Source organism: Hypanus sabinus, chromosome 7, assembly GCF_030144855.1.
Source record: "Hypanus sabinus isolate sHypSab1 chromosome 7, sHypSab1.hap1, whole genome shotgun sequence".
Taxonomy (NCBI): Eukaryota; Metazoa; Chordata; class Chondrichthyes; order Myliobatiformes; family Dasyatidae; genus Hypanus; species Hypanus sabinus.
In genome coordinates, this window is record NC_082712.1 from 8986271 (window position 1) to 10139703 (window position 1153433).

The following is a 1153433-nucleotide window of genomic DNA, read 5'->3' on the forward strand; positions in this document are numbered from 1 at the left end:
CAGATTATAAAGGAGAGTGACAAAAGACTTTTAGAGACAGGAAGGGAGGACTTTTGTATGAAACAGGAAGAGCTGCATTCTCCAGCCTGAAGAGAAGCAAAATCAAGGCATTCATCAATCTGATTAGCTTTCAGAATCCCTGTGAGTGTCGAGTAAAGACAACAAAGGAGAGAGTCAACACACAATGACGCCGGTTCAATGCCACGTAGTCTCCATTTGTGGAAGAATTCAAAGTACTGCTCTTCTAACCTGAAGTGAACCCACAGTGGGCAGAAGGCCTTGAACTGTGTGAAACTCTCGTCACACTGCAGAAGGTGCATGTCCATACGTTGTTATTGATGTGCACAACAGAACAGACCGTGACGTTGTGCTCGAGGAGAAGACAGTGCTTGGGACATTGCAGGCTGTGGTCCCTGTCACTGCAAAAGAAGGTGCCGTATTCGACCCAACCATTCCACACCAAACAGGATGATAAGGACAAACTCAACTCTGATTTATGGGATTCCCCTGTCGATGTGAGCCACCTAGATGTACAACAGCAGCAGACTGTGAAAGAGATGCTACGAGAAGAATGTCACTCCTTTTCAGAACCAATGACATTGGATGTATCCGAGGTTTACAGCTGAGCATCTCTCTCAAAGATGAGGAACTGTTGCCCGCTCTTATTTTTTTTTTGTAATTTTTTTTATTGTAGTTCATCATCAAACAAACATTTCCATAAGATGTATTTCAGAAATTGTACATGTATATCATATATGTCACAAATCTCCAGAAAGTATTTATCTGAGGTATACATTTACAGAAAAGATTGGAAAGAAAAAACAAGCACAAGGAAAGAACTGTGTACAAGTATGGAGTAATTTTTTTTACAACATATTCATTGATTTGTGAGAATAAAATCAGGCCTATGAGGCATTATGTAGTTAAACCATTTTTCCCAGTTTGAATCAAATTGTTCCAGCTTATGATTAAAAGATGCTATTATCTTCTCCATTTTGTAAATATCCATTGTAATTTCCATCCATGTATTTAAAGTTGGGCTCTCCTGTGATAACCATTTCCTAGTAAGAGTCTTTTTACCAGCCACCAACAGTATATTCATTAAATATTTATTTCTTTTCAACCATTCTTGAGGTATATATCCAAAATATAAGGTCTTAATCTCTAAGGGTAATTCACATTTAAAGATGCCTTGTAGGGCATTGATTATCCCCCTCCAATAGTTTTTGATAACAGGGCAGTCCCAAAAAATATGATGATAATTTACATTTTGATTTCCACAATTTCTCCAGCAAACAGGGAGGTTACTATCATAATGGGATTTCTGAGAGGGGCCCGCTCTTATATTTCAGTTCCAAAATGCCTCTACAAAGGAATGAAGGATTACTTGAGTAACTTAATCATCACAGGTGGACTGAGATATCTAACTTGCCTTCTGCTTCGCCAATCGTGTGTCCCCGAAAGATAGAAGCATTTGTCTCTGTATTGATTATACGGACTTAAATAGCAAAACTAATCCTGACCGCCAGCCTATTCCATGAGTACAAGACATTATGGGCAGCTTAGGGGTTGATGCTTGGTTCTCGTTGCATGACCGGGGAAAGCACACCACCAAGGATTCTTGATGAAGGAAAGCAGGCCACAAACAGCCTTTGTGTCCCCCTGGGACTTGTATGAGTGGGTTCAAATTCCCTTTGGATTCAGGAATACACCCAGCAACCTACCAATGTTTCATGGAGGAGTGCTTTGGAGAATTAAGAGGCAAAGTCGGTGTACCATGTTGACGCGGTGAGAAGAGAGTGACAGTGAATGTGGACACATGGAGTAAAACTTAAACCCAGTGACTGTGAGTTCTTTAAGGCTGTGGTTTGTTACCTGGGGAGAACAGTGTTGGCAGAAGGCAATCAGATGGATCCTGTTGACACTGTGCCAGTAACAGTGCTGAAAGAGAAGAGGCCAGGATCAGAGGGTGAACTGCGAAAGATTCTGCATCTATTAAGCTACTATTGGCAGAGCATTAAAGACTTCTCTTGTATTGTGACCTCCTCTATGACCTGTTAAAAAGCAGAGATGACAGTGACCAAAATCAGCTCAGTAGGGGCAGCATCAGAAGGACAAATAAGAAGAGGAACTGTCTGCCCTTTTGCAAACCGATCATTTGGTCAGAGTCGCATGAATAAACTTTGGAGAAATTGATTGACTGCCCAGTACAGCTGCCCGTGCTGGGGTTTCCAGACTTTGCACAAAAACTCATTCCCTGCATTGATGCCACCAGTCAGGGGTTGGGAGCAGTCCTGTATCAAAAGCAAGATGGCAAATTGAGAGTCATAGACTATGGTTCACGGACATTGACAAATGCAGAAACAAAGCGGGAAATTGGAATTCCTTGTCCTGAAGTAGGAAATTACCGAAAAATTGAGGGATTACATGTACTATGCCCCAACTGTGAATGTTAGACACAGTAAACGTTGACTTAGTGAACACGTCAGTTCCACCACTGTCCAGAAGAGAGATCCGGCAAGCACGGGAAGACGAAGGTGGCATCAAAACGGTAATCAACTTTGTATGTTCAGGAATGGACAAGAACTACACCGTATCACCAACAGGGAAATGGACAGGAACTACACTGAACCACCCCCAGGGAATGGACAGGAACTACACCGAACCACCCCTAGGGAAATGGACAAGAACTACACCATATCACCAACAGGGAAATGGACAGGAACTACACTGAACCATCCCCAGGGGAATGGACAGGAACCACACTGTATCACCAACAGGGAAATGGACAGGAACTACACTGTACCACCCCCAGGGGAATGGACAGGAACTACACCATATCACCAACAGGGAAATGGACAGGAACTACACTGAACCACCCCCAGGGAATGGACAGGAACTACACAGTATCACCAACAGGGAAATGGACAGGAACTACATTGAACCATCCCCAGGGGAATGGACAGGAACTACACTGAACCACCCCCAGGGAAATGGACAGGAACTACATTGAACCATCCCCAGGGGAATGGACAGGAACTACACTGTACCACCCCCAGGGAATGGACAGGAACTACACAGTATCACCAACAGGGAAATGGACAGGAACTACATTGAACCATCCCCAGGGGAATGGACAGGAACTACACTGAACCACCCCCAGGGAATGGACAGGAACTACACAGTATCACCAACAGGGAAATGGACAGGAACTACATTGAACCATCCCCAGGGGAATGGACAGGAACTACACTGTACCACCCCCAGGGAAATGGACAGGAACTACACTGTATCACCAACAGGGAAATGGACAGGAACTACACCGAACCACCCCCAGGGGAATGGACAAGAACTACAGTGTATCACTCCCAGGGAAATGGACAGGAAGTACACCGTATCACCCCCAGGGAATGGACAGGAACTACACCGAACCACTCCCAGAGAAATGGACAAGAACTACAGTGTATCACTCCCAGGGAAATGGACAGGAAGTACACCGTATCACCCCCAGGGAATGGACAGGAACTACACCGAACCACCCCCAGGGAATGGGCAGGAACTACACTGTACCACCCCTGGGGAAATGGACAGGAACTACACCGAACCACCAGCAGGGAAATGGACAGGTTGAAAAATACAACCGGACCCTTCTGCAAATGTTGAAAACCCTAACAGAAAGACAAAATGAAAATTGGAAAGTCATTGAACAAAATGGTGTATGTACAAGGTACCTATGGTACCATTGTACCTATGTACAACTGTCCAAGGTCAGAGGTAATGGGATTCTGTACGTTCTACCTTCTTTTTGGTAGATTGCCAAAGTTGCCCATAGATAGATTCTTTGGTCTCAACAATGACAAAACTCCTGCAGCCCACAGTGGATACGTGGAAAGATGGAAAAGGACACCAAGCCTGTCAGATTGCCAAGGAGTAAATGCAAAATGTCTCAGGGAGAAATAAGAGGAATGATGACAGCAGAGTGGGAATCGTGTCCTAGTAAAGAACCTATCAGCCTCCCCTTTAAGTATATCCAATGGCTTGGCCTTCACAGCTGCCTGTGACAACGAATTTCACAGATTCACCATCTTCTGGCTAAAGAAATTCCACCTCAACTCAGTTCTAAATGGATGTCCTTATACTCTGAGGCTGTGCCCTCTGGCGTTCGTCTCCCACGAATGGAAACATACTCTTCACATCCACGTGGGAATGCTGATCTGGAGAAGCCCAGGGAATCCACCAGGACTGTTGCACTCAGGTCAGGATCCGACCGACGGCGACGTCTTGGTTTCATGGTGAAGGGCGGCACCTATTGGCGGCACGCTGCAGTGCAGTTCTTCACCAGCATTTCTGATCGGAAAGCACAATGGAGAAAGGGAATCAGAATCATGCTTATTATCACTGAAATAATAAGGCATAAAAGTTACTATAAATTACAAAAAGAATATGCAAATAGGACGTTTTTGAAAAGAGAGCAAAATAGTTCAAATTAAAATTCAAGTTTATTGTCATTCAACATGTGTACAGCTGAAAGATACAACATTCCTCCCAACAAATGCACACTGCATCACACACGGTGCGTAAAACAATACTAAAAGATAATAAGAGTATTCTGTAGATGTTGAAGTTGACATGAAGTGCATGTATGATGTATAATTTATAGAGCAGTATAAAGCTACTGGCATTTTCTGAATAATGTGTACTGGCTGGTAGCAGGCTGATAATAAGTCCCAGAGCCTAACGTTCCTTGTTCTTACACTCTGGTACCTTCTGCCTGACGTTTGGAGGGCAAAGAGACAGTGGGATGTTGAGTGTATTTAATATTTCTGTAAGTATATTGTTTGAATAAGCATTCTTTGTCTGTTTACATAATTCATTACAGATTATATGTAAGAACGTGAATGACGTTCGTCATTATGCCACATGTTATATGTGAGCACCTCTCTTTTTAAAAAAAAAGGGAAATAAAAACTAAGTAGGCAAGTACCCCGGCTCATGTGTTTTGTTTTATTACTTTCTGGAGTTGCAAATGGATGGGAGGGGTCCTTGGGGGCTCTGCAAATTCATCGCCTCTAGTGTATGTCTAGGATGGGGGTAGGTAGTGTTGAACGTTCAGTAAATGATCGCTCTGTCATTCCAATAGCCACTCTTTATAGAGCTTTCTAGTTCCTCATGAGAATGACCTTCATTTCACTGTACAAAACTTCAGTGAAACCACTCCTGGAGTATTGACTGTCGTTCTAGTTGTCCCTTTACAGGAAGGGTGTGGAGGGTTTCGAGAGGGTTTAGCAGGTGGCTGCCTGGATTAGAGGGCATGAACTGTAAGGAGAGGTCAGACAAGCCTGGGTTGTTTTCGCTGGAGCAGTGGAGGCTGAGGGGAGATCTCCGAGAGGTTAGATAGGGTAGATTATCAGAGTCATTTTCCCAGGGTGGAACTTGAGGTGGGAGGGGGAAGTTTAACACAGAGAGTGATGGGTGTCTGGAGCAGGCTGTCAGGGGTGATGGTGGGAGCAGATCACCAAGGGGGCCTTCCAAGGGTTTTAGACAGACACGTGAACTTCCTGGGAAACGCAGAGATCATGTGCAGGAAGAAGAGATTCATTTAATTTGGCACAGATGCCACAGATAGAAGACTGCTCTTTGACCTTTTGAGGAAGTAGGAGAAAAATCACCCTGATTATTTAAACCTCCTTCCTCTAATTATTCAGGATTTAAGATTCAAGTACACTGATTATCGAAGTATGTATAGATTACACAACCTTGGGATTCATCTGCTGACAGGTAGCCACAAAGCAAGCAACCCAAAAGAACCCAGTTGAAAGAAAAATTTAAAAAATAAAGACCAACACCCAATGTGCAGAGAAAGGGGGGGAAAACAAATCATGTAAAGAATAGCAGTGAGCAGTCTGAAACAAATTGAGTCTCAAGTCCCTGGAGTAGGCCCAAAGCCTTGGTCTCAGTTTATCAAATTAGCGGGGCAAACCGTCACAAAGACCATAGCTATGTACCAGTATAAAGAGTTTTATAGCCATGCCTCAATTCATGGAAGTCATGCTCGAAGAGGCCAGGGTCACTGCTTTGAACTTGTTTCAGCACCAGCTGTTTCCCCGCACAGAAAGTGGAAAAAGACAACTTTTAAAATGTACAGCATCTCCCTAAAGTGCTAATCCCATTGCAGTTTAAATTCATAGAGTCAAACCACAGTGAGAGAGGCCCTTCAGCCCAACTCATCCCTGCTGACCAAGATACCTCACTGAACTAATCCGATCTAGAGCCTTTTGGCCCACATCGTTCCAAACCTTTCCTTCCATGGACCTGCCCAAGTGTCTTTTAAACATACTTGTACCCACTTCCTCTGGCAGCTCATCCCACACACCCACCGCCACTCTCTGGGTGAAAAACCCTGCCCCTTGGATCCCTTTCAAAACTTCCCCTCTCAGATTAAGCCTGTGCCCTCTAGTTTTGGGCCCCTCTATCCTAGAGCAGCGGGCGTAAGGCTTCGAAGCACCGGGGCTCGGAAGGTTGGGCTTCAATTCCACCGCTGTCTGTGAGGGGTCTGTACGTGCTCCCTGCGACTGCCTGGGGTTGGTGAGTTGCGGGCATGCCACATTGGCGCTGGAAGCGTGGCAAGACTTGCGGGCTGCCCCGGCACGTCCTCGGGCCGTGTTAGTGGCGGACGCGTTTCACCGGCCGCTTTGATGTAACACGCGACAAATAAAAGATCTTTTCCTGGAGGAAAGAGCTTCACCATCCACCATTGTGATTGGAAGGTGACCACTCAGCCTGAGCCTGCCCGGGCTCTCAGCACAGCTCAGGCCTTCCAGTCCTGCAGTGCACACAATACTCAAGTGCCGCCTAATCAACGATCTGTGCAACTGTAATGTGACATCCCACTCCTGTAATCAGTGTCCCGGCCAGTGAGGCGAAGCCTACAAAATCCTTTCTTCGACACCCATCCACCTGTGCCGTCCCTCTCAGGGAATGACGTACCTGCTCCCCAGGGCCTCTCTGTTCAGGAGCACTTCCCAGACAGACGTTTCATCAACTACTCCTGTTGTTCTGTGAACCATCGGAAAGGGACGCTGCAGAGACCCAGCTCTAATCAGAATCAGGTTTATTATCAAATGTCATGAAATTTGTTTTGTGACAGCAGTACAGTGTAATAATTAAATATGCTACCCATATGCCGGGCAGACAATCCCTGAGGGGTATTGGTAATGGCTGGGGTCACCCATCTTGTAAAGACACTGTCCAGAAGAAGACAATGGAAATCAATTCTGTAGAAAAAATTGCCAACAACACTCCTTCATTCCCAGGTTCATCCTCATGAACCTCCTCTGGACTCTCTCCAATCCTTTCTGAGATATGAGGCCCAAAACTGTGCGGCCTGACTAGTGCCCTAGAAAGCCTCAGCATTATCTCCTTACTTTTATATTTTACTCCCCTTGAAATAAATGCCAACAGGTATTGTTCATGCTATGAAGATAAAGGCCACACAAAATACTACAGTTCCTTTACCAGACCAACTCGCTTTGAGTAGTTCATCTCAGCCCCATCAACGTTTCAGGACTTCCACTGAAAAATGTCGTCCTCATCCCGGTGGATTTGAGTATGTTTAATGTGCAATGTTGATGAGAGTTCAGCTGAGGCACAAGGACAGTTTCCATCCCACTGTTACCAGATTCTAATGTGGAGCCCTTTAAAGATCAGCCTTATTCGTTACATCAGCATCGAAATGTGAAATGCAATGACTGAGGGTGAGCTGGAGAACCCACAAGGCAACATCTCTGAGGATCTATCCTCGGCTCGACAAGGAAGACACGACAGTGGCTATACTTCATTACCTGTTTGAGGAGACTTGGTACGTGACCGAAGACTTGCAGATGTCTACAGACGTACCATAGAGAGCATTCTAACTGGTTGCATCACTGTCTGGTGTGGAGGGGTCACAGCACAGGATCGGAAACAGCTGCAGAAAGTTGGAAACTCAGCCAGATCCATCACGGGCACCAGCCCCAGCACTGAGGACACCGTCAAGGAGCAATACCTCAAAAGGCAGCATCCACCTTCAAGGTGGCGGTGCAGGAGCCTAAGGATACACACTCAACATTTCAGGAACAGCTTCTTCCCCTCTACCATCCGATTTATGAATGGGATATCAAATATCACTGGTTTTTCCCTCTCTTTTTACAATACTTATTTAATTTAATTTTCTATTATGTTTCTTGTTGTCATTGATAGTTTTATTATTACATATTAGAATGTACTACTACCACAAACCAACAAATTTCCCAACATATGCTGCTATTATTAAACCTTATCATGATTTGCAAGTGTTGCTACATATCCATCGCCAACATGGCGTGCCCACAACTTACTAACTCTTTACCCGTACGTCTTTGGAATGTGGGAGGAAACCAGAGCACCCTGAGGAAACCCACAGTCATGGGGAAAACGTACAAACCCCTTACAGACAGCGGCGGGAATCAAACCCTGATCTTCTGATTGCTAGAGCTGTCAGACTATCACGCCACCCAGACCCAAATCTCTCCCCAACAGCCCTGCCTTACGAACCCGTACATCTTTCGGACTGTGGGGGGAAATGCACGCGGTCAGGGGGAGAACGTACAAACTCCTTACAGACAGCAGAGGAAATTGAACCCTGATGTTCCAATTGGAGGTGCTTCAGAGCATTACATTAGCTGCTGTGCTGCTTCCTAGGACCCACAAGATGGCCATAGCTTCTTTCTCCTTGATTTTTTTGTGTTCTCTGGCCTCGTAACAAGCAGCCACTAGCTTCATGCCTCAAACTTAGCTTCTGAAGCGCCGTCACCAGATCTGAGAGCATGTCACTGGGATCCTGGCGGATTGCAAGCACTGCACTTGACAGTCAGGGAAGAGGAAATGAGGGACTTGGAGAGCTCAGCAGAAATGAACTTCAGTAACCGGCTGTTGTTCCAGGGAAGGGAAGGGGAGCAAGGGCAGGAAGTACAACAGAGGAAGCTGGTAGGACTTTGGATGAAGGGTGGGCATTCTGGAACCAGAGAACTTGGCTCTCTGGGCGTCTGGAGCAACTGGAACAGTAACACCCAGGGTGAAAAGGTCAGTGTTGTCCCACACACGGAGCTGTGCGACACTTTGTCACCAAAAGCAGGATGTTTGTCTGCAGGGTCTCACAGGATGGTGACCAGGGTCAGCTTGGGAGGCGTCTCACTGTCTCTCTCTCTCTCTCACCGTCTGTCTCACCATCTGTCTCACTGTCTCTCTCATCGTCTGTCTCACTATCTCTCTCACCAACTGCCCCTGCCTCCCCAACACCACCCCAGCTTGTCCCCACGAATTTCTCCCCAGAGACTGGGAGAGAAAGAGCAAGGAGGAGAGAGGGCATGGAGGGGCGAGGGGGAGAGGGAGGAGGGGTGAAAGAGGTGGGAAATTAGGGATCTGGAGGAGGAGAGGGAAGGAAGGGGAGGGAGAGATGAAAGAAAGAATTGATTGGGAGAGGGATTGTGAGCTGGTGAAGGGGTGAGTGTGAGTGGGAAAGAGAGAGAGGTAGGGGAAGGGTTGAGAGAGGTACTGAGGGATGGGGAGCCAGAGAGGGACATCCCTCCCTACCACTGACACTACCTGTAGGAGGTACTGAGTGACATCTATCATCAAAGATCCCCACCACCCAGGCCATGCCATCTCACAGCTACCATCGGGGCAGGAAGTACAGAAATCTGAGGTGCCACCATCCACCTCACCATCAAACCCTGGAGCTGTTATCACCCGAGAGTAGTCAGCAATATGGATGGCAGACTCTGCCATCAGGAGTAACGCGGTCCAGACAATTCCAGGGGCTTTGTTTACCTGACCTCGAAACAGTTCCTTCCGTGTCTGAATGAGAATCAGGGTTTCAGGCAAATGTGGTGAAATTTGTTGTTTATTGCAACAAATAATGATAAATAAACTACAAATTACTACAAGAAATATAGATAAAAAGTAAGTTAAATAAGTAGAGAAAAAAACAAAAGTAGTAAGTTAGGTTTCATGGGTTCATTGTCCATTCAGAAATCTGATGGTGGAGGGAAGAAGCTGTTCCTGAATCGCTGAGTGTGTGTCTTCAGGCTCCTGTACCTCCCTCCTGATGGGGGCAGTCAGAAGAGGGCATGTCCTGGGTGATAGGGGTCCGTAATGATGCATGCTGCCTTTCCAAGGCATTGCCTTTTGAAGGCGGGAAATCCAGTGCATATGATGGAGCTGTCTGAGCCTAGAATGCCCAGCAGCTTGTCCATGTCTGCCTTTGTCGTCATAAACATTATTGTGCAAGGTATCAGTGTGAGCTGACCTTGCAGGCCACTTCACCCGTATTCCAGCGACGGGGAGTCACACCTCAGGTGCTTTCCCAGACACCACAGAAATCCCCTCAGTTCGCAGACGGGTTGGAATGGGCTCCCAGTCAAAGCCCCAGAGACAACCATGCTTCACAAAACCCCACAGTAACGTACATCCTGACAGAGGCGGGGTTAGTGCTGATGGTGGCCTTGTGCATTGTGGTCAGTGGATTAGAAGACACGGGAGCAAACAGACACAAACATACACACACACACATACATTGACACACGTACACGCATACATAGACATGTAGACACACACATACATAGACACACATGTACACACACAGACACATGTACACACACATACATAGACATGTAGACACACATGTACACACAATAGACACATAGACACACGTACACACACATACATAGACACATAGACACATGTACACACACATACATACATAGACATGTAGACACACAGATGTACACACACGTAGACACACAGATGTAGACACATGTCGATGGACACGTATGTTGACAGCAGAAGTATAGCAACACTTGCGGGCTGCCCTAGCACAATCCTCACTGATTTGATTTGATGCAGATGACACAATTCACTGTGTCTGTCCTAAGCAAACATCATTTTCAGCTTTATTTAAAGCGATGTCCTGCACTTGCAGTCTGAACACTGATCACTGGTTGTAAGAAGCCTTGGGAGAGAGATTAATAGGATTTTCACCCAACATGTTCTTTCTGAATCTCTCTCCACAGATTCTGCCTGACCCGTTGTGTGTTTCCAGCATTTTCTATATATATATATTTTGGCCGTTCGGAAAAGGGTTTATTTTATTTTTATTCCTTTATTTCTCTCTGATGTTTGTATCTTTTAGAATTAATTTTAAATTTCTTTTACTTGTTTTTAAAGTTCTTAATGGTCTGGGATCAGAGCACATCACAGAATTATTTTCATTTTATAATCCTGTTTGAGCCCTCTGCCAGTCTTTTGAAACAATCTCACTCAAAAGATAATTGGCAGTTCAGCATTTTTCGACCAAGCTCCTGAACTGTGGAAGTCAATGCCTAAAAATATAGGGACGCAGACTCAGTCAACAATTTTAATCGCAGCTCAAAACCTATTTATTTACACCCTGCTTTTAATTAATGCCTTTTTGACTTGTATTGCCAAGTTATTTTTATTTTATTTTCATCTCATTATAAAGTTTTTGAGCTACATCAACTGTATGAAAAGTCCTCGATAAATAAGTTATTATTTTTAATATTTTGAAGAGGTTTGAATAAACAGAAATGGAAATTATTCCAGGACTGTTCAAGAGATGGGTAAGACCTTAAATGAATTTTTTGCTATCTGTATTACTCAGGAGAGAGATACAGAGTCTATAGCAGTGAGGCAAAGTGGCATCAATTTTGTGGACCCTGTACAGATTACAGAGGAGGTGCTTGCTATCCTGAGGCAAATTAGGGTGGGTAAATCCCCAGCACTGACAAGATGATCCCTTGGACTCTGTGAGAGGCAAGTGCAGAAGTTGCCGGGGCCCTAGCAGAGAAATTTAAATCATCCTTAGTGACGGGGAGGCACTGGAGGATAGCCAATGTTGTTCCGCTGTTTAAGAAAAGCTCTAAAAATAAACCAGGAAATTATAGACCTGTGAGCCTGACATCAGTAGTGGGAAAGTTATTGGAAGGTGTTCTAAGGGAGCAGATATATGAGGATTTGGATAGATGTGGAATGATTAAGGGTTCATGCATTCTAGGTTGCGTTTAACCAATCTTAGAGACTTCTTCAAGGAAGTTACCAGGAACGTTGATGAAGGCAAGGATGTTGTCTACATGGGCTTTAGTAAGGTCTTTGACAGGGTCCCTCATGGGAGAGGTTGATTGGGGAGGTTCAGTTGCTTGGTATTCAAGATGAGGTAGTAAATTGGATTAGACATTGGCTTTGTGGGAGAAGCCAGAGAGTGGTAGAACAGGGTTTCCTCTCTGACTGGAAGCCTGTGACTAGTGGGGTGCCACAGGAACCGGTACTGGGTCCGTTGTTGCTTGTCATCTGTATCAAAGATCTGGATGATAATATGGTTAACCAGATCAACAAATTTGTGGATAACTCCAAGATTGGGGATGTGGTGGGCAGTGAGGAAGGCTATCATGGCCTGCAGAGGGATCTGTGTCAGCTGGAAAAATGGCAGATGGAATTTAATGCAGAAAAGTGCGAGGTTTTGCACTTCAGAAGGACTGCCCTGGGTAGGCCTCTCACTGCGACCGGTGTAAGTTCCCATTTGCTTCAAAAGGGCAACAATTATACCAGTGCCTAAGAAAAGTAATGGGGGCTGCCTTAATGACTATCGTCTGGTAGCACTCACATTGAGAGTGATGAAATGCTTTGAGAGGTCGGTCATGACTAGACCGAACTCCTGCCTCAGCAAGGACCTGGACCCATTGCAACTTGCCTATCACCACAATAGGTCAACGGCAGACGCAATCTCAATGGCTCTCTGCACGGCCTTAGACCACCTGAACAACACAGACACCTATGTCAGGATGCTGTTCATTGACTATAGCTCAGCATTTAATACCATCATTCCCACAATCCTGATTGAGAAGTTGCAGAACCTGGGCCTCTGTACCTGCCTGTGTAATTGGATCCTGAACTCTCCACCCAGAAGACCACAATCTGTGTGGATGGGTGATAACATCTCCTCCTCGCTGACAATCAACACTGGTGCACCTCAGGGTATGTGCTTAGCCCACTGCTCTACTCTCTCTATATACCCATGACTGTGTGGCTAGGCATAGCTCAAATACCATCTATAAATTTATTGATGATACAACTATTCTTGGTAGAATCTCAGATGGAGACGTGAGGGCATACAGGAGTGAGATATGCCAACTAGTGGAGTGGTGTCGCAGCAACAAAAGAGAAACGTAAGACGAAAGAGCTGATTGTGGACTTCAGGAGGGGTAAGATGAAGGAACACATAGCAATCCTCAGAGGGATCAGAAGTGGAGAGAGTGAGCAGTTTCAAGTTCCTGGGTGTCAAGATCTCTGAGGTTCTAACCTGGTCCCTACATATCGATGCAGTTATAAAGAAGGCAAGACAGTGACTATACTTCATTGGGAGTTTGAAGAGATTTGGTATGTCAACAAATACACTCAAAAACTTCTATAGTTGTACTGTAGAGGGCATTCTGACAGGCTGCATCACTGTCTGGTTTGGAGGGGCTACTGCACAGGACTGAAAGAAGCTGCAGGGGGTTGTAAATCTTGTCAGCTCCATCTTGGCCACTAGCCTACAAAATACCCAGGACATCTTCAAGGAGCGGTGTCTCAGAAGAGCAGCGTCCATTATTAAGGACTTCCAGCACCCAGGGTATGCCCTTTTCTCACTGTTACCATCGGGTAGGAGGTACAGAAGCCTGAAGACACACTCAGTGATTCAGGAACAGCTTCTTCCCCTCTGCCATCCGATTCCTAAATGGACATTGAACTCATGACTACTACCTCACTTTTTTAATATATATCAATAGACAATAGACAATAGGTGCAGAAGTAGACCATTCGGCCCTTCGAGCCTGCACCGCCATTTTGAGATCATGGCTGATCATCTACTATCAATACCCTGTTCCTGCCTTGTCCCCATATCCCTTGATTCCCCTATCCATAAGATACCTATCTAGCTCCTTTTTGAAAGCATCCAGAGAACTGTTTTCTATCCATGTCAATGTCTTCCCCCCAATGCCATGAGCTTTGATTTTACCCACCAATCTCCTATGTGTGACCTTATCAAATGCCTTCTGAAAATCAAGGTACACTACATCCACTGGATCTCCCCCGTCTAACTTCCTGGTTACATCCTTGAAAAACTCCAACAGATTAGTCAAGCATAATTTACCCTTGGTAAATCCATGCTGGCTTGGCCCAATCCTATCACTGCTATCTAGATATGCCACTATTTCATCTTTAATAATGGACTCTAGCATCTTCCCCACCACCAATGTCAGGCTGACAGGTCGATAGTTCTCTGTTTTCTCCCTCCCTCCTTTCTTAAAAAGTGGGATAACAATAGCCATTCTCCAATCCTCAGGAACTGATCCTGAATCTAAGGAACATTGGAAAATGATTACCAATGCATCCGCAATTTCCAGGGCCACCTCCTTTAGTACCCTAGGATGCAGACCATCCGGACCTGGGGATTTGTCAGCCTTCAGTCCCATCAGTCTACTCATCACCGTTTCCTTCCTAATTTCAATCTGTTTCAATTCCTCTGTTACCCTATGTCCTTGACCCACCCATACATCTGGGAGATTGCTTGTGTCTTCCTTAGTGAAGACAGATCTAAAGTACTTATTAAATTCTTCTGCCATTTCTCTTGTTTCCCATAACAATTTCACTCAATTCATTCTTCAAGGGCCCAACATTGTTCTTAACTATCTTCTTTCTCTTCACATACCTAAAAAAGCTTTTGCTATCCTCCTTTATATTCCTGGCTAGCTTGCGTTCGTACCTCATTTTTTTCTCCCCATATTGCCTTTTTAGTTAAATTCTGTTGTTCCTTAAAAACTTCCCAATCATCTGTCTTCCCACTCACCTTAGTTCTGTCATACTTCCTTTTTTTTTAATGCTATGCAACCTCTGACTTCCTTTGTCAACCACTGTGGCCCCTTTCCCCCCTTTGAATCCTTCCTTCTCTGGGGGATGAACTGATGTTGCACCTTGTGCATTATTCCCAAGAATACCTGCCATTGCTGTTCCACTGTCTTTTCTGCTAGGCTATCCGTCCAGTCAACATTGGCCGGCTCCTCCCTCATGGCTCCATAGTTTCCCCTGTTCAACTGCAACACTGGCACCTCCGAGCTGCCCTTATCCTTCTCAAATTGCAGATAAAAGCTTATCATATTATGATCACTACCTCCTAATGGCTCCTTTACTTCAAGATCGCTTATCAAATCCTGTTCATTACACAACACTAAATCCAGAATAGCCTTGTCCCTGGTCAGCACTCATAAAAGCTGTTCCAAGAATGCATCCCGTAGGCACTCTACAAACTACCTATCCTGTGGTCCAGCACCAACCTGATTCTCCCAGTTCACCTGCATGTTGAAATCCCCCATAACTACTGCGACATTACCTTTGCCACATGCCAATGTTAACTCCCTATTCAACTTGCACCCAATATCCATGCTACTGTTTGGTGGCCTGTAGACAACACCCATTTGGGTCCTTTTGCCCTTACTATTCCTCAGCTCAATCCACACAGACTCTACTTCTCCTGATCCTATGTCCCCCCTTGCAAAGGACTGAATCTCATTCCTCACCAACAGGGCCACCCCACCCCCTCTGCCCACATTTCTGTCCCTACAATAGCACGTATACCCTTGTACATTCATTTCCCAGGTCTGATGTCCCTACAGCCATGTCTCTGTTATCCCAACAACATCTTAGTTACCCATTTGCACCTGGGCTTCAAGCTCATCTGCCTTATTTCTGACACTTCGTGCATTCAGATATAGAATTTTTAGCCCATTTCTCCTTTCTGTTTAAATCACCCCCTATTGTGCTTAACCCAGCTCCCCGAACTCCCATCGGGCTATACACCCCTAGAATTTTGTTGTCCTTCCTAAATTTACTTATTCTTTCAACACATTTAACTCAAGTCCATCAGACCATCCCTCTGTACATGTGTCCTCCTTATCACTTGTTCCGCCTCACCTTTCTCTACTACACACTTAAAATACCGGAACCGTTTAGTCCCCACCTGTCCTTTATTCTTCCTCTCGCTAACCTCTCTCACATTCTGGATCCCCGCCCCCTGCAAATTTAGTTTAAACCCCCCCCCCAAGAAGCACTAGCAAAGTTCCCTGTAAGAATGTTAGTACCGCTCCAGTTCCGGTGTAAACCGTCCCGTCGGAACAGATCCCACCTTCCCTGGAACAAAGCCCAATTATCTAAAAACCTGAAGCCCTCCCTCCTGCACCATCCTCTCAGCCACATATTAATCTGTGTAATCTTTCTGTTCCTTGCCTCACACGCACGTGGCACAGGTAGCAATCCTGAGATTGTTACCCTGGAGGTCCTGCTCTTCAGCTTCGCACCTAACTCCCTGAACTCCCTACGCAGGACCCCCTCACTCATCCTACCCACGTTATATCATTTCTGTTTTTTGCATGATTTTTAATCTATTCAATATATGTATACTGTAATTGATTGATTTACTATTATTTTATATCTTTTCATTATTATGTATTGATTGAACTGCTGCTAAGTTAACAAGTTTCACATCACATGCCAATGATAATAAACCTGATTCTGAACGTCACACATTTAACTTTCTGTTAATTGAAGGGACTTTTAAGCTACTGTGGGTTTGAGAGTGTTACTTTGTTCTGAAGTTTAGACTCTGCCCCTGATCCCTGGCTCCCAGGCAATGGAAAATTCTTCTCTCTCTGCTTTCGGTTTCTCTGAACAATTTGAAACAGCCTGTTAAACTATAATCTTTGAAACTCCAGGGAATACGATGGGTGAACTTTTCAGAGCGATCAATCTGACATGTTGACGTGGTCACAATAGTCAAAGAAGGAGTGGGAGATTTGGCACATCTCCATCCATCCAGCCCAAAGGACTGATTCTGTTGGTGAAGAAGTAGCCATTTCCTCCAATCCAACCGGACCCCATGGTATTAATTTTATTGTTTAGTTTACAGACATTTACATGATATATAATTTGTAATGTATCACACTGCAGCCAAACTATGTTAACTTTCTTTGAATTTATATGCTGGAAATGAACTTGAATATGACCTTGAACCACACATGGAGCGGTGTTGGAGTGTTGCTTTGGATGTTTACTCAGCATGGAGACAGGCCTTTTGGCCCATTTCAACCCTGTTATCCAAAATGCCTATCCATGCCCATCCCGTTTGCTTGATATCCCAGAGGTTCACAACCTGGGGTCAATGGAGACCTTGGCTAATGGTAAGGGTCCATAGTGTGAAAAAGGTTGGGAACCCCTGCTGTAAACATTTCCAAGACCTGCACCTGTCCAATTTCTTTCAGTCATCCTTATCGTATGTCACTAGACCACAGTTGTATTGTGTTCATTCCTGGTCACCTCATTATAGGAAGGATTGGAGGGTGAAGGAGATTTACCAGGATGCTGCCTGCACTCGAGGTCACATCTTATGAGGAAAGATTGTGTGAGCTGGGGCTTTTCTCTTTAGAATGCAGGAGGATGAGAGGTGACTTGAGAGAGGTGCCCGATATGATAAGGGGCATAGATCAAGCCAGTGACTTTTCCCAGGGTGGAAATGGCTAACACGAGGGGGCATAATTTTATGGTGATTGGATGGAAGGATATCACGAAGTGTGCTGGCAACGTCAGAATCCAAGTGCAGAGGAAACACAGACCCTGATGTAGTGATGGTGACTAAAGTTTATTCGTAAGAATTTTGGGTGAGTGACATTCTCACCACTAGGACCCCATGATAAGCGCTAATCAGGTGTCCACTTAAATAATACACCTAACAGGGAGTCCCGGAGCCTCAACAGAATGAATTTAATGAGCTTAGACAGAAGGCACCAGGGGACCGCATTGCAAAGAGCCAGTCGCTTGGTAAATGATTACAACTCTGGTTAAACAACAATTAACCAATTTAGGTGCTCTGAAAACCTGGGAGCCCAATGCTCTCTGGCCCAAAGAGATCATTACAGTATTAAAGGATGTTTGGAGACAGGGCTTTCGGCCCAACTTCCTTCCTTCCTTCCTTCTTGTTTTTCAGTGGTTGGCACCCAGTTTAATGGTGCAATACCGCCACCTTCTGCTCCGGGGTGTGGATCAGACGACAGACTTACATTCTAATTCCCTTCACCCATTCTCTCTCTCTCTCACACACACACACACACACACACACACACAAATCTACACCTTATCCTTCCCTCTTTGGCCATCCTACTAGTACCTTATTCCTGCTTATCCATCATATCCTACAAAACACCCCTGTATCCCTAAGCTAAAAGCACCTGGACCTGTGCCCTCTCACCCATGCCCAGCAACCCTTTTAATGTAAGTTCCTGCACCCCCAATTCCCTTAGATTAATTCTCATCATCTCTCTCTGTATCCCATACTTCCTGCAACTCAGAACTACATGTTCTACTGCCTCCTCTCCTGACATTCCTCACACAATCCTGTCTGGCGTTTCCCTATCAATTTCAATGTTTGGTTTAGTGCACAGTGCCCCAGCCTTAACCTGGTCCACACAATTTCCTCTCTTCTGTATCCACTGCCTACCCTAGTACCTGTATTTGATATAAATGCCTCCCTTTCCCCTCTCTGTCCCCTCTTTCTTGCCACATTTGGACGATTATTTCTCAGATTACACATTTGGCCTCTGCTTTACTGATACTAATGTGCATTTCTGTATTTTCTTTCTTTAACGCCTTCATTGCCAACCCATCCACCCTCTCATTCCCCTTCACCCCTACATGAGCTGGAACCCATAGAAATTTTACCTGACCTCCCTGATTTGCAATTCTTGTGACTGACTGTAGGACTTCATAAAGTACATCTTGCTGGCTGTTTGAGTGAAAAGTCCTTAAACTTGCTAGAACTGACAATGAATCTGAGCATATCAACACTTTGACTTGTCTAGCTTTCTCCACCCATCGCAACACAACCAACACTGTCAACATCTCCACTGTTTACACACCAAACTTATTAGATGTTCTTCTGCTGATTCCAATTTCTTTTGCTGGTATAGCCACCCCAAACCCTGTCACCCCTGTTTCAAGTTCCTTAGCACCATCCGTATAAATCTGAGTATAACCACTATACTTTTCCATCACATGATAGTTAAATGCACTTACCATCTTGTCCCTGTTGCCAAGATTCCTATCCACACCCATCCCATTTGCTTGTGTTTCACTGATATCCCACAAAACATTCCCAAGACTTACACCTATCCAACGTCTTACAAATGTCCTTCGTATTGGTATGGGAATTGTCACATGTACCACGACACAGTGAAGAGCTTGCTCAGCATGCTGTTCATTCAGATCAGAAAATTAGACAATGCATTGAGGTAGAGCAAGGTAAACCAAGATGTCCGTTCAAGAGTCTGATACAGTGGCGGTGGAAGCTGTCTTTGAGCCTGGTGGTCCATGCTTTTGAGCTTTTGTATCTTCTGTCCTATGGGAAAGGGGAGAAAAGAGAGTGGCTGGGGTGGGTGGGTTGGGTGTTTGATCATGCTGGGTCAATAGACTCCGTGCAAGGGGGACCCACCTCTTCCTCCTACTCTGGCAGCTCGTTCCATGTAACATCACCCCCTGAGGGGAGGAGTTTCCTCTCAGGTCCCCTCTAAATCTCTCCCCTCTCACCTCAAACATTGTGGCCTTTAGTTTCAGACCCCCCTACCCTGGGGTGGGGGTGGTGGAGGTGGTGGTGGGGGGGGTGCTTCTCGTGATCTTATGAACTATAAGATCATACTTCAGCTTCTTTTGGAACTGGGTAGACAGTCCCATTCTGACCGATCCCTCCTCACAACTCCAGCCCTCCAGTCCAGTAAATACTTCTGTGAATTTTCCATCACTCTCTCAAGAGCTCAGCACCAGTAAAACTGGGGAATTGATTGTGGATTCAGGAATGAGATATTGAGGGAACATGCACCAGTCCTCATTGAGGGATCGGCACTGGGAAAGGGTGAGCAGTTTCAAGTTCCTGGGCATCAACATCTTGAAGATCTATCCATGACACAAAATATTGATGCAATCCTGAAAAAGGATTGGATTAGACCCTGGCTTTGTAGGAGAAGACAGAGAGTGGTGGTAGATGGTTGCCTCTCTGACTGGAGGCCTGTGATTGGCGGTGAGCTGCAGTGGTCGGTGCTGGGTTCGTTGCTGTTTGTCATCTATATCAATGATCTGGATGATAATGTGGTAAACTGGATCTGCAAATTTGTGAATGACACCAAGATTGGGGGTATACTGGACAGCAAGGAAGGTTATCATGGTTTGCAGCAGGATCTGGAGCAGCTGGAAAAATGGGCTGAAAAATGGCAAATGGAATTTAATGCAGACAAGTGTGGGGTGTTGCATTTTGAAGGACCAACCAGGGTAGGTCTCACACAGTGAATGGTAGGGCTCTGAGGAGTGCAGTAGAACAAAGGGATCTGGGAATATAGGTTCATAATTCATTGAAAATGGCAAATTTCCAGGTTGTTAGGGCTGTAAAGAAAGTTTTTGTCACATTGGCCTTCGTAAACCAAAGGAGATGGGATGTTATGTTGAAGATGTATAAAATGTCGGTGAGGCCTAATTTGGAGTATTGTGTGCAGTTTTGGTCACCTACCTACAGGAAAGATGTAAATAAGGTTAAAAGAGTACAAAGAAAATTTACAAGGATCCAGAGGACCTGAGTTATAAGGAAAATTGAATAGATTAGGACTTTAAAGCAACACACACAAAATGCTGGGGGATCTCAGCAGGCCAGGCAGCATCTATTGCAAAAGGGTAAACAGTTGATGTTTTGGCCCAAGACTCTTCATCAGGACTGGAAAGAAGGAGAAGTCGGAGTTAGATGGAGGAGGGAGAGGAGGAAGAAGTACAAAGTGGTAGGTGATGGGAGAAACTGAGAGAGGTGGAGGGGTGAAGTAAAGAGCTGGTAAAGAGTAAAGAGTTGGTTGGTGAAAGAGATAAAGGGCTGGAGAAGGGGAATCTGATAGCAGAGGGTAGAAGACCATGGAAGAAAGTGAAAGAGGAGCACCAGAAGAAGGTGATGGGCAGGTAAAGAGATAAGTGAGAGAGGGATACAGGAATGGGGAAAGGTGAAGGATGGGGGGGGGGGGCAATTTTCAAAAGTTAGAGAAATCGATGTTCATGTCATCAGGTTGGAGGCTACCAAGATGGAATATAAAGTGTTGCTCCTCCAACCGAAGTGTGGCCTCATTATGGCAGTAGAGGAGGCCATGAACTGACATGTTGAAACGGGAGTGGGAAGTAGAATTGAAATGGGTGGCTATCAGGAGATCCCACTTTTTCTGGTTGATGGAGTGTAGGTGCTCCATGAAGTTGTCTTCCAATCTACGTAGGGTCTTTATTCCTCGGAATGTAGAAGATTGAGATTTTATAAAGGTAAAGAAAATTATAAGGCGTATGGATTGAGTAAAAACAAGCAGGCTTTTTCCACTGAGGTTCAGTGAGACTACAACAGAGGTCATGGGTTAAGGGTGAAAGGTGAAATGTTTGAGGGCAACATGAGGGGAAACTTCACTCAGAGGGTCATGAGAGTGTGGAGTGAGCTGCCTGCGAATGGTGAATATGAGCTCGATTTCAATGTTTAAGAGAAGTTTGGATAGGTACATGGATAGTAGGGGTATGGAGGGCAATGGAGGGGAGTGCAGGTCAATGGGAGTAGGCGGTTTAAATGTTTTCAGCATGGAATCGATGGGCTGAAGGGCCTGTTTCTGAGCTGTCCTTTTCTATGATGCTAAAGCTCTAGGACTCCTTTCCCTTGGCACCACCTCATGTAATGAAATGATCTTTACAGACGGCATACTAAAGAAAGTTTTTCACCATAGCACAGTGCGTGTGACAATCATAGGTGCCAGTGAACTTGTCTACCTTTCTGCAGATTTTACTTTTCAAAGTTCCAGGGTGGCAGAGTTTAGGCTGCAAGATGCCCTGGTGGGTCTTGCATTCCGGTAAGTTGACCCACACAGATTACAGGCAGGTTAGACACAGACTACGCACAGAATTTAAAGTAGACATAAATTATCCAAGACAGTGGAGAGTATCAGTGCAAAGGCATGGCAAGGATCCCCAACCTGGGGTCCACGGACCCTTTGCTTAATGGTATTGGTCCAGGCATAAAAAAGGTGGGGCGCCCCTGCCTCAGTGCAAAGGAAGACTCAATCTGAGATAGCCTGTAGCTGAGGTTGTGCAGGTCTGCGCAAGAACCTGATAACTGTAGGAGAGTAGCTGTTCCTGAACGTGGTTTTCATTTATGGGATGTGCGCGTCGCCAGCTAAGCCAGCATTCATTGCCCACCCCTAGTTGCCCTTGAGAAGGTGGTGACGAGCTGCCTTCTCGAACCGCTGCAGTCCCTGAGGCGTAGGGGAGGGAATTCCATGATTGTGACCCAGCGACAATGAAGGAACGGCAATATGTTTCCAAGTCAGGATGGTGATGACATGGAGGGGGACTTCCACGTGGTGGTGTTCCCAGGAGTCTGCTGTTCTCGTCCTTCTAGATGGTGCTTCAGGTTTTCCTGTCCTTTGTACCGCCTGCCTAGTGGTAACAGTGAGAAGGTGACACAGCCCGGATGCTGGGAAGCTGTGATGATAAATGCTGCCTTCTAGAGGTAGGGTTTTTTATAGATAGTGTCAGTGGAGGGGAGGGACAGACTGGGCTGTGTCCACCACCTCTGCAGCCTCTTTCATTGGTATAGCGTTACCAGACCGTGGTGCGACCAGTCAGGGTACATTCAGCAATGTATCTGTAGCTGCTTATCGAGTACACGGTGACACGCCACATCTCCTGAAGTAGAGACACTGGCGTGCCCTCCCTTCACAATTACATCGACGTGCTGGGCCCAGGACAGGTCTTCCCAGGTGTCAACATATAGAATCTAAAGCTGTCGACTCTGTCCGTCTCTGATTCACCAATACAAACTGCCACGTGGGCGCCCGCGTTCCCCTTTTCTGAAGTCAGTGGTTGGTTTTGCCGACGTTGAGCGAGAGGTTGTTGTTGAGCCAGGAGTCCTGTACACTGACCCATCACGACCTGTGATTTGGCCTACACAGTGAGGCCACACTGTCACTTGGGCGTAGAGAGTAGAGCAGGGGACGCAGCACGCAGCCGTAAGTGCGGCTGTGCTGTTCCCGATCCGTACGGATTGAGGTCTACCAATGAGGAAATCGAGGATCCAGTTGCAGAGGCCCAGGTCCTGGAGCTTTGTGTCACGTCTGGAGAGGATGATAATGTTGAACTGTAGTCGACAGACAGCAGTCTAAACGTAGGTCTTAATAATCCACATGGTCCCGAGCCGGTGAAATCACATCTGTTATGTTTTGTAATTCCCAAACATTAAATTAATTCAAAGAGAAGATACGGAGTACGAAATGCAGGTGTGACTTCATCTTTAATTTAAATAAGACATGTATGTATCATGTGGTAGTTTGATGATGTATGCAATTAACATATTTTTACATATAACCCATAATTAACTATTCAAATGAACAAGAATGGTTAACACTACATATAAAATATTACTCAAATATTATTGAAATATTGAATGCACAGCAACATCTGATCAAATGGAAGCGAATCAAAGTAGGTTAAAGGTGAAAGGTGAAATATTTAAGGGGAACCCAAGGGGGAACTTCTTCAGGAAGTGCAAGAGTGGAACAAGTTGCCAGCAGAAGTGGCGGACGTGGGTTTGATTACAGTTCTTAAGAGAAGTTTGGATAGATACATGAATGGGAGGGATATGGGGGGCCAGGGTCCGGGCGTAGATCGATGGGACTGAACAGAATAACAGTTCCGCTTGAACTAGATGGGACAAAGGGCATGCTTCTGTACTGTAGAGTTCCATGGCCTCTGTGACTCTAAGTATTCTCCGAGGCAGAGCTGATTCATGCCACGACCAAAGTACTTTATTGGGGTGTAGGTAGATGCCACCAAAGAGTAGTCATCGTGGCATGTCACTATTCTCTATACCATACATGCTCTTTTGAAGCAGGTGGGAACCTTAAACCATGGAAGAGGGAGGCTGAAGATGCTCTTGATCTGTACGAATCATTGGTACCCGGCCAGGCGTGCCATCTGGGCTGGACACTCTTCAAGGGTTCACCCTCTTGAAAGATGCCCATCATCAGCCTCAGAGAATGAGATCACAGGGTCTCCCATCTGATTCATCAATACGTGTCGGAATAACCTCGCCCGATCTAGAGGTAGAGCTTCTACAAATGGCTGGGCACCACAGTGGCCAGCGTCACGCTGTAAGATGCCAGCCATCAGGGTTCAATTTATGACACTGTCCGTAAGGAGTTCTTCATTCCCCCTGTGACTGCATGGGCTCCCCCCATATGCTCAGGGTGTATAGGTCAGAGTTAGTAAGTTCTGGGCATGGTACATTGGCGCTGGAACTGTGGTGGCACTTGTGGGCTGCCCCCGCAACTTCCTCAGATCGTGTTGGTCTTTGACTCAAATGACAGGTTTCAACTTCTGCCAATTTCAATGGGATCCTACCACTAAAGACGTCTTTACCTCTCCCCCATTCTCTGCTTTCCACGGGGATCACTCTTGCCCTGATTCTCTTGCCCATTTGACCCTCCCCACTAATCTCCCTCCTGGCAAGCCACGGAAATGCTACACCTGCCCACTCACCTCCATTCAGGACTCCAAACAGTCCTTCCAGGTGAGGCAACGCCCCACCTGCGAATCTGTTGGGGGGGTCGTCTATTGTATCCAATCCTCCCAATGTGATGAGACTTAACATGAGTTGGGGAACTGCTTTGTAGAACACCACCGCTCCATCTGTCAAAAGCAGAATATGCTAGTGGCCAAACATTTTAATTCCTCTGCTCATTCCCATTCCAACATGACCATCCATGGCCTCCTCTTTTGCCACGATGAGGGCACTCTCAGGGTGGAGGAGCAACACCTCATATTCCGTCTAGGTTGCATGTATGTTGATTTCTTCTTCCACTAAATTTTTCCCTCCCTCCCTTCCCTCTTCTATTGCCCATTCTGTCCACTTACCTCTTCTCCTCACCTGCCAGTCACCTCCCCCAGTGCCCCTCCTCCTTTCCTTTTTGCTATGGTCCACTCTCCTCTCCCATCAGATTCCTTTCTCTCCAGCCCTTTACCTTTCCCACTCACCTGGCATCACCTATCACCTTATAGTTTGTCCTCCTTCACCCTCTTCCCCCTTCCTTTCCAGTCCTGAAGAAGGGTCTCGGCTCAAAATGTTGACTGTTTATTCATTTCCATAGATGCTGCTTGACCTGCCAAGTTCCTCCCGTGTTTTGTGTGTGCTACTCTGAATTTCCAGCATCTGCAGAATCTCTTTGTTTCTATATTAAAAAAACACTATGTTTTGATGTTTAAATGTCCATGTGACAAATGAAGCCAATCTCTTACCTTAAATAGATTACAAGTTCACAAGTTAATGTGGAGACTACATCCAAAGTTGCCCAATCTCTGTGACTTTGTCTAGTACATGGAAGGTTGGCATGAGGCAACATTTTGTGAATTCCATCCTGATGAGTGGGTGTCACTGCTGAGTCTAAAAATTGTTTCCCATCCTTGATGAGGTGGCGAAGATCTTTCTTCTTTAACTGTTGGTTCGGTGTTTTGGAATCCAGTTTATTATCACTGACAGATGTCATGACATTTGCAGCAGGAGTTCAGTGCAATGTATAAAATACAATTAGAAATATATGTTTAAAAATTAAATAAGTAGTGTTCATGAGTTCATTGTCTGTTCAGAAATCCGATGGTGGAGGGGAAGAAGCTGATTGTAAAATGTTGAGTGTGTGTCCTCAGGCTCCTGTACCTCCTTCCTGATGGTAGCAATGAAAAGAGGGCAGGTTCTGGGTGGTGTGGGTCCTTAGTGATGGATGCTGCATTTACACATTTCTACATAGAGGCTGTTCCTGCAGCTTGAGGATCTGGGCCCACATTTTCACAGTGTGTGACAGGAGCTGATAACCTGCTGCCTTCGGCCATCTTGGTGACAGAGGCTGTGGACTTGGAAGGGGCTGACGACAATGATGCTTAGTGACCACCCCAGGCAGCGGTGCTCAGTTTGAGTTGAGGTGCTGATCCCATGACCCTGTGACATTAAAGGACCAGACAGACAAGAACCAGTGCCATTTGTAGAAATTTATTTGTATACTTAAATTTACTGGCATCTCCAAGTATATAGAGTACACCGTATCCTCAGACTCCAAGCGAAGTAATTGTAAGATCTATCCTCTCCCATCCCTGACAGAGCCCAATACGGTTCTGTGATTCAACTGACTGTGTTTACACAAAGCCTTGGCCTACTCGTCATCAACCTGTGCTCACAGATGTGCCTGACAACGCTTCCATGTTAAAATTGCATCTTTACGTATAAACCCCATCCTTATACCCAGGAGTACTTCATTTATTACACTATTTATTTATTTTGTAAATTTTAGTAAGTTTATGCCTTGAAAAACAAACTAATTTCACATCACGTTGCTACGATGTGATCTCAAGAAGGTAGCATTGACCGTTAAGGACCCTCATCATCTAGGATGTGCCCTCTTCTCATTGCTACCATCCAGGAGGAAGCACAGGAGCCTGAAGACACACACTCAATGTTTCAGTAACAGTTTCTTCCCCTCCACCATCAGATTACTGAATGGACAGTGAACCCATGAACACTACCCCACTGTTGCTGCTGTGTTTTTGCACTAATAATTTAATCAATGAATTTCCCTGCAACTTTGTGATCAGCAGATACTTTAAAATTTAATGCTGTGTCTTTTTTTAAATTTCTGCAACCAGCCTGCTGAATATTCACAATTACCTACATTTTCTGTATACTCTATCTGGATAAATCTTTGCTTGTTTCATGATCAGCATATGTTCACTCCGACGCTAACAAATCCACTCTTTCAATACACGATCGAGATCTTCATTCTTCAATTTATGCAGAGTTTTTCTCATTTCATTTAATTTTCAATCTTTTTTTTATTGATTTTCCAGTATTGCTACCTGTGCCACGTGTGAATGAGGCCCGTATTGTTACAGGACCCAGCTTTCGTTGGTTTTATTAAGGAGCAAATTTCCACATTTTTTGAATTTAATACAACTGAAGGAATGTCAAACCTGGTTATATGGGACGTGATGAAATCTTTTCTTAGGGGACAGATAATTTCATACTCAGCAGCTTTAAGAAAGAAAACTAAAGCGAAATTGTCAGTGCTTACTAATAAAATTAGAGAGATAGATAAAGCGTATTCATTTAAACCTACTGAAGACCTATATAAAGGGTCAAACTTCAATCGCAATATAATTGGCTTTTGACCTTTCCCATTGAACTGCAAATTCTTAGATCTAAAAGTTTATTTTATATACATGGAGGTAAATCTGGTAAACTTTTGGCCAGTCAGTTAAAGGCTAGTATAGTCAGAAGACAGATTTTTAAAATCTGTAGACTAGATAGAATTGAAACCTTAGACCCTTATGAAATTAATAAGATATTTATGGATCTCTATTCTAATCTTTATAAATCTGAATTCTCTGATAATACTATTGTTATGAATAGATTTTTGCAAAAGTTAAATATACCTGTAACCCTTACCCAACAGGCTGGTATATGTCTAGGGGAAAAAGGAGATCCAGCCACTCTCCAACCCACCTCCCGTACACGCAGGTGCTGTGAGAATCGAGTTAATGCCTCGCGCCCGCCAACAGTATCAAACCCACAACAAATACCGTTATGAAATACACTTTAAAGAGTTTACTAAAATTAAAAAAATAGTAGACAATATATATATATATATACACAAGGAAAAAAACAAAAGGCGCCAACTTATCTAAGTTCAGTCTGTTTAGTGCACTCGTTGGAGCTCAATCAACGAACCAATCGACCCATCCGGCCGTCGCACCTGGGACCACCCCGGTGGTCTTACGAGCAGTCCAGCACATGTCCACCTTCCTCAGCGTCTTCCTCGGCCTCCCCAAAAAAACCCGTGAAAACCCCTCCCCCAAGTTCCCAGCATCACAAGACACAATGACATTCCCCATTGACAAATGAATACAATTGCCATATCAGCCATTCTAAAGTGAAACAACGGCGAGAGAAACACTCATCCGACAAAGAAACATTCCTACTTGTAATAAACCAAAGAGGCCATTTTGAGTAACATACCCAGGACATTGTACATTCTCTCCCCACCAGCAAATGTCATGCCCTCATGGCATTACTAGAGGTCCCCAAAGCTTCTTGCAACACACAAAACCCAACCCAGGTGCAGAAAGCAGTGACATAACTACCCAGAGCAGTAGAAATCACACTCGGTTCTCCCGGTACCACATATGTCAACCGCTCCGGGGGGCGCCTAATCCTCTGAGATCTCCATACCCCTTCTGCCCCACTGGGCTCCCTCGTCACCTGCGAACTCACTGTCTCGGACACCCCAGGTCTACCTGACAGACCCGCACCCCCTTCCTCACAGGGGTCCTCCCTCACCTGAGATCTCTCCGGCTCACGCTCGGGTTCCACCCTCCCTCCCCCCAATGTTGGCTGCCTCTCCATCTGACCCTCAAGACCTTCCCTCCTCTCACCCAACTCAGTATGGGAAGGGCCAGGAGCCTCCTCTCCTGGTACTGGAGCACCAGCGAAAGGGAACAGGACCCACTCATCTGAGTCGTCCTCCTCTGAATCGGTAGCCATTCCCGGGTGAGGGACCCATCCCCGCTCTTCAGCAGCGGGCTCTTCCCGTTCTCCGTGCCCTCGCAGAGTCCTTGTACTGGGCGTAACCTCCCACTCGGGCTCCTTATCCACCTGCACCGCTTGACCCAGTGGCAGCAGGTGATTCATATGGAGTACCTTGATAGGCCCTTTTCCATCCTCAGGTTTCACCCGGTAAACGGGCAGGTTCGGCATCTGGCTCTCTATTACATAGGGGCTGGCCGCCCATCGATCTGCCAACTTGTGCTTACCAGGGAGTCCCAAATTCCGTAAAAGGACCCGGCCGCCCCGTAATAATTGTACAAACTTCACCTTTCGATCATACCGCATCTTATTCTTCTGATTTTGTTTGGTAGCCGCCGCCTCGGCCAACTCGTACGCCCGCTGTAACTCCCTCTTCATGTCGGACACGTACTTTAGATGGGACTTCCTGGGAAATTCACCCACTCCACCTCCAAAACACACGTCAATGGGCAACCTCGCTTCCCGCTCGAACATCAGATAATAGGGCGAGTACCCTGTAGCATCATTGCGAGTACAATTGTAACAGTGAACCAATTGTCCAATATGACGACTCCACCTGCTTTTCTGCCCAATCTCCAGCGTCCCGAGCATATCCAACAGGGTCCTGTTGAATCTCACTGGCTGAAGGTCTCCCTGTGGGTGGTAAAGGGTAGTCCTGGATTTCTCAACCCCAAGCATAGTCAGTAATTCCTGGATAAGGCGGCTCTCAAAGTCCCGCCCCTGATCACTATGGATTCGCCTGGGAAGGCCGTAATGCACAAAATACTTCTCCCATAACATCTTCGCCACTGTCGTCGCCTTCTGATCCTTGGTGGGAAATGCCTGAGCAAAGCGAGTGTAATGATCGGTGATGACTAATACATTTGCGGTGTTGCTGGTGTCAGGCTCAATCGACAGGAAATCCATACATACCAAGTCCAGAGGTCCCGCACTCTGCAAGTGCGACAGTGGAGCCGCCAACGCTGGCAGGGTCTTCCTCTGGATGCAACGACGGCATCCCCTACAGTATTCTTCGATGTCCCCCCTCTTCCGGGGGGGAGTAGAACCGGTCTTTGAGTAATCCATATGTCTTTTCCACCCCCAAGTGTCCAGAATCATCATGTAAGGCCTGGAGTACAGTCTGGTGATACTCCTCCGGCAGGACCAGTTGCCAACAGCGGGGTTGGTCCGGAGGCGTCGTTACCCGGTACAAGATTTTGTTCTTTAACTTTAACCGAGACCACTCCTTCAACAACAGAGGCACGCATGGGTGTTTCGCCTTCTCAGCCAACGCCACATTCCCCTTCTCGACCGCTCTCCACACTGTGCCAATGCCCGGGTCATTTTGCTGAGCAGTTGCCACTTCCCCCGGACTCAGTTCCAGCAACTGTTTAGTCCTAAGTGCGGTCAGGTCACAGTAAACTAGGGGTATGGTGTCGTCAAAAACCCCCAAATGGTCCACGGCTTGTTCCAGCCTCCCTCTTCCCTCGGCCCTCACAGTGATAGCAAACTGACACATCGCCTTCACTCCAGGGGCAGGGACATTCTCCCACTCCTCGTCCCCCTCCTCCTCCCCCGGCTCCCGACGAGACAATGCATCCGCATCGACATTCTTGCTTCCGGGGCGGTACCTCAGGCTGAAATCATATACAGACAAGGCCGCCAGCCACCAATGTCCTGTGGCATCCAGCTTCGCCGAAGTCAAAATATAAGTGAAGGGATTGTTATCCGTTCTCACCTCAAACTTGGCTCCGTACAGGTAATCGCCTAGTTTGTCCACCACAGCCCACTTCAGCACCAGGAACTCCAACTTGTGAGTGGGATAGTTTCTCTCCGATGGCGACAAGCTTCGGCTGACAAAGGCTACCGGCCTCAATGCTTTGCCATGCTCCTGGTACAGAACAGCCCCGAGACCCTCTCGGCTGGCATCCGTGTGCAGCACATATGGCTTCTGGGGATCGGCAAAAGCCAACACCGGGCCCTGGGTCAGTGCCCTTTTCAAAGATCGGAACGCCTCTTCACATTGATCATCCCATCTCGAGCCAAAAGGTTCCGCCGGGTTCCAATATCCTCCAGCATCCTGCCTCTGGTCCCCCGTCCTCTTCTTCCCCACCGGGGGATAGCCACACAACAGCTGAGTCAACGGGTGACACACTTTGGCGTATCCTTTCACAAATCGCCGGTAATACCCACAGAACCCCAAAATTGAGCGCAGAGCACCCACTTTCTGGGGTCTCGGCCAGGTGGTCACGGCCTCTTTCTTGGTTGGATCAATAGCCACTCCCTCTCGCGAAATGATATGGCCAATGTAGTTAACCGACGACTTGCAGAACTGGCATTTGTCCAGGGAAAGCTTCAACCCTTCTTCATTAAGCCTCTCCTCATGTTCCTCCAAAGTCGATCCAAACACTATCAAATCGTCCAGGTACACCAGCACCTCCAACAGATTCATATCCCCCACAGTTCTCTCCACGAGCCTCTGGAAGGTGGCTGGGGCTCCGGATATGCCTTGGGGCATTCGTTCGAACTGAAAGAACCCCAGCGGGCAGATAAAAGCGGTCTTCTCTTTATCGGCCGCACTCATCGGGATCTGGTAATACCCACTTCTTAAATCCAGCACACTGAACCACTTCGCACCGCTCAGGCAGGCCAACGCATCCTCGACTCTTGGGACAGTATATTGATCAGGGACAGTCTGCCGATTCAAAGTCCTGTAGTCAACACACATGCGCACTCGCCCATTCTTCTTCCGTGCCACCACTATTGGGGACGCATAAGGACTTCGAGACTCAGCTATGATTCCGGCCTCCTTCAACTTGCACAAGTGCTGTCGCACATCCTCAACATCTGCCGGAGCCAGCCGCCGGGATCTCTCTTGGAACGGGGTGTCCTCCGTCACCCGGATGGTGTGGCGAGTGCTTTTGGAGCAGCCAACATCAAACTCGCCCCGAGAAAAAACAGCTTCCATCTTCAGCATCTTCTCCACTAGCCTGGGTTTCCACTCCGGCGACACTGGGGAATCCCCGAAGTTAAAGGCTTCAGCGGTCAGCTCCCTTCGATGCTCCGATCCCTCCCTGGTAGGGGTCCTCACTGGTGCGCTAGACATTACCGTCACCGGGGACAGATGTGCCAGCGGCATTCCCCTCTTAAAGGTGATTTCTCTTGCCGTGGTGTTCCTGACACTTATAGCTATACGCCTCGCATGTACCACCCCTGGTCTCTGCACTTCGGGCCTCACCAGTGCCCCCGCCGGAAATCGTGTCTCCCCTTCAAGATCGTCTGGGGCGTCTACTAACAGGGCTTCTCCCGTCGGCACTCCTGGGAATCTGGGGGTCCCCATCACTAGGGCTACCTCCCCGGGTCGGATCACCTTGGGCCTCGCCTGCCTACACCACACCGTCCCTCGTTTACACTCCGGGTCCAGCCCTTGGGAGGCAACTCCTTCTGCGAACACTGCTCGAAACACTGGATGCACTGAGAGGGTCTCCAGAAAGTCTTCCCCCCCTTTCTCCTTACAAGCTCCCAGGAGCCGTCGCACAACTGGGGAGTTAGTCCCCACCAGGAGGGCAGCACCACCGGTTTCCACAGGGTCAGGCCACACCAACACCAACGTCTCAATAGCTTCCGACACTCCCACATCGCCCTCCAAGAACTCCAATCTCACCGATAGGTACCCATCGTACGGGTAGTCACCCTCGCTCACACCCCAAATCTGCAGGGCGTCAAATGGGGTTACGGGCAAATGCTTTAGATATTGATTGTAGAAAGACCGGTACAATAAGGTCACCTGCGATCCCGTATCAAGAACGGCTTTTGCGTAAATTCCCTCTATCCGTAGACCCACACTGGCACAGGGTCCTGCCAGCCCATCTGGAACAGAGGCGTGGGCACCCGGTGGTCTTCCGGCTGATCTCTGGGAACATGTTCCTCCAGAGGCTCCAGTCCATTCCCTCACTGAGCCTCTCCTAAGTTTCCCCGACACCTCTCCCTTCTTAGTCGCAGGGGGGCTTGTCCTCCGCGGGACTCCTTGTCTCTCACAATCCCACCTAAAGTGACCCTCCTCTCCACAGCTATAGCACACCCTCAGCCTTCCACAGTCCCGCCTGAATTGCCCCTCTTTCCCACAGTTAAAGCACACACTGCCGGCCGCCCCTCCTCTCCCAGGACGGCTCCTGCTCCCAATCCACTGCACTGATCGCCCCTGAGAGTAGGTACCTCCCCTGTCCCTCCCCTCCAAAGGGGGTTCCCTACTCCCCGGGGGACTGTCATTCCTCCACCCAGTCACCACTTCCTGTATCGCTGAGGATCGCTCCCGTAGGCCCGCATCCCTTTTCCGTCCCAACGCTCTCTCTTCCTCTCGCACCTCTCTAATCAGTTGCCCGAAGGATGGAGGGGGTCCTTTCCTATAAGCCTGCCGGATAGTCCACGCCACCTTGTCCTCCTCCAGAGAGCCACTGAATATCTGACTCATCCTCACGCTAGCCACGTCAGTCACCTTCACTACCCCCCGGCGCCGCAGCCCCGAGAGCATCCCCTCCATCCTAAATATGTACTCGGAGAGCTTTTCCCCTCTCCATTGTTCCAGGCGTTGAAACTCTGCTAAAAGCAGCCAGGGTTCCCCTGACAACCCAAACGCTCCCTCCAAAACTTCTATGCATTCCTCCACTGAGGCCCCAGGCTTGTCAGCTTTCAACTCCCGGACGATTTTGGCTGCTAAACCCCTCAAACTTCCCACCAATTGCTGCATCTTCTCCTCCTCCGAGCCTGGCCACTCCTCTAACATCAAAGACGTATGCTCGATCCAGGTCTCATAGTCCACCTCCCCATCCGGAGTAGGCTTGGCTCCGGAGAACACCCCCAGCTTCAGCCGTGGCCTCTCAGCCACCCCCACCAGGGAATTAAGTGCGGCTACCAGCTCCGAGGCTTCCCCCCTACCTGGGGAGCGGGGCTTAGTCACGACTCCCTCCTCCCACCTCCCTTTACTAGTGCCGGGCACCTCTCTGGGGTCCACCTCTAGCTCTAGTTCCTCAGCCTCATCCTCGGAGAGGGTGTGGAGCCCCCACGGCCCCGCCTCCCCCGGAACACTGACCGTCGCTGGCAGTCCCACCGTCCTGACTTCAGCACTCGTACGAACCAACACCCAGCTAGACTCCACCTCTTTACCACACCGTCTAGCTACCAATTCTACCTGCCCAATGCCCTTCACCAAACTTAAACCCCGCACTATCGTGTCTCCCGAAACTCGAACAGCCACTCCGCTCACTACGCATGCGTACTGTACCGGTACACCTTCAAACTGGCACCAACAAACAAACTTATCTCTGTCCATCTCCGCTCTGCTGCCTGCGCGACTCCACAGCCCCTGACAATCCAATCCGGGACGAGCACCCCACAAATGTAACCCTTACCCACAGGCTGGTATAGGGGAAAAGGAGATCCAGCCACTCTCCAACCCACCTCCCGTACACGCAGGTGCTGTGAGAATCGAGTTAATGCCTCGCGCCCACCCACAGTATCAAACCCACAACAAATACCGTTATGACATACACTTTACAGAGTTTTACTAAAATTAAAAAAATAGTAGGCAATATATATATATATATATATATATATACACACACAAGGAAAAAAACAAAAGGCGCCAACTTATCAAAGTTCAGTCTGTTTAGTGCACTCTTTGGAGCTCAATCAACGAACCAATCGACCCATCCGGCCGTCGCACCTCGGACCACCCCGGTGGTCTTACGAGCAGTCCAGCACACGTCCACCTTCCTCAGCGTCTTCCTCGGCCTCCCCAAAAAAACCCGCGAAAACCCCTCCCCCAACTTCCCAGCATCACAAGACACAATGACATTCCCCATTGATTAACAAATGAATACAATTACCATATCAGCCATTCTAAAGTGAAACAACGGCGAGAGAAACACTCATCCGACAAAGAAACATTCCTACTTGTAACAAACCAAAGAGGCCATTTTGAGTAACATACCCAGGACATTGTACATACCCAAAATTTTGACTCAAGATGCTGATATATTAGACGTACCTATTAAACAAGAGGAGATCGCTAAAGCTATATCCTCTATGCAATTAGGGAAAGCTCTGGGACCTGATGGTTATACGGTGGAATTCTATAAGACTTTTTATGAAATGTTTATTCCACGTCTTCATCAAACCTCTACTGATTCTATACCCTCTGGGAATCTTCCAAAAACTTTTTACGAGGCATTAATTTCATTGATTCCTAAAAAAGGAAAAGACCTACAGGAATGTACATCCTATAGACCTATCTCTGCTGAAGGTAGATTTTTAAATCCTCTCTAAGATTCTAGCTAATAGACTTGAGAATATTTTGCCTACTGTTATTTCAAATGATCAAACAGTATTTATTAAAAATAAGTACTCACATTTTAATATTCAAAGATTGTTAAATTTCATTTATTCCCCCTCAGTCAAAGAATCTGAATGTATTGTATCTCTGGATGCAGAGAAAGCCTTTGATAGGGTGGAGTGGCCTTATTTGTTTCAGGTTTTGAAGAGGTTTAATTTCTGTCCGGGATTTTTTTCCTGGATTAAATTGATTTATCAAACCCCAGTGGCTGTGGTTATAACTAATAATCAAAAATCTCTTTATTTTAGATTATATAGAGGAACCCGCCAGGGTTGTCCTCTCAGTCCTCTATTATTTAATTTGGTTTTAGAACCACTTGCTATTGCTGGATTCCAAGTATATGCAGGGTATTAAGAGAGGGGATAAATTACATAAGGTTTCGTTATATGTGGATGATTTATTAGTTTATATTTCAGACTCTAGGAAATCTATTCCTTTTATGTTATCCATATTTACAGAATTTAGTATTTTTTCTGGATATAAACTTATAAAAGTGAATCATTTCCTATTAATAACTATTCTGATTATTATGATCAAATACCTTTCAATATTGCTAAAAACTATTTCACTTACCTTGGTATTAAAATTACTAAAAATTTTAAAGACCTATTTAAGTATAACTTTTCCCCTCTAATTGAATATACTCAACAAGCACTTTCTAAATGGTCGCCTATGTCGATGTCATTGATTGGTCGAATAAATACGATAAAAATGGTTATTTTACCGAAATTTTTATATACATTTCAAGCAGTTCCTTCTTTTGTTCCGAAAATATTTTTTGATAAAATAGATTCCATGATCCTGTCTTACATTTGGAATAATAAAAGCTCCAGAGTGAATAAAATTTTATTGCAAAAATCAATAAAAGAGGGACGACTGGTGCTATCAAATTCTAGATTTTATTATTGGGCAATTAATATTCGTTATATCACCTTTTGGATTTATGGTATAGATAATCAGGACTGTCCGTCATGGTTATATTTGGAGGAGAATTTGGTAACGGGCTTTTCTTTAGTTTCTTTATTAGGAGCTCCCCTTCCGTTTTCGCTCTCCAGAATAGGTAGACAAGCTCTCAACCCTACTGTTAAACATACTTTAAAAATCTGGTTTCAGTTTTGTAGATTTTTTGAATTAAATAATTTTCTACTCTCTAGTAATATCTATTCTAATTTTTTCTTTAAACCATCAACTCTGGATAAGGCTTTTTTAACATGGAAAGCTAAGGGAATAAAAACCTTTTTAGATTTGTTTTTAGAGGATTGTTTAATGTCTTTTTCGCAGTTAATGGATAAATATATCTAGTATGCATTTTTTTTAGATATTTACAAATTAGGAACTTTTTATGTGATTTTTTATCGAATTATCCCTTGGCTTACCCTTAAAATTTGGTTTATGCTATTTTTCAGCTTAAACCATTTCAAAAACGATTAATAGCTATTATTTATAAACAGTTATTGAATGCTCGCATGTCGCCTAATGATAAGGTTAAACGTACTTGGGAAACAGAACTTCAATGTTCACTTTCAGATGAGCAATTTTCCCTTATCCGTGAAGGTTCGGAGATGACCGGAAGGATGTTTTCTTTTCTTCTTTTTTCTTCTAATTTTATCCTCAAATGGACTGCCCAATCTTTCTTTTTTGTTTTAGGTTATTTTAGTGGGGGTTTTTTTCCTTGTTATACAATAAAATTTCCAAACTTTTTTTTTGATTTGTCAAGAGAAGTTGTGGTTTCTTGTTTATGTTATATATACAACAGCGTAATACTATACCTGATTGACTTTGACAATATATACTTTTTTTGCCGTTTATACGTCTTTTATATTATGTGTTTGTTTAAACTTCTTCTCTGATTTGTAATTTTTTCTTTACTGGAAAATCAGTAAAAAAAGATTGAAAATGAAACGAGCTTTTCTATTTTTCATTAACTTCTTTTCATTTCTGACTATGGTGTGCAGAGATCTATGTCTCACCTGGGAAACTGCCCAGAGGTGATGTCGTGTCAGCGTTCAACAAAATTGTGGATTTTTGGATTTTCGGATAAGGGGTACTCAACTTGCACATCAAAGTTCATTTAATTATTAAAGTATATAACGATGTACAACATTGACATTCGTCTCCTCAAAAGCAGCCACAAAACAAAGAAATCCAATTGAATCCATTTAAGACCATCAAACGCCCAATGTGCAGGAAAAAAACAAAACATGCAAACAACAAAAGGAAGTACTGTAAATAACATTCAGAACTGAAATTCACAAAAGTCAGTCCACAGTGATAGGAAACCTGATTCTGAGGTTTGTGAACTCCTGTGAGCCTGAGATCTCTGGAAGCAGACATGTTAAACATAGACTTTGACAGAGAAAACCACAGCACAGTACAGGCCCATGATATTGTTCCTGCATCTTAACCTACTCCAAGATCAATTTAACCCTTCCCTTCCACATAGCCCTCCATTTTTCTATCTTTTAAACCCTAACACTACCACACACCCACCACTCTCTGTGTAAAAAAAAACTACCTCTGACAGGGGGGTGGGGATGACTTAACAGGGAAGTCACAGTGGTTCGGTCTCTGGCACTGAATGTGGCTCTGTGACTCAGAAGGGAAGGGCGAAGAAAATTGCTACCTGTGCCACATGTCAGCGAGGCCAGAACTAGGAGATTACATAGTTTAATACGTGGCTAAGGAGCTGGTGTAGGAGGGAAGGCATAAGATTTTTGGATCATTGGGCTGCCTTCCAGGGAAGCTGGGACCTGTATAGATGGGATGGTTTGCACCTGAACTGGAGGGGGACTCATATCCCAGCGGGAAGGTTTGATAACGCTGCACGGTGGGGTTTAAACTAGAGATGCGGGGGGATGGGAACCAGAGTGCCAGGACAGTTAGCGGAGAGGTTGTGGAGGCAGATGTTGGTAAGATCTCAGAGAAAGTTAGGAATCAAAAGGTTGACCTCATGGTATCCTGAGCTGTGTATATTTCAGTGCAAGAAGATTCATTGGAAAGTCATATGATAGTGCTGGTTTACAAACAGAGGCAATGTGTCGTGAGGAGAGGCTGCTGACAGGGCAAAATTGCAGTCAGCAGGATGAGCTGCAATGTAAAAAGTGGACAGAATCGAAAAGGGTGAAACCAGGACTGAAGGTGTTATATTTGAATATGCGCAATATATGGAATAAGGTAGATGAACTTTCAGCATGGTTACTGATTGGCAGCTATGATGTTGTTGGCATCTCTGAATCATGGCTGAAAGATTATAGCCGGGAGTTTAATGTTCAAGGATGCACATTGTATTGAAAGGATAAGCAGGGAGGCAGAAGGGGTGGCATTATTCCGTTGGTAAAAAAATTGAATCAAATTATTAGAAAGAGGTGATAAGGGGTTGGAAGGAGTTGAGTCATTATGGACAGAGCTAAGGAACTGAAAGGGTAAATAACCCTGATGGGAGTTGTATGCAGACCCCCAAACAGTAGTGAGGATGAGGTCCACAAATTAGAAAAATGCATGCCGAAACGGCAATGTTAGAATAGTCACGGGAGACTTCAATACGCAGATAGATTGGAAAATCGGGTTGGTGCTGGATACCAATAGGAATAGACAGAGTGGACAGCCAGCGCCTCTTCACCAGGGCACCACTACTCAATACAAGAGGACATGGCTTTAAGGTAAGGGGTGGAAAGTTCAAGGGGGATATTAGAGGAAGGTTTTTTACTCAGAGAGTGGTTGGTGCGTGGAATGCACTGCCTGAGTCAGTGGTGGAGGCAGATACACTAGTGAAATTTAAGAGACTACTAGACAGGTATATGGAGGAATTTAAGGTGGGGGGGTTACATGGGAGGCAGGGTTTGAGGGTCGGCACAACATTGTGGGCCGAAGGGCCTGTACTGTACTATTTTATGATCTATGTTCTATACCAGGAGGGGAAATTTCTAGAGTGCCTATGAGACGGCTTTTTAGAGCAGCTCGTGGTTGAGCCCAGTTGAGGATCAGCTATTCTGGATTGGGTGTTGTGCAATGAATCAGAATGGATTAGCGAGCTTGAGGTAAAAGAACCCTCAAGGAAAGGTGGTCATGATATGATCAAATTCACCCTGAAATTTGAGCAAGAGAAGATAAAGTCAGATGTATCAATACTACAGTGGAGTAAAGGGAATTACAGAGCCATGAGAGAGGGGCTGCCCAGAATTAATTGGAAAAGAACTCTGGCAGGGATGGCAGCAGAGCGGCAACGGCTGGAGTTTCTGGGAGTAATCTGAAAGGCACTGGATATATACATCGCAAAGAGGAAAAAGTATTCTAAAGACAAGATGACACAACAGAGGCTAACAAGAGATGTCAAAGCCAACATAAAAGAGAGGTGAGAGTGGATATCGCACCCTGGAAAACTCTGCTGGGGAGGTAGTAATGGGGGACAAGGAAATGGCAGACAAACTGAATAAGTATTTCGCATCAGCCTTCACTGTGGAAGACACTAGCAGTATGATGGAATTTCCAGGTGTTGGGGGCATGAAGTGTGTGAAGATACCATTACTACACAGAAGGTTCTTGGGAAACTGAAAGGTCTGAAGGTAGATAAGTCACCTGGACCAGATGGTGTACACCTCAGGGTTCCGAAAGAGGTGGCTAAAGAGATTCTGGAGGCATTAGTAAAGAATCTTTCAAGAATCACTAGGTTCTGGAAGACTGGAAAATTGCAAATGTCGGACCGCTCTTCAAGACGGGAGAGAGGCAGAAGAAACTTTAGAAAACTATAGGCCAGTTAGTCTGACCTCAGAGGTCGGGAAGATGTTGCAGTCGATTATTAAAGATGAGATCTCAGGGTGCTTGGAGGCACATGATAAAATAGGCCATAGTCAGCATGGTTTCCTCAAAGAAAAATCTTGCCTGGCAGATCTCTTGGAAAGAAGTAACAGGCAGGATAGACAAAGGAGAATCGGTTGATGTTGTGCACTAGGATTTTCAGAAGGCCCTTGACAAGGTGCCATATGTGAGGCTGTTTAATAAGCCACAAGCCCATGGTATTACGGGAAATAGTTTAGCATGGATAAAGCAGTGGTTGATTGGCAGGAGGCAAAGAGTGGGAATAAAGGGAGCCCTTTCTGGTTGCCTGCCAGTGACTAGTGGTGTCCCACAGGAGTCTGTGGTGTGACCAATTCTTTTTACGTTATATGTCAATGATATGGATGATGGAATTGATGGTTTTGTTGTAAAGTTTGCAGATGATATGAAGATAGGTGGAGGGGCAGGTAGTTTTAGGAAGCAGAGAGGCTGTAGAAGGACTTAGACAGATTAGGAGAGTGGGCAAAGAAATGGCAGATGGAATACAGTGTTGGCAAGTGTATGGTCATGCATTTTGGTAGAATAAATGAAAGGGTTGAATATTTTCTAAATGGAGAGAAAATACAAAAAAATGAAGCACAGAGGGACTTAGGAGTCCTTGTGCAAGATTCCCTAAAGGTTAATTTGCAGGTTGAGTCTGTGATGAGGAAGGGAAATGCAATGTTAGCATTTATTTCAAGAGGCCTAGAATATAAAGCAAGGATGTAATGTTGAGACTTTATAAAGCACTGGTGAGGCCTCACTTGGAATATTGTGAGCAGGTTTGTGCCCCTTATCTGAGAAAGGATGTGCTGAAACTGGAGAGGGTTCAAAGGAGGTTCACGAAAATAATTCCAGGATTGAATGGTTTGTCATATGAAGTGTGTTTGATGGCTCTGGGCCTAGAATTCACTAGAATTCAGAAAAATGAGGGGTGTTCTCATTGAAACCCATTGAAAGGTGAAAGGCCTTAATTGAGTGGATGTGGAAAGGATGTTTCCTATGATGGGAGAGTTTAAGAGCAGAGGACACAGTGTTGGAATAGACAGGCATCCTTATAGAACGGCGATGAGGAGGAATTTCTTTCGACAGAGGGTGGTGAATCTGTGGAATTCTTTGCCACAGGCAGCTGTGGAAGACAAGTCTTTATGTATGTTTAAGGCGTCGTAGCGGCCGTCGTTGGAGTGGACTGAGGCAGAGTGGGACGACTTTGACTCAACAGGCAGAGGCGAGGTCTGAACGGGGCACGACCACGCAAGAGCGTGAAAGTCGGCCCGTGTGGCAGCAGGAGAATTTAAAAAGCGAGCAGAGGCTGAGGTCGAGCTTCACTCCAGGTGAGGTAAGGCCGGGGAAGCTCCTTTAATTAATTTAATTACCTTAGGAGGAGGTAATGGAGGCAGCAGTTAGGGCAGTTGAGTGCTCTGTTTGCAGTATGTGGGAAGTCAGGGTGAGCACAGCTGTCCCTGATGACTACACCTGCAAAAGGTGCATCCAGCTGCAGCTCCTGACAAACCGAGTTAGGGAACTGAAGCTGGAGCTGGATGAACTTCGGATCACTCGGGAGGCAGAGGCAGAAATAGACAGGAGTTTCAGGGAGATAGTCACCCCTAGGAGTCAGGAGACAGGTAGCTGGGTGACTGTCAGGAGAGGGAAGGGGAATAGACAAGGAAGAGCAGAGCACCCCTGTGGCCATTCCCATCAACAATAAGTATACTGTTTTGGATACTGTTGGTGGGGATGACCTACCAGGGACAAGTTGCAAGTCTCTGGCACTGAGACTGGACCCTCAGCTCAGAAGGGAAGGAGGGAAAAGAGAAGAGCAGTAGTGATAGGGGATTCGATAGTTAAGGGGACAGATAGGAGGTTCTGTGGAAGAGATCGAGAATCCCAGATGGTCTGTTGCCTCCCTGGTGCCAGGGTCCATGATATCTCGGATCGAGTTCTCAGTATTCTCAAGAGGGTGGGTGAGCAGCCGGATGTTGAGGTCCATGTAGGGACCAATGACGTGGGTAGGAAGAGTGAGGAGGTCCTGAAAGGTGAGTTTAGAGAGCTAGGTGCCAAGTTAAAGGACAGGACCTCCAGGATAGCAATCTCAGGATTGCTACCAGTGCCACGTGCAGGCGGGTTTAGAAATAGTAAGATAGTGCAGATCAACACATGGCTGAAGACATGGTGCAGGAGGGAGGGCTTCAGATTTATAGATAATTGGGCAGTTTTCCAGGGAAGGTGGGACCTGTTCCAGTGGGAAGATTTACGTCTGAACTGGAGGGGGACAAATATTCTTGCAGGTAGGTTTGCTAGAGAGGCTCCAGTGGATTTAAACTAGATATGAGGGGAGAGGGGAACAAGAGTGTAGGAACAGATGTATGGGAGAAGGAAGAAAAAGAAGACAGTAAAGTTCTTTGTACTGTTAGAGATAAACAGAGAGGAAGAGGTGGAGAATTTCTTAAATGCATCTATTTTAATGCGAGGAGCATTGTAAGAAAGGTGGATGAGCTTAGAGCACGGATTGATACCAGGAAATATGATGTTGTAGTTATTAGTGAAACATGGTTGCAGGAGGGGTGTAATTGGCAACTAAATATTCCTGGATTTTGTTGCTTCAGGTGTGATAGAATCGGGGGGGGGGGGGTGTGCTAGAGGGGGAGGTGTTGCTTTGCTTGTCAGAGGAAATATTACAGCGGTGCTTTGGCAGGATAGAGGGCTTGTCTAGGGAGGCTATTTGGGTGGAATTGAGGAATGGGAAGGGTGTAGTAACACTTATAGGGGTGTATTATAGACCACCTAATGGGGAGCGAGAATTGGAGGAGCAAATTTGTAAGGAGATAACAGATATTTGTAGTAATTACAGGGTTGTGATTGTGGGAGATTTTAATTTTCCACACATAGACTGGGAAGCCCATACTGTAAAAGGGCTGGATGGTTTGGAGTTTGTAAAATATGTGCAGGATAGTTTTTTGCAGCAATATATAGAGGTACCAACTAGAGAAGGGGCAGTGTTGGATCTCCTGTTAGGGAATGAGATAGGTCAGGTGACAGAGGTATGTGTTGGGGAGCACTTCGGATCCAGTGATCACAATGCCATTAGTTTCAATATAATTATGGAGAAGGATAGGACTGGACCCAGGGTTGAGATTTTTGATTGGAGAAAATCTAACTTTGAGGAGATGTGAAAGGATTTAGAAGGAGTGGATTGGGACGATTTGCTTTATGGGAAGGATGTAATAGAAAAATGGAGATCATTTAAAGGTGAAATTTTGAGGGCACAGAATCTTTATGGTCCTGTTAGGTTGAAAGGAAAGGTTAAAAGTTTGAGAGAGCCATGGTTTTCAAGGGTTATTGGAAACTTGGTTTGAAGAAAGAGAGATAGCTACAATAAATATAGGCAGCATGGAGTAAATGAGGTGCTTGAGGAATATAAAGAATGTAAAAAGAATCTTAAGAAATAAATTAGAAAAGCTAAAAGAAGATACGAGGTTGCTTTGGCAAGTAAGGTGAAAATAAATCCAAAGGGTTTCTACAGTTATATTAATAGCAAAAGGATAGTGAGGGATAAAATTGGTCCCTTAGAGAATCAGAGTGGACAGCGATGTGTGGAGATGAAAGAGATGGGGGAGATTTCGAACAATTTCTTTTCTTCGGTATTCACTACGGAGAAGGATATTGAATTGGTAAGGGAAACAAGTAGGGAAGTTATGGAAACTATGACAATTAAAGAGGAGGAAGTACTGGAGCTTTTAAGGAATATAAAAGTGGATAAATCTCCGGGTCCTGACAGGATATTCCCTAGGACCTTGTGGGACGTTAGTGTAGAAATAGCAGGGGCTCTGACAGAAATATTTCAAATGTCTTTGAAACAGGGATGGTGCCAGAGGATTGGCCTATTGCTCATGTTGTTCCATTGATTAAAAAAGGGTTCTAAGAGTAAACCTAGCAATTATAGGCCTGTAAGCTTGACGTCAGTGGTGGGTAAATTAATGGAAAGTATTCTTAGAGATGGTATATATAATTATCTGGATACACAGGGTCTGATTAGGAACAGTCAACATGGATTTGTGCGTGGAAGGTCATGTTTGACAAATCTTTTTGAATTTTTTGAAGAGGTTACTAGGAAAGTTGATGAGGGTAAAGCAGTGGATGTTGTCTATATGGACTTCAGTAACACCTTTGACAAGGTTCCACACGGAAAGTTAGTTAGGAAGGTTCAATCGTTAGGTATTAATATTGAAGTAGTAAAATGGATTCAACCGTGACTGAATGGGAGATGCAAGAGAGTAGTGGTGGATAACTGTTTGTCAGGTTGGAGGCCGGTGACTAGTGGTGTGCCTCAGGGATCTGTACTGCCTTCAATGTTGTTTGTCATATACGTTAATGATCTGTATGATGGGGTGGTAAATTGGATTAGCAAGTGTGCAGATGATACTAAGATAGGTGGCGTTGTGGATAATGAAGTAGGTTTTCAAAGCTTGCAGAGAGATTTAGGCCAGTTAGAAGTGTGGGCTGAAAGATGGCAGATGGAGTTTAATGCTGATAAGTGTGAGGTGCTACATTTTGGTAGGAATAATCCAAATAGGACATACATGGTAAATGGTAGGGCATTGAAGAAAGCAGTAGAACAGAGTGATCTAGGAATAATGGTGCAGAGTTCCCTGAAGGTAGAATCTCATGTGGATAGGGTGGTGAAGAAAGCTTTTGGTATGCTGGCCTTTATAAATCAGAGCATTGAGTATAGGAGTTGGGATGTAATGTTAAAATTGTACAAGGCAGTGATAAGGCCAAATATGGGGTGTTGTGTACAGTTCTGGTCACTGAATTATAGGAAAGATGTCAACAAAATAGAGAGAGTACAAAGGAGATTTATTGGAATGATACCTGGGTTTCAGCACCTAAGGTACAGAGAAAGGTTGAACAAGTTAGGCCTTTATTCTTTAAGCGTAGAAGGTTGAGGGGGGATTTTAAATTATGAGGGGGATAGATAGAGTTGACGTGGATAGGCTTTTTCCATTGAGAGTAGGGGAGATTCAAACAAGAGGACATGAGTTGAGAGTTAAGGAGCAAAAGTTTAGGGGTGACACCAGGGGGAAATTTCTTTACTCAGAGAGTGGTAGCTGTGTGGAACGAGCTTCCAGTAGAAGCGGTAGAGGCAGGTTCGATATTGTCATTTAAAGTAAAATTGGATAGTTATATGGACAGGAAAGGAATGGAGAGTTATGGGCTGAGTGCAGGTCGGTGGGACTAGATGAGAGTAAGCATTCAGCATGGACTAGAAAGGCCGAGATGGCCTGTTCCCGAGCTGTAATTATTATATGGTTGATAGATTCTTGATTGGTCAGGGCCTGAAGGGATACGGAGAGAAGGCAAGAGATTGGGGCTGAGAGGAAACTTGGATCAGCTGTGATGAAATGGCAGAGCAGACTTGATGGGCCAAATGGCCTAATTCTGTTGCTATATCTTCTGGTCTTCTGGCCTAAACACAAGCAAATGAGACTGTTGTGGATAGGTGCTTTGGATAACACGGATGAGATGGGTTGAAAAGCCTGTTTCCATGCTGTAAAACTCCTCCCTGGCTGTCCATTATCTATCTGTTATAATTTTATATACCTCTATCAAGTCACCCCTCATTCTCCAGAGAGAGAAGCCCTAGTCCACACAACCTTTCTTCATAAGACATGCTCTCTAATCCAGGCAACATCCTGGTAAATCTCCTCTGAATCAGGCAATGATCTTGACCCCACAGTGAAAACTAATGTAAAAAGTCATGGTGCTCCAACTAATTTTCCTCCTGACATCATTTAAATGGCTTTTGGGTGATCAATGGTGTAATCTGGGTTCAGAATTCATTTCACTTTAACCAGAGATCAGTGAGGGATTGACTTTGAACTCTTTGACTGCTATCACGGAAAAGTTAATCACTGTTTTATCCTCACATTGATTTCCAGATAAACAAGCTTTGTCCATGGTTTATTGGTGTTGCAAAATCTTAAATTTGCCTGATGTTTCCTGGCACATGTCACCTGACTGCTTGCTGAATCACAAGAAAAGATATTAGCTAGAAAGAGGCCACTCTGCCCAATAAATCTGTGCTATTTTTATGCAAGATCAAAAGGACACTGGCATGGGATAATTAGAATACACGTTGAGTACAGGATAACTAGACTCACTGAGCCAGAGAATGAGAGAGAGAGAGAGAATGATGGAATGGGAAAATGAGAGGAGATTGAGATAGAGATTCTATCTCACTTCCTTATTCTCCCTCTCTTCTCTCTCCCATTCACTCTCTCTCTTTCATTCTGTCTCTTTCAATATCTCTGTCTCTCTCTCTCTACTACCTGATCTAAGTATTTCCAGCATGTTCAATTTTATTCTTTTTCTCCGACATCCGTAAGCTTTTCACTTTTGGATGACGTTATACGGACACCATTACAGTCCTCCTTGCAAATGTTCTCATGACTCTATTTTTACCAATAACACAAGAGCTGGTATAGAGACATTCTCTCAACCAACCTCACTAAAATAAAAACCTTGTAAAGATGCATTGATATAAGGCCACACACAAGAGAAAATCTGTAGATGCTGGAAACATAGAAAATAGGTGCAGGAGTAGGCCATTCGGCCCTTCGAGCCTGCACCGCCATTCAGTATGATCATGGCTGATCATCCAACTCAGAACCCTGTACCTGCTTTCTCTCCATACCCCATGATCCCTTTATCCACAAGGGCCATATCTAACTTCCTCTTAAATATAGCCAATGAACTGGCCTCAACTGTTTCCTGTGGCAGAGAATTCCACAGATTTACCACTCTCTGTGTGAAGAAGTTTTTCCTCATCTCGGTCCTAAAAGGCTTCCCCTTTATCCTTAAACTGTGACCCTCATTCTGGACTTCCCCAACATCTGAAACAATCTTCCTGCATCTAGCCTGTCCAATCCCTTTAAAATTTTATATGTTTCAATAAGATCCCCCCTCAATCTTCTAAATTCCAGTGAGTATAAGCCTAGTTGATCCAGTCTTTCTTCATATGAAAGTCCTGCCGTCCCAGGAATCAATCTGGTGAACCATCTCTGTACTCCCTCCATGGCAAGAATGTCTTTCTTCAGATGAGGGGACCAAAACTGCACACAATACTCTGGGTGCGGTCTCACCAAGGCCATGTACAACTGCAGTAGAACCTCCCTGCTCCTGTACTCAAATCCTTTTGCTATGAATGCCAACATACCATTTGCCTTTTTCACCGCCTGCTGTACCTGCATGCCCACCTTCAATGACTGGTGTACAATGAGACCCAGGTCTCGTTGCATCTCCCCTTTTCCTAATCGGCCACCGTTCAGATAATAATCTGTTTTCCTGTTCTTGCAACCAAAGTGGATAACCTCACATTTATCCACATTAAATTGTATCTGCCATGAATTTGCCCACTCACCTAACCTATCCAAGTCACCCTGCATCCTCTTAGCATCCTCCTCACAGCTAACACCGCCGCCCAGCTTCGTGTCATCCGCAAACTTGGAGATGCTGCATTTAATTCCCTTGTCTAAATCATTAATATATATTGTAAACAACTGGGGTCCCAGCACTGAGCCTTGCGGTACCCCACTAGTTACTGCCTACCATTCTGAAAAGGTCCCGTTTACTCCCACTCTTTGCTTCCTGTCTGCCAACCAATTCTCTATCCACATCAATACCATACCCCCAATACCATGTGCTTTAAGTCTGCACACTAATCTGTGTGGGACCTTGTCAAAAGCCTTCTGAAAATCTAAATATACCACATCCACTGGCTCTCCCCTATCCACTCTACTAGTTACATCTTCAAAAAATTCCATAAGAATCATCAGACACGATTTTCCTTTCACAAATCCATGCCGACTTTGTCCGATGATTTCACCTCTTTCCAAATGTGCTGTTATCACATCTTTGATAACCGACTCTAGCATTTTCCCCACCACTGATGTCAGACTAACTGGTCTATAATTCCCCGGTTTCTCTCTCCCTCCTTTTTTAAAAAGTGGGGTTACATTAGCCACCCTCCAATCCTCAGGAACTAATCCAGAATCTAAGGAGTTTTGAAAAGTTATCACTAATGCATCCACTATTTCTTGCGCTACTTCCTTAAGCACTCTGGGATGCAGACCATCTGGCCCTGGGGATTTATCTGCCTTTAATCCCTTCAATTTACCTAACATCACTTCCCTACTAACATGTATTTCCCTCAGTTCCTCCATCTCACTGGACCCTTGGTCCCTTACTATTTCAGGAAGATTATTTATGTCCTCCTTAGTGAAGACAGAACCAAAGTATTTATTCAATTGGTCTGCCATGTCTTTGTTCCCTATGATCAATTCACCTGTTTCTGACTGTAAAGGACCTACATTTGTCTTGACCAATCTTTTTTTTCATGTATCTATAAAAGCTTTTACAGTCAGTTTTTATGTTCCCTGCCAGCTTTCTCTCATAATCTTTTTTCCCTTTCCTAATTAAGCCCTTTGTCCTCCTCTGCTGGTCTCTGAGTTTCTCCCAGTCCTCAGGTGTGCCACTTTTTTTTTGCTAATTTTTATGTTTCTTCTCTGGACTTGATACTATCCCTAATTTCCCTTATCAGCCACGGGTGCACTACCTTCCCTGGTTTATTCTTTTGCCAAACTGGGATGAACAATTGTTGTAGTTCATCCATGCGATCTTTAAATGCTTGCCATTGCATGTCCACCGTCAACCCTTTAAGTATCATTTGCCAGTCTATCTTAGCTAATCCATGTCTCCTACCTTCAAAGTTACCCTTTTTTAAGTTCAGAACCTTTGTTTCTGAAATAACTATGTCACTCTCCATCTTGATGAAGAATTCCACCATATTATGGTCACTCTTACCCAAGGGGCCTCACACGACAAGATTGCTAACTAACCCCTCCTCATTGCTCAATACCCAATCTAGAATGGCCTGCTCTCTAGTTGGTTCCTCGACATGTTGGTTCAGAAAACCATCCCGCATACATTGCAAGAAATCCTCTTCCTCAGCACCCTTACCAATCTGGTTCACCCAATCTATATGTAGATTGAAGTAACCCATTATAACTACTGTTCCTTTATTGCACGCATTTCTAATTCCCTGTTTAATGCCATCCCCAACCTCACTACTACTGTTAGGTGGCCTGTACACAACTCCCACCAGTGTTTTCTGCCCCTTAGTGTTATGCAGCTCTACCCATATTGATTCCACATCCTCCAGGCTAATGTCCTTCCTTTCTATTGCGTTAATCTCCTCTCTAACCAGCAATGCTACCCCACCTCCTTTTCTTTCCTGTCTATCCCTCCTGAATATTGAATATCCCTGGATGTTGAGCTCCCATCCTTGGTCACCCTGGAGCCATGTCTCTGTGATCCCAACTATATCATATTCATTAATAACTAACTGCACATTCAATTCATCCACCTTGTTACGAATGCTCCTCGCATTGACACACAAAGCCTTCAGGCTTGTTTTTACAACATTCTTAGCCCTTATACAATTATGTTGAAAAGTGGCCCTTTTTGCTTTTTGCCTGGATTTGCCTGCCTGCCGCTTTTACTTTTCACCTTACTACTTTTTGCTTCTACCCTCATTTTACACCCCTCTGTCTCTCTGCACTTGTTCCCATCCCCCTGCCACATTAGTTTAAAGCCTCCTGAACAGCAGTATCAAACGCTCCCCCTAGGACATTGGTTCCAGTCCAGCCCAGGTGCAGACCATCCTGTTTATACCGGTCCCACCTCCCCCATAACTGGTTCCAATGCCCCAGAAATTTGAATCCCTCCCCCTTGCACCATTTTTCAAGCCACATATTAATCTGAAATATCCTCCTATTTCTACTCTGACTAGCACGTGGCACTGGTAGTAATCCAGAGATTATTACCTTTGTGGTCCTACTTTTTAGTTTATCTCCTAACTCCCTAAATTCACCTTGTAGGACCTCATCCCATTTTTTACCTATATCATTGGTACCTATGTGCACCACGACCACTGGCTGTTCACCCTCCCATTCCAGAATGTCCTGCAGCCGCTCAGAGACATCCTTGACCCTTGCACCAGGGAGACAACATACCGTCCTGGAGTTTCGTTTGCGGCCTCAGAAATGCCTATCTATTCCCCTTACAATTGAATCCCCTATCACTATAGCTCTCTCACTCCTTTTCCTTCCCTCCTGTGCCGGAGAGCCACCCATGGTGCAATGAACTCGGCTGCTGCTGCCTTCCCCTGATGAGACATCTCCCCCAACAGTATCCAAAACAGTGTATCTGTTTAGGAGGGAGATGACCCCAGGGGACTCCTGTACTACCTGCCTACTGCTACACTCTCTAGTGGCCACCCCTTCCCCTTCTGCCTGTGTAGCCCTTACCTGCGGTGTGGCCAACTCACTGAACGTGCTATTCACGACTTTCTCAGCATCGCAGAAATCCAAGCAAAACACACAAAATGCTGGAGGAACTCAGCAGGCCAGGCAGTATCCATGGAGAAGAGTGCAGTCGACATTTTGGGCCGAGACCCTTCGGCAGATATAGTGAAGGAGAGATCTCTGGAGGAGTTACAGTATTTCATCTAGTACTGGGGTTCTGAATCCAGAACTCACTTCCTGATGGGTCGTGGAGTCTGAGAAGTATCTGAATGAGTGGCTGATTTGTTAGTGCATTCAAGGTTACAAACCAAGTGCTGGTAGACACAAAGTACTCTGCAGATGCTGTGGTCAAATCAACACGTACAAACAAGCTGGAGGAACTCAGCAGGTCGGGCAGCATCTTATAAAACAAACAGTCAACGCTTCGGGTTGAGACCCTTCGTCAGGACTGCTGGTAGATTAGCCTAACTGGGTACTTTATGGTCAGCATGTATTTGATGGGCCAAAGGGCCTGTTTCTGTGCTGTATGGTGACAATTGTTCTGTTGTTTTAGCTATTAGAGTAAGCATGCTATGTACAAATTGGCTCTAGAACTTCCTACATTAAAAATGTAGTAGGGCTTTTAAGTAACTTCATTAATTATAATTAGAATAAGAACTGATATTGGTTTATTCAGATAGCGGAGTGGAGATACGTCTCTACCAAAGGAGGTGTGAGGTGCTCCTTCCCTCCACCAGTCTGCAGGTCACCCTTGGGCAAGGAGTAGCACCTGCTGAGCCCCCCTCCACCCCCACCGATTAGGGCAACACAAAGCCATGGGAGCGGGGGTTGGGGGGGGGGATGGTTGTATGAGCAGCCGGTGCATATCACAAGTCCTGGTTATACGACCACTGACATCAGGCAGACAGTCTCTGAGCAGTACTGATAATGGCTGGGGTCACCCATCTTGTAAAGACACTGCCCAGAAGAAGACAATGGCAAACCACTTCTGTAGAAAAATATACCAAGAACTGTCATGGGTATGATTTCATGATCACCCAAGTCACACGACACAGCATACAATGAACGATAATGATTAAACCACAAGACCATAAGACATAGGAGCAGAATTAGGCCATTCAGCCCATCCAGTCAATTCACCTCTCATCATGGCTGATCCCAGATCCCATTCAACCCCAAACACCTGCCCTCTCGCCATATCCCTTGATGCCCCGTCCAATCAGAAAACTATCAACTTCCACTTTAAATATACCCACGGACTTGGCCTCCACTGCAGTCTGTGGTACAGCATTCCACAGATTCACTACTCTCTGGCTAAAAAAATTCTTCCTTACTTAAGTTCTAAACGTTCGCCCCTCAGTTTTGAGGCTGTGTCCTCTAATTCTGGATGCCTCCACCAGAGGAAACATCCTCTCCACATCCACCCTATCTAGTCCTTTCAACATTCGGTAGGTTTCAATGAGATTCTCCCCCCCCCCCCGGCATTCTTCTAAATTCCAGTGAGTACAGGCCCAAAGCTGCCAAATGCTCCTCTTATGTTAACCCATTCAGTCCCAGAATCATCCTCGCGAACCACCTCTAGACTCTCTCCAATGACAACAGACAGACATACTTTATTGATCCCGAGGGAAATTGGGTTTCGTTACAGTCGCACCAACCAAGAATAATGTAGAAATATGGCAATATAAAACAATAAATAATTAAATAATAATAAGTAAATTATTCCAAGTGGAAATAAGTCCAGGACCAGCCTATTGGCTCAGGGTGTCTGACACTCCGAGGGAGGAGTTGTAAAATTTGATGGCCGTAGGCAGGAATGACTTCCTGTGACGCTCAGTGTTACATCTCGGTGGAATGAGTCTCTGGCTGAATGTACTCCTGTGCCTAACCAGTACATTATGGAGTGGATGGGAGACATTGTCCAAGATGGCATGCAACTTGGACAGCATCCTCCTTTCAGACACCTCCATCAGAGAGTCCAGTTCCACACCCACAACATCACAGGCCTTATGAATGAGTTTGTTGATTCTGTTGGTGTCTGCTACCCTCAGCCTGCTGCCCCAGCACACAACAGCAAACATGATAGCACTGGCCACCACAGACTCATAGAACATCCTCAGCATCGTCCGGCAGATGTTAAAGGACCTCAGTCTCCTCAGGAAGTAGAGACGGCTCTGACCCTTCTTGTAGACAGCCTCAGTGTTCTTTGACCAGTCCAGTTTATTGTCAATTCGTATCCCCAGGTATTTGTAATCCTCCACCATGTCCACACTGACCCCCTGGATGGAAACAGGGGTCACCGGTGCCTTAGCCCTCCTCAGGTCCACCACCAGCTCCTTAGTCTTTTTCACATTAAGCTGCAGATGATTCTGCTCACACCATGTGACAATGTTTCCCACCGCAGCCCTGTACTCCTTTCTGAGGTACAGCACATCCTTTCTGAAGTATGGGGCCCAAAACTGTTGACAGTACTCCAGGTGCAGCCTGACTGGTGACTTTATAAAGCCTCAGCATTATCTCCTTGCTTTTATATTCTGTTCCCCTTGAAATAAATGCCAACAAAATCAGAATCAGACATTGCATTTGCCTTCTTTACCACAGACTCAACCTGTGAATTAACCTTTTGGGAGCCTTAGTCATCTAAATCCGTCTGTACTTCTAATGTTTGAATGTTCTCTCTGTTTAGATAATACTATTGTTCCTTTTACCAAAATGCGTTATCATACAGTTCCCAACACAGTATTCCATCTGACACTTCCTTGCCCATTCTTCCAATTTGTCTAAGTCCTGATGCAATCACATTGCTTCCTCAGCACTACCTACCCCTCCACCTATCTTCGTATCATACGTAAACTTTAACACAAAGCCATCAATTCCATTATCCAAATCATTGACAAACAATGTGAAAAGTAGCAAAGTATTGGTCCCAATACTGACCCCTGAGGAACATCACCAGTCACTGGCAGCCAACCAGAAAAGACCCTCTTTATTCACACGCGTTGCTTCCTGACTGTCAGCCATTCCTCTATCCATGCCAGTATCTTTTTTGTAACACCATAGGATCTCATCTCGTTAAGCACTCTCATGCACGGCACCTCATCAAACGCCTTCTGAAAATCTAAGTAACTTCTTTATTACTTACTCGAAGAATTCCAACCAATTTGTCAGGCAAGATTTCCCTTTACAGAAACCATGCTAACTTTGACTTATTTTATCATTAGTCTCCAAACACCCAGAAACCTCATCCTTAATTATAGACTCCAACACTTTCCCAGCCACTGAGGTTCGGCTAACTGGCCTATAAATTTCCTTTCTTTTGCCTTCTTCCCTCCTTCCAGGACCATGGCAGAATCAAGTGACTCTTGAAAGATCGTGACCAATGCATCCGTTATCTCTTCAGTAACCTCTCTGCGGACTCTGGAATGTAGTCCATCTGGACCAGGTGACTTATCCATTTTAAGCCCTTTCAGTTTGCCTAGTACTTTTTCCTTTGTAATAACAATGACACTCACTCCTGCTCCCAGACACTCACAGACCTCTAGCATAGCAAAGTACTTAATTAGTTCATCTGTCATTTCTTTGTCCCCCATTACTACCTCAGCAGCATATTTTTCGGTGGTCCAATATCAACTCTCACCTCCCTCTTGTTCATTATATAACTGAAAAAAACTTCTGGTACCCTGCTTTATATTATTGGCTAGTTTGCCCTCATATTTAATTTGTAAGGGCATCACAGACCTGTTATTGCTCAATCTCATGTGGCTGTATGCCACTTGTCCCTCTAAGAGATAGTAAGGGTTTGTAATCTTTTGTAGTTTGCAATCTTTTCCCTTCTTATAGCTTTTTAGTTGCCTTTTATTGGATTTTAAAAACTTCCCAATCATCCAACTTCCCACTCGATTTTGCCCTTAAGTGCCCTTTCCTTGCTCTTATGCAGGCCTCAACTTCTTTTGTCAGCCAGGGTTGCCTAGCCCTGCCATTTGAGAACTTCTTTGTCTGTAGGGCATATCTAACCCAGAAAGTTCAGCCATCTCTGCTCTGCCGTCATCCCCGCCAGTATCCTCCTCCAATCCACCTAGGCAAGCTCCTCTCTCATGCCTCTGTAATTCCCTTTATTCCATTGCGATACTGATACATGTGATTTATGCTTCTCCCTCTCAAACTGCAGCATGAATTCAATCATATTATGATCGCTGCATCCTAAGGTTCCTTTACATCAAGCTCCCTAATAAAATCTGGACTATTACACAACACCCAATCTAAGATAGCCTTTCCCTGAGTAGGCTGAAGGATCAGATGTTCTAAAAAGTGAATCTCATAGGCATTCAACAAATTTCCTCTCTTGTGATCTGACACCAACCTGATTTTCCCAATGCCCCTGTATATTGAAATCCCCCCGTTACAATCGTGTCATTACCCTTATTACATGCCTTTTCCAGCTCCCTTTGCAATCTCAACACCACATCGTGGCTACTATTTGGAGGCCTATATATAATTCCCCTAGTGGTTTTTTCACCCTTGCAGTTTCTTAATTCCACCCACAAAAATTCAACATTCTTCAACCCTCTGTCACCTCTTTCTAAAGATGCAGTTCCATCTCTTACTAACAGAGCCACATCATTGCCTATGCCTTCCTGCCTGTCCTTTGATGCTTAGCTCCCAACTATGGCCCTCCTTCAGCCACAACTCAGTGATGCCCACGACGTCATACCAACCAATCTGTAATTACACCATGAGTTCGTCCACCTTATTCCAGATGCTATGTGCATTTAAATACAGCACCTTCAGTCCTGTTTTCATCACCATTTTGTATTTTGCCTCTGTGGTACAATTGAACTCTTTGCTCTGGCTACATTTGTACCCAGTCATTGGCTTGTCCTTCCTTACGTTCATGTTACACCCATCATCTGCTTGAAAACCAGCTGGCTCATCCTCAGCTCGATTGTACTGATTCCCATTCCACTACCATATTAGTTTAATAGGGGAATGAAGGATTATGGGGAAAAGGCAGGTAGGTGGAGATGAGTCCATGGTCAGATCAGCCATGATCTTATTGAATGGTGGAGCAGGCTCGATGGGTCTGATGGCTGACTCTTGCACCTATTTCTTATGTTCTTGTATAAACCACTCCCAACAGCTCCAGTAAACTGCCCACAGGACATTGCTCTCACTTGGATTCAAATGCAACCCATCCCATTTGTAAAGGTCACACCTGCCCCAGAATAGGTCCCAATGATCCAGAAATCTGAATCCCTGCCCCCTGATCCAATCCTTCAACCATGCCTTTATCTGCCACCTCACTCTATTCCTATCCTCACTTCGCATGGCACAGACAGCAATCCCGCTTCTCAGCTTCCTTCCTAACTCCCTGTATTCTGTTTTCAGGACCTTATCCCTTTCTCTACCTATGTCATTGGTATCAGTGTGTACCATGACCTCTGGCTGTTCACCCTCCCTTTTCAGGACAGTGTGGATGTGTTCAGAAACATCACAGACCCTGACACCTGGGAGGCAAACTACCATCCATGTTGTTTCCTTCTCGTGTCCACAGAATCGCTTATCTGCCCCCTGACTAGAGTCCTCTATTACTGCTGCCATCCTCTTCAATTCCCTACCCTTCTGAGCCACAAGGCCAGACTCTGTGCTTTATTATCGTCACTGTACCAGGATACAGGGAAAAGCTTGCCCTGCCTACTGTTGATATAAATCAGACCATTACACAGTGCCCTGAGGTAGAACAAGGTAAAACGATAACAATGAAGGATAAGTGTAACGACTGCAGGGAAAGTGCAGAGCAGGCAGACAATAAGGTGCAAGATCATAATGAAGTAACATTCACAAAATGCAGGAGGAACTCAGCAGGTCAGGCAGCATCAATGGAAAAGAGCAAACAGTTCAGGTTTCGAGCCAAGGCGCTTCATCAGGCAAAACAGCAGCTATATTTTGTGCCGGTGCCCTGCCGAGGGGTCTCGGCCCAGAACACTCTTTTCCACAGATGCTGCCTGACCTACTGAGTTCTTCCAGCATTTTGTGTGTGTCGCTTTGGATTTCCAGCATCTGCAGATTTTCTCATGTTTGTAATGACGAAGTAGATTGTGAGGTCATGTCCAACTGATCGTAATTTAATAGTCCTATAACAGTTGGGTAGATCCTGTCCCTGAATCTGGTAGAATATGCTTTCATGTTCATGGGAGAAGAGAGAAGGTAGATTGTCTGGGGTGGGTGGGGGCTAATGTTTCCTCTAAGGTGTGCACAAGCACACAACTTTTGCTACTAACACACGGCAGAATTTAAACTGCTCACAAAATGTTGTCACCCACTACCTCGGTAGCATGTTAGCATGTTAAGGATATTTCGCAATTCTACACAATCACATTTCCTTTTCCGGTTTCTGATGCGAACGATGTTGACAATGTGGAGTTTGCGATGATTTGTCTGCACATCTCAGAACTGACTTATTTATACTGTTTTAATTAAGGAAGTTATTCAATGTGCACAGGTTGCTGCCACTGGGCAAAAATTGCACAGCACAAGATTTTTGTGCGCTTTGGTCATTACAAGTTAGAGGGAACATTGGAGAAGTCTTTGATTACAGTATGTTGGCTGCTTGATGAAGGCAGCAAGAAGTGTAGACAGAGTTAATGGAGTGAGTCCAAAACTCACTGTGGTTTGTTGCGGTTTTATGTAGAGTAAATGCTGTACCAATAACATGCTCTGATGCTCTGAAAAATTGTAGTAAAGGTCATGGGAACAAGACAAATTTCCAAGATTCCCCTCCTAACTGCTCCCCAACATGATAAATGGGAAGGTGTGCTTGCCCCTAAATGTCTCGTCCTTAATGTGTTGTAGGCTTCAAGTACAAATACTTGGTGACAATAGGGTGTACAGGAGCCAGTTAGATCAGCTGGTTGAGTGGTGTTGCAGCAACAACTTTGTACTCAACATAAGACCAAAGAATTGATTGTGAACTTCAGAAAGGGTAAGACAAGGGAGGGATCAGGAGTGGAAAGGGTGAGCAAATTCAAGTTCTTGGGTGTCCGCATCTCTGAGGATCTATCCTGGGCCCAACATATCGATGCATTTACAAAGAAGGCAAGCCAGGAGCTATATTTCATTAGAAGTTTGAGGAGATTTGGTGTATCACAAAAGATGCTTGCAAATGTCTACAGATGTACCATGGAGAGCATTCTAAGTGGCTGCATCACCGTCTGGTCTGGAGGGGCCACTGCACAGGACTGAGATAAGCTACAGAAAGTTGTGAACTCAGTCAGCTCCATCGTGGGCACACGCCTCCCCAGCATCCTGGACCTCTTCAAGGAACAAGGCCTCAAAAAGCCAACATCCATCATTAAGGACCCCCATCACCCAGGACATGCCATCTTCCCAATGAGCCATGGAACTTGTTGCTTACGGCCATTTCATTAAGTACACGCGCAAAGGAGAAACAAAGAAAGAGCTGAGAGAACAAAGCAAAAACAGACCTGGTCCTCTCAAATTCATACTAAAGATAACAAAAATCCCAGGGAGAATAAGATACCCAGATTCAAGCCAGAGTCACGTGGCGTGACACCTGCTACAGACAACTCAGAAGAGCCTAGAAAAATACAGAAGCCACTGTACCATAATTACTGGAATACTCACTGAACAATTACATGTACATTCAAGATTCAAGATTGCTTAATGTCATTTCCAGTACACAAGTGTTTGTTACTCCAGATATGATACAACACAAAAATAACCAATAAGCTAGGAGCACAATAAATATAAGATAATTTATATACATGGATCAATTGTATGTCCATAATGTGACACTAGGGCAGGAGTGTCTTTCATAAGATGGCCAACAGGAAACAATAAAATAGTGGTGGTGGGGGTGTGGAGGGATAGGTTAATGGATGGAGGTGTTGATCAGCCTTACTGATTATATAAAAATACAAGCAAGCATAGGAAAGTTAAACTACAAGAATTATTGCAATTCTACACCAAATCCAAAATGGCTGACTGCAGCTCCAGGGAGATCACTGATGATTTCTCATTCAGAGAGACTTACATCCCTTGCCCATGGAATCAATGAGGGGGGATGGAACGTGCGGTCTGTGGCCAACCAATGGTCTAAAGGGTTATAATAAACACACCTGTCCATCAAACCCACCGTGTCCGTTAACCTTGCCCCACTTCTCCTTGTCATAACACTTTCTTAGGAGCTTAAGGAGGTTCGACTTGTCATCAGACTTCTACAGATGTTCTGCTGAAAGTGTCCTGGCTGGCTGCATCATGCTCTGGTATGATAATACGAATGCACAGGGACAAGGGAAGCGGCAGAGGTTACTCACGGACACATCCCTCCCCACCACTGGCGGGACATCATGGAAGTGCTGCCTCTCAAAGGTGGCATCCGCCATCAATGACCCCCACCACTTCCTCGTAGCTGCCTTCAGGTGGGAGGTACAGAAGCCAGAAGTCCCACACACCAGGTTCACGAAGAGCTACTTCCCTTCAATCATTTCGTTCTTGAACTAACCTGCACAACCCTAATCAATAGGAACATTAATGAATTCTAAATGGAAGTGTTTATGTTCTTTCCTGTAAAAATTGTGAATTTATGTTTATGTTTTTCTTATGAATGCTGCTTATCTGATTCTTTGCACTTGCAATGCTGCTGCACTTTAGAACTTACAATGAATAGGCCACTCCAGGATTACCATGATCTCCAAATCTATCTTGTTGTGGCCTGCCTGCACTGCATTCTCTCTGTATCATGTTATTCCTCATTCTGCACATTTCTGTGGCATTCGCGGACTCAGGGCCGCAAGCCATGGTGTTGCCCGTTTACAGCCGCCAGAGTGAGGCGTCAGACGCAGCGTGCTCCACCAGGGACGGCGTGACGCGACGTAGAGGTGGGAGTCGGTGCTGTCCCCAGTGTTAACTTGGCAGCAGACAAAGCAGTGTTGTGGTCGACTGCGGATTTCTGCTGCATTCATGGACTCAGGGTCAGGTCTACTTTTTGCGTGGCTGCATTTTACTGGTACCCTACATATGCTTGTCATCTTGTATGCGCTATGTGTGCTTTGTACTGTGTGTGACTGTTGGTATTGTGTTTGGCGCTTTGGCCCCAGAGTAACACTGTTTTATTTGGCTCTATTCATCAGTATTCATGTATGGCTGAATGACCATTAATTGAATTCTGTTTTGTTTTATTTAATTTTATTTATTTAGAGATACTGTGTGCAACAGGCACTTGTGACCCAACGAGCTGTGCATCAACCCAGCTACGTTACCCTAGCCTAATCACAGGACAATTATAATCAAGAGAAAATCTGCAGATGCTGGAAATCCGAGCAACACACACAAAATGCTGGAGGAACTCAGCAGGCCAGGCAGCATCTGTGGAAAACAGTGCAGTCGACGTTTCGGGCCAAAACCCTGCAGCAATGAGACTACTGATAATTATAACGACCATTTAACCTTCTAATCGGTTCATCGCATGTGGGAGGAAACCGGAGCACCCGGGGGAAACACATGAGGACAGGGGAAGAACGTACAAACTTTCTTACAGCGGACGCTGGATTTGAATTCAGTACAGTGACACCACGAGCTGTAACATTGTCGTGCGAAACGCCATGTTCTCCTTTTGTCCCACCTCATTGCACCGATGTCTGCAATGATTTGCCTGGATGACACGCAAAATAAAAGCTTTTCACTGTTTCTCAGTGACAATAAGCCAATACCAGTTGTAAGAATGAATCAACTCTCCCAGACCCCACCCCCCACCCCCATTTTCATTGCAGGGGTTGTTACTGGTTGAACAAGCGAGGGCTTTTCTCTTTGGACTGAAGAAGGACAAGGGATGTACAGGATGACAAGAGGCATAGTGGATGACAAGTGGGCAGCCAGAGATTATTTTCCTCTGGGGTGCAAATGGCTAATATGATGGGGCATAATTTTAAAGGGGATCAGAACAAAGTATAGGGGAAACATCAGAGATGGGTTTGTACACTGAGTGGTGGGTATGTGGAGCACCCTGTAAGGGGTAGTGGTAGGGGTGGATGCATTAGGGACATTTGAGAGACTCTTGATAGGCACTTGGATGAAAGAAAAGTGGATAAGCTACGTGGGAGGGAAAGGCTATATTGATCTTGGAGAAGCCTAAAAGGTTAGCACAACATTGTGGGCCAAAGGGCCTGCAGTATGTTCTATGACAGCATCGTGGGAGCACTCTCAACTGGAGGGAGCATGGAAAAGGGCAATAAATATCAGTACACCAGCAAGAATCAAAATAAAGAGACACAAGATCTTTACCAACATCCTGTGTGATAAAGAAGGCTTCACTGGGGTATGTTTCTGATCAGTAATTTACTAAACTTCATATGATTTCAGTTTCCAGTCATGTGTGCTAGACATTTCCTTCACCGCTTTGCTGAACGTGCAGTTTTAAATCAAGAGCAAAATGAGTCATAGTTATTTATAAGGCTTTTTCTTCTTTCTCATGCTGAGAGTCCCAAAATGTAGTAATCTGAAACTTCCATCATTCTCAAAACACAGCCACATCGACAGACAGACAGGCACACGCACACACACATGTACAGACATATGCACACAGACACACTCGCACTATCAATACACAAAGGGTGACTGGTGACTGGTTTTGTTTAAGAGGGAAGTCCGATCATACAAGTGATGTTTCATTTACTCTCCTTTCTCTCAGTCTGTGTCACAATGCTTTCAACCCTTACTGGGGACAAGTTTCATTGTTGTCTCAACCCCCAGGTCACAGCACTTTAGGAGATGGTGCCCAAGTTATAAAAGGATCCTTTTATAAAAATTACTAGAATGGTCCTGGGAATGAAAGGGTTAATGTACGAGGGGTGTTTAATGGCTTTGGGCCTGTACTTGCTGGAGGTTAAAAGAATGAGGAGGGAATCTCATCGAAACCTATTGAACATTGAAAGGCCTAAATAGAGTGGATGTGGAAAGGATGTTTCTTATAGTGGGGAAGTCCAGGACCAGAGGTACAGCCTCAGAATAGAGTGATGTCCCTTTATCACAGAGATGAGGAGGAATTTCTTTAACCAGAGGGTGGTACCACAGATGGCTGTGGAGGCCCAGTCATTGGGTGTATTTATTTACAAGCCATTGGTCACCATGGTAACGTAGCGGTTAGCGTGATGCTTTTACAGCTTGGGGCATTGGAGTTCAGAGTTCAATTCCAACGTCAACTATAAGGATGTGTGGGTTTCCTCCGGGTGCTCCGGTTTCCTCCCATAGTCCAAAGACGTAGTAGCTAGTGGGTTAAGTGGTCATTATAAATTGTCCCATGATTAGGCCAGGGTTAAATCAGGTTTGACGGGCAGCGTGGCTCGAAGGGCCTGATCTGCACTGTATCTCAGTAAATAAAGAAATACGTATTTAAAGTACAGGTTGCTAGGTCCTTGATTATTCAGTGCATTGGGGAGAAGTCAGGAGAATGGGGTTGAGAGGGGTAAGAAATTAGTCATGATGGAATGCAGGAGTGACTTGATGGATCAAATGGCCTAAGTTAGCTCCTAGGTCCCGTGGCCTTCTCTTCTAAAAAATGCTCTTGCACCCATAGATGTTGCCTGGCCTGCTGAGTTTGTGTACGTTGCTCTTGCATGCCATGGTAATTTGGAGCAGAGATTATCATTGATTCATCAATTAGTAACAATAATGACGTACTTTTAAGGTAAAAAGTTGAGATTTGTTGCTTTAAATTTGCTGGAGTCTCCAAGTCTATAAGAGTACACCGTATCCTCAGACTCCGAGCAAAGTAATTGTAAGATCTATCCTCTCCCATCCCTGACAGAGCCCAATACGGTTCTGTGATTCAACTGACTGTGTTTACACAAAGCCTTGGCCTACTCGTCATCAACCTGTGCTCACTGATGTGTCTGACAACGCTTCCATGTTAAAATTGCATCTTTGCGTCTGAACCCCATCCTTATACCCAGGAGTACTTCATTTATTGCACTATTTATTTCTTTTGTAAATTTTAGTAAGTTTATGCCTTGAAAAACAAACTAATTTCACATCACATTGCTACGATGTGATCTCATGAAGGTAGCATTGACCGTTAAGGACCCTCATCATCTAGGATGTGCCCTCTTCTCATTGCTACCATCCAGGAGGAAGCACAGGAGCCTGAAGACACACACTCAATGATTCAGAAACAGTTTCTTCCCCTCCACCATCAGATTACTGAATGGACAGTGAAGCATGTACACTGCCTCACCGTTTTTTATTTTTTTGCATCGATTAATATATATGAGTGTGTGTGTGTGTGTGTGTGTGTGTGAGTGTTTGTGTGTGTGTGTACGTGCGCGCTCACATACATACACACATTTTTTTTGTAATTTATAGTATTTTATGTATTGCACTGTTTGGCTGCCACAAAACAACAAATTTCATGACATATGGTGTTGAAGATAAACTTGATTCTGCTTCTGATCTGCCTGTCTGGGGTGGAGGCCCGAAGATCGAACCAGTGATTGGCAAGTCCTGATAGCCACTACCCCTGGTATGGAAAAACCTGTCCCTCAGATCTTCTTCACGTCTTTCCCTCTCACCTTAAAGTTGTGACCCCTAACACTGGACCTCCCTAGCCCTGGAAAAAGGTCCAGACCATTTATCATATCTAGATGTGTTTTCATGGCTTTGCTATTATTAAAAGTGTAACAGAGACAGATTAAAATAAATGTGGCATTTTAGAAAACTTGTTCAAAAATTATTAATATTAATCTTTTAAAAAGACAGTTGGAAACAACAGCATTTCAGCATATAACTGTTCACTATCCAAATACTGATACGTACATCAGGTCTGCGAGGATTTCAAAATGCATCATCCAATCTCGCATGTTCTCACGACTGTCCAGCTGGTGCCAAGCCGACATCAGACGTTTCCTGTGAAAACATCTCGCTGTAAGAAATCACTTGCTGCTTCATTTGGCAGTAACGATAATCATTATGTATCTTATTGTTATGGGCGGTGTTTAAAGATTTGAGGGGAAGCATCGCATGCCGAGTGCCAACAAAATACTTTGTGGGTGTTGTCTTGGGCACACGTGCCATATGTTTGCCACCCCTGCCGTAGACTGTGACACAGGTGGTTAAAACCGAGGTGGCACAGTAGTGTGATGGTTCAAGCAAGGTTTTAAAGCACCAAAATTCAAAGTTCTAAGTAAATTTATTATCGAAGTACATACATGTCACCATAAACAACTCTTGAGATTCATTTTCCCGCAGGCATACTCAATAGGTCTATAGAATGATGACCATTACAGAATCTATGAAAGAAATTTATTTGTATATTTAAATTTGCTGGAGTCTCCAAGTCTATAGAGTACACCGTATCCTCAGACTCCGAGCAAAGTAATTGTAAGATCTATCCTCTCCCATCCCTGACAGAGCCCAATACAGTTCTGTGATTCAACTGACTGTGTTTACACAAAGCCTTGGCCTACTCGTCATCAACCTGTGCTCACTGATGTGCCTGACAACGCTTCCATGTTAAAATTGCATCTTTGCGTCTGAACCCCATCCTTATACCCAGGAGTACTTCATTTATTGCACTATTTATTTCTTTTGTAAATTTTAGTAAGTTTATGCCTTGAAAAACAAACTAATTTCACATCACGTTGCTACGATATGATCTCAAGAAGGTAGCATTGACCGTTAAGGACCCTCATCATCTAGGATGTGCCCTCCTCTCATTGCTACCATCCAGGAGGAAGCACAGGAGCCTGAAGACACACACTCAATGTTTCAGAAACAGTTTCTTCCCCTCCACCATCAGATTACTGAATGGACAGTGAAGCATGTACACTGCCTCACTGTTTTTTATTTTTTTGCACCGATTAATATATATGAGAGTGTGTGTGTGTGTGTGTGTACGTGCGCGCTCACATACATACACACATTTTTTTTGTAATTTATAGTATTTTATGTATTGCACTGTTTGGCTGCCAGAAAACAACAAATTTCATGACATATGGTGTTGAAGATAAATTTGATTCTGCTTCTGATCTGCCTGTCTGGGGTGGAGGCCCAAAGATCGAACCAGTGATTGGCAAGTCCTGATAGCCACTACCCCTGGTATGGGAAAACCTGTCCCTCAGATCTTCTTCACGTCTTTCCCTCGCAGCTTAAAGTTGTGACCCCTAACACTGGACCTCCCTAGCCCTGGAAAAAGATTGAGACTGTCTATCATACCTAGATCGTAAGATATAGGAGCAGAATTAGGCTATTTGGCACATTCATGGCTGATCCATTTCTCTTCCACCCCTATTCTCCTGCCTTCCCTCCATAACCCCTTCTATTTCTGACTAATCAAGAATAAAAATACCCAATGACTTGGCCTCCACGACCACCTGCGGCAATGAATTCCGTAGATTCACCCCTCTGGTTAAATCCTCCTCATCTCTGTTCCAAATGGACATCCCTCTATCTTGAGGCTGTGTCCCCTGGTCCTAGACTCCCTCATCATTGGAAACATCCTCCCCACATCCAGTCTATTGAGGCCTTTCAACATTTGTTAGATCTCAGTGACGTCACCCCTCATTCTTCTGACTACGGGCCCAGAGCCATCAAATACTCCTCATATAAAAAGCCTTTTAATCCCGGAATCTTTTTCATGAATCTCCTTTGAAGCCTCTTTAACATCAGCACACCCTTCCTTAGATATGGGGCCTCATAATTTTATAAACTTTGGTAAGGTCGTCCCCCCCCCCCCCCATCTCCCATGAGAAGATAGAACAGTACGGGCCCTTTGACCCATGATGTTGTGCTGACCTTTGAACCTGCTCTGAATGTCAATCTGCCCCTTCCCTCCCACATTTTCCCTCCTTCATTTTTCTATCAGCCATGAGCCTATCTCAGAATTTCTTCAATGTCTCGAATGTATCTGCCTCTACCACCACCCCGGCAGGGTGTTCCACACACTTGACCATTCTCTGTGTAAAAAACTTCACTCTTAAATCACACCTATACTTCCATCCAGTCACCTTAAACTTATACCCCCTCATGTTAGCCATTTTTGTCCTGGGAAAATGTCTCCAGCTGTCCATTCAGTCTTTGTACCTTATCACCTTGTACACTTCCATCAAGTCAGCTCTCGTCCTCTCACCAGATGGGCTGAAGGGCCTGTGTACCTACGGGACACGATCACTAACCCAATGCCACGTGCTTTAAATTTGCACACTAATCTTTCATGTGGGTGAAGATACGTCCCAACCAAAGGAAGGGTAAGGCACTCCTTCCCTCCACTAGCCTACAGGCCATGCTCTGGCAAGATGTAGCACCTTCTTCGCCCCCTCCACCCTGATCAGGATCCATGGGAGCAGCTGGTGTATATCACAAGTCCTTAAGACCTAGGTGTAGTATTAGTCCATTTGACCTATCAAGTCTGCTCTACTGTTCAATCATGGCTGATCCTTTCTTTCCCCTCCTCAGTCTCACTCCCTGGCCTCCCTGCAAACTCTGATGCCTCTGAACCCTCTCCAATGCCAGCACATCTTTTCTTAGATGAGGAGCCCAAAACTGTTAACAATACTCAAGGTGAGGCCTCACCAGTGCCTTATAAAGCCTCAGCATCACATCCCTGCTCTTGTATTCTAGACCTCTTGAAATGAATGATAACACTGCATTTGCCTTCCTCACCATTGACTCTACCTGCAAGTAAACCTTTAGGTTGTTCTACACAAGGACTCCTAAGTCCCTTTGTGTCACAGATTTTTGGATTTTCTCCCCATTTCTACTACCAAAGTGCATGATCATGCATTTTCCAACATTGTATTTAATTTGCCACTTTCTTGTCCATTTTCCTGATCTGTCTAAGTTAAGCCCTTCTGCATCCTACCTGTTTCCTCAACACTACCTGCCCCTCCACCAATCTTTGTATCATCTGCAAACTTGGCAACAAAGCCAACTATTCCATCATCTAAATCATTTATACACAGCATAAAAAGAAGTGGTCCCAACACCGACCCCTGCGGAACACCACTAGTCACTGGCAGCCAACCAGAAAAGGATCCTTTTATTCCCACTCACTGCCTCCTACCAATCAGCCAATGCTCTAACCATGTTAGTAACTTTCCTGTAATACCATGGGCTCTTAACATGTTAAGTCCTGGTTATAATGCCAGGCAGAGAATCTCTGAAGAGTATTGATAATGGCAGGGGTCACCCGTCTTGTTTTGCTCGGAAGGTGGCCATGGCAAACAATCTCTGTAGAAAAATTTGCCAAGAAGAGTCATGGTCTCTACCCCATCCCACTCTTTTTTGCATCCTTAAAAAATTACCCTGGATTTCCCATTAACAGCACGCGCTGTTTTCCTTTCATAGTCGGACTGGAGGCTGGCAACTAGTAATGACCAATGCTGTCCGTGGATGTGCTAGTGGCAGTCCGCAATTCTTGTCACATGTCCAGCACCAACGTAGCAGGCCCACAACTTACTAACCGAACCCGTATGTCTTTGGAACGTTGGAGAAAACAGGAGCACCCAGAGGAACTCCACACATTCCTGGGGAGAACATACTAACTGCAGGAAGGATTCACTAACCTGAAAAGATCCATTAGGATGTTAACCAGACTGGAGGACTCGAGATGTAAGGATGGGTGGAGATGTAAGGATGGGAGAGGTATTATAGAGGTTTATAAAACCATGAGAGGAACAGATAAAGATGGCCAAAGTCTTCATTGTTTTCTAGGAGCAGAAGGATGATTTGGGGGACAGAGAGGGGCATTGGGGGTCAGGTTAGGATTAGGGACAGGGATGTGGGGGAATTGGAGGTCAGGCCAGAGCCTAGGCCTCTGCTCCATGTTCAAAGGGCAGTGTGACAGAAGACATCTGTGGACGGATCTCGGGCAGGTGGCCCCCTAGGTTAGTGAGTCTTTTTCTCAGGAAATGGGGGTCCAAAACTAGGGGGCAGCGTATTAAGGTGAGAGGGGACTTCAGGGGCAAGGTACAATGGAAGAGCTGCCAGAGGAAGTGTTAGAGGCCAGTATGGTTACACAACTTACAAGGCACTTGGACAGCAATGTGGAGAGTTTTAGACGGATATTGGCCAAATGCGCCAAATTCTACCTTGAGATTGATTTTCTTGAGGGTATTTACAGTAAATAAGATGAATCTCAGGGTAGCATAGGTGAGACGGGCCGAAGGGTCTGCTGTTTAACTCTGACCGCCTAGTGCTCCTGAGGAGCCCTAACCTTCTCCATCACGCAGATTAAGGAAGGAGATATCTCTTTCCATTGCATTAAATCCTCCTGCTCTCTCCGTTCAAGGGCAAGACATCCTCCTTATCGTCGGCCCACTGCTCGTTTTTTTTTAAACTGTAAAAGCTTATCTGGAGGTGGAAAGTTACGAAAAATTAAAAAAAAAGAGAGCAGGTTTAGTGAGTAACTTATCCAGCACGGGTGCACTCCTGTGCGATTGCCGGGCGGCCGGGCCGGTTTGCTTTATTCCCCGAAGGCCCGGGCCATGCTGGCTGTCCCGCATGTCACGCAAAGGCCCCAATAACAGCAAGAGCTCAGGGGAAGGTGGCAGCTCCCTTCACGGGCAGGGAGCCAAGCTCTCACACACACACAGCAACTTCATCTGCTGGGCTCCGATTGGCCGCCGGCGGGCACCGCCCACCTCATTAACATGCAGGGCCCTCGCCCAATGGCCGGTGCGACGGGTCCTTTTAACATGCAAAGCCGCTCGCCAATCGGCGTGCGCCGCCGCTGCTCACACGCCGTGTTGCTAGGGGGCTGGGGCTCCCGCGGCTGCGCCAATCGGTTGCACGCGACGCCGGCCAATCGGCTGCGGCGAACCACTTGTTGATACATTTTTCTGCGCGTGTCCAGTGAGGGGGGGGGGGTGGTGTTGGCGCAACCTAACGTGCCTGCTCGTGAGGGCCCTGCGGGCTTTCCCATTGGAGAGAACGCGGCCGGCGCTCGGGCTGTCAATCAAAGTGCGTCACAATGCATCTGGGCTTGTCATCAGGCTAGGTTGAGGTGAAGTGTAACAGAACTTGTCTGTCTCCCTCAAGTCACGTACAGTTTTATTTTGCACCCTTCATCTCCAATGCTAATGCTCCGATAGGCAGCAAATTTTTTAAAGCGTCGCAAAATAATTATTTTTATAGCAATGGCATTTTTTAACATTCAAACCTTGCTGGAAGCAGCTGAGTACATCGAGAGGCGAGAGAGAGGTATAGGCGATTGGAAATGCACTTGCAGAAGCTTCTCCCCATTTCCCCCCTACCACACCAGTTGCAGACAGCTGTATTCTACCTATTTACAGTAAGATCTACAGTGCACTCTCATCGTATTTTGTTCCTTTTGCTTGCAGAAGCAGAACACGGTTACGCGTCGACGTTGCCTTGCGATGTCGAATTCAACAGGAAGAAAGCCAAAACGAAGAAAACCCCAAATAACAGGTACAAACGACCAAGAGAGGAATTGCAGAGGAGGGGGGTCAGATATATGTGTGCTTTGAGCTCTTTAATCTTCGCCAGTCGCCATTTTTCCCCCATTTGGGCTTGGCCGTGTTTTGATCAGATTCGGATATAAACACTGCCACGCGTACAATATTCACTCGCATATTTTCAGTGTCATTTTACAGGACAGTTGTCTCCCTCTTGCAAAACCCCATCCTTCGCTTTATTTCCTTACCCTCTTCTCAGTGAATTTAATTTCGAGGACCTCTTTTAAGCATTATTTTTAAAAAAATGCACAATCTTGGCAATTATAATTACTGACGTTTTTCTCTTCTCTGCAAATGATATTAAAATACAAATATTAATATTTGGAAAACACGCATTTTTGTCAAAAAGGGGGACAATAATGCAACTGCTATTAAACAATCCGAGCGACTGCACTGATTATCTCGGGTTTATGGACGTGATGTTGACTTAACAAAACCAATTAAGATAAAAATGAAATGCAGAATACAGGGGGAGGTCTGCTGGGCTGATGTTGCGTCCCGTGCCTTTAGAAGAAAAGTGATATTTTTTTTCCCTCCCAGGATTGTTTATTCGCGGCTCCTGTTTTTTTTGTCTGTCGCTCGCCAGTGCGCTGCGCATGCGCCCGAGCGCCGTTCGGCCGGGCGCTGCGCATGCGTCCCAGCGCCGGCCAGCCGGCCGGACTCGGCGCCTCCACGTTGGTTTGTTTAACCCGTGCGGCCGCGGCTCCGGCTCGGTTTCCTAGCAACCAGCGGCCCTTCGGCCCGTCAGACAAAGCCTACTGCATCTATTTACCCGATTTTCTTCCCAGTCTTGCTGCGTCCAGCGTTTTATGAAAGAACAATAAACCCATGTACACTAACTCACTATTTCCCGCTATTTATTTATTTGTTTGTTTTTATTGAAAATTAATCGGCCCTTCGAGCCACGCCACCCAACAATCCCCTGATTTAACCCTAACCTCTTCACGGGACAATTTATAACATGGGTTCCCAAGCTGGGGACCACAGACCACTCGTTTAATGGTAGGGGTCCATGGCTTAAAACAGTTTGGGAACTCCTGAATTACAATGACCAATTAACCTCCCCGCCCGTATGTCTTTGGACTGTGGGAAGAATCCCTCATGCTCAGGGGAAGAATGTACAAACTCCTGACAGGCAGCAGTGGGAATTGAACTCAGGTTTCTGATGCTGTAAAGCATTTTGATAACCACTACGCTGCCAAGCCGCCCAACAACAGGCCCTTCAGCCCACAGTGTTGTGCTGATCCAATCAAATTAGTAATCAAATGGACAATCTCTTCTGCCTACAAAATGGCCATATTCTTACATAAGACATAGGAACAGAAATAGGCCATTTGGCCCTTCAAATCTGCTCCGCCAATTCATCATGGCTGATCCACTTTTCCTCTCGGCCCCAATCTCCTGCCTTCTCCCTGTATCCCCTCATGCCCTGACTGATCAAGAATCTACATTTTCCTTATATTCCTGTTTTTATATTTGATTGTTATACTGTAATTTATTTTTTATTTTGTGTTGCAACATAACTGCTGTTGCAGAACAACAAACTTCATGCCATATGCCAGTGATATTAAACCTGATTCTAGGTGCACAAGTTTGCAGTGATTTTGAAGTAACGCTTACAAAATACTGGAGGAACTCAGCAGGTCAGGCACCATCTGTGGAGAGGAATAAACAGCCGACATTTCAGACTGAGACCCTTCATCAGGACTCGGGGAAAGGAACCAGAATAAGGTGGTGTGGGAAGGAGCAGGGTACAGTTGACAGGTGATAGGTGAGATCAGCTGAGGGCAAAGGTATCTTTTGAATTACCCTCTTTTCATAGAATGTAGAATAGTGCAGGCCCTTTGGCCCACAATGTTATGCCAACTTTTTAACATTCCCTATAGACTATCCACTCTGGTCCAAGGCCTTCTATGCTGGGCTTGGTTCCAAACAGAAAGCCTCCTAGCCTCATCAAACCGTTAGAAACCTATTTATACCACAGCAATGCTGAGTTGAACATAAACATTTACAGGATGTTACAGGCCCTTTAGCCCATGTTTTGCCAATCTTTTAACCTACTCTAAGATCAATCTAATGCTTCCCTTCCACATAGATGTTCTTTTCAAATATTAGTGTGTCAGTCTTCCTCTCAGATGCTCCCAACACAAAACATAGAACATACAGCACAGTACGGGCCCTTTGACCCATGATGATGTGCTAAACTTTTAATCTACTTTAAGATCAATCTAATGCTTCCCTCCTACAAAGCCCTTCATTTTTTTAAAATCTATGTCTCTTAAATGCTCCTAATGAATCTGCCACTACCACCACCCCTGCCAGGGCATTCCATCCACTGCTTTCTGTGGAGGAAAGAAAACCCTACCTCTGATATCACCCCTATCCTTCCCTCCAGACTCCTTAAAATTATGCTCCTCGTTCTGGCCACTTCTGCCCTGGGTAAAGGTCTGGCTGTGTACTTGATCTTTATGTTGAACTCCTTTGCTCCAGAGATGTAAAATGTACAGAGCCTTGCTGTAAAGTTAATCTTGCAACCACTTTGAAGCTAGGCATGGAGTGAACATGCTTCTTTTTTCCATGAATGGGATGGAAAATAACATGAAGTGAGGCTCAGGAGCAAAATCCGGTATCTCTTATCATCTTGTACACCTCTTTAACAAAAACAACTTGCCTCTGATATCCCTCCCCCTTTTCGCTCAATTCTTCTGACTATTTTGCATCTCTGACCACTGACGTAATTGGAATTGGTTTATTGTTGTCACGTGCTAAGGTCCATTGAAAAGCCTGTCCTGCATGCTGTTTGTACAGATCAAATCAGTACACAGTGCGTTGAGGCAGCACAAGGGGAGACAATAACAGAATGCAAAAGAATGTGTTCCAGCCAGAGTGCAGGTAAACAGTGACAGTGAGATAGATTGTGAGGTCAAGAGACAGTCTCCAGCACCCTCGCCACCCCTGCCACTGTATCAGTGATAGTTTTAATCTTCACTTGTTTTCTGAACTTTGGAAACACCCCTCTGACCCACAATTTGGCTGTACAAAGGTTGCTGACCTGATTTCCTCATGTCGAGGACCAGAGGGCACAGCCTCAGAGTAGAGGGATGTCCATTTAGAACAGAGATTAGCCAGAGGGTGGTGGATCTGTGGTATTCGTGGCCCCAGATGGCTGTGGAAGCCAAGTCATTGGGTGTATTAAAAAGCCGAGGTCAATAGGTTCTTGATTAGTCAGGGTGTCAGAGATTATGGGGAGAAGGCAGGAGAATATGGGATTGAGAGGGAAAATATATCAACCATGATGGAATGGTGGAGTACATTAGATGGGCTGAATGGCCTGATTCAGCTCCTACGTCTTACGAGCTCTCCTGGAAGTAATACAGAGATGAGAAACCAGAGCAGGGTTGTTTTTAGTTTTTATTTTTGTTCTAATAGTGTTCTTTCTTGTAAAAAAAAGTATTATTTGACATTTTATGCATTTCTGGTGAAAGCAGTGTATCTGATGCTCCGTGCCTGTGATGGCTGCTGCTAGTAAGTTTTTCATTGCACCTGTGCACGCACGGACCTGACAATAAACTCCACTTTGACTTGAACACGGGAGATTCTACGGATGCTGGAGATCCAGAGTAACTCACACAACGTGAGGGAGAGACTCAGCAGGCCAGGCAGCGTTTCTGGAGAGGATTAAAGAGACGATGTTTCGAGCTGAGACCCTTCTTTGGGACTTGGAAGGAAGGGGGCAGTAGCCAGGATAAGGAAGTAGGGGGAAGGGGAAGGAGTACAAGGTGACAGGTGAGGGGGAGCCGGGGTGGGTGCGTTTGGACCTTCAGACTTGGTTTTGATGGTGGGCTCAGTCTCCTCCCTCACACTATCCCCCTCGCCCAATGAGATGACCTCGGGTTGCATCCTGACCTCAGGCTCTTGTCGAGCTCCACGACATCATCTGCACCAGTCTGCCCGCCTTCGAGGACGTGTGTACAGAAAGGGGCCGGAAGAGGGCCAGTAACATCAGGAAGACAATAGACACTAGACAATGGGTGCAGGAGTAGGCCATTTGGCCCTTCGAGCCAGCACCGCCATTCAGTGTGATCATGGCTGATTATCCACAATCAGTACCCTGTTCCTGCCTTGACTCCGCTATCTTTAGGAGCTCTATCTAACTCTTTCTTGAAAGCATCCAGAGAATTGGCCTCCACCCACCCCGCTCATAGACTGTTTGTCCCACTGCCATCAGGGAGGGGGCTACACATCCTCACCAGGACTACCAGATCAAGAAACTGTCACTTTTCCCAGGCAGTAAGGCTGATCTACACCTCCACCCACTAACCCACCTTATGTACGGACACCCCTGTGCCTAGTGTCACTTTGTTGACTCTGTGTATGTAAGCAATCTTTTGTATTTAGAAACAGAGAAAACCTACAGCACAGTACAGGCCCTTCAGCCCACAAAGCTGTGCCGAATGTGTCCTTACCTGAGAAATTACCTAGGGTTACCCATAGCTCTTTATTTTTCTAAGCTCCATGTACCTATCCAAAAGTTTCTTAAAAGACCCTATTGTATCTGCCTCCACCACTGTCGCCGGCAGCCCATTCCACACACTCACCACTCTCTGCGTAAAAAAAAACAACTTACCCCGACATCTTCTCTGTACCTGCTTCTAAACACCTTAAAACTATGCCCTCTCGTGCCAGCCATTTCAGCCCTGGGGAAAAGCTTCTGACTATCCACACAATCAGTGCCTCTCATTATTATATTTATGCTTCTCATCTTTTTATATTTATTATGTTTTTTTAAGTATTATTGTGTTGTTTATCTGATTGTGGTTTTTGTCAGATCTGGGCTAACAATCTTGAATCGTGATACCTTAACTGTTACATTGCCTCGCTGTCCTGGTGACGAACCCAGACCAGAGTCAACATCTCCCGAGACACGGGAGACCGCAGACGCTGGGGTGTGGAGTAGCAGCAATCTACTGGAGGAACTCAGCGTTTGTGGAGGCTGAGGGAAGGTCAAGATGCTGTGTGAGGACTGAGGGGAGGGGTGAGGCAGGGGTCAGGGGTTATCCTGATCTGGGGCAAACATGGTAGTTTTACTGCCCGAGTGACGGGGGTTCCATTCCTGCCACTATCTGTGGGGAGTTTGTATGTTCTCCCCATGACCACATGGGTTTCCTCCCAGAGTCAGTAGGATAATTGGTCAGTTGGGTGCAGTTAGATGGTGGGGGCTGATTGGGCTGGAAGGGCCTTTTCTGAGCTGCATCTCCAAATTTTAAAAAATGCCTTTCAAATTTTATTAATAACACAGGTGGAACTGAGATTGGGGCACAGGCAAAGCCTATATAGAATTAAAGAGGAAGCTTCAAAGTAAACTTACTATCTAAGTACGTGTACGTTAGCATACTCTGGCTTCCTGCTATCCAGTACTGATGAAGCGTCTTGGCATGAAGATGTTTAACCCTTTCCACAGATGCTGCCTGACCTGCTGAGTTCCTCCAGCATTCTGTGTGTGTTGCTCAAGTTTTTCAGCCTCTGCACAATCTTTTGTGTTTACGTTACCATATACTACCTTGAGATTCATCTTCCTGCAGGCATTTACAGGGAAAAAATAAATACATCAGAACTTTGTAAAAAATCTCTGCATAAGCAGACAAAGACTAGACCATAAGACGGGGCAGAATTTGGCCATTTGACCCATCGAGTCTGCTCTGCCATTCCATCAAGGCTGGTTTATTATCCCTCTCAACCCCATTCCCTTGCCTTCTCTCCATAATTTTGATACCCTGACTATTCATGAACCTAAAGAGCAAACACGAGGAAATCTGCAGATGCTGGAAATTCAAACAACAACACACACAAAATGCTGGTGGAACACAGCAGGCCAGGCAGCATCTATAGTGAGAAGCGCTGTCAACGTTTCGGGCCGAGACCCTTCGTCAGGACTAACCGAAAGGAAAGATAGTAAGAGATTTGAAAGTAGTGGGGGGAGGGGGAAATGCAAAATGATGGGAGAAGACCGGAGGGAGTGGGATGAAGCTAAGAGCTGGAAAGGTGATTGGCAAAAGTGATACAGAGCTGGAGAAGGGAAAGGATCATGGGACGGGAGTACAGAGCTGGAGAAGGGAAAGGATCATGGGACAGGAGTACAGAGCTGGAGAAGGGAAAGGATCATGGGACAGGAGTACAGAGCTGGAGAAGGGAAAGGATCATGGGACAGGAGTACAGAGCTGGAGAAGGGAAAGGATCATGGGACGGGAGTACAGAGCTGGAGAAGGGAAAGGATCATGGGACGGGAGTACAGAGCTGGAGAAGGGAAAGGATCATGTGACGGGAGTACAGAGCTGGAGAAGGGAAAGGATCATGTGACAGGAGTACAGAGCTGGAGAAGGGAAAGGATCATGTGACGGGAGTACAGAGCTGGAGAAGGGAAAGGATCATGTGACGGGAGTACAGAGCTGGAGAAGGGAAAGGATCATGGGACGGGAGTACAGAGCTGGAGAAGGGAAAGGATCATGTGACGGGAGTACAGAGCTGGAGAAGGGAAAGGATCATGTGACGGGAGTACAGAGCTGGAGAAGGGAAAGGATCATGGGACGGGAGTACAGAGCTGGAGAAGGGAAAGGATCATGGGACGGGAGTACAGAGCTGGAGAAGGGAAAGGATCATGTGACGGGAGTACAGAGCTGGAGAAGGGAAAGGATCATGGGACAGGAGTACAGAGCTGGAGAAGGGAAAGGATCATGGGACAGGAGTACAGAGCTGGAGAAGGGAAAGGATCATGTGACGGGAGTACAGAGCTGGAGAAGGGAAAGGATCATGTGACGGGAGTACAGAGCTGGAGAAGGGAAAGGATCATGGGACGGGAGTACAGAGCTGGAGAAGGGAAAGGATCATGGGACGGGAGTACAGAGCTGGAGAAGGGAAAGGATCATGTGACGGGAGTACAGAGCTGGAGAAGGGAAAGGATCATGGGACAGGAGTACAGAGCTGGAGAAGGGAAAGGATCATTGGACGGGAGTACAGAGCTGGAGAAGGGAAAGGATCATGTGACGGGAGTACAGAGCTGGATCCTTTCCCTTCTCCAGCTCTGTATCACTTTTGCCAATCACCTTTCCAGCTCCTAGCTTCATCCCACCCCCTCCAGTCTTCTCCTATCATTTTGCATTTCCCCCGGCTTAAGAAATTCCTCTTCATCACCGCTCTCAACGGATGTCCTTCTATTCAGAGGCTGTGCACTTTGTTGTTAGATGACCATCAGGCTCCTGAGCAGACGTGGGTAACTTAACTCTCCATGATCCCAACCGATTCTTCGACCTACACGCTCACTTTCTTTACGACTCACGTTCTGAGTATTTTTTGTTTACGCAGTTTGTCTTCTTTCACAGATTAGTTGTAGGTGAGTGTGTAGGCCTAAGAATTGGTTTGGGATCGTGGAGAGTGAAGTTAGCCACGTCAGTTCAAGAGCCTGATGGTTGTAGGGTAATAACTGTTCCTGAACCTGGAGTAGATTATACCCAGGGTGGGGAGGTCAGAAGCTAGAGGACATGGGGGCATGGGTTTCAGGTGAAAAGGGAGGAAAGGAGCATTCACAAATTTATCGAGAGGGTGGTGGGTAAATAGCACAATCTGCAGGTTATTTAACCAGGTTGTGTTGGCTCTGGCCTGGGACTGTCATCATGCTGGGTAGAGTCGGTCACTGTTCATTCCAACATGAATGGAGAGAGTCAGAGGACCAGAAAGAGTGAAAATGTTGGTTTGTTGCTCGCCATTATGTACGTCATTGGTGAGGCAGCACTTGGAGTTTTGATCACCCTGTTAGAGGAATGATATTACTAAATCCGATGAGCCCGGGGAACTGTACAGGAAGTGGTAGAGGCAAGTATAATTAACGGACACAGAATCAGGTTTAGTGTCACAGGTATATGTCGTGGAATTTGTTGTTTTGTGGCAGCAGTACATTGCAATATATAATAATAATAAACTATGAATTACAGAGAGAAGTAGGTATAAAAATATTAAATAAGTACTTCGAAAAGTAATGATGGTACTTGGACAGGTGTGTGGAAAGAAAGGCTTAGGATGGGGTTCTTAATCTGGGCTCCATGAACTTGGGAGAAAGTTTACATGTTAAGAAATAAGATTTAATTCTAACTTGCCTTTGTTTTAAATGTATTGTCTTGTTACTTCATGCATTAATAAAAAAGCATATATATCACTATATCACAAATTTGTTGTTAGCTATTTCAACATAATTGGTTGCTTTTGTAATTGTGTGTAATTTATATATTTAAATACATTAATTTGAGAAGGGGGCCATGGTATAAAGCAGGTTAAGAAGCCCTGGCTTACAAGGATGTAAGTAAAATGGAGGGAGCAGTTGGACAATTTGGTCAGCATGGATGAATTGGACCAAATGGCCTGTTTCCGTGCGGTCTGCTCTGTGACTATCCGAGGTAACTGGCAAGAGAACCAGAGGAGTGCGATTGGGGTTTGGAAGTGTGTGGCCTGCCAAGGCCAGGGGTGAAGGTGCATTTGCAGTATTTTGGAGATGGTTGGGTGAATAACTGAAGGAGGATGTAAGTAGCAGTGGCTTGGTCACAGAGCAGAGACAGTGAGACCAACTATGGGAGTCTCAGACCGATCCGTGAACTCAGTGGACTAGCCAGCGTGGGCATAATCCGGGAAGAGAGGCATTTGGTGCAGCGGATGATCTACATCAGCTTTACTGTCTCACCACGGATGCTACCTGACCCTCTGAGCATTTCCAACACGGGGGGGGGGGGGGGGGTCTAGGACCAGAGGGCACAGCCTCAGAATAGAAGGACGTCCGCTTAGAAGAGAGACGAGGAGGAATTTCTTTATTGAACCTACAGAGGGTGCTGAATATGTGGAATTCATTGCCACAAATGGCAAAGTATTGGGTATATTTAAAGCGGAGGTTGGTAGGTTCTTGTCAAAGGTTACAGAGAGAAGGGCAGGAGAGTGGGGTTGAGAGGGATAATGAATCAGCCATGATAGAATGGCCTGCAGACTCAATGGGTCAAATAGTTTAATTCCTCTCTATGTTATTTACTGTTTTAATTACTGATTTGCAGCATGTTCAGTATTTCACTTTCCTTTCCACTTAAACAACCTTTGGGGGATTTTCCAGGCTGGTTCAGTCTTTATCTCTCTAATGTTTGGTGGTACAGGGTTACTGGCAGGATTCTTTTAACAGTGTGGAGGAACAAAGACTTAACCCTCAAAAGTGCCAGACATGTTGATAGAGTGGTTCAGAAGGCGTATGGTGAGTTGGCCTTCATTAGTCGGGGATTAGGTTCAAGAACTGTGGGGTAATATTGCAGTTCTGTAAAACCCTGGTTAGACCACCCTTGGAGGTTTGAATTCAATTGTGGTCGCCTCATTGTAGGAAGAAAGTAGAAGCTTTAGAGAGGGTGCAGAGATTTACCAGGATTAGAGAACACATTTCACAAGGAAAGGCTGAGTGTGCCTGGGCTTTTCTCTTTGGAGAGGAGGATGAGAGGTGATTTGATAGAAGTGTACAAGATGACAAGAGGCATAGATCGAGTGGATGGTCAGAGACTTTTTCCCAGGACAGAAATGGCTAATACAAGGGGGCGTAAGCGTTCTATGTTCTAAGTGTCCAGGATTGAATTTAGATTGGATGTCACTGGATTATGAGGGCAGAGCAGACACATGGAGTATTTAACTTTAAGCACATTGCAGGCCCTGTGGCCCACCATGACCTTTTAACCTACTCTAAGATCGATCGAACCGCTTTTCTGTCATCCACGTGCCTATCTGAGAGTTTCCTAAGTGTCTCTAATGTATCAACCTCTACCGCCAACCCTAGCAGTGCGTTCCTTGGATCCGCCACTCTGCGGGAAAAAATACCTGCCTCTGATACTCCTCCCCCCCCCCCCCCCCCCCGTACTATCCTCCAATCATCTTAAAATTATGTCCCCTTGTAATAGCCATTTACTCCCTAGGAGAAGGTGTCTGGCCGTGTCTCTTAAACCTCTATCCTCCTCCATTCCAAAGAGCTCTACTGAGTCAACCTTTCCTCATAAGACATGCTCTCTAATCCAGACCGCCTCCTGGTAAATCTCCACTGCACCCTCTCTGAAGCCTCCACATCCTTCCTAACCTGGGAGATTTATAATAGGGAGGCTTGTCTGTAGGCTTGTTCGCTGAGCCTGGACGTTAGGTGGCAGACCTCATCGGTGTACAGCTGAGTGCTGGAGTTTATATTAGTGTGACTCATTATTCTGATTGGTTGGCTGTCACGCCAGTCTCCGTTGGGTCCTAGCCAACCGGATAGCTGACTGATCTCCGCTGGCCCTTATCGCTGGTTATCAGTTCTTGTGAGCGTTAGTTCCTCGGTCGGCAGTTCACCCCTTGGCTCCGATCCCGCCCTCACATGCGTTCAGTAATAGTCCGTTGACAGCCGAGCTTCTAGAAATTCTCCTGATGTCTTGTTTTGTGCTTCTTCCAGGAGTTTTGTAATTTCCCCGATGAACCTGTGTCCTTGGTCTTCATGTCCTGAGATGGGAGTTGTAAATATGGTGGGCATTCGGATTCTTAGGTAGAAATGTTGAGTATGGAGGATGTGCTTAATACAAGAGGAGGGGAAGTTTCAAGAGGTGTCGCAGGTGAGTTTTTCTTCACTGAGTTGTGAGTCCCTGGGGCGAGCCAGGGACGGTGATGCAGGCAGATACGTCAGAGGTTCCCGGCAGGCATTTATTACGCAGGGGAATGCGTACGGAGCAGTGGGTGGGGGGTATGAATCATGGCGTGGCAGGAAGCGTGATGCTCTTGTAACACCAGCGACCTGGGTTCAGTTCCCACTGCTGTCTGTAAGGGGTCTGTTCTCCCCAGCACCACCTGGGTTTCCTCAGGTTGTGCAGTTTCCCTCCCACAGTTCAAAGACAAGCAGGTTAGTAGGTTAATTAGTCACGTGGCCAGACAGGCCTGTTACAGGGCTGTATCTCAAAATAAAATGATGATTGAAATGAGTGTGTGCTGACAGAAAGGATTGTTTTCATTGCACTGTAGCCCTGAGGGCCCATTCCAGGTTCTAGGCCAAGAAGGAGAGTTCAGTGTGTTCGTCTTGTTAATCACTCTGCAAATCCATCTCCCTTGTTGTGCTCTGCTGGAATTTCTTGTGGGTAGTCAGCCGACCCAGCCTGTCAGATGCTGAGTTGTTCCTGGTCCTTGAGATGACGAGAGGCTGAGTCACCCTGGGCAGTGATTCCACTCACGTAATTGTCTGCCCTTTGTTGCAACTTGATCCTTGGCCCCTGGAAGTCTGGGCCTGTGTATGTCACCTCTTCCCTGGAGGCGTCAGCTCTCGTGAGGGACACAGAATCCCTCCTGGACCTTGGACTCCTGTGAGCAATGAACTTGGGTCAGATTCGAAATCGAGAAGAGGAATCTCAAGGTTATTTATGTTAAAACGTCCTTTGATAACAACTCTGAACTTTAAGTTTATTATTGAAGAGGTAGCATGATAACAGTCCTTTGGGCTCAGCCCACAACTATGCTAGTGGACTGCCCAAATTTATTGTCATATGTGCAAGTATGGCACCAGAACAGACCTTTCAGCCCATCTAGTCCAGGCCTGCACACAGACCATCCCATCCATGTGCCTGCCCAGATACCTAAATGGACCCCGCATCCACACACACTCCCACCTCCCTCCGAGTTCCATATTTGCACAGGTGTAAAGGGAAACTCCGCTTGCAGCAGTACCGCGGGCACTGAACATCAGATAAGAAACGCGCAGATTTCGCAATTTTTACAAGAAGGGGCACAAACAGGACGAAAGGATTCAACTTAGTGCAGAGTGGTTATCGTGTTGAGGGTCGTAGGATCCGTCACCTCCACCGCAGGTACCAGCCTCGGTGTTGAAGACATCTTCAAGGACTGGTGTCTCAAGAAAGCGGCATCCATCATTGAGGGCCCTCTGCATCCGCTTCTCCTTTTTTATATTTTTCACAGCGCAGGCCAGGCCCTTCTGGCACCATATGTTTAACCCTGTCCTAATCACAGGACAATTTACAAAGACCAGTTAACCTACTAACCAGTAGGTCTTTGGACTGTGGGAGGAAATCCCCGCAGCCACGGGGAGAAGGGACACACTCCGTACAGACGACGCTGGAACTGAACTCTCAACTCCGATGCCCCGGGCTGAATTAACAGTGCACTAACCGTTACACTACTGCGGCACCCTGTCGTCAGGGAATCCACACTCAGCACTTTAGGAACAGCTTCAACACCTCTGCCACCAGATATCCGAACAGTCCGTGAACTTGTGCACTATTTATTAAGAGTTTTGTATTTCCATTCGTAACTTATGGTAACTTTTTTTGTATTGCGCTGTACTGCTGGACATGTGGGTGACATTAAACCTGATTCAGTTTTGCTGAATTAGTGATTGTGCCCTTTGAGATAACTCGTCCACGCTGACTGAGCTGCCAGCCGGAGCTCGCCTCAGATGTGTTCCAGCTTCGCAATAAGGTGATGATAATAAACCAAATTCCAATTTGCCTGCGTTTTTCCTGTGTTTTTTTTTAAACTCTTCCCTATCTGTGTACTCATCCAAGTCACTTTTAAATGTTAAGAATCACGATCATGATCATTGACTTATGTCGTGAATTTTACTGTTTTTGTAACAACAACGTATAAAAGATTCCTTTAAGTCAGAAGAAAAAATAACAATGATCATGTAGCAGTTAACATCAGTGTCAGCAACCAGGTTTAATTCCCGCTGCTGTGTGTAAGGGCTCTCCATGATTCTCCCCATGATTGTGGGTTTCCTCCGGGTGCTCTGGTTTCCTCCCACAGTCCAAAGGCGTCCCGTACGGGTTAGTAGGTTAATTGGTCACAGGGGTGTAATTGGGCAGCATGGGCTCATTGCACTGGCAGGGCCTGTTACCATGTTGTATTTCTAAGTAAAGATAACATTTAAAAAAAGTTCAAAAAAGGAATAGTGAGGTTGTGTTCATGGGCCGTTCAGAAATCTGATGTCAAAGGGGAAGAATCTGTTCCTAAAAGGTTGAATATAATTGTACCTACCTCTACTACTTCCGAAGGCAGTTTGTTCTTCTCTGTGTGGAGAAGGTTGCCCCGTTCCCCTGCCACTGTCTAAAAGTGTGTCCTGCGGATAGATTGTGACCATCCACTGTACCCACACCCCTCAAGATGAGCTTGACCTGTCTGGTACGTCAAAGCATGCAGTGTATGTGCTGTTTGTGTCAAATCAAATCAGCAAGACTTGTGCTGGGGGCAGCCTGAAATTAATTTTTTTGTGTGGCTGCAATAGACAATAGACAATAGGTGCAGAAGTAGACCATTCGGCCCCTCGAGTCTGCACTGCCATTCTGAGATCATGGCTGATCATTCACTATCAATACCCAGTCCCTGCCTTGTCCCCTGATTCCCCTATCCATCAGATATCTATCTAGCTCCTTCTAGAAAGCATCCAGAGAATTGGCCTCCACTGTCTTCCGAGGCAGTGCATTCCACACCTCCACAACTCTCTGGGGGAAGAAGCTCTTCCTCAACTCTGTTTTAAATAACTGACCTCTTATTCTCAATCCACGCCCTCTGGTACTGGACTCTCCCAACATCTGGAACATATTTCCTGCCTCAATCCTATCAAATCCTTTAATTATCTTAAACGTTTCAATCAGATCCCCCCTCAATCTCCTCAATTCCAGCGTGTACAAGCCCAATCTCTCCAATCTCTCTGCGTAAGACAGCCCTGCCATCCCAGGAATCAACCTAGTGAATCTACGCTGCACTTCCTCAACTGCCAGAATGTCCTTCCTTAAACCTGGAGACCAAAACTGTACACAATATTCCAGGTGTGGTCTCACCAGGGCCCTGTACAAATGCAAAAGGACATCCTTGCTCTTGTACTCAATTCCCCTTGTAACAAAGGCCAACATTCCATTTGCCCTCTTCACTGCCTGTTGCACTTGCTCATTCACCTTCATTGACTGGTGAACTAGGACTCCTAGGTCTCTTTGCATTTCTCCCTTACCTAACTCTACACCGTTCAGACAATACTCTGCCCTCTTGTTCCTGCTTCCAAAGTGGATAACTTCACATTTATTCACATTGAATGACATCTGCCAAGTATCTGCCCACTCACCCAGCCTATCCAAGTCTCCCTGTATTCTCCTAACGTCCACTTTGCATGTCACACTGCCACCCAGTTTAGTATCGTCAGCAAACTTGCTGATATAGTTTTCAATGCCCTCATCTAAATCGTTGACATAAATCGTAAAGAGCTGTGGTCCCAATACAGAGCCCTGTGGTACCCCACTAGTCACCTCCAGCCAGTCCGAGAAACACCCATTCACTGCTACCCTTTCTATCTGTCAACCAGTTTTCTATCCATGTTGAAACCCTGCCCCCAATGCCATGAGCTCTGATTTTACTCACCAATCTCCTATGTGGCACCTTATCGAATGTCTTCTGAAAATCTAGGTACACAACATCCACTGGCTTACCCTCATCTAACATCCTTGTTACACCCTCAAAAAACTCCAACAGATTAGTCAAGCATGATTTGCCCTTGGTAAATCCATGCTGGCTCGGCCTATTCCTATTTCTGCCATCAAGATGTGCCACTATTTCGTCCTTAATAATGGACTCAAGCATCTTCCCCACGACTGACGTTAGGCTAACAGGGTGATAGTTCTCCGTTTTCTCCTTCCCTCCCTTCTTGAAAAGTGGGATAACATTAGCCACTCTCCAATCTTCAGGAACTGATCCTGAATCTAAGGAACATTGGAAAATGATTACCAATGCATCCGCAATTTCCTGAGCCACCTCTTTTAGAACCCTCGGTTGCAGACCATCTGGACCCGGGGATTTATTAGCCTTCAGTCCTACCAGTCTACTCATCACAGTTTCTTTCCTAATGTCAATCTGTCTCAATTCCTCTGATAGCTTATGACCCTGGCCCATCCATACATCTGGGAGATTGCTTGTGTCCTCCCTGGTGAAGACAGATCTAAAGTACGCATTAAATTCTGTTGCCATTTCCCTGTTTCCCATAACAATTTCTCCCAATTCATTCTTCAAGGGGCCAACATTGTTCTTAACTATCTTCTTTCTCTTCACATAGCTAAAAAAGCTTTTGCTATCCCCTTTTATATTCCTGGCTAGAGCTCATACCTGATTTTTTTCTCTCTCCATATTGCTTTTTTAGTTAAGATCTGCTGTTCCTTAAAACTTTCCCAATCACCTGTATTCCCACTCATCTTAGCCCTGTCATACTTCTTTTTCTTTAATGCTATACAATCTCTGACTTCCTTTGTCAACCACTGTGGCCCCTTCCCCCTCTTTGAATCCTTCCTTCTCCTTGGAATGAACTGCTTTTGCATCTTTTGTATTATCCCCAAGAATATCTGCCACTGCTGATCCACTGTCTTTCCTGCCAGGGCATCCGCCCATTTAACTTTGGCCAGCTCTTCCCTCATGGCTCCCTAGTCTCCTTTATTTAATTGCAACACTGACACCTCTGATCTGCCCTTATCCCTCTCAAATTGTAGATAAAAACTTATCATGTTATGATCACTACTTCCTAATGGCTCCTTTACTTCAAGATCACTTATCAATTCCTGTTCATTACACATCACCAAGTCCAAAATAGCCTCGTTCCTGGTTGGCTCAAGCACAAGCTGTTCCAAAAATACATCCCTTAGACACTCCACAAACTCCCTATCCTGGGGTCCAGCACCTACCTGATTCTCCCAGTTCACCTGCATGTTGAAATCTCCCATAACGACTGCATTACCTTTAGCACATGCCAATGTTAACTCCCTAATCAACTTGTACCCAATATCCACGTTACTGTTTGGGGGCCTGTACACAACACCCATTAGGGTCTTTTTACCCTTACTGTTCCTCAGCTCAATCCACACAGACTCTACTTCCCCTGTTCCCAAGTCACCTCTTGCTAAGGACTGAATCTCATTCCTCACCAACAGGGCCACCCCACCCCCTCTTCCCATATTTCTGTCTACGATAGCACGTATACCCTGGTACACTCAATTTCCAGGCCTGATTCCCTTGCAGCCATGTCTCCGTTATCCCAACAATATCATAGTTCCCCATTTTCATCTGAGCTTCAAGCTCATCATTATTTCTGACACTACGTGCATTCAAGTATAGAATTCTTAGCCCATTCCTCCTCTCTTTGCTTAAAACACTGTCTACTGTACCTAACCCAGCTCCTTGAACTTCCATCGGGCTAATTGCACCCTGAATTTTGATGACCTTCTCAAGATCACCCAAACCTTCTACACATTTAACCCCATGCTCCTTCTGACCAACCCTCTGGATCAGGATCCCTGCCCCCTGCACATCTAGTTTAAACCCCCGCGAGCAGCACTGGCAAACACTCCTGCAAGAATGTTAGTACCCCTCCGGTTCAGATGTAGACCGTCCCTTCGAAACAGATCCCAATGTCCCTGGAACAAAGACCAATTATCCAAAAACCTGAACCCTTCCTTCCTGCACCATGCTCTCAGCCTCGTATTAATGTGCATAATCATTCTATTCTTCGCCTCACTCGCACGTGGCACAGGTAGCAATCCCGAGGTTGTCACCCTGGAGGTCCTGCCTTTCAGCTTCACTCCTAACTCCCTGAACTCTCTAAGCAGGACCCCCTCACTCACCTTACCTACATCGTTGGTCCCTACATGGACCACTACATCTGGGTTCATGCCCTTGTTCTCAAGAATAGCCTGCACCCGATCTGAGATGTCCCGGACCCTGGCACCAGGGAGGCAACATACCATCCGAGACTCCCGATCTGCCCCACAAAATCTCCTATCTGCCCCCCTGACTATAGAATCCCCTAAAACTATCGCTCTCTTCTCTTCCCTCCTCCCCTTTCTAGTTGAGGGTTCAACCTCTGTGCCAGAGGCAGGACCACTGCAACTCATTCCTGGTAGGTCATCCCCATCAACAGTATCCAGTACGGTATACTTATTGTTAATGGGAATGGCCGCAGGGGTGCTCTGCTCTCTCTGCCTGCTCCCCCTGCCTCTCTGGACCATCACCCATCTGCCTACTTCTTGATTTTTTGGTGTGACTACCTCCTGATAACTCCTATCTATCTCTGCCTCTGCCTCCCGAATGATCCGTAGTTCATCCAGCTCCAGCTCCAACTCCCTAACTCGGGCTGATAGGAGCTGCAGCTGGACGCACCTCTTGCAGGTGAGGTCATCAGGGACAACTGTGTTGACCCTGACTTCCCACATACTGCATACGGAGCACACCACTGCTCTGACTGTCTCCCCCATACCTGAACTGGATTAATAGAATAAGTCTAAAAAGCACCTAGCGACCTTACCTTCTTCCCCTCAGCAAGCAATCACACAGGCTTACCGAAGTCCCCTTACGCCGAAGCCCACATAGCCAAAGCCCAGGACTCTGCTTCCACGGACTCCGCTGCCCGCTCTGAAAAGAAGTCCTGCCTTTTAAAGTGCGCGCTCGACGCTGACGTCACTCGCGCCTGCGCAGTTCCCCCTCCTCCACAGGTATTGACCAGCTAGGCTTAAATCCTACCTACACGGTCGAATTCTCTGAGCTCCCAGCTGAATCACAAGCTGTAACTTGCTCCCAATTCAAATGAATGCCAAAGCCCAGGACTCTGCTTCTACAATATATGAAAAGTTACTTTAAATTACGATTTAAAGAAACTCGAAAGAGGAACTGTGCCACGCTTAGGGTGCCAACGAAGCATGCCACAGATTACTTACTGCCCGTTGTGCCGCTGTCATCTCTGGCAGCGTTCACGGCTTCTGTCATCTTGTTGGTGGCTTCCCCTCGGTTTACTGACAGTTATGCAAGTCGCTGCTGGAGATTCAGGAATCCCGTCACACTCGGATGTAGAAGGATTCGTCATTGCTGTTTCAGCAACAGTTTTGTTTGACCAGTCAGGGTTGTTAGCCCTGAGCTGAGCCCCTGAACCTGGAGGACCGGTGGACACTCTTAGCCTGGCCTCTACCTTGTGACCTTTTTGACAGGGGTGACCCTACCAAGAGCCAAAGCATAAAGCCCTGACTCCAGCCAGCATAGCTCTCGGGGTCATTGAGGCTCACAAGCCTCCAAAACTGACAAGGTTATGGTGCTCTTGGAGGAAAGCTTACTAGCCCTAATCTTAACCGTATGTGTTTGGGATGCGCGAGGGAGGTGCAGCATCAGGAGGAAACCCAGTTGGAGAGCTTACAAACAGCTTACAGCAGTGGCGATCGAACCCCGACTACTGTTGCTGTCAAGTGTCTGTGTTAGCCGCTACGCCCTCTAAACCTCTGCAGGGTCACCCCTCATCCTCCTGCTGTCCAGGGGTAAGAGCCCCTCCAATCCTTCAAACTTTCCAATCCTGGTGACCTCCGTGTGTGAACCGTGTCCAGTAAATGACAGACCGGAACTGCACACGGCATTCTGAGTGAGGTCTGACCAGCAGCTTGTACAGCTGCAACTTGATATCCCAAGGTGCCCTGACCGACAAAGGCAGTTGCTTTCTTCTATAGAGGCAGTTCTCCCTCTCTGCTCTACTGTGTAGAGGGACAGGGTAGGAAATCGGAGAGGTCTGTTCATGTGCGTGAATGGAGGGGGTGACCTTTGCCCCCTGAGACCTTCGTGTATTAGTGTGTGACCTCTGCACTCATCGCCTCCCGGTAAACATTGGTGTCCAGGCATTGTGCCCGGTATTGAGGCACCAGTGCCCAGGATCAGGGAAAAGCTGCTGGGGCTTGTAAACCCAGCCGTCTCCATCGTAGGCAGTAACCACCCCAGCATCTCCAAAAACTGATGCCTCAAATATGTGGCATCCATCATTAAGGCCCCCGCCATTCAGGACATTCCCTCAAAACATTGAGGAGGAGGTACAGGAGCCTGAAGACACACTCTCAACATTTTAGGAACAGTTTCTTGTCCTCTGCCATCAGATCTCTGAACGGTCTGTGAGCACCACCTCACTATTTTGATTTATTTGCACTATGTATTTATACTGTAGGTTATGGGCATTTGTATGCATCGCTCCCACAAAACAACAAATTTGTCAGCGATAATAAACTTGATTCTGCTTCTGGCTGTTCTTGGGTGGCATTGGGTCCAGCAGCGAGAAGTCTGGATCGCTGGATCGATAGAGTCCGTGTCCCTGGGGTCTGAAGCCTTGTTGGGGGGGGAAATGGTGCCTCTGGTGGTCAGCCAGCTCCTGGGAAAGGCCTGTTGGGGCCGCACAGCGGGTAGAGCCACTGAGCTCCTGCTCTGGAGAGCCGGGTTTGATTCCAACCTCAGGCGCTGGAGAGCTCTCGGCATTGAGGCATTCTTCCTGTGAAGAAACCCAGTTTCCTCCCACATCCCAAATGAAAGTTAGCCTGATGAAGCAGTACACTTTACACATACATTACATTAACTGAACATAAATGACACGTCAGAATTAGGTTTCATATCCCCAGCGTTGTTTGTAAAATGTGTTGTGTTCTGGCAGAAGTACAGAGCAAAACAGAATACAAAACTATACATTACAAAGAGAAATATACTTTAAAAATTAAACCGAGCAAAAAAAGAGAAAAAGGAATGATGAGGTGGTGTTCATTGTCTGTTCAGCAGTCTGATGGTTGTTTCTGAATCGCTGAGTGTGTGTCTTCAGGCTTCCTGTCCCCCCAAATCGACACTACCACCACCCCCCGCACAGAAAAACCAGGAAAAATCAGGCAAATAAACAAAAAAAAAGTAAGACCGATAAAAGTCTATAGTCCAAGTCCACATCCAAAACTCAGAGAGCCTGGGAAATGTTCCCTGGGCACAGTGGCAGGCTGTCACCTGTCCGGTAGCGTAGCAGAGTGATTCTCAGCGTTCAGAAGGCAGACAGCCAGCGCTCAGCCGCCACACTCGCCTCGATATTTCAATCTCCCTTGTTGCTTTAATTAGTGGTGCTTTATCGATGAAATGCAGACAGACGTTGGCCTGCGCTCTGTCCTGCTGCCTGCTTGTTGTGAGGTTCACACACACTGCCTCTGTCTCCTGGAATCCTCTCTGAAACTGCAGAGTGCTGATGCACCCAGACGGCCTCCAAACTCCTGTTCGATGTTTTAACAGTTACATTCAATTGCAAGTACTGACGGCAAAATTGTTTCATTTGGAAGTTTCTTTAATGCCTTGTTCCACTGTCAATATGTTAGCCTTTTAGTTAAATGATCCCATAGTTGTAAGCAGGCACTATCTTGACCAGACAACTGCATAGATGAGTATCAGACATTATCTTGTTTTCCAGGGCCTGAAGCGTCCCAAAACAAGAGGGTGTGCAGGTTAGAGGGGGCAACTTCAAAGGAGATGTGAAGGGCAAGTTGTTTACACACAGGGTGGCGGGTGCCTGGAATACACTGTTCAGAGTGGTGGGAGAGGATTTGGGACTTCAAGAGACACGTGAATGTGAGGAAAATGGAAGGATATGGACATTGGATCAGTTTAGTTGGGCATTTGATTACTAATTTAGTAGATTTGGCACAACATTGAGGGCCGAAAGGCCTGTTTCTGTGCTGTACTGTTCTCTGTTCTAAAGAAATAGGAAAATATAGTCTGAGATTAAACACACACCCTTTGTTGCCACACAGCTGAAATAAAGAGAGATGAGAAAAAGTTTACGTAACGTGGAAGATTTTCTTTGTTGTACTATATGATAGCCTTAGATTATCGAATAAAATCAGAAACATGTGGTTTTTCAGGTAGCTGTTCCTGGACCTGGAACTATGGAACTTCAGGCTTTTGTACCTCCCGCCCGTTGGGAGCCGTCTGTACGTGGCATGGCCAGGTGCTGGGGGATCTCGGGGTAGTGTATGATGTCCACGCTCGTGTGTGAATGTGTGTGCAAGTCTCACTTGTCATCAAGGACCCCTGCCATCTCACTACTGCCATCAGATGGAAGATACAGGAGTCTTTAGTCCCACTCCACCAGATTCAGGAAAAGTTATCACCCCTCAAACAACAAGCTCCCGAACTTCATGCAGCACATTGCTGAACTGATCACTAATCTCCACCTATAGACTCACTTTCAGGGACTCCACAACTCCTGTTCTCAAGATTATTTACTATCATTTGTATTTGCAGAGTTTTTCAACTTTTGCTCATTGATTGCTTGTCATTCTTTGTTCTTCTGTGAGAAAACGAATCTTGGGGTTGTGTATGGTGACATGTATGTCCAGACATTGATACATTTACCACGAACATTGAACATTCTGGTGCTAACATAGCACGCCCACCTTGTCTAGCCGAAGTGGCTGAACTTCCATCTGTAGCAATGAATTCCAGAGATTCACCACCTCTGGCTAAGAAAAGAACTTAATGGGTCCTGACACGTGTCCTTTTCTGTTTCTGTTACAGGTCCTCGCATAATGAGTTGGAAAAGCACAGGTGAGCATGGAGTGATGACCGTGGGCTATCCGAGCATTGGGTATCCAAGCCCGTTGCTGGTGGGATGGGAAATGCTTTGGGCCGCGTGATGGCAGGGGGCAGGCGGGAAAAGTTGGGAGCGGTGATTGAGACTTTTCAGGAGGAAGCAGGTTAGCTGTGGAGAAGGTAGGTACCAGGACTCTGAGGCTTCGGCTGTGACCCGGGCCAATCTAAGTGTACAGTCTGTCCCTCAGGTAACAAGCTTTGTATTGGTTTATTATTGTCACATGTCCTGAGATACAGTGAAAGCTTGTTTTGCATGTTGTTCACACAGATCAGCTTATTTCATAGAAACATAGAAAACCTACAGCACAATACAGGCCCTTCTGCCCACAAACATTGTGCATTGAGTACATACTGTTAGTCTATGTATTTAAATTGTTATCCCAATGCATGCAAATTAATCCTGTGCATATAAATTAACCCTAAGTATACATGGCCTTATTCAGTTACAATGTCTTTGCGTTTATAGTTATTCTGTTTTTATTGTGATTTTTTGCTTACTGCATTTTTTTATGGTGTATTGGATCTGGAGTGACAAACATCATGTTCTCCTTTGCACTCGTGCAGTGAAGTGGGGGAATTGAGAACGTAGAATGGAGGGATGGCATTTTCGAACAGAGATGAGGAGTTTCTTCAGCCAGTGAATGGTGAATCTGTGGAATTCGTTACCACAGGCGACTGTCATTGGGTACATTTAAGGTAGAGGTTGATCAGTTTTTGATTGGTCAGGGCATGAAGTGTTACAGGGGTAAGGCAGGAGATTGGGCTGGGGAGGGAAAAGGATCAGCCATGATGAAATGGTGGAGCAGACTCGATGGGCCGAGTGGCCTGATTCTGCTCCTATATCTTATGGTCATAAGAGTGACAATAAATGATCTTGAGGTAGTACAAAGTAAAACAGTAATAATGCAGAATAAAGTGTAATGACTACAGAGAAACAACACCATAACGAGGTAGACTGTGAGGCCAAGAGTCTGTCTTCCTGTACAAGAGGTCTATTCAAGTGGGGTAGAAGCTGTCCTTGAGTCTGGTGGTACAGGCTTTCAGGCTTTTGTATCTTCCAGTCTTCCACCCGATGGTGGGTGGGGGGGGCGGTAGGATGTAGAGATAATGTGGGAGGTGTCTTTGGTTGTGCTGGCTGCTTTACTGAGATGGGGTCACTGGAAGGGAGGCTGGTTTACGTGATTGTCTGGGTGTGTCGTTATCTCTCTGTGACACACAGAATGCTGGAGGAACACAGCAGGTCAGGCAGCGTCGAGCGAGGGGAATAAGCAGTCGATGTTTCAGGCCGAGATGCTTCATCAGGATGTTCCTCTGTGGTCTCGAGCCGAGCAGTCGCCTTGCCAAGCTCTGATGGATCCCGATAGAATGGTGTCTGTGAAAGTAGTGGAATACGGGGATGGCTAGGAGGTTCTGGGAAATGCAGGCTGGGTGTGTGAATGGGCAGCGACGTGGTGGATGGAATTTAATGAAGAGTGAGGTAACACCATCCATTGAGGTTGGAAAAATAGAAATTCAAGGTGAGGGGATGTACAGTTGCCTTTACGCTCTCTCTCCTTTGAAAACTGGATGTCCAGAGTTAACAGCTGCTTCCTCACTGCTGTAGTTGCTGTAAGCACTGTACTGGAGAGGCGGAGACAGACTGGGGTCTACTTCTGCCCATCTCTTAAACTATCTCCCTCAAAGGATAATTGGCAGGTCTGCTGTTTTGAACTGTGCTCCTGAACTGTGGAATTCAATACCTGAAACTATAGGGGATGGAGACTGAGCTGACTCTTCTAAACACCAGCTCAAAGCCTATTTATTTAAACTCAGAACCGATTTCTTTAATCTTGCTTAGAACTAACGTCTTGTTGTCTTTTATTTTCATGCTTTTATTTTTCATTTTTATTTTATTTTCATGTTTGCACGTTATCCCATTGTGAAGTACTTTGAACAACTTTGGATGAAAAATACTCACTGGAGTAGATTGACTTTATTTTGTCCCATGTACACTGAAGTGTGTCGTGAGTAAATGACCAACACTGTCCAAGGATGTGCTGGCGACAGCCTGCAAGTGTAGCCACACTTCCGGCAGCAACGTAGCTCGTACTCACCCTAACCTGTACATCTTTGGGGTTTGGAGCATTCGGAGGAAACTCACGCAGTCATGGCGACAGTGGCGGTATTGACCCCGGGTCACTGGCGCTGTGATAGTGTTACGCTAACCGCTGTACGACCGTGCCTCTCTCGGTCGCTCTGTTTCTGCCACTTGTCCTCAGACTGCACCACTGTCACTGTGCAGTTCTGATGCTTTCTGATCCTCTTGAATAAACTCTTCTCAGGCTTCCACCCGGTACAGCTATTGATTCTAACTGACGTTTCAATGACACACTGCGCCATCTTCATCAGGGATGATGCCTGGTCACGCCTAGTCTGGTGGTATTTATACCCCTTTAGACCGACCCTCCAGATTGGTCAATCCACATCCAATCAGGTTTCCTCTCTCCCACCTTGTTTATAGTCATTCCGCTTAGAGCAAGAGCTTCATCTTAGTTAAAATTCTTTTCTTCGAGTTTTATTTCAATGGCTTCCTTTACTAAGTGATCCCAGAACCCATTGGCGCAGCACAGTAGTTCTGTGCTGTCGAGTCAATCCTGTGTCTGTCTATCTTGCTGCATTTATTTCGCGGTTTCCTCTGTGAGTTTCAGGTGCACACGGAATTTAATAGACAATAGGTGCAGAAGTAGACCATTCGGCCCTTTGAGCCTGCACCACCATTCTGAGATCATGGCTGATCATCTACTATCAATACCCGGTTCCTGCCTTGTCCCCATATCCCTTGATTCCCCGATCCATAAGATACCTATCTAGCTCCTTCTTGAAAGCATCCAGAGAATTGGCCTCCATTACCTTCCGAGGCAGTGCATTCCACACCCCCACAACTCTCTGGGGGAAGAAGTTTTTCCTTAACTCTGTCCTAAATGACCTGCCCCTTATTCTCAAACCATGCCCTCTGGTACTGGACTCTCCCAGCATCTGGAACATATTTCCTGCCTCTATCTTGTCCAATCCCTTAATAATCTTATGTGTTTCAATCAGATCCCCTCTCAATCTCCTTAATTCCGGCGTGTACAAGCCCAGTCTCTCTAACCTCTCTGCGTAAGACAGTCCAGACATCCCAGGAATTAACCTCGTGAATCTACGCTGCACTTCCTCTACAGCCAGGATGTCCTTCCTTAACTGGAGACCAAAACTGTACACAATACTCCAGGTGTGGTCTCACCAGGGCTCTGTACAAATGCAAGAGGATTTCCTTGCTCTTGTACTCAATTCCCTTTGTAATAAAGGCCAACATTCCATTATCCTTCTTCACTGCCTGCTGCACTTGCTCATTCACCTTCAGTGACTGATGAACAAGGACTCCGAGATCTCTTTGTATTTCTCCCTTACCCAACTCTACACCGTTCAGATAATAATCTGCCTTCTTGTTCTTACTCCCAAAGTGGATAACCTCACACTTATTCACATTAAACGTCATCTGCCAAGTATCTGCCCACTCACCCAGCCTATCCAAGTCACCCTGAATTCTCCTAACATCCTCATCACATGTCACACTGCCACCCAGCTTAGTATCATCAGCAAATTTGCTGATGTTATTCTCAATGCCTTCATCTAAATCGTCGATATAAATCATAAACAGCTGTGGTCCCAATACCGAGCCCTGTGGCACCCCACTAGTCATCACCTGCCATTCCGAGAAACACCCATTCACTGCTACCCTTTGCTTTCTGTCTGCCAACCAGTTTTCTATCCATGTCAATGCCTTCCCCCCCGATGCCCTGAGCTTTGATTTTACCCACCAATCTTCTATGTGGGACCTTATCACATGCCTTCTGAAAATCGAGGTACACTACATCCACTGCACCCGGACAAAACATCATTCCCGCTGGCCTCCCCGCATTTGAGGTCATTTTCGAAAGTCAGTGGTATGCGTCAGTAAGACAGCTTAGCTGCTGTGTGTGGTGAGGCTGGGAGGAAGGACAGACAGATGGGAGGGCAAAAGAGGGGGAAGGTGGAAAATCTGTTTGAGTGGTGCCATCACAACAGCCTCTCACTGAATGTCAGTGAGACCAAGGAGCCTGTTATGGACTTCAGGAGGAGGAAACCAGAGCTCCATTGCAGAATCAGGTCAGCGACTTTAAATTTCTCCGTGTTGTCATTTCAGAGGACCTGTCCTGGGCCTAGTACCTTAGTGCAACTACAAAGAAAGCACGACAGCGCCTCTACTTCCTTAGGTGTTTACGCAGCCTTGGCATGACAACGAAAACTTTGACAAACTACTATAGAGTATATTAACTTGCTGCATCACAGCCTGGTATGGAAACCCTGATGCCCTTAAAAAGAAAATCCCAGAAAAGCAGTGGGTACAGTTCATTCCAGCACAGCTAAAGCCCTCCCCATCTCCCCATCACTGAGCACATCCACATGGGATGTTGTTGCAGGCAAACAGCATCTATCATTAGGGGCCCCAACAATCTAGAAGCACGCTCTCTTCTTAACGCAGCAATCAGGACGTAGGTACAGGAGCCTCAGGACTCCCACCACCAGGTTCAGGAACACTTATCACTCCTCAACCATCAGGCTCTCGAACCAGAGGAATAACTTCACTTGCCCCCATCACTGAACTGTTCCCACAACCAATGTACTCACTTTCAAGGTCTTTTCTTCTCATGTTCTTGACACTCATTTATTTATTTATTTATTTATTTATTTCTGTTATTTCTTTTGTTCTTTTTGTATTTGCACAGTTTGTTGTCTTTTGCACCCTGGTTGTCCACTTGGTGTGGTCTTTCATTGTGGTTATTGGGTTTATTGAGTACGCACACAAGAAAATGAATCTCGGTTGTATATGGTGACATATATGTACTTTAAAGTAGTGGGTCACGGTGGCGGAGTGGTTACTGCAGTGCTCAGGGTGTCAGTTCAGAGTTCATATCTGACATCCTATGTAAGGAGCCTGGGTACGTCTTCCCTCTGGAGAGCATGGATTTTCTCCGGGCACTCCGGTTTCCTCCCACAGTCCAAATACATATCAGGTAGGTTAATTGGTCATTGTGAATCGTCCCATGATTAGGTTAGGGTTAATCAGGGCTGCCCGGGGGTTTGCGAGCGATGAGGCTCATCGAGTCTGCTCTGCCATTCGATCGTGGCTGATTCATTATCCCTCTCAACCCCATTCTCCTGCCTTTTCCCCATAACCTTTGACACATTTCCGAATCATGAACCTACTTTAAATATACTGAACGCCTTGACCTCCACAGGCAACTGTGGCAATGAATTTCACAGATTCACACCTTCTGGCTAAAGAACTTCCTCCTCTTGTACCTCACCCTCATAACCCATACCTCGGCAGTGGCCTCCGACGATCTGGAGAGATCAATCCGTTTGTCACATCGATCCTTATAGGACGTGCCGTCTAATGGCGATGGTGTCCGGTGATCCTCTTTGACAAGCTCGCCAATGTCTCCACGTCCTTTGGATTCATCTGCTGCATGGGCAACAGTTTTTTCCCTTCATATTGTACTGCCTTGGCTTGCATATCACGTAGACAGTTAGGACATAATATCCATGGTCAATGGAGGATCTCGAGAGTTTGATTACTTGTTGAGGAGCTGGGTGAGGGTTTATTGTGGAGGGGTGGGAATTATTGGCCAGCCATAGTCTGATTAAATGGGTGTTGGCCTGAGAGGCCAAGGCTGTGCTCCCATTGTGCTGTAGGATAAAGGTTTGTAAAGGGTAAAGATGATAATAATTGCCTTCAGGAGGGCAGGGAAGGATGTAAACTGGGCAGGCAAGTGGCAGTTGCAAACACATCAGCCACCCTCCTGCCCCCATGGACTTGTGCGTACACTTCCCGCTGGATAGGTTAATCAAGGACAAACTCCCACCCCAGTCATTCTCACCCCCCCCCCCCACCCCCAGTCAGGCAGAGGTGCATGAACCAGAGAACACGTCATCATGCTGCAACACCTCCTCTCCATCTGCCAAAAGTGGGATATCTGGTGGCTAGGCATTTTAATTCCTATCCGCATTCCCATTCCTGCTCTGAATTGTCAATATATAACCACCTACCCCCGGCCCAGGGCAGAGGACCAAACCTCATTCTGTTCAGGTAGCCTTCGACCTGATGGTGTGAACATCGATTTCTCCTTCCGGTAATCTTTTTCCCCTCGTCAGTTTCTCACTCGGGCCTCTTGGCTCTTCTCCTCACCTGCCTGTCCCCTCCCTCTGGTGCCCCTCCTTTCTCCAGTGGTCCCATGCCCATCTCCAGTCAGAGTCCTCCTCCTCCATCCCTGTACCTTTCTTGCCTGTCACCTCCCAGTTTCTACTTCTCCCTCACCACCCCCCCCGGCTTCACCTCTCACCTTCTAGATCAAGGGTTCCTAATGTTCTTTATGCCATGGACCCCAGGTTGGGAACCCCTCTGACCAGATAGTCCTTTTTATTCTGTCATCTTCCTTCAGAAGGAGTTCAGCCTGAAACGTTCCCTACGTGGATGCTGCCTGAGCTGTTGAGTTCCTGCAGGCTCACGGGCAGTTTCTACCCTGTTGTTATCAGACTACATGCTGAAAGATGAACTCTTTCTCCAACACACCTACACCTCGCTTCCTCAGTAATTACAACACTAAATTTTGCACTTTTTTGTTTTTAATGGCCGCCTTGTTCTCGTGTATGGAAAGATCTGTGTGGATGGTATGAAAAGAAAGGTTTTCCAAGGAGTCTCGTAACTTGTGACAGTAACAACCAAGGGTGCAGAGGAGATTTACCAGAGTGCTGTCTGGATTGGAGAGCAGGCCCTATGAAGAAAGATTGAGTGAGTCTAGGGTTTTTTCTCATTGGAGTGAAGGAGGATGAGAGGTGATTGAGGTGTACAAGAGGATAAGAGGCATTGATAGTGGACAGCCAGTGCCTTTTTCCCAGAGTGGGAATAAGACCATAAGACATGCAGTCAGAATTGGATTGCAATGGAGAGCATGCCTTATGAGAATAGGTTCAGTGAACTTGGCCTCTGCTCTTTGAAGTGACGGAGGATGAGAAGTGACCTGGTAGAGGCATATAAGATGATAAGAGGCATTGATTGTGGGATAGCCAGAGGTTCTGTCCCGGAGCTGAAATGGCTAACATGAGGGAGCATATTTTTAAGCTGCTTGGAAGTAGGTACAAGGGGGATGTCAGGTAAGTTTTTCCACAGAAAGAGTAGTGGGTACTTGGAATACACTGCCGGCAAAGGTGGTAGAGGGCAATAGACAATAGGGGTTTTTAAGAGGCTCAGATAGGTACATGGAGCTTAGAAAAATAGAGGGCTGTGTGGTAGGGATATTCTAAGCAGCTTGTAGGTTACATGGTTAGCACAACATTGTGGGCCGAAAGGCCTGTAATGTGCTCTATATTTCTATATAATTAGGCCATTCAGCCCAGACTGCAGATGCAGTACAGTATAGGGAAGAGTGCAGTCAGCAGTGTTTGACCTCGTCCGAGACATATTAGAAGAATGGGCAAAGTAGCGGATGGAATAACGTAGGAGACTGTGGTCATGCACTTTGGTAGAAGGAATTCAGTGTAGACTAGCTTCTAAACGGAGCAAATTCATAAATTCTGTCTGTTCGTATACAGGTTTTTGTAAAAATCTATTGTATTTATTTTCCCTGTAAATATCTGTAAGGAAATGAAGTTTATGGTAACGTGACGTATTGTACTTTGCTAATAACTTTTAATTTGACATTTGAACTGCAGACGGGCCAAGCTGCGGCTCTACCTCGAGCAGCTGAAGGAGTTGGTTCCGCTGGGACCTGACTGCTCCAGGCACACCACGCTCAGCCTGTTGAAACGAGCGAGGACTCACATCAAGGTACTCCCCCCGACACCCTCACCCCATTTTCACTCTCCCCACCTCGGAGACGCCCAGTTGCCCGATCCCCTTCCCATTCTCTCCGCCGTCCGATGTTGCTGCCCTCTCCTGTACCTGACACGCCCTCTCTGTTTGCTGTCTCCCCTCCCGATGCCTGCAGAAGTTGGAGGAACAGGACCGGAAGGCGCTGCACCAGAAGGAGCAGTTGCAGAGGGAACGCCGTTACCTGCGTCGCCGCCTCGAGCAGTTGGCTGTGCAGGGCCTGGAGCGGCTGCGAACGGATAGTCTGGGCTCCACCGTCTCCACGGACCGCTCCGACTCTGAGCAAGGTACACACCTTCCTTTGACCTCTCAGGAGGGGTGGGGATGGGGGCACCGTCTTCCGGGGACAGGGATTCCTTCTCCCGTGTCCCGGGCAGTTACGTTGGGATCTTCCTTTGTATTCTCTGGGGAGGTGGGGGAGGGAATACCTTCTCCGGTGTCCCAGCCGGTTATGTTGACTCACCCCTTTTGGTTTTTAGTAACCTCATTGTCTGAGGTTTGGGACATCCTGAAAGGCAGATGTTTGTGGGGTGGGGGGTGGTGTTCGGTGCATGATCAATAACGATCAATCCAGTGCACGTTATGGCAGGTACAGAGATAGAGAGAGCGATAGAGAGAGCGAGAGAGAGGGAGAGAGAGAGGTGAACTGCATCGAATCAGCGAGGATGTGCTGGGGGGCAGCCCATTAGTGTGGCCAACATCAAATGCCCACAACTACTGACTGGCACCCATACCATGGGGTGGGGGGGTAGTCTGGAACTCCTGAGGAGCGTGGACAGTCTGCGGCAGGAATTGAACCCGGTTTGCTGGCTCCATACAGCGTTACGATACTGAGGCGCTGTACGATCCAGTCGTCTGCTTTATTGTTTACCTGCACTGCAGTGACATTTCTACCCCAGGGAAAAGGTTTATCCTCAGTAGACCTGTGTCAGTAAAGGGACCAGTATTACCAAAGACCCTACCCAGCCCAGATATTCCCCCCCCAGACCAATCACATACAAAAACCTGAAAGCACATGTCACTAAAGGACAACTTCTATCCCTGCTACGATATCCTGCAGTCCTGATCCCACAGTCTGCCTCTGCCTCCTTATGATTTTGTACCTCGGTGTCTACCTGCATTGCACTTTGTCTGTAGCTGTTGCACTTTATTCTGCATTCTGCTCCTTGTGCACCGTGTAATCACAAAAGCAAGGAAAGCTGCAGGACCCGAAGCCACAGCAGACACAGTGCTGGAGGAACTCGGCGGGTCTCGGTCCCAGAATGTCGACTCTTTTTCCGTAGGTGCTGCCTGGCCTGCTGAGTTCTTCAGTGCTTTGTGTGTGTTTCTCTGTGTAATGATCTGACCTGTACAAATGGTGTGCAAGACAAGATTTTCATTGTACATGTGACAATGACAAGCCAGTTGTGACAGCGGAGCAGAAGCTGTCCGTGGTGCGTGTTGTCAGGCGTTTGTATCTTCTGCCTGATGCGAGAGGGGTGAAACGAGGATGTCTGGGGTGGGTGCGGGGGTCTTTGACTTTTCTGAGGCAGTGAGAAATGTAGACAGGAGGGGAGGCTGGTTCCCTGTGATGTGCTGAGCTGTGACCACAACTCTCTGCCGTCTCTCGTGGTCACGGGCAGAGCAGTTGCTGGACGACTGCTCAGGAAGGTGTCCCGTAATGGAGTTTCTGTTCGGGCTCGGGGTGGGGAGGGTGCATGTTTAAATGTTGGGCGACTGTGGGTCGGAGGCTGCGCGGGCTGGAGGTGGGGTAGATGTGCCTTTCCCGAGGCATCAGTCACCGCATCTCTCTTCTTTCCCCCACTGTAGAGGCAGACGTGGACATTGAGGGCATGGAGTTTGTCCCAGGAGAGCTGGACAGCGTGGGCAGTGCCAGTGACGCTGATGACCACTACAGTTTACGGAGTAGCTCCAGCGACAGCGGCTATGCAGACTCACGTACCATCACCCCACGGCTCTCGTAGTGGCAGGGGGCGGCAAGGCCACACATGGCACTTATAGAGCCGAATCTACCCTCTTGCCCCAGGGTTAAACTGCACTCTCACACTCTCCACCACCAGCTCTTGCCTTGCTCCTACCCTCACACACTTCCTTGCAAGTCCCTGACTGGATTGGCGGACCGGACTGGACCCCCAACAGTTCCTGAGTGAATGCCTGTCCAACCCATCCGCTCCTGGATCGGACCCCACCCCGCTCCCAGATCGGAGTGTACGGGTCCGGATCTCACCCCGCTCCCGGATCGGAGTGTACGGGTCCGGACCCCACCCCGCTCCCGGATCGGAGTGTACGGGTCCGGATCTCACCCCGCTCCCGGATCGGAGTGTACGGGACCGGATCTCACCCCACTCCCGGATCGGAGTGTACGGGACCGGATCTCACCCAGCTCCCGGATCGGAGTGTACGGGACCGGATCTCACCCCGCTCCCGGATCGGAGTGTAGGGGACCGGATCTCACCCCGCTCCCGGATCGGAGTGTACGGGTCCGGATCTCACCCCGCTCCCGGATCGGAGTGTACAGGACCGGATCTCACCCCGCTCCCGGATCGGAGTGTACGGGTCTGGATCTCACCCCACTCCCGGATCGGAGTGTACGGGTCCGGATCTCACCCCCCCCCCCCCCCCAGAGTAGATACTGCTCACACCCCACCCCTGGGCTGTTTGCCTAATCTTCGGGATTGGATCCCAACACCCTCCCCTGCTCCAGGCCCCTGTTGGGTTCTAGTCCGTGCCTGACAGTTTGGGGTTGTAAGGAAGGTAGGGGTGGTATCAGCAATAATCCAGGATGAGTTGGAGATGTGATGGGGTTAAGAGCCAGCTCTAATGATTATCCTCACAAGTAGAGCTTTGATTTTCTTGAAGAAGTTTCTTTGTTTGAGTCCAAACTGTGGAGACCCCACGATAAAAGTTACAGTGGGGCAGTGGGCCCATCCTGCTCCCAGGCACACAGCGTATGGGCAACAGCCTGCCACATCTCCCAATCACATATCCCAACTCCCAGCTTCCCAGGAGCAGTAACAAAAGATGCACAAGGAACGCAGCATTTATGGAGGGGAATAAACTAATAAGACCATAAGACATAGGAGCAGATTTAGGACATTTGGCCCTTTGGATATTCTCTACCATTCCATCATAGCTGATGTCTCTCTAAACCCCATTTTCCTACCTTTGACACACTGACTAATCAAGAACCTTTTCCCCTCTGCTTTAAGTATACCCAATGACTTGACCGCTGCAGCCCTAGTGTCTCAAAGAATTCCACAGATTCACCGCCCTCTGGCTAAAAAAAAATTCTCCTGGTCTTTCTTCTAAATTGACATCTATTCTGAGGCTGTGTCATCTAGTTCTAGACTCCCCCACTGTAGGAAGCATCCTCTCTAGGCCTTTTAATATTCAGTAGATTTCACTGAGAACCTCCCTTCCCCATTCTGCTAAAGTCCAGCAAGTATGGACTCAGAGCTGTTAAATGCTTTACATAGCTTTTTGTTCTGAAGATCATTCTTTAAGGATGGGTCTCATCTTGAAAGGTGGACTGTTTATCCCCCTCCATGGATGCTGCCTGACTTGCTCAGTTCCTCCTGCATCTTGTGTGTTGCTCGAGTTTTTCCAGTATTTGCAGAATCTCTTGTGTGTTCGATTCCCAAGAGCAGGGTCGCTCTCTTAAAAGTGAGAGGATGATTTCCCGAGGGTTTGATTGCCTCCCAGTTAATCCGCAGGGGTTGGTGGTGTGTTAACACAGAACATTGCGTGTGAAGCACTGCCCTGCCTGGCTACAGCGTTCCCCCTCCTCCACCCTCCCCCTTTAGATCGCCTCTGTTGAGTGAAACTGGTCACCTTTACAGTCTTGCTTGGTGTTAGTCATTAGAGCGTGGCTTTGTAGACAAACTGACCAATTTTTAAAAAAATAACGTCTCAAGAGAGGTCTCTTCAAAAAAAAACTTACAAAAATCTTAGTCGAGTAATTTTAACTGGTGTAGTATCAAATTTCCTGTATCAAAAATTTGTATTATATTTTCCTAAATGTTATCTAAACTGTGCTTGCTGGGGAGAGCAGGGATGGTGGAGAGGGGTGGATGGGGTAAGGAAGGGGTGGTCTCTCTGCCATTGCCACGTGGTGCCTTGGTGACTGTTCCTCAGGGACCCCTGTTGGTCTCAGGATGCTGCCACTAAGCTTGCTTCCTCCACACCTTCTCCACCCCCCGACTTCCCCGAGCCCCTTGACCACTTCAGAAACCGATGAGAACTTCTCGGCAGCTCTCGACCTCGTTTTTGCACTCTCAAGCCGACTGCTTGCCACCCTGCAACCCCAGGTTGTTTCTGGCTGGGGGCTCTTCCCTCGAGCTCCCTCCCAGTGGGAACAGTCGGTGCTTAGAACATGGCAGCTGTATTTTGGAAACAAAAAAAAAAGCCTTTTTAAAAAGAAGTAACAAATATAGAGTATGCTATTACAATATGGTGTTATTACTGGACCAGTAATTAAAGAACACACTATCAAACCCCCGGCGGAGGGGTCAGACAGTGCTTCGTATTGGACAGACAGACTGCCACATTTACTGCAGTTTTTGTTTTGAAGATTATCTTGAGTTTAGTTCTGTTCTCTCTCTGTCAGTCTTGTAAACCATCCATTTCTGAACCACAAAAGCAATAGTTTTACCTTCCATTATTTGGGCGACTGTTAATAGGATCAAATTTGCCCTCCGTCCCTCTACTCACTAGATAACGGGCTGATCAGATCAAACAGGAGATGCGCGCATGCGTGCACACACATGCAGATACATAAGTAGAAAGGTAGACACGTACACAGCTACAGACACATGCAGAGACACAGACACAGACGCAGATACAGAGAGAGACAGACACATAGAGAGAGACAGACACACACATACATAGAGAGAGACACACACACAGACATCTGTTTGCTGAGGGTGAAACTCTGGCACAGAACCTCCAGCATCCTGGGACAGATGCAGGGCACTTACTGAACGAGAGTTGGACCACAAGGCAGGCTCACTGAGGAAAGGTTGTGGTCACAGAGAGAAGAGACTTGTGGTCCTGGGAGGTGAGGGTTGTTGGTTTCCTGAGGATTCGCGCCCTCAGAAAAGTTTCCTGTTCTGAATGGGATGAAAAAAATTAATTCCTCTTTCCCCTCCCACCCCAACCTTTCCCACACATGGATCTATCAAGTGTTTGACCCTCCATTCCTTGTGTGGGACATTTGCCAGACTGGGCACTGATTTAACCCTAAACTTGCCTATCTATTCATCTTTCAGGCTCCTGGGTGGGGCCTGTTGATGGGGAAGGGGGCAGGTGTTGCTTCCTCCTGCAGGAGGATGGTAGGGGTCCATGGCCTTACAAAAGGTGGGGAGCCCCTGATCTAGGAGATGGCGACACTTTGAAGACTCCTCCCCCAGCTCTAACCAGCCGTCAGGTTTTTCGTAGGAGCTCAAGAAGGGGAGAAATTTAACCTGCCCTCTTCCACCCCCGCCCCATGCCTGAATCGTGAGGGACACCGAGACCAAAGTATTGGCAGTTCAGGGAAGTAGGTGTGGTTGGGGTATCCCTGAGGGGAGAGTGGCCAATGTGTAAGTGCGATCCCAGTGTTTTCAGATGGGGTGCTGCGTTCCGGTACCTAGGTACTGGTAGGCTCTAATTCAATGTCTTCCATTAACTTATAACTGCCTAAGTAAAAAAAAAACGGTTGTATGTACGTTGGCAACAGGGACTCGAGCATGAGCTTTGTGGGTCGAATGGCCAGCCTGCGGGCTTGTGCAGCTGTACAACCAAGAGTGACCTCGTGAACATGCCCCACACCACAAACGTGCCCCTCCCCTCCCTTCAGCTGCTGGGCCATCGAATGCTGCCCACTAGCCCCAGGCCACAGGGATGTGTCAGCGCACCTCATGCATTTTTAAACGTGAAATAGGAAATTTTTTAGCAGTAAAGCATTTGTGTTTTTTTTTGCTGGATGGGAGAGGAAAAAAATGGTGGGGGTGGGACTGGACAGAAAATGTAGACTTTATATTTTAAATAAGGTCTCCAAGAGACCAAAACGTTCCATCCATTTGTACAATTGATTATTGCAAAGCATTTTTAAGCGATTGATTTTTTTTTGTGTATTGCTTCATGAGGAATTTGGCCTCCACCTGATGGATCAGGGATTTGAAGAAGGGAATGTTATTGTGGTATTAAAACATCATTTTGTTCCACAATCACCAGCTTTTCTTAAAAAAAAAAGAGATGTGAAATAACATTTAAAGAAAATGGACTGAATCATTTCATGTCATTGGGGATTTCAACATGGAAGTGTTTTTTTTTGTGGCAGAATGGAGCTGTGAAAATTCTGTTTTTTTACGGTGAAGGTGATCAGGGTGACTCCCGAGACACTGGCTGGTGAGGCTTCAGTAACTGGAGCTCCTGGGGAACGGATTCACTTTTGTGTTTGGCCGCAGGGCTGTGGGGGAGAGGGCAGCGAGGAGGCCTTTGCGAATGGCTTGAGGTACACTGGATGGGTTCTGTGCTGGAGACTTGTGAAAATGTATTCAGGAGCTCTCTTCAGTATGGAATGCTTTATATAGCTCCTAAGATGTATAATATAAATTCACACATTCATGGTGCTGGCTACTCCCAGTAGCACAGTGAAGGCAATGTGTTGTATCATTCTTTCATTGTAATATAATAAAACATTTTTTTACATCATTTGGTCTCTTCTGTTGTCTCAAACAGCCTCTGACGACCAAGTCCAGCTCCTGGCCTTCACGCATGGCTTAGCTACTAAGCTTCGCAGAACCATTTCTACTAACAGGAGATGGGGCAAGGGTGGGTTACTGCCACCTTAAAACCAGTGGCTTCAGGCATGGTTGGTAGCTTACTTAGGAGAAGGAAAACTCTGATCCCAAACCACCTCTGCCTTGCGGCTATACCTACATGGGGAAGGCTTTGGGAGTAAACACTGAGGAAAAATCTGGAGTTGGAATCCCCATGGCAGTCCTATGTCGAGGACAAACAACCAATTAGTGTAAATACAAAAAGAAATCAAGATACCGAGAACATGAGATGAAGAGTCCTTGGAAGAGTAGGTTGTGGGAATGTTTCAGTGGCAGGGTAGGTAAAGTTTATCTCCTTTGGTTCAAGAGCCTGGTCATTGAGGGGTAATAACTTCCTGAATCCGGTGGTGTGGGTCATGAGGTTCCTGTACCTTCTTCCTGATGGCAGCAGAGAGAAGAGTGTTTCCGAGATAGGTTCCAGGGATGAAACTTATAAATAAGGTCCTTCAAGTACTACACAGAAACAGACCCTTTGGCTCATCTAGTCCCCATCGAACTATTATTCCACCAGGACTTTATTCCCTGGATGAGGGGAAATTTGATTAAGGTATACAATGTTCTGAGGGGCACAGGGTAAATGCAAGCTGGCTTTTTCCACTGAGGTTGGCTGAGACTAGAACTGGAGGTCATAGATTAAGAGTGAAAGGTGAAATATTTAAGGGCAACTTCTTCACATGGAGGGTGGTGTGAGCTGCCAGAGGAAGTGATGGATCTAGATTTGATGTCAATGTTCAAGAGAAACAGGTTCTTGGAGGGCTCTGGCCCAGGTGCAGATGGATGGGACTAGGCAGAGTAAGTTTGCCATGGGCTAGATGGGCTGTTTCTGTGCTGTAGTGCTCTAGGACTCCATTTCAAAGAAATATTGGAGGCTGCTGCCAAAAAACTTTCCCATGTGTATCCATCAGTTCAGAACAAGGGGGTGCCTGATTACAAACGGAGGGAGAGAGCAACAGGCAGACAAAGATATGGAGCAAGTCAGGCAGAATTTATGGAGGAAAACGGATAGCTGAAGTTAAGGGTCAAGACCCCTCTTCACGCCAAACTGGAGTACCCAGATGAGCGGGTGTCAAAGATTAAAAAGTTGCCAAGATTGAGTGAAACGATTTCAATAACTACTGATCAAAGATAGCTTTATTTAAGCTACTGTTGGGTGTGATGCTGGAGTTGAGTTCAGTTCTGGTGCTGTCTGTAAGGAGTTCGTATACTCTTCCCGAGACCGCATGGGTTTCCTCTGGGTGCTCTGGTTTACTTGTACATTCCACAGATGTACTGATTAGTAAGTTACTTGGTCATTGTAAATTGTACTGTGATTAGGCTGGGGTCAAATAGGTGGGTTGCTGTGCAGCATGGCTCGTTGGGCTGTGCCGTATCTTTAAAAAGGTGAACAGAATTAAGGTGGGGAATTGCACGACTGTACACTCGCTGACAGCTGATTCCAACACAGTGTGATAAAATAAATTAGTGAGTACAGCCTAATCCATCCTGGGTAAAGCCCTTACCACCATTGAGCACATTTACATGGAGTGCTGTTGCAGGAAAGCAGCATCCATCATAGGGACCCCAACCATCCAGGACATGCTCCCTTCTCACTGCAGGAAGAAGGTACAGGAGCCTCAGGACTCACACCACCAGGTTCAGGAGCAGTTGTTACCCCTCAACCATCAGGCTCTCAAATCAAGGGGATAACTTCACTCAACACTGAACTGTTCCCACAATCTACGGATCCACTTTCAAGGATTCTTCATTCAATGTTCTCAATACCTGTTGCTTTTTTTCATTTTTGTACTTGAAGTTTGTTTTCCTTAGCACATTAGTTGTTTGTCTAGTGTGAGGTCTTTCATTGATTTTATTGTGTTTCTTTGCATTTACTGTGTATGCCTGTAAGAAAATGATTATCAGGGTTGTATGATGATATATATGCACTTTGATAATAAATTTTGAAGAGCGTAAGGTCTACAGGTTAAACATTGGAAAGTAACCAGCTGCTGAGTGGAAACAGTGATCAGAGACCTAATGTAAGGTTGGGTGGGGCAAGCATGTACTGAGTGAGATGTCTTTAAGCTGGGGTCACAGTTGTTACTAATTTATATTAATGCAGATACAGAACATACCAAAGCAAGTGGTGCAAACCGGTAACAGCATAATGCTTTACAGTGCCAGCGATTGGGGTTCAATTCCTGTCGCTGTCTGTAAGGAGTTAGTACGTTCACTCCATGACCATGCAGGTTTCCTCTGGGTGCCTGAGTTGGCCCCACAAGCATGGCGATACTCATGGGCTGCCCCCAGCACATTCTCCGACTGCGTTGGCTGTTGATGCAAGCGACACATTTCACTGTATGTTCCGGTGTACACGTGACAAATAAAGCTAATCGCTGCAGCCCCAGCACTAAGGCCACAAAATTCAGACCCGATGAAGGGGCGGTGGTAGAGGCAGATACATTAGGGACACTTAAGAGACTTTTAGATAGGCACGTGGATGATAGAAAAATAGAGAACTATGTAGGAGGGAAGGGTTACATTGATCTTGGAATAGATTAAAAGTTCGGAACAACATCCTGAGGTTCTCTGCTCTAATCACAATTTGGTAAAGCAACACTATGATGACTTTTTGAGTATTTGGCATTAAAATAACTTGCTATTTCTCAGTTTTCTTTCTTGTAAAAATTGTGCATAATTTACATACATGTTCTTGTGAATGTTGTGTGTCATGCTGCCACAAGTATTTCATTGCACCTGTAAATACATGCACCCATACATATGACAAAGGGTGGCTAAAGTGAATGTCGGTCCCTTGGAGGATGGGAAGGGGGAATTGATATTGGGTAAAGAGGAAATGGCTGAGGCTTTGAATGACTATTTTGTGTCAGTCTTCATGGTGGAGGACACATCTAACATGCCAAGAGAGGTGTTATGGATACGATGCGAGGTGAGGACCTCAATACAGTAACTATCACTAAAGAGGTAATGCTGAGCAAACTTGAGGGCTTGAAGATAGATAAGTCCCCCGGTCCTGATGGAATGCATCCCGGGGTACTGAAAGAAATGGCAGAAGCTATAGTAGAGGCTTTGGTGATAATTTACCAAAATTCTCTGGACTCTGGGCAGGTCCCGGCAGATTGGAAGATGGTGGATGTCATGCTACTGTTCAAAGAAGGATGTAGGCAAAAGGCAGGTAACTCTAGGCCAGTTAGTTTAACATCTGTAGTTGAGAAAATGCTTGAAGCTATCATTAAAGAGGAAACAGTGAGGCATCTGGAAAGAAATGGATCCATCAGGCAGATGCAGCATGGATTCAGCAAAGGCAGGTCCTGCCTGACAAACTTACTGGAGTTCCTTGAGGATATAACGAGCGCAGTGGATAGAGGGGAACAGATGGACTTTACTTGCTTTGATTTCCAGAAGGCGTTTGATAAGGTGCCGCAAAAAAGACTTATCCATAAGAAAAGGATGCATAGAGTTGGGGTGATGCATTAACATGGATAGAGGAAACTTAGTGTATCTAAGTTTGCTGATGACACTAAATTGAGTGGAAAAGCAAGTTGTGCAGAGGATGCGGAGAGTCTGCAGAGAGATATAGAGAGGTTAAGTGAGTGGGCAAAGGTCTGGCAGATGAAGTACAATGTTGGTAAATGTAAGGTCATCCACTTTGGAAGGAAAAATGAAAGAGCAGATTATTATTTAAATGATAAAAATTGCAGCTTGCTGCTGTGCAGAGGGGCTGGAGAGTGCCTGTGCATGAATCACAATAGGCTGGTTTGCAAGTCAGCAGGCAAATGGAATGTTGGCCTTCATTGCTAGAACGATTGAATTTAAGAGGGAAGTTATGCTACAACTGTACAGGGTACTGGTGAGGCTGCATCTGGAGCACTGCGTGCAGTTCTGGTCTCCTTACTTGAGGAAGGATATACTGGCTTTGGAGGCAGTATAGAGGAGGTTCACCAGGTTGATTCCAGGGATGAGGAGTTTAGATTATGAGGAAAGATTGACTAGCATGGCCTGTACTTGTCATGAGAGGAAATCCTATAGAAACATACACAATTATGAAAGTGGGAGGTAAGTTGTTTCCACTGGTGAGACTAGAACTAGGGGACATTGCCTCAAGATATGGAGGAGAAGAGGGGGAAGGGCTTTTCCCAGAGAGTGGTGAATCTGTGGAATTCTCTGCCCAATGAAGTCGTGGAGGCTACCTCAGTAAATATATTTAAGATAAGGCTGGATAGGTTTTTGCATTGTAGAGGAATTAAGAGGAAAAGGCAGGTAGGTGGAGATGAGTCCATGGTCAAATCAGCCATGATCTTATTGAATGGCGGAGCAGGCTCGACAGGCCAGATGGCCGACTCCTGCTCCTATTTCTTATGCTCTTATGTATATGACATATATGTACTTTGATAAGAAATTTATTTTGAACTTGAATAAAACTGAACACAGAACACTGCAGCACACTTAAGCTCAGGTTCTTGTGCTGAGTTTTGAAGCTATTTCAAGATCATCTTTCCACATTTTTCTAACATCCATGTGCCAATCCAAGAGTTAAATGTCCTTAATATACTTGCCCTTACTGCCAGACCCAGCAGGGCATTCCACACACCCACCACTCTGTGTAAAAAAAACATTACCCCTGGCACCCCCCCCCCCCATATTTCCTCCAATCAGCTTAAAATTATGGCCCCTAATATTAGCCATTTCCACCCTGGGAAAAAGTTATCAGCTGTCCACTCTATCCATGCATCTTACCATCTTGTATACTCAATCAAGTTGCCTCTCACTCTCCTTCAGTACAAGGACAAATGCCCTAACTTGCTCACCCTCTGCTCATAAGACATGCTTTGACTTCCCATGCTCCTTCACACATTGAGAGGGCCTACATAAGTGGGACTGTTGCTCTCTCGACACAGACCCAGTATTAGAGCAAACGCTCACAGCTTTAAGTTTTAATTAAAAGCCTGGTGTGCATATGCTGAACAGATGGCCATTTCAGGAGGAGCTCACTGACAGCCTGATGCACCAAGGGGCAGTCAGCCGAGCAGAACATCGCAGCTTTTCACTCAATGCTTCGCTTTGATATTTATTAAACATTAAGAAAGGTACTGACAGTTCCAAAAGATCCACGGCAATCTTTAGAAACTCAAAAATAAAATACAGTTTTAGTAAACTTTGCCCATCCAGTTTGACTATAACAATAAATTAACAGTTAGAGGTCTCATCAGCAAGAGTTTGTACAAACACAGTTAGTTTTGCTAGCTCGAGGAAGCTTGGCAGCAGGGCAGTGTTCCTTTCAGACTCGCCGTAGAAAATAAGCACGCAGCTACCGTGGAGTCAACCAAACAGATTTGGTGACCTGAGGTGGAGACTGCAGTGTCCAAGATGAAAGCACAGGCTATGTGGACACCATTTACAAGAACAAAAAGCTGGATGTTACAAGGTGTGAAGTGGAACAAAGAGAAAACAGAAACGTGGGGGGTGTAATTAAAATTAAAAAGAGAGCCATCAACCGTTTGCTCAGATGTGAACTGATCTTTCACAGGGATGAATTGTACGATCAGAATACAACCACACAGTCCTTTCAACACTGTTCTTCATTCAACTTGTGGATTCAAATCAGTTTTCACCTGGGATGAGAAATGTCTTTTCAAATCCAACCTGAAATGTAGCCTGTGGTCTGAATTTGTTTTAGTGCAGATGACTGGATTGATCCATTTTAATGTTATGATAAACGCAGTCAAAACAAAAATAAGGTTTCCTACAAGGATTAAAATTTTAAATTATCAGACAAATTACTGAACATAGGTTAAAAATTCTACCCAATGATGTGGCCTGTGCTCTCTTATTCAAATGATAAAAAAAAACAATTTAAACATTTCTGAAAAACAAACATATTTAACTATATCCAATTAAGTCCTGGAAGGCCATCTTGAAGCTATTGATATTTTTTTAAAATCCTTGGTAACTATTTGTACAGTAAATGCAATCATTTAATCTACTAAAATAAGACTTTCAGATAACAGTTATTAACAAACAAGAAGATAATGTTGTAAACTTTCAGTGCATTCAATAAAAGGTCGTTCTGAGAAATGTTAACTTTTTGGTATCCCTGGAACACTGAACCGAGCCAGACGGATGCCTTTTGTGATCAAGATCCCTTGGCTGGTTTCAGACAAACTGCTTTGCCTTCTGAGGAGCTGCTTTGGAGGCCAGATCCTTCGCCTTTTCAGTGGCAGCCAGTGCCGTTTCCTTTGCCTTCTCAGTCGCCCCTTTCAATGTCTTGGGGGGTACTTCACCTGAAAAAAAATTAGAGAACCCCCCCAAAAAACATCAGGATAATGAACAGCATTAAAACTTTAACCATCTGATTTTAAGTGTCTTGGTCATTGCCAAAATCACTTAATACATCCCTTCTCTTCTCACCTGGCTTGCTTTGTTTCCTCCTCCCCTTTTTCCATGGTCCACTTTCCGCTATCATATGCCTTCTTCTTCAGCCCTTTACCCTTTCTACTTAGCTCTTCCAGCTTCCTTCACCTGCCCCAGCTTACCCTTCACCTGCCAGCTCGTACTTGAAGGGTCTCAGACCAAAACATCATAGAAACATAGAAATGTACAGCACATTTCAAGCCCTTTGGCTGACTGTGCAAACTACTCTAGAAATTGCCTAGAATTTCCCTACTGCATAACTTTTATTAGTCATCTCCTTACTCCTCCCCAATGATGCTGCCTGACTCATCCCTCCGGTATTTTGTGTCTCCTCTGGATTTTCTTCATCTCTAAGAAATACTTAAGAAAGTTTCTTAGTTCTGGGGAGAATCTAGAACTAAAGACCACTATTTTTTAAAAAAAGGAGTCACCCAGTTAAGACAAATGTGCAGAATCAGTTTCCCACTCTCAGAGGGAGAACCAGATCCTAGTTTCCACCATCATTCGTGTTCCAGAGTCTTGAAATATTTTTAAGACATAAAGATTGATACTTGATAAACAAGGGAGTGAAAGGTTACTGGGAGTGGACAAGAATGTGGAGCTGAGATTACGATAATATTAGATTAAAATTGAACTTGTTAAATGGCAGAGCAGGCTTCAGGGCAGACTGGTCCACGCCTGCTGCAAGTCTGTATAGCAATTGGTTAAATGTTGAGATACAGCAAAGTTATTCTGTTTGCGTGACACCTTATTTTCAATGGGTTGGATGTCTGCCAGCACTGTAATGGGGAGGAGGAAGCTTGATATCTGGAGAGTGAAGGAGAGACGTCAGCAGGACTGGTATCTCAGGTAGGATCAAAATGCTTCCAGAAAATGTTTTAATTAGCTTGGAGGAGGAATTTTGACTCCATTTAGTCTGAATGATTCTGTAAATAAGCTGCAGATTTTTACAGATGTACGGTGGAGAGCATTCTGACTGGTACAAACACATGAGATTCTGCAGATGCTGGAAAATTAAAGTAACACACACAAAATACTGGGGGAACTCAAAGGACCAGGCAGCATCTATGGAATGCTATCCCCCTCTATAGATGCTGGATTGTTCATTCCAATTTGACTTGCAAACTAGAATTCACACACCCCACCCGCCCCTCCCATCCACCCACGTGCAAACAAGAGTCCTCCCACCCCAGGATAGGCCTCCAGCCTCGAGTGGGCTCAGGCCTGCAGACACTGGGATCTGACTTCCTGAGCATATTTGCTGAGTCCCTTCAGTCTTTTGAGTACAGTACTGCTTTAGCTTTCCAGCATAGATTATCTAAGGCGGGGGTCGGCAACCCGCGGCTCCGGAGCCACATGTGGCTCTTTTACGTCTGTGCTGCGGCTCCCTGTTGCTTTGGGAAATAATTGGTCAGTATTTAATTAAAATGTATTTTATGTTAGTTTGTTAGTTTTTGAAATGTAATTCTAAATTTGAAGATTATGGTGATCTTGTACAATCTAAATAAGACGTTGTGGCGACCCATTTCCTGACACATCCGAACCGGCTCACAATTAGCCAGCGTTCAGGCTAAGGGAGATAGCCTACGGGGGTTTGTGAGTACGTGTCTTTTGCAGCATCCGCGCCCATGGGGGGCGGGTTGAGGGAGGCTTAAAACCAAGGCTGTTTAGTTCGAATAAAGCTATCTTTGACTGCAGTTTACTGACTGCGTGTAGCACACCGCTACAACGTGTTTTTATCGCTGGCTGTCCAGAGGGGAGGTGCTGAAACGCTTTGTCGCGTGTCTGGAAGAAGTGAAAACTTCCCTGGGCAGCAAAGGGCTCACCTTTCCTGAGCTGGAACAGCCAGAGTGGCTGGAAAAGCTACACTTCATGGTAGACATGACAGCACACCTGAACACGCTGAACACAGCTCTTCAACGGGGTAAGGACGTACAGCCCTGCACATGTTGGAGGATGTTTTGGCATTCGAGCGCAAGTTGACAGTGCTTGCCAGAGATTTACAGAAAGGCACATTGTCTCACTTCCCCAATTTGAGAGAGTTCAAACAAGGTCACGACATGATAAATTCTGAGTATTTACATTCTGCAATCATCGCAATGCAAACATCGTTTGGGAAAAGCTTCTGTGAGTTCAGAGAGGAAAAAAACACATTATCCTTCCTGGTCACTCCCCTAAGCATCGATCCATCCCTACTGAATACGACTGCATTGTCAGGTGTGAGTCAACCTGACCAAGTATGATAAATGTTTTACGTATATTCATATGTTTTCATTGTTCAGTGAAATAGTCCTTTTATTTTTCAGGTTGACAGCTGGCTGACGTTATTTTTGGTTTGCTGCTGGCGGCAAATTTAAGTTTGGCGTTTTTCATAAATACAAGAAGGACTCAAATAGACGTTGAGTATTTTACTTAAAAGTAACCTTCAACCCAACGTCTTTTTTTCGGAGTTCAAAATGTTTTTGTTGCATGCAGAAATGTAATTTCGTTTTCTCTGCAGGAGTTCATCAATTTCATAAATGCAACACATTATAGTTTATTTATACATAGCATAAAGGCAAAACAAAACGTTGTATGCAGTGTTATTTCATTTTAAATGTCAAACGGGTTTTGCGGCTCCCAGTGTTTTCTTTTCTGTGGGAAACGGGTCCAAGTGGCTCTTTCAGTGGTAAAGGTTGCTGACCCCTGATCTAAGGAAACTTATTGAGAACAAACTGGCTGCAACATCTCCCACATTACACCACACTCAAAAAGTACTTTAGTGGCTGCAGAGTGCTGAAGGGGGTACGGAAATTGCTATAGAGAAACAAGTCTTTCAGGCAAGATTTTAAACAAATGTCACTGTATACGCCAGTGATATTAAACCCAATTCTGATTCACCTCCAGTCCTCCACGAATGGTTGTCTATTGATTCCCCTCCATAGGTACTGCCCAACCTGCTCAGTTCCTCCAGCATTTTACTCTGGATTTCCACCATTTGATGTTGATACTTGGGGTGGAGGGGTAGAGGTATGTCACCACCAAAGGTGTTCCTTCTCTTTGCTAGCCTGCAGGTTACCCTTGGGCAATGTGTAGCACTTGCTTACTCCCCGGTCAGGGGCACGTGAAACCAAGGGAGCAGGTGGTGGATGGTCATATGAACAGCCGGTGCAGATCACAAGTCCTAGTTACGTGACCAATGACATCAGGCAGACAATCTCTGAAGGGTATTGATCATGTCTGAGGTCACCCGTCTTGTAAAAACACTGCCCAGAAGGCAATGGCAAACCACTTCTGTAGAAAAAATTTGCCAAGAACAATCATGGTCATGGAAAGACCATGATTGCTCATATTGTGTATCGTGGCACTTAAGGAAAGAGCTGTTGATAATATACCTGTTTCTGATTTAAGTATGCTGGGGTGAGGTGGAGGGAGAGGGCAGAGGTTAAGGAAGAAGGGTTCTTTCACCTAGAAGTCACTTGCAGAACAGGTTACTTCACAATCATGAAAGAGCATGCAATGAGAATCACTGATATTTATTATTTGGAAACTGTGTCATGGAATGTGGATAATTAACACCAGCATTAATTGCACTCCAGCAGGCAACAATGAGCTTCCTCTGATGCAGTGTTGTAATCACATCAGAGGGGTGCTGAGAATCAACTCTCTTGAGAAGAGACTGGATTGTGAGGGATGTTCCTTTCTGTAAAGGACAAGGTTAGGCTCATGGGCACTCATCTCCTCACCACTGAGGACATTCTTCAAAAGGTGATGCTTCAAGAATGCAGCATCCATCATTAAGGACTCCCACCATCTAGGACCTGCCCTCTTCTCGTTACTACCATCACAGAGGTGGTACAGGAGCCTGAAGACACACATTCAATGGCTTCTTCCCCTCCCCATCAGACTTCTGAACAATCCATGAACCCATAAGCACTACCTTACTATTCCTTGCTCTATTTTTGCATTACTTATTTTTATATATTTCTTATTGTAACTTATAGCATATTTTATGTATTGTACTGTACTGCTGCCACAAAAATAACATTTATGACATGTCATTGGTAATAAATCAGGTTCAGACTCAGAAGACTGTAGATGGTAGAAATGCAAGTCCAAATTCTGTCAACATTTCCTATGGTGGCGGAGTTTAGGACCAGAGGATATAGCCTCAGAAAAGGACATCTCTTTAGAACAGAGATGAGAAGGAATTTCTTTAGCCAGAAGGTGGTGTATCTGTGGAATTCATTGGCCAAGTCATTGAGTACATTTAAAGCAGAGGTTGATAAGTTCCTGGTTAGTCAGGGCTTCAAAGGTTACAGGCAGAAGGCAGGAGAATGGGGTTGAACGAGAAAAATAAATCAACCATGATTGAATGGCAGAGCAGACCTGATGGGCCAAATGGTGAAACTCTACTTCCCTGTCTTATGGTCTGATACTAGGCAGGCCAAACAGCACCCGTGGAGTGGATGTTTCAAGTCAATTATTGATTCCGATGAAAGATGATAGACTTGAAATGTTAATTGTCTTTCTTGCTCTACACATACCACCTTACCTGCTAATATTCAGAATTTTTAGCTTTTATCTGGGGTTGTTCACATACAACGAGTTGACCGCCAGATCCTTTTGTTGGTTGTGGTCTTAACATCCAGAAATCCATATTTGCTGACAACCACACCCTCAGCTGTCCAAGATCCAACTTTTGCAATTCAGTTTATAATTGGTTCTACTTCTCCTCATTTTAGATAGTTCTCAAAGGCAACTCCTTGAATTTCTAATGCCTCCCTTCCCTTTCTCAATCTCCGTCTCTATTTCTAGAGACAGTTTATTAACTGATTGTCTTTTATAAAGCCGCTGATTCTCACAGCTACCTGGATGATACCTTTTCCTAACCTGTTACAGGTGGCCCCCATTTTTCGAACGTTCGCTTTATGACAGCTCACTGTTACGAAAGTCCTACATTAATACCTGTTTTCAATAATGAAAGAGGATTTTCGCTTTTACGAAAAAAAGAAACCTGCTTTATATGTGTGTTTACCCTGAGAAAGACTACCATGACCGTGAAGCCTTGTGAGGGCAGTTGTCTGCGCATGCGTGTACATGCCGATTCTTTTTCTCCAAATTGATTTTGGCTGGCTGTCTTACCTATTCTGATAAGTGAAACTATACTGTACATACAAAACACAAAGTACACTGCAGATGCTGTGGTCAAATCAACACGTACAAACAAGCTGGATGAACTCAGCAGGTCAGGCAGCATCTGTTGAAATAAGCAGTCAACGTTTTGGGCCGAGACCCTTCGTCAGGACTGAAGAGGGAGGGGGCAGGGGCCTTATAAAGAAGGTGAGGGGAGGGTGGAAGGTGCAGGTGAAAAACCAATCAGAGGAAAGATGGGGGGGTGGAGGGGAAGCAGGGAGGGGATAGGCAGGAAAGGTGAAGAAGGAACGTAAGGGGAAAGCACTATGGGTAGTAGAAGGCAGAATCATGAGAGAGGTGATAGGCAGCTGGAAGAGGAGGCAGAGTGAAAGTGGGATGGGGGAAGGAAGAGGGAGGGAATTACCGGAAGTTGGAGAATTTGATGTTCATACCAAGGGGCTGTAGTCTATCCAGACGATGTACGAGGTGTTGCTCCTCCAACTGAGTTTGGCCTCATCATGGCAGTAGGGGAGGCATGTATGGACATATCCGAATGGGAATGTGAAGCAGAGTTGAAGTTGGTGGCAACCGGGAGATCCTATCTGTTGTGGTGGACGGAGTGGAGGTGCTTGACGAAGCGGTCCCCCAATCTGCGTCGGGTTTCGCTGTTGTAGAGCAGGCTGCACCGGGATCACCGGATGCAATAGATGACCCCAGAAGACTCACAAGTGAAGTGTTGCCTCACCTGGAAGGACTGTTTGGGGCCCTGAATGGTGGTAAGAGAGGAGGTGTAGGGACAGGTGTAGCACTTACGCTTGCAGGGATAAGTACCAGGTGGGAGATCCGTGGGGAGGAACGTGTGGACCAGGCAGTCGCGGAGGGAATGACCCCTGCGAAAAGCAGAGAGGGGTAGAGAGGGAAAGATGTGCTTAGTGGTGGGGTCCTGTTGAAGGTGGCAGAAGTTGCGAAGGATAAAATGCTGGATCTGGAGGCTGGTGGGGTGGTAGGTGAGGACAAGGGGAAGATGGTCCCTGTTGTGGTGACAGGAGGATGGGGTGAGGGCCGAGGTGCGGGAAATGGAGGAGATGTGGGTGAGGGCATCATTGATGATGGCAGAAGGGAAACCACGATTCTTAAAGAAAGAGGACATTTGAGATGTCCTGGAACGGAAAGCCTCATCCTTGCAGCTGATGCGGCGGAGACGGAGGAACTGGGAATAGGAAATAGAATTTTTACATTTGGCAGGGTGGGAAGAAGTATAATCAAGGTAGTTATGGGAGTCAGTGGGTTTATAGAAGATGTCAGTGGACAGACTGTCTCCAGAAATGGAGACCGAGAGATCAAGGAAGAGGAGAGAAGAGTTGCAGATGGACCAAGTGAATTTGAGGGCTGGGTGAAAGTTAGAGGCAAAGTCGATGAAATTGACGAGCTCAGCATGGGTGCAGGAAGCAGCACCAATGTAGTCGTCAATGTAGCAAAGGAAAAGTTGGGGAGCAGTACCAGTGTAGATTTGGAGCATAGACTATTCCACGTAACCCACGAAGAGGCAGGCATAGCTGGGGCCCATGCGAGTGCCCATAGCTACACTCTTGGTCTGAAGAAAGTGGGAAGAGCCAAAAGATAAGTTATTAAGTGTGAGTACCAGTTCCGCCAACCGGAGGAGTGTGGTGGTGTTGGGGAACTGGTGAGGTCTATTGTCAAGAAAGTAGCGGAGGGCTTTGAGGCCTTCTTGATGGGGAATTGAAGTGTATAAGGATTGGACATCCATTGTGAAAATGAAGCAGTCAGGACTGGGGAACTGGAAGTTATTGAAGAGGTGGAGGGCGTGGGATGTATCCTGGATATAGGTGGGGAGGGACTAAAATGGAGTCCAGGTAGACAGATTCAAGTTTGGTGGGGCAGGAGCAGGCTGAAACTATGGGCCTACCAGGACAGTCAGGCTTGTGGATCTTGGGGAGGAGGTAAAACTGAGCAGTGCGTGGTGTGGGAATTATGAGTTTTTTGGCTGAGGATGGAAGGTCTTCGGAGTTGGTAAGGGCAGTGATGATATGGGAGACAATGGATGTTTTCTGGTGGGGTCCTGATCCAGGAGTAAGAGGATATGTCAGAGAGCTGCCATTTGGCCTCAGTGAGGTAAAGGTCCATCCGCCAGACTATGGCACCGCCTTTGTCTGCGGGGTTGATGGTGAGGTTAGGATTAGTGTGGAGAGAGTGGAGGGCGGGAGGTTGGAACAGGACAGAGGAGTGGTGAAGTTGAGACGGTTGATGCCTCGGCGACAGTTGGAAATGAAAAGATCGAGTGCAGCTAAAAGACCCGGTGGGGGTGTCCAGGAAGAGGAGGGTTGGTACATACTGTACATACAATATTTCTACTTTATATAGGCTGTATATTTATCATATAATTCCTGCTTTTACTATATGTTTGTGTTATTTTAGGTTTTATGTGTTATTTGGTATGATTTGGTAGGTTATTTTTTGTGTCTGGGAACACTCAAAAGCTTTTCCCATATAAATTAATGGTAATTGCCTCTTCACTTTACGACATTTTGGCTTGTAAATGGTTTCACAGGAATGCTCTACCTTCGGATATCGGGGGAAATCTGTACTTGTAAAAATGCCATTGCATTCTCTCAATTGCTCCATCTGTTCTCAGGATGAGGTTTTTCATTCCAGAACTAAGGGAGTTTTGGTTGTTTATATATATTACAAGGCAGTATAAAAGATATTGGAATGACTGGAAATAATTGTATGCTAAACCTTTTTGATTTAATAAGAATGGCTATCAATAAACAGCAAACAAGTCCTCGCTTTTACAATCAAATCTTTGAATAGGGACAAGCTTTGCATCAAAGGGACATTGACCCCAGCTACTGGAACCAAAATTTGGTAATTATTATGCCCCATTTTCTATAACCTGTTGGATGTCATGACAGTATTTTGAAATGCTCCTCAATTACTTTTGGAGTGACAGACAGAATTAAAGGAGAGAAGTAGACTGGAGGAGTCCATTTCTGTGACAGCCAGGTTCCAAAAATAAATGCAATTGCAAATGCTCCAAATTTACTGGTACTTTCCCAATAACATAATAAGCAGTCCTGTGCTATGTTTAAACAGTGAAGTTAAAAGAGAAGTTTAACGTCTTTAAACTGGTACCTTGAAATACAATTGTTACAGTTTCAGATTACACCAGACACTAGAATCTACAGTGCTTATATGTAATAATCCCTTTGCATTCTTTCAAATTTCAGAATCAATTTGTTTCGTAATAATCATCTGGTAGCAACCACTTCCTTACTTCTGTGCCAGGAAAGTTGAATTTGTCATTACACATTCAAGGCTGCAGTTCAGATGAAAGGTACAGCCAGAACCCTGTCTGCCCTGTCAGACTCTGACAGTACTTCAGTGTGAGGATTTCTCAGCAGCCAGAGCCAATAATTTTACCCTATTCCATCTTGTTATCTAAGAGGAATCTGAACAACACACACACAATACACTGGAAGAACTCAGCAAGCCAGGTAGCATCTATGGGGGGGGGGGGGGGGGGAGGGAAGGACAACAGATGTGCCTGATCTCATGATTCAAGATTATTGATCACACGTGTAATGAAACATACAATGAACTGCAGTGAAGAGTGACAGACTGTGTGTTCCCTCTGAGGCAGAACGTTCTATCCTCAGTAAGGCCTCACATTTGTACCCCGCGCCCACACCTCAGTGAGTTCTGTGCCCTCCATGATGCTAGGCTTTTCTTCTGCTGCTTGTCTCTGTCTTCTTTGGCAAGGGTTCTCCAGCCAGCACCGATGACCCCTTCTCCTGTCTTCAACCCTCCTCCTCTTCATGGACACCCCACCCTGGTCTGCTGCCTGGTCTGGACCTTTCACTGCCAACTGCCGACGGGACGTTAACCATCTAGACTTTAACACTCCTCGCTCCTATTCCAACCTCACTACTTCCAAATGCTAGGCTCTCCACTCTCTCCGCACTAATCTTAACCTTACCATCAAACCCACAGATAAGGGAGGTGCTGTAGTAGCCTGGCCTACTGACTTCAACCTTGCCGAGGCTCAACAACAACTCTCAGATGCCTCCTCTTACTCCTCGAACAGAACCACACTAAGGAGTACCAGGACATTGTCTTCCACACCATTACCAACTTCATTAACCCTGGGGATCTCCCATCCACTGCCACCTACATCATAGTTCACTCACCCTGTATCTCCCATTTCTACCTCTTACCCAAGATTCACAAACCTGCCTGTCCCAGTAGACCCATTGTTTCTGCTTGCTCCTGCCCCAGTGAACTCATATCTGCATACATTGACAGTGTTTTATCCCCCCTAATTCAGTTCCTTCCTACCTACAACCATGACTCTTCAGACACTCTGGATCTTTTCAATGATTTCAAGTTCCCAAGATATCTGCCTGTGTATGCATCTGTCTGACTGCCCGTGCATGCTTGTCTGTCTGCCTGCATTTGTGCGCTGCACCAGATTCCCAATGTCTGCAGAATCTCTTGTGTTGATCTACGGGAACTTGCTGAGAACAAGTTTGCTGCAACATTTCAAAGTTAAAAGTAAATTTATTGTCAAAGTACATATATGTCACGAAACACAACCCTGAGACTCATCGTCTTGCAGGCATACTCAATAAATCCATAGAATAATAACCATAATAGAGTCAATGAAAGACTGCACTAACTTGGGTGTTCAACCAGTGTGCACAAGACAACTGCAAATACAAAAAAAAATAAAAATAAGTAGTAGTAGTAGTAATAATAAATATCAAGAACATGAGATGAAGAAACTTTGAAAGTAAGGTTATAGGGACAGTTCAGGGATGGGGCAAGTGAAGTTATCCCTTTTGGTTCAAGAGCCTGACGTCTAAGAGATCAGGACTGTTCCTGAATCTGGTGGTGTGAATTCCCATTTGAGTCCTGATGAAGGGTCTCGGCCCAAAACGTCGACTGTTTACTCTTTTCCATAGATACCACCTGGCCTGCCGAGTTCCTCCAGCATTTTGAGTATGTTGCTTGGATTTCCAGCATCTGCAGGTTTTCTCTCGTTTGCCTTGGGTGTGAATTCCAATGCCCCTGTACTTTCTTTCTGTTGGAATTTCCTACATTACCACACTTCAAAAGTACTTCACAGGCTGCAGTGTGTGTTGGGAATGTGCTGAAGGGCATATGGAAGTTGCTATAGAAAAGCCTTTCAAGCAAGATTTTTTTTTGCTTTTCCATTTTACAGTCATTACCTGAGGCCTAGAGGTATTTATCTGCTAAAGCCAGATAGAAGGTCAATAACACAGAGCATGCTGGAGGAACTCAGCAGGGCTGACACCCTTCAGCAGGGCTCTTGTTTGTGAAAGGGACCAGACTAGATTTTTCAGGTATGGACAAAAAAGTAAGACTTGCATTTCTAGTCTCTTTCACCACCTCAAAATGTCTGAAGTGCTTTTATTTTCATAGAAGTGGAGACAGATGTCTTAAGAACTCAACAGGTTTGGCAGCATCTATGGACAGGAATAAAAAGGTGATGTTTTGGGCTGAGGCCCTTCACCAGGACTGAAATTTACTCTCTGCAATTAAAATACCATCGGTGCATGCTTGCAGATTTCCCTTCTATATTGCAGTTCCCCAGCAGCGAATGAGTGGCATTGTAAAGTTTTATGCTCCTCATTGGTTAATTATGAAGATAACACACATTCCATGCACCACATCAGTTCTTTCTCATTTCTTTGTAATAACACCCTGATGAAGGGTCTCAGCTCGAAACATCAGCTTTTAATTCTTCACAGATTGGACCACAAGATGCAAGAGCAGAACTATGTCATTCGGATCTTCCAGTCTTCACCATTCCATCATAGCTGATTTATTACCCCTCTCAGCCATATTCTTCTGCTTTCTCCATATAACCTTTGACAGCCTTACTAATCAACAGCCTATCAACCTCAGTTTTAAATGTACCCAATGACTTGGCTTCCCAGCCATATGTGGCAATGAATCCTCTTCTGGCTAAAGAAATTCCTTGTCTCTGCTCTAAAGAGACATCCTTCTATTCTGAGGATGTGCTTGCTGGTCCTAGATTCCTCCACTATAGGGAACATTCATTCTATTGAGGCCTTTCAATGTTCAATAGGTTTCAGTAAGATCCCCGCTCATTCTTCTAAACTTCAGCAAATGCAGGTCCAGAGTCATCAAATATAATTCACATTTTAACCCTTTCACTACTGGGACTATTCTCACTTCTTGTCCTGCTGTGCTCCTTCAGCATTTTCTGTGTGTTACTCTGGACTTCTACCATCTCCAGAATCTCTTGGGTTTATGACTGATGCTTGATTTGCAACTCAGTTGAAAAAATGGCCCCTGAACTCAGTACAGCAATAGGGGAGTGCTATGCTGTAAAGGATGATGTTCCCCTGCAACACATGGCCTACTTCAAAAAAAAAATGGTCCTCAAAATACGCCATTGCTGTTCAATTAGAACTTGCCGCAGACTACTTTCAAACACACTTAGTGGCCACTTTATAAGGAGGGTAACCTGGTGTGATCTGCTGCTGTAACCCACCCACTTCAAGATTCAACATGCTGTGCATACAGAGATGCTCTTCTGCTCACCACTGCTGTAATGTGTGGTTATTTACTTGAGTTACTGTTGCTTTCTTGTCAGCTCGATCCACAATGGCCATTCTCCTCAGATCTCTCTCATTAATGAGTTTTTGTCCACAGAACTGCCACTCACTGGATTTATATTTTTTTGTTTTCACACCGTTCTTTGTAAACTCTAGAGACGGTTGTGCATGAAAATCCCAGATCAGCAATTTCTGAGCACCAGCAATCACTCCACGGTCAAAGTCACTTAGGTCACATTTCTTCCCCAGTCTGAACAACAACTGAACTTTTTGACCATGTCTGCATGCTTTTATGCACTGAGTTGCCGCCACATGATTGGCTGATTAGATATTGCATTAACGTGGAATACAGGTGTAGCTAATAAAGTGGCCGCTGAGTGCATTCAACAGTTGGAACTATGCTTTCCCCTTCCTTCACATTGTTATTACAAAGACAGAAAGAGCTGACGTGGTGCATGGAATGTATGTATCATAAAACTTTATAATGCTACTTACTCACTGATAGGGAACTGCAGTATTGAAAGGGAATCTGAAAGTGTAGATTGATGGCATTTTAATTTCAGAGAGTAAATTTATCGTCTGTGGTGGAGTATTTTAAATTTATATTTTAGGCAGAAAAGTGGGTAAGGAAGATCAATAACTATTGCTCAAAAAATCAAGGCCAGTTTCTGTTCCTATTTACATTTGGAACATTGAGCATTGAATAGCACAGCAACAAGCACTTTGGCCCACAATGTGGTGAACCAATTAAAGCAGTAATCAAATGCTTAACTAATCTCTTCTGCCTATATAATGTCCATATCCTTCCATTTTCCTCACATTCATGTGCCCATCTAAACATCCCTTAAAATTCCCGAATGAATCTGCCTCTACCACCACCCCAGACAATGCATTCCAGGAACCCACCACTGTGTAAAAACATTGCCCTTCACATCACCATTGAAATTACCTCCTTAAATGCAAACCTCTTTTCAACCCTTGAAAAAAGATATTGTCTGAAAAAGGATCTAGCAGTCTAGATATTGTCTGTTTACTCTAACTATGCCTCTCATTATCTTATAAACTTCTATCAGATCTCCCCTTAGCCTCTGCAGCTCCAGAGAAAACAACCCAAGTTTGTCCAACTTCTCCTTAGTACACATGCCCTCTAATACAGGCAGCATCCTGGTAAACCTCTTCTGCACCTTCTCCGAAACCTCAACGTCTTCCTATAATGGGGTGACCAGAACTGTAAGCAATTCTCCAGATGCATCCTAACTAGAGTTTTATGAAGTTGCAATGTAACTTCCTGACTTTTGAACTCAATGCTTTGACTTACAGAGACAAGGCATGCCATATGCCTTCTCAACCTCCCTATCAATGGTGTAGCCACATTCAGGGAGCTATGAATTTGGGCCTCAAGATCCCTCTGCTCATCATTAGGTCCACTAAGGTACAGCATTTCACATTTGACTGGGTTAAACACCATCTGCCATTTCCCCGGCTATATCTACAACAGATTCATATCTCATAGTTTTCTTTGCTAGCCTTCTACATTATCCACATCACCAATCATTGCAAACTAACTCACCCAGCTACATTTCTTGCATTTATAATTCTCAACAGGAACTAGCTATGAAACAGACTTTTAACATTGTAAACCAGTGGGTTGTTGTTATGTCTACCACTTGCTGTGAAAATGGGGGACACCTTCCTCTCCCTTGCCAGGGAGAGAGAACCTGTGGTTTGTTGAATGTCGGATGAAATGCGAAACCTTTGGGGTAACTTTGGTCTGTGTCTTTGCTATTGCGTAGTACACGTTTGGGCTTGGTGACAGTACTGATGGGCTTTTTTTGCTGGTGGGGGAGGCGTGAGGGACTTTGGGGTTCTTATGTTTAACTGTCATTCATTTTTTGGGGCACTTCTCTGTTTTTGTGGATGTTTGTGAAGAAAAAGCCTTTTAGGATGTACATTGTATACATTTCTAGGATATTAAATTCGACCTTTGTCAAGTCACTTTTTATTGTCATTTCAACCAGAACTGTTGGTACAGTACACAGTAAAAACGAGATAACGTTTTTCAGGACCATGGTGCTACATGAAACAGTACAGAAACTACACTGAACTACGTAAAAACAACACAGAAAGAAAAACTACACTAGACTACAGACCTTTGAATACAGATGCAAAGATGTAATGCCGAGGATTTTTTTTTAAATAAGGGATTGGTCAGACAACATTGAGTATTGTGAGCAGTCTTGGGCCTTTTACCTAAGAAAGGATGTGCTGGCATCGGAGGGGGTCCTGAGAAGGTTCATTAAAATGATCTCAAAAATGAAAAGGTTATTGTGTAAGGAGCATTTGATGCTCTGGGTCTGTACTCAATGGAATTTAGAAAATTAAAGGAGGTATTTCACTGAATCCTACCGAGTACTGAAAGGCCTAGATAAGAGTGGATGCGGAGAGGATTCTTCTAATAGTAGGTGAGTCTAGGACCAGAGGAAGGTAAATCTATGGAATTCATTGCCATAGACATGTGTGAAGGCCAAGTTATTGGGTATATTTAAAGCAGAAGTTGATAGGTTCCTGATTAGTAAGGGTGTCATAGGTCATGGGGAGAAGGCAAGAGGATGAGGTTGAGAGGGATAATAAATCAGCCATTATGGAAGGCAGAGCAGATTCGACGGGCCAAATGGCCCAAATCTGTTCCTAGGTCCTTATGCTCTTCTTAAGCTTTTACCATAAATTGTTTCATGGTGAGTACATTGAGGTCATATTGGGGGATAAATTGAAACTCCAGGAAGGACAGTAACAAGGAGTTTATTGTTTGACCGGGGCTACAGTTAGTTCTGCCAAAAGGAAAAGGAAGAAATAAGGATAGTGCATTGGAAATAGAGTTAATGTTTCAGGTTAATGACTTGTGGTCATGACTTCTGACTGAAAAACTATTGAACCAAAATGCTCATTTCTCCCTCAGAAGGATGCGACTGCTTAAATCGGGGAGAATTTTGGTTGATAGATTTTTGGACTCTGAGGAAATCATGTGATTGGCACAGATAGTGGATTTGACGTCTAAGACTGGCTATGGCCTAACAGTCCTCTTTCCCAAAGTTCAAAGTAAATTTATTATCAAAGTACATATATGTCACCCCATACAACCCTGTGATTGATTTTCTTGTGGGTATTCACAGTAAACACAAAGAAACAAATAGTAATAATAATAAATAACCAATACATAGTGAGAAAATGAGATGAAGAGTCCTTGAAAGTGCGTTCATAGATGAATAAATTCTTCACGGGCTTCCAGCCAGGTACAGGTATCAATTTAAACTGCAGCTTCGATGACAAACGCTGCCATCTTCTACAGGGATAATGCTTGGGCATGTCTAGTCTGGTGGTTTTACAACAGATGCCATGTCTGAGGCCACCATCCAGTTTCTGTCATATTAGAATGTCCAGGAACAGGAGGCAACCATTCTCCTCCACTCACGTGGACTTGTACCTCGACAACAACAGCCACCATCATGCCTCCCAAAATAGAATGACTCTCTCTACTTTGATTAACCGTGTGAAAACTATTTCAGATCTGGAGAGTCTCCCTGAGATGATTACGCACAATGTTCCTACAGAATGGCTACAAGCTGAAGGAAATCAATAAAGGGGCTGACAGAAAAACCAGGAAACCTAACCATGAGGAGGAATCTGTAGCTACCGCCTGTCATCCCTACATTTCCACGGTTTCTGGAAGGATCACCAGGATCATGAAGAAATACTGGATAAATACCGTCCACAAACCCGTAAGGAAGCTCAAGTCACAGCTTACGTGGGTCAAAGATGACCTGGGACTCAAGTCAGCTGGCGCTTACAGAATTCACTGTGAATGCAGAGCAGCATATATTGACCAGGTGGCATGCATAGTGGAAACACGCATCAAGGAACAGAAGGTGTATCTGTTTGAGTTACCTGGAAAAAAAATCGGCAGTAGTAGAACACTGCATTCACAATGGCCACAGGATTGACTTCGACGGCACAAACCTGCTGTGCCGTGCCAATGGCTTTTGGGACCACCTGGTAAAGGAAGCTAATGAAATATAACTAGAGCAAAAGAATTTTAACAAAGACAAAGGTCTCATTCTAAGTAAGAAATGGAAATCAATTATAAACAAGGTGGGACAGTGGAAACTTTTTTGGATGAGGACTAGCCGATCAGGAGGGACAGACTACAGGGGTATAAATACCACCGGACTAGACGTGACCAAGCACCACCCCTGAAGAAGATGTCATTGAAGCGTCATTTATAATCAATACCTGTACCCAGCTGGAAGCCAGAGAAGAGTTTACTTGTCATATACGCCGGGACAACAGTAGATTCTGAGTCTGTAGGATATTGCAACAGTTCAATGATGTGGTGAGTGAAGTCATCCCCTCTAGTTCAAAAGCCTGATGGCTGAGGGTAATAACTGTTTCTGAACCTGGTGGTGTGGGTCTTCAGGCTCCTGTACCTTCTTCCTGATGGCAGCCATGAGAAGACAGCATGGCCTGGATGGTGAAAGTCCTTGACGATTTAGGCTGCTTTCTTGCAACAACACTCCATGTAGATGTGCTCAAGGGGCTTTACTGATCAAATTACTTGCTTGCCAGTAACACATAATCACCAAGGATTCTGCGGAAGCTGGAAATCCAGAGCAACACACTCTCAAAAAAAAATGCTGAAGGAACTCAGCAGGTCAGGCAGCACCTTTGGAAATGAATAAGCAGTTGATGTTTCGGGTCAAGACCCTTCATCAGGACTGGAAAGGAACGGGGAAGAACCCAGAATAAGAAGAGTTGTCAGTCTTCGGAGTTTTTCATAGATTCTATTGTATTTCTCTATTCTAGTGTGAATGCCCACAAGAACATGAATCTCAGGGTAGTACATGATGACATACATGTATTTTAATAATATTTTGACTTTGAACTTTGGATCTTTGTACTGTGGAATAACTGGTCTGTTGCTGCTCCAGTTTCTGTTGTTCTGAAACAATGTTCAACTTCTCTGGCACTATGAAGAACCAAATTTACAGAGAGTAGGAATGATGAAAATAAACAAAATCACATACCTTGCAAATTAGCTAGTATATATTCAAAGCCTTCTGTTGCTTTTATCTGATTTCTTCTAAATCTGGCGAGACCGAATTCCTATAGTACACAAAAATTCTGCTTTTAGAACACGCAAACTGCAACAAACTTAGCTAGAATGTTTTAAAGAGAGGCAAGAGTCTGCAGGTCCTGGAATCCACAGCAACAAATAACGGGCTGTGTAGCTGAACTGTTAGCACGATGCTCTTCCAGCTCAGGGCATCAGAGCTTGGAGTTCAATTCCAGCACCTTGAGTAAGTTTATACGTTCCTTCCCATGTGCGCGGGGATTTCCCCTGGCTGCTCTGATTTCTTCCCACAGTCCAAAGATGTACAGGTTAGTAGGTAAGCTGTCCTGCGATTAGGTTAGGGTTTAAAAATCCGTGGGTTACGGCGGCATGACTCAGTGAGTTGGTAGGACCTGCTCCACACTGTATCTCTAAATAAAATGAACCCAGCAGATCGAGCAGCATCTGTGGGAGGAAAGGAATTGTTAATGTTCCAGGTCAAAATCCTGCATCAGGACTTGATGCAGTGTTTAGATCCAAAAGCTCAACAATTCCTCAACCCTCCAACTCCAGGCACCTGTACAGATGCTGCTTGACCCAGAGTTCATCCAGATGGTATTAAATCTGTTGCAAAGAAGCTCCAGCAGACAGGAGTATTTTCGAGGAACCAAGAGATTTTGCTCTCAAGATTTTAAATATTTGATATGAAGGATAACCAGAGAAACAGAAGGCTAGCACAGCAGCACTGTGGTTTAGCATGATGTTTTACAGCACCAGTGATCAGGGTTCAATTCCCACTACTGTCTGTATGAAGTTTGTATGTTCTCCCTATGACTGTGTGGTCTTCCTCTGGGTGCTCCAGTTTCCTCCCACATTCCAAAGACATACAGGTTAGGGTTAGTACCTTGTGGGCATACTATGTTGGTTCCAGAAACATGGCAACACTTGCGGGCTGCCCCCAGCACAACCCTTGGACTGTGATGGTTGTTGACACAAATGACGCACTTCACTGTCTGTTCCGATCTGAAGTAAAGCTAGCTGATATCACACTCAAGCAATCCACTGATTACACTGAAAACATCTACCATGAGTGTGCTCACTGCATGAACATGTGGGAACCAAAATTTCACACTTGTAACTGTGATATAATCTGTTTTGTTAGAATGAAGAAGAATGTTGCTAGCCTGGACAACTAATTTGAGTGCTTGATGCCTTTGGGCCTGTATTCGCTAGAGTTCAGAGGAATGAGAGGGGAATCTCATTGAAACCTACTGAACATTGATAGACATAGATAAAGTGGATGTGGGGAAGAAGTTTCCTATTGTGGGGGAGTCTAGAACCACAGGACACAACCTTAGAATAGAGGGACATTCATTTTAGAACAGAGATGAAGAGGAATTTCACTAGAGGATGGCGGAATTCATGGCCACAGACGGCTGTGGAGGCCAAGTCATTGTGTATATGTAATGTGGAGGTTAATAGATTCTTGATTAGTAAGGGCATTAAAGATTATGGGCGAGAGTGGAGTTGAGAGACATAATAAATCAGCCATGATGAAATGCAGAGCAGACTCAATGGGCTGAATGGCCCAACTCTGCTCCTTTGTCTTATGGTCTAATTCAAGTCTGAACCTGAACACCATTTGCAATTCATACTATTGTTGACATAGGTAGAAAAACTCACAATTATGTCCGAAGCCTTACATATGCACACAAGAGATTAGTTTGTCACGTGTACATTGAAACACACAATGAAAGGTGTTCGCACTAACAACCAACACCACCTAAGGATACACTGGGGACAGCCCGCAAGATTCGTCACACACTCTGGCGCCAACATTGTATGTCTATAATGCTCTGTAGAACAACACAGAACACAATTAGCATCAAAAGTATAGCAAAACAAGCCCCATTCCTCCCTCCCTCTCTCCATACACAGAAACAGTCCTCCAACTCCTATACAGGTCCCGTCGCCTCCAGTCTTCAGGCTCTGACAAAACGTAATCAACCAACTCTATTTTGAACTCATTAGAATATAATAACTACTTATCTATAGAGCAGCCATGCAGATGATGTAGTTCAAACAGAAGAGCAAACATGAAAATAAACATGAAAACTATAAGATCAAAAGACGTAGTTAAAAGCAAGGTTAAATAAATAAGCTTTAAGCTGGCATTTAAAAGCATCAATTGAGTTTGCATCCCTTATAGTTTTAGGTATTAAATTCCACAGCTCAATAGTTCCATTTCATATCAGAGAATGTATGTAATATGCAACCTGAGATTTTTGTTCTTCGCAAACATTCATGAAAATAGAAATGCCCAAAGAATGAATAACTATAAAAACATTAGAACCGCAAAGCACCCTACTCCCCCAACATTAGCAGCAGCAAAGCAATGACCCTCCATCCCCCCCCTACTTATTTCAGCAAAAAAGTATCAGCATCCTTCACCCACTACGCAAGCAAAGGCAATAATTTAGGAGTGTAGATCAAAAAAGCTGACCTGTTAGTTATCTTTTGAGGCAGATTGTTTAAATTTAAGAGACCAGTGGAGGGAAACTGGACTGTAATGGCTCTGGGATTAGAGGTGAAGCAAATATTCACGTCTGCCAGTTGACTGGCAGAATATGAAGGATTTTCCTACTTGTTTGATAATATTTCACCCAGCCACATGCATAGATTAGTGGTGAAACATCACACACATTTACCAGTTGAGAGGGTTTATTACCTGAATTGCCCGCGAGAAACCAAATACTCTTGAGGAGACCCATGCTTCTCGCTGTATTTGTGTAAATGCTGGATTTTCTGGGTTTGGACGATACACACATTTTTCCTCCACTAGCTGAAATGAAGGAAGTTCAGGAATGTTAAATTTGAAGCTTATCTTCTGTACTGGTAATATGGCACAAGAAAAAACAACACAACTTCAGGAACCATTCTGCTCAAATTTGGAACCTCTTGATCAGCAAATTTTCTCCTAATTTGATTTTCACAACACATGTATTAAGTGCTGGAGAGAATACAGAAGGATCTTGCAGTTTGGGTGAGACAGCTAGCTTCTGTTCAGCCAAACCGTCTGGTTTGGTGTAGCTTTCTCTCACAGTACATGAAAACTACAGCTAACAGTTAGGTCAAATTAAATGTCTACCATCACTGCAGGACTCGTATGTGTCCAGGGCAAAGAAGTGGGCAGGTAAATCATTGCGGACACTATTAACCCAGCACACTGCATTTTTTAAAAACCCTTCTGGAAAACTCTTCTGGCTATTAAAACAAAAACCACACCACCATAAATTTTCTTCCTCCACACAGTAAATCTGATGAACCATTCTAGTTAGCACCCCCCCCCATTTATAATCCCCATCACTGCATCGTAAACAATTTAAACTACTTTTTATAAAGTTGTTACAGTGTAAATACATCTGGTATTTATGCCCATTTTATTCCATATCTGTATTTTAACCTCTAACTTTATTTTTTTAATAAAATTCTTTTTTCTCATTGTTGAATACTGTTGTCACGCCAACACACCACAGCAAATTCCAAATACATGGCGAATAGCGTTGAGCCTTCATCCTGTTGTGATGCCAGACCAACAGTCTGACATAGGGATAAATCACCAAACAGGCAAGAGGGCCAGAAACTGCCCTTTGTGAACCTCTGGACCTTCAAAACCTAATCAAGAGAAACTTGGAAAACAAACAAAAACTGAGCTGAGTTTCTGTAGCTTGCACATACTCTTTAAAAAAAAACACAAAAGATTCTGCAGATGCCAGAAATCTTGAGCAACATTCAAAAAGTGCTGGAGGAACTCAGCAGGTCAGGCAGCATCTATGGAAGGAAATAAACCGTCAACGTTTTGGGTTGTGAGCCCGAAGGTCAACTGTTTATTCCTCTCAATAGATCCTGCCTTTTGTTTTCTAAGTGGTCAGCAATTGCCAGTGCTGCTTGACATCATCCAGTAATGCTGAAGGAGATTAGCTACTTATCTCATTAACCTTGCTGGATACAGCTTGGCAGCTCTGCTGCTTGTCGAAGTGATTTTGAATGATGGACAAGTATTGGCCAAGTTGGCAGAATTTATGACCTCACTCCTATGCCTCCACTTAATAACCCATTCACAAGGCAGCCTTTTCAAAATCAGCTCTGCACTGTAGTTCATCTCTGAAAAGTGGGCTACTAATGAGTGTGGCACTTACGTTGTTTACCAACCCGTTCAGCTTTAAGAATTACATAGCTCTTTGTTTTAGTTTCAGAATGATGAAAGGTGCTGGAATAGGGCCAGTAACACCATGAAGGTTCCCATCCACCCTGCTCGCGGGGACTGTTTGCCCCACTCCCATCAGGGAGGAAGCTATGTAGCATCCACGCCAGGACCACCAGACTCAAAAACAGTTACTTTCCTTGAGCTGTAAAGCTGATCAACACCACCACCCACTAACGCACACCTCCAAACTCCCAACTACCACTATTTTTCATTTCCTGTCAGTCACCTTATGTACAGATACTCCCGTGCCTAGAACCACTTTATGGACATACAATTAATGTAGCTCTAATGTATTTATATTGATTTTTAAAAAATTATTGTGCTCTTTATCTCATTGTGTTTTACTTTTGTGCTGCATCAGACTTAGAGTAACAATCATTTCATTCTCCTTTATACATTTTCATTTGTACATTTCCTGTGTACAGGAAATAATCTTAAATCTTGAATTTCAATCTCCCATACCTGTATAAAAAGTTCATAAATTTCATGTGTGATAATGTCAACTAGACACTGAAGGAAGTGTGTTCAGTTCAGGCTGCCTTATTATAGGATGGATGTGCAAGCTTTAGAGAGGGTGCAAAGGAGATTTACCAGGATGCTGTCTGGATTAGAGAGCATCTCTTATGCAGATAGGTTAAGTGAGCTTGGGTTTTTCTCTTGGGGTGAAGGAAGATGAGAGGTGAGTTGCTAGAGGTGTATAAGATAAGAGGCATAGATTTTTCAGTCAAGATGATGTCAGTGTACAAAATTCCCTTGGTTGACATCTTCCAGAGAGCTTATGGAAATATCTTTTTTCACTTCTTTTATGCCTGTTTTTCCACCTTAAATGTATTTTTGGGACAGTTAGAGCCAGTAATTTACAGCTTGGAGATTATTTGAGTGATCCAGCACTTGGCTGACTCTGAGAAAATTCTGGGAAGAGTACTCGTATAACCTCGATGCGAAGAAACTTCGAAACAGGGCACGAGCCGATGTTCAACTCCATTTCGCCGGTGAAAGCGTCCGTTAATCATCGGTTAAAGTGTCGAGGAATATTGAGATATTGAGGCGAATGCAGAAGGCAAGCACGAGTTCAGCACTGATTGCCTACCTTTTAGTCACTGCTGAGAAGGAGTCTGTGAGCGGCCTATCTCTGTCTGGCTCGCTGTGGCAGGTGGGTAGGCCTCTCTGCCTTGTGTGGCATCTCTTTCTTTGGTGAATGTTGGTGATATTGTAGGATAGTGTTGTGGTTCTGTGCTTATGGACTGTGGATTTTTTCAGACTTATGGGATTTATCTTGTGTTTTTTAAATTGCCTGTTCCTTTTCCGTTTTGTTGTGTGAAGGGAGGGTGTTTGGGATTGATGTTCCGTTGTGTTAACATAGAAAACCTACAGCACAATACAGGCCCATTGGCCCACAATGCTGTGCTGAACATGTACTTACTTTAGAAATTACCCAGGGTTACCCATAACCCTCTATTTTACTAAGCTCCATGTACTGATCCAGGAGTCTCTTAAAAGACCCTATCATATCCGCCTCCACCACCGTTGCCAGCAGCCCATTCCAGGCACTCACAACTTGCTGCTTTAAAAACTTACCCCTGACATCTCCTCTGTTCTTTTAGCTTTTTTTTGTTTGGGGGAGGGGTTGTTTTTTTGGGGGGGTGGGATTCGATGTTCCTGCTTTCATGGGGAGGGGGGGGTTTGGGAGGTTGATAATCAGGATGTCGTTCCTTTTTGTATGGGGGGGGGGTTGATGTTTCTCTCTGAATGACTTTCATGTTCTTTGTTTCATGGCTATCTGGAGAAGACAAATTCCAGAATTGTATAGGATACATGCCTTGAAAATAAATGAAGCTTTGAACCTTTCTCCAGTGGACAGCCAGAGACTTTTTCAAGGGGGGAGGTGGCTAATACGAGTATATGAGAGGGCATAATTTTTAGGTGAGTGGAGAGAAATATTGGGTGGGGGGGGGGGGGGAAAGAATGTCAGAGGTAAGAGTTTTTACAGAGAGTGGTGGGCATGTGGAATGCCCTGCACAGGCAGATATATGAGGGATATTTAAGAAGTATGGATGAAAGAAAACCTGAGGGCAATGTGGGAGGGAAGGGAAAGGGAGAAGGTTAAAAGGTCAGCACAATATTGTACTGCACTGTTCTGTGTTCACTAACATGTTTAGCTTGGCTTCAGTTTCAACATGATAAATTTCATTTCCCCATTATATCTGCAACTGTACAAAAGGTTCACAAGCTTCCATAGAAAGCAGCAAGTGTGATGCCTGCGAAACACTGAAGGAAAAGACTGTACCCACCATGAGACGGGTGTGATTGATATTCCACGTCAATGTAGTGAACGTTCGGTTTTGGAGATCAACTATGGAATCTTCGACAACAAAAACTGATCGTGCTAGGTTTGTGGGGAAGACCATCTCTCCCCATCGAGGCAGGCGATTAGTCTTTGTAAGCAGGCGTCTGGAGAGCAGCTTGTTGTCGGGGGTCACTTCACGGTAAATCACATCTTCAGTTAACACATGTTTGCTGAAATACAAAAAGATATCCATTGAAATTGTCCATGGTAGTGAGTTCTGCATACATTGTACTTGTACAAAACATAAGACGTAGGAGCAGAATCAGGTTATTCGGTCCATCGAGTCCACTCTGCTATTCCAGCATTGCTGATCCATCATGCCTCTCAACCCCAGTCTACTGTCTTCTCCCCATAACCTGTGACTTCCTGTTAACCAGAACTTATCACCTTTCGCTTTAAATATAGCCAATAATTTGGCTTCCACAACGATCTATGGCAATGAATTCCACAGATTTAGTACCCTCAGGCTACAGGAAATTTTCCACATCTCTGTTCTGATTAGATGTCTCTCAATTCTGAGGCTGTTTCCTCTGGTCCTAGACGCCCCCACTATAGGAAACATCCTCTCCACATCCACTCTATCTGTGCCCTCTGGTCCTGGACTCCCTCACTACAGGAAACATCCTCTTCACATCCACTCTATCTGTTTCCTCTGGTCCTAGATTCACCCATTATAGGAAACATCCTCTCTACATCCACTCTATCTGTTTCCTCTGGTCCTAGACTCCCCCACTATAGGAAACATCCACTCTATCTGTGTCCTCTGGTCCTAGACTCCCCCACTATAGGAAACATCCTCTTCACATCCACTCCATCCAGACTTTTCAATAGCTTTCAATGTGATCTCCCTTCATTCTTCTAATCCCCAACGAGTACAGGCCCAGACCTATCAACCCCTTCTCATATGTTAGTGCTTTCATTCCTGGGATCATTCTCATAAACCTCCTCTGGACCCTCTCCAATGACAGCACATCTTTTCTCAGATGAGGGCCCAAAACTGCTCACAATGCTCCCAGTGCGGTCTGACCAATGGATTATAAAGCCTCAACATTACATTCTGGCTTTTGTATTCCAATCCTCTCCAAATTAATACTAACATTGCATTTGCCTTTCTAAGTTAACCTTTAAGGAATACCGCATGAGGACTCCCAAATCCCTCTGCACCTCTGATTATTGAATTTCCTCCTCATTTATAAAACAGTCTATACCTTTATTCCTTGTGCCAAAGTGCACAACCATGCACTTCCCTACATTATATTCCATCTGCCACTTCTTTGTTAGCCCATTCCCCCAATCTGTTCACATCCTTCTGCAAACACCTTGATTCCTCAACACTACCTGTCCCTCCACCTACCTCGGTATTGTCCACAAACCTGGCAACAAAGCCATCAATTCCTACATCCAAATTATTGACAAATAATGTGAAAAGAAGCGGTCCCAACACCAGCCACTGAGGCATACCACTAGTCACCAAGAGCCAACCAAATAAACAGAATCCACCAACTCCCTTTTGTCTATTCTGCTTATATTTTCTCAAAAGATTTCCAACAGGTTGGTCAGGCAAGATTTCCCCTTGAGAAAACTATACTAACACCCTGTTTTAACCATGTGCCTCCAAGTACCCCAAAACCTCATGCTTAATAACAGACTCCAACATATTTCCAACCACTGAAGCCAGGCTAAATGGCCTCTAACTTCCTTCTAATGCCTCCCTCCGTTCTTAAAGGGTGGAGTGGCATTTGCAATTTCCCAGTCCTCAGGACCCATTCCAGAATCTTGAAAGATTGTTACTGATGCTTCCACACTTTCTTCAGCTACCTCATTCAGAATCCTGGGGTGAAGTCCATCTGGTTCAGCTGACTTATCCATCTTTAGATTTTTCAGTTTCCCAAGCACCTTCTTCTTAGTAATAGCAATATATTTACTTCTGTCCCCTGACATACTCAGACTTCTGGCATTCTGCTAGTATCGTCCATAGTGAAGACTGACACAAGATACTTAAGTTTGTTTGCCATTTCTACCCCCCAGTACTACCTCCCCAATGTCATTTTCCAGCAGTCCAATATCCACTCTCGGATCTCTTTTACTGTTCATATTTCTGAAAACAAAAACTTTGTATCCTCTTTAATATTATTGGCTAGCTTACCTCTGTATTTCATCCTTTCTCCGGGGCTGTATTCATTGTCAGTTGGTTCTTAAAAGTTTCCCAATCCTCTACTAATTTTTTGCGATATTTTACGCCCTCTTTTGCTTTTATGCTGTCTGACTTCCCACGTCAACCATGGTTGCCTCATCCTCCTTTTAGAATACTTCTTAATCTTTGGAATGTATCTTTCCTATGCCTGCCGAATTCCCCTCAGAAACACCAGTCATTGCTGGTCTGCTGTCATCCCTGCTGGTGTCTCTTCCAATCAACTTTGGCCAGATTCTCCCTTGCGCCTCTATAAATCCCTTTATTTCACTGTAATACTGATACATTCAACTTAAGCTTTTCCTTCTCAAATGGCTGGGTGAATTCTATCATATTATGAACACCACCTCTGAAGGGTTCCTTTATTTGAGCTTCCTAATCAAATTTGGGTCATTACACAACACCTAATCCAGATCTGCTGTTCCTCTAGTGGGCTCTATCACAAGCTGCTCTTAAAAAAGCATTTTGTAGCATTCTACAAATTTCCTCTCTTGGGATCCAGCACCATCTAGATTTTCTCAGTCTGCAGTTGCAAGAAAAAGTTAGTGAATCCTTTAATAATTACTTGGTGTTCTGTGTTAATTACTCATAAGATGTGGTTTGATCTTCATCTGACTCACAATTATAGACAAACACAATCTATCTAAACAAACAATTGTACTTTTCATGTCTTTATTGAACACATTGTTTAATCATTCACAGTCCAGGCTGGAGAAAGAATGTGAACCCTTATATTTAAAAACTGGTATACCATCCTTTAGCAGCCAATAACCTCCACCAAATGTTTCCTGTAGCTGCTGGTCAGACTTGCACAACAGTGAGGAGGAATTTTAGACCATTCCTCCGTACAAAACTATTTCAGTTCATCAATAATTTTGGGATATTTTGCATGAACAGCCCTCTTCAGGTCATGCCACAGCATCTCAATGCCTGGACTTTGAGTTGGCCATTCCAAAACATAAACGTTCTTCTTTTTAAACCATTCTGTTCTTGATTTATTGATGTATCGGATCATTGTTTTGTTGTATCATCCAACTGCTATCAAGTTTCAGGAGACTGACTGCTACCCTGGCATTCTCCTGTAAAATGTCTTGATACAATTTTGAGTTCATTGTTCCCTCATGAATGCAAGCTGTCCAGGCCCTAAGGCAGCAAAACAGTCCCAAACCACAATGCTCCTTCCACCCTGCTTCACAGTTGGGTTGAGGTTTTGGTGTTGGTGTGCAGTGCCTTTTCCTCCAAACATAACAATGTGCATTTCTGCTAAAAAGTTCAACTTTTGTCTCATTTCTCCACAGAACAGTGCCTCAGAAGTAGAACATCCAGGTGGTATTTTGCAAACTTGAGGCGTGCGGCAATATTTTTTTTGTTTGGAGAGCAGTGGTTTCCTCTGTGATGTCTTAACATGAACACCATTCTTGTTCAGTGTTTTTCTCATGAACTTTAGCAAGTTTGAGAGATTTCTACGGATCTTTTGCTGTGATCTTTGCAGGATGCCCAGTTCTCGGGAGAGTAGCAACAGTACTGAATTTCCCCCATTTATAGATAATTTCTGCTACTGTGGTCTTTAGAAATGCTTTTCTAGCTTCATGTATCTCTACAATTCTTCTTCTAAGGTCCTTTGAAAGTTGTTTTGATGGAGAAGAGCAGGCTCTGTCAGTAACCTGACCTTGTGACTCTTTTTAAAAAATAGGGCAGGGCACCTCTCAACCCACACCCCCAGTCTCAACTCATTGATTGGAACACCTGACTCCAAATAGCTTTTGGAGAAGGCAATACCCCAGAGCTTCACACACTATTTTGAACCTCGACTGTAATTGTTTAAATGGTGTACTCAATATCAACAAGAAGAAGTACATTCTTATCTTAGCGAGGATGTGCTGAAACTGGAAAGGGTGCAAAGGAAGTTCATGAAAATGATTCCAGGATTGAATTGTTTATCAAATGAAGAGTGTTTGATGCTGTATTCATTAGAATTCAGAATAATGAGGGGTGATCTCATTGAAAATTATTGACTAGTGAAAGGCCTTGATAGAGTGGATGTAGAGAGGGATGTTTCCTATGGTGAGAGAATCTAAAACTAGAGGACACAGCCTCAGAATAGAATGGTGTCCTTTTAGAAATGATATGAAGAGGAATTTCTTTAGCCAGCGACTGGTAAATCCGTGGAATTTTTTGCACACAGGCAGCTGTGGAGGCCAAGTCTTTATGTATAGTTAAGCAGAGGCTGATAGATTCTTGATTGGTCAGGACATGAAGGGATACGGGGAAAAGGCAGGAGATTGGGGAAAATTGGATCAGGCATGATGAAATGGCAGAGCAGACGTGATGGGCCGAATAGTCTAATTCTACTCATATCTTATGGTCTTAATTGTGTGTTTTTAGTTTAGGCAGATTGTGTTGGCCTATTACTATGACTTAGACGAAGATCAGACCATATTTTATGAGCAATTAATGAAGAAAACCAGGTAATTGCAAAGGGCTCACAAGATTTTTTCTTGCAACTGTACCCGACGATTATCGCGACATAAGCCTTTTTAAATGCCTTGTCTATCTCGTAATTTGTATCCCACATCCTGGCCACTGATGGAGTGAATGTTTGGGTTGAAGAGTGATGTGTGAGCGTGTGGAATGGGGGTGAATGTTTGGGTTCAAGAGTGACGTGTGAGGGTGTGGAGAGTGGGGAATGGGGGTGAATGTTTGGGTTCAAGAGTGACGTGTGAGAGTGGGGAGAGTGGGGAATGGGGCTGAATGTTTGCGTTGAACTTGAGGGGTGGCATTGGTGGATGTACATAACAGGGAGCGGATGGAGTGAAGTGCCTCGGGGAGGACCTCCTGCCATCGAGAGACTGGCAACATCTTTGACCTAAGGGCTAAAAATGTGGCCTTTCACACTGTGGCATTCTCCCTCTCCACCTGTCCATTTCCCCGGGGATTTCCCCAGGTAATAACTTCCATCAGGGTCTTAACCCACAAGGAGTCGACATCTTCCAATCCTATGTCACATCTTTCCAAGGATTTGATTTCATCTATTGCCAACAGAGCCACCCCACCCCCTCTGCCTGCTCACCTGTCCTTTTGATATAATGTGATGTTAAGCTCCTAACTATGATCTTCTTTCAGCCACAACTCAGAGATGCCCAACATCATAGATGCCAATCTCTGTGCTACAAGATCATTTACCTAATTCCATACAGTGTGTGCATTCAAATATAACACCCTCAGTTCTGTATTAATCACCCCTTTTGATTCTGGCTGCCAGTTACACTTTAACTCATCCCATTGACTGCATTGTTGCTCTGTCACTTACCTGTCTTTCCTCTCAGTCTCACTACATCGACTTGTATTTGACGGTTATATTGCAAAAGGTTTATAAAATGCTAAAGATTAGCTTTATTTGTCACATGTACATTGAAACTTTTTTTTTGCATCAATGATATATGCAGTTCGAGTGTGCTGGGGCAGGAAATGTGCCACAAATATTGCCACACTCTGGCGCCAAATAACATGGCCATAACTCACTAACCCTAGTCCTTTGGATATGTAAGGAAACCCACTCAGTCATGGGGAGAATGTACAAATTCTTTACAAACAATGGTGGGAAATTGTTGGTGATGCTGTAATAGTACTACGTTACAGTGTTACAATGAGAATTAATTAACACACTTGTATACCATGGAAATAGGCCCTTCAAACAAAAAGGACCACTAAGTACACATTTACACTATTCCCATTTTTACACATATATACAGTCAAACAAGACGTCATTCCTCTGGGGCCAAGGTGCAAATCACAGTATATATAGTTATGATCTAGCGCATATGGTCACAAAATAATATCTTATTATCCACATCCACCGATAGACCATAAGGCACAGGGTACTCAGCCCAATGAGTCTGTTCCACCATTCCGTCATGGCTGATTTATTTTCCCTCTCAAACCCATTCTCCATGCAACCTTTGACAGACATCCTTACTAACCAAGAACCTATCAATCTCTGCTTTAAATATTTCTGATGACTTAGCCTCCACAGCTGCCTGTGGCAATGAATTTCAGATTCACTGCACTCTGGCTGAAGAAATTCCTCCTTGTTTCTGTTCTGAAGGGACAGCCTTGTATTCTGGTGCTGTTGGTAATGAAGAGGAAGAATAGGTTGCAGGAAAATGAGAGAACAGGATTGGTGGAATTACTGAGCTAGCATGGCCCAGATGGACTGAATGACCTCCTGCATAATTATCAACTCTGCTAAGCACCCGAAGACAAATTTCATCATCATTTTATGCCGAGTCATATGACGTGGATGATGATAGTCCATGACCATGATTGTTCTTGGTAAATGTTTCTACAGAAGTGGTTTGCCATTGCGTTCTTCTGGGCAGTGTCCTTACGAGATGGGTGACTCCAGCCATTATCAATACTTCAGAGATTGTCTGCTTGGTGTCAGTGGTTGCATAACCAGGACTTGCAATATGCACCAGTTGTTCAAACGACCATCCATCACCTGCTCTCATGGCTTCATGTGACCCTGATCGTGCTACATCTAGCCCCAGGGTGACCTGAAGGGGTAGTACAGGGAAAGGCTGCCTTACACTTCCTTTGGTAGAGACGTATCTCCACTTTGACGCCCATTGTAACTACGTGTACTATGTGCTGTGGATACTGTGTTTGCACTTTGGCCATGGAGATTTGCTATTTTGTTTGACAGTATTCATGAACGGTTGAATGACAATTAAACTTGAACTTCTGAAAACTGTTAGTGATGTTCAAAATATTGCTCATTTTTCATATGAAAAACTTCAAATCAGATTTAATCCTACAGTGCATGAGGTGGAATAGTAGTGCAAGTGGGAAGGCGGCTCGCTTGCATATCCAGCCTGTTGAGTTCAATCCTGATCTCTGGTCCCATCTCCAATTTGTACATCCTCTACGATCAGACTGGTTTCTTCTGACAACCCAAAGATGTGAGCTGCTGTATTAACTGACCACAGTAAATTACCAGAGTGCGTCGGAGATGATGAAAATGAGGGGAGAATAAAACGAGATTTGCAGAGAACTAGTGCATGTAGGTGCTTGACCATCGCCATGAACCTACTGACTCAGTTCAGTTATCCGGTGAATCTGTGTAATTCTTTGTCATTGATGCCTGTGGAGGCCAAGTTATTGGGTATACTTTAAAGCAGAGGGTGATAGGTACTTAATTAGTAAGGGTGTTAAATGTTAAGGGAGGAAGGCAGGAGAACAGAGGATAATAAATCAGCAATGATAGAATGGTGAAAATTTGATGGGCCAAGTGGCTTAAGTCTGTTCCCAAGCCTTATGGTTTTATTTATTTATTGAGATAGAGCGTGAAATGGACCCTTCTGGCCCTTCAAGCTACACCGCCCAGCAAACCATGATTTTACCCAAGCCTAATCACGAGAGAATTTATAATGATCAATTAACTACCAACTGGTACACCCTTGGAATGTGAGAGAAAACTGGAGCTCTCAGAGGAAATCCACGTGTTCACGGGGACAATGTACAAACTCTTTACACAGCGGCAGGAATAAAATATGCCTCCAGAAATGCAAGATATTAATATATTTTGGAGCAAAAAAAACTGCTTACTAAATGCACTAACCCAACAAGCAAATGTTTGCTCCAAAACAGTGTTAATGTAAAAACAAACAAGTTCAAGACCTACCTATAAGGGTTTGGATAGCGTTGCCAAAATGCTGAGGCAACTTGGTCCCAGGAACTCTTGAGAGTAGATAAATCAAAGAAGTGCTTTACCATGGTTGCTGTCTGATCCCTGAAACGCCACAGGTAGAAAGAGAAGCGCCTGTATCACCTGCAGACTGAAACCACAAGATGTGCTGATTAACATTTAATAAGTATAAAGACTAAATAAAACCTGAGAGTTAAGCTCCTTGAACCACTTACAGTGATAAATAAAACACAAATTTTTGCAATTTCAGCTGACCCCCAGGTTCTTTATATTCATGTAAAACAAAAATGGGTCACCAATTAATCTTCAATAGTCAACAATAAATCTTGTAGACACAAAAGACTGCAGATGCTGGAATCTGGAGCAACACACAATCTGCTGGAGGAACTCTGTGGGTCAAGCAGGTTCTGTGGGAGAAAAATCTTCTACATTTTGGGTCGAAACCCTGCATCAGGTCTGATAAATCTCGTGAACTTGCCTTCTCCACAGTTCTTGTGACCTAGAACTGCTAGCCTCTCTCAGCCATGATGGTTCCCATTTACGAGAAAGCCCAATCCTCCCCATTTGTATTTTATTTAATTTAGAAAGAGCACAGTAACAGGCTATTCTGGCCCAATGAGCCCGTATCACCCAATTATACCCATTTGACCAATTAACCTACTATCCCGTTCTTTTTTTGGAATGTGGAAGGAAATCAGAGCACCCGGAAGAAGCCCATGTGCTCATAGGGAGAAGGTACAAATTCCTTACAGTGCGTTGTTGTTATTCCTCTCCGCGCCTTGTGGCACACTGGCAACAAGCTTGTGGCAACAAGCTTGTTATTTCTTTAGCATCTTGTCTGGGTTTTTTTTACAAGGCTGAACTGCGAGCTCAACACTCAAACCAGCATGAATGGAAAGCGTGCAAGGAGCTGGCTAGGTTCGAACCCAGGGCCACTTGCCTCGAAGTCTGGTGCTGATGCCACCCGTTGGCATAAACTCCTTGCACACAACAGCAGGATTGAACATGGGTTGCCTGTGCTGTAAAGTTAACCACTACGTTACCATGCCTTCCTCTGAGTCACCATAATCTCCAGAGGACACTGCACTCATTTAATTCTGGCTTCTGCAGCTCAACTTACCCTCCCCAATCCTGATGCCAGTTACTTCAATCTCCTAAACCTACATATCTGGAACTTCCTCCCCAACATCTCTTTCAACCAAGTACCTGTCCTATTTCTGTTCTGTAGTGTCAATGTTGCATGTTGTCTGTTAATCTTACATCTCAGGCATACCTCTTCCAGTATCAAGAGCTCAGAATAAAGCAGCCAGCCAAATGAGAGACCCACCCCCTCAGACATTCTTTCTTCTCCCCCCCATCTCCCATTGTGCAGAAGATACAAAAGCCTGAAAGCACATCCCACCAGGCTCAAGGCCAGCTTTTATTCTGCTGCTAAGGGTACTGAAAGTGCCTCTTGTATGATAAGGTGGATTCTTCACCTCAAAAGGTTATGGTCTTAACCTTTTTGTCTGCCTGCACTGTACTTTCTCTGTAACTGTGACGTATGTTCTGCATTCTGGTATATTTTGTTTTCCTTGTACTATCTCACTGTATTGATGCAATGAACTGTGTGGATGGCATGCAAAACAAGGTTTTCCCACTGTACCTTAGTACATGTGACAATAATACACCAAAGCAACACACACACCCGGACATGGACAGTAGTTTATGATGGACTCTAGACCATGGTCTCTGGGGGCTTACTATTGCTTGCATGGTGGGTGATGGCAGAGGTGGTGGTGGGGTTGATGCTTTTGCTAGAGCAAGTGGGGGGAGGGGTTCTAAAGTTTTTCTGTTATTAATTCTTTGGGGTTTATTCTCTGTTTTGTGGATGTTTGTGAAGAGTAAGGATTTCAAGTTTTATACATATATATTCTCTGATATTAAGTTGAACCTCTGAAATTGCTGGGCAAATTCGGGCCAGGCAGCATCTATGGAAAAGAATAAATAGCTGATGTTTTGGGTCTATTCATTTCCATAGATGCTGCCTGACCTGCTGAGTTCCTCCAGCATTTTGTGCGTGTTGCTTTGAATTTTCAGCATCTGCAGAATTTCTTGTGTTATAATACATCAATTTGCTTTAGATCTTACAAAGTTTGCTTTTTGCACCAGATTCCTGCACCTGAAATCTCTTGCATCTCCACCAGCTGATGGGATCTTAACAGATGACCCTTATCCCCAGCATTTTGCATGTTGCTACAGCAACTATACTATAAAGAAATTTGTTCTTGTTTGTTGCTCTCATCTTGTGTTCGAATCAATCTGCAATAAGATGAACATTTGTCAAACCTGTAGGATCTCAAAACACGACAATCCAATGAATCAGAATCGCAAGTTCAGGCAGGATTGTCCAGTCTGGGCTTGAAGTGCTAGCTTACGAAGAGTGGCCATGGTTTGTACATCCGGAAAGCAGCAAGGCAGCTTTCCAAACCATCTACAGAATCACAACCATAGCACCAGCAATCAGCGATCAGGGTTCAATTTTTGCCACTGTCTGTAGTAACCGCATGGATTTTCTATGGATGCTCCGGCTTCCTCCCATATTCCTAAGCTGTATGGGTTGGTAAGTTGTGAGCATGCTATGTTGGTGCTGGAAACATGCCGGCACTTACACACTGCCCCCAGCACAATCATTGGATGCAAAACAACACATTTCACTGCATGCTTCAATGTACATGTGACAAATAAAGCTCATCTTTGAAGCCAAACCTAATCTTTACAATGAAGTGACAATATATCTGTGGGTGAAGGTGATCCACTCAAAACCTGCCTCACACAAAGCACTGGAGGCAGCATGTATGAAGAGAAATGGATAATGGCTCCGTCTGTCTAAGTAGACAATGGATACGCCCGGTTTAGGACTCAATTGGGTGTGGAACAGTGTTGGCTGTGGCTGGGTAGCTACTGCAGCAGCTTTCCTTCTCTCTTCTGTCTGACCACAGTCGCGTTCGTTTTTCCTCTGCATTGGTAATGCCTGTACGTACAGTCTGTCATCAGGTGCAGCGATTTGCAGCTGTCTCTTCCCAAGTGTCCACCCTGATATCAGCAGATTTCAGGTCACGTTTACAGACGTCCCTGTAACCCAGCAGTGGGCACCCTATGGGCTGGGATCCTGTGGCGAGTTCTCCGTATAGGATGTCCTTGGGGATGCGGTGGACGTGGCCAAGCCAGCGCAGTCGTTGCTGTGTGAGAAGGACATACATGCTTGGCATGGTCCAGGATGCCCTTGTTTGGCACGCGGTCTTTCCAGGAAGTGCACAGGATCCAACACAAGCACCATAGGTGGAAGCTGTTGAGGCAGTGCTCTTGGTGCGTGTAAGCTGTCCAAATCTCACTGCCGTAGAGAAGATACTCAGTATGCAGGCTCTATACACTGCAATCTTGGTGGCTGTGGTGAGCTTGTTGTTTTTCCACACTCTCTTTGACAGCTTGGCCATAGCAGCAGTGGCTTTCCCTGTTCCCCTACTGAGCTCTGGATTGAGGGATAGGTTGCTGGAGATTGTCGATCCTAGGTAGGTGAATTCATCTACCACTTGCAGGGTGTGGTCGCCGACGCTGACGTCCTGGTGATTGATTAGTCAACCATTCAGGTTAAGACCCTTTATAGAAACTCTTCAATTACTGGAGAAATTTAAATTTCTATGACGAAGGGGGTCACAAATCAGTAAATTGGATTAAAGACTAGGATTACAGAGAGCTAATTTAATTTCTCTCGCATCTTTACAATCCTGAAGTACCTCTGAGAAGGTTAACATTTTAACACCAAGTCACACAATGAAACTGAAGCAGATTAACAAGTTTGGTAAATGGGGTAGGATTTGAGGAGAGAGAAGTAGAAAGGCTGGGAGGCGTGGAAAGGGGAATTGAAGAATTTAACATCTATGCAGCTGAATCCATGGCTTGAAATAGTGAACAAGCTAAACGTTTAAAGGAGATAATGTGGGGCTCATCAAAAAGTGGTAGATATCCAGAAAGGGATGTTAGGGTAGTGGTGGAATCAGATACAGCAGCAGTGTTTAAGATGCTGCTAGACGGACGCATGGATAGGCGGGAAACGGAGAGAAAGGTAATGTATAGGTAGAAGAGATTTAGTTTAATTAAGCATCAAGTTTCAAGCAGATATTGTGGATGGAAGGGCCTGTTCCTGTACTGTACTGTTTTATGTTGCTCCCGCAACCTGAGGGTGGCCTCATAGTGGCACCAGAGGCAGCCACAGACCAACATGTCAAAATGGGAATGGGGATAGGAATTAAAATGGCTGGTCAACAGGAAACTTCACCTTTGGAGGATGGAGCAGAAGTGCTCGACAAAGTGGACCACCCATCTACGTTGCGTCTTTCTAATGCAGAGGAGGCCACATTGGGAGCACCAGATATCAAGGAAGGTGAATGGGCAGGTGTAACGCTTCTGCCACTTGCAGGGATTAGTGCCAGGAAGGAGATTAGTGGGCAGGGACAAATGGGCAAGGGAGCCTAGAGAATATTGCTCATTTAGCAATGGATAAAATTGGGTAGACTCGATAGAACATGGGACATGACTCAGATTCTCTGTACGTTTCATGGTTGTGGCTGGCACATTACGATTCTCTCTTTGGGGAGGACAGGAGGAAAGCTGCCCTGTGTTTTCACCATCTCAAGAATACGAGTCTATGCATTCCAATATTCTGTCTGGGTAGCCTTCAATCTGATGGCATGAACATCAATTTCTCTAGCTTCTGGTAATTTCTTCCCCCTCCCCACCTTTTCCATTGCCCATTCTGGCTCTCCTCTTACCTCATCTTCTCTGTTGCCCATCACCTCCCTCTTGTACCCCTCCTCCTTCTCTTTCTCCCATGGTCCAGTCCCCTCCTGTCAGATTCCTTCTTCAGCCCTTTATCTCTTCCACCTACTACCTTGCAGCTTGTACTTCTTCCCTTCCCCTATCCTTATTCTGAGTTCTTCCCCCTTCCTTCCCAGTCCTGATCAAGGGTCTTGGCCTGAAACGTCAACTGCTTATTCTTCTCCATAGATACTGCCTAACTTGTTGAGTTCATCCAGTATTTATTGTGTTGCTATGCTTTCCAATACTTTGTATACTGTAACGTTCAAATATGAAATGCTATTACTCTGTGGATTTACTGATATAAAGACACATGGCACACAATCAGTAAACTCACTTGAGTGCAGACACTGATTAAATGTTAACCTTGTACCCTCTGTACCACTGCAAAGCTTTAGAAAGGGTGCAGAGGAGATTTACCAAGATGCTGCCTGGATTAGAGAGCACCTCTTATGAGGCTAGGTTGACTGAGCTGAGAGCTTTTCTCTTTGGGGCAAAGGAGGATGAGAGGTGACTTGATAGGGGCATACAAGATAACAGCCTGATTTAATTTTAACTGGATTACTTTAGCTTTGCTCTGCAATGATGAAAATAAAACACTGGGGACTTTGCACCAGCAGATTACCAAAGAGAATTGCCCTGACCACTGTTACGTCCTCATATGTGTCATTGTGAAATGAGGTGTTGACTTCAATGCTACAGGTGAAAGACTGTGCCCCGCATTCAACTAATGAACTGCACGATGTGCACAGGCAGGCCAGCACAAGGTCAAGCAGCTCAGCACAGGCAACAGAGAACCTTGCCATAAACACAAGTGATTCTATAGATACTGAAAACCCAGAGTAACACACACTAACTGAGTAAACACATCATCAAGGACCACCAGCACCCAGGCCAGGGGTTCCCAACCTGGGGTCCATGGACCCCTTGCTTAAAGGTGTTGGTCCAGGGCATAAAATAATGTTGGGAACCTCTGACCTAGGCCATGCTCTCTTCTCAGTGCTGCCACTGGGCAGGAGATGCAGGAGCCTTGGGACCCACACCACCAGGTTCAGGAACAGCTATTACCCCTTATTATTTATTACTATTACTTTCTTCCCCTTTTTTTGTATTTGCAGTTTGTGCCTTTTGCACATTGGTTGTTTGTCAGTCTGTTGGGTGTGGCCTTTCATTAATTATATTATGTTCCTTGGATTTACTATATATTGCCTGCAAGAAAACTAATCTTAGGGTTAAATACGGACTTCGATAACAAATTTACTTTGAATTTTGAAATGCTGGAGGAATTCAGGAGATCTGGCACTGAATAAACAGCCAACGTTTCAGGCTGAGTCACTTCATCAGAACACTTTCCACAACACTTACTGGAGGCAACACTAGCAAGCTGTCACAATATAGAGGCTCCCGATCACCCAGTTGAGGTTAGCTGGCAAGGCAGAGCATGATCCAACATCCATTAGGCAAGCAGACCGGTGGATACCATCATTCTTCTATCAGGCTTTTAAAACAGTACTGCCAAGCACCATTAACTGACCCAATTTGCCCTCTGTCCCTCCCTCAAGGTGTTGGCCAGCCAAAGTCCTATTTCAATTCCCCAGCAGTGGTGGTGAGCTTTCAAGTCTAGCTTTGTTATGAGTCCAGGTGTGCAGATTCAGCTATGACAATCTTTTGGCTGCTGCCTTCAGGAAGGAGCTACAGGAGGCTCATTACTCACACCACCAGGATGAGGAACAGTTATTACCCCTCAACTATCAGGCTTTTGAACCAAAGGGGATAACTTCACCCAACTTCACTCGCACTATCACTGAACTGGACTCACTTTTGGGGACCCTTCATTTTATGTTCTCAATATTTTAATCCCAAACAAGAGAAAATCTGCAGGTGCTGCATATCTGAGCAACACATACTGTGGTGAACTACATATACCTGTCTGGACACGCCCCCTGCTGACTGCTCCTGTGGCTCTTCCCACAGACCCCTGTATAAAGGCGATCAAGGCCTGAGCCCGACCTCTGTCTCCAGGATGTAGTATGGTGGTCACTCACTGCTTGTTCCTTCTTCTAGTCAATAAAAGCCGATATCTCGCCTCACGTCTCAGAGTGAGTTATTGATGGTGCATCACATACAAAATGCTAGAGGAACACAGCAGGGTAGGTCAACGTCAACTGTACTCTTTTCCTAGATGCTGCCTGGTCTGCAGAGTTCCTCCAGCATTTTATGCGTGTTTCTCAATATTTCACTTTATTACTATTATTGTTTTGCATTTGCAGTTTGTTGGCAATTTGACATCTTGTGTGCAGTTTTTCATTGATTCTATTGTGTTTCTTTCTACTTACTGTGAGAACCCATTGCATCCGAGTTGTTAAATTAGAACAGTTACAGAGAAGGGGAGTTTATTTATTGCTTATTTATTTATTATTATTTTTCTTTTTGTATTTACACTGTTTGTTGTTTTTCTACACATTGGTTATCTGCTCTGTTGGTGTGATCTTTTCATTGATTTTATTGGATTTATAGAGTATGCCCGCAAGAAAATGAATCTCAGGGTTGTACACTGTGACGTACATGTATTCTAATAATAAATTTACTTTGAATTTTGATACAAAGATTTGGTGGTGTTGTGGATAGCATAGAAGACTGGCAAAGAACACAGTGGGATATAGATCAGTTGCAGATGTGGGGGGAGAGATGGCAGATGGAGTTTAACCCAGCCAGATGTGAAGTGTTACATCTTGCAAGGTCAAATATAGAGATAGTACCCGGTACACTGTTAAGGGCAAGACTGTAATTGATGATCAGAGGAGTCTTGGAGCCTAAGTTCATAGTCTCCCGAAGTTGGCTGCACAGGTTGATAGGGTGGGTTAAGAAGGCATATGGCATGCCTGTCTTTATTAGTCACAGCACTGAGTTACATGTCAGGAAGTTATGTTGCAGCTTTATAATCTAGTTAGGCTGCATCTGTAATATGGCATACAGTTCTGATCACCCTATTATAGGAAGGATGTTGAGGCTTTGGAGAGGGTGCACAAAGGGTTTGCCAGGATACTGCCTGGGTTAGAGGAACGTGCTATAATGAGTGGTTGGACAAATGGGTTGTTTTCTCTGGAGCTGCACAGGCTGAGGAGAGTTCTGATAGAGGTTTAAAAGATAATGAGAGGCATAGATAGAGTAGACAGACATTATCTTTTCCCAAGGGTTGAAATGTCTAACACCAGAGGGGTTAGAACTTTAAATCTAATTTAAGATTAGAGGGGTTAATTTCAAAGGAGATGTGAGGGGCAAGTTGTTTTCTGTTTTTAAACAGAGTGGTGAATGCGGTGGGGGGGGGAGTGGTAGAGGTAGATACCTTTCAGAGATATTCAGGTAGGCACAGGGATGTGAGGAAAATGGAAGGATATGGACATCGTGTGGGCAGAAGAGATTAGTTTAGTTGGCCATTTGATTATTAGTTTACTTGGCTCAGCACAACATTGTGGGCTGAAGGTTCTGATGCTGTACTGGTCTATGTTAACTGAGGGTGCTCTCATCATGGCAGTAGAGGTGGCCATGGACAGACATGTCAGTGTGGGAATGAGAAGCCAAACTGAAATGGGTGGCTACTGGGAAATTAAGCCTTTGTGATGGATGGAGGAAAGGTGCTTGACGAGGCGGTACCCCAATCAACATTGAGCCTCATTCTGAACTTTGAAATGCGGACTAACAATTCACAAAGAACCATGGGGCCCTGACAGCTGCATTTCCCCTTTCCCAGAGCAGACCCTTTGACATATGCTGATTCATTTTGATGAATAAGCAGTTCATTGCCCAAAGGGGAAACTCCAGGCCACAGTATTTGGGCAGAGCTGAAAACAAGCCTTTCACACCTCAGCATGGCTCAAAAGGCTGATGAAGTTATCTTGAAGCATCCTCACTGTTGCAATGTAGGAAATGGAACAGCAGACATATGTAACAAGCCTCACTGCAGTGAGATAAATGGTCAGCACAGCCAACCATTTTAAAAGAGTGTTAAGTAAAGGCTAACTCTGCCATGAATGGTCCCAAGCCCGGCTGTGAATAAAAAAGGATTGGGCATGTGTCCAGTAACTCCATCCCATAAAAACCCAAACTACAACATCAACAGAAGTTCCAAAGACCTCCGGTCTTGGGAGAAGAAGGATCTTCGAAGATGGGCTACACTCAGGGACAACTTGGAAGGACTGGCACAGAACTGAGGATTCTGGTGGCTGCTGTCAGTAGCCTTGACAAAAGGCTGTCACTTAACCACTACAGCCAACCAGACTCTTGTCTTTAAATCACATGGGCTTAATGTGTCTTCTGTTACTCATTATTATGTTATGTTTTTTTTGTGTATATGTGAAAATTAATAAAAAGATTGAAAAAGAAAGAAATGTGTCTTCTGAAATTGAGAGACTGACAGATCTCCTTCCCTGGTGCAAACAGCAGGGTTATATTAGCTTTACTTGTCACATATACATCGACACATCGAAATAGATAATGAAGTGATTGCGTTAACAACCAACATCCTAAGACGTGCTGTGGCGAGCAGGCAAGTGTCAGCACCAACATAGCATGCCCACAATTCACTAAGCCCACGTACTCACCTTTGGAATGCAGGGGGAAGCTGGAGCACTCCGAAGAAACCCACTCGGCCACAGGGAGAATGCACAAGCTCTTTACAGACAGCAGAGGAATAGAACCGGGATGCCATTGCTGTGATAGCTTTACACTAATTGCTATGCTACCGCGGGACACCTAGCTTGTCCTGATTCAACCACATGCATGCCAGCGCAACAACTTTATTAGAAGGCCAAGGCAATTCATCGCACCCCAGATGACCTTCATCAATTCTTTATAGATGAAAGTATCTCATCCAGTTACATCACAGCTTGGCTAAGATCAACACAGCTCAGCCTCCCCTCCAGACTCTGTTTATACTTCTTGCTGCCTCAGGAAAAAAAAGCCAGCATTATCAAAGATCCTCTGACTTTGTCTCAGCATTGACCAGAGGACAACTGTGGCGATGATCTTCACAAAACTGCTCTATAAAACTCTGGTTAGCCTACACTTGGAGTGTTGTCTCATTATAGGAGGGATGTAGAAGCTTTAGAGAGGGCGCACGAGATGAAAACATGTCTTATGAAGTTAGGTTCAGCAAGCCAGGGCCTTTCTCTTTGGAGCAAAGAAGGGTGAGATGACCTTATTGAGGTGTACAAAATGTGAGATATAGATCAAGTGGATTTTCCCAGGCTGTCTGTATTAGCTAATATCAGGGGTATTTTTTTTGGAGCAAAGAAGGAAGAGAGGTGATTGTTATAGAGTTGTACAAGATGGTAAGAGGCATAGATCAAGTGGATACAGGACAGAAATGACCAATACCCAGAGACGTTAACTTTGTGATTGGAGGAAAGTACAGAATTGATTTTTTAGAAAATTCACAGTGAGGCGAGAGTGTGGAACGCCCTGCCAGGGAGGTGGTAGAAGCAGATACATGAGGGCATTTAAGAGACTCTTATGAACATAGATGATAGAAAAAGTGGAGGGCTATGTGGAAGGAAAGGGTTAGATTGATCTTAGAATAGGTACAACATTGTGAACCAAAGGGCCTGTACTGAGCTATAACGCTTGCTATGTATTTATTGAGATGCAGCGCGAACAGGTTCTTCCGACCTGTCGAGCTGCACTGCCCAGAAACCCCCGATTTAACCCTCGTCTAATTGTGGGACAAATTACGATAACAAATTAACTTACTGACGGGTACAACTTTGGACTATGGGAGGAAACCCACACACTCCACAGCGAGGACGAAAAGACTCCTTATAGACGATGTTGGTGCACCGTGCTGTAATAGTGTAACACTAACTGCTACACTACCGTGGGGCCAATTCTACGTTCTAATACTCACTCTCACCCCTCCTGAAAGTTTTCAAAATTAAACAATTAAAAAAAATGCTGCCTGAGCTACTTCCAGTGTTTGCTTATTAAAGCACTTTTCAAAAATCTGATTGGTTAGGCTAGTTTGGGCTACAGACCTTCTTAGAAATAGTAACTAATGCATGTTGGAAACAGAGGAAGTGACTCAGGGCAACAACTTATAGATTGACGTCATTTTCTGTGGGAACTGCATCAACATTATAATTTCTGTTGGTTTTTGGGTAAGTCTCTAACCAAACCAGCACACACACAGGATGACATTATTGCCAGTGTTTCACCACTTTACATCCTGTGGTTACAGTTCGTGTCGAAGGGACCTGATAAAATCTGAAGATCATCCACCAGCAGCAACGCTTGACAATTATTTTATCTATTTGAAGCATCACCGAAAGAAACCTTGCAAAGGGAATATTTTGCATACTTGAATAGAGTGTGTTTTCAAGCAGTTACCAAGATGTTGCTTTTGATGTTGTATCTGGTACAACCACACTAACAATCAAACACAAGGAGACACAGGAGCCAAATTTGGCCCATCAAAGACATTACCTAGAAACCTAGAGAAAGTGGACTTCATAAAGGAGTTAGATAAAGATTAGCTTTGCTTGTTACATGCAAAATGAAACAAATAATGGAATGCATTGTTTGTGTCATGACAGCAAATGTTTCCATGCTTCCAGTGCTAACATAGCATGCTAACAACTTATTACACCTAACCTGTCTTTTTGGAATTTGGGAGCAAACTCTGAGGAAACACATGTGGTCGGTCATAGGGAGAACATCTGACAGACAGCAAAAGGAATTGAATCCTGATCTGCCATTCGCTGGTGCTGTAAAGCATAATGCTTACTGCTACATTACTGTAACTCATTATTCACATACAGCTTGAAAGTAAAATTCAGCCAAGCCCAGCTTTCAGCATTTGTTCTGTAGCCCTGAAGATCACAGCTCTTCAAACGAGTGTTGAAACAATACAATGTACCTTTATGCTAAAACTGATGTTAACATTGTATCAGACAGTGAGTTGAGCTCCAAACCACTTTCATGCCCTGGGTTTAAAAAAAATCTTTACCCCTCTCTCTACCAATACCTTTGACAAATACCACAGAACTCAGCTCCCAGTCTGTGTGTTTGCCTGGTACAGGAAATAGGTCCTTATTCACTATCTCCTGCCAGTCAAGATAGCACAGAGCTGTGGTTTCTGGCGAGGTCGTGGCAGATTTAGTTGTTGTTTTAACTAGCAGGGGGTGTCTTGGGGACAGAGAGAAGAGTTAGGGGTCAGAGTAGGGTCCATGATAATGGAGGATATCTGTAGATGTTGGGCTGTCCCAGGATTGGATGTCTTTGCCAGCAGGAGGCATGAGGAAGCACGAAAGCCAGTGAGTTGGATGGGAGTGAGGAAAGGAGCTTGTTTTGCTGTTGTCATTTTGTAGTCTGCTGTGTTGTTCAGCTGAGCAATGGTTGCACGCTATGTTGGTGCTGGACGTGCCATCTGCCCCTTGCATATCCCTAGGTGTGTTGGTCAAACGATGCATTTCATTACATGTTCTAGTTCAAGTTCAGTTTATTGTCATTCAACCATACACATGACAATGCTTCTCCAGACCAAGATGCACTACTAGGTACATATACACAACTCACACATGAAACACAGTAATACTACCACAAATAAATTAACAAACAATATTTCCATGTACACGTTCCCCTCTGCCTGAGCACTGACCTCCATCGTATCCAAGACATCTTCAAGGAATGATGCCTCAAAAAGGTGGCATCCATCATTAAGGACCCCCACCACCCAGGATATGCCTTGTTCTCATTGCCCCCATCAGGAAGGAGGTACAGAAAATGAAGGCACACACTTAATGATTCAGGAACAGCTTCTTCTCCTCTGCCATCCGATTTCTGAATGGACATTGAACCTGAACACTTTAGTTTTTAAATTTCTATTTTTGCACTAATTATTTAACTATTTATCTCACACAGACACAGTAATTCAGTTTGTTCCCTCCATTATTATGTATTGCAATATACTGCTGCTGCAAAGTCACAACATATACCGGTGATGTTAAACTGGATTCTGATTAATAAATATTAATAACTTTCTATTGAGTTTTAAATAAAGCCAATTAGTTTATTTTAGCCTCTGCTGTTTCAAGGAAAATAACTCTAGCTTCCCCAATCTCTATTCATGGTCGTAAATTCCCAGACCCAACAAGATTGTAAACTGCCACTACGCCCACTCTGGTATAATCAGATCTTTTCCTGTGGCGACCAGAATTGTACACCGTATTCAAGCTGTGGTCTTACTAATGTTGTTTACAGTTCCATCATAACTTTCCTGTTCTTGTATTCTGTGCCTCAGCCATTACAAGGCAAGCATTCAGTAATGCAAACCAGTGTTTCGAATTTCTCAAGAAGTTAAAGAAGTTTGGCAAGTTTCCGTAGCCCCTCTCCAACTTTTATTGATGCTCCAGGGCATTCTATCTGGATGCATGATGGCTTGGTACGGCAACTGTTCTGCCCGTGACCGCAAGAAACTTGCAGAGAGTTGTGGACACAGCTCAGCATATCACAGGAATGAGCCTTCCCTCCATGTACTCTGTCTACACTTCCTGCTGCCTTGGGATAGCAGCCAGCGTAAACAAAGTCTGACCCACCCCGGACATCCTCTCTTCTCCTCCTCCCCTCGTGTAGAAGGCACGTACCACCAGACTCAAGGACATCTTTCATCCTGCTGTTAGAACACTACTGAGCTGTAGTACAATAAGATGGACTCTTGACCTCACAACCTGCCTCATTATGACCTTGCACTTTGTTTTCCCACTTGAAAAGCACTTTTTTCTAACTGTTATTGTTTTCCCTCATTCTATCACAATGCACTGTGTAATGATCTGATGTGTATGATCACAATGTTTTTCGCTATCTTGGTACACGTGAAGACTATAAACCAATTTATCAGTAGGTCTTTATAACCAACTTATTTACTTGTTTTCTCTTGGTACTTTTAAGCTGAGCACATACAAGTTCCCTTTGCTCTGTATTTTTAGGTATCTTCCCTTGCCAGATCAGCACAAAAGCATTGTCTCGCACTTCTCTGAACAGTTGCCACTTCTTTGCCTGACCAGCCAGATCACCTCAATTATTAACTACAAAAACCATTCTTAATATCTTCTGCAAGTTATGTGTCCTGCATTTGACCAAGTAATTAATATATACAGGTTGAGTGCCCCTTATCTGAAACTCCAAAACTTTTTTGAGCCTTGACCTTACGTTATAAATGGAAAATATCACAAGGTGCTGAGAAGGTTCCCAGGCGATGCCCAGGTCTCTGTGCGCCACAGGCAGTTCTGGGAGAAGTGACCTCACATATGTAATGACCAGAACTTAATTAAAAAGAGAAAAAAAAACTCTACATAAAGTCAAAAATGAAGACCTCGATCATGTACTAAAAGCGAGGATTCATCAGCATCAGGAGTGAAGATGTGCCGCTTAGCAATATGCTGATCACTAAACAAGCAAAGGTCTATCACGATGAACTGAAAATTGAAGGTAATTGTGAATATTCAGCAGGCCGGTTGCAGAAATTTTAAGAAAAGGCACGGCATTAAATTTTTAAAATGTCTGCTAATAACAATATAGCAGAGAAATTTATTGGTGTGTTTGCCATGATCATTGCTGATGAAGATCTAACACCAGAACAAGTCTACAACACTGATTGTCTTTATACCTTAAGCAAAACCTAATACAAACACAGAGTGCTGTAACCTTTTAATCAAAACACAGCACTGTTGGTGGAGACTGAAAGCCTGCCATTGCTTGTTGTTATCCAACTGCTGATTCAGGTATTCTCCTGATGCTGTTCCCTGCACACATTTTTTCATTACATTAAATGGTATGTAACTTATGTTCTTAACAGTAACAATTATACGATGAACAAGTGAAAAACAAGCACTGCTCAGCGGTAGAACATACATTCACAGTCTGAAATGATGGCACTCCCAAGCTAACTCTTTATATATTCCAGTGTCCAAAACACTTCCAAGCATTTCAGATGAGGAGTACTCAACCTGCATATATGGAAGCAGGTACTGAAAGCCTGGCAGTCCCACTGATAGGAGCCTCCCCAGGAACTGAAACCCAGGCATGCCCATTGGCAGGGAGCCGTCCAATCACTCAATACTTGCTTCTTGCCTCTGAGTTAGTTTTGGATCCAATACATCTCCTTGGATCCTAGGGGCTGTAATTTTGTTGACCTGTCCTCATTATTGCAGGAAGCTTCAATCATGTTATGTAAAGTCTTTTTAAAAGTTGTGTTCTTTTTAAATGCTGCATTGGATCTGGTGTAACAATCATTTCGTGCTCCTTTAAAACCAAAGGGGATAACTTCACATCATGTCCTTGCCATTTATTGCTTATACATCATTACTACTTTTTTGTATTGGCACAGTTTGTTGCCTTTTGCACATTGCTCATCTTGTGTGTGGTTTTTCATTGATTCTATGGCATTTCTTTGTATTTACTGTGAATGCCCACAAGTAAATGATCTCAGGGGGTATATGGTGACACATGTGCTTTGGACTTTTAAACTCATGTACTTAAAGCTTTTGACAAGATTTAAGATTGTTTATTGTCATTAAGAAATCCATTACAGCCTACCCTCACCAACCCGCCTTGCTATGAGAATTAGAGGAATGGCACATATTTAAAGAAATAATGCATAGTTCTTCCAGGGTGGGGGAAAAAAAACTTAATCTGAGGTACAAGAAAGCTGATAGAACAAGTAGCCTGTTTGCAATTAAGAGGGGAATTAAAGATCTTGTTAAATTCATGCTACAAGCATATAAATTCAACAGAGATGGGAGTAAACCCAAGGATTAGGGGTGCTTTAGAATTCAGCACAGGACGACTGAAAAAGATTAAAGATTAGCTTTATTTGTCACATGCAGTGAAATGTGCTTCAAATTAAATCAGCGAGGATTTGACTAAAACTGATCAAAGTGGAATCTGGGGGCAGACTAGCAGTGAAATAAAGACTGCAGGTGTTTCCCGTATGGCATGCAAAAAGGAAAAGATTAGGTAGGGACGATACATTAGTGCGGTGCTCAGCATAACCCTATTACTACACCAGTGACCTGGGCTCAGTTCCCACCCCTCTCTGTAAGCAGTTTGCACGTTCTCCCAGTGCCCACGTGGTTTCCTCCAGGCACTCCAGTTTCCTTTCACATTCTCAAAAATCACAGTTATAGTAGGTTAATTGGTCACATGGGTGTAATGGGCGGCACGGGCTCACTGGGCCAAACGGACCTGTGCCGTATCACTAAACAAATGGAAAATAAATAGTGACGGGAGAACGTTTAATGAACAGCTATTGCAGAGGAATTAAATAAGTATTTTGTATGTCTTCAGAGAGCCCACCAGAAATACTAGGGAACCAAGGGTCTAGCAAGAATGAGAAAATGGTGAAATAAGTATAGGCTGAAATTCTCCAGTCTGGCAGTTGCCATTGTGTGGCATATTTTGAATCTGTCAAATAGATTTGTACTAATTAATAATCTCCAAGACTCAAGACAAAAAGTAATTTAGATCTCTACCATCATGTAGCTAACTGACCAATCAGTGCAAATTCTGTGATCTCATTTCTAACTTATGGGAATTTTGGGTTACAGACCAGTTCTTGTTAACCTTGTGAAACCCAGGAATATCAGCACTGAGAAAGAACAGATCTCTTGCTCAGATGATTGGAGACAATTTCTGTGGTTGGACATCTGCAGGGTCCCAAAGCTTCAATCTTTGTTCAATCTGTTCTACACAGTCATTGAGTACTACAGCACAGCAAAAGGCCCTTCAGCCCATCTAGCCTGTGCTGAACCATTATTCTGCCTACTTCCATCGATCTGCACATGGGACTGTAGCCCTCCATGGTAGAAACAAAAGGATGATAAACCCGTTATCAGCCAAGTCCTAGAGTTGTGAAGGTGGTGGTCACAGACAGTACTCTGGCCATCTGAAGTTTTACAGCTCCTGGAATTGTTCGTTAACGGGAGGGCAGTAAATATCACCAAACTAACTTTGAAAGCATCACTAGAGAAAATAGGAAGCTGTCAAACTAAAGTCAGCTGTAACCTTTAGAGCAGGGAATAATTTTACCCTGTTGAAATTTGTACCAATTATTCTTTCCCTTTCCTTCTCTGTTTAAACGTGCCAACACAGTGGCACAGCTAATGGCATCTACAAGGTATTTGGAAGATCAGGACCCTGCCATCTCATGCTGCCAGCAAGCACGAGGTACAAGATCATGAAGACCCACACCTCACGGTTCAACAGAGGCTTCTTTCCCACTGCCATCAGGTTCTTGGACTGATCTAAAATCCGTACCTGCATTAACCACTTGCTCTGGCAGTCTTTCCAGGTCAGCGGTGGAAAGGGTGACCAGTTCTAGGTTCCAGGGTGTCAATATATTGGAGGATCTGTCCAGGGCCCAACACATTGATGTAATCATGCCAGTTGCTATACTTACTTAGGAAGTTTGAGGAGATTTGACATGTCACCAAAGATTTTTGCAGATATACAGCAGAGAGCAATCTGACTGACTATTTCACATCCTGGTATAGAGGCTCCAATGAACTGGATAATTGTAGAATCACCCAGCCCCATCATGGGCACAACCTTTCCCACCATCAACGACTTCCCCAAGTGGCGGGACTTCCTCAAGAAGACAGCATCTGTCAATAAGGACACTCACCATCTGGGACATGCCCTCTCCTCATTACTATCATCAGGGAAGAGGTACAGGAGCCTGAAGACACACACTCAATGATTTGGAAACAGCTTCTTCCACCCTGAACATCACCTTGTTCTTCCTCCTTTTTGGATGATTTTTGTAATTTACAGTGATGCCTTTGCACTGTACTGCTGTGCCAAAGCAACCATTTCCATGCCACAGGTCAGTAAATAAACCCGACCCTGATTCACATGTTGACCACTCTATTGGTGTAAAAGTTGCCCCATGTGTTGTTTACGTCAATGGCCGACAGTCCCAGAATGTGCTGGGGGGCAGCCCGCAAACACTGCCATGCTTCTGGCACCAACACACCATGCTCTCAAGTTTCTCCTTACACACAGTGGTGGGAATTGAACCTCAATCGCTGCCACTGTAAAGCATTAAACCAGCCTGCTGGACTACCTTGCCACCGCTTCACAGTTAAGTCAATCTTTCTTCTTGAGATGATTTGTGAGGCAGACACACACATTAAAACCTTGGTCTGATCATATGAGCTCCATGGACATTTCTTGTTACCACACAGAGGAATACGAGAGAAACACGATGGGTTCACAGAACACAGATGCTCAGAAAAGGTTTAGCTCGGAGAGAAAGCTGAGAACTGGACTAATCAATTACTTCTGAAAATGCAAAAGGCGTTGGTAAGAGTTGACAAAAGCCTTCCTGGGAAAGAGCAAAACAAAAAGCCTATCTAAAAACAACACAGAAACTGTTGGTAATATGCAAAGGTCAAGGGTAAAGAGTTAATCTGAAACATCTTGGTTTCTTCCTCCATAGTCACTGCCTGAAGTACTGCATATTTTCTGCACAGTACACAAAATCCTGGAGAACTCGGGTCAGGTAGCATTCATGGAGAAGGACAAACAGCTGACATTTTGGGCTGAGATCCTTTAAAATGATTTGGAAAATCCCAAGGATTTCAGAAGAAACGGCTTCACTCCAAGAGTGGCAAGAGTGTAGAACCAGCTACCAAAGATGGTAATTTACTTGAATCATAGGTTACACAGCCAAGAATTAGACGTAGGGGGAAAAAACAGGAGGTCATGGGAAAAATTTGGATGAAAATCAAGTGGAGAATGCAATATGGTATTACTTGTGCTGACGCGTGAGCACGTAGATCACTGAATGCACCCGTGTGTGAGAACCTGTGACATTGCTCCACCTGGTGGTGTATCAGAGTTTAACACCTGATTCTACAGTTGAATTAGAACTGTATGCCATTCAACACATTTACACACCTGCAGAGTTTATGCAAAAATGTTCCAGTTAGCCTCATCTTTTGGCACCTTTCCTGATAGCCCTGCATAGATTTGTCACTTCAAGCACTTATTTCATGGAATACATGGAACAGTACAACACAGAAATAGGCCATACTGTTATGTTGAACCAGCTAAAAAGCAAATCAGAAACACCGAAACACCAGTTCCTTCCACCCACACCACGTACACGTCCCTCCATCTTCCTCACATCTACGTGCCTATCCAAAAAGCCTCCAATGTATTTGCTTCTACCACACCAGGCAGCACACTCCAGGCATCCATGACTCTCTAGAGTAAAAAACTTACCCCTCACATCTCCTTTGAACCTACCCCCCCCCCCCTTCACCTTCAATGCATGCCCCCTGGTACTACTTTTCCACCCTGGGAAACAGATACTTCCAGCCTACTCTATCTGGAGCTCTCAATCTACAAACCTCCACCAGATCCGCCCTCAGCCTCCAGCACTCCAAAGAAACCAACCCAAGTTTATCCAGCTTTTTGTGATAGCACATGTCCTCTAAACCGGGAGGCATTCTGGTAAACCTCTGCTGCACTCTCTCCAAAGCCTCAACATTCTTCCTATAGTGGGATATCCAGAACTGTATGCAATACTCCAGATGCGGTCTGAACACTTCCAAAAATTGTTACTTAAAAATGCTTCTATTGGGCATCTCAGGCAGTGAATTCCACGCCTCTCACATCTTCTGACACAGATCATCGAGCCATGATTTGAACTCAGAAAGCCAGGTAGGTCTTTGATCATGCAGCCAAGTTACAATTGTATCCATTGGCATCCTTACTCCCTTCATTATTCCCACAACACATCACTGCACCAGACTGCCGTGTCCATTCAAATTACAGTGGTGCCAGGAGGCTTGTGAACACTGTAGAATTTTCTCTATTTCTGCATAAATATGACCTAAAATGTGATCAGATCTTCACGTGTCCTAAAGCAAAATAAAGAGAACCGATTAAATAAACCCAAAAAACATACTAGTTCATAAAGAGGTGCACTGTTTTTTTGTGTGTTATTTATTTAATTGGGTTTTCATTATCTAGTTTTAGGACACGTGAAGATCTGATCATATTTCAAATCATATTTTTGCAAAAACAGAGGAAATTCAATAGGGTTCACAAACTCTCTAGCACCAGCTAAGCCTGACTGCGGTTTTTTAAATTATGGAGGTTGGATTTTCAGAATGCCATTGACAAGGTACCACACGAGGCTGCTTAACAAGCTATGAGCTCATGGTATTACAGGCCATGCTAGAAAGATTCTAGCATGGGCAAAGCAGTGGATGATTGGCAGGAGACAAAGTGTGGGAATAAAGGGAGCCTTTTCTGTTTGGCTGCTGAAGACCAGTGGTGTTCCACAGGGGTTTGTATTGGGACTGATTCATTTTATGTTATATGCCAATGATCTGGATGACAGAATTGATGGCTTTGTGGCCAAGTTTGTGGACAATACGAAGTTAGGTGTAGGGACAGGTAGCATTGAGGAAGCAGGGAGGTTACATAATGACTTGAGACAGGTTAGGAGAATGGGCAAAAAAGTGGCAGATGAAATACAGTGTCAGGAAGTATATGATCTTCAGCACTTCAGTTGAAGAAATAATAGCATAGACTATTTTCTAAATGGAAAGAAAATTTTAAAAAATGGAGGTGCAAACGAAGTCCTCATGCAGGATTTCCTAAAGGTTAATTTGCAGGTTGAGTCAGTGATGAGGAAGGCAAATGTAATGTTAGCATTAACGTTGAGAATTTCAACTACTGAATGTTGAAAGGCCTCAACAGAGTGAATGTGGAGAGGATGTCCATTTCAAATGGAGAAGAGGGGGAAGTTCTTTAGCCAGAGTGATGAATCTGGAATTTGTTGCTACAGGCGGCTGTAGAGGCCAAGTCATTGGGAATATTTAAGGCAGAGGTTAATAAGACTCTTGATTAGTCTGGGCAAGAAGGGATACAGGACGAAGGCAGGAGATTGCCACCAAGAGGTAAAATGGACCAACCATGATGGAATGGTAGAGCAGACTTAATGGGTCAAATGGCCTAAATTCTGCTTTTATATCTCATGATCTTATGATTGTATTGAATATTAAGGCATATGGATAGGTTAACCTTCATTAATCAGGGGATTCAGTTCAAGAGCCATGAGGTAATGTTGCAGCTCTATAAAATCCTGGTTAGACCTCACTGGCTATCGTGTTCAGTTCTGGTCACCTCATTATAGGAAGATTATGGAAGAGAGTGCAGAGATTTACCAGGGTGCGACCTGGATTACAGAGCACTTTTCTCTGAATGGGATATGACTTGATAGAGGTGTACAAGACGATAAGAGGCAAACATCGAGCGAACAGCTTGAGTCTTCTCCCCACTCCCCCTGAGCGTAAATGGCTAATACATTAGGGTGTAACTTCAAGGTGTTGGGAGGAAAGTAAAGGGGCGGGGGCTGACAGAGGCAGAGTTGTATACTTTCCACCAATCACTTAACCTTCATTAGTCGAGGGATTGAGTTCAAGAGCTGTGAGGTAATGTTGCGGCTCTATAAAACCCTGGTTGGACCACACTTGGAATGTTGTGCTCAGTTCTGGTTACCTCATTATGGGAAGGATGTAGAAGCTTTAGAGAGAGAGTGCAGAGGCGATTAACCAGGACACTGGCTGGATTAGAAAGCACGTCTTAAGAGAATACTTGAGTGATCTGGGTCAGTTGTCTCTGCAGCGAAGGATGATGACCAGAGATGATAGATAGAGATGTATAAGATTAATACCCAGGTCCTAGACCATGCTTCATTTTATTAATACAATTGTACTGTTCAGCATTTTATTTTCTGCAGATCTCAAAAAGCATATCCACATAAATAAGTGTTCCTTAATTACATAATACACTTAATATACAGTTTCAATCAAGTATTTCATTTTTGCTCTTTAAAATAAAAATTCAGTTGATTAACAAGTTAGGCTTGTTGAATTAGTCAATAGGATTTGTCTTGTTAACACTTTGGCCAATATGATGCTCTAGGTAAAAAAGACAATGGGTAGCCATTCAAGTGAGCGCCAGTTTGAAGAAGTCTCGAGAAAGGAGGAGGAAAAAGGGACAACAAACATAGCAGAAGAACAGAGTGAAATGCTCACAGAACCAATTTAGAAGGACAGATAAAGATGCTAGAAAGTTCTCAAGGGGGAGCTTTCAGGTGGCCAGCCAGTACCCAATGTTGGAGTTAGGGTAAGCGGAGACAGTTCAATAGCTTTCCTTGGAACCTGCATGGATGTTTATTTATTATTTGGACTGGTTCTTCAGCACAGAACTGTTTACTGAAATTAGTCCGAGAATAGACTGAGAGTAAACAGACCAATTAACAAGATACTGCAGCAGAGTTAGTCCATTTGGTTCATTGAGTCTGCTCCACCATTTCATTATGGCTGATCCATTTTCCAGCTCAGCCCCAATCCCTTGTTTCCTCCCTGTATCATTTCATACACTGACTATTCAAGAATCTATCAACCTCTGCCGTAAAAATATCCAATGAGTTGGCTTCCAGAGTTACCTGTGGCAATGAATTCCACTGATTAACCACTCACTGGTTCAAGAAATTTCTCATCTCCCATCTTCATATTGTCTGCAAACTTGACCACAAACCATCAACTCCATCACTGACATATAACTAAAAAAGAATCTGTTCCAACAAAGGCCCCTGTCAAACACCACTAGTCACCGGCAGTGCAGAAAGGGCTCCCTTTATCTCCAATCTTTGCTTCCTATGAATCAGCTATTGCTTTATCCAGGCTAGCATTATAGCATGAGCCCTTAGCTTGTTAAGCAGCCTCATGTGAGGCATTTTGTAAAAGGCCTTCTGAAAATCCTAGCACACTGCATCAACCAATTCTCCTTTGTCCATCCTGCCTGTTATTTCTTCAAAGCATTCCAACAGATTTGCCAGGTAACATTTTTCCTAGTCTACTACAGACTATTTTATCCCGAAGCCACATCCCTACCAACGTCTTCCTGACTGATGGCATCCACCTGTCTTGAAGGGCAATGGAGTAGCTGCACTGGAGCGACCTCACCAGGACACAAACCTGCGCGGAAGGCATGAAGATCCAGAGATGCCCAGTCGTCAGGACCCCCCTTCCGGCCTCACCAGTGCAGGAGCTGCCTGAGGGATGTTCAGTGACGTCCAACCAGCTTAAGGATTCCACTCCAGATTTTCTGTCTGTGTTTACCCGAGTCGGCTACGTCTCTCCTGAGGCCATTCACAAGTCGGTGACGCTAGACTACCTGGCCTATAGTTTCCCTTCTTGAAGAGTGAAGTGACATTTGTAATTTTTCAGTCCTTCAGAACCACACCAGAATCAATTGATTCTTGAAAAATAATTACTAATGTCTCCATAATCTAGTCAGCCACCTCTTTTAAGGATCCTGGGTGTAGACGATCTGGTCCAGGTGACTTATCTACCTTCAGACCTTTCAGTTTCCCAAGACTTTTGTTCCTAGTAATGCAACTTAAAATACTTCAACCCCCTGACATCCAGCATTTTGCACAGTGGAGAATGATACAAAATACTGATTCAGTCCATCCACCATCATTTTCCAGCAGTCCAATATCTATTCTCACCTCTCTTTTACACTACATATCTGAAGAAACTTTGGGTATCCTCTTTAATATTATTGGCTAGCTTACCTTTGTATTCCAGTTTTTACTTCTTTGACTTTAAAAAAAAAATTGCCTTCTATTGGATTTTAGAAGGCTCTCTTTCCTCTAATTTCCCATGAATTTTGCTCTATTATATGCCCTCTCTTTGGCTTTTGTGCTTTCACTTGTCAGCAACGACTGCATCATCCTGCCTTCAGAATACTACTTCTTCAGAATGTATATATCCCGTGCTTTCTGAACTGCTCCCAGAAATTCCAGCCATTGCTGTTCTGCTGTCATTCCTGCTAGTGTTCCCTTCTAATCAACTTTGGCCAGCTCCTCTCTCATGCCTCTGTAATTTGCTTTACTCCACTGTAATACTGATAACTTCAGCTTCTCCATCTCAATGTGGCATAAGTTCTAATGATTGTGTACATGCTATAGACCAACATGTGTGATGGGGTCCCATTTCTTCACTTTGCCTGTTATAGCTCAAGACATTATGTTAATACAATTTCAGTCTAAGTTTATACTGGTGGGAGCCGAATTATTGCTTTCTGGCAAACATTAAATGATACCCTTAGTGATGAGAGATGGGGAAAAACTGGAGTTGAGGAACAAATTCTTATACTGGGCTACTTAACCAAACAAAGCTTGACATTCTCGGTTGATTTTGCTCGAGAGGTCCAGGAATATTGTGCTGAGGTCACTTCATGATGACTCGGGCCATCTGGGATTTGACAAGACTTACGGATTGATCAGACACAGTTTCTATTGGCCACAAATGAAGCCTGAAGTTGAAGATTACTGCAAGCCCTGCATTCATTGTATTCAGGGAAAGACGCTACCCAAAACAGTTGCTCCCTTGTCTCACATGCAAAGCACTGAACCACTTGACCTATTAAGTATTGACTTTCTTTCCACAGAGTTCGATTCAAGTGACATCTCAGTCGTCATTGATCACTGAACCAGATATTGTCAAGCCTCTCCTACAAAGGATCAGAAAGCATCCACAGTTGCAAAAGTGTTGTGGGAGGAGGATGCACAGTGATTTGGGAAGGGACTTTGGGAGTAGTCTCATACACAAGTTACTAAGCTTGCTTGGAGTCTAGAAGTCAAGGACAATACCATATCATCCTCAAGGCAATCATCAGCCTGAGAGATTCAACAGGACATTGTTAGACATGCTAGGAACTCCTAAGAGCAAGAGAAATCAGTACATTGGAGATATAGTACACTGTTACAACTGTACACAGAATGAACACTGGCTACTTGCCATACTATTTAATATTTGGATGCAAAGCCAAATTACCTGTGGATCTTTGTTTTGGAACCTCAAGCGAGGACTCGCCACAGAATATTCATTTCAGATATGCGTCTAATATGAAGAAAGAACTGCAAAAAGCTTATGAACTACAAGGAAACCATTAAAACGTCCGACTGCTGGGCTTCTACACCCTACATGGTGGAGAGCCAGATGCCTAATCTGCCAGTTTTTCAGTTGAAACCACAAAATAGAAAATGGTCCTGTAAAAAGTCCCCATCTTTTACCTCTAGGGCAGGGAGCACCTGGGTATAGTGGGGAATACAACTACTGGACAACCAAAAGTGACATTAGATAGTGAAAGGGAAACGCACTCCAAAATTATTGATGATGAAGCAGAGTTTGGTCAGAGGGCAGGAAAAACTGAATTGCAGAAAGGAACAAATGATGGACAGGACGAGACATCTCAGAGTAAGCATGAACTGTGAAGAGAAAAGACTCAAACTAATGAAATACTGACTGAAAATCAACTATTAAAGGAAGATGAAACAGACAAGACCCCAGTCAGGAAAACTCCAAACAGGCTGGCATATGACACATCTGGAAATCAGAGTGTTGAGTCAATTATGTTTATTCCATTTACAAGTGGATTGGAGGTCCTGCAGTTACTTAATTAATTTGAATGCTGCAAGCTGTATGCCTAAACTCTGTTGGAAAGCATGAACATAACTGTTATTGTTACTGGGTACGACTGTTGTGTTAATAATGAGCTTGATAAATTCCAAAGGTTTACAAAGTCATGAGGACATGACTACTTTGGCGCGGCAGGATTGTAATATCCTGGTTTAAGACCACACATTATTTTAGTAATTCAGTTATCCTTTTAAGTATTTTATTTTTCTGTCTATCTCCTCAAAATGCACATCTATTTTAAAAATATTCCTTTAATTACAAGACATACTTGATAATATTCTTACTTCTTACTTCAGTGGTTGGTAAGTTGATGGAGAAGATCCTGAGAGGCAGGATTTATGAACATTTGGAGAGGCATAACATGATTAGGAATAGCCAGCATGACTTTGTCAAAGCTAGGCCGTGCCTTATGAGCCTGATTGAATTTTTTGAGGATATGACTAAACACGTTAATGAAGTAAGAGTAGTAGATGTAGTGTATATGGATTTCAGCAAGGTATTTGAGAAGGTGCCTCGTGCAAGGCTTGTTGAGAAAGTAAGGAGGTCTGGGATCCAAGAGAAATTGCTTTGTGGATCCAGAACTGGCTTGCCCACAGAAAACAAAGTCTGGTTGTACATGGGTCATATTCTGCATGGAGGCCGGTGAACAGTGGTGTACCTCAGGGATCTGTTCTGGGACCTCTACTCCTTGTGATTTTTATAAATGACCTAGATGAGGAAGTGGAGGAATGGGTTAGTAAATTTTCTGATGACACAAAGGTGGTTCATTTTGGTAGGTCAAATATGATGGCAGAATATAGCAATAATGGTAAGACTCATGGCAGTGTGGAGGATCAGAAGGATCTTGGGGCCCGAGTCCATAGAACACTCAAAGCTGCTATGCAGCTTGACTCTGTGGTTAAGAAGGAATACGGTGCATTGGTCTTCATCAATTGTGGGATTGAGTTTAAAAGCAAAGAGGTAATGTTGCAGCTATATACGACCCTGGTCAGACCCCACTTGAAGTACTGTGCTCATTTCTGGTCGCCTCACTATAGGAAGGACGTGGAAACTATAGAAAAGGTGCAGAGGAGATTTACAAGGATGTTGCCTGGATTGGAGAGCATGTCTTATGAGAATAGGTTGAGTGAACTCGGCTTTTTCTCCTTGGAGTGATGGAGGATGAGAGGCGACCTGATAGAGGTATACAAGATAATTAATGAGAAGCATTGATCGTGTGGCTAGCCAGAGGCTTTTCCCTCAGCACACAAGGGCATAGTTTTGAAGTGCTTGGAAGTAGGTAGAGGTGTCGGGGTAAGTTGTTTTTTTTTAAAAAAAACGCAGAGAGTGGTGAGCGTGTGGAATGGGATGCTGGCGTTGGCGACGAAGGCAGAAATGATAGGGCCTTTTAAGAGACTCCTGGATAGCTACATGGAGCTTAGAACAATAGAGGGCTATGGGTAAACCCTAGGTAGTTCTAAAGTAGGGATATGTTCGGCACAGCTTTGTGGGCCGAAGGGCCTGTATTGTGCTATATGCTTTCTAAGTACCTATATAGTTTTAAATCAGGTATTTCACTTGTTTTTTTAAAATAAAAATAAAGTTAGACTTTTATTAGGACTTTTAGGATTTGACTTGTTAACATTTTGGCTAATAAGATGCTCTGGGAAAACAAAACAGGTAGCCAATCTAGAAAGAGCATGAGATCAAAGTTTTGAGAAATAAGGAGAAAAGAAATGAACAACAATGTGGTGGAAGAACATGGTGACACACTTACAGAACAAAATTTGGAAGGAGAGGGACAGATATCAGAAAATCCTCATGTAGACCATGGTCTCACAGGGAACGTGCAGATACCTTTCAGTTAACTAGCAAGCAGACGACATTGGAGAAAGGGCAGGAGAAGACAGTTCGACAACTTTCCTTGGATGCTGTGTGGATATTTAAAGAAAGATTTGCTTCTTTTGCTTTGACTGGTTTTGGTACTGTGAGTAAACAGACTGAAGTAAACTGGATTGATTACATGACAACAAGCTCCAGCAATTGTGCACACTACAGACTGACATATATGACAAGCCCTTTATTTTGTTTGCTATAGCTTGAGACAATTTGTCAATATCATTTCAATCCAAGTTCATACTAGTATGAGCTAAATTACTGCTTCCTGGTGAACAGTAAATTTGCATGGGTGTCTGTTAGCATTCAGATAGGTAATTGTCTTATTTTCCTTTAGAACATACAAACTTCTATGTTTTCCTAAATCATATCCATCCTAGATGTGTTTATTTACCGGTAATGGCCTTTCATCATTATTCCCATGCATTGTTGAGTTATTTTGCTGTTAGTTTGCATTCACAGTAACAGCCAAGTCATTAAGAACCTACAGTGAGAGGGTTACAAGGTGATAAGAGGCATATATTGAGTGGATAGCCAGAGATTTTCTCAGGATGGAAATGGCTAATATGAGGGACATAATCTTAAGTGAAGTTTAGAAAGTTACATGGATGACAGGAGCATAGAGAGATATGGGCCAGGTGCGGGTCAGGTAGATAAACGGTTCTGTAGGTACTAGAATGAGCTGCAGGGGTTGTTTCTACACTGCAGTGCTCTAATGACTTGATACTGTTTGTCCTGCTGAGTTCCTCCACCAAATCACTCTAAAAGGCATAATCTGCTTGCCTTGGACTAAGGAACACATGATCATTAATGAGTGGGAGAGATATACAAAACGAACTATGCAGGAAGAACTATACTCAGTTGTTAACAATGGTAGGCTCTCCTAAATAAAGCGGAATAGCGTTAAGGAGGAGATTGAGGAGCTTCTATGGTAAATGCTACAAAAAAGTGGAATGAACAATTAAAAGTAAAATTGGGGAAGACTTACTTCAGCTGTGAGGAATGGACCAAGCCACAAGACCAAACACAGGAACAGAATTAAGGCATTGATGCTGAATCGATGCTGCTCTGCTAGTCAATCACGGATAATCTTTTTTCATCCCCGTTCTGTCACTTCTTCATTGTATCTTTGACCTTCTTTAATCGAGAACCTAATTGCTGCCTTAATTACACCCGTCCAGTTCCTGGCTTTCGCGTGTGACTTAGTTACTAAGCCTGGCTGAACCATGTCTACTGACAGAAGGGACAAAGGCACTAAAACTAGTCACTTCGTGCAGGTGGAGCTCATCAGCCGTGGTTGGCAGCTCATCCAGAAGGGAAACTCTGATCTCAAGCCCCCGCTGCCTTGCAGTTATACCCACTCATGGGGAAGGCTTTGGGAGTAAACCCTGAGGGGAAAATCTGGAGCTGGGGCCCCTACGTTGAGTTGAACACCGACTGGCAACTGCTGCAAAGCTGCTGGTACCAAACAATATTGGTCTCTGTCATCCCTCTGGGTTCGTCAGATGTGTGGAGAGGGAAAACTTGCTACATGAGCAACATCGTGCTCTCCATATTGTACTGCTCTGGCTTGCGTATCTAGGCAGCCAGAACTCAAATACACCCACGCACTTGGTCTCCTATGAATTTCACAGAAACACTAACCTTATCATCTCAGTTTTAAAGAAATATACCTTTAACCTGGAGATGCGTCCTCCAACCCGATGGCATGAAGTCGCGATGAGGTCACACTGAGGATGCAGGAACAACACCTTATATTCTCTCTGGGCAGCCTCCAACACGATGGCATTGATTTCCTGAACTTCTGGCAATAACCCCCCTGCACCACCATTCCCTTTTCCCTCTCTCATCTCCTTGCCTGCCCATTGCCTCTCCTGGTGCTCGACTCCCCCTTTTCTTTCTTCCAAGGTCTTCTATCATTTCCTATTGGACTCCCCCCTTCACCAGGTCTTTCACCAATCAACCCCAACTCTTTACTTCATCCTTCCCCCTCCTGGTTTCACCCATCACCTTGTGCTTCTCTCCTTTCCCCCCACCTTTTAAATCTACTCATCCTTTTGCCTTTAGTCCTACCAAAGGGTTTTGGCCTGAAATGTCAACTGTACTTATTTTCCCCATAGATGTTACCTTGGCCTGCTGAGTTCCTCCAGTATATTTTGGGAGCTGCCATGCACTCAGATCCTAGACCCTCAGACAGCCATTAACCAAAGCTTTCAGAACTCTAGGTTTCAATGAGATCCTCCCACTACACTTCTGAGTACAGGTGCCATCAACTACTCCTCATCATACATTAACCGTTACGTGACTGGGATCGTTTTTTGGAGCCTCTTCCGGACCATCTCGTTCGACATTTTAGATCAACCCTTGTAGGGTTCATAAAACACCAATAATTTATTTCCCCCGATACTACTCGGCTCACTGAGTTTTCCTCCAGGGCCATTAAGCCTTTTAGTTTCCCCCTTTCTCACCTTCTGCCGGTCATAAACAGCAGAGATTCTGCAGACGCTGAAAATCCACAGTAACACACAGGAGGAACTTAGCAGGTCAGGCAGCCGAGGCCCTTCTTCACCAGATGGGCAGTCGACTATTTATCCCTTTCCATAGATGCTGCCTGACCTGCTGAGCTCCTCCAGAATGTTATACAGTAGTTGTTACTTTGAGCTTCTGCCCTCTAGTTTCACGCTCCTCTATCCTGGGAAGAAAATTGTGACTATCCATCTCGTTTCTGTCACATTAGTGCGCAGCAACATAATTACCAAAAACGCTTTATACTTCAGATTGAATAAGCTGACCTCAACTCCCCAGGCGCTACATCAGGATACGAAGTTTTACACGCTAAACACGAGTCTGAGGCCGGGCAGCGCAGGGGCCGGAGTGACTCCCCGTCTCCGCGGATTTTGAACGGTGTCCTGGTTCGGGGAAGTCACCAGCGCCCCACCGGCCTCTGACCAGGCCAACGTACTTGAAATCATGCCCGCGTTCGGCTCGGTTTCTCCGGGACGACTTCCAGCCGCAGCTCCCACCACACCAACTCTCCAAGCCGAGGCGCTTAACTCCATGTGTAGTCCTCAGCGGCCATTGCAACGGAGCTCGATCGGCTGTGTCGATATTGACCCCACCAGCAGCGGCGCTGTCCCTGTGACATTGACCTCCCACCAGGAGCAGCGCTGCGCCGCGCCTGTGACATTGACCTCCCACTAGGAACGGCGCTGCGCCTGCGATATTGACCTCCCACCAGCAGTGGCGCTGCCGAAAACCACACCACAAGCTCTAGGCGGGTTTAGTAGCGCAACTTCTTACCACACCACGTCGGTTCGTCGGCTTTGTTTTCCGGTGGCGTGCGTGCTAACGGACAGCAACGACTGAGGGCGGACCAGCGATAGACGGGCAGGTTAGTTTTACTTGTGTTTGAAGTATTTATCTGAACCGCCGCATCAGAGAGGAAAACAAAATGTGAGGCGTGAATCGGACCTGCTCCATTGAACTCAAGTTCTATCGAGGAGAATGGGGGGTGGGACGACCAATGTTTGAAACTCCTCGGCCGTTGCCAACTCGAACCGCACATTAGGCGCTGGAGTGGTCGATGTATTTAAGGGTGCACCCGCACATTTCGTAGGAAACCTACTGGAGCGGACTTGGCGCTTTTTTTCCCCCTTTGGTAGCCAATGGGAGCGCCTCACCCTGCATGGTTGACGCTTCGGCCAATGGGAGCTCCTGAACTCGCGCTGCCGGTTCCTAAACCAATTGGAGCGCCGCATCCAACGCGACTGGCGTCTCAGCCAATGAGGCTAACTGGTCCTGAACCCTCTACGCACAGGGTACTGGGGGGGCCTCGCGACGCGTCTTCCATACGCGGAGCAATGGCTCGGCAGTCGGCTGGGCCAATGAGAGCGCCTCACTCCGCACGGTCGCTAGCTCGACCAATGGCAGCACCATACCAAACCCCACAGGTATCTCGGTCAATGACAGCCTCTCATACAATCCATCCGCAATCCGGGCGTATGGGCGCGCCAAACAAGGTCTCTCCAGCGCTTGGACCAATGGGCGTCCCTCACTCGGCCTCTCATGCGACTCAGCCTATTAACGCCCATTATTTGTCTGCTTCGGCATATCGGCCAATAGGAGCCGCTCACTCGGCTACTCCACCCCCTAGGCAAATAGGAGCCCCGCTTTATGCTTCAGGTCCTCGGCCAATGGGAACACCCCTCCAGGCGTCAGGTCCTCGGCCAATGGGAACAGCCCATCAGAGTTCTGTTCCTCAGCCAATGAGCGTGCCTCATCCGGCTGCTCCTGCTACGCGGCCAAAGGTGCCTCTTTTGGGGATTCGACCAATGAGCGCACCTTATTCAGCTGCTTCGGCGCCTCGACCTATGGGAGCTTCTCTCCAGGCTTCAGCTTCTCAGCCAATGGAAATGCCTCTGTTGGCTCATCGGCCAATGGAAGAACTCCTGTTGGCACCCCGGTCAATGGGCGGACCTCACCTAGGAGCGGTGGCTCCCTGGCCAATGAGCGGCGCTCACCCGGCTCCCCGGCCAATGGGTGGTCCTCACCCAGGTGCCCTGCTTCCCCGGCCAAGGGGGCCGGTACTCCTAGCGGCTTCGGCTCCCCAGCCAAAGATGGCGCCAATACCGGTGTCTTCGGCTGCCCGGCCAAAGATGGCTTCGGCTCCCCGGCCAATTGGGAATCCCCACCCATCCCCTCGCCCAATGGGGAATCCTCACTCGTCCCCTCGCCCAATGGGGAATCCAAACCCGGCCCCTCGCCCAATGGGGAATCCAAACCCGGCCCCTCGCCCGATGGGGAATCCAAACCCGGCCCCTCGCCCGATGGGGAATCCAAACCCGGCCCCTCGCCCGATGGGGAATCTAAACCCGGCCCCTCGCCCGATGGGGAATCTAAACCCGGCCCCTCGCCCGATGGGGAATCTAAACCCGGCCCCTCGCCCGATGGGGAATCTAAACCCGGCCCCTCGCCCGATGGGGAATCTAAACCCGGCCCCTCGCACGATGGGGAATCTAAACCCGGCCCCTCGCCCGATGGGGAATCTAAACCCGGCCCCTCGCCCGATGGGGAATCTAAACCCGGCCCCTCGCCCGATGGGGAATCCAAACCCGGCCCCTCGCCCGATGGGGAATCCAAACCCGGCCCCTCGCCCGATGGGGAATCCAAACCCGGCCCCTCGCCCGATGGGGAATCCAAACCCGACCTCTCGCCCGATGGGGAATCCAAACCCGACCTCTCGCCCGATGGGGAATCCAAACCCGGCCCCTCGCCCAATGGGGAATCCTCACTTGTCTCCTCGCCCAATGGGGAATCCAAACCCGGCCCCTCGCCCAATGGGGAATCCACACCCGGCCCCTCGCCCAATGGGGAATCCTCACCCGTCCCCTCGCCCAATGGGAGCGCCTCGCCCTGCTGCTTCAGCTTCTTGGCCATTGGGTACACCTCATCGACCGCCCCGTCCAATGGGAGCAAATCACCTGCAGCCTTCAGCGTCTGGGTCACTGGGAACAGTGCTGTTTGGGTCTGTACCGATTGGAACGCCCCTCCTGGCATTTCCGGGATCTCGGCCAATGGGACCCAGGATCTATTAGGACCGGGTAAATCTGTACAGCCGCAGTTGTAATGGTTTATAATATTTCTTTAGGATTGAGACTTTAACTGTATTTTGTTCACCCCAACATGTCCATGTTATTCTTTAGAAAAGTTAGCTCTTTAGTACTCAATTTGAAATTAAGCCATTGTTCTACCTATATATTTTTGTAAGATTGTCCATATTTTGGAATGAAATTTGTTTCTGATTATGTATCATACTAAATGCACTCTATTAGAGGTGCTAAAGAATCTGTGAAAAAAATCTGTAAATAATCTTGTATTAAGTTTATAGAGACAAAGGCTTTTAAATGTTTGTTTTAATTGATGGAAAGATGCACATATTGGAATTGCATTTTGAAGTCTGATGAAATTATCAAATTTGTACATTTGTATATTATGGTCAGAATTGAGCATTTCTTGTTACAGGAGTGAGTTTTCAGTGTTCTGTTGATGATTAATAATACAATTCTGTTTAAAAGTGTGAATGAAGCATGATAGATGATTATGTACATTAAATCATTAAATACCCTGTTAATGGTATTTCTGCCAACTTTTTTTGTTAATTTTGTTCCCACCGAAGAAGTGATTTGGAGTTTCTTTAAGTCAGTTATTTAAAAACTTAAAAGGACTGTGCTCAAAATTAAGCTTAAAGCACCTCCAAACCAAATTTTAAAAAAAGTTTCTAGTGGGATAGAACATTGAGCAGACAAGTCATTGTGATCCTGCTCACTGAATCATTGCCACCATATTGGTTTAAATACTGAACGGAAAGGACCCTTTTTCATTAGGAGAATGTTATTGTGATATTTTTGATCTCCAGGCCTTTCTTTTTGTTTCTAGAAATGCTGTTACATTTCTGTAAGTTGAGTTAATATATTGTTTCTGCTTGAGATTAAAACAGATATCCAGCATACCACTTTGTTGCAGTTGGATATTTTAAATCTTCTTTCATTCAGACCCCAGAAAAATTATCATGTACTGACCACAATGAATGGGAGAATATTTGTAGAGACATTAAAGAAAATTGGTTATCCCAATGCCAATCAATTAAATGGGGAGCATTTTGATTGGTGGTTTGACATTGGCGATGAAAGAATGTTTGTAGAATGGTTCTGCAGTACTGTAAATGGACAGAGTGTATTAACAGATGAAGAGTTGAGTGGGCTGGAAAGACTTGAAGTTGAAGATCGCTTGTTGGATCAGAAAGACTTGGATAAGGTCTTGGAGATATGTCCTAAAGATGTGAAGTCAAAATATGGTAATTTGACTGAGCTGACCATTGAGGAGCTGGAAAAGGAAGCTGAGGCACTACAGTTGACTCGAAGTCTTAAAATCCAGCGACGAAATAAGCAACAAGTAATGGCCAATCGGATACATAATTTACCAATGCAGCTAAGGGATGAGGAGGAAAAATGTGCCAGACTGATAAGAGAGACACGTGAACTCCTAAGTGTTGAAAATGCTGAATTAAATCGCACACTGTTAAAGATTCAAGAAGAAGTTCAGGAGCTTAGCTCTACATACTCAAACGTAGAGTCAATGAAGAGAGCAGAGCAAGAGGTTGTCTTCCTGTCACAACTTGTATTGGACCATTATCTGCAGCAAGAAGAGCAATGCACAGCTGCTCTCACAGAATATACCAAGAAACAGCTGTTTAAGGGCATTGCGGAGCTGGTCGGAAGCTCTGATGTGGAAAAGTTTCAGCTGGTGGACTTAACTTCTCAGCCTATACATGGAGAGTGTAATGAGGCCCTTGAAGAATACAGGCAACAAATGGGTCGAATCCAAGCAGCATACAGCAGTAGCCAGCACCAGGTAATTTTGATGAAGGCAAAAGAACAAGGTACGGAGGCTAGACTTCAACACATGGAACAGATAATCTCCTCCATACGAAGCCGAAAGGTAATTTTTATTATTGTATTGGGAAATAATAGTTTGAAACCTTGTCTGTTAGAGGAGCATAATCCTTTGGGTGGAGTGGAGAGTTAGTAATAGTGAATAAAATTGTGCTCTTGGCAGGACTGAGCAAATAATCAGTAATCATTTTAATTTGTAACCAACCCTTGGCTTTTGTAGTGATGTTGAATATAAATGCAAGGAAGTTGTGCATAAAATGCTGACAACACTCTACTGGCCAGGCAGAGATAGAGAATTAACATTTCAGGTTTATAAAATTCTGATTTAATCACCAAATATTGTGCAAGAGGTTATATATATTGAACATAGAACATTGAGAACATTACAGGCCCTTTGACTCACAATGTTGTGTCAACCATGTAAATTGTCTAGAATTTCCCTACCGCATAGCCCTCTATTTTTTTCTAAGCTCCATGTATCTATCTAAGAGGCTTTTAAAAGATCCTATTGTATCTGCTTCCACCACTGCCGCAGGAAGTGCATTTCACACACCCACTTCTCTCTGTATGAAAAATGTTAAGGCTGACATCCCTTCAGTACCCATTTCCAAGCACCTTAAAACTATGCCCTCTCGTGTTAGTCATTTCAGCCCTGGGAAAAAGTCCCTGGCTATCCACACAATCAATGCCCCTCATCATCTTATACACCTCTATCAGGTTATCTCTCATCCTCCGTCGCTCCAAGGAGAAAAGGCCAAGTTCATTCAACCTATTCTCATAAGGCGCGCTTTCCAATCCAGGCAACATCCTTGTAAATCTCCTCTGCACTCTCTCTATAGTATCCACTTCCTTCCTTTAATGAGATGACCAGAACTGAACACAGTACTCCAAGTGGGGTCTGACCGGTCTTTTATAGCTGTAATATTACCTCACAGCTGTTGAACTCAATCGCACAGTTGATGAAGGCCAACACACCATACACCTTCTTTTCAACACTGTCAACCTGCACAGCAGCTTTGAGTGTTCTGTGGACACAAACCCCAAGATCCCTCTGATCCTCCACACTGCCAAGAGTCTTACCATTAATAATGTATTCTGTTTTCAAATTTTCCCTACCAAAATGCTTCACACTTATCTGGGTTGAAATCCACCTGCCTTCTAGGCATCTTATCGATGTCCCGCTGTAACCTCTGACAACCCTTCACACTATCCAAACACCCCCGACCTTTATGTCATCAGCAAACTTGCTAACCCACCCTTCTACTTCTTCATCCAGGTCATTTATAATCACAAAGAGGAGGGGTCCCAGAACAGATCCCTGTAGACAACACTGGTCACCGACCTTCATGCAGAATATGAACCATCTACAACTACCCTTTGCCCTTTGTGGGTAAGACAATTCTGGATCCACAAAGCAAGGTCTCCTTGGATCCCATGCCTCCTTACTTTCTGAAGGAGCCCTGCATGGGGAACCTTATCAAATGCCTTACTGAAATCCATATACACTACATCTACTGCTCCACCTTCATCATTGTGTTTTGTTACATCCTCAAAGAATCTAGTCAAGCTCATAAGACATGACCTGCCCTTGACAAAGCCAAGCTGATTATCCCTAATCAAATTACGCCTCTCCAAAAACTCATAGATCCTGCCTCTCAGGAGCTTCTCCAACAACTTGCCCACCACTGAAGTCAGGCTCAATGGTCTATAATTTCCTGGGTTATCTCTACTCCCTTTCTTCAGAATCAGAATCAAGTTTATTATTACCGGCATGTGATATGAAATTTTGTTAACTTAGCAGCAGCGGTTCAATGCAATACATAATCTAGCAGAGAGAAAAAATAATTTATTAAGTAAATCAATTACAGTATATGTAAATTGAATAGATTTTTTAAAAATGTGCTAAAACAAAACTAGTGTATATTACAAAAAAGTGAGGTAGTATCCAAAGATTCAACATCCATTTAGGAATCAGATGGCAGAGGGGAAGAAGCTATTCCTGAATCGCTGAGTGTGTGCCTTCAGGCTTCTGTACCTCCTACCTGATGGTAACAGTGAGAAAAGGGCATGCCCTGGGTACTGGAGGTCCTTAATAATGGAAGCTGCCTTTCTGAGACACCACTGCCTGAAGATGTCCTGGGTATTTTGTAGGCTAGTGCCCATGATGGAGCTGACTAGATTTACAACCCTCTGCAGCTTCTTTCTGTCCTGTGCAGTAGCCCCTCCAAACCAGACAGTGATGCAGCCTGTCAGAATGCTCTCCACAGTACAACTATAGAAGCTTTTGAGAGTATCTGTTGACATACCAAATCTCTTCAAACTTTTAATAAAGTATAGCTGCTGTCTTGCCTTCTTTATAACTGCATCGATATGTTGGGACCAGGTTAGATCCTCGGAGATCTTGACACCCAGGAACTTGAAACTGCTCACTCTCTCCACTTCTGATCCCTCTATGAGGATAGGTACGTGTTCCTTCGTCTTACCCTTCCTGAAGTCCACAATCAGCTCTTTCATCTTACTAATGTTGAGCGTCAGGTTGTTGCTGCAGCACCACTCCACTAGTTGGTATATCTCGCTCCTGTACGCCCTCTCGTCACCACCTGAGATTCTACCAGCAATGGTTGTATCATAAACAAATTTATCGATGGTATTTGAGCTATGCCTAGCCACACAGTCATGGGTATCTAGAGAGTAGAGCAGTGGGAAAGCACACACCCCTGAGGTGCAACAGTGTTGATCATCAGCGAGGAGGATATGTTATCACTAATCCGCACAGATTGTGGTCTTCCTGTTAGGAAGTTGAGATGCCAATTGCAGAGGGAGGTACAGAGGCCCAGGTTCTGAAACTTCTCAATCAGGATTGTGGGAATGATGGTATTAAGTGCTGAGCTATAGTCGATAAACAGCATCCTGATGCAGGTGTTTGTGTTGTCCAGGTGGTCTAAAGCTGTGTGGAAAACCACTGAGATTGTGTCTGCCATTAACCTATTGTGGCGATAGGCAAATTGCAGTGGGTCCATGACCTTGCTGAGGGGGCAGGAGTCATGACCAACCTCTCAAAGCATTTCATCACTGTCGATGTGATTGCTACCGGGTGGTAGTCATTAAGGCAGCCCACATTATTCTTCTTAGGCACTGGTATAATTGTTGCCTTTTTGAAGCAAATGGGAACTTCTGCCTGTAGCAGTGAGAGGTTGAACAAGGGAGCAACATCTGTCACCCTCCAATCCTCTGGTACTTCCGTCGCAAGAGGCTCAGTAATCTCCTCCCTTGCTTCCCACAGTGGCCTGCAGTGTATCTCATCCGGTCCCGGTGACTTATCTAACTTAATGCTTTTCTAAAGTTCCAGCACATCTTCTTTCTTAATGTGCTTAAGTATTTCAGTCCACTGTAAGTCATCCCCACAATTGCCAAGGTCCTTTTCCCTGGTGAATACTGAAGCAAAGTATTCATTAGGTACCTTCTGTACCTCCTATGACTCCATGTACACTATCGCTCCTGAGTGGACCTGTTCTCAAACTGTTGAGAATAGGACACATCAGTTTATGTTTCTTGGTCCACAGATGGGTATTTCAGGCTCTGTAATTGGCAAATCATCCTCATTTAAAAAATATATATATTTGTATCTGAGGTCTTCGCATCATTGGCAAGAATGCCATATGTTGTCCATCTCTAATTAACCTTGAGAAGGTAGTTAGTGTCTGCAGTCCTCTGGTGGGTGCCACAGTAGCGTAGCGGTTATCAGGATGCTATTACAGCTCGGGGCATTGAAGTTCAGAGTTCAATTCCAGAGTCCTCCGTAAAGAAGTTTGTATGTTCCTTCCTGTGTGCGCGTGGGTTTCCTTCAGGTGTTCCAGTTTCTTCCCATAGTCCAAAGACGTACTAGTTAGTAGGTTAATTGGTTATGGTGAGTTGCCCCTTGATTAGGCTAGGGCTAAGTCGGTGGGTTGCTGGGCGTTGCAGCTCGAAGGCCGGAAGAGCCTCTCCCATATTAAAGTAAAATAAACAAACATAAACCAATAAATAAATAAAATATCACAGTGCTGGTTATCAATAAATGATATATTAACTTTTGATGCAGTAAAAAGGAGATTCACCAAGCTACCTCCTTGGATAAAGGTTGTCCTGCCAGGAGAACCTGGACACCTGGACAATTTGTGTCTCTTCCTTGGGAGTTTTAAGAAGAATGAAGGGTGACCTTACTCAGATATATGAGATCTTAATGGAGTTTGACAGTATAGCTGCTGAGGTTTTCTTTATTAATGATAAGTAACAAACTCCAAACAGCGACAGTAGTGAATCTCTGAAATTCACTGCCCCCTCAAGGTGGTGGAGACTGGATCTTAATGTTAGAGTTCGATAAGTAAAATTGTAAAGTTCGGGGTTATGGTCTACTGCACCTCTGTGAAGATTAGTTTGAGGAACATTTGTTGTGTAGCAAGTAGCTCACAGCATCAGTGATCTGGGTTTAATCCTGACCTGTTCTTAATCTTTATACATTTTTCCTCTGATTGCATGGCTATCTCTCTAGTTCTCCAGTGTCCTCCAATGTTGCACAGATGTACCTGTTGATAAATTGCCCCTGGTATACAGTATAATCAAAACTTGGAAGCAGGTGTGAATGGGTGCTTGATGCTCAGCCCGTTTCCTTACAGTATGATTGAGTATTTTGCTGAATCTGGTTGAAGTCCTTTTCTCAGTTAGTCTGATTTTCCTTTTCTAACAGAATTTGGTCCAACAAAAGCAAATAGTTATTTTTTAACAGAATTTTTGTGCAAGAGCAACAGCATATCACCTGAATAGGAAGGGTTACAGATGCAACAGTTTTTGAACAAGTACCAAATTAGGAAAGGGGGAGGGGAAGAAAAACTTGTGGCAGAAAAGATGTCAAGAGAATTTAAGAAGTAATAATAGATTTAGCATGGATAAAATGAGCAACTGTAGAACCAATAGTTGAATGAGTCATTATTTTCATACTTGTCATTATTGATAGTATTACCTTTATATTCTTCCAGCCCTGAAACATTTCACCACATTCAAGCTGACCACCAAAGACCCATCTAGAATAATTCCAATTTCCAGAACTTGGCCAATAACAGTCTATACCTTGGCTATTTAAATGTTGTGAGCTATTCAATGAAGTGCCACTGAAAGATTACTGGATGTGTTGTGGTTTCTCATGCCCCACAAATGATTAGGAGACGCAGAAGATTCTTCAAGAAGGGTTAAACTTTAATTTGCAAATCAAAGCTGAGACAGTCATTGAGCTAGTCGCTGATTGCCCACTGATCCTCGGACACAGCATTTTTTATAGCAATCTCCTGGTCCATTTGCATTAGCATATGTAATCGGTCTATAGTTGCGTATCACATGTCCACATGTACATCTTGCCACTGTTGTTTCTACCCATTGACTTAATCATGTTCTAATCTACTTCTCTTAGCTACCTTGTCTTCTACATTCTTAATATTTCATTCTCTAGCAAATAGCAAGTTTACATTCTTAATATTTCGTGACTTAATCATGTTCTAATCTACATCTCTTAGCTACCTTTCATTAACACACCATTGTCTTCTACATTCTTAATATTTCATCTTGGATACATGCATAGCAAATAGCAAGTTTCAAAGCTGACTACATCTCTTAGCTACCTCTTATTAACATACCATTGTCTTCTACATTCCTAAGATTTCATTCTCTAGCAAATAGCAAGTCGCAACTTTTATACTCCAATAGATGCAGGGTTGGTGGTGACTAACACAAAACAGAGTTAGAGTTATTTTCCATTTGGCAAACTGTAACTCGTTGATGCAACAGGGATCAGTATGGTGTAGATAACAATAACTGGGTATTCTGGCTTTCACAGTGTTGATAAAGGGGAACTCTCTTTTCCTTGAGTTCTTAACTCATGACAGCAAACCCCTCAATGTATTTTTATTTCAGTTCAGATTGCAATGCAGAACTCTTTTAATAACCCAACGAGGGGTTATTCTACGCAACTTGCTGAATTCCTGACTGGGTGCTTTTGCCATACAGCGTGGAAATAGGCCCAGTGGTCCATGCCAACCAAGATTTCCATCTGCCCTAGTCCTATTAGCCTGTGTTTGGCCCATATTCCACTAAATCTACTATGTACTTGATAAATATCTTTAAATGCTGTTAACGTATCTGTCTCTACCACTTTTTCTGGAAGCTCATTCCATATTCCGATCACTGAGTGTAAAATGTGATCACCATGTTCCTGTAAAATCTCTCCCTTCTCCCCTTAAACCTCAGCACTGTGTGCATTTACCCTTTCTATGCTTCATAATTTTATACACCTCCGTAAGATCACCCCTCCATTTGCAAACCTCCAGTGGGCAAACATCCCAACCTGCTCAACCTCTCTCCATAACTCAGTACCTTGAGTCCAGGCAACATTCTTGCAAATCTTACCTGCTTATGTTGAACTCTACCAAAGAGCTGCAATTGGAAATGTATGAGAAAGTGCTAATGAAACAATCTGTCCCTGTTAGTTCAATGTGCATAGTTTGATTGTTAAATAATTTGATATCTGCCAGCATTAGAGGTATCCTGTCAGCTCACTACCTTCAGCAAAGAACATTTAGAAAATGAAAAAGCACAGATGTTGCTAGGAGAAAGAAAGAAGAATAAACATATAAATTGAAACAATTAAATTGAAATGTTGAAAACTGAAATGTGACTTAATTTTCCATCAGCTGCTCGATGATGCAAGTGGTGCAAAAGTCAAGAAGAACAGTTTGTCCAAAGAACTGACTGTGATAAATAACCAAATTGAACAGCTAGTTAAAAAGGAGCTTCCTGATCTGATTGTCGAGAACACACAACTTTTAAATATGCCGGTTGTGAAAGGGAATTTTGATCTGCAGATGTCTCGTCAAGATTACTATACCTCCAAGCAGGACCAGGTTGCTAGTCAGCTGATCAAACAGAAAGCTCGATTTGAACTACTTCAATTGGCATACGAAATGGAACTGTGTAGACATAGAGAGACCCATCGGCACCTCGAGAATCTGACCACAGAGCTGAATCAACGCAAAGGAGACTTTGACCAGCGTTTGGAAATGCTGTCTGACAAGTCTCTGTTGACAAGTAATAAACAACGGGCCTTAATCGATTCAAGTGATGCCTCTACTATCAGGTAAGGAGGTCAAAATGTACCATTTTCTTGGGTTTTTCTTGTCAGAGATTGTCTATCCAAATGCTGAACTGACAAATGGTAAAAAATAATGAAATTGACAAATAATCAGAATCAGTTTTATTATCACCGACATGAGATGAGAAATTTGTTAACTTAGCGGCAGCAGTTCAATGTAATACATAATACAGCAGAGAGGGAAAAAAATAAATGGAAGCTTAATAATAAAACATGATCACAAAATGTGTGAATTTTTACCAAATATTGTTTGCTTATAACATGCTGTATAAATTAATTTTAATTTGCAATCACTGGTTATTATTTGTTACAAATATGATTTTGATTTGCTTATAATTATTTTAAAGAACAGCATTTTCTTCACTTTAGAAGGCTTGAAGTAACTTCTTGGAGAAAAAGTTGCTTTTTATCAACATTTCATATGTCATCTCTTAATTCTGATTAAGGATAGTTGTCATGGGTTTGTTTATAGTTAATCCCATCTCTCAAATTTGAATATTTTGAGGGAATTGTATGTGCGTGGTCTTCAGTAAGGCTTTTGAGGCCCTGCTTGGTAGGCTGGTACAAATGTTTGTAGTCCATTGGATCCATTGCAGGGTGCAGGTTTAATCCGAAATTATAACTTCTTAGAGAACAAGTTCTTCCTTGTCAACATCTCAGATATCATCTTGAATTCCGATTCCGGGTCTATTTTTTATATTACAAGGGAAAACAACCTCAGCATCTACACCGTCTACCTCCAATAACCTTCTGTTTCAATAATATTCTTAAAATTAGAGTCATAGTGCAATACAGCTTGGAAACAGACCGTTCAGCCCAGCATCCTCTGTGCTAGATCCATTTACTGGCATTTAGCCCATGACTCTCCAAGACCATCCCCTCTATGTACCTGAACAATTTTGCAGTTGTACCTGCCAAGACCACTGGCAGCTCATTCCAGGAACTATAAAGAAGTTAACTTTCAGGTCACTTATTTTCTTCAATGAGTATAGGGCAAACTCACTTAAATCATTCCTTATCAAAAAAAAACTCTTCATCCAAAAAGCAAACTGCTGGAAGAGCTCAGTAGGTCAGGAAGCATCTGTGGAAGAAGAAGAATGGTTGCTGTTTTGGGTTGAGACCTTGTTTTTGGATTGACAGCAGAGTGGAAGGTGGTCTGAAATGTTGATCATCTCTCTACCTACCCAGATACTGTCTGACCAGTTGAGTTCCTCCACGAGTTTTTTTTTTTGTTTGCTCCTGGTTACAGCATCTGTTATCTACCTAAAGTAAGCAATTCAAGATTGAATGGTGTACTAGTTCGGTCTCACTGATGCCCTGTACTGTTGAACCAAGACTTCCCGTTCATGTACCCTTACGACAAACTCAGTGGCCATTTTAATAGATACACTTGTATACTTGTTCATTAATGCAAATATTTACTCAGCCAATCATATGGCAGTGACTTGGTACATAGAAGCATGCAGACATGGTCAAGAGGTTCATTTGTTGTTCAGACCAAACATCAAAATGGGGGAAGAAATGTGATTTTTGACTGTGGAATGATCATTGGTGCCAGATGGGTTGGTTTGAGTATCTGAGAAACTGCTGATCTCCTGGGGTTTACACACACAACCGTTTTTAGAGTTTGCAGACAATGGTGCAAGATACAACAAAACATGCAGTGAGCAGAAGTTCTGTGGGCAAAAACCGTTTGTTAATGAGAGAAGTTAGAGGAGAATGGTCAGAGCAGTCAAAGCAGTTAAGGAAGGTCATGGTTACTCAAAGAACGACAGGCTACAACATTGGAGGGCAGAATGGCATATCTGAACACACAACACACTGAACCTTGAAGCAGTGTATTGGCTACAGCAGCAGAAGACCACAAACACTCAGCGGTGACTTTATTAAGTACAGGAGGTACCCAGTAAAGTGGCCACTTAGTGCAGAAGGACACTTAGTTTATTGAGCCATCTCATTCTACACTAATTTTCCCTGTACGTATTCCCATCAATTTCCTAACATACCAACATTCACCCACGTAAGAGGTAATTTATAGTTTGATATGAAAATGGAGGGTGCTTAAAGTAATGAGCAGCTTGGGTAGTATCTGCGACATTTCCTCCTCTTATTTTATATGTGGAATCATAATTGGATTTCTGACCTGACAAAATGGTTATGTTGATCCAAGACATTACGAATTGTGGTGGAAAACAATTTTTGCTGTTGCTGTGTCAGGATTTAGAATTGTGAGTGTGCAGTCTTGTCTTGTGTTAAGGTTAGGTACCTCACCCCTTATCCAAATAGAGTTAAAGATGAGAAAGTGTGAGGTCAAGCACTTTGGTAGGAAAAATCAAAAGATAGGCTTTTTAGAAATGCAGAGACATAATAGTGGACTTAACAGAGTCGGCCCTCCTTATCCGTGATGGATTGGTTCCGGGAACCCCCGCGGAAAACAGAATTTGCGGATGCTCAAGTCTGTTATTTAAAGTGGAGTAATATTTGCATATATCGTACACACATCCATATACTTTAAATCATCTCTAGATTACTTAGAAATCTAAGTAATACCTAATTAGGTATTAGGTATTAATACCTAATACAATGTAAATGCTATGTAAATAGTTGTTATACTGTAATGTTTAGGAATACGACAAGAAAAAAAACTACTGTACATGTTCCTGTCGCTCACAACACAAGCAGTGAATGAACGAGACACAAGGCGAACAATGATCAGACAATGAGTAAAACTTCTAATCATCTCTAGATTACAGAACTTATAACACCTAATACAATGGAAATGCAATGTAAATAGTTAAACTGTCTTATTGAGAAGAAAAAAAGACTGTACATATCCCTCCTGCTCACAACACAAGCAGCAAGCGAACGAGATGCGAGGCGAACAATGATCAAACAACGAGTAAAACTTGTAATACCCGTACAGTAGTTGTTACACTGTCTTGTTTATGCAGTAAACTTTGGAGGAGGCTCATTAATACTAAAGTCAGGAACTGTGGAGGTTGAGGGCTGAGGATCTTCAAACGTTGAACGTCATGACTTCAGAATTGCGGATGCTTTAGTTAGAAACATTGTTATAGGAAGCTGTCTCTTTTTCTTTGCATCATTAAACAAATCTTGCAGTGGTTGTAGGCATGTTGTTATCCCTCGAGTGACATGGAGGCTTCCTTCCATCAAAGGATCATATCCTTTAACACTTGTGCCTGTTAAAAAACTGCTGCAAATTTTTCAACTGTCCAAATTGATGGCTCTGCCTCCTCTAAATCTTCATCATCATCTTCTGTAGAGCCTTTCAGCAGATCTTCAAGTTCTTCGTTGGTAAGGGTTTCTCTATGCTCTTCTATGTGTTCTTTGACATTGTCCTTGATCATGTCAGAGAAGCCTTCCCCGCTAACTTCCCTTGCAGCATTCGGTATCTCTGACTTCTGCATCAATCCCTGAACTTATTGACTGTCTCATTTCATAGTGGGTTCCAACATGCTTTATGGCATCTACAGCCTCTGCAATAAGCACAATTGCATCTGCAATTGTGAATTTCTTCCATAAATTCATGATGCTGCAGTCAGGGTTAGCATCAAGGGCAGCACAAATCCTCCTGAAGGTGAGGTGGGTAACTTGATGATGCCTTGGTCAAGTGGCTGCGGCAGTGACGTAGTGTTAGGAGGCAGGAACATCGTTGGCCAAGCAGAGAGATTGGGAATGGCCGGGAACATTGTCAACTATGAGGAGGACCTTGAATGGCAGCCCCTTCTCTTCAAGGTATTTCTTCACTTCAGGAATGAAGCACTGGTGGAACAAGAACAAGATCGCTGTCACCCAAGCCTTCTTGTTGTGTTGCCAGAACTCAGTAGGCAATTTTTGTTTCTGTTCTTAAGGTCTGGCGGTTGTTTGCTCAGTAGATGAGTCCTGGCTTGATCATGCGACCGGCTGCGTTGCCACACAGCACCAGAGTGAGGCGATCTTTCCAGGCCTTGAGCCCTGGGGCCTGCTGGGCACTCTTATGGATGTAGGTACGATTGGGCATCTTTTTCCAGAACAAGCCCGTTTCATCACAATTGAAGAATTGCTCTGGAAGGTAGCCTTTCTCTTCTATGAGATTCTTGAGCTCCTCTGGGAACACTGCTGCGGCCTCGGCATTAGCTGATGCCAATTCTCCCGTGATCTTTACGTTCTTGAGGCTGTAGCGCTTTATGTAGACAGCCAGCCTTCTCTTACTAGCCTTAAACTCTTTTCTCTTGCTCTCATAAACCCCATCACAGTAATGCTCATAGAGACTGAGCTTTTTCATGTATAATTTGGCCATCAACAGGGATATGCTTCTGTGACATGTCCTCTAGCCACACACTTAATGCTTTCTCAGTCTTCGCAAGCACTTTATCACGAACCAGAGAGACCATTTTTGCTGTTGTAGGGGCAGCACTAACACTTCCACGAATTTCAGCTTCTTTCTGCTTTATTGTGCGAATACTTGATTCATTCTTACCAACCTTATGGGCCACTTCAGAATGTGACATGCTACTTTTCAAAATATCTAAGATTTCTGCTTTCTCGGTGAGAGATAGCACTTTACACTCCCTTTTAGCCTTTGAGGAATTGCTTTGAACACCTAATTGCTTTTTAGGAGCCATTTTTTCACAGGAACAAAGTAGCACACGAACGAGACGTGAGGCGAATAATGCTCGGATGAGTGCTGGAAGAGCACTTCTGGGTTTTCTCGATACGCGGTTGGTTGAATTCGAGCATGCAGAATTCGCGGATAAGGAGGGCCGACTGTATTCTAGTACTGGAAATACAAGTAACTAATATGCAAGTGCAACAATTAATTAAGAAAGCAAATGCATATTGGGGTTTATTTCTATGGATTAATTTTGAGAGGGCTAGAATTTAGAGTACTGTGAGCAGTTTGGGGCTTCTTATCTAAGAAGGGATGTGCTAGCATAGGGATTGAAATCCCTTGATAGAACGGACATGCAGATGATGTTTCCAATAGTTGGAGAGTCTGACCAGAGGGTACAGCCTCAGAATACAAAGACGCCCCTTTTGAAGAGAAATGAGGAAGAATTTCCTTAGCCAGAGGGAGGTGAACATTTGGAATTTATTACTACAGGCAGCTGTAAGGCCAAGTCATTGGATATATTTAAAGCAGAAGTTGATAGGTTGTTGATTAGTAAGGGGTTCAAAGGTGATAAAGGAGAAGGCAGGAGAATGGGTTGAGAAGGAAAATTAAATGAGCCGTAATCGAGTGGCAGTGTAGACTCGAAGAGCCAAATGGCTTACCTTTGCTTCTATGTCTTATGGTCTTATGGATTTGGATTTTAAAAGTAGAGAAATATTGTTAGTTTACTGTAAATGCTGAACTGTACCTGAATTAATCCATAGTTTTGATCAGCTTATTAAAGGAAGGTACTGGGAACAGGCCAGAAGTGATACTGAGATGAAAAGGTTGTTCTATGAAAGTTATGCCTGTTTTCTTTGGAATTTATAAAAATGTGGGTACTTCATTGAACCACAAGACCCTAAGTGGAAGGAACAAGGTGTATGAAACATTTTGCAACTGGGTGAGTCTCAAGTAAGGGTCATAGGTATAGATAAAGGACAGTTATTTGATGTATGTTGGAATTTCTTTAAATTGGTAAATCATTAGAATTCTCAACTCCAGAAAGATGTAGATTTAAAGCCAAAGGTACATGCTTTTTTCTTCCTTTCTTTATTTCAGACTCTCTGAGATTTTAGTGGGAAGCAACAATCAGCAGCTGTTCAAAACCTACTCTGGTCTGGAGGAGGAAGCCAAAAGTCTCCAGCAGGAAATTGCTGATTTAAAGGACCAGTTGAGAGAAACAATGTGCCAGCAGTCATATCTGCGGTCAACGCTCGAATCTGACATTGAGAAACTTCAGAGTATCATGTATACTGGATCCAAAGAGCTTTTACGGCATTGTGAGGTAACTTACTGCTGATGGTTAATGTGTCGTTCAGAAGTTACAATCTACACCAAGGCTTGCTGTGTTTTTAAGTCTGCATGGGAATCATTTCAAGTTCAGGAGTTCAAGATTGTTACACTACATAAGCGTAAAGGAGAAAAAATAATTGTTACTCTGGATCTGATGCAGCACAAAAATTACAATAAGATAAAGAACACAATATTAAAAAGCACGATAAATACAAATACATAAGGGAGCTTATATTCATAGATTGATTCTATGTCTAATGTGATGCTAGGCACAGGATTGCCTATGAATAAAGTGACTGACAGGAAATGATAAAGTAGTGGTGATGGGGGGGGCGGGTAGAGGTTTTGATTAGCTTTACTACTTAGCGAAAGTAACTGATTTGAGTCTGGTGGTCCTAACATTTGTTGTAGATTTGCACTTAGTTTGGCAGAATTGATCTAAATTTGGTAGCTTCCAGAAAAATTATGTTACTTTTAGAAAATTTGATTATTCCTGTATGGTTTGCATAGCTTGATTTGCTGCCTGGGGAGTTTTTCCTTCTTTTCTGCCTCTGAATTTAACTTTATTTTTGCCTATCGCAGAGGGTTTTGAAAGAGTTTCTGTTGGAGACTGTTGATCAGACAGAATGGATTACAATCTGTCTTTCTTGGAGGGATCAGTGAAAACTGATGTTAATTGAGGATAAGAATGTCTGGCACAGTAGCAAGGGGTGGAAGGAGTTTTATACTTTGGTTTATAATATCTGATCTTGGTGAGTTTGATGCAAACTGACTAAATGTTTTCCTCCCTTTGAGTAAATGCCAACTGCATGTAAAATGAGAATACAGATGAGAGTAGATCATGTGGCTGTTTCAGGCAGTTTGAACATGGTTCCTCTGGTCTCAATCTCCTCAATTTACCTGATCATTTCCTGTAACACTCATCTGTCCTTTAGATTGAAAATGAATCATCTTAGTCTTGAACATATTTGTGATTCAATGTGTTCTCTCGGGTAGAGTGCTCTTAAGCTTGAAAAGCTCTCAAACCTCATGAGCCTCTCAAAGAAATTTCTGATTTGTCTTAAATGTATAAATAAACCCCTTATCCTGAAATTGTGCTCCCAGTTCTAGGTCTGTTCAGCTTAGGAAAATGGAGGACTATGCGGTAGGGAAATTCTAGGCAGTTTCTAGAGTAGGTTACATGGTTGGTACAACATTGTGGGCCAAAGGACCTGTAATATGCTGCAGATTTCTATGTTCTTTCTTTCCCTAACCAACAAAATTATGGAAGGTGAGGGTGGGGAGGGGCAAAAGGTGGAAAAACTGATTGGATAGCTCCTTTATAGACCCAGCACAAGAAGATTTCTCTTTCAGTCTTGAATCATGGTAGATCTCCACACTCCTCGCATTCTGATCTCTCGAATGTCTTTGACTTTTAACTGCTCCACCTCTAATGACCATTCCTTCAGTTGCCATGGGCTCAAATGATTAACATGAGGGGGCATTTAAGGTGCTTGGAAGTAGGTACAGAGAGGATGTTGGGTAAGTTCTACACAGAGTGATGAGTGCATGGTATGCACTGCCTGTTGATAGATACAATAGGGTCTTTTAAGAGACTCTTAGATAAGTACATGGAGCTTAGAAAAATAGAGGGCTATGCGGTAGGGTAACTAGGCAGTTTCTAGAGTAGGTTACATGGTTGGTACAACATTGTGGGCCAAAGGGCCCGTAATGTACTATAGATTTTTATTGGAAGGGACTGAAACGATTCTCCAGAAGTGCTGTCAGCAATATACTGCATCCCTTGTCGAATTTTCCCTTTCCCTTTTAATTACTTGTACAGATTGTTTCATGTATGAGGACACTTATATCTCTCTGTAAAATGTCTTGCTGCTTCTTGTCTCTCACAAAGCAATCTAAACAAATTTCTTGTGCCCCTGTAAATAGTCACTATATCTTCTATCCATATAAACCATATTCTGCTTTTCAATCTTCCTACCAAAGTAGCCATTTTCTCAATTCCTTACTTTTTGTGTATATATTTGTGGATAGGATATGTAAGTTGCAGGTAATGTGACATTACATATTCTTAATTAAGTGTTTATTTCAAGATTCAAGATTGTTTATTGTCATTCTTTAGTACAAGCATGTAGAGGAGAACAAAATAATTGTTATTTTGGAGCTGAAGCAGCAAAACAAAAACAAAATACACAACAATTAAACAATTTAAATACAAAAGCTATACTCTAAAACAATGTGAAGTAAGCAAATTAATTACAGTTTAAGATGTTTCTGGTGATTAGTTATAACCTCCATTGTTATCTATTTAAACTTTCTGTTTATTTTGAAGGAACTATCAGAACCTCTTCAAAGACTGGAAAATCAATTGCAGCGACTACCCCAGATCATCAGAAATATAGCTGATGACATAAAGTCAAAACGTCAAATGTTGGCGAGCAGCTTCAGCTGTAGAGGCGAGAGAATTCTGTATGTTCATTTCTTCCAAGATCCTGATCAGCTGAAGAAAATTGTGGAGGATCTAGAGCGGAAAGTTCAGTCTCAGGGCATTGGATTGTAGAGTTGATGTGTAACTTCAAGTAGAAAACAGTGTTGACAGTGTGAATGCTCCTCTGTATAATAACTTCTTTTAAGTTGTGGTTACTTGTATAGTGATGAACATTAAAAAAATGAAGAGAATCCTAGATTTGTAATCCTTCATCCCATCATATGAATTCTTTTTGAACATTTTATGTAATGCTTTTCAAACTGTTTTTTGCCTGAAATGTATATGACTTTAACTTCAATTTCATTAAATAGCAGCTTTAGGCATATCTGTATTGAGCAGAACTTTGATCTTTGTGTTTCATGGTTAATAATCATAGATAAATAAAGTATTTAAATCTGATTTCTACATTTTAAATCTACAGTAGAATTGTTTTGCTATTATGGTAAAATAAATTTGGCATGACATTCTGCATTTGCCATTCTAAGATACTTGAGAGCCAATGGACTACTGAAGTGTTCTTGCCGTTTATAAGCCAATAAGACAAAGATTTGATATCAAAGTCCAATTTTGTGTGGTAGAAGCTAGAGCTTCATGTCGGTCATTACAATAAAGTAGCGGTTTGGTTACATTATTAGGATAGGATAGGTGAATCAAAATTTGGACTGTGGTTATGTAGAGGTTAGTGTGATACTATTATGGTATGTGGAGTCAAGAGTTCAGAGTTCCTGCTGCTGTCTGTAAGGAATTTGCTTGTTCTCCCCATAAACGTGTGTTTCCTCCGGTTTCTTCCCACAGTCCAAAGATATACTGGATAGTAGGTTAATTGGTCATTGTGATTAGGCTTGGGTTAAATAGGTGGGTTGCTGAACACTGGTTTGTTGGGCCGGAAGGACCTGTTCTGTGCTGTATCTCATATATATTACATTTATATCTGAGGCATTTTACAAATTAGTTAATTTAGAAAGCCTGCAGTTTCTGTAACGATGACCATTGGAATGGAATTGGAATCAGGTTTATTATCACTGAATTACGTCATGAAATTTGTTGTGCAGCAGCAGTACAATGCAGTACATAAAAATATACTGTATATTATAATGAATAAAACAAGAAATGGGTATAAAAATATAAGATATAGGAGTGGGAGTTGGCCATCCGGCCCATCAAGCCTGCCCTGCCATTCAATAAGATTGGCTGATCTGTCCATAAACTCAGCTCCATCTACCTGTCTTTTCCCCATAACCCTTAATTCTCCTACTATATAAAAATCTATCTAACTGTAAATTAAATATATTTAGTGAAGAAGCCTCAACTGCTTCCCTGGGCAGAGAATTCCACAGATTTACCACTCTCTGGGAAAAGCAGTTTCTCCTCATCTCTGTCCTAAGTCTTCTCCCTTGAATCTTGAGGCAATGTCCCCTAGTTCTAGTCTCATCTACCAATGGAAACAACTTTCCTGCTTCTATCGTATCTGTCCCTTTTCTATGTTTCTATAGGATACCCTCTCATTCTTCTGAATTCCAGGGAGTATAGTCCCAGGTGACTCAATCTCTCCTCAGGTTAACCCCTTCATCTCTAGAATCAACTTGGTGAACTTCCTCTGCACTGCTTCCAAAGCCAGTATATCGTTCCTCGAGTATCGAGACCAGAACTGCACACAGTACTCCAGGTGTGGCCTCCCCAGTACCCTGTATTGCAGCATGACCTCCTTGCTCTTGAATTCAATCCCTCTAGCGATGAAGGCCAACATTCGGTTTGCCTTCTTTAATAATCTGTTGTACCTGCAAGCCAACGTTTTGGGATTCATGCACGAGCACTCCCAAGTCCCTCTGCACAACAGCATGCCGCAATCTTTCACCACTTAAATAATAATCTGCTCTTCTATTATTCCTTCCAAAGTGGATGATCTCACATTTACCAACATTGTATTCCATCTGCCAGATCTTGGCCCACTCACTTAACCTATCTATATCCCTCTGGAGACTTTCCACATCCTATGTACAATTTGCTTTTTCACTCAGTTTAGTGTAGTCTGCAAATTTTGCTATGCTACACTCAGTCCCCTCTTCCAAATCATCAGTGTAAATGGTAAACAGCTGCAGGCCCAGCACTGCCCCCTGCAGCACCCCACTCACCACTGGCTGCCAACCGGAGAAACACCCATTTATATTGACTCTGCCTTCTGTTGGTCAACCAATTTACTATTCATGCCAATACACTTCCTCCAACTCCACGCATCCTTATCTTATTTATGTCTCTTATGCGGCACCTTATCGAACGCCTTCTGGAAATCCAAGTATACGACATCCACCTGTTCCCCTCTATCCACTGCACTCATTATGTCCTCAAAGAACTCCAGTAAGTTTGTCAAACAGGACCTGCCCTTTCTGAATCCATGCTGTGTCTGTCTAATGGAACCACTTCTTTCTAAATGTTCTGCTATTTCTTCCTTAATGACAGCTTCAACCATTTTCCTGACTACAGATGTTAAGCAAACTGGCCTATAGTTGCCCGTCTTTTGCCCACATCCTTTTTCAAAAAGTGGCATGACAGTTGCTGTCTTCCAATCTGCCAGGACCTGCCCAGAGTCTAGAGAATTTTGGTAAATGATTACCAATGCCTCTATTATAACCTCTGCCTCAGCACCCTGGAATGCATCCCATCAGGACCAGGAGACTTATCTATCTTCAGGCCCTCTAATTTGCTCATCACAATCTTTTTAGTGACAGTGATTTTATCAAGGTCATCACCTCCCTTTTCATCCGTAACATCCTTTGGCATATAAGATATGTCCTCCACCATGAAGACCGACACAAAATAATTGTTCAATGCCTGAGCCATTTCCTTATCACCCAATATCAATTTCCCCTTAGGTCCAAGGGACCTACGTTGACTTTAGCCACCCTTTTCCGCTTTATTTATAAAGACTTTTGCTATCTGTTTTTATATTTTGTGCTAATTTACTTTCATACTCTATCTTCCCTTTCCTTATTTAGTTCTTTGTTGCTTTTTCAAGTTTTCCCAATCCTCCAGTCTCCTACTACTCTGCGACTTTGTACACGAGCTTTTAATTTGATACTATCTTTTATTTCCTTAGTTATCCAAGGCTGGCTCTCCCCACACTTACTGTCCTTACTTTTGACTGGAATATACTTTTGTTGAGCACTGTGAAAAATCTCTTTGAAAGTATTCTGCTGTTCCTCAACTGTCCTACCAAATAGCCTGTGCTCCCAATCCACATTAGCCAACAACTCTCATCCTGTTACTGTCTCCCATGTTCAAGCATAATATACTAGTTTTAGATCTAAGTATTTCATCCTCCATCTGTATGTGAAATTCAATCATATTATGATCACTCTTTCCAAGAGAATCCCTGACTACAAGATCATTAATCTTACCTGTCTCATTGCACAGGACTAGATCTAAGATAGCATTTTCCCTTGTGGGTTCACTAACATGCTGCTCAAGAAAGCCATCACGGATGCATTCTATGAAGTCCTCCTCGAGACTTCCTTGACCAACCTGATTCACTCAATCTATGTGGAAGTTAAAATCCCCCATGACAACTGTCGTTTTGTTCTTACAAGCCTCAGTTATTTCTTGGCTAATCACCTCTGCTCTGCAATATTTTTATTAGGTGGCCTATAGACAACTCCCACCAGTGATTTTTTTTCCATTTACTATTCTTAATTTCTACCAACATTCTGCTCTGTAGATCTTATATCGTCTCTCACAATCGCCTTGATCTCATCCTTAATTTATTGTAGCCGCTTGTGTTGTTCCCAAGCTTTTACTCCCCTTGTAAATAAACTCAGTATTATTAAAACTGTGTGTCCAGAGCTCTTGCCTTTAAGAGCACCACCCCACCCCCTTTGCCTTCCTGCCTATCTTTCCATATTACCTGATACTCTTGGATATTTAATTCCCAGTCATCTCCACCTTGCAACCAGGCTTCTATAATGGTCACTAAGTCTTACGCCTTGGTACTGATCTGTGCACAAGTTCACTAACCTTGTTTCTAATACTACGGGCATTTAGATAAAATGCCCTTATATTCATTGTCTTTTTAGAATCTAGTGACCTATGCGATTTTTGCTTTTCACTTTTATGCACTCTTACTTTTTTCTTCACTAACTCTAGGTTTGGTTTCTGCATCACTTCACTCTTCTTTTCTGTGTGTGTTTCTCTCCCCCTGCCATATTAGTTTAAAGCCTCCCCAACAGCACTAGCAAACAATCTCCCTAGGACATTGATCCCGGCCCTGCCCAGATGTAGACTGTCCAGATGGTACTGGCCTCACGTCCCCCTGAAGCGGTTCTAATGCCCCAAGAATCTGAAACCCTCCCTCCTGCACCACCACTCAAGCCACTTATTCATTCTAGCTCTCCTGCTATTCCAACTCTGGCTAGCACGTGGCACTGGTAATAATCCTGAGGTTATTACCTTTGAGGTCCTACTCCTAGCTCCCTAAATTCAGTTTGTAGGTCCTCATACCACTTTCTTCCTATATCGTTAGTACCTGCATGCACACGACAGCTGGCTGCTCACCATCACCTTTCAGAATGCCCTGCAGCCTCTCCGAGACATCTATGTTCTTATGTCTGACTGGATGACTCAGTGCAGCAGATTTAACATTCCTTCTGAAACAGCGTGCTAAACTATTTGGTCCAGAGGTAATTTGAGATGGACGAGAAATAAAACAATAGTGAAATAGTTGCAGTTGTGAGTTGTGCCTTGAGATTAGTGTGGCCAGTTTGCACTGATGGATAATTGGTGCTTTTGCACAGAAGTGGTAGCATTTTCTATTGTTTTCCTGCCAGTGCAGTGTAGTATGGAAAAGTTGAATATGTGACCACCTGCTCTTTGTACTGAATCACACAATCATGGGTGTTCTGGCTTGAGGTGTTAACATAACATAAGAACATAAGAGATAGGAGCAGGTATTTACCTGCAATGAAGTGCCCTGTTTTCCACAGGCTTCAAGCTCTTTTGTTTTCCTGTGCCCTGGAGGTGGGTGGATCTGTGGAGGACTACTACAAGGCTATAGCTGGCCTGGTTATAGAAGACAAGATTATGGTGGTGAAGGGTATTATTCTGATGGGAGGTCTGTGACCTTTGGTGTTCTGCAAGGATCACAGCTAGGATATCTTTGATGATTAGGACAAAACTGATTAGGTCTGATTAGTAAGTTTGCAGATAACAAACTATTTGGAGTAATTAGATACTGAGGAAGGTTGTCAAAGTATATGACAGGAGGTGTATCATTTGGAAATTTGGAGAAATGGCAGATGGCGGTTAATCAAAATGGTTCATTCTGGGAGGTCAAATACAAAAGGAATGCATTCATTAAATGCCAGAACCCTTCGGAATGATGATGTACAGACTGGGGTGCAAGTCCATACTCCCTGAAAGTGGCAACACAAGCTTGCTTGCCTTAATAAAAAAAAAAGTATTGAGCATAAAAGATTGGCAGATTTTGTTGCAGATTTGGTTAGGCATAGATAGGATAGATGGTTAGTCTGTTTTCCAGAGTGGAAATGTGGATTTAAGGTGAGAGCAAGAAAGTTTAAAGATGTACAAGGAAAGTTTGTTTTACACAGCAGGTACCATAACAATGTTTAAAAAACATTAAGGGAGACTGACATTAGAAAGAGATACTATCTGCAAGCAAATTAGTTAGTTACACAGATATCGTTGGTTCTAAGACTTGTTCCTGTGCTATGCCGTATGATGTTCATTTATTGAGAGATACAGCACGATAACAGGTCCTTCTGGCCCATCGAACACCCACTGTCCAATTACACCCATGTGACAAATTAACCTACTAATCTTTATGTCTGGAATGTGGGAGACCTGGTGCTGTACTCCTAAAAACACGATTCTGCAGCTGCTAGAAGTCCAGAAAGAAACGCATGCAAAAATGCTGGAGTTAACTCAGGCAGAGGGGAAAAGCAGTCAATGTTTCAGGCAGAAACCTTTACCAGTTCTTCTAATCCCTTTTGTTGTGATACTGTATTTCATACTCACAATTCAGGGTCTATTTTTGGTTCTAATTTGTATCTACAGTAGTTTACCATTGTTGTGGGAGAATGTAAACTGGAAGGTATTTTGGTCCAAATGTGAAAGAAGCCCAGACCTTGCTTTAGTTTTGTTTACCCTGTAGTTGATGTAATATAGTGTAATCTTAGAGATAGGTAGTGGTTAAAAAAAAAGCTCTGAAGCTGCGAATGAAAATTGGTAATTTATTTTTGAGAGGCATTGGACCAGAGATAATGAATTTAAATGAAAGGAAATTGGAGGAGAACCTGGAGAAGCTCATGCAGAAAGAGATAATTATAAGAACAAGGTTTATTATCACCATCTTATATGACTGAAATTTGATGTTTTGCCACAGCATTGGAGTGCTAAAATTACAAAATAAATATAGTGCAAAAGAAAAGACAAAGCAGTGTCCATGGACCATTTAGAAATCTGACGATAGAGCCAAAGAAGCTGTTCCTGAATAGTTGAATGTGGGCTCTTATAGGCCTTCCCTGCTGGCAGTAATGAGAACACACGTCCCGGATGGTGAGGGCAATAAGGAGAACAAACGTCCAGGTTGGTGAGGGTCCTTAAGGATGGATACCACCTTCTTGAGGAACCATCTCTTCAAGACATCCCCAATGGTGGTGAAGGTTGCACCTATTTTGGATCTGGCTGTGTACAACCATCTGCAGTCTTGCAATCTTCTGTATTGCACTCTCCATAATAGGCTATGATGCAATCGGTCAGAATGCTCTCCACTGTACATTTACAGAAATCTGCAAGGCTCTTTGGTGACATGCCAGAACTCAAACTGCTAACAAAGTAGTGTTTCTAGCATGCATTCTTCATGACTGCTTTAATGTGTTGGGGCCCAGGACAGATCCTTAGAGATGCTGGCACTCAGGAACTTACAAGTTGCTCATTCTTTTTGCTGCTGACCCCTCAAAGAAAACTGATGTGTGTTCTCCTCACTTCCCCTTCCTGAAGTCCACAATCAATTCCTGGTTTTGTTGACACTGAGTGTGAGATTGCTTCAATGCCACTCAACTAAGCAATTTATCTCATTCCTGTGTATGCTTCCTTATAGTTATCTGAGATTTTACCAACAGTGCAGTGATGTTTTAGCTGTGTCTAGACACGCAATCACGAGTGTAGAAAATATAGTAGTGAACTGAAGACACATCCTTGAGGTTCACCAGTGTCGAATGTAGGCAAGGGGACTTAATTATGTGAAAGGAGAAAGGAAGATTTAATCATGTAATTATGTTCGTGTGAATGAGGAAAAATTGATTTGAATGGTAGAATCTCAAATATATTGGGTTTTGCATGAGTGCTTAAGACAAGGCTGAATTATTTGCCTGAATTATTGAATATTTGATCCATTTGGCTTCTCCTGAGAACCCATCATCACATGGGTAATGTTCCAACTATAAAGAAGTGATTGCTCACATTGCAAACTTTTATATCACTGGAATCTAGCCGACAGTGTGAAAAGTTGCTCAGGTGTGCTTTGCTTTCAAATAGCAGGATGCAAACAATCTGTTATTACCATTTAAAGAATCGGCAATATTGCTGACAGCGCGGTAAAAGGACATTAGTAGTCTGCTCTTGAATAAAGAAAGGCAGTAATTAGAGGTCAGTTGTCTGTGCCTTACAACTTCACCTCAGTAGTTCTCAAGCAGTGCCTTAAACCCAAAATATTAAGCTGCTTTATGAATATCCTTCCTTCCATAGTGAGCCTAGATGTGGGATATTTAATAATGATTGCTCAATGCTCAATTCTGTTTGTAATTTCATAAATGAAATAGTCTATGTCTGAATGTAGCAATACCTAGAAAACCAACAGGCCGAGGCTCAGGCTGGAGGTATAGTCCACCACAAATGTGCCACAAGGTCACTTCCAATGAGAAAGAGAGACCCCACCTAAACTTCAAAGTTTGAAGTAAATTTATTATCAAAGTTATGTTACCGTATACTATCTTGAGATTCATTTTCATACAGGCATTTACAGGAAAAATAAAGAAATACAACAGAATCTATGAGAAAACGTACATAAGCAAACACTGACAAATGACCAATGTGGAAAAGAGAACTAACTGTTCAAGTGTAAAAAAATACTGGGAGCATGAATTGTAAAGGAGACCTTGAAAGTGAGTCTGTAGATTGTAGAATCAATTCAGAGTTGTGGTGAGTGAAGTTACCACGCTTGTTCAGGAGCCTGATAGTTATAGAGTATTAACTTCATGAACCTGGTTGTGTGAGACCTAAGGCTCCTATACCTCCTGCCTGATGATAGTAATGAACAAGGGTATCTGATGCATGGCAGCAATGCCTCATACAGGTTTCCCCTCCAAGTCACATACCATCCTGATTTGGAAATAATAATGTAATTTCATCATTGCTGAGCTAAGTCCTGGAATTCCATGGTCAACTGCACTGTTGGGGGTGACCTTCACTAGAACTGTGGTGATTAAAGAAAGCCTGTCATCACTAGAGGATAGTTAGGGATGGCAATAAATGTTGGCCTTTTCCAGGGACACCCAGATCGTAGACAAATGAAAAGTAACCAGAGTTTGTTAGTTCAGTTTCAGATTTAAACTAATGGGAAAAGAGCCCGAGTGTAATAGTTAAACTTCCACGTTATGGTCTAAGTTACTTACTGGTGCTTGTTTGTAGAGCTATGTGGAAAGGACAGAGGGACTCTGGTGAGTAATTGTGTGATTTCAAAAGACTGTCCCCCTCACTGGAAGACTATAATCTGGAAGAAAGGGTAATGACGCAAGCTTTCTTAAGGATTTTGCCAGTTTATGTCCATTACCTTGTATTTTAATGTGAAAAAAGTTCCCAGATTGTAAAAAGCCAGTGAGTGATGATGCTTAAATTCCTGCCTATTGCCAGCATTTGGAAGAGATCACATTGCCAGGTTGTGTCACAGTTCTCTTGAAGCTCTATTTACATATAACTGTACCAACAATTTTATCTGTTAGGTGTAAACCAAAAATGTACTTTGCTCTTGTATACTCAATGAGCACTTTATTAGTACACCCTTGCACCTGCTGCATTAATGCAAGTATCTAATCAGCTAATCGTGGCAACAAGTCAATTCATGCAGACATGGTCAAGAGGTTCATTTGTTTAGACCAAACATCACAATGAAAGAAATGTGACTTTAACCAACCTTGACTGAAAAGATTGTTGGTGCCATATGGGGTGGTTTGAATATCTCAGAAACTGCTGATACAGGATTTTCTTGCATAGCAATCTCTAGAGATTACAGAGAATGATTTTAAAAACAAATGCAAAGATAAAATATCCAGTGAGTGACAGCTCTGTGGGTGTTAATGACAGAGGTCTCTAAACGCAGATGTGGATGGCCAACAGCAGCAGAAGACCATGAGCATACACTCAGGTACCCAATAAAGTGGCTACTGTATAACGTGGTGAAGAACTTTAAACTTGATAAGGTAATCAAGCAGAAGGACATACTGTACAGCACATTGGCATGCACTGTTAGCTGTGTGCAATATGCATGGTCAAACCAGAGTGCTGTCTAATTCATGAACTTCTCATATGCTCAGTTTTGATGTAAGATTCAGAATGTATTGATTTGCTTCATTGTTCCTGTACAATAGTTGTATTGTTAAACATCGTCATCTTATAACAGCTTTATATTTACTCTCAGCTAAATTGTAAATGTATCTTTAAAGTGCCCACTTTTGTATTGATCAGATATCTGGGGAGGGTCGAGAGGAGATCCATGAAAATGATCCTGGAAATGTCTGAGGAGCATTTGATGGTTCTGGGCCTGTTTGGAGTTCAGAAAAATAAGGGAGATATTGATGTTGAAAGGCCAGATGTTGAAAGGCCTAGATAGAATGGATGTTCAGAGGATATTTCCAGTAGTGAGAGAGTCTGGGATTAGAGAGCACAGCTTCAGAATATAAGGGCATCGCTTTAGAATAGAGATGAAGAATTTCTTCAGGCAGAGGGTGGTGAATCTGTGGAATTTATTACCACAGATGAGTTTGGTTTACTTAAATCAGAGGTTGATAGGATCTTGACTGGTGGGAGGTGTCAAAGGTTACAGGGAGAAAGCAGGAAATTAGTTACCATGGCATTGGTTGTCTGTTCCCCTCATTTGAATGTCACTGTACAGTTATTGGTTATTTGGACTTCCATCCTATAAGTGATATAATAACCCCTTTCCCACAACCACCCCTAACCCATCCACCCACCCAACTTTTTATTCTATTGTCCATGTTCATCTATTGCTCTAAATCAGGTTGTCACAGCCCCTTATATTACCACATCTTTGTTGTTTTAGTAAAGTTGGTGGTATTGTATATTATTTCCAAATATAGCAATAAATCCTGTTGGACTTACCAGAACTCTATGTTCTCATTACTTACTTATCTATTTATTTACTATTAATAATTATTATTATTATTATTGTATTTTCACCGTTTGACTTTTTTCATTTGTTTGTCAATCTTTGCAGTTTTTCCATTGTATTTCTTTGTTCTATTGTGAATGCAAGTAAATGAATCTCTAGATAGTACTTATATAGTGACATATAGGTACTTTGATAATAAATTTACCTTCTACTTTGTAGATGTGAGAAAAAGGTCAACCCAGTATATTTGAAAATAATTGCTGTTCATTTTGTTGCTGTGTATCCTACCAGATTACCACAGGTTCTACTCTTTACTTATGGCCATGCTAATTCTAGAAATATATGAGATATATGGTTAAGGAATGTAACATACAAGACTTACTTCAACCAGAGGGTGGTGAACCTGTGGAAGTCTTTGCCTCAGAGGGCTGTGGAGGACAAGCCATTGTATGTATTTAAGGCATAGATTGATAGATTTTTGATTAGTAAGAATGGGATTATAAAAGAAATCCGTCACGATTGAACGGTGGAGTAGGCTTGATGAACTGATTGGCTTAATTCTGCTCTGATATCTTATTACCTTATCGTAAGACTTTACCTTTAATTGATCCCAATTATTTTAGAATAGGCAGTTGCAGAACTAACTAACTGAAGAGAAATCCTTATATTTTAAAATACATATCAAAATGAAACACAATTTTCACCCTTTTTTTGAGTAGAACAGCTAAATTTGTTAACATTTTAGACATACACTCAGTGGCCACCTTATTAGGTACACCTGTACGTCTGCTTATTAATGCAGCAACTCACACAACAGCATGCAGACATGGTCAAGAGATTCAGTTGTTCAACCCAAACATCAGAATGGGAAAGAAACATGATAGAAGTGACTTTGACTGTAGAATGCTTGTTGGCATACGGGATGACTTGAGTATCTCAGAAACTGCTGATCTGGGATTTTCATGCACAATCATCTCTAGAGTTTACAGAGAATGGTCCAAAAGACAAAAAAAATTTCAGTGATTTGCAGTTCTGTGGGTGAAAATGCGTTGTTAATGAGAGAGGTCAGAAGAGAATGGCCAGACTGGTTCAAGCTCAAATAACCACATGTTACAACAGTGGTGTGCAGAAGAGCATGTCTGAGCGCATGACATGTCGAACCTTGAATTGGATGGGCTACAGCAGCAGACGACCACAGCTGGGTTCTACTCCTGCGCCCAATAAAGTGGCCATTGATTGTATTTTGCAATTATTTTGTTAGATTATTTCATAGATTATAAGAAAGATTCATTTTGGTGCAGTAGAAATGCTCACAACTGTGAGCATTAACTGTGTCCATAGCATGGACACAATATAGATTTATATATTCACAATATAGATGTGAAGTTTTAAAGTGATTATTCTGCCAGAGGAACTATTATAAATACTATCAGTGTAGTATTCGGACGTTTCTGACTGCACTTATACTAGTATTGAATGTTCTGCTGAATACAGAGTACTCTAAATGAAGAGTTTTGTATTTAACCTCAACTTAGTTGGTTCAGTTTTACCAAGGCTATAAATACACCCTTCTATGTTATTTACATTGTTTATTACAAATCATTAAAATAAACAAATTATTAGAAACATTATATTTGAATTGCAAATGAGCACATGGTCAAAAAGTAATGGCATTGATATAAATGGAGAAATACTGTCATGGTTAGCAATTCAATGGAGATGCATGATAAGTGAATAAAAAGTGCATTCAGTTAAGACTTATTTTGCAGAACTTCCTACTCTGAATAATGCAAAGACTCACATAAAAAAGGAATTTTAAGAATTTGAATAATTCAACATTTTTATACATATATTTTTTTCCTTTTTTGCTGTTTGGTTAGCATTCGGGAAACAAGATGGAGCACAGAGAACCTCATAGTTGGTATGCTGGACTGGATCCTTACCACAAACAATTATCTACACATGCTCAACAGATAATCAGAGCCATTCGGTCTGAGCATACAAGGAGTGTGCAGAATTCAGGAGACCACAAATGCTGTGAGTTGTCACAAAAGGTCCTTGTTGACACCCAAATTTGGAGTTTTCAGCCATACATAAATAGCAATGTAAAAAAGGTTAGCTTTATCTGTCACATGTACACTGAAACATACAGTGAAATGCGTCATTTGTGGCAAATCAAATCAGTGAGGATCGTGCTTGAGCAGCCCAAAGTGTTGGCACTTAGAATGCCCACAGTTTACTAACCCATACTAACCTTTACTAACCCATATGTCTTTGGGCTGTGGGAGGAAACCCATGAGCTCATGAGCAGAATGTACAAGCTCCTTACAGAAGATGGTGTATTTATGGATAATGACATTAAAGGAATCAAGGCGTGAAAAGATCAGGCAGAAAAATGGTGTTGAGGTGGAAATACAGACATAATCTCTCTGAATGCTGTAATAGAATAGACACAGGAGGCTTAACAAACCAAGTTATTTGTGCAAGTTACCAGTTCATGGAAGAATTGAAGAGGAAGAGCAAGTGAAAACAATACAGACAAGTAGGGCAACAGAAGCAGCAATAAAAATAGGCCAATGAGTACCACAGTGAGCAATAGGAGACTAGTCAGTTAATTGTTAGGAAGGGGATTAAGAAAGTCAATTTTAAAAGATGGTCAAAAAATCTGGCAGGACTCCATTTATTTCCATGTTCCTCATTGGTTTTCTTTTTCAAATGGACTTGGTGTTGGTTTATTATTGGTAGATGTACTGAGATACAACAGAAAGACATTGATGAAGGAAGAGCAGTAGATGTAGTGTATATGGATTTCATCAAGTCATTTGATAAAGTAAGGAGACATGGGATCCAAGGGGTCATTGCTTTGTGGGTCCAGAATTGGCTTGCCCACAGAAGGTAAAGAGTGGTTGTAGACGGATCATATTCAGCATGGAGGTCATTCACCAGTGGAGTGCCTTAAGGATCTGTTCTGGGACCCTTACTCTTCATGATTTTTATAAATGACCAGGATGAGGAAGTGGAGGGATGGGTTAATAAGTTTGCTGATGACACAGATATTGGAGGTGCTGTGGATAGTATGGAGGGCTGTCAGAGGTTACAGCGGGACATTGATAGGATGCAAAACTGGGCTGAGAAGTGGTGGATGCAGTTGAACCCAGATAAGTGTGAAGTTGTTCATTTTGGTAGGTCAAATATGATGGCAGAATATAGTATTAATGGTATTAATGGCAGTGTGGAGGATCAGAGGGATCTTGGGGTCTGAGTCCATAGGACGCTCAAAGCAGCTGTGCAGGTTGACTTTGTGGTTAAGAAAGTGTACGGTGTATTGGCCTTCATCAATTGCGGAATTGAATTTAGGAGCTGAGAGGTAATGCTGCAGCTCAGTTCTGGTCGTCTCACTACAAGAAGGATCTGGAAGCCATAGAAAGGGTGCAAAGGAGATTTATAAGGATGTTCAAACAACAACACACACAAAATGCTGGTGGAACGCAGCAGGCCAGGCAGCATCTATAGGGAGAAGCGCTGTCGATGTTTCAGGCCGAGACCCTTCTCCCTATAGATGCTGCCTGGCCTACTACGTTCCACCAGCATTTTGTGTGTGTGTGTGTGTTATTGTTTGAATTTCCAGTATCTGCAGATTTCCTTGTGTTTACAAGGATGTTGCCTGGATTGGGGAGCATGCTTTATGAGAATAGGTTGAGTGAACTCGGCCTTTTCTCCTTGGAGCGATGGAGGATGAGAGGTGACCTAACAGAGATGTATAAGATGATGAGAGGCATTGATCATGTGAATAGTCAGAGTCTTTTTCCCAGGGCTGAAATGGTTGCCACAAGAGGACACAGGTTTAAGGTGCTGGGGAATAGGTACAGAGATGTTGGGGTAAGATTTTTACTCAGAGAGTGGTGAGTGCATGGAATGGGCTGCCGACAATGGTGGTGGAGGCGGATACGATAGGGTCTCTTAAGAGACTTTTGGATAGGTACATGGAGCTTAGAAAAATAGAGGGCTATGGGTAACCCTAGTAATTTCTAAGGTAGGTACATGTTCGGCACAACTTTGTGGACTGAAGGGCCTGTATTGTACTGTAGGTTTTCTATGGTTCAATGTTTCTGAAAATATGTTTTGCATGCCACTCGGATAGATCATGCTATACATAATTACACTGAGGCTGAAGGAATAAAAATAGAATGCAGAATATGGTAAACAGAAGAGATTCTGCAGATGCTGGAAATCCAGAGCAACATACACAAAGTGGGACTTGGCACAAAATATCGAATGCTTATCAATATCCATAAATGCTGCATTGCTGCAGCATTTTGCATGCAGGATATAGTATGGAAGTTACAGAGGAAGTGCAGTGCAGACAGACAAATAAGTGCAAGGGCCACAATGAGGTGGATTGGGAGATCAGGAGTTCATCTTTTAGCAGTTGATGATGGCCATAAAACGATATAGGGAATTAAAGAAAAATAATGTTTAAAGTCAGGATGGGGTGTAATGTTAGTGAAAAAATACAGGTAATTATGTTTCTAAAGATAGTATTTGTGATCTGAGAGCTGTTATTGAAGTAAGTTAGGTGAATTTCATCACTCCATAGTGTAACTGGTAAGCTCAGACACTGTTACCTGAGTTGTCAGTGCTACTTATCAAGCTTGCTAATTTATCCTGCCATCATTGTAATAGAATCATAGAGCAAGGAAACAGACTTCGGCTCAACAGTTCCATGCCCGGCAAGCTAGTCCTGTCTGCCCATCCTTGGCTCATAGCTCTCTAAACGTACTTATTTAGATGGCTGTTAAACATTGCTAATGTGCCCACTTCAACCACAACTGCTGGCAGCTCATTCCACCCCAAATGCCGGAGGAATTCACCAGGTTAAGCAGCATCCATGGAAAGGAATAAACAGTCAATTTTTCGAACATCAGGACATGCATCAGGAGATGTAGCATGATATGTCTTCATTATCTACAAGGCTCAACTCAAATCTCAATTTTAATGGGATACCTACCACTTTTCTGGACTGGTACAATTCAATGGGGACCTAGGAGCTGCACATAGCATAGTGGTTAATTAAATCCCTTTACAGCGTCAGTGATTACCATTCTGGGTTCAACTTACACTGTCTGTAAGGAGTTTGCATGACTTCCCAGTGACCGCATGGGCTTCCTCTGGGTGCTCCGGTTTCCTCCCACGTTCCAAAGATGTACAGGTTAGAGAGATGCTATGTTGGTACCGGAAGCATGATGACACTTGCAGGATTCCCCAGCACAATCCTAGGACTGTATTGGGTGTTGACGCAAAACAGCACATTTCATTGCATGTTTCAATGTGCATGTGACAAAGAAAGGTAATTTTTCAATCTTTAGGAGTGTAATGCAAGTCATTGAAAGGGCAGTCACAGGTAAATATGGTAGCAAAGATGACCTTTGGCGTGCTGGTCTTTATCAGTTGGGACACTGAGTATAGGAATTTAGAAGTTATGTTGCAGTTTTATAAAACATCAATGAGGCCACACTTGGAGTACTAGGTATGGTTTGGTTACCCTGTTAAAGGAAAGATGATATTAAACCAGAAAGAGTGCAGAAAAAATTACCAATATAATGCCTGGACTTGGGGGCCTGAGGAAAGATTGCGTAGATTAGGACTTTATTCCTAGAATGTAGGAGATTGAGGGGTGACCTTATAGAGGTGTATAAGATCATGAGAGACATAGACAGGCAATGGTCTTTTTCCCAGGGAGGGGATGCTAAAAACAAGAGGGCATAGGTTGAATATCAGAGGTTTGTTAATAATAATATAATAACAAGTAAGTAATAAATAATATTGAAAACATGAGTTGTAGAATCCTTGAAAGTGAATCCATAGGTTGTAGAATCAGTTCAGCGTAGAGGTGGCTCAGGGTTTTATTAAGATCTTGTCTTCAACCCACAAATGTCCGGCTTAAAGAAACCAAGCAGACCATGATGTAATTGTCCTTAATTTAAACATTTATTTTGTGGCTAGAGTCACAGTTTATAATATTTAAAGTGTACATTAAATTTACACAGGTTGACTGTACCTCATGGGATGTTCTTTTTTTAGATCAGTGGAATCTCGAAATGGAAGAGTTATCTACAGACAAACAGAATGTAAGGAAGGTTGCAGAGTTTCAGGAAGTAGGATATTGGGAAGATATGAAAAGGTATAAATATATTTTAACAACTTCTTAGCTGGGAACAGTCTAAGAAAGGATTGCAGAGTCATAGAGTTGTACGACATTGAAACAAGATCTTTGGCCCACCACCTCAATGTCAAACATCATGCCTATCTATACCAATCCCATTTGCCTGCATTACTTCTGTATCCTCCCATACCTTACACATTTAAGTATCTGTCAAAGTTCCACTTAATTATTTTATGTGTTGATAAGTTATATATTAAAACAATGTTATGGGAGCTAGTGATGTATTGAATCAATGGGCCAAGTAGCCTAATTCTACTCCTGTTCCTTCTGGTCTTAAGGTCTTGAACTGAGACATTTAATAAGAGTTGGCAGCAAGCATTCAAGTGAAAAGGGTTTAAGTGATCAGTCTAGTTCTTAGTAACTATGAAATCCTTGTCAAATCCAAAGGGTTCCAAATGGGTTTGGGAACTATTTGGTAATCCTACCCAGGGAAGCCATGGGGTAGATGATATGCAAAAAGGAAAAGGATTACATTGGTTAGATTCAGATTCAGATTTCAGATTTCAGATTTATTTACCACATGTACATCAAAACATATAGTGAAATATGTCATTTGTATTAACCAAGGATGTGCTGGGGGTAGTCCGTAAGTGTCACCACACATTCTGGCACCAACGTACATAAACATAACACACAACTGAACAGCACCAGCAGTAACAACAACAACAACAATAGAACAAAACAAAACAATAACAACAAAACAAGCCCCTTTCCAACCCTCTCACCCCCTACAAACACACGGGCCTCCAACCTCAGGACGGCCTCCAGTCCTTGGCCGGACTCCCAGACTTGCAGACATAATTATGCAGACATTTGGCCACCAACCTCAACTGGTCATTCAGACCCATGAAAAGATGCAATTAAGGGAAAGTAATTTTCAAGAGTACAGGATGTGAAATGACTTTGCTCTACAACGAACTTGATGAGCCAATAGTCTCCACTGTGCTGTAACAATTCTGTGATTTTACAGGGCAAAAAGAACTTTGCACTAGCCATGCCATCTCTAACCTACAAGAGCTCTGTTTCCATTTAAAGTGGTTCCAAGTTGTAAGCTCAAATTTTAGTTATTTTTTGTGAACAGTTTGGCCAAGCAAGTGCCCAATAAAAGAATTGGATAAAATGTACAGCTATCTCTTGTAGCTTTAAATCTGCATTCTTCCTGACAGTATCTTTTTACCATTCCTAGAACCACAATATCTCCTTCCTGGGTTTATTTCCTTGTAACCTAGAAGGAGGCCATTTGGCCCATTGATTTTATGCTGGTCTTCAATGCAATCCCATCAACTTCCTTCCTTTACTTTATTCCTTGTAACCGATTCTCTCTCATATGCCTATTAATTCCTTCCAGATTCTTGATTATTTATCCAGACTAGAGTAATAATGTATGTCAACCAACTGCGCTTGAGAAAAGCTGAGTGCCCTGGGGAAGTAATCCAGAAAGTACAATCTTCTGAAATCCTGCTTCTAAACTTCCTCATTCTTTTTCTTCTTCCCTACAGCTAACTGGGTTCAATTCCCTCCGTTGTCAGTAAGGAGTTTGTACACTCTCCCTGTAAGCATGGGTTTCCTCTGTGCGTTCTGGTTCTCTCCCACATTCCAAAGATTAGGTTAGTAGGCTAATTGGTCACATGGGTGTCATTAGGAGGTGTGGACCGGTTGGGCCAGAAGGGCCTAATACTGTTATGTATCTTTAAATAAAAATAAATGTCATTGGTTTTGACATGTTTTTGTGACCATACCTAAGGTTTATAATAATGATAACTCTGGGCTATTTTACATATAGGAAATTGAATGGGATTACACACACTATTCTCTTTCAGGTAGAAGAGCTTGGTATTTATGACAACAGAAGAATATTATTTATTGTCAGCATTGCATCCGTCAGTGTGTATTAAACTGTTACAGGACAGGCAGAGCTGATTTGCTCAGGAGACACAGATTAAGGAAAACCGTATAACCATATAACAATTACAGCACGGAAACAGGGCATCTCGGCCCTTCTAGTCCATGCTGAATGCTTACTCTCACCTAGTCCCACCTACCTGCACTCAGCCCATAACCCTCCATTCCTTTCCTGTCCATATACCTATCCAATTTTTTTTTTAAATGATAATATCGAACCTGCCTCTACCACTTATACTGATAGCTTGTTCCACGCAGCTACCACTCTCTGAGTAAAGAAATTCCCCCTGGTGTTAGCCCTAAACTTTTGCCCCCTAACTCTCAACTCATGTCTTCTTGTTTGAATCTCCCCTACTCTCAATGGAAAATGCCTATCCACGTCAACTCTGTCTATCCCCCTCATAATTTTAAATACCTCTATCGTCCCCCCTCAACCTTTTACGCTCCAAAGAATAAAGACCTAACTTGTTCAACCTTTCTCTGTAACTTAGGTGCTGAAACCCAGGTAACATTCTAGTAAATCTTCTCTGTATTCTCTCTATTTTGTTGACATCATTCCTATAATTCAGTGAAAAAGGCAACAGAAGTAATTTCTCCCAATAATAGAATAATTTCTCTAAAAGAGTGAGTGGAATAAAATTACATATATGATACATTATGTGTCTGTAACCAAACTTAGATATTTACCCCATTTAAGCCTATCACCTTGACAGCAGCTTGCTCGAGTCCTCTATCCTGGGCCAGTCCTTCAAATTGTCTTCAGGTGTGGTCCATCTTAGGCAAGATCCTTCTTTTCTTGGGATGAGGTTTTTGGAACTTCTGTTAGCATTTCTGTATTTCTGGGTTTTTACAAGATGGTGTTGCCCATGCCTAATCCTCTTCCTTTCCCAGCTGGGCTTGGGACCATCCATGGTGGAGTTTTGGTTGTCAGGGAAGTTATCCAATTCTCTGCACTCTGGCTGGCTGCAGTGTGTCAGTAGATACAGCCCCACTACCCCACTACCAAAACAAAGCCACAGTTAGGTAATGTTGTGTTTTTCAGGAAAGAAGCAAACTTTGTTGAATTCCAGCCTGGGAATGTGACAAGTCAGAAGATTGACATAGCTCGCACAGATGCTTACACTGAGAATCAGACAGAGCGATGTTGCACAGATAGATTGGACGATAATTTTCTGACATCTGACCATTCAGCACAGAGTCCTCCTGTAACCAGCTACCGTCTACCTGTAGGTGTGTATTGTTCTTCCTTATTCATCCCTTTCATTTACATTCTTTTAATAACCACAGAAATGCAGTCAGAAACAGAAACATTGCATTAAATATTGACGGGGTTTACTATTAAATGAATCTGGTAAATTTTTAATTTGTGTTTCTCAGCAATGAGATCAAACTTGTATGCGTATTTGAATTACCCTGCAATGGAAAATTTCCCACTTTAAGTTTAAACTATAGAATGAAAGGAAAATTTACTTAATCTATTTATAAAGCTTGTCTGTAATGCCCTTTGTGAAAGTCCTTTAAGAATATTTCACCTTCAGTTTTTGTTTCTTTAAGGTAGAGTGAAGTTGAAGGTAATTTGTTTCCCAAAGAGTGATGGGAATGAGCTTGACATCGAGGGAGGCAGAAACATTTCAGATTTCAGATCCATTTATTTATCATATACATATTGAAACACGGTGAAATGATTCATTTGCGCCAACAACCAAAACAATAGGGTGTGTGGGGGGCAGCCCGCAAGTGTCACCAGGCTTCTGGTGTCAACGTAACATGCCTACAACTTACTACTCCTAACCTGGACATCATTGGAATATGGGAGGAATCTGGAGCGCCCAGAGGATACCCACAGGTTCACAAAGTTAATGTACAAACTCCCTGCATACAGCACAGGGAAGTGAATCCCAATGCTGGCATTGTAGAGCATTACACTAACCACTGTGCTACTGTCCCACCTCACGTTGCATCCTCATGTACAGATAGACAGTACAGAGCTTGTTTAAAACTTTATGGTGGTATATGATTGTCTCTATTGAAAGACAACTATCTGAAGGTTAATTACAATTCTGTTACAAAACGGCAACATTCAGATTCATTTATGTATCTCATTTACATGAAAACATACAGTAAAATGCACTGTCACAGTCTCAGAATAGAGAGGTGTCCTTTTAGAACAGAGATGAGGAGGAATTTCTTTAGCCAGAGTGGTGAATCTGTGGAATTCATTGCCACAGGCAGCTGTGGATGCCAAGTCTTTATGGATATTTAAGGCAGAGGGTGATAGATTTTTGATTGGTCAGGGGATGAAGGGATACGGGAAGAAGGCAGGAGACTGGGGCTGAGAAGGAAATTGGATCAGCCATGATGAAATGGTGGAGCAGACTCGATGAGCCTAATGGTCCAATTCTGCTCCTATATTGTATGGGTGTATTACTGTAAGTTACACAATAAAATAATGCAAAAGATGAACAATGAATGTTCATGGGTTCATGGGCTTTTCAGAAATCTGATGGCAGAGAGGAAAAAGCTGTTCTTATAACATTAACTGTGTGACTTCAGGCTCCTGTACTACCTTCCCAGTGGTAGTAATAAGAAGAGGACATGCCCCTGATGGCGAGTCTTTACCGATGGATACTGCCTTCTGTAGGCATTGCCTCTTGAAGATGTCCCCGCTGGTGGGGAGGGTTGTGCCTGTGATGGAGACAGCTGAGTCTACAACCCTCTATAACCTATTGAACCAGTGACATTGGAGCCTCCATACCAGACTGTGATGTAACCAGTCAGAAGTTCAACTTCAATTGTCATTCAACCAGCCATGTATAACTATGGATACAACCAAATGAAACAGGGTTAGTCTGGGGCCAAGGTGTAAAATACAGTACCAACAGTCATACATAGTGCAGTCATACATAATGCAGAGCACATATAGCATATATAAGATAGCAGTAACATTCTCCCCCGTCCTTAATCCCTAACCTGACACCTAACTCCCCACGCTGTTGCCAAACCATCCCTTTAAGAGTAAATAAACAACTAATTCTGACCCATATCTGCTTATGTAAAATATGTTCACACAAAAAATATAGTCCAAGTCCCTATGAATGTTGCAGCTGTCTGCAGTCGAATACATCTTCTGCGGAGTGAACACTAGGGGGCAGCACCAACTCCAGCATCAATGCTGCAGCACACCATCTCAAGCACTCTGTTGGAGCATGCGACTCTGATGCCTCTTCATAGGCAGCTGCAAGCAGGCGTCACCACAGCTTGAGGCCTTGTCCTGTCTATGACTGAGGCCACACTGTTTCCCCACTCTCCGCCCTCGCCTTCTTCCAATAAACCAATGAAGTGGACTGGTAGCATTCCACACAACCAATGTCCAACAGGGTCTTGCGGTCACAAGGAGAGTGACTAAAATGATCACTCACTGTTAGTCTGTACACCTCCTTTGTGCAAAGATGCCTCTCTGTCATAGGTTGCATCACGATCTGCACCGAGTCCAGCTCCTTCATTCTCTCCACCAATGAGCAACTCCCTGATGGGGTAGAACTGCAGTACTTTATGTTGTTAACGTCCAGCAGGGTCTTGCAATCATTAAAAAAATACATTTAAAAAGGACAATAACAGCTTTGGTCCTGTAGAAGGATGCCTCTATCTGACCAGAATGGTCTCCACTGTACATCTGTAGAAATCTGCAAGAATCTGTGGTGATATGCCACATCTCCTCAAATTCCTAATGAATTGCCTTCTTCATGAGTGCTGTATTTCATCATTGCTTGGTCTAAGTCCTGGAATTCCCTACACAACATAATTGTGGGATCACCTTCATGAGAAATATTGCCCCTATAAAAGAAGACTTCTCACCACCATCTGTGCATGCTTACTCTGTGATTACATGGACTTTTGCCAGGTATTGAAGATGTGCCAGCAGAGAATTGGATCAAAGGAAAATTATCGAGTATGTTAGGGACCTGTAAAAGGGAAGTGGAACTGCAATGTTAGGAATGGTCTCATTCTGTGTTTAAGTAAGCAATTTCTTAAAATTTAGAATGGACATTAAATGCTGGCTTTGCCACTGACATCTACATTCAGTGGCCACTTTTTTAGGTACCTCCTGAGTGTATGTTTGTGGTCTTCTGTCGCTGTAGCCCATCACTTAAAGGTTTAATGTGTTGTCTGTTCAATGATGCTCTTCTGCTACACCACTGTTGTAACATGTAGTTATTTGAGTTACTGTCATCTTCCTGTCATCGTAAACCAGTCTGGCCATTCCCTGACCTCTCTCATTAACAAGGTGTTTTTGCCCACAGAACTGCCGCTCACTGGATGTTTTTTGATTTTTGCATCATTCTCTATAAACAGGTAGATAGAATAGTTAAGAAAGCTTATGGGGTGTTAGCTTTCATAAGTCAAGGGACAGAGTTTAAGAGACGCGATGTAATGATGCAGCTCTATAAAACTCTAGTTAGGCCACACTTGGGGAGTACTGTGTCCAGTTCTGGTCCTCAGTATAGGAAGGATGTGGAAGCATTGGAAAGGGTACAGAGGAGATTTACCAGGATGCTGCCTGGTTTAGAGAGTATGGATTATGATCAGAGATTAAGAGAGCTAGGGCTTTACTCTTTGGAGAGAAGGAGGATGAGAGGAGACATGATAGAGGTTTTTCAAGATATTAAGAGGAATAGACAGAGTGGACAGCCAGCGCCTCTTCCCCAGGGCACCACTGCTCAGTACAAGAGGACATGGCTTTAAGGTAAAGGGGAGGGAAATTCAAGGGGGATATTAGAGGAAGATTTTTCACTCAGAGAGTGGTTGGTGCATGGAATGCACTGCCCGAGTCAGTGGTGGAGGCAGACACACTAGTGAAGTTTAGGAGACTACTAGACAGGTATATGGAGGAATTTAAGGTGGAGGGTTATATGGGAGGCAGGGTTTGAGGGTCAGCAGAACATTGTGGGCCGAAGGGTCTGTTATGTGCTGTACTATTCTATGTTCTATGTTAACTCTAGAGACTTGGTGTGAAAATTCCAGGAGATCAGCAGTTTCTGAAATATTAAAACCACTCCATCTGGCACCAAGAATCATTCCACGGTCAAAGTCACTTGGATCACATTTCTTCCCCATTGTGATGTTTGGTTTGAACATCAACTGAACCTCTTGACCATGTCTGCATGCTTTTATGTGTAACCTTCAGGCTTGGCCAGCTCGTGTTCTTCTAGGGGAAACAGCCTTCAGCCCCACCAAACTGGGTAACCACGTTTGTGTGGATGCTGTGTAACGTACCCCCAGTTACAAGCCCACAACGCAAAATATTGGACAGTACACCATATGCAATTAAATAATTGAACTTTATGAATCTTAATCTGAATATAGGGTTAGTAATGAAAATAAAAAGGGCCCAATTCAAGTCAAAGTCATGTTGGAGCTCACTCAGTAGTCATTCTTCCACCATTGGTCTCCTCCGAGTGTCGCTGACCTTTGGACCCTCAGAACCCAGTCCACTCCGTCCGGTGGTCTACCAGCTCTTTCCACTCGTGTCTTCCCTCTTCATCTCTCCATTACAAAAGACCATGAAAAAGCATCCTTCCAGATACACAAGACAAAGCAACAAACTCCAATTGGTTAACATGAATATCACAGTCCTGTTATCTCCAGCCATAACCCAAACATTGCTACTACAGAGAAACTGTTACGTCAGCAGTGAACATTGCAGAGAAGCCATTATATTAGCCTTAGCAGTGAAACATTACAAAGAAGCCGTTACATGTGCATTGAGTTGCTGCCACATGATTGGCTGGTTAGATATTTGTATTAACATGTAGGCCACCTAATAACGTGGCCACTGAGTGTACATCCCACACTTAATTTAGATGTGAGATTAATCTGAATAGCTTTTCCTCTTGCCAGAAATACAAAGATAGGGTGAGTGCTCATAAATTTCTAGGATTCTATGATTTTGTCAAACAAAATTTGATACTGAGCCACATTAAGGACATGGTGGATCATTGTTTAATTTTAGACTGGTCATAAATCACTACGAGTTTGCTGCAATCAATAACTATTATCAGCTCTGTGCTGTACTTCCTCTTCAGTGTGCCAAAGTAAAATATGAGCTCCTTTGAACTTGGAGGTTTTTATTATTCAGCTGTCAAGGACTGGATTCTTGTGAAAATATTTATTGTCACATCTTACAAATCTCAATCAAGTTTCTGTTATAATTGTTTTTTGGAATTGCCTTAGAGTACATTGGAAGCTTTCTATGACTGACATTTTCACTGTCCCTTCACACAGTTGAAGCAATGTGTTAAAACATGGGGTTTCAGAGGAGTGAATCACATGAACTGGGATCCACGACTGATAAACAACTTTGCCAGGTCAGGATGCTTAGGGCAGAATGAAAGTAATGTATTGCACTTTCTGAGCACCATAAATACTCACAGAACACCCTGAGCGGTTATTTAAAACAATCTACACAATGTTTCTTCACCACGCTAGTTTAAAATACATAAATCTAGTCCTTAGGTGTGCTGGAGGTAAAATCAATATTTTAAAATATTGATCTAAGAATGTTTTTCAGCCATGTCTAGTTATCCAAAGATCATTTTAAACCTTTTAAGTCATTTTCATTTGAACATTGTTCATAGAACATAACAGTGTGGTACAGGCCCTTCAGCTTGCAATGTTGTGCTGAACTTTTAACCTACTTTCAATCGAAACCTTCCCTACTACTTAGACTTCCATTTTTCCATCACCCATGTGCTTACCTAAGAGTTTTTTAAATGCCCCTAATTTATCCGCCTCCACCATCACCCCTGGCAGGGCATTCCACACACTCACCATTCACCATGTAAAAAACTTATCTTTGACATCCCCCGTATACTTTCCTCCAATCACCTTAAAATGATGTTCTCTTTTGTTAGCTATTTCTGCACTTGGAGGAAGGTCTTTGGTTATCCACTCGATCTATGCCTCTCATAATCTTGTATAACTAGCAAGTCACTGCTCATCCTCCTTTCAAACGAGAATAGCCTTAGTTCACTCAATCTTTCCTCATAAGACATGCTCTCTGAGCATGGAAGTGAACAAGCAGTCAACGTTTTGGGTCAAGACCCTTCTTCAGGACTGGAAAGGAAGGGGGAAGATGCTAGAATAAAAAGTTGAGTGGAGGGAAAGGAGGATAGCTAGAAGATGATAGGTGAAGCCAGATGGGTAGGAAAGATAAAGGGCTGGAGAGAAAGGGATCTGAAAGAAGAGGACTTTGGACTATAGGAGAAAGGGAGGAGGAGGGAATCAAGAGGGAGGTGATAGGCAGGTGAGAAGAGTAAGAGGCCAGAGTAGGGAATAGAACAATAGGGGAGGGGGAGAGAATTTTTTTTTAACTGGGAGGAGTAATTGTTAGATCACCTACCTGGGCAGTATTATTTGGCAGGATAGTGGGATCAAGGATGACAAGGTGAAGCTGTACCGCAGTTGTGTTCTGTCCACACTTTTGTATGGGTCAAAATGCTGGTGTGTGACGGAGAATGACCTTACAAGCTGTCATCATTCCACACCATGAGCCTCTGGAAGATCCTCCATATTTTCTGGCCAAGAAAGTTCTCCAACCACAGTGTCAGTGTCACCAAGAGGACATGACCACAATCATCATGAGGAAACGTTAGAGATGGTTTGGGCTCTTGATGATAACTAAAGCCAGCTCCATCATCAAGACAACACTTCATTGGACCCCTAAAGGATGGAGGAAACATGGGAGACCAAAGACAACTTGGTGTTGTACCACAGAAGTAGAAATGACGACCATGAACCAAACTTGGAGCACAATAGAGAGGAATGCCAAGCACAGACAGAGATAGAGGACCTTCATTGCTGCCCTAATTGGCAGCAGCTCAACAGGCAGTAACTGATTAGAAATCAATGTTCATGTCATCAGGTTGAAGGCTACCCAGACAGAATACAAGGTATTGCTCATCAAGCCTGAAGGTGGCTTCATCATGGCTCAAGAGGAGTCAATGGACAGACTGCGGAATGGGAATTGGAATTAAAATGTTTGGCCATCAAAAAATTCCACTTTTGGTGGATGGAGCGGAGGTACTTGTTGGAGGTTATGGGAGGTCTCTTTACATATAAATATTTTATATGTAGTATAAAGTAACTGCACCCAACCCATGCTGTGGCTAATCCCCTCAAACTTGCCTCAGAAGGGGAATCAGATGATTACACTTTCAAAATACCGTCTCCTGTAACCAAAGGTTTTTGCTCCATGGGATTGGTGCCAGTCTGCTGCATTGTAAATGGCACACTAGCATTTCTAGGCAGTCTTCTTTATATTTATGAATTTTTCATAATTTTATAGGTTTCGGTCACCATACTCCACAGTTACTAGATCTTCTGAGAAAATCATCCACTTTTTTTGATAGGTATAATTTCTCTCAATTCTGGTAGCATTATAGTAATCATTTGTATTTTCACCAATGCCTCAAAATGCCTTTTATTAACATAGATAATAGTGCTGTTTATAGTAGTCCAAGTGTGATCTGACCTATGATTTTACATATTTTACACTGATTACATAAATTTCTCGGCGTTCTCCAGAAATTTACCTGGTCCACCCTATCTATGAATGAATGAATTAATCAATCAATCTATCTGTCTGTCTGTCTGTCTATCTTTCTGTTTATCTATTTATTTAGAGATACAGCACGAAAACAGGCCCTTCCGGCTCAATGAAGTTCTAGGATGGAACTAGAGCATCCAGGAGAAACCCATGTGGGTATGGGAGGACATATACACGAGTGGAATCTGAGTCACTGGCGCTGTAATAGTGTTATGTTAATTGTTACCTTTTACTTTGGATTCTGCTCGTCTCGTTGCTGTCATATGGCATAAAGATTTTCTGTTTAATTATTTTATTCTGCATCAAGATACCTCTTTTCAAAGCTTCAGAGCAATGGATTTAGGGAGAGAATCCTCAGAACCCATTCTTTATGTGTCCCTTATCTCTAACCTGTGGTAGAATCATTTGGCTAAGGATTTAATGGCTTAATGATGGTCAGCTATCACAGTAAGCTCAGAATCAGAATCAGGTTTAATATCACTCACATATGTCATGACTTCTGTTGTTTTGCAGTAGCTGTATGGTGTCATATATAATTATATATATATAATAAGGTAGTGCAAAAAGAGAGGGAAGAATAATAGTTAAGTGGTGTATATGGGTTCATTGTCCATTCAGAAATCTAATGGCAGATGATGTTTGTAGTTGCAACTACTAAAGCTGCATTCTGAATTTTGTTTTTGAGAAGAATTAATGCAGCTGCAATGGGTTGATGATTTGGATATGATCTTTCAGTTAGCATGGAAACTGTATTTTGTAGTTTAGTAATTGTGGCCTCCGTTGGTCGTGGTCAACCATGAGTACTGCGCCTCTGGTAGTCACTGGTTTATTGAGCAGCTTCAACTGTGGCTATTGAGGCTGATCCTGGAATGGTAGGCTCTGCTACAGTTGCTGCTTGTGTAGGGTGTCGTGGAATTGTTGTTCGCTGTGCTCTCCATTTAGTTCTCTGCTCCTCAAACTGACTCAGGATCACTCTTTCACTCGAGGTGTTGCTGAAGAGAACCTCACCGTCATCTGCTGTATCCTCCCAGCACTCTGTGTTGATTTTCAAGGCTTTCATGTCATGCTTGCAGAGGCCCTTGAAGCGAAGCTGGGGTCTACCAACGTTCCTCTTGCCTGTTGCTAGTTCTCCGTAGAGGTTGTCCTTTGGCAGTCTACCACCCTTCATACTACAGATGTGGCCCAGCCAGCGCAGTCTGCATTGTCTTAAAAGCGTGAACATTGTGGGAAGTCCAGTGCGGGAGAGGACTTCAGAGTTTGGGTGATGCTGAGGATGCGGCGAAGGCTGAGCAGGTGAAAATTATTGAGTTTCCTCTCCTGTTTGGTGTAGAAGGTCCAGGTCTCACTGCCATACAGGAAGGTGCTGATAACGCATGCATTGTACACAGCAGTCTTGGTCTTTGTAGCGAATTTCAGATTCTCCCAGACCCGCGAGGAGAGTCGAGCAAGGATCGATGTTGCTTTGCCGATACGCATATTGATTTCAGCATCGTCACTAATGGTCGACCTCAAGTATGTGAACTCGTGGACCACTTCTAGATCGTAATTGTCGATGGTAATGACTGGTGTCTCCACTACGTTCAGGGTAAGGACATTTGTTTTCTTTAGGCTGATGGTAAGCCCGAAGTCCTTGCATGCCTTAGAGAAGCGGTCCATGAGAGTTTGTAATTGCTGTTTGGTGTGCAAAGTTATAGCAGTGTCATTGACAAAGAGCATGTCACATATTAAGATCTTTCGCACCTTTGTTCTTGCTCTCAGGTGTGCAGGGTTGAACAGCCGCCCATCAGACCTGCTGTGCATGTAGATGCCTTCTGTCGACGTCCCAAACGCGTGCGTCAATAGCAGAGAGAAGAAGATGCCGTATAATATTGGGGCCAACACACATCTTTGTTTGACTCCACTATGAATAGCAAAGGGTTCTGATGAGCTGTCATTGTACTGAACAGTAGCCCTCATATCATCATGGAATGACTTGGTGATACTTTGGGGTTTCAGGGGACAGCCGATCTTGAAGGCAACCTGAAAGTGTCATAAGGGGGGCATTAGGAACGGACCTAAATGCGAGACACAGACACTGAAGTACTAGGGAGAGGACTAGGTATATCAAGAAAGCAAGGGAATTGGGGAAGAAATGATGCTGGACAAGACTAGGATACAGGGCCTGGGCTAGGACTAGACTGGGAAAGCGGGACCTGGACAAGGAACTAGGAACTTGGAACCTGGACAAGGACTCCGAGCCAGAGACTGGACAGGGACCCAGAACCTGGTCTTGACTCAGGCTTGGACTCCAGATTCAGGCAAGGACTGGACGTGGCAAGGCAACAGGACTGGACATGGGGGCAGGACGCGGGACTCCAGGGCTGGACGAGGACATGAAGCTCAGACTTGGTCTTGATCGAGAGAGAGCAGAACCTAGGTCAAGGGAGAGCGAAGCAGACATGGGGAGAGGCATAACTGGACACGGACACTAGCCCTGGACAAGACCAGCATTCAGGGCCTAGGCTACGACTTGGACTTGGACACGGAATAGAACCTCCTCGGAGCCCTGGACACAGACTGGAACCTCCTTGGAGCCTTGGACTTGAGCACAGGAACACAGAACACAGAGTCAGGACCCCTTGGGGACAGGACATAGGGCCGAGACTCATACACGGACACTAAACACAGTTCCAAGCTCAACAATAGATAGTTCCTTCTGTTGGTGTGGCAAGGCTCCAGTCTCACTCCGGCAGCTGAACTTGACGGCGATACAGGTGAGGATGCAGGCGAGGTTGCCGGCAGGGTTACAGGCAGGGGTAGCTGGCAGGGCTACAGGCCAGGCTTCAGAAGGAAGGAAGGGAACAGTCCAGCCTCAAGGTAATGGCAAGGACAGCCTGACTTACCCCACGGAGGCAAGGACAGGAAGGGACAGATCCCACCATAGGGTAATGGCAAGAGCGGCCTGACTTACCCCACAGAGGCAAGGACAAGATACCAACAAGACAAACCAGCAACCACACTCGAACCCAGGGCCACTTATATTCCAGCCTCAATATGAGAATCAGGTGCCTGTGATTAAGCCCAACTGAAACACCAGACAGCCAGAAGACCCTGAGTCCAGAGTCCATGGACTGAACCGCGAACTGGCACGCGGACTTCATGGACCGGACCATGACAGAAACAGCCCATCCCTGCTGACGAGGTCAAATGCCTTGGTCAAATCGGTGAAAATGACATAGAGGGGTTTCTGTTGTTCCCTGCACTTCTGAAGTTGACTAAGTGAGAAAATCATGTCGACAGTTGACCTCTTTGTGCGAAAACCACAGAAGGACTCAGGGTAGACCCGTTTTGCCAGAGTTTGTAGATGTGCCAGAGCTACACGAGCAAAGACTTTGCCGACAATACTAAGGAGGGAGATACCCCTGTAGCTGTTGCAGTCAATGCTATCATCCTTGTTCTTGTACAAAGTGATGATTTTGGAGTTGCACATATCCTGTGGTATGGCTCCTTCCTTCCAGCACTGACAAGGGAACTTGTGTAAAGGTTAGAGGAGTGAGCTCTTGTAGTGTTTGATCAGGTCTGGGGGAATCCGATCATTGCCAGGAGCTTTCCCTGGGGCAGACTGTCAATTGCCTTGCTGAGGTCCTCAATGGTTGATTTGGAGTCAAGTTCATCCATGACTAGTAGACAATCGATGGCATCAATGGCTGAGCTAACAACAACGTTTTCCCTCGTGTAGAGCTCAGAGTAGTGTTCTACCCAGAATTCCATTTGCTTGCTTCTATCAGTGATTATTTCACTGCTGGATGATTTCAGTGGTGCTGCCTTGCTCTGCGATGGGCCAAGGGCCTTCTTGATGTCATCACACATCGATCTGATGTTGCCTGTAGCAGCTGCTGTCAGAATGTCCTCACTGAGCTGAAGCCAGTACTCATTTGCGCACTGCCTTGCAGTCTGTTGCATTTTGCTTCTAGCAGCTCGAAGAGCCTGGAGTGTTTGGTCGGATGGTGAGCGCTTGTACTCTGTGAGAGCTGCACGCTTGGCTTCGATGACAGGAGTCCTGATGTTGGACTTTGCCTCAGACCAATCACTGCTCTTTGTGGTCTTTCTTCCAACGATAGAGAGTGCTGATTCGTGGATGGGGTGGCGAAGGTATGACCATTGTCCTGTTGCAGTATCTCCTTGTGAGGAGGTAGTCACAGCACCCTGTACTGACTTGGCCAACTGGTCAACCTTTTCTGACTGTTTCATCTCTGTTGTGTTGATGTGAGGTTTTCCAGTTTGTTTGGAGTGGTGGATTTTCTTCGGTCGTAATTTGATCTTGAGCATACTAAAGCATGATCCGTATCGTAGTCTACTCTGTGGTAGTACAGAGCAGTACGGGTGATTAGTACAGAGTTGATGAAGGAGCGCCTGGTGATGGTCATGTCTAGTTGGTGCCAGTGTTTAGACCAGGGGTGGGCAAACTTTTTGACTTGTGGGCCACAAAGGGTTCTAAAATTTGACAGGGGGTCCGGACCAGGAGCAGATGGACGGAGTGTTTTGGTAATGCACCTCATAAGAGAAAATAAAATATCATGGGATATGTAGAAAACATGTGCTTTAATTTCAATTGAAAATGAACAAATGCATTACAACAAAATATCTGTCTTGAAGTCCCAAGGTATTTAGCTATTTATTGAAATGACTTTTAAAACACTGAAAATTAAATGAATAAAATACAGCTTTTTTTAATAGTAACAGTTATTATTTTAAAGCACTGAAAATTCTGTTATCCTTCAAGATATTATCATCATCACTCTCCTCCTGACTGTCTTTATTTCAAAAACGATAGGAGATGCAGGTCTACTTGTCCTGCTCCTTCTTGTTCAATTGTCCCCTGTGCCAAAACTCAACAACGACCAGCACAAAGACAGAACAGTGACAGCGCGCCAGTATGCAGAGTGCGTTATTTGATCTGGAGTGCATTTTTTATTTTGAGAACGTATGTGCACCTGTGCACTACTCATGTCCATCACTTAACAGAAATGACATGTAACATGTAAGGCTTATTGAAAAAAATATTTTCAAATGCATTTTTTACATAGCACAATGAAGAAACTTATTTTTAATTTCAGTGGGAACAGTGTTGTTGGTCTCCCTTTTTAGCCAGCGCATCAAAGTCTGGATTTAGTTTTGTTGTGGCGATTCTCAGGATGGATCTGAGGTGTTGGTCAGTTAACTTGGATCTGTGGCTGGCTTTGTTGATGTTCATGATGCTGAACGCCTGTTCACACAAATAGGTCGAGCCGAACAAAGAGTAAAGCGCAAATGTGGAGTAATACGCTGCACCTCAACAAAGGTCAATGTATATAGAGTGCGTCATCTATTGGGAAAATGCCAGAATTGCGGGGAAAAAATGTTAACAAGGTTTATTAATATAATTTCATCAAGTTCTGCGGGCTGGATTAAAAAGCTTAACGGGCCGCATATGGCCCGCGGGCTGTAGTTTGCCCATGCCTGGTTTAGACCGTGGATGTCGCCATGAGAACTTGTACTGCGACTTCATCTGATAGTGGCAGAACTCCAGGAGACGTTGTCATTGTCATTTATTTTGCCAATTCCAAAGTGGCCAAGACAAGCCGGCCAGGAATCGTTATCGGCTCCCACTCTGGTGTTGAAGTCACCAAGGAGAACGAGGTGCTCATCACTGACAACAGCTTCTAATTTGTCTAGTTTAGTAATACTTCCAGAGAATTTCTCTTAAATGGCACAAGATCTATTTTTCCATTAGAGCTGAGGAAATGAGGAGAACTATAGATCAGTTTGACTTTAAGTAAAGGCTGATTGATTGGCAGAGAGCTGGGCCATGAACAGAATACAAACATGGACAAGACAAAGACAAATGGAAAAAAATTGATATATCAGAATGAATAGAGTTTAATTCAATTAAGCCAAGGAAGTAGCTGGTGCATTTGTGGGCATCTTTATCAGAGATTTACAACAATCTTTCTATGTGTTGTTCCAGGAATTGCTGTTGGTAACTCTAGTGGCATGCAATGCTTAAGAACTGAAATCAGAAGGAATATCTTTAGCCAGAAGGTGGTGAATCTATGGAATTCATTGCCACAGACAGCTGCGGAGGCCAAGTCATTGCATATATTTGAAGTGGAGGTTAATACGTTTTCGATTAGTAAGGGTGTCAAATCTTACAAGGTGATTGTCATAAAGCTTGAGAACTTTGCATGAATTAAACTCAAGAGAGCACAAAGAATTTTAGATGCCCAGTCTGTACCGTACTGTTGGTGCATAACATCAAATTTCATAATATATGTCAGTGATAATAAACCAGAGTTTGATGCACTGGGTGTAATTTATCTAAGATTCATCTTCTCAAGATGTTGGAATGATTACCTTATATTCCCACCTTGGGCACCTTGGATCAGTGAATAATTGATGTCTTCAGTTGCAAAATATTTGCAAATCCACAGTTGTGTATTTATCTGAATTTGTCCAATCTTTTAGAGCTTTTTCATGAAAGGAGTAGTATTCTTCATTATTTTGGTTAGTTCTGTAGCAGGAAGTCATCATCCACTAGTTGGAAGGATTGTACTTTCACTGTGTCAATTTTTGAAGATGGCACCAGCGAACGGTTCATGAAACTACTTCTTCTTTCACATATGATTCTACTACTAAGCTTGGAACCTGTGGTTTACATTTTGATGGTGTGTCTTCGGGCCAATTGAAATGATCTGGTGCTTTGCTGCTTTTGAGGGAGCTCGTGAGGTTTTCAGTGGAGTGTGCAGCCTGGAGACAAGGCGCGAGCCCATGATCGACTCCATTTCTCACTGATCTCGCTGATTAAAGCCTTGAGCAAGATTGAAATCATTGGGGACAAGAAAGCAAGGTCAGTGGGTGTTCAGCATCGTCTCTCTCTCTCTCTCTCGCTGCTGCCGGAGGAAGGTGCCTGTGTGTGCCCAGTCTCTTACTTGCTGTTGTTCGCTGCATCTGAAGGAAGGTGTTTGCATCTGACTGGCCTCTCTCTCCCTCTCACTCAACTTTGCTGGAGGATGGTGCTGGAGCCTTGAACGTGGTTTGTGGGTTGGACACTGCTGTTAATGTTATATATGTTTCTGGTTACTCATTTTTTTATTGCTATTTTGCGTGATTTTGATCAGGGCAGACTGGGGCCTATGGTCTGCTTCAATGAGCAATACAGTACTAAATTGAACGGAACTGAACTAAACTAAACATTACTAGACTGTTTCAACAACCCTGTGTGTGATGGTTTATATTTTACTCTCCTTTTTTGCTTTGCACGATTTATTCTTTTTTGTGCGTTGGGTGTTTGATGTTCTCTTTGAATGGGTTCCATGGTGTTTCTTTGTTTCATGGCTGTCTGTGGAAAGATGAATCTCATAGTTGTACACTGCATATATACCTTGATTAGAAACATACTCTCAAAACTTTGGAAGGATTATACTTTCTCTACCTGTGTCCAGTTTTCATTTCTGTACAATGAGGTCTTTGATGATGATTTTGAGGTGTCCACATGAATATTGAACACACCTCTCCACCTGGTGTTTAGTTCCCTTAGCTAAATCCTATCTATGTTAATGTTACTTGTGCAATTAATGATGACTATTGACTGCTATAGCTTATCCAGTTCAATTGAAATAACAACTTCGACACCTTAATGTCCTAAGACTGGTTATTGATTTAGCAATACAGTGTGGTACAGGCCGTTCCAGCCCTTTGAGCTTCTCCACGCAGCAACTCACCTATCTAACCCTAATCTGGCCTAATCACAGGACAATTTACAGTGACCAGTTAACCTACTAACTGGTACGTTATTGGGCTATGGGAGGAAACTGGAACATACAGAGGAAGCCTATGTGCACGTGGGAAGAATGTACAAACTTTCTTACAGAAGACACTGGAATTGAATTCCAAATTCTCCAATCTGCATTTATTCTTTATGTCAATGGTTGATAAATTGCTTCTGCAGGTATTTCTACCCTTTACAGAATAAACTGTATCAATGTGCAATATCTGCAGATTGATCACTGAAGTGTATCTTTATTTTGAAACCTGCCAGTGGGTTTCCTGGCATCAAGCCTGGGACGCCTCAGCCCTGATTGTGCATGTGTTTGCTTAGAGGATGTAAAATAAAAAGACACAGACTTAATTCTGTCTGCATTGTTCCTGATTTACAATTATATTTGATTTTGATCTGTTGAAATCAGTTTGAGTAGTGCAGGAAGTTTGGCTGATTTGTGTTTTGCTGGGTTTATTGAAGAATGCTACAACATTTTGTTCTTGGAATGGGGCAAGGTAAAATCTGCATTTACTGTTTCCTCTAGTTGCTCTAAGAAGGAAGTGATGGGCAGCTTGAACTGTCATGTTATTTGTGGTGAATATGGTCCCACATCTGCTGGGGGGGGGGGGGGGGCTACCAATGAGGAAGGGATGAGAACTTGAAAACAACAATCCTGGACTGGACTACCTATCAATAAACAGTGAGAAAGTGAACCAACTGAGTCACTGAATCTCAATTTTGAAGTGTTTGCTTTGCTTCTGATAGCCATAGAGTGGTACAGCATGGAAATTGGCCATTCAGCCTGTGGTGAACTACGTGTGCCTGTCTGGACACGCCCCCCCACCCCCCTGCTGACTGCTCCTGTGGCTTTTCCCACAGGCCCCTGTATAAAGGCGATCTGAGGCCTCATGCTCGGCCTCAGTCTCCAGGATGTAGTATGATGGTCACTCACTGCTGGTTCCTTCTTCCAGTCAATAAAAGCCGATATCTCGCCTTTACGTCTCAGAGTGAGTTATTGATGGTGCATCACAGCCCAACTTGTCAATGCTAACCAAAATGCTTTCCTGAGCCAGGCCCATTTGTCTACATTTGATCCCTATCCCTCTAAGCATTTCCTATCCTGCTTCAATTGAAATAACAACTTAGATATCTTAATGACTTGAGAATGGTTATTTATTTATTTAACTGTTCATTATGTCGCTGGTGTTTCGGGCAGCAGTGAAGGTCCTCCATCTCTGGTAGTGGTCAGCTTCCTTCATCATGCCAGTAGCTCTGTTTTCACTACCGTCAGTGAAGCAATTTCTGGAGGAGACTCAGGAATACTGTCATTTTAGATGGAGAAGAATTCTTCATTTCTGTTTCTGTAACAGTTTTGTTTTACTAATCAGGGTTGTTAGCTCTGAGATGAGCCCCTGAACCTGGAGGACTGGTGGGCAACTCTTAGTATGCCATCTATCTCATTGATCTTTTTGGCATGGGTGACCCTACCAAAAGCCAAAGCATAAAGACCTGACTCCAGACCGCCATTGAGACACACAAGCCTCCAAACCACGACAAGGTTGTGGTCCTCTTGGAGGACCTTATCTATTCCTCTTATGACATTTACCTTGTTATGGCCTTGCACCTTATTGTCTTTAACTGCAACATTTTATTATGTATTATTGTTTTCCCTACCACTGCCTCAATGCACTGTTGTAATGAAATTATCTGTATGGATGGCATGGAAATAAAGTTTTTTCACCGTACCTTGGCATATGTGACAATAAAAACCTCATTTACAATTTAATGTGATGAATTGAAAATTCCAATAATGAAATTAAGTATCGAAGGAAAGTAGCTAAAAAGATTTTACAATAATCTGATTCCCTGTGTCTCTTAATGACTTTACTAAATGTTTTAATTCAAAATTACAATACAACTCAAATGCCTGAAAATTTTTTAAAAATCTGCAAATGCTGTAATAAAACCTGAAAATGATGAAAATAATCAGCAGGCCAGGCAACTGCTGTTGAGAGAGAAATAGTTATAATTTCAGGTGGATGATATTTGATTAGAATTAGTTTGGACAAGCAATCGTTAACCTGGTTTTAACACTGCTTCTCTTTTAATGATCTGCTGAGTATCTCTGACTTCTCAAAATATTGTTTATGAACTGCATATTTTATCTGCAGATGTAGGGGCTCTCAGCATGCAGTGCTTGCAGAAATTCACAGAATGTCAAGATTAAACTTCTTTGAGTCGAAATCAAAAGCTGTTTTGTCCTATTCTTTCAGAGTAGTGCTTTTCTTTATCCTTTATTTAAAGGACTTCTAAACACTCTAGGAAACAAAAGTTTTACTTTTATTTTAGTAAGATAAGACCATAAGACATAGGAGCAGAATTGGGCCATTTGGCCCATCGAGTCTGCTCCGCCATTCAATCATGGCTGATCCTTAAGATGTTAACAACTGCTTTTATTTCCGTTTATCCAGACTTCTTCTGGAGCTGAAACACAACTGTCATTAAACACAGCTATTTTGCCTTTGATATGTTACCCTTAATTCTAACCTAATGGGTAGCTGGAGAAGTTTGAAGTCAGCTTCCATCACAACCACTTGATCCATCGAAATCTGTTTCCTTAGAACTTGGAAGCTAATAAAGTATTTCTATCCTTAGTTTTCTATTCTGTATGGATTTCCTGCTGAAGTCATAGAGTCATAGAGCACTTCAGCCTGTCTGTTCTTCTGCCTAGTCCCACCGACCCACACCTAGGCCATATCTCTCCATACCCTTCCCATCCATTTACTCATACAAACTTCTCTTAAATGTTGCAGTTGAACCCTGGTAAGCTCATCCCACATTACCACCATTCTCTGAGTGAAGAAGTTCCCCTTCAAGTTACCCATAAATATTTCAAATTTCACCCAGCATCTTTTGGAGGTATTCCTATTTTCAGTGGTATATTAATTTGTTTTCAATTAATTCACTTGTTACTTTACATATTCCTTACTTCGAAAATAGTTTCAGGCTTCGCAGGAAGCCATTCATTAGATACTTTTGATTACTTTTCCACTTCAGTGATTACTGAGGCAGCAAACTTCTGCATGCTACAGGTAGTTCTGCTTTACCGCAATGCTCAAATTATTGAGAAAATAGTGTTGTAAAACAATTGTGTGAATGGGGAGAAGGGAGTTAGGGTCCAGACAGTTTCAGACTCATAATAACAAAGTAATTTTTCCTGCAAGATTTTCAAAAATGTTGATTTTTTAAATGCTTACAGGTTTATTCTGTTTTCTGCAAGTTAAAAATACTATAGGCCCATTGTCTGACAGAGTATCATTGCACAAGTATCAATCAAAGTGACTGTCATTTTCCAAAATATCACTCTAAAACGGCCTCCCCATGGTGAAACTGGCAGCTAGTATTCTTGTGAGATGATGGTGCCTGATTATTGTGGGGCAAGTTACCAATTGAAATTGTTATCAGTAATGCAGTCCACTAATATACTTAGTGTTATTTAAATGCATATTATACAGAACTTCGTGCATTTATTTATTTTTATTTATTTAGAGATATAGAGCGGAACAGGGTCTTCTGGCCCAATGAGCCACAACCCATCTATTTACCCATAGCCAAAACACATGACAATTTACAATGACCAGTTAACCAGTACATTTTTTGGCTGTGGGAGGAAATCCATGCGTTCACGGGAAGGATGTACAAAGTTCCTAAATATGGCGCTGGAACTGAACTCACTCTAACACCCCAGGCTGTAATAGTTCAATAAAATAATAAATTGCATCAATCTGTTCTGGTCGCAGCCTGCTATGAAGAGGGGCAGCCACATGGTGGGGTACAGTGTGCTGTTTTCCACCTGCCAATAAAGCTATGGACAATTCAGAAGATGCCAGGTGTAGAGTGGAGATAGAAGAGCCTGTAGATGCTGTAATCTGGAGCAAGGTCCACAGCAATGACCAGAAGGCTTCGGAGCAGAACGGGCCATTCAGCCCATTGTGTCTGCTCCACTGTTCATTCATGGCTTTAGATGGACCAAGAGTCAAGGATCAACTTTATTCACTGTATACATTTACATGTGTTAGGAATTTGCTGTGGTGCATTGACGTGACGTGCAATAAAACCAACCATATACAACAGTTATAAGAATAAAGAATTATATAACATATAAACTTAGAGTTTAAGCAGTAGATATGGAATAAAATGCGCATAGATACATAAATATCAACATGTAAAAAGCATTATAAACAGTGGTTTAAAGTGTTTACGTTGCAGTGACGGGGTTAATCGATAGAGGGGGTGGGGGCTAATTAGAATTGTTAATTAGATTAACTGCTTGGGGGAAGAAACTTTTAAGATGGTGTGAATTTTTTTGTTTTAATAGTTCTATAGCACTTTGAAAATATATTTTCTCTCATTTGTTAAAGGAAGTGAAATTGTGTATACTGTACCCAAAACTCCCCTCAGCATAAAGGAATTGCATGTAACTGAGATGCCGGTAAGTGCCAGAATTGTATTATATCATGATAACCACATGGTTCTTACCTCTCAGTACTGAGGGGAAGTTTGAAGTGACCACTGTGGATTTTGCACCTTTCACTGTTGCTGTGATTGGTTGATTGTGGGTGTTTAGTTCATGCTTGCTACAACTGGCATGATAATGTTTGCTGAATCTGTGTCTGTACAGCAGTACAGTGGCCTCCTGTACTGCTGCATGGAGAGAAACACTTCATACTCCATCATACTCCATCTGGGTAGCCTGCAACCTGATGGCATGAGCATCAATTTCTCTGACTACTGGGAATTTCTCTCCTATTCTCCTCCTTCTCTCTTCTTACATTCCCTATTCTGGTTCCCGTCTCACCCTTTCCCTTCTCCTCACCTGCCCATTGCCATCTCTGGGGCCTTTCCTCCTTCCCTTTCTCCCATGGTCCGGTATACTCTCATTATCAGATCCCTTCTTCTTCAGCCCTTTACCTCTTCCACATATCACCTCTGAGCTTCTTACTTCATCATCTCTCCCCCACCCACCTAACTTCCTCCTCACCTGGCCTCACCTATCACCTACCAACTTGTAATCCTTCCCCTCGCCCATCTACTTATTCTGGCTTGTTTCCCCCTTTTTCTCTATAGATGGGACCCAACTAGCTGAGTATTTTCACCAATCTCTATTCTACCTTCTCCTTATGTATAGAATCAGAGTAATACAGTGCTAAAACAGGCCATTCAGCCTAACCTCTTCATGCCAACCATCTAATAATCCCATTTGCTTGTGTTTGGCCTCTGTCTTGCAAATTCTTTCCTATCCATGTTCCAGTATATTTTTAATTGTTCTAATTGTGAGATTAGCCTTACTTCTCATGTATGTCAAACCATCAAAAACTACTGTGAAATGCGCCTTTTTCTGTCAATGTCCAAAACAGTCCAAGGAGTGCTGGGTGGCAGCTTGCAAAGATCACCATGCTTTTGGTACCAACATAGCATGCCCACTCCTGACTAACTTTAAACTCTGTCTTTAGAAGGATCAGATGGGTCTATTGAGGAATATAGGGTAGCAAGAAAGGAGCTTAAGAAGGGGCTAAGGAGAGAAAGAAGGGGGCAGGAGAAGGTCTTGGCAAATAGGGTAAAGGAAAGCCCCAAGGCATTCTTCAATTATGTGAAGAACAAAAGGATGACAGGAGTGAAGGTAGGACCGATTAGAGATAAAGGTGGAAAGATGTGCCTGGAGGCTATGGAAGTGAGCGAGGTCCTCAATGAATACTTCTCTTTGGTATTCACCAATGAGAGGGAACTTGATGACTGTGAGGACAATATGAGTGAGGTTAATGTTCTGGAGCATGTTGATATTAAGAGAGAGGAGGTGTTGGAGTTCTTAAAATATATTAGGATGGATAAGCCATCAGGGCCTGACGGAATATTCCCCAGGCTGCTCCACAGATTGAAGAGGAGGAGGTGCTTGGTATCTTGAGGCAAATAAGAGTAGATAAGTCCCCAGGACCTGACAGGGTATTCCCTTGGACCTTGTAGGAGACTAGTGTTGAAATTGCAGGGGCCCTGGCAGATATATTTAAAATGTCGATATCTACAGGTGATGTGCTGGAGGATTGGAGGATAGCTCATGTTGTTCCGTTGTTTAAAAAAGGCTGTAAAAGTAATCCGGGAAATTGTAGGCCGGTAAGTTTGACGTTGGTAGTAGGTAAATTATTGGAAGGAGTACTAAGAGATAGGATCTACAAGTGAGGTTGTATAAGGCATTGATGAGGCTGAATTTGGAGTATTGTGTGCAGTTTTGGTCACCGAATTACAGGAAGGGTATTAATAAGGTTGAAAGAGTGCAGAGATGGTTTACAAGGATGTTGCTGGGACTTGAGAAACTGAGTTACAGAGAAAGGTTGAATAGGTTAGGACTTTATTCCCTGGAACGTAGAAGAATGAGGGGAGACTGGATAGAGGTATATAAAATTATGATGGGTATAGATAGAGTGAATGCAAGCAGGCGTTTTCCACTGAGGCTAGAGGAGAAAAAAAAACAGAGGACATGGGTTAAAGGTGAAGGGGAAAAGTTTAAAGGGAACATTGGGGGGGGGGCTTCTTCACATAGAGAATGGTGGGAGTGTGGAATGAGCTGCCAGATGAAGTTGTTAAATGCGGGCTCATTTTTAATATTTAAGAAAAACTTGAACAGATACATGGATAAGAGGTGTATGGAGGGATATGGGCCAGGTGCGGGTCAGTGGGACTAGGCAGAAAAATGGTTCGGCACAGCCAAGAAGGGCCAAAAGGCCTGGTTCTATGATGTAATGTTCTATGGTTCTATGTTCTATGAGGTGAGGGAAGAGATTGCTGAGCCTCTGGCTAGGATCTTTATGTCCTCGTTGTCCACGAGAATGGTACCGGAGGATTGGAGCGAGGCGAATGTTGTCTCCTTGTTCAAAAAAGGTAGTAGGGATAGTCCGGGTAATTACAGACCAGTGAGCCTCATGTCTGTGGTGGGAAAGCTGCTGGAAAAGATTCTTAGAGATAAGATCTATGGACATTTACAGAATCATGTTCTGATCAGGGACAGACTGCATGGCTTTGTGAAGGGCAGATCATATCTAACAAGCATGATATGAGGAGGTGACCAGGCTGACCAGATGAGGGTAGTGTAGTGGATGTGACCTACATGGATTTTAGTAAGACATTTGATAAGGTTCCACACGGAAGGCTTATTCAGAAAGTCAGAAGGCATGGGATCCAGGGAAGTTTGACCAGGTGGATTCAGAGTTGGCTTGCCTGCAGAAAGCAGAGGGTCGTGGTGGAGGAAGTACATTCAGATTGGAGGGTTGTGACTAGTGGTGTCCCACAAGGATCGGTTCTGGGACCTCTACTTTTCATGATTTTTATTAACGACTTGGAAGTGGGGGTAGAAGGGTGGGTTGGCAAGTTTGCAGACGACACAAAGGTTGGTGGTGTTGTAGATAGGGTAGAGTATTGTTGAAGATTGCAGGGAGACATTGATAGGATGCAGAAATGGGCTGAGAAGTGGCAGATGGAGTTCAACCTCGAGAAGTGTGAGGTGGTACACTTTGGAAGGACAAACTGCAAGGCAGAGTACAAAGTAAATGGCAGGATACTTGGAGGTGTGGAGGAGCAGAGGGATCTGGGGGTACATGTCCACAGATCCCTGATAGTTGCCTCACAGGAAGATAGGGTAGTTAAAAAAGCTTATGGGGTGTTAGCTTTTATAAGTCGAGGGATGGAGTTTAAGAGACGCAATGTAATGATGCAGCTCTATAAAACTCCGGTTAGGCCACACTTGGAATACTGTGTCCAGTTCTGGTCGCCTCACTATAGGAAGGATGTGGAAGCATTGGAAAGGGTACAGAGGAGATTTACCAGGATGCTGCCTGGTTTAGAGAGTATGCATTATGATCAGAGATTAAGGAAGCTAGGGCTTTACTCTTTGGAGAGAAGGAGGATGAGAGGAAACAAGATAGATGTGTACAAGATATTAAGAGGAATAGGTAGAGTGGACAGCAAGTGCCTCTTCCCCAGGGCATCACTGCTCAGTACAAGAGGACATGGCTTTAAGGTAAAGGGGAGAGAAGTTCAAGGGGGATATGAGAGGAAGATTTTTTACTCAGAGAGTGGTTGGTGCATGGAATGCACAGGAGGAGTCATGGTGGAGGCAGATACACTAGTGAAGTTTAAGAGACTACTAGACATATACTAGGTATATGGAGGAATATAAGTTGGGGGGTTATATGGGAGGCAGGGTTTAAGGGTTGGCACAACATTGTGGGCTGAAGGGCCTGTAATGTGCTGTACTATTCTATGTTCTAATGTGGAAGGAAACTGGAGCACCTGGTGGAAACCTACGTGGTAATGGAGAGAACATATGAACTCCTTACAGACAATATTGAAAGCCCTAGATTGAGTGCTTATGGAGATAATAGGGGAGTTTAGGACCAGAAAGCACAGCTTCAGAATAGGGGGACATCCATTTAGAACAGAGATGAGAAGGAAATTCTTTAGCCAGAAGTTGGTAAACTGTGGAATTCATTGCCACAGACAGCTGTAGAGGCCAAATCTTTGGTTGTATTTAAAGTGGAGGCTAATAAGTTCTTGGTTAGTAAGGGTGTCAAAGGTTATGGGGAGAAGGGTTAAGAGGGATAATAAATCAGCCATGAATGAATGGCAGTACAGACTCAATGGGCTGAGTGGCCAAATAATACTTCTATGTCTTATGACCTTACAGAGGTGTATTTGAACTCCGATCTTCTAGCTAGCACTGGAAAGCATTACGTATGCTAACCACTCTGCTACTGTGCCACCTCAATCACTTCATCTGGCAGCTTTTTCCATCTTTCCACCACTCTGTGTGAAGAAGTTGCCTCTCAGGTTCTTTATAAATCTTTCTACTTTCACATTAACCCTATGCCCTCTAATTTTCTATTCTGTTTCCCTGGGAAAAGAAGACCCGTTCCATGCCCTTTATGGTTTTTTTAGAGATGTAGTGTGGAACAGGCCCTTCTGGCCCACTGAGCCATGCTGCCCAGCACCCCACCTATTTAACCCTTGCCTAATCACAGGATAATTTACAATGTCCAGTTAACCTTCTAACTGGTAAGTTTTTGGACTGTGGGAGGAAGCCAAAGCACCCTGGAGAAACTCATGTGCACACGGGAAGGTCGTACAAGTATTCTTACAGATGTCACTGAAATTGAACTCCGAACTTTGGATCCCTCGGCTGTAAAGGCATTGTGCCAATGGCTACGCTACCACAGTTTTATACACTAAGTTATGTATACACATGTGCGCAAGAAACAAATGCAGATTTTTATTTCACAACAGAAAACAGATTTGGGCAGCCAATCGGAACACACACCTGTGCAGCTTGTGAATGACCTGGCTGCTAATGAATCTCCAGAAGAATGGGGCAACTTTTGGTTCGATGGGAGGCGTCATGGCACGGCTGTCTGTAGGGACCAAGCAGATTCTATACAGCAGCATGGTACTCTGGCACAGCAGGGGTCCCCAGTGAGCCAGTACTTGGGATTCCCAGGGCTAAACAAGACACTAACATCTTCAACAGGGAGACTCAGTTCAGTCCAGGAGGAGAAGAAGGATAATTGCCTCAAAAGGAAAAGGGAGAAGCCAGCAAACATGAGCACGGCAAAGCAACCAGTGCTGGATGGCGGAGCGAAGGAGCACCACGATCCTACCACCAAAGGCTTGGACTCTGCAAAACTACAGTCACGGCCACAGATCTGTGATCTGATCAGACTGGATTCTGATCAAAGGCCCCAGGTGCTGGAGGAGGTGGCTCGTGCAGTCGGCATCATTTTAACCATGGTGTATCAAGATGGATCTACCCAGCTAACTGCTGAGAAGGTGAGCAGAAAGGTTGTGTTATGGCAAATATTGCATGCTCTAGCTTAAGACATTATTCAATACAGCACACACAAAACGCAGGAGGTATTCAGCAGACCAGGCAGCATCCATGGACATGAACAAGCAGTGGATGTTTTGGCCTGAGACCCTTCTTCAGAACTAGAAAGGAAGGGGGAAGATGCTAAAATAAAAAAAAAGGTAGGGGAGGAGAACGAGGATAGCTTGAAAGTGATAGGTGAAGCCAAGTGAGTGTGAAAGGTAAAGGGCTGGAGATGAAAGAATCTGATAGTAAAAAGAGAGTAGAGCTTAGGAGGAAGGGAAGGAGGGCATCGGGGAGGGGAAGGAGGTTGATAGGCAGGTGAGAAGAGGTAAGAGGCCAGAGTGGGGAATAGAAGAAGAGGGGAGGGGGATGATTTTTTTACTGGAAGGTGAAATCAACATTCATACCATCAGGATGGAGGCTCCTTCCAATAAGAGTAGAGGGAAGGATGATTAGATATGTGGATTCCAGATGGATAGCTTAAAATTGCTCTCTATGTTCAATCTTTGCTATTCTTCAATGTAGGAACCTTCCTCTTCAGTGAGTGGTTTCCTCGTGTTATTGAGTAATCAGCCTGCTGGCCTGTTCCCTGATACAACTGCTGAAGCCCAGACCTCTGAACACATCGTTTACAGAGCAGATGCAGATGGCAGGTTCTTCCACCTGAAGCTTGAGCCAAATCTCTCTTGGTTACAGCGAGGGCACGGTTACAGGGAATTTACCAGGTGAGAGTAGATTTTACACATTTAGTTCCTTGGTACTTCTGCCTCTGTCTTCCATCTCCACCCCCTTCTCCACCCCACCTGGCTCCATCTGCCCATCATCCTTCACCTTTCCTTGGTCACAATCATCTCTTGGCCCACATATCAGCCTCCACCTCCTCTCTCTATACTGGGCATCTTCCCTCTTCAATCTCAGTCCTCAACCTGAACCATTGAGATTCTGCAGATGCTGGAAATCCAGAGCAACACACACATTATGCTGGAGGAACTCAGCAGGTCAGGTAGCATTTATGGAGGAGAATAAGCAGTTGATGTTTCTGACTGAGATCCTTGATCAGGACTGCAAAGGAAGGAGGCAGAAGCCAGATTGAGAAGGTGGGGGAAGGGAAGAGTGCAAGCTGGATGGTGATAGGTAATGTTCCCTCTAAGATGTGCACACCTCTTTCTCTGCTAATGCACAAAGGAATTTAAACTGCGTGCAAATGGTTGTCTCCCTCTACCTCATTGGCATGTTAAGTTTATTTCACTATCGTACACAATCACATTTCTTTTTCCACTTTCTGATGTGGACGGTGTTGACAACATGGAGTTTGCGACGATTTGTCTGCAGATTTGAGAACTGGCTTATTTATATTGCTTTTATTGAAGAAATTATTCAGTGAGCACATGTTGTTATCACTGGGCAACAAATTGCACAGCGCGGGATTTTTGCGCACACCGGTCATTACAAATTAGGGGGAACATTGGTGACAGGTGAGATCAGGTGAGGAGACAGTTAGGAGGGTAGAGGGGGTGATGAAGTATGAAGCTGGGAAAGGAAAAGGTAAAGGACTGGAGAAGGAATCTGATGGGAGAGAAGAGTAGACCATGGGAGAAAGGGAAGGAGGATGGGGACTCGAGGGAGGAGAGAAGAGGTAAGAGGAGAGAAGGGGTAAGAGGGGAAACAGAATGTGGAATGCAAAATGAAAGAAGCAGGAGGGGGAGAAATTAACTGGTTAGAGAATTTGATGTTGACATAGTTAGGTTGGAGACTATGCGAGTGGAATGTGAGGTGTTGCTCCCTAATGAAATGACCTTTTGAAGACCTCAACTGGTGCATTTACTTCCTTAATTCCATATTTTCTGGATCAGCTGGAGGGACATCCATTTAGAACAGAGATGAGGAGTAATTTCTTTAGCCAGAGGGTGATGAATCTGGAACTGATTGCCACAGATGGCTGTGGAGGCTGAGTCATTGGGTATATTTAAAGTAGAGGTTGATAGGTTCAGAATTAGTCAAGGCACCAAAGATTAAGGGGAGAAGAAGGGAGAATGGAGTTGAGAAAGAAAATAAATCAGTCATGATGGAATGGCAGAGCAACTCGATGGGCGAAAGGCCTAACTCTGTTCCTGTGTCTAATGCTCCTTGTTTCTGTACTGCAGCTCTCTCTGACTATGACTATGACTCCATGTCTCACTGACTTTCTCTACAAAACAGTTTACCTCATAAGTGGAATCGATAGTGAATTGCCTGCATCTTTTCCCCATGGCGAATACAAGAAGGCATAATTTTAAGCTGATATGAGAAAAGTATGGAAGGGGATGTCAGAGGTAGGTTGTTTACACAGAGAGTGGTATCTACATGGAATGCACTGGCGGGGCTACCGGTAGAAGTAGACACATTAGGGACTTTTAAGAGACTCTTTGGTACATGATGAGAATGGGAGGGAAGAGTTGAATTGACCTTGGAGTAGATTAAAGGGTTGACACAACATTGTGGGCCGAAGGGCCTGTATTGTGCTGTACTGTTTTATGTTCCATATTTCTTTTAAAGCGAATCTCTTTCCACTCATAATATGGAGTTGTGATCTTCCTCCTTGGTATTTTGATGTGTTTATATTGGTCACATGTACCAAGGTACAGGTAATTCTGCTAATTTGTCTTATGGTCTTATAAATCTATCAGGCATACTAATCTGTTGAGAGAGACAATGACTACCTTTTGGTCAGCACAGTGGCACGTTTGTAACACAATTAAAGTGACTTCAGTTCACTCCTGAGATCCTGTGCAGGTTGTGTGGGGCTTAAACATTCTCCCTCTGACTGGATGAGTTTTCTCCAACTTCTCTGGTGTCCCTCTCATTTTCCAAAGAAGTGCAAGTTCGGAAGGTTAAACAGCTACTGTAAGTTACCCTGGCTCTGAATGGTAGAGCAGGAGGTTCAGCTGGGTAATGCGTAGGGTGGACAAGAAGGTGTATAAAGTAAATTATTGAGAAATAAGTCAAACCATAAGACATAGGAGCAGAATTAGGCCATTCAGCCCATCGAGTTTGCTTCACCATTCCATCACGACTGATCCTGGATGCCACTCAACCCCATACACCTGCCTTCTCACCATATCCTTTGATGCCCTGACCGGTCAGGAAACGATCAACTGCTGCCTCCTTAAATATACCCATGGACTCGGCCTCCACTGCAGTCTGTGGCAAAGCATTCCACAGATGCACTACTCTCTGGCAAAAAAATTCCCCCTTGCCTCTGTTTTAAAGGGTTACCACTCAATTTTGAGGCTGTGCTCTCTGGTTCTGGAAACCCCCACCATAGGAAACATCCTCTCCACATCCACCCTATCTAGACCTTTCAACATTCAATAGGTTTCAATGAGATCACCCCCACCCCCCACTGCATTCTTCTAAATTTCAGTGAGTACAGGCCCAAAGCTGCCAAAAACTGCTCACAAGTTAACCCCTTCATTCCTGGAATTCTGGAATCATCCTTGTGAACCTCCTTTGCACTCTCTCCAATGACAACACATCCTTTCTGAGTTACAAGGCCCAAAACTATTGACAATACTCCAAGTGTGGTCTGACAAGCATTTCCTAAAGCCTCAGCGTTATTTCCTTGCTTTCATATTCTATTCTCCTTGAAATAAATGCCAACATTGCATTTGCCTTCTTTATCACAAACTCAACCCATAAATTAACCTTCTGGGAGTCTTGCAAAAGTCCCTCTGCACCTCTGATGTTTGAATTTTCTCCCCATTTAGATAATAGTCCGCACTATTGTTCCTTTTCCCAAAATGTATTATCACTCATTTCCCAACACTGTATTCCATCTGCCATTTTTTGCCCATTTTTCCAATTTGTCTATAAGTTCTTAGCACTACCTACCCCTCCAGCTATCTCCATAACATCCACAAACTTTGCCATAAAGGCATCAATTCCATTATACATAGGCATCCATTAGTCTCGAGAGACCATGGATTTGTGCCTTGGAAAGTTTCCAGGGCACAGGCCTGGGCAGGGTTGTATGGGAGACTGGCATTTGCCCATGCTGCAAGTCTCCCCTCTCCATGCCACCATTGTTGTCCAAGGGATACAGCTTTGCACTGGTGTCATCACAGAGCAATGTGTGGTTAAATGTCTTGCTCAAGGACACAACACGCTGTCTAGCTGAGGCTCGAACTAGATCAAAGCCTTAATCACTTGGCCATGCACCAACACGTGATTTATGCAACAATGATTTATACAAATCATTGACAAACAATGTGAAAAGTAGTGGTCCCTTGAGGAACACCACTCGTCACCAGAAAAGCAGAAAAAGCCCCCTTTAATCCAACTCAGTGCCTCCTGCCTGTCAGCCATTCCTTTATCCATGCCAGTATCTTTCCTGTAACACCATAAGACTTAATCTTGCTAAGCAGCTTTATGTGTGGCACCTTATCAAATGCCTTCTGAAAATCCAAGTAAATGATATCCACTGCCTCTACTTTGTCCACCTTACTTGTTACTTCCTTGAAGAACTCTAACAGATTTGTCAGGCAAGATTTCCCTTGACAGAAACCATGCTGACTTTGACTTATTTTATCATTAGTCTCCAAGCACCCTGAAACCTCATCCTTAATTATAGACTCCAACACTTTCCCAGCCACTGAGGATGGGCTAACTGGTCTATAATTTCCTTTCTTTTGCCTTCCTCCCTTCTTAAAGAGTAGAGTGATATTTGCAATCTTTCAGTTCTCTGGGAGCATGCCAGAAACAAGTGGTTCTTGAAAGATCATGACCAATGCACCTGTCATCTCTTCGGCAACCTCTCTCAGGACTCTGGGATGTAGTCCATCTGGTCCAGGTGACTTATCCACCCTAACACATACAAACAAGCTGGGGGAACTCAGCAGGTCGGGCAGCATCCGTGGAAACGAGCAGTCAATGTCTTGGGCTGAGACCCTTCGTCAGGACCCTTATCCACCTTAAGATCTTTGAGTTTGCCTAGCAATGGCATTCCTTGACACTTAAGGACCTCTGGCAAACTACTAGTGTCTTCCATAGTGAGGACTGATGCAAAGTACCCATTAAGTTTAGCTGCCTTTTCTTTGTCCCTCATTACTACCTCACCAGCATCATTGTCCAGTGGTCCAATATCAGCTCTCATCTCCCTTTTACTCTTTATATAATTGAAAAAAAACTTATTGTATCCTGCTTTATATTATAAATTATTTTGCCCTCATTTTACATCATTTCCCTTCTTACAGCTTTTTTAGTTGCCTATTGTTGGATTTTAAAAGCTTTCCAATCATCCAACTTTCCACTCACTTCTGCTACCTTATATACCTTTCCTTGGCTTTTATGCAGTCCTTAACTTCCCTTGTCTGTCATGGTTGACTACTCCTGCCATTTGAGAACTTCTTCTGTGAGACATATCTGTCCTCTGCCTTGTGAACTATTCCCAGAAACTTCAGCCATCTCTGCTCTGCTGTCATCTTCACCAGTATTCTCTTTCAATCCAGCTGGGCAAACTCCTCTCTCATGAGTCTGTAACTCCCTTTATTCCATTGCGATACTGATACATGTGACTTATGCTTCTCCCTCTCAAATTGTAGTATGAATTCAATCATATTATGATCACAGCCTCCTAAGGGTTCCTTTACATTAAGCTCCCTAATAAGATCTGGATTATCGCACAACACCCAAGCTAAGATTACCTTTCCCAAGTAGGCTGAAGCACAAGCTGATCTAAAAAGCCATTTCATAGGCATGCAACAAGTTCCCTCTCTTGCGATTTGACACCAACCTGATTTTCCCAATTCCCTTGCATATTGATGTTCCCAATTACAATTGTGTCATTACCCTTATTACATGCCCTTTCCAGCTCCCTTTGCAGACTCAACCCCACATCATGGCTACTATTCGGAGGCCTATATATGATTCCCAGAATGTTTTTTTTTACGTAACCCTACCCACAAAGATTCAACATTCACTGACCCTATGCCACCACTTTCTAAAGATGTGATTCCATCTCTTACCAACAAAACCACAGCACCGCCTTTGCCTTCCTGCCTGTCCTTTTGATACAAAGTAAATCCTTTGATGTTAAGCTGCCAACTATGGCCTTCTTTCAGCCATGACTCAGAGATGCCCACAGCATCATACTAACCAATCTGTAATTGCGCCAGGAGTTTGTCCACCTTATTCTGAATTTAAATACAGGTTGCTTCTTAGCCTTAAAAACATAAGGCCATTTGTAAAAACAAATATCGGAGTGGGTCTGATTGGATTGATCTGAGTGTCACCATTGACTTGCTCACCTGAATGGCATTCCACATTGTAAGCTGTTCAGATGTTCCACAGCACCATGTGTAGTCTGGTCAATGTTTAAGGGAATGCTGATCTTCATGACTCATCAGTATTATGTGCCATGTTGTACAACATCTTTTTGTAATCATGGTCTTCCATTTGTCATTAATACCTCCTTCACACTTTTGTTCTTATTCTTTTCTCTATCCATGACCAACATATATTTCTTGGCAAATTTTTCTACAGAAGTGGTTTGCCATTGCCTTCTTCTGGGCAGTGTCTTTGCAAGATGGGTGATCTCAGCCATTATTGTCTGCTTGGCGTCAGTGGTCACTTAACCAGGACTTGTGATCTGCACCGGCTGCTCATGCGACCATCCACCACCTGCTCCCATGGCTTCACGTGACCCTGATTGGTGGGGGCTACACCCAAGAGTGAAGGAGTTTCTTACACATGCTTTAATAGAGATGTATCTCCACCTCGTCATGACTATATTTTACAAAAGCACATACCACAAGGCTCCAGGGAAGCTTCCATCCCACTGTAAGACTATTGAACTATCCCATAATATAATAAGAATGGGTTCTAGTCCTCACAATTCACTTCACCATAGTTTTGCACCTTATTGTCTGCCTGCACTGCACTTTCTCTGTAACTGTAACACTTTATTCTTCATTTTGTAATTTATTTTTTTATTGAAGTTCATCAAACAAACTTTTCCATAAGATATATTTCAGACATTGTACATATATATCATATAATCATATATATCACAAAATCTCCACGAAGTATTTATCTGGGGTATACACTTATAGAAAAGAGTGGAAAGAAAAATCAAGCAAAAGGAAAGAACTATGTACAAGTAGGGAGTGATCTTTTTTTTTTACAACAGATTCATTGATTTGTGAGAATAAAATCAGGCCTATGAGGCATTATGTAGTTAAACCATTTTTCCCAGTATGAATCAAATTGTTCCAGCTTATGATTAACAGATGCTGTTATCTTCTCCATTTTGTAAATGTCCATTGTAATTTCCATCCATGTATTTAAAGTTGGGCTCTCCTGTGATAACCATTTTCTAGTAAGAGTCTTTTTACCAGCCGCCAACAGTATATTCATTAAATATTTATTTCTTTTCAACCATTCTTGAGGTATATATCCAAATATATGGTCTTACTCTCCAAGGGTATTTCACATTTAAAGATGTCTTGTAGGGCATTGTGTATCCCCCTCCAATAGTTTTTGATAACAGGGCAGTCCCAAAAAATATGATAATGATTTGCATTTTGATTTCCACAATTTTTCCAGCAAACAGGGAGGTTACTATCATAATGGGATTTCTGAGAGGGTGTAATAAAATACCTTATCAAGTTTTTCCATCCAAACTCCCTCCATTTCTGTGAATTGGTACACTTCCATTGATATCTCCATACTGTTGTCCATTCTTCCTCAGATATAATTATCCCTCCTTCCTTCTCCCATTTTGTTTTAATGTATGAAGTCGAATGTGTTTTAAGATTTGACAGCCCCTTATACATGCTTGAAATGATTCTACTACCATTATCTGAATTATATGCTTTTCTAAAGAGCTCTATCAAGCATGTATTTGCCTTGGTTACATTTTTAAGCATCTTATTAACATATTGTCGCATCTGTAATACCGATAAAAATCTTGTTTTTCTAATAAGTGTTTCTCTTTAAGCATTTCAAAACTGAACAGTGTTCCTTTTTTCATTATGCTGCAAAGAACTGTTATTCCTTTAGCTGTCCAGTCCTTAAATCTAGCATCCAATTTATTTGGTGTAAATTCAGAGTCATATACACACCATTTAAGAATTGCAATATCTCCCTCTAGATTATATTCTTTTATAGTGGTTTTCCATATTTTAAGAGTCAATTTCACCCATGGGTTATCAATAGTATTTATGTACCTTCCAACTGGGTGGCATTTGTGCCTTTTTTAGAGCCCAGTTCAGTGTGGGGAGTAAAACAGGAATTAACTCATTTTTAAATTCTTCGTACCACTCTGCCATATAGCCATCTGATCCTGGTGACTTGCTTAATTTAAGCCTACTAATTGCAGCTTTTAATTCAACTTCAGTTATGTCAGCAGTCATCATTCTATTTTGTTCTTCGCTTAAAGTGGGTAACTCTAGAGAATTCAAGAAGGTGTCAATTTGGGTTATACTTCCCCCTGGAACTTCAGAATATAATGTTTTGTAAAACACTTCAAAAGCTTCTTGAATTTCACTTAGCTTATTTTTTTTTTATCATTTTCGTTCTTGGGTCCCTAATTCTATGAATTGTATTTTCTGGTATCTTTTTTTTTTCAGTTTCCACACCAGTATTTTCATAGATTTTGACTCACTTTCATATGGTCTCTGTTTCAGAAACATTAAGTTTTTCCTGATTTCTTGTGTAGCCAAATTATTTATTTCATTCCTAATTCTTTTAATTTCCCCTAATGTATCCTGTGCCAAATTCAATTTGTGTTTTTTCTCTAGTTCCTTCAGCCTATTTTGTAATTCCTCTAATGTTTTATTCCTAATTTTTTTCTTATATGAAGATATTGCTATAATTTTCCCTCTTAAGACCACCTTCAGAGTATCCCATAAAATGGGAGGTGAAACCGCTCCATTATCATTAAATTCTAAGTAGAGACCAATTTCTTTCTTAATTTGTTCCTTAAAGTATGGATCATTGAGTAGACTTGAATTTAGTTTCCAAATAGTATTCTTTGGTTGCAGGTCAAAATTAATAAATAAATATATAGGTGCATGGTCACTTACATCTATTGTCCCAATTCCACAGGTGTTTATTTTGTCTTTGTCTTTTCCAAATGTTATGAAATAGTCTATTCTTGTATATACAGAATGTGGAGCAGAATAATGAGTGTAATCCCTTCTGTCAGGGAAATTAAACCAATATCAATTAAATTATATCAATTAAATCAAATTATATCAATTAAACCACCATCCTCAAAAAGTGTATAAACTTTCTTATGTAAAGATTTTGCTTTAATACTCGCTTTACTTCGGAGTATTCTTTGCATTTCTGGAGGACCACGGGGGGGGGGGGGTGGGGGTAATCTTGGTCGAAATATATTAATTTATCCTCTAAAAGCACTCTCTTCTTACCCCAGGCCCTTCGTAGAATCTCCGCCTTGGTGCTGTACCGAAGGAATTTAATTATAATTGATCGTGGCTTTCTATCCTGGGTAGGTTTTGGGACTAACGCGCAGAGTGCTCTTTCAACTTCCAGCTTCATAGCTGGGGGAAAGCTCCAGCGCGTCCCGCAGTAACTTTCCGACAAACTCCATCATAGATGGGCCTTCCACTCCTTCGGGAACGTTGTAGATTCTGATATTTTTCTGCCGTGATCTTCCCTCCAGGTCAATCAGTTTACCTTCTTGGTGATGTATTATTTTTATTGTCTTGCTCAGTATCCGTTCCACGTTTTGAACGTAATCTCCCACCTTCTCAATGCGAGTCTCTGCCACCGCTATTTTTTGATTAACGCTGGCGAGCTCTGCCTTAATATCACGGAGCTGCTGCTTTATATCTTTCTGGACCTCCATTATTTCTTTCAGGATTTCAAAGACATTCGCCACTTCGACTGAACGAGGCCCAGCAGCTGCCTCGCTAACACGCGGTCGGGTCGGAGAGCCGCTCGCTGCACTGCTCTCGGATGCAGGCTCCGCAGTGTCACTTTTTTAATTTCCATTTCTTCTCCCCATTCTTGCCCCTCTTTTCAGTTCAAATATTTTTCGAAAAATATTATATTTGACGAGTTAATGGGGCTTAATACGCATCTTTCCTGAGGAGCTAGTGACTTAAGCAGCCATTCTCGACAATGATGTCACCGGAAATGCTTATTCTTCATTTTGTTATTGTTTTCCCTTCAGTGTACTGATATGATGAAATGATTTGTATGGATGGCATGCTAAACAAATTTTTCACTGTATGTCAGTACATATGACAATGATAAACCAATCCCAGTTTACCAATGTCTCCGTAATTAGCAGTCTTATGAAACTTAACCCAAAACATTGGGTGCCAATTGTGTAGGTGCATGTGCCACCTGCCATGGGGTTAAGGGGAAAATATATCAGACATGATCAAATGGCAAAGCAGACTCGATGGGTTGAATGGCCAATTCTGCTGCTATGAGTTATGGTTTTATAAATGTGAGATGATGCACTTTGGGAAAGAATACACAATGAATAACAAGTTCTTAGTGGGTACTGAGGAACACACTGACTTTCATGTAAATGTTCAGGGAACCCTGAAGATGGCAGCACAGTAGTATAGTAGGTAGCATAACACTTTACAGCACTATTGATTCAGCACTATGGGTTCATTTCTCACTGTACATTCTCCCTGTGACTGCTTGTGTTTCCTTTGAGTGTTCCAGTTTCCTCACACATTCCAAAGGTTCAGGTTAGTAAGTTGTGGGCATGCTACGTTGGTGCCAGAAGCATGGCGACACTGGCAGGCTGCCCCCAGCACATCTTCAGTCTGTGTTGGTCATCGATGCAAAATGATGCATTTCACAGTGTGTGTTGAGGGTTCGATGTACATGTTCAATAAAGCTAATCTTTACCTCTATCATGTCGTGAAGAGGGCAAGAATAATGTGCGGCAAATGCAGGCAAATAGGACTGGTTCAGTTCGGTAACTTAGTTGGCATGCTCAAATTGGACTGAAGGGCCTGTTTCTCTGCTGTAAATGTCTTTGACTCCATTAGGCTATGCTTGAATCTTGTCTACAACTTACAATATGCAGGCATATTGTTCATATACTGCTGACTGTATGTGACTGTATGTGCTATGTGTACTGTGTTTTGCACCTTGGCCCCACAGGGAACTCTGTTTTCTTTAGCTGTAGACACATGTATGATTGAATGACAATGAAACCAGAACTTGAACCTCATTTTCTGAGGAGTTAATGATGGGATTGAAAGTAGTGCGATCATCCACCCCCACTCAGCATCGGAGGGGATCAACCCATTGAGAGGGAATGCAGTTAGAGGTGACTAGTTTCTCACTGACAAAACTCTTCCACCCAGTGTTGATGTTATGTAGGTGCTGTTTGATCCATTCTTCCAACCAAATCTGAGGAAGCTAATTAGTGTTAGAACCATCCACCCTTCATCGGTGTTATTTTTAGCATTTTGACTGCTCATTTTTCAAGGCATCAGATCAATTTATGAAGCCAATTGAGTCTCTAGCAAACATTTTCTACTGAAAGCACAGACTTGCAGTTGTGATTTATCATTTAAGAATAGAGCTATTTGTATTGTTCACTATTCATGACAGCATGGAAAGGCAGACTCTGATATCAGCGCAGACATTCTCCAAGGGTGTCAGATAGTGCTGTGATGATAGATTAAATCCAAAACAGGACTGCAGGCTGGGAAGAATGTATATATCACTGGGTTGAAGACTTTACTAAAATGTTTAGTCACTTGGTGCAATCTCAGAATACAGTCTGCTGGTTAATGTTGTAAGTGAGCAAAGGTTTGACACCAGACATTCTGCAGATAATGGAAATCTTGTGCAACACATACAAAGTAAGACCACAAGACATAGGAGCAGAATTAGGCCATTTCGCCCATTTAGTCTGCTCTGCCATTCAATCATGGCTGATTCTTTTTGCCTCTCCTCAGCCCCACTCTGTAGCCTTCTCCCTGTAATCTTTGATGCTGTAGCCAATTAAGTACCTATCAAGTTCTGCCTTAAAAACACCCAGCATCCTGGCCTACACAGCTGTTTGTGGTAATAAATTCCACACATTTATAACTCTCTGGCATAAGAAATGTCTCTGCATCACTGTTTTAAATGGGCACCCCTCTATCCTGAGACTGTGCCCTCTTGTCCTAGACTCCCCCACCATGGGAGCCACCCTTTCCACATTTACTCTGTCTAGGCCTTTCAGCATTTGAGAGGTTTCAGTGAGATCCCTCCTCGTCCTTCTAAATTCCAGTGAGTACAGACCAACAGCTATCAAATGTTCAAAGGTTTCAAAGGTACATTTAATGTCAGAGAAATGTGTACAATATACATCCTGAAATTCTTTTTCTTCACAACCATCCACGAAAACAGAGGAGTGTTCCAATGAATGAACGACAGTTAAATGTTAGAACCCCAAAGAACCCCCACATGTAAGCAGCAGCCCCCCCTCCCCCACCAGCAAAAAGCATCAGCGCCCCCCATTGAGCACTCAAGCATGCAACAAAGCATCAATAAAGACACAGATTTGCAGTACCCCAAAGACTACTCATTCACCTGGTAAGAAAAAGAGGTAATCCGTTTCACAGCAAGAGGGGAGACATAACAAACAACTCGCTGATTTATGATGTTAAAAGTCTGTTGCGTCGCTTCTTCTGAGCTCTGTGCCTGAAGAACTTGGGTCTCTGGGTACACAGCTAGCAGCCAGCTCGCTGCTTTTGATCTTCTGTGTACTCCTAGGACACACCAAGCAGCAGCACTGACCTCGAGTCCACCTGCATCCAGAATCACAAAATCCCGGAACCCTGAAGGTGTGCTAGTCTTCTAGACAGAGCCCTTGGTGTATCGAATAGCAGCCAATGTTGAGACCCCGAGAGTGGGTTCCATTCCCGCAAAGAACTGAAGTTGGCATGTAACTCCAAGTCAGAGTCTTCAAAAGAACCCTGAAAGGGAAAAATAGAGATATTAAAGATTAAAAGAGCTGTTTCTGAAGATGCAAGCAAAGGAGTTGCTGTTAGGCGCCATCATCTCTTAAGCTCCATCCCTTTTGTTTAGTTTTTTTTTCATTTTTTGATTTTTTTTGTTTCAGGGATGTTATCGCTTTCATTTCTGGAATCATCCTTGTGAACCTTCTCTGAACCCTCTCCAATGCCAACACATCTTTTCTGAAATGAGAAGCCTAAAACTGTTCACAATACTTGAGTTGAGACCTCACCAGTGCCTTAGAAAGCTTCAGCATCATGCCCTGCTTTTGTATTCTAGACCTTTTGAAGTGAATGCTAGCATTGCTGGAGGAACTCAGCAGGTCAGACAGCATCTTTTTGAGGGGAATAAACAGCTGATATTTTGGGCCAAGACCCTTCTTCAGGACTGAAAAAAAGAGGACAAAACTCAGATTAAGAAGGTGGGGGGAAGGGAAGGAGTACAAGCTGTTAAATGATATGTGAGACCAGGTGAGTGGGAAGGATGGTGGATGAAATATGATGCTGGGAGGTGATAGGTGGAAAAGGTAATTAGCTGAGGAAGAAAGAACCTGATAGGAGAAGAGAGTGGACCATGGGAAGTGATGGTCAGCTCACGAATCGCACCAGTCTCAATCAATTCAATTGGTACAGTTGATAGTAAGTGTGACCTTCTTACCGGGCTTGTGTACAAAGAGGACTCAGCAGTGAGAAGGCCTCCTTTCATAAACAATATACTTCTAAGGTCAGTATGATTTGGGGTTCAACCAAATAGGAATGTATCAATGTTCTGATTTAAGAATCTTGATTTGTATGAATGCTGTGTAAATATTGCCCATACACAATTGTCGGTTGGCAAGAAATAATCATACACTGGATAAAATTATAAAGAAAGTATATTTACAAATTTAAGCTTTATCAATAGTTAAAAGAGAAAAGAAAAGAAAAGAATTAAGGGGCCCATTACAGTTAAACCAGTCCAATGTGCCCTATGACCTTTGGAGTTCATACTGGAGTTGTCTTTTACTCATGTGCTGGACCTGTGGTCTACGTGAAAGCATACGGTATATTCCAAACTTCTCTCAGAGTCAATCACAAACAAGCTGGATCTCCCTTAGGAGTATTGGCTATTCCTTCTTGGAGCCATTCATCTTCACAAAGCACTTTATTCAATGGGGCTGTCCTTGCAATGGGATTCTCTGCATCTTCCCTTCTGTCCCACTCTGCAGCTCTCACCAAAGACCCCAGACTGGATTATTGTCCATTACAAAACTCTCTCTGCACCGTCCTCTCTAGAACTTCCTCCCAATCCCACCACCCTGACTGGCTGACACAACATTCCTAAGTTGAACAACGTGACATCTTATTTCTAGCCGAAAACAAAACATTCCACCAGCAGGGCATACTACTTTTGCAGAAAACTTCTGAAATGAAATACTGCAACGTAGCAGTAGAAATCTTAACCAGTGTATTACACTCACCCCCACCAAAAATAGTCATATCCTCATGACTTTAAGACTCATTAAGTAATTATTATTGGTGAGTATTGGTAAGTCACCAAAGTTGAATGACTTTGAGGTCAACTTCCTCAATCCAGGAGACTATTTTTCTTCCAATTCTCTCAGAAAACTAGACACTACCATCACAGGAGACAAAGGGGCAATCAGCATCCGACATCTGAGGATAGCATCTCTTCCTGAGGTGTTCCTGACAATCGCTGTCATCCTGTTTGAGTAGACTATCAAAGATTTCTGCAGTTCAGACCTCACCAGCACTCCTCTGGGTAAATCTGACTCTTATTTCTGACCATCAGGAGCATCCACCTGGTTGGCCGAGGCATTGGGCATTTTGGCACAATTAGAGGTTCCCATCACTCCAACTACTCCTCCGGGACATAACATGACAGGTTTAAATTGGATGTACCACATAGCTCCTTTTTTCCTGCTCATCATCCTGCTTTGGAGGAGCTTGCACCTTCTCAAAAGCAGCACTGAACACAGGGTGAATGGACAAGGTTTTCAAAAGTCCTCTCCATTTCTCTCCTTGCATGCTCCCACAAGTCTTCTCACATTGGAAGCTTTCGTTCCCATTAGGATGGAAGCTACAGGATCTGGGCAGACCAACACGAGTTTCAGTGACTCCAACATCTCCTTCTGAAAGCTCCAGTTTCAACAAAAGTAACCATCTTATGGGTACTCGTTAGTACTAAGCCCCCAAATTTCAAGGGCATTGAGTGGCGTCAATGGTAAATGTGTCAAATACCTGTTGTAAAAGGATCTGTAGAGTAAAGTAACTTGAGAACTTGTGTCAAGTATAGCTCTAGCATAAATACCTTCAATCTGTATGGATACCTCAGAGCTTGGCCCCACTAAACCTTCAGAAGTAGTATGTCTACGAAATGTGTCAGTCATCCAGGTCATTGTATATCAAGTTGTAAACCAAGACAACTGAACTCGCTGAGTTACAGAATACGTCAACTCGGTGGATAATAAAATCAAATTTATGTGAGAAGATGTTGAGAACAATAAACTGGCCTTTTTAGACTGTGCAGTACTTATCGAAGATAGTGGACACCTTGATATTGAAGTTTACAGGAAACCAACACACACAGATCAGTACATATGGTTTAATTCTCCTCACCCATTAGAACATAAGCTAGGGCTTATCAGAACACTACATCACTGCACTGAGAACGCGTCACCAACATTACAGCCATAGACAAGAAGTGCAAGTAATTGAGAGAAGTCTTGAAAGCTTGCAACTACCCGGATTGAGCCTTCATCAAGATAGCAACAAAAACCAGCAGAATCAGCTCAACAGGCAGGGATAAGGAGCAAAGCAGACAGAAATACAGCCAACACGAGGAAATCTGCAGATGCTGGAAATTCAAGCAAGACGCACAAAATGCTGGTGGAACACAGCAGGCCAGGCAGCATCTATAGGGCGAAGCACCGTCAACGTTTCGGGCAGAGACCCTTTGTCAGGACTAACTGAAAGGAAAGATAGTAAGAGATTTGAAAGTAGGAGCCATCCTGTATGTCGCTGGAACTTCAGAAAAACTCAGAAGGATTGACACAAACACCAAATCCCTGTGTTTTTTAAACCACAATCACACTCAGACAGAAACTCAACCACCCCAGGGATACTACACCGAAACATAAAGAGAGCAATGTTGTAGATGCTACCCAGTGCAATGAGAACTGCTCAGATCTGTATATCGGTGAGACTAAACAACCTCTTCACAAATGGATGGCGCAACAGAGGAGGGCTAACACCTCAGGTCAAGACCTGGCTGTATATCTACAACTAAAGGACACGAGACACTCGTTTGATAATAACAATGTGCATATTTTGGACAGATAAGAGAAGTGATATGAAAGAGGAGTTAAAGAAGCCATGCTTGTCAAACTGGAAAACCCATCTTTAAACAGAAGGGGTGGGGTACAACACCACCCATCAGCTGCTTACAATGCAGTCCTAATATCTCTACCCTGGCATCTCCACAACACTGTACCCTATTGTATTCGCCTCTCTCACTGTCACTGGGAGTGCATTCCAAGCACCCACCACTCTCTGTGTGAAAAACATACCATTGACATCCCCTTCCAAGCACCTTAAAACCATGCCCCCTTGTGTTAGCCATTTCAGCCTTGGAAAAAAGTCTCCACATGATCAATGCCTTTCATCATCTTATGCATCTCTGTCAGGTCACCTCTCATCCTTCGTCACTCCAGGGAGAAAAGGCCAAGTTCACTCAACCTGTTCTCATAAGGCATGCTCCCCAATCCAGGCAATATCCTTGTAAATCTCCTTTGCACTCTCTCTATAGTATCCACATCCTTCCTGTAGTGAGGTGACCAGAACTGAACACAGTTCTCCAGGTGGGGTCTGACCAAGGTCTTATATAGCTGTAACATTAACTCACGGCTCTTGAACTCAATCCCATGGTTGATGAATGCCAACACACTATACACCTTCTTAACAACACTGTCAACCTGCACAGAATCATAGACCCCAAAATCACCCTGATCTTACGAACTGCCAAGAGTCTTGCCATTAATATTATACTTTGTCTTCAAATTTATCCTACCAAAATGAACGACTTCACACTTATCTGGGTTGAACTGCATCTGTCATTTCTCAGCCCAGTTCTGCATCTAATTGATTCCATGCTGTAACCCCTCTGACAACCGTCTTGACTATCCACAACACCCCTAACCTTTGTGTCATCAGCAAACTTACTAACCCACCCTTCTACTTCCTTATTCAGGTTATTTATAAAACTCGGAACAAGAGGGGCCTCAGAATAAATCCCTGGGGAACACCACTGGTCACTGACCTCCATGCAGAATATGAACCATCTACAACCAACCTTTCCCTTCCATGGACAAGCCAATTCTGGATCCACAAAGGAAGGTCTCCTTGGATCCCATGTTTCTTTACTTTTTGAATGATCCTGGCATGGGGAACCTTATCAAAGGCCTCACTGAAATCTATTTACACTGCATTCACTGCTCTACCTTCATCAATGTGTTTTGTTACATCCTCAACGAATTCAATCAGGCTCGTAAGCCACAATCTGCCCTTGACAAAGCCATGCTGATTATCCCTAATCAGATTATGTCTCTCCAAAACTCATAATTCCTGCCTCTCAGGATCTTCCTCAATAACTTGCTCACTACTGAAGTAGACTCACTGGTCTATAATTTCTTGGGTTATCTCTACTCCCTTTCTCGAACAAGGGAACAACATTTGCAACCCTCCAATCTTCTGGTACTTCTCCCGTCCCTATTGATGCAAAAATCATCACCAGAGGCTCAGCAATCTCCTCCCTCACAGTATATCTCATATACTGTGTATATGAGATACCTCATCCACACCCAATGACTTAACTAAATTAAAAGCTCCAGCACATCCTCTTTCTTAATGTCTATATGCTCAAGCGTTTCAGTCCGCTGTAAGTCATCTCTACAATTGCCAAGCAAAGTATTCATTAAGTGCCTCTGCTATCTCATCTGACTCCATACCACTGTTTCCACTATTGAACTTGATTGGTCCAATCGCTTACTCTTACTCTTCACATGCTTGTAGAATGTCTTGGGGTTTTCCTTAATCCTACTCACCAAGGGATTCTCATGGCCCCTTCTAACTTTCCTAATTTCATTCTTAAGCTCCTTTCTGGCAACCTTGTAATTTTCTAGAGCTCTAACAATACTTAGTTTCTTGAATCTCTTGTAAGCTTTTCTTTTCTGCTTAATTAGACTTTCTACATCATTTGTACACCATGTTTCTTTTACCCCACCATCCTCTCCCTGCCTCAATGGAACATACCTATACAGAACTCCATGCAAATGTTCCCTGAACATTTCAGAATCAGGTTTATTATCACTGTTAACTTAGCACCAGCAGTTCAATGCAAAACATAATATAGAAGAAAAAAAATAAATAAGTAAACCAATTATAGTATATGTGTATTGAATAGATTAAACATTGTGCAAAAAACAGAAATAATATATACTAAAAAAGTGAGGTAGTGTTCATGGGTTCAATGTCCATTTAGGAATCGGATGACAGAGGGAAAGTAGCTGTTCCTGAATTGCTGAGTGTGTGCCATTGGGCTTCTGTACCTCCTACGTGATGGTAACAGTGAGAAAAGGGCATGCCCTGGGTGCTGGGAGTCCTTAATAATGGACGCTGCTTTTCTGAGACATAGTTCCTTGAAGACATCCTGGGTACTTTGTCGGCTAGTACCCAAGAAGTAGCTGACTAGATTTACAACCCTCTGCAGCTTCTTTCGGTCCTGTGAGTAGCCCCCCACCCCCCGTAGCAGACAGTGATGCAGCCTGTCAGAATGCTCTCCACAGTACATCTATAGAAGTTTTTGAGTGTATTTGTTGACATACCAAATCTCTTCAAACTCCTAGTGAAGTATAATCGCTGCTTGCCTTCTTTATGACTGCATCGATATGTTGAGACCAGGTTAGATCCTCAGAGCTCTTGGCACCCAGGAACTTGAAACTGCTCATTCTCTCCACTCCTGATCCCTTTTGTGAGGACTGATGTGTGTTCCTTCGTTTTACCCTTTATGAAGTCCACAGTCAGCTCTTTCATCTTACTGACGTTGAGTGCCAGGTTGTTGCTGTGACACCATTCACTAGTTGGCATATCTCGCTCCTGTATGCCCTCTCGTCTCCATCTGAGATTCTACCAATAATGGTTGTATCATCAACAAATGTATAGATGTTATTTGAGCTATGTCTAGCCACACAGTCATGGGTTTATAGGGAGTAGAGCAGTCGGCTAAGCATGCACTCCCGAGGTGCTCTAGTGTTGATCATCAGCGAGGAGGAAATGTTATTACCAATCGGCACAGGTTGTGCTCTTCCAGTCAAGGATCCAATTGCAGAGGGTGGTACAGAGGCCCAGGTCCTGCAACTTCTCAAACAGGATTGTGGGAATTATTAAGTGCTGAGTTATGGTCGATGGACAATATCCTGACATAGTTGTGTTGTCCAGGTGGTGTAAAGCCACATGGAGAGCCACATGATTGCATCTGCCATTGACCTATTGTGGTGATTGGTAAATTGCAATGGGTCCAGGTCCTTACTGAGGCAAAAGTTCAGTCTAGACATGACCAACCTCTCAAAGCATTTCATCACTGTAGATGTGAGTGCTACCAGGTGAAATTCATTAAGGTAGCTCACATTATTCTTCTTAGGCACTGGTATAATTGTTGCCTTTTTGAAGCAAGTGGGAACTTCAACCCGTAGCAGTGAGAGGTTGAAAATATCCTTGAATACTCCCGCCAATTGGTTGGCACAGGTTTTCTGAGCCTTACCAGAGACTCCGTCGGCACCTTCCACCTTGCGAGGGTTCACTCTCCTTAAAGATAACCTAACACCAGCCTTTGAGACAGAGATCACAGGGTCATCACAGCTGTAGTTATATTCTCCCTTTCAAAGTGGGCATAGAAGGTTGAGTTCACCTAGGTAGTGAAGCATCGCTGCCATTCATGCTATTGGGTTTCACTTTGTAGGAAGAAAAGTGTTACAAACACTGCCAGAGTTGTTGTACATCTGATGTCACCTCCAACCTTGTTTGAATTGTCTCCTCACCCTTGAAATGCTCTCTGCAAATCATACTTGGTTTTCTGGTACAGGCCTGGGTTGCCAAACTTGAATGCCACAGATCTAGCCTTAAGCAGACGACGTACCACCTGGTTCATCCATGGCTTTTGGTTGGGAATGTTCAATAAGTCCTTGTAAGCACACACTATTCCACACAGGTTTTAATGAAGTCAGTAACAACTGCTGCATACTTATCCAGGTTCCAAGATGAATCCCTGAATACAGTCCGGTTCACTGATTCAAAGCAGTGCTATAAAGGCTCCTGTGCTTCCCTTGACGATACCTTCTTGGTCCTCACTACTGGTGCAGCAGTTCTCAGCCTCTGCCTATACTCAGGGAGTAAGAGTACAGGCAGGTGATCAAACTTCTCAAAGTGAGGGTGTGGAATAGCATGGTAAGCATTCTTGATGGTGGTGTAACAATAGTCCAGTGTGTTGTTTCCTTTCGTATTGCAAATGTTTTGTTAATGGTAATTACTTAGTGTTTTTTAAAGACTGGCCTGGTTAAAATCTCCCAAAACAATGGTGAAGGCGTTAGGGTGTGCTGTTTTGTGTATGTTGATCCCATTGCTCAGATCTTCTAAAGCCTGATTGACATTGGCCTGAGTTAGCATGTATACTGCTACCAAAATGACCCCAGAGAACTTATGTGGTAGGTAAAAAGGATGACACTTATTGCTAGATTTTCCAGGTCTGGTGAGTAGAATTGGGACAGCACTGATATACTTGTGAACCAAGAGGAGTTGATCATGAGGCATACTCCTCCACCTCTGCTTTTGAGAGACTCTATAGATCTATCCTGACGGTGTATAGTAAATCTGGCAATCTGGATCACTGCATCCAGTATGGAAGGGGTTAACCAGGATTCCATGAAACAAAGGACACACACGATCCTAATGTCCCTCTGATTCAGCACCCTAGCTCTGAGATCATCAACTTTATTCACCAGAGACTGCACGTTCACCAGCAAGATAGTCCGCATTGGGAATTTAAAACCACGTTTTCTTAAATGCACTTTTATCCCTGATCTGCAGCCATGCTTTCTCTGAGGACGCATCCATCCACAACCAGTGTTGTTTCCGTTGGTTTTAAGCAGCAATAGTTCATTTAAATGCATTCAACATCTTTGTTGACTGTCTGACCTTGGAAGCAGTTGTGCTTTTTAGCTGTATTAGGCTGAAATGAGAATATTTCTGCTGTGCATTTCCCTGAGAACATCTGCCTAATAGCATCATATTTCTCCCACCCCAATTAAATGTTATCCCAAGTTGTCTGCTCCTATCTCTCTCCAGCTCTATGGTAAAGGAGTTAGAGTTGTGATCACTACCTTCAAAATGCTCTCCTACCGAGAGATCTGACACCTGACCAGGTTAATTTCCCAATACCAGATCAAGTACAGCTTCTCCTCTAGTTGGCCTATCTACATCTTGCATCAGGAAACTTTTCTGAATATACCCAGCAAGCTACACTCCATCCAAACCCCTTGCTCTAAGGAGATGCCAGTCAATATTAGGAAAGTTAAAATCACCTATCACAACAACTCTATTATTATTGCACCATTCCAGATTCTGCCTCCCTAGTTGCCCCTCGATGTCTCTGTTACTATTGTGGGGGGAAGGGTCTAAAAAAATCTCAGTTGAGTTATTGCCCCCTTCCTGTTTCTGACTTTTGACTTGGTAGACAATCCCTCCATGACTTCCTCCTTTTCTGCAGCCATGATACTATCCCTGGTTAGTAATGCCATGCCCCACCTCTTTTGCTTTCCTCCCTGTCCGTTTTGAAACATTTGAAGACCAGCGCACTCAGCAGCCATTCTTGCCCCTGACATTCAAGTCTCTGTAATGGCCACAATGTCATAGTTCCACTATTGATCCACGCTCTAAGCTCATCATCCTTGTTATGATACTCTTTGCATTAAAATAGACACATCTCAAACCATCTGGCTGTGTGCATCTTTGCTCTATTGTCTGCCTATCCTTCCTCACAGACTCCCTACAAGCTGTCTCTATTTATGTGCCAACTGCCCCATTCTCTGCTTCTTCACTTCAGTTCCCATCCCTCTGCAAATCTAATTTAAAACCTCTCCAACAGCATTAGCAAATCGCCCTCCCAGGATATTGATTACTCTCCAGATCAGGTGCAATTCGACCCACTTGTACAGGTCACCCCTTCCCCAGAAAAGGTTCCAATGATCCAAGAATGTGAAACCCTACCCCTTGCAACAGCTCCTCAGCCACTCATTCATCTGCACTATCTTCCTGTTCTGACCTTCACTAGTTCATGGCACTGGGAGTAATCCGGAGATTACCACCCTGGAGGTCCTGCTCTTCAGCCTCCTTCTGAACTCCCTAAATTTACTGCTCAAGAGCTCTACCCCTCACCTTTCTATGTCATTGGTACCAATATGTTCCATGACCTCTGGCTGCCCACCCTTCCCCTTCAAGAATATTCTGCAACCACTCAGAGACATCCTGGATCCTAGCACCTGGAATGCAACCCACAATCACAGTGTCTCTTTTGCTGCCACAGAATCTCCTATCTGTCCCCCTAACTATTGAGTCCTCTACGGCTATTGCTCCATCTGACTTCACCCTTCCCTTCTGAGGCTCAGAGCCGACTACAGTGCTATTGGTCTGGCTGCTGCTGCCTTGCCCAAATAGGTCATCCCCCAAACAGTATCCAAAGGGGCATACCTGTTGCTGAGGGAAATGTCCACAGGGGGGCCCTGCAGTGAACTCTTTCTCCCTTTGCTTTTCTTGGCGTTCATCCATATACTCCCTGAGTTCTGCACTCTGCATGTAACCACCTGCTCAAAAGTCTTATCTATCAGTTGCTCTGCCTCCCAGATGATCCTTAGTTCATCCAACTCCTTAATGCGTCTTTCAGGGGTTGGAGTTGGCTGCACCTCCTGCAGGTGTAGTCATCAGGTTCCATGAATTCCCACCTCCTACAGGAAAAGCATTTCACTGCCATATTTGCCATCCTGCCTGCACTGTACTAAGGGCAACCAAGACCAAATCAGCAAAAACAAAAGGAAAAACCTACCCTTATTACCTGTTTCTTTGCCTTCAGTCTCTTCTTGTTGAAGCCTCTTGAGTCAAAGCCTCTGTCCCACTCTGACTCTAGCCCCCACTTCAACGATGGCCACTCCTCTCTTTTATAATTTAAAAATTAGAAGGATGGGAACTAGAACACTAGAGCAGATAATGGAATGCTTGGGGATAAAGATGTGAAGCCTACGTACAAAGTTAGGGATTAAAAGTTCGAGCATGGTGTGACTAATGTTCTGAGCTGCGAATATTTCAATGCATGGAGTACTTTAGGAAAGGCAGATGGCCCTAGGACGTGGATTAGCATGTAGAATTATGACATTGTAGCTGCTAGTGAGATTTAATTGCAGGAGGGGCAGGACTGACAGCTCTTTGTTCTGGGGATCCATTGTTTTAGACATGATACAGTGGGAGGGATTAAAGAGGGAGGGGTGGGATTACTAGTCAGGGAAAATGTCATGGCAGTGCTCAGTAAGGACAGAGCGGAGAGCTCATCTAGTGAGGCTTTATGGGTTCACATGAGGAATAGGTGACATAGTCCTGATGAAGGGTCTCAGCCCAAAAGTCGACTGTACTCTTTTCCATAAATGCTTCCTAGCCTGCTGAGTTCCTCCAGTATTTTGTGTGTGTTGAATAAGAAACGTATGACCACGTTAATGGGATTATGTTATAGACCATCCAGTATGTGGGATTTAGAGGAGCAAATTTATAGAGATTGCAGACTGTTGCAAAAAGCATAGGGACGTGATAGTAGGTGATTTTAACTTCCCGCATATTGACCGGAACTCCCATATGTAAAAGGGCTGAATGGGAAAGAGTGGTTCAAAGAAGTTCAAGTAAGTTTTCTTAATCAGTGCATAGAAGTTCCAATGATACTGGATCTCCTGTTAGGGAATGAGACAGGGCCTGGTTCACAATCGTGTGACTTTGCGTCTGTTGATCATAATTCCATTAGTCTTAAGGTAATTATGGAAAAGGATAGGTCTGGTCATTGGGTTAAGATTTAAATTGGAGAAAGGCCAATTTTGATGATATCAGAAAAGATTTGGCAAGAGTCGATTGGGACAGTTTGTTTTCTGATGCAGGTGTACTTGTTTGGTGAAGGCCTTCAAAAATGAAATTTTGAGAGTATAGAGTTTGAATAAAAGGCAAGGGTAACAGGTTTGGGGAACCTTGGTTTTTGAGAGATATTGAGGCACTGCCTCAGGAAAAGAAGGAGGTGCAAAGCAGGTATAGGCAGGTAGGAACAAATGAGGTACTTCCGGAGCATAAAATATACAAGAGAACACCTAGGGATGAAATTGGGAGGGTTAAAAGAAGGCATGAGGTTGCTCCACCAGAAAAGGTGAAGGAGATTCCTATGGGCATCTACAGATATATTAAGGGCAAAAGGATTGCAAAGTCCTGCCGAAGGGTCTCAGCTCGAAATGTTGACTGTACCTTTTTTCCATAGCTGCTGCCAGGCCTGGTGAGTTCCTCCAGCATTTTGTGTGTGTTGCTTGCAAGGGTCAAAATTGGTTCTCTGGAAGATAAGAGTGGTAATCTATGTGTGGAGCTGAAAGAGATGGTTGAGATCTTAAATGGATTTCTTACATCTGTACTTACTCAGGAACAAACATAGAGTGTATGGATGTGAGGCAATGCAGTGGTGAGGTCATGGAACTATACAGATTATAAAGGAGAAGATGTTTGCTGTCTTGAGGTAAATTAGGGTGGATACACCCCTGGGGCCTGACAAGGTGTTCCCTCAGATCCTGTGGGAGGCATGCAAAAACTGCAGGGGCCCTAGCAGAGATATTTAAAAGGTCCTTAGCCACAGGTGATGGGCCAGAGGATTGGAGGATAGCAAATGTTACTCTGTTGTTTAAGAAAGGCTCTAAGAATAAACCAGGAAATTATAGGCCGGTGAGTCTGACACCTGCAGTGGGAAAGTTATTGAAAGGTATTCTGAGGACTGGATATTTAAGTATTTGGCTAGACAGGGACTGATTAGGGATAGTCAACATGGTTTTGTGTATAGTATGTCATGCTTTTCAAGGAAATTTTTGGGAAATCTTGTGGAGGCAAGGCAATGGATGTTATCTACATGGAATTTAGCAAGGCATTTAACAAGGTCCCATTGCTCAAGAAGATTCAGTTGCTTGGCATTCAAGATGAAGTAGTAGATTGGATAAACTATCTCATCCACTCTGGAGAAGCTAGAGAGTGGTAGTAGATGGTTGCTTCTCTGATTGGAGGCTTGTGACTGATGGTGTGGCAGAGGCCCATTGTTGTTGGTCATCTAGATGGATGATAATGTGGTAAACTGGATCTACAGATCTGCGGATGACACTAAGATTGGGGATGTGGTGGACAGTTCATACAATAGGTCAATGCAGACACAATCTCAATGGCTCTTTACACTGCCTTAGACCACCTGGACAATACAAACACCTATGTCAGGATGCGGTTCATCGACTATAGCTCAGCATTTAACACCATCATTCACACAATCTGATCGATAAGTCAAGTAACTTTTATTGTCATTTCAACCATAACTGCTGGTACAGTGCATAGTAAAAATGAGACAACGTTTTTCAGGACCATGGTGTTACATGACAAAGCACAAAAAACTAGACTGAACTGCGTAATAAAAAAAACACAGAGAAAGCTACACTAGACTGCATAAAGTGCATAAGTTACAGAGCCTGTGTCTCTGTACCTTGTTCTGCAATTGGATCCTCGACTTCCTAACCAGAAGATAGCAATCTGTGCAGATTGGTGATAATATCTCCTCCTTGCTGATGATCAACACTGGTGCACCTCAGGGTGTGTGCTTAGCCCACTGCTCTACTCTCTCTATACCCATGACTAGGCATAGCTCAAATACCATCTATAAATTTGCTGATGATACAACCATTACTTCCCTCAATCGCAGGACTCTGCAGGGAGTGGTGTGGACAGCCCAGCTCATCTGTAGAGGTGAACTTCCCCAATATTCAGGACATTTACAAAGAGGTGTGTAAAAAGGGCCCGAAGAATCGTTGGGGACCCGAGTCACCCCAACCACAAACTGTTCCAGTTTCTACCATCCGGGAAACAGTACCAACAGGCTCTGCGACAGCTTCTTCCACCAGGCCATCAGACTGCTTAACTCATGCTGACACAACTGTATTTCTACATGATATTTGACTATCCTGTTGTACATACTATTTATAAATTATTATAAATTGCACATTTAGGTGGAGATGTGATGTAAAGATTTTTTCTCCTCATGTATATGAGTACATGATTCAATTCATTGTTGGTGGAATCTCAGGTGGTGATGAGAGGGCGTACAGGAATGAGATATGCCAACTAGTGGAGTGGTGTCACAGCAACAGCCTTGCACTCAACGTCAGTAAGCCGAAAGAGCTGATTGTGAACTTCAGGTAGGGTAAGGCGAAGGAACACGTACCTATCCTCATAGAGGGATCAGATGTGGAGAGAGTGAGCAGTTTCAGGTTCCTGGGTGTCAAGATCTCTGAGAACCTAACCTGGTCTCAACATGTCAATGCAGTTATAAAGAAGGCAAGACAGCGACTATACTTCATTAGGAGTTTGAAGAGATTTGGTATGTCAACAAATACACTCAAAAACTTCTCCAGATGTACCATGGACATCCTTCTGACAGGCCACATCACTGTCTGGTATGGAGGGGCTACTGCACAGGACTGAAAGAAGCTGCAGAGGGTCATGAATTTAGTTGGCTCTATCTTGGGTAATAGCCTCCAAAGAACCAAGGACTTCTCCAAGCAGCGGTGTCTCAGGAAGGCAGTGTCCATTATTAAGGACCCTCAGCACCCAGGCATGCCCTTTTCTCACTGTTACCATCAGGTAGGGGGTACAGAAGCCTGAAGGCACATACTCAGTGATTCAGGAATGGCTTCTTCCCCTCTGCCATCCGATTCCTAAATGGGCATTGAGCCCATGAACACTACCTCACCTTTTTAGTATATATTATTTCTGTTTTTGCATGATTTTTAATCTGTTCAACATACATATACTGTAATTTGTCTACTTATTTATTTATTTTCTTCTATTTTATATATTTCATTATATTGCTGCTGCTAAGTTAACAAATTTCAAGACACACGCTGGTGATAATAAACCTGATTCTGAAAATTATGAGAGGTATAGATGGTAAACACAAGCAGGCTTTTTCCACAGAGGTTGGGTGACACTACAGTGAGAGGTCATGGGTTAGGGGTGAATGGTGAAAGGCTTAAAGGGAACATGTGGAGGAACTGCTTCACTTAGAGAGTGGTGAGTGTGGAATGAGCTGCTAGTGAAAATGGTGGATATGGGGTATATTTCAACATTTAAGTGAAATTTGGATAGGGCATAGATGGAGGGGTATGGAGGGCTATGGTCCAGTGCAGATTGGGACCAGGCAAATTAATAGTTTGGTTCAGAGTAGATGAACTGAAGAGGCTGTTTCTGTGCTGTAGTGTTTTATGACTCTGTGACTGTAACCACCCCCACCACAGCAACTGCTCAAGGTGCACGATTCAAGATGTTTGTTATCATTCTTCAGTAGATGTATGTAAAGGAGAACAAATTATTTGTTACTCCGGATTTGATGCCCCACAAAAAAACACAATATGCATAAATATAAAAGCAAACCCATAACATATAATGTACAAACTGTTAAAAGTAGCTGTGGGTACATATGATTCAGCTTATATGCATAGACTGATTGTATGAGCATGAAGTGACCCTTGGTGCAGCAGTATCTGAACATATGGTGATTGACTGGAAATGATAAACTGGGCATATGAAAACACAGGTAGTCACTGTGTCAGTGCAGAGATGAGATGTGGAGTGTCAGTGTAAAGTGGTGGTGCACGGGGTGATGAAGGGTGCTGAGGGGCTGCGGAGAGGAGTGGCTGTTGTGGATGTAAAGGTGGGGTGGGTTAATGGGTAGAGGTGTTGATCAGCTTGGGGAAGTAACTGTTTTTGAGTCTAGTGGTCCCAGCGTGGATTCTGTGTAGTCTCTTCCCCGATGGGAATGTTCCTCCATTGATTGTAGTTTCTTATTGACAGTCTGGAGTTGTGACACCGACTTGCCATGTTTTAAACATTATTAAACTCATCATTATTACCTCAGTGGATAAAATGCCACATACATAGAGCATTGATAACAGACAAGTGATTGTCTTTTATTGCCTGCAGGGCACTGCTGCTTCAGATAATGAATCATAAAGGCTGCATTGTCGCTTTTAAGGCCAAGGATCTGCTACAGACAGTGCTTCACTATGCTGCAGACACTGTGTGCTGGAAACAAGGTACAGTGGGACACAAGATGTACAATAAGGGTTAATGATACAGGATCTGATGCTGGGTTTGTGCTCAGCTTGTTGGACAATTAACATTATTTTTTACAGGGACAAAATGTTGCATTTATATAGATGAGTAAACCTCACTGCTCTGCAAGGTTTGCTCATCTCTGTGCTGAACGGAGGCTACAGCCTGCAATTAACAAGCTCTTGAATTGGCTGGCTGCTGGTTTCGTGTCAATGGACTCACATTTGTGAACTTAAGTTCTGAATGTTATTTGCTTACTTTTATTGTTTGTAGGATGTGTTTTTTTCTGCACGTTGGGTGTTTGATGGTCTTCTTTTTTATTGGGTTTTATTTTGTTTTGTGGCTGCCTGAAGGAACTGAAACTCAAGGTTATATAATATATACATACTTTGATAATAAATGTACTTTGAATTTTGAAAAAGCACTAAGGCACTTCAGAGGAGCAGAATTAGAGAAAGATGATGCTGGGAAAAGTAATAATAACAACAACAACAAATAATAATAATTATTATAATAATTATGATTATTATTCACCAAAATCTTGCTTTAAAATACACAATCCTAAACACGAATAGAATAGTTTCTAGTAACTTAGAAATGAATGTGCTTGGCAGGGCCTGTACCTCAGGTTTTACCAGCCTGAGCTGAGAAAAAAATTACAATAACAATGATAATAACTTAATTGTAGAACTACAGACAATGTAGTTCAAACTGCTTTACAATAGGATGCTTTACATAATGAAAATAAAAAATAAAAATAAATGTGAAAATAAAAGAGAAGAAGATGTAGTTAAAAGCAAGGTTAAATAAATAGGTTTTGAGCAGGTGTTTAAAAGCTTCCTTATCAGGCAGTCAGACTGCTAAATAGTTGCTCTACCTGACTCTGCTTTGGACACTTTTAACTTGTACTGGACACTTAGAACTTGATTTTAACCGACATGTCGCTGTTGTGTTTTACTATTTATTGTTGCTTTTGTTATGTTATGATTGCACTTGCCCCTGGGAAACGCTGTCTCATTCTGCCCTGCAGAGCTGATGTATGGTTGGAATGACAATAAAGTTGTTGAATCTTGAATCTTGAATCTTGAAGTGTCAACTGAGACTGCATCCCTTATAGTTTTAGGTATTGAATTCCACTTCAGGAGCGTAGTTCAAAAATGCTGGCATGCCAATTATCTTTTGAGGGAGATTGTTTAAATTTAAGAGATCAATTGAAAAAGACCTGAGAGCTTGAGCAAAGTTATAAAACAAAAATGATAAAAAGAGGTATTAAGCAACCTGTCATCTGGATTAGACTAGATTAGGGGCAGCATTGCAGCATAGTGTTTAGATTAATGCTGTTACGGCACCAGCGACCGAGTTCCATTCCATCATTGCCTGTAAGGAGTTTGTATATTCTCCTTTTGATCATGTGGGTTTCCTCCGGGTGCTCTGGTTTTATCCGTCTCAGAGTTGTAGGTTAGTACGTTAGTAGAGTTAGTAGGTTAATTGGTCACATGGGTGTTATTGGGCTACTCGGACTTCTTAGGTTGGAAGTTACTGTGCTGTTGTCTCCATGTTGTATCTCTAACTAAAATAAAATATGCTGTATTTAAATAAAATGAAAATTAGTATAGTTTTATCTCAAATAGATTAACTCATTGTCATATACACTAGGGTACAATGAAATTCATCGTTTGCATGAAGCTCACTGGGTATTGTTACTACATTGTAACAATACAGTAAATAAAGCGACAAGTGCAAAACACCAGGATGTTGCAAAAGTAAAGATAAAGATAAAATTCGCCCACATCTCAGCGAGTTCTGCGTACGCCATGATGCCGAACTTTTCTTCTGCCGGCTCCATCTCCGAGCTTACAAAATCCTCCCCCTTTCTTTCTCCCGAGGCCTCCCGTCCCATGATCCTTTCCCTTCTCCAGCTCTGTATCCCTTTTGCTAATCATCTTTCCAGCTCCTAGCTTCATCCCACCCCCTCCAGTCTTCTATCATTTTGCATTTTCCCCTCCCCCCACTACTTTCAAATCTCTTACTATCTTTCCTTTCAGTTAGTCCTGACAAAGGGTTTCGGCCCGAAACGTCGACAGCGCTTCTCCCTATAGATTCTGCCTGGCCTGCTGCGTTCCACCAACATTTTGTGTGTGTTGGTTGAGGATAAAGATTAGCTTTATTTGTCACATATACATCAAAACATACAGTGAAATGTGTCTTTTGTGTCAAATCAAATCAGCGAGGATTGTGCTGTGCAGCCTGTAAATGTCGCCACTCTTTCAGCGTAAACGTAGCATGCCCACAACTCACTAACCCTAACTGTACGTCTTTGGAATGTGGGAAGAAACTGCAGCACCTGGAGCAAACACACAGTCACAGGGAAAGCATACAAACTCCTCAAAGAAAGACAGAATTGGGAAGGGAACCCTGATCTTACGGCTGGCGTTATAAAGTGTTGCTCTGACCACTACACAAAATGCCACTCTAGATGGTAGTGCAATTTGAATTAGTGCAAAAACAAATGGTAAAGAGACAAAACCAAGCGAAGTAATGTTAGAGAATCTTAGCAAATCAGGCAGCATCTGTGGAGAGGAATAAACAGTCGACATTGCTCTCCATAAATGCTGCTTGACTTCTCAGATTCCTTCAGTACTCTGTGTGTGTTCCTCAAGATTTCCAACATCTTGTGTTAGAGAATCTTTGTATCAATGGAATTCTTCAAAGACCATTGAATCCTTTTTCCAGCATCTGTTACTTTTAGAAAATAGTGTATATTTAGTTCAAGATGTAGACAGTAAATGCAAATAGTGCCTCAATCCTTCGTTCACTATACCAAGAAATTCAGGACATTCCCTAACTTCATATTAATGTCCCTAGTGTTCCATCAGTGTGCAGGAGTTATGCAGGACTCAGCCTCTCATTGTCTGGTTGCAGCAGCCTTATCAAGCTTCAGTGCATTCTTCAGTATATGCTCCTGCACCGTGTGACATACCAGTAGGCAGCACTCGCTTGTGAACAACAACCTTTAATGGAAGTTTCATGCAGGCCAATGTGCATCTTTCATCAAGCTGATGATCTTCTGGCAGCAGGCCATGTTGCTGTAGAGCACAGAGCGGCTTGGGACAAACCTTAGTAAAGACCTTTGCATCCCTTTCCAGTCCTCAGTGGGAAATGCATAGCACACAAGAAGATAGGCGTCCATCTCAGCCAAGTCAAGTGGAATCGAGATGCCAGCTGTGTATAGCAAAGCTGATGGCAAGGGACCTACTCACCTTGGGTGCAGCGAGGTCATGGTGCTTGTTTGTTAGGTTTCGACCCACTTTTATGAAACACCGTACGGCCAAAACTGGTGTGTTATGTCCATCTATGATGACTTATTTTGATGAAGATGCGAAGATTGTGGAGATATTGCAGAAGAGACATTTATATAATTCCAGGATTGGAAGATTGTAGTTACATGAACAAAATGGGGAAGCTGAGATATTTTCTTTGGAATAGAAGAGATTGAGAAGGAATCTGATGGGGTATTTAAAATCATGAATTTTGATAGAATAGATAGAGTGAAACCATTTGCAGTGGTCTACAACTTGAGGACATAGACTGAAGGTTCAAGGCCAAAGTTGAGTTTATTGTCACACGCACAAGTACATGTGTACACAGGTGCAATGGAAAACTTGCTTACAGCAGCATCTCGGGCACAGCATCCGATAAGCAGTGTTCACAAGAAAATCATCAACTATGCCCATTTTTTACAAGAAAGAACACAATTAGAACAAAAACAGTCTGTTTTAGGGCAAAGAGATCTAAACGGCCACACTATTGCTAAACTACGGTGATAGGGCTGTGTTTGTCGATCAAGAACTGAATGGTCAAAGGAAAGTAGCTGTTCTTGGACCAGGTAGAGTGAGACTTCAGGCTTCTGTAGCTCTTGATGGTAGCCATGAGAAGATGGCACGGCCCAGATGGTGACATTGAATATGTAGAGGTGACTACAGTTGTTGGCAAGCATGAAAGTGATGAAGAATGTGCTTTTTAATTGCAATTCTGACGAAGTTAGCACAAAACTGTTGAGATATCTCCAAGGCTGGACTGTCTGATCTGTGAACTGGGAGTTCTACCTTGTTCCATGTAGATGACCACCATCCAGGTCAAGCTCTCTTCTCACTTCTACCATTGGGGAGGAGATACAGGAGCCTTAGGTCCCACACCACCATGTTCAGGAACAGTTACTGCCATGCAGTCATCAGACTCCTGAACCAATGTGGATAACTTCACTCACGTCATGTCTGAATTGATTCCACAATCTATGGACTCACTTTCAAGGACTCAACAATTCATGTTCTCAGTATGTACGTATGTATATATCTATATCTGTATTTATTTATCTATTTATCTATCTATCTATTTATTTATCTATTTATCTATCTATTTATTTATTTATTTATTTATTATTTTTAATCAGCTTATTATTATTATTAAAAGCGTTCTTTGTATGTGCATATTGGTTTGTCTGATTTTGCACAATGGTTGTTTGTCCATTTTTGTATATAGTTTTTCATTGATTCTATTGTGTTTCTTTGTTCTGTGAATGCCCACAAGAAAATGTATTTCAAGGTACTGTCTGGTGACATGTATGTACATAGTTTGATAATAAATTTATCTCAGGTCACCATAACTTTTCCCAAATAGGGCAGAAGTTACATGCTGGGATATTTAAGACAATAAATCTGTGTTATAAGTTGTATGGCATTGTGTACTGTATATCATTAATTAACCTTTGATTGCTCTATGATGATGCTATAACTGTCTATAGCTGCCAAAAAATGGCACCACAATCTTCACCTTTAATGCTTCATTGCAGCCAGCAGCTGGAAAATATTTGATCCGAGGATTGCTGGCTGGTTGTTGGAACCCACAGATACTTCCCCCTGCTTCAAGACTTTGGTATTGAAACACTGTGGGGCATCTTCGGCACTGGAATTGACTCCATCCAACACTCACTGTACAGGAAACTCAAAGGTTGGTCTCTGATTTATTACAATTAGACAGATGCTCCTTTGATCATCATCTCCACAGTGTCCTGGTTTTAGTACATGACTGACATTTGAAAGAGGTATGGAAAATACTCAAGGAATACATGAATCTTTAAAAGTGGACTGGTCCTTCACACTCATCATTAAGGTTGGGTCCCCATCCCAAGGCCTTTTTCTGAGTAGACCACATTTACAAAGTACCTGAAGACACATGACCTGCAGGCATGGGAAGTGGGTTTAACTTAAGTTCCAATTTCAGCTGCCATGGTTGTGGTGGGCCAAATGGCCTCATTCTCTGATCAATATTTCAGTTATAATATGATTTCCATGATGATTTTCTCTTTGTCTACCATATCAATTCCTTTCAAAGTCTTCAAAATATCAATCAAATCTATAACCTATGCTGCAGGGAGTATAATTCTCTGTTAACTAGTCTCTCCTTGGAGATTGTGTAATTGGTGCATTCACACTGTGCTGAAACTCTGCATCAGACTACAGGTACAGCTTAACCAGGGCATTGATCAGCTGTGGAAGTGTTGTTGAAACCTAGGGCAACCATTTTGTGGAGCACTTGAACTCTGTCTGCAATGGACATCTTGCGCTTTTGGTTACATGTCATTTAAACTCTGCTTCCCACTCCCACACCAGCCTGTCTGTTCTCATCCTTCTCCATTGCTATGGAAAGGCCAAATCCAAATTGGGAAGAATATTTCATATTCCTTCTAGGTAGCTTACAACCTAATGGCATGGACAATGAATTTCCAATTACAGGCAATCCACATCTCCGCTGTTCTCACCCCCACTCACCTGTCCACCTGGTTTTCTACTCCTTCTCCCCCACCTATCTGCTTTCCCCCTTTATCTAATTAGTTGGATAAAGAGCTTTACTACAGAGAATCAATCTTCATATGTCTTTTCAGTGAAGGAGACCATTTTGCACTTTAAGTGCTAGCTCTATGATTATCCCAGTCCTTTGCTTTTTCCACAGAGTCATGAGAAAAGTTTTTCTTCATAAGTATTAATTCCCATTTCCTTTTGAAAGTCACCATTAAATTTGTTTCCATTGTCTAATGATAAAAAGTCATTCAGCTCCCTTCTGTGTTTTTTTTTAACGGTTATCTCAACCAACCACTTGCCCAGCTCTGCTTCCTTCACGTTTAATTATCGAACATTGATGGCAAATACTGTGGCTGTCAAGGTCCTAATCTGCAGAGTTCTTTCCTTAAAGTTCTTGTTTCTCTGTTCAGTATTCCTCACTTCTGACCAGAGTTTTGGTGAACTCACTTAACAAGCTATTGTTAGATTCTGATGTTTTTGATCCATCCAAGGTTCTTTCAGAAGTCAAGAAAGAACTATAAAATTGTTGTTTCATGATCATTTTATTAAGAACTAACGGAACAAAGGGAATGCGGTGGCTACTGCACAGGACCGAGAGAAGCTGCAAAGGGTTGTAAGTTTAGTCCGCTCCATCTTGTGTACTAGACTACAAAATACCCAGGACATCTTCAAGGAGCGCTGTCTCAGAAAGGCAGCGACCACTATTAAGGATCCCAGCACCCAGGGCATACCCTTTTCTCACTTTTACCATCAGGTAGGAGGTACAGAAGCCTAAGGCACACACTCAGAGATTCAGGAACAGCTTCTTCCCCTCTGCCATTCAATTCCTAAATAGACATCGAATCTTTGAACACTACCTCACATTTTTAATATATATTATTTGTTTTTTGCACTATTTTTAATCTAGTCAATATATGTATACCTAATTGATTAATTTATTTTTTTTCTTCTGTGTTATGTATTGCATTGGACTGCTGCTGCTAAGTTAACAAATTTCATGACACGTGCTGGTAATAATAAACCTGATTCTGATCCTGATGTTGATTCTGAATTGGAAATGTCCAATTGCAAAAGTCTGGTAGCTAAGAACAAAGAAAATTAAAAAATCTAAAGATGGCAGGGCAACATGTTCTGCCATAGGTAAGAAATATTGCATTTAAATGTGTAGATAAGAATTAATCAATCAGATAACTGCTATTCAAATAATGCAATACCAAAAGAAACTTCCAGAATCATGCAAAGAAATGTACCCTTTAGGCGACCTACTGAGCAACGGCATATACATTCCGTGACCACAAGGAAACATGCTAAACAGTTTCATGTATGTAAGTAGTACATGAAATACAAGCAGGCAAGTAATTGTTGAACTGGTATGATAGTAACAATTATATAGTCTAATCCATCACTCCCCATATAGGCGAGTAGCAATTCGCATTGGGTGGTGCACCTATGAAGTGACTGTAGAGTTTTTCCTGTGTTAAAGGTACACTATAATGGTAGTTGTTTGATTTTTCTATTTTTCATAAGCTGCAGGAACTCTGTGTTGGCCTTCGCATTCTTCACCGCCTCATGATGCATGTCTGTGCTAAATTACAGGTACGAGTCAACTCCTTTAATCAGAGCTGCCTTCTTGCGGTAGCAACACCTGTGGATGCTACTGATGGAGGGGAGGGATGTGCTCATGATGTATCGGGCAGAGTCCACTACCCTCTGCAGCTTCTTACACTCCTGTGCATTTGAATTGCTGTACCAGACCTGATCTCTGAATCATCACTTTTCTTCTAGTCATTCCCATCTTAACCAGCCATGCTGTTGTCTTCCTCCATTAAATTTCTCAGCCTTATTTGTTCCATGAAGACTAATTCCAACCTCTCCAATCTTAACATGTAGCTGAAATCCCTTGTCCCTGGAAACATTTGTGCAAATCTTCCTGCAACATTTTGAGGACTTTCCCATCTTCTCTTAACTTTGAGGATAGAGTTGAACAGAGTATGCCAGTATCAGAAATAGAAAGCAGAATGAAGATAAAGAAAAAAATTAGATAAAGTTAAAGATTAGCTATATTTTTGTCACATGTACATCAAAATACTGAAACATATTGTGAATGTGTCATAAATGTTGGGGACAGCCCATGTGTCACCATGTTTCCTGCACAAAAATAGCACGTCTGCAACCTACTAACTCTAACCTGTACATTTTTGGAATGTCGAACACCTGTGGAATGTAACTCTTTACAGGCAGTGGTGGGAATTGAACCACGATCGCTGGCTTTGTAAAGCATGCGCTAGCCGCTAAGCTACAGAGCTGCCATTGCTTTGCTGTTCAAAAGCAGGCTTAATGCACCAAACTCCAGCATCTGCGATCCTTTGGGTCTCCATGGCTACTCACAATTGTGGATTTGCTCTTCCTCTACTTCAGTTCTCTAACCTGTGCCCAAAGCCTTAATTCCCCTCGGGTCCAAAGTTCTGTCCACTTGCATGTTTCAAATGGATGATGTGAGGTGAGATGAGGGCTCCATCGGTCAGAGTTGACCATGGATGTTGCATCCTAGCTGTCTAGATAAGCAAGCCTGGGCAGTATGGTATGGAGGCCAAGTTGGTCCCCATATAGCAAGCTCCCCCTCTCCACACATCTGATGAACCCAGAGGAACGACAGAGACCTGTACAGTTTGGTACCAGCAGCATCACAGGAGGTTCCAAACAACAGTGAACTCAATGTCGAGTAGGACTGCTGAGGGACTTCAGCTCTAGATTTCTCCCTCGGGCTTTACTCCCAAAGCTTTCCCCATGAAGAAATGGAGGAAGAGGCAGAGAAAGCTTGGAGACAGTGCGAGAGGGAGAATAGGCAGGTGATCAAGAAGGGACGTGCCCTGACCGATGGTTTCAGATGTGTCTATTTTAATGCAAGCAGTGTTATGAACAAAGCAGGAGAGCTTAGACCATGGATCAGTACTTGGAATTATGACGTTGTGGCCATTATAGAGACTTGGATGGCTCAGGGGCAGGAATGGTTACTTCGAGTGCCAGACTTTAGATGTTTCACAAAGACAGGGAGGGAGGCAAAAGAGGTAGGGGTGTGGGACCATTAATCAGAGATAGTGTCATGGCCATAGAAAAGGAGGAAGACATGGAGGGATTGTCTATGGACTGTGTCAGGGTGGAAGTTAGGAACAGGAAGGGGTCAATAACTCTACTGGGCATTTTTTATAGACCACCCATAGTAACAGGGACATTGAGGAGCAGATAGGGAGACGGATTCTAAAAAGGTGTAATAATAACAGGCTTGTCATGGTAGGAGATCTTAATTTCCCAAATATTGATTGGCATGTCCCTAGAGCAAGGGGTTTAGTTGGGGTAGAGTTCGTAAGGTGTGTTCAAGAAGGTTTCTTGACATAATATGTAGATAAGCATACAAGAGGAGAAGCTGTACTTGATCTGGTATTGGGAAATGAACCTGGTCAGGTGTCAGATCTCTCAGTGGGAGAACATTTTGAAGATAGTGATCACAATTCTTTCTCCTTTACCATAGCATTGGAGAGGGATAGGACCAGACAAGTTGGGAAAGCATTTAATTGGAGTAAGGGGAAATTTGAAGCTATCAGGCAGGAACTTGGAAGCATAAATTGTAAACAGATGTTCCCAGGGAAATGTATGGAGGAAATGCGGCAAATGTTCAGTGGATATTTGCATTGGTACGTTCCAATGAGACAGGGAAAGGATGGGAAAGGTTGGAAACATGGTGTACAAAGGCTGTTGTAAATCTAGTCAAGAAGAAAAGAAGAACTTACGAAAGGTTCAAAAATCTAGGTAATGATAGAGATCTAGAAGATTATAAGGCTAGCAGGAAGGAGCTCAAGAAAGAAATTAGGAGAGCCAGAAGGGGCAATGAAAAGGCCTGGCAGACAGGATTAAGGAAAATCCAAGGCATTCTACAAGTATGTGAAGAGCAGGAGGTTAAGATGTGAGAGAATAGGACCAATCAAGTGTGACAATGGAGAAGTGTGTATGGAACTGAAGGAAATAGGGGAGGTATTTAATGAATACTTTGCTTCGGTATTCACTACAGAAAAGGATCTTGGCGATTGTAGGGATTACATACAGTGGACTGAAAAGCTTGAGCATGTAGATATTAAGAAAAAGGATGTGCAGAAGCTTTTGGAAAGCATCAAGTTGGATAAGTAGGTGTATAAGATGATGAGAGGCATTTATCGTGTGGATAATCAGAGGCTTTTTCCCAGGGCTGAAATGGCTAGCACGAGAGGACACAGGTTTAAGGTGCTTGGAAGTAGGTACAGAGCAAATGTCAGGGGTAAGTTTTATATGCAGAGAGTGGTGAGTTCGTGGAATGGGCTGCCAGCGATGGTGGTGGAGGTGGATACGATAGAGTCCTTTAAGAGACTCCTGGACAGGTATATGGAGCTCAGAAAAATAGAGGGCTATGGGTAACCCTTGGTAATTTCTCAGGTAAGGACATGTTTGGCACAGCTTTGTGGGCCGAAGGGCTTGTATTGTGCTGTAGGTTTTACCTATGTTTTCTATGTTTCTATGACTGGGTGAAGCTACAAGGCAGCGGAGGTTTAGGATCAGAGTATTCCTTCTCCTATATGAGCTGCCAACTCATGTTAATGAGCCCCATCTGCCCAAAACAACTGGTTTTAAGGCACCAGTAACCCACCTTTGCCCCTTCTCCTGTCCGTAGAAATGGTTCTGCTGGGCTTAGTAGCTGAGCCACATGTGAAGGCCAGGAGCTGGACTTGGTTGCCAGAGGCTATTTGAGGCACACGCCATTGGGAGCATTTAATAGGTAGTGGGGGCTTTTTCCATTACCACCCCCAGCTATAACAACCTTAAGGAAAACAAATGGATGATAAACTCTGATAAAATAATCACCAGATAATGCAATTGGAGACACTTATCATCACCTAATATCATCACCTTATCATCATCAGCTAATATCACGCTGTTTTTAATTCCAGAGTCAACACCTTTGGAAGCTGTTTTGCCTGGTGGAGTTGAGATTGATCCCAGTTCTGGCAGGTGAGCAAGCAAATACAATCTATAGAATCAGAATCAGAATCAGAATCTGGTCTAATCACAGATATATGTTGTGAAATTTGTTGTTTTGTGGCAGCAGTACAGTGAAAACATTTAATGTAAAATAAATTAAATAAAAAGTGCAAATAGAGCACACATAGTGAGGTAGTGTTCATGGGTTGGTTCATTGTCCATTCAGAAATCTGATGGTGGAGGGGAAGAAGTTCTCCTCTTCAGGCTCCTGATATGATTTGTAACGTATTAAATCATCTAAAACTTCTAATGAAATATAGTTGCTGGCATGATTGCAGAATATGTTGAGCTCAGGATAGATCCTCACCTCCAAGAGGACCACAGCCTTGTATTGGTTTGGAGGCTTGCATGCCTCTAAGGTTCAAAATGTTCTGAGGTTCATTTATTATTAAAGTATACAACTCTGAAATAATTTTTCTTAGAAAGCCAGGGAACCAAGAAAGAAAAAATCAGCAGCACGATAATCAACTCCCAAATCTCTCCTCCCCAGACAAAAGTATTACAGGCACATTGACCCCCCAAATCCCCCATCCCTGCACACAAAAAAGTGAGAAAGATCAGGCAAATAACACAGAATATAAAATCTATAGGACTGAAAAGAAGTCTATAGTCCAAGTCCACATCCAAAATGCAGAAAACCTGGGTAATGTTCTCTGGGCAGAGTGGCAGGCCTTCACTTCTCCGGCAGCAAGTGATCCCACCAGGGATCAAAAGTCAGTCTCCCCTCTCTGTAGCAGAGCAAGCTCATCAGCGATCAAAAGACAGCCTCCTCTCTCTGTAGCAGAGCAAGCTTACCAGCGATTAATTACCCAGAGAAATATGTTGGCTAGAGTCTAGTTTTATGCTTTGGTTCCTGGTAGGGTTACCCATGCCAAACAGGTCAACGGACAGAGGACAGACTAAGAGTGGTCCACCAGTGCTCCAGGTTCAGGGGTTCAGCTCAGGGCTAACAACCCTGACTAGTAAAACAAAATTGTTATGGAAACAGCAATGAAGAATCTTTCTACACCTGAGTGCAACGGTGTTCCTGAGTCTCCACCCAGGACTTGTATGACTGACAGTGGTGAAAACCGAGGGGAAGCTACTAACATGATGAAGGAAACTCTGAACACTGCTAGAGATGGAGGGCTTTCATTGCTGCCCAAAATGCCAGTGGCATAACGGAAAGTAAGTAAGTAAGGATAGATCCTTTGAGGTGTTCATGCCCAGAAACTTACATATTTATTGTTTTTTTATAGTGATGGAAAATTACAGAATTCAAGTCAATAAAGAAGACCTGAAGAGAACTTCTAAGCTGCTGGGGGTATCCATCTCTCCTGCTTTTTCAGTTTTTAATGTTGCACATTGGACATGACTTATTACAGCCTGGCCACCAGTGGGTATGGGTGAACAAACAATTGGCTTTGTGTTGGATCCACAAGAGACTGAAGATACTGGAATTGGGAACAGTGTATAGTGTGCTGAGGGTCAGGCAGCAACCAGTTTGAGTTGAATTGGGTCTTTCTTGCGTGCCCAGTCCAGTATTTAATTCCTCACACGCTCAAGGATTTCGATTCCCTGACCCCCATGATCTTATTTTTACTATGGATGTCCAGTCCCCATACACCCAGCAGGAAGGCCTCAAAGCTTTCCGTTTCTTTCTGGACACCAAACCCAACCTATTGTCCTGCACCACCACTCTCCTCCGCCTAGCGGAACTTGTCCTCACTAATTTCTCCTTTGGCGCCTCCCGCTTCCTTCAAACAAAAGGGGTAGCCCTGGGCACTCGCATGGGTCCTAGCTATACTTGCCTGTTTGTTGGCTATGTGGAACAGTCTATGTTCCAAGCCTAGACTGGTGACTGTCCCACACTTTTCCTACTCTACATCGACAATTGCATTGATGCTGCTTCCTACACCCATGTTCAGCTTGTTGATTTCATCCACATTGCCTCCAACATCCACCCCGCCCTCACATTCACCTGGTCTATTTCCGACACTTCCCTTCCCCTTCTCGATCTCACTGTCTCTATCCCCGGAGGCAGCTTATCCACCCATGTCTATTATAAACCAATGGACCCTCACAACTTCCTGAACTATACCCTGCCCCACCCCGATACTTGTAAAAATGCCACCCCCTTCTCTCAATTCCTCTATCTCCGCCACATCTGCCCTCAGGATGAGGCTTTTCATTCTAGAACAAAGGAGATGTCCTCTTTTCCAAAGAAAGGGGCTTCCCTTCCTCCACCTTCAACACTGCCATTAACTGTATCTCTTCCATTTCATGCAGGTCTGCTCTTACTCCATCTTCCTGCCACCCTATCAGGCATAGGGTTCCTCTCGTCCTCACCTACCACACCATCAGCCTCCACGTCCAGCACATAATTCTCTGAAACTTATGCCACCTCCAATGGAATCCCACCACCAAACACATCTTTCCCTTCCCCCACTTTTTGCTTTCTATGCGACTCCTTTGTCCATTCGTCCCTCCCCACTGATCTCCCTCCTGGCACTTATCCTTGCAAGTGGAACAAGTGCTACACCTGCCCTTGCCCCTGATGATGAAATGAGTTATAATAAAGTTAGAGGTTAAAGTATAGATATGGAATACAATGTGCATAAATGCAAAAATGCCAGAAATAAAATCATCATAAAATGTGGTTTTGTTGTACAATTGACAAACAAAGCTAATTTTTAAATCTATCTTTTCTTGAAAATGACAAATACAGAAACTTTGAATTGAGAAGAGAAATGACAGGAATTGAGAGTTCTTCCACTGCCTGAGGTGGTGGATGTTAATGGCAGACTTTAATACTGCTGTCAGGATTGGTGCCAGGGTGACTGGTGTTGTTGTTGAACTTTTGCAGGTTCGGCAGAAGCAGCTGGAGCAGGAAGCACATCAGGTGGCCGGAGAGCAATTCCTTCTGACCAGCAGCAACCAGCTTCGGCAGGTGGGCTTAGTTTTCCAAAGGCAGTATGTATCTGAGTGTGGCTTCATCTTGACAGTAGAGGAGACCATGGATAGACATATCAGAATGGGAATGGGACGTGGAATTAAAATGTGTGGCCACTGGGAGATCCTGCTTTCTCTGGCGGACCGAGCGTAGGTGTTCAGCGAAACGGTCTCCCAGTCTGTTTGGACAAGGGAGTCGCGCCAGAGTACGCTCGGTCCCATTCCCATTCCGATATGTCTATCCATGGTCTCCTCTACTGTCAAGATGAAGCCACACTCAGGTTGGAGGAACAAAACCTTATATACCGGCTGGGTAGCCTCCAACCTGATGGCATGAACATTGACTTCTCTAACTTCCATTAATGCCCCTCCTCCCCTTCTTACCCCATCCTTGACATATTTAGTTGTTTGGTTTTTGTCTCCCTCTCTGCCCATCACTCTGCCTGTTCTCCATCTCCCTCTGGTGCTTCCCCCCCTTTCTTTCTCCTGAGGCCTCCTGTCCCATGATCCTTTCCCTTCTCCAGCTCTGTATCACTTTCGCCAATCACCTTTCCAGCTCTTAGCTTCATCCCACCCCCTCCGGTCTTCTCCTATCATTTCACATTTCCCCCTCCCCCTACTACTTTCAAATCTCTTAGTACCTTTCCTTTCAGTTAGTCCTGACGAAGGGTCTTGGCCCAAAACGTCAACAGCACTTCTCCTTATAGATGCTGCCTGGCCTGCTGTGTTCCACCAGCGTTTTGTGTGTGTTGTATAAGATCTCCGCTCATTTTCCTAAGCGCCAGTGAGTAAAGTCCTAACATATTCAACCTTCCCCTATAACTCAGGACCTCAACTCCCAGCAACATCCCGGTAAATTCTTCCTGTATTTTCAGTCTTATTGATTTATTTCCTGCAGGCAGATGACCAGAATAGAACCCAATATTCTGAATTTAGTCTCACGAATGTCTGATACAACTTCAGTATAACATCCCAGCTCCTGTACTCAATGACTTACGAAGGCCAAATTGCTAAAAGCTCTCTTTACCACCCTTCTTGACCAAGATTACAACAGGATCTAGATGAATTTTGTTCTGGTAACTAGTCAGAGTGATCCTTGTAGATTTACCCCAGTCTGAACAGTTTCCAAACCAGTTTAGGTCACAATTAGTCACAACTTCAGGCTGAAAGATAACAGCAATATTTTCCATCTTCTGACCTGAGGCAGATTCTGTACGACAAACTACGCCTACATCTCCTTTGTGAGAAAAAGATTCGAAAGACAGACCTGAAGCAACAGCAGTCAACCTCTGAGGCAGTGGTGAGTCCAACCTCCTTGTGGAAATAAAACATGTCAAAAGGGGCTCACGTTCATATGGTTTAATTCTGATTACGTTCTAAATGGAGAGATACAGTGTAGGTGTCTAGACCAGTGGAAAACAGTAAGTCATCCTGAGTGTGCAGGTAATTGGTAGAATCCAAGGGGAATGCTGGTACAAGATGTTACAAGGAAAATTAGTTCCTTCTTCATCCAAAAAATTGTTACTTTTTATTATATCCAATTCTCAGAATCAGTTCTTTTCACTAACATATGTTGTGAAATCTGTTTTGTGGCTGCAGTGAAGTGCAATACATATAATTATTTCTATAAGTTTCAATACAGAATATTAAAAAAGTAGAACAAAAAGAGAGCAAAATAACAAGTTGGTGTGCATGGTCCCCTCAGACTGCAGAAGGGAAGAGGCTGTTCCTAAAATGTTGACTGTGTGTCCTCAGGCTCCTGTACCTCCTTGCTAATGAAAAGAGGGCAAGTCCTGGGTGGACATAGAACGTAAAGAACACAGAACATTACAGCACAAAACAAGCCCTTTGGCCCGCAATGTTGTTCTGACCTTTTAACCTACTCCAATATCAATTTAATCTTTCCCTCCCATTTAGCCTCCATCTTTACTTTCATCCATATGCCTGTCTAGGAGTCTCTAAATGCTCCTAATGTATCTGCCTCTGACCACCACCCTAGCAGCACACTCCATGCATTTACCACTCTCTTGTAACAAACTTACCTCTGACATCCGCTGCCCCCACCATTCTTTCCTCCAATCACCTTAAAAATTACGTGCCCTCATTTTATCCATTTGCACCCTGGAAACTCATACATTATCCATTGTCTCAGAGTGTGATTCAGCTCTGGGTCTTCGGATTTAGTCCTGGTATTGATGTTCTACACTGCCATAGTGTGTTATTTCACCATAGATGTTCAGTAGCTGACTTGTGCTATGTCTCTAGCAATCTTACAAAGGTATCTTCAGAAAAACCTATTTGATGGCCATGAGGAACAAATCAGGTAGCAATTTTCCTCTGTGTCCAATAGATCTTCTCTCAGTTGTAGCAGGCTCAATTTCCCATGGGAAGCATTGTAGCCTGGGTTGTTCCATGGCAGGTCCTAGTCAAATAGTTGTACATGTTAGTACAAAGCAGTTGTCACACACTCACCTGCAACTCTCATTATACTTAAAAAGGTAGTTATAGAACATAGAACAGTACAGCACATTATAGAGCCTTCAGCACATAACGTGCTGGCCTTTAACCAGGATCAATCTAACCCTTCCTTCCCATTAGCCATAATTTATTTATTAAGATACAATGTGGAACAGGACCTTATGGCCCTTTGAGCTGTACCGCCCAGAAACCCCCAGTTTAACCCTAGCCTAATCATAGGACGATTTACAATGACCAATTAACCTACTAACCCATACATCTTTGCACTTTGGGAGGAAACCAGAGCACCTGGAGGAAACCCACACAGTCATAGGGAGAACGTACAAACTCTTTAAAGGCAATGGTGGTGGGAACTGAATCCAGCTCACCTGTACCATAAAGTGTTGTGCTAATCTCGATGCTACTGTGCCACCCACAATATGATGGGATGGTGCAGCAAAACTTGATGGATAGAATGGCTTAATTCTACGTCTATATCTTATGGTCTTTTGCCCTCTATCTAAAAGTCTCTGAAATGTCCCTAAGAGTCTCTTAAATCACCCTAACATTCCTGCCTCCACTACCACCCCAGCAGTTCCATGCACCCACCACTCTGTGTGAAAAATCTGCCCCTGGCATCCCCTATGCTTTCCTCCAATCACCATAAAATTATGCCTTCTTGTATGTCATGAGCCATTTCCTCTTGCCTGTCCACCCTAGCAAAGAATCTTAACGTCTTATCCACCTCTGTCAAGTCACATCTCATCCTCCTTTTGTTCTGAAACGAAAAGCCCTAGCTCATGGAGTGTTTCCTCATTAGAAATGCTCTCTAATACAAGCAGCTCCCTGGATAGGGATTTATAACATGGCTTTAACACAGGAAAAATTCCAGTCACTTCATACATACACCTCCAAATGCAAATTGACAGCCAGCCTTGTAAAAGGGTTACTAAGGAACATGAAATATTGAACATAGAAGAATACTGCACAGTATAGGCCCTTTGGCCCATAATGTTGTGCAACCTCTTAACTTACTCTAAGATCAATATAACCCTTCCTTTCCACATAACTCTCCATTTTTCTTTCATCCATGTGCCTATCTAAGAGTCTCTTAAATGCCCGTAATGTTTCTGCCTCTACCACCACACCTTGCAGTATGTTCCATGCACCTTACTTCTGACACCAGTATGGGTAATGTTAATCTACTCCACAGGCCAGAGTGAGATTGGATCAGGTGAGTTTCATACCCATACCCTTTCATACCCTTTTCCGATGAATGTTTTTTCAGAGAGATTAGGTTTCAGTTTGCTGATGACACCATTGTTGTGGGCTGTATCAAGGGTGATGAAGAATTGATAATTAGGCTGACTGCTGTCATAACAACCTCTCATTTAATACCATGAGCCTGTCCTCATCGGAGGATCAGAGGTGGAGAGGGTTAGCAGCTTTAAATTCCTGGGTGTTACTATTTCCAAGGACCTGTCCTGGACCCAGCACGCAAGTGCAATTGCGAAGAAAGCATGATAGTGCCTCTATTTCCTTAGGAGTCTGCGGAGATTTGACATGACAACTAAAACTTTGACAACCTCCAATAGATGTGTAGAGGGGAATATATTGACTGGTATGGAAACACCAATACTTTCGAATGGAAAATCCTACAAAGGTAGTGGATTCGGCCCAGTACATCACGGGTAAAGCCCTCTCAACCATTGAGGACATCTATATTGAAATGCTGTCATTGGAAAGCAGCACTCATCATCTGAGATTTCCACCTTCCAGACCATGCTCTCTTCATGCTGCTGCCATCAGGCAGAAGGTACAAGGGCCTCAGGACTTGCATCACCAGGTTCAAGAACATTTCCCACCCTTCAAACATCAAGCTCTTGAATAAAAGGGGATAACTACACTCACTTGCTTCAACATTGAAATGTTCCCACAACTAATGATCTGACTTTAAGGACTCCTTATCTTGTTATCTCATATTCTCGTTATTTATTGCTATTTATTTATATTTGCGTCTTCAGTTTGTTGTCTCTGCACTCTCGTTGATTTTTCACTGATCCCTTTTATAGTTACTATTCTAGAGCTTTGCTGAGTATGCACACAAGAAAATTAATTACAGGGTTGTATGTGGTGACATATATGTACCTTGATAATAAATTTACTTTGAAATAACACTCATGGAGCACGTATCTGACTTCAAAAATGAAGGAATCTGAGTTTTAATTATTACACCAACATAAACATTCCAAATGGAAATTCACATTTGTATTCAATTGTTCAATCTGTCAGTCTCAATTGCAGTTACCACAGATATAAATAAATTCACTAAGAATGTCTTGGGAGATTTTTTTGAGGAGATTTAAAGTAAAAACCTAGAAATACTCAAAGTCAAACGTATGCCACCATATACTGAAGTTTTATGAGGCATTGGCCAATCCACACCAGGAGTACTGTGAGCAGATCTGGGCCCTGTATATAAGAAAGCATATCCTGCCAATAGAAAGAGTTCAGAGAAGGTTCACGAGAATGATTCTGGGAATGAAAGGTTTAACATATAAAGAACGTATGATGGGTCTGGGCCCGAACTCACAGGAATTTAAAGTTCAAAGTAAATTTATTTTCAAAGTACATTTACATCATCGTATACAACCCTGGGATTTGTTTTCTTGTGGGCATACACAGGAAATCCAAAAGCCACAATACAATCAATGAAACACTGGACCAACAGGACGGATAAACTGCCAATGTGCTAAAGACAACAATTTGTGCAAATACAAAAGAAAAAAAAGGAGAAATAATAATAATAAATAAACAATCAATATTGAGAACATGAGATGAAGAGTCCTTGAAAGTGAATCCATATGTTGTGGGAACAGTTCAGTGACAGTGAGAGTGAGGTTGTCCCCTCTGGTTCAAGAGCCTGATTGTTGAGGGGTAATAACTGTTCCTGAACCTGGTGGTGTGAATCCTGAGGCTTCTTTACCTTCTTCCTGGTGGCAGCAGTGAGAAGAGAGCATGGCCTGGATGGTGTAAATCCTTGATGATGGATGCTGCTTTCCTGTGACACTGCTCCATGTAGGTGTGTTCAAAGGTGGGGAGAGCTTCACCTATCATAGATCGGTCTTATCCACCTCTTTTTGTAGGATTTTCCATTCATGGGTATTGGTGCTTCCATATACATCAGTCAATGTACTATAGAAGCTTCTCAAAGTTTTAGATGTCATGATAAAAGAATGAGGGGGGGATCTCATTGAAACCTTTCAAACATTGAAAGGCCTAGATAGAGTGGATGTGGAGAGGATGCTTCATATAGTGAGGAGTCTAGAACCAGAGGGCACAGCCTGAGAACACAGAGACATCCAGTTAGAACAGGAAAGAGGAGGAATTTCTTCAGCTAGAGGGTAATGAATCTGTAGAATTCATTGTCACAGACAGCTGTGGAGGCTAAGTCATTGGGTATATTTAAAGTATAGATTGACAGGTTCTTGATCAGTAAGAGCACCAAAGGTTATGGGGAGAAGGCAGAAGAATGGAGTTGAAAGGGATAATAAATCGGCTATCACGAGGAAATCTGTAGATTCTGGAAATTCAAGCAAAACACACAAAATGTCGGCGGAACGCAGCAGGCCAGGCAGCATCTATAGGAAGAAGTACAGTCGACGTTTCGGGCCGAGACCTTTCGTCAGAACTAACTGAAAGAAGAGATAGTAAGAGATTTGGAAGTGGGAGATCCAAAATGATAGGAGAAGACAGGAGGGGGTGGGGCGAAGCTAAGAGCTGGAAATTTGATTGGCAAAAGGGATACACAGCTGGAGAGGGAGAGGATCCTGGGATGGGCGGCCTGGGGAGAAAGAAAAGGGGAGGGGAGCACCAGAGGAAGATGGAGAGCAGGCAAGGAGTTATTGTGAGAGGGACAGAGAAAAAGAGAGAAAAGAGAAAAAGGGGAAAAAAATAAGGGATGGGCTAAGAAGGGGAGGGGGGCATTAACGGAAGTTAGAGAGATCAATGTTCGTGCCATCAGGTTGGAGTCTACCCAGATGGAATATTAGGTGGTGTTCCTCCAACCTGAGCATGGCTTCATCTTGACAGTAGAGGAGGCCATGGATAGACATATCAGAATGGGAATGGGATGTGGAATTAAAATGTGTGGCCACTGGGAGATCCTGCTTTCTCTGGCAGACAGAGCGTAGGTGTTCAGTGAAACGGTCTCCCAGTCTGCGTCGGCTCACCAATATATAAAAGGCCACACCGGGAGCACCGGACACAGTATACCACACCAGCTGACTCACAGGTGAAGTGTCGCCTCACCTGGAAGGACAGTCTGGGCCCTGAATGGTGGTGAGGGAGGAAGTGTAAGGGCAGGTGTAGCACTTGTTCAGCTTACAAGGATAAGTGCCAGGAGGGAGATTGGTGGGAAGGGTTGGGGGTGACGAATGGACAAGGAAGTTGTGTAGGGAGTGATGCAGAGCAGACTTGATGGATGGAATGGCTTAATTCTGCTCCTATGTCTTATAGTCTTATGGTCTTTTTTAGCTAGACAGGGTGTTGAAGGAGGTGTTTGGCACACTTGCCTTGATGAAGCAGGGTGCTGAGTTGGGATGTCATTTTACAGTTGTATGAGATGTTGGTGAGGTTGCCCTGGGAGTATTATATGCAGTTCTGGTCACCAGCTACAGGAAGGATGTGGGTGCATGGAAAACGCTTCCAGGGATGGTGGCTGAGGCAGATACATTAGGAACATTTAAGAAACTCTTAGGTAGGCACGTGGATGATAGAAAAATGCAAGGGTTTGTGAGAGGGAAGGGTTAGATTGATTTTAGAGTAGATGAAAAGACCAGCACGATATCAGAGGCCAAAGGGCCTGTACTGGACTGTAGTGTTCTATGTTTTTTGTTGTTTTTAATGTTTGTCATTAAGCTAGAGAGGGTTCAGAAAAGATTCACAAAAATGTTACTGGGACTAGAGGGCTCGAATTATGAGCAGAGACTGGACAATCTGGGATTTTTTCTTTGGAGCGCAAGAAGCTGTGGTCCTCTTCCGCATGATTTCATTGTTCATTTTTGACTTACAAACAGTTGGGGTTCAGGAACAGGACCCTGTCAAAACCTGGGATCTGATTGGATAGAACTTTCATGATGGGCTGAACCACCTCCTGCATGGTATGAATCTGTGATTTACATGAGCTAAGAATTACAAGTTCCAAGCCACAGGACAAGCAAGAAGAATGATATTTCTCTAATTCAAACATCTTATGTTCCTGCTTGGCATGTAACCGTATCTGGTTCTATTTTATACTTGCTGTTACTCTGTACAAACATCATGCAGCTGTGAGATTTATTCAGAGAAGGAATACTTTTATATTTTGTTGCCATAAATTATGGGGTTTTAAAAGGGTTGTTTAAGTGATTGGTTGCCTTATAAAAAATTCATGCTCAGAATGTACTCGCCAATAAAAATATCAACTGTATTTCCCGAGATTAGCTGCTTGACATGAAAGCTATCTGTGAGATAATGACAAGAGAGCTTAATTTAGCAGAGTCGGGGTTCTGGAATGTTTAAATATTAAGATGGTCTTGTTGTGTGGTTATATTTACCAGCTGCTGCAGCTGCAGGAACTTCATCCACTGCCTAAAATAATCCTGGAATACAGACAGGTGAGTCAATCCATTGGAAAAGGCGAAAGATTCCCAGCCAAGATCAACAATTGCTTTAGCAATGCAATGACCATAAGAGCAGAATTAGGCCACTCCACCCATCGAGTCTGCTCCGACATTCCATCATGGCTGATTTATTATCCCTTTCAACCCTGTTCTCCTGCTTGCTCCTCCTAACCTTTGACACCCTGACCTAACAAATCAAGAACCTATCAACCTCCGCTTTAAGTATACCCAATGACTTGGCCTCCACAGCCATCCGTGCAATGAATTCCACAGATTCACTATCCTCTGGCTAAAGAAATTCCTCTTCATCTCTAGTCATATGGACATCCCTCTGTTCTGAGGCTGTACCCTCTGGTCCAAGACTTCTCACTATAAGAAACATCCTCTCTATATCCACTTTATCTAGGCCTTTCAATATTCGATTGGTTTAAAAGGGTCCCCCACCCCCAATCTTTTAAACTCCAGCAAGTACAGGTCCAGAGTAACATGCTCCTCATATGTTAACCCTTTCGTTCCCAGGATCATTCTTGTGAACCTCCTCTGGACCGTCTTCAATACCATTACATCTTCTCTTAGATAAGGGGCCCAAAGCTGCCCACAGTACTCCAAGGGCAGTCTGACCAATCCCTTATAAAACCTCAGCATTGTTCTCATATTCTAGTCCTCTTGAAATGATGCTAACATTGCACTTGCCTTCCTCTCAAATTGCAAGTTAACCTTTAGGGAGTCCTGACCCCCAAGTCCCTCTGATTTTTGAATTTTCTCACCATTTAGAAAATAGTCTATGCCTTTTTTCCTTCTTCTGAATTTCATGACCATACACTTCTCTGTACTATTCTATATGCCACTTCTTTGCTCATTCTCCCAATCTGTTTAAGTCCTTCTGCAGTCTCCCTGCTTCCCCATCATTACCTGTCCCTCCAGGTAGCGTTGACAGTGGGACTTTATTCTGCCGCCCTAGTGTTTTCCTGAGCTGACCTTGCAATTCAGCTATGCGAAGTTATTATGAGCTGGAGGAACCTGTTCCTGCACTGTACTGTCCCAAGTTCTAAGGTACGATCTACAATAAGACAAGATCAGGGTGATCATGGAAAAAGCCATGAACAAGATTATCTGGAACACATAAAATGATCAAACTCAATAGGTCAGGTAGCATCTATGGAGGGGAATAAACAGTTAAAATTTTGGGCCACGATTCCTGCCACTGTCTGTAAGGAGTTTGTACATTCTCTCATGACTGCATGGGTTTCATCCAGGTGTTCTGGTTTCCTCCCACAATCCAAGGACATTCGGTTAAGATTAGTAAATTGTGAACATGCTATGTTGGTGCTAGAAACATGGTGACACTTGCAGGCTGCCCAGCACAACCTCATTGATTTGATTTGATTGGAGGCAAATGATGCTTTTCACTGTATGTTTGGATGTAAACGTGACAAAATAAGTTATCTTTAGAGGGATGTGGGTGTAGACCTGCCTAACTGGAGTTATTTGCTCAGCGCTGTCCTGCAACAGCTTTCTTGCTACAATGCAAACGTTCATTGATCTCACTGCCATGTTGGTGCCTATATGACAGAGATCTGCTCCGATTATAAAGAAAGGTCACACATTGAAACATCAAAACGAACAGTGAAATCTGTGTCAATAACCAACACAGTCTGAGGATGTACTGGGGGCGGCCCAGAGGAGTTGCACGCTTCCGATGCCAACACAGCATGCCCATAATCTACTAACTTCAACCCGTACAGCTTGAAATGTGGGAAGAAATCAGAACACCCAGATGAAAACCAGATCATGGGTTCACTGTACAAACTCCATACACAGAGAGGTGGGAATTGAACCTGGATCACGGGCACTGTAATGACATTACACTAGTCTATGTTCTCCACATGTTATGATTGCTGCTGAAGGTTTTGTCCATTCCAGGACTTGTTAGATTCTCATTCTGACTGATTTACACTCCTATTATCTCACCAGGAACCCCCAGATTCTCAGCATCAAAATTGGTGCTTTTTGGTGCTCATTGATGCTTCTCCATGTGGTATGGGACCTATTGAATTAGGACTGGGATAGAAATTCACCATGCAGGTATAATAAAGGCCATGTATTTTTCGCTGTGTCCAAAATTTGGTTATATTGATTTTACTAACTTCTCTGGGATTCACTTCTTGTGGTGTCTGGGAGAATGAGCTTTACTCCATAATAATACTGGAGGGTTAGACAATCTAGTGAGTGAGGAATGCCAGATGAGGGACTTATCCAGCATTCTTCAATCAGAGTGAAGAATAAAAATAGACTATTCCATCATGCACCTTGTAACCTGCACAGATTTAATTTGTTTTTCAGATTCATAAGATCAAATCAACATACATCGATGGCCTTCTGTCCTGCATGAGGAAGGTAAGTTATTTTAGATGCATCTGATAAACATGAGCTGGCACACTGATGGCATTGGATTCCAGAAAATATAAACAAAATATTTAAGATTTGGATATAATGTTCCATCTTTTATTTCTTCCCCACCTCTCCCAACATTTTTTTGTCCCAAGTTTCCCTTCTTCCCCATTCTCTGCTCTGTACATGCTCCCAATTCTTTCCTGTTTCCTCACCAATCTGCTGTTCACTGTCCCTTATTTCATTTTATTTATTTATTTATTTTTTACATAGTTGATGTCCTTTCCCATATTCTCCATTCTGACCTACTTCTCCTGTTCTTCTTTCTCTTCCCTTTCCTCGTCTCCAATCTTGCCTCATGCCTTTCTGGCTTTCCTCTCACTCCTTGTCAGTCCTCCCCTCCTGTCTCTCTCACCCCTTTCTCCATTCTAGTCCATTCTCCTTCATTCCCAAACACTCCACTGTTGTCTTTCTTCCCATCCTCTTTACATTTTCTCTACTATCCATCTATCTGCCATACTCTCTGTGTTCTATCCTCTCTACTCTCCTCTCACATCCTTTTCTTTTCTCCTTACTTCTCTAATCTCTCTGCTCTCCCATCATCTCTGGTCTCTTATCCGCTGCACATCCTCTCCATTGTCCTCTCTACCATGGATCTTTGCTCCTTCCCAGTCACTGCAAAATCATTTACTCACTTTTTTATTTTATATTATTTTTATTTAGAAACACAGTAAAAGGTCCTTCCAGCCCAATGAGCCTGTGCAGCCCAATTACACTCATGAGACCAGTCAACTTACTAACTGATTCGTCCTTGGACTGTGGGAGGAAACTGGAGCACCTGGGGGAACAGGAGGAACGTACAAACTCTGTGCAGACAGTGCCGGAATTGAATCGGAGTCAATGGTGCTGTAATAGTGTTACTCCAATTGCTAACCCCGTTCTCCTCCGCTCTCCTAACCCCCGTCCATGCTCTATTCTCCTCTGTCCTCCGCATCCTGTGTGCTCTCTTCACCTCCCTAATCTCTTCTGACTCTGCCACCACAGTACATTCAACCAAGGAGAAAAATGTGACAGCTGTCCTCACTTTAACTCTATGCATGTACTTCCTTAAGGGCTCACTGGGTGGCAGTGTGGCCTGAGATGACAACCGTGCAGTCCTGTGCGTTGCTGGCTCAGTACAGGTTGGAGAATGTGGGAACTTTGGTTTCTTAGAACTGCAGCCTAGTAGCCAGAATGTGCATCACACTGACATCCTAAGCCCAGGTTTTGAGCCAATTTGAAAATCCAAAGGTACCATAAAGAAAGTCATAGCTATGCTAGATTCATTGCACTGGGCAAAAAATCTTACCATTGCCAGCATCTGAAGAAGACTTTGCCTCAAGAAGGATGCCCACTATCCGGGCCCTGTCCCCTTCTCTCTGCCACCATGAAGCAGGAGGTACAGAAGCCTGAAGTCCCACACCACCAGGCTCGGGAACAGCTAATTCCTATAACCATCAGATTCTTCAACTGACCTGTTTAACATTAACCCTGCCTCAGTGACAGAACACCTTCTGCACGGTCTAGTCTCTGAGTGTAGTTAATTAGAACTAAGTTTTGTTTTGCACTACCTTTTCTTTCTTCACTCTGATAAATTATGTACAATTGATGTTGTGTGTTGTCTGTAACGCTGTTGTAAGCAATCTGTTTCTGTTTCCATACCCCCCTATATTTGTGCACATGACAATAAACTCACCTTGATTTGACTTGAAACAAACTTCTGCAGGATCTCAAGGCATCAGGCAGCATCTGTGAAGGCAGAGAGATGGTAGATATTTTAGGTCAAGCCCCTGTCTCAGATTACAGCATGTCTTGTGTCTCCATCTCTTTGTGGAGAGGGCAGTCTGGTAGATTCAGTCTTCTGTTCCATTTTTGTTTTCCTTTTGTACATGTCCAATTCCTTTTTGAAAGTTACTACTGAATCTGCTTCCACTATTTAAAGCACTGCACTTCAACTGATAACAATTGTAGACCCTCCTCATCTCCCCTTTGTCAATTATCTTCAATCTGCAGTTACAAAACACCTGCCTTATTGAGTCTTATCAAAACTACTTGTGATTTATAACATCCTTTCCTTTATTGTATACAAGGGGCAGCATAGTAGCGTAACAGTTAAGTAATGCAATTACTCCAGCAACCGGTTGTTTAATTCTGCCACTGCCTGTAATGTGTCGTTTGTTCTCCCTACAACTGCATGGGTTTCCTCCAGTTCCCTCTCACATTCCAAAGATGTACAAGTTAGCAGGTTAATTGGTCACAATGGGTATAATTGGCAGTGTGGACTCATTGGCCATGAAGGGTCTGTTACCGTGCTGTATCTCTAAATGAAATAAAACAATAAATTGTGAATAATTTCCTTTCTCTGCTGTGAAGCAAGTAACCCTGGTGACCTGGTATCTCCCGTGCATCCACAACAAGGCCTAAGTAGGCACCTTGACGCAACTCCCATTGTTTTGGATGTGTACCCTCAGTGAGGGTTAGGTGTTGATATCTAAAGGTTTGGTTTAGTGCCAAAAGGTCAAACATTTAAAAAATTAAAATAAAAAGAAACTATATTTTAAAAATAATTATAACTATTTAAACTATAAAGACTATTCCTAGAGGATATTGAACCTGTGGAACTCATTGTCACAGATGTCAAACCATTGAGTATATTTAAAGCAGAAGTTGATAGGTTCTTGATTAATAAGGGTGACAAAGGTTATGGGGAGAGGGCAGAAGAATAGGGGTGAGGGGGAAGTAAGTCAGTCATGATAGAATGGGCCAAATGGCCTAATTCTACTCTGTTTATTATGGATAGAAATTGGACCACATGGATATTACAGAGGTGACTTGATAGAGATGTATGTATAAGATAATAAGAGGCACAGGTTGGACAGTCAGCACCTTTTTCCCCAGAGTGGAAATATGAGAGTGTATAATTTTAAGGATATTGTAGGAAGGTATAGATCTGTCAGAGGTAAGTTTTTTACACAGAGAGTGGTGAGTACATGGAACTCACTGACAGGAGTGGTGGTAGAAGTGTAGGTTTTCACAAAGAAAATGGTGGAGAGATTTTATGTTTAAGAAAAATCCGTAGCAGCTTGTTTATTGAACACAAAAAAAAAACCGAACACAAAGTGCGCCAGAAGTACTTTGTGTAATTACATCATCACATCAGACCAGCCTCTTAAAGTGAGACTCCAACTCAATGTCAGTGGTTGTGAATTCTGTACGTTTCCACCAATTACATTATCCTCCAGACCCTCTTCCCAGAATTCACTAAAACCAGCATTGTCCGGAGCTCAGAGGAGTCACCCGGCTCAGGTCCTGTGTTCCATGGTGGAGTTACTGAAGGTGCATCTGGCTCGTCAGAGGTGTACTGACACACTCATGGTCACGTTGTGACGCTAGGGGCATGGTAGCAGAATCCTCCAAATCTTGGTGAGCCAGTTTAAGGTAATGTACCAAAATATGTTCAGGTTTACCCCTCTTATCTATGATAAAAGTCTTTTCTCCCCATCCCAAACTGTGGACACTCCTCTGATGATAACAATGTTGCCTTTTTGGACAGGGAGGACAGGTGGTTTGAAAGAGGGGTTAAAGAAGCCATGTTTGTCAAACTGGAAAACCCATCCCTGAATGGAGGGAGTGGGGTACAACACCTCCCATCAACTACTTACAACATAGTCCTATCATCTTTACCCCAGCATCTCCACAACAGTTCACACCTCCATTCATGCAAATATGACTAATGACCCTCTCATTACCTCAATGACTCTAAACAATCCTCATGTGATTGCTAGACCTTTAAACAACCACTGAGTTTATAAGCCAGAAAACTATCCACCATGGATCAGAACTCTCTTGGATGAGTGGTGAAATGGCTTCTGGACAACACAGCAAGTCCAGTTGCCTTGATTTACTACTGCTTGATAAATAGCTGTAAAGGATTTGAATTTACTGAGTAGGGTGGAACACTGTTGAGAGGCTGACCTGCCAGTTGTGGAATCAGGAGTCAAATCACCTGGCACTTGTATTGGCTGCCTGTATACCAACTCTGCCATGGACAACTGCAGGTCCTCTTTTGGAGCTGTTCTGAGTCCCAGCAGGACCCACAGGAGACAATCATGCAAATAATCATGGGTCAGGGAAGCCCTCAGTGCAGTCTTTAAGGGACAGTGAAACTGCGTACATAGGCCATTGGACTACAGGTGATATGCTGTGGTGTGATCTAGCTTGAGGTTTTGGGCCATTGCAGCCCTGAGGTCTGATAGGGTTGGGGGCTGCAGTCAGTTGAAATATTGGCTGGGGTGCCAAACCCAGCAATTGTGTGCTGATGAATGCCTGAGCTATGTCTACAGCCATTGTTGATGCTAGAGGGATGACCTCTGGCCACCTGGTGATATGGTCCACCATGGTAAGGAAGTGTGGGAGGGGGAAGAGGACCAAGAAAGTCCACATTGACATGGCCAAACTGTCACTCAGGGGTTTCAGAAGGTGCCAGTAGTGCCTGGACATGATGGTTAATTTTTGTTCTCTGGTTCTTCACACAGACTGATTCCAATCAAGCACATCCTTTCCAAGGCTGTGCCACACAAACTTAAGTGCAACCGGTTTCTGTGGTTGCAAGAGGCCTTATACGAAATTAAAAACAGTCTGCCTCCAATTTGTGGACATAATTGGACAAAGATGACCAGTTGAGACATTGCACAGGACAGAAATCCCAGATTTGCTGAACTTAATGTCAGCTAATTGCAGGCCGGTGATTGCTGTTCAGTAAGCCTGGACTTCGGGGTCAGTAATGTGGTTGGTGCCCAAGGCAACATTGTCAACCCCTTTGTGAATGGCCATGAGAAGCAATCCATTATGGCATTACTTTTCCCCTTCATATATGATATATCAGTTGTGAACTTGGATATGTGGGTCAGGTGGCATTACTGCCATGCAGGCCATGGGTCTGATATTTTGGCCGTCGCTTGAAGGAGGGGTTTGTGGTCAATGAACTCTAGGAAATGGCAACCCCTCGAGAAGAAAACAAAAATGGTGGATAGTTGTTACAGCTATACTTGCTTTCGGTGGGATGGAAGTGTCGGCTGAAGAAGACGTACGACTTCATGCACAGCACCCACAGTATGGTCCGAGGTTTCAGTGGTAATGGCTATGAGGAGTGGGTGCACTGGTAGGTTTGTGTTAGAAAGAGCTTGTTTGGTATCATCAAATGCCCTGGTGATGTCCACTGGCCAGTCAAGCACTTGATTAGGGGTATTGCTTTTAAGCACACCATACAGGGGGACCATAAGTTCAGCGGCTCGTGGAAGGAGGCGGTGATATAAATTCACCATGCCTAAATACTCCTGTAGTTTTTTGTAGTGCAGGACAGTAGGAAATCCATAATAGTGGCTATTTTTGATGGGAAGGGTTCACACCTTCTGCAGAAATGCGATGGCTGAGAACGCCATTGGAAAGTCTCTGCTGTATTTTTCAGGCCACACGGCATGCACAGAAACTCAAACAGACCTAACAGGGTTATCACAGCTGTTTTGGGAATGTCCCTCAAACTAGATCAACTTTAGAAAAAATTAACTTCCTGGCTAAACGTGCAGAAAAGTCCTGGATGTGTGGGATCAGGTAATGATCGACATCACATCAGACCAGCTTCTTAAAGTGAAACCCCAACTCAATGTTGGTGGTTATGAATTATATACATTTCCACCAATTACATTACCCTATACAGACAAATACATTAGGGAAAGTTTAAGAGACTGTTAGATAGGAAGGCTATGTGGGTTGGAAAGGTTAGATTGATCTTGGAGTAGATTGAAATGTCAGTACAACACTGTGGGCCGAATGGCCTGTACCGTGCTCTACTGTTCTATTGTCTATGTTCACCAACATCCATATAACAGGGCTGGTGGAGCTAATGCAAAAAGCAAAATGATATCAAAGCAGGGCCTTGAGTCTGCACTGTCATTAAGTAGCTAATATTTAGGAATGAACTCAGAATCAGAATAAGGTTTACTGTCAATGACACGTTATGAAAGTAGTTGTTTTATGGCAGTGCAAGATATAAAAAAAATTACAAAATCAAAATAAATAGTGCAAAAGAGGATTAGTGTTCATGGGTTCAGAAATCTGATGGCGGAGGGGAAGAAGCTCTTCCTAAAATGTTGAGTATGGGTCATCAGGCTCCTGTACCTCCTACCTGATGAGAAGATGGCATGTCCTGGATGGCGAGGGACCCTGATGAATTTATCTGTTAACCCATTTTTGCCCTGAGTGAACTCCCCTCCCTAGGTTTCCACTACCTGCTGTGTTTTCTCTCTGCTTTTTATTGTTCAGTGTCTCATCAGGTGGCATGTTCTTTCCCTAATGGATATATTTTCTTAACTTTCTTACACAGGGTTTTGTGTCCCCTACGTGGAATCAGACTGGCACTGTCAGTGGGAGGCTGTCGGCCAAGCATCCTGTAAGTGCTTTCAGTCAGCCTAGGGCTTCTTTCACATTGTTCTCTCTGCTGCAGAGGTGAATGCACAGGCCATTGTCTAACAGAAAGCAGGAAGGCCTTTTAAAATCAATCGGCCCCTTCTCATTATGGGTTTGAGTTTAATCTTTACCACAGCACACAAAGCCTCTCTATGTTACAGTCCATAGTCATGGAGTTATACAGCCCTGAAACAGGCCTTTCGGCCCAACTTGTCTGAACTGACCAAGCTGCCTAACTGAACTAGTCCCATAAGCTGGGGTTAGGCCCATATCCTTCTAAACCTTTCCTATCCATGTACCTGTCCAAATGCTTCCTAAATGTCATAATTGCACCAACCTCTTACCACTTCCTCTGGCAGCTTTTCTTTATTCACCACCCTCTGTGTGGAAAAGCTAACCCTCAAGTTCCTTTCAAAACTTTCCCCTCTCACTTTCAACTTATGCCCTTTTCTTCTGGACTCCCCTGCCCTGGGGAAAAGTGTGTAGCTATTTACCTTATTAGTGGCCCTCATGATTTTAGAAAGCTCTTTAAGGTAATCTCTCAACCTCCTACGCTTCAGGGGAAAAAGCCCGATTCAAAGTTCAAAGTAACACAAACCTGTAGCCATTCCCCTCAAAAATAAGTAAATAGTTTTGGATAGTGTTGTAGTGGATGACCTCCCTGGTGAATGCCATGGAGATCGGCTTACAGACATCGAGCATTGTGCAGAAGGGAAAGAGGGAGAAGAGGGAGTGGTAGTGATAGGGGATACAATAGTCAGGAGAACAGAGGAGATTATGTGGACGTTAATAGGACACCTGAGTAGTATGTGGCCTCCCACATGCCAGGGTCAGGATGTCTTGGATCGTGTCCACAACATTTTGGAGAAGGAGGGCATGCAGTCAGATGTCTTGGTACATATTGGTTTCAATGTCATAGGAAGGAATAGCAAAGAGGTCCTGAAAAGAGAACTTAGAGAGCGAGGTAGAAAGCTAAGAAGCAAGACCTCCTGGGTAGTAATTTCTGGATTGCTGCCTGTGCCACACGGCAGTGATGGTAGAAATGGGATGATTTGGCAGATAAATGTGTGGCTGAGAATCTGGTGCAGGGGGCAGGGCTTCAGGTTCTTGGATCATTGGGATCTCTTCTTGAGGAAGTATGACCTGTTCAAAAGTGACGGGTTGCACCTGCACCCGAGGGGAACCAATATTCTCAAGGGCAGGTTTGTTAGAGCTGTTGGGGAGGATTTAAACTAATTTGGCAGGGGGGTGGGAACTGGAGGGAAGGGAATCAGGATAGGACAGATGGTAAAAAAGCAAAGATAGCATGCAGTCAGACTGTCAGGAAGGACAGGCAGATGATAGGGCATAATTGCAGCCAGCAAGGTGAGTATCAGTGCATTAGGGATGCAGAATCAAAAAGGGTAGCAAACACAGCACTCAAAGCGTTATATCTCAATGCACGGAGTATAAAAAATAAGGTGGATGATCTTGTTGCACTATGTGGCCATCACTGAATAATGGCTGAAGGATGATTGCAGTTGGGAGCTAAATGTGCAAGGTTACGCATTGTATAGGAGGGATAGGAAGGTAGGCAGAGGGGGTGGTGTGGTTCTGTTGGCAAAGAATGGTATCAAATCAGTTGAAAGATGCAACATAGGATTGGATGATGTTGAATCCTTGTGGGTTGAGTTAAGAAGCTACAAGGGGAAAAGAACCCTGATGACAGTTATATACTGGTCTCCCAACAATAGCAGGGTTATGGACAACAAATTACCACAGGAAGTAAAAAAGGCATGTCAAAAGGGCAAAATTTTGATCATCATGGGAGATTTCAACTTGCAGCTCGATTGGGGAAAATCAGGTTGGAAATGGATCTCAAGAGAGTGAGGTTGTTAAATGACTACAAGGTGACTTTTTAGAGCAGTTTGTCATTGAGCCTACTAGGGGATCAGCTATACTGGATTGGGTGTTATGTACTGAACCGGAGGCGATTAGAGAGCTTAAGGTAAAAGAACCCTTAGGAGACCATGATCACAATATGATTGAGTTGAACTTGATATTTGATAGGGAGAAAGTAAAGTCTGATGAAGCAGTCTTTCAGTGGAGTAAAGGAAATTACAGTGGTATGAGAGAGGAGTTGGCCAAAGTAAATTGGAAGGAGCTGCTGGCAGGGATGACAACAGAGCAGCAATGGTGTGAGTTTCTGGGAAAAATGAGGAAGGTTCAGGATAGATATTCTACAAATGAAGAAATACTCAAATGGCAAAATAGTACAACCATGGCTGACAATGGAAGTCAAAGCTAATGTAAAAGCAAAAGAGAGGGCATACAACAAAGCAAAAATTAGTGGGAAGACAGATGATATGGAAGCTTTTAAAACCCTACAGAGAGCAACTAAAAGAATCATTAGGAGGGAAAAGATGAAACATGAAAGCAAGCTTGCAAACAATATCAAAGTGGATAGTAAAAGCTTTCTCAAGTATGAAAAAAAAGAGATGAGAATGGATATAGGACCGCTGGAAAATGAGGCCGGTGAAATAATAACAGGGCTCAAGGAGATGGCAGATGAACTAAATGAGTATTTTGCATCAGTCTTCACTGTGGAAGACACTAGCAGTGTGACATTTATTGAAGTATGTGAGGGAAGAGAAATGGGTGCAGTTGCTATTACAAGGGAGAAGGTTTTCAAAAAGCTGGAAGACCTAAAGGTACATAAGCCAGCCAGACCAGATGAACTGCACCCTAGGGTTTGGAAAGAGGTAGCGGTAGAGATTGTTGGGGCAATAGTAATGATCTTCAAAATCATTGGACTCTGGTATGCTGCCAGAGGACTGGAGAACTTAAAATGTCATTCCACTCTTTAAGAAAGGAGGAAGGTGGCAGAAAGGATATTATAGACCTGTTAGCCTGACCTCAGTGGTTAGGAAGATGTTAGAGTCAATTGTTAAGGAAGAAGTGATGGAGTACTTGGTGACACAGGCCAAGATAGGACAAAGTCAGCATGATTTCCTTAAGGGAAAATCCTGCCTGATGAACCTGTTGGAATTCTTTGAGGAGATTACAAATAGGATAGATAAGGGGGATTCAGTGGATGTTACATATTTGGACTTTCAGAAGCCTTTGACCAAGTGCCACACATGAAGTTGTTTACCAGGTTAAGAGCCCATGGTATTATAGGAAAGTTACTGGCATGGTTAGAGCATTGGCTGATAGATAGGAGGCAGTGAATGGGAATGAAAGACCCTTTCTGATGGCAGCCAGTAACTAGTGGTGTTCCACAGGTTTTGTTGTTGGGACCGCTTCTTTTTATGCTGTGTATCAATTATTTAGATGATGGAATGGATGGCTTTGTTGTAAAGTATTCAGATGATTTGAAGATTGTTGGAGGGGCAGGTAGTGTTGAGGAAACAGATACAGAGTGGCAAATGAAATACAATGTTGGAAAATGCATGGTCATGCACTTTGGTAGTAGAATTAAATGAGCAGACTATTTTCTAAACAGGGAGAAAATCCAAAAATTTGAGATGTAAAGGGATTTGGGAGTCCTTGTGCAGAACACCTTGAAGGTTAATTTTCAGGTAGAGTTGGTGGTGAGCAAGGAAAATGCAATGTTAGCATTCATTTCAAGAGGTCTAGAACACAAGAGCAGGGATGTGATGCTGAGGCTTTATAAGGCACTGGTGAGGCCTCAGCTTGAGTATTGTGAACAGCTTTGGGCTCCACACCTAAGAAAAGATATGCTGGCATTGAAGAGGGTTCAAGGGAAGTTCACAAGGATGATTCTGGGAAAGAAAGGGTTATCATATGAGGAATATTTGATGTCTCTAGGGCTGTACAGCAATGAGGGGGAATCTCACTGAAACCTTTTGAATGTTGAAAGGCCTGGACAGAATAGATGTGGAAGGGATGTTTCCCACAGTGGTGGGAGTCTAGGACAAGCAGGCACTGCCCCAGGATAGAGGGGAGTCCATTTAAAACAGAGATATGGAGGGTGGTGAATTTGTGGAATTTGTTACCTCAGGCAGCTGTATAGACCAGGTCATTGGGTATATTTAAGGCAAAGCTTGATAGGTTCTTGAGTGGACATGGCATCAAAGGTTGCAGCGAGAAGGCTGGAGATTGGGGCCGATGAGGGGAAAAAAGGATCAGCCATGATTGAATGGCAGGGCGGCCTTGATGAGCCAGATTCCCTAATTCTGCTCCTGTGATTTATGGTCTACCTATCGCCACCTATTCCAGCGCCAACAGAGCATGCTCACAATGTTCAGCAGACCAACACTAATAAATATCCCCTGTCCCACCCTCTTATAACGCAAACCCCTCAGTTCTGGTTACATCTTTGTTGATCTTTCTTGCACCATCTCCACTTCAGTAACATCCTTCATATAACAAGGTGACCAGAACTGGGTTGTTTTGGATTTCTTTGTGTCGTATCTGCCTGTAAGGAGACAAATCTCATCACTGTATAATGATTAATTTACAATAAGTGTACTTTGAACTTTGAACATGACATCCCAAATCCTGTATTCAGCATTATGACCAATGAAGGCAAGCATGCCAAACACCTTTACCATCTTGTCTACCTGCATCACCAGGTAACACTTCCAGGGAACACTTCAAAATATCCACAGAGAGGCCTAGGGCAGCACAATGCAACACTGTTCACACTTGATGTAAAATTGGGTTTTGATTCCCATCACTGTCTATAAGGAGTTGTATGTTTTCCCTGTGATAACGTGGGTTTATAGCCGGGGTGGGGGGTGGGGTTGGTGGATAAGCTCCCACTACCTACTTAATGCTCCCAATGTCATGTACCTCAAATAGTCTCTGACGACCAAGTCCAGCTCCTGGCCTTCATGTGTGGCTTAGCTTCAAAGTCCAGTGGACAGGAGAAGGGGCAAAGTCAGGTTACTGGTGCCTTAAAACTAGCTGCTTCAGGCAGATGGGGCTTGTCAGCTGTGGTTGGCAGCTCATCTAGGAGGAAAAAAAGCTCTGATCTCAAACCTCTGCTACCTTGTGGCTATACTCACTCATGGGGAAGGCTTCAGAAGTAAACCTCGAGGGAAAAATCTGAAGCTAGAGTCCCTAAGGCGGTCTTACGTTGAGTTCAACATTGCCTGGCAACTCCTGCAATGCTGCTGGTACCAAACTGAATCAATCTCTGCCTTTTCTTTGGGTTCATCAGATGTGTGGAGAGGGGAGCTTATTACTTGGGCGATAGCTTGCATATATTCATAGCTCCATATTGTACTGCCCAGGCTTGCATATCTAGACAGCTGATTGACAGAAGCCTCATGAGTGTCAGTCTTTTCTCTGGGTGCTCCCGTTTTCTCCCACATTCCAAAGACGTACGCTTAGGTTTAGTCGGTTGTTGGCATGCGATATGTTGGCACCAGAACCATGGCGAAATTTATGGGCTGCCCAGCACAGCTTCTTGCTGAGTTAATTTGACGTAACCAACACATTTCACTGTATGTTTCAATGTAAATGTGACAAATAAAGCTAATCTTTTATCTTCATCTTTTAACTTTACATATAATTTTGATTAGATGCATAAGTTTGCATTTAGGGTTCACTATCAATGATGCACCTTTTCTAAAGGTAGTTTTCTCCAACCCTCCAGCAATTTGGGTTCAAACAGGACAAAAGAGCAAATAAGTGCAAACCATTCTGGGTTCTTCAAGCTTCGAGTTTGCTTGTTAGATCTGAGGATCACTCATGATGGTTCATGGGTGTTCCTGATTCTAGGGTACAGATGCCAACCATGGGAATGGTAGAACTGTGGCCTGGCAATCCAGAGACCTGTGCTGATCAAGTGACAGGAGTTCAGATTCCATCTGCAATGTTTAAATTTAGTTAATTAACCGTATCCTTGAGTTAGAAGACTCATATCTGGAATGGAGACCAGGGGCCTGCTGAATTGTAATAACCAATGTGGTTACTAATGCATGAAGGAAAGAATGTCAGCTTTGCTTTCTTTGACCAGTTAACTCATGACTTCAGGTCCACAGTAATGAGGTTAACTCTTGCATGCCCAGCCAATATTTCTGGGATTAGTATGACCAACTAATGTAAAGGGTTGAATCTGTGGTAAACTGGTAGGATACACATCAACAAAATGAACAGCAAAATTTTCAAATTTACTAGGTTGACATTTTTTCTTTTCACAAAGTTCAAAATAAATTTATTATTAAAGTGTATATAAATTGTATGTCACCATTTACTACTCTGAGAATCAGTTTCTTAGACCATAAGACATAGAAGCAGAATTAGGCCATTTGGCCCATTGTATCTGCTCCACCATTCGATCATGGCTGATTTATTATCCCTCTCAACCCCATTCACCTGGCTTCTCTCTGTAATCTTTGATGTTATTATTAATCAAAATTCTATTAACTTCCACTTTAAATATACCCAGTGACTTGGTCTCCATGGCCATCTATGGCAATGAATTCCAGAGATTCACCATCTGCTGGCAAAAGAAATTTCTCTTTATCTAAAGGGGCGTTCTTTCTATCCTGCTGCTCTTCCCTCTGGTCCTGGTTTCTCCTACTATTGGAAACATCATCTGCATGTCCATTCCAACTAGGCCTTTCAATATCCAGTAGATTTCAATAAGATCTCCCTCATTCACTCAAACTCCAGCAAGACAGGCCCAGGGCTATCCAACACTCCTCATAACTTTTCATTTCAGAGATCATTCTTACAAACTTCCTCTGGACCCTCTCCAATGGCAGCACAACCTTTCTTAGTTATGGGGCCTAAAATGGCTCACAATACTCCAAATGGGCTCTGACCCACATTTTATAAAGCCTCAACATTACATCCTGAGGAAGAGAGGAACGAGAGAGTAACAGAGAGGACCAATTATTGATTGTCATTAAATCCTGGTCCTGCTGGTGATGTCCCCAACTTGTCAATCACAGAAATTAATTAAAAACTTGTCAGTTTTTATACTCTCTACACAGGAATATTACAGAAAAGTATTTATTGTTTCAATCTACTGTATAATAGCGTGAACACAAAAAAATTGGAACGGGGTTGTGCTGGAGCTTGGAAGTCAGTACAACCACAGCATGGACACTTGTGGTGAAGGCTGAGCTTGAGTAAGAAGGTGAGGAAGAGAGACTGTAGATGTTGGAATCTGGAGCAACACACCATCTTCTGCAGGAACTCAGTGGGCCAGGGGCATCTACAGAGGGAAATTAACAGTTGAGATTTTGGGTTGCGACCTTTCATCTGGGAGGGTGATGGAATCAGAAAGTTGCTGGGAGAATTCTGTGTTATCATACACAGATGGGATCTCCTTATTTTGGTGAGCAGACAGAAGCACGTGTCCTGGTGTCCTTTGCAATCAGAGTATAGTTTAGTATAGGCCATACCAAGGATACCAGCCAGTTCCTTCATTTTGAAAAACGCAGAGCAATAAATTGGATCGAAGAGATTTGGTTGGGAATAACAAATTATAGAACATAGATTGTACTGTATCAGATTGATTGTGAGAATGTGTCAAGTGCTCACGAGCCGATTAATCATGCGGTGAATCAATTGGGCCTCCTATATGTGAGAGGCACTCTCTTTCAGCACGGGTTTTTGAGTGCACATGCATTTCGTTTTGGTGGGCCCAGTTGTTGCTCCCTCACAGCAAATTGCTCATCATGTACCATTACTAACATGACTCAGTATAAAATTTTAATTATTACTCTGTTGTAGTAACATGTAACATAGATCATACATCATAGGCCCATGATATCTGTTCATGGCCCTTTGGCCTATGATATCTGTTCATACTATAATCCCAATTTAAACTGCACATATGCCTGCTCATTGTCTCTATCCCTCCATTTCCTGCCTGTTCATGCCATGGAATGTGCTTAATAACACAGTCTGAGTAAAAGAGTGTACCTCATAAAGGCTCAGATTAAAGATTAGCTTTGTCATATGTACGTCAGAGCATACAGTGAAATGCATTGTTTTGCGTCAAATCAAACCATTGAGAATTGTTCTGGGCAAGTGTCGCCACACTTCTGGCACTGACACAACATACCCACAACTTACTAACCCTGCCTGACATCTTTGGAATGTGGGTGGAAGCTGGAGCAGCTGGAGGAAACCCATGTGGTCACAGGGAGAATGTACAAGGTTCTTACAGACAGTGATTGAACCCCAATCGGTGATCATCTGGCTGTAAAGCCATGTGTTAACCACTACAGTACCATGCCGCCTTTAAACCTTCCTTTGAACTTCGAACAGTACAGCTCTCTACACGCCATTCAGCCCACATTGTGGTGCTGACCTATATGAACCTTCCCAAAACCCACGTCCTCTGGTATTTGAGACATGGGGGCAGAATCAGTCGAGTTTCCTCCGCCATTCCATCATGACTGATGTATTGTTCCTCTCTACTGTAGGCACAGCAGAGGAATTAGGCCATTCAGCTCATTGAGCCAACTCCACAAATTTAACATTTCTACATTGGGAATAAGCATTATATTTCAATATATACATGACAGCACAGTTGCTAGTTTCCTTGACTGCCCATATCATTCAAACAGACCTCATATCATAGAGACCAGAAGTATTACAGGAATATCATAACCTCCAAAGTGACTTCAGTAACACAACACCTTGAGTTGCCTCTCCACTGTCAGTGCAAGTTGATATCTGTGGGACTACCAAAACATCTCTTTAGCCAGAGCTTGGTGAATCTGGGTATATTTAAGGCAGAGGTTGATAGATACTTATTTGTCAGGGCCGTGTTCTTTTGATTGGCTGTTTATGAACCAAATCAGCACAGACACCTAGTGCTGATAATGGACTGCCTTCAAGTGATGCTTTCAATGAGTGCATCCTCCAAATCTTCATATTCATTGTAACATTCAAGATGATTCTTTGTAGTTCCTAACCTGTTGAATTAGTGAAATCCTTTCATTTTCGCTCCTGGTTTTTTCTGGCATCTCCAGGCTTGAATGCCTGAAACCACAGTGAGTAAAAAAAGTTCAGAATTCTTACTGCTTTATTTCTCTCCATCAGTGACAAAAGTCACTGCTTTTTGAACAGAATCGCATGCAACTCTTGCTATTTAAAAGTTTTACTCTAAGTGTGGCGTAGGGTCCAACACGAGTTAGAAACTGTTCGACAATGGTCTCCTGTCCCAATTAAGTGGCATAGTGTCCCAAGTGAAAGAAAGGAATTCTGGCTATTTTCTTAATTTGCTTTTGTTCTTCAAGAGTTGTCCTAAATAAGAGGTTGCCCCAGCTAACCAGTAACCCAATTAACCAGAATCTACTGTACATTAGAACAAACACCTCTTGAATATTACAATTGTACTTGTCTGGATCTCTTCCTGAGGCTACTCATTCCATGTACTCTCTCCCCGCTTCTCTTGTATCTGTGCCCTCTGGTGTGGGACTCCTGAACCCTGCAGAAAACACTATGACTGTCAAATTATTAATGGTGAATAAATGTTACTGTCATCACTGTGAGCTTTAGTACCTCAGAGAGAAAATCCATTCATTGTATTCTTAAGGGAACAGAAAACGGTCAATTAGAGTGGCATTTATAAATGACACTCACAAACCCCACAAAAATAAAATGAACAAACAAGGCACCCGGGAGTATTAGTCGGCAGTTCACTGGAAGTGGTAAACGCTGTGTGGAGCAACATTTTAAGATTCATAACTAAAGGTAAGAGCACATACCACAAAAAGTGATCATTTGGAGGAAATTAGACTACATCATGCCCATTTCTTGGGTAAAAGTGGTTGTATGCTCGGACCACACATGAAGCATGTTGAACAGACGGGAATCCTTATCTAAGAAAGGATATGCTGGCATTGGAGAGGATCCAGAGAAGGTTCACGCAAATGATCCTGGGATGAAAGGGAAGAGGAGGATTTGATTGGTCTGGTCCTGTACTCACTGGAGTTTAGAAGAATGGAGGGTGGAGAGGTTCTCTATTGAATATTGAAAGGGCTAGATAGAATAGAATGGCCATGGAGAGGATGTTTGTGATGGTGCGAGAGTCTAGGACTAGAGGGCATAGCCTCAGAATAGAAGGACGTCCTTTTTAAAAAGAGCTGAGGAGGAATTTCTTTAGCCAGAGGTTTGTGAATCTGTGGAAATCATTGTCACAAATGCCTGTGGTGGCCAAGTCATTGTGTATATTTAAGGCAGAGACCGATATGTCCTTGATGGGTAAGGCCATCAAAGGTTATGGGGTAAAGGAAGGTGAATGGGGTTGAGAGGGATAATAAATCACCCATGGTGGAATGGTGTATAAGACATTGGTGAGGTCTAATTTTGAGCATTGTGTGCAGTTTTTGTCACCTGCCTACAGGAGAGGAGTAAGTAAGAGCAAAAGAGTGCAGGGAAAATTTCCAAGGGTGTTGAGGACCTGAGTTACAGGGGAAGTTTGAATAGGATCGGACTTTTTCTTAGAACATTTGATAGAGATGTACAAAATTATGAGGGGTATAGATAGGGTAAATTCAAGCAGGATTTTTCCACTGAGGTTGGGTGAGACTACAACCAGAGATCATGAGTTAGTGGTGAACGGTGAACCATTTAATGCGAACATGAGGAGGAACTTCTTCACTCAGAGTGTGGAATGAGCTGCCAGCACAAGTGGTGCATGCCGGTCAATGGAATGGTGGAACAGACTTGATGGGCTGAGTGGCCTGGTGCAGCTCTTAAATCTAATGGTCTTATAGTCTAATGGTATGGTGTACCAGATTTTGGCTGAACACTCAAGAATCTGACTTGGGTCCCAGCACGCTGCCACCATATTGATGTTCACTGTTTTGGCATGCTGGTTGATTGCTACAAGTGATGTTGATCGAATGTAATTATGTGAGAAAGCATCCAACATCCCATCTGCAGCACTTCTCAGAAATTTGGCACAGCATATGCTGTGTATATTGCAAATCATCTTCACAGCTCAACTAGTCTTCTTGGAGACACGTTGTAAATGGTATCTGATTTTCTTTTTAAACCTACCTTCATGTAAAGGTGAGTGGCCTGGGTGCAATTCTACAAGAAGGAAGCTTAGCTTTATTTGTCACATGTACAGCTAAACATACAGTGAAATGTATTGTTTGTGTCAATGCCCAAAACTGCTTTGGGCAGCCTGCAAGACACCTCCATCTCCACTGAGTAACTCACCTGCCCATGCCCCCAACCACCACTACTTTATCATTTCCTGTCAGTTACCTCTTGTACAGACACCCCTGTACCTAGCGTCACCTCATGGACATACAATTAATTTATGCATTTATATTTATTCTGTTTTTATTTTAATATCATGTTCTTGATCTTATTGAATTTATTTTTGTTCTGCATTGGATATGGAGTAACAATTTGTTCTCCTTTACACTTGTGTACTGGAAATAGTATTAAACACTCCTGAATCCTGAATCATGATTCAAGAACCATGGTTCCAGCACCAGCATAGTTTTCCTACAGCTTTCTACCCTAACCCGGATGTCTTTGTGGGAGGAAACCAGTCATGGGGAGAACGTACAAACTCCTTTCAGACAGCAGTGGGAATTTAACCCTAATCACTGGCACTGCATTGCATTATGCTAACTGCTGTGCTACCCTGATGCCCATCAGCATTTTGAGTTTGAGCGACAGTCTCACTGAGATAAAACATTACTGTTCAGTGAGTCACAGATGGCATAATTGTGTAGACCATCATAAATAAATAGAATCATATATACTTACTTAACCTTCCTAATTCTTTGTAAAATATCAATTTAGCCATTTAACATAGAACATAGAATAGTACAGCACATTACAGGCCTTTCGGCCCACAATGTTGTGCTGACCCTCAAACCCTGCCTCCCATATAACCCCCCCACCTTAAATTCCTCCATATACCTGTCTAGTAGTCTCTTAAATTTCACTAGTGTATCTGCCTCCACCACTGACTCAGGCAGTGCATTACACGCACCAACCACTCTCTGGGTGAAAAACCTTCCTCTAATATCCCCCTTGAACTTCCCTCCCCTTACCTCAAAGCCATATCCTCTTGTACTGAGCAGTGGTGCCCTGGGGAAGAGGCGCTGGCTGTCTACTCTGTCTATTCCTCTTAATATCTTGTACACCTCTGTCATGTCTCCTCTCATCCTCCTCCTCTCCAAAGGGTAAAGCCCTAGCTCCCTTAATCTCTGATCATAATCCATACTCTCTAAACCAGGCAGCATCCTGGTACATCTCCTCTGTACCTTTTCCAATGCTTCCACATCCTTCCTATACTGAGGCAACCAGAACTGGACTCAGTACTCCAACTGTGGCCTAACTAGAGTTTTATAGAGCTGCATCATTACATCGCATCTCTTAAACTCTATCTCTCGACTTATGAAAGCTAACACCCCATAAGCTCTCTTAACTACCCTATCTACCTGTGAGGCAACTTTCAGGGATCTGTGGACAAGTACCCCCAGATCCCTCTGCTCCTCCACACTACCAAGTATCCTGCCATTTACTTTGTACTCTGCCTTGGAGTTTGTCCTTCCAAAGTGTACCACCTCACACTTCTCTGGGTTGAACTCCATCTGCCACTTCTCAGCCCACTTCTGCATCCTATCAATGTCTCTCTGCAATCTTCGACAATCCTCTACACTATCTACAACACCACCAACCTTTGTGTCATCTGCAAACTTGCCAACCCACCCTTCTACCCCCTCATCCAGGTCGTTAATAAAAATCACAAAAAGTAGAGGTCCCAGAACAGATCCTTATGGGACACCACTAGTCACAACCCTTCAATCTGAATGTACTCCCTCCACCACAACCCTTTGCCTTCTGCAGGCAAGCCAATTCTGAATCCACCTGGCCAAACTTCCCTGGATCCCATGCCTTCTGACTTTCTGAATAAGCCTACCGTGTGGAACCTTGTCAAATGCCTTACTAAAATCCATGTAGATCACATCCACTGCACTACCCTTATCTTTATGCCTGGCCACCTCTTCAAAGAACTCTATCAGGCTTGTTAGGCATGATCTGCCCTTCACAAAGCCATGCTGACTGTCCCTGATCAGACCATGATTCTCTAAATGCCCATAGATCCTATCTCTAAGAATCTTTTCCAACAGCTTTCCCACCACAGATGTGAGGCTCACTGGTCTATAATTACCTGGACTATTCCTACTACCATTTTTGAACAAGGGGACAACATTTGCCTCCCTCTAATCCTCCGGTACCATTCCCGTGGACAATGAGGACATAAAGATCCTAGCCAGTAATCTCTTCCCTTGCCTCATGGAGCAGCCTGGGGAATATTCTGTCAGGCCCCGGGGATTTATCCATCCTAATGTATTTTAACAACTCCAACACCTCCTCTCCCTTAATATCAACATGCTCCAGAACATCAACCTCACTCATATTGTCCTCAACGTCATCAAGTTCCCTCTCAGTGGTGAATACTGAAGAGAAGTATTCATTGAGGACCTCGCTCACTTCCACAGCCTCCAGGCACATCTTCCCACTTTTATCTCTAATCGGTCCTACCTTCACTCCTGTCATCCTTTTGTTCTTCACATAATTGAAGAACGCCTTGGGGTTTTCCTTTACCCTACTTGCCAAGGCCTTCTCATGCTCCCTTCTTGTTCTTCTCAGCCCCTTAAGCTCCTTTCTTGCTACCCTATATTCCTCAATAGGCCCATCTGATCCTTGCTTCCTAAACCTCATGTATGCTGCCTTCTTCCACTTGACTAGATTTTCCACTTCACTTGTCACCCATGGTTCCTTCACCCTACCATTCTTTATCTTCCTCACCGGTACAAATTTATCCCTAACATCCTGCAAGAGATCCTTAAATATCGACCATATGTCCATAGTACATTTCCCTGCAAAAACATCATCCCAATTCACACCCGCAAGTTCTAGCCTTATAGCCTCATAATTTGCCCTTCCCCGATTAAAAATGTTCCTATCCTCTCGATTCTATCCTTTTTCATGATAATGCTAAAGGTCAGGGAGCAGTGATCACTGTTCCCCAGATGCTCACCCACTGACAGATCTGTGACCTGACCCGGTTCGTTACCTAATACTAGATCTAGTATGGCATTCCCCCTAGTTGGCCTGTCAACATACTGTGACAGGAATCCATCCTGGACACACTTAACCAACTCTGCCCCATCTAAACCCTTGGAACTAATCAAGTGCCAATCAATATTAGGGAAGTTAAAGTCACCCATGATAACAACCCTGTTATTTTTGCACCTTTCCAAAATCTGCCTCCCAATCTGCTCCTCGGTATCTCTGCTGCTACCAGAGGGCCTATAGAATACCCCCAGTAGAGTAACTACTCCCTTCCTGTTCCTGACTTCCACCCATACTGACTCAAAAGAGGATCCTGCTACATTACCCACCCTTTCTGCAGCTGTAATAGTATCCCTGACCAGTAATGCCACCCTCCTCCCCCTTTCCCCCCCCACTATCCCTCTTGAATCACTGAAATCCAGGAATATTGAGAATCCATTCCTGCCCTGGTGCCAGCCAAGTCTCTGTAATGGCCACTACATCATAATTCCATGTATGTATCCAAGCTCTCAGTTCATCACCTTTGTTCCTGATGCTTCTTGCATTGAAGTATACACACTTTAGCCCTTCTACCTTACTACCTTTACACCCTTTATTCTGCTGCTCTTTCCTCAAAGCCTCTCTATATGTTCGATCTGGCTTTACTCCATGCACTTCTTTCACTGCTCTATCACTCCGGGTCCCATTTAGCAACCATTTTATCTAAGAAACTGCATCAGTAGAATATTATTGAACACAATTGAATGGAAAGGTTTCTTAAAACAGTATTCTCGCAATAGAATATTGATTTGTTCGAGTATTAAATTGTTTGGAAGGGAACCATGATTTCCACACACTCTGCAGCCAGCAACTGATTCTTTCTGGACTGCAGATTTGATTGAATGGTTGGAGGACAAGGCTTCAACATTCTCATTAGTTCAGTCAACAGTTTATTCAATTTTCACATTGAAAAGAAAGGCCATGCATTTATATAGCAACTTTCATGATCTTAGTCATGGCTGTTATGTGGCATATGTAGCAGCCAATCCTACAAACAGCAATGTGATTGTGCTCAGGTAATCTTTTGGCTGAGGAATATACACTGGGTGAACATCCCTTTTTGGAATTTTTAAGACAATGAGACAGAATTAGGCCATTTTTACCATTGAGTCTGCTCTGCCATTCCATCATGGCTGATTTATTATCCCTCTTAACCCCATTCTCCTGCCTTTTCCCTGTGACCTTTGCCCCCCTTACTAATCAAGAACCTATCAACCTCCACTTTAAATATGCCAAATGACTTGACCTCCACAGCGTCTGTGGCAACGAGTTCCACAGGTTCACTACCTTTTAGTAAAAGATTAGCTTTATTTGCACATCAAAATATACAGTGAAATGTGTCATTTTGTGTCAGATGAAATCAAATCAGTGTGGATTGTGCTGGGCAGCCTGCAGGGGTCGCTACACTTCTGGTGCCCACATTAGCAAGCCTACAATTCACTAACTCCAACCCAATTATGTTTGGAATGAGGGAGGAAACCGGAGTCACGGGGAGAATGTAAAACTCCATTTAACAGTGGCAGTAATCAAGCCCTGATCTCTGATCACTGTAAAAATGATGCACTAACCACTGCATTACTGCTGTGTTCCAGCTTAGACCAATACTGGGACTGTTAGGTTGTGTGTGAGCAAATGGTAGACGCTGGAGTTAATGAGCAAGTAGGGAGACTAACAGGAGATTAGTGTAAATGGGTTGTTTAAGGTCAAAATGGACGGTATTCTATGTTCTACAGGACAGATAGGGTAAATGCAAGCAGGCTTTTCCCACTGAGGATAGGTGAGTCTAGAGGTCATAGGTTAAGGGAGAAAGGTGGAATATTTAAGGGGAACTTCTCTCAGAGGGTGGTGCCAGCGTGGATCAAGCTGCCAGCGGAAGAGATGGATGTAGGTTCAGCTGCACCACTTAAAAGAAAATTGCTTAAGTACATGGATGGAGGGATACAGAGGGCTATGGTCCAGGTTTGGCTTGATAGGATTAGGCAGAATAGATGGGCCAAATATCCTGTATCTGTGTTGTAGTGTTCTGACTCCGTGACTCTGAGGTGTTCTGGTCCAGGTGCATGGATTGGTGGGACTAGGCATACTAACAACTTGCCACAGACTGGATGGATGGGCTGAAGGGCCTGTTTCTGTGACTTGGTCTACAACTCTATGTCTCACTGAGTTTCTCTGCAAAACAATTAACCTCCATAAGCAATATAGATAAAGTGGACAGCCAGAAACCTTTTTTCCAGCGTGTCAATGGCTAATACAGGGGATATAATTTTAAGGTGATCGGTTGAAAGACAGAAGTAGGTTTTCCTACACCTTCTCAGGGGTGGTGGTAGAGGCAGATACATTAGGGACATTTTAGAGACCCTTGTATAGGCACGTGGATGATAGAAAAACGGAGGGTTATGTGGGAGGGTAAGTTTACATTGATCTTGGAATAGGTTAAAATGTTGGCACAGCATTGTGGGCTGAAGGGCCTATCCTGAGCTGTAATGTTCTATGTTTTGCATTTGTATTTATTTCAAACAGTGAATCGCTTTCCACTTATAATATGGAGTTGTGACCTTTCTCCTGGATATATTGGTTGGTTTGTTATTGTCACGTGTACAAAAGTATAGTGAAAAGCTTGTCTACCATTGATACAGATCAATTCATTATAACAATACTCCTTATCGAGCATTTCCATGGACCCCATTGTGCCACTCTTCCCCTACGTCCTTTCCACTGCCTTTTCAATTTCATGTTAAAGACACTGGTTAATCTGTGCCCATGCCCCTACAGATCCAAACTGCTCTTCTGCTCAGCAGCCACACCTTCCCACCTCTCCAAAATATCTTTTGCTGGAATATTAAGCCTGAGTTGCTTGTTCCTTGAACTTCTGCCAATGAGGACAAGCCAAGTATCACAGATGCATCCCTGGCTAGGCAGACTGGAAAGTCTCTCAGTACAAATGTTCCCCACATTTCAAACAGAAATTTAATAATGGCCTCTGCAACAATTCTAATATTCCTGTGTATAAAAAGAATACAAAAAATACCATGGAAGGTCAGAACATACATCTGAGGAGCAGGCCCTTCACCCCACGATGTCTGTGCCAACATGAAATATTTAGTCATTCTTTGCAGGCTGAGCCAGCACTTAATTTCCCATCCCTTAACCTCCTTCCAATAGGTAGTGGTGAGTTGAGTTCTCGAACCGCTGTGCAACCATAATGCTGTTAGGGAGGGAGCTCCGGGGTTTAGCCCAGTGATAGTGAGGGAACAAGGACCTGGAGGGAATTTCCAGGGAGTGTTGCTCCCTGTGATTCTGCTGCCCTTGTCATTCCAGCTGGTAGAGATGGTGGGTTGGGAAGGTGCTGTCTGAGAAATCTTGGTGAGTTACTGCAGTCTGTTCTGTAGATGGTACAAACTGCTGTGACTGTGTGTTGTGTTGGTGGGACGAGTGAATGGTCGTGGAGGGGGTGTCAAGCAGGCTGCTGAGGCCTGTATGGTATTTTGCTTTTTGAGTGTTGTTGAAGCCCCTATCAGGCAAGTGGGAAGTGTTCAGTCACATTCCTGACACAAGCTGTGTAGATGGTGGATGGGCTTTGTGTTCATGGTGAGTGTTCCATCACGCTCCTGACCTGAGATGTGTTGATGGTGGATGGGCTTTGTGGAGTTTAAAGGTGAGTTATTCACTGCAGGAAGTCAAGAGAATATGGTTAACTATCCCTACATGCATATCTGTTTGCCATTGTGAAGTTTCCAAATAAGCTCTGGAATCTTCTTGTCACTGCAGAGCAAACATTAACTTGCTAAAGTACACTGAATCAGCATGTGTAAGTAAGTGCAGAGTCATAAACCTAAAATCCTGTTGTGAAGGGGAATCGTTCAGACCAAAGTGGAAGCAAATGGACTCAAATGCTACCTTGTGTGATGAATTATGAGCTGTATTTTGACCAATTTTGACCCAAATGCATTCTGGACATGTTAGATTTTTGTAAAACAAGCATCTGATGTCATTCTGACTAGTGTTCATTTAGCCTTGCTGCATTGTAAGCAGATTCAACAACTTGGCAAAGAAAACACTGGAAGCTCCCAAAAGCTGTGGGCACTTTATACATTCCTTTAATTAAGCTTCAGTTTTGCAAGATAATCCTTGTCTATCATAGTCATTCATTCAGTATAGTCTGCCAAAACACGATGTGTGATTCTATACATTGCATCTGCTCCAAACCTTCACAATTTCTCCAGTTTAGGCTGCAAGATTGATGTATCCCTTACTGAGGTACAACTGCATAATGAAACAATGCATCAAACCACACTACAGATGACTTAAACACAGGAAATGCTGCAAATGCTGGAGGAACTCGGCAGGTCAGGCAGCATCTGTGGAATTGACAAACAGTCAATGTTTTAGGTCAAGACCCTTCATCAGGACAGGAGAGGAAGGGGGAAGAACCCAGAATAAGAAGGTGGGGGAGGGGAAGGAGTACAAGCTGAGACCAGGTGAGGGGTAAGGTGGGTGGGTGAGGAAGGTGGGGGCCTGGTGGAGATGAAGTAAGAAGCTGGTAGGTGATAGTTGGAAAAGGTAAAGGGCTGAAGAAGAAGGAATCTGATAGAAGAGGAGAGTGGAGCATGGGGGAAAGGGAAAGAGGAGGGGACCAGAGTGAGGTGATGGCAGATGAGGAAAAGAAAAGTGGTAAGAGGGGAGCCAGAGTGGGGAATGAAGAAGGAAGAGGGGAGGGGGAGAAATTGCCAGAAGTTAGAGAAATCAATGTTCATGAAAAATCCACACTCATACTCATTGAAACTAGGCTTTTGATATTTTTTATGTGCCAAGTTTTCTATTTTTAATTTAATTTAGAGATACATCACCATAACAGGCCCTTCCGGCCCAGTGAGCCCTTGTGACCAATTAACCTATTAACAGGGACGTATTTGGAATGTGGGAGGAAACTGGAGCACTCAGAGGAAACACGGGCTCTCACAGACAGAATGTTCAAGCTCCTTACAGGCAATGGTGAAAACTGACCTCTGACCGAAGGCACTGTAATAGGGATACGCTCACTGCTATGTCCTGTGCCACCCAAGTGTGTCTGAGCATAAGTACAAGGAGTGCTGCCACAAGAAGCCAGCATCCATCATTAAGAACCCCACCATCCAGACCATCCTTGCTGATGCCGTCAAGCAAGGAGTACAGGAGCATCACCACCAGTTCAGGAACAGTTATTACCCTACAACCAAAAGGCTCCTAAACCAGAGTGGATAACTTACACTCACCTCAACTAAACTGATTCCACAATATATGGATTCACTTTCAAGGACTTTACAACTCATGCTCTCAGTATTATTTATTTATTCATCTTTTCATCTACTGTGCAAATGTCTTGGGTACATATATACAGCTAAGATACTTTTGCATAGTACTGCATATGTCAATGTGAAGTAGAGAGTGAGTTTGTAAATCTGGTGGGAGCAATGGATGTTGGGAATGATGAGGGTGTAGCGTTGCGGGAGGGGTGTGGGACAGGTGGCAGAGAAGGAGAGCCAGGAGCAGGAGCTAGTGCAAGTGCAGACACACCCAGCCCTGGGACACCAGGAAAGATCATTTGATTCCAAACAATTGGTTTATTGATCATTACAGAATGTTCCTCTGGTATTTCTCTCTTTCACCCCCCCCTTCCCCATTTCCCCAACCATGATTCCCCACTCCCTACCCTCGTCCCACTCGTAGTCCACAACAGAGACCCATATCGGAATCAGGTTTATCATCACTCATATATCTCATGAAATTTGTTATTTTTGTGGCAGCAGTGTATATATATACTTTTGCACAGTACTGTATTTCCTTTTTTATTTTTGTATTTGCATAGTTAGTCTTTTTTGCTCATTGGCTGTTTGTCAGTCTTTGTGTGTAGTTTTTCATTGAATCTGTTGTATTTCTTTGATCTACTGTGTATGCCTGCAAAAAATGAATCTCAGGGTTGTTCTGATGACATAAGTGCTTTGATAATAAATTTACTTTGAACTTTGTAATACAGATTTATAATTGTTGATGCTTGCAAAACCCTGATAATCAACTTCTTGAACTGTCTTGAACTGTATATGATGTATACATCAATGTATTTCATTATGTTAAAACTGTTACATAAAAGCTGTGAATAAATAGGAATTGCTGTTTCCTTAGAATATTATTGAGTTAAGGTTCCTTAAATGAAAATTAATGCTTCTAGATGTATTTTTCAGTAAGGCTATAAAACAGCCTCTTGATTTAGGAGCAGTGTGCACTTTACAGAGGATTCATAAATCTTGGGCTGAGCTGAGCAGCCATGCCAGGGTCACACTTCATTAATACATCAATATAAAGAGGGAGCTGCTGTTTAAGACGGAGCTGACTTTATGTAGAGGAGCCTGGCTGTGGAGGGATGGAGCCCAGTGTGGGTGGGAACAGACTGCTCTCTCCTTGGTTGGAAGCACTTGGGTTGCATCAAGGTTATCCGGAGAGTGGTGCTGTCAAAGAATAGCTGATTTGTAGGATTGTATGAAATGGGAGGTATGAACTTTCTTCCTACATGAGTGCTCACTATGGCTAAGATAAGCTTCACAAGCTCCAAGCCTCACCATTCAAAACACTGAGGAACTATTACATTGGTAACTATCGGATGTGACTAATTAAATGACATGCTTAAAACATGTCAGAAGCAGAATCAGAATCAAGACGTATGTCATGAAATTTGTTGTTTTGTGGTAGCAGAACAGTGCAATACATAAAAAGACTATACATTACAATAAGAAATACGATATATGTTGTGCTAGCATTGGAGAGGATCCAGAGATTTGTGAGAATGATTCTGGGAATGGAAGGGTTAATGTATGAAGAGTGCTTGATGGCTCTGGGCCTGTATTCACTGGAGTTTAGATGAATGAGTGGAGATCTCATTGAAACCTGTCAAGTATTGAAAGGCCTAGATAGAGTGTATGTGGAGAGGATGATTCCTATAGCAAAGGGAATCTAGGACCAGAGGGCACAGCCTCAGAATAGAGGAACGGCCATTTAAAACAGAGATGAGGCAGAATTTTTATAACCAGAAAGTGGTGAATCTGTGGAATTAATTGCCACAAACAGATGTGGAGGCTAAGTCATTGAGTTTACTTAAAGTGGAAGTTGATAGGTGCTTGATGAGTAAAGGCATCAAAGGTGACAGGGAAAAGCAGGAGAACGGGGTTGAGAGGGGTAATAAATCAGCCATGATGGAATGGTGCAGTAGACTCAATGAGTCAAAAGCCTTAATACTGTTCATGGGCTGGTTCATTGTCCGTTTAGAAATCCTAAACCTATGGAAGGAAACTAATATGTATTGACAAATGATGGGCAAGTATTGACATACACCCTTCGCCTCCTCAGATTGACCAGCATTCTTGTTTTCTCGTCCAGATTCCAGCATCTGCAAACTTTTTCTCGAAGTATATATGCATAGTTATTTATGGATATTAATGATTATGGGCATGCTGTGTGAATTATGTGGCTGCTCACTGCCAATTCTGTTAGTGACAGTCCTTAGTTATTGCTTAGTGTTAAATCCTGGCAAATGCAGTGCCTGTTACTAGTTCCTTCTGTAAATTAAGATGCTTCCTGAAAGGTTAACCCATCAGATGCAATTTTTATGAAGCAATGAGACATTGGATGGGGAAAACGTAGAGGGACACAGACATGATGCAGGCAAAGGAGAATAATGTAGGTAGGCATCTCGGTCAGCTTGGACAAGGTAGGCCAAAAGAGCCTATTTCTGTACTTGTGTGATTCTATGCATCTTTAGTAATATAATTTTCAAAAGACAGCGCCTCCAGTATTGCTGGACCTCCTCTGTATAGATCGAAGTGTCACTCAGCCACTCCAGACATTCTCCCATTCAAGGCCTCAGGATCAGAAAAAGCTACAGGAAGTTGTGAACTCAGCCAGATCCATCATACCTTCTAGCATCCAGGAAACCTTCAGGGGATGCCTCAAAAAGATGGCATCCATCATTAAGGATGTCCCCTCTTCTCATTGCCACCATCAGGGAGGAGGTACAGGAGCTTGAAGATACACTCACTATTTCAGGAACAGCTTAACTTTGCCATTAGATTTCTACATGGACAATGAACCCATGAATACTACCTCACTATTTTTTAATCTCTCATTTTGCACTGCTTACTTAATTTAGTTTTCTTTTTTTATAATTTTTTCTTATTGTGATTTATAGTTTTATTATTTTGTATTGCAGTGCACTGCTGCTGCAAAACAAGTTTCACGACGTATGTATGTCAGTGATAATAAACTTGAATCTGATTCTCTTGAATGGTCATCTTGAATAAGAAGGGCAATTTGATCTACGTCATTAATTCACTCAGATCTTACACGTCCACCTGAGTACAGGCAACATCATGTTCAGTCCTGAAGAAAGGTCTTGGGCCAAAATGTTGATTGTTTATTCATTTCCACAGATATTGTCTGACCTGCTGAGCTCCTCCAGCATTTTGAGTGTGTTGCTCTGAATTTCCAGCCTCTGCAGGCTTTCTCATGTTTATGTGGAGGGTATCGATCCGAAGGTTTGACTGTATTTCCCTCTAAAGATGCTAACTCACTGTGACCCCCTGGCATTTTGTTGGTTGCTCCAGCTTCCAACATCTGCAGTCTCTTGTTCCTCCAGCACGTTAGTGAAATGTGTCTTCCAAAAGATAGCTTTTCTCACAGACCACAATATACCCCTCCCCATGTTACACTGAGAGATGCCGACCCAGAATATCCTCAGACTGTGTTGGTCGTTTACACAAACAAAGCATTTCACTGTATGTTTCATAAATGCAAGAGCTTCTGCAGTTGAAGGTTTTGGTGTTTCAATGTTTTGATGTACCTGTGACAAATAATACTCATCTAATCTAAACATTACTCTGTTCCTCACAGCAGAAGAATGGTTTGTATATAACGTTGCTGTCACTCATTTTGTTGAGGATTCAAAGCCTCCTGTATGAAATAACAAGTAACCTTGTAATTTAAGCTGTTAAGACCATAAGTTATAGGAGCAGAATTAGGCCATTTGGCCCATTGAGTCTTAACTTAGAAGAATGCATGGTAGAATGAAGAAGATACCTTTGTCTTAGACATAAGGTTGGAAAGAGCTTACAGAGGAAGTGGCTGAAGCAGCTACAATAATAACTTTTAAAATACATTTAGATAAGTGCATGGGTTGGAGGGGTTCAGAGGGACATGAGCAAACGTGAGCAAATGAGGCTAACTTGGCATAGATTGTTTGAGCTGAAGGGCCTGTTTAGAATCAGCAAGCCATTGCCAGGGAAACAGGCCCTTTGGCCCTACTTGTTCATGCCGACTGTGTTGCCTAGTGAACCAGTCCCATCTGGCTGTATTTGGCCCATCGTCCTCCAGACCCCCCCTATCCAGGTACAATAGATGGCTTTTAAATGTTGCTAATGTGCCTGCCTCAACCACTATTTCTGATACCTCATTGCAAAGACACACCACCCTTTGTGCGAAGGAGCTGCCCCTAATGTACCTTTTTAATCTTTTGCCTCTGATCTTAAATCCATGCCCTTTTTTTTAAGCATGACTACCTTTTACATTTTATTTTCTGTGCCCCCCTTGGTCTTGTATACCTCCATCAGGTCACCCCTTAGTCCCCTATGTTCCACGTGATACAGAGTCAAACATTACTGAAGCAGGCCACTTAGCCCACCACATCCAAGATATATATATATATCGTTCTATCGATATATCGTTGCAAGGTGGAAGTCATTTGAAAAGTGCAAGTCTCGTCAGGAGTAAATTTTATTTGAGCCAATAAAAGGAAGGAAGGTGTAAGCAGAACACCATTGTTGGAGCAGCCATTATGTGAGTGGCCCAGTGTTAGAATGGGAGACTTTGGAGTACAGGCTTGGGCAAGCAAAGGTGGAGGTTCTAAGTAAGATTCCAGTAATTTTTTTTTCTCTTTCTTTGTTTATTAGCGTACAGCTAGAGCACCAAGAATGGGTCCAGAGTTAGTGGCATGTTCTTTGTGTGAGATCTGGGAACTCTGGGAGACTTTTAGTCTCCCTGATAACTACATCTGCATGAAGTACATCAAGCTACAGCTTCTTAGAGACTGAAATAAGGAATTAGAGCTGCAAATCGATATATACTGCTTTGGATACTGTTGGGGTGGTGTGGTTGTGGAAAGATCTACCAGGAAGAAGCTGCAATGACTGGATCTCTGGCACTGAATCTCGCTTTGTGGCTCAGAAGGGAAGAGAGGAAAAGAGGAGTGCAGTAGTGATAGGGCATTCCTTGGTTAGAGGAGCAGACAGGAGATTCTGTGGATGTGAAAATGACACCCAGATTGTATTTTGCCTCTTATGTGCCAGGGTGAGGGATGTCTTGGATCGAGTCCACAGCATTCCAAAAGAGGAGAGTGAGCAGCCAGAAGTCGTGGTACATATTGGTAACAACAACATAGGCAGGAAATGGGAGGAGGTCCTGAAAATATATAGGGAGATAGGTAAGAAGCTAAAAAGCAAGACCTCCAAGGTAGTAATTTTTGGATTGCTACCCGTGAGACACGCCAGTGAAGGTTAAAATGTGGGATACAAATTACAATAGGAGATAGAAAAGTCTCCCATTGTCTAGGGGATTTTGATATGCAGGTAGATGGGGTAAAACAGGTAGATGCTGGATTCCAAGAGAGGGAATTTGTAGAATACATTTCTAGAGAAGCTTGTGATTGAGCCCAAAAGGGGAAAGGCAATTCTGGACTGGGTGCTGTGTGATGAACCAGATTTAATTAGGGAGCTTAAGGTAAAGGAATACTTATGAGCGGGTGGTCATAATATGATAGGGTTTACCCTGCAGTTTGAGAGGGAGAAGAAAAATCAGATGTATCAGTATTATAGTGAAGTAATTACAGAATCATGAGAGAGAAGCTGGCTGAAGTTGATTGGAAAGGTCACTAACAGGGATGACAGCAAGAGTTTTTGGGGGAAAATCAGAAGACGCAAGATAGATACAGCCCAAAGATGAAGGAGTATTCTAAAGGGAGGATGAAGCAACCATGGCTGACAAGACAAGTCAAAGATAGCATATAAGCCAAAGAGAAGGCATATAATATAGCAAAAATCAGTGGGAAATTAGGGGATTAGGGAGCTTTTAAAAACCAACAGAAGGCAACTTAAAAATCATATGGAGAGAAAAGATGAAATATGAAGGTAAGATAGCTAATAATAAAGAGTAAAAGAGAGGTGAGGATGGATATCAGACCACTGGAAAATAAGACTGGAGAAGTAGGAATGAGGGTCAAAGAAAAGGTGGGTGAATTTAACAAGTATTTTGTGTCAGTCTTTACTGTGGAAGACACCAGCAGTATTTAAGAATTTTGAAAGTATCAGGGTACAGAACTGAATGTATTATTAAGGAGAAGGTCCTTGGGAAGCTGAAAGGTCTAAAGGTAGATAAGTCATCTGGACCAGATGGACAGCACTCCAGGACTCTGAAAGATGTAGCTGAAGAGATTATGTAGGTATTAGTAATGATCTTTGAAGAATGACTAGATTCTGGAATGGTTCTGGAAGACTGGAGAATGACCAGTGTCACTCCACTCTTTAACACTGGATGTTGTTTACCTAGATTTTCAGAAGGCTTTTGACAAGGTGCCATGCATGAGACTGCTTAACAAGATAAGAGCCCATGGTATTACAGGAAAGATACCAGCTTGGATAAAAGATTGGCTGACAGGCAGGAGACAAAGAGGGCATTTTCTGATTGCCTGCCTATGACTAGTGATGTTTTACAGGGTGCAGAAATGGGACCACTTCTTTTCATGTTGTATGTCAATGATTTAGATGACAGAATTGATGTTTTGTGGCCAAGCTTGAGGATGATAACAAGATAGGTGTAGGGGCAGATCACGTTGAGGAAGTAAGGAGTCTGCAGAAGGACGTAGGCCGATAGGCAGATGGAATATAGTGTAGGGAAGCATATGGTCATTCAGAAATTGGAGATGCAAGGTGACTCAGAAGTCCTTGTGCAGGATTCCCGAAAGATTCATGAGAGGACTATAAAATACTGTAAGTGCAATGAAGTGATGTTGAGGCTTCAGACTGGTTGGTCAGACTGAACTTGGAGTATTGTGAGCAGTTTTGGGCCCTTTTTCTAAGAAAAGATGTGCTGGCATTGGAAGGGGTCCAGAGGAACTCCAGGAATGAAAGGGTTAACAAATGAGGAGCATTTGTAGCTCTGGGCTGTACTCGCTGGAGTTTATAGGAATGAGGGGGATCTAAATGAAACTTAACAAATATTGAAAGGCGTAGATGAAATGGGTTGGAGAGGATGTTTCATATAGTGGGGGAGTCGAGGACAAGAGAAAACAGGCTCAGAATACAGGGGCATCCATTTAGAACAGAGATGAGAGGAGTTTCTTTAGCCAGAGGTTGATGAATCTGTGGAATTCATTGCCAGAGGCCAAGTCATTGAATATATTTAAAATGGAGGTTATTAGTCAAAGTGTCAAAGGTTACAGGGAGAAAGCAGGAGAATGGGGCTGAGAGGGATAGTAAATCAGCCATGATGGAATGGTGGAGCAGGCTCCATGGGCTGGATGGCCTAATCCTGCTCCTATGCCTTATGTTCTTAAGGTCTATGCTGGCACTAGAACTCTGGCAACACTTGCGGACTGCCGCCGGCACAGCCTCAGACTATGTTGGTCGTTGACACAAACAACACATTTCACTGTATGCTTTGATGTTTTGATGTACTTGTGACCAATAAATCTAACATAACGTTTTATTTACATGAATACATTATAAGGATGTACATATGATACACGTTCTGTGAATGTTGTATGTTGCGTTAAATATACAGTATCACGAGAATTGAAATCCAGTCCCCTAGGAAATACATCCAGTTTTAAAAGCCAATTTCCAAAGAATTTCTGCTGCCAATTTTCAGTGAATGCAAGGAAAATTCAATCACATTTTAAATTGGAAGTGGATATTGTTCAATTCACAAAGCAGTTAGTGAGTGTTCAGTCTGTGGTTTTCACAATAGCAAAATGAAAATCTAGTCTTTCTTCTGCATAAAGCTCCCCCTCACACAGCTCCTAGACATGCCAACAGTGATGTACACAAGCAGTTTCCTTTGTCTTCCTCTCTGTACACACACAGGCTAAAAATAGTAGGTGAGTCTATCCCAGCGCCAGCCAGCAAAGCAGGCTGGGAGGCTGGCTATGCAGAAACCCATCAGAAAGATTAGATTAGCTTAATTTGTCACATGTACATTGAAACATTTAGTTAATGTGTTCTTTGCATTAACAATCAAAAGTCTGAAGATGTACTGGGGCAGTCTACAAGTGGTGCCAACATAGCATACCCATGACTTATTAACCCAACATAGCATGCCCACGACTTACTAACCCAACATAGCATGCCCATGACTTACTAACCTGTACTGCGTGCCTTTGGACTGTGGAAGGAAACTGGAGCACCCTGTGGAAACCCATGTGGTCATGGGGAGAACATACAACCACCTTACAGACAACAGTGGGAATTGAACCCTGGTTGCTGATATTATAAAGCACTACATTAGCTGCTATGCTTCCATGCCAGAGATGGAGGGATGATGCTTTGCCTGGTTAACGTGTGTGAACCATGTCTCAGAATATGGATTGGTCCTTCAGGAACATGCAGTAGTTGACAGGAGAGCTGTCAATAAGATTGAAAGTGTGCAGAGGAAACTTACAAGGATGTTTTCAGGACTTGAGGACCTGAGCAAAAGAAAGGTTGAATGGGTTAGGACTTTATTCCCTGGAGCACAGGAGAATGATGGAGATCTGATGTACAAAATTATGACTGGTATAGATAGGGTAAATGCAAGCAAGCTTTTTCCACTGAGGTTGAGTGAGACCTGAACAAGAGGTCATAGGTTCAGTGTGAAAAGTGAAATATTTAAGGGGAACCTGATGGGGGACTTCTTTGCTCAAGAGGGTGGTGACATTGTGGAACAAGCTACCAGTGCAAGTGATAGATTAAAGTCTGATTGCAGCATTAAGGAGAAGTTTGGATAAGAACATTGATGGGAGGGGTATGGAGGGCTATGGTCCAAGTGCAGGCCAATGGGACTAGGCAGAATAATATATTGGTGCACAGTAGATGGGCCAAAGGGTCTGTTCCTCTGATGCGTACACTAAGACTGATTTTAAATGTCTTCCTTGAAAAGGACTCCTCAGCTTTCTCTCCCTATGACGATTTGAGAAACTCAGTAAAATTGAAGACATTGATCACTATTTGTATATTAGGGGAAAGAAGGGATAATGAGGTAGTTGCTGGAAGTGGTGTGAAGTAAGATATTAGCCATGATCTGAGGGGTGTAAAAGGTCAGGTGACCTATCCATCACTTCTATTTTTTACGTTCTAACCTATTTCTTATGTTCTAATGTTCTATTTACGAGTTTAGATACTGCAGGATGTTATTTCTGTCACTATTACAGAGTGAAATTATCTTGGCAGAACATGATGTTGCCACAACTTGTTAGGAATGCCAAGTCTTTACAAACACTAAGTACAAAGCACAGTTAAGTGCTACTGTAAACCCAGACATAGAACAAATTGATATTGGAAGCAGAGTGTAGATTTATAAGAGCTTGCTAAAGACAGTACATTCCTTATTGCAAGTGTATTAAAAATGTTGAACACATTATTATGGAAATAGGTTTCAGCTGCAATAATAGGTCGAGACTGCCCTGTTCCTATAAATAGTGGCACACAAACTCACAGTAATTCCTGCACGCACTGCCCTGACTCACTGCCTTACTCTCTCACTTCTGAGGCTGACCACTGTGTCCAAGTTTTGTTGCAGAAATTAGGGACAAAATTGTTAGCCAGTTGTTCTCAGTGTAGTACTGAGGAAGTTCTGCACTGTGAGTAATGTTATCTGGCAACACTTATATAATCCTAGGGGAACTTACCTATCAATGTACTGTACCTGTCCAAGTGTCTTTTAAATGAAGTTCCCTGATTGTGCAATGGGCAGTGCAGAATGGGCTTTATTCTGTATCTCAGAACCCACACCACCAAGTTCAGGAACAGTTATTACCCTACAACCATCAGGCTCCTGAACCAGAGAGGATAACTTCACTCACCTTATCACTGAACTGTTCTTAATATTTATTCCTTAGTAATTTCCTGTATTGTTATTATTTTGTTTGATAGAACAGTTTTTGAACAGTTTGCTGTCTTTTGCACATTGGTTGTTTGCCTATCTGGTTGATGGAGAGGGTCAGCAACTTTAAATTCCTTAGTGTTATAATTTCAGAGAATCTGTCCTATGTCCAGCAGGTAAGTACCATTTAGAAGAATTTCTAATTTTTTTTAGAAGTTTGCAAAGATTCTAAACTTCTAAAACACTGACAAATTTCTCTCGATGTGTGGTGGAGAGTACATATATTGTCTGGTATGGAAACAACAATGCCGTTGTATGGAAAAACCTACAAAAAGTAGTGAATATGGCCCAGTCCATCATGAGAAAAGACCTCTGTATGAGCAATGTCACAGGAAAACAGCATCTGTCATCAAGGAACACCCATCATCCAGGCCATGTTCCCTTCTCACTGCTGCCATCAGGAAGATGGTACAGAAGCCTCAGGACCCACAGCACCATGCTCCGGAACAGTTATTATCCCTCAAGCATCAGGTTCTTGAATCAGAGGGGTAACTTCACTCAACTACCCGTGTCCCATTACTGAACTGTTCCCACTGAAATGGACTCACTTTTAAGCACTTTTCATCGATACTTATTGTTTATTTATGATTATTATTATTTATTTTTTCCTCTCTTTCTTTTTGTATTATTTTTGCACATTGGTTGTTTGTCCACTCTGTTGGGCATGGTCTTTCATTGATTCTATTGTGTTTCTTTGATTTGCTGTGAATGCCTGCAAGAAAATGTATCTCCATGTTGTATATGGTGACTTATATGTACTTTGATAATATATTAACATAGAACTTTTGAACCAATGCTGCCCCTGCCCTGGAAGTAATTAAATGTAAGAGAGAGTTTGATTCTGTCTCTAACCCATACTGCATGATAAACTGTGCAGGCAGAGCTTTATTCTCCTGCACCTGCCCTAGGAGTAAGGGGCAGGACAGGACAGAGGGACAGTACACTCTCTGCCTAATCCATACCATCCATGACCTTTGACAATATGCACACAATCCTGAAGAAACTCAGCAAGCTAGGCATCATCTATGGAGAGGAACAAACTGTTGACGTTTCAGGTCAAGATCCTTCATTGGGACAAGGCAGAAAGGGGACAGAAGCCAGAATAAGGTGAGGGAGGGGAAGGAACACAAGCTGGCAGGTGAAAGGTGAGACCAGGTGAGGGGGTGGTTGGGGAATGAAGTAAGAAGCTGGGAGATGATAGGTGGAAAAGGTAAAGGGTTGAAGAAGGAATCTGATAGGAGAGGAGAGTGGACCATGGGAGAAAGGGAAGGGGGAGGGGAACCAGAGAGAGGCAATAGGCAGGAGAGGAGAAGAAAATTGGTGAGAGGGGAACCAGAATGGGGAATAGAAAAAGAAAGAATGGCTGGGTGGATATATTACTTGAAATGAGAGAAATTGATATTCATGCCATTAAGTTGGAGGCTACCCAGATGGATATGAGGTGTTGCTCCTCCAGTCTGAGTGGGGCCTCATTGTAGCACTATGCCATGGACCGACATGTCAGAATGGGAATGGAAACTGGGAAACTACTTATATATTTTATCAAAAATTTCAAGGAGAAGCCTTGATCAGCTTGGCTAAGGAATGGCAATCGATGTTCAGTTCAGATATGCAAGGTGTTGCATTTAGGGAAGTCAAACCAGGGTAGAACTTATGCAGTGAATGGCTGAGCCCTGAGGAGTGTCGTAGAACGGAGAGACCTAGTTTGTTGAAAGTGGCAATGAAGGTGGACAAGGGGCTGAAGGTATTGGGACTGTTGGCCTTCATCAGTCAGGGCAGTGACTATGAGAATTGGGACATTATGTTGCAGTTGTATGAGATGTTAGTGAGGCCATACAGTCTTGTGTACCGTTTTGGTCACTCTGAGATAGGAAGAATGTCATTAAGATGGAAATTGTGCAAAGAAGATTTACAAGGATGTTGCTAGGACTTGAGTTATAAGGAGTGGTTGGGCAGCCTAAGACTTGGAGTGCTGGAGACTGTGTGGTGACCATACTGGGGTGTTTAATATCATGAGAGACATAGATTGAGTGGAGGCACATAGTTATTTCCAGAGAAAGGAACCAAAATCTCTAAGGCATGAGTTTAAAGTGAGAGGGGAAAGATTTGAAAGCGACCCCAGGGGTAACTTCTTCCTGCAGGAGAAGGTGTCTATGAAACAAGCTGCCACAGGAAGTCAAACACGAAGAAATCTGCAGATGCTGGAAATTCAAGCAACACGCACAAAATGCTGGCCTGCTGCGTTCCACCAGCATTTTGTGTGTGTTGCCGCAGGAAGTAGCTGAAATAGACATAGACACAGGAGCAGAATTAGGCCATCTGGCCCAACGAGTCTGCTCTGCCATTCCATTGTGGCCGATCCTTTTTTCTATCTCCTCCTCAACCCCAGTTCCCAGCCTTCTCCCTGTAACCTTTGATGCCATGTCCAATCAAGAATCTATCATTCTCTGCCTTAAGTACACCCAACAACCTGGCCTCCACAGCTGCATGTGGCAACAAATTCCACAAATTCAAATATTTGCAATGATAACATTAAAGCCACAGAAAGGAAGGGTTCAGGAAAACAGGGATCAAATGCAAACAAGTGTACCAGCTCCCGTACTCGGTGCCCTGATTGATGAAGGCCAGCACGCCAAACACATTCTTTCACCACCCTGTCTAACTGTGATGGCACTTTCTATGAGTTATGCACTTGTACTACTAGGTTCCACTGTTCCAATACACCCTCTAGTGCTCTACCATTCATTGTCTAAATCCTACGCTGCCTCGCAGATATTCCCTGTGCATACCGAGGCACTCCTGGGAATTACCCTGCAAGTACTGACTCATACACAGAGTCAGTGTAGCTACTGATTCATCTCTGCCATAATGATGTACTCCAAAGGGATACCTGTGCAAATACTGGCCCTGCATTCTGCTGCCTTGCCTTTTGAAATAAATTTTGGAATTGATTTTGTTTTTGAATTCTATTTGAGCTCCTCTTCAAAAATGGTGCTTCCTTGCAACACTGCCATTCCCCACCCCCAACTCAAACTGGCCATCAGGTCTCTCAGAGTAAACAGGAGCTCAAGAGGGCTGAAATTCCAAATCAAAGTACAATTTTAAAGTACATAGATGTCACCATCTACTACCTTGAGATTCCTTATCTTGCAGGTATTTTCAGGAAAATAAAAAAATACAATAGAATTTGTGAAAAAAGATTATATATAATAAAGATAACAACCAATGTGCAAAAGAAGACAAATTTTGCAAATAAAAATATAAATAAATAATTCAGAGAACAGCCCTTGAAAGTGAGATTGTCAAGTCAATTCAATGTTGAAGTGAGTGAGTTATCCATGATGGTTCAAGAGCCTGATGGTCGTAGGGTGATAACTGTTCTTGAACTTGGTTGTGTGGGACCTAAGGCTCCTGTACCTCCTGCCCGATGGTAATAGTGAGAAGAGGGCAGGGCCTGGATGGTGGGAGTACTTGACGAAGGATACTGCTTTCTTGTGGCAGCGCTCTTTGTAGATGTGCTCATCGATGGGGAGAGCTTTGCCTGTGATGGGGCACCACTTTCTGTAGCCTCTTCCATTCCTGGACATGGTGTTTCCATATCAGGCTTTGTTGCAGTAAAGATACTCTCCACTGTGCATCTATAGAAGTTCATCAATATTTTAGGTGACATGTCGAATCTACCCTACCTTCTAAGAAAGTAGAGGCACTGTTGTGCATTCTTTGTGATGGCACTTAAGTGCTGGTCCCAGGATAGATCCTCTGATATGATAATATATATCTTCAAATTTGAATTCAACCTGCCATCTCCCCCTCCCCCATACCTGAACCTTGAAGGACCCCAAGACCAAAGTGTTGGTCATTCAGGGAGTAGCTGAGGTTGAGAGATGAGTGACTGATGGGTAAGTGGGGTGCTGTGTTCTGAAGTCCCATATTGGTAACTAGGTCCCAATGAGCTCTAATTCAACGTCTTCCATTAACTTCCCCCCCACCCCACTCCTTTTGATAAGCGATTGTGAAGAAGAAAGGCTAAGCTGTTAGAGCATAGAACATAAAGCATCAAAAAGTAAACAGTACAGGATCTTTAAACCTACTTCAGCATCAATCTAACCCTTCCCTCCCACACGGCCGTCCATGTGCCTGTTTAAAAGTTTTAGATGTCCCTAATCTCTACCGTCACTCCTGGCAGCGCATTTGCTGTTTAGCATTTTAGTCTGAAGGAACTGAAATCCACACTGATGCCTGACTACATCACCCGTGTGAATGATCTGTCTTTTTATCTGCACTGTAGTGGTTCCCAGAGTACAAAGAATCCAGGCTAGAATGCACATGTATCAAGACTACTGCAAACATCGTTAAAATGCAAGAAGAAGCTTCAAGTACATGGGCTGAATGGTAATGGCCTTTATCAGTACTGGACCCATTTATTCTCCCGTTCCAACTCCCCCCCCCAATAGTGCAGCATGGACATCACGACTCACCATCCCCATGGAAACCAAGATTATGACATCACTGCAGCTTTTTCCAATAGCAAAGGTTTAATTTTATCCACCTATTAATACGCTTTGGGCTCACTGAACACTTAAAATATGATCTGTTCAGAATGCTGTACTGTTAAGCTGCAATGTACATACCTGTATATCTCTGCATCACATTATCCTCCTCTCCTTGCATGAATATAGCATGGTCTATAGCTCCTGTTCGATCCCCAGACTGGAGGTCAGGGAATTGAGTTACACTGCACTGTCTCTAGGAATTTGTGCTGTTACTTTTAACAATGCAGATGAAGACAGACTAAGGATTACCTTTATTTGTCACATGTACCTCAAAACATCAATAGGTACAGTGAAGTGTGTTGTTTGTATCAATGAGCAACACAGTCTGAGGATTCTGTTGGGGACAGCCATGCTTCTGGTGCCAACATAGCATGCCCACAACTTACCTGTAGGTCTTTGGAATGTGGGAGGAAACCAGAGCACCCAGAGGAAATCCACATGATCACAGGGAGAACGTACAAACCCCTTACAGACAGCAGAGAGGATTGAACCCTTGTCACTAAGCACTATGCCACCGTGTACAAATGTAATTGAAAAGGGTGCTGGGGTGGCGCATTTCACATGGATTTCAGGCAGTGCAGAGAAACAGGAAAGCCTGCATCAGAGGTGCACAGATTTATTGACAGTGTTTGGCTGGGAATCCCTTACAGTCTGAGTACAGAGAGGATCTATTTCATTCTTTCATCAATGTGAGGTCCAAGTAAATCCGTGTAGATGTAAAGCTGGTCTGTTGGACCAAGCGATAAGCATTTTATGATTAATTGGAATGGAGTAGAATGTGGAACAGTACAACACAGGAACAGGCCAAAATACTCTAATCTCTTCTGTCTGAACGTGATTCCTACCCCTCCATTCCCCGCATATCCATCTGTCTCTCTATCCATCTATCTGTCTATTTGTTTAATTATTGGTTTATTTATTTGTTATTTATTTGCATGCACATTTTAAAAACTTTTTTTTATATAGAGATATTACGTGGCCCTTTTGGCCCTTCAAGCTGCGTTGCCCCGGCAACCCTGATTTAACCCTAGTCTAAACATGGGACAATTTACAATGACCAATTAATCCACTAACCGGTACATCTTTGGACTGTGGGAGGAAACTGGAGCACCCAGAGGAAACCCATGTATTCCGTGGAGAGAACATAAAGACTCCTTACAAAGGACACTGAAACCGAACTCCAAACTCCAACGCCCTGAACTCTGATAATGTCCTGCTAGCTGTTACACTACTGTGACACCCCACCTGTTTATCCATTTATCCACCTATTAATACGCTTTGGGCTCACTGAACACTTAAAATATGATCTGTTCAGAATGCTGTACTATTATTTATATTTATTATTTATATTATTATTATTTATATTATTTACTATTATTTATATGGAGATGCAACATGGTACCAGACCCTTCTGGCCCAACAAACTATCGGATGTGATTTCATGGTCTGTTCTTCATTCACAGAACCTCAGCACCCTCCAGTTTTACCGAGGAATGAAACTCCCACTGATTGATTTATGTCAGAAAGCATAGCAGGGTGGAAATGGCTAATGGAATGGTGTTTGGAGGGAAGTATAGGGAGGACATCAGAGATACATTTTTTGCACACAGTGTTGAGTGTGTGGAACATTTAAGCAAGATAAGCACATGGATGATAGAAAATGGAGGGCTTGTGTATGTGGGAGGGTAGGGTCAGATTGATCTTGGAGTCACTTAAAAGGTTGGCACAACATTGTGGGCAGAAGGGTCTTTACTGTGCTCTTCCATGTTCTATGCTCTATATCCAATCTATCTAACCCCCTCTTGGTCTTATACATCCCCTCTATCTCTCCTCTGCAGAGAGGAGCAGTGTTGAAGACATGCTGGCATAACGTTAGCACCGAGTGCGATCAGTACCACATTCTGAGCAGACAAGACTGGTCAGGGATGGGTAATGTTGAATGTCAGTTACACAAAAGCACAGCAACTTGATTTGATATTTCTCTCTGAAAAGAGAAAGATTTTCAGGAGGATTTGCTCAGGAAATTAAATGAGTTTTGTACAGTTCGTGGTTGAACAGATTTCTCCTTTGCCCAATCTGTGATTTTCCATGTTTTTATAAATGAAGTACAAACATCTCAGTTGGCTCAAGACATTAACCAGTCTAAAAGTTTTCAAATCAGCCTTGATGGTTGGTGGCAGAGTGTCACACTTGCTATGCAGGAAATCAGGTCAGATGGTGAAACTATATAATAAGGTTAATAACTGTTAGAGCCATAGAGTCATAGAGTGCAACTGCACAAAAACAGGCTTTTGGCCATCTGGTCCGCGCCAAGTCCTGCCTAGTCCCATTGACCTGCATGCAGACAATATCCCTGCATACCCCTCCCATCTATGTACCTACCCAAATTTCTCTTAAATGTTGAAACTGAATCCTCATCCACCACTTCCACTGGCAGCTCATTCCACACTCTCACCACCCTCTGAGTGAAGAAGTTTCCCCTTAGGTTCCCCTTAAATATTTCATAGTACAAAACAAGCATGTGGTCTTTTCAACACTATAACCACTTTGCAGTCAATTGGTCGTTGTTTCTTTTTGCTCTAATTGTGTTCCTCCTTGTAAAATTCACATATTGTTTATATTTTGCTTGTGAATGCTGCTTGCCTGATGTCATGTGCCTGCGATGCTGCTACCTGTGCATATCTGAGAATAGAGAATACTGAGAATGAGAATAGGTTGTGTGAACTTGGCCTTTTCCCCTTGGAATGACGGAGGATGAGAGGCATTGATTGTGTGGATGGTCAGAGGCTTTTCCCCAGGGCTGAAATAGCTAGCATGAGGGGGCATAGTTTTAAGGTGCTTGGAAGTAGCTACAGAGGAAATGTCAGGATAAGTTTTTCACAGAAAGTGGTGGGTGTAAGGAATGCACTGCCAGCGAAGATGGTAGAGGTGGTTATAATAGGGTCTTTTAAGAGTCTCTTAGATAGGTACATGGAGCTTAGAAAAATCGAGGGCTATGTGATAGGGTAATTCTAGGCAGCTTCTAGAGTAGGTTACATGGTTGGCACAACATTGTGGGCTGAAGGGCCTTACTGTGCTGTAGATTTCTATGTTCCATCTGTATGTGACAATAAACTCCACTTCTACTTTGATAATTAATACCTAGAAGGAGACTACTTAGTCTATCTAATCACAGCAGACCAATCCTATTGGACTTAATAATTTCTGCCTTATTCCCCTTTAATGCATTATCTCTCATGTGATCATATCTTTGATACTTTTCCTACTTACACTAAGGGGTAAGTCAAAGTTGCCAATTATCATATGAGAGAGTGAGAGAGAGAAAGAGGGAGAGAGACGGAGGGATAAAAGGAGAGAGTGAGGGGGAGAAAGAGAGGTAGAAAGAGAGAAAAGAGGAGATAAGGAGGGGGAGAGAGAGGGGGAGAGAGGAAGTCAGAGAGTGAGGGGGAGAAGGAGCGATAAGGAGAGAGAGACTGTGGGGGACAGAGAGATTGAAAAGGAGAGAGAAGGAGAGAGGGAGAGAGAGGGTGGGAGGAAGAGAGGAGAGAGGGAAAGAGAGAGAGAGAATACATTGATCAACTGTTGTACAGTATGCTAGAGCTACAGAACACTACAGCACAGAAATAGGCCTTTTGGTCCATCTAGTACATGCTGAGTTGTTATTCTTCCTAGACACTGACCCGCAGCTGAATCATAGCCCTCCAAATTCCTGATCCAAACTTCTCTTAAATGTCACAATTGAACCTTCATCCACTACTTCTGCTGACAGCTTGTTTTACACTCGCACCACCTTCTGATCGAAGAAGTTTCCCCTCAGGCTCTCCATAAGTATTTCACCTTTCACCTTTAACCTATGATTTCTAGTTCTTATCTCAGCCACCCTCTGCGGAAAAAGCCTGCTTGCATTTACTCTGTCTATAAAACCTCCTAATTTTGTATAACTGTATCAGATCTCCCCTCATTCCCCTACACTCCAAGATCACTCCCTACTCACTGGCTAGTGCATGAATCATATAAGGCATAATCACATGCAAGTACAGCAAGGTGTTAGGCAATTTAGTAGAATGTTGCTGTGGTACTGACCTACAAATATAGGAATGTTATATAGCATGTTGATGAAGTCAAATCTGGAGTACTGTGTACAGTGTTGATCTTAAGGACATTGTTACATTGAAAGCAGACCAGAGAAGGTTAATGAAGAAGTCCTGGAGTCGTATAGCACAGAAACAGGCTCCATCGTGTACATTCTGACCCTTTGGCTAATCTACACTAATCCCATTGCTGGGATTAAATCTAAATTCTTCATTCAAGACCTTCTCCCTCATCCCCCCCCACTTCCCTGAAGCTTAACAAGCTTCTGTTCTCTCCCCCAGGGTTTCTGATCTGTTTCTCTTCCTACAGATGTGACCTGACCTGTTGGATATTTCAAGCATCTGCAGCTTTTAGGATTTTCCATGCCCTGCCATTGAAATGTTTCTCTAAGTGTCTCTCAGTTGTGGCGATTCTATCTGATTCCACACTCCCTAACGCTCTCTGATCTTGGGTAACTTTGAATAGGGCCGGCCTGCAGGTAATGAACACTGAACTGAACTAAATAGGCCAGGACTCTTTTGATGTTGTGTTTTATATTCTGTGATTTATGCTAGTTTTTTTTTGTGGCTGTTTGCGCTTTATTTTGTGTGGGGTGTGTGTTTGATATTTTTCTTTGAATTGGTTCCAGGATTTTCTTTGTTTTGTGACTATATGTGGGAAGGCGAATCTCAGGGTTGTATACTGCATATGGACTTTGATAATAAATGTACTTGGAATCTTTGAATTCTCTGGAAGGTATCCAGATGTCAACCACTTCCTGTGGAAAAAAACTCCCTCAAATCTCCTATAAAATTCCTTCCTATTATTTTAAACCTCTGCACTCTTGCTTTTCATACTCCTACTAAAGGAGAAAGATTATGACTTTATACCATAAGACCATAAGACATAGGAATAGAATGAGACCATCTGGCCCATCAAGTCTGCTCTGCCATTCAATCAAAGCTGATCCCATTTTTTTTTCTCCTTCTCAATCCCAGTTCCCGGCCTTCTCCCCGTAACCTTTGTTGCCATGTCCAATCAAGAACCTGTAAGTCTCTGCCCTAAATACACCGAACACCCTGGCCTCCATAAAACCATATAACAATTACAGCACGGAAACAGGCCATCTCGGCCATTCTGTCCGTGCCGAATGCTTACTCTCACCTAGTCCCACCTACCTGCACTCAGCCCATAACACTCCATTCCTTTCCTGTCCATATACCAGTCCAATTTTTTTTTAAATGACAAACTCGAACCTGCCTCTACCACTTCTACTGGAAGCTCGTTTCACACAGCTACCACTCTCTGAGTAAAGAATTTCCCCTCGTGTTACCCCTAAACTTTTGCCCCTTAAATCTCAACTCATGTCCTCTTGTTTGAATCTCTTCCTACTCTCAATGGAAAAAGCCTATCCACATCAATTCTATCTATCCCCCTCATCATTACATTACATCCCAACTCCTATACTCAATGCTCAATATTTCAAATGTCATTAGAGACATTTATAAAGGCCAGCATACCAAAAGCTTTCTTCACCACCCTATCCATATGAGATTCCACCTTCAGGGAACTATGCACCATTATTTCTAGATCACTGCATTCCTCAATGCCCTACTATTTACCATGTAAGTTCTATTTTGATTAGTCCTACCAAAATATAGCACCTCACACTTATCAGCATTAAACTCCATCTGCCATCTTTCAGCCCACTCTTCTAACTGGCCTAAATCTCTCTACAAGCTTTGAAAACCTACATCATTATCCACAACGCCACCTATCTTAGTATCATCTGCATACTTACTAATCCAATTTACCACCCCATCATCCAGATCATTAATGTATATGACAAACAACATTGGACCCAGTACAGATCCCTGAGGCACACCACTAGTCACCGGCCTCCAACCTGACAAACAGTTATCCACCACTACTCTCTGGCATCTCACATCCAGCCACTGTTGAATCCATTTTACTACTTAAATATTAATACCTAACAATTGAACCTTCTTAACTAACCTTCCATGTGGAACCTTGCCAAAGGCCTTACTGAAATCCATATAGACAACATCTACTGCTTTAACCTCGTCAACTTTCCTGGTAACCTCTTCAAAAAATTCAATAAGATTTGTCAAACATGACCTTCCGCGCACAAATCCATGTTGACTGCTCCTAACCAGACTCTGTCTATCCAGATAATTATATATACCATCTCTTAGAATACTTTCCACTAACTTACCCACCACTGACGTCAAACTGACAGGCCAATAATTGCTAGGTTTACTCTTAGAGCCCTTTTTAAACAATGGAACCACATGAGCAATACGCCAATCCTCCGGCATCATCCCCGTCTCTAATGACATTTGAAATATTTCTGTCAGAGCCACTGCTATTTCTACACTAACTTTCCTCAAGGTCCTGGAGAATATCCTGTCAGGATCTGGAGATTTATCCACTTTTATATTCTTTAAAAGCACCAGTACTTCCTCTTCTTTAATCATCATAGTTTCCATAACAACCCTACTTGTTTCCCTTACTTTACACAAATCAATATCCTTCTCCTTAGTGAATACCGAAGAAAAGAAATTTTTCAAAATCTCCCCCATCTCTTTTGGCTCCGCACATAGCTGTCCACTCTGATTCTCTAAGGGACCAATTTTATCCCTCACGATCCTTTTGCTATTAATATAACTGTAGAAACCCTTTGGATTTATTTTCACCTTACTTGCCAAAGCATCCTCATATCTTTTCTAATTCCTTTCTTAAGATTCTTTTTACATTCTTTATATTCCTCGAGCACCATGTTGCCTATATTTATTGTAGATCCTCTTTTTCTGAACCAAGTTTCCAATATCCCTTGAAAACCATGGCTCTCTCAAACTTTTAACCTTTCCTTTCAACCTAACAGGAACATAAAGATTCTGTACCCTCAAAATTTCACCCTCCATAGCTGCATGTTGCAACAAATTCCATAAATTCACTAACCTCTGGCTAAAAAAAATTTCTCTGCATCTCTGTTTTGAAAGGGTGCCCCTCTATCCTGAGGCTGTGCTGTCTTGTCTGAGACTCTCCCACCATGGGAAACATTCTTTCCTACTCTGTCTAGGCCTTTCAACATTCAAAAGGTTTAAATGAGATGCCCCTTTATCCTTCTGAATTCCAGTGAGCACAGACCCAGAACCATCAAACGTTGCTCATATGATAACCCGTTCATTCCTGGAATCATCCTTGTGAACCTCCTCTGGACCCTTTTCAATGTCAGCACGTCCTTTCTAAGATGAGGGGGCCAAATCTGTTCACGATATTCAAGGTGAGGCCTCACCAGTGCCTTATAAAGCCTCAGCATCACATCCCTGCTCTTGTATTCTGGACCTCTTGAAATGAATGCTCCAATGGCATTTGCTTTCCTCACCACTGACTCAACAAGTTAACCTTAAGTGTGTTCTGCACAAGGACTCCCAAATCCCTCTGCATTTCAGATTCCTGGATTTTCTCCCCATTTAGAAAATAGTCCGCACATTTATTTCTAGTACCAAAGTGCATGACCATGCCTTTTCCAACATTGTATTTATACCCTCTCTAATCCTCATAACTGTATATACTTCTATCAGGCAACACCTCAGCCTCTAAAGAAAAGAAGCCCAGCTTTCCCAGTTGAAAGATAAAGATTAGATACAAACAGTGTAATGCATTCTTTGTGTCAGCGACCAGCACGGTGTGAGGATGTTCTGGGGACAGCCTGCAAGTGTCGCCATGTTTACGGAACCAGCATAGCATGCCTACAACTTACTAACTCTGACCCTAACCATACGTATTTGCAATGTAGGAGGAGACAACAAGGGCAAAACAAGTCTCATTCCTCCCTCCCACCCAATCACATACACAAACAGGACAAGCTGCTTCCAGTGGACTCACAGACTTGCAGATTTCCCCATATGACTTCTTTGGCAGATCCATCCATCTTTGGTTATCGACTCTACATACGCTACAGGAAGTACCTAATAAAGTGGCTACTGAGGGTATGTTCATGGTCTTTGTTGCTGTAGCCCATCCACTTTAAAGTTTGACATGTTGTGCATTCAGAGATGCTCTTCTGTACACCATTGTTGTAATGTGTGGTTATTTGAGTCACTGTCTCCTTCCTGTCAGCTTGAACCATTCTGGCCATTCTCCTCTAACCTCTGTCAATAACAAAGCACTTTTGTCCACAGAATTACCACACACTGGATGATTTTTGCACTATTGTCTGTAAACTCTAGACACTGTTGTGTGTGAAAATCTCAGGAGATCAGCAGTTTCTGAGATACCCAAACCACTCTGTCTAGCACCAACATTCATTCCACAGTCAAAGTCACTTAGATCACATTTATTTCCCCTTCTGATGTTTGATCTGACCAACAACTGAACCTCTTGACTGTGTCTGGATGCTTTTATACATTGAGTTGCTGCCACATAATTGGCTGACTAGATATTTGCAGTAGTGAGCAGGTGTAAAGGTGAACAGGCGCACCTAATAAAGTGACTACTGAGTGTACTCCCATCCACTTCTACATGGATGGGAAAGTGTTAGAAGGACAGCTCAGCACATCACGGAAACAATCCTCCCCTCCATCGACTGAACACCAGTCAGAGACCCCTCCCTTCCCAGATATTCCCTTTTCTCCCATCGGTCAAAAGATAACGAAGCCTGAAAATGATGTGTTTCCAGGGTCAAGGACAGCTTCTACTTCACCATTATTGGACTATTGAATGGTTTCCTAGTACAGTAAGATGGACTCTTGACCGCACAATCTACCTTGTTATGATCTTTCACCTTCACAATCAGAAACAGGATCAGATTTATTATTGCAGACATTTGTTGTGAAATTTGCTGTTTCGTGGCAGCAGTACAGTGCAATACATAACAATTACTAAAGGATACAATAAGAACTAAACAAATAAAGTGAAAGAGGGCAAAAAAGTGAGGCAATGTTCAGGGTTCATGGACCAGTCAGAAATCTGATGGTGGAGGTGAAGAAGCTGTCCCTAAAATGTTGAATGTGGATCTTCAGGCTACTGTACCTCCTCCCTGATGGTAGTAATGAGAAGAGGGCATGTCCTGGAGGTGTTGGATACCACCTTCTTGAAGCTGTCATCAAGGATGTGGAGGCTAGTACCCACGAGGGAGTTCACTGAGTTTATAAGCTGAGTCAGTTGGCACTGCACTTTCTCTGTAACACTCTGTTCTACATTCTGTTATTATTTTCCCTCGAATTTCCTCAAAAGACTGTGTAATGAATTGATTTGTATAAACAGTAGCGAGATAAGTTTTTCTCTGTACCTCAGTACATGTGATAATAATAAACCAATTCCAAATGAGCCAGATGCAGGCGAATGGGACTGACTGAGGAAGAGCGTTTGGTCGGACTGGTCTGAAGGGCCTGTTTCTGTACTGCGTAACTTAATGACTGTAAAGTGACTGCCAGTGCTTGCCATTGGGTAAGTTGTTGCAGTATTTCATCAATTGCAAAGCACTTAGTGAAGGGAAGATCGATGCAAGCCCTTCAATTCGTTTGTTGACCCCCGTGGTGCATGTTGCACTCTCCGCTGTGTCCTGAGGGTGGCAGTGTGGGGCAGCAGAAGGCCCTTCTCTTGCCTTTACTTGAGGTGTCTAACTGGACAGTTGTGCACATGACAGTCTTTCAGAATGTCAGCTGCACAGGCCTGATGACAAATGGGATAGTACCTCACTCTGACTAGTGACCAGAGCCCAGTGATCCTGTTATAATCTTGGTCTAGAAGGTACTTGGTATGGTTGTCTTCATCTGTGAGGGCACCGACTGCAGGAGCATCACTGTTATGTTACAATGGTACATGATGTTGGTGAGACCACACTTGGAACATTGTGTGCAGTTCTACTCGCCCAGGTAGAGGAAAGGTCTCATTAAGCTGGAAAGGGACTCACAAGCATTTTAATAGGACTGGGGGTTTGCATGCTTCCCCTGGCACATCCTCAGACCATGTTGGTCATTGGCACAAGCAACACATTTCACTCTATGTTTTGATGTACATATGACAAATAAAGCTAATCTAAAGAACCTAATCTTTATAAGGAGAGGCTGGATAGGGTGGGAATTTTTACCTTGAAATGTGGGAGTCTGAGGAGTGACCTTATAGAGGTTTATAAAATCACGAGGGACATAGATAAGGTGGATGGTTAAAGCCTTTGTCACAGGACAGGGCAGTCTAAAACTAGGGGCCATGGATTTGAGGTGAGAGGAGAAAGATTTAAAAGGGACGAGGAGAAACTTTTACACCCACAAAGAGTGGTGGTTGTATGGAATAGGATGCCAAAGGGAACATTAGAGGAGAGTACTATCACACTGTTTAAAAGTTATTTATACCGTTTAATGTCTAGAAAAGACTTAAAGGGAAATGGGTCAAATGCAGTTAAATGTGACTAGTGTAGAACATGGAACACAGTACCGGCCCTGAGCTCCACAGTGTTTAACCTACTCCAAGATCAATCTTATCCTTCCCTCTATTTTCTGTCATTCCATTTTCCTTTATCTAAGTGTCTTTAATTTACTCTAATGTATCCACTTCAACCACCACCCCTGGCAGCGCATTCCACACTTCCACCACTCTCTGTGTAAAAACCCTACCTGACACCACCCCTGTACTTTCCCCTAATATATATATCCCTCATATCCCCTCATAATAGCCGTTTCCACCCTGGGAAAAAAGTCTCTGGCTGTCCACTCGATCCATGTCTCTAACTATTGTCACTTCTCACCCTCCTTCACTCCAGAGAAAAGCCCCAGCATGGACAAGTTGGACAAGTTTGACCCCATGACCTTATGACACAGACTCACGTTTGCTACAGTGGACTCAAAGATATATAGTGGAATTGATTAGAAATCTTCCGACAACATCGAATAATTAATCTTGATTATCAAGCAGCATAGCAACTACCTATCAGCTGTCACGCAAACACATCACACTCTGTGCCATTAACCAACACTTTTAGTGTTCATAGTAATTTTGTCTGCTAATAGGTGAACTGAAGCTCATTTTGCCTGGACTGCAGGACTTTAGTTATGGGGAAAGATGGGTTCAGCGGGGGCTGTTTCTCCAGGAGTGAAGGAGACTTGGGGGTGAGACCTGATGGTGGGATAAATATCAATTACACTGTAGACAGGGCAAATAAAGACTTTTTGGCTCCATAAAAGAGGTATTAGAAATGAGAAGGCAAAGGTTTAAGGTGAGGGGATGGAGTATTAAAGGGGATTTGAGGGGCAAGTTTTTTTACACAGAATGTGATGGATATACAACATAGAACATTACAGCACAGTACAGGCCCTTCAGCCTATGATGTTGTGCTGACCTTTTAACCTATTCCAAGATCAACCTAACCCTTCGCTCCCACCCAGCCCTCCAGTTTTCTTTCATCCATGTGCCTGTCTAAGAGTCTCTTAAATGTCTCTAATGCATTTCACCTTTCATCCTCCTTCACTCCAAAGAGAAAAGCCCTGGCTCACTCAACCTCTCCTCATAAGACATGCTCTCTAATCCAGGCAGCATCCTGGTAAATCTCCTCTGCACCCTCTCTACAGCTTCCACATCCTTGCTATAATGAAGTGACCAGAACTGAATACAATGCCCCAAGTGTAGCCTCACCAGAGTTTTATAGAGCTGAAACATTACTTTGTGACTATTGAACTTAATCCCCCTTACACTTTCCTCTAATCACGTTAAAGTTATGCCCTCTTGTACTATCCATTTCGCACTAGGAAAAGTTGGAACTTGCTGCTAGGAGAGGTGGTGGATTCATTTACTATCTTCAAGAGGCATTTAGAGGGGCAATTAAATAGGTAAGGCATAGAATGTTGCAAGGGAGACGGGATTAGTTGAAAATGGACAAAACGATCAGCATGTTGTGGTGGGACAATTTCTGTGGTTTAACGCTCAGTGACTTTATAACCCTATTATAGACTCAGGTTTATTATCACTGATGTGTCATGAAATTTGTTGTTCTGCAACAACTGTACATCGCAATACATAAAACTTTGTGTGCATACCTTCAGGGTCCTGTTCCTCCAAGATGGTAGTAATGAGAAAAGAACACGTCCTGGCTGGTGAGGGTTCTTAATGATGGATGCACCTTTTTAAGGCACCATCTTTTGAAGATGCCCTTGACAGTGGGGAGGCTAGTGGTCACGGTAGAGCTGGCTGAGTTTACAATTCTCTGTAGCTTTTTCTGATCCTGTGGATTGCCACTTCCATAGCAGGCGGTGATGCAACCCTGTTAGCTACACATGAGGTCTCCAGTCTGACCTTAAATCCTGAGGCCATCAGTAATTCATGAGTGACAGCACTGAGCTTCTGTGTTAATGCTGCAATGCCCAGTGATCATGCAAATTTCATGCCATTTGGTTTAAAAGTACTTTTAACGTAAGTTTGTTCTATACTTTAATATTTTACAGAATGCCACAATGTCTTGAAGTTCCTTAGATATTTAAGCATATGAATGGCATGGCATATGGAGTGCATGATCTCACAGCTGTTAGCGTAATGCTTTACAATACCAAAAATCGGGGTTCAATTCCCACTGTCTGTAAGGAGTTTGTATGGACTCCCGCAGAGCTTGTGGGCTTCCTACAGGTGTGCTAGTTTCATCCCATATTCATACAGGTTAGGGTTAATAAGTTGTGGACAAGCTACTTTAGCACTGGAAGTGTGGTGTCACCTGTGGGCTATCCCCAACACCAACCTCAGAGTGCATTGGTCATTGACACAAATGGCACATTTCCCCCTGTTTCCACGTAGATATGTCACTTGTCACCTCTTTCCACCAATTTTACAGTCAGGACAGTCAAAGATGAGAACATTAAGCACTTTTACAAACTAGATATTAATATAAAGAGCACTAAATTAAAATAATAATAGTTTACATTTATATTAACTTATATTTCTTTGAGGAGGCTTTGAGCATGTCCTTGAATCTTTTCCTCAGTCCCTCTGGTATATCTCCCATGACAGAACTCAGCATTGCAATTCTGGCCACTGCATTACAGGAAGGATATGGAGTCTTTGAAGAGGATGCAGAAGAGGTTCACCAGGATGCTGCCTGGATTGAATGTAAAGAACGAAATCAAATCTTTAGAAACAGGTGACATAGGATTGGAAGATGTAGGAGTGTTGAAAGGTAGAGTTAAAAAACTGCAAGGATAAAAAGACCCTGCTGGGAGTTATATACAGTTCTCCAAACAGTAGCCATAATGTTGGGTACAAATTACAATGGGAGAAAGAAAACACATCAAAAGGCAACGTTACGATAGTCATGGGTGGATTTCAATATGCAGTGCTGGATTCCAAGAGAGAGAATTTGTAGAATGCCTGCAAGATGACTTTTCAGATCATCTACTGGTTGAGCCCACTAGGGGGTTATTCTAGACTGAGTGTTGCATAATAAACCAGGTTTGATTAATGAGCTTAAGGTAAAGGAAACCTTAGGAGATAATTATCATGATATGATAGAATTCATCATGCAACTTAAGACAGAGAAGCTAAAATCAGATGAATTGGTATTATAGTGGCGTAAAGGGAATTACAGAGGCACGAGAGAGGAGTTAGTCAAAATTGATTGGAAGGGGACACTAGCAGCGGTTACGGCAGAGTAGCAATGGCTGGAATTTCTGGAAGAAAATTGGAAGGCTCATGATAAATACATTCCAAAGAAGAAGTATTCAAAGACAGGATGCCGCAACTGTGGCTGACAAGGAAAGTCAAGAACAACATAAACTGCAAAAGAGAGGGCATATAACAGAGGAAAAAATTGTGTGAAATAGAGAATTGTGAAGCTTTTAAAAAGCACCAGAAGCCAACTAAAAAGCCATAAGGAGAGAAAAAATTAAATCTGAAGGTAAGCGAGCCAGTAATATCAAAGAGGATACCAAAAGTTTTTTTCAGATATATATAAGAAAATAAAAGAGAGGTGGGAGTAGGTATTGGACCACTGGAAAATGACACTGAAGGGTAGTAATGAGGAACAAGGAAATAGTGGATGAATTTAAAAAGTGTTTTGCATCTGCTTCACTGTGCAAGACACTAGCAATATGCTGGAAGTTCGACAGTGTCAGTGGACAGAAGTGAGCACAATTGCTATAACTAGGAAAAAAGTTCCTGGGAAGCTGTTGGGTCTGGACCAGATGGACTGCACCCCAGGATTTTGAAAGAGGTAGCTAAGAAATTGTGGAGGTGTTAGAAACGATCTTTTAAGAGTCACTAGATTCTGGCATACTTCTAGAGGACTGGAAAATTGCAAATGTCACTCCACTCTTCAAGAAAATAATATCTCCTTCTCTCTGACAATCAACACTGGTAAACCCCAGAGGTGGGTGCCTAGCCCATTGCTCTACTGTCTCTATATCCAAGAGAGTTTTATGGCTGTCATGCATCTGAGTTGCACTTTGTACTGCTGGACATTGCTTGTACTGGCTGGTTACTTGATTTTATTTATTGTTTATTTATTTTATTTGTTGTTTTATAGCATTGAGTACGAGAGTTGCAAACTCATTTTCGCTGTATCGGTGACAAATTGTACTATGCAATGACAATAAAGATATTTCATTTCATTTCATGACTGTGTGGCTAAGCATAGCTCAAATACCATCTATAAATTTGCTGATGATACAACCATTGTTAGTACAATCTCAGATGGAGACGAGAGGGTGTACAGGAGTGAGACCTACCAACTAGTGGAGTGGCGTTGCAGCAACAACCTTGCACTCAACATCGGCAAGATTAAAGAGCTGATTGTGGACTTCAGGAAGGGTATAGACAAAGGAACACATAACATTCCTCATAGAGGGATCAGAAGTGGAGAGAGTGAGCAGCTTCAAGTTCCTGGCTGTTACGATCTCTGAGGACCTAACCTGGTCCCAACATATCAATGCAGCTATAAAAAAGGCCAGACAGTGACTATACTTCATTAGGGGGTTGAAAAGATTTTCTGTGTCAATAAAAACACTCAAAAACTTCCATCGATGTACTGTGGAAAGCATCCTGACAGGCTGCATCACTGTCTGGTGGTGGTGGTGGTGCTACTGCACAGGACCAGAAGAAGCTCCAGAAGGTTGTAAATTTAGTCATCTTCAAGGAGCGTTGAGTCAGAAAGGACCTCCAGCACCCAGGGCATGCCCTTTCTTCACTGTTACCGTCGGGTAGGAGGTACAGAAACCTGAAGGCACACACTCAGCGATTCAAGATCAGGTTCTTCCCTGCTGCCATCCGATTCCTAAATGGACATTGAACCCTTGAACACCACTTCACTTTTAAAATATATATTGTTTCTGTTTATTGACAAGTTTTAATCTATTACATATGCATATACTGTGTATTATTATTTTATTTTTTTCTTCTATTTTCTGTATTGCATTGAACTGCTGCTGCTAAGTTAACAAATTTCAGAACACAAGCCAGTGATAATAAACCTGATTCTGATTCTGATTCTGAAGCAGAAGAAAGGAAATTACATACCAGTTAGCCTGACCTCAGTGGTTGGGAAGAAGCAGGAGTCAATTGTTAAGACTGTGGTGTCTGAGTACTTGGAGGCCCATGATAAAATAGGCTGTAATCAGCATGGTTTCCATAAGGGAATATCTTGCCTGAAAATTTGTTGGAATTCTTTGAGGAAATAACAAGCAGGAAAGATAAAGGAGAATCAGTGGATGTTGGGTACTTGGATTTTTAGAAGGGCTTTGACAAGGTGCCACACATGAGGCTCCTTAACAAGATAAGAGCTCATGGTATTACAGGAAAGGTACGAGTATGGATAGAGAATCAGAATCAGGTTGATTATCACAGTTATCACTGACTTCATCAAGGCCTGTGCGGGTAAGGGCGTGCCTTTGAGAAGTACTGGACATACCTAAACCAAAAGCTGTGGATAAACCAGGAGATTTGTCATCTCTGAGGGCTAGATCTGTGGCATTCAAGACTGGTGATGTTGAACTATACAAGGAGTCTGGGTATTAGTTATGGTAGGCTATTTTAAGAACAAAAAAACAATTCTGACTGAAGTTAGAGACAGAATCGGAATGTATGTCAGCTCTTGCAGGGTATCAAGCCATTACTTCCGACAAGCGAAACCTAACATCATGAATAGCCGTGAGCTCAACACCTTTTATGCACACTTTGAAAGGGAGAATAAAACTACAACTGTGTGAATCCCTGCAGCATCCAGTGACCCTGTGATATCTGTCTTGGAGGTTGCCGTCAGAATGATTTTCAAGAGTGTGAACTCTCGCAAGGTGTCAAGTCCAGATGGTGGACCTGGTAGGACATTAAAATCCTTTGCCAACCAAATGGCATGAATGTTCAAAGATGTGCTCAATCTCTCACTGCTGCAGTCGGAGGTTCCCACCTACTTCAAAAGGGCTGCAATCATACCAGTGCTCAAGAAGAGCAGGCTGAGCCGTCTCTACGATTATCACCTAGTGGCACTCACATCCATAGTGATGAAATGCTTTGAGAGGTTGGTCATGGCCAGAATCAACTCCCTCAGCAAGGGCCTGGACCCAATGCCATTAGCCTATTGCCACAATAGATCTACAGTAGATACAATCTCACTGGCTCTCCACTCAGCTTTGGATCATCTGGACGACAGCAATACCTATGTCAGGCTTTTGGTCATTGATTACAGCTCAGTGTTCAATACAATCCTTCCCTCAGTTCTAATCAATGAGCTCCAAACCTGGGGCTCTGTGCTGGAACTGGATCCTTGACTTCCTCACTGGGAGACCACAGTCAGTGCAGATTGGAAGTATCATTGCCTTTTCTCTGACAAGCAACACTGGGGCACCTCAAGGATGCATGCTTAGCCCACTGCTCTATTCTCTTTACACTGTGTTGCTGGGCGCAGCTCAAATGCCATCTATAATTCTATTGATGACACAACTATTGCAGGCAAAATTTCAGATGGTGACCAGGAGGCCTACAGAAGGAAGGTAGGAATTACCATCTATATTTACATTGATGGCTGGTTGAGTGGCGTCACAACAACAACCTTGCACTCAACATCAGTAAGTTCAAGGAATTGATTGTGGACTTCAGGAAGAGGAATTTGAAGGAATTTATACTTGTTCTCAGCAGCAGTGAGAAGGGTGAGAAGTTTCAAGTTCCTGGCTGTCAACATCTCTGAAAATCTACCCTCAGCCCAACATATTAGTGCAATTACAAAGAAGGCACCACAGTGGTTATATTTCATGAGGAGTTTGAGGAGACTCGGTATGCCACCAAAAACTCTCGCAAATTTCTACAGATGTGCCATAGAAAGCATTCTAACTGGTTGCATCACTGTTTGATATGGAGGAGCCACTACACAGGATTGGAAAAAGCTGCAGAAAGTTGTAAACTCATCCAGCTCTATCATGGGCACTAACTTCCCCAGCATCCAGGACACCATCAGAGATGATGCCTCATCTATCATTAATCATATAACCATTTAATAATTTCAGCATGGAAAAAGGCCATCTCGGCCCTTCTAGTCCGTGCCAAATGCTTACTCTCACCTAGTCCCACCTACCTGCACTCTGCCCATTACCCTCCATTCCTTTCCTGTCCATATACCTATCTAAACTTTTCCTAAATGACAAAATCGAACCTGCCTCTACCACTTCTACTGGAAGCTTGTTCCACACAGCTACCACTCTCTGAGTAAAGAAGTTCCCCCTCGCGTTACCCCTGAACTTTTGCCCCTTAACTCTAAACTCATGTTCTCTTGTTTGAATCTCCCCTACTCTCAATGGAAAAAGCCTATCCACATCAACTCTATCTATCCCCTCATAATTTTAAATACCTCTATCAAGTTCCCCCTCAACCTTCTATGCTCCAAAGAATAAAGGCCTAACTTGTTCAACCTTTCTCTGTACCTTAGGTGCTGAAACCCAGGTATCATTCCAATAAATCTCCTTTGTACTCTCTCTATTTTGTTGACATCTTTCCTATAATTCGGTGACCAGAACTGTACACAATACTCCAAATTTGGCCTCACCAATACCTTGTACAATTTTAACATTACATCCCAACTCCTATACTCAATGCTCTGATTTATAAAGGACAGCATACAAAAAGCTTTCTTCACCACCCTATCCACATGAGATTCCACCTTCAGGGAACTATACACCATTATTCCTAGATCACTCTGTCCTACTGCATTCTTCAATGCCCTACCATTTATCACGTATGTCCTATTTTGATTAGTCCTACCAAAATGTAGCACCTCACACTTATCAGCATTAAACTCCATCTGCCATCTTTCAGCCCACTCTTTTAACTGGCCTAAATCTCTCTGCAAGCTTTGAAAACCTACTTCATTATCCACAACGCCACCTATCTTAGTATCATCTGCATACTTACTACTCCAATTTACCACCCCGTCATTCAGATCATCAGAACATTGGACCCAGTACAGATCCCTGAGGCACACCACTAGTCACTGGCCTCCAACCTTGACAAACAGTTATCCACCCAATACACACAAAATGCTGGTGGAACACAGCAGGCCAGGCAGCATCTATAAGGAGAAGCACTGTTGACGTTTCGGGCCGAGACCCTTCATTAGGACTAACTGAAAGGAAAGATAGTAAGATATTTGAAAGTAGTGGGGGGGGGGGGGGAATGCAAAATGATAGGAGAAGACCGGAGGGGGTGGGATGAAGCTAAGAGCTGGAAAGGTGATTGGCGAAAGTGATACAGAGCTGGAAAAGGGAAAGGATCATGGGACAGGAGGCCTCAGGAGAAAGAAAGGGGGGGGGGGAAGCACCGAGGGAGATGGAGAATAGGCAAGCAACTAAGTATGTCAGGGATGGGGTAAGAAGGGAAGGAGGGGCATTAACAGAAGTTAGAGAAGTCAATGTTCATGCCATCAGGTTGGAGGCTACCCAGCTGGTATATAAGGTGTTGTTCCTCCAACCTGAGTTTGGATTCATTTTGACAGTAGAGTAGGCCATGAATAGACATATCAGAATGGGAATGGGATGTGGAATTAAAATGTGTGGCCACTGGGAGATCCTGCTTTCTCTGGTGGACTGAACGTAGGTGTTCAGCGAAATGGTCTCCCAGTCTGCGTTGGGTCTCACCAATATATAAAAGGCCACACCGGGAACACCGGACGCAGTATACCACACCAGCTGATTCACAGGTGAAGTGTCGCCTCACCTGGAAGGACTGTCTGGGGCCTTGAATGGTGGTGAGGGAGGAAGTGTAAGGGCAGATGTAGCACTTGTTCCGCTTACAAGGATAAGTGCCAGGAGGGAGATCGATGGGAAGGGGTGGGGGGGACGAGTGGACAAGGGAGTTGCGTAGGGAGCGATCCCTGCGGAAAGCAGAAAGAGTTGGGGGAGGGAAAGAAGTGCTTGGTAGTGGGATCCCGTTGGAGGTGGCGGAAGTTACGGAGAATTATACATTGGACCTGGAGGCTGGTAGGGTGGTAGGTAAGTACAAGGGGAACCCTATCCCGAGTGGGGTGGTGGGCGGATGGGGTGAGGGCAGATGTGCAGGAAATGGGAGAGATACATTTGAGAGCAGAGTTGATGGTGGAAGAAGGGAAGCCCCTTTGTTTAAAAAAGGAAGACATCTCCTTCGTCCTGGAATGAAAAACCTCATCCTGAGAGCAGGTGCGGTGGAGACGGAGGAATTGTGAGAAGGGGATAGCATTTTTGGAAGAGACAGGGTGGGAAGAGGAATAGTCCAGGTAGCTGTGAGAGCCTGTAGGCTTATAGTAGGTATCAGTAGATAAGCCGTCTCCAGAGATGAAGACAGTAAGATCGAGAAGGGGGAGGGAGGTGTCGGAAATGGACCAGGTAAATTTGAGGGCAGGGTGAAAGTTGGAGGCAGAGTTAATGAAATCAACGAGCTCAGCATGCGTGCAGGAGGCAGCACCAATGCAGTCATCGATGTAGTGAAGGAAGAGAGGGGGACAGATACCCGTATAGACTTGGAACATGGACCGTTCCACAAAGCCAACAAAAAAGCAGGCATAACTGGGACTCATACGGGTGCCCATGGCTACACCCTTGGTTTGGAGGAAGTGGGAGGAGCCAAAGGAGAAATTATTGAGAGTAAGAACTAATTCCGCTAGACGGAGGAGAGTGGTGGTAGAGGGGAATTGGTTAGGTCTGGAATCCAAAAAGAAGTGAAGAGCTTTGAGACCATCTGGGTGGGGGATGGAGGTATATAGGGACTGGATGTCCATGGTGAAAATAAGGCGGTGGGGGTCAGGGAACTTAAAATCATTGAAAAATTCAAAGCTTGAGAAGTGTCATGAACATAGGTGGGAAGAGATTGAACAAGTGGGGATAAGACAGTGTCAAGGTATGCAGAAATGAGTTCGGTGGGGCAGGAGCAAGCTGAGACAATAGGTCTACCTGGACAGGCAGGTTTGTGCACCTTGGGTAGGAGGTAGATAAACAATTATCCACCACTGCTCTCTGGCATCTCTCATCCAGCCACTGTTGAATCCATTTTACTACTTCAATATTAATACCTAACAATTGAACCTTCCTAACTAACCTTCCATGTGGAACATTGTCAAAGGCCTTACTGAAGTCCTTATAGACAACATCCATTGCTTTACCCTCGTCAACTTTCCTAATAACCTCTTCAAAAAACAATAAGATTTGTCAAACATGACCTTCCACGCACAAATCCATGTTGACTGTTCCTAATCAGACCCTGTCTATCCAGATAATTAAATATACCATCTCTAAGAATACTTTCCATTAATTTACCCACCACTGATGTCAAACTAATTGCTAGGTTTACTCTTAGAACCCCTTTTAAACAATGGAACCACATGAGCAATACGCCAGTCCTCTGGCACCATCCCCATTTCTAATGACATTTGAAATATTTTTGTCAGAGCCCCTGCTATTTCTACACTAACTTCCCTCAAGGTCCTAGGGAATGATCTGAATGATGGGGTGGTAAATTGGATTAGTAAGTATGCAGATGATACTAAGATAGGTGGTGTGTGGATAATGAAGTAGGTTTTCAAAGCTTGCAGAGGGATTTAGGCCAGTTAGAATAGTGGGCTGAAAGATGGCAGATGGAGTTTAATGCTGATAAGTGTGAGGTGCTACATTTTGGTAGGACTAATCAAAATAGGACATACATGATACATGGTAGGGCATTGAAGAATGCAGTAGAACAGAGTGATCTAGGAATAATGGTGTATAGTTCCCTGAAGGTGGAATCTCATGTGGATAGGGTGGTGAAGAAGGCTTTTGGTATGCTGGCCTTTATAAATCAGAACATTGAGAATAGGAGTTGGGATGTAATGTTAAAATTGTACAAGGCATTGGTGAGACCAAATTTGGAGTATTGTGTACAGTTCTGGTTGCCGAATTATAGGAAAGATGTCAACAAAATATAGAGAGTACAGAGGAGATTTACTAGAATGTTACCTGGGTTTCAGCACCTAAGTTACAGAGAAAGGTTAAACAAGTTAGGTCTTTATTCTTTGGAGTGTAGAAGGTTGAGGGGGGCTTGATAAGAGGTATTTAAAATTATGAGTAGGATAGATAGAATTGATGTGGATAGGCTTTTTCCATTGAGAGTAGGGGAGATTCAAACAAAAAGACATGAACTGAGAGTTAAGGGGCAAAAGTTTAGGGGTAACGCGAGGGGGAACTTCTTTACTCAGAGAGAGGTAGCTGTGTGGAACGAGCTTCCAGTAGAAGTGGTAGAGGCAGGTTCGATTTTGTCATTTAAAGTAAAATTATATAGGTATATGGACAGGAAAGGAATGGAGATTTATGGGCTGAGTGCAGGTAGGTGAGACTAGGTGAGAGTAAGCGTTCGGTAGGGACTGGAAGGGCTGAGATGGCCTGTTTCCATGCTGTAATTGTTATATGGTTATAAAGCTACAATGAGTTCAATTTTTCAACACATTTAAAAATAGATGCAGCTTTTTGAAATGAGCGTTGTACTAGACTAAACCATACTGTATGTGTCAGTGTTGTGTGTGTAAGAGACACCCTGTACTTAGTGATGTGTCAGTCAGTTTCATAGTCATTTAGTCTCAGCAGTGAAGTAACTCCTTAAGTTCCTGTAGTAATTCCCCCCTTTCTGCTTTCCCCAGGTATCGCTCTCCCTTTTGATTCCCTTGTCCTTTCATCCCTCCTCACTAATCCTCCTTCAGGCACTTATCCCTACAGGAGGCCTAAGTGCTCCCCTGCCCACATACCTCCTCCCTCACCTCCATTCAGAGCCCCAAACAGTTCTTCCAGCTGAGGCAACACTTCACCTGAGAATCTGTGGGGTCGTCTATCGTGTCCTGTGTACCCAATGCTCTACATTGGTGAGACCTGTTGTAAATTGGAGGACTGCTTCGTCGAGCATCTCCACAATATCTGCTACAAGTGGGACTTCCTTCTAGCTAAACATTTCATTTTCAATTCCCATTCCTATTCCGACACGTTGATCTGCGTCCTCCTCTAGTGCCAAGATGAGGCCATCCTCAGGGTGGAGGCACAACACTTTATATACTGTCTGGGTACCCTCCAACTTTATGGTATGAATATTGATTTCTCTTTTCGGTGAACAAAATCTTCCCACCCCCCCCCCCACAACTTTCTCTATTCCCCAATTATTTCACTTCTTCTCATTTGCCTGCTACTTCCCCCTGTGTCCCTCCTCCTTCCCTTTCTCCCATCAGGTTCGTTCTTCTCCAGCCCTTTCCCAACCACCTGGCTTCACCTATTATTTTGCCCCTATCCTCCTTCCTGTCCCGCACTGTTTAATTCAGGCATCTCCCCACTTCCCTCTTAGTCCTGAAGAAGGTTCGGCCCAAAATATTGACTGTTTTCCCTTTTGTATGGATGCTGCCTGACCTGTTGAGTTCCTCCAGCATTTTGTGTATGTTGCTTATATACATAGATCGATTGTATGCCCATAAAGTTACGCTAGGCACAGAAATATCTGTGCATAAGGTGACTCTGACAGGAAATGATAAATTAGTGGTGGTTAGGGTTAGTGGGTGGAAGTGTTGAATAGCCTTACTGCTTGGAAAAAGTAACTGTTTTTGAGTCTGGTGGTTCTGGAGTGGATGCTATATAGCCTCCTCCCTGATGGGAATGGGACAGACAGTCCCATCAAGTTTAGCATGTGATTCTAATCCGTAATTGCCTGTGAGAAGTTAGCCAATGTTGTGAACCACTTCAGTCCCTCACAATGTTGTTGGGGAGCTAGTAGCAAGGAGCGACAGATTAAGGAATGGCAATATACTGAGAATGGTGTGATTGAAAGGAGGAGGTTACGCTCCTGCTGCCAAATGCAGAATATCAAATAAACCTTTTACAAGGAAACATCTATGTTCCATGAACCTATGCAAACACCAATTCCCAGCAATGGAAAAGTCTACAGAAAGTGGTGGATGCACCACAGGGAAAGCCCTCCCCACCATTGAGCACATTTATATGGAGCACTGCCTCAAGAAAGCAACATCTGCCATCAAAGATCCTCACCATCCAGGCTTTCTCTCTTCTGGCTGCTGCCATCAGGCAGGAGGTACAGGAGCCTTATGTCCCACGCCACCAGGTTCAGGAACTGTTGTTACTCTTCAACCATCAGGCTCTTGAACCAGCATGGATAACTTCACTCACCTCATTGCTGAATGACTCCACAGACTCATTTCCAAAGACCCTGCCACTCCTGTTCTCAGTATTATTAATTTGTTTTATTATTTGCACGATTTGTCTTCTTTTGCTCTATGGTTGTTTTTCAGTCTATGTTTATAGATAGCTTTTCATAAATTCTGTTGTATTTCTTTATTTTCCTGTGAGCAAGAAAATGAATCTCAATATAGGATATGGTGACATATACTGTATGTACTTTGATAATAAATTTACTTTGACCTTGACTTTTGAAAGATTTTAATGGTTAGCTCTTTTTGTCACAAGTATATCAAAATATTGAAACATCAAAGCATGGGTGCCATGGTTAGCACTACACTATTAGAGTATGGAGGTCAATTCTGACATTGTCATATGTTCTCCCCGTGAACCCCATGTGTTTCCTCTGGGTGCACTGGTTTCCTTATACAGTCCAAAGTCATAACAGTTAGTTGGTGATTTGGTTTCATAAATTGTCCTGTGACTGAGCTAGTGTTAAAGTAGGAGGATTGCAGGGTGATGCGTCTCATTGGGCCGGAAAGGCCTGTTCTGCACTGTATCTCAAAATAAAATAAAAATAAATAAATACAGTTCTGATCTAAAAGTTTTTTCAACGTTGCTGTGATCGCTGCCTCTGCCACCAGTTCTTTCTTTCCCCTCAGATCTTATACCTTCAACCAAGCATTTGTTCATTTGGTCATACATGTCATCCAGCTAAGAAAATGAAAGCATTTATTTACATGTTCTAACGTTATTTGGTGCCATTTTGTCAACATAAATGTCAGCTATTAGTACTTTAAATAAATGCTGCTTATATTAAAAGTTTGCATATAAGAACCCTCAACATTCTCACCTTTGACTGTCCTGATTGTAAGTGTGATGGAAGGAGATAAAGATTAGCTTTTTTTGTCACATGTACATCATAACATACAGTGAAATGTGTTGTTTACATCAACAACCAACAAGGATGTGCTGGGGGAAGCCACAAGTGTTGCCATACTTCCAGTGCCAACATAGCATGCCCACAACTCATTGACACTTACATTTGTGACAGATGTCATTCTGAGATAGCGTCTTTAACTCATATGTTCTGGTTGTGTCTGCTTTTGGAAAAATATTGGAAAGACATTTTTGATATTATTTCTATGGTATTGAACATTGATTTACAACCTCATCCTATTACTGCAATTTTTGGTTTACCAATGATGGACTCACTTCATTTATCCTCTTCCGCTTGTCGAATGATTGCATTTCTTACATTAGTGGCTAGAAGATCTATTTTGTTGAATTGGAAAGAAATTAATCCTCCTACCGTATTTCATTGGTTTTCTCAAACTATGTTATGTCTAAATTTAGAAAAAATTAGAAGTGGTGTATTCGATACTTCTATTAAATTTGAAAAGATATGGAGACCATTTATTCAATATTTTCATATGATGTAATATGACCCTGTTCCAAGCCTATTTGTTTTTCCAGTTTTGATTTTATATATGTTGAGAGGATTGGAGTTGACGACACTGATGATTTTGTATTTTTGTGAGATATTATAAACAGCCCTTTTTTTCCATTTTTTCTTTTCCTCTTTTTTGTTTTTTTTCTTAATAGTTTTTAGATTATTAGATTAATTTTTTTGCATAATTTTTTTCTGTTTTTTTAAAAATATATTATGATATACCTAGGTTTGCCTTGTTTATTTGTAAATTGTATCGTCCATGATTTGGGAATACTCATTTATACTGTAACCATTGCTTATGTATTCTTTCATGTTTAGTTGAAATGTGTATGTTTGTAATCCCATTATCTATGTATCAATTTTATTTTGTTGATATTAATAATAATAATAAAATGATTGAAAAAGAAAGAAAGAAAGACACTTACTAACCTTTACATCTTTGGAATGTGGGAGAAGAATGGAGTAAACCCATATGGTCACAGGGAAAATGTGCAAACTCCTTACAGACAGCAGCACACTTGGAGTACTACGTTCAGCTTTAATGCAGCAGGACCTGGACAATATCCAGGCTTGGGCTGACAAGTGGCAAGTGCATTCAATCCATGCAATTGCCAGGCAATGACCATCTCCAACAAGAGAGGCTCTAACCATCGTTCCTTGACATTCAGTAAATCCCCTACTATCCTGGGGGTTGCCATTGACAGGAAACTGAATTGGTCTAGCCATGTAAACACCGTGGCTACCAGAGCAGGTCAAAGGCTAGGAATCCTGTGGCGTGTAACTCACCTCCTGACTCCCCAAAGCCGGTCCACCATCTTGCTCAGGCTCAGATCAGGAGTATGATGGAATACTCACCACTTATCTGGATGAGTGCAGCTCCATCAACACTCAAGAAGATTGACACCATCCAGTACAAGGCAGCCCACTTGATTGGTACCCCTTCCACAAGCATCCAATTCCTCCACCATTGACGAACAGTTGCAGTGTGTACTATCTATAAGATGCACTGCAACCTACCGAAGTTCCTAAGGCAGCACCTTCCAGACCCATGACCACTACTACTACCATCCAGAAGGATGAGAACAGCAGATACCTGGGAACACCACCACTTAGAAATCCCCCTCCAAGTCACTCAACATCTTTGGAAACACATTGCTGTTCCTTCATTGTCACTGGGTCAAAATCATGGAATTCCCTCCCCAAAAGCACTGTGGGTGTACCTACACCTCAGGGACTGCAGTGGTTCAAGAAGGCTGCTCATCACCCCCTTCTCAAGGGCAACTGGGGATGGGCAATAAATGCTGGCTTAGCTGGTGATGCCCACATCCGGTAAATGAATAAAAATAAAAAAATTAGCCACCGTGCTCTGGGAAAGATGCCATTAAGTTGGAAAGAATACAGAGGAGATTTATGAGGATGTTGCCAGGACAAGCAACTGAGTTATAGGGAGAGGTTGGGTAAGCTAGGACCTTTATTACTGAGGTGTATAAAATAAGAGGGAAATAGATAAGTTGAATGCATGCAGTCTTGAACGTGAAAGTACGTTCAACCACCAGGCTCAAGGACAGCTTCTAGCCTACGGCTATAATGCTATTGAACGTTATTCTTGTATGATAAGATGATTCCTGACCTCACAGTGAACCTCTCTGTCCCTTTATTCAGGAGAGAGAGAGGGAGAGCCTGTGGAGTATCAAATTGTTGGGCGAATTTGTTGTTCTAGAGATCATGGTCTTTCGTGGGGGCCTTGCTATTGTGTGCTTGGTGGGTGGAGGGTGCCAATGCCTTTTGCTGAAGTAAGTAGGCGAGTGGAGGGTTGATGCTTTGTTGCTGCTTGTGCGTGGGAGAGAAGAGTAGGGGGGATTCTGACGTTTCACTGTCCCTCATTCTTTTGGGCATTCTGTTTTTGTGGATGCCTGTAAAGAACAAGAATTTCAGGACATATATTGTATACATTCTCTGATATTAAATGGAACCATTGTACCACTGACCATTCTACATAGAACATAGAAAATTACAGCACAGTACTTAGGATATCGGAAACAAGAAGGCAAAGGTATAAGGTGAGGGAAAGGAGTATTTGAGAGGCAACATTTTTTACAGAGATTGAGATTGGTATAGAAAGTAGAACATAGAACAGTACTGCACAGTGTAGGCCCTTCAGCCCATGATGTTGTGCAACCTCAACCTACTCTAAGATCAATCTAATCCTGCTCTCCTACAAAGCCATCTTTCTTTCATTCATGTGCCTATCTAAGAGCTATGGCCTTATACCTCATTGTCTGTCTGCACTGCTCCTTCTCTGTAACTGTAACACTTTATTCTGCCTTCTGATATTACTTTTTCTTTGTACAGCCTCAATGCACCATTGTGATGAAATGATCTGTACAGATGGTATGCCAATCAAAGATTTTCACTGTACCTTAGTATATCCGACAATCATAAACCAGTTTACCAACTTATGAATTTATTACTGATGCAACAAATTGGGAAATATGGGGGGACAAGAAGCAATGCTGTGAAGAATTTTAAACATACACACGTGAGTAGCACAGCCTCCATTGGGAAATCACCAGGTAGACAAGAGCCACACAGTCTGTGTACTGAGTTCCACTTAATAACTACAATTAGAACAATCAGCCTATTTCTTGAAGTACAGCTCCACCCTAATTTCAAGGGTGGGTAAGATGTGAAGCATCATGTCGTTTTTCTCCTTATTGACTTACCAAGATTCTGCAGATACCCAGCTGTGTATAGCTCCCAGCAGACCACACCTTAAAATTTACAAGGATTATTCAGTGGCATCATTCCTGAAGCTGCATTTGTGCACAAACCCTGACAGACCCACCAACCCAGCCATTGAGGTGGAAGTCCCTCTTACCTGGCAAATCTTGCCTTGGGGTCAATGAGGTGAGCTTCCACCGCCCTCTACAACCACAGAATCACCACATACAGATTGGAGAAATTCCTCCTCATCTCAGTTTGAAACATAGACACATGAGTAGCATAGCCTCCATTGAGAAACCACCAGGTACAGTCATACAGCCCTTTATTCTGAGGCTTTGCCCTCAGATCCTCAACTCTCCTACTGATGGGAACATCCTCTCCATATCCACTCTATTCAGGTCTTGCAGCATCTGGTACATTTCAATGAGATTTCGCCACCCCCCACCTCATCATTCTGAACTCTTATCGAGTACAGACCCAGTGCCATCAAACACTCTTTATACATTAACCCTTTCATTCCTGGGATAATTTTTGTGAACCTCTTCTGGACCCTTCCAAAACCAACACATCCTACCTTAGAGAGCTGAAAATTGTTCAACGTATTCCAAACGCATTCTGACCAATGCCTAAAAAGCTTCAGCAGTTTATCCTTGCTTTTATATTCTCATCCTCTCAAAATGAATGTTAACATTGTATTTGCCTTCCTTAGTACCAAACTCAATCTGCAACTTAATCTTGAAGGAATTCTGATTCTGGACTCCTATGCTCTTTTCACCTTTCTGATTTCTGAATTCTCTCCACATTTAGCAAATAGATTTCACCTTTATTCTTCTTACCAAACTGGACAAGCCTCACACTTCCCTGTGCTGTATTCCATCAGCCACTTGTTTGCTCACTCTTCCAACCTCTCCAGATCCTTGTGCAGACTTTCTGCTTCTGTGACGCTACCTGTTCCTCCACCTATCTTGGTATTGGAAAGGTTTGCAAGAATGCACTTGAAGACTAAGGGGAAAGTAGAGGTGTGAGATGGTTACGGAGAAGAGAAGAAGTGATGAAACCTTGAGTTGTTAATCCTGTTTCTGAGATCTCTGACTTTCTTTTTTAATCCTCTGATGAACCTGAAAGATGTATAATGCACATCTGTGTCTGAAGACCAGGTAGCCGAGCTAAAATATTAATGGGTCAGCTTAGGGAGGTCACAAAACCAACTGTTGAAGGTACAGCGGTGGGTGTGGTGTATATGGATTTTAGACAAGGTTCCGCAAGGTTATCCAGAAAGCCATGAGGCATAGGATCTAGGGAAACTTGACTACATAGATTCAGAATTGGCTTGTCCACAGAAGGCAGAAGGTGGTGGTAAATGGAGCACATTCTGCCTAGTGGTCTTCCACAGGGATCTGTTCTGGAACCCCTGATCCTTGTGAGCTGATTGAGGAAGTGGATGACTGGGTTGGTAAGTTTGCAGGTGACACTAATGTAGATAATGTAAAAGCTTGTTATAGGTTACAATATGTTATAGACAAGATGCAGATTTGGGTGGAGAAGTGGCAGATGCAGTTTAATCCAGAAATTTCACACAGACTGTGGAATGCACTGCCAGTGACAGCGGTAGAGGTGGATACAAAAGGGTCTTGTAAGAAACTCTTAGATAGGTACATAGAGCTTAGAAAAAAGAGGGCTATGCAGTAGGGAAGTTCTAGGCAGCTTCTAGAGTAAATTACATGGTTGGCACAACATTGTGGGCGGAAGGGCCTGTAATGTGCTGTAGATTTTCTATGAACTATGTTCTATGTTCTAAAATGTGAAATGATGAACTTTAGAAGATCAAACTTGAAGGCAGAGGACTAGGTTAATGGTAGGTTTCTTAGCAGTGTGGAGGAACAGAGGAATCACGGGGTCATGCCCATTGATCCCTCAAAATTGCCGTGCAGGTTGATGGTTAAGAAAATGTATAATGTGTTGGCCTTCATTAATTGGGGAATTGAGTTGAAGAGCTGTAAGGTAATGTTGCAACTCTATAAGACACTGCTTTGTTCATTCTTGAGAGTATTGTGTTCAGCTCTAGTCACCTCCTTATAGGAAGGGTGTGGAATCTTTACATAAGGTGCAGGGGAGATTTACCAGGATACTGTCTGGATTAGAGAGCATGTCTTATGAGGAATGGTTGAGTAAGCTAAGGCTGTTCTCTTTGGAGTGAAGGAGGGTGAGAAGTGACTGGATAGAGACATATAAGATGATAAGGGGTATAGATTGAGTGGACAGACAGCCTCTTTTTATAGGGTGACAGTAGCCAATACCAGAGGACATCCAGTTAAGAAAAGTTTAAGGGAGATATTGGAGGTAGGTTTTTTATGCAGAGTGGGGTGGGTGGGTGCTGGAACAGACTGCCGGGGTAATCAAGTCAAATAAGTCAAGTCAAGTTTATTGTCATTTTGACCATAAACTGCTGGTACAGTACACAGTAAAAACGAAACAACATTCCTCCAGGACCCTGGTGCTACATGAAACAACACAAAACTCCACTAGTCTATGTGAGTTAGATATGGCCCTTGTGGCTAAAGGGATCATGGGGTATGGAGAGAAAGCAGGTACAGGGTTCTGAGTTGGATGATCAGCCATGATCATACTGAATGGCGGTACAGGCTCGAAGGGCCAAATGGCCTACTCCTGCACCTATTTTCTATGTTTCTATGTGAGACAGCACAAGGCTACACTAGACTACATAAAACAACATAAAAACTGCACGAGACTACAGACCTGCACAGGACTGCATAAAGTGCACAAAACAGTGTAGGACAGTACAATAATTAATGAACAAGACAATAGGCACAGTAGAGGACAAATTACAATATAATAATAAATGATGTAGATGTCAGTCTACACTCTGAATATTGAGGAGTCTGATGGCTTGGGGTAATGATAGGGCAGGGGTCAGCAACCTTTACCACTGAAAGAGCCACTTGGACCCGTTTCCCACAGAAAAGAAAACACTGGGAGCCGCAAAACCCGTTTGACATTTAAAATGAAATAACACTGCATACAACGTTTTTTTTGCCTTTATGCTATGTATAAACAAACTATAATGTGTTGCATTTATGAAATTGATGAACTCCTGCAGAGAAAACGAAATTACATTTCTGCATGCAACAAAAACATTTTGAACTCCGAAAAAAAGACGTTGGGTTGAAAGTTACTTTTAAGTAAAATACTCAATGTCTATTTGAGTCCTTCTTGTATTTATGAAAAACGCTGAACTTAAATTTTCCGCCAGCAGCAAACCAAAAATATCATCAGCCAGCTGTCAGCCTGAAAAATAAAAGGACTATTTCACTGAACAATGAAAAAATATGAATATACATAAAATAATAGGCAATTAAAATATTTATCATACTTGGTTAATGGGATTTCTGCTCCTGGACCTCAGCGCACAGCGTCTGCACATCAGGGCTGTATGACGTCACCTTCATCTTTACACAGGATCGCAAGCTGTCATCTGTGAAGCATGCGCGATGTTTGTTTTTAATAAAGTTCATGTTGGAGAACACCTGCTCACATACATATGTGGATCCAAAGATCGACAGGACTCCAAGCGCATACTTTTTCATGTTTACATAAATGTCGGGCACAGCATTCCATGTTTCAAACACAAGTTGGTCCGGATTTGGAAGGTTTTCAATATCACTCCATTTGTGATTCTGAGCAAGAACGGCCTTCTGACGGGCAACATCTTCAAGGTCTGCTGTCAAGCGTCTAAACTTGGACGGCTATGTCGGCCAGTTCCATCTCAAGATCAGGTTGACTCACACCTGCCAATGCAGTCGTATTCAGTAGGGAAGGATCGATGCTTAAGGGAGTGACCGGGAAGGATAATGTGTTTTTTTCCTCTCTGAACTCACAGAAGCGTTTCCCAAACGATGTTTGCATTGCGATGATTGCAGAATGTAAATACTCCGAAATTATCATGTCGTGACCTTGTTTGAACTCTCTCAAATTGGGGAAGTGAGACAAAGTGCCTTTCTGTAAATCTCTGGCAAGCACTGTCAACTTGCGCTCGAATGCCAAGACATCCTCCAACATGTGCAGGGCTGTGCGTCCTTTCCCCTGAAGAGCTGTGTTCAGCGTGTTCAGGTGCGCTGTCATGTCTACCATGAAGTGTAGCTTTTCCAGCCACTCTGGCTGTTCCAGCTCAGGAAAGTTGAGCCCTTTGCTGCCCAGGAAAGTTTTCACTTCTTCCAGACACGCGACAAAGCATTTCAGCACCTCCCCTTTGGACAGCCACCGGACTTTGTTGTGCAGCAGGAGATCAGAATATGCGCTTTCCATCTCGTCCAGTAACAAACGGAATTGACGGTGATTTAAACTTTTTGCCATTATTTTATTGACAATCTGAATGACAACATCCATTACTTCTGTGCATTCCGGAGGAAATGTTTGAGCGCACAGTGCCTCTTGGTGCAAGATGCAGTGAAAAGTCAGCAGCTTTCTGTCCAGCGACTTCTGCAGTAAAGCCACAAATCCCTTGTGCGTTCCCGTCATATTCGGAGCCCCATCAGTAGCTACTGACACCAGATGGGTGGTCTTTATTCCTTTGGCTCTTAAACAATTCAAGACAGCCTCACAGATGTCCTCCCCCCGTGTTTGGTCTTTTAGAGGTATCAACTCAATCAGTTCTTCCTGTGGCCCGGCAGAGTTTACATACCGGCAGAACAACGCTATTTGTTCAATATCGCCTTTGTCTTTAGACTCGTCACAGGCAATCGAGTAGGCCACAGCTGAATTGATGTCTTTAATTTGCTGTCTTGTGATGTCTTCTGCCATTTTTATGGTTCTGTCTTTGACAGTCTTTGCAGAGAGGGGCATATCCCTGATTTTCTGCACAATTTCACTCTTGTTTTTAAAGTCCGTGAATAGATGTTCTGAAATCTTAATGAAAGATTCTTTTATATATTCACCATCTGTAAACTGCTTCCCGTGCCTGACTATTTCCTGAGCGGCAATATAACTGGCGTATGTCGTTGATTTTCCTGACTTCATCCATTTCTGGAAATGATTTTTGCTCAGATCAACCTTCCGCATCAGTTCCGAAACGGCTTTTTTTCTCTCATCTCCATCCGGATATTTTTGAGCAAAGGCTGCGTGTTTACTCTGGAAATGCCTTGCGACATTTGACTTTTTGTTGTTTGCTAGTTTCTCATTGCATATTAAGCATACCGGTAAACCAGTCTCGTCAACAGTGAAAGCAAATGAATCTGTCCACGTATCATTAAACGTTCTGTTTTCTTCAGTCACTTTTCTTTTTTTAGAATTCTCCATAGTTGGCTTACCTTGGATCGAAAAATTAAAGAAATCGCGCACTGGCGGGTGTCAGGTATTGGCAGTGGTGATGTATATTAATAGCGATAAAAACACGTTGCAGCGGTGTGTTCAGGCAGTCAGTAAACTGCAGTCGAATAACTTTATTCGAACTAAACAGCCTTGCTTCTAAGCCTCCCTCAACCCAGCCCCCATGGACGCAGATGCTGCAAAAGACACGTACTCACAAACCCCCGTAGGCAATCTCCCTTAGCCGGAATGCTGGCTAATTGAGAGCCGTTTCGGATGTGTCAGAAAATGTGTCGCCACACTTACATTGTACAAGATCACCATAATCTTCAAATTTAGAATTACATTTCAAAAGCTAACAAACTAACATAAAATACATTTTAATTAAATACTGACCAATTATTTCCCAAAGCCACAGGGAGCCGCAGCACAGAGGTGAAAGAGCCACAAATGGCTCGGGAGCCGCAGGTTGCCGACCCCCGTGATAGGGGCTGATATAAAAAGGACATTTCAAAAACCCCCAGATAGGCACATGGATAGAAGAAAAATAGGGTTATGTCCTGTGTGGGAGTGAAGGGTTAGATTGATCATGGAGTAGGTTTATATAGATCGGCACAAATTCAGTGCCCATAATATGTTGTTCCATGTTCTACAAGTGAAACATTCTGAGAGGAAATTCTATACAACAGACTAGAATATGGCAACACGATAGTGTCGCGGCAACACAACGCTTTACTGTAGCAGTGACCTGGGTTCAATTCCCACCACTGCCTGTAAGGAGTTTTACATTCTCCTCATGACTGTGTGGGTTTCCTCTGGGTGCTCTAGTTTCCTCCCACATTCCAAAGATCTACTGGCTGAAAAATTATTTGATTATTGTTAATTGTTCCATGATTAGGCTGGGACTAAATTGGGAGATTGATAGGTGGTGCAGCTCACAAAGGGCTGGAAGGGCCTGTTCTGCAATGTATTTCAATAAATACTAGTGGAAAACCAACATTATTGTGAAATACCTCCTGTAAATTTTAAGCAATTGTCAATGCCTAAAGAAACTGAAATTAACCTCCCAATGATTGTCCACAAGTGACTGAACACTCTCTAACAAGTCAATATCAACCCACCCTCCATGTAGCAGGTCTCATCATTAATAAAGAATCGGAGTCTAAGAGATTGGGTGAGTGTTGAGGGTCTGTTGGAGAGAAGTCTTCCAGGTATCTACAGCTGAGAAAGAAGCACTGTTTCTGATGTAAGCTTCCAGACTAAGGGTCGTAGTCTCAGATGTCCTAGCGAAGTGGAAAGAGATTTCTTTGGAATCCTCTCTCTCCCTCTCTCAGTGGGGTGTGGGTGGTCAGACACTGAATGTACTCAAGTCCGAAATTGATAGATTTTTAGGCTCTATGGACATAATAAAGATACTTGACATGCCTCTTTTCACCCTCACCAGTTTTTATTGATGCACCATGGAATGCATTCATGTGCACCACGGCTTGGTACGGCAACTGCTCTACCCATGAGTGCAAGAAGCTGCAGAGACTTGTGGGCACAGCTCAACATATCAAGGAAATCAGCCTCCTGTCCATAGACTCTGTGTAAATTTCTCACTGCCTCAGTAATCAATCAAAGATCCCCATCCACCCCAGACATTTTCTTTTCTCACCCCTCCCATCAGGCAGAAGATACAAAAGCTTGAAAGCACATGGCACTAGGCTTAAGAACAGATTCTATCCCACTGATATAGGACTATTGTATAGTCCCTTATTAGGACACAATAGACTCTTAATCTCACAATCCACCTCATTATGGCCATATTCTGCATTCTGTTATTGCTTTCCCTTATACTACCTCAATGCACTATGTAATGAAATGATCTGTATGGATGGCATGCAAAGCAAGTTTTTTTTTACTGCATTTGAGTACATGTGACAATGATAAAACAATTTACCAAATTTATCAATAGTTTCTATTAAGTTTGAGGAAAATCAGTTAGAATTGGAATTGGTGTTAGCTGATTAACAAGAGATAATGAAAACCTTGTCTTGCATACTTCTCATCCAAAGAAAATCAATTATATGGAGCGCTGAGGTTGTAGCAGGGAAAACAATAACAATACAGAATAAAGTGTAACAATTACGGAGAAAGAGCAGTGGATGTAAACAACAAGGTGCAAAATCATAACGAGGTAGATTATGAAGCCAAGAGTTCATCTTATTGTAGCAGGGAACCATTTAATAGCAATGGGAAGAACAGGAGGATCTCAGTACTTCCTGAAAATGAATCGTCTGCTCTGTGCTGTAATCCTCTGATCTGCTTTGGTTCCAAGATGTTATTATCCTTGTGATCAAAATTTATTTACTTAGAGCTGTAATTATTAATTGAAACTCGAGTTAGACAAGAGAAGTTGGGTTTTCTTCTTGGAACAAAGGATGAAAGGAGGTTTGACAGAGGTGGGTGCAATCACAGCAGGATTAGAGAGGGTGAACAGAATGAAATGGTTCCCGTTAACACTCAGTTCAAGGGGCTGGGTCCACGTACTTCAGAATCAGAATCATATGTCATGAAATTTGCTGTTTTGTGGCAGTAATACAGTGCAATACATAAAAAATAACTAAGTTGCAACAATAGCCATAAGAATATAAATAAGTTGAGAAAAAAAAGAGGAAAAAGTAGTTACGTAAAATCAGATTACTCTGCCATGGACAATCCTAAGACCAGCTGCGAAAGGAGGGGAATGGGGATGGGGATGTTGGTCATTGGGCTAGCAACCCCATCCCATAAAAGCCCAAAGTTACAGAAATGGCAAAGACCTCTTCCCTGTGAATGGCAGGATACATCGAGAAGATGGGCTACACCTGGGAAAACTTTTAAGGACTGGCCCAGGTCAGAGGACTCTGGTGAGCTGCTGTTTGTGGCCTGTGCCCAGTAGGGGTGAACAGCTTAAGAAGAACGTTCATGGGTGCTCAGACCATTCAGAAATCTGACGCTGAGGGGAAGAAGCTGTTTCTAAAATGTTGAGTGTATGTCTTCAGGTTCTTGTACCTTCTCTCTGATGGTAGTAATGAGAAGAGGATATGTTTTGGATGGTGGGCTCCTTCATAATGGATGCCACCTTCCTGAGGCCTCCCCTTTTGAAGATGTCCTCAATGGTGGGGCAGCTAGTGCCAGTGATGGAGCAGGCTGAGTCTACAGCCCTGTGCATTGGAACCTCCATACCAGACCACGGCACATCTGCAGAAATTTGCTAGTCTCTGGTGACGTACCAAATCTCCTCAAGCTTAAGCTGTTGCCAAAAGGTGAATATGAGGTACATGTGACGATAATAAACCAATTTAGCAATTTATCTATTTACCAATCAAGAATATGTCATGGTAGTATTAGCAACACAGAGGAAAGGGTAATCTTTGAATGGAGACATGCTACAGGTGGAGGGGTCAGAGGCTCAAGGGTCTACCATTCCAAATGAGGACAAGATTTATTTCCCCTGCTTGTAAATCTTTGAAATTCTTAAAGAGGCTAACAATTTATCTGTGAAGTTGTGTTGAAGTCACAGGAGCACTGACTTTAGCTGACTGACTTCATGGGAGCGTGGAAGTGATTAGCCTGAGAACATGAGCAGGGTAAAGCTGTTCAATTTCACCAGCTGCTGTAACAGTGTCATTGAGAAGGAGAACATCACCACAGGAGGGCCTGGAACTTGTCTTGAAGATTGTTTAGACACAAAAGCTGAGAGTATCCTTGAATGAACCTAATGCCAGTTTGACTAATCTACCTCCTACTGGTTACTTAATTATTACATGAATGAGGAGGACATTTGGCCCATCAGCTCCATGTTAGCTCTCAGCAGAGAAATTCCATCAGTCCCATCAGATTTGGAACAGAATTAGGCCATTCAGCCCATCGAGTCTGCTCCACCATTCAATCATGGATTCTTGATTATTATACCCATTTTCTCACGTTCCTCCTTTAACTCTTAACCTCCTTACCAAACAACAACCTATTGATTTTGCCTTAAGTACACCCCAACACAACCCCATCATTTGTCCTCCAGAATGAATTCCACAGATTCGTCACTCCCTGTCTTGAAGAAGTTTCTCCTCTTTCCTTTATTGTGAAGCTCTGCTCTCAGATCCCAGATTCTCTCACCAATGGTAACATCCTTTCCCTGTCCATTCTACCCAGGTCTTTCGGTATCTGGTAGGCTTCAATGACTTCTGCCCTCATCCATTCAGTACAGGCTTAGAGACATCAGAGGTTAAACTTTTCATTCCTGTGAATCTCCTCCAGACCCTCTCAAGGGTCAGCACATGCTGAGAGCTGACATGGAGCTGATGGGCCAAATGTCCTCCTCTTTCATGCAATAATTAAATAACCAGTAGGAGGTAGATTAGTCAAACTGGCATTAGGTTCATTCAAGGATACTCTCAGCTTTTGTGTCTAAACAATCTTCAAGACAAGTTCAAGGGCCTTTAGGTATGGGCTCCTTTCCTTCCCTCCTTATTTCCCCTCATTTGCGCTACCCAATTAACCTATCACCCTATCTTTGGTTTATAGCGGGAAATCAGGGCACCCAGGGGAAAGCTTATGGTCACAGAGAGAACGTGAACACTCCACACAGAAAGAGCCAGAGGTTGGACTTGAACCCGGATTGCTGGAGCTGTGGGATTGTAATCTGCAGGCTCTGTCACTGGGACTGATTTGAGCTGGGTTAGAATTGAGGACAAATTGGTAATATGAATAGGAAAACGGGAGGCAGACACTGGGGAAGGAGGGTAGACCAGAAGAATTTTTTCTTTTTAGGATCCCTGTTTCCCTGTAAACTGAATGGTTTTGGGTCCCTTATCTACAAAAGGATGTGCTGGCACTGGAGAGAGTCCAGAGGAGGGTCACAAGAATGATGGGTCTGGGCCTATACTCATTGGAATTTTGAAGAATGAGGAGGGATCTCATTGAATCCTATAGAGTATTGAAAGGCCTAGATAGAGTGGATGTGGGAGGACGCTTCCTATAGTGGGTGAGTCTAGGATCAGAGGGCACAGCCTTAGAATAGAGGCTTTAGAATAGAGATGAGGAGAAATTTCTTCAGTCAATGGGTGGCAAATCTGTGAAATTCATTTCCACAGACAGCTATAGAGACCAAGTCATTGAGTATATTTCAAGCAGAGTTTAGTAGTTCCTCAATTAGTAAGCGCATCAAAGGTTATGGGGAGAAGGCAGGAGCATGGGGCTCAGTGGGATAATAAATCAGCTGTGATGGACTGACGAAGAAAATTCAGAGGGCCAAGTGGACTAATTATGTTCCAAAGTCTTATGGTCTGGAGACACTAATTGATTTTCACAAGATTTTGCAGATGTTGGAAATGCAGATCAACACACACAACACAGAGGGATCAGAAGTGGAGAGAGTGCGCAGCTTCAAGTTCCTGGGTGTCAAGATCTCTGAGGATCTAACCTGGTCCCAACATATTGATGTGGTTATAAAGAAGGCAAGACAGTGGCTATACTTTACTAGGTGTTTGAAGAGATTTGGCATGTCAACAAATGCATTCAAAAATTGTTAGAGTTGTACCGTGGAGAGCATTCTGACAGGCTGCATCACTGTCTGGTATGAAGGAGCTACTGTACAGGACTGAAAGATGCTGTAGACGGTTGTAAATCTAGTCAGCTCCATTTTGGGTACTAGCCTACAAAGTACCCAGCAGCAGTGTCTCAGAAAGGCAGCGTCCATCATTAAAGACCTCCAGCACCCAGGGCATGCCCTTTTCTCACTGTTACCATCAGGTAGGAGGTACAGAAGCCTGAATGCACACACTCAGCGATTCAGGGACAGCTTCTTCCCCTCTGCCATCTGATTCCTAAATGGACATTGAATCTTTGGACACTACCTCAATTTTTAAAAAAATATACAGTATTTCTGTTTTTGCATGTTTTTAAAATCTATTCAATATACATAATTGATTTACTTGATAATTTATTATTTTTATTTTATTTATTATTATTTTTTCTCTCTGCTAGATTATGTGTTGCATTGAACTGCTGCTGCTCAGTTAACAAATTTCACGTCACAAGCTGGTGATAATAAACCTGATTCGGATGTGTTAAGTTCCTCTAGCATTTTGTGTATTGCGCTAATTCATTTTGTCTCTGCCAGTTTTGAGACAATTTGCGTAAAAAAAAAACTTTTCCTCACATTGATCTATTGACCTCCCAGTCAAGCTTGGTATGTCTTGCACCTTATTCTCTGCCTGCACTGCACTTTCTCTACAACTTTTTCACTTTATTCGGCATTGTTATTGTTTCACCTTGTTCCAGCTCAATGCACTGTGTAATAATTTGACATGTGTGAAATGATCTTTACACTCTGTACCTTGGTACATGTAACAATAATATATCAATTCCAATTCCAATTCTCCTTCGATTTTCTGCTAACACTTTATGTATGTTGACCCAATTGAACTGTGTGTTAATGGGAATGACTTCATTTTCTAACCTAACTGTGATTGTGTCTACCTTTGCCAGATCTCCTTCATCCCTTTGTTCTGAGAAGAACAACACACTCCTGCAGTGTATTTTGCGGGTTAGTTAAAAACTAAAGCAGCAAATAAATGGATTTTTTTTAGGGAAACCTGTTGAGATTTTGGGACCAACTCAGTTCAAAGAATTACGGCACATATCATGAAATATTCATTTCCTGGGAGTGCAGAGACTCTCCTGTTCTTTCTGTTGCTATTAAATGCTTCCCTGGTATAAAGGTCCCATAATCTACCTCATTACGATCTTGCACCTTATTGCACTTCCTCTGTGGTTGTTACACTTTATTCTGCATTGTATTGTTTTTCGTTGTACAACCCCAATGTACTGTGTGTTGATTTGAGCTCTAAACAGTATGGGTGGCGGGGATGGGATATGTCTCAACCAAAGAAGGCATAAGGAGCTCCTTCCTTCTGCAAGCCTGCAGTTCGCCCTTGGGCAGGGTAGAGCACCAGCTTAGCCCCCAATGAGGGTCACGAGAAGCCATGGGAGTAGGTAGTGGATGGTTGTATAAGCAGCTGGTGCATATCACAAGTTCTGGTTACGCGATCACTGATGCCAGGCAGACAATCTCTGAAGAGTATTGATAATGGTTGGGGTCACCCGTCTTGTAAAGACACTGCCCAGAAAAAGACAATGGCAAACCACTTCTGTAGGAAAATTTGCCAAGAACAATCACGGTCATGGAAAGACCATGATCGCCCACATCATACGGCATGGCGCATAATGAATGAATGAATGAAACAGTATACAAGACCAGCTTATCACTGAGCATGTGACAATAATAAATCAATTCCAATTCCAGTTCTAGATGGGTCAAATGCAAGCAAGTGGGATTAACTGAGAAAGACAGTTTGGTTGAAATAGGCCGAAAGGCCTGTTTACATGCTGGATAACTAAATGACTCTAAAGTGACTGCATCTGCATTGTTATTGTTTTACCTTGTTCTACTTTAATGCACTGTACAATGATGTGATCCATATCAACAATATGCAAGACAAACTTTTCACTGTATCTCGGTACACGTGACAACAATAAATAATTAAATAATTGAAACATCTAATTTCAATTCCGTTCCCATTGGATTTTCCTCACATTTAATAGAAGCTATTGGTAAATTGACCTAGTATTATTACCTGTACTGAGATACAGTGATCACCTGGGGCACATGGAACGGTGGCTGTAAATTCAGCTTACCCAGCTGACCAAGCATTGGAGAGGCAGCTCGGCATGGTGAGTGGTTTACTACCATTCCAGTGAGTCACAGTGTTCCCTCTTCATCACTGCGTGGTTCTGACCATCTCATTACACAGGGGACACAACAGCAGAGTGCAGGATAAGGTCTGTCAGTTACTGAGAAAGTGCAGAGCAGTGCAGGCAAACAAGATGCAAGGCAGTAATGAGTCACTGTTCAAATGGATCAAATCATTACACAGTGCAGTGAGATAGAGCAAGGTAAAACAATAAAAAACAAGGTTCCTTAAGGTTGTCATAGCTGGGGGCAAGTTGTTGCCCATGTGGCAGGCTCCCTCTCTCCACACTGGCAGTAGTGTGGAAAAGCTCCTACTACCTGTTAAATTCTCCCACAGGTGTGCATCTCAAATAGCCTCCGACAACCAAGTTCAGCTCCTGGCTATTCGGCTCGGCAGAACTGTTTCTACTGACAGGAGAAGGGACAAAATTGGGTTACTGGTACCTTAAAACCAGTCGCTTCAGGCAGATCAGGCTTGTCAGCTGTGGTTGGCAGCTCACATAGGAGAAGGAAAACTCTGATCTCAAACCTCCGCAGCCTTGTGGCTATTCCCACGCACGGCAACTCCTGTGATGCTACTGGTGCCATTCCTTCGGATTGATCAGCTGTGTGGAGAGAGGGAGCCTGCCGCATGGGCAACAGCTTGCTCTCCGTATCGTTCTGCCCTGGCTTGTGCATCATGTAGACAGCTAGGATGCAACATTCACGGTCAACTGTGACCAACAGAAGGTCCTGACAAAATAACAGTGCAGAATAAAATGTAACAACTATAGAGAATGTGCAACAATAGTGTCCAATAGCAGGGTAGAAGCTGTCCTTGAGCCTGGTGGCACGTGCTTTCAGACTTTTGTATCTTCTGTCTAATTGGGAAGTGGGATGGGGAAAGAAAAGAGTATACCCAGGGTGTGGGGGGTGGGGAGGGTGTCTTTGATTATGCTGGCAGTTTTACTGCGGCAGTGAGATGTATAGACAGAGTCTATAGAGGGGAGTCCGGCTTCCAAGTTGTGCTGAGCTGTGTCCATAACTCTCTGCAGTTTCTTGCACATGCACAGCAATTGCTGTACCAAACCATGATACATCAAGACAGTGTGCTTTCTATGGTACGAAAATAAAAATTCGTAAGCACACACAGAACATGGTAAATTTCTTCAGTCCAAGAGTTCCCAGCTTGGGGTCCGCAGTCCCCTCAGTTAATGGGAGGGGACAATGGCATAGAGAAGGTTGAGCACCCCTGCTTTAGGCTCATCAGGATGTAGAGGCACTGATATGCTTTCTTGGGAGCTATTCTTCTGAAGCAGAACTCAACATTTGTGGTTTTCTGTGTTTCTTTCAGAATATTCAAGCAATTCCAAAGCAGCCAGTCCAAATTACCAAACTGCAGTATATCCAAGGTAGAGTATATAGCAGAGGTTGGCATCATGTTGTCCTGTTTGTTCAATCTGAGTGCATCAGGAGAGGCCAGAATTTATTGACCTTCCCGGCTTGGCCCCAGCAGAGGGTAGGACATCTTCTCAAATTGCCTCGAGGAGCGGCTAGACGTGACATGCTAGTAGAGTGGTTATTTTAGGAAACTTGGAGCAGTGATGTGGAAATGTGAATTCCAATCTCCCCATGACTGCTGTGGAAGTCAAATTCAGATAATTAAATAATCTGGAAGTAAAAAGCTGCTGAGCCATATAGCAAGAGATTACTGGACTTTTAAAGAGATTTTTAAAGATTAAGAGATTAACTTTATTCATCACGTACATTGAAACAAAAGAATCAGGTTGAAAATCACTGGCAAATGTCATAAAAATAGTTGTTTTGTGACAGCAGTACATTGTAATATAGAATAATAAAAAACTACAAATTATAAATAAGTATATATAAAAATTAAATTAAATAAGTAATGCAAAAAGAGAGCAAAAAATAGTGAGCTAGTGTTCATGGGTTCACGGACTGTTCAGAAATCTGATGGTGGAGGGGAAGAAGCTGTCCCTGAAATGTGACGTGTGTGTCTTCAAGCTCCTATACCTCTTCCCTGGTGTTAGCAGTGAGAAGAGGGCATGTCCTGGGTGATGGGGGTCCTTAAAGGTGGGAACAGCACATAGAATATCACATCAAACTATAAAAATACTGACTGTTGTTTACCAGACAGTGTGGTTTGAGTAAACACAAAGTACACTGCAGATGCTGTGGTCAAATCAAGACATACAAAAATGCTGGATGAACTCAGCAGGTCGGGCAGCATCCGTTGAAAGGAGCAGTCAACGTTTCGGGCCGAGACCCTTCGACAGGACTAAAGGAGGAGGGGCCAGGGGCCCTATAAAGAAGGTGGGGGGAGGGTGGAGAACCAATCAGAGGAAAGATCAAGGGGTTGGGGAGGGGATAGGCAGGATAAGAAGGAATCTAAGGGGAAAGCACTATGGGTAGTAGAAGAAGGCAGAGTCATGAGAGGTGATAGGCAGCTAGAAGAGGAGAAAGAGTGAAGGTGGGATGGGGGAAGGGAGAGGGAGGGAATTACTGGAAGTTGGAGAATTCGATGTTCATACCAAAGGGCCGGAGACTACCCAGACCGTATATGAGATGTTGTTCCTCCATCCGAAGTTTGGCCTCATCATGGCAGTAGAGGAGGCCATGTATGAGCATACCCGAATGGGAATGTGAAGGAGAGTTGAAGTGGGTGGCAACCGGGAGATCCTGTCTGTTGTGGCGGACGGAGTGTAGGTGCTCAACAAAGCGATCCCCCAATCTGCGTCGGGTCTCGCTGATGTAGAAGAGGCCACACCGGGAGCACTGGATGCAATAGATTACCCCAACAGACTCACAAGTGAAGTGTTGCCTCTCCTGGACAGACTGTTTGGGGTCCTGAATGGTGGTAAGAGAGGAGGTATCTCAGAAACTGCTGATCTCCTGGGATTTCTATGCACAATAGTCTCTAGAGTTTGCAGAGAATGGTTTGAGAAACAAAAATCATGCAGCAAGCTGTAGTTTTGCAGGTGAAAACGTCTTGTTAATGTGAGAGGTCAGAGGAGAATGGCCAAACAGGTTCAAGGTGACAGGAAGGTGACAGTAACTCAACCAACCGTGCTTTATAACAGTGGTGTGCAGAAGAACGTCACTGAATGGCACTACATGTCGAACCTTGAAGTGGATGGAGTGCAGCAGCAGAAGACCATGAACGTACACTCGGACACTTTTTTAGTTACAGGAGGTACCTAGTAAAGTGGCTACTGTGTGTATTAGGAGAGGACTGAAATAAAGGCGTAAAGTAGTCATATTGAAAATGATAAAGCCTCTGTGGGACCTCACCTGGAATACTGTGTATGGTTTTGATTCCTTACTTCAGAGGTTGTGTAGCAGAGAATTACCAAACAACTGCTGGGATGTGGGTTTGTATAAGGAGAGTATGAGAAGATGCAAAGAGGATGGTTTCTCCTGGCTAAGGAGGGTGGCAGGAGGGGGTAGTAGTCTCAGAATAATTGAGGTTGTTTTGGACTGAATGTGGTAAAATATGAAGGGAGAAGGCTGTGGAGGCTTTGTCATTGTTTCCCCTCCCCCAAATTCAGGTTCAAGTTTATATTGTCATCTGCCTATAAATATACTGTACAGCCAAACATAGATTTTGGGATATGAAGGAAATCCAGGAATGTGGAGATATTGCAGGAGATGTGGAGATAAAAAGCAACACTCACAAAAGGCTGGAGGAACTCGACAGACCAGGCAGCATCTATGGTAAAGAGTAAGCAGTCAATGATTTCGGCCAAAACCCTTCAACAGGACTCAGGATGTGGAGATCATTTGTGATTATGATGAAAGGCGAAGCAGGCTCAGTCTATTCTCGCTCCCAATCCCTCTCCTCAGATGGTCATGGTCCTCCCTTGGGCCTTGCAAGTGGTGAAGAAGAAAAGAGGGAGAAGACAGAATGCTGGGGCTGGGAGTGAGAACTGACAGAGTCTGCCGGTGTTATGTTGGACACCAGAACATCCTGTAACATTCCCATCAAGCATCTGGCAGGAAAACCTTCATAAAGGCTGAAATACTGATTAATATTCTGCTTTCTGGAAACAGGTTGAAATCACTGAATTTTGTTGGATGGAAAGAAATGCAAATAGAACTTTCAATATATCTGAGGACAACTTCATAACATGATGAAGATATTTAAAGTACACCTGCTCAGACTGCAACAGCTGGAAAGACTTACACCCAACACCAGCAGGAGTGTGGTATCTGCTGCTTTTCCTGTCCATGGGCAGCACAGCAGTGTAGCGGTTAGCATAACTCTTTACAGCACCAGCAACCCAGTTTCAATTCCTGCAGTTGTCTGAAAGAAGTTTTTACATCCTCCCTGTACTGGGTGGGTTTCCTGCAGGTACTGTAGTTTCATTTCACATTCCAGAGACATTTGGATTAGGGTTAGTAAATTGTGGGTATGCTATGTTGGCACCGGAAGCATGATGACACTTATAAGTTGCCCCTAGCTCACCCTCGGACTGTTGGTTATTGATGTTAAATGATCCATTTTGCAATGACGTATGTTTCAATGTACTTGTGACAAACAGAAATAATCTGTTTAATTTTCAAGATAATTAACTTTAAAAATCTGTAATTGATTACAAATGAAATTTTTTAAGAGTAAACAAATCTTAGCAGCACAACTACAGCATGTCACAGACACTTTATTACAACTCCCTCACCTACACAGCAACCATCAGATCACATCCCTCTTGGCTGCTGTACACTACACACCCCCTGCCCACTCACAAATGCTCCTCAGTGTGTCAGCCTCTCTCCAGAAGCACAACGGCACCACTTGTCCACAGCCACGAAAGACAAAACAGAGATTAGTTTTTGAACATAAATGCAAGAGATGCTAGAAATCTTGAGCAACACTGGCATCAGGCCTGACTTGCAGAGTTCCTCCAGCACTTGCTGCGTTGCCCTTTTTCTAGCTGAGTGCGGTCCTTTCTTATTTATATTAGTTTATTTTGGACAAGAAACGATGTTGGATAGACTGTTGAGTCTGAAGGCTGATCAGTTCCCGGGACCTGTTGGTCTGCATCCGAGGGTACTTAAAGTGGCTCTAGAAATCGTGGACACATTGGTAATCATTTTCCAATGTTCTATAGATTCAGGAACAGTTCCTGCTGATTGGAGGGTGGCTAATGTTGTCCCACTTTTCAAGAAAGGAGGGAGAGAGAAAACAGGGATTTATAGACCGGTTAGCCTGACGTCAGTGGTGAGAAAGACGCTGGAGTCAATTATAAAAGAGGAAATTATGACACATTTGGATAGCAGTAGAAGGATCAGTCCGAGTCAGCATGGATTTATGAAGGGAAAATCCTGCTTAACTAATCTTAACTAATCTTCTGGAGTTTTTTGAGGATGTAACTATGAAAATAGACAAGGGAGATCCAGTGGATGTAGTGTACCTGGACTTCCAGAAAGCTTTTGATAAAGTTGCACATAGGAGATTAGTGGGCAAAATTAGGGCACATGGTATTGGGGGCAAAGTACTGACATGGATTGAAAATCGGCTGGCTGACAGGAAACAAAGAGTAGCGATTAACGGGTCCCTTTTGGAATGGTAGGCTATGACCAGTGGGGTACCGCAAGGTTCGGTGCTGGGACCGCAGCTGTTTACAATATACATTAATGATTTAGATGAAGAGATTAAAAGTAACATTAGCAAATTTGCTGATGACACAAAGCTGGGTGGCAGTGTGAAATGTCAGGAGGATGTTATGAGAATACAGGGTGACTTGGACAGGTTGGGTGAGTGGGCAAATGTATGGCAGATGCAGTTTAATGTGGATAAATGTGAGGTTATCCACCTTGGTGGCAAGAACAGGAAGGCAGATTACTATCTAAATGGAGTCAAGTTAGGAAAAGGGGAAGTACAACGAGATCTAGGTGTTCTTGTACATCAGTCAATGAAAGCAAGCATGCAGGTACAGCATGCAGTGAAGAAAGCTAATGGCATGCTGGCCTTTATAACAAGAGGAATTGTGTATAGGAGTAAAGAGGTCCTTCTGCAGTTGTACAGGATCCTGGTGAGACCTCACCTGGAGTATTGTGTGCAGTTTTGGTCTCCAAATTTGAGGAAGGACATTCTTGCTATTGAGGGAGTGCAGCGTAGGTTCACAAGGTTAATTCCCGGAATGGCGGGACTGTCATATGTTGAAAGATTGGAGCGACTGGGCTTGTATACACTGGAATTTAGAAGGATCAGAGGTGATCTGATTGAGACATATAAGATTATTAAGGGATTGGACATGCTGGAGGCAGGAAACATGTTCCTGCTGATGGGTGAGTCCAGAACTAGAGGCCACAGTTTAAGAATAAGGGGTAGGCCATTTAGAACAGAGATGCGGAAAAACTTTTTCACCCAGAGAGTGGTGGATATGTGGAATGCTCTGCCCCAAAAGGCAGTGGAGGCCAAGTCTCTGGATGCATTCAAGAGAGAGTTAGATAGAGCTCTAATAGATAGCGGGGTCAAGGGATATGGAGAGAGGGCAGGAACGGGGTACTGATTGTGTATGATCAGCCATGATCACAGTGAATGGCGGTGCTGGCTAGAAGGGCCGAATAGCCTACTCCTGCACCTACTGTCTATTGTCTATATTCTTGGGCAATGTGCTGCAATTAGGGCCAAGCTGTGCATCCACAAAAAGCTCATGGAGTTTCACAGTCATACAGCACAGAAACAGGCCCTTTGGCCCATCATGAACATGCTGACTATCAAGTACCCATCCATTCTAATCCCATCTAAGGAATGAATTCCATAGATTCACTATCCTCTGGCTAAAGAAATTCCTCCTTATGTCCTTCCTAAAGTGACATTCTTCTATTCTGAGGCTGTGCCCAATGACCTTAGACTCCCCCACTTTAGGAAATATCCTCTCCTCACCCACTCTATCTAGGCCTTTCAAGATTTGGTAGGTTTCAATGAGATCCCCTTTCATTCTCCTAAACTTCAGCAAGTACAGACATGGAGCTATCTGATGCTATCAAACCTACTGGTGAGTAAGTGTGCTCTTCGCAATTGAATAAGTGACCCTTTTCAAAGATACAGAATAGTCTGCCATGTTTGCTTGTTGTACCATGAGTGTCCTGTGATCTGTTAATCCATTGACTCTGAGGCACGGGTGGGGGGCATCCTGAAAACACAGAAACTATAAAGTGAATGCCAGATCAACCCTTCTGATCAGAGAGCAGGCTGAAAGTTGTCAAGCAAGCAATGCTTAAAGTGCAAATTTAAGATTAATACACACAAAATGCTGGAGGAACTTCAGCAGGCCAGGCAGTAAATATGGAGGCGAGTTAATAGTCGATGTTTCAGGCCGTCCCTTCATTAGGTGTGGAAAGGAAGGGGACAGAAGCCAGAATCAGTTTAGAATATTCAGTAGAATGCAAAGGGACTAATGTAAATCCAGGGGAAAGTTTCATCGTGCCTGCGTTCTGTTTGTAGGAAGGGAGGCGGACTTGATATCGATCTCACCGAGAAGCATGTTTCTTTCATCGGATGGGTGGACATTTTTAGCAGCAGGTAAGCAAAACAATAGCAGAGTGGGAGCAGCTTAAAGCTGAACCAAAGATACCAAAAATGTTTTACATAAAGCTGAAAATAAAAATACATTTCTTTTATGTTGCCTCGGAATAAAGGGACGTCCCTTTAGACTGAGATGAGAAAGAATTTCTTTAGTCAGAAGGTAGTGACCCTGTGGATTTCTTTACCACAGAGGGTGGTGGAGGCCAAGTCATTTTGTGTACTTAAGGCAGAGATTGATAGATTCTTGAATGGTAAGGGAATTAAAGGTTATGGGGAGAAGTCAGGAGAATGGGGTTGAGAGGGATAATAAATCAGGTAATAGGCTAAGTGGCATAGCTCTGCTCCTATGTCTTATGGTCTTGTGGCTAAAATTCTTTTCCTGTGCTCTTTCCCCACTCCTGTGGATGTACAACTTTACGAGAATTTGAACTTAGAAATCCCTGGTGCCCCTACTCCCATGTTTTTATCTTTTTTCTATGTTTCTTTAACTTGATGTTTCACTCCACTTATCTCCTTAGATAATACATAGAAACATAGAAAACCGACAGCACAATCCAGGCCCTTCAGCCCACAATGCTGTGCCTAACATATACTTACTTTAGAAATTACCTAGGGTTACCCATAACCATCTATTTTTCTAGGCTCCATGTACCTATCCAGGAGTCAATTAAAAGACCCTATCGTTTCCGCCTTCACCACCATTGCCTGCAGCCCATTCCACACACTCATCACTCAACACCTTAAACCTGTGTCTTCTTGTGGTACCCATTTCAACCCTGGGAAAAAGCCTCTGACTATCCACACGATCAATGCCTCTCATCATCTTATACACCTCTATCAGGTCACCTTTCATCCTCCGCCATTCCAAGGAGAAAAGGCCGAGTTCACTCAACATATTCTCATAAGGCATGCTCCCCAATCCAGGGCACTTCCTTATAAAACTCCTCTGCACCCTTTTTATAGTTTCCACATTCTTCCTGTAGTGAGGTGAACAGAAACGAGCACAGTACTCAAAGTGGGGTCTGACCAGGGTTCTATAAAGCTGTAACCTTATCTCTCAACTCTTGAACTCAATCCCATGGTTCATGAAGGCCAATGCACTGTATGCCTTCTTATCCACAGAGTCAACCTGCATGGCAGCTTTGAGTGTCCGATGGACTCGGACCCCAAGATCCCTCTGATCCTCCAAGCTGCCAAGAGTCTTACCATTAATACTATATTCTGCCATCATATTTGACCTAACAAAATGAACCACCTCACACTTACCTGGGTTGAACGCTCAGCCCAGTTTTGCATCCTATCCATGTCCCGCTGTAAACTCTGACAGACCTCCACACTATCCACAACAACCCCAACCTTTGTGTCATTAACAAATTTATTAACCCATCCCTTACTTTCCTTACTTTCTCAATAAGCCTTCGATGGGGAACCTTATCAAATGCCTTGCTGAAATCCATATACACTACATCTACTGCTCTACCTTCATCAATGTGTGTAGTCACATTTTCAAAAAATTCAATCAGGCTCGTAAGGCATGACCTGCCCTCGACAAAGCCATGCTGACTACTCCTAATCATATTATGCCTCTCCAAATGTTCATAAATTCTGCCTCTCAGGATCTTCTCCATCAACTTACCAACCACTGAAGTAAGACTCACTGGTCTATAACTTGAGCAATCTCTACTCCCTTTCTTGAATAAGGGAACAATATCTGCAACCCTTCAGTCCTCTGGAGCCTTCCCCTGTTCCCATTGATGATGCAAAGATCATTGCCAGAGGCTCAGCAATCTCCTCCCTTGCCTCCCAAGTAGCCTGGGGTACACCTCATCTGGTCCTGGAGACTTATCCAACTTGAGAGTAGTCCACCCAGAGAGTGGTGGATATGTGGAATGCTCTGCCCCAGAAGGCAATGGAGGCCAAGTCTCTGGGTGCTTTAAAGAGAGAGTTAGATAGAGCTCTTATAGATAGCAGGGTCAAGGGATATGGGGAGAGGGCAGGAACGGGGTACTGATTGTGTATGATCAGCCATGATCACAGTGAATGGCGGTGCTGGCTAGAAGGGCTGAATGGCCTACTCCTGCACCTACTGTCTATTGTCTATTGATACTTTCCAAAAGCTCCAGCACATCATCTTTCTTAATGTCAATATGCTCAAGCTTTTCAATCCTCTGTAAGTCATCCCTACAGTCACCAAGGTCCCTTTCCTTAGTGAATACTGAAGCAAAGAATTCTTTAAATATCTCTGCTGTTTCCTCCATTTCCATACACAGTTTTCCAATGTCATATGTACTCACTTGATTGGTCCTATTGTCTCATGTCTTATCCTCTTGCTCTTCACATTCTTGTAGAATGCCTTGGGGTTTTCCTTAATCCTACTCAGCAAGGCCTTCTCATGGCCCCTTCTGGCTTTCCTAATTTCATTCTTCCTGCTAGCCTTATAATCTTCTAGATCTCTGTCATTACCTAGTTTTTTGAACATTTTGTAAGCTTTCCTTTTCTTCTTGACTAGATTTTCAACAGCCTTTGTACACCAGGGTTCCCATACCCTACCATCATTTCCCTGTCTCATTGGAACGTACCTATGCAGAATCCCTCACAAATATCCCCTGAACATTTGCCACATTTCTGCTGTACATTTCCCTGAGAACATCTGTTCCCAATTTATGCTTCCAAGTTCCTGCCTGATAGCTTCATATTTCCCCTTAACTCCGGTTAAATGCTTTCCTAACTTGTCTGTTCCTATCCTTCACCAATGCTATGGTGATCACTATCTCCAAAATGTTCTCCCATTGAGAGACCTGACACTCGACCAGGTTCATTTCCGAATACTAGAGCAAGTACAGCCTCTCCTCTTGTAGGCTTATCTACATATTGTGTCTGAACACATCTAATAAACTCCACCCCATCTAAACCCCTCTCTCTAGGGAGATGCCAATCAGTATTTGGGAAATTAAAATTTCCCACCACAACAACCCTGTTATTATTACACCTTTATAGAATCTGTTTCCCTATCTGCTCCTCGATGTCCCTGTTTCTATTATGTGGTCTACAACAAAACAGTAGAGTTATTGACCCCTTCCTGTTTCTAACCTCCACCCAGAGAGATTCAGTAGACAATCCCTCCATGACTTGCTCCTTTTCTGCAGCCGTGACACTATCTCTGATCAACAGTGCCACGCCCCCACCTCTTTTGCCTCCCTCCCTGTCCTTTCTGAAACATCTAAAGCCTGGCACATTAAGTAACCATTCCTGCCCCTAAACCATCCAAGTTTCTGTAATGGCCACAACATCATAGCTCTGAGTACTGATCCATGCTCTAAGCACATCTGCTTTGTTCATAAATAAAAACACAAAATGCTGGCAGAACTCAGCAGGCCAGACAGCATCTATGGTTTTGGGCCGAAACGTCGTCACTACCTCCTCCCATAGATGCTGTCTGGCCTGCTGAGTTCTGCCAGCATTTTGTGTTTTTATTTATTTATTTCCAGCATCTGCAGATTCATCTGGTTTGTTCATGATGCTTCTTGCATTAAAATAGACACATCTCAAACCATCGGTCTGAGTGCATCCCTTCTCTATCACCTACGTATCATCCCTCTTGCACTGTCTCCAAACTTTCTCTATTTGTGAGCCAACTGCTCCTTCCTCCGTCTTTTTGGTTCCCACTCCCCAGTAATTCTAGTTTAAACTCTTCTCAGTAGCCTTAATAAGCCTCCCAGCCAGGATATTCGTTCCCCTCAAGTGCAACCCGTCCTTTTTGTACAGGTCACGCCTCATCTCAGCCATGCATTTACCCTCCACCTCACTCTATTCCTATACTCACTGTTGCATGGCACAGGCAGTAATCCTGAGATACTACCTTTGTAGTCCTGCTTCTCAACTTCCTTCCTAACTCCCTGTAGTCTGTTTTCAGGACTTCCTCCCTTTTCCTACCTATGTCGCTGGGACCAACATGTACCATGTCTTCTGGCTGCTCACCTTCCCCCTTCAGGATATTGTAGACTCTGGCACCTGGGAGGGAAACTACCATTCGTGTTTCTTTCCTGTGTCCACAGAATTGCCTATCTGACCCCCTAAAAATAGAGTCCCCTGTTACTGCTGCCTTCTTGCTTTCCCTACCCTTCTGAGCCACAGGGCCAGACTCTGTGCCAGATGCATAATCACTGTTGCTTCCCCCAGGTAGGCTGTCTCCCCCAACCATGCTCAAACAGGAGTACTTATTGTTAAGGGGGACAGCCACAGGGGTACTCTCTAGTATCTGACTCTTGCCCTTCCCTCTCCTGACTGTTACCCACTTATCTAACTCCCAAGGCCCCAGTGTGACAACCTGCCTGTAGCTCCTCTCTATCACTTCCTCATTTTCCCTGACCAGATGAAGGTCATCGAGCTGCAGCTCCAGTTCCCTAACCTGGTCCCTAAGGAGCTGCAGCTCAACACACCTGGCGCAGATATGGCCTTCCGGGAAGCTGGGAGTCTCCCAGACTTCCCACATACAACATGCAGTACAGAACATCGCTCACTGATATACTTCCTGTTTCTATTCTTCACAGGTAACCTACCTCGCCTCAACCTGTTATCTCCGAAGCCCCGTTGAGCCAAAGCCCTCCTACTCTGTCTACCTCTACTCAGATGCCCGCTCTATAAAGCTGTCTCCTTTCTAAACTCTTCCCACCAGTCTAACTTGCTGACATCCACACGCCTGCACAGTCATTCCTCGATCAAACTACTAAAGAAAAAATGATCTCCTTTTATACTCTTCCAGCCAGTCTAACTTGCTGACGTCCATGCACTTGCACAGTCGTTCCTTGATCTTACCTTCACACATACTTTCACATCATGATTATCTGTTCAGAACGTGAGAGACTGGAGCAGGACTAGGGCACTGAGTCACTTGGAACTTGATCTATCACTTCTTAGAATCACATACAAAATGCTGGAGGAACTTAGCAGGTGATGCAGTATCTATGAAAAAGAATAAACAGTCGACATCTTGGGCCAAAACCCGATCTCGGCCCAAAACGTCGACTTTTATTTATTTTCACAGATGCTGCCTGACTTGCTGAGTTCCTCCAGCATCTAGTGTGTGTTACTCTGGATTTCCAGCATCTACAGAATATCTTGCATTTATCATAGAATCACAGCCAATTTTATACCTGAACGCTTTCTCAACTCCCTGCACACATTTTTTAAAATTGTTTTACTTCCCTTTGACACTTCAGAATCAGAATCAGGTTTATTATCACTGACATATGTCGTGAAAATTGTTGTTCTGCAGTATTTTCTAAAGTGAAAGGCATTTCTTAAATGTAAGTTACTTGTGCTGGTGTGAAGCAGTTAAAAAACCAAGAACGATCAACCAGTAAATGCAGAAAATATATAACTAATTTGTGGAACTAACCGAAGCCTCCTGAATCCACTGGGGCCACCTCACAATCCAGGTACTCCATTTTGAACTCCTGTGCTGGACATAAAGCTTCAATGTCAAATACACAAGAACCAAAAGATTACCTTTATTTGACACGTACATCGAAACATTAAAACATACAGTGAAATGCATCATTTTGTATCAATGACCAACATAGCCTACAAGTGTCACCATGTTTCCAGTGCTAACAAAGCAAGCCCACAATTTACTAACCCTAACCTGTACCTCTTTGGATTGTAGGAGGAAACCGGAGCACCCAGAGGAAACCACATAGTCACAGGGACGATGCACAAATTCCTACTATTAATGCTGTAGGGTATTTCATTTATAGCTTTCCTTAAAAGCAGTGTGGCCTACTGGGAAAATGTTTTGGTTTTGGCTAAAGATAAGGGACTACGATGTTCAATTTAGGAATGTTGTGGCAGCCATTTAGAATGGTGGAATTGGGAGATGGTTCTAGCGAGAGCTGGGCAAAGAGAGATTTGTGATCCACACCGGTGGGGGTTCGTGGTCATTTTGGCGGGAGATGGAGAGAAGAGAAGATCGGGAGAGATGGCTCTAGGAATTGATCCAACAGAAAGACGTGATGGCAAGGAGTGCTTTGTGAGACGAAGGAGTCCAAGATGGGAAACTCTGCCAGTGATTGTTGATGAGAATTCGGCACCGTGAGTAACCGTCATACCCAGTTTTTGAACAATATGAGCTCCAATGCCATGTGCACATTTTGACTGGTTTAATGTAATGGATCCTTGTATTTTTTCTTTTCCTTTTTTTTTCTCTTATTAACTGTTTGATAAAGCTGAAACTAGTAAATACACTTTCTTTATAATTGTATGCGGTGCACAATCTGTTATTTCTTGCCAACTGATAATTACGTATGGACAGTATTTACACAGCATTCGCACAAATTAGGGTTCTGTTGATCAGAACAGCCCAACTTTCCTGTTTGGTTGAACCCCAAATCATACCCACCCTAGACGTATGTTGTTTGTGACTGGTGGCCTCCTCACTGCTGAGCCATGTAGCTGTCAGCAGAGCTGGCTAACGAGCCTAGTCAGGGACCACACTTCTTACAGAAAAAGGCAGGAATTGAACTCTGAACAGTGACCCCTGTCACTGTAAAACAATTGCTTTAACCTCTACGCTACCGTGCTGTCCCTGTAAGCACCGGTGTAACGAGAAACTTACTTGCGACAGTCGTAAGCATGTAGCATTAGATAAACGGCATTCACAAGAAAATTATAAATTAAACATCAATTATACACATTTTTTACTAGGAAGAAGACAGAACAAAAAAAAGCCTAATTTTAGTGCAAAGTTGTTGATCAGTGGATTAGGGTTTACTGGTTAGTTCGAGAACTGCATGGTTGAGGGGAAGTTATTCCTGGATCTAGTGGTGAGTGACTTCATGCTTCTGTACCTCCAGGAGAAGATGGGATGGCTGGACGGTGAGGATCTTTGACGACAGATGTAGCCTTCTTGCGGCAGTGTCTCCTGCAGATACTACCAGTGGTGGGAAGGGATGTGTCTGTGATTTATTAGGCTGAGTCCACTACTCTCTGTATCTCCCTGTTTTTCTGAACATTTGAATTTCCATGCCAGCCTCCCATGTAACCAGGATACTTTCACCAGTAGAAGTCTTTTAGGGTGCTTGGTTACAAGATGAACCTCCATAACCTTCTAAAAATGTAAAAATGATGGTGTGCTTTCTTTATGAGGGTAAGTAGGAGACATTTGTGTGGAAAAGATCCCAGTGTAGACACATTCTGGTCTTAGCACTTTTAACACCTCTTGAAAACCATTGTAAAACCCACCGTGTATCTTTAGTCTAAATCAATGACTGTCTACTCCCTTCCAACCTTCTGAGTTCCTCCAGCATTTTTTGTGTTGTGTTCAAGATTTCCAGCTTCTGCAGAATCTCTTCTGTTTATATATCTTTAGTTAATCTGGATTGGTGTGTAGACAAATTCAGAACATGGACAAGAAAGGAACAGAGGCATATGAGCCAAATGTATGCAAATGGGAATAGCTCAGTAAGGCAATTTGGTTAGTGTGAATGCAATGTGCTGAAGGGTCTATTTCCAAGTTGGAAAACTATCACTCTAATGCTATTAGAGTTAAAATGTTATGTTATGAATACAAGGTTTGTGTTAATTTGTATTGTGCTGGTAATATCAGTTTACGGGTCATGTCAAGAGTGATTCCTTTTTTGGAATGGGCCCTTTGGTCTGAAAGCTGGTCACCGCACATTGTGGAAACCAAGGTAACACTGAGGGTCAGGCTTTATCTGCAGAGAGAGTTCCAGGTCAATGGCCTCTCATCAACTTAGGATGCTATGTGGAGCCTTGATTTCAGAATCAGAGTCAGGTTTATTATTTGCTTATTTATCTAGAGTGACAGGTCCTTACAGCCCAATGACCCCACCTTACCCGATTACACCCATGTGAACAATTAACCTACTAACCCTTACGTCTTTGGCATGTGGGAGGAAACCAGAGCACCCGGAGGAAATACATGCAGACGTGAGGAGAACATACAAACTCCTGACATACAGCTGTAATAGGTCAAACACGAGGAAACCTGCAGATGCTGGAAATTCAAACAACACACACAAAATGCTGGTGGAACACAGCGGGCCAGGCAGCATCTATAAGGAGAAACACTGTCGACATTTTGGGCCAAGACCCTTCATCAGGATGAAACTTCGACAGTGCTTCTCCTTATAGATGCTGCTTGGCCTGCTGTGTTCCACCAGCATTTTGTGTGAGCTGTATTAGGTTTCTCTCTTTCTCTCTCTCTCTCTCTCTCTCTCCTTCCTCCCTCCGCCCTCTCTCCCTCCCCCTTCTCCCCCTCTCCCCCTCTCTCCCTCTTTCTCCCTCTCCTTCTCTGCCTCTCCCCTCTCCCCACTCTGCACTCTCTTCTCTGTACTGGAACCTCAGCGTGGTTTAACACGTCTCTCATATGTCCTTTCTAGCTGCCACTTCAATAGACACTGACGTGAAGCTGCAGTTTGGTAGCAGCAGCGATAAGTAGTTGTGGGTAGTGCTGGCCGAAGTGTTCCATGAGGGACAGTATATTGACACCATAAATATATGGTGTCTAAGATACTGTGGCTAAGAAGAGGAAGGAAGATAAGGGACTGAAAGACTGCACTGGATTCTGCGCTGCTCACCACGTACAAATCCAGCCTCAGGAACTCGGCACGCAGCCAAAGGCTGAGGCTTGGTAACCCAGTGGAAACCTTTAAGCTTCTGGAGCTGCTGACTGTGGTTTACACTTCGACCGCAGTTGGTTTGTGGAGAATGACCCCACACTGCTGACTCCTATAGTCGGACTCCTACACCCCATTTCACAACGATGGGGCCAGATGGTGTCACTAAATGACTGCAAGCCTTGTTTCAAAATGAGGTGCCAGTAAAAAAAAATGAGGAGCTAAACAAATTAAATAATTTAACATTTGGCCATATTTGTAACTTGTCACGGAGATTTGTACATATTGGTACATTGCACAGAAACAGGCCCTTTGGTCCACGATGCATAACCAAACTAATTAAACAAGTAATTGTATGCCTAACTAAACTAATCCCTTCACAAAGTCCATTTCCCTCCGTTCTCTGTACATTAATGTGTCCATCTACAATAAGAGCCTCTAAAAGGCCTCTATTGTATTTGCCTCCACCTTCGTTCCAGGTAGTGCAATCCACGCACTTTCTGTGTGAAAAAACATGCCCCACACATCTCCTTTGAACTTGAACCTTCTCCCCTTAAATTCATGCCCTGTAGTATTCAATATTTAGACCCAGGGCAGTGGGGTGGGGAAGATTCCAGCTTCATTATCAATTCCATCCTCTCTTTACAGTACATGCCTCATCTGACAGCAAACCACTGGTAATTAGTGACTGGTTCATTGTTGTTAAATATACCAAGATACAGTAAAGGGATTCGTTTGTGTGCCATCCAGATATGTCATTCCATACATAGGTACATCAAGGTTGTAAAAACAAATCCAGAATGTAGAATATCATTGTACTGAATTGACTTCATTTCTTACATTCTTCACATACATGAAGAGTAAAAATCTTCATGTTACATCTCTGTCTAAATGTGCAATCATAGTAATTTATAATAAGTAGAACAGTCAATGGAATATAAAGTACATTCAAATCAGTGTGAGTTAATTAGTCAGATGGCCTGGTGGAAGAAGCTGTCCCGGAGCCTGTTGGTCCTGGCTTTTATGCTGTGGTACCGCTTCCCGGATGGTAGCAGCTGGAATAGTTTGTGGTTTTGGTGACTCGGGTCCCCAATGATCCTACAGGCCCTTTTTTCACATCTGTCTTTGTAAATGTCCTGAATCATGGGAAGTTCACAACTACAGATGCGCTGGGCTGTCCGCACCACTCTTTGCAGAGTCCTGCGATTAAAGGAGGTACAGTTCCCATACCAGGCAGTGATGCAGCCAGTCAGGATGCTCTCAATTGCACCCCTGTAGAAAGTCCTTAGGATTTGAGGGCCCATACCAATCTTCCTCAACCATCTGAGGTGAAAGAAGCACTGTCGTGCCTTTTTCACCACACAGCTGGTGCGTACAGACCACGTGAGGTCCTTAGTGGATGCCGAGGAACTTAGGGCTGTCTTCCCTCTCAACCCTAGATCCATTGATGTCAATAGGGAGAACAATTACAGAGAAAATACAGTGCAAATAAAGTGTAACTGTGGTGAACTACGTGTGCCTGTCTGGACACGCCCCCTGCTGACTGCTCCTGTGGCTCCTCCCACAGGCCCCTGTATAAAGGCGATCTGAGGCCTATGCTCGGCCTCAGTCTCCAGGACGTAGTATGATGGTCACTCACTTCTGGTTCCTTCTTCCAGTCAATAAAAGCCGATATCTCGCCTTACGTCTCAGAGTGAGTTATTGATGGTGCATCAGTAACATTGAAAGGCCTAGATAGAGTGGATTTGGAGAGGATGTTTCCTATAGAAGGAGAGTCTAGGAGCAGAGGGTACAGCCTTAGAATAGAGGGAAATCCCATTAGAACTGAGATGCTGAGAGATTTCTCTAGCCAGTGGGTGGTGAACCTGTGAAATTCATTTCCACGACGGCTATGGAGGCCAAGGCATTGGGTATATGTATTTAAAGTGAAGGGACACATGCACTTAATTAGTAAGGGGGTCAAAGGTTACAGGGAGAAGGCAGGAGAATGGGACTGAGAAGGAAAATAAATTAGCCATGATCGAATGATGGTGCAGACTTGATGGTCTAACTCTACTCCCGTGTCTTATGGTTTTATGGTCTCAAATCACAGCTGCTGAATCTATATGCTTTGACTCTCCTGCTGATAATCAGTGAAATTACATTTAAAGGGATTGGCTAAATTTCAGAGTTATGGACCTGTGTAACTGTGTCGTATGGTCTCACTGATGAAATATCAGATACTCAGTTTGACAGGCAGACTGCCATGGAGTAGCGGTGAAAGGAGGTATGATAGTGTTGTTTAAGAATCCATTAGATTGAGTATGCAGGGAACTGAGAGATATGGGTCATATTTGCATGTGTTCTTTAACACATATAGTACTATGCAAAAGCCTTAGGCACATACTATATATATTGCTCGGGTGCCTCAGACTTTTTCACAGTACTATAGTAATTTTATGTTTGCCACCAAAAAAAACTAATTTCATGACATTAGTGAGTGATGATTAACCTGATTCTGATATGAGTCTCTATTTTAGATTGAGAGTGGAAGGGGGGGCAGAGACAGAGGAATCATGATTGGGAAAGGGGAAGGGAGAGGAGAGGGAACAGGAAGCACCAGAGAGACATTCTGTAATGATTAATACACCAATTGTTTGGAATCAGATGATCTTGCCTGGTGTCTCAGGGCTGGGTGTGTCTGTACCTGTGCCAACCTCCCCCCCACCACACCTGGCATTCCTTCTCTGACACCTGTCCCATACCCCTCCCGCAGCACTCCACCTTTGCCATTCCCAACATCCTTTGCTCCCGTCAGATTTACAAACTCGCTCTCGGCTCCACATTGACGAATACAGTACTGTGCAAAACTCTTAGGCAGCCTAACTATATGTGTGTGCCTAATGCTTTTGCTCAATACCGTATGTCTGGATGTTTCTGCCAGTCATACTCTGCTTTCCTTCAAGTTCCACCTTTGAGCTCTTTGCCAATAGAGTTCCACTGGGCATGCAACTCTCACCTGTGGCTCGGTGCCTCATATCCTAGTGATATGGTTCTGATCACCTATCCTTATCCTTATCCAGATAATTTGGAAAAATCTCAGCTACTGTCTCCATTCCCTGCTCTGACCTCCAGTGGATCAAGATCACCTGGGCCAAGGGGTTTCTTCCACTAACTATTGCTGATCTTATCCTGTACAGCATTCCTGTTTATTCAGAAAGCATAGATCCAACAGTGTGGTGCTTGGACAGTTTCAGTTCCTCCGCGTGCTCTAGTTTCCTCTCGTGTTCCAAAGGCATATTGGTTAGTAGGTTAATTGGTCACGTGGGTGTAATTGGGTGGTACGGGCTTTGGCACAATGAGAAGACCATTATCTTACCTACTGAATGTTGAAAGTACTAGATAGGGTGGATGTGGAGATGATGTTTCTTCTGGTGAGGGTATCCTGAACTAGATCGCACAGCCTCAAAATTGAGGGGCAACCTTTTAGAACAGATTTAAGGAGAATTTTTTGAGCCAGAGAGTATTGAATCTGTGGAACGCTTTGCCACAGACTGCGATGGAGGCCAAGTCTTTGGGTATATTTAAGGTGGAAGTTGATCATTTCCTGAACGGTCAGGGCATCAAAGGATATGGTGAGCAGACAGGTATATGGGGTTGAGTGGGGTCCAGGTTCAGCCATGATGGAATGGTGGAGCAGACTCAATTGGCTGAATGGTCTAATTTTGCTCCTATGATCTTCCTTACAAAATCCTATTTGACCATGAACTGAACTTCTGAACCTTTGCTACATGATAAATCTATGTACTAACAATGCAGTAATGTATTGAAACTGCAAGCATGCATTACCACTGCAAAATAGTGACAGCGCAGTTGAACTCTGCACTGTACTTTTGTGGCCTGTATCAAGGACATTGTCAAGGATTAAAGGAAAAAGGAGGACATGAATCCATTAAAACTAAATCCAAAGTTCTAGGTCGAGCCATCAAGCAAATGCAAGTCTACAGCCCTCCAGCATGTTCACAACATAATCAAAGACCTCACCCACCCAGACATTCTCTCTTCTCCCCTCTCCCACTGGCAGGAGATACAAAAGTCTGAAAGCACCTACCATTAGGCTCAAGGGCAGCTTCTACCGCATTGTGATACACTCTTGAACAGGACCTACTGTATGATAAAATCAACTCTTGGCCTCATAATTTACCTGGTTATGATCTTTCACTTTATCGTTTACCTTCACTGTACTTTCTCCGTAACTTTTGAACTTTATTCTGCATTGTTATTGTTTTACCTGGTTTTTAGAGATTGAGCGTGGAACCGGCCCTTCCGGCCCAAAGAGCTACACTGACCAGCTACCCACCTATCTAACACTAGCCTAATCACAGGGCAATTTAAAATGAACAATTAATCTCATAACAGTACATCTTTGGATTGTGGGAGAAAACAGGAGCACCCAGAGGAAATCCATGCGCTGGGGGAAAGGGCATACAAACTCCTTACAGCTGGTGTCTGAGTTGAACTCCAAACTCTGACAGCCCAGACTGTAATAGTGGCACACTAACTGTTACGCAATTGTGGCACTCTGTTGTTCTAGCTCAATGCACTGTTTAATGATTTGATCTATATGAACAATATGCTAGACAAGTTTTTCACTACATCTTGGTATGTGTGATAACAATTAACAAATACCAATACAAATACCAATTTCAGGAAATCTGCTTCATCTCTGTCCCATTCTCCCTCCTCCTGATGTATCAAGCTGATAGATCTATCTAGGATAGTCCATCTCCAAACCTCCAGTCCTTAGTCTCAGATTCTCGCAGTCATCGGTCTCCAGCTTTGGATGTCACTAACTTCTATTTGGGCCTAGATCCCAGGACTTACTGATCACATGTTTGACCTTTGGACCTTGACTTCTGGACTTCCATGGACCTCTGATCTCAGTTTGACCTTGGGCCCTCTATCTTTGGGCTTGCTGATTTTAGCCTTCTACCTCCTGACCTGCTCTGGATTTTGACCTTTGCTTTTACCCTCTGGACTTTGCCTATGTCTGGGTATCAACCACAGTACTAGCTGATCATGGGTTTAATCTTCGAGCCTCGACTTCCAGAGCTGCACAGAGGTCTGATCCTGGTGACTAGAGGTGGAGGGGTGGAGGGTTCAAGGGCCCTCATGACTCCCATCCATTTGGACCTCTGACCTGGGACCCAGGACTCGCTAACCTGGGAATCACCGATCTCCTCAGTGACCGGTGACTTGAGCTTTAGGTTTGCTGACCTTCGACTGCGGAGTAGTCCAGCCCTGGACTCCGAATACCAGCTTCTGCCCAGACCTCTAACTCCGCATCATCCTATCCCAAAAGCACAGCAGCATAGTGGTTAGCACTTTGCTTTAGAGTATAGGTGACTTGTGTTCAGTTCCTGCCACTGCCTCTAAGCAGATTGTATGTTCTGCCTGTGACTGTGGGGGTTTCCTCAGGTGCTCTGATTTCCTCCCACAGTCCAAAGATGTACCGGTTTGTAAACTGTCCTGTGATTAAACTAAGATTAAATTGGGGGATTGTGGGACAGCATGGCTCGAAAAGCTGGAAAGGCCTGTTCTGTGCTGTATGTCAACATAAAATAAAACAACTGCCTGCTCTGTCCCTAACATCATCCCTATGAAACTAAAAAAAATCACCTCAGGCCAAGGCACGGACCTCACAGCTTGGTGTTATCTTTGAACATTAGGTTAACTGACCACTGTAAGTTGCCCCTAGTGTGTAAGTGGGTGGTAGAAATGATGGGAGTGTGGGGGGAATAGTTTAAGGGGAGGTTGGTTGGAGAAGATTTGTTTATTCTGGCGGTTACATAGCATGTCCATTGTCCAACAGAACAGCCACAACAACAACTACACAAGCCCCTTTCCTCCCTCCCACCCACCAACACGTGTGTGCACGCGCACGCGCGCGCGCGCACACACACACACACACACACACACACACACACACACACACACACACACACACACACACACACACACACACACACACAGTTCAGGTGCCTTGCCGTTTGGCGTGGGCGATCATGTCTCTCCATCCATCACAGTCCCCGATGCTCCGAATTGTAGCTGTTGCCTCCCCTGTTTCTAACCATGATGTTAATCCATCTATCATTTTCATTCTCTGTCTGCCTCTGCTTCTGTTTCCTTCCAGCTTTCCAGTTGTAACTAAATGTTCTAATGTTTCTCTTCGCATGATGTGTCCAAGGAATTTTAATTGCTGTTTTCTGATTTTTTTAAGTAATGCACGTTTTGTTTTCATTCTCTGTAGAACTTATATCCTGTCCGTATACGATATGCATAGCATTCTTCTGAGGAACCACATCTCTGCTGCATTGATTCTTTTTTCTGTTGCATTTGTGATGGTCCTTGACTCACAGCCATACATCAACATAGGAAGAATGTAGCATCTGAGAGTTCTAAGGCGGATATCAATTGCTATTTTCTTGTTCGTTAGGGTGTTTCTCATTTCTGTAAATGCTGTTCTTGCCATTGTTATTCTTGCTTTTATGGCTGTTTCGCATTTGCCATCAGATGTTACCCGTGATCTAAGGTACTTGAAGTTGTAAACTTATTTCAGGATTTCATTTCCCAATACAATCCGACAGTTTGGGATATCAGGTTTCTTTAATATTACCATTACTGTACTTCAGTTTTCTTTTTGTTTAAGGTTAGGCCAAGTCTTTTATTCTCTGTGTTGATGGTAGTTGATGGTAGTTACTGAGTTTGCAGCTAGGACCAAGGACAGTGGAAGCAAACTGCAATGGAGTGTGGATGAGGAATGGGAAAAGGTTAAGGATAAATCCACAGGGGATTCCAGCGGAATATTAAGTGTGGAGTATGTAAACAGTTCAATTGTAAATGTGTGTGGTTTGAAGCATGTTAATGCCTCTTTCTCTATTATCTGTTCATCATGGCAATGGTATTGGTAGCAGTTGCTTTTATTTATAGGTCACATTGCAACCCCTTTAGAAATTCATTATATAGGTTACTACGGTAACTATTCAGATTTAAGCAGAGGGTCATGTGACTATTCAATATTCATTGAACGCAAATCACTGTGAGGGAATTTCTGTGAAATCGTTTCAGTCACAATGTTACAGGGTTTGTCCTAGACTTACCCCTGCTGAGACCCAAAATGAACTGGAGCTGAAGCCCTGGATTTGCTGAGATGGACTATTAATGCGTATTGAGAAATGGAGTGATTAACACAGTGAAAGCCGGACTTCAATTCCCTTCGCTGTCTGTAAGGAGTTTGTACCTTTTCCCTGTGGCTGAATGGGTTTCCTCATGGTGCTCTGCTTTCTTCCCACAGTCTGAAGACATACAGGTTAGGTTTAGTAAGTTGTAGGCACACTACGTCGATGCTGTAAGCATGGCAACTCTTGCAGATTGCCTTCAGCACGTCCTTGGACTGTGTTGGTTGTCAACACAAGCGGTGAATTTTACTAACAGAATGAAATGAATTTATTTGTGTTCCCATGTGCCTTTTGCACAGACTGGCTCGGAACTGAAATTTTGCTCCTGTGTCTTATGGTCTTATAGACTAGCATAGAACCAGCAATTTCTACTTGTGCTCTTGTCAGGAAATTTGGCTAACTATGTTGCTGATTTGTTTGATGGTAAAGATTAGCTTTATTTGTCACATGTGGGCGTCTGAAGATTGTGTTGCAAGCATCCTGCAAGCATTGCCATGCTTCTGTTGCCAACAAAGCATGGTCACAACATGCTCACCTTAACTCTTTCATAACATCAAATAAATCAGATAAAGATTAAAGATTCGTTTTGAAGTTACTTATTCTATTTTGCTCTCTTTTTGCACTACTTAATAATGTGAATATTTTATATATATATTTCTTTTAGTCATTTATAGTTTTTTTTGTAGTACACTGTACTGCTGTTGCAAAACCGGGTAGTGCAGTGGTTAGTGCCACACTATTACAGCTTGGGGCGTTGGAGTTCGGAGTTCAGTCCGGCCTACTCTGGAAGAAAGTTTCCTCCAGATACTCCAGTATCCTCCCGTAGTAGGTTAGTTAGGTTAGTAGGTTAGTTGGACATCGTAAATTGTCCTGTGATTAGGCTAGGCTTATAATCAATGGGTTGCTGGACAGCACAACTCTGTGGGCCAGAAGGGTCTGTTCTGTCCTGTATCTTTAGACTAAAAAGTAATAAAAATAACAAACTTCACAGCACACACAAAATGCTGGAGGAACTCAGCAGGTAATGCAGCACCTATGGAAATCAACAAACAGTCGATGGTTTGGGCTGAGAACCTTCTTCAGAACAGGAAAGGAAATGGGAAGTGTGGTAAACTATGTATACCTGTCTGGACATGCCCCTCTGCTGACTGCTCCTGTGGCTCCTCCCACAGACTCCTGTATAAAGGCGATTGGAGGCACTGCTCCTCCCTCAGTCTCCGAGATGCCGTGCTCCATTTTGCTGCTAATAAAAGCCTATCGTTCACCTCCCATCTCCGAGAGTTATTGATGGTGCATCAGGAAGGTACCATAATAAGAAGGTAGGGGGAGGAGAAGGAGGATATCTAGACGTTAATAGGTGAAGCCAGGTGGGTAGACCATAAGGCCATAAGACAAAGAAACAGAATTAGGCCATTCAGCCTTTCAGGTCTTCTCTGCCATTCCGTCAAGACTGAATCCAGATCCCACTCAACCTCATACACTTGCCACACCCTGACTGATCAGGAAACATTCAACTTCTGCCTTAAATAAACCCATGGACTTGGCCATCACTGCAGTCTGTGGCAGATCATTTCACAGATACACTACTCTCTTTCTAAAAAATTCCTTCTTACTTCTGTTCTAAAAGGTCGCCCCTCAATTTTGAGGCTGTGCCCTCTAGTTCGGGATAGCTCCACCATAGGAAATATCCTATCTAGTCCTTTCATCATTCAGTAGGTGTCAATGAGATCCCCACATATTCTTCTAAATTCCAGTGAGTACAGGCCCAAAGCTGCTCAACTCTCCTCATATGTTAACCCCATTCATCCCCCGACTCCAGGAATCATCCTTGTGAACCTCCTCTGCACTCTCTCCAATGACAAAACATCCTTTCTGAGATATGGTGCCAAAACTGTTGACAATACTCCAAGTATGACCTGACTAGTGTCTTATAAAGGCTCCGCATTATCTCCTTGCTTTTATATTCTGTTCCCCTTGAAATAAATGCCAACTTTGAATTTGCCTTCTTTACCAGAGACTCAACCTGTAAATTAACCTTCTGGGATTCTTGCACAAGGACTCCCAAGTCCCTCTGCACCTCTGATGTTTGAACCTTCTTCCCATTTAGATAATAGTCCACACTGTTGTTCCTTTTACCAAAATGCATTATCATACATTTCCTAACACTGTATTCCATCTTTTTTGCTCATTCTTCCAATTTGTCTAAGTCCTGCTGTAATCACACTACCTATCCCTCCACCCATCTTCATATCATCCTCAAACTTTGCCACAAAGCCATCAACTCCATTATCCAAATCACTGACAAACAATGTGAAAAGTAGCGGTTCCAATACTGACCCTTGAGGAACAACACTAGTCACTGGCAGCCAACCAGAAAAGGTCCCCTTTATTCCTACTTGCTGCCTCCTGCCTCTCAGCTATTCCTCTATCCATGCCAGTATCTTTCCTGTAGTACCAGAGGATTTTATCTTGTTAAACAGCCTCATGTGTGGCACCTTATCAAATGCCTTCTGAAAATCCAAGTAAATGACATCCACTGCCTCTCCTTTGTCCATCCTGTTTGTTAGTTCCTCAAAGAACAGATTTGTCAGGCAAGATTCCCTTTACAGAAACCATGCTGACTTTGACTTGTTTTATCATTAGTCTCCAAGTACCCTGAAACCTCTTTCTTAATAATACACTCCAGCACTTTCCCAACCACTGAAATTAGGCTGACAGGCCTCTACTTCCTTTTCTTTTGCCTTCTCCCCTTCTTAAAGAGAGGAATGACATTTGCAATCTTCCAGTCCTCCAGGACCGTGCCAGGATCAAGTGATTCTTGAAAGATCATGACTGATGCATTCATTATCTTTTCAGCAATCTCTCAGGACTTTGTGATGTGGTCCACCTATTCCAGGTGACTTATCCACCTAAGGCTGCTAGTGTCTTCCACAGTGAAGACAGCTACAAAGTGCCCATTAAGTTAATCTGCCATTTCCTTATATGCCCTTCCCCTCACTATTATGCAGTCCTTAATATCCCTTGTCAGTCACGGTTGCCGACCCCTGCAATCTGAGAACTTCTTCCTCTGTGGGACATATCTATTCTGCGCCTTGTGAACTATTCCCAGAAAGTTCAGCCATTTCTGTTCTGCTGTCATCCCTGCCAGTACCCGCCTCCAATTCAACTGGGCAAGGTCCTCTCTCATGCCTTTGTAATTCCCTTTATTCCATTGCGATACTGATACATGTGATTTATGTTTCTCCCTCTCAAATTGCAGTATGAATTCAATCATATTATGATCACTGCCTCCTAAGTGATCCTTTACATTAAGCTCCCTAATAAGATCTGGATTATCACTCAACACCCAATCTAAGATTACCTTTCCCAAGCAGGCTGAAGTACACGCTGATCTAAAAAGCCATTTCATAGGCATGCAACAAGTTCCCTCTCTTGCAATCCAACACCAACCTGATTTTCCCAATTCCCTTGCATATTGAAGTCCACCATTCCAAATGCATCATTACCCTTACTACATGCCTTTTCCAGCTCCCTTTGCAATCTCAACCTTACAACTTGGCTACTATTTGGAGGTCTATATATGATTTCCATAATGATTTTTTAACCCTTGAAGTTTCTTAACTCTACCCACAACGATTTTATATTCTCAGACCCGATGTCACCTCTTTCTAAAGATGTAATTCCATCTCTTACCAACAGAGCCACACCACAGCCTATGCCTTCCTGCCTATCCTTTCGATATAAAGTATATCCTTTGATGTAACTCAGTGATGCCCACAATGTCATACCGACCAATCTCTAATTGCATCACAATTGCAATGAGAAGATCCTGAGTGGCAGAATTTATGAACATTCGGGGAGGTATAATATGATTAGGAATAGTCAGCATGGCTTTGTCAAAGGCAGGTCGTGCCTTACTAGCCTGATTGAATTTTTTGAGGATGTGACATTACACGTTGATGAAGGTAGAGCAGTAGATATAGTGTATATGGATTTCAGCAAGGCATTTGATAAGGTCACCCCATGCAAGGCTTATTGAGAAAGTAAGGAGGTATGGGATCCAAAGGGATATTACTTCGTGGATCCAGAACTGGCTTGTCCACAGAAGGCAAAGAGTGGTTGTAGATGGGTCAATTTCTGCATGGAGGTCGGTGACCAGTGATATGCCTCAGGGGTCTGTTCTGGGACCCCTACTCTTTGTGATTTCTATAAATGATTGGATGAGAAATGGAGGGATGGGTTAGTAAATTTGCTGATGACACCAAGGTTGGGGTTGTTGTGGATAGTGTGGAGGGCTGTCAGAGGTTACAGCGGGACATTGATAGGATGCAAAACTGGGCTGAGAAGTGGCAGATGGAGTTCAACCCAGGTAAGTGTGAGGTGGTTCATTTTGGTAGGTCAAATATGATGGCAGAATATAGTATTAATGGCAAGACTCTTTGCAGTTTGGAGGATCAGAGGGATCTTGGGGTCTGAGTCCATAGGACACTCAAAGCAGCTGTCCAGGTTGACTCAGTGGTTAAGAAAGCATACAGTGCATTGGCCTTCATCAATTGTGGGATTGAGTTTAGGAGCCAACAGGTAATGTTGCAGCTATATAGGACCCTGGTCAGACCCCACTTGGAGTACTGTGCTCAGTTCTGGTTGCCTTACTACAGGAAGGGATGTGGAAGCCATAGAAAGGGTGCAGAGGAGATTTACAAGGATATTGCCTGGATTGGGGAGCATGCCTTATGAGAATAGGTGGAGTGAAATTGGCCTTTTGTCGGAGTGATGGAGGATGAGAGGTGACCTGATAGAGGTGTATATGATGATGAGAGGCATTGATCGTGTGGATAGTCAGAGGCTTTTTCCTAGGCTGAAATGGCTAGCACGAGAGGGCATTGTTTTAAGGTGCTTGTAAGTAGGTACAGAGGAGATGTCAGGGTTAAGTTTTTTATGATGAGAGTGGTGAGTGTGTGGAATGGGCTGCTGGCGACGGTGGTAGAGGCAGATACGATAGGGTCTTTTAAAAGACTCCTAGACAGGTACATGGAACTCAGAAAAATAGAGGGCTATGGGTAACCTTAGGTCATTTCTAAGGTAAGGACAAGTTCTTCAGAGCTTTCTGAGCCAAAGGGTTTTCTATGTTTCTATGTTCATCCAACTTACTCCAAATGCTACATGTATTTGAATACAATATCTTCAGTCCTGCATTCTTCACCCTTTTGAATTTTGCCTCTGTGGTACAATCTAACCCTTTGCTGTATCTGCATTTATATTCAATCATTGGCTTGTTCTTCCTTACATTCATGTTACACCCACCATGTACTTGTAAACCTGCTGGCTCTATCATACTGGATCCCAACCACCTGCCATATTAGTTTAAACCACTCCCAGCAGCTCTAGTAAACCTGCCCACAAGAATGCTGGTCCCCCTCAGATTCAAGTGCTACGCGTCCCTTTTGTACAGGTCCCACCAGCCCCAGAAGAGGTCCCAATTATCCAGAAATCTGAATCCCTGTCTCCAGCTCGAATTCTTCAGTCATGTATTTATCTGCCACCTCATTCTATTCTTATCCTCACTGTCACATGGCACAAGGCATCAATCCCAAGATTACTACCCTTGAGGGCCTGCTTCTCGGCCTCCTTCCTAACTCCCTGTATTCTTTCAGGACCTTCTCCCTTTTTCTACCTATGTTGTTGGTATCAATACGACTTTTGACTGCTCACCATCCTTTTCAGGATACTGTGGACATGTTCAGAAACATTGTGGATCCTGGCACCTGGGAGGCAAACTGCCATCTGTGTTTCCTTCTAGCATCCACAGAATCACCTATCTGTCCCCCTGACTATAGAGTTCCCTATCACTGCTGCCATCGTCTTCAGTTTCCCATCCTTCTGAAGTATAGGACCAGACTCAATGCCAAAGACATGGCCACTGTTGCTTCCCCCAGGTAGGTCTCCCCCACCAACAATACTCAAAATAGAGTACTTATTGTTGAGGTGAACGACCACAGGGGTGGCCTCCAATGTCTGACATTCTCCCTTCCTTCTCCTGACAGTCATCCATTTATCAGTCTCCTATTATCTTGGGGTGACTACCTCCCTGTATTTCCTGTCTATCACTGATTCACTTACCCTAAGAAGCCGAAGGTCATCGAGCCGCAGCTCCAGTTCCCTAACATGGTCTCTAAGGAGCTGCGTCTCGATGCATTTGGTGCAGATGTGGCCATCAGGGAAGTTGGAAGTCTCCTGGAGATCCCACATCTGACACTCAGGGTAGGAAAGGTAAAGGGCTGAAGAACAAGAAATTTGATAGTAGAGGATAGTTGACCATAGGAGAAAGGGAAGGAAGAGGAGCACCAGGGGGAGGAGATAAGCAGGTGAGAAGTAAGAGGCCAGAGTGATTCTGATTCTCATTCTCAATATTATCATAAATGGGGTAAGTGTAACCTTGACGAATTGGCCTCCACTGATGATGAACTCATTAGCCTTCAGCCTGGAGCAGTTTTTCAGGTTTATTCCTGTTAAAATTTTACATTCTGAAGAAATGAGCCCTTTCCAGTCAATTGTTTGCATAGTTTATGTGTTTAAACTGAATGCACTTAGAATCAAAAGAGCCCTCAAGAAGGAGCAGGGTCCCAGAGATTATTGATGACAAAGGTCGACTCACAGTGTTTTGTACCTCACATTGCCAGCAGTGTTTTCATTGCCTCTCAATCTGCTCTCATTCATCTCTCGATGTGTGGTAGAGAGCATCCTAATTTGCTGCATCACTGCATGATACAGAAGCTCTACCGCGGTGGACAGGGAGGTTCTACCACTGCCCAATGCATCACTGGCAGCAGCCTACCCACCATCAACAACGTATATACAGCACATTGCCAGAAAAGTGACGTTAACATCATGAAGGGTCTCACCCATCCTATTCATGGACTGCTTGTCCCACTCCCATCAGGGAGGAGGCTAAGTAGCATCAGGACCACCAGACTCAAAAGCAGTTACTTTTCCCAAGCAATAAGGCTGATCAACATCTCCACCCACTAACCCACCCCTCCACATCCCCAAGCACCATTACTTAATCATTTCCTGTCAGTCACCTTATGTACAGACACTCCTTTGCATAGCGTCACTTTATGGACATACAATCAATCTATGCGTATAAGTTATATATGTATTATATTTATTGTGTTTTTTTCATTATAGTGTTCTTTATTTTATTGTGTTAATTTTTGTGCTGCATCAGATCCGGAGTAACAACTATTTTGTTTTACTGTTGACTGGAGATGACATTAAACAATCTTCTCAACTTGTCCTTCTATGCCCGTTTCTGCTGGGCAGGTCCACTGTAGATGCAGGTTTAATCCTGACCTTGAGTGCTGTCTGTGTGGAGATTTCCTCTTAACCTAAAACATAGAATAGTCAAGTCAAGTTTATTTGTATAGCACATTTAAAAACAACCCACGTTGACCAAAGTGCTGTACAGATCAGAGCAGATCACAAATACAAGAAACACAGACATAACCAACAAGGCAAACAGCTTATTGGCACAAAAGAAACAACACAAGGGCTTAGGCACAAACCAAAAATCAGCCACATCAGGACTCAAATGCTAGTGAATAAAAGTAAGTTTTGAGCCTGGATTTAAAAGAGTCGATGGAGGGGGCAGATCTGATAGGGAGGTGAATGCTGTTCCACAGTCTAGGGCTGCAACAGCAAAGGCGCGGTCACCCCTGAGCTTAAGTCGCGGGACAGCCAGGAGCCCCAAGTCAGCCGACCTGAAGGACCTGGAAGTAGAATAAAGGTTAAAAGGTCTGTGATATGGGGGGGGGGGTAGCCCATTTAGGGCCTTATAAACAAACAGGAGAATCTTAAAATCAATTCTGAACCGTACTGGCAGCCAGTGGAGGGAGGCCAGGATAGGAGTAATATGGTCCCTCTTCTGGGCACCTGTCAGGAGCCTGGCTGTGGCATTCTGGACCAGTTGCAGATGGGACAGCGCAGTGCTGTACAGCCCCTTTGGCCACAATGTTGTGCTGACCTTTTAACCTACTCCAAGATCAATCTAATACTTCCTTCCCACATAGCCCTCACTTTTTCTTTCATCCCTGTTCTCCCTGTGTGACTTCCCCTGTGTGCTCCAAGTTCTATTTCTCTCTCACATCCCAAAGGTGTCCAAGTTGGCATTTTACTTCACCACTGTAAAGTATCCTTTGCACAGTACTGTATAAAAGTCTTAGGCACATGCAAAAAAAAATCTGAAAAGCAAGGATGCTTTAAAAGTAAGGAAATGAAAAGTTTCTAACGAACAAAATATTTTATAAAGAACAGTAAGCAGAGAAAAATGAAATCAAATCAATATTTGATGTGAATGCCCTTTGCCTTTAAAATAGCATCAATTCTCTTAGTTGTGCTGTTGTGCAGTTTTATAAGATAATCAGCTGGTAGGTTGTTGCAAGCATCTTGGAAAACTTGCCACAGTTCTTCTGCAGACTTTGCCTGTCTCTCTGTCTTCTGTCTCTCCAGGCAATCCCAGATGATATTGAGATCAGGGCTGTGTGGAAGCCATATCATATGAAACCATATAAAAAATCTAGGGTGGCTAAGACCTTTGTACAGAACTGTATATGGATAAGTGATAAAATCAGAGTGTGTGATTTGTAGGGAGAATAACATGGGATTAGCGCAGTCACTGAAGAAGACTGTTTAACTTTTTGACTTGTGTCCAAAATGCACCTTATCCTAACTATTAATCTATCTGGAATATATTTTATTATCTGTTAATGGTATTAATGGTAATATTATGTTAAAGTTTTCAAGGGTACGTTTAATGTCAGAGAAATGTATACAATATACATCCTGAAATTATTTTTCTTGGCAACCATCCTTGAAAATAGAGGAGTGCCTCCAAAAAATGAATGACAGTTAAATGTTAGAACCCCAAAGCCCCCCCTCCCACGTGTAAGCAGCAGCAAAGCAATGATCCCTCCTCCCCCACTGGCAAAACAAAAGCTCCCACCACCTCAAGCGTGAGCAAAGCAACAGCAAAGACACAGACTTGCAGTTACCCCCGAAGACTATGTGTTCACCCAGTATTCGACATACCACAGGCTCTCTTTCTCCCTAATAAAGGAGAAAGAGGTGTCTCTGTTTCACAGCAAGAGGAGAGACGTAACAAAGAACTCACTGATTTACAATGGTAAAAGTCCATTGCGTTGCTTTTTCTGAGCTCTGATCTCAGGTCTCTGGGCACATAGCCAGAGATCTTCTGTCTCCCATGCACACCGATTTCCAGCTGGGACAATGACCTTCGGTCTGCCCTTCTCTAGAGCCATGAGATCCCAGAACTCCGAAGGTGAGCTAACCTCTTAGGCTGCATCCTTGGTATGTTGAATAATGGTCAGTCGTGAAATCTCTAGAGCAGCTCCCATTCCCACAACGAACTGAAGTCAGCGTGTAACTCCAGGTCAGGGTCTTCAAAAGATCCATGAAAGGGAAAAATAGAGATATTAAAGGTAGAAATAGAGCTGTTTCTGAAGATGCAAGCCAAGGAGTTGCCATTGTCTCTCCTTATGTGTTGTGTGTGAGTTATATGTACTGTATTGTGCACCTTTGGGTCTGTTCCTTTGGTTTCATCTAAATCTTTCACTTCTCTGTTTGATTCCTAGCTTCTGATTATTAGGGCATAACCTCGGCAGTTTCTCTTTTCACAGATGCTCCTCCATCTGCTGAGCATTCCCAGCATTCTCTGGTTTTGCTTGGTTGCTGGTCTGGCCTTGACCAGATCTGAACAGTGAGGATGGAGGAGGTTATTTTTCTGTTTCATTCAGCATATTTCTCTTTCTCTCTCACTTTCTCTCTCTCTGATTCTCTTTTCCCTCTCTCCTTTTCTCTCCGATTCTTTCTATCTCACTCTTTCCCTCTCTCTCTCCCACATGATAGCACAACAGTTAGCACAATGCTTTACAACACAGGCTGTAAGATCAGAGTTCAATTCCATTGCTGCCTATAAGGAGTTTGTACTTTTTCCCTGTGACTGCATGGACTTCCTCTGGGTGCTCCTGCTTTCTCTTACATTTCAAAGACATACAAGTTAGGCTAGTAAGTTGTGGAAATGCTATGTTGGTGTCAGAAGCATGGTGACACTTCCTGATCTTTTCTCTCTCTCTTTCTCTGTCTCTGTCTCTCTTTTTATTTGTCTGTCTGTCTGTCTCTTTTTTTTTCCGAGGGATATTTCAGCTGATATTTTAGATGGTGTGAGGAGATTGGAAGATTCCATAAGACCACAAGACACAGGAGCAGAATTAGGCCATGCAGCCCATTGAGTCTGCTGTGCCATTCCATCATGGCTGATCCTGGATCTCACTCAACCCCATACACCTTTCTTTCCGCCATATCCTTTGATACCCTGACTGATCAAGAAATTATCAACTTTTGCCTTAAATATACTAACATAATTGGGAGAAGTTGTTGTGGGAAACAGGGAAATGGCAACAGAATTTAATGCATACTTTAGATCTGTCTTCACCAGGGAGAACACAAGCAATCTCCCAGATATATGGATGGGCCAGGGTCATAAGTTATCAAAAGAATTGAAACAGATTGACATTAGGAAAGAAACTGTGATGAGTAGACTGATAGGACTGAAGGCTAATAAATCCCCGGGTCCAGATGGTCTGCATTCGAGGGTTCTAAAAGAGGTGGCTCAGGAAGTTGCGGATGCATTGGTAATCATTTTCCAATGTTCCTTAGATTCAGGATCAGTTCCTGAAGATTGGAGAGTGGCTAATGTTATCCCACTTTTCAAGAAGGGAGGGAAGGAGAAAATGGAGAACTATCGCCTAACGTCAGTTGTGGGGAAGATGCTTGAGTCCATTATTAAGGACAAAATAGTGGCATATCTTGATGGCAGTAATAGGATTAGGCTGAGCCAGCATGGATTTACCAAGGGCAAATCATGCTTGACTAATCTGTTGGAGTTTTTTGAGGGTGTAACAAGGATGTTAGACAAGGGTAAGCCAGTGGATGTAGTGTACCTAGATTTTCAGAAGGCATTCGATAAGGTGCCACATAGGAGATTGGTGAGTAAAATCAGAGCTCATGGCATTGGGGGCAGGGTTTCAACATGGATAGAAAACTGGTTGGCAGATAGAAAGCAAAGGGTAGCAGTGAATGGGTGTTTCTCGAACTGGCTGGAGGTGACTAGTGGGGTACCACAGGGCTCTGTATTGGGACCACAGCTCTTTACAATTTATGTCAATGATTTAGATGAGGACATTGAAAACTATATTAGCAAGTTTGCTGACGATACTAAACTGGGTGGCAGTGTGACATGCGAAGAGGACGTTAGGAGAATACAGGGAGACTTGGATAGGCTGGGTGAGTGGGCAGATACTTGGCAGATGTCATTCAATGTGAATAAATGTGAAGTTATCCACTTTGGAAGCAGGAACAAGAGGGCAGAGTATTGTCTGAACGGTGTAGAGTTAGGTAAGGGAGAAATGCAAAGAGACCTAGGAGTCCTAGTTCATTAGTCAATGAAGGTGAATGAGCAAGGGCAACAGGCAGTGAAGAGGGCAAATGGAATGTTGGCCTTTATTACAAGGGGAATTGAGTACAAGAACAAGGAAATCCTCTTGCATTTGTACAGAGCCCTGGTGAGACCACACCTGGAGTATCGTGTACAGTTTTGGTCTCCAGGTTTAAGGAAGGACATTCTGGCAATTGAGGAAGTGCAGCGTAGATTCACTAGGTTGATTCCTGGGATGACAGGGCTGTCTTACACAGAGAGATTGGAGAGATTGGGCTTGTACACACTGGAATTGAGGAGATTGAGAGGGGATCTGATTGAAACGTTTAAGATAATTAAAGGATTTGATAGGATTGAGGCAGGAAATATGTTCCAGATGTTGGGAGAGTCCAGTACCAGAGGGCATGGATTGAGAATAAGAGGTCAGTTATTTAAAACAGAGTTGAGGAAAAACTTCTTCTCCCAGAGAGTTGTGGAGGTGTGGAATGCACTGCCTCGGAAGACGGTGCAGGCCAATTCTCTGGATGCTTTCAAGAAGGAGCTAGATGGATATCTGATGGATAGGGGAATCGGGGGATATGGGGACAAGGCAGGGAGGGACTGGGTATTGATAGTGAATGATCAGCCATGATCTCAGAATGGCGGTGCAGACTCGAGGGGCCGAATGGTCTACTTCTATTGTCTATTGTCTATTGCCTTCATCATAGTCTGTGGCAGAGCATTTCACTCTGGCTAACAAAAATTCCTCCTTACCTTTGTTCTAAAGGGTTGCCTCTCAATTTTGGAGCTGTGCCCTCTAATTCTGGATACCCTCACCACAGGAAACCTCTTCTCTACCCTATCTAGTCTTTTCAACATTTGGTAGATTTCAATGAGATCCCCTCACATTCTTCTAAATTCCAGTGAGTAATGGCCCTAAGCTGCCAAACCCTTGTCATATGTTAACCCCTTCATTCCCAAAATCATCCTTGTGAACCTCCTCTGGACCCTCTTCAATGACAACATATCCTTTTGGAGATATTGGGTCCAAAACTGTTGACAATACTCCAAGTGTGGCCTGACTAGTCTTATAAAGGCTCAGCATTATCTGCTTGCTATTATATTCTATTCCCCATGGAATAAATGCCAACACTGCATTTGCCTTTTTTACCACACTCATCCTGTAAATTAACCTTCTATGAGTCTTGCACGAGGACTCCTAAGTCACTCTGCACCTCTGATGTTTGAACCTTCTCCCCATTCAGATAATAGTCCGCACTATTGTTCCTTTTACCAAAATGCATTATCATACATTTCCCAACACTGTATTCCATCTGCCACTTTTTTGCCCATTCTTCCAATTGTCTAAGTCCTGCTGCAATCGCATTGCTTCCTCGGCACCACCTAGCCCTCCACCTGTCTTTGTATCATCCGCAAACTTTGCCACAAAGCCATCAGTTCCATTATCTAAATCACTGACAAACAATGTGAAATTCCTCATGTAATATGCTGTTGCATTAAAAGTAACATCAGTAGAGGGTGGTAGTGTGGCAGAATATTTTATCTGGTCTGGTGTGTTTAAGGGGGTAGACTAAAAGGCTTGAAGACTGCTTCTGGAAACTAGGAATGCAGGTGGTCTCCATCACTGGAAATCTCTTGTTTTCCTGACCATCCAACCTTGTCTGTAGCAGTTTGCCCAGAGGATCTTGTCCTGTTGAGGTCTGAGACACTTCCCTAAGACCCACTCTTCCTTGGAGGCATGGATAGCTTCCTGACCATTTTCACTCTCTCCACAGCCCTGCCCGGTGCAGTTACAGGATTGTTCAAGGTAACATAGGGAGGCAGTAAAGTCTCCTGCCAAAGTAAACTTGTCAGCTGAGGGTGACCTTAGGCAGTGATCCGTAAGGAAGCTGAAAACAGGTTAATATTTCCCAGCGATGCACTTCCCTCTGATTGCAAAGTGCCACTGGGAGCACACATAACATGCAACAATTTGGCATACTTATGAGGTGAATGATTTTTATTGGAAAATTTTGCTCATGGACTGAATATTCATAACCCTCCAGTAACATATTCACAGGGCACATGTCTGACTACTCTGTGTAATGTGCTTTGCAAATAGCCTCACTGCTCTCTTTGATTAAGGAAATCAAGGAAACCCAACATTTGTTGTCCTCTGTGAGAACAGCTAATCAGTAGTGGGACTTAAGTGGGCTACCAACGATTACTCAGTGAAACTAAGACTGCAGGACCACCCTAAGGGTAGTCTTCTTGTTACACAACAGGAAGTCATGGACTGTCACGGTGGATTGGGAATGGGAGTGAAAATTAAAATGTTTGGTCTCTGGGAATTCCCACTTGCGGCGGGTGGTGTGGAAGTGCTTGACGAAACGGCCCCCCCGATATGCAATGTGTTTCACCAATGTAGAGGAGGCTCCGCCAGGGGCGCTGGACACAATAGATGACCCACCAGCAGCTTTGCAGGTGAAGTGTTGCCTTACCTGGACAGACTGCCAGGGGCTTTGAATGGAGATGAGGGAAGAGGTGTATGGGCAGGTGCGGCACGGAGGCTGCCCGCAGGCATAAATGCTGAGAGGGAGGGATGAACGGACAAGAGAATCACGGAGGAAACGATCCCTGTGAAACCGGGGGGGGGGGGGGATGAGGAGGGGGTCTAGTTTCCCTTTGGAAATGGCAGAAGTTGTGGAGGATATTGTATGCCATACTCCTGGTGTAACCTTAAACTCTGTAACAGTTGTAAGCCTTACACCCTCAATAGATTAAAAGAGTCATAGAATACTATATCATGGCCCTTTGGCCCATCTAGCCCTACCGAAATGTTATTCTGCCTCATCCTATCAGCCAGCACTTGGCCTCCATATCCATCCCATCTATATAGCTATCCAAATTTCCTTTAAATGTTGCAATCGAACCTGCATCCACTGGCAGCTCGTTCCACGCTCTCACCACCCTCTGAGTGAAGAAGTTTCCCCTCATGTTCCCCTTAAACATTTCACCCTTCATCCTTAACTTAGTTATACTCACCCAACCTCAATGGAAAAAGCCTCTTTGCATTCACCCTATCTATATCCCTTATAATCTGTATACCTCTATAAAATCTTCCCTCATTCACCAGGGAATAAAGTCCTATCCTATTCAGCCTTCTCCTATATCAGGGAGCTCCTCTGTCTGAGGTCCTCAAGTCCTGGCAACATTCTTGCAAATTTTCTCTGCACTCTTTCAATCTTATTGATATCATTTCGGAAGATAAATGTGACCTTTACACCATGTATAATTGTAACCCTTGCATTCTGTCCAGTTGTAACCTCACACCCTATATACAGTAATTGTAGCCCTTACACCCTGCACAGTTGTTTCATTTGCACACTGTATATTTGTTAACTACATCTGATACAATTGTAACCCTTCCATCCTGTACAATTGTAACCCTCACCTTTCTTTTAAACACCATTCTTTCTTTGCAACAAGGTCTCCAGTTCCACGTGTTGGCTAAATATTTGCTAAACTTACATGCTAACACCCGGTGTTCCCGTGGGCAACTCAAGCGAATAATACCTACCTGAAGAGTGCAGAGGCACAAAGCAGTAGTTTTCAGTGAACCTTACACATTGTGGAGATTCCTGCTGACACCTACTCATTCTCACAGCCTGGCTGGTACAAAAAATATTATTTTCCCCAAGCAGTAAGGCTGATCAATATGTTCACCCACTAACCCACCCCTCCACAACCCCAACCACCACTACTTTATCGTTTCCAGTCAGTCACCATATCTCTAGACACTCTTGTGCCTAGCGACACTTTATGGACTTACAATTAATCTACATAAGCTATCATATATATTTATATTTATTGTGTTTTTTCACTTTCAATATTTTTATTAGTTTCTGCATAGAGGAATACAGAGTACAAGAAGATTTATTAGTCAAAAGAAACAAAATAAAATAGTACCAAATACATTGTATTAAAAATACAGTTACAATGACAAATCCCTGTATTCATAAAAATTAAATTAAATTGTAATATTGAAATATAATAATTTTGTCATACAAAAAAATCTAAACCCATTACCAAAGTCAGAGCTGTTAGGAAAAGCAAGAAAAAAAGGGGAAAAATCCCTTATCATATAATAAAATATATTATTAGCCACCATCTGTACTTTACAACAAATTAAAGGTTTTGCAAATAAGTCAAAAATGGTCCCCACAATGTCTAAAAGTCTTGGCTAGATTCAATAACTGAACATTTGATCTTCTCTAAATTTAAGCATGACATAACATCCCGTAACCATTGAGCATGAGTAGGCAGAACAGCATCCTTCCATTTAAGCAAGAGCGCCCTTCTAGTTATAAGAGAAGTAAAAGCCAAAATGTACAAATCCGGTGTCTCCAAAATAAATTCTTTTATTTTGGATAAATTGGGTAAAAGGGTTAGGCTTAAAATTTACCATGAAAAGTACCGAGAAAGTCTGGAATACTGTACTCCCTTCCAGTATCTTTCAAGGCTCGGACATGTCCAAAACATGTGAATTAATGAAGCTTCTCCATTATTACAGCTTTCACAGAAAGGAGATATATCCGAATAAAAACGAGATAGCTTATCTTTAGACATGTAAGCCCTATGAACCACTTTAAATTGTAAGAGGGAATTATTGTGCTCTTATTGTGATTTTTTTGTGATGAGGAGTAACAATTATTTTGTTCTCCTTTACACTTGTATACTGGAAATGACATTAAACAGTCTTGAATCTTCGAATTCCAATTAGTCTTGAACCCACCTCCAACCACTCTATAGCAGGCGATTGTCTCCTCACTGGTAGCTCCCCTTCCTGGGAGCCGCAACTCAATACAAATAGGGTGGGATAGTTAATGTAACGCTATTACTCCAAATATCAAACACCCTCATGAATCATTTGTGCCTCCTTTTCCAGTTTCATGGTCTTCAGATGATGGATAATTGTGCTTTGAGCATATTCTTAAGATGACCATGGGTTGAAATTCCCTGTGTTCTTTGAGAGTGGAGATTATGATTGAACCTGCCTGGCAGACTAGACAATGTCTCAGTTCACACTAAATAGGATCTTCTGCAGCCTTGTAGATCAGCCCACAGATAATTGCAGAAACTTTACTGAAATGCTGTCAACTCTCCTGTGGTGCCTGGTCTACAGCAAAGCTGCAGTGTCACCAATCTTTTTCACAAATACTCTGGATAACTGCACTCACCACCACTCTGAACTGATTTTACAACCTACACTCTCACTCTCAAAGACTCTTCACAACTCATGTTCTCAGCTTTATTTTAATTTGCACAATTTGTCTCCTTTTGCACATTTGTTACTTGTCAGGCATTGTTTTTTGAATATTGAACATAAAACATAAAACAGTACAGCATGGCCCACAACGTTGTGCCAACCCTTTAACCCACACCAAGATCCATCCATATGGCCCTTCAGTTTTCCTTCATTCATGTGCCACTTATGTATAGATTTTTAAAATTTTTGCTGTATTTATTTATTTTCCTGTAAATGCCTACAAGAAAAGGCATTTCGGTAATGTGTCTGTGCTTTGATAATAAAATTTACCTTGACTTTGAAAGTTACAATACCTCAAGTTTCTGGCTCACTCCTAATGACTTGTGGGAATAAGTTTACAAAAGATGCATTGCGGGTTTCTTTAGTTTTCACATCCTCTGTCTGCTGCAGTTACACTGTCCTGGAACCATTCCACGTTATTGTTTTCAGTGCATCTATTAAAATCTGGAGCATGGGAGCTCTTCTTCACACCAGGGGATCATTAAGGCACCTGGTATCAATGTAAGAGAGCTGATATCGCTGCAACAGCAATTTTAGTAAATTTAATTTTGTTTTTATATAGTGAAACAGCATGGTAACAAGCTCTTCAAGCCCAACGAGCCCGCACCGCCCAGTTACACCCATGTGACCAATGAAGCTACTAACCTGTACACTTTTGCAATGTGGGAGGAAACCAGAGCACCCACAGGAAACCCGCACAGTCACATCAGAAAGTACAAACACCTTACAGGCAGCAGAGGGAATCTAACTCCGATCACTGGCACTGAAATTTATTTTTAAATTTCATTTTATAGAGATACAGTTTGGAATAGCCCTTCTGGCATTTCGAGTGGTGCCGCCCAGCAGTCCTCAATTTAAGCCTAATCATGGGACAATTTACAATGGCTGATTAATCTACCAACTGGCAAATCTTTGGATTGTGGGAGGAAACCGGAACATCTGGAGGAAACCCAAATGGGTACAGAGTGAACGTACAAGCTCATTACAGACAATGGTGGGAATTGAATCCAGGTTGCTGGTACTGTATAGCATTATGCTAACCACTATCCCTATGCACAATGCTACAGTTGCCCTAGAATGTTATTATGGAGCACTTCACAAGTACCACTTGGCTCTCTCTGCTTTTGCCCAGTGCTTTGCCTCCTTTCCCTCTGGCTATGTTGATGCTTGCTGGGATTGGAGGGCTTGAGTTACAGGGAGAGACTGGAGACTTTATATCCTGGAATGCAAGATCTGAGAGTTATAAAATCATGAGGGGTGTACACAGCATGAATGTTCATGGGGTAGAGGGGTTTAAAACCAGAGGACATTGGTTTAAGGTGAGAGAGGAAAGATTTAAAGGGGATTTGAGGGGCAAATTTTCCACACAGAGGCTCGTGGGGATAAGGAACGAACTGCCAGAGGAAGTGGTAGAGACAGATACACTGATTAGTGTAGCACTTCATAGCAGTCAGCTGTAAGATTGGGATTCGCTTCATGCCGTTGTCCGTCGAGAGTTTGTATGTGTGCGTTTTTGCCAGGCGCTCAGGGTTCCCCCCACATCCCAAAGGCTTACCAGTTAGGATTCCCTGCATGCTATATTGGTATCAGAAACTCAGTGGCACTTGCGGGCTGCTCAGCACAATCCTCGCTGATTTGATGTGGCGCAAATGTCACGTTTCACTGTAGGTCTCGATGTATGGGCGAAAAATAAAGGTGATCTGACATTTAAACATTTGAAAGGTGTTTTGGCAGGTACATGGACAAGAAAGGTTACAGGAAAGTTTATCGTGGCACCTGTGCATACATGGTACTGTACTTGTACGTTCAGCAGTGAACTCAACTTAGTTTAGAGCATGGCTCCAAACCGTTTTTATGCCACAGTCAGCGGACCCCAGGTTGGCAACCCCTGGTCTGGAGGGCCAAAAGCAAGCAAATGGGCTGATTTCAGACAGACATTCTGGTTTGTGTGGACTAGGTGTGGCAGAGGGCCTATTTTGTGCTGTCTGACAACAAAGCCAAAAGTAAGCACATGTATCATGGAAAGAGAACATAAAGGCTCTACCAGAAAACATCAAACAAAATTTGACATCTAGCTAGAGAAGGACACATTAGCATTGATGTCCAAAGTGAGGTTGTAAGGAGGAAAATAAAGAGAGAGAGTTTATGGCAAGAATTTCAAAGTTTGGCACCTTGCTTTCTGAAGGGAATAGAGCAGTAGATATCATGGATGATCAGAGACAAGAAATGGAGGAGTGCAGAGGTGCTGGAGGGTTCACATAACTGGAGGAAGTTGCAGAAAAATGGGAAGGAATATTAAAACTGATGCTTTGATGAAAGAGGGTTCATGAAGGTGAGTCAGCACAGGTTTGAAGTTACAGCAGCTGCAGTAAACTATTTGGCCCATTGTGCCAACTCTGCTATCCAATGAGATCACAGCTGACCTTTGACATCAGCACCACTCTCATGCACTCAGCAGGTTTCTCTTAATCCCTTTCACATCCAAAATGATACGGAAACCTCCACCAGACACGCATGAGAAGCCTGATGCAGGAAGGGAGGCTGAGACACGTGGGTGAAGATTTCCTCTTTAATCACCACTTAGACAGTCACTGAGTGGTCACTTTGTCTGGTACCCCTGTACACCTGCTCATTAATACGAATATCTAATCAGCCAATCATGAGGCAGTAACTCAGTGCATAAAAGCATGCAAACGTGGTCAAGAAGTTCAGTTGTTGTTCAGACCAAACAATGAACTAACATTGAACTATCAGAATAAACACAATGAGCTATCAGAACTCATCCTAACCCTCCCAGAGGGAAGCAATGCGATCGAAGAGACTTTGACCGTGGAATGATTGTTGGTGCCAGACAGGGCAGTTTCACTATTTCAGAAACTGTTGATCTCCTGGGATTTTCACACACAACAGTCTCTGGAGTTTACAGAAAATGGTGTGAAAAACATAAAAAAAATCCAGTGAATGGCAGTTCTTTGTTAATGAGAGAGGTCAGAGGAGAATGGCCGGACTGGTTCATGCTGACAGGAAGATAACAGTAACTCAGATAGCTTAGGGTTACAACAGTGGTGTGGAGAAGAGCATCTCTGAATGTACAACATAATGAACCTTGTAGTTAATGGCTACAACAGCTGAAAGCCACACTGTGTTCCACACCTATACCTAATAAGATGGCCTCTGAGTTTGCAATATAAAACATTATAGCCCTATACAGGCCATTCAGCCCACAATATTGTATTGACCTTTTAACCTAAAATCAATCCAGCACTTCCCTACTTCCCTACTTTACACTTGCCCACCATTTTTCTATCATATGCATGCCTAAATGAAATACATTTACAAATACATTCCATAGTTCCTATTTTGAAAAAAAAAAGCATACAATGTTCATACCGGGCATCTATTTCACTTTTCATATCTCAGTTTTAGCTGTGGCCTTGTCTGGACAACAGATTAGCTTCTGACCTAAACCTTCTCACCCCACACCCCTGTGCCACACTGGCTTTTGGTTGAGCATCATTTCAAAATTCTCATCCATCTCTGAGAAATCAATCCCAGCCACCCTCCTCTGTCTAACCCTGATCTCATTCAGCCTGAAAATCATCCCAGGTATAAACACAGGGGATTCCGCAGATGCTGGAAATCCGGAGCAACACACATAAATTGCTGGATGAACAGGCAGCATCTATGGATAGGGATAAACGGTTAACGTTTTGGGTTAAGACTGTTTATCAGGATTGGAAAGGAAGGGTGAAGCAGCCAGAATGTGAAGGTGGTGGGTGGTGGGTGAAGAGGAGGAGTATAAGCTGGCTGAGCATGTGGTTGAAGAGTTGGAGAACAGCAGGGATCACAGAGGGGGAGCAGTTAGTGGAGGTTTCACTGAACTCCCTTCAAAGAGAACATTTATCTTGGAACGACATACAAGACATACAATATGCTAGAGAAACTCAACAGGTCACCTGTAGAGGGAAGTGGACAGCCTCCAGGTATCTGAGATAGCCAGGTCCCTCTAATTCTCTGAGCTTTCCTGAATTTAATTGTGCCATCAATTGCTATCTGGTGTCCTAAGTTTTGGAATTTCCTCCCTCAAACTCTCTCTCTCCCCTTCAAAAAGTTCTTTAAAATTTACTTCTTTGACCAAGCATTGAACCACCTCAAATAATATCCCTTCAGAAAGCATACCTTCAAGTATTGACTGATAAAGTTTCAATGAAAAGACCAGGGACATTTTGCTACAATAAAGCTGCTATATAAATCAAAACTGTTATTATAATTGATGTCTCAGAACCTCGTTTGTAGTCACATATTTCATATAGTCTCAAGGCTGGAAGATACTTGCAGCCCGCTGCATAATATTGATTCCCACTTAACTCCAGTCAGTGGAACAGAAGCACTTAGCCTGATGTTGTATTAATTGTTTTGTTCTATTGGCCCTGAGACAGCGGGTTGCTGTATCCTAAAACCCACCCCACAATGATGCTTTGCAATTTTCTGAAAGATGCCTATGATAGCATGGGCAAAAGTTGACACTGAGGAAATTGAAAAGAGCTTCACAACAGAGTACTAAAAGCCCAAAGAATCTCTTGCTGTTGGAATAGCAAGGCACAGAAACCCCACCTCTGCCATTTGTCTGCTTTTATTTCCTCATTTTCTCTCGTTATAAACTCCTCTATTGTTTTTAAATTTGAACTTAAATTCTAGTTATCACTCTATAGTAGGGGTTCCCAACCTGGGGTCCACGGACCTCTTGCTTAATGAGATTGGTCCATGGCATAGAAAAGGTTGGGAACTCCCACTCTATAGGAGTAACGTGAAGCAACGAACAATCTGCTGGAGGAACACAGAGGGTTGAGCAGAATCTGCGTCATGGGGGTTGGGGGGAGAAGGAAATGTAGATGTTTCAGGTCAAAATCTGCATCTGGACAATAGAAGCCTAAAGAATTGGGCGCCATGGCAACACAGTGTTTAGTGCGACGCTATTACAGCTCGGAGCTTCAGAGTTTAGAGTTTCAATTCCAGCAGCCTCTGTAAGAAACTCGTCCATCCTTCCCGTGAAGTGCCTGGGTTTCCTCTGAGTGCTCTAGATTCTTCTCACATTCCAAAAATGTACCGGTTAGAAAGTTAATTCTGCCTACTGACTTCCTTAGTCAGCTCCATCATGGGCACTAGCCTTCCCAGCAGAAAGGACATTTTCAAAAGGCAATGTCTCAAAAAAGTAGCATCCATCAATAAGGATCCCCATTACCCAGGACGTGCCCATTTCTCAATACTACTTCAGGGAGGAGGTACAGGAGAGCAAAGACAATCTCTCAACATTTTAGGTACAGCTACTTCCTTTCCGTCATCATATTTCTGAATGGACAATGAACCCTTGTACACTATCTGGTCCTGCTGTGGCCTCCTGTATATCGGTGAGACCCGACATAGATCGGGAGACCATTTTGCTGAGCACCGGTGCTCCATCTACCAGAAAAAGTGGGATCTCCCATGGCCACCCATTTTAGTTCCATTTTCCATTCCCATTCTGACATGTCAGTCCATGGTATCCTCTACTGTTGTGAAGGAGGCCACACTCAGGCTGGAGGAGCAACTCCTCATATTCTATCTGGACAGCCTGCAACTTGATAGTATGAACATCGGTTTCTTGAACTTCTGGTAATGCACCCCCCCCCCCCGCCTCACCATTCCCCATTCCTATTTCCCTCTCTCACTGTATCTCCCTACCTGTCCATCACCTCCCTCTGGTGCTCCTCCCCCTTTTCTGTCTTCCATGATCTTCTGTCCTCTCCTGTCAGACTCCCCCTTTTCCAGCCCTGTATCACTGTCACTGATCAACCTCCCAGCTCTTTACTTCACCCTTCCCTCCCCAACTCCACTTCACCTATTACCTTGTGTTTCTTCCTCCGCTCCCCTCCCCTTCTTACTCTGACTGCTCTCTCTTTTTTCCAGTTCTAATGAAGGGTCTCGGCCTGAAATGTTGATTCTACTCTTTTCCACAGATGCTGCCTGGCCTGCTGAGTTCCTCCAGCATTGTGTGTGTGTTGCTCGGATTTCCAGCATCTGCAGATTTTCTCTTGTTTGTGATTACACCATGTCAATTTTTTTTGCTCTGTTTGCAATGCTTATTTAATTTATATATAGATATGTTTCTTTTTTGCAATTTATAGTTTACTTATTATTACGTATTGCATTGTACTGCTGCTGAAAAACAACAAATTTCATGACATATGCTGGTGATGTTAAACCTGATTCTGATTCATAGAGTCGTGCTGTTTATATAGTATGCAAACAGGCCCTTCAGCCCATCTCATCCATGCAGGCCAGGTTGCCTACCTGAGCTAGTCCCAGTTACCAGCAGGACCTTGAGAAAAGCAACTATGATCTGCGCAAAGCTATCAAGGCTGTGAAACAACAATACAGGGACAAGATTGAGTCAAGATTGACAACGAATAGCACATGTGACTTGTGGCGAGGGTTGCATAACATTGCAGACTTCAAAGCCAAACTTTGTGGTGCCGCCAACATCGCGTCCTCTCCCCCAGATGAGCTCAATCACTTTTACACGTGGTTCGATGTCGCTAACTCTGAGCCCCTGAGGAAAGACACCGCAACAACCTGCAACCTGGTCATCTCTGAGGCTGAGATACGCAAGTGTTTCCAACGAGTGGACAGTCGCAAGGCTGCAGGACCGGACAGCATTCCAGGGCAGGTATTCGGGATGTGTGCAGCACAACTGGCAGGTGTGTTTGCAGTAATTTTTAATCGCTTCCTCTCCCAGTGTAGAGTGCCCTCCTACTTCTAATTATCGACCATTGTTCCTGTACCAAAAAAGACCAAGGTAACATGTCTGAATGACTGGCATCCTGTCGCACTCACTTCAATAATAAGCAAGTGCTTTGAGAGGCTGGTCAAGGATTACATCTGCAGCTTGTTACCACCCAAGCTGGACCCCCTACAATTTGCCCATCGACACAACCGATCGACAGACAACACAATAGCCACTGCTCTACATACTCTCCTTGCACATCTGGAGAAGAAGGATGCTTATGTGAGAATGCTGTTCTTGGACTACGGTTCAGCATTCAATACCATAATTCCATCCAGGCTTGACAGGAAGCTCAGAGACCTCGGCCTTCACCCTGCCTTGTGCAGCTGTCAGATCGCCAGCAGGTGGTAAGAGTGGGCTCCCTCACCTCTGCCCTTCTGACCCTCAACACAGGAGCCCCTCAGGGCTGTGTACTAAGTCCTTCCTTTACTCCCTGTATACCCATGAGGATGTCACCACCGACAGCTCTGATCTGCTAATTAAATTTGCTGATGATACTACATTTATTAGCCTAATCTCAAACAATAATGAGATGGCCTACAGGGAAGAAGTCATCTCTCTGACACAGTGGTGTCAAGAAAATAACCTCTCCCTCAAAGTCACGAAAACAAAGAAGCTGGTTGTAGATTACAGGAGGAATGGAGACGGGCTAACCACTATTGACGTCATTGGATCTGGGGTTGAGAGGGTGAACAGCTTTAAGTTCCTCGGCATCCACACGTGGTCTGTACACACCAGCTGTGCGGTGAAAAAAGCACATCAGCTTCTCTTTCACCTCAGACAGATGGGGAAGTTTGGTATGGGCCCCCAGACCCTAAGAATTTTCTACAGGGGCACAATTGAGAGCATCCTGACTGGCTGCATCATTGCCTGGTATGGGAACTGTACCTCCCTTAATCGCTGGACTCTGCAGAGAGTAGTACAGACAGCCCAGAGCATCTGTAGTTGTGAACTTCCCATGATTCAGGATATTTACAAAGACAGGTGTGTAAAAAGGGCCTGAAGGATCTTTGGGGACCCAAGTCACCCCAACTACAATCTATTCCAGCTGCTACTATCTGGGAAATGGTACTGCAGTATAAAAGCCAGGACTGACAGGCTCCAGGACAGCTTATTCCACCAGGTCATCAAACTGATTAACCCGCACTGATTTGAGTGTATTTCTATGTGACATTAACTGTTCTATTTATTATAAATGATTATAAGTTACTATGATGGCACATTTAAACAGAGACTTAATGTAAAGAATTTTACTCCTCATATATGTGAAGAATGTAAGAAATAAAGTCAATTCAATTCAATTCTATAAACCTTTCCCATGCAAATACCTGTCTATGTGTCTTTAAACATCGCAATTGTACTCACCTCTACCACTTTCTCTGGCAGCTCGTTATTCACCACCCTCTATGTGAAAAGAACTGCCCCTCAGATCCCTTCTAAATCACTTCTCTTTTCTGGGAAAATGACTTCGGCTACTCACCTTATCTATATCCCTTGTGTTTTTCTGAACCCCTGTAAGGTCACTGCTCAGCCTTGTATGCTCCAGGAAATAACTGTTGGTTACAGATGAATAGTAAGTCCTAGCTTAACCAATCTCCCATTATAACCTCAGCCCTCTAGTCCTGGTAATATGCCCATAAATCTTTTCTTGAGCCCTCTCCAGTTTAATAACATCCTGCTGTGTATAGAGGTAAAGTACCAGAGCCTGGGGAACAAGTTCCTAAAATGCTTCTGGTGTATAATACTTAACCACCTCCACTACCTCCAAATAATTTACGACTTTATATTTTGTTACAGACTTTTCCCACATCGAACTGCGAATCCTCGCACACCTCACCTCAGACCCAGAGCTGCTGAGGCTGTTCCAGGAACCAGAGCCACCTGATATCTTTACCAGCCTTGCTTCTCAATGGTAGGTGAACAATATCCTCGCCACAAGTGTTCATATTGGAACATCTTGTTGGAAGTCAGCTGGTTGCAGATCAGCGAAGGTGCGACCTACACCTTTTCTGTCATCCTATCACAGGCACACATGATTCAGTACCACAAGATAGTGTCACTCCTGTTTAATGCATCAAAACCATCCCACAGGAGAGCAGGCAGAGTGCTGCTTTTGGCATCAGAAAGTTGTGAGTGAGAGTCCTAAACTGGAGACTTCAGACCAGATTCTTATTTCTTAAAAGTTAAATATTAGCTTTATTTGTCACATACACATATACATTGAAACATATAGTGAAATGTGTTGATTGCATCAAATCAAATCACTGGTGATTGTATTGGGGTGGCATGCAAGTGTCACCATTCTTCCAGCACCAACATAGTATGCCCACAATTTGGTTGGAGGAACACCACCTTATATTCGGGTCTGGGTAGTCTCCAACCTGATGGCATCAACATTGATTTCTCTAACTTCCATTAATGCCCCCCTCCCCTTCACACCCCATCCCTTATTTATTTATTTACCTACCCACCCCCCCCTTTTTTCCTCTTTTTTTTCTCTCTCTCTTTTCTCTCCCTCTGCCCCTCTCACAATCACTCCTTGCCTGCTCTCCATCTCCCTCTGGTGCTCCTCTCCCCCTTTCTTTCTCCCTAGGCCTCTGGTCCCATGATCCTTTCCCTCCTCCAGCTCTGTATCCCTTTTGCCAATCAACTTTCCAGCTCTTAGCTTCATTCCTTTCCCTCCTGTCTTCTCCCATCATTTCGGATTTCCCACTCCCCCTCCCACTTTCAAATCTCTTACTATCTCTTTTATCAGTTAGTCCTGATGAAAGGTCTCGGCCTGAAACGACTGTACTTCTTCCTATAGATGCTGCCTGGCCTGCTGTGTTCCACCAGCATTTTGTGTGTGTTGCTTGAATTTCCAGCATCTGGAGATTTCCTCGTGTTTGCGTTTTTCCACGCTGTATATTTTTGGACTGTGGGAGGAAACCGGAGCGCCTGGAGGAAACCCTCGTGGTCATGGGGAGAGCGTACAAACTCCTTATGGGCAGTGGTAGAAATTGAACCCTGACCTTACAGTTAGCACTGTACATTGTGACACCAACCACTGCGCTACTGTGCTGCCCCACTGAGTTTTTAGTTTCATTGAGTTCATAGAGGAATAATGCACAGAAACAGCTCCTTTGGTCCAAATCGCCTGTGCCAACCAAGGTAACTACTTAGCTACACAGACAAAATGTTGGAGCCACATCAATTACTGGCCCTTCGGCCCACCATGTTGTGCCAACCTTTTAACCTACGCTAAGACCAATCTAACCCTTTCCTCCTATTTAACCCTCCATTTTTCTTTCATCCATGTGCCTCTCTAAGAGTTTCTTAAATGTCCCTAATATATCTGCCTCCAACACCATCCCTGGCAGGGTATTCGGCACACCTATCATTCTCTGTGTAAAAAAAAATCTAACCTCTGACTTTGCCCACTATACTTCCCTCCAAACACCTTAAAATTGTGTCCCTTGGTCTTGGTCATTTCTGCCCTGAGTGTTCTATGTTCTATCAGGACTAACACAGGATTTCAGCCTGAAATGTTGACATCTCGTTTCCCATCACAGATACTGCTTGACCTACTGAGTAACTCGAGGTGTGGGAGAAATTTTGCCCACTCTCCTGCTCTTTAAATGTGCATCACAAGCACAAACTTCGTTGTAGCATGGACTGTAATAGTTCAAATTTAATTGTTATTCAACCATACATGAATACAGCCAAATGAAAAGGCGATACTCCGGGGCCAGAGTGCAAAACACAGTAGCAACAATCACACATAAACAGAATACTTTGGTAAAGTATTCTGTTTACCAAAATATTTCATTCATGGTCGGATGTGACTCCAAAAACTGCTACTCAACAAAAGTAACTAATAAATTTAGACAACTGTCACTCGTTTTACATTCAAAGCAGGAACTTGGTCTAATTGACTATTACATTGAATGATTTCTGCATAAAAGGAGATGTCAGGTGATTGTCCATGCAGCCAGGTCACTAGAGAATGTGGCAGGGTGATGCCTACTTTGGTGGTGAAGTTTCAGATCAGGTTTTAACTTGGAACCCCTGATGTAAGATGCTGAGGTGGATATAAACAATCCCACTGTAATATGTTAGACTGCACTTGGAGTACTGTGTGCAGTTGAGCTCACCCCATCACAGGCAAGATGTTCAAAGGTCAAAGAAAATTTATTATCAAAGTACTGTATATATCACCATATACTATGAGATTCATTTTCATGTAGGCATTCACAGTATAATCAATGAAAAACTACACACAAAGAATGACAAACAACCAATATGCAAAAGAAGACAAACTGCAAATAAAAAATAGTGGTGCCAGAGAGTTTGTGAACCCTGTAGAATTTTCTCTATTTCTGCATAAATATGTCCTGAAATGTGATCAGATCTTCACACGAGTCCGAAAACTAGATAAAGAGAACCCAATTAAATAAAGAACACAAAAAAACATTATACTTCATTTATTTATTAAGAAAATGATCCAATATTACATGTATTCATTGGAAAATGTATGTGAACCTTTGGTTTAAATAACTGGTGTGACCCCTTGTTCAACCAAATATTTCTGGTAACTGTTGATCAGTCCTGCACATAGGCTTGGAGGAATGTTCTCTGTACAGGACTGCCTCAACTATGTTGGTGGGCTTCCTTGCATGAACTGCTTGCTTCAGTTCTTCCACAACATTTCTATCGGATTAAGCTCAGGACTTTGCTATTCCAAACCACAAATTTTCTTCTTTTTGTTGATTTACCCTTCTCTTTTGGATCATTGTCTTGTTGCATTATCCGACTTCTATTTAACTTCAGATGATGGACTGCTACCCTGACATTTTCCTGTACAATGTCTTGATACAATTTTGAATTCATTGTTCTCTCAATGATGCTCAGACCCTGAAGCAGCAAATCAGCCCCAAATCATGCTGCTGCTTCCACCATGCTTCACAGTTGCTGAGCAGTGCCCTTTTTCACTCCAAGGATAGCAATGTGCATTTCTGCCAAAAAGTTCAACTTTTGTCTCTTCTTTCCCAGAAGAGTTGTAACTTCTTTGCAAACTTGAAACGTGCAGCAATGTTTTTTTTTGAGAGCAGTGATTTCCTCTCATGGTGTCCTTCCATGAACACAATTCTTGTTCAATGCTTTTCTTATAGTGGACACATGAATAAAGACTTCAGCACGTTCTAGAGATTTCTGCAGGTCTTTTGCTGTTACCCTTGGGTTCTTTTTCACCTCCCTCAGCATTGCACGTTGTGCTCTTGGTGTGATCTTTGCAGGATGTCCACTTCTAGGGAGAGTAGCAACAGTACTGAATTTCCTCCACTTGTAGAGAATTTCTCTTAATGAAGACTGATGAACCCAAAGGTCATTAGAAATGTTTTTGTAGCCTTTTCCAGCTTCATTCATCTCTATAATTCTTCTTCTAAGGTCTTCTGAAAGTTGTTTTGATCAAGGCATAGTGCACATAAATAGATCTTTCTTGAGAAGAGCAGGCTCTGTCAGTAACCTGACTTAGTGTGGGAACCTCTACAACCCACACCTGTAATCTCATCTCATTGATTGGAACAGATGACTCCAAATAACTTTTGGAGAAGACATTACCCCAGAGGGTCACATCCTTTTTCCAACAAATACTGTACATGTATATTAGATCATTTTTCTCAAGAAATAAATTAAGAAAAATAATATTTTTGTGCTATTTATTTAATTGGGTTCTCTTTATCTAGTTTTCAGACTTAGGTGAGGATCTGATCACATTTTAGGTCATATTTGTGCAGAAAAAGAAAATTCTACAGGGTTGATGTGGAGAGGAGCATCTCTGAATGCACAACATGAGGACATGAGTTGTAGAGTCCTTGAAAGTGAGTCCATAGGTTGTGGAATCAGTTCAGTGTTTAGGTGAGTGAAGTCATCCACACTGGTTCAAGACCCTGGTGGTTCCTGAACGTGAAAGACCTAGGGCTCAAGAAGGTGCCGAAGAGGTTCACCAGGATGAAGTCTTGATTGGAGAGTGTGAGCTATGAGGAGAGCTTGGATTGTTTTCTCTGGTGCAGTGAAGGTGGTGAGATGACCTGATATAGGTTTTTTTAACAAGAGGCATAGATAACATAGATGGGATCTTTCTTCCCAGAGTAGATATATTGAATACTAGGGGGCATAAATTTAATGTCAGAATGCGGAAACGTGCCAGAGAAGTTTCTTTTTACGTGGAGAGTGGTAGATGCCTGGACAGGGTTGACGGAGAAGAGTGTGGAAGCAGATACAATAATAGGGTTTTCAGAAGCTTTTAGATAGACAGATAAGTCAAAATCTCTGCAAATCTATCCTAGACCCAACATATTGATGCCAAAGGCACACCAGTGGCTAAACTTCATTTGCCATGGGGGGGGGGGGGGGCGGGTGTTGATGGCAGACCCAAACGCAAGATACAGACACTGAAGTACTGAGAACAGGACTAGGTTTATTGAGAAAGCAAGGGGAGTTGGGAGGAATCAACGCTGGACATTGACACACAGGCCCTGGACGAAACTAGGATTCAGGGCCAGGGTTAGGACTGAGACAAGGAAAGCAGGACCAGGACAAGGAACTTGGAACTAGGTCAAAACATGGGTCTTGACTTGGGCTCGGAACCCAGATCCGGGCAAAGACATGGTACTAGGATTGTAGCAAGGACAGGATGTGGCTACAGGACAGGACGAGGTACAGGATGAGGAATCTCCAGCATCAGGCTGGGCGAGGAACCGGGACGAGATGAGTACACGGAGCTCAGATCCGGACAGGGAACACGGTACTCCAGAACGGAGCCTGGGTAAGGACCCGGAACCTAGGTCTTGGTTGGACTAGTAACCTGGGTGTTGACTCCGAACCAAAACCCAGGTCAAGGCTAGGACAAGAATTGGTTACAGGTTGTGGCATGGCAGGGCTACAGGACTGGACGAGACACATGGACAGGATGAGACCATGAAGTCTTGACTAGGTCTTGGGAGGCTGGAACCACAGAGCCTTGGCCTGGACAGGACGCAGCTCTTGGACTTAGCTTGGCTCGGCTCTTGGGTATGGAGCCGGGACACCTCCTTGGAGCGCAGGGCCGGGATGCTTGCTGAGGATACTTGCCGAAGGAACTGCCGAGGATTCAGATGGGGACAGTCCAGCACAGATCGAGGAATCTCCAGCACCGGGCTGGGTAAGGCACATGGGCAGGCATAGGTTGCAGATAAGGCTTCAGAAGGGAAGGGAACAGTCCAGCGGGGACTCCTTGGTTTGAGAGGTATTTATGTGCCAGCCCACAATGAGAATCAGGTGCCTCAATTAAGGCACCCACCAGAACAAGGGAGAAAACAGGAAAACCCAGAACAGGGATTGATGGACCGGACCGTAAACCCGAATGCAGACTTTATGGACCGGACCATGACATCATTAGGAGTTTGAGGAGATTTGGTATGTTACCAAATACTCTGGCAAATATCTACAGATGTACATGGAGAGCATTCTGAGTGCACCTGGTATGGAGGGACCACTACACAGGATCGGAAAAAACAGCAGAGAGTTATAAACAGCCAGCTCCATCATGGGCACTAGCCTCCCCACCATCTAAGACGTTGATTGGAGTACTGTGCAGATGCAACAGCAGCATTCTCATGCAGGTCATGCAGAGCCTTCCACATATCCACCACTCTCTGGGTGAAAAATTTTTTCTGCATCTCTGTTCTAAATGGCCTACCTCTTATTCTTAAACTGTGGCCTCTAGTTCTGGACTCACCCATCAGCAGGAACATGCTTCCTGCCTCCAGTGTGTCCAATCCCTTAATAATCTTATATGTTTCAATCAGATCCCCTCTCATTCTTCTAAATTCCAGTGTATACAAGACCAGATGCTCCAATCTTTCAACATATGACAGTCCCACCATTCCAGGAATTAACCTTGTGAACCTATGCTGCACTCCCTCAATAGCAAGAATGTCCTTCCTCAAATTTGGAGACCAAAACTGCACACAATACTCCAGGTGGGGTCTCACCAGGGCCCTATACAGCTGCAGAAGGACCTCTTTACTCCTATACTCAATTCCTCTTGTTATAAAGGCCAGCATGCCATTAGCTTTCTTCACTGCCTGCTGTACCTGCATGCTTGCTTTCATTGACTGATGTACAAGAACACCTAGATCGCGTTGTACTTCCCCTTTTCCTAACTTGAGTCCATTTAGATAGTAATCTGCCTTCCTGTTCTTGCCACCAAAGTGGATAACCTCACGTTTATCCACATTAAACTGCATCTGCCATACATTTTCCCACTCAACCTAGCTTGTCCAAGTCACCCTGCATTCTCATAACATCCTCCTGACATTTCACACTGCCACCCGGCTTTGTGTCATTGGCAAATTTGCTAATGTTACTTTTAATCCCTTCATCTAAATCATTAATGTATATTGTAAACAGCTGTGGTCTCAGCACCGGACCTTGTGGTACCCCACTGGTTACAGCCTACCATTCCGAAAGGGACCCGTTAATCTTTGTTTAGAGGGTGCTCTTTGTTTCCTGTCAGCCAGCCAATTTTCAATCCATGTCAGTACTCTGCCCCCAATACCATGTGCCCTAATTTTGCCCACTAATCTCCTATGTGGGACTTTATCAAAGGCTTTCTGAAAGTCCAGGTACACTACATCCACTGGCTCTCCCTTGTCCATTTTCATAGTTGCATTCTCAAAAAACTCCAGAAGATTAGTCAAGCATGATTTTCCCTTCATAAATCCATGCTGACTCGGACTGATCTTTCTACTGCTATCCAAATGTGTCGTAATTTCCTCTTTTATAATTGACTCCAGCATTTTTCCCACCACTGCCATCATTGGAGTAGTCTAAGTCAGAGTAGTAAGGCTTTGGCTCAACAAGGCTTTGGTGAGAATAGGCGGAGGCAAGGTAAATAGGTCAATTCATTTCTTATTTCTTGAGAATATAGGGGGTATGGCAACGGAGCCAGTGTTTCTGTTTTGGATGTCAGATGTGTGATTTCCAGGAGACTTCCAGCTTCCCTGATGGCCACATCTGCACCAGGTGCATCGAGACGCAGCTCCTTAGAGATCATATTAGGGAACATGATCTCTAACATGTTTGATGACCTTCAGCTTGTTAGGGAAAGTGAATCAGTGGTAGACAGGAGCTACAGGGAGGTGGTCACCCCAAGGCTACAAGAGACAGATTAATGGGTGACTGTCAGGAGATGGAACGGAGGGCATCAGATAGTAAAGAGCACCCTTGTGGCTGTCCCCCTCAACATTAAGTGCTCCATTTTGAGTACTGTTGGGGGGGGGGGGGTCAGGAACGACTTGCCTGGGGGAAGCAACAGTAGCCATGTCTCTGGTGTTGAGTCTTGCCTTATAGTTCAGAAGGGTAGGGAACTGAAGAGGATGGCAGCAGTAATAGAGGCCACTACAGTCAGGGGGACAGGTACACGATTCTGTGGACATGAAAAGGAAACATGGATGGTAGTTTGCCTCCCAGATGCCAGGGTCCATGATGGTTATGAATGTGTCCACAATATCTTGAAAAAGGAGAGTGAGCAGCCAAAAGTCATGGCACATATTGGTACCAATGACAGAGGTAGAAAAAGGGTGGAGGTTCAGAAAACAGAATACAGGGAGTTAGGAAGAAAGCTGAGAAGGACCTCAATGGTAGTAATCTTGGGATTGCTGCCTGTGCCATGTGACAGTGTTGATAGGAATAGAATGAGGCGGCAGATAAATGCATGGTTGGACCATGGGGCAAGGATTCAGATTTCTGGATAATTAGAACCTCTTCTGGGGCAGGTGGGATGTACAAAAGGAATAGATTGCACTTGAATCTGAGGGAGACATATTCTTGTGGGCAGGTGTACTAGAGCTGTTGGGAGTGGTTTAAACTAATATGGCAGGGGGATGGGAACTGAGGATGAGTCAACAGGTTTACAAATATATAATGTATGTCATATGAATGTAAGGAAGAACAAGCCAATGATTGGGTACAAATGCAGACAGAGCAAAGAGTTAAGCAAAGAGCAAAGAGTTTTGCCAATGAGGCAAAATTCAAAAGGGCAAAAAATGCAGGATTGAAGGTGCTGTATTTAAATGTATCCTGATGCATTTAGAGATTGGTCGGTATGACATTGTGGGCATCATTGAGTCATAGCTGAAAGATGTTAGTTGAGAACCTAACATCAAAGGATATACTTTGTATTGAAAGGACAGGCAGGATTGCATAGGTGATGGTGTGGCTCTGTTGGTGAGAAATGGAATTTTATCTTTAGAAAGAGGTGACATCTGGTCAGAGAATGTTGAATCTTTGTGGGTGGAGTTAAGAAACTGCAAGGGTAAATAAACCACTAGGAGAATTGTGTATGGGCCTCCAAATAGTAGCCAATGTGGTGTTGAGATTGCAAAGGGAGCTGGAAAAGGCACTTAATAAGGGTAATGACACAATTGTAATGGGGGGGGGGGGGAACTTCAAAATGCAAAGTGATTGGGAAAATCAGGTTGGTGTCAGTTTGCAAGAGACGGAATTTGTTGAATGCCTATGAGATTGCGTTTTAGAGCAGCTTGTGCTTGGGCCTACTCGGGGAAGGCTATCTTAGATTGGGTGTTGTGTAATAATTCAGATTTTATTAGGGAGCTTAATGTAAAGGAACCCTTAGGAGGCAGTGATCATAATATGATTGAACTCTTACTGCAGTTTGAGAGGGAGAAACATAAATCACATGTCTCAATATCGCAATGGAATAAAGGGAATTACAGAGGCATGAGAGAGGAGCTTGCCCAGTTGGATTGGAGAGGGATACTGGTGGGGATGATGGAAGAGCAGAGATGGCTGAAGTTTTTGGGAATAGTTCACAAGGCACAGGATAGATATGTCCCACAGAGGAAGAAATTCTCAAATGGCAGGTAGGCAACCATGGCTGACAAGGGATGTTAAGGACTGTGTAATAGTGAGGGAAAGGACATATAAGGTAGCAAAAGTGAGTGGGAGGTTGGATGATAGGGAAACTTTTAAAATTCAACAAAAGGCAACTAAAAAAGCTGTGAGAAAGGAAAAGATGAAACACGAGGGCAAACCAGCCAATAATATAAAGCAGGATATAAAAAGTTTTTTCAGTTATATAAAGAGTAGCAGTGTGCTGGAGGTTTGTGAGTGTCAGGGTGCAGGAGTGAATCCCATTGTTATTACAAAGGAGAATGTGCTAGGCAAAATCAAAGATCTTGAGGTGGATAAGTCACCTGGATCAAGTGGACTACATCCCAGAGCCCTGAGAAAGATTGCTGAAGAGATAATAAATACATTGGTCATGATCTTTTAAGAATCTTGATTCTGGCATGGTCTTGGAGGACTGGCAGATTGCAAATGTCACTCCACTCTTTAAGGAGAGAGGAAGGCAAAGGAAAGAAAATTATAGGCCACTCAATATTTTAAGAATAACTTCTTCCCCTCTGCCATCAGATTTATGAATGGTCTATGAACATATGGTGGGTGGTGGGTGGAGATACAGTATGCCTCTACCAAAGGAGATGTAAGGTGCTCCTTCCCTCTGCTGGCCTGCAGATTATCCTTGGGCAAGGTGTAGCACCTGCTCAGCCCACTAATATGGGTCACATGAAGCCCTGGGAACAGGTGGTGGATGGTCGTATAAGCAGCTGGTGCACATCACAAGTCCTGGTTATGTGAACACTGATGCCAGGCAGACAACCTCAGAAGAATATTGATAATGGCTGGAGTCAGCCGTCTTGTAAAGATACTGCTCAGAAGAAGGCAATGGCAAACCACTTCTGCAGAAAACATTTCCAAGAACAATCATGGTCCTGGAAAGACCACGATTGCCCACGTCATACAAAATGGCACATAATGAACGGACAAATGAACCTATGAACACTATCTCACTATTGTGCACTATTTATTTTTATCTATATTCTTACTGTATTTTATAGTAATCCTTATGTACTGCACTCTACTGCTACCACAAGGCGACATATTTCACGACATACGTCAGTGGTAGTAATTCTGATTCTGAGTCTAGATATGCAGGGGATGGCCAGATATGCATTTGTGCAAGCAGATGAATTTAATTTAATTTGTCACTTTCAGCACAGACACTGTGGGCCGAAGAGCTTTTTCTTGTGCTATACTGTTCTATGTTCTGATACAGTAGGATAATCAAGGAGCCACACACACAAGATGCTGGAGGAAATCAGGATTGATGCAGGGTCTCGGCCTGAAACGTCACTTGTTTATTCCCCTCCATAGATGCTGCTGGACTTGCTGAGCTCCTCCAGCATTTTGTACGTGGTGGGATGTTATGTTGCAGCTGTACAAGATATTGGTGTGGTGTATCAGAATGTTATGTTCTGTTTTGGTCTCCCTGCTATAGGACCGATGCTTTAAGTTGGAAAGCATCCGGCATTGGAAAACTACAGAACACCTCTTGCACCACCATAGATATGTCTCTGGGTTTTGCATTAATATCATACTTTGCTCAGTCTTTCATTTCACTGTTTTGTATAATTTACAGGTTTAACAATATAGGATCAGAATCAGGTTTATTAACAGTGGCATGTGACGTGAAATTTGTTAACTTAGCAGTTCAAAGCAATACATGATAGTATAGAAAAAGTAAGTATATATGTACATTAAATAGATTAAAAATAGCACAAAATGGAAATAATATATATTTTAAAAAAGTGAGGCATTATTCATGGGTTCAATGTCCATTTAGGAATCAGATGGCAGAGGGGAAGAAGCTATTCCTGAATCGATGAGTGCTTTCAGGCTTCTGTACCTCCTTTTTATATAATATGCATATACATGATATAAGTTAAACATGCCGTGAAAGGAGGACTTGATGGACTGATGGGATAGTTCTCCTGTAGAGCCGACTCTATGTGCCAAATAGCCTAATTCTGCTCCTAGTCTTTATGTATAGCTTATGTTTTGTGTGTTGTCTGAACCTACATGCCTGTGATGTGGTGCAAGCTAGTTTTTCAATGTACTGTACCTCATTTGTGTGTGTGTCAACAAAATGATTGGGCCATAGAACACTACAGCACAGAATTTGGCCATTTGGCCCATCTAGTCCATCCTGAACTGTCATTCTGCTTAGTCCCATCAACGCCACCATAGCCCTCCATTCCCCTCCTATCCATGTTCTTACATGTTGCAATAAAACCTGGATCCACCACTTCTATTGGCAGCTCCTTCCACACTCTCACCACCTTTCGAGCGAACAAGTGCCCCCTCATGTTACCCTTAAGAAGAAACACAGATGCTAGAAATCCAGAGCAACTCACACAAAATGCTGGAGGAACTCAGCATTGTCAGGCACCATCTATGGAAGGGAGTAAACAGTCGACATTTCGGGCGGCGATCTTTCATCGGGACTGAAAAGGAAGGGGGAAGAAGCCTTAAATATTTCACCTTTCGCCCTTAATCTATTAACTCGAGTTCTAGTTTCATTCAACCTCAGTGGGGAACAGTCTACTTGCATTTACCCTAATACCTGAGGTACTAAGATTCCGCTGATTTTAGGTCAGAGCTCGTTTCCCAAGATAGTAAGCGACCGGCACGGAACGGGCTGCAGTGGATACAGCAGCCAGGCTGAGGGACCAGTCTCCCGCCTCTGATCGGCATTGCATAGGACTCTCGCTTCAAGCGCAAAACTCTTAACTCCCTCTGACGTGGATTTAGACCATTTTGCCGAGGGACTGTGCGGCAGAATGGATGACTGCGGACAGAGTTTTATTTTAGCTCGCTGCCCCTGTCCCTGCCCGGGTCGATGCGACGCGGCTGCTAACCAGAATCTTCGTCAACGCCGCACAGCTCCCAGTGAACTGTCTGTCGCACTCTGCAGTGTGCAGTCATGCGCTACGAGACATTAAAAAATCGCGGCAGTGTTTTAGATTAACTCTGGGAGTTGTGGTCTCCCTTCTATTAACCAGGACAATGCCCAGTGTCTCCGGGGATTACCGGCTACCGAGGCGCCAAGGGTGGACGTTTCATCGGGTTTCCAATGGAATGGCGCTCGCGTTATTCTCCTGACTTGGCTGCCATTTATAATCACTATTGTGAACACAAGCTGCTGCTCTTGTTTACTCTGAAGGTGTAGGAGTGAAATAGACACTTCAAGGTAGAAATTAGTGTCAGCGTTTATATAACTCACGTTTAATACCCTTGAATTAAATTATCTCCCCATGGTATGGGAGGCACACTGTTAAGACAGCGGAGGCAGCGCACTAAAGGGTATAAGCTTCTCCACAACAGCACAAGAACGGAGACTGACAGTAAAATGCATATATGCCTCTGGGTTGTTGGGTGTTGGACCATGTAAGTTGTCTGTGTTGACGATGATCTTGTCACCCATAGATGGTAATAATAACAACAATTTTGGCTAATGATCATAAACACGAATGATGTAGGGCCTGGGCCTGAAACATCAACTCTTTATTCTCCTCCATAGCTGCCGCCTGACTTGCTGAGTTCCTCCAGCAATTTGTATGTGTTACTTTGGATAATGATCAGTAGCTGATAGAATTATTATTTTTTTAAATTGTAGTCAACACACTCCATTCCTCAAAGGTCTAGTTGAATTAGGTGCATGGAATAGGCTGCCAGTGAAGGTGGTAAAGGCAGATTTATTATGGAGATTTAAGAGACTCTTAGCTAGGAAAATGAAGAGCTACGTAGGAAGGAGGGGTTAGATTGATCAAACAAAAATCCAGTGAGCGGCAGTTCTGCGGGCTGTTAATGAGTGAGAACAGAGGAGAATGGCCAGACTGGAAGGTGACAGGAACTCGAATAACCACACATTACCATACTGGTGGGCAGAAGAGCTTCTCTGAATGCACAACATGGCAAACCTTGAATCGGATGTGCTACAGCAGCAGAAGACAATGAACAAACACTCAGTGGCCACTTTATTAGGTACAGGAGGTACAGTACGTAATAAAGTGGTTTCTAAGTGTACAACACAGTACAAGTCACTTGGCCCACGATATTGTGTTGACCTTTTAACCTACCCGATCTGTGATCAATCTAGCCCTTCCCTTCCACATAGCCCTCCATTTTTCTGTCATCCACGTGCCAGAAGAGATTTAGTTTAATTTGGCATTGTGCTCGGCCTAGACATCTCAGCCAAAGGGCCTAATTCTGTACTGTATGTTTTATGTTATGTGTTCTGTAGACTCACGGGCTCCACAGCATACAACGAGGAACCACAAGTGCTGGAATTAGTTCAGTAGGGAAGTACTTTCTCCCCAAGACTTTGTGGGTTTCCTCTGGGTGCTCCAATTTCCTTTCACATTTCAAAGATGTATAGGTTAGGGTTGGTACTATGTTGGTACCAGGAGCACGGCAACACTTGTGGGCTGCCCACAGCACATCCTCAGACTGTGTTGGTCATTGAAGCAAATGACACATTCACTGCCTGTTTCGATGTACGTGTGGCAAATAAAGCTGATTTATTACCCCTCAGCCAGCAGGCTCTTGAACCAGGGGTGATAACTTCACTCGTCCCATCACTGAAATGTTCGCACAAACAATGGACTCACTTTCCAGGACTCTTCATCTCATGTTCTTGGTATTTATTGTTTATTTATTTATAATTATTTCTTCCTTTCTGTATTTGCACAGTTTGTTGTCTTTTGAACACCCATGTTGGTGCGATCTTTCATTGATTCTATTATAGTTATTATTCTGCTATGCCCAAAAGTAAATGAACCTCAGGGTTGTGTTTGGTGACATATATATACTTTAAGCTTCGAACAGTTTAATTTTTGAAAAGTTAGTCTTTGGAAACAGTCCCTTCTGTCCAGCTATTTCATCCTGACCAAGGTACCTAACTAGGCTGGTCCTATTTCCCTACATTTGTCCTATATCTCTCTGAGCTTTTCCTATCCATGTAACTCTTAAATGACTAAGACAAGGGGGTATAATTTTTAGGTGATTGGAGGAAGTATAGGGGGGATGTCAGAGGTGGGTGTTTTATATAGACAAGGGTAGGGTGGATGGAGTGTCCTGCCAGGGTGGTGGTAGAGGCAGACATATTAAAGACATTTAAGAAACTATTAGGTAGGTACATGGATGAGATAAAAATGGTGGGCTAAGGGGGAGGGAAGGGGTGGATTGATTTTAGAGTATGCTAACAAATCAGCATAACATTCCATGAAAATTCCTTTTAAATCTTTCCCCTCACCTTCAACCAGAAAAGAGCCCTGTTTTCTCTCTAATTCAGTGAATGTCTCCCACACCCTCTCCATTACTTTCCTGTGGAGGAAGACTTCCCCAAAAGCAGTCACAACATTCTAATGACAAACAATCTTCTCCTTCATTCCCTTCCCTCCTCAACCTCTGAACCTCTCCTTACTTCAACACCCTCCATTTCTCTCTTGCTCCCCCTTCCCTCTCCCCTAGCTGCTCTGTCAGGAACTAATATATGTCAACTCTGCTTTGTGCCTTTGGCAGGAAAGGGATCCCTGTGGATCAGGTGAAGAATGCTGAGCGAGAACAAGCCAAGAGGATTGTCTACGCACTGGTTTATGGGGCAGGTACAGTTCACAAACACGTGCAGGGAATAAAGAGGAAAAAAATAATAACAGATCATGAAGCATAGAACAGTACAGGAACAGGTCCTTTGACCCATCATGTCTGTGCCAACCACGATGCCAAATTAAACCAATCCATCTGTGGACACACATCCATTTCATGTGCCTGTCTAAGTATCTCCTAGAATTTCCATCACCTATCCTGGAAGTACATTCCAAACTCCTATTCATCATTATGTGCCAGATTGTATTGACATGGGCTATCATTGTTTCATGACCATGAGTGTTCTTGACAAATTTTTATGCAGAAGTTGTTTCCCATTGCCTTCTTCTGGACAGTGTCTTTACAAGACGGGTGACCCCAGCCATTATCAATATTCTTCAGGGAGATTGTCTGCCTGGCATCAGTGGTCACATAACCAGGATTTATGATAAGTACTGGCTGCTCACCTGCTCCTATGGCATCATGTGATCCTGATTGGGGAGGGGGCTAAGCAGGCGTTATACCTTGCCCAAGGGTGACCTGCAGGCTAGTGGAGGGAAGGAGTGCCTTACATCTTCTTTGGTAGAAACATACCTCCACTCTGCCACCCAAAACATCTACGAAGCTCTGTAAAAAACTTGCCTTGAAAATCCCCTTTACTTATTTGCTCATTAATCTTTTAACAGCAGGATAGAATAAAGAATCAGGTTTGTTATCCCTATTTTATATGATGAGATATTGGTGCTTTCTGGAAGCTGTACAGTGCAAAAATATAAAATAACAATAAATTACAAAATACACCCAGTAGCCACTTCATCAACTGCCTCCTATACCTAATAAAGTGGCCATTTGTGATCTTCTGCAGCTGGAGCCCAACCACTTCAAGGTTTGACATATTGTGCACTTAGAGATACTCTCTGCACACCACTGTTGTAGCCCTTGGTTACTTGAGTTATTGTTGCCTTCCTGTTAGCTTGAACCAGTCTGGCCATTCTCCTCTGACCTCAGTCATTAACAAGGAGTTTTTGCCCACAGGACTGCCACTCTCTGGATGCTTTTTCATTTCTCACACCATTCTCTGTAAACTTTAGAGACTGTTATGTGTGAAAATCCCAGGAGATCAGCAGTTTCTGAGATACTCAAACCACTCTGGCATGAACATGAACAATCATTCTACGATAAAAGTCACTTAGATCACATTTCCTTCCCCTTCTGATGTTTGATCTGACCAACATCTGAACCTCTTGACTGTGTCTGGATGCTTTTATACATTGAGTTGCTGCTTCTTGATTGGCTGATTAGATCTTTGCATTAACGAGCAGGTGTACAGGTGTACCTATTAAGGTAGCTACTGAGTGTAAATAAATAATGCAAAATAAGGAATAATGAGGTGGTGTTCATGAGCCATTCGGTAGAGGGGATGAAGTTGGTAAATTAGATTAGTTACTTTTTTAATGATGGTGTGTGCTTTCTGGCTTTTGTATCTTCTGACCTATGAGCTAGGGAGAAGAAAGAATGTCCAGGGCTGGTGGGGTCTTGATTATACAGGCTGCCATGGGTCTGTTGTTGTTGTTGAGTTGTTAAGTTGAGTCGGACTTTTCGTGACCTCATGGAGCATAGGGTCCATGGGGTTTTCATGGCAAGATACAGAAGTAGATTGCCAGACCTTTCTTACACACGGATACTGCTGCTGTCCAGGTTGGGACCTGGCTGGGTTTGAACTCAGGACTGCTTGCTTTGAACTCCAGTAAAGATGCAGGGCATATATTATAGCAAAAATTAGTGGAATGTTAGAAGATTGGGAAGTATTTAAAAACCAACAGAAGGCAACTAAAATACCATAAGGAGAGAAAAGATGAAATATGAAGGTAAGCTTGCCAAAACTTTCAAAGACAATACCAGAATCTTTTTTTTCAGATATGTTAAGAGAAAAGAAGGGCGAGAGTAGATATTGGACTGCTGGAAAAGGACACTGGAGAGATAGAAATGGTGGACAAAGCAATGGTGGATGAACTTAATATGTATTTTACATCAATCTTCACTGTGGAGGACACGAACAATACACCAGAAATTCGAGAGCATCAGTGGGATTAAGTGAGTGGAGTTATTATTGAATTTGAATTATTGAATTTTTTGAAGAAGTTACGAGGAATGTTGACGAGGGTAAGGCAGTGGATGTAGTCTATATGGACTTCAGCAAAGCCTTTGACAAAGTTCCACATGGAAGGTTAGTTAAGAAGGTTCAGTCGTTAGGTATTAATGCTGGAGTAATAAAATGGATTCAACAGTGGCTAGATGGGAAATGCCAGAGAGTAGTGGTGGATAATTGTTTATCGGGATGGAGGTCGGTGACTAGCGGGGTGCCTCAGGGATCTGTTTTGGGCCCAATGTTGTTTGTAATATACATAAATGATCTGGATGATGGGGTGGTAAATTGGATCAGTAAGTATGCCGATGTTACTAAGGTAGGAGGTGTTGTGGATAATGAGGTGGATTTTCAAAGCTTGCAGGGAGATTTATGCCGGTTAGAAGAATGGGCTGAATGTTGGCAGATGGAGTTTAATGCTGAGAAGTGTGAGGTTCTACATTTTGGCAGGAATAATCCAAATAGAACATACAGAGTAAATGGTAGGGCATTGAGGAATGCAGAGGAACAGAGAGATCTAGGAATAACTGTGCATAGTTCCCTGAAAGTGGAGTCTCATGTAGATAGGGTGGTGAAGAGGGCTTTTGGAACGCTGGCCTTTATAAATCAAAGCATTGAGTACAGAAGTTGGGATGTAATGCTAAAGTTGTACAAGGCATTGGTAAGGCCAAATTTGGAATATTGTGTGCAGTTCTGGTCACCGAATTATAGGAAAGATATCAATAAATTAGAGAGAGTGCAGAGACGATTTACTAGGATGTTACCTGGGTTTCAGCAATTAAGTTACAGAGAAAGGTTGAACAAGTTAGGTCTCTATTCATTGGAGCGTAGAAGGTTGAGGGGGGATTTGATCGAGGTATTTAAAATTTTGAGAGGGATAGATAGATTTGACATGAATAGGCTGTTTCCATTGAGAGTAGGGGAGATTCAAACGAGAGGACATGATTTGAGAGTTAGGGGGCAGAAGTTTAAGGGAAACACGAGGGGGTATTTCTTTACTCAAAGAGTGATAGCTGTGTGGAATGAGCTTCCTGTAGAAGTAGTAGAGGCCAGTTCAGTTGTGTCATTTAAGGTAAAATTGGATAGGTATATGGACAGGAAAGGAGTGGAGGGTTATGGGCTGAGTGCGGGTAGGTGGGACTAGGTGAGATTAAGGGTTCGGCAAGGACTACGAGGGCCAAGATGGCCTGTTTCCGTGCTGTGATTGTTATATATGGCTATATATGTTTAGTTGTTATTACTAAGGAAAAGGTACTTGGGAAGTTGAAAAGTATGAAGGTAGGTAAGTCACTTGGACTAGATGGACTATACCACATGGTTCTTAAAGAGCTAGCATTAGAGATTGTGGAGCCAGTAGTAATGATCTTTCAAGAATAGTTCTGGAGAATAAAAAAATTGTAAACGTCATTCTACTCTTTGAGAAGGGAACAAGGTCTTTCCACTCTTTTCGATAAGTGTATACCTCAGATAAATACTTTGTGGAGATTTGTGATATATATGTTTATATGATATATATGTACAATGTCTGAAATACATCTTATGGAGATGTTTGTTTGATGATGAACTTCAATTTAAAAAAATAGAGAAGGGAACAAGGCAGAAGAAAGTAAATTATAGGCCAGTCGTCCTGACTTCAGTGGTTAGAAAGATGTTGGAGTCCATTAATATGGATGAAGTTTCATGGAACTTGCAGGTGCATGATAAAGTAGGCCAAAGTCAGCATGGTTTCCTTAAGGTGAAATCTTGCCTGACAAATCTATTAGAATTCTTCGAGGAAAAAAACCAGACAGCATAGACAAAGGGGAGTCAGTGGATGTTTACTTAGGTTTTCAGAAGGCCTTTGACAATGTGCCACATATGAGGCTGCTTAACAAGGTAAGAGCCCATGCTATTGCAGGAAAGATACTAGCATGGTTAAAAGACTGGCTGATTGGCAGAGGGCAAAGAGTCAGAGTAAAATAGGATGAGATGTGAGAGAATAGAACCAATCAAGTGTGACAGTGGGAAAGCAGAGGTACTTAATGAGTACTTTGCTTCAGTATTCACTACAGTAAAGGATCTTGGAGATTGTAGGGATGACTAACAGCGGACTGAAAAGATTGAGCATGTAGATGTTAAGAAAGAGGATGTGCTGAAGCTTTTGGAAAGCATCAAGTTGGATAAGTCACCAGGACTGGATGTGATGTACCCCAGGCTACTGTGGGAGGTGAGGGAGGAGATTGCTGAGCCTCTGATGATCATCAATGGGGACAGGAGAGGTTCCGGAGAATTGGAGGGTTGCGATGTTGTTCCATTATTCAAGAAAGGAAGTAGAGTTAGCCTGGGAAATTATAGACCATTAAGTCTTACTTCAGTGGTAGGTAAGTTGATGGAGAAGATCCTGAGAGGCAAGATTTATGTACATTTGGAGAGGCATAATATGATTAGAAATAGTCAGCATGGCTTTGTGAAAGGCAGGTCGTGCCTTATGAACCTGATTGAATTTTTTGAGGATGTGATTAAACACATTGATGAAGGAAGAGCAGTAGATGTGGTGTATATGGATTTCAGCAAGGCATTTGATAAGGTACCCCATGCAAGGCTTATTGAGAAAGTAAGGAGGCATGGGATCCAATGGGACATTGCTTTGTGTATCCAGGACTGGCTTGCCCACAGAAGGCAAAGAGTGGTTGTAGATGGGTCATATTCTGCATGGAGGTTGATCACCAGTGTTGTGCCTCAGGGATCTGTTTTGGGACCCCTACTCTTCGTGATTTTTATGAATGACCTGGATGGAGGAGTGGAGGGATGGGTTAGTAACTTTGCTGATGACACAAATGTTGGAGGTGTTGTGGATAGTGTTGAGGGCTGTCAGAGGTTCCAGCGGGACATTGATAGGATGCAAAACTGGGCTGAGAAGTGGCAGATGGAGTTCAACCCAGATAAGTGTGAAGTGGTTCATTTTGGTAGGTCAAATACGATGGCAGAATATAGTATTAATGGTAAGAGTGGAGGATCAGAGGGATCTTGGGGTCCGAGTCCATAGGACACTCAAAGCTGTTGCGCAGGTTGACTCTGTGGTTAAGAAAGCAGATGGTGCATCGGTCTTCATCAATCGTGGGATTGAGTTTAGGAGCCGAGAGGTAATGTTGAAGCTATATAGGACCCTGGTTAGACCCCACTTGGAGTACTGTGCTCAGTTCTGGTCGCCAAACTACAGGAAGCACATAAAAACCATAGAAAGGGTGCAGAGGAGATCTACAAGGATGTTGCTTGGATTGGGGAGCATGCCTTATGAGAATAGGTGGAGTGAACTTGCCCAGTTTTCCTTGGAGCGACGGAGGATGAGAGGTGACCTGATAGAGATGTACAAAATGATGAGAGGCATTAATCTTGTGGATAGTCAGATGCTTTTTCCCAGGGCTGAAATGGCTAACACGAGAGGGAACAGTTTTAAGGTGCTTGTAAGTAGGTACAGAGGAGATGTCAGGGGCAAGTTTTTATGCAGAAAGTGGTGAGTGTGTGGTATGAGCAGCCAGAGATGGTGGTGGAGGCAGATACAGAGGTGGAGGGTCTTTTAAGAGACTCCTGGACAGGTACATGGTGCTCAGAAAAATAGAGGGCTATGGGTCAGCCTTGGTAATTTTAAGGTAGGGACATGTTCGGCACTGCTTTGTGGGCAGAAGGACCTGTGTTGTGCTGTAGGTTTTCTATGTTTCTAAAAGAGGCCTATTCTGGTTAGTTGCTGGTGACAATGGTGTTCTGCAGGGGTCAATATTGGGATCGCTTCTTTTCATGTTATATGTCGGTGATTCAGATGATGGAATTGATGGCTCTGTAGCCTAGACAGAGTGGATGTGGAGAGGATGTTTTCTGTAGTTGGTGAGTCTAGGGCCAGAGAGTACAGCCTTAGAATAGAGAGACATCTACTTAGAATAGAGATGAGGAAGAATTTCTTTAACCAAGAGGGTGGTGAATCAATGGAATTCATTGCCACAGACAGTTGTGGAGGCCATGTCATTTGGTATATTTAAAGCGGAGGTAGATAGCTTCTTGGGTAGTCAGGGTGTCAAAGGTTACGGGGAGAAGGCTGGCGAAATAGGTTGAGAGAGATAATAAATCAGCCATGATCGAACGGCGGAGCAGTCTTGATGAGCCGAATGGCCTAATTTGCTTCTCTGTCTCCTGGTCTTATGTGTTAGATGTGGGGCCCGGTAAGGAATGGGCAGGTGTTCTATGATCCACTGTGGCAGTATGGGATTTTCAATGTAGAACAGTTTTGGATGTTAAGGTAAGAGCTGGTCTAAGTAAAATATCCTTTAAGCTTCCAGGTTATCATGACCAGTTTTTTACTATAGGTTCTGTGTAAGTCAATGTTGAGTTTATTATCATATGCTTCATTCTGCATCCTGTTATTGCTTTCTCTCGTACTACGTCAATGAACAATTGTAACTGAATGATCAGTTTGGATGGCATGCAGAACAATGTTTTTCACTTTACATCGATACATGAGACAATAGAATCATAGAGCCCCTTGACCCAACTGTTATTCAGCCTCGTCCCATTGATCTGCACCTGGACCATAGCTCTCCACACCCAACCCATCCACGTACTTGTCCAAGAAGTTTCCCCTCATGCTCCCCTTAAGTATTTCACCTGTCACCCTTGAACTGTGACCTCTAGTTGTAGTCTCACTTGACCTCAGTTGAAAAAGTCTGCTTGCATTTACCCTATTTATACTGCTCATAATTTTCTGTAGCTCTGTCAAATCTCCCCTCATTCTCCCAGGCTCCAGGGAAAAAAATCCTAAATTATTCAACCCTTCCCCGAAACTCTGTAAATCAATTTACCAAATGTATTGCACTGTACTACTGCCAAAAACAACAAATTTCATGCCATTTTTCAGTTATAATAAATCTGATTCTGATTCTGAGATGAATATAGATTGTCATCACAGTCAGCATGGGCATGATGGGCCAAAAAGACTCATTTCTGAGCTGTGCGCCTCTCTGACTGTGACTATATTACAGCCTAGCTATACACCAATGTGACGATTCTAATTGTCATGGCAGTTAATTACATCACAGTTTTACAAATGTTGGGCAATAAACATCAGCCATGCTGAGAATGGAGATTTAATTAAATTAGATAATGACAATTCACTGCCACCATTGCCCACCTGATGGATTTAAGATGGCAGCTCAAGTGTCATCTTACAGTGTCAGCTCTCTCACACTGCGCACAACACTATCTCAGCAAGTCAGCATTTGCTGCCTCTCAGGAAGTACATGAGAGGGAGCATCTTTCCACAGGTCTGACACTAAACCAGTTACAGGCTATGTCTCAATGACTAACATGTTTTTCCAGCACTAGATTGTTCTCTATGTGTTTCTGAATATGTCTGAGAGTGTATGTGTGTTTTTGTGTGTGTGTATGTCTGAGAGTGTATGTGTGCATGTATGTGTATGCATATGTACATATCCATGTTTGTGTGTATGCAAGTGTGCGTGTATGTGTTTGCGTGTGCAGATACTGAATGACAGAATCAGAATCACATTTATTGTCACAAACGAGCGAAAATCTGCAGATGCTGGAAATCCAAGCGAGCCACAAAATGCTGGAGAGACTCAGCAGGCCAGGCTGCATCTATGGAAAAGAGTTAGCAGTCCTGATGAACGGTCTCAGCTTGAAACATCAATGTTTTCCATAGATGCTTGCTAAGTTTCTCCCGCATTTTGTGGGTGTTACTTATGTTTATTATCACTGACCTGGGTTGAAATACTTGTTGTTTTGTGGCAGCAGTACAGTGCAATATATTAAAAAATTACTCTATTTTGCAAGAAGAAATATAAAAGACCATAGGATCATAAGATATAGGAACAGAATTAGGCCATTTGGCCCATCAAGTCTTCTCTGTCATTTCATCATGGCTGATCCAATTTTCCTCTCACCCCAAATCTCCTTTCTTCATCCCATATCCCTTCATGCCCTGATCAATCAATAATCTATCAATCTCTGCCTTAAATATACAAAAAGGCTTGGCCTCAACAGCTGTCTGTGGCAAAGAATTCCATAGATTCACCACTCTCTGGCCAAAGAAATTCCTCATCAACATTCTGAAAAGACGTTCTTCTATTCTGATGCTGTATCCTCTGGTGTGGGACTCTCCCACCATAGGAAACATCCTCTCCACATCCACTATATCAAGGCCTTTCACCACATGGTTTCAATGAGGTTACCCCTCATTCTTCTGAATTCTAGTGAATACAGGTTCAGAGCCATCAAACACTCTTCAAATGACAAGCCATTCAATCCTGGAATCATTTTCATGAACCTCCTTTGAACCCTCTCTAGTTTCAGCACATCCTTTCTAAGATAAGGGGCCCAAACCTGCTCACAATACTCCAAGTGAGGCCTCACCAGTGCTTTATAAAGTTTCTACACTACATCCTTGCTATTATATTCCTGTCTTCTTGAAATGAATTTGCCTTCATCACCACAGACTCAACCTGCAAATTAATACTTAGAGAATCCTGCACAAGGACTCCCAAGTCCATGTGTGCCTCAGTTATTTGTATTTTCTCTCTATTTAGAAAATAGTCAACACTATTCCAATAGTTCCAATAGTTTCATCAGGCAAGATTTTCCCTTGAGGAAACCATGCTGACAAAGGCCTATTTTATCATGTGCCCTCAAATGCCCTGAGACCACATCATTAATAATCTACTCCAACACCTTCACGACTACTGAGGTCAGACTAACTGATGTATAGTTTCCTTTCTTCTGTCTGACTCCCTTCTTGAAGAGTGAAATGATATATATGAATAAATAGTGCAAAAAGAGAGCAAAATAATGAGGTAGCATTCATGAGTTTATAGACCATAGCAATCTGATGGCAGAGGGGAAGAAGCTGTTCTTAAAATGCTGACTGTGTGTCTTCCAACTCCTGTACCTCTCCTTAATGGTAATAACAACACGAGGGCATGTCCTGGATGGTGAAGGGTGGAGGTTGTTTCTGATGGATGCTGCCTTCTTGAAGGGGTGTGTGTGTGTGTGTGTGTGTGTATATATATATATCCATCTATTTCTGTGCTCTGTGTAGACTAGTAACCTAAAGTGAGGATGACAGGAGGGAATGTTTGGAGTTCTGAAGGCAAAGTTTTAGAGAGTGTGCTCTTGCCTGTACAGCTGACTGCAAGTTAACTAAGAGCAGGAAGCATAAACTGCTGCAGGAAACATCACCACCAGTCAGGATAAATTGTGCTCAGAAGCTGAAATAGTCAATAGACCATCCTACATGGCAGTGATGTGAAATGGATGAGCAGTAAGTAGCTAAAGGCAAGCCAGTCATTTGGAAAGGGCTGTCCACATACACCAGTGTTTTTCACAGAGCACCCATTAAACACGGCAGGGTGAGAAGACAGGGAGTAGTTAAGGACAGGGAAGGGTAAGGAGGTGGGGTGTGTGGTAAAGGTGAGTCTGGGGGAGGGTGTATGGTGAAGAAGAGTGACATGTAATCTGGGAAAGAGTTCAGGCTTCCTCTGGATGTTACAAGTAACATTCTAAATCTCTTCTTGAAGTACAGAGGAATGTTGGGGAAAAGTCTTTAGTTCGTCGGAAGTTGATAAGGTGTAAAGAAGGTGTATGGCATGCCTGCCTTCATTGGCAGCGGTATTGAGTGTAACTGTAAGGAGAGTGTCTGACATCTTTATAAATTGGTAAAATTGTTTTTCATTGGTTTATTAAACATGCCTTGCATACTGTTCATATCGATCATTTGATTAAAACAGTGAGTTTTTATTAGTTTTTTAAAATTTAGCGATACAGTGAGGAGTAGGCTCTAATGGCTTTTCGAACCACACCGCCTCAGCTACCCCACAACTCCAATTGACACTAACCTAATCACAGGACAACTTACAATGACCAATTAACCTACCTGGGATGTCTTTGGACTGTGAAAGGAAACTGGAGCAGCCGGGGGAAACCTACATGTTCCACAGGGAGGATGTACAGAAGCTCCTTACAGAGAACGCTGGAACTGAACTCTGAACTCCAGTACGCCCCAAGCTATAATAGCATCACTCTACCCGATATGCTACCGTGGCAACGTTAGTTATTGTTTTCCTTTATACCACTTATATTAAGGTAGTATAAGGGAAAACAATAACAGAGTGCAGAATGGAGTGCTGCATTTACAGAGAAAGTGCAGTGCACACAGGCAATAAAGTGCAATGGCACTGTGAGGTACTGTACTGTACAAATATATAGCAAGGGTGTCTAAGACTTTTGCACAGTGCTGAATTTGTAAACGTGGAGCAGACAGCACGTTTGTAAATCTGGCGGGAGCAAAGGTTGTTGGGAATGGCGAGGGTGGAGTGCTGTGGGAAGGGTGGCAGAGAAGGAATGCCAGGGGTGGGGTAGTAGCACGGATGCAGATGCACCCAGATCTGAGAATTAGTCAAGGACATTTGATTCCAAACAATTGGTTTGTTGATCATTACAGAGTATCTCTCTGGTGTTTTTGCTTCCTCCCCTCTCCCTTCCCCTTTTCTGAACCATAATTCCCCTCTCCCTGTCCCCTTCCCACTCTCAATCCACAATAGAGCCCCATATCAGAATCAGATTTTTCATCTCTCATATATGTCATGAATTGTGTTTTTTTTGCAGCAGTACAGTGCAATACACATAATTGCTACAGTACTGTGCAAAAGTCTTAGGCACCCGAGCTGTATGCACATACAATACCGTAGGTTGTGAGGTCAAGAGTCCGTCTTATTGTACTTGGGAAGGTTCAATGGTCAATCAGCAGGATAGAAACTGTCCTTGAGCCCAGTGGTATGTGCCTTCTGGCTTTTTGTATCTTGTTCCCGATGAGAGGGGACAAGAAAGGGTAACATACGTGGTGGGCGGGGTCTTTGATAATGCTGGCTCCTTTACTGAGGCAATGAGAAGCGTAAACGAGTCCTTCGTGAGGAGCTTGGTTTTTGTGATGATGTGCTGAGCTGTGTCCACAACTCTCTGCAGTTTCATGCAGTCATGGGCAGAGCAGCTGTGCCATTGTGCATCTGGATAGGATGTGCATCAAAAAAAAATGATGAGTTTCAGAAGGAACATGCCAAATTTCTTTAGCTTCCCACAGAAATAGAGAAACTGGTGAGATTTCTTGGCCATGGAATCAATGTGGCTGGACGAGGACAGGTGAAGTTCATTTGGAGGAGCCTGAAGGTCTCAACCTTCTCAACCTCAGCACCATGATGTAGACAAGAGCATGTGCACTGAACTCCCTTACTGAAGTCAATGGCCAGCTCATTCCTTTTGCTGACATCAACTGTTGTCATGACACCATGTCACTAGGCTCTCTCTCTCCTTCCCGTACTCCTGACTAACACTCTAGTCAGTCTGCACTTGGAGTATTGTGTGCAGTTCTGGTTGCCCCACTTTAAGAAGAATAGGGAGACTCTTGAGAAACTATGGTGCAGACAAAGTTTACTGGGATACTATTTAGATTCAAGGGTCGGAGCTGTGAGCAAAGGTTGGACAAACGTGCATTATTCTCCCAAGAGCAGAGGCTGGGGGGAGACATGGGGAGGATTTTAAAATTATAAGCAGCATAGATAGGGTCAGAATATGTTCCTTAAGGTAAGAATGTCAAATACCAGTGGACTTCATAGGTTAGTGGAGTGAAGTTTAAGAGCAATGTGATGGGGCATGTTTTTTTCACTGTAGGAAGGATGTTGAGGCTTTGGAGAGGGTGCAGAAGAGGTTTACCAGGAGCTGCCTGGTTTACAGGGCAAGTGCTATTATGAGAGGCTGGAGAAACTTGTGTTGTTTTCTCTGGACCGGTGGAGCCTGAGGGGAGATTTAACAGAGGTTTATAAGATTACGAGAGGCATAAATAGAGTAGACAGAGTATCTGTTTCTCAGGGTAGGAATGTCTAATACCAGAGGGCATACATTGAAGGTGAGAGGGAGTATGCTTAAAGGGGAAGCGGGCGATAAATTCTTTATTCAGAGAGTGGTGGATGCCTGGAATGCATGGCCTGGTATGGTGGTAGAGGCAAGGACATTAGAGGCTCTTAGAGTTGTTCAGATAGGCACATGGATGTGAGGAAGATGGACCGTTATGGACATGGTGTAGGTAGGAGGGATTAGTGTTTGAGTGGTTTTGATTGGCTTTTGAGCTGGTTGGGCACAACATAATGGGCCGAAGGGCCTATTCCTGTGCTGTACTGTTCCAGGGTGGTAGGTTCCTGGAATAGGTTACCAGGAGTAGTGGTGGAAGCAAGCAGTTCAGTGGAGTTTAAGAAGGTTATAGATAGACCGATTAATATCAAGGGAATGGAGGAATATGGATGATACTCAGGAAGAAGTAAGTTGGTATAAATTGGCATCAAGGTTGGCACAGCATTGTGGCCGAATGGCCTGTCTGGATGTACTGTTCTATGTTCCAAGAAATGGTCTCCTCAGTAATGTTGAGGAATTGTGCTACATTTAGATGGAAGCTCTACCTGCCTTCTCCTCGTAACCTTTGACACCCTTACTAATAAATAACCTATTAACCTGTGCTTTAAATATCCCCAATGATTTAGCTTCCACACGTGTCTGTGTCAATGAATTCCATAGATTCGCCACCTCCTGGCTAAAGGAATTCTGACCAGACATATGAGGTGGTAACTGTGTGAAATACCAGCAGGAAACCTCTCAGAATAAATTTTAATTGACGTTAATAATGAAATAATTTCAGTATGCATGTTGGAGTATTCTTGTGGAAGATATATGTACAACCTTATAACATATGTCCCTGATGCATTATTTATATCCTTTTCTGCACTGGCTCAACACAGCCATAAATTAATTTGTCATCACAAAGCTCAGAAATAGATTTTAATCAATATTAGATTAGTTTAAATTAAATGAAGGTCATTTTGATATTTTGATCAAAGGGTTCATGATTGTTTCAAATTATGGAATGATTGAGAGAGTATTGTGTTTCTTTACCCTCTTTGAGTGGTGAGGTTATGTTATTAAGATGTAAGACCATAAGGCATGGGAGCAGAATTAGGCCATTCAGCCCATCGAGTGTGCTCCACCATTTGATAAGGGCAGATTTATTATTCCTCCCAACCTCATTCTCTTGTCTTCTCCCCGAATCTTTGATGCCTTTACTAGTCAAGAACTCATCAACCTCCAATTTAAATATACCCAATGACCTGGGCTCCACAGCCATCTGTGGTAATGAATTCCACAATCACCACCCTCTGGCTAAAGAAATTCCCCTCATATCTGTTTTAAATGTCCTGGTATTCTGAGGTTTTGCCCTCTCATACTAGACTCTCCCAGTATTGGAAATATCCTCTCCACATCCACTCTATCCAGGCCTTTCAATATTTGATAGGTTGCAGTGAGATACCCCTCGTTCCTCTAAACTCCAGTGAATTCAGAATGAGAGCCATCAAATGTTTATTATACATTAACCCTTTCATTTCCAGGGCTATTCTTGTAAACCTCATCTGGACCCTCCCCAATGCCAGCACATCAAGGGGTCCAAAACTGCTCACAATACTCCAAAGGGGTGGTGGTAGAGGCAAATAATTAGGAACATTTAAGAGACTCTCAGGTAGGCATATGGATGATAGAAAAATGGAGGGCTATGTTGAAGGGAAAAGTTAGATTTAACTTAGAAAAAGTTAAAAGTTCAACACAAAGTGCGTGTATTGTGCTGACTTGTTCTATATTCTACATTTATGTTCTATGTTTAGAAGGTTACAGGGGAAAAGCAGGAGAATGAGGTTGAGATAATACATCAGCCATGATCAAATAGTGGTCACCATTAGTCTGAGAAGTTTTCAATTCCATTTCTTTAAATTAACAATTTAACTTCTCCAGGTGCAGAGGTGGGATTTGAATCCTTACAGTTACAGTACTGAGATTTGAGATGGCACATTAGCATTATGATTAGCGTAACACTACTACATCACCACGAACACGGTTCATTTTCCACTGCTGTCTTAAGAAGTTTGTACGTGACCACATGGATACCCTGGGTTTCCTCCCACATCTCAAAGATGTACAGGTTAGAAGCTTAATTGTTTATATGGGTGTAATTGGTCAGCACGGGCTCGTTGGGCTGGTTACCATGCTGTATTTTTAAATCTAAATAACCCCCATGTTGTAGTTTCTTTGCTGAGTTTAATGAGCAATTAATATGCAAACACAGCAACTTTATGAAAATCATAGGGTGGTCCACAGCTTCACAAATCTTCCAAGCAATTCCAGGGGGTATCTCTTCCTCCCTCCAAGGTTCAGGAACAATTGCATATTAATGTGGCTTTTTGGGATGTCTTCATTATTAAAACAGTATTGGCACCATTAATTCTCATTACTGCACGTTCATATTAGCATAGCAAAGAAATATAGTAAGTTTATCAATACATTTATTGCATGTTCAGAAGACCTAAGGTTCCATACACAAAATATTGCTTTGAAATTCATTGACTGTTGTTACATACACTCAGTGGCCACTTTATTAGGAACAGGAAGAGTCTAATAAAGTGGACTCTGAACGTATTTCTCTATGTTTGTGGTCTTCTGCTTCTGTAGCCCATCTACTTCAAGGTTCAATGTGTTGTGCATTCAGAGATGCTCTCTGCACACGACTATTGTAATGCATGGATATTTTATTCTTTCAGTCCTTTGAGTCAAATCTCCAGCAGCTCCAACTTTTAACGCTAGTCTAACCATGGGACAATTCCAATTAACCTACTAATTAGTACATCTTTGGAGTCTGGAAGAAAAATGTTGCACCCAGAGGAAACCCACACATTCCATGGGAAGGATGTACAAACTCCCTACAGAGGACACTGGGATTGACCTCTGAACTCCAACATCCTGAGCTGTAATAGTGTTGTGCTAACTGCTACACTACTGTGGCACCCACACTGTTGCCTTCCTGTCAGCTTGGACCAGTTTGGCCATTCTCCTCTGAACTCTCTCATTAACACTATATTTTTGCCCACAGAACTGTTGGTCACTGGATGCTTTTTATTTTTTGCACCATTTTCTGCGTGTGAAAATCCAGGAGAGCAGTGGTTTCTGAGAAACTCAAACCACCCTGTCTGGCACCAACAATCATTCCATAATCAAAGTCACTGAGATCACATTTCTTCCTCATTCTCATGTTTGGTCTGATCAACAATAGAACCTCTTCTTTGTTTTCTCTTGAAAAGTTTAATGGCGGTGGGCAGACCAACATAAAGTGCTTTACCACCAGCTACTGCGGTGGAGTGTGGAGCAAGGAGACAGGAAGTAGACCCACTAAATTCCCCTCCAAAACTTCAAATATTATCAAAAATCTAATGCTTTGCAGAATGTCAAATACACACTTATATACATTACAATGGCAGTTCTGTACTAACAAACTTTTCATGTTAAACTGCGTCTGTCGCAAAGAACTCAATTTAGCAATGCAGTGCTTCCTTTGCACCTCATAGGAACCACATTCAAACAATATATGCTGCATTGTTTTTTGACAAGTATGCTACCTACAAGTACCTGTATCATGCATATCAATTCTGAACAAGGAATTATTCAACCTAGTATGTCCAATACATAAATATAAGTATAATTTCTTCCTTCCTTATATACCCATCTCCCAGTTGAGTTCCCACCATCCTCTGAATTTTATATAAATGCTTTCCTTTCTTTTCCTTATGCCAACTTTGTTGCCACGGTGATCGAATAGACTTTTTAATTATGGCTTTCATCTCCCTTTTTGCAAAGGCACCACTATATTTACATCCTTAATATTAAGTGATTGTTTGGCTCGAATATCTGCCCTCTCTAGCCAAGAGTTCTCCACGGAAGGTGGGTTCTCGCTGAGCAGCCTGCATTTTGAGATCCTCACGACCAATTTGGAACATGTGTCTTCAGGGCGGATGACCGCTTCCTCACCGATGTTGCCGACTGAAGCTGCGCAAGACATTGAAACATCGAGACAGCGGGCGCGGCTGTTGGAGGCTCTGCACTCAAACTCAGGAATGATATCTCCCTCTCCCTCATAAGTGAGTGAGAAGGCCTGTTGAGCTGTCAAAGTGATGAACAGTCGTTCTTGATGGTCTGTAGATCATGGTCTCTGGAGGCTTGCTGTTACTTGGTGGGTGGGGGGGGTCTGATGCTTTTTGCTGGACCAAGTGTGGGGAAGGACAGACGGGAGGCTGCTTCTCATGAGCACAAGGGGGGAGGGGGGCTTTGGGGTTCTAAAGTTTTTCTGTCATTTATTCTTTGTTTTTTTTCTCTTTTGTGGATGTCTGTGAAGAGTAAGGATTTTAGGTTGGATACTGTATACATTATCTGACATTAAACTGAACCAATGAACCACCTCATTTCCTTCAACCCTAGCATGGGCAGGCACCACAACCCTAGATCCTACAGCCTCAACAGATGCCCAATCTCAGGAAGGATGTCTTGCCTACAACTTGAAATACCTCTTTTAATAGATGTCAAAACTGAGAATGAATCAGAGCGCAGAAGTACATTATCACGGCATACTTTGATGCCATTCTAAGGCTGAAACGAGCAACTTCCTCAGATGTGAATACTTAGTCTGATAATCTTTCCTTAATTGTTCATTGTTACCCGAAACTTTGGAATATAAACAGAAACACCTGAACGACCTGTCACTGGATCTTTTGAACTATCTGTATAGATATGTAAGAATCCATAGTATCTGCTTTCTATATATTGCTGAGCTACCTGTAACACTGATAAACAATCAATCTTCATCTTTATTTTCTCTTCAAATCAACCATAGACAAAGGGAAAAACCATGGAGGAGCAACTGAAAAGGGTACACTATGACCATATTCCGTATTAAACAAGCCGAGATTTTGTGCCCAGTCATTTCCCATCAACCCAAAACTGAAAACTTTATGAATACAGTCCTCCCAACTCTTTTCTAATGTTGTCAATCTTCTGTTAGCCCAATAAACCATTATAACTGTAACAGGCATAGATGTAAAGGTATATCACTCATACAAGAAATGCTGATTGGTTACATGTTATATCGGAGAGATAGGAAGGTAGGCAGAGGGGGTGGTGTGGCTCTGCTGGTAAAGAATGGTATTAAAAGGTAGAAGGATCAAGTCAAGTCACTTTTTATTGTCATTTCGACCGTAACTGCTGGTACGGTACACAGTAAAAATGAGACAACATTTTTCAGAGCTGTGGTGCTACAGGAAACAGTACAAAAACTATACTAAACTACGTAAAAAACTACACGCACATCCAGCATCATGAAGTGTTTTGAGAGACTCGTCATGAGGCACATCAAGACCCTGCTGCCCCCTTCACTGGACCCCCTGCAGTTTGTGTACCATCCCAACATGTGACATAGGATCAGAAGATGTTGAATCCTTGTGGGTTGAGTTAAGAAACAACAAGGGTAAAAGGACCCTGATGACAGTTATATACAGGCCTCCCAACAGTGGCTGGGATGTGAACCACAGATTTCAATGGGAAATAGAAAAGACATGTCTAAACGGCAATGTTATGGTAGTCATGGGAAATTTCAACATGCAGATTGATTGGGAAAGTCAGGTTGGTAATGGATCTCAAGAGAGTGAATTTGTTGAATGCCTACAAGATGGCTTTTAAGAGCAGTTTGATGTTGAGCCTAATGGGAGATCAGCTATACTAGATTAGGTGTCATGGAATGAAGGGAGTTTAAGGTAAAATAAGAGTTAGGAGACAGTGATCACAATATGATTGAGTTCAACTTGAAATTTGAGGGAGAAAGTAAAGCCTGATGTAGAGTATTTCAGTGGAGTAAAGGAAATTAAATTGGTATGAGAGAGGAGTTGGCCAAAGTAAACTGGAATGAGATGCTGGCAAGGATGGCAGAAGAACATTGATGGGGTGAATTTCTGGGAAAAATGAGGAAGGTGCAGAACAGATGTATTCCAAAAATGAAAAAAAAAATACTCAAATGGGAAAATAGTAGATCTGTGACTGACAAGGGATGTCAAAGCTAATGTAAAAGCAAAAGAGAGGCCATACAACAATGCAAAAAATAGTGGAAGACAGATGATTGGGAAGCTTTTAAAACCCTACAGAAAACAATTAAAAGAATCATTAGGAGGGAAAAGATGAAATATGAAAGTAAAGTAACAAACAATATCAAAGCCGATAGTAAAAACTTTTTCACTTATGTAGATGCTGGGAGAGTCCAGTACCAGAGGGCATGGTTTGAGAATAATGAGTAGGTCATTTAGGACAGAGTTAAGGAAAAACTTCTTCTCCCAGAGAGTTGTGGGGGTCTGGAATGCACTCCCTCAGAAGGCAGTGGAGGCCAATTCTCTGGATGCTTTCAAGAAGGAGCTAGGTAGGTATCTTATGGATAGGGGAATCAAGGGATATGGGGACAAGGCAGGAACCGGGTATTGACAGTAGATGATCAGCCATGATCTCAGAATGGTGGTGTAGGCTCGAAGGGCCGAATGGTCTACTTCTGCACCTATTGTCTATTGTCTAAAATAATAAAAGAGAGATGAGAGTGGATATAGGACCACTAGAAAATAAGGCCGGAGAAATAATAACAGGGCATGGAGATGGCAGAAGAATTGTATGAGTATTTTGCATCAGTCTTCACTGTGGAAGACACTAGCAGTGTGCCATTTATTAAAGGGTGTGAGGGAAGAGAAGTGAGTGCAATTACTATTACAAGGGAGAAGGAGCTCAAAAAAACCGAAAGACCTAAGGGTACATAAGTCACCTGGACCAGAGAAACTGCACACTAGGATTCTGAAGGAGATAGCAGTAGAAATTGTGGAGGCATTAGTAATGATCTTTCAAAAATCATTGGACAGTGGCATGGTACCAGAGGACTGGAAAATTGCAAAAATTACTTCACTCTTTAAGAAAATAGCAAGGCAGCAGAAAGGAAACTATAGACCAGTTAGCCTGACCTCAGTGGTTGGGAAAAGATGTTGGAGTCAATTGTTAAGGAAGAGGTTTTGGAATACTTGGTGACACAGAACAAGACAGGAGAAAGTCAGCATGATTTCCTTTAGGGAAAGTCCTGCCTGACGAAACTTTTGGAATTCTTTGAGGAGATTACAAGTAGGATAGATAAGGGGGATGTGGTGGATGTTGAATACTTGGACTTTAAGAAGGCTTTTGGCAAGGTGCCGCACATGAGGTTGCTTACCAAGTTACGAGCCCATGGGCTTACATGGTTAAAGTATTGGCTAATTGGTAGGAGATAACAAGCGGGAATGAAAGGATCCTTTTCTGGCTACCAGTGACTAGTGGTGTTCCGCAGGGGTTGGTGCTGTGACCGCTTCTTTTTATGCTGTATATAAATGATTTAGATGATGGCATAAATGGCTTTTTGGCAAGTTTGCAGATGACACGAAAATTAATGGAGGGACAGATAGTGTTGAGCAAACAGTGAAGCTGCAGAAGGACTTAGTCAGATTAAGAGAATGGGCAAGAAAGTGGCAAATGAAATATAATGTTGGGAAATGCATGGTCTTGCACTTTGGTAGAAGAAATAAATATGCAGACTATTTCCTAAATGGAAAGGTAATCTAAAAAATCTGAGATGCAAAGGGACTTGGGAGTCCTTGTGCAGAACGACCTAAAGGTTTACTTGCATGTGGTGAGGAAGGGAAATGCAATGTTAGCATTCATTTCAAGAGGTCTAGAATACAAGAGCAGGGATCTGATGCTGAGGCTTTATAAGGCGCAGGTGAGTATTGTGAACAGTTTTGGGCTCCTCTTCTAAGAAAAGATATGCTGGTATTGGAGAGGAGGTTCACAAGGATGATTCCAGGAATGAAAGGGTTATCATATGAGGAATGTTTAATAGCTCTGGGTCTGTACTTGCTGGAATTTAGAAGGATGAGAAGGGGTTCTGATTAAAACCTTTCAAATGTTGAAAGGACTAGACAGAGTAGATGTGGAAAGAATGCTTCCTATGATGAGGGAGTCTAGGACAAGAGGGCACAGCCTCAGGAAAGAGGGACATCCATTTAAAACAGAGATGCAGAGAAATTTCTTTAGCCAGAGGGTGGTGAACTTGTAGAATTTATTACCACAGGCAGCCGAGGAGGCCAGGTCTTTAGGTGTACTTAAGGCTGAGATTGATAGGTTCTTGATTGGACACAACATCAAAGGTTACAGGGAGAAGGCCAGGGAGTGGGGCAGAGGAGGGGAGAAAAAGGATCGGCCATGATTGAATGGTGGAGCAGATTCATTGGTCCAAACAGCTTAACTCTGCTCCTATGTCTTACGGTCTTATGGATGATTTGTTAGCACTACAACATCAAGTCAACTGTTTATTCATTTCCACAGATGCTGCCCGACCTGCTGAGCTCCTTTGGCATTTTGCTTGTGGTGCATTGGATTTCTAGCATCTGTAGTCTTTCTCATGTTCTCAATACTTGACCTTGAATTTTACTGAGGGGCTTTAAAACCACTGATGAGGCTGGCCCATAAGCAACACATCCATAATCAAAGGCAGGTCTGATAAGTGAACCTCTTGACCAGGTCTGCATTCTTTTGTGCATTGAGTTGCTGCCACATGATTGGCTGATTAGATATTTGCATTAATGAGCAGGTGTACCTAATAAAGTGGCCACTGAATGTAAATTAAGCATTCAAATTAATCCTCTTGTAATTGAGACAGATTTTTACAGCTGATTTCAAAAGTACTTTGATTTTATTTTAACCAAAATTACTTCTGCTTTGCTTCTAACCTTCTGTTTAAATGCGAATGATTATGGCTCTGTTCTCTGACATAGCTGTAAATTACAGTCCCACGCAAGCATCAGCGGATGAATTTAGAATGTGGGAGACCTCATTTGGCCTGAACATTGCTGCCCTCACTTCGCCATCTTGCTAATTAAAAGCCAGTACATGCTGAATATGCTGCAATCAACTTATGCCAAAATTAAGTCCTTCACTTTATGCAGTAATAATTAGTATCTACCTTTCCGCATCCAATACCTTTTGGATGAGATATTGTACACAGGTTGGGCTGCTCTCCCAAGTAAATGTTAAAGGTCTCTTGGTGTTCTTTGTGAAAGGCTGTGTAGCCCTCTGGATATTGGCTGACTTTTACCCCTTCACCATCATTACCTCAAGCAGCTTTTCAGATCCAGATTTATTTATCACATGTACACTGAAAAATACAGTGAACATGTGTCATTTGTGTTAACAACCAACACAGCTAAGGTCATGCTGGGCACAGCCCACAAGTGTTGCCACACATTCTGGTACTAGCATAGCATGGTCATAATGGTCATCTAAGCAACAATACAGAACGCAACAAAACAAGCCTTTCTCTGTCTGACATTGCCTCACTCCCTTACAGGCAGTCCTCCAACTCAAGGGCAGCCTCTGATCTCCATGCTTTGACCATTGACCATGGAGTTTAATGCTGAGAAGTGTGAGGTTCTACATTTTGGCAGGAATAATCCAAATAGAACATACAGGGTAAATGGTAGGGCATTGAGGAATGCAGTGGAACAGAGAGATCTAGGAATAACAGTGCATAGTTCCCTGAAGGTGGAGTCTTATGTAGATAGGGTGGTGAAGAAGGCTTTTGGAATGCTGGCCTTTATAAATCAGAGCATTGAGTACAGAAGTTGGGATGTAATGTTAAAATTGTACAAGGCATTGGTAAGGCCAAATTTGGAATATTGTGTACAGTTCTGGTCACCGAATTATAGGAAAGATATCAATAAATTAGAGAGAGTGCAGAGACGATTTACTAGGATGTTACCTGAGTTTCAGCACTTAAGTTACAGAGAAAGGTTGAACAAGTTAGGTCTCTATTCATTGGAGCGTAGAAGGTTGAGGGGGGATTTGATCGAGGTATTTAAAATTTTGAGAGGGATAGATAGATTTGACATGAATAGGCTGTTTCCATTGAGAGTAGGGGAGATTCAAACGAGAGGACATGATTTGAGAGTTAGGGGGCAGAAGTTTAAGGGAAACACGAGAGAGCATTTCTTTACCCTCTAGGAGATCGGTGAGTAAAATAGGGAGGTTGGTGAGTAAAATCAGAGCTCATGGCATTGGGGGCAGGGTTTCAACATGGATAGAAAACTGGTTGGCAGATAGAAAGCAAAGGGTAGCAGTGAATGGGTGTTTCTCGGACTGGCTGGAGGTGATTAGTGGGGTACCACAGGGCTCTGTATTGGGACCACAGCTCTTTACGATTTATGTCAACGATTTAGATGAGGGCATTGAAAATTATATCAGCAAGTTTGCTGACGATACTAAACTGGGTGGCAGTGTGACATGCGAAGAGGACGTTAGGAGAATACAGGGAGACTTGGATAGGCTGGGTGAGTGGGCAGATACTTGGTAGATGTCATTCAATGTGAATAAATGTGAAGTTATCCACTTTGGAAGCAGGAACAAGAGGGCAGAGTATTGTCTGAATGGTGTAGAGTTAGGTAAGGGAGAAATGCAAAGAGACCTAGGAGTCCTAGTTCACCAGTCAATGAAGGTGAATGAGCAAGTGCAACAGGCAGTGAAGAGGGCAAATGGAATATTGGCCTTTATTACAAGGGGAATTGAGTACAAGAGCAAGGATGTCCTTTTGCATTTGTACAGGGCCCTGGTGAGACCACACCTGGAATATTGTGTACAGTTTTGGTCTCCAGGTTTGAGGAAGGAGATTCTGGCAATTGAGGAAGTGCAGTGTAGATTCACTAGGTTGATTCCTGGGATGGCAGGGCTGTCTTACGCAGAGAGATTGGAGAGATTGGGCTTGTACACACTGGAATTGAGGAGATTGAGAGGGGATCTGATTAAAACGTTTAAGATAATTAAAGGATTTGATAGGATTGAGGCAGGAAATATGTTCCAGATGTTGGGAGAGTCCAGTACCAGAGGGCATGGATTGAGAATAAGAGGTCAGTTATTTAAAACAGAGTTGAGGAAGAACTTCTTCTCCCAGAGAGTTGTGGAGGTGTGGAATGCACTGCCTCGGAAGACTGTGGAGGCCAATTCTCTGGATGCTTTCAAGAAGGAGCTAGATAGATATCTGATGGATAGGGGAATCGGGGGATGTGGGGACAAGGCAGGGACTGAGTATTGATAGTGAATGATCAGCCATGATCTCAGAATGACGGTGCAGACTCGAGGGGCCGAATGGTCTACTTCTGCACCTATTGTCTATCGTCTATTGTCTACTCAGAGAGTGATAGCTGTGTGGAATGAGCTTCCTGTAGAAGTAGTAGAGGCCAGTTCAGTTGTGTCATTTAAGGTAAAATTGGATAGGTATATGGACAGGAAAGGAGTGGAGGGTTATGGGCTGAGTGCGGGTAGGTGGGACTAGGTGAGATTAAGAGTTCGGCACAGACTAGGAGGGCCGAGATGGCCTGTTTCCGTGCTGTGATTGTTATATGGTTATATTGGGCTACGATTCTGGACTGCTGATCGACTTTGGTATTGATCCGCAGACTAGCTGATGATGATGATTCCAAAGAGGGGCTCTGGGGAGTGGTGTAGAATAGAGAAACCTAGAGCAGTAAAGCCTGAAAGAGAGCTGTGAAAGGGTCAGTCAAATAGAGAATTCAAAGGAAAATGTTGTATTTTTGGATATTGAGTGAATTAGGTAATACAGTATAGGGTTAGTGCAGAAAAATGAGGTAAAGATCAGCCATGATCTTAATGAATGGTGGAGGTAGCACCTGGGGCCAATGGTGTTCCCCTGTGTCTGTTTATGTTTTTAATGCCTACATCAATGGTGCTGGGAGGGTAGAGAGCTTCAAGTTCCTAGGTGTGATAGCCCGTCAATGTCCAACTACATCAATGCTAAAGCCACAAAAACTCTCCAACGCCCCAACTTCCTCAGGAGGCAAAAGAGGTTTGGCATATTCCCCATCATCTCTTACTAATTTCTATCAACGCACCATCGATATGCATTTTCTCTGAATGAATAACAGCTTGGTATGGCAACTGCTCTGCATGTGGCCACAGGAATTGTGGACACAGCGCGGCACACATCACAGGAACCAGCCTCTTCTTTATGGTCTCTATCCATACTCTTCACTGTGTCAAGAAAGCAGTCAGCATAATAAAAGACCCCACCCACCCTGGACATTCTCTCTTCCCCTCTTCTCATCGGACAGAAGATGCTAAAGCCTGAAAGCATGCACCACTAGACTCAATGTCAATTTCTACCACACTGTTATCAGACTATTGAATAGTACCTACACTCCTTCAGAGACTAACCATGTTAAAGTCACTCCCCAGTTCCGTATGTCAATCTGTGGCTTCCTCTATTGCCACGATGAGACCACCCAGCCCAGACATCCAATGCCCTCTTCTACTGTGAAAGCACATTCCACCAGGCTCAAGGGCAGTTTCTTCCCCACTGTTATCAGACTCTTGAATGGACCGCTTGAACAATAAGATGGGCTCTTGGCCTCACAATCTACCTCACTATCATCTTGCACTTTATTATTTCCCTTATTCGGCAGCCGTTACACTTTATTCTGCAATGATATTCTTTTTAAACCTGTTTCTACCTCAGTGCACTGTGTAATGATCTGATCTGTATGAATAGTATGCAAAACAGGCTTCACTGTATCTTGGTACATGGACCATAATAAACCAACATTGGTACCAGTCTCAAAATGTTACAGCACAAGACAGGGTTATTTGCCCATCAAAACTGTGCTGTCTCCATGTAAGACCAATCTAGCAAATCCCACTAACTCACTCTCTCCCACAGCTCTGAACATTTCAAGAGGTCATTCAGTTCCCATTTTGAACAGCCTGATTCAGTACGCTCAACAGACCATACATTTTGAAGTTTTTTTCCCCAAGTTTTTCACGGCATCTCGGTACAAGTCACAATAATAAATTAATTTACCAATTTAGTCACTCACTGCATGAAAATATTTCCATTGGAAAGTGCTGTGCAGAGACGAAAATATACTTAAGAAAAGCTAGAGAAACTCTGCTTGTTTTACGTTCATTTAATTTTAGGAAATTATTGCTCATCCATTTGTTTATTGCAGCCGTACCAGAAGTCAGAGATGATAGGGTGTTATTATCATCATCAGGCTCAACTGAGATATGCAATCGTGTGTCATCTGCATAACTGCAGAAATCAAGATTATGCTCTCTAATGATGTCTCTTAAAGGGAGCATGTATAGGGAGAAGAGGAAGGGACCAGACAGCCTCCCTGAGCAAAACCAAAAGACACATCTTACCTGTTAGAAAATTGGTCTCCAAGTCAGACAAAAAAATTTCTGTCTAAGATATGACTGAAACCAATTGCCACTGCACTTAGATATGGCCCAAGAATTTCAGGATGTTGTATACATTTTTTTGACTATAATGCACCTATTGAACCTACCTATTGAATTGTGGAGCCAGAGACAGTGAAGCAGGTCGGTCGTTCACAGACTTTAATGCGAACAGAGTTAGAAGGAAAAGAAAACAATAAATGCTAGACCAAACAGGGCCATTAACTAAAACTCTCAAATGGAAAACGAAGCCAACACTGTAGCTGAAAGGAACATCTAAATAAAACACGAATACCACTAGTCTTCAGAGTTAGTTGACTCGACAGTCCAATTTCTCTCTTTAATCCTTTTCGCTCCTTATGGAGCATAGGGCCTCAGCAAACGTCCTCCACTTCCTGCGATCTCTAGCAGATGTTTTTGCAGTCTCCCAAGTTTGGCCGGCGGTTTTCAATTCATCCAAAAGCCTACGCCTCCAGGTTTGCTTTGGGCGACCTCTTCTTCTCTTTCCTTGTAGATTCCATTCGAGTGATTGTCGAGTGACATTCGATTGGCTCTTCCTCAAGGTGTGGCTGACCCATCTCCACTTCCTCCTCCTTATCTGGAATACAATGGGCTCTTGGTTTGCTCTCTTCCATAGGTCTAGGTTTGACACTCTGTCGTACCACTTGAGGCGGAGGATCTGAGGAGGCATTTATTGAGAAAGGTCTGGATCTTGTTGCAGCTGGTGTTAGTGATTCTCCATGTTTCGGATCCATATAGTAGGATGGCTTTCACATTGGAGCTGAATATATGGAGCTTAGTTTTGACAGAGATGGCCATAGATCTCCAAACAGGTCACAGGGTTGTGAAGGCTTGTTGGGCTTTTCCGATCCTTGCTCTGATGTCCTCATCTGTACCTCCTGATTTCCTGATTTTGCTTCCGAGGTAGGTGAATTTGTCTACATCTTAAACTATTTGTCCTTCAATCTGTAATGGCTCCTCTTGTTTGTTATTAATGCGTAGAACTCTGGTCTTCTCCTGACTGATCTTAAGTCCTACTTGCTGTGAAGTCTCTCCCAAGGAATCTACTTTCTTTTGCATATCTTGAAGCCGGTGTGAGAGAAGAGCAATATCATCTGCAAATGCCAGGTCTTCCAATTTCCCTGTTAATGTCCACTGGATGCCTCTCTTTGAGCCAGCATTCTTGTAGCCCAGTCAAGTACCACAAGAAAAAGTAGAGGTGACAGCAGGCATCCCTGTCAGACTCCAGTAGTGATCAGGAACTCTTCGGACAGTCTCCCATCGTGGATGACCCTGCATGAGAAGCCATCATAAAGCTGCTTGATGATATTCACCATCTCTTCCGGTACACCATAATGTCGTAAGATGCTCCACATTGACTTTCTGTCCAGGCTGTCAAATGCCTTCTCAAAATCAATAAAACACACATATAGTGGAGTTTGAAATTCTATTGTCTGTTCCACAATGACTCTAAGTGTAGCTATCTAGTCAATGCATGATCTCTCTTTCCTGAACCCTGCCTGCTCATCTCTAAGTCTCTGGTCAATGGCGTCTTTCATCCGCTCCAAGATGACCCTGGTGAGAATTTTGCTAGGAATGGACAACAAGGTGATCCCCCTCCACTTGCCACACAGTGAAAGATCTCCAGATTTTGGCAGCTGCATAAGGAGGCCTTTCTTCCAATCTGATGGGATCTCTCCTGTTCTCCATATCAAATTCAGCAGTATATGCGAATAGTCCACCATAACCTCTCCACCCTCTTTCAATGCTTCTGCAGGAATGTTGTCTTCTCCAGCAGCCTTGCCGTTCTTCAGGCTTTTCAGGGCTTTTCGAATTTCTTGCTTGGTGATTTCACCTATATTGATGTTGAGTGGGTCTCCAGACTCCAGGTCAGGTGGGTTCTGTGGTGGTGATCTATTCAATACTTCCTGGAAGTGTTCCTTCCATCTTGCCAGCTGATCTTCAACCGAAGTGAGCAGATGGCCTGTCTTGTCTCTAACAGGTTTGTTGAAATTACTTTTCTTCCCTCTCAAAAGTTTAGTTGTCGTGTAGAGTGCCTTGAGGTCCCCTTTACTGGCTGCTGTTTCTGCTTGCTCTGCTATTTCATTGAAGTATGACCTCTTGTCCTTTCTGAGCTGTCTCTTCACCTCCTTGGCCATCACGCTGTACCTGTTGGCAGCGATTTGTTTCTGTTGCCGGGTTCTGACCGATTCAACTCCTGTTTGAGCTTTTTCCTCTCCTCCACCTTTTCCCATGTTTCGTCCCTGATCCAAGGTTTACTGTTGACTGGTGGTCTTCCCAGTACTTCTTCGCAGGCTCCTACAGTGGCCTGCTTGAAGGTAATTCAGGCGTGTACCACTGTTCTCTCATCTTGTTCCTCTATTTGAAGAGCCCCAAAGTGGTTTTGCAAGGCGATGTGGAAATCTTTCTTGTTCTCTTCCGTCTGTAGTTTTCTAACATGAAACTTTATTCACGTGTTCTGTTGCTTCTTCTTGGCTGACAGCTTCATCTTCAGTTTTGCAACAACCAAGTGGTGGTCAGATCCAATATCTGCTCTTCTTTTGGCTCTCACATCTTGCAATGAACTTCTCCAGCGCTGGCGGACTATGACGTGATCAATCTGGTTTTCTGTTTGATGGTCAGGCGAGACCCAGGTTATCTTGTGGCAGAGGGTACCTCCAATGGTCAGTTCGTTGAAGGCACAGAAGTTGGTAAGGAGTTCTCCATTTTCAGTCATATTCTCCAAACCATTCTGGCCCATCTCTCTCTCCCTGCCAGTGTTATCGTTGCCTACTTTGGCATTCAGATCTCCCATGACGACCAACATATCTTGCTTAGGTACCTTTCCAACTACTGCCTGAAGCTGGGTGCAGAAGAGATCTTTTTCTTCTTCCTCTGCGTTGTTAGTTGGGGCGTAGCACAGGATAATGGATACCTTCTGGAATCTGGACTCAAACCTGGCTGTGATGATACAGTCAGATACTGGTTCCCATTCTATCAAACTTCTGGCTGCTTCTTTGGACAACATCAGGGCCACACCAGCCTCATGCAGGTCTTCCCCTTTTTCTTTGCTGGAATAGAGCAGAGTTTCTCCCGTCTGCAGTTTGGTCTCACCAAAAGTATACCACCTTGCTTTGCACGTGCCCAGGAGTGTTAGGTGGTATCAGATCATTTCCTTCACTGCCTGTGCGCACCTACCTGTCTCCCAAAGTGATCTCACGTTCCATGTTCTGATTAGGATAGATTTCTTCTGTGAGAGCAGCTTTGGAACCTCCATTATGGTTTTCCTCGGGTGAAGGAGGGTTGTCAGCCCTGCAGCTTCCTGACGGGTTTGGTTGCAGCGCGTCATCAGCCTCCTGAATGGGGCCCTGCTTTTCCCGAGATCTGGGTTAGTCGTTGACAATCTGTTGACGGTTTCTGTAACAATTGCTTGTTTTACGTGAACGGGTTGTTAGCCCGTTGCACAACCTCCAACCTGGAGGACCAGGGGTTTTCTGTCGGGGTCACCTTCCCCTAGGTGATGGCACTTCCATGCTAACGAGCTCCACCTGCCCGGGTTTGAAATCAGAGTTTACCCTCTCCTAGATAGGCTGCCATCCAAGGCTAACGAGTCCTATCTACCCGGGTTTGGAATCGGAGTTCCTTCTCCTAGGCTATCTTGGTTCACTTCTTCCATATTATCTGGTGCACCCCTCACACGAGGGATCCCCCATCCACCACCCAGGGGACGCGCCTCAACGCCATATAGCCCCAGCGCGAGGGTCCAATTTCTCAGGCAAGGCCTAATGCAAGCTGACAGCGAAACATTGTAGTGCTTTGCGCAAGTCTCGACAAGTGCAAAGACAAAAAGAATGGAGTTAAATACCATCACAATGAAATAATAATTAGCTAACACATGCACATTCATGAGCATTCTAGGAGACTGTTGTGGTCAATTGTGTCCACTTAAAAAGCTTTTGTTGAGTTTTTTGTTTGCTGCTGCAGATTTCAGTGTCTGCAGTCTCTTGTGCCTCTGAAAAATACTTAGCTGTCTGTTACTGTTACTATCATTACTTATTTATCATTACAATATTTCAGTGTAAGGAGTTTACACGTCAGCTGTGGTTGCCAGCTCATAAGGGAGAAGGAAAACTCTTGATCTCAAACCTCCGCTGCCTTGTGGCTATACCCACTCAAGGGGAAGGCTTCGGGAGTAAACCCTGAAGGAAAAATCTGGAGCTGCCATCCCTAAGCCAGTCCTACGTTGAGTTCAGCACTAACTGGCAACTCCTGCGAGGCTGCTGGTGCCAAACTGTATCGGCCTCTGTCATTCCTTTGGATTCATCTGCTGCCTGGAGAGAGGCACCCTGCTGCATGGGCAACAGCTTGCCCTCCATGTTGTACCGCCTGGCTTGAGCACTGGCTTGCATATCAGGTAGTGCTGAGAAGCAGCACCCATGCTCAATCCCAACCAACAGAGGGCCTCACGATTATAGACACAGAGCGGTAAAAGACCCTTCTGGCGCAATGAACTTGCGCTGTCCAATTACACCAGTTAACCCAGGGCATGCCCTTTTCTCACTATTACCATCAGGTAGGAGGTACAGAAGCCTGAAGGCACACACTCAGTGATTCAGGAACAGCTTCTTCCCCTCTGCCATCTGATTCCTAAATGGACATTACCTCATTTTTTTTTAATGTACAATATTTGTTTTTTTAAGATTTTTAAAATCTATTCAATATGCATAATTGATTTACTTGTTTATTTATTGTTATTATTATTTTATTTAGTATTTTTTCTCTCTCTGCTAAATTATGTATTGCATTGAACTGCTGCTGCTAAGTTCACAAATTTCCCGTCATGTGCCAATGATAATAAACTTGATTCTGATTCTGAACCCGTACATCTTTGGAATGTGGGAGGAAACCAGAGCACCCAGAGGAAACATATGCAGTGATCTGTTCTTTTTCATTTGAAACGTTGACCAGTTTTAGAAACATTCTTGTTTGTCTCTGTAGGTAAAGACCGTCTATCAGAGTGTCTCGGCGTGTCTGCAAATCAAGCCGGCCAGTTTATCGAAAGCTTCCTGCAGAAGTATAAGGAGGTTCGCACATTTACTCAGAGAACCATTCAGCAGTGCCACCAGCAAGGTAGGTTGTAATGATTGCCGTGCTATGGTGTTTATAAATTCATCGCACCAAGACACCCATCTGTTGTTTCCCTCAGTCTCCCTCAATATTTAGGAAATCCCCTTCCATGGACTTTGCCAGCTTTCATTAGTCAGAATCATGTTTAATATCACTGGCATATATCATGGTATTTGTTGTTTTTAATGGCAATTTGTTAGATTGCAATACATAATAAAAACTATAAATTACAGTAAGAAATATACAACAAGAAGAAGTAATGTACATGGGTTTATTGTCTATTCTGAAATCTGATGGTGGAGGGGAAGAAGCTGTTTAGGAAACATTGAGTGCGTGTCTTCATGCTCTTGTACCTCCTCCTTGATGGTATCAATGAGAAGAAGACATGTTCTGGGTGGGGGGGGGGGATCCTTAACATTTTTTTCCCCCAGGGTCACAATGCCTAATGACTAGAGGGAATGCATTTAAGGTGAAGGAGGATTGTTCAAGTATTGTATATTCTATGTTCTTCTCCAAAGATGCTGTGATTCCTTGGAATTCCCTGCTGCAGAACTTTGAGGAGGCAGTGCTGCTATATTGTAACTCTGATCTAAACTGCATTTTAATGCAAAAGAACTCACACCTATTTTACTCTAGCAAATAATATTTTGGTTTTTTTTTCAATGGTTATTCTCCAACTAATTTATTCAGATTTTAAACTTATGCACAAGAAAATCATATGCCCTTAATGTATTGCAATTCATCATTGTATTACTGTTGACATCTCCAATTAATCCTTGGCTTTGATCTCTATTTATAGCAATGTTTTACAGAGTCATTGAGTCATAGGTTTATACAGCATGGAAACAGGCTCTTCTGCTTACCAGGGCTGAACTGACCAGTAACACTAACCCTACAATTATCCAAATTTGTAATTCTCCTCACACATCTGTTAACATATGTTAACCTAGGGTTAGCCATAAGCCTCTATTTTTCTATGCTCCTGGATAGGTACATGGAACTTAGAAACATAGAGGGCAATGGGTAACCCTAGGTAATTTCTAAAGTAGGTATATGTTCGGCACAGCATTGTGGGCCAAAGGGCCCGTATTGTGCTGTAGGTTTTATACGTTTCTATGTTTCTAACTCCTCCCCAGTTTTTACAACTCACCTTGACTAGGGGGAATTAACCTACTGGCCCACACGCATTTGGGATGTGGGCTGAGCCGTGGTTATGTGGTTGCACACTAACCCCACACAGACAGCACCCGACTGCAGGACTGAACCTGTATCTTTGGCAGATGAGGCCGTGGCTCTACTCACTACACCACTCTGCTGACTGGCCTGAATAATAACTTTTTAGCTATGCAAGCTTTTCCACAATGAATAATTAATTTGTAACTAACACAATCTGTAAGTCTGATGGAAAGTAGACCATTCAGTTCTTTATTTTTAAACTTATTCTCAGATTACAGAGATCTCTGACAGAGCACTTGTAGTCAGAATCAAAATCAGGCTTAATATATGGCCATATGTTGTGAAATTTGTTGTTTAGTGGTGGGTGGCAGCTGTACATTCCAATGCATAATAATACAAACTATTAATTATTACACACACACACACACCAGCACCACCACCACCCCATATCTATATATACCTCCTCCCTGACGGTAGCAATAGGAAGACAGCACATCCTGGCTGACGGGGATCCTTAATGATGGATTCCACCTTTTTTGAGGCATTGTCTTTTGATGGTGTCCCAGATGTTGGGGAGGCTTCTGCCAGTGATGGAGCTGGTTGAGTTTACAACTTTTTGCAACTTTTTCTGATCCTGTGCAGTGACCCTCCATAACAGACAGTGATGAATCCAGTTGGAATGTTCTCCACGGTACACCTGTAGAAATTTACAAGTGTGTTTGGTGACATTCCAGTTCTCCTCCTAATGAACTATAGTCACTTTCGTGCCTTCTTTGTGTTTGCATCAATATGTTGGGCCCAGGATAGATCTTCAGAGATATTGACATCCAGGAACTTGAAACTACTTACCCTTTACCCTTTCAGAGTCACAAATTCATAAAAGTTCGAGTTGAGAGGAAATTTATTATCAAAGTGCATATGTTGACATACACAACCCTGAGATTCATTTTCTTGCGCACATACACAATAAGTCCAACAAACACAATCGCATCAATGAAAGATCATGCCCAACAGGAAGACAAACAACCAATGTGAAAAAAAAAACAGACCTTACAAATACAAAATAAAAAAATAGTGATAAGTAAATATGCTATAAATATCGAGAACATGAGGTGAAAAGTCTTTGAAAGTGAGTCCACTGGTTGTGGGAAAAATTCAGTAATAGGCCAAGTGAAGTTGAGTGAAATTATCTCCTTAAACAATGTGGTAACAGGCCCTTCCACCCAACTCATCTATGCCAGTTGTCTTGCCCAGTGAGCTAATCTCATCTGCCTGCTTTATTTTTTATTTTTCATTTTACTTTAAGTAGTGACAGGCCCTTCCAGCCATACGAGCCCATTCCACAAAGTTACACTGTGACCAATGTCCTTGGAATGTAGGAAGAAACCACAGCACCTGGAGTAAACCCGTGTGGTCATGGGGAGAACATAAAAAATCCTTACAGCAAGTGGTGGAATCGATCCCAGCTCGCTGGGCTGTAATAGCGTTACACTAATGGCTATGGCTGTCCTCTAAACCTCTTCTATTCATATACTTACTTTTAGACACTATTATTGTTTAAAGTTCAAAGTAAATTTATGATCAAAGTATATATATGTCATCACAATCCTGTGATTTATTTATCTATAAATCTATCAAATAATAAGAAAGACATAATAATAATAATAATGATGATGATGATGATGATGATGATGATGATGATAATAATAATAAATATCAAGAACGTGAGATGAAGAGTCCTTGAAAGTGAGTCTATAGATTTTAGGAACTGGTCAGTGATAAGGCAAGTGAAGTTGAATGAAGTTATCTCCTTTCGTTCAAGAGCCTGATGGTTCAGGGGTATTAACTGTTCCTGATTGTTGGTGTGAGTCCTGAGTCTCCTGTAACTTCTTCCTGGTGGCAGCAGTGAGAAGAGAGCATGGCCTGGATGGTCCCTGATGATGACTGCTGCTTTCCTGCACAGGTGTTGCATGTAGATGTAGGTGGGGAGGGCTTTACCGGTGATGGCCTGAGCCACAACCACTACTTCACAGTCAAGGGCTTTGGTGTTGACTGCTCATCCACTATCTCTGGCAGCTCATTCCAAATATGCACCACCCTTTGTGTCAAGAAGCTACCCTGGTGTCCCTTTTAAATCCCTCGTCTCTGAGCTTAAAGCTATTGTGTTGTGTATACCATCCTCTCCCTAGGAAAAAGACTTTGTGCCCTGTCTATGACTCTTTAACAGGTCACCCCGCAATCCCCAATGTTCTGGGGATCTAAGTCCTCGTTTACACACTCTCATTTAACTCAGGGCCCAAAGTTCAGACAACACCCTGTACCATGAACATCAATTTCTCCAATTTCCTGTAATTTCTCCCCCTCCCCTTCTCTTTTTAAACATTCCCAATTCTGGCTCCCCTCTTATCCGTTTTCTTCTCCTCACCTGCCCATCACCTCTTTCTGATTCTCCTCCTCTTCCCATTTTTCCCACGATCCACTGTCCTTTCCTATCAGATTCCTTCTTCATCAGCTCTTTACTTCTTCCACCTATCACTTCCCAGCCTCTTACTTCATTCTTCCCAACCCCCGCCCCCATCCCTAACCTGGTCTCATGAATCACCTGTCAGTTTGTACTCCTTCTCCTCTCCCCCTTGGTTTCCAGTCCCAATAAAAGGCCTTGGCCCAAAACATCGACTGTTTATTCCTTTCCTGCTGCTTGATCTGCTGAGCTTCTCCAGCCCTTTATGTGCGTCCCTCAAGATTTCCAGCATCTGGACAATCTCCAGTGTTCATGATCTTGAGAAATCTTGTCTGGACTCCTAGTTTATTCATTCCTCTAACAGGGTGATCAAAACTGTACACAGTAGCCCAAGTGTGGCCTCACCAACATCTTGCATTATCATAGCTTCATTGTACTAACAAAGGAGAGATGGCCAGCTTCATACACACAAGAGATTCTGGAAGTCCAGAGTTACACACTCAAAATGCTGGAGAAACTCAGCAGTAGGGCTGCATCTATGGAAAGGAATAAACAGACAATGTTTTGAGCTGACATCCTTCATCAGGACTGGAAAGGAAGGGGGAAGACACCAGAATAAGAAGGTGGAAGGGGGAAGGAATACAAGTGGCAGGTGACAGGTGACACCAGGTGAGTGGGAAGGAGATCAGCTTCATCAGCACAGTCAGCCAGTACATCTGCTAGCTCACTGATCTAATGCACGGTGCTGTTGAAAGTTAAATATCGTTGGAAAGGGTCTGCTCCAGTTAGGTCAGACGGGGTGAGTAAGCTAAGTTTCCTCCATTTAAAGACATTAGTGAACAAATCACATTTTCACAATAACCTGACAGCTTTGTGCTGATTTTTTTAAACCTTTAAGTTCGCTCTTATCTTGACACTGAATTTCAATTTCCCGACTGAATTTGAAATTGTGTTTGGATTTGAATTTATTATCTCTCGGATTAGTGAGCTCACTGGGTTACCTCATGTTTAAATATCTGCAGGGAGATCTATTTCTATATAATCTTCAGTTTGCACCTTCAGTTGCCTGGGTCTCATGCTCTCTTCCCTTGAGTTTTTTAAAAAAAGGTGACAAAAATGAAAGCTTTTTACACTCGGCTGCACCCTGATTGTCAAATCAATTTGGTGGCTTGAATGGTGCCTGGTACCACAGTTTTCTTACACATCAACTAACAAAGGACATGCAAACCAATGGCACAGGGGTGCTGAAGCGTTGTGGGGCGGTTTCTTCAATGGGATGCCTCCTGTAAGGAATGTGAAATACTTTTCCTTCTTGAAAACCTCTCTTCTGACACATTCATTCTCTCCACTGCTCCAGAAGGCAAGACCCTTAGCAGTGTTGGTGAGCAGAGGACTCTTGGGGTCAGGTTCATAGCTCCCTGAAAGTGGCTACACGCGTTGATAAGGATGTTGAGGATGCATATGGCATGCTTGATTCTATTCATCGAAACATTGAGTTCACAAAAGTCAGGAAGTTGTGCTGCAGCTTTATAAAACTCTAGTTAGTTTGCATCTGGAGTATTGCATATAGTTCCATTATAGGAAGGATGTCGAGGCTTTGGAGAGGGTGCAGAAGAGGTTTACCAGGATGCTGCCTAGATTAGAGGGCATGTGCTGTCATGAGAAGTTGGAGAAACTTGGTTTGTTTTCTCTGGAGTGCCAGAGGCTGAAGGGAGATTTGACAGAAGTTTATAAGATAATGAGAGGCATAGATAGAGTAAACGGACAATATCTTTTTTCCCCAGAGTTGAAATGTCTAATACTAGAGGGCAGACATTTAAGGTGAGAGAGGGGTAATTTCAATGGAGATGTGAGGGGCAAGTGTTTTACACAGAGAGTAGTGGGTGTCTGAAATGCACTGCCTGGGGTTATGACAGAGGTATATACAGTAAGGACTTTTAAGGGACATTTTGATCAGCATGTGAATGTGACAAAAATGGAGAGATACGGACATTGTGTTGGCAGAAGAGATTAGTTTAGTTGACTATTGTTACACGGGAGCGACAGAGGAGAACCCAAGTGCAGGACACTGGCACGTCAACTCATTTGGGGAGGGTGGCGTAGACCTGAACATAGAGCAGGAAAACAGAGGGATCTGGACAAGAAGACGGGATTCACAGGGACTCTCTAGAAACTAGAGTGGAACTTAGAACTACCGGTTCTAATCGGAACGGGGAACGAAGCATCACACGAGAATTGACCAACGAACTGGCAACCTGTGATAGAGTCGCCATCGTATTTATTTCCCAGTCTCTGATGAAAGCCAGATGTACGGTAATTGGGTAACTCGCAGCAATTGACTGAAATTGGGACGTGAACAGGGAGAAAGAAGTGTTAAAGGGGAACGGCCAACCAGAACCATGACAGCCATTTGCTTACTAATTTAATTGACTCGCCTCAATATTGTGGGCCAAAGGGCCTATTCCTTTGCTGTATGTTCTCTGTCATTGCTTCCATGTTCATGAGGAGGAGGATGAGAAGAGACTTGATAGAGGGGGACATTTAAGAAACTCTTAGATAGGCACATGGATGATAGAAAAATAGAGAGCTATGTGAGAGAGAAGAGTTAGATTAATGACAGAGTAGGTTAAAAAGTTGGCACAACATCGTGGGCTGAAGGGCCTGTACTTTGCTGTGTTCACTTATCACCTACCCCTACTGCCCACGAGACTATGATGCTGAGTCAACTTCTCAAACCACCACATTGCTTCCAGATTGGTGAGCGGTGGGGTGGAAAGGGGGCTAGTTTTGCTGTTGCTGTTATTATGATGGACATTGTGGGATGCTAAATTGGCACCAGAATGTGTGGCTGCCTTCACTACATCGCAAGGTGTTAACGGAAATGACACATATCACAGTATGTTTTGAAGTACAGGACATGTGATAAATAAATCAAAATATTAAGGTGAATCTAATGAAGATTAGGACCCTAAACTAGTGAACATCTGCGGATGCTGGAAATCTGAGCGACACACACAAAGCGCTGGAGGAACTCAGCAGGCCAGGCAGCAACTATGGAAAAGAGTAAACAGTCGATACTTCAGGCTGAGATCCTTCATCAGGACTGAAGAAAAACGATGAGACGTCACAGTAAGAAGGTGGGGGGAGAGGAGGAAGAAATACAAGGTGATAGGTGAAACTGGGAGGGGGGAGGGGTGAAGTAAAGAGCTGGGAAGTCGCTTGGTGAAAGAGATACAGGGGGGATCTGATAGGAGAGAACAGAAGACCATGGAAGAAAGAAAAGGGGGAGGAGCACCAGAGGGAGGTGATGGGCAGGTAAGGAGATGAGGTGAGAGAGGGAAATGGGATTGGGGAATGGTGAAAGAGAGGGGGGCAATTACCAGAAGTTTGAGAAATCAAAGTTCACGTCATCAGATTGGAGGCTACCCAGATTGAATATGGGGTGTTCCTTCTCCAACCTGAGTGTGGCCTCATTGTGGCAGTAGAGGAGGCCATGGACTGACATGTTGGAATGGGAAAGGCTAGGATCCTGTTGGACTAGATTGCAAAACTGTTACTTTCCTTGTAGTTTAATTTTCTTACACCTGTGTATTGCTTGCAATATCTCGTGTGACTACTCACCGCACTCTTTATGAGAAAGTCAAATCAAATAGTACTACACTAGGTGCCAGTGGGCCATCAGAAGCTCTAGGTATTGTGAGGAGGCAGTGAATAGAAAACACACACTTCTATTTATAAAAAAAGCAATATATTCAAAATATTTACATGAGCAACAACATATAAAATTCCAATATTCTGTCTTAGATTCCAAATCTCAGATATCAAACAAAAACCAAATTCCATTTTTGTTAGAATTAGTGGGATTCATTAGAATAATCTTTATTACTCCAATATCTCTAACTAATTAGATCTAGTGTTATTCCCTATTTAAAGGTTTATGGACTAACATTTGCCTTTTTATTTATTCCTAGTTAATTAGGAAACTAATTGAATTCCTTTTCTTAAGTATTATCGTTAACTTCAGTTTCAGTTTCAGGTCAGTATGCCTACAAATTCAAATTCAACAGCGGAGTAAAAATATATATACAGCTTAAATCCTTTCACAATTCTCCAACATCACAACTTTTAAACAAAGTAAATCTCATTCATTAACTTATCACAGAATTTGCAAAAGTAATCAGTTCTTCGAGAAAATCAAATTCAGATCCTTCAAATGAAAAATAAACTTATACATCCAACCGTACTAATTCCTCTATGTCTAGAAATATTTTACAATAGACAATAGGTGCAAAAGTAGACCATTCGGCCCTTCGAGCCTGCACCGCCATTCTGAGATCATGGCTGATCATCTACAATCAATACCCAGTTCCTGCCTTGTCCCCATATCCCTTGATCCCCTATCCATAAGATACCTATCTAGCTTCTTCTTGAAAGCATCCAGAGAATTGGCCTCCACTGCCTTCTGAGGCAGTGCATTCCAGACCCCCACAACTCTCTGGGAGAAGAAGTTTTTCCTTAACTCTGTCCTAAATGACCTACCCCTTATTCTCAAACCATGCCCTCTGGTACTGGACTCTCCCAGCATCTGGAACCACTTTGGTTCTTCAATCTAGGGTGGCTCCCCATCTTGTTTCTTGGTTCATTGGATGAAATGGTGGGTCAGCCATGGTAAGCCGACTCACAAAACTTGTACAAAAAAAATGTGGCCTATGCACAGCAGGGTTGCAATCTGTTAGTTCTTAAATGCATTCTATTTTCTATTTCAAAATAACTCAATATCACATTATTATTTCCAAACATTTTTCTGTTACGACACTACTGAACATGTTTCACACACAAATTATACACTCAGAACAGTAGAAGTGTTTTAACTCACCAAATCCCTTGTTATGATTTAATGAAACTAATTCCCAGCTACTCAGTGGAGACCGTTGACACTGCTCGCTACCGATATTGTCTTGCTATAGCTGGTGCTCGTTATAGCTGTAGCTTCAATAATCTTTTATTGCTATCATCTCTCCTCCCAGGTTTCACCCTGAGGATTTCCAATAAGTAGGGCAGAGATACTAACTACTAACTCCACTTTTAACGGTTTATATTTTTAGTTAGTTTTTATAGTTTGCTGTGTTTCTGTCGCTTGTCCACACCTCTGACAGCCATGCCTCACTCTTGCATAGCTATTTTTTTCAAGTTCTTTTTTTAATTCAGTAAACCTAGTTTTCATCCCTCCACAGGTGGAACTTTCTAACATTACGTCTTTGGGCTTAATTAACCTAGGTTACGTACATGTTTGTATTTATGTATAATTACCAATGTACATGTAATTGTTCAGTGTGTATTTTCGTGGTTACTGTTGTGGGTATTCCATTACTGGAATAGGAGCTGTCTCATTGGTTAACTGTTATCTCTGGAAATTCACTGGAATTAGCAAGTTGATATAAGAAGACCAGACCACATTGGATCAATCTTTCTTTTCTGCCTTCACCGTCCCTTCCCTAGGCTCTGCTCTCACCATTCCTCTTTCCTAATTTCTTTGTTCTTAAAGTGCTTTATAAAACTGGCCATAAGCAACAGGTTTTATGCCGAATTCTTGACTTCCGAAGAATTTGGGATCAAAACCATCAGGATCCAACAATCCCGTATGCCATTTTTATAGCAGTGTCCTACTGTTAAAGCATGCTGTGCTTTATTCTCAATACTGCCATCAGGAAGAAGGTACAGGATTCTCTGAACCCAGATCACCAGTTTCAGGAACACTTATTACCCCTCAACCATCAGGCTCTTGAACCCGAGGGGATAACTTCACTTGCCCTATTACTGAACTATTCTTATGAAAATGACTGACTTTCAAGGACTTTTCATTTCATATTCTTGAAATTTTTATTGTTTATTTATTATCATAGTTTTTTTTTGCCTTTCTATTTGCATTTGCATAGTTTGTAGGTTTTCTTGCACATTGGTAGTTGCCCCTGTTGGGTGTGGTCGTTCATTGATTCAAAGTTCAAAGTACACATACATAATGCAGCCTTGAGATTCATCTCCTTAAAGACAGCCGCAAAACCAAGAAACCCAAAGGAACTCATAAAAAAGAATATAGAACACCTAATGGGCAGACAGAAAAAAAAGCAACAAATCATGCGAATGGTGTTCTGAACTGAAGTCCTCAAAGAGAACACGAGACCCCTAGTTCAGCGCAGAGCTGAGTAAATATCGCAGAGCAGTATGCTGAACTGGCCTGTCCCTCGCCTCAGGCCCCGACACACTGACCTTTTCAATCTCGCCTGGCACCTAAATTGATATCCAAATATCAGGTTCAGTCGCTTCAGTAAGCTCTGGGGTCTGGACCCTGCCACCTCGATTTGGCCTGTACCTGACCCTTCTGATTCGGCAGGGCGCTTAACTTGATCGACCCTCGGGTCTTCCTCGCTGTTGGCTTTCTTGTATTTACTGTGATTGCCTGCCAGTAAAAGAAATCTCAGTGTTGTATACTGCGATGTATATGTACTTTGATACTAAATTTACCTTGAATTTTGAACTTTGAACAAATTGTAAGCCTGTTTTCTGAAGTGCCATTGTTGGACGTTAATGCTTTCCCTGTGAGCCTGTATGGATGAGCTCAGCCATTTGAATGTTATGCTCTTTTCTGAAATGTCACTATGCCGTGCAGCCACTCTGAATAAACACCAGATGATAGGTAGGCATTGACCTTTTGTAAGAGTATAATTAGCTGTACGGTTTTCTCCAGACTCGAAAAATTGCTTCACTAGTGACCTGCCCCTACAGAGACTATTCATTTAATCAAAGAAACTCCCACCCAGTGACTTTTATTCCTGCTGGCCCCCTTGTTCATCTAATGCATTGGGTTGGGTAACTACCATAGCGGGTGTCCAGTCTCTTTCCTTCAATCTTTATTGCTATGAGGTACAATAACCTGTACCATATGAGGTACAGCTCTCCATCTTGCTGAAAGAGATGTCTAACATCCTCAGCTTCAGATTGAGATCCAGATACACTTATCATGTTTACATCAAAACATAGAGTGAAATGTGTCATTTGCATTAAGAATGTGCTGGGGAAAACCTATAAGTGTTGCTACACATTGTGGCACCAACATAGCGAGTCCACAATGCTCGGAGGTAGAACAATGCAGAACACAGTAAGCAACAAAACAAAACAAGTGCCTTTTCTCCTCTCTACCCTCCCTCGCAGACACACACACACACACACACACACACACACACACACACACACACACACACACACACACACACACACACACACACACACAGCAGCTTAGGCAACATCTATGAATAGGAAGAAACAGTCGATGTTTGAACCTGTTTTGTTGGAAGTTGTAGAAAGTCTGCTCGCTGCCACTGTTCTGCAACGAAATTTCATTATCACAATAACCTACTCTGATCTGACCCGAACTCAAGAGATTCTGCAGATACTGGAATTTCAGAGTAACACACACAAAATGCTGAGGGAACTCAGCAGATCATCTATGGTGCAGGGTGAAGAACAACCTTTGAGCCTGGGTAGTTGGAGTTGTAGCAACTCTTCTCACTGTACCACTGTCCTATGATGGCAATGAGCAATCGTGGCTCTCCTGAGTAGTGAGAATTCTTCCACTGGCAAACAATAGTCGTGTTGCAGCAAGTTGGAAACAGTCAGGTTTAATATCACTGGTAAACAGTATGTCATGAAATTCATTGTTTTGTGACAGTAGTACATCCCAATACGCCATAAAAGAATCTATATATTCCAATAAGAAAAAATATAATTAAGTTTAATAAAGAGTGCAAAAAAAGAAAGAAGATAGGTAGTTTACATGGGTTCATTGTCCATTCAGAAATCCATGGGGACAAAACTGAGTGCGTGTCTTCAGGCTCCTGTACCTCCTCCTTGATGGTAGCAATGAGAAGAGGGCATGTCCTGGGTGATGGGAGTCCTTAAAGATGGATACTGCCTTTGTGAGGCATTGCCTTTTGAAGATGTTCTTGATGCTGAGTTCTGGGGAGGTTAGTGCCCATGATGGAGCTGACTTGAGTTTGCAACTTTCTGAACCTCATAGACTCATCAACGATATGTGGGAGCACACATGGCAGACTCTTTGAACCCTTTGCAGTGAATACGGAGGAACAGTGTTTAATTCCACTCACAGAACTTCACCTTCCTCCTGACTGAATACCCTTTCCAATTCATATACTTGAGATTCTCACTTCTGTCTGCATTTGAAGTTCATTCAGTCCTGGGAGCACCACCAGAAACTGCTAACACATCTCAGCAAAAGACTCATGGTCTCTATTATATTGGAACCAGGGTTGCTTTGTATAAGCGACAAACAAAAAGAAACAAATTAAAAAGTTGGCAACATTTTGTAACCAGGAGTATTTTGGCAAGAAAAAACATTAACTTTAGTGGCAGCAGCACAATTGGGCCCGTGTTTCATTGTGATTGCTATTCAAAACACATTCCAAATTAAAAAACTTGTTCAGCAGCTCACTAGGATCATAGATCTGAATGTTCTCAAACAGCTGCTGAGATACCTGTCCGCCTGAGAAAGCAGTAAAATTGAACAGTAGCTGAAGAGAACCATTGTTGATCAGGCAATAAAGGCCAGTGGCTTGTCCTGAGGAGCTGTGGTAACATTAGATCTGCCTTTCAGCTAGTATAAAAGAAAAAGAGTTTTGTCTGTTTGTAAGGTCTGCCTAGACAAACTGCCTTTGATGTAACTAGATCATTCCATTACTGAAAGACTCAACTCCTGAGAAGTCCAAATATTTCGTCTTTTTTAAAACAAAAAGTTTATTCAAAAAAATTCAATTAGTTGTGAGTCCCTCCTTAACAATGAAAAGAAAATGTCTTTTGGTGTTTGCCAAGCTTTCTGTAATAAAACTTTTTCCCACAGCGGGTTTCTAGAATTAGTGTCAATCACTGATGGTCAGAGTTTAAAGAAAGTTGTTTTTTGTAGGGCGACTTCCAACATGGACCAGGAGTGAATGGCAGTGCCAATATCCTCTTCCTAAACAAACTCCCACCGATTTTTGGCTGTCTCAAGAGAGGCTAGGCAGTTCTGGTTGGTGTTCATTGGAGTTTAGAAGACTGAATTTAGAATTCCCCAATTTAATACTAATCATGGGACAATTTACAATGACCAATTAACCAACCAACAGTTCTAATCAAGGATCAATTTTACTCTTCATATGGATTTGCATGTATTAGGAATTTCCTGTGGTGTGTTGGTGAAGGTATGTTACACCACAGAAAACAACTTTCAGCAATTATAGTTAATTATATAAAAATAAAGAAGATGAAAGTACAGATATGGAATAAAACATGCATAGATAGTTAAACACCAAGTGGAGAAAGGAAGAGACACCACAATCATCTCTAAGAAGCTTGCTACTTTTTCCGGCAGGGAGCTCCTAATTCTTGCCACCCTCTTATAGAGCATGGAACAGTACAGCAAAGTTGCTCACAAAGTTGTGCTAATCTTTTAACCTACTCCAAGATCAATCTAGCCATTCCCTTCTACATAGCCTTCCATATTTCTTTGATCCACGTGCCCATCTAAGAGTCTTTCATATGCCCCTAATGAAACTGCCTCTAGCACCACCCCTGGCAGGGCGTTCCATGCACCCACCACTCTCTGCGTAAAAGAAAACTACCTCTGACATCCCCTCTATTCTTCCTTCCAAATACAAAATTATGCCGTCTTGAATCAGGGGAGAAGACTCTGTCCACTCTGTCTTTGCCTCTTATTGTCTTGTACACCTCTCTTAAGTCACCTGTCATCCTCCTTCTCTCCAAAGAGACTATCCTTAAAACAGGGGTCCCCAATCTGGCGTCTATGGACCCCTCGGTTAATTGTAAGGCTCCATGGCTCCTGCCTTAAACCTATCAGAGAGTTGTTCAGATTTACAGCATTGAGGAAAAATACGGTGCATTGTGTGCATGACAGAGGAGCTGATTACTACATATACAGTCTGTGGATAATTATTTATTCTGAAGACCTATGGTGAGATGGAGATGACAGAGTGTCTTTGTCTGATTCTGTTAGGTCATGTTGTTTCGATCATGGGCCGTAAGAGGTCATTCCCTCTCATCAGTTCACAGGATTACTGTGCCAGGAATCAAGCGGAGAGGCAGGCTGTTAACTTTGTAGTCCAAGGTAAGAAGACAAGCTGGATTGCGTTCGTCTGTGGATGCACTAGTGTGTGATGATCAGATTGCTGTGGGCTTGTTCTTGCCGACAACATCCCAAGCATCATCAATATCTGCAGGATGTGACTCTCAGGGACTTGAGCTATTATTTGTTATTGTGTCTGATGTTTACTGCTGTTGTAATAATGTGTGCTATATGTGCCCAATAACGAGGCCACTAAGCCTTTCTGCTGCTGCAGCCCATCCTCTTCAAAATCAACGTGATGTGCATCCAGAGGTGCTCTTCTGCACACCATTGTTTTTTTTAATTAGTTTTTTTTATACATTTTACAGATTAAAAAAAACCCCAAATCACAATAAGGAACATTAATACAGTGCAAAATTAAGCATACAATGACAATATGATACAGAGAGAGAGAATTTAAAAAAAAGCACCTAAATTGAAGACAAGTAAACTTAGTATCCTCCCCAAGCCCCACAACACAAAAAAAAAACTCCAGCCCAACCACAACACAATATAGAGAATATAAATCAGGACATTCAAAATCCCAGACTGTGAATACACTTAGCAACAGAGGATAGTAATGCCTACTACCAGAAAAAAAAGGAGCTGAAAGCAAGGGACCGAAAAGAAAAAAAACCCTAGTCAAGAGGAAGGTTATGAAAGTACTCGATAAAAGGTCCCCAGACCTTATGGAACTTTAGGTCCGAATTAAGAACTGAATAATGAATTTTTTCAAGGTCCAAGCAGGCCATAATGTTGTTAAGCCATTGAGCATGAGTGGGCGGGGCAACATCTCTCCATCTAAGGAGGATCAAGCGTCTCGCCAGGAGAGAGGCAAAGGATAATATTCGGCATTTGGTCGGACTCAGACGTAAATCTGTCTCACCCCAGAAACCGAACAAAGCAATTAAGGGGTTTGGTTCTAGGTGCTGATTCAGAATATACAATAATGTAGTGAAGACTTCTTTCCAAAATTTCTCCAAGCTAGGACAGAACCAGTACATATGAATGAGAGAGGCCTCATCCCTCTTGCATTTATCACAGAGCGGACTAATGTCAGGGTAGAATCGAGATAGTTTAGATTTAGACATATGGGCTCTATGAACAATCTTAAACTGTAAAAGGCGCACACCATTGTTTTAACATGTGGTTATTTGAGTTACTGTCAGTATGAACCAGTCTGACCATTCTCCTCAGAGCTCTCTCAAGACTCACGAAACTGCCACTCACTAAGTGCTTTTTTTTTTGTTTTTTGCACCATTCTCTGTAAACTCTAGAGACTGTTGTGCATGAAAATCCCAGGAGACCAGCGGTTTCTGAGATACTCAAACCAACCCATCTGAAATGAACAATTATTCCACAATCAAAGCCAAAGGTTCAATTGTTCCATTTAATATCAGAGAATGTATACAGTATATAATCTGAAATTCTTGCTCTTTGCAGACATCCACAAAAAATGGAAGAGTACCCCAAAGACTGAGAAACCCCAAAGCTCCTCCTCCCTCCTCCCATGTACAAGCAGCAGCAAAGCACTTAGATAACCTTTCTTCCCCATTCTGACGTTTGGCCTGAACAACAACGGAACCTCTTGACCACGTCCGCATGTTTTTATGCATTAAATTGTTGCCACTTGATTGGCTGATTAGATATTTGCATTAATGAGCAGATGAGTTGGCCTTTCAGAATTAGAATCAGGGTTTAATATCACCAGCAAATGTCATGAAATTTGTTGTCTTTGTAGCAGCAGTACATTGCAATACATGATAATAACAAAAAAGTGTGAATTACAGAAAAAATACATATAATAGTTAAATAAGCCGTGCAAAAATAGAAATAAAAAAGTAGCAAGATAGAGTTCATGTGTTCAATGTCTATTCAGAAATTGGATCTCAGAGGGGAAGAAACTGTTCCTGAAAAGTTGTGTGTGCCTTCAAGCTTCTATACCTCCTTCCTGATGGTAGCAATGAGAATAAAGCATGACTGAGTCCTGTTCAGCAGATCTGGAACACCTCACCATTAAGTGTCATCCATTTTATCTACTGTGGGAGATTTCAGCGACCATCTTAGAAGCAGTGTATAGCTCACCTTAGGCCAGTGTGAAACAGGCTCTAGTCTAGACGAACTGAGTGATGTAATCAACAGGCTGGAACAGCTCATCATTTCCCCATCATTTTGGGGGATTTTAACCAGGCCAACTTGAAAAGTCTATAAATAATTATTACCAACAAAGCCCTTGTAGTACCAGAGGAATCAACACTCTGGACCACTGTAGACCACCATCAAGAGAACTTACCATGCTATCCCACATAACTAATAAAGTGGCTACTGAGCTGAAGTTTAAATATAAACCCCATCTCAAATCCCTTTTCTTTATGATTCCCTCTTGTAAAATAAACACTAGGGGTCAATTTTGTATTTCATGTATGAAGGATGTGATTAAACTGTAGAGCATTGAAAAGGCATTTGGACAGGTACGTGGATAGGAAAGATTTAGAGATAGATTGTGAGGCCATGACCACATGGGTTTCCTCCGGGTGCTCCGGTTTCCTCCCACATTCCAGTAGGTAGGTTCAATGGTCATTGTAAATTGTCCTGTGATTAGGCTAGGGTTAAATTGGGATTGCTGGGTGCCATGGCTCGAAGGGCTGGAAGGGCCTGTTCTGCGTTGTCACAATTAAAAATAAAATTCAGTGATCTGAACAATAACTGTATTTTCTCTCTCTGCAGGAGCCACCTGAACTGCAGAGTATTTTGCACATTTTTGGTTCTGTGTAGATTTCCGGTGGCTAGGTTCAATGGTCATTATAAATTGTTCCACGATTAGGCTAGGATTAACTTGGGGGATTGCTGGGGGGCACGGCTTGAAAAGCTGTTCTGCTCTGTATCTCAATAAATAAATAAATACAAAAAAACCTCCAAGAAAACTACACACAAACATGTGACATGTGTCATATGTAAGAAACATGTGATTGTACATGTGACAATAACAAACCAATTAACCAATTTAGAGTGGAAATTGCCTGGTTGTGTAGCCGCTGATTTGTGCACTAACACTGATTTCCATGTGTCATGGCTTATACAGGTTCTGCAGCCGATATATGTAAGATGGCAATGATTAAGATTTTCACCAGAGTTGCCACATCCTCCTCTCTTACAGCAAGGTAGGGATCCTCACCATGTCCATGGACCTATTTTATTCCTACCAAATAGGAACAGCAATGATGCAGAGACAGTGTAAGGAAGAGTTACCAGATTGCCTGAAGTCCACTGTGCAGACCAGTTGTCCACAAGACAGCTCTAGACCTGGAGGTCTGCCCTGGGGTCTGTGTGGGTGCCAATAGTGTAAATTGGCAAAAAGGTGAACATGGATGTAGTGGGCCGAAGGGTCCATTTCTGTGACTCTGTTACCAAGATGCCTGTTCAGCACACTCTACAGAGAACACAGTTTCTATGGTGAATAGAAAATTATATCCGAATGGGTGGGTGGGAAGGAGGAAAGGGCTTGTTTTGCTGGTGTTGCTTGTGTTGGACGTGGTGGGCATCCAGGCACATGGACGAGTGGTGATGCTTGCAGACTTTCCCCAGCACACCTCATCCTTAGGTTGTGTTGGTTGTTAGCACATACGTTGTATTTCAACCCTGAAGTTCAGACTCAGTGGCCACTCCATTAGGAACACATGTACACCTGCTCGGTATTGGAATTATCTAACCAGCCAATCATGTGGCAGCAACTCTGCATAAAAGCGTGCAGACATGGTCAAGAGGTTCAGCTGTTGTCCTAACATCGCAATGGGGAAGAAATGTGATCTAACTGACTTTGACTGTAGAATGACTATTGGTGCCAGACAGGTTGTTTTGAGACCTCAGAAACTGCTGATCCCCTGGGATTTTCACACTCAACAGTCTCTAGAATTTACCGAGAATGGTGATGAAAACAAATAAAAAACATCAAATAAACAGCAGTTCTGTGGGATGAAAATACCTTGAGAGAGGTCGGAGGAAAATGGTCAGATTGGTTCAAGCATTCAGGAAGGCGGCAGTAACTCAAATAACCACACGTTGCAATAATGGTGTGTAGAAGAGCGTCTTGAATGCGCATCACATTGAGCAACACACACAGAATGCTGGAGGAACAGGCAGCTTCAATGGAAAAAAGTGCAGTCAACGTTTTGGACCAAAACCCTTCGGCAAGATTGGAGAAGAAAAGCTGAGGAGCAGATTTAAAAGCTGGGGGGAAGGGAGAGAGAAACACTAGGTGATAGGTGAAACCAGGATGGGGAGGGATGAAGTTAAAAGCAGGGAAGTTGATTGGTGAGATGAGGTGAGAGAGGGAAAAGGGGATGGGTAATGGAGAACGGGGGGAAGATGTTGTGGGGCATTACCGGAAGTTTGAGAAATCAATGTTCATGCCATCAGGTTGAAGGCTACCCAAACAGAATATAAGGTGTTGTTCCTCCAACCTAAATATGGCCTCATCATGACAGTGAAGGAAGCCATGGATGAACATATAGGAATGGGAAGTGAATTAAAATGGGTAGCCACTGGGAGATCCTGCTTGTTCTGGCAGATGGAGAATAGATGCTCAGTGAAGTGGTCTCCCAATCTACTTTGGGTCTCACCGATGTATAGGAGGCCACATCAGGAACACCAAACACAGAAAATGACCCCAACAGACTCACAGGTGAAGTGTCACCTCACCTGGAAGGACTGTTTAGGGCCCTGGATGGTAGTGAGGGAAGAGGTAAAGTAGCAGGTGTAGCATTTGTTCGTGGCAAGGATAAGTGCTAGGAGGGAGATCAGTGGGGAGGGATGAATGGACAAGGGAGTTGCATAGGGAGTGATCCCTGCAGAAACACAAAGTTGGGGGAGGAAAAGAAGTGCGTGGTGGTGGGATCCCATTGGAGGTGGCGGACGTTCTAGAGAATTATATGCTGGATGCAGACAGAGGCTGCTAGGGTGGTGGGGTGGTAGGTGAAGACAAGAGGAACCCTATCCCTGGTAGAGTGGGGGGAGGATGGGGTAGGAGCAGATGTGTGTGAAATGGAAGAGATGCGACTGAGGGATTGAGGGCAGAAGTTATTGTAGAGGCTTTGGTGATAATTTACCAAAATTCTCTGGACTCTGGGCAGGTCCCAGTGGATTGGAAAATGGTGTATGTGACACCACTGTTCAAAAAAGGATGGAGGCAAAAGGCAGGTAACTATAGACCAGTTAGTTTAACATCTGTAGTTGGGAAAATGCTTGAAGCTATCACTAAAGAGGAAACAGTGAGGCATCTGGAAAGAAATGGATCCATCAGGCAGACACAGCATGGATTCAGCAAAGGCAGGTCCTGTCTGACAAACTTACTGGAGTTCCTTGAGGATATAACAAGCGCAGTGGATAGAGGGGAACAGATGGACTTTATTTGCTTTGATTTCCAGAAGGTGTTTGATAAGGTGCCGCAAAAAAGACTTATCCATAAGATAAGGATGCATAGAGTTGGGGTGATGCATTAGCATGGATAGAGGATTGGTTAAGCAATAGAAAGCAGAGAGTTGGGATACATGGATGTTACTCTGGTTGTCAATCAGCGGTGAGTGGTGTGCTGCAGGGTCAGTACTGGGCCCGCAACTGTTCACTATATACATTAAAGATCTGGAAGAGGGAACTTAGCGTATCTAAGTTTGCTGATGACACTAAATTGAGTGGAAATGCAGATTGTGCAGAAGATACAGAGAGTCTGCAGAGATATAGATAGGTTAAGTGAGTGGGCAAAGGTCTGGCAGATGAAGTACAATGTTGGTAAATGTGAGGTCATCCACTTTGGAAGGAAAAATGAAAGGGCAGATTATCATTTAAATGGTAAAAATTGCAGCATGCTACTGTGCAGAGGGGCTGGAGAGTGCTTGTGCATGAATCACAAAAGGTTGGTTTGCAGGTCAGCAGGCAAATGGAATATTGGCCTTCATTGCTAGAAGGATTGGATTTAAGAGGGAAGTTGTGCTGCAACCGTCCAGGGTACTGGTGAGGCTGCACCTTGAGTACTGTGTGCAGCTCTGATCTCCTCACTTGAGGAAGGATATACTGGGTTCAGTGGCAGTGTAGAGGAAGTTCATCAGGTTGATTCCAGAGATGAGGGGGTTAGACAATGAGGAGAGATTGAGTTGCCTGGGACTGTACTCACTGGAATTCAGAAGAATGAGAGGAGATCTTGTAGAAACATATAATATTATGAAAGGGATAGATTAGAGGCAGGAAAGTTGTTTCCACTGATAGGTGAGACTAGAACTAGAGGACATAGCCTAAAGAGTCGGAGGAGAGGATTTAGGATGGAGATCAGGAGGAACTACTTTTTGCATAGAGTGGTGAATCTGTGGAATTCTCTGCTAAGTGAAGCAGTGGAGGCTACCTCAGTAAATATATTTAAGATAAGGCTGGATAGGTTTTTGCATTGTAGAGGAATTAAGGGTCCTGGAGAAAAGGCAGGTAGGTGGAGATGAATCCATGGCCAGATCAGCCATAGTCTTATTGAATGGCGAAGCAGGCTCGATGAGCCAGATGGTCGACTCCTGCTCCCATTTCTTATGTTTTTATGTTCTTACGAAAGGCAGGGGAGAAGTCAGAGGGTGGGGGAGGGGAGGATGAAGTAGGAGGTGCCACGTGATAGGTGAAACCGGGAGACAAAATCAACTGGTGAAAGAGATACTGAGCTGGAGAAGAGGGAATCTGACAGGAGAGGGTAGAATACCATGGAAGAAAGGGAAGGGGAGTAGCACCAGAGAGAGGTGAAGGGCACGTTAAAGGGATGAGGTGAGAGAGGGAGACAGGAATGGGAAGTGGTGGAGTGGGGTGGGGGTAATTTCCAGAAATTTGAGAGATTGATGTTTGAAGACCTGTTGAAGATATAATATATTAAAAATAATACTTACACCTTATTTTCCCACTTTACCAATTATTTTAAGGTATTTCCTAACCTGTGCCACAGATGCCATTTTGTGGTATAATTTCATTCCTTACTTGCAACTTGGTACAGGTTACTGCAGGACACTGCATTCTACAGGACGCAGATGGGTGCACACGAGGCTGCCTGTCATTTTAATTCATCCCCGCCACTGCCCTTTGGCCTTTTATCCTGTTTTTTTTTTAACAAAACTTTATTCACCAACAAAACACAATACAATAAATCAATGCTTTATTAACTATGATCACAAGAGATTCTCCAGAGCAACACACACAAAATGCTAGAGGAACTCAGCAGGGCAGGCAGCACCTATGGAGAGAAATAAACAATCAACGTTTAAGGCTGAGACCATTCATCAGGACTGGAAAGGAAGGGGGAAGAAGCCAGAATAAGAAGGGGGGAAGGAATGAGTACAAGCTGGCAGCTGATAGGTGAGACCAGGTGAAGGGGAAGCTGGGTGGATGCTGAAGTCACAAACTTTACTGTTTCAAATTAAAATACAATTATTACTATCTGCAACATATTTGAGCCCCTGAGGGCCCCACTGTTCTTGGGAATCCCCTATTGCACCCATGCTCCTTTCCACATGCTCCTTTCCAAAGACACCAGAGCATGGCCCTAACCCCGGAAGAGGGGCAGGTAATGGGCTTGGGCAAAGCCCTTGACTACCCCTTGCCCGGCCCCGTGTTTCACCTGTCAGCAATGAATCGGCATACAGAGAGGAGGTAGAGAGACTTGTCATACAGTGTGAGAGAACAACTTGACTCTCATCGTGGACAAGACAAAAGAAATGATTGTGGACTTCAGGAAGGCACAGATCGGCCACTCTCCATTGTACATCAATAGCTCTGCTGAGGAGAGAGGGAAGAGCACAAAGTTGCTTGGTGTGCTCATAACAGACGATCTAACCTTGACCCACAACACCTCCTCACTGGTCAATAAGACACAGCTGCATCTACACTTTCTGAGAAGACTGAGGTGTGCAAGGCTCCCCACCACATTTTAACAACTTTCTACAGGAGTGCCCTCCAGAGTGTCCTGTCTGGCTGCATCATTGTGTGGTACAGGAGCTGCAGAGGACAGTAAAAACTTCTGAGAGGATCACCAGGCTCTCCCTACCCCATTTGTAATATTTACTGGGAAGGTTCTTATGTTCTTATAAATATATTTCAGACAAGGTTGGATAGATTTTTGCATAGTAGAGGAATTAAGGGTTATGGGGAAAAGGCAGGTAGGTGGAAGTGAGTCCATGGCCAGATCAGCCATGACCTTATTGAATGGTGGAGCAGGCTCAATGGGCCGGATGGCCGACTCCTGCTCCTATTTCTTATGTTTTATATCAAGGGCACAAAGCATTGTTGAGGATCCCTACCATCCATACCACAATCTCTTTGACCTGCTAGATCAGGAAGGAGGTTCTAGGACTGCTTGACTGGGTAACAGCTTCTTCCCTCGGTCTGTGAGACTCAGCATGCTGCCAGCACTGAGCTCTTGTCACTAGGGCAGTGAGCTGTTGAATGTTTGCCAGTGCTGTGCTTTACTACATGCATTTGAATTATATTTTATTAACTTATTAAGGTATAATATTTTGCTTTATGTGTTGTGTGTGATATATGCTGTGTGAGTGCACCATGGTCCGGAGGAATGTTGTTTCATTTGGTTGTCTATGTGTACAGAGAGATGACAATGAACTTGAATAGCCCATTTGACTAGGCCTAGGAGCTAACTGACCAGGAGATGCCAGGAGTGGCCCTCTCCCCTCCGTAACAAGTGACCGTAGATGAGGACCGTGGATCTGAAGTGTAACCAAAACATGAGAAAGGCCCCATCAGAGACTCAAATAGAGGTTGCAACTTCTCATATTCCATGTACACTTTGTGTCCTGGCTTCCCCCTCCCCTCCCCCGGCCACAGAAAGAATGGGTGGCTATGCAGTCTGTGAACCATCAGTGAAATCCAGAGCAACACACACAAAATATGGAGGAGCTCAACAGATCTGACAGCATCAAATGAGAACAAACATATCTTATCTTGATAAAGGATCTCAGACCAAAACATCGACTGTTCATTTCCCATCATAGATGCTGCCTGACCTGCTGAGTTCCTCCAGGTTTTGCGTGTGTTGTTGCTTGGCAGGACCTTCATGATGCACCTTCCACCCCAGATCCCCAGTGTATAGGGAAAGGACCCCTGCATAAAGAGACCTCCTCTGGGGATCTCCCTCATTGCCGAGTTGTAAAACAAACCACAGGCGACAGCAAGGAAGTGAAAAGTATACAGGAGTAGTCTGTACAAGAACCACCTCAGTACATTCCCCTTAACGAGTCCCAACAAAACTAAAGGATCATCTCCAGACTCCTTACAGTCTTCTGATCACAACAATCACTTCAACAATTTCACATCGTCGGCTTTTAGGCTCACATTTCTGGCGTTCGATTGTGTTTCCACAGAGGAGAGAGAAGATAATTTTAAAGGAGATGTGAGGGGCAAGTTGTTTACACAGAGGGTGGTGGATGCCTGGAATGTGCTGCTTGGGGTGGTGGGAGAGGCAGAAACATTAGAGACTTTTAAGAGATATTTAGATAGGAAAATGGAAGGATATGGTCATTCAGATTCAAATTCAGATGACTAAGTTATTTGGTTCGGCATGACTTTGTGGCTGAAGGGCCTGTTCTTGTGCTGTAATTTTTTATGTTCCATGTTCTCTTTTCTCTTCTGGAATTTCAAGTTTTACCCGTCTTCCCCCCACCCCCCAAAACACTGTATGTTGTTCACCTTCCTGTGCTGTCACTGCCACTTCCTGTATCGTTCCTGTATGAGTGAGGATGTAATCCTAAGGCTTCACTAGGCTTTGGTCAAACCACACTTGAGGATGTATTGTCACACTGGAGAGGATCCAGAGGACATTCACAACAATGATCCTGGGATTGAAAGAGTTAATGTATGAGGAGTGTTTGATGGCTCCGAGCCTCTACTCACTGGAGTTTAGAAGAATTTGGGGGTGGGGGGGAGGGTTAGAGTCACTTTGAAACCTATGTAATATCAAAAGGTCTAGACAAAATGTATGTGGAGAGTCTAGGACCAGAGGGCAGAGCCTCAGAATATAAGACTATACATTTAGAACAGATTTGAGGAGGAATTTCTTTAGCCAGAGGGTGATGTATCTGTGGAATTCATTGCCACAGATGGCTGTGGAGGTCAAACAGTTGGGTATATTTAAAGCAGAGATGGATAGGTTAGTGGTTAGTAAAGGTGTGAAAGGTTGCAGAGAGAAGGCAGAAAAGTGGAGCTGAGAGGGGATATAAATCAGCCATAATGGAATGGCAGAGCAGACTTGATGGGCTGAATGGCCTAATTCCACTCCTGTTTTTTCTGGCCTTAATGTAACCTGTGAAATATCCAGATTCAAATGGTGTGACATTTGCTGCAGAAAAGCTCAAAAGCTTCTAGAAAATACAGTATCAGCTATACTACAATTACTAGAAAATATATAGGTGATTATATGAAAGTTTTAAGCTACAAGGATACAAGAAAAAATATAAATTCTACACCCTAATCTCAAGTGCAAAGATCCCTCAAAGTTGCAGTGCAGGTTGTAGGTGTATGAACTCTTGGCCTTCATTAATCAGGGGACTGAGTTCAAGAGCTGCACGATAATGTTGCAGCTTTATAAAGTGTTAACCAGCTCTGGTTAGTCCACACTTGGATTACTATGTTCAGTTCTGGTCACCTCATTATAGGAAAGATGTGGAAGCTCTAGGGAGGTGCAGAGGAGATTTACCAGGATGCTGCCTGGATTATAGAACATGTTTTACGAGGATAGATTGTGTGAGCTAAGGTTATTCCCTTTGGAGCAAAGGAGGATGAGAGCTAACTTGACAGAGGTGCAGAACATTTTAAGAGACATAGATTGACCGAAGAGCCAGAGACATTTTCTAAGGACAGAAATAACTACTACCACAGGGCATAACTTTAAGGTGTTCATAGGGAGAGGGGAATATCAGAGGTAGGTTTTTCACACAGAGAGCAGTGGGCGCATGGACCACGCTGCCCAGCATGGTGATAGAGGCAGATACATTAGGGGCATTTAAGAGACTCTTGGACACATGGATAAAAGAAAAGGGGAATATGCCTCCCCCTCCCCTTCTTATACTGGCTTCTGCCCCCTTCCTTTCTAATCCTGATGAAGGGTCTCTGCCTGAAACATCAACAGTTTATTCCTCTCCATAGATGCTACCTGACCTGCCGGGCTCCTGCATCATGTTGTGTGTGTTGTAGGGTTAGATTGATCTTGGAGTAGGCTGGATCATGGGCCAAAGGGCCCGTACTGTGCTGCCTGCTCCACAGTATGTCCTATGTTCCAATCCAACAATGTACACTTCTTGTTGAACCAACAATAAAGATCATAGCATTTCTCCATTGCAGATGAGCTGATGAATGTATTCTGTGGCAGACTGTTTTGCTGAAGGGATATTTTCACACTTCAAGAAGGGAGTGCAAACAGACTCTCTCAGAGGTATTCCAAATCGCCTCATAATCCACTATTCACTCTGCTTTTATCTCTTAACACCAGCATTTTCATTTAGAGATATTATTTATACAGCTAGATTTCACAATGACGTACAATGCCAGCTGCCTATGCTCTGTGTAGCCACCATCATCTTCTATCATAATGGTTCCACTGGAACACATTTTGCTTTGTCTGTTGCATTAGATGTTGGCTGCCAGCTTCAGATTCAAAATAAATTCATTACCAAGGTACATATGTGTCACCTTATGCTCCACTGAGATACATTTTCCTGCATTCACAGTAAATACAAAGAAATACAGTTGAATCAATGCGAAACACAACAAAGATGGAAAAAGAACCAATGGGCAAAAGACAGCACACAGTGCAAATACAAAAAGGGAAATAAGCAAAATAATAATAATAAATAAATAATCAATAGATATTGAAAACATGAGTGGGAGAGTCCTTGCATGTGACTCCATATGCTTTAGGAACAGCTCAGTGTTGGGGTGGGTGAAGTTATTTCTCCCAGTTCAGGAGCCTGATGGTTGAGGGGTAATAGCTGCTCCTAAACCTGGTGGTGTGGCTCTTGAAGGCTCTTGTACCCCTATGATGGCAGCAGTGGGAAGACGGTATGGTCTGCATGGTGGGCGACCTTGATGATAGATGTTGCTTTTCTGTGATGGAACTCCTTGTAGATTTGTTCCATGGTGGGGACCTGTGTTGGACGGTATCTATTACCTTTTGTAGGTTTTTCCTTTCAAGATTGGGAGTGCAAGCCCCACATAAGAGACTGAAGCCGGCTTCATTTTCTCAGTGATAAGATGGCACTAATTGTTGCTCCATGCTGAGTTATATAAAAAAAACTTGAAAGGTTTTACAAAATTCAGTAGCACCAATTAGCAGCACCATCGCCAGTCTCCCTTGTGTGGCACCATGCTGTTTTGAAGATAGTAGCCATTAACGGAGAGACTTAATCTGTCAGCATTTGCACTCCACCACCAGCTCTTCCTCAGCGACTGCAGACTGATTCTTCAATATCCTACACCAGAGAATCTAGACAGTGGGAATTGTCTCCCAGGGCAGTGGAGTGTTCTGCCTGGGCTACTTGCCTGGCAATGTTCAGGGGGTATCTCCATGCCTGGGTATCTGTGGAAAAAGAACACGCAGTGTCCAATGGTAGCAGTGGTGATTTGAGACCATTAGGCACCACACGGGATAAATGCCATCCTCAGTGAGAATGGGAATGGGTTAGTTTAGTCTGTGTTAGTCATGATCTGCCTTTTTTTCTGTTTGTAATGTGATTGTACTGCAGTGGTCTGAATTTTTAACGAATGTGTTTTTGTAAAAAAAAGGTTCTTTGAAGGGGGCCTGCAGAGGCTGAAGGACCAAATCGCTTGTACGAGCAGTATATTGTTTGTAGACAGTACTACAGAACTTCTACAGCTACCAGGGAGGTGCCTGCCAGAATCAATATTCCCCCAAGATTTCATGATCTCACAACAGTGAGCAAGCAGAGCCCTCACAGCTGGAGACTCCTTCATTCCAGCTCTTACTAACACCTCTCCAATTGCATACTATGACCGCTTTCCCTTAAAACACTCTCACCCTCTCGTGCAACCTTTCTACCTCCACCCTCCTCTCTCTACCTCTCCACTTTGCTCACTTCCTGTGGCTCTCTCACTCTCTCTCATTCCCCCATCTCTTTCCTTTATCTGTCCTTCATTTTCTTCTCTCATCTTCCCTCTATTTCTCTCTTCTCTCTTTCTTTCTCTCTCTTCTTGTTTTCTTTCTCTCCTCTCTCTTTCTTTCCCTCCTTTGTCCCGCTTTCTTTTCTCTCTTCCATTCCCTGCTCCTCTCTCTGTCTCTCTCATGCTCCCACCCCTCCCTCTCCCCCTCCTAACATGATTCTCACCACTCTGCTAACTCACTCAGCTGTCTTGTTCTTTGTCCTACTACGTTGAGGCTTTATAAGGCATTGGTCAGACCACACTTGGAGTATTGAGAGCAGTTTCTTTTATTTGTTTGTAGATACAGAGCGGAATAGGGCCTTACAGTTCAACGAGCTGTACTGCCTAGCAACCCACCTATTTAACCCTAGCCTAATCACAGGACAATTTATATGAGCAATTAACTAACTAACCTGTACATCTTTGGACTGTGGAAGGAAACTGGAGAACCCAGAGGAAACCCACATGCTCACGGAAAGAACATTCAAACTTTCTTACATAGAATACCAGAACTGAGCTTTGAACCCTGACACTCTGAGCTGTAATAGTGTTGTGCTAACCATAATCCTAGCATAGTGCCTTAGTGGGCCCCTTATCAAAAAAAGAATATGCTGCCATTGGTGAGGGTCCAGAGGAGGTTCACATGAATGATCCTGGGAAGGAAAGGGTTAACATATGAGGAGAGTTTGATGACTCTGTGTCTGTACTCGCTGGACTTTAGAAGAATGAGGGAGGATCTCATTGAACCTTATCAAATATTGAAAGGCCTTGACAGAGTGGATGTTTCCAATAGTGGGAGAGTCTAAGATGAGAGGACACTGCCTCAGAAGACAAGGCTGTTCATTTAGAAGAGAGATAAGGAGGAATGTCTTTAGCCAGAGGGTGATGAATCTGTGGACTGGGGCAGAAACCAGAATATGAAAGCGAGGGGAGTGGGAAGAGTACAAACTGGAAGGTGATTGGTGAGACCAGGTGAGGGGGAAGCTGGGTGGATGGCAGAGCGGTGGGGATGAAGTAAGAAGCTCGCACTTTCGTACTATAGGTGATAAGTGAACTACATATACCTGCCTGGACATGCCCCCTGCTGACTGCTCCAGTGGCTCCTCCCACAGACCCCTGTATAAAGGTGGTTGAGGCCTGAGCCCGGCTCTCAGTCTCCAGGATGTAGTATGGTGGTCAACCACTGCTTGTTCCTTCTTCCAGTCAATAAAAGCTGATATCTCGCCTTTACGTCTCAGAGTGAGTTATTGATGGTGCATCAAGGTGATAGGTGGAAGAGGTAAAGCGCTGAAAAAGAAGGAATCGTGTTAGGTGAGGAGAGTGGACCATGGGAGAAAGGGAAGGAGGGGAACCAAGGGAGGTGATAGGCAGATAAAGGGAAGAGAAGGAGTGAGAGGGGAACCAGAATGTGAAATGGAAAAGAGAGAAGGGAAGGTGGGGAGAAATTACCGTGTTAGAGAAATCGAAATTGATGGCATCAGATTGGCGGCTACCCAGATGGAATATGAGGTGTTGCTCTTCCACCCTATGTGTGACTTCCCTTTTCGTAGTTTCACAAAGATAAGTCATTCAATATTTAAATTAGGCAGAATTCACCTATTGTAGGAGAGGATTAGCAACTAAAATGAGACTAATGCTCACCCTGCCTTGCAGAGCCGAGCACAAAGTGATGATGTGGCCCAGTGTGCCCAGGCTGCCCCTATTTACAGATGACTACACAGTCGACATGGGTTTCCGCGAAGATGCTTGAGGGGGTGAGGGAGGTGAGGTAGGTGTGCAGGGGGACACAGTGCAGATTGTTCAGGCTGTGTGACTGGACAAGAGACAGCTTGCAGCTTCCCTCCGGGTGAACTGCCAGACAAACTGTAGCCTCATCCGGCTTTTCACTGCTGCTCATTACCAAAGCCCAAACCCCATTGGTCTGAGGAGGTTTATTGAATATTTCCAGTCCAACAGCCAGCCCAATGCTGGATGACACTTCAGGGTAGAGGGGGCTTACTCTGTACCTAGCCCACTAATCTTTCTTTAGTTTTTGTGACAGGACAGTGTTGAGGGAATTTTATTTGAATCCTAACCTGATGTCTTGATAATTTTGTTCTTTTGTCTGTAACCACTGATCTGGGGCATGTGCATTTAAATCTCACCATGTCACGTTCTGATTTTTAAATGTGATTGAAGAATATTCTGCAGTATAAATCTCAAAGTTTAAAGTAAATTTAATATTGAAGTATATATATGTCACCATATATTATGCCTGGAATTCATTTTCTTGTGGGCATTCACAGTGAATAGTGTCAATGAAAAGTACACACAAACAAAGACAGACAACAACCAATGTGGAAAAGAACACATTCTATGCAAATACAAAAAATAACAATAATAAGTAAATAAATAATATGAATCATATTGAGAAAATGAGTTGTAAGGGAGCCTAGAGATTGTGGAATGAGTTTAGTGTTGAGATGAGTAAAGTTATCCTCACTGGTTCAGAAGCCTGATGGTTGAGGGGTAATAACTGTTTCTGAACTTGGTGGTGTGAGTCCAAAAGCTCCTGTTCCTCCTTCACGACAGCAGCAGCGAGAAGAGAGCATGGCCTGGATGGTGGTGGAGGGGGGGAGTCCTTGATGATGGGTGCTATGGCTTCCCCCCACATTCCAAAGATGTTAATTGGCCACATGGATGTAATTGGGTGGCATGGGCTTGTTGGGCTGGAAGGACCCCTACTGCGCTGTATCTCTGAATAAAAATATCAAATAGGAAAGGTTTCAGAGGCATTTGGGCCAAAACTGTGAGAAAATAGGACTAGCCCACAAAGGTGGGCCGAAGGGCCTTTTCCTATGCTGCCTGACTCTATGATTGCATGTCTCTAAAGCTGTCCAGTGACGATCAGGTGTGAATAAACTGTTAGCCTTGCCAGGGTTGTCCACATTCTGTGGAGAACTAAAAAATAACAGTTCAAGCAGCTATGAATCCAGCTCATGCTCCAAGTTGTGATGTTCCTGTCTGTTTGATACTGAGTAGAAGCATCATTTGCCTGCCTTTGTTCCTTTGCTATAGCAGCCTTAAATGCCTTTAGCATTGATTGAGTGCAAGAGACCTTGTGTCATATTCAAAACTGAATAAACATCAAGTGAATTTAAAGAAACGATCATTCATCTTGATATCTCCCCAGTCTCTCTTATTAGTTTTGTGACGGGTGTCATCTCCTTGAAGAGGGCAGATTTATTTTATTTGAGTTCTAAGAGGTCCCAGAGATGTGACAAGCTTTGATTTAATACAGTTTCTGCATGGGAACTGAGGAGGAAATATTAACTGGGCTTTAATTTTCCTTTGAGTTCACTTGTATCTTTTGATCTGGAAGTGCAATATTAATCACTTTGAGAAGCTTCTGTCCACTACAATTATAAAATCGTTTATGGCCACCCCTGACACCAGCCCTACCCAAGTTGTAAAAGACAACCCAGCCTCTGAGTTATGAGATATGAAGAGATTCTGCAGACTGGAAATCTGGAGTAACTCACACACACAAAATAAACAGTCGGCATTTCGGACCGAGACCCTTCATCAGGAAGGGGGAAGAAGCCAGATTAAGAAGGGTGGGGGAGGGAATGAAGGCAAGCTGAAAGGTGATAGGTGAACCCTGGTGGGTGGAGGAGGGGTGAAATGAGAAAGCTGGGAGGTGATAGGTGAATAAGGTAAAGGACGGAAGTAGAAGGAATCTGATAGGAGAAGAGAGTGGCCCATTGCGAGAAGGGGAATAAGGAGAGTCCCCAGGGAGAGGTGTTGGGCAGGCGTGGACAAGAGAAGAGATGCGGGCAGGTGAGCCAGAGTGGGAATTGGAAGTGAGAGGGGGAGAAATAACTGGAATCAGAGAAATTGATTTTACCGGAAGTTAGATAAATTTATGCCATCGGGTTGGAGTGATATTAGACAATAAGACCATAAGATATAGAAGAAAAATTAGGCCATTTCATCATGGCTATTCTGCCATTTCATTATGGCTGATCCATTTTACCTCTCACTCCCACCTCCTGCCTTCTCCCCGTATTCCTTCATGCCCTGACCAATCAAGAATCTATCATCCTCTGCCTTAAGTACACGTAAAGACTTGGCGTCCACAGCTGCCTGTGCCAATGAATTCCATAGTTTCACCACTCTCTGTCTAAAGAAATTTCTCTGTTTTAAAAGGACACCCCTCTATTCTGAGACTGTGTCCTCTGGTCCTAGACTCCCCACCACAGGAAATATCCTCTCCACCTCCACTCTATTGGGGCCTTCCAACTTTTGATAGGTTTCAATTAGGTCACCCTTCATTCTTCTGAATTCCAGTGAGTACAGGCCCAGAGCCATGAAACACTTCTCATATGATAAGCTGTACAATCCTGAAATCATTTTTGTGAACCTCCTTTGAACCCTCTCCAGTGTCAGCACAGATAAGGGGTCCAAAACTGTTCACAATGCTCCAAGTGAGGCCTCCCCAATGCTTTATAAAGCCTCAACATTCCATCCTTGCTTTTAGTCCTCATGAAATGCTAATATCGCATTTGCCTTCCCCATCACAGACTCAACACATAAATTAACCTTTAAAGAATCTTGCATGAGGACTCCTAAGCTTTTGCACCTTAGGTTTTTGAATTTTCTTTCCATTTAGAAAATAGACTAACCTTTTATTTATTCTGTCAAAGTGCATGGCCATACACTTCCTGGCACTGTATTGCATTGCCCATTCTCCTAATCTGTCTACACGAGTGAATCTGCAGATGCTGGAAATAAATAAAAAAACACGAAATGCTGGCAGAACTCAGCAGGCCAGACAGCATCTATGGGAGGAGGTAATAACGACGTTTCAGGCTGAAACCCTTCATCAGGAGTGAAGTAACATGGGATGGTCGAGGGGGGATAAGAAGTGTGGGGAGAGATAAAGTAGAGAGCTGGGAAGTGATAGGCTGGAGGGAAATGGGCTCAGGGGGAAGGTGGGGAATTATGGGAAATAAAAGAGAAAGAAAGGTAGGGCTGGAGGGAGAGATTATAGTGAGGGGGAAAAAAGAGAGAGAAAGAGAACCAGACTAAAATAATAGATAGGGATTGGGGTAAGGGTGGGGGGCAGGGGTATCAACGGAGGTCAGTGAGTTGAATGTTCATACCGGCAGGTAGGAGGCTACCTATGCGGGAGATAAGGTATTGCTCCATCGACCTGCGTGTGGCCTCATCTTGATGGTAGAGGAGGCCATGGACAGACATGTCAGAGTGGGAGTGGTCTGTGGAATTGAAGTGTGTGGCCACAGGGAGACCCCGCCACTGCTGGAGGACTGAGCGCTGATGTTCAGCGAAATGGTCTCCCAGTCTGTGGCGGGTCTCCCCAATGTATAAATGGCCACATCGGGAGCACCGGATACAATATATCACCCCAGCTGACTCGCAGGTGAAGTGGTGCCTCACCTGAAAGGACTGTCTGGGGCCTGGGATGGTGGTGAGGGAAGAAGTGTGGGGGCAGGTGTAGCACTTCTTCCGTTTGCAGGGATGAGTGCCTGGAGGGAGGTCGGTGGGGAGGGATGGGGGGGATGAGTGGACAAGGGAGTCGTGTAGGAAGCGATCCCTATGGAAAGCCGAGAGTGGGGGGGAGGGGAAGATGTGGTTGGTGGTGGGATCCCGTAGGAGGTGGCGGAAGTTACGGAGGATTATGTGTTGGATCTGTAGGCTGGTAGGGTGATAGGTGAGGACCAGGGGGACTCTATCCCTGGTGGGCTGGCAGGGGGATGGGTGTGAGGGCAGAGGTGCGTGAAATATGGGAGACGTGATGGAAGGCAGAGATGATAGTGGACGAAGGGAAGCCCCTTTCTTTAAAAAAGGAAGACATCTCCTTTGTCCTAGAATGAAAGGCCTCATCCTGAGAGCAGATGCGGCGGAGGCGGAGGAATTGAGAGAAAGGGATAGCATTTTTGCAGGGGACTGGGTGGGAGGAGGAATAGTCTAGGTAGCTGTGGGAGTTAGTAGGTTTGTAGTAGATGTCGGTGGATAGGGTGTCTCCAGAGATAGAAACAGAAGGATCTAGAAAGGGAAGGGAGGTGTCGGAAATAGACCAGGTGAATTTGAGGGCGGGGTGAAAGTTGGAGGTGAAGTTAATGAAGTCAATGAGCTCAGCATGCGTGCAGGAAGCAGCACCGATGCAGTCGTCGATATAACGCAAGAAAAGAGGAGGACAGATACTGGTGTAGGCTTGGAACATAGATTGCTCCACATGGCCGACAAAAAGGCAGGCGTAGCTAGGACCCATGTGGGTGCCCATGGCTACACCTTTAGTTTGGAGGAAGTGGGAGGAGCCAAAGGAGAAATTGTTAAGGGTGAGGACTAATTCCATGAGGCGGAGAAGAGTGGTGGTAGAAGGTGACTGGCTGGGTCTGGAATCTTAATCTGTCTAAGTCCTTTTGTAGCCTCTCTACTTTCTCAAAACTATCTGCCACTCCAGTTATCTTTGTATTGTCCACAAAAATTGCCACAAAGCCATCAATTCTATTATCCAATTCATTGACATATATCATAAAAAGTAGTAGTCCCAACACAGGCCCCTGTGGAACACCACTAGTCACCAGCAGCCAGCCAGAAAAAGCTCCCTTTATTCCCATTCTTTACTTCCTGCCAATCAGCCACTGCTTTATGCATGCTAGAATCTTTCCTGTAATACCATGGGCTCTTAAGCAGCTTCATGTGTGGGACCTTGTCAAAGGGCTTCTGAAAATCTACGTACACAACATAAACCGATTCTCCTTTGTCTATCCTGCTTGTTATTTCTTCAAAGAATTCCAACAGATTTGCCGGGCATAATTTTTCCTTATGGAAACCATGCTGGTTATGGCCTGTATTATCATGTGACCCCAAGTATACTTAGCAATCAATTCCAATATCATCCGGACCACTAAGGTCAGGATGACTAGCCTTTAATTTCCTTCCTTCTGCCTCTCTCCCTTCTTGAAGGGTAGAGTAACATTTGCATATTATTGTGGTTTAGACACTATGCGAATATCCAGAAAGCATTGTAAAAATTAACCTGGATAACAAATGTTTAAAGGATGTAAAATCATAAGGAGCATGGGTAAGGTGATAGCCACAGTCTTTTCCCGAGGGCTGGGGAGTCTAAAGCTAGAGGGCATAGTTTTAAAGTGATTGAAAAGAGGTTTAAAGGAGCAAGTATTTTCATACAGAGGGTGGTGGTTCTTGGACCCCGCTATCACGGAAAGTGGTAAACCCAGAAGTTACTGGAAATGCTGTAAATACTGTAAAGCAGATGCTGGAAATCCAAAGCAACACACCCACAGAATGCAGGGGGGATCTCAGCAGGTCAGGCAGCAGCTATGGAGTGTGAACAGAAAATCCTACAAAATGAGTGGATCCTGCCCAGTGCATCACAGCAAGTACAGTCCTCCCCACCACTGAGCACAGCTAAATGGAGCCCTGTTGCAGGAAAGCAGCAGTCCTCATCAGGGGCCCCCACCATCCAGGCCATGTTCCCTTCTCGCCGCAGGAAGAAGGTACAGGAGCCTCAGGGGTTCAGGAACCCCTCAATCATCAGACTCTTGAACCACTGGTGATAACTTCACTTAGCCGCATCACAGAACTGCATCACAGAACTGTTCCTGCAACCTGTACTCACTTTCAAGGACTCCTCAACTCATGTTCTTGATGTCTGTTGTTTATTTATTTATTATTGTTGCTTTTTTCTTTTGTATTTTCACAGTTTGTTGTCGTTGCCCATTGGTTGGTTGTCCATTCTGTTGGGTGGAGTCTTTCATTGATTCTATTGTGTTTCTTAGATTTACTGTGTATGCCTGCAAGAAAATGAATCTCAGGGTTGTATACAGTGACAGATATGTACTTTTAGGAATAAACAGTCAACTTTTCAGACAGAGACCTTAATCAAAGCCAGATACAAATACAAAAAAGCAGAGGCACACCTCAATTGTTTGCTGCATTGAGATTTGGTTAATCGTGAACATACTGGATGCAGCTGTCCGGCCAGAAGGTTTTATGATTTTCAGAAAGGACCAAACCTCAAATTCTGGTAAGGAAAAAGATGGTGGAGTGTACTAAAAAGCACATTTATCATTGGTGCACGAACATTAGGGTTATAATAACATCTTGTTCTCCTGACTTAAAACAATTAATGATTAGACATAGACCATTCTTTTTCCCTTGGGAGTTCTCGTCCATGATCCAGACCACAGTTTACATACTACCAGTGACCGATTATAAGCAAGCATTCGCAAAACTGCACGATGCTCTCTGTTAACAAGAAACGGCCCATCCTGACGCATTTCAAATTATAGTCGCCGACTTTAACCATGCCTGTTTGAAGAAAACCCTGTCCAATTATCATCATCACATGCAGTGGTGCTAGAAAGTTCATGAACTCTGCAGAATTGTCTTTATTTCTGCACAAATATGACCTAAAATGTGATCAGATCTTCACCTAAGTCCTAAAACTAGATAAAGGGAACCCAATTAAATAAATAACACAAAAACATTATACTTGTTCATTTACTTATTGAGAAAACTGATCCAATATTACATGTACAGTATTTCTTGGAAAAATTTTGTGCACCTCTGGGAAAATGGCTTCTATGAAAGCAATTTGGAGTCAGGTTTCCAATCAATGAGATGAGATTGGAGGATGTGGTTGTAGAGGTGCCCTGATCTATAAAAAAGACACACACAGTCAGGTTTCTGACAGAGCCTGCTCTTCTCAAGAAAGATCTGTTTATGTGCACCATGCCTCGATCAAATCAACTGTCAGAGGACCTAGAAGAAGAATTGTAGAGATGCATGAAGCTGGAAAAGGCTACAAAAGCTTTTCTAAAATTCTGAGTGTTCATCAGCTGTCAGTAGGAGAAACTGTCTGCAAATGGAGGGAACTCAGTACTGTTGCTACTCTTCCTAGAAGTGGACATCCTGCAAAGATCACACCAAAAGCACAACGTGCAATGCTGAGGGAGGTGAGAAAGAACCCAAGGGTAACAGCAAATGACCTTCAGAAATCTCTAGAACATTGCTAAAGTCTCTGTTCATGTGTCCACTGTAAGTAAAACACTGAAGAAGAATGGTGTTCATGGAAGGAAATCACCAGTCTCCAAAATATAATTTGCTGTACATCTCAAGTTTGCAAATACCAGCTGATATTCTACAATTCTTCTGGGGCAATGTTCTGTGGACAGATGAGACAAAAATTTAACTTTTTTGCAGAAATGCACATTGCTATGTTTGGAGGAAAAAGGGCACTGCACACCAATATCAAAACCTCATCCTAATGTGAAACATGGCTTGTCGCTGCATTACTGCCTCAGGGCCTGGACAGCTTGTAATCATTGAGGGAAAAATGATCTCAAAATTATATCAAGATATTTTACAGGAGAATGTCAGGGTAGCTGTCCATCACATGAAGTTTAATAGAAGTTGGATAAGACAATGATCCAAAAGACAAGAGTAAATCAACAACAGTATGGTTTAAAAAGAAGAAATTTTGTGTTTTAGAATGGCTGAATCAAAGTCCTGATCTTAATCCTAAAGAATTGTCATGGTAGGACCTGAAGCAAGCAGTTCATGCAAGGAAGCCCCCCAGCATCCCAGAGTTGAAGCAGTGTTGTAAGGAGGAATGACCTAAAATTCCTTCAAGCCGATGTGCAGGTCTGAGCACCAGTTACTGGAAAAGTTTGGTTGAAGCTATTGCTGTACAAGGGCGTCACAACGTTACTGAAAACAAAGATTCGCATACTTTTTCCAACAAATACATGTAATATTGGAACACTTTCTTAATAAATAAATGAACAAGTATAATGCTTTTGTGTTATTTATTTAATTGGGTTCCTTTTATCGAGTTTTAGGACTTACATAAAGATTTGATCACATTTTATGTCGTACTTAATCAGAAAAAGGGAAAACTCTACAGGGTTCACCAACTTTCTGGAACCCCTGTAACCTGTTTCACCAGATGTCCCAACACACTAGACCACTGCAGTACTACGATAAGGAATACCTATCGTTCCTTACAGAGACCTCATTTTGGCAAGTTGGATTATTTGGCTGTTCTATTATGTTTATACAGACAGAGCCAAAAGAGCAAGGCTCCAGAGATCAAGGCAACCAAGAAGTGATTGCGGGAGGTTGAGGAATAATTACAGGATAGCCTTGAGTCAGTGGACTGGGCCACGTTCAAGAACTTATCTGAAGACTTGAACGACTACACCGGGGTTGTTACTGACTTTATTAAAGCAGCTGTGAATGAGTGTCCCCACAAAATCATTCAGGGTTTTTCCCAATTATAGCCCTGGATGAACAATGAAATACAGAAACTGCTGAGAGCCAGACCAGAGGCGTTCAAGTTCGGAGATCAAGAATGGAAAATCCTTCAAAAGGTAGTGGATTCGACCCAGTACGTCACAGGTAAAACTCTCCCAGCCATTGAGCTCATCTATATGAAGTATAAGCACCCAAGTCATGCTCTTTTCTGGCTGTTGCCATCAAGGTAGAAGAGCCTCAGGACTCGCACCACTAGGTTCAAGTATAGTTACTATCCCTCAACCATCAGGCTCTTGAACAAAAGGGGATAACTATACCGATTTAAGGACTCTTATATTGTTATTTCATGCTCACTATTTATTGCTATTTATTTGTATCTGTATTTGCTCAGTTTGTTTACAGTTAAAACAGTTCTTGGTGTTTACAGTTTACAGTTACTGTTCTATAGGTTTGCTCAGTATGCCTGCCAAAAAGAATCCCAGGGTTGTATGTGGTGACAAGTTGTACTCTTATAATAAATTTTACTTTGAACTTTGAATGCAATTATGTAATTTAAAAGGTATTTGGAAAGGTATGTGGATAGCAAAGATGTAGAGGAATAGAGGCCAAATGCAAGCAACTGGGACCAGCATGGATGAGGGCCTGATTCCATTTCCATGGTAACCAATAACCTGCAGCAGGAACTCAGTGGGTCAGGCAGCATCTGTGGAGGGAAAAGGACAGTTGACATTTTGGTTGAAAGCCTTCATCTGGATTGAAAGATAGAGGTTAGACAACTAGTGTAAAAGGAGGAGGGAGAAGGGAGGGCCTGTGTCCGTACTGTAAACTTCAATGACTCTATGACAATGACTTCCCTTTTATGGCTTGTGTGTGTAAATCAGACCCACAATGCTTAACAACCTCCTCAACTGGGGGACAACTAACAGAGTGGTTGATGGCTCTGGGCTGTACTCGCTACAGTTTAGAAGAATGACGGGGGGATCTCATTGAACCCTATCAAATATTGGAAGGTCAAGATACAGTGGACGTGGAGAGAGTCTATACTGGGAGAGTGTAGGACCAGAGGGCACTGCCTCATAATACAAAGATGTACCTTTAGAACAGAGATCAGGAGGAATTTCTTTAGCAAGAGAGTGTTGAATCTGTGGAATTCATTGCCACAAATGGCTGTTAGGCAAAGTCATGTTGTCTATTTAAAGTTCAAAGTTCTAAGTAAATTTATTACCAAAGTACAAATATGTCATTATATACAACCCTGAGATTCATTTTTTCACAGGAATTCAGTAAATACAAAGAAACACCACTATCATTGGTTGAATCAAAGGTGGCAATGAATCAGCATATGGGAGGGAGATTGCCACAGCAACAACCTCTCACTCAATGTCAGCAAGAACAAGGAGATGATTATTGATTACAGGAGGAGGAAACCAGAGGTCCGTGACCCATTCCTTTTTGTGTGATCAGAGGTGGAGAGAAACAGCAAATTTAAATTCCTCTGTGTTATCATCTCAGAGGATCCAGCATGTAACTGCTATGACAAAGAAAGCATGGCAGCTTCTCTACTTTCTTAGATGTTTGTGTAGATTCAGCATGATATCCAAAACCTTTACAAACTTTTATAGATGTGTGATGGAGAGTATGTTGGCTGTTTGTTTCATGCCCTGATATGGAAACACCAATGCCCTTGAATGGATGCCCATTCAGTGTTGAATCGGCTTGCACTAAGTATACATTCTTGGCACTTGTTTGCACGACAGTGTAACTGTATCTGCTAAACTCTGTTCCAGGTTGGTGGCCCAGATTCACGATGAGCTGCTGTTTGAGGTGGAAGATTCTCAGATTCAACAAGTGGCAGGTCTGTGCACTTCAGAACCTCTGTAATCCACACCTGTGGGGTGAAATGCAGGTCCATCATTATGTAAGGGGGCTGGACTAGAGTTCTCTGTAATGGCAAGGATATGGAGAGAGCAATGGGCTTAATATGTCAGGTCAGAATCAGAATCAGGTTTATTATCACTAACATAGTATATTTTGTGAAATGTGATAACTTACAGCAACAGTGCAGTGAAATTCAGAGTAAATTTGTTATCCAAGTTCATATACTCTATGCCACCATATTCTCTTTCTTTCTTTTTACAATATTTTTATTCAGAAGAAAAAAACAAGATTTACAGAGTGCAACACATAGATACATCTCAACATAAATTGTGTACATTCATATATTGCAATAAAATTGATCAAAATGTTATAGCATAACACATAAAGGTATACCACTCCGTAATCAAAAATTTAAAGATAGGTCATACATCATAAAATAAATTTTTTATATAAAAAAGTCAACCCCCTACCAACTACCAAAGAAAAAAGCTGATGGATGATAATGGATAATTAGAAAAAAAACATATTCGCTTAAGAAGAGAAGACAAAAATATACATAAAAGTCTGTGCACTGTTAAACTTTATAAATTGGAAAAGTAATTTAGGAAAGGTCCCCAGATATCATAAAAAGATTGTTTCAAATTTAAGATTGAGCAGCGGATCTTCTCTAAATTTAAATAAGACATAATATAACGTAGCCATTGAAGATGTGTAGGAGGGGTAGACTCCTTCCATTTAAGCAAGATTGCTCTCCTTGCTAAAAGAGAGGTAAAAACTAAAACCTGTAGGTTAGGAGTATTTAAAGTTATATCTTCATTTGCAATAATACCAAACAAGGCAGTAAGGGGATTTGGGTCAAATTAGACCCTAAAAAGTTGTGAGAAGGTATGGAACACTTCCCGCCAAAACTTTTCAATTTTAGGGCAAAACCAAAATATATGAATTAAAGAGGCATCAGCAGATTTGCATTTATTACGAAGTGGAGAAACATTCGGGTAAAAACTGGACAGCTTCTGTTTAGAAATGTAAGCTCTATGAACCACTTTAAATTGTAGAAGAGAATGATTAGCACAGAAAGATGATTTATTAACCCATTTAAGAATTTTATTCCACCTTTCATCAGAAATCGGACAATTTAGGTCATCCTCCCAAGCTTTTTTTATTTTATCTAAAACGTCTTGTCTAGAATCAATTAACAAGTTATAGATACCTGTAATAGAACCACTAACAAAAGGTTTTAAATTTAAAAGATCGTCCAGTAAATTTTTATCAGGACCTATAGGAAAAGTAGTTAATTGGGAACGTAAGAAATCTCTAATTTGAAGGTATCTGTAAAAATGTGTTTTTGGCAGTGCAAATTTAGTTGACAATTGGTCAAATGCAGCAAGAGAAACTGAGATAAGCAGGTCCCAAAAACACTTACTATCTAGTTCATCCCAATCCGTGAAGACTTTGTCCGTCATAGAAGGGATAAAAAAATAATTAAGGAGAATGGGAGATGATAATGAAAAATTCGCTAAACTAAAAGATTTTCTAAATTGAGATCAGATCCTTAAACTTTGCTTAACAATTATGTTATCTGTTGTTTTATTTGCTGAAAAAGAAGAGTATGATCCAAGAAGAGAGACAATAGAGGAATTTTTTACAGAATTAACTTCTAAGGAGACCCATGATGGGCAATCTTTACGATAAATATAATAGGACCAAAAAGTAATATTCCTTATATTGGCAGCCCAATAGTAAAACCTAAAATTGGGTAAGGCTAATCCACCCATCTCTTTATTTCTTTGTAGGTAAACTTTACTTAAATGACCTTGTTTATTATTCCAAATATAAGATGTTTAAATTGAATCTAAAGAATCAATTAAAAAAACACGAAATGCTGGCAGAACTCAGCAGGCCAGACAGCATCTATGGGAGGAGGTAATAACGACGTTTCAGGCTGAAACCCGAAACCATCCCATGTTACTTCACTCCTGATGAAGGGTTTCAGCCTGAAACATCGTTATTACCTCCTCCCATAGATGCTGTCTGGCCTGCTGAGTTCTGCCAGCATTTCATGTTTTTTTATTTATTTCCAGCATCTGCAGATTCACTCGTGTTGCTAAAGAATCAAAGAAGGTCTTAGGAATAAAAATAGGTAAAGCCTGAAAAATATATAAAAATTTAGGAAGAATCTTCATTTTAATTTAATTAATTTGACCATATTCTCCATTGAGATTCATTTTCTTGTAGGCATATACAGGAAAATAAAGAAATTTAATAGACTTTTTGAAAAACTATACACAAGCAAACACTGACAAACAAATAACACACAAAAGAGGACAAAATAATAAAAATATATAAAAATAAAAATATAAACAATGTAAATAAATGATACTAAGAACAGGAGAGCAATATATAAAATTACTATAAATTACATTTGGAACATATTTAAAATAATTCAGTGGTGTAAAAGAGCAAAATAGTGAGGTAGTGTTCTTGGGTTCAGAAACCGTTCAGAAATAGACCTTAAAGAAAGGTTGATCACCTTACATTAAGAAGTCATCAATCATTTACTGCTGGTCCTGTAACTTATCTACTAACCTCTTACATTTATTTTCCTTCCACCATTAACTACTGGGCAACTCGTGCAAAATGCTGGAAGAACTCAGCAAGTCAGGCAGCATCAATGAAGGAAAGGGAGCAATCAACATTTCGGGCTGAGACCCTTCATCAAAACTCATTTTCCCTGACCTGCTGAGTTCCTCCAGTAACTTATGAATATTGCTCAAGATTTTCAGCATCAGCAGAATCTGTAGTGTCTTCTAAACACTGGAAAAAGTGCCACTTTGTGTCACATGGTTGTCAGTTCAAGACCCAGTTCAAAGATATTTTTAAAAATCCTTCCCCACCTTATTATTCAGAAACAGAATCAGGTTTATTTTCATTGACATAATGTATGTCATTAATGTTTTTTGTTTTGCAGCAGCAGTACAGTACATAAAATATACTACAACTTACAATAAGAAATATATACAAAATTAATAAGTAGTTCAAAAAGAAAACAAAACTAGTGAGGTAATGTTCATGGGTTCATTGTCCATTCAAAAATCAGATGGTGGAGGGGAAGAAGCTGTTCCTGAAACATTGAGTCTGTGTCTTCAGGGTGCCATACCTCCTCCCTGTTAGTAGTGATGCGAAGAGGTCATGCCCTGGGTGATGACGGTCCTTAATAATGGATGCTGCCTTTTTAAGGCATCACATGTTTAAGATGATGCTGGGGAGGCTAGAACCCACAATGGAGCTGGCTAAGTTTCCAACTTTCTGCAGCTTTTTCCGATCCTGTGCTTTGGCACCTCCAGTCCAAATGACAATGCAACCCGTGGGCTCCACCTTTGGCTTCTAATTCTTTCTCCCTGCCACCCCCAACCTTCATTTCCAATCCTAATGGAGGGTCTTGGCCTGATTGTCCAGATAAGTTGATAATAACATTTAAAAACAATTGCATAAGTATATATAGAGAGAAGGAGCAAAGAAGGACATGGGTATGCTTGGATTAGGGTGTAGGTTTGTTATTTTTCTAATATTTCTCTTGCAGTTTGCTTGCTTATAATTTTATATAAATCACTTATATATACAGCTGTGCTGCTCCAAAGAGCGCCCTATGAGGTCATTCTTACTTCCGGCTACTAGGTTCTATAATGAGTCAATCTATAACTAAGGAAGCAATGACTCCCTCCTGTTACACTGTTTGTGGTAACTTATCTTTTATTCTTTCTACTTCTCTTTTAATATTTTATATCTGTGCACTTGTAATGCTATAGTGACACTGTAATTTCCTTTGGGATCAATCTATTCATCTATAGTTGTTCAGTATATATTGGATACGGGTTAACTGGGCCATTAGTTAAACCCAGGCAGCCACTTATTTGGGACAACTCTTACAGAACAAAAAGTAATGGAGCAAATAGATAGGATTCCCTTTTATTTAGTTGGGACTCTATGCCACTTACAGAAATTGGGGCAGGAGACTGTTGCCAAATAGTTTCTAACTAGCATCAGGCACGTACACTTGTGTGGCTGTTTAACACTATACCAGTCTTAGAGTGAATAGTTTCTAAATAGTATCAATTGTGTGTGTTTCTCTTCAAAAAGAAGTGATTTTTGTTACTTATAACAAATAAGCAGTAAGACATGCCTTCTGTATTGCTCACTACGGTTTCAAGCATTCAGATTTGAGATGCCAAAAATGACCAGGAATGAAAATGAAACAATTGCACTACTTCAACAATCATTTTGAATGTGTCAATGAAAATCAAGATTTGGAAGTTGCAAACATTGAAATCATTGTTCAAAGACAGTCCATAATCTGCACGGTGTCTGCAGTGATTTTGTTCATTTACAGTCTAAAAACAAAATAACACAGCAGTTTAAATTCCTCCATCGATAACTATTAGGAAGTAATACACAGTTTTTACTACTGCAGTAGTATTGATAATTTTCTTATTTGTCCTGTATTTCATTTAAATACACAATTACTTGCTCAGTTAAATTGTAGTTTGTCTTTTTTATGCCTTAACTTATTTCCATGAAACTTCAGCAAATTGGGCCAAAATGTACTGGTCCCAATATGCCTCAATTAACCAGAATCCACTGTATTTTCCAGCAACTGTAGTATAGCTGATTTTGTATTTTCCTAGAAGCTTCTCAGTTATTCTGCAGCAGGTGTCCCATCACCTGAATCAGATCATTTTACAGGTTAATTCTCATTACTGAGAATCCATTCATTACTCCTCAGATAGTGAAGCAGTTCATACCCAAATGCAGCAGGACCTGGACGATATCCAGGCTTGGGTTGATAAGAGGCAAGTAACATCTGAGTCACACAAGTGCCAGGCAATGACCATCTCCAACAAGAGAGGCTCTAACCATTGTCTCTTGACATTCAGTGAGATCACCGTCACTGAATCCCCTATTATCAACATCCTAGGGGACAGGAAACTGAATTGGTCTAGCCATATAAACACTGTGGCTACCAGAGCAGGTCAAAGGCTAGGAATCCTGTGGCGTGTAACTCATGTCCTGACTCTCCAAAGCCTGTCTACAAGGCACAGGTCAGGAGTGTAATGGAATACTTGCCACTCACCTGGATGAGTGCAGTTCCATCAACACTCAAGAAGCTTGACACCATCCAGTACAAGGCAGCCCACTTGATTGGTACCCCTTCCACAAGCATTCAATCTCTCCATCATCAATGAACAGTTGCAGCAGTGTGTACTATCTACAAGATGCACTGCAACAACACACCAAAGCTCCTAAGGCAGCACCTTCCAGACCCACAACCACTACCATCTAGAAGAACGAGAACAGCAGATACCTGGGAACATCATCCTGACTTGGAAACCTATCGCCATTCCTTAACTGTCGCTGTGTCAAAATCATGGAATTCCCTCCCTAACAGCGCTGTGGGTGTACCTACACCTCAGGGACTGCAGTTGTTCAAGAAGGCAGCTCATCACCACCTTCTCAAGGACAACTAGGGATGGGAAATAAATGCTGGCTTAGCTGGTGATGGCCATAAATTTATAAATTAATAAATTTAAAATAAAATTGGGAGGTTGTTGCCTCTAATTGAGTTTGAGACAACTGCAACTTCTCTTTTTGTGTGTCTTCTTTCTTCATTCATTCTTTGTTCTTGTAATACTTAATAAATTGGCCATGTTTTATGTCCCATTCCTGACTTCTGAAGAACCAGCTCCAGCAACGCCATGTTGCACGGACCAGTTGGGCTAAAAGGCTGTCTCCATAGTAGTTCCTCCATGACTGTATTTAATTTATTCCTGTATTGACCTACCTACTCTCTGCTTTCCATTGATTTTACATAAATTCCCAGGCCACCTTCACTTTCCTTGAGGAACTCAACCCTCCTTCCTGTTCCCCAGATACTCCACACACAACCCTCATTCTGCTCTGGCCTGCAGTGTGCGGCCCCTTCCTCAGTAATATACTGCCGAGCTGGACCTTGGCTGGAGAAGCCCATGTTGGGTTTCTCTTAGTCCATATTACTCTCAAGACCACATTTACAGATGGTGCTTTGTCTCCATTTATTAATCACTTGGCCATTGAGGTCAGTATGGGTTTGACTACCTCAGTGAAACATTGTCCCTGACCCATTTGCAATCTTCTCCACTGTTTCTCTGCAGATGTCAGTACGTAACGAAGACCACACCTGGCACAGTGCAATATTACTGTGGCGTCTTTGTTAATGCAAATACAAACTCATGGCTAATTCTATCGTGAAACCATAACTTGAAATCTGCCCACACTGGGTTTCATCAACATGATTCAATATTCAAGATTATTTAAAGTCATTTAATGTTTCCAGTACACAGGTATAATGGAGAATGAAATAATTGTTACTACGTGTTAATAAAACCCAATGTCCTGTATGGATAACTTCACTCACCCAAACTGAATTGACCCCACAACCTAAGTATGTAAGTAAGTTTCGGATCAAAGTACATATATGTCACCCTGAGATTCATTTTCTTGCCGGCATTCCCAGATGATACAATACAATCAATGAAAAACTACACCGAAACAAAGATGGACGAACAACCAACGTTTAAAATAAGACAAACTGTGCGAGTACAATAATAAGATAAAAAATAAATAGATGAATAATTAAATAATACTGAGGACATGAATTGTAGATCCCTTGAAAGTGAGTCTATAGGTTGTGGAAGTTATCCACACTGGTTCAGGAGCATGATGGTTGAAGAGTAACAATTGTTCCTGAATCTGATAGTGTGAGCCCTAAGGCTCCTGTACCTTCTTCCTGTAGCAGCAAGAAGAAAGTATGGCCTGGATGATGGGAGTAGACTTATGTTCTCAATATTATTTATTTTATTATTTGCATGATTTGTCTTATTTATGCATTGGTTATTTTCTTGTAAATGCCTGCAAGAAAATGAATTTCAAGAAAGTATATGGTGACATTAAGGTGATAATAAATCACTTCGAACTTTAAACTTAAATGATAACTCTCCACTCTTTTTCCACTTGCAGAGCTTGTAAAAGGCACCATGGAATCTCTGCGGTCTGTGGAGGCTCTTGGGGTCTATTTGAAGGTAAGACCAAGCTATCCTTGCACAAGGATTTCAGCCCAACTTAATCACAGGTTTATCAATTTATTGGTTTATTATTGCCATACGTACTGAGATACAGTGAAAGGATTTGTATACAAGCCGTCCACATGGATTATTTCAAAACATACCTCTGTTTTCTTGCTGCCTCAGCAAAGCAGCCAGCATACTCACAGACCCCACCCACTCCTCTCCCATTGGGCAGAAGATACAAAATCCCGAAAACATACCACCAGGGTCAAGGACAGCTTCTACCCTGTTGTTATACAACTCTCAAGTGGACCTGTTCTATGACAGAATAAAGAATAAAGTGTTACAATTCAGAGGAAGTGCTGTGCAGGTAGACAATAAGATACACGCACCATGATGAGATCTTTAAAGACCAGCTTTATTAGTCACAAGTACATCAAAACATTGAAACAACTTATGAAATATATTGTTTGCTTCAATTACCAACACAGTCCAAGGATGTGCTGTGGCCAGCCAGCCAATATTTCCATGCTTCTAGCGCCAACATAGCATGCCCACAATTTACCAACCCTAAACCTGTATAGTATGCAAGACAGGTTTTTCACTGTATCTGCACATATGACAGTAATAAGCCAACACCATTACTAACACCCAACTAAAGCCTTCCTATCTTTACTCATCCAACTAAGTTCAACCCTACACTTAACCCCTCTTCTTTTCCTTTGCCCTGTAGTCTACTCCCCTCTCCTGATAGATTCCTTCCTCTTAAGCCCTTCACCTTTCCCACCCACCTGGCTTCACCTATCATTTCCTAGCTATCCTCCTTCCCCTCCTCTCACCATTTTATTCTGGCAGCTTCTCCCTTCCTTTCCCATTCTGAAGAAGAGTCTTGGCTGAAATGTTGACTGTTTCTTCATTTCCATCCACGTTGCCTGGCCTGCTCAGTTCCTCCGGCATTTTGCGTGTGTTGCTTGGATTTCAGCAACTGCAGATTTTCTCTTGTTTGTGATCTCAAACCTCTGCTGCTGCCTTGTGGCTATTCCCACTCATGGGGAAGACTTTGGGAGTAAACCCCAAGGAAAAATCTGGAGCCGGCATGCCTAAGACAGTCCTACGTTGAGTTGAATGTGGAAATCTATAGTACATTACAGGCCCTTCAGCCCACAATGTTGTGCTAATCATGTAACCTACTCTAGAAACTGCCCAGAATTTTCCTACCGCATAGCCTTCTGTTTTACTAAGCTCCATTTGATAAGCAATCTTGCAGTAAAGGAGCCATTAGGAGGTAGTGATCATAATATGATAAGTTTTTATCTGCAATTTGAGAAGGATAAGGGCAGCTCGGAGGTGTCAGTATTGCAGTTGAACAGGGGAAACTATGGAGTCGTGAAGGAGGAGCTGGCCAAAGTTGACTGGACGGATAGCCTAGCAGAAAAGACAGTGGAACAGCAATGGCAGGTATTCTTGGGAATAATGCACAAGGTGCAAAATCAGTTCATCCCCCAGAGAAGGAAGGATTCAAAGGGGGGAAAGGGGACACAGTGGTTGACAAAGGAAGTCAGAGATTACATAGCAATAAAAAAAAGAAGTATGACAGAGCTAAGGTGAGTGGGAGGACAGATGATTGGGAAGTTTTTAAGGAACAACAGAACTTAACCAAAAAAGCAATACGGGGAGAAAAAATGAGGTACGAACGCAAGTTAGCCAGGAATATAAAGGAAGATAGCAAAAGCTTTTTTAGGTATGTGAAGAGAAAGAAGATAGTTAAGAACAATGTTGGGCCCTTGAAGAATGAATTGGGTGAAATTTTTATGGGAAACAGAGAAATGGCAGAAGAATTTAATGAGTACTTTAGATCTGTTTTCACTAAGGAAGACACAAGCAATCTCCCAGATGTATGGATGGGCCAAGGACATAGGGTAACAGAGGAAATGAAACAGATTGACATTAGGAAGGAAATGGTGATGAGTAGACTGATGGGACTGAAGACTGACAAATCCCCAGGTCCAGATGGTCTGCATCCTAGGGTACTAAAGGAGGTGGCCCTGGAAATTGCAGATGCATTGGTAATCATTTTCCAATGTTCCTTAGATTCAGGATCAGTTCCTGAGGATTGGAGAATGGCTAATGTTATCCCACTTTTTAAGAAAGGAGGGAGGGAGAAAACAGAGAACTATCAACCTGTCAGCCTGACATCGGTGGTGGGGAAGATGCGAGAGTCCATTATTAAGGATGAAATAGTGGCATATCTAGATAGCAGTGATAGGATTGGGCCGAGCCAGCATGGATTTACCAAGGGTAAATCATACTTGACTAATCTGTTGGAGTTTTTCGAGGATGTAACCAGGAAGTTAGATGGGGGAGATCCAGTGGATGTAGTGTACCTCGATTTTCAGAAGGCATTTGATAAGGTCCCACATAGGAGATTGGTGGGTAAAATCAAAGCTCAGGGCATCGGGGGGAAGACATTGACATGGATAGAAAACTGGTTGGCAGATAGAAAGCAAAGGGTAGCAGTGAATGGGTGTTTCTTGGAATGGTAGGTGGTGACTAGTGGGGTGCCCACAGCTGTTTATGATTTACATCAATGATTTAGATGAAGGCATTGAGAATAACATCAGCAAATTTGCTGATGATACTAAGCTGGGTGGCAGTGTGACATGTGATGAGGATGTTAGGAGAATTCAGAGTGACTTGGATAGGCTGGGTGAGTGGGCAGATACTTGGCAGATGACGTTTAATGTGAATAAGTGTGAGGTTATCCACTTTGGGAGTAAGAACAGGAAGGCAGATTATTATCTGAATGGTGTAGAGTTAGGTAAGGGAGAAATACAAAGAGATCTAGGAGTCCTTGTTCATCAGTCACTGAAGGTGAATGAGCAAGTGCAGCAGGCAGTGAAGAAGGCTAATGGAATGTTGGCGTTTATTACAAAGGGAATTGAGCACAAGAGCAAGGAAATCCTCTTGCATTTGTACAGAGCCTTGGTGAGACCACACCTGGAGTATTGTGTACAGTTTTGGTCTCCAGGGTTAAGGAAGGACATCCTGGCTGTAGAGGAAGTGCAGCGTAGATTCACGAGATTAATTCCTGGGGTGTCTGGACTGTCTTACGCAGAGAGGTTAGAGAGACTGGGCTTGTACACGTTGGAATTAAGGAGATTGAGAGGGGATCTGATTGAAACATATAAGGTTGTTAAGGGATTGGACAAGATGGAGGCAGGAAATATGTTCCAGATGCTGGGAGAGTCCAGTACCAGAGGGCATGGTTTGAGAATAAGGGGTAGGTCATTTAAGACAGAGTAAGGAAAAACTTCTTCTCCCAGAGAGTTATGGGGGTCTGGAATGCACTGCCTCGGAAGGTAGTGGAGGCCAGTTCTCTGGATGCTTTCAAGAAGGATAGGTATCTTATGGATAGGGGAATCAAGGGATATGGGGACAAGGCAGGAACCGGGTATTGATAGTAGATGATCAGCCATGATCTCAAAATGGTGTTGCAGGCTCGAAGGGCTGACTGGTCTACTTCTGCACCTGTTGTCTATCGTCTATTGTCCATGTACCTATCCAAGAGTCTCTACCACTATCACAGGCAGTGCATTCCATGCACCCACCACTCTGTGTGAAAAACTTACCCCTGACATCCCCTCTATACCTGCTTCCAAGCACCTTAAAACTATGCCCCCTCATGTTAGCCATTTCAGCCCTGGGAAAAAGCCTCTGGCTAGCCACACGATCAATGCCTCTCATCATCTTCCACACCTCTACCAGGTCACCTCTCATCCTCTGTTGCTCCAAGGAGAAAGTTCACTCAACCTATTCTCATAAGGCAGGCTCTCCAATCCGGTCAGCACCCTTGTAAATCTCCTCTGCATTTTCTCTATAGTATCCACATCCTCCCTGTAGTGAGGTGACCAGAACTGAACACAGTTCTCCAAGTGGGATCTAGCTAAGGTCTTACATCGCTGTAACATTACTTCATGACTGGCAACTTCTGCGACAACGCTGATGCCAGACAATTTTGATTTCTGCCATTCCTTTGGATTCATCAGCTGTGCGGAAAGGGGGAGCCTACTACATGGGCACCCGCTTGCTCTCCATATCGTACTGTCCTGGTTTGCATTCAGATAGGACTCTGCCCCTAACCCTAACCTCCACACCCCCTCTCTCCTGGAGCCCTCTCTCTCCCTGCCAATATTTATACCTTTTGTTTTTCATTGGCACAGTTTGTCTTTTTTTTGTTTATTCATTGTTTATTAGTAGTTATTTATTTATGTAGAGTTTTTCATGAATTCTGTTGTATTTCTTTATTTTCCTGTAAATAGCTGCAAAAGAAATGAATCTCATGGTTGTATACATACTTAGATAATAAATTTACTTTGACTTTACCTTTGCTCAAACAATCAAATTATTAAACAGTACATTGAGGTAAAATGATAATAATGCAGAGTAAACTTTAAAAACTACAGAGAAAGTGCAGTGTAGGTAATCAAAAAAGTACATAGATTGTGAGGTCAAGAGTTCATCTTATCGTATAAGAGATCTGTCAAAAAGTCTGAAGCAGCGGGGTAGAAACTGTCCTTGAGCTTGGTTATACGTGCTTTCATGCTTTCGTATATTTTGCCCCATGGGAGAGGGAAGAAGAGAGAATGTCAGGCTAGGTGGTGTTCGGATAATGCTGACTGCTTTATCAAGGCAGCGAGGGTAAGTTGGGGTAAGAAGGGTGTGATGTTGGAAGGCAGGACCGGCTGGCTACACTGATGGTGTTATGTAAATGCTAGGTACCATCGGCATACCAAGTTATGAATGTAGTCAACAAAGAGAAATGCAAATACAAATGTTTTTAACAGCACGGTAGTGTAGCAGTTAGCATTACACTATTACAGTGCCAGGGACCTAGGTTCAGTTCCTGGCACTGTCTGTAAGGAGTTTGTACATTCTTCCCATGACCCCATGGGCTTCCTCTGGGTGTTCTGGTCTCCTCCCATAGTCCAAAGGCATAGGTTAATCGGTCACATGGAGTAACTGGGTGGCGCAGGCTCCTTGGGCCGGAAGGACCTTTGCCCGTGCTGTATCTCTAAATTGAAAAAAAAATGTGAAGCTTGCAAGATGGATAAACTGCATGCAAGATAATGCATTATTGGTACAACAGATTCTGCAGATGCTGGAAATCCAGAGCAAAACACACAAAATGCTGGAGGAACTCAGCAGGCCAGGCATATTCATGGAAAGGAATAAAGAGTTGATGTTTTAGACTGAGCAGGTTCGTCAGGTCTCGTGAATGAAGGGTCTCTGCCTGAAACGTCGACTCCATAGAGTTTTTAATCTCCCCAGGGTCCCTCCAGCGACTTGTGTGAATTACAATACATTATAAGTCTTGTTTTCTGTTCTGTGCAGGTCCCTTTAAGAGTGTCTCTCAGTGCAGGGAAGTCGTGGGGTTCAATGAAAGAGCTGTGAGGTGTGGAGTGTTGCCATATGCCAACCTATTTTGCAAAGCATTGATAAGCACCAGTTGTCGTGTTTTGGTTCCTCCCACTGCTGCCTCGCTACTTGGGGCGCTTGGGGGACAAGCTAAGAATTCTCAGTTGGTTTTTCCCGGATTACTTGGTTTAATATAATTAGCAAGGTGTTTCTAACTAATGGCGATCAACAGCAGGTTTTAGTAAATAGTTTCCTTCCTGTTTGAAAACACTGTTCATCGTTTATTCTGTGTAATAATTAACTGTTAGTTCACCTCTCCCACCAGCATTTGCTGCTGATCAAAGATGTTGTTGTACTTATTTATTAGGATGCAGAAGGTAGTAATTCAGCCCATTGGGTCCATGCTAGCTCCCTTCAGAGCAACTCATTTATTTATCTGTAATCCTGCAACATATTTCCTCTCATGTGGCTGAAGAGCTGAGGTTGCTCAGTTAAAACTCCTTTATCTGGTTTAAAGGCAGAACCCATTATAAAGCAGCCAGTCAATCCTATGAAAAACTTGTAGCTTAATTACCTATTTAGATTTTTTAAAAATAATTGAGGGAGTTACAGATCTGACTCACTAGGGTACCTGTTAAGTTCATAATCAATAAAGGATCATCAAATGCCCCCTCCCTCCAAATTTTCTTCCTTCATCTCTGCATCAGACTTTCCACACCAGCTTACTGCTTCATGGTAGAAATAATTTCTTCTCGTAATCCCCATTGTCCTCTCATTGAAGGTTGAAGTTCTGCACCCAAAACACAGTTCATGAGGATTTCCTCTCAGTACGGGAGCTGTGCGCTGCAAGTGAGATCCCTTTAATGTCCCTCCCACTCATGATGATCCAACTTCGATTATGACTTGCCCTGCATGGTGAATGAACAAAGTCTTTGCTTCACTGAACCCTTGACAGAGCAGAAAGGTTAGAAAGAGAGAGAAAAAAGAGAAATAACAATAATAATTTATTTATGGAGCACTTTTCATACAGACAATGAAGATCAGTGTGCTTTACAATGGGATAAAATGAAAACAAAATATAAAAAATGAGCATGAAAATAAAAGAAAAAGATGATTGTTAAAGGTTAAATAAACAGGTTTTGAGTTGCTGTTTAATTGAGTCTGCCTCCTTTATGGTTTTAGGTATTGAGTTCAACAGTTTAGGAGTGTAGGTCAAAAAAGCTGACCTGCCAATTGTCATTTGAGGAGATAGTTTAAATTTAAGAGTCCTGAGAGTTCGAGCAGGATTATAAAACAAAAACAGTTTCGTGATGTAGTCTGGTCCCAGACCATTAAGAGCTTTAAAAGGCATAACATTCTACTTTATAGCAATGAAAAAAGTTCATATCAATACATGGATGTGGACAAATCACTGACCTTTTTCAGTGAATGAAGAATAGCCAAGGGCTTATGCTTTAATGGATGTTTGGTTTAAAAATAGAGTGGAACACTGCCTTTTCTTTTCAAGATCATTTTCAAGTTAAGATCACTATTTTTTCCCTCTGCCCTTGGGAGTGAAAGACTGGGTGGCTGTGGATACGAATGCCCTTTCTTTCACATACACATAGAATGACCAATTGGAGTTTTGATTAATAAGGCTCCTAGCTGGGATTTGCTTATTTTAATTCAGGTTCTATTACATAAATTAATACTGCAGGATGAGAAGAAAAAAAGTGGGTAGCATGGCAGAGTAATGTTATCACAGTACTGCAACTCCACTGCTGTCTGTCAGGAGTTTGTACGTTCTTCCTGTGACTACATGGGTTTCCCCCACGGGGTCCAGTTTCCTCCCACAGTCTAAAGACGAATGGACTAGGTTAGATGGTCAAACAGGTATAACTGGGAAGCAGGGGCTCGTTGGGCTGAAAGGGCCTGTTGCCATGCTGTATCTTTAAATAGATAAAATAAAAGTGTGTTAACCTTTGAGAACACGCACACACTGTACTGATTCTTCTGCTGAATAGAAAAAATATAAAAATGGATGTGTGATAGAGGTCTGTCATCAGTGACATTTATTGGATAATGGGACAGGTACAGGGGGTCATAAAAAACATTGTGGATACGGCCTGATCCATTGAGAGTAAAGCCTTCCCTACTATTGAGCACATCTACATGGAGCACTGTCGCAGGAAAGCAGCATCCATCATCATGGATCTACCATCCAGGCCATACTCTCTTCTCGCTGTTATCATCAGGAAGGAAGTATAGGAACCTTGGGTCCCACACCACTAGGTTCAGGGACAGTTATTACCCCTCAACTATCAGGCTTATGAACCAGAGGGGATAACTTCACTCACCCCACTGCTGAACTGATTCCCACAAGCTATGGACTCACTTTCAACTACTCCATATCTCACATTTGCAATATTATTTATTTATTATTGTTATTGTTTGTTTTTTATGTATTTGCGGTTTGTCTTCTTTTGCACATTGGTTGTCCCCTCAGTTTTTACGGGTAGTTTTTCATTGATTCTACTGTATTTACTGTGAATGCCTGTAACAAAGTAAAACTCAGGGTAGTATATAGTGACATATAAGGAGAGGTGGGACAAACTTGGATTGTTAATAATAAATTTACTTTGAATTTTAAACTTTGAACCTATTACTGATTGCCGCTAATTTATACCTTTGGGAACCAGCCACAGTCACAGTTTCCCTCTCCAGCAGCAGAGCCCTCTCAGCACCTACCTTATCTTTGCCCCCGAATGCTGCCTGAGTTATTATTTCCTCTCCTGAAGTTATCATTACAGTAATCAAATTCCCAGTCGACTACCACCATGGTCCAAACCAGCTGATGGATTTGTTTGCTAACTGGTCGGCTCCCATGCTACTGTGTGTTTAACATTTTGTTTGGAGTGTATTTCAGAATTTCCTTAATTAAATCTGTCGGCTGGTTGATTTGCGTTTTGTGATCTCCCAGTGCTGATGTCTGCTCTCTTGAGCTTCCACTAAGTAGAACGCTGAGCTATTCTCTCCACTGGTGTGAAATTCTACAAATCCCAAACCTGCTGAATCCCAAACAACAAGAAACTGGGACTGGGAATTTGAATAGTGTAATGATGAGAATGCTCCAGCAGTGAACCATTTGATGCACCATCAATAACTCTCTGAGACGTGAGGCGAGATATAGGCTTTTATTGACTGGAAGAAAGAACAGACAGCAATTGACCACCATGCTACATCCTGGAGACTGAGGGCAGGGCTCAGGCCTCAATCGCCTTTATACCGGGGTCTGTGGGAGGAGCCACGGTCAGTGGGAGGAGCCACAGGAGCAGTCAGCGGTGGGGGCGGGGGTGGGTGACCAGACAGGTATATGTAGTTCACCACACCATTGATCAGCTAAGTTCAGAGAATTGAGTATAGAAGCAGGCCTCACAGTTCAACAGATCTGTAAACGGTTTATACTCCCCATCATGCCCCCACCACCACACCTGGGAGCACGTTCCATGCACCCATCACTGTGCGAAAGAACTTTCCCCTCACACTTCCTTTGAACTTAACCCCTCTCACCTTAATTGCATGCCCTCTACTATCAGATGTTTTGACCATGGCAAAAAGGTACTAGCTATCTATTTAATGAATCTTATTATTTTATAACCTTCTATCAGGGTGCCCCTCAGTTTCCACTACCCCAGAAGAAACAATCCAAGTTTGTCCAACCTCTAATCCAGGCAGCATCCTGTTGTACCTCTTCTGCACTCTCTCCCAAGCCTTGATAGCCTTCCGATAGTCCTACCAGAATTAAATGCAATTCTCCAGAGTTTTATAAAGCTGCTACATAAATTCCTGATTCCTGAACTCAATGCCCCGATTAATAAAGGTGAATATGCTGCACACATGTTATCACGTTCCATCTTCAGTGTTATTAATAATTTTTCCTTAGTTTTATTTGACAGTAGGGGGAGTAAACACCCAAGGTTTTGGGGGTGGAGGTGCAGAAGCATGGGGAGACCTCATCATTCCTGAGTCCCAGTTCTAGGGGAAATTCTTCATCTGGCATTACCCCAAACTCTGTCACACTATGGGCATACAATCAATCAATGAATATAAACTATTTTATGTATATATATTTATTGTGTTTTTTATTACTGTGTTTTTTTGTGTTGCATCAGATCCAGAGTAACAATTATTTAATTTTCCTTCACATTGTGTACTGCAAATAACATTAAACAATCTTGATTCTTGAATCTTGTTTTCCAGTAAGATACAAATTCAGGAAGCAAATCCCTCCTGTATTCAATAAATTACCTTCTGGATGTTGCTAGGTAACTCCCAAGAGGAAGTCTTTGGCACATTGAAAAGAATTGTGATTTCCTTGAATGATTTAGTAATTAACATAATATTATGGTTTAGGGAAAATTATATCATCTTGACTGTAGGTCAATGGCAATCATCTAGCACTAACATGGAGAAAGGAAAGATGCAGGAATCAGGAGTAACACACAAAATGCTGGAGGAACTCAGCAGGTCAGGCAGCATCTGTGGGAAAAAATGTACAGTCTACTTTCTGGGTCGGGAAGATAAGAAGGGAGATAATCAATATAAAAAGGATTGGGAGGTGGCAGCAAAGGCTGGCCGATGATAGGTGGATACAGTTGATAGGGGTGATTGGCAAGTGGAGGGGTCGAGAATAGGAATCATATAAGAAGGTGGAAATTGATAGGTGGAAGTAACAAAAATCTGAAGAAGATGGAATCTGTAGGTATATTAGAGCATGGATTGAAGGGAAGGGGGTGAGCAGGGAGATCGGAGGGAGTAGTGTGCTGGTGATTCTAGAAATCACAAACCTGCTGAATCCCTAACAACAAGAAACCCCAGATGAGAACGAGGGAAACGGACAGTCAATATTTTGTGTTGAGACCCTTCATCTGGACTCGAAACAAAATGGAGATATAGCTGGTGTAAAAAGAAGGGAGAAAGGAGGGAAAACAGTGAATATGTTCGGTGACCATAACTTTACATCTGCACTAGGGAGAAGAGACATCAGCTGTGGTTTAAGTTTCAGGGAAGGGTTGAGGTGGATTGGTGTGGGTTGAGTCTTTTGCAGAGTGGTGGGTGCCAAGGGTGGTGGTGGAAGCAGATACAATAGAGATGTTTAGACAGACATTTGAACATGCAGGGAATGGAGAGATCATGTAAGGGCAAAAGAAAATTTAATTGTGCATTGAGTTCAGCACAGACATTATGGGGCCTGTTGTTGTGCTGTACGTTCTAAGCATTAAGGGAATAAGATATATACTGTATACGTTAGAAACAATGGGAATGTTGCCACAAGAAAGCAACATCCATCATCAGGGACCCCACCATCCAGGACATGCTCCCTTTTTGTTGCTGTCATCAGGAAGAAGGTATAAGATTCCCAGGATCCTCAGGACCTACACCACCAGGTTCAGGAACAGTTATAACCCCTCAACCATCAGGATCTTGAACTAAAGGGGGTAACTTAACTAACTTGAACACTGAACTGATTCCACAACCTATGGACTCACTTTCAAGGACGCTGCATCTCATGTTCTCAATATTATCTATCTATTTATTTACTATTTGTTGCTTGTTTGTCTTTGTTTTGTTTATGTGTAGATTTTCATTGTATTGTATTTCCTTGTAGATTCTATTTTGTTTCTTGTATCTATGGTGTATGCCTGCAAGAAAATAAATCTCAGGGTTGTATACGGTGACGTATACATACTTTGATAATAAATTGACTCTGAACTTTGAACTTTGTGACTGCTGCCACGATAATTTTGGATAAACTTCTTGTTCTATGATCCAGAAAACCATTTCCGGTGCAGTTGCTACCACACTAATTCCAAGCTATTTTGATATTTAATTTTCGATTTCTGGCCAGGATACCAAGGGACACAGAATGCCTGCAGGGTGATACACAGACAGTGGCAACAGATGGATCAAGCAACGGGCAGCTTTGGCAGTTTGAACGTGTGGCCATCTGTCTGGGAGGATGAAGCTCCACCCCGCATCAACTCCCCTTTCCCCATGCCGTCACTCTTGGCAAGAGAGGGATCCGGGAACGAGCAGAGATGCGAGGGTTCACTTTAACACAAGACCTGGAGTGCGGAACACAACCCACCGCAGGCTGGCCAGGGTCATTGGGTCAGCTGGTCTCATTCAACTGGAATCAGTTCTCAAAGCTAATTATCATCCCTTACCTTAATGAGCAGACGTGAGAGTCACGTCTCAGGGAAAACTGCCACTTGCTAATAGGCTCCCAAGTGGCTTTCAGTAGCCTGAGCTCTATCCTCAGCCTCTTACTGATAACTACAAATCTTTGACTTTAATGTTAGTGTGTGGTAGGAGTGTGTCATATATAATGGGGGAGGTGTGGACAGGTTAACCAGAAGGATGGAAGGTATTCTACATCACAAAAGGATGCATTTACTGAGTTCCCCTTTGAGAGGTGATCGAATGATGAGGGGTGTTGATAAAGTGGCTGCCCTTTGTAGAGAACAATATACATCAGAGGTCATCTTATCGTGAAGAAACCCAATAGGGAATTGTGAAGAGCCTCCTTTGTGTAGAGAACGGTGAGACTCACGCGGGGTGTGGGTGAGATGAACAGCCCTGAAGCATTTCATATGCTGGGCAAGTATATGAGGGAAATGGACAGCGAGATCCATAGGTAGTTTAATAGGAGGAAATGTGGAAGGTTTCAAGTTGGCATGAAATGGTTGGGCCGAACGGGCTGTTTTATGCCATATGGAAAATTGAAGCACAGAAGGAGGCCATCGATGCTCCCTCTAATTTTTTTACAGCTGCACCAACCAGCAGGACATCTTTACACAGCCTGAAAACTGTGTAGCAGATTTAATGGCATCAGCGTTTGGTGAGCCAGCGGTTTATTGACAATGAATTGCTGATTTCCATTCTAGGTTTATCGTTACAATTTGTAACAGTTTTGTAACTTGAAACACTGACAATGTAAATATGTTGAAGTTCTAAAATGTTCCAAAGTAAAAATTGTGGTACGTTGATTATATTTACATGAATTCAAAATTACATTAACATTTTATTAAAGATAATTCCAACTGCGTGGCAACAAAGGCATGGCCACACACAGCTTAAGGGAACACCGGAGGCCACTCAGCCCATCATGTCCAGTCATACTATATTTCACATCCATTAGACTCTTCAAAGCATCCCATAGCATGTTTTGTAGGAAAACAGCAGATGGGTTCTACACAGCGAGATCCCACTCACACAGCAAACATTAGGCACCCAAGGTGCAGCTGGAGGAGGACATGTTGCACAGGACGGGAGAGTCCAGAATCAAACTATTCCGGATGCTGGCAATCTTCTTTGCCAGCTTCTTTTTCTTAGTTTGTCCCTTGGGGTTGAGAGACACACTGAGAATCTGGGTGTGACAGCACAGAAACAGGTCCCAGCACGCAGAGTCTGTGTTGACCATTTACACCAATCCTAGTCAATTCTCAACTCCAGAATCTACCTCTCACCCATACACCAGGGGCAATTAACTCAGCGACCCCGTCTTTGGAATGTGGGAGGGAACCGGAGCAGTTGGAGGAACTATGTGGTCATGGGGAGAAGACTGGAACTCCTTAAATTGCTCTTCTGAGATTGTCGAACTGAACATTGCCTTAATGTCCCTGGTTGAAAGTCAACGTGGTGTTACTGTCATTTGGACAAATCCATATGTGCAAGGATGCAATGAGAAACTTAGAGCAGCATTACCAGTACAGAGCATCAGATAAAAACCAAGCATGAGAAAAAGATAGATTATACATAATTTTTACAAGGAAGGACACCATTAGAACAGAAAATAAAACAAAGTTCATCATAGTGCAGACTGATCAAAGTGGTCATAATTTTGTTAAGCTGGGGCAGTGATTATGGTTATGCCAGCTGGTCCAAGAACCAGCCATTTGAAGAGAAGTAGCTGTTCCTGAACCTGATGGTATGGAACTTCAAAGTTCAAAGAAAATTTATTGTCAAAGTACATGCATATCTCCATATACAAATCTGAGCTTCATTTACTTGTGGGCATACTCAAATCCATAAAAGAATCAGTGAAAGACCACCCCAGTTGGGCATCGACCAGTGCGCAAAAGACAGCAAACTGTGCAAATACAAAAGGAAAGAAATAATAAATAATATTAAGAATATGAGATGAAAAGTCCTTGAAAGTGAGTACATAGGTTGTGGGAACATTTCAGTGATGGGGCAAGTGAAGTTATCCACTCTGGTTCAAGAGCCTAATGGTTGAAGGGTAATAATATCTGTTCCTGAACCTGATGTGTAAGTCCTGTACCTTCTTCCTGATGGCAACAGTGAGGAGAGAGAATGACCTGGGTGGTGGAGTCCCTGATGATGGAAATTGCTTTCCTGCGACAACTCTTCATGGAGATGTAATCTTAATGGTGGGGAGGGCTTAACCCGTGATTGACTGGGCTGTAGCCACTACTTTTTGTAGGATTTTCCAATCAATGGCATTGGTGTTTCCATACCAGGCTGTGATGCAGCCAGTCAATATACTCTCCACCACACATCTATAGAGATTTGTCAGTGTTTTAGATACCATGCCAAAATATTCGCAAACACATAAGGAAGTAGAGGTGCTGCCATGATTTCTTTGTAATTGTATTTACCTGTTGGGCCTAGAGCAGCTCCTCTGAAATGATAACACCAAGGAATTTAAAGTTGCTGCCTTCAGATTTCTGTAACTCCTGCCCAATGGTAGCTGTGAGAAGATGGGATAGACTTCAGTTTTACCACAGCTACCGACGTAATATTGGTTGTTCTGCCTTGACTTGAAGGGAAGCCACTTTCACTGCTTCACCAGAACACGGCTGCTTGGTCACGTGTGGGTCATCGGTGAGTGAGAGTTGCTTGCACAGGGGTTCACATCCTGGGGTCCATGAATCTCTTGCTTAATGGTACTGGTCGATGGCATAAAAAAGGTTTGGAACCCCTGCTCCAGCAGGTTATTGATGATTGGGAAGGGACTGGGTGACCACTAACTAGGTTAGATCTTGTGTGAATAGGACATACCCCGGCATCCTAAATCCAGGGCCATGATGATGCCATATTGTTTTATAAGACGATAAGGTATAGGAGCAGAATTAGGTCATTCAGCTTATCGAGTCTGCTCTGCCATTCCATCATTACTGATCCATTTCCCCTCCCAGCCCCAATCTCTTGCCTACCCCCCTCAACCATATCCCTTCATGCCCTGATCAATCAAGAATCTGTCAACCTTTGCCTTAAATATCCATCAATACTTGGCCTCCACAACTACCTGTGGCAATGAATTCCACAGATTCCTCACTCTGACTAAAGAAATTTCTCCTTATCTTGGTTCTACAAGGACACCTTCCTATTCTAAGACTGTGTCCTCTGGTCTTAGACTCTTTCACCATAGAAAACATCCTCTCCACATCCACTTTGTCAAGGCCTCTCGCCATTCGATAGGTTTCAATTAGGTCACCCTCTCATACTTCTGAATTCTAGTGAATACAGCCCAGAGCCATTAACCAGTCTTCATATGACAAGCCATTCAATCCTGGAATCATTTTCATGAACCTCCTTTGAATCCTTTCCAGTTTCAGAAGGTCCTTTCTAAGAGGGGCCAAAACTGCTTACAAAACTCCAAGTGAGGCCTCATCAGTGCTTTATAAAGTCTCAACATTATATCCTTGCTTTTATATTCTAGTCCTCTTGAAAGGAACGCTAACATTGCATTTGCCTTCCTCACCACAGACTCAACCTGCAAATTAACCTTGGAGATGTAAGAGATACCAGATCAGATGCTGGAGTCTGGAGCAATACATAATCTGCTGCAGGAACTCAGTGGGTCCAAGCAGCGTATGTGGGGAAAGGAATTGTTGATGCTTCATTTTGAAACCCTGCATCAGGATATCTTCCTCATTCTTGGGTCCGATATAATTCCATCGGAATCGCGTTGGAAGTGTTTCAACATACTCTCAAATTCAAATTTATTGTTAACAAGAGAAACAAAAAGACCAGGCTACTAATCTGAGCCACCACACACTCTAGCCCATACTGCACCAGAATGTGATCCTGAATTACCTCTCCAGCTGCCCGAGGACCCACCAACACACAACCTTGTAGAACATCATACTCGACTTGAGTGGCACCTACTTTAGATACACAGAACACGAGGGGCTGAATGGTTTAATTTTGCTCCTATGTTTTATAGACATAGGATGCCATGAATACCATGAAAATTAGCTTTTTGTGGCAGCAGCAGAGATCTAGATGGGACAAGCATAATTTACCATAAATGAACATAAATTACACATCTCAAAATGTGCATAATAAACAACAAAATGAATTTTATTTATTTATAGATACAGTGTTGAACAGGCTTTTCTGGTCCAACAATCTGGGCTGTCCAGTAACCCTAGTTAACCTAAGCTAATCACAGGACAATTTACAATGACCTATTAACCTACTAACCAGTACATCTTTGAACTGTGGGAGGAAACCAGAGCACCAGGAGGAAACAGGACAATGAACAAAAACACTTGTGTAAGGTAGAGAGGGAGGGAAATACAACCTAGTCCGAGTGTTAGAAGAATTACTGAACCATGACTCATCTTTAAGGAAAGAACTGCAGGAAATGTAGAGTTGTGCAGGTGGCTTTTCTTGCTGGGACCTTTAGATTGGTTGGCAGAACACGTAAGTTAGAGTATCCTGCAGAATATCAGGTAGAGAAAGAAAGAAAATGGTTTGGATCTAAAAGATTCTGGAAATTCTGAAACAAAAACACTGATTCTCAAGAGGCTTCAGATGGTCAGGCAGTATCAGTAGGAGGAGGGAGAGAGAGAGAAAGTGCAGGAGAAAGAGAGACAGAGAGCAGAAGGAAGAGAATGGGGTAGAGAGAGAGAGTGGGGAAGGAAGAAGGAACAGGATATGGAGGGAGGAAGGGATAGAAATCGAACAGGAGAGAGGGAGGGAGGGAACAAGAGGAGGAGAGGGAGGAAGGGAGAGAGAGCAGAGCATTTTATAGTTTTCTTGCCCTTGTGCACCACTCCTGAGTGTGTTAATATCGAGAGGACTGTGACCCAGGCAATTTCAATATCCCAACTTATTATCCCCACCCTCAGATGCATCCCATCTGGACCAGGCAGTTTACCCAGTTTAGGTATCCTTTCTGGCAAATCCTCCTCGTGGTCCATTGAAAGCTCATCGGGCGTCCCAGCAACATTGCTGAGATTTTCTTTAGTGAAAGCAAATAGTGAACAGGTTATTACAATACAACAAAGACTATGATACCAGTTACATAGAGTCACAGAGTTACACCACATGGCAATAGGCCCTTTGGCCCAATGTCCCTGCCAACCAAAATGCCTAAATCTGAGCTAATCCCATTTACCTAAGTTTGGCCCATATCCAGATCATTTTCTCTATAAATGAATCTGTCTAACAGCCTTGTAAATATTGTAATCGTACCCTCTGTCGCAGTCTCCTCTGGCAGCTTGTTCCATATGTGCTCCCCCAGCCCATTTAAATCTTTCCCCTCTCACCTTAAACCCAGTCCTCTAGTTTTAGACTTCCCTATGGGAAAAATATCGGGAGCCATCTATCCAGCCTTCAACCTTAACTATTGAAAGGCCCAGATGGAGTTGATGTGGAGAGGATATTCCAATAATGGGACAGCCTAGGACCAGAATACAAAGATATTGCTTTAGAACACTGATGAGGAGGAATTTCTTTAGCCAGAGGGTGGTGAATCTGTGGAATTCAATGCCAAAAACAGCTGTGGAAGCCAAGTCATTGGTTATATTTAATGCAAAGATTGATAGGTTCTTGATTAGTAAGTACGTCAAATGTTACGGGGAAAAGGCAGGAGAAAGGGATTGAGAGGGATAATAAATCAGCCATGATGGAATGGCAGAGCAGACTGGAAGGGACAAATGGCCTAATTCTGCTCCTAAATCTAGTGTCTTACACCCCTCATGAAGTAGGTATTTTTACACAGACTGGTATATGTGTAGAATACAGTGCCCAGAGAGATAGTAGAGGCAGATGTATCAGTCATTTAAGAGACTGTGATATGCATGTGGATGAAAGGAAAATGGAGGGCTATGGGGAAGCATTAGATTGATCTCCAAGTAGGTTAAAATGTCACCACAACATTGTGGTCTGAATATTCTGTGCTGTACTGTGCTGTCTGTGTTCTAATTTAGCTATGATTGAATGGTGGAGCAGACTCGCTGGGCTGAATAGCCTAATTCTGCTCCTATGTCTAATGGTCTTACGCCCAGCGTGTTGTTATAGACCTCTGTAAGGTCATCCCCATCCTCCTATACATGGGTGACTGTATTAACTCCATAAATATATTGGGGACAAGGTCATTAATTACATTCAATGGCCACTTTATGAGGAACCTCCTGTACCTAATAAAGTGACTTCTGAGTGTAAGTGTGTGGCCTTCTGCTGCTGTAGTCCATCCACTTCAAAGTTTAATGTGTTACGTGTTCAGAGATGCTCTTCTGCACACCAGTTTTGTAATGTGTGGTTATTTGAGTTACTGTCGACTTCCTGTCAGCTTGAACCATTCTGGCCATTCTCCTCTGACCTCTGTCATTAACAAGGTGTTTTCATCCACAGGACTGCCACTCACTGTGTTTTTTTTTGTTTTTACACCATTCTCCCAGGAGATTAGCAGTTTCTGAGATACTCAAAGCACCCAGTCTGGCTCCAACAATCATTCCACAATCAAAGTCACTTAGATCACATTTCTTCCCCATTCTGATGTTTGGTCTAAACAGCAACTGAACCTCTTGACCATGTCTGCATGCTTTTATGCATTGAGTTGCTGCCACATGATTGGCTGATTAGATAATTGCATTAATGACCAATTATCTAATCAGCCAATAAAGTTCCTAATAAAGTGGCCACTGAGTTTAAAACATCACAAGGCACCAGAGACAACAGTAGATCATACCAGTGATCATCTAGTGGCCTTGATGGAATGGATTTGGAGAGGATGGTGAGAGAGTTTAGGACCAGAGGACACAGCCTCAGAATAGAGGGGCATCCTTTTAGAAAGGGAATGAGAGAACTTTCTTTAGCCAGAGAGTGGTGAATCTGAGGAATTCTTTGCCACAGGCAGCTGTGGAGGCCATTTTTATGCATATTTAAGGCAGAGGCTGATAGATTCTTGATTGCTCAAGGCATGAAGGGATGAGGGGGGAATGCAAGATATTGGGGCTGAGAGGGAAAATGGATCAGCCATGATGAAATAGCAGAGCAGACTCGATGGGCCAAAGGGCCTAATTCTGCTGCTATGTCTTATGGTCTTAGTATCATATTCTGAATTGAAATTCTGTTGGTGTTTGAAACTGGTGACTGCAATGATGGAGGTAAGAGTCCTTGGCAGACTAAACCGCCAACCTTTACAACACCTTATTCTTGCTCAAGAGAAACTTTGAAATTGATACCGTGTAAAAGGATACCTCTTTAAATTTTAAATAAAACACAAAACACTGGAGCAGTAACTACGGAGAGGGAAAATACGTCAATACCTCAGGTCAATCACGTTTCATGAGATTCATTCTCTGAGATATGGGGGGAGGTCACCCAGGCTAATTCTGTACCCTGGTAGATGTAGGAGAGTGAGAAACAGCCTGATAGAAATGTTTAAAATTTTAAGAAGGTAATGGATTCCCTCATTTCTCCAGGGTAGGTGAGCCCCAAATTAGAGAGCATAGATTGAGGGTGAGAGGGGAAAGATTTAAAAGGAACCTGAAGGGCAGATTTTTCACACAGAGGATAGTATATGGAATGAGCTGTCTGAGGAAGTGGTTGGGACAGGTACATGGAGGGGCAGAGTCTGAAAGATATGTGCTGAATGCAGGAAATTAGGTGGGCACAGATGGTATGGTCTAGTTGGGCCAAAGGATCTGTACCTGTATGGTACTGCTCTATGACTCTCCCGACCTGCTGAGAGGTTCCAGTATTTCCTGCTTCATTTCAGACTTCCAGCTGCTTCTTTTCAGGGCCTCTGCAGCCATTCCTTACTTATTCTCTTAGAGATACAGCAAGGCAACAGGCCCTTCTGGGCCATGCGATTGACTAACTTAGTAGCCCGTAAGTCTGTGGACTGTGGGAGGAAACTACAGCTCCCAGAAGAAACCCACGCAGTCACGGGAAGAATGTACAAACCCCTTACAGACAGCAGCGGGAACTGGACCAGGATCATTGATACTGTAATAGTATTACGCTAACAGGCTGCGCTACCATGCTGCTCAGGTAGACCTCCGGCATAGTGAATCTCGATGATTTAGGCAATGCCACTGAATATAAACTACAAAATCATTTGCAGAACCTTTAACTTGCTTTTATTGATACAATATTTACACAGCATTGCTTTCATATTACAAGTAATCATCTTTAGAGATTCCCTTATTAACAAGAAAGTCCACATATCATGGCACGTAAGTCAGGGGTCACCCTACAGTCACAGTGGCAACCTGGAGTTCAGATAAAGTGAATACAAATCCTTAGTCTCATAGATCAATGTATCTTCACACAGATTAAACTTCAACAGAACACAAATCGTTGAATGAACGGAACAAACTCAACATGCGGCCAACTGTATCACATCCTGAGCTCTTTCAGGTTTGAGCCAATATAAAAGGGTACTCAAAATGGTGTAAGCTATAAATTCCTGACATTCCCAGCAAAATAAAAAAAAAGACATTGAGTCCTGCTCAATTAATCCGGCAGCAATTAAACAAAAGCGATCACTGGAGATTAAACCCCAATTCTGATGAAGCTGGTTGAATTTTACATTTGGCTTCAGGCAATAATCAAACATGTGCAAAGTAAAACGAGGTGCGGGGTCAGAGTTTGTCCCAGGCTGTAACTGGTTTGATGCCTCCCGTTCCCGTCCCCCACCCTCGCCTGGTTGTACTCACTGGCATGGATTCAGTGAAGGGAGACGCTGCATTCGAGAACAGCCCAGATTATCACCATGAACAATCATTGAAACAGACTAAATGAACCAAGACAGAGAAACGAAGGCAGCAAAATCCATGGGAGCAGACACTGGGCTTCAGTCTACAAGATAGAATCTCTGGAGTACAGCCGCTGTGTAGACAGTGACATCTACTATTTCCAATATCATGATCTTTTTAATAGCCCATCTGAAACCCCTAACATTCACAGTCGTTTCTTGCGCCTCGTGATGCCTTTGTCAGATTCAATATTGCACGGTACTCAACACTTCAACCTTGGGACTCTGAACAGTACACCTGACCAGCAGAACAAAGCATCTAACTAACAGAGTTGGAAAGGAACCCACACACTCCTTCCACTTAGGGAACTTACTGCCGACGGCTGCAGTTTTTACAATTGTGCATTTCACTGGAAGGCTGTGGTACATTCATTAACAGGACATTGGTATTGTTCACAGTTCTGAACAATCAGGGATATACAACTGAGTGCCGTGTTCCAATGTATAAAAACTCAGCTCCGGCAATGCATTTCAACACGGTGAAATGGCAGGGTTCCCTTTCCCCAATCGTCACTCCCAGCAGCACCAATCCCCTGACAGGCAGCTTGCTCCAGTCCTGGTCACACCAGAGAGAGCAGTGCACTGCAGTCCTGGTTGGGGAGGTCCACCCAGGAAAGGTTGGACAGTCTCAGGCCTGCTCAGAGGAAGCAAGTCAGGAGAAGAGGCATCCAGGCTGGGGGGTGGGAGCAGAATGAGAAAATTCCAATGGGAATGTATGCCGTTATCCCAGCTAAGTCAAAAGCCAGCATTGCACTGCCCATTACTGGTAATTTCTACATGAGTTTGTCCAAAAGCAGATCACCATTTAGTTTATTCAACATTGTTTCTCGCTGCTGGTGGAAGTTGAAAGACTAAATGGTATCTGTCTTCAGACAGGAACCAAAGTCCTGCAGATGCTATCTGGAGCCTCCTCATCCGTGCTTGCCTCCTGTCTGCCCATGGTTACAGCAGATCACGGAGGGTGTTGGATGTGTAGATCACTGGCTTTGCATACAACCAGCAGGAAGAATCTCCAGGGGCGTTGGATGTACGGACCACCTACTTCACCAGTTCTAAGAATCAACAGGACAATATTTGCCAGCAGTGGTGCAGTGCAAAACTATTAGCGACGTTGACATCGGCTCCGTCAAGCAAGACAGGCACTGTTTCAAACTCTTGTGCACCAAATGGAGGTAATTACAGCAGCAACCTCAATAACATGCAAAGGGCAAAAATATGCTGACAGTAGTTCATTGTACATTCCAAATTTTCTCCAATGATTAAGAAGCTAGATATTAAATTGAGTTTCCGTAATTGACAGTTGCATTCACTTGCCACGGTCGGGGAATTTCCGAATTAAAATAATTATATTTTCCCAAAGTTTGCAAAGGTTTTCTGAATGCAACATTCAAAAGGGCTGTATTTAAAGCTGGAGCATGGTCAACTTCATAATTCTCCCTCTACATCAATTTTGAAGCTTTTGTTTTAGGCTGACAGTAAGAAACCAGTTTAGCAATTTGACCCATGTGAATTTACCGGTATAAGGGTGAAACGGAGAGGTAATGTTTTGGGCCTAATTCCATCCATCCCTTCTCAGGTCAGATGAATTTAAGTGAGGCTTTTGCCAAGCTCCCACATGGTAGAATAGTAAATGCCTGTGGGATCTGAGGGAGTGGGGCGGATATGATGCCAAACTGGCTCAATAAAGAACAGTGTCTGATGGGTAGGATGTTACCAGTGAGGTTGCACAGGATGTGGTATTTGCTTTATTCCTTGTGCATTTATCAGCCATCCTCGTCTTTGAGGATGGGGTGGTGTAGACTGCGTGGTGAAGGAGCTCTCCTCTCATGACTATTGAAGAGCAGAGCTGGCATAAAGGGCTGAATGGCCTCTTCCTTTTTCTAATGACCTTGTGGATTGCAGGGGAGAAAACCGAGGATTCCCGGGAGCACATTTCCTCAGCTCACACACACACACACACACAATCACAGCCATTCACATATACCGACACACAGTCACACACACACACACGCGCAGTCACACACACACACATACAGACACACACACACAGTCTCACACACACACACACACAATCACAGCCATTCACATATACCGACACACAGTCACACACACACGCACAATCACACACACACACACACGCGCGCAGTCACACACACACACACACACACACCACACGCACGCACATGCACACAGCCATGTCTTGCAGAGTCACGTGCACACACACACACACACACACACACACACAAACACAAATCAAAATCAGCTGTTGATGAAACCTCAGAGTTTGGTGTGCAGTCTGGTCCCCACTATAGGAAGGATGTCAGTAAGCTGGAAAGGATGCAGGAAAGATAGACAGAGATGTTGCCAGGGGTCTGGAGGGCTTGAGTTGTAAAAACAGACTAGACAGGCTGAGAGCATTTCCCTGGAGCGAAGGAACTGGAGGGATGACCTATTAGACCCCAATTAGGTCAGGAGGAGTAGAGAAAAGGTGGATGGCCCTAGTCTTTTTTCACAAGGATAGGGGAGTGTAACACCAGAGGGGACAGGTTTAACCTGAGAGGGGAAAGGTTTAAAGGGGACCTGAGGGGCAACTTTTTCACCCAAAATGTGGTGGGTGTGTGGAATGAGCTTCCAGAGGAAGTTGTTAGAGGTGGGTAGAACATATAAATCATTTGGACAGATACATGGATATTTAGAAGGATATGGGCCAAATGCTGGTAACTGGGACTAGCTTAGGTACATATAGATGAGTTGGGCTGAATGGCCTCTCTGTCCTGCACTATGAGTTCAAAAGTACTGGCTGTGAAAGACTCCTGAGTTGCAGAAGTTTCTGCACACACTGTGTCCAGCAGGTTTCCCTGTATATCCTTCCTAACTCCCTTGTCAGCATGGGAGGGCTGACCACTGACCCAAGTCTTGGATCTGAAGTGCCAGTTAATAGATTGAACTACAATGTTAGAATCAAAATCAGAATCAGGTTTATTATCCTTGACATATTTTGTGAAATTTGTTGAATGTTAGAAAATTAAGTATCTTTGAAGTCAGTCTGTATACCAATATCATGGAGAATATTTGCATGTACACTCCATTCAAAGCAAGAAATGATTGTTCAATATTCAATACAAAGCACAGTCTTATCGCTAAAAAACAGTCAGCTTCTGACAGACTCTTAAAATCATTTAGCAAAGAAACTTATTACTGAAAGGTGTTCACCACTGTCTGTAGTCTGTTTTCTGGTACCTCCCGACCTCACTTATTGCTGAAGAGGACGGTTAAGGCTAAAAGGGCCAACGCAGCATAACTCGAATTGTAACAGGGAAAACAAGAATGACATTGTGAGAGGGTATGTTTCGGGAATGTGGCACCTGGACATAGAAACACTCAGCACACATAATCTCACAGCACATCCAAAACAAAAATCCCCTCTGCTCGCTAACTCACTCACTGACCCACGTTTAAAAATTTTCTTATAAACAAATCTAAGTGATCAGTATTTAACAGTACAGTCCAGGGATATGCAGCAGGTTTCCATATTACTCTAAGGATGTCTACCTGCCTTCTCACTCACTGACCTGCTGGTTATTTACAACTTCTTTCTTTACATGAGTTTAATATTTTCAATGGGTTACTGTCACTCTGACAACAGACTGTAAGACACAGGTGCAGAATTAGGCCAGTCCGCTCTGCCGTTCCATCATGACTGATTTATTTTGCTTCTCAGCCTCATTCTCTTGCCTTCTCCCCATATAAGAACATTAGACTTATAAATTTCAGCTCAGAGAGTAACGATGTACGAGTGGACTGCATTCTCATGCTTCTGAGCTAAATAGTTCCTCTGTTGTAGAAACTATTTTCTCATCTCTGCCTCCACAGTAATATATTTAGAAAGGAGTGGTTGTTCACTTTCCAAAGGTGGCTTATTGTTGAGTACTAACTCTGGTGTTTCTTGTTTCCTTCCCGAAAATCATTACTCACTGGGATGAAATGGTATTAACATGACAGAATCGGACCTGACCATCTCTGGGCTGTATCAGAGGGGTTGAGGTACTCAGCTTTTGAGTATGATCCTGAATGTTACCTGGCCTCCAGTGGAGATTTTTAGCAGGCCAAGAGCATGCTGGACAAGAAGGATAATGTCCATGAAATGGTGATATGGAGAGAAGTTCCATTCTGTTCAACATAAAGTGCTTGCTCAGAACACAATATGAAGGGTTGTACTGGTGACGTCTAGACTTCCCCTACCCCATTTCTGCCCAATATGATGGTCTCATCACCAAACCATTCTGTCCAACACTCTCCCACCCCCTGCTCTGTCTAATACTGATGATCTGTACTCTCTTCCCACACCTCATCTCTACCCAATATGGGACATCTCTCCTCCACCCTACCCTTGCCCTAATTATGGTAATTTCTCCCCTCCCCCTTCTCTCTTTTTCCATTCCCCATTCAATTCCCTTCTCACTCCTTCTTATCTGCCCATCAGCTCCCTCTGGCCCCCCTCCTCCTTCCCTTTCTCACTTAGTCAACTCTCCTCTCATATCAGATTCTTAATTCTTCAGACCTTTACTTCTTCCACCTATCCCTTCTTAACTTCTTATTTCATCCCCTTCTGCCACCCACCCATTGTTCCCCTTACCTGGTTTCACCTATTACCTGTCAGCTTGTACTCCTTCCCAACCCCATCTCTTTATTTCTGCCCCCTTCTTTTCCAATCCTGATGAAGGGTCTTGGCCCAAAACATCTGAAGTTATTTCTCCTCCATAAATGTTGACTGACTTGCTGAGTTCCTCCAGCACTTTGTTTGTGTTAGTCCTCTTATTCTGTTCATCCCCAATCCTTCTCCATCTCACCAGACAAATTCTGGTCACCTCTCCTCTCCCCAACCACCACTGCTTAATGCTGAACCTCTCTCTCCCCCTGCCCATCCTCTCCTACCCCCATTCCACCTCTGCTTAATAGGAGTCCATCTCTCTTGCTCAGGCCCCTCCCAACCAACACCACTTCCACTCATACCATTATTATTCTAATGATATGAACTTCACAGTGCCTTCCTTCACGGTCTCCTTAACTCAGTACCGCACCAGATGAGATGCAGTATGGTCACATGGGGAGGGCACCAAAAGCCTTTTTTCAGTCTTACAGTTGCAATAAGCTAATGGCAGCCTGTCCATTATAAGCACAGTCAGCATCTGAGATGGTCCTTGGCATCTGTCCCATGTGTGAAAAAGCTCCCAACCCAATATAATTTATAGACCCAATATAATTAATAGACTATAAGGCATTATAGTCCTTCAAAGCACTAGTTTCATACCAATGGACCATCAACATACTATATATATTTATGTGCTTTTAATTGACGAAGATATTGGCATGAGATGGCTAACCTATCTTCGTTATTCTGTTCCATGCACCCAAATCAAAGACCCAGAACCAAGAAGGTTTCCTCCTAATTCCCCAGAGCTGAGGGTAGTTAATCCCAGGGTAGGACAGTCTTACAGTTGAGGAGAGGCAACAAAAGTGGAGAATGATTTCTTTCCAAGAAAGAGCTGAGTTGGGAGAATAGTTGACAGAGGTGCGAATCCAAACTGAGTCCAGTGACCAACAGTCTTCAAATCTTTCATTTGATTTTACAGTCAATTTGAACAGCAGCCAACTAGCAATTCAAAGCAGTTACACTAAAGTCAGAGGTTCACCTTGGTCAACATAGCAGAACATTCAAAGTCACCTTCTACTTCTGGATGTACGTACAACCAGCCCAGGAAACACCGCATTGAGATTACAGGCCAAATCTCAGAAGACTGCAATCCCCTGGATTCCAGGCTTGAAGGTAACTCAGGTGACTCTGAGCACTGTGCAAAGCAAGATGCATCTGAGTCAGCTCACTTTTAAATGAACACATGTGAAACATATGCCATGGTGAAAGCCGTTCGGAAGTCACCTCTTGGAAAATCAAAGCTGGATTCGCACAGAGGCAAGTCCACAAGTACCGATCTTCTTTCATTCCCAACATATTTGAGATATGGGTCTCAATTATATGTCAAGCACCATGCTCTCTGAACCTCTCATTTTGGGTATTACTAAACTAAGAAGTCATAGAACGCTACAGTACAGAAACAGGCCCTTCAGTCCATCTAGTCAGTGCTGAACTGTTATTCCTAGCCTAGTCTGCCGAGTAGACTCACACATTTTATTGCCCACCCCTAATTATCTCTGGGAATTAAAAGATAACCATGCTGATATGTTTCACATGTCAGAAGAGAAGATTTTGTTTTGCCCTAAAAGGACATTATTGAACCAGATGGACTTTTAAAAATTCCTTTCTTAAATGGATATTTTAATTATTTTTATTTAAATTCACACAGCTGCCGTGGTTAGATTTGAACTCATGTCTCTTGATCATTGGTCCAGGTCTCTGGTTACTAATCCAGTAACCTAACCATTATGCTATCATGTCACAAAAACTGCTGGCTGGTGATCTGGAAAGGCAGGGGAGAGAAACTGAATTCTGTAATCCAAAACTAGACTCGGAAAAGATAAACACAACACAATCTTATCTTTTTTTTTAGCTTAGAAAGTTATGATTCATCCAGATCCCACTGACTGCCATGCACAGGCATTGACTGTGAGTGGGTGCTGGAGCCAAAGGAAACCTGATAACTGAAAACCACGCCAAAGATCACCAGTCAGGTGAAGTCTGTCCACAGAAAAATGATTCAAAGGAGAATTTGGACTAAAGTGAGTAGTCAGAACACCTCTAATTTTTCCACAGCTTATCTGTACATTAAAAGCTAAGAAATATTCATTGCCAATAAAATCTGAATCTTAGAAAAAACAAAATTGTCTTGTGCCTACTTTTTTTTTGATATTTCTCTGAACACAGCAATGTAATAAAAATAAACAAAACAATCCGATCTTTGTTCTTTAAACAGGAAATGACTTTGAAAAAGTATCTTATTTTACACACATCACACTTCATATTTCTATTAGAAAATACAGAAACAAACATCTTCCTTTACAAATCATCGAGGGCCTGCGTCTCTAGAGAATTTCTGAAGTGCATTTCCAGAAAGCTTTTTATATAATATGTATATATTTACACATTTCCATTGTTAAAATTCAGCTACCCCTTTTTTTGTTTCTCGTTGAATTTCTGAATTCAAGACAGACATTCGGCATGCAAGAGGAAGGTTTCTGTTAAAATATACATGTCTTTATTTCATGAGGAAGGAGTTATATCCTTTGCCTCAATATTCAGGCAGGCACTGTACACATACACTCGGTACAGACATGCCAAATTGCATTGCTTCTGCATTCTACGAATCACAAGTTTGATGTCATTAAAGCAACTACCATAGCAACACTAAGCAAGGCTGCAGAGACCAATCACAACTACTATTAGTAATTAATAAGATTTTTTTTGCTTATGTCGTTTTGTGTTGTAATAGCATTTTTTTTATTTGCAAGAGCCACATTTCCTCTCCCCTACTTTCCATTCTCTGGACTCTGTTGATGTTAATGGTGGTAGTGGTGGGGAGGGGTGTTATGGGTGTCAGTGGCGGGTGGGGGGGGAGCAGATCTATTCCCATAGAAACCACAGCCTCCATCTGCTCAAATGACATCATTCAGTGCAAGCACGGTTCATAGAGAGGCAGGAAAATAAAACACAGAAGCAGCACAGATATTCCAGAGCACATGCAAAGGGATGAACATGTGTAGAATGGAGGGGATATGGGGGAGAAGGTGAGAGGAATGTAGAAGAATTGTCTATTTTACAGTATACAATATGGGGTCTGCGACTGTCTCAATCTTGTTGGCTTCTGAAGACAATGGAAATAACAGTCAATGGTGTTGGATGCACCTTATTTCTCTCTCTCTCTCTCTCTCTCTCTCTCTCTCTCTCTCTCTCTCTCTCTCTCTCTCTCTCTCCCTCTCTCTCTCTCTCTCTCTCTCTCTCTCTCTCTCACGTTGTGGTACATCCGATCATGCAACTTCCTGTAGGAGCCCACGTCTGTTCAAAGCCCATGGGCCAGTTAACCGCCGAGGTCAGGCACGACCTTTCTGCAAATGACTGGCACTGCTCTCACACCCCTCCAGCAACAGAGCAAAGCCAGACTTATCAGGTTTGATATATTTAAAAATCCCCCAACAAAATTTGATCTTCAAAAAATAGTGGTGAAGTGAAGGTTGTGAGGATCAGGGAGACGATAGTGGGGGACGAGGGTGGTATTAAGTGCATGTGATCGACCCCCAATGAAATCCCCACCCCCTCTCTTCTCTGTCATTCTCTCTCTCTCTCACACACATACACACGACACCCTTGCAGTGTTTGCTGCCACTACATTATGTGGCATGAGCGACAGTTCTCTTTGCTTGTGGGTGTATGAGCTGCCCTGACTCGGTGAGTTAGGTGCCTCGGTTCGAAGACCCTCGGCAGTGGATCTTGAACGCCTGCTGTCTGTCCGTGTTTTCTTTTTCTCCTGGGGTGGTGGATTGAGGGGAGGGCAGGGATGGAGGTGGGAGAGAGACTCCTCCTCACCAACGTTCCCCAGGTCTCTCGAGGGTACTGGTGAGGGGAAGCAGCCGGTGACCACAGGGTGGGGAAGATCAGGGGGACCCTCATCCCGTGACAGAAATAGGAAGGTCCTGGGGGTGTGGGGTGGGAGACAGGGGACGGAAAATAGTCGAGGGATTGGCGCTCTAGAGGGGAGAGGGAGGGTGGAGGAGGAGGAGGAGTTAGGGGTGCGAGTGTAGGCTTTACTCCTCGCGAAGGTTCAGCCGGTAGCGATGGTAGCGCACTTGGAAGAAGATACGCTCCAGCATCGAGTGAGTCATCCCGGGGAGCACATAGTGGTCAGTGACGCCCACGTGTCTGAAGCCCAGCGACTCGTACAGCTTGTGGGCAGCCACCTTAACGGCGGTGGTGCCCAGCACCACGGCCGAGTAGTTGTTGAGCACGGCGAACTCCAGCACCTTGCGGCCCAGTGCCTTGGCGATGCCCTTGCCCCGCTGGTCAAAGTCCACCGACATGCGGCACAGTTCCACCGTGTTGTCGTCCTCGTGGCTTCGGGCAGCTACGATGCCCACCACGTTCCCGTCCAGGACTGCCACCCAGAAACAGGAGCCTGCGGCAAGATAAAAGGAGGAGCGACTCAGTCTTCCCTTGGTGCAGATCTTAAACTGCGGAGCTGATTTAGTATCGTCACGTTGTACCAAGGTGCAGGGGCAATGGGAAGGTAACGCTTGTGTACTCCACTTCGGTACATGCGACAATAATAAACCACACAGATAATTTCATGACAACAATCCATCAAGGTAATAACAAGGGAGAACAATAAATAACAGAATTCAGAGTAGCACACACAAAATACAGAAGGAACGCAGCAGGTCAGGCAGCATCTGTGGAGGGGAATAAACAGCCAGTGTGCTGGAGTTGCAAACCTTCATCTGGACTGGAAAGGAAGCCAGGATGCAGAGTAAAGTGTTACAGTTACAGAGTGCCAAGGCCCTGAGGAGTGATCGTGAGGTCAGGAGTCAATTTTATCACACTAGGGGACTATTCCATAGTCTTATAACAGTGGGAGAGAAGCTGTCCTTGAGCCTGGTGGTACAGTACGTGCTTTAAAAGTTCAAAGTAAATTTTTTCAAAAGTACATATATGTCACCATACACTCCCCTGAGATCCATTTTCTTGTGGACATTTGCAGTGGGTTCAATGGAACACAATAGAATCGATGAAAAACTACACAAGCAAAGATGGACAAACATCCAACGTGCAAAAGACAACAAATTGTACAAATACAAAAATGTAAACAAGTAATAAATAGTATTGAGACTCCTTGGAAATGAATCCATAGGTTGTGTTCAGTGAACAGTTCATTTTGGAGGTGAGTGAAGTTATCCACCCTGGTTCAGGAAACCAATTACTTGCAGACCAACATTTTAAGTTTTATGTACAAGCTTTCCCAAATCCTTTTCTACCATAATATTTTGGAATCTTATTCCATTTAAGTTACAATTTACTTTTTAATCATAGTGGATAACCTCATGCTTTCTCACTCCATCTGGCATTTTCCTACCCCTTAACCAACCTATCTATGTCCCTCCGTGGACTCCTCACAACTTGTACTGTATCATCAGCAAATGCGGCTATGGTGGAGTTGATCCCTTCACTTAATACATCTGTGTGGATTATAAACAGACAATTTACTTTGAACTTTGAACTGATACCTTGAAAATGAATGACAGTCCAAAAATGCCCCCATTTATCTCAGTACTGGTTTCTGTAAGTTAGCCAATCTCCTATTCATATCAAATGGTCTCGGGAGTCATACAGATCCTTCAGCCCAGCTGGCTCATGCTGGCCCAGAGTCCCATCTAACCTAGTCACATTTGTCGGCGTATGGCCCTTATCCCTCTGAACCACTGAAGTGACCAGGAATATGGAACAAGCTGCAGATCCTCCAGAATCATACCACACTACAGCACGGAAACTGGCCCTTTGATCCATCTAGCCCATGCTAAACTGTTAGGCTGCCTTGTCTCATCGACCTATACCCAGACCACAGCTCCTATCCAAGTACCTAGCAAACTTCTCTTCAATGTTGAAATCTAAACCACATGCACCACTTGTGCTGGCAGCTCATTTCACACTCTCACCACCCTTTGAGTGAAGGTGTTCCCTTTAAACATTCTACCTTTCACCCTTAACCCATGACCCATGACCTCTAGTTCTAGTCTCACCTAACTTAAGTGTAAAAAGCTAGCTTGCATTTGCCCTATCTACACCCTTGTATACATTTACCAAATCTCACTCATTTTCCTATGCTCCAGGGAATAAGGTCTCACTCCTGTAGGCAGCTGACTAGAACTGCACACAATACTCCAAATTTGACCTCACCAACATCTGATACAACTTCAACATAACATCACATCTCCTGTACTCGGTACTCCAGTTTATGAAGGCCAATGATGATGCGGCATTTTGCTCTTATGCACCAAAAATCTGAAATACTCGATTGACTGAGATACACCAGGCTGGAACGGTGCAACATTTCAAAACACTTCTAAAATCCTACTTTCTTAATTCAGCCTATTTACTGGATTACTTAATGCTTGTTGATGTTGATTATAAAATTTGCTATAGTCAATTACATTTTATTCTATAACTGCAATCTTTGTCTTTACATATGACTTTTAATCTTGTCTCATATTTTTATGATTATATTGATTTATCTTTATAATCTATGTAAAGCATGTTGAACCTGCATCTTAATCTGTGCAAGGTGCTATTTTTAAAAAGTTCTTCTTATTATTAATATGCCAATTGCTTTCTTTATGACCCCATCTACCAGTGATGCCATTTTCAAGGACTTATGGGTCTGTATTCCTAGATCCCTCTGTTCTACCACTCTCCTCAGTGCCCTTTCCCTTATGTTATTACACAGAGAGTGGTGGATGTGTGGTGTGCCTTGCCAAGCATAGTGCCAGAGGCAGATACATTAGGGACATTTGAGAGACTTTTAGATAGGCGCATCGATGAAAGAAAAATGGACGGCTACTGTAGTATGTATGTATGTAGGCCTCCGTTAGTTTCGATAGACCATGGATTTGCGCCTTAGAAGGTTCCCAGGGCGCAAGCCTGGTCAAGGTTTTTTTTATGGAAGACCGGCAATTGCCCAAACTGCAAGCCTTCTCTCTCCACGCCACCGATGTTGTCCAAGGGAAGGGCATTAGGACCCATACACCAGTGTCATCGCAGAGCAATTAGGCACCAGTGTCATCGCAGAGCAATGTGTGGTTAAGTGCCTTGCTCAAGGACACACATGCAGCCTCAGCTGAGGCTTGAACTAGGGACCTTCAGATCACTAGATGAATGCCTTAACCACTTGGCCATGTGCCAACACTACTATACGGCTACTATATGTGGGAGGCAAGGGTTAAATTGATCTTAGAGTAGGTTAAAAGGTTGGCACAACTTTGTGGGCTGAAGGGCCTGTACTCTGCTATACTGCTCTAATTTCTCTGTTCTAGTCTTATTTCCCAAGTCTGGATCGTATCCCTCTAAACCACTCTGAATTAACCAGGAATATGGAGTGGATGGCCCCTCTCCATTATGTTATCACACAGCACCAAGGATGACAAGCTTTCAACAACAAATACTGTTTATGTAGATGAAGATGCCTTCACACAATGTTTCATCAAACTTACTAAAGTAACATAACTCATCAAGTAGGGTCTGTCCGCCACAGAAACCAAGCAACCCTCAATAAAACCAGGAGGAATAATTTGCTGTGTAATTGTCCCCACACACAGTTGCACACAAAACCCCTCAGTTCTGACCGCATTCCAGACCTGATGCATCAACTGTTTTTCTTTCTCCACAGACACTGCTTGACCTGGCACTTTCTGTTATATAAATGTCATCTATGCGTGATTTTGGAAGGCTGTATGCAGAGCCTGAGGAGTGGTTTTATTAAAAATACCAACACTTTGATAGAGCAGTCATTGTGTTTGGTAGGCAGTGTCTCAACACCCCTCATCAGTTACGGTACTAACTGAGCAATGTTCAGGCTGCTTACCTCTCTCCTAATAAAACACTTGCCGCACTTAAGTCATTACTGTCATTACAGTATCCTTGTCACACTTACTGTATTCTCTGACACACCACCAAGGACAAACAAAGAGGCGACATCAGGTGAAAAACCTTTCAACAAATTGTAATTCTTTTCTACTCAGCAAGCAGATAAGGATTAGGGTGTAGAATTGTTATTTTCCTTGTGATTTAGCTTTCCTATGCTTGCTTGTATTTTTATATAATCACCCACATACGTGTAATTGTTTGGTGAATTTTCAAGTAATTACAGTACAGTTGCAACTTATTTTATTTAGAGATTCAGCGTAGTACAGGACCTTCTGATGCCGCCCAGCAACCCACCTATTTAACCCTAGCTTACTTAAAGGACAGTAAACCTACTAACTGGTACACCTTTCGAATGTGGGAGGAAACCGGAGCACCCAGAGGAAATCCAAGCGATCACGGGGAGAATGTACAAACTCCTTACAGACTGCTTCAGAATTAAATTTCGAATTCCAACACCCCAAAGTTGTAATAGCATCACATTGACCACTATGCTACTGTGGTGCCCCAGTTGCTTCTGAAGTAACCGTGCAGTTGCTTCTGTACTTTGCTAGAACTCTTAGTTTTCAACAGTAGGTGTCACACGGCTTGAATCTCTGGCTTCTTTAGCACTGGAGTTTTCAGTATCTCCAGACTGAATATGAAAATACTGCAATTACCTTTTCTGAGACTTTTCTTTGTTCTTTGTCCTTGTAACACTTAATAAAACAATCCTAAGGAACTAGTTTTATGCCTCATTCTTGACTTCTGAAGAACCTTTGGATCACAGAAACATCTGGATCCAGCAGTAATTTGTCTTGGCTTAAATTAGTCTTTAGTACAAGCCAACTGGATGCGTATTAATCTTCACCCCAAACTTGGGGAGTGGCAATCTTCACTTTAAACTGGATAGAGTCATACAGCAATGAAACAGGCCCTTCAGCCCAACTGGTCCATGCTGATTGAGATGCCCCATCTAAAGTAACTAAATCTGACAGCATTTGATCCATAAACTTCTGAACAAAGGGTTCCCAATCTTTTTTTTATGCCATGGATCCCTACCATTAACCAAGGATTTTGTGGACTGCAGGTAAGGAACTCCTGCTCTAAACCTTTCCAATCCATATACCTGTCCAACTTTTTTTACAAGATGGCGCCGGTAATTGGCGACTCTGCGCGTGCTCTCCCGAGCAAACTGCCCTCTTTTACAAGTTGTACTTGCCTCAACCATTTTCTCTGGCAGCTCATTCCATATATATACCACCCTTTGCAGAAAGAAAAATTGCCATCAAGATCCTTCCTCTAAACTCTTGGGGTCTTGATTCCCAAAAAATGACAGAAAAAAAACATTTATCCTATCTATGGCCCTCACGATGTTGCACACCTCTATAAAATCATCTCTCATTTCTCCTACACTCCAAAGTATAGACTCCTAACCTGTTCAACCTCTCCTTATTATTACTCAGTCCTGGCAACATCCTTGTAAATCGTTTCTGCAATATTTCCATTTTAATTGGCAAAGAGAGGAGATCAGTTTTATGTTCTCTTGTACATTGAAGCGTAGAGTGAAATCTGTCACTTGTATCAAATCAAGTCAGCGGGGATTGCGCTGGGGACAGGCCTGAAAGTGTTGCCACACTTCCTGCGTCAACATAGCTTGCCCACAACTCACTAACTCCAAGCCTTACCATACGTCTTTGCAATATGGGAGGAAATGAAAGCATCCAGAGGAAGCCCATGCGGTCACGGAGAGAACATACAAACTCCTTATAGACAGCAACAAGAATCAAACCCTGATTGGTGATCACCAGCATTATAAAGTGACTGCCATAACCACTATGCTATGGTGCCTCCCACTTAATTGGTATTGGTTTATTACTGTCACGTAGTGAAAATAGTACAGCATGGGAACAGGCCCTTTGGCCCACATTGTTGTGCTGAACTAGCTAAAAGGCAAATCAAAAACACTCAAACACTGAGCCATTCTACCTACACCATGTCCATATCTCTCCATTCATGTGCCTATCTAAACATCTACCACCATATCAGGCAGGGCACTCAACTCGGGAAGTACAACCTGCCTCAGGAGCTGCTGATTCAATTCTACTCAGGAATAATCCAGTCCGTTCTCTGTTCGTCCATCACTGTCTGGTTTGGATCAACTACCAAACAAGATAAGAATAGACTCCAAAGAACCGTCACGGTTGCGGAAAGGATTATTGGTGTGAAGCTGCCCTCGATCCAGGACTTATATGCATCTAGAGTCAGGAAGCGAGCAAGCAGCATTATTGTAGACCCATCACACCCTGGACATCACCTGTTCCAACTCCTTCCTTCTGGTTGGCGCTTTAAATCACTGTATGCCAGAACAAATAGGTACAAGAACAGTTTCTTTCTGTATGCCATTAGTCTTATGAACACTTGTACATTCAGTGAGGTGGACCTCATTGTACATAGTTCATGATTACTTGCACTATTGTTTTTGTTTGCTTTTAATTCTGTAGAGAGGGAGCTCAGGGAAACCGGCATCAAATTCCCTGTATGTGTCCTCATACTTGGCGATAATAAAGGATTCTGATTCTGATTCTGAACTTACCCCCTGACATCCACTCTGAATCTACCCCCTCTGGTGTTGAACATTTCTACTCTGGGAAACAGATCTTCATGCAGATCAAATCATTGCACAATGCTTTGATCTGGAACAAGGAAAAGCAATAACAATGCACAATAAAGTGTAAAAGCTACTGAGAAGGTATAACATGATAAAGTGCAAATTAACATCTTTCCTCTTGCAAGGGGACCATTACAGCCTCAACAGCGTCCTGTACAAATGCACCACAACGTCTCAGCTTCTATGCTCACTGGCCTGACTGATGAAGGGGAATGTTAGCAAACGCCTTCTTCACCCTGTCTACCCGTGAACCCACTGAATAAGTAACTATACCCCTGAGCTCTAGGTTCTCCCACAACATGAAACAGAGGATTCTTCCAACTGTGGGAGAGTCTGCGACCAGGTGGTACAGCTCCTTTAGAAAACAGAGGGATGCCCCTTTAGAAAAGAGATGAGTTAGAATTTCTTTAGCCAGAGGGTGGTGCACCTGTAGAATCCATTGCCGCAAACGCTGTGGAGGCCAACTCATCGAGTACATTTAAAGTGGAGGTTGATAGGTTCAGAATTAGTCAGGGTGTCAAAGGTTACAGGGAGAAGGTAGGAGAATGGGGTTTGAGAGGGGCAATAAATCAGCCATGATGAAATGGCAGAACAGACTCCATGGGCCAGATGGCCTACTCCTGCTCCGATGTGTTATGCTCTTTGGTCTTTGAATCTGGATCAGGGTCATTTCTGCTGCTCCTGTTGTTCTTTCTCAGGCAGGTTGATACTCATTTTCATTTGATACCAGTGCTCAAGGCTCAGAACTCACGGTCAGTTCAATCAGTGATTTTTAAAAGCAAATTACAGATTCTTCAATTCAGCTGAGAGGAGACATCACATGTAGGCAGCGCGGCGCACGACAGCAGCGGCCTTTTGGGTCTGGTGCTACTTTAAGTTAGTTTTTTAAATTTAATTTTAAGGTACAATTAGGGTTTAGGGCAGTGGATAACAGAGTGACTATCTACCATCTCCAGATACTGCTACAATACAGAGTTTGCCCAAAAACAATCCTTCATGAAAATCTGCTGGGTAGATTGCGCGACCTCGGCTTGCTGAGGGAATCGGGCCTGCTGTCCTCGGAGTCACTTGACGCTGGTGGCCGGATTTGGGGACGTCGTGAGCGGTGTGCGAGGAAGCGGAAGCGAGGCGAGCAGGCAGGAGTCCGTGCCAGGAAAAAAGCAAGCCCTCGTCGGCTGGCCCTCCTGTCCATTCTGATGTCCAATGTCTGCTTGCTGAGGGAATCGGGCCTGCTGTCCTTGGAGTCGCCTGATGCCGGTGGCCGGAGGTGGGGACGTCGTAAGTGTTGTGCGAGGAGGCGAGCGGGCAGGAGTCCGTACCAGGAAAAAAGCAAGCCCTAGCCGACCGGCTCTCCCGTCCATTCTGCTCTCCAATGGACATTAAATTGGACTACATCTGTGGCAACGAAATACTCGGCAGGAGTACAGGGAGCAGGCGGCGGATGATCGTATGAGCGGCCGGTGCATATCGCAAGCCCTGGTAATGCTACCATTGATGCCAGGCAGACAATCTCTGAAGAGTATGGATAATGGCTGGGGTCACCTGGAATGTAAAGGCACTGCCCAGGAGAAGGCAATGGCAAACCACTTCTGTAGAAAAAGTTTGCCAAGAACAATCATGGTCATGGAAAGACCATGACTGCCCATGGCATATGACCTGGCATTCAATGAATGACTGTATTGCCATGTACTACTGCTGCAAGACATCAAATTAGACAGCACACGCCAGTGAACATTAAACTTGATTCTGATTCCGAACTAGCTGAAGGATTATGGGAAGATAGTTTCTACAGATCCTAGGCTTCAACACTGTGTAATTAATTACAAGTCTTCATCCAAAACATTGCTGATTACAGAATATTCAGCTCAAGCCCTGTGACTGAGACCAAGTCTTCAGGCAAACTGGGTTGACATCTTTAATTAAATCAGACTAAACACATTACAGCTTCGCACAGAAGGTCGTGTAGAGGTTAGCACAGCGCTATTTCAGCTCCGGATGTAGGCGTGCGGAGTCCTCTGTAAGCAAGTTCCTATGTTTCTTTCCGTGTGCGCGTGGGTTTCCTCCGGGTGCTCTGGTTTCCTCCCGACTACAGGTTAGAAGGTTAATGGGTCATTGTAAATTGTCCTGCGATTAGGCTCGGGTAAAATAGGTGGGTTGTTGGAAGGGCCTGTTCCGCGCTGTATCTCTCAATAAATAAATAAATGAATAGGCTGGAAGAATTCAACAGGCCAGTATCATTTGTGGAGGTGCGAATCCTGGTGAAGGATCTCAAATCAAAATAAAGGCTGTCTGTTTTCCTCCACAGGTGCTGTCTGATCTGCTAAGTTCCCTCCCGCCTTTGATTCATGATTCTCGGCGTCTGCAGTCCCTTGTGCCTCTAGGTAAATGACAGGTTTCAACTTCACTCAGACTGAAGCCGCTCAGGGCTCACATCTGCACTACTACGCTGTACGGTTACAGTGAGGTTAACTCTGGGGTTCAATTCAACCGATTAAGAACAAGATCTTGAATTCACGGAATTTCAAAGAAAATGCCCACATTCCTGAAGTCTGAATTAGGCTCTGCCAGATAGAAAACCATAAGACATAGTAGTGGCATCAGGCCATTCAACCTATTGATTCTGCTCCACCATGCTGTCATTGATTGATTTGTTTTCCCTTTCAACCCCATTCACCTGTCTTCTCTATTGACTTCCTTACTAATCAAGAGCCAACTAACCTCTGCCTTAAATGTACTCAAGTGGCTTGATCTCCACAGCCATCTGTGGCAAAGAAGTTCCACAGATTCACGACCATTCAGCTAAAGAAATTCCTCCTCATCTCTGTTCTAAAGGGACAGCCCTCTATTCTGAGGCTGTGCCCTCTGGTCCGAGACTGCCCCACTATTGTCCACATACACAGCAGGCCAGGCTTGGGAGTGGTGTGGTCAGAGTGGGAGACCAGCCTACCCTTTACAACACACTCCAACAGCACTTCCCCAGATTCATGTCTTAGAATATAGAATATGGACCAGTACAGAACAGTCCAGGCCCTTTGGCCCACAATGTTGTGCTGACTTTCTAACCTACCCCTAGATCAATCTAACCCTTCCCACCCACATAACCCTCCATTTTTCTTTCACCCATGTGTCTAAGTAACAGTTTCTTAAATGCCCCTAATATATCTGCCTCTACCATCACATCTGGTAGCAAGTTCCACACACTCACCACTCTCTGTGCAAAGAACTTACCTCTGACATCCCTTCTATACCTTCCTCCAACCACTTTAAAATTATGACCCTCATATTAGCCATTTCTACCCCTGAGGAGAACTCTCTGGCTGTCCACTCGATCTATCTCTCTTATCATCTCGTACACCTCTATCAAATCACCCCTCATTTTTCTTCGCTCCAAAGAGAAAAGCCCAAGCTCACGCGAACTATCCTCATTAGACATGCTCTCTAATCCAGGCAGCATTTTGGTAAATCTCCTCTGCACCCTCTCTAAAGTTTCCACATCCTTCCTATAATGAAGTGACCAGAACTAAAAACCTAACAAGTGTGTTGGAAGAATAATAAAAATACATGGCAATAATAAACCAACTACCAATTATCAATCAGCTCTTTAATCTCAGACGTTCAGCATCTAAAGTATTTTATCTCTCAATAGGGTGAGGTCAAACTTGGGGAAATTGTGTACAGTTCTGGTCACCTACCCACAGGAAAGAAATCAATAAGATTGGAAAAGTGCAGGAAACAATTTACAAGGATTTTGCCAGGACTTGACCTGAGTTATAGAGAATGGTTGAATAGGTTAGGACTTTATTCCTTGGTGCGCAGGAGAATGAGGGGAAATCTTAAAGAGGTATACCAACTTATGAGGGGTATAGACAGGATATATACAAGCAGGCTTCCCCCCCCCACACCCCCAGGTTGGATGACTAGAACTAGAAGTCATAGGTTTAGGGTGAAGAGTGAAATATTTAAGGGATCCTGAGCAGGAAACTCTTCCCTCAGGGTGGTGATAGTGTGGGACGAGTGGAAGTGGAATTGTTAGATGCGGGGACAATTGTAACATTTAAGAGAAGTTTGGATAGATAAATGGGTGGGAGGGATTTTCAGGGAGACAGTCTGGTTACAGGTAGATGGGACTAGGCAGAAATCCAGGCCGACACGGATTAGATGGGCCAAAGGGCTTGCTTCTATGTTGTAGTGCTCTACAACTCTATAATGAACGTGGGTACTAACTTGAGCACAGACCTCCAATCAAGTTGCATGACTATGTTTTTGGTTTCATGCAATTGGAGCTTGGATTTCCAATGAAAATCTTTTCTGTCTTATCAAAAGTGTTAGTACAATGGTTAGCGCAATGCTTTTCAGTACAGGTGACCAGACTTTAGTTCTGACGCTGTCTGTATGGAGTTTGTACGTTCTCCCTGTGACCATTTAGGTTTCCCCTGGGTGCTCCGGTTTCCTCCCACATTCCGGTAGGTAGGTTCAATGGTCATTGTAAATTGTCCTGTGATTAGGCTAGGGTTAAATTGGGATTGCTGGGTGCCATGACTCGAAGGGCTGGAAGGGCCTGTTCTGCGTTGTCACAATTAAAAATAAAATTCAGTGATCTGAACATTAACTGTATTTTCTCTCTCCACAGCAGCCACCTGACCTGCAGAGTATTTTGCACATTTTTGTTTCTGTGTAGATCTCCACAATGTTTTTTTGTGACCCACTATGTTTAGAAAACATACTGAATCTTCTTGTTGCCCGTTTAACTGGAGCAAAGACTCTGTCGATAGAACAGCTCTGCCCGCAGTTACTGCCGGCAGAAAGAAGGCAGAGCGGGGATTTCAGCCCCACCGAGCCGCCCCTCTCCCCGGCCGCCTCCTCCCACCACGCCCCTCCCCAGCCAGCAAAACGAAGGTCGCAGACACTGTGAGTAGCGCCCTGGCGCCAACATTGAATGAAAAGATATGGAAAGTACCTGTAATCACCGCAAAAGGGCAGGAATCAGGCTGTGGAACCTGTCTCATTGCAGGTGGAAGATTCCATTTAGGTGGGAGAGACGCTCGGGGCTTTCCGCTTCTGTGCTCACCCACCCATCGGTTTTAAAGGACAGAGAACAGGGCTGCAAGCACAGAATCAGAGAACCTTCATCAGATCGTCCCGGTCGCACCCAAGACTGGCTCAGCTTTCACCAGTCTCCTTGTAAAAGCCCAGAGATAGACAAGAGCCCCCAATGGTTTAATCACAGTGGGAGCAAGAGAGTGCATGGAGCAGCCGCAGGGTGGGTGGGGTGGGGGGGCTGCCTGTGTCAACTTCGGTCTCTATGCTCCAACTAGGACTACAGGGCGACTTTGAGACTCACTGGAGCTTTACAGTAACTGCTGGCCTGGCTTTCTACAAAAGTGGGAACCCAGTCCTTTTAGAACACGGGGAATCTCTCTCACCTCCTCTGCTATGTCTGTCCCCTAGAGGAGGTTCACAAGAATTATCCCGGGAATGAAAGGGTTAACATATAAGGAGCTTTTGATATCTCTGGGCCTGTACTTGCTGCAATTTAGAAACATAAATGGGGATCCTATTGAATATTGAAAGGTCGAGATAGAGTGGATGTGGGGAGGATGTTTCCTACAGTGGGAGAGTCTAGGACCAGAGGGCACAGCCTCAGAATGAAGAGCATCCCCTTAGAGCCGAGACGAGGGTGAATTTCTTTAGCCACAGGGTGATGAATCTGTGGAATTCATATCCACAGATGGCTGTGGAGGCCAAGTCATCGGGTATACTTAAAACGGAGGTTGATTAGTTTTTGATCAGTCAGGGAGGTTACAGGGAGAAGGCAGGAGAATGAGGATGAGAGGAATAATTCAGGTATCTTGAAATGGTGGAGCTGACTTGATGGGCTGAATGGCCTAATTCTGCTCCTGTGTCTTACGGTCTTGTGGTCTTTGCTCCAACTGGGAATATGGGGCAGGAGCTGGGGAGATGTCGAGAGTCAATGGAGGGTTACAGTAACTCCCCACCTGGCTTTCAACAAAAACAGAAACCCAATCTCTTTAGAAAATAGAAAAATAGGAGTGGGAGTAGGCCACTCAGCCCTTCAAACCTGTCCTGTCTCCCCTGCTGTGACAGTTCCCCAATCTTTCAAAATGCATCTATTACTAGTGATCCAGGCTCTACCATCAGTCCAGAGTAGATGAGTTTAATTTTATCTTTGCTCTCCTGTATCATAGAATACAGAGAAGGAACTGGCCCTTCGGCCCATCATGGCTGTGTTAGATTTCATTCTAACTAATCCTTATCTGCCTACCGCATTCCTCCGTTCCCTGACTGCTCATCCGCCAGTCCTAATGCCCCCTAAACATTGCCAGTGTTATCTGCTGCCCTGCTCACCTGCTGTTCTAAGTGCCCCCTGAACATTGTTAGTGCATCTGTTTCTACCACCTCGCTTGGGTGCCCATTCCAGACGTCCACCACTCGCAATAGAAAACTTGCCTTGCAAGTCTTCCTTTAAACTCTCCTCACCCTTCACCTTGAACCGGTGCCCTCTGGTATTTGATATCTCCTCCCTGGGAAAAAGCCTCTTACTGCCCTATCTACACTTCTCATAATTCCGCTTCGCCTCGTCATTCAACCCACTGCCCCCCCTCCCCTACTGCCAGGTCCCTCCAACACACGTTTACCCTGTCCTGACTGAGAGGTGGGGAAGGGAGGTTGACCAAGTCTCCTGCGAAACCAGTGAGTGAGACCTTGGCCTAACTGGTGGAGACTGGGACAGAACCCTCCTGACCCTTCCTTAGAAAGTGAAACATACATAATGTTTCAGGTCTGTGATCTTTCACTAGAACTGACAGAAATTGTTTTGAATTTTGTCACCTGTTTCATTTTCAGGTGGATTCAATGAGCTACAAACGCAAAATCAATCCAGTCTGATGCCCCTTTCCAGCAGCCTGGGTGACAGGGCATCAGCTCTTTAGATTCTCAATGTGTTCTCTGCCCTTCAGTGCAAATGCTTGCTTTCCTTTGAACTACCTCTTTAAACCCTCTCCCTTTATGAGGCACAGAGTCACTGAATCAGGCCCTTCAGCCCAACTCACCTGTGCTGGCTGAATTATCGAGCTGAGTGAGTCATATTTGTCTATAGCAACACACACAAAATGCTGGTGGAACGCAGTAGGCCAGGCAGCATCTATAGGGAGAAGCACTGTCGATGTTTCGGGCCGAGACCCTTCGTCAGGACTAACTGAAAGAGGAGATAGTAAGAGATTTGAAAGTAGTTTGGGGAGGGGGGAAAATGCGAAATGATAGAAGACCGGAGGGGGTGGGGTGAAGCTAAGAGCTGGAAAGGTGATTGGCGAAAGTGATACAGAGCTGGAGAAGGGAAAGGATCATGGGACAGGAGGCCTAGGAGAAAGAAAGGAGGGGGGGAGCACCAGAGGGAGATGGAGAACAGGCTGAGTGATGAGCAGAGAGAGAGAGAGAAAAAAAAAGGGAGGGGAGAAAACTAAATATATCAGGAATGGGGTAAGAAGGAGAGGAGGGGCATTAATGGAAGTTAGAGAAATCAATGTTCATGCCGTCAGGTTGGAGGCTACCCAGCCGGTATATAAGGTGTTGTTCCTCCAAACTGAGTGTGGCTTCATCTTGACAGTAGAGGAGGCCATGGATAGACATATCAGAATGGGAATGGGACGTGGAATTAAAATGTGTGGCCACTGGGAGATCCTGCTTTTTCTGGCGGACCGAGCGTAGGTGTTCAGCTAAGCAGTCTCCCAGTCTGCGTTGGGTCTCACCAAAATATAAAAGGCCACACCGGGAGCACCGGACGCAGTATACCACACCAGCCAACTCACAGGTGAAGTGTCGCCTCACCTGGAAGGACTGTCTGGGGCCCTGAATGGTGGTGAGGGAGGAAGTGTAAGGGCAGGTGTAGCACTTATTCTGCTATATAAGAGCCAGGAGGGAGATCGGTGGGAAGGGATGAGGGTGACGAATGGACAAGGGAGTCGCATAGGGAGCGATCCCTGCGGAAAGCAGAAAGGGGGGGAGGGAAAGAAGTGCTTGGTAGTGGGATCCCATTGGAGGTGGCGGAAGTTACGTTGAGTTATACGTTGGACCCGGAGGCTGGTGGGGTGGTAGGTGAGGACAAGGGGAACCCTATCCCGAGTAGGGTGGCGGGCGGATGGGGTGAGGGCAGATGGACGGGAAATGGGACCATCAACTCTGCGCTCAAACGCATCTTTCCCATTTCCCGCACATCTGCCCTCACCCCATCCGCCCGCCACCCTACTCGGGATAGGGTTCCCCTTGTCCTCACCTACCACCCCAACAGCCTTCGTGTCCAATGTATAACTCAACGTAACTTCCGCCACCTCCAACGGGATCCCACTACCAAGCACATCTTTCCCTCCCCCCTCTTTCTGCTTTCCCTAGGGATCGCTCCCTACGCAACTCCCTTGTCTACTCGTCCCTCCCATCCCTTCCCACGGATCTCCCTCCTGGCACTTATCCTTGTAAGCGGAACAAGTGCGACACCTGCCCTTACACTTCCTCCCTCACCACCATTCAGGGCCCCAGACAGTCCTTCCAGGAGAGGCAACATTTCACCTGTGAGTCGGCTGGTGTGGTATACTGTGTCCAGTGCTCCCGGTGTTGCCTTTTATATATTGGTGAGACCCGACGCAGACTGGGAGACCGTTTCGCTGAACACCTACGCTCAGTCCGCCAGAGAAAGCAGGATCTCCCAGTGGCCACACATTTTAATTCCACGTCCCATTCCCATTCTGATATGTCTATCCATGGCCTCCTCTACTGTCAAGATGAAGCCACATTCAGTTTGGAGGAACAACACCTTATATACCGGCTGGGTAGCCTCCAACCTGACGGCATGAACATTGACTTCTCTAACTTCCGTTAATGCCCCTCCTCCCCTTCTTACCCCATCCCTGACATATTTAGTTTTTCCCCCCTCCCTTTTTTTTCTCTCTCTCTGTCCATCACCCTGCCTGTTCTCCATCTCCCTCTGGTGCTCCCCTCGCCTCTTCTTTCTCCCTAGGCCTCCCGTCCCATGATCGTTTCCCTTCTCCAGCTCTGTATCTCTTTTGCCAATCACCTTTCTGGCTCTCAGCTTCTCCCCAACCCCTCCGGTCTTCTTCTATCATTTTGCATTTCCCCCGCCCCCTCCCACTTTCAAATTTCTTACTATCTTTCCTTTCAGTTAGTCCTGACGAAGGGTCTTGGCCCGAAACGTCGACAGCGCTTCTCACTATAGATGCTGCCTGGCCTGCTGCGTTCCACCAGCATTTTGTGTGTGTTGTTTAAATTTTCAGCGTCTGCTGATTTCCTCGTGTTTGCATATTTGTCTATATTTGCTCACTTCCTTCTGAACCTTGCCTGTCCAGATGTCCCCGTTGGATCTGCCTCTATCACTACTCTGGCAACTAGTTTCACATACTCACCACCCTCTGTGTGAAAAGGCATAACTCAACCAGTACTGCGCAGAAGTTGTAGGCACATGTATATAGCTAGAGCACTTAAGGCTTTTGCACAGTACCGCGATTGTCAATGTGGAATGGAGAGAGAATTTGTAAACCTGTCGGGAGCGAGGGATGTTGGGAATGGTGAGGGTGGAGTGTCGCAGGAGGGGTGTGGGTCAGATGGCAGAGAAGGCCTGCCAGTGGTGGGTGCAGAGCATGATTCCCCACTCCCTGTCCCACTCCACAATAGAGACCCATTTCAGAATCAGATTTATCATCACTCACGTGTCATTAAATTTGTTTTTTTCTGTGGCAGCAGTACAGTGCAATTCATAAAATTACTACAGGATACAGGACTGTGCAAAAGTCTTGGGTACCCTAGTGCTCTCTCTCTCTCTCTCTCACAGACACAGACTCCTAAGATTCTTGCAGAGTGCTGTAGCAGCAGAATTGGGCCGTTTGGCCCATCAAGTCTGCTCTGCCATTCAATTATGGTTGATTTAATATCCTTCTCAATCCCATTCTCCTGTCTTTTCTGATAAGACCAGGTCCTCTCTCACATTAAACCAATGGCTTCTAGCTGTGACTCCCTTGCCCTGGGGAAAAGACTGTGCCTGCTCAGCTTATTTACACCCCTCATGGCTTTATAAATTCACCCTTGGATCTCCTGCTAACAGTCGGCTGTGCATTGAATCCACCCTGGATTCCTTCTGGCTGAGACGGAGAAGGCAGTTCAACTCATCCAAGCTTCACACCCTCCTCTCCTGTACCCAGTCCTATCAGCACTTAACATAGAATGTTACAGCAAGTACACGCCCTTCCTACCCTTTAACCTGCTCCAAGACCAATCTAGCCCTTCCCTCCTCATGGCCCTCCATGTTTCTTTCATTCACGTGCCAATCTCAGTCTTTTAAATGTGCCCAATGTATCTGGCTTTACCAGTACATGCCCGTACTTTCCACGTACCCATCACTCTGTGTAAAAAAACCCACCTCTGACATTCCCCCTATACTGTCCTACAATCACCTTGTATTAACCATTTCCACCCTGGGAAAAGGCTGTCACTTCATCCATGCCTCTAATCATTTTGTACACCTCTATCAAGTCACCTCTGGCTGACTCAACCTATCCTCATGCTCTCCAATCCAGGCAGCGTCCTGGTAAATCTCCTCTGCACCCTCTCTAAAGCTTTCACATCCTCCCTATAATGAGGCAACCAGAACTGAACACAATACTCCAGAGGTGGGAGCACAAACAAGAGAAAATCTGCCAAAGCTGGAAATCCGAGCAACACACACAAACTGCTGGAGGAACTCCGCAGGCCAGGCAGCACCTTGGGAATGTTGTGTTCAGTTCTGGTGGCCTCATCATAGGTGCTGCCTGACCTGCTGAATTCCTCCAGCATCTTGTGTGTGTTGCTCTGGATTTCCAGCATCTGCAGATTTTCTCTTGTGTGTGATATTACTACTGCTATGAAATCTCTTCGAGGCATGTCTACCCTGATGAAGTTTAAATATTTCTAAACCCGATGAAGGGTCTTGGCCTGAAACACTGACTGTACTCTTTTCCACAGATGCTGCCTGGCCTGCTGAGTTCCTCCAGCATTTTGTGTGTGTTGCTCCAAGTGTGGTCGAACCAGGGTTTTATAGAGCTGCAACATTATCTTGAAGCTCTTGAACTCAGTCTCCCAACTGATGAAGGCCAAGCCAGGGATGAGTGTTCCCAGGGGTGAATGTAAAGGGGTGAGTGTCCACAGGGTGGAGTGGAATGTACTGGAGTGTGTGTGTGTGTGTGTGTGTGTGTGTGTGTGTGTGTGTGTGTGTGTGTGTGTGTGTGTGTGTGAGAGTGTGTGTGTGTGGATGTGTGTGTGTGTGAGAGTGTGTGTGTGTGTGTGTGTGTGTGTGTGTGTGTGTGTGTGTGTGTATGTGTGTGTGTGTGTGTGTGTGTGAGAGTGTGTGTGTGTGTGTGTGTGTGTGTGTGTGTGTGTGTGTGTGTGTGTGTGTGTGTGTGTGTGTGAGAGAGAGAGAGAGAGAGAGAGGGGGGGTGGGTACAAAAGTGGGGGAATGGAGATCTTTAAGAAGGGAATTACAGAGCCAAGTTTCAACAGTTAAAGGCACCTTTGCCAAAACTGGAGTGATTGTCTTCAGGCACAATTGGTGCTTATGACCTCCAGAAATCTTTGTTTTAAGACAATGAAGGCTCCCATGTAACAACTGGAACTTAATCCGCCTTGATTGACAGTCCTGGGCTGAACTCAATTTCACATTTACTGGTTCTCTCATTGATTAAGCCACACAAAGGCCATGCAGCCCACTGTGTCAGTTCTCTGTCTCTCTGGAAGTCTTGTCTCATAAATCCAGTATTACTCTAAATCGCTCTAAATAACTCCCAATACCCACCCACCTGCCTCCTGTTGAACCTGCTGCCTGAGTACTGGTCTCCCTGTCTGAAGGAAGGTACAGTATACTGGTTTTGGATGCTGTGTAGATGAGGTTCATCAAGTTGATTCTGGATTCTGGAGATGAGGGACTAACCCTACAAGGAGAGGTTGAGTAACCTAGGACTATGTCCAAAGAACATAGAACATGATAGCACAATACAGACCCTTGGGCCCTTGATGTTGTGCGAACATGTTAATCTGACCTTTCCTTCGCACATACAACTCCAGTTTTCTATCATCTATGTACCTATCTATGAGTCTCTTAAATGTCCCTAACGTAACACCACTCCTGGCAGCATATTGCACGCACCTCCCACTCTCTGTGAAAAAACCTACCCTATACAAATATATATAGATATTTAAAAAAAATATATACAAATAAGTGTATATATTTATATATTAAAAAACTACCTTTGAGACCCCACCTATACAAACATATACATACTTATATCCTCCAATCACCTTAAAATGATGACCCCTCGTGTTAGTCATTTCTGACATGGGCAGAAGCCTCTGGCCATCCTCTCGATTTCTGTTTCTAAACATATTGGCACTGAAATTCAGAAGAATGAGAGGGGAGCTCATAGAAACATAAGATTTAAAGCACAATTTGCACTAGTTTCTGTAGGCTGTTAATGCAACGATGCATTTCACTATCCAAGACGATGCTCGTGAACCACAGTGACATGTTGTGGGCTGCTGGCAAACCTTTTAAGCAAACTTCTGAATTACTCTCACTGCAATCTGCAGACTATGCTTTCCCTTTATACAATGTATTTTTGAACTGTTTTAATGAACTAGTGATATCACGATCTTTGAAGGACTCGGCAGACTGAACTCTCAACCATATGGGTAGGTACCTTTAAGCAAAAGAGGTACATTGCCACGGCCGTAAGCGAGGGAGGAAGCGAGGGCTCTGAATCAGACAGGCTCAAGCCAAAAACTTCCTCTACCCAGAATCTTGTTAGCTGAAGAGGAAGTTTAAGGATCTCAGCCTTAGATCCTCCAGAGCGAGCCATGTCTCGGTGAAACACAAAGCACAGCAATTCCTTATTTCCCTCTGATCCAGCAATCTTCCCCTTAAATTCTAAGGGGAAGATTGCTGGATCAGAGGGAAATAAGGGATAGCTGTACTCTGTGTTTCACGGAGACATGGTTCGCTCTGGACCCACTGGATACATTGGTAACACCCAAAGGCTTCTCGATATACAGGACAGACCAGACTGCTGATTTGGAAAAGTCAGAAGGTGGGTCTCTGTGTTTCATGATAAACCCTCCATGCTGCTCAGACGCAATGGTCCTCTACCACTCTTGTTCCCCCAACCTGAAGCATCTGATGATTAAGTGCCAATCGCTCTACTTACCAAGAGAGTTTGCCTTTGTGATCCTGACTGCTGTTTACATACCTTCATAAACAGATATCAAAAAGGCACTTGACGTACTGAGTGTCGTGATTGGCAAACAAGAAACAGCCTACCCTGACACCTTTGAAGTTATTTTTAAGAACTTCAACCAGGCTTATTTGAAGAAAACTTTGCCCAATTATCATCAACATATTGCCTGCAGCACCAGGGGTCCCAATACACATGACCACTGTTGCACTACAATTAGGAATGCCTACCTTTCCATGCCTAGACCACACTTTGAGAAATCTGATCACTTGGCTGTCCTTCTCCTACCTGCATACAGGCAGAGGTAAAGATCAAACCTCTAGAGATAAGGACAACAAAGAGGAGGCCACATAAGGCAGAGGAGTGGCTACAGGATTGCTTGAAGTCAGTAGACTGGGCCATATTCAAGGACTCATCAGAATGAATACACCATGATTGTCATGGACTTTATGAAAGCAGTGCTAGACAAGTGTATTCTCACAAAATCATTCAGTCTTCCCCAACCAGAAGCCCTGAATGAACCATGAGATCCACAACCTGCTAAGGGCCAGATCAGTGGAATTCAGGTCAGGCGACCAAGTTAAATATAAGAGGTCCAGGTACGATCTCTGGAAAGTCATCTCACGTGAGAAGTAGCAATTCCTGACCAAACTAATCCCTGAAGGATGTTCAACAACTGTGGCAGGGTTTGATCGCTATCACATCCTACAAAGTGAAACCAAGTGACACAGGTGAACTCAATGCCCTTTATGCTCGCTTTGACCATAAAAACATGGAGGCACCTTCATGAATTCCCACAGCCCCCCATGACCCTGTGATTTCAGTCTCTTGGGCTGATGAGAGAGAATTCTTCAGGAGCGTGAATCCATGGAAAGCATCTGGCCCAGAGAGGGTACCTGGCCGAGTACTAAAGATCAACTGGCTGGAATGTTCACCGATATCTTTAATATCTCACTTCAGCAGTCAACGATACCAGTATACCGTTGCCTAAGACGAATGTAGAAACCTGCCTCAATGACTATCACCCAGCAGCATCTACATCCACAGTGATGAAGGGCTTTGAAAGGTTGGTGATGAAACAGAACAACTCCTACCTGATAAGTGACTTGGATCCACTCCAATTTGCCTACCATCACAATGGGTCCAGAGCAGATTCCATTTCACTGGCTCTTCGCTCAATCCTGGAGCATCTGGACAGCCAAGATGCATACATCAGGATGTTCTTCATTGACAACAGCTTGGAATTCAATTCTATCAGCCTCTCAGAACTAATCAATAAGCATCAAGTTGTAGGGTTGAATACCTCATGTGCAAATGGATCCTCAATTTCTTCACTTGCAGACCACAGTAAATTTGGATTGGCAACGATATCTCCTCCACAATCTCCATCATTACAGATGCAACACAAGGTCCTAGTCTTAGTCTCCTGCTCTGCTCACTTTGCACTTATGACTGTGTGGCTAAGCACAGTTCCAGTGCCATATTAAAGTTTGTCGAAGACACCACTGTCGTTGAGCAAATCAAAGGTCATGATGAATCAGCATATAGGAGGAAGATTGAACATCTGGCTGAGAGGTACCACAACCACAACCTCTCAGCAAGACCAAGGAGAAGATTATTGACTTCAGAGGTCCATGAGCCAGTCCTCATCAGGGGATCAGAGGTGAAGAGGGTCAACAACTTTAAATTCCTCAGTGTTATCATTTCAGAAGATTTATCCTGGGTCCAGCAAGTATGAGCGATTATGAAGAAAGTGCCTCTAATTTCTTAGAAGTTTGTGAAGATTTGACATAATCTAAAACTCTGGCAAACTTCTGTAGACAGATGGTGGAGAGAATATTAACTGGTTGCATCACAGCCTGGCAAGGAAACGTCGATGCCCTTGTACAGAAAAGCCTACAAAAAATATTAGATATGGCCCAGTTCATCATGGGTCCAACCTTCCCCATCATTGAGCACATTTCCATGGAGCATTGCCATTGGAAAGTGGCATCCACCATCCAGGAGATACTCTATTCTCACTGTAGCTCTCAGGAAGGAGGCACAGGAGCCTCTGGTCCCTCACCACCAGGTTCAGGAACAGTTATTACCCCTCAGCCATCAGGCTCCTGAACCAGAGGGAATAATGTCACAACCATTGGACTTCTCATCTGATGTTCTGAATATTTATTCTTTATTTATTAGTTATTATTATTTTCTCTTTCTTTTTGTACTTGTATTGTTTTTTTTGCCCCTTGGCTGCCCTATGCCCAGTTGGGTTTGCTCTTTTATCGATTCTATTGTGTTTCTTGTATAGACCAGAAATGCCTACAAGAAAATGAGTGTGTTGTATATGGTGTCATATATGTACTTTGATAATAAATTTACTTTGAAATTTGTACATTCAAACTGTATATTTCAATGTACACGTGAATAATAAATCTAAATCTGAATTCTGAAATCTTAAGAAAGGAGTAGGTGAGATAGAGGCAGGATTTTTTTTCCCACTGGTAGATGAGACCAGAACAAGTGGAAATAGCCTCAAGATTTGGGTGAGTAGATTCAAGACCGAGATGAGAAGGAACTGCTTTTTCTGGAGAGTAGTGAATTTGTGAAATTCTCTGCCCAGTGAATCTTGAAGGCCACCTTATTAAATATCTTTAAGACACGGTTAGATAGATTTTTGATTAACAGGGTAATTAAGGATTGTGTGGAGAAGGCAAGTAGGTGGAACTCAGCCCATGGGCCAGTGCAGGCATGAGTGTATTGAATGAAGGATCCCACCCACCCTGCTCATGGACTGTTCGTCCCACTCCCAACAAGAGGAGGCCACATAATGTCCACGTCAGGACAACCACACCCAAAAACAGGTACAGTACTTTCCTTAAGCAGTAAGGCTGATCAACACCTCCACCTACTAACCCACCTCTTCACACCCCCCCAACCACCACTACTTTATCATTCCCTGTCAGTCACCTTATGTACAGACACTCTTGTGCCTAGCGTCACTTTATGCACCTACAATCAATCTATGCATATAAGCTATTTTATGTATTTATATTTATCTAATAGTTTTTTTTGCGCTGCATCGGATCCAGAGTGACAATTATTTCATTCTCCTTTACACGTGTGTACTGGAAATGACATTAAACAATCCTGAATCTTGAATTCTGAGCTGGCTGACCCCTGCTCCTATTCCTTATGTTCTAATTGGCTGCTCCTCGCTGAGCCTCTGGCCAATCGCCATGTGACAGTGGCCTGGTATCTGGACGAGCCTGTGACTGCACCCTGCACATTGTCACTGTGAATCAGACAGGCTCCGTCACCACACCACTGGTGTTTATCAACAACGCTGGAGTTCTGGTGCTTATCAACATCTTTTGACCTTTCAACAGGCAGAGAATGAAGTACAATAAACAACTGTTATCAAGGCTCTGATCTAACACCTCGGGCCACAGAAGCAGAGCCTTTAGCCCATCCAGTCTGTGCTGACAATAAGGACTCATTTAAACTAACTCTACATCCTCTCCTCACACTCCCATCAACCCATCACCCTCACATCGGGGCAATTTACAGATCAGTTAACCTGCTGAAGGTGGTGGTGTGGAGATATGGAGGTGTAAGGTGCTCTTTCTCTCCGCTAGCCTGCAGGTCATCCATGGCAAAGTGTGGCACCTGCTTAGCCCCCCACCCCCCACCGATCATGGTCGCGTGAAGCCATGGGAGCAGGTGGTGGATGGTCGTATGAGCAGCCGGTGCATATCACAAGTCCTGGTTATACGACCACCGACAGCAGCCAGACAATCTCTGACGAGTATTGATAATGGCTGTGGTTACCTGTCCTGTAGAGACACTGCCCAGAAGAAGGCAAACCACTTCTGTAGAAAAACTTACCAAGAACGGCCATGGTCTGGGAAGACCACGATCGCCCATGTAACGAACGAATGAACGAATCATACAGGCTAGTGGGGAACTTTAATGTCCTTCGCCAAGGGTGGCTCAGTGTCACCATTACTTATCAAGGAGAATGCTCCCCAGACAAAGTGTATAGACTGCAGATGGCAAAAGATGGAGATAAAGCTACCTGACCTCTCATTTAATTTATTTTACTTTGAGATACAACACAGTAACAGACCCCTCCAGTCCAGCGAGTCTGCGCATTACATCCATGTAAGCAATTAACCTACTAACCAGTACGTCTTTAGAACGTGGGAGGAAACAGAACACCCGGAGGAAACCCACACAGTCATGGGGAGAGCGTACAAACTCCGTGCGTACGAAGGTGAGAATGGTGTCCCGATCACTCACACTGTGAAGTATTACATCACTGCGATACAACTGTGCCAGCCACACATAATTAGATACTCATCTCCAGCACTTGGCAGCTCAATCCCACATACCCACAACCCTCTGTGTCACATTTAACCCACTGAGAGTCCTACGAGAAGAGGGACTGCCAGCCTCAGGTTCCCCTATGGTTTGGCAGATCTACCTAGGGTCTGTTGTTGACATCATCATCATTACATGCCCCATCGTACGACACGGGTGATTATGCTCTTATCCATTTCCATGATTGTTCTTGGCAAATTTTTCTACAGAAGGGTTTGCCATTGCCTTTCCCTGGCAGTGCCTTTACAAAATGGGTGACCCCAGACATTATCAATAGCCTTCAGAGTTTGCCGGTGACCACATCACCAGGACTTGTGATATGCACCAGTTGTTCATACGACCATCCACCACCTGCTCCACTGGCCTCACGTGACCCTGATTGGGGAGAGGGGGGCTAAGAAGGTGCAGCAACTTGCCCAAGAGTGACCTGCAGGCTAGTGGAGGGAAGAAGTGCCTTACACCTCCTTTGGTAGAGACGTATCTCCACCCCAACACTCTTTTGTCACTGTAGGCAACTAAAATTGTCCCACTAATGATCAACTTTGACTTACCCTGGGCCCCATTCTGGGGTCAGCAGCCAGAGCCCCCAGAACCCAGTGAGAGTTATTTACATGCCTTTCCCAGGGGTCAGTCAAGGTGACCATCTCATAAACACAAGTGATTCCGCAGATGCTGGGAATCCAGATCAACACAAACAAAATGCTGGAGGAACTCAGCAGACCAGGTAGCATCTGTGGAAAGGGATAAATAGTCGACGTTTTGGACCAAGGCCCTTCTTCAGGACTGGAAATGTGAGCATCTGGTGACTACTGATTCAAGATCCATGATTCAAGATTGTTAAATGTAAATTCCTGTATACAAGTGTAAAGGAGAACAAAATTATTGTTCTTCTGGATCTGAAGGAGCACAAAAAGAAACACAAAACATAAAGAACACAATAATAATGAAAACACAATAAATATAAGTACGTAAGATAGATGCTGTACAGTACTGTACAAAAGTCATAGGCTGATATGTATATATAGCCAGGGTGCCTAAGACTTTTGCACAGCCCTGTAGTAATTTTATGTGTTACACTGTACTGCTGCCACAAAAATAAAAACAAATTTCATGACATACGTGAGCGATGATAGACCTGATTCTGATATGGGTCTCTATTGTCTATTGTGGAGTGGGAGTGGGATGGGGAATCACAATTGGGAAAAGGAGAAGGGAGAGGGGAGGGAGTGGGAAGCACCAGAGAGACATTCTGTAATGATCAATAAACCAGTTGTTTGAAATCAAATGAACGTGCCTCATATCTCGGAGCTCGGTGTGCCTGCACTTGTGTCATCTCCTCCTGCCCCTGGCACTCCTTCTCTGCCACCTATCCCACACCCCTCCAGCGGCGCTCCACCCTCGCTATTTCCAACATCCTTTGCTCCCGCCCGATTTACAAACTTGCTTGCTGCTCCAGTGCTGTGCAGAAGTCTTAGGCACCCTAGCTATACGTATGTGCCGAAGGCTTTTCCCCAGTACTGTACACTGATTGTATCTCCATAAAGTGATGCTAAGCTGCACGTAAAGTGACTGACAGGAAATGATAAAGTGTGGAGGGGTGGGTTAGTGGGTGGAGGTGTTGATCAGTCTTGCTGCTTGAGGAAAGTAACTGGTGGTCCTGGTTTGGAAGATGTCTCTGGTCTATTGTGAGTTGGTTTTGAGCGATAATGGAACAGTTCGAGGAAGGGTGCCTTACCTGGACCCTTGGGCCTCCTGCACTATTCTGCATTGTTATTGTTCTACCTCAGTGTACTGTGCAGTGACCTGATCTCTATGAACAGCTTTTCACTGTACTTTGATACATGTGACAGTAATAAGCCAAAGGACTGAGGAGAACAAGAGTGGCAAAGAGGATTCACAAGTGACCTTCTTGTGGGGTAACAGAAACTCACAGGTGTCATTGTCACCAGTGAATTTCCATGGAACTAGATACAATATGTTTGGTCTTCCTGCTTCCAAAGGAGTAAAAATGATTTGAACTTCAGATTTGTTTATCCCCCGTCCATACAGTGAAATGTGTGGTTTGCATTAACAACCAGCACACACAAGGGTGCACTGGGGGCAGCCTGCAAATGTTGCCATGCATTCCAGTACCGACATCGTATGCCATGCCACGATTCTTGGCAGAACTACACCAAACACAACAGAACTTACAGTGAAATGCGTCACTTGGTCTAACAACCAACATGCCCAAGGATGTGCTGTGGGCAGCCCACAAGTGTTGCTGCACTTTCCGGTGCCAACGTGGCATACCCACATACCCACGCTGCTCGGCAGAACAACACAATAATTGCAGGAGCCACAGTTGAGAAGGGGGCTGCTCAAATCAAAGTTGGCAGTAGGATTAATGAGAGAGTTCTGGATTACAGTGGAATGTTCAGGCAGCAGGAAGGTATTAAGTCAGGAGTAGTGTGAGGCAAGGGAGTGGGTGGGGGGGCAATAAGGAGGAAAGGGCGGGGTGAGACTGAGGGTGGGGTGGGTGAGAGGGAACAAGAGTGAAGATAGGGTAGGGAGTGGGTGGGTGGAGAGTAGGGAGAGGGTGAGCAGGAAGCCACTACACTGGCTTTCTGTCCATCAGAGGATGGATGTGCTCAGGCCAAAATGCAACTCTGATCTTCTGCTGCATTATGAACCTTCATTCCGAGCCCTCAGGTCAGGTTTGCTTACCATCCCCAGGGTCAAAGCTAAATGTGGTGAAGCAGCTTTTAGTTACTGGAATAACCTTTCAGAGGGTCTGAAGCCTGCCTCAACTTTAAGCTCTTTTAAACTCAGGCTTAAAACTTCTTACTCTGCTGTAGCTTTTCGTTAGAATCTCCTGCACTGTAACTATCATTCCTTTGTTTTTATGTGTGATTTTATTCTCTTTATATTGTCCGAAATTTGATGTTTGATTTTGTATCATTTTATGTAAAGCACTTTGAACCACTTTGTGTTTGAAAAGTGTTTTATACAAGTAAACTTGCCTTGCCTTGCCATGGATAGTCCCAAGCCCGGCTGTGACAGGAGGAGGGCTGACCATGGGGCTAGCAACCCCATCCCGTAAAAACCCAGAGGTACAGAAATGCCAACAGAAGCTCCAATGAACGCATGCCTGGGAGAAGATGGGAGGACCTTTGCCTGGGAGAAGATGGGTTCCACCTGGAGTCAACTTGAAAGACTGTCCCAGGGCTCTGGTGAGCTTCTTTCGGTGGCCTGTGCCCCAGTAGGGGAGATGGGCTAAAGGGAAACGGTGATGGAATGGGTGGGGCAAGAAAAGGGAATGGTGGAATTGTAATTGCAGGGCTGTGGCATCAAAGTTAACTGTCCCTGAAGACAACAGGGCAGGTCGAGAAGTTGGAAAGGAAGGCAAGTGATCTTATTGGCGGAGGTATAGAACACTGCAAAGTCATTCTCAGACAACCTGACCTTGCAAGCGTCCTCCTCACAAATACCTAGACACCAGGGTCTAAATCGGGAGACGGGTCCCACAGGATGGTCCAACTGCAGTTTGACAAAGTCACACACGCAGAAGCGTACCTTCCAGACACACAGTACTAGGCAGCGAGGCAGCTCAGCAGTTAGCGTAACAGAGAGGGGCATGAGCCTGGAATGCCCTGCCAGGGGCAAGTACGATAGTGGTATTTAAGAGGCTCCTAGACAGGTATATAACTCCCCCATAGGCAGTCCCAAGCCTGGTTGCAGCAATAGGGATGGTGGGCTTGGGGATAGCAACCCCATCCAGTAAAATCCCAGAGTAACAGAAATACCAGCAGAAGCTTCGAAGAGCTCATCACTAGGAGAGGAAGAATTTTTGAAGATGGGCTACACCTGGGGACAATTTGGAAGACTGGCCCAGGATAGAAGCCTCTGGTGAGGTACTGTTGGCAGCCCATGCCCAGTAGGGGTGACATCTTTAAGAAGAAGAAGGTAAGTATCTGATTGTCCAGATAATGGAGGGACATGGACCTTGTGCAGACAGAATGGATCTTGTGTCATTAGATTTATTGGTTCAGTATAATTTAGTGGCTGAAGGGTCTCTTCCCGCACTGTTCAATGTTCGATATTTTAGGTACATTTTGAGTGACTGGACAGTTGAGGACATGGGGAACTGACTCAGAGTGGGGGACTGACCTGCCAGAGTGATATTGAGTGCTGGAGTAGGCTTGAAGAGTTGAATGGCCCACTCCTGCTCCAGGTAACGGGTTTTCGGTGAGCCGTGTCAGGCTGTCAGTTTGTTCCACGTCAGACAGGATGCAAGGAGTGCTCAAGAGGCAAGAGGCCCATGCACCAACAAATCCACAGAGGCTGTTGCTTGGAAAGAGGAGAGGAATTGATAAACTTGACTCAGACTGTGATTGGTGGAAAGTTGTTGGGTTGTTTGGGTGGGAGAACAGGCTCCAATATCCATTATGCTCCAACATTCCAAACCAACAGTAGCCTGTACCCCTGGCTTGGGTATATTCAGGTTAACAGGTTCTTGATTAGTCAGGGTGTCAAAGGTTACGGGGAGAAGGCAGGAGAATGTTGCTGAGGGGGATAATAAATCAGTCATGGTGGAATGGCGGAGCGGACTCAGTGCTCCTGTGTCTTATGGAGTTGCAATTATCATCTAATCCGGCAAGTCAGCTTTGAGGTGAAAGATTTAATAGGAACTTGATTGGCAACTTTTTATCTTTACACACAGGATGGTATTTTTGTGGAATGAGCTGCCAGAGAAGTGGTACAATAACAGCTTTTTAAAGACAGTTGGGCGGTACATCATAAACATGAAAGATTCTGCAAGTGCTGGACATCCAGAGCAAAACACACACACAAGGTGCTGGAGGAACTCAGCAGATCAGGTAGCATCTGTGGAGGTCCAGTAAACAGTCGACGTTTCAGGTCAAGCCCAAAACGTCAGCTGTTTATTCCTCTCCATAGTTGCTCCTTGACCTGCAAGGTTCCTCCAGCATTTTGTGTATGTGTGCTGCTCTGCGCAGGCACATGGATAGAAAAGGTTTAGAAGAATATGGGCCATACACAGGCAAATAGGACTGGCTTGGATGGGGCACCCTGGCCAGTCGGGCCGAAGGGCCTGATCCTATGAATCCTGGATGGGCCTATGAATGGCCCTTGAATGGCCCTATGAATGGGCCTTGAGGGTCTCAAATTTCTGACACTGGCACCAGCAGTACCAAGGGATTCTCCCTTTTAGATTTGAAGTAAAGCAGATAATGAATTGTATTAAGTATTTAATTAGGTTATTCACCTGTGAATAAAACTGCTTCACGTTTCAAAATGCAGGAATCTGATTTTTTTAATATAATAAAAGTAATAGAATTTCAGCAAAAGAAACAGAATCAAATTACCAAAGGATAATTTTACAAAGCCTTTTGCTATAATTGCATAAAAGTGTGACTTCAATATTATCCCAAATCATTTTTGAATTGCATTGGCCTGATTGTTTATTCTGACTGAGCCTGACATTTTAACATCACTTTGTGCTGTTCCAGCTTTCAGGCGAGGGACTAAGATTAGCTGTCAAAGCGTTACTGCAAGGCTCACAGAGAGAATGGAACAGCACATCACGCAGTGTAGTGTACAGGGGCTTCAGGACAGGCAGAGACTATCGACAGTTGATCTGTGTGGCTCTTTCTGAAGCAGCCCTGATGAAAAGGATGGGAAAGCAAGAGGGAGGTTATCCTCTCGTCAAAGCATAAACCTCCACAGACACCCATTACAGTCTCTGAATGAAGCCACACTTTCTACCTTTACTTTCCAGCTCAGTTACAAAGCCTCGTCTGCACAGAAATAGGTTTAATTCTATCTAACAGAACATGGTTCCCCTTCACAGGGAGCCTTTGGCCCATCCACTTTGTTACTGGCCTTCAACCACCAAGGGCGGCATGGTTAATGCAACACTTTACAGCACCCGCCATTACAGATCGACGTTCAATTCCCGTTGCTGTCTGTAAGGACTTTGCCCGTTTCTCCCCTTGACTGCCCGGCTTTCCTCTGGGTGCTCCAGTTCTCTCCCACATTCTGAAGACATACAGGTTGGGGATAGTAAGGTGTGGGCGTGCTATGGCGTGTCGGACGAACGGTGACATTTGCGGACTGCCCCCAGCACAATCCTCAGTCGTTGATGCAAGACAACACATTGCACTCTATGTTTTGATGTTCACGTGACAAATAAACCTAATCTCTCTTTTTCTTTTTATTTATACAAACCCTATATTAATTCAAGTTTTTAATTCCCCACATTCTAATCAATTCGCTCAGATAAACACTCAGGCAGAACAAAGCGGACAATTAACTCACTGACCTGCACGGCTTGGGGATGTGTATGGAGAACATGGGAAGCCACACACAGACAGAGTCTGAGGTTGGGATCGAACCCAGGTCCACTGGTTTTCTGAGATAGTGGCTTTACCAGCTGCGCCACTAAGCCAACCTCACTGCTGGTCTGCTGAGTGAGATAAGGGAGCTGTGGCCAACAATGCAAGAAAAACAACGCCAGCACTTCCAGCTTTAAAAGCTTAGGGTTCCTTGTGAAACAAAGGGGGGGGGGGTGATGTTCAGTATCTGTCCTCACAACTTCAGGTTCCTACAATGGAGCCCTCCCCATGCTGCAAAACACCCGGATCCCTATATACACAGAATGGCTATTTTAGTGGGTATCTCTTGTACTTAATAAAGTGGCCCCTGAGTTTATGCTTGTGATCTACTGCTGTTCTACTGCGAGGTTCAGAAATGCTCTTCAGTTACCTTTACCTTCCTGTCATCTCGAACCAGTCTGGCCATTCTCCTCTGATCTCTCTCATTAACAAGGCGTTTTCTCCCACAGAACTGCTGCCCACTGGATGCTTTAGTTTTTTTTGCACCATTCTCTGTAAACTCTAGACACCGTTGTGCGTGAAAATCCCAGGAGATCAGCAGTTTCTGAGATACTCAAACCACCCAATCTGGCACCAACAATCATTCCATGATCAACAAACATGAGAAAAATCTGCAGGTGTTGGAAATCCAGGGTAACACACACAAAGTGCTTGAGGTACTCAGCAGGTCAAACAGCATCTATGGAAAAGCGTACAGTTGACATTTTGGGCCGAGACTCTTCTTCAGGACCGGAAAGCTTTAAATTTCTGCAGGATAGATATCCCTCAAAGTGACTTCACAGTAGTAGTGGTCTCACAAACACAAGAAATCTGCAGATACTAGAATTCCAAAGCAACACACGCTAAATACTGAGAGAAATCAGCAGGTCAGGTAGCATCTATGATGAAGGGTTTCGGCCCAAAACATCGACTGTTTACTCTTTTCCATAGATGCTGCCTGGCCTGCTGAGTTCCTCCAGCATTTTTGTGTGTTTTGCATTCTCTGGTCAAAGTCACTTAGATCACATTTCTTCTCCATTTTCATGTTTGGTTTGAAATGCAACTGAATCTCTTGACCATGTTGCTGCCACACGATTGTATGATTAGATTTTTACCTCAACAAGCAGAATGGATTAGACATAGACATAGGAACAGAATAGGCCATTTGGCCCATTAAGTCTGCTCTGCTATTCAATCATGGCTGATTCACTTCCCCCTCAACCTCTTTCTCCTGCCTTCTCCCTGTAATCCACACGAACAGTCTTCCTGTTAACTACCTTTTATCAGTCCTTCAAAATGTCCATCAGACATGTCCTACCCTTGACAGCATTTGAACAACTGACCACTTTCAATGAAACAGATGATTAGTCTCTTTTTCTTTAGTTTTGGAGTCTAGCAACTTACTAACTGATTTCTACACCACCCTTTTGTGTTTTCATAGTTTCTAAATTTGCAGAAGATGCAAAACATCAGAATTCTGATGACGAAGAGGATTGTAATAGGTTGGAGTGATGGTTGGAGGCTGGTAGATGGGCAAACACATGGCAGATGAAGTTTAATGTGGCGAACTGGCAGGCAACACATTTTGGTGAATGAGATCCACAAAAGATTCAGTTCTACAAGGGGTATAGGTGCACTGGGACCAAGGAACTTTGGTGCGCAAGTCTTAGAGAAAAAGGATTAGCTCTATTTGTCACACGTATGTGAAATCATACACTGAAATGCATCATTTTACATGAAATCAAAATTGTGCTGCGGGCAGCCCACAAGTGCCACCACGCTTCTGGCACCAACATAGCATGTCCAAAACTTACTAATCCTAACCGTAAGTCTTTGGAATGTGGAACTAGAGCACACGGAGGTAACCCAAGTGGTCACGGGGAGAATGTACCAACTCCTTACAGATAGTGGCAAGAATCAAAACCTAACTGGTAATTGATGATGGTGTAAAATGATTGCTTTAACCTCTACGCTACTAAGTTTAGTACATCAAGTCCTAAATCCATCTTTTGAAGACTACTGTTTCTGATTATTGTAATCAAAGAAAAATAAGGAGACATTTAGTCTACCAAACACAGTCCAGCTGTACTTGAATGACAGGATTCTCCTTGTTGTTCTCTGGTAATGGACCGATTTGAGTATTTTATTCTCAGCCATAGGGCAATGGGATTCAAGTCCACTACCAGAGACCAGACCATCTGTTTGATGGCTCTGAGCCTATACTCACTGGATTTTAGATGAAGGAGGGGGAATCTCATTGAAACCTATTGAATATTGAAGGGCCTTGATAGAGTGGATCCAGGATCAGAGGGCACAGCCTCAGAATAGAAGGGTGTCACTTAAGAACAAAGAAAAGTAGGAATTTCTTTTGTCAGAGAGTAGTGAATCTGTGGAATTCAATGCCACAAATGACTGTGGAGAGCAAGTCATTGGGTATATTTAAAGCAAGGGTTGATAGGTTCTTGATTAAACAGGATGTCAAAGATGACAGGGAAAAGGCAGGAGAATGGAGTTGAGGGGGATAATAAATCAGCCATGATTGATTGGTGGAGCAGAGTCAATGGACTGAATGGTCTAACCCTTCTACGATGTCTAATGGCCTTATGGTCATATTGAACTGTCACCTCTTGTTCTGTATATAGCATTAAACCAAACCCACATGGGTATAGATGCCAGTTCATCTATAGGGCACCCCAGAGCATTCCCAGTTACATTGTCACCAACAGAGCTCGAAGCCAAACTCTAGACGAACAGGGTTCTCTGACTGAGCTCCCAACCTGAAGAATTTTGTTAGGGCACTCCTCCCCTTGGAGAGATATGGGGGTGGGGGGGGGGGGGAAGCAGGAAATTGGGCCTGAGAAGAAAAATGGATCAGCCATGATGAATTGGCAGAGAAGACTCGATGGGCCAAATGGCCTAATTCTGCTCCTATATCTTCTGGTCTCCTGCAAGTTCCTTCCAAGCCACACAGTGTCCTGTTGCTTCAACGTTGCCGGGTCAAATCCCGCAATTCCTTCCCTAACGTGGGTAATATCTAACATGCTTAATATAACGAGCACTGCTTCTGCTGCAGGGGCAGAAGCTGAGGGAAGACCTGGTAGAAGTTTATCTTTTTTAAAAACAAAATAAATTTTATTCGTAATGAAATATTTATAAGAATAAACTGTTCAGTGCCTTTTCGTTCTTTACATCCACCGTCAATGCTTTCCATGCAGCTCTATCACATTCATACACACCAACACCATCGCTGCCACTCCTGCCACCCTGGGCTGGGGCAATACTTCTATAATCGAGGGACTTCCTCACCCAGCCTGGCCCTCCCTCTCCAGTAGCTGAAGGACCCTACACTGTGGTCCTTCCCCCACCGAGCCCTTGCGGAGGCTGCACCAAGCTTCAGTGAGACCCTCAGCGTGTCCTCGCGTGGCCTGGAATGTGCCAGTCAGCAACGTTCCTCCACAGACATCTTGACGTGCTGGCAGACCAACAAGTCAGGCCAAAGGGCACCTTTCACCAACTTGAATGTAATTACGGGCACAGGTAGAATCTTCCCCCCAGGGTAAAAAAGTCCAACACTAGAGGACGTAGCTTTAAGGTGAGAGGGGGAAAGTTTAAAGGAGATGCGCCAGGCAAGTGCAGACCAATAAGATTCATAGGGACCGTTCTGACGATCAGTAAATGTTAAGGATGGACTATTTCTGAAGACACAGTAGCAGCTTTGTAGGATGTACCATCGTTCACATGACACATAAAACTGAAGACCTGCCTAGTCTAACAGGGGCAGGTAAAAGACTCCCTGCCATTACTCACAGAAGATCAAGGAGTTCTCCATAGGCACCAAGACAACATTCACTCCAAACTGATCACTAAATATACTTATCTGCTCACATTACTATACAGATATTTCACACATTTAAAGATTAGTTATTACATTGATAACGTATCTGCAGTATCAGCCTCACAGGCAGAGAATTCTGGATAATAGCACCCAGAGTTAACCTTTTGATGGCAATTTTAACTTCTTGTCCCCCATCTTTGAACAGTAAGCCGATGGTTAAAGAGCTTTATTAATCACATGTACATCAAAACACAGAGTGAAATGCATCCTTTACATTAACGACCAATGCAGTCCGAGTTGTGCACGAGAGCAGCTGCAGAAAATTGCCATGCTTCCGGCGCCTACAAAAAACACCAAAAGCTTACTAACCCATACGCCTCAAATATGGGAGGAAACCTACAGGGTCTCAGGGAGAACACACAAACTCTTTACAGACAGAGGCAGGAACTGAACCCGGATCACTGGTACGGTATAGCATTATGCCGACTGCTGTGCTGCCATGCCACGTAGTGTGTGTGCTGCTTTGTGGGAGTTCGGCTGAAACAGTAACTATATTACAGATTAGTTATTGGTGAAGAGGAGGCCATTCAGCCCATTGCATCCATCACAGCTTTGCCATCAATTCTATCCCCCACAACATACACAAAATGTTGGGGGAACTCAGCGGGTCAGGAGGCATCAATGGAGAGGAATTCAAAAATCAAACATTCAGGCTGAAACCCTTCATCGGGTTGCTAGTCCAAAACATCAGTTAATTCCCTGCCGAAGATGCTGCCTGACCTTCTGAGTTCCTCCAGCATTTTCTGTGTGTTGCTCCAAATTTTCAGCCTCTGCAGGATCTCTTGTGCTTATAATCCTGTCACCCCTCCTATTCTCCTGCAGCTCATCCTCTCGTCTGCACCCTGCCACTAGGGAGAGAATTAGAGCAGGCAAGGGAAACCTTCCGGGTAACAGGGAGAACGTGTGAGCTCCCTGCTGACAGCTCCTCAAGTCAAGATTGAACCTGGAGCTGTGGAGCAGCAGCTCTCCCTGCTGAGCCACACATTCAGGGCTTGCTCCACTACCACCGCAAGTACTTCCAAAGTATTTAGTTACTTACTTGTTTGTTGAGATACAACTTGGAACAGGCCCTTCTGGCCCTTTGAGCCATGCTGCCCAGCAGTTCCTGCTTTAACCCCTAGCCTAATCACTGGACAACTTACAATGACCAATTAGTCTACTAGCTTTGGACCGTGAGAGGAAACTGGAGCATCCGGTGGAAACCCATGTGCACATGGTAAGAACATAGAAGACCAAGCTTTAGCAGCATCGTGTCAGCCACTGCGCTATCCTGGTAATCTCCCTTCATCTTGTGTCTGGTTCCAAGCTCTCTGCAGGTGAGGCCACTTGGATAGTGAAGGTCTGTGGCCAGCGACCTGCACATCTTAGCGCTCGGCCCGCTGCTGAGAGGACAGGGCCACTGGATATGCTTGTGAATGCGCTGTTAGGAAATACCTCCTTCAGTGAAAACTGGATTTTCAAAACTTGAATTCTCCACAGTATAGGTTTTGCAACATTCCCAGAAGTTCCGGCAAAGCAATGGCCAACTGTATCCCGGGAATGGGTAACAGTGCAGGTCAGGAAAGAGTTGGGCAAAGCAGGCTATTGTGATGCAATTATAAAACCACACAGCCCAGAAGAAGGCCATTCTGCCTGCTGTGTTCATGCTCACCCTTTTAAGCTTATCAGATATAATACATGCCCAAGATAGAAGTAAGGACTGATAAAATGATTCAGCACAGAAATGGGCTGTTTTACCACCACCTCGCCCATCTCAGGAGAAACCTATGGAAAGGAGTCAGCGGTCGACATCTCAGGCCTGATGAAGGGTCTCAGCCCGAAACGTTGACTCTTTATTGCTTTCACAGACGCTGCCTGACCAGCTGAGTTCCTCCAGCATTTTGTGTGTGCTACTCTGGATTTCTAGCATCTACAGAATCTCTTATGTTTGTGCCCAGGTTAGGCAAACATCCCTCTCCACTTTTCCTATCCAAGTCTAAGGTCAAAAGTAATTTTCTTATCAAAGAATGTATGTCTTGAGATACATTTTCTTGCAGACATTTACATGAAAAATAAAGAAATAGATTCTATGAAAAACCATACATAAACAAACACGGAGAAACAAAAGGAGACAGATCATGCAAACTAAAACACAAATTGGGAACACGAGTTGTAAAGAGACTATAAAAGTGAGTCTATAGATCATAGAATCAGTTCAGAGTAGTGGTGAGTGAAGTTATCCACACCAGTTCAAGAGCCTGAAAGTTGTAGGGTAATAACTGTTCCTGAACCTGGTGGTGTGGGACCCAGGTATTCTACATCTTCTGCCCAGTGGTAGCAGCGAGAAGAGAAGAGAACGTGGTCTGCGTGGGGGGGGGGGGGGGCAGTTTCTGAGATAATGGATGCTGCTTTCTTGTGGCAATGCTCCCTGCAAATGTACTCCATAGTGGGGAGGGCTTTGCCTGTGATGTACCTGTCCAAATATCTTTTAAGTATTGCAATTGTACCTGTCACCACCACTTTCTCTGTCAGCTTATTCCTGATAAATACCACACTCTGTGTGCAAAACTTGCCTCCTCATACCTCCTTTAAATTTTCCCCCTCTCACTTTAAACCTGTACTCTCTTGCACCTCCCCTCCCCCATCATAACTGTATGTTACAGGAGCACCATTAGCATCCGGAAAAGTTGCATTTCCATCTGGTAAGGGAGCAGCTGAGCCTTGGAGCAGAAGTCCCTACGAAGGAATGTGAGAACAGCTGAGAGGATCATTGTGGTCTCTCTACCATCCATCAGGGCATTTATCAGGAGCGCTGCACACACAGGACACTTGGTATTACTGAGGATCCCACCCATCCATCCAGCATCCTCTCTGACTTTCTACCATTAGGCAGGAGACTCCGATGCAGAAAAACAAGAACGGTCAGGATGGGAAAGTTTCTTCCCCCAGGCCATTAGGCTTCTGAACTCCCCACTGCATCGTATTTGAAGTGTCACTGGTTAATCTGTTCAGTACCTTACAATATTCAATATTAATGCTCTTTAGTTTATTATTTATGTGTGATTCATCTGTGGATTTTATCCTTACCTTTATATAGGTTATCATGTGTTATGTACTGTGCTTTACACCCTGGTTCAGAGAAATGTTATCTCGTTTCTATATACATTATATAGTTATATACATGTATATAGTTAAATGTCAATAAACTACTTGACTAGTCAACATTCCCTCTAATTTTTACACAGCTGTGTAGATCAACCATTGCTCTAAGGGACTTTAAATGTTTATTTTTGTAATACGGATACTATGACCACTACTAATGTAATGGTGGTTTATTAACAATGAGCTACTGGCTTCCATTCTGTGTTTATTGTTACAATTTGTAACATTGTCATAACTTGAAACACTGACAATGTAAATACATTGACGCTCTGAAATGTCACAAAGGAAAGGATGTGATATGTTTATTATTTAGAAAATGTATGGATTATATTCATTAACACATAATTAATTACTGGGGATTTCACAATTATATTAACGAAGATTTCAAAATTATATTACCATTATGTAAAGGAAGACCCCAGCTACATGGCAACACAGGCAATGTGAGTGGGAGCATTTCAGTGTCTCTAGTTCAAGATTTGACTGTGACCATCTAACGCATCTGTGCTCCTTATAATGTTATAATATTTCATCAGCAAGCTTCCAAACCTGGGTGTCTGTACCTCCCTCTGAAACTGTATGCTTGACATCCTTGTCGAAAGACCACAGTCAGTGTGGATCAGAAATAACATCTCCCCCTCGATGACAATCAACACTGGCACACCACAAGGATGTGTGCTCAGCCCTCTGCTCTACGCTCTCTACCCTCATGACTGCGTGGCTAGGCACAATTAAAATGCCATCTATAAACTTGCCTTTGAAACCACTGCAGTTGGCAGAATCTCAGAAGGTGATGAGGAGTGAGATAAATTGGCTAGCTGAGAGGTGTCCCAACAACAACCTCGCAACCTCAGTGAGACCAAGGAATTGAGTGTGAACTTCAGGAAGTGGAAGTCAAGGGAGCACATCAATCCTCATTGAAGGGGTCAGTAGTGGGAAGGGTGAGCAGTTTCAAGTTCCTGGGCATCAACATCTCTGAAGATCTATCCTGGGCCCAACATATTGGTACAATCATGAAGAAGGCACAACAGTGGCTCTAGTTCAATAGGAGTTTGGGGAGATTACCCAAATTTGGCCTCAATACCTCCTTATGCAATGGACCCTCGATTTGCTTACTTGTGGACCCCAGTTAGTTCAGATTGGCAACATCTCTTCCACAATCTCCATTGGCACAGGTGCACCACAAGGTTATGTGCTTAGCCCCTGATCTATTCGCTTTATATATATGACTGTGTGGCTAAGCACAGCTCCAATACCATCGTTTTGGAGGACTTTCCCTGAGCCCAGTACATAGGTGCAATTACAAAGAGAGCACATAAGTGTTTCTACTTCCTTTGGAGTTCGTGAAGTTTCAGCATGACATTCAAAACTTTGACAACCTTCTATAGATGTGTGATGGAGAGTATATTGACTGGCTGCAACACTGCCTGATATGGAAACACCAACGCCCTTGAATGGAAAATCCTACAGAAGGTAGTGGATATGGCCCAGTCCATCACAGGTAAAACTACTGAGGACATTATCTGGAGCATCTTCGCAGGAAAGCAGCACCCACCATCAAGAATCCCCACCACCCAGATCATAGTCTCTTCTCGCTGCTGCCATCAGGAAGAATGTACAGGAGCCTCAGGACTCGCACCACGAGGCTCAGGAACAGTTGCTACCCCTCAGCCATTGGGGTCTTGAATCAGTTGAGATAATTTCACTTGCCCTATTATTGAAATGCTCCCAAAACCTATGGACTCACTTTCAATGACTCTTCATCTCATGTTCTTGATACTTCTTGCTTATTTATTATTACTGTACTATTTCTTTCTTTTTGTATTTGCACAGTTTGTTGTCCTTTGCACACTGGCTGAATGCCCATTTGGTGCAGTCTTTCCTTGATTCTATTATGGTTATTGTTCTATTATGAAATTATTGAGTATGCCTGCAAGAAAATAAATCTTTGATACAGCCTGGTACGAATAACCAAATGCCTAGGAATGCGAAAGACTGCACAAATGGTGGATACAGCCCAGATCATCACACGCAAGGGCCTCCCCACCATTTAGAAGCAATGCCACAAGAAAGCAGCATCTTTCATCAAGGACCCCAATCATCCAAGCCATGCTGTCTTATTGCTGTTTGCATCAGGCAGGAGGTACAGGAGCCTTAGGTCCCAAACCCCCAGGTTCAGGAACAGTTGTTACCCTTCAACCTTAGGCTCCTGAACTGGTGTGGATAACTTCACTCACAAATCTAGTGCTCTGGATATAAATGGTGCAGTAATGTTCATGGGCTCATTATCTTTGGTACTTTGATAATAAATTTACTTTGAACTTTGAAATTGATATGTCACCAAAGACTCTAGCAAATTTCTACAGATGTACTGTGAAGAAAATTCTGATTGGTTGCATAGGATTGGAAAATGCTGCCGAGGGCTGTAAACTCAGTCAGCTCCATCATGGGTACTAGCCTCCCTAATATTGAGGACATCTTCAGAAGGCAGTGCCTCAGGAAGATGACATCCATTATTAAAGCCCTCACCATCCAGGACATGCCCTCTTCTTGTTACTGAGCATAAAGATATCTTAGGAATACCCTCTTCCTTTGCACCATCAGATTTCTGAAAGGATAATGAGCCTATGAACATTACTGCACTATTTATATCCAGAGCACTAGATTTAACCACACCATGATACAGGAAAATAAAAAGCAGAACAACAGAGTTTACAAAAAACTGCACACAAAGACTGACAAACAACCAATGTATAAAGGAAGACAAATTGGCAAAAAAGTAAAATAATACTGAGAAGATAAACTGTAGAGTCCCTGAAAGTGAGTCTGTAGATTTTAGAATCAGGTCAGCGTTATGGTGAGTGAAGTTATCCACACCAGTTCAGGAGCCTAAGGTTGAAGGGTAACAACTGTTCCTGAACCTGGGGGTTTGGGACCTAAGGCTCCTGTACCTCCTGCCTGATGCAAACAGCAATAAGACAGCATGGCTTGGATGATTGGGGTCCTTGATGAAAGATGCTGCTTTCTTGTGTCATTGCTTCTAAATGGTGGGGAGGCCCTTGCGTGTGATGATCTGGGCTGTATCCACCATTTGTGCAGAATTTCGCATTCCTAGGCATTTGGTTATTCGTACCAGGCTGTGACGTAACTAGGCATTTTAGGTGACATACTGAATTTATTAAAGCTTGAGAGCAAGTAGAGGAGCAGTTGTGCCTTCTTTATGATGACACTCGTGTGTTGGTCCCAGAATGCTGGTACCATCACAAGTTCACTTTCTGTTCACATTGTATAAAACCTACTCAAGCAAATTCCACACACTCAGGAAAGCTCACCAATGCCTCAACTTTCTGAGGAACTGGGCTATGCACATCAATATTCACAAAGTTCTACAGATGCTCAGTAGAGAGCAAATACAGCACTCAAAGAGTTATATCTCAATGCACGGAGTATAAGAAATAAGGTGGATGATCTTGTTGCACTATTGCAGATGATCGGGTATGATGGTGTGGCCATCACTGAATCATGGCTGAAGGATGGTTGTAGTTGGGAGCTGAATGTCCAAAGTTACACGTTGTATCAGAGGGATAGGAAGGTAGGCAGAGGGGGTGGTGTGGCTCTGCTGGTAAAGAATGGCATCAAATCAGTAGAAAGATGTGACATAGGATCAGAAAATGTTGAACCCTTGTGGGTTGAGTTAAGAAATTGCAAAGGTAACAGGACCCTGATGGCACTTATATACAGGCCTCCAAACAGTAACTGGGATGTGGACCACAGATTACAACAGAAAATTAGAAAGGTGTATCAAAAGGGAAATGTTATGATTGTCATGGGAGATTTCAACATGCTGGTACATTGGGAAAATCAGGTTGTTAATGGATCCCAAGAGAGTTAATTTGTTGAATGCCTACGAGGTGGATTTTTAGAGCAGTTTTTCATTGAGCCTACTAGGAGCAGCTATACTGGATTTGGTGTTATGTAATTAACTGGATGTGATTAAGGAGTTTAAGATAAAAGAACCCTTAGGAGACAGTGATTGAGTTCAACTTGAAATCTGATAGGGAGAGAGTAAAGTCTGATGAAACAGTATTTCAGTGGAGTGAAGAAAATTACAGTGGTATGAGAGAGGAGTAAACTGGAAGGAGCTGCTGGCAGGGATGAGAGCAGAGCAGCAATGGTGTGAGTTTCTGGGGAAAATGAGGAAGGTGCAGGATAGATGTATTTCAAAAACAAAGAAATACACAAATAGTAAAATAGTACAATCGTGACTGACAAGGGAAGCCACAGCAAACAACAAAGCAAAAATCAGTGGGAAGACAGAGGATTGGGAAGCTTTCAGAAACCAAAGCAACAGAAAGTAATATTAGGAGGGAAAAGATGAAACATAAAAGCAAGCTAACAAACAATATCAAGATAAACAGAAAAAGCTGTTTCAAGTACATAAAAAAAAGAGTTGATAGTGGATATAGGAGGGCTAGAAGAGGCTGGAGAAATAATAATGGGGACCAAGGAGATAGCAGATGAACTAAGCTAGAATTCTGCAGCAGTCCTCACTGTGGAAGACCTTAGCTGTGTGTCAGGTGTTGAAGGGTGTGAGGGAAGAGAAGTGAGTTCAGTTACTGTTACAAGGGAGAAGGTGCCCAAAAACCTGAAAGACCTAAAGGTACATAAGTCACCCAGACCAGATGAACTGCACCGGAAGGTTCGGAAAGAGGCAGTGGTAATGATCTTTCAAGAATCATTGGACTCTGTGTGGTTAACTATGTGTATACATGTCTGGACACGCCCCTCTGCTGACTGCTCCTGTGGCTCCTCCCACAGACCCCTGAATAAAGGCGATTGGAGGCACTGCTCCTCCCTCAGTCGCCAAGATGTCGTGGTCACGTTTACAGCTAATAAAAGCCTATCTTTTGCCTCCTGTCTCCGAGAGTTATTGATGGTGCATCACTCTGGCACGGTTCTGGAGGACTGGAAAATTGCAAAGGTCACTCCACTCTTTAAGAAACGAGGAAGGCGGCAGAAATGAAATTACAGACCAGTTAGCCTGTCCTCAGTGGTTGGGAAGACACTGGAGTCAATTGTTAATGATGAGGTTATAGGGCACTTGGTGACACAGGACAAGATAGCAAAGTCAGCATGGTTTCCTTAAGGGAAAATATTGCCTGACAAACCTGTTGGAATTCTTTGAAGAGATTACAAGTAGAATAGATAAAGGGGATGCGGTAGATTTTGTATTTTTTGATGTTCAGAAGGCCTTTGACAAGGTGCCACACATGAGGCTGCTTACCAAGTTAAGTTTGAAGATGATATGAAGATTGGTGGAGAGGTAGGTAGTGTTGAGGAAACAGGAAGGCTGCAGAAGGACTTAAACAGATTAGGAGAATGAGCAAGAAAGTGGCTTATGAAATACAATGCTGGAAAATGCATGGTCATACACTTTGACTTTGATAGAAGAAATAAATATGCAAACTATTTTATAATGGGGAGAAAATCCAAAAATCTGAGATGCAAAGGGACTTGGGAGTCCTTGTGCAGAACACCCTAAAGGCAAGCTTGCAGGTTGAGTTGGTGGGGAGGAAGGCAAATGTAATGCTTGCATTCATTTCAAGAGGACTAGAATACAAGAACAGGGATGTGATGCTGCGGGTTTATAAGGTACTGGTGAGGCCTCACCTTGAGGTATTGTGAACTGTTTTGGGCTCCTTATGCAATAAAAGATATGCTGACAATGGAAAGGGTTCTGAGAAGGATTACAAGGATGATTCCAGGAATGAAAGGGTTATCATATGAGGAACGTTTGATGGCTCTGGGCCTGTACTCACTGGCATTTAGAAGGATGGGGGGGGGGGGGATCTCATTGAAACCTTTCGAATGTTGAAAGGTCTAGGCAGAGCAGATGTGGAAAGGGTGTTTCCCATGGTGAGGGAGTCTAGGACAAGAGGACACAGCCTCAGGATAGAGAGGTGTCCATTTAAAACAGAGATGCAGAAAAATTTCTTTAGTCAGAAGGTGGTGAATTTGTGGAATTTGTTACCACATGCAGCTGTGGAGGCCGGGTCGTTGGGTGTATTTAAGGCAGAGATTGATAGGTTCTTGATTGGACATGGCATCAAAGATTACGGGGAGAAGGCTGAGAACTGGGGTTGAGGAGAGAAAAAAAGGATCAGCCATGATTGAATGGCAGAGCAGACTCGATGGCTCAATTGCCTAATTCTGCTCCTGTGTTTTATGGTTTTATGCTCTAACATTCTTGTTATGGAAAATGCACTACAGTGGACAGGAAGGTTCTGCAACGATTAGTCAAAACTGCCCAATGCATCACCAGCACCAGTCTACCCACCACGAAGGACATACTGGATCAGGAAGGATGCACCCACTCTGCTCATGGACCGTTTGTCCCACTCCCATCAGGGAAGAGGCTACGTAGCAGCCACACCAGGACCACCAGCCTCAAAAACAGTCACTTTTCCCCAAGGCTGATCACCACCTCCACCCAGTAACCCACCCCTCCATGCCCCCATCACTAATTTATCATTTCCTGTCAGTCACCTTCTGTACACACCTGTGTCTAACGTCACTTTATGGATGTACAATCAATCTATTTACAACACTGTGTGAACGTGTTAGTCACATATAAATAGCTAGAGCGCTATTTTCCCACAGTACCGAATTCGTCAACGCAGAGCAGAGAAAGAGTTTGTAAATATGGTGGGAGTAAAGGAGGTTGGGAACGGTGAGGGTAGAGTGCCAAGGGGGGTGGGCATGGGACCGGTGGCAGTAGAGTGCCAGGGGCAGGTAGCATTTCAGGTGCAGACACACCTAGACCTGAGACATGAGGCAAGGTCATTTGTTTCCGAACAATCGGTTTATTGATCATTACAGAATGTCTCTCTGGCTCTTCCCGCTCCATTCCCTCTCCCTTCCCTTTTTCCCAATCATGATTCCCCTCTCCCTGTCCCTTTCCCACTCTCAGTCCGCAATATCAGAATCAGGTTTATCATCAGTCACATGTGTCATGAAAAGTGTTTCCTCTTTTGTGGCAGCAGTACAGTGGAATATATAAAATTATTGAAGAACTGTGCAAAAGTGTTAGGCACCCTAGTTAAATATATGTGCCTGATACTTTTGCACAGTGCTATATAAAAGCTGTCTTATATATTTATATCTATTAGGTTTTTTGTGCTGCATTAGATCTGAAGTAACAATTACTTTGTTCCCCTTTACACCTGTGTAAATGACATGACATTAAACAATCTTGAATCTTGAACCTACACACTTCTGGCCTCAATAAAATTATCACCATTGACACCCTCGCACAACACAGCACACCTGGCCAAGATAAAGGCTTGTACAGCCAGCCTGCAAACACGATGCCTGGACAGTGTGAAGAAATTCTATCAGCCAAGTTTTCACCTGCCCTTTCTTTAAAATATTTTCCTCTGAAAATATCACAGCACAGATTGACTGCTGTCTTCACAACAAGTCAGGAGATGTACTGCCTTTCAAGACAGGTGTTAGTTACCAGGCGTCACTGGGATAGTGTGACACGAAACAAGTGTGATTATTACACCCAGCATGTACAGCAAGGCTATTAACATCTGAAGTCGCTTGATTCAAATCATCTGGTAATTCCAGAGAAAACAACACTGCATTGTACTGCAGTTGTTTGATCTGCTTCATTAAAATGATTCGTAAACTCCTCTGTGTGGAGTTACCATGAGTCAAATGGGTAAAGAGGCCTGAATAGTGCTGGAATTTTGTCCACCAGAGCCTAGCTACAAAATTTTGCCCAACACATAGTCCAACCAGGTCGACACTCTCTCCTGCCTGCTTCAGACACAGAGCCAGAGACCGAGTTCCTGAAGCCTCCCCCAGCAGGTCATCCCTCCAACAGTATCCAAAGCTGTATACTTATTATTGAAGGGAACAGCCACAGGGGTATTATGCACCCTTTCCTTGATTATGTAGGGCATCAAAGGTTATGGGGAGAGGCAGGAGAATGGAGCAGAGAGGAATAGTAAATCAGCCATGATGGAATGGTGGAGCAGATAGATGGACTGAATGGCCTAATTCTGCTGCCATGTCTTCTGGTCTTAACACAAAACCAAACCATTAAATCCATAATCACTAAATCTATGGTCTTCACAGGCACGGCAGAATTAATCTGACAGCCAATATTTGTAAAATACAGCACCCCAGTTAACTTAACAAAGGAATATTTATAACTTTCTTCCAAGTTACAGGTTTAATTGTTCCTTAATGAGATTAAAGAATATAGTTGTCCAATTATTATTGTGAGGAAGTTTGAAATGAATTAATATCAACGGCATAGAGCAGGCTCTTCATAAAATATTGCTAATGTTATCACAGTGAAAGGAGCAGGGAGCTTTGTTGTGGTAAGTAGGACGGATTGTTGGCTCATTAAGTATTAACAGGACTTGAAAGGTAAAACTCAAATATGCTTCCTCCCCTCCAACACTCCCACCCATCGCTCAAAGAGAGGACCATGCAGGGATTCTGCAAAAGACTGCAGAATAAACAGGTTAAATCAGTGTGTGATCCAAGGTCGACTGGAAAATGCTGAGGGTTGGGGGGAGAGCGGTGGAATGTGAAACAATTACTCTAATGTGAAACACCAGTGAATGTTCAGAGTACTATCTGTCTCATCCAGGAAACACAGAAAGATAGCAGTAAGCACACACACAATGCTCGAGGAACTCTCTCAGAAAGCACTCTCTCCTCTCAGATTCCTTCTTCTTCAGCCCTTTATCTTTTTCACCAAACCTCATTTCCTCCCCCACCCTCTTACCTTCCCTCTCTCCAGGTCTCACCTGCCAGCTTGTACTCTTGCCCTCCCCTCACTTCCTACTCTGGCTTCTACCCCCTTTCTTCTCCAGTCCTGATGAAGGGACTCTGCCAGAACCAAGGTGACATAATGGTTAGTGTGGTGTTATTACAACTTGAGGTGTCGGAGCTTGAAGATAATTTCTGGTGCTATCTGGAAGGAGTTAACATATTTTCCCCATAACTTTGCATTTCCTCGGGTGCTCCAGTTTCCTCCCAGTCCAAAGACGTTCAATTAGTAGGTTCATTGGTCATTGTAAATTGTCCTGTGATTAGCTTGGGTTAAGTAGGTGGGTTGTTGGGTGGTGCAGCTTGTTCTGTGCTGTATCTCTAAATAAATAAAGAAAGAAACATTGACTGTTTATTCCTCTCCATAGATGCTGCCTGACCTGCTGAGTTCCTCCAGCATGTGTGTGTTGCTCTGGATTCCCAGCTTCTGCAGAATCTCTTGTGTTTAGAATTGTGAGCAAGTACAAGGTGTGGTCAGGAAGCCAATGGGAATTTTGGCAGTTATTGCAGCGTGTTACACCAGCAAAGTTTTGTACAGATGTTCAGATATTATCACCCACAGTCGGAGTTCTGTCTACTCTTCTAGTTTTCTGACTGAAGGACCTATCACTTGAATTGGAAGGTGGCTGACTAGGTTGAGTTCAGGGTTGGCTTATGAGGAAAGGTGGCCATGGTAAGGATCAGACCCATGCTCATTGTTATCTGGGAGACTGAGAGGTGATCTCACGGAAGCATGAGATTTTGAAGGGTGGAGATGCTGAGAGATGGTTCCTGAGTGTGGTGGAGGGGTGGATCTGGTATCCCCGGAGAAGGGAATCACCCATTTAAGACCGAGAGAGTGGACAAGGAAGTGGCAGATGGAATCATGTCCAGAAGTATATAAAAACACAAAACGCTGGCAGAACTCAGCAGGCCAGACAGCATCTATGGGAGGAGGTAGTGACAGCGTTTTGGGCCGAAACCTTTTATCAGGAGTGAAGTAACATGGGATGGTCGAGGGGGGATAAGAAATGGGGGGAGGGATGAAGTAGAGAGCTGGGAAGTGATAGGCTGGAGGGAAATGGGCTGGGGGAAGGTGGAGAATTATGGGAAATAAAAGAGAACGAAAGGTAGGGCTGGGGGGAGATTATAGTGAGGGGGGAAAAAGAGAGAGTAAGAGAACCAGACTAAAATTATAGATAGGGATGGGGGTAAGAGTGGGGCAGGGGTATCAACGGAGGTCCATGAGTTGAATGTTCATGCCGGCAGGTAGGAGGCTACCTAGGCGGGAGATAAGGTATTGCTCCATCGACCTGCGCACGGCCTCATCTTGATGGTAGAGGAGGCCATGGACAGACATGTTGGAGTGGGAGTGGTCTGTGGAATTGAAGTGTGTGGCCACAGGGAGATCCCACCACTGCTGGAGGACTGAGTGCCGATGTTCGGCGAAATGGTCTCCCAGTCTGTGGTGGATCTCCCCAATGTATAAATGGCCACATCGGGAGCACCGGATACAATATATCACCCCAGCTGACTCGCAGGTGAAGTGGTGCCTCACCTGAAAGGACTGTCTGGGGCCTGGGATGGTGGTGAGGGAAGAAGTGTGGGGGCAGGTGTAGCACTTCTTCCGTTTGCAGGGATGAGTGCCTGGAGGGAGGTCGGTGGGGAGGGATGGAGTGGGGATGAATGGACAAGGGAGTCGTGTAGGGAGCGATCCCTGTGGAAAGCCGAGAGTGGGGGGGGAGGGGAAGTTGTGTCTGGTGGTGGGATCCCGTAGGAGGTGGCAGAAGTTACGGAGGATTATGCGTTGGATCTGTAGGCTGGTAGGGTGATAGGTGAGGACCAGGGGGACTCTATCCCTGGTGGGCTGGCAGGGGGATGGGGTGAGGGCAGAGGTGTGTGAAATACAGGAGACGCGATGGAGGGCAGAGTTGATAGTGGATGAAGGGAAGCCCCTTTCTTTAAAAAAGGAAGACATCTCCTTTGTCCTGGAATGAAAAGCCTCATCCTGAGAGCAGATGCGGTGGAGGTGGAGGAGTTGAGAGAAAGGGATAGCATTTTTGCAGGAGACAGGGTGGGAGGAGGAATAGTCTAGGCAGCTGTGGGAGTCTGTAGGTCTGTAGTAGACATCGGTGGATAGGCTGTCTCCAGAGATAGAAACAGAAAGATCTAGAAAGGGGAGGGAGGTGTCGGAAATAGACCAGGTGAATTTGAGGGCAGGGTGAAAGTTGGAGACGAAGTTAATGAAGTTGACGAGCTCAGCATGTGTGCAGGAAGCAGCGCCGATGCAGTCGTCGATATAACGTAAGAAAAGAGGAGGACAGATACCGGTGTAGGCTTGGAACATAGATTGCTCCACATGGCCGACAAAAAGGCAGGCGTAGCTAGGACCCATGTGGGTGCCCATGGCTACACCTTTAGTTTGGAGGAAGTGGGAGGAGCCAAAGGAGAAATTGTTAAGCGTGAGGACTAATTCCGCGAGGCGGAGAAGAGTGGTGGTAGAGGGTGACTGGCTGGGTCTGGAATCCAGGAAGAAACGGAGAGCTCGGAGACCTTCCTGGTGGGGGATAGAGGTATATAGGGACTGGACGTCCATGGTGAAAATGAGGCGGTGGGGGCCGGGGAACTTGAAATCTTCGAAGAGATGTAAAGCATGGGAAGAATCATGGACATAGGTGGGAAAGGATTGAACAAGGGGAGATAAAACAGAGTCGAGATAGGCAGAAATGAGTTCAGTGGGGCAGGAGCAAGCAGAGACAACGGGTACTGCCTGGACAGGCAGGTTTGTGAATCTTAGGTAGGAGGTAGAAACGGGAAGTGCGGGGTGTGGGAACTATAAGTTTGGTGGCCGTGGATGGGAGATCTCCCGAGCTGATGAGATCAGAAAGGGTTTGGGAGACAATTTCAAGAGGACCAGAACACAAAAGCAAGGGGGTAATGTTGAGGCTTTATAAGGCACTGCTGAAGCCTCGCTTGGATTACTGTGGGCTGTTTTGGGCCCCTTAACTATGAAAGGATGAGCTGACATCGAGAGGGTCCGAGAAGGTTCATAAAAGTTATTCCAGGATGGACCAGTCTGTCATATGATGAGCATTTGCTGGCTCTATGTCTCTACTCACTGGAATTCAGAAGAATGAGGGGTGACCCCATGGAAACCTATTGAAAGTTGAACAGCCTTGATGTAGGGGATGTGGAGAGGATGGTGAAGGAGTCCAAGACAAGAGGGGATGGCCTCAGTATAGAGAGGTATCCTTTTAGAACGGAGATGAGGAGGAACTTCTTTAGCCAGTGAATGGTGAATCTGTGGACTTCATTGCCACAGGCGGTTGTGGAGGCCAAGTCATTGGGTATACTTAAGGCAGAGGTTGATAGATTCTTGACTGGTCAGGGGATGAAGGGATACGGGCAGAAGACAGGAGATTAGAGCTGAGGGAAAATTGATTACCATGATGAAATGGTGGAGCAGACTCAATGGGCCAAATGGACTAATTCACCTCCTGTAGCTTATGGTCTTAAATTGCTTCTCTCAGATCGCTGGAGCTTTTCACCCCAGAGAGCTGTGCCGATGGAGCCAGTAAACAAATGAAGGCTTGACATAGGTCATGGTCTGTAGGAAAATCAGGAATTAGGAGGATTGGACAGGAAGATTGGAATGGGCTAGAATTGGACTGCCCGGAGTATTGTTAACTAGAGAGGAGTTCAAAGGACTGCACGAAGATTCTTTCTTCAACTTCAACTGAGCTCTTATTTTCTCATTCATTGACTCATAACACTGAGGGGGTTCGGACCGGGGTTAATTCCTCTCCCAGCTATTCAGTAGTTTCAATGATGATAAGTTATGCCCAACGCAATGGGAAAGGATTCTGGGTTAGCTGGCGATAACTTTCCTACTGTAGTGGTATTTCAAGCCTAAGAGTAATATGGGCACACAGCACATGAGCACAAAGGACTTGGTCAGATTACTATACAAACAAAAACCATGCCAACTCCATTCGCTTCATGCACCTCCATGAAGTCTTGACCCTTGTTGACCCCGTGAGTGATAGTTTTAGCATCCTTCCCACACCCTCCTGTCAAGGGGAATGAGTTCCAAGTTACCAGTACCAAAACTGCATAAGGAAATTGCAAATCACACTTTATGTTCACGTTGTACAGGGCAAATATCATCACTGATCATAAAATAACAGAACCCAGAACACATGCACTCTATGACTCAAACACACTTTATTTTCCTTGTGCACAAGGAGACCAGCATGACCTCTGTCACCACTCTGTTCTGAAGCCAGGGCAGAAGCTGCTATTTTTATACAGAATTAGCTTATCAGTTATGATATTGGTAAATTGTCTATATTGGAATTCCTTATTTGCAAGATCAATCGCCATTCTCAATACTGGTGTTAAGAGTCAGTAGAAACTACAAGTCAACCGATGATACTTTGGAGTTAGTAAAGCAATTGTCCCTTAGTTGACGTGTGTGCCTTGGATCATCTATCTCATCTCCAGAACCCTGGTGTGTAAATGGAAGCTAAGCTCTTCGAAGACCTTTCTCGTCTCGGATGTCTGCACTCTCTCCTTGCCTGGATATTATATTTACGCTTTCCTAACCACAAATTCCACACCTGCACACTTGCAGCATCATTTCCATCAGTAGCCTTTATCTTCACCAGGTGTGCTCTGTCGTGTTATGTTGTTAAGTGATGTTGATCATCACCAACAATGCAACATTACATAGCCCACCATGAGGTAATATACCTGTTATATATTTAACTAAATGCTGTATATGCGCTTTATGTCAGCTTGTACATCTACAGAATCTTTTTTTTTATCAGGTAATATTCTCCTCTTTTTCTATGATGAAGCCACTCTCAGACTGGAGGAGCAACACCTCATATTCCATCTGGGTAGCCTCCAACCTGATGATGTGAACATCAATTCCTCCTTCCGATAATTTTTTTCCCTTTTTTTCTTTTCCCTTCACCCTTCCTGGTTTTCTATTCCCCACTCCAGCCTTTTACCCCTTCTCCTCACCTGCCTGTCACCCCACCCTGGTGTCCCTCCTTCCCTTTCTCCTATGGTCCATGCTCCTTCCCTATCAGATTCCTTCCTCTCTAGCCTTCTACCTTTCCCACCCACCTGGCTTCACCTGTCACCTTCTTGCTATCCCCCTTCCCCTCCACACACCTTTTTATTCTGGCATCTTTCCCCCTTCTTTTGCAGTCCTGGTAAAGGTTCTTGTCCCAAAACATCCACTGTTTATTAATTTTCATAGATGCTGCCTGACCTGCTGAGTTCCTCCAGCATTGTTGTGTGTTGCTTAGTGTGTTAATATGTGCTGTATGTGATCTATGTGCTACGTTTTGCATTTTGGTCCCTGAGGGACATTGTTTCATTTAGCTGTATACATGTGTATGGTTGAATAAAAATCAACTTGAAATTGAACGGAAAGACTATCAGACCCATCAAGTCTGCTCCGCCATTCCATCATGGCTAACTTATTACCCCTCTCAACACCCATTCTCTGCCTTCTCCCCATAACCTTTGACACCCTGACTAATCAAGAACCTATCAAGCTCTGCTTGAAATATATCCAATGAATTAGCCAGGTGAAGAAGAAAGCTACTGATGCCAATGTCATTCGATGTGTGTAGGTTTTATACAAAGTGAACAGAAAGTGGAAATTGATTCTATGATAGAGGAGTTCTAGACAAAAATAAAATCTGTTCATTCAAAACTACACATCTCTTGCCCCTCGTTTATTATAGAACAACATGAGGCAACCTATTATTTGCAAGTTGGGGAAGGCCAAAGTGGCAGCAGAAAAGCACTCCATAGAAATATTCCCACCTCAGCACCCAATCCCATGTTTCTGAAAACTGGGAACTTACCTGCCGGTTTCATGTAATATTGCTCAATATCTGACATGTCGGTTTGCAGTGCGCACTCAAGATAGCTGACGATAACTTTCCTACTGTAGTGGTATCTCGAGCCCAAAAGTAAGATGGGCACACAGCACGTCAGCAGCAAGGACTTGGTCAGATAAAAGCACATTACTATGGAGACAAGGGAGAGAAATAAACGATACCTGTCAGAAAAGAGAATGGAGTGTTTATTTCGGAACAACCCCAGAGGAGAGTTACAAACAGTTATATAAAAAAATATAAATACATTTATCGTGCATTGTTTAGGTAATAATGCCTATATATTTATATACTTACATGGCTCGTTTGTTTCAACTGCAGGAGGTGTCCACAAGAGTCCGCAACATAGTAAGTATCGCATTTTATTAGCCTGTTCTATTGCCAAAACTGACCAGATGGTTTAAACAACAGTTCTGTCAAATTATTAACATAGGATCCACTGGGCAGCCTAATTCACAAGCGCACCATCCTAATAGCGCTCCTCACTCAGGACAAAGCCTCACATAACACACACGCGTGCATGCACTCATGCACATACATGCCGACACAACACATGATGGTTTTTAGAAAGTGTCTGAAATGGAAGTAGCAACAATCGTTGGATGGAACTTCCAACTGTGCAGGAATGTAGCGGACACCACATGGTCCCATGGGATATTCCTACTCCCTGTCTATTGGCTCATACACTCAGTGGCCACTGTATTAGGTACAGGAGTGGAACCCGGTGTGGTCTTCTGCTACTGCTGCCCATCCACTTCAAGGTTTCATGTGTTGTGCATTCAGGGATGTTCTTCTGTGCATCACAGTTGTACCAGGTGGTTATTTGAGTGACTGTCACCTTCCCATCAGCTTGAACCAGTCTGGCCATTCTCCTCTGACCCCTCTCATTAACAAGGTGTTTTTGCTCACAGAGCTGCTGCTCACTGGATGTTTCTTGTGTCTTGCACCATTCTCTGTAAACTCTAGAGACTTTTGTGCATGAAAATCCCAGGAGATCAACAGTTTCTGAGATACTCAAACCACCCTGTCAGGCACCAACAATCACTCCATGGCCGAGGTCACTTCGATCACATTTCTTCACCATTCTGATGTTTTATCTCAACAACAACTGAACCTCTTGACCATGTCATGCATTGAGTTGCTGTCACATGATTGGCTGATTAAATATTTACATTAATGAGCAGGTCTACAGGTGTATCTGATAAAGTGGCCACTGAGAGTATATTCAAATACAATATTCCTCCTCTTATTTTGATAGAATTCTGTCAACCTTGTAGTATTCCCATGGGATAATTTTCCAGTTGCACATCAAACAGAAAATGCTGAAAATGCCCGGCTAATCAGGCAACAATCCCAAGGTACAGAATTAGGGATCAATGAAATAAATTGGTGATTATTCTGATGAAGGGTTCTCCACCTAAAACATGGGCCATCTCTCTCCCCCCACAGATGTTGCCTGACCTGCCGAGTGTTGCCTGCATTTTCAATTTTCATTCAGATTTTCAGCACCTGCAGCATTTTGCTTTTGTGTTTCTATATGCATGAGATGTAGGTCCCTACAGTGAGACGATGAACATTGCTGAAGGATGATTAAAAATAATCACAATGCCGAAATGCCAAATAAATAGAACATTCTTGACACAGCAGACCAGCCAAACATGAAGACATGACAATGGTAAAGGGATCCAGGTGAAAGCTCGGGGAAGGGGGTTGAGTTGAGGAAAGGTACCTGGGTTAAGGTAAATCTACTAGGTAAGACACCTGGGTTAAAACAGGAGGGTTTGGGTTAGGAAAGGTATCTGGGTCAAGATAAAGGCACTGGGTAAAATATCTGAGATAAGGTGAGGGTATCTGGGTTAAGGATAAAGAACAAAATTGAGAGTATGGTCTCAGTTCCATGTCATGAGAACCTGGGCAAGGGAACAGCGTATGGGTTAGTGAAACCTTTGCGAGGCTCATATTACACTACAGCACAGAAACAGGCCCTTTGGCCCATCTAGTCTGTGCCAAACTAATAATCTGCTTAAACTCATCAACCAGCACTTGGACCGTGGCCCTCCATACTTCTCCCTTCCATGTACCTATCCAAATTTCTCTTAAATGTTGAAATCAAACCCACATCCGTCACTTCCACTGGCAGTTCATTCCACACCCTTACCACTCTGAGTGAAGAAGTTCCCCCTTGTATGCTCCTTAAACATTTCACCTTTCACCCTTAACCCATAACCTCTAGTTCTAGGCTCACCCAACCTCAGTGGAAAAAGCCTGCTTGTATTTATCTGACTATACCCCTCACTTGGATAGGGGTAAATTGCACATAGCTGCCATTTTAAAGTCACTTAGATAAGAAAGCCATATGATGGGAACATTTTGGGAACCATATTTGGGGTATTTTTATTCTATTTAGAAATACAGCATGGAACAGGTTTTTCTGGCCCAGCAACCCATCTATTTGGCCCTAGCCCAATTACAGGACAATTTACAATGACCAATCAACTAGGCAGTTATTCTTTGGACTGTAGGAGGAAGCTGGAACACCCAGAGGAAACGCACGTGCATTCAGGAAAAACGAACAAATTTCTTACAGAGGACACCGGAATTAAACTCTGAACTCTGATGCCCTGATCTGTAGTAGCATTGCACTGACTGCGATGATACAGCAGGTATCGGAGGGAGGGAAATCAAGATTTTGTTTTGCACATTGGTTGCTGTCCATCTTGTTGGCTGTGATCTTTCGTTGATTCTGTTGTGTTTCAGGTATTTACTGTGAATGCCCACAAGAAAAGGAACCTCAAGACTCCATATGGTAACATATACGTACTTCGATAACAAATTTGCATTGGACTTTGAACTTAGAGATACTTAGACAGTGTAACCCATTTGTGGGAATCCTACTAAGGCTGTGACATTGACAGTGCCATAGGGGTGATGTCAGTTTAGGTGTTAGGGTACCATGTTAAAGAGAAACAGTTACATTTCTGATAGAGCTGCCATGTGTTTCCTGTAACAATAACTTGCTGCTTTAGGTATTGAAGCTCTGGATTGAAGCAGTTGGGTGCAGTCACTACACTGGGCAGAGAATGTTGCTGATACCACCTGGACGAGACCACTCATCCAGTGGTTTCTTCCTGTGCCCACATGGATCAGTAAAGATCCATTCTGGCAGGGAACATCAGAATCCCGCTGGTCCGGTAAATCTCCCTTCCAGTGTGCCCCTGTTCAGTCCCATTGGCCTTTACAGCTCCAGTCCTGTAATCCCAGCTGAGTCCCATTGCATCAGTAAAACTCCCACCCAAACCATCACCCTACTGGGACAGTATAGCTACATGCAGATCATCACCCCACTGGGACAGTATAACTCCAACCTAAACCATCACCCCCACTGGGACAGTATAACTCCAACCTAAACTATCACCCCTACTGGGACAGTATAGCTACATGCAGATCATCACCCCACTGGGACAGTATAACTCCAACCTAAACCATCACCCCCACTGGGACAGTATAACTACAACCTAAACTATCACCCCTACTGGGACAGTATAGCTACATGCAGATCATCACCCCACTGGGACAGTATAGCTCCAACCTAAACTATCACCCCCACTGGGACAGTATAACTACATGCAGATCATCACCCCACTGGGACAGTATAACTCCCATCTAAACCATCACCCCCACTGGGACAGTATAACTCCCATTAAAACCATCACACCCACTGGGACAGTATAACTCCCATCTAAACCATCACCCCCACTGGGACAGTATAACTTCCATTAAAACCATCACCCCACTGGGACAGTATAACTTCCATTCAAACCATCACCCCACTGGGACAGTATAACTTCCATTCAAACCATCACCCCACTGGGACAGTATAACTCCCATCAAAACCATCAAACCCACTGGGACAGTATAACTCCCATCAAAACCATCACCCCCACTGGGACAGTATAACTCCAACCTAAACCATCACCCCCACTGGGACAGTATAACTTCCATTAAAACCATCACCCCCTCTGGGACAATATAATTCCCATCAAAACCATCACCCCATCTGGGATAGTATAACTCCCATCTAAACCATCACCCCCACTGGGACAGTATAACTTCCATTCAAACCATCACCCCCTCTGGGACAATATAATTCCCATCAAAACCATCACCCCATCTGGGATAGTATAACTCCCATCTAAACCATCACCCCCCACTGGGACAGTATAACTTCCATTCAAACCATCATCCCCACTGGGACAGTATAACTCCCATTGAAACCATCACCCCCACTGGGACAGTATAACTTCCATTCAAACCATCACCCCCACTGGGACAGTATAACTTCCATCAAAACCATCATCCCCACTGGGACAGTATAACTTCCATTCAAACCATCACCCCCACTGGGACAGTATAACTTCCATCAAAACCATCACCCCCACTGGGACAGTATAACTTCCATTCAAACCATCATCCCCACTGGGACAGTATAACTTCCATCAAAACCATCACCCCCACTGGGACAGTATAACTCCCACCCAAATCATTACCCCTACTGGGACAGTATAACTCCCACCCAAACCATCACCCCCTCTGGGACAGTATAACTCCCATCAAAACCATCACCCCCACTGGGACAGTATAACTCCCACCCAAATCATTACCCCTACTGGGACAGTATAACTCCCACCCAAACCATCACCCCCACTGGGACAGTATAACTCCCATCAAAACCATCACCCCCTCTGGGACAGTATAACTTCCATTCAAACCATCATCCCCACCGGGACAGTATAACTTCCATCAAAACCATCACCCCCACTGGGACAGTATAACTCCCATTGAAACCATCACCCCCACTGGGACAGTATAACTTCCATTCAAACCATCATCCCCACTGGGACAGTATAACTCCCACCCAAACCATTACCCCTACTGGGACAGTATAACTCCCACCCAAACCATCACCCCCTCTGGGACAGTATAACTCCCATCAAAACCATCACCCCCACTGGGACAGTATAACTCCCACCCAAATCATTACCCCTACTGGGACAGTATAACTCCCACCCAAACCATCACCCCCACTGGGACAGTATAACTCCCACCCAAACCATCACCCCCACTGGGACAGTATAACTCCCATCAAAACCATCACCCCCTCTGGGACAGTATAACTCCCACCCAAATCATTACCCCTACTGGGACAGTATAACTTCCATTCAAACCATCACCCCCTCTGGGACAGTATAACTTCCATTCAAACCATCACCCCCACTGGGACAGTATAAATCCCATCAAAACCATCACCCCCACTGGGACAGTATAAATCCCATCAAAACCATCACCCCCACTGGGACAGTATAACTCCCATCAAAACCATCACCCCCACTGGGACAGTATAACTCTCATCAAAACCATCACCCCCTCTGGGACAGTATAACTCCCATTGAAACCATCACCCCACTGGGTTAGTATAGCTCCCATACAAACCAAACTGAACTAGGTCGGAATGACTCCAGTCCAACATGAACCCTACCGGGTCAGTATCACCCCCATCCAAACTGATCCCCAGTGCAGTTCCAGTCCCGGTCCAGCCGGGACCAGCGGAGCCCCATGCGGTCAGTCTAACTCCCGTCCAAACCCTGCTCCACTTACATTCGCAATGCGGCTCGCGATCGTCTTTTTTGTTTCTCATTTTCAAATGATTTCTGACCGAGAACTTTTAAAAGATTAAAATGATCGTCACATAAAGTGTCTTTTTTTCTCTAAAATAAAAACATAATCATTAAAGTAATTCAAACGGCACAGTTCCAGATATTACACAAATGACACGCAATGTTTTTGTGTGAATCCCGCTTACAACATAATGTGGAACCCTGGTAAAAACAATGTTAAACTGCGGGCGACGTTAGACCGGCGAATGTAGACAACGGCTGTAAATTTAGATTAGATTTCGCTCACCGGTCAAACATAGATAAAACAGAAGAATTCTGGGCTGCTGTTTTAACCCTCTGAAGGCCGTATTAGGAATCCTCTCCATGATACCATCGAAGAAAATACGGCGCACGCTGTCTCTGTCGCTGAGCTCAAACTCACGAATGTAGACGGCGCCCCGCTTCAGGCGCGGCTCGCCGGGGGTAGTTTCGAGCGGCGCCGCGGGCGAGGAGGAGCCGGCAGGCGGCTGTGGAGCCGGCGGAGGCCACATCTGACTGGAAGAGACGATCGGGTCGTTCTTGGAACCGGGCATCTCTTCGTCGGCCACGATCTTCGTCTGGCAAACCATGACGGGAGGCGAAATCGGCATAAAATTGGACAATCCCGGGGACAGGTTCAAAACAAGAACAGTAATGTCAAGTAAATCTATGAGGACGGGTGTTGGGGGTTAATGAGTGATAAAAAGATGGGGGGAGAGAGAGAGAGAGGGGGAGAGAGAGAGAGAGAGAGACCCCCGTAATATCTTCTCCCCCCTGCAGCCGTTCTGTTCTGTCCTTCCGTTGGCGCTCCAGCCCTACTTATAGGGAGCGGACTGTCGCCTCTTATTCAGTTTATGGGGCCTCGCCGCCCCGTTGGCTGTGAGATCTGTCTCATGTGATCGGTGGTCGGGGCTTCTGGAGAGAGAACTCCCCCCCCCACCCCAGCACCCCTCCCCATCGCAAATACTATCACATCTCCCTCTCGCTCTCCATCAAAGCAGTCAATCACATTAAAGGTGATGTCGCCCACTGCAATTCTGGCAAAGCGCTTAATGTGATTTTTTAAAAGAAAAGAATTGGGTTATAATTATCCCGCCAACCTAACACCCCCCACTTCCCTCCCTCTCAAAAAAATCTGCAGCTCCCAATACATGCGGAGGGTTAACATCAAGAGCTGTGAGAGATCGTTGAATATTAATGGCGTTGGGTTCTGTTCTCCGTCTCGCTGCCTTGACCCGAGTTTAAGGGGTCCAGTCAGTCTGGCGTTCCTGGGGATTGGGGGGGGGGGGGTGGGGTGTCTTGTTAGACACCGCTATCCGTCGTGACAAGACGTTTCCCGATCCCACTCAGGGAACACACTCTCCTCTTCCCTATTTAATTCTGCCCCTGCAGTCGGTGCACCTGTTTCTCGCGACCAATATTTCTTCCACCATATCAGTCTTGGCATCTTTGTGGTTTCTTGCCATTTTCATACATCTGGGGCGTTAGGTTTGGAACAGCCGAGATTGGGATGAAGCTTGGACCCGTCAACTGGGACTGGATTTGTAATTACGTTTGAAGGTGAATAGTCTCCTTCTGATACCGAGCACCAGATTTTCTCGGAGACCTGGGGAGATGTCCCACTCTCACCCCCCATTCCCCCCCCCCACACACACACAAACACCCACACCCTCTCTCGGTAAAATGGTGCAAAGATCGAAGGAGGATATTTCTTCATTCGCGGGAGTCCGAGGAAAATCGCTTCAAACTGCGGCACGTCCTCCTCATAGCGGAGATCCCGCAGTTAAATATCACAGTTAATTTTTCAGTGTTTTTTTTTGTGTGTTGGAAAGAGAGAGAGTTGCCGAGGAAAATGCGTCGGTTTACAGGAAAATAAAGGTTTTGTCTTCTGACGGAGTTTAAATTGCAATCAAGAAATTGGCAAGTGCATTCTTTTTAGCGCAAGCACACTTCCTCGCCAGCAGTTGGTTTTCCTCTCCCGCATTCCCCACAGAATACCTGTGAAATATTACAGTGAAAATAATAATATTTCGTTTCATGGACGGAGATGGGCGGGAGAAACAGGGCGATGTTTGATTTAGGATTTCGGTGCTTGTGGGTCTCCGGCATCATAGCAGCTCGTCAAAGGACACCCGAAAATTACAACAGCCTTCTTTAAATCTGTGCATCGGCACGGTTTTATTGAGCTCCGGGATTGGTTCGAAGCAGGTTTGTTGGAAATCTTGATTGGATATAATGGCTATTTCGTTCGGATTAACGATGGTGTGTTTTATAGCGCGGAGTCCGGGACATGACATTGACTACGCTACCCGCACGGTACAGCGTACACTAAACACATTTGCCCCTACGTTCCTATCAATCCCCCACCCCCCCCACACACAAATACATTCACACACACATTCTCTCTCACATACAAATACATTCAGAGACACATTCTCTCTCACACACAAGTACATTCACACACATATTCTCTCTCTCTCTCTCTCTCTCACACACACACACACTATTTACAGTGGCCAATTAACCTACAAATTCACACTCTTCGGGTCGTGTGGGAAAGTCAGAGCACGCAGAGAAAAGCCACGCCAGTACTGAGAGAACGCGCAAACTCCACACAGACGGCGTCAGGTCAGTCTCGAAGCCGGTTTTCTGAATGGGGGGGGGGGGGGGGTCTCCAATCGCGTAGCTGCGTCGCCGCAGTTAATTGTGTCCCCAGCACAAACAAGAGAAAATCTGCAGATGTTGGAAATCCAAGCTAAATATAGGAAATGCTGGAGGAACTCAGCAGGCCAGGCAGCATCTATGGAAAAAGAGTTACACAGTCGACCGGTACGAAAGGGTCCTGATGAAGAGACTTGGTCCGAAACGTCGACTGTTTACTTTTTTCCATAGATGCTGTCTGGCCTTCTGAGTTCCTCTAGCATTGTATGCGTGTTAATTGTGTCCAGGATTTTGCAAGGTAATGTGTCAGTTAACTGAAGGTTTGTAAACCGTGCGAAGAAATTAACTTACCTCCGGTGAGGAAACATATCTGGAGCTATTTGATGGGAAATAAAATGGGATGAGAGCATGGTGTATAAATGTACTGTTTGCATGAGATGGCACAGGAGTTCGGCGAAGGACCGAGCGGCGAAGGATTGCCTGATTCCCGGGATGACTGACAGACATGGATTCAGAACTGCGCACCGCCACCGCACGCCCTTACCGACACCCCTCCTACCACCTCCAGAAACACTGGGTGTGTCAATGCCTGTATGCTTGTGTCTGGGGGTGTGCGCGGCCGCCCCCCCCCTCCCCAGCTCCACCGCCTTCACCCGGTGGGAGGTCGCCCACCCAGCCCGAAGGACCGCAGTGCGGCTCCGAATCAGCCCCGGCTGCTCTCCTCTCCCGCCGACAGACAGCGCCTCGTCAGCCGGGTTCTTCCCGGAGGACAGGGCCGGGGCTGGGAGACGATTCGCCCACTGTGTTAGAGGGCATGCAGCTTTCCAGCCGCATCTAGACAAAGGCGTCACTGAACGTGCCGACGTCTGCACTGCCCACGACGCGTCTCCTCCATTTCATGGATGTTGGAATGGAAACCGCAGATCTCAAGTATAACAGAGGCCGCAATCTGCCGGTCGGGCAGCGTCTGTGGTGGGAGGAACGCGGGGGAGGGGAGAGTTCAGCCCCCTGCCCGTTTCCAACATCTATCTCATATTCATGCTTTTAATTTAATTGGACACCGCAAATTGCCTCGATGAAGGTTAAAATATGGAGGAACTCGGCAGCTACTATAGAACATAGACCGTTATAGCACAGTGCAGGCCCTTCGGCCCACGATCTTTTAACCTACTGTCAGATCAATCTAACTCTTCCTTCCTGCATAGTCAGTAAAAGGGGGCCACGGATCAACATGTCAGAATGGGAACCAGGAGTACAGTGCCTAGAAAAGTATTCACTCCCCCTCCCCCCAGGTTTTTGTGTTTTATTGTTTTACACCATTGAATCACAGTGGATTTAATTTGGCTTTTTTGACGCTGATCAACAGCAACAGACTCTTCTGTGTCAAAGTGAAAACAGATCATTGCAAAGTTATCTAAATTAATTACAAATATAAAACATAAAATAATTGGTTGCATAAGTATTCACCCCCTTTGACATGACAGACCAAATCACCACCGGTGTAGCCAATTGGTTTTTTAAGTCACATAATCAGTTAAATAGAGTCAAGGTGTTTCAATTGACAGTAGTAAAAATACACCTGTATCTGGAAGGTCCAGCTGCTGGTGGGTCAGTATCCCTGCAAAAACTACATCATGAAGATAAAAGAACACTCCAAACAACTCTGCAAAAAGGTTATTGAAAAGCACAAGTCACTGAATATCCTTTGAAGTACAGTTAAATCAATCATCAAGAAATGGAAAGAATATGTCACAGCTGTAAATCTGCCCAGAGCAGGCTGTCCTCAAAACCGAGTGACCGTGCAAGTAGGGGACAAGTGAGGGAGGCCACCATGAGACCTATGATAATTCTGGAGAAGTTACAAGTTTCAGTGGCTGAGATGGGAGAGACTGTGCATACAACTGTTCCCCAGGTGCTTCACCAGTCACAGCTTTATGGGAGTGGCAAAGAGAAAGCCACTGTTGGGAAAAACTCACATGAAATCTTGGCTAGAGTTTGCCAGAAGCCATGTGGGAGACTCTGAAGTCAGCTGGAAGAAGGTTCTATGGTCTGATAAAAACAAAATTGAGCGTTTTGGCCATCAGACTAAATGCTACGTTTGGCATAAGCCAAACACTGCACATCATCAAAAACACCCCATCCCTACTATGAAGCACGGTAAAATGAGTGCAACAAAATGCAGGGAAATCCTGGAGGAAAACCTGATGCAGTCTGCAAGAGAACTGCGACTTGGGAGATGATTTGTTTTCCAGCAAGACCCCAAGCGTAAAGCTAAAGCTACACAGGAATGGCTTAAAACCAACAAAGTTAATGTCCTGGATTGGCCAAATCAGAATACAGACCTCAATCCAATTGAGAATTTGTGTCTGGACTTGAAAAGGGTTGTTCACTCATGATCCACATGCAATTTGGCAGAGCTGGAGAAGTTTGGTAAAGAAGAATGGGGAAAAATTGCAGTGCCTTTGCACACAGACTCAAGTCTGTAATTGCTACCAAAGGTGAATCTACTAAATACTGACTTGAGGTGGGTGAGTAATTATGCAATCAATTATTTTGTGTTTAATAATTATACATTTAGACCAATTTGTAGAAATTTTTCACTTTGACACGAAAGACTGTTTTCTGTTCAAAGGTTTCAAAGGTATGTTATACATCCCAAAATGCTTTTTCTTCGCATCCATCCACGAAAATAAAGGAGTGCCCCAAAGAATGAATGACAGTGAAATGTTAGAACCCCAAAATCCCCACCAGCTCCCCCTCCCTTCCGCTCATAAGCTGCAGCAAACAACAATCTCCCCCCTCCCCGTTCCATGTGCTAGTGAGGCCAGAAGTAGGAAGATTATGCAGTTTAACACATGGCTAGGATCTCGGTGAAGGAGGACATAAGAGTTTTGGATCATTGGTCTCTCTTCCAGGGAAGGTGGGACCTGTACAGAAGAGACTGTTTGTACCAGAACTGAAAGGAAACTAATATCCTAGCCGGGATGTTTGCACAGTAGGGTTTGAACTAGAGTTGCAGAGGGATAGGAACCAGGGTACCAGAACAGTTAGTGGGGAGGTTGTGGAGTCAGATGTTGGTAATTCCTCGGACAAAGCCAGGAATGAAAAGGTTGAGCTTAGTGGGCTGAGCTGTGTATATTCCTGTGCAAGAAGTATCATAAGAAAGGCAAATGAGCTCAGGGCATGGATCAAACCTGGACTTATCATATCGTAGCCATTAGTGAGACTTGGTAAACACGAAGTAAACTGCAGATGCTGTGGTCAAAGCAACACCTACAACAAGCTGGAGGAACTCAGTAGGTCAGGCAGCATCCCCCGAAAAATTGACTGCTCGTTTCCACAGATACTGCCCAACTTGCCGAGTTCCTCCAGCTTGTTGTAAGTGAGACTTGGTTGCAGGAGGGGCAGGACTGGCAGATTAATATTCCAGGGTTCTGTTGTTTTAGGCATGACAGGGTGGGAAGGATTAAAGGAGGAGGGGTGGCATTACTAGTCAGGGAAAATGTCATGGCAATGCTCCATCAGGACAGTCTGGAGAACTCATCTAGTGAGGTCTTATGGGTGGAACTGAGAAATGATAGCTATGACCATGTTAATGAGGCTATATTACAGACCACCCAGCAGTCTGAGGGATTTAGAGGAACCAATTTGGAGAGGGATCGCAGACTGCTGCAAGCAACATATGGTTGTTATAGTAAGTGAATTTAACTTTCCACATATTGACTGGGACTCTCATACTGTCAAAGACTAGGTGGGATAGCATTTGTAAAATGTCTTCAGGAAGTAGAAGTATGTAGAAGTCCCAATGAGAGAGTGCGTAACCTGATCTGCTATTGTGAAATGAGGACAGGTTACAGAAGTTTGTTTAGGGGAACACTTTGCATCTAGTGAGTACAATACAATTAGTCTTAAAGTAAATACGCAAAAAGATAGGTTGATCTACGAGTTGAGAATCGTACTTGGAGAAAGGCCGATTTTGATGGTATCAGAAGTGATCTGGTAAGTGTGGTTTGGGAAAGGCTGTTTTCTGGCAGCTGTGTACTTGGTAAATGGGAGGCCTGGCATGTGCCTGTCAGAACAAAAGGTAACAAGTGTAGGAAAGCTTGGTTTTCAAGTGATATTGAAGCCCTGGTTAAGAGAAAACTGGAGGTGCACAGTAGTATAAGCAGGTAGGAACAAATGAGCCACTTATGGAGTATAAGAAATGCAAGAGAACATTGAAGAAATAGATCAGGAGAGCTAAAAGAAGGCATGAAGTTGATCCTTAGTGACAGCAAAGGTATCAGAGGGCAGCCAAAGTTGTTTTGTTGTTTAAGAAAGGCTCCAAACATAAACTGGGAAATTCTAGGCCAGTCAGTCTGACATCAGCTGTGGGAAAATTATTGGAAGGTATTCTAAGGGACTGGATGTATAAAGTATTTGGATAACCATGGACTGATTAAGGATAGTCACTGTGGCTTCATGTCTAACCAAACTTAGAATTTTTTGAGCAAGTTACCAGGAAAGTGGAGGAAGGCAAGATAGTAGATGTTGTCTATATGGACTTTAACAAGACATTTGACAAGATCCCATCTGTGAGGTTGGTCAAGAAGGTTCAGTCACCTTGCACTCAAGATGCGGTAGTAAATTGGATTAGATAATGGTTTTGTGGGAGAAGCCAGAGAGTAGTAGTAGATGGTTGCCTCTCTGATGGGTGGCCTGTAACTCATGGTGTGCCATAGGGATCAGTGCTGGGTCTGTTGTGGTCAGTCACCTATATCAACAATTTGGATGATGATGCAGTTAACTGGAGCAGCAAATTTGCGAATGACGCCAAGATTTGGGATGTAGTGGACAGCGAGGAAGTTTATCAGGGCTTGCAGTGGGATTCACATCAGCTGGGAAAAAGTGCTGAAAACACACAGATGGAGTTTAATGCAACCAAGTGCGAGGTTTTGCACTTCGGTAGGACCAACCAGGGTAGGTATTAGACAGTGAATGGTAGGGCACTGAGGAGTGTGGTGGAACAAAGGGATCTGGGAATACAGGTCCATAATTCATTGCAAGTGGCATCATGGGTAGATAGGGTTGTAAAGAAAGCTTTTGGCACATTGGCCTTCATATTGTAATTCAACGCGTTAAATACAGGAGATGGGATGTTATGCTGAAGCTGGAAAAGATGAAGGTGAGGCCAAATTTGGAGTATTGTGTGCAGCTTTGTTCACCTACCTACAGGAAAGATGTAAATAAGATTGAAAGGGGAGAGAGAAAATTTACAAGGATGTTGCTAGACCTGGAAGACCTGAGTTATAAGAAAAGATTGAATAGATCGGGACTTTATTTCTGAGAGTGTAGAAGAATGAGAGGAGATTTGATAGAAGTATTTATAATTATGAGGGGTAATAGATAAGGTAAATGCTAGTAGGCTATTTCCACTAAAGCTGGGTAGAACAACAAGCAGAGGTTGTGGGTTAAGGGTAAAAGGTCAAAAGTATAAGGGGAATATGAGGGGAAACTTGTTTACTCAGAGAGTCATGAGAGTTTGGAAAGAGCTCCCAGCACAAGTGGAACATGCCAGCTCGATCTCAATGCTTAAGGGAAGTTTGGATAGGCAGATGGATAGTAGAGTTATGGAGCTCTATGGTCCATGTGAAAATCAAAGGGGGTAGGCAGCTTAAATGGTTTGGAAAGGAATAGATGGGCTGAAGGACCCTCCACAGCACCTTCCTGACCGACCACTTCCCCCGGCACCTTCCCAAACCACCACCTTCTCAATCCACCACCTCCACCAGCACCTTCCCGACCCACCACCTCCACCAGCACCTTTTCAACTCACCACCTCCACCAGCACCTTCCCGACCCACCACCTCCACCAGCGCCTTCCCGACACACCACCTCCACCAGCACCTTCCCGACCCACCATCTCCACCAGCACCTTCCCAACCCATCTCTACCAGCACCTTCCCGACCCACCACCTCCACCAGCACCTTCCCGACACACCACCTCCACCAGCACCTTCCCGACCCACCACCTCCACCAGCACCTTCCCGACCCACCATCTCCACCAGCACCTTCCCGACCCACCACCTCCACCAGCACCTTCCCGACACACCACCTCCACCAGCACCTTCCCGACCCACCACCTCCACCAGCACCTTCCCGACCCACCACCTCCACCAGCACCTTCCCGACCACCACCTCCACCAGCACCTTCCCCACCCACCATCTCCACCGGCACCTTCCCAACCCACCACCTCCACCAGCACCTTCCCAACTCACCACCTCCACCAGCACCTTCCCGACCCACCACCTCCACCAGCACCTTCCCGACCCACCACCTCCACCAGCACCTTCCCGACCCACCATCTCCACCAGCACCTTCCCAACCCATCTCTACCAGCACCTTCCCGACCCACCACCTCCACCAGCACCTTCCCGACACACCACCTCCACCAGCACCTTCCCGACCCACCACCTCCACCAGCACCTTCCCGACCCACCATCTCCACCAGCACCTTCCCGACCCACCACCTCCACCAGCACCTTCCCGACACACCACCTCCACCAGCACCTTCCCGACCCACCACCTCCACCAGCACCTTCCCGACCCACCACCTCCACCAGCACCTTCCCGACCCACCATCTCCACCCGCACCTTCCCAACCCACCATCTGCACCAGCACCTTGGTTGGTTGGAAATTAAATATCCAAGGATATCAGGTAATACTGAAGAATAGGTAGGAAGGCAAGGGAGGTGAGGTAGTGCTCTTAATGAAAGATGAGATCAGGGCAATAGTGAGAGATGATATAAGCTCTAAAGTGCAGAATGTTGAATCCATCTGGGTTGAGATTAGGAATAGTAAAGGGAAAAATGACTGGTGGGAGTTGTCAATCGGTAACCAAGTAATAACTTTGCAATGGCACAGGCAATAAACAGAAAAATACCTGAGGCTTGTAAGAACGGAACAGCAGTTATCATGGAGGCTTTAACTTGCACATAGATTAGGTGAATCAAGTTGGTCGAGGCTGTCTTGAGGAGGACTTCATAGAATGCATCCGTGATGGCTTTCTTGAACAGCATGTTACTGGGCCTACAAGGGAATGTTATATCTTAGATCTGCACCTGTGAAATGAGACAGGCAAAATTAGTGATCTTGTAGTTAGGGATCCTCTTGGAAAGAGTGATCACAGTAGAGTTTCTCATACAAATGGAGGGTGCAATAGTTTGATCTAAAACCAATGTATTATGTCTACACAATGGAAACTACAATGGGATGAGGGAGGGTTTGACTAGTGTTGACTGGGAACACAGGCTACATGGTGGGATGATGAGGAACTGTGGAAGACTGTCAAAGGGATTTTTCCATGGTGCTCAACAAAAGTATATTCCAGTTAAAAGCAAGGACAGTAAGGGTGGGGAGAGCCAGACTTGGAGAATTAAGGAAATAAAGAAAGGCAAACTAAAAGGTCATAGGTACAAAGTCAGAGTACTGGAAACTGGAAGATTGGGAAAACTTTAAAAAGCAACTAAGAACCACTAAGTGAGCAATAAATAAAGAAAGGGAATCTAAATTATAAAAATAAACTCACACAAAATAGAAAAATGGATTGTGAATTCTTTTATAATTTTATAAAGCGGAAAAGGGTGGCTAAGGTGAATGTAAGTCCCTTGAAGGACAAGAAGGGGGAATTGATATTGGGTAATGAAGAAGTGGCCGAGGCTTTGAATGATTATTTTGTGTCAGTCATCACTGTGGAGTCAGTCTTCACAGCTAACATGCCAAAGAGAGATGTTATGGATGTGATAGGAGGTGAGGACCTCGATGCAATAGCTATCACTAAAGAGATGGTGCTGAGCAAACTTGTAGGCCAAAAGATAGAGAAGTCCCCCGGTCCTGATGGAATGCATCCCAGGGAACTGAAAGAAATGGCAGAAGCTATAGTAGAGGCTTTGGTGATGATTTACAAAAATTCTCTCGATTCTGGGCAGATCACAGCAAATTGGAAGATAGTGAATGTCACACCACTGTTCAGAAAATGATGTAGGCAAAAGGCAGGTAACTATAGACCAGTTAGTTTAGTATCTGCTGTTGGGAAAATGCTTGAAGCTATTGTTAAAGAAGAAATAGTGAGGCACCTGGAAAGAAATGGATCCATCAGGCAGATGCTGCATGGATTCAGCAAAGGCAGGTCCTGCCTGACAAACTTACTGGAGATCTTTGGAAGGAAAAATGAAAAAGCAGATCATTATTTAAATGGTGAAAGATTGCAGCATGCTGTTGTGCAGAGCGACTTGGGAGTGCTTGTGCATGAATCACTAAAGTTTCACTTGCAGGAGCAGCAGGCTATCAAGAAGGCAAATGAAACAATGGCCTTCATTGCTAGACAGATTGAATTTAGGAGCAGGGAGGTTATACTGCAACTGTACAGGGTACTGATGAGGCCACACCTAGAGCACTGTGTGCAGTTCTGGTCTCCTTACTGGAGGCTTACTGGCTTGGGGGGGGGTGCAGAGGGGGTTCACCAGGTTGATTCCAGAGATGAGGGGATTAGACTATGAGGAGAGATTGAGTTGCCTGGGACTGTACTTGCTGTAATTCAAAAGAAGGGATCTTATTGAAACATAAAATTATGAAAGGGGTAGATAAGATAGAGGCAGAAAGTTGTTTCCATTGGTAGGTGAAATAAGAACTAGGGGACATATCTTCAAGGTTCGGGGGAGGAGATTTAGGACAGAGATGAGGAGGAACTGCTTTTCCCAGAGAGTGGAGAAACTGTGGAATTCTCCGCCTACAGAAGCACTGGAGGCTTGCTCAGTAAATATATTTAAGACAAGGTTGGAGAGATTTTGCATAGCAGGGGAATTAAGGGTTATGGGGAAAAGGCAGGTAGGTGGAGATGAGTCCATGGCCAGATCAGCCATGATCTTATTTTTATGGCAGAGCAGGCTCGATGGGCCTGATGGCCTACTCCTGCTCTTGTTTCTTATGTTCTTATATTCTTGTGTTATCTACCAGCATTTTCCCAACCCACCACCAGTAGACTGCATGTATGGAAGTCAATAAAGAGCAGACATTTTAGGCATCGAACTGATGAAAGGTTGTGGTTAATATTTTGGTGTAGAAGGCCACAAAATGGACAGTACATCATGGTGAGCACCGGCAACAACTGAACCCAGGTGTAGAGGAATGGCAGACTCTGTCACAGTGAGCACTGGCAAACAATGAACCTGGGGTGCAGAGGAATGACAGACTCCAATGTAGAGACGTAAATGTAACCGTCAGGCTCGGCCAGCTCGGGTTCGCCTAGTGGAAAACAGCCTCTGGCCCCGTCAAACTGAGAAATCACGTTTGTGTGGATGCTGTGTAATGTACCACCCAGTTACAAACTCATAATGTAAAACATCAGACAGTACACCATATGTGATTAAATGATTGAACTTTATGAATCTTAATCTGAATATAGGGTTAGAAATGAAAATAAAAAAGGGCCCATTTCAAGGAAAAGTCAAAAGTGCATGTTGGAGCTCACTCATTCGCCATTCTTCCACCATCGATCTTCTCTGAGTGTTGCTGACCTTCAGATCCCATTCCACTCCATCTGGTGGTCTACCAGCTCTCTCCACACGCGTCTTCCCTCTTCATCTCTCCTTGACCAAAGACCGCGAAAAACCTCCTTCCAGATTCACAAGACAGCAACGATCTCTTATTGGCTAACATGTATACCACAGTCCTATAATCTCCAGCCATAACCCAAACGTTGCTGCTACAGAGAAACTATTACCTCAGCAGTGAATGTTACAGAGAAGGCATTAGCATTAGCAGTGGAACTTTACTGAGAGGCCATTACAGTAGCAGTGAATCCTTACAGCACGTTACATAAACAAGATGTTACACCTCAGAATACCAAAAGAGCATTAGTAGTTTAACTGAATGAAACTGTGAAACAAATCAATCTCATCAGAAGAATCCCACAATGATCACTAAGCAAGACTCCAATTAAATAATTATGGAAAGTGAAAAACCTGTGGCAGTCAAGGTTAACTTGAGCAGATTAAACAGAAAGCACAAGGGCTCTCATTAAAGCAACAATTAGTAAATACAGGTGCTGAAGAAACCTAAAAGCCCCATGCTCTGTGTCTCACTGCAGGGCTCATGACAAAGTATGATTGGTCAGTTGTGGAAACATTGAGCTTATCCAGGCCCTTTGGTGCCAACCTTTAAACCTATATAACCTTTTCAGTCTAACATAGCTCTTCATTTTTCTCTCACGCACGTGTCTATCCAAGAGTCTTTTAAATGTCCCTAATGTATCTGTCTCTACACCCCTGGCAGTGTGCTCCACTCAGCTACCACCCTCTGTGTAAAAAAAAATTACCTCTGACATTCACTCTATACTTTCCTCCAATTAACTTAAAGTTATGCTCCCTTGAATCACCTATTTATGCCCTGTGAAATATCTTTGGTTATCCACTCACACCTCAGCCAAACACCGTCGCCCCATCCACAACAGGCAGGATCTCCCAGTGGCAAATAACTTTTCAATTCCAATCCCCATTCCCATTCCCATTCCAACATGTCGGTCCATGGCTCAGGAGACAGGTAGTTGGGTGACTGTCAGGAGAGGGAAGGGGAATAGACAGGAAGAGCGGAGCACCCCTGTGGCCGTTCCCATCAACAATAAGTATACCGTTTTGGATACTGTTGGTGGGGATGACCTACCAGGGACAAGTTGCAGTGGTTGCGTCTCTGGCACCGAGACTGGACCCTCAGCTCAGAAGGGAAGGAGGGCAAAGAGGAGATCTGTAGTGATAGGGGATTTGATAGTTAGGGGGACAGATAGGAGGTTCTGTGGAAGAGATCGAGAATCCCATATGATCTGTTGCCTCCCTGGTGCCAGGGTCCGCGATATCTCAGATTGTGTTCTCAGTATTCTCAAGAGGGAGGTTGAGCAGCCGGATGTCGTGGTCCATGTAGGGACCAATGACGTGGGTAGGAAGAGTGAGCAGGTCCCGAAAGGTGAGTTTAGGGAGCTAGGTGCCAAGTTAAAGGACAGGACCTCCAGGATAGCAATCTCAGGATTGCTACCAGTGCCACGTGCAGGTGGGTTTAGAAATAGTAAGATAGCGCAGATCAACACATGGTGCAGGAGGGAGGGCTTCAGATTTATAGATAATTGCGCAGTTTTCCAGGGAAGGTGGGACCTGTTCACCTGTTCCGGTGGGACGGTTTACATCTGAACTGGAGGGGGACAAATATTCTTGCAGGTAGGTTTGCTAGAGAGACTCCAGTGGATTTAAACTAGATATGAGGGGGGGGGGAGGGGAACCAGAGTGTAGGAACAGATGTATGGGGGAAGGAAGAAAAGGAAGACAGTAAAGTTCTTTGTACTGTTAGAGATAAACAGAGAGGAAGAGGTGGAGAATTTCTTAAATGCATTTATTTTATTGCTAGGAGCATTGTAAGAAAGGTGGATGAGCTTAGAGCATGGATTGATATCTGGAAATATGATGTTGTAGCTATTACTGAAACATGGTTGCAGGAGGGGTGTGATTGGCAACTAAATATTCCTGGATTTCGTTGCTTCAGGTGTGATAGAATTGGAGGGACAAGAGGAGGAGGTGTTGTGTTGCTTGTCAGAGAAAATATTACAGTGGTGCTCTGGCAGGATAGATTAGAGGGCTCGTCTAGGGAGACTATTTGGGTGGAATTGAGGAATGGGAAAGGTGTAGTAACACTTATAGGGGTGTATTATAGACCACCTAATGGGGAGCGAGAATTGGAGGAGCAAATTTGCAAGGAGATAACAGATATTTGTAGTAAGCACAGGGTTGTGATTGTGGGAGATTTAAATTTTCCACATATAGACTTCGAAGCCCATACGGTAAAAGGGATGGATGGTTTGGAGTTTGTAAAATGTGTGCAGGACAGTTTTTTGCAGCAATACATAGAGGTACCAACTAGAGGAGGGGCAGTTTTGGATCTCCTGTTAGGGAATGAGATAGGTCAGGTGACGGAGGTATGTGTTGGGGAGCACTTCGGGTCCAGTGATCACAATGCCATTAGTTTCAATATAATTATGGAGAAGGATAGGACTGGACCCAGGGTTGAGATTTTTGATTGGAGAAAGGCTAACTTTGAGGAGATGTGAAAGGATTTAGAAAGAGTGGATTGGGACAATTTGTTTTATGGGAAAGATGTAATAGAGTAATGGCAGTCATTTAAAGGTGAAATTTTGAGGGTAAAGAATCTTTATGTTCTTGTTATGTTGAAAGGAAAGGTTAATAGTTTGAGAGAGCCATGGTTTTCGAGCGATATTGGAAACTTGGTTCGGAAAAAGAGGGAGATCTACAATAAATATAGGCAGCATGGAGTAAATGAGGTGCTCAAGGAATATAAAGAATGTAAGAAGAATCTTAAGAAAGAAATTAGAAAAGATAAAAGAAGATATGAGGTTGCTTTGGTAAGTAAGGTGAAAATAAATCCAAAGGGTTTCTACAGTTATATTAATAGCAAAAGGATCGTGAGGGATAAAATTGGTGCCATAGAGAATCAGAGTGGACAGCTATCTGTGGAGCCAAAAGAGATGGGGGAGATTTTGAACAATTTCTTTTCTTTGGTATTCACTGAGGAGAAGGATATTGAATTGTGTAAGGTAAGGAAAACAAGTCAGGTAGTTATGGAAACTATGATGATTAAAGAGGAGGAAGTACTGGCACTTTTAAGGAACATAAAAGTGGATAAATCTCCAAGTCCTGACAGGATATTCCCTGGGACCTTGAGGGAAGTTAGTGTAGAAGTAGCAGGGGCTCTGACAGAAATATTTCAAATGTCATCAGAAACAGGGATGGTGCCAGAGGATTGGCATATTGCTCATGTGGTTCCATTGATTAAAAAGGGTTCTAAGAGTAAACCTAGCAATTATAGGCCTGTCAGTTTGATGTCAGTGGTGGATAACTTAATGGAAAGTATTCTTAGAGATGGTATATATAATTATCTGGATAGACAGAGTCTGGTTAGGAGCAGTCAACATGGATTTGTGCGTGGAAGGTCATGTTTGACAAATCTTATTGAATTTTTTGAAGAGGTTACAAGGAAAGTTGACGATGGTAAAGCAGTGGATGTTGTCTATATGGACTTCAGTAAGGCCTTTGACAAGGTTCCGCATGGAAGGTTAGTTAGGAAGGTTCAATCGTTAGGTATTGATATTGAAGTAGTAAAATGGATTCAACAGTGGCTGGATGGGAGATGTCAGAGAGTAGTGGTGGATAACTGTTTGTCAGGTTGGAGGCCGGTAACTAGTGGTGTGCCTCAGGGATCTGCACTGGGTCCAGTGTTGTTTGTCATATACATTAATGATCTGGATGATGGGGTGGTAAATTGGATTAGTAAGTATGCAGATGATACTAAGGTAGGTGGCGTTGTGGATAATGAAGTAGGTTTTCAAAGTTTGCAGAGAGATTTAGGCCAGTTAGAAGAGTGGGCTGAACGATGGCAGATGGAGATTAATGCTGATAAGTGTGAAGTGCTATATTTTGGTAGGAATAATCCAAATAGGACAAATATGGTAAATGGTAGGGCATTGAAGAACGCAGTAGAACAGAGTGATCTAGGAATAATGGTGCATAGTTCCCTGAAGGTGGAATCTCATGTGGATAGGGTGGTGAAAAAAGCTTTTGGTATGTTGGCCTTTATAAATCAGAGCATTGGGTATAGGACGTACAAAAAAGCTGGATGAACTCAGCAGGTCGGGCAGCATCCGTTGAAAGAAGCAGTCTTGGGTTGAGATCCTTTGTCGGGACTAAAGAAGGAGGGGGCAGGGGCCCTATAAAGAAGGTATGGGGAGGGTGGAAAACCGATCAAAGGAAAGATCAAAGGGTGGGGGAGGGGAAGCAGGGAGGGGATAGGCAGGAGAGGTGAAGAAGGAGTCTAAGGGGAAAGCACTATGGGTAATAGAAGAAGGCAGAGTCATGAGAGGTGATAAGGCAGCTAGAAGAGGAGACAGAGTGAAGGTGGGATGGGGGAAGGGAGAGGGAGGGAATTACCGGAAGTTGGAGAATTCGATGGATAGGAGTATAGGAGTTAGAATGTAATGTTAAAATTGTACAGGGCTAAATTGTAATTGTAATCGTAAATTGTAAGGCTAAATTTGGAGTGTTGTGTACAATTCCGGTCACCGAATTATAGGAAAGATGACAACAAAATAGAGAGAGTACGGAGAAGATTTACTAGAATGTTACCTGGGTTTCAGCACCTAAGTTATAGGGAAAGGCTGAACAAGTTAGGTCTTTATTCTTTGGAGCACAGAAAGTTGAGGGGGGACTTGATAAAGGTATTTAAAATTATGAGGGGAATAGATAGAGTTGACGTGGATAGGCTTTTTCCATTGAGAGTAGGGGAGATTCAAACAAGAAGACATGAGTTGAGAGTTAAGGGGCAAAAGTTTAAGCGTAACATGAGGGGGAATTTCTTTACTCAGAGAGTGGCAGCTGTGTGGAACGAGCTTTCAGTAGAAGTGGTAGAGACAGGTTAGGTTTTGTCATTTAAAGTAAAATTGGATAGGTATATGGACAGGAAAGGAATGGAGGGTTATGGGCTGAGTGTGGGTCAGTGGGACTAGGTGAGAGTAAGCATTCGGCACGGACTAGAAGGGCTGAGATGCCTTGTTTCCGTGCTGTAATTGTTATATAGTTATATGGCTTCCTCTACTGCCACGATGAGGCCACTCTTAGATTGGAGGTGCAACACCTCATATTCCATCTGGGTAGCCTCGAAATCTAACAGCATGAACACTTGATTTTTCTGATGTTCGTTAACTTCTCCTGCTCCTGGCCCCCTTCTTTCCTTTTCCATTACCCAATCTGACCCCCTTCCCCTTCCCCCTTCTCCCATGTCCATTCTCCTCCTATCAGATTCCTTTCTCTTCTTTTCCAACTATCCCATCCCAGCTTCTCTCTTCATACCCCCTCCTCCCCACCCCCTACCTTCCTCCTCACCTGGTCTCACCTATCCCTTCCCTACCCCACTTTCTTATTCTGGCTTTTCCCTCTTCCTTTCCAGCTCTAATGAAGAGTTTCACCCCACACCTTTGACTGTTTGTCCCCTCCATACATGCTGTCTGTCCTGCTGAGTTCCTCCAGATTTTTGTGTGTGCTACTCTGGATTTCCAGTATCTGCAGAGTCCTGCCAAGGGGCCTCAACCTGAAACATCGACTACTCTTTTCCATAGATGCTTCCTGGCCTGTTGAGTTCCTCCAGCTTTTTGTGTGTGTCATATGGACTTCCAGCATCTGCAGATGTTCTCTTGTTTGTGATCTGCAGATTCTCTCATCTTCATGATTTCCCGCCAGATAGTTGCTGTGTTTAGCCCAAATGAGGGAGCCAGATTACTGAAGTTGGTCTCTATATATCCTACCTGTACAAGCCTCCATATAAAGTGTTGAAAATTAGCCTGGGTTGTTTGGAAGAATGAGGGGGGATCTTATTGAAAACTACTGAATATTGAAAGGCCTTGATAGAGTGGGCATGAAGTGGATGTTTCCTATAGCAGGAGAGTCTAGGGTCAGAGGGAATGGCTTCAGAATAGAAGGATGTCCCTTCAGACCAGGAATGGGGAGGAATTTCTTTAGCTTGAGGGTGGAAAATCTGTGGAATTCATTGCTACAGTCGGCTGTGGAGACCAAATCATTGTGTATGTTTAAGGTGAAGATTGTTAGGCTCATGATTAGTAAAGGTGTGAAACATTATGGAAAGAATGCAGGAGAATGGGGTTGAAAGGGATAACAAATCAGGCCTGATTGAATGGCATAGAAGACTTGATGGGCTGAAAGGCCTAATCTGCTCCTTTGTCTTATGGTCTTGTGGGCTGAAGCTCTTCATAGTCAACCTTTAGAAATCCAGCAACAATCCCAAGGTGTTATTTTAGTTTGGTATCGGTTTATTATTGTCACAGTGAAAAGCTTGTCTTCCATAGTGTTCATAGAGACATTGCACAGTGCATCGAGGCAGCACAGGAGTTCTCAACCATTTTTATGCCATGGACCAAAGCAAGGGGCCCATGGACCTCAGGTTGGAACCCCTGAACTAGAATAAGGTAAAACATTGCAGAATAAAGTGTAATATTTACAGAGGAAGTGCAGCACAGGCAAACAAGATCATAGTGAGGTAGTTTGAGAAGCCAAGGCACGACACACCAAATGTGGCTGAACTGAAGATTTTAACACACAAGATGCTGAAGAAACTCAGCAACGCAGGAGGCATCGATGGAGAGGAATAAACAGTTGATGTTTTAGAATAGTACAGCCCACAATATTGTGCTGATCCTTAAACCCTGCCGCCCTTATAACCCCCCACCTTAAATTTCTCCGTATACCTGTCTAGTAGTCTCTTAAATTTCACTAGTGTATCTGCCTCCACCACTGACTCAGGCAGTGCATTCCACGCACCAACCACTCTCTGACTGAAAAACCCTCCTCTAATATCCCCCTTGAACTTCCCACCCCTTACCTTAAAGCCATGTCTTCTTGTACTGAGCAGTGGTGCCCTGGTGAAGAGGCGCTGGCTGTCCACTGTATCTATTCCTCATAATATCTTGTATACCTCTATCATGTCTCCTCTCATCCTACTTCTCTCCAACGAGTAAAGCCCTAGCTCCCTTAATCTCTGATCATAATCCATATTCTCTAAACCAGGCAGCATCCTGGTAAATCTCCTCTGTACCCTTTCCAATGCTTCCACATCCTTCCTGTAGTGAGTTGTTTTGGGGTCCTTCATCAGGACTGAGTAAGAAGGTAGGGGAGAGGCAGGAGGACAAGCTGGGAGATGATAGGTGAAGATGGGTGGATGGAGGAGGGGGTTGAAGTGAGAAGCTGGGAGGTGATAGGTGAAGGGTGGATGGAGGAGGGGGTTGATGTGAGAAGCTGGGAGGTCATAGGTGAAGACAGGTGGATGGAAGAGGGGGTTGAAGTGAGAGGCTGGGAGGTGACAGGTGAAGACGGGTGGATGGAGGAGCGGGTTGAAGTGAGGGGCTGGGAGGTGATAGGTGAAGACGGGTGGATGGAGGAGGGGGTTGAAGTGAGAGGCTGGGAGGTGATAGGTGAAGGGTGGATGGAGGAGTGGGTTGAACTGAGAGGCTGGGAGGTGATAGGTGAAGGGTGGATGGAGGAGGGGGTTGAAGTGAGGCTGGGAGGTGATAGGTGAAGACGGGTGGATGGAGGAGGGGGTTGAAGTGAGAGGCTGGGAGGTGATAGGTGAAGACGAGTGGATGGAAGAGGGGTTGTGAGAAGCTGGGAGGTGATAGGTGAAGATGGGTGGATGGAGGAGGGGGTTAAAGTGAGAGGCTGGGAGGAGATAGGTGAAGACAGGTGGATGGAGGAGGGGGTTGAACTGAGAGGCTGGGAGGTGATAGGTGAAGATGGGTGGATGGAGGAGGGGGTTGAAGTGAGAGGCTGGGAGGTGATAGGTGAAGGGTGGATGGAGGAGGGGGTTGAACCGAGAGGCTGGGAGGTGATAGGTGAAGACGGATGGATGGAGGAGGGGGTTGAAGTGAGAGGCTGGGAGGTGATAGGTGAAGATGGGTGGATGGAGGAGGGGGTTGAAGTGAGAAACTGTGAGGTGATAGGTGAAGGCGGGTGTATGGAGGAGGGGGTTGAACTGAGAGGCTGGGAGGTGATAGGTGAAGGGTGGATGGAGGAGGGTATTGAACTGAGAGGCTGGAAGGTGATAGGTGAAGGGTGGATGGAGGAGGGGGTTGAAGTGAGAGGCTGGGAGGGGATAGGTGAAGACGGGTGGATGGAGCAGGGGGTTGAAGTGAGAGGCTGGGAGGTGATAGCTGAAGACGGGTGGATGGAAGAGGGGTTGAAGTGAGAAGCTGGGAGGTGATAGGTGAAGGGTGGATGGAGGAGGTGGTTGAAGTGAGAGGCTGGGAGGTGATAGGTGAAGGGTGGATGGAGGAGGGAGTTGAAGTGAGAGGCTGGGAGGTGATAGGTGAAGATGGGTGGATGGAGGAGGGGGTTGAAGTGAGAGGCTGGGAGGTGATAGGTGAAGACGGTTGGATGGAGGGAGGTTGAAGTGAGAAGCTGGGAGGTGATAGGTGAAGATGGGTGGATGGAGGAGGGAGTTGAACTGAGAGGCTGGGAGATGATAGGTGAAGACGGTTGGATGGAGGGAGGTTGAAGTGAGAAGCTGGGAGGTGATAGGTGAAGGGTGGATGGAGGAGGGGGTTGAACTGAGAGGCTGGGAGGTGATAGGTGGATGGAGGAGGGGGTTGAAGTGAGAGGCTGGGAGGTGATAGGTGGATGGAGGAGGTGGATGAAGTGAGAGGCTGGGAGGTGATAGGTGGATGGAGGAGGGGGTTGAAGTGAGAGGCTGGGAGGTGATAGGTGAAGGGTGGATGGAGGAGCGGGTTGAACTGAGAGGCTGGGAGGTGATAGGTGAAGATGGGTGGATGGAGGAGGGGGTTGAAGTGAGAGGCTGGGAGGTGATAGGTGAAGGGTGGATGGAGGAGGGGGTTGAACTGAGGCTGGGAGGTGATAGGTGGATGAAGGAGGGGGTTGAAGTGAGAGGCTGGGAGGTGATAGGTGAAGACGGGTGGATGGAGGAGGGGGTTGAACTGAGAGGCTGGGAGGTGATAGGTGAGGACTGGTGGATGGAGGAGGGGGTTCAAGTGAGAAGCTGGGAGGTGATAGGTGAAGACGGGTGGATGGAGGAACGGGTTGAAGTGAGAGGCTGGGAGGTGATAGGTGAAGGGTGGATGGAGGAGTGGGTTGAACTGAGAGGCTGGGAGGTGATAGGTGAAGGGTGGATGGAGGAGGGGGTTGAAGTGAGGCTGGGAGGTGATAGGTGATGACGGGTGGATGGAGGAGGGGGTTGAAGTGAGAGGCTGGGAGGTGATAGGTGAAGACGAGTGGATGGAAGAGGGGTTGTGAGAAGCTGGGAGGTGATAGGTGAAGATGGGTGGATGGAGGAGGGGGTTAAAGTGAGAGGCTGGGAGGAGATAGGTGAAGACAGGTGGATGGAGGAGGGGGTTGAACTGAGAGGCTGGGAGGTGATAGGTGAAGGGTGGATGGAGGAGGGGGTTGAACCGAGAGGCTGGGAGGTGATAGGTGAAGACGGATGGATGGAGGAGGGGGTTGAAGTGAGAGGCTGGGAGGTGATAGGTGAAGATGGGTGGATGGAGGAGGGGGTTGAAGTGAGAAACTGTGAGGTGATAGGTGAAGGCGGGTGTATGGAGGAGGGGGTTGAACTGAGAGGCTGGGAGGTGATAGGTGAAGGGTGGATGGAGGAGGGTATTGAACTGAGAGGCTGGAAGGTGATAGGTGAAGGGTGGATGGAGGAGGGGGTTGAAGTGAGAGGCTGGGAAGTGATAGGTGAAGGGTGGATGGAGGAGGGGGTTGAAGTGAGAGGCTGGGAGGGGATAGGTGAAGACGGGTGGATGGAGCAGGGGGTTGAAGTGAGAGGCTGGGAGGTGATAGCTGAAGACGGGTGGATGGAAGAGGGGTTGAAGTGAGAAGCTGGGAGGTGATAGGTGAAGGGTGGATGGAGGAGGTGGTTGAAGTGAGAGGCTGGGAGGTGATAGGTGAAGGGAGGATGGAGGAGGGGGTTGAAGTGAGAGGCTGGGAGGTGATAGGTGAAGATGGGTGGATGGAGGAGGGGGTTGAAGTGAGAGGCTGGGAGGTGATAGGTGAAGACGGTTGGATGGAGGGAGGTTGAAGTGAGAAGCTGGGAGGTGATAGGTGAAGATGGGTGGATGGAGGAGGGAGTTGAACTGAGAGGCTGGGAGGTGATAGGTGAAGATGGGTGGATGGAGGAGGGGGTTGAAGTGAGAAGCTGGGAGGCGATAGGTGAAGGGTGGATGGAGGAGGGGGTTGAACTGAGAGGCTGGGAGGTGAAAGGTGAAGATGGGTGGATGGAGGAGGGGGTTGAACTGAGAGGCTGGGAGGTGATAGGTGAAGGGTGGATGGAGGTGGGAGTTGTAGTGAGGGGCTGGGAGGTGATAGGTGAAGGGTGGATGGAGGAGGGGGTTGAAGTGAGAGGCTGGGAGGTGATAGGTGAAGATGGGTGGATGGAGGAGTGGGTTGAAGTGAGAGGCTGGGAGGTGATAGGTGAAGATGGGTGGATGGAGGAGTGGGTTGAAGTGAGAGGCTGGGAGGTGATAGGTGAAGATGGGTGGATGGAGGAGGGAGTTGAACTGAGAGTCTGGGAGGTGATAGGTGATGGGTGGATGGAGGAGGGGGTTGAAGTGAGAGACTGGGAGGTGATAGGTGAAGGGTGGATGGAGGAGGGGGTTGAAGTGAGAGGCTGGGAGGTGATAGGTGAAGGGTGGATGGAGGAGGGGGTTGAAGTGAGAGGCTGGGAGGTGATAGGTGAAGATGGGTGGATGGAGGAGGGGGTTGAAGTGAGAGGCTGGGAGGTGATAGGTGAAGACGGTTGGATGGAGGGAGGTTGAAGTGAGAAGCTGGGAGGTGATAGGTGAAGATGGGTGGATGGAGGGGGGAGTTGAACTGAGAGGCTGGGAGGTGATAGGTGAAGACGGTTGGATGGAGGGAGGTTGAAGTGAGAAGCTGGGAGGTGATAGGTGAAGGGTGGATGGAGGAGGGGGTTGAAGTGAGAGGCTGGGAGGTGATAGGTGAAGGGTGGATGGAGGAGGGGGTTGAAGTGAGAGGCTGGGAAGTGATAGGTGAAGGGTGGATGGAGGAGGGGGTTGAAGTGAGAAGCTGGGAGGAGATAGGTGAAGGGTGGATGGAGGAGGGGGTTGAAGTGAGAGGCTGGGAGGTGATAGGTGAAGGGTGGATGGAGGAGGGGGTTGAACTGAGAGGCTGGGAGGTGATAGGTGAAGATGGGTGGATGGAGGAGGGGGTTGAACTGAGAAGCTGGGAGGTGATAGGTGAAGGGTGGATGGAGGTGGGAGTTGAAGTGAGAGTGCTGGGAGGTGATAGGTGAAGGGTGGATGGAAGAGGGGTTGTGAGAAGCTGGGAGGTGATAGGTGAAGACGGGTGGATGGAGGAGGGGGTTGAAGTGAGAGGCTGGGAGGTGATAGGTGAAGATGGGTGGATGGAGGAGGGGGTTGAAGTGAGAGGCTGGGAGGTGATAGGTGAAGACGGGTGGATGGAGGAGGGAGTTGAACTGAGAGTCTGGGAGGTGATAGGTGATGGGTGGATGGAGGAGGGGGTTGAAGTGAGAGGCTGGGAGGTGATCGGTGAAGGGTGGATGGAGGAGGGGGTTGAAGTGAGAGGCTGGGAGGTGATAGGTGAAGGGTGGATGGAGGAGGGGGTTGAAGTGAGAGGCTGGGAGGTGATAGGTGAAGATGGGTGGATGGAGGAGGGGGTTGAAGTGAGAGGCTGGGAGGTGATAGGTGAAAACCGTTGGATGGAGGGAGGTTGAAGTGAGAAGCTGGGAGGTGATAGGTGAAGATGGGTGGATGGAGGAGGGAGTTGAACTGAGAGGCTGGGAGGTGATAGGTGAAGACGGTTGGATGGAGGGAGGTTGAAGTGAGAAGCTGGGAGGTGATAGGTGAAGGGTGGATGGAGGAGGGGGTTGAAGTGAGAGGCTGGGAGCTGATAGGTGAAGGGTGGATGGAGGAGGGGGTTGAACTGAGAGGCTGGGAGGTGATAGGTGAAGATGGGTGGATGGAGGAGGGGGTTGAACTGAGAGGCTGGGAGGTGATAGGTGAAGGGTGGATGGAGGTGGGAGTTGAAGTGAGAGGCTGGGAGGTGATAGGTGAAGGGTGGATGGAAGAGGGGTTGTGAGAAGCTGGGAGGTGATAGGTGAAGACGGGTGGATGGAGGAGCGGGTTGAAGTGAGAGGCTGGGAGGTGATAGGTGAAGATGGGTGGATGGAGGAGGGGGTTGAAGTGAGAGGCTGGGAGGTGATAGGTGAAGACGGGTGGATGGAGGAGGGAGTTGAACTGAGAGTCTGGGAGGTGATAGGTGATGGGTGGATGGAGGAGGGGGTTGAAGTGAGAGGCTGGGAGGTGATAGGTGAAGGGTGGATGGAGGAGGGGGTTGAAGTGAGACGCTGGGAGGTGATAGGTGAAGGGTGGATGGAGGAGGGGGTTGAAGTGAGAGGCTGGGAGGTGATAGGTGAAGATGGGTGGATGGAGGAGCGGGTTGAAGTGAGAGGCTGGGAGGTGATAGGTGAAGACGGTTGGATGGAGGGAGGTTGAAGTGAGAAGCTGGGAGGTGATAGGTGAAGATGGGTGGATGGAGGAGGGAGTTGAACTGAGAGGCTGGGAGGTGATAGGTGAAGACGGTTGGATGGAGGGAGGTTGAAGTGAGAAGCTGGGAGGTGATAGGTGAAGGGTGGATGGAGGAGGGGGTTGAAGTGAGAGGCTGGGAGGTGATAGGTGAAGGGTGGATGGAGCAGGGGGTTGAAGTGAGAGGCTGGGAAGTGATAGGTGAAGGGTGGATGGAGGAGGGGGTTGAAGTGAGAAGCTGGGAGGAGATAGGTGAAGGGTGGATGGAGGAGGGGGTTGAAGTGAGAGGCTGGGAGGTGATAGCTGAAGACGGGTGGATGGAAGAGGGGTTGAAGTGAGGCTGGGAGGTGACAGGTGAAGGGTGGATGGAGGAGGTGGTTGAAGTGAGAGGCTGGGAGGTGATAGGTGAAGGGTGGTTGGAGGAGCGGGTTGAAGTGAGAGGCTGGGAGGTGATAGGTGAAGGGTGGATGGAGGAGGGGGTTGAAGTGAGAGGCTGGGAGGTGATAGGTGAAGACGGATGGATGGAGGGAGGTTGAAGTGAGAAGCTGGGAGGTGATAGGTGAAGATGAGTGGACTTAGGAGGGGGTTGAACTGAGAGGCTGGTAGGTGATAGGTGAAGATGGGTGGACGGAGGAGGGGGTTGAACTGAGAAGCTGGGAGGTGATAGGTGAAGGGTGGATGGAGGAGGGGGTTGAACTGAGAGGCTGGGAGGTGATAGGTGAAGGGTGGATGGAGGAGGGGGTTGAAGTGAGAAGCTGGGAGGTGATAGGTGAAGGGTGGATGGAGGAGGGGGTTGAAGTGAGAAGCTGGGAGGTGATAGGTGAAGACGGGTGGATGGAGGAGGGGGTTGAAGTGAGAGGCTGGGAGGTGATAGGTGAAGGGTGGATGGAGGAGGGGGTTGAAGTGAGAAGCTGGGAGGAGATAGGTGAAGGGTGGATGGAGGAGGGGGTTGAAGTGAGAGGCTGGGAGGTGATAGGTGAAGGGTGGATGGAGGAGGGGGTTGAACTGAGAGGCTGGGAGGTGATAGGTGAAGATGGGTGGATGGAGGAGGGGGTTGAACTGAGAAGCTGGGAGGTGATAGGTGAAGGGTGGATGGAGGTGGGAGTTGAAGTGAGAGGCTGGGAGGTGATAGGTGAAGGGTGGATGGAAGAGGGGTTGTGAGAAGCTGGGAGGTGATAGGTGAGGACGGGTGGATGGAGGAGGGGGTTGAAGTGAGAGGCTGGGAGGTGATAGGTGAAGATGGGTGTATGGAGGAGGGGGTTGAAGTGAGAGGCTGGGAGGTGATAGGTGAAGACGAGTGGATGGAGGAGGGAGTTGAACTGAGAGTCTGGGAGGTGATAGGTGATGGGTGGATGGAGGAGGGGGTTGAAGTGAGAGGCTGGGAGGTGATAGGTGAAGGGTGGATGGAGGAGGGGGTGAAGTGAGAGGCTGGGAGGTGATAGGTGAAGGGTGGATGGAGGAGGGGGTTGAAGTGAGAGGCTGGGAGGTGATAGGTGAAGATGGGTGGATGGAGGAGGGGGTTGAAGTGAGAGGCTGGGAGGTGATAGGTGAAGACGGTTGGATGGAGGGAGGTTGAAGTGAGAAGCTGGGAGGTGATAGGTGAAGATGGGTGGATGGAGGAGGGAGTTGAACTGAGAGGCTGGGAGGTGATAGGTGAAGACGGTTGGATGGAGGGAGGTTGAAGTGAGAAGCTGGGAGGTGATAGGTGAAGGGTGGATGGATGAGGGGGTTGAAGTGAGAGGCTGGGAGGTGATAGGTGAAGACGAGTGGATGGAGGAGGGAGTTGAACTGAGAGTCTGGGAGGTGATAGGTGATGGGTGGATGGAGGAGGGGGTTGAAGTGAGAGGCTGGGAGGTGATAGGTGAAGGGTGGATGGAGGAGGGGGTGAAGTGAGAGGCTGGGAGGTGATAGGTGAAGGGTGGATGGAGGAGGGGGTTGAAGTGAGAGGCTGGGAGCTGATAGGTGAAGGGTGGATGGAGGAGGGGGTTGAACTGAGAGGCTGGGAGGTGATAGGTGAAGATGGGTGGATGGAGGAGGGGGTTGAACTGAGAGGCTGGGAGGTGATAGGTGAAGGGTGGATGGAGGTGGGAGTTGAAGTGAGAGGCTGGGAGGTGATAGGTGAAGGGTGGATGGAAGAGGGGTTGTGAGAAGCTGGGAGGTGATAGGTGAAGACGGGTGGATGGAGGAGGGGGTTGAAGTGAGAGGCTGGGAGGTGATAGGTGAAGATGGGTGGATGGAGGAGGGGGTTGAAGTGAGAGGCTGGGAGGTGATAGGTGAAGACGGGTGGATGGAGGAGGGAGTTGAACTGAGAGTCTGGGAGGTGATAGGTGATGGGTGGATGGAGGAGGGGGTTGAAGTGAGAGGCTGGGAGGTGATAGGTGAAGGGTGGATGGAGGAGGAGGTTGAAGTGAGAGGCTGGGAGGTGATAGGTGAAGGGTGGATGGAGGAGGGGGTTGAAGTGAGAGGCTGGGAGGTGATAGGTGAAGATGGGTGGATGGAGGAGGGGGTTGAAGTGAGAGGCTGGGAGGTGATAGGTGAAGACGGTTGGATGGAGGGAGGTTGAAGTGAGAAGCTGGGAGGTGATAGGTGAAGATGGGTGGATGGAGGAGGGAGTTGAACTGAGAGGCTGGGAGGTGATAGGTGAAGACGGTTGGATGGAGGGAGGTTGAAGTGAGAAGCTGGGAGGTGATAGGTGAAGGGTGGATGGAGGAGGGGGTTGAAGTGAGAGGCTGGGAGGTGATAGGTGAAGGGTGGATGGAGGAGGGGGTTGAAGTGAGAGGCTGGGAAGTGATAGGTGAAGGGTGGATGGAGGAGGGGGTTGAAGTGAGAAGCTGAGAGGAGATAGGTGAAGGGTGGATGGAGGAGGGGGTTGAAGTGAGAGGCTGGGAGGTGATAGCTGAAGACGGGTGGATGGAAGAGGGGTTGAAGTGAGAGGCTGGGAGGTGACAGGTGAAGGGTGGATGGAGGAGGTGGTTGAAGTGAGAGGCTGGGAGGTGATAGGTGAAGGGTGGTTGGAGGAGCGGGTTGAAGTGAGAGGCTGGGAGGTGTTAGGTGAAGGGTGGATGGAGGAGGGGGTTGAAGTGAGAGGCTGGGAGGTGATAGGTGAAGACGGATGGATGGAGGGAGGTTGAAGTGAGAAGCTGGGAGGTGATAGGTGAAGATGAGTGGACTGAGGAGGGGGTTGAACTGAGAGGCTGGTAGGTGATAGGTGAAGATGGGTGGACGGAGGAGGGGGTTGAACTGAGAAGCTGGGAGGTGATAGGTGAAGGGTGGATGGAGGAGGGGGTTGAACTGAGTGGCTGGGAGGTGATAGGTGAAGGGTGGATGGAGGAGGGGGTTGAAGTGAGAAGCTGGGAGGTGATAGGTGAAGGGTGGATGGAGGAGGGGGTTGAAGTGAGAATCTGGGAGGTGATAGGTGAAGACAGGTGGATGGAGGAGGGGGTTGAAGTGAGAGGCTGGGAGGTGATAGGTGAAGATGGGTGGATGGAGGAGGGAGTTGAACTGAGAGTCTGGGAGGTGATAGGTGAAGATGGGTGGATGGAGGAGCGGGTTGAAGTGAGAGGCTGGGAGGTGATAGGTGAAGGGTGGATGGAGGAGGGGTTTGAACTGAGAGGCTGGGAGGTGATAGGTGAAGGGTGGATGGAGGAGGGGGTTGAAGTGAGAGGCTGGGAGCTGATAGGTGAAGGGTGGATGGAGGAGGGGGTTGAACTGAGAGGCTGGGAGGTGATAGCTGAAGACGGGTGGATGGAAGAGGGGTTGAAGTGAGAGGCTGGGAGGTGACAGGTGAAGGGTGGATGGAGGAGGTGGTTGAAGTGAGAGGCTGGGAGGTGATAGGTGAAGGGTGGTTGGAGGAGCGGGTTGAAGTGAGAGGCTGGGAGGTGATAGGTGAAGGGTGGATGGAGGAGGGGGTTGAAGTGAGAGGCTGGGAGGTGATAGGTGAAGACGGATGGATGGAGGGAGGTTGAAGTGAGAAGCTGGGAGGTGATAGGTGAAGATGAGTGGACTTAGGAGGGGGTTGAACTGAGAGGCTGGTAGGTGATAGGTGAAGATGGGTGGACGGAGGAGGGGGTTGAACTGAGAAGCTGGGAGGTGATAGGTGAAGGGTGGATGGAGGAGGGGGTTGAACTGAGAGGCTGGGAGGTGATAGGTGAAGGGTGGATGGAGGAGGGGGTTGAAGTGAGAAGCTGGGAGGTGATAGGTGAAGGGTGGATGGAGGAGGGGGTTGAAGTGAGAAGCTGGGAGGTGATAGGTGAAGACGGGTGGATGGAGGAGGGGGTTGAAGTGAGAGGCTGGGAGGTGATAGGTGAAGGGTGGATGGAGGAGGGGGTTGAAGTGAGAAGCTGGCAGGAGATAGGTGAAGGGTGGATGGAGGAGGGGGTTGAAGTGAGAGGCTGGGAGGTGATAGGTGAAGGGTGGATGGAGGAGGGGGTTGAACTGAGAGGCTGGGAGGTGATAGGTGAAGATGGGTGGATGGAGGAGGGGGTTGAACTGAGAAGCTGGGAGGTGATAGGTGAAGGGTGGATGGAGGTGGGAGTTGAAGTGAGAGGCTGGGAGGTGATAGGTGAAGGGTGGATGGAAGAGGGGTTGTGAGAAGCTGGGAGGTGATAGGTGAAGACGGGTGGATGGAGGAGGGGGTTGAAGTGAGAGGCTGGGAGGTGATAGGTGAAGATGGGTGGATGGAGGAGGGGGTTGAAGTGAGAGGCTGGGAGGTGATAGGTGAAGACGAGTGGATGGAGGAGGGAGTTGAACTGAGAGTCTGGGAGGTGATAGGTGATGGGTGGATGGAGGAGGGGGTTGAAGTGAGAGGCTGGGAGGTGATAGGTGAAGGGTGGATGGAGGAGGGGGTGAAGTGAGAGGCTGGGAGGTGATAGGTGAAGGGTGGATGGAGGAGGGGGTTGAAGTGAGAGGCTGGGAGGTGACAGGTGAAGATGGGTGGATGGAGGAGGGGGTTGAAGTGAGAGGCTGGGAGGTGATAGGTGAAGACGGTTGGATGGAGGGAGGTTGAAGTGAGAAGCTGGGAGGTGATAGGTGAAGATGGGTGGATGGAGGAGGGAGTTGAACTGAGAGGCTGGGAGGTGATAGGTGAAGACGGTTGGATGGAGGGAGGTTGAAGTGAGAAGCTGGGAGGTGATAGGTGAAGGGTGGATGGAGGAGGGGGTTGAAGTGAGAGGCTGGGAGCTGATAGGTGAAGGGTGGATGGAGGAGGGGGTTGAACTGAGAGGCTGGGAGGTGATAGGTGAAGATGGGTGGATGGAGGAGGGGGTTGAACTGAGAGGCTGGGAGGTGATAGGTGAAGGGTGGATGGAGGTGGGAGTTGAAGTGAGAGGCTGGGAGGTGATAGGTGAAGGGTGGATGGAAGAGGGGTTGTGAGAAGCTGGGAGGTGATAGGTGAAGACGGGTGGATGGAGGAGGGGGTTGAAGTGAGAGGCTGGGAGGTGATAGGTGAAGATGGGTGGATGGAGGAGGGGGTTGAAGTGAGAGGCTGGGAAGTGATAGGTGAAGACGGGTGGATGGAGGAGGGAGTTGAACTGAGAGTCTGGGAGGTGATAGGTGATGGGTGGATGGAGGAGGGGGTTGAAGTGAGAGGCTGGGAGGTGATAGGTGAAGGGTGGATGGAGGAGGAGGTTGAAGTGGGAGGCTGGGAGGTGATAGGTGAAGTGTGGATGGAGGAGGGGGTTGAAGTGAGAGGCTGGGAGGTGATAGGTGAAGATGGGTGGATGGAGGAGGGGGTTGAAGTGAGAGGCTGGGAGGTGATAGGTGAAGACGGTTGGATGGAGGGAGGTTGAAGTGAGAAGCTGGGAGGTGATAGGTGAAGATGGGTGGATGGAGGAGGGAGTTGAACTGAGAGGCTGGGAGGTGATAGGTGAAGACGGTTGGATGGAGGGAGGTTGAAGTGAGAAGCTGGGAGGTGATAGGTGAAGGGTGGATGGAGGAGGGGGTTGAAGTGAGAGGCTGGGAGGTGATAGGTGAAGGGTGGATGGAGGAGGGGGTTGAAGTGAGAGGCTGGGAAGTGATAGGTGAAGGGTGGATGGAGGAGGGGATTGAAGTGAGAAGCTGGGAGGAGATAGGTGAAGGGTGGATGGAGGAGGGGGTTGAAGTGAGAGGCTGGGAGGTGATAGCTGAAGACGGGTGGATGGAAGAGGGGTTGAAGTGAGAGGCTGGGAGGTGACAGGTGAAGGGTGGATGGAGGAGGTGGTTGAAGTGAGAGGCTGGGAGGTGATAGGTGAAGGGTGGTTGGAGGAGCGGGTTGAAGTGAGAGGCTGGGAGGTGATAGGTGAAGGGTGGATGGAGGAGGGGGTTGAAGTGAGAGGCTGGGAGGTGATAGGTGAAGACGGATGGATGGAGGGAGGTTGAAGTGAGAAGCTGGGAGGTGATAGGTGAAGATGAGTGGACTGAGGAGGGGGTTGAACTGAGAGGCTGCTAGGTGATAGGTGAAGATGGGTGGACGGAGGAGGGGGTTGAACTGAGAAGCTGGGAGGTGATAGGTGAAGGGTGGATGGAGGAGGGGGTTGAACTGAGTGGCTGGGAGGTGATAGGTGAAGGGTGGATGGAGGAGGGGGTTGAAGTGAGAAGCTGGGAGGTGATAGGTGAAGGGTGGATGGAGGAGGGGGTTGAAGTGAGAATCTGGGAGGTGATAGGTGAAGACGGGTGGATGGAGGAGGGGGTTGAAGTGAGAGGCTGGGAGGTGATAGGTGAAGATGGGTGGATGGAGGAGGGAGTTGAACTGAGAGTCTGGGAGGTGATAGGTGAAGATGGGTGGATGGAGGAGCGGGTTGAAGTGAGAGGCTGGGAGGTGATAGGTGAAGGGTGGATGGAGGAGGGGTTTGAACTGAGAGGCTGGGAGGTGATAGGTGAAGGGTGGATGGAGGAGGGGGTTGAAGTGAGAGGCTGGGAGCTGATAGGTGAAGGGTGGATGGAGGAGGGGGTTGAACTGAGAGGCTGGGAGGTGATAGGTGAAGATGGGTGGATGGAGGAGGGGGTTGAACTGAGAGGCTGGGAGGTGATAGGTGAAGATGGTTGGATGGAGGGAGGTTGAAGTGAGAAGCTGGGAGGTGATAGGTGAAGATGGGTGGATGGAGGAGGGAGTTGAACTGAGAGGCTGGGAGGTGATAGGTCAAGATGGGTGGATGGAGGAGGGGGTTGAAGTGAGAGGCTGGGAAGTGATAGGTGAAGGGTGGATGGAGGAGGGGGTTGAAGTGAGAAGCAGGGAGGTGATAGGTGAAGACGGGTGGATGGAGCAGGGGGTTGAAGTGAGAGGCTGGGAGGTGACAGGTGAAGGGTGGATGGAGGAGGGGGTTGAAGTGAGAAGCTGTGAGGTGATTGGTGAAGACGGGTGTATGGAGGAGGGGGTTGAACAGAGAGGCTGGGAGGTTATAGGTGAAGGTTGGATGGAGGAGGGGGTTGAACTGAGAGGCTGGGAGGTGATAGGAGAAGGGTGGATGGAGGAGGGGGTTGAACTGAGAGGCTGGGAGGTGATAGGTGAAGGGTGGATGGAGGAGGGGGTTGAAGTGAGAGGCTGGGTGGTGATAGGTGAAGACGGGTGGATGGAGGAGGGGGTTGAACTGAGAGGCTGGAAGGTGATAGGTGAAGGGTGGATGGAGGAGGGGGTTGAACTGAGAGGCTGGGAGGTGATAGGTGAAGGGTGGATGGAGGAGGGGGTTGAACTGAGAGGCTGGGAGGTGATAGGTGGTTGGAGGAGGGGGTTGAAGTGAGAGGCTGGGAGGTGATAGGTGAAGACGGGTGGATGGAGGAGGGGGTTGAACTTAGAGGCTGGGAGGTGATAGGTGAGGACGTGGATGGAGGAGGGGGTTCAAGTGAGAAGCTGGGAGGTGATAGGTGAAGACGGGTGGATGGAGGAACGGGTTGAAGTGAGAGGCTGGGAGGTGATAGGTGAAGGGTGGATGGAGGAGTGGGTTGATGTGAGAGGCTGGGAGGTGATAGGTGAAGGCTGGATGGAGGAGGGGGTTGAAGTGAGGCTGGGAGGTGATAGGTGAAGACGGGTGGATGGAGGAGTGGGTTGAAGTGAGAGGCTGGGAGGTGATAGGTGAAGACGAGTGGATGGAAGAGGGGTTGTGAGAAGCTGGGAGGTGATAGGTGAAGATGGCTGGATGGAGGAGGGGGTTGAAGTGAGAGGCTGGGAGGTGATAGGTGAAGACGGGTGGATGGAGGAGGGGGTTGAACTGAGAGGCTGGGAGATGATAGGTGAAGGGTGGATGGAAGGAAGAGGTGGTTGAAGTGAGAGGCTGGGAGGTGATAGGTGAAGGGTGGATGGAGGAGGGGGTTGAAGTGAGAAGGTGTGAGGTGATAGGTGAAGGGTGGATGGAGGAGGGGGTTGAAGTGAGAAGCTGTGAGGTGATTGGTGAAGACGGGTGTATGGAGGAGGGGGTTGAACAGAGAGGCTGGGAGGTTATAGGTGAAGGGTGGATGGAGGAGGGGGTTGAACTGAGAGGCTGGGAGGTGATAGGTGAAGGGTGGATGGAGGAGGGGGTTGAAGTGAGAGGCTGGGAGGTGATAGGTGAAGACGGGTGGATGGAGGAGGGGGTTGAACTGAGAGGCTGGGAGGTGATAGGTGAAGGGTGGATGGAGGAGGGGGTTGAACTGAGAGGCTGGGAGGTGATAGGTGAAGGGTGGATGGAGGAGGGGGTTGAAGTGAGAGGCTGGGAGGTGAGGTGAAGACGGGTGGATGGAGGAGGGGGTTGAACTGAGAGGCTGGGAGGTGATAGGTGAAGGGTGGATGGAGGACGGGGTTGAAGTGAGAGGCTGGGAGGTGATAGGTGAAGGGTGGATGGAGGAGGGTGTTGAACTGAGAGGCTGGGAGGTGATAGGTGAAGGGTGGATGGAGGAGGGTGTTGAAGTGAGAGGCTGGGAGGTGATAGGTGAAGGGTGGATGGAGGAGGGGGTTGAAGTGAGAGGCTGGGAGGTGATAGGTGAAGGGTGGATGGAGGAGGGGGTTGAAGTGAGAGGCTGGGAGGTGATAGGTGGTGGATGGAGGAGGGGGTCGAAGTGAGATGCTGGGTGGTGATAGGTGAAGGGTGGATGGAGGAGGGGGTTGAAGTGAGAGGCTGGGAGGTGATAGGTGAAGACGGGTGGATGCAGGAGGGGGTTGAAGTCAGAGGCTGGGAGGTGATAGGTGAAGACGGGTGGATGGAGGAGGGGGTTGAAGTGAGAGGCTGGGAGGTGATAAGTGAAGACAGGTGGATGGAGGAGGGGGTTGAAGTGAGAGGCTGGGAGGTAATAGGTGAAGGGTGGATGGAGGAGGGGGTTGAACTGAAAGGCTGGGTGGTGATAGGTGAAGGGTGGACGGAAGAGAGGGTTGAACTGAGAGGCTGGGAGGTGATAGGTGAAGACGGGTGGATGGAGGAGGGGGTTGAAGTGAGAGGCTGGGAGGTGATAGGTGAAGGGTGGATGGAGGAGGGGGTTGAAGTGAGAGGCTGGGAGGTGATAGGTGAAGGGTGGATGGAGGAGGGGTTTGAACTGAGAGGCTTGGAGGTGATAGGTGAAGGGTGGATGGAGGAGGGGGTTGAAGTGTGAGGCTGGGAGGTGATAGGTGAAGGGTGGATGGAGGAGGGGGTTGAAGTGAGAGGCTGGGAAGTGATAGGTGAAGGGTGGATGGAGGAGGGGGTTGAAGTGAGAAGCAGGGAGGTGATAGGTGAAGACGGGTGGATGGAGCAGGGGGTTGAAGTGAGAGGCTGGGAGGTGACAGGTGAAGGGTGGATGGAGGAGGGGGTTGAAGTGAGAAGCTGTGAGGTGATTGGTGAAGACGGGTGTATGGAGGAGGGGGTTGAACAGAGAGGCTGGGAGGTTATAGGTGAAGGTTGGATGGAGGAGGGGGTTGAACTGAGAGGCTGGGAGGTGATAGGAGAAGGGTGGATGGAGGAGGGGGTTGAACTGAGAGGCTGGGAGGTGATAGGTGAAGGGTGGATGGAGGAGGGGGTTGAAGTGAGAGGCTGGGAGGTGATAGGTGAAGACGGGTGGATGGAGGAGGGGGTTGAACTGAGAGGCTGGAAGGTGATAGGTGAAGGGTGGATGGAGGAGGGGGTTGAACTGAGAGGCTGGGAGGTGATAGGTGAAGGGTGGATGGAGGAGGGGGTTGAACTGAGAGGCTGGGAGGTGATAGGTGGTTGGAGGAGGGGGTTGAAGTGAGAGGCTGGGAGGTGATAGGTGAAGACGGGTGGATGGAGGAGGGGGTTGAACTTAGAGGCTGGGAGGTGATAGGTGAGGACGTGGATGGAGGAGGGGGTTCAAGTGAGAAGCTGGGAGGTGATAGGTGAAGACGGGTGGATGGAGGAACGGGTTGAAGTGAGAGGCTGGGAGGTGATAGGTGAAGGGTGGATGGAGGAGTGGGTTGATGTGAGAGGCTGGGAGGTGATAGGTGAAGGCTGGATGGAGGAGGGGGTTGAAGTGAGGCTGGGAGGTGATAGGTGAAGACGGGTGGATGGAGCAGTGGGTTGAATTGAGAGGCTGGGAGGTGATAGGTGAAGACGAGTGGATGGAAGAGGGGTTGTGAGAAGCTGGGAGGTGATAGGTGAAGATGGCTGGATGGAGGAGGGGGTTGAAGTGAGAGGCTGGGAGGTGATAGGTGAAGACGGGTGGATGGAGGAGGGGGTTGAACTGAGAGGCTGGGAGATGATAGGTGAAGGGTGGATGGAAGGAAGAGGTGGTTGAAGTGAGAGGCTGGGAGGTGATAGGTGAAGGGTGGATGGAGGAGGGGGTTGAAGTGAGAAGGTGTGAGGTGATAGGTGAAGGGTGGATGGAGGAGGGGGTTGAAGTGAGAAGCTGTGAGGTGATTGGTGAAGACGGGTGTATGGAGGAGGGGCTTGAACAGAGAGGCTGGGAGGTTATAGGTGAAGGGTGGATGGAGGAGGGGGTTGAACTGAGAGGCTGGGAGGTGATAGGTGAAGGGTGGATGGAGGAGGGGGTTGAAGTGAGAGGCTGGGAGGTGATAGGTGAAGACGGGTGGATGGAGGAGGGGGTTGAACTGAGAGGCTGGGAGGTGATAGGTGAAGGGTGGATGGAGGAGGGGGTTGAACTGAGAGGCTGGGAGGTGATAGGTGAAGGGTGGATGGAGGAGGGGGTTGAAGTGAGAGGCTGGGAGGTGAGGTGAAGATGGGTGGATGGAGGAGGGGGTTGAACTGAGAGGCTGGGAGGTGATAGGTGAAGGGTGGATGGAGGAGGGGGTTGAAGTGAGAGGCTGGGAGGTGATAGGTGAAGGGTGGATGGAGGAGGGTGTTGAACTGAGAGGCTGGGAGGTGATAGGTGAAGGGTGGATGGAGGAGGGTGTTGAAGTGAGAGGCTGGGAGGTGATAGGTGAAGGGTGGATGGAGGAGGGGGTTGAAGTGAGAGGCTGGAAGGTGATAGGTGAAGGGTGGATGGAGGAGGGGGTTGAAGTGAGAGGCTGGGAGGTGATAGGTGGTGGATGGAGGAGGGGGTCGAAGTGAGATGCTGGGTGGTGATAGGTGAAGGGTGGATGGAGGAGGGGGTTGAAGTGAGAGGCTGGGAGGTGATAGGTGAAGACGGGTGGATGCAGGAGGGGGTTGAAGTCAGAGGCTGGGAGGTGATAGGTGAAGACGGGTGGATGGAGGAGGGGGTTGAAGTGAGAGGCTGGGAGGTGATAAGTGAAGACAGGTGGATGGAGGAGGGGGTTGAAGTGAGAGGCTGGGAGGTAATAGGTGAAGGGTGGATGGAGGAGGGGGTTGAACTGAAAGGCTGGGTGGTGATAGGTGAAGGGTGGACGGAAGAGAGGGTTGAACTGAGAGGCTGGGAGGTGATAGGTGAAGACGGGTGGATGGAGGAGGGGGTTGAAGTGAGAGGCTGGGAGGTGATAGGTGAAGGGTGGATGGAGGAGGGGGTTGAAGTGAGAGGCTGGGAGGTGATAGGTGAAGGGTGGATGGAGGAGGGGGTTGAACTGAGAGGCTTGGAGGTGATAGGTGAAGGGTGGATGGAGGAGGGGGTTGAAGTGTGAGGCTGGGAGGTGATAGGTGAAGGGTGGATGGAGGAGGGGGTTGAAGTGAGAAGCTGGGAGGTGATAGGTGAAGATGGGTGGATGGAGGAGGGGGTTGAAGTGAGAGGCTGGGAGGTGATAGGTGAAGGGTGGATGGAGGAGGGGGTTGAACTGAGAGGCTGGGAGGTGATAGGTGGTTGGAGGAGGGGGTTGAACTGAGAGGCTGGGAGTTGATAGGTGAAGACTGGTGGATGGAGGAGGGGGTTGAACTTAGAGGCTGGGAGGTGATAGGTGAGGACTGGTGGATGGAGGAGGGGGTTCAAGTGAGAAGCTGGGAGGTGATAGGTGAAGACGGGTGGATGGAGGAACGGGTTGAAGTGAGAGGCTGGGAGGTGATAGGTGAAGGGTGGATGGAGGAGTGGGTTGATGTGAGAGGCTGGGAGGTGATAGGTGAAGGCTGGATGGAGGAGGGGGTTGCAGTGAGGCTGGGAGGTGATAGGTGAAGACGGGTGGATGGAGGAGTGGGTTGAAGTGAGAGGCTGGGAGGTGATAGGTGAAGACGAGTGGATGGAAGAGGGGTTGTGAGAAGCTGGGAGGTGATAGGTGAAGATGGCTGGATGGAGGAGGGGGTTGTACTGAGAGGCTGGGAGATGATAGGTGAAGGGTGGATGGAAGGAAGAGGTGGTTGAAGTGAGAGGCTGGGAGGTGATAGGTGAAGGGTAGATGGAGGAGGGGGTTGAAGTGAGAAGGTGTGAGGTGATAGGTGAAGACGGGTGTATGGAGGAGGGGGTTGAACTGAGAGGCTGGGAGGTGATAGGTGAAGGGTGGATGGAGGAGGGGGTTGAAGTGAGAGGCTGGGAGGTGATAGGTGAAGACGGGTGGATGGAGGAGGGGGTTGAAGTGAGAGGCTGGGACGTGATAGGTGAAGGGTGGATGGAGGAGGGGGTTGAAGTGAGAGGCTGGGAGGTGATAGCTGAAGACGGGTGGATGGAAGAGGGGTTGAAGTGAGAGGCTGGGTGGTGACAGGTGAAGGATGGATGGAGGAGGTGGTTGAAGTGAGAGGCTGGGAGGTGATAGGTGAAGGGTGGATGGAGGAGGGGGTTGAAGTGAGAGGCTGGGAGGTGATAGGTGAAGATGGGTGGATGGAGGAGGGGGTTGAAGTGAGAGGCTGGGAGGTGATAGGTGAAGACGGTTGGATGGAGGGAGGTTGAAGTGAAAAGCTGGGAGGTGATAGGTGAAGATGAGTGGACGGAGGAGGGGGTAGAACTGAGAGGCTGGGAGGTGATAGGTGAAGATGGGTGGATGGAGGAGGGGGTTGAAGTGAGAGGCTGGGAGGTGATAGGTGAAGGGTGGATGGAGGAGGGGGTTGAAGTGAGAAGCTGGGAGGTGATAGGTGACGGGTGGATGGAGGAGGGGGTTGAAGTGAGAAGCTGGGAGGTGAAAGGTGAAGACGGGTGGATGGAGGAGGGGGTTGAACTGAGAGGCTGGGAGGTGATAGGTGAAGATTGTTGGATGGAGGAGGGGGTTGAAGTGAGAGGCTGGGAGGTGACAGGTGAAGGGTGGATGGAGGAGGGGGTTGAATTGAGAAGCTGGGAGGTGATAGGTGAAGGGTGGATGGAGGAGGGGGTTGAACTGAGAGGCTGGGAGGTGATAGGTGAAGGGTGGATGGAGGAGGGGGTTGAAGTGAGAGGCTGGGAGGTGATAGGAGAAGATGGGTGGATGGTGAAGGGGGTTGAAGTGAGAGGCTGGGAGGTGATAGGTGAAGGGTGGATGGAGGAGGTGGTTGAAGTGAGAGGCTGGGAGGTGATAGGTGAACGGTGGATGGAGGAGGTGGTTGAAGTGAGAGGCTGGGAGGTGATAGGTGAAGATGGGTGGATGGAGGAGGGGGTTGAAGTGAGAGGCTGGGAGGTGATAGGTGAAGACGGTTGGATGGAGGGAGGTTGAAGTGAGAAGCTGGGAGGTGATAGGTGAAGATGAGTGGACGGAGGAGGGGGTTGAACTGAGAGGCTGGGAGGTGATAGGTGAAGATGGGTGGATGGAGGAGGGGGTTGAAGTGAGAGGCTGGGAGGTGATAGGTGAAGGGTGGATGGAGGAGGGGGTTGAACTGAGAGGCTGGGATGTGATAGGTGAAGGGTGGATTGAGGAGGGGGTTGAAGTGAGAAGCTGGGAGGTGATAGTTGAAGGGTGGATGGAGGAGGGGGTTGAAGTGAGAAGCTGGGAGGTGATAGTTGAAGGGTGGATGGAGGAGGGGGTTGAAGTGAGAGGCTGGGAGGTGATAGGTGAAGACGGGTGGATGGAAGAGGGGTTGTGAGAAGCTGGGAGGTGATAGGTGAAGACGGGTGGATGGAGCAGGGGGTTGAAGTGAGAGGCTGGGAGGTGATAGGTGAAGACGGGTGGATGGAGGAGGGGGTTGAACTGAGAGGCTGGGAGGTGATAGGTGAAGGGTGGATGGAGGAGGGGGTTGAACTGAGAGGCTGGGAGGTGATAGGTGAAGGGTGGATGGAGGAGGGGGTTGAAATGAGAGGTTGGGAGGTGATAGGTGAAGACGGGTGGATGGAGGAGGGGGTTGAACTGAGAGGCTGGGAGGTGATAGGTGAAGACGGGTGGATGGAGGACCGGGTTAAAGTGAGAGGCTGGGAGGTGATAGGTGAAGGGTGGATGGAGGAGTGGGTTGAACTGAGAGGCTGGGAGGTGATAGGTGAAGACGCATGGACGGAGGAGGGGGTTGAAGTGAGAGGCTGGGAGGTGATCGGTGAAGACAGGTGGATGGAAGAGGGGTTGTGAGAAGCTGGGAGGTGATAGTTGAAGACGGGTGGATAGAGGATGGGGTTGAACTGAGAGGCTGGGAGGTGATAGGTGAAGATGGGTGGATGGAGCAGGGGTTTGAAGTGAGAGGCTGGGAGGTGGTAGGTGAAGATAGGTGGATGGAGGAGGGGTTGAAGTGAGAAGCTGGGAGATGATAGGTGAAGATGGGTGGATGGAGGAGGGGGTTGAAGTGAGAGGCTGGGAGGTGATAGGTGAAGGGTGGATGGAGGAGGTGGTTGAACTGAGAGGCTGGGAGGTGATAGGTGAAGACGGATGGATGGAGGAGGGGGTTGAAGTGAGAAGCTGGGAGGTGATAGTTGAAGGGTGGATGGAGGAGGGGGTTGAAGTGAGAAGCTGGGAGGTGATAGTTGAAGGGTGGATGGAGGAGGGGGTTGAAGTGAGAAGCTGGGAGGTGATAGGTGAAGACGGGTGGATGGAAGAGGGGTTGTGAGAAGCTGGGAGGTGATAGGTGAAGACGGGTGGATGGAGGAGGGGGTTGAAGTGAGAGGCTGGGAGGTGGTAGATGAAGGGTGGATGGAGGAGGGGGTTGAACTGAGAGGCTGGGAGGTGATAGGTGAAGGGTGGATGGAGGAGTGGGTTGAAGTGAGAGGCTGGGAGGTGATAGGTGAAGACGGGTGGATGGAGGAGGGGGTTGAACTGAGAGGCTGGGAGGTGATAGGTGAAGGGTGGATGGAGGAGGGGGTTGAACTGAGAGGCTGGGAGGTGATAGGTGAAGGGTGGATGGAGGAGGGGGTTGAAGTGAGAGGTTGGGAGGTGATAGGTGAAGACGGGTGGATGGAGGAGGGGTTTGAACTGAGAGGCTGGGAGGTGATAGGTGAAGATAGGTGGATGGAGGAGGGGTTGAAGTGAGAAGCTGGGAGATGATAGGTTAAGATGGGTGGATGGAGGAGGGGTTTGAAGTGAGAGGCTGGGAGGTTATAGGTGAAGATGGGTGGATGGAGGAGGGGGTTGAAGTGAGAGGCTGGGAGGTGATAGATGAAGGGTGGATGGAGGAGGGGGTTGAAGTGAGAGGCTGGGAAGTGATAGGTGAAGGGTGCATGGAGAAGGGGGTTGAAGTGAGAGGCTGGGAGGTGATAGGTGAAGGGTGGATGGAGGAGGGGGTTGAAGTGAGAGGCTGGGAGGTGATAATGTGAAAACGGGTGGATGGTGGAACGGGTTGAAGTGAGAGGCTGGGAGGTGATCGGTGAAGGGTGGATGGAGGAGGGGGTTGACCTGAGAGGCTGGGAGGTGATAGGTGAAGACGGGTGGATGGAGGAGGGGGTTGAAGTGAGAAGCTGGGAGGTGATAGGTGAAGGGTGGATGGAAGAGGGGGTTGAAGTGAGAGGCTGGGAGGTGATAGGTGAAGACGGGTGGATGGAGCAGGGGGTTGAACTGAGAGGCTGGGAGGTGATAGGTGAAGTGTGGATGGAGGAGGGGGTTGAACTGAGAGGCTGGGAGGTGATAGGTGAAGGGTGGATGGAGGAGGGGGTTGAAGTGAGAGGCTGGGAGGTGATAGGTGAAGGGTGGATGGAGGAGGGGGTTGAAGTGAGAGGCTAGGAGGTGATAGGTGAAGACGGGTGGATGGAGCAGGGGGTTGAACTGAGAGGCTGGGAGGTTATTGGTGAAGACGGGTGGATGGAAGAGGGGTTGAAGTGAGAGGCTTGGAGGTGATAGGTGAAGGGTGGATGGAGGAGGTGGTTGAAGTGAGAGGCTGGGAGGTGATAGGTGAAGATGGGTGGATGGAGGAGGGGGTTGAAGTGAGAGGCTGGGAGGTGATAGGTGAAGATGGGTGGATGGAGGAGGGGGTTGAACTGAGAGGCTGGGAGGTGATAGGTGAAGGGTGGATGGAGGAGGGGGAAGTGAGAGGCTGGGAGGTGATAGGTGAAGGGTGGATGGAGGAGGGGGTTGAAGTGAGAGGCTGGGAGGTGATAGGTGAAGACGGGTGAATGGAGCAGGGGGTTGAAGTGAGAGGCTGGGAGTTGATAGGTGAAGACGGGTGGATGGAAGAGGGGTTGAAGTGAGAGGCTGGGAGGTGACAGGTGAAGGGTGGATGGAGGAGGTGGTTGAAGTGAGAGGCTGGGAGGTGATAGGTGAAGGGTGGATGGAGGAGAGGGTTGAAGTGAGAGGCTGGGAGGTGATAGGTGAAGTTGGGTGGATGGAGGAGGGGGTTGATGTGAGAGGCTGGGAGGTGATAGATGAAGATGAGTGGACGGAGGAGGGGGTTGAACTGAGAGGCTGGTAGGTGATAGGTGAAGATGGGTGGATGGAGGAGGGGGTTGAAGTGAGAGGCTGGGAGGTGATAGGTGAAGGGTGGATGGAGGAGGGGGTTGAAGTGAGAGGCTGGGAGGTGATAGGTGAAGGGTGGATGGAGGAGGGGGTTGAACTGAGAGGCTGGGAGGTGATAGGTGAAGGGTGGATGGAGAAGGGGGTTGAAGTGAGAGGCTGGGAGGTGATAGGTGAAGACGGGTGGATGGAGGAACGGGTTGAAGTGAGAGGCTGGGAGGTGATAGGTGAAGGGTGGATGGAGGAGGGTTTGAAGTGAGAAGCTGGGAGATGATAGGTGAAGATGGGTGGATGGAGGAGGGGGTTGAAGTGAGAGGCTGGGAGGTTATAGGTGAAGATGGGTGGATGGAGGAGGGAGTTGAAGTGAGAGGCTGGGAGGTGAGAGGTGAAGGGTGGATGGAGGAGGGGTTGAAGTGAGAAGCTGGGAGATGATAGGTGAAGATGGGTGGATGGAGGAGGGGGTTGAAGTGAGAGGCTGGGAGGTTATAGGTGAAGATGGGTGGATGGAGGAGGGGGTTGAAGTGAGAGGCTGGGAGTTGATAGGTGAAGGGTGGATAGAGGAGGGGGTTGAAGTGAGAGGCTGGGAGGTGATAGGAGAAGACGGGTGGATGGAGGAGGGGGTTGAAGTGAGAGGCTGGGAAGTGATAGGTGGTGGATGGAGGAGGGTGTTGAAGTGAGAGGCTGGGAGGTGATAGGTGAAAACGGGTGGATGGAGGAACGGGTTGAAGTGAGAGGCTGGGAGGTGATAGGTGAAGGGTGGATGGAGGAGGGGGTTGAAGTGAGAGGCTGGGAGGTGACAGGTGAAGAGTGGATGGAGTAGGTGGTTGAAGTGAGAGGCTGGGAGGTGATAGGCGAAGGGTGGATGGAGCAGGGGGTTGAAGTGAGAGGCTGGGAGGTGATAGGTGAAGGGTGGATGGAGGATGGGGTTGAAGTGAGAAGCTGGGAGGTGATAGGTGAAGGGTGGATGGAGGTCGGGGTTGAAGTGAGAAGCTGGGAGGTGATAGGTGAAGGGTGGATGGAGGAGCGGGTTGAACTGAGAGGCTGGGAGGTGATAGGTGAAGGGTGGATGGAGGGGGGGTTGAACAGAGGCTGGGAGGTGATAGGTGAAGGGTGGATGGAGGAGGGGGTTGAACTGAGAGGCTGGGAGGTGATAGGTGAAGGGTGGATGGAGGAGGGGGTTGATGTGAGAGGCTGGGAGGAGATAGGTGAAGACGGGTGGATGGAGGAGGGGGTTGAACTGAGAGGCTGGGAGGTGATAGGTGAAGACGGGTGGATGGAGGAGGGGGTTGAAGTGAGAGGCTGGGAGGTGATAGGTGAAGAGTGGATGGAGTAACGGGTTGAAGTGAGAGGCTGGGAGGTGATAGGTGAAGGGTGGATGGAGGAGGGGGTTGAACTGAGAGGCTGGGAGGTGATAGGTGAAGGGTGGATGGAGGGGGGGTTGAAGTGAGAAGCTGGGAGGTGATAGTTGAAGGGTAGATGGAGGAGGGGGTTGAAGTGAGAAGCTGGGAGGTGATAGGTGAAGACGGGTGGATGGAAGAGGGGTTGTGAGAAGCTGGGAGGTGATAGGTGAAGACGGGTGGATGGAGGAGCGGGTTGAAGTGAGAGGCTGGGAGGTGGTAGGTGAAGGGTGGATGGAGGAGGGGGTTGAACTGAGAGGCTGGGAGGTGATAGGTGAAGGGTGGATGGAGGAGGGGGTTGAAGTGAGAGGCTGGGAGGTGATACGTGAAGACGGGTGGATGGAGGAGGGGGTTGAACTGAGAGGCTGGCAGGTGATAGGTGAAGGGTGGATGGAGGAGGTGGTTGAACTGAGAGGCTGGGAGGTGATAGGTGAAGGGTGGATGGAGGAGGGGGTTGAAGTGAGAGTTTGGGAGGTGATAGGTGAAGACGGGTGGATGGAGGAGGGGGTTGAACTGAGAGGCTGGGAGGTGATAGGTGAAGACGGGTGGATGGAGGACCGGGTTAAAGTGAGAGGCTGGGAGGTGATAGGTGAAGGGTGGATGGAGGAGTGGGTTGAACTGAGAGTCTGGGAGGTGATAGGTGAAGACGCATGGATGGAGGAGGGGGTTGAAGTGAGAGGCTGGGAGGTGATAGGTGAAGACGGGTGGATGGAAGAGGGTTTGTGAGAAGCTGGGAGGTGATAGGTGAAGACGGGTGGATGGAGGAGGGGGTTGAACTGAGAGGCTGGGAGGTGATATGTGAAGATGGGTGGATGGAGCAGGGGGTTGAAGTGAGAGGCTGGGAGGTGATAGGTGAAGATTGGTGGATGGAGGAGGGGTTGAAGTGAGAAGCTGGGAGATGATAGGTGAAGACGGGTGGATGGAAGAGGGGTTGTGAGAAGCTGGGAGGTGATAGGTGAAGACGGGTGGATGGAGGAGGGGTTTGAAGTGAGAGGCTGGGAGGTTATAGGTGAAGATGGGTGGATGGAGGAGGGGGTTGAAGTGAGAGGCTAGGAGGTGATAGGTGAAGGGTGGATGGAGGAGGGGGTTGAAGTGAGAGGCTGGGAGGTGATAGGTGAAGGGTGGATGGAGGAGCGGGTTGAACTGAGAGGCTGGGAGGTGATAGGTGAAGGGTGGATGGAGGAGGGGGTTGAATTGAGAGGCTGGGAGTGATAATGTGAAAACGGGTGGATGGAGGAACGGGTTGAAGTGAGAGGCTGGGAGGTGATAGGTGAAGATGGGTGGATGGAGGAGGGGGTTGACCTGAGAGGCTGGGAGGTGATAGGTGAAGACGGGTGGATGGAGGAGGGGGTTGAAGTGAGAAGCTGGGAGGTGATAGGTGAAGGGTGGATGGAAGAGGGGGTTGAAGTGAGAGGCTGGGAGGTGATAGGTGAAGACGGGTGGATGGAGCAGGGGGTTGAACTGAGAGGCTGGGAGGTGATAGGTGAAGGGTGGATGGAGGAGGGGGTTGAACTGAGAGGCTGGGAGGTGATAGGTGAAGGGTGGATGGAGGAGGGGGTTGAAGTGAGAGGCTGGGAGGTGATAGGTGAAGGGTGGATGGAGCAGGGGGTTGAACTGAGAGGCTGGGAGGTGATTGGTGAAGACGGGTGGATGGAAGAGGGGTTGAAGTGAGCTGCTTGGAGGTGATAGGTGAAGGGTGGATGGAGGAGGTGGTTGAAGTGAGAGGCTGGGAGGTGATAGGTGAAGATGGGTGGATGGAGGGAGGTTGAAGTGAGAAGCTGCGAGGTGATAGGTGAAGGGTGGATGGAGGAGGGGGTTGAAGTGAGAGGCTGGGAGGTGATAGGTGAAGATGGGTGGATGGAGGAGGGGGTTGAACTGAGAGGCTGGGAGATGATAGGTGAAGATGGGTGGATGGAGGAGGGGGTTGAAGTGAGAGGCTGGGAGGTGATAGGTGAAGACGGTTGGATGGAGGGAGGTTGAAGTGAGAAGCTGGGAGGTGATAGGTGAAGAGTGGACGGAGAAGGGGGTTGAACTGAGAGGCTGGGAGGTGATTGGTGAAGATGGGTGGATGGAGGAGGGGGTTGAAGTGAGAGGCTGGGAGGTGATAGGTGAAGGGTGGATGGAGGAGGGGGTTGAAGTGAGAAGCTGGGAGGTGATAGGGGAAGGGTGGATGGAGGAGGGGGTTGAAGTGAGAAGCTGGGAGGTGATAGGTGAAGACGGGTGGATGGAGGAGGGGCTTGAAGTGAGAGGCTGGGAGGTGATAGGTGAAGACGGGTGGATGGAAGAGGGGTTGTGTGAAGCTGGGAGGTGATAGGTGAAGATGGGTGGATGGAGGAGGGGGTTGAAGTGAGAAGCTGGGAGGTGATAGGTGAAGACGGGTGGATGGAGGAGGGGGTTGAACTGAGAGGCTGGGAGGTGATAGGTGAAGGGTGGATGGAGGAGGGGGGTGAACTGAGAGGCTGGGAGGTGATAGGTGAAGGGTGGATGGAGGAGGTGGTTGAAGTGAGAGGCTGGGAGGTGATAATGTGAAAACGGGTGGATGGAGGAACGGGTTGAAGTGAGAGGCTGGGAGGTGATAGGTGAAGATGGGTGGATGGAGGAGGGGGTTGACCTGAGAGGCTGGGAGGTGATAGGTGAAGACGGGTGGATGGAGGAGGGGGTTGAAGTGAGAAGCTGGGAGGTGATAGGTGAAGGGTGGATGGAAGAGGGGGTTGAAGTGAGAGGCTGGGAGGTGATAGGTGAAGACGGGTGGATGGAGCAGGGGGTTGAACTGAGAGGCTGGGAGGTGATAGGTGAAGGGTGGATGGAGGAGGGGGTTGAACTGAGAGGCTGGGAGGTGATAGGTGAAGGGTGGATGGAGGAGGGGGTTGAAGTGAGAGGCTGGGAGGTGATAGGTGAAGGGTGGATGGAGCAGGGGGTTGAACTGAGAGGCTGGGAGGTGATTGGTGAAGACGGGTGGATGGAAGAGGGGTTGAAGTGAGCTGCTTGGAGGTGATAGGTGAAGGGTGGATGGAGGAGGTGGTTGAAGTGAGAGGCTGGGAGGTGATAGGTGAAGATGGGTGGATGGAGGGAGGTTGAAGTGAGAAGCTGCGAGGTGATAGGTGAAGGGTGGATGGAGGAGGGGGTTGAAGTGAGAGGCTGGGAGGTGATAGGTGAAGATGGGTGGATGGAGGAGGGGGTTGAAGTGAGAGGCTGGGAGGTGATAGGTGAAGACGGTTGGATGGAGGGAGGTTGAAGTGAGAAGCTGGGAGGTGATAGGTGAAGAGTGGACGGAGAAGGGGGTTGAACTGAGAGGCTGGGAGGTGATAGGTGAAGATGGGTGGATGGAGGAGGGGGTTGAAGTGAGAGGCTGGGAGGTGATAGGTGAAGGGTGGATGGAGGAGGGGGTTGAAGTGAGAAGCTGGGAGGTGATAGGGGAAGGGTGGATGGAGGAGGTGGTTGAAGTGAGAAGCTGGGAGGTGATAGGTGAAGACGGGTGGATGGAGGAGGGGCTTGAAGTGAGAGGCTGGGAGGTGATAGGTGAAGACGGGTGGATGGAAGAGGGGTTGTGAGAAGCTGGGAGGTGATAGGTGAAGATGGGTGGATGGAGGAGGGGGTTGAAGTGAGAAGCTGGGAGGTGATAGGTGAAGACGGGTGGATGGAGGAGGGGGTTGAACTGAGAGGCTGGGAGGTGATAGGTGAAGGGCGGATGGAGGAGGGGGTTGAACTGAGAGGCTGGGAGGTGATAGGTGAAGGGTGGATGGAGGAGTTGGTTGAAGTGAGAGGCTGGGAGGTGATAGGTAAAGACGGGTGGATGGAGGAGGGGGTTGAACTGAGAGGCTGGGAGGTGATAGGTGAAGACGGGTGGATGGAGGAACGGGTTGAAGTGAGAGGCTGGGAGGTGATTGGTGAAGGGCGGATGGAGGAGGGGTTGAAGTGAGAGGCTGGGAGATGATAGGTGAAGATGGGTGGATGGAGGAGGGGGTTGAAGTGAGAGGCTGGGAGGTTATAGGTGAAGATGGGTGGATGGAGGAGGGGGTTGAAGTGAGAGGCTGGGAGTTGATAGCTGAAGGGTGGATGGAGGAGGGGTTTGAAGTGGGAGGCTGGGAGTTGATAGGAGAAGACGGGTGGATGGAGGAGGGGGTTGAAGTGAGAGGCTGGGATGTGATAGGTGGTGGATGGAGGAGGGGGTTGAAGTGAGAGGCTGGGAGGTGATAGGTGAAAACGGGTGGATGGAGGAACGGGTTGAAGTGAGAGGCTGGGAGGTGATAGGTGAAGGGTGGATGGAGGAGGGGGTTGAAGTGAGAGGCTGGGAGGTGACAGGTGAAGAGTGGATGGAGTAGGTGGTTGAAATGAGAGGCTGGGAGGTGATAGGTGAAGGGTGGATGGAGGAGGGGGTTGAAGTGAGAGGCTGGGAGGTGACAGGTGAAGGGTGGATGGAGGAGGGGGTTGAAGTGAGAGGCTGGGAGGTGATAGGTGAAGGGTGGATGGAGGAGGGGGTTGAAGTGAGAAGCTGGGAGGTGATAGGTGAAGGGTGGATGGAGGAGCGGGTTGAACTGAGAGGCTGGGAGGTGATAGGTGAAGGGTGGATGGAGGGGGGGGTTGAACAGAGGCTGGGAGGTGATAGGTGAAGGGTGGATGGAGGAGGGGGTTGAACTGAGAGGCTTGGAGGTGATAGGTGAAGGGTGGATGGAGGAGGGGGTTGAAGTGAGAGGCTGGGAGGAGATAGGTGAAGACGGGTGGATGGAGGAGGGGGTTGAACTGAGAGGCTGGGAGGTGATAGGTGAAGACGGGTGGATGGAGGAGGGGGTTGAAGTGAGAGGCTGGGAGGTGATAGGTGAAGGGTGGGATGGAGGAACGGGTTGAAGTGAGAGGCTGGGACGTGATAGGTGAAGGGTGGATGGAGGAGGGGGTTGAAGTGAGAAGCTGGGAGGTGATAGGTGAAGATGGGTGGATGGAGGAGGGGGTTGAAGTGAGAGGCTGGGAGGTGATAGGTGAAGACGGGTGGATTGAAGAGGGGGTTGAACTGAGAGGCTGGGAGGTGATAGGTGAAGATGGGTGGATGGAGGATGGGGTTGAAGTGAGAGGCTGGGAGGTGATAGGTGAAGATGGGTGGATGGAGGAGGGGGTTGAACTGAGTGGCTGGGAGGTGATAGGTGAAGATGGGTGGATGGAGGAGGGGCTTGAAGTGAGAGGCTGGGAGGTGATAGGTGAAGATGGGTGGATGGAAGAGGGGTTGTGAGAAGCTGGGAGGTGATAGGTGAAGATGGGTGGATGGAGGAGGGTGTTGAAGTGAGAAGCTGGGAGGTGATAGGTGAAGACGGGTGGATGGAGGACGGGGTTGAATAGAGAGGCTGGGAGGTGATAGGTGAAGGGTGGATGGAGGAGGGGGTTGAACTGAGAGGCTGGGAGGTGATAGGTGAAGGGTGGATGGAGGAGGGGGTTGAAGTGAGAGGCTGGGAGGTGATAGGTGAAGACGGGTGGATGGAGGAGGGGGTTGAACTGAGAGGCTGGGAGGTGATAGGTGAAGACGGGTGGATGGAGGAACGGGTTGAAGTGAGAGGCTGGGAGGTGATAGGTGAAGGGTGGATGGAGCAGGGGTTGAAGTGAGAAGCTGGGAGATGATAGGTGAAGATGGGTGGATGGAGGAGTGGGTTGAAGTGAGAGGCTGGGAGGTTATAGGTGAAGATGGGTGGATGGAGGAGGGGGTTGAAGTGAGAGGCTGGGAGTTGATAGGTGAAGGGTGGATGGAGGAGGGGGTTGAAGTGAGAGGCTGGGAGGTGACAGGTGAAGGGTGGATGGAGGAGGTGGTTGAAGTGAGAGGCTGGGAGGTGATAGGTGAAGATGGGTGGATGGAGGGAGGTTGAAGTGAGAAGCTGCGAGGTGATAGGTGAAGGGTGGATGGAGGAGGGGGTTGAAGTGAGAGGCTGGGAGGTGATAGGTGAAGATGGGTGGATGGAGGAGGGGGTTGAAGTGAGAGGCTGGGAGGTGATAGGTGAAGACGGTTGGATGGAGGGAGGTTGAAGTGAGAAGCTGGGAGGTGATAGGTGAAGAGTGGACGGAGAAGGGGGTTGAACTGAGAGGCTGGGAGGTGATAGGTGAAGATGGGTGGATGGAGGAGGGGGTTGAAGTGAGAGGCTGGGAGGTGATAGGTGAAGGGTGGATGGAGGAGGGGGTTGAAGTGAGAAGCTGGGAGGTGATAGGGGAAGGGTGGATGGAGGAGGTGGTTGAAGTGAGAAGCTGGGAGGTGATAGGTGAAGACGGGTGGATGGAGGAGGGGCTTGAAGTGAGAGGCTGGGAGGTGATAGGTGAAGACGGGTGGATGGAAGAGGGGTTGTGAGAAGCTGGGAGGTGATAGGTGAAGATGGGTGGATGGAGGAGGGGGTTGAAGTGAGAAGCTGGGAGGTGATAGGTGAAGACGGGTGGATGGAGGAGGGGGTTGAACTGAGAGGCTGGGAGGTGATAGGTGAAGGGCGGATGGAGGAGGGGGTTGAACTGAGAGGCTGGGAGGTGATAGGTGAAGGGTGGATGGAGGAGTTGGTTGAAGTGAGAGGCTGGGAGGTGATAGGTAAAGACGGGTGGATGGAGGAGGGGGTTGAACTGAGAGGCTGGGAGGTGATAGGTGAAGACGGGTGGATGGAGGAACGGGTTGAAGTGAGAGGCTGGGAGGTGATTGGTGAAGGGCGGATGGAGGAGGGGTTGAAGTGAGAGGCTGGGAGATGATAGGTGAAGATGGGTGGATGGAGGAGGGGGTTGAAGTGAGAGGCTGGGAGGTTATAGGTGAAGATGGGTGGATGGAGGAGGGGGTTGAAGTGAGAGGCTGGGAGTTGATAGCTGAAGGGTGGATGGAGGAGGGGTTTGAAGTGGGAGGCTGGGAGTTGATAGGAGAAGACGGGTGGATGGAGGAGGGGGTTGAAGTGAGAGGCTGGGATGTGATAGGTGGTGGATGGAGGAGGGGGTTGAAGTGAGAGGCTGGGAGGTGATAGGTGAAAACGGGTGGATGGAGGAACGGGTTGAAGTGAGAGGCTGGGAGGTGATAGGTGAAGGGTGGATGGAGGAGGGGGTTGAAGTGAGAGGCTGGGAGGTGACAGGTGAAGAGTGGATGGAGTAGGTGGTTGAAATGAGAGGCTGGGAGGTGATAGGTGAAGGGTGGATGGAGGAGGGGGTTGAAGTGAGAGGCTGGGAGGTGACAGGTGAAGGGTGGATGGAGGAGGGGGTTGAAGTGAGAGGCTTGGAGGTGATAGGTGAAGGGTGGATGGAGGAGGGGGTTGAAGTGAGAAGCTGGGAGGTGATAGGTGAAGGGTGGATGGAGGAGCGGGTTGAACTGAGAGGCTGGGAGGTGATAGGTGAAGGGTGGATGGAGGGGGGGGTTGAACAGAGGCTGGGAGGTGATAGGTGAAGGGTGGATGGAGGAGGGGGTTGAACTGAGAGGCTTGGAGGTGATAGGTGAAGGGTGGATGGAGGAGGGGGTTGAAGTGAGAGGCTGGGAGGAGATAGGTGAAGACGGGTGGATGGAGGAGGGGGTTGAACTGAGAGGCTGGGAGGTGATAGGTGAAGACGGGTGGATGGAGGAGGGGGTTGAAGTGAGAGGCTGGGAGGTGATAGGTGAAGGGTGGGATGGAGGAACGGGTTGAAGTGAGAGGCTGGGACGTGATAGGTGAAGGGTGGATGGAGGAGGGGGTTGAAGTGAGAAGCTGGGAGGTGATAGGTGAAGATGGGTGGATGGAGGAGGGGGTTGAAGTGAGAGGCTGGGAGGTGATAGGTGAAGACGGGTGGATTGAAGAGGGGGTTGAACTGAGAGGCTGGGAGGTGATAGGTGAAGATGGGTGGATGGAGGATGGGGTTGAAGTGAGAGGCTGGGAGGTGATAGGTGAAGATGGGTGGATGGAGGAGGGGGTTGAACTGAGTGGCTGGGAGGTGATAGGTGAAGATGGGTGGATGGAGGAGGGGCTTGAAGTGAGAGGCTGGGAGGTGATAGGTGAAGATGGGTGGATGGAAGAGGGGTTGTGAGAAGCTGGGAGGTGATAGGTGAAGATGGGTGGATGGAGGAGGGTGTTGAAGTGAGAAGCTGGGAGGTGATAGGTGAAGACGGGTGGATGGAGGACGGGGTTGAATAGAGAGGCTGGGAGGTGATAGGTGAAGGGTGGATGGAGGAGGGGGTTGAACTGAGAGGCTGGGAGGTGATAGGTGAAGGGTGGATGGAGGAGGGGGTTGAAGTGAGAGGCTGGGAGGTGATAGGTGAAGACGGGTGGATGGAGGAGGGGGTTGAACTGAGAGGCTGGGAGGTGATAGGTGAAGACGGGTGGATGGAGGAACGGGTTGAAGTGAGAGGCTGGGAGGTGATAGGTGAAGGGTGGATGGAGCAGGGGTTGAAGTGAGAAGCTGGGAGATGATAGGTGAAGATGGGTGGATGGAGGAGTGGGTTGAAGTGAGAGGCTGGGAGGTTATAGGTGAAGATGGGTGGATGGAGGAGGGGGTTGAAGTGAGAGGCTGGGAGTTGATAGGTGAAGGGTGGATGGAGGAGGGGGTTGAAGTGAGAGGCTGGGAGGTGACAGGTGAAGAGTGGATGGAGTAGGTGGTTGAAGTGAGAGGCTGGGAGGTGATAGGTGAAGGGTGGATGGAGGAGGGGGTTGAAGTGAGAGGCTGGGAGGTGACAGGTGAAGGGTGGATGGAGGAGGGGGTTGAAGTGAGAGGCTGGGAGGTGACAGGTGAAGGGTGGATGGAGGAGGGGGTTGAAGTGAGAGGCTGGGAGGTGATAGGTGAAGGGTGGATGGAGGAGGGGGTTGAAGTGAGAAGCTGGGAGGTGATAGGTGAAGGGTGGATGGAGGAGGGAGTTGAAGTGAGAAGCTGGGAGGTGATAGGTGAAGGGTGGATGGAGGAGCGGGTTGAACTGAGAGGCTGGGAGGTGATAGGTGAAGGGTGGATGGAGGGGGGGGGGGGTTGAACAGAGGCTGGGAGGTGATAGGTGAAGGGTGGATGGAGGAGGGGGTTGAACTGAGAGGCTGGGAGGTGATAGGTGAAGGGTGGATGGAGGAGGGGGTTGAAGTGAGAGGCTGGGAGGAGATAGGTGAAGACGGGTGGATGGAGGAGGGGGTTGAACTGAGAGGCTGGGAGGTGATAGGTGAAGACGGGTGGATGGAGGAGGGGGTTGAAGTGAGAGGCTGGGAGGTGATAGGTGAAGGGTGGATGGAGGAACGGGTTGAAGTGAGAGGCTGGGAGGTGATAGGTGAAGGGTGGATGGAGGTGGGGGTTGAAGTGAGAAGCTGGGAGGTGATAGGTGAAGATGGGTGGATGGAGGAGGGGGTTGAATTGAGAGGCTGGGAGGTGATAGGTGAAGACGGGTGGATGGAAGAGGGGATTGAACTGAGAGGCTGGGAGGTGATAGGTGAAGATGGGTGGATGGAGGATGGGGTTGAAGTGAGAGGCTGGGAGGTGATAGGTGAAGATGGGTGGATGGAGGAGGGGGTTGAAGTGAGAGGCTGGGAGGTGATAGGTGAAGGGTGGATGGAGGAGGGGGTTGAAGTGAGAGGCTGGGAGGTGATAGGAGAAGACGGGTGGATGGAGGAGGGGGTTGAAGTGAGAGTCTGGGAGGTGATAGGTGAAGGGTGGATGGAGGAGGGGGTTGAAGTGTGAGGCTGGGAGGTGATAGGTGAAGGGTGGATGGAGGAGGGGGTTGAACTGAGAGGCTGGGAGGTGATAGGTGAAGGGTGGATGGAGGAGGGGGTTGAAGTGAGAGGCTGGGAGGTGATAGGTGAAGGGTGGATGGAGGAGGGGGTTGAAGTGAGAGGCTGGGAGGTGATAGGTGAAGACGGGTGGATGGAGCAGGGGGTTGAACTGTGAGGCTGGGAGGTGATTTGTGAAGACGGGTGGATGGAAGAGGGGTTGAAGTGAGAGGCTGGGAGGTGATAGTTGAAGGGTGGATGGAGGAGGTGGTTGAAGTGAGAGGCTGGGAGGTGATAGGTGAAGGGTGGATGGAGGAGGGGGTTGAAGTGAGAGGCTGGGAGGTGATAGGTGAAGATGGGTGGATGGAGGAGGGGGTTGAAGTGAGAGGCTGGGAGGTGATAGGTGAAGACGGGTGGATGGAAGAGGGGGTTGAACTGAGAGGCTGGGAGGTGATAGGTGAAGATGGGTGGATGGAGGATGGGGTTGAAGTGAGAGGCTGGGAGGTGATAGGTGAAGATGGGTGGATGGAGGAGGGGGTTGAAGTGAGAGGCTGGGAGGTGATAGGTGAAGGGTGGATGGAGGAGGGGGTTGAAGTGAGAGGCTGGGAGGTGATAGGTGAAGGGTGGATGGAGGAGGGGGTTGAACTGAGAGGCTGGGAGGTGATAGGTGAAGGGTGGATGGAGGAGGGGGTTGAAGTGAGAGGCAGGGAGGTGATAGGTGAAGGGTGGATGGAGGAGGGGGTTGAAGTGAGAGACTGGGAGGTGATAGGTGAAGGGTGGATGGAGGAGGGGGTTGAAGTGAGAGGCTGGGAGGTGATAGGTGAAGACGGGTGGATGGAGCAGGGGGTTGAACTGAGAGGCTGGGAGGTGATTTGTGAAGACGGGTGGATGGAAGAGGGGTTGAAGTGAGAGGCTGGGAGGTGATAGGTGAAGGGTGGATGGAGGAGGTGGTTGAAGTGAGAGGCTGGGAGGTGATAGGTGAAGGGTGGATGGAGGAGGGTGTTGAAGTGAGAGGCTGGGAGGTGATAGGTGAAGATGGGTGGATGGAGGAGGGGGTTGTAGTGAGAGGCTGGGAGGTGATAGGTGAAGACGGTTGGATGGAGGGAGGTTGAAGTGAGAAGCTGGGAGGTGATAGATGAAGATGAGTGGACGGAGGAGTTGGTTGAACTGAGAGGCTGGGAGGTGATAGGTGAAGATGGGTGGATGGAGGAGGGGGTTGAAGTGAGAGGCTGGGAGGTGATAGGTGAAGAGTGGATGGAGGAGGGGGTTGAAGTGAGAAGCTGGGAGGTGATAGGTGAAGGGTCGATGGAGGAGGGGGTTGAAGTGAGAAGCTGGGAGGTGATAGGTGAAGACGGGTGGATGGAGGAGGGGGTTGAAGTGAGAGGCTGGGAGGTGATAGGTGAAGACGGGTGGATGGAGGAGGGGGTTGAACTGAGAGGCTGGGAGGTGATAGGTGAAGACGGGTGGATGGAGGAACGGGTTGAAGTGAGAGGCTGGGAGGTGATAGGTGAAGGGTGGATAGAGGAGGGGGTTGAAGTGAGAGGCTGGGAGGTGATAGGTGAAGACGGGTGGATGGAGCAGGGGGTTGAACTGAGAGGCTGGGAGGTGATAGGTGAAGGGTGGATGGAGGAGGGGGTTGAAGTGAGAGGCTGGGAGGTGATAGGTGAAGATGGGTGGATGGAGGAACGGGTTGAAGTGAGAGGCTGGGAGGTGATAGGTGAAGGGTGGATGGAGGAGGGGGTTGAAGTGAGAGGCTGGGAGGTGATAGGTGAAGGGTGGATGGAGGAGGGGGTTGAAGTGAGAGGCTGGGAGGTGATAGGTGAAGGGTGGATGGAGGAGGGGGTTGAAGTGAGAGGTTGGGAGGTGATAGGTGAAGATGGGTGGATGGAGGAGGGGGTTGAAGTGAGAAGCTGGGAGGTGATAGGTGAAGACGGGTGGATGGAGGAGGGGGTTGAAGTGAGAGGCTGGGAGGTGATAGGTGAAGACGGGTGGATGGAGGAGGGGGTTGAACTGAGAGGCTGGGAGGTGATAGGTGAAGACGGGTGGATGGAGGAACGGTTTGAAGTGAGAGGCTGGGAGGTGATAGGTGAAGGGTGGATGGAGGAGGGGGTTGAAGTGAGAGGCTGGGAGGTGATAGGTGAAGACGGGTGGATCGAGCAGGGGGTTGAACTGAGAGGCTGGGAGGTGATTGGTGAAGACGGGTGGATGGAAGAGGGGTTGAAGTGAGAGGCTGGGAGGTGACAGGTGAAGGGTGGATGGAGGAGGTGGTTGAAGTGAGAAGCTGGGAGATGATAGGTGAAGATGGGTGGTTGGAGGAGGGGGTTGAAGTGAGAGGCTGGGAGGTTATAGGTGAAGATGGGTGGATGGAGGAGGGGGTTGAAGTGAGAGGCTGGGAGATGATAGGTGAAGGGTGGATGGAGGAGGGGGTTGAAGTGAGAGGCTGGGAGGTGATAGGAGAAGACGGGTGGTTGGAGGAGGGGGTTGAAGTGAGAGGCTGTTTTGTGAAAGGTGGTGGATGGAGGAGGGGGTTGAAGTGAGAGGCTGGGAGGTGATAGGTGAAAACGGGTGGATGGAGGAACGGGTTGAAGTGAGAGGCTGGGAGGTGATAGGTGAAGGGTGGATGGAGGAGGGGGTTGAACTGAGAGGCTGGGAAGTGATAGGTGAAGGGTGGATGGAGGAGGGGGAAGTGAGAGGCTGGGAGGTGATTGGTGAAGACGGGTGGATGGAAGAGGGGTTGAAGTGAGAGGCTGGGAGGTGATAGGTGAAGGGTGGATGGAGGAGGGGGTTGAAGTGAGAGGCTGGGAGGTGATAGGTGAAGACGGGTGGATGGAGCAGGGGGTTGAACTGAGAAGCTGGGAGGTGATAGGTGAAGACGGGTGGATGGAGGAGGGGGTTGAAGTGAGAGGCTGGGAGGTGATAGGTGAAGACGGGTGGATGGAGGAGGGGGTTGAACTGAGAGGCTGGGAGGTGATAGGTGAAGACGGGTGGATGGAGGAACGGGTTGAAGTGAGTGGCTGGGAGGTGATAGGTGAAGGGTGGATGGAGGAGGGGGTTGAAGTGAGAGGCTGGGAGGTGATAGGTGAAGACGGGTGGATGGAGCAGGGGGTTGAACTGAGAGGCTGGGAGGTGATTGGTGAAGACGGGTGGATGGAAGAGGGGTTGAAGTGAGAGGCTGGGAGGTGACAGGTGAAGGGTGGATGGAGGAGGTGGTTGAAGTCAGAAGCTGGGAGATGATAGGTGAAGATGGGTGGTTGGAGGAGGGGTTTGAAGTGAGAGGCTGGGAGGTTATAGGTGAAGATGGGTGGATGGAGGAGGGGGTTGAAGTGAGAGGCTGGGAGGTGATAGGTGAAGGGTGGATGGAGGAGGGGGTTGAAGTGAGAGGCTGGGAGGTGATAGGAGAAGACGGGTGGATGGAGGAGGGGGTTGAAGTGAGAGGCTGGTTTGTGATAGGTGGTGGATGGAGGAGGGGGTTGAAGTGAGAGGCTGGGAGGTGATAGGTGAAAACGGGTGGATGGAGGAACGGGTTGAAGTGAGATGCTGGGAGGTGATAGGTGAAGGGTGGATGGAGGAGGGGGTTGAACTGAGAGGCTGGGAGGTGATAGGTGAAGGGTGGATGGAGGAGGGGGAAGTGAGAGGCTGGGAGGTGATAGGTGAAGGGTGGATGGAGGAGGGGGTTGAAGTGAGAGGCTGGGATGTGATAGGTGAAGACGGGTGAATGGAGCAGGGGGTTGAAGTGAGAGGCTGGGAGGTGATTGGTGAAGACGGGTGGATGGAAGAGGGGTTGAAGTGAGAGGCTGGGAGGTGACAGGTGAAGGGTGGATGGAGGAGGTGGTTGAAGTGAGAGGCTGGGAGGTGATAGGTGAAGGGTGGATGGAGGAGGGGGTTGAAGTGAGAGGCTGGGAGGTGATAGGTGAAGTTGGGTGGATGGAGGAGGGGGTTGAAGTGAGAGGCTGGGAGGTGATAGATGAAGATGAGTGGACGGTGGAGGGGGTTGAACTGAGAGGCTGGGAGGTGATAGGTGAAGATGGGTGGATGGAGGAGGGGGTTGAAGTGAGAGGCTGGGAGGTGATAGGTGAAGGGTGGATGGAGGAGGGGGTTGAACTGAGAGGCTGGGAGGTGATACGTGAAGGGTGGATGGAGGAGGGGGTTGAAGTGAGAAGCTGGGAGGTGATAGGTGAAGGGTGGATGGAGGAGGGGGTTGAACTGAGAGGCTGGGAGGTGATAGGTGAAGGGTGGATGGAGGAGGGGGTTGAAGTGAGAGGCTGGGAGGTGATAGGTGAAGATGGGTGGATGGAGGAGGGGGTTGAATTGAGAGGCTGGGAGGTGATAGGTGAAGACGGTTGGATGGAGGGAGGTTGAAGTGAGAAGCTGGGAGGTGATAGGTGAAGATGAGTGGACGGAGGAGGGGGTTGAACTGAGAGGCTGGGAGGTGATAGGTGAAGATGGGTGGATGGAGGAGGGGGTTGAAGTGAGAGGCTGGGAGGTGATAGGTGAAGGGTGGATGGAGGAGGGGGTTGAAGTGAGAAGCTGGGAGGTGATAAGTGAAGGGTGGATGGAGGAGGGGGTTGAAGTGAGAAGCTGGGAGGTGATAGGTGAAGACGGGTGGATGGAGGAGGGGGTTGAAGTGAGAGGCTGGGAGGTGATAGGTGAAGACGGGTGGATGGAGGAGGCGGTTGAACTGAGAGGCTGGGAGGTGATAGGTGAAGACGGGTGGATGGAGGAGGGGGTTGAAGTGAGAGGCTGGGAGGTTATAGGTGAAGATGGGTGGATGGAGGAGGGGGTTGAAGTGAGAGGCTGGGAGGTGATAGGTGAAGGGTGGATGGAGGAGGGGGTTGAAGTGAGAGGTTGGGAGGTGATAGGTGAAGATGGGTGGATGGAGGAGGGGGTTGAAGTGAGAAGCTGGGAGGTGATAGGTGAAGACGGGTGGATGGAGGAGGGGGTTGAAGTGAGAGGCTGGGAGGTGATAGGTGAAGACGGGTGGATGGAGGAGGGGGTTGAACTGAGAGGCTGGGAGGTGATAGGTGAAGACGGGTGGATGGAGGAACGGTTTGAAGTGAGAGGCTGGGAGGTGATAGGTGAAGGGTGGATGGAGGAGGGGGTTGAAGTGAGAGGCTGGGAGGTGATAGGTGAAGACGGGTGGATCGAGCAGAGGGTTGAACTGAGAGGCTGGGAGGTGATTGGTGAAGACGGGTGGATGGAAGAGGGGTTGAAGTGAGAGGCTGGGAGGTGACAGGTGAAGGGTGGATGGAGGAGGTGGTTGAAGTGAGAAGCTGGGAGATGATAGGTGAAGATGGGTGGTTGGAGGAGGGGGTTGAAGTGAGAGGCTGGGAGGTTATAGGTGAAGATGGGTGGATGGAGGAGGGGGTTGAAGTGAGAGGCTGGGAGATGATAGGTGAAGGGTGGATGGAGGAGGGGGTTGAAGTGAGAGGCTGGGAGGTGATAGGAGAAGACGGGTGGTTGGAGGAGGGGGTTGAAGTGAGAGGCTGGTTTGTGAAAGGTGGTGGATGGAGGAGGGGGTTGAAGTGAGAGGCTGGGAGGTGATAGGTGAAAACGGGTGGATGGAGGAACGGGTTGAAGTGAGAGGCTGGGAGGTGATGGGTGAAGGGTGGATGGAGGAGGGGGTTGAACTGAGAGGCTGGGAAGTGATAGGTGAAGGGTGGATGGAGGAGGGGGAAGTGAGAGGCTGGGAGGTGATTGGTGAAGACGGGTGGATGGAAGAGGGGTTGAAGTGAGAGGCTGGGAGGTGATAGGTGAAGGGTGGATGGAGGAGGGGGTTGAAGTGAGAGGCTGGGAGGTGATAGGTGAAGACGGGTGGATGGAGCAGGGGGTTGAACTGAGAAGCTGGGAGGTGATAGGTGAAGACGGGTGGATGGAGGAGGGGGTTGAAGTGAGAGGCTGGGAGGTGATAGGTGAAGACGGGTGGATGGAGGAGGGGGTTGAACTGAGAGGCTGGGAGGTGATAGGTGAAGACGGGTGGATGGAGGAACGGGTTGAAGTGAGTGGCTGGGAGGTGATAGGTGAAGGGTGGATGGAGGAGGGGGTTGAAGTGAGAGGCTGGGAGGTGATAGGTGAAGACGGGTGGATGGAGCAGGGGGTTGAACTGAGAGGCTGGGAGGTGATTGGTGAAGACGGGTGGATGGAAGAGGGGTTGAAGTGAGAGGCTGGGAGGTGACAGGTGAAGGGTGGATGGAGGAGGTGGTTGAAGTCAGAAGCTGGGAGATGATAGGTGAAGATGGGTGGTTGGAGGAGGGGTTTGAAGTGAGAGGCTGGGAGGTTATAGGTGAAGATGGGTGGATGGAGGAGGGGGTTGAAGTGAGAGGCTGGGAGGTGATAGGTGAAGGGTGGATGGAGGAGGGGGTTGAAGTGAGAGGCTGGGAGGTGATAGGAGAAGACGGGTGGATGGAGGAGGGGGTTGAAGTGAGAGGCTGGTTTGTGATAGGTGGTGGATGGAGGAGGGGGTTGAAGTGAGAGGCTGGGAGGTGATAGGTGAAAACGGGTGGATGGAGGAACGGGTTGAAGTGAGATGCTGGGAGGTGATAGGTGAAGGGTGGATGGAGGAGGGGGTTGAACTGAGAGGCTGGGAGGTGATAGGTGAAGGGTGGATGGAGGAGGGGGAAGTGAGAGGCTGGGAGGTGATAGGTGAAGGGTGGATGGAGGAGGGGGTTGAAGTGAGAGGCTGGGATGTGATAGGTGAAGACGGGTGAATGGAGCAGGGGGTTGAAGTGAGAGGCTGGGAGGTGATTGGTGAAGACGGGTGGATGGAAGAGGGGTTGAAGTGAGAGGCTGGGAGGTGACAGGTGAAGGGTGGATGGAGGAGGTGGTTGAAGTGAGAGGCTGGGAGGTGATAGGTGAAGGGTGGATGGAGGAGGGGGTTGAAGTGAGAGGCTGGGAGGTGATAGGTGAAGTTGGGTGGATGGAGGAGGGGGTTGAAGTGAGAGGCTGGGAGGTGATAGATGAAGATGAGTGGACGGTGGAGGGGGTTGAACTGAGAGGCTGGGAGGTGATAGGTGAAGATGGGTGGATGGAGGAGGGGGTTGAAGTGAGAGGCTGGGAGGTGATAGGTGAAGGGTGGATGGAGGAGGGGGTTGAACTGAGAGGCTGGGAGGTGATACGTGAAGGGTGGATGGAGGAGGGGGTTGAAGTGAGAAGCTGGGAGGTGATAGGTGAAGGGTGGATGGAGGAGGGGGTTGAACTGAGAGGCTGGGAGGTGATAGGTGAAGGGTGGATGGAGGAGGGGGTTGAAGTGAGAGGCTGGGAGGTGATAGGTGAAGATGGGTGGATGGAGGAGGGGGTTGAATTGAGAGGCTGGGAGGTGATAGGTGAAGACGGTTGGATGGAGGGAGGTTGAAGTGAGAAGCTGGGAGGTGATAGGTGAAGATGAGTGGACGGAGGAGGGGGTTGAACTGAGAGGCTGGGAGGTGATAGGTGAAGATGGGTGGATGGAGGAGGGGGTTGAAGTGAGAGGCTGGGAGGTGATAGGTGAAGGGTGGATGGAGGAGGGGGTTGAAGTGAGAAGCTGGGAGGTGATAGGTGAAGGGTGGATGGAGGAGGGGGTTGAAGTGAGAAGCTGGGAGGTGATAGGTGAAGACGGGTGGATGGAGGAGGGGGTTGAAGTGAGAGGCTGGGAGGTGATAGGTGAAGACGGGTGGATGGAGGAGGGGGTTGAACTGAGAGGCTGGGAGGTGATAGGTGAAGACGGGTGGATGGAGGAGGGGGTTGAAGTGAGAGGCTGGGAGGTTATAGGTGAAGATGGGTGGATGGAGGAGGGGGTTGAAGTGAGAGGCTGGGAGGTGATAGGTGAAGGGTGGATGGAGGAGGGGGTTGAAGTGAGAGGCTGGGAGGTGATAGGAGAAGACGGGTGGATGGAGGAGGGGGTTGAAGTGAGAGGCTGGGATGTGATAGGTGGTAGATGGAGGAGGGGGTTGAAGTGAGAGGCTGGGAGGTGATAGGTGAAGGGTGGATGGAGGAGGGGGAAGTGAGAGGCTGGGAGGTGATTGGTGAAGGGTGGATGGAGGAGGGGGTTGAAGTGAGAGGCTGGGAGGTGATAGGTGAAGACGGGTGAATGGAGCAGGGGGTTGAAGTGAGAGGCTGGGAGGTGATAGGTGAAGACGGGTGGATGGAAGAGGGGTTGAAGTGAGAGGCTGGGAGGTGACAGGTGAAGGGTGGATGGAGGAGGTGGTTGAAGTGAGAGGCTGGGAGGTGATAGGTGAAGATGTGTGGATGGAGGAGGGGGTTGAAGTTAGAGGCTGGGAGGTGATAGGTGAAGATGGGTGGATGGAGGAGGTGGTTGAAGTGAGAGGCTGGGAGGTAATAGGTGAAGTGTGGATGGAGGAGGGGGTTGAACTGAGAGGCTGGGAGGTGATAGGTGAAGGGTGGATGGAGGAGGGGGAAGTGAGAGGCTGGGAGGTGATAGGTGAAGGGTGGATGGAGGAGGGGGTTGAAGTGAGAGGCTGAGATGTGATAGGTGAAGACGGGTGAATGGAGCAGGGGGTTGAAGTGAGAGGCTGGGAGGTGATAGGTGAAGACGGGTGGATGGAAGAGGGGTTGAAGTGAGAGGCTGGGAGGTGACAGGTGAAGGGTGGATGGAGGAGGTGGTTGAAGTGAGAGGCTGGGAGGTGATAGGTGAAGGGTGGATGGAGGAGGGGGTTGAAGTGAGAGGCTGGGAGGTGATAGGTGACGTTGGGTGGATGGAGGAGGGGGTTGAAGTGAGAGGCTGGGAGGTGATAGATGAAGATGAGTGGACGGAGGAGGGGGTTGAACTGAGAGGCTGGGAGGTGATAGGTGAAGATGGGTGGATGGAGGAGGGGGTTGAAGTGAGAGGCTGGGAGGTGATAGGTGAAGGGTGGATGGAGGAGGGGGTTGAAGTGAGAAGCTGGGAGGTGATAGGTGAAGGGTGGATGGAGGAGGGGGTTGAAGTGAGAAGCTGGGAGGTGATAGGTGAAGACGGGTGGATGGAGGAGGGGGTTGAAGTGAGAGGCTGGGAGGTGATAGGTGAAGGGTGGATGGAGGAGGGTGTTGAACTGAGAGGCTGGGAGGTGATAGGTGAAGACGGGTGGATGGAGCAGGGGGTTGAACTGAGAGGCTGGGAGGTGATTGGTGAAGACGGGTGGATGGGAGGGGTTGAAGTGAGAGGCTGGGAGGTGATAGGTGAAGGGTGGATGGAGGAGGGGGTTGAACTGAGAGGCTGGGAGGTGATAGGTGAAGGGTGGATGGAGGAGGGGGTTGAAGTGAGAGGCTGGGAGGTGATAGGTGAAGATGGGTGGATGGAGGAGGGGGTTGAATTGAGAGGCTGGGAGGTGATAGGTGAATACGGTTGGATGGAGGGAGGTTGAAGTGAGAAGCTGGGAGGTGATAGGTGAAGATGAGTGGACGGAGGAGGGGGTTGAACTGAGAGGCTGGGAGGTGATAGGTGAAGATGGGTGGATGGAGGAGGGGGTTGAAGTGAGAGGCTGGGAGGTGATAGGTGAAGGGTGGATGGAGGAGGGGGTTGAAGTGAGAAGCTGTGAGGTGATAGGTGAAGGGTGGATGGAGGAGGGGGTTGAAGTGAGAAGCTGGGAGGTGATAGGTGAAGACGGGTGGATGGAGGAGGGGGTTGAAGTGAGAGGCTGGGAGGTGATAGGTGAAGGGTGGATGGAGGAGGGGGTTGAACTGAGAGGCTGGGAGGTGATAGGTGAAGACGGGTGGATGGAGGAACGGGTTGAAGTGAGAGGCTGGGAGGTGATAGGTGAAGGGTGGATGGAGGAGGGGTTGAAGTGAGAAGCTGGGAGATGATAGGTGAAGATGGGTGGATGGAGGAGGGGGTTGAAGTGAGAGGCTGGGAGGTTATAGGTGAAGATGGGTGGATGGAGGAGGGGGTTGAAGTGAGAGGCTGGGAGGTGATAGGTGAAGGGTGGATGGAGGAGGGGGTTGAACTGAGAGGCTGGGAGGTGATAGATGAAGGGTGGATGGAGGAGGGGATTGAAGTGAGAAGCAGGGAGGTGATAGGTGAAGGGTGGATGGAGGAGGGGGTTGAAGTGAGAAGCTGGGAGGTGATAGGTGAAGACGGGTGGATGGAGGAGGGGGTTGAAGTGAGAGGCTGGGAGGTGATAGGTGAAGGGTGGATGGAGGAGGGGGTTGAAGTGAGAGGCTGGGAGGTGATAGGTGAAGACGGGTGGATGGAGCAGGGGGTTGAACTGAGTGGCTGGGAGGTGATTGGTGAAGACGGGTGGATGGAAGAGGGGTTGAAGTGAGAGGCTGGGAGGTGATAGGTGAAGGGTGGATGGAGGAGGGGGTTGAACTGAGAGGCTGGGAGGTGATAGGTGAAGGGTGGATGGAGGAGGGGTTGAAGTGAGAGGCTGGGAGGTGATAGGTGAAGATGGGTGGATGGAGGAGGGGGTTGAATTGAGAGGCTGGGAGGTGATAGGTGAAGACGGTTGGATGGAGGGAGGTTGAAGTGAGAAGCTGGGAGGTGATAGGTGAAGATGAGTGGACGGAGGAGGGGGTTGAACTGCTGGGAGGTGATAGGTGAAGATGGGTGGATGGAGGAGGGGGTTGAAGTGAGAGGCTGGGAGGTGATAGGTGAAGGGTGGATGGAGGAGGGGGTTGTAGTGAGAAGCTGTGAGGTGATAGGTGAAGGGTGGATGGAGGAGGGGGTTGAAGTGAGAAGCTGGGAGGTGATAGGTGAAGACGGGTGGATGGAGGAGGGGGTTGAAGTGAGAGGCTGGGAGGTGATAGGTGAAGACGGGTGGATGGAGGAGGGGGTTGAACTGAGAGGCTGGGAGGTGATAGGTGAAGACGGGTGGATGGAGGAACGGGTTGAAGTGAGAGGCTGGGAGGTGATAGGTGAAGGGTGGATGGAGGAGGGGTTGAAGTGAGAAGCTGGGAGATGATAGGTGAAGAAGGGTGGATGGAGGAGGGGGTTGAAGTGAGAGGCTGGGAGGTTATAGGTGAAGATGGGTGGATGGAGGAGGGGGTTGAAGTGAGAGGCTGGGAGGTGATAGGTGAAGGTTGGATGGAGGAGGGTGTTGAAGTGAGAGGCTGGGAGGTGATAGGAGAAGACGGGTGGATGGAGGAGGGGGTTGAAGTGAGAGGCTGGGATGTGATAGGTGGTAGATGGAGGAGGGGGTTGAAGTGAGAGGCTGGGAGGTGTTAGGTGAAGGGTGGATGGAGGAGGGGGAAGTGAGAGGCTGGGAGGTGATTGGTGAAGGGTGGATGGAGGAGGGGGTTGAAGTGAGAGGCTGGGAGGTGATAGGTGAAGACGGGTGAATGGAGCAGGGGGTTGAAGTGAGAGGCTGGGAGGTGATAGGTGAAGACGGGTGGATGGAAGAGGGGTTGAAGTGAGAGGCTGGGAGGTGACAGGTGAAGGGTGGATGGAGGAGGTGGTTGAAGTGAGAGGCTGGGAGGTGATAGGTGAAGATGGGTGGATGGAGGAGGGGGTTGAAGTGAGAGGCTGGGAGGTGATAGGTGAAGATGGGTGGATGGAGGAGGTGGTTGAAGTGAGAGGCTGGGAGGTGATAGGTGAAGGGTGGATGGAGGAGGGGGTTGAAGTGAGAGGCTGGGAGGTGATAGATGAAGATGGGTGGATGGAGGAGGGGGTTGAACTGAGAGGCTGGGAGGTGATAGGTGAAGATGGGTGGATGGAGGAGGGGGTTGAAGTGAGAGGCTGGGAGGGGATATGTGAAGGGTGGATGGAGTAGGGGGTTGAACTGAGAGGCTGGGAGGTGATAGGTGAAGGGTGGATGGAGGAGGGGGTTGAAGTGAGAGGCTGGGAGGTGATAGGTGAAGACGGGTGGATGGAAGAGGGGTTGTGAGAAGCTGGGAGGTGATAGGTGAAGATGGGTGGATGGAGGAGGGGGTTGAAGTGAGAAGCTGGGAGGTGATAGGTGAAGGGTGGATGGAGGAGGGGGTTGAAGTGAGAGGCTGGGAGGTGATAGGTGAAGACGGGTGGATGGAAGAGGGGTTGTGAGAAGCTGGGAGGTGATAGGTGAAGATGGGTGGATGGAGGAGGGGGTTGAAGTGAGAGGCTGGGAGGTGATAGGTGAAGGGTGGATGGAGGAGGGGGTTGAAGTGAGAGGCTGGGAGGTGATAGGTGAAGGGTGGATGGAGGAGCGGGTTGAACTGAGAGGCTGGGAGGTGATAGGTGAAGGGTGGATGGAGGAGGGGGTTGAAGTGAGAGGCTGGGAGGTGATAGGTGAAGACGGGTGGATGGAAGAGGGGTTGTGAGATGCTGGGAGGTGATAGGTGAAGATGGGTGGATGGAGGATGGGGTTGAAGTGAGAGGCTGGGAGGTGATAGGTGAAGATGGGTGGATGGAGGAGGGGGTTGAAGTGAGAGGCTGGGTGGTAATAGGTGAAGATGGGTGGATGGAGGAGGGGGTTGAAGTGAGAGGCTGGGAGGATATAGGTGAAGGGTGGATGGAGGAGGGGGTTGAAGTGAGAGGCTGGGAGGTGATAGGTGAAGGGTGGATGGAGGAGTGGGTTGAAGTGAGAGGCTGGGAGGTGATAGGTGAAGGGTGGATGGAGGAGGGGGTTGAAGTGAGAGGCTGGGAGGTGATAGGTGAAGGGTGGATGGAGGAGGGGGTTGAAGTGAGAGGCTGGGAGGTGATAGGTGAAGGGTGGATGGAAGAGGGGGTTGAAGTGAGAGGCTGGGAGGTGATAGGTGAAGACAGGTGGATGGAAGAGGGGTTGTGAGAAGCTGGGAGGTGATAGGTGAAGACGGGTGGATGGAGGAGGTGGTTGAAGTGAGAGGCTGGGAGGTGACAGGTGAAGGGTGGATGGAGAAGGTGGTTGAAGTGAGAGGCTGGGAGGTGATAGGTGAAGGGTGGATGGAGGAGGGGGTTGAAGTTTGAGGCTGGGAGGTGATAGGTGAAGATGAGTGGACGGAGGAGGGGGTTGAACTGAGAGGCTGGGAGGTGATAGGTGAAGATGGGTGGATGGAGGAGGGGGTTGAAGTGAGAGGCTGGGAGGTGATAGGTGAAGGGTGGATGGAGGAGGGGGTTGAAGTGAGAAGCTGTGAGGTGATAGGTGAAGGGTGGATGGAGGAGGGGGTTGAAGTGAGAAGCTGGGAGGTGATAGGTGAAGACGGGTGGATGGAGGAGGGGGTTGAAGTGAGAGGCTGGGAGGTGATAGGTGAAGGGTGGATGGAGGAGGGGGTTGAACTGAGAGGCTGGGAGGTGATAGGTGAATACGGGTGGATGGAGGAACGGGTTGAAGTGAGAGGCTGGGAGGTGATAGGTGAAGGGTGGATGGAGGAGGGGTTGAAGTGAGAAGCTGGGAGATGATAGGTGAAGATGGGTGGATGGAGGAGGGGGATGAAGTGAGAGGTTGGGATGTTATAGGTGAACATGGGTGGATGGATGAGGGGGTTGAAGTGAGAGGCTGGGAGGTGATAGGTGAAGGGGGGATGGAGGAGGGGGTTGAACTGAGAGGCTGGGAGGTGATAGGTGAAGGGTGGATGGAGGAGGGGGTTGAAGTGAGAAGCTGGGAGGTGATAGGTGAAGGGTGGATGGAGGAGGGGGTTGAAGTGAGAAGCTGGGAGGTGATAGGTGAAGACGGGTGGATGGAGGAGGGGGTTGAAGTGAGAGGCTGGGAGGTGATAGGTGAAGGGTGGATGGAGGAGGGGGTTGAAGTGAGAGGCTGGGAGGTGATAGGTGAAGACGGGTGGATGGAGCAGGTGGTTGAACTGAGAGGCTGGGAGGTGATTGGTGAAGACGGGTGGATGGAAGAGGGGTTGAAGTGAGAGGCTGGGAGGTGATAGGTGAAGGGTGGATGGAGGAGGAGGTTGAACTGAGAGGCTGGGAGGTGATAGGTGAAGGGTGGATGGAGGAGGGGGTTGAAGTGAGAGGCTGGGAGGTGATAGGTGAAGATGGGTGGATGGAGGAGGGGGTTGAATTGAGAGGCTGGGAGGTGATAGGTGAAGACGGTTGGATGGAGGGAGTTTGAAGTGAGAAGCTGGGAGGTGATAGGTGAAGATGAGTGGACGGAGGAGGGGGTTGAACTGCTGGGAGGTGATAGGTGAAGATGGGTGGATGGAGGAGGGGGTTGAAGTGAGAGGCTGGGAGGTGATAGGTGAAGGGTGGATGGAGGAGGGGGTTGTAGTGAGAAGCTGTGAGGTGATAGGTGAAGGGTGGATGGAGGAGGGGGTTGAAGTGAGAAGCTGGGAGGTGATAGGTGAAGACGGGTGGATGGAGGAGGGGGTTGAAGTGAGAGGCTGGGAGGTGATAGGTGAAGACGGGTGGATGGAGGAGGGGGTTGAACTGAGAGGCTGGGAGGTGATAGGTGAAGACGGGTGGATGGAGGAACGGGTTGAAGTGAGAGGCTGGGAGGTGATAGGTGAAGGGTGGATGGAGGAGGGGTTGAAGTGAGAAGCTGGGAGATGATAGGTGAAGAAGGGTGGATGGAGGAGGGGGTTGAAGTGAGAGGCTGGGAGGTTATAGGTGAAGATGGGTGGATGGAGGAGTGGGTTGAAGTGAGAGGCTGGGAGGTGATAGGTGAAGGGTGGATGGAGGAGGGGGTTGAAGTGAGAGGCTGGGAGGTGATAGGAGAAGACGGGTGGATGCAGGAGGGGGTTGAAGTGAGAGGCTGGGATGTGATAGGTGGTAGATGGAGGAGGGGGTTGAAGTGAGAGGCTGGGAGGTGTTAGGTGAAGGGTGGATGGAGGAGCGGGAAGTGAGAGGCTGGGAGGTGATTGGTGAAGGGTGGATGGAGCAGGGGGTTGAAGTGAGAGGCTGGGAGGTGATAGGTGAAGACGGGTGAATGGAGCAGGGGGTTGAAGTGAGAGGGTGGGAGGTGATAGGTGAAGACGGGTGGATGGAAGAGGGGTTGAAGTGAGAGGCTGGGAGGTGACAGGTGAAGGGTGGATGGAGGAGGTGGTTGAAGTGAGAGGCTGGGAGGTGATAGGTGAAGATGGGTGGATGGAGGAGGGGATTGAAGTGAGAGGCTGGGAGGTGATAGGTGAAGATGGGTGGATGGAGGAGGTGGTTGAAGTGAGAGGCTGGGAGGTGATAGGTGAAGGGTGGATGGAGGAGGGGGTTGAAGTGAGAGGCTGGGAGGTGATAGATGAAGATGAGTGGACGGAGGATGGGGTTGAACTGAGAGGCTGGGAGGTGATAGGTGAAGATGGGTGGATGGAGGAGGGGGTTGAAGTGAGAGGCTGGGAGGGGATAGGTGAAGGGTGGATGGAGGAGGGGGTTGAACTGAGAGGCTGGGAGGTGATAGGTGAAGGGTGGATGGAGGAGGGGGTTGAAGTGAGAGGCTGGGAGGTGATAGGTGAAGACGGGTGGATGGAAGAGGGGTTGTGAGAAGCTGGGAGGTGATAGGTGAAGATGGGTGGATGGAGAAGGGGGTTGAAGTGAGAAGCTGGGAGGTGATAGGTGAAGGGTGGATGGAGGAGGGGGTTGAAGTGAGAGGCTGGGAGGTGATAGGTGAAGGGTGGATGGAGGAGCGGGTTGAACTGAGAGGCTGGGAGGTGATAGGTGAAGGGTGGATGGAGGAGGGGGTTGAAGTGAGAGGCTGGGAGGTGATAGGTGAAGACGGGTGGATGGAAGAGGGGTTGTGAGAAGCTGGGAGGTGATAGGTGAAGATGGGTGGATGGAGGATGGGGTTGAAGTGAGAGGCTGGGAGGTGATAGGTGAAGATGGGTGGATGGAGGAGGGGGTTGAAGTGAGAGGCTGGGTGGTAATAGGTGAAGATGGGTGGATGGAGGAGGGGGTTGAAGTGAGAGGCTGGGAGGATATAGGTGAAGGGTGGATGGAGGAGGGGGTTGAAGTGAGAGGCTGGGAGGTGATAGGTGAAGGGTGGATGGAGGAGTGGGTTGAAGTGAGAGGCTGGGAGGTGATAGGAGAAGACGGGTGGATGGAGGAGGGGGTTGAAGTGAGAGGCTGGGAGGTGATAGGTGAAGGGTGGATGGAGGAGGGGGTTGAAGTGAGAGGCTGGGAGGTGATAGGTGAAAACGGGTGGGTGGAGGAACGGGTTGAAGTGAGAGGCTGTGAGGTGATAGGTGAAGGGTGGATGGAGGAGGGGGTTGAAGTGAGAGGCTGGGAGGTGATAGGTGAAGGGTGGATGGAGGAGGGGGTTGAAGTGAGAGGCTGGGAGGTGATAGGTGAAGGGTGGATGGAGGACGGGGTTGAAGTGAGAGGCTGGGAGGTGATAGATGAAGATGAGTGGACGGAGGAAGGGGTTGAACTGAGAGGCTGGGAGGTGATAGGTGAAGATGGGTGGATGGAGGAGGGGGTTGAAGTGAGAGGCTGGGAGGGGATAGGTGAAGGGTGGATGGAGGAGGGGGTTGAACTGAGAGGCTGGGAGGTGATAGGTGAAGGATGGATGGAGGAGGTGGTTGAAGTGAGAGGCTGGGAGGTGATAGGTGAAGACGGGTGGATGGAAGAGGGGTTGTGAGAAGCTGGGAGGTGATAGGTGAAGATGGGTGGATGGAGAAGGGGGTTGAAGTGAGAAGCTGGGAGGTGATAGGTGAAGGGTGGATGGAGGAGGGGGTTGAAGTGAGAGGCTGGGAGGTGATGGGTGAAGACGGGTGGATGGAAGAGGGGTTGTGAGAAGCTGGGAGGTGATAGGTGAAGATGGGTGGATGGAGGAGGGGGTTGAAGTGAGAGGCTGGGAGGTGATAGGTGAAGGGTGGATGGAGGAGGGGGTTGAAGTGAGAGGCTGGGAGGTGATAGGTGAAGGGTGGATGGAGGAGCGGGTTGAACTGAGAGGCTGGGAGGTGATAGGTGAAGGGTGGATGGAGGAGGGGGTTGAAGTGAGAGGCTGGGAGGTGATAGGTGAAGACGGGTGGATGGAAGAGGGGTTGTGAGAAGCTGGGAGGTGATAGGTGAAGATGGGTGGATGGAGGATGGGGTTGAAGTGAGAGGCTGGGAGGTGATAGGTGAAGATGGGTGGATGGAGGAGGGGGTTGAAGTGAGAGGCTGGGTGGTAATAGGTGAAGATGGGTGGATGGAGGAGGGGGTTGAAGTGAGAGGCTGGGAGGATATAGGTGAAGGGTGGATGGAGGAGGGGGTTGAAGTGAGAGGCTGGGAGGTGATAGGTGAAGGGTGGATGGAGGAGTGGGTTGAAGTGAGAGGCTGGGAGGTGATAGGAGAAGACGGGTGGATGGAGGAGGGGGTTGAAGTGAGAGGCTGGGAGGTGATAGGTGAAGGGTGGATGGAGGAGGGGGTTGAAGTGAGAGGCTGGGAGGTGATAGGTGAAAACGGGTGGGTGGAGGAACGGGTTGAAGTGAGAGGCTGTGAGGTGATAGGTGAAGGGTGGATGGAGGAGGGGGTTGAAGTGAGAGGCTGGGAGGTGATAGGTGAAGGGTGGATGGAGGAGGGGGTTGAAGTGAGAGGCTGGGAGGTGATAGGTGAAGGGTGGATGGAAGAGGGGGTTGAAGTGAGAGGCTGGGAGGTGATAGGTGAAGACAGGTGGATGGAAGAGGGGTTGTGAGAAGCTGGGAGGTGATAGGTGAAGACGGGTGGATGGAGGAGGTGGTTGAAGTGAGAGGCTGGGAGGTGACAGGTGAAGGGTGGATGGAGAAGGTGGTTGAAGTGAGAGGCTGGGAGGTGATAGGTGAAGGGTGGATGGAGGAGGGGGTTGAAGTTTGAGGCTGGGAGGTGATAGGTGAAGACGGTTGGATGGAGGGACGTTGAAGTGAGAAGCTGGGAGGTGATAGGTGAAGATGAGTGGATGCAGGAGGGGTTTGAATTGAGGGGCTGGGAGGTGATAGGTGAAGATGGGTGGATGGAGGAGGGGGTTGAAGTGAGAAGCTGGGAGATGATAGGTGAAGACGGGTGGATGGAGGAGGGGGTTGAACTGAGAGGCTGGGAGGTGAGAGGTGAAGATGGGTGGATGGAGGAGCGGGTTGAAGTGAGAGGCTGGGAGGTGATAGGTGAAGGGTGGATGGAGGAGGGGGTTGAACTGAGAGGCTGGGAGGTGAAGTGTGGATGGAGGAGGGGGTTGAAGTGAGAGGCTGGGAGGTGATAGGTGAAGGGTGGATGGAGGAGGGGGTTGAAGTGAGAAGTTGGGAGGTGATAGGTGAAGACGGGTGGATGGAGGAGGGGTTTGAAGTGAGAGGCTGGGAGGAGATAGGTGAAGACAGGTGGATGGAGGAGGGGGTTGAAGTGAGAGGCTGGGAGGTGATAGGTGAAGATGGGTGGATGGAGGAGGGCGTTGAAGTGAGAAGCTGGGAGGTGATAGGTGAAGATGGGTGGGTGGAGGAGGGGGTTGAACTGAGAGGCTGGGAGGTGATAGGTGAAGACGGATGGATGGAGGAGGGGGTTGAAGTGAGAGGCTGGGAGGTGATAGGTGAAGATGGGTGGATGGGGGAGGGGGTTGAAGTGAGAGGCTGGGAGCTGAAAGGTGAAGACGGATGGATGGAGGAGCGGGTTGAAGTGAGAGGCTGGGCGGTGATAGGTGAAGATGGGTGGATGGAGGAGGGGGTTGAAGTGAGAGGCTGGGAGCTGATAGGTGAAGACGGATGGATGGAGGAGCGGGTTGAAGTGAGAGGCTGGGAGGTGATAGGTGAAGATGGGTGGATGGAGGAGGGCGTTGAAGTGAGAGGCTGGGAGGTGATAGGTGAAGATGGGTGGATGCAGGAGGGGGTTGAAGTGAGAAGCTGGGAGGTGATAGGTGAAGATGGGGGGATGGAGGAGGGGGTTGAAGTGAGAAGCTGGGAGGTGATAGGTGAAGATGGGTGGATGGAGGAGGGGGTTAAACTGAGAGGCTGGGAGGTGATAGGTGAAGACGGATCGATGGAGGAGGGGGTTGAAGTGAGAGGCTGGGAGGTGATAGATGAAGATGGGTGGATGGAGGAGGGGGTTGAAGTGAGAGGCTGGGAGCTGATAGGTGAAGACGGATGGATGGAGGAGCGGGTTGAAGTGAGAGGCTGGGAGGTGATAGGTGAAGGGTGGATGGAGGAGGGGGTTGAACAGAAAGGCTGGGAGGTGATAGGTGAAGGGTGGATGGAGGAGGGGGTTGAAGTGAGAAGCTGGGAGGTGATAGGTGAAGATGGGTGGATGGAGGAGGGGGTAGAAGTGAGAAGCTGGGAGGTGATAGGTGAAGATGGGTGGATGGAGGAACGGGTTGAAGTGAGAAGCTGGGAGGTGATAGGTGAAGGGTGGATGGAGGAGGGGGTTGAAGTGAGAAGCTGGGAGAGGTGAAGACGGGTGGATTGAGGAGGGGGTTGAAGTGAGAAGCTGGGTGGTGATAGGTGAAGATGGGTGGATGGAGGTACGGGTTGAAGTGAGAAGCTGGGAGGTGATAGGTGAAGGGTGGATGGAGGAGGGGGTTGAAGTTAGAGGCTGGGAGTTGATAGGTGAAGGGTGGATGGAGGAGGGGGTTGAAGTGAGAGGCTGGGAGGTGATAGGTGAAGATTGGTGGATGGAGGAGGGGGTTGAAGTGAGAGGCTGGGAGGTGATAGGTGAAGACTGGTGGATGGAGGAGGGGGTTGAAGTGAGAAGCTGGGAGGTGATTGGTGAAGGGTGGATGGAGGAGGGGGTTGAACTGAGAGGCTGGGAGGTGATAGGTGAAGAGTGGATGGAGGAGGGGGTTGAAGTGAGAGGCTGGGAGGTGATAGGTGAAGATGGGTGGATGGAGGAGGGGGTTGAAGTGAGAAGGTGGGAGGATTTAGGTGAAGATGGGTGGATGGAGGAGGGGGTTGAAGTGAGAAGCTGGGAGGTGATAGGTGAAGGGTGGATGGAGGAGGGGGTTGAACTGACAGGCTGGGAGGTGATAGGTGAAGGGTGGATGGAGGAGGGGGTTGAAGTGAGAGGCTGGGAGGTGATAGGTGAAGACGGGTGGATGGAGGAGGGGGTTGACGTGAGAGGCTGGGAGGTGATAGGTGAAGACTGGTGGATGGAGGAGAGGGTTGAAGTGAGAGGCTGGGAGGTGATTGGTGAAGGGTGGATGGAGGAGGGGGTTGAAGTGAGAGGCTGGGAGGTGATAGGTGAAGAGTGGATGGAGGAGGGGGTTGAAGTGAGAGGCTGGGAGGTGATAGGTGAAGATGGGTGGATGGAGGAGGGGGTTGAAGTGAGAAGGTGGGAGGTGATAGGTGAAGACGGGTGGATGGAGGAGGGGGTTGAAGTGGGAAGGTGGGAGGTGATAGGTGAAGATGGGTGGATGGAGGACGGGTTTGAAGTGAGAAGCTGGGAGGTGGTAGGTGAAGGGTGGATGGAGGAGGGGGTTGAACTGAGAAGCTGGGAGGTGATAGGTGAAGACGGGTGGATGGAGGAGGGGGTTGAAGTGAGAAGCTGGGAGGAGATAGGTGAAGGGTGGATGGAGGAGGGGGTTGAAGTGAGAAGCTGGGAGGTGATAGGTGGAAAAAGGAAAGGGTATAAGGCCGAAGAGGTTTTTCCTTCCCCTTCCCCCCCACCCCCACCATCTTATCCTGGCCTGCTGAGTGCCTCCAGCATTTGTGTGTGTTGCTCTGGATTTCCGGCACCTGCAGAATCTCTTGTGTTTAAGTCCAATCATTCTTTTTCACTCTAAAGAGAAAAACCTTCGCTCGCTCAACCCACCCTCATAAGTCACTGTGGAGGTGTGGCTGTCAGGAATTTTGCCAAGAGCTGCCCCTTTCTCCTTGCAATAGCAGACTCTGCATACTCAATTAACCTTTCACCCCAATCTTTATACAATTAGTATAACCATAAGGAAAACAGGATTGAACTGGCCAGTTGCAATGTTAACTTACCCCAGGGCTAGAGCAGGAGCTGGCAGGTGAGTTTGGAAGCTGCCTCTCTGTTTGAAAGGCCTGGGTAAACAAAGTGTCAGAGAACAAACACCAAACAAAGCTTATGGACTTAGCAAGCTCATTTCACAGCACTGATATGTCTTGGCCTATCAGGAAGATTTTTATAAAAATAAAGATTAGCTTTATTTGTCACATGTATAGCGAAATGCACTATTTGCGTCATGTCTGAGGAAGAGCTGGGGGTATCCCACAAGTGCCGTCATGCTTCCAGTGTCAACATTCACCCTATCTGTGTCCCTCATCATCATACACACCTCTATATGAGGCTACGTCCACACCAGTCCGGATAATTTTGAAAATGCCGGTTTTGCGTAACGATTGGTGTCCACACCAAGCGTTTTTGAAAATACCTCCGTCCACATTAAAATGGGTATTTGCTCATATAAAAAAATGAAATTGAAGCAATAGTGATAAGCATGGGCGCTGAAAAGGCATTTGATTCAGTTAATTGGAATTTTCTTGACAGAGTTTTACATAGATTTGGTCTACATGACACAATTATTAAAACCATACAGGCACTGTTTGACAATCCTACTGCTAGGATTAAAATCAATGGATATTTATCTAATAGTTTTACCCTAGAATGGGGCACGAGACAGGGTTGTGCATGGTCACTGCTACACTTCGCATTATATCTGGAACCATTAGCTCAATACGTCTGACAAAATGAAGATATCAAGGGAATTACAATTGAAGGGACAGAGCATAAATTGGCTTGTTACACGGATGACATTTTGATCTACCTAGGGCAACCAACATACTCTTTACCTAAATTGATGCAATCCTTTCAACAATATGGCCAATTATCAGGATACAGGATCAACATAGATAAAACCCAATTACTTTCATGTGTCATGTACCCCGTGACCAGGTTACCAAACCAGCAGAAATGGAATAATACGTTGGAGTCTGGTGGTACTGTAACTAAAAGTGTTTATTAATAAACTTGGTAATACAGTACTATAAAATGCAAATATACATATAAAACAGGTTAGCAATGATATTTACAGAAATATGGAAATAGGAATCAAAACCAAGCTCTATCGAAGTCCAGGAGTAAATGAATAGTCTTATGATGGTGCAGAGTTCAGTTCAGTTTAGTTTAGTTTAAGTCGAGGTAGTTGCTGTTGTAGAGAGAGAGAGAGAGAGAGAGAGGGAGAGAGAGAACGCAGTTGCAGCAGGCAAACCTTCTGTTGTCTTCTTGTCCTGTTGTGGTCACTGACTGTGACCCCTCCGTTCCCGGCCAGACCGTTCTTTAGTGGCACACACACAAGCCCCCACCAGCCTGCCTTCACACACTGTGAGCCTCTGATCGATTCCCCCGAATCGATCCTCCAAACCCCCACCTTCCTGTGGGTGCACAACACTCTTTCAGTGTCCTGTGGCGTGTCTGCCAGTGTCTCAGCAGACCTGCCTTTTAACTCCCCCGCCGGGATACCAGCCGTCCATCACGTCCATCACCTGGTACCGCCTCGCTGTCTCAGCAGGAATCTACACAAGCGGACAAAAGTGTCCTTGGAGCAAAAGTAAACAATTATCGAAGAAGCCATAATACTAAATCGTTCTCTCTCTCTCATTATCAGCATGTGCAGTAGGATGCCTCCCCCCTCTTCATCTCTCTCTCTCATTAGCAGCATAGTTCACAGGGGGGTCAGCTCTGGACCCCATCTCCGCCTGGTTTGCTCATCACACATCACACCCCCACCCTTAAAATAATTTTTACTGGGGGAAAAATTCTATAGTAAGGCACATTACAAAGTCTAATAGAATACAGAAGTAGCCATTAACCAACAGAGTAACACAGATATAATTTCAAATCTAACACCTAGATAAACAATCAGTAATTATATTATCAGTCCCCTTTACATGTTGTATCTTTATATCAAATTCTTGTAATATCAGACTCCAACTTAGTAGTCATCTATTCTTATCCTTCATGTTAATCAAAAACACCAATGGGTTGTGATCAGTATAAACTATCAATGGCTTCTGTGCCGGACAAATGTAAATCTCAAAATGTTGTAATGCCAGAATAAGTTACAGTAATTATTTTTCTACAGTGGAATAATTTCTCTGGTGCACATTGAACTTCCTAGAGAAATAAGTCACTGGGTGTTCAATTTCGTCCTCGTCTTTCTGCAGCAACACTGCCCCTGCAGCCCCGTCACTAGCATCCATTGCTAGGGAGAAGTGTTGCAAAAAGTCAGGTGCTTTTAACACAGGATGGTAGCACAAAATAGTTTTCAGCCTCTCAAAGGCTTGCTGACAAGGATCACTCCACACTAATTTTTCATTCTTTTGCAAGAGCCTTGTAAGAGGGAGGGCAATATCCGCAAAGTTTTTACAAAACTTCCGATAGTACCCCACCATTCCCAGAAACGTTCTCAGTGCCCTCCTATCAGTCGGGATGGGAACTTCCGAAATAGCCTGCACTTTAGCCTGCACAGGAGCCAGCTGCCCCTGACCTACCACATACTATGTGGCTGTAGCGTAGCTGAACTCACTTTTGGCGAGGTTCACTGTGAGCTTGGCTTCAGACAGCCGTTTAAACAGTTCCTCCACAGCCACAATGTGCTTGTCCCACGTATCACTCCAGACCACTAAATCGTCAATATAAGCCCCTGTGTTCTTTAACCCTTTAATCACTGAGTTAGTCATCCTTTGAAATATATCAATATGATGTCTGATTTGGGAGTTAAACATATCTACCTTATTGATATTTAAAAAGTGCCTTTACTACTGCGTGAGCTTTTATGCTCCCCAGAGCTACAGCTTCCGGGAATCTAGAGGCAGCACACATAATAGTCAGTACATGCTGACGCCCAGCAGCGGTCTTAGGCAAGGGACCCACACAATCTACGATGACTCGGGAGAAAGGCTCCCCGAAGGCGGGTACTGGCTGAAGGGGTGCCTTAGGAATGACCTGATTCGACCTTCCTACCACCTGACACGTGTGACACCTCTTACAATAATCAATAATGTCCTTCCTCATATTTGGCCAGTAGAATTCTCTCATAACCCTATCTACCATTTTCCTTACTCCAAAATGTCCACCTAGGGGTATCTTGTGGGCCAGGTTCAAAATTTCGTCCTGATAGACCTTCGGAACTAGCAGCTGGTGTACAATCGCCCAATCCTCATCTGCAGGCACTGTAGCTGGTCTCCACTTTCTCATTAATATTCCCTCTTTAATGTAGAATCCCACTGGTTCCTTTTTAATTCCCTCCTCCGAGAGAGCTGTCTCCTTCAAAGCCACAAGTTCCTCATCTTTCCTCTGTTCCCTCACAAATCCTTTCCTAGATAAGGTTAAATCCGTCTCGTCCCCCTTTATCTCCTCATCTTCACTGTCCTCTAACCCCTTCTGATACAGGGACAGTAAAAACATCTCAGTTAAATCCACGTCCGCCTCAGCAGCCTCTTCTGCCATTCTTCTGGTTACTGCGCAAGCGGGATAAACTTCTGAACCTATGGGCGGGTCCTCAGCACTTACAGGCTTACTGGTAAGCTGTCCTGCTAAATCAATTTCCCCTGACTAGGTGTCAATTTAATATTTACCAAACTCAGCACTATCATTAAGCTTAGAAAGACCATGTTTACATTCTGAAAGTTCCCAAACAGTCCATCAATTCCGCTTTTGCGACCTTTACTTCGATTCATCCCCATAGTAACCCGGACAGGTGGTCTCTCAGACCCAAAACAATCCTTTTGCTCTACATTGTAATCTTGAACAACAGCCCCTTTCTCACTATTGTCCATAAAATTCACATCACCAGCTTTCACCTCATCACAAACTTTTAGAACATCTTCTAACACAAGTGACTGAGAATCCTCAATTTCCACTGGTGCCAGGGTTAACCCCTTACTCACTGAACAAGGTCCATCTGACCCAAAAGGACTACATTCCTTTTCAACCAAGTCAGATACCTCAGACCATAACTGAGTCTCAACACAAGGCTCAGTACCCTGTGAATCCACAGGTACTTCAACAACCAGAACACAGGCAAATGGGACATCTGCCTCTTCTGGGCTTTCAATACCACTCTCAGTTTCAAATTCCAAGTTCCCCTGATACTCTCTGGGTAATTCCCATCTGGAGTAAACTCAACCTTGCGGGTTAAAACAACCTCGTCTGCTAACCCAGCTGACTCCCTCAAGGTAGTGGCATCCTTTTCATCTCGGGATGCTCTTACATCATCAGGAACACCCTGCTTAAGTTCTTCAACTACAAACAGCTCTTTCAAACAATATAAATCATCAGTGTCCAATACTGGAACTTCCAACTGCCACATTTGTTTCTCAAATTGTCTCTGTCTTTCCCTTTCCTCTCTCTTCTTCCGCCCTTAACTTAATTCTCTCTATCCTCATCTATTCCAGATGTATCTGGACCTCCAGAGGAAACCTTTCTACCTCCTTCTCACTAAAATGCTTTGTAGAAATATAGTGCTCCACAATTATCATTTGGAGTTCCACCTTTGTCATACTTGTCTGTGCCTTCAGTTGCAATGCATTAACAATTTCCCACAACTCATTCTTTTTAGCTTTCCATAAGTCCACAGGGTCTGGACTTAACAGAAATCCCTCAACATCCATTTCTGCTGTTTTCCTTTATGGTTTTTCACACAACCAAATCAGATAAGGGAATTTACCCCAATCAATTCAATAGCCCCTCAATTGAATATACATATCCCAGATGAGCCCCCAATTTGTTACGTACCCCATGACTGGGTTACCAAACCAACAGAAACGGAATAATACATTGGAGTCTGGTGGTACTGTAACTAAAAGTGTTGATTAGTAAAATAAGTAATACAATACAAATATATATATTAAACAAGTTAGCAATGATATATACAGAAGGTGAAAGTAAATCCGAAAGGTTTCTACAGTTATATTAAAAGCAAGAGGATAGTGAGGGATAAAATTGGCCCCTTAGAGAATCAGAGTGGTCAACTATGTGTAGAACCGAAGGAGATGGGAGAGATTTTGAATGATTTCTTCTCTTCGGTATTCACTAAGGAGAAGGATATTGAATTGTCTAAGGTGTGGGAAACAAGTAAGGAAGTTATGGAACCTATGACAATTAAAGAGGTGGAGGTACTGGCGCTTTTAAGAAATTTAAAAGTGGATAAATCTCCGGGTCCTGACAGGATATTCCCCAGGACCTTGAGGGAAGTTTGTGTAGAAATAGCAGGAGCTCTGATGGAGATCTTTAATATGTCATTAGAAACGGGGATTGTGCCGGAGGATTGGCGTATTGCTCATGTGGTTCCATTGTTTAAAAAGGGTTCTAGAAGGAAGCCTAGCAATTATAGACCTGTCAGTTTGACATCAGTGGTGGGTAAATTAATGGAAAGTATTCTTAGAGATAGTATTTATAATTATCTGGATAGACGGGATCTGATTAGAAGTAGCCAGCATGGATTTGTGCGTGGAAGGTCATGTTTGACAAACCTTATTGAATTTTTTGAAGAAGTTACGAGGAATGTTGACGAGGGTAAGGCAGTGGATGTAGTCTATATGGACTTCAGCAAAGCCTTTGACAAAGTTCCACATGGAAGGTTAGTTAAGAAGGTTCAGTCGTTAGGTATTAATGCTGGAGTAATAAAATGGATTCAACAGTGGCTAGATGGGAGATGCCAGAGAGTAGTGGTGGATAATTGTTTATCGGGATGGAGGCCGGTGACTAGCGGGGTGCCTCAGGGATCTGTTTTGGGCCCAATGTTGTTTGTAATATACATAAATGATCTGGATGATGGGGTGGTAAATTGGATTAGTAAGTATGCCGATGATACTAAGGTAGGAGGTGTTGTGGATAATGAGGTGGATTTTCAAAGCTTGCAGGGAGATTTATGCCGGTTAGAAGAATGGGCTGAACGTTGGCAGATGGAGTTTAATGCTGAGAAGTGTGAGGTTCTACATTTTGGCAGGAATAATCCAAATAGAACATACAGAGTAAATGGTAGGGCTTTGAGGAATGCAGAGGAACAGAGAGATCTAGGAATAACTGTGCATAGTTCCCTGAAAGTGGAGTCTCATGTAGATAGGGTGGTGAAGAGGGCTTTTGGAACGCTGGCCTTTATAAATCAAAGCATTGAGTACAGAAGTTGGGATGTAATGCTAAAGTTGTACAAGGCATTGGTAAGGCCAAATTTGGAATATTGTGTGCAGTTCTGGTCACCGAATTATAGGAAAGATATCAATAAATTAGAGAGAGTACAGAGACGATTTACTAGGATGTTACCTGGGTTTCAGCACTTAAGTTACAGAGAAAGGTTGAACAAATTAGGTCTCTATTCATTGGAGCGTAGAAGGTTGAGGGGGGATTTGATCGAGGTATTTAAAATTTTGAGAGGGATAGATAGAGTTGACATGAACAGGCTGTTTCCATTGAGAGTAGGGGAGATTCAAACTAGAGGACATGATTTGAGAGTTAGGGGGCAGAAGTTTAAGGGAAACACGAGGGGGTATTTCTTTACTCAAAGAGTGATAGCTGTGTGGAATGAGCTTCCTGTAGAAGTAGTAGAGGCCAGTTCAGTTGTGTCATTTAAGGTAACATTGGATAGGTATATGGACAGGAAAGGAGTGGAGGGTTATGGGCTGAGTGCGGGTAGGTGGGACTAGGTGAGATTAAGGGTTCGGCACGGACTAGGAGGGCCAAGATGGCCTGTTTCCGTGCTGTGATTGTTATATGGTTATATGGTTATAAGTATGGAAATAGGAATCAAAACCAAGCTCTATCGAAGTCTAGGAGTAAATGAATAGTCTTATAATGGTGCAGAGTTCAGTTCAGTTTAGTTTAAATCGAGGTATCGAGGTAGTTACTGTTGTACCGTTGGGGGGGGGGGTGGAGAGAAGAGAGAGAGAAGAGAGAGAAGAGAGAGAGAGAGAGAGAGAGAGAGAGAGAGAGATATGATGCAGTTGCAGCAGGCAAACCTTCCATTGTCTTCTTGTGGTCACCGACTGTGACCCTTCCATACATGGCCAGACCGTTCTTCAGTGGTGAGTCTGTCACCCAGGTGAGGGTGGACACACACACACACACACACACACAAGCCCCCACCAGTCTGCCTTCACACACTGTGAGCCTCTGATCAATTCCCCCGAATCGATCCTCCAAACCCCTACCTTCCTGTGGGTGCACAATGCTCCTTCAGCGTCCCGTGGCGTGTCTGCTTGTGTCTCAGCAGACCTGCCTTTTGTCTCCCCTGCCAGGATACCGGCCGTCCATCACATCCATCACCTGGCACCACCTTGCTGTCTCAGCAGGATTCTACACAAGCAGGCAAAAGTGTCCTTGGAGCAAAAGTAAACAATTATTGAAGAAGCCATAATACCAAATCATTCTCTCTCTCTCGCTCTGTCTCATTCTCAGCATCTGCAGCTCCCCCCTCTTCATCTCTCTCTCTCATTAGCAGCATAGTTCACAGGGGGGTCAGCTCTGGACCCCATCTCCGCCTGGTTTGCTCATCACACATCACACATGTAACTATAGCCCACCAAGAGAAATTGAAAGTAGATATCCTCGGACATGGCAAACAGAGTAGGTCAAATATTTGGGCATCATTATGCCAATAGATTTTGCAAAATTATCAGTATGCAATTATCAGCCTATATATAAAAATATTAAGGAAGATATAACAAGATGGAACCTAATTCCTTTTCTTAGTCTCAGTTCAAGGATTGAATCTATTAAAATGAATATACTGCCCAGACTGTTATATCTCTTTCAGACCCTACCAATAGAGATTAATCAAAATCAATTTAATGAATGGAACAAGATGCTATCAAGATATATATCGCAAGGTAAAAGGACTAGAGTCCATCTCAAAACTTTGCAATTAGCCAAGGTAAAGGGGGGGGATGGGGCCTACCTTCTCAGAGATTATTATTTTGCAGCACATTTGAGAGCTGTGATAAGTTGTTGCAACCCATCATATGACACTCAATGGAAAAACATTGAGAGGATACTTTCCATCCCCATACAGGCAATTTTGGCTGATAACAAACTACAAAGTTACGTAAATACTATTGATAACCCATGGGTGAAATGGACTCTTAAAATTTGGCAAACTATTATAAGAGAATATAACCTAGAGAGAGACATTGCAATTCTTAAATGGTGTGCATATGACTCAGATTTTATGTCGAATAAACTGGATGCTAGATTTAAGGTCTGGACAGCTAAAGGAATAACAGCTATTTGCAATATAATGAAAGAAGGAACACTGTTCAGTTTTGAAGTGCTCAAAGAGAAACACTTGTTAGAAAAACAAGACTTTTATTGGTATGTACAGATGCATCAGTATGTTAATAGGATGGTTAAGAATGTAACCAAGGCAAGTACATGTCTGATAGAGCTATTTAGAAAAGCATATAATTCCGACAATGGTAGTCGAATCATTTCAAGTGCGTTTAAGGGTTTGTCAAATCTTAAAACACATTCAACTTCATATATTAAAACAAAATGGGAGAAGGAAGGATGGAATTGAAAATACACGTGGACTAAGATGTTAAGGGACCTGTGCTATCATCAGTTGATCTGCCACCTGTCCTCAGGAGTTTTGGCCCACTTATGATCAGGACTCCCTCGAGGTGGTGGGCCAGCAGTGCTAAAGCACCACCTCCCACTGATGAGCTTAACAACTCGGCATCTGCCTCTATCAGAGTTGTTGGTCGCTTCCATCCAACAGATAGTCCGCTCTTCAGGTATCTATGCAGCTACTGAAGAGTTTGCAAAAGATGGATACACTGTCTGACTATCTGCCCCTCTGGACGTACTTAGTCCACACCCATGATGATCCTGTCTCTGCTGCCTCAGCCACAGCCCTACTGGTTGACTTGATCTCTCTTCTAGTAAAGCCAAGGTCACGCAGCCACTTCTGGAAAGTGAACACAATAAAGCCACGGCACCCTACTTCGAATGGATAGCATGAGACCTTCCACCCTCTGTCTCTGCACTCTTCATCTCTCTCTCTCGTTAGCAGCATAGTTCACAGGGGGTCAGCTCTGGACCCCATCTCCACCTGGTTTGCTCATCACACATCACACATGTAACAAATATGTGAAGAAGTGGCTTGGAGTACCGAGCAGCCTCACTAATATTGCAATCCACAGTAGCCAGACAAAGCTTACCATCCCAGTGCAATCCAAGGTAGCCAAAGTAAGATCATTCTTGATGCTTCAAGACTCAAAAGACCCTGTCATCAAGAACACCCAGCTGGATGTAACACTCCACCAGGTTCAGCAACATCTACTTCCCTTCAACCATTCGATTCTTGACTCAACCTGCACAATACTTATCACAGCAGTTTTGCAGCAATATTACCACTTTGCAGTGTATTAACGTGTTTTGTTTTGCTATAATTATGTTCTTTCTTGTATAATTGTGTATAATTTATATTTATTTGATCTTTTTCTCGTGAATCTTGTTTATCTGATGCTCTGTGGCTGTGATGCAGCTGCAAGTAAGTTTTTCATTGCACCTGTGACAGTAAACTCGATTTTGACTTGGACCTCTACATTGCAGAGGCTAGATAGCAGCTCTCAAACATCCCCTGGACCATGACCCCAGCAATGATCAATGGACCTCAGCAAACAGTCTGCTGGAAGGACTCAGTGGTCGAGCAGCATCCGTGTGGGGTGGTGGGGGGGGGGGGGAAGGAATTGTCAACATTTTGGATGAGAAAAGACTAGAAAGGGTAGTGTTTGAGGGATTAAGTTGAAGGGATATGGGGAAAGGGTGAATGCGATTGATGGGTTCATTCTGCTGTGAGCTGGGCCAGATAGCCTCTTTTCATGTTGTAATATACAAGCAAGTTCCCAGGTGACCTACTGGTTACTTATTTTATTTAGAGATACGACACAGAACAGGCCGTTCCACCCCAACAAGCTGCACCAGCCAGTAGTCCGCTTACCTAACACGAGCCAAATCACTAATTAACCTACTAATCGATGGGAATAATCTGCAACACCCAGGGAAACTCAAGCATTCACAGGAAGAACACAGACTCCTTACGTATGGTGCCGGAATGGAACCCCGGACTCCAGAGTGCCCCGAGCTGTGATAACGTTGCACTAACCACTACACTTCCGGGGTAGAAGGATGGACACGGGGGGAAACTGCTCCTCTTCTGAATTGTACGGTGCAATCCCTCAGCCTGTCAGCTATTCACCATTGTCCGTCCGAAGGATCGGAAGATCTATATCTCAGACGGGGAGACTATACAGAAGGTTCCATCGTTGTTTCAAAATACCGCTGCTGTCTGTTCCACAGTGTCCACCATGGGTGGAGATCCTGTGATCCACAAGATCACTGATTGTGGGGCAGTTTGGTACCGATACCATCACGGTGTGTGCTGGCAAGTGCAGAGGAAAGGCAGACTCTCATGTAGAGATGGCAAAAATTTTATACGTAGCATTTTCGACAGAACGCTGGTAGCTCAATTAAGCGACATCACAAGACAAAATTATTTCCCAGAGTAGGATCCCACAACAAACACTAAAAAAGTTCACTTAAATAGGACAAGAGACCTGGAATCCCTGAGGCTATTAAAATAAACTGGTAAGTTATACTTATTAAACAACATTTAACCAATTAAGGTACTCTAGAAACCTGTTTATTTTCCCTCCATAGATGCTGCCTGACCTGCTGAGTTCCTCCAGCATGTTGAATGTTACTCTAGAGATCCAGCATCTGCAGAATCTCTTGTGTTATATTTCACGTTCTGTTAATCAGCTAATGCTCCTTCAGTACTAATATATTATTTGCACCTTCCTCCCAACTTCAATAAACTTCAAACCACATTACCGAAGCCCACCTGTCTGATGAATTCGATGAATATCTGTTCCGCTGGCTGAACTACTGCAACACGCCTGAGGGTGGAGCTGGTGAGCCGTGTGAACATTAGATGTGACTCAGCAGCACCGCTAACAGCCTGGTAGTGGTACTGCAGGCTGTCGTGGACTCACTGGAACTGAAACTCAAAAACCCTGAATCTTCAATAAAACTGGGAAATACTGGGGATTCTTTGTAGATCATGGATCCTCTGTGTGGGGAGACTGAGATGGTATCCTATCTCAGGCCACTCAGATTAGATGGGCCAGTTAAGGGCATTTCATGCTCATAAGATGCTGGATGAACTCAGTAAGCCTGGCTGCATCCATGGAGAGGAATAAGCAGTTGACATTTCGGGCCGAGACCCTTCATCAGGACTGGAAAAGAATGAGGGAAAGCCAAAATAAGAAGGTTAGGGTGGGGAGGGAAATAAATACAAGCTGGCAAGTGATAGATGAGACCAAGTGAGGAGAAGGTGGGTGGGTAGGAGAGGGGAATGAACTATGAAGCTGGGAGGTGATAGGTGGAAAAGGTTGAAGAAGAAGGAATCCAAAGGGAGGACTGTGAACCGCAGAAGAAGGGAAAGGTGAAGTGCACCAGAGTGAGGTGGTGTTAGGTGAGGAGAATTAGAAAGGGAAATAGGAAAAGAGAGAAGGAGGGAGGTTAAAAGGAGATTTATGTGGCAAGCTGCTTTACACGGTAAGTGTGCTGCTGGGGTAAGTGGTGGAAGCAAACACAATAATAGTGTTTGAGAGGCATTTAGGAAGGCACATGAAGAGGCAGGAAATCAGACCATAGGTGGAACTGCCCAGTTCCCTTATGTTGTCATCGTTCTCCACATTCCAGAACTAGTCTTCATCCTCAACATCATGGCACTCTCATGGACCCCAGCTGTGCTTGTGTTTTCCTTGGCTACATAGAACAGTCCATGTTCGAAGCCTTCCCTGGTAATGCTCCAAAACTCTTCCTCTTTCACAAGCGCAACTGCATTGGTGCTGCTTCATTGAATTGAATTGACTTCATTTCTTACATCCGTCACATACAGGAGGAGTAAAAATCTTTACGTTACGTCTCTGTCTAAGTGTGTAATGTGCAATCATAGTCATTTATAATAAATAGAACAGTCAGTGTAAATGTAACATGGAAATACACTCAAATCAGTGAGTTAATCAGTCTGAGGCCTGGTGGAAGAAGCTGTCCCAGAGCCTGTTGATCCTGGCTTTTCTGCTGCAGTACTGTTTCCCGGATGGTAGCAGCTGGAATAGATTGTGGTTGGGATGACTCGGGTCCCCAATGATCTTACAGGCCCTTTTTACACACCTGTTTTTGTAAATGTCCTGAATCATGGGAAGTTCACAACTACAGATGCACCGGGCTGTCCGCACCACTCTCTGCAGAATCCTGCGTTTAAGGGAAGTACAGTTCCCGTACCAGGCAGTGATGCAGCCAGTCAGGATGCTCTCAATTGTGCCCCTGTAGAAAATTCTTAGGATTTGGGGGTCCATACCAAACTTCTTCAACTGTCTGAGGTGAAAGAGGCACTGTTGTGCCTTTTTCACCACACAGCTGGTATGCACAGACCACGTGAGGTCCTTTGGGATATGGGTGCCAAGGAACATAAAGCTGTTTATCCTCACAACCCCAGATCCATTGATGTCAATGGGGGTGAGCCTGTCTCCATTCCTCCTGTAATCCACAACTGGCCCCTTTGTTTTTGCAACATTGAGGGAGATGTTATTTTCTTGACACCACTGTGTCAGAGAGGTGAATTCTTCTGTGTTGGCACCTCATTATTATGTGAGATTAGGCCAGTTAATGTAGTATTATTAGCAAATTTAATTAACAGATTAGAGCTGTGGGTGGCAACACAGTCTTGGGTATACAGAGAGTAAAGGAGGGGCTTAGAACACAGTTCTGAGGGGCTCCTGTGTTGAGGGTCAGGAGGGTAGAGGTGAGATAGCCTGCTCTTAGCACCTGCCAGCAATCTGACAGGAAGTTCAGGATCCAACTGCACAAGGCAGGGTGAAGACAAAGGTCTCTGAGCTTCTTGTCTAGCCTGGATGGAATTATGGTGTTGAATGCTGAACTGTAGTCCAAGAACAGCATTCTCACATAAGCATCCTTCTTTTCCAGATGTATAAGGATGGTATGTAAAGCAGTGGCTATGCTGAGCACCCATGAACCCATGTTGAGCTCATCAATTTAATCAACTTTGCCTTCAACTTTCACCCTGCCTTTTAATTCACTTAGTTCAGTTCTTATACCTCCCTCCCCTTTCTCAATCTCCCTGTCTCCATCTTTGGAACCAAGCTGTCTACCGACATCTTTTGTAAATCAACCAGATCCCCGACTAAGACTAATAGGCACTGGAGAAGTTTTTTCCCTATTGCGGTCACTTTGCTGAACAGTTAACTGCCGGTTAACTGTCGGCTAACTATTACTTGGATTGCACTATCTGTATGTATAACCTATATTTTCATTTATGTTTATCATTATTATTGTTATGAGCAGAGAGACAACATCTGCCGGAAGTAAATTCCTTGTATGTGCACAGGTACTTGGCGATTAAAGTCTGATTCTGATTCTGATTCTGATCCCACTGCCATCTTGACTATACCTCTTCCCACAGGCTTCCTCCAGTAAAAATGCAGTTCCTTTTTGTCAGTCCCTTCATCTCCACCACATCTGTTCTTAGAACGAGGCTTTCCTTTCCAGGACATCAGAGATGTCCTCCTCCTTCAAAGAATGGGCTTTCCCTTCCTCCACCATTGAGCCTACCCTCTCAAACATCTCCTCCAATTCCTAAACACTCATGCTCACCCCTTCTTTCCACCGCCTGAACAGTGACAGAGTTCCTTTCATCCCTACCTACCACTCCAAGAGCTTCCACATCCAACAGATCATGCTCCACAACTTTCGCCATCTCCTTTCCTTTTTCAAAGTTTTTATTAATTTCTATGTAGAAGAACACAGAGTTCAAGAAAATACATATTATAAAACAAAAGATATAATAATACCAAATACATTATATTTGAATCACATTAACAAACTCTTTACCCTATATTCATGTAGATTACATTAATTCATATGTTGAGATATGAATTATATATATATACACTATACCCACTACCAAAGCCAAAGTTGTTTGGTAAAGAAAAAAAAAAGGAAAAAAACCTTACCAGATAGTGAAATATGCCATTAACCAGCATCTGTACTTTAACAGGAAAGCAAAGGTTTTGAAAATAATTCAAAAATGGTCTCCACAAATTTTGAAAATCTTGGTTAGATTCAGAAATTAAACAATGAATCTTTTCTAAATGTAAGCATGCCATAATGTCCCGTAACCATTGAGCATGATTAGGTGGAGCAGCATCCTTCCATTTAAGCAATAGCACCCTCCTAGCCATAAGAGAGATAAAAGCCAAAATGTGCAGGTCAGGTGTCTTCAAAACGACATCTTCCCCTCCAACAATACCAAATAAGGCAGTCGAAGGATTAGACTTAAAATTTACTTTAAAAAGTACAGAAAAAGTTTGGAATTCTTCCTTCCAGTATTTTTCAAGACTTGGACATGTCCAAAACATATGAATGAATGAAGCTTCTCCATTGTTACACCTATCACAGTAGGAAGATATATCCATTTAAAAAAGAGATAGCTTATCCTTGGTCATATAAGCCCCATGGACCACTTTAAATTGTAGGAGGGAATGATGGGCACATAACAATGAAGTATTAACCAGTTTAAAAATTTCATTCCAAGTTTCTTCAGAAATTGAAGTCTGTATATCTTGTTCCCAAAGATTTTGTCTAAAGAATCATTTCTCATTCCCATCAACATATCATAAATATTGGATATGGAACCATTATCAAAAGGTTTCAAATTAAGAATTTCATCTAGTAAGTTCTTATCAAGACTTTTAGGAAATGTATATAATTGAGATTGCAGGAAGTCTGTAATTTGTAAATATTGAAAAAAGTGGGTTTTTGGTAAATTATATTTAGTTGACAGTTGTTCGAACAAAGAAAGACTTTATCCAATGAACAGATCCCAGAAACATTTAATACCAAATCTATCCCATTGTTTAAACCTACATCAGTCATAGAGGGCTTAAAAAATTAAGAAAAATGGGACTAGAAAGGGAAAATCTCAATAAACCAAAGTGTTTTCTAAATTGTATCCAGATCCTCAAGGTATGTTTAACTACCACATTTTCAGTTATTTTACTTAAAGATAAAAGAAGTGAAGATCCCAAAAGAGAGATGATAGAAAATTTATTAACAGAGTTAGCTTCTAAAGAAACCCACCCTGGACAGTCTTCATAATTAATATAATATAACCAAAATGTAAGATTCTGTATATTAACTGCCCAATAATATAACAAAATTTGGTAAAGCTAAACCTCCATTCTTTTTAATTTTCTGAAGATGAACTTTATTTAGTCGAGGACGTATATTTTTCCATATATAAGAGGATAAAATAGAGTCAAGAGAATCAAAAAGGATTTTGGAATAAAGATGGTAAAGGCCTGGAAGAGTTATACATTTAGGTAAGATATTCATTTTAAGAGAATTAATTTGGCCAATCAATGATAATGAAAGAGGCGACCAATTTGATAATGTTCTTTTTATATAATTGAATAAAGTAAGAAAATTTTCTTCAAATAGGTATTTATAATTCTTAGTAATTGTTACACCCAAATAAGTAAATTGGTTTCTTACAATTTTAAAAGGGAGATTAGTATTAGTTGATACCAAATTATTCAAAGGAAAAAGTTCACTCTTATGTAGTTTCAATTTATATCCAGAAAACTGGCTAAAACTAGAGAGTAGAGAAAGTGCAGAAGGTAACAAAGTCTTGACATTAGAAATAAAAAGCATTAAGTCATCCGCATAAAGTGAAACTTTGTGGGTAGTACCCTTCTGCTAAACACCAGTGATATCACTAGATTCTCGAAAGGCAATAGCTAAGGGTTCTAAGGCCAGGTCAAAGAGCAAAGGGCTCAAAGGGCAACCTTGTCTGGTTCCACATTGAAGTTTAAATGGTTTAGAATTCTGAGAATTAGTAAGAACCCAAACAGAAGGAGATAAATAAAGTAATTTAATCCATTAAGTAAAATTGGGCCCAAAATGAAATTTTACTAAAATTTTAAATAAATAGTGCCATTCAACATGATCAAAAGCCTTCTTAGCATCTAAGGGTATCACACATTCTGATATCTCCCTAGGAGGAGAATAGATAACATTTAATAACCAGTGAATATTAAAATGGGAATATCGGTTTTTAATAAATCCAGTCTGATTGTCAGAAATGATAGATGGTAAGATATTTTCAATCCAAATAAGCCAGAACTTTAGATAGGATTTTAGTATCAACATTAAGTAAAGAAATTGGTCTGTATGAATAACATTCAGTTGTGTTCTTATTCTTTTAAGAATAAGCAAAATAGAAGCTTCATAAAAAGATTGCAGCAAACCACCTAACTTAAAAGAATCCAAAAAGACTGAACATAAATGAGGTACAAGCAGTGAAGAAAAAACCTTATAAAATTCTCCAGAAAATCCATCAGGATCTGGAGCCTTCCCTGAGTGCAATGAATGTACAGCCTTGGCAATTTCTTCATGAGAAGTAGGTTGATCCAACTGTTTTTGGTTATCCACAGAAAGTGTAGGAATGTTTAGTTAGTCTAAAAAATTATTCATTACAGTATTATCTTTAGGAGGGTCAGAACTATATAGTTTAGAATAAAATTCTCTGAAGGTATCATTTATTTCTAAATGATCAGTTGTCCCGACACCATTAGCTTTACAAATTTCTTTAATCTGTCATTTAGCAAAAGAAATTTCAATTTGGTTAGCCAATAATTTACCTGTTCTATCTCCATGAATATAAAATTGACTTTTATCTTTTAGGAGTTGATTTTCAATAGGATATGTGAATAAAAGATCATATTTAGTTTTAATTTCAATCAGTCTTTTATAAAGAACAGGATCTGAAGCCAAGGCATATTCTTCATCTAATTGTTTCAGCTGACTGGCTAAATTAATTCTCTCTTTATTAGCTTTTCTCTTAACACTTCCAGTATGAGATGATTTGTCCTCTAATATATGCCTTAAAGGCATCCCATATAACAAGGCCAGAAGTCTCCTACACCATATTCTCTTCAAAAAAGAGAATAATTTGTCTCTCCAAGAACTTAAAAAATCCTTGTCAGATAACAAAGTTAGATTAAAATGCCAGAATCTGTTTGTTTGAGGAAAATCAGGAAGATTTAAAGATAAAAGCATAGGAGCATGATCAGAGATAGCAATCGCTTTATATTCTCAAGATCAAACTAGTGGAGTCATTTGGCTAAAAATAATGAATTCTAGAATACGTATGATGAACATGAGAGGATAATGAATATTCTCTGTCTGCTGGATGTAGAAAGTGCCATACATCAACAATACCACATTTCATTAGAAATGAATGAATAAACAAAGCTGATTATCAAGCATCACTGGTTTAAAAGATGACCGATCTAAAACTGGATCTAACCAGCAATTAAAATTTCCTGTCATCACATAGATAGATAAAACAGTACAGCACAGTTTAGGCCCTTTGGCCCACAATGTTGTGCTGACCCTCAAACCCTGCCTCCCATATAACCCCCCACCTTAAATTCCTCCATATACCTGTTTCTTAAACTTCACTAGTGTATCTGCCTCCACCACTGACTTAGGCAGTGCATTCCACGCACCAACCACTCTCTGAAAAACCTTCCTCTAATATCCCCCTTGAACTTCCCTCCCTTTACCTTAAAGCCATGTCCTCTTGTACTGAGCAGTGGTGCCCTGGGGAAGAGGCGCTGGCTGTCTACTCTGTCTATTCCTCTTAATATCTTGTGCAACTCTATCATGTCTCCTCTCATCCTCCTTCTCTCCAAAGAGTAAAGCCCTAGCTCCCTTAATCTCTGATCATAATGCATACTCTCTAAACCAGGCAGCATCCTGGTAAATCTCCTCTGTGCCTTTTCCAATGCTTCCACATCCTTCCTATACTGAGGTGACCAGAACTGGACACAGTACTCCAAATGTGGCCTAACTAGAGTTTTAAAGAGCTGCATCATTACACCGCGTCTTAAACTCTATCCCTCAACTTATGAAAGTTAACACCCCATAAGCTTTCTTAATTACCTTATCTACCTGTGAGGCAACTTTCAGGGATCTGTGGACATGTACCCCCAGATCCCTCTGCTCCTCCACACTACCAAGTATCCTGCCATTTACTTTGTACTGTGCCTTGAAGTTTGTCCTTCCAAAGTGTACCACCTCACACTTCTCTGGGTTGGACTCCATCTGCCACTTCTCAGCCCACTTCTGCATCCTATCAATGTCTCTCTGCAATCTTTGACAATCCTCTACACTGTTTACAACACCACCAACCTTTGTGTTGTCTACAAACTTGCCAACCCACCCTTCTAACCCCACATCCAGGTCGTTAATAAAAATCACAAAAAATAGAGGTCCCAGAACAGATCCTTGTGGGACACCACTAGTCACAAACCTCCAATCTGAATGTACTCCCTCCACTATGACCCTCTGCCTTCTGCAGGCAAGCCAATTCTGAATCCACCTGGCCAAACTTCCCTGGGTCCCATGCCTTCTGACTTTCTGAATAAACCTACCGTGTGGTACATTGTCAAATGCCTTACTAAAATCCATGTAGAACACATCCACTGCACTACCCTCATCTATATGCCTGGTTACCTCCTCAAAGAACTCTATCAGGCTTGTTAGACAGGATCTGCCCTTCACAAAACTATGCTGACTGTCCCTGATCAGACTATGATTCTCTAAATGCCCATTGATCCTATCTCTAAGAATCTTTTCCAACAGCTTTCCCACCACAGACGTAAGGCTCACTGGTCTATAATTACCTGGACTATCCCTACTACCTTTTTTGAACAAGGGAACAAAACTTGCCTCCCTCCAATCCTCCGGTACCATTCCCGTGGGCAATGAGGACATAAAGATCCTAGCCAGAGGTTCAGCAATCTCTTCCTTTGTCTCGTGGAGCAGCCTGTGGAATATTCCAACAGGCCCTGGGGACTTACCTATCCTAATGTATTTTAACAACTCCATCACCTCCTCTCTCTTAATATCAAGATGCTCCAGAACATCATCCTCACTCATATTGTCCTCACCGTCATCAAGTTCCCTGTCAGAGGTGAATAACAAAGAGAAGTATTCATTGAGGACCTCGTTCACTTCCACAGCCTCCAGGCACATCTTCCCACTTTTATCTCTAATCAGTCCCACCTTCAGTCCTGTCATCCTTTTGTTCTTCACATAAGTGAAGAATGCCTTGGGGTTTTCCTTTACCCTATTCACCAAGGCCTTCTCATGCCCCCTTCTTGCTCTTCTCAGCCCCTTCTTAAGCTCCTTTCTTGCTACCCTATATTCCTCAATAGACCCATCTGATCCTTGCTTCCGAAACGTCATGTATGCTGTCTTCTTCCTCCTGACTAGATTTTCCATTTCACTTGTCACCCATGGTTCCTTCACCCTACCATTCTTTATCTTCCTCACCGGGAAGAATTTATCCCTAACATCCTGCAAGAGATCCTTAAACATCGACCACATGTCCATAGTACATTTCCCTGCAAAAACATCATCCCAATTCACACCCGCAAGTTCTAGCCTTATAGCCTCATAATTTGCCCTTCCCCAATTAAAAATTTTCCTATCCTCTCTGATTCTATCCTTTTTCATGATAATGGTAAAGGTCAGGGAGCGGTGATCACTGTCCCCCAGATGCTCACCCACTGACAGATCTGTGACCTGACCCAGTTCGTTACCTAATACTAGATCTAGTATGGCATTTCCCCTAGTCGGCCTGTCAACATACTGTGACAGGAATCCATCCTGGACACACTTAACAAACTCTGCCCCATCTAAACCCTTGGAACTAATCAAGTGTCAATCAATATTAGGGAAGTTAAAGTCACTCATGATAACAACCCTGTTATTTTTGCACCTTTCCAAAATTTGCCTCCCAATCTGCTCCTCGGTATCTCTGCTGCTACCAGGGGGCCTATAGAATACCCCCAGTAGAGTAACTGCTCCCTTCCTGTTCCTGACTTCCACCCATACTGACTCAAAAGAGGATCCTGCTACATTACCCACCCTTTCTGCAGCTGTAATAGTATCCCTGACCAGTAATGACACCCTCCTCCCCCTTCCCCCCCTCTATCCCTTTTAAAGCACTGAAATCCAGGATAATTGAGAATCCATTCCCGCCCTGGTGCCAGCCAAGTCTCCGTAATGGCCACTACATCATAATTCCATGTGTGTATCCAAGCTCTGAGTTTATCACCTTTGTTCCTGATGCTTCTTGCATTGAAGTACACACACTTTAGCCCTTCTACCTTACTACATTTATACCCTTTGTTCTGCTGCTCTTTCCTCAAAGCCTCTCTATATGTTCGATCTGGCTTTACTCCATGCACTTCTTTCACTGCTCTATCTCTCCAGGTCCCATCCCCCTTGCAAATTAGTTTAAACTCTCCCGAACCATGCTAGCAAACCTACCAGCAAGGATATTGCTCCCCCTTGAGTTCAGGTGCAACCCATCCAATCTGTACACGTCTCACCTTCCCCAGAAGAGATCCCAATGGTCCAAAAATCTAAAACCCTGCCCCCTGCACCAACTCCTCAGCCACACATTCAATTGCCATCTCCTCCAATTCTTACTATCACTATCACATAGTACTGGCAGCAATCCTGAGAATGCCACCCTTGAGGTCCTGTTCTTCAGCCTTCTGTCTAGTTCCTGAAACTCACACTTCAGGACCTCATCCCTCTTCCTGCCTATGTCATTGGTTCCAACTTCTGGTTGCTTTCCCTCTTGTACCAGGATGTCATGCACCCGGTCAGGGACATCCTGGACCCTGGCACCTGGGAGGCAACAAACCATGCAGGTTTTCTTCTCATGTCCACAAAATCTTCTTACTGCACCCCTGATTATAGTCTCCAATGACGACAGCCCTCCTCTTCTCTATCCCATCCTTCTGCACCACAGGGTCAGACTCAGTGCTGGAGGCCCTGCCACTGTGGCTCACACCTGGTCGGTCGTCCTCGCCAACAGTATCCAGGATGGTAAACTTATTATTCAGGGAATGGCTACAGGGGTGCTCTGTACTACGTGCCTACTCTCCTTCACTTTTCCCCCTCAGACTTTCACCCAACGACCTGCTTCCGGCAGCCTAGGTGTGACTACCTCCCTATTGCCCTCATCTATGACTGCTTCATTCTCCCTTATGAGTCAAAGGTCATCCAGCTGCTGCTCCAGATTCCTCACACGGTCTTCCAGATCACCCAGCCACATGCACTTCTGGCAGATGTGACTCTGCAGGACAGGGGAGTTCATTGGTGATGAAAGCAGCCAGTGAGTGAGTGGCCAGTGAAGGAGTGGAGATTTGAGGCTTTGACTCGAGAGATTCTGGCAGTTTTGGCAGTTGGACTATGCAATCAAGTCAATCAAGATTTGAATAGCTCAGCAGAAAGCCGTTGATTAGACAATCAAGAATTGAAAAGCTCAGACTCAGCAGAAAGCAGCTGATTGGGCAATCGAGGTCAGGTGACCAAGCAGTTTGAAAAGCTCAAACAAATAAATAGAGGGTTACCTCAAGCAGAGCGGCCTGTGGAAAGCTTTTCAAATCCTCTCCATCGGCTAAAAAGGCATGAATTATGTACATGAGTTTCTTGTAAAAAGATAATTGGGACCTTAAGTTTTTTAATATAGGCAAAAATCTTATTTCATTTCACAGGGTGATTTAACCCTTTCATGTTAAGACTAAGTAAGTTAGTAGTTAAATCCATTTTAATACTAATTAAAAGAAAAGTTAGAGGGATAATCCCTGAAATGATTAATAAAACTAAACAATGACCTTTGAGATAAGGTAACCAAGCAACAGATTTGGCTAAGAGTCTAAAACCCTGCGGAACACCACTAGTCCCTGGTAGCCAACCAGTAGAAGATCCTTTTATTCCCACTCACTGCCTCCTACCAATCAGCCAATGCTCTAACCATGCCAGCAACTTTCCTGTAATGCCATAGGATTTTATCTTGTTAAGCAGTCTCATGTGTGGCATCTTATCAAACACCTTCTGACATCCACTGCCTCTTCTTTGTCCATCCTGCTTGTTACTTCCTCGAAGAACAGATTTGTCAGGCAAGATTTCCCTTTACAGAAACCATGCTGACTTTGACTTATTTTATCATTAGTCACCAAGTACCTCAAAACCTCATCCTTAATAATGGACTCCAACACTTTCTCAACCACTGAGGTTGGGCTACCTGGCCTACAATTCCCTTTCTTTTGCCTTCCGCCCTTCTAAAAGAGTGCAGTGACACTTGCAATCTTCCAATCCTCTGGGACCATGCCAGAATCAAGTGATTCTTGAAAGATCATGATCAATGCACCCATTATCTCTTCAGCAACCTCTCTTAGGACTCTGTGATGTAGTCCATCTGGTCCAGGTGACTTATCCACCATAAGATCTTTCAGCTTGCCTGGCACTTTTCCATTGTAGTAGTAATGACGCTCACTCATGTTCCCTGACACTCACAGACCTCTGGTACACTGCCAGTGTTTTCCACATTGAAGTCAGATGCAAAGTGCCCATTAAGTTCATCTGCCATTTCTTAGTTCCCCATAACTACCTCACCAGCATCATTGTCCAGTGGTCCAATATCAACTCCCTCTCAAATTGCAGTATGAACTCATTCATGTTATGATCACTGCCTCCTTTGGAGTTCTGGGAGACTAATGATAAAATAAGTCAAAGTCAGCTTGGCTTCTGTGAAGGGAAATCTTGCCTGACAAATCTGTTAGAGTTCCTCGAGGAAGTAACAAGCAGGATGGACAAAGGAGAGGCAGTGGGTGTCATTTACTTGAATTTTCAGATGGCATGTAAGGGTTCCTTTACATAAGGCTGTTACAAAATCAAAAGATAGATAGTGTTGACGTGGATAGGCTTTTTCCATTGAGAGTGGGGGAGATTCAAAGAAGAGGACATGAGTTGAGAGTTAGGGGGCAAAAGTTTGTGGTAACACAAGGGGGAATTTCTTTACTCAGAGAGTGGTAGCTGTGTGGAATGAGCTTCCAGTGGAAGTGGTAGAGGCAGGTTCAGTATTGTCATTTAAAGTAAAATTGGATAAGTATATGGACAGGAAAGGAATGGAGGGTAATGGGCTGAGTGCGGGCTATTGGGACTGGGTGAGACTAAGCGTTCGGCATGGACTAGAAGGGCCAAGATGGTCTGTTTCCCTGCTGTAATGGTTAAATGGTTATATATGGTTACCTGATGGCAGCAGCGAGAAAAGAACATGGTCTGGGTGGTGAGGACCTTTGATGATGGATGCTGCTTTTCTACGGCAATGTTTCATGTAGATGTGCACAATAGTTGGGTGGGTTTTACCTGTGACGTACTGGGCCAAATCCACAAGTTTTGTAGGATTTTCTGCTCAAAGGCATTGGTGTTCTCATACCAGGCCATAATGCAACCAGTCAGAACTCACCTATAGAAGTTTGTCAAGGCTTCTGGAAGGCCTAGATAGAGTGGATGTGGAGAGGATGTTTCCTGTGGTAGGCAAATCTAGAACCAGAGAACACAGCCTCAGAGTCGAGGGACATTCATTTAGAACAGGGATGAGGAGAAGTTTCTTTAGTCAGAGGGTGGTGAATCTGTGGAATTAATTGCCTGCAGATGGCTGTGGACACCAAGTCATTGGGAATATGTAAGCAGAGACTAATAGGTTCTTGATTAGTCAGAACATCAAAGATTGTGGGAGAAGGCAGGAGAATGGGGCTGAGAGGGAAAATAAGTCAGCCATGATGGAATGGTGGAGCAGGTTCAATGGGCCAAATGGCCTAACTTTGCTCCTATGTCTTATGGTCGTATGGTTTTACAGACTTATTTTATTGAGAATAGGCCCTTCTGACCCTTCGAGGCGCACCACCCAACATCCCCCCTATTTACCTAGCCTAAACACAAGACAGTTTACAATGACCAATTAAGCTACCAACCATACAACTTTGGACTGTGGGAAGAATCTGCAGCACCTGGAGGAAACCCATGTGGTCATGGGGGAGAACATATGAACTCCTTACAGGCAGCGGCGTGAATTGAACCTGGGTCACCTGTACTGTAAGCGTTGTGCTATCCATATGCTACTGTGCCACTCTGTATGGTCTTATACAAAATACAATGTGGATGTTTTATCTACTCAGAAGTCTTCAGCATAATGGTTTTCATTTTGGCAAAATACTCTAACCACTGAACTTCAAAAATTAATTATGAATGTCCAAATTCTGCTTCTATATCATATAGTATTATGATTGAGGCATGGCGTAGAAAACCATTAAAGTGTCTAGCTTGACAGTGAAGTGAAAAAAGCATTTTATTTAAATAGAGTCATAGAGTTGTACAGGAGGGAAAAAGGCCCTTCGGCCCATAGCTGTCCATGCTGACCGAGATGTACTCAATTTCCAAGCTAATCCCATTTCTCAGGACTTGATCCCACATCCCTCGGAATTCTTATCATCCATATGCTGTGCCTGTCCACATAATTCTTCAGTGTACCTGTGGTAAGCTATGTATACCTGTCTGGACACGCCCCTCTGCTGACTGCTGCTGTGGCTCCTCCCACAGACCCCTGTATAGAGGCGATTGGGGCACTGCTCCTCCCTCAGTCTCCGAAATGCCTTGCTCCCTTTTTGATGCTAATAAAGCCTATCATTCACTTCCAGTCTCTGAGAGTCATTGATGGTGCATCAGTACCTGCCTCTGCCAACACACACAGAATTCTGGAGGAACACAGCAGGTCAGGCAGCATCTATGGAGGGAAGAAACAGTCAACATTTTGGGCCAACACCCTTCATCAGGAATGGCCACTCTCAGCCCAAGACATCGACTGTTTATTCCGCTCCATAGACGCCACCTGACATGCTGAGTTCCTCCAGCACTGTGTGTGCTTTACTCTGGATTTCCAGCATCTGCAGAATCTACTGTGTTTATGATTTGCACTTCCACATATCTGCCACCTGCTGTTTTTTTTTAAAAAAAGTTCCCCCTTTGGCTTTTTATTTAGCTGACTTGTTTTTTGTTAAGTTTAGATACACGGTGTGGAACTGGCCCTTCCGGCCCAATGAGTCACACTACAACCCAACTATTTAACCCTCACCTAATCAGAGGAGAATTAACCTGCTAACCAGTGTGCCTTTGGGTTGTGGGAGGGAAGTGGAGCACCCAGAGGAAACCAACATGTTTTACCAGTTGAATGTGCAAGCCCTTTACAGACAGAAGCAGACTTGATCTCCGAACTCCGCAGCACCCTGAGCTGTAATAGCACCCTGCTATCGTGGTGCACTGTTAAACTTTACACCTTTAACCTTAAAATTACTGTATGTCCTCTGGTTTTTGATTCACCAACCCTAGAAAAAAGACATTTTGTCCAAGCTATGTCCCTCATAATTTTTTATAGCTGTATGAGATCATTCCTCAGTCTTCCATGTTCCAAGGCCCAGCCTGTCCAACCTCTCCCTGTAACTTAATCCCCCAATTCCAGGCAGCATCTTTGTAAATCATTTTTGCAAGGCTTTCAATTCTTCCATTCTTCCAATAACAGGATAGCCAAAACTGAATACAGTACTCAAGTGTGGCCTCGCCAATGTCTTATACAATCACAACGTCTTGTAACCTCTCAATTTCTATATTCAGTGCCCTGATTCATGAAAGCCAGCATTGTCAAAAACCTCCTTCACTGCCTTGATACCTAATTCCACTTTAAGAGAACAATGCGTCCGTATTCCAAGATACCACAGTTCTAAAACATAACCATGGCCATCAGTTCAATATAAAATTCTTACCTTGGTCAGACCTTCCAAAAAAAGAGGCCATGCTGTCTTCTCTCTGCTGCCATCAGGAAGGAGGTACAGGATCCCCAGCTTCTGTACCCACAGGTACCAAAGGGGAAAACTTCACTGACTGCATCACTGAGGTGTTCTCACAATCCAAGGGCTCACTCTCAAGGACTCCTTGTTGCGTGTTCTCAATATTTATTACTTATTTATTTAGCATTATTATGTTGTTTCTTTTGTTTCTTTTTGCATATTCACATTAGTTGTCCATCCATCTTTGTTATATACAGTCTGTCATTAATTCTATTGTGATTTTTTTTGTATTTACTGTGAATGCCCACAGGAAAATTAACCTCAGGGTTGTATAGCCTGAGGTTATACAACCTGACATCATGATAGCTCTGACATCAATTGCTATGAAGTGTTTTGAGTGATTGGTTATGGCACACATCAACCATAACCTACCGGTCAACCTTGATGCTTTGCAATTCGCCTCCCGGAGCAACAGGCAGATGCATCTCTCTGGCACTACATTCCTCCTTAGAACACCTGGAGAATAAAGATGCATATGTAAGGCTCTTTTTCATTAACTACAGCTCTGCCTTTAATACCATCATTTCCAAATAAACTGATTCCTAAGCTCCGGAACCTGGGTCTCAGCACTCAGATCTGCAGCTGGATCTTCAACTTCCTCACAGACAGGCTGTAAAGATAGGGGACAAGCTCTCCTCTACAATCACTCTGAGCACCGGTGCCCCACAAGGCTGTGTACTCAGTCCCCTGCTGTACTCACTGTACACCCATGATTGTGTAGCCAAGTTTCCATCAAACTCAATATATAAGTTTGCTGATGACACCACAATTGTAGGCAGTATCTTGGGTAATGATGAGTCTGAGTACAGAGAGGAAATTAAGAACCTGCTGGCATGGTGTGAAGACAATAATCTATCCCTCAAAGTCAGCAAGACGAAGGAATTGGTTGTTGACTTCAGAAGGAGTAGTGGACAGCACGACCCCATCTACATCGGTGGTGCGCAGGTGGAACAGGTCAAAAGCTTTAAGTTCCTCGGGGTGAATATCACAAATGACCTGACTTGGTCTAACCAAGCAGTGTCTACTGCCAAGAAGGCTCACCAGTGCCTTTACTTCCCGAGAAGCTGAAGAAATTTGTCCTGTCCCCTAAAACCCTCAATAATTTTTATAGATGCACCGTAGAAAGCATTCTTCTAGGGTGCATCACAACCTGGTATGGAAGTTGTCCTGTCCAAGACCAGAAGAAGCTGCAGAAGATCGTGAACATAGCCCAGCACATCACACAAACCAATGTTCTATCCTTGGACTCACTTTACACCACACGCTGTCGGAGCAGTGCTGTCAGGATAATCAAGGACACGACCCACCCAGCCAACACACTTTTTGTTCCACTTCCCTCCGGGAGAAGGTTCAGGAGCATGAAGATTCGTACGGCCAGATTTGGGAACAGCTCCTTCCCAACTGTGATTAGACTGCTGAACAGATCCTGACCCGGATCTGGACCGTACCTTCCAAATATCCGGACCCGACTTGCACTATCTTACTTTCCCTTTTCTATTTTCTAATTCTCATTTATAATTTAAATTTTTATTATATTTACTTCAATTTGTACTTCAGGGAGCACAAAGCGCAGAAACAAATTATCACTGTGATGATTGTATGCTCTAGTATCAATTATTTGGTGACAATAAAGTATAGTATAAAAGTATATAAAGTATATAAGTATGTAAATATATATAGTGACACATATGTACTAAAATAATACATTACTTTGAACTTGGAAAATACCACACTTTGCACAGTGCCATGGAGTCAGAGTTATACAGGCCTGAAACAGGTCCTTCAGCTCAATTGGTGGATACCCTGTCCAAGCTATCTTATTCTGTCCATGACATTTGAAACCTTTGCATTTCATATCCCTCTCCAACAGTCTTTTAACAGTTGTATTTGTATCTGTGTCAATCACTTCATCTAGCAGCTCAATACACATAGATACAGTACTTTAGATATTTCCCTTTAAGCAAAACAATTGTTCCTGAAGTTCATGTTAAATCTTTCACTTCAAGATGTGTTTAAACATAAGAGAATTCCCACTTAAGACAAGGTAAGACACTTTGTTTTGTTCTCTGAGGTCCTCAGTCTTTGGAGCTCTTTTTCCGAGTCAGTGATTATTTAAGGCAGAGGTGGGTAGATACTTCCATCACCCAGTGGCCACTTTATTAGGTACCCCTGCTTGTCAAATATCTAATCAGCCAATCACATGGCAGCAACTTGACACATAAAAACATGCAGGCATGGCGAAGGGGTTCAGTTGTTATTCAGACCAAATATCAGAATGGGAGAAAGAAAGGTGACCCGGGTGACGTTGACCATGGGATGATTGCTGGTGCCAGACGGGGTTGTTTGAGTATCTTAGAAATTGCTGAACACCTGGGATTTTCACACAACAGTCTCTAGAGTTCACAGAGAATGGCACAGAAAGCAAAAAGAAATCCAGTGACTAGGCATTCTGTGGGTGAAAGCTGGTTAATGGGAGAGGTCAGAAGAGAATGACCACACTGTTTCACGTTGTCAGGAAGGTGACAGTAAATCAAATAACCATGTTATAGACCAGAAGACCATAAGATATAGGACCAGAATCAGGCCATTTGGCCCATCGCATCTACTCTGCCATTTCATCATGACTGATCCAATTTTCCTCTCAGCCCTAATCTCCTGCCTTCTCTCCATATCTTTTCATGCTTTGACTAATCAAGAATTATACATAAAGATTTTGCCTCCACAGATGCCTGTGGCAATGAATTCCACAGATTCACCGACTGACTGAAGAAATTCCCCTTCATATTGGTTCTAAAAGGACACCTCTCCATACTGAGGCCATACCCTCTTGTCTTAGACTCAACCACCAAAGGAAACACTCCATCCACATCCACTCCATCAAGGCCTTTCACCATTTGATAGGTTTCAAAGACGTCAGCCCTCATTCCTCTAAATTCTAATGCATACAGGCCCAAAGCCATCAAGCATTCTTCACATGACAAACCACACAATCCTGGAATCATTTTTGTGAACCTCCTTTAAACGCTCTCCAGCTTCAGCACATTTTTTCTAAGTTAAGAGATCCAAAACTGCTCGCAATACTTTAAGTGAGGCCACAGCAGTGCTTTATAAAGTCTCAACATTTCATCCTTGCTTTTATATTCTAGTCCTCTTGAAATGAATGCTAACATTGGATTTGCCATCCTCACCACTGACTCAACCTGCAAATTAACCTTTGGGGAATCCTATAAAGGACTCCCAAATCTCTTTGCAACTCAGATTTTTTTTTTTTGTCTATTTAGAAAATAAACAACCTTTTCATTTGTTCGACCTAAGTGCATGACCATACAATTCCCAACACTGTATTCCATCTGTCATTTCATCACCCATTCTCTAAATCTATCTAAGTCCTTCTGCAGCCTCCCTGTTTTTTCAAAGCTACCTGCTCCTCCACCAATTTTTGTATTGTCTGCAAACTTTGCAATAAAGCCCATCAATTCTATCATCCAAGTCATTGACATATAACATAAAAGGAATTGGTCTCAACACAGACCCCTGTGGAACACCACTAGCCAGCAGCAGCCATCCAGAAAAGGCTCCCTTTACTCCCACTCTTTGCCTCCTGCCAATCAGCCACTGCTTTATCCATGCTAGAATCTTTTCTACAATACCACGGGCTTGTTAAGCAGCCTCATATGTAGCACCCTGTCAAAGGCCTTCTGAAAGTCCAAGTTCACAACATCACTGTGTTACAACAATGGTGTTCAGAAGAGCATCTCTAAACGCAGAACTGTTATGTTTTGTAACTTCAAACATTAAACTAATTCAAAGGAAAGTGTGAGGAGCACAAAGTACAGGTGTAACCTCTGTTTACTTTAAGTGAGGTTTCCTACATATCATGTGGTAGCGTGATGACTTATGCAATTAATGTATTTTTATATGTAACCCGTAAGTAATTATTTAAACAAACAAAAATGCTTAATCAATACATGTTTATGCAAAATTATTCAAATTACATTGAAATATTAAATACACAACATTCCTCTCTGGTTAGCTATAAACACCAATTCAATATACACCACATCTCAACTATATAAACAACGTGCTATGTAATACAACCACTGTACACAGATGTCCACAGTATCATCAATTTCTAACATTGTCCCATTGCAGCATTCTGACAGGCTGCATCACTGTCTGGTTTGGAAGGGCTACTGCACAGGACAGAAAGTTGCTGGAAAAGGTTGTAAATTTAGTCGGCTCCATCTTGGGTACTAGCCTACAAAGTACCCAGGACATCTTCAGGGAGCGGTGTCTCAGAAAGGCAGCGTCCATTATTAAGGACCTCCAGCACCCAGGGCATGCCCTTCTCTCACTGTTACCATCAGGTAGGAGGTACAGAAGCCTGAAGGCACACACTCAGCGATTCAGGAACAGCTTCTTCCCCTCTGCCATCCGATTCCTAAATGGACATTGAATCTTTGGACACTACCTCACTTTCTTTTAATAGACAGTATTTCTGCTTTTGCACATTAAAAAAAATCTATTCAAATACATATTTGATTTGCTTATTAATTTTTTAAATTATTATTATTTTATTTATTTATTTTTCTCTCTGCTAGATTATGTATTGTCATTGCCCTTGATTTTAAGGGTATAAGAATATGATGTACTTTGGGCTTGGGGTTTGGGAGACTCTACTGAGATGAACTCCAAGAGGAATTCTGTTTGAATAAAGACTTTCATATCCACCAGCTTCTCCAGTAACCAGGTCACAGTCACAACTAGCTAACACCTTCCAAGCAGAGAACAAGTCGAGTGTTGCTGCTCCAACTGTCTGCAGAGCATGTTGATTATGCTATTTCACATAGCAAGCTATTTAGTGGAAGTGACGCAGGAACTAAAGCTATTTAACTTCCTCCTGGAGATGAAGCTGAATCTGTGTGAAATGATGACTGGAGGCCGCCACACAGACTGGTCAAACGACATTGCATACACACGAGAGATTCTGTAGGTGCTGGAAATGCAGTAACACACACACAACATGCTGGAGGAACTCAGCAGGCCAGGCAGCGTCAATGGAGGGGAACAGTCGGCGAACTTGGCTGAGACCCTTCATCAGGACTGTAAAGGAATGGGGCTGAAGCCAGGATTAGGAGGTGGGGGGAGGAGAAGGAGTACGGGCTGGCAGGTAGTAGGTGAGAGCAGGTGATGGGGAATAAGTACGAATCTGGGAGGTAAAGGGCTGAAGGAGAGAGGACAATAGGAGAAGGGGAAGCAGGAAGGGCACCAGAGGAAGGAGATGGGCAGGTGAGGAAAAGTGGAGAATGGATAAAGAGAGAAAGGAAAAGGAAGAAAATATACTGGAGTAGAGAAATAGATGTTAATGCCATCAGATGGAATATAAGGTGTTGTTCCTCCAACCTGACCTCAGACTCTTTTGGGCAGTAGAGGAAACCATGGACTGATGTGTCAGGATGGGAATGGGAAATTGAATCGAAATGGTGGGCCACCAGGAGATCCTGTCTTTTGTGGTGGTAAAGTTCATCAAGAGTGGTCCCCCAGTCTGCTTTGGGTCCATCTGATGCAGAGGAGGCCGGATACAGTGTATGACCCTGAAATACCTGAAGATGAAGTATCCCCTCATCTGAAAGGACTGTTTGGGGCCCTGATGTTGGTGAGGAAGGAGATGTAGGGGCAAGTGTAGTACTTATCACATTTATAAGGCTTGGTTTTGTACACCTTGCTTTGTTTTCCTGGTTTTGTGCTGGAGGTTTTCTTCATCACTGGAACACCTGGTGAGGTCCATTCACTCCAATCCACCTTTGACAGGACCTCAGTCTGCTCCAGATTCTTCAATTCTGCCTCTACTGTTGGACAGATTGCATATGGCACTGACCTGACTTTGTGAAATTTTGGACATGCACTTTCCTCAATCTCAATCTTTGTCTTCATTCCCTGAAGTGTTCCTATTCCTTTCCTGAACACGTCCTCAGAGTCAGCAGGTATTTGTGACAGATTCTCAGATGTGGCCTTGCTGCCCTCCTTTGCTGACACATCTAGTGCCTTGATGGTGTGCCAATCCAACTGGATTTTCCTGAGCCATTCACGTCCCAGCAATGGTGGTCCTCCGTTTTTCAGTACATAGAGGTTCAGTTGCTGTTTTTTACCTTCGTGGGTCACTGTCACTTTAATTTTGCCTTCAGAACGCACTTTCTGTCCTGTGTAAGTCTTTAGCAGTAGTTTAGTTCGTTTCCGAGGTATGTGAGAAAACAGTCGCTTGTAGTCGCATACACAGATCACTGTTAAAGCTGAGCCTGTGTCCAACTCCATTTTCAGTCTCACGCCTGCCACTTACGCTTCGATCATCTGTCTCTTTCACGCTGCGAAGTGGCAGAGAAGACAATTCACTTTTGTCTGAGTCATTTTCATCAGAATTGCTTTCTTTCAATTTGTGCACATTGTCGTATTTTCCTTTCTGGGGTTTCTTGTTTCTCTGTATTTTGCCCTTTTCCTGCTGTTTAGCTTTGCAGACTCTGCCAGTGTGACCCAGTCTGCCACAGTTTCAGGGTCATGTGACCTGTTCCCACAACGATAACATTTCTTTCCTTCATTTCTGCGCGGTGACATTGTACTCATAGCTCATTGCAGCGATTTTTGTTGCATCTCTGAAGCATCTCGTGCGGCTGCTTCTAATGATACGGAGATGTTCAGCACCTTCTCGAATGTAAAGTCTTTTTCACACAGGAGCTTCTTGTGTGTGGTTTCACAGTGCGAGCCGCACACTAACCTGTCCCTCAATGCGTCTGATAGACCCGCTCCAAATTGACAATATTCTGATAATTTGCGCAATTCAGCACAATATTCAGAAATGCTAGCAACACACACAAAGTGCTGGTGGAACACAGCAGGCCAGGCAGCATCTATAGGGAGAAGTACAGGCGACCTTTCGGGCCACGAACCTTCGTCAGGATTTCTTCCTATAGGTGATGCCTGTTCCACCAGCATTTTGTGTGTGTTGCTTGAATTTCCAGCATCTGCAAATTTCCTCGTGTTTGCGATTCAGAAATGCTTTCATTTTTGCTCTGACTCCGATTGCAAAATTTAAATCTTTCGGTAATGACTAGTGGTTTGGGGTTTAAATGCCGTTGGAGAGTGTCCACTATTTGCTTGAACGTTTTGTCAGCTGGCTTTTCAGGGCTTAATAAGCTCCATAGTAGGCTGTATGTTTTTGCGCCCATAATGCTGAGTGATAAGTGGGCTTTCTTTCCATCACTAACACCGTTAGCATCACTGTAACTCCACCCTTTCAATGTAAGATGCCCAGTCTTCGATGCCACTATCACGTGCTGTAATGGTTCCAATTAATGCCATCCTGGATGTATTAATTTATCTTTGTAATGTTAATTTAGCCCCAGTCCCTTGTTTTCTTTTTGACTCATGTGACCTTTTCTTTGCTCGCGTTGTGAGCGCACTCTGGCTGGATGTGTGTGTTGCTCCTTTTTCTTATCTCCCTTCTGAGGCAGACAGACCCTCAACCCTGCGGTTCAGCGCCGGCTGCGGCTCCGACTGTGTCCTTCGGTTTCCCGCCTTTCCCGACTCCGGCTGAACTCCCGCTTCCTTCCGTATCAATTCAAACACGCCGTTCCCATATGATGTAGGTTCATTAACCTCATCGCCAATTTGTTGTGTGTCTGACTGGTTACACAACAAAACTATAAATAAAAACACTAGAGGCTGGAGCTAAGTTAACAGGGCTTTTTTTACTTATTGAAACTGAATTGAACACATATATACAGATCAATAAGCGCCTAATAGCGCATGCTCAATAATATTTTACTATGACATAAAATAGTTCCATATTATACAGTAGGCTGTGTGGTACAGAACTCGTGAACATTTCCTCACTTTTTAAATATATATTATTTCTACTTTTTGCACTATTTTTAATTTATTCAATATATGTATAATGTAATTTATTTGTTTATTTATTAATTATATTTTTCTTCTATACTATGTATGCTTTCAACTGCTGCTAAGTTAACAAATTTCATGACACATGCTGGTGATAACAAACCTGATTCTGATTCTGATTCTGTTTAGCTGGAAAAATAATTTTTTCTGAAGTGACTTCGTCAGGGGCTACCATCAATTGCTTGTGTGTGCTGAGGACATTCCCAAAGCTGCTGTTAAACCCTACTTGGCTTATTTGAGTTTCTGTGCATTGCATTTGGAGTGAAAAATGCAAAACAGGATTTCCAGCAACTTGTGTTAAAAGACTGAGATTCTGTTTTTGTTTACACGGACAAAACCGAACACTTATCACATCTCCACACATTTTTCAAGTGCTTAAGTCAACAGGGACTGATTATTAACCCCGTTAAATGCCATTTTGGTTTGTCTACTATTTGGGTTGCAGAGATTGGTGCAAATACTGACCACATTTTGGGGAATCTGATCACTCGGCTGTCGTCCTACCTGCACACCATCAGGTTCAGGAACAGTTATTACCCCTCAGCTATCAAGCTCTTGAACCTAAGGGGATAACTTCACTCAAATTCACTTGCCCTGTCATTGAAATGTTCCCACTACTCTTCATCTCATGTTCTCGATATTTATTGTTATTATTATTCCATCTTTTTGTATTTACATAGTTTGTCTTATTTGGCACTTTGTTTGAATGCTCTAGTTGGGCGGTCTTTCATTGTTTCTCTTATGCTTATTATTCTATAGATTTGTTGAGTATGCCCACAAGAAAAATGAATCTCAGGGTTGTATATGGTGACGTACGAGGGGTGATTGATAAGTTAGTGGCCTAAGGTAGAAGGAGTCAATTTTAGAAAAACTAGCACATTTATTTTTCAACATTGTCCCCTCCTACATGTACACACTTAGTCCAGTGGTCGTGGAGCATATGGATCCCTTCTTTATAGAAGTGGTCCACAGCAGGGGTGCTTGATAAGTTTGTGGCCTAAGGTAGAAGGAGATGAGTTATTAACTTCAAACTTTCTGCATTATCACTCAAAGAGTTGAACTGAACATGCATGTAACAAGAGTGCCTTGGAGCTCCAGGTGGTCCACAGCAGGAGTGATTGATAAGTTTGTGTCCTAAGGTAGAAGGAGATGAGTTATCCAGCTCTTGTTACATGCACATGCAGTTCAACTCGTTGAGTGAAAATGCAGAAAGTTTGAAGTTAATAACTCATCTCCTTCTACCTTAGGCCACAAACTTATCAATGACCCCTGAAAATGTACTTTGATAAAACAATTTACTTTGAACTTCTGAACTTTGAAATATTGGGGGTGGTTAAAAGTTTGTAATACAATGATTGGCAGGAGTGAAGGAAAATATCACACAGAGGGAATTGTTCTTATTACGGATGGGCTTATATTTATGGCCCACCCTTAGCCGTGGACTGTGTGGCTTGCTGAAGCATTTCACAAGCACATATCAGGAAGGAGCTATCTTCACTGAATGTGTTAACTCATGCAGAGACAGCTCATTTCCTTCCACAAAAGGCACATAAGGTTCCAATTTCACAGCAATGTGGTGACTGCATGACTTGAAGGTATGTGAGGGGTTTATTTCACAATGTCCCAATATTTACTTGTTATCTACTCATTACCATTCTTGAGTGGAATCCAGCTGTGTGGACACAGGAGGCTGCAGACACTGGAATCTGGAGGACGTCAGTGGGTTGAACAGCATCTGTGGAGGCAGAGGGATGGTCGACGTTTTGGGTTGAGACCTGCATCAGAAACTTGCATTACCTTGATGACCTTCTTCACAATGATGCCTGCACTTCAGAAATGCATCACTTCAAAGAAAGTGTTCTGGGACATCCTGATGCTGTGAAAGACAATTTTATATCTGCGGAACCCTCACAAATGCCCTGAGTCTCAAGAGTTCCAACTCTACCAAAGGTTCGCAACTCCTTCAACGTTGTCCTAAAGTAGCAGGGGTGAGGGTCCACTCACAGTGAGTTTAATCATTATTCAGGTCCAAAGACTGTTCAGTAGAATGGACAACTGTTGCATAAATTGCAGCTGAAAGAGAAACAATTCTGTTTTAAAACCACAAGACTATAAGACATAGGAGCAGAATCAGGCCATTTGCCCCTCAAGTCTGCTCCGCCATTCCATCATGGCTGATTTTTTAACCCTCTCAACCCTATCTTCCTGCCTTCTTGATTGACTTCCTCACTAATCAAGTACTATTAACCTCTGCTTTAAATGACTTGACTGCCACAGCCATCTGGGGCAATGAATTCCACAGATTCACTACCCTCTGGCTAAAAGAAATTCCTCCTCATCTCTATTCTAAAGTGATGTCTTTGTATTCTGAGGCTGTGCCCTCTGGTCCTAGACTCTCCCAATATTGGAAGCATCCTCTCCACGTCTGCTCTATCTCAGCCTTTCAGTATTCCATAGGTTTCAATAAGATCCTTCCCTCCAGTGAGTACAGGCCCAGAGCCATCAAACACTCCTCATGCATTAACCCTTTCATTCCTGGGATCATTCTAGTGAACCTCCGCTGGGCCCTTTTCGATGTCGGCACGTCCTTTCTTAGAAAAGGGGCCCAAAACTGCTCGCAATACCTCAAGTGTGGTCTGACCAAAGCTCCAGAATTACACTCATTTTAGGATTTTAATGTACTTGTTGAGAGACGCTGCTGCAGGTCTCCTCGGTTTATGGTAGGATTCCGTTCCTGAGAACTACTCATAACCTGATCAGTTTACAAGTAGAAAGTGTGGCAGCTCAGCAAAATACTTAAGTAAAGATCTAGCCCAGCCTGGGGCAATGTATAGTTACACAAGGGTGTTGAACATCAGCCATGTGTTGATTGCTGCAAACTGAGTAGACATATTGCACGATATGGCTGTGGTCCTTTGCTATCTCTTATCTGATGATGTGGTCCTCCGAGTAAATTTGAGCTTCAAGCCCAGACTCCGTGCTTTAGAAATAGCTTCTTACTTTCCACCAACAGATTACTGAATAGTTCCATTAACACTATCTTGTCATTCATCTTTTGCGCTCTTTGCTTTTGTAACATTGCACTGTACAACCCGAAAGTCTTACTCTTCACAAACATCCATGAAACAGAACAAACCAAAGAATGAATAACAGAAATATCAGAACCCCAAAGCCCCCCTCCCTCTTCCATTGCACAAGCAGCAACTGAGGTATCAACCTTCCCTCTGCCCCTCGCCCCACTTGCACCAGCAAAAAAAGTTCAACCATCCCTCCTCCCACCATGCAAACAATAGCAAAAGCCCTCAAAAAGACCTTGACCTAGAGTGCATCAAAAACTACAGTCCTATCCCATATTCCCATTGTTTTTGATACCAGCGGCACACAGGTCCCTGCAAGTTTTTTCCCTTGTCATTGTTTTTTTGACATTTTTCACTAGATTACTCTCATATTTTCCTTCCTTTTACCGATCCCTTTGTTGAATTCCAAAGTGTGCTTAGCATGGGCGGCTTCTCTGATTGGTATGAAATCCTGCCAAATGGGAACATGAACTCTCAGGGGGTATCTGCTGGTGGTTTACCACTCACTACGTGTTTTAATTTCCTTACCTGTCTCTGTGTGCCTGGGTGTTGGAAGTTGGACATTATCGTAAAGACTGTGACATGGAGAGTCGTGGGGATCTGCAAAATATACAAATAGTTAAAATTCATCCTTACCTCCTCCCCACTGCATTCCTTCCTTAAAGCCACCCTCACTCTACCTCTAATGAATGCCTTCAGTTACCTTGGAGTGTGGAGGGAGGTGACCTGCTAGGAGCTAATAAAACAAAGATGAAGGCTGTCTGCAGGCAGGTGTGATCAGTTGAAGCTGGCATCATGGTCAGCACAGGCACCATTGAGCTGAAGGCCTTGTTCCTGTGGTGTGCTGTTCTATGCTCTATAGAAGTGAGGCCGTAACGCTGAGACTTTATAAGGCATCGGGCAAACTATACTTGGAGTATAGTATTGTGAGCCGTTTCGAGCTTCGTATCTAAGAAAGGATGTGCCGGCATAGGAGAAGATGATTCCGGGAATGAAAGGGTTAATGTTTGAGAAGCATTTGATGACTCTGGGCCTGTACTCACTGAGTGAGGAGGGAATCTCATTGAAACATATTAATTATTGAAAAGCCTAGTTAGAATGGTGGGTGGTGGGGCAGAGATGCGTCTCTACCAAAGGAGGTATAAGGTGTTCCTTCCCTCCGCTGGCCTGCAGGTCACCCTTGGGCAAGGTGTAGCACCTGCTTAGCCCCCTGATCAGGGGCGCCTGAAGCCATGGGAGCAGGTGGTGGATGGTTGTATGAGCAGCTGGTGCAGATCACAAGTCCTGGTTATGTGACCACTGACACCAGGCAGTCAATCTCTGAAGAGTATTGATAATGGCTGGGCTCACCCGTCTTGTAAAGGCACTGCTCAGAAAAAGCCATTGGCAAACCACTTCTGCAGAAAAATTTGCCAAGAGCAATCACGGTGAAATATCATGATCGCCTACATAATGATGATGAGATAGAGTGGATGTGGAGAGGCTGTTTCCAGTAGTGGGAGATTCTAGGTTCAGTCTGTGTTGAATATCAGCTGACAGATATAACAGGTTCAAAGGGCAAAGTGGACTAGTCACTCTTATATTTCCTCTGTTATAATGTTCTCCCTTACATCAGAAGTCTGCTCTGAAAGAGCCTTTGCCCCCCACTCTGAAAGCCCCTTCTGTCTGTCGTCTCACACTTCTTTCCCCAGCCCTGATAGGTCCCATTACACCTGCTTTGTCAGTCCACTCTCCCCCCCATGCCTATTCCTCTCAGATTGGCAGCTCTCACCTGACCTAACAACCCATTTTCCCTGTTCTGCTTACCTCCTCTTCCTCAGTGTTGCAGTTCCAGCTCTGCTTGCTGGTGGGAGGAAGGTCAAATCCACCAAGACCTTTGGCCTCCACGTCCTGACCTTGTAGCAGCTTCACTGGCTTTAACCTGTCTCACGTACTCAGTCAGCCTTGAACTTTTGAGACCACCGGATTGTGGGGGTTAGTGGGAAGCCCAGTGGGTGTTGTTAGTCTATGTGGGGCTGTTCCTGCACAATATGTCAAGGATACACTGTCCAGCCAGCTGAAGAGATGAATTTCCACTAGATACCCACAGTACAGTGGCTATATTTCATTAGGGGTTTGAGGAGATTTGGTATGTCACCAATGAATGGAAAATCCCACAAAAAGTAGCAGATATGTCCCAGTTCATCACGAGTAAGGCCCTCCCCACCACTGAGTATATCTACATGGAGCACTGTCGCATCATGGACCCCCAATACCCAGGTCATGTTCTCTTCATGCTGCCTCCAGGAAGGAGGTAAAGGAGACTCAGGACTCACACCAACAGTTATTAACCCTCCACCATCAGGCTCTTGAACCAGAAGGGATAACTTCACTCAACTTAACTTGTCCCATGAATGAAATGTTCCCACAACCTCATGTTCTCGATATTGACTGCTTATTTATTTATCAATATATTTATTTCTTTTTGTGTTTACCCAGTTTGTTGTCCTGCACACTGATTGACAGCCCGGGTTGGTTTATCATTCTGTTAGGGGTTTATTGAGTATGCCTGCAAGAAAACAAATCTCAGGGTTGTATATGGTGACATATGTGGACTTTGGTAATAAATTTACTTTGAACTTTTGACTTTTAGCAAATTTCTACAGAAGCACCATGGAGAGTATCAGTGTCTGGTATGGAGGCACTGCAGTGCACTCAATGATTTAGAAGCAGCTTCTTTCTCCCATCTGATTTCTGAACAGTCCATGAACACTACATCACTATTTTGCCTTTTTTTTGCCCAACTTATTTATTTTTTATATTTCTTATTGTAACTTCTTTATGACTGCACTGCTGCCACAAAACAACACATTTTTTTGACAATGAAAATAAACCTGATTTTGACAATGGTGTTTCTCTGCTCCCACTGTTTGATGCGCCTTACCTTTCTGCTGCCCTGCTTCGGAATGTTTTTGAATCTGCACGATGCTGTAAACAGGCTGATGGGGATCCTTCCGGGGATCTGGAAAGGACACAGAGCTGCTGAACTTTCTCATCCTCTCACTACACAAATCCCTCAACCCTAGATCTAGCCTGTTACTCCCATGCCCTGAAGCCTCATGTCTCCTGCCATGTAACGGAATGTGTCCTGTCGCACAATGCCATGCATTTCTGGAAGGCAAGTTCAATGTTAGCATTCATTTTGAGAGGATTAGAATATAAAAACAAGAATGTAATTCTGAGGCTTTATAAGGCATTGGTTAGGCCACACTTGGAGTATGCTGACCAATTTTGGATGTTGATAGGTTCTTGACTGGTAAGAGAATCAAAGATTACAGGAAAAAGGCAAGAGAATGGAGCTGAGGGGGGTAATAAATCAGCCATGATGGAATAGTGCAGCAGACTCAGTGGGCTGAATGTCCAAATTCTGATCCCATATCTTATGGTCGTATGGGAAGCCCTCTTAAATCCTGTCCTGTCAACCCCACCGTCCCCCTCTAATACCCTGTACTTCTGACGCTTCAAACCTTCCCAAAGACTCTGATTCTCACCAGCAATTGTTGTGACAGTCTGTTTCTTTCTGATAACCCCTATTGCCTGCTGACAGGCTCCCCACCTCTTTCGATAGCAGTCTGACACCAACGTCCGCTCCCCCCATCGGCAGTCCAGACAGCTCATCCCCTCTGATTGCCCCCATCCCCTGCCTCTATCTATGACAGGCACTGCTCTCACCCTATCACAAGCACACTCTCTCTGTGCTCCGAGGACCCTCCATCCGACTCTCCATTCTTTAACCTCAACTCAACTGTGGATACAATGAAGAACGAGCTGATGGAAAAGTCATGGAGGCAAGGATCCTCAGAAGGCCAATGCCTTACCGCCTACCGTATGTTCACCATTACTTACCCATCTTTGTCTGGCCTTCTGTTTGAAAGTTAACATTGCTGTAGAGATGCTGGTTTAGAGACTCCTGAGGATCTAGAAATGGCATAGACAGTTATTACTCAAGATTCAAGATTGGGTAATGCCATTTCCGGTACACAATTGTAAAGAAGAACAAAATAATTGCTACTCCAGATCTGATGCGGAATTAAGAACTACACAGGATGAAGAAGCAACACGCAAAAAATGCTGGAGGAACTCAGCAGGTCAGGCAGCATCTATAGAAAAGAGTACAGTCGATGTTTTGGCCTGAAACCCATCGGCATGATGCTAGGGTCTGCCGAAGGGTCTCTGTCCTGGTGAAGGATCTCGGCCCGAAATGTCGACTGTACTTTTTCCATAGACGCTGCCTGGCCTGCTGAGTTCCTCCAGCATTTTGTGTGTGCTGCTCTGATTTCCAGCATCTGCATATCTTCTCTTATTTAGATGAAGAAGTCAAAAAATATAAATACATAAAATAGTTCATATTTATAGACTGATTGTGTGTCCATAAACCAAAGGTCCCCAATCTTTTATATGCCATGGATCCCCAACATTAACAATGAGCCCGTGGACCCCAAGGTTGGGAACCCCCGCCATAAAGTGATACGACACACAGGAGTGTCTGTACATAAGGAGACTGACAGGAAATGATAAAGTCATGGTGGTTGGGGGTGTGGAAGGTGGGTCAGTGGGTGGAGGTGTTGATCAGCCTTACTGCTTGGGGAAAGTAACTGTTTTAGAGTCTGGTGGTCCTGGCGTGGATGCAGTTAGCCTGACATCAGTGGTGTGGAAGATACTGGAGTCAATTATAAAAGATGAAATAGTGGCTCATTTGAATAGCAGTAACAGGATCGGTCCGAGTCAGCATGGATTTACAAAGGGGAAATCATGTTTGACTAATCTTCTGGAAATTTTTGAGGATGTAACTAGGAAAATGGACAAAGGAGAACCAGTGGATGCAGTGTACCAGGACTTTCAGAAAGCCTTTGATAAGCACCCACATAGGACATTAGTGGGCAAAAGTAGAGCACCTGGTATTGGGGGTAGGGTACTGACATGGATAGAAAATTGGTTGGCAGACAGGAAACAAAGAGTAGGGATTAACGGGTCCCTTTTAGAATGGCAGGCAGTGAATAGTGGGGTACCGCAAGGCTCGCTGCTGGGACTGCAGCTATTTACAATATACATTAATGATATAGATGAAGGGATTAAAAGTAACATTAGCAAATTTGAAGATGACACAAAGTTGGGTGGCAGTGTGAAATGTCAGGAGGATGTTATGAGAATGCAGCATGACTGGGCAGATGCAGTTTGATGTGGATAAATGTGAGGTTATCCACATTGGTGGCAAGAACAGGAAGTCTGATTACTATCTGAATGGTGTCAAGTTAGGAAAAGGGGAAGTACAACGAGATCTAGGTGTCCTTGTCAATCAGTCACTGAAAGTAAGCATGCAGGTACAGCAGGCAGTGAAGAAAGCTAATGGCATGTTGGCCTCCATAACAAGGGGAATTGAGTATAGGAGCAAAGAGGACCTTCTGCAGCTGTACAGGACCCTGGTGAGACCACACCTGGAGTATTGTGTGCAATTTTGGTCTCCAAATTTGCAGAAGGACATTCTTGCTATTGAGGGAGTGCAGTGTAGGTTCACGAGCTTAATTCCCAGGATGGCGGGACTGTCATATGTTGAAAGATTGGAGCAACTGGGCTTGTATACACTGGAATTTAGAAGGATGAGAGGGGATCTGATTGAAACATATAAGATTATTAAGGGATTGGACACACTAGAGGCAGGAAACATGTTCCCGAGATTGGGGGAGTCCAGAACCAGAGGCCACAGTTTAAGGATAAGGAGTAGGCCATTTAGAACAGAGTTGAGGAAAAACTTTTTCACCCAGTGAGTTGTGGATCTATGGAATGCTCTGCCTCAGAAGGAGGTGGAGGCCAGTTCTCTGGATGCTTTCAAGATAGAGCTCTTAAAGATAGTGGAGTCAAGGGATATGGGGAGAAGGCAGGAACGGGGTACCAATTGTGGATGATCAGCCATGATCACAGTGAATGGCGGTGCTGGCTCAAAGGGCCGAATGGCCTACTCCTGCACCTATTGTCTATGTAACCTCTTCCCTGATGGGAGTGGGACAAACAGTCCAGGAGCAGGGTGGGTGGGATCCTTCATGATCAGCAAAACTTGAATTCAATTTGCATAATCCTCTGGTTTCTTTTACTCCAGAATCTATCTATTTTCTGTTCACAGATTTTCAAAATTATGTTTCCACTGGCTTTTGAGAAAGAGATTTAAGAAGACCTTAGACCAGTGGTTCCCAAACTTTTTTTTGCCATGGTCCAATAATATTTCCCTGTTCTAGACCATCTGAGAGAGAAAAAAAAATCACGTCAATCTGACAATTTACACCCATAAGCACCCATCACCCTCTGTAAAAACTTGCCCTCACATCTCCTTTGAAATTACCCCCTTTTGTCTTAAATGCAGGAAATGAAATTCAGCGGCAGATAGTCGGAGATAGAAGAGATTCTGCAGATGCTGGCAATCCAGAGCAACACACATAAGGTGCTGGAGAAACTCAGCAGGTCGGGCAGCATCCATGGATGGGAATAAAGAATCGACATTTCAGGCCATCAAGTGGACCGTTCATTTTCATAGATGCATTCGGTGTGTGTTGCTCTCGATCACGGGTTCTCAACCCTTTTGTCTGTAAACTGGACCAGTTCAATAACCCTGAGACCTCCACCTTTCCCACCATGCTTTCCCCTATTTTAACTATTCTGTGGTGGCTGTGCATCCCAACTACAGAATTATATGGAATACCCTTCCCGAATCTCTCCCTCCTGGCAATCCTTCTGCATGATAATATGAATGATAATGGTCATTGGACTCACCATTCTGTCCCGGAATGGAAGCCACTTGGGGAATAGTCTCTGCTGTTGAATTGACGATACTGTAAATAGGGTCACTTTCAAGTTGCAAATCTGTCAAAGGCACAAAGATATCAGATGGAGATTTTAATGGAGAAACTGTCCAGCCCCATCCCTCTCCTGTGGTTGAAACTGTAATCGGGAGTGTGGGTGAATCCTGGAGAAATGACTGCAAGTGCAGAGCTTTTCAGCACTACCTGAGCCAAGTCCCTACTGGAGGTGTTACCACCGCTATATTTGTGGACAACATCTTCTGTGGATATTCTGCTTGCCACCTAAAAGACTTGAAAACTTCTACAGATGTAGCATGGAGACAATTTTGACAGGCTGGTATAGGGGTATGGGGGGCTACTGCACAGGATCGAATGAAGCTATAAAATTAGTCAGCTCTGTCTTGGGTACTAGCCTCCATAATATCCAAGATATTTTTAAGGAGCAGGATATCATGGAGTTTTTTTTATTCTATTACAACTTGAAGCAAGTCTACAGGGAGTTTGGCCTCATTACATAGGACATCAATAGAGTAGCTCCTTAGCAGCTAGCCAGCTAGTTTAAACAATGTTAACTATGCTAATGAATGAACAACACCTGTTAAACTCACCTCAACATGTCTTTTACAGTCATTTAACCCATCAGTGAGCAACGCTGTCATTATTTTTGACCCCTATTAGGCAGGAGTACACTTTAGTGTAGTCAGCACAACATTGTGGGCTGAAAGGCCTGTACTGTACTATTCTATGCTCTATGTAGTCTGGAGCGAAGTACGTTTTATATTTTCTTATTTTGGAACACTCTGCCATGGCGCTGCAGGACGCTAAAATGGACTGATGGACAATGAAAGAGAGAGAGAGGTCGACTGTAAAGCCTGCCCACAGAGAAAACTGATAGGTCTACTTAACACAAAGAGAAACCAATCAGGATGCTCCCTCTCCCTCTCAAAAAAACTGATTTCCGGGATATTGTGTTTAATTTGTGGGTGTCAGGGAGCTGCTATTAATATATGGGAGACTCCCAGAACTTCCGGGAGAGGTGGGATGTCTGGGAGAACATAAAACTCCTTACAGACCGGGATGCTGATGCTGTAATAGCATTAAACTACCGTGCTGCCCCACAAACATACAAAATTGAGATACATTTAGTGGGCGTGACAGGAAGGCTGCTTTCTTTGACTAGGAAGTCTGGAACCAGAGTAGGCACCAGGCCAGCTGAGTCAGCTGTGCTTTTCAAGAATGTCCTCAATGTGAAGGGGGAGCTTTGGCAGGTTCCCACTCTGCCCCCCACCCCCCGCACCATTACCTGGCTCTGCAGTTCCTGATTTCACACCACTCACTACACTGGAATCAACACAGTATCCACGCTGACGGGAACCTGGCAAAGACATAGAGGTGAAAAGCATTTCTGTGGAGGTTTTCAGTACTGGGTGTGTATCATTTGTATTTTTCTGTTTGTCAGCTGGGGATGAGTCCTCTTTCCGGCACCCAAACTGGGCCCGGTTATTCTGCTGCTGAAGTGTGGGTGGAACAGGAGCTTCAGACAACCCCACTGGACTCCTAAATCTCCCCACCCTCTAATTCTGCTCCTTAAAATGTTCCAAATTCAACCCTCCATCACTGCTGGCTATCCATTCCCGAGTTCTGGAATTCTCTCTTTAAACCTCTCCCTTTCTCTCTCTGCAAAGATAAGTCTCCACTTCCACCTTTTGCCCTATCTATCCTAAAATCGTCTGCTGTCGGATGTTGAAGATGATTCAGCTATAGATCCTGTCAGGAACTTGGGGACGTTGTGCTGCATTGCAAGTGCCCCATTTTTTTATTTTCCTATTTTAAGTTTAGAGATACAACATGCTAACAGACCCTTCCCAGTCTGTGCAGCCCAGTTACACCCATGTCAACAATTAACCTACTAACCTGTATGACTTTAGAATGCAGGAGGAAATCAGAGCGTGTGGTCATGGGGAGAATGAACAAAGTCCTTACAGACAGTGGTGGGAATTGAACGCGTGTTGCTGACACTGTAAAACATTGTGCTACACGTGTGTGCAATGCAGGTGTTTGTTGTTGATGTTGTTACAGAAGCACAGAAAGGTCACTTTAGAGGAACAAACTGCCCAGAGGGGTTTGAGAGAGCGCTGAGTCTGAGAAAGATCCATGGGTGTGGGTTCTTGAGTGAAAAGAGTGCAGGAGTTCTGGTAGGGGAGCAGATCAGGTTCCCACTGCCATTAAATGGTGGTCAATGTAAAAATTGCATCGGTTTCTCTTACTGGAGCCCCAACACTAGCAGCTGAAGGATCATCTTTAGTATGTACTTAAATATTAGTATTTCTTGACTTGTAAACAAAGATGGATTTCACCATGAAAATAAGAATTTGCCAATAAATCATTGAAAAAATATTCAATATTTTATTGCATTTTTTCCACTTGAGGTTCAATCCAAACTGATTGAGTTTGTCTAGATCCTCTTCAATACTTTCTGTTCATCCTCAGTATCAATATATTCCCATTTACTTCCAGCATCTGCAGAGTCTCTGATGATTATCTTCTAAATCTCCTTTAATCTCTTCTTTTTTCACCTCACTGTAATATGTGTCATGTCCATTTGCCCTGGGAAAAAGAACTTTACAACCTTCTCCATCTATGCCGGTCATAATTCTACATACTTCTATCAGATTGCCCCTCGGCAATCTCTAGAGAAACATTTATAGTTTGTCCAACCTCTCTAAGAGATAATACTCTCTAATCCAGGCAGCATCCTGGCAAACCTCTTCTGCACTCTGTGCAAAGCCTCCACATACTTCCTGTAATGTGGCATCCATAACTACGTACAATTCTCCAAATATGAGCCAACCTAACTGTTCTACTCAATGTCCTGACTGATGAAGGCAAGCATGCCTTTTACACATTCTTCGCTCTGTTGATGTAGGACCTCAAGGGTTAAATGTGAGGATACAGAAAAAAGTTTCCATTTCTAAAGAAGAATAAATGCATCAACTATGCTCCCATATCTGAAAACGAACCTTTGGTGGAGTACATAGCTAATCGGATTAATGGGGAGCAGGAAGGGAAGGGTGAAGGGAGAGGGAGATGGAGAGGGAGAGGGAGAGGGAGAGGGAGAGAGGGAGAGAGGGAGAGAGGGAGAGAGGGAGAGAGGGAGAGAGGGAGAGGGGGAGAGGGGGAGAGGGGGAGAGAGGGAGAGGGAGAGGGAGAGGGAGAGGGAGAGAGGGAGAGAGAGAGAGAGAGAGAGAGAGAGAGAGAGAGAGAGAGAGAGAGAGAGAGAGAGAGAGAGAGAGAGATGATTTCCTCTTTTCAATTTCAGATCAAATGGGAATTTCTATGGACCAAGGCCAGTCCATTCAGAGGCAGGAAGGGAAGCTCTTCCTCCCACAGAAGTAGGTGGACTCTTTATCATTTTATTTCTTTTCTTTGGAGATGAATTCTCTCCACACTTAATGGGAGAATATGTAAATTGTGATGAATGGGTGTTTTCATGAGCTGATGCATCTGTGTTCAGAACCAAGGGGCTGATAGGAGGTAAAATAGACATGGGCCATCATACAATTGTATGGTGGAACTGGGTTAATGGACTGAATGGCCTCTGTATCCATCCCCCTCTGTGAAATGTCCCTGACCCAGGAAGAGTGGACCATTCACTGGATTACTCACCTTTCTTCAGAGACCAGACAACAAAAACAACCAAAGAAACAATTGCTAAAGAGGGCAATACAATGAAGAGGGCCAGCATCAAAGCACTTGTTCCCGTCTTGGCTAGGTGGATCTCGCGGGTGTCTCTCCTATGCTTATTCATAGCCACACAGCAGTAGCTCCCTCTCAGCCCGGGCAGAACCAGCTTTCCTACACTCTCCAGATCTCCGGTGACTCTCATCTCGCTGCTGTTCATGGGCAGTGTGCTGTTCTCGAGGTCAATCCACGTGATGTTTGCAGGGGGCTTCCCTTCAGCCCTGCACACGAGGGTGGCTCCAGTATCATCAGTCACAAGAGATAGACTCAGGATGATGGCCGGGACTTGGAGGAGGAAAGAAAATCAAATTAAGTTCATTGAATCTTTACAATTTTTATTTTAGAGAACAGCATCATCATTATGTGATGTCGCAGGATCTGGGCGATCATGGTCTCATGATCATGACTGATCACAAATTTTTCTACAGAAATGCCTTCTTCTGGGCAGTGTCTTTACAAGATGGGTAACCCCAGGCATTATCAATACTCTTCAGAGATTGCCTGCCTGGTGTCATTGTTTGCATAACCAGGGCTTGTGATCTGCCCCAGCCGTTTGTACTGTCACGAATCCTGTGACAAGTTGAAAAGGACCAGCAGAAATGGAATACACCTGGAGTCTGGTTTACTTTAAATTAAGACTATATTTATTACTATTACGAATTAACATCATTAAAATTGGATAATACGATACAGTTTATAAACTATTTTATATATTGTTTTATATATATATATCCGCAGAAATGTGTGTGGATGTAATAGTCTTGGAGGTAGATATCAGAGATATCAGTCTTATGGTGTCAGGTAAGTTTAAGCAGTTCAGTTCACTATGTGTTGTGTCGAGTTGAATTGATGGAGAGAGAGAGAGTTAATTGAGTTGATGTTTACATTGGCAGATTTAGTTGTTCTTGCTTCCGGAGTCTTTAGAGTCATTTTGTGTGAACCCCGCACAGACACGGACGGACAGAGCCCCTTCTAGGGAACGGTCTACTAACCCACGGCACGGGTTCACCACCAGCAGATCCCCACAGGCAAGCTCTTACCTGCACTGGTAATCACGGGTTAAAATTAATCGGTCCATGGCCTCCACCCTCGTGGTGGTCTTAAACTCCACCAGTGGTTTCTCGGGTAGCTTCCGCACTTCTCCCGTGTCCTGTCTCCTCTGCCGTTATCAGACCAACGCCTCAACTTTTCATATTCCATCCGGATTTCTAACTGTCTGTTAGCTAAACCGCTCTGAGCTGTTACCATGGTGACTTCCCAGCTCGTGTCTCAGCTGGCGCCATACTCTCTCTCTCAAGGTCACAATTAAAAGTGTTATCAAAACTATGTCAGAGTCCTCTCTCTCTTTTAATTGCCTCCTGGTTCATTAAACTGCTGAATTTTCTAGCAGTTTCTCACCTGCGTGACATCTTCCCCCTTTTGGGAAAAATTTGATCTTTGAGCAAAATTTTGTTCACTCACAGATTCTACACACTAAGCACTACATTCTACTTCACAAAGTGTACCTTTAGAATTTACACAGTTCATCAGCATTTTTTTAAACAGCGGGATAGGCAATCTGCAATGACATTGTCCGTACCCCTTAAGTGTCTTATCTCTATATCAAACTGCTGTAAACACAGGCTCCAGTTTAATAAACGTCAATTTCGACCTTTAATCTTATCTAAAAACACCAAAGGGTTGTGGTCAATGTACACCATTAATAGCTTTTGTACAGCACTGATGTAAACCTCGAAATGTTGTAATGCAAAAATGAGGGACTGCAAGTCTTTTTCTATTGTCGAGTAATTTTTCTGGTGCACATTAAACTTTTTGGAAAAGTATGCCACCGGATGTTCAATACCATCATCTCCCCTCTGTAACAGCACCACCCCTGCAGCTTCATCGCTAGTGTCCGTCACTAAGGAGAACGGATTAGTGAAGTCCGGTGCCTTTAGCACTGGATGGTGACACAAGATACCCTTTAACCATCTGAACGCCTTTTGGCAACTCTCATCCCACACAAATTGTTCACTCTTTCTCAACGGTTTTGTCAGTGGAAGGGCAATATCTGCCAAGTTCTTGCAAAATTTTCGATAATACCCCACCAGACCTAAAAACCTTCTCAAAACCGTTGGAATGGGTACATCAGCGATAGCCTGAACTTTCCCTTTCACAGGAACCAGTTGACCCTGGCCCACCACCTAACCCTGGCGTGACCAAACTCATTCTTGCCAAGGTTCACCATCAGATTAGCTTTAGAGAGCCGGTCAAATAATTTCTCTACTGTTACAATGTGTTCCTCCCATGTGTCGTTCCATACTACTAAACCGTCAATTTATGCCTCAGTATTCTTCAAGCCTTGAATCACAGAGTTTATTTTATGTCCCAGGGGCATTTTTCATCCTGAAAGGCATCACATTATACTTGTACAACCCTGAGGGGGTGACGAATGCCGATATCTCTCGTGCCCTATCAGTTAAGGGAACACACCAGTACCCTTTTAGCAGGTCAATTCTTGTTAGGTACTTAGCCTTTCCCACCCTATCATATAACCATATAACCATAATTACAGCACAGAAACTGGCCATCTCAGCCCTTCTAGTCCGTGCCGAATGCTTACTGTCACCTAGTCCCACTGACCCACACTCAGCCCATAACCCTCCATTCCTTTCCTGCCCATATACCTATCCAATTTTACTTTAAATGACAATACTGAACCTGCCTCTACCACTTCTATTGGAAGCTCATTCCACACAACTACTACTCTCTGAGTAAAGCAATCCCCCCTCATGTTACCCTTAAACTTTTGCCCGCTAACTCTCAACGCATGTCCTCTTGTTTGAATCTCCCCTACTCTCAATGGAAAAAGCCTATCCACGTCAACTCTATCTATCCCCCTCATAATTTTAAATACCTCTATCAAGTCCCCCCTCAACCTTCTATGCTCTAAAGAATAAAGACCTAACTTGTTCAACCTTTCCATGTAACTTAGGTGCTGAAACCCACGTAACATTCTAATAAATCTTCTCTGTACTCTCTCTATTTTGTTGACATCTTTCCTATAATTCGGTGACCAGAACTATACACAATATTCCAAATTCGGCCTTACCAATGTCTTGTACAATTTTAACATTGCATCCCAACTCCTATACTCAATGCTCTGATTTATAAAGGTCAACATACCAAAAGCTTTCTTCACCACCCTATCCACATGAGATTCCACCTTCAGGGAACTATGCACCATTATTCCTAGATCACTCTGTTCTACTGCATTCTTTAATACCCTACCATTTGCCATATATGTCCTATTTGGATTATTCCTACCAAAATGTAGCACCTCACACTTATCAGCATTAAACTCCATCTACCATCGTTCAGCCTAGTCTGCTAACTGGCCTAAATCTCTCTGCAAGCTTTGAAAACCTACTTCATTATCCACAATACCACCTATCTTAGTATCATCTTCATACTTACTAATCCAATTTACCACCCCATCATCCAGATCATTAATGTATATGACAAACAACGTTGGACCCAGTACAGATCTCTGAGGCACACCACTAGTCACCGGCCTCCAACCTGATAAACAATTATCCACCACTACTCTCTGGAATCTCCCATCCAGCCACTGTTGAATCCATTTTACTACTGCAATATTAATACCTAATGATTGAACCTTCCTAACTAACCTTCCATGTAGAACCTTGTCAAAGGCCTTACTGAAGTCCATATAGACAACATCCATTGCTTTATCCTCATTAACATTGCTTGTAATCTCTTCAAAAAATTCAATTAGATTTGTCAAACATGACCTTCCACGCACAAATCCATGTTGACTGTTCCTAATCAGACCCTGTCTATCCAGATAATTATATATACCATCTCTAAGAATGCTTTCCATTAATTTACCCACCACTGACATCAAACTGACAGGCCTATAATTTCTATTCTGTTCCCTTGCCGATACCTTCCAGAATATTCACTTGGTCCATTTTTGTCTCGTCACCAAATTCTAAGACATCACTTAATATCAGTGACTGAAAGGCTCCAGTATCGCACCAGATTCTCACTGGAACTGGGGGTGACCCCTCCTTCAGAGACACAAAACCCTTGATAATAAACCACTCAATCTCTTCCTGAACTTGGCCAGACCCCACCTTCCTTCGTGTGGTCTCAGCCGCTGGCGCACATACATCGGGGGTTTTCCCCTTTTCCCATTTCTTTCTTCCGAATAGGACAGTTGGATGCCACATGGCCAGGCAACCTGCAGTAGTAACAGGTAAAACTGGAAAACTTATCTTTGGTTGGTTTCCCCTCCTTTTTACCTCTGTCACTGGCTCCTGCCTTGTTTCCTGTGTTACTTGGCAGATTATCCAGGTATTTCTTCTGATAACCCTTGCTCGGGAAAAAATTAATCTTGTGAGTCAGGGCAAACTCATCCACTAACCTAGTGGCCGTGTAAAGAGTCTCAACCTCTTTCTCTTCTAAGTATGACCATATCTCACTAGGGACACACTCTTTTAATTCCTCGATCAGCATCAGCTGTCTACTTTGTGGTAGTCCTCGTCTACCTCTTTCGAGGCACACCACCGATCAAAGTACCTCTCCTTTTCACAGGCAAACTCTACATATGTCTGGTTCCTGGACTTCCTCAAACCCTGAAACTTCTGTTGGTATGCTTCTGGCACCATTTCATAGACCTTAAGCACAGCCTCCTTCACAGCATCATAATTAGTCGACTCAGTCACAGACAAGGCAGAATATGCTTGCTGCACCTTCCCTTTTAACACACTTTGCAGCAATACTGCCCAGTCCTCCCTCGACCACTTCTTGTTCTGAGCAACTTTCTCAAAATGTAGGAAGTACCTATCAACGTCTCCTTTAGCAAACAGAGGTACCAACTTAATTTCCTGACTGACATTAATGGATACACCCCTCTCGCCACTCTCGGCCTGACACTTCACCCTCTTGACGACGCATCTCCCTCTCAAACTCCCTCTGTTTTTCTCCCTCTGCAGCCTCCAACTTAAGTCTCTCCATTCTTAATTGTTCTGGTCGTAACAGGGTCTCCTCATCACCTACTGGAAACTCCTGTAGCGACTCCTCCTCAAGTAACTCTTTCCCAACACAATATTCAGCTACTTTCCTCCGAATTCCTGCCTTTGTCATACTCCTCTGTATTCCAGTAAGTTTCCATTTGTTAGCAATGTCACATAGAACCTCCTTTCGGGCTCTCCTCAAAAACAGAGGAATAGGGTTCTCTATAAATTCAATATCCTCCATTTCTGCTGTTTTCCACACACAGCTTAATTACAAGGGATTTCCCCAATTAAGACAAGCCCCCACAATTTCAAAAATTGGCTCCGATCAAATTTGTTCAGAACCCGGACGCAGACCCCAATTTTGTCACGAATCCCAAGACAAGTTGAAAAGGACCAGCAGAAATGGAACACACGTGGAGTTTGGTTTACTTTAAATTAAGACTATATTTATTACTACTATGAAATAATATCATTAAAACTGGATAATACGATACAGGTTATAAACTAGTATCTCTCTCCCTCTTTCTCTTTCTCTCTCTCTCTCTCTCTCTCTCTCTATATATATATATATATATATATATATATATAGAGAGAGATATATATATATATATATATCTGCAAATGTGTGTGTGGATACAAAGATAATAGTCCTGGAGGTAGATATCAGTCTTACAGTGTCAGGTAAGTTTAAGCAGTACAGTTCACTTTGTGTTGAGTTGAGTTGAATTGATGGAGAGAGAGAGTGTTTTTTTAAATTTTTTTTATTAGTTTTTCAAAACATTTTACAAATTAAAAACCCCAAATCCCAATGAAGAAGAATAAAACAGTGCAAAATTAAGCATACAATAACAATATGCTACAAAGGAAGAGAATTTAGCAAAAAAAAACACCTAAATTAAAGACAAGTAAGCTTAGTGTCCTCCCCAAGCCCCACAACACAAGAAAAAACAACAGCAACTCCAGACCAACCACAACACAATATAGAGAGTATAAGTCAGGACAGCCAAACTCCCAGACTGTGAATACACTCAGCAACAGAGGATAATAATACCTTCTACCAGAGAAAAAAGGAGCTGAGGTCCAAACAGGCCATGATGTCGTTAAGCCGAATGATTGATATTAAGCCTTTACCTAGTGGATTCATGGAAAGAAATAGGTCCATAGCATTTTTTGCAGGCATTTCAGGAAAGTTAGGAATTAAAGGAGCAATAAAGTGTCGGATTTGGAGATATCTGAAAAAATGAGCATTGGGCAGATTGAACTTAACAGAGAGCTGCTGAAAAGAAGCGAAGCGATTATCAATGAAAAGATCTTCAAAATGTCTAATGCCCTTCCTATACCAAACCTGGAATGCTGAATCGTATGTAGTAGGTAAAAAAAGGTGATTATGAGCAATAGGGCTGGAAATGGAAAACCCCTGGAAACCATAGCATTTCCTGATCTGAGCCCATATACGCAAAGTGTGTCTAACAAGAGGATTAGCTATTAATCTGGGCAGACTACTAGGGAGTGCAGAGCCAAGAAGTGCAGAGATAGATAATTCTTTAGTGGAGCTCAGCTCCATCGCCACCCAGTTAGGGCACTGGGGTTGGCCATGGAAGAAAGACCAGAAGGTAGCACAACGTATATTAGCTGCCCAATAATATAAACGAAAGTTAGGTAAAGCCATGCCACCCTCTTTTTTAGATTTTTGGAGATGGATTTTATTAATTCTAGAGCGCTAATTCTGCCACAGGTATGACAAAATAATAGAGTCTAAGGAATTAAAAAAAGATTTAGGAATAAAAATTGGGATAGATTGAAATAGGTATAAAAATTTGGGGAGAACATACATTTTAACAACATTAATACGACCTACCAAAGACATAGATAGAGGTGACCATTGTACCAGACTCTGTTTTATAGCATATGAAAGATTGGCAAAGTTTTCACGAAAGAGATCTTTAAACTTCCTTGTCACTGTAATTCCAAGATAAGTAAATTGACTATGGACTACTTTAAAAGGGAGATCATGAAATGTTAGTTCTTGTGCTTCTTTATTAATTGGGAGAAGTTCACTCTTATGTAAATTAAGTTTATAGCCAGAGATCTGGCTAAACTGGTCAAGAAGTGAAAACATTAGAGGTAAGGATGTAGACGGATTTGAGAGAAGGAGTAATAAGTCATCAGCATAGAGAGAAACTTTATGCTCAACACCCCCTCTCCAAATCCCAGTCAATTCAGGGCAGTTTCGAAATGCTATCGCCAGAGGTTCCATAGCCAAATCAAAGAGAAAGGGACTTAAGGGGCATCCCTGGTGGGTGCCATGTTTGAGATTAAATACTTGGGATTTCTGAAAATTGGTTAAAACAGAAGCAGTAGGACACAGGTACAGCAATTGGATCCAAGAGATGAAACTTTGGCCAAGGTCAATTTTTCTAAAACTGCAAAAAGGTAGTTCCACTCTATACGATCAAATGCTTTCTCTGCATCGAGGGAAATAACACATTCAGGAATCCCAGTTGGAGGTGAGTATAAGATATTAAATAAACGCCGAATGTTAAAAAAAGGAAAACGGTTTTTAATAAAGCCTGTTTGGTCATCAGAGATAATGGAGGGAATGCCGGTTTCTAATCTATGAGCCAAAACTTTAGCTGAGATCTTTACATCAGCATTGAGCAGAGAGATCGGCCTATACGAGGAACACTCTGTTGTGTCTTTGCCCTTTTTTAAAAGAAGAATGTCATAGGTGCCTCACTGAAAGAGGGTGGCAATTTGCCGTAATTAAACGAGTCAGATAATACTGAGAGTAACTGAGGAGAAAGAAGAGAAGAGAATGATTTATAAAATTCTACAGGGAACCCATCAGGTCCAGGAGATTTCCCTGAGGACAGTGCAGAAATTGCAGTAGCTATTTCTTCTAATGACATAGACGCATTGGGTTTGGCTTTGAAATCAGATGAAAGTGAGGGGATATTCAGATTCTGTAAAAATTGATCAACAGAGATATTGTCATTCAGAGATTCAGAGGAATAAAGCCGAGAATAAAAATTTTTAAATGCGTCATTAATTTCTAAGTGATCTGATGTAAAGTCTCCGTTCTCCTTCCGGATCTTTGTAACATGTTGTTTGGCTTTGGAACGCCTCAGCTGATTGGCTAGGAACCTCTGCGATGTGCTTCTACAATCAGATGGTGTTTTACCTGGTATTGATGGAAGCACAAGATTACTGGTCGTGGGCGGTTGCCCAGAATTCCGGCGGGAACATGGACCCGGTGTGCCCGTTCGAGCTCAGGCGGGTTCGGAAGCAAATCTTTCCCGAATATCTCACAGAGAAACTCGGCGAAAAACTTCACTGTTGATCCCTGTTCGGTGGCCTCTGGCAATCCAAGAATTCTAAGATTGCAGCGTCTGCTGCGATTTTCGAGATCCACCATTTTGAAAAGGAGTTTGTTACACTTTTCCTCCAAGCTGGAATAGAGAGTCTCCAAGTATCGAGCACGACTTTCTAAATCTTCAGAAGTCGAATCGATGCGAGATAAGTGTTGGGCATGCTTGCCCACCTTGTCGTTGATTTGATCAATCTTGTCCTCCAACTGTTTGAAAGCGGTTTTGAATTCCTTTAAAATTTTGTCTCGGAGCTGACTGAGCGCAGTCTGGGTCTCGTCTGAGAGAGCCGGAGCTTCCTTTCTCCCGGATTTAGAGCTCTTGCTAGACATTGTAAGTTAGATGTGTTCACAGGCAAGTAAGAGGTACCGAAAAAGTTCCCGACTAAGGTTTAACAAATGGAGACATTTAGTGAAAAGATAGCGACAGTAACGGAACAAAAGTTCGGAGCAGCTAAGCAATCGCCATCTTACCGGAAGTCCCGAGAGAGAGTGTTAATTGTGTTGATGTTTACGTTGGCAGCTTTAGTTGTTCTTGCTTCTGAAATCTATAGAGTCACTTCGTGTGAACCCCACACAGACACGGACGGACAGAGCCCCTTCTAGGGAACGGTCTACTAACCCACGGCACGGGTTCACCACCAGCAGATCCCCACAGGCAAGCTCTTACCTGCACTGGTAATCACGGGTTAAAATTAATCGGTCCATGGCCTCCACCCTCATGGTAGTCTTAAACTCCACCAGTGGTTTCTCGGGTAGCTTCTGCACTTCTCCCGTGTCGTGTCTCCTCTGCCGTTATCAGACCAACGCCTCAACTTTTTATAATTCATTCGAAATTCCATTTTATAATTTCATTCGAAAAGCCGTCCGTTAGCTCAACCGCTCTGAGCTGTTACCATGGTGACTTCCCAGCTCGTGTCTCAGCTGGCGCCGTAATCTCTCTCTCAAGGTCACAATTAAAAGTGTTATCAAAACCATGTCAGAGTCCCCTCTCTCTTTTAATTGCCTCCTTGTTTATTAGACTGCTGAATTTTCTAGCAGTTTCTCACCTGCGTGACAGTACGACCATCCACCACCTGCTCCCATGGCTTCACTTGCCCCAGATGGGGGGTGGGGGGTGTTAGGGTGGCTAACCAGCTTCTACACCTTGCCTGAGGGTGATCCGCAGGCAAGAGGCTCCTCACACCTTCTTTGGTAGAGACGTAATTTTAGAGATACAGTGTGGAATAGGCCAGTCCGCCCCTCGAGCCACACCACCCAGCAAACCAAATTTACCACAAACATAATCACAGGACAATTAACCTACTAATTGGTACAACTTTGGACCATGGGAAGAAACCAGAGCACCCGGAGGAAACCCATGCATTCCACAGGGAGGATGTACAGACTCCTTACGGAGGACACTGGGATTGAACTCTGAACTCCAACACCCCGAGCTGTAATAACATCACACAAACCGCTACCCTGCTGTGGTATGCTGAACTGGAGGGAAATATTCCATCAGCAAACAGACTGGATCCTGATTGTGATGGATCCCAGGGTGAATGTTCATGCTGAAGGTGGATGAAGGTTACCCAGGTCGGCTATGGACCTTGCAACATCGAGCCAGTAATCTCAGTAGTTCAATAGGGAACGGAAACACCGACTCAGCAGCAAGAAGCCCCTCCTTAAGCCAGGCCTGTACTCACTGGAGTTCAGAACAATAAGGGGTGATCTCACTGAAACCTATCAAATATTGAAAGGCAGAGATAGAGTGAATGGGGAGAGGATGTTTCCTGTGGTGGGGAGTCAAGGACCAGAGGGGACTGACTCAGAATAGAGGCACATCCATTTAGATTGGAAATGATGAGTGTCTTTAGCCAGAGAGTGGTGAATCTGTGGAATTCATTAGCACAGACTGCTGTGGAGGCCAAGTCATTGGGTACATTTAGACCAGAGGAACAAAAAAGACTGGAGCAGAATGAGGCCATTCAGCCCATTGAGTCTGCATTGCAAATTCATCATGGCTGATCCATTTGCCTTCTCAACCCCATTCTCCTGCCTTCTCCCTGTAACCTTTCATGCACTGACTAATCAAAAATCTATGAAATTCTGCCTTATGACAGAATAACTAAATGACCTAGCCTGCACATCCATTCTGTTCCCGCAACACTACTTGCCCCTCCACCTATCTTGATATCATCTGCAAACTTGGCCACAAACCGATCAATTCTATCTTCCAAATCATTGACATATAAAATGAAAAGAAGCAGTCCCAAAACTGACTCCTTTGGATCAACACTAGACACCGACAACCAATTTGAAATGTCTCCCTTTACTCACACTTCATTGCCTCCTGCCAATCAGCCAATCCTCTATCCCTGCTAATATCTTTCTTGTAATACCATAGGGTCTTATCTTGTTAAGCAGTTTCATGTGCGGCATCTTGTCAAAATCCAAGTGGGCAACAACCTCTGATTCTCCTTTGTCGACCTTGCTTCTTAGTTCCTCAAAAAATTCCTACAGATTTGTAAGGCAGGATTTCCTTTCGGTCAACCATGCAGACTGTGGCCTATTTTATCATGTGCTTCCACGTACCCTGAGACCTCATCCTTAACAATCAACTCCAACATCTTCCCAACTACTGAGGTCAGACTAACTGGTCTATAATTTTCTTTATTCGGCTTCTCTCCCTTTTTGAAGAGTGGAGTGGCTTTGTAACTTCAGACACTCTCGAACTTCCACTGTACTGTTGGTGTCTTCCACAATGAAGATGGATGCAAAATACTCATTCAGACTCTACACCATGTCCCTGTTCCCCATTGCTATTATATAAGGTGGAGGTTGATAGGTTCTTGATTGGTCAGGCTCTCAAAGGTTATGGAAGAAGGCATGAGAATGGGGTTGAGAGGGATAATAGATTAGCCATTATGGAGTGGTGAAGCAGAGTCGATGGGCTGAATTCCCTAATTCTGTTCCTGTGTCTTATCCAGGGAGGGAATCTGCACCATATCCTTACCACTGGTGGTGGTACTGAGTGGGGGGGGAACGCTGGACTGAGAATGGAACCCACGAGGGATCGAGCCAATCTCAGTCCCAGTTCCTCAGTGGGGGCTCATTTCTTCCTACGGATGTTCAATACATTTTTATCAATTACACAACACTGATGGAGCTGTTTCCTTACCCATGACCTGCAGTCCAGTCTCATCCAGAGTCTCTGCCTCCCATGTGGAATTCCTGACCCAAACATGACAGAAATATCTGCTGGTGTCTTTCAGTCTGAGGTCCGTCACCCTGATGGAGGCATTTCCTTGCCCTGGATCTCCCACCAGCTCATATTGGCCTCCTTCACTTACGGTGTTGGTGTAGGGAGAACTGGCAGAGTGGAAATGAGTTTGACATAAGACAGTGGATACATTTGGAGGATTCCCCTTCATCCAGAGGATAGTGATGGAGTTGGGTTTTGTGTCAGGAGGTGTGAAGTAGCAGGACAGTGTGTCAGAATTTCGCCTTTTTACACTGTTATGAGTGCTGAACAGACCTGATGGAAATGGGGTGCAGAGTTTACCATTCTCCCCCTTTGAGAACAATGAACTATTGCAATTGCTATGCTGCTAATGAGAGAGAGAGAGATAAAGCACAGAGGCAGGGTCACCTGCTACAGATAAGAGCGAGAGAGACACACACTTGATTTATGTATTATGACTTCTTCACTGATTGTTTACCTTTCGCTACGTTACTTTACTCGTTAACATTACTGAGGAGACAGCAGGAGTGGCCTACTTTGATGGACATGGTCATTTTGAGTTGATGGATGGCTGATACCCTGTCAGTGGGGATAAAAGACAGGTGTGGGGAGACACCCTCAGGCACAACAGTGGACACTGAATGAGTGTTGTACACCCACAGGAAGGTGGGGGCTTCAAGGACCGAATCAGGAGATCGGTCAACAAAGCTCACAGTGTGACAGCAGGGCCGGTGGGGGCTTGTGTGTGTCCACTCATGCCAGAGTGACGAGTCCACCATGGAAGAACAGTCTAGCTGAGAACGGAGAGGTCCTAACCGAATGACCACAACGGTACGACGGAATAAGAAGACAACAGAAGGTTTGTCTGGTGCAGCTGTTACATCTCGCTTGCTCTCTCTCTCTCTCTCTCTCTCTCTCTCTCTCTCTCTCTCTCTCTCCAACAAATTACAATACAACAACTGCAACTACTTCAGCACACATGAACTGAACTAGACTCTATATTCTCTTATGACAATTCATTTACCCCTAGATATTGATAGAGCTTGTTTCTTATTATTGATTATTATTCTACACTTCTAGGTTTATTGTTGCTAACCTGTTTTATCTGTATATTTGCATTTTTGATATTGTATTGCTTAGTTTACTAATAAACACCTTTAGTTTTTGGTACCACCAGACTCCAACGGATTCTTCTATTTCTGCCGGTCTGTAAACCCAGTTACGGGGTATGTAACAGCAATCACCGATGATACTCTGACACCTTGGACATTTTAAAGTAAGGACAATCTGGATTAGTTGAGTGTATTAATCACATTTTATTCAACAATATTTCATCCCCATCTATGAGTTTAATTCTGCATCTCATTCCTACTCCGACTCTGATGACTGCAGTGATGACTGATTTCATGTCTGTGGACTGACTTTGGTGACCTTCAGTTCCGAATATTATTGCTGACTTCTATTGCTTGCACAATTTGTTTTTTTTTCTGCACATTGCAGGTTTGATTGTCTTTTTTTTTATTGGGTTCTGTTGGGTTTCTCTGTAAGGAGACAAATCTACAAATGTACTTTGAACTTTGTGTCTCCAAAGACTTTTGTGTTCTGTCTACATGCAGGAAACAGCACCAATGCAGTTTTAAATATATCAGTAAAGCGGCTGAGGGACGGGTTCTCTGCGTCGGAGTGAAACAAGAAATGTTCCAGATATCCCACAGACGGACAGTCACACCGTTTGGACAATGATTCATCACTTCCCTCTGTCACAGATGTTAGCGGACACACAGACAGACAGACATACTTTATTGATCCCAAGGGAAATTGGGTTTCACCAAAACCATCGCCAGAACCAGCGGTGGAGGACAATGTCCCCAGAGGACCCCCATCAACATCCAACATTTTGTACCTTTGTCATTGCTGTTCCCCTCTGCAGATCCACCAGAAAGTGAAAGCAATCATAAGAAGGTAGACTACGTAAGTGGCAGCTCGAATGGCCAATGCAGTCAATCTCAGCTTGGGTAGGAAGACCTGACACGTGTCTCTCATGTGTTGATTCAGAGCCACTCTGCGTAGCTTCCACCCAGGCTGGAGTGAAGTATCTCTCCCGTAGTCTGAGATCTTGTGTGGCTCTCCTCTCTGCTGCTTATGGGCCGTGAGTTGTTCCCAGCGTCGATCCACATGATGTTTGCAGGAGGTTCCCATTGACAGAGCACAGAGAGGTCCCTCCAGTTACAGTATCAGTCACAAGGGCCAACTCCAGGGTGGTGACTGTGACTTGGGGAGTGTTATTCTCAAGTGCATTGGAACAAAGTCCCTCAGCTCTAGGAAAGGTGAGGAATGGGAGAGAACCAGCAGGGGAATGGAGTGAAAATGTCATTGTGGAAACTGACTGGTGATTGTCTGTAGAAGCTTCTGGGTCTTTAATGCTGGACACAGATGTAAATATCTCAGGCCAGGCTGGTCATTCAGCAGCCAAATGAGAGTCTGAACCTCTGACCCTGCAGCAGGAAGCTCCACCTATCCTGGGTTGGAATCCACTGAGGGCAGTACTGAGTGAGGGGGTTGGGGAGCCCAGGAGCAGAAATGGAGACCACAAGGGTTTGAGCTAGTCTCGGCCCCAGCTCCTCACTGGGAGCTCATTTGTTCTTACAGAAGTTATCAATATGTTTTTATTGTTTCCACAGCACCAATAGAGATATTTACTTACCCTCTATCTGCAGAGTCATCTCATTCTGGATCACTGTCGTTTTGTTTCCCTTGCCCTTGAACCAAATATGACAGAAATATCTGCTGGTGTCATTCAGTGTGAGGTCCGTCACCCTGATGGAGGCGTTTCCCTGCTCTGGATCTCCCACCAGCTCATATCGGCCTCCTTCATTTACAGTGTTGTTGTAGGGTGGGCTGGTGGAGGAGGAACGAGTCTGATTGAAGACAATGGATACATCTGGAAGATTCCCCTTCATCCAGACGATACTGATGGAACGGGGTTTCCTGACAGGAAATGTGGAGTAGCAGGGAAGTGTAGCAGAATCTCCCCTCTTTACAATCACTGACGGTTCGCTGGCATTTTCGACTGTTCAGAGTAAAGACAATCTGGATTTGTTAAGTGTATTAAACACATTTTGATGAACAACATCTCATCCCTGTCGATGACCTGAATTCTCCATCTCCTTCCTTCTCTGACCCATCTGTCCCTGACCTCCTGCACTGTTCTATCGAAGCCCATTATAATCTCGGGAAACAGCACCTCCCCCATGTGTGGACAAGATGGAGTGGTCGTGAATACAACCATCTCAGCTAATTTTTTCTCTTGGTTTCTATCAACACTGGCCACTCCTGCTCTATTGGTTCAGTCGTACACTGCCTGTTCTACTGGGTAACTCGTGGAGCTCTGGGTGGCATCTTGCAGCTCCAACATCTGCCACTTTTTGTGCTCTCCCTCCAGCTTTCTCCCTTCATTCACCAACCAGAGATCTCATCAAAAACCTTCTCACCATGGCCACGCTGTACTCACCCTCACAGACATATTCCCTCTGTCCTATCCAATCCTCTCCAGGATGGGAAAATAGGGAGCAAAGAAACTCCTTGCTCCAAAGGGAAGGATGAGGGGCATTAGAGGCAAGGAAACTCCTTGTTCTGCCCAGGAGGAGAGGGAGTGAGGAAAGAGAGCCGTTGTACAGCTGAATAGTACTACATCCTGACTTGCCAATGGCCTTTGAGTGTTATGGACAAACAATATAACTTGTCTGTAAATATTCAATTTTTTAAAAACCAGTCATTCTGTATACATCGTGAATATCTGTTTTGGACTGACTGGAGTAGCACCACAATCTCGTCGTCTTTGAGCAACAATACAGTTCTATTGTATTCTATTCTGGAATAGCACACACAAAATCCAAGGGAACTCAGCAGGTCAGGCTGCATCTATTGAAAAAAAAATAAATGGTCAAGGTTTTGAGCCAAGATCCTTCATCAGGACTAGAAAGGAGGGAGGAAGTATGCAGAATAAGAAGGCGGGTTTGGGAAGGAGTAAAGTCAGCTGGAGATAGATGAGACCAGATGGAAGGGTAAATTAGGATGGTGAGAAGCTGGGAGGAGGCAGATGTAAAAGGTAAAGGGCTGAAAATGGAATATAATAGGAGAGGAGACTGCACCATGGGAGACAGGGAAGAATGAGGGGCAGAATGCATTACCTCATGCTTATCAAATTCTTCAGTCACTGCTCTACTAAATCTTCCAACTCATCTGTGTTCCTTCCACGGTATCCCTCTCTACATACTGCTCCACTAGCTAAGTATTATCAGTAAATTTCTTGATCAGTAACTTCCCTCAGCCATTTCACTCTGTCTCCTACAAAGCGAAGTTTGGATCCAGTTTGCCACACACAATGGCGTAGCGGTAAGTGTAACGCTGTTAATGCCAGAGCCCTGGGTTCAGTTCCACCGCTGTCTGTGAGGAGTTTGTATGTTAAGACAATACGTCCATAAGATATAAGAGCAGAAGTAGGCCATTCGGCCCTTCAAGTCTGCTCTACCATTCAATCATGGGTTGATCCAATTCTTCCAGTCATTCCCACTCGCCTGCCTCCTCCCCATACCCTTTTTGATGCCCTGGCTAATCAAGAACCTATCTAGCTCTGCCTTAAATGCACCCAATGACTTGGCCTCCACAGTCACTTGTGGCAATAAATTCCACAGATTTACCACTCTCTAACTAAAGTAATTTCTCAGCATCTTTGCTCTAAATGGTTGTCGTTCAATCCTGAAGTCATGCCCTCTTGGCCTGGACTCCCCTACCATGGGAAATAACTTTGCCATATCTAATCTGCTCTGGCCTTTTAACATTCGGAATGTTTCTGTGAGATCCCCCCTCATTCTCCTGAACTCCATGGAATACAGCCCAAGAGCTGCCAGACGTTCCTCATATGTTAACCCTTGCATTCGTGGTATAATTCTCATGAATCTTCTCTAAACCCTCTCCAATGTCAGTATATCCTTTATAAAATAAGAGCGCAAAACTGTACACAATTCTCCAAGTGTGGTCTCAGGAGGGCCTTATAGAGCCTCAACATCATATCTCTGCTCTTATATTCTATAACTCCAGGAATGAATGCCAACATTGCATTCGCCTTCTTCACCTCCAACTCAACCTGGAAGTTAACTTTTAGAGTATCCTGCCCAAGGACTCCCAAGTCACTTTGCATCTCTGCACTTTGAATTTTCTCCCCATCTAAATAATAGTCTGCCCGTTTATTTCTTCCACCAAAGTGCATGACCACACACTTTCCAACATTGTATTTCATTTGCCATTTCTTTGTCCATTTCCCAAACTACCTCAGTCTCTCTGCAGGCTCTCTGTTTCCTCGGCAGTACCTGCTCCTCCACCTATCTTTGTATCATTGGCAGTTTAGCCATAAATCCGTTATTACTGTAGTCCAAACAATTGACATTCCTACACTGACCCTTGTGAAGCCCCGCAGGTAACTGGCAGCCTAGCAGAATAAGATCCCTTTATTCCCACTCCCTGTTTTCTGCCGATCAGCCACTGCTCCACCCATGCTAGTGACTCCCCTGTAATTCCATGGGATCTTATCTTGCTAAGCAGCCTCATGTGTGGCACCTTGTCAAAGGCCTTCTGAAAATCCAAGTACACCACACCTACTGCATCTCATTTGTCTACCCTGCTTGTAATTTCCTCTAAAACTTGCAGTAGTTTAATCAGACAGGATTTTCCTTTCAGAAAACTTTGGCCTATCTTGTCATGTGCCTCCAGGTACTCTGTAATCTCATCCCTAACAATCAGTTCCAACAACTTCCCAACCACTGATGCCAGGATAACAGGTCTATAGTTTCCTTTCTGCTGTCTCCCACCCTTCTTAAATAACAGAGTAACATTTGCAATTTCCCAGTCATCTGGTACAATGCCAGAATCTATCGATTCTTGCAAGATCATTGTTAATGCCTCTGCAATCTCTCCAGCTACTTCCTTCAGAGCCCAAGGATACATTCCATCAGGTCAAGAGATTTATTCACCCTCAGACCATTAAGCTTCCTGAGCACCTTCTCAGTCATAATTTTCACTGCACAAACTTCACTTCCCTGACACTTTTGAATGTCCGGTATACTGCAGATGTCTTCCACTGTGAAGACTGATGTTAAATATGCATTCAGTTCCTCTACCATCGCTGCATCTTTCATTACGATATCTCCAGTGTCATTTTCTATTGATCCTATATCTAGCCTCGACTCTCTTTTACCCTTTATATACTTAAAAAGCTTTAGTATTCTCTTTGATATTAGTCACTAGCTTCCTCTAATAATTCATCTTTTCCTTTCGAATGACCTTCTTAGTTTCTTTCTGCAAGTTTTCATAAGCTTCTCAATCCTCTATCTTCCCACTGGCTTTGGCGTCTTTTGCTTTTACTTTGGGTCTGACTTTACTTGTCAGCCATGGTAATGTCCTTCTTCCATTCAAAAATTTCTCCTTATTTGGAATTTACCTGTCTGGCACTTCCCTCATTTTTCACAGAAACTCCAGCCTTTGCTGCTCTGCTGTCCTTCCTGCTAGGGTCCCTTTCCAATCAACCTTGGCCAGTTCCCCTGTCAAGCCACTGTAATTTCCTTTATTCCACCGAAATACTGACATGTTGAAATTTAGTTTCTCCTTCTCAAAATTCAAAATGAACTCGATCATATTGTGATTGCTGTTCCCTAAGGGTTTCTTAACCTTAAGCTCCGGATCAGTGCACAACAGCTAATCCAGCATAGCCGATCCCCTAATGGGCTCACCAACAAGCTGTTCTAAAAAGTCATTCCCTTAGACATTCAACAAAATCTCTCTCTTCAGGTCCAGTACTGACTCTTTCAACCTTATTAATATCCTTCCTGTAATTCAGTGACCAAAACTGCACACAATACTCCAAGTTCAGCGTCACCAATGCCTTATACAACCTCACCATAACATTCCAACTCTTATACTCAATACTTGATTTATAAAGGCCAATGTACCAAAAGCTCTCTTTACAACCTTATCTATCTGTGATGCCACTTTTAGGGAATTTTGTATCTGTATTCCTAGATCCCTCTGTTCTACTGCACTCCTTAGTGCCCTACCGTTTACCTTGTATGTTCTACCGTGGTTTTTCCTTCCAAAGTGCAATACCTCACACTAGTCTGTATTAAACTCCATTTGCCATTTTTCAGCCCATTTTTCCAGCTGGTCCAGATCCCTCTGCAAGCTTTGAAAACCTTCCTCACCGTCCACTACACCTCCAATCTTTGTATCATCAGCAAATTTGCTGATCCAATTTGCCACATTATCATCCAGATCATTGATATAGATGACAAATAACAATGGACCCAGCACTGATCGCTGTGGCACACCACTAGTCACAGGCCTCCACTCAGAGTAGGAATCCTCCACTACCACTCTCTGACTTCTCCCATTGAGACAATGTCTAATCCAATTTACTACCTCACCATGTATCCCTAGCGACTGAATCTTCCTAACTAACCTCCCATATGGGACCTTGTCAAAGGCCTTACTAAGGTCCATGTAGACAATGTTCACAGCCTTCCCTTCATCCACTTTCCTTGTAACCTCCTCAAAAAACTCTAATAGATTTGTTAAACATGACCTACCATGCACAAAGCTAAGTTGACTCTCCCTAATAAGTCCCTGTCTGTCCAAATACTTGTAGATCCTATCTCTTAGTACTCCCTCCAATAATTTACCTACTACCGATGTCAAAATTACCAGCCTAAAATTTCCTGGATTACTTTTAGAGCCTTTCTTAAATAACGGAATAACATGAGCTATCCTCCAATCCTCCGGCACCTCACCCGTAGATACCAACATTTTGAATATATCTGCCAGGGCCCCTGCAATTTCAAAATTAGTCTCCTTCATGGTTTGAGGGAATAGCCTATCAGGTCTTGAGGATTTATCTACTTTCATTTTCCTCAAGATAGCAAGCACCTCCTCCTCCTCAATCTGTATAGGTTCCATGACCTCACTACTTGCTTGCCTTATTTCCATTGACTCCATGCCAGTTTGCTTAGTAAATACAGATGCAAAAAAAGCACTTAAGATCTCCCCGATTTCTTTTGATTCCATACATAGCTGACCACTCTGATCTTCAAGAGGATCAATTTTATCCCTTACTATCCTTTTGCTCTTAGTATACCTGTGGAAGCTCTTTGGATTATCCTTCTCCTTGACTGCCAAAGCTACCTTTTTTAGCCCTCCTGATTTCTTTCTTAAGTATTTTTTGCACCTTTTATACTCCTCAAATACCTTATTTGCTCCGTTTCCTATACATGTCATACATCTCACTCTTCTTCTTTATCAGAGTTCCAATATCCCTGGAGAACCAAGGTTCCTTATTCTTATTCACTTTGCCTTTAATCCTGACAGGAACATACAAACTCTGCACTCTCAAAATTTCTCCTTTGAAAGCCTCCCACTTACCAATGACATCCTTGCCAGAGAACAACCTGTCCCAATCTACGCTTTTTAGATCCTTTCTCATTTCTTCAAATTTGGCCTTTTTCCAGTTTAGAACTTCAACCCGCGGACCAGATCTATCTTTATCCGTGATCAAGTTGAAACTAATAGTGTTGTGATCACTGGAACCAAAGTGTTCCCCTACACACACTTCTGTCACCTGTCCTAACTCGTTTCCTAATAAGAGATCTAATATTGCATCCTCTCTCATTGGTACCTCTATATATTGATTATGAAAACTTTTCTGGACACATTTTACAAACTCTAATCCATTTAGACCAGTGGTTCCCAACCTTTTTTTGGCCATGCCCCACCTAATCACCTCTAAAATCCTGATGCCCCCTGTGGTGATATATAATTCTTATTATTCAAAAAGTGAACTCCTATTCACCTAGAGGAAGTCTAAAAGACCATTAACTTGGTTTAAACAAGCTTCCAAAGAACATGACATTCATGAAAGAGAAAAATAAAAGAACCAAAGGACTGTTAAAGTTCTGACGAAGAGGGTAAGAATAGGATGCTCTGGAGAATGAACAGGTGGCTGAGAAACTGGTGTAGGGGGCAGGGTTTCAAATTTCTAGATCATTCGGACCTATTCTGGGGCAGGTGGGACCTGTACAAGAGAGACAGGTTACTCCTGAACTACAGGAGGACCAATATCCTTGCAGGGAGATTTGTTAGTTCTATTGGGGGTGTGGTTTAAACTAGATTTGCAGGGGGATGGGAACAGAGTGCCAGAGTACATAGTGGAGCTGGGGTGAAAATAAATGATGTTACAGTTTGATGTGAAGTCACAAATAGAAGGGTTGTTTGTGGTGGTAATAATCTTCTGAGGTGTGAGGTGACATGCAAAAGTTTGGGCACACCTCCAGGTCACACTTCCAGGTCTCAACTTGACCTCCACCGTTCCTGTTAACTGCCATTTTTTAATTACATTATGAACTGAGGAAACGGCTACCTGAAAATGCTTTGCTATCTTCTTATAGCCTTGTCCTACTTTGTGGGCATCATTTATTTTAATTTTCAGAGTGCTACGCAGCTACTTAGAGGAGCCCATGGCTGCTGATTGTTGTGACAAGGTTTGCGGAGTCAGGGTATTTATAAAGCTTTGAAATTTGCATCACCTGGCCTTTCTTAATGATGACTGTGACCAAGCCATAGCCCTAACAAGCTAATTAAGGTCCGAGACCTTGGGAAAAGTTATCTGAGAGCTCAGATCTCTTGGGATGCCCAAACTTTTGCATGGCGCTCCTTTCCTTTTGTTCACTCTAAAATAGTACAAAACAAAAGTAATACATTGATCTTGCTTGAAATGTTGAAAAGAATGTTTCATCTTAACTTTATGACTTTTGGAGATGAGTTCATCTTCTAAACACTTAAATATTCACTGTAACAGAAATCTTGACGGGGGTGCCCAAACTTTTGCATGCCACTGTATTATTTCTTATTCCATCCCCTCTGCCTACTAACCTATCTTTCTGATACACCGTATATCCTTGGACGTTCAGCTCCCAAAGGCAGCCATCCTTTAGTCAAGTTTCAGAGATGGCCACAACATCATATTTGCCAATCTGTAGCTGAATTTCAAGATTGTCCATTTTATTTCTTATGCTGTGTGCATTCAAATATAACACTTACAGTTCAATATTTGTTGCTTTCTTTTTCAACTGCACCACTCCTCTTTTGCCCTGTAACTGGCTGTGATTATGCCTCATCTGCTGCTTGTCCTTTCTATCATCTTGTTGCATCTTTGATTTATTTATTTCTGTTTTCCCCTTCCTCAATCTTATCTTTCTGGTTCCCATCCCCCTGCCAAATTAGTTTAAATCCTCCCAGACAGCTCTATTAAACCTGCCTGCTAGGATATTGGACCCCTTTAGGTTCAGGTGTAACCCGTCCATTTTGTACAGGTCTTACCTCCCCCAGAAGAGGCCCCAATGATCCAGGAACCCAAAGCCCTGCCTCCTACACTGGTCTCTTAGCCAGCCGTTAATACACTTGATTATGCTATGCTTGTACTCGTTAGCACGTGGCACAGGCAGCAATCCTGAGATTACGATCCTGGAGGTCCTGCTTTTCAGCTTCCTACCCAACTCCCTGAATTCTCCTTCAGGATCTCCTTTTCTACCTGTGTCTAGGTGACTAGGTGAGAGTAAGTGTTCGGCAAGGACTAGAAGGGCTGAGGTGGCCTGTTTCCATGCTGTAATTGTTATATGGTTATATATTGTATGGTTATGTCATTGGTACCACCCTCTCCCTTCAGAATACTCTGCACCTGATCCGAGACATCCCATACCATGGCACCTGGGAGGCAACACACCATGCGGGTATCTCTATAAGGCTGACAGAATCTCCTGCCTGTTCCCTCTCACTATTGAATACCCTGTTCCGAGCGTAACTCTAAATACAATAAATAAGTGACATTTTCTCCTTCCTTATAGAGACATGTTCCAAAGGCTCAGTGTACTCTTCCCCTAACTCTCCACACTCCACATCCTTCTCTCTGGTGGAAACCAATAAGAAGTATTTATTTACATAAAACCCAGCTCATTCTCGACAGGTTTCCCTTTCAGTCCCTGAAGGAATCTTCTAATTTCTTATCCACTCTCTCACTTCCAATAAATGAGTCAATACTTTTGGGATGTCTATTATACTGTTTGCCAACGTATCAAACCTTATTTTACTCCCTATTTCTTTCTGAAGATCTCTTTGGTAGATGTGAGTGCATTCCAATATGCTATTGTCCTCTGATGTACCCGAGCAGACTCAGGAATGGACAGCAACAACCAGCCCTGCTCGTGACAACCAGATCTCAGGAGGGACAGAGGACACATTGCTCTCAGCAATGTGTTTATTTCAACAGATTTCAGATGCAATTGCTCCTCACCTGTTACTTTGATGGTTCTATTAGCATCTGCATATTTTTCTTGTGGTTCTTCAGTGAAATATTCTTGACAATTGAATGCTTTCCCGTCCTCTTTCTTCAGTTCTTTGACCATTATTGAAGCGTCATTCTCCCGTGGGTTCCCCAGAGGCTGGAAGCGATCTCTTTTGTTGTTCTCAATGTGATTTTTAAATTCTTGTCCTGATAGATAATTGGTGTAATTTAAAAGTGTGTCACCTCCCTTCTTGTACTTCCAGACGATGCTGATGTTCTTATTGTATTCATCGTGAGGGAGAGTGAAAAAACAGAACAGAACCAAGGAATTCCCTTCTCTCCCTACCACCACGTCTGGGGTCTCCTTGGTCCATCTATTATTATCAGCAGCTGTGAAGACAGAGGTGTGGTGTTAATGCTGAGCTGAGGCCACAGACACTACAGGAGTCATGCCCTAAGACCATAAGACCCAGGAGCAGAATTAGACCATTTGTCCCATTGACTCTGCCCCACCATTCCATCATGGGTGAATCGTGTGCCCACCCTGTGTCTCTGCCCTGTTGAAAGGGGACTGAACTATGACAGTGTTGTGTTGCGTCATACTGAACAGATGGTAAATGCAGAGAAATAAAATGAGAGAGATTGCGGCACCCAAGGAGGTTCTTCTTGACCGGAGCCATGGTTCTCACAGCTCTAAGCTGAGGAGAAAGAGAAACATCGCATTTACATCACTTTCTTCAACGCTCCATCCAATGAATTACCTGACAGTAAGACATGGCTACGCACAGTGGACCAGCTGTTAGACGTAAACCCACAAAATGCCAGAGGACCTCAGCAGGTCAGGCAGCATCTATGGAAATGAATAAGCTTAGTTGATGCTTCAGGCTGAGACTTAACATCAGGACTGGTAGAGCTGCTGTCTGAGAGCTCCAGGGACATGGGTTGCCCCGACAACTGGTGCTGTCCATTTACTTTACATGCTCTCTCTGTGACCACATGGGTTTCTCCTACACAGGCCCTCCACACAAATCCAGAAGGAGACGGTTGTTAATTAACTGGCCACTGTAAACTGCGTGTTTGTAGGTGAGAAATGGAAACTGGGAGAATTGTGGGGAATGTGAGGAAAATGAATCGTGATCAATAAAGAATTAATGTCAGTGGGTTCATACTTTTTTGGCATGAACTTGATGGGTGAGGAGTAAGTTTCCCAGTGAAGGGGAGCAGAGATTATTTAAGAAAGGGAGTAGAGATTATTCGAGGAGGGGTGTAGAGATAGACCAGGAAATTATACACCAGTGAGTCTTACTTCAGTGGTTGTTAAGTTGATGGAAAAGATCCTGAGAGGCAGGACTTATGAACATTTGGAGAGGCAAAATATGATTAGGAATAATCTACATGGCTTTGCCAAAGGCAACTTGTATCTTACAAGCCTGATTGAATTTTTTGAGGATGTGACTAAACACATTGATGAAGGTAGAGCTGTAAATGTAGTGTATATGGATTTCAGAAAGGCATTTGATAAGGTACCCCTTGCAAGGCTTATTAAGAAAGTAAGAAGGCATGGGATCCAAGGGCACCTTGCTTTGTGGATCCAGAACTGGCTTGCCCACAGAAGGCAAAGTGTGGTTGTAGATGGGTCATATTCTGCATGGATATCGGTGACCAGTGGTGTGCCTCAGGGATCTGTTCTGGGACCCCTTCTGTTGCGATTTTTATAAATGACCTGGAGGAGGAAGTGGGGGGAATGGGTTAGTAAATTTGCTGATGACATTAAGGTTGGAGGTGTTGTCGATAGTGTGGAGGGCTGTCAGAGGTTACAGCGGGACATCGATGGGATGCAAAATTGGGCTGAGAAGTGGTAGATAGAGTTAAGCTCAGATAAGTGTGAGGTGGTTCATTTTGTTAGGTCAAATACAATGACAGATTATAGTATTAATGGTAGGACTCTTGGCAGTGTGGAGGATCAGAGGGATCTTGGGGTCCGAATCCATAGGACGCTCAAAGCTGCTGCAGAGGTTGACTCTGTGGTTAGGAATGCATCCGGTTCATTGGCCTTCACCAACGTGACATTGTGTTTAAGATCAAGAGGTAATGTTACAGCTAAATAGGACCCTGGTCAGATCCCACTTGGAGTACTGTGCTCAGCTCTGGTTGCCTCACTACAGGAAGGATGTGGAAACCATAGAAAGGGTGCAGAGGAGATTTACAAGGATGTTGCCTGGATTGGGGAGCATGCCTTATGACAAGAGGTTGAGTAAACTTGGCCTTTTCTGCTTGGAGCGACAGAGAATGAGAGGTGACCTGATAGAGGTGAATAAGATGATGAGAGGCATTGATCGTGTGGATAGTCAAAGGCTTGTTCCAGGGCTGAAATGGCTATCATGAGAGGACACAGGTTTAAGGTGCTTGGAAGGTCCTGTATTGAGCTGCAGTTTTTCTATGTTTCTACAGTGTGACAAGAGACTGTGGTGAGGATGGCTTGGATCCAAGTGCTGGAGTTGCTGAGACTAGAATTGACACACGACATGGGACTGAGACAAGGACAGGGTTCTAAGTGAGATGCCAGATAAGAATCCAAAGTTGAACTGCTGATTGAGCACTGAAGCTCAATTCAAGTGCTCTTTAAATATTAAAATCCTGGCACCAATACGCAGCCACCAATTAGCGGGGCAGCCCTGAGTCTTTAAAGGGGCCATGCAAGCTAGCGTCAGAGAGTCGGAGCGTCTACTCTCCAAAAACAAGCATGGTCAATTGTGTACCGTAACAGACGTGACTCCATGACTCTCGGGTATGGGCTGGGAGGTAAATCCATCATCAGTTTCCACTCTTTGGAATGTCTAAAAATTTACATTCCCATAAGTTGTTGGGTGTATTTAAGGCAGAGATAAATAGGTTCTTGATTAACTGGGGCATCAAAGGGTATGGGGTTAAGGCAGGGCAATGGGAATGACTGGATGAAGTGGATCAGCCCATAATTGAATGGTGGAGGAGACTCAATGGGCTGAATGGCCTACTTCTGCTCCTGAACCTTATGGTCTTATGGTCTTAAGATTGGATTATTAGTGTTTATGTTGAGTCTGCCAAAATCTCAGAAGACCATATGTCAGAATTAGGCCTTTCCACCCATTGAGTCTGCTCCATCATAAAGATCTTTATAGCTCTTGAGGGTTCCTTGCACTGTTACTGTTCTAATTGTAGGGGCAGTGAATCAGTTCTGGGGCAGGAGAACCCCTTGAAAAATGAGCAAGTATCAGGGAGAGGGTCACTGATGTGGTGAGAGAGAGGCTGAACTAAATGGCAGGTGACAACAGAAAGACAACTAAGATGAATAAAGAATTGGGAGCGGCAGATGGAACTGGAGAAGCAAGTGTAGACACAAGGTTCTTGAGCGAGACCGGTGAGTCAAAGACAGAAACAGCTGTGTAAAAACAAGATGTAACAAAGACTACTGGTGTCTTTTACAGTAATGGTGGGGCTGGGCTCTCGATATTCCTGGCTAAAAGATGTTCAGAAAGGAGAGAAGGAGAACAGACTGAACGGCAATACTGATTGAGTAAGATGCCACTGTGGTGAAGAAGGAACCCCAGGGGTTCAATGTAAATTCCATTTAATGTGTTGCTTTTCAGTGGAATAAAGGAAGTTACAATTGCATGAGAGAGGATCTGGCCGAAGTCGATTGGAAAGGGACATTTGCATGCAAGACCACAGAGCATCAATAGCTGGAGTTTCTGCGAAAAGTGAGGGAAGTGCAAGACAGATATATTCCAAATAAGAAGAAATTTTCAAATGGAAGAAGGACACTACCGTGGCTGACAAGTGAAGTCAGAGCCAAAGTAAAAGCAAAAGAGAGGGCATGCAAGGACGGCAGAGCTCGTGGGTAGACAGAGGATTGGAGAGCTTTTAAAGAATTGCAGAAGTAAACTAAGAAGGTCATTTGTAAGGAAAAGATGAATTATTAGAGGAAGCTGGCGACTAATATCAAAGAAGATACTAAAAGCTTTTTAAGCATATAAAGGGTAAAAGAGAGTCGAGGGTTGATAAAGAACCAATACAAAATGACTCTGGAGATATCCTAATGAGAGATACAGTAATGGCAGAGGAACTGAATGTGTATTTTGCATCAGTCTTCCCAGTAGAAGACAGCTGCAGTATACCAGACATTCAAGAGTGTCAGGGAAGTGAAGTTTGTGCAGTGAACATTACGACTGAGAAGTTGCTCAGGAAACTTAATGGTCTGAGGATGGATAAATCTCTTGGACCTGATGGAATGCACCCTTGGGTTCTGAAGGAAGTAGCTGGAGAGATTGCAGAGTCATTAAAGATGATCTTTCAAGAATTGATAGATTCTGGCATTGTACCAGATGACTGGAAGACTGCAAGTGTTACTCCGCTATTTAAGAAGGTTGGGAGGCAGCAGATGTCACTGTTAGCCTGACATCAGTGGTTGTGAAGTTGTTGGAATCAATTGTTAGGGATGAGATTATGGAATACCTGGAGGCACCTGACAATATAGGCCAAAGCCAGCATGGTTTCTTGAAAGGAAAATCCTGGCTGACAAACCTATTACAATTCTTTGAGGAAATTACAAGCAGGGTAGACAAAGGAGATGTAGTAGATGTGGTGTACTTGGATTTTCAGAAGGCCTTTGACAAGGTGCCACACGTGAGGCTACTTAGCAAGGTAAGAGCCCATGGAAATAGATTTGTGGCTAAATTTGCTGATGATACAAAGATAGGTGGATGATCAGGTAGTATTGAGGATTCAGAGAGCCTGCAGAGAGACTTAGATAATTTAGGGGAATGGTGAAGAAGTGGCTAATGAAATACAATGTTGGAAAATGTATGGTCATGCACTTTGGTGGAAGAAATAAGTGGGCAGACTATTCTTTCGATGGGGAGAGAATTCAAAATGCAGAGATGCAAAGAGACTGGGGAGTTCTTGTGCAGGATACCTTAAAAGTTAACCTCCAGATTGAGTCACTTGTGAAGAAGGCAATGTTGGCATTCATTTCTAGAATATAAGAACAGGGATGTGATGTTGAGTGTCCATAAGGCACTCATGAGACCACACTTGGAGTATTGTGTGCAGTTTTGGGCTCCTTTTTTTAGAAAGGATAAACTGACATTAGAGAGGGTTCAGAGAAGATTCACGAGAATGATTCGAGGACTGAAAGGGTTACTGTATGAGGAATGTCTGGCAGTTCTTGGGCTGTATTCCCTGGAGTTTAGAGAATGAAGGGGGGGGGGGTGTCTCATAGGAACATTCCAAATGTTAAAAGGCATGAACAGATTAGATATGGCAAAGTTATTTCCCGTGGTAAGGGATTCTAGGACAAGAGGGCATGACTTCAAGTTTGAAGGATGTCCTTTTAGAACTGAGATGTGGAGAAATTACTTTAGTCAGAGGGTGGTAAATCTATGGAATTTGTTGTGAAGGTCAAGTCATTGGGTGTATTTAAGGCAGACATAGACAGGTTCTTGATTATCCAGGCCATCAAAGGGTATGGGAGAAGACGGGGGAGTGGGGATGACTGGAAGAATTGGATCAGCTCATGATTGTGTGACGGAACAGACTCAAGGGGCCAAATGGCCTACTTCTGCTCTTATATCTTATGATCCATTGGTCTTATAATTATGCTCTGAACATTGGCGCTACACTTTAGTTGTTTGTCCATCTTTGCTTGTGTGTAGTTTTTCATTGATTCTATTGCATATCTTTGTATCGACTGAACCCCTGTGAATGCCTGCAAGAAAATTAACTCAGGATAGTACGTGGTGACATATTCAGTACTGTGCAGAAGTCTTATGCAAATATATATATATATATAGCTAGAGTGCCACAGACTTCTTTGAGGTTCATAATTCACTACTCTGTGGGAGAAATCTCTTACTGAATTGTGAGCTGCCTCAGTGACTATCGATGGGTAACACTCTCATCTACAGTGCTTCGAGAGGTTGGCTACGGCTAGACCATGATGCCAAATTAAACTGATCAGGTTCTAGATCTTTCCATTCCCCTCTTGTTCACGTGCCTGTCTAAATGCCTGATAGTCTATGCCATTGTATCAGGTGTCCACCACCTCCATTGGTAACGCATTCCAGGTTTGTACCACATTCTGTAAAACAAAATTACCTGATAAATATCTTTTAAACACTCACCCTCACATCTTAAACCTGTGCCCTCTGGTATTTTACATTTCCATCTGGAAATAAAACCCTGTGAATATGACTTTCTATCCTTCTGTCAGGTCTCCTCTTAGCCTCCGATGCGCCAGTGAAGACAACACAAGTAATTGGAAAGGTCAGGGAGTGCTGTAGGTTGTGATGAAAGCATTGGTGATCTAAGGATTCATACACAGAGGAACTGACCACAGGGAAGGAATGTTGTGTCAAAACAGCAGTAAACAGTGGAAAGGATAAATACAGAACGGAATCCAATTCTGGTCACTTCACTTCAGAACGGATGTGAATATCTGAGACAGTGTGACAGAGAGCAATTGGTTAACACGCTCCTCATACACACACACATACACACACACGTGTGAGAGGCAAACTCACACTCGACATGAATAAGTATGGAGTTATTTATGTGTTTTCTTGGAGACATCATTCTACAAATGTTGGCATTTGTCTTTTCACTGTTTTCACAGATGTTTGGATGTTTGATTTTTGATGAAGCTAATAAATACTGACGTGCTAACATTAAAGTGCTAAGCAACTCCAGCCAGTTTCTTTGGTCATAACCCCATATCTAATGGAAAGGTTGTAGAGTTTTCCTATCACAAACAAGAGAAAATCTGCAGATGCTGGAAATCCAAGCAACAGACACAAAATTCTGGAGGAACTCAGTGAGCCAGGCAGCATCTAGGGAAAAGAGTGCAGACGACATTTTGGACTGAGAACCTTCAGCTGGACTGAAGAAAGATGAGGAGTAGATTTAAAAAGTGGGGGGAAGAGGTGAGAGAAACATGAGGTAATAGGTGAAATCTGGAGAGGGGGAGGGGTGGAAAAGTTGTTTGGTGAAAGTGATGCAGGGATGGAGAAAGGGGAATCTAATAGGAGAGGACAGAAGGCCATGAAAGAAAGTAAAAGAGGGAGCAGCACCAGAAGGAGGTGCTGGGACATGGCTTTACTTTTTAGTTATTTTTATATTTATTTGTTGAGGTAGAGTGAAAAATAGGCCCTTCGAGCCATGCCGCCCAGCAAACCCCCAATTTAATCCAAGCCTAATCACTCAAACAGTGTGAGTTATTGATACCAATGACACATTTCACTGTATGTTTTGATGTACACGTGACAAATAAAGCTAATCTTCTGTAACCTATGCAGCCTATGGGAATTCAGTTTGATGCTAACAGCCACACAGATAGATAGAGTGGACAGCCAGTGCCTTTTCCCCAGGGCACCACTGCTCAGCACAAGAGGACATGGCTTTAAGGTAAGGGGTGGAAAGTTCAAGGGGGATATTAGAGGAAGGTTTTTCATTCAGAGAGTGGTTGGTGCGTGGAATGCACTGACTAAGTCAGTGGTGGAGGCAGATACACTAGTGAAGTTTAAGAGACTACTAGACAGGTATATGGAGGAATTTAAGGTGGGAGGTTATATAGAAGGCAGGGTTTGAGGGTCGGCACAACATTGTGGGCCGAAGGGCCTGTAATGTGCTGTACTATTCTATGTTCTGTAACTGCACTCTATCAGAGAAATTTAATGTGTTCCACCCATCACCACTTTCATTGCCAGCTGAAGCAGTTTCTTACTCTCAGTCCCTGCTTCTCTTTCCCCAGATGCTTGTCTGACCTGCTGAGTGATGAGTATTACACTGAGCTAGAGAGTCAACAGAATAGAATGAAGAGACTCTCGCCAATTTCTGCAGATAGAGAGCATTCTAACTGGCAGCATTGCTGTTCATGGTGAGGTCGACGGAGAAATGCACGATTGAAATAAGCTGCAGAAAGTTGTAAACTCAGTCAGTTCCATCATGAGCAGTTGCCTCCCCATCATCCACATCATCTTCAAGGAGCAATGCCTCAAAAAGGTGGCATCCATTACTAAGGGACCCCATGATCCAGGTGACCCACCCTCATCCCCCCCCACCCCCAGCCCAGCCCATAACCTGCCTAACGCACCGCTCCTTGAAGATGTATTGGTTGCTACAGAGGCTAATACACAAGATGGAGCTGGCTAATTTTACAAGTCTCTGTAGCTTCTTTCGACGCTGTGCAGTAGCCCGGCCCACCCCATACCAGACAGTGAAGAGCTGGCACTATGCTCACCGCAGGACAGCTGCAGGAATTTTCGTGTCTTAATTGGCAAACAAAATCTCCTCAGACTCCTCTGGAAATGTAGCCGCTGTCTTGCTGCATCGGCCGGTATTTTGGACCCACGTTAGATCCTCACAGATTTTGACACCCAGGAACCTGAGATTGCTCTCTCTCTCCATTTCTGGTCCCTCCATGAGGATTGGTTCACATTTTGCCCTGAGGTCCCCAATCAGCTGAAACCTACAGCCTAATCTACTCACAGTGCAATCGATCGGCCACATGCGCACTCGCGGTCTGATGCGGTAGACTGAGTTTTTCCTACATTTTCGGCTTTTTATTGCCTCTCTGTGTCGGGAACCAACAAACCCAGACTCGTCTGTACACCTGCATTCACTAGTTCCATCACTGCATTCTGTTCTGTTCTTCAAACAAGCAGCTTCCCACCTCATTATACCCCATCTGCACTTTCTTCTCCTGCCTCTCTCGCAGACTCGCAGTGCCCGGGTCCCAGACCACTTTCCCACCTCACTGTCGGTCATCAGATTTTGTGAAAGGTTTACTCCGTCTCTTCCTACTGTCATTGATATAAAAGTGAATCACTGAAAAGTGAGTCCCCTCACTAACAACAGCAATGTCTCTCCAGTAACCCCGCTCTCAGCTGGTGAGGATCGTGCGGCTGTCTGCCGTCAGAGAGGAGTGGCAGGAGTCGGTGCGTGAAGCGTGCAGTCTAAGAGCGAGTGGTGGTCTTCGTCGCTTTGCTGCGATCGCAAGACCCTGTTGGACATTGTTAATGTGCAACGCTGCACGTGCGATTCAGTAATTTATTTTCGGGGGAACTGGGTGACCACAGTCACAGCGAGGACAAGACCCGGTGTCGCCTGTTTACGGCTGCCCAGGAGAGAGGCGCTGGAATCCGTGTGCCTCACCGGAGTGCCGGGGGCTGCGTGCGCGGCGCCCAAACTGGAATCGGAGATGTCCCCCTCAACCCCCCGTGTTCGCTCTGCAGAAGACAAGCCAAATTGTGCTCAACCGGAATGTGCTGCAACATTCATGGTCTTGGACGATGTATTTTTTGAGTCTCTCTGTATTTTACTGGTAGCTTGCATGTGCTTTCTGTCTTATATGTGCCCTGTGCTGTGTGAGAGTTTTGGTACTGTGTTTTGCACCTTGCCCCCCCCAGTAACACTTCTGTTTGGCGGTGTTTATGTATGGGTAAATTGTAATCAAACTTGAACTTGAAAGATGTCACCCATCTCAGGACCCAGAGTGTTGAATCTCCTGGACACCGTTTCCTGGTCAATTGTACCCTCCCTGTCAGTTGTGATCAGACGTGTACTCAGAGCAAGTGGCTAACCCAATAGTTGACACGTTTGAACCATAACCTCTCTGTTTTCATGTTTTATGCACTGGATAATGAAGGCCAGTCTCCTGTCTGCCACCTTAACCTTATTCACCTGTGCTTCCACCTTCAGTGATCCTCACATTGAACTTCCCCGTTCCTTCAGGCCTCATCAATTCCCCTGTTGAACACTCCTGTCTCACTATTGGTAATCTGCACGGCCACGACCCCTTTCCTGAAAGAATCACCCAGTATCTGTTCCAACTTCGAAATCTCTCACTCTCAGTGCCAGGATCACACCGCCCTACAGCTCCATTCAAGAGCTAATCTCTCCCTCCAGAGACCTGGGGACAGGACAGGATTCAGCCTCATTGACTCCAACCATTACAGTTTAAATTAGTTTTCTCAAGTTTTCCATTACTTTAGTTTAGAGTGCTGTTATTAATAACAATTTCTCTCTTTCTCTCTCTCTCTCTCTCTCTCTCTCTCTCTCTCTCTCTTTCTCTCTCACATACACACACACCATCTGAAAGACTGTGTGTGTCCATGAGATGTATAATTGAACCCCTTCAGTTGCCACTGCAAACTCATTCCAGCTCCTACACTTCTCGCAGATAAGACAGTCAGAAAAACCACTCACTGCTTTTTATTACAAGATACTTACAGACGACAGAGACACTCAGGATAATGGCGCTCGGTAGAAAGAACAGCATTCTCTTCTCTCAGTAAGCTCTCAAGCACCACTGGTCTCTTTGCTGGCTCGGCGGAAATAAGACTCCTTGCAGTTTCCTGAACTTCGTGGTTACCACAAAGTACAAAAACACTAGAGAGGCTTTGCAAGATCAATGGTTAGCTTTAGATAAGGAAGTCCATCTTGACACATTTTGCCTCGGTGACCCAGTCCTCAGCACCTGTACTGTGTGGAACTGAAAGCTGCTACAAAGGCTTCATCCTCTGGCTGTTGAACTGCTGGTGGGGCATCACCAGACGGACACCCAACATTCCAAGTCTGTAACATACATCAGTTATGTCCGAAATGGAAAGAGTTTTTAAAAGTTCCTAGTGCAGCAAATCAGGAAGGAACAAAGAAAATTTTAATTAGTCATTATTTATGATCAAATACAAAGTAAATTAAAGATTGCAACATTCATGTTGATTGCAAAATAACAGTTTAAAGAAGTTGTCATGAAGTATGATGTTTTGTGCAGCATTACAGGACAATACATAAAAACTACTAAAGAAATTGTGAAAAAGAGAAACAGAATATTTACATTCATGGACTACTCAGAACTCCGCTGGTGCAGGGGAAGAAGCTGTTCCTGATTTGTTACGTCTGGGTCTTCAGGCTGCTGAACTCTCTGCCCAAAGGTGGTAAGACGAAGAGGGCATGTCCCAGATGATGAGGGTTTTTAATGATGAATGCTGCTTCTTCTGGGCATCACTCGTTGCAGATGTCCTGGATCCAGGGATGGAACCATCTGCATCCTCTTGCGATCCTGTGCATTGAAGGCTTCATACCAAACTGTGATGCAACCACTCAGCATGCAGTCCAGAGTATATCCAACACATTTCTGTTTACAACACAACTGAATCAACTGACTTCAGCGGGAGGTTTCTGGGGAGTAACACTGGAAGAGATGGTGATTAATCACACATTTGAGTTCAGCTCTGCTTTATCAAGAACGTCCTCAATGTGAAGACAGGTCCCTCCCCAACCCACTCTGACCCCCTGAACCCTATTACCTGGCTCTGCAGTTTGTGATTTCACACCACTCCCTATCTGGAATGACGACCGCATCCATGCTGACGGGAACCTGGCAAAGACACAAGGGTGACAAAGCGTTCTCGTAGAGGTTTTTTCTACTGGGTGGACGGACTGTGTAACGCTTGTATTTTCCTGTTTATCATCTGGGCATGAGTCCCCTTTCCATATTCAGACTGGGTCGAGTGATTCTGCTGCTGAAGTGTGTGTGGAGCAGGTCTCCGAAATCCCTACAAATCTGCTCTTTGAAATGTTCCCGAATTTAACCCTGGCATGATTTTTATGCTCTTTGACCATGATTGTTCTTGGCAAATGCTTTTTGCGTTTTCAGATTGGTTCCCAGGGACTAGTGTTGTTCCACAGGGGTCGGGTTTGGGACTGTGTCAAAGATTTGGATGATTTGGATGATGGAATTGATAGAGTGAATGTGGAATCCAGGTCATTTTGTGTACTTAACTGGAATTTCAGAGGTTATTGATTAGTCAGGGCATGAAAGGTTATGGGTCAAGGCAGGAGAATGGGGTTAAGAGGGAAAATTGATCAGCCATCATGAATTTGCAATGCAGACTCAATGGGCTGAATGGCCTCATTCTGCTCCAGTCTTTTTTGTTCCTCTGGTCTAAATGTACCCAATGACTTGGCCTCCACAGCAGTCTGTGCTAATGAATTCCACAGACTCACCACTCTCTGGCTAAAGACACTCATCATTTCCAATCTAAATGGATGTGTTTCCATTCCCTATTGAACCACTGAGATTACTGGCTCAGTGTTGCAAGATCCATAGCCGACCTGGGTAACCTTCATCGACCTTCAGCAGGAACGCTCACCCTGGGATCCATTACAGTCCAGATCCAGTCTGTTTGCTGATGGAATTTTCCCTCCACTTTAGCATACCACAGTAAGGTTGCGGTTTGTGTGATGCTATTACAGCTCGGGGTGTTGGAGTTCAGAGATCAATCCCAGTGTCCTCCGTAAGGAGTATGTCTGTCTTCCCTGTGGAATGCATGGGTTTCCTCCAGGTGCTCTAGTTTATTCCCACATTCCAAAGTTGTACCGATTAGTAGTTTAATTGTCCTGTGATTATGTTTGTGGTAAATTGGGGTTGTCAGGGTTTGCTGGGCAGCATGGCTCGAAGGGCGGAACGGTAAATTCCATCCTGTATCTCTAAAATTACATCTCTACCAAAGGAGGTGTGAGGAGCTCTGGTCCTCTGCTAGCCTGTAGGTCACCCCTGGGCAAGGTGTAGAAGCTGGCTAGCCACCCTAACACACCCACCCCCCATCTGGGGCAGTTGAAGCCATGGGAGTAGGTGGTGGATGGTCGTACAAGCAGCTGGAGCAGATCACAAACCCTGGTTATGCAAACAATGACACAAGGCAAGCAATTTCTGAAGAGTATTGATAATGTCTGGGGTCACCCATCTTGTAAAGACAGTGCCCAGAAGAAGGCACTTCTGTAGAAAAATTTGTGATCAGTCATGATCATGAGACCATGATCGCCCAGATCCTGCGACATGTCACATAATGATGATGCTGTTCTCTAACATAAAAATTGTAAAGATTCAATGAACTTAATTTGATTTTCTTTCCTCCTCCAAGTCCTGGCCACCATCCTGACTCTGTCTCTTGTGACTGTTGATACTGGAACCACCCTCGTGTGCAGGGCTGAAGGGAAGCCCCCTGCAAACATCACGTGGATTGACCTCGAGGACAGCACATTGCCCATGAACAGCAGCGAGATGAGAGTCACCGGAGATCTGGAGAGTGTAGGAAAGCTGGTTCTGTCCGGGCTGAGAGGGAGCTACTGCTGTGTGGCTATGAATAAGCATAGGAGAGACACCCGCGAGATCCACCTAGCCAAGACGGGAACAAGTGCTTTGCTGTTGGCCCTCTTCATTGTATTGTCCACTTTTGCAATCATTCCTTTGGATGTTTTTGTTGTTTGGTCTCTGAAGAAAGGTAAGCAATCCAGTGAATGGTCCACTCTTGCTGGGTCAGGGACATTTCACAGAGGGGGATGGATACAGAGGCCATTCAGTCCATTAGCCCAGTTCCACCATAGAATTAATCTTTAACTTCCGAGCAATTCCCATCAGTACATCCCTTTTAGCCTCGTCCAGCCCCTCAGGGGTTGGATCCGCCACAAACTTATTAACCTCAAACTCCATTTCTGATGTTTTTCTGCACCAAATTAAATAAGGAAATTTATCCCGATCAATTCAAACAGATTTGAATTTTACATTCAGATCCCGGATGAGCCCCCAATTTGTTTTTTTTAAACCCCCGTGACCGGGTTACCGAACCAGCAGAAATGGAATACACGTTGGAGTCTGGTATTACTTTAACTAATAGTGTTTATTAGTAAACTAAGTAACACAGTACTATAAAAATGCAGGTATATGAAACAGGTTAGCAATGATATATACAGAAGTGTGGAAGAAAGAGTCAAAACCAAACTCTTTCAAAGTCTAGGGGTAAATGAATAGTTTTACGATGGTGCAGAGTTCAGCTCAGTTCTGTTCAGTTTAGTTTAAGTCGAGGTAGTTGCTGGTGTACCGTTGGGGGGGGGGAGAGAGAGAGAGAGAGATAGAGAGAGAGAGAGAGAGAGAGAGAGAGAGAGAGAGAGAGAGAGAGAGAGAGAGAGAGAGAGAGAGAGAGAGAAAGAGAGAGATGATGCAGTTGCCATCGATCTTTCCATCGTCTTCCTGTCCTGTTATGGTCACTGACTGTGATCCTGTACCTGGCAAGACCGTTCTTCAATGGTAAGCCTGTCACCCAGGCGAGGGTGGACACACACACAAGCCCCCACTGGTCTGCCTTCACACACTGTGAGCCTCTAATCAATTCCTCCAAATCGATCCTCCAAACCCCCACCTTCATGTGGATGCACAATGCTCTTTCAGTGTCCCGTGGTGTGTCTGCTTGTGTCTTCGCAGACCTGCTTTTTATCTCCCGTTACGGGGTAACGGCCGTCCATTAACTGTCCATCACCTGGTCCCTCCTCACTGTCTCAGCAAGAATCCACACCAGCAGGCCAAGTCCTTGAAGCAAGGTAAACAATTAGTGAAGAAGCCATAATACTAAATCATCTCTCTCTCTCTCTCTCTCTCTTTCTCATTAGCATCTGCAGCAGGATGCCTCCCCCCTCTTCTTCTTTCTCTTTTGTTAGCAGCATAGTTCACAGGGAGGAAAACTCTGGACCCCTTCTCAGCCTGGTTTACTCATCACAATGGTGATAGATTCCATTTATTTGGAACATGCAGTGAAACACATTATACTCTGTAACTTCTTCCATCTCCAAAAGGACCCTACCACTAAACGTATCAAACATATCTTTACCTCATCCACACCCTTTGTTTTTTGCAGGGATCACTCCCTCCACAATACCCTTGTCTAGTATTCCTTCCCCACTAATCTCCCTCCCAGCATTTATCCCGAAGTGGCCTACAGCACAATACACAGCCACAGTATATACACCCCCACCCTCACCTCCACTCAGGGACCCAAATAGTTCTTCCAGGGAAGGCAACACTTCACCTGAGAATCGGCTGGGATCATCTATTGTGGTCAGTGTTCCCAGTGCGGCCCCCTCTACATTGGTGAGACCTGTCATAAATTGGGGGACCGCCTCGTCGAGCACCTCTGCAACATCTGCCACAAGCAGGATTTCCCGGTGGCTAGACATTTAAATTCTGATTCCCATTCCCTTTCCAACGTGTCGATCCATAACTACCCTCAGGGTGGAGGAGCAAGTTCTTATATTCAATCTGGGTGCCCTACAACTTGATGGCAAGAATATTGACTTCTCCTTCCGATGAACAAAATGCTTTACTGAGACAGTTGGAAGTATCGAGCAAGTCCACAGAGGAGAGGCTGGTTTTACTGATATCCACTCGCTGCAGTTTCCTTCAACGCTGTTATGCAGGATGCCTGCTTTGATACGTCAATAAATACTGGTGATGGTAAGCAGTTAAATGCCATTTTTTGTAGCCTTCTGAGGACATCTCCCAACGCCCCCCCCCACTTCCATCCAAGGCATCCAACAGTGGCATTGCATTCACAGAGCCCTCAACATTGTGAAGGACGCCTCCCATCCTTCCCACAATCTTTCTGACCTCCTACTGTCAGGAGCAAGGGCTGTTAGGCTGGTGAACAGCTTCTTTCCCCAGGCTGTGAGACTTCTGAACCGTCTGTTGCCACACATTATTTATTGCAGTTCTAGCAACAGTAATACAGTTGTATATTTAACTATATGTTGTGTATGCACTTTATATGTGTAAGTCGGACCATGAGGCGGCAGGAGGATTTAAAGGGAGCAGTTTGTGGAAGTCGGTCATTTTCTTCGGCACTTTAACGGGGGTGCGACTATGCAAGCGCATGTAAGTCAGACCATGAGGCAGCGGGAGGATTTAAAGAGAGCAGTTAGACAGAGCGGGCAACGTTGCAGAGGGAGACAGAGCAGGAAGGCTTTGTTTCGAGAGGCTTCCGCGAGCAGGGGCTGAGGACGAACTTCACTCCAAGTGAGGTAAGGTCGGGTAAGCCTTTAAAAGGAGAACGTTTCAAAAGTTGAGGCAACGTATTGGGTAGGTCATGACCGCTGAGATCAGCCCCATGGTTTGTTCATCCTGCAGCATGTGGGAAATCAGGGATACTTCCAGTGTCCCTGACGACTATGTGTGCAGGAAGTGTGTCCAGCTGCAGCTTCTGGCAAACCGCATTGAGCGGCTGGAGCTGCGATTGGATTCATACTGGAGCATCTGCGATGCTGAGAAAGTCGTGAATAGCACGTTCAGTGAGTTGGCCACACCGCAGGTAAAGGTTTCAGAGGCAGAAAGGGAATGGGTGGCCACTACACAGCGTAGCAGTAGGCAGGTAGTGCAGGAGTCCCCTGAGCCCATCTCCCTCCTAAACAGATATACTGTTTTGGATACTGTTGGGGGAGATGTCTCATCAGGGGAAGGCAGCAGCAGCCGAGTTCATGGCACCATGGGTGGCTCTGCGGCACAGGAGGGAAGGACAAGGAGTGGGAGAGCTATAGTGATAGGGGATTCGATTGTAAGGGGAATAGATAGGCGTTTCTGCTGCTGCAAATGAGACTCCAGGATGGTATGTTGCCTCCCTGGTGCAAGAGTCAAGGATGTCTCTGAGCGGCTGCAGGACATTCTGGAATGGGAGGATGAACAGCCAGTGGTCGTGGTGCACATAGGTACCGATGATATAGGTAAAAAACGGGATGAGGTCCTACAAGGTGAATTTAGGGAGTTAGGAGATAAACTAAAAAGTAGGACCACAAAGTTAATAATCTCTGGATTACTACCAGTGCCACGTGCTAGTCAGAGTAGAAATAGGAGGATATTTCAGATGAATACGTGGTTTGAAAAATGGTGCCGGGGTAGGGATTCAAATTTCTGGGGCATTGGACCAGTTCTGGGGGACGTGGGACCAGTACAAACAGGACAGGCTGTACCTGGGCTGGACTGGAACCAATGTCAATAGACAATAGACAATAGGTGCAGAAGTAGACCATTCGGCCCTTCGAGCCTGCACCGCCATTTTGAGATCATGGCTGATCAACTACTATCAATACCCGGTTCTTGCCTTGTCCCCATATCACTTGATTCCCCTATCCATAAGATACCTATCTAGCTCCTTCTTGAAAGCATCCGGAGAATTGGCCTCCACTACCTTCTGAGGCAGTGCATTCCAGACCCCCACAACTCTCTGGGAGAAGAAGTTTTTCCTTAACTCTGCGCTAAATGACCTACCGCTTATTCTCAAACCATGCCCTCTGGTACTGGACTCTCCCAGCATCTGGAACATATTTCCTGCCTCTATCTTGTCCAATCCCTTAATAATCTTATATGTTTCAATCAGATCCCCTCTCAATCTCCTTAATTCCAGCGTATACAAGCCCAGTCTCTCTAACCTCTCTGCGTAAGACAGTCCAGACATCCCAGGAATTAACCTCGTGAATCTACGCTGCACTGCCTCTACAGCCAGGATGTCCTTCCTTAACTCTGGAGACCAAAACTGTACACAATACTCCAGGTGTGGTCTCACCAGGGCTCTGTACAGATGCAAGAGGATTTCCTTGCTCTTGTACTCAATTCCCTTTGTAATAAAGGCCAACATTCCATTAGCCTTCTTCACTGCCTGCTGCACTTGCTCATTCACCTTCAGTGACTGATGAACAAGGACTCCAAGATCTCTTTGTATTTCTCCCTTACCCAACTCTACACTGTTCAGATAATAATCTGCCTTCCTGTTCTTACTCCCAAGGTGGATAACCTCACACTTATTCACATTAAACGTCATCTGCCAAGTATCTGCCCACTCGCCCAGCCTATCCAAGTCACCCTGAATTCTCCTAACATCCTCATCACATGTCACACTGCCACCCAGCTTAGTATCATCAGCAAATTTGCTGATGTTTTTTTCAATGCCTTCATCCAAATTGTTGACGTAAATTGTAAACAGCTGTGGTCCCAATACTGAGCCCTGTGGCACCCCACTAGTCAGCACCTGCCATTCCGAGAAACACCCATTCACTGCTACCCTTTGCTTTCTATCTGCCAACCAGTTTTCTATCCATGTCAATGCCTTCCCCCCAATGCCCTGAGCTTTGATTTTACCCACCAATCTCCTATGTGGGACCTTATCAAATGCCTTCTGAAAATCGAGGTACACTACATCCACTGGATCTCGCTTGTCTAACTTCCTGGTTACATCCTCGAAAAACTCCAACAGATTAGTCAACCATGATTTACCCTTGGTAAATCCATGCTGGCTCGGCCCAATCCTATCACTGCTATCTAGATATGCCACTATTTCATCCTTAATAATGGACTCTAGCATCTTCCCCACCACCGATGTCAGGCTGATAGGTCGATAGTTCTCTGTTTTCTCCCTCCCTCCTTTCTTAGAAAGTGGGATAACATTAGCCATTCTCCAATCCTCAGGAACTGATCCTGAATCTAAGGAACATTGGAAAATGATTACCAATGCATCCGCAATTTCCAGAGCCACCTCCTTTAGTACCCTAGAATGCAGACCATCTGGACCTGGGGATTTGTCAGCCTTCAGTCCCATCAGTCTTCTCATCACCGTTTCCTTCCTAATGTCAATCTGTTTCATTTCCTCTTTTACCCTATGTCCTTGGTCCATCCAAACATGTGGGAGATTGCTTGTGTCTTCCTTAGTGAAAACAGATCTAAAGTAATTAAATTCTTCTGCCATTTCTCTGTTTCCCATAACAATTTCACCCAATTCATTCTTCAAGGGCCCAACATTGTTCTTAACTATCTTCTTTCTCTTCAAAAAAGCTTTTTAGCAAAATACCTAAAAAAGCTTTTGCTATCTTCCTTTATATTCCTGGCTAGCTTGCATTCATACCTCATTTTTTCTCCCCGTATTGTCTTTTTAGTTATGTCCTAGGGGGAGTGTTTGCTGCTGCTGTTCAGGAGGCTTTAAACTAATGTGGCGGGGGATGGGAACAAGTGCACAGAGACAGAGGGGTGTAAAATGAGGGTCGAAGCAAAAAGTAGTAAGGTGAAAAGTAAAAGTGGCAGGCAGGCAAATCCAGGGCAAAAATCAAAAAGGGCCACTTTTCAACATAATTGTATAAGGTCTAAGAGTGTTGTAAAAACAAGCCAGAAGGCTTTGTGTGTCAATGCGAGGAGCATTCATAACAAGGTGGATAAATTGAATGTGCATAGTTATTAATAAATATGATATAGTTGGGATCACAGAGACATGGCTCCAGGGTGACCAAGGATGGGAGCTCAACATCCAGGGATAGACAGGAAAGAAAAGGAGGTGGGGTAGCATTGCTGGTTAGAGAGGAGATTAACACAATAGAAAGGAACGACATTAGCCTGGAGGATGTGGAATCGATATGGGTAGAGCTGCATAACACTAAGGGGAAGAAAATGCTGGTGGGAGTTGTGTACAGGCCACCTAACAGTAGTAGTGAGGTTGGGGATGGTATTAAACAGGAAATTAGAAATGCTTGCAATAAAGGAACAGTAGTTATAATGGATGACTTCAATCTATATAGAGATTGGGTGAACCAAATTGGTAAGGGTGCTGAGGAAGAGAATTTCTTGGAATGTATGCGGGATGGTTTTCTGAACCAACATATCGAGGAACCAACTAGAGAGCAGGCCATTCTAGATTGGGTATTGAGCAATGAGCAAGGGTTAGTTAGCAATCTTGTTGTGCGAGGCCCCTTGGATAAGAGTGACCATAATATGGTGGAATTCTTCATTAAGATGGAGAGTGACATAGTTAATACAGAAACAAAGGTTCTGAATTTAAAGAAGGGTAACCTTGAAGGTATGAGACGTGAATTAGCTAAGATAAACTGGCAAATGATACTTAAAGGGTTGACGGTGGATATGCAATGGCAAGCATTTAAAGATTGCATGGTTGAACTACAACAATTGTTCATCCCAGTCTGGCAAAAGAATAAACCAGGGAAGGTAGTGCACCCGTGGCTGATAAGAGAAATTAGGGATAGTATCAAGAAGAAATATACAAATTAGCCAGAAAAAGCGGCATACCTGAGGACTGGGAGAAATTCAGAGTCCAGCAGAGGAGGACAAAGGGCTTAATTAGGAAAGGGAAAAAAGATTATGAGAGAAAGCTGGCAGGGAACATAAAAACTGACTGTAAAAGCTTTTATAGATATGTGTAAAGAAAAAGATTGGTTAAGACAAATGTAGGTCCCTTACAGTCAAAAACAAGCGAATTGATCATGGGGAACAAAGACATGGCAGACCAATTGAATAACTACTTTGGTTCTGTCTGCACTAAGGAGGACATAAATAATCTTCCAGAAATAGTAGGGGACCGAGTATCTAGTGAGATGGAGGAACTGAGGGAAATACATGTTAGTAGGAAAGTGGTGTTAGGTAAATTGAAGGGATTAAAGGTAGATAAATCTCCAGGGCCAGTTGGTCTGCATCCCAGAGTACTTAAGGAAATAGCCCAAGAAATAGTGGATGCATTACTAATAATTTTTCAAAACTCCTTAGATTCTGGATTAGTTCCTGAGGATTGGAGGGTGGCTAATGTAAACCCACTTTTTAAAAAAAGGAGGGAGAGAGAAACCGGGGAATAATATACTGGTTAGCCTGACATCAGTGGTGGGGAAAATGCTAGAGTCGGTTATCAAAAATGTGATAACAGAACATTTGGAAAGCGGTGAAATCATCGGACAAAGTCAGCATGGATTTGTGAAAGGAAAATCATGTCTGACGAATGCTATAGAATTCTTTGAAGATGTAACTAGTAGAGTGGATAGGGGAGAGCCAGTGGATATTTAGATTTTCAAAAGGCTTTTGACAAAGTCCCACACAGGAGATTAGTGTGCAAACTTAAAGCACATGGTATTGGGAGTATGGTATTGATGTGGATAGAGAATTAGTTGGCAGACAGGAAGCAAAGAGTGGGAGTAAACGGAACCTTTTCAGAATGGTAGGCAGTGACTAGTGGGGTACAGCAAGGCTCAGTGCTGGGACCCCAGTTGTTTACAATATATATTAATGATTTAGATGAGGGAATTAAATGCAGCATCTCCAAGTTTGCGGATGACACGAAGCTGGGCGGCGGTGTTAGCTGTGAGGAGGATGCTAAGAGGATGCAGGGTGACTTGGACAGGTTAGTTGAGTGGGCAAATTCATGGCAGATGCAATTTAATGTGGATAAATGTGAGGTTATCCACTTTGGTTGCAAGAACAGGAAAACAGATTATTATCTGAATGGTGGCCGATTAGAAAAGGGGAGGTGCAACAAGACCTGGGTGTCATTGTATACTAGTCATTGAAAGTGGGCATGCAAGTACAGCAGGCGGTGAAAAAGGCAAATGGTATGTTGGCATTCATAGCAAAAGGATTTGAGTACAGGAGCAGGGAGGTTCTACTGCAGTTGTACAAGGCCTTGGTGAGACCGCATCTAGAATATTGTGTGCAGTTTTGGTCCCCTCATCTGAGGAAAGACATTCTTGCCATAGCTGGAGTACAAAGAAGGTTCACCAGATTGATTCCTGGGATGGCAGGACTTTCATATAAAGAAAGACTGGATTGACTAGGCTTATACTCACTGGAATTTAGAAGATTGAGGGGGGATCTTATTGAAACGTATAAAATTCTAAAGGGATTGGACAGGCTAGATGCAAGAAGATTGTTACCAATGTTAGGGAAGTCCAGAATGAGAGGTCACAGTTTAAGGATAAAGGGAAAGCCTTTTAGGACCGAGATGAGGAAAAATTTCTTCACACAGAGTGGTGAATCTGTGGAATTCTCTGCCACAGGAAACAGTTGAGGCCGGTTCATTGGCTATATTTAAGAGGAAGTTAGATATGGTCCTTGTGGCTAAAGGGATCGGGGGGTATGGAGAGAAAGCAGGTACAGGGTTCTGAGTTGGATGATCAACCATGATCATACTGAATAGCAGTGCAGGCTCGAAGGGCCAAATGGCCCACTCCTGCACCTATTTTCTATGTTTATATATCAACTTGTACACCTACAGAATACTTTAATCTTTTAATAATATTGTGTTAATACTATTTTCTGTTCTGTTTGTGATTGATGCACTGTGTTTTGGTCCCTGAGGAATGATGCTTCGTTTCGCTGTATACATGTGTATTTGAATGACAATGTACTTGGACTTCATGTTGAGGAGTTGGAGGACTTTCTTGGCTATGGCTCCTACATAGTTAGAGCAGGATAAACCATTGGTAAAGGTCACCCCAAGAGCTGGAAACTTTCAGCTCTCTTAACCTCAGCACTGTTGATGTAAACAAGAGCCTGTGGCCACCCCACCCCACCGAACTCCCTGAACATGACAACCAGTTTTTTAGTTTGTTGGTATTGAAGGGAAAATTATTATCATGACACCATGTCACAGAACTCTCTGTCTCCTTCCTGAGATCCTGCCCACCACAGTGATATTACCTGCTAACTTGTAGAACAGGACTTCCCAAACTTTTGTATGCCATGGACCCCTAGTATTAACCAAGGGGTCTGTGGAGCCCAGGTTGGGAACCCCCATTAGAGGGATTTGGAGCAGAATCTGGCCACACAATCTTGAGTGCACAGGGAGCAGCGGGGAGGTCTGAGGACACAACCTTATAGGGCATTGGTGTTGAGGATAACAGTGGTAAAGGTATTGTTGCCATCCTTAATGATGGCAGTTTGTCGGTCAGGAAGTCAAAAATTGTTGCAAAGGGGCAGGGTATTGAGCTGCAGTGTCTAGAATTTTCGAAATGGAGGAAACAAGATGCAGGACAGATGGAGAGAAAACTGTCCACATGACTACATAAACATCAGCTGACCATGATCCTCTGTCACTCATCTCAGTACATGAAAACCAAGGATACAAGCTCATCTGAGAAACTACAAAAACCCTGTCAGAAGCACAAGAGAATTCTTAGAAGTGAAAGATGTGGCTGACCGTAGGAACCCACTAGAGTCAGTATAAGTACATGGATGGGGGGGGGGGGGGGTATGGAGGGCCATGGTCCAGGACAGGTTCCATTGGACTAGGTAGAATAACAGTTTGGCACAAATTAGATGGGCTGAAGGGTCTGTTTCTGTGCTACAGCACTCCATGACTCATAACCAATAATGTTCTTCATTTCTGTTCAGATGTCAAACATCAGCCCATTAATACCTGTACAAAACAGAGATGTCTCGCACTAAAACTTCTGAGTGGGTAGCAGTTAACAATGAGTTTAAGTTACAACTGTGTAATGGGTATATTCCAATATTATCACCCAGTACAAGAACCCCATTTCACACAAATACAAAAGTAGTGTCTGTGACTTGGGCTCAATTCTGGCGTCTGTAAGGAATCTGCACGTTCACCCCTTGACTGCCTGCGTTTCTTCCCACATCACAAAGACAGATGTAACTGGGTGGCATGAGCTCATTGGGCCTGTTACCATGCTGATTCTCTAAATGAAAAACTAATTAAAAAAATAAAAGCCGCTGGCTTGTGAAGGGAGGGGCTGCTTTATGCATTGTTTGGAAAGTCCTTGAGAAAATCCAAAAATTTTTCAAATGTTTCCCCAGTGTTGAATACCAAAGAAATAAATAAATAATGAACGAGACACCAAAAATTAAATATTTGACACCCAGAAAAAGTTTTGTTCAACTTAAAAGTGGATAAATGGAAATACAGTCGTCCTTCCCTATCCGCGGATTCTGCTTGCGCGAATTTAACCAACCGTGGAACGCGAAAACCCGGAAGTGCTCTTCCAGCATTTGTTGTTCGAGCATGTACAGTCTTTTTTTCTTGTCATTATCCCCTAAACAATACAGTATAACAACCATTTTACATAGCATTTACATTGTATTAGGTATTATAAGTAATCTAGAGATGATTTAAAGTATACGGGAGGATGTGTGTGGATTATCGTGCAACGGGATCGAAAAAAATCGGGAGTTCTCTTACTAGGTAAGCTTAGTAATAATTGTAGCTTTTCATTGGGGCAGAGCCTTTCTCACCTTATCCTTTAAAATTGTTACGATCGTTGACCGACGTAGCCTAACGCTTTTCCAGTGACCGATGGTGTTTCACCTGTTTCCGATTGCTTTATTATTTCCACTTTACTTTCAATCGTGATTGTGATTATTTTCGTGAACAGAAGCACTGTGCATTCAGAGCTCTGGCACCGGGTCCTAATGTCCACCGCACTGAGACTGGTTAAATAAAGGTCTGGAGTTCCGCTGGGTCCTAAGGTCCACCAGATTAAGAAAGGTTGCATAAGGGACTTGACCATCTGTGAATTTTGGTATCCGTGAGGGGTCCCGGAACCAATCCCCCGTGGATAAGGAGGGCTGACTGTATATTAATTTTTGGGGTGGTGTCGAAGCAGAAACGCTTTTGCTAGTAACTAAATTATCTATATGTGGTTCATTGAACTCCAGCGAGTACAGGCTCAGAGCCATCAGATGCACCTCATATGTTAACCGTTCCGTTCCTGGACTCATTCTTATGAACCTCCTCTGGACTCTCTCCAATACCTGTACATCCTATCTTTGATAAGGGACCCAAACATCCAAATGCGGTCTGAATGGTGAAATTCAGTTTCCACTGGGAGGAATTTTTAAAAAAATACCTAGAAGCAGCAGAAGTTGTTAGAGAACTCTCATCTGGCTGCTTTCTCCTTAGGTCTGGTCTGACACCCTGGTTCCACTCAGCCGAGTCTCACCAGCACCTTCCCGTAGGGATCAATTCTGGCCGGACCCTCCAGAAGTTTCCAACATGTCTACCAAGTTCTGGAATCACACCACTGGGTAGGATGTCACACCTTGCTAGGGTAGAATCTATGTCCTGTGGGAAACTGCTTCATCGCTTCACGGGGTCCTCGTGTGTCCGTTCATCCACTCACTTCAAGGATCTTAAAAGCAGTCATTCATCCTTGGCACTCTCTGTGCTCACATACTCTTACATCTGCACACAGTGATGTTACTCACTGGGAAACAGCTCACTGAAATACACACAGACAGAAATGCACCGATATACTGATAAATACACACACAACATGCTTATAAACAGCTCACTGAAATACACACAGACAGAAATGCACCAATATACTGATAAATAAACACACAACATGCTTATAAACAGCTCACTGAAATACACACAGACAGAAATGCACCTATATACTGATAAATACACACACACAGCTCACTGACATTCATCTACACACACTGACTGATACAGAAACACACTCTCACTGACATGCATAGGCTGGTAAATAAGCTTATTGACATACACACACTCTCAGACATACATCACTAACACAGATGTGCATCTACATGCACACACCCACACTGACATACATGCTCTTCATACACACTCACAGATACTCATTACAGACGTGTTGATTCACACACACATGCTGACATACTCACTGGTAAACCCACACACAGACATGCTCATATACACATACACAGTGATATTCACACTCAGTCCCTCTCTCTCATACACCGCTTGTCCTAAAGGATTCAATTCTGCTGAAGTGGGTCCCTAGTAGTAAGTCTCTGCAGTATTAACTCAGTGTTAGTATGGCCACTCATTTATCACTCCCCTCCGTGTCCTGCTCAGGCATACGGGACTCTGCCACAAGCGAGCCGTTGTCTTCAGTAATGTTCACTTCAGGCGTACAAGTCTGCGCAGTAAGAAAGGCGCTCTCCTCAGTTGCATTCGGTTCAGGCGTCAGGGATACCGCCGAAAGAGAGGCATTTTCTGCGATTGAATTCTCCTCAGGCGTCCGGGGTACCGCCACCAGAGAGCCATTTTCAATCACTTTCACTTCAGGTGTCCAGATCTGTGCGGTAAGAGAGGCGCTTTCTTCAGTCGCATTCGATTCAGGCACCTGGGGCACCTTCTCAACAGAGCCGTTCTGCTCAGGCATGATTACCACTGCAAGAGAGGAATTATCTTCAGAACTGGAGATAATCTCACAAAATCACAGAGCCCCAACCTTCCTCTAACGACCACCCCCCCCCCCCACCACCACCTTCCAATTTCTACCCCTGCCTCACCTCCCCCACTTCACACCCGGGCTCACAAAGTCAACAGCAAGATTCCACACCCTACCCTCCGCCCTCTACCTCCAGTCTCCGGGCTCAGTCCATTCCCTCCTGGCAACTCCCGCATATACTCTGCCCTTCCTTCCACACATTCCACGTGCGTTACGCTCCCCCTTGAAGTTTACCAAGTATTTTTCTGGCACTTTCTACCACAGAATACTCTGTTTAAGGAACTGTGGAGCGGTTTAATTGTTAGATCAGGTTACCTGATGACGTCTGCTGCAGGCGCACGCTAACTTTCGAATACTCCGATGAATTTGGCTGGGCCCTGGGTGATAAGCAAGAAATCGAATTAAACATTCATTGCTGTGTGGGGCACACAATATCCCTCATTAACCTGAGACTAGTGCTATTGCGGGCTCATAAATCCCGCAGTTTTCCAACCACCACACCTCAAGTAAAGACACAGTAACGGTTAGCATAATGCTGTTACAGAGTCAGCTCCAGCCGCTGCTGTCTGTAAGGAGTGTGTTCTCCAAGGGACCGCGTACGTTTCCTCCCACAACTCAAAGACGTATGGGTTAGTAGGTAATTTGGTCACTTGGGTGTAACAGGGGGGCCAAGGTCCAGAAGGGCCTGTCAACCTGCTGTATCTCTAAATAAATAAATAAAACTTGCTGTAGGTGAAGAGGCATCCAGGTTTCTCGGTATGTGAACCCAGCAAATTAGCTGGCAGGTGCAATGAGATGTTAAGACGACAAATTAGCCTTTATTGGAAAGGGATTTGAGTTTAGACGCAGGGAGTCTTTGTTAAGTTGCACAGAGTTGGTGAGGCCACAGCCGGAATAGTATGCAATGCTGTGGTCCCTCTAATCCCAAAAAACAGGGATATAGTAATGTTGGATGCAATGCCGAAGAGACTCATTCCTGAGATGGAAGGGTTGTCCTATCAAGGGAAGTTAGGTAGTTTGGGTTTTTAATGCTTTGAAGTTTAAAAGGAAGGGTGTACTAATTGATCCTGAGAGGTTTGATGGGAAGATGGTATGTAGAAGGTGAGACATTTTAACCAATGGGATATCTCGAACAAGGGGACCTAATTACAAGAAAAGGGGCTGTTCATTTAAAAGGTTCATTTTTTTTTATCAAGCACAATGAATCTCTGGAACCCTCTACCCAGGAGATTTAGGGAGATCGTCAATAGAGTTATTTAAGTTCTGATGCAGATGAGGATTAGCCTTCGGTGTCGAACGTCGGAAGATACAGTGAAATGCATCATTTGTGTCAAATCAAATCAAGCAGGATTGTGCCGGACAGCCTGCAAGTGTCGCCAAGCTTCTGGTGCCAACAAAGCATGTCCACAACTCATTAACCCTAACTCATACATCTTTGAACTGTGGGAGGAAACTGGAGCACCTGGAGAAAACTCACGTGATCCTTAGGAACCGATCGCAGCTGCTGAAGCTAACCACAATGTTACTGTTCCTTCCATAAAAGCTGATTGAGGGCTGGAGGGAACAGGAACAGATGAGGGGTTGAGGCCATTGCAAATTAGTAATGATCATGTCAAGAGATGGGGCTTCAGGGGCCGGGTGGCCCACTAGTGCTCCTATTGCCCTGCGATACCTGCTCTTGCTTTCATTGTAGTGCTGAGATACATCTGAGAAATATTCACCTTGGTCAACACTGGTGAGATTGGAATTACTGATGGAAGACTCAGTCTTCTAGGTAGGTTGAAAGAAAGCTCCTGTGAGAGGAGTGACTAAGTCATTAGAGTTATTTAACCTACTGAACATTGAAGTTCCTAGATAAGACCCTGCAGAGGATAGTGAGGTCAGCCAAGAAGATCATGGAGATCTCTCTTCCCGCTATTATGGACATTTACACTACACGCTGCATCCGCAAAGCAAACAGCATTATGAAGGACCCCATGCACTCCTCATACAATCTTTGCGTATATGATTTGCGTATATGATTTCAATTTCAGAGATTTTTTGGGTTGACTCAATTCGTTTTAAATAGTCCTATTGTATCTATTTGTTTTTTCCACCCTTCCATTATAGATCAAGCTTATTTGGCTTGGAAAACTAAGGGATTACTAAGATTTTCTGATTTATTTTTGGACAATTGTTTCATGTCTTTTGAGCAATTATCCAACAAATATAACTTGCCTAGATTTCATTTTTTTAGATATTTACAGATTAGACATTTTTTAAGTTCTGTACTCCCTACGTTTCCAAATTTTGTGCCTTCAGATATTTTGGAGAGTTTATTTGAATTAGACCCTTTTCAAAAAGGGCTTATTTCAAAACTTTATGATATAATTATGAAGATACGTTCAGAGCCTCTTTATAAGACCAAAAAGGATTGGGAAAGAGAGCTTAGCCTTATTATTTCTAGTGAGAATTGGGATAGAATTCTTCAATTAGTTAATACATCATTGATATGTGCCAAACATTCATTAATACAATTTAAGGTCGTACATAGGGCCCATATGTCCAAGGATAAATTAGCTAATTTTTACTCTCATATTAGTCCTATTTGTGATAAGTGTCAATCTGAAATTGCGTCTTTAACTCATATGTTTTGGTCTTGTTCATTTTTGGAGAAATATTGGAAAGATATTTTTGATATTATTTCTGCGGTTTTGAATATTGATTTACAACCTCATCCTATTACCGCAATTTTTGGTTTACCAATGTTAGACTCACTGCATTTATCTTCTTCTGCCCGTCGAATGATTGCATTTCTAACTCTGATGGCTAGAAGATCTATATTGTTGAATTGGAAGGAAATTAATCCTCCCACTGTATTTAATTGGTTCTCTCAAACTATGTTATGTTTAAATTTAGAAAAAATTAGAAGTGGTGTTTTTGAGACTTCTATTAAATTTGAAAAGTTATGGAGACCATTTATTCAACATTTTCATATGATGTAATATGACCCTGTTCCAAGTTCATTTGATTTCCCAGCTTTTAGCTTATGTATGTTGAGAGGACCGGAAGTGACGGCATTGATGAATACTTATTCTTGTGAGATATTGTAAACAGCCCCTTTTTTTTTCTCTCTCTCTTTTTTTTGCTTCTTTTTTCTTCTATATTAGTTATTAGATTAGTAGATTAGCTAGTTTTGCATTATATATATATTCTTTTTAATATTTTTTCTTTCTTTTTTTCTGTTTTTTTATATCATATATTATGAAATATTTAGACTTACCATGTTCATACATATATTGTATGGCTTATGTCTTGGTAAACTCATTTATATTGTAACTATTGTGTATGTTTTTTTTCATATGTAATGGAATTTGTATGTTTGTAATTTCTTTATCAATATATCATTTGTATTCTGTCCATATTACTAATAATAATAAAAAGATTTAGAAAGAAAAGAAAAGAAAGAAACTTGATGCAGGGTGCATCGCTCAGAGAAGATTGGTGTGGATTGTGATGGTGCTGAGGGCCCTCAAAGGTGCAGTTTGAGCAGGCTCCAGACAATGACAGGGAAACCCTAACCATGGGTGTGGGAGCTAGAGAGCTGGGTGAGTGGGGAGTGTACAGGGTGACTAGAAGACAAAGCCAGCAAGGAGACAAATTAAATAATTGAGTCTGGAGGTAGCCATAGAGATAGATGGAGGTTTCAGGAGTAGTCTGCCTGGGTTACATGACAGTGGAGAGGACCCAGTGTAAGAGGGAGACTTTTAACTAGGTATACGTCCCATGGGATCAAGTTTGTTATACAGTGTTACACCACACAAGATATATGGTTAGTGGCCACTTTAATAGGTACACCTGCTCATTTATACAAACATCTAATCAGCCAATCATATGGCACTAACTCAACGAATAAAAGCATGCAGACATGGTCAAGAATTACAGTTGTTGTTCAGATCAAACATCAGAATGGGGAAGAAATGTGATGCAGATGGCTTTGACTGTGGAAATGATTGTTGGTGCCAGACTGGGTGGTTTGAGAATCTCAGAAACTGATGATCTCCTGGGATTTCCACACACAACTGTCTCTAGAGTTCACAGAGAATGGTGTGAAAAACTAAGACATTCAGAGAGTTGCAGATCTGTGGGTGAAAATGCCTTGCTAATGAGAGAGGTCAGAGGAGAACGGCCAAACTGGTTCAAGCTGACAGGAAGGCAACAGTAACTCAGATAACCACACATTACAACAGTGGCGTGCTGAAGAGCTGAACAGGTACTTGCATGAACGGGCAGGTGTACAGGTGTACCTGGTGAACAGGTGAGCAGAATGTGATGTCAGAGGATTGGTTCACCATTATCCTCCCTGTTAATCCAATTGGAGACACAGTGGGGCCCCATCACACTGTTGGAACGCTCTCTATAATTCCCACCCATACTGACCCCCAAGGTATTCTCCACAAAGTGTGTCCAGTTCTATTTGTGCATTGCTCCCAACATTCTGCCCCTCTGATGATCCTGATTGCCAGATTGATTCCATTCCCATAAAGCCTGTTGAGTAGCAACTTTTCCATGGTAATTACTAATTTGGTATATTAATTTAACTTTAACAACAGTTTGGTACACAACAGAGAAAGATTACGATTTTTGCTTCATACCTTTTGCGTGTTGAGTTAAACTCTGCTCTTCCTGGAAGAAGAAAGGAGAGATTGTATTGTAAGTATCATCCTGCTGCTGATTACACATAGAAACATAGAAAACCTACAGCATAATACAGGCCCTATGGCCCTCAATACTGTGCCGAATATGTACTTACTTTAGAAATTACCTAGCATTACCCATAGCCCTCTATTTTTCTAAGCTCCATGTACCTATCCAGCAGTCTCTTGAAAGACCCTATCGTATCTGCCTCCAGCACCGTCGCTGACAACCCATTCCACGCACTCACCACTCTCTATGTAAAAAACTTGCCCCTGACATGTCAATGTACCACATGGTCGCCATGGTGACTTAATTTGGTTAATCAAATGTTCATAGTTGAAGAAAAGAAGATAAAGATTAGCCTTATTTGCCACGTGTGCATTGAAACATACAGTGAAATCACATCGTTTGTGTCAAAGACCAACAGTCTGTGGTTATACTGGGGTCAGCTGGCAAGTGTCACCATGCTTCCAACGCCAACATAGCATGCCCACAACTGACTCTAACCCATGCGTTGGCACAGCATGATAGCGTAGTTAGCGTAATGCTTTACTGCACTAGCTGGAGGATCATGGTTTTATTCCCACTGCTGTCTCTAAGGAGTTTGTATGATCTCCCGGTGACCGTGTGGGTTTTCTCTGGGTGCTGTGGCTTCATCGCACAATTCACACACATCTGAGTTAGGGCTGGTGAATTGTGGGAATGCTATGCTGACACCAGCAGCATGGTGACACCGTCTTCCAAACCTATTCTCTTGTTTTAATATATGCAGAGAGGTTCGGAGTTAATGACACTAATGGTTCTTTCTTTTTTGATGTTACAAAGAGCCCATGTTCTTTTCTTTCTCTTAGTTTTTGGTTAGTATTGTTTCGACCAGTTTTTTTTTGGGGGGCATATATTTTTTTTCTTTTTTGGATATATTAATCCTTTCTTCTATGTATACTGCATTTGTACTTGAACAATTTTGGGAGGTTTATTACTTTTGTATTAACTGAATATATATTTATATATGTTAACCATTAATAATATCATCCCAATAATTGTGTAGCAATATTATGTTATATCCATTATTTTGAAATTAATAAAAAGATTGAAAAAGAAAAGAAAGCGTGGTGACATCTGCGGGCTGCTCAACAGAATCTTCGTGTATTTGATTTGACACAAACAATGCGTTTCACTGTATGTTTCAAAGTCAAATCTTTTAACCTTTATCTTCGGACTATGGGAGGAAACTAGAGCACCCCGAGGAGACCCATACATTCATGGGGAGAACGTAGAAACTCCCCATGACAGCAGTGGGAATTGTCCAGGGTCGCTGATGCTGTAAAGCACTGTGCTAACAGCAATTTTACTGTGCTACCCACATGTTTGGCCAGACATACAATACTGTGCAGGTCTCCATTGTGGACTGAGAGTGGGAAGGGGACAGGAACAGGGGAATCATGGTTGGGAAAAGGGGAAGGGAGAGGGGAGGGAGCGGGAAGCACCAGAGAGACATTCTGTTATGATCAATAAGCCAATTGTCTGGAATCAAATGACCCTGGCTCATGACTCAGGACTGGAGGTGTCTGAGCCCGCTCCAGCCTCCACCCCGGTACTCTGTCTCTCATTCCTTCTGCAGCATTCCACCCTCATCATTCCCAACATTCTGTGCTCCCGCCACACTGGAATAGTATCCTTCAGGAAATAACTTACTTCACTGCACCCAAAGCCCCTGCACCATCAGGACAGAACCAATCAGAAGTCTGATGGGACAGTTTCCTCTTGGCTGAGGAATGCAGTGTCAAGAGGACCGAAGAAGCTTGTGATCCAGCCAGGACGTAGCAGCTCACTGTCCACAATTTACCCTATCCACTACCCCCGACACTAAAGCACACCCTTTGCCCCTCCCTCCCTTTTCTGCCACACCAACTCATTCTTCCGAGGTACTTGATGCAGAGGGCGGTGAATCTGTGCAATTCTTTGCCTCAAGGGGTGGTGGAGGCTGGTTCACTGAAAGTACTTAAAGCGGTGGTGGATGATTTTTCCATTTTTATTTATTGAGATACAACACGGAACAGGCCCTTCCAACCCTTGGAACCATGCCGCTCAGCAGTCCTGATTTAACCTTGGCCTAATCACGGGACAATTTACAAGACCACTGAACCTACCAACTGGTAGGTCTTTGGACTGTGGGAGGAAATTGGAACACCTGGAAGAAACCCATGTGATCACGGGGAGAATGTACCAACTGCTTACAGGCAGCAGTGGGAATTGAACCCGGGTCATCGGTACTATAAAACTCTGCACTAATCACCATGTCACCGTGCTGATCGAGGACTAGAGGAATATGGAGAAGTGGCACAGAAAAGGACAGCTTAGCTCAGCTACAGTCAGATGAAATATTGGGGCCAAGTGGCCGAGTAGTGGGGAAGATGCTAGAGTCCATTATTAAAGATGAAATACTGGCATTTCTAGATAGCAGTGATAGGATTGGGCCCAGCCAGCATGAATTTACCAAGGGCAAATCATGCTCGACTAATCTATTGGAGTTTTTCGAGGATGTAACCAGGAAGTTAGATGGGGGAGATCCAGTGGATGTAGTGTACCTTGATTTTCAGAAGGCGTTTGATAAGGTCCCACATAGGAGATTGGTGGGTAAAATCAAAGCTCAGGGCATCGGGGGGAAGACATTGACATGGATAGAAAACTGGTTGGCAGATAGAAAGCAAAGGGTAGCAGTGAATGGGTATTTCTCGGAATGGCAGGTGGTGACTAGTGGGGTGCCACAGGGCTCAGTATTGGGACCACAGCTGTTTACGATTTACATCAACGATTGAGATGAAGGCATTGAGAATAACATCAGCAAGTTTGCTGATACTAAGCTGGGTGGCAGTGTGACATGTGATGAGGATGTTAGGAGAATTCAGGGTGACTTGGATAGGCTGGGTGAGTGGGCAGATACTTGGCAGATGACGTTTAATGTGAATAAGTGTGAGGTTATCCACTTTGGGAGTAAGAACAGGAAGGCAGATTATTATCTGAATGGTGTAGAGTTAGGTAAGGGAGAAATACAAAGAGATCTAGGAGTCCTTGTTCATCAGTCACTTAAGATGAATGAGCAAGTGCAGCAGGCAGTGAAGGAGGCTAATGGAATGTTGGCCTTTATTACAAAGGGAATTGGGTACAAGAGCAAGGACATCCTTTTGCATTTGTACAGGGCCCTGGTGAGACCACACCTGGAGTATTGTGCAGTTTTGGTCTCCAGGGTTAAGGAAGGACATTCTGGCTATAGAAGAAGTGCAGCGTAGATTCACGAGGTTAATTCCTGGGATGTCTGGACTGTCTTACGCAGAGAGGTTAGAGAGACTGGGCTTGTATACCCTGGAATTAAGGAGATTGAGAGGGGATCTGACTGCAACATATAAGATTATTAAGGGATTGGACAAGATAGAGGCAGGAAATATGTTCCAGATGCTGGGAGAGTCCAGTACCAGAGGGCATGGTTTGAGAATAAGGGGTAGGTCATTTAGGACAGTGTTAAGGAAAAGCTTCTTCTCCCAGAGAGTTGTGGGGGTCTGGAATGCACTGCCTCAGAAGGCAGTGGAGGCCAATTCTCCAGATGCTTTCAAGAAGAAGCTAGGTAACTATCTTATGGATAGGGGAGTCAAGGGATATGGGGACAAGGCAGGAACCGGGTATTGATAGTAGATGATCAGCCATGATCTCAGAATGGCAGTGCAGGCTCGAAGGGCCGAATGGTCTACTTCTGCACCTATTGACACTGACTCTTCTGTTTCTAGTGTGCTTTCCCCTTGCTCCTGAACTCTCTCCACCACTCTTCATCCTCTCTCCCCCTCTTTCCTCTCTGGGTCTCCTATTTCCCAATGACCACGTGACTTATTTCCTCCCTCCGATTTCCTTGGTTAGAGGGTGGTGAATCTGTGGAATTCGTTGTCACAGATGGCTGTGGAGGCCAAGTCACTGGGTATATTGGGAGGTTGATAGGTTCTTGATTAATCAGGGCTTGTAGGGATACAGGGAGAAGGTAGGATATTGGGACTGAGAAGGAATTGGATCAGCCAAGATGAAATGACAAAGCAGGCTTGGTGGGCCAAATGGTCTAATTCTGCTCCCATATCTTATAGTCTTATGGTCAATTCATGCACTATCACCACACTCCCATTCATCCAACACAAATACCCCAACCCCATTGCCTATTCCCAGCCATTTCCAAGTCCTTTCCAACTCATCAGATTCCACCTGGGAATCTCCCTCCCATTTCCCACACCTAGGTTCCTTCCTCCTGGTCTTCACTTTGTCCATCATCCCTCCACACATCCCCACCCCCCCAGCCACCCCAGTCTATCCCTTCTACTTCTTCCTCTTCACTCCTTCACCTTGACTTCAATTACTCCTGTAACCTGGAGCCTCTCTTCCCTGCCCCCTCCCCATCCAGAAGCGTGCATCCACAGAACCCTCAGCATTGTCAGGGAGCCCTCCCATCTGTTTAACAGGCTCTTTGATCTACCACCAGGCAGGTAGGAACAAGTATCGTTAAGCTGGGTAACAGGTTGTGAGACTTCTGCCACCCAGTACACATTTATCACAATGCCAGTAACACTAATACAGCTGTATACTTAACTATATGTTGTAAATGCACTTTATATCAACTATGAATTTTAAAATTATCTGTTAATATTATTCTATATGCTGTGTCTGACTGTATGGACTGTGTTTTGCACCTTGGTCCCTGAGGAACATTGTTTTCTTTGGCTGTATACATATGCATTGTTGAATGTCAATAAACTTGAACCTGAACCAACTCTTCTTTCTAAACCATATTCACCATCTAAAGTTTATCTTTGAAATAAATCCAATGCGAGCTGACCCTGGTGACGTTGTCAGCTCCGATCCCTGCCCCCCCGCAAAAAGTAACTCACCGCTCCTCCTCCTCAGCATCACTAAGGCAATAACAAGCACGATTACCACGAGGACACTTCCAACCAGAATTCCGATGATGTAAATGAGCCACTGTGGCCGGTGTTGGCTCTCCACCATTTTGAGCAGATGGACGGACTGCATGGTGTTTCCTTGGTCGTTTACCGCCAGGCAGGTGTAATTTCCCGCCAGCTTTGGGTGATGTAGCTCTCCCAGGGTCTGATACTTTCCCGGTCCTGGTGTGACGGGAGTGTCTCTGCCGTCCACTGGAAGACTCTTGTTGTGGGGGTCGATCCAAATGATGTTTGGGGAGGGTTGCCCCTCTGCCAGACATTCTATAGTAGAATAGGTGGCATTGATGACGTTAACATAAACACGGAGGATGATTGGGGCACCTGAGAAAGGATGGACACAGGGTCAATGGAGGACAGTTTAATATTTAACTACATAAAATATTTAAATCATTGTTTACTTAACAATTTCTGTAGAACTGTTGTACTAACATGCCTCTGCTTTCTGGGGCTGCTGTGGAGAGCTGAACTGTGTACATCCATACTCACGTCATTCTACAGATGGGCAGTAGAGGGCATCCTAACATGCTGCATCACCACAGAAACTGCACCACGGCAGACAGGAAGGCTCCACAATGGTTAGATCAAAACTGCGTAACACATCACTGGCACCATCTGACCTGCTTATCAAGGACGTGTATACAGAAAGGTGCAGCAGGAGAAGGGCCAGTAACATCATGAAGGATCCCACCCACCCTGCTCATGGACTGTCTATCCCACTCCCAACAGGGAGGAGGTTACATAGCATCCACTCCAGAACCACCAGATTCAAAAACAAGTTACTTTCCCCAAGCAGTAAGGCTGATTAACATCTTCACCTACTAACCCACCCCCATACTTTATCATCTCCTGTCAGAGTCACCTTATGTCCAGGCAGTCCAGTGCCTAGTGTAACTTTATGGGCATACAATCAATCTATGTATATAAGCTGTCCTATGTATTTATATTTATCATGTTCTTTATTTTATTGTGTTTTATTGTGCTGCATCAGATCCGGAGGGACGATCATTATATTCCCCTTTACACTTGTGAACAGGAAATGACATGAAACAGAAACGGAGATTCTGCAGATGCTGGAAATCTGAGCAACACACACAAAATGCTGGAGGAACTCAGCAGGCCAGGCAGCGTCTATGACCTAAAACAGTCTTGAATCTCGAATATTTAATTTTATGAATCTAATACAGGGGTAGAAAAATTGGATTGCATCTATTTTTATGTGCTAAAATATTGTTACTCTTTAAACTGAATTTACTTAAAAATAGTGATAGTGTTATAGACTACAGCACAGAAGCAGGTCATCCGGCCCATTTAGTCCATGCTGAAACCATTGACCTGGACTGGGACTTTCACATTCCATAACCATAACCATAAACATACCTATCTAAACATCTCTTAAACGCTGAAATCGAGCTCGCATGCACCACTTGTGCTGGCAGCTCATTCCACGCTCTCATTACCCTCTCAGTGGAAGAAATTTCCCCTCTTGTTTCCCTTAAACTTCTCACTCTTCACCTTCCCATGACCTTGGGCTGTAGCACCCCCCAAGCTCAGTAGAAAAGGCATCTACCCTAGCCCTCATAATTCTGTGCACCTCTATCAAATCGCCTCTCAATCTTCTACATTGCAAGGAATACAATCCTAACCTATTATAACTCAGGTCCACTCGGGTCCTCCAGACCTAACAACATCCTTGTAAATTTTCTCTGTACTCTTAGAACCTTATTTACATCTTTCCTGTAGGCAGGTAACCAAAACTGCACACAATACTCCAAATTAGGCCTCAACTATGTCTTGTACAACTTCAGCGTAACATCCCAACTCCTGTACTCAATACATTGATTTATGAAGGCCAATGTGCCAAAAGCTTTCTTTCCGAGCCTATCTACCCATGAAATTCACCACTTTCAATGAATTATGGACCTGTATTCCCAGATCCCTTTGTTCTACCACACTCCTCAGTGCCCTACCGTTCACTTTGTAGGATCTACCATGGTTTAGGGTAAACATGGATTACCCTGATGTAGGGTAAAAGTAGTTGTGAAATTATAACCCCGTTGAATTGGTTCACAATATGCATGTTCACTGCCATGAGTCTTGTTGCATCATTACACTGATGGATATCTATAAGATTTAAAGAGTACGAAGGAAATTAAAATAATATTGCCATGACTTGAGGGTCTGAGTTATAGGGAAAGGTTAAATAGGTTGGGACTTTGAGATTGAATAGAAATATACAAGATTATGAGGGGTATAGATAGGGAGAATGCAAATAGGTAAATGCAACTGAGGTTGGGTGGGACTAAAACTAAAGGTTAAAAGTGAAAGGTGAGATATTTAAGGGGAACATGCAGGTAACTTCTTCACTCAGAGGGTAGTGAGAGTGTGGAACATGTGGCCAGTGGATGTACTTTTGATTTTAACATTTAAGTGAAGTTTGGATAAGTATGTAGGTGGGAGGGATATGAAGGACTTTGTAATATTTAAATACATAAAATACTTACAGACCCGTTGACTCTGCTTTTCTTAGTTATGTGTCTAGACTGAAGGTTGTAAGAGAAAAGAGGGTGGAGACCAGTACCACTACGTTTTGGGGAAGACTGATGTTAGAGAAGGGATCTTTTTTGTGCAAAAGGGGAATGTTCTCTTAAGCTGAGTCACAACTAAGGACAAGAATGGAGAGGGAGAGAGGGAGGGACAGGGTGAGGGGAGAGAAACAGAAAAGGTTTCATGAAACATTGTCAGATATCCGACATTGCAGAGATCAGTTTATTACGTGTATGATTACTATTGTGTTGTTTTCTGTTCTACTCTCTCATTAATCCTAAACATGAGGGATTCTGCAGATGCTGGAAATCAGAGGCAACAGACACAAATTGATGGAGGAACTCAAGAGGTCAAGCAACATCTACTGAATGGAAAAAACAGTCGACGTTTCAGGCTGAGACCGTTTATCAGGATTGGAACGGAAGGGGGAGGAATAAGAATGTGGAGAGAGGGGAAGAAGTACAAGCCGTCAGGGGATAGGTGAGACCAGTGAGGGGGAAGGTGTGTGGGTGGTGGAGGGGTGAAGTGAGACAGTGGGAGGTGATAGGTGAGACCAGGAGAGGGGAAGGTAGGTGGGTGGGGGAGGGGTGAAGTGAGACAGTGGGAGGTGATAGGTGAGACCAGTGAGGGGGAAGGTGTGTGGGTGGTGGAGGGGTGAAGTGAGACAGTGGGAGGTGATAGGTGAGACCAGGAGAGGGGAAGGTAGGTGGGTGGGGGAGGGGTGAAGTGAGACAGTGGGAGGTGATAGGTGAGACCAGTGAGGGGGAAGGTGGGTGGGTGGGGGAGGGGTGAAGTGAGACAGTGGGAGGGGATAGGTGAGACCAGGAGAGGGGAAGGTGGTTGGGTGGGGGAGGGCATGATGAAGTGAGAGGCTGGGAGAGGATAGGTGAGACCAGGTGAGGGGGAAGGTGTGTGGGTGGGGGAGAGGGAGGATGAAGTGAGACAGTGGGAGGTGATAGATGAGACCAGTGAGGGGGAAGGTGGGTGGGTGGGGGAGGGGTGAAGTGAGTCAGTGGGAGGTGATAGGTGAGACCAGGTGAGGGGGAAGGTAGGTGGGTGGGGGAGAGGGAGAATGAAGTGAGACAGTGGGAGATGATAGGTGAGACCAGTGAGGGGGAAGGTGGGTGGGTGGGGGAGAGGGAGGATGAAGTGAGACAGTGGGAGGGGATAGGTGAGACCAGGAGAGGGGAAGGTGGTTGGGTGGGGGAGGGCATGATGAAGTGAGAGGCTGGGAGAGGATAGATGGAAATAGTAAAGGGCTGGAGAGGAAGGAATCTGATAGAAGAGGAGAGTGACCATGGCCCAAAAGGAAGGAGGATGGGGATCTCAGCAGGAAAGTGGACAATGGAAGGAAAGGAAGGATGTAATGAGCTCATCAGAAGCTGACACTTTTGCAGATGCTGCATTCAACTAATGCTGGGAGCGTGGAACACCAAGGGCCCAAAGTATCGTTGACGGTCCCTACCACCCATCCTACAATCTCTTTGACCCACCATCATCGGGAGCATCAGGACTAGCACTACCAGAGTGGGTAACAGCTGCTTCCCCTCAGCTATGACACTAATGAATACCCTGTCACCACTAAGGCCTCATCACGAGGGCCGCGAGCTATTTACTGTTTACCTGTGCTGTGCACCACATGCATTTTCAATTCTATTTTATTAACTTATTTGTGGTAGTATTTTGTTTTATGTGCTGTGTGTGATATATGTATTGTGGGAACACCATGTCCAAAGCAATGTTCTTTCGTTTGATTGTGCATATGTACAATCAAGTGGCAATAGACTTGAACTGACAGAGTGGATGTTAACTTGGTTCTCCCCAAGTTTCCAGGGCAGCACCTATTCCTCATCACTTAGGAAAAACATAATCTACTCAATGACTCGTTTCTAAACTGGTAAACTTCAATCGGTGTTCGCTGGTGCTATAATGATGTTATGCTAACCCTATGTTACCGTGCTGACCTGTACCAAGGTACAGTGAAAACTTTAGTTTGCATACCGTCCATACAGATCATCAGTGCATTGAGGTTGAACAAGTTAAACAAATAAAGTGTCACAGTTACAGAGAAAGTGCAGTGCAGGCAAACCACAAGGTCAAGAGTCCAACTATCATTCAATAATTGTATAATATTTCACAAACCTTTCCATGTACAAAAGATAGGGTGAATGCACACAGTTTCTTTTTCTCTGCCCTCAGCGCTGGGGAATCAAGAACTACAGGGCATTAGTTTAAGGTGAAAGGGAAGAGATCTAATAGAAACCTGAAGGACATCTTGTTCACCAGGATGGTGGTCAGTATGTAGAATGAGCTGCCAAGGTGGTTACATTAACAACATTTAAAAGATACTTGGACAAATACATGGTTAGGAAAGGTTTAGAGAGACACGGGTTAAATTCAGACAAATGGGATGAGATAGTCAGCACAGACTGGTTGGGCTGAAGGGCCGGTTTCTGTGCCGTATGACTCTATGACACATTGGCTGCTTGATTTCCCAGTACTGGAAACCTCAGCTCTGACACACCCCTCAGGCAAGTGTTCTCACACAGAGAGAATGGGGGATCCCACAAGTTGGGGCCAGGACCACTGGAGCCCCACACCACCCCTCCGCATGCACACAGACACAGACACACCCTATCCACTCTCACCGACTGGATACGGTATCAGGAGGAGGCCAGCCACATGACCTCTGCTGATAAGAGTGCGGGGAATCTACTAGGCATTAGAAAGAGTGCAGAGAATATTTGCGAGGATGTTGCCGGCTCTTGAGGACCTGAGTTATAGGGAATGGTTGAATAGGTTAGGACTTTATTCCCTGCAGCACAGGAGAACAAGGAGAGATCTCACAGAGGTACACAAGATTATGAAGGGTATCGATAGGGTGAATGCTTGCAGGCCTTTTCCTGTTATATTAGGTCAGACTAGAAGTTATAGGTTTGAGGTGAAAGATGAAATAGTTAAGCAGAATCTGAGGTGGAACCTCTTCACTCAGGAGGTGGACGAGCTGTCAGTGGAAGTGGTAGATCTAAGTTCAATTGTAACATTCTGGAGAAATTTGAAGAGGTACAGTACATGGATGGGAGAGAAACGGGTTGATATGGTCTGGGTGTAGGGAGATGGAACAAGGTAGAAAACTGGGTTGGCATGGCCAAAGAGTCTGTTTCTGTGCCCCATGACTATTAATTGTTATATTATCTTGATATGGAGTAGTTTGCTGCACTGATTTAGAAGGCAACCACAAGTCAGTCACGTGAAGTCAAGATAGAAGACTTCCTTTCCTGTAGGATATTAGTCATAGTCATTGAGCACTACCCCACAGAAACAGGACTTTCAGCCCATCTAGTTCTTGCCAAATTGTTATCCTGCTTAGTCGCAGTGACCTACAAACGGACCATAGCCCTCCATACCCCTCCCATCCACGCACCTATCCAAACTTCTCTTAAATGTTGAAATTAAACCCTCATCCACCACTTTCACTGGCAGCTCGTTCCACACTCCCTCTGAGTGAAGGAGTTCCCCCTCAGGTTCCCCTGAAACAATCCAGACTGGATTTTTTTTTAGGACAATCGATTTGTTTCTTGGTCATAATTGGCTTTTTTTTGAAGATTTACCGAAATAACCGAATTTAAGTTCCATGGATGTTGGGTTATGCTTGAGCTTCCGTTGTTGGATGACTGTCTCAGGGCTGTAAGTGCTGTGTTGATGGGGGTGGGAGGATGAGCAGTACGGAATGATCGAGCCTGGAGTGAGGCAGGCATGGTGGCTGATGCAGATGATGGAAGCATCTCACGGTGGGAGAAGCAGTCGATCTTTGTACTGACTTAGAAGCTGAATGGTATTGAATGAGTCCTTTGGACGCATACCACTCACACAACCGGAAACAAGAGACAGGGAGGAGTCCTGGTGGAAGCCAGGGCTCAGAGATCACGGTAGGAGGATGAGATTTTACCTTTTGTCCATAAGACCATGCAACACAGATGCACAATTAGACCATTCGGCCCGTCGAGTCTGCTCCGCCATTTCATCATGGTTGATTTATTATCCCTTTCAACTTCATTCTTCTGCCTTCTTCCTTAACTTTTGATGCCCTGACTAACCAACAGTCTATCACATTTCACTTTAAATATGCCCAGTAACTTGGCCTCCACAGTGATCTGTAGCAATGAATTCCAGATTCACTAAAATAAATTCCTCCTCATCTCTGTTCTAAAGGGATCTCCCTCTGTTCTGAAGCACATCCCTAGTCCTAGACTTCCACATTATGTGAAACATCCTCTCATAATTCTTTTTCTTTCTAGGCCTTGCAATATTAGGTTTCAATGATGTCCTCCCCCCTCCCCCAATCGTCTTATAAACTCCAGTAAGTAGAGGCCCAGAGCCATCAAACACTCATCTGTTAACCCTTTTGTTCCCAGGATTATTCTTTATCCATGCCAGCACATCCTTTCTTAGATATAGGAGAGGCGAGAGGGAGGGGGAAAAGAGAAAGAGGGAGGAGAGGGGGAGAGAGAGGGGTGGGGAGAGAGAGAGAACTGGGGGTTGGGGAGGGGAGAGAGGGGGAGGGGGGGGGGAGAGAGAATATAAATGAGAATGAATCTATCCAACTTTTCCCCTATTCTATGATATTTACCCAATATTTCCAGTGTGATCCCAGGGTTGGATTCGGCCTTGAAGGTGTTCAGGCCCTGTCGATTGATTTCCACACGGCAGAAGTATTGATCACTGTCATCCAGTGTAGCATTCTGCAGCTCCAGGGCGGCATTCCCCTTTCTCGGGTCCCCAGCCAGTTTGTACCGGCCTTTGGTATTTGTGTGAACTTCATTCTCAAACTCCTTGCTGTCCTTGCTCCTGTTAGTCACGTTGAACAATACTGACCCTGTGTAAAACACCTTGATCTTCCAGGTGATGACAATCTCAACGGTCGTGTACTCGGTGTAGGGAGACTTCAAAGTGCAGGGCAAAATCACCGAACGTCCGACAGTACCGTTCACGCTGCTTGGGACCTCAACAGACACGGAGGGTAGTTCCCCTGTAGGGATAAAGAGTCTGAGCATAAAGGATGTCTCATCTTGGACAATCAACAATGTCACAATACAAGAAGAACACAAACAACAGAACTACAGTACATGATAAACAAATCAAACTCAAGTTCAAGTTCATGCCATTTAGCTGTTCACTGCCAGGTGAAACAATGTTCCTCCTGACCAAGGTGCACAATGCAGTACATATAACTCACACACACAACAAAAAGTAATATTACCACAGATAAATTAAGAATTAATAAGCATTTATGACAGAAGTTAAAAAATGGAAAAAATAAAAGTGATGAGATCTGGATGGTGGCAGGGAGTTCAGTAGTCTTATGACCGAGGGAAGAAGCTGTTTTCTATCCTGACAGTCCTTGTCCTAACACAACAGTACCTCCTGCTGATGGTTGGTGGGGGGGGGGGGGGGTTCAAAGAGATTGTTGGACAGAAGGGAGGGACCATTGACAACGCTAAGGGCACAGTGCTCCAGATAAACATCTCAGATGGGTATAAGACAGACCCCAATGATCCTCTCAGTTGTCCTCACAATCCTGTGTAGGGACTTGAGGTCAGATGTCTTGCAATTCCTGTACCAGACGGTGATGCGGCTGGTCAGAACACATCTCAATGGCCTGTAAAGGTTCTGGCAACTCTTCTGTCCAAGAGCACAGGACATTGCAGGCAGTTGTGAACACAGCCCGGTCCAACACACAGACCAGCCTCTCCTCCCTGTACTCCATCCACATGTTTGATTTTATTTCAGGTTTTCAGCATCTGCAGGATTTTTTTCAGTGAAGCTGGGACCAATTCCTGAATGCAGAGTTGAGATAAGATATGGGCATACAGCATGAGAACAGAACCTGTGTGCACACCCACCATCAATTGCCTTTTTCCACTGACTCCATTTGATTCTACCAAACCCCACCCGCACCCTGGTTTTCCATGAATTTCCCCCAGCATTCTACAGTCCACCTACACACTACGCAGACTAGAGGCAATTTGTAGTGGCCAATTAACCAATCAATCTGCACGTCTTTGGGATGTAAGAGGAAATGGGAACTTCCAGGGGAAAGACCTTAAGACATAGCTCAAGCCTTCTCCACCATTCCATCTAAGCTGATTTATTGTCCTGCCTTCTTGTCATAACTTTTGATGTACTTACTTATCAAGAACCTATCAAACTCCACTTTAATTATAAGCAAAGACGTGGCCTCCAAGAGCTGCCTGTGGCAATGAATTCCACAGATTCACCACCCTTTGTCTAAAGACGTTCCTCCTCATTTCTGTAGGGACACCCTTCCATTCTGAGGCTGTGCCCTTTGATCCTAGACCCTCCCACTATTGGAAAACACTTTCTCCATGGCCACTCAATCTAGGCCTTTCAATGTTCAATAGATTTCAACAAGATTTCCCTCCCCCACCCCTCATTCTTCTAAACTGCAGTGAGTACAGAACCGGAAATATCAAATATTCCTCATATGTTAACTCTTTCATTCCCAGGATTATTCTTGTGAACCTCCTCTGGACCTTCTCCAAGGCCAGCACATGCTTTCTTAGATAAAACTGCTTAGGTCCAAAACTGCTCACAATATTCCAATTGCTGTCTGACCAATGCCTTAGAAATTCCACACAGGCAGCACCAGAGGTCAAGATTAAAATCCTGGTCGCCTGAACTGTGAAGTAGTGCACTAGGTCTACTAATGTGATGCCCAGAGGAAGAGGTTGAGGCTGATACAATTATAACACTTTGGAGGAGTAAATGGATTGGTTTATTATTATCACATTTCCTAAGATATAGTCAAAATCTTTTGTTTGTGTACGATCCACAGAGATCATTCCATACACAAGTACAAAAGGGAAAAATAGGGAGCAGACTAGCTCGGAGTTTTGGAGTTGGGAAGTTACGTTATGGATACTTGATGACACTGATGTTCGGAGTGTTGTGGATAGTCGGGAGGGTTGTCAAAGGTTACAGCGGGACATCGGTAGGATGCAGAACTGGGCTGAGAAGTGGCAGATGGAGTTCAACCCAAATAAGTGTCAAGTGGTTCATTTTGGTAGATCCAATTTGAAGACAGAATATAAATGGCAAGACTCTTGGCAGTGTGGAGGATCTGAGAGATCTTGGAGTCCATGTCAATAGGACAATCAAAGCTGCTGCGCAGGTTGACAGTGTTGTTAAGAAGGCACGTGGTGTGTTGGCCCTCATTAACCATGGGATTTTCAAGAGCAGTGAGGTAATGTTACAACTAAAAAGAACTTAGTTAAAACCCACTTGGAGTACTGTGCTCAGTTCTGGCCACCTCACTACAGGAAGGATGTGGATACTATAAAGAGTGCAGAGGAGATTTACAAGGATGTTGCCTGGATTGGAGTTTGTACCTCATGACAATAGGTTGAATGTATTTGGCCTTTTCTCCTGGAAGTGACGGAGGATGAGAGGTGACCTGATAGAGATGTATGAGATGATGAGGGGCATTGATCATGTGGATAGCCAGAGGTTTTCTCCCAGGGCCAAGAGTGGCTAACACAAAGGTGCATAATTTTAAGGTGCTTGGAATTAGGTATCGAGGGGATGTCAGGGGTAAGTTTTTCAAGCAGCGAGTGGTGGGTGTGTGGAATGCACTGCATGTGGAAGTGGATACAATAAGGTCTTTTAAGAGCCTCTTAGATAGGTAACTGGAGCTTATAAAAATAGAGGGCTAAGTGCTAGGGAAATTCTAGGCAGTCTGTAGAGTAGGTTACAAGGTCAGCACAGCATTATGGGCCGAAGGGCCTGTAATGTGCTGTAAATTTCTATGTTCTATATATAAAACATCGGTGAGACCTCTTGGAGTACTTTGTGCAGGCGAATAAACTTCTCAGCCTTCTAGCTGGGTCCAGGTATCAATTATAACCGAAGTTTCGATGACAAACTCTGCCACCAGGGATGAAGATGGCAGGGTTTGCCATTAAAAGGTCGATACTTGTACCAGGCTAGAAGCCTGAGACGAGTTTATTTGTCCTATACACCAGGAAAGTACTAATTCCCTTTTACTTTGTACAGGAAGGACGATATTAAACTAGAAAGAGCACATAAAAGGTTTCTCAGGATGTCACCTGGAATCGAAGGTCTGACTTACAAGAAGTTTCATAGACTAGGACTTTATTTCCTGGAACGTAGAAGATTGAGGGGGTGACCTGATAGAGGTACATAAGATCATGAGGGGCATAGACAGTGTGAAAGCAGATAGTCTGTTTCCCAGGGAGGGGCTGCTAAGAACACGACAGAACAGGTTTAAGATCAGAGGCAAGAACTTTAAAAGGAACATGAGGGTAGTTTCTTCATACAAAAGCTGGTGTGTATTTGGAATGAGTTGTCAGAAATAGTGGTTGAGGTGGACACACATGCAAAATTTGAAAGCTATGGGTAGGAGAGGTTTAGAGAAATCTGGGCTAAACGCAGGCAGATGGGACAAGCTCTCAGGGCATCGCATTTGGGATGGAGAAATCATGATCAGTGTTTAATATCACCGGTAGATGTCGTGAAATTTGTTGTTCTACATTGCAATACATAAAAATAAACAGAAACTACAAATCCAAATAAAATATATTAAAAATTTAATTTAGTAAGCAGTGCCAAAAAAACAAAAAACGGGAAAAAGTAGTGAGGTAGTGCACGTGTTCATTCAGAAATCTGATGCCGAAGGGAAGAGGCTGTTGCTGAAATGTTGAGCACGGGTGTTTTGGGCCGAATGGTCTGTTTCCCTGCTCTCGTCTGTATGGCTTTAATAAAGTGTGGAAGTTACACAGCAAGTGCAATGGGTAGGGGTGGAGTATAGGGTCATGGCCCTAATGCAGGCACTCAGGTTTAGAGCAGGCAGGCATTGTAGTCAGTCCGGGCAAAGTACTGTAGCCCATTTCTTTGCTGTACCTTTCTGAGAATAATGGACTTTATATGCCAGCAGGCTGAGTTGCGGGGAACTTGGACTGAGTTCCTGTTACTGACATCTCATGCTTTATTCAGCATGTTCTGCGGGTTGTTAATCACAAGACGTGAACTGGCCAGGAAACTCCCACAAGCTCCCAGCTACACTGCGGTGTTCCAGGAAACTGCAATCACTCAGAAAGCTTTTCTCTTGAGGAAAGGATTTCCCCCACTGCTCTTGTTAGTCTCTTTTTCTCTCTCGCTCTCTCTCTCTCTCTCACAGCTTTTCTCTTGAGGAAAGGATTTCCCCCACTGCTCTCCCTCTAACACACTTTCTTTCCTGCTCCTCAGTGCACCCTGTTGCTGAAACGACCCACAGTTAGGAAAACCACAAGTGACTTCCGGTTTATTCTAACTCCACGGCCTGGCCAATGTTTCCTTTCTCATTATTTGACCCCTGATCCCAGCTTCTCCCCACCAGCCGGGGCCATAAGACATAGCAACAGAATTCAGCCATTCAGCCCATCAAGTCTGCGCCAATATTCCATCATAGCTGATGTATTACCCTTCCAAAGATGTATAGTGGAGTGTATATTGACTGGCTGCATCACAGCCTGGCAAGGAAACACCAATGCCCTTGAGTAGAAAACCCTACACAAAGTAGTGGATCAGCCCAGTCCATCACGGGTGAAGCCCTCCCCACCATTAAGAACATCACAGTATGATGTCGCAGCCTTCTATCATCTCGGACCACCCACCACCCAGACCCATGCTCTCGTTTTGCTACTGTCACCAGGAAGGAGGTACAGGAGCTGAGGATCCACACCACCAGGTTCAGGAGCAGTTATTACCCCTCAACCATCAGGCTCCTGAACCACAGAGAATAACTTCACTCAACTTTACTCACCCCATCACTGAATAGTTCCCACAAACTATGGACACACTTTCAGGAACTCTGCATCCTAACCCTATTATTTGCTGCTTACTTATTTATTATTACTTTTTTCTGCTTTATAGTTGCACAGTTTGTTGTATTTTGTTGGTTGTTTGCCTGTCCTGTTGGGTGTGGTCTTTCATTGATTCTATTGTGTTCCTGGATTTACTGTACATGTCCACAAAAAACAAATCTCAGGGATGTATAGGGTAACATATACACACTTCGATAATAAATTTACTTTGTACTTCATACTCTCAATACCATTCTCTTGTCTTCTTGTAACCTTTGACACCCTTACTCATTAAGAATTTATCATCCTCCACTTTAAAGATACCCAGTGATTTGGCTTCCACATCCATCCGTGGCAATGAATTCCACGGATTCACCACCCTCCATCTAAAGAAATTCCTCCTCATCTCTGTTCTAAAAGAACGCCTTTCTATCAGATGTGCTCTCTGGTCCTCGACTCCCCCACTATGGAAAATATCCCCTCCATGTTCACTCTAAATAGCCCTTTCAATATTTGATAAGTTTCAATGAGACCTCCCCACTCTTCTAAACTCCAGCTGAGTACAGGCCCAGAGCCATCAAACACACCTCATGTGTAACCCTTTTTTTCCTGGGATCATTCTCATGAACTCCTCTGGACCCTCTCCAATGTCAGCACATCCTTTCTTAGATAAGGGGCCCAAAACTGCTCACAATATCCCAACTTTAGTCTGACCAATGCCTCAGAAAGCCTGAACATTGCATGCTACAATCTAGTCTCCAGTAAACAAGGACCATAGAAGGTCATGGTGAATTTTAACAGTGCAATAAAATAAGAGATTGCTGGGAACTTGGAGACTTTCCCCAAGCTTTCCATCATACTCCGAGGATGTGTTTGAGAGCAGTCTTTTGTAGTTCTACACCCAGACTGGGGCTGCCCGTGGAGTGACGCACCCCTTCACATCCGTCGTACCAATGCCCCTCACACACTGAACATAGAACAGTCACAAACGAGAGAAAATCTGCAGATGCTGGAAATCCGAGCAACACACGCACAATGCTGGAGAAACTCAGCAGGTCGGGCAGCATCTATGGAAAAGAGTAGAGCCGATATTTCAGGCCAAGACCCTTCATCAGGACTGGAACACAGTAGAAGCATTTCTGCGCAGGTCTGGAGCAGAGCTTGAAAAACCCAGTCCCCATAAAAGAGAGATACCGTCTAGTGGAGTGCCTATCATAGAAGTGTTCTGAGTCAGAGTGGTTAGGCTTTGGCTCAACAGGCTTTGACAAGAACAGGCGAAGGCGAAGTAAGTTTATTTCTTTTTCTTATTTAATTCTTGAAAGAATAGGGGGTATGTCTGCAGGGTCAGTGTCTTGTTCTGGGTGTCAGACGTGGGATTTCCAGCCTCCCTGATGGCCACATCTGTGCTAAGTGTATGGAGATGCAGCTCTTTAGGGACAATGTTAAGGAACTGGAGCTGCAATTCGATAACCTTCGGCTTGTTAGGGAAAATAAGGGGATGATAGACAGGAGTTACAGGCAGATAGTCACCCGAAGGCTACAGGAGATAGATACATGGTGACTATCAAGAGAGAGAAGGGAAAATGTCAGATAGTGAAGAGCACCCCGTGGTCTCCCCTCAACAATACGTAATCCATTTTGAGTACTGTGGTGGGGGGACCTACCTGGGGGAAGAAACAGTGGCTGTGCCACTGGCACTGAGCCTGGTCCTGTGGCTCAGAGGGTAGGGAACTGTAATGGAAGGCACAAGCCATTGCTGGGGTAGAAATGCAGATTTTCTATTTTCTAATTACGATTTATAATCTGAATTTTTATTATATTTACTTCGATTTGTACTTTAGGGAGCGCGAAGTGCAGAAACAAATATTACTGTGAAGATTGTACACTCTAGTATCAATTGTTGGGTGACAATAAAGTAAAGTTGCACCACGGTTAAAAATTCAAAAGAGCGAAGAAAGCAGGACTGAAGGTGCTGTATTTAAATGTAGGCAGCATTCGGAATAAGGTGGATGAACTTGTGCTCCAGTTACAGATTGGTCGGTATGACGTTGTGGGCATCATTGAGTCATGGCTGAAAGAAAGTCATAGTTGGGAGTTTAATTTCAAAGGATATACTTTGTATTGAAAGGACAGGCAGAAAGGCCTAGGCTCTGTTGGTAAGAGATGGAATTACATCTTTAGAAAGAGGTTACATAGGGTTAGAGAATGTCGAATCTTGTGGGTGCAAGGGTAAAAAAAATTATGGGAATCATATATAAGCCTCCAAATAGTAGCCAAAATGTGGGGTTGAGATTGCAAATGGTGCTGGAAAGGGCAATAAGGGTAAAGTCACAATTGTAATGGGGGATCAGGTTGATGTCAGACCGTGAGAGGGGGAATCTGTCTACGAGATGGCTTTTTTTACAACAGCTTTTGCTCGAGCCTACTCAGGGAAGGCTATCTGAGAATGGGTGTTGTGTGATAACCTGGATTTTATGAGGGAATTTAAGGTAAAGAAACACTTGGGAGGCAATGATTAAATATGATTGAATTCATACTGCAGTTTGAGAGGGAGAAGCCAAGTCAGATATAGCAGTATTGCAATGGAATAAGGGGAATGACAGAGGCACAGTGAGGAGCTTGCCCAGGTGGATTGAAGGGGAATACTGGCGGGGATGACAGCAGAGATAAGCAGAGGTGACTGAAGTTTCTGGGAACAGTTCACAAGGTGCAGGACAGATATGTCCCACAGAGGAAGAAGTTCTCAATGGCAGGGCAGGCAACTGTGGCTGACAAGGGAAGTTGAGGCCTGCATAAAAGCCAAGGAAAGGGCATATAATGTAGCAAAAGTGTGGGAAGTTGGATGATCGGGAAGTTTTTAAAATTCAAAAAAAGGCAAAAGATGAAATATGAAGGGAAACTAGCCAATAATATAAAGCAGGATACCAAATGTTTTTGCAGTTATATAGAGAGTAAAAGGGAGGTGAGAGTTGGTATTGGACTGGACAATGATGTTGGTGAGGTAGCAATGGGGATAAAGAAATAGCAGATGAACTTAATTTGTACTTTGCATCAGTCTTCACTGTGGAAGACACTAGGTCTGTGAATGTCAGGGAGCAGGAGCAAGTGTCATTGCTATTACAAAGGAAAAAGTGCTAGGCAAACTGAAAGGTCTAAAGGTGGATAAGTGAACTGGACCAGATGGACTACATCCCAGAGTCCTGAGAGAAGTTGCTGAAGAGATAACAGATGCATTGGTCATGATCTTTCAAGAATCTCTTGATTCTGGCATGGTTCCAGAGGACTGGAAAACTGTAAATATCACTCCACTCTTTAAGAAGGAATGTAGACAAAAGAAAGGAAATTATAGGCCTGTTAGCTGAACCTCAGTGGTTAGGAATGTGTTGGAGTCTATAATTAAGGAAGAGGTTTCAAGGTACTTGGAAACTAATGATAAAATAAGTCAAAGTCAGCATGGCTTCTGTCAAGGGAAATCTTGCATGACAAATCTGTTAGAGTTCTTTGAGAAAGTAACAAGCAGGGTGGACAAAGGAGAGACAGCGATTGTCATTTACCTAGATTTTCAGAAGGCATTTGATAAGGTGCCACAAATGAGACTACTTAATGAGATGAAATCCTAGCATTACAGGAAAGATACTGACATGGATAGAGGAATGGCTGACAGGCAGGAACAGCAGGTGGGAATAAAGATGGTCTTTTCTGGTTGGCTGACAGTGACTAGTGATGTTCCTCAGGGGTCAGTTTTGGGACTGCTACATGTCACACTGTTTGTCAGTGATTGAGATGATAAAATTGATGGCTTTGTCACAAAGTTTGCAGATGATACAAAAATAGGTGGAGGGGTAGATGGTGCTGAGGAAGCCATGCAATTACAGAAGGACCTGGACAAATTGGAAGAATGGGCAAAAAAGTAGCAGATGAAATACAGCATTGAGAACAAATGTGCAGACTATTATCTAAATGGGGAGAAAATTCAGAGGTGCAAAGGGACTTAGGAGTCCTCATGCAAGACTCCCAGAAGGTTAATTTACAGGTTGAGTCTGTGGTAAAGAAGGCAAATGTAATGTTGGCATTTATTTCAAGGGGAATAAAATATAAAAGCAAGGAGATAATGCTGAGCCTTTATTAGACACGGGTCAGGCTGCACTTGGAGTATTGTCAACAGTTTTGGGCCCCATATCTCAGAAAGGATGTGTTGTCATTGGAGGCTCAGGAAGATGATTCTGGGAATAAAGGGGTTAATATATGTCGTAAACACAAAGTGCACTGCAGATGCTGAATTAACTCAGCAGGCCAGGCAGCATCCGTTGAAAGGAGCAGTCAATGTTTCGGGTTGAGACCCTTCATATTTTAATATATGTAGAGTGTTTGACAGCTTTGGGCCTGTACTCATTGGAACTTAGAAGAATGCAGAAGGAGCTCATTGAAACCAAATGAATATTGAAAGTGCTAGATAAGGTTGATGTGGAGAGGACATCTCCTCTGGTGGAGGAGTCGAAGATGAGAGGAGACGTCCTCAGAATGTAGGGATGTACCTTTAGAATGGTGATGAGGACGAAGTTCTTTAGGCAGAGTGGTGTAACTGTGGAATTCATTGTCACGGGTGCTGTGGAGGCCAAGTCATTGGGTATATTTATGGCAGGTGTTGATACAGTCTTGATTAGAACTAGAGGGCACAGGCTCAAAATTGTTGGGCGATCCTTTAGAACTGAGGTAAGGAGGAATTTTCTAGCCAGAGAGTAGTGAATCTGTAGAATGCTCTGTCATGAACAGCTGTGGAGGCCAAGACTGTGGGTATATTTAAGGCAAAAGTTGATAATTTCCTGATTTGTCAGGGCATCAAAGGTTATGGTGAGAAGGCATGTGTATGGAGTTGAGTGGGATCTGGGATCAGCCATGATGGAATGATGGAGCAGACTAGATGGGCTGAATGGCCTGATTCGGCTCCTGTGTCTTATGGTCTAAAAGATGAGCAGTCAGAGTAAGAAAGTGGGGGGGGGGGGGGAAGAGAGGAAGACCCACAAGGTGATAGGTGAAACAAGTGAAGCCAAGAGCTGGGAAGTAAATTGGTGGAAGAGATATGGGGCTGGAAAAGGGGGAAGCTGATAGGAGAGGGCAGAAGGCCATGGAAGAAAAAAAAGGTGGAGGAGCACCAGAGGGAGGTGATGGGCAGGTAAGGGGCTAAGGTGAGGGAGGGAAATAGGAATGTACAATGGCAAAGGTGGGGGGGGCTTTACAGAAAGTTCAAGAAATCGATGTTCATTCCATCAGATTGGTGGCTACCCAGACAGACTATAATGTGTCGTTTCTCCGACCTGTGTGGCCTCATCAGGACAATAAAGGGGACTATGGACTGACATGACAGAATGGGAATGGGAAATGGAATTAAAATGGGTGGCCACTTGGAAATCCCGCTTTTTCTGGCTGACGGAGTACAGGTGCCTGGTGAAGCAGTCTCCCAATCTGTATTAGGTCGCATTGAAATACAGGAGGCCGCACCAGGAGCAGCAGATACAGTAGTAGATGGCCCCAACACACACACAGCTGTAGAGGCAGACCCATTGTTTTTGGTTGTTCCTTCCCCCCCCGAGCTAATATCTACATACCCCAACTCAGTCCCCTCCTACCTACATCCATGACACTTCACACACTCTTGATATTTTCAATGATTTCAGGTTCCCTGGCCCCCCATCATCTTATTTTTACTATGGATGTCCAGTCCTAATACACCCCCATTCCCCACCAGGAAGGCCTCAAAGCTTTCCGTTTCTTTCTGGACACCAGACCCAACCAGTTCCCCTCCACCACTCTCCTCCGTTTGTCAGAACTTGTCCTGACTCTTATTTCTTCCTTCAGCTACTCCCACTTCCTTCGAACAGAAGATCTAACCATGGGTCCCACTATGCCTGCTATTTTGTCTGTTATGTGGATCAAGCTATGTTCAAAGCCTAAACTGCTATTACTCCCCAAATTTTCCTAAGCTACTTTGATGACTGCGTTAGTGCTGATTCCTGCACCCATGCCAAGCTTGTTGACTTTATTAACTTTGCCTCCAACTTCCAGCCTTACCTCACATTTACCTGGTCCATTTCCGACACCTCCCTTCCCTTTCTCAATCTTTCTGTCTCTATCTCTGGAGACAGCTTATCTATTGATGTCTATTACAAATCCACTGACTCCCACAGCTACCTGGACTATACCTCTTCCCACCCTGTTACTTGTAAAAAATGCCATCCCCTTCTCTGAATTCCTCCATATCCACCATATCTGCACTCAGGGTGAGGCTTTTCATTCCAGAACTAAGGGGATGTCCACCTTCTTCAAAGAAAGAAGCTTCCCTTTCTCCAGCATCGATGCTGCCCTCAACCACATCACTTCCATTTTGTGCACATCTGCCCTCATCCTATCCTCCCACCATGCCACAAGTGATAGGGTCCCTCATGCCTTCACCTACCACCCCATCTGTCACTGCGTCCAACACATAGTTCTCCATAACGTCCACAATCTCCAGGAGGATCCCTCCACCAAGCACACCTTTCTCTCCTGCTACTTTCTGCTGGATTTGCACCCAGTGCAACTCCCTCCCCACCGATCTCCCTCCTGGCACTTATCTTTGCAAGCGGAACAAGTGCTACACCTGCCCTTATACCTCCTCCCTCACCACCATTCAGGGCCCCAAACAGTCCTTCCAGGTGAGGTAACATTTCATCTGTGAGTCTTTTGGCGCCATCTACTGTGTCTGGTGCTCCTGGTGACCCGACACAGATTGGGAGACTGCTTTGCTGAGAGCCTTTGTTCTGTCTGCCAGAAAAAGTGGATCTCCCAGTGGCCACCCATTTTAATTCCACTTCCCATTCCCATTCCGACATGTCAGTCTGCTGTTGTGATGAGGCCGTACCCAGGCTGAGGAGCAATAACTTATATTCTGTCTGGGTAGTTTCCAAGCTGATGGCATAAGTGAACATCAATTTCTCAAACTTCCCTCCTACACCATTCCCAGTTCCCTCTCTTATCTATCTCCTTACCCACCTATTATCTCCCTCTGGTGCTCCTCCCCCTTTTTTCTTCCATGGCTCTCTGTCCTCTCCCAGCACACTCACCCTTCTTCAGCCCTGTATCTCTTTCACCAATTTACTTTTCAGCTCTTTACTTCACCCATCACCAAGTGGTTCTTTCTCCCCTCCCCCCACTTTCTTAATCTGACCCCTCATTGTTTCTTCCAGTCCTGATGAAGGCTCTCGGCCTGAAATGTTGACTGTACTCTTTCCCAGAGATGCTGCCTGGCCTGCTGAGTTCCTCCAACATCTTGTGTGCCTTTGTTGAACATAGAACAGTGTTGTGTCCACCTTTTAACCCATTCCCAGATCATTCTAAACCTCTCCTCCTACATAACCCTCCAGTTATCTATCATCCATGTGCTTACTTAAAAGTCTCTTAAATGTCCTGAACTTATCTGCTTCTACCACCATCCATGGCAGGGCATTCAATGCACCCACACTCTGTGTAAAAAACTTACCTTTGACATCCGTCCTCCCCCAATACTTTCCTCCAATCACCTTAAAATTACATCCCACTTTACTAGCCTGGATCGGTTGTTGTGGTAATCATGGAAGCAGGCTGCTTGGTGGAGTTTAAAAAGTTTTTAGACAGACCCATGAATATGAAGAGGAGTTGGAGGGATATGAGGAGGACATTTAGTATATAACCAGAGATTCTGCAGATGCTGGAAATACTGAGAAACACACACACACACACACACACACACACACACACACACACACACAAATAATCAGTTGACTTTCGGGCCTAACCTTTCATAATGTCTCCTAATATAAATTGTCAATGGGATCAGCACAACACTGTAAGACGAATGGCCTGTCAGTGTTGTGCTGCTTTCTGCTCTGTGTTTCAGCAGAGACACAGAGAGATTTAGAATTCTACAACTCTGAACTCACGGTTCTAATTTGAACCAATTTTTGATCCCACCCCTGTTGCCCCGGCGATATATATTTTATCACTCCGTCTCTCACTGCAAGGGAGGGAAACCATGGTGACCACATTGCACACACACTATGGACATGAAAGGGTAACCTTTATGCTCGTTCTATGTGGTGTGTGGCCTTCACAGGTCCCTTAAGTTCTATGTGGAAAGATACGACGGGAATTAAAACGGGGGTGGGGAGAGAGGGGGGACGGAGGGACAGAGGTTTGGAGGGAGGGACAGAGGTTTGGAGAGGGGAGAGAGGGGAGGGGGAGAGGGGGAGAGAGGGGGAGGGAGAAGGAGAGCGATCTTACTTCCTGGTATCCATGTTTTACCTAGTTACCGACCATGAGCCTGAGAGAGAGAGAGAGAGCGGGGAAAGGGACCTACCTGAGATGACCACCGCCGTCAGGAGTATTAGGCAGAGCAGGAGGGAAGGGGAGGTCATCCTCACTCCGTGGACTCAGGCGCGCAATCTCGGAGACTCGGCGACTTGGCGGGGCGGTTTCTTCCCCTCTCTGATCTCAGCAAAAACCGAAAGTGAAGCCGTTATCAGCTTCCTGCGCGTTGTGTAAAGTCCCTCGTTCAACTCCCGGTGAAGGATGAAAGACTCGTCGTGCCCCACCTCTCCACGGGACTGATCCGACCGGCTCCGTCGCTGAACCGCCTGATCAACCGGACTCTCCGCTCACCAACACTACCCGAGATCGAGACTCTTCCGGCCTCTGCAACTCTCCCCGCTTCCTTAAAATGAAACGCACTGTGGCCGGCTGGACCTGCGGCGGCTCTGGAGACTCCTCTGCCAGCCGTCTTTCCCAGGATCAGCAGGGCGTGTAGGAATTCTGAAGAGCAAAACCAAGGGGCAACCTCCCTCTGTGAGGGTTAATCTCGGCCCACAAAATGTGCGATACAGTCTTCCTCCTTGGAAATTCCAAGGGTAATTTTTCTTAAGTACAGGAAGCAGGTTAGATAACATGTGCAACATTACCTCATTAATTTCAAGCCACTCTGCCTGCCACGAGGAACGAGGGGAGAAACCTTCAGAGGGAAAAACATTGCATTCAGAAGAAAGTGTGAATCTCAAGAGGATGAGACTTTCCATACAATTGCAGAGGTCTCTGGGTCTGAAGAAGGGAAAATCCAGCGGCGGTGGCAGTGGGGATAATTGATGGGAGGGAACCTTTTGGAATCTTCAATCCAGTGATCCCTTCAACAGAATCCAGCACGGATATAGACCCTTCGGCCCAACGAATCCTTGCCGACCACCTTCTGGTCCCAATTTATAAACAAAAGAGATTGTGCAGATGCTGGAACTCCAGAGTTATGCCCTTAAAATGCTGGAGGAACTCAACAAGGCGGGCAGCACCTATGGAGGGGGAATAAACCGTTGATGTTTTGGGCCGGGGGAGAAGTCTCTAGTATTTTGTATGCGTCCTCTGGTCCCAATTTCCTGCGTTCGGCCCATATCCAGGCTCATCCCCTCCACGTACTTTATTGGAATGGTTCTTAAATAATACTATTTTACCCCCTCAACCACTTCCTCTTAAAGCTGAAACTCAAAAAGTTGTCTCGCGGGCTCCTTTTAAATGTTACCCCTCTAACAATGAACACCCGCCATCTAGTCTTGGAATTTTTTCACGCTGGGGGAAAGACTATTACTGTCCATCTTATCTAACCGGAAACATTAATAGGTGTTCAAAGTTCATGGTAAATTTATTATCGGAGTGCATATGTCATTATTCCAACCCTGAGATTTTTTTGTGGAGTGGGAGGTGTTTCTCCCTCCACAGATGTTGCCTAAACCGCCAGCTGTTTGCAGCATTTACAGTGGCGAGATGAAACCCAGCACAATCTCTTTGACTCCCCACCATCAGGCTGGAGGTACCGGAGGATTAGGACAAGGACTGTTAGGATGGGAAACAGCTTCCTCCCCCAGGCTGTGAGACCACTGAACTCCCTGCCACCACCCGGGTCTCATGACGTGTGAAGCGCCAGTAACGTTATACTGCGTACATGTTAACTTGTATCTTATATACACCCTAAGATTTGTTAATTTATTTACGGTAAGGTTACTTTATCTGGTTTGTGTGCGAGTTATACGTTGTGTGCATAGGTTCGGAGGAACGTTGTTTCGTTTGGCGGCGTTCAGTTGAAAGAACTTGAAGAGAAGATTGCTTCCCAGAGCGTTCAATGGCAGAGGGCGCCAGGTCGGGAACTGTTTGTGGGGAACACTCTGCGCCTCCAGCAGAAGAAGAACTCCTAATCTCGATCTGCCGGTTTCCTGATTGCTTTTGTTTGGCGTCGCGACTCCCGAGTTTAGCAAACACTGCATGAGAGACGCGGCGGGGCGCGCCTGAATGGGGAAACCCCAGTGAGGGAAACCCCACTCATCAGCTACCCCAGCTTGGCTTCTGAAAGGCAAGCGGCGTGGATTCCTACCACTGCCCTCTCCCCCAGTTCCCCCGAGCTCAGGCGGTATTTTTTGTGTGTCAAAACCAATCTCAACAATAACATTATCCTCCCATGTACGTTCAGCTCGCCGCCTAACATACAAATTTGGGTAAGTCCAGACAATTCATAGGCGTTAAGAAGTTTCTGCAGGCTTCAAATCACTTAAGAATCAATTAAATTTCTCTCGCAATATAGAAAACCAACTGCTGTCAGCTGTCAGGTCAGCAGAAAAGGTCACTGCCTGCAGTCTACCGCCATTGACTGCTCAGGATAAAGAAACAGGCAGGAAAAATAATTACCAACACTGCACATCCAACAAGCTGCTTTTTCCAAATGCTCCCCATGGGAAAGTACTGTAGGGCTATTAAAATAAAAACTTTAAAAGTTTCTCCCTCAGACAGTTAATCTGAACAACCATTCAACTTCTGTACTTCTCTGTGAATACTTTAAACCACTTCTTATTATGTTGTTTACATTGTAAACAGAGTACATACTGGTATTTATGAAAAAAAAATCCATGTCTGTAGTTTATTGTCTAACTTTGTTTTATATATTTTTAATATAATTGTTGAAAGTTGCCTTTGATGCATGTCGGGCCCTGACCAACACAGCCCGTTGGGACGGTACCCAGCCATCTCTGACAGATAGAAGAGATACCCGCGGGAGATATGCAGCAACAAGTGGGAGGAACGCTGCAGTGAGCACAGAAGCCTAGGCCCGGATGGAGCTGCCATAGCTGCAAACCTTGTTGGTAGTAGCAAACGTTCTAACCGGATCCTTGAAGGCTGAAACAGTTTTATCTGTTTGATGAGATTTGGTATAAGATCATAAGATATAGGAGCAGAATTAGACCATTTTGGCCCATTGCTTCTCTGCTATTTTATCATGGCTGATCTAATTTTCCTGTTAACCCCAATCTCCTGCCTTCTCCCGGTATACCTTCAAGCCCCGAACAATCAAGAATCTATTCAACCTCTGCCTTAAATATACATAAAGACTTGGCCTTCACTGCAACCTGTGACAAAGAATTCCACAGATTCACCACTCTCTAGTTAAAGAAATGCCTTCTCATATCCATAAAATGTCCTCCAATCTGGGGCTGTGTCCTCTGGTCTTAGACTCTCCCACCATAAGAAACATTCTCTCTACATCCACTCTATCAAGGCCTTACACCATTGGATAGGTTTCAATGAGGTCCTCCTTCATCCTTCTGAATTCTCGAGAATACAGGCCCAGAACCATCAAATGCTCTTCATATGACAAGCCATTCAATCCTGGAATCATTTTCATGAACCTCCTTTGAACCCTCTCCAGTTTCAGCACATCCTTTTTAAGATAAAGGGCCCAAACCTGCTTATAATACTCCGTGAGGTCTCACCAGTGCTTTATAAAGTTTTAACATTACATCCTTGCTTTTATATTCTAGTCCTCTTGAAACGAATGCTAACATTGCATTTGCCTTCCTCACCACAGACTCAACCGGCAAATTAACCTTTAGGGAATCCCAAGTCCCTTTGCACTTTTTTTTTGTATTTTCTCTCCACTTAGAAAATAATCAACTGTTTCATTTCTTCCACCAAAGTACATGACCATACACTTCCCAACACTGTATTACATCTGCCATTTCTTTGCCCATTTTCTTAATCTAAGTCCTTCTGTAGTCACTACTTCCTCATAACTACAGACTTCAAATCACTTCCTCATAACTACCCACCCCTCCACCAATCTCCATATCATCTGTATGCTTTGCAATAAAGCCATCAATTTCATCATGCAAATCATTAATATAAAACTTAGAAAGCATCAGTCCTAACACAGACTCCTGTAGAACACCACTAGTCACCGGCAGCCAGTCAGAAAAGCTTCCCTTCAATCCCAGTCTTTGCCTCCTGCCAATCAGCCACTGCTTTATCCATTCTAGAAACTTTCCTGCAATACCATGGGCTCGTAGCTTGTTAAGCAGCCTCAAGTATGGCACCTTGACAAAGGCCTTCTGAATACCCAAGTACACAACATGAAGCGATTCTTCTTTGTCTAACCTGCCTGTTATTTCATCAAAGAATTCCAACAGATTTGTCAGGCAACATTTTCCTTTAGGGAAACCATGTTGACTACAGCCTATTTTATCATGTGCCTCCGTACCCCAAGACCTCATCATTAATAATCGATTCCAACATCTTCCCAACCACTGAGTTAAGACCAACTGGTCTATAGTTTCCTTTCTTCTGTCTTTCTCTCTTCTTGAAAAGTGAAGTTCCATTTGCAATTTTCCAGTCTTCTGGAACCATTCCCGAGTCTAGTGAGTCTTGAAAGATCGTTACTAATGCCTCCATGATATCTTCAGCCACCTTTTTCAGAACCCTGGGGTGTACAGCATCTGATGCATGTAACATATCTACCTTCAGACTTTTCAGAAATTTCCCAAGAAAATTGTATCTAGTTTTGGTAACTTCACACACTTCATATCCCTTGGCACCTGGAACTTCCACCATACTGCTAGTGTCTTCCACAGTGAAGATTGATGCAAAGCACTTTTCAGTTCATCCGCCATTTCCTTATTTCCCATTAATACCTCTCCAGAATCGTTTTCCAGCAGTCCAGTATCCACTCTCACCTCTCTTTTACACCACATGTATCTGAAGTAACTTTTTGGTATCCTCTATTATTATTGGCTAGCTTACTTTTGTGTTCTATCTTTATCTTCTTAATGACATTTTTAGTTGTCTTTTGTTGATTTTTAAAAGCTTCCCAATCTTCTACTTGTCACTATTTTTCGCTCTATTATATGACCTGTCTTTGGCTTTTATGTTGGCTTTGACTTCTCTTGTTAGCCACGGTTGTATCATCTTTCCTTTAGAATTCTTCTTCCTCTTTGGGATGTATATATCCTGTGCCTTCTGGATTCATTTCAGAAATTCCAGCCATTGCTGCTCTGTTGTCATTCCTGCCACTTTTCTTTACCAATCAATTCTCATGCCTCGGTAATCCGCTTTACTCCACTGTAATATTGATACATCTGATTTTAGCTTCTCCTTCTCGAATAACACCAAAAACTGGCAAATTTCTACAGATGTTCCATGGAGAGCATTCTGACTGGTCACGTCACAGTCTGGTATGGAGGGGCCACTGCATTAGATCGAAAAAGCTGCAGAAAGTATAAACACAGCCAGCTCCATCATGGGCACTAGCCTCCCCAGCATTAGTCCCACTATTCAGGACATTTAGAAAGACAGGTGTGTAAAAAGGGCCTGAAGAATCATTGGGGACCCGAGTCATCCCAACCACAAACTGTTCCAGCTATAACCACCCAGGAAATGGTACCACAGCATAAAAGCCAGGATCAACAGGCTCCGAAACAACTTCTTCCACCAGGCCATCAGACTATTTATCTCATGCTGACGCAACTGTATTTCTATGTTAAAAAATGCGAAATGCTGGCAGAACTCAGCAGGCCGGTCAGCATCTATGGGAGGAGGTAATAACGACGTTTCGGGCCGAAACCCTTCATCAGGAGGGTTTCCTGATGACTCCTGATGAAGGGTTTCGGCCCGAAACGTCGTTATTACCTCCTCCCATAGATGCTGTCTGGCCTGCTGAGTTCTGCCAGCATTTTGTGTTTTTTATTTATTTCCAGCATCTGCAGATTCACTCGTGTTGTATTTCTATGTTATATTGACTATCCTGTTGTACATAGTATTTATTATAATTCACTATAAATTGCACATTGCACATTTAGATGGAGTCATAGCATAAAGATTTTTACTCTTCGTGCATATGAAGGATGTAAATAATTAAGTCAATTCAATTCATCAAAAGGTGATGCCTGAAAAAGGTGGCATCCATCATCAGGGACCCAAACACCCAGGACTTGCCCCCTTCCTATTGTTACCATCAGAGGGGAGGTACAGAAGCGTGAAGACACACAACCAATGATTCAGGAACAACTTCTTCCCATCCACCATTAGATTTTTGAATGGTCCATGAAATAATCCATACTATCTCACTATTTTGGTGGAATACAGCAGGCCAGGCAGCATCTATAGGGAGAAGCACTGTTGACAGTACTTCTCCCTATAGATGCTGCCTGGCCTGCTGTGTTCCACCAACATTTTGTGTGTGTTGCTTGAATTTCCAGCATCTGCAGATTTCCTCACGTTTGCTATCTCGGTATTTTGCTCTCTTTTTACTCTACTTATTTATTTTTAAAAATTATACAGTATTTCTTATTGTAACTTAGTAACTTGTTATGCATTGCATTATACTGCTGCTCAGTCATTATACTTTCTCATTTCACATAGACACCACTCTTTGTCTAAAAGGGTTGCCCCTCAAACTCTTAGAATGGTGGTTAGCATAACACTTCAGAGTACTAGTGACCCAGGTTCAATACCCACCACTGTCTGTAAGGTGCTTGTACTGTACATTATCCCCATGACCGCACGAGTTTTCTCCAGGTGCTGATGTTGCATCCCACAGTTTAAAGACGTACTGTTTGGTGGGTTAATTGGTTATTGTAAATTGTCCCACGATTAGGTTAGGGTTAAATTGGGGGTTGCGGCCAGTGTGGTTTAAAGGGCCGGATAGGAGCTACTCCAGTTGTATCTCCATAAATAAATAAATAAGAAGAAATCTTTCCCCTCTCACCTTAAACCTATGCCCTTTATTTCTTTTAATTCTCCAGAGTGCAGCTTAGAAACATAGAAACATAGAAAACTTATTCCCAAACTTACTCAAGCTCAGGTGGCAAGAGTTACAGTCTTACGATGGTATGTAAGAAAGTTCAATTCAATGCGCAGGTTAATTAATGTGAGATATTTGTAATCCAAAGGCGCATGTTGTGAGAAGGCAATTAAGTCAATATTCCACAGATTCCACGACAGCAATGCAAAATAACAATGGCAGTAGGTTTTATCTCCAAAGTTGTTCAACTCCACACACAAAGTATCACCAACAGTGATCTTCAATGAATATCCTTTCAATACAAGTGGTATCACACCCAAATTCAGCTACAGGACATCCCACAGGATACTCAAACTGAATCCATGTATGGATTATCACAAAGAGGACCCTCTTCCAGGGAAAACTAGCACTCAGGCAAGGGTAGACACACTGGTAGATTCCACAAGGTTACCCCAACCACACAACGTGATAGCCACTTACCACAGTTCCATGACACACAAAATAACTCCAACAGTGATTTGCCATAGGGGTGCCTTCTTCAGTGAAATACCACACCCAGACAAGGGTAAACACACAAGTGCTATTCACAAAGGTTTCCCCCTTACCAGAAAACCCACTCCTGTGGATTAACTATGTGACAATCACACTTTCGTATTCGAATGGAATCAAACTCACCCTTACGGGCTACTTGAAGAGAGTCCAAACAGTGACCTCTTTGTCATTAGGTTTCTTCTGTTTCAAACCTTCCTGTCCTCTCCTCTCCTGTCTGCAAACTTCTTCTAGTTGCAGCACTTGTGAGAGTCATTTATCGATCTCAACTCACCCCTTTGGGAGTTTAAACCAGTGACCGACTCACTGGTGTCTTTCATTGACTGAAACCATCTTGACTCTGACTAGCAACACACACAAAACGCTGGTGGAACGCAGCAGGCCAGGCAGCATCTATAGGGAGAAGTACAGTCGATGTTTCGGGCCGAGACCCTTCGTCAGGACTAACTGAGAGAAAAGATAGTAAGAGATTTGAAAGTAGTGGGGGGAGGGGGAAATGCGAAATGATAGGAGAAGACCAGAGGGGGTGGGATGAAGCTGAGAGCTGGAAAGGTGATTGACAAAAGGGATGCAGAGCTGGAGAAGGGAAGGGATCATGGGACGGGAGGCCGAGGAAGAAAGAAGGGGGGAGGGGAGCACCAGAGGGAGATGTAGAACAGGCTGAGTGATGGGCAGAGAGAGAGAAAAAAAAGGGGGAGAGGGGAAAAAACCTAAATATATCAGGGATGGGGTAAGAAGGGGAGGAGGGGCATAAGAGAAGTCAGTGTTCATGACATCATGTTGGAGGCTACCCAGCTGTAGGAAATGGACCAGATAAATTTGAGGGCAGGGTATCAGGTAAATTTGAGGGCAGGGCTGAGGCCACACTCGGGTTGGAGGAACAACACCTTATATACCAGCTGGGTAGCCTCCAATCTGCTGTTCCACCAGCATTTTGTGTGTGTTGCTTGAATTTCCAGCATCTGTAGATTTCCTCGTATTGACTCTGACTATATGTGTCTCTCTGTCTGTGAGAGAATCATCTGACCTTGCTTATTCAAAACAAGCTGTGAACTTGTATATACAATCGATTGCCCATCAAATGACTCTTCCTCTCTTCCACCAAGGCAACCCAGAAGCCAACAGCAGTTCTGTAGTGCCCTTGTATAAGTCCAAACATGAGCTGCTCACCATAGCAACCCAGCAATTTTATATTCAGTAGAAATCCAACAGTGTCCAAAAGTCAGTATCATTCCCTTAGTGTTTTAAAGTGACAGCCCACAGAAAAAACTGAACCCGAGGGGTATTTAACATTTTGAAACTATGAAGCTTACCTCTATTATTCTAAGCTCCCTGTACCAATCCAGGAGTCTCTTACAAGACCCTGTCATATCCGCCTCCACCACCATTGCCAGCAGCCCATTCCATGCATTCACTATTCTTTGCATAAAAAACTTACCCCTGACATCTCCTCTGTACATACTTCCAAGCACCTTAAACCTATTCCCTCTTGTGGTAGCCATTTCAGCCCTGGGGAAAAGCCTCCGACTATCCACACAATCAATGCCTCTCATCATCTTATACACCTCTATCAGGTCACCTCTCATCGTCCTTCACTCCAAGGAGAAAAGGCTGAGTTCACTCAACCTGTTTTCATAAGGCATGCTCCCCAATCCAGGCAAAATCTCCTCTCCACCCTTTCTATGGTTTCCACATACATCTGTAGTGAGATGACCAGAACTGAGCACAGTACTCCAAGTGGGGTCTGACCAGGGTCCTATATAGCTGCAACATTACCTCTCGACTCTTAAACTCAATCCCACGATTGATGAAGGCCAACGCACCATAGGTCTTCTTAACCAGAGTCAACCTGCGTAGCAGCTTTGAGTGTCCTATACACTCGGACCCCAAGATCCTGCTAATCCTCCACACTGCCAAGAGTCTTACCATTAATACTACATTCTGCCGTCATATTTAACTTAACAAAATGAACCACTTCACACTTATCTGGGTTGAACTCCATCTGCCACTTCTCAGCCCAGTTTTGCATCCTATCGATGTCCTGCTGTAACCTCTGACAGCCCTCCACACTATCCACAGCACCTCCAACTTTTGTATCATCAGCAAACTTATTAACCCATCCCTCCACTTCCTCATCCAGGTCATTGATAAAAATCACGAAGAGTAAGGGTCACAGAACAGATCCCTGAGGCACACCACTGGTCACCGACCTCCATGCAGAATATGACCTGTCTACACCCACTCTTTGCCTTCTGTGGGCAAGCCAGTTCTGGATCCACAAAGCAATGTCCCCTTGGATCCCATGCCTCCTTATTTTCTCAATAAGCCTTGCATGGGACACCTTATCAAATGCCTTGCTGAAAGCCATATACACTACATCTATTGCTTTTCCTTCATCAATGTGTTTAGCCACAACTCAAAAAATTCTATCAGGCTTGTGTAAAGGGGGTTTCTTCTTTTTTCTTTGTTACTGTTGGGAAAGGGTTTCTTTGTTTTGTTAGAAGCAGGAATGTTTCTTTGTTGCGAGAGAGTGCTGGGAGAATTGGATTCCTTTGTAAACCAAATGGGCATTAATGTTCTTTCTTCTGAGTCTGTAAGCTTTTGTTGACGGGCTTTTGGACAGATTGGCGCGAGGGGGTCGAGAGAGAGGACGCAATGCTGTAAGCTGGGCGAGGAACGGATCCCAAGCGGGGTCCGAGGCCCGGAGGTGCTCCGAGGAGGGGAGATGAAGCTAGAAGTGCTTGGTTGACCACTTCGGAGGGTCCTAAGCTGCGAGTCGAGGAGTTCGGAGGGGATCGAATGGTGGCCAGAAGACTTCAGTAATTGAGCTCCAACGGCTGTGCACGAAGTGGTTTGGACTTTGATAAGTTTGGCACCTTTTCTTTATTTTTTCTCTTCATATATACTGTATCGTTATTAATCACTTAGTTATAGTAACCTTTATAAATTGTACTAATTTAATCGCTTATGGTGTACTGTCTGTTCTTGGGCGAGGTGAGGACATCACACAGCATCCACACCAGCTGATTACCCCGTCTGGCGGGGCTGAAGGCTGCTCCCCCTAGACGAGAACAAGCTGAGCGAGCCTGAGGCGACCCAGGGGGTTACATTGTGGGGTGCTCGTCCGGGGTTGATTTCTGTGGAAGCTGTGTGATCACCCTCTTTAAATTGTGTCTGCGGCGAAGAGCCTTTGTGGGTGTGCGATTGCTGGTTATCACTGCGTGTGTGTTGGGTGGGGTGGCTGCTGTTGCTAGCCTGGAGGTTGTTGTTCGAGTTCCGACTAATGCTGACGAAATGGTGGTGGGACCATGGGTTGTCCATACTGTTTGGAGAGTGAGGAGTGACAGGTTGGGATGTTTCAGCAGTGGTGAGCTCCGCCCGGTTATTGGAATAATGTCCAGCCCTAAAGGGGCGGAGGCGTGGGCGGAGCGGACCCCTCAGTTGTTGGGTGAGTGGCAGTGCTTGGCTGAGGAAAAGCGACAGGGACGAGTTGGAAGTTTGAGTAGGCGGGCTGGTGACTTTGTTAGAACTGTCGGGCGCAATTACCTCGAAGTGACAGCTGCCAGTTCTGGGAAAGTGTGGGAAAATGCGTGTGGTTTGACTGGAAGTCAAATGCCACAGCTGGGGGGCTTATCATATCCGTGGCAGGAGATTGGTGGAAAGTTTTTAGGGTATCCCGTTTGCCTAGGGGGGCAGATAAATTGCTTGTGGTGCCAAGGGGATCAGTTGTTCCGTTGATTCGAGAGGTGTCGGGAAACTTAGAGGAGGCCCAGTGGGGGAACGGCTTGGGGTCTCTGGGGAGGTTCGTGAATCGTTAATGCTGATGTGTCCGGACACTGTTGAGATGGGCAGCTTTTCGGTTCTAGAGAGAACCAAAATCCTGCTGGTGCGCTTGGGAGCCTGCCCGGAGGAGGCGGGTGAGCGCTGTTTGGAGGCATTGTCGATGCACCCAGAGTTCGAGCTGCTTGTGCGGACGTGTGTAGCAGCATTGGGCTGATACAGAATTCAAACAAGAGCCAGTGGTGGTACGGCCTGGGGGAAGTATCTGAGGGTGAGACTCTCTTAGTGGACGCTGCGAAATACCACGAGGGAGGGGAGTTGACTGCTGAAGACACCTCGGAGAGAGAGAGAGAGGTTGCGGCGACTGGCCCCTACAGCCATCGAAGACGGAGGCAGCGTGTGTGTGGATTATATTGCGCTGAAGAGGCGCACTGTCAGTGACCAGAATTTGGCCCTGAGGGCCGAAGAGGCGATGGCCTGTCTGAGTGGTGCGATGTGGTTTAAGGTGCTGGATCTGAGGAGCGGATGTTGCCAGATCCCGATGAGTGGGGCCGACAAGGAGAAGACGGCCGTTATAAATTCCCTAGGAGTCTTCGGGTCGAAAAGATGCCACAGGGCATATCTGGAGCCCTTGCAACCTTCCTGCGGGGCAGGTGCAAGACCATAGGGGATGTGGAGGCGTTTGGAGTTTTGGTGTATGTGGATGATCACTTGGTATTTGGATTTGCCTCAGGAGAATATGAAGTGAGGTCGTTGCAGGACCAGCTGAGAACTACCGAGTTAAAGTGTTTTCTGGACACGTGCCAGGGCTGGCGAAGGTCGCAGCTCGTGAGAGACTGTCTCTACGGAATCAAGTTTGAAATGAAGACAGAGAGACTGGAGAAAGTGATCTGGAACCATTCAGAAGACTTACAAGTTGGAGAGAATGAAGAAAGTTGTCTGACTGAGGGTAATAGCAAACTGAGAACCCGGAGAGGGGAGTTTGCGGAGGTGAAGAAATTACAGATGAATCTCAGCAGAGAGAAGCGGAAGCTTGAAGGGAACCTGAAGATGACCATCGGCAGTTCAAATGAAGTGCAAAACCTGAAAGTTGATCTGGAAGAAGTCGTGAGGAAGAAAAAGCTGGAGCGAAGTGCAGTGAATACTGAATAGGAGGCTGAAGAGACTGCGGGAGCAGTGCAGGCCATGTGTTTCCGTTTGGAGATCAAACAGCAGCTACCAATCGCAGAAATGAGGAAGAATACAGATTCGATGGATGATGTGCTGGATGTGTGTACATGCTGCTTTTTGCTGACTTTCCCTCGATTGAGGAAGAGACCTTTGGCCCTTCTCCCATTGAGTCAGGTGTAGCAGGGGGGGTTAGCTGTGTGCAGTGTGGGGCATGAGTGAGAGGTTGAGAGAGGAGTTGGTAGTGGGCCCAAGGTATCCCCAGTTGTGTCCGAGCCTGAAGGGTTTAGGTGAGGGGGTACGGAGGTCTCAGAAGGGTTAGGGAACTCCCAGATAGTTGGCCTAAGTAGCGCCTGAGGAACAGGGCGTGAGTTTACTGTGTGGGGAGGAGATGTCACTGTTTGTGCTTGGGTTATGGTGTGTTGGCAGGAAAGGTGGCGAGTTATTTAATAGTCATGAGGACATGACTTTTATTTGGTGCTGGGAGAGTGTAAAGGGGGTTTCTTCTTTTTCTTTGTTACTGTTGGGAAAGAGTTTCTTTGTTTTATTAAAAGCAGGAATGTTTCTTTGTTGCGAGAGAGTGCTGGGAGAATTGTATTCCTTTGTAAACCAAATGGGCATTAATGTTCTTGCTTCTGAGTCTGTAAGCTTTTGTTGACGGGCTTTTGGGCAGATTGGCGCAAGGGGGTCGAGAGAGAGGACGCAATGCTGTAAGCTGGGCGAGGAACGGATCCCAAGCGGGGGTCCGAGGCCCGGAGGTGCTCCGAGGAGGGGAGAAGAAGCTAGAAGTGCTTGGTTGACCACTTCGGAGGGTCCTGAGCTGCTAGTCGAGGAGTTTAGAGGGGATCGAATGGTGGCCAGAAGACTTCAGTAATTGAGCTCCAACGGTTGTGCACGAAGTGGTTTGGACTTTGATAAGTTTGGCACCTTTTCTTTATTTTTTCTCTTCATATATACTGTATCATTATTAATCACTTAATTATAGTAACCTTTATAAATTGTACTCATTTAATCGCTTATGGTGTACTGTCTGTTTTTGGGCGAGGCGGGGACATCACACAGCATCCACACCAGCTGATTACCCAGTTTGGTGGGGCCGAAAGCTGCTCCCCCTAGACGAGAACAAGCTGAGCGAGCCTGAGGTGACCCAGGTGACACTTGTAAGGCACAACCTGCCCTTGACAAAGCCAAGCTGACTATTCCTAATCATATTATACCTCTCCAAATGTTCAAAAATCCTGCCTCTCAAGATCTTCTCCATCAACTTACCAACCACTGAAGTAAGACTCACTGGTCTATAATTTCCTGGGCTTTCTCTACTTCCTTTATTGAATAAAGGAACAACATTCGCAACCCTCCAATACTCCGGAACCTTTCCTTTCCCCATTGTTGATACAAAGATCATTGCCAGAGGCTCAGCAATCTCCTCCCTCACCCCCCGCAGTAGCCTGGGTTTCATCTCATCCGGTCCTGGCAACTTATCCAATGATGCTTTCCAAAAGCTCCAGCACATCCTCTTTCTTAATATCTACATGCTCAAGCATTTCAGTCTGCTGCAAGTCATCACTACAATCGCCAAGATCCTTTTCCATAAAAAACTAAAGTATTTATTAAATGCCTCTGCTATTTCCTCAGGTTCCATGCACACTTTCCCACTGTCACATTTGATAGGTCTTATTCTTTCATGTCTTATCCTCTTGCTCTTCACATACTTGTAGAATGCCTTGGGGTTTTCCTTAATCCTGCCCACCAAGGCCTTCTCATGGCCCCTTCTTGCTCTCCTAATTTCTTTCTTTCCTTCCTGTTAGCTTTATAATCTTCTTGATTTCTAACATTACCTAGCTCTCTGAACCATTTGTAAGCTTTTCTTTTCTTCTTGACTAGATTTATTACATCCTTTGTACACCACGGTTCCTGTACCCTACCATAACTTCCCTGTCTCATTGGAATGTACCTGTGCAGAACTCTATACAAATATCCCCTGAACATCTTCCACATTTCTTCCGTACTTTTCCCTGAGAACATCTGTTCCCAACTTAAGTTTCCAATTTCCTGCCTGATAGCCTCAGAAATCCCCTTACATCAATTAAATGCTTTTCTAACTTGTCTGTTTCTATCTCTCTCCAATGTTATTGTAAAGGAGATAGAACTACGATCACTATCTCCAAAATGCTCTCCCACTGAGAGATTTGACACATGACCAGGTTCATTTCCCAATACCAAATCAAGTACAGTCTCTCCTCTTGTGGGCTTATCTACATACTGTGTCAAGAAACCTTCCTGAACACACCTAATAAACTCCACCCCATCTAAACCCCTTGCTTTAGGGAGATGCCAATCGATATTTGGGAAATTAAAATCCATCATGACAACTCTGTTATTACTACATCTTTCCAGGAACTGTTTCACTATTTGCTCCTCAATATCCCTGTTACTATTGGGCGGCCTATAAAAAACACCAAGTAAAGTTATTGACCCCTTCCTGTTCCTAACCTCCACACACAGAGACTCCATCAACAATCCCTCTATGATATCCATCTTTTCTGCAGCCGTGACACTATATCTGATAAACAGTGCTACGCTCCTACCTCTTTTGTCTCCCTCCCTGTCCTTTCTGAGACATCTAAAACCCGGCACTTGAAGTAACCATTTCTGTCCCTGAGCCATCCAAGTCTCTGTAATGGCCACCATATCATAGCTCCAAGTACTGATCCATACTCTAAGCTCATCTACTTTGTTCAAGATACTCTTTGTGTTAAAATAGACACATCTCAAACTGTTCATCAGAGCGCATCCCTCCTCTATCATCTGCCTATCCTCCCTCACACACTGTTTCTAAGCTTTCTCTATTTGTGAGCCAACCACCTCTTCCCCGTTCTCTTCCGTTTGGTTCCCACCCCTCCAATAATTCTGGTTTAAACTCTCCTTTGCAAACCTTCCCGCCAGGATATTGGTCCCCCTCAGATTCAAGTGCAACCCGTCCTTTTTGTACAGGTCACAACTGCCCCAAAAGAGGTCCCAATGATCCAGAAATCTGAATCTCTGTTCCCTGCTCCAATCCCTCAGCCACGCATTTATCCTCCACCTCATTCTATTCCTATACTCACTGTCGCGTGGCACAGGCAGTAATCCCGAGATTACTACCTTTGTGGTCCTGCTTTTCAACTTCCTTCCTAACTCCCTGTAGTCTTCTTTCAGGACCTGTTCCCTTTTCCTACTTATGTCATTGATACCAATATGTACCACAACCTCTGGCTTTTCTCTTTCCCACTGCAGGATATCTTGGACGCGATCAGAAACGTCCCAGACCCTGCCACCTGGGAGGCAAACTACCATCCGAGGAACTCAGCAGACCAGGCAGTATCCATGGAAAAGAGTAAACTGTCGAGATTTGGGCCCAGTTTCAGTCAACATGGCCCAAAATGTTGACTATTCACTCTTTTCCATAGATACCGCATGGCCTGCTGAGTTCCTCCAGCACTCTGTCTGTGTCTTGTATATTGCTGGTTGCCATTGTGTTGTCTGTTATGGTGGTGTCCCATGGTTTTATGCCTGGCACTGAACCACAATCAACTCTGGTATGTTTCACATACTGGCAATAAAGTGATTCCGATTCCCTGAGACTGCAACAACTTCCTCCAACATTTCACCTAACTTTAAAACTTGTTCTGCTACATTTTCCAAAGAAAACAGCCAAAACCTTTCTGATGGGAAACAGTAAACATGATGATTAGCACACACAAAATGTGCTGGAGGAACCCAGCAAGGCAGGCAGCATCCACGGAGAGGAATAGAGTTGATGTTTTGGGCCAAGACCCTTCATCAGATTGTGAAAGGAAGGAGTCAGAATAAGGTGGGGAGAGAGGAGGGACTGGCAGGTGATAGATAAGACCAGGTGAGGGGAAGGTGGGTGAGTGGGGGAAGGGGATGAAGTCAAGAGCTGGAAGGTGATAGGTGGAAGAGGTAAAAGGCTGAAGGAAGTTGAATCTGATAGGACAGGAGTGTGCACCATGGGAGAAAGGGAAGGATAAAGGGAAGGAGGAGGGGTTCCAGAGGGAGGTGATGGGCAGGTGAGGAGAAAAGAACTAGTAAGAGGGGAGCCAGACTGGGAATTGATAATGAGAGAAGTGAAAGGGGAGAAATTCTCGGAAGTTGGAGAAATCGATGCACGTGCCATCAGGTTGGAGGTTACCCAAGTGGAATATGAGGTGATGCTCCTCCAACTCGAGTGCGGTCTCATTGTGGGAGTAGAGGAGGCCATGGACCGACATGCTGGAATGGGAATGGGGAGTCGAAAGGGAATGGGTGGCCACCAAGAAACCCTCCATGGTGCCTCTGTTGCTGGAAGTTAAAAGCCCAGAGGTGGGTTTGCCAACTAGACTCTGACATAAAGCTCTGATCCTGTTGCATCCCTGATATCTTCATTCACAGTTGGCAGGGAAATCATTGTGAAGTGCATAAAGGGGAGGCTGGTTGTTGTGGGTGCTGAGCTGTGACCACAACTTCTGCAGTTTCCTGCAGTCAGACACAGAGCAGATGGGAAGGACTGGAGGACACTGTGAGAGGCGGGTTTTTGTTACATAGAGAGTGGTGGGTGTTTGGAACAGGCTGTCAGGGGTCAAAGCAGATTTGACAGAGGTGTTTAAGACAGAGGCCAAATCATCGAGTACATTTAAAGTGGAGATTGATAGGTTTTTGATTAGTCAGGATATCAAAGATTACAGGGAGAAGGCAGGAAAATGGGTTTGAGAGATATAAGAAATTAGCCATGATGGAATAGCAGTGTGGATTCGATGGACCAAATGGCCTAATATGACTTTAATGTTTTATAGTGTTAAGAGGCTTTTAGACAAGACACATGGGGTGGGGGATATAGGTCATGTGCAGACAGAAGAGATTTTAATTTGGCATTGTGTTCAGCAGTGTTATGGCCTGGTCGTGCACTGTAGTGTTCTGTGCAATCTCGGTAGACCAGGGTGAGGAAACCAGCACCCTAGTTGGTACTTGTGATGTCAGAGCTTTCCAGGGGCACGTTAGCACACAGCAAGAAAGTGGTTTCTGTGGGACTAACGGTGGATTTAGTGATGCTTGCTGAGGTCAGGATCACATGACCAGAAATGGGTGCTCTGAGAGAGTTTCATGGGAAGGAGCCACTAATATTCTCTTTCCTCTCGACTATTGGTTCAAGTTTAAGATTGAAATTAGGAGAGCCAGAAGGGGCCATGAGAAGGCCTGTCAGAGGTTACAGCGGGGCATTGATAGGATGTAAAACTGGGCTGCGAATTGGCAGATGGAATTCAATCCAGATAATGTGAAGTGGTTCAGTTTGGTAGGTCAAATATGATGGCAGAATATAGTATTAATGGTAAAACTCTCGGCAGTGTGGAAGATCAGAGGGATCTTGGGGTCCGAGTCCATAGGACACTCAAAGCAGCTGTGCTGCTTGACTCTGTGGTTAAGAAGACATATGGTGTATTGAATTTAGGAGCTGAGAGGTAATGTTGCAACTATATAGGACCCTGGTCAGACCCCACTTGGAGTACTGTGCTCAGTTCTGGTCACCTCTCTACAGGAAGGATGTGGAAACCATAGAAAGGGTGCAGGGGAGATTTACAAGGATGTTGCCTGGATTGGGGAGCATGCCTTATGAAAACAGGTTGAGTGAACTCGGCCTTTTCTCCTTGGAGTGAAGGAGGATGAGAGATGACCTGATAGAGGTGTATAAGATGATGAGAGGCATTGATCATGTGGATAGTCAGAGGCTTTTTCCCAGGGCTGAAATGGGGGCCACAAGAGGACACAGGTTTAAGGTGTTGAGGAGTAGGTATAGAGGAGATGTCAGAGGTAAGTTTTTTATGCAGAGAGTGCTAAGTGTGTAGAATGGGCTGCCAGCAACAGTGGCTGAGACTGATATGATAGGGTCTTTCAAGAGACTTCTGGATAGGTATATGGAGCTTAGAAAAATAGAGGGCTATTTGTAAGCCTAGTAATTTCTAAGGTAGGGACATGTTCGGCACAACTTTGTGGGCCAAAGGGCCTGTACTGTGCTGTAGGTTTTCAATGTTTCTATGTTTTTGTCTGTTTTGCTTGGATTTCCAGAATTTTTCTTGTGTTTGTGCATTTACAAGACAAAAGTGCAAGCAGCTATGAACAATTGGCAATTCGCAGAATGGTCACATGAACAAATGTTAACAATCAGACTTAAATAAATGTGAACATATGAACAGACTCAATAATTATCAACAAAACAAGGAGGGCAGGAGAGACGATTTAACGGATATTGTGCAGGGTCAGTTAGGGTATTACACCTGAGCGAGTTTTGTGAAGAAGCTGGATAGCTACAGGAAGGAAGCTTCAGAGATAATGTGTAGTCCTGGTGGTAGTGGACTTGTAGCATCTCCCTGATGGCAATTTGATGAATAAGTGACCGCTAGGATGGGTGGAGACAGCAGTAATTCTTTCAGTTCTTTTCTTGATGAACAGGTCTAATGTCGGTAGCTGACAACCAATGATCTTCTGCTGTGAGTGGATCACGCACTGCAGCCTGGACTTGGAGAGGAAGGAGCTAAACTTCCTGGATGTCATGACTCATGAACTAAAGCTGACAGGCAATGAACCTTTAACGAAGGAGATATTTATAGATTAACAGACTTCACAGTGCACTCGTACAGCAGCAGTGAGCTGATGCTTTAATTAGGCAATCAGCTCGGTTTTGAACTGTAACACTCTTAGCAGTAGCTTTGTCAGTAACAGTCCTCCCAGTCTCCCAGGACAGTCCACTGTCCTCCACCCCATCACTAGATAGAATGTATGCTAACTGCAGGTCAGTGCCCAGGAGTGGTCTGCAGGGAGCTGCTCTGGGACCTCTCCTCTTTGAGAATTTAATAAATGACTTGGATGAGGAAGTGCAAGTGTGGGCTAGTAAGTTGCAGATGAGATGAAGGTTGGTGACGTCGTGGATAGTGTAGATGATTGTTGCAGGCAACAACAGGAGACTGATAGGATGCAAAGCTGGGCTGAGGAGCAGTGGGTGGAGTTCAGTCTGGAAAGATGTGAACATTGGAATGTCAAAAGATGACACGGTTGAGGTGTTTATGAATTTAAAAAGACATGATAGAGTCCAGAATATACTTAAAATTCGAATCAACAAAGAATATCTTTGCATGGCTGGTTGGGACCTTAACAGAATCTCAGTCAGTGCTTTAGACTGTAACGAGTTCCCCAGGATGTGAACAGATATGGTGCCTGGGGAAGGAATGGAGTTGGGATACAGCTCAGCCATCATCTCAATGGACTAAGATGTGATTCGATGGCCTGAGAGGCTTGCCTTTAATTTCCAGCCCTTACTCTGGCCTTTCTTGAGTTTCCTTTCCCACTCCTGTCAATGGCTGGCTCTATTTAACATTCAACCAGCAACCATAATGGCTAGGAAATGTCCCTTACATTTAAAGTAATTTGGTTAAATGAAGATTGTACAGCCCAGTTTTTATTTTATTTTTTATTTACCGATACAGCACAGCAAAGGGAACTTCTAGTTCAATGAGCCTGCACTGCCCAATTGCACTGACGTGACTAATTAACCAAATAACCTGTAAATCTTTTGACTGTGGGAGGAAGCCCAAATGGTCACAGGGAAAACATACAAACTCCTAACAGGCAGTGGCAGGGAGTGAACCCATGTCACTGCCACTGTAATAGCATTACACTACCTGCTAGGCTACCGTGCCACCCGTTAAAAGGACTTTCTTAAAATCAAGGCTTTGCTTGGTATTGGGAAGAAATATAAATATTAGAGAGTGAGGGGTCGATGTGGAGTTGGGTGATAGTCACCACTCAGTGTGCGAGATTCGCATTAAAGAGCAAACGTGTTTATCTTCAGTTCCTGCACATTATGAGTCAGGACGTCCTGGTGCACAAGGGGTGCACGAGGTGCCTGACAGAACTAGTAGCCTGGAAATGTGGACTGAAAATGAACCCAGAGAACTAAGTTCAGGTTTCAGCTGAGCTGCTGTGGAATTTTCATTTACAAAGGTCATCAGCATTAGAACCTACATGCATGGGGATATCTGAGTCACTGATCACCTGATTTACGAAAACCTGACTTTAGGCAAATTCTCTGATACATATTCAAAGCATTTTTCAAGCTTGTATTAATAATAAAAATGTTTCACAGTGTTTGTTAATGACAGGAAATATTCTGTTAGGTTAATTATGGGTAGTGTTCATATATTTTTTAAGTGAGAGATTTATTAACATGTATGTAATTTGATATGATAACGGTTACTATAGAACATGGAACACTACAGCCCTTCAGCCCACAATGTTGTGCTGACCCTTTAATCTACTCTTACTCTAAGATCCCTCCCATGTCATCAAAAATATATGGGTGAGTTGTGGGCAAGCTTTGTTGGCATTGGAAGCATGGGAAGACTTGCAGGTTCCCCCCAGTAAAGCCCCAGTCTGTGTTGGTCATTGATGCAATTTTACAGTATGTTTTGATGGCTCAGTGTTCCAATGTGACAAGTAATCTTTAATACCTTCTGAGGAGGAAAGCCTGCAGTGATGAAAGTTCAGAGTAAATTTCACTATCAGAGTACATATATGTCATCACATATAACCTTGAGATTCATTTTCCTGTGGGGATACCCAGCAAATCTATAGAATAGTAACTATAACAGGATCAATGAAAGATGGTACATGGGAAATGGTAAGGCATTGAGGAATGCAGTAGAACAGAGTGATCTAAGAATAATGGTGCATAGTTCCCTGAAGATGGAATCTCATGTGGATAGGGTGGTGAAGAAAGTTTTTAGTATGCTGGCCTTTATAAATCAGAGCATTGAGTATCGGAGTTGGGATGTAATGTTAAAATTGTACAAGGCATTGGTAAGGCCGAATTTGGAGTATTGCATGCAGTTCTGGTCACCGAATTATAGGAAAGATATCAACAAAATAGAGAGAGTACAGAGAAGATTGACTAGAATGTTACCTGCTTTCAGCACCTAAGTTACAGGGAAAAGTTGAACAAGTTAGGTCTTTATTCTTTGGAGCGTAGAAGGTTGAGGGGGGACTTGATAGAGGTATTTAAAATTATGAGGGGGATAGATTGAGTTGACGTGGATAGGCTTTTTCCATTGAGAGGACATGAGTTGAGAGTTAAGGGGCAAAAGTTTAGGGGTAACATGAGGGGGAACTTCTTTACTCAGAGAGTGGTAGCTGTGTGGAACAAGCTTCCGGTAGAAGTGGGAGAGGCAGGTTCGATTTTGTCATTTAAAAAAAATTGGATAGGTATATGGACAGGAAAGGAATGGAGGGTTATGGGCTGAGTGTGGGTCAGTGGGACTAGGTGAGAGTAAGCATCGGCATGGACTAGAAGGGCTGAGATGGCCTGTTTCCGTGCTGTAATTGTTATATGGTTATATGTTATATCAACCAGGGTGCAGAAGACAACAAACTGTGCAAATACAAATATAAATAAATAGCAATAATTAATGAGGACATGAAATAACAAGATAAAGAGACCTTAAAGTGAGATCATTGGTTGTGGGAACATCTCTATGAGTGGGCAAGTGAGTGTAGTCACCAGCTTTTGTTCAAGAGCTTAATCGTTGAGGGGTAGTAACTGTTCTTGAACCTGGCGATGCAAGTCCTGAGGCTCTTGTACCTTCTACCTGATGGCTGCAGCAGGAAGAGAGTCTGGCCTGGGTGGTGAGGATCTCTGACAATGGATGCTGCTTTTCATGTAGATGTGCTCAATAGCTGGGAGGGCTTTACCCATGATGTACTGGGCCGAATCCACTATCTTTTGTAGGATTTTCCATTCAAGGGCATTGGTGTTTCCATACCAGGCCATGATGCAGCCTGTCAATACACTCTCCACTACACATCTGTAGAAGTTTGTCAAAGTATTTGATGTCATGTTGAACCTGGTGGGAGCTCTCTTCGACTTTCAACCCACCAGTGCGGTTGTCTCTTAGTTCCATCTAACTGGCCAGCAGCCACTGTTCAAGGATCAACTTTTTTCAGCATATAGATTTATATGAAGTGTCAGGAATTTGCTGTGGTGTGTTGTCAGGGCGTGACATGCAACAAAAATAGCATTCAGTGATTATACAGAATAAATAACTATAAAAATAAACATAGAGGTTAAAGTACAGATATTGGAATAAAATGTCCATAAATACATAAATTCCAACATGTATAGAAACAGCATTACAAAAAGTAGTTTAAAGTGCTTCCAGTGCAGTGGTTGAGGTAATAGAGAGGGTAGGAGCTCAGATTAACTGCCTGGGAGAAATTTTTCAGATGGTGTGAAGTTTTTGTTTTAATTGCCCTGTAAAACTTTCCAGAAGGAAGCTTTTTGAAAAGATAGTTTGCTTGGTGGGTAACAATTAGCAAAGAGCATTAATTCCCAACCTTGGAAGAGGTGCCAATGTCCTGAACAATGAGTAAATAAAAGAACGTGGCAGTGAAACATTACTCTTAGTGTCAATTGGGACCAATGGGGGTGTGTGGAAATCCAATCAATAAATAATAATATTAGCTATGGACAAAATTACTTGTAACACTAATGCTGAGTATATGCGCCATTTCAGCAGCTGACAAATTTAATTTGCTCTTATTCCCCTCACTTCCCTTTTAACACATTACTGCATTCGTCCCACTCACTTGGAAACCACTTCCACTTTCCCACTAAAACTTAGGTTAAGAGGTAAAATTCTCAATTCCTCTTTGGGACTTCTGGTAAATGTTTTTCCAGTGCCTGGTCTTGGAAACATTGAGCAATTATTAATCAATTCTATTGTTAGCTTCTTTTATGTCCTGTTATTCTCTCAATAAAAGGCATAAAAGAGACACATGATTGGACAAAGCTACAAAAACTACACATGATTGAACAAAAGTGTAAGAGCTACATGATTGGACAAGGTGTAAAAACTACACATGATTGGACAAAGATGTAAAAGTTATACATGATTGGACAAAAGTGTAAAAACTGTACATGATTGGACAAAGGTGTAAAAGATACAAATATAACTATATAGCAATTACAGCATGGAAACAAGCCATCTTGGCCCATCTAGTCCGTGCCGAATGCTTACTCTCACCTTGTCCTACCTACCTGCACTCAGCCCATAACCCTCTATTCCTTTCCTCTCCATATACTTATCCAATTTTTTTTTAAATGACAAAATCGAGCCTGCCTCTACCACTTCTACTGGAAGCTCATTCCACACAGCTACCAGTCTCTGAGTAAAGAAGTTCCTCCACGTGGTAAACTTTTGCCCCTTACCTCTCAGCTCATGTCCTCTTGTTTGAATCTCCCCTACTCTCGATGGAAAAAGCCTATCTATGTCAACTCTATCTATCCCCCTCATAATTTTAAATACCTCTATCAAGGCCTCCCTCAACCTTCTATGCTCCAAAGAATAAAGACCTAACTTGTTCAACCTCTCTCTGTAACTTAGGTGCTCAAACCCAAGTAACATTCTAGTAAATCTCTTCTGTACTCTCTCTATTTTGTTGACATCTTTCCTATAATTCGGTGACCAGAACTGTACACAATACTCCAAATTTGGCCTCACTAATGCCTCGTACAATTTTAACATTACATCCCAACTCCTATACTCAATGCTCTGATATATAAAGGCCAGCATACCAAAAGCTTTCTTTACCACCCTATCCACATGAGATTCCACCGTCAGGGAACTATGCACCATTATTCCTAGATCACTCTGTTCTACTGCTTTCCTCATTGCCCTACCATTTATCATGTATGTCCTATTTTGATTAGTCCTACCAAAATAGACAATAGACGATAGACAATAGGTGCAGGAGTAGGCCATTCGGCCCTTATAGCCAGCACCGCCATTCACTGTGATCATGGCTGATCAAACACAATCAGTACCCTGTTCCTGCCCTCTCCCCATATCCCTTGACCCCGCAATCTATAAGAGCTCTATCTAATTCTCTCTTGAATGCATCCAGAGACTTGGCCTCCACTGCCTTCTGGGGCAGAGCATTCCACATATCCACCACTCTCTGGGTGAAAAGGTTTTTCCGCATCTCTGTTCTAAATGGCCTAACCCTTATTCTTAAACTGTGGCTTCTAGTTCTGGACTCACCCATCAGCGGGAACATGCTTCCTGCCTCCAGCGTGTCCAATCCCTTAATAATCTTATATGTTTCAATCAGATCCCCTCTCATCCTTCTAAATTCCAGTGTATACAAGCCCAGTTGCTCCAATCTTTCAACATATGACAGTCCCGCCATTCTGGGAATTAACCTTGTGAACCTACGCTGCACTCCCTCAATAGCAAGAATGTCCTTCCTCAAATTTGGAGACCAAAACTGCACACAATACTCCAGGTGGGGTCTCACCAGGGCCCTGTACAGCTGCAGAAGGATCTCTTTACTCCTATACTCAATTCCTCTTGTTATAAAGGCCAGCATGCCATTAGCTTTCTTCACTGCCTGCTGTACCTGCATGCTTGCTTTCATTGACTGATGAACACCTAGATCTTGTTGTACTTCTCCTTTTCCTAACTTGACTCCATTTAGATAATAATCTGCCTTCCTGTTCTTGCCACCAAGGTGGATAACCTCACATTTATCTACATTAAACTGCATCTGCCATACATTTGCCCACTCACCCAACCTATCCAAGTCACCCTGCATTCTCATAACATCTTCTTGACATTTCACACTGTCACCCAGCTTTGTTTCATCAGCAAATTTGCTAATGTTACTTTTAATCCCTTCATCTAAATCATTAATATATATTACAAACAGCAGCGGTCCCAGCACCAAACCTTGTGGTACCCCACTGGTCACAGCCTGCCGTTCCAAAAGGGATCCGTTAATCGCTACTCTTTGTTTCCTGTCAGCCAGCCAATTTTCAATACATGTCAGTACTCTGCCCCCAATACCATGTGCCCTAATTTTGCCCACTAATCTCCTAGTGGGACTTTATCAAAAGCTTTCTGGAAGTCCAGGTACACTACATCCACTGGCTCTCCCTTGTCCATTTTCATAGTTACATCCTCAAAAAACTCCAGAAGATTAGTCAAGCATGACTTTCCCTTTATAAATCCATGCTGACTCAGACTAATCCTTCTACTGCTATCCAAATGTGTCATAATTTCATGTTTTAAAATTGACTCCAGCATCTTTCCCACCACTGATGTCAGGCTAGTGTAGCACCTCACACTTATTAGCATTAAATTCCATCTGCCATCTTTCAGCCCACTCTTCTAACTGACCTAAATCTCTCTGCAAGCTTTGAAAACCTACTTCATTATCCACAACACCACCTATCTTAGTATCATCTGCATACTTACTAATCCAATTTACCACCCCATCATCCAGATCATTAATGTATATGACAAACAACATTGGACCCAAAACAGATCCCTGAGGCACACCACTAGTCACCGGCCTCCAACCTGACAAACAGTTATCCGCCACTACTTTCTGGCATCTCCCATCCAGCCACTGTTGAATCCATTTTACTACTTCAATACTAATACCTAATGATTGAACCTTCCTAACTAACCTTCCATGTGGAACCTTGTCAAAGGCCTTACTGAAGTCCATATAGACAACATCCACTGCTTTACCCTAGTCAATTTTCCTAGTAACCTCTCAAAAAATTCAATAAGATTTATCAAACATGACCTTCCACGCACAAATCCATGTTGACTGTTCCTAATCAGACCCTGTCTATCCAGATAATTAATATATACCATCTCTAAGAATACTTTCCATTCATTTACCCACCACTGACATCAAACGTACAGGCCAATAATTGCTAGGTTTACTCTTAGAACTTTTTTTAAACAATGGAACCACATGAGCAATACGCCAATCCTCTGGCACCATCCCCATTTCTAATGACACTTGAAATATTTCTGTCCGAGCCCCTGCTATTTCTACACTAACTTCCCTCAAGTTCCCAGGGAATATCCTGTCAGGATCTGGAGACTTATCCACTTTTATATTCTTTAAAAGTGCCAGTACTTCCTCTTCTTTAATCATCATAGTTTCCATAACTACCCTACTTGTTTCCCTTACCTTGCACAATTCAATATCCTTCTCCTTAGTGAATACCGAAGAAAATAAATTGTTCAAAATCTCCCCCTATCTCTTTTGGCTCCGCACATAGCTGTCCACTCTGATTCACTAAGGGACCAATTTTATCCCTCACTATCCTTTTGCTATTAATATAACTGTAGAAACCCTTTGGATTTATTTTCACCTTACTTGCCAAAGCAACCTCATATCTTCTTTTAGCTTTTCTAATTTCTTTCTTAAGATTCTTTTTACATTCTTTATATTCCTCGAGCACCTCATTTACTCCATGCTGCCTACATTTATTGTAGATCTCTCTCTTTTTCCGAACCAAGTTTCCAATATCCCTTGAAAACCATGGCTCTCTTAAACTTTTAACCTTTCCTTTCAATCTAACAAGAACGTAAAGATTCTGTACCCTCAAAATTTCACCTTTCAATGACCTCAATTTCTCCATTACATCCTTCCCATAAAACAAATTGTCCCTTTCCACTCCCTCTAAATTCTTTTGCATCTCCTCAAAGTTAGCCTTTCTCCAATCAAAAATCTGAACCCTGGGTCCAGTCCTATCCTTCTCCATAATTATATGGAAACTAATGGCATTGTGATCACTGGACCCGAAGTGCTCCCCAGCACATTCCCCCGTCACCTGACCTACTTCATTCCCTAACAGGAAATCCAACACTGCCCCTTCTCTAGTTGGTACCTCTATGTATTGCTGCAAAAAACTATCATATTATTGGATAAAGGTGTAAAAACTGCCCGATTGGACAAAGATGCAAAAACTAATCATGATTGGACAAAGATGAAAAAGCTTTACGTGATTGGACAAAGGTGTAAATGCTGCACATGATTGGACAAAGGTGGAAAAACTACAAACAAGAAAAAATCTGCAGATGGTGGAAATCCAAGCAACGCACACAAAATGCTGGAGGAACTCAGCAGGCCAGGCAGCATCTCTGAATCGTCAACGGAACTTTTCTTCCATAGATGGTGTCTGGCCTGCTGAGTTCCTCCAGCATTTTGCGTAAAATCTATTCATGATTGGACAAAGGTGTAAATGCTGCACGATTAGACAAGAGTGTGAGAGCTATACGATTGGTCAATGTCTGAGCGGGTCTCTGACAAGGGAGATAATGCTTAAAGAATCTACTAGAACATTTTGAAGCTATATAAAGTTCAAAGTTCAAATTAAATTTATTATCAAAGTACATATATGTCTCCATACATTACCTTGAAATTCATTTTCTTGCGGAAATTTATGGGAAAAAGTAAGTACAATGGAAAAAGCTATACATGAAGAGGCAAGGATTGATAAATATAAACACAGGATATTCTGCAGTTGGTGGAATTCCAGAGTAACACAAACAAAATGATGGTGGAATTCAGCAGGTCAGGCAGCATCTATGCAGAGGAATAAACAGTCGACATTCCAGGCTGAGACCTTTCATCAGGACTGGAAGAGAAGAAGGAAGAGGTCAAAATAAGAAGGTGGGGGTGGGTTGGGAAAGAGTATAAGCTGGCAGATAAGTGAGACCATGTGATGGGGAAGGCAGTGGATGGGGATAAAGTAAGAATCTAGGATTAATAGGTGGAGGAAGGAATCTGAAAGGAGAGGAGAGAGAAAGAGAAGAAGGGGAACCAGAGGGAGGAGACAGGCAGGGCGAAGTCAAAGTTGGGCTTTGAGAGGAAGATCATGTCAACACTAGAGCATTTTGAATCTGTACAAAGTTGGGAGTGAATTGGTAATCAAACTGCACATATGTTACCATATGAACCTTGAGATTCATTTTCAGTGGGTGAACATGTTGTCTCTCAGATTTCTATTAAATTTCTCCCCTCTCACCTTAAACCCATGCCGTTTGGTTTCAAAAGCGAGTGTGTGCATTCACTCTGTCCATAGCACTTGTGATACTCATTTGTCTGTGGTCATTTACACATATCAACATGAGAACTGCAGTCATTTTGATGACTGAGTCACATAGGAAAATGCATGGCAGGGACAAGTTAAAGTGGATCAATTTGTGGTTATCCACTTCTGTTTTCAAAGCAGAAAGCTTTATTCCCAAAGAATTCCTTCTGATGAGTCCTGATGAAGAGTCTCGGCCCAAGTTATTGACTGTTTATTCCTGACATGCTGAATTCCTCCAGTATTTTGTGTGTGTTTCTCAAGATTTCCAGTATCTGCAGAACCTCTTGTGTTTCAAATATTATTCTCTATGTGGTGGAAAGGGGAGGTACAACATCTGCATCTGGCAGAAGGTACCACAGTATAAAAGCAAGGAGTGTTAGGCTGGGTCACAGCTTTTTCTTCTGGGCTGCAAGACTTCTGAACACCCTGCTGGGACTCAGAGAGCCCTTGTACGTATACTTGAATTTACAAATGCTATGGCAGCTTGTTCATAAGTGTCCATAAGGTGTCCATAAGTCAATTATTTATAACCTAAGAACAATCTGTATAAAATGGTGATATTCTTTTACATAGTGTCCTTATGCCAGGACACTTTTCAAAGTTTTGATAAACATAATTAAAGTTCACTTGGAAAAGATTATACCATTCACAGTTACACACACAAAACGCTGGAGGAACTCAGCAAGTCAGGCAGCATCAATAGAGAGGTACAAAGAAACAGGCTGAGACCCTTCATCCAGACTCAATCTTCCAAACTTTTACAACATTCTCTAAAGTAAAACCCCTAAAATAGGTCAAAACGGAATTGCTTGTGTTCCAGTGGATACTGTGTTTTCCATGGTCCGGAATTGCCACGTCTTTTCAATTATGGCATGTCAGTAAGTAGAATCATTCCGTCAACAGACAAGAAGCTGCTCTCCTCAGGTGTTGAAACTCATTGTGAATGGGGATTGTTGTAAATGTACACATCTTTCAGTTCTCTGGCAGGGAAACAAAAATTGGAAGACCAAGAGTTAATCAGTTAAATAAGGTGAAGATCTTACCTTCAAGACTAAAGATTAGCTTTATTTGTCACTTGTTCTTCGAAACATCAAACATACATATTGTACTTTGGTACCGACAGCTGGGCGGCATTTGGTAGTTGCCTCCAGAACATGTTCAGACAGTGCTGGACGTTGGCACAAAAGGACATATTTCACTGTACATAAAATATGTTGTTTTGCATCAATGATGAACACAGTCTGAATATATCCTGCAGGCAGCCAGCAAGTGTTGCCATGTTACCAGCAAGACCAGAACTTATTTACCCTGACCTGTACGTCTTTGGAATATGGGAGAAAACTGGAGCACCTAGGGGAAACAAACATAGGGAGAGCAAACAAACTTAGAGGCAACGGACAATATTGACTGCGATCAGTTGCCATGTAAAACTGGTAAAATTGTGATAATCATGGGGGATTTCAGTATATAAGTAGATTGAGAATTCAGGTTGGTGTCGGATTCCAAGAGAGGGAATTTCTACGAGATAGTTTTGTTAAAGCAATTTATGGTTGAACCCAGTGGGGGGAATGGCAACTGTGGACTGGGTGTTCTGTAATGACCTGGATTTGATTGGAAAGCTTAAGATAAAGGAACCATTAGGAGGGTGAACCATAATATGATAGAATTCACCGTACAGTTTGAGAAGCAGCAACTAAAATTGGATATATCAGTATTACAGTGGAATAAAAGGAATACAGAGGCAAGAGAGAGGAGCTGGACAAAGCGGTTGGAAGGGGGCAGGAGTAGGGATATCAGCAGAATAGCAATGTCTGGAGTTTCCGGGGACAGTTTGGTTGGTGCATGATAGTTACATCCAAAACATGCTGCACACAAGGGTGCTTAACAGGTTAAGAGTCAATGGTATTACAGGAAAGATACTAGCATGGATAGAGCATTGGATGATTAGCAGGAGGCAAAGAGTGGGAATAACAGGGTTTTTTTCTAGTCGGCTGCCAGTGACTAGTAATGTGCTCAGAGGTTGGTGTTAGGCTCACTTCTTTTCACATTATATGTCAATGATTTGAATGAAGGAATTGATGGCCTATTGGCTAAGTTCGCAGATGATACAAAGATAGGTGGAGGGACAGGTAGGTAGTGCTGAGGAAGCAGGGAACCTGCGGATGGACTTGGACTGATTGGGAGAATGGGGAAAGTGGCAGATGAAATATAACGTAGGGAAGTGCACGGTCATGCACTTTGGTAGAAGGAGTAAAGGCATGGACTATTTTCTAAATGGGGAATATATTCAAAAATCAGAGGTGCAAAGGAACTTAGGAGTCCTCGTGTACAATTCCCTAAAGGTTAACTTGGAGGTTGAGATGGTGGTAAGGAAGGCAATCTCAATGTTAGCATTCGTTTAAAGACAACTAGAATATAAAAGCAGGGATGTAATGCTGAAGCTTTTTAATGCATTGGTCAGACCTCACTTGGAGTATTGTGAGCATTTTGGTGTCCCTTATCTAAGAAAATATGTGCTAACATTGGAGAAGAGGATCATGAGAATGACCCCAGGAATGAAAAGGTTAATGTACGAGGATTGTTTGATGCTGTGAGCCTGTACCTATTGGAGTTTAGGAGAATGAGGAGGATAATTGAAGCCTATCGAATATTGAAAGGCCAAGACAGAGTGGATGTGCAGAGGATGTTTCCTATAGTGGGTAAGTCTAGGACCAGAGGGCACTACCTCAGCATTGATGGAGATCCATTTAGACCACAAGACAAAGGAGCAGAAGTCGGCCATTCGTCCCATCGAGTCTGCTCCGCCATTTCATCATGAGCTGATCCAATCTCCCCTTTAGTCCCATTCCCCCTGCCTTCTCACCATAACCTTTGATGCCCTGACTACTCAGATACCTATCAATCTCTGCCTTAAATACACCCACTGATTTGGCCACTGCCACTCGTGGCAACAAATTCAATAGATTCACTACCCTCTGGCTAAAATAATTTTTTCTCATCTCTGTTCTGAATGGGCTCCCTGCAATCCTCATGGGAAACAACTTTGCCACATCCACTCTGTCCATGCCTTTCAACGTTCAAAATGTTTCTATGAGGTGCCCACTCATTCTTCTAAACTCCAAGGAGTACAGTCCAAGAGCGGTCAAACGTTCCTCATATATTAACCCTCTCATTCCCGGAATCATTCTAGTATCTCTGCTCTGAACCCTCTCCAATGTCAGCGCATCCTTTCTTAAATAAGGAGCCCAAAACTGCACACAGTATTCCAAGTGAGGTCTTACCAGTGCCTTATAGAGCCTCAACATCACATCCCTGCTCCTATATGCTACTCCTTTAGAAATGAATGCCAACATTGCATTCACCTTCTTCACCACCAACTCAACCTGGAGGTTAACCTTAAGGGTATCCTGCACGAGGACTCCCAAGTCCCGTTGCATCTCAGAACTTTGAATTCTCTCCCCATTTAAATAATAGTCTGCCGGTTTATTTCTTCTACCAAAGTGCATGACCGTACACTTTCCAACATTGTAATTCATTTGCCACTTCTTTGCCCATGCCCCCAATCTATCCAAGTCTCTCTGCAGACTGTTTCCTCCACCTATCTTTGTATCATCAGCAAACTTAGCCACAAAGCCATCTATTCCATAATCCAAATTGTTGATATACAACGTAAAAAGAAGCGGCCCCAACACGGACCCCTGTGGAACACCACTGGTAACTGGCAGCCAACCAGTATGGGGTCCCTTTATTCCCACTCTGATTCCTGCCAATCAACCAATGCTCTATCCATGTATGTAACTTCCACGTAATTCCACGGGCTCTTATCTTGTTTAGCAGCCTCATGTGCAGCACCTTGTCAAAGGCCTTCTGAAAATCCAAATACACAACATCCACTGCATCTCCCTTGTCTAGCCTGCTTGTAATTTCCTCAAAAAATTGCACTAGGTTTGTCAGACAGGATTTTCCTTTAAGGAAACCATGCTGAGTTCGGCCTATCTTGTCATATGCCTCCAGGTACTCCGTAACCTCATCCTTGACGATCGACTTCAACAACTTCCCAACCACCAATGTCAAGCTAACAGGTCTATAATTTCCTTCTTGCTTCCTTGGCCCCTTCTTAAATAGCAGAGTGACATTTGCACTCTTCCAGTCCTCCGGAACCAGGCCAGAATCTATCGACTTTTGAAAGATCATTGCTAATGCCTCCGCAATCTCCACTGCTACTTCCTTCAGAACATGAGGGTGCATTCCATTTGGTCCAGGAGATTTATCTACCCTTAAACTATTCAGCTTCCTGAGTACTTTCTCTGTCATAATTGTGACCGCACATATTTCTCTTCCCTGACACCCTTGAATGTCCAGTATATTGCTGATGTCTTCCTCAGTGAAGACTGATGCAAAATACTCGTTCAGTTCCTCTGCCATCTCCTTATCTCCCATTACAATTTCTCCAGCATCATTTTCTATCGTCCTATATCTACTCTCACCTGTCTTTTACTCTTTATATACTTGAAAAAGCTTTTAGTATCCTCTTTGATATTATTTGCTAGCTTCCTTTCGTAGTTCATCTTTTCCCTCTTAATGACCTTCTTAGTTTCCTTTTGTAAGCTTTTAAAAACTTCCCAATCCTCTGTCTTCCCACTAATTTTTGCTTCCTCGTATGCCCTCTCCTTTGCTTTTATTTTGGCTTTGGCTTCTCTTGTCAGCCAAGGTTGCATCCTTTTTCCATTCGAAAATTTCTTCTTCTTTGGAATATATCTGTCTTGCACCTTCCTCACTTCTTGCATAAACTCCAGCCACTGCTGCCCTGCCGTCCTTCCCGCTAGTGTCCCTTTCCAGTCAACCTTGGCCAGTTCCTCTCTCATGCCACTGTAATTTCCTTCACTCCACTGAAATACCGACACATCGGATTTCGGCTTCTCCTTCTCAAATTTCACAATTTGAACTCAATCATGTTGTGATCACTGCCTCCTAAGGTTTCCTTCGCTTCCATCTCTCTAATCACCTCTGGTTCATTACACAATACCCAACCCAGTACAGCTGATCCCCTAGTGGGCCCAACAACAAGCTGTTCTAAAAAGCCATCTCGTAGACATTCTACAAATTCTCTCTCTTGAGATCCAGTGTCGACCTGATTTTCCCAATCCACTTGCATATTAAAATCCCTTACAATTAGCATAACACTGCCCTTCTGGCAAGCCTTTTCTATTTCCTGTTGTAATTTGTAGTCCACATCAATGCAGCTGTTTGGAGGCCTGCAGATAACTGCCATCAGGGTCCTTCTACCCCTGCGATTTCTTAGCTCAACCCATAAAGATTCTGTACCTTCCAATCCGATGTCAACTCTTTCCAACGATTTAATATCATTTCTTGTCATTAAAGGCACGCCACTCCCTCTACCTACCTGCCAATCCTTCGGATACACCATGTATCCTTGGACATTCAGCTCCCAGAGACTTGCATCCTTTAGCCACGTCTTAGTGATGGCCACAATATCATACCTGCCAATCTGTAACTGTACAACAACATCATCCACCTTATTCCTTATGCTGCGTGCATTTAAGTATAACACCTTAAGTCCAGTATTTGGTACTTTTTGCATTGATTGCACTGCAACTTTATTGCACTTCAACTCATCCCAATGGCTGCAAATTTGCTCCATCATCCGCCTGTCCTTCCTGACATCCTTACTGCTCACTACCTTAGATCTATTTCTGTTTTCCCTCTCCTCCGCTCCATCATTCTGGTTCCTATCCCCCTGCCAAATTAGTTTAAACCCTCCCTAACAGCTCTATTAAACCATCCTGCCAGGATATTGGTCCCTCTAGGATTCAAGTGTAACCCGTCCTTTTTGTACAGGTCACACCTGCCTCAAAAGATGTCCCAATGATCCAGAAACTTGAATCCCTGCCCCTGCTCCAATCCCTCAGCCAGACATTTATCCTCCACCTCATTCCATTCCTATTCTCACTGTCGCGTGGCACAGGCAATAATCCCAAGATTACTACCTTTGTGGTCCTTCTTCTCAACGGCCTATATTCTCCTTTCAGGACCTCTTCCCTTTTCCTTCCTATGTCATCGGTACGTATATGCACCACAGCCTCTGGCTCCTCACCCTCCCACTTCAGGATATCTTGGACGCGATCAGAAACATTCCAGATCCTGGCACCAGGGAGGCAAACTACCATCCGGGTCTCCCGACTACATCCATGGAATCGCCTATCTGAACCCCTAACTATCGAGTCCCTTATCACTACTGCCTTCCTCTTCCTTTCCCTACCCTTCTGAACTACAGAGCTGGACTCTGCCAGAGGCACGGCCACTGTTGCTCCCCCCAGGTAGGCTGTCCCTCCCACCCCAACAGTACTCAAACAGGAGTACTTATTGTCAAGGGGTACAGCCACTGCGGTACTCTCTAGTACCTGACTCTTCCCCTTCCCTCTCCTAACCGTGACCCACCTGCCTGCCTCCTGTGGCCCTGGTGTGACTACCTGCCTGTAACTCCTCTCTGTCAACTCCTCACTCACCCTGACCAGACGAAGGTCAGTTCCAGTTCCCTAACACAGTCCCTTAGGAGCTGCAGCTCGGCGCACCTGGCGCAGATGTGGACGTCCGGGAGGCTAGGAGACTCCAGGACCTCCCACATCTGACACCAAGAACAACAAGCTGCCCTCACACTCATACTTCCCCCTTTCCTCAAATAACAGGAAAAACTGAAACCTAAACCCACCTTGCCTCGCCCGTTTCCGCCTAAGCCCGTTGAGCCAAAGCCCTTAAGCCTTCACTCTGCTCCTGGCTCACTCCGCTCCCTGCAAAACGATGCTGCCCGCTGTTTAAGGCTGTGTCCTTTTTAAATCTTCCCTGCTTCACTGCCCAACGTCACACACCTGCGCAGTCCCGCCTCTCTTAACTTCGATGAGAATAAGAAAAAATCAAAATGGCTCCCGCCGCACTCCCGTTCTGATCCTCCGACTTCCTTCTCCAAAATTCTCCAAATTTAGAAGGGAGATGAGGAGGATTTTCTTTTGCCAGGGCATGGTGAATCTGTGGAATTCATTGCCACAGGTGGCTGTGGAGGCCAAGTCATTGGGTATATTTAAGGTGGAGTTTGATAGGCTCTTCATTAGCAAGGACATCAAAGGTCACAGGGAGAAGGAAGGAGAAGGGGCTGTGAGGGATAATAAATCAGACTGAGGGCACTCCTGGGTGACAAGGATCCTCAATGATGGATGCCGCCTCTTGAAGATGTCCTCGATGCTGGGGAAGCCTGCGCCTGTGATGGAGCTGGCTGGATTTGCAACTTTCTTTAGCATTTTCCGATCCTGTGTGGTGGCCTCTCCTGCATACCAGATAGTGATGCAACCAGCTCTCTACAGCCCGTAGGAGGGGGCATGATTTTAAGGTGATTCGTGATGATAGAATTAAGTTTTTCTACACATGCGTGAAATGCCCTGCAGGGGGTGGTGGTAGAGGCAGACACATTAGGGGCATTTAGGAGACTTAGGTACATGGGTGATAGGGAAATGGAGACTATGTGGGAGGGAAAGTTTAGAGTAGGTTAGAAGATCAGCACAACATTGTGGGCTGAAGGACTGGTTCTGTGCTGTAATATTCTATGATGGTTAACTGCCTCACTTCTCACTTGCTTTAAAACAGAGAGCGAAGGCCTGAGGTACCTTTTATCTTAATGAAGAGAATGATGCCTGTTATCAGAAGGAGGAGAAACTTAATCAGTGGAATCAGGCACAGCATTCCGATGATGAAATTCGAGTAACTGTTATCGGTGGCGGACAGGTCAATCTCGCGCGTGTCTCTTCCGAGTTCATTCTCAGCCACGCAGCTATAGCTCCCTCCCGTCCTGGGGCGGAAAAGCTCTCCAACTATCTGATGCCGCTCTGGATCTCGCGTGAATCTCATCTCACTACTGTTGAGGGGCAGTGCATTGCTCCCAGGGCCGATCCACGTGATGCTCGCAGGGGGCTCTCCTTCAGCCCTGCACACAAGGCTCTCTCCGGTTACATCATCAGTCACAAGAGACAGCTCCAGGATGGTGGCTGGGACTTGAGGAGAAACAGAAATTCATTAAATTAATGTGTGTGTGTGTGTGTGTGTGTGTGTGTGTGTGTGTGTGTGTGTGTGTGTGTGTGTGTGTGTGTGTGTGTGTGTGTGTGTGTGTGTGTGTGTGTGTGTGTGTGTGTGTGTGTGTGGCATTGAGGAGGAGGTTGGAACATAAGAACATAAGACATAGGAACAGATTTAGGCCACTCAGCCCATTGATTACATAGCTCCATCATGGCTGATTTATTATCCTTCTCAACCCTCTTTTTCTATCTTCTCCCCAAAACCTTTGATGCCTTGATTAATCAAAAACCTATATAAAAACTTAAGTTTTAAATGTATTCAGTTTCATGTTCTCCAAACCCATCCATGGCAATGAATTCTACAGACTTACCACCCTTTGTCTAAATAGGTTCCTGCTCATCTCTGTTCTAAACAGACGTCCCTCTATTCTGAAGCTGTGCCCTCCACCACTGCAGGACACATCCCCTCCATGTCCACTCTGTCTTGGCCTTTCAATATTTGATAGATTTCAGTGAGATCCTCCCTCGTTACTCTAAACTCCAGTGAGTCCAGGCCCAGAGGCATCAAACGAACCTCATACTTTAACCCTTTCATTCCCAGAACCATTCTCGTGAATCTCCTCTGGACCCTCTCCAATGCCAGCACTTCTTTTCTCAGATAAGAAGCCCAAAACTGCTCACAATACTCCAAGTGTGGTCTGTCCAAAGCTATCGAAAGCCTCAACATTACATCCTTGCTTTTATATTCTAGTCCTCTCAAAATGAATGCCAACATTGGATATGTTTATAACTACCATTAGGGTCTTTTTACCCTTCCAGTTTCTTAACTCTACCCACAAGCATTCTACATCTCCTGATTTCACATCTCTTCTTTATAAGATTCGTTTTCAATTTTTACCTACGGAGAGTCCACCCCCTCTGCCTTCCTGTCTGTTCTTTCAATGGAATGTGTATCTTTGGATGTTAAGCTCCCAGCTATAATCTTCATTCAGCCATGATTCAGAGGGATTCAGGTTTATCACACCAGTTCCCATCCCCCTGCCAAGTTCATTTGAACTCTCCCCAACAGCTCCAGCAAACCTGCCTGTAAGGATATTGGTCCCCCTTGGGTTCAGGTCTAACCCGTCCTTTTTGTCCAGGTCACTCCTTTCCAAGAAGGGGGAATCCTCATACTGTATATATCACATATATGTCTCACGATATACAAAAACTACAGCGATCTGTCAGGTCAGCAGTGCAGGTCACTGACTGCAGTCTATCATCACTGTAGGACTTGTACGTGTCTAGGACAAAGGAGCAGGCAGGCAACATTATTGAACACTACCTATCCTGCAAACTGCCTTCTCCAAAACCTCCCTTCTGGAAAGCACCGTAGGGCTATTAAAACTTCACACCGTCTTAAAAGTTTCTTCCCCCAAGCAGTTAATCTGATCAACCGCTGTAGTTAGCACCTGTGGGTATTTATGTATTTATGCACCTTTTGTTCCATATGTTGTTTCTTTGTTGCACCACAACAAATTCCTAGTATATATAAATGCATATGGCAAATAAAGTTGATCCTTCACACACTGTCCTCTCGCTACACCACTGTGTTAGTCAGCCTGAGGGAGCTGTGTGAATCTGACAGGTAAGTTTCCTGTTCATGCGCCGCTCCACAGCTTGTGGGAAGGAGAAGGAAACCCATGTGCTGAAGGGAGAATGAGCAAGCTCCTTACGGATAGTGGTGGGAATTGAACCCTGGTGATCTTTGGCACGGTCAAGTGATTGCGTTAACTGATTTGCTACCATACAGTTTGTCTCTCCGCCGTATCTCGGTTCAGTTCAGAATGCTATTTGCTTGTGTTTATTGCTTGCATGATTTGCTTTTCTCTCTGCAGTGTTTGACGGTCTGTTTTTAATGGGCTGTTTTGGGTTTCTTTCCTTCTTTATTTATTTTCAGTATATATATTTTTCTCTCTTTTTCCCTCTCATAATAACTCCTTGCCTGTTCTCTATCTTCCTCTGGTGCTCCCCTCCCCCTCCCACTTTCAAATCTCTTACTATCTTTTCTTTCAGATAGTCCTGACGAAGGGTCTTGGCCCGAAACGTCGACAGCGCTTCTCACTATAGGTGCTGCCTGGCCTGCTGTGTTCCACCAGCATTTTGTGTGTGTTGTTCGGGTTTCTTTGTTTAGTGGCTGCCTGTTAGGAGTCGAATCTCAAGGTTGTATAATGTATACATACTTTGATATAATATATTATGAACTTTAAATCAGGTCAGAATCACTGATATTGTCATGAGATAAGGTGACAGTAAATTTGATCTTTATCTTTATGCCATTAGCTCTGTGCTCAATGGGGAATGATTGTGGCGCTCTGCAGATGAAGCAGGGAGTGGGCAACACTTTCTAAAGGGCAACAGAGATAAACAACAGGCCAGATGGCCTTGCTCTGTGCTGTAAAATTCCACTATCTGCACTGAGGCTGCGGTTAACACCTTGCACAGTTTCTTCGGCAGCACCTGTCTGTCCCATGACAACCTTTTACCACCTTTGAATGACAGGCACAGAGAAATATTGTCAAGTTTCCCAATTTCCTCTATCCAGGCCAGGCCCTCTTCTTGCTACTACCATCAGGAAAGAGGTACAGGAGCCTTAGACCCCTCACCACAACACTGAACTGGTTCTACAACCTACAGATTCTCTTCCAAGCACTCTTTACAACTCGCATTCACAGTATAGTTTTAATTTACATAGTCTGAATTCCCTTATGCATTGATTGTCAGTCTTCCTTTATGTCTGGTATTTAATAAATTTTATTGTATTCTTACAAGCTTACGAGAAAATGTATCTCAAGGTAGTACAGTTTGTTTTCTTTTGCACATTGAATACTTGCCAGTCTTTCCGGGAGCCCACGGCATCCAATTACACCCATGTGACCAATTAACCACAAACCGGTACATCTTTGGAATGTGGAAGGAAACTGGAACACTCGGAGGAAACCCACACAGTCACAGGGAGAACGTACAAACTCCTTACAGACAGCAGTGGGAATTGAACCCGTGTCACTGTAACAGTGTGATGCTAACTGCTAGGCTACCGTGACCCACCCCACCCCCACCACTACCATTTCCTCCTGGACTCCTCTGGGGCCCTTCCATGGTATTTATTTGGAGATAGAGCAGGGTAACAGGCTGCTCTTGTTCAAAGACCCAGTATCACCCGTTTACACCCATGTAACCAATTAACCTATTAATCCGGAGGAAAATGACATGGTCACAGGAGGAAAGTAGTAACTCCTTACTGACTGTGGCGGAATTAAACCCTGGTCACTGGTGCTGTAATAGTGTTACACTAACTTGCATAAAGTATTTTTTGTAAAATTCTATTGCATTTCTTTTTTCCTGTAAATGTCTGTAAGCAAATAACTCTCAAGTTAGTATATAGTAAAATATACGGTTTTTAATGGTAAATTTACTTTGAAAGTTGAAGTTAAGTGAAATTAACCTGAAGTTGATGTGAAATTTGAAACCGTGTAACTTTGAAGTTCCACACCTCCCTTACTTGGAAGTAAAATGCTTCCAATTCGATCTAAATCATGGAAGCTTCTGCTCAGACATGCTGGGGGTGCACCGTCACCATAGGGACAACAGCAGCAGTTCAAACAAGGAGTTTCCCACCACTCTGCCGAGCAGAAGGGAGTGCAGATGGGTAAGAAATGTTGGTGATAGCCACAATCTCCTCATGAATAAAGAGAAGCACCACCAAATCCACTCCAGGACAAATTATACTAAACCTCAAGAATTATGGCTGCTGTTCTCATAGACAAAGGTGTTTCCTTACCTATAACCTGGAGTCCTGTCTCATCCTGAATCACCGTTTCCCATGTGGAATTCCTGACCCAAACATAACAGAAATAACCGCCAGTGTCGTTCATTCTGAGGTCCGTCACTCTGATGGAGGCGTTTCCCTGCTCTGGATCTCCCACCAGCTCATATCGGCCTCCTTCGGTTACAGTGATGGTGTAGGGAGGGCTGGCGGAGGAGAAACGCGTCTGATTGAAGAGAATGGACCCTTTCCAAGGATTCCCCTTCATCCAGAGGACAGTGATGGATGTAACTTTTGTCTCAAGGGGGCTGAAGGAGCAGAGCAGTCTGGCAGAATCTCCCCTCTTCCCAATCACCGATGTTGCTTTGAAACCACCTTGGATAGAGAGATGTTGTAAAGAATTATGTTATTCAATTATTGACTGTGCTGTCTTTGCAGTAAAACTGTTAAAGATTACCATAAGACATAGGAGCAGAATTACACCTTTCAGCTGTTGAGTTGGTTCTGCCATTCCATCATGGCTGATTTATTACACCTCTCAACCCCAGTCTCCTGCCTCCTCCCCATAAACTTTGCCACCCTGACTAATCATGAACCTACATCCACTTTAAATACACCCATCCACAGGCATCTGCGGCAATGAATTTCTCAAATTCACAAACCTCTGGCTAAAGAAATTCCACCTCGTCTTTGTTCTAAGCGGATGTCTTTCTATTCTGAGGCTGTGCCCTCTGATCCTAGACTCCCCCACTATAGGAAACATCTTCTCCACATCCACTCAATCTAGGTCTTTCAATGTTAAATGGATACCAATGAGATCCACCTCTCCCCTCCATTTTTCTAAACTCCAGTGAGTAGGTGCCCAGAAATATCAAATGTTCCTCATGTGTTAACCCTTTCATTCCTGGGATCATGCTCATGCACATCCTCTGGAGTCTCTCCAATACCAGCACATGCTTTCTTCGATAAGGGGCCGAAAACTGCTCACAATACTCCAGTGCATCTGATCAAAGCCTTGGCAATACATCCTTGACTACAGTCCTTGAACCTGACAGGGACATCCGTGGTTAAGCTCAGAAGTCCTGAAGTAAATGCCAGTGAGTAGATGTGTAGATGTAGCCAAATGTCTCCACACAATCAAAGAAAATAGCCTAGACTGATGTGAATGTAAGGAATTGACATCATGACTTCACTGTGAGTTACTGTGAACATCTTTCTCCAAAAGGTCTTGAATTTGTAATCACTTAGAAACTATCAGAGCTTTGGGAAGCTACCTTAAGTAACTGGACTGCAAATTATTTGCATAAATACATTCAAAATTGAAATAGAAGCACAGGAGTTCTGATGAAGGGTTTCAGCACAAAATGTAGGCTCTTTATTCTCCTCCACAGATGTTGCCTGAGCTGCTGAGTTCCTCCAACATGTTACTCTGGATTTCCAGCATCTGCAGAATCTCGTGTTTAAAATGATATTTTATTCTCTTTATCTGTGATATTGTATACTTCATATTCATTTTTCAGAATGCATTTCTCAGAATCCATTAGTAATTCAAGCGTTCACACGAAAGCTCTGTAAATGTTGTGACAGTCTCTGCCTCCGGCCTCCCTCAGCCAGTGCATTCCTGATCCCAAACTGCCTCTGGGTGAAATAATTCTTCCTCGGATCCCCTGTAACCTCACCTTAAACCCATGCCCTCAACCTTGGGGGAACTGCTTCTACCCTGTCTAATTTCTTCTTAAACCTCTCACCTCCTACACCAGCTCACCAGAACGTTCAGCCCTAGGCCGATAGAAGCTTGATCAGCCCTGCGGTTTCTGCCTTCACCACATGACGTCATATGTCTTCGAGATGAAGATTCTCCGCCTCCCAGGGATGAGCTCTTTGGAGCTTCTGTTGGAATTTCTGTAGCTCTGGGGTGGGGTTGCTAGCCCCACCTCCTCTTTTTGCAGCTGAGCCTGGGAACGTCCGTGGAGGAGTTTTCCTTATCCCTGTATCTCATCATTTTGTACACCTCTCTCAGGTCTCTCCCCCTCCACCCAAATCGGTGCAGTCTTTCATTGATTCTATTTTAGTTTTTATTCTATTATGGATTTACTGAGTATGTCCACAAGAAAATGTATCTCAGGGATGTATATGATGACATATAGGTACTTTGATAATACATTTACTTTGAACTTTGAATTCTTCACCCTCCTCTGCTCCAAGAAAAACAAACCAAGCCTCTCCGGTTCCTCTTTATAACTGAAATGTACCATCACTTCTCTTCCCCAACTTCTTAGTCCAGCTTCTTCCCCTTTCCTTCCCAATGCTGAATGGAGTGAAGGGGGTCTCAGCCCAAATCACTGCCTATTTATTTCTCTCTATTGATGCTGACTGACCTGCTGAGTTCCTTCAGTATTTTGTGTGTGTTACCCCAGGCAATACCCAGGAGTATCTCCTCTGGATCTTCTTCAGAACATTTAAGTCCATCCTATAGTTCTGTAACCAGAAGTGTGCACAACAGGTAATACGCCACTTATTCAATACTTTGATTTTGTCCTCATATCAGTCCTGAATTTCTTGCCTTGTAGTCTGGGATTGTGACACCTCCCTCCCCAACTCTGGATTCCCCACTCAGGAGAAACATCTTCCCTATTATGTCTAGAGTGTAAGCTCTTGCTGGAATCTTGTAGATAAGAGATTTCTAGATGTTACTAAACTCAGGAATCAGTGTGCTGAACTGAAAGGAAAGGAAAGGAGAATAGACCATACACCATAAGATATAGGAGCAGAATTAGGGGCCATTCAGCCCATTGCGTTATTGGTTGCAGAACCAGGACTTGTGATATTCACCACTGCTCATATGACCATCTACTAGTGCAAGGTGCAGGCACTACTTGCCCAAAGGTGACCTGCAGGCTAGCAGAGGGAAGGAGCACATTACACTTCCTTTGGTAGAGATGTATCTCCATCCCACCACCCACCACTCTGTCTAGGCCTTCCAGTATTCAGTATGTTTTAATGAAATATCCCCTCATTCTACTAAACTCCAGTATTCAGGCACACAGCTGTCAAACACGCCTCATGTTTAACCCTTTCATTCCTGGAATCATTCTTGTGAACCTCCTCTGGACCCTCTCTATTGCCAGCACACCCTTCCTTAGATAACAGGACCAAAACAGCTCACATACTCAAAATGAGATTTCAGCAATGCCTTATAAGGCCTCAGCATTACACCCGTGTTTTTATATTCTAGTCCTCTCGAAAAGAATGCCTTCCTCACCACTAACTCAGCCTCCAAGTTAACCTCTAGGGACAAGTTTCCACCAGAGATATCATTAGAACTTTGTGATTGGCTGTGCTAGAGGCGAGTAGCAAACACTGCCTTCGTCATAAAACCAAAAGTTCCTGTCAGCATTTGTCTGAAACTATTAACCGAAAGAGAAAATGAGATCATTTCACACCTGGCAGGATGGTTATTCAACCTACTAACGAATAAAGGACCCTGAAAGCTGCTACTGAAAATCTTTGCAAGTACTGTCACTCTTTTCCGTATTGGTGGAAGAAAGCTGTCCCACCAGGATACAGGAGGACAGGACAAATCTGTTGGGTTTGGGAAAAATGGGAACTGAGCTCATTGAGATCTTCTAATTGCCTACCAAGGTAGATGGTAAGAGGATGTTCTCCTTGTCTGAAGGGTCTTGAATCAGAGTGTGGGGTCCCCCAACAGATGGGAGGATTGTTTATAACCAAAGACAGGAATAGTCTCTTTACTCAGGGAGCTGTGAAATCAGGGATACTGAGTATAAAATGAATAGATTTTTGGAGTCTGGAGGAGTCGATGGATATGAAGATCAGAAAATGATGAACATTGAACAGTACAGTACAGGCCCTTCAGCCCACTTCATTGCGCTAACCTTTTAACTACTCCAAGATCAATCCAATTCTTCCTTCCCACATAGCCCTACATTTTTCTATCATCCATGTGTCTATCTAAGAATCTCTAAATGTCCCTAATTTATCTCTCAACCACCACCCCTTGCAGCACAGTCCACACACTCACCACCGTCTGTGTAAAAATACCTTACATCTGACATCCCCCATATACTGTACTTTCCTCCAAAATCCCTTTAACATTATGCCCTCTTGCTTATCCATTTATGCCCTGGGGAAAAAACTCTGGTTATATACTCTACTTATGCCTTTTATCAATTTATTTACCTCTGTCAACTCACTTTTCATTCTCCTTTGTTCCAAAGAGAAAAGCCCGAGCTCACTCAACCTGACCTGAAAAAAACATACTCTCTAATCCAGGCAGCATCCTGGTAATTCTGCTCTGCACCATCTCTAAAGCTTCCACACCCTTCCTATAATGAAGCGACCAAACCGAACACAATACTCCAAAGTCTAACCAGAGTTTTATAGAGCTGCAACACTACCTCACAGCTGTTGAATTCAATACCCTGACTAATGAAAGCCAACACAACGCACACCTTCTCAATCAAACCTATCAACTTGCATAGGAACTTTGAGTAGTCTATAGACATGGAACCCAAGATCCATCTGTTCTTCCACACTGCTAAGAATCTTGCCATTAACCCTGTGCTCTGCCTTCAAGTCTAAAGTGAATCACTTTGCACTTTCCTGATTGAACAGCATCTGCCACTTCGCAGCCCAGCTCTCTGTCTTGCCAATGTCCTATCATAATCTACAACAAACTTCTACACCATCCACAACCAATGTACCACAAAGATGAGGCATTATATCATTGAATGGTGGAGCAGGTTCCAGGCTCCGTTAGGTTGACTCCTGACCCTCGATTTTATGATCTAAGGTGACCAAAAAGCACAGCAGATTTTCAGAAAGTTTCCACCTATAGCAATAAAGCAGCAACTCATGAAAAGCTGGAGGAACTCGGTGAGTCAGGAGGGAAATAGACAGGTGGTGTTTTGGGTTGAGACCCTTCATCGGGACTGGAAAGAAAGAGGAGAGACAGTCAGTATAAAGAGATAAAGAGGAGGGGGAGGGATGGAGCAAGATCTGGTGGGTGACAGATGGAAAGAGGTGTGATTGGCAGGTCATGATGGATATCACTGGCAATGATGCAAGAAGCTGGAGGTGAGAGGTAGAGATAATAAAGGGTTGAAAAGGATGGAATCTGTTAGTCGAGGACAGTGGACCAGGGAATCTGTCAGGAGAGGCCAGTGGAGAATGGAATCTGTCAGGAGACGACAAAAGGAAGGGAGTGAGGAGGGGAACGGAAGAGCGGAATGTGCGAGTAGGCAGGAAGGGTGATGGGGTTAGTAAGGCTACTGATAAAAATGGGACAGAGGGGAGTGGTTACCAGAAGCTGAAGAAGATGATGTTCATGCTTCAGGTTAGAGACTACCAAGGCAAGATATGAGGTGGTTGTTCCTGGCAGTAATGGAGGTGATGAACAGACATATTGGTGTAGAAATGGGAATTGCAATTAAATTGGCAGTAGTAGGGAAGAAAGGAGTTCAGTGAAGTGGACCCCAATCTACGTTGGGTCTCCTCGATATACAGGAGGCTGCATTGGATACAATACATGATATTGATGCATTGCCATGTGAGAGACTGTTTCACCATCTCACAATAAAGTAAAGACAACGTTAACTGTTTTATTGATGTTGCTTGAGATATTGGCCAAGTCGTCAGGAAGAAACCCTCTTCTGCTTTTCTGGATGGGGCCTTTTCTGATCACTTTAGTGAGCTAACTGGACCATAGTCTATTATCTCATCTGAAAGAAGTCACTTCCAATGGAACATGACTCTGTTAGTGTCTTTCATTCCACCGAGATGTAACACTGAGCGGCATAGGAAGTCATTCCTGCCTGTGGCCATCAAACTTTACAACTCCTCCCTCGGAGTGTCAGACACCCTGAGCGAATAGGCTGGTCTTGGACTTATTCCCACTTGGCATGATTAACTTATTATTTAATTATTTATGGTTTTATATTGCTATATTTCCACTATTCTTGGTGCGACTGTAATGAAACCCAGTTTCCCTCGGGATCAATAAAGTATGTCTGTCTGTATTCGCAACTGCGGTTCAAATCCTGCCACTCTCTGTAAGGAAGTTAATGCTCTCCCCTTGATCACCAGGGCTTCCTCCTGGTGCCCTGGTTTCCTCCCACATTCCAAAGGTGTTCAGGTTAGGGTCAGTAAGTTGTGGGCACTGTACTGTTGATGGTGGAGGCATGGCGACACTTACAGGCTCTCCCAGCACATCTTTGGTTGTTAACAAAATTAGGACAATTGGCCCATCAAGTCTGCTCCACAATTTCACCATGGCAAATCCATTTCCCCCTCAGCCCCAGTCTCCTATTTTCTCCCCGTAACCCTTCATGCCATGACTGATCAAGAATCTATCAAACTCTGTCTTGGGTTAGCCTCCACACAGCCAACTATGGCAACAGATTCACCACTCTGGCTTAAAAGATTCCTGCTCATCTCCTTTCTAAAGGGATGACCCTCTATCTTGAGGCTATGTCCTCTGGACCTAGACTCCCCCACTATAGGAAATATCCTATCATAAATCCACTCCATCGAGGCCTTTCAACATTTGATAGATAGGCTTCAGTGAAATCACCCCTCATTCTTCTGGATTCCAATGAATAGAGGCACAGAGCCATCGTGCTCGTCATATGATAAACCTTTCTATTTCTCTGTATATTTTGACAAATTAAGTTAATCTTCTTACTTATGAACTGTTGGCAGCATTCCAAAGAAAAATGTTAAAGTGGTGTACAATGTACTGTGTATGTTAATCAGAATGGCTTCTTTGTTTTGTTAAGAGTAGGAATGCTTCTTTGTATGATAAGTGCTTTCTCTCATAGTTGTTTAGCTTTAGACTTGCTGATATCGGGTTGTATTCATTTGTTAACCAATGGGGAATGTTATTTTGTCTTGTGAGGCTGGGAGCTTGGGGGTTTCTTGGTCTTTTGAGGGGAGGCGGGAAGGAGATGCTGAGGAAGGTGGACGTGCGCTGCACTGCTCGGTCGACCACCGGGGTGGTCCCAGGTGCGAGGACGTGGAGGTCAGAGGAAAGTGACGAGGGGTCGAATGGTTCGATGGTTGAGCTCCAACGATGTGCACTAAACTGACTGAACTTTGATAAGTTGGCGCCTTTTACTTTATTTTCTTTTCCTTCATATATACTGTATTGCATAGTACTCTTTTAGTTTTAGTAAAATCTTTAAAGTGTATTCCATAACGGTATCTGGTGTGAGTTTGATATGGTGTGCGTACGCGCAGTATATACTTGATTCTCACAGCATCTGCATGTATGGGAGGTGGGGTTGGTGAGTGGCTGGATCTCCTTTTCCCCTAGACATATACCAGCCCGTTGGGTAAGTGTTACAGTGGGATAGGAGACTTCACAGAGGATTGGACAATAACCCTAAGGAGTATCCTTAAAGAAGCTGAACATTACCGAATGCCTCAAGCAGAACTGGGCAAAGGACTGAATCAGGAGCTGGACATTACCGAATGCCTCAAGCAGAACTGGACAAAGGACCAGATAAGGAGGGAACAAAAAAGCAGGTGGCAGCTCAAAGAAGGATGTTCCCGTGATTGAGTTTGGACTTGGATGGGTTCCAATCCAGGGGAGGGCAATGGGGATGTGAAATTAATTGTATACTTTCAACAAATCAGTGCAAGCTTGTTGTTAAGTGATCCTTTGTACTGAATAATCCACAGGCCAATTAAAACAGTTCTTCACCTGTTACCATGAGAAGTGTTTGGGAGAAGTTTTGGGCTGTCTCATTCCCGTGCACCTGCAGCTCCACAAGGCAAGTATACTGCGTATGGTCATCACAAGGTCTCAAACTCCTGATGATTATGGACACGTCGTTCTGCCGCGGACTCCCCAATAGTTGGTAGCGTTCCCCTGCACTCTCATGGACCCAACTGGCAAACCCATTGCCCGAAGGGTAATTGGTGTAATTGAGAAACCACTTGCCCATCTTCTCTTCCCTCCAGCTGACACTGATGTTGCCTCTGTATCCATGGTGAGGGTGAGTGAACGTGCAGAACAGAACCACTGGCTTCCCTTCCCTCCCTATCACCATGTCCGGGCTCTCCACACTCCATGTCACCACATCCGGTCTCTCCAGGCTCCAGCCATTACGATGGAGGCCTGCAAATTTTAAAGTAAATTAAATATTGTCAAATTACACACACATATATATGGCATCTTTATTAACCTGAGATTCTGTTTGTTTAATTTTATTTAGAAAGACAGCGTAGGACAGCCCTTTCCGATTCAGTAAGCCACACTGCCCAGAAATCCATCCATTTAACTCTAGCCTAATCACAGGACAATTTACAATGACCAATTAATCTACTAACCAGTATGTCTTTGGAATGTGGGAAAAATATTCTTACAGGCATTCTTAGTGAATACAAAGAAACAAAAGAGAATCAATGAAAAACTACAGACAAACAACCAATGTGTAATAGACAACAGTTCAAAGTTCAAAATAAATGTATAATCAAAGTACATGTATGTCACCATATATTACCCTGAGATTCATTTCCTTGCTGGCATACTCAATAAGTCCATAATAGAATAATAATCATAATTGAAACAATGAAAGAACACACAAACTTGAGTGTTCCACCAGTGTGCAAAAGACATAAATTATTCAAATACGAAAAAGAAAGAAATAATTATAAATAAGCAACAAATATCAAGAACATGAGATGAAGAGCCCTTGAAAGTGAGTCCGTACTGTAAGTTGTGCAAACATTTCAAAGATGAAACGAAATTGAGTGAAGTTAGCCCTTTTGGTTCAAGAGCCTGACAGCTGAGGGGTAATAATGATTCCTAAACCTGGTGGTGAGAACTTTGACGCCCTGTACCTTCTTCCTGATGCAGCAGTGGGAAGAGGGCATGTCCTGGACAGTGGTGACCCTGATGATGGATACTGCTTTCCTGCAACAATGTTTCATATACAGTAGATGCGCTCAATGGTGAGGAGGGCTTTACCCGTGATGGACTGGGCTGTATTCACTACTTTTTCTAGATGTTCTGTTCAAGGGCATTGATGTTTGCTCACCAGGCTGTGATGCAACCTGGCAATATACTGTCCACCACATATTTATAGAAGTTTGTCAAAGTTTTAGATGTCATGCTGAATCTTTGCCAACTGTTAAGGAAGTAGAGGCGCTGCTGTGCTTTCTTCGTAATTGTAATTCCGTGCTGGGTGTAAGACAGGTCATCCAAGATAAAAACACGGAGGAATTTAAAGTTGCTGACCCTCTCCACCCCTGAACCTCTGATGGACATTTGGTTTCCTCCTCAAGTCAATAATAGGTTCCTTGGTCTTGATGACTTTGAGTAAGAAGTTGTTGTGATGGCACCACTGAAACAGATTTTCAGTCTCCCTCCTATATGCTGGTTCATCACCTATTTTCTTCTTGTGCAAGTACAAAAAGATGAACAAAATAAGAATAATAATAGTTAAATAAGGAATAAATAATATTGAGAACATGAGTTGTAGTGACTGTGAAAGTGAGCTCATAGTCCTTCGGCAGAGCAGGAGAGAATTGGCACCAACCTTCAAACCATTGAGTTGAACTTCAAGTGATGTACTCCACCCTCTGCACAGTGTCCTGGAATCAATGCCATCCATTGCTGCATCAGACAGTCTCCCCAGAGTCTCTGGTTGGGCATTTAAACCCACTGCATTCAGACTCAGAGGCAAGAATGGAACCCACTGCTCAGAACTAACTTCCTCTTATAACAGCAGCAAAACACAAGAGGCTGTAGGTGCTGAAATCTGAACCAACACACAATCTGCAGCAGGAACTCAGCATTGGTGGGGGTAATCAAAGTTCAAAGTGTATTTATATCAAAGTCTGTATTGTGTGTACAATCTCGAGATTCACCTCCTTACAAGCAGCCATAAAGCAAAGAAATGCAATAGAACCTATTGATGATGAAACTGTCAAACACCCGAAGTGCAAAAAAAAAGAAATCATGAAAACAATAAAATGCAAATAACTGAAGTTCACGAAAGTGAGCAACACACACAAAATGCCGGAGGAACTCAGCAGACCAGGCAGCATCTGTGGGGAAAAGTACAGTCGACTCTTTGGGCCGAAACCCTTTGGCAGAACTGAAGTACGGTCTCAGCCCAAAACATGAACTGTACTTTTTATCCACAGAGGTTGCCTGGTCTGCTGAGTTCCTTCAGCACTTTGTGTGTCGCTCGGCTTTCCAGCATCTGCAGATTTTCTCTTGTTCACCACAGTGAGTTCACAGCCACAAAGCCAGTTGTCACTGCGGCTGGTCCAATGAATTGACCATAAGGCCATAAGGCATACTGTAGGAGCAGAATTGGGACATCGGGCCCATCGAGTCTGCTCCGCCATTCCATCATGTCCGATTTATTATCCCTCTCAAACTCATTCTCCCAATAACCTTTACTAATCAAGTACCTGACAAGCTCCTCTTAGAATATGCCTCTTGACAGCCTCCACAGCCATCTGCAGCAATGTGTTCCACAGATTCATGACCATCTGGCTAAAGGGATTCCTCCTTGACTCTGCTTTATGGGGACACCCTTGTATTCTGAAGCTGTGCCCTCTGGTCTCACCCACTATAGGAAACATCCTCTCCACATCCACTCTATCTAGATATTCGGTAGGTTTCAATGAAATTCTTCTAAACCAGCAAGTACAGACCCAGAACCATCAAATTAACACTTTGAATCTTCTTGGAATCATTCTCGTGAACCTCCTGTGGATCCTCTCCAATGCTAGCACATCATTTCTTAAATATGGGGTCTAAAACTGCTCACAATAGTTGAAATGCAGTCTGACCAATGCTTTATTAAAGCATCAGCTTTTATATTCCAGTCCAGTTTTCTCAAAATGAATGCTAATATTACATTTACCATATATATATATATATAAACACACACACAATCAAACCTGATACTGATCCTGATTCGGAACACTGCGGGTACTGGGTGTACGGAATGAGCTGCCAGAGGAAATGGTAAAAGTAGGTACAATTACAGTGTTTAGAAAACACTTGGACAGGAAAGGGTTGGAGTGACATGAATCAACTGCAGGCAAAAGCGACTAATTCAGACAGACATCTCAGTCGGCCCGAGCAAGTTGGACCAAAAGGGCTTGTTTCAATGCTGTTTGCTTCAGGGAGAAAAGGAAAGAAGATTCTGTGATTGTGTTTGATGAAACTAGTAGAGCAATGACTGAATGGTTTGTTTCATTGCTGTTGTTCCCCAGCCCCTCGATTATCAGTCATAAACCATCGTGGATTCCTCAGCCTGATTGCCAGTGAAGCAGGGTGTATAATCATTAACTGGCTCCCAGTACGTTTATCCCTGGTTGCTACCAGAATGCTGTCAAACAAAAGGACATGAGAGAAACAAGAACCTGAAGTGCGAATAACCTTTCCATCCCCTCGATTCTGACCTCCTGTTCAATAATATCATAGCCCATCTTTTATTTCTGCCCCGCTCTCTTGCCCTAGCCCCATACCTCTTAATTACTTCCACATCCAAAAATCAATTCATCTCTCTCTCTACTGCTCTCGAATCCCTCTGCCCTCTGGTAGAAAGACTTCTGAAGTTTCTTCCCACTGGGAATGATGGAGTTTCTTCTTACCCCATCCCTGTAAAGTTGAGACCCTTTCTCGCCTGCAGCTGAAGGTCTCTGCAGCATCTCAGTTTTCCCTCCACTGCTGCATCAGAAAGGCAAGAGACTTTCAAATCTCAGCACAGATTTCAAACATTACGTTGGACTGCCCAGCTCGCCAAAGGGATTTGATCGGACCTGAACACAGGAGGTTCTCAGCAAGTGAGTGAGCTGATGGGTGGGCTCAGTGCTAACATAGTCCAGGATAAGAGGGCGAAACTCTGACCAAATTCACTCTGGAGTGGAATAAGTTTGTGCCTCACACTGTGAAATACTCACCCCCAGTAGAAAAATCACAGATGATTATGCAGAGCAGGACAGCCAGCATCGTCCGCTACCACCCACCTCCAGGAGTCTGATCCTGGCTGCATTCCGTCTGCTTCCACCTGAGCCACTCCGTCAGTCATTTCTCCGCCTCTGTAACCCTGTAAGTGCCAGGCTGATGTGTGAACCGAACGCTGTACTCTTCTATGTACACCGAAAGCTCTCTGTCTGGATGCTGGCTTGGTACGACAGTACCTCTGCCCGAGACCACAAGAAACTGCAGAGTTATGGCCACAGCTCAGCACATCACAGACACCAGCTCCCCTCCATGGACTCCCTGTTCAGGTTTATTGCCTTCTGACCAAACAAAACAACGTTCCTCCGGACCATGGTGTGCCCACAAAACATAGATTGCACACACAGCACATAAAATAAAATACTACCACAAATGTGTTAATAAAATATATTTCAAAATGCATGTAATGTGAAACACAAGTTTACATTAAACATCTCACTGTCCCAGTGACAAGACCTCGATGGTGTCAGGGTTTTCGTGAGTCTCACAGACTGAGGGAAGCAGCTGCTACCCAGTCCGGAAATCTGGGTCCTAATGTCTCGTACCTACTTCCTGATGTAAGATCATAGGTTGGGTGGTAGGGATTCTCAACAATGCTTCAGACCCTTTGATTACAATGCTCCTGGAAAATGTCCCGAACTGGGGGGAGGGAGACCCCGGTGATCCTCGCGGCAGTTTTTACTGTCCTCTGCGGGATGTTCCAGTCTGATGCCTTGCAGCTCCTGTACCACAGAATGGTGCAGCCTCGATGGTGCTCCTGTAGAAAGTTGTTAAAAAGGGGTGGGAGCCCTGCACACCTCAGTCTTCTCAGAAAGTGTAGATGCTCCTGTCCCTCCTTGACTAGTGAAGAGGTGTTGTGGGTGGTGGGTCCATTATATGCATGTTGAGGAACTTCACTCTCTCTAGGGCAGAGCTATTGATGTGCAATGGAAAATGGTCAATCTGAGCCTTCCTGAAGTCCACGATCATCTCTTTTGTCGTGTCCGCTTTGAGACTCAGATGGTTGTTCTCACACCATTTGAGAAGTCTCTCTACCTCGTCTCTGTAAGCCTCCTCATCGTTGTTGCTGATGAGGCCGACCACTGCTGGTTGCTGGCACTGTAGTAGTGTTACTCTGACTGTTGCACTGCCTTGCCAAACCAAAATGTGTGACATTTTAGATGGGTTTGACAAAATGGCAGCAGGGCAGATGCTCCACATGTCTCCATTAAAGTGGGTAGTTGGCTTGTGGGGGGATATGGACAGGTGAAGTGAGTGTGCAAGGGCATGTCAGATGGAATACAATGTGGAAATATGTGGGGTTATTTGTTTGAGTGAGCAAACCAGGAAAGCAGAGTGATGAGAAACTGAGCACTGGGTGTATCTGAAGGTCACGATGCAGGTACAGTAGCCACTAAGAAAGTAAATGGTATGATAGCCTTCAGTATACGAGCATATGAATGCAGGAGTAAGAAACCTTTTCGGCCATTTGATAGGGTCTCGCTGAGAGCCTGCCAGGATATTGTGTACAGTTTTATTCCTTTAGGAAGCACTTTCTGCAGAGGAAATGCAGCTAAGTTTCACAATCCTTGTTCTAGGGATATTGGGTTCACTGCAGGAAAAGAGAATGAGTAAAATAGCAATGCATTTGTTAGGATCAGCCTTTTTAATGCCATAGACCCCTACCATTAACCAAGAGGTCCACGCACCCCAGGGTGGGAAACCTTGGTTTAGAAGAATGAGAAAAGATCTCATTGAAACGCACAAAGATCAAATTCAGATTCAGATTAACTTATTTATCACATGTATAGTAAAGTGCTTCATTTGCATTAACAGCCAACACAACCTCAGGACATGCCGGGGGCAGCCCACAAGTGTCGTCACCCATTCCAGTGCTAACATAGCATGCAGACAATGTTCAGCAGAACAGCACAAGCAAGAATACCCACATGAACAACAGCAACACAACAACAGTAAGACGTCCTTTTCTCTCTCTTTCTCTCACACACACACACACACACACAGACACACCAGGACAAGCTGCCTCCAGGTCTTTGACCTCCGGTTTATGGCCCAGAAATCATAGGTGTTGAGCCTCCAGTTTCCTGAGACAGCAATCTTGGTGCTTTGACCTTCTCTGGGACCTTCAGACTCACCAACTTTGATCTTCAATCTTTGATATTGAACCCAGGACTTGCCAGTCACAGGATTTTGCACTTCAGGCTTGCATAGACCTCCAATCCCGAGACTCAAGTTCAAGCTCAAGTTTATTGTCATCTGACTGTACAACCAAACAAAACAACATTCCTCTAGATCACGAGTCCAAAAACCATATAACCACAAAATTACCATAAGTAAGTTAATAAGATATAATTCACTCATTCACCTATGGCTCAACAACCCTTTGTCCTTGGAACCCACTGACCACTGTCCTTAAACACCAGAATCACTGGTTTTGTCCTCCGTGCCTGCAGACCAGACCCTCGGGTGTCTCTAGCCTTCAGCATCACAATACTTCTGCCTGGACTCTGAAAACTGGCTCCTGCCCCGACTCTTCATTTATAGCCCCTGACCTCCAACTCCCCCTCATCCCTGCCCCTAAACCCCACACTTCATAAATGGCTTGGCAGGTGGAATCAGAAAAAATGTTACAAAAATCCATAAACACTTCTGTTAAAGCCATCCTTTTATTCCTAATTAAAATTAATTCAAATTCCCCAGTTGCTATGGTGGGATTTGACCTTGTGTCAATTGTTGTTCCTGCCAGGGAGAAATAATAACACCAGTAACTTAGTTTTATTGTACCTGGCCTGGGAGTAGTCACTCAGTAACTTTTATTAGCTTTCTCAGCTTAAAGCAGGTATTTCAAAGGCTTGCTGAGTGTTAGAAGGTCCAGGCAGAGGCCATTATGCCCATCAATACTATGGCAGCACAGTGATAACTCCAACTAAATTCCATTGCGTGGGTTTCCTCCCTTAGTCTGCTCTATCTCTTAACCACCCTTGCACACCCAACTCCTTACTCAACAATGAGTGAATCAGATGGGATGGTTCCCCATTCAACTCAGTTTCCAATGGGTGGGCATGCCAGGGAAAGCAGACACGGAATCATAATATTGTTACAACATAAGGACAGGTTCCAGGTCATTGAGTCTGTCAGCTCCCGATAGAACAGCTCTTTTGTCTGTCGCCATTACCCTGATAATGACTTTCACCCGAATCCATCTTATCCACTGCAGGAAGTTGCAACTCCCTCTTGAACATTCCTTGAATCACAGAGTCACAGAGCAATCCAACATGAATACAGGCCCTTCGGCCCAACAAGACCATGCTGACCGCCCTTCTAATCCCAACTTCCTGCATTCAGCCCACACCTCTCCAAGCCTCGCCCTTCTCTGTACTAAAGTGCTCCTTAAATGACTCTACTGCAGCTGTTCTAACCATTTCCTCTGGCAGCTCATTCGATATACATCAACCTCTGGGTGAAAACGTGACCCCTCATCTTCCCCTCTCACCCTAAACATGCCCCACAGTTACAGTCCAGCCAGAGAAGAACTTTCCAAAGCATGTTGTAATTGTGGATACCAGAATCACTGTGTACCCATCCCTAACACACCCACACATTCATCTGCATCCACACTGGGCAAGAAGCAAGTTTCTGTTTTTATTTTAACAATTTAAAAGATTAGCTTAATTTGTCATGTGTACATTGAAACATATAGTGAAATGCGTCGTTTGCATTGACGACCAACGAACCCCGAGGATGTTCCACAGGGAGACCACAAATGTTGCCACGTTTTCGCATCAACTTAGTGAGCCCGTAACTTACTCACCCTGATCCGTATGTCTGTGGAATATGGGAGAAATCCAGAGCACCGGAAGAAAACCCATGCTGTCTTGGGGAGAATGTACAAAAGTTCACGTTATCGTGTGTTTCTGCTGTCTGATCGCTCCTTGTTTTGTTGCTGTTTTGTGCGATTTTGATCGGGGCGGACGGCCGCTGTCGCCTGCAGATAGCGGTGCGAGATTGAAGTGAACTGAATACACCTGGACTCTCTCGATGTCTTTGTGGTTTCGTGTTTTGTATTCTGCGTGTCTCACTCTATTTTTTACCGTTTGCGCGATTTGTTCTTTTTTTGCGCATGGGGGTTTGATGGTTTTCTTTAAATGGATTCCTGGGTTTTTTTTGTTCCGTGGCGGGGAGGACGAATCTCAGTGTTGTATGCTGGATACATACTTCGATAATAAATGTACTCCTTACAGATGGCAGTGGGAATTGAACCCTGATCAGTGATCACTGATGCTAAAACTGGTTGCCCTAACCACAACACTCTTCAACACAACTCTGGGTCTTTTTGCTGGACTGTGGCAAAAATTGAACCCGGGTCGCTGGCACTGCAAAGTGCACCCTCGCTACTATGCCCGCGTGCCATCAATCATTCGGAGAGTGGCAAACGTTGGTCGGTTAAGGTACAGTCTGTTCATACAGTTTGGCTGCCTCTAGTTCTCCACTTGTTCTCAGGACATTGACTCAATGTTCTGCTGCACTTGAGTCACATGTCAGACCAGGGCAGATCAGGCAGTCACCTTCCCTGAAGGACACTTAAAAATCACCGAGGTTTTACGGCAATACCACAGATTCACATAGTTACTTTAAAAAAAAAATCAGATATCAGCGGACGGACGGGTTACTGCACTATTTAGTTTTAATAGCGGTAGTAAAATGCACACCTGGATTGTTTAAGATTAGCCGAGAGCACTTCCACAGTGACTTGGTCTGACTTAAAGGTTTACGTTCTCAGCGGACTGCAGGAAAAGCTGAGACAAACCCGTTTTGGAAACAAAGACCTGTACTCAAATAATTTACCAATTCCTGATGAAGGGTCTCGGCCCGAAAAGTCGACTGTTTATTCATCTCCATAGATGCTGCCTGATCTGCTGAGTTCCTCCAGCATCTTGTGTGTGTTGCTCTGAATTTCCAGCATCTGCAAAATCTCGTGTGTTTATATCTTGTACTCAAATGGTGCCTTTCAGGAATTTTCCTTGCATACTCCAGCCAGTGAAATAATTTACAAAGTGTACTCATTGTAAATAATGGAATTGTAAATAATCCCAACATCAATAACCTTTATACAAATAATCTCTCACCCCTTCTTTTCTCCTCACCTGCCCATTACCTCCCTATGGTGCCTCTCCTTCCCTTTCTCCCATGGTCCACTGTCCTCCCCTATCAGATTCCTTCTTCCACCTATTCCACCCCTCCGCTCTTACATCATCCTCCCTTCTCCACATGTTATATTTTGTAACTGCAGAAACCGAGCTGAAAGAAAATCACAAGGGCCAGGATACTCGTTCACTTAGTTTCTTTACTTTAGTGAGGCACTCACAAATGACATGGTGGTGTACTGAGGTATGCCATTTACAAACTTCTTACTTATTCCCATAATGACTTAAGTAAACAAAAATTGCTTAATCAACAATATATTTACAATAGGACCAATCAAATGTGGCAGTGGAAAAGTATGTATGGAACTGAAGGAGATAGCATAGGTACTTAATGAATACTTTTTTCAGTATTCACTATGGAAAAGGACATTGGCGATTGTAGGGATGACTTGCAGCAGACTGAAATGCTTCAGCATATAGACATTAAGAAAGAGGATGTGCTGGACCTTTTGGAAAGCATCAAGTTGGATAAGTCATCGGGGCCAGATGGGATGTACCCCAGGCGAGGGAGGAGATTGCTGAGCCTCTGGCAATGATCTTTGCATCATCAATGAGGACAGGAGAGATTCCGGAGGATTGGAGGGTTGCAGATGTTGTTCCCTTATTCAAGAAAGGAAGTAGAGATAGCCCAGGAAATTTTAGATCAGTGAGTCTTTCTTCAGTGGTTGGTAAGTTGATGGAGAAGATCCCTAGAGGAAGGATTTATGAACATTTGGAGAGGCATAATATGATTAGGAATAGTCAGCATGGCTTTGTGAAAGGCAGGTCATGCCTTTCGAGCCTGATTGAATTTATTTGAGGATGTGACTAAACACATTGATGAAGGTAGAGCAGTAGATGGATTTCATAGTACATGGATTTCAGCAAGGCATTTGATAAGGTCACCCCAGGCAAGGCTCATTAAGAAAGTAAGGAGGCATGGGATCCAAGGGGAAATTGCTTTGTGGATCCAGAACTGGCTTGCCCACAGAAGGCAAAGAGTGGTTGTAGATGTGTCATATTCTGCATGGAGGTCGGTGACCAGTGGTGTGGCTCAGGGATCTGTTCTGGGACCCCTTCTCTTTGTGATTTTAATAAGTGACCTGGATGAGGAAATGGAGAGATGGGTGCGTTGAACCCTATCATTAGGCGACGTGCGAGCATTCATTAACTGTTTATAAATGATAGCTATTAATCATTTTTGAAAAGGTTTAAACTGAAAAATAACATAAGCCAAATTTAAAGAGCAGGCCAAGGGGTAATCTGGTAAAAAATCATGTAAAAAATTCCTAACCTGTAAATACCTAAAAAAATGTGTATTAGAGATATCATATTTATCCATTAACTGTGAAAAAGACATTAAACAGTCTTGTAAAAACAAATCTAAAAAGCTTTTGTTCCCTTAATTTTCCATGTTAGAAAAGCCTTATCCAAAGTTAATGGTTTAAAAAAGAAATTATAATAAATATTACTAGAAAGTAAAGAAGTAGAACTTCAACATTCACTCTCAGATAACCAATGGAGTAAAATTTATTATTTAGTCAATAATTCATCTATCTGCGCACGCCATATCTTAATTCAGTTTAAGATAGTACACAGGGCCTATATGTCCTAAGATAAATTGGCGCATATTTTTCCTAATATAGGCCCTATTTGTGACAGATGTAACGCAGAAGTGGCTACTCTAACCCATATGTTTTGGTCATGTGTAAGTTTAAAACATTTTTGGAGGGATATGTTTAGAATATTATTTAAAGTTATAGATATGGATGTTCAACCTAATCTACTTACAGCAATTTTTGGGATTTTTCCAGAGGAAGCAAAGTGTCTGCTTCCGCCCAACATGTGATAGCTTTTTCAACTTTACTGGCTAGGAGAGCTATTTTGTTACACTGGAAAGAATCTAATCCACCTACTGTTTTTTATTGGCTCTCCTCCATTATGTCATGTCTAAGTTTGGAGAAAATTAGAAGCTGGACATTTGATACATCCTTTGATTTTGAACAAGTCTGGCGACCCTTTATTCAATATTTTCACGATTTAATTTATCTTTATTTAATTATTTTTCTTTATTCTCTTTGGAGAAAATCCTTATCCATGAAGGTTCGGAGATGACTGGAAGGATGTGTTTTTTTTCAAAAGTTTATCCTCAATTGGATTGCCCAATCTTTCCTTTTCTTTCTCTTTTTTTTGTTTCAGTTTAGTTAGTGGAGTTTTTCTTTCTTTATCAATAAAATTTCCAATCTTTTTTTACGATTGCTACGAGGAGTTGTAATTTCTTTCTGACCATTGTATATATAACAGCATAATATATTACCTATTTGATTTTGGTATTATATACTTTCTGTTTTTACTATTGGTGTTTATAAGTCTTTTATATTATCTACTTGTTAAACTCCTCTTTCGATTTGTATATTCTTTATTTGAAAATCAATAAAAAAAATTATAAAATGAAATGGAGAGATGGGTTAGTAAGTTTGCTGATGACACAAATGTTGGGAGTGTCGTGGATAGTGTGGAGGGCTGTCAGAGGTTACAGTGGGACATTGATACAATGCAAAATTGGACTGAGAAGTGGCAGATGGAGTTCAACCCGGGTAAGTGTGAGGTGGTTCATTTTGGTAGCTCAAATATGGTGGCAGAATATAGCATCAATGGTAAGACTCTTGGCAGTGTGGAGGATCAGAGGGATCTTGAAGTTCGAGTCCATGGGACACTCAAAGCTGCTGTGCAGGTTGACTCTGTGGTTAAGAAAGCATACGGTGCATTGGCCTTCATCAATCGTGGGATTGCGTTTAAGAGCTGAGAGGTAATGTTACAGCTTTATAGAACTCTGGTCAGACCCCACTTGGAGTACTGTGGTCATTTCTAGTCACCTCTTTACAGGAAGGATGTGGAAACTGTGGTAAGGGTGCAGAGGAGATTTACAAGGATGTTGTCTGGATTGGGGAACATGTTCCATGATAATAGGTTGAGTGAACTTGGACTTTTCTCCTTGGAGCGATGGAGGATGAGAGGTGACCTGATAGAGGTGTATAAGATGTTGAGAGGCATTGACTGTGTGGATGGTCAGAGGCTTTTCCCCAGAGCTGAAATGGTTAATACAAGAGGGCACAGGTTTAAGGTGCTTGGAAGTTGGTACAGAGGAAATGTCAGGGGTAAGTTTTATATGCAGAGAGTGGTGAGTGCGTGGAATGGGCTGCCGGCAACAGTGGTGAAGGCGGATACGATAGGGTCTTTTAAGAGATTCCTGGATAGATACATCGAGCTTAGAAAAATAGAGGGCTATATGTAACCCTAGGTAATTTCTGAATTAAGGACAAGTTCGGCACAGTTTAATGGTCTGAAGGGCCTGTATTGTGCTGTAGGCTTTCTATGTTTCTAATATTATTCACATATTAATGAAATGTTAAATACACTACCCAGCTCCCCCTCACCTGCTTTTACATACCACTTCCCAGGTTGTAGTCACCCCCACAATCTTCTTATTTCGACTTCTGCCCCCTTCCTTCCCATTCTGAAGAAGGTCCCCTGCTGTCGGACCTGCAGAGTTCCTCAAGCATTCTGTGGGCGTGCTCAACATGTCTAGCATCTTGTATTTATTGTGGCTTCACTGTCCCATGCAATACGCTGAACTCAGTGGGGAGGAGGACCAGAAACTGTCGACATTTCACGTGGAAACCTCGCATCAGGTTTGAACCAGGTAGTGGATAATTCCTTTTCCAAACGCGCTGCGCTGTGCTTGTTAAAGACACAAGACTGGGCATTGTTTGTCTTACCTACATGGACATTTGCAGTGAAATGCTTCAGTTGTGTCAATGACCGACACAGTCCGAGGATATGCTGCAGGCATGTCACGCTTCCAATGCCGACGTGGCGTTCCTCAAATCTTAACCCTCAACCCAGCCGTCTTTGGAATGTGGGAGGTGCCGGGGCACCCGGAGGAAACTCACGTGGTCACGGGGAGATGATGTAAACACCTTACGGATATTGGTGGGAATTGATTCCTAGACTGGAACTGCTGGCGTTATGCCAGCCGCTACTCTACTGTGCCATTCCGTACTGGTGCTGACTTCTGTGTTTATATTCGAGGCTCTGAATTCCCGCCTGTTCAGAGCTAGGCAGAGCAGTTGGTGCGATTAACGACAAAGGCAGGTCGGACACCCGAATGCTTTTGCACAGCAGGTTTCTGTAATAATATCAGTGTGGCACTAGAGGACGCCGTCTGTCTAACTTCACTTAACACGGGCTGAGCGCAGAGTGGAAAAGCAAACGGCGGATTCACACCGGCGACACCACAGTCTCATCCGTGTTGCTTCTCGCCTTCATGGACAAACACAACACTTCAGGTCCCCACCCATCGGAGGAGAAACGGAGACACAAGAGATTTCTGCAGATACTAGAAACTTCGAGCAACAAACGCAGAAATGTTGGAGGAACAGGCAGCATTTATGGAGAGGAACAGTGGAGATGTCAGGGGTAAGTTTTCACTCAGAGTGGTAAGTGCGTGAAATGGGCTGCCGGCGACGGTCGTGGAGGCGTATATGATGGGGTCTTGGACAGGTACGTGGAGCTCAGAAAAATCGAGGGCTACGGGTAACCCTAGGTAATTTCTAAGGTAAGGACATGTTAGGCACAGCTTTATGGGCTGAAGGGCCTGTATTGCGTTGTAGGTTTTCTGTGTATCTATGAATAAACAGTTGACGTTTCGGACTGAGACCTTCAACAGCAGAAGGAAAGGGGCAGAAGGTGGGGGGAGGGGAAGGAGTACAATCTGGTAGATGGTAGCTCAGACCAGGTGACGGCGAAGAGGTAAGAATCGGGGAGGTGTTGGCTGGAAGAGGTAATCAGGTAAAGCAGGAATCTAATAGCAGAGGACAGTGGACCATGAAAGAAAGTGGGGCACCACATTTTTGTTGTGGCTTCTGCCTCTCTCCTTTTAAGTCCTTATGAAGGGTCTCAGCCCAAACTAACAACTGTGCCTATCACCACAACAGGTCTACAGTGGACAGAATCTCAATGGCTCTTTACACGGCCTTGGATCACCTAGACAATACAACCACCTATGTCAGGATGCTTTTCATTGACTATAGCCCAGCCGTTACAGGTCCCACAGACCTGATTGATAAGCTACAGAACCTTTGTCTCTGCAATTGGATCTTCAACCTCTTAACTAGAAGACCACATTCTGTGCAGATTGGTGATATGTCCTCCTTGCTGATGATCAACATTGGTGCACCTCAGGGATATATGCTTATCTCACTGCTCTACTCTCTCTATACCCATGACTGTGTGGTTAGGTATAGCTCAAAAGCCAGGTATAAATTTGCTGATGATACAAAACACATTAATGAAGGTAGAGCAGTGGATGTGGTGTACATGGATTTCAGTAAGGCGTTTGGTAAGGTTCCCCATGCGAGGCTCATTCAGAAAGTAATGAGGAATGGGATCCAAGGAGACCTTGCTTTGTGGATCCAGAATTGGCTTACCCACAGAAGGCAAAGGGTGGTTGTAGATGGTTCATATTCTGCAGGGAGGACAGTGGCCAGTGATGTTCCACAGGGATCTGTTCTGGGACCCTTACTCTTCATGATTTTTATAAATGACCTGGCTGAGGAAGTGGAGGGATGGGTTAGTAAGTTTGCTGATGACACAAAGGTTGGGGGTGTTGTGGATAGTGTGGAGGGCTGTCAGAGGTTACAGAGGGTTATTGATAGGATGCAAAACTGGGCTGAGAAGTGACAGATGGAGTTCAACCCAGATTAGTGTGAAGTGGTTCATTTTGGTAGGTCAAATATGATGGCAGAATATAGTATTAATGGTAAGACTCTTAGCAGTGTGGAGGATCAGAGGGATCTTGGGGTCCGAGTCCATAGGACGCTCAAAGCAACTTTGCAGGTTGACTCTGTGGTTAAGAAGGCATATGGTGTATCGGCCTTCATTAATCGTGGAATTGAATTTGGGAGCCGAGAGGTAACGTTGCAGCTCTATAGGACCATGGTCAGACCTTACTTGGAGTACTGTGCTCAGTTCTGGTCGCCTCTCTACAGGAAGGATGTGGAAGCCATAGAAAGGGTGCAGGGGAGATTTACAAAGATGTTACCTGGATTGGGGAGCATGCCTTATGAGAATAGGTTGAGTGAACTTGGCCTTTTGTCCTTGGAGTGATGGAGGATGAGAGGTGACCTGATAGAGGTGTACAAGATAATGAGAAGCATTGATTGTGTGGATAGTCAGAGGCTTTTTCCCAGGGCTGAAATGGCTGCCACAAGAGGACACAAGTTTACAGTGTTAGGGAGTAGGTACAGAGAAGGTGTCAGGGGTAAGTTTTTTACTCAGACAGTGGTGCGTGCATGGAATGGGCTGCCAGCAACGGTGGTGGAGGTGGATACGATAGGGTCTTTTAAGAGACTTTTAGATAGGTACAAGGAGCTTAGTAAAATAGAGGGCTATAGGTAAGCCTAGTCATTTCTAAGGTAGGGATATGTTCGGCACAACTTTGTGGGCCGAAGGGCCTGTATTGTGCTGTAGGTTTTCTATGTAATCCACAGAACATGAGCTGCAAAATGCACAGGCCAGGGTCAGTAGGGTACTGTGTTCCCCTAGCAGAACTCTGCAAGGATCCTGTGCACGAATACATCCTGTTTCTGCGGACTGGGTGCTAAATATGGCCTCCAGCTCATAACCACATACACGCAAATTCTCTGAAAAGAGGCAACCTGTGGCTTTGGCTTCATTCAGGGTGCCAGTGTCCAAGTCACAGACTCTTACATAGCTGAAATAGTTAATGCTGCAGTCTGCAATCTCGGCTCGTTTCACATGTCCAGCATTTTCAAAGCCAAAAGTAAAAGTCACAGTAAATTTGTTATCAAAGTGCCACACTACAAGCAGGGGCCACTTTAACAGGTACACCTGCTCATTAATACAAACATTTAATCATCCAGTCAGATGGCAGCAGCTCAATGCATAAAAGCATGCAGACATGGTCAAGAGGTTCAGTTGTTCAGACCAAACCTGAGAACGGGGAAGAAATAAGTGACTTCGTCCGTGAAATGACTACTGGTGCCAGATGGAGTGGTTTAAGTATCTCAGAAACTGTAGATCTCCTGGGATTTTCAAGCACAACCATCTCTGGAGCTTACAGAGAAAGGTGTGAGAAACTAAAAACATACATTGAGCAGCAGCTCTGTGGCAGTTCAGGTGAAAACGCCTTGTTAATGAGAGAGGCCAGAGGAGAATGGCCAGACTGGTTCAAGCTGACAGGAAAGGAACATTAATTCAAATAATCACAAGTTACAACAGTGATGTGCAGAAGAGCATCTCTGAATGCGCAAATGTTGAACTTTGAAATGGATGGTCGACAACAGCAGAAGACCATAGCAGGTTTCATTCCTATAGTCACTTTATTAGGTACACTCCTCTACCTCATCAAGTGGCCACTGAGTGTATACTACCTTGAGATTAATTTTCATGCAGGCATTTACAGGAAAATAAATAAATACTATATAATTTATGAAAACAATTCATAAAGACTGACAAACAACCAATTTGCAAAAGATAAATTGTTGAAATAAAAAATAAATAAGTAATTAATACTGAGAACATGAATTACAGAGACCTTGAAAGTGAGTATATCAGTTGTGGAATCAGTTCAGAGCAGTGGTGAGGAAAGTTACCTATACCGATTCAAAGCCTGAGAGTTGTAAGGTAGTAACTCCTGCTGACCTCAGTACTTCCTGACTGATGGTGGCGTGGATGGTGGGGATTTTTGATGATGGATGCTGCTTTCCTGTGGCAGAGCTCCACGTAAATGCACTCAATCGTAAACGTCGCAAGCGAGTCCACGGCCACGAAGCCAATTCAGCGCTGATGCGAGCGCAGCTGGTCAGAACTCCTGCACCTTGCACCCAACGGGAGTAGTGAGAGGAGAGGCAGACGGATGGGCTGTGGTGGGTATGTCGTCCACCATCAGCTTTGACACCTTAATTTTTTAAATCTGAGTTGGCCCTTCAGTAAGCTGAACATCATTTCGTTTTTACTCTTGGGCCTGGGCCATGCCACACACGGCTGGGATTCGAAGGAAACACTATCTAGGGGAAACCCTCACAGTCACAGGGAGCTCTCTCCCCTCTCACAGTTACAGGGGACACAGCCTAAAAATATATTGGCAAATAGATAAGGAGGAATATCTTTACTCAGAAGATGATGAATTTGTAGAATTCTTTGCTACAGGCCGCTGTGGAAGCCAAGTCTTTATGTATGTTTAAGACAGAGGTTGATAGATTCTTGATTGGTCAGGATATGAAGGGATTCGGGGAAAAGGCAGGAGATTGGGGCTGAGAGGGAAATGGATCAGCCATGATGATATGGCAGAGCAGTCTTGATGGATCAAATGGCCTAATTCTGATCCTATATAACCAATGGTCTTGTACTAGCAAAGCATTTAATAGTCTTACAACAGCAGGGAAGAAGCTGGCTGGCATTTGCCTGGTGGTAAGAATCTGTTTTGGACACACTTAACAAACTCCATCCTGTTTAAACCCTTTGCTCTATGGGTGGGCCAAGTCAATATTAGGGAAGTTAAAATTCCATATGTTCCTACTGCTTCATAACTGTAGATTCTTTCAAAACCCACATCCTCTAACTCGTTGGCAAGGCAAACCCATTTTACGTAGAAACAGAAAACCTACAGCACAATACAGGGCCTTCGCCCACAAAGTTGTGCCAAACATGTCACTACCTTAGAAATTACTAGGCTTACCCATAGCCCTCTATTTTTCTAAGCAACATGTATCTATCCAAAAGCCTCTTAGAAGACCCTGTCATATTCACCTCCACCACTGTTGCTGGCAGCCCATTCCACACACTCGCCACTCTCTACATAAAAAAACTTACCCCTGACATCTCCTCTGTACCTACTACCCAGCACCTTAAAATTATGTCCTCTTGTGGCAACCATTTCAGACCTGTGAAAAAGCCTCTGACTATCCGCATGATCAATGCATCATCCGTCGCTCCAAGGAGAAAAGGCTGAGTTCGCTCAACCTGTTTTCATAAGGCATGCTCCCCAATCTAGGCAACATCCTTCTAAATCTCTTCTGCACCATTTCTATGGCTTCCAAATCCTTCCTGTAGTGAGGCAGCCAGAACTGAGCGCAGTTCACCAAGTGGCGTCTGACCAGGGTCCTATATAGATGCAACATTACCTCTCGGCTCCTAAATTCAATTCCATGATTGATGAAGGCCAATACACCGTATGCCTTCTTAACCACAGAGTCAACCTGCACAGCTGCTTTGAGCGTCCTATGGACTTGGACTCCAAGATCCCTCTGATCCTCCACACAGCCAAGAGTCTTACCATTAATACTATATTCTGCCATCATATTTGACCTTCCAAAATGAACCACTTCACACTTAACTGGGTTGAACTCCATCTGCCACTTCTCAGCCTAGTTTTACATCCCATCAATAACCCGCTGTAACCTCTGACAGCCCTCCACACTATCCACAACGCCCCCAACATTTGTGTCATCAGCAAATCTACTAACCCATCCCTCCACTTCCTCATCCAGGTCATTTATAAAAATCAAAGAATTAGGGCCCCAGAACAGATCCCTGAGGCACTCCACTGGTGACTGACCTCCATGCAGAATATGATCTGTCTACATCCACTCTTTGCCTTCTGTGGGCAAGCCAGTGTCCACAAAGCAATGTCTCCTTGGATCCCATACCTCATAACTTTCTCAATAAGCCTTGCATGGGGAACCTTATCAAATGCCTTGCTGAAATCCATATAAACTACATCAATGTGTTTAGTCACATCCTCAAAAAATTCAATCAGGCTCTTAAGACACAACCTGCCCTTGAAAAGCCAAGCTGACTACTCTTTATCATATTATACCTCTCCAAATGTTCTTGTATCCTGCCTCTCAGGATCTTCTCCATTAACTTACCAACCACTGAAGTAAGACTCACTGGTCTATAATTTCCTGGGCTATCTCTACTCCCTTTTTTGAATAAAGGAACAACATCTGCAACCCTCCAATCCTCCGGAACCTCACCCGTCCCCATTAATGACTCAAAACTCATTGCCAAAGGCTCAGCAATCTCCTCCCTCACCTCCCACAGTAGCTTGGGGTACATCTCATCTGGTCCCAGTGACTTATCCAACTTGATGCTTTCCAAAAGCTCCAGCACTTCCTCTTTCTTAATATCTACATGCTCAAGCTTTTCAGTCTGCTGCAAGTCATCACTACAATCACCAAGTTCCTTCTCCATAGTGAATACTGAAGTATTCATTAAGTACCTCTATTTCCTCCAGTTCCATACACACTTTCCCACTGTCACACTTGATAGGTCCTATTCTTTCACGTCTTATCTGCTTGCTCTTCACATACTTGTAGAATGTCTTGGGGTTTTCCTTAATCCTGCTCACCAAGGCCTTCTCATGGCCCCTTCTGGCTCTCCTAATTTCCTTCTTAAGCTCCTTCCTGGTAGCCTTATAATCTTCTAGATCTCTAACATTACCTAGCTCTCTGAACCTTTTGTAAGCTTTTCTTTTCTTCTTGACTAGACTTATTATAGCCTTTGTACACCATGGTTTCTGTACCCTACCATAACTTCCCTGTCTCATTGGAACATATCTGTGCAGAGCTCCACACAAAGATCCCCTGAACATTTGCCACATTTCTTCTGTACTTTTCCCTGAGAACATCTGTTCCCAGTTTAAGCTTCCAATTTCCTGCCTGATAGCCTCATAATTCCCCTTACTCCAATTAAACGCTTTTCTAACTTGTCTGCTCCTCTCTCTCTCCAATGCTATTGTAAAGGAGATAGAATTATGATCAAAATGCTCTCCCACTGAGAGATCTGACACCTGTCCAGGTTCATTTCCCAATACCAAATCAAGTACAGCCTCTCCTCTTGTAGGCTTATCTACATATTGTGTCCAAATCCTTCCTGAACACACCTAACAAACTCCACCCCATCTAAACCCCTTGCTCTAGAGAGATGCCAATCGATGTTTGGGAAATTAAAATCTCCCATCACGACAACTCTGTTATTATTATACCTTTCCAGGATCTGTTTCCCTATCTGCTCTTCGATATCCCTGTTATTATTGAGCAGCCTATAAAAAACACCCAGTAAAATTATTGACCCCTTCTTGTTCCTAACCTCCAACCACAGAGACACCGTAAATGATCCCTCCATGACGTCCACCTTTTCTGCAGCCGCGACACTATCTCTGATCACCAGTGCCACACCCCACCCCTTTTGCCTCCCTCCATCTTTTCTGAAAAATCTAAAACCCAGCACTTGAAGTAACCATTCCTATCCCTGAGCCATCCAAGTCTCTGTAATGGCCACCACATCATTGCTTCAAGTACTGATCCACGCTATAAGCTCACCCGCTTTGTTCACAAAACTCCTTGCGTTTAAATAGACACATCTCAAGCCTTTGGTCTGGGTGTGCTCCTTCTCGATCACCTGCTTATCCTCCCTCTCACCCTGTCCACAAGCTTTCTCTATTTGTGAGCCAACTGCCTCTTCCCCAGTCTCTTCTGTTCGGTTACCACCACCCAACAATTCTCATTTTAAACTCTCCCCTGTAGCCTTAGCAAACCTCCCCACCAGGATATTGGTCCCCCTGGGATTCAAGTGCAACCCGTCCTTTTTGAACAGGTCACACCTGCCCCAAAAGAGGTCCCAATGATCCAGAAATCTGAATCTCTGCCCCCTGCTCCAATCTCTCAGCCACGCATTTATCCTCCACCTCATTCTATTCCTATACCCACTGTTATCCCGAGATTACTATCTTTGCGGTCCTGCTTCTCAACTTCCTTCCTAATTCACTGTAGCCTTTTTTCAGGACCTCTTTCCTTTTCCTACCTATGTCATTGATACTAATATGTACCACGACCTCTGGCTGTTCTCCCTCCCACTGCAGGATATCTTGGATGTGTTCTGAAACATCCCGGACCCTGGCACCTGGGAGGCAAACTACCATCCAAGTTTCTTTCCTGCATCCTCAGAATCACCTGTCTGACCCCTCACTATAGAGTCCCCTATCACTGCTGCCTTCCTCTTCCTTTCCCTACCCTTCTGAGCCACAGGGCCAGAGGCACGGCCACTGTTGCTCCCCCCAGGTAGGCTGTCTCTCCCCACCCCCCCAAACAGTACTTAAACAGGAGTACTTATTGTTCAGGGGGACAGCCACAGGGATACTCTCTAGTACCTGACTCTACCCCTTCCCCCTCCTGACTGTTACCCAGTTGTCTGTCTCCCGTGGTCCCGTTGTTACCACCTGCCTGTAACTCCTTTCTATCACCTCCTCGCTCTCCCTGACCAGACGAAGGTCAGTGAGCTGCAACTCCAGTTCCCTAACGCAGTCCCTTAGGAGCTGCAGATTGACATACTGGGCGCAGATATGGCCATCTGGGAGACTCCAGGACTTCCCACATCTGACACCGAGCACAGAAAACCGGTCTCACACACATACGATTAACACAGGTAAACCTACCTCGCCTCATTACAGCCTAAGCCTGTTGAGCCAAAGCCTTATCACTCTGCTGCCCACTGGATATGACAGTCTTCTTTTCAAACTTTTCCCGCTCTACTGGCTGACGTCACGCGCCTGCGCACACTTGCCTCTCTTTTACCCTGAGTAGTAAAATGCCTTCGCTCTGGAAATCCTTAGCCATTCCACTCTCAGCCTTCTTGCTCCGAATCTTACAATGAGGCATAGTGTTTGACAGTGATTTCTTCATCCCTTTACACTGTTGGTGTTGTCGATGCAACAGTGCAGCCCACATAGCCATGAGGAGAAGGTGATGTTAGTGCACAGCTGCAGACATCCCACTGCTCCCGGAAATTCTGGGAGTCTCCTGCACATTGATAGCGGCTTGCTGACGCCCGCAAATTATATCAATATCCTGGAAGTGAGAGGGAGGGAGGGAGAGAGAGGGGGGGAGGGAGGGAGAGAGAGGGGGGGAGGGAGGGAGAGAGAGAGAGAGGGAGAGAGGGGGGAGGGAGAGAGAGGGAGAGAGAGAGGGGGGGGAGGGAGAGAGAGGGAGAGAGAGGGGGGGAGAGAGAGAGAGAGAGAGAGAGGGAGATATGAATCCTCATTGGTCTCTCTTTGTACTAAGTAGACCTATAAGTTTTCTCTGTGGGCGGGTCTGCACAGTCGACCACTCTTTCTCTTTGATTGTACATCAGTTCAGTTTGGTGTTATGCAGCACCAACGGCATAGTTCCAAAAAAAACAGAAAATATAAGACATACTTCACCCCAGACTACACTAAAGTGTACCCCCGCCTAATAGGGGTCAAAAATAATGACAGTGTTGCTCGCTGCACTGTTTGCAAAAGTGACTTTTCTATTGCCCATGTTGGGTTAAAATGTAAAAAACATGTTGAGGTGAGTTTAACAGGTGTCATTCATTCATTCATTAGCATAGCGAACATTATTTAAACTAGCTGGCTAGCTGCTACTGTATTGATTTGAGTACAATTAGAACTCTACTCAAATTCTAATTGTGATGTGGAAAGGCATTCAGCATGGTGCATCACATTAAGACAGAATTCAGAAGTCAGCTGTCTCACAAAACACTGGTGAATCTGGTGTCTTGTAAAATTAACAAGTTCATTGACACAGACTGCTGTGAGGTTGAGACTTCAGGCAAAATGCTCAAATCTGGCAAGCAAGCCACATCACAGTATAAGGAAAGTTTGCAAAAGAAATAGAAAAGCTACTTGCATTAGCATTTAGCTATTAGCATTGAGACCGCCAACAAAATACTCAACAAGGAATGTGTGTGTGTGTATAAATAGTTTCAATATGTGATCAAATAAATTGTTGTGTTCTTTCATAATCAAATATCCTATACATAGACCCTTGGAGGTCGACTGGGGCATTTGTGGTTGCAGGGGGCAGGGGTGGTGGTGCTACCTCACTGAAATGAGTTTTTGCAGGCTGGGATGTCCACAGCGAGAGACTACACTGTACTTTGGTATTAAATTTACCTTGAACTTTGATCTCTGACTTGGACAGAAATTGGCTGACATACAGGAATGGAATCTGGGGACCGCCTAGACTTGGGTTTGTTCCCACAAACAGCAGAATCAGGTTCCTCTCTTTCTACTTTAGTAATGATTCTTATCAGTTTTATGTGCTTCGGTTATGCCATGCATGACCATACTTTGGAGGTGCAATAACCGAGTTCAGTGATTTATGTGCATTTTCCAAATCTGTGGACAAAACGAACTTATGAACACCCCTAAAACAGAACCGGTTCATTTCCCTGGTGCAGCTCACCTTTGCCCGATGAAGCAAGAGAGAATGAAGATTGTAATGTGAGCATTTCACTGTGTGTTTCAATGTTTGTGACAAATAAAGCTAATCTTCCATCTTTAGTAAATAATATGTTTATATTACTTTACAGATTAACTCCTGGTCTTCCAGTTCCTGCCAGAGAGCATATTTTGTTATAAAATAAGCTGATTCTGAAATGTTCAGTTTCACAAACAGCACTCAAATAATTCACACCATATGCTGCTTTGAAAGTGTTACAACTGTGGCTTGTGGGTTTTTTTTTGGTGAAGCCACATCTGTAGTTTCAGTAACTCTGGGTTGGAAGAAAGGAAATAGGAGATGGAGGCCATTTGGCCCTTCAAGGCTGTTCCAACTTCAAACATAATCATGGCTGATCATCCACTTCAAGACCCTGGCCCTGTCCCTCCCCACTTCCCATGATCCTTTTTGCATTAAGCAATATGCCTATCACTAATGACTTGATGTCCACAGTCTCCTTTGGTATTTCTGATATTGTTGATGTACAAGGGGGTTTTGTGTCTGAGACAATTGTTGCCTACAAATGGCTGCTCAGGTTGATTGGTGGTGAAGAAGGCATATTACATGCTTGTGCTTATTGGCCAAGGCACTGAGTTTAAGAGACAGGAAGTTACGCTGCAGCTATGTTGAACACTGGTTAGGTCACACCTGGAGTATTGCATACAGTTCTGGTCACCTCATTACAGGGAGGATTTGGAGAGGGTACAGAAGAGGTTCACCAGGATGCTGCCTAGATTAGAGGGCATGAACTACCAGGAAAGGTTGGACAAACTTCAGCTGTTTTCTCTGGAGCGGCAGAGGTTGAGGGGAGATCAGATACAAGTTTATAAGAGACATTAGATAGCTGGTATCTTTATCCCAGAGTAGAATAGGGCATGTATTTGAGGTGGGAGGGGGCTAAGTTTAAAGGACATATTTATTTTACACAGAGAGCGATGGGTGCATGGAACATGCTTCTAGGGGTGATGGTGGCGGTAGATACGATAGAGGATCACAGATAGGTAAATTAATGTACAGAAAATGGAGGCAAATGGACCATGTGCAGGCAGAAGCAATTTGTTTAATTGGGCATTTTTAGATGAACAAACTCAGAATATCGCTGAAGGATTGTACCTGTTCCTGCGGCGTATTGTGCTCTTTTTTAATGACCGTCCCAGTATCCCAAGGCTGTGACTTCTGATTCCAGATACTCCAGTGGGAAAATTCTCTCTGTGCAGTCCTGTCTGAACCTGATAGGTTTCCTCGGCATACCCTTTCATTCTTTAACACACACGCATGACTGTAAAAGCTCAGTTTCATTATCTCATGTACATCGAAGCATTCAAAGTACATGTAATTCACCATAAACAACACCCAGATTTGTTTTCTTGTGGGCATTCACAATAAATCCAGAGAACAGAATGGAATAAATGAAAGACTGCACACAACAGGACGCACAAACAACCCACGTACAAAAGATAACAATCTGTGCAAGTACAAAAGAGAAAAATAAATAAATAAGCAATAAATATTGAGAACGAGAATCATGAGATGAAGAATTATTGAAGGTGAGTCCAGGCTGTGGGAACAGTTCAGTGATGGGATGAGTGCAGTTGAGTGAAGCTTCCCTTCTGGTTCAGGAGCCTGATGGTTGAGGGGTAATAACTGTTCCTGAATCTGATGGCGTGGGGCCAGAGGCTCCTGTACCTTTCTCCTGATGGCAGCAATAAGAAGAGATGGTTGGGGCTTCAGATGGTGGATGCTGCTTTCCCGTGACAACGCTCCACGTAGATGTGCTCAATGGTGGGAAGGACTTTCCCAGTGAAGGACTGGGTCATATCCACTATTTTTTGTAGGCTTTTCCATTCAAGCGTATTGGTGTTTCCATACCAGGCCATGTGGCAACTACTCAATATATTCTCCACTATACATCTATAGAAGTTGGTCAAAGTTTTAGAAGTATTGATCCAAGGACTCACTGAAGACAAGTGCCTGAACTCCAGACTGGACGACTCACATATCTGGTGTTTTGGGGGTGGGGTGGGGGGGGGGGGGTCACCACCTATCATGCCTGCTCCCTGCATGGACCTCTGACCTCTGAACCCTCTGAGCTGGGGAACTCAGTGGCTGATCGTTGACAAAGAGTTTGTCAGCATTAAACTTTAGTCATGAAGCAAGTCTGGCTGCACTGGTAAACATAAAGTACACTGCAGATGCTGTGGTCAAAGCAACACATACAACCCGCTGGAGGAACGTCAGGACAAAGGCTCTCGGCCCGAAACGTTGACTGCTCGTTTCCACGGATGCTGTCCGACCTGCTGAGTTCCTCCAGCATGTTGGACATCTGGCTACATTGGTGCAGCTCACACCCATCTCTGAACTGTTCCCACAATCTCAGGACTCGTTTTCAAGGAATCTTCATCTCATGTTCTTGATATTTATTGTATATTTATTTACTTTTTATTTGCACAGCTTGTTATCCTTTGCACGTGGGTTGTTTGTCTCTGCTCTTGGCTGTGCTCTTTCATTGATTCTATTGTGTCTCTTGGATTTACTGTGTATGCCTGCAAGAAAGTGAATCTCTGGGTTGTACACGGTGACTTTGTACTTTGGTAATGACTTCACTTTCAACTATGATCACTTTGGAACAAAGGAGGCTGAGGGAATGTTTCAATTAAATTGTATAAAGTGACAAGAGATGTGAAAGGGGTTTAAAAATAAAGCGACATTCACAAAGGGTTGAAGGGCAGAACATGGGATGGCACACCTCACCATTATTAAAAATATTTGTACGTCCGCTTGATGTGCTTTGACCCAGGAGGAGTTTTTTTTAAATCCTGCCTGCATCCTTCCCCAGTTCAAGCAGCTTTTCCAGTTTCTCAGGATTCCTCTTTCCATCCCCAGCTCAAATCCATGGTCATGCACTTTGGTAGAAGCAATAAAGGCATCGACTATTTTCTAAATGGGGAGAAAGTTCAGAAATCAGAGTTGCAAAGGGACTTTGGAGACGCTGCAGGTCCACTGACTGGTGAGTCAGTCATGAGGAAGGCAAATATAATGTACACACTAGCTGTGTGGTAAAAAAGGCACAACAGCACCTCTTTCATCTCAGACAGATGAGGAAGTTTGGTATAAGCCCCGAAATCCTAAGATCTTTCTACAGTGGCAAAACTGAGAGCTTCCTGACTGGCCGCATCACTGCCTGGTACGGGAACTGTACCTCCCTCAATCGCAGCACTCTGCAGAGAGTGGTGAGGACAGCGCAGCACATCTGTAGTTGTGAACTTCCCATGATTCAGGACATGTACAAAGCCAAGTGCGTATAAAGGGCCCGCAGGGTCATTGGGGACCCGAGTCACCCCAACCACAAACTATTCCAGCTGCTACCATCCAGGAAGCAGTACTGCAGCATAAAAGTCAGGACCAACAGGCTCCAGGACAGCTTTTTCCACCAGGCCATCAGACTGATGAACTCACGCTGATTTCAGTGTACTCTGTATTACGTTGATTGTTCTATTTATTATTATAAATTACTATGATTGCACATTTGGACAGAGATGCAAAGAGTTTTACTCCTTATGTACGTGAAGGATGTAAGAAACAAAGTCAATTCAGTTCGACGCAAGCATTCATTTCAAGAGGTGTAGAATATAAAAACAAGAAAGCAATGCTGAGGCTTTATAAGGCATTGGTCAGGCTGCATTTGGAGTATTGTGAGCAGTCTTGAGCCGCTCATCTACAAAAGTGTTTACTGGGTCCAGACGAGCTTCAGGAGAATGGTCCCGGCAATGAAAGGGTTAATTGTAAGCTGGTGTGTCTGGGCCTGTACTCACTGCAGTTTAGTAGAATGGCAGGGTGAGAATCTCATTCCAAGCTATTGAATTTTGGAAGGCCTAGATAGAGTGGATGTGGAGAGGATGTTTCCGATAGTGGGAGAGTCTAGGACAGGAGGGCGCAGCCTCAGAAAACACTTCAGTACAGAGATGAGAGGAGTTTCTCTTGGCACAGAATGGGGCAACTGTGGAATTCATTGCCAACGATGGCTGTGGAAACCAAATCATTGGGTGTATTTGAAGTGGAAGTTGATAAGTTCTTCATTAGTAAATGTTCAAAGGTTATGGGGAGAAGGCAGGAGAATGGAGTTGAGAGGGACAATAAATCAGCCGTGATAAAATAGCGGAGCAAATTCAATGGACTGATTCGGCTAATTCTGTTCTTATGTCTCATGGTCTAATCGCTCCCTCACAGACACGAATGCCATCAAGATGACAAATACTTGCCCACACCTGACAGCACCTCCTCATCCTAGGGGTTTGATCAAGCTTTTCATCATCTGTCACCTATCTTGGTGTCACATTTCATTTTACAGCTCTCTCATATAGGTTTTGCTTGGTCACTACCTTTAATTTGCAATCACCACTCTGTATCCAGGATTGACTTGTGATTCAGTAATTTTACTTGGTCTGGGCCTTGACAGCTTCTGCTTCCCTGTTCCTGGAGCCTTGCTTCTTCAGTGAGGTGCATACCCTTCTGTGCTGAAGGCAACCAGCAGAGTCCCCTGTGAAATTCACTCTCCTTATCCCTTGAAGAAGATATGTCTTTACATATCTTCACTATCCAAAACATCTTCTCAGTTGCAGGAGTCTAAAAGACACAAAAGACAAAAAATCTTGAAGAACTTTTTGGACCAAGTCTTGTGAACCCTCCACTTGATCATGGCTGATTTATTATCCCACTCAACCCTATTCTCCTGCCTTCTCCCTGTATCCTTTGATGACCTGACTAATTAAGAACCTATCAGCCTCCACTTTAAATATACCCAATGAACTGGCCCCCACAGCCACCTGTGGCAATTAATTTCACGATTTACCTCAGTCTGGTTAAAAAAAATCCTCCTCATTCTAAAGGGACGTACTTCTATTTTGAGACTGTGGCTCCAGGTTACAGACTCCCCATTACCCCTGCCTATGGAACATCGTCGCCATCTAGGCCTTTGAATATTTGATAGGTTTTGATGAGCCCCTCATAACTCTGAACTCCAGTGAGTACAGGCCAAAACGATCCTCATACCATAACCCTTTAATTCTTGGGATCATTCTCGTGAACCTCGTTTGGACCCTCTCCAATGTCAGCACATCTTTCTTAGACAAGGGGCCCATCTGCTCACAATTACTCCATGTGCAGCCCGAGGCCTCAGCATTACATTCTTAATTTTATATTTTAGAGATGAACGTTAACAAATCATTCACCTTCCTCACCACAGACTCAACCTGCAAGTCAAATCTGCTGGAGGAACTTAGCAGATCAAGCAGTATCTGTGGGCAGAAAGGGATTGTCCCATGTTTGAGGTCAAAAACCTGTTTTTAAGGTTGTACCTCTTCTAACTCCAGGACCAAGAAGAAATCAGGGTAGGAGGAATTCATCATTTCAGAAGTTTTAGGATTCACCATGCCAAAATGCTGTGGAGAAAGCCTGTAAATTTATTGATTGAGATAGAGTGCAGCATAGTCCCCCCCCCCCCACCAACGCCCCAAGCTGTACCACCCAACAACTCCCAATTTACCCCGAGCATAATCACGGGGCAATTTGCAATGGCCAATTAACCTCCATATGTCTTTGGACTGTGGGAGGAAGCTGGAGGAAACTCACATGGCCATGGGAAAAATGTACAAGCTCCTACAGTCAGAGGCAGGAATTGGGCCCCAGTCACTGGTACTATAAAGTATTGTGCTTTTTTTTTTCATGTTTTCATCTTTTATTAAGCGAACATGACCAAGAAGCAAATATTCGTTGTCTGGCAAAGTTGACTTCTCTAACTGGTTGACTTATCTTTCTTTCTTTATCAATCTTTTTATTAGTTAAATAAATAAAGTGTGTGTGTGTGTGTGTGTAGACACACACAAGAGAATTGTCCAAAAATCTATATCAGTAACAATTCAAATAAAAGGAAAAATACAAATTATCACGATCATACATAGAATTAATCTAATAGTATATAATTAAAAAAAAATGGATTCTCCTCTTAAGAAGAAAAAAGGGTAAAGAAACTTTTATAATTGAAATGTACATTTAAAAACCCCACAAAAAAAAAACAGAAAAAGAAAAAAAAACTGGTCAGTTCATCTTGAGAGTAAAAGCAGGAAAAAAGGAAAAAACTTTCTGATCAAATCCAAAACTTCAAAAAGGTAACTGGAAGGGCCATAAGTCAGAGCCTATGAAAATAATGAATAAAGGGTCGCCAAGTTTCCTCAAATTTAAAGGATTTATCCAATGTCCAACTTCTTATTTTCTCCAAACTTAAACAGGACATAATGGAGAAAAGCCAAAAAAAAAAGACAGTACGTGGATTAGAATCCTTCCATTTAAGTAAAGTGGCTCTCCTAGCCGATAAACTTGTAAAAGCTATCATCCATAGAGCGGAAGCAGGAATATCTCCTGCTTCCGATGGTATAATCCCAAAAATTGCTGTTAGTAGATTCAGTTGTAAATCCAAATTCAAGACTTTGGATAAAGTTTTAAAGACTTCTTTCCAAAAATTATCTAACTTGATACAACATGTGTTAAAGTAGCCACCTGAATATTACATCTATCACAAATAGGATTAATATTGGAAAAAATACGGGCTAATTTACGTGCCTGATGCACTACCTTGAACTGCATCAAGGAATGACGGGAGCAAATAGAAGAAGTATTTACGAAATAATTTTTTTTTATCCCATTGATTATCTGAAAGAGACTTCTGAAACTCCAATTCCCATGCAGCTTTAATTTTATCATTAGCTAACATACAGAAATTCAATAGCCATTTATAAATTATAGCTATCAGTCCTTTTTGAAATGGTTTGACCTAAAAAGGAGTATCAATAATATTGGGCGAATAAGCCGAGGGAAAATCTGGAAGCAAACTATGTAGAAAATTCCTAATTTGTAAATATCTACAAAAGTGTACATTAGATAGATCATATTTATCCACTAACTGAGTAAAAGACATTAAACAGTTGTCCATGAACAAATCTAAAAAAGTTACTGTTCCTTTGGATTTCCAATTTGAATAGGTCTGATCGAAAATTGGTTTAAAAAAAGTTAAGATGAATTTTACTGGAAAGAACAAAATTATTAAAATCAAAGGACCTACAAAACTGAAACCAAATTCTTACTGTATGTTTAATAATAGGATTAAAGTCTCGACTACCAAACTTAGAAAGTAAAAAAGGAAGAGGAGCTTCCAGTAAAGAGTATTGTGCTGACCACAATGCTACCGTGCCACCCCAAGGCTGCGATAAATGGATGGATAACTGAGTCAAGTGATTATGGAGAAAGGAAGCTGCTAGAGGATCTATATTGAATGGCAAAGTCACTGAATCTCCGACTCCTTTTATTTTGTTACGGACAGTATTTATCTGTTGCAGCTTCCGGACATAAATTCAAACTAGGGTTTATTGTCATATCGACACGTACACGTGTGTACGGGTGCAATGAAAGACTTATTGCAGGCACAGGAAATCACCCCGAACCCCGGCCACTGCAGTCCCAGGAACACTGGATTGGCCATGCCCGTACGGGGCAGCGACTTTGAAGGTGACACGTTGAGCCCCGTCCTGGCATTGCCATGATGAGGGGCAGCTCAGGGACATGTCTTTCTACAGGTACTCCGGGACGTTTCAGAACAGGGGGAGGGTGTCGATGGCAAAGGTTAGACATACTCAAGAGTCAGCTGCCGTCGGAATAGCTTCATCATTCTCATCCGTCGCAGCGTGATTGGTCAGACTGCTGGTCTGACGTCGCCCCATCCTGTCATACAATCGACAGTCTGATTAGCTGGTGCAACATCGCGCCGTGCGATTGGTTGAGCGTTATTTTCCGGTTTCCGGCGTATGATTGGTAGACGTATCGTCGCTCTCCGCTGTTTGATTGGTCAGAGGCCGTGCCTCCAGCTTTTTTTTTGCCGTGTTGATTGGCCGGGAGGTCTTCGCCTGCCGTTTGTGATTGGCTGAGGGAGCGGCTAGCCGCTCGTACTTGTCAGTGCGGCGAGGCACGTTGTGGTGGCTGGCTGGCCGGCCGGCGTGGTAGCTGCGGTTGTGGAGACGCCGGCGAGGAGGCAGTGACGGTCGGGACAAGGTGTGCAGCAGGGCTGTTCTATGGTCACCCAGAGATCGGGTTTGAAAGGCAATGGCCTTCAGGCTACCGGTTTCCTGGGAGCGGACACACGAGGTCAGAAGTCGATGGAAGGAGGGAAGTGGGAGCAGAGGGCTGTGAGGCGGATCGGGGTGAGGAGGGATCGGGGAACTGAGGACGGGGGATGGAGGGAAAAGGTAAAGAGGGAGGTAAGTGGTTGGAGATGAGGGATGGGACGGGTCAGGGGATAGGAAAGGGAGGACGAGGAAAGGAGAAGTGAGAGGAGGGTGGAGTGAAGCTGGAGGGACAGGAGAAAGGGAAGGCAGTGTGTGAGAGTGGGTAGGAAGGAGGAGGGAGGTGATGGGGAAAGGGGAATGGAGAAGAGAGGATGGGAGTGATGCTGGAGGGTAAGGAGAAAGGGAAGAGGGAGTATGGGAATGGGGAGGGAGGGAAGACGATGATGAAGAGGGATGGGTGAGGGAAGGGAGGAGAAGAGGAGGGAGGTAAGGGGGAATGGGGAAGGGAGGATGGGAGTGAAGCTGGAGGGCAGAAGGAAGGGGAGGGAGAGTGGGAGGAGGAAAGAGGAAGATAATGGTGAGGGAGGAGATTAGGAAGGGAGAAGTGGAAAGGGGGGATGTGGGAAGAGGGGTAGGAGTTAAGCCAGAAGATCAGGAGAAAGGGAAGGGAGTATGGAGGGAGGGGAGAGGCAGGAGGACAATGATAGTAGGAGCAGAGTAGTAAGTAGAGAAGGGAACTGGGAGGCAGAGAATGAGGGTGATAGAGGAAGTGAGTGTGGTGGTGGAGAAGGATGAGATGAAGGGTGTTGACTGATAGAATGGGAAATATCACTGACATGATGTGAAATTTGTTTTTGTGGGAGCAGTACTGTGCAGAGGTAAAATTCTATAAATTATGAAACTAGTGCAAATAAAGGAAGGAATAGGAAAGGAGAAGTGAGAGGAGGGTGGAGTGAAGTTGGAGGGACAGGAGAAAGGGAAGGCAGTGTGAGGGAGTGTGTAGTCTTCATGGTGCATTCAGAAATCTGAAGGTGGAAGGGAAGCTGTTCCTAAATCATCGCTTGTGAGCCTTCAGGTTCCTGTACCTCCTCTCTGATGGTAGGAATGAGACAAGGGCATGTCCTGGATGGTGACAGACAGGAGTGGAGGTGTGGCTGGGGAAGAGATTATTGGGAGACTGAGGGGTGGGGCAAAAGAAAATGGGAGAGTGTGGGCTGAGGGAGGTAATTGGGCAAATCATTGCTCTGCAGTGACTCATTTCCTCCTCTTGCAGATCTTAGCTGGCTCAAGAGAGGGGGTGTCCCTTTGTAAGACAGTTGGCTAACTTCCTCCAGAACTTTGTGGTGGCATCATTGTAATAACTTGTGTGGTAGCCAATAACTGGTTCTGGGAGACTTTCACAACACAGAGGCAGAATAGGTGGATGGAAGAGTAATTAAGGTGAATCTGAGAGGAAACCTCCACTCAAGATGGTGCAGTTGCCAACTGAAGTGGGAAATGCATGTTCAAAGTAAATGTTATTATCAAAGTACAGTTGGCCCTCCTTATCCACGGGGGATTGGTTTCGGGACCCCCCCCCCCCCCCCCCCCCACGGATACCAAGATTCGCGGATGCTCAAGTCCCTTATTTAACATGTATCAATGTGGTGGCCTTTAGGACCCAGCGGAACCCCAGACTTTATTTAACCTGTCTGTGCAGTGGACATTAGGACCTGGCGTCGCAGCTTTGAATCCACAGTGTTTCTGTTGACGAAAATAATCACGATCGTGATTGAAAATAAGGTGGAAGAAATAAAGTGTTTGGAAAGAGGTGAAATGCCATCGGTCATTGGAAAAGTGTTAGGCTATAATCGGTCAACGATCAGAACAATTTTAATGGAGCATATGAAAGGCCCTGCCCCAATGAAAGCTACAATTATTACTAACAACGCAGTGGTTTAATTATTGGAATACATACATTTCTTAAGTGTTTTATATGCATAGAAAGTTAAAACATATGCTATATACTAAGATAAACGTTTGACTAACTGTCGCTAAATAATACTGGATGTACTTGTTCCGACTTGCATACAAATCCGACTTAAAGACGGACTCAGGAATGGAACTCATTCATAACTGGGGGGCTGCCTGTAAATGAGCAAGGGATATGCATCGGGTGCAGGTAGATGGGAGTAGACAGAAGATCAGGTCAGGCTGGACTAGGTAACACCGCATGACATGGGAACAGAATCAGGCCATTCGGCCCATTGAGCCTGTCCTGCCATTCCATCATGGTTGATTTATTAGCCCCCTCAACCCTCCTGCCTTCTCCCAGTAACCTTTGATGCGCTTGCTAATCATATTCAAAGTAAATTTATCATCAAGCCTGAACCTTGAGATTCCTTTTCTTGAGGGCATTCACAGTAAGTACAAGAAACACAATAGATTCAATGAGAGATCGCACCCAGCAGGATAGATAAGCAACTAGAGCGGAAAAGACAGCAAAATGTGCAAATACAAAAAGAAACAGACAAATAATAATAAATAAAGAAACAATAAATATCAAGAACATGACAGAAATGAGCCCTTGGTTATGGGAACAACGATGGGACAAGTGAAGTTATCCCCTCTGGTTCAGGATGCTGTTGGTTGAGGGGTAATAACTGTTCCTGAGCCTGGTGATGTGCATCTTGAGGCTTCTGTACTACCTTCCTGATGGAGGCACAGAGAAGAGAGCATGGCTTGGATAGTGGGGACTTTGATGATGGACTCCACTTTAAATATACTGACTTGTTTCCACAGCAATGAATTCCACAGATTCACCACCCTCTGGCTTAAGAAGCTCCTCCTCATCTCTGTTCTAAAGGGATATCTTTCTATTCTGAGGTTGTGCCCTCTGGTCCTGGACTATCCCAGTATTGGAAATATCTGTGATGGGCTGAAGGGCCTGGTTCTGTACTGGAGTACTCCTGTCTCTAATCAAAAATTGTTAATTGGAACATGGCTAAAAATGAATTAAATGGCAGCCAGCTGTTCAGATCTTGATCAGTTTGTCCTTGGTCTCATTTCCACTTTCACGTACAGTACTTTACACAAGACTATAGATGCTGGAACTGGTGCAACAGTCGGTTGACTGGAACTCAGTCGGTCTAGCAGCATTAGGATTGAGGCAGGGGCAACAGGTTCTTACCGCTAAGTACCCCCTGCACCTTTTTTCTTAATTTGTCTGTGCTGTGCATAATGCTTTGTAGTGTTAAACTGAAGCAGCCATACAGACAAATCAACTGCCAGTAAGTCCAGTAGAGAGAAGTTTTTCCAGAAGCCCGAATAAGAAGGTGGGGGGAGGGAGGGGAAGGAGAACATACACTGGTGATATTAAATCTGTTTTTGAGCTGACAGGTGATGGGCAAGACCAGTTGGGCGGTCGATGAAGTGAGAAGCTGTGAGAGGATAGGTGGAAGATGCAAAGGGCTGAGAAGGAATATGATAGAGGATAGTGCAGGATAGAAATCAGGAAAGGTTCTGATGGGCAGGACTGGAGAAGAGAGGGTAAGGGGGCTGAGACCCTCCAGCATTTTAGGTGTGATGCTCTGTATTTCCAGCATCTAATTTAAAATTAAGGCTGTGTCGAATTGACAGTCCGTTTAGATTGGCAAGTAGGTCAGGGTGATTAAGACCGGGCTAGAGGTAGGATTTGGGAAGTAGTTTTGGATAACCTCAGTTTCACAGAGGGCAGACCATGGAGTGTGACAGAAGCTTAATGTTTTGAGATGTCAGGGATGTCACTGATATTTTTAGCAGCAATTTCACTGATACTGGTTGAATGCTGTTCTGGTGACAGACAATCCTCTACTCTTCAAGATAGGTCCTTGGCATTCCTAGGGCGTCCAGGGCCCTTGTTTATCCTTCCAAATGTATCACAGTTCAGCAGTCAACAAGGTCATGGGAAATTCATTTTCATTGATCTTGGTTGTAGACGGGTCATATTCTGCATGGAAGCCGGTGACCAGTGGTGTGCCTCAGGGATCTGTTCTGGGACCCCTCCTCTTTGTGATTTTTATAAATGACCTGAGTGGGGAAGTGGAGGGATGGGTTAGTAAATTTGCTGATGACACAAAGGTTGGGGATGTGGATAGTGTAGAAGGCTGTCAGAGGTTACAGCGGGACATTGATAGGATGCAAAACTGGTCTGAGGAGTGGCAGATGGAGTTCAACCCAGATAAGTGTGAGGTGGTTCATCTTGGTAGGTCAAATATGATGGAAGAATATAGTATTAATGGTAAGACTCTTGGCAGTGTGGAGGATCAGAGGGATCTTATTGTCCGAGTCCATAGGACACTCAAAGCTGCTCTGCAGGTTGACTCTGGTTAAGAACACATACGGTGCATTGGCCTTCATCATTCGTGGGATTGAGCTTAAGAGCCGAGAGGTAATGTTGCAGCTATGTAGGTGTGTGTATATATACATTAACAGGCTGGATGCAGAAAGATTGTTTCCGAAGTTGGGGAAGTCCAGAATGAGGGGTCACAGTTTAAGGATAAAGGGGAAGCCTTTTAGGACCGAGGTGAGGAAAAACATCTTCACACAGAGAGTGGTGAATCTGTGGAATTCTCTGCCACAGGAAACAGTTCAGGCCAGTTCATTGGCTATATTTAAGAGGGAATTAGATATGGCCCTTGTGGCTAAAGGGATCAGGGGGTATGGAGAGAAAGCAGGTACAGGGTTCTGAGTTGGATGATCATACTGAATGGCGGTGCAGGCTTGAAGGGGCGAATGGCCTACTCCTTCAACTATTTTCTATGTTTCTATAGGACCCTGGTCAGATCCCACTTGGAGTACTGTGCTCAGTTCTGGTTGCCTCACTACAGGAAGGATGTGGAAGCCATAAAAATGGTGCAAAGGAGATTTACAAGGATGTTGCCTAGATTGGGGAGCATGCCTTATGAGAATAGGTTGAGTGAACTCGTCCTTTTCTCCTTGGAGTGATGGAGGATGAGAGGTGACCTGATAGAGGTGTACAAGATGATGAGAGGTATTGATCCTGCGGATAGTCAGGGGCTTTTCCCCAGGGCTGAAATGGCTAGCATGAGAGGGCGTAGTTTTAAGGTGCTTGGAAATAGGTACAAAGCAGATGTCAGGGGTAAGTTTTTTAAGCAGAGTGGTGAGTGCATGAAACGGGCTGCTGGTGACGGTGGTGGAGGCGGAAACGATAGGGTCTTTTAAGAGACTCTTGGATAGGTACATGGAGCTTAGAAAAATAGAGGGCTTTGGGTAAAGCCTAGGTTGTTAGGTAGGGTCATGCTCAGCACAGCTTTGTGGGCTGAAGGGCCTGTATTGTGCTGTTGGTTTTCTGTGTTTAGACAATGGCTGCATTGTCTGTAAGAGTGTGTACGTGTCTGAAACCTTTTGACTCTGTTGAGCGTGGGCTTAAATCTTCCTTCACTTAGTGACACCTGCTGGCTGAAGGAGAGTGAAGTGCGCTCAGGAAAGCAATTAGTGTTAAAGAGAATTTATCATAGACAGTATTTGTTCATTTTCTAGAACTACGAGCTGAAGATTTTCAATTGAAATTCGCAGTGTACATTTCAGACTGTTACCACTCTATTCAACATTAGGTTGTAAAAAGATCATTATTTTCTCTGTTGCAGGTTAAATGAGTTCTCTTTCTCTCTCTCTGTCAATCTTTAGGTTGGATGGATGGCTTCCAAGTGTTTATCTTTTAAACAGCCTTGGACACAGTATTTTTCCTCAGCTGGGGATATTATTGGTTAAGGCCTGGTGAACTCTGATCCATTGCTGTGTGGCTTTGTTTCAGTGCGTGCTGGCAGCCTGTTGGAGGCAGGATTGACAGACGACGCTGCACAGGAGTTCAATCATGACTGCTGCGCTTCATGCCAGAGACTGGGTTTTGTTGTAGGTAATAATTTTATATCCTCGGCTGGAAAGACATGGAGTTCACAGTGATGTGCTAAGCCTACAATCTCCCCTCTCCCAAGATCCATAATTCCAGTGCCACTTCCCCTGGAGGGATCGCAAGGACTCTGTGTGGCAGGAGGACAGCTTCACTAGAGAGAAAATGCCCCCCAAAGCACTGATGCGCTTCTCTATGGCGGACTACATCATCTTTGCCCTGCTTCTCATCTTCTCCTCAGTCATCGGACTTTTCTACGCACTAAGTGGCGGGCGGCAGAGGACCACCCAGGAGTTTCTGCTGGCTGGGCGCAGCATGACCTTTGTGCCGGTGGCCCTGTCCCTCCTTGCCACCTTCCAGTCAGCCGTGGCCATCCTGGGCGTTCCGGCTGAGATCTACACCAACGGCACTCAGTACTGGTTCCTCGGGTGTTCCTACTTCCTCGGACTCCTCATCCCAGCTCACGTCTTTCTCCCGGTGTTTTACCGGCTTGGCCTCACCAGCACTTATGAGGTAAGCAAACCAGAAAGAGATAAAACAGTCTTGAATCTTGAATTGAAAGTTTTATACAGGGAGTTCCGAGTCATTTTGAATGACACTACCCACGCTGCAAACTGCTTTTTCCAAAAGCATGCTTCTAGAAAGCACTGTAGAGGATTATTAATACAAAAAAGTTCATGCCATCTTAAAAGTTTCTGATCAGCCATTCTAGTTAGCCTTGTCACTGTAAACACTTTAAATCAGTTTTTATAATGCTGTTTACGTTGTAAATGCATGTTGATATTTATGCACATTTTATTCCATATCTGTACTTTGGCTTCTGAGTTTATATTTTATATAATTATTTATTATAATTGTTGAATTTTTGTGTTGCTTATTGCACCAACATACCACAGCAAATTCGTAATACGTGTTAATGGCAAATCGCATTATACGCACAACTTCTGCAGATGCTGGAAATCCAGAAAACACGCACAGAATGCTGAAGGAACTTGGCAGGTCAGGCAGCATCTGAAGCAGGGGGTTCTCACCTTTTTCTATGCCATTGATCTCTACTATCAGCCAAGCCATCCATGCACCCCAGGTTGGGAACCCCTGATCAAAAGAGAGGAGTTAATTTCAAGCCAAGACCCATAATCAGGCTAGTATAGTTCATCCTTGATGAAAGGTTTTGTTGGAAAAGAAATTGAAGACATTTATTTCCTGATCTCCTTCTCACATTCCAAGGTTAACAGCCTTTTCTGAAGTGTATCACTGTTATAACAACAGACAACGGTCAAGTTGCACATAGCATACTCTTGCAAAACAACTTTGTGTCAATGGTCAAATCTTTTTATGGTTATAATTGCAGGATGCGTATTGGGCAGGTTGCAGGGATAACTTGGCCATTTGCAGGAATGCCAAAGAATCTTTTTCATTTTAAAAATAGATGGGGTCTTTTTGTTTTATAGAAAAGATTTAGCCTCTGACACTTAACCTCATTTTGGAGTTGTGGTGAGATAATAGAGCTGGCAAATATCCGGTGGTTTAGAATTCATGTTCCAGTGAGGATGAAGGCATAGGACATGTCATGACAAGAAGTGGTTGAGCTGAGTAGACATTTGTTTCCAAGGGAAGCTGGAAGAGTTCATCAGGAAGAAAGGATTAAAGATCAGCATGGATTGAAGGGTTTTAAGAGGCTAGTGTGGATGTTAACGATGGCAAAGACCAGTTGAGCCATGTAGTTGCCTTCTGTGCAAAGAAGATAACTTTTTTATCTTCAACAACACAAAGCTCTGGACCTGTGTGTAGCCTCCGTGCCCCCAGTTGACCCCTGTTCGCCTAGGGTAAACTGCCGTCTCCCAGCCAGTAGTGCAATACTTTGGTGTAAATATGGTGTAATGCCCCCCCCCGTACATGCTCACAATACGAATACCGGACAATACTCAAAAGCAAGTAAATAATTGCAACTTTATAGTGATTTCTTAGTGATGGGTTAGTAGAAACAGATAACCTACATATGGAAGGTTACATTAACTGTCGATATTTCAGGTTGAGACCTTTTGTCTGGACGTGTATAATCAGATTTACTTGATCCCTCGCTGTTATATGTCCAGCAAAATTGGCTCAGTACTTGTCTGAGCTTTGACTGCACATTGTACCTGTGTGCATGAGTACTGATAGAAAACGCCTGTATTTTTTTAAAGGAATCCACATTCTGTTGAGAAAACATTTGAGCTAAATGCTGACTGGAGAATTTATAGTTTAGTTTGAAGAATAGAAGGAAGGTTAGAAAGCATGTTGCAGTCTAGATGCCCTGAAGTATAATGCATAATCAGTAAGGTGGTATCCAACTAGTGCACAACAGTGATTAAAAAAAATCACAGAATGCAGATTCCTGCAACTTCTAGTAACCACTCCCATCTGTCTTCACTCTTTTCTTTCCCTTGTCTCTCTGACCTCATCACCTCTTGTGCCCACTCTCTTCTCATCCTACCCATTGCCCACACCATCCTCCTCATGTCCTCCCTATCACATTACGTCATCTTCAACCCTTCAAGGGTCTCTGCTCAAAATGTCAACTGTTTATTCCTCTCTATAGATGCTGCCTGACCTGTTGAGTTCCTCCAGTATTTTGTATGTGTTCTTCAAGATTTCCAGCATCTGCAGAATCTCTTGGCTCTCTGTCATTTCCATCTAACACCTCCCAGCTTCTTGTATCATTCCCACCCTTCCGCACCCTTACCTGTCACCCACCCCTCACCTCCATCCATCTAATACCCACCAGGTTTTGCTCCACCTCTTTCTTCCCCCCCCCCCCCCCACAACATTTTTATACTGGCTGTCTCCCCTCTTTCAAATTTTGATTAAGGATCTCACAAGGACACTTCACCTTTCTGTTGATACTTCCCAATCCACCAAAAGTTCCTCCAGCAATTTGAGTGTTTCTTGTGATAATTAAATTGTTTATAATATTGACCTGGTGTACTGGGCAGGACTTCCCCACTCCATCTTACCATGGGATCTTTTAATTTGACCTCAGCGGGAATAGTGTCTCCTCAGTTTCCGTGAATCCTCAGCTGAGGTCGCAAGGGGACGTGGACCTATGACCCTTTGATTTGCTGAACCTGTGCTGACATTATAGCCAGAAGATGGGGACTGTGTTGTATTCTACAGTTCTGTAGCCAACTAACCTGCAGCTTGAAGTGGGTTTGTGTTTGTTTCAGTACCTGGAACTGCGGTTTAATAAGGCGACAAGACTGTGCGGGATGCTGACTTTCATCTTTCAAATGGTGAGTTTGATTTCTGAATATTTTGTGGTTTAAATGCAACTGAGATCAAGTTTTCTTTTTAACATACATGAAGAAAAAAATTAACTTGCTTTTCTGCTCTCGAATATAAATCAGTCCCTTTAACCAATCAGTGCAGTTCTTCAGTAAGTGTCAGAATTTATGTTCTACTGGGGAATCTTCAGATTTGTATATTTATCATGTGTACATTGAAGCTTAGAGTAAAGTGTGTCATTTGTGTTAACAACCCACATTACAGAGACATATGGGTTAGTAGGTTAATTGGTCAGATGGGTGTAATTGGGCCCACGGGCCTGTTACCATGATTACCAACGCAACCCATGGATGTGCTGTGGGCAGCCTGCAAGTGTCATCACACGTTCCGGTGCCATCATAGCACACACACAACGTCCAGCAGATCTATACCTGTAACAACAGATCAACAGCAAAACTAGACCCTTACCTCCCTCCCACCCACACACGTATGCAGTCCTGTACGCCACGGTAACGAGGAGGTTAGTGCGATGCTCTGGAGTTCATTTCCAGTGCCATTCTGTAAGTAGTCTCTGTGCATTCTCCCCGTGGAACGTGTGGGCTTTCCACGGGTTCTCCGGCTTCCTCCCACGATCCAAAGATGTGCTGGGTAGGTTCATTGGTCATTGTAAATTGTCCTGTGATTAGGTTAGGGTGAGTCGGGTTTGTCGGGTTGCTGGGGTGGTGTGGGTCGAAGAGCAGGAAGGTCCTATTCCACACTGTATCACTAAATACATAAATAAAAATGAACACTAGGCTTCGAACTCGGGTCTTGCTGCCTCATACACTTAGGGGCTCATTGGCCTTCGTGCCTGTTGCCGAACATCTCCACAAAACTTCATACAGACAACACCTGAGGTCAGCGTCAAACCCGGCTTGCAGGAGCCGCCAGGCAGGCGCCCTGTTCTCTGTCCCGCTGTAGTCACTTTGTGTTGTAATTGTTACGTACCCCATAACTGGGTCACTTACCAGCAAAGATAGAGAGGTCCGTTGAAGTCTGATGGTACTACTTTTAACAGTATTTATTGATAAAATACACAAAAATAATATCAATGCAAACATACAGATAATATACGTCGCCAATACTAAATTTAAAAGCGCAGGTATAATAATAATCAATAAATAGCTCTATCGTTGTCTAGGGGATAATGTATTGTCCGATGGAAATATAAAAGTCACTTTAGTTCATTCAAGCTGTAGGCTTCAGCCTTTGGTTGGAGTCAAGAGAGAGAGTTAAACTTGCCCATTCCTTTTATGAAGTCAATCCTTCGAGAGTCGGTGGGGGCTGATTTCCCCTTTGTGGTTAGCTAAAACCGTGCTTCCGTGGCCAGACTCACCAATTCCGAGGCAAATGGAAAAGGTTGCACGTGGGCTGTTTCCACCGGCTTTCGCTATTAAGCTGTTACAGGAGTTCTAGCGTTTCTTCTGGTGCGTCTGAGGGGCTGTTCCCCAGACCCTCATTTATCCTGACTCACAGGGTCTCAGATGTCAATCAGGTTGGGATGTTGCAATCCCTCCACCAACACCCCCCCCCCCCCCACCCCGGTTCATTGCCTGGGGCTTCGATGCATCGTACAGGATTCAGTACGCAATTCCGTCTCCAAGAGACAATAGCCGTTATCAATGGTTCCGCCTTTCGGAGGCCAGGACACATTCTAAACTCTTTGTGGATTCTGCATGTCTTTCTCTCATTTCCTGGGTCTCCTGAACTGACTTAATAGTGATCGTGCGATTCTCAAAAAGGAGGGGGCTACTTTGTACCCTTTGGCTCCTCAGAGCTGTGGCACATTCGTAACATAAAAAACTTTAATATTCATACGTTTACAGTGATCACACAAATTGGTATGCCCTTCCTGTGGGTTTGGGAGGCATCATGTGGTCTGGGTTCGTTTACTTATTTAGCGATGAGTGGTGGTTGTTCATTGTGTCTGACGCTGAGAGGAAACTTGTGTGGGAGACCTTTTAAAATGGAAAAATTTTGCACTGGGGCAGTTCCACTCTCCCGACCTCAGCGGCCTGGGTCCGGTGGTACGAGCAGGTGTCATAAACTGGGGTCTTCCTCGGTTACAGTGGATGACCGTCAATTCTTCTGTGCCCTGTCTTGCGCTTTCCTCTCCATGAAGCATTGCAGTAGCACCTTCCTAGCCATTGGATCTCACTGTAGATCTCATCTGGCCAGCCCACTGGAGCTGACTTCATGTGCTAGGACAGAAATGTGTCTAGCGATACAACATCTGCCCAGCTCTCTGGAGCTGACTTCGTGTGCTAGGACAGAAATGTGTCTAGCGATACAACACCTGCCCAGCTCTCTGGAGCTGACTTCGTGTGCTAGGACAGGCATGTATCTAGTGGTACAGTATGGTAACAGGCCCTTCCGGCCCACAGAGTCAGTTGCACCCATGTGACCGACTAACCCGCTAATCTGTGCTACTTTGAGACATGTTTCAGGAAATTGGAATACCTAATTACAGGGAGAACGTACAAACTCACTGGTGCTGTAAAGCATTACGCTAACCGCTGTGCTACAGTGCCGCCTCTAATTTATTTCCATCCATTCCATGTCTCCTTTTCTGTCCTGGAAACATAAGGTGCCAGCTGGAATACAAAGCATTGCCTGTTTGAAAGTTCTTCATTGTCCCGATGCCCAGATACAGTTGAGAATAAGACCATAAGATGTATGAGCTGAGTTAGACCATTTTGGCCCATCGAGCTTGCTCTGCTATTCCATCATGGCTGTATTATCATCCCCCTCAATCCCATTTCCTCCTTTCTTCCCATAATCTTTGACACCCTTCTCTGTGATAAACTCAGAGTGATTGTTTAACTGGAGGGAAACAATTACTTTGCCAGAGGCAAGCATTAAAGTTTCTAGTGTATTAGTGCACATGTGAATTTGGTGGTATTTGCATTGTGCTTACCATTGTTCACAGAACTCATTGCATTTCTGAATCATGGTGTTTAGGGTTATCTGAACCAGATAAACCAATTTTGGTTGTAAATGATATTTTATCTGCTGTCTCTGAAAACGATCACACTTTGGAGGTGTATTATTCCCAGGTAATGTATTTATGAGATCTTAATCAAGTGGAAAGGAATTTTTACGTTTTTTTATATTTAAACATGAATTTTATCTTCAGTACATCACCCCACCCCGTTGTGATGCAGGGCTTCTGTTGCAGAACCATATTCTGGTCCAATACAAGGGTTCCAATTCATTCTGGTGGAATAAATGCTGCAGTGGCAGTTTTGGTGTTATCTATAGAGAAAGATTTGTTTCCCTTCCCAGTCTTCATGACCACATTCCTGTCCATGATAACCGGGGTAACGAGACGAGGAACTTTTCAATTGGGATGGAAACTAGGTTTGCAGTTATTTTAATGGAATTTGTTCTCATGGACCCTTTCAGATTTTTGTGGTATCCATGCTTCCTTGTCAGGATCTTTTGCTCTGTCTTGAATAAAACCATAGAACATAGAAGCACAATTAAGCCATTCGACACATCGAGTCTTCAACGCCATTCCATTATGGCTTATTTATTCTCCTTCTCAACCACATTTGTCTGCCTTCTCCCTGTAACCTTTGATGGTCTGAATAATCAAGAACCTCTGCTTTAAATATACCCAATGACTTGGCTTCCATAACTGTCTGTGGCAATGAATTCCATGGATTCACTACCCAGTGGATTAAGAAATTCTTCCTCATCTCTGTCCTAAAGAGACGTCCTTGTATTCTGAGATTGTGCCTCCGGTCTAAGGCTTTCAACTATGGTAAGCATCCTCTTCACGTCCACTCTATAGAGGCCTTTCAATATTCGACAGGTTTCAATGAGATCCTCCTCATTCTTCCAAACTCCAACAAGTACATGTCTAGAGACATCAAATGTTCCTCACATGTCCACCCTTTCATTCCTGGGATTAATTCCCGGTATACTGGTTACTTGACCGGATATTTTCACTCCTTCACCTCTGCTCCTGGAGCCAGTTGCACTCTTCCTTCCTGTATATCTTCTGATGAATGCAAAATATTGAGTTGATTAATTAAGCTTCTATCCTGGTTCAGCACATGGACAGGCATGGTTTGGAGCAGGGGTTCCCAACCTTTTTTATGCCATGGTGCTTTCCCATTAACCAAGGGACCCATGGACCCCAGGTTGGGAACCCTTGGTGTAAAAGTATATGGGGCAAATGTGAAGAGATGGGGCATCTTGGTTGGCAGGGACTATTGGGTTGAAGGGCTTGTTTCCATGCTTATGACTCCATAAGATCATTGAGTTGTTAGTGGATGTGGAGAGAAAGTTCTTGAGGACCAGAGGGCACAGTCTTAGAAGAGAGTGATGTCCATTTAGAACAGAGATGAAGAGGAATTTCTTTGGCCAGAGGGTGGTGAATCTGTGGAATTCATTGTTACCTTTGGCCACAGAGGCTGTGTCATTGGGCATAGTTAAAGTGGAAGTCGATGTCAGGGCATCAAAGGTTACTGGAGCTGAGAGTTGAATAAAATCAGCCATGTTGGAATGGAGGAGTAGACTTAAATGGGCTAATTCTGCTGTTACGTTTGATGGTCCTGTAACCATAAACATTCAAGGAGTGACAACCTTGAGAGATGGAGATCGAATCAAATTAGTGTGATTCAGATGAACAGAACCTGGTTGATTGGGCTACTTAATCCTCAAACTCGATGCGTTGAGGCAAGTATATAAATTAATCAGGTTGCTTTATCTCTTTTGGCCCTCTGCCACTTTGTCTTAGAAAAATGCAGCACAGAAACAGGCCCATCCAGTCCATGCCAAACCATTGAAACTGCCTGCACCCGGACCATAGCCCTCCATAACCCTGCCATTCAAGTCCCTATCCAAACTTCTCTTACACATTGAAATTGAGTTTGCTCGACACATTCCATGGTGTGTTTTGATGTACATGGGGATAAATAAATGTGTATCTAAGTCAGCGGCCTGTTCTGAGCCTGGCTTCGGTGACTGAAACATTGAAGGGGGTGAGGCAGAGTCGCAATGTGAAGAGAGCAGGAGCAAAAATGTTAGATGGAGGGCAAATCTCACTGACCTGGGTCTGGTTTATTTAATACGTTGTTGCTATGCATGAGACCATGTGACACAGAGCAGAATTATGCCATTTGGCCCATCAAATCCTCTTGCCATTCCATCATGGCTGATTTATTGTTCTCTTCTCACTATAATCTTTGACATTCTTACTAATCAAGAACCTTTAAAGATACCCAATGACTCAGCCTCCAGAGCCGCCTGTAGCAATGAATTCCACAGATTCACCATCTTCTGGCCAAAGAAATTCCTCCTCATCACTGTTCTAAAGAGCCGTTCTTGGCAAAGGCAGTACTTGTTGCTTGTTGCTAATTGCCCTGGAAAGGATGGTGGTGAGCTGCCATTGTCAACTGCAACACTTGATCTAAGAAGATCAACACTGCAGTGTTGGGAGTTCAAGAATTTAGAACCAGTGACAGGAAAAAAAAAGCATTAATATATTTTAAAACCAGTAATACAAGAAATTCAGCAGATGCTAGAAATCCGAAACAACATGCACACAAATTGCTGGAGGAAATCAGCAAGTCAGGCAGCATGTATGGAGGGGAAATAATCTAGGGGTGGCCAACCTTTTACATTCCACGCGTCAATTTTTTCACGCATGAGTTCAGATGTGCCATACAACTCTTGTACCCCCATTCAATTCTTGTAAAAAATGTTAATATAGACATATTTAGCATTTTTACATGATATATTGATTTAATATAAATACAAGATAAACATTATTTACCTTAATGAAACTTTTAACAAATATGTTTTGTCTTCTTTTGATTTTTTCCTTTTTCTTAATCACATATTCTATCAGTAACTCAGACCCAAGCACTAGCTTCAGTTTTCCTTTTATTTCCGTCTGATGTGTTTTATAGTGTTTATTAAGATCATGTCTTCTATCATGTGAGAAAGTGTTTTCACAAACAATGCGCAACGGTTTTCCTGATGGACCCGCTATAAATAAGAACTCATTTTCTCACCGTTCGTTGATTTCACTCTTACTATCACTTTCTGCTTTTCTTTTGCACTGTGATGGGTAACTGAATGTAAAAACGAGGTTTAATTTTTGGAAAAGTACAACACTGCAAATGTTCACAAAGGACGAACAAAGCACAACTCTGTAGCACACGAGTGTCAATTGTAAACTGACTGGCAAAAACCTGTGACGCACCGCTGGTACAGACGCCTGGCGCCTCAGGATCAAACATGTATCAAACGTGTATTGAACAGTTATGGAACGACAGCAGAACAAAAGTCCTTCTTTTCTAGTTTGACTCATTGAACTTTTTTAAAAATTAAAAACAGATTAATGTGAAAGAAGATAACATTTGCCAAAAGATGTGCACGAAATAATAAAATCGCTAAAAATAATTGCTAAGTTTTAGATTTATTCAGTAAAACCTATTTCTAGCTCTAATCTACTTGAATTCCTGTTATAGATTTTTTTCTACAAATGGGTTTTTGGTTAATACTTTTTGCATGAGTAGGCTTACTTTTTTTTTATTATCACTGGGGTGCAATGCATCACTTCTAGCCAACCATAGGTTGGCCATTGCTGGAATAAACGGTTGGCATTTTGGGCTGAGACAGTTCATCGGGATTGGAAAAAGAGGGGGAAGAAGCAAAATTGTAGGAAAGGAAGGGATATCATTCAGGCTTCTTGCCCTTTCTTTTCCCGACCTGATGAAGGGTCTTGGCCTGACACCTTAACTGTCTGAAAAGCCTGACCTGCTGAGTTCCTCCAGGATTTTGTGCATGTTGCTCCATTTCCAAATCAGTATTGCTTTCGAACTGGAGGGGATCATACAGGTGTCTCCTTCTTCTCTCTGCCTATAAATATGGCAGATTTGCGAGGTACGTTGGGATAGCCCAGGTGAGAAATTATAACGTACTGTATGGTGCAGCCACTGGGTGCTGTGGTACAGGGAGTGGATGTTTACAGGAGTACCAAGTTGGTGTGCTGTTTAATTGTTATTTTCTTTGCATCTTAACAATTAATTATTTGCTAATAGTTAACTACTTGAATACATGTAGTTGTTTAATATGTTTCCTAGTGGCCACAGTATGTATATGCGGTTGTAAAATGGTCCATAGTGGTTATATTTTATCATCTGGAAGCTTCTCAGGTGTTACATTACTTGAGTAGGGGCTCTCTGATCTTGTATATGAATTAGAATGGAATATTTCTTACCTGTGGGGTGTAAGAAGGGCAGAACACGTGGCCCTGCTATCTTTCTTCTTTCTGTTCTCTGTTTTTAGTTACTGGACTCTTTGAGTTCTGTATTTCCAATTTTCTTTGCGGTTAATAAAGTGATCATAAAGCACCAAGTTTTATGCCTCTTTCCTGACTTCTGAAAGAGCTTTGGATTCAGGACAACTGAATCCAACACTGTGAGTCCCATGCGTTTGTGTACCGAGGTTTGGATGGATGGGAGAGATATGGAGGGCTATGATCCAGGTGCGGGTCAATGGGACAGGGCCCAATAACAGTTCAGCATGGACTAGATAGGCTGAAGGGCCTGCTCTGTACTTTATGAGTAAGTGATCTGGTTAATTTTTTTAAGCTAATTAAAGGAATTCCAAAGCAACAGATAAAGAAAGCCCAGCCTTTGGTAGATTTTTAAGCATGAAAACTGAAGTTGGTCATCATCACGAGGCAGTACTTCACATGCACGTGATGGGAATCTAGATATTTACCCCTCAATGTTGAGGCAGATGAACAAATTCAAACCTGAGCCTGAATAAATTTTGTTAGATTAGGGTATTGAGAAGTGGGCAACTGATGTAGATAAATTGAGTCACCTTTCACCTGTACGTGGGGCTACACGGTAGTATACTGGTTAGCACACACTTTACAGTGCAGGCGACCCTGGTTCAATTCCCACTACTGCCTGCAAGGAGTTTGTATGTTCTCCCCGTGACTCCCACAGCCCTGTTGGTAGGTTAATTTGTTATTGTCAATTGTTTGATTAGGCTGGGGTTAAATCAGGGGATTGCTGGGTGGTGTGCCTTGAAGGGCCTATTCAGCACTCAACAAAAGGGGAAGAAGGAGGGGCACCAGGGAGAGGTGATGGGCGGCTGAAGAGGTAAGAGGCCAGAGTAGGGAATAGAAAATGAGGGAAGAGGGAGGGGAAAAATCAATGTTCTTGCCATGAGGTTGGAGGTTACCCAGACAGAATGTGACGTGTTGCTCCACCAACCTGGGAGTGGCTTCATGCAGAAGAGGCCATGGATCGACGTATTGGAATGGGAATGAGGGTAGGAATTAAAATGGTTGGCCAACGGGTATTCTGTTTCATGCAGATAATTTAACCAGTCTTAAATAGAGAAACATCTGCAGCAACTTTTCCCTTTTCTGCCCTGCTATTTTCTGGTGTTGGAAGTACACTTGGAGGGTGGAGGGTGATATGTGTGTTGAGGTGCAGGGACTCCTAGACTGAAATAAATATCAGGAGGTGGTCCTGGAGGAGGTCAGGAGGATGGCCATGACTGTTAATTGGAGCATTTATACGGACAAAGAACTTTTAAAGATTAGAATGACTTTTAAAGATTAGTTTTATTTCACATCAATCAGCAAGGATTGTGCTGGGCAGTCTGAAAGCGTCTGCGCACTTCCAGCTCCAACGTAGCATGACCACAGCTCACTAACCATATGTCTTAGTGCGAGGAAGCCGGAGCACCTGCAAGAAACCCATCCAGTTAAAGGGAGAACAAACAATCTCCATACCGGTGAAGCCCTGATGGGCTTGGGAGTAGTATGTTGGTGTGGAATGTGTGACAACACTTGCGGGCTTCCCCAGCACACCCTCAAGTGTGTTGGTTGTTGATGCAAATGACTCTTTTCACATATACATGTGATAAACTTTAATCTTAAATCTGTGGGCAGTTGCTGGTGCTGTAAAGTGATGTGCTAACTGCTACAGTACTGTGCTGACTGTACTGTTAAACAACGTTTCCTCTAAGGTGTGCGTGCATATCTTTATTACGAGCGCACTAAGGAATTTAAACTGCTCACAGAAATTTGTCACACTCTACCTCGTTGGCACGTTAAGTATATTTCACAATTGTACACGATCACATTTCCTTTTCCAGTTTCTGATGTGGACGGTGTTGACAACGTGGAGTTTCTAATGATTTGTCGGCAGATTGTAGAACTGGTTTATTTATGCTGTTTTTATTGAAGAAATTATTCAGTGTGCACATGTTATCAATGGGCAAAGAATTGTTCAGCACAAGAATTTTGCGCACACTGGTCATTACAAATGCTGTTATGGGAGGCAAGTATGGCAGTGAACTAGTCAGTCAAATATGAGCAGTTGTTGAAAGTATAAGTTAAAACCGCCTGAGGATAGAAAGCCCTTCAGCGCAGAGACTGAGAGACAGAAACAAGTAATAAAAGGCTGGAGTTGTGTGGGAGATGTGCAAACATGTTAAACATTTCATTTTTAAGCTGCAAATCAGGAAAACACACACTCTTTGTGTGATGTTCCTTTCTTAGGTTTCAAAACCCGTTTCATTTAGAAACGTGTTTACCCTGTTTCAACAGAAGATTGCTTTTTAAATTGGGCAATCCGAGATGACTCCAAACATCTTATTCTGTCATCTGCACAGAAGGAAATTGTCTCACCTCTGCTGCCTCAAAAGACCTTTCTGATTAATCCAACTTCCCTGTTTTATTCCCATAAACCTACAGGCATTCCATCCAAACCCAAATAAATTTATTATCAAAGTATGTACGAGGGGTGATTGATAAGTTCATGGGCTAAGGTAGAAGGAGTCAATTTTAGAAAATCTATCACATTTATTTTTCAACATAGTCCCCTCCTACATTTACACACTTAGTCCAGCGATTGTGGAGCATACGGATCTTGGACCTCCAGAAAGTGTCTACAGATGGGTGATTGATAAGTTCATGGCCTAAGGTAGGAGGAGATGAGTTATTAACTTCAAACATTCTGCATAATCACTCAGAGTTGACCTGCATGTGCATGTAACGACAGCTGTATAACTCATGTCCTTCTACCTTGGGCCACAAACTTATCAATCACCCCTCTGTGGACACTTCCTGGGGGTCCAAGATCTGTTTGCTCCACGACCGCTGGACTAAGTGTGCTCATGTAGGTGGGGACAATGTTGAAAAATAAATGTTTGAGGTTTTCTAAAATTGACTCCTTCTACCCTAGGCTACGAACTTATCAATCACCCCTTGTATCTACCTCCATGCTGGTACTTAGGCACATTTTATTTCATATCTGTACTTCTGACTTTATATAATTCTTCACAATTATTGAATGTTGTTTTCTGTCTATGTCACGCCCCAACACGTCACAGCAATTTCCGAATATATGGAAATGTACATGACAAATAAAGTCTGTGCTGTGTGCTACCTGGAGATTCATTTTCTTGCACTTTTACAGGATAAACAAAGAATACAATTCATGAAAAACTATAAATTCAAATAAAAATAAAAACTGACAAACAACCACTGTGGAAAAGAAGACAAATAGTGCAAATAAAATAAGTGATACTGAGAGCACGGGCTGTCGAGTCCTTGAGAGTGAGTCCGTAGGTTGTGGAATCAGTTCCATGTTGAAGTGAGTGGTTCAGGAGCCCGATGGTTGAGGGTGAAACTTCCCAAACCTGGTGGTGTGGGACCTGAGGCTCCTGTACATCCTGCCTGATGGTAGCAGTGAGAAGAGAGCATGGCCTGGGTGGTGGGGGAACTTGATGATGGATGCTGCTTTCTTGGGGCAGCACTCCATGAGAATATGCTCATTGTGGGGATGGTTTTGCCTGTGATGGACTGGGCTGTATCCACTTCCTTCAGATTCTCCATTCAGAAATTGCTAAATGGGAACTTGAGTTCAGCAAGTGAATTTGAGCCACACTAATTTTTGAGAGGTGTATTTTGGGGAAATAGTGCTCTGGCTTGGCAGAAGACCAACACAACAAGCTCTGCAGAAAACTATTTGATAAAAATTCCACGTGGAAAGCTGCCCCGGGACCTCAGGGAGCAGTATCTTTGGTATAGTATTCATACACAAGGTACTTAAAAAGAGATGAACTTTAGCTTTGTGTTGCATTTACATTGAAGCATACAATGAAATACGTTGCTTGCATTAAATCAAATCACAGATGGTTGAAGGACAGGCTAGATGCAGGAAGATTGTTTCCAATGTTGGGGAAGTCCAGAACGAGGGGTCACAGTTTAAAGTTAAAGGGGAAGTCTTTTAGGACCGAGATGAGGAAAAACTTCTTCACACAGAGAGTGGTGAATCTGTGGAATTCTCTGACACAGGAAACAGTTGAGGCCGGTTCATTGGCTATATTTAAGAGGAAGTTAAGGAAGCCCTTGTGGCTAAAGGGATCAGGGGGTATGGAGAGAAAGCAGGTACAGGGTCCTGAGTTGGATGATCAGCCATGACCATACTGAATGGCAGTGCAGGCTCGAAGGGCCGAATGGCTTACTCCGGCACCTATTTTCTATGTTTCTGTGGTTGTGTTGGGCAGCCCACAGGTGTCACCACACTTTTGACACCAACATAGCATGCCAGCAGCGTACTAGACCTGGCCCGTGTGGAAACCTATGTGATCATGTGAACATACAGACTCCTTTCAGCAGTGGGAATTGAACCCTGATCAGTGACTGCTGGTACTTTAAAGCGATTGCACTAACCTCGATGCTCCTTCAGTACAACTCTGTGACTTTGCTGCACAAATCTGCTGCACCAGCAGCTTGCTGATCAGAAATGGTGATGCTGATACAGAATTCATTCTGTTAGATCCATGTGCAGGGAGGTTTCTGTTCAGTAACTTTCTTCTCTTCCGATTTCAGGTAATTTACATGGGAGTAGTCCTCTATGCACCTGCCCTTGCCCTAAATGCAGGTATGTTGAATCATTCTCAGGTTTATTGTACCCGGCATATAGAACTATAGAACATTACAGCACAGAAACAGGCCTTCTGGCCCTTCTTGGCTGTGCTGAACCATTTTTCTGCCTAGTCCCACTGACCTGCACCTGGCCCATATCCTTCCATACACCTCTCATCCATATACCTGTCCCAAGTTTTTCTTAAATGTTAAAAGTGAGCCCGCATTCACCACTTCATCTGGCAGCTCATTCCACTCTCCCACCACACTCTGTGTGAAGTAGCCCCCCCCCAGATGTTCCCTTTAAACTTTTTCCCCTTCACCCTCTAATCCATGTCCTCTGGGTTTTTTTCTCCCCTAGCCTCAGTGGAAAAAGCCTGCTTGCATTCACTCTATCTATACCCATCATAATTTTATATACCTCTATCCAGTCTCCCCTCATTCTTCTACGCTGCAGGGAATAAAGTCCTAACCTATCCAACCTTTCTCTGTAACTCAGTTTCCCGGCAATCTCCTTGTAAACCTTCTCTGCACTCTTTCAACATTACTAATATCCTTCCTGTAATCCGGTGACCAAAACTGAACACAGTACTCCAAATGTGGCCTCACCAATGCTTGATACAACCTCACCATAACATTCCAACTCTTATACTCAATACTTTGATTTATAAAGGCCGTTTGTGGTGACATTTGTTGTCTTGTGGCAGCAATCGAGTGCAAGACACAAAAGAATTTGAAGTTATAATAAAAAAAAACAAGTGCAAAAGAGGAATAGTGAGCTGGACTATTGAGAAATCTGATGGTGGAAGGGAAGACGTTGTTCCTAAAATGTCGAGTGTAGCTTTCCAGGTTCCTCTGTCTCTGGTAGTAGTTTGAAGAGGGCATGCCCCAGATGGTCAGGGTCCTTCCTGACAGTAGCTGCGGTTTGAAGATGCCCTCCATGGTGGGGTGAAGCTAGTATAGTGATGGAGCTGGCTGAGTCGACATTCGTAGCAATAATGTGTGCTAAGATCGCTCCTGGACAAATGGTGTCTGATAGACAATGGACAGTAGGTGCAGGAGTAGGCCATTTGGCCCTTCTGGCCAGCCCCGCCATTCACTGTGATCATGGCTGATCATACACAATCAGTACCCTGTTCCTGCCCTCTCACCATATCCCTTGACCCCGCTATCTATAAGAGCTCTATCTAACTCTCTCTTGAATGCATCCAGAGACTTGGCCTCCACTGCCTTCTGGGGCAGAGCATTCCACATATCCACCACTCTCTGGGTGAAAAAGTTTTTCCACATCTCAGTTCTAAATGGCCTACCCCTTATTCTTAAACTGTGGCCTCTAGTTCTGGACTCACCCATCAGCGGGAACATGCTTCCTGCCTCCACCGTGTCCAATCCCTTAATAATCTTATATGTTTCAATCAGATCCCCTCTCATTCTTCTATATTCCAGTGTATACAAGCCCAGTTGCTCCAATCTTTCAACATATGACAGTCCCGCCATCCCAGGAATTAACCTTGTGAACCTACGCTGCACTCCCTCAATAGCAAGAATGTCCTTCCTCAAATTTGGAGACCAAAACTGCACACAATACTCCAGGTGGGGTCTCACCAGGGCCCTGTACAGCTGCAGAAGGACCTCTTTACTCCTATACTCAATTCCTCTTGTTATAAAGGCCAGCATGCCATTAGCTTCCTTCACTGCCTGCTGTACCTGTATGCTTGCTTTCATTGACTGATGTACAATTGACTGATTTTGGATAATGGATGGTAAAAGCTTTTAACAACACCTTCAGCCAGGAGGCTTGGACCTGATCTGCCTGTCATGAGTTCTATATTAAACTGGTCTCTGCACTTGGCTGCGGATGTGTTGGTTGGTTTCGCATCGGGTCAATCTAAGTCGAAGTAACACAGTGCATGTGATACCAGGTCTGGTTTTCATTGCTTGCTGCTGCAGAGGGAAATAGAAATTGTACAGAATTTATTTTTTTTTTCCTTGTTGGAGCTCAGATTCTCCTGTTGTGTCCGTGGTTGCCAGGGGCTGCAGCAATAGGCCAGAAGGAAGAGAGGTACCTGGTTCCTGCCTTCTCCCCTTAACTTTTAACACCCTTATTAATCAATAACCTATCAGCCTCTGCTTTAAATATACCCAGTGACTTGGCCTCCACCGCCTTTGTGGCATTGACTTCCACAGATTCATCATCCTCTGGTTAAAGAAATTCCACCTTATTTACAGTCTATCTAAAGTAGGTGTTCCCAGCCTTTTATATGCCCTTACCATTATCTGAGGGGCCCGTGGGCCCCAGGTTTGGACGTCCTTCTATTTTGAGACCTTATTGTTGAGTGCTGTCCAGTTGCTGGTGACTCATGGTGCATAGGCATAGTGTAGTTGTCCATTGGGGTTTTTGTGCGAGACACAGAAGTAGGTTGGCAGGCCTTTCTTCTGATTTGGAGACCTGGATTCCCCCATTATAGGAAACATTTTCTCCATCCACTCACTCTAAGCCTTCCAATAATTGATAGATTTGAATGAGATTTCACCCCCCCCCCCCCATTTTTCTAAACTCCAGGAAGTACAAGTCCAAAGCCATCAAACACTCCTCATATGTTAATCCTTTCACTCCTGGGATTTTTTTTGTGAACCTCCTTTGGACCCTCCAATACCAGCACATCTTTTCGTAGATAAGGGGCCCAAAACGCTGATTTTGCTGCGAGTGCGGTTGGACGCATACCTTGTAAACCCTCAGCATTATATCCTTGCTCTTCCTTCTAGTCCTCTGGAAATGAATGTTAACATTGTATTTGCCTTTCTTACCACTGATTCAACCTGCAAGGTAACCTTTGGAGAAATCAGCACGCTGATCTCATCAATCTCTCTGATACTCAGCGAACCAACAAATTGAAATATTTCCAGATCTGTCGACAGTCAAGTTGGAAACTCGGGTACTCGGCTGTGTTAAATTGCTGTTAAGTCACTTCAAAGTGGCACTGGCATTAACAATCTACCAAGATTTTTTTGTTTTTGCTTAACCAAATCCTATGAAATTTAAGGTCCAGTGTAAAACCAGAATAATACATAATAAGAGATAGGGGATTAATCAAAACGACCTAGAAAAAATTGAGTAGGCTAGGTACTGTTCGTTGGATCTGATAAGAAATGAGTTTTCGGATTGATGCTTCCCAAGTTAGGACCATAAGACAAGGGAGCAGAATTTGGCCATTCAGGCCATCATGTCTGCTGTGCCATGGCTGATTTATTATCACTGTCAACATCATTCTCCCATTTTTTCTGCTTAACCTTTCATGCCCTTACTAATTAAGAACCTGTCAAATTCCACTTTAAATATATCCAGTGACTTGGTCTTCACAGCCGTCTCTGGCAATGAATTCCACAGCTCATCACTATTTAGCTAAATAAATTCCTCCTTGTTTGTGTTCTAACGTGACATCTTTGTATTCTGAGGTTGTTTACCTCTGGTTCTAGACTCCCCCACAGTAGGAAACATCCTCTCCACGTTCACTCTGTGCAGAGTTGTTTAAATTACTGTGGCAGCATTATTTTATTTTTAAATGCAGTTAAATATAGTATTTGATTATAGAGCAATATAGCTCTCAAGCAGTTTTCACTTCTTATTAACTGGGAGTAACTGTCCTTCAAAGATGGCTTTGAATCATTAAAAACAGGGTTTCTTTGATGTCAGCACTATGATTAGAAGAATGCTGAGTGAATGTTATTGCGTAGACTGCTGGTCATGAGGTGGAGCTGATCCGAGGCTGGTTTTGGAATAAAACGATTCACAATGAGGAAGTAAAAGCCTGCACCTGAACAAAGGCTCTAAAATCTCAATGGAATTGGGCTTTGTGCCAAACCTGACTCACTTCAGAGCAACGCAGACAAAATGCTGGAGGAACTCAGCAGTCAGATGGCATCTATGGAGGAGAATAAAGAGTCGACGTTTTGAGCTGAGACACTTCATCAGGACTGGAAAGGAAGGTGGGGGGGGGGGGAGATGCCAGAATCTTGCCCCTTCCTTTCTAGTACTGATGAAGGGTCTTCGCCCAAAATGTCAATCATTTCTTAATTTTGCATTGATGTTGCCTAAATTGCTGAGTTCCTCCACATGCAAAATGCGCTGTTACTTTGGATTTCTAGCATCTGCAGAACCTTTTGTTTGTGAATAACTTCATCAGCTTTATCTGTGAATCTCGAGGTTAACAGGTTCTTGATTGAGCATCAAAGTTTACAGGGGGAAAGACAGGAGAATAGGTTCGAGAGATGATATGTCAGCCATGAGGTGAAGCTGACTCAATGGCTTGATTAGCCCAGTTCTACTCCCATGACTTTTGGTCTAAGTATTCACTAGACACTGCAAAGCTGATGAAATGATGTTGAGGAAAAGTTAATTCTTACGCCCAAAGTGGAAGAAATGAGTAGGTAGGAGTAGTGGGGTTAACAGGTGCGAAGACAGAGAAGGAAGCAGATTTTCTGTTGATCGGTCAGCTGACTGCCATTACTAAAGTCACCGTTCCATTTAGTATGGAGATAATTAGTGTTGCTAATCTGAGCAGGTCTTATGAGGATAGGTTGAGCAAGCTAGGTCTGTTTTTCTTTGGACAGAAAGAGGTTGAGAGGTGACTTGATAGAGGTGTACAAGATGATCAGGGATATAGATAGTGGACAGTCAGACTTTTTCCTAGGGTGGAAATGTTTAAAATGAGGGACTATAATTTTAAGGTATTTGGAGGAAAGTATAGGTGGGGTATTTCAGATATAAACTCTTGACACAGAATAGTGGGTGCGTGGAACACCTTACCAGAGATGAAACAAAAATGTGGGAGGGAAGGGCTAGATTGACCTTAGAGCAGCTTAAAAGGTTGGCACAACATTGTGGACCAAAGGGCTGCCTGTGTTCTGTTGTGTTCTATGTTCTATGGTTTGATCTTTGCTGCTCAAGAAATTGAGGCTTGTATCTTGTCTTCACAGTGACTGGCTTTAACTTGTGGGGAGCAGTACTAGCTATGGGCCTGGTCTGTACACTCTACACAGCAGTGGTAAGTAATCAGTGGGTCAGAGTTACACAACTTTTCCAAATGTTTATGTCAGCAGTTTCACGATTTTGTGATTTCCCCATGAAGTGTAGTTATGGTTGCTGTTGCAAAATGGGGAGCGCACGTCAGAATCAAGTTTATGATCACTGATAAATTTTATTGTTTTGTAGCAGCAAGGCATAAAACAAAGGCATAAAAATTACTACAGGTTACAAAAATAGACTGCTGAAAAAATTGCTGAATAAGAAGGGTTAATGGACCGTTCAGAAATCTGATGGTGAAGTGTAAAAAGGTGTTCTTAGAACATTGAGTTTAGATCTTCAGGCTCCTGTACCTCCATTCCTGATTGTATTAACCCTGATGGAGAGGGTATTTAATGGTAGGCACCACCTTTGAAGCTGTTGTGCAGGATGCTCCGGTTCCCCAGAGCTTCTGTCAATCTGAAGAACCGGCTGTTGTCCATGCAGCGGGTTCCCCATCTCCACGTCACTGATGTAGTCCCAGGGAAGGGCAAACACCGATACAGCCTGGCACCAGTGTTGTTGCAGGGGTTGCCAGAGTGAAGTTGTAAACAACATCAAACTGCCTGCCTGGGGGACCCCGGCTCCGGATTTCTTCCTCAGTGTTTACTCCCGAATCCTTTCCCATGGAGGTGGGGGTATGGCCGTAGGGCAGCAGAGGTTTAAAGTCAGAGTTTTCCTTCTCCTAGGCGGGCTGCCATCCAAGGCTGACGAGCCCCACCTGCCTAAAGCAATTGATTTTGAGGTGCCGGTGGTCCGTCTTTGCCCCTTCTCTTGTCAGTAGAAACAGTTCTGCAAGGCCTAGTAACTAAGCCACAGACGAAGGCCAAGACTTGTTTGTCAGAGGCTGTTAGAGTTGCACACCATTTGGAACACCTTATAGTGAGAGCTTATCCCCACTACCAACCCCGGCTATGACAACCTTAGGAGCCCGATGATCATAATGTGTGAGACTACTCAGCCCCTCTACAAATGCCATCGAGTAACATATGATGAACTGCATCTATGACTATTTACCCACTAATAATCTGCACACTTGACCCAAGAAAAATTCATATGTATTGGTCAGGAATTTTCAGGCAGCCCTTGCAATCAACAAACCGTCAAACTGTTGTGGTTTTGCTCCTAATCTGAGGCTGAAAACTGCCATTCTTACCAAGTGGTGCTGCATCTTTTTTACCTGCCTGCACAGAAAAGAGGAACCTCTTTAGCATCTCATCAGAAACACAGGACAGCTCCTGAGGTGCTGCACTGTTTGCACGTCCAGAGTACAACCCAGGAATTTCAGATCCGAACAGCAGAATCCTGAGTCGGGCTAGTGCCCAAGTTTAACCTGAGCCTGACTTCCCCGTTCTTGTCCCATTCAATGTCTCCTCTCTCTTCCCCCACCCCTCGTAAAGAAAATACTTTAAAATTCATTCCTTGTTTTTTTTTCCTAATTCAGCAGCAAGAGGTATCCAGAAAGGAGGTACTGCACACATGTTTAAGATTGTACGAAATGATTTTATTACAGTTATATAAACTATAAACTATGGAAACATAATCAAAGTACTTATCAACTAATCATTAAGTGATTCTACACAATGTACTGGCAGAGAGAACCACAGATGTCCGACCACTTTTCCAGTCTTTCTCTTTAATCTCCCCTCCTCTCCTTCTCTTTAATCTACCTCTTTCTTGCTCCTATCGTCATCTCTGAGTGCTACCAAGTCTAAAAGAAAATTCCACTTGCACAAAGAAATTGCCTCTTTTATATCCTTGAAGATTATTTATCCTCGTACTTTCCCTTTGGACTTTATCAACAGAATCATTCTCCTCTTCTCAGGCAGATATACTTCCCATCGTATCTACACTCAGAGCTATACTCTGCTACTCACACTAAGTTCTCAAAAAATGGCTGTGAATTGGCCCTCTTGTACCTTCTCAAAGTGTCCTCATGGTATAAACTGACACCATTTTATTTTACAAACTTCCATTTTTGTGATACACCCATTTCTTTCCTCTCACCCACCCCATTTCTGTCACTTAGGGCGGGCTAAAAGCTGTAATTTGGACCGACGTGTTTCAGACGCTGGTGATGTTTTCTGGGCAGCTGGCTGTCATCATCATTGGTGCAAAGCAGGCAGGGGGCATCGGAGAAGTGTGGCAATCCGCCGTGAGGGGTGGCAAGATATCGGGAATCGAGTAAGTGAGCCATATTTAATAAAACAAAAAACAAGAATTCAGAAGAAGTATCTTGTTGGAGTGACCTCGCTGGAGAACCAATAGTAGGGAAGCTAAGTAACCAGCCAAGGGTTTAAGGAAGGCTGGGATTTTTCTGTTATTTGTCTGGAGGCTTATGATCAGGAATGCACTGCCTGGAGAAAAAAGGAAATATTTGCTTGAATCATTGTAAAAGAGAAATAATCTTGAAGCCCTATGGAAAGGGCTGCAGACTGGGCCCTTTGCAGAACAAGTTGCTACGGGTCATTAAGAAGTCTTATGGTGTGTTGGCCTTCATTAATCGGGGGATTCAATTGAGGTAATACTGCAGGGCTATAATACTCTGGTTAGACCACACTTGGAATATTGTGTTCTGTTCTGGTCACCTCATTACAGGAAGGATGTGGAAGCTTTAGAGAGGGTGCAGAGGAACTTTATCAGGAAGCTGTCTGGATTAGAGAGCAGGTCTTGTGAGGATAGGGTGAGTGAACTAGGGCTTTACTCTTTGGAGTGAAGGAGGATGAGGAGAGACTTGATAGAGGTGTACAAGATGATAAGGGTTATGGATAGTGGGCAGCCAGAGACTTTTTCAGAGGGTGGAAATGGTAGTACCAGGGGGCATAATTTTAAAATGTTTGGAGAAAAGTGGGTGAATGCTCTGCCAAGGGTGGTGGTAGACTCAAACATTAGGGATCTTTAAGTTACTGTTAGATAGGTACATAGATGGTAGAAAAATAGAGGGCTATATGGGGGGGGGGGGGAGTATGAGATTGATCTTGGAGTAGGTTAAAAGAGTTGGCACTGTGGTTTGAGCTGAAGGGCCTGTACTGTGCTGTACTGTTCTGTGTTCTCTTCATGAAGAGCCAAGCTTTCACCAATGCAGACAAGTCAGCGAAGGAAAATTCCAGAAAAGATCATAGATGTCATTCAGCATCTGTGGACAGATAAACAGGCTGTGGATTTCCATTCTTAACTTCTGTCAGACCAGAAAATTAACTATGGCGAGAGAAACATTTAATGCTGAATTTCAGTATTTACATCAGCATTAATCGGAGCCACAAGATAAGGCAGATAGAGCAACAAACAATCTGCTGGAGCAAGGGAAAGGGAGTAGCGAAAGGATTCTGAGGTGATTGATGGACTGAGGAGAGGTGAATGACAATAGAGGAGGTGAATGTGTGGAGTTGGAAGATGGTGGCAAGTGATTTATAGACGAAGAACTTGTACACCAGAGTTGAGTAAAATTCCTTGTTCGCAAGTAGCTTACACAGTTTCATACAATCTGTATTCATGACAACAGTTAGTACATCAACAAGCAAAAGAGCTCAGTGGTACAAAAATTCTGATGCATAACCTTCTGGAGAGTAAAGCCAAGCCAACCCAAAAAATCCAACAAATCTAAATGAAGTTCTGCAGATGCTGGAAATCTGGTGGAACACACACAAAGTACTGGAGTAGCTCAGCAGGTCAGACAGCATCAATGGAGAGATATAGAGTTGACGTTTTAGGCTGAAACCCTTCATCAGGACTGGAAAGGAAGGGGAGGAGGAAATAAGAAGGTCGGGGAAGGGAATGGAGTGATATTTTTCAGTTAAGAGGAGAGACTGGAGAGGCCAGGTCCCGAGGGAGGGGGTGGCGAGCTGAGGGAGGCGTACAAATTGATGAGATGTCTGTTTATTCCTCTCCAGAGATGCTGCTTGACTGCTGAATTGGTCCAGCGTTTTGAGTTTGTTTTCTGTTGACCGTTGAATTTACTTATTGTGTTCCACCTTGCAGAGAATCCCTCCAGTGGGCAGTAAGAGTTGCTTTGTGCTGTTCACTGAAGTATTTGTTGTCCTTGCCCTCTGCAGCCTGAACCCTGACCCTTTTGAGCGCCACACCTTCTGGACGCTCGGCTTCGGCGGCGTGTTCATGATGCTGGCGCTGTACGGAGTGAACCAGGCCCAGGTTCAGCGGTACCTCAGCTCGCGCTCCGAGATGCAGGCGAAACTGTAAGTTACTGTACTAAGCCATTCTGGGTCGCCAGCCATTGCAACAACAGAATCATTTGAATTTTTTTTATTAATTCCGCATGATTTAAAGATCTGAAGAGTGGGAAACACAGAGTGAAGTGTGTCATTTGTGTCAGTGACCAACAGTCCGAGGATGAGCTGGGGGCAACCCGCAAGTGTCACCATGCTTCGGGCACCCAAGTAGCATGTCCACACCTTTCTAACCCTAATCCATGTAGTCATGAGGTGAACATACAAACTCTCAACAGGCAGCAGCGAATTGAAGCCGGATTGTTAGCTCTGTGAAGCATTACGCCGATCGCTCTGTTACTGTGCTGCTGGTCTCCTCCCACTTTGCAAGGACGTATGAGTTAGTTGATCACATGGGTATACTTGGGCAGTGTGTGCTCATTGGGCCAGAAGGGCCTGTTACTGTGGTATATCTCTGTATAAAATGAAATAAAAAACCATGAGCGAGCCTCTGAGGATTCTGGGAGTAATCAGGGGGCACGGCAGCCTGGCCATCACAGTGCCTGTGTCCCGGGTTCAGTTCCCAGCCCGCCTGTAAGGTTTGTGCATTCTCCAGTGACCACGTGGGTTTCCCCCCAGGAACTCCAGCTTCCTCCCAGATTCCAAAGACATGTGGGTTAGTAAGTTAATTGGTCACATGGGTGTAGTTGGACAGCACAGGCTCGTTGGGCTGGAAGGGTGTGTTACTGTGCTGTACCTCTGAGTAAGTCAGTTGTCAAGTTGCCGATCGTTGCCAACTGTGAGTACTCTGAGAAAAGTAAGGTGGTCTGAATTGTAGGGCGGGGAGAGATGAGTGGAATCCTGGACCTCAGCAGTCCTCTTCTCACGGGGTGACAACACTCAGTGACTGGTGTCTCGGCCTAATAGGGCTCCTTGTGGATTCAAGCGCCGGGTTTGGGGGTGGTATCACCTTTTGGTTTAAGTGTGTTACAGGGAAAAATCTTCAAACACAAAACAAGGGGATTGATTTATAAATGAACTTGGAATGTGTAGGATGATTTCTTCTTTCGCCACTAACCCCTCGCTGCCTTTGATTGTTTCTCCCTCCCATCCCTTGGTAGGTCGTGCTATGCAGTGTTCCCATGCCAACAGATAGTCCTAGCCATGGGATGTCTGATGGGTCTGGTCATGTACGCTCGCTATGGAGAAAACAGTCCGCTGCAGCAGGGTTACGTCAGCGCCTCTGATCAGGTATCACAGCGGCCTCTCTCTAAACCAGATTATCTCAAGGAGAAAAAGCCTTGCATTGCTATAGCTGTGTTGAATTGGGTGATGTTAATCCAGGTGTTCTTCAGAAGCCAAGAGTAAGGCATAGGACCTGTTAGTTATAGCAAGAGCGAAAATGAAAAGACAAAGTAGTTGTGTTTGTCTTGTATTCAGGCAGGAGGTAACAGCGTTCCAGTGATGGCGTCATCATTACGTGCCGCCTCGTATGATGTGGGTGATCATGGTCTCATGACCATGAATGTTCTTGGCAAATTTTTCTACAGGAATGGTTTGCCATTGCCGCCTTCTGGGCAGTATCTTTACAAGAACGGTGACCCCAGCCATTATCAGTACGACCATCCACCTTCTGCTCCCATGGCTTCACTCTGCTCTGATTGGGGTTGGGGGGGGTGGTGTGAAGCAGGTGCTACACCTTACCCAAGGGTGACCTGCTGGCTAGCAGAGGGAAGGAGCACCTTACACCTCTTTTGGTAGAGATGTATCTCCATCTGCTGCCCATGTGATAACAATAACCCATAAAATAGCTAGATTCAGGTAGTGGAACACCTGTTGTAGAATGTCTGCAAAGCTTCTAGAAAATAATAAATCAGCTATCCTACAATGGGTAGAAAATTTACTAAACAATTACACCTGTATAGGTGATTGTATGTAAGTTATAAGCAGGCATAAGAAAGTTAAACTACAAGGAAAATATTAGGAAAATAACAGTTCTACACCCTAATCCAACAGGTGCCTTTCATGGTCTGAGCACATCTTGGAGAACTTTGTACAGAAGTTGACGGTAGAGGCCGGGGTTAATGGCAGGATTCTTAGCACTGTGGATGGCAGAGGGATCTTGGGGTCCATATCCATAGATCCCTCAAAGTTGTCACACAAGTTGATCGGGTTTGTAAGAAGTCAAAGTTTCAAAGGTACATTTAATGTCAGGGAAATGTATACAGTATACATCTGGAAATGCTTTCTCTTCACAATCATCCACAAAAACAGAGGAGGTGCTCCAAAGAATGAACGACAGTTAAATGTTAGAACCCCGAAGTCTCCCCCCCCAGCTCTCCACTCTCGTGTGTAAGCGGCAGCAAGCAACAATCCCCCCTCCCCCACCAGCAACAAAAAGCACTGGCACCCGCCACTGAGCACTCAAGCGTGAGCAAAGCAACAGTAAAGACACAGACTTGCAGTTACCCCAAAGACTCCGCGTTTTACCCGGTATTCGACATAGCACAGGTTCTCTCTCTCCCTAATAAGGGAGAGGAGGTGTCTCCGTTTTCCCAGCGAGTGGGGAGACGTAACAAACAACTCGCTGGTTTAAGATGGTAAAAGACCGTTATGTTGCCTTTTTTTGAGCTCTGTGCCTGAAGATAGCAAAGATCCCTGGTCTCTAGGTACACAGCAGATACCCCGACTCCCCCGAATGCACACGGGTCTCTTGCTGAAACACCGACCCTCAATCCTCCCGTCTCTAGAGCCCCGAGATCCTAGGCTTCTGAATTCGAGCCCGACCCTTGGGCTGAGCCTTCTGCATGCCAAACAACGGCCAGTTATGGAACACCGAGAGCGTGTCCCATTCCCGCAAAGCACAGTAGTCAGCGTGTAACTCCAGGTCAGGATCTTCCAAAGAACCCTGAAAGGGAAAAATAGAGATATTAAAGATGGAAATAGAGTGTTTCTGAAGAGGCGTCATTAACCCTCCTAAGTTCCACCTTCAATGGTGGATTGTGTCTTGACCTTCATTAGTCATGGGTTGAGTTGAGGTAATGTTGTCGTCTATAAAACTCTGTTTGTATCACACTTGGAATATTATGTTCACTTCTGGTTGCCTCGTTATAGGAAGGATGTGGAAACTTTAGAGAGGGTGCAGAGGGGGTTTAGCAAGATGCTTTGGAGAGTATGTCTTATTAGGATAGATTGAGTCAGCTTGGGTGTGAAGGAAGATGAGAGGTGACTTGATAGAGATATAGAAGATGATAAGGTGCATAAGTAAAGTGGATAGCCAGCTTCTTTTTCCCAGGGCAAAAATGGCTAGTATGAGAGGATATAATTTTAATGAGGTTGGAGGAATGCTGGGGGTGGGGGGGTGTTGTGCAGAGGTGGCTGAGGCAGCAAGGAATGTAGATGGAGCCCTTGTAGAAGAGACTGGCTTCGACCTGAAATGTCGATATTTCCTTTGTCCCACAGATGCCATTTGATCTGCTGCATTCCTCCAGAGATGGTAGAGGCAAGAGAGCTACTAAAATGGGGGCCTTTAACAACGGAAGGGAGTCTGGGCGAGCTTGAGGGCAAGACTGTGATTTTTGTTTTTTGTATATCAGTGCCGATTTAACCTAATCGATTGATGTTAATTCTTGAACAATTTCAGATGGTTCTATATTTCGTCATGGATGTTCTTCAGGATTATCCTGGTTTGCCAGGGCTCTTCATCGCCTGCTTGTTCAGCGGAGCACTCAGGTACTTGGATATTAGCAAAGTTTAGTGTTTATATGGCCATTAGACATGGGAGCACATTTAGGCCATTTTGAGTACTCTCCACCATTTCATCATGGCTGGTGTATTATCCCTCTCAATCCCAATTCGTCTGACTTCTCCCCATAACATTTGATAACCTAACTAATCAAGAACCTATCAGCCTCTGTTTTAAATATACCCAGTGACTTTGCATCCGCAGCCATTCGTGTCAATGAATTCCACAGATTTGCCCACCACCCTCTGGTTAAAGAAATCCCTAGTCATCTCTGTTCTAAATGGACGTCCTTCTATTCTGAGTCTGTGCCCTCTGCTGCTCGACTCTCCTACTATTGGAAGCATTCTCTCCATCTCTAAGGGCTTTTCATTATCCGATAAGTTTCAGTGAGATCCCTCCTCATTCTTCTAAACTCCAGTGAGTACAGGTCCAGAGCCATCAAACACTCCTCATACTTTAACCTTTTCATTCCCAAGATCATTCTTGTGAATCTGCTCTGGACACTCTCCAATGCCGGCAAGTTCAAGTTTAATCGTCATTCAACCATACATGAATACAGCCAAACTAAGCAGCACTTTTCTGGGGCCAGGATGCAAAACACAGTACCAACAGTTGCACAAAAAAACATAGTCCTGGAGTCCATGAATGGTGCAGCAGTCTGCAGTTGAATACAATATATCTTCTGCCCAGCAAAGACTGGAGAGGCGACACCACACCGCACGCCTTCAGTGGAGCGCACGGACTCCAATGCCTGTCTCCTGGACGGCTGAAAATAGAGAGCTCCACCACTTGATGCCTAAACCTTGCTACAAATGAGGCCACGCAGCTTCCCCGGCTTCCGCCAACAAATCAGAGGATCGGACTTGCAGGATTCCACGTTAACAAAGTTCAACAGGGTCTTGTGATCACAGGAAAAGCAACACCTTTGGTTGACCCTGTAAGAGCCTTTGTGATCAAACATGCTGCCATCTTACTGGAAATACTGTTAAAATAAGGGATGCAAAACTGCTCACGGTACTCCAAAGTGTAGTTTGACCAGTATTTTTTAAAACGTTAGCATTACATCCTTGCTCTTATATCCTAGTACTTTCAAAATGAATGTTAACATTGCATTTGCTGTCCTTACCATTGATTCAACCTGCAAATTAACTTTCAGGGAATCCTGCACGTGGTCTCTCAAGTCCCTTTGCATCTCTGATTTCTGAATTTGCTCTCTGTTTATGAATTGTTGCTAGTGTTACTGAAATACCACAGTCGGCAGATACTGTGACCCAGACCGAAATAATCAACCTTAGCATTTTTATCATTTGTCCTTGATTTTCTTGCATACGTTGTGTCTGTCTGTCCCAACAAGAAGCTAAAAAAATAGAGAACTCCCGATTCTAAGCCCAAGTTGACTGAGGTTGGAAATTCTTTCTGAGGAGATGCTGTTGAGAACTGACTAATTTGGAACAATAAACAACATGTAATAAACTAATTGACGCACTGTCTAAAAGCTTCTGAAGACACAGCCAGACACCCAAAATTAATGTTGTCAGGACTGTCTCTGAGTACACAAATATCCTGAGTAAACAAAAACGTGATTGTGGCGACCCACTTCCTAGCGCACTCGAACCGGCTCACAAATAGCCAGCGCGCCAGCACAAAGGCCAGGTCTGCTTCACCAACAAAGGGAAAAGCCTGCGGGGGTTTGTGAGTACGTGCCCCTTACAGCATCCGCCCCCGGGGGCGGCGGGATGAGTGAGGCTTTAAAGCAAGGCTGTGAAGTTCGAATAAAATCTTCTTTAACTGCAGTTTACCGACTCCGTGTCGTTATTTCAGCACTGCGTGTAGCACACCGCTACAATTGGTGACCCCGACGGTCCAAACGATTTTTGGACTGGAGGTGACCGACGCCGCATCTGTTCATGCGGTTTCATTAAAACTGCCAAGCTTCTGGAAGCTGCGACCTCACCTCTGGTTCCAGCAAGCAGAAGCCCAATTCCACGTTCGGCAGATAGCCTCAAGAGGACACACGTTACTACTACGTGGTGAGCTCCCTCGACCAGGACACAGCGGCCCAGGTTGCGGAGTTCGTACAGTCTCCCCCAGCGGACGGCAAGTACACGGAATTCAAAGCCCTGCTCCTCAGGACTTTCGGACTCTCACGGTGCGAGCGGGCCGCCTGTTTACTGCACCTGGATGACTAGGGAGACAGACCTCCATCGGCTTTAATGAATGAGATGTTGTCTCTGGCCGGCGGACACAAACCTTGTCTCATGTTTGAGCAGGCATTCCTGGAGCAGCTGCCCGAGGACATACGCCTGCTGCTGTCCGACATGGATTTCAGCAACCCCCGGAAGGTGGCAGCCTGGGCGGACTTACTGTGGAACGCCAAGAAGGTGAATGGGGCGTCCGTCGCACAGATCACCAGGCCACGCTCCCAGCAGCAAACCAGTCCAGGCCTGGCCGCAGAGACTGCTAACCCCAGAGGCAGGGATGGGGAGCCCAACGAACAATGGTGTTTCTACCACCAGCGGTGGGGCGCAGAAGCCCGCCGTTGTCACCCGCCCTGCCAGTTCCTGGGAAACGCCAGGGCCAGCCGCCGCTGATGGCTATGGCGGCTGGCCATCGGGATAGCCTCCTGTATGTGTGGGACAAGAGGTCGGGAAGCCGTGTTTTGGTCGACACCGGTGCCGAGATCAGCGTCTTACCTCCGACGAGTTACAACACCCACAACAGGGCACCGGGACCCCCCCCCGAGGGCCGTGAATGGCAGCACGGTAAGGACCTACGGCACCCGTATGGTGCAGCTACAGTTCGGCTCCAGCCGGTTCACGCGGGACTTCACACTGGCCGCCGTAGCCCAACTGCTTCTGGGTGCGGATTTTTTGCGGGCTCACAGCCTACTGGTCGACCTGCTGAGGCAGAGGCTGGTCCACGCCGAGACCTTTCAGACGTTCTCCCTGGGAGAAGCCCAGTTGCCAGCCCCACACCTGGACTTCATCATGCTGGCCGACAACGACTTCACCAGAGTCCTGGCGGATTTCCCATCGGTTCTGGCACCGCAGTTCACGGCAGCCATGCCCCGACACGGCGAACAGCACCACATCCCAACCCAGGGGCCACCCCTCCATGCCCGTGCTTGAAGGCTTCCCCCGGACAAGCTCCGACTGGCAAAGGAGGAGTTCAAGAGGATGGAGGAATTGGGGATCATCCGGCGGTCCGACAGCCCATTGGCCTCCCCCCTGCACATGGTGCCCAAAGCGACAGGGGGCTGGAGACCGTGTGGCAACTACCGTAGGCTGAACGAGGCTACCACACCGGACCGCTACCCTGTGCCGCACATTCAGGACCTTGCAGTAAACCTGCACGGCGCACTGATCTTCTCCAAGGTAGACCTCGTCCGAGGATACCATCAAATCCCGATGTATCCGGACGACGTCCCCAAAACGGCTCTCATCACCCCGTTCAGCCTTTTCGAGTTCCTCCGCATGCCGTTCGGCCTGAAGAATGCCGCACAGATGTTCCAGCGGTTAATGGATGTGGTGGGACACGACCTGGACTTTGTATTCATCTATTTGGACGACATCCTCATATCCAGCAGCAGTTGTCAGGAGCATCTGTCCTATCTCCGTCAACTCTGTGCCCGACTGAGTGAATACGGCCTAACAATCAACCCGGCCAAATGCCAGTTTGGGCTCGACACCATTGACTTCCTGGGCCACAGGATTACTAAAGATGGGGCAACCCCTCTGCCCGCTAAGGTAGACGCGGTCCACCATTTCCCCCGACCCACCATGATCAAAGGCCTTCAGGAATTCATAGGTATGGTAAATTTCTACCACCGCTTCCTCCCTTCAGCTGCCCGGATCATGCGCCCCCTGTTCGCCCTGATGTCGGGTCCAGGCAAGGACATTACCTGGGACGAGGAGTCCGCTGCCGCTTTCATTAAAACGAAAGAAGCCTTGGCAAACGCCGCGATGCTAGTGCACCCCAGAATGGACGTCCCTACCACCCTCACAGTGGACGCATCTAACACGGCAGTCGGTGGGGTACTGGAGCAACTCATCGCAGGTCGCTGGCAACCCCTGGCGTTTTTCAGCAGACACCTACGGCCACCCAAGCTCAAATACAGTGCATTTGACTGGGAACTGTTGGTGCTATACCTGGCAATCCGGCACTTCAGGTAATTCTTAGAAGGTCGGCCCTTCACCGCGTTCACAGACCACAAACCGCTTACCTTTACGTTCACGAAGGTGTCTGATCCCTGGTCGTCCCGCCAGCAGCGCCATCTGTCCTACATCTCTGAATACACGACGGATTCCGGCACGTCTTGGGTAAGGACAATGTCGTGGCGGATGCGCTCTCTCGCCCTAACATTCATGCCCTTTCCCAAGGGGTAGACTTTGAGGCGCTGGCAGAGGCACAGCAGGCAGACGAAGAGATCCCGAGTTACAGAACCGCAGTCTCCGGTTTGCAGCTCCAGGACTTCCCTGTAGGCCCAGGTGAGAGGACCCTACTCTGTGACGTCGCCACCGGCCAGCCCCAACCCATCGTCCCGGCACCTTGGTGGCGACGTGTTTTCAACTCCATTCATAACTTGGTGCACCCCTCCATCTGGACAATCGTCCGGATGGTCGCCAGCAGGTTTGTTTGGCAAGGACTCCGCAAGCAGGTCAGTGAATGGGCCAGAACGTGCATGCGCTGCCAGACAGCCAAGGTGCAGCGGCACACCAAAGCTCTGCCGCAGCAGTTCCACCCCACCCACCGGCGTTTCAACCACATTCATGTGGATATCATGGGTCCCCTGTCAGTGTTGCGCGGAGCGCGGCACCTCCTGACTATCATGGATCGCTTCACAAGATGGCCAGAGGCGGTCCCACTCACTGACACCACTTCCGAATCTTGCGCCCGGGCACTGATCGTCACCTGGGTGTCCCGCTTTGGTGTACTGGCCCACATTACCTCCGACAGAAGTGCCCAGTTCACCTCCAGCCTGTGGTCAGCTGTGGCCAGCCTTTTGGGGACACAGCTGCACCACACCACTGCCTACCACCCACAGTCGAACGGGCTGGTGGTGCGTTTCCGCCGTCACCTAAAGTCGGCCCTCATGGCCCGCCTGCGAGGAGCCAACTGGGTGGACGAGCTTCCCTGGGTCCTACTCGGCATCCGCACGGCGCCCAAAGGCGATCTGCACACCTCGTCAGCCGAGTTGGTGTACGGCGCGCCCCTGGTCATCCCCGGGGAGTTCATACCAGCCCCAAGGGGGCACGACGAAGAACCTGCAGCAGTCCTGGGCAGACTACGCTAGAGGCTCGGCAACCTGGCCCCCATACCCACTTCGCAGCATGGGCAGAACCCGACCTGCGTACCCAAAGACCTGCAGAACTGTAAGTTTGTGTTTGTACGAAGGGGCGGGCATCGGCCACCGCTGCAACGGTCCTACGAGGGGCCGTTTATGGTGCTCAGGAACAACAGGTCCACGTTCGTACTGGACATTTGGGGGAAAGAGGAGGTTTTCACGGTGGGCCGACTCAAACCAGCCCATGTGGACGGCGCAACCGGTCGAGTTTCCGGCACCGCAGCGCAGAGGCCGACCTCCCAAACAGGGCCCGGCCCAGACTGTGGACATTGGGGGGTGTATCGCTGGTTCTGGTGGGGGGGGGGGGGTTATGTGGCGACCCACTTCCTAGCGCACTCGAACCGGCTCACAAATAGCCAGCGCGCCGGCACAAAGGCCAGGTCTGCTTCACCAACAAAGGGAAAAGCCTGCGGGGGACTGTGAGTACGTGCCCCTTACAGCATCCGCCCCCGGGGGCGGCGGGATGAGTGAGGCTTTAAAGCAAGGCTGTGAAGTTCGAATAAAATCTTCTTTAATTGCAATTTACTGACTCAGTGTTGTTATTTTAGCGCTGTGTGTAGCACACCGCTACATGATTGCCTTTATCTGTAACAATGTTTCTTTGCTCAATGACAATATCTGCCTGGTCTGCCAGCTTGAACCCAAGTCATAATGGTGCAAATAACTTGGACATGTTCCCTGGTTTGATGCTGGCCAATTAACACAATCCCATTGCCTCAAAGTAATGTCTCTTGGTCACTGTCTTGCAAACCATCTCTCTTAATCTTTGGACCAGCCTGTTTATTTCCAAAGATGTGCTTTTAACTTCTATTTCCTGCTTGCAATTTACAATAAGAACTGCAGACTGGTTTTTACTGGAGTTAATATAACATAACTCCAAAATACTCGCCAGCATTATGTTAATATTCACATAACTCCAAAATACTCGCCAGCAATGACAATGATGGATTGTTATTAAAAACTTATCACAAGTAACCTTCAGGGAGTGAAATCTGCCTTCTGTTACATACAGTGTACACTCAGTGACTGCTTTATTAAATACCTCCTGTACCTAATAATGTGTTGACTGAATGCATGTCTGTAGTCTTCCGTTGCTGTAGCCCATCCACTTCAGTGTTCAATGTGTTGTGCGTTCAGAGATGCTCTTCTGCACATCACCGTTGTAACACGTAGTTATTTAGATTAGTGTCACCTTCATCCAGTGTGGCCATTCTCCTCTGACCTATCAGTAACAAGGCTTTTTCACCCACAGAACTACCGCTCACTGGATGTGTTTTGTTTTTCCACGTCATTCTCTGTAGACTCTAAAAGCAGGGGTTCCTAACTGTTGATTTTGCCAAGGACTGTACCATTGACTGATGAATGCATGGACCCTGGGTTGGGAACCCCCACTCTAGAAACTGTGGTGTGTGATTATTCCCAGGAGATCATCATTCTGACATACTCAACCACTAGCAATCTTTCACGGTCAAAGTCATTTAGATCACATTTCTTCGCCATTCTGTTTGATCAACTGAACCTCTTGACCATGTCTGCATGCTTTATGCATTGAGTTGCCGCCACATGATTGGCCTATTAGATATTTGCATGAATGAGCAGGTGTACCTAATAAAGTGGCTCTACACCTCCCCTTCTCCGCAACCCCTTAACTTAAGTTCATCCACAATTTGGCATGGTTAAATTTTGTTACTGTCTTCCGTTCCTATGAATGAATATAGCATTACCCTGTCACTCTTCCACCCTGCATGAAATTCAGCAAATGCTGGAAATCCAGACCAACACACACAAGATGCTGGAGGAACTCAGCAGGTCAGGCAGCATCTGTGTAAGGGAATAAACAGTCGATGTTTTGTGCCGAGACACTTCATCAGGAGAGTTTATTTTTCTCCGTAGATGCTGTCTGACCTGTTGAGTTTCTCCTGCATTTTGTGTCTTGTTTCTCTAGATTTCCAACATCTGCAGAATCCCTTGTGTCTATGACAACTTTGGAGATGACATTAAAATAGTTGTTGTCATTGACTGTAAGAAGGTTATGTAGAACTCCGGCCAAGGAAGGGCAAATGCAGTTTAATTCAGTAAAGTGCGTGGTATGCCTTCATATTTTGGCTCAACGCATTGACTTTCCTTAGATGCTGCCTGACCTGAGCTCCTCCAGCAATTTGTATGTGTTGCTCTGGATTTACAGCATCTGCAGTATCTCTAGTATTGGCTATGTTACTAAAGGCTCTCCCTAATGATGAACTGTTGCCTATTCCCTCAGCACTATATCATCTGCATTCAGTTCACTGGCTGCTGTGACCATGGCCGACCTTATTAAACCTCACTACCCAGACATGTCTGAGCGTCGAGCCACACTCATATCCAAGTGTCTCGGTAAGTACTGGTGAAAGATAACCTCGCCTAAACACCATGTATCAAAATCAGGTGTTCGATTTTGGTCGCCTCATTTTAAGAGGGATGTGAAAGCTTTAGAGAGGGTGCAGAGGAACTTTGATACTGGGATGAGAGAGCATGTCTTAAAAAGATTGGTTGAGCTTGATTGGGCTCTTCCTTTTGGAGAAGAGGACGATTCAAAGTGACAGAATAGAGGTGTACAAGATTTAAGATTAGTTTTATTTGTCCTATGTATATTGAAACATACAGTGAAATACATTGTTCGTGTTAATGACCAACACAGTTTGAGGATGTGCTGGGGTCACCCTACAAGTATTGTAGCTTCTGACACCAATGTAGCATGCCCTCAACTTACTAACCCTAACCCTGCACCAGTTACTGAAGGCAGAGATACTATGGCTAGCCAGAGATATTTTACCAGGGCATTAACTCTAAGGTGTTCAGAGGAAGGTATGGGGAGGATGTCAGAGAGAGATTATTTTTTAAACAGAATGGTGGGTGTGTGGAACGTGCTGTCAGGTGGTGGTAGAGGCAGATACATTAGGGACATTTAAGAGACTCTTAAATCGGCATATGGACTACAGGAGGATTGAGGGCTATGAGAGAAGGAAGGGTTAGAATGGTGTTGGAGCAGGTCAATAGTTCGTCTATAGTTCCCAGTTATTTTTTTAAAATTTAGAGATACAGAACAGGCCCTTCTGGTCCAATAAGCTGCACTCCTTCCTCTTCACCCTAGCCTAAACACAGGACAATTTATAATGATCTAACCAATATGTCTTTGAAATGTATAAAGGAACTGGAGCACCCAGAGCAAAGGCACATGTTCACAGGGAGAAACGTGCAAACTCCTTACAAACGGCACTGGAATTGGAATCCAAACTCTGATATCCCAAGCTGTAGTAGTGTTACACTGATCTCTGCACTACCATAGCACCCAAAAACACACACAGTTTTCTGTATCTTTTAAGTAAAGGGAGTTTGGAGAAGGAATTCCAGGGATTAGGATTTTGTCTGCCAGTGGTTCATCAATGAATGAATAAGAAGCCAGATTTGGGGATTGGATATTGCGAGCCTGTGGATGAGAATTATAATCATGATGGTGATATTTGGCAGCTTCATGAGCACATGGGCTTGTTGGGTGAACAAAATCCAGAAAAGTTGAAATGAAGGCAACAGGGATTGTCATTTGCTAATTTTAGATACCAAATTGCATGTTGCACTCTTTATTATTGCTTGTATTTGATATTTACTGCTTATTTGTTTATTATTGTTTTCTTTTTTTCTTTCTGTATTTGCAGTTTGTTACTTTTTGCACGTTGGTTGTCCATTTTGTTTTGTGCAGCTTTTCATTGATTCTATTCTGTTTCTTTGAATTAACTGTGAATGCCTGCAAGAAAATTAATTTTAGGGTAGTAAATGGTGATATGTGTGTACTTTGTTCATAAATGTACTTTGAACTTTGGTCCACTAACAGTCAGGACTTAGGAAAATGTGTGCAGTTTGTTCTGTAACTTCTTTCATGTTGTGCTTCTTAAAGTATTTGATCACTAAATCTGGTTTAATTAATTTTTAATCGGCCTCTACCTCGTGATATATTTCTTTTGATGCAATTAATCCTATTTTGGAATGCAACTGAGCAACAGCAGTGGTAATGCCCCCTCATCTACCTGTTAAATCTTGAAAGCACCAAGCAGCAGGTTACAAATGTATACAAGAGTCTTATGAGATAAGAGAGACTTAAAGTTGTCTTTCAAAATTATTGTGATTTGGTTTTTTGGTTTATGAAATCTTTTACAATAGCAACCTTTGTAAACAGTATTTGGGGTGAAATAACCTCTTATGCTGTACTGGCTAATATTTAACTGGAGGCATGAGAAGTATCTAAAACTTCATTTAGTCATACAGCACAGAAATAGGCTCTTAATCCAGACCATATCCCTCCATACCTGTCCCATCCATGTACTGATTGAAACTTTTCTTAACTATTGAAATTGAATCTGCATCTGACCACTTCATCTCATTCCACACTCATCCCTCTGAGTGAAGAAGTCCCCCCTCATGTTTGCCTTCAATATTTCTCCCTTTGCCCTGGACCTATGACCTCTAGTTTGAGTCTCAGCCAACCTCTATGAACAAAGCCCGCCTGTATCTATAACCCTCATAATTTTGTATCCCTCTATCACATCTCCCCTCATTCTCCTACTCTCCAGGGAATAAAGTCCTAACCTAATCCACCTTTCCCTATAACTCAGGTCCTCGGGTCCCGGCAACATCTTAGTAAATTTTCTCTACACTCTTTTCAATTTTATTGATACCACTTGAAATCTGGCAGTCCATTTACACTCTGTAATGATGACTGTGGGTAATTCTAAAAACATGGCAGGAGGAAAACCATCCTGTGCTTCCCAGTGTGTGAGATCTTTTGTGCCAATTAGAGAGGACCTTGGTTCAATATCCCTTCCTCAAGCACTTTATCCCTGTGTCCCTACTGGCATCCTTGTTCCCCTTCAGCACCAAGGGTTTTTTTTAACCACATTCTTCCACTCTGGAATTTCCACCTCACCTCTCTACCCAAACCATGTGTCTTTCTGCATAAGACAGCAGAAATGACTGCACCTTCTAGTTGCTGTCCATAATCCTTCAGCCTGCTTATCAGTTATACCTTGGGCCTTGTTGTGTAAGGGAAGGTGATAGGAGGAAGATTTTTAAAGATTACCTTTATTTGTCACAGGTATATCAACACAACGTACAGTGTGCTGCTTGTGTCACTGATTAACACAGTCTCAGGATGTGCTAGGGCAGCCTGCAAGGGTCACCACACATCTGGAACCAACATAGCATGCACACAACTTAATAACCCTAACCTGTACATCTTAGGAACAAGGGGAGGAAACTGGATCATCCGGAGGAAACCCACGTCATCAAAGGGAGAAGGTACAAACTCCTTACAGACAGTAGCGGGAATTGAACCCCGATCTCTGGTGCTATAAAGCATTTCACTAACCACTAAGCTACCATGCTGCTGTGCCATATGTTTATGTTAGAATTTAGAGGTGGTGAGTTACTGGTGGAGGAAGGAAGGAGGATGGGACTTGTTTCTACCTATCACCCTCCAACAGCAGTCACCACACTCACTCTCCCCTCCTTTTATTGTCTGTCTCCAGTTATCATTCACCTTCCTGTGTCTCCTATCTCCACTCCTCTTCCCTCCCTCTCTGGCTCCATCTGCCTGATGTTCTTCACCCATCCTTGATCCACCAATCACATTGCTCCCTGTCTCATCCCTGCCCCTCTTCTACTTGCGAGCTTCTATATCCTATCTTCTGTCTTCACATCCTGTCCGTGCAGGATCTTGAAATGTCCACAGTTCAACAGATGCCTCTTGACCTTTGACAGACAGACAGACAGACATACTTTATTGATCCTGAGGGAACTTGGGTTTTGTTACAGTTGCACCAACCAAGAATAGTGTAGAAATATAGCAATATAAAACCATAAATAATTAAATAATAATAAGTAACTTATTCCAGGTGGAAATAAGTCCAGGACCAGCCTATTGGCTCAGGGTGTCTGACACTCTGAGGGAGGAGTTGTAAAGTTTGATGGCCACAGGCAGGAATGACTTCCTATGACGCTCAGTGTTACATCTCGGTGGAATGAGTCTCTGGCTGAATGTACTCCTGTGCCTAACCAGTACATTATGGAGTGGATGGGAGATATTGTCCAAGATGGCATGCAACTTGGACAGCATCCTCTTTTCAGACACCACCATCAGAGAGTCCAGTCCCACCCCCACAACATAACTGGCCTTACGAATGAGTTTGTTGATTCTGTTGGTGTCTGCTACCCTCAGCCTGCTGCCCCAGCACACAACAGCAAACATAATAGCACTGGCCACCACAGACTCACAGAACATCCTCAGCATCGTCCGGCAGATGTTGAAGGACCTCAGTCACCTCAGGAAGTAGAGACGGGTCTGACCCTTCTTGTAGACAGCCTCAGTGTTCTTTGACCAGTCCAGTTTATAGTCAGTTCATATCCCCCAGGTATTTGTAATCCTCCACCATGTCCACACTGACCCCCTGGATGGAAACAGGGGTCACCGGTGCCTTAGCCCTCCTCAGGTCCACCACCAGCTCCTTAGTCTTTTTCACATTAAGCTGCAGATGATTCTACTCACACCATGTGACAAAGTTTCCTACCATAGCCCTGTACTCGGCCTCATCTCCCTTGCTGATGCATCCAACTATGGCAGAGTCATCAGAAAACTTCTGAAGATGGCAAGACTCTGTGCAGTAGTTGAAGTCCGAGGTGTAGATGGTGAAGAGAAAGGGAGACAGGACAGACCCTTGTGGAGCCCCAGTGCTGCTGACCACTCTGTCTGACACACTGTGTTGCAAGCGCACGTACTGTGGTCTGCCAGTCAGGTAATCAATAATCCATGACAACAGGGAAGCATCCACCTGCATCACTGTCAGCTTCTCACCCAGCAGAGCAGGGTGGATGGTGTTAAACGGACTGGAGAAGTCAAAAAACATGACCCTCACAGTGCTCGCCGGCTTGTCCAGGTGGGCGTAGACACGGTTCAGCAGGTAGACGATGGCATCCTCAACTCCTAGTCGGGGCTGATAGGTGAACTGGAGGGGGTCTAAGTAGGCCGGAGCTGCTCTAGAACAAGTCTCTCCAGAGTCTTCATGATGTGGGAGGTCAATGCCACCGGTCTGTAGTCATTGGAGCCACTGGGGCGCGACGTCTTCGGTACAGGAACGAGGCAGGACATCTTCCTCTGGAGACTCAGGCTCAGGTTGAAGACATGCACAGGCTTTGAGCACCCTGGGGCTGAAACCATCCAGGCCTGCAACCTTGCTTGGGTGGAGACGTTTCAACTGTCTTCTCACCTATTCAGCTGTGAAGCCCACCATGGTGGTTTCAGGTGAGGGAGGGGCGTAGTCATGAGAGCAGTGTGGGGGGGCTGTGAGGAGGAGTAGGAGGGGAGAGTGGAGTATGTGTTGGTTGGGGGCCGACAACAGATAAATCGTGGGGGATGGGCAGGGGCCGCAGTGTCAAATCTGTTGAAGAACAGGTTAAGTTTATGGGCCCTGTCCACACTGCCTTCAGCTCCTCTGTTGCTGGTTTGCTGGAACCCAGTGATGGTCCTCATCCCACTCCAGACCTCTCTCATATTGTTCTGCTGGAGTTTGCACTCAAGCGTCCTCCTATACCTGTCTTTAGCCTCCCTGATCTTGGCTTTCAGGTCCCTCTGTATTGTCCTCAGCTCCTCCCTATTTCCATCTCTAAATGCTCTCTTTTTAGCGTTTAGGATGTCCTTAATGTCCTTTGTTACCCATGGCTTGTTATTTGAATAACAAAGGACAGTTCTTGCCGGAACATTGCAGTCCACACAGAAGTTGATGTAGCCAGTGATGCACTCTGTGAGCCCATCAATGTCCTCTCCATGTGGCTCACAGAGGGCCTGCCAGGGAAACTTCGGAGTTTCTCCTGCATTTTGTTTGTTGTTCCATGTTTCCAACATCTGCAGTCTCTTGTCCCTCTTTCATACTTATCGGGCAAATTTGCAGTTTTCTCAAACACCCTGGGGGAGTTTTTATTCCTACTATACCTGCGGCATGATAGCATAGCAGTTAGCATGGTGCTTTACAGTGCCATTTCTAAGATCGGGGTTCAACTCCCACCGCGGTCTGTAAGGAGGTTGTACATACTTACATACTTCCCCATAACTGTGGGGACTCTTCCAGGTGCTCCCACGTTCCTAGGACATTTGGGACAGGGTTAGTGATTTGAGGGCATGCTGTGTTGGCGCTGGAGGCGTGGTAGCCCTTGCCCCGAGCACGTCCCCAATGCAAGCGACGTGCCTTGCTGTCTGTTTTGAAGTACGTGTGACTAATAAGGGTGGCATGGTAACATAGCAGTTAGAGTAACACTATTACAGTGCCAGTGATACAGATTCAGTTCTGCTGCTGCCTGTAAGGAAGAGTTGGTATGTTCTCCCCAAGTGGGTTTCCTTCATGTGCTCTGGTTTCTGTCCACATTCCAAAACCTACAGGTTAGTTGGCCACGTGGGTGTAATTAGGCTGTGTGTGCTCATTGGGCCCAAAGAGCCTGTGCTGAATCTCTAAATAAAAATATAAAAGCCAACCTTGATAAGAATCTCATCTTAACTCTTTTTGCTGGTGGGCTATTTTATTTGCCTCTTACAGTTCATTCTCCTCTGTCTTTCCAGCCTTTGGTTATGGAATACTCTGCCTTGGAATGTCGTACATCGCATCGCTGATGGGCTCAGTGCTGCAGGTGTTGTATGAAAGCCTCTCTGTTACATTATTTCCATGTTCTCCCAATGCTTGGTTTCTTTTAATCCGCACTTCTCCTTCAACCTCAGGCGGCTTTGAGCATATTTGGAATGATTGGCGGCCCCTTACTTGGCACTTTCTGCCTGGGAATGTTCTTCCCCATGGCTAATTCTATGGTGAGTTTCTTTCTTTTTTTGCAGAATTTTATAAGGTGTCAGTTTGTTAGCTCATCTAGTTGTGTGATGGTATTAACAAAGTCTTCAGAATCATGTACCCTCTCGTTCACATTGTACTAATAGAGCAGGGATTCCCACCATTTTACGCCATGGACCAACATCGTTAACCGAGGGGGTCTGTGGTCCCCAGGTTAGGAACCCCTGCCTTAGAGCAAAGAGAGTTGAGAGAAGCAACAGACAATCTACTGGGGAATTGTGGGGCAGGAATGATTGTCGATGTCTCGGATCAAAGCTCTGCAGCAGGGCTGAAAGTAAGAGACAACAGGGGGAGCAGATCTCAGATCCTCCAGCAGGTTGCTTATTGCTCAAAGTGACACCATCTGAAGTTTCTTGTAAAGAAAAAGATTTGCTGTATTTGTCACGTGTCCGTCGCAGCATGTGTCGTTTGGATGTTCGGGGGCAGCCTGCAAGTGTCGCCATGCTTCCAGCACCAATAAAACATGTCCAAGGCTCACTGACCCTAGCCCGCGGTTCCCAATCAATACCATTAATTAGTGTTCCCTCTAATTTGTAATGACCAGTGTGCAGAAAAATCTCGTGCTGTGCAATTTTTTGCCCAGTGACAACAACATGTGCACACTGAATAATTTCTTCAATAAAAGCCAGTTGTAAAATCTGCAGACAAATCTTCGCAAACTTCACGTTGTCAACACCGTCTGCATCAGACGCCGGAAAAGGAAATGCGATTGTTTACGGTCGTGAAATATACTCAACGAGGGTGACAACACCTTGTGCACTAGTAGCAAAAGAATGTGCGTGTGCACACTGCTTGGAGAAAATATTGCCATTAAGCAAGGGCTCCATGGATACCAGATTGGGAATCCCTGCCCTAAGCGATACGTTGTTGGAATGTGGGAGGAAACCAGAGCATCCAGAGGAAATTCACCTAGTCACAGGGAGAACGTACAAACTCTTTATAGACATCGGTGAGAATTGAACACCGGTCACTGGCACTGTAAAGCATTACATTAACTGCTATGCTATCGCTGTTTGTCTCTTCAAAGTTGAGAGGAGAGACTTTTCACCAGAATTCAATCAACCTGAAAAAGATGACCACTTTTCACAGCCTGATGTGCTGAGTATTTCCAGCAGTTACTGTGTTAAGGTCATGATGGGTTTGAATGGGTTAAATTGTTTAATGATCTGATGTGCTAAGTCCTGGAGAATGTTAGGATGTTATGCAAGATGTTAATGATTTAAGAGTATGGTGGAAACAGATTTATTGAAAGAGGTGCCAGATTTGCAAGGATTGCAGAACAGATTGTTTTTGATGACCTGAATGACCACCTCTGTGGTAGTATTGTGGATAATTAAGTGGACCAGTCACTGAAATATCGGGATTTCAAATCCTGCAACGCTAGTCAAGAGCAAGAATTTGTTTGAAGTAAAAAAATAAAGGGAACAAAAGTTGGTGAAACACTTGAATCGTCACCTGAGACCATCTGGTTCAGTAATACATTTAGGGAAGAAATTGGATGTCCACCCCCCCTTAGGCTTTTGTGATTCTACTCTCGTGAAAAAACTAATTCCCAAGTAATCATAACATATTGGAACAGAATTAGGCCATTTGGCCCATCGAGTCTGGTTCACCATTCAGTCATGGCTGATCAGAATCAAGTTTATTCTCATTGACATATGTCATGAAATTAATTGTTTTGTGGCAGCGGTACAGTGCAAGACATCAAAATCACCGAGTTACAATAAGAATAATTAAACAGTACAAAAAATAATTAAGAAGATAGTGTTCATGAACTGTTCATGAATCTTATGGGTGGGGAAGAAACTATTCCAAAAATGTCTTTTAACCTCATTTTTAAAGTGTATGTTTCAGGTTTAAAGCTGATGAAAGGTTTCGGCTGAAAACCATCTGGGTCTTTATTACTTTCCATAGATGTTGCTTGACCTGCTGAAAGCCTTAAATCCACCCAAAGACTCAGCCACCACAGGTCTCTGGCAACGAGAAACCTAACGTGTCCTTCAGTCTAGTGACAGTTGGAACAGTTTTTGAGTAAAGTGTAATCTTGTAATTGCAATGATGTATAATTCCTCCACAATGGTCATTTTTGCTGATCTTTCTCTACGTGCAGGGTGCAATCTTGGGCTTGGTGGCTGGTTTGATAATGGCATTTTGGATCGGAATCGGCAGCTTTATTTCCAAACCAATGCAGCTCTCATTCGTAAACACTACCAGTGTCCCAAATGTCACCATCTCTGTGACATCTACTGCCGTAACAATGGCCAATGCAACACTGGCAGTGAGTGCAGGGTAAGTGTGAGACCCAGCACAGCAGTGAATTTCACAGCCTTTACTTAGAGCAGGGGTTCCCAACCTGGGCTCCACAGACCCCTTGCTTAATGGTGTTGCTCCATGGCATAAAAAAGGTTGGGAACTTTGATGTAGAGATACAGCACAGTAACAGGCCCTTCTAGCCCAAGGAGCCCATGCTGCCCATGAAACCAATTAACCTGTACACCTTTGGAATGTGGAAAGAAATCAGAGCACTCTTGAAGGACGTCCCTTTATCCAGAGGGTTGGTAGTCTGGAATTCCTTGACACAAACAGCTGTGGAGGAAACCCATGTGGTAACAGGGATTTCCCTCTCCTTTCTTCCCTTTCCAAATCACTACAGGTCCACTCAGTCTAGGTCCAGAAGATTAAAGATTAGTTTATTTCTCCAATGGAAAGGCAATAAGAGAATGCCGCAGGAAAATACCAGCAGTATCCTAGTGTTTAGCATAATTCTTTACATTACAGGCAACTCGGGTTCAATTCCCACCACTGTCTGTAAGGGGTTTGTACGTTCTCCCTGTGACCACGTAGGTTTCCTCCGGGTGCTCTGGTTTCCTCCCGCAGTCCAAAGACATACCAGTTGGTAGGGGTTGATTGGTCATTGTAAATGGTCCTGTGATTAGGCTACAATTAAATCAGGGTTATTGGACGGTGCAGCTCAAAGAGCCCAAAGGGCCTATTCAGTGCTCTATCCCAATAAATGAATGGTAGACAATAAGGTGCAAGAGCCACAATAAGGTAGATGGTGAGGTCAAGAGTTCATCTTTAACAATTCAATTCTGAATGATCAAATCACAGTTTTGGGTCGGTCTTCCACTACCTTGTGTAAATTGTCTTCCGTTCTACAGTCCCATAGGCCTGAAGAAGTTCTACAGTCTCTCATATTTATGGTACAGTGGGTTCAATGCCGCCATCGTGGTTATCGTGGGGCTGCTGGTCAGTTTCCTAACAGGTAGAGTACATGATTATTCAAATCAAAATGGTGAGCATCGAGTCTCATTTTTAACCATCACCTTTCAAGTTTTATCGTAGGATCCACAGAGCAGGAGTTCAGATCCCATGCATGTTTAATTCCTGACAAAAGTCACCAGGTAGATTGTCTGTTCGGAAAACTGTCTTTGTGCCCACTTTGTTTACGGGACTCCAATCCCACATCAAATTGGTTACTTCAGAACAGCCTCCTGGTGAGAATGAAGTTGCTCATCAAAGCTCTGCAGTATCTCCACCCAAAACATCGACCATCAGAATCAGTTGATCACTGATTTATATGTCGTGAAGTTTGTTGTTCTGCAGGAAAATTACATTTACGAAAACAGCGCAAAGAAATAGTGGGGACATAATGTTAAGGTGATTGGAGAAAATCAGATTTTGTGTGTGTGGAGTGTTGACATGTTGACCTTCACTAGTCGGGGATTGAGGTAATGTTGCAGCTCTATAAAATACTGGAGTATTGAGTTCAGATCTGGTTGCCTCTTTATAAAAAGGATGTAGAAGCTTTAGAGAGGGTGCAGAGATTTATTAGGATGCTGCCTGGACAGAGAGCATGTCTTATGAGGACAGACGGAGTGAGCTAGGACTTTTCTCTTTGGAGTGAAGAAAGATGAATGGTGATGATAGAGGTGTACAAGATGATGACAGGCATAGATTGAGTGGACAGCCAGAGACGATTTCCCAGGCGGAAATGATTAACACCCTGGTTTGGAGAAACCTTGTCTTGTTTCTATATACATTATAAGTAGCATGCAAAAGTTTGGGTCAGGCTTGTTTAGATGTTCCTTTGCAAACTTCTGATGCTGAATTTTGTGATGAGGATGCAGAAAAGGTTTTCTTCTGATGACTTTTCTATGAAGGTCATATTTGTGCAGGTGTCGTTGCACAGTAGAACAGTGCACCACCACTCCAGAGTCTGCTAGATCTTCCAAAAGATCTTCTTTTGCTGTCAAACGGAGGTTTTGATTTGCCTCTCTAGCAATCCTAAGAGTAGTTCTCTCAGTAAGTTTTCTTGGTCTTCCAGATCTCAACTTGACCTCCACCATTCCTGTTAACTGCCATTTCTTAATTACATTACGAACTGAGGAAACGGCTACCTGAAAACAGTTTGCTATCTTCTAATAGCCTTCTGCTTTGTGGGCATCATTTATTTTAATTTTCAGAGTGCTAGGCAGCTGCTTAGAGGAGCCCATAGCTGCTGATTGTTGGGACAAGGTTTGAGGAGTCAGGGTATTTATAAAGCTTTGAAATTTGCATCACCTGGCCTTTCCTAATGATGACTGTGAACAAGCCATAGCCCTAACAAGCTAATTAAGGTCTGAGACCTTGGTAAAAGCTACCTGAGAGCTCAAATCTCTTGGGGTGCCCAACCTTTCCTTTTTTTCACTCTAAAATCGTACAAAACAAAAATAATACACTAATCTTGCTTAAAATGTTGAAAAGGATGTTTCATCTTTAACTTTATAATTTTTGGAGATCAGTTCATCTTCTACTCACAGTAACAGAAATTTTGACCGGGGGCCACTGTATGTTATATACATGTATATAGTTAAATGACAATAAACTTGACCCATTATAGGAAGGATGTGGAAGCTCTAGAGAGGGTGCAAAGATTTACCCCGATGCTGCCTGGATTAGAGAGCATGCCTTGTGAGGAGAGATTGAGCAACCTATGGTTTTTCTCTTTGGAATGAAGGAAGATGAATGGTGACTTGATAGAGGTGTACAAGATGATAACAGGAATAGATCAAGTGCATACCCAGACTTTTCCTCAGGCGGAAATAGGTAACTTGAGGAACAATATTTTTAAGATGATGAGGGGAAGGTGGGGGGGGGGGGATGAATGTGAGAGGTGTCTTTTTTTTTACAGAGTTGTGGGCGCATGGAACATACTGCCAAAGGCATCTCTTAGATAGGAACATGGTTGATCAAAAAATGGAGGGTTATGTGGGAAAGAAATGTTAAATTGACCTTAAAGTAGGCTACAAGGGCACGTACTTGCTGTGGTGTTCTATGTTTTAACAAAAGGAATAATAAATTAGTGTTCATAGACTGATTAGGAATCTGATAATGCAGGATGCCTTTTAGCCGCTGCAGATGATGCATGACCCGCTGAGTTCCTTGAGCAGCTTTTGTTTTCTCTCCAGCTCACAGTATCTGCTGATTTGTGTCTATAAAAATTCTGATACCACCAAGGCCTTCTCCACTGTTTTCAAGAATCAGCTCTTATTTGCCATAAACATGTACATGTATCAGGAACTTGCTGTGGTTTGTTGTTCAGGGTGTGATATGCAACCAGAAAAAAACCAATGTTCAGCAATTATAACAAATTCTATACAAAATTGGGTCGCGGGGTGGTGAGGTGTCTCTACCAAAGGAGGTGTAAGGCCTTCCTTCCTTCTGCTCACCTGCTGGTCACCCTTGGGCAAGGTGTAGCACCTGCTTAGGGTCACGTGAAACCATGGGAGCAGGTACTATGAGCAGCTGGTGCAGATCACAAGACCTGGTTATGCTACCATTGACAGCAGGCAGACAATCTCTGAAGAGTATTGATAATAGCTAGGGTCTCCTGCTTTGCAAAGACACTGCCCAGAAGGTGGCAGTGGCAAAGCACCTGAAGAATTTGCCGAGAACAATTGTCGTCTTAGACCATGATCGCCCGTGTCGTTTGACACAGCATAAGAATGGTAATATAAAATCAAGTTATAGGTTAAAGTATGGATATGGAATAAAATGTGCATAAATACCATCACATGTTTACAATGTAAACAGCTTTAGATAGAGGGATGTGGAGGGGCTCTAACTAGAATAGATGATCAGACTAACTGCCTGGGGAAAGGAACTTTTAAGATGGTATCTTCAACTACTACCTGAGCCTCCGCATCCAGCACAGCATTCTCAGCAACTTCTACCATTTTCAACAGGACCCTGCCTCCAAGCACACCTCTACCTTCTCCCACCGCACTCTCCCCTTTCCGCACACTAATCTCCCTCTTGGCACTTCCATAGATCCAAATTCATTTCCATAAATGCTGTCTGACCTGAGTTCAGTTCCTCCAGCATTTTGTGTGTTTTAAGCTGATGTGTAATTTTTATTTAGCGTTTTCCAGAAGGGTACTTTTTCCAAAATGCCCTACAAAATGAGGCTTGTAATCCAGAACTATTAAAAGGTATTGAAGTGAAGAGGCATTAACATTTGCCACATTTCTAGTTGTATGTGTTTGACAGTGTGTGTTATCTTGCTTCCTTTGCAGGTCCAATGAAAGGAGAGGATGTGAACCCTTCTACTGTGTTTCCTGTTCTCCATTATCTGCTCTTCTTCTTGCCTAAGCGATACAGGGAGAAGCTGACCTGTGGAGTCCGATATCAGCAAGCGGTAGGTGAAGAAAGCCAAAAGGTTTCCCTCTCCTTCCTTTCCTTTCCCAGATGCTGCAGGTCTAGGTCCAGAAGATTAAAGGTTGGTTTTTATTTGCTGCAGTGAAATGTCGTTTACGTCAATAACCAACACAGTCCAAGGATGTACTGGGGGCTGCCTGCAAGTGTTGCCGTGCTCCTGGTGCTAACATAAGACCATAGACATAGATCAGAATCAGAATCAGACTTTAATCGCCAAGTACCTGTACACATTCAAGGAATTTACTTCCGGCAGATGTTGTCTCTCTGCTCATAACAATAATAATGATAAATATAAATGAAAATATAGATTATACATACAAGTAGTGCAATCCAAGTAATAGTTAGCCGACAGTTAACTGTTCAGCAAAGTGACCGCAGTAGGGAAAAAACTTCTCCAGTGCCTATTAGTCTTAGTCTGGAGGGATCTGAAGCGCCTACCAGACGGAAGCAGTTTAAACAATCCGTGCGCAGGATGGAAGGAGTCCTTTATGATGTTCCCCACCCTCTTCTTCAACCTGCAAGAGCACAGGTCCACAATAGAGGGCAGTGAGGCTCCAATGATGTGCTCGGCAGTCCTCACTGTGCGTTGTAGTCTGGTTCTATCCTGCTTGGTGGCAGCTCCAAACCACACAGTGATGGAGGTGCACAGGAGCAGAAATCCACCTTTCAGCCATCGAGTCTGCTCTGCCATTCCACCATGGCCTATTTATTTTCCCTCTCAACCCCACTCTCGGCTTATCTAGCATGCCCACAGCTCACTAACCCTAACCCATACGTCTTTGAAACGTGGATGGGAAACAAGAATATGCACATGGTCAAGGGAAGAACTTACAAGCTCGATACAGACAGCGATAGGAGTCGAACCTAGGCCGCTGGCTCTGTAAAGTGTTACACTAACCACTAAGCTACTGTACCAATTCCAAGGGAATGGTAGAGTCTGGGAGCTGTTGGCGATTATTGCCGCATCACTGAACTGTTCCCACAACATATGGACTCACTTTCAAAGACTCTTCATCTCATGTTCTTGCTTGTCAGAGTTCTCTGTCTTTCAAGATGTCCCCAAGTCTAGCCATCTTCCTGTCCCAGGGATAAGATCTTTGTTGGCATTTCTGTAGCTCTGGGTTTTTATGGGATGGGGTTGCTAGCCCCATGGTTAACCCTCCTCCTCTCACAGCTGGGTTTGGCAGAGTTAATGACAACATAGAGTGTAGACATTACAGAGAAAGTGTAGTGCAGATAACAAAGTGCAAAATCATAATGTGAGATCGTGAAGTCGCGAGCCCATCTTATTGTACAAGAACAACACACACAAAATGCTGGTGGAACACAGCAGGCCATGCAGCATCTATAAGGAGAAGCACTGTTATTACTGTACAAGAGGTCTGTTCAAGAGTCAGATAGCATCGTGATAAAAGCTGCCCTTGGGCCTGGTGATACACGCTTTCAGGCTTTTGTATCTTCTGCCCAATGGGAGAAGTGGGAATGTGGGGGGCTCGATGATTCAAGATTGTTTAATGCCATTTCCAAGTGTAAAGGAGAACAAAATAATTGTTACTCTGGATCTGATGCGGCACAAAATAATAATTTTTTAAAATACAGTAAATATAAACACCTAAGATAGCTTATGTATGTATGTTGTATGTCCATTAAGTGACGCTAGCACAGGTGTGTCTGTACACAAGGAGACTGAGTAGAAGTGATAAGGTAGTGGTGGTGGGGGTTAGTGGGTGGAGGTGTTGATCAGTCTTGCTGATTGAGGAACGTAGTAATGCAGTTCTGTTGCTCTGTGAAATGTCAGTTCCTCGAGAGGCTGCTTTGCCTGATGCCTTGTTACTCTTGTCGACACAGAACACCGATTCCAGCCTCCAGCATTCACTCGTGGTGCACAAGGAGTTGAATGGAGTGGTGAGCCACAACACGAGTTGGGTGGATCAGAAGCAGGGGCTCGACGAGGAGTTGGACAAGGACCTGGAGATAGTCAAGAGGGATCTAGCGGTGGAGGTCCTCCAGGAAACACCTTTGTAACACTAAATCCTGAGCGGCATTGGTACCCAGGCACGTAAAAGGTTTCCACATTGTGTCTTCCAAAACTCCCAACTTAAAATGACCCAAGCCTGCAGGACCAGAAACGGGGTCCTTTGAAGTCTCGCCCCATCTCCCGAACCCGTGCAGGGTCTGTCCACAGCCTGGATGAGTAATACACAGGAAAAGGGGGTTGGCGGGATGAACTGGATATGGGAGGTGGAGACTGCCTGGAAAATCTGCAAATTGTGCTGAGCTGAGGTGGCTCTTAGCACAGCTGGTGCTGCTGTGATAACCACTGCATTCAGCCTTGGTGGACAAGTGGTGATGTACCGCTGGCCACCTCGGGCTGTCGGAGCAGTGCTTTAGCCATTGCCTGTTTGGCAATCTCTACTTTTAAACTTTTCGTGAATTGCACTCAACAAGTTTCAAAATGGAATCAAATATAGGGTTGCAGATGAGAGCAGGTTTTGTTTTTGTTTCTGGGTGAATTATTGGCTCGTTTAAATTTACTTTCCAGTTGTCTGATTGTAATCAACTTCCACAGGGCCTCGAACATAGGGGCATAATTTTAAGATGATTGGAGGAAAGTATAGGGGGAATCTCAGTTCTTTACACAGAGTGGTGGGTGCGTGGAATGCTGAATGGTGTGGTAGTAAAGGTAAGATGTATTAGGGGCTTTTAAGAAACTGAGATGGGTACTTGGAACGAAAGGGTTAAATTGATCGTAGAGTAGATTAGAAGGTTGGCACAACATTTTGGGCCGAAGGGCCTGCCTGTATTGTAATGTTCTCTGTCTTATGTATAAAGTACTAGCCACACATTTTGATGGGTTCAATGGGTACCCATCTCTTCATCCAGTCACAATGGTTACCATATGGGAAGAAGCCACTTGGCTTAATCCATTCTCTCCCCACACACAACCTTGCAAATCCTTTCCTTTTAGAAGCCTGTCAAGCTACCTTTGAGCCTGTCGTGGAATCTGCTTCCACTGTTTTCCCCCATTGACATACATTCCACATTTGCTGTGGTTGTGTGGTTAGTGAAAGAGGTTTTCTTGTGTTTTGATCCCATCTGCTCTCTTTCAATGTCCTCTTGTTCTTGACTTTGCTGATAATTGAGCAGTCTTTCTCTATTTACTGTCTATAGTTGCTACAAAGTTAAATATCTCTGGGACCCCTCATAACCTGCGCTGATTCAAGGAGAACAACTTCAGACTCTGGTTTGTCCATGTCTCTGCAAACCCCCATTCCTGGAATCCTTTTCTCCATTCCATTTGCCATCTCATCTTTCCTTGATGCTAGGCATCCTGAACTAGACAGAATACTCCAGTCGTGGTCTGACCAGTGTTTCGTAAATCTTCTTGATCTTTTTCCTCAGGGTTAAATCCTTCTGCTCTACCAAGCTCTGAAAATAAATCCCATGCCCATCCCATGACCAGAATTCATAGGAACAGAATTAGGCCATTTGGCCCATCAAGTCTGCTCCACCATTCCATCATGATTGATTTATTATCCCTCTCAACCCCATTCTCCTGCTTTCTCCCAGCAACCTTTATACCCTTACTAATCAAGTACCAACCAGTCAACATCCACTTTAAATATACCCAATGACTTGGCCAGCACAGCCATCTACAATATTGAATTCCACAGATTCTCCTCCCTCTGGCTAAAGAAATTCCTCCTAATCTCTGTTCTAAAGGAATATCCTTGTACTCTGAGGCTGTGCCCTCTGGTCTGAGATTTCCCCATTATCGGAAACGGTTTCTCCACGTCCACTCTTACCTAGGCCTTTCAATATTGAACTTCATGCCTCAGTTCTTCCTGTCACGGAGGTCGAGCTCCCGCAACATTTCTTCTTGCTGCTGTTTAATCCAAAACAAAACGCACAATATGGGATGCTTCATCTTTTCCTCTTGCCTCCTCACTTCTTTTTCCAAACCTTCTGCCACTGAAGGCTAGAATTACAGGTGCCCCAGAGCGTGGGAAGTTGGCCTAACCTCCCTGTCCAAGTTTCATATGCAGTTGCACAGAAGTGTATATATATTTATTAGTTGTCAACTATGGCTTTGTAAAGTTTTACTGCTTTGTTGACTCAGTTCCCCATTTCCATTCCTAATAAACTATTTGGGTTAGGGTTATTGATCTTTGGAGTAGGTTCAAAGGCTGGCACACCATTGTGAGCCGAAAGGCCTGAACTGTACAGTTCTACGTTCAGTATTCCGTCTGCTTACCCTGAAGGGTATGATTGATCCAAGTGTTGAAAGGAACTGGAATTGGCACTCAGTCCTATTTTGCTGGACTTACCGGAGTAGGACTCAGTGACCAATCCAAGTTCCACTGGAGACAAATACTTTTTACTTACACCATCACCCCTACTGGGGCAGACGTTGCCAACAGCAGCTCGCCAGAGCCCTCTGACCTGGGCCAGTCCTTCCAAGTTATCCCAGGTGTAGCCCATCTTCTCCTTGCTCTCCCAGGCCTGAGGTCTTTTGGAGTTTCTGTTGGCATTTCTACAGCTCTGGAGTCTTTACAGGATGAGGTCACCAGCCCCATGCTTAACCCTCCTCCTTTCGCAGCCAGGCCTGGGACCATCCAAACCAGAGTTCTGGAGACAAATAAACCCCATTAAGTCTGAGCCTAGAACAGCTCCACTCCTTTTCAATTCCAGCAACTGGGTTATTCCTTTCTGAGTCATTGCCCCTCCCATTCCAGCCTTCATAGCAATTTCCTTGGACAAATGCAATTATGCCAGGTGCCTAGGAGGGCCTGCTAACTGTTATAAATTCATGCTCATCTAAGATTGCACCCAGCTGTATTCATTTGTTCAGACAGTCCTCTCAGTCTCTGTCTTCTGGCATGTCCGGCATTTGCAAACTCCCTCGTGATCTGCCCCACTTGGTGCTCTTTGAGACTATTTGGAACCAGCCCAGGTGGCTTCTCTTGCAAGTGACAGTGGGTTCTGTGCTGACAGAACACAACAGGTCACTGAGTTTAACCAGGTTCATGTGGGGCCATTTGTTTAACGTTTAGCTTGGGTGCAGCTTTTTTTAAAAGGCATAAATCAGCTCAGTGTGTGAACTTAACCTTTTCCCCAGCCAAAGCTGGAAGTTCCAATTAGCAGCTTGACTGCCTCCTGAATTTTAATCAGAATCTGGTTTAATACCACTGGCAAATGTTGTGAAAAATGTTGTTTTGTGGCAGCAGTACATTGTAATAACTAATAAAAAAAACTAAATTATATCAAGAAATATATAAGTGCAGTGCAAAAAAAGAAAACTGAAATATAAAAGTGAGGTACTGTGCAGGTACATTATCCACTCTGAAATCAGAGGGCGGAGGGAAAGAAGCTGTTCCTAAACTGTTGAGTGTGTGTCTTCAGGCTCCCGTACCTCTTCCCTAATGGCAGCAATGAGAAGATGGTATGTCCTGGGTGATAGGTCCTTCATGACAGATGCAGCCTTTTCAAGATGCCCTCAGTGCCGGTTAGATTCCCAAGGGTTAGGGGAGTTGCTCATTGCCAAAGGCTTAAATACTGGTTTGAGTTGGTCTTTATCTGAGATCTGTCTACATAACTACCCACCCTAAACAGAGTCACATAAGCTGCACCAACGTAGGTTATTTTGTGAGCTTTCAATATGCAAAAGTTTAGCCTTGATTTGAGCTTGGGGCATAACAGGCTGGCCTAAATTCCATCTACAGCATCAAAGTCCAGGAGTTATTTACCTTCCTCATGAGCAACCAAAAGCTCATTAAGGAATTCATCAAACAACCAGAGTTTTCAGCTGTTTAACTGAGCCTAGGACTGCAGTGCTTGCTGCCCGTCCCATGAGTGTCCTAAATCTTCACTCCTTCAGAATGTTTAGTGCTGAATATCAGATATAAAACGGAGAACTCTGGTCGGTTAGCACGAGACTTTTACAGCTCGGGGCACTGGAGGTCGAAGTACAATTGCAGCGCTCTCTGTAAGGAGTTTGTATGTTCTTCCTGTGGCTGTGTGGTTTTCCCCCGGTGCCTGGTGCTCTGGTTTTATTTATTTATTTAGAGATGCAACTCCAGACAAGCCCTTTCAGCCCTCTGAGCCATGCTGCCCAACAACCCCCCATTTAATCCTAGTCTAACCACGGGACAACTTACAATGTCCAATTATCCTACTAACTGGTGCATCTTTGGATTGGGGGAGGAAACCAGGTCCCCCCCCTCCCCCCAGGTGGAAACCCTTGTTCATGTAGGAAGGAGCATATAAAGTTGCTTACAGTGGAAAAATGGAAATGATCCCAAATGCTCCAAACTTGGGATTGGGAAAGGGGGTGGGTAGGTGGGGTGAGAATCAGTAGGTTAGGCAGCTTCTGTGGAGAGAAACTGGTTAATGTTTTGAACCTTGACCTGAAACTTTATTTTTGTCCCTGAGAGACTCCTTTCACTCGTGCAAAGTTTTCCGTGGGTTCAGTGAGCTGGTTCATCATGGCAGCCAGTGAAGGATTCCAAATGGAAGCAAGATCGCGACTCCTGTCGTGTGAGCTTCAATCAGGCTTGCTCTGTAAGCTTTACTCCCCACTCTGGCATGAACTATCTGATGATGAAATAAAATAAGAAAAGTACCTGCACTGGCAATAGACAATAGGTGCAGGAGTAGGCCATTCGGCCCTTCGAGCCAGCACTGACATTCAATGTGATCATGGCTGATCATCCACAATCAGTACCCCGCCCCTGCCTTCTCCCCATATCCCTTGACTCAGCTATCTTTAAGAGCTCTATCTAACTCTTAATTGAAAGCATCCAGAGAATTGGCCTCCTGCCTTCTGAGGCAGAGCATTCCATAGTTCCAAAACTCTCTGGGTGAAAAAGTTTTTCCTCAACTCTGTTCTAAATGGCCTACCCCTTATTCTTAAACTGTGGCCTCTGGGTCTGGACTCCTTCAACATCAGGAACATTTTTCCTGCCTCTAGTGTGTTCAATCCCTTAATAATCTTATGTTTCAATCAGATCCCCTCTCATCCTTCTAAATTCCAGTGTATACAAGCCCAGTCGCTCCAATTTTTCAACATATGACAGTCCCGCCATCCCAGGAATTAACCTTGTGAACCTACGCTGCACTCCCTCAATAGCAAGAACGTCCTTCCTCAAATTTGGAGACCAAAACTGAACACAATACTCCAGATGTGGTCTCACCAGGGCCCTGTACAACTGCAGAAGGACCTCTTTGCTCCTATACTCAACTCCACTTGTTATGAAGGCCAACATGCCATTAGCTTTCTTCACTGCCTGCTGTACCTGCATGCTTACATTCAGTGACTGATGTACAAGAACATCTAGATCTCCTCGTACTTCCCCCTTTCAGATTCAGACACCATTCAGATAGTAATCTGCCTTCCTGTTCTTGCCACCAAAGTGGATAATCTCACATTTATCCACATTAAACTGCATCTGCCCACTCACCCAACCTGTCCAAGTCCCCCCCCCCGTATTCTCCCAACATCCTCTTTATATTTCACACTGCCACCCAGCTTTGTGTCATTCCACCATCTCTTGTAATCACTGAAATTTATGATGGTGATCATCTGTTTTCGTGCAGAAATCTTGTAAATCTGCTAATTGCCTTGTTCCTGTATCAGAAGCAGATTGTCACGGTAGGGAAACAGGCCCTTCCATGCTGACCATCAGAGCTAGTTCCATTTGGCCCGTATCCCTCCTATCTATATTACCTGCACAGATGTCTTTCACAATGTTGTTAATATTCCTGCCTCAACCACACAGGGAACAGAATTAGGCCATTTAGCCCATTGAGTCTGCTATACCATTTGATGATGGTCGATTTATTTTCCATCTCAGCCCCATCCTCTTGTCTTCGCCCTGTAGACTTTGATGCCCTTACTAATCAAGAACCTCTACTTTAAATATACCCAAAGATGTGACCTACACAGCCTTCTGTGGCAATGAATTCCACAGATTCATCGCCTTCTAGCTGAGAAAATTCCTCCTGTCCTCTGTTCTAAAGGGAAGCGTACACCACCTTTTGTGTGTTCCAAACATACACCACCTGCATGAAGAAGTTATCTTTTGGGTCCCTTTGAAATCTTCCCCTCTCACTTAAGCTTCTGTACCTTCTTGTTTTGTGTCCTAAGGTCGAAACCTCCTATAAATGGGCAGGACTTTTTTTTTTAAACACAGTGGTGGGTGTCTGGAAAAGTTATATGAAGAAAACAGGAGAATAGGGTTGAGAGGGATAATAAATCGGCCATGATGGAATGGCAGAGTAGACTTGATGGGATGAATGGCCCAATTCTGCTCTTATAGTATGGCTTGTGTCATATGAATGCACTCCCTGGGGTGGTGGGAGAGGCAGAAGCATTGGGGATTTTAAGAGATAAGCACATGAATGTGAGGGAAATTGAAGGATATAGACATTGTGTGGGCAGATTAACTTAGTTGGCCATTTCATTCCTAATTGAATTGGTTCAGCACAATACTGTGGGCCAAAGGGCCTGTTACTCTGCTCTACCTCTCCATGTTCTATGTTAACTTGGACTCCTTTGCTGGGTGAAGGTTCAGTAGCTGTCATTTTTCATGGATGGTTTAATTTCACCTGATCTGTGGTTTGAAAGTATGTGGTTGTCATGGTCAAGGTCAGATTTTAGAGCCCATCCTTAATTGACATTAAACTGAGTGGAATGTTAGGGCGTTGCAAAGAATGGTTGAAAATCAGTCACTTCCACGGATTTGGTAAGGAGGGGCTGCTGCACGGGATCAGAAAAAGCTGCAGGAAGTTATAAACTCATCCAGTGGGTACTAACCTCCCGGCATCCAACTGATCTTCCAAAGGTGATGCCTCAAAAAGGCGGTGGCCTTCATTAAGGACCCTCATCTCATAGGATCTGCCTTCTCTTTGCTACCATTTGGAGGAGGTAAGGAGACCGAAGATGCACACTCAATGTTTTAGAACAGCTTCTTCTCCTCCGCTGTCAGATTTCTGAGTGGACAATGAACCATGAACACTTCCTTGATATTTTCTCCTCCCTGTTTGCACTACTATATATATATAATAATTTATAGGTTTTTTTTTACTATGTACTGCTGACGTATAACAACAAATTTCACAACATATAGCAGTGATTCTCATCCTGAGTCTTGTCTAGACCAGAACCAGGTGAGTGTAACAGATCTCCCAACAACTTTCTGAATTTATTGTTATTTTGTGCAAAATCCGGATTTTTTTTTTAGGTGGAACCATATTGTTTTCCTGATTAACATTCAGATTTATTTATTTACCTGTGTACATCGAAACGCACAGTGAAATGTCATTTGTGTTAACAACCAACACTTAAGGATGTGCTGGGGACAGCCTGCAAGTGTCACCACAAATTCCACACCAACAACCTCAGCCTTGTCACAGTTGCTGCCTTTGTCTGTTAGTCAGTATTTCACAACACAAACAGGCCCTTTGGCCCATCCTGCCTGTGCCCACCCTTTTCTCCTGTCTACACCATCCCACTTGTCTTACATTTGGACTGCATCTTTCCATACTGTGCCTATTTGTCTAAGTGCCTCTTAAATTTTGTACTGGTATCTGACTCCACCACCACATCTATCAGTTTGTTCGTTATGTACCATGTTGTATGACATGGGTGATCGTGGTCTTTGACCATGATTGCTCTTGGCAAATTTTTCTGCAGTAGAATGGTAGAATTTTTCTACCATTGCCGCCTTCTCGGCAGTATCTTTACAAAAATGGTGACACCAGCCATTATCAATGCCCTTCAGAGATTGTAAACACAAAGTACATTGCAGATGCTGTGGTCAAATCAAGACGTAGTCTTTACAAAGGGCCTCAGCCCGAAACGTTGACTGCTTCTTTCAATGGATGCTTCCCGACCTGCTGAGTTCATCCACCTTTTTTGTACGTCCCTTCAGAGTTTTTCTGTCTGGTGCCAGTGGTTGCATAACCAGGACTTGTGCACCAGCTACTCACACAACCATCCACCACTTGCTTCTGTGGTTTCACATTGCCCTGATTGGGGGGCTGAACAGCTGCCACACCTTACCCAAGGGTGACCTGCAGGCTAATGGCAGGAAGGAGCACCTCACACCTCCTCTGGTAGAGACATATCTCCACACTGCCATCCTCCTCCATCAGCTATTTATTGATATCAACCAGAAAGTGCCTCCTCCCCAATTCCTTTTCAAATTTCTTCCACTCTCCTATACCCTCTTGTTTTTTGGGGGGAAGGGTAAAAGATTTTGACTTTCTCCCTGTCTGTCTCATAATCTTGTATCAGGTCTTACTTCTGTTCCTTTCGGTTTAGTAAAAAACCCAATCTATCCAGAATCTCCTCATATCTAAAGTTGTCCGGTTGGGTAACATTCAGGTGAATCTCCTCTGCGCACTTTCCAGTGCAATCACATCTTTCCTGTATTTTGGCACCCAGAACTGCACACAGTCCTGCAGGTGTGGTCTAACCAATGTTTTGTAACGTCGTCTCAATCCTTGTATTCTGTTTGGAGATGTAATATGGAACAGGCACTTCCGGCCCTTTGAGCTACACCACCATCATGCCTTATGCACACTTCACCATGGTAACTACCTGAGTCAGCATTTTCAACAAACGATGTAATTGGTCAACAGTTCTTGGTGTCATAGAACACACAGCACAGAAACAGGCCCTTTGGCCCATCTAGTCCATGCCAAACCATTTAAACTACCCAATCTCATCAACCTGCACCCGGACCATAACCCTCCATATCCCTTCCAATTATGTACCTATCCAAACTTCTCCCAAGTTTCAAAATTGCATCCACCGCTTGTACTAGCATCTTGTTCCAAGTTCTCGGTTCCCCTTAAACACTTCACCTTTCTCCTTTAACCCATGATCTCTAGTTGTAGTCTCGCCCACAGTGCCCTATTTACTGTATATCCGCAACCCCTATTTGACCTCCAATTGCATCACATCAGTTGGTATTCAGATATATTTATCCTATAACACTGTTTTACCCTTAAACCAGCCCCACAAACCTGGAAAAAGAGTAACTGTAGCTGAGCCTTGACGGGCTGCAGTTTAGCTCCATCTTGACCAGAATTGAGTTGGATTGAACTCCATTTGCTAATGTTCTGCCCAACTTTCAAACTGATCCACATCCTACCTTTAGCCTTGAACGGATTCCTTATCATCTGTGTAGCTATCTCCTGTGATATGCAAACATACTGATTGTGCTTCAGTGGTGAGTCATTAATATTCATCACACCAGCAAAGGTTGCAGCACTGATCCTTGAAGTGATTACAGACTGTTTATCAGATAAGCCTCCTTCTACCACTCCCCACTGCCATCTTCCAGAAGCCAATTTTAGTTCCAGTGATGGTAACCATGTGAATAGTGCACACTTGTCCTTCAGGGGACAATATCACACCTGGTCTGATACGTATGTGCTCCGCACCAACCTTTGCTACCTCTCTGAGTTTGCAGATGATTGAGGAGAGATGGCAGAGAGAGTGTTCAAGTTGCTTACAGGCAGTGGCTGGAATTGAACCCTTATTGGTGATCGCTGGCAATGTAAAGTATCTGCTTGTGCATCGCATTACAGTGCCGGTGATCGGGTTTCAATGCCTGCTGCTACTTGTAAGGAGTTTGTACGTTCTCTCTGTGACCGCATGGGCTTCTTCTGGGTGCTCTGGATTCTTTCCACGTTCCAGAGACCTGTGGGTTAGGGTTAGTGAGTTTTGGACATGCTCTGTTGGCGCAGGAAATGTTGTGACTCTTGCCGGTTGCCCAGCACAATCTGACGCAAATGATGCATCTCACTATATGTTTAGATGTTTTGATGTACATGTGACAAATAAAGCTAATCTTTTGACAGTGTTGTTCACACCTTGTGAGCAATTAAGTGTGTACTGGGCCGTGAGATTGCCAGAAAGACTTGAGAAGGAGATGCGTGCTGAAACATTTTTATATCATCCTCACTAATCTCCCTCCAGGTACGTATCCCTGGAAGAGACAGAACTGTCCACTTACCTTCTCCCTTACCCCCATTCAGGGCACAAAGCAGTCCTTTGAGGTGAGGCAACTCTTCACCTGTCAATCTGCTGGGGTTGTCTATTGTATCGGGTGCTCCCGACATGGCCACCTCTGTGTTGGTGAGACTTGATGTAAATAGGGGAACCGCTTTTGTCAAGCATCTTCGCTTCATCCACTGAAACCAGAATTTTCCCACCGCCAATCATTTTAATTCTATTCCAATTCTCTTTCCGACACAATGAGGCCAACCTTAGGGTGGAGGATCAACACTTCATATTTGCTCTTGGTAGCCTCCATCTTGATGTTGTGAACATCGAGTTCTCTTTCCAGTATTTTTTTTTGCTTTCCCCCTTCCTTCTTCTATTCCCTACTCTGGCCTCTTATCTCTTCTCACCTTCCCCAGGTGCCCTTCCTTCTCTTTTCCCCATCATTCCTCTCCTATCAGGTTTCTTCTTTGTCAGCCCTTTACCTCTTGAACCTATCTCCTCTCAGCTTCCCACTTTCCCCGTCCCCCCCACCTACACCCAACTTTCCCCTCACCTGGCTTCACTTACCAGTTGCCAGCTTGAAATTTTCCCCTCCCCGCACCACCTTATTCTGGCTTCAGCCCCCTTCCTTTCCATTTCTGATATAAGATCTCCGTACAAAACGTTGACTGTTTATTATTTCCATAGGTGCTGCCTGACCTGAGTTCCTCCAACATTTTGTGTGTGTTGCTCATCATCAATCTAACCCTTCCCTGCTATGCAGCCCATAACGCTCCATTTTTTTCTTGTATCCATATCTATGTCAATGCATGGTGCAATTGCATTCTCTCCACAAATTGTCCCTCCCACATTCCAAAGAATTTTACTGTGCACTTACAATAAGGGCAAATGATAGTGCCCACTTAATACATGAAACTGGACATCTTTGAGATGTAGGGGGGAAATCTGAGTACCTGTGACAAACTCTCATGGTCACTAGGGGTAACATGCAGACAGCAGCCGAGGCCAGCATCTTACCCAGGCTCCAGGAGCTGCAAGGCAGCAGCTCCACTAACGGTGCCACCCATTATCTTATAGCTGACTGCTGCCAAATCATCTCTGAATCTCAACTGTGCAGTGGCCCAGAGCATTGTTAAGTTTTGTCATAACACAGAGGCAACTCACCATGACTTTGCTCGAGTAACTGAACAAAGGTCAGTAATACAATGTCCACATCCATCAAATAGTGTCCACATTCACGTGTCTTGCACTTCAATATTCATTTTGGCTGAAAGGGGTTGAATTCCAATGCCATTTTTAAGACTGTTAATTTGTCACTATAAGTGTTAATTTTAAATTATGACCGATTTTAGTTGTTTACCCAAAGCTTCAAGAATAATGTAGGTTTATTAATATGATTTTAGTTTTGTGCTAAATTTACTTTTGTAGAAGCCAATTTTTTAATTAGTGGAATTCAACATCTCTAAGATAATGTTGTGAATAATGTCTATAATCTTACATTTTGGTAGACAACATACAACCTATTTAGTAGGTAGTGTTTTGTGTGTGTATACTGTATGTGTTAAGTACATTGCACTGTCTGTATCTGTGTGTGTTTCAGAGGTAATGTGCACTGAGTTTACACACTAAAATATTTTGTTTGACCATGTTATAGAGGTAGAGTTTGTGATTTGTTTCTTTGCTGAGCCTTTTGAATTGTGATAAGGTTGCTTTTCAGAATGTGTAAAATGCTCCCGTGATAGCTGCTTTAAAATGGAACTGAATGGTATGGAGAACAAATCCCACAATCCACAGCTGAGTGTTTGTTGGGAAAGTGCAGTAGACTGCAGACCTTGTGCTATTCTCCAACGTCCTGTTGCCTCCAGCTCTGAAGTCAAGGTCAAATGCCACTGGAGAAGACAGTTGTGGGCAGTAATTGAGTCAAAGACTCATTCAACCGTTCACAACCATAAACCATGCTGCAGAAATGTGGGACTTCCTCACCCATATCTAATGATCCAGGCTTGATGTCAGCTTGAATTCAATAGAACTCTACAAGGAAGATGATTTATTAATGAATGAAAACATAGTAGGGATCAAGACATTGGCTCATCTTACAATAGATTAATACTGTGTCGGGGAAGGGGGAGCAGCATGGTATCATAGTGGTTAGCACAATACTTTACAGATGACCTGGGTTCAATTTCCGCCACTGCCTGTAAAGAGTTTGTATGTTTTCCCTGTGACCACGTGGGTTTTCTCCGGGTGCTCCGGTTTCCTCCGGCAATCCAAGGATATTCCAGTTGGTAGGTTAATTGGCCATGGTAAATTGTCCGGTGATTAGGCAAGAGTTAAATCGGGATTGCTGGGTGGCATTAGATACACTGAACAGGACTATGTGAATCCTGCAAGTCCAAACAACAGATGCTAAAATGTGAGCCAGCAAGAATGAAGTGCTGGGCACCATTACACCTCGGGTGGTGAAGCTCGGAGTTCATTTCTGGCATCATCTATAAGAAGTTTGTACGTTCTCCCTGCCAATGCGTGCATTTCCTCCCACGGTCCAAGAACGCACCGGTTTGTAGATTAATTGCTCATTATAAATTGTCCTGTGACTAGGCTAGGGTTAAATGGATGTTGTGACTTGTTGAGCCAGTAGGTCCTGTTCCATGCTGTATCACTAGATAAATAAACTTGTAGATCAGGTAGCATCTATGGAGAAGAATAAACCTGCTGAGTTCCTACAGCAACACACACTAAATGCTGGTGGAAAGCAGCAGGCCAGGCAGCATCTATAGGAAGAAGTACAGTCTACATTTCGGGCCTAGACCCAAAGGGAGTTGGTTAGACGGCAGACTACTCCACCTCTTGCTGTGTGCTGTCCATCTGGTGGATTGAGAAGCCCTTGGGTTGTATAGCACAGTTAGATGAAGCAGATTAAGAAACAAAGATTAACCTTATTTGTCATGTGTACATCAAAGGATACAATGAAATGTGTTGTTTTTATCAATAACCAACAGGGTCCCAGGATGTGCTGGGGGCAGCCCACAAGTGTCGCCATGTTTCTGCCACCAACGAAGCATGCCCACAACTCACCAACCCTAACTGTGACCTTCAGAATGTGAGAAAAAACAGTCACAGTGTGAATGTACAAACTCCTTACAGCAGCGGAAATTGAACCTGATCAGTTATCACTGGCACTGTAAAGTGATACACTGCTACCGTAACCCATGTTAGGCTGAGACTGAGCACACAGCAGTCCCTCTGTTGCAACTTCGTCCTCACTGACCAGGACATCAGCGAGTGGAATGCTGGGGTTAGCTAGTAGTAGCAAGGGGTTTAGATTCTGACCAGTGCAAGGCAAGATCCCAGATCCAGGTTTGCTTTAAACAATAACATCAGCTGTGGGCTTGGCTCCAACTAATCTGTCTGGAACTTTATGTTCCAGAAGATTAATGAAGCCTGCACTGTTATATTTAGCCCACTGTAAGCTTTAAAACCTTCACAGAGCACAGGAAAAATCAGCATGACATATTAGAATCTTGGACCTGAAAATGTAAAAGTCCTTGCTGGATGGTTTGTTTTCCATTCCCTACTGCTCAGAACCTAGTTCCCTGTGTTATTTCTATTGTTAAAGAATTATATCTAGCATTTTGGTTCAGGGATGTAATTGTGTAATCTTGTGTAATCATAATGAAACCTTTGGTGTAGACTGTTGGTCTATACCCAATGAATACACTGAGATTTCTGTATCTTGAACATTTGATTTGCCATATCTGCCTTCATATGAAATGCCATTCCATTGTGTATGCTTCCAGAAGAAATAAAACTGTTATCTTTGGAGGCTTGGTGTTGCTATGATTTACACTCCTACAGCGCTAGCACATTTTCTGATCTGCCTATTAGCGTGCATCGGGCGGGGTTGGGTATTCATGGAGAAAGGGATTAGACAATAAGACATAGGAGTAAAATCAGGCTATTTGGCCCATTGTTTCTGCTCCACCATTTCATCATGGCTAATTTAATATCCCTCTTACCTCCATTTCCCTGCTTTCTCACTGTAACCTTTGACACCCTAGCTAATCAAGAATTTATAAACCTCTGCTTTAAATATACCCAACAACTCGGCTTCCATGGCTATCTTTGGCAATGAATTCCACAGATTAATGAAAGATTAGCTCTGGTCCTAAACTCCCTCATTATAGGAAACACCCTCTCCATGTCCAACTTCTATAGGCATTTCAATATTCAGTAGTTTCCATGTGATGCCCCTCAGATTTCTAAACAGCAGAGCCAAAAATGCTGCCCATACCCTAACCCCCTCATTCCCATAATCATTCTCTTGAACCTCCTCTGTACCCTCCGCAGTTCCAACACATCCTTTCTCGGTTAAGAAGCCCAATGGCAGCACTGCACTTTACAGTACCAGCGACACGGCTTCAATTCCTGCTGCTGCCTGCCATTCTCTCCGTGGCTGCGTGGGTTTCCTCCCACAGTCCTGTACTGTAGGTTAATTGGTCATTATAAATTGCCCCATGATTAAATCGGGGGATTGTTGGGCTGCGCAGCTCAAAGGGCTGGAAGGGCCTGCTTTGTGCTGTATCTCAAATAAAAATTGAAAACTGCTCATAGTACTCCCAAAGTGGTCTGACCAATGTCTTATAAAGCCTCAGCGTTACATTCTTGCTTTTATATTTATAGCCCTCTCAATTAATCTTGCGTTCTCAGCATTCTTCGCCACCCTGCGGAGGGGAGTCAATGCTTCTAGTCACCAGCAGGTCCCTGGAGCCATCGGTCTCCCGCAGGGTGGGGGTTGGATTGGTGGATGAGTAAGGAAAGAGCTGACTGTTGCCAGGGAATTTCTTGTATTGTACCGACGCCTCCTTTAGCCAGCTCGGAATCAACGTTCTTTCCAATTTTATTTTACAGCTGTGTGAACCAACCATTACTCTGAGCGCGAAATAAGTGTGCCTCTTCAATAAAACATAAGAAAGAAAATTGCAGCTGCGCGGTAACAATGGCTACGTGCATGGGAGCATTTCAGCTACCGCTCGGTCTCGCACCCGCGCAGCTGACGGGGAACAGTGTTCGGAATCCACCCCAGTGTAAGAAATCATTGGGTACTCCTATACGGTTTTCCCATGGCTTGCCTGCAGTAACTATTGATTCCACCTGCTTGCTCTGGTAATTTATCACTGGTGTGAATGAAGTAAAAGATCATCATGAATTAAAGAGCCGCGAGGTAATGTTGCGGCTCTATAAAATGCTGCTTCGACCATACTTGGAGAATTGTGCTGAATTCCGGTTGCCTCATTATAGGGAGGATGTGGAAGCTTTAGAGAGGGTGCGGAGGAGATATACCGGGTTGTTGGTCTGGTGCGCATATTTCGCGAGAATAAGGCAAGTGAACTTGGGTTTTTCCTCGGGAGGAGGATGAGAGGTGACTTGATAGATGTATATAAGATGATAAGAGGCACAGACAGAGTGGACAGCGAGAGGCTACTTCCCCAGGGCAGAAAGCAAAAAGGTGACTGGAGGAAAAGATAGGGGAATATTAGAGGTAGGCTTTTACAAAGAGAGTAATGAGTGCCTGTAATGCCCTTCTACTAGGAGACTCTTAGATAGACACATAGATGAAAGGCTATGTTAGAGGGAAGGGTTAAGAAGATTAGCTTTATTTTTACGCGTACATTGAAACATACAGCGAAACGCGTCGTTTCCGTCAATTGTGCTGGGAAAGTATCGCCACGCTTCCGGCGCCAATATAGCATGCCTACAACAAAACAACCCTTTCTAGTGGGTCTTTGGATTCTGGGAGGAAATCGGAACACACGGAGGAAACCCAGGGAGAAGGTACAGTTAGGGCGGAAATTGAACCCTGGTTGTTGATCACTGGAAGGTGCTGTATATGCAATGCACTTACCACGTCGCTATCGTGCCACCCCAATGCGTAGAGTAATTTTGGAGTATGTGTCGAGGCCGAAGTGCCTGTACTGTACAAAGTTCAATCTCTTTTGGTGTGGAGTTAGAACAGGATTTTCAGCATCTGCATATTTTCTCTTGTTTGAGAATTACAGCACGAGTAGCCTTTCTCATTAAGGCCATGTCTGATTATCTCCTACACAGGTTGCATATTTCCACACTTTCCTAGATATTCAAGCATCCATCGACCTTGGTCCTGAATATTCTCAGTAGCTGGACCATTGCACCAATCGGATCGTTTGCTAGAATGTGGTGAGTGCGCATGCGCCAGAACGATCGTGCGGTGAATCTTCTATTTCCGGCAGTTTTTGACGCATCTCGGCGTTTTACTGCCCTCCGCAGGATGTATAATTAATTACAGAATTTAAAGAAACTCAAATTCTCGAATATAAACTAGTTGCACGTAGAAACAGAATAATAAACTCTTCAATCAGATGCTGGTTCTCTCGGTGGCCAAATAAAGATTTAATGGAAGAACAAAATACATTTAAGTCAGACAGCCTCTTGAACAATAAGCTTCTTTCAATTTTATATCGATTACTACTCAGCAAAGCATACTGAACTGTCTCTGGACTTCCAGTCACATAATCCAGTAGGATGTCTTCCTATTATCTTTAAGTAATAGTTTAGCCCACAATGCCCCAACCTAAGTCTTGTTAATTTCACCATATCTCTATGACTTAAAGAGTAACAGTCTGAGACCTTTTTAACGAGTGGGTGATTAAAAAGGAAATGCCTTCCCTTTAATTCATTTTTCCCATCTTCCTGCCACTTCTCTATACCTTTCTTTTTTTCCTACTTCTCAATTCTGCTCTGCCTAGGGGTTCTTTAATTCCTACTTGCCCGCTCTGTAAGGAAGACTTTGTAATGTCATCCACAATTTCATTTCACTCCACCCCAGCATACCTTGGTATCCATGTAAATCTGACTTCACAATCCATCTTTACTATTCTAAACAAAACTAAGAGAATCTCAATAACTATGTCAGGACGAGCTTTTGATTTATTCCCTTTTATGGTTTCTCAGGCAGTGGCAAAATCCGAACAGATGATAACCCTGCTTGGTCGAGAGTCTTCTATCCACCATAAGGCCCAGAGGATTGCTAATAATTCTGTTGCAAAGACAGAAACACCATCTGAAACCCGGTGACCAATCTCAACTCCAAGTAGAGACACGTACATCCCAAATCCTGCCTTACTGCTCTCTGGGTCCACTGAGTCAACAGCAAAAATCTTCAGATAAGATCCCCATTTATTATTTAAATATTAATTTATGATCGGCGCTGTTGAAATTGCTCTGCTTCTTTGAAGCTGAAAAAGGAGGAATAGGTCTACTTCTGGTTCTGGCAAAAGCCAAAAAGGAATGGCTGGCAAGCAAATTTGGTCATCTATGTCTTCCTCAATCAGTTTCAATTTCATAGCCTGGTTATTAACCAAAGTTAGCCTAGTTATAAACTAGTAGGTAAATTATTGGAAGGAATACTAAGGGATAGGATCTACAAGTACTTGGATAGACAGGGACTTATTAGAAACAGTCAGCATGGCTTTGTGCATGGTAGGTCATGTTTAACCAATCTATTAAAGTTTTTTGAGGAAGTTACCAGGAAAGTGGATGAAGGGAAGGCAGTGGATGTTGTATATATGGACTTCAGTAAGGCCTTTGACAAGGTCCCATATGGGAGGTTAGTTAGGAAGATTCAGTTGCTAGGTATACAAAGAGAGGTAGTAAATTGGATTAGACATTGGCATAATGGGAGAAGTCAAAGAGTGGTCGTGGAGGATTGCTACTCTGAGTGGAGGCCTGTGACTAGTGGTGTGCCACAGGGATCAGTGCTGGGTCCATTGTTATTTGTCATCTATATCAATGATCTGGATGATAATGTGGCAAATTGGATCAGCAAATTTGCTGATGATGCAAAGATTGGAGGTGTATTGGACAGTGAGGAAGGTTTTCAAAGCTTGCAGAGGGATTTGGACCAGTTGGAGGAATGGGCTGAAAAATGGCAGATGGAGTTTAATGTGGACAAGTGTGAGGTATTGCACTTCAGAAGGTCAAACCAAGGTAGAACATACAAGGTAAATGGTAGGACACTGAGGAGTGCAGTAGAACAAAGGGATCTGGGAGTACAGATACATAATTCCCTAAAAGTGGCGTCACAAGTAGATAGAGTTGTAAAGAGAGCTTTTGGTACATTGCCTTTATAAATCACAGTATTGAGTATAAGAGTTGGAATGTAATGGTGAGGTTGTATAAGACATTGGTGAGACCGAACTTGGAGTGTTGTGTGCAGTTTTGGTCACCTAATTACAGGAAGGATATTAATAAGGTTGAAAGAGTGCAGAGAAGGTTTACAAGGACGTTGCCGGGACTTGAGAAACTGAGTTACAGAGAAAGGTTGAATAGTTTTGTATTTTATTCCCTGGAGTGTAGGAGAATGAGGGGTGATTTGATAGAGGTGCATAAAATTATGATGGGTATAGATAGAGTGAATGCACAGGGAAGAAAAAGAGAAACAGAGGTCATGGGTTAAGGGTGAAGGGGCAAAGTTTAAAGGGAACATTACAGAGGGCTTCTTCACGCAGAGAGTGGTGGGAGCATGGAATGAGCTGCCAGATGAAGTGGAGAATGCGGGCTCACTTTTGCCATTTAAGAAAAATTTGGACAGGTATATGGATGAGAGGGGTTTGGAGGGATATGGCCCAGGTGCAGGTCAGTGGGGCTAGGCAGAAAAATGGTTTGGCACAGCCAAGAAGGGTCAAAAGGCCTGTTTCTGTGCTGTAATGGTTCTATGGTTCAAATCTAAAAATGGATATCTTTTAATTTTACTTTGGCGCTCCAACGTCTCCTGCAAAAGTCATTTTGATGGCCAGCTGTGATTGAAGCCATTTAGTTTTGCCCAATACTGCAGGCCCAACTTAACTCATCTTAAATGTAGAGGCACTTCTCCCATCTCCACACATAATGCAGGGACTGATGTTGTTGTGAAAGCTCCACAACAGAGTCTAAGTGCTTTGGACTGCACAGTGTCTAATTTTTCAAGAACTGCCGTAGCAGTGGAACCATAAGCAATACAACCATAATCAATAATTGATCTAATCATAGCTAGATATATTAAGTACATAGTTTCCCGCTCTGCTCCCCAGTCACATCCAGCAATACTTCTCATAACATTTAGAACTTCCTCGCACTTTCCAATTGTTTCATCTATATAGACCCTCCAAGTAAATCTTCCATCAAGCCAGACACCTAAAAACTTGAATACCTTGTCTTTCTAATGGAGAACCATATTGACACAATTCACAATCAAGAATCTTTCTTCTAAAGCCAAAAATCAGATAGTTGGACTTAGAAGCAGAAATCCCAAAACTCCATTTATTTGCCCAGTTTTCAACTGATCTTAAAGCCTTTTGTACCTGCTTTAACATATACTTGATGTTTCTTCCTCTTTTCCAGATTATACCATCATCTGCAAACAACAATTTGCCAAATCCTGTCCCTACCTGCTCAAAGATATCGTTTACCATGACATTAAAAAGAACTGGACTAATGACGCTTCCTTGAGGGTACCGTTACCTATTGTAACTGACTTGGAGCTTGTTCCGCCTATTTTTACTTGAATTGCCTTTTTTAAAGAAAATCTTTGATTCAATTAAACATTCTACCTCTAATTCCCACATCATAGAGTTTAATTAATGAACCATCCTTCCATAGTGAGTCATATGCTCTTTCGATATCTAGAAATACACTTACCTTTACTTCCCTGTTTTGAAACACTTTTTTAATATCATGATCTAAAAGGGCAACAGATTCCATTGTTGATCTTCCAGTTCTAAAACCATTTTGATAGGCAGCAAAATGTCCCTTATTTTCTAAAAAATAAACAAGTCTGTTGGTGACCATTCGTTCCATAGTTTTACAAAGCACTGATGTTAAAGCTATAGCCCGATACAAGCTAGGACTAGATGTGTCTTTACCTGGCTTTAAAACTGGAACTAGCACCGCATGCTTCCATTCTACTGGTAATTCTCCTCCTTTCCACACCGAGTTAAACAAAGCTAGCATTTCTATTAATACAGAGTCATCTAAATGCTTAAGCAATTCATAACACAGTCCATCCCTACCAGGAGAAGTGTTTGAACCTGATTGGATAGCTTCATGCAATTCCTGAAGGGAGAAAAAACAAATTTATGGTGGTATTATCATTCAAACTCTTGTTCAGTTCCCAAGTTTCCACTAACATGCTTTCCTTTCTCAAATCATCTCTCTCTCCAGAACTGTGTAACACTTAGAACACCTCTACAAACATATCAGCCTTTTCTTTGTTGGTTACGTCTTCAATACCTCCTTCCAGCGAAGCTAGGATAGATGGTTTTTTGTATATCCCTGACATTCTGTGAATGATCATCCATAGCTGCTTTATAGGTGTCTCAGGGCCCAGGGTTCCACAAAATCTTCTACAACTATCCCTCTTTGCATTTTTAATTACTCTCCTTGCTCTTTCCTTTTTATACTCCATAACATTATCTAACACTGGGTACTTTCTTAATTTCCTGTAAGCTCCGTTCCTGTTTCTTACTGCTATATCACAATTTTTATTCCACCACGGAACTAATGCTCAAGCCTCAGGAACATCCTGTAGTAGAATATTAAACTGAACAACTTTATGGATTATAGAACAGAGGGATTCATTCCACTCGTCTATGGAGCCCTCACTATCAATCTCTTCTATTATATCCACAGCTTTCTCCTAGTAGCCATCCCAATGGGTCAATGAAAAATTATACCTAGCAGCCCTCTCCTCAACTTCTACTATCAAATTTCTACCTAATCTACATAATATAGGATAGTGATCACTTCCCAGTGTGTACCTGTCCATAACATCCCATTCCCCAATCCTGGCTAAGTTTGAGGAAGTGATTGATAAGTCTAAGTGACTACAAGTATTATTGACAATATTAAATCTGGTAGGCCTTCCGTTGTTTAGAAGTACCATGTTGTATTTATCTAGAAACTATCACCGCTCCATTACAATCTTTACTTTCACTACCCCATATAGGATTATGGGCATTGAAATCTCCAATCCAGATTACTGGGTATCTTACTTTATTCATAATTTCATCAAAATCTGATAACATCGTTATATTACATGGATTATAGAAGTTAATCAAAGTTGTTTGACCACAAGAGCTCCAAACCTCCTCAGCCACAATTTCAAGGTTAGATTTAAAATCAAGTCTTCTAAACTGAAGTCCTGTTTTTATGAAAGTTGCTCACCCTCCACCAGATTTACCCGTTCTGTCAGCTCTCAAACTATCATATCCAGGGATCACAAAATCTAAATGAGGCTTTAACCGTGTCTCTTGTATACAGATCAAATCAGGCTTATCTTTAAAAGTTCCAACAAATTTTTTAAATTCTTGACCATTTGCAATTAAAGTTCTTGCATTCCGTTTTAATATTAAAAACATCCAAATACTAATTATCGGCCTCTTCATCCACATAAAGCTCCCCCATGTTCTCTGACTCCTAATAACTGGGAAGTATTCAGTGATTGTTTGTGTGTCATATACTCATGTAATTTTTCCGGTAAAACTGTTTCATATCAAGAAATCTCTCTGCAGCTCCAACAACTACTTTTATCATGTCTGACGTCTTGGTTGTAGTTTTAGCGCCAACCAGTACATCAACAACAAATGCCAAAAAAGACTCTTTAATCATCAACATGTCTGAAAGAATCATAGTTGGAAAACGCGGAATGTGGTGACTCCCCATTGTTCCAATCTTTTCTTTACTTATCCTTTAAAGTAAAGTACACTATCAACTTTCTTTGCTACCTCAGCATATGATATTTTTTGTTGGTTACTAACAACCTGAATCTGCTTTGCCTTAATAAAATACTCACATCTTCTGAATGCCACTACATGGCCCCCTCCACAGTTGCTGCTTTTCGGTGCTGCTGCCTTACACGCTTTAATATCATGATCCTCTCTACATTTCGCACATCTTCTTTTACCTCGACATGAACCAGCAACGCGTCCAAATCTCTGGCAATTATAACAGTGCAAGGGAGGTCTAATATATTCTCTAACTTGATAAGACATGCGCCCAAGGTAGACTCTAGTTGGATGGAACGTCTCCTGCAAAATCCAATAGGACGGGAGAATCCCAATCATCTCTTTCTCTTGATTTTAATCGCTTGGCTTCAATCACTCGACCACCTTTAATATTGTCCAAAATTTCCTTTTCAGTCATGCCAGACCAAATACCATACACTATCCCCCTAACTCCCTTCCTTTCTTTCGGAGTAATACACTCCACTTTCACAACCAATTTTCCCACTGTTTTAGCACTGCTATATTGGTCAACATCTTTGCAGCAAATTTTCAGCAATCCATTATATAAAATCTTGGCCTGGAATCCTTTACTTATTTGGTTCTCTAATGCTGCTGCCACTTTCTGAGGATTAAGGGCTCTAAATCCTCCTTCCCCTTCCACCTGACCTTTAATTTTATACAGAACTACAAATTCCTCCAAGTCACCCATTTTCCTCAATTTGTTGTCCCCTATTACATAGGGTCTTTCACGATGCACCTCTTTTTTGGCTCCCCTTACTTCTGGAGTATTCCACAGTCTCTCACCCTCCTCCTTCAATCTCAACCCTCCTTCCCCCTTTGCAGCCATAGGCTACAAACTAAAGCTTCAAACTACAGGGCTGAATAAAGGGGAAGTAAATTAAATTAATAAAATATGTAAAATTAAACAAACTGGCCAACCAAAAGTTAAGGGAAACCACCACTGATCGAACATCAAAACAATATTTCCACCCTGCCCAGCCCAGCAGCAACTCAGCCAACTGTACTCTCCACACCGTGCGGTGAATCGATTGGGCCTCCTATGCACAGGGGCGTGTGGGGGAGGGCACTCTCTTCTGGACGTGCACATTCATGATTAGATGGAATTCGGCAGGTCAGGCAGTATCTATTGAATCGGGCTGAGACTCTTCTGCAGGACTGGAGAAAAAACAGATGAGGGGTAGATTTAAAAGGTCGGTGGGGGGGGGGGTGGTAGAATAGAGCAACACAAAGTGATAGTTTAAACCAGGAGTAGGGGAGAGGTGAAGTTAAGAGCTGGAAAGTCGATTGGTGAAAGAGATAAGGAGCTGGAGAAGGGGAAATCTAATAGGAGAGGACAAAGGCCATGGAAGAAAGAAAAAGGGGGAGGAACACCAGAGGGAGGTGATGGGCAGGCGAGGAGGTAAGGTGAGAGAGGTGGGCAGTTACCGAAAGTTTGAGAAATCGATGTTCATGCCATCAGGTTGGAGACTGACCAAACGGAATACAAGGTGTTGTTCCTCCAACCTGAGTGTGGCCTCATCACGACAGTAGAGGAGGCTGTGGATTGACATATCGGAATGGGAATAGGAATGGGAAGTGGAATTAAAATGATTGGGCACCGAGAGATCCTGCTTCTTCTGGCAGATGGAGAGTAGGTGCTCTGTGAAGTGGTCTCCCAATCTACGTTGGGTCTCACTGATATACAGGAGACCATGCCGGGAGCACCGGACACAGTAAATGACCCCAACAGACTCAGAGGTGAAGTGTCGCCTCACCTGGAAGGACTTTTCGGGGCCCTGAATGGTAGTGAGGGAGGAGGTGTAGGGGCAGGTGTAGCACTTGTTCCACTTGCAAGTATAAGTACCAGGAGGGAGATCAGTGGGGAGGGACGAATGGACAAGGGAGTCGCGTAATAAACGATCCCTGAAGAAAGCGGAAAGCAGGGGTGAGGGAAAGGTGTGTTTGGTGGTGGGATCCAGTTAGAGGTGGGGAAGTTTCAGAGAATTATGTGCTGGACGCAGAGACTGATGGGGTGACAGGTGAGGACAAGAGGAACCCTATCCATAGTAGGGTGGTGGGAGGATGGGGCAAGAGCTTACAAGTGTGAGATGGAAGAGATGCGGTTGATGGTGGAGGAATGGAAGCCCCTTTCTTTGAAAAAGTAGGGCATCTTCATTGTAGAATGAAAAGACTCATCCAGAGAGCAGATGCGGCGGAGACGGAGGAATTGAGAGAAGACGCATTTCACTGCATGTTTGAATGTGCACGTGATAAATAAAGCTAATCTGTTTAACCCTTCCTTCTTACATTGTGCTCTATGTGCCTAAAAGTCTCTTAAGTGTCCCTAATATGTCTATGCGTACCACCATCATTAGCAGCATATCCCATTTATCTACCACCCTCTGTGTAAAAAATCTTACCACTGATATACCCCCAATACTTTCCTCCAATTACCTTAAAACTTGCCCCCTCGAATTAGCCACTTCTATGCTGCGAACATGTCCTTGGCCAACAACTCCATCTATTTTATACACCTCTGTCAAGTCACCTCCTGTCCTCCTTCACTCCAGAGAGAAAAGCTTCAGTTCACTCAGTCTTCCCTTAAAAGGCAATGCTCTCTAATCCAGGCAGCATCCTGGTGAATCTCCCATGCACCCTCTCTAAAACTTACACATCCTTCATATAATGAGGAGAGCAGAACTGTACATAATATTCCAAGTGCACATGTGTTTCATCTCAGTGAGCCCGGGTGGTCGCTTCTGCACTGTAAGTTACCCAGCAAAATCTCTGTGGTTACCCTGACAAGCCCTGGAGAATTCTCTTTGTCATTGAGGCCTCCCCTAATTCTGTCTAACACATTAAAGGAACAAGTACTTTTTTTTTAAACTTTAACCTCCTCCACCACTGGAGCATAGGGGGCTGAGGGGTGATCTTATTTTGGTTTATAAAATTATAAGGGGAGTAGATAAGGTGGATAATCATTTTTCCCGTGCCTCCTGTACCTAATAAAGTGACCACTGAGTATATTTTCATATAATATGCAATGAAGTCAAAGCAACAGAAATGTAGAACAGTACAGTGCAAGAACACCATGTTGTGTCAAACCAATTAAATGAATAATCAAATAGCCAATTAAACTAATCCTCTCTGCCACACAATGTCCATATCCTCCCATTTCCCTCACATCCATGTGTCTTTCTCACATGGATCTGCCTCTAGCACCACCCCAGGCAGTGCATCCCAGGCACCCACCACTCTAAAAATCTTGCCCATCACGTCTCCTTTGAAATTATCCCCTCTCACCTTAAATGCACACACTCTGGTATTAGACCTTCCAACACTGGGAGAAATATAGTTTTTTTGTTCACTATAATCTTTGCCTCTCATAATCTTATAAACCTTTACAGGATCTGCCCTCAAACTCTGCTACTCTAGAGAAAGCTACCCAAGTTTGTCCAACCTCGCATTATAGCATACAGCCTCTAATGCACGCAGCAGCCTGGTCCAGTATACAAATATGTGGATAAAAGGGTGCCTTATCAGATGACTGATAGCAATAACTCAGTTGCAGAAAACGAGCCCAAGAGTGAGACTTGGAGAAAAAGGCGTCACGTTAAACCCTGGTGCCATTCATCTAGCACGGAGCTAATGAGTTTTGGAGGTTGTGAAACTGCTGATAGAGTTCTGTAACCAGAGTTAATGAGGTACGTGTCAGTACTACGTAGTAAACTTTTGAGTCGTCGGCGTAAATTGTGACTAATAAAGAAACACAGTTAATAGACAGAGTCAGTGCCCGGTGTGGTTTGTTGAGTGTTGCATTTAATTTGGATTAACTGGCAACAATCTTGACATCCCTAAGTGGGCTGAGTAAGAAGTGATACTAAATAATTCCGAGTTGAACTGCCCGGATAGGTAAATTACACTTACTGCTCTGGAATAGTTTACAATTATAGGTGGCAGAGATATGGTAGATAAACAGTGCCTTTTCCAGTGAGGTGTCAATTTTACAAATAAGACAGGACATTATGACATAGAAGCAAAAAAAGGCCATTTGGCCTATTGAATCTGCTGCACCACTTGATACATAGAAACATAGAAAATAGGCGCAGGAGTAGGCCATTCGACCCTTCGAGCCTGTACCGCCATTCAGTATGATCATGGCTGATCATCCAACTCAGAACCCTGTACCTGCTTTCTGTCCATACCCCCTGATCCCTTTAACCACAAGGGCCATATCTAACTTCCTCTTAAATATACAATAGACAATAGACAATAGGTGCAGAAGTAGACCATTCGGCCCCTTGAGTCTGCACCGCCATTCTGAGATCATGGCTGATCATTCACTATCAATACCCAGTCCCTGCCTTGTCCCCATATCCCTTGATTCCCCTATCCATCAGATATCTATCCAGCTCCTTCTTGAAAGCATCCAGAGAATTGGCCTCCACCGTCTTCCGAGGCAGTGCATTCCACACCTCCACAACTCTCTGGGAGAAGAAGCTCTTCCTCAACTCTGTTTTAAATAACTGACCTCTTATTCTCAATCCATGCCCTCTGGTACTGGACTCTCCCAACATCTGGAACATATTTCCTGCCTCAATCCTATCAAATCCTTTAATTATCTTAAACGTTTCAATCAGATCCCCTCTCAATCTCCTCAATTCCAGCGTGTACAAGCCCAATCTCTCCAATCTCTCTGCGTAAGACAGCCCTGCCATCCCAGGAATCAACCTAGTGAATCTACGCTGCACTTCCTCAATTGCCAGAATGTCCTTCCTTAAACCTGGAGACCAAAACTGTACACAATATTCCAGGTGTGGTCTCACCAGGGCCCTGTACAAATGCAAAAGAACATCCTTGCTCTTGTATTCAATTCCCCTTGTAACAAAGGCCAACATTCCATTTGCCCTCTTCACTGCCTGTTGCACTTGCTCATTCACCTTCATTGACTGGTGAACTAGGACTCCTAGGTCTCTTTGCATTTCTCCCTTACCTAACTCGACACCGTTCAGACAATACTCTGCCCTCTTGTTCCAGCTTCCAAAGTGGATAACTTCACATTTATTCACATTGAATGACATCTGCCAAGTATCTGCCCACTCACTCAGCCTATCCAAGTCTCCCTGTATTCTCCTAACGTCCTCTTCGCATGTCACACTGCCACCCAGTTTAGTATCGTCAGCAAACTTGCTGATATAGTTTTCAATGCCCTCATCTAAATCATTGACATAAATCGTAAAGAGCTGTGGTCCCAATACAGAGCCCTGTGGTACCCCACTAGTCACCTCCAGCCAGTCTGAGAAACACCCATTCACTGCTACCCTTTGCTTTCTATCTGCCAACCAGTTTTCTATCCATGTTGAAACCCTGCCCCCAATGCCATGAGCTCTGATTTTACTCACCAATCTCCTGTGTGGCACCTTATAAAATGCCTTCTGAAAATCTAGGTACACAACATCTACTGGCTTACCCTCGTCTAACATCCTTGTTACACCCTCAAAAAACTCCAACAGATTAGTCAAGCCAATATAGCCAATGAATCAGACTCAACTGTTTCCTGTGGCAGAGAATTCCACAGATTCACCACTCTCTGTGTGAAGATGTTTTTCCTCATCTCGGTCCTAAAAGGCTTCCCCTTTATCCTTAAACTGTGACCCCTTGTTCTGGACTTCCCCAACATCGGAAACAATCTTCCTGCATCTAGCCTGTCCAATCCCTTTAGAATTTTATACTTTTCAATAAGATTTCCCCTCAATCTTCTAAATTCCAGTGAGTACAAGCCCAGTCGATCTGGTCTTTCTTCATATGAAAGTCCTGCCATCCCAGGAATCAATCTGGTGAAAGTTCTTTGTACTCCCTCTATGGCAAGAATGTCTTTCCTCAGATTAGGGGACCAAAACTGCACACAATACTCTAGGTGTGGTCTCACCAAGGCCTTGTACAACTGCAGTAGAACCTCCCTGCTCCTGTACTCAAATCCTTTCACTATGAATGCCAACATACCATTTGCCTTTTTCACCACCTGCTGTACCTGCATGCCCACCTTCAATGACTGGTGTACAATGACACCCAGGTCTCATTGCACCTCCCCTTTTCTTAATTGGCTACCATTCAGATAATAATCTGTTTTCCTGTTCTTGCAACCAAAGTGGATAACCTCACATTTATCCACATTAAATTGCATCTGCCATGAATTTGCCCACTCACCTAACCTATCCAAGTCACCCTGCATCCTCTTAGCATCCTCCTCACAGCTAACACCACCGCCCAGCTTTGTGTCATCCGCAAACTTGGAGATGCTGCATTTAATTCCCTTGTCTAAATCATTAATATATATTGTAAACAACTGGTGTCCCAGCACTGAGTCTTACGGTACCCCACTAGTCACTGCCTACCATTCTGAAAAGGTCCCGTTTACTCCCACTCTTTGCTTCCTGTCTGCCAACCAATTCTCTATCCACATCAATACCATACCCCCAATACCATGTGCTTTAAGTTTGCACACTAATCTCCTGTGTGGGACCTTGTCAAAAGCCTTTTGAAAATCTAAATATACCACATCCACTGGCTCTCCCCTATCCACTCTAATAGTTAAATCTTCAAAAAATTCTATAAGATTCGTCCAACATGATTTTCCTTTCACAAATCCATGCTGACTTTGTCCAATGATTTCACCTCTTTCCAAATGTACTGTTAACACAACACTGATAACTGACTCTAGCATTTTCCCCACCACCGAAGTTAGACTCACCGGTCTATAATTCCCCAGTTTTTCTCTCCCTCCTTTTTTAAAAAGTGAGGTTACATTAGCCACCCTCCAATCCTCAAGAACTAATCCAGAATTTAAGGAGTTTTGAAAAATTATTAGTAATGCATCCACTATTTCTTGGGCTATTTCCTTAAGTACTCTGGGATGCAGACCAACTGGCCCTGGAGATTTATCTACCTTTAATCCCTTCAATTTACCTAACACCACTTCCCTACTAACATGTATTTCCCTCAGTTCCTCCATCTCACTAGATACTCGGTCCCCTACTATTTCTGGAAGATTATTTATGTCCTCCTTAGTGCAGACAGAACCAAAGTAGTTATTCAATTGGTCTGCCATGTCTTTGTTCCCCATGATCAATTCGCTTGTTTTTGACTGTAAGGGACCTACATTTGTCTTAACCAATCTTTTTCTTTACACATATCTATAAAAGCTTTTACAGTCAGTTTTTATGTTCCCTGCCAGCTTTCTCTCATAATCTTTTTTCCCTTTCCTAATTAAGCCCTTTGTCCTCCTCTGCTGGTCTCTGAATTTCTCCCAGTCCTCAGGTGTGCCGCTTTTTTTTTTGTTAATTTATATGTTTTTTCTTTGGACTTGATACTATCACTAATTTCCCTTGTCAGTCATGGGTGCACTACTTTCCCTGGTTTATTCTTTTGCCAAACTGGGATGTTGTAGTTCATCCATGCGATCTTTAAATCCTTGCCATTGCATGTCCACCGTCAACCCTTTAAGTATCATTTGCCAGTCTATCTTAGCTAATTCAAGTCTCAAACCTTCAAAGTTATCCTTCTTTGTTCAGAACCTTTGTTTCTGAATTAACTATGTCAATCTCCATCTTAATGAAGAATTCCACCATGTTATGGTCACTCTTACCCAAGGGGCCTCGTATGACAAGATTGCTAACTAACCCTTCCTCATTGCTCAATACCAAATCTAGAATGGCCTACTCTCTGGTTGGTTCTTGACATGTTGGTTCAGAAAACCATCCTGCATTCATTCCAAGAAATCCTCTTCCTCAGCACCCTTACCAATTTGGTTCACCCAATCTATATGTAGATTGAAGTCACCCATTATAACTACTGTTCCTTTATTGCACACATTTCTAGTTTCCTGTTTAATGCCATCCCCAACCTCACTACTACTGTTAGGTGGCCCGTACACAACTCCCACCAGCGTTTTCTGCCCCTTAGCGTTATGCAGCTCTACCCATATCGATTCCACATCCTCCAGGCTAATGTCCTTCCTCTCCATTGCGTTAATCTCCTCTCTAACCAGCACTGCTACCCCACCTCCTTTTCTTTCCTGTCTATCCCAGGATGTTGAGTTCCCATCCTTGGTCATCCTGGAGCCATGTCTCTGTGATCCCAACTATATCATATTTATTAATAACTATGCACATTCAATTTATCCACCTTGTTACGAATGCTCCTCGCATTGACACACAAAGCCTTCAGGCTTGTTTTTACAACACTCTTAGCCCTTATACAATTATGTTGAAAAGTGGCCCTTTTTGCTTTTTGCCCTGGATTTGTCTGCCTGCTGCTTTTACTTTTCACCTTACTACTTTTTGCTTCTACCCTCATTTTACACCCCTCTGTCTCTCTACACTTGTTCCCATCCCCCTGCCACATTAGTTTAAATCCTCCTGAACAGCAGTAGGAAACGCTCCCCCAGGACATTGGTCCCGGTTCAGCCCTGGTGCAGACCGTCCTGTTTATACCGGTCCCACCTCCCCCAGAAATTTGAATCCCTCCCCCCTTGCACCATTTTTCAAGCCACGTATTCATCTGAAATATCTTCCTATTTCTACTCTGATGAGCACGTGGCACTGGTAGTAATCCAGAGATTATTACCTTTGTGGTCCTACTTTTTAGTTTATCTCCTAACTCCCTAAATTCACCTTGTAGGACCTCATCCCGTTTTTTACCTGCATCGTTGGTACCTTTGTGCACCACGATCACTGGCTGTTCACCCTCCCATTCCAGAATGTCCTGCAGCCGCTCAGAGACATCCTTGACTCTTGCACCAGGGAGGCAACATACCATCCTGGAGTCTCTTTTGCGGCCGCAGAAATGCCTATCTATTCCCCTTACAATCGAATCCCCTATCACTATAGCTCTCCCACTCCTTTTCCTTCCCTCCTGTGCCGCAGAGCCACCCATGGTGCAATGAACTCAGCTGCTGCTGCCTTCCCCTGATGAGACATCTCCCCCAACAGTATACAATGAAGCATTGGTGTACTATAATCACCCTATTATTTAACAACCAAAAAAAAAACAGCCACTGTTATCAAAATAAACCAACCAATTTTCCAAGGCGACTCTCTAAGACCACTATGGTTTTGTCTGGCTTTTCAAGTCAAGTCAAGTCACTTTTATTGTCATTTCAACCATAACTGCAGGTACAGTACACAGTAAAAATGAAATGTTTCTCCAGGACCCTGGTGCTATATGCAACAACATAAAACTACACTGGACTATGTGAAGCAACACAAAGCTACATTAGATTTCAGACCTACATGCTACTTACATAAAGTGCACAAAACAGTGCAAGATGGTATAATAATTAATAAACAAGACAATAGGCATAGTAAAGGGCAAATTACAATATAATAATAAATAATGTAAATGTAAACAATGTTCCAGCAGAAATTGAGAAAGAAATGATCAAAGATTGCAAAGGGAATGGAGTGGTGTTCAGTTGAGTGTGCTCTCTAATTTACTGAATTTGGCGAAAATTGGGTATCAAATCAGAAACAATGAAACAAGTTGTACCTTGATACACCTTTTATACATGGACAATTTGAAATGATATACTCCTTCATCAGTAAAACTAAATCAATCAATTCAAATAGTAAAACTGTTTTCAAAAAATATGAACATGAATTTTGGACTAGATAACTGCAGAATATTAAACATAATGAAGGTGCAACAGAGCAAACAGAATGCAAAACAGAGCAGCAGGACACAACACAACTGATGGATGAATATGAAACTTATAAGTATCTGTGATATCAACAAGCAAAGAAGATAGATCATAATGTGATCAAGGCAAAACTTTTGACAAAATTTACTTCAAGGCTTAAGAAAATTAGCCAAACAGAGCTCAGCAGTAAAAATATAACAAAGGCCATAAACACTTTTGTTATACCCATATTAACATATTCTGTGGTCTAATATCTTGGTCCAAAACTGATCTGGAAAATATACAAACAAAATTAAGAACTGAAATGACAATTTTAGTAATCTAGTCACAATGTACATTCAAACACACTTAAAATAATACTGCCTCAGACAGAAGAAGGAAGAGGATTAACAGACATATAACATTTATACAACAGTCAGATAAAACAGCTAGGGGTATATTTTCATCAATGAAAACTGGATTCAGCACTCCATGCGAGCATATGCAATTCCAATAACAAATAAACACTACTGAACTGAAATGAAAGCACAACCAAGAAATATGAAAAAAATATATCACTATAGGAGAAAACAGTTAACTAATGGAAGAGCATGACTCTCCATGGAAGACATCCCACCAATCTGAGCAGACTATATGTTGGCAAGGAAATGTTGAATGCCTGGCTCAGAGTTGGAGACCTCTTCTCAGAAACAGAAGGGTTCCATGTGTCAATATAGGGCAAAACGATTAATAAAAAACATAATAGAAGACCAACAAATTCAAGATGATAAATGCAGAAAATCCCAAGAGAAATCAGAAGCAACACATTACTGGATCCTGCAGCAGTTTAACTCAATCTGATGACTTACACAGTCTCAATCAAGTGGCCAACATCATTCACCAAAATCTTGCTTTAAAATGCAAATTCATAAAATACCTTACTATCAATACAAGCCTGACCCAGCTTAGAATCAGAATCCCACAAACCATATCATGACCAATCCATTATTACAGATAGGACAATACAGAATAGCCACCTGCATATAATATTACAGGATAAACAAGCAAGATCAACTTATTTAATAGATATAGCTCTTCCAAACACATAACATACACAAATCAATAAGTGAAAAACACCAGAAATATGCTGAATTTAAAGAGGAAATTGAAAGACTATGGAATATGAACAGGGTATATATCAGAATTAGAATCAGGTTTATTATCAATAGTGTGTCGTGAAATTTGTTAACATAGCAGCAGCAATTCAATGCAATACATAATAATTAAGAAAAAATATAAATGAATAAAATAAAAGAATAATAAATAAATAAGTAAATCAATTACAGTATACATATATTGAATATTTTTAAAATTGTTCAAAAACAGAAATAATATATATTAAAAAAGTGAGGTAGTGTCCAAAGATTCAATGTCTATTTAGGAATCAGAAAGCATAGAGGAAGAAGCTGTTCCTGAATCGCTGAGTGTGTGCTTTCAGTCTTCTGTACTTCCTACCTGATGGTAACACTGTCTTTCTGAGACACCACTCCTTGAAGATGCCCTGGGTTCTTTGGAGGCTCGTGCTTAAGATGGAGCCAACTAAATTTACAACCCTCTACAGCTTCTTTTGGCCCTGTGCAGTAGCCACCCACCCCCACTCCCATACCAGACAGTTCTCCTGCCTGTCAGAATGCTCTACATTGTCCCAATAGTAATATCTACCACTGGTATCATCTCAATCTCACTACACAATAGCATTAAACAATTAGGGCTATTCAGCAATATTTATGTCAATCTCCTGAAAGCCACAGTACTAAACACCATCAGAGTAGTCCAAAAGTTCCTAGCAATTGAGAACTGAGCATGTTTGGCTCTAACCATACCTCAGAAAAAATGCAAAAATTATAATAATTAGATAAAGAGAAACATAAATGACCAAATAAATAGATAAACAGGTTGGAATAGGAGAGAGGAGTGTTAACGTCGAAACGGTTAATGTCCCATCAGCAGTTGGCAATGAAGCGGTCCAGAGCAGGCAGAAGATCGGGGCGAGGTGTCCAGGAAGAGGAGGAATGTTGTAGTTGGGAGAAGGCGGTTATCAGTGCTGGGTGGAGAATCCTTGCCAAAGAAAGAGGCTCGGAGATGGATATGGCAGAAGAAGAGCTCAGCATAGTGGCTGGCACGGAACTCACTGAAGTGTGGGCACAGGGGGTCGAAAGTGAGGTCTTACTGAGGACAGAAGGCTCTGTCTCAGAGAGGGAAAAGTTGGAGGAAATGGTGAAAACCTGGCACGGATGTGGAAATTGGATTGGTGGTGTCTGAGAAGAAGAGAGGTCTGGAGTGGTCAGGGATGGAAGATGGAGTCTCCATGACCTGGAAGCTGGCAGTGGGACCTGAGAGAGACAGGATTATGGAGTGATGGTGGGGGAAGGGGTTTCCAGTGGCACTGCGTAAAGACCTGTCCCGGAGGTCAAGGCTGGAGTTGGAGTTGGAGTTGGAGGTTGTACAATCTACTACTGCTCTCCAGCTTGCTCTGGAAAGCCAATGTCTAGTCAATTTACTACCTCATTTTGAATGCCAGATAACTCAGTCCTCGTGACCAGCCACCCATGTGGGACCTTGTCAAAGATCTTTGCTACAGTCCATAAAGACAACATCCATTGTCTTGCCTTCCTCAACCTTCTTGGTAATTTCCTAGAAAAAAATCTATAAGTTTGGTTAAATATGAACTACCATGCAGGTAGCAGGTTTCCAATCCCTAATCTGTCCTTATCTATCCAAATAACTATATACCCTGTCCCTTAGAACACCTTCCAATGACTTCCCACAACTAATGTCCAGCACCACTGGCCTATAAATCCAGGCTAATTCTTAGAGCCTTTTAAAAGAAAGAAACATTAGCATTTACAAGGATGTTACTGGGATTGGTGGACATAAGTTATAAGGAAAAATTAAATAGGTTAGGACTTTATTCCTTGGAACATGAAAGAGTGAGAGGAGATTTGATAGGGATATACAAAATTATGAGGGGTATAGATTGGGTAAATGCTAGCAGACTTTTTTCACTGAGGTTGGCTGGGACTACGATCTGAGGTCATGGGTTGAGTGAAAGGTGAGAAGTTTAAGGGAACATGAGGGGTAACTTGTTTGCTCAATCATGAGAGGTTGAGATGTTGGAATGAGCTGCCAATGCCTATGGTGCATGCAAGCTTGATTTCAACATTTAAGAGAAGTTTGGATAGGTATGTAGAAGGTAGGGTTATGGAGGGCTATGGTCTAGGTGCAGGTTGATGGGAGTATGCAGTTTAAATAGCTGGGCAGAAGGGCCTGTTTCTGTGCTATATTTTTCTATAACTCTATGACTCCCAAATAATTACAGATACAAAAAACATTTCCTCCTTTGCTTTCCACTCCATGCATTGGTGACCACTCTTATCATTCAGAGGACCAATTTTGTCCCTTGCTATCCATTTGCTCTTAACATATAACAACCATATAACCATATAACAATCACAGCATGGAAACAGGCCATCTCAGCCCTCCTAGTCCGTGCTGAACTCTTAATCTCACCTAGTCCCACCTACCCACACTCAGACCATAACCCTCCACTCCTTTCCTGTCCATATACCTATCCAATTTTACCTTAAATGACACAACTGAACTGGCCTCTACTACTTCTAAAGGAAGCTTATTCCACACAGCTATCACTCTCTGAGTAAAGAAATACCCCCTCGTGTTTCCCTTAAACTTCTGCCCCCTAACTTGCAGATCATGTCCTCTCGTTTGAATCTCCCCTACTCTCAATGGAAACAGCCTATTCACGTCAACTCTATCTGTCCTTCTCAAAATTTTAAATACCTCGATCAAATCCCCCCCTCAACCTTCTACGCTCCAATGAATAGAGACCTATCTTGTTCAACCTTTCTCTGTAACTTAAATGCTGAAACCCAGGTAACATCCTAGTAAATCGACGTAAGTGCTGAAACCCAGGTAACATCCTAGTAAATCGACGTAAGTGCTGAAACCCAGGTAACATCCTAGTAAATCGACGTAAGTGCTGAAACCCAGGTAACATCCTAGTAAATCGTGTAGAATGTGTAGAAGCATATGTGTAGAATGTGTGTACCTATGTGTAGAAGCCCTGGGTATTCTCCTTCAGCTTGTCTACTAGAGCAGTCTCATGTTTATAGTCCTCCTGATTTCCTTCCTTCTCTTCCAGTTCTTATACTCCCAGGGTACCTCATTTGTTTCTACCTGCTGATGCTTTCTATGCATCTCCTTCTTGTTCTCAACTAGGGCCTCAATATTTCTTGAAAACCATGGTTCCCTAAACATGTTTCCTTGCCTTTTATTCTGACAGGAATATACAAAATCTGTACTCACAAAATTTCACTTTTGAAGACCTTCCATTTACCAAATACATCTTGCCCAGAGAACAACCTATCCCAATCAACACTCGCTGGATCCTTACTGATACCATCAAAATCGGCCTTTGTCAAATTTAGAATCTCAACTGGAGGACCAGACTCTTCCTTCTTCATAGTCATCTTGAAGGTAATGCCATTATGATGATGAAATCAAACTGTTCCCCTACATAAACTTGCCCTGCCTCGTTCCCTAATAAGAGATCTGGTAACACACTCTGTCTATTTGAGACAACAATTTACCAATTAGGGAAACTTTCCTGAGCACAGTTGATGAAGTCTTTTCCATGCAGCCCTTTTGCAGTATGAGATACCCAGTGGAAAGTTAAAATCATCTACTATCACAACCATATGTTTCTTGCAACAGTGTGTTCTCTCTATAAATTTGCTCCTCTTAAATCCCACGGACTGTTGTGTGCTTGATGTTAACATGGTCATCCCTTCTTTTAAATTCCTCTGTATTTAAAAACCTTTAAAACCCATGCGTCCTCAGTAAATCAGTTCTCTTCTCTGGTCTGAGCACTGCCATGACATGTTCCCCGACTAGCAATGCCACCCCTTAAATCCCTTCCCTCTATCACAGCTAAAACAGCGGAATGCTGGAACATTAAACTGCCAGTTCTGTCCCTCCTGCAACCAAGTCTTACTAATGACTATAGTGTTATAATTCTACATGCTGAATCCTGTTTCCATTGATGAAAATATATCCTCAGAAGTTTTATTCTCATTTATTGCTCTCATTTCAAGATGGCAAAACCTGAGGTACAGGTGTGGTCAGACACAGTCATTTCTCAATTGCTGGGAACTTTCAGTTTATTGTAGTGGCATTCTATTGTATTGTGGCTCTCTGAAGATTTTCATGAACAAATTTATGTTATTATTATTTTCTCTTTCATTGGTCTTTCATTGATTTTGTTGTGGTTTTTGGAATTACTGAGCTTGCCCACAAGAAACAAATCTCAAGATAGTAAATGATGACATATGTGTACTTTGACCTTTGGAGTCTAATATTTGACGTTTCCACACTGGGGAAACAATTTTGAGAATCTAACTTGAGGGAGACCAATATCCTTGCAAGAAGTATCTGGAACAAGGGTGATGAACTTTGAGCATAGGTTAGCACGTGGAACTACGATATTGTGGTCGTTACCGAGACTTGGGTATCACAAAAGGAGGATTGTCTGCTGAATGTTCCAGGGGTTCAGATGTTTCAAAAGGGACATGGAGAGAAACAAAAGAGGTGGGGGAATGGCATTGCTAATCCTGGATGGAATCACAGCAGAAAGGGAGGACACCCTGAGGCATTGTAAATTAAGTCTGCGTGGTTTGAAGTCAGAAATATGAAGGGAAAAACAAGCTGTTGAGTGCTTCTACAGAGCTCTCATCATGATGGCAATAACAGCAGAGACACAGGAACAAATCGGGAGGTAGACTTTGGAAAACTGCAAAAATAGTAGGGTTGTTGACAGGGGGCAGGTGAAGGGGCTTCAACTTCCATAATATTTATTGGCACCTCCTTGGCGTGGAAGATTTGGATAGTGTGTTATTTGTTATGTGTGCTCAGAAGGGATTACGTGCACAATATAAAGACAGAGCGGCTAGAGGAGAGGCCATATTAGATTTGGTGGTGAACAACCGATTAGGTCAGTAGGAAAGCATTTCACAGACAGAGTCCTCAACTGCCTGAACTTCGCTACCTATAACTTTGGAGATGTAATGAGCTCTTTGGGCCTGGAGAGCATGGGTTTTTGTGGTTTTTAGAGCAGCTGTATTGGGCTAGTTGTTGTTCTACTAGTGTGGCTAATCCCTAGTGTTTTCTGTTTAACCTTGTTAAGAGACACAAGGATACTGTGTTACTTGTACTCTTTAACTGGATGCTCGATTAATACTATTATGGGGTCCTAGTTTTGAGAACGCAGTATCTTGCGTTGATGCTCAGTCGAGTCACTGATGTTCTGTTGGGATTCTTGTGAATAAGTTTTGATTGCCGTCTCTGCATTGTAGTTGGGCTTTCATCTGCAGTTGGGATTTGACATTGCCAGCACACACATGACCGGAAAGGGATAGGAGTGGAGAGTATGGAGAATTATTTAATTGGAGGAGGATGAATTATGATGCTATTAGGTAGGAAATGGGGAGCATAAATTGGGAATAGATTTACTTAGGGAAATGTACAATAGAAAGGAGGTAATAGAAGGGAGTTACAGGCAGGTGGTCACTCCAGGGCCACGGGAGACAGACAAGTGGGTAACAGTCAGGAGAGGGAAGGAGAAGAGTCAGGTACTGGAGAGTACCCCTGTGGTTTTACCCCTTCACAATGTACTCCTTTTTGAGTACTGTTGGAGGAGACAGTCTACTTGGGGGAAGCGACAGTAGCCGTGCCTCTGACACAGAGTCCGGCACTGTGGCTCAAAAGGGTAGGGAAAGGGAAAGGATGGCAGTAGTGATAGGGGACTCTAGAGTTAGGGGGTCAGATAGGCGATTCTGTGGACACAGGAAAGAAACTCAGATGGTAGTTTGCCTCCAGGTGCTAGGGTCCAGGATGTTTTAGATCGCGTCCAAGATATCCCGCAATGGGAGGTAGGATAGCCAGAGTTTGTGGTACATATTGGTACCAATGACATAGGTAGGAAAAGGGAAGAGGTCCTGAAAAAAGACTACAGGGAGTTAGGAAGGAAGTTGAGAAGCAGGACTACAAAGGTAGTCATCTCGGGATTACTGCCTATGCCACGTGACAGTGAGTACAGGAATAGAACAAGGTGGAGGATAAATGCGTGGCTGAGGGATTGGAGCAGTGGGCAAGGATTCAGAGTTCTGGATCATTGGGCACTCTTTTGGGGCAGGTGTGACCTGTACAAAAAGGACGGATTGCACTTGAATCCCGGGGGACCTATATCCTGGCGGGGAGGTTGGATAAGGCTACTGGGGAGAGTTTAAACTAGTATTGTTGGGGGGTGGGAACCGAACTGAAGAGCCCGGGGAAGAGGCAGTTGGTTCACAAAAAGAAAGCTTGGAAACAGTGTGTGAGTGAGGTTAGGCAGGTGATAGAAAAGGGACGTGCTCAGTCAGATGGTTTGAGATGTGTCTATTTTAACACAAGGAGTATTGTTAACAAAACAGATCAACTGGGAGTGTGGATCAGTACTTGGAGATATGATGTGGTAGCCATTACAGAGACTTGGATGGCTCAGAGACAGGAATAGTTAATTCAAATGCCGGATTTTAGATGTTTCAGAAAGGACAGGGTGGGAGGCAAAAGAGCTGGGGGCATGGCACTGTTGATCAGAGGTAGTGTCACGGCTGCACTACCTCTGATCAACAGGGGATATTTGTTTGGAGTTCTGCATAGGTATCTTCCAATGAAACAGTGAAGTTATGGTAGGGTACAGGAACCGTGGTGTAATAAGGTTGCTGTAAATTTAGTCAAGAAGAAAAGAAGAGCTTACGAAAGGTTCAAAAAACTTGGTAGCGATAAAGATCTTAACGATTATAAGGCTAGCAGGAAGAAGTTTAAGATTGAAATTAGGAGAGTCAGAAGGGGCCATGAGAAAGCCTTGGTGGGCAGTATTAAGGAAAACCCCAAGGCATTCTACAAGTATATGAAGAGCAAGAGGATAAGATGTGAAAGAATAGGACCTTTCAAGCGTCCTGACAGTGGAAGTGTATGGAACCGCAGGAAATAGCAGAGGTACTTAATGAATACTTCACTTCAGTATCACGATGGGAAAGGATCTTTGTGCTTGTAGTGATGACTTGCAGCAGACTGAAAAGCTTGAGAATGTAGATATTAAGAAAGAGGATGTGCTGGAGCTTTTGGAAAGCATCAAGTTGGATAAGTTGCCGGAACCAGATGAGATATACCCCAGGCTACTGTGGGAGGCAAAGAAGCAGATAACTTTACCATAATATCAACTCAAAAATACAAGTCAAGCTCGTTAATCTTTTAATTAGCAAGTTATGGCACTACAGGAAAGTCATAACTGCACCTTTCTTGCTTTCACTGATGCAAATTGGTCTATGATGTGATCAAAGTCACTTTTTTCAGTTCTTCTCTTTCTACACTCAGCAGAGCAAGATCACAGAGTCTGCCTTGATCCATGGAGGCTCTGAATACGAAAGCATTAGTTTTAACTTGCTGAATGAACTCTCACAACTGGCGATGGAAACTGCGATTGTTAGCATTATCTAAATAGCAACGCGAAGATTGGGGCAGACGCTCTCATCTCCATTCAAGAAGCTCTTCAGTTCTTGATATTTTCATGTTGACCCGCCTTGATAGCAACATGCTGTAATCCAAAATTTTCTCATCTAGCTGCTGTCCATGAACATCAGAGCTGTACAGTTCGCCCAAATTTTCACACTTCTTCTTTAGGTCGTTACTGTCGGCGCCGTAACACAGTCTCTCAACAGCGAGAAGGAACCCAAACTTGGAGTCAATGTCGTGCAAACGAGCGAACCTTTTGTCCATTTCTCCGTGAAGACGGTCGAGTGTTCCCTTCATGACTCTTTCCATTTCCCCCTTAGCTGTTAACATAGCGTCTCTCGAGTTCTCATCAGCCATTCGTTTCTTTTGTCTCTGACGTCTTTCAACGTCAATATTCCATTCTTGGCAGAGACCGACTCCTTCCTCGAGTGACTCACTGACCAACGCTTCTCTTTCATCATAAAAATGATCCTGGAGGGCTTTCAAATCCAGGGCAGCATCGTGGAAGTTCATGCTAGAATCCTGCAGCAAATGAGTCAATGCGAATGAGTACTTTATTCCAAAATCCTAGCAAAATCAGAAAATCGTAACTCAACATTGGGTTGTACAACTGCCTTGCGTCTCTTCCGTTTCACTGGTCTCGTTTTCATGGTCTATCATGTCCTGGAGAACTTGAAGTATATCCTCAATACGAAAGACCTTAAGACAATTAGGCCATTCAGCCCATTGAGTCTGCTCCGCTAGTCTTCCCTGGCCAAGATGGCTAATCACGGGTCCAGGTGGCGGGCTGTCCAGGGCTCTGGCGGAGCCGACTGCCTGCCATTCTTCTGGGGTTACGTTCCTGCCCGGGTATCCTTGGAGAGGAAGCGTGCCGTCTCTATTGGCACAGCAGGGAAGTTCCGAGGCCGGCGGGACGCTCTGGGAATTCAGTGTTTTGGAAATGATAGTAATGGTACTTAACTTTTAAAAAATGGGTTTATAAATCTCTGATCGTTGTGTGTAGTTTTCCAGTTTTGTTTAAAAAAAGGTTTGGAAGATAGCTAGTGGTGTTCCGTTCAGGAAAACCGCTAAAAATAATCCAGGAAACTACAGGTCAGCATGAGTAGTGCGTAGATACTGTAATGACGAGGTATTCCACGTGACCATATATATAAGCATTTCGATAGACAGGAACTGATTAGCGGTAGTTAACATGGTTTTGTGCGCGGTGCTTCGTGTTTAACGAATCATCGATTTTTTAAAGGAAGTTATTAGGAAAGTTGCTAAAGGAAAGACAATAGATATTGTCTACGTTGACATCAGCGAGGCCTTTGACAAAGTCCCGCATGCGAGGCTGATTAAGAAAGTTCAGTCGCTTGGTGTTCAGGATGTTGAATTCAACATTGACTAAGCGGGAGCAGCCAGAAAGTGGTAGTAGATGGTTGCCTCTCTGATTAGTCTGTCGCAGGTACCGGCGATGGGGATATTGTTTTAAACAGATCCGGATCAACGATCAGCCACCAAGACTGCTGGAGTAGTGGAAAGCGACGAAGGTATAGCATATGGAATTTAATGCAGAAAAGTGTGAGGTGTTGTGGTAGTGTTCTATGATTCTATGACTTTGTCGTTTCTCTCCCTCGGCTGCCGGAAAGTCTCAGTGATGACAGGGACAGAGGGAACCTTGCCCACGTTGCCCTGTGTGTTCACACGGCCCAGGAATTACCTGATTCCAGTCACAGTGACGTGGATGAGGATGGAACCTTTCCGACACTTCGTCACCTTCAGGTGCCATGAAAATGTATCATGGGTAGCGGAAAGCGGAGTGACTCGGTACATGCTCGTCGGGGACGCAGATCAGGGAAACGCCTTAACCAGGATAATGCAGCTAGTGCGGAGGACAATCAGGGCGACCTGCGTCCGGTGGAGTTCTGGTCTTTGGGCTACGGTCATAAACGCGGCTTCTACCCTTACGGACAGGGCATCAGGCCCACAGTCACCGACTGCCCCAGAGTGAGGTCCTGCTGGGGGTTAGCCCCGGTAAGAAACCATTCTGCAGGATACAGCGGGAGTGCGAGAGTGTGGGAGAGGAGCAGGAAGGGGAGCAGGCATCTCACGGCAATCAGCGGGTGTAGCCTCACCTGTGAAGGATCAGCTTCCGCTTCAGTTACCGAGGGGAGGGGTGGTGGAGTATTGGAAAGATCCGGGGTCACGCCAACGGTAAAGAGGTTGCTGCAGTGTTCGAGAGATGTTAAAGCTGACGCTCAGACTACTCCCTCGGGTGGCTGTTAAGTATATCGAGAGTTGTTTTTAAATGGTGAATTACACTCTTGGTGGCCACTTTATTGGTTCCACCCGTACACTTGATGGTTAGTACGAATACATAATCAATCAATCATGTGGCAGGAACTCATTGTATAATAGCATGCAGACGTGGTCAAGTTGGTCAGCAGATTCAATTATTGTTAAGACCAAACATCACAATGGGAAAGAAACGTGACTAGGACCGTGGGATGATTGTTGGTGGTAGAGGAGGTGGTATGCGTACCCCAGAAATTGCCGATCTCCTGGGATTTTCACGGGCAACAGTCTCTAGAGTTTGCAGATAATTGGTAAAAACACAAGGAAAAATATTCAGTGAGCAGCAGTTTTGAGTGTAAAAACGCCTTGTTAATGAGAGAGGTCAAAGGAGAATGGACAGCCTTGTTCAAACTGACAGGAAGGCAATAATAACTCAAATAACCCTGTAGTGGTGTGCTGAAGAGCATCTCTGAACTCGAAACAGGTCGAACCCTGAGGCGGATGGGCTGCAGTAGCAGAAGACCACGGAAGTACACTCAGCGGCCACTTTATTAGGTCAGCGAGATAGCTAATAAAGTGTCCACTGAGGCTGTATTATAGTGCTCTCCCCTTTGCCCGAGTCTGGATTGACTTCTCTTACTTCAGGGACAGACGCTTTTGCCGTGCTGATGTTGTGTATCCCACTCGGACTGAAAACTCTCGCCCTTTTACTGATGGGCGCCGTTCTCTTCAGTGACAAACTCAGGTGCTGTATGCTATAACGCTGAAGGCTCTTGTTGTTAAGTGACTAAAACTCGATTCACTGAGACAGTCGCTTGGCGTTGGGTAGTCAATCAAACACCTGACGCTTCCTAGCTGGGACTTATCAACAAACAACTTATTATCACTTTGCAGGTTGTACTTTGCTAGGCAGAAATTAGTTCCGACATCACAACAGTGACGGTTCAAATATGTTTATTGGCTGTAGATCAGCTTGAGATGCCTGTAGTGTAAAATGCACCTTGTAAACACCCGCTGAATGATGGGGGAATGGATGGAAATGTCAGGGAGAAGGATTAGAGTGCCACGGTTGCGTAGCCGTTCGTCCGAAGCTATTACAGCTGGAGTTTGCAGTTCAGTCCCGGCGTCCTCTGCACGAAAGTTTGTATGTTTTACCCTTGTGCGCGTGGGTTTCCTCCGGAGGTTCCGGTTTCCTCCCACAGTCCAAAGACGAACGGAGTGGTAGGTTAATCGGTCACTTCCCGTGATTAGGCGGGGATAAATAGGTGGGTTGCTCAGTGTGACGGCTCGGTGGGCCTGAAGGGATCTTTCTGCCTACATCTGTAATTAATTAAATAATAGACTGGTCTTCCAGTAGAGTTAAAACGTCGGCACAACTTCGAGGGTCGAAGACCAACGACATTGCGCATCCGACGTCCGAAGGTCTTCTACTGTGCTGTAATATTTTATGTTCAAAACACAAACATTATCATTGATTTGCGCGCATATGTGTTCGCCAAACAAACGGCACCCTGGCACCAGCAGAAACAGGAACACAGGAAACTGTTGCCGTTCCCTATCACAACTCCACCAGAATCAGCTAACTCAGTCCAGACCCAGCATAGATCTGTCCTCCCGGTCTACCCAAAGCTTGTCCTGGCGTGGTCGCTCAGAGATCAGCTCTTTGTTGAATCTCTGCAACTATCTCCGTTCAGTTTAAATCAGTTTAATCTGTAATCATATCCACTCCAAACATATTACCAACCAAAAGTGATCTAGTCGAAATCAGTTTCGATTATATGATATATAACAGTTCCTGCTTAATTTCCAGCCGCAGTCTGATTCTGTCCCCAATGCCTTTCATTTACTTAGCACCAAAGACTTATATCCCCAAGTTTCTCTGTCTCACAGTACTCCCAAGAAACTTTGAAAGTCTATGTCCTACAATTTGCATCACAGCCAAGATTAACTTCAATCTGCCATTCATAGAATGGCATCCCTTTAGAACAGAGATAAGGAGGAATTTATTTAGCAAGACAGTGGTGAATCTGTGGAATATAGAAACATAGAAAACCTACAGCGCAATACAGGCCCTTCGGCCCACAAAGTTGTGCTGAACATGTCTCTAACTTAGAAATTACGAGGCTTACCTACAGCTCTCTATTTTACTAAGCTCCATGTCCCTATCTAAAAGTCTCTTAAAAGACCCTATCGTATCTGCCTCCACCAGCGTTGTTGGTAGCCCATTCCACACACTCACCATTCTCTGAGTAAAAAAACTTACCCCTGACATCTCCTCTGTACCAACTTCCCAGTACCTTAAACCTGCGTCCACTTGTGGCAACCGTTTCAGCCCTGGCAAAAAGCCTCTGACTATCCACATGATCAATGCCTCTCATTATCTTATACACCTCTATCAGGTCACCTCTCATCCTCCTTCACTCCAAGGAGAAAAGGTCGAGTTCATTCAACCTATCCTCATAAGGCATGCTCCCCAATCCAGGGAACATCCTTGTTAATCTTCTCTGCACCTTTTCTGGTCTGAGGCGACCAGAACTGAGCACAGTACTGACCAGGGCCCTATATAGCTGCAACATTATCTCTTGGCTGCTAATTTCAATTCCATGATTGACAAAGGCCAATACAGCGTATGTCATCTTAACCACAGTCAATCCCTCTGATCATCCACACTGCTGAGAGTCTTACCATTAATGCTATATTCTGTCATCATATTTGACCTACCAAAATGAACCACTTCACACTCATCTGGGTTGAACTCCATCTGCTAATTCTCAGCCCAGTTTTGCATCCTATCAATGTCCCGCTGTAACCTCTGACAGTCCTCCGCACTATTGACAACACCTCGAACTTTGTGTTGTCAACAAATTTACCAACCCATCCCTCCACTTCCTCATCCACATTATTTATATGTTTTTAAAGATCATGAATAGTAAGGATCCCAGAACTGATCTCCAAGACACTCCACTGGTCACCGACCTCCATGCAGAATATGACCCGTCTACAACCACTCTTTGCCTTCTGTGGGCAAGCCAGTTCTGGATCCACAAAGCAATGCCCCTTTGGATCCCATGCCTTCTTACTTTCTCATTAAGCCTTGCATGGGGTACCTTATCAAATGCCTTGCTGAAATCCATATACACTACATCTACTGCTCTTCCTCCGTTAATGTGTTTAGTCACATCCTCAAAAAATTAAATCAGGCTCATAAGGACAAGGCCATGCTAACTACTCTTAATCATATTAAACCTCTCCAAATGTACATGAATCCTGCCTCTCATATTTTTACCTGCACCAGAAGATTCTTGCTACTTTTTTGGACTTATCTTTAAGAGTGTACTGTGAATTTTGAAGAAATTAGTACAGAAATGGCTTTAAGATCTAAAGGGCGAGACCCTGGGAAAGATTCTAACGGCAATGGAAAGAAAAAAAAAAGACTGATCCTAAACGTACTGAATTGACTTATGATATGTTATTGGAGCTCTTAAATGAAAAATTTGAAGAACAACGACAAACTTTCAAACAAGATCTAAAGGCTTTCCAGGATTCTATGGATAAAACTGATTTCGAAGTTAAACAGCAGCAAACTCTAATCGCAACTTTGCAAGAGGACGCTCGGAAGTGAGACTTGATAATCGAGAAACTGGAGCAGAAATTATCTTCGGCGATTAAATAGGTGGAAACACTTAAAGCCAAGAGCGTCGACTTTGAAAATCGGTCCGGAAGACAGAACTTCCGCATACTTGGTCTCCCGGAAGGTGTCTCCTTCGAAGTATTTTGCTCAACTTTTAAAGGAAGCGTTCCCTTCTGTATTCCCAGACAGTCCTCCATTACTTGATCGTACCCACAGAATTATGCGCCGATCACCAAGTTCTTCATCTAAACCACCTGCTGTAATTGTTTGATTTCACTATGTGCATGTCAAAGAGCAACTTAATTGTGTGGCTCGGCGTTTAGGGATGGTTAAACTTAAAGATTTCCAATTCCGATTAGTGGAGGATTTTAGCCCAGAAGTAATGAAGGCAAAGCTAGTTTTTAAACCTTTGATGTCCGAATGTTATGAGAAAAATCTAAAACCAGCACTTTTATACCCTGCGAAGCTTAGAATCTCGCCTCCGAATGCACCACAACGTGTTTTTCTCTCCACAGCTGAAGCTCGAAGCTTTCTGGATGAGAATTATCCTACTGCTTTGGATTCTCATCTCTAATAAATGTATGGTTTTGATCGTTACAAGATAGTTTTTGTATCCAAAATCAGATTTTATTTCTGGCTATTGGTGTAGGTTTATTCTACATTTTATATTCCAATTAAAGTTTTTTTTTATCGACGTACTAATCCTTTTAAGTTACTTACTTTAACGATTGTATTTTATTTTGGTCATTATTATTAATCCTTTGAAGGTGAATTTTTTTAAACAGTTTGATATACATCCTTTTCATTTTTTGTGTAACTAAGATGGTGGTTTTTTCTCTAAAATATTTCTTGCTTTTCTTTTTGATTTCGCCATTTTTTTCTCTCTTCTTCTTCCTATAATGCATTTCTTATCACATTTTAACTTTTATTTGTTTGGTTTTAACCCGATTTATAAGTTACCACTGGTTATATTCTTTTATTATTATTAGCAATTATATTAAGTTTGTTTTAGTATAGTGTTAATTACTTTTTTGATGTTTGGGTGGATCTTTTTTTCCTCCTTTATATATTTGGAGTTGCCTTCTGGTGATACGGGGATAGATTTAGTATCATTCCTTCTTTTTTTTCCTGGCCTCTTTAAGGCTCAGGAGGATCTTTTTTTCGTGGGTGGTGGGCGGGAGGTTCTTTTTACTAGTTTTTTTAGTTTTTTCATTTAGGCTGATTTCAAATTACTAAAATGTCCGTGTTGTCGTCATTTCCGGGTCTGCGCCTTTTTGGCTCCTCTTCCGGGTGCATGAGTTCATAATCTGGTTAACTCTTTATATACCAAAAGGTTGATTTTAGAAATATGGCTCAGACCATTAATTTTGTCTCTTGGAATACTAATGGCTTAAACCATCCGATTAAATGGAAAAAGATTTTCAAAGTATTCCAAAGACTGAATGCACATATTATTTTTGTACAAGAAACTCATGTGAAGAAAGAGGATAATCAACATTTTTTTTAGGTTTTGGTGGGGTTACCAGTACCATTTGAATTCGAATGCCAAAGTAAAAGGAGTTTCAATTTTTATTGACTCCTCTATTACATTTGTCCAACACGATATTATTTCGGATCCGAATGACAGATTTTTGTTAATTACTGGGTTACTTTTTAATGCGAAGTTTGCTATAGTTAATGTTTATGCTCCAAATGTGGATTATCCTGATTTCGTTAAGTCCTTATTTACTTCTCTAACTAATCTAAATGAATATATGTTAATAATGGGTGGTGACTTTAATTGCTGTTTAAATCCTTTGCTGGACAGATCTATATCTACCCAGACTTTACCCAATAAGTCGGCCACTTACATTAACTCTTTTTTGACTGATAACGGAATTTTCGATATTTGGAGATTTCGGCATTCTAAGGACAAAGAGTTTCCATTTTTCTCACATGTTTATCATTCTTACTCGAGAATTGAGTATTTCCTATTGATTCTCATTTTATTCCATCTGTAATTGGTTGTAATTATGACATTATAGCCATCTCTGTTCATGCTCCAAGGAAACTTTCTATTAAATTAATGGATACAGCTTCTAGTATTAGGCAATGGCGATTTGATTCTACCTTACTGCAAGATCCAGATTTCATTAAATTTATGAAGGAACAGATTGATTTCTTCTTTTCAACTAATTTCACAGATGAAATTTCTTGCGGAACACTTTGGGACACTTTTAAAACATATATAAGCAGACAGATTATCTCCTATTCCTTTGGTTTGAGAAAACGTATTAAGAAGGAAACTCTTTTATTAGTTGATAAAATTAAAGAAATTGACAAGAAATATTCGATTGCTCCTAGTAAGGAGCTTTACAAACAAAGGGTTGAACTTCAAATGGAGCACAGTTTATTACTTACATCTTCGATTGAAAATCAATTAATGAAAACCAGATCTGATTTTTATATACATAGTGAGAAATCGGGTAAACTGTTAGCTAACCAATTGAAGAATGCTTCGGTTAAACGTCAAATTATTAAGATTCGTCAACAGAATGGTGAATTGACAGTTAACCATGAAGAGATAAACAAATCTTTTCAAGATTTTTATACCTCCCTGTATCATTCTGAATTCTCTCATGATCATAATACCATACATGATTTTCTTGGGAAATTGAATTTTCCAAAATTATCATTAGATGATCTTTCAATATTAGAAACTACTATTACGGATGCAGAAATTAAAAGGGTTATTTCCTCTATGAATTCTGGGAAAGCACCAGGTCCAGATGGGTTTACAGTGGAATTTTTAAAGTGTTTTTCCTCTACTCTTTCTCCTTGGTTATGCAGGGTTTTTAAAGAAGCAATTAGATTAGGCAGACTGCCACAATCTTTTTATAGATCTTCCATTTCTTTAATATTGAAAAAAGATAAAGACCCCACTGACCGTGCATCCTATTGACCAATATCCTTATTGAATGTAGATTCCAAGTCCTTTTCCAAGTTACCGGCAATCAGGCTGGAGAAGGTATTACCTCAAATTATCTTGGAAGATCAAACTGATTTTATTAAAAATCGCTATTCTTTTTTCAATATTAGGAGATTATTGAATATTGTTTATACTCCTTCACCTAACACCTCAGAATTTGTCATTTCATTAGATGCAGAGAAAGCATTTGATGGAGTTGAATGGCCATACTTATTTATGGTGCTTGAGAAGTTTAATTTTAGTTCGACATTCATATCCTGGATTAAACTGATATATCCTACTCCAGTAGCCTCGGTCTTTACTAACAATCAAAGATCTCCCTTTTCTCGTTTATTTCGGGGTTCCAGGCAAGGCTGTCCTCTTAGTCCATTATGCAATTGCTATTAGAGACTCACTGAACATTTTTGACATTATTCGTGGGATGGATACACATAAGTTATCATTATACGCAGATGACTTGTTATTATATATTTCTGATCCCGAGAAATCCATTCCTGTAGTTATAACATTGTTGGCTCAATTTAGTAATTTTTCCGGGTATAAATTAAATCTTACTAAGAATGTATTGTTTCCCTTAAATAGACAGGTTCCATTTTATGAAAATTTATCTTTTAAATTAGTTAATGATTCTTTTATATACTTAGGGATTAAAATTACAAAAAATCATAAGGAGTTATTTAAGGTTAATTTTTTCCCTTAATTGATCAGATTAAATGTTTGTTCACTAAATGGTCACCATTATTTTTAACTCTGATAGGTCAGATTAATCCTATTAAGATGGTTATTTTACACAAGTTTTTATATATATTTAAAGCAGTACCAATTTTTATTCCGAAGTCTTTTTTGACAATGTTGATTCAAAAATTTCCTCATATATATGGCAGAATAAAAATCCTAGATTAGTTAAAAAACTACTTACAGAAGGCAAAGAAGGAAGGTGGATTGGCATTGCATAATTTTAGATTTTATTATTGGGCAATTAATATCCGATATTTGATAAGTTGGTTAAAGGATTGGGATTCCAAACTGTCCCTGCCGATTCCTGATTTCAACGTACAGGGACACCCAGGCGTTTTCCCCTCGCTATTAAATTAATAACCTGCATTTTCATATTTAGCTTCATGCATCCCTACATTAATCTGCACCCGCCATCCCCTTGCCCTCTCAACCAACAACTCTGAATCACTTTGAAAATTTGTCATCTCCTTTTGGCTTTGCGCCACCCTCAGAGCTGGAGGTGTTAAAATTATTTCCTTCGTCCGATTAATCCTCCCCCCATCGTATGCATCCAGTGAAAAGACCAATTTACTTCTCTTCTCTGTGTCCTCTATGTCTGACACTGCTTCATTTGGTAGGATGTAAATATGTATTGGAAATTTGCACGGGTTTTTTTGACATACCATTTTTATTTCTAGAAGAGAGTGTATCATGAATGCAGAGTTTGCTGTTGTTTCTTTAATTTCTGAGAATATCTTTGCTCACTTCACAGCCTCCTTCGACATGAAACTTAGTGTTGCGACATAACAGTTCCTGAACCTATTCCAGCAAATAAGAAAAGTAACGTCTCGATTTCATAATCAGGAAAACAGTAAGTGAGATGGACATTACACTCTCTAACTAAGCTTCAAATCTGTAGTATCACACACAAAGTATTGGAGGAACTCAGCAGGTCAGACAACATCTATAGAAAGGAATGAAGAGTCGACATTTCAGGCCGAGAACCTTCAATAGGTTACCTTCAATAGAGAACCTTCAATAGGTTACTGTTGCAAGGGCGTGACTGAGGACAAACACAAGTGCTGGACACAGGCACGGAGACAAGGTCAAGAGGCGTTAGCACAGTCGCGAACGTGGAGCCGATAACCATGGGAGTCCTGACTCGAGCAAGGTTTAAGTAGAATATCCAGGGAATAGAGCGGAGCTTAGAACTAACAGTCCTAAGGAATCAAGAAACGAGGTTTACACACACTAGAATCGACCACAGAACTGGCGAAGCATGGCTGTAATGCCAGAGTTCTTATCCTATGTTCGCTAACGGGAACCAGGTGTGCTGTAATTAATGGAACTAGCAATAATTGGGTACCAGCCGACAGGAATTAAGACACAATCAATGAGATAATTAGCAAGATGGGGAATTGCCAGACGGGACCATGACAGTTACTCTGGATTTCCAGCATGTGCAGGATCTCTTGTGTTGCCCATCTCTGTACATTGGCAACCCCTGGTGTGTGGTAAGTTTTTTTTTCAAGCAATTTTATTGGCTTCCCATTTTTTAAACGCGACAAACTTGTTTTAAAAGTCAAATACTGCAATTGCCACGCATAGAATAAAAATTTAATTTTTGTTACGTTTCAATTTAAAACCCTTGACAGTAATTTATGTATTGTAGATTAGAAAAGCACCATGACATAATGAATAAAGTGTTTACTAAACTCATTTCATGTGGTATGACTTATCTGTGGATTTTGTTACGTATATACAATGCAACAACGACAAGGGAGTAGTGTGATTAAACGTTATAACTGATTTATGTTAGTCGCTGTACACACGGGGAGCGACTAGCTGGGCTCACCAAGACAAAACACATGCGCACTTGAAAACCCGCTTAAAAGACGAGTGCCTCCCGTACACTGAAGGCCGAATGGATTCACCTACCGATCGTTCGGTCGTATATGCTCTTGGCACATACGTGCAAACGATCCGATACTCTTATGATTTTATTTCAGTTCAGTGATTGCTCTGTGTAACTTAATACAAATCAAAACAAAACCACCGGGTCCCTGGATAGATACTGGCTTCTTCCATCCCATTCCCGGTGGTACACTCGCACTCTCGGACACTGATATCTGTTTCTTTCGTTTTTTTTGTCAACTATTGCCAATTTAGCATTTCCTTTCGCACTGCTTCAGAGTGTATTGCTACCTTCGCCCAAATCAATAGTTTTGTATTTTGTAGTTGCTATATATAGCGTTGTATTTATTATTAGCATGTGTACTGCATACCCTGTGAGCTGTCACGAAGGCAAGGGATTTTGGAGAAGAGATACGGGAGGCTTAGGCATGTGTCGGATATGTACAACCAGGAATAGTTATTACCATTCAACCATTAGGCTTCTGGACCAGAGTGATTAACTCACTTCAATGCTCATTTTCAAGGACCCTACAACTCACGTTCTCAACATTGGATCTATCTATCTATTATTTGTCTTTCTTTGTGTATTTACATAGTTTGACAACTTTTGCACGTTACTTGTTTGTCCAATGCAATAATATTACACTAACCGGTAAACCACAGTGCAATGCATAAAGTGTACAAAAGTACATTCTGGTGTCAAGATCAAACGAGCATATAACAGCACGTATTAAACAATAAATGAATTTGACCTTGAAAACCTAGCAAAGGGCAACTGCTGAAAATGCGGAATAAAGACTTAAAGTTCTGGAAACAGTCAACAAGTCAACCAGCATCTGTGGAGGGAGAGAATTATTGCTTTAGATCAATCATCCTTCGTCAGCACTGGGAAGAGGTGAAAGTAGTTTTCAGTAATCAGTTACACTCAATGGTCACTTTATTAGGTACACCTACACATCTGCTCACTAATGCAAATATGTAATCAGCTAATCAAGTGGCATCAGCTCAAGGTATTGTTATGTGTGCTGAACAAACCCGATGGAAATGGGGTCCAGAGCTGACCACCCACTCCCCTCCCCAGGAACTATGCTGCTAGTGAGAGAGAGAGATGAAGAACAGAGGTAGAGGCACCTGCTACAGATAAGACAGAGAGAGACGAATGTTTTATGTATTATGGCTTTTTCACGGACTATTTACCTTTCGCTACAAGGACACTTCCTTGCTCGTTAACATTCCTGAGGAGACAGCAGGGTGTGGCCTAGTTTGATGGACATGGACATGTTGAGTTGATGGACAGCTGATACACCGTCAGTGGGGATAAAACCGGGTCTGGGGAGACACCCTCAGACACTCCAGTGGACACTGAAAGAGTGTTGTGCACCCACAGGAAGGTGGGGGCCTGGAGGATCGGTTCAGGAGAATTGGTCCGGAGCATGGTGGATGAAGGCAGACTGGTTGGGACTTGTGTGTGTCCGCCCTTGCCTGGGTGACGAGTCCATCACTGAAGAACGGTCTAGTCTGGAGCGGAAGGGACATAGCCACTGACCCCAACTGTACAACGGAACAGTTGTACTTCTTGCATTTTGAAAAAGTGGCCGCGAACCAGAAGTGGCCTAGAGATAAGTGGGTGGTGTTGTTACAGAGTGTACTTAAAGGGAAGGCTCAACGTGCATATGCGGCGTTGTCTGCGGAGGTTGCAGAGGATTATGAGGAAGCAAAACAGGCTATCCTTCGGGCCTATGAGCTGGTACCCGAAGCGTATAGACAAAAGTTCAGGGACTTAAGGAAGCAGTGGAATCAGACGTTCACAGAATTTGCCTACGAGAAGTGTGTGTACTTTGACCACTGGTGCGCTGCAGAAGGGGTGGAGGAGGATTTCTACCGCTTAAAGAGAGTTGATCCTGATCGAAGAATTTAAAGGTTGTGTTCCCGATAATATCTGGACATACCTGAATGAGAAGGTGAATAAGTCCATATCAGAATCTGCCAAGCTAGCAGATGAATACGCCTTAACCCATAAGATAAAAATTTTCCCAAATAAGAGCTACCAGAGGGGTAGTAGGAATGGTAGAGAAAGCCCACCGGCTAAGTCAGAGAATAAGCTGGGAACTAGTGGAAAGGGTAAGGAGGAGGAAAAGTAGGCTGAAAGGAAGTTTCCTAGCTTTACGTGTTATAATTGTGGGAAAGCTGGGCACATAGCATCTCAGTGCTTGGCTCCGAAGAAGGAGACAGTAAAAGGAAAGACGACAAGCCCGACTGGTTGCATTGAGCCGGTCAACAGACTGATGAGGAGGGAGAGGTTAGATAGGGCCCATGAGGGGCGCGAGAAGTTTATTTCGGAAGGGATGGTATCCGTGAAGGAGGGAGAAACCCCAGTTCCAGTGCGGATCTGAAGAGATACTGGGGCTGGTCAGTCATTGATCCGAAGGAAGGTGTTATAATTCGGTGCTGAGACCGAGACTGGGGAGGTAAATGTGATAAAAGGTATCGGAAAGGGGACTGAGGCCGTACCTTTGCACAAGATATTTCTGAAATGTGACCTGGTATCTGGACCAGTCGAAGTAGAGGTGCGGTCGGAACTACCGATGGACGATATGGACGTCCAACTCGGTAATGACCTTGCAGGTGGGGATGTGTATTCAGCAGTGAAGCTGACGAGCAAGCCTGGAAGTGTTGGGGACCCGCCCATAGATTCCAAGATTTATCCCGCCTGCGCAGTAACTCGCAGCATGTCCAGACAGGCAGCTGAGACAGGAACCAGTTTAAATGAGCCCGGCGTTGATTTAGCCGAGACGTTTTTACCAGCCCTGTACCTGGAGAGGTTAGACGATGGGAAAGCGGAGAACAGTGGAGCAAAGAAAGTAAGAGAGACAAAGCAAATTTACGGTTGTCACGGAACGAGATTTTGAGCCTTGCCCATAAAATACCCCTAGATGAACATTTTGGAGTGAGGAAGGAATTTATGGAGGCACAGAGCCTCATGAGAAACAGATGTGGCAGCTGGAAGGTCCAGGGTTGGACACTGGTGATTTATGTAGCTTGAAAGAGCTGGTTGCAGTTGAAGAATTTAAGTGTGTTCCCAATGACGTGAGGGCATTCCGAGAGGTAAAGGATGCCGCTACCTTAAGGGAGTCTGCTGGGTTAGCAGACGAGGTTGTCTTAACCCGCAAGGTTGAGTTTACTCCAGATGGGAGTTGCCCAGACAGTAACTGGGAGGATCAGAGGAACTTGGAATTTGAAAGGGGGACTGGCATTGAAAGCCTAGAAGAGGGAGATGTCCCGTTGGCCTGTGTGCAGGTTGAGGACGTAACTGTGGATGCACAGAGTACTGAACCTAGTGTTGAAGCTCAGGAAAAGTCGGAGGGGTCTGACTTACTTGAAAGGGAATACAATCCTTTTGGGTCAGCTGGACCTGGTTCAGTAAAGAAATGGTTAACCTTGGCACTAGTGGAAAGTGGGAATTCTCCATTACTTGTGTTAGAAGGTGTTCTAAAAGTTAATGATGAGATGAAAGCTGGTGATGTGAATATTATTGAAGGAAAAGGGAAAAGTTTTGTTCCTAGACTTTTGAATAAGGAAAATTTAAAGTCTGGATTGATTTTAGAAGTAGTGACCATACTGAAGGGTCAGTGGTCTGGTAACAAGGTGCCTGCGAATCAATTACAGTTTGTTTTGAAATTTAAGGATAAACAAATTGATGTTGTTCAAGTATGTGATTTGGAGAGGCAGAACTTGAAGTGTTGTTTTGACCAAGAGGGATCACCTGCAGGTGTTAAACTGGAAACTAATAGAATTAAAGATCCTGCAGATAAAATTAATGACCTGCTTAAATTAATGAGTGGTGTGGAAGTTCAGCAAATGGGCCTCGTTTGGAAAATATTGGTGATATGCTAGTAACTGTGAAGGCCTAATCTGGGCTGGTGAGCCAGCTAACCACATGAGAGTTAAGTGGAAAAGAGGCAAGGGTTGACCAAATGCCGCTTTGAATAACAGGATCTGGTTTTGCGGGAATTTGACTTTTTTTCAGATGAAGCTTGTGAAAGATAAAGACAATATCATAGCAGATTGATTAAGCTTAAAAGTAAAATAGAGATTAGTATTTGCACACACTTCTGTAATGGACCACATTATTACAATATTTTGACATTTATATTTGTCCAGCACAGAAACCATTGATAGTTTATACCGATCACAACCCATTGGTGTTTTTTGACTAACAAGAGGAATAAAAATAGGCGGTTGTTAAGTTGGAGTCTGTTGTTACAAGAATTTGATATTAAAATATAACATGTGAAGGGAACTGACAATGTAAATGCTGATTTTTTATCCAGGTGTTAATTTGAAAGTATATCTGTGTTACTCAGGTAGTTAATGACCACTTCTGTATTATATTAGACTCTGTAGTGTGCCTTACTAGTTAATTTTCACCTGGTGAAAATCCTTTGAAGGGTGGGGGTGTTATGTGTGCTGAACAAACCAGATGGAAATGGGGTCCAGAGCTGACCATCCCCCCTCCCCGGGAACTATGCTGCTAGTGAGAGAAACAGATAAAGAACGGAGGGAGAGTCATCTGCTACAGATAAGAGAGAGAGAGAGACGAATGATTTATGTATTATGGCTTCTTCACTCATTATTTACCTTTCGCTACAAGGACACTTCTTTGCTCTTTAACATTCCTGAGGGGACAGCAAGAGTGGCCCAGTTTGATGGACATGGACATATTGAGTTGATGGATAGCTGATACCCCATTAGTGGGGATAAAAGACGGATCTGGGGAGACACCCTCAGACACTCCAGTGGACACTGAAAGAGTGTTGTGCACCCACAGGAAGGTGGGGGCCTGGAGGATCGGTTCAGGAGAATCGGTCTGGAGCACGGTGGATGAAGGCAGACCAATGGGGACTTGTGTGTGTTCGCCCTTGCCTGGGTGACGTGTCCATCACTGAAGAATGGTCTAGCTTGGAACGGAAGGGTCATAACCGATGACCCAAACTGTACAACGGAACAAGAAGACGATGGAAGGTTTGCCTGCTGCAGCTGCTCATCTCTCTCTCTCTCTCTCTGTCTCTGTCTGTCTGTCTGTCTCTCTCTCTCTCTCTCTCTCTCTCTCTCTCTCTCTCTCTCTCTCTCTCTCTCTCTCTGTCTCTCTCTCTCTCTCTCTCCAACATTGCAACACAACAACAACTACTTCAACACGAACTGAACTGAACTCTATATTCTCTTATGACAATTCATTTACCCTTAGACTTTTGTAGAGCTTGGGTTTGATTATTATTCCTGCACTTCTGCATTTATCATTGCTAACCTGTTTTATATGTATATTGGCATTTTTGATACTGTATTGCTTCGTTTGCTAATAAACACCTTAATTTCAGTACCTCCAGACTCCAACGTATCAGTCCATTTGTGTTGGTCTGTTAATCCAGTTACGGGGTACGGAAAAGTATAATCACATGTAGACGTGGTCAAGAGGTTCAGTTGTTGAGATCAAACGTTAGAACGGGGAAGAAATGTGATCTAAATGACGTTGGCTGTGGAATTATAGTTGGTGCCAGACGGAGTGGTTTGAGTATCCCAGAAACTGCTCTTGACCTCCTGGAGAAGATGAGGAGAAACTGATCTCTCGGGAATTTATTGCACAACTGTCTCTAGAGTTTACAGAGAATGAAGCGAGCAGCAGTTTTGTAGCGGAAAAGGATCTTGGTGATTGTCGGGATGACTTACAGTGGATTGAAAAGCTTGTGTCATGGTCCTTTCTGGCAATTTCCCATTTTGCTATTACCTCAGTAATTGGGCCTCAATCCCCTCACCTAATTTCCAACCATTCCCATTTCCACTAACTACACACACCTGCTTTCCATGAGTAACTGCAGGATAAAAACCCTGGAATCACAACAAGGAGCTGCCAGTTCGTTGGTTGACTCTTGTATGAGTAACCTCGTTTCATGCTTCTTTAGGACTGTCAGTTCTAAGTTCTGCATCATTTCCTAGATTCTGTACGTGAACCTGGTCTCCGCGTAAAGCCTGGATACCTATTCCACGCTCGCTACGGTGCTAATGTCTCCCCACCCTGTCTCTGCGCCTGTCCTGCTTTTGGATTCGTCACCAGCCTCGTCCTTGCAACAGAACGAACTGGCCAACAATGAACCCAGCGGACACGGACCCCGTGCAACAGGCGCTCGCCAGCCAGGGCGACCTACTGGGCGCCCACGACCAACTGCTCAGAGAGGTCAAGGAAAAACTTCATACACTGTCCAGGAATGTGAGGAAGGTCAATGAGCAGGTGGACCGGGTATCCGCTTCCCTTACTCCATCCCCTCCAAGAACCCTGGCTGCCCAAACCGCACATCCCGGGATGGCTACTCCCCTGGGATTGGCAACAAAATTCCCTCGAGAATCGTACGTACTCGAGCCGGAACCTTACACTGGGGACTTAGGGAGGTGCCGGACCTTCTTATTACAATGCTCCTTGGTCTTTGAGCTCCAGTCACGTACGTACACCTCGGATAGATCAAAAATCGCGGAGATCATGGGGCTGTTACGAGGGGATGCCTTGCCATGGGCCACCGCGATATGGGATAACCGACCAGAGGTTTGTTCCTCCTCCCCCCTTTCATCTCTGAAATGAGAAAGGTCTTCGAACAATCCATTTGCGGTAAGGAGGTCGCTAATCGCTTGCTGACTCTTTGTCAGGGTTTGCCGGCCGACACAGGGTGGAACGACAAGGACCTACGGAAGGTGTTCCGACGAGGCTTCTCAGATAAGATTAAAGATGAACTGGCAGCGAGGGATCTAATCTCGCTAGCCACCAGGATAGATAATCGACTTCAAGAGCATCTGAGAGAAAAGGCCAGTCGCCCCGCTTCTCGGGTCAGCCCACGGACCACCTTACCATTTTCAGCCAGCCTCCCTTCCCCAGCCGCTCCAAGTATAGCTCCTGCTCCTACCGTCCCCACCACCCTGGGGGAGAAATCGATGCAGCTGGGACGGAACCGTCTCTGCCCTGCCGACCGACTTCGGAGGTGGAGAGCTGGGCATTGTTTCTACTGGGATCAGTTGGGACATTTCCAGGATACCTGCTCTCTGCGGTCAAAATGGAGGGCTCAGCAGTAAAAAGAAGAGTCCTGGTGAGCCGGACGATGCTCCCTTCAACCTCTCAGACCAGGATGCAGATCCCGGCTATTTTGAATCATCAACAACAGACCCTGTCCCTATCCGCCTTGGTGCATTCCGGTGCCGAGGGCAATCCACTGGACGAAGACATAGCCTCCCAGGGCTGAATGCCTCGGGAGCCGTTAAATACCCCTCTGGAGGCCCGGGCACTGGACGGAAAACTGCTGGTTCGGGTGACCCACTGTACGGCGTCCCTGACATTGATTCTATCCGGAAACCATCGGGAGGAGGTACCATTCAATCTCATCCATTCGCCTCAAGCCCCTGTAGTTCCAGGATACCCATGGCTGAACCACCACAATCCACAGATCCACTGGTCTACCGGGAGGGTAGCAAGCTGGAGACCGTTTTGCCACGCCAACTGTCTGCGGTTGGCCCCATCGACACTACCGCAACCCACCTGTCTTGGAATCCTTCGACTTGTCCAGAGATCCCACAGAGAACCATGACCTGGGACAGGAATTCAGATTCAGCAAACAAGGGGCTCTTTTCCTGTCTCCGCACCGCCCGTATGATTGTGCCATCAACCTTCTCCCCGGGGCCTCGCTACCCACCAGTCGTCTTTATGACCTATCCCAACCGGAGAAGGGGGCCATGGAGAAATACATTGGCAGGCATTATTAGTCCTTCATCCTCCCCGGTAGGCGCCGGTTTCTTCTTTGTAGAAAAGAAGCATGGGTCGCTTCGTCCTTACATTGATTACCAAGGCCTAAACAATATAACTGTTAAAAGTAGGTACCCACTACCCCTCATTAATTCGCCATTTGAACCACTTCACGGAGCCACCATCTTCTCGAAGTTGGACCTTCGTAACGCATGCCATCTAGTCAGGATGAGGGAGGGGGCGAGAGAAAGACGGCCTTTAATAAACCTCTGGGCCACTTCGAATACTTGGTTATGCCGTTTCGCCTTATCAGTGTTCCTGCCGTTTTTCAAGCCCTGATCAATGATGTGCTGCGGGACTTTATTATTCGTTTCGCATTCGTTTAACTCGACGATATCTTAATATTTTCTAACAGCCCCCAGGAACACATTCATCATGTCCGTCTAGTCCACCAGAGACAGTGGAGCGGAAAATGCGAGTTCCACATTCCTTCGGTCAGCTTCCTAGGCTATATTATTGAGAGCGGGCAGGTGAGAACAGACCTGGAGAAGATCCGGGCGGTTGAAGAATGGCCTAGGCCCACGACGCGCAAGCAACTTCAGCGGTTCCTGGGGTTTGCGAACTTCTACCGCCGATTTATCAGGGACTACGGCGGCCCCCCTTACCCGGCTTACCGCGCCCACTACACCTTTTTGTTGGGACTCCGAAGCTGACTCGGCGTTCACCGGCCTGAAAAGGCATTTCACCACCGCTCCCATCCTGATCTATCCGGACCCTTCCCGACAATTCATTGTTGAGGTGGACGCCTCTGACTCTGGGATAGGAGCAGTCCTGTCCCAATGATCAAGTTCGGCCGAAAAGCTTCACCCCTGTGCCGCCTTTTCTCGCTGACTGTCCCCAGCCGAGCGGAATCGGGAACTACTGGCGGTTAAACCAGCATTGGAAGAATGGAGGCACTGGCTAGAGGAGGCGGAACAACCGTTTGTGTGGACTGATCATAAGAACCTGGGTTATATTCAGACCGCCAAGTGTTTAAACTCCCGCCAGGCCCGTAGGGCATTATTTTTTGGACGATTCAAGTTTTCCCTGACATACCGCCCGGGGTCCAAGAACGGGAAACCGGACGCGCTCTTCCGCCAATACGACTCCAAGGAGGACACCTCCAGCCCAGACACTATCCTCCCGCATCCTGCGTGGTAGCAATCCGCACTTGGGAGATCGAGTTCGAAGTAAAGGAAGCCCAAAGGGACTACCCAGCAATGGACCCAATGGACCCAGCAATCGCCTGTATGTGCCCGATTCTGTCGGATCTCAGGTTCTACAGTGGGGGCACGCATCTCAGTTCGCCTGCCACCCCGGGAGTGATCGGAGCCTGGCTCTCCTGAAAATACACTTTTGGTGGCCTTCCATAAAGGCGGATACCCGTTTCTCTGTCTCGGCATGTTCCGTCTGTGCCCATGGAAAAGCCTCTCATCGGCCACCTGCGGGATTACTTCATCCTCTACCTGTCCCTGGTCGTTCCTGGTCACACATTGCCCTAGACCTCGTCACCGGTCTGCCCCCTTCCCGCGGAAACACCGCTGCCCTCATAGTGGTAGACCGGTTCTCCAAGACGGTGCAATTTGTAGCCCTCCCTACACTCCCTTCTGCTCAAGAAGCAGCAGAACTTCCCGTCCGCCACGTCTTCCACCTCCACGGAATCTCCGCCGACACCGTCTCCGATCGAGGTCTCCATTTCACTTCGCAGGTATGGAAGGCCTCCTGTCAAACCTTAGGTGCATCGGTCAGCTTGTCATCAGGCTTCCACTCCCAGACGAACGGGAAAAAGGAACGGGTCAACCAGGACTTGCAGGCGACTCTACGTTGTGTAACGGCAAACAACTTTCTAAGTGGAGTGACCTCCTCCCCTGGGTTGAGTACGCCCATAACTCTCTGATAGGTTCTGCCATTTGAACGTCTCCCTTCGAGTGGTACCAACCCCTGTTGTTCCCCGTGCAAGAAGAGGAGATTGCGGTGCGGTCTGTTCTGGACCATATCGATCGGTGCCTTAAGGTTTGGGAGGAGACAGGCACGGCCCTACTCAGATCAGCAAATCGCAGTAAGAATACTGCTGACCGACACCGGACTCCGTCGCCTGAGTACCGACCTGGGCAGATGGTCTGGCTTTCATTCAAGTACATCCCGCTCAAAAACGAGCCTAGGAAACTCGCCCCTCGCTTCCTGGGACCTTTCAAGGTCGAAAGTGTCATCAATCCCACAGCAGTCCAATGTAAAGAGCCAAGATCTATGCGCATCCATCCTACCTTTCATGTTTCCCAATAAAAGCCAGTGTCCATCAGCCCCTTGTGTCCCCCGACTGACACTTCCCCCACCTGCCCGTATTATCGACAGCCATCCGGCATACACCGTCCAACGACTGCCGGATGTGCACCGTCGGGGCAGGGGTTTCCAATATTTAGTAGACTGGGAGGGGTACGGTCCACAAGAGCGTTCTGGGTTCCCTGCTCCTTCATCCTGGACCCTTCCCTCTTCTAGGACTTTCATCGGGACCATCCAGACAAGCCTGGAGGATCGTCTGGAGACTCCAGTTGAGGGGTGGTGGGGGGGGGGGGGGGGAAGAACTGTCATGGTCCCATCTGGCAATTCCCTAACTTGCTATTACCTCAGAAATTGGGCCTCAATCCCCTCGTCTAATTTCCAATCATTCCCAGTTCCACTAATTGCAAACACCTGCTTTCCATGAGTAAATGCAGGAGAAAAACCTGGAATCACAACAAGGAGCTGCCAGTTTGTTGGTTGACTTTTGTATGAGTAACCTCGTTTCATGGTTCTTTAGGACTGTCAGTTGTAAGTTCTACATCGTTTTCTGAATTCTGCACGTGAACCTGGTCTCCGCGTAAAGACTCTCCTGGATACCTATTCCACGCTCGCTACGGTGCTAACGCCTCCCGACTCTGTCTCCGCACCTGTGTCCTGCACTTGGGTTCGTCCCCCAGCCATGTCCTTGTAACATATAGACATTAAGAAAGAGGATGTGCTGGAAGTTTTGAAAAGCATCAAGTTGGAAACTTGACCAGATTGGTCTCTTGGACCAGATGAGATGTACCGTGGGCTACTGTGGGAGGCAAGGGAGGAGTTTGCTGAGCCTCTGGTGATGATCTTTGCAACATCAATTGGGGCAGGAGAGGTTCCGGAGGATTGGAGGGCTGCAGATGTTGTTCTCTTATTCAAGAATGGGAGTAGAGCTAGCCTAGGAAATTATAGACCCTGGGCTATATCTTTTATATTATATCTTACTTCAGTGGTTGGTAAGTTGATGGAAAAGATTCTGAGAGGCAGGATTCATGAACATTTGGAGAGGCATAATATGATTAGTAATAGTCAGCATGGCTTTGTCAAGGGCAGGTTGTGCTTTACGAGCCTGACTGAATTTTTTGAGGATGTGACTAAACACATTGATGAAGCTGGAGCAGTAGATGTAGTGTGTGTGGATTTCAGCAAAGCATTTGATAAGGTACCCCATGCAAGGCTTATTGAAAAGGCAAGGAGGCATGGGGTCCAAGGGGACCTTGCTTTGTAGATCCAGAATTGACTTGCCCACAGAGGGCAAAGAGTTGTTGTAGGCGGGTCATATTCTGCATGGAGGTCGGTGACCAGTGGTGTGCCTCAAAGATCTGTTCTGGGACTCCTACTCTTCGTGATTTTAATAAATGACCTGGATGAGGAAGTGGAGGGATAGGTTAGTAAGTTTGCTGATGACACAAAGGTTGCAGGTGTTGTGGATAGTGTGGAGGGCTGTCAGAGGTTACAGCGGGTCATCGATAAGATCTAAAACTGGGCTGAGAAGTGGCAGGTTGAGTTCAACCCAGGTGAGTGTGAGGTGCAAACACGAGGAAATCTGCAGCTGCTGGAAATTCAAACAACAACACACAAAATGCTGGTGGAACACAGCAGGCCAGGCAGCATCTGTAGGGAGAAGCGCTGTCGTCGTTTCAGGCCGAAGTGGGCCGAAATGCCGTAGGTTTTCTATATTTCTATGTAATAACTGAGTTCTAGAAGAAGAGCTGAAGCTTGTCACTTGGAGAGGAACTCGCCACGTTAAACCCTGTGCGGGGAGTGTCTGAACAGATATAAGGAGTTTAAGAGTTTGCGAAACTGCAAATAGAGTTCAATAACTAAAGAGTTGATGAGGTTTGTTTCAGTGCCATGTAGTAAATCATTTAATATTTGGAATTAATTGTGACTTAAAAAAAAGAAATACAGTCTACAGACAGGGTCATTGCCAGTATGGTTCTTTGTGTGTTGCAATTACTTTTGTATAATTAGCAAAATTATTGGCATTCCTGGGTGGGCTGGATTAAAGTTGAGATTAAATCATCCGAAGATAACCGCCCATCTGAATGATGCCCATTGCTCCCAAATATTTTAAAATTATAGGAGGCAGAGATAGGGGTGGATATACAGACTTTTTTCCAATGTGAAAATGTGAATTTTACAAGTCATGTGGAAGACCTTAAGATTTGGGACAGTAATAAGCCATTGTGCCCATCGAGTGTGCTGTGCCTTAAAACTGTGCCCTCTCGTGTAGCCATTTCATCCCTGGGGAAAAAGCCTCTGACTATTCACAAGATCAATGCCTCGCAACATCTTATACACCTCTATCAGGTCACCTCTTATCCTACGCCGCTCCAAGGAGAAAAGGCTAGGTTCAATCAATCTATTCTCACAAGGTATGCTCCCCAATCCAGGCAACATCCTTGTAAATCTTCTCTGCACGCTTTCTTTGCCTTCCACATTCTTCTTGTAGCGAGGCGACCAGAACTGTGCACAGTACTCCAAGTGGGGTCTGACCAGGGTCCTATATCAACAATGCCTCTTGGCTCTTAAACTCAATCCCACGATTGATAAAGGCCAATGCACCGTATGCCTTTTTAACCACAGATTCATTCTGGACAGCTACTTCGAGTGTCCTATGGACTCGGACCCCAAGATCCCTTTGCCTCCACCTTTACTGATAAGAACCTATCAATCTTCACTTTAATAAACCCAATGACTGGGCTTACTCAGCCATCTGTGGCAGTGAATTCCACAGATCCACAACCCTCTGGCTGAAAAAAATCCTCATCACCTCTGTACTGAAGAGACGTTCTGTATTCTGAGGCTGCACCCTCTGGTCAAAGACTTCCCTCCCCCTCCGCCTATATAATATAAAAGGTCCTTTTGACGTCTTCTCTATCAAGGTCTTTCAATAGTTGTTTTGTTTAAGCAAGGTCCCCCCACCTTCACTTGTTTAAAAACTCCAGGAAGAACAGGCCCAGACTCCTCAAAGGTTAACCATTCATTTCTGGAACCATTTTCGTGATCCTCCTCTATAGCTTCTCCAATGGCAGCACATCTTTTCTTAGATAAGGAGCCCAAACTGTTCACAATATCCACTGCTTCAGATTCTCCAATCTATAGTTTTAAGGTTTATGTGTGCATGGGGTGGGAGCCTGCAGTTTAAAAAATCAGGGAGGGTAGATTTTTAACACAGAATGTGGTGAGTACATTGGAGCACGCTTTGCTGTTGTTCCTTTCAGTTCTAAATGTAAGTTTGATCTCATTTCGGTCTCCTGCTTCCTTTGAATCATAGGCGTCAGTGTTGTGGTTTAACAATTCCTCAAATTCTGCAACAAACTTCAAAAAACAGACATCAGCATTTCAGGATGAGGAAGTAAAGTGCAGCTGGCGAGAAGGTCAGAACAGTGCAGTGTGGGTGATGAACTCTAGGCTTCCCTTTGCAGGGTCCTGTTGGTAATAGGCTGCGGTGACAATAGCTGATCCATTCTTCATACTGACCTGCATACACTAACTGTGAACTTCAGAACATGTCGCCACACCACGTGAACATGGTCACATTGTATCACACCGATTTGAGCAGAATATGTTCTGCCCCCGAGTAGAGAACGTGCAGAGTTGTCTCTAGCACAGATTGCAGAGGAGGCCAAGTCGCTAAACATATTTACAAAGAAGACAATTTCCTGATGCCAGATCGTAAACACGGATTACGCAGATACTGGAAATCAAAAATAACACAAATGAAACGCTGGAGGAACTCAGCAGGTCAGGTAGCATCTATGAAGAGGAACAAATAAGCAACAGTTTGGACTGAGGCCCTGACAAAGGTCCTTGGCATGAGCCGTCGACTATTTAATACTTCCGATGGATGCTGCTTGGACTGCTGAGTTCATAATTTCTTAATACCAAAGGAATTGAGGGCTAAAGATCCTGTAGTGGATGGTCAACCATGATAGCGTTGACTGGTCGAGTAGGCCCGGACGATTGAAAACCTACACCTTCTAACTGGCCTCAGGCTGTTCGGAGTGTCGTAGAAACTGTCCTTAAATGGAAAATAGGGAAGTGGAGCTGGGAGGCGTGCGGGGCCATTGGTGGGACTCTGGAATGGTTGCAGGAGGGACTGTCCCTGAGAGAGAAGCAGGGAGGTGGGGCTGAGAGATAATGTGGAATGGAGTCTGTTTTCAGAACCCATTAAAAGTCTGTAGGACATGTATAGACTACTAAAAGTCTCATGCTCTGTCTGTCTGACTGTTTATGACCTCCAAGTAGCGCAAACAGTGCATTACAGTGGCACTTTCTTTTCGCTAAATCGACTTAAAGTGCACTAACTTACAGAATGCAGGCAAAGTTCAGGGTCATATGTTCGTATAAAATTGCTCGTTCGCGAAAATCATCCTCTCCGCTTTTACCCGAGAGCCGATCCACCATCATAGAAATCGGGACGCGACGCCACGACACATGCGCACTCCCAGCCTCAGTAGCGACTCCAAGCGGAGCAAAAGGGCAGGGCAGGGCAGCTCTATTTCGATTCTCAAAGGGTGCCCCAACCGGTCGCCCCGTTGTCTAGTTTATTATAAAAATACGTATATATCACCACATGTGCCCCTGAGATTCATTTTACGGATGAATGTATAAACTACACACAAATACTGACAAACTAATGTGTAAAAGAAGATCAACTGTGGAAATACAAAAACAAACACAAGGAGAATAAGTAGATAGACAGATAATACTGAGAACATGAGTTGTATCCCTTTTGAAAGTGAGTCTAGAGGTTGTGGAATCAGTTCAGTATTTTGGTGGGTGGGGTCATCCATACTGGTTCAGGAGCCTGATGGTTGAAGAGTAAGAACTGTTCTATAACTGGTGGTATGGGACCTAAGGTTCCTGCGGCTCCTTTCCGAAAGGAGCAGTGAAAATAGAGCATGGCCTAGATGGTGGTGGTAGGGTTGGGGGAGGGGGGAGGTTTTTGATAATGGATGCTATTTTCTGCGACAGTGTCCCTGTAGATGTGCTCAGTGATGGAGAGGGCATTTCCTTAGATGGACAGAGCTGCACCCATAACATTTCGTCTGGTTTTTCCGTTCCTCAGTGTTGGTCTTTCCTCTCCATTACATAGCGAGGAAACTGATGGTTTCTGCCTGCCAATTATTGATAGAGTTTCTGCTGCTTGTGGGATGCTTTCCCATTTCCACCAAATATTGCACACAGGAGGATCGAAAATAAGATTATTCGGCGAATGAAATGGATTTTATAGGGCATTTGGGGGAATGCTATTCCTATACGGACCGGTTAATATGCAGAGTATGCTTAACGTATTGAGATAGGCATAGAAATAGACTTGGTGTAGAAGGTTACGCACCCAATGGAGGCAAATGTGATTTGTGGATAGGGAAAAGGTTGTCTGAACGTGGAGAGTGCAGCGACTGATTTCTGCACTGTACAGATCCGTGACGCCATGACACCAAAACTATTCCCAAACCGCTTTACTCTGGTTTAACATGAGGCAAATACGCAACTTTTTCACCAGAGGATGAACTGCTAGTGGAGGTAACTGAGGAAGGTAGATTTACGGTAATTACAAAGTCCTCGGACAGGTACATGGATCGGAAACTTTCGGAGTCATGTGGCTTAAACGGAGGCGTCTGAGACTTGTTCAGATGGGAGTATTGGCCGGCGTGGATCAGTTGGAAGTCCGCCATGGTCGGTCCCAAGCCCTGCTGTGAAATGTAGCAGGGTTGGACATGGGGCTAGCAACTCTATTCTGTAAAAAAAGAAACGACAACAGAAGCTCTGACTACCTCATCCGCGTGATAAGCAGGGTGCAGTAGATGAGCTACACTTGGAGATAATTTGAAAGAAGAGCCCAAGACAGATAACTCTGGCAATCTGCTCGCCGTGGTCTATGCAGTAGGGCAGATATGCTTAAGAACAAGATGGAGCAGTTGGGCCTAAGGGCCAGTTTTCGTGCTGTATGACTCTATGTTTGGATGAGACTAGAACTGGAGATCATAGGATAAGGGTGAAAGGCAAAATACTTGCTGGGGATCTGAGGGAAAACATTTGCATCCGCGGGTGGTCCGAGTGTAGAAAGAGCTGCCAATGGAAATGGTGGATGTGTGTTCGATTAATGGGAGGCACCTAAATAGCTAGGCCTATAGAAGGATACGCACCTAATGGGGGCAAATGGGATGTGTAGAGGAGCTCAGTGTTGGCATGGACGTGATCAGTCTGCGCTGTACAGTCTGTGACATTTAAGAAAAGTTTGGATAAGTATGTGGATGGGAGGAATGCGATGGACTATGGACCGGGTGCGGGTTGGTGGGCCTAGGCAGAACAACAGTTCCACAGGTACTGGTTGGGATGAATGGCCTACTTCCAGTATGAAGGTCTAGCATGCATTTCATCATGCATTTGAAAATGATCCATCATTATTTGGTCCAAGATATCTACCATCTCCTGCTTCGTATGTCTACCGTACTCTAGAGTGTCATTATCTGTCACACTCAACTCTTCATATCTTTTTCCTCAGTGTATAGATGCCCTCATATAAGACCTCAACCATATCCTAAACTGCCTATTTAGTAAGGGATGGTCGTTTCTGTGACTCCTGACGAAGGGTCGCGGCCCAAAATGACGACTCTTTACTCCTCACCGCAGCTTGACTTGTTTATTTCCTCCAACGTTACGTGTGTGTTACTCTGGAGTTTCAGAATCTACATAAGCTCTTGTGTTTTCTTCTTTCCTTACATGCTTGCTGTTACATTTTTAAAATGCATTGTGATACTCAAAGCATTCAAATCATCAAGGATCAATGGTATTCAACATATAATTTACATGTAAGAAAACTATAAGTTTTAAGAGCAGAATCAGGCCATTGGGCCCATCGAGTCTGCATTGCCATTTCATCATGGCTGATTTTTTAACCCTCTCCCGTCTTCTCCTCTTTTACCGGCCTGAATAATCGAGAACCTCTCAAACTCCACTTTAAGAACACCGAATGACTTGGTCCCGTCTGTGACAATGAATTTCAGCACCACGAGCTAAAGAAATTCTTCCCTATCTCTGTTCCAAAGGGATGTCACTCTATTCTGAGGATGTACTTTTAGGTCCTAGACTGCACTCCTGTTGCAAACATCCACTTCATATATATATAACTAGTTTGAAGTACAGGCACGGATATGGAATAAAATGTGCATAAATACATTCATGCAAATAGCAACATGTAATTACAACATAAACAGCATTATACAGTATAAAGTGTTTGCAGTGCAGTGATAGGAGCAATAGATGGGTGCGAACTAGAATGGCTGAATACATTACACTATCCAAAGCAGGCCTTTTGGCCCAAATCTTCCTTGCTGACCCGTGCCTATATTTTTTCCATGTTTTGTCCATATCCCTCTATATTAATCATATCCTTCCTCCTATTCACATATTTTTGCTGCGTTATAATTGCAACCCCTGAATCATTTCTTCTAGTCTCCCATTTTATGTTCCTAACAGCCACTGCTGCTCCGCTCCTCTTTCTATACTTCCCCCTCACAGTAAACCTATGTCCTGTAGTGTTAGAACTAGAAAAGATTCCGTGGACATCCAAATTAAACGATTTTATGATCCTCGATAATGTCACCCCTTGGCCTCCCACGGTGCAGAGAAAACAGGCACATTTAATCCAGTCTGCTTTGATGACTTGAGTTGTCCAAACTGAATGATATCTTTGCGAAACCATTCTCCACCATCTTTTGCCTTGATGACGCCCTTTCTATGGGTAGTTCACCAGAACTACATACTCAGTGGGTGTTTGTCTACCTCGCTCTCTCAGAGATCTACAAGGCTTTCCCGGACCCTTCCATTTACTCTATTATGGACGGCTAATTACTAATGTGTCTGTTCATGCACTATATCACCCTGTCAGTCTACCCCTGCCAAGTTTAAAATTAGTAACTGTAAGGGTTGCACCGTCTTTGGAGGAAGTGAAGAAACGTTTCCAGTAACTTCTGCGCTTCAGTACACGAGGAAGAATCCACAGTGTCGTCTTGGCGATGCTGTCTCTCCGGGTTTGTCTCTGCACTCTCCTGTTGTCCGTCTCAATCCGGGGATACAGTAAGTGTTTTCCATTAACCTCACTAACTCCTTGTCTCATCAGCTCTCTCAATACTCGGTTCAAACTCTAACGCTTCAACTGTCCTTTTGCCTTTGGCTAGAACTACAGAGTGTCGTGGGGACGGGGGGGTGGGGTGGGTTAGTATTGAAAGTCCTTAGGCGTTCCTGATAACGCTGGGCGGCCCGTTGACTCATTGCACTCTCTGCTGTGGAGGTGATTTGATGGCCGAAAGGTGGAGAAACGCGCTCCACGGAATCCGGGTTTTGTAACCCAGAATGAAACAATGAGGAAGATACTGAAAGATTACTGAACGTAGGTGAAGATCGGGATAAGCGATAAAGGCAGACCGGCCGTATTCTGATTGGTGTGGGCGGCACGCAGTTAGCGAAACCCGTTGTGGTCCCTGCGACTCGGGTTCAATCCCCGACGCTGTCCGTAAGGAGTTAGTGCGTTAGCCCTCTGTCGACGTGGGATTGGTAGGTTAATTGGTCACATGGGCGCAATTGCGCGGCGAGGGTCCTTTGGGGCGGAAGGGCCCGTTACCGAGCTGTATCTCAAAAGAAAAGTGAAGTAAACCTAGAAGGGCCGAGTGGATTCCTGCTCCTAGCCCATATTTAAATATTCTTATAGCAGCGGGAATCGCAGGGAGACCTAACGGGGAGTACTCAAAATTCTGAAGAGTGTGGACAGACGTGGCCGATCCTCATTCATGGAATGGAAGATATCTGATGTTGCAGAATGAGGATGATTGGCCAAGGAACTGAATTCTTGCTAGGACATATTATTTCCAACCAAAGGGTGGTTCTGGGGCAGGAGGAAAAGGCTTCAGAACCGCGGGGAGGGGCAGACACAACTGAAGTATTCAAATAGAAAAAGAGAAGTGACAGAACAGGAATTAGCGGGGCTGTGGGGAGACGACGGAGAAGTGGAAATGACTGGGTTGTTCTTACATTATGCCAGTATAAACTCAAAGTCTTCCTTCCCTGCTGTCACCAGGGAAAATCCAAGAGCTCTCCTGTCTGTAACCAGTACTCCAAAGTCTCAAGCACACCCATCCGCCTGATAATGAAGCAGCCGAATTGCAGAAACCATCAGACCCGTGGCACAGACAACAATTACAAACTTGCCAAATCCTGACTGCATTGTCGTCTGTAGCGCACTCCCGGGCACCCATTCTTGCACGTACAACACTCATCGCGGACTTCTCCCACAGCAGGCCCATATTCTCTCTCACTCTCTCACACACACACACACACACACACACACAAACAAACGCACACACACTCCTTTTGTCTCTCTCTCTCTCACACACACGTACTCTATTTCTCACTCTCTCTCACACAGACACTTACACACACACTCTCTCTCTCACACACAAACACTTACACTTTCTCTCTCACACACACACAAACACACTTTCTCTGTCACACACACACACACACACACTTACTTTTTGTCTCTCTCTGCAGACTATTCGGTGAATGGTTGGTCAATGTCCGGTGCTGATGTGGTAACTGCGGTAGAAGGGTCCTCAGCTGTCCTGCCGTATACTTTCACCCACCCACCTACTGACCTCGCACTCACCGGCTCCGTGATCTGGTACAGGAAGGAATCAAATGATGATATTCTGTTGTTCAACTGCACATTTCCCGGAGCCGGTGGCTTTGCGTGCGATGAGGTGACACCGAAGGGTGGAGGAAGTCGGATTGTATTCGTGGGGAACATCAGTCAGAGGGACATATCGATAATGGTGGAACGTCTGAGCCGGGAGGACAGTGACTGGTATCGGTGCCGGGTGGAGCTTAATATCGGAAGGATTGAGACTCCGATTCCAACGGAGCTGTCTGTGAGAGGTATGGAGCCACGTCCGAAGGTTCGAGCTTCCCTAGTGGTCAGGGAACATGGGACCTATGGCTCAACTCTGACCAATAAATGTTGATCTGACCCGTGCGACGGTCAATTGCCTTTAATCCCTTCCCAGTGATTCCTGCTGGAAAGTGTGCACCTGGCACCGGGCGCAGTGTTGTGACGTTCTCTGCAGAAAAACACTGCAGCCAAATTATGCATTGCAATCTCCCATGATACTGGAATGGTCATGCGATTTGGTTTGGTAGAACACTTTGTTCTTTTCCAATATTTTTATTAGTTTCTGCATAGAAGAATACAGAGTGCAAGAAAGTGTATATAAAAGGTCAGAAAAGATTAAAAAAATCGACCAGTTGCATTATATCTGTTCATAATAACAATTACATTACCCCATATTCCTATAAGTTAATCAATTGTTGGACTATACTAATTTATTACAAAAGAAAAAAGAGTTTAACTCCTATCACGACCGAAGCAGTTCATTAAGGAGAAAAGAAGGTAAATAGCTTCTCATATGCTAAAAATTAATAATAGCCAACATCTGAGTTTAAATAACGAATTGAAGGTTTTGAAAATAATTCGGAAAAGGTCCCCACAATGTTTCAAACTCTTGACGAAATTCAGAAGTTGAACAATGAATCCTCTCTAAATCTAAACATGGCGTAACGTCACATAACCATTGAACATGAGTAGGAGGAAAAACATCTTTCCATTTAAAGAAAAGCATCCTCCTAGCTGTAAGAGAGCTAAAGGCCAAGATATGTAAATCAGATACCTTCAACTTAATATCTTGTCCTGTAACAATACCAAATAGGGCCGTCAGAGGGTTAGGCTTAAAATTGACTTTAAAAAGTAAGGAGAAAGTTTGACAAACTTCCTTAAATATTTTTCAAGATTCCGCCAAGTCCAAAGCATGTGAATTAATGAAGCTTATCCATTATTACAGCTGTCACAGTAGGGAGATATATCTGAATAAAAACGAAATAGCTTATCCTTAGTCATATGAGCTCCATGTGCCACCTTAAATAGTATGAGGGAATGACGAGCTTAATGGCGATGACGTATTAACCAGTTTAAAATTTTCATTCCAAGTTTCCTCAGGTATTGATATCTGTAAATCTTGCTCCCAGAGATTCTTTATTTTGTCTAACGGAACATTCCCAGTCTCCAGTAACATACCATAAATCTTAGATTTTGAACCATTATAAAAAAGTGTCCGACTAAAAATTACGTGTAGTAAGTTCTTATCTGAGCTTATAGGGAATGAACATAACCGAGATTTTAAAAAGTCTCTAATTTGTAAATATCTAAAAAAGTGAGTTATGGGTAAACTATATTTAGCTGACAATTGCTCAAATGATCAAAGGTGGTTCCCGGGTCCTGCTCAGTCCCTGAAGTTCCGCACTAATACTCTGCACCCTGGGTGTAGTTCCACTCCATAAGTCTTCCAGTCATACTGCTTCTTTGCTCTATTTTGCTCCCTCTGAGCTGTCTGTGATGCCAGCCTGTATGCCTCTTGCATCCGCCTTCTGCACTTACTGGCATATTCGCTGTGAGAGGTGCTCTGATCACTTGGTGTCAGGCCAAACATAACGTCCACAGGTAGCCGGGGACATCTACCATAGAGGAGGTAGTATGGGGCATATCCCGACGATTCACTGTATGTACGACCTTGGCCAAGGAGCTCTTCCAATCTGACTTGGCTTCCTCTGTCAAGTTTCTCAGCATGGAGAGGAGTGTTCGATTAAATCTCTCAACCTGACCGTTTCCAGCCGGCTGGTAAGGCATTGTGCAAGAGCCTTGGATGCCACAGTATTCTTCCAGCTTGGAAAACAGCTTCTTCTCAAACTCCTTGCCCTGATCATGATGCAACTTGGCCGGAAATCCAAATCTGAGCGCAAAGTCTCCAAAGATCTTTTCAGCGGCAGTTTTTGCTGACTTGTTGGTACATTTCGTACGCCTGGGCAAAGCGCGTAAAGTGATCAATGACAACCAGGATATACTCATATCCTCCTTTACAGCTTTCCAGATGCAGATAATCTATTAAAACGATCTCAAAAGGATATGTGGTTACTACATTAACCAGTGGTGCTCTAGTTGGCTTGTTCGGACGCTTCAGCTTCAGGCAGCTACACACCTTGGTCACATGATGGTCCACATCTCTTTGCATATGAGGCCAATAGAATCGATCACGGATCAGGCTGAGTGTCCGCTCCACTCCGAGGTGTCCCATCTCCTCATGCAGCTCCTTGTATATCAGCTGATGGAATGTTTTAGGTAACACTAGTTGATCTGGAACCGCTAACTTCCTGTGCAGAATGCCGTCTTTATTGAGAAAGAACTTGTTTCTCTCCCTTACCAGAACAGAGGTGTCATCACGCCGGTCTCCTCCCCGTTGATGAGGCCACTGTCCTGTCATGACATCCTCTCACACCTTGCCAATGACTGGATCATCCTTTTGTGCTTTCTTTAGGTTCTCAGTGGAGATTTCTGCAACTGTGGAAATTAGCCTTTCCTGCTCTCCATCAGTACGTGCTGCAGCGATGGTGGCTGGACACAACCAGGGCTCATGTTCATGTGATTCGAGTTGGAGAGCCTGTGTGACAATTGTTATTGTCTCTGGCTGCATTTCCTGTGAGCATGTGCGGATGTCCTGCTCCATATCAAGTGGCATCCGTGACAAGCCATCCGCGTCTCCATTAACTTTCCCAGGCCGGTACTTGATTGAGAAATTAAACTCCGCAATCCACCAGGGGTGTTGTGGCGTTCAGCTTCGCGGTGGTCAACACACAGCTTAAGGGATTATTATCGGTGTAGACAGTGAATGAGGACGCATAATATAGATACTCACGAAATCTTTCACAAATGGCCCACTTCATTGCTAAAAACTCTAACTTTACAGAATGGAGGTGGTAATTCTTTTGTGGTGCAGTTAGTGTTCTCGACCCATAACCTATGACGACCAGATTGCCTTGTTGTCTCTGGTACCGTAATGCACCCAGCACCTCTTGAGAGGCATCACAATGCAACACAAACGGCTTCTCAAAGTCTGGATAGCCTAGGAGTGGTGCACGCAGCAAGTACTCTAACAGCTGGCAGAACACTTCCTGGTGTTTTTCGATCCAGGTGATCGGTTGGCTTGAGGGTAGCTGGTCTGACTCATTACGTTTACCCTTACTCCTACTTTCACTTGATCCTTGGACCTTACTTCCTGGCGTCTTCTCGGTGGATAACAGATGGTACGGCGGCTTGGCAATATATGAAAAGTTTGGGATATATGGGCGGTAGTACGATAGGAACCCCAGCATTTTCCTCAGGTTTACGGTCTTTGAGTGCTTGTACTGGTGCTATCCCAGCAGGATCCATGCAATAGCCACCTTTGGATACAATCTTTCCCAGGAATTTCACTTGGTCTTTAAACACTTCACACTGTTTAGCTGTCAGTTTTACCCCATGTGCTTGATAGCGACGTAACAGCTCTCTCATATCCCGCAGATAGTCTTCAAAAGGCTGCCTGTGGACAAGATTGTCATCCAAATACGGCTGACATGTTTCATCCTGCAAACCCATGAGGCACTCCTCCATACTGCGCTGGAACTCTGCTGGGGCAGAGGACAGGCCCAAGGGGATCCTTACCCACTCGTATAAGCCCCAAGGTGTTATAAAGGCTGTAGGTGGTCTGCTACTCTCCGCAAGGAAACCCTGATGGCACTCCTTGCCCTGATCCAGTACCGAGAGCCATACACTCCCACTTAGGCTGTTCAAGACATCTTGCATTCGAGGGATGGGGTGACGGTCCGGGATGGATTTTCAGTTCAGCTCACGGTAATCCACGCACAGACGTAAACTCCCATCCTTCTTACGATCGCAGACTATTGGTGATGAGTATGGGGACCGGGAATTTTGAATCCATTCAGTAGGTCCTCCAAATACTGCTTCACCTCCATGTGGAGTGGTTTGAGTACAGAAGTGTAGGTGCGCCTTACAGGAGTTGTGTAGCTCTGTCTGGTTTTTAACAGCAGATATCGAATGCATCCCAATCACTCTCATCTTTTGAAAATACAGCACTCTCTTCTTGCAGCATCTGTCTCACCTGTTCCTGCTGGTCTGGAGTCAGGTGATCAACAGGCACTGGAGGGTCCCATGTCTCATGTTTGCATGTGTCCAGCTGTCTGTGTTTCTCTTTGTGATTCTCAGGAGCGCTGGCTGTGCTGGCAGTGTTTTCACTAGTGCTGGCTGTTTTTGCTGTGTTTACACTGGCATTGACTGGCCTTACATTCACTGGGTAGATAGCCCTAATTTGTTGTAGCTGTCCCAGCACTGTACGAGGGGTGAGAGTAATGTCGTGGTTGCCGTCATTAGTGACGGGGATAGCCACCCTAGACCAATTCCCCTTCTGCAGACAGATGATGGTATCAGTAATGTTCAACCATTCTGGCCACTTTGGGATCTCATCAGGTTCAATAAGAACATCCTGTTTTGCGGAAAGGGGCCCTGTCCTCACAATGCACTTAACACCCCTGGTCTGACCCGCCGGAATCACTATCTTTAGTTTTCCAAATCTCACCACGCCCTCCTTGTCATCCTGGTCACCGCTCTGCACTATGTGAATCAACTCATTTGCCCTTTAGCAGTCAATGGAAAAGGCGTCTCTTACCGCAGCAGGTGTAGCTTCTGGATGCTCCCCGTTCCATTCATCACCAGCCGCTCAATTACATTGTAGCCGATGATTGATGGCTCTGCTACTCCTGGCTCATTAGAGACAAGCACCGGCACAAGCAGCTCTGGCTTTGGGCCCCTATTTGATCCCAACTTGAACTTCAGCTCAACCCATCCTGCAAAGGGGATGGGTGTCTGGTTTGCTGCTTTGCCCACAAGTCTCTCGTTCTCACCCAGGAGCTCATCCATGTTCCGTACCCCGATTTGTAGAAAACAGGACTCTCTTCACTTTTCATTAATAATAGTGACCTGTGAGCCGGTATCCCATAGTGCTTGTGTTGCTACTCCCTCAACGGAACAATCCACCACGCACTTCTTCCCGATGAGAGCTGTCAGCTTGGCTTGATGACGTAAAGAAAGATGACTGGCGTAGGTAGTACCCACCATCTGTTGTTCAGCCTTCCCAATTTTCTCTAACTCCGCCTCCAGCTGCCTGATTCTCTCCCAAAGAAGCTCATGCACCTTGTCATCTGGTCCAGCAGGGCTCGGATCTGATGAGTCTGGGATGGTGACAGGCCGGATTGGCACATTGCTGTCAGATTTCCCTGCCAGCCTTCTTTGTCCTCTACAGCCTCTTGAGAGGTGCCCTGTCTGCCCACACTTGAAACAGTGTTCACACTGGTTACCTGTTCCCTGCTCCTGACATGCTTTACATCTAACACTCATTCTTACTTTGCCGGTGGGCCCCTAAGAGTTAGCTATGCTTTTCCTTATTTCAGCCATTTCTTCTCCCAGAAGCCTGACTGTTTCATAAAGCTCTGAGTCTCTTGAACTAACTACAACAGGTGCTTTAAACAATCCTGCATGATGTATGATGAACATGGTAAAGAAAAAGAGTACTCCCTATCTAAAGGATGTAAGAAACACCAAATATCAACAATACCACGTTTCAATAAAATAGATTGAATAAACAAAGCTGATTTGTTAAGAGACGCTGGTTTAGAAGATGATTGGTCTAGAATTGGGTCTAATCAGCAGTTACAATCTCCTCCCATCACCATAGAATAAAGACTCAGATATGGTAGAAACGAAAAAAAATGCTCAAAGAATACTGGATCATCTACTTTTGGGGCATACACATTGGCAAATACTATTAATTTATTATCTAGTTTTCCTGAACCTATAACAAAACGTCCGGTAATATCAGACACTACTTTATGTTGGAGAAAGGAAAGTGTAATTTCTATAAGAATCGAAACTCCTCTAGATTTGGCCTGAAAAGACAAATGAAAACAAAGCCCATTCCAACGGCTAACAAAGTAGATGATCACATTTGTGTATGTGAGTTTCTTGTAAAAAAAAGTAACAGGGACCTTGAGTTTCCCAATATAAGCAAAAATCTTATTATGTTTGACAAGGTGATTTAACTCTTTCACGTTAAAACTGAGTAGGTTGATAGTTTGGTCCATTTTTAGAATAATTGAAAGGAAGCGTTACAATGTAAGTCTAAACCAATCCATATACATGGAGAAATGGTAACCAAGCAACAAGTTGGCTAAAAACAATTCGAAAACAGCTTCTGAGATTAAAAAAAAGCTTCCCCTCGCCCACCTCCCAAAGAAAGAAAGTCGACCAATAGAAAGCCGACATTTACAACTATGGACACCCCCCTCCCCAAAAACAAACCTGGTGAGTGCTCCAATTAGTTTCAGATTTTTTATATTCCAACCTAAACTTAACAACATCCAGACAAGAATTCAATTCTCGTATATCAAAAATACAGTATTAAAAATACAAAAGGAAATTGGTTACAAAGGTTTTACCAAAAGTAAAAGTTACCATTATTCATACAAAAAGACATTAAACATTTAATCTTATATCTTCATAAAAACATGATAAGTAGTTAGCTTTGAAATTAAAACAATCTTTATGCTTCAGCATTCCAATGAAACCGTTCGAAGAGTCCATCTTTAATGAGATTCTCAGTCAAACTCGGTAGCCAAGGGATGGGTTAACCCTTAATTAAAAAAAATTCCAACAAATCTTATTTAAACTTAGCACATTCCTGCTTAACCTCAACCAAGTAGTCTTCGAGAATCTTAATAATCCACCTTATAACGTATCATGCCCTTTCGACTGGATTTGCGAATTAAAAGTTTCTCATTTAATCTTGTGTTTTCATGTAAGGACAGACTAAGCAGCTAGCCTTTGGATTTTAAAAACCTTTACGCTTCCGCAATCGACCGAAACCATTCGAAAGAACCGTTTTAAAGCGTGATTCTGAGATGAGCTGGATAACGGTTTAAAACCCTTATTAAAAATCTCGGAAATAACTTCCTTGAATTTAGTATATTCCTGCATAACCCCCAACGGGTTGTCTTCCACAATTCTAATCTTGCCGCCACGATAGTCAATCATGCCTCTCCGATTAGATTTGCTTATTAACAAATCCGTTGTTTTAAATTCATGAAAGCAAATTATTACGGATCCTGGTTTATCTCTGTTTGGAGATCGAAACACGGGAGACCTGTGAACTCGATCAATCATAGGCAAAGAAGCCAAAATTTCCAAAAATAATTCTTGCAGAAAGTTTACAAAGAATTCCATAGGATTATTACCTTCGATTAACTCTTCAAGACCCAGAACCCGTAGGTTGTTCCTTCTACTTCTACTTTCTATGTTGATAATCTTCTGTCTTAACTTTTCGTTGGACTTCGATTGCTTTTCACAAAGCTTTTGCAATTCAACCACTTCCGTTTCCGGAGACGACAACATTGCTTCATTAATTTTCATACGTTTGTCGTGTTTATTAAGAGTTTGATGAATAGAATTCAATTTACCATCTATTTGTTTAAATTCAGAGATGAATTGTTGAAACTTCTCAGAGTCTTCACGTGTATGACTTTGCAGCAAATCCGTAATAGAATCCAAAGAAGCAGGGGTACCTCTGCCACCCACTGATGTATCCATAATGAAAAAATATCACACTTATAAAGGAGGTTTCAAGACAGGTTGGAAATAGTAAGATACTGTAATTAGAGTTGGAACAACGGGAGATTGCAGCTACTCCATCAGCCACCACCAGGAAACCTCAGTAGAGCACTCTGCAGGCCATTCTGGAGTTGTAGAGCGTTGAAATGAGCTCTTCAGGCTATCATGTTCAGCCTGACCCTTTTGCCCGTGTACTCTAAATCCATTTTAATCAACAATTCTCGTTCAACCCTTGCCATTCTCCTGCTAACTGCCTACCTGCAAGAAAAATCGCAATAAGATTGAAAGTGTGCAGAGAATATTTACAAAGATATTGCCAGGATATGAGAACTTGAGTTATGGGGAAAGCTGAGTATGTTAGGACTTTATTCTTTAGAGCTTAGGAGAACAAAGAGAGATTTGATTGAGGCATTTAAACTTAGGAGGCGTATAGATAGAGCAGATGGAAACAGGTTTTTTTTCCCATTGAGATCGCGTGAGATTAGAGCAAGATATCATCGGTATTGAAGGAGATCATGAGGATGGACAACTTCATTCAGAGTGTGGTGGAGTGCGGAACAAGCTGCCAGCAAAAGTGATCGATGCGGGTTCGATTTCGACATTTAACTTTGGATAGGTACATGGATGGGAGGGGTGTGGTGGGGGCTATGGTCCATTGCGGGTCGATGGGACTAGGCAGAATAATAGCTCAGCACAGGCAGGATCGGATGAAGGGCTTGTTTCTGTGCTTTAGTGCTCAATCTTCTCCATCAACCGCTGATGCAATCTGTCTGACCTCCCCTCAGTTCCCGGCGAGAGTGTTTCAGTGCTGAATGGAACTGAAGGAGCTTCGGCCGTGTTACCCTGTGTGTTCAGAAGGCCCCGGCATTACCCGATCCCGTACACGGTGACGTGGATGAGGAAGGATCCCTACCGACACATCGTCACCTTCAGGTACCAAGGAAGTGGATCGTGGGCAGCAGAGAACGGAGCGACTCGGTACGAGCTCGTCGGGGACCCAGAACTGGGAAATGCCACAACCAGGTTAAAGCAGCTGAGTGCGGAGGACAGTCACAACTACCTGTGTCTGGCCGAGTTCAGAAGATCTGTTTACTTTTTCTCCAGTTCCTACACAGTAAACGAACCAGTTTTTTTTTTGTCCCAGTATGAGACCCAACTGTGGATCAGACCAGGTAAGAAACTATTGCGGCATTCCGCAGTGTACAGGGAGTGTGTGGAGTGCAGAGGGGAGCAGGAACGGGAAACCCCATTTCAGCGCTTTCACGTCAGAGATGCGACGTGGAGGGGGAGGGGGAACGGCGGAGTTTTGGCGGCCACTCGGAGTACCGAGGGAGTACAGCAGTGTCCGACAGTTTTTAAGCCAAGATCTAGACTTGCCCCTCTAGTGGCCGTTAAATAGCTCGGAGAACCCTTTTTTCAATACGGGTCCTCATCATGAGTTCAAGGTTAAGCTTAGTGTAATTCAACCATGCACATGTATACACAAAATATCGTTCCTCTTGAACCAAGGTACAAAACACAGTACATACAGGTGCATACAGCATAAAGTAATATTAACGCAAGTCATTAAGTGTCATAGCCTGAAGGTGAGGTCATGCACTTGATGTTGACCAGTGCTGGTTGCTGAAGCTGGAGTTTGGGATAATTATCATGTCAAAAACAGTGGCTTCATTCATGTACTGTACTTGTTTGCAATGCTCTTGTTGATGACCTAATGCGAGCAGGGATGTCATCTTTGAAGGTCTAGACGAAGAACAGAGTCCTTTTGATAGCAGACTTTTCTCAGAGTTCGACATATCAACTATAATGCAGCAGGCTGAAGTTGTTCCAAAATACGTATAACTGATGTTAAGGCTGTCCATTCTGTGTAAAAATATACAGTGGCAAGGTGCAGTTTCACCAGATCACAGAGACAATTTAGCAGTAAGACATACATTCATGCTCATGATTACATATGATCAGTTATTGTATCTTGCATTCATTTGGGTCTCCTAATCTTTTCTTCAAACCCTCCATAGTCTTGGTCGTTTTCAAAATGAAAGAAATATTGGAGGTAATGGCAATATTAGTCTACGTGTTTTGTGTGAGTTCTATGTACTGTGTTATGCACCTTGGTCTGGAAAAAGGTGTTTCGTTTTGCTGTATATATGTGTATGGTTGAATGACAATAAACTTGAACTTGATAACTATCAGGGATTAAGAACTGCCAAACCAAACGGGAATAAATGGATATCTGCCTGGCTTTAGATAATAGAACATACAGCATAGACCACTAGAGTACCTGAATAGGTCATTCGGCTCACAATGGCGCCTCGAACCAATTAAATTAGTGATCAATTGGCCAACTAAACTACAGAATTCCCTCTGCCTACAAAATGACAATTTCCTTCGATTTTCCTCACGTCCATGTGACTAATCTAAACGTCTCTTAAAGATCCCTAATGTACCTGCCTTTATCACCACCCCTACAACTCATTCCAAGCACTGTGTAAAAATACTTGCCCCTTACATCTCCACTGAATACTCCCCCTCTCACCTTAAATGCCTCTGGTATTAGAGATTTCAACCCTGGGTAAAAGACACTATCAACTCTTTATATTCCTCAGTTTTCGGACCATGACTATTGAAATAACACATACAACAGTGATTGGGTCCAGTTACTCTCCGTCTGTATAATCGATTTTAACGAGGAAATCAATGTCATTATTCGAAGTTTGTTGATGAGTAGAAATTGTAAAGTCTGTGAAAAGTCGATCGAGGTTAACGTGGATCTGTTACAAACACAGTGTGGAAACACTCCTTTTCTTCTTAAGCCCATCAAACTATCCTAAGCCCAAAGGAGCATGGGCTGCCGTGAGCAGCTTGCCAGAGTGTTCTGTCTTGGACTAATAGAAGGTTGATCGGCCCTGTGGCTTCCGATTTCATCACACGACCTCATATCACAGGGACGCGGACTTTGGAGCTTCTGTTGACGTTCGTGTAGCTTTGAGTTATTACAGGATAGGTTTGTTATCCCCATGCCCAACCTTCCTCCTTTCACAGCCGGACTTGGGACCGTCGATGGTGGATATGCTTGAGATCATGACAGATTAAATGCATGTCAAAATATTAGGTTATCCACATAGGAAAAATCGGTAAAACAAGATATTTGGCTAGTGCAATTATTCAGATGGACATGAGTGGAAACTTACAGTGATTGTCAAGTGATAACATGCAATACAGTGTTGTTCCTTGTCGGCAAAGACACCGAAGGTCTGACTTGTCAATATGATCACTACAAGATTAGATTTATTTATCAAGTGTACATTGAAACGCCAAAATATACAGTAAAATACGCTAGGGATGTACTAGGACAGCCCATAAACGTCGCCACGCTCTGGCGTCGACGTGTAGTGCAGGAAGAAATTGAAACACCAAGAGGAAGGTTACACGGTCACAGTGAGAAGAACAAATGCCACTGGGAATCCAGATCCACCATCTCCATCTCTAATCTGAACTCTCTTTCGGTAATTGCTGGCTCTGTAAAGCGATTGCGCTAACTGGAAATTTACCGCTACATTGATAGTCTCCGTTTTCTTAGACACACACACACACACACACACACACACACACACACACACACACACACACACACACACTCACACACACACACACACACACACACACACACACACACACACACACACACACACACACACACACACACACACACACACACACACGCACGCACGCACCCCGTTCATCTGTTCCTTTAGAATAATGCCTCTAATTTATCCATTCATTTCTACATCTACAGATGTCTTTCAGTCTACGGTTTTGGTCTCCACGCTTTAGAGGAGTGGGCTTTGACCTTTTTTACTTTCTCTTCAGCCCCGAAGGATTTCCCCGTTCTGATGTTGTGTATCCCACTCGGACTAAAAACCCTCGCCCTTTTCGTGACGGGCGTCGCTTTCTACATTGATAGACTCAGGTATGTAATATTGCTGAAAACTCCTGTCTTTATGTGGCTCCGGCGCGTTGGGACTTACCGTGTGCGTTGGAAAATGAGATATACTTGAGGCATCCGGCAGCTCCGACTTGATTTTGTTAACCAATTTAGAAGATAGAACACTACACCACAGTGCAGTCCTTTAGGCCCATATTGTTATGCCAACCCTCTAACTCACTCTAAGATCAATTCAACCCGTTCCTCTCACATATGCATTTTTCTTTCGTTCATGTGCTTATCTAAAAGTCTGCTAAATATCTCTAGTGTATGTCCCTTGCATCACCCTGGCAGCGCGCTCCACGTACCCACAGCTCTCTGTGTTAAAAAACAAATCAGACACTCAACCCCGCACCCCCCACCCGCCCCATCCTTTCCTCCAAGCACCTCAAAGTCTTACACCCAGTATTATCCATGTTGCCCTCCGAAAAATCTGTGGCTGTGTACTCGACCTATGCCTCTTATCATCTTATGCACCTCCATTAGTTACCTTTCAGATTCCTTCGCTCAGATGAGAAATGTCCTAGTTCGCTGAACCTTTCACCATAAAACATGCTCTCCAATTCTGGTATCATCCTGGTATGTCTCTTCTGCACCCTCACAACCGAACATAGACGGCACATCGTCTATTATATTGAGTGATAACCAAATTCTTCTTCAGTTTCCAAACTCAATCCATTATCAATATCCAATACCTTTCTCTGGCTTAGCTCCCAGAACCTCTAGTGCTAGATCCCCCTGTTCTTCAAGTCAAACTGTACGATGAATATTTCCTCACCTAATGCATCCAAAGAGAGTGTATCAGCTTTTCAACTTCCATCTGCTATTGTTCTGCCGATCAACTCATAGCTTCTGGCCAACTTTCTCGCTGTCAACAATTGCATCAACATTCGTGCCACATGCATGATTTCTTATTTTTTCTGCATGTTGTTCCAGTTCAAATTTCGTTGTCAAGCAGTGATGTCGATAATAAAATAGAGTGTTTCATTCAAGGCTCCATCCAAATCAGTACGATCTGCTGGCAGTGAATGGAGATACGGGAAGCGGTCTCTTTGTAAAATCCTTTTAATTCGTCTTCATCTGCCCACAGAACGGGACGAGACTGAGCTACCACAGGAAGCTGAGAAGACCAGTGTACCAAAAAACCAGAAGACGCTAAGATATAGGAGCAGAATTAGGGCATTTGGCCCTTCGAGTCTGCTCCGCCATTTCATCATGCCTGATCCAGTTTTCATCCCAGCTCCAGTATCCTGCCGTTTCCCCATATCCCTTCATGCCCTGACCAATCAAGAATATGTCACCATATTGCTAGTGTCTTCACAGTGAAGACTGATGCAACGTACATATTCAGTTCGTTTACCGTTTCCTTGTGGCCCATGATTACCTCTCCAGCATTATTGTCCAGCATCACCTCGGTACCGATTTGAGCAAGACGGGTCCTGGTTAGATGCTGCCGCTTGACTATGCGTTGGACTTGCGTAAGTAAGATTCAGGAGGAGGCCCTTCAACAGGACTGTTGATTCATTTTTATTAATGCCGCCTGACCTGCTAAATTCCTCCAGCATTGTGTGGGTGTTGCTGAGGAAAGGTATAATTCCAACAAGTGGAATATTTTCCTTTTCACCACCCATTTTGTGCCCATTAGTCCCCATCACCTACTCATTCCCAAAGAGGTCTAATCTACATCCCTTTCTTAATAGTTCAGCATGAACTAGAGAAGCTGATTTGCCTCTTTCCGTGCAGTAGCTATGACTTTTCCCTCTTAAGGGTTACATCCCTGGTCACTGCTCACCACGGTCTCTTCAGCCTGAGTCGCTACTCCCTGATGACCATCCCTTCTGCCCATGATTGTTCCAGGGTAAACCATGACCAACATTATTGATAGACTATATTCACTACTCTCTGCAGTTTCTTGCATTGTAGTGAGTTAGTATCGCCGTATTCGAGACAATGATTCTACCTGTTAGGATACCGTTAACAGTGCGTCTGAAGAAATGTGTTAAATGTATTTGGTTACAATCCCGGAGCCTTCAAAGAAAGCAGAGACATTGGCGTGTCCTCTTCATAATTGCATCTATGTACTGGGCCCAGAAGAAGCTATCCCAGATGTTAACATACAGAAATCTAAAGATGTTGATTCTCTCCATCTTTGACTCAGTAATACAAACTGGCAGTTCCATTTCTGAAGTCAATGATTGGGTCGATGGCTTTGCCGACGATGAGCAAACGGTTTTATCGCGGTACAACTCAACCAGGGCTAAGCCAGAAATAAATCAGCATGACGTAGAGGACTCGATGGGCCGAATGGTCTAATTCTGCTTCTGCGTCTGATGGTCCAATGGATCTTTTGCGAGAATGTGACAAATGCGCACACGATCATTCGATCTTGCTGTTAGTCTAATGGGACTGTTACCTGCGGGGGGCGCTCTAGTATGGCGCGGGATTTCGAGTGCACATGTGTCTTGGTGGACCCATTTGGTTCCTCCCGCATTGGAAAATGCTGCGTGTTACCATAACATAACTCAGTAAAAATGTTTAATCACTGTAATCTGTTGTCGTTCTTGCTCTGCGCAAACATAACTAAATCCACAGATAAGTCAGACTGAATAAAATGGGTTTAATAAGCACTTTATTGAGTATGCCTTCTGGCGTTTCGAAGTCAAATACTAAAATGATTGCAAATGATTTTAGATTAAAATGTAACTAAAATCAAAATTCTGTTCCACACAAGGTAACTGAGTCATTTGGATTTCAAAAGAAGTGTGTAAACAAGGGACTGCCAATAAAATGGTTGGAAAGACCTTGTCATAAAGCTGGAGATTCAATATCCAACTGAAGAGATTCTACAGATGGTAGAAATCCAGAGTAACACACAGTCCTGATAAAGCATCTCGGCCCGAAATGTCCACTCATTATTCTCTCTGTAGATGTTGCCTCACCTGATGAGTTCCTCCAGGGTTTTATGTGTGATCCGACAGAGATTTGGAAAGTATTTTTTAGTCAGAGAGTATAATTCCCATCTCACATCACTTGCTTCAGAAAGATCTGAAACCACAGCACCGAAACAGAATCAGAATCAGAATCCTTTAATATCACCAAGTATGAGGACACATACAGGGAATTTGATGCCGGTTTCCCTGAGCCTCTCTACAGAATTAAAAGCAAACAAAAACAATAGTGCAAATTATCCTAAACTATATACAATGAGGGCCACCTCATTGAATGTACAGGTGGACTTGATTTACAATAGACTGAAATTCAAGTGTTCATAAGACTGATGGCATATGGAAAGAAACTGTTCTTGTACCTGTTTGTCCTGGCATACAGTGATCTAAAGCGCCTACCAGAAGGAAGGATTTGGAACAGGTGATGTCCAGGGTGTGATGGGTCTACAATAATGCTGCTTGCTCGCTTCCTGACTCTAGATGCTAATAAGTCCTGGATCGAGGGCAGCTTCACACCAATAATCCTTTCTGCAGCCCTGACGGTTCTTTGGAGTCTATTCTTGTCTTGTTTGGTAGCTGATCCAAACCAGACAGTGATGGACGAACAGAGAACAGACTGGATTATTCCTGAGTAGAATTGAATCAGCAGCTCCTGAGGCAAGTTGTACTTCCCGAGTTGACTTAGGAAATACAACCTCTGTTGAACCTTTTTGATAAGAGTGTCCAGGTTGGGTTTCCACTTCAGGCCCTGGGAGATTATGACACCCAGAAATCTGAAGGTCTCCACAGCAGACACAATACTGTTGAGTATAATGAGTGGGTGGAGTATTGGGGGGCTGCTCCTGAAGTCTACTGTCGTTTCCACAGCCTCAGATAAGCTTCAGATTGTTCTGACCACACCAGAGGGCCATCCGTTCCACATCCCGCCTGTATGCAGACTCATCACCGTCTCGGATAAAGCCAATGACAGCTGTGTCGTCTACAAACTTCGGTGCAGACATGGCGCTGAAATTTTCATGGTGCAGAAGGTAGCTAGTGAACAAAGGTGTTCTTAGAACTTAAAGGAAGGGCAGCAAAGTCTGTATCCATAAGAAATTCCATTCTAAAATAAAAGAGGCTCTTCACTGGACCACGTGAAATTTATCCATATATATTTACATCATAGCAAATAACGCGGTGTGAGACAGAGGGAAAGAGGAGGAGTAAATGGGATTTTCCACTGGTGGCAGGCAATAACTAATGGCGGCTGGCGGAATTAGTGCTTGTGGCCCAACTCTTCGAAGGTGACATCAATTAATTGGACAAAGAAAATAATTTTAGGACCTCCAGCTCTGGGGGTGGCGCAATGCTGGGTGAAGATCAGGAATCTTCAATGTGATTCGGAGAAGTTGGGCGAGTGAATAAGTGCAGTTGAATATAAGGGTAAATAAGGAAATACAGGCTATTCTATCCATAGTGAGAGGGAAGGAGATGCAGAAAGGCCGGGAAGCATCGGTACACTGACAGCTGGAGTTCAGCAGGTGCAATTTAGATGAAAAATGTTATGTTGACATTCATTTGAAGGTGATTTGCGAATCCGAGCTAGTAATTTACCTAATCTAATTGCTTCTTTAAAAACTCTACCTAACCAAGGAGAGAGAATAGAAGAAAAACATTTAAAGATTTCTACTGTATAACCATCTGGACCTGGTGCTTTACCAGAATTCATTGAAAAATAACACCTTTTATTTCTTCATCTGTAATGGGAGTTCTTCGGATGATAGTTTCGGAAAATGCAATTTCCTGAAAAAGTCAAACATAAAATTAGGATCATTGGGAAATTAAAAGTTATATGAAGAGGTATAAGACTCTTGAAAAGATTTATTTATTTCGTCATGTCAAATTATCATCTTGTTTACGAACCTTAATACTTTGGCGTTTAACCGAGGCAGTTTTCAATTGATTAGTCAATAATTTATCCGATTTATCACGATGTATATAAAATCTCTTCTGGTTTTCATTAATTGATTTTCAATTGATCCCTCTGGATCAATAAAGTATGTCTGTCTGTCCAAAGTGTTAACCATAATGTGAACTCATGAACCCGGAAGAGGAACAAAAGGTCAGAGAGGAACCGGACATCTTTGTAGTTCTAATTCGGCCCAAATGAGAAAACTGAGAATAATAAGGAAAAAAACCCGCCCACATCCCGCAAAGCCCCAAGACTAAGCCTAAAGGTGGCGCCAGAAAGAGAAATAATAATAAATCTACACCCATTTCTTTAGAAGGCAACTCCAAAAATATATGTTAAAAAAAGACCACCCAAAAATCCAAAAAAAGAAGATTGGCCTGTAACGATCTTCATAAAGCGGTTTCTAACAAAGGGGGTGGGGGGTGAAGTAAACGTCAGCATATTATTAATTGGAAAACAACATAATTAAAAATAACACTTCAAAAACAAAAAAAAGACATTATGGGAAGAAGAACGCGATAAGAAAAAGAAATGGCGAAGTAAAAGAACATGAGGAAATATGAGCTTGTGGCGACTCATTTCCTAGCGTATCCGAACCGACTCACAATTAGATAGCCTACGGGGGTTTGCGAGCACAGAGCTTTGGAGCCTCTTCGCCATGGGGGGCCGGTTGACAGAGGCTTAAAAGTGAGGCTGAAGTTTTCGAATAAAGTTTTTTCCTTCGACTGCAGTTACCGACTCCGTGTCGTAATTTTAGCGCTGCGTGTAGCACACCGCTACAATTGGTGACCCCGAAGAACGAACTGCCGTCTTCATTATACGAAACAAAAAGAGAAACGAGATATTCCTCCAAAATAATAAAAATCCACCGTCTAATCATTTGTAAAAATGTCAAAAATCAAATAATTTAAAAATATATTAGCAAAATTTAAAGGAGAAAAAGGACGGGTACATCAATAAAAAAAAGCTGTAGTAAAAATGTTAAGCATAACTACACTAGTAACCAAAAACGAAAATCTTAAACTTATAAAGATCAAACTTCATAGGCAAAATGTAGGCTTTAAAAAAAGGCGGATAAGTACAGAGCCAGGACTACAAAACCATAGATTAATTAAAGCGGAGTGTCCGAAGCAGATGGACAGTGTTCATCCAAGAAACTTTGAGCTGCACTTTTAGAAAGGAAGATACGGCGTTGTCCTTCCGAAGGGGGAGTTCTGAGACGCGCAGGGTACAATTGCGCTGGTCTGAGACCCTTTTCATAATATTCCGACATCAGAGATTTGAAAGACAACCGTGCCTTCATCACTTCTGGGCTATAATCCTCCACGAAACGGAATTGATAGTTTTGAAATGTAATCATACCTTGCCGACGAGTGATGTTCTTTAACATGCACATAATGAAACCGGACAATCACTGCTCGGGGTCTGGACCCGGGGACTGGTTTTCGAGGAAAGGAGCGGTGGGCACGGTCAAATAATGGAGGGTCGTTTGGAAATTCAGAGGTAAATGCATCCTTCAAAAGTTGAGAAAAGAATTTTAAAGGGTCCCCTTTCTCGACGTCTTTGGGGAGACTGATTATACGTAGATTCTGTCTTCTGGATCGATTTTTAAGATTAGTAATCTTGGATTTAAAATTCTCCAACTGTTTAACTGTCGAAGACAGAGTTTGTTCCAAGCAATCAACTTTCTGAGCTCTCTTCCGAGCTTCGTCCTGTAGTTCTGTGATTTTGGTTTGTTGCTGTTTAACTTCGTGACCAAGCGCATCCAAAGAATCCTGGAGTGCCTTAAAGTCTTCTTTAATATTTTGGCGTTGTTCAATAGGTTGTGCATTTAGAAGTTCCAATATTGTATCATTAGTTAAATCAGTACGCTTAGGTTCACCTCTTCTTCTTCTTGTCGGCATCTTTCCCGTTTTTTGGATCTAGCCCTTTAGATCTTGCACTCATTTCTCTGCTCGTTTCTTCAAAAATTCATAATCAAAGCTCGAAAAAACTTCAAAAATAAAAATCTTCTAGTGCAGAAAAAAATTGATTAAATAAGGGTGATCATGGGTTAAAAAATAACGGTAATGGAGAGAAGCCGAATCAAACCACACGCCATGAGCGCCTGGTGGAGAGATCCTCCTCACCACTAAAGAGACGTCCATGTACTCTGAGTCTGTGCTCCCTTGCCCTAGATTAGCTGACCACTGGCAACATCCTCTGCACATCCACTCTGTCTAGGTCTTTCAATATTTCAAATGTCAAAGGTTCAAAGGTCCAATTTAATGTCGGAGTAATGCGTACAATATACATCCTGAAGTGCTTTTTCTTCGCAAGCATATACGGAAACAGGAAAGTGCCACAAAGAATGAACGGCAGTTAAACACGAGAACCCCAACGTAACACCCCACCGCCAGCTCCCACCTCCCGCGCGTAAGCGGCAGCAAGCTAAAATCCCTGTCCCCCCCCCCCACCGGCAAAAAAACATCCGCACTGTCACCGAGCACTCAAGTATGAGCAAAGCAACAGCAAAGACACAGTCTTGTAATTGAGCCAAAGACTTCGCGTTTCATCCAGCATTCGACATACCACAGGCGCTCTCTCTCGTCAGGGAAAGGGAGATGTCTTCGTTTTTCCGGCGAGCGGGGACCCATAACAAGCAACTCGCTGCTTTACGATGTTAAAAGTCCATCACATCGCCTTTTTCGAGCTCTGTGTCTGAAGATCGCAAAGATCTCGGGTCTTCGAAACCACAGCAGTAGATTTTCCGACACCCCGATGACACATGGGTCTCCTGTCGTGACACCAATCCTCGATCCGCCCATCGCCAGAGCACTGAGATCTTAGGCTTCCAAATACCAGCCGGAACTCTTGGCAGCACAAAAGTCAGTCCTGAAACCCCGAGAACCGGTCCCATTCCCGCAAGGAACCGAAGTCAGCGTGTAACCCCTGGTTAGTGTCTTCAAAAGAACCCTGAAAGGGAAAATGAAGGTATTAAAGATGGAAGTGGAGCTGTTTCCAAATATGCAAGCAAAGGAATCGCCTTTTAACGCCATCTTAACTCTGGCTGATCCCTCAACATGTTTCCTCAAAAGCCTCGAACTTCCCATCAATTTTTGCTGTATTATATACCCTTTCTTTGTCTTTATGTTGGCTTTAACTTCTCTTGTTAGTTATGTTTGTGTCATCTTCCCTTTAGAATGCTTCTTGTTCTTTGGGACTGACTTCCATAGTGTCCATCCGAATATAGAAATTCCAAAAACATCCAAGAAAGCAATAAGTGAAAATACCAGAGATATACTGGATTTAAAGAAGGAAATGAAGGACTATGGAAAATGACCGGGATATAAATTGCCCCGATACTAATATTGAGAATCCGTATCATCCTAAAGTCACTGCACAATTGTGTTAGACAATTAGGACTGCATAGCCATACCTATGTAAATCCTCAGAATGCCTCGGTATTAAACACCACTGGAATAGTCTGATATTTCCTAGCAATTGTGAAAAGAACGTGCTTGACTGTACTTTATGATACAACTCAACGATCTCACACCTCCCTTTTATACATCATACGACCAATTAACCCACTAACCATACATTTTTGGAATATAGGTGGAAACCGGACGAAACCCACAAGGTCACTGGGAGAACATACATACTCCTTACAAAGAGCAACAGGAATTGAACCCTGTTAGTCTATACTATAAAGCTTTATACTAACTGCTACGTCAGCATGCCGCCCTGACTGATTAATCAGAATGCACTGAACTGCTTTCATCCCATATCCTCATCTTCGCCCATGCCCGGTAACCATGTGCCATCTTCCACATTGTTTCACTCTGTGTTACACATCGCCGAGATCGGTTCATGTGTTTTCCACTTGCCCGGCCACCAGCTCACCTCCACTGGAGAGAGTGCAGTAGGTCAACTTCTCTGAAGTGATTAGAGAGTATCAATATTAAAGCCAATTGCCCGGTCCGCACCCCTCTGACTGTCCTTAATTGTAGCAAAAGCTCTAATAATTCTAGACGCATCAGAGTGGGAATTGAACTTTGGCAGAGCTGATGAGACAAGGATATAATGAGGTCAACAGAAAACACCCACTGTTTGTCCGGACTGGGACAGAGAGAAGGACAGAGCAAGAGTCAATTTCAGAGAGAATGCATTGCTAAAATTTCAGTCTGGTGTCCTCCTCCCCGCTTGTGTTTGACACTGATGTCTAGAAGATGATTTACAGTATCCAAAACCATAACCCTCTTCCCACTGACAGAGTCCAGTGGAACCCAATGCAATGAGCTCACGCTTCACCAGATAGGAGAGCCACAACAAAGAGGAGATGACACGGTCAAGGGAAAACATCAACTGTATCCCCTGTTACACACCTTGTGAGTATCTTGAGACTGTCTTGTGATCATGATGTAATTGATTATCTTGTGAGCATGAATTAATTGTCTTGCGATGATGCGGTGATGCAACTTTCCCGCCAGTGTGAGGTCACATGATGCAATTTTCCAGCCGGTCTGTGGTCACATGATGTAATGTTCCAATAGGTATTAAGGGAAACCCCTGCTGTGACGCAGTTAGTTCGGGGTAGTTCGTTATTTAGCTTTCCTGCGTTTTTGGCTCATGACGGGGTTTCATTTACTTTCTATTATAAGGGGCAAAGACTGCTGTGCCGGCAGTTTCGCCAATCGCTGCTGGTTCTGGTTTGTCCCATCTTTGATTTATCTTTATAGTCGAGTTGGAGAGTGAAGACTTTACCGAAGTATGAGAACCCGAAGGATTGAGTAAAGTTGGTGTCATTCGGCAGTTTTATTAAGGATCGACCTAATTGAATCTCTGTTCAGGAAGAGTGATCTGCGTCTAAGATAACTCCTGCAAGATCAGGTCAGGAAGGTTTGTGCAGTGTTCACTTTCCAGCAGAGAAAGGTCAGTGCCTTTAAGCCGTTTTATTTCCTTCATTGTGAATCCTTTGGTCAAGGCATCTCTCGACTGTGAACAGCAGATTCGTCATTTTCTTCGGCGAAATTGTTGTGGCAGTAAAGTCTCTCCTTCTTGACTGTATCAATCATTTAGGTTTCCGAATTTACCACTTTAAGACTGTCTTCGAATTTAACACTTTAATAACTAATCCAGAGTTTGTCTGTTTGGTAAGTTACCGTACAGCAGTTAACTTCCGCTTAAGTTAGTCGTTCGTTTGCTTTACAGTTTTGTTTAGCAGAGCCTAATAAATGTTTATGTTTGTTTATAATGTTATGAGTGATGAACAGACCTGATGGACAATGGGGTGCAGAGTTAACCCCCCCCCCCGAGAACCATGAACTATTGCTGTTGCTATGCTGCTCATGAGAGAGAGAGAGACGAAACACAGGCACGAACATTTGCTATAGGTAAGAGGGAGAGAGAGACTGTTGATTTATTGTATTTTGATTCTTCCTGGATTATTTACCTTTCACTACAAGGACTTTACTTTGCTCGTTAACATTCCTCAGGAGACAACAGGTGTGGCCTGATTTGATGGACACAGTCATTCAGTGTTGATGGATAGTTGAGATCCCGTTAGTAGGGATAAAAGACAGGTTTGGAGACACACCTTCGGACACACCAGTGGACACTGACTGAGTGTTGTGAACCCACAAGAAAGGTGGGGGTTTCGGAGACTGAATCAGGCGATTGGTCAATAAAGCTCACAGTGTTGCAGCAGGGCCGGTGGGGACTTCTGTGTGTGTCCACTCATGCCAGAATGACGAGTCCACCACAGAAGAACGGTCTGGCTGAAGGACGGAGGGGTTATAACTGAATGGCCACAACGACACGACGGATTATGAAAGCAATAGAAGGTTTGCCTGCTGCAGTTGGCTAATCTCTTGCTCTCTCTCTCTCTCTCTCTCTCTCTCTCTCTCTCTCTCTCTCTCTCTCTCTCTCTCCAACGATTACAACACAACAACCATGACTACCTTAGCACTCATGAACTGAACTGAACTTTATACTCTTCTATGACAATTCGTTTACCCCTAGACATCGATAGAGCTTTTTTTATTATTGCTTATTATTATTCCTACACTTTTAGGTCTATTATTGCTAGCCTCTGTTATATGTATATTTGCATTATTGATATTGTTTTGCTTATTTTACTAATAAACACTTTTGAAGCTAGTACTACCAGACTCCAATGGATATTTCTATCTTTGTTGGTCTGACACCCAGTTACGGGGTACGTAACAATAAAACCTGACTCAATTCTATATTCATTGTTGCTGGTCAGATAACATAAAATTGGGGGCTCGTCTGTGATATGTTCTGATTTTGAGTTTCAGTGTTTGTTTAATTACCAAACTAATTTGGAAAAGGGAAATACCCGATTCTTTTATTTGATTGGTTTGTGGGTGGTATTTGGCAATAATGAATACTGACGACTTTCTGGCATTGCCTGACCCGGAGTAATTAGCGAAGGTGAAAAAGGGTGATGTATCCGACATTGCTAGAAGGTTGGACCTTAAAGGAATTACAAAGGTTACAGCAGGGTTTCCAGTGACGTCATCGTCGAGAATGTCCGCTTAAGTCACTAGCACCTCCGTAAAAACACGTATTAAGCCCCGTTAACCCATCAAATACAGTATCTTTCGAAAAATATTGGAACTGAAAAGAGGGGCAGGAATGGGGAAAAGGAATGGAAATAGAAAAAAGCGACACTGCAGAGCCGGCGGCTGAGAGGAGTGCAGCGAGCAGCTCTCCGACCCGACCGCGTGTTAGCGAGGCGGACGCTGGGCCTCGTTCAGGCGAAGTGGCGAATATGATCGAAATCTGGAAAGAAATAGAGCAGCAGCTTCGTGATATTAAGTCAGAGCTCGCCAGCGTCAATCAAAAAATAGCGGTGGCAGAGACTCGAATTGAGAAGGTGGAAGGTCGCGTTCAAAATGTGGGACAGATACTGAGTAAGACAATGAAAATATTAAATCACCAAGAAGGTAAACTGCTTGACCTGGAGGGAAGATCATGGCGTAAAAATATCGGAATCTACAACGTCCCTGAAGGAGCGGAGGGCTTGTCTATAACGGAGTTTGTCGGAAAGTTACTGCGGGACGCGCTGTATCTTCCCTCGGCTATGGAGCTGGAAGTCGAAAGAGCCCACCGCGCGCTCGTCCCGAAAAGCCTACCCAGGATAGAAATCCACGCTCAATAATAATAAAATTCCTTTGGTACAGCACCAAGGCGGAGATTCTACGAAGGGCCTGGGGTAAGAAGAGAGTGTTTTTAGACGATAAATTAATATATTTCAACCAAGATTACCCCCTGCCGTGAGGTCCTGCAGAAACACAAAGAATACTCTGAAGTAAAGCGAGTACTAAAGAAAAAAAAAGATTAGATTTCAAACTTCATACCCTGCTAAACTTTAAGTGTTTTATGATGACGAAACGCGGTTGTACCAGACAGTAGAAGAAGTGGCTACAGACATGAAGGCCAGAGGGTTGCCCGTCAGCGTGACCAATATTAGGGGAAGCCTGACTGAAGAATTATCCTGCTCCGCTTGGGAAACAGTGCGAGAATTGAGAAGGCAGGAGACCGGAGGAGGATGAGAGAAATATATCAGGAAGAGACCAGGAGTTTCCCAAAGACAGTCCTCACCCCCTTCAAAAGAGCCATAAGGTTTGGCTAACTTTAAAAATGTCGAGTAGCTAAATGGAAGCAAAAGTAGATGGTGATACACCTATCTCGAGAAATACTTATTATAATGGGGATTTTATATTACTTAGTTGTTATTCTTTATTTGCTCACTTACTCCTTTTCCCCCACCAAAATGAGAATATGTATATGTATATGAGAATATATATATATCTGTGTGTGTGCATATATGTGTATATTTGTAATATATGTATGTATATAAATATATATATTAGGAGTACAAAGGAAAATCTTTTCTATGTAACGGATTTGTTCACTGAATACGTTCACAGTTTTATGAATACTGCAATGGGGGCCCTCAACTCACAAGTAGGAGGGATTATCCCCAACAGCTAGAAATTTGCTCTAGCTCAACGCAGGGTCATCTACTAGAGACCTCAGCCTTGGAATCACACGTTCGTTTGTTATTATTTGCTTTTCTTGGTTCTTATTTCTTCAGGGAGTAGATCGATTAAGTTTGATTCTAGTTTCAGTGATACATTGACAGATAAATACAGATGGCTAAGGACAAGGTAAAATTCATTTCCTTTAATGTTAATGGGCTATTAAATCCAATCAAACGTAAGAGAATTTTATCCAAAATGGAAAAGGAACAAGCCCATGTCGTATATTTACAGGAAACTCATTTAAGTGATAATGAGCATAAAAAACTAAAGAGAATGGGCTTCACTAATCTGTTTTTCTCCTCATAGAAATCAGGAGTTGCTATTCTTACCTGAAGTAAGCTAAATGTTGAACAAGTATTCGAAATGGGCGATAAAGAGGGCAGATATATTCTGGTGAGGGGGAATATAGATGGAAATTTAGTTACTCCATTGAATATATACGCACCCCCAGGAAGTGATATTGGTGTCTTTCAGAAAATTACTGATATTATGGTAACAGAAACAAAAGGTCTCCTGATATGTGGGGGAGATTTAAATTTACAATTACAACCAAACTTAGACTCTTCCAATAGAAAAACCTATGAAATAGAATCTTTACATAAGAAAGTTAATACTCTTTTTGAGGATGTTGGTTTAATTAATATATGGAGGGACCTTTTCCTCGACAGAAGTGATTACACTCATTATTTTGTTCCCCATTCTGTATATACATAAATAGACCGTTTCATAACAGTTGGAAAAGACAAAGACAAAATAAACACCTGTAGAATTGGGACAATAGATGCAAGTGACCATGCACCTGTATATTTATCTGTTGATTTTGACCTACAACCAAAAAATACTGTTTGGAAACTAAATTCAAGTCTACTCAATGATCTGCACTTTAATAACAAATGAAAAAAGAAATTGGTCTCTACTTAGAATTTAATGATAATGGAGATGTTTCACCTCCCATTTTATGGGATACTCTGAAGGTGGTCTTAAGAGGGAAAATTATAGCGATATCTTCATATAAGAAAAAAAAAGGAATAAAACATTAGAGTAATTACAAAATAGACTGAAGGAACTAGAGAAAAACACAAAGTGAATTTGGCACAGATAACATTAGGGGAAATTAAAAGAATTAGGAATGAAATAAATAGTTTGGCTACGTAAGAAATCAGGAAAAACTTAATGTGTCTGAAACAGACACATTATGAAAATGGATCGAAATCAGTGAAAATACTGGCTTCGAAACTGAAAAAAAAGATAGCAGAAAATGCAATTCACAGAATTAGAGACCCAAGAATGAAAATGATAAAAAATAAGCTAAGTGAAATCCAAGAAGCTTTTGAATTGTTTTACAAAACTCTATATTCCATAGTTCCAGGGGGAAGCATAATCCAAATTCACACCTTCTTGAATTCTCTAGACTTACCCACTTTAAGTGAAGAACAAAATAGAACGATGACTGCTGACATAACTGAAGTTGAATTAAAAACTGCAATTAGTGGCCTTAATTTAAGCAAGTCACCAGGATCAGATGGACATATGACATAGTGGTACAAAGAATTTAAAAATGAGTTAATTCCTGTTTTACTCCCCATACTGAACTGGGCTCTAAAAAAGGCACAAATGCCACCCAGTTGGAAGGAAGCGATAATCTCAGCTATATCGAAAGAAGGTAAGGATAAAATGGAATGCGGGTTACTTAGACCAATATCTGCTCTTAATGTAGATTATAGATTATTTACCTCCATCATGGCCAAACGATTAGAGGAGTTTCTACCCATACATATACGTAACGATCAGACAAGTTTTATACGACAACGCCAGACACAAGACAATATATGAAGGACACTTCATATTATGGATCATATACAAAAAAGTAAAATTGAAGCAATAGTGATGAGCGTGGATGCTGAAACAGCATTTGATTCGGCTAATTGGAGTATTCTTTACAGAGTTTTACATAGATTTGGTTTCCAAGACACAATTATTAAAACTATACAGACATTATATGACAATCCTACTGCTAGGATTAATATCAATGGATATTTATCAAATAGACTTACCCTGGAAAGGGGCACGATACAGGTTGTGCATGGTCACCACTACTCTTTGCATTATATCTGGAACCATTAGCTCAATAGATCACAGAAAATGAAGATATCAGAGGAATTACTATTAAAGGGACAGAGCATAAATCAGCTTGTTATGCGGATGACATTTTGATCTACCTAGGGCAACCAACATACTCTTTACCTAAATTGAATCAATCCTTTGTACAATATGATCAATTATCAGGATACAAGATCAACACAGATAAAACCCAATTACTTTCATATTACTATAGTCCACCAAGAGAAATTGAAAGTCAATACCCTTGGGTATAGCACACGGAGCCTTTCAAATATTTGGGCATCATTATGCCAAAAGATTTGGCAAAATTATCAGAATGTAATTATCAGCCTTTATATAAAAAATTAAGGAAGGTGTGTCAAGATGGAACCTGATTCCTTTTTTCAGTCTCAGTTGAAGGACTGAGTCCATTAAAATGAATATATTGCCCAGACTATTATATCTCTTTCAGACCCTACCAATAGAGATTAATCAAAATCAATTCAATGAATTGAACAAGATGCTATCAAGGTCATTTGAATCGGGAGCAAGTTACAGCTTGTGATTCAGCTGGGAGCTCAGAGAATTCGACCGTGTAGGTAGGATTGAAGCCAACCTGGTCAATACCTGTGGAGGAGGGGGAACTGCGCAGGCGCGAGTGACGTCAGCGTCGAGCGCGCACTTTAAAAGGCAGGACTTCTTTTCAGAGCGGGCTGCGGAGTCCGTGGAAGCAGAGTCCTGGGCTTTGGCTAAGTGGGCTTCGGCGTAAGGGGACTTCAGTAAGCCTGTGTGATTGCTCGCTGAGGGGAAGAAGGTAAGGTTGCTAGGTGCTTTTTAGACTTATTCTATTAATTCAGTTCAGGTATGGGGGAGACAGTCAGAGCAGTGGTGTGCTCCGTATGCAGTATGTGGGAAGTCAGGGTCAACACAGTTGTCCCTGATGACCACACCTGCAAGAGGTGTGTCCAGCTGCAGCTCCTATCAGCCCGAGTTCGGGAGTTGGAGCTGGAGCTGGATGAACTACGGATCATTCGGGAGGCAGAGGCAGAGATAGATAGGAGTTATCAGGAGGTAGTCACACCAAAAAAACCAAGAAGTAGGCAGATGGGTGACGGTCCAGAGAGGCAGGGGGAGCAGGCAGAGAGAGCAGAGCATCCCTGCGGCCATTCCCATTAACAATAAGTATACCGTACTGGATACTGTTGATGGGGATGACCTACCAGGAATGAGTTGTAGTGGTCCTGCCTCTGGCACAGAGGTTGAACCCTCAACTAGAAAGGGGAGGAGGGAAGAGAAGAGAGCGATAGTTTTAGGGGATTCTATAGTTAGGGGGGGCAGATAGGAGATTTTATGGGGCAGATTGGGAGTCTCGGATGGTATGTTGCCTCCCTGGTGCCAGGGTCTGGGACATCTCAGATCGGGTGCAGGCTATTCTTGAGAATGAGGGCATGAACCCAGATGTAGTGGTCCACGTAGGGACCAACGATGTAGGTAAGGTGAGTGAGGGGGTCTTGCTTAGAGAGTTCATGGAGTTAGGAGTGAAGCTGAAAGGCAGGACCTCCAGGGTGACAATCTCGGGATTGCTACCTGTGCCACGTGCGAGTGAGGCGAAGAATAGAATGATTATGCACATTAATACGAGGCTGAGAGCATGGTGCAGGAAGGAAGGGTTCAGGTTTTTGGATAATTGGTCTTTGTTCCAGGGACATTGGGATCTGTTTCGAAGGGACGGTCTACACCTGAACCGGAGGGGTACTAACATTCTTGCAGGAGTGTTTGCCAGTGCTGCTCGGGGGTGGGGGGGGGGGGTTTAAACTAGATGTGCAGGGGGCAGGGATCCAGATCCAGAAGGAGCATGGGGTTAAATGTGTAGAAGGTTTGGGTGATCTTGAGAAGGTCATCAAAATTCAAGGTGCAATTAGCCCGATGGAAGTTCAAGGAGCTGGGTTAGGTACAGTAGACAGTGTTTTAAGCAAAGAGAGGAGGAATGGGCTAAGAATTCTATACTTGAATGCGCGTAGTGTCAGAAATAAGACAGATGAGCTTGAAGCTCAGATGAAAATGGGGAACTACGATATTGTTCGGATAATGGAGACATGGCTGCAAGGGGATCAGGCCTGGGAATTGAGTGTACCAGGGTATACGTGCTATCGTAGAGACAGAATTATGGGAAGAGGGGGTGGGGTGGCCCTGTTGGTGAGGAATGAGATTCAGTCCTTAGCAAGAGGTGACTTGGGAACAGGGGAAGTAGAGTCTGTGTGGATTGAGCTGAGGAACAGTAAGGGTAAAAAGACCCTAATGGGTGTTGTGTACAGGCCCCCAAACAGTAGCGTGGATATTGGGTACAAGTTGATTAGGGAGTTAACATTGGCATGTGCTAAAGGTAATGCAGTCGTTATGGGAGATTTCAACATGCAGGTGAACTGGGAGAATCAGGTAGGTGCTGGACCCCAGGGTAGGGAGTTTGTGGAGTGTCTAAGGGATGTATTTTTGGAACAGCTTGTGCTTGGGCTAACCAGGAACGAGGCTATTTTGGACTTGGTGATGTGTAATGAACAGGAATTGATAAGTGATCTTGAAGTAAAGGAGCCATTAGGAAGTAGTGATCATAACATGATAAGTTTTTATCTACAATTTGAGAGGGATAAGGGCAGATCAGAGGTGTCAGTGTTGCAATTAACTAAAGGAGACTACAGAGCCATGAGGGAAGAGCTGGCCAAAGTTAAATGGGCGGATGCCCTGGCAGGAAAGACAGTGGATCAGCAGTGGCAGATATTCTTGGGGATAATACAAAAGATGCAAAAGCAGTTCATTCCTATGAGAAGGAAGGATTCAAAGAGGGGGAAGGGGCCACAGTGGTTGACAAAGGAAGTCAGAGATGTATAGCATTAAAGGAAAAGAAGTATGACAGGGCTAAGATGAGTGGGAATACAGATGATTGGGAAAGTTTTAAGGAGCAGCAGATCTTAACTAAAAAAGCAATACAGAGAGAAAAAATCAGGTATGAGCTCAGTCTAGCCAGGAATATAAAAGGGGATAGCAAAAGCTTTTTTAGCTATGTGAAGAGAAAGAAGATAGTTAAGAACAATGTTGGCCCCTTGAAGAATGAATTGGGAGAAATTGTTATGGGAAACAGGGAAATGGCAACAGAATTTAATGCGTACTTTAGATCTGTCTTCACCAGGGAGGAGACAAGGAATCTCCCAGATGTATGGATGGGCCAGGGTCATAAGATATCAGAGGAATTGAGACAGATTGACATTAGGAAAGAAACTGTGATGAGTAGACTGGTAGGACTGAAGGCTAATAAATCCCCGGGTCCAAATGGTCTGCATCTGAGGGTTCTAAAAGAGGTGGCTCAGGAAATTGCGGATGCATTGGTAATCATTTTCCAATGTTCCTTAGATTCAGGATCAGTTCCTGAAGATTGGAGAGTGACTAATGTTATCCCACTTTTCAAGAAGGGAGGGAAGGAGAAAACGGAGAACTATCGCCCTGTTAGCCTAACGTCAGTCGTGGGGAAGATGCTTGAGTCCATTATTAAGGACGAAATAGTGGCACATCTTGATGGCAGAAATAGGATTAGGCCGAGCCAGCATGGATTTACCAAGGGCAAATCATGCTTGACTAATCTGTTGGAGTTTTTTGAGGGTGTAACAAGGACGTTAGACGAGGGTAAGCCAGTGGATGTTGTGTACCTAGATTTTCAGAAGGCATTCGATAAGGTGCCACATAGGAGATTGGTGAGTAAAATCAGAGCTCATGGCATTGGGGGCAGGGTTTCAACATGGATAGAAAACTGGTTGGCAGATAGAAAGCAAAGGGTAGCAGTGAATGGGTGTTTCTCGGACTGGCTGGAGGTGACTAGTTTGGTACCACAGGGCTCTGTATTGGGACCACAGCTCTTTACGATTTATGTCAACGATTTAGATGAGGGCATTGAAAACTATATCAGCAAATTTGCTGACGATACTAAACTGGGTGGCAGTGTGACATGCGAAGAGGACGTTAGGAGAATACAGGGAGATTTGGATAGGCTGAGTGAGTGGGCAGATACTTGGCAGTTGTCATTCAATGTGAATAAATGTGAAGTTATCCACTTTGGAAGCAGGAACAAGAGGGCAGAGTATTGTCTGAATGGTGTAGAGTTAGGTAAGGGAGAAATGCAAAGAGACCTAGGAGTCCTAGTTCACCAGTCAATGAAGGTGAATGAGCAAGTGCAACAGGCAGTGAAGAGGGCAAATGGAATGTTGGCCTTTGTTACAAGGGGAATTGAGTACAAGAGCAAGGATGTCCTTTTGCATTTGTACAGGGCCCTGGTGAGACTGCACCTGGAATATTGTGTACAGTTTTGGTCTCCAGGTTTAAGGAAGGACATTCTGGCAATTGAGGAAGTGCAGCGTATATTCACTAGGTTGATTCCTGGAATGGCAGGGCTGTCTTATGCAGAGAGATTGGAGAGATTGGGCTTGTACACGCTGGAATAGAGGAGATTGAGAGGGGATCTGATTGAAACGTTTAAGATAATTAAAGGATTTGATAGGATTGAGGCAGGAAATATGTTCCAGATGTTGGGAGAGTCCAGTACCAGAGGGCATGGATTGAGAATAAGAGGTCAGTTATTTAAAACAGAGTTGAGGAAGAGCTTCTTCTCCCAAAGAGTTGTGGAGGTGTGGAATGCACTGCCTCAGAAGACGGTGGAGGCCAATTCTCTGGATGCTTTCAAGAAGGAGCTGGATAGATATCTGATGGATAGGGGAATCAAGGGATATGGGGACAAGGCAGTGAGGGACTGGGTATTGATAGTGAATGATCAGCCATGATCTCAGAATGGCGGTGCAGACTCGAGGGGCCGAATGGTCTACTTCTGCACCTATTGTCTATTGTCTATATTTGGCAGGGTAAAAGGCCTAGAGTTCGTCTCAAAACTTTGCAAAGGAAAAGGGGGGGGGGGATGGGGCCTACCTTCTCTTAGAGTTTATTATTTTGCAGCACAGTTGAGAGCTGTGATATGTTGGTGCAACCCATGGTATGACGCTCAATGGAAAAACATTCAGGAGCGGGTACTTCCCATCTCCATACAGGCAATTTTGGCTGATAACAACCTGCAAAGGTACATAAATACTATTGATAACCCATGGGTGAAATTGAGTCTTAAAATATGGAAAACTATTATAAAAGAATATAATCCTGAGGGAGATATTGCAATTCTTAAATGGTGTGTATATGACTCGGACTTTACGCCAAATGAATTGGATGCTAGATTTAAGGACTGGACCGCTAAAGGAATAACAGTTCTTTGCAACATAATGAAAGAAGGAACACTGTTCAGTTTTGAAATGCTTAAAGGGAAACACTTAATAGAAAATCAAGATTTTTATCGGTATTTACAGATGTTAAAATATGTTAGTAAGACGCTTAAAAATGTAACCAAGGCAAGTAAATGTTTGATAGAGCTCTTTAGAAAAGCATATAATTCAGATAATGGTAGCAGAATCATTTCAAGCATGTATAAAGAGTTGTCAAATCTTAAAACACATTCTTCATACATTAAAACAAAATGGGAGAAGGAAGGAAGGATAATTATATCTGAGGAAGAATAGACAATAATATGGTGGTATCAATGGAAGTGTACCAGTTCACAGAAATGGAGGGAGCTTGAATGGAAAAACTTGATAAGATATTTTATTACACCTTCTCAGAAATCCCATTATTCTTTTTTTATATCTTTTTATTAATTTTAAGAAAAACATAGATGAAATATGAATACAAAGCGTTTGAGATTACATAATTAATAAAATAGACAAGCAGATATATGATAATCAATATATAAGGCCTCCCAAACTCACAGTATTTATGTAAAAGAGACAAAAAAAGGAAAAAAAAGAACCCCCCCCCCAAAAAAAAAGAGAAAAAGAAACAACTAACCAACATGGGCCAATATATAATGTTAAATACATACAGTAGTGCCAATAATTCCGAACCTCCATCCAAAAAATTAAGGATAATAAAAGTAAGGTTTAGGAAAAGACAATTTAACTCATATGAAAATGTTGAATAAATGGTCTCCAAGTTTCTTCAAATTTAACTGAGTAATCAAAAACCACGCTTCTAATTTTTTCTGAACTCAAACAAGAGATAGTTTGAGAAAACCACTGAAATACAGTTGGGGGATTAATTTCATTCCAATTCAATAAAATAGATCTTCTAGCCATTAATGTAACAAATGCAATCATTTGTTGAGATATTATAATAATCGTTGAGATATTATAATAATTGTTGAGATATTATAATATTATAATATATTCGTTGAGATATTATAATATTCGTTGAGATATTATAATAATCCCATTATTATAGTAACCTCCCTGTTTGCTGGAGAAATTGTGGAAATCAAAATGCAACTCATTAGCATATTTTTTTGGGACTTCCCTTTTATCAAAAACTATTGGAGGGGGATACACAATGCCCTACAAGACATCTTTATATGTGAAATACCCTGAGAGAGTAAGACCATATATTTTGGATATATACCTCAAGAATGGTTGAAAAGAGATAAATATTTAATGAATATACTGTTGGTGGCTGGTAAAAAGACTCTTACTAGGAAATGGTTATCACAGGAGAGCCCAACTTTGAATACATGGATGGAAATTACAATGGACATTTACAACATGGAGAAGATAACAGCATCTATTAATCATAAACTGGAACAATTTGATTCATACTGGGAAAAATGGGTTAACTACATAATGCCTCATAGGCCTGATTTTATTCTCAGAAATCAATGAATCTGTTGTAAAAAAAAAGATCACTCCCGACTTGTACATAGTTTTTTCCTTCTGCTTGATTTTTCTTTGCACTCTTTTCTGTAAGTGTATCCCTCAGATAAATACTATGTGGAGATTTGTGATATATATGATTATATGATATATATGTACAATGTCTGAAATACGTCTTATGGAAATGTTTGTTTGATGATGAACTTCAATAAAAAAATAAATTACAAAAAAAACAAAGGTTACAACAAAGCCAGTAATTCAGAGAAAATCGCGGCATACTATAAAGTGTGGGGTGATTTTGATGAAGAAGTTTTAGACATGTTCCAATAAGTAATCTAGAGATGCAGTTGCATATCGAAGAAAATAAAGTTAAAGCAATTAGAAGCTGATTGGGAATGAAGTCGGTTAGAAGCTGCAAATAAACAGAAGGAATTTGAAGCTAGAGAAGCAGATAAAAAGAGGGAGCTTGAGCTAGCGAGGGAGAAATTAAAATCCAAGAATCAGTCCTCTGGTTCTAGGAAAGAGTTTGTTGCTAGTCGGGAAGTTATGTTGGCTCCCCTATTTTAATGAAACAGAAGGAGATAAATATAGAGCAACATTTTGAAATCGTTGCTCTGATTTCAGAGTGGCCAAAATAGAAATTGCCAGTGATGTTACAAAGTACAATTAAAGGCAAGACACAACAAGTTTATACACCTTTAACTGCTGAGCAAGCACTTGATTATGATATTGTGAAATATACTGAAAGTGTATGAACTGGTTCCAGAAGCTTATAGAGAAAGATTTAGAAATTTGAAGAAATCTGTCGAAAAATCTTCCGTGGAATTTGCCTGTGATAAACCTATGTGTTTTGAACGATGGATTTCCTCCAAAAATGTAAATGGAGAGTATAATAAATTAAACGAGTTGATTTTAATGGAGGAATTTAAAAGAGGCATTCCTGTTGAAGCAAGAACGTACTTTAATGACAGGGACACTGCTACATTGCAGGAGTCTGCTAAATTAGCTGATGAGTATGCTTTAATCCATCAGAGTAAATTTCTTCAAGGTAGAACTTTTAAAAGGAAAAATAGCACAGAGACACAAGGTAAACCAAAAATTAAATCAGAAGTTAGCGTGAAAGGTAAGGATGAAAGAAAACCTATGAAGGAAAGACGGGTTGGTCCTATTTGTAATTATTGCAAGAAACCTGGTCACGTAATAGCTAAGTTTCTGACCGAAGAAGAAGGAGAAGGAGGCAGTCACAGATGCTTGTGTGCAACTTATTGAACAACCTGTAAATCCACAGGCTTCAATAAATACAAATGAAGCTTTGTCAGTGTCTGACCAAGTTAATAGAGGATATGATCTTTTTATAACCGAAGGATTTGTATCCTTGTAAGAGGGATCCACTCCGGTGCCAAGAAAAAGCCTTAGGAATCCTGGAGCTTCTCAATCACTGATGTTAGACAGTGTATTGAAGTTTAATGAAGAGTCTGAAACCAGTGAGGCAAACTATACAAGAGGTGTTGGGAGTGCCCTTATGGCTGTACATTTGCATAGAGTGAATTTATGTCAGGGTTAGTTACAGGATCCGTTAAAGTAGGAGTACGACCCAGTTTACCCGTGAATGATGTGTCTCTATTGTTAGGGAATGACTTACCAGATGGATAAGTTTTTCCTGAAGTGCATTTGACGATTAAGCCCATCACTGATGAACTAAAGATAGGTTCTAACATGGATTCCTCTTGTGTTGTAACCCAAACTATGGCTGAAAAGATGGATGAGGAAGACTGGTCTGCTACCCATAACCGTTCAACTCGGGATTTGAATTCTAGGTTGTGTCAGAAACTTTCTTACCTTCATTGTTTACCTTCAAGATCTTTGTAGTAAGTCTGACCATGAAGATTTGTGTCTGTCTCAGAAGGAGATGACAGCAGAGCAGAGTACAAACCCTGAGATTATCACATTAAAGGAAAAAACTCTTCCAGATAGTGAAATTGTGAAGGTGCCAGTAGGATATTATTTTGAGAAGGGAGTATTAATGAGGAAGTGGAGATCACCCACAATTCCTGCATTTGAGGAATGGAAGGTTTTTCACCAGGTAGTAGTTCCTAAAGTTTATGGGAATGAGATTTTAACATTCGCTCATAGTATGCCCTTGGGTGGACATCAAGATGTGATGAAAACTGTGAACAAGGTTTTTAAACATTTTTACTGGCCTGGTTTGAGAAAAAAAATGTGGCGACATTTTGCTGAACTTGTCATACTTGTCAGATTGTGGGCAAACCTAATCAAGTTACTCCAGTGGCCCGACTGTAACCTATTCTTGCACTTGATGAACGGTTTTCCAAAATTATTGTAGATTGTGTAGGCCCATTGTCAGAAAACTAAAACTGGCCGTCAATATTTGCTGACCACCATGTGCAGAGTGTTTAGGTTTCCAGAGGCTTACCACTCAGGAATATAAAGGCTAAAACTGTAATAAGGGGTCTTATAAAATTTTTTACTTATTCTGGGTTGCCTATCTGATCAAGGTAGTAATTTTATGTTTGGATTGTTCCAGCAGATAGTTTATAAACTGGGAGCTAAACAGATTACCTCGTCTGCATACCATCCAGAATTGCAAGGAACTTTGGAGAAGTTTCATTCTACCCTCAGAACCATGATTAGGACGTATTGTGAGGAAAACAAAACGGATTCGAATGAGGGCATATAGTTACTTTTATTTGCAGTACAGAAGTCAGTGCAGGATTCTTTAGGTTTCAGTCATTTTGAACTTGTGTTTGCACATAGAGTTAGAGGACCTTTGGCCTTATTAAAAGAACAATGGATTAATAAAGAGGTACATACTAATTTGCTGGATTATGTTTTGAAATTTAAGGATAGATTGCATAAAGCTTGTAGTTTAGCCAGGGAAAATCTAATATCAGTTCAGGAGAAAATGAAAACCTGGTATGATAAGGAAGCTGGAGTAAGTTAATTTGAGCCTGGAGACAAGGTTTTGGTCCTTTTACCGGTGCAAACGAACCCTTTACAAACTAAATTTCATGGTCCTTATGAAGTTATATTTAAAGTTAATGATGTGGATTATGTGACTAACAACTCCAGATCGAAAAAAAGTCAACACAGCTTTGTCATATAGATATGGCAAAACCTTATTATGAGAAACAGTCCGCTACTATGACTGTTGTGGTTAATAATAATGAGACTGATCCCACAGGGAACTTATTGGATGATTCTTCTGAAACACATTTTAAACCTAATATTATTTCTGCCAGATTACCAAAGTCAACTATTCTGGGAAATATTGATGAGAATTTAGCTCATTTACAGGCAGAGCAGAAGCAGCAGATGAAGCAGTTACTTTTGAAATGTAGGGATTTATTTCCAGACGTTCCAAAAAGAACCATAATAGCTTCACATGATGTAGATGTTGGAGATGCCAAACCCATAAAGCAACATCCATATCGGATGAACATGGAAATACGTGAACTTGCTTAGCAAGAAATTTAATATATATTAGAGAATAATATTATTAGACCTTCCAATTCGAATTGGAATTCACCTTGTGTTATGGTGCTTAGGTCAGACGGTAGTGTTCCGTTTTGTATTGATTACAGTGAAGGTGAATGCTGTAACAAGAACAGATGCACATCCAGTTCCTAGAGTGGATGATTCTGAGGACAAAGTCGGACAAGCAAAGTTCCTTACAAAGATTGATTTGTTGAAAGGGTATTGGTGTGTTCCATTAATGGATAGAGGTAGAGAGATTTCTGCATTTGTAACTCCATCTGGGTTACATGAATATAATGTTCTTCCTTTTGGGATGAAGAATTCCCTAGGTACTTTCTAGTGGATGATCAATTCTGTGATTCATGGGTTAAAAGATATAGATGCCTATATTGAAGATTTAGTTACAGGAAATGATACTTGGGAAGCACATATTACTGTGGTGGAGAAACTATTTGAAAGGCCTTCAAAAGCTAACTTAACTACTAACTTAGCTAAAAGTGAATTTGGTCATGCCACTGTGACTTACCTTAGCTACGATGTGAGTCAGGGTAAATTAGCTCCTGTTTAGGCAAAAATCCAGGCAATTTTAGAGGTACCCACTCCAACTGGTAAACACTCTCAGAGGATTCTTGGGAATGGTAGGATATTACTAAAAATGTTGTAAGATTGTTGCTGACATTTCTCTTCCACTAACTAACCTCTTGAAGAAAAATGAAAAGTTTGTTTGGACAGTGCTTTGTCAGAAGGCATTTGAGAAATTGAAAATTATGCTACGTCATCAACCTGTGTTCAGGGCACCCGACTTTGATAAACCATTTTTATTAGCGATGAGGCTGCAGGACCAGTATTACTTCAAAGAAATGAGGCTGACAAGGTTGATCATCCAGTAGCTTACTTCTCTAAGAGATTTAATTAGCATCAAAAAACTATTCAACTGTAGAAAAGGAATTATTATCCCTTGTTTTGGCTTTACAACATTTTGATGTGTATGTTCGTGCAACTCAGAAACCACTCACAGTTTACACCGATCATAATCCTTTAGTGTTTTTGAGTAAGGTGAAAAACAAAAATAGAAGGTTACTAAATTGGAGTTTGATGTTACATGAGTATAATATTTTGATAATTCATTAAAGGCAAAGATAATGTAATTGCTGACTGTCTATCTAGATGTTGAATATACAATGTAATTTTAACATTTGTAACACTACTACTGTATATTGGTTTGTAAGGTGCTGTACGATAATTCTGTATATATTGTGTATGTTGTAGATTTTATACATTTGTTTTTTTTTTGGAAATAGTTGTTAAAATTTTTTTCATAACAGACCAAAATTATCCTTTGTTTTTGGAGGGAGGTGTTACATACCCCGTTGGTATCTTGTGACTGTCTTCAATCTACATATAGATTGGGTGAACCAAATTGGTAAGGGTGCTGAGGAAGAGGATTTCTTGGAATGTATGCGGGATGGTTTTCTGAACCAACATGTCGAGGAACCAACTAGAGAGCAGGCCATTCTCGATTGGGTATTGAGCAATGAGGAAGGGTTAGTTAGCAATCTTGTCATGCGATGCCCCTTGGGTAAGAGTGACCATAATATGGTGGAATTCTTCATTAAGATGGAGAGTGACATAGTTAATTCAGAAACAAAGGTTCTGAACTTAAAGAAGGGTAACTGTGAAGGTATGAGACGTGAATTAGCTAAGATAGACTGGCAAATGATGCTTAAAGGGTTGACAGTGGATATGCAATGGCAAGCATTTAAAGATCACATGGATGAACTACAACAATTGTTCATCCCAGTTTGGCAAAAGAATAAACCAGGGAAGGTAGTACACCCGTGGCTGACAAGGTAAATTAGGGATAGTATCAAGTCCAAAGAAGAAACATATAAATTAGCAGAAACAAGTGGCACACCTGAGTACTGGGATAAATTCAGAGACCAGCAGAGGAGGACAAAGGGCTTAATTAGAAAAGGGAACAAAGATTATGAGAGAAAGCTGGCAGGGAACATAAAAACTGACTGTAAAAGCTTTTATAGATATGTGAAAAGAAAAAGATTGGTCAAGCCAAATGTAGGTCCCTTACAGTCAGAAACAGGTGAATTGATCATAGGGAACAAAGACGTGGCAGACCAATTGGATAACTACTTTGGTTCTGTCTTCACTAAGGAGGACAAAAATAATCTTCTGAAAATTGTAAGGGACCGAGAGTCCAGTGAGATGGAGGAACTGAGGGAAATGCATGTTAGTAGGAAAGTGGTGTTAGGTCAATTGAAGGGATTAAAGGCAGATGAATCCCCAGGGCCAGGTGGTCTGCATCCCAGAGTGCTTAAGGAAGTAGCCCAAGAAATAATGGATGCATTAGTGATAATTTTTCAAAACTCCTTAGATTCTGGATTAGTTCCTGAGGATTGGAGGCTGACTAATGTAACCCCACTTTTTAATAAAAGGAGGGAGAGAAAAACCGGGGAATTATAGACCGGTGAGTCTGACATCAGTGGTGGGGAAAATGCTGGAGTCGGTTATCAAAGATGTGATAACAGCACATTTGGAAAGAGGTGAAATCATTGGACAAAGTCAGCATGGATTTGTGAAAGGAAAATCATGTCTGACGAATCTTACAGAACTTTTTAAAGATGTAACTAGTAGATTGGATAGGGGAGAGCCAGAGGATATTTAAATTTTCAAAAGGCTTTTGACAAGGTCCCACGCAGGAGATTAGTGTGCAAACTTAAAGCACATGGTATTGGGGGTATGGTGTTGATGTGGATAGAGAACTGGTTGGCAGACAGGAAGCAAAGTGTGGGAGTAAATGGGACCTTTTCAGAATGCAGGCAATGACTAATGGGGTACCGCAAGGCTCAGTTTTGAGACCCCAGTTGTTTACAATGTATATTTATGATTTAGACGAGGGAATTAAATGCAGCATCTCCAAGTTTGCCGATGACATGAAGCTGGGCAGTGGTGAGGAGGATGCTAAGAGGATGCAGGGTGACTTGGTTGGGTTAGGTGAGTGGGCAAATTCATGGCAGATGCAATTTAATGTGGATAAATGTGAGGTTATCCACTTCGGTTGCAAGAACAGGAAAACAGATTATTATCTGAATGGTGGCCGATTAGGAAAAAGGGAGGTACAACGAGACCTGGGTGTCATTGTACACCAGTCATTGAAGGTGGGCATGCAGGTACAGCAGGCGGTGAAAAAGGCAAATAGTATGTTGGCATTCATAGCAAAAGGATTTGAGTACAGGAGCAGGGAGGTTCTACTGCAGTTGTCCAAGGCCTTGGTGAGACCGCACCTAGAGTATTGTGTGCAGTTTTGGTCCCCTAATCTGAGGAAAGACATTCTTGCCATAGAGGGAATACAAAGAAGGTTCAAAAGATTGATTCCTGGGATGGCAGGACTTTCATATGAAGAAAGACTGGATTGACTAGGCTTATACTCACTAGAACTGAGGGGGGATCTTATTAAAACGTATAAAATTCTAAAGGGATTGGACAGGCTCGATGCAGGAAGATTATTTCCGATGTTGGGGAAGTCCAGAACGAGGGGTCGCAGTTTAAGGATAAAGGGGAAGCCTTTTAGGACCGAGATGAGGAAAAACTTCTTCATACAGAGAGTGGTGAATCTGTGGAATTCTGTGCCACAGGAAACAGTTGAGGCCGGTTTATTGGCTATACTTAAGAGCAAGTTAGATATGGCCCTTGTGGCGAAAAGGATCAGGGGGTATGGAGAGAAAGCAGGTATAGGGTTCTGAGATGGATGATCAGCCATGATCATTCTGAATGGCAGTGCAGGCTCAAAGGGTCAAATGGCCTACTCCTGCACCTATTTTCTATGTTTCTATGTTTCTATGTTTCTGACCATGATGTAATTGTCTTGTGATGGTGGGGTGATGTAATTTTCCTGCTAGTGTGAGGTCACATGATGTTATGTTCCAACAGATATATAAGTGAAACCTTTGCTGTGACGCAGTTAGTTCCACGTTGTTTGTTAGTTAGTTATTGTGCGTATTCGTCTCATGATGCAGTTTCATTTTTAAAGTGGAGTTAAAGGGGTAAAAACCATTGTGCCGGCAGTTTCGCCAATCGCTGCTGGTTCTGGTTTGTCCCATCTTTGATTTATCTTTACTGCCGAGTTGGAGAGTGAAGAATTTACCGAAGTACGGGAACCCGAAGGATTGAGTAAAGTTGGTGTCGTTTGGCTGTTTTATGAAGGATCGACCTTATTGAATCTTCATTTAGGAAAAGTGATAACTCCTGCAAGATTGGGAAGGTTTGTGCAGTGTTCACTTTCCAGCAAAAAAGGTCAGTTCCTTTAAGCCGTTTTATTTACTTCGTCATGGATCTTTATCCCACCTTTTAAGAAAGGAGGGAGAGAGAAAACAGGGAATTATAGACCAGTTAGCCTGACATCAGTGGTGGGGAAGATGCTGGAGTCAATTATAAAACATGAAATAGCGGCACATTTGGATAGCAGTAACAGGATCGGTCCGAGTCAGCATGGATTTACGAAGGGAAAATCATGCTTGACTAATCATCTGGAATTTTTTGAGGATGTAACTATGAAAATGGACAAAGGAGAGCCAGTGGATGTAGTGCACCTGGACTTTCAGAAAGCCTTTGATAAGGTCCCACATTGGAGATTAGTGGGCAAAATTAGAGCACATGGTATTGGGAGTAGGGTACTGACATGGATAAAAAACTGGCTGGCAGACAGGAAATAAAGAGTAGGGATTAACGGGTCCTTTTCAGAATGGCAGGCAGTGACTAGTGGGGTACCGCAAGGCTCGGTGCTGGGACAGCAGCAATTTACGATATACATTAATGATTTAGATGAAGTGATTAAAAGTAACATTAGAAAATTTGCAGATGACACAAAGTTGGGTGGCAGTGTGAAATCTGAGGAGGATGTTAGGAGAATGCAGGGTGACTTGGACAGGTTGGGTGAGTGGGCAGATGCATGGCAGATGCAGCTTAATGTGGATAAATGTGAGGTTATCCACTTTGGTGGCAAGAACAGGAAGGCAGATTACTATTTGAATGGTGTCAAATTTGGAAAAGGGGAAGTACAATGAGACCTAGGTGTTTTTATACATCAGTTACTGAAAGTAAGCATGCAGGTACAGCAGGCAGTGACGAAAGCTAATGGCATGTTGGCCTTCATAACAAGGGGAGTTGAGTAAAGGAACAAAGTGGTCCTTCTGCAGTTGTACAGGGCCCTGGTGTGACCAGACCTGCAGTATTGTGTTCAGTTTTGGTCTCCAATTTTGAGGAAGGACATTCTTGTTATTGAGGGAGTGTAGGTTCACGAGATTAGTTCCCGGGATGGCGGACTGTCATATGTTGAAAGATTGGAGCGACTGGGCTTGTATACACTGGAATTTAGAAGGATGAGAGGGGATCTAATTGAAACATATATGGTTATTAAGGGATTAGACATGCTAGAGGCAGGGAACATGTTCCCGATGTTGGGGGAGTTCAGAACCAGAGGCCACAGTTTAGGAATAAGGGGTAAGCCATTTAGAACAGAGTTCAGGAAAAACCTTTTCACCCAGAGAGTTGTGGATCTATGGAATGCTCTGCCTCAGAAGGCAGTGGAGGCCAATTCTCTAAATACTTTCAAGAATGTGTTAGATAAAGCTCTTAAAGATAGCAGAGTCAAGGGATATGGGGAGAAGGCAGAAACGAGGTACTAATTGTGGATGATCAGCTATGATCACATTGAATGGCAATGCTGGCTCAAAGGGCCGAATGGCCTACTCCTGCACCTATTGTCTGTTGTCTGTTGAATACTTTGGACAAGACGTCTCTTGACTGTGATCAGCAGATTCATCATTTTCTTTGGAGAAATTGTTGTTGCAGTAAAGTCTCTCTTTACTGGCTGTATAAATCATTTGGACTTTCGAATTTGCCACTTTAAGACTGTGTTTGAATTTACCACTTTAAGACTGTGTTTGAATTTACCACTTTAAGACTGTGTTTGAATTTACCACTTTAAGAATTATTTCAGAGTTTGGCTATTTGTTAAGTTGCCATATAGCAGTTAATTTCCAGTTAAGTTAGTTGCTGTTTATTTTTCACTTTTGTTGAGTAGAGTTTAATAAATGTTTATGTTTGTTTATAAAACTTGATAATTCTATTATCATTGTTGCTGGTCACATAACACCTGGGACTGAACTGGACAACAGGGCAGTGTAGAGACAAATAGGGAGAGGGAGAGGGAGGGAGAGGGAGGGAGAGGGAGGGAGAGGGAGGGAGAGGGAGAGAGAGGGAGAGAGAGGGAGAGAGAGGGAGAGAGAGGGAGAGAGAGGGAGAGAGAGAGAGAGAGAGAGAGAATGCAGAAGGTGTTTGAAATGTTTCTTCACTCTTTGAAGTTTGAGGAACTATTATATTTAGTCATTTTAAACTTATCATGGTTAGAGTGACAGAATGGTGCACTGCAGAAAATGGCACTTTGGCACATCTAGTCCACTTTTGTAATTAACCAATCATAATAGTCTAAAACCGGAGTTTTCCTTAGGGAGTTTAGGAGAATTCTCAAAGAGAAATTAGGATGGTCAAGAGAGGCCATGAAATGTAATTGGCAGGCAGGAGCAATGAAAATCTAAACCAGGAATTCCCAACCTGGAATACACCGATGGCTCGGTTAATGCTAAGGTCCCATAGCATAAAAAGGTGAGGAAACCTGAGCTAGATCAACAGGGGATGCATACCAATGTATAGAGAGTGACATTGAAGTTAGACAAAGAGCAGGAGTTATAGAGTATATGCCTGGTTCTGGAATGCACTCACTAGTGTTTAGAAGTTTGGGGGTGTGTGTGGGTGGGGGAGTGTGGAAGAGTGATCGCATTGAAACCTATTGAATATTGAAAAGGCTGAGATAGATTGGATATGTAGAGGATTTTCCTGTAGTATAGAACCAGAAGGTACAGCCTCAGAGTAGAGGGACTTCAATTCTGAACAGAGATAAAGAGGAATTTCTTCATCCAGAGAGTAGCGAATCTGTTGAATTCATTACCACTGACCGTTATGGAGGATAGTCATTGCATATATTTAAAACGGAGCTTAATAGGTCCTTGATTAGTCAAAGACTACAGAGGGAAAACAGGAGAATGAGGTCGAGAGGAAAAATAAATCAGCTATGAATGTATAGAGGAGAAGACGTGATGGACCAAATGGCCTTATTCTGCTCCTATGTCTTATGGTCTTATGGTAAAGAGCTTAAGGTAAAGGAACCCTTAGGGAAAAGCGATCATAATATGATTGAATTCACCTTGAAATTTGAGAGTGAGAGGATAAAGTTTGATATATCAGTATTACAGAGTAGTAAAGGGAATTAAAGAAGGAAAGTTGATTGGAAAGGGGATGCTAGCAGGGATGGCAGCATGTCATCAATGGCTGGAGTTTCTGGGGGCAGTTCTGAAGTCACAGGACAGATACATCCTGAAGTTGAAGAAGAATTCTAAAGGGAGGATGAGGCAACCATGGCTGAAAAGGGAAAACAGAGCATATAATGTAGGCAAAATTGGTGTGTAGTTTAGACAATTGGGAAGCTTTTAAAAACACAAAAGAAGGTAACCAAAAAAGCTGCAATAACAGAAAAGATTAAATATGAAGGCCAGCTAGCCAATAATATAAAAAAGGATGCCAAAACCTATTTCTTTTGCCGGTATATAAAGAGTGAAAGAAAGACAAGAACGGATATAATGAGAGACATTGATCGTATGGTTAGTCAGGGGCTTTTTTTCTAAGCCTGAAATGGCTAACACGAGACAGCACAGTTTTCAGCTGCTTGGAAGTAAGTACAGAGGGGATATCAGGGGTAAGTTTTTTACGCAGAGAGTGGTGAGTGCATGGAATGGGCTGCCAGCGACTGTGGTGGAGGCAGATACAATAGGGTCTTTTAAGAGACTCCTGGATAGGTAAATGGAGACATTTGTAGTGTTCTTTCAAGCATCACTCGATGCTGGAATTGTTCCAAGGACTGAAAAATAACAAATGACAATCCAGTTTTTAAGAAGGGAGGGAGGTGGAAAAAAGGAAATGGTAGGCTTCAATGGTTGGGAAGATGATGGAGCAAATAATAAAGGATGAGGATTCAGGATATTTGAAGGCATATGGTCAAGTAAGCCAAAGTCAGCATGGTTCTTTAAGGAGTAATATTCTTGATAAATCTGTTGGGATTCTTTGTGAAAACAACAGATAGAATAGACAAAGATGAGTTAGTGATGTGTTTTGTTTTGCATTTTCTGATCAAAATGCATTTTGCATTCAAAAAATGGCCTTTGATAAGGTGCTGCACATGTGATGGCTCAACAAGATAAGAGCCCATGGCATTACAGGACAAATACTTGCATGGATAGAAGATTACTGACTGGAAAGAGGCAATAAGTGGGTATAAACAGAGACTTATCTGATTGGCTGCCAGTGGCCTGTGGTATTCCACAGTGGTCCATGTTGGAACCATTTCTTTTTATGTTATAGACTGATGATTTGGATGAAGGAATTGATGGCTTTCTGGCCAAGTTTGCAGATGATATGAAGATCACTAGAGGGTTAGGTAGTGCTGAAGAAGCAGGAAGTTTGCAGAATTTAGACAGGTTGTGAGAATAGGAGAAAAATGGCAGATGGAACATAGAGTTGGGAAGTGTGTGGTCACGAGATTTGGTAGAAGAAATAAAGGTGTAAACTATTTTCTAAATAGGAAGAGAAGTTTTAAAATCAGAGGTGCAAAAGGACTTGGGAGCCTTCATGCAGGATTCCTTAACGGTTAACTGTCAGGTTGAGTTGTTGGGAAGGAAGGCAAATACAATGTTAGCATTCATTTTGAGAGGACTAAATATAAGAGCAAAGATGTAATGCTGAGACTTTATAAGACAACAGTTTGATCGCACATAGAGTATTGTGAGCAGTTTTGTTCACTTTTGCACCCACTATCCCTCAACCTACGTTGGATACATTGTTAGATACATGAGATGTTCCTCATGACTAAGTAGGGGGCTGCCAAGTAAAATACTCTGAATAGGTTGATATAACACTATAGTCATAAAGCACTAGCACAGAAACTGGCCCTTTGGCCCATTAAATCCACTCCAAACTGTCATTCTGTCTAAACCCCTTGATCCACACATTGACTACAGTCATCTGAACCTCTCTCATCCATGTCCAATACTTATTCAACCTTCTCTTACATTCTAGTCATCAACCAGTCTGTGTGTAAAGGTCATTGCCTGAAAAAAACATTTGAAACCATAGTATCTCTCTGTATAAATCTATTTTGGATCTTTTCAAGGATTGGTGGAAAAAGAAAGGTCTCCCACAAGCAGCAAATTTAAACTGTCAACAGTTGGTGGTCAGAGATGATCAATTTCCTCACCAAGTAATGGAAAGGAAACACCAGATTAAGAATGGAAAAGATGACAATAGGTGATGGATACAACCCAGATGATTAGAGGAGAAGCCCTACCCACCATTCAGTACAATCACAAGGAGCATGGCCACAGAAAGCAACATACATCATCAAGAACATTCACCATCCAAGCCATGCTGTCTTCTGTCTCCTGCTATTGGTTAGGAGATAAAGGACCCTTTGACTTCACACCACCAGTTGAGGAACAGTTATGACATGTCAACTATCAGGACCAATGTAGAGAACTTCACTCACATAACAAAACTGATCACTGAACACAACTTAGGGACACATTTTCAAGGACCCTACAATCTTCATGCTATTTATAGTGTGTGTGTGTGTGTGTGTGTGTGTGTGTATATATATATACATACACATACAGAGCAGAGATTGGTATTGAATCTATTGTAGTTCACCATCTATATCAATAATGACTGGTGGTGTAGTGGCATCACCACTGGACCTCAGGGCAGATGGTCCTGAGTTTAAACCCAGCCGGGTCCCAACCTGGATAGCAGCAGCATCAGTGTGGAAGAAAGGCCTGGCAATCTACTTCCGTATCTTGTCATGAAAACCCCATGCACCCTATGATCTATGAGGTCATGAAGAGTTGGACTCAACTTAATGGCTGAACAACAACAATATCAATAATGTGGATGATAACTGGATCAGAAAATATGTGGATGACATGAAGGTTGGGTGTGTAGAGGAGATTGAGGAAGGCTACCATGGTTTGTTGAAGGATCTGCATCTGCTGGAATAATGGGCTGAAAAATGGCAGATGGAACTTAATGCGAACAAGGGCGAGGTGTTGCATTTCAGTAGGACCAGCCAGGGTAGGTTTTACACAGAGAATGGTAGGGCATGGAGGAGTGTGGTAGTACAAAGGGATTTGGAAATACAGGTCCATAATTCGTTGAATGTGGCATCACAGGTAGATAACGTGGTAAAGAAAGCTCTTGGCACATTAGCCTTCATAAATCAAAGTACTGAGTATAGGAGATGGGATGTTAGTTGAATTTTTACAAGATGTTGGTGAGGCCTAATTTGGAGTATTGTTTGCAGTTTTCATCACCTACCTAGAAGAATTAAGTAAATAAGGTTGAAAGAGTATAGAGAAAATTTACAAGAATGTTGCCAGGTTGGAGGACCTGAGTTACAAGGAAAGATTGAATTGGATAGGACTTTATTCCTCCAACGGTATAATGTTAAGAGCAGCTTTGTTGAGGTATACAAAATTATGAGTGGTGTAGATAGTGTAAATGCAAGCAGATTTTTTTCCACTGAGGTTGGGTGTGTCTACAACCAGAGGTCATGAGTTAAGGATGAAAGATGAAAAGTTTAGGGGAACATGAGGGGAAACTTCTTCACTCATAGAGTGGTGAGGATGTGGAATGAAATACCAGCACAAGTGGTAAGTGTGAGCTCGATTTTGATGTTTAATAGAAATTTGGATAGGTACATGGATGGTAGGGGATGGAGGGCTGTCGTCCTCAAACAGGTTGATGGGAAAAGGCAGTTTAAATGGACTAGATGGACAGAAGGGCTTGTTTCAATGCTTACTGTCATGGCTTCACCATCATAGCTTGAAGTAGTGATCCACCGTCTAAGCTCATCCGCTGTGTTCATGAATCGTTCATTAGTGGAAGGAGAAGTACTGGAAACATTTTACAGGGCATGATTTATTTACAGGGCTGAGGCAACAGTGCTTTGAGGCAAATTTATACCCCTGAAGAATATTCCCCAATAAAACCACAAGTACAAATCCAAGCAGAAAGAAATCTGACTGGTATGGCAAAATGCCTTGAGCATTATATGGCAGACCAGGAAATGCAACACCATGACAGGGTAAATTCCGAGATCTAAACATATAATAATCACCAGACTTATAACATGGAGATATCATAGCGTGCAAAAGATATACCTAGGATGCTGAAGACTTTATCACAGTATTGTATTTGGCAACTTGAAGCGGTAAGCGAGTTTGTGAATCTGGCAGGAGCAAAAGATATTGGAAATGGCGAGGGTGGAATGTCGAAGGAGGGATGGCCGAGAAGGTGGGGGCACTGCGGTTTCCATACCATGCAGTCATGCAAGATGTTAGGATGTTCTTCATTGCCCATCTGTAGACAAGCATAAATATTGTTGTGCATAGACCATCTCTCTTCAGCCTCCAGAGAAAGAGAGTTTTCTTGAATTTTTTCCTCAATTTCTGCACTTGCAGACCTCAGTCAGTTTGGATTAACATCAACCCCTCCATGGTTTCCATCAGCACAGGGGCACCACAATGTTCTGTGCTTAGCTTCCTGCTCTACTGGCTTTACACTTATGAAACTGTGGCTCAGCATAGCTTCAATGCTATAGTCAAGTGTGCTGATGACACCGCTGTCACTGGCTGAATTAATATCAGTGTATTGACTTGACTTGGTGGGAGACTGAAAATCTGGCTGAGTGCCACTATAACACAAACCTCTTACTCAATGTCACCAAGACCAAGGAGCTGATTATTGGCTTCAGAAGGAGGAACAAAGAGGTCCATAAGCGGGTACTCGTGGGAGGATCAGGGTTGGAGAGGGTCGGCAATTTTAAATTCCTCTGTGTTATTTTTACCGAGTATTGGCCCTGGACCCGCCACCTATGTGCAATTACAAAGCACCTCTACTTCTTTACGAGTTTGTGGAAATCCAGCACGACATCTAAAACTTTGCCAAACTTCTATAGAGCTGTGGTGGAGCTTACATTGACTGGGTGCATCACAGCCTGACAGGGAAACACCAATGCACTTGAACGGAAAATCATACAAATGTAATGAATACGACAGAGTCCTTCATGGGTATAGCCTTCCCCACTATTGAACACATCTACACAGGAGGTTGATACAGGAAAGTAGCATCTACACTCAGGGACCCCTACCACCCAGGACATGCTCCCTCTCTCACTGCTGCCATTGAGAAGAAGGTTGCAGGAGTCTTAGGACTGACAGAACGAGGGTCAGGAATACTTATTACCCCTCAAGCATCAGGCTCATGAACCAAAGGAAATAACTTCATCAACCTCACTTCATCATTAGATAATAAGACAATAAGACATAAGAACAGAATTAGTCCATTCACCCCATTGAGTCTGCTCCGTCATTCCATCAATGCTGATCCAGATACACTTGCCTTCTCACCAAATCATTTGATGCCCTGACCGAGCAGGAAACGATCATCTTTTGCTTTAAATATGCCCACGGACTTGGCCTCCATAGCAGTCTGTCGCAGAGCATTCCACGGATTTACACTCTGGCTGAAAATTCCTCCTTACCTCTGTTCTACAATGTCACCCTTCAGTTTAGAGACTGTGCCTTTTAGCTCTGGTTACCTGCTACAGAGGAAACATCCTCTCTACATCCACACTATATAGTCCTTTCGACATTCGTTAGGTTTCAATGAGATCTGCTCACATCCTTCTAAATTCCAGTGAATACAGGCAGAAAACTGCCAAACAGAACTCGTATGTTAATCCCTTCATTCCCAGAATCCTCCTCGTGAACCTCCTCTGGAATCTCTCCAATGAAAGCACATCTTTTCGGAGATATGGGGCACAAAACTGTTCTTATAACTTAAAGGAACAACAGCACAGTGTGTCTTAATGCACTCACCATACTCTGTAAATCAAACTTGCCAACTATTATAAGCTGCACCCCTGCCCACTCCAAGCGCACGCACGCACGCACACACACACACCTATGATTTGCTGTAAGTGGGGCAATGGAGCATTGTGACCAGTTTTGGGCCCCTTCTCTAAGGAAATAAGGGCTGGCATTGGAGATGTTCCAGAAAAGGTTCACGAGAATGATTCTGGGAATGAGAGGGTTAACATAAGAGGGAAGTTTAATGGTCTTGGGACTGTATTCAATGGAGTTTAGCAGAATGGCAGGGGGTGAGCTCATTGCATTCTGTCGAAAGCCCTAGACAGAGGCAATTGTAACAGGATATTTCCTATAGTGGCAAGTCTAGGACAAAAAGGGCAGGTCTCAGAATAGAGGGGTGTCCACTTGAAACAGAGATGAGGAGGACTTTCACTAGTCAGGGTTTAGTGAATCTGTGGAATTCATTGCCACAAATGGCAGTGGAGGCAATGTCATTGTGTATATTTAAAGCGGAGGTAGATAGGTTCTTGATTAATGAGAGTGTCAAACATTACTGTGTAGAGGCAGAAGAAAGGGATTGAGGGTTAAAACAAATAATCATGACGGGATGGCTGATGTCTCATGTGGGTAGAATAAACTAATTCTGCTCTTGTATTTTACGGTTGTAATTGAGGATGTCTTTACAAACACTCTGAGAACTAAGTAATACAACTCCATATCCTACAATGGGAAAATAGTCCATCACACACAGGAACACTTCCATACACAGGAAGAGGCAGAACAAACGTGAAATTCTACAAGATTTCAAACAATCCATGGCCAAAGTCACTCAAATCTCATGTCTTCCCCATTCTGATATGTGACCTGAAATATAGCTAAAATTCTTGACCACATCTGCATGCCCTTTTGCATTAATTACTGCCATATGATTTGCTGATTAGTTCCTTGGAGTAACGATCATGTGTACCTAGTAAAACGGCCACTGGCATAAGTCACTGATAACAAATTTGACTGGATGCATGGGAATATAAAAATGAAACATATTTCTCATTTCCTGCATCTGTAGTGTTAGGATTTCCAGCAAAAATTTCTGCCTTAAGCAATGGAAGCTTTTAAGGATACCAAACGTTTCTTCAGATATATGAAGTATAAAAGAGAGGTGAGAATGGATTTCGGACCGCTGGAAAATGATGCTGGAAGACACTAACACATAGTGGAATTTCTAGGTTTCAGGGGTCATAAAGTGTGTGAAGTTACCATTGTTAATGAGAAGGTTCTTGGGAACTGTAAGTTCTGAAGGTAGAAAAGTCATCTGAACCACATCATGTACACACTAGAGTTTTGAAAGGGGTGGCTGAAGAGATCTTTGAGGCATTAATAATGATCTTTCAAGAAACACTAGGTTGTGGAATGGTTATGGAAGACTGGAAAATTGCAACTGTCACTCCACTCTTCAAAAAGGGAAAGAGACAGAAGAAAAGATTTTATAGGTCACATGGATACTATTGGATGTAGTCAGCATAATTTCCTGAAGGGAATATCTTGCCTAACAAGCATATTTGAATTTTTTTAAGAAAGAATAAGCAGGATAGACAAAGGAAAATCAGTTGATGTTGTGTACTTTGATTTTCGGAAGTCCTTTGACAAGTTACAACACACGAAGCTGCTTAACAAGCTACTTGCCCGCGATGTTACACTGAAGATCCTAACATGGATAAAAGAGGTTTGGGCTATAAAGGATCTCGGCCCGAAACGACGACTGTTTATTCATTTGCATAGATGCTGCCTAGCCCGCTGAGGTCCTCTTTCATCTTGCGTGTGTTGCATGAAGGGACCTTTTCTAGTTGGCTGCTGGTATCTCGTGATGTTGCGCAGGGGCCTGTGTTGGGACCGATTCTTTATACATTATACGTTAATGATTTGGATGATAGAATTGTTGGCTTTGATGCACACTTTGCAGATGATGCAAAGATAGGTGGAAGCCAAGATGGTTTTCAGGAAGTGGTGCGACTACAGAAGGACCTGGACAGATTAGAGAATGGGGAAAGAAGTGGAGATAGAATACACGTAAGTGTATGGTCATGCGCATTGGTTGAGGAAATGAAAGGTTGACTATTTTTTAAATGGAGAGAAAATACAAAAGAAAAAAGCAGCGGAGCAAAATGACTTCAGACACCTTGTTTAAGATTCCCTCAAGGTTAATTTCAAGGTTGAGACTGTGGTGAAGACAGCAAATGCGATGTTAGCGTTCATTTCAAGAGGTTGAATATAAATGCAAGGTTGTAATGTTGAGAGTTTATGTAGCACTGACAGGGCTTCACTTAGAGTATTGTGAGCAGTGCTGGGTCACTTAAGTTCGAAAGGATGTGCTGAAACTGAAGGGTTTTCAGAGGATGATTACGAGAATAGATCTGCTATGATGAAATGGCGGAGCAGACCTAATGGGCCAAATGGCCTAATTCAGCTCGTATGCATTATGGTAAGTCAAATAACTAGCCGTTACAACAGTGATGTGCAGAATTCATTCAAAAAACGTCACTGCCTTAGGCTCTGGAAGCTTTTAACGAAAAGAAACAGTAACAGGGAAGCTCACGCACAGAGACATCCAATACAATCACAATAGAATCACCGACCGGGACCAGGATTAGATCCCATGTATCATCAATCTACCGGCGGTGTCACTCAAGAACTTGGGCAATATTATGTTTTGTGACTATATATTTTCTCCATTCATAATTAAATGTGCTATGTGCTATGTTTGACTGTTGCTATTGTGTTTTTCACATTAACCCCGGAGTAACGCTGTTTCGTTTGCATGTTTTCCTCTGTATGGATGAATGAAAAAATAAATTGAATTTGATCTTCAACTTAAACTAACTCAGTAACATCTCATACCGCAACCACATACCTCCCGATCCCATAGATCAGCAGGGGAGGCTGCAATCACAAGAACTTTGCTGCTTCAAACTTCTACACTTATCTTTTGTTAACCCAAGATCTATGATCATGTTTAACAAGGACAAATGCCTCTCGTACCAGGATTGCCAAAGTGTTTTCTTTTGACATGGAGTAATGCAAAGGGACATTGGACCTCCAGTTGGGAAAGCCTGCTCTCGAATTTACATAGAAATCTATATCTTTCTAATGGATGTCACTTTCAATTTATTATTCAGAGAAACAGCACAAACAAGCCTGCTCCGCCTAAGTACACTCAAGTGACTAATTATCCTCCGAGCCCTACATCTTTGGACTGTGGGAGGTAACCGGAACATCCAGAGAAAACCAAAACGGTACCAGGAAAAATGATCAAACTCCTTAAAATCCCCGGCGTGAATTGAACAGGCGTCACTGAAACTATTGTTTCTTGTGGTTTCTGTCTGGAATTTGCACGTTCTCACTGTGAATGTGGGTGAGTATCCCATAAGTGTTCTGCTTCTTTCCCCACGTCCCAGGATGAGTGGGATGATTTGTTAATTTTACAATATAAATTATCCTGAGTGTGATTGGGTGGAGTGTCGGGGGCAGTTAATGGTCATTGATGAGACCAGATGGGTTACAAATAAACAGAGAGGGAACGGGATAGCTGGGACCTCTCCGCTGAGAGCCAGCATTGTCCAATGGGCTGGATGTCCTCCTTTTGAGTAATGTAACACAGGACAGTTACTGAATTCAAATAGCATCTATAGATATAGCTAACTAAATCACTACAACACACTCAAAATGTCGAAGGCAATTCAGCATATCAGGCAGCATCTATGGAAATGAATAACCATTTGACGTTTATGGCAGAGATCATTCATCATTTTGGAAAGGAAAGGGGAAGAAGCTAGACTAAGACAGTGGAGGAATGGAAGCTGGGTGTATGCAGGTGGGTGGGCGATGGGAGATGAGGTATGAAGCAGGGAGGAGATAGGTTAAGAATGTAAAGAGCTGCTGAAGAAAAAATTCTCATAAGAGAGGATAGTGGACCATGGGCAAAAGGAAACTACAGTGGGAGGGCCACCATGGAGAGATGATTAGCCGCTGAGGAGATGAGAGTGGTAAGGGAGTGGCAGAGTGGAGAATTGAAGAAGAGGGAAGGGGAGGGGGAATTACCGGAAGTTGGAGAAATCACTATGCGTGCCATCAAATGCAAAGCCAGCCAAATGGAATATGAGATTCTACTCCTCCAACAGGAAAATCCAACCTTTTGCAGATGGAGGGAAGGTGATCGACAAAGCGGTCCTCCAATGTACGTCGGGTGTCAGATATGCAACTTTAATTGTTATTTACACAATGCACATGCTCACCTTCCCAACCTTTAATAAAAATGCGGTTACAGGGATTAATGCCAAACATGGTAACTGCTTCGGATGGATTTAGAAAGAAGTTGTAGAGTCACCACCAAACTGTTATTCTTCCTCATACCATCGATTCAAACATGGAAGATTGTCCTCCATAAAACCCTGACTCCCCTATCCACGTACCTGTTTAAACCTCTCTTAAGTGTTGTCACAATTCTGTACAGAGCAAAGCTTGTCCTGCGGGCTGATAAGGTCGTCCATCTATACATTACACTTGACCCCATTAGGTGTGCAGGCTTTGACGCCTTGCCTAATTAGGTGTTGTCTGATTTCATCAAGGACGTTCCAGGTAACAAATCTCGTTCATACAAAATTCCTTGAAAACCCTTTGTTCTCCATCTGTATAATCTTATTTTGGATCCTCTTTTATGCAATGTTTGTTGGAAATGGGAAAGATAACTAATAGAAGCAGATCGAAACTTCGTCAATATTTGAGGGGCCAGAGATGATCCTCTACTAATATTTTAGAGGAAGCACCAATGCCCAAGAAAGGAAAAGCCAACAACGTGGTAGATACAGGAAGTCTATCACAGGAAAAGGTCCCCCCCACCCACGCCACCCCCTACACTGAGTGGATTTACAAGCAGCGTTGCCACAAGAAAGCAGCGCTCGTCATCAAGGATGCCGCCCCCACCCCACCCCCACATCTTCCAGAACATGCTTTCTTCTCTCTGTTGCCATTGGGTGGCAGATGCATAACTCTTGGGTCCCAAACCACCAGGTTGAGGAACAGTTATTACCCTTCAACTACCTGGACAACCGTAGATAACATCACTCAATTTAACACAAAACTGATTACTGAACACAACTTGGGGACTCAATTTCAAGGACCCTATAAATCACGTTTTTCAATTTATCTTTTCCTCTATCTATTGATCTATCTATCTATCTATCTATCTATCTATCTATCTATCTATCTCCATTTAGCTATTTATATAATCTGCCAATAGTTTTATGTTTGTTTCTTCGTTGTGCAAGTTTGCCTTCTTTTGTGCAATGTTTATGTGTCTGTCATTGATTCTATTGTATTTCTTTGTCCTGCTAAGATTGCCTGTATGAAAGTGAATCTTAGGATAGTCCATGCACCACCACATGTGAATTCTTTTGCTGCTGGGTGAATTCCCAGAACCTACTATGCTCACTTTTTCCACTGCAATCTGAAAGCCTGAGTTGAGAATCACGTTTCCACAAATGGCTGACCAGTGCGTGTCAGTGCGCGTAGACCGGACTCGGAAAAGATAGCCACTGCGCCTGCGAAGGTCGAGTAAGGCATTGCACCTCACCCCTACTCACTCTCCTATGCCCAATAGTGATTGCTGTCTCTGCAGCGTTTACCATCGCCTTAATGAGGCCACTATCCACAATCTTTATCCAGATCTACATATTCGTCACATTCAGCCCAGAATTCCGCAACAGGTCGTCGAAAAGTAGGAGAAGGCCAATTAAAAACAGGTAACATTTCTCTCTGTGGAACATGCTGTTCTCTGTTGGATTTCTTAAATTAATTGGACCGTGGTTGTTCCCTATGCGCAGAGCAAGAACGACAGTAGAGTAGTGTGATTAAACATTTTTATTGAGTTATGTTAGCTAGGATACACTCTGGGTAACGTACAATGGGGGGTGAGACTAACCCGGTTTGACGGGACAAAACGCATGTGCACTTGAAAGCCCACACCCAAAAGAAAGTGACAACTGTGGCTATGAGGCCCAGTTGTTTCCCATGAGATCGATCGACCGCCTATGAACTCGTCACATTCTCACAAACGTACCGATCCGGTTGGATGCTTGTCCAGCAACTGAGAATATTCAGGACAAAGGTCGATATATTTTTTGAAAATCCTGGAAAGTGCGGGAATATGCAGCATTTGCAGGAAACGATCAGGCATGTTTGTATTTGAGAAGGGGAGCATGTACAAGGTGCCTAACGACCTCGTTTCCTTCACACCAAAAGATCTAGAACATAAAGCAGCACAGCTCACTCGAGATCTGTCGGCCCACGGTGGCGACCCCACTTTTTACCCTGCTCCAAGCAAAACCTAAATTTCGGGTGATACAGTCGAGTAGCATTTATCGCAGTACTTTCGAGTGCCAGTCAGTGACGAACCATCGGGGTTCAATTCCCGCCGCTGAAGAACTTTGGATGTAAAACGTCAGATTCCAATAACAAAGTGCACGAGGAATCAGGTCTTTTCTTAGGTGGCAAGCTGTAACTAGAGGACAACCAGACGAATTTGTGTTTATGTCCCAGTTGTTCAAAGTCAACAGCAATAAACTCGATGAGAGAAATAATTTCAACACCTCCATCTTAGTGGGTGGCGTAATGCGAGGTGATTTGAGAATGGAAGATAGAATGGCTATACAGGGCCTCAGAGAGAACCTGTCTGAAATTTGTGCAGTTTTGAGTTTGTCACAGTTGCGTTGATTTATCCGGGAGTGAGTGCAACAAAGGTTTACTAGGATCCCGAGGGAGTAGAATTGTTACCTGATGACAGATTGAATCAGTTGGCCCCATAGTCACTGGAATTGAGAGGAATACCAGGAATTCATAAAAGCGTGTAAAATTCCAACAGGACAAGGCAGACTCTCAATGTCAGCGGGGCTGGATCCATAATAGGCAGACAAGGGAAAATCAGAAAGCCTTTTGGAAATCAGATCAGAAATACCCGCACCCAGAGTGCAGTAAGCTGATGGAGCACATGGTAGGGGTGGATGCAACTTGTGGTTGGAGAACTGGTTCTCTCAGCCTCCTGCGGTAGATCAGACTCGTCGCTTTCTGGGGACAGAACAAAACGGTTAACACGAACCTTGATCGTTGTACAATGACACCACATCCGATTCCCTCCCCCCAATTCACTAATAATGTTTGAAGGAATTTGGATCGAGGCATGAATGGGATATCCCACAGGATAGATTTTATCGTCAGTATCAGTGTATGACAACACAACTGGAGATGAGCTCAAAGATGCATTCAATTGGAAACATTACAATGATGTAACAATATAGGTCGTGTTTTTGGCAGTAAGGTGGTCTTAGGCTATAGGATAATATTGATAAAAATGTATGGTGCTTAGATTCAGACCGTAAGAGCATGTGAAATAGCATCAGACTTTCGGCATTCATCCCTTCTGCTCTGTTTTTCATCATGGTTCATTTATTATCCCTAACAACCCCATTCTCCTATCCTCATCCAGTCATCTTTGATACCCTTACTAATCAAGAATACATCAATCTCTGTTTTAATTATTCCCACAGCCATTTCCGGCAGTAAATTCCACTGATTCACTACCCTCTGGCTCAGAAAGTTCCTCGGAATATCCTTTCTAAAGCAAAATCCTTCTATTAATGGCAGAGTGAAGTTATTCCTGGCTGTGATTCAACTTCTAGGACACAGTCCTTTGAAATACAGATTTCTCAGGATTAATCCTGAATAGAAGGAAGTAGATTAAAAAATCATTGGAGCTAAGTAAATGCAACGTATTGTGGACAGTAACAGATTGAGGCTGTAATTCAAGGTAGATAAGTCCCATGGTCTAAGGTAGATAAGACCCCTGGTCCTGATGGGATGCATCCCAAAGTGCTGAAGGAACGGCGGATGTTATAGTAGATGCGTTGATAATCATTTATCAAAAATCTCTAGCCTCTGGGCAGGTTCCGTTGCAATGGAAGACAGCAAATGTCACGCCACTTTTTTTAAAAAAAAGAATGTAGGCAAAAGATGGGCAACTATAGGCTGGTTAGCTTCATATCTGCAGTGGGGAAAATGCTTGAAGCTGTCATTAAGGATGAAATAGAGAAACATTTCAAAAGGAGTAATTCAATAAGACAGACGCAGCATGGATTCAGAAAGGGCAGGTCCAGTTTTACAAACTTATTGGAGTTCTTTGAGAATGTAATGAGTGCAGTGGATAGACGGGAACAGGTGAATGTCGAATACATGGATTTCCAGAAGATGTTCCATAAGATGCCTCACAAGAGACTGATAAATAAGATACAGATGCATGGAGTTAGAGGAAGTGTATTGACATGGATAGAGGATTGGTTAACCAGGCAGAGTATTGGATTCAATGGGTGTGTCCTCTAGTTGGCAGTCAGTGGTGAGTGGGGTGCCACAGGGGTTAGTGCTTGTTCCACAGCTGTTTGCCATCTACATTGATGATTTGGAAGAGGGGACTGAGTGTAACGTAGCAAAATTTGCTGATGACTCTACACTGAGTGGAAAAGCAAATTGTACAGAGGGTGTGGAAAGTCTGCAGAGGGATATAGATAGTTTAATTGAGTGGGCCAAGGTCTGGCAGATGGAATACAACGTTGGTAAATGTAAGATCATCCACTTTGAATAATAGAAGAGCAGATTATTATTTCAACGGTGAAAGGTTGCAGCATGCTGTTGTGCAGAGGGACTTGGGAGTGCTTGTTCATGAATTTCAAAAAGTTGGCTTGCAGTCACAACAGGTTATTAAGAAGACAGACGGAATGTTGGCCTTCATTGCTAGAGGGTTTGAATTTGTGAGCAGGGTGGACATGCTGCAACTATACAGGGTACTGGTCAGGCCGCACCTGGAGTACTGTGTGCAGTTCTGGTCTCCTTACTTGAGGAAGGATATACTGGCTTCGGATAAAGTGCAGAGGAGGTTCACCAGGTTGATTCAAGGGATGAAGGTGTTGATCTATGACGTGAGATTGAGTCGCCTGGGACTATACTCGCTGGAATTCAGAAGAATGAGAGGGGATCTTAGAGAAACATACAAAATTTTCAAAGGGATATATAAAATAGAAGTAGGAAAGTGGTCTCCATTGGTAGGTGAGACTAGAACTAGGGCACATTGCCTCAAGATTCAGAGGAGAAGATTTAAGACGGAGATGAGGAGAAACTATTTTTCCCATAGAGTGGTGAATCTGTGCAATTCTCTGTGCAGGGAAGCAGTTAAGACTTCTTCACTGAATATATTTAAGAAACAGCTAGATAGGTTTTTACATCGTAAGCGAATTAAGGGTTATGGGGGAAAGGCAGGTAGATGGAGCTGAGTTTATGGACAGATTAGCCATGATCTTATTGAATGGTGTGGTAGGCTCAACTGGTCAGATGGCCTACTACTGTTCCTACAACGATCCACTGAGTCTTGACAACCAGCAGCTCAGGGATGTAATCCCAGCCTAATCACACGATGGTTTACAATGAACAATTAATCTGATAACCGGAGCTTTTTTGGACCTTGGGTGGAAGCCAGAGCACCCAGAGGAAACCAACGTGCACATGGGAAGAGCGTACATACTTTCTAACAAAGGGTGCCAGGTGCTCTAACCTTTTCCTCTAGTTCTGCCGAAGGGTCTTTGCTTGAAAAGCCGACTGTACTTTTTTTCCCACAGATGCTGTCTGGCCTTCTGAGTTCCTCCAGCATTTTGTGTGTGTTGCTTTAATTTACAGCATCTACAGGTTTTCTCTCGTTTGCTCCTACATATCCATACATTTGTCTATCATTTAGTGGGTACGTTGAATCCGAAAGGTATCTCAAAATACTAAATAGTCCACAAACTCTTCTGAAGGAGTCACTCTTATGATGCAATGACTATTTACTGCGGTGCTCCCAGAAACAGCAAACGACAAGTACTGAGTGGGTCGACTCAAGTATTTCAGCCGGTTCCCAACGTCCACCGACTGTCTGAGTGAATCAGATTTCAGTCACGTCCCGGCAAGAGCCTTCAGCATTAGTACATACAGTACCTGAGTTTGTCACAGTAGAGAACGGCACCCATCACTAAAAGGGTGAGAGTTTTCAGTCCGAGTGGGATACACAACATCAGCACGGCACAAGCGTCTGTCCCTGAAGAGAAAGTGAGAGAGGTCAATCCAGACTCAGGCAGAGAGGGAGAGACCAATAACGTAGACTGATTAAAATCTGTAGGTGTGTAGATGAATTTATCATTTAGCATATTTTTACCGAAGAAGCTACAGTTGTTAACTCGTGTGTGAAGGAATAAAAAAAAAGGATATTAATAAGAATTTAGAGATCAGAGTAACAAGAATTAAACATTTGAACAAAAAGTTTTAACCCGTAGTAAGACGGTAGATCATACAATATAGGAGCAGGTCTGCACCATTCGGCCCAACGAGTCTTATCCGCCATACTATCATTTCCAATTTATTATGCTTCTCAATCCCATTCTCCTGTCATCTCCCATAAAACTTGATGCCCTTTCCAATCAAGAACCTCTCAACCTCCGCTTAAAGACCAAGACTTGACGTTCAGTCGTCTGTGGCAACAAATTCAACCTATTCACCATCGTCTGGCTGAAGAAATCCCACCCCCAACTCTGTTCTAAAGGGACGTCGCTCTATCCTGAAGCCACATGCTCTCTGGTGCTGGACTCCCCCTCTATATAAAACCTTTCTAAATCCACTCCAACTCGTGTTCGGTAGGTTTCAACCAGATCATCCCCGGCCCATTCTGTAACCTCCGCGAGTACAATCCCCGAGCCAATGAAGGTGTTCATACGTTAACCCTTTCATTCCAGGAGTCATCCTCGAGAACCTTCACTGGATATGTAGAACGTATATAATAACGTAAGTGATTGTTGTGTAGTATTTTTACTCAAATGTTCAAACTCTCACTCATTTTTAAAACAAAATTACATATCATTGTCTTTTGGGTTTACCATGTACCCACCGATTTTCTCTGCTTTTCCATATTATCCCAGATGAACATTTGACAATACCTTACTTAACTCTAGTGAGGGATATTTACTCCATTATTAAATAAAAAGAAGGATAATGTATTTCTCTTCTGCAACTTCCAGCTGATTCTCTCAACTTCTCTGTATTCCACTGACTCATTCTCTACGCCGCCTATCCCATTCATCTGCTCCCTTCCCCACCTACCCCACCCTCCGTGTGGTGTGACAGCCTAGATTCCTACTCCCCCACCAACCCGGGGCAACTGGAGCTAAAGCTGACCCATCACCAGCGAGGCTGCAGCCACTGGAACGTCGTGCGATGCGTCTTCCCGTTCCTGCTCCCTTCCTCCCACACGCATCCTCCCCGTACCCTACTGAATGTAGCAATGGTCTCTTACCTGGTCTGACCCGCAGCCGGATCTCACTCTGGATCACGTGGATAAATGGGGGTTTTACGTGGTGTCTGTAGGATGAATAATCATGCTCACTTTTCCTGAACTCAGCCAGGCACAGGTAGCTGAGGCTGTCCTCCACACTCAGCTGCTTTATCTTGGTCGAGGCGTTTCCCAGTTCTGGGTCCCCGACGAGCTCATACCGTGTCACTCCGTTTTCCGCTGCCCACGATCCATTTCCTTGGTGCCTGAAGGTGACGATGTGTCGGTAGGGTTCCTTCCTCATCCACGTCACAGTGTGTGCGGTGAGGTTCTGCCGAGGCGCTGTGAACACACAGGGTAACGAGGCCGAAGCTCCCTCGGTTCCAGTCATCACTGAGACACTCTCATTGGGAGCTGAGGGAAGGACAGGTGCCAGAATGAATCAGTTAACCCCCACCAATCATGTTTAACCACTGACAAAATTTCCAGTCTACAAAATAATAAAAACTCCCCACAGCACCCTCCTGAATAAAAACACAACCCATCTGTGTCTCACTAATTGCAAACCAATCAAACAAGAGAAACTCTTTAGAACATAAATCAGTCCCATCGGGCAGGAGGTAGAGAAGCATAAATCTCACACCACTATGTTCAGGGACAACTAATTCCGTTCAACCATTCAGTTGTTGAACCAATTGACACCAACACAGATCAATGGAGTGTTCAATCAAGATCTGTCAGTACAATCAAGACCTAGCAGTTCAATCAATCAAGACCTATCAGTACAGTTTAGCAACACTAATCAGTACAGTGTATCAACACTAAGGCACTGTATTAAAGTGTTTTTTCCTTTGGTACAATTGCGTATTTTCCTGTAAAAATGTAAAGATTCTTGTAATAATTCATTTTTCATTTTAATTAATGAGTGAGAGTAAAAGATGCATTTCTACCTCTGAGTTCTCCTCACTAAGATAGCATTCTGTTCCCTGTTTACTCTGTACCTCTGCTGCACACTGCATTCACTTTAAATAATGTGTTATTAACATACTTGTGGGAATATTTTGTTTTATGAGCTGTGTGTGATATATGCCGTGTGAGTGCACTGTGATCCAGAAGAACGTTGTTTCATTTGCTTGTAAATATGTAAAGTCACATGACAGAAAACTTGAACTTCACTTGAATCTCCTCTGCTCCCTCTCCGGTGTCATAGTTACCGTACTGCAAGTGTTCAACAACCTGAGCTGGTGTGTTTGACAGGGAATTCTACAGTGAGCCCTCTCCAGTGTAATACTTACTGTACTGAAAGTGTTCAACAGCCTGAGCTGGTGTGTTTGACAGGGAATTCTACAGTGAACCCTCTCCAGTGTAATACTTACTGTACTGAAAGTGTTCAACAGCCTGAGCTGGTGTGTTTGACAGGGAATTCTACAGTGAACCCTCTCCAGTGTAATACTTACTGTACTGAAAGTGTTCAACAGCCTGAGCTGGTGTGTTTGACAGGGAATTCTACAGTGAACCCTCTCCAGTGTAATACTTACTGTACTGAAAGTGTTCAACAACCTGAGCTGGTGTGTTAGAGAAGGAAATCTCCTCTGCTCCCTCTCTGGTGTCATAGTTACTGTACTGAAACTGTTCAACAGCCTGAGCTGGTGTGTTTGACAGGGAATCCTGCAGTGAACCCTCTCCAGTGTAATACTTACTGTACTGAAAGTGTTCAACAGCCTGAGCTGGTGTGTTTGACAGGGAATTCTACAGTGAACCCTCTCCAGTGTAATACTTACTGTATTGAAAGTGTTCAACAGCCTGAGCTGGTGTGTTTGACAGGGAATTCTACAGTGAACCCTCTCCAGTGTCATACTTACTGTACTGAAAGTGTTCAACAGCCTGAGCTGGTGTGTTTGACAGGGAATTCTACAGTGAACCCTCTCCAGTGTAATACTTACTGTACTGAAAGTGTTCAACAGCCTGAGCTGGTGTGTTGGACAGGGAATTCTACAGTGAACCCTCTCCAGTGTAATACTTACTGTACTGAAAGTGTTCAACAACCTGAGCTGGTGTGTTTGACAGGGAATTCTACAGTGAACCTTCTCCTGTGTAATACTTACTGTACTGAAAGTGTTCAACTGTCATTAAGTGGACGTTGGGAGCGGACAAAAATGCAAGACACAGACACTGAACTACCAGGAACTGGACTAGGCATGAGAAGGAAGCAAGGGAAGCGAGGAAGAAAGGATGCTGGACATGACAAAGGTCCCGGATGAGACAAGTAATCTGGGCCTGGGCTAGGAATTGACAACGAAAGTGGAACCAGGACATGGAACTGTGAATTAGGAGCCTGGGCTTGCACTCCGAGCCAGTGACTGGACAAGGACCCAGAACCTGGGTCTTGACTGGAGCTCAGGCTCTAAAACCAGACAAAGACAAGATGGCTACAGGATGAGGAAAGGCACAGGATGGGACATGACACTCTTGGACAGGACAAGGGAACCCAGACACAGGACGAGAGAATCCCAGCACCAGGCTGGGCAAGGTACCTCTGGGCTGGGCGAGCCTGGGTCGAGGGAGAACAGAAACGCAGAACACAGAGCCTGAGTAGGGGAAGAACAGGAATCTAGAGCACCAAGCCAGGACCCCTCCTTGGGTACAGGACGTAGGGCCAGGACTCATTACACAGAACGCTGAATTCAACGAGTCAGTTCCCAATGCTAGGTAGTGGCAAAACAGCCAGACCTACCTAGTGAAGGCGTGGACACAGACAGACAGTTCCAAACAGGGCGAGGCTCCCAACACAGGCGATGCAAGGATCCAGTCAGGGCAAGGCGAGGCAGGGTCCCAGGCGCGGGATGCAGGCCAGGGCTCCAGCCGTAGATTGTAAGGCAGGGCATCAGAGGGAAGGACGGGAACAGTCCAGCCTCAGGGTAACAGCAATGACGGCTTGACTTACCCAACGAAGGCAAGGGCCAGGAGGGACAGATCCCACCATAGGGTAACAGCAAAGACAGCCTGACTTACCCCACAGAGGCGAGGACACGAGACCAACAGGACAAACCCACAGAGAGGCAAGGACATGATACTGACGAGACAAACCCCACATAGGCAAGGACAGGATACTGACAAAACAAGTCAGCAGCCAGCCTCGAACCCAGGGCCACTTATATTCCTGGCCCCAAAACGAGAATCAGGTGCCTATGATTCAAAACCAAATGAGACAAGCAAACGCCGGAAAACCTGGAGTCTGGAGTACACGGACCGGACCGTGAGCCAAAACGCGGGTTTAAAGGACCGGACCATGACATCAACAGCCTCATCTGATGTGTTTGACAGGGAATTCTGCAGTAAAAGCTCTCCAGTGTAATACTTACTGTGCTGAAAGTGTTCACCAGCCTGAGCTGATGTGTTTGACAGTGAAATCTAGTGATCACTCTCCAGTGAATATACTTACTGTGGGAGAAAATTTAAAGCATAATTACTGATTAGGAACCACAGATTTAAGCCATTTTTGCCACGACAGCAATACTGTCTGTTCTTGGTAAACTGACAACGAACTAAGCGTTGCTAAATATAAGTAAATGAGTCGCGTGTTGCTTGTACTTTAAGAAGGATGGGGTATCTTCTTTTTCTTTGGAATTATTGTTCTGTAATCTGCCCAACGTTGCAGGCATTAACATTTAAGCTTATTGGTGCTTCGGGTTATCACCTCAGACATGCTGTGAAATTTCTCTATTCAATTTGTGTGATGAAGTGCTTCTTGTCACGTAGATTTTGACTATAAAATATGAGTGTAATCATCTGTTGGGCAGAGTATCAGAACTCCGTTTTTTAGGAGTCTGAGCTCTCCATGATATCGGGCTACAATGAGAGCTTTCTGAAGCAACCTCCCTCCGGGTCCGAGTAATACATTTCCGCGACACTTACCATACTGAAGGTTGGTGTGTTTGACAGGGAATTCTACAGTGAACCCTCTCCAGTGTAATACTTACTGTACTGAAAGTGTTCAACAGCCTGAGCTGGTGTGTTTGACAGGGAATTCTACAGTGAACCCTCTCCAGTGTAATACTTACTGTACTGAAAGTGTTCAACAGCCTGAGCTGGTGTGTTTGACAGGGAATTCTACAGTGAACCCTCTCCAGTGTGATACTTACTGTACTGAAAGTGTTCAAGAACCTGAGCTGGTGTGTTTGACATGGAATTCTACAGTGAACCCTCTCCAGTGTAATAGTTTCTGTACTGAAACTGTTCAACAGCCTGAACTGGTGTGTTTGAGAAGGATTTCTACAATAAACACTCTTCAGTGTAAATACTTAATGTACTGTAAGTGTCCAACAGCCTGAACCTGTGTGTTTGACAAGAATTTCTACAGTATACCCTGCGTTATCCAAAGATAGGACAGGGAGCTGCTACTGGTTACCTGTGCTGAGAACTACAGGCATTCTGAATTATACTTTATTAGTTATTTTTTGGCGATTTATAGTGTTTTATGAGCTGTGTGTGACATAGGTTTTGTGAGTCCACCTAGAGCCGGAAGAAGGTGGTTTCGTTTGGTTCTGTATCTGTGTACAGTCAGATGGCAATAAACTTGAACTTGATTGCTGCTCTTCTGACGCAACGCTCTTTGCCTGTGTTGCTATGGCAACTGGATTTTCACTGTACCTGTGCAGACACGTAGGCAGACGTGCAATGAAAATCCAACCTGCAGCAGCAAGTAAGTTCAGTTCCACTCCCCTCATTACAGGAAGGATGAGGAAGCTTTCGAGAGGATGTAGAGGAGATCTACCAGGATGCTGCCTGGACCAGAGAGGATGTTTAATGAGGAAAGGTTGAGCGAGCTGGAGACTTTCTCTTGGGAGTGAAGAATGATGAGAGGTGACTTGATAGAGGTGAACAAGATGATAAGAGGCATAATCGAGAAGACAGCCAGAGATTTTTCCTGGGGTGGAAATGGCAAATATAAAGGGGCATCATTTTCAGTCGATTGGAAGAAAGTATAGGGGGATGTCAGAGGTAGGTTCATTACACGGTGTGTGGTGGGTGTTCGAACGCCTCGCCAGCTTTGTGACCGAGGCAGGTACATTTAAAGACATTTTAGAGGCTCGCCCATTTCAAACAGGTCAATGGGTAGAGGCCACACTAAGAGTGTTCTGCATGCAGGACGGTGACCAGTGGTGGTCTGTAGGGATCTGTACCAGGTCCCCTCGTTCTTGTGATTTTTATAAGTGACCTGGAGGAGGTAGTAGAAGGGTGGGTTTGTGTTGAAGACACAAAAGTTGGAGGTGTTGTGGATAGTCTGGTGGGTTGTCAGAGGTTACAGCAGAACATCGATTAGATGCAGAACTGGGCTGAGAAGTGGCAGATGGACTTTAACCTAGGTAAGTATGAAGTGGTTCATTTCGGTAGGTCAAATTTGGGGGGGGGGCGGGGAGAGAGAGAGAGAGCGTGAGAGACTCTGAGACAGGTACACGGATGTTGTAGAAATTGAGGGGTATGTGGTAAGCAAGGGCGAGATTGAACTTGGAGCAGGTTTAAAGGTCAGCACAACATTGTGGGCTGAAGGGCCTGTATGTTGCTGTTGTTCTATCTGCTGGTGCACATGACAATCACATCTATTTGACATGATTTTCCTGCAAAATGTACTTGTAAATTATGAAAAAAAGTTTTCAGGGAGATAAATGTGAAATGATTAGTTTTACAACTCAATGCTTAAACATCGGTCCTCACCTCTCACAGACAGATCTGTTAGAACATCCGTTTGAAAGCTGTCAACATTGAGCTCCACCCGGCACCGATACCGACCACCGTCACTCCGCTTCAGACTCTCCACCATTATCGAGATGTCCCTCTGACTGAGATTCCCCACGAATCCGAACCGCCCTCTTCCAGCCTCCTGTGTTTTAGTATCGCACCAAGATGGGCCGGAACGGGGATATGTGCACTTAAACATCAGTTTTGTAGCACCTGGTTCCCTCCTGTACCAGATCACGGAGCCGTTCAGGGCGACATCAGGAGGTGGGTGGGTGAAAGTACACGGTAACACAGCGGAGGTCCCTTTCACCGCAGAGACCACATCAGCACCGGACATTGACCAACCATTGAACGAAAACTCTGCAGAGAGAGAGAGGGAGTGTGAGAGAGAGAATGAGTGAGAGGAGGAACAGGCATTGGACGATATTTGAACAGCAAATCTGTGGGGGTAAAAGAACATTGAAGTTTTGGGCTTGCATCAGGACTGAGAGAGGACTGTTGAATAGCCAGAAGAAAAGGAATGGGCAGTCTGAAGGGAATGACGGATTGAGGAGCGGTGAGATAGGAGTCTGATGTGATCGATGGATTGAGCAGGGAAGAGTCAGGAGTCTGAGGTGATTGTTAGATTGAAGAGGGGTGAGACTGGAGTCGGAGGTGATTGTTAGATTGAGGAGGGGTGAGACAGGAGTGATTAATTGATGCATTGAGGAGGGCTGAAAATGAGTCGGTGATTGATGAATTGAGGGGTATTCCAACAGTAGTGTCAGATGATGGATGGATTGAGGAAGGGAGAGTCAGGAGTCTGAGTCGATTGATGGATTGAGGAGGGGTGAGACTGGATTCTCAGGGGATAGATGGATTGAGGAGGGAAGAGTTAAGAGTTTGAGGTGACTGAAGTATTGAGCAGACATTATAAAGGAGTCTGGGTTTATTGATAGATTGCTGAGGAGTGAGAGAGGAGTCTCAGGTGATTTTTGGATTGAGGAGGGGTGAGACATGAGTCTGAGGTGATTGCTTGATAGTGGAGATATGAGGTCGTGGTCTCAGGTGACTGAAGAATTGAGGAGACATGCGACAGGAGACAGGTGATTGATGCATTGAGGAGGAGTGAGATGAGTCTGAGGTAATTGATGGACTGAGGATGGTGAGACAGGATTCTGAAATGATTGATAGTTTGAGGAGGGATGAGCCAGGAGCATTAAGTGACTGATGAATTGAGGATGCGATATGAGTATTGGGTGATTGAGGGACTGAGTAGGAGTGAGACGAGTCTGCGGTGATTGATGTATTCAGGAGCAGTGAGTCAGGAGTCTGAGGTGATTGGTGGATTGAGAAGGGGTGAGAGGATTCTGGAGTGACTGATAGTTTGAGGAGGGCTGAGGCAGGACTATTAAGTGATTGATGAATTGAGGATGCGACATGAGTCTCAGGTGATTGAGGGACTGAGGAGGACTGAGACGAGTCTGAGGTGTTTGATGTATTGAGGAGGGTTGAGTCTGGAGTCTGAGGTAATTAATGGATTTAAGAGGGCTCATATAGGAGTCTGAGTGAGACAGAGATCTGAGGTGATTGATAAATTTAGAGCGGTGAGACAGGAGTCAAGGTGATTGATTGATTGCTACAAGGTGAGGCAGGTGTATGAGGTGACTGAAGGATTAAGGAGATGTGAGTCAGGAGTCTGTTGATTGATGGATGATGGATTCAAGTCTGAGGTGATGATGGATTGAGGTGTGGTGAAAAGTGCCTGAGGGGAAGTTTGGATCGAGGCGGGAACCGGCAGGAGTCTGAGCATATTTATGAATTGAGCATGGGTGAGACATGAGTCTGGGGTGATTGATGGTTTGAGGAGGAATCAGACGAGTCTGAAGTAATTGATGGATTGAGGAGGGATGAAACAGGAGTATGAGGTGATTGATGTATTGTGGAGGGGTGATACAGGAGTCTGAAGTAATTGATTGATTGAGGAAGGGTGAGACTGGAGTCTGTGATAAATGATGGATTGAGAGGGGTGAAAGAGAAGTCTGAGATGATTGATGGATTATGGAAGGGAGATACAGGAGACTGAGGTGATTGATGGATTGATGAGGGTGGAGAAAGGAGTCACGGGTGATTGTTCCATTGATGTGGGGTGAGGCAGGAGTGTAGGTGATTTCTGATTGATGGATTGAGGTGGGGTGAGACAAGCTTCTGCGATTCTTGATGGATTGATGAGCAGTGAGACGAGTCTCAGGTGATTGATAGAATGAGAAGGCAAAGGATTCTGTGGTGATTGAAGAATTATGGAGGGTTGAGGCCGGATTCTCATGTGATTAACGGTTTGAGGAAGGGTGAGACAAGGATCTTAAATGATTGATGGATTGAGGAGGAGGGGAGACAGGTTCTGTTGTGATTTATGGATTTAGGAGGGGTGATTCAGGCGTCTGAGGTAATTGATTAATTGAGAACGTGTGAGATAGGAGGCTGAGATGATTGATGTATTGAGGGGGGTTGCGATTGGGGTCTCAGGAGGTTGATGAATTGAGGAGGGGTGAGACCAGTGTCTGAGGTGATTGGTTGATTAAGGAGGAGTGAGACATGATTATGAGGTGATTGAAGGATTGAGTACTGAAGAGACAGGCGTATTGGGTGATTGATGGATTGAGGAGGAGTGAGATGGATGTCTGAGCTGATTGAAGAGATAGAAGTCTGAAGTGATTGGAAGACTAAGGAGGGATAAGGCAGCAGTCTGAGGTGCCTGAAGGATTGAGGAGTGATGAGATAGGTGTCTGACGTGATTGATGGGTTGAAGAAGGGTGTGACAGGTGTCTGAGGTAATCGAAGCACTGACAACAGGTGAGACAGAAGTCTGAGGTCATTGATGGTTTGAGGAGGGGTGTGACAGAAGTCTGCAGTGATTGATGAATTGAGGAGGTGTGGGACAGGCTTTTGAGGGGATTGATGGACTGAAGAGTAGTGAGACAAGTCTGAGGTGATTGATGGATCGAGTAGGGGAGAGTCAGGAGTCTAAGGTGATTGAAGAGGGGTAAGATAGTACCTTGAAGTGCTTGACGGTTTGCTGAACAGGGAGACTGGAGTCTAAAGTTATTGATGGATTGAGGATGAGTGAGACAGGAGACTGAGGTGATTGTAGATACAGGAGGGGTGAGGCATTTGTGTGAGGTGACTGGTGGATTGAGGAGGGTTCGGACAGGAGTATGAGGTAATTGATGGATTGAGGAGGAATGAGACCAGTCTGAGGTGATTAATGGATGGAAGAGGGTAGAGCCGGAAGTCAGGTGATTGATGGATGTACAGGGTTCTCAGATTATTAACTGCAGTGTTAACTGTTAACTGCATACGTATATAAAATGGTTTCTCTGCAGCGTTAGAATGAAATGGCTTCTTTGTAGGTAACTGATGAGGTAATGATCTGTTTAGTTGAAATGTTTGGGTTATAACTATTGATAACTGAGGAGCTAACCAATGAAAGCAATGGAAGTATGTGTGGGAACCTGGAGTGAGTGCACGGGATTCTCGGGAGGAGAACCGAAGAGGAAGGACATGCTGGAAGCGCTCTGGTCGACCACCCAGGTTGGTCCAAGGCGGCGGGCCGAGATCGGAGAAGATCGAATGGTGGACTGAAGACTTCGATAGTTGAGCTCCAACGGTTGTGCACAAATTGATTGACCCCTGATAAGTTTTGACGCCTTTTTCTTTTCTTTTTATATTGTATCTATTAATTATCTGGTTCCAGTAAGATTTATGAAGTGTACTCTGTAAAACATACATTGTGTGCTGTCTGATATTGTGTGCGCACATTTGTTTCAGTGTGCGTTACACAGCATCTACGCAAACAAGAGATACAATTTGGCCGGTGTACGGATTTCCCTTAGGCAAACACAAGCCGATAGCCCTAGGCGTTACAGATTGGTGAGTGATGAGACAGGAGTCTGAGGTGATTGATGGATTGATGAGGGTTGAGACAGGAGTCTAAGGTGATTGATGGATTGAGGAGCGTTGAGGTATGAGTCTGAGGTGATCGATGGATTGAGGATAGGTGAGACACTAATCTGAAGTGAATGATGGATTGAGGAGCACTGAGAAGTATCTGAGGTGTGGATTGGTGAGGGTGAGAGTGGAGCCCGAGGTGATTGCTGGATTGAGGAGAGGTTAGACATGTGTCCGGGTGATTGATCGATTGAGTAGGGGTGAGAGAGGTGTTTGAGTTTATTGATGCATTGAGCAAGGTTGAGACAGAGGTCAGCGGTGATTGATGGACTGAGGACAGGTGAGAGAGGAATCTGTGGTGATAGAGGAGGGGTGGGAAAGGATTCTGAGGTGATTGATGTATTGAGGAGGGATGAGACTGAAGTCTGAGTTGATAGATGGATTGAGGAGGTGTGCGGCAGGAGTCTGTGATTGATGGATTAAGGAAGGTTACCCTTTTGAAGTAGGTGGGGCCTCTGACTGCAGCAGTGAGGGATTGAAGATATCCTTCATCTTTCCCAACAGTTGATCGACACAGGCTTTCAGCGATCTTCCAGATACACCAGCAGGGTCTGACAACTAAATGATCAGTAATGGATAGTCAGGACTGGGAACAGGCTGTGATCCATAGGAGGGTCCAGGCTGGGGGGGTTTATATGTGCAATAACGGATACTCAGGAGCGGGCTACATGCAGCGGTCTGGTGCTGTAGAGACCAGAGTGGGGGTTATGTCGGAATCAGAATTAGAGTCAGATTTAATATAGAAAACAATGGAATAGACAACGAGATTGCATCACTGGCGTATGTCGTGAAATTTGTTGTTTTGCAGCAGCAGCAGCAGTACAAGGCAATGTATAATAATAAAATCTATAAATTACAGTCAGTGCATATAAAATAAGAAAAGGAAATTAAATAACTGATTAGCAGGACCACGAAGGTAGTAATTTAGAGATTACTGCCTGTGCCCCTGACAGTGAGTATAGGAATAGAGTGAAGAGGAGGATAAACCTGTGGCTAACAGATTGGAGCAGGGGGCAGGGATACAGATTTCTGGATCATTGCCACCTCTTTTGGGGCAGGCGGGACCTGTACAAAAAGGACACCAATATCCTTCCGAAAGCTTTTGGGGAGAGTTTAAACTAGAGTTACTGGGGGGTGGGAACCGAAATGAAGAGACGGTGGAGGAGACGGTTGGTGCACAAATAGAAAAAGCTTGGAGACAGTCTGAGAGGGAGGATAGGCAGGTGATCGTGCAGCAACTTGCACAGACCGATGGTTTGAGATGTGTCTATTTTAATGCAAGGAATATTATGAACAAAGCGGATGAGCTTAGGGCATGGTTCAGTACATGGATCTATGATCCATTACAGAGACCTGGATGGCTCAGGCACAGGAATGGTTACTTAGAGTGCCAGGCTTTAGATGTTTCAGAGAGGACAGGAAGGGAGGCAAAAGAGGTAGAGGCATGGCACTGTTGATCAGAGATAGTGTCACGGCTGCAGCAAAGGAGGAAGTCATGGAGGGATTCTCTACGGAGTACCTGTGGGTGCTTGTTTATAGACCACCCAATAGTGACAGGGATATCAAGGAGCAGATATGGAGACAGATTCTGGAAAGGTATAATAATAACAGCGTTGGCATAGTGGGAGATTTTAATTTCCTGAATATCGATTGGTTCTCCCTAGAGCAAGGGGTTTAGATGGGGTGGAGTTTATGAGGTGTTTTCAGGAAGGTTTCTTGACACAATCTGTAGATAAGACCACCAGAGGAGAAATGATCTGGTATTGGGAAATGAACCTGGTCAGGTGTCAGATCTCTCAGTAAGGGAGCATTTTGTAGATTGTGATCACAATTCTATCTCTTTTACCACAGCATTGGAGAGAGGTAGGAACAGGCAAGTTAGGAAAACGTATAATTGGAGTAAGGGGGAATATGTGGCTATCAGACAGGAATTGAGAAGCATAAATTGGAAACAAATGTCCGCAGGGAAACGTACGGAAGAAATATGGCAAATATTCAGGGGGTATTTGCGTGGGGTTCTGAGTAGGTACGATGCAATGAGACATGGAAAGGATGGTATGGTACTAGATCGGTGGTGCACAAAGGCTGTTGTAAATATAGTCAAGAAGAAAAGAAGAGCTTACGAAAGGTTCAACAAACTAGGTAATGATATAAATCTTGAAGTTTGTATGGCTATTAGGAAGGAGCTTATGACTGGAAATAGGAAATCCAGAAGTGGCCACGAGAAGGCCTTGGAGGACAGGATTCAGGAAAACCACAAGGCATTCTGCAAGTATGTGAAAAGCAAGAGGATAAGTCGTGAGGTTCTGAATCCTTTCCAAAGCTTCCAGAACTTTCCTTTAATGCAGCACCCAGAACAGCACAGAAATCTCCTAATGTGGACTCCGCAAAGCTGCAACATTTGTATATTCAAGAAGTCGATGAAATATACCACAGCCAGAGCTTAATTCCGACCCCCGAGCACACTGTCCAACATAATTCACAGGAGAAGGATCCGGAGCAGAAACCCTGGCACGACACACAGACATGAGTCTGACCAGCATTTATTGATCACGTGTGTCGTTGTATCGCACCAGGAGCGGCCGGGACTGGGAAATGGGCAGTTAAACTTCAGCTTTTTTAGCACCTGATTCCACTCTGTAGCAGATCACGGAGCTGAACAGAGTGTGGGTGAAAGTAAGTGAGAGTGTGTTGTGTGTCTGAGAGAGAGCGGAGAGAGTGTGCCTGTGAGACTGTGATAGAGAGAAGAACGTGAGAAAGGGAGAGAGGGAGAGTGGGAGAGGGAGATGAGTAGGGGTATAGATGTGAAGAGGGAGACGAGGAGAAGGACAGAGGGAGACAGCTAGAGAGACAGACAGACAGAAAGACACAGAGAGATTGAGGGAAAGCGAGAGAGAAATCACAGAGCAGCAGGTAAACAGACACAGAACCCCACTGAACCCAGCCCCGTGTTGTCGTCCCACACAGTATCGCAATGTATCGGGGGATCTGGTTTGGACATCGAACCAGCGGAGTGGGTTACAGGCTGGATTCTGACGTGCGATACGTCCGGTTGGGAGTTATATGTATCATAACGGATTCCTTGCGTCAGGTGCAGGAAGGGTGTTCTGATGTGCGAGTAGGTGGGGATAGTTAATGTGTAATAACCGATACCCGAGAGTAGGAGGCGTCGGGTTGGGTGTTAAGGGTATAATAACGGATTCCTGGGAGTGGGTTGCAGTCTGGGGTCTGACGTGGGAGGGGCGGGTGGGAGTGGTAGTTATATGTAGAAAAACCGATATCGGGGAACGGATTACAGGATGAGATCGCATAGTTTCAGAACTTTATCGTTGTCTGCTTCTCGGATCTGTAGGCTTTTGCAATCTTGCCGCTTCGGAGAGGAAGTGGTTGGAGATTCTGGAGCATCGGTTACTGATAAGAGAGTTCTTGGAATTCCCTCAGAGTAACGGAAAGATTAGAGTAGCGTACGAGGACATTCAGCCCATTGTTCACACTGGCCCAATGTAAGAACAACCCACGCAGTCCCACTCCCCCATCCTGTTCCCACCGCCCCGTGAATTCCGTTTCAGACACTTGCCCCGTTCCCCTTTTCAACACTGCCTTCCTATCCCGGCCCACGTTGTACTCTAAATACGAGGAATTTATGTCTCCAGACACCTCTGTAGATCTATGGCGAATCTTTTTGATTCTATAAATTCATTACTTTCCCCGTCCACCAATGGGACAGCCTCGTTCAGTCTGCATGCTTCATAATTTTAATACTCATCCCGAACCAGGTTTCCATCTGACCTCCGCTGCTGTAACCAGATCATCCAGAAGCTGGGTTAGAAGCAGGAGGCTGCTCGGCGCCCCTAATTCTACCGCCATTGAATAAGTTGATGGCTGATCTGTTTAAATTCAACACTCTATCCTTTTGCACCGCCGTAAGCCGCACCCCCCCCCCCTTGTTTATCGGGGGTTCCACTCATAGGTACGAAACCCTGGGATAGACGGGTGTGTTTCTCCAATTGCCCGACCACCAGATCACCTCCACCATAGTGAATGTGGTGTGTCAATAAGATGGACCAGTCTCCCAACATCCCCTCACTCCCTCGGTTCAACCCAACGCTCAAACAGATGCAAAGCTGCCACAGCGGACACCCGAAAATTCAGATGAGGTAAGGAGATGATCAGGACAATGGAAAACACTTACTGTATCCCTGGACTGAGAGGGATAGCAGAACCGTGCAGAGACAAACCAGGAGAGAGAGCATCGCTAACCCTGCAGTCTGGTGTCCTTTTTTGTTTCCCTAAAGTGAAATGCAGAAGTTGCATGAAGTGTTCGTCATTTCCTCACAGATCACCCCACCCTTATTATAACAGTTTATTAGATAAATTACTCTTTTCTAACTAAAGAAATTAGAACTTCCTGACTTCTGACAGGAAGTCCATGATGCACACAGGGTTGGTGTGTCAAATCACAAACAACAGAAAACTTACAGATGCTGGAAATCTAATCAGTACATACAAAATGCTGGAGGAACTCAACAGGGCAGGCAGCATCAATGGAAAGGAGTACAGTCGATGTTCGATATGTTGCAGGAACTGACCCTTGTGCCTTCAGCTATGACCACCTGAGAACGGAAAAGGACTCTGCGAAGTGTGGAGAGTTCAAACGTGTTTGTCGAAAACCGAACCTGAGAGGGCAAAGACTAACAAGAAAATTTCAGTGGAGGCTCGCAAAATATTTCAAACTCATTTACTCGCCTGTGTACCTTTGGGGTGTGTCTGGAGAATTTCGATCATTTATATGCAAGAATTTCGAATTCCCACAAGCGACTTTAAGTGAGGGCAGCTCTGACAAAGTATCCTACTTCCTTGCAGGGATGAAGGTCTAATGATTGGTGGTAATCAGTGTTAATGGCTGGCTAGAGTCATCATGATTCTCGCTCTGCCGTTTGTGTGATCTTAGTTTTTGTCATTCCAACCTGAGTGTATCGTCTCCCTCAAATATCTCCAGACTAATTCCCATGTTGAACAAAATATAAGCGATAGGTAAAAATGAAACAGTACGTACTTAAAACCACCGACTATATATTTCACTTCTATGCCGCAGAACTCTTGATGTCCTTTCATATAAAAGCCTCTTACCTACCCCTCCCATTCATTTTTTCCCCAGAAACACACAAATACATTCACAAACAAGTATAATATTATAGTTCCCCGAAACGAGTAAACACAAACACCCCAATGGCATCCCGTACCGAACGGTCGGGCAGTTACAAACTTTCGCAGCCGGTGATTAGTCTCAATGAACTCAATGTTTGGTCGCATGAACAAACAAACGTCCATGCACATACATACACACACACACACACACACACACACACACACACACACACACACACACACACACACACACACACACACACACACACACATACACACACACACACACACACACACACACACACTCGAGCACACACTTCTTTCCTCTTTTTTCCATATTTTAGTTAAATTTTTAAAAAAAGGAATACAAGGACTCAATTAATACAAATTGAAAAAAATAGTTCAAGTACATCAATAAATCCGAAAGAAATAAAGAACCCCTATCCCAACACCTTCTCCCCGCATTTAGAAAAAAAGGAAGGAAAAAATAAAACATAAGAGACAGAGGAAAGAAAGGATAGGAGAGAAGAGGAAAGAAAAAAGGAAAAAAAAAGAAAAAGAAGAGTAGGCACCCAGCTCTCAGAGTCAGTTTGAAATACAAATTGCAGAAACTAGCTTATAATAAGGGATATATTAATTGAAAAGAATTAAAGCAAATAAGTTAAACAATCCGGGCATTTAAATAATCCAATTATGGTTGCCAAATCTCAATGAACATATTGTATTCATTCCTAAGGGTATAGGTAATCTTCTCAAGGGGTATACAACTTTGCATTTCTTTATTCCGATGATCAATATGAACAAGGGAATCGGTTTTCCATATTACCACTTCGCATTTCCTGGCTACTGATAGTGCAATTTTAATAAATTTGGATTAATTCCTTGGGAGGGTAGCTTTCAAAACTGCTAATTTCTCCAGAAGAAACAATTCGGGGTCCAGAGGGAAATCTATCCCCAGAATCTTTCCCATTACCTCCACCAGATCTATCCAAAAAGACCTCAGTTTCGTACATAGCCAGGTGGAATGCCAAACCTGAAACACTTATGAGAAATTTCTGGGGGTTTTTTTGTATTTTTTCAGGTGTGAGATATAACTGATGTAAAAAATTAAAATGTATCATTCTGTATCTAGGTTGATAAGAGTGGTAACAGTATCCAAACATAAACTTGACCAGCATTGGTGATCAATTACAATGCCCAAATACGACTCCTATCTTTCCCTCGCTCTATGTATACCAAACTTTGGGCATTGGTCCTGGAATAAAGAATACATATTAGAGATAAATTTAGCTGTATTCCCCTTTAGAATTTGAATCTCGATGTCTGAGCACCTTGGTAGGGCCAGTGATGGACCCAAGCAGTTCCTCAAAACAGATCGTAATTGGAGATAGCAGAAGAAAGTATTATTAGATAAACTATATTTATTTTTAAGTCCCTCAAAAGATATAAATTGCCTCTGCTGATTCAACGCGCCTCAATTCAATTTTCAACGTGACTCAAACTGTGTTGATACCATGGTGACTAGGAACTTATTACCCAGAGTCATGTGTATTAATCTATTCTGAGATAGAGGCGTCTTTGAGGATATTCCTTTTTTCAGACCCATAAATGTTTTTTCCCCAGTCATAAATTACATGTCTCAGTGGAGGATTGTTTGTTTTCATTTTAATTAATTTGGAGTCCCATTTTTATATAAATTCTCCTGCCATCTCTTCTCCTACCATATGTAAGCCAATTGTAACCCAAGAAGGAATAGTTGTCTCATCAAAAAAGAAGCAATAAAACGTGCTTGTGCAGCTAAATAATATTTCTTTAAAATCTGGTAATTTTAACCCTCCCAATTTATAGTCCCAAGTCAATTTTTCCATGGAGATTCTAGATATTTTACCCACCATAATAATAGAGGAAAATGTCCATTGAGAATCTTAAAAAATATATTAGATAATGGGATAGGTAAAGACTGAGAAAATACTGAGGCCTTGTCATTATCTTCATTTCTATGCAGTTACCCTGCCCATCAGTTTGATAGGAAGGCTTATCCACCTACGTAGATTCTCCTCAACATTCTGCTGCAAGGGGAGATAATTAATTTTATAAAGGTCATCCAAATTACGATTAAACTTTATCCGCAGATACTTCATGTTGGAGTTAATCCATCTAACCAGTGTCGTATTGATATTGGGCATAGTCTCCTCTACCTGAAGGTAAAATTTCACTTTTGTTCCAATTTATTTTATATCCTGAGACTATACCATAATTGTCCAGCAAGGCCCTAAGTCTAACAAAGAGCCGGCTGGGTCAGCCAAATATACTAAAATCTCATCAGCAAATCAATTAATTTTATATTAATTCAATCCTCAGCACGTCGAGGAACCAACTAGAGAGCAGGCCATTCTAGATTGGGTATTGAGCAATGAGCAAGGGTTAGTTAACAATCTTGTCGTGTGAGGCCCCTTGGTAAGAGTGACCATAATATGGTGGAGTTCTTCATTAATATGGAGGGCGACATAGTTAATTCAGAAACAAAGATTCTGAATTTAAAGAAGGGTAACTTTGAAGGTATGAGACGTGAATTAGCTAAGATAGACTGGCAAATGATACTTAAAGGGTTGACGGTGGATATGCAAAGGCAAGCATTTAAAGATCGCAAGGATGAACTACAACAATTGTTCATCCCAGTTTGGCAAAAGAATAAACCTGAGAAGGTAGTGCACCCGTGGCTGACAAGGGGAATTAAGGATAGTATCAAGTCCAAAGAAGAAACATACAAATTAACCAGAAAAAGTGGCACACCTGAGGACTGGGAGAAATTCAGAGACCAGCAGAGGAGGACAAAGGGCTTAATTAGGAAAGGGAAAAAAGATTATGAGAGAAAGCTGGCAGTGAACATAAAAACAGACTGTAAAAGCTTTTATAGATATGTGAGAAGAAAAGGATTGTTTAAGACAAATCTAGGTCCCTTACAGTCAGAAACAGTTGAATTGATCACGGGGAACAAGAACATGGCAGACCAATTGAATAGCTACCTTGGTTCTGTTTTCACTAATGAGGAATTAAATTATCTTCCAGAAATAGTAGGGGACCGAGGGTCTAGTGCGATGGAGGAACTGAGGGAAATACATGTTAGTAGGGAAGTGGTGTTAGTTTAATTGAAGAGATTAAAGGCAGATAAATCCCCAGGGCCAGAGGGCTTAAGGAAGTAGCTTAAGAAATAATGTATGCATTAGTGATAATTTTTCAAAACTCCTTAGATTCTGGAATAGTTCCTGAGGATTGGAGGGTGGCTAATGTAACCCCACTTTTTAAAAAAGGAGGGAGAGAAAAACCGGGGAATTATAGACCGGCGAGTCTGACATCGGTGGTGGGGAAAATGCTAGAGTCAGTTATCAAAGATGTGATAACAGCACATTTGGAAAGCAGTGAAATCATCCAACAAAGTCAGCATAAATTTGTGAAAGAAAAATCATGTCTGACGAATCTTATAGAATTTTTTGAAAATGTAACTAGTAAAGTGGATAGGGGAGAGCCAGTGGATGTGGTATATTTAGATTTTCAAAAGGCTTTTGACCAGGTCCCATACTGGAGATTAGTGTGCAAACTTAAAGCACACGGTATTGGGGGTATGGTATTGATGTGGATAGAGAATTGGTTGTCAGATAGGAAGCAAAGAGTGAGAATAAACGGGACCTTTTCAGAATGGCACACAGTGACTAGTGGGGTACAGCAAGGCTCAGTGCTGAGTCCAGATGAAGGGTCTCTGCCCGTAACGTCGACAGTGCTTCTCCTTATAGATGCTGCCTGGCCTGCTGTATTCCACCAGAATTTTGTGTGTATTGTTCACAAGTGAAGTGTCGCCTCACATGGAAGGACTGGTGGTGAGGGAGGAAGTGTAAGGGCAGGTGTAGCACTTGTTTCGTTTACAAGGATAAGTGCCAGGAGGGAGATCAGTGGGAAGGGAGGGGTGGGACGAGTGGACAAGGGAGTCGCGTAGGGAGCGATCCCCGTGGAAAGTAGAGGGGGGGGGAGAGAAAGATGTGCTTGTTAGTGGGATCCCGTTGGAGGTGGCGGAAGTTACGGAGAATTATATGTTGGACCTGGAGGCTGGTAGGCTGGTAGGTGATGACTAGGGGAATCCTATCCCTAGTGGGGTGGCGGGCAGATGGGGTGAGGGAAAATATGCGGGAAATAGGAGAGATGCTTTTGAGAGCAGAGTTGATGGTGGAAGAAGGGAAGCCCCTTTGTTTAAAAAAGGAAGACATCTCCTTCGTCCTGGAATGAAAAGCCTCATACTGAGAGCAGATGCGGCGGAGACGGAGGAATTGTGAGAAGGGGATAGCAGTTTTGCAAGAGGAATAGTCCAGGGAGCTCTGAGAGTCTGTAGGCTTATGGTAGATATCAGTAGATAAGACAGCCGTCTCCAGAGATGGAGACAGAAACATCAAGAAATGGGAGTGAGGTGTCAGAAATGGACCAGGTAAATTTGAAGGCAGGGTGAAAGTTGGAGGCAAAGTTCATGAAGTCAACGAGCTCAGCATGTGTGCAGGTGGCAGTGCCAATGCAGTCGTCGATGTAGCGAAGGAAAAGAGGGGGGCGGATACCGTCGATGTAGCGAAGGAAAAGAGGGTACAGTCCATGTTCCAAGTCTATACGGGTATCCGTTCCCCTCTTTTCCTTCGCTACATCGACGACTGCATTGGCGCTGCCTTCTGCATGCATGCCACCTGGTCCATTTCCGACACCTCCCTCCCCTTTCTAGAAAAAGGAGCATTCAATTCTTCCTGATCTTGTTGACTCAGTTTGGGAAGTTGAAAATTAGACAAGAGATTATCAATTTTCAATGAGTCACCCGCTGATTTTGATTTATATAGTTCCGATTAGAACTGCTTAAAAGTATCATTTATTCCTTTTGGTTCATATGAAATCTGACCTTCCCATGTTTGAATTACATTTATTGTTCTAGAGGTTTCTTCCACCTTCGATGGCGAAGATAGTACTTTATGGGTTCTCTCTCCTAATACTGAATATTGTTGTTTTGATTATAGTATCATTTATTTCTATTCTATGTTTGTTCTGTGTTATACTCTAATTTTTGTTTATTTTTTAATATAATTTTCCTCTGTTGTTGAATTCTTACAATCTTTTCCTAATTGTGTTATTTCTTTCGCCAACTCATTTAATTCTTTTACATATTAATTTTATTCCCTTAAAATATTCAATTATCTGTCCTCTTAAATATGCTTTTAATTTGTCCCATAATAAGAAATTATTGGCAGTAGAGGGTGAGTTCGTCTCACAGAACAGTTCTATTTGAGCTGTAATAAAACTGGAAAACTCTGGTCTTTTCAACCACAAAGGATTAAAACGCCATCTATATAATGTTTTTTTGTTTATCAGGCATTTAAATTGATAAAATTAAAGGTGAATGGTCCAAGAGTAGTCTAGCGGCATATGCTATTTTGAATGATCCTACTTTCTAATTTAGCTGATATTAGAAATAAGTCAATTGCTGAGTAGGAATCATATTGTTTTAAATAGAAAGTGTAGTCTCTTTCCCTTAGATGCTGCCATCTCCAAGCATCTATTATATCCAAGTCCTTCATGAAGGCCAGGTTGGATTTTGCTGCCCTGACCTTCATGACGTTTTTAACTGATCTATCTAATATTGGATCCAGATAAAAATTGAGATCCACTCCAATTCAGATATTTTCATATCCTTGAACAACTTTCAGAAAAATAGTTTGACTAATTTTCTCGTCGTTATAATTGGGGGCATATAAATTCAAAAGTGTCCAGGATTCTGAATATATTTGACAGTTGACCATAGCAAATATCCCGGCTGGGTCTATGATTGTACCCTCCACCTCCACTGGCAAATTCTTCCCTATCAATACTGCCACTCCTCTGGCTTTAGAATTAAAGGAGGGCGATATTACTTGAACAACCCATTGAAGGGTCTCGGCCCAAAACGTCGACATCGCTTCTCCCTGTAGATGCTGCCTAGCCTGCTGTGTTCTACCAGCATTTTGTGTGTGTTGTTGTTTGAATTTCCAGCATCTGCAGATTTCCTTGTGTTTGTTCTTTTTAATTTGTTATGTTCTGTCACTGTAAGATGAGTTTCTTGAAGAAAGATAATATCAATATGATTTTTAAGATATACCAAGACTTTTTTTCTTTTTATCGGTCCATTTATCCCATTAACATTAAGTCTTAAAAATTTAATTGCTCTATTCAGTTATCAGATCTTATTAGTTGATAAATCCTGCCCATATAAAAATAAATTAATCCCATTTCTTTGAGTGACTCTGAGTTACTTGCTGCCATTCTCAATAGAAGGTAGAGAGGAAACCAAAGAGGAAAGTAAAAGAAAAAAAGAAATAAGAAAAGAAAAAGAAAAGGAGAAATACCCTCCCAACTGTCGCTCCAAGTTTACCGCACCTTAACCCCTCTTATTGTGGGTTCCATTAACATCGCACTAAAGATGGACATTCTTTAACATATAACATAATGAAATCTTTTTTTTAGAAGAAAAAAAAGATTAATCACTCCCCCAAAACCCCTTAATTAAACATCTGTAAAAAATAAATTATATTCCACACCCGTTAGTACTAAATATCTAAGATAATCTATAATATTGAAAGTAAATATCATTAATATAGCAATATATCCAAATAAAGGATTCAAAGAAACTTACAAAATATAACCCTAAATATTGTAACTTATTACATATCCAGCAATCCAAAAAGTAAACATATCAAAAGATGATGTCCATATAATCAAAGATTTTAATACTTGTTATACCGAAATTAGATTAACTATATAGTTCCTTAGTAGTATAATTCTAAAAGACCCAAAAGAAAACTAAATAGATTTAATGAGAAATTAATATTTATAGTGATTTCTATCCATAATCATATGAATTTAAGTTCCATATTTGAAATCATAACAGTCTTCATCCATAATCCTATTGATTCGAAGTTCAAGATTATAATATTTTTTAAATTAATCTATATTAATAAAGAAAATCAGATAATTTTCTTCATATATTTTGTCCCAGATACATGTTTCTAGGCCTCTTCTTCCAGAAGTACATTCTGAATCACAATGTCTCAGTTAATTTTTGAATAAAGTTTATCGCCTCCAGGGGGTTAGTAAAAAATTTCCTCCTCCCATCTGACCGAGTAATTCTCAGCTTTGCTGGACATAATAAAGAATATTGAAGAGCTTTATTCTTTAATAATCTCCTTGTTAAGTCAAATTATTTCCTTTTTCTTAACAAGGCCACACTAATATCTGCAAAGCAGGATATCTTTCCTTCAAACTCTAATAGGCCATTTCTCCCTCTGGCCTCTTGCTGCAGCTCGGAATACTTTTTGTTTATCTTGATACTTCAAAAAGCATATATGTATGGAGCGGGTCTTTGTTCTGGAGGTGGTTGGGGGATTAAAGTCTCGTGTGCTCTTTCTATAATTAATTTTTTATCAAAATGCTTTTCCCCCAGAACTTTGGGGACCCAATCTTGAAAGAAAGTTACTGCGTCTCTCCCTTCCAGTCCCCCTTCTTTTTTTAATTGGTTTTTTAAATGCATTTTCTTCAACACTACGGATAAGAAAAAAAACCCAAATCAGAATAAAAAAATTAATACAGTGCAAAAATAAACATACAATAACAATATAATACAAAAAAGATAATTGAGAAAGCACCCAAATTGAAGTCATATAAAGTTAGTATCCTCCCCAAGCCCCACAACAACATAAAAAACACTCCAGACCAACCACAACACAATATAGAGAATATAAATCAGGACATTCAAACCCCCAAAACTGTAAATATGCTTGACAACAGAAGATAATAATGCCTACTACCAAAGAGAAGAGCTGAAAGTAAGGGACTGAAAAACAAAACGTTAATTAAGAGGAAGGTTATGAAAGTACTCAATAAAAGGTCCCCAGACCTTATGAAACTTTATATCCGAACTAAGAATTGAATAATGATTTTTTTAAGGTCTGAGCAGGACATAATATCAGTAAGCCATTGAGCATGCGTGGGCGGGGCAACATCTATCCATCTATGGAGGAGTAAACGTCTAGCCAGGAGAGAAGCAAAAGATAATATTCGACACTGAATCGAACTCAAACGTACATCTGTCTCACCCAAAAAACCAAACAGAGCAATTAAAGGGTTAGGTTCTAAGTGGTGATTCAGAATACAGGATAAAGTTATAAAAACATCTTTCCAAAATTTCTCTAAGCCAGGACAGGACCAGTACATATGAATAAGAGAAGCCTCGCCCCTTTTGCATTTATCACGAAGAGGACTAATATTGGGGTAAAATCGAGATAATTTAGATTTAGACATATGTGCTCTCTGAACAATCTTAAACTGTAAAAGGCAATGGCGAGCACAAAGAGAGGTTGAATTAACCGATTTGAGAATCGAGTCCCAAATCTCATCAGATAAAGAGATATTTAAATCATGCTCCCAAGCCATTCTAATTTAATCCACAGGGGCACGCCGTAAGAATGCTAATTTATCACGAATAAATGATATTAAACCTTTACCCAGTGGATTAATAGAAAGAAATAAATCCATACCATTTTTCTCGGGCATTTCAGGGAAGTTAGGAATTAAAGGATTAATATAATTTGGAGATATCTAAAAAAATTGGGCATTAGGCAGATTGAACTTAGCAGAGAGCTGTTGAAAAGATGGGAAGCGATTATCGATAAAAAGATCTTCAAAATGTCTAATACCCTTCCTATACCAATCATAGAATGTTGAATCATACACAGTAGGTAAAAAAGGTGATTATGTAAGATAGGTCTAGAAAGGGAAAAACCATAACATTTCCTAAACTGAGCCCATATTCGCAAAGTGTGCCTAACAAGAGGATTAACAATTAGCCTAGACAAACTACTAGGGAGTGCAGAGCCAAGAAGTGCAGAAATAGACAAATCTTTGGTGGAACTCAACTCCATTGCCAGCCAATTACGGCACTCGGGTTGGCTATGAAAAAAAGACCAAAAGGTAGTACAAAGTATGTTAGCTGCCCAATAATATAAACGAAAGTTAGGTAAGGGCATGCCACCCTCTTTTTTAGATTTTTGAAGATAAACTTTATTAATTCTAGAACGCTTATTCTTCCACACATATGACAAAATAATAGAGTCTAAGGAATCAAAAAAGGTTTTAGGAATAAAAATTGGGATTGATTGAAATAAATATAAAAATTTAGGGAGAACATACATTTTAACAAAATTATTACGACCTACCAAAGACATAGATAGAGGTGACCATTGTGACAGACTCTGTTTTGTAGTATATAAAAGATTGGCAAAATTTTCACGAAAAAGATCAGTTCCTTGTAACTGTAATCCCAAAATAAGTAAATTGATTATGAACTACTTTAAAGGGGAGGTCACGAAATGCTAACTCTTGTGCTTCTTTATTCGGAAAAGTTCACTCTTATGTAAATTAAGCTTATAGCCAGAAAACTGGCTAAACTGATCAAGAAGTGAAAACATTGGAGGTAAGGATGTGGACGGATTTGAAAGCAAAAGAAATAAATCATCAGCATAAAGAGAAACTTTATGCTCAACAACCCCCCCCCCCCCTCCAGATCCCGGTCAGTCCAGTCCCTCTTTTAAACCAACTATTTTGATATTATTTCTTCTGCTATAGTTTTCAAGGGAGTCCAGTTTATCCATTATTTTTACTTTCCCAATCCTCCAAGAATCTTTTTTTTTTCCAGGCTTTGTAATCTACTCACAACATCCTTCGCACTGTTTTCTAAATCCTGGGTTCGTAAATTTAAAGATTCCAAAGTTTGCTTCCTTTCCTTAGATTCTTGAATGATAAGGTCTAAATGACTATCGTATTTATCCATCCTACCGGTTAAAGTCCGGACGGCATCCGTCAACTCATGAATCGCGGCCACGAGGTCACTGCCCGAGCCAACCCCGCGTCATACTGCCGCCGTCTTCGGGACTTCCGCAGGCTCAGAGGAACCGTCCGACGAACAAACCTCATCACCATTGCTGCCGCGTCCCTCAACTCCAGACGCCCCCGGCAGTGCAAGGTCGGCAGTACTAGCGCCAGTAGAATTTCCATGATTTCTCCTTTTAACCATTGCTTTTGTTAAAGTTATATGAAAGCCTTATAAACAGGTTGTAAGGAACTTTTTGTAGGAATTATTTAGGAAAGTGCCCGATCAATGGAACGACATCACGTGACCATCCTCTTCTTTCTTCTTCTTCTTTGGTTGTTCATCGGAATCCCATGATGACGTCCACTCCCTTAACGGTGAGATCCTTGATGACTATACAATCCTATCCTGGACCCACAAGCTCTGTTGCAGGTGGGACATGTATATGTGGTAGTGGTGGTAGTGCTGGCAACCATGGCTGCATTTCTCCGGGCTCTCTTCTCCTGTCTTCTGATTGTTCTTTCCATCTCCAGAATACAAACCCCATCCCTACACAGCTGTTGCCAAGTGTTGCAGTCAGCAGCAAAATCCTCCAGGTCCTTAGGTCTGATCTTGCACTTCCTTAAATCATTCTTCATCTGATCCTTATAGCGCTTCTTCAGCCCTCCAGCTGAGCGTCGACAATGATGCAACTGGCCATATAACACTCTGAGGAATAGCCGACATTGGGGCATCCTTATCACGTGCCCCTGTCAATACCACCAAGACAGAAGTGATTTGCCAATGGAGTACCAGTGTCCTACCCTATCTACCTGCCTTCACTCTTGGTGATGAAAAGCTGTCAGTACACACACACTCACTCACACAAACACATGCACATGCATTAACAGATACAAATACTGACACACACACGCACAAACACATACTCACACATACACAGAAACACACACACGCACACATACACACACACGCACACACACAGAAACACACACACATACTCACAGATACACAGAAACACACAGAAACACACACACACACCACACACACACACACACACACACACACACACACACACACACACACACACAGACACACACACACGCGCGCCACATTTCCACATTTTATATTTACTAGATCAAGCTTCTGCCATGTTCTTTGATATTTCGTCATCCTGTGGCCATTGCCCTGAACAGATCTAAGCAAGTGATGCTGCTCTTATAACTACTCCCCTCCCCCTGGACTGCTTAAATCACTGGCCACACTCTGTGTCACGAATGTTCCCAGGGCAAACCAGCAAATGTTGTGACTATGATTGAAGAGACAAGAGAGAAAATGAAGCCGGTGTTATAGACTTCATTATTCATCACAGTAAGCAGGCATCGGGGTAGATTCTCACAATCACAAAAGTACATCATATTTTATGCTCTTACGTGCATAAGGCTTTTTGCATGCAGGCTTCATAAATCAAAGTACTGACTGCAGGATTGACATGTTATATTGAAATTGTACAAAATGCTGGTGAGTTTTTCTGCATTTCTGGTCATATACTTACAGGAAAGGTATCAATACGTTTGGAAGTGTGCAGAGAAATTTTATAAAATGTTGCTGGGACTTGGCGACCTGACTTATGGGGAAAGGTTTAATACATTAGGGCTTCATTCACTGAAGCATAGGAGAATGAGGGGAGCTTTGATAGAGGGATACAAGATTATGGAGAAGGTCTATAAATCAGCCAAAAGCAGAACTTCCCGGTGGCCCAACATTTTGATTCTGATTCTTATTCCCATTTTGACATGTCAGTCCATGCCTTCTGTGCCACCCTCAGCGTGGAGGAGCAACACCTTATCACCTGTCTGGGTATGCTCCAACTTGATGGCATGTATATCGATTTCTCCTTCCCATAATTTTTTTCTTTCCCTCTCTGGAGGCAGATGTTCTATCTGAGCCATGGTATCCATCACAAGAACGACCTGCTTGATTTGTCACACTTACATCAAAACATCAATTGAAATGAGTCGTTTGCACCAACTACCAACAGTCCGTGGGATGTGCTCGGAACAGTCTGCAAGAGTGACCTCTCTTCCAGCGTCAACGTAGCATGGCCACAACTTACTAACCCTGAGGCAAGTGCCTTTGGAATGTGGGAGGAAATCAGTGCACCTGGAGGAACAGCACGTGTTCACAGCGAAAACGTAGAAAATCCTTATTGACAGCAGCGTGAACTGAGCGCTGTAAAAGTGTTACGCTAACTGCTATGCTACCGACAGTCTCCGTAGTTTTACACGATGTACTCAGATGCCTTTTACAGAGGGCAGTGCCAACTTGCTCTGGACCTACCAGGTCAGGTGCTCCTTGCTGTCCAGAACCTGCTGTTGAATTCTCTCGTTAATGCACTGAGGCACAGAGAACCAAGAAAAAAACCATTTACCGAACATAGTTTGATCGTGTCCAAGGTCATCTCACCCATAGAATCAAAGTGAAACTCAAGTCTCTTGTTTTATGCACAAGTACACCTTATAAGGGTTCTTTAGATAAAGCTCCCTGATCTTAACTTTTTCACAACACAACACCCAATCTTGAATTGTCTTTTACCTTGTGGACTCAAGTACAAGAAAGTAGGGGACAGGTGTGGATTCCAGCCAAGACCAACCTCTCGAGGCATTTCATGGCAGTAGATGTGAGTGCCACTGGGTGATGGTCGTTAAGGCAGCTCACCCTGCTCTGCCTGGGCACCGACCGGTCTGATGTTACCCTTTTGAAGCAGGTGGGGCCTCTGACTGCAGCAGTGAGGGATTGAAGATATCCTTCATCTTTCCCAACAGATGATCGACACAGGCTTTCAGCGATCTTCCAGATACACCAGCAGGGCCTGACAACTAAATGGTCAGTAATGGATAGCCAGGACTGAGAACAGGCTGTGATCCATAGGAGGGTACAGGCTGGGGGGTTTATATGTGCAATAATGGATACTCAGGAGTGGGCTACACGCTGCGGTCTGGTGCTGTAGAGACCGGAGTGGGGGTTACGTCAGAATCAGAATCAGATTTAATATAGAAAACAACAGAATAGGCAACGAGTTTGCATCACTGGTGTATGTCATGAAATTTGTTGTTTTGCAGCAGCAGTACAAGGCAATGTATAATAATAAAACTTATAAATTACAGTAAGTACATAAAAATAAGAAAAGTAACTGAGAAGCAAGACCAGAAACGTAGTAATCTCGGAATTACTGCCTGTGCCACGTGACAGTGAGTATAGGAATAGAGTGAAACGGAGGATAAATGCGTAGCTACGGGATTGGAGCATGGGGCAGAGATTCAAATTTCTGGATCATTGCGACCGCTTTTGGGGCAGGCGTGACTTGTAGAAAAAGGAAACCCGTATCCTTGCAAAGGCTCCTGGGGAGAATTTAAACTAGAATTACTGGGGGCGGGGGAGTGGGAACCGAACTGTAGAGACGGTGGGAAAGGCAGTTGGGTCACAAATAGATAAAGCCTCGAGACAGTGTGAGAGGGAGGATAGACAGCTGATCATGAAGCAAATCGCACAGACCAATAGTTGGAGATGTGTCTATTTCAATGCAAGGAGTATTATGAACAAAACAGATGAGGTTAGAGTGTGGATCAGTTCTTGGATCTATGATGTTGTGGCCATTACAGAGACCTGGATGGCTCAGAGGCAGGAATGCCTTCTTAGAGTGCCAGGCTTTAGATGTTTCAGAAAGGACAGGGAAAGAGGCAAAAGAGGTGGAGGCGTGGCACTGTTCATCAGAGATAGTGTCACGGCTACAGAAAAGCAGGAAGTCACGGATTGATTGTGTACAGAGTCTTTGTGAGTGTACGTTAGAAACAGGAAGGGGTCAATAACTCGACTGGGTATTTTTTATAGATCACCCAATTGTAACAGGCACATCGAGGAGCAGATAGGGAGACATATTCTGGAAAGGTGTAATAATAACAGCGTTTCATGGTGGGTGATTTTAATTCCCAAATATCGATTGGTTCTCCCTAGAGCGATGGGGTGGAGTTTGTTAGGTGTGTTCAGGAAGGTTTCCTGACACAATATGTAGATAAGCCTACAAGAGGAAAGGCTGTACTTGATCTGCTAATGGGAAATGAACCTGGTCAGGTGTCACATCTCAGCGGGAGAGCATTTTGGAGATCGTGATCACAACTCTGTCTCCTTGAGCACAACATTGGAGAGGGATAGGAACAGATGGGTTTGGAAAGCGGTTAATTGGGGTAAGGGTAAATATAAGGCTATCAGGCAGGAACTTGGAATCATGAATTGAAAACAGATGTTCTCAGGGAAATGTACGGAAGAAATGTGTCAATTGTTCAGGGGATATTTGTGTGGAGTTCTGCATAGGTATAGTATGGTCCAATGAAACAGGGAAAGCATGGTAGTCGTACAGGAACCATGGTGTACAGAGGCTTCTGTAAATCTAGTCAAGGAGAAAAGTAGAACCTACGAAAGGTTCAAAAAACTTGGTAATGACAGAGATCTAGAAGATTATAAGGCTAGCAGGAAGGAGCTTAAGAAAGAAAATAGGAGAGCCAGAAGGGGCCATGAAAAGGCATTGGAGGACAGGATTAAAGAAAACCCAAAGGCATTCTACAAGTATGTGAAGTGCAAGAGGATAAGACGTGAGGTTCTGAATCCTCTCCAACGGTTCCGTATCTTTCCTTTAATGTAGCACCCAAAACAGCACAGTAATCTCCAAACTTGGACTCTGCAAAGTTTTATAAATTAGCAACTTTTTTCTATTCAAGAACGCTATCAAATATGCCACAGCCAGGGTTTCATCCCTACCCCCGACCACACTGTCCAACATAATTCACAGGAGAGGGATCCGGAGCAGAAAACCCCGGCACAGCACACAGTCATGAGACCGACCAACATTTATTGATCACGTGTGTCGTTGTATCGCACCAGGAGCGGCCGTGACTGGGAAATAAATATCGGCTTTTTAGCACCTGATTCCACCCTGTACCAGATCATGGAGCCGAGCAGGGCGACTTCAGTGGATGGGTGGCTGAAAGTAAGTGAGAGAGAATGAGAATGTGTTGTATATGTGCGAGAGAGAGTGTGTGTGCGTGTAAGAGAGTGTGAGAGAGTGGAGAATGCGTGTGCCTGTGAGAGAGTCCGTGTGAGAGTGTGAAGAAGAGAGAGTGTAAGTGAGAGAGAGAAGAGAGTGAGAGAAGAAGAGAGGGAGAGTAAAAGTAAGGGGATAGATGGGAAGAGGGAGACGAGGAGAGACAGGAGAGAGACACAGAGAGAGATTGAGAGAAAGCGAGAGATTGAGAGAGTGAGAGAGAGAGAGAGAGAGAGAGAGAGAGAGAGAGAGAGAGAGAGAGAGAGAGAGAGAGAGAGAGAGAGAGAGAGAGAGAGAGAGAGAGAGAGATCAGAGCAGCCGGTGAACAGGCACAGAGTTTCAGAACCCCACTGAACCCGGTCCCACTTTGTAGCTCCACAGAATATCGCAACGTAATGTATATGTTATATGTATCATAACGGATTCCTGGCATCAGGTGCAGGAAGCGGGTATGATGCGCGAGTGGGAGGGTGTAGTTATATGTGTAATAACCGATATCCGTGAGTAGGAGGTCTCAGTGTGGGTGTTAAATGTTTAATAACAGATATCTGGGAGTTGGTTACATCTGGGGTCTGACGTGGAAGGGGGCGGGGGTGTGTGGTTGTTTTTGTAGAATAACGGATATCGGGGAACGGGTTACAGGATGAGATCGGGTCGTTTCAGGAGTTTATCATTGTCTGCTTCTCGGGCCTGTAGGCTTTTACAATATTGCCGCTTCAGGGAGGAAGTGGTTGGAGATTCTGGAGCACCGGTTACAGATAGGAGAGTGCTTGGAATTCCCTCAGTGTGACGAAAAGATTACAGTAGGGTCTGAGAGCCCATTGTTCCCACTGGCCCTATGTAAGAACAACCCGAGCAGTCCCACTCCTCCATCCTGACCCCATAGCCCCGGAAATTCAGTTTCAGACACTTGTCCCGCTCCCCTTTTCAAGGCTCACTTCCTACCCCCGGCCTACGTTTTACTCCGAATACGAGGTAGTAATGTGCCCAGGCAACTCTATAGATCTATGGCGAATCACTTTCATTCTATAACGTCATTTCTTTCCCCATCCACCAATGGCACAGCCTCCCTCAGTCCACACGCTTCATAATTGTAATACTCATCCCGAACCACGTCTCCATGTGACCTCCGCTGCCGTACGGCATCATCTGGAATGTGGGCTCGAAGCAGGAGGTGTTCCACTCTGGGGTACCAAACCCTGGGATCCACTGGTGTGTTTCTCTAATTGCCCGACCACCGGATGACCTCCACCAGAGTGAATGCGGTGTGTCAATAAAGCGGACCAGTCTCTCAGCATCCCCTCACTCCCTCGGTTCAACCCAACGCTCAAACAGATGCAGAGCCGCCACAGCCGTCACCCGAAAATTCAGATGAGGTACGGAGATGATGAGGACAATGGAAAACACTTACTGTATCCCTGGACTGAGACGGATAGCAGAACAGTGTAGAGACAAACCCGGAGAGAGGGCATCGCCAACACTGCAGTTTGGTGTCCTTTTTCTTTCCTAAAACTGAAATGCAGATGTTGCATGAAGATTTCGTCATTTCCTCAAAGATCCTCGCACTTAAAAATTGTTATAATTTGATAAATTACTAACTTCTAACTGAACAGGGTTGGAAGTCAAATCACAAACAAGAGAAAATCTGCAGATGCTGGAAATCCGAGCAACACACACAAAATGCTGGAAAAACTTAGCAGTCCAGATAGCATCTATGGAAAAGAAAAGTACAGTCGATATTTGATATGTTACAGGAACTGACCCTAGTGCCTTCAGCCATGACCAAATGAGAACCGAGGAGGTCAATGGGGATTGCGGAGAGTTCAGACATGTTTCAAAATCTGAACGAGAGAGCAAGGTGTAGCAAGAAAGTTTCAGTGGCACACATGATTAAGGACGATCCCAAAGCTTTTCAAAACTCATTTACTCGCATATATTAACTCGTGGCTAACTTTGGGATGCGTCTGGTGAATTTCAGTTATTTATTCGAGCTTGGCAAGAATTTTGAATACGCACAAGCGATTTTAAGTGAGGGTACCTTTGAAATGTTCTGCTTCTCTTCAGGAGTAAAGGATTTATGATTGGTTGTAATCAGTATTAATGGCTGGCTGGAGTCCTCACGGTTTTCGCTCTGTTGTTGTGTGATCTCAATAGCTAACACCCCCAATCTGCATATATCGTCTTTCTCAAATATCTCCAAAATATTTCAAAATATCTCCATATTCATCAAAATATAAACGATGGGTAAAAATGAAAAAGTAAAGTTAGCACCACAGATTATGCACTCTGCAATATTTCACTTGTATACCACTGAACGTTTTCCTACAAAAACACAAATACATTCACAAGCAAGTATGATACCCTCTAGTTCTCCGGAACGATTATACACACATCCCATTGGCGTCCGATACTGAACGGACCTTTCGCAACTGGAGATCCGGACACAGACACACACAAAACCACTTCCACATTTTATATCTACTAGGTCAGGCTTCTACCATGTTTTTTGATATTTCGTCATCCCGTGGTCATTGCTCTGAACAGATCTAAGCAAGAGATGCTGCTCTTAAAAATACTCCCCTCCCCCTGGACTGCTTAAGTTGCTGGCCACACTGTGTGTCCCGAATGTTTCCAGCAAATGTTGTAACTGTGATCGACGGAACAAGAGAGAAAATGAAGCTGGTGATACAGACACCAATATTCATCATAATAAGCAGACATTTTTCTGTAGGCAGTCGCGGTAGTCTCACAATCACAAAAGTATATTCCAATTTATGCTCTTAAGTCCAAAAGGTTTTTTGCATGTTGGCCGTCATAAATCGAAATACTGAGCACAGGAATTGGCAGGTCATGTTGAACATAGAAACCCGAGAACATAGAATAGTACAGCACAGTACAGGCCCTTCGACCCATAACGTCGTGCCGACCCTGAAACCCTGCCTCCCATGTAACCCCCCCCCCACCTTAAATTCCTCCATATACCTGTCAAGTAGTCTCTTAAATTTCACTAGTGTATCTGCCTCCACCGCTGACTCAGGCAGTGCATTCCACTCACCAACCACACTCTGAATAAAAAAAAACTTCCTGTAATATCCCCCTTGAACTTCCCACCCCTTACCTTAAAGCCATGTCCTCTTGTAATGAGCAGTGGTGCCCCGGGGAAGAGGTGCTAGCTGTCCACTCCTCTTAATTCCTCTTAGTCATGTATACGTCAATCATGTCTGCTCACATCCTCCTTCTCTCCAAAGAGTAAAGCTCTAGCTCCCTTAATCTCTGATCATAATGCATACTCTCTAAACCAGACAGCATCCTGGTAAATCTCCTCTGTACCCTTTCCAATGCTTCCACATCCTTCCTATAGTGAGGCGACCAGAACTGGATACAGTGCTCCAAGTGTGGCCTAACCAGAATTTTATAGAGCTGCATTATTCCCTCGCGACTTTTAAACTCTACCCCTCGACTTATGAAAGCTAACACCCCCTAAGCTTTCTTAACTACCCTATCTACCTGTGAGGCAACTTTCAGGGACCTGTGGACATGTACCCCCAGATCCCTCTACTCCTCCACACTACCAAGTATCCTGCCATTTACTTTGTACTCTGCCTTGGAGTTTCTCCTTCCAAAGTGTACCACCTCACCCTTCTCCGGGTTGAACTCCATCTGCCACTTCCTGTCATCCTTTTGTTCTTCACATAATTGAACAATGCCTTGGGATGTTTCTTTACCCTACTCACTAAGGCCGTCTCATGCCACCTTCTTGTTCTCCTCAGCCCCTTCTTAAGCGCTTGGAGCAACCTGCAAGTGTTATCTCTCTTCGGCCATCAACATAGCATACCACAACTTGCTAACCCTGACGCACAGGCCTTTGGAATGTGGGAGGAAATCAGAGCACCAGGAGGAACAACATGTGTTCACAGCGAAAGCGTAGAAATTCCTTATAGATAGCAGCGGGAACTGAGCGCTGGCACAGTGGAAGAGTTACGTTAACTATTATGCGACCATCTCTCGCCGTGATCTTATACGATGCACTCAGATGCCTTAGCAGAGAGCAGTACAAACTTGATCCAGACCAACCAGGACAAGTGCTCCTTGCTGCGGAGAACCATCTGTAGACTTGCACTGTTAGTGTACTGAAACACAGAGAACCAAGACAAACCCCATTTAGTGAACATTGTTTGGTCATGTCCAAAATCATCCCACAGGTAGAATCAATGTCAAACTCAGGTCTATTGTCTTATGCACAAGTGCATCTCATCAGGGTTCCTTCAGCTTAAGCTCCCTGCTCCAATCTTGTTCACCACACAGCACTCAATCCAGAATTGCCTTTTTCATTGTTACTTGAAAAAATATTTGGTAGTCATTCTACAAATTCTTTCTTTTAGGATCCAACTCCCTGATTTTGTTGATCTACCTGTATATTGAGTTCTCCAAACTTCTTTGCAGCACTATCCCAGGTACATAGCCCATTAACGAGAAACAAAAATCAACACAATCATGAAATATAAAAAAAAGAAAGAATGAAATCGGGGTAATTAAACCAAAATCCATTGTCGTGCTAAGTTGTGAATATAGCCAAAGCGCTGCTAAACTGTAGTGATTAGAGTTGCGCCGGTTGGTTCAAAGACCGAATGTTTGATGTGTTACGTACCCCGTAACTGGGTGTCAGACCAGCAAAGATAGAAGTATCCGTTGGAGTCTGGTGATACTATATTCAAAAGTGTTTATTAGTAAAATAAGCAAAACAATACCAACAATGCAAATATACATATAACACAAGCTAGCAGCAATAAACCTAAAAGTGTAGGAATAATAATAAGCAATAATAAACAAGCTCTAACGATGTCTAGGGGTAAATGAATTGTCATAGAAAAGTATAAAGTTCGGTTCAGTTTACGAGGGCTGAGGTAGTTATGCTTGTTGTATTGTAATCGTTGGAGAGAGAGAGAGCGAGAGATTAAGCAGCTGCAGTCAGCAAACCTTTCTGTTGCGTTTTGATTCTGTTGCACCGTTGTTGTGGTGGTCATTCAGCTATGACCCCTCCGTCGTTCTGCTAGACCGTTCTTCTGTGGTGGACTCGTCACTCTGGCATGAGTGGACACACACACACAAGTCCCCACCGGCCCTGCTGTAACACTGTGAGCTTTACTGACCGATCTCTTGGTTCGCTCTCCGAAGCCCCCACCTTCCTGTGGGTTCCCAACACTCAATCAGTGTCCACTGGTGTGTTTGAAGGGTGTCTCTCCAGACCTGTCTTTTATCCCTACTAACGGGGTCTCAGATATCCATAAATTCTGAATGACTGTTTCCATCAAATAAGGCCACTTCTGCAGTCTCCTGAGGAATTTTAACGAGCAAAATAACGTCCTTGTAGTGTAAGTAAATAATCCAGGAAGAGTCATAATAAATCAACAGTCCCTCTCTCTCTCTCTCTCTCTCTTATCTGTAGCGAATGTTCGTGCCTGTGTTTCGTCTCTGTCTATCATGAGCAGCATAACAACAGCAATAGTTCGTAGTTCTCGGGGGGGGGGGGGTTGAGAATGGTTAGATCTGCACCCCATTATCCATCAGGTCTGTTCATCACTCATAACAGATGAGATTAGCTGTTCCTGAACCTGGCGGTTTGGGACTTCAGGCCTCTGCATTTCCTGCCCGAAAAGAGCTGTAAGAAGATGGCATAACCGGATGGTGGGGATCCTTGATGACAGATGTTGATTTTGTAAGGCGAAGACACTACTGACGGTGGGGTGGAATGTGACTGTGACGTTTTGAATTGAGTCAGCTACTCTCTCGCAATTTCTTACATTGCTATGCATTTGACTTGCCGTGTCAAAAATGTCAGATACTTTTAACAGCACATCTAGATAATACGTTCAAGTGTTTGCTGACAAGCCAAACCCCCTTAAGCTCCCCTAAAGCTAAAATCTTCTATAAATGTGCAGCGGGGAGCATATTGACTGGCCAAACCTCTGTAAGCACCCGTAAAACTAGAAATGGCTGGTGTGCCTTCCTTTGATTCATGGCTCATGAAAAGTCATTCAATACTTTATCTAAAACTTTGCATGGCGTCTAAAACTTTGGCAAACTTCTATAGATGAGCAGCGGAGGGTGTATTGACTGGTTGTATCACAGCCTGGTTTGGAAACACCAAGCCCTTGAAAAGTAAAGACCACTACAAGTAGTGGATACAGCCCAATCCATAACGGTTAAAACCCTACCCACTATTAAGCAGATCTACACGGAATGCTGTCAGAGAAAAACAGCATCGATCTTCACGAACCCCTCTCTTCAAGCCATGCCCTCTTTTCGCTGCTGCCATCAGGAAGGAGTACAGGAGCCCAAGGACAGAAATCACGAGCTTCAGGAACAGTTATCACCCCTTATCCACCAGGCTCTTGCTTTCAACCTCACTCCCCCAACACTGAACTGCTCCTACAACCTGTGAACTCACTTTCGAGGACTCTTCATCTCATGTCCTTGTTATTTATTTATTGCTATTATTATTTTAATTTGCACAGTGTGTTGTCTTTTGCATGAGTTGTTTATCTGTCGCGTGTGCGCTCTTTCATGGCCTCTACTGTGTTCCTTTGTATTTACTAGGTATGTTCACAAGAAAATGAATCTCGTGGTTGTATATGCTGACGTATATGAATGTTGATAATAATTTTACCTTGAGCTTTGAACGCTGAGGAATTTAAAGATGCTCTCCGGCACAGATTCCCATTGTTCAATTCCCTTCCCCTTCCTTCAGTCCGCATTCAGTTTTGCTGACGTTAAGCGAGAATTTATTACTGTGGCACCACTAAACCAAGTGTCCCACCACACTCTGACATACTCATGCTGACATACCGGTATGTCCGATATGCTTATCGATCAAGCTGAAACGATTACTAAAGCCGGCTCTTCGGAAATTAATGAAGGTGGATTGGAAATCGGTGCAATAGAGGGTCACGTTCCCTATACTGTTACGGAGTCCATACCTGCAGCCCACTGATGGATTGGAAAAGGCTTCGGCAATCTACCACAAAATGTTCTCACGTTCAGCTACTCTCATGTCTAGAAACAAGAAGCTACCTTAGCTTGTAGGTCAAATGTGATAGCCTCCGTTGGCCAAGGTCGCCAGTGGATGTTGTCCCTTAGCTGTCTACTTGATACGCAATTGAGGACAATACAACATGGAGAGCAAGCTGTTGCTCATGCAGCTGATAAATCCAAAGATAAATCCTCTCCACGCAGCTGATAAATCCAAAGAAAAGGCGTTGCAGACGTTGTTAATTCAGCGTTGAACTCTACGTAGAACTGCCTTAGAGGCCCCAGCTGCCGAGTTTTCCCTCAGAGTTTGCTCTGACAGCCGTCCCCATAAGTGTGTGTAGCCACAAGGTAGTAGAGGTTTAAGATTAGAGTATTCCTTCTCCTCGATGAGATGCCAACCACAGCTGACGAACCGAATTGGCCCTATCTGCTGGGGAGTGACGGTGAAAAGGGGCAGGGCGATTGGGGAGCAAGAAGGCCCGAGAAGGATAACAGTAATCCGGAATGGATGCAAGAAAGGAAAGGGTTTAGTGATTTAGTATACATTAGAACATGAGAAAGAGTTTGACAATAACAAGGCATTCGTCATTCAAAGTTTGCCAAATTCCCATTCACATAGTGTGCTGATATAACTGTCGAGGTTAGATTTGAAGGTCTCTAAGGTATTACTCTTAACTGCACAACCAGGTAGTTTGGAGTATATGTCCACAACTCGCTGTAAAGTAATTATTCCTGATGTTACTCTGAAATCTCCCATTAACCATTGTTGATAAAGTCGGGAGGCATGGGATCCAAGGGGACATTGCTTTGTGGATCCAGAGCTGGCTTGCCCACAGAAAGCAAAGAGTGGTTGCAGACGGGTCATATTCTGCACAAGGTCGGTAACCAGTGGAGTGCCACAGGGATCTGTTCTGGGACCCTTACTCTTCGTGATTTTTATAAATGACCTGGATGAGGAACTGGAGGAATGCGTTAGAAAGTTTGCTGATGACACAGAGGTTGGAGGTGTTGTGGATAGTATGGAGGGCTGTCAGAGGTTACGGCGGCACATTGATAGGACACAAAACTGGGCCCAGAAGTGGCAGATGGAATTCAACCCAGATAAGTGTAAAGTGGTTCATTTTGGTAGGTCAAACTCGTTAGCAGAATATAGTATTAATGGTGAGACTCTTGGCAGTGTGAAGGATCAGAGGGGTCTTGGGGTCCGAGTCCTTAGGATGTTCAAAGCAGCTGCGCAGGTTCGCTCTGTGGTTAAGAAGGCGTACGGTGTATTGGCCTTCATCAATCGTGGAACTGAATTTAGGAGCCGAGAGGTAACTTTACAGCAATATAGGAACCTGGTCAGACCCCACTTGGAGTACTGTGCTCATTTTTGGTCGCCTCACTACAGAAAGGATATGGAAGCCATAGAAAGGGTGCGGAGGAGATTTACAAGGATGTTGCCTGGAATGGGGAGCCTACCTTATGAGGACAGGTTAAGTGAACTCGGCCTTTTCTCCTTGGAACGACGGAGGATGAGAAGTGACCTGATAGAGATGTACAAGATGATGAGAGGCATTAATCGTGTGGATAGTCAGAGGCTTTTCCGAGGGCTGAAATCATTGCCACAAGAGGACACAGGTTTAAGGTGCTGGGGAGTAGGTACAGAGGAAATATCAGGGGTAAATGTTTTTACTCAGGGAGTGGTGAGTGCGTGGAATGGGCTGCCGGCAACAGTGGTGGAAGCGGGTATGATCGGTTCTTTTAAGAGACTATTGGATAGGTAAATGGAGCTTAGAAAAATAGAGAGCCATGAGTAAGCCTAGTTGTTTCTAAGGTAGGGGCATGCCTGGCACAACTTTGTTGGCCAAATGGCCTGTATTGAGCTGTAGGTTTTCTATGTTCTATGTTCTAACCTGTCCTTGATTATTGATTATTGTTGTAGCAGCTGGCATCCACGTTACTTCTTACATTAATCATTTTAAACACTTCTATCACGTCTCCTTTCATTCTACGTCTTCATAGTCTAACCGCTTTAATTCTTTCAATCTTTCTTCGTAGGTCATACCCTACAAACAATGAATTTAGTCGCCCTTCTCTGGACTTTCTCTGATGCCTACATATCTCTCACAAAGTATGTAGACCAACATTATATACCCTATTCAATGTGTGGAATCAATTGTGTATTATCTAACTTAAGGAGAAAGTGTGTAGCCTCGAAGTCTACTCAGTGCATTATACAGCCCAACTTTCCATTAGCCTTCCCGATCGTTTTTGTGCATTGTCTAGGAGTTGACAGTGATAGGTCTACACCAGGATGCCCAAATCCTTCTCAAACAGTACACTTTATAACTCAAGACCTCCATCTTATATTTATATCTAATCTTTCTACTTCTTACATTAAATACTTTATATTTACTTACATTGAATTTCATCTGCCATTTTCTTACCCACATCTGGACTTTTTTAAACCTAACAGTATGATTCTGCTGCCTTAATGTTGACACCTGCCTCACTATTTCTGTGTCATTGGCAAACTTCACGAATATATTTGTTATGTGCTTATCCAAATCATTAATGTAAATTAAGAACAACAGCGCCACCAACAACAATCCCTGTTGAAACACATTTTTAACATCTTATTCGTGTGAAAATGATCTCACCATAATTTGGCTTGTTTTTATGATTTTGATCAATTCTGCACTGATTTACACAACTCCCTGTAATTTGATTATTAATCTCTTGTGGGATACCTTATCAGAAGCCTTCCGAAAGTGGACGTAAATGATATCTACAGCTCCACTGTCGTAAATTTTAGTTGCCTCTTCATAGAACTCCAGCACATTAGTAAAGAATGATTTTCCCGTTCAGAACTCATGCTGACTTTCGGCTGACATACCCGTTCTTAACAGCTGCTTTTCCCACTCATTCTTTATTATTATTTCCATTCTCATGACTGCGATACACGTTCCGTTTACTGGTCTATAGTTACCAGGTCAGTGCGGTCACACGTCTTATATTCCGGACTGTTAGGAGACGCTCTCAACGGTACCAGCCTCCGGAATTTGGAGACTCTAATTCTCCGGGGTATGGACAGCAGGGGTGGTCCCTTTAAGGGTTCAGGGCGGTCGCGCTCGTTGGGAGTTATGTTTTCCGACTCTCTACATTACACTCCATTCCAGATGGTGGCGGTCATGCACCTGAAGTTGGACAGCCAACCACATTAAAAGGAAGAAAAGGTTCAATGTTCAGTCGTAAGCCCAACGGATGTATTGTCTCTAGCCTTCTGTTTTTGCTCGGCTCTCGATCCAGTTTTATTCCGTATCTTGATCCTAGCCTCGGACTCTCCAGCATATGTGTCCAAACCATTCCCATCAAGGACTCCCGACATGGTACGGTTGTACCAAGAGATACACGAGCTCCAGGTAACCGTTTCACAATGTGTAAGTTAGAGAAGCGCGGGAGAGCTACTTCGTCCCTCTGAGGAGCCGTTACATCATCTAACCGAAAGAGATTCGACGGTGATCCGGGCTTTTGCCGCGGTTCTTGGCTCAATCCTCATTAGCGTTAGAACTCCAGCCGCTCCGGTTTCCTTCGGAGCTTGGAAAGGCGGCCTTCATTATCTCTGTTCTGACTGGAAAAGCCCTAGCTTGGGCCACTGTGCATTGTGATTGAAGGTCTACGGAATTTATGGCCGCCATGAGGAAGCTATTCCATCACCCTGCCGGAACAAGCTGAGGCTCGGCCAGTCTGGTGAAAATGCGACAGAGCGGAGGGACAACGGCCGATAATGCTATGGAGTTTCGAACATTGGCCCAAGAAAGTGGTAGCAACGGAGAGGCCCTGTGCACTCTTTACCACCACAGACTTCAGGATTAACTGAAGGATGACTTTGCCTTGCGAGAGTCCGTAGAGGTTCTGATGAAACAGTCCATTCGTCTCGATAATCGTCTGGCAGAAAGTAAATGAGATTATATCCAGAAGTGGAAAGGGGCTAGCCCAAGCAATAAGACCATAAAACATAAGACCAGAATTAGTCCATTTGGCCCATCGAGTCTGCTCCGCTATTTAATCATGGCTGAACCTATTTTCCCCTCCTCAGAACCACTCCCCAGCCTTCTCTCCATATCCTTGCTGTGACCAATCAAGAAACTATCAACCTCTGCCTTAAATACCCCCAACGTCTTGGCCTCCATAGGAAACTGTGGTAATAAATTCCACAAAGGCATCAGCTCTGGCGAAATTCTTCGTATCTCTGTTTCAAATGGATGTCCCTCTATCCTGAGGATGAGCCCTCTTGTCCTAGACTTCCCCACCATGGGAAACATTTTTTCCACATCTATCTCCAGGCCTCCCAGCATTTGAAAAGTTTCAATGAGATCTCCCTTCATTCTTCTAAATTCCAGCGATTACAGACCCAGAGATATCAAACGTTCCTCGTATGATAACCCTTTCGTTCCCGAATCATCCTTGTGTACCTCCTCTGAGCCCCCTCCAATGCCAGCAATCCTTTTCTCATACAAGAAACCGAAAATGTTGATAATACTCAAGGTGAGGCCACACCAATCCAGTATAAAGCCTCGGCACCTCTTCCCTGCTCGTGTATTCAAGATCTCTTCAAATGAATGCTAACATTGCATTCGCCTTCTTCACCACCGTATCTACATTTAAGTTAACCTTTAAGGTGTTCTGTACAAGACACCCAAGTCACTATGCATCTCCGATTTTTGGATGTTCTCTCCATTTAGAAACTAGTCTACGCATTTATTTCTTCTGCCAAAGTGCATGACCATGCATTTTCTGACACCGCATCTCATTTACCACTCTCTTGCTCATTCTTCTAATCTGTCGAATTCCTTCTACACCTTTGCTGTTTCCTCAACCCTATCTGCCCCGCCACCATTCTTTCTATTATCTGCGAAGTTAGCAACAACGACACCTATTCCATCATCTAAATCATTGAAATACAGCAGAAAAAGAAGCTTTTTCAACACAGACTCCTGCAGAACACCATTGGTCTCAAGGATACAACCAGAAAAAGACCCTTTTATTCAAATTCGTTGCTTCCTACCAATCAGCCAAAGTTCTAACCATGCCAGGAACTTTCCTGTAATACCATTGGTTCTTGGCAACAGCCTCATGTGTGGCATCTTATCAATGGCTTTCTGAAAGTCCGAATATGTAAATTCCAGTGCATATCTGTTATATATCCTCCGTGTAATCTCCACGGGGAATTCCAACAGGCTCATCAGGAAAGATTTTCCGTTAACCATGTTGACTTTGTCCTATCTTGTCCTCTGGCACCAAGTACCCCAGATCCTCATCCTTATCAATTGACTCTAAAATCTTCAACCACTGAGGCCAGGCTAAATGTTCTACAGTTTCCTTTCTGCTGCCTTCCTCTTTTCCTAAAGAGTAGAGTAACAATTGCAATTTTCCAGCCTCTAGGTCCGTGCCAGAGTCCAATGATGTTTGAAAGATCATTAGTAATGTCTCCACAATCTCTATCGCTACCTCTTGTCGAACCCTAGGGTGAAGTTCATCTGGTCCGGGTGACTTGTGTACCGTTGGCTCTTTCAGCTTTTTCAGCACCTTCTCCCGTGTAATAGTAACAGCACTTATTTCTCTTCGCTCACAGCCTTCAACACCTGGCACACTACTAGTGCCATCCACGGTGACTTCTGATGCAAGATACCCATTTTGACCATCTGCCATCACCTTGCCCCCTATTTTCTTCTCTGGTCTCATTTTCCAGCGGTCTATATCCACCCTCAACTCTTTTTTTTATTTTTTATATACTTGAAAATGCTTTTACTATCCACTTTGATGCTGTTTGCTAGCTTGATTTCAAATTTCATCTTTTCCCTCCTAATGTTTATTTTAGTTTCTGTAGGGTGTTAAAAGTTCCCCAATGCTCTGTCCTCGCACTAATTTTTGCTTTTTTGTATGCCCTCTCTTTTAACTTTATACTAGCTTTGAATTCCCTTGTCATCCGCGGTTGTACTATTTTGTATTTTACTAAGTTTCAATGAGGTCTCCATCCATTCTACTGAACTCTAGTAAAAACAAACCAGAACCTTCAAAAAGCTCTTCACATAACTAGCTATTCTAACCTGGGGAATTGTTTCTCCATTGAACTGTCTCCTGTTACAACATATCATTTGAAAGATAAGGGGCGCAAATCTGCTCACAATACTCCAAGTGAAACCTCATCAGTGCTTTATAAAGTCTCAACACTATTCCTTGCTTTATACACTAGTCCTTCTATAATGAATGCTGAAATAAATGCTGAAATTGCAATGGCCTTCTTAATCACGAACTCAGCCTTTAAGGAATTTGCCTTTGGGAATCCTGTACAAGGAGTCCCAAGTACCTTTGAGCCTCATTTGTTTTGCATTTTCTCTCCATTTAGAGAATAGTCAACTCTTTCATTTCTTCTACCAGAGTGCATAACCATAAACTTCACGGCACGCCTCCATTTGCCATTCCTTTTCCACACTCCTAATCTGTCTACGTCCTTCTGTAGCCTCTCTGCTTCTTCAAAACTACCTGCCCCTCCGCCCGTCTACATATCATCTGCAAAATTTGCAACAAAGCCATCAATTCCATCATCCAAGTAACTGGCATATGAAGTAAAAAGAATCGGTCCTAACATAGAGCCCTGAGGAATACCACTCGTCACCGGCAGGCAACCAGAAAAGATACCCTTTATTCCCCCCACGACCCCCTTTGTCTCCTGACAATCAGCTACTGCTTTATGCATACTAGAATAATCGCTGCAATATCATGCGCTCATCGCTTGTTAGCCTTATGTGTGGCACTTGCGAAAGGTCTTCTAAAAGTCCAAGTACGTAATATCCACCGATTCTCCTTTGTCTTATCCTCCCTGTTAATTTATGAAGGATTTCCAATGGAGTTGTCAAGCAAGGTTTTCCATAGTTGAAACCATATTAGTTACAACCTACTTTGTCGTGTGCCTCCACTTACCCCGAGACATCATCCTTAATAATCGACTCCAAAATCTTCCCAATCACTGAGGTCAGGCTAACTGGGCTATAGTTTCCTTCCTTCTGCCTCCCTCCGTTCTTAAAGTGTGTAAGTGCTTTTTTTGTCTTCCGCAGACAAGAACCTTTTCTCCAGTTCTGGTAATTTAACACACTTTATGACTCCTGAAACATGGAACTTCCTAATCCTCTAACTACTCGCTGACGTTTGCTGTATTATATACCCCCTCTATGCTTTTATTTTGCATTTGACTTCTCTTGTTAGCCACTGGTTTCCACTTTCCTTTAGAATACTTCTTTGGGATGTATCTCTCCTGTGCCTTTCGAAATGCCTCCAGAATTTCCAGCCATTGCAGCACTGCTGTAATCCTTGTCGGTGTTCTTTAACAATCAATTCTGGCCAGCACCTCTCTCAAGCGTCAGCAATTCCTATTCCCCACTGTAATGCTGATACCTCTGACTTTATCTTCCACTTCTCAAATGTGAGAGTGAATTCGGTCATATTGCGATCAATTTCCCATATGGGTTCTTTTATCTTAATTTATCTACCAATTCTGCTACGTCGCACAACGCCCAATCCAGAATGGTTGATCCCAGAGTAGGCTCAACCATGAGCTTTTCTAAAAGCCATCTCATAGTCGCCGTAGAATCTCTCCCTCCTGGAATTCAGCAGCAGCCAGAGGCCCAATCGCCATCGGGAGCAGAGCACTTCGAAGAGGTTACTCACAGGTCAGCCAATCATGTATGAAAGGGAGCTTCGCGGGCGTTAGGACATTCCGAATGGACCAATCCGCGTCAGGAGCTCAGCACATCAAATTAAATGAAAGTACAGGGGTGGGGTGGGGGCGGCCACTATTGGAATAGACCAGCGCTGAGTGTAGGAGTGCCGGGCTTTGACTCAAGAGACTTTAACGAGAAGAGGCTGAGGCTAAAGACACAGGTTAGTTGATTTGTCCTTGGTTATCCATTGTACAGTGCAGGTAGAATAGCGGATCGGGCAGTGGAATGTTCCTCCTGTAGGATGTGGGATTTCATGGAAGCTGAGAGTCTCCTTGATGACTCCGCCTGCCGGAATTGCAGCCAACTCCAGTATTAAGGAAGCTGGAACAGGAGTTGGATGAATTTAGGATTATCCAGTAGGCAGAACAATTGCTAGATACAACTTTTTAGCAGATGGTTTCCCCCAGAATGCAGAATTCGGGAAGTATATGGGTGAATATCGGGAGAGGTTGAAGGGGAGAGAAGTCAGTACAGGGTCTCCCCGTGGTGATTCACCTCAGCAACAGGAGACACTTACCTTTGATTACTACTCCGAAGCATGCCCTATCTGGGCAAGGCAGCAGCGGCCAGACCAATAGCACTGTGGTCGGGTGTGAGCCTCAGATGGACAGGGTAAAGTCGGGCTGAGTAATGGTCACAGGGGACTCGATAGTTAGGGTGGCGGATAGGATTCTAACGTAGGAGGGTTCCGAGAGAGTTGTTAGGGTTACTTCAGAGTGTTGGAACGGTTACAGCAAGATTGAAGGACACTCTGCCCATTGAGAACATACTGACCCTAGCTAAGAACTTCTTAGCCGGTGCAACTCCATCACGCTCTCTCGACAACACCATGAATTCCTTTGCAGACTCTTGCCCTGCTCCTCGTTGCAACGCCCATTCCTACTGTATCCCCGCCATTCACTATGAATACTACTGGGTAGGAAACAATGTCTCCAGGCAATAGCTCAGTTATTTGCGGATTCACGTTCATTCTATAAAGTAATCTCTTACTCCGTCCACTGAGCCTCCCTCAGTCCACATTCTTCAACATTTTAAATCATCCCCATTGCTCCTGAACCAGGTATCTCTCCAACACTTGCCGCTGTAAGGAGATCATCCTGGAGGGGGATAACTGGGCACCTGTAGATCTCACAATCATTGAATAAATTGGCGGATAATCTGCTTTAACCTTAACGCCCGATCCACCCTCCAGATTATTGAGGCTTCCTTTCTGACCCTCATGCAGAATATGACCCGTCCACAACCAGCCTTTGCCTCCTGTGGGCAAGCAAATTCTGGATCGACAAAGCAAGCTTCCTTTTGGATTCCATACCTCATTACTTTCTCAATAAACCTTGCATGGGGTACTTTGTCAAATGTCTTGCTGAAATCCATATACACTACATCTACTGCACTACCTTCATCAACGTGTTTAGTTACATCCTCATAAAATTCAATCAGGCTCGAAAGGCACGACCTGCCTTTGACAAAGCCATGCTGACTCTTCGTAATCATACTATGCCTCTCCAAATGTTTATAAATCCTGCCTCTCAGAAACTTTTCCATCAACTTACCAGCCACTGAAGCAAGACTCAGTGGTCTATCGTTTCCTCGGCTATCTCTACTCCCTTTCTTGAGCAAGAAAACAACATCTGCAACACTTTAATACTCCGGAACCTCTTCCATCCCTATTGATGATGCAAAGATTATTTTTCAAGGCTCAGCTATCTCCTCCCTTGCCTCCAGGAGTAGCCTAGGGTATATCCCGTCTGGTATCGGGGACCATTCCAACTTGATGCTTTCTAAAATCTCCAGCACATCCTCCTTCTTAATGATTATGTGCTCAAGCTTTTCAGTTCGCGTAAGGTCGTCCCTACAATCGCCAAGGATCTTTTCTGTGGTGAACACTGAAGCAAAGTCTTCATTACGTACCTCCACTATCTCCTGCAGTTACATACACACTTTTACACTGTCACACTTGAATGCTCCAATTCTCTCATGTCTTATCCTTTTGCTCTTCGCAGACTTGCAGAATGCCTTAGGATATTTCTTAATCCCGCTCACCAAGGCCTTCTCATGGCCCCTTCGGGCTCTGCTAATTTCATTCCTATGCCTGTTCCTGCGAGCCTTATAAATTTCTAGACCTCTATCATAACCTAGGTTTTTTGAACCTTTCGTAAACTTCTCTTTTCTTCTTGACTAGATTTTCAACAGCCTTTATACACCATGGATTCTGTACCCTACCACCCTTCCCCTGTCTGAACGGAACATTTGCATTGCGTCACGCAAATATCCCCTGAACATCTGCCACATTTCTGCCGTACATTTCCCTGAGAACTTCTGCTCCGAACAATACTTCCAGGTACCTGCCTGATAGCTTCATACTTCCCCTTATTCCAATTAAACGTTTTCTGAATTGTTTGCTCCCATCTCTCTCCAATGCTATGGCAGATGAGATAGAATTGTGATCACTATCTCCAACTGGGGACCTGACACTGTCCAGGTTCATTTCCCAAAGCCAGATCAAATACACCCTGTCTTCTTGCAGACCTATCGACATATTGTGTCCCAAAACCTTCCTGCACACTCCTAATAAACTCCACCCCATCAAAACCGCTTGTTCTGGGGAGACGTCAATCAATATTGTAGAAATTAAAAATTCCCATCACGGCAACCCAGTTATTATTGCACCTTTCCAGAATCTGTCTCCCTATCTGCTCCTCAGTGTCCCTGTAACTATTGGGTGGTGTATAAAAAGCATCCAGTAGAGCTTATGACCCCTTCCTGTTTCTAACTTCCACCCACAGAGATTCCGTAGACAATCCCTCCATGTCTTCCTCCTTTTCTGCAGCCGTGACACTATATCTGATCAACAGTTCTACGCCCCAGCCTCTTTTCCTCCCTCCATGTCCTTTCTGAAACACCCAAAGCCTGGCCGTCGAACGAGCCATCCAGTTTCTGTAATGGCCTCAACATCAGAGCTCCAAGTACCGGTCCACGATCTGAGCTCATCCGCTGTGTTCACGAATCGTTCATTAGCGGAAGGGGAAGTACTGGAAAACATTTTACAGGGCACGATTTATTTACAGAGATGAGGCAACAGTGCTTTGAGGCAAATTGATACCCCTGAAGAAAAATCCCATAAAACCACAAGTACAAATCCAAGCAGAAAGGAAGCCGATTGGTATGGCAAAATGCCTTGAGCATTATATGGCAGGCCAGGAAGTGCAACGCCATGACAGGGTAAATTACGAGTTCAAAAGACCATCTAAACTTACAATTATCAACAGTTTTATAACATTGAGATACTGTAGCGTGCAGAAGGCTTATACCTAGGATACCAAAGACTGTAGCACAGCACTATATTTGACAAAGTGAAATGAAAAGCGAGTTTGTGAATCTGGCAGGAGCAAAGAATGTTGGAAATGGCGAGGGTGGCATTTCGCTGGAAGGGTGTTCGAGAAGGTGGTCGGGTCCTGCAGTTTCCATACCATACAGTCATGCAACATGTTTGGATGCTCTTTATTTCACGTCTGTAGAAGGGCGTAAGTATTGCTGTGCATAGGCCATCTCTGTTCAGCCTCCGGAGGGAGAGTTATCTTGACGTCCATTTTCGATGTCGTCACTTGCACAGCTCTGTCATTTTGGATTGGCAACAACAACCCCTCCGCGGTCTCCATCAGCACAGGTGCATCACGACGCTGTGTGCTCAGTCCCCTGCTCGACTCGCTTTGCACTCATGACTGTGTGGCTCAGCACAGCTTCAGTGCGATATTCAAGTGTGCTGACGACACCGCTGTCACCGGCTGAATCAAAGGTGGTGGCCAATCAGCATAGAAGCTGGAGACTGAAAATCTGGCTGAGTGCTGCTGTAATGTCTTACTCAATGTCAGCAAGACCAAGGAGCTGAGTCTTGACTTCTGGAGGAGGAACAAAGAGATCCATAAGCGAGTACTCATGGGAGGATCAGAGGTGGAGAGGGTCAGTAACTTTAAATTCCTCCGTGTTACTATTTCCGAGAATCGACCCTGGACCCCCACCTACGTGCAATTGCAAAGCGCCGCTATTTCTTTATGAGTTTGCGAAGTATCGGCACGACATCTAAAACGTCGCCAAACTTGTACAGATGTGTGGTGGAGAGTTCATTGACTGGGTGCATCACAGCCTGACAGGGAAACGCCAATGCCCTTGAACGGAAAATCATACAAATGTAATGGATACGACAGAGTCCTTCACGGGTACAGCCTTCCCCACTATTGAACACATGTACACAGGAGGCTGATGCAGGAAAGTAGCATCCATCATCAGGGACCCCGAGCACCCAGGGGTCCACCCAGTGAGCTCCGTCTCACTGCTATCTTTAGGAAGAATATACAGGGGTCTCAGGACTGGCAGAACGAGCGTCGGCAATACTTATTACCCCTTAAGCATCAGGCTTATGAACCAAAGGGAATAACTTCATCAACTTCAGTTCAACATTAGATAATGAGACATAGGAACAGAATTAGGCCATTCACCCCATTGAGCCTTTCCCGCCATTCTATCAAGGCTGATCCAGATACACTTGCCTTCTCGGCAAATCATTTGATGCCCTGACCGAGCAGGAAACGATCATCTTTCGCTTTAAATATGCCCACGGACTTGGCCTCCACCGCAGTCTGTGGCAGAGCCTTCCACGGATACATACTCTGGCGAAAAAATTTCTCCTTCGCTCTGTTGTAAAAGGTCACCCTTTAAATTAGACGGGGTGCGTTCTAGCTCTGGATACCTGCACCAGGGGAAAAATCCTCTCCACATCCACACTATATAGTCCTTTCAACATTCGGTAGGTTTCAATGAGATCTGCTCGCATTCTTCTAAATTGCAGAGAGTACAGGCAGAAAGCTGCCAAACAGAACTCCATGTTAACCCTTTCATTCCCGGAATTCTCTTCGTGAGCCTCCTCTGGACTCTCTCCAATGACAACACATATTTTCGGTGATATGGGTCGAAAACTGTTTTTAGTCCTTGTAAGAACAGCAGTGTGTCTTGCTACACTCACCATATTCTCTGTAAATCAAACTTGCCAGCTCTTATAAGCTGCACCCCTGCACACTCCACGCTACATCAGCGCCCCCTCCCGCCACCACCACCACCACACATACATGCACGTTAACCATAAAACTACGACTTGCTGTATTTGGAGAAAAAGAGCATTGCGAACAGTTTTTGGGCCCTGCTCTAAGAAAATATGGGCTGGTATTGGAGATGTTCCAGAAGACGTTCAGGAGAATGATTCGGGGAATGAGTGGGTTAACATAAGAGGTAAGTTTAATGGTCCAGGGACTGTATTCGATGGAGTTCAGAAGACTGGGTGGGGGTGAGCTCACTGAATTCTGTTGAAAGGTCAAGATAGAGGAGATGCTGAGAGAATGTTTCCGATAGTGGCGAGTCTAGGATCAGAAGGGACAGTCTCAGAGAAGAGGGATGTCCGATTAGAACTGAGATAAGGAGGAATTTCGTTAGTCGGGGCAGTGAATCTGTGAAATTCTTTTGTCACAGATGGCGGTGGACACAATGTCATTGTCTATATTTAAAGCAGAGGTAGAAAGGTTCTTGATTAATGAGGAGGTCAAACATTACGGGGAGAAGGCAGAAGATGGAATTTGGAGAAGGAAGTCTGAGAAACAGAACGGGAGTGCTGCGGGAGCCATTTTGATTTTTTCTTCTCATCGGAGTTAAGAGACGCGGGACTGCGCATGCGTGTGACGTCGGGCAGTAAAGCGTGGAAGATTTCAAAGGAACAGTCTTATACAGCGGGCAGCGGAGTGATCCGGGTACAGAGGCTTCGGCTCAAAGGGCTTAGGCGGAAACGAGCGAGGCAAGGTAGGTTTAGTTTTCTATTTACCTGTTATTTAAGGAAAGAGGGAATAATGAGTGTAAGGGCAGCTTGTTGTTTTCGGTGTCGGATGTGGGAAGTTCTGGAGTCTCCTAGCCTCCCGGACGCCTATACTTGCGTCAGGTGCGCCGAGCTGCAACTCCTAAGGGACCGCGTTAGGGAACTGGAGCTGCAGCTCGATGACCTTCACCTGGTCAGGGAGAGTGAGGAGTTGATAAAGAGGAGTTACCACACAGTTGGTCACACCGGGGCTACGGGAGGCAGACAAGTGGGTCACGGTTAAGAGAGGGAAGGGGAAGAGTCAGGTACTAGAGAGTACCCCAGTGGCTGTAACCCTTGACAATAAGTACTCCTGTTTGAGTACTGTTGGGGTGGGGGACAGCCTATCTGGGGAAAGCAACAATGGCCGTGCCTGCGGCACAGAGTCCGGATCTGCAGCTCAGAAGGGTAGGGAAAGGAAGAGGAAGGCAGTAGTAATAGGGGACTCGATAGTTAGGGGGTCAGATAGGCGATTCTGTCGACGCAGTCAGGTGACCTGGATAGTAGTTTGCCTCCCGGGTGCCAGGGTTCGGGATGCTTCTGATCGCTTCCAAAATATCCTGAAGTAGGAGGGTGAGGAGTCAGAGGTCGTGGTACATATAGGTACAAATGACCTAGGTAGGAAATGGGAAGAGGTCCTGAAAGGATAATATAGGGAGTTAGGAAGGGAGTTGAGAAGAAGGCCCGCAAAGGTAGTAATCTCGGGATTACTGCCTGTTCCACGCGACAGTGAGAGTAGGAATGGAATGAGGTACAGGATAAATGCGTGGATGAGGGATTGGAGCAAGGGGCAGGGATTCAAGTTTCTAGATCACTGGGACCTCTTTTGGGGCGGGTGTGACCTGTTCAAAAAGCACGGGTTGCACTGGAATCCTAGAGGGACTAATATCCTGGCGGGGAGATTTGCTAAGACTACTAGGGAGACTTTAAACTAGAATGGTTGGGGGGTGTAACTCAAATTGAAGAGACGAAGAGAGAGCAGGTTGGTTCACAAATAGAGAAAGCTTGCAGACAGTGTGTGAGGGAGGATAGGCAGGTGATAGAGAAGGGGAACGCTCAGACCGAAGATGTAGGGGAGAAGGAAGAAAAAGAAGATAGTAAAGTTGTTTGCACAGCTGGGGATAAACAGAGAGTAAGGGGTGGATAATTTCTTAAATGCATTTATTTTCATGCTAGGAGCATTGTAAGAAAGGTGGATGAACTATGAGCATGGATTGATACCTGGAAATATGATGTTGTACCTATTAGTGAAACATGGTTGCAGGACGGGTGTGATTGGCAAATAATTATTCCTGGATTTCGTCGCTTCAGGTGTGATAAAATCGAGGGACAAGAGGGGGTGGTGTTGCATTGCTTGTCAGAGAAAATAACACAGCGGTGCTTTGGCAGGATAGATTAGAGGGCTCGTCTTGGGATTCTATTTGGGTGAAATTAAGGAATGGGAAAGGTGTAGTAACACTTATAGGGGTGTATTATAGACCATCTAATGGGGAGCGAGGGAGCGAGAATTGGAGGAGCGAATTTGCAAGGAGATAGCAGATATTTGTAGTAAGCTCAAGGTTGTGATTGTGGGAGATTTTATTTTCAACACATAGACTGGGAAGCCCATTCTGTAAAAGGGCTGGGTGGTTTGGAATTTGTAAAATGAGTGCAGGATAGCTTTTTGCAGTAATACATAGAGGTATCAACTAGAGAAGGGGCAGTGTTGGATCTACTTTTAGGGAATGAGATAGGTCAGGTGACGGAGGTATGTGTTTGGGAGCACTTCGGGTCCAGTGATCACAATGCCATTAGTTTCAGTATAATTATGGAGAAGGATTGGTTTGGACCCAGGGTTGAGATTTTTGATTGGAGAATGGCTAACTTTAAGGAGATGTGAAAGGATGTTGAAGAAGTGGATTGGGACAATTTATTTTATGGGAAGGATGTAATAGCCTAATGGAGGTCATTTAAAGGTGAACTTTTGAGGGTACAGAATCGTTATGTTCCTGTTAGGTTGAAAGGAAAGGTTAAATGTTTGAGAGAGCCATGGTTTTCAAGGGATATTGGAAACTTGGTTCGGAAAAAGAGAGAGACCTACAATAAATTTATGCAGCATGGAGTAGATGAGGTCCTCGAAGAATATAAAGAATGTGAAAAGAATCAAGAAAGAAATTAGAAAAGGTCAAAGAAGATATGAGGTTGCTTTGGCAAGTAAGGTGAAAATAAATCCAAAGGGTTTCTACAGTTATGTTAATAGCAAAAGGATAGTGAGGGATAAAATTGGTCCCTTTGAGAATCAGAATGGACAGCTATGTCTGGAGCCGAAAGAGATGGGGGAGAATTTGATCAATTAATTTTCTTCGGTATTCACTAAGGAGAAGGATATTGAATTGTGTAAGGTAAAGGAAACAAATAGGGTAATTATGGAAACTAAGATGATTAAAAAGAGGACGTATGGCGCTTTTAAAGAATATAGAAGTGGAGAAGTCTCCGGGTCCTGACACGATATTCCCTAGGAACCTGAGGGAAGTTAGAGCAGAAATAGCAGGGGCTCTGACAGAAATATTTCAAATGTCATTAGAAACGGGGATGGTGTCTTGTAGGGCATTATGTATCCCCCTCCAATAGTTTTTGATAACAGGGCAGTCCCCAAAAATATGATAATGATTTGCATTTTGATTTCCTCAATTTCTCCAGCAAACAGGGAGGTTACTATCATAATGGGATTTCTGAGAGGGTGTAATAAAATATCTTATCAAGTTTTCCCATCCAAACTCCCTCCATTTCTGTGAAATGGTACACTTCCATTGATATCTCCATATTGTTGTCCATTCTTCCTCAGATATAATTATCCCTCCTTCCTTCTCCCATTTTTTTAATGTATGAAGTCGAATGTGTTTTAAGATTTGACAACCCCTTATACATGCTTGAAATGATTCTACTACCATTATCTGAATTATATGCTTTTCTAAAGAGCTCTATCAAGCATGTATTTGCCTTGGTTACATTTTTAAGCATCTTATTAACATATTGTCGCATCTGTAAATACCGATAAAAGTCTTGTTTTTCCAATAAGTGTTTCTCTTTAAGCATTTCAAAAATGAACAATGTTCCTTCTTTCATTATGTTGCAAAGAACTGTTATTCCTTTAGCTGTCCAGTCCATAAATCTAGCATCCAATTTATTTGGTATAAAATCAGAGTCATATGCACACCATTTAAGAATTGCAATATCTCCCTCTAGATTATATTCTTTTATAGTAGTTTTCCATATTTTAAGAGTCAATTTCACCCATGGGTTATCAATAGTATTTATGTACCTTTGCAGGTTGTTATCAGCCAAAATTGCCTGTATGGGGATGGGAAGTACCCAATCTTCAATGTTTTTCCATTGAGCGTCATATGATGGGTTGCACCAACATATCACAGTTCTCAACTGTGCTGCAAAATAATAATCTCTAAGAGAAGGCAAGCCCCATCCACCACCCCACCCCCCCCCCCTTTACTATGCTAATTGCAAAGTTTTGAGATGAACTCTAGGCCTTTTACGCTGCCAAATATACATTGATAGCATCTTGTTCCATTCATTGAATTGATTTTGATTAATCTCTGTTGGTAGGGTCTGAAAGAGTTATATGTGTGTGGGTAGTATATTCATTTTAATAGACTCAATCCTTGAACTGAGGCTGAAAAAAGGAATCAGGTTTCATCTTGCCACATCTTCCTTAATTTTTATATAAAGGCTGATAATTACATTCTGATAATTTTGCCAAATCTTTTAGCATAATGATGCCCAAATATTTGGAAGACTCTGTGTGCCATGCCCAGGGGTATCAACTTTCAATTTCTCTTGGTGGGCTTTAGTAGTATGAAAGTAATTGGGTTTTATCTATGTTGATCTTGTATCTTGATAATTGACCATATTGTTCAAAGGATTGCATCAATTTAGGTGAAGAGTATGTTGGTTGCCCTAGATAGATCAAAATGTCATCCGCATAATAAGCCACTTTATGCTCTGTCCCTTTAATAGTAATTCCCCTTATATCCTCATTTTGTCTGATGTATTGAGCTAATGGTTCCAGATATAACGCGAAGAGTAGTGGTGACCATGCACAACCCTGTCTCATGCCCCTTTCTAGGGTAAGACAATTTGTTAAATATCCATTGATTTTAATCCTAGCAAGAGGATTGTCATATAGTGTCTGTATAGTTTTAATAATTTATCTTGGAAACTAAATCTATGTAAAACTCTGTAAAGAAAATTTCAATTAACCGAATCAAATGCTTTTTCAGCATCCACGCTTATCACTATTGCTTCGATTTTATTTTTTTGTATATGATCCATAATCTGAAGTTTCCTTCGTATATTGTCTTTAGTCTGGCGTTATCGTATAAAACCTATCTGATCATTACGTATCAATATGGGTAGAAACTCCTCTGATCGTTTGACCATCATGGAGGTAAATAACCTCTCATTTACATTAAGAACAGATATTGGTCGAAATGACCCGCATTCCATTTTATCCTTGCCTTCTTTTGGTATAGCTGAGCTTATCACTTCCTTCCAACCGGGTGGCATTTGTGCCTTTTTAGAGCCCAGTTCAGTGTGTATGTCCTATTTTGGTTAGTCCTACCAAAATGCAGCGCCTCACACTTATCAGCATTGAACTCCATCTGCCATCTTTCAGCCCACTCTTCTAACTGACCTAAATCTCTCTGCAAACTTTGAAAACCTACTTCATTATCCACAACGGCACCTATCTTAGTATCATCTGCGTACTTACTAATCCAATTTACCACCCCATCATCCAGATCAGTAATGTATATGACAAACAACATTGGACCCACAACAGATCCCTGAGTCACACCACTAGTCACCGGCCTCCGACCTGACAAACAGTTATCCACCACTACTGTCTGGCATCTACCATCCAGACACTGTTGCATCCATTTACTACTTCAGTATTAATACCTAACGATTGAACCTTCTGAACTAACCTTCCATGTAGAACGTTGCCAAAGACCGTACAGAAGTCAATATAGACAAAATCCACTGCTTTACCCTCGTCAACTTTCCTAGTAACCTCTTCAAAAAATTCAATATTTGTCAAACATGACCTTCCACGCACAAATTTACTGTTCCTAATCAGACATTGTCAATCCAGATAGTTATATATACCATCTCTAAGAATGCTTTCCATTAACTTGCCCACCACTGACATCAAGCTGACAGGCCGATAATTGCCAGGTTTACTCTTAGAACCCTTTTTAAACAATGGAACTACATGAGCAATATGCCAATCCTCTGGCACCGTCCCCGTTTCTTTTTTTTTTGTAATTTATTTTTTTTATTGAAGTTCATCAAACAAACATTTCCATAAGATGTATTTCAGACATTGTACATATATATCACAAAATCTCCACAAAGTATTTATCTGGGGTATACACTTATAGCAAAGTGTGGAAGAAAAAACGAGCAAAAGGAAAGAACTGTGTACAAATAGGGAGTGATCTTTTTTTTTTACAACAGCTTCATTGATTTGTGAGAATAAAATCAGGCCTATGAGGCATTATGTAGTTAAACCATTCTTCCCAGTATGAATCAAATTGCTCCAGTTTATGTTTAACAGATGCTGTTATCTTCTCCATTTTGTAAATGTAATTTTCCATTGTAATTTTCATCCCTGTATTTAAAGTTGAGCTCTCCTGTGATAAACATTTCCTAGTAAGAGTCTTTTTACCAGCCACCAACAGTATATTCATTAAATACTTGCCCATGGAATTACATCGAAGACCTAACATGGATAAAAGAGATCAGGGTATGAAGGGTCTCAGCCCGAAACGTCGACAGTTTACTCTTTTCCATAGATGCTGGCTGGTCTGCTGAGATCCTCTTGCATTTTGTGTGTGTTGCATAAAGGGAGCCTTTTCTGGTTGGATGCCAGTAACTCGTGATGTTGCACAGGGGCCTGTGTTAGGACTAATTCTTTGTACGTCATGCGTTAGTAATTTGGATGATAGCATTGTTGTTTTTATGCAGACAATACGAAGATAGGTGGAAAGGCAGGCAGTTTTGAGGAAGTGGAGAGCCTACAGAAGGACCTAGATGGATTAAGCTAATAGGGAAATAAGTGACAGATGGAATACATTGTCGGTATGTATAGTCATGCTCATTGGTAGAAGAAATGAAAGCTTGACAAGTTTTTTAAATGGAGAGAAAATACACAGAAAATACAAAAAAAAGCGGAGCAAAAGGACTTGGGAGACCTTGTTTAAGATTCCCTAAAGGTTAATTGCAAGGTTGAGTCTGTAGTGAAGAAAGCAAGTATGATGTTAGCGTTCATTTCAAGAGGTTGTATATAAATGCAAGGTTGTAATGTTGAGAGCTTATAAAGCACTACACAGCCTCAGTTGGAGGATTGTGAGCCGTTTTCGTCCCTTTAACTTAGAAAGGATGCACTGAAACTGGAGTGTTTCAAAGTAGGATTACGAAAATAGATCTGCCATGATGAAATACCGGAGCAGACTTAATGGGCCAAATGGCCTAAATCATATGTATTGTGGCCCTATGGTAAGTCAAGTAACCACCCGTTACAACAGTGATGTGCAGAAGAGCATCCAGCAAAAGTCTGAGGACTGGAGAGGATGGGAGAATTACCAGAAGATGGAAAATCTGATATGCATTCCAAGTTAGATATGCAAGTTTAATAGTTACTTACACAATGCGCATTCTCAACTTCCCAACCTTTAAAACGTTAAGTGTATTAGTTAATAAAAATGCGGTTATAGGGATTAATGCCAAATATGGTGACTGCCTCGGGTGGATTTATAAAGACGTCCCCAGTGTTTAAATCGGGAGCTGCCAAGGTTAGGACTGGAAATATTCTGGTTGTAGAGTCACCACCAAACTGTTATTCTGCCTAGCACCATCGATGCAAACATGCAAGATTGTCGTCCATAACACCCTCACTCCCCCATCAATGTACTTATTTAAATGTCTCTCAAGTGCTATCACAATTCTGTACAGAGCAAAGTTTGTACTGCGGACTGATGACGTTGTCCATCTATTCATCCTGCTTGACCCCATTAGGTATGTAGGCTTCAACGCCTTGCCTATTTAAGTGTTGGCTGATTACATCAAAGACGTTCCAGGTAAAAATCTCGTTCCCATAAAATGCCTTTGAAACCCTTTGTCCTCCATCTGTATAATCTATTTTTGATCCTCTTTTATGCAATGTTTGTTGCAAATGGGAAATATACCAACAAGAAGCATATCAAAACTCCATCAATAATTGAGGGCCAGAGATGATCCTCTGCTCATATCTTACCAGAGTAAGCACCAATGCCCAAGAAAGGAAAAGCTAACAAGCGGTTGGTACAGGGAGTCTATCACAAGAAAAGCCACCCCCAACACAGTTGATTTACAAGCAGCGCTGCCACAAGAAAGCAGCACTCGTCAATTCATCATCAAAGATTCCCCAAAATCCAGAATATGCATTCTTCCTTTTTGCCATCGGGAGGCAGATACATGTCTCTTGGGTCCCACACCACTAGGCTGAGAAGCAGTTATTATGCTTCAACTACAATGACCGCTGTTGAAAACATCACTTATCTTAACACAAAACTGATCACTGAACACAACTTATGGACTCAGTTTCAGGGACCCTCTAAATCACATTTTTTCGATCGATCTATCTATCTATCTATCTATCTATCTATCTATCTATCTATCTATCTATCTATCTATCTATCTATCTATCTATCTATCTATCTATCTATCTATCTATCTATCTATCTATCTATCTATCCAATTATCTATCGATTTATGTGTTTTTCTCCCCTTTATATTAACTCAGGTTGCCTTGGTTTGCATAATGGTTATGTGTCAGTCTATCTGTGTCGTTACTCATTGATTCTATTGTATTTCTTTGTTCCGCTGTGAATGCCTGTATGAAAATAAATCTTAGGATAGTCCCTCGTGATAATATGTATATATATATAGGATCCTTTCCGAGTGCATCACCTAAAACCAGATTCAATTTCACCGACAAAGTACCCACACCCCCCATACCTCATCCCACAAGTCCCCCAGCTCCACCGAAGGTTTCCCTCTCAGAAACAGTCCCTCTCTTCCCTCCGCCTATCACCTTGACCCCAGTAACCTGTGTAGGCCATTCGATCGATCAGCCCTGCTCCACTAGTCAACACGTTCATGTTGACCATCCACTACTGCGCTGAAGACAACAATGTGTGTTCTCCATTATTGTGTAAAGAACGTTCTCACATTTCTAATTTCATCGCACTAGGAGGTCGAGAAATTTCTGCTGATCTCGGACTAGTTCAATGTGTCCCGAGTCTGTGGCTACAGGCTCTGGGCTTTACAGATACTGTGATGAAATTAGTGTGAAGAATGTTTCAGCTATTGGTACCCCAGCCTGAAACTGGCAGCAAGACCCTGCAAAGACAACACTAGTGTTCTTCACATACACTCACTGTTTGGGCCTCCCGGCATGCTGCCCTTTCCTTCCTGGGCCTCAAATACCCTACTTTTTTCGCAAGCTGTAGAAGGTCAAGGAACTGTTGAACTGCAACACTGACACTTAGAACTGAAAGGTATCAGGAAGCCGAGCAGAGAACAAAGCTATTCTTCGAATTTAATCAACAGCAAAGTTTGTCTCAATCCACTCATCACATTCTGTGTAAAACAAACTTGTCCCGTTGTTTAAACTGTCTACCCTACCCCCCACACCCAGACAACTGTTTGTAGAGTTGGGGTGTGGACGAAGATGATCTTGGGTTGTGACTCTATACCCGCAGTAAGTTCCCCACAACGAGTCTGTCTACCTCATGCACTAGCACATGTGAATTCATTTCCTGCTTGGTGAATTCCCAGACCACACCACGCTGACCTTTTCCACTGCAAACAGAAGCATGGGTCGAGAACCACGTTTCCACAACTGGCTGAGCAGTGTATGTCCGTGCATGTAGAATGGACTCAGAAAAGATGACCAACGCAACTACCCAGGTTGAGTAGCTCTTGGCCCTCATCCCTACTCATTGTCCTAAGCCCGATAGTGATCGCCGTCTATGCAGCGTTACTGCCGCCTTAATGAGGCCTCTATGCATGATCGTTATCCTGATCTACATATTGGGCACGCTCAGCCCAGAATTCCGTAACAGGTTTTAGAGTCAAAGGCCAATTAAAGACAAATAACATTTCTTCACGAGAACATGGCGCTCTCGTTCGATTTCTTCAACTAATTGTACTGTGGTTGTTCCCTATGCGCAGAGCAAGAGCGACAGCAGAGTAGTGTGATTAAACATTTTTACTGAGTTATGTTAACTAGGATACACTCTGGGTAACTTACAATGCGGGTGAGACCATCCCGGTTTGGCATGGCGAAACGCATGCGCACTCGAAAGCCCACGCCCAAAATAAAGTGCCAGCCGCGCCTATGAGGCCCAATTGTTCACCGTGAGAGCAAGCGACCACCTACGGACTCACCACATTCTCGCCAAAAGACAGATCCGGTTGGATGCTTGTCCAGCAACTGAGAATGTTTATGACAAAGGATATATTTTTGAAAATCCTGGAAAGTGCGGGAATATGCAGCATATGCAGGGAACCATCAGACATGTTTGTATTTGAGAAGGAGAGCAGGTACAAGGTGCCTAATGACCCTGTTTCCTTCACACCAAAAGATCTCGAACATAAAACAGCACAGCTCACTCGAGATCTGCCGGCCCACGATGTTGACTCAACTTTTTAACCCGCTCCAAGCTCAACCTTAATTTCGGGTGACACAGTCGAGTAGCGTTTATGGCTTTGCTTTTGAGCGCTAGTCAGTGATTGAACCGTTAGGTTGAATTCCCGCTGCTGAAAGAACTTTGAATTTAAAACGTCAGATTCCAATAACAAAGTGGACGAGGAATCGGGTCTTTTCCCAGGTGGCAAGCTGTAACTAGAAGACAACCGAGCGAATTTGCGTTTATGCCTCAGTGGTTCAAAGTCAACAGCAATGAACTGGATTAGCGAAATAATTTCAACACCTCCAACTCTGAGGATAGAGTAACGTGAAGTGATTTGAGAACAGAAGAAAGGATGTCGCTGAAGCTGTACAGGGCCCCAGTGCGAATCTGTCTGAAGTTTGTGTAATTTTGAGTTTGTCTCAGTTGCGATGATTTATCCGGGAGCGAGTGCTTTGAAGGTTTCTTAGGATCCCGAGGAAGTAGAACTATTACCTGATGTGAGATTGAATCAGTTGGCCCCATTGTCACTGGAATTGAGAGGAATAACTGGAACTCATAAAAGCGTATAAAATTCTGACAGGACAAGGCGGGCTCTGAATGTCAGCGGGGCAGGAACCATAAAACACAGACAAGGGAAAATGGGAAAGCCATTTGGAAATCAGATCAGAAATGCCCGCACCCAGACTGCGGTAATCTGATGGCCCGCACATGGTAGGGGTGGATGCAACTTGTGGTTGGAAAACCGGTCCTCCCAGCCTCCTGCGGTGGATCAGTCTCGTCGCTTTCTGGGGACAGAACAAAACGGTTAACACGAACCTTGTTCGTTGTACAATGACAACACATCCGATTCCCTCCGCCCAATTCACTTATAACCTTTGAAGGAATTTGGATCGAGGCATGAATGGGATATCTCACAGGATAGATTTTATCGTCAGTATCAGTGTATGACAACACAACTGGAGATGAGCTCAAAGATGCATTCAATTGGAAACTCTACAGTGACGTCACAATATAGGTCGTGTTTTTGGCAGTAAGGTGGTCTTAGGGTATAGGATAATATTGATAAAATTGTATGGTGCTTAGATTCAGACTGTAAGTGCATGCGAAATAGCATCAGACTTTCGGCATTCATCCCTTCTGCTCTGCCTTCAATCGTGGTTGATTTATTATCCCCATTATCCCCATTATCCTGTCCTCATCCCATCATCTTTGATGCCCTTACTAATCAAGAATACATCAATCTCTGTTTTAAGTATCCCCACAGCCGTTTCCGGCAGTAAATTCCACAGATTCACTACTCTCTGGCTCAGGAAATTCCTCGGAATATCCTTTCTAAAGCAAAATCCTTCTATTAATGGAAGAGTGAAGTTATTCCTGGCTGTGATTCAACTTCTAGGACACAGGCCTTTGAAATTCAGATTTCTCAGGATGAATCCGGAGTAGAGGGAAGTGGATTCAAAAATCATAGGAGCTAAGTAAATGCAACATATTGTTGACAGTAACAGATCGAGGCTGTAATTGAAGGTAGATAAGTCTCCTGGTCCTGATGGGATGCATCCCAGCGTGCTGAAGGAACGGTGGATATTATAGTAGATGCGTTGTTAATCATTTATCAAAACTCTCTAGACTCTGGGCAGGTCCCGGTGCAATGGAAGACAGCAAATGTCACGCCACTTTTTTCAAAAAAAAGGATGTAGGCAAAAGATGGGCAACTATAGGCCGGTTAGTTTAACATCTGCAGTCGGAAAAATGCTTGAAGCTGTCATTAAGGAGGAAATAGCGAAACATTTCGAAAGGAGGAATTCCATTAGACAGACGCAGCATGGATTCAGAAAGGGCAGGTCCTGTTTGACAAACTTACTGGAGTTCTTTGAGAATGTAATGAGTGCAGTGGATAGACCAGAACAGGTGGATGTCGAATACATGGATTTCCAGAAGGTGTTCCATAAGTTGCCGCACAAGAGACTGATAAATAAGATACGGATGCATGGAGTTAGAGGAAGTGTATTGACATGGATAGAGGATTGGTTAACCAGGCAGAGAGTTGGATTCAATGGGTGTGTCTCCAGTTGGCAGTCAGTGGTGAGTAGGATGCCACAGGGGTTGGTGCCGGTTCCGCAGCTGTTTACCATCTACATTGATGATTTGGAGAGGGGACTGAGTGTAACATAGCAAAATTTGATGATGACACTACACTGAGTGGAAAAACAAATTGTACAGAGGATGTGGAGAGTCTGCAGAGGGATATAAATAGTTTAAGTGAGTGGGCCAAGGTTTGGCAGATGGAATACAACGTTGGTAAATGTAAGATCATCCACTTTGAATAATAGAAGAATAATAATAATAATAATAATAGATTATTATTTCAACGGTGAAAGGTTGCAGCATGCTGTTGTGCAGAGCGACTTGGGAGTGCTTGTTCATGAATTTCAAAAAGTTGGCTTGCAGTCACAACAGGTTATTAAGAAGGCAGACGGAATGTTGGCCTTTTTTGCTAGAGGGTTTGAATTTGTGAACAGGGAGGTCATGCCGCAACTATACAGGATACTGGTGAGGCTGCACCCGGAGTACTGTGTGCAGTTCTGGTCTCCATACTTGAGGAAGGATATACTGGCTTTGGATGCAGTGCAGAGGAGGTTCACTAGGTTGATTCCAGGGATGAAGGTGTTAATCTGTGAGGAGAGATTAAGTCGCCTGGGACTATACTCGCTGGAATTCAGAAGAATGAGAGGTATCTTATAGAATCATACACAGTTTTGTGAGGGATATGTAAGATGGAGGTAGAAAAGTTGTTTCCATTGGTAGGTGAGACTAGAACGAGGGCAAATTGCGTCAAGGTTCAGGGGAGAAGGTTTAAAACGGAGATGAGGAGAAACTGTTTTTCCCAGAGAGTGGTGAATCTGTGGAATTCCCTGCCCAGGGAAGCAGTTGAGGCTACTTCACTAAATATATTTAAGAAACAGTTAGGCAGATTTTTTTTACATAGGAAGCGAATTAAGGGTTATGGGGGAAAGACAGGTAGATGGAGTTGAGTTTACGGACAGATTAGCCATGATCTTATTGAATGGTGTGGCAGGCTCGATTGGTTAGAGCTTTTTTTGGACCTTGGGTGGAAGCCAGAGCACCCGGAGGAAATCGATCCGCACATGGGAAGAGCGTACATACCTTCTAACTAAGGGCGCCAGGTACTCTAACCCTTTCCTCTAGTTCTGCCGAAGGCTCTGCCTGAAAAGCCGACTTGCACCTTTTTTCCACAGATGCCGCCTGGCCTGCTGAGTTCCTCCAGCATTTTGTGTGTGTTACTTTAATTTACAGCAGCTACAGGTTTTCTCTCGTTTGCTCCTACATATCCATACATTTGTCTATCATTTAGAGGCTATTTAGCGGGTACGTTTAATCCGAAAGATATCTCAAAATGCTAAATAGTCCTCAAATTCTTCTGAAGGAGTCACTCTTCTGATGCAACGAGTATTTTCTGTGGTGCTCCCACAAACAGCAAACGACAAGTACTGACTGGGCCGCCTCAAGTGTTTGAGCCAGTTCCCAACGTCCACCGACTGTCTGAGTGAATCGGATTTCAGTCACGTCACGGCAAGAGCCTTCAGCATTAGTACATACAGTACCTGAGTTTGTCACAGTAGAGAACGGCGCCCATCACTAAAAGGGCGAGAGTTTTCAGTCCGAGTGGGATACACAACATCAGCACGGTTTCAGAAGCGTCTGTCCCTGAAGTGAAAGTGAGAGACGTCAATCCAGACTCAGGCAAAAAGGAAGAGACCAACAATGTAGACTGATTAAAAGCTGCAGCTGTGCGGACGAGTTTATCACTTAGCAGATTTATACTGAAGAAACTGCAGATGAAAACCGGTGTGTGAAGGAATAAGGAAAGGATATTAATAAGAATTTAGAGATCAGAGTAACAAAAGTTAAACGTTTGAACAAAAAGTTTTAACCCGTAGTAAGCCCATAGATCATACAGTATAGGACCAGGTCTGCGGCATTCGGCCCAACGAGTCTTATCCGCCATACTATCATGTCCAATTTGTTATGCTTCTCAATCCCATTCTCCTGCCATCTCCCATAAAATTTGATGCCCTTTCCAGTCAAGAACCTCTCAACCTCCATTTAAAGACCAAGACTTGACATTCAGTCGTCTGTGGCAACAAATGCCACCTATTCACCATCGTCTGGCTGAAGAAATCCCCACCCCCAACTCTGTTCTAAAGGGATGTCGCTCTATCCTGAAGCTGGGCTCTCTGGTGCTGGACTCCCCCACGATATAAATCCTCTCTACATCCACTCCATCTCCGCCTTTCAATGTTCGGTAGGTTTCAACCAGATCATCCCCGGCCCATTCTGTAACCTCCGCGAGTACAATCCCCGAGCCAACGAACGTGTTCATACGATAACCCTTTCATTCCAGGAGTCATCCTCGAGAACATTCTCTGGATATCTATAACGTATATAATAACATAAATGATCGTTGTGTAGTATTTTTACTCAACTATTCAAACACTCTCTTATTTTTAAAACAAAATTGCATATCATTGTCTTTCTGGTTTATTGTGTACCCACCGATTTTCTCTGCTTTTCCATATTATCCCAGATGAACATCTGACAATTGCTTACTTAACTCTAGTGAAGGATCTTTACTCCATTATTAAATAAAAAGAAGGGTAATGTATTTCTCTTCTTCCAACTTCCAGCCGATTCTCTCAACTTCTCTGTATTCCACTGAATCTTTCTCTGCGCAGCCTCTGGAATGTCGTGAGATGCGTCTTCCCATTCCCTTCCTTCCTCCCTCATGCATCCGCAATGGTTTCTTACCTGGTCTGACCTGCAGCCGGATCTCTCTCTGGAACACATGGATAAATGGGGGTTTGACGTGGTCTCCATGGGATGAGTAATCATGATCGCCTTTCCTGTACTCAGCCAGACACAGGTAGCTGTGACTGTCCTCCGCACTCAGCTGCTTTATCCTGATCCAGGCATTTCCCAGCTCTGGGTCCCCGACGAACTCGTACCGCGTCACTCCGTTTTCCGCTGCCCACGATCCATTTCGAATACGCCTGAAGGTGACGATGTGTCGGTAGGGATCCTTCCTCATCCACGTCACCGTGTGTGCGATGAGGTTCTGCCGAGGCTGTGTGAACACACAGGGTAACGTGGCCGAAGTTCCCTCGGTTCCAGTCATCACTGAGACACTCTCATTGGGAGCTGAGGGAAGGACAGCTGCCAGAATAAATCAGTTAACCACGACCAAACATGTTTAACCACTGAGAAAATTTCCAGTCTACAAAATAATAAATACTCCCCACAGCACCCTCCTGAATAAAAACACCACCCATCTGTGTCTCACTAATTGCAAACTATTCAAACAAGAGAAACTGTTTCGAATATAAAACAGTCCCATTGGGCAGGAGGTAGAGAAGCATAAATATCACACCACCACGTTCAGGAACAACTAATTCCGTTCAATCATTCAGTTGTTGAACCAATTGACAGCAACACAGATCAATGGAGTGTAACAAGACCTATCAGTACAGTTTAGTAACACTAATCAGTACAGTGTATCAACACTAAGGCACTGCATTAAAGTGTTTTTCCTTTGGTATAATTGCGTATTCTCCTGTAAAAAATGTAACGATTCTTGTAGTAATTTTTAATTTAAATTAATGAGTGAGAGTAAAAGATGCATTTTCACCTCTGAGTTCTCCTCACGAAGATAGCAGTCTGTTCCCTGTTTACTCTGCTGCACGCTCCATTCACTTTAAATAACGTGTTATTAACATACTTGTGGGAATATTTTGTTTTATGAGCTGTGTGTGATATATGTTGCGTGAGTGCACCGTTATCCAGAGGAACATTGTTTCATTTGCTTGTAGTGTTACGTACCCCGTAACTGGGTCACATACCAGCAAAGATAGAGAGGTCCGTTGAAGTCTGATGGTACTATTTTTAACGGTATTTATTGATAAAAATACACAAAAATAATATCAATACAAACATACAGATAACATACGTCGTCAATACTAAATCTAAAAGCGCGGGTATAATAATAATCAATAAGAAATAGCCCTATCGTTGTCTAGGGGATAATGTATTGTCCGATGGAAATATAAAAGTCACCTTAGTTCATTCAAGCTGCAGCTTTTGGTTGGAGAGAGAGAGAGGAATTAAAACTTGCCCATTCCTTTCATGATGTCGATCCTTCGAGAGTCGTTGGGGCTGATTTCTCCTTTAGCTAAGCCGCCTTCCGTGGTAGGGCCTCAATCCCGGGGCAACGGGAAAGGACACACGTGGGCCCTCCACCGGCTATCGCTATTAAACACCGGCACGGAACTTCTAGCGTTTCTCCTGGTGCGTGTCAAGGGCTGTTCCCCAGATCCACTTTTATCCTGACTCACAGGGTCTCAGATGTCAATCAGGGCGGAATGATGCCATCCCCCAACCAGCCCACGTTGCCTGAGGGCTTCCATGAAGTACAGTATTCAACACACAATTCCGTCTCCAAGAGACAATGACCTGTTCCGTGGCTTTGTCTCGCTGGGGCCAGGATATTCCAAACGTCTTTCTCTCATTTCCTGGGTCTCCTGACCTGACTTAATAGCGATCTTGCGATTCTCAAAAAGGAGGGGGGGGGGCACAAGAGTAACAGTAGATATGTACAGTCACATGACAGATAACTTGAACTTCACTTGAATCTCCTGTGCTCCCTCTCCGGTGTCATAGTTACAGTACTGAAAAAGTTCAACAACCTGAGCTGGTGTGTTGGAGAAGGAAATCTACAGCGAACCCTCTCCAGTGTAATACTTACTGTACTGAAAGTGTTCAACAGCCCGAGCTGGTGTGTTTGACAGGGAATTCTACAGTGAACCCTCTCCAGTGTAATACTCACTGTACTGAAAGTGTTCAACGTTCTGAGCTGGTGAGTTTGACAGGGAATTCTACAGTGATCCCTCTCCAGTGTATATGCTTACCGTGGAAGAAAATTTAACGCATTATTACTGATTAGGGACGACAGGGTTAAGCCATTTCTGCCACAACAGCAGGACTGTCTGTTCTTGGTAAACTGGCAACTAACTAAGCGTTGCTAAGTATAAGTAAATGAGTCGCGTGTTTGCTTGTACTTTAAAAAGGATGGAAATATCTTATTTCTCTTTGGAATCATTGTTCCGTAATCTGCCCAACGCTGCAGGCAGAGTACCATTTAAGCTGATTGGTGCTTCGGATTATCACCTAGAACATGCTGTGAAATTTCTTTATTCAATTTGTGTGATGAAGTGCTTCTTGTCACGTAGATTTTGACTATAAAATATGAGTGTAATCTTTTTTTGGGCTGAGTCTCATAACTCCGCTTTTTAGGAGTCTGAGCTCTCCATGATATCGGGCTACAATGAAGGCTTTCTGAAGCAACCTCCCTCCGGGTCCAAGTAATACTTTTCCGCGACATTTACCGTATTGAAAGTGTTCAACAGCCTGAGCTGGTGTGTTTGACAGGGAATTCTACAGTGAACCCTCTCCAGTGTAATACTTACTGTACTGAAAGTGTTCAACAGCCTGAGCTGGTGTGTTTGACAGGGAATTCTACAGTGAACCTTCTCCTGTGTAATACTTACTGCACTGAAAATGTTCAACTGTCATAAAGTGGGCATTGGGAGTGGACCCAAATGCAAGACACAGACACTGAACTACCAGGAACAAGACTAGGCGTGAGCAGGAAGCAAAGGAAGCGAGGAAGAAAGGATGCTGGACATGACAAAGGTCCCGGACGAGACAAGGAATCTGGGCCTGGGCTAGTACTTAATAAGGTTAGCGGAACCAGAACATAGAACTGGGAATTAGGAGCCTGGGATTGTGCTCCGAACCAGAGACTGGACAAGGACGCAGAACCTGGGTCTTGACTGGGGTTCGGACTCCAAAACCAGGCAAAGACAAGATGGCTACAGGATGAGGAAAGGCACAGGATGGGACATGACATTACTGGACAGGACAAGGGAACCCAGGCACAGGACGAGGGAATCCCAGCACCGGGCTGGGCAAGGTACCTCTGGGCTGGGCGAGCCTGGGTCGAGGGAGAACAGAAACATGGAACACCGAGCCGGGTCCCCTGCTTGGGGACAGGACTTTGGGCCGGGACTCATTACACAGAACGCTGAATACGATGAGACAGTTCCCAACGCTAGTTAGCAGCAAAACAGCCAGACCTACCTAGCGAAGGCGTGGACACAGACAGACAGTTCCAAACAGGGTGAGGCTCCAGATACAGGCAAGGCAAGGCTCCAGGCACGGGCAAGGCGATGCAAGGATCCAGGTAGGGGCAAGGCGAGGCCATTGTCCAGGAAGGGGCAAGGCGTGGCAGGGCCCCAGGCGTAGATTGCAATGCAGGGTTTCAGATGGAAGGAAGGGAAAAGTCCAGCCTCAGGGTAACAGCAAAGACAGCCTGACTTACCCCACGGAGGCGAGGACACGAGACCGACAGGACAAACCCACAGAGAGGCAAGGACATGATACTGACGAGACAAACCCCACAGAGGCAAGGACAGGATACTGACAAAACAAATCAGCAGCCAGCCTCGAACCCAGGGCCACTTATATTCACGGGCCCAAGAAGAGAATCAGGTGCCTATGATTCAAGACCAAATGAGACAAGTAAACGCCGAAAAACCTGGAGTCTGAGGTCCACGGACCGAACCGTGTGCCAAAACGCGGGTTTAAAGGACCGGACCATAACATCAACAGCCTGAGCTGATGTGTTTGACAGTGAAATCTACAGTGATCCCTCTCCAGTGAATATACTTACTGTGGGAAAAAATTTAAAGCATAATTACTGATTAGGAACCACAGATTCAAGCCATTTCTGCCACGACAGCACGACTGTCTGTTCTTGATAAACTGACAACTAACTAAGCTTTGCTAAATATAAGTAATTGAGTCACATGTTTGCTTGTACTTTAAGAAGGATGGGGTATCATGTTTTTATTTGGAATTATTGTTCCGTAATCTGCCCAACGCTGCAGGCAGAGTAACATTTAAGCTGATTGGTGCTACGGGTTATCACCTAGAATATACTGTGAAATTTCTCTATTCAATTTGTATGATGAAGTGCTTCTTCTCATGTAGATTTTGACTATAAAAACTGAGTGTAATCATCTGTTGGGCTGAGTATCAGAACTCCACTTTTTAGGAGTCTGAGCTCTCCATGATATCGGGCTACAATGAAGGATTTCTGAAGCAACCTCACTCCGGGTCCAAGTAATATTTTTCCGCAACACTTACCGTACTGAAAGTTGGTGTGTTTGACAGGGAATTCTACAGTGAACCCTCTCCAGTGTAATACTTACTGTACTGAAAGTGTTCAACAGCCTGAGCTGGTGTGTTTGACACGGAATTCTACAGTGAACCCTCTCCAGTGTGATACTTACTGTACTGAAAGTGTTCAACAGCCTGAGCTGGTGTGTTTGACAGGGAATTCTACAGTGAACCCACTCCAGTGTAATACTTACTGTACTGAAACTGTTCAACAGCCTGAGCTGGTGTGTTTGAGAAGGATTTCTACATTGAACACTCTCCATTGTAAATACTTACTGTACTGTAAGTGTCCAACAGCCGGAACCCGTGTGTTTGACAAGGATTTCTACAGTATACCCTGCGTTATTCAAAGATAGGACAGGGAGCTGCTACTGGTCACCTGTGCTGAGAACTACATGCATTCTGAATTATACTTTATTAGTTATTTTTTTGGCGATTTATAGTGTTTTATGAGCTGTGTGTGACATAGGTTTTGTGAGTCCACCTAGATCCGGAAGAAGGTGGTTTCGTTTGGTTCTGTATCAGTGTACAGTCAGATGGCAATAAACTTGAACTTGATTGCTGCTTTTCTGATGCAACACTCTGTGTCTGTGTTGCTACGGCAACTGGGTTTTCACTGTACCTGTGCAGACACGCAGGCAGGCGTGCAATGAAAATCCAACCTGCAGCAGCAAGTAAGTTCAGTTCCACTCACCTCATTACAGGAAGGATGAGGAAGCTTTCGTGAGGATGTAGAGGAGATCTACCAGCATGCTGCCTGGACCAGAGAGGATGTTTAATGAGGAAAGGTTGAGCGAGCTGGAGACTTTCTCTTGGGAGTGAAGAAAGATGAGAGGTGACATTATAGAGATGAAGCAGATGATAAGAGGCATAATCAAGCAGACACCCAGAGATTTTTCCTGGGATGGAAATGGCTAATATAAAGGGGCTTCATTTTCAGTCGATTGGAAGAAAGTATAGGGGGATGTCAGAGGCTGGTTCATTACACGGTGTGTGGTGGGTGTTCGAACGCCTCGCCAGATTTGTGACCGAGGCAGGTACATTTAAAGACATTTTAGAGGCTCGCCCATTTCAAACAGGTCAATGGGTAGAGGCCACACTAAGAGTGTTCTGCATGCAGGTCGGTGACCACTAGTGGTCCGCAGGGATCTGTACCGTGTCCCCTCGTTCTTGTGATTTTTATAAGTGACCTGGAGGAGGTAGTAGAAGGGTGGGTTTGTGCTGAAGACTCAAAAGTTGGAGGTGTTGTGGATAGTCTGGAGGGTTGTCAGAGATTACAGCAGTACAACGATTAGATGCAGAACTGGGCTGAGAAGTGGCAGATGGATTTTACCCTAGGTAAGTATGAAGTGGTTCATTTCGGTAGGTCAAATTTGTGGGAGGTGGAGAGAGAGATACACGGATTTTGTAGAAATGGAGGGGTATGTGGAAAGCAAGGGCTAGATTGATCTTGGAGCAGGTTTAAGGGTCAGTACAACATTGTGGGCTCAAGTGCCTGTATGTTGCTTTTGTTCTATGTGCTGTCGTTCTATGTGCACATGACAATTACATCTATTTGACATGATTTTCCTGCAAAATGTACTTGCAAATTATGAAACAAGTTTTCAGGGAGATAAATGTGAAATGATTAGTGTAGTTTTACAACTCAATGCTTAAACATCGGTCCTCACCTCTCACAGACAGATTTGTTAGAACCCGTGTTTGAAAGTTGCCAACATTGAGCTCCACCCGGCACCGATACCGACCACCGTCACTCCGGTTCAGACGCTACACCATTATCGAGGCATCTCTCCGACTGAGGTTCCCCACGAATCCGAACCGCCCTCCTCCAGCCTCCTGTATCGTTGTATCGCACCAGGAGGGGCCGGAATCGGGATATGTGCAGTTATACAACGGTTTTGTAGCACCTGATTCCACCCTGTACCAGATCACGGAGCCGCTCAGGGCGACATCAGGAGGTGGGTGGGTGAAAGTACACGGTAATACAGCGGAGGCTCCTTCCACCGCTGAGACCACATCAGCGCCGGAGATTGACCAACCATTTATCGAATAGTCTGCAGAGAGAGAGAGCGAGAGAGAGTGAGAGAGAGAATGAGTGGGAGGAGGAACAGGCAGTGGACGATAGTTGAACAACAAATCTGTGGGGGTAAAAGAACATTGAAGTTTTGGGCTTGCATCAGGACTGAGAGAGGACTGTTGAATAGCCAGAAGAAAAGGAATGGGCAGTCTGAAGGGAATGACGGATTGAGGAGCGGTGAGATAGGAGTCTGATGTGATTGATGGATTGAGCAGAGGAGAGTCAGGAGTCTGAGGTGACTGTTAGATTGAAGAGGGGTGAGAAAGCAGTCTGAGGTGATCGTTAGATTGAGGAGAGGTGAGACAGAAGTGATTAATTGATGAATTGAGAAGGGGGGACAATGAGTCGGTGATTGATGGATTGAGGAGTATTCCAACAGTAGTGTCAGGTGATGGATGGATTGACGAAGGGAGAGTCAGGAGTCTGAGGTGATTGAAGCATTAAGGAGACATTATAAAGGAGTCTGGGTTTATTGATAGATTGCTGAGGAGTGAGAGAGGAGTCTCAGGTGATTTTTGGATTGAGAGGGGTGAGACATGAGTGAGGTAATTGCTCGATAGTGGAGATATGAGGCCGTGGTTTCAGGTGACTGAAGGATTGAGGAGAGACGCGACAGGAGACAGGTGATTGGTGCATTGAGGAGGAGTGAGATGAGTCTGAGGTAATTGATGGACTGAGGATGGTGAGACAGGATTCTGAAATGACTGATAGTTTGAGGAGGGCTGAGGCAGGAGTATTAAGTGATTGATGAATAGAGGATGCGACATGAGTCTCAGGTGATTGAGAGACTGAGTAGGAGTGAGACGAGTCTGCGGTGATTGATGTATTCAGGAGGTGAGCCAGGAGTCTGAGGTGATTGGTGGATTGAGGAAGGGTGAGATGAGCCTGAGGTAATTGATGGACTGAGGATGGTGAGACAGGATTTTGAAATGACTGATAGTTTGAGGAGGGCTGAGGCAGGAGTATTAAGTGATTGATGAATAGAGGATGAGACATGAGTCTCAGGTGATTGAGGGACTGAGTAGGAATGAGACGAGTCTGAGGTGTTTGATGTATTGAGGAGGGTTTAGTCTGGAGTCTGAGGTAATTAATGGATTTAAGAGGGCTCACATAGGAGTCTGAGTGAGACAGGGACCTGAGGTGATTGATGAATTTAGAGCGGTGAGACAGGAGTCTAGGTGATTGATTGATTGATTGATTGATTGTTTGCTGACGGGTGAGGCACGTGTATGAGGTGACTGAAGGATTAAGGAGATGTGAGTCAGGAGTCTGTTGATTGATGGATGATGGATTCATGTCTGAGGTGATGATGGATTGAGGTGTGGTGAAAAGTGTCTGAGGGGAAGTTTGGATTGAGACTGGAAGCGTCAGGAGTCTGAGGATATTTATGAATTGAGCATGGGTGAGACATGAGTCTGGGGTGATTGATGGTTTGAGGAGGAATGAGACGAGTCTGAAGTAATTGATGGATTGAGGAGGGATGAAACAGGAGTATGAGGTGATTGATGTATTGTGGAGGGTTGATACAGGAGTCTGAAGTAATTGATTGATTGAGGAAGGGTGAGACTGGAGTCTGGGATGAATGATGAATTGAGAGGAGTGAAAGAAAAGTCTGAGATGATTCATGGATTGTAGAAGGGAGAAACAGGAGACTGGGGTGATTGATGGATTGATGAGGGTGGGGAAAGGAGTCACGGGTGATTGTTCCATTGATGTGGGGTGAGGCAGGAGTGTAGGTGATTTCTGATTGATGGATTGAGGTGGGGTGAGACAAGCTTCTGTGATTCCCGATGGATTAATGAGGAGTGGGACGAGTCTCAGTTGATTGATAGAATGAGGTGAATTCAGGAGGAGAGACTCTGGAGTCTGACTTGATTGATCAATAGAGGAGGGTTACGATAGAGTCAATATTGAGTAGGGGTGAATCTGTGGTGATTCATGGATTCAGAAGGATTGAGACAGGAGTCTCAGGTGATTGATGGAATGAAACGAGGTGAGAATAAAACTGTAGAGATTAAGGAATTGAGGTTGTGGACCCAGGAGTCTGAGGTGATTGGAAGATTGAGGATGGGTGACATAGGAGATTGAAATGATTGCTGGATTGGGGAGGGTTCAGGAAGGATTCCGAATGATTTGTGGATTGAGGATGGGTGATACAGTGGTCTGAAGTGATTGATGAATTGGGATGGGTGAGATCGCATTCTGAAATTATTAATGGATTGAAGAGGGGAGAGACAGTAGTCTGACGAGATTGGAAGATTAAGTCAGTGAGGCAGCAGTCTGCGGCGATTGAGGGATCCAGAAGGGCTGAGAGTGGTGTCTGAGGTGATTGATGGGCTGAGGAGGGATGAGACAGGAGTGTTATGTATTCAGGCAACAATAAATATATGAGTTAGGCAAGGATTTATATAACAAATAACACGTTTATTAAACACTGAAAACAAACCCCCCAAAATTAAACAAACACCAACGTAACCGGAAATCAGCTGCTGTGCGGCAGCTTGAACAGTTCTTAAAGCGATGCAGCTCAAACAGTTCTTAAAGCGATGTTGCCAAAACAGTTCCTTAAAGTAGCATTGCCAAAAGTTCAAAAATGCTCACAGTCCATTTAAAAGGAGAGACTTTATAAGACGATTTAAATTCTCTTTCACGTCGTTTTGCTTTCCCACGAAGAATTTACGAAACGAAACGAAACGGCTCAGCAAGTTCTCAGCAAGTTCACATTTTTCTGTGTTCATCCTATATGGATGTTGTTTGATATGTTTGGCATCTCCAACATCTACATCATGTGAAGCTATAGTAGTCCTTCTCAGAACATCTGCAAACAACTCCTTATATTTAACAATTAATTCCTTCATCAGTTGTTTCTGCTCTAGCTGTAAATGTGCTAAGTTCTCATCAATACTTTCCAGAATGGTTGAATTTGGTAACCTAACAGAAACAATGTTGGATTTAGAATGAAAGTCAGATGAATCATCTATCATGTTCCTAGCTAAATCAAACTCATTCTCACTAACCACAACAGTCACAGTATCAGATTGTTTCTCATAATATGGTTTTATCATATTTATATGGCAAAGTTGTGTTGACCTTCTACGATCCGGAGTTTTTATCACGTAATCCACATCATTGATTTTAGACACAATTTCATAAGGACCATGAAATCTAGCTTGTAAAGGATTTGTCTGCATTGGGAAAAGAACCAACACCTTATCTCCAGGCTTAAACATCCTCATCCTAGCTTCTTTATTATACCAAGTTTTCATTTTCTCCTGAGCCAACTTTAAATTTTTTCGTGGCGAAGCTACAAGCTTTATGTAACCTGTCCTTAATTTCAAAACATAGTCCAACAAATTAGTGTGTACTTCCTTACTAATCCACTCAATAAAGCTAAAGGTCCTCTAACTCTATGCCCAAACACAAGTTCAAATGGACTAAAACCGAAAGATTCCTGTACCGATTCCCTTACTGCAAGCAAAAGCAAGTTTATACCCTCATCCCAGTCACTTTCATTTTCCACACAATATGTCCTAATCATATTCTTGAGGGTAAAATGAAACCTCTCCAAGGCACCCTGCGACTCTGGATGGTATGCAGACGAAGTGATTTGCTTAGCTCCCAATTTATAAACTATCTGTTGAAACAATCCAGACATAAAATTACTGCCTTGATCTGTTTGTATTTCCTTAGGTAATCCAAAATAAGTAAAGAATTTTATAAGAGCCTTTGTCACAGTTTTAGCTTTTATATTCCTAAGTGGTACCGCCTCTGGAAACCTAGACGAAGTACACATGATAGTCAACAAATACTGATAACCAGTTTTTGTCTTTGGTCATGGACCAACACAATCTATAATAACTTTAGAAAACGCTTCACCAAATGCTGGAATAGGTTGTAATGGAGCTACTGGTGTAACCTGATTTGGTTTACCCACAATTTGACAAGCATGGCACGTTTTACAAAACAGCGGCACATCTGTTCTTCGACCAGGCTAGTAAAAATGTTTTAAAATCTTGTCCACAGTTTTCCTTACCCCTTAATGTCCACCTAAAGGCACACTATGAGCTAAAGTGAAAATCTCATTTCGATAAACTTTCGGGACAACTACCTGGTAAACAACATTCCAATCCTTACCTGCAGGAATTGTAGGCGATCTCCACTTCCTCATCAACACTTCTTTTTCCAAGTAATATCCTACTGGCACCTTCTCAATTTCACTACCTAGTAAAGCTTGCTCTCTTAATTTTATAATCTCAGAGTCTCTATTCTGCTCTGCTATCATCTCCTTCCAAGACAGAGATAAATCTTCATAGCCAGACTTACTCCAAGAATCTTGTTCAAACAACGAAGGTAAGAAAGTCTCTGACACATCCTCAAAACTCGAATCCTGAGTTGAACAGTCCTGAGTAACAACCTCATTCTGCACATCAATCTTTTTAGCCATAGCTCCAGTCACAACACAGGAAGAATCTGTGTTAGAATTCAACTCTGGTTCCTCTGACTCCATTGTCAAATGCACTTCAGGAAAAACTTGTCTACCTGCCAAGACATTACCTAACAATAAAGAAATACCCTTCACAGGTAAGCTATGCTGTAATCCTACTTCAACAAATCCTGTAACTCAGCCTTATGTAAATGTACAGGCATAAAATCACTCCCAACAGCTCTTATGTAATTTACCTCATCAGTATCAGACTCTCCATTAAACTTCAACACACTGTCTAACATTAGTGATTGAGAAGCTCCAGTATCCATAAGGATTTTTATTGGCATCAGAGTAGATCCTTCTTTCAAAGATACAAACCCTACAGTTATAAAATGATCACATCCCTCTTTAACATGATCAGACACTAACAAAGTCTCATTTGTGTTTATCAAACCCTGTAACTTTACTGATGCTTCAGTATGTTGCACACAAGCATCTGGAACTGTTTCCTTCTCTTTCTTTTTCAATCTGAAACAGTTAGCTATTGAATGGCCAGGCTTCTTACAATAGTTACAAATAAGACCAAACTGTCTTTCCTTCACAGGTTTTCCTTCCTCCTTACCTTTCTCATTAACTTCTGATTTAATTTCTGATTTACCTTGAGTCTCCATGTTATTTTTCCTCTTAAAATTTCCGCACTGAGGAAATATATTCTTATGGATTAAAACATACTCATCAGCTAATCTAGCATAGTCCTGCCATTTATCAGTATCCCTCTCATTTAAGTAGGTCCTTACTTCAACAGGAATGCTTCTTTTAAATTACTCCATTAAAATCAGCTCTCTCTGTGTATCATAGTCCCCATTTACATTTTTAGAAGAAACCCATCTCTCAAAGCACACCGCTTTGTCATAGGCAAATTCCACATAAGTTTTTTCCACAGACTTTTTCAAACTTCTGAATCTTTCTCTATACGCTTCTGGGACTAATTCGTATACTTTCAGAATATGCATTTTCACAATATCATAATATAATGCTTGTGCAGCAGTTCAAGCTGTGTAAACTTGTTGTGCTTTGCCTTTAATTACACTCTGTAACAACACTGACCATTTATCTCTCGGCTACTCTGACATCCGAGCACTAGTTTCAAAATGTTGAAAATATCTTTCCACTTCTGTTTCACTAAATGGAGGGACCTTTTTAATTTCTTGACTAGCAACAAACGATTTTAGAACCAGAAGACTAATTCCCAGACCTTAATTCCGACATTGCATATTCAAATTCCCTTTGTTTTTGTTCAGCCTCTAATTTACAACGCTCCAATTTAGCTTTACTTTGTTCCAACTTCATTTGTTTGATTCGCAAATGCATCTCCAGATTACTTATAGGAAACGACTCTAAAATCGATTCATCAAAAACACCCGAATCCACATGGTGTGACGCGATTTTTCTCTGTACAACAGCCTTAGATGTACTCTGCAAAATACCTTTAAGTTGCAACTTACTAGCTATCTCAGACACCTCAGTCTTTTTCGCCTTCGCTAACAACTCCGCATCTGGCGAAACCAGAAACTCATCAATATTCATTGTTGCCGAATACCACTCACAAGCCAATCAAACAAAAGAATCGAGTATTCCCCTTTTCCAAAACACCGATTCAAAAGTTAGCAAGCATTTAAACTCAAACGATCCAATCGGACGGAGCCCTCATATTTATGTTACGTATTCAGGCGACAATAAATATATGAGTTAGGCAAGGATTTATATAACAAATAACACGTTTATTAAACACTGAAAACAAACCCCCCCTAAAAGTAAACAAACACTAACGTAACCGGAAATCAGCTGCTGTGCGGCAGCTTGAGCAGTTCTTAAAGCGATGTTGACAAAACAGTTCTTTAAAGTAGTATTGCCAAAAGTTCAAAAATGCTCACAGTCCATTTAAAAGGAGAGACTTTATAAGACGATTTAAATTCTCTTTCACGTCGTTTTGTTTCGATCCCCGACGTCGAACTTTTCCCACGAAGAAGTTACGAAACGAAACGAAACGGCTTAAAGGCACTGACCTTTCCTTTATCACACTGTCCTCAATATTTTCTGCTATCCCGCAGAGATTAAAACGAGAACAGTCAACGAAATCCTTCCGAATAAAGATTAAGCGAGGTCGAACCCGTTTCACTGTCGAAAATCGATTCTCCTCGATCTTTAACTCGCGAACTCCGATCTTCGCTCTCCACTGATTCTCAGCTAGCAGTATTGTAAAGAAACTGCTGGCAATGACCTTTTAAACTTTAGGCATTAGATAAAAACATCGTCCTTCAACTGAACTGCGTCATCACATTAAATCACGGAGTGGCATGAAGTCAACATGGCAAATCCAGCCACGAACTGTCCCTCCTCACAAGGTGGAGTCTTCCTTTCATACCCTGTAAATAAACCTGTTGCATGATCTCTACTGGCGGGAAAATGACATCACTCCACCATCACAAGACCATTACCTCAAGTCCAGTATAGCTTCAACCCCAGTCTCGTGACAAGGGTACCACTATCATGTGTCACGAGTACGTAACAGGAGTCTGATGTAATTGATGGATTGAGAAGAGATGAGGCAGGATTCTCAATAATTAGCGGTTTGAGGAAGGGAGAGACAGTGGTTTGGGCGGACTGATGGATTCAGATGGGGAGAGATAGAAGTCTGAAGTGATTGGAAGACTAAGGAGGGATAAGGCAGCAGTCTGAGGTGCCTGAAGGATTGAGGAGGGACGAGATAGGTGTCTGACGTGATTGATGGGTTGAGGAGGGTGCGACAGGTGTCTGAGGTAATCGAAGCACTGACAACAGGTGAGACAGATGTCTGAGGTCATTGATGGTTTGAGGAGGAGTGTGACAGAAGTCTGCAGTGATTGATGAATTGAGGAGGTATGGGACAGGCTTTTGAAGGGATTGATGGACTGAAGAGTAGTGAGACAAGTCTGAGGTGATTGATGGATCGAGTAGGGGAGAGTCAGGAAACTAAGGTGATTGAAGAGGGGTAAGATAGGACTTTGAAGTGCTTGACGGTTTGCTGAACAGGGAGACAGGAGTGTAAAGTTATTGATGGATCGAGGATGAGTGAGACAGGAGACTGAGGTGATTGTGGATTCAGGAGGGGTGAGGTATTTGTGTGAGGTGACTGGTGGATTGAGGAGGGTCCGGATACGAGTATGAGGTAATTGATGGATTGAGGAGGAATGAGACCAATCTGAGGAGACTGATGGATGGCAGAGCGGAGAGCCGGAAGTCAGGTGATTGATGGATGTACAGGGTTCTCAGATTATTAACTGGAGTGTTAACAGTTAACTGCATATGTATATAAAATGGCTTCTCTGTAGCGTTGGAATGAAATGGCTTCTTTGTAGGTAACTGATGAGGTAATGATCTGTTTAGTTGAAATGTTTGGGTTATGACTATTGATAACAGAGGAGCTAACCAATGAAAGCAATGAAGTATGTGTGGGAACCTGGAGTGAGGGCACGGGATTTTCGGGAGGACAACCGAAGATAAAGAAAGTGCTGGACGCGCTCTGGTCGACCACCAAGGTTGGTCCCAGGCGGCGGGCCGAGGAGATCAGAGAAGATCGAATGGTGAACCGAAGATTTCGATAGTTGAACTCCAACGGTTGTGCACGAATTGATTGAACCCTGATAAGTTTTGACACCTTTTTTATTTTCTTTTTATATTGTATCTATTAATTACCTAGTTCCAGTAAGATTTATGAAGTGTACTCTGTAAAACATACATTGTGTGCCGTCTGATATTGTGTGCGCACATTTGTTTCAGTGTGCGTTACACAGCATCTACGCAAACAAGAGACACGATTTGGCCGGTGGACGGATTTTCCCTTAGACAAACACAAGCCGATAGCCCTTGGCGTTTCAGATTGAGGAGCGTTGAGGTACGAGTCTGAGGTGATCGATGGATTGAGGAGGGGTGAGACACTAATCTGAAATGAATGATGGATTAAGGAGCACTGAGAAGTATCTGAGGTGATGGATTGGTGAGGGTGAGAGTCGAGCCGAAGGTGCTTGATGGATTAAGGAGAGGTTAGACATGTGTTCGGGTGATTGGTGGATTGAGTAGGGGTGAGAGAGGTGTCTATTGATGCATTCAGTAAGGTTGAGACAGGAGTCAGATGTGATTAATGGACTGAGGACGGGTGAGAGAGGAATCTGTGGTGATAGAGGAGGGGAGGGGTAGGATTCTGAGGTGATTGATGCATTGAGGAGGTGTACGGCAGGAGTCCGTGATTGATGGATTAAGGAAGGGTGAGACAGGAGTCTGAAGCGATTGATGCATTGAGGAGTTTTGAGACGTGTCTGAGGTCACCGGCATCTGTCGTGAAATTTGTTGTTTTGCCTCAGCTGTACAGTGCAAAGCATAAAATAAAAACTATTATTTACAATAAATATATTTAAAAATTCAATTCGATAGGTAGTGCAAAGGTTTTGCTGTTGTCCGGGTGAGCCAAGGCCACGTGAGAAGCCAGTGAGATTGCATCCACTGTAGACCTGTTGTGGTGACGGGCAAATTGCCATGGGCCCAGGCTCTTCCTGACGCAGGTGCGGATTCCAGTCAGGACCAACCTCTCAAGGCATTTCATGGCAGTAGATGTGAGTGCCACTGGCTGATGGTCGTTAAGGCAGCTCACCCTGCTCTACTTGGGCACCGGTATAATGTTACCCTTTTGAAGCAGGTGGGGCCTCTGACTGCAGCAGTGAGGGATTGAAGATATTCTTTATCTTTTCCAACAGTTGATCGATGCAGACTTTCAGCGATCTTCCAGATACACCAGCAGGGCCTGACAACTAAATTATCAGTAATGGATAGCCATGACTGAGAACAGGCTGTGATCCATAGGAGGGTCCAGGCTGGGGGGTTTATATGTGCAATAATGGATACTCAGGAGTGGGCTACATACTGCGGTCTGGTGCTGTAGAGACCGGAGTGGGGGTTACGTCAGAATCAGAATCAGATTTAATATAGAAACAATAGAATAGACAACGAGATTGCATCACTGGCGTATGTCGTGAAATTTGTTGTATTGCAGCAGCAGTACAAGGCAATGTATAATAATAAAACCTATAAATTACAGTAAGTGCACATAAAACAAGAAAGGGAAATTAAATAATTGAGAAGCAAGACCACGAAGGTAGTAATTTAGAGATTACTGCCTGTGCCCCTGACAGTGAGTATAGGAATAGAGTGAAGAGGAGGATAAACCTGTGGCTAACAGATTGGAGCAGGGGGCAGGGATTCAGATTTCTGGATCAATGCCACCTCTTTGGGGGCAGGCGGGACCTGTACAAAAAGGACACCAATATCCTTCAAAAAGCTTTTGGGGAAGAGTTTAAACTAGAGTTACTGGGGAGTGGGAACCGAAATTAAGAGACGGTGGAGGAGACGGTTGGTGCACAAATAGAAAAAGCTTGGAGACAGTCTGAGAGGGAGGATAGGCAGGTGATCGTGCAGCAACCTGCACAGACCGATGGTTTGAGATGTGTCTATTTTAATGCAAGGAGTATTATGAACAAAGTGGATGAGATTAGGGATCTATGATCCATTACAGAGACCTGTAATGGTTACTTAGAGTGCCAGGCTTTAGATGTTTCAGAGAGGACGGAAGGGAGGCAAAAGAGGTAGAGGCGTGGCGCTGTTGATCAGAGATAGTGTCACGGCTGCAGAAAAGGAGGAAGTCATGGAGGGATTCTCTACGGAGTATCTGTGGGTGGAAGTTAGGAACAGGAAGGGGTCAATAACTCTACTGGGTGCTTGTTTATAGACCACCCAATAGTGACAGGGATATCAAGGCGCAGATAGGGAGACAGATTCTGGAAAGGTTTAATAATAACAGCTTTGGCATAGTGGGAGATTTTAATTTCCCGAATATCGATTGGTTCTCCCTAGAGAGAGAGGGGTTTAGGTGGTGTGGAGTTTGTTAGGTGTTTTCAGGAAGGTTTCTTGACCCATCTGTAGATAAGACAACAGGAGAAGAGCTGTACTTGATCTCGTATTGGGAAATGAACCTGGTCAGGTGTCAGATGTCTCAGTAAGCGAGCATTTTGTAGATAGTGATCACAATTCTATCTCCTTTACCACAGCATTGGAGAGAGGTAGGAACCGGAAGGTTAGGAAAACGTTTAATTGGAGTAAGCGGGAATATGAGGCTATCAGACAGGAATTGAGAAGCATAAATTGGAAACAGATGTCCGCAGGGAAACGTACGGAAGAAATATGGCAAATGTTCAGGGAATACTTGCGTGGGGTTCTGAGTAGGTACGATGCAATGAGACATGGAAAGGATGGTATGGTACTAGATCGGTGGTGCACAAAGGCTGTTGTAAATCTAGTCAGGAAGAAAAGAAGAGGTTCAAAAAGGTTCAACAAACTAGGTAATGATATGAATCTTGAAGTTCGTATGGCTATTAGGAAGGAGCTTATGACTGGAAATGGGAAAGCCAGAAGGGGCCATCAGAAGGCCTTGGAGGACAGGATTCAGGAAAACCACAAGGCATTCTGCAAGCATGTGAAAAGCAAGAGGATAAGACGTGAGGTTTTGAATCCTTTCCAAAGCTTCCAGAACTTTCCTTAAGGCAGCACCCAGAACAGCACAGAAATCTCCTACTGTGGACTCTGCAAAGTTTTATAAAGCTGCAACAGTTTTATCTTCAAGAAGTCGATGAAATATACCACAGCCAGAGCTTCGTTCCGACCCCCGAGCATACTGTCCAACATAATTCACAGGAGAAGGATCCGGAGTAGAAACCCTGGCACGACACACAGACATGAGTCTGACCAGCATTTATTTATCACGTGTGTCGCGATATCGCACCAGGAGTGGCCGGGACTGGGAAATGTGCAGTTAAACTTCAGCTTTTTTAGCACCTGATTCCACTTCGTAGCAAATCACGAAGCTGAACAGTGGGTGGGTGAAAGTAAGTGAGAGTGTGTTGTGTGTCTGAGAGAGAGCGGAGAGAGTGTGCCTGTGAGACTGTGATAGAGAGAAGAACGTGAGAGAAGGAGAGAGGGAGAGAGGGAGAGGGAGATGAGTAGGGGATAGATGTGAAGAGGGAGAAGAGGAGAAGGGCAGAGGGAGACAGCTAAAGAGACAGGCAGACAGAAAGACAGAGAGAGATTGAGGGAAAGCGAGAGAGAAATCACAGAGCAGCAGGTAAACAGACACAGAACCCCACTGAACCCGACCCCGTGTTGTCGTCCCACACAGTATCGCAATGTATCGGGGGATCTGGTTTGGACATCGAACCAG

At 44.2% G+C, this 1153433-nt stretch overlaps 9 protein-coding genes and 3 long non-coding RNA genes across 37 annotated transcripts; 6 read left to right on the forward strand and 6 right to left on the reverse strand.

Annotated features, from left to right (window-relative positions):
* The first annotated feature begins 68333 nt into the window (after window positions 1-68333).
* On the forward strand, window positions 68334-104923 carry LOC132396546 (max dimerization protein 4-like). The gene is made up of 6 exons (XM_059974174.1): window positions 68334-68548; window positions 68689-68776; window positions 90226-90255; window positions 98074-98188; window positions 98349-98517; window positions 100040-104923. The coding sequence occupies exons 1-6, from the start codon at window positions 68485-68487 to the stop codon at window positions 100192-100194; spliced, it is 621 nt and encodes a 206-aa protein (XP_059830157.1). The 5' UTR covers window positions 68334-68484; the 3' UTR covers window positions 100195-104923.
* Window positions 104924-110103: 5180 nt separating this feature from the next.
* LOC132396548 (PRELI domain-containing protein 1, mitochondrial-like) lies at window positions 110104-174282 on the reverse strand. Of its 3 annotated transcripts, none has more exons than XM_059974179.1 (7): window positions 173410-174282; window positions 142793-142946; window positions 134863-135088; window positions 131033-131146; window positions 128279-128357; window positions 121272-121301; window positions 110104-111329 (listed from the first exon to the last, which is right to left on the reverse strand). In XM_059974179.1, the coding sequence occupies exons 2-7, from the start codon at window positions 142882-142884 to the stop codon at window positions 111202-111204; spliced, it is 669 nt and encodes a 222-aa protein (XP_059830162.1). In that variant the 5' UTR covers window positions 142885-142946; window positions 173410-174282; the 3' UTR covers window positions 110104-111201. The 3 variants fall into 3 exon arrangements, with proteins under 3 accessions (XP_059830162.1, XP_059830160.1, XP_059830163.1); XM_059974177.1 differs by lacking the exon at window positions 173410-174282 and adding an exon at window positions 173072-173246; XM_059974180.1 differs by lacking the exons at window positions 121272-121301; window positions 173410-174282 and adding an exon at window positions 173072-173242.
* haus3 (HAUS augmin-like complex, subunit 3) lies at window positions 173376-193568 on the forward strand. 2 transcript variants are annotated; one of them, XM_059974175.1, is made up of 5 exons: window positions 173376-173500; window positions 176596-177606; window positions 184280-184722; window positions 190451-190676; window positions 193014-193568. In XM_059974175.1, the coding sequence occupies exons 2-5, from the start codon at window positions 176692-176694 to the stop codon at window positions 193239-193241; spliced, it is 1812 nt and encodes a 603-aa protein (XP_059830158.1). In that variant the 5' UTR covers window positions 173376-173500; window positions 176596-176691; the 3' UTR covers window positions 193242-193568. The 2 variants fall into 2 exon arrangements, with proteins under 2 accessions (XP_059830158.1, XP_059830159.1); XM_059974176.1 differs by having other exon boundaries at window positions 173425-173500; window positions 176606-177606.
* A 43801-nt stretch (window positions 193569-237369) lies between these two features.
* On the forward strand, window positions 237370-520628 carry poln (polymerase (DNA directed) nu). The gene is made up of 22 exons (XM_059974013.1): window positions 237370-237960; window positions 238526-238725; window positions 266332-266444; window positions 271313-271395; window positions 273849-273917; window positions 277298-277358; window positions 278627-278691; window positions 280234-280317; window positions 281527-281616; window positions 288377-288433; window positions 290783-290836; window positions 297252-297317; window positions 373497-373554; window positions 379614-379691; window positions 420988-421102; window positions 435658-435740; window positions 466115-466246; window positions 479944-480054; window positions 483134-483212; window positions 505308-505375; window positions 512449-512510; window positions 517887-520628. Exons 1-22 carry the CDS (start codon window positions 237370-237372, stop codon window positions 517944-517946), a joined length of 2379 nt encoding a protein of 792 aa, XP_059829996.1. The 3' UTR covers window positions 517947-520628.
* On the reverse strand, window positions 402668-420663 carry LOC132396557 (uncharacterized). Of its 2 annotated transcripts, none has more exons than XR_009513020.1 (3): window positions 420556-420663; window positions 404895-405003; window positions 402668-402935 (listed from the first exon to the last, which is right to left on the reverse strand). It is a non-coding gene; the product is annotated as an uncharacterized LOC132396557 (long non-coding RNA). The 2 variants fall into 2 exon arrangements; XR_009513019.1 differs by having other exon boundaries at window positions 404717-405003.
* Window positions 520629-528253: 7625 nt separating the features above from the next.
* nat8l (N-acetyltransferase 8-like) lies at window positions 528254-600867 on the reverse strand. Of its 3 annotated transcripts, none has more exons than XM_059974196.1 (3): window positions 600022-600867; window positions 594028-594192; window positions 528254-529164 (listed from the first exon to the last, which is right to left on the reverse strand). In XM_059974196.1, the coding sequence occupies exons 1-3, from the start codon at window positions 600362-600364 to the stop codon at window positions 528749-528751; spliced, it is 924 nt and encodes a 307-aa protein (XP_059830179.1). In that variant the 5' UTR covers window positions 600365-600867; the 3' UTR covers window positions 528254-528748. The 3 variants fall into 3 exon arrangements, with proteins under 3 accessions (XP_059830179.1, XP_059830180.1, XP_059830181.1); XM_059974197.1 differs by lacking the exon at window positions 528254-529164 and adding an exon at window positions 540828-542090 and having other exon boundaries at window positions 600022-600670; XM_059974198.1 differs by lacking the exons at window positions 528254-529164; window positions 594028-594192 and adding an exon at window positions 540828-542090 and having other exon boundaries at window positions 600022-600671.
* A 1208-nt stretch (window positions 600868-602075) lies between these two features.
* On the forward strand, window positions 602076-750478 carry LOC132396556 (uncharacterized). 2 transcript variants are annotated; one of them, XR_009513018.1, is made up of 4 exons: window positions 602076-602381; window positions 716616-716795; window positions 720371-720443; window positions 744050-750478. It is a non-coding gene; the product is annotated as an uncharacterized LOC132396556 (long non-coding RNA). The 2 variants fall into 2 exon arrangements; XR_009513017.1 differs by lacking the exon at window positions 744050-750478 and adding an exon at window positions 734023-735157.
* A 16789-nt stretch (window positions 750479-767267) lies between these two features.
* On the reverse strand, window positions 767268-802601 carry LOC132396553 (sialic acid-binding Ig-like lectin 15). The gene is made up of 6 exons (XM_059974195.1): window positions 800108-802601; window positions 786486-786884; window positions 779240-779632; window positions 774275-774305; window positions 769956-770017; window positions 767268-769579 (listed from the first exon to the last, which is right to left on the reverse strand). Exons 1-6 carry the CDS (start codon window positions 800163-800165, stop codon window positions 769230-769232), a joined length of 1293 nt encoding a protein of 430 aa, XP_059830178.1. The 5' UTR covers window positions 800166-802601; the 3' UTR covers window positions 767268-769229.
* Window positions 802602-827901: 25300 nt separating this feature from the next.
* Window positions 827902-860974, reverse strand: LOC132396551 (sialic acid-binding Ig-like lectin 15). 6 transcript variants are annotated; one of them, XM_059974193.1, is made up of 5 exons: window positions 860854-860974; window positions 847933-848349; window positions 840225-840584; window positions 836000-836383; window positions 827902-829303 (listed from the first exon to the last, which is right to left on the reverse strand). In XM_059974193.1, exons 2-5 carry the CDS (start codon window positions 848279-848281, stop codon window positions 829296-829298), a joined length of 1101 nt encoding a protein of 366 aa, XP_059830176.1. In that variant the 5' UTR covers window positions 848282-848349; window positions 860854-860974; the 3' UTR covers window positions 827902-829295. The 6 variants fall into 6 exon arrangements, with proteins under 6 accessions (XP_059830176.1, XP_059830175.1, XP_059830173.1 ...); XM_059974192.1 differs by having other exon boundaries at window positions 860840-860957; XM_059974190.1 differs by lacking the exon at window positions 860854-860974 and adding an exon at window positions 856031-856103.
* Window positions 860975-863160: 2186 nt separating this feature from the next.
* LOC132396552 (uncharacterized) lies at window positions 863161-879479 on the reverse strand. Its single transcript, XR_009513016.1, has 3 exons — window positions 879433-879479; window positions 872864-876373; window positions 863161-870334 (listed from the first exon to the last, which is right to left on the reverse strand). It is a non-coding gene; the product is annotated as an uncharacterized LOC132396552 (long non-coding RNA).
* A 234-nt stretch (window positions 879480-879713) lies between these two features.
* On the forward strand, window positions 879714-988311 carry slc5a6a (solute carrier family 5 member 6a). Of its 14 annotated transcripts, XR_009513012.1 has the most exons (22): window positions 879714-879847; window positions 885529-886264; window positions 888958-889023; window positions 900936-900987; window positions 905949-906016; window positions 908063-908217; window positions 910086-910226; window positions 911318-911447; window positions 913840-913928; window positions 921546-921658; window positions 927921-927988; window positions 928077-928163; window positions 930311-930489; window positions 931362-931465; window positions 934758-934879; window positions 936748-936954; window positions 951824-951999; window positions 953021-953128; window positions 953903-956439; window positions 962118-962414; window positions 972747-972940; window positions 987380-988311. XR_009513012.1 is itself a non-coding variant. In XM_059974184.1 (17 exons), the coding sequence occupies exons 2-16, from the start codon at window positions 885917-885919 to the stop codon at window positions 953087-953089; spliced, it is 1791 nt and encodes a 596-aa protein (XP_059830167.1). In that variant the 5' UTR covers window positions 879714-879847; window positions 885529-885916; the 3' UTR covers window positions 953090-953128; window positions 953903-957918. The 14 variants fall into 14 exon arrangements, 7 of the variants coding, with proteins under 7 accessions (XP_059830167.1, XP_059830165.1, XP_059830164.1 ...); XR_009513011.1 differs by lacking the exon at window positions 962118-962414 and having other exon boundaries at window positions 987380-988310; XR_009513013.1 differs by lacking the exons at window positions 962118-962414; window positions 972747-972940 and having other exon boundaries at window positions 987380-988310.
* An 18172-nt stretch (window positions 988312-1006483) lies between these two features.
* Window positions 1006484-1022777, forward strand: LOC132396278 (uncharacterized). The gene is made up of 5 exons (XM_059973800.1): window positions 1006484-1006741; window positions 1008212-1008595; window positions 1017044-1017430; window positions 1020129-1020228; window positions 1021334-1022777. Exons 1-5 carry the CDS (start codon window positions 1006681-1006683, stop codon window positions 1021347-1021349), a joined length of 948 nt encoding a protein of 315 aa, XP_059829783.1. The 5' UTR covers window positions 1006484-1006680; the 3' UTR covers window positions 1021350-1022777.
* Window positions 1022778-1153433: the final 130656 nt, after the last annotated feature.

Coding starts and splice junctions, on each gene's coding strand:
- slc5a6a (XM_059974182.1), top strand. CDS start 885,917: ATGCCCCCCAAAGCACTGATGCGCTTCTCTATGGCGGACTACATCATC. Junction 910,227..911,317: donor TCCGAGATGCAGGCGAAACT/GTAAGTTACTGT, acceptor ATCCCTTGGTAG/GTCGTGCTATGCAGTGTTCC. Junction 931,466..934,757: donor GCTGGTCAGTTTCCTAACAG/GTAGAGTACATG, acceptor CTTCCTTTGCAG/GTCCAATGAAAGGAGAGGAT.
- haus3 (XM_059974175.1), top strand. CDS start 176,692: ATGAATGGGAGAATATTTGTAGAGACATTAAAGAAAATTGGTTATCCC. Junction 177,607..184,279: donor CCTCCATACGAAGCCGAAAG/GTAATTTTTATT, acceptor ATTTTCCATCAG/CTGCTCGATGATGCAAGTGG. Junction 190,677..193,013: donor AGCTTTTACGGCATTGTGAG/GTAACTTACTGC, acceptor TTTATTTTGAAG/GAACTATCAGAACCTCTTCA.
- poln (XM_059974013.1), top strand. CDS start 237,370: ATGTATACACATGTGCGCAAGAAACAAATGCAGATTTTTATTTCACAA. Junction 237,961..238,525: donor CCCAGCTAACTGCTGAGAAG/GTGAGCAGAAAG, acceptor TCTTCAATGTAG/GAACCTTCCTCTTCAGTGAG. Junction 379,692..420,987: donor GTGGACATTTTTAGCAGCAG/GTAAGCAAAACA, acceptor ATTTTGTTACAG/ACTTTTCCCACATCGAACTG.
- LOC132396278 (XM_059973800.1), top strand. CDS start 1,006,681: ATGCTGTCTCTCCGGGTTTGTCTCTGCACTCTCCTGTTGTCCGTCTCA. Junction 1,006,742..1,008,211: donor CGTCTCAATCCGGGGATACA/GTAAGTGTTTTC, acceptor CTCTCTCTGCAG/ACTATTCGGTGAATGGTTGG. Junction 1,017,431..1,020,128: donor CCAACTGTGGATCAGACCAG/GTAAGAAACTAT, acceptor CTTTCTCTTCAG/CCCCGAAGGATTTCCCCGTT.
- nat8l (XM_059974196.1), bottom strand. CDS start 600,364: ATGCCGATTTCGCCTCCCGTCATGGTTTGCCAGACGAAGATCGTGGCC. Junction 594,193..600,021: donor GTTTTATCTATGTTTGACCG/GTGAGCGAAATC, acceptor TTGTCTCCATAG/TAATGTGCTTTTATCTGACC. Junction 529,165..594,027: donor ATATTACATGAAACCGGCAG/GTAAGTTCCCAG, acceptor CTTTCACTAAAG/AAAATCTCAGCAATGTTGCT.
- LOC132396548 (XM_059974179.1), bottom strand. CDS start 142,884: ATGGTAAAGCACTTCTTTGATTTATCTACTCTCAAGAGTTCCTGGGAC. Junction 131,147..134,862: donor TCAATCACACCCGTCTCATG/GTGGGTACAGTC, acceptor CCTTCATTTCAG/CTAGTGGAGGAAAAATGTGT. Junction 111,330..121,271: donor CACACTGGTTGAACACCCAA/GTTAGTGCAGTC, acceptor ATTTTTTTTCAG/GTGAAGTACCCCCCAAGACA.
- LOC132396553 (XM_059974195.1), bottom strand. CDS start 800,165: ATGACCTCCCCTTCCCTCCTGCTCTGCCTAATACTCCTGACGGCGGTG. Junction 779,633..786,485: donor GATCACACTGGAAATATTGG/GTAAATATCATA, acceptor ATCCTTTCTCAG/GTGCCCCAATCATCCTCCGT. Junction 774,306..779,239: donor GATGCTGAGGAGGAGGAGCG/GTGAGTTACTTT, acceptor TTCTTCTTCCAG/GAAGAGCAGAGTTTAACTCA.
- LOC132396546 (XM_059974174.1), top strand. CDS start 68,485: ATGGCATTTTTTAACATTCAAACCTTGCTGGAAGCAGCTGAGTACATC. Junction 68,549..68,688: donor CATCGAGAGGCGAGAGAGAG/GTATAGGCGATT, acceptor TTTTGCTTGCAG/AAGCAGAACACGGTTACGCG. Junction 68,777..90,225: donor AAGAAAACCCCAAATAACAG/GTACAAACGACC, acceptor TTTCTGTTACAG/GTCCTCGCATAATGAGTTGG.
- LOC132396551 (XM_059974189.1), bottom strand. CDS start 854,475: ATGACAATAAACTTGAGCTTGAACTTGAGTCTCGGGATTGGAGGTCTA. Junction 848,350..854,354: donor AAGATTGAAGATCAAAGTTG/GTGAGTCTGAAG, acceptor TAAAATTTGCAG/GCCTCCATCGTAATGGCTGG. Junction 836,384..840,224: donor GACAGGACTCCAGGTTATAG/GTAAGGAAACAC, acceptor TTTCTCCTCAAG/TCCCAGCCACCATCCTGGAG.